Here is a 1030573-nt window from a genome sequence, read left to right as displayed (position 1 = left end):
CAAGGAGACTCAGGACATCTTCATCCCTGACAACGAAGTCTACTACGATTACTTTACTTACAATGTCGTTGCCTCTGGCAAGGCCGGGAAGACGGTCACGGTTGCCGCTCCGCTGGAGAAGCTCCCCCTTCTGATGCGTGGTGGCCATATCTTCCCCCGCCGTGACATTCCCCGCCGCTCTTCGCAGCTCCAGAAGTGGGATGACTACACTTTGGTGTTGACCATTCCCAAGGACGGAAAGCACGCGGAGGGCGAGTTGTACGTGGATGACGGCGACTCTTATGACTTTGAACAGGGGCAGTACATCAACCGCAGGTTTGTTTACGATGGCGCCGCCAAGACCATCACGTCGGTTGATAAGGAGGGCAGGGACACCAAGAGCGTCAAGCAAGGGGAGTGGCTCAAGAAGTACAATGGGGTGAGGGTGGACAAGATCGTGGTTGTGGGGGCGGAGGAGAAGGTGTGGGGGAAGAAGACCGAGGTGGATGTTGTTGATGAGAGCGGGAAGGGGGCGTGGAAGGCAAAGGTGGAGTTTACTCCTGCTGACAAGGCCGCCGGGAGGGCGAGCTTTGCGGTTATCAAGAGGGTGGGTGCGAGCATTGGGAGTAATTGGAAGGTTGAGCTCTAAGCTCTGAAGGGCTTTGGTATATGTTTTGTGTTGCGAGACAAAAAAGAAAGCGTTGGCATCAGCTGAACTTGTGGATACTGCTTTGATGCTGCTGTTTTATCTAGCTTTGCTTATACATTGCATGATGTTGTACGACAGGAGACTGTTTTGTTGTGTTGTGTTTATTTGTTTGCATCACAAAGACAGGTTTTATGCTCTTACACATGCACAGCCTTTGGGGGAGGAAGAGGAGGAGGAGGGAAGAACCTTGTGCGAGGAACGGAGGCTTTCTCGCGTCCTTTCGGTTTCTCGGGGGGTGTTTTTGTACAATGTGTTGGCGTGGCCCTTTTTGCCTTTGGATATTCTAGCCGGTGGTCATCATCGGGGCTTCTCGGCTCACCGTACACCGGACCCTTCTCTCACCGAATGAAGCTCGGGGAATGGAAGAACATACGAAGTTTGACACGAGCGGCACGAGCGGTAAGCCGGCTAGAAAAGACGGTACCTTGCATGAAGACAGCCCGTGTATATACAACGGGCGCCGCGTAGCTGCAGCCTGCACGTTACGCGGGTCGCACAAGACATGCAGCAGCACACGCGATTTTTGGGGTGACGGGGGGAGGGAGAGACTAGAAAACTGATTTGGAAAAAAGTGGCTTGCTTTTACGCGCCTTTTGTTTTATATATATATATATATATATATATTTTAAAAAAAAACAAATCTTTCTAGAAAACGAAAAGACTTCGTATTGGCAAAAGACCGACAGGACGAGATTGTAGCACGGCTTTTTACCGAGCCATGCACAGAGTGAGGGTTAATTGATTACTGGGTGAGAGCGTTGATCAAGAGCACAGCTAGTGTTGTGCCACGCCGTTTGTGCCTGCTGCGCCGTTGGATACCAGGCTACGACTTGGAAAACGGCACTACCAAGGATCGGAGAATTTGGGCTTGGGGGTGTGGCAGAGGAGGGGGAGGGAGGGCCAATTGATGGGTTTGAACGATTTTGCCAGCGAGGTTTTACCATAACCAATGGAACAAAGAAAACGGGCAGTGTGTTGGGTTCGGTTGATTGGTAGGTTTGCTGCTGTGTTTGGAATTGATTGTCGCCCTTTTGGCGGGGAATAAAAAAGGGGGGGGGGGGAATGTGGTACCCTATAAAAGGGGGATGGGGGCGAACCATGACATGCACCCCTCCCTGGTTGTTGTACCAAAGAGGAAGATCTGCAAGGCACCCACATCCGAGAGATCCTTTTTTCGTTTTGTTTAAAGGGATTTTCGCCTGCCGTATTTTTTTTTCTTTTTCTTTTTGAACTTTTGGAAAATTCTTTTGTGTTTTCTGTTTTTCTTGTTGGTAGTTTTTGGTTATTTACTTTCCAAGGGGGCGGCGCATCATCACTCGTTTGACTCGCACCATCACTCACCACTTACACCCACCAACAGTCAACACACACCAAACAACTGACACCATACTTATCCTTCCCTCAAAATGAAGTCCACCACCCTCCTCACAACCCTCTCCCTCGCCTCAACGGCCCTCTCCACCGCCATCCCCCTCCCCATCCGCACTAACACCCGCCCCATCCGCCTCCTCCACAAGCCGCCCCTCTCCCCTCCCTCCCAAGGCGCCCGTATCCTCTCCTCCCAGTCAGAAGAATCAACCCTCGGCGGCGCCCATCTCCCCTCCCCCCCCTCAGGAAAAGTAGCCTCCGTCACCGCCACCTTTACAATCCCCCACGCCTCCATGCCCGTCACCGGCCCAACAGCGAACAACACCGTAGGCCTGTACGCAGCCTCCTTCCACATCGGCATCGACTCGTTTTCGGGTCTCTGTCCCAACAATAGGTTCATCCGTGCGGGGGTGGATATCTTTTGGGATGGGACCATAGGCGGGGAGCAGACTCCTTGGGTGTGGTACCAGTCTTCACCTGCTGATGAGGACGGGATGGGTTTTGGGAATTTCTCTGCAAAGGCGGGGGATGTGGTGCGGTTCGTGGTTACGGGGAGCGAGGTGAAGGTTGAGAATTATGGGAATGTGACCTGCACTAAGGGGTTGAAGGCTAGGCAGGTTGGGGTTCAGAGGGTGGATGGGGGTGGGCTTTGCGGGGGGGAGGCGGCGTGGGCGGTGGAGGATTTTCCGCTGGCGGGGATGCCGGATTTTCCTGTTGCGTTGGCGGATTTTGGGGGGGTGGTTTTCAAAAATCTGGAGGTTGGGTTTGGGAATGGGACGGTGATGAGGAATGCGGAGGGGGCGGGGGTGAGGGATGTGAGGTTGGCTGCTCAGGGGGGACGGTTGACGGATTGTGTGGTTGGGGAGGGGGGGGGGAGTGTTAGGTGTGACAGGGTTGTGGGGGAGTGAAGCTGGACATGGGGTTTAATAGGGGGAGGGGGGGGTGGCCGGTTATGTTTGTGGGCGAGAATAAAAGAAATTGTGATGTAGGAGTAATGGTGAGGGGGGGAAGTTGACATTTAAAGACAGCTGATAGGCCTTTAAAGATAATGGATGGGTCTTTACTTCTATGTTATATTCTACATTGCTTGGTTCACAAGGTGGGATTTTAGCACAAAGGTTCTGGTGTATCACGAAAGAACTGTGAATGATGAACATGAACACGGAAAGAAACATCAGACAGGAGACTGGTATATAGGTAGACCGTGCATCCATCCCTATCTCGGTGCTTGCCCCCATCTCAAGCATTCCGAGGCCATCTTCTTCCCAGTCACAGGCAATGCGTTGACGTGCCCGCCACCGCTGACATGTCAACCGACGTGGTGAGCTTAGAGAGAAGTCAACCAGGTGGTGAGCAAAAGGCTGAGACCTTTTTTTTTTCCTGCTCTACGTTAACTATCAAGGTTTTACAAGGGGAGTCCTGCATACCTAAAAGAGGTAGGTAGCAGCTACAACAACACCTTGGCAAGGTCTTTCTGACTTTACACTCTTGCGAGATCTCTAATTGGTTTAACTGCCTCTCAGGCACCAACACACACCAAAAATCCTTGGCTCCTCCGTGTCACAATGCCAACGTGGCCTTTTTTCCACAGTTCAGAAATTTGAAATTGGCGACATTCCACTTTAGCAAATGGCTAATCACCTCTGTCGGCCGTGCCAAAAGCTCAGTTTCGACAAATTGCAGAGTACCCAGCCCGAAGACCTCTCCGACGAAGATGGGCGACTGATCAAGCGGACTTTGTCCCCGGACTTGATCGAGAGCTGCGATTTATGCAACTTCTTTGCTCGGACAGCTCGGTATTATACCGGTGACTGCAAGGAATACCTCAATGCGGACGGGGTGCCTGAGATATCTCTTCGCCTGGGCAGGTGGGGTCGGAGAACGCCGTGTCTTCGCGACGACCACGACCTGGTGATCCTCATTGAGAAACAAGATGCCGAGAAAGAAAAAGCAGGGAGCCGCTTGATAGAACCGGACCGGATTGACTACTCGTTATTGCGCGGTTGGTTTTCCAAATGTGAAGATGGCTACATGCGGGATTATTTCAAGTACGATATCGACAGCCTCCGCGTCATCGACTGCGGGGATGTTGGGGACGGAGAGCAAGAGCCAAGGTTGGTCTCATGGGCTTCAGTTGGCAAGCAGTTGGACGGTGATCCCCCAGAATATGTCGCCTTGAGCTACGTGTGGGGAGCAGCGCCAGGCAGGCTGCCTACTTTGACGGTAAACTCGACCCTCCCTGGGCCCCTCCCAAAGGTCATCTCGGATGCCATTGTGGTGGTGAGGAATCTGGGGGGTCGTTACCTGTGGGTGGACCGGTACTGCATCCCACAGGGCGACAACGACGAGAGGGAAAGGCAGATTCATGCGATGGGACAGATTTACCAGTCGGCAAAGTTCACCATTATCGCCGCGGCTGGAGACGGGCCGGACCATGGACTGCCAGGCGTTACCACTACAAGACGTCTACCTCACCCCTTCATAAACATCCAAAATTACACTCTTACTCTCATTCCCCAGCCAGACGGATACATTCACCATACCAAATGGGCTACCCGCGGTTGGACCTTACAGGAGGGCTTTCTCTCCAGCCGGCGTCTGGTGTTTACCGATCACCAAGTCTTCTACGAGTGCCAGTGTATACAAGCTGTCGAGGCGCTTGTAGGTACATACTGGCACCCATACTCGTACTCATCAAGAGAGCTGTGGTTCCACGTGTTCGCAGGCGATACGAGCAAAAGAAAAGGGAGGGGCCGGCCGGGCTTCCATTACGTCGAGCAGCTGCACGGCTTTATTGAGAATTACATGACGCGAGATCTGACAGACGCCAACGACGGTCTTAATGCTTTCCGGGGTATTCTGCAGCACGCTGAACAAAACTGGCGAACACCGATCCATGAGGTTTGCGGACTGCCAATCTATGTCCCGGAATATCTGGGTACGCCAAACAACAATTCGGCCATTGCCGTCAGTCTCTCGTGGAAGATGAGTGATCTGAGGCGGCGACCCGAGTTTCCCAGCTGGACGTGGATCGGGTGGAGGTCGGTCAAGAGGACTGGAGGGGGGTCGTTTTATCTTGCTACGGATGAACGGTGGTATTCATCGGCGGATTCGAAACATTACATCACATCGGTGGATGTCGCTTTCCGCGATGGCCAGGTCATCCAGTGGTCCGACTTTGATGGCAGGGGAGACAGAGGGAAGGTCTTTGAGAAGTCGTCCATGCCGGGAATGTCTGAGCTACCACAGAGTTTGTTGGTGACAGGCTGGCTGTTCGATCTGACTGTTGTTGCGGTGGGTGATCCAGGGGACGGACTCGCCACGACTGAGTTCCACACTGTCGAGATCAGGGAGCAATATCGGCGGCCCATGTCTTTTGGAGTTGAGCGGGAGCACCTGATGTCGTTCTTTCCTGCCAACAGCGATGGCAACAGAAAATATACATTCACCTGTTTGCTATTAGCTGAAGTCGACAAGTCCAACGACCGAAGCACGCTTGTGTTCCTGGTCCTTCGCCCCGTTCTTCAGGCCGAAGCTTTAGTGCAGACGTTTGAGCGCCTGGACTGCTGGACTCTGACATCAAGCACGCCCATCGTACAGGTTGACGGTACGATCATGAAGGCTGGGGATTGTGTATTCAAGAATGATGCTCTGGTTCTGCAATAGCCTTGGCATGGTCTTGTATGTAGCATCTTTGAGAAGGCATGGACGACCTTAGACTCCAGATATGTAGTCTGATTCAGAGCCTAACAATCACATACGACCATAGATAGCTGAAAGCTCGGGATCCCGTCCGCTCTCCCCTAGATAAACAGCTAATCGCCGGATCAGTACTCAGGTGGGTGACCACTGGGGAATCCCCGGTGTTGTATGTTTTTAATGGCTTTTCTTTTGCATTTATATAGCGAACTATCCAAAGTCCATTTCTGCACGTGTACCATGTATATGAAAAGCTGGATACGTCGAGATTATCAAAGGAAGCTGATATGACAGGAAAGGTGCCTCGACACAACCAACACCAAACCAACTGGCCCTATTCTGCTTAACCCTCCCTAAACCTAGACATACACATGGCAAAACATCCCCCCAGCTCCCCCAAACCCATCATGCGCCTCCAGAACCGGGACTATCTCAGGAGCAAGCCACTTCAAATCAAGCTTCCGAGTAGCAGCATCCCTCCTACTAAGCGTCACCTGGGCATTAACTCGCTTCTCAGGATCCACCATCTACCAAATCCACCACAACCTATCCAGCGACGCGTGATGGAAGTAAAAGATCGGATCCCCAGGCGAAACCATCGGGTCACCACCGGGATCCCCCCCAGAGATGTAATGCCCAGCGGTATGGATCCCAAAGTTGTAAGGGTCGCTCGCGTTGCGGGGTGGGGTGAGCAAGGTGTTGTAGAAGGTGTTGATGTCCTTGGACTTGGTGAGGAGGTTGTAGGCGCGGTCGGTGGTGGCGCCGAGGGCGGCGTCGACGCTGATGTCGCGGCGCATGCAGCGGGGGTTGTAGCCGCCGCCGCTGGGGAGGGGGTTTCGGGGGACGTTATTCATGACGGGGGCGCCGGGGCCGATGTTGGCTGTGTATCTGTGAGAGAAGGTTGGTTAGGTATTTTGGTAGTGGTTGGGGAGGAGGAGGGAAACGCACTCTTTGAAGGGGCCGTCGACGACGCAGCCGCCTCCACCGCCGGGCTTGATTGTGCCGGTACCGGTGCGCAGGCCGGTGTATTTGGGGTCTGGTAGGCCGTTGCCGCCCATGCTGGTTGCGTTGCCGTTGAAGAGGGCGGAGTTCTTTGGGTCTTTGGTGTAGCGGTCGTAGTTCATATACTTCAACCACAACAGTTAGCGAGCTTCTTCAGCTATAATAACAGGACTGGTAGTCGTACCGGATGGTATCCCTTATAGCCGCACTCGTTACGAAGAGCCAACTCATAAGCAAGCACGAAATACTTATAGGCAGGAAACAAGCCAATGGTATCGTGCAGAGATCCGGCATTCGTTAGGTGGTATGCCATGAAATCATCGTACCGGTTCCGAGCTCTTGGGAACTGGTCCTTGCGTTAGCCACCCCCGGGCACCCAGCCTTCTTTCAAACACACTTACACATTCACCATGGTCCTCCAATCCCTTGGAGCCACGACCCCCGCGGGAGCCGAGGGCAGGAGGATGGAAACGCTCCAGATAGACCGCATATTTGCAAAGTTGCTTTTGTTGACGAAAACGCCAGGGCTTTCAGCGGCAACATCTTGGGTTGAAAGAACCTTTTTGTAGAACACACACTGTCTCTCACAGATCTAAAGTGAGGGGGCAGGCAATTCCGTACGCGTGGATGCTATATAACTATCTTTAAAACATGAAGCATGATTGGACTGGTTGATAGACTGGTCCCTGTGGGTGGTTCCGGCATTTGACCTTTTGCTGGTCGAGGGCTAACCTTAAACTGCCGTCGTTCCGAGCCGTGGTTGAGAAACCTTACCCTAGGATATTGGATGCCTGATTAGGTTACATGTTTTCCTTCGTGCAGGGTTCCATTTGGGTGATGGTTTATGATAGGGCAGGTGTGGTTGGCGAGGTCGGTTTCTTTTTGATGAGCAGTGGGTGAAGACCAGTCCGACAGTTCGGCGCTAGAAACACAATAAACAGCCAAGGGATCAACATAATCTACCTACCAGTATTGATCAGATATTGTTAATCCTATTCTATACTCTCTTCCAAACAGATTAATTTTCGCTATATCCATTTTAAGCACCATCAACCATAGACACCATCACAGCAGCAGACCTCAGTCTGTGGACGTGATACCGTTCAAAGCATTGCTAAACCGACATTAATATCTCCAACCCAGTCATACGCGGCAAACATTCCCTCTCCCCGCAGCCGCTTTTTATCTAATGGTAACCAATGACGATCGATTAGATTGTTCTGGCGTTGCTTGTTCCGTTAGCCACCCCTTTGCCGTTCAGCCGAGAGACTCCATACCGGCAGTTTAACCTGTCGTGAGACTGGCAACCCACCCATATCATATATGAGACTCAACCGCAAGTACACACCAACAATCCAAGGGGTGAAACCTGGTTGGGCTTGATCCGGATTTTTATCTTTCCAAATTTAAACGGACAACATGCAGCTCGCTTTCCTTGTGGCTCTCATCTGCGGGATTGCCCTCGCGGTCGAGGACTGCACAACAACATCACAATCCACTTCCTACTGGAGCATCAATAACCTTGTCCTGAAGGTCTACGACTGGGACAACGGCAGTTCCATGGGCACGTTTGGGTTCACATCATATTCCTCAGCGACGAACAAAACAGTGGAGTGTCTGGCACAGGATGTTGATCTTGCCAGATTAGCGGGAAATGAGCCGTGGTCGAAGTGCAGCGATCCTGGGGTTGAGTTTCGATTTGATTTTGAGGATATGAGTTTGAGTTTAAGGGAAACGTGGACGTGTTCGGGGTCGCCGGGGTAAGTATACTTTTGACAAGAAATATGAACCCGTTATGGCTTGGGCTAACATTTCCCTAGAACAACATTCAATGCCAATGCGACAGGACTCATGATGTTGCATGGCTGTCTGGACAGTGACACAGAGAAGGGTGTCGAGTCGGATTGCCATGTGATGGAGTTTGACATGGCGGGCGAAGTGACCTCTTCGGCGGTGTTATAGTTGCCTTTCAGGCAAAGGCAGGGCAGTATTCTAGATGGGACAGAGAAATCACACCCGTGAAGTTATTTCCCAATTTCCCATTCCTACCCATGATCTCGCGACCGAATCAGCCCTACCATGTGCCTATTGAGCTTGGCTGTTTGGCAGAGCCTTGGCATGTCCTCATTCTGCCCTACGGTTGGTGCAAGTACGGGTTAGTTCACATTGCCAAGCCTCAGCTATCCCTTCTTCATAATCCCGCCGAGTGAACATCATGCCAACCCTGCCGGCGCCAAGTTGGGCACACGTTTTAAGTACTGCGGGCCGCCCTGTTTAGCTTCGTTGTGGTCTCCTTCTTCACAGCCATGTCTTCATGATGGTACAAACAAACCCACATGCAGTAGCCTTTTTGGCCATCATGGCCAGTGTGATTCATCCAGCACTGGCCAACGAGTGGACTGGGTGGACTCGCACAAAATTACTGGCCCTGGCAACATCTTACTTACCAAACGGCTGCGATCCGGAGGGTACAACCGGGTTAACGTCATGCTACCAGACATATGTCCCGGGTGTTCCTTACAGGGTGAAGCATACCAACATTCCCCCTGGTGCCACACCGACGAGCAGTTCAACGTACACCAACCGCGACTGGGACATTAAAATGGCCACCATCCTCCTGCCCCCGGACGCCGTCCCCCGGTCCGAGATTGACGGCTGGTACTGGTTCCGATCAACGACAACTAGGCCCCCATCTACGAGCGACCTTTGGTGGATTGACCACACCCTCACCGCCCCAGCCAGCTGCCCAACTCCATTCGAGTTCACCACATCTCATCTGCTCAGGTACTGGGGCGACCGCCTCCCATCCGAGTTCCTCGACGAGTACATGCTCCCCAAAGCCACCGTCTTCCCAGTCTATACAACCACACCCTCCTATAGGGGAGCCTACCCGTCACCAGTGAGAGAGATCCACGTCAAGCCGACGGATCTACCCCCAACCCGCAACGGTGGACTTCCTCTCTACGGAGATGCAGGCTTTTTCATATCGGATCTCAAGAGCTTCAATCAATCCTATATCACACACTGCCATCTTCCTGGCGAGCCGCGACCCTGCCCTTACACCTACGCTGGGAAGTGCAGCAAGATCGAGCCGTGGAAGATCATTGTTGCGGCTGTTATCCCGTCCATTTTTCTTCTTGGGTTCGTCGAAAGTTTCTTCTGGTTCAGGCGGTTGATGCTGGGCAAGTCGTGTCTCCGGTTGGGAACGGTGTGCTGGAATCTGATCTTCATTTTTCTCGTCTTTTTCACGGCGATAGAGGATAAAAGAAGCCCAGAGCATCAGGCCGACTTCAGGGAGCAGTGGAAGAAGATGTCGCTCATGACAAAGATCAAGTTATGGGGCCAGTTTGGATTTCGGCATCGGTATCCGGTGGAGTGGTTGGGAGAAAGGAAGCCGACGGGCCGGGTCACGGAGAGTATCGAGATGACAAGAGGTGGCGGTAATGGAGGAGCTGGGAGAGGAGGACAGCGGGTGGAGGATGATGATATACCTCCAGCTTACCCTGGTCCTCCTGCGTAGGTGGCTGGTGGGACTGCTTGGTGTTGGGCACCTAACCGAAATCCGGTGTCGATGCCTGTCTAGGCGAGTGAGTCATGTAATTATGCTAGATACCCCCTGCTTAACGGTTAGTTATTGAATTAGCTAGGTAAAATGTTAACTTTCTTATGTAACGGGAATGTTTGTTTTGAAGGCGTCGACATGATTTTTTGTTTGTAGCTAACCATTGGTCAATGGATATACAGTTATCCTCAAGCCTCTGGACTGACATCCAATAATTCCTATCCGACCACATGATTAAGGATGGCCCTTGAAGAGGGGTAAGAAGTTATATAAAAGGAAGGAGCCCCCCAGGGTTTCCCCCTTAATCTATACTCTAGAATTTTTCTCCCCAACACCGAACATCGCCATCACCAGACATCCTGTCATGGCACCACCAAAAACGCTTACAACGCTACCGAATGAGGTTCTGCTGCGCATCTGCAAGCTCCTTTCCGACTCACACTTTTCCAGCCTGAGAGCGCTTTCACAAGCCAACCGACATTGTTTCTCTGTTGCCGCCGCGGCTCTCGTTGATACAATTACCTTTTACATCGGTGATCCCGCTCAATTGGCCCAAGATGTTGAGAACTGCAAACAAGTACTCCAGCAGCGGAATCACAATTTATTTTCCCATGTTCGCCGCCTCATTATAGTTGGCTGCATGGGGGAGCTGGATAGTAGGCAGATTAATCCGCTTCACCCCGAATACGCAAACCGATCCTGGCATCTATCACTGCCCTAGACCACAGACTTTGACACAGCTCGCGCACATCTATACAGTTTCCTCCCCGGGTCCTCCAATGGACGCAGCGCAATCCTCTTGACTCTGAAAGGCGATGATCAATGGCCCGGACGTCAGATTATCCCAGCCAGCCAGGCCTATGAGAGCGCTGGGCATTGGCAACCACTGGCAGACCTTATCTCTCAGCTCCCAGGCCTAGAAGATGTTATCTACCGTTGCCCGTCACAGTTCCCACCTTGCTTGCTTAAGGCGTTGCACGCCAAGCAAAGAAAGCCCCGTCTGCATCTCCAAATATTCAAGTTGTTCAGCGCCTTCGATAGCTCGCTAACGATTGATTCTCACGAGTGGAACGTCATTACTTTTCCATGTCTCTATAGCGTCTGGGTCCGATACGACAAGATGTCATATGACGAGAGCGAACCTGATAGACTCTACTCCCTTCACCACCGTGCTCTTGATTGGATGCTCAACCGGCCGCTAGTTGGAGCTACGCTGAAAGAAGTCTATTCAATATTTAACGCCGAGTTCGAAATGGTTTACACGGGGGACCCTGATAGTTATCCAGACGAATCTCATGGATGTCGCAATGCGACTCGGAATCCGGTCAACTTGTTGCGTCGATTGCGTCGAAAGACGCAAGAAGGTAGTGAGGGCCCCCCTTCTCAAAATGGACGATTGACACATTTGAGTCTCAGCGGGGGAGTTAAGGATATATTTAATGCCGGGTGTAGAGAGCACTATGGTTGGGCGAATCCACCCTCCCTTGGGCAGCTTCAGGCCAGCGACCAAGGCGCCGATCAAACCAAACGAGTTCAATTCAACGCAAGTCAAACAACGCAAAGGACTCCAAAATAGGGTTAAATCGGGCTTTCCCCCGATTTACTTTAAATTAACCGATTTACTAAGACGATATTTTTTTTTCTTTTTCTATATATAACCCTCGTTATTTGTTACCTTTAACTCTATAAAATTTCAATTTAAAGATCTTGTAAATCTATATGTCTGGCTATTCCGAACCTCGGTATAGCGCGTAATTAACCTATAAAGAAGCCCCCTTAAATTCCTGTTGAAATAGGTGCTATTGAGGTCTGTAAATATAGGCTCAAATAGCTATCGGCGCAGTACACTGAGAGCGAAGAAGACTTTGACTGCAGCATTCGACAGTTGCTGTGGCACTGAAGGAAGGTGGATTACAGGGGCGGCGCTCTGTAATATATAGAAGAGAATCACTGTAACATAGGCTTGTGAGGCACTAATGAGTGTGGTGAACCAGTATATTAATTGAACCTTATAGACTAAAAATACCACAGTGAAGAGGGGGTTATGGGATTGAAAGGCTGGCTCAGTGTAAAACAACGGTGACCCATAGTTACCTACCTAGGTTGATGATAATTATGGTGAAGAAGAGGATTATGGACCCCATGACAGCAATGTATTGGTCAGGGGTATTCAGGGATGTCACAGGGGGTCAATCAACATATATTCAGCCATTATCTCGTCTATATCAAGTACTCCTAGCCAGGTAGTCAATCAAGCTTCATAACACACAATTTTTCAGCAAATTACAGACCCCGCCATCTGTCAAAGCCGACTCCAATGTTCTTCATCCTTTCGTCGCGACAGAAAGATCTCTGAGCAGATCGCAAAGCGATCCAGCCCCGTCAGGAACTTGAGCTGAAACATCTTCGTCGGGGAGGGTGGGTGTCCGATAGTCTTCCAAGTTGCAGGTATGCTTGCGCGGGACTGACCTCTCTCGTGCTAGGTAGGTACCACCGTGAAATAGCAGTCAGTCAAAGTCTGTCAGCCAAAAATGGAAAGTGGGCTTACCTACCTATACTGTCGGACGAGAGGAGTTCCCTTCCCCTCTTCTCGCTGACTATCGCACAAGGTGGCACTCTGTACAGGCAGAAATATGCACCATCCTTATGGGCATCCTCTGCCTTTTGCGGGATTTGTACCCCCAACTCATCAATCACTGTGCTGAGCTTGAACACGTACGTGTTTTTGAGGCAAGATGTGTCGATGGTGAGGATGCTCCAGTCATCATCACTGTCGCTTCTTAGTCCCCATTTCTTGAGTTTACGCCCCCAATGGGTTGCATGCTTTTTGCTTGAAAAGAAAGAGATGAATTGAGTGCGGCCTTGGAAAGACCAGTTAAATTGGTTGTAGACAGCTTTGCTGAATTTGTCCTGGCCTGATGTCCTCCCAAATAGTGTCGTGGTGTCCCTAGCTTCGAGACCTTCGGATGTGTCATATTGTGTTTGGGTCGTCTTTCCCTGTATCCGGTAGAGGTAGGAAGGAAGTTCTTTGTGTGAACAGCGGACGGAATCCATTGTTGGTAGGTGCACTTCCAGGGTTCGGGGACTGGAACTCGGTGTCTGGGTAACTGTTGTAGTTGTTGTTGTTGTCAGGGAAGAAAATTCATCAGAGCCTAATTAGCCTGACTTGGGCTTTATCGAGACGGAATATCACATGATGACAACGGTAGTACATATGCAGTATGTATAAAAGAAGTTGTGTAACAGTCAAAGGTACATCTCTGACTGGTGAATTGGAAGCCATCGGGTTCACCGCAGAACAACCCGTTCGAAAAGGACCGAAAGGTGGCTCATCATGACTGGAGGCATCGCATTGAAGAAGGAAGAGGCAAATCGGATTGGGCAAAATGTTATTGCTATTCTATGTGTCTTCGCTACCTATGTTGTCTCTCTGCTACCTAAAGTGTCCATGATTCGACATAGGTTGAGGAGTTGTGTAACGGTAAGGCGGGCCTCAAGTACCGGTTAATGAATGGCTTGAGATGTCCCAAGAGCTGAACAGAGAACCAATAGATATGCTCCAGCTCAGGTCGAGCTCATCATGCAACACTTCCCCTCAGAGCAATGTACCAGGTGGCCCAAGACATGTTGTCAATGCGCCCTTGGCGTCTATGAGCACGAGATCCACATCCATGGCAAACGCAGGAGAGTTACAACTTGCCTTAGGTCGAAAAAGAGGTCAGTGTGCAAATGCTCTCATTGGCGCGCATCGTACTGACAACAAGCCTTGGTAGTACAACCTAACACCACTTTTATGTCTTTACGGGCAGCAAAACAGCCAACTTTACGATACGATACTTTAACCCGTCCCGGTTAACACTTCGATATCCTTAGGGGTAGAGACCATCGGGCCCCCTTCTGAGTGGACGGTGAAATTACTAGACAATATCCTGTTTTGAGAAGCTTAAGGGGAAGCCCTCTATTATTTTATTACTACTTAGATATTTTCTATAGTTACCACACTATGGATGGTATTACCGCTCTAGATCTCCGGCATAACCTGGTACTTACATACTAAGAAACCTACGAATAACCATCTATACGTTTTAGCGCTTCCGGCAGTATACTAATATCTAAGTTTATATAATGTTAAAATGTTTCTTTAGGTTTATTTTCTCGATAGCGGTGCTAATGCGATTGGCAGGTAGTGGTTTTTTGAGCCCTTATAAAAGGGGTTCGCTACGTTTAATCGATAGTAAGGCTACGAGATCGAACAAACGTTTTAGTAAATCCCCGGATTTCTGTGACGAACCCCTATCCAGAACCTCTGAAAGGGACACTGGTTGAAGGCACTTCTGAAAAATCCTGGTTCGGTACAGCTAAACAGTGTACAACAAATGGCTTGTCTCAATCACAATAGTCTAGATACCAACGATTGTGATTTATATTGCATACTGCGGAACTGTCTATCTACACCAGCCAGTTCCTCCGTATATATAGACCTTGAGACCCTGAAGTGCTCATCGTGCTATGGCCCCGATCACTCCTAGCACATTGCATCCTGTAAAGTGCTCGTCGTGCTATGCCTTCGATCACCCCGAGCATCTTGCATCCTGCAGAGTGCTCGTGGGTCTTGGCGCCATAGCACTTCTGGCCAGCCCCCAATTGGCTGTCTCCTGACTTTCCAAATGATTGGCTGGGGACGTCCTGCGCCCCACATACTGCGCGACCTGCCGTTGGGTTAACTGTGACATATCGCGAGATCAGTACTCAGGTGGGTGACCACTGGGGAATCCCTGGTGTTGTATGTTTTTTCTTTCTTTTTTTGGTCCCCACTTGACCCCATCACCAGATCTTGGCAATATACGCACTCTAAACCCCAACCCTGGTACACACACGCACACACCCCGTCACTTCAACATCAGATCAAAGTAACCAACCATACAAGCAACAAAAGAAGTACCATTACATTGGGCTTTTTGTTGGAAACCTGAGCTTTTATGACTAGCCATGGCAAGCAACAAGAGTTCATCTGATATCTCCATCAAAAATGGCGGGAGCCGTCCAGATCTCGAGGTCGCATCGCAGCCGTTTTTTTGTCGCCACTTCCCGACAGATACCGATGCTACCCTTCGGCACTTTCATCACCACGCCAAAATATTCTACAAGCCGAGTCCTTCAATTCGATCGTCAAACCAGTCCCACAGCAGAATAGCCCATGTCTCATTCTCCATTCTGCCCGATCACGGTGACTCAGTCTCAAAACACCCCGGGCCAAGCTATCAAAGTGGGGGTGGGGTCTTGGACCTTCACTCCTGCACCTCAAAGAGACGAAGCTCTAAGCCAAGCAGATCTGGGCTCGGCAGAGGAAGAGAGGTTTTTTTTTCAGCTTGATACCTATCCGTACAGTGTAGGGTTGACTCATTTTTTGGGTTGACTTTATATCTTGGTTTTATATTGTCTTTTTTTTGTTGTTTCATCCAAGTTTGAAGGTTCATCCAAGATTTCCGTCTTATCAACGAGCAGTCGAGATGGCCACCACGGACGACAGGCTGGAGGAAAAACCACCATACGGTGTTGATGTTGATACCGAGAAGAACACGACAGCAGTCACCACCAACGATGGCCCTGTTGCTGCTTGGACTCGGATCCGTGATCTTGCTCACAAGGCCATTGTCTTTGGGCGAGTTGAGTTGAGAGGTGTGGCGCCGATTCCTGTCAAGGAGAGGACGGTGGATAGGACGATCAATATTTTCACGTTGTGGTGGTCTATGAATGCTAATATCTTGCCGTGAGTACCCTTTGCCATTTGACATAATAACAAGAAACTGACAAGAGAACGAACAAACAGTATCGCCTTTGGCATGATCGGACCTGCCTCTGGGCTCAGTCTCAGAGACAGCTCCCTTGTCATCTTGTTCTTCGTCCTGTTGACCACCCTCCTGCCGGCCTACCTCGCAACCTTGGGACCAAAAACCGGCATGAGACAAATGATCCAAGCCAGATACAGCTTCGGGTGAGCTACTCGCCTGTCCCTCCGCAATAACAAAATACTTACACCCTAACCCCAGCCGCTACATCGTCTCCATCCCCGTCTTCCTCAACCTGGCCACCATGACCGGCTTCTGCATCATCATCGCCGTCATCGGTGGCCAATGCCTCTCCGCCGTAGCCGACGGCAACCTCTCCGTCACAGTCGGCATAGTCATCATCTCCCTCGTCACCCTCGTCATCTCCTTCTGCGGCTACAAGTGGCTCCACATCTACGAGCGCTACGCCTGGATCCCGGCCTTTATCGCCATCATCGTCGCCGCCGGCTGCGGAGGAAGGGACCTCGCCAACCAGGTCCCTGCCGAACCGGCCAAAGCCTCTGCTGTTCTGTCTTATGGCATGATCATGGCTTCGTACATGGTCCCCTGGGCATGCCTCGCATCCGATTTCACCACTTACCTCAAGCCCGACACGTCTTCTGTCAAGATCTTTTGCTACTCTTACTTTGGCCTGGCGACCCCAACGATTCTGCTAATGACGTTGGGCGCGGCTGTCGGTGGTGCGATCCCGAACAACCCCACCTGGCAGGACAAGTACAACGAGACGCTTGTCGGCGGCATCCTGGACGCTATGCTCGCTCCGGCGGGCGGGTTCGGGAAGTTCCTCGTTGTTGTCCTTGCTTTTACCCTGCTTGGGAACCTGGCGGCGACGTCGTACAGCATCACGCTCAACTTCCAGATGTTGGTGCCGGTGTTGTTCAAGGTGCCCAGGTATATGTTTAGTATTGTGCTCGTGGCAATCATGATACCTGTTAGCATCGCGGCGGCGGACGATTTCTTTCTGAACATGGAGAATTTTCTTGCGTTGATTGGGTACTGGAGTTCGGCGTTTTTGGGGGTGGTGCTGGTGGAGCATTTTGTGTATAGGAAGGGGGATTGTGGAAGGTATGATCCTGAGGCGTGGAACGATGCGGGTTTGCTACCTTGGGGGGTGGCGGCGCTGGGGAGTGTGGCGTTGAGCTTTGCGGTTGTGGTGCCGAGTATGGCGCAGGTGTGGTGGACGGGGCCGATTGCGAGGACGACGGGGGATATTGGGTTTGAGTTGGCTTTTGTCGTGTCGGGGTTGTTGTATGTGCCTTTGAGGTGGGTGGAGAGGAGGCATTTGGGGAGGTGATGGGATGATGGGGTGATTGATGGGGGAACGGGGAAGGGGGGAAAAGAACAAATGGATACGAGAACATGAAGAGAAAGGGGGATAATGTCTTCAACGATACCCATAATTGAGAATTAGATCGCTTCAAGCAAACATTTACAAGATCAAACAGGGAGAGGACATGGATTTGCATTTCCGGCTCATGGCAACCGACTCCTAGAAGCGAACAATGGATGATAACAGAGACTTTAGGTCGGAACGGGACCTTTCCCTTTGATCGATATGCAATGTTACACCCACACAGTCGCAACTCCCGGCGGACAAGAGCTCCTCATTTGCGGGTGTTACCCGGGATGCGCCAGCCCGCGATCGTCTCTCGAACCCTGCCCGCGGATAAAGTGTGGGCTGCATGTGGGCAATATCACACAGCATATCTCATAAGACGGGCCTTCCCCGCTCTTAACCTCTTCTTCAATGACACCAACGTTATCTCGTTGGAAAGGTGGAAGCAGGATGGTTTGGTCACAGCTATGGACAACCGTGGTGACGTGCGTGCTGCTGGTATCACCGGTGAGTTCTCAACAGACGGGAAATAACCCAGATTGGCCGAGATGGTGCGGGAAGGTGTATGAAGCTGGGTAATTTCTCTCCTCAGATCTTATCAGGGATAATTGTTAACACCAACAGGTATCCCAACTTCGACCCAGGCGGACAGACAGTCGAACCCCCTCCCCATCCCTGCGGCTGCCCTCTCCTCCACGTCCAGTTCCAGCCCCGATACAGCCTCTACGTTTCCACCGAAACAACCGGTGAATTCGTCGTCAACGCTGCCTTCTCCCCGTACCACGGCACCATCTGGCCGCCTACCAACTCCACGACCCGGTGGGCCGGCAGGCTCGTCTTCTCCATCAACTCAGCCGAGACCGACGCCCCTTTGGTTCAAGCAACTGTTCCAGTCAACACAACAGGCAACCGCTTCCCGTTCAACCTTTCCCATCTCGGCCCCCCCAGACTGGAGCCCTACCCGGTCGTTCTCTACGGCGCCCCGGAGTCAGGTCAGCCAAGCTGGACGGCAACAGCCAACGTCTCGTATTTGCCGGATAAAACAAACGGGAGCATCACCCGGATCGACAATTGGAAAGGCGGGCTTTGGGTGAAGAACGCCGCTTCGAACAATACCTTTGAGCCGTACCTACCGTATGGGTTCTACGCTTCGCACGACAACTTCCTACGAGAAAACGACACCAAGCTGATCGATGCGTACCGAGACTTGGGGCTGACGGGGATGGTGCCCCTGGCCAGTTGGGCCGAGATTCCGGAGGTGTTGAGTCACATGGACGGAATTGATCTGAAATACATGTACAACCTCCGCTATGGGTACAAGAACCTGAGCTATGTCGAGGAGAACGTTCTCCGGGCGAGGGCCAAGGAGGGGCTTTTTGCGTACTGGACCGCAGATGAGTATGCACCCAACCCCCCTTTCGAAAAACCCCCATCGTTTCTATGCTTACAGCACGAAGACCGGACGGCTGGCAAGACCCCTTCCACCTCCCCGTCGCCGCCCGATCCAGGATCCGGGAGCTGGACCCGTACCACCCCAGCGTCATCACCCTAAACTGCCAAAACTACCACTTCGCCCAGTACAGCTCCGGCGCCGACATCCTCATGTCAGACGTCTACCCCATCGGCATAAACGCCACCTTCTCCAAATGGAACACCGCCTGCAACCTCACCCACGGCGACTGCGGCTGCGACAACTGCCTCGGCATCGTCCAGGACGTCCCCTCCCGCCTCGACACTTTGGGCCAGCACGAACGCTGGCTCGGCCTCTGGCCCAAGACAAAATTCCACAACCCCCAAAGTTTCCACGGGCAGGATTACTGGCTGAGGGACCCCACCGTGGGGGAGGAGCACGCGATGAATGTTTTGGCTTTTAACCATGGTGCCAAGGGGATCATAAGCTGGCTTTGGCCGACGAGCGCTGTCCTTGCGGAGGCGCATGGGCAGTTGGCCAAGGTTGTGACGGGGGGGATGGTGAGGGGGTTTGTTGTGGGGGGTGATCAAGTCGAGGGGCCGAGGGGGGTGGGAACGAGGGTGAGGGGGAATGAGAGGGTTGAGGTCGTCGACGCGGCGGTGTGGGTTGATGGAGACAAGAAGAAGGGGTTGGTTGGGGTGGTGAATGGGGGGTATGCGGATTTGGAAGGGAGGGTGGAGGTGGATTTGGGGGGGACGAATGTGACGACGGTGGAGGGGGTTTTGTGGGGGGATGTGAAGGGGTGGAAGGTGGAAGGGGAGAAGTTGGTGGTTGACGAGGGACTGCCGGCGTTGGCAACGAGTCTTGTTCTGGTCGCTCTCAGGGGTTGATGGCTTGTCGATCGGATGGGGATGCAACCCTTGATCCAGATTGTTCTTCTGCCGATCTCCAGCTGTTGTTTTCACACCCATCAAACCCAAGATGTCACCAGCTCAGTTCCCACAACATAGCCAGTGGAGCTGTTGAAGGAAAGAAAACCGTGGGTATCATTAGCTCATACATATCCCTATCCACCTGATCGACCAAGTAACCATCGTACACCCCAACTCTGCCATTAACCTGTTCTGTTGTCCCAACTTCCTCACCCCCAAATCAAGAACTCCCACCCCTTCAAAACCTCGTCGGAATAAACTTCTGCGCATCCTCCCTCTGCTGCTCCGCACTCTGTGGAAAAGCCGCAATGCCCGCCACAATGCCCGCCGCCATAAAACACAGCGAAATCACCGACCAGATAACCCCCCAACACTGACTCGAGCCCCCATACCTCTTTGCAAACACACTCGCGTCCGAACTATTAACCTTTCTCAGGATCAAATCATCGCACTATTATCCTTTGTCAGCAACACCCCCCATCCCAAACCCAGCTTGTATGTGTGTGTGTGTGTGTGTGTGTGTGTGTGTGTGTGGGTGTGTGTGTGTGTGTGTGTGTTTGGTATGAGACTTACAATATCCCAAACACTATACAAACTGCTCATAACCCCAATAAACAACACCACAAACCTCAACGCCTCCGCCCCCCTAATAAACCAACACCCCACCAATAACCCAACCGCCGCCACCACCGTCCCGACCGTGAGCCAATCCCTCCTCCCCCACCAAACCGTCATCAAAAACGCCACCCCGATAACAATGCTCGCAACCTTGCTCGCATTGATGTTGAAGCCCGCAAACGTGAGCAACGCCCCGATGAGCGAACTCCCGAGGTATCCGGCCGGTAGAGTTAATCCTGACCTCCCACCCTGCATGTGCGTCACCCCCCCCTCTCTGGGGTCAAGGGATATGGACTTGACCTTCCCGCCGGTGAGCACACAAGTGATTGCGTGCCCGAACTCGTGAAAGGCGATGACGAGCATCTTGAAGGGCCAGAGGATCCACCGGATGTAGGGCACGTTCCAGAGGATGGCGATGCCGACTACGTAGGCGGCGATGACGCCGAGGGTGACTTTTTGGGCGTCGGTTACGGCGAGGGCGCGTTTGGAGATAACTGAGTGGTCTCGGGGGAGGAGGTGGGGTGTGAGGGTGAGGGCGGTTGCGCGGCCGAGGGTTGCCCAGGTTGGTGGTGGTGGGCTTGTGGGAGCCATCGTGGTGGTGGTGGTGGTGTTTACTTCTAATTAGATACCGGTGTTGTAGATGGCGGGGCAAGTAAACAGTCGCGAAAAACGAATGTCGTCGCCGAGATAGCGTCGTCGGGAGGGGAGGGGGAAAAAAAAAAACAGAAATGAATCAAAAGAGAACAACAACAAGAAAATAGAGTTGAGAATCTGGTGTTTCAAGTTCCCTCTTAACACCAAATGCTGCTGCGCCCTGCCCTGCTTGCGCGTTCGCCCGTCTGATCTGGCATCTGATCCCGAGCTTCTGGTTGGCTATTGGCCCTGGGAATTCCAGGCGGCGGCTTGGTCAGTGCTGAGTGGGGCCACCCCTCCAATCGTTATTTTTAGTGAGAGGCGAGACGCGCTAAGCCCTGGGGTTGATGGAAAACTGCCGGGACCCTTGATCTTTGTGGGGCACCACTCTTTCCTCAATCTTCACCACTCTTCAATTTTCTACCACATGAAATCCTCCAGGTACTGTAGAATATAGAAAGCTCACTCCTTCTTCAAAGCATCGTGCCCCCAATTCTTCAAACTCTTATAGCTCCTCCCCTCTGCATCCTTCTTCGCCTCCCCCTCCTGCGCCAAATGCCGTTTGCAATAAGCCACCACTTTTCTCATATGAGGTATATCCCCCTCCTCATACCCCTGCGGATCCCTCTCCGGGTTTTTGCTCAACATCTCAACAATATGTCTCCCGCTTTCGTGTCCTATGCTCTCCCCCGACCCATCATCTTTTGCCCAGCCGGAGGACGTGGAGGCAGAGCTTGTCAGCCAGTCTTCCAGTTCCGGGGCTGTCATGTTGACTAGTTCGTTGAATTCTCTGTTCACATCTGTCGTCAATGCATGTTGGCATAGGTAACAAGGGTGGTGATGGTGCATACTGGATGACGGTGGAAGTGTCTTTGACCATTTTGACTGTAGATATCGTGAACTTGGAGGTGCGGATGTGGATTGGAGCTGTGTTATGGAATGCAATATGAGTAGATAGCAAGTTGAGGCGAGGTCCCCACACTCCCTTTATCAAAGCCATCACATCACCTCACTACACTAAACCAAGACACCAACGTCATTGACATGCCCGCCATTCATCATACATCATTGTTCACATTCTCTCACCACCCTCTTCAATGACCTCACACAGCTACATCAAAAACACTCATTTCTGGGATCAACCTAAACTAATACCTCAGGCTACCAGCCCTCACCTCAAGAAATCAAAGAAAAAAACAGCCGATACCCTCGCTATCCACCCTTCCCCCCCCATGATACCTAGTTTCGCTGTGAAAAACAGAAGAAAAGAGGGCATATTAAACGCCAAACCATTAACCCCCAACCCCAATTTTGTCCCCCCCCCCCTTCCCTATGCGCCGCCTCTATTGAACATAATACAGTAGCTATGAGAGCCCCCAGATCTTGAACCTCTCAGACAACAACAAGAGAGAAAATTTCACCCCATCCTCAAGCCTCTTAAATCCCCATCCCTCCTTTCATCTTGTCCAGTCATCTTCAATCTGTCAAAAGGGCCAACTCCCTGTTATGTCGCGGTAACAAGAATGAAGGAACCGACAGATCAGACTAGACAACCCCTCGTCCCCCTTTAATCTTCCGTTGAAGAATGAATGCAGGTGCAAACCTGATTTTGACCCACTTCTCAAGGTCAAAATGTGGTTCTTTTCGCCCTGTGACCGTGATGATAGTCCCTCCAGAATACAACGCCCCAAGTGACTATGAAGAATGCAGAATATCCTCCCCAAAAACGCCAAAAACACCTCCCCTGTTATGCGATATCGACCTGACCCAACCCAAACTCCATGTGCGTCTGATGCATGTACCGCCGAGATGGAAAAGATGCTTGAGCCTAAAGTCTACTACTCCCCCTTCACCTTGTGCTCCCTGCCAACCCTGACAATCAACTCAGAATAGGCGTTCTGGATCTGTTTCTTACTGCAATTGGCATTGTTGTCCATAAAGAGCTCAATCACTCCCACCTTGCTCAGCGTGGGCCTCTCTCTGACCAGAGCCTTGAGCTTCTCCTGCAGATCGGGGGGCAGTGGCTGGTCAGATTTCTTCTTGCGCGTTCCAGCATTAAGAGCCTGGAACGCATCTGTGGGCGCGGTACAAGAGGCCTGTGTAGCAGACTGCTTTTTAGTCTTTGGACTCGAATTCGAACCGGATGACGATTTTGTCGCCTTCGCAGCTGCACTCGACTTCTGGTTGCCTGTCTCAGATTTGGCCGGCTTAGAGGTCTCCCAGTAGGCGGCGGAGAAGGGGTCGACGCTGTGGTGATGTTCAAGTTTGTCTAGCAGCTGGTTAGCAAGGCTCGGCGTGATCGGGGAAATGTGTGGTTGCTTACCAAGAATAAACTCCATCCTCAACTTGTACATCTTCGGCTCAGATGTGCCACGCTTGCGGTTTTCCCAGCACAGTCCGCTGCTCTCAGGCTCCATCCCCCCAGAAAACACCATCCGTGAGGGTCCCACGTCATTCTCATCGTCGAGGAAATCCGCCATGTCCTCATCTTCGTCTTCATCATCTTCATCATCCAGGGACTCAATGTCTTCGCCATCCTCTTCCTGCCACTCAGCCTCAGAATCGTAGTCATAGGCCAGAGGGAGGATGTCTGTCCGGATTGGGCGCCTAGCGAGCTTCTTGAGAGCACCAAGACCATTGGGGTAGTCGCTGATGGTCCCAATATAGGGCGGCCGCACATCCTCGGAGAACTTGATGGAGATGACTGGAACCTGATTCAGGAGCTCCTGCAGGTGGTTAGCTTGCTGAGAAGTCCGAGACTCAGATGATGAGACTTCAGCCATGATCTTCTTGACGCTTGGGAAAGTGCGACCACGTTTGACCTTGAACGGAAGTTCAAGAACCTCCATGGCATTGAAGCGAGAGGAAGGGGTGTGCGTCCGAGTGCCGTTGATGTACTCGTCAAGAATCTTAGTCTGCACCTCCCGAGTCTCCTCATCCATCTGGACTGGCGCTGGCGCCAGCTTGACATGCTCCTTGAGATAGAAGTCCTTGAACATTCGTTGATAAGCAGACTGTCCGCTGGCCTGAGTCTTGGTGGGTGTCTCTGTCGAGGTCGTCGCATCACCGCTCTGAGATTTGACGGCTGGCTGGTCCTTCTTGGATGTGCTGGACTTCAAGCCGAACATGCTGGTAAGAGTCGCTTGGCTGCGAGCCTTCTTGGCCGCCTCCTCCTCCTTCTCCCGCTTCTTCCTCTCCTTCTCCTCCTTCTCCTGCTTCTTCTTGGCTAGCTCATCTTCCTTCTCCCGCTTCTTTGCCTCCTTCTCCGCCTGCTTCTGGCGTTTCAGTTCCTCAGCCTTGGCAGCTTCCTCAGCCTTCTTCTGCTTGGCAGCTTCCCTCTCCGCCTTCTTGGCCTCCTCCTCCGCCCTCTTGGCCGCCTTCTCTTCGGCACTCAGAACGGTACGCTTCCTCTTTTCGACGGTTTTCTGCGTGGGATCGGTGCTAGCAGTGGACGGCCCATCGGCTGGCGCCTTGGTCAGGATGACTGGTGGGGGACGGGAGGGCGTATCAGGAGCTGTTGTCTCCCGGTCGGGCGGGCTGCTCCCAGATGCTGTCAAGCCGGGAGGTATGAGCGGGGGCGAGCTCGGAGGAGAGTCGAGATCGTCACCGTTGGCCACCGAATCATCATTGGTGGTCTTGGGTGATTTGATCTTCTTCTTCGCGGGGCTGTCGTTATCGTTCTCCTCTATTGAAAGGTCATTCGTTAACACCCAGCATCGATATGTTACTGCTACATCAAGCCAACACGTACTGTCACTTCCGGTGCAAGGCTTTGGCTTGGGTCCCTCCGACTCCAAAAAGTCCTTCAGAGTCCTCTTCTTGTTCGCAGACGCGGTCGGCTTGGGATCCTTGCTCGGGTCCTGGGTGGTGGACTTCATTTTATCGGTAATGCTGGAGTCCAATGCCTTCGAATGGCTTTCTCTCTCTCTCTCGATCAGTAGGCGGTTCGGGATCGCCCGGTCGGTCCAAGATGCTAATTACAGTAGAATGGTATGTAGTCGAATAGGTAAGAAGAAAGAAAGAGGGGTGAAAAGTGCAAGGTTCAAATCATGGCCAGCGGTGAAGAATGCCGGGTATACGCTCGATGTTGAACTGATCAGTGGGAGAAAAGATGTCGAAAATGATTTCTCTAGAAGCCCGACCGCGAGTTGCAAGTTCAGATACAAATCGGGAGGTGGAGATGTGGTTGTTGAGAGGTTGAACTGAGCAAGCACTTGCGGGCCAATGATTGGCAAATTGCTTGAAGGCCCTGGATTAGCCTGGGCAGAAACGCGTTCGGTCGCGCGTCCTTAATCAAGAGAGCGTGTTGGTAACGCGTCAAATTAGCGTAAGTTAAGTGTGTACTACCCCTACCCCTAGAGTGGCTTGGGCTGTGGCTGGACTTGAGTGTGCGGGAGCGGGTAGTGTGGCTGGTATCTTGGTCTGGGGTACTTGGGTGACTGGGAAAGCAGCAGACTGTGGAGGCGAGAGTTGGAGGAGGTTGAAGTTGAAGCCTGTCACTGAATATATATCTCTCTACGTCGTGATCACTTGACTTTGAGCGAATTCACCTTCCCATTGTCTCTATTGACAAAGTACTGTACGCCTCTTCAACAATACAAAGTTCGGGGCATCTCGATGTTTTTCCTTTGGTGGTGAGGCCAGCTGCTCTCAAAAGTTCGGCTATTGTAGATGGAACTGAGGGTCTTGGGCAGGCGCCAAAGTCACGTATAATACCCCGTGGTATAGGATCGACTTCCAAGGAACTCATCACGACCAAAATCCGGAATAATAGCCGCCAACCCCTCTGGCAAGGTTTTTTAGCTACTGCTCAGAAGGGGAACCGTTGCTCTGGTATATTCTGTCGTCATCGATTGATCTCCATAGCACCGATTAGCAGCCTACAACGTCACATGAAGAGGGGAAGTGTACACAAAACGTTAGGTATCCAAAAGAAATTCTTGATCCGGTGAAAATTTTGCTGAGGACCGAGTCCTGCTTTTTCTGGCCCTGGATTTGCTCCAAACCAAACTTTATACTATGCCACATGCCATGACCAGCATAAACAACAGACAGCGAGTGGCGGGTATGTTAGGTTGAAACCAGAAGAAACTCATACTGAATCCATTGCGCTAACTATGCTTTGAGTGACGGCCCATGAAACGATCGTTGCCCTTGAAAAAAGAGGGGTATTGGTGCGAAGCAAAAGTGAAAAAGAAACAAACGCCAAAGACCCATCCATATTAACCCTCCATAGCATTTTCAATCAGGGTTGGCAATATACAAGCGGCCAGTCGTGAGAGTCATTGTTCTCTCGTCCACACTTCCTCGTCTCTTGAGCTCGTCTGGTGTTCTCAAACTTTTTTCGCGGGTCAACGAGGCATTTCTCGCACTGTTGTTGGCCACCTGTGCACTGTTTGCCTGGAGGTCAGGCACAGTATCCAGACGCTCGCCGCTGCTACCGCTGGCGAAGCTCTTTGCTTTCCCATAAGCCTCCTCGCTGGCGAATTGTTGCTCGCCCTGCGTGTCCTCTACCAGTGATCCTGACCTTTCGGGGGTTCCGTGCGGGCTCCACCGAGTTCCTCCACCTTGTGTAACCTGACCGAGGCCTCCGGACGAGCGATACGGTGGTGCTGTTTTCCTGCTGCTGGTCGTGCTGCTCCTGCTGGAACTACCTTGCCGGCGGTGATTGGATCTCTGAATGGTGGCTTCATCTTCGCTTTCCTCGCCCTCCACCTCCGTAGCACTAAGACGTAAAGGAACACCGCCGACGACGTTGAAGTTGCTTCCTGGGGAGTATCCGATAACGGTGGGTTTTCCGTGGTGTCTGATCTTTGCCGCAACCTTTCCACCGGCAGAGCTGAGCCCGGTCGAGGTCCGACCGGCACTCACGGGTCCGAGCGAAGGGCTGTTGTTGGTTCCGACCACCTCGGAGTTAGCCCGCACCTTGGCCATGCGTTGCTGGGCGAGAAGCCTGGCATCTTCCTGCTGAGCGCGGTCGCACCATACCGTAGCTTTTTGCTTTCGAAGGAGGGCCACATAGCCTCCTGGCTGCTGGGGAGAACCGGGTGCCCCGCCGGAACGGCTCGAGGTCGATCTCCTGATGTCCATGGAAGGGGAGTTTCTGTAAGGGGCACCGCCGCTGGAATTGGTGCTGAACGTATTTACACTGGGAGACCGGCGCTGATGCTGCACATGAGGTTGAGCCAGATGTGTTTGCGGGTAGTAATTGTTTGGAGGGGCGGCCGGCGATTGAAAGTGGGCGGGAAAGATGTTCGACGAGGTTGTGCGGGTCCTGGAATGGGAATAGGCAATGGCGCTCATCGCCGGATCTATGGGAGGGGCTCGCCGGCGAGCATATTCAGTTTCAAGCATTGTTCCGGCCGGTCGCGCATGCGACGCCTGAACAAGCATGCGCGCAAGGGCGAGTAGCTGAGAGCGTCGTCGAGGTCGAGAGGGGCGATCGGTGCGGATATAAATGGCGTCGTTATCTCCAGGGAAACGGCAAGACTCGAATTGGTGGGTGTCGTAGGACTTTTAGCTTTCAAAATTGGTTGTCGTGACGGCCACGCCGAGGTTCACCAAGGGCGATTGGGCGGCCGCCGCTGAGAGAGTGGTGCTGCTAAGATGATAGCAACGGCGGATGGCAATACTGATTGGCGCTTGTCTAGTGAAGCTTGAAGCTTTCCCGAGGTCGCGGAGCAGGTCGGGACCGAAGATCAACGAGGTGAGGAGGAGGAGGACTGGAGATGTTTGTGTCGTGGAAATGGATGATGGGGGGAAGCGGGACGGGCGTGGTTCAAAAAGGTTGAGTTGAGTGACTTTGGAGCGGCCGAGACTTGGCGCTCCCACGTTGCATGCCCTGCGGAGACTGGGCAAGTGGTTCCTTGTCCGATGATGTTATGGTGTGGAGATGATCCGAGTGCCCGCGGCTGCGCTGCTCCGACTGACAAGGGCGGCCTGACAAGCTCTGGCAAAGCTTCCCTGCTGTTTGCTCACCACACTGATAAGAGATCCCCTTCCTTGATTCTTTGTCTTCCTCGAGATGATGCCGTCTTTCCTCGTCTCTCGTCGTCCTGTTTTTCTGTCCTTAATATCCAGCCTTTATTGAAGGATGAGCCGGACCACCATCCCACGTCCTGAAATCACGCCAAAGGGAGATTGCAATTGTGGAAATCGCAAGGGCCGCCGAAAATGACAAAACGCCGAGACCTGGCCCTGGGCTAGGACCAAAAGTGGGCTTTGTGCCTCCCAGCACAGCTGAACAAGGCTTGAAAGGAAAAAAATGAGGGAAAATGGTACTCTGAACCGGCATCTATCTTGCAGCGAGGAAGCACATACCGTCTACGGTGAACACCTCAGTGGCTTGCTTCCTCAACATCCCTCTGCAGCTGTCTATCAAAGAAGTTGCCGTTTTGGGTGTTGATATTGATGTTTGCTTCTCAGCTGGGCTTGAAGAACAGGTCTTGATGGTGGGGTTGATTGGCGGGGTGGGGTGGTCCACTGTTTGATGCGCTGCAGCCTGACTTCTTCTATCAACATCGAGATCTTTCACTCATCATCATGGTGGTGGGAGAAGGAAGCATTCATGTTTTTGTCGTCGAAAAGCAAGACAATTGCTGCAGAGTTGGCACACAATAGGCACACTGTCTCAGACTGCCGGCCACAGATGAGGGGGTATTTATGGCGTACTCACGAAACAACGTCAGAAACACTACTGGAGAGGCACAGATGCACAGATTGCAACGTCGATATTACGGAACCAACATCACACACAATTACCATACATACATATGCCAACTGTAGATTTCATCACAGCGCCCAAACCCCACAAATGCCAATCGACGAAACGTTTCTTTCAGTGGCCGGGTGCATGAAGGAATTCACCACCTCCGCGGCCGGACTGGGCGACCATGTTGACTGCTGTCGCTCACGGAAGAAGAGGCTGAGCTTCCGTGCTATACCGCATACTTGTTGTCTTCAGAGTGATTGGTTGCCGCGATCTCGCTCTCCTATTTGGGACATAGGAAGACCATATGCAATGCGAGCAGCGGCTTGCACCACAGCGGCCCGGCCGCTTCTTTGGCCTCTTCGCCATGCCGGCTTCCCAAAGGGGAACACTGTTGCTGCACGGCAGATACCTCGCCAGCTGACGGAAACACACATTGCGAAGAATCGGAGAAATTAGAGCGTGCCACGCACGAGGCAAGGCGTCTAGCGCATCCCACGATGCTGTGTATCAGCAGAATGCCTTTCTTTTGATGGAAAACGAGCACTGCCTACTGGACAAGCATAAGAGCTCCCCTCATCTATGATCAGGTAAATGTTTGTATCGCTACTACAAAAACTGACCAATGAGATGGCTTTCCAGGCCCATGATTGTTGCATGCAAGCGAAGGACAGTGGTGTGCCCAGGGCATGCCGATGGCGGGGCTGTCCCTCCGTGGGAAACGGCCTTCTCATCCGATCGCGTAGGACCGGGGCGATCCCGGCGCGGGAGGGGAGCTTTAAACATGGGACGTTGGTGTCCTCGTACCATTTCTTCCGTCGTCCGTTCGTTCTCGTGCCATTGAAAAGAAATCGGCGCGATATCGTATCCGCGCGGGCATATCCGGGCCAAGATTGTCGTGGTTAGCTAGTCTAGTGTAGTAGCACTCGTTCCTGCGGGAGCATCCTAACACAACAGCTACGAGCTCAGCCATGGCCTTCTTATATCTTTCCCCTTTACGCGGGAGCAGACTGGCTGTCGGGAACAGGCTTGTGAGAACCTGCGGGGTACCTAGCCAGGACCAGCCTTCCGGGCCTCGGTGCTTGTAAGGGGTTTACCAAAAAGAGGTCGGCTGAGGGTTCGGGATGCCGGATATCCCCCAACCCAGTGTCTTGAATATCGATAGCTCGACAGGAATAGCTGAGACAATGGTTGGACTTGCCCCATGAATGGTGGTTCGCCGCTTCCGAGTCAGCTCCGGTTCTCAGGAACTGGATAAGCCGGCACCGCAATTCGAGCTCGTCAAACGACAGAATGCGATATCTTGTCGGCTGTGAGGTCAGATGAGGGTTCGACCAGATCCTATTTCCCCTCACTTTAAGTTATATCACACATGTCGTGACGTCGCGGAACGGCAAGGAGAGCATGTCAGTGGTTAGGAGTGGGTAGGGTAGCCCTGCCGGTGGGTCCGTCGCTCCCGGGGGTCTGTTTTCTCTAGGCTTGGCTTCAGGTACCGTACCGCAAGCGCACACCGCCGAGGCCGCAGTGGAAAAGATGAAAGAAAAACTGGGAAGGGACGTGATTGTTAGTAAAGAGCCTTGGGCGCGGTTGAGTGAGCTCTTCTCCATCTTCCCAAAAACTTGGAACTTGCACCCTCTCTGATCCAACGCCCGATGTCATCCAATCTTTCTCTATCTCTGGGCGCATAACGGGAACCACCCCGTCCATACCGTACGCTTGTTCCACTTCTAGGTATCCTCACCTACCGATTACCTTACCTACCTACTTTTTCTTAATCCTGCGTGTTGATCTCCGTCCTGATCCCGCGACCCGCACGCTATGGTTGGCTTGACGTCATGAAGTAAGGAAAAACACCGCGATCAAATGGCGACGGCATCCCGGTACTGACAGCATGGCCAAGGTTCGCAAAAGAGCTTGAGCAGGACGCTGTTCCAGGTATGTACAAGATTCTTCAATTCCTGGGAGGTCGGCATGAGGTGCAATTGGACCAGCGAAGCGCGGCACATGCCGACCGAGACACACGTTGCTGGGTGATCGTCACGGAGCGGGACCCCCAGCGGCCCTGGACCAAACAACACACGACGGACAACGCATTGTGGGGATATATCGCACATGGTAGAAACAACTAAGCATTGTACTAATGCCGTGAGTGCCATGCAGAATGGCGCGTCAAGTATCTCAATTACAAGCAGGGCAAGAAGCACGTCAAAGCAGTCATCCGAGCCATCAACCGTGCAGCCGTCACGCCAACGCTGGCCAGGCGCGCAGAGGCCGATCAGCACCACTACAAGACTCCCTCTACCTACTTCAACATCGGCCACAACTTCACACCACCACCTCCGAAAGCGAACGATGATGGACTGCTTGGTGGAGAGCCGGATGAGACAGGAAAGGCCAAGGCGGTCAAGGTGGTAGCAACTCCAGGGGACGATGAGCGATCAGGTCTGGCGAGGTCCCCAGGCAGTGAGGTTCAGTATGGCAGCTTTGGTCCGGTGCCATCTCGCTCGAGCTATCGGCATGACTTTGAGCTCCCTGCGCCGGCGATGAGAGTTCCATCCAGGACCAGTGAACACGGTGCCCCTTCTTCACCTCCCTTGAACCGACTCGCGTTGCACAGAAGCGCCTCCATGGTAGCTACGGTTCCGAGTGGCTATCAGACCCCCTCCAAGGTCAATCTGGGTGCAGATGGTACGCCTCGCCAACGCATGTCTCGGCTCTTCACGACCGGATCGACACACACGCGGAATGCGTCCAACAGATTGACTGGCGGGAACAAGATGGAAATCGGGATGCAAAATCTAGATTCCGTCCGATCTGCGGAACGTGACTTCTTCGCCTTTCTCGACAGCGAACTGGCCAAGATTGAGTCGTTTTACAAGGAGAAGGAGGATCAGGCGACCGAGCGGTTGATGGCACTGCGAGCACAGCTGCACGAAATGCGCAACAGGAGAACGGCCGAGATCACGGAAGCGAGGAAGAAGCGCGAGACAGGCCGGAATCGGAGTCCCAGTGATGACGACGCCGGTGAGCAGCAGGGCAAGGACGGCAATCGTGATTGGATCGCCCCCTTGAAGGGCAAGTTTTTTAAACCGGGACCCAATTCGAAAGCCCTCCAGAGGATGACACGAACACCGGTCATGCACCCTCAAAACGTCGACGAAGGGCGGGACTACGTCCGGAGACCACCTGGAGATGACGTTCCCTATCGAAGCGCGAAGCGGAAGCTCAAAGTGGCATTGCAAGAGTTCTACCGCGGCCTGGAGTTGCTCAAGTCCTACGCGCTGCTCAACCGGACTGCCTTTCGCAAACTCAACAAGAAGTATGACAAGGCGGTTAAGGCCCGCCCGTCATACCGATACATGAATGAGAAAGTGAACAAGTCCTGGTTTGTCAACAGCGACATTCTCGATGGACATATTCGGACTGTGGAGGATCTCTATGCCCGCTACTTTGAGCGTGGAAACCACAAGATCGCGGCTGGAAAGCTTCGAAATTTGAACAAGCGCGCCGGGGACTCCTCTGACAGCGCGTTCCGCAGCGGCATCACAATTGGACTCGGAGGTGTCTTTGCAGTTCAGGGGTTGATCTATGGAGCAGAGCTTTTGTTCAGCGAGGATGATGACCTCCGAACACAAACTGCATATCTGATGCAGCTGTACGGAGGGTATTTCCTCGTGCTTTTCCTCTTCATCCTGTTCACTCTCGACTGCCGCATGTGGACCAAGAACAAGGTCAACTATCCCTTCATCTTTGAGTTTGACCAACGGAACTTTTTGGACTGGAAGCAGGTGGCGGAGTTTCCTAGCTTCTTCTTTGCGCTCCTCGGCGTTTTCATGTGGCTCAACTTTTCGAGGTTGGGTGACTGGGAGGAGATGTACTTGTACTACCCGGTCGTTCTGATTTGCATTACCCTGGGCATCCTGTTTTTTCCGGCACCTATTCTTCACCACAAGGCCAGGAGGTGGTTCTTGTACTCGCATGTATGTTCCACTCACTTTTTGTTTCTGGATGGCGAGCTGACTTGACCCTAGTATCGGCTTCTCCTTTCAGGTTTATACCCAGTCGAGTTTCGTGATTTTTTTCTGGGCGATATCTGGTGTTCGTTAACCTATGCCACCTGTGTAAGTTGCTACCATAACCGTGCACGGCTGGATGGAATACTGACCCTCGGGTTCAGAATATCGAACTGTTCTTTTGCCTCTACGCCAACTCCTGGTACGACCCAGAGCAATGCAACTCGTCTCATTCCCGCCTCATGGGCTTCTTCGGCGCCCTGCCACCAATCTGGCGTGCCCTCCAGTGCATCAGGCGTTACTACGACACCAAAAACGTCTTTCCTCATCTGGTCAACTGCGGGAAATACACCATGACGATCCTTACCGCCGTGTTCCTGAGTCTTTACCGCATCGAAAACAGCCAAGCCAACTTGAGTCTCTTCATCACCTTTGGCACGGTCAACGCGATCTACTGCTCCATCTGGGATCTGTTTATGGATTTCTCACTCCTCCAAGCCGGCGCTCGGCAAAAGCTGCTCCGGAGCATTACCGCCTTGCGTCCAGTCAGCATATACTACATCATCATGACCTTGGATCCTATCCTCCGCTTCTCCTGGATCTTTTACGCCATCTTCACACACGACAGCCAGCACTCGACGATTGTTTCGTTTCTTGTCGCCTTTGCGGAGGTTTTCAGAAGGGGTATCTGGACCTTGCTCCGTGTGGAGAATGAGCACTGCGCCAACGTAGCGCAGTACAAAGCCTCCCGTGACACGCCCCTACCTTATCATTTGAATACCTCTACTTCCAGCGTGGAGGATACAACGCCCCCCGCCCAGCAGCAACAACAACCACCAGCGGGTCTGTTAGGTCCAGCTGCCATCAACCCTGCCACTCCGGGGGTTGATCAACAAGATCAGATCCGCCCGTTGGGCCAGCATCACAGAAAACCATCTACTATTCCCCCTCGCACACCGGCATCTCAGGTCCTCCATCGGACTCCTACCAATGTGGGAGGTGGTACTCCACAGAGCATTGCAGTTAGTGACACCCCCGCAGAGGAAAGCGGTCCGGCGGCGGCGTTTAGGAGACGGTATACAGACACTATTGGGAAGAAGTCGATTTTGCAGGCCATGGCGGAGGCGCATAAGCAGGACTTTGAGAAGAAGAGGTTGCCATTGGGGTCGGAGCTGTCGTCCACGGCCAGACGGGGCAGCGCGAGACCTGATGAGGGGGATGATGAGGAGATTAAAAGTGAAGAAGAGGAGGAGGAAGATGACGACGAGGATGACGAGACGGGGAGTGTGGAGGAGGAGAGGATGAGGGTCAGGGAGGCGGAGGGGTTGGTGAATAGGGCCAGGGGGGTTAATGCGGGGAGTGAGAGTGATTAGTTGTGTGTGAGTGATACCTGTCCAGGGGGGTTGCATGACACTTGTGTTTTTTTCTTTTTTTTTTTTTTGCACTGTCTGAAACGGTTGGTTGCATGAAAGAGGGAGGGATAGATGGATGGATGCATCGTACCCGGGGTTGTTGGCTTCCTTGCACTGTTTGAATTTACTTGGGAGCTGGAACTCACTCATTGGGAGCGTTGTAGAACTTTACAAAAGGGGAGCAAGCATCTTTTCATGTTTTATTGTTTCCAATACCAAATTATTATTATTTCATCACTGCCATCCATCTTCTGCTGCTTTGCTACGTGCCATGGCCATGCCATGTAGAAAGCCACCAAATGTGCCATTCTAGAATTGTTGAAAGGGGTATTATCATCGGTGATGCAACATCGCTATCAAACCATCATTCGTACATGTTCTCCTCTCTCATTACACTCATATCCATCGCCAAAAAAAAAATCTAAGGGCGCCACTCCTTGTCAACCTTCTCCCAGTTGTCCAGGAAGCCCTTGTAAAACTTGAGACCGAGGCCGGGATCCAAGCTACCGGTAGTAGCGCGGATGCTGTGCATGCTCAGCTGTGGGATACCGACATCGGCAGCCTTGCACCCCATGGCGCTGCTCAGCATTGGGCCGACGGTGCCGCCTGATCTGCTGTCGTTGCGGATCATGTGGCGCTGGTTGACGGTGCCAGCCAGAGTGGCGATTCTGTCCAGAATGGCCATCGACACACTGTCGGTGGTCATGTGAGCAGAGGCGTCGACACAGAGGGCAACGCCGACGTTGAGACGTGGCGAGTGCTCGGCGAGGTTGGTCTGGGTGAAGTTGGGGTGGGCGGCGTGGGTGACGTCGGAGGAGACGAGGAACGAGTTGGCAAAGGTTTGACCCATGAGGCCTGGGCCAAAGGGAGTCTTGCCATCTCTGGCAGCGAGGGACTCGACGGCGCGCTCGACTGTCAGAGGGAGGAAGTTGCCACGAGCACCTTGGCGGAGCAGAGAGCCAATTTCCTCATCGTCGAAGAGAGCGACGAGCTTGATAATGCCCTCCTCCTCCTCCTGCTTGGCGTGGAGAAGAGCCATGAAGGCGGCCCAGGAGCAGAGCTTGTCGTCGATGCGACCGGCAAAAATGAATTCCTTGTCCATACCGCCGACTTGGGCCGGCTGGGAGTCGTAAAGCTCGAGCTCCCAGTTTAGGATTGTGCTATAGTCTTGGACGCCAATTTGCGAAGCGATGAGCTTGACAAGCTTGGGGGGCTGGGTAGCGGCAAAGGAACCAACACCGCCGAGAGGGGGTTCAGACGAGGTGGTCGAGGCACCACGAACGTCGCTGTTGTCGAGACCAATGATTGGAACGGTTTCGGTTTCGCGGTTATTGTGGCCCATCATGCCGATTCCAAAGTGAGGAGCGAGAGTAGGGATACGAGCAACTGGTGACACTTGGTTAGTCTTTGCATATTCGTGGTATGGAGTGTTGATCAAAGAACCTACTTGGCCAGTCAAGCTTGGCGAGCTTCACCGTTGTCTTGCCAGTGTCGGGGTCTCTGACGATGACACGGCCACCAATGCTCAGGTCTCTGTCCCACCAAGTCTCGTTCAAAGCACCGGCATATTGCGCGACACCCAATTGAACGTATCCATTGTTTCCTGGCTTCGTGCTTGTAGGCTTGAGGCGGGCGGTAAGAGCGTCGATGTGGCCAGCAATCATCGCAGCACCATTCCCGGGCTTGTAGGCCTTGCCGACAGCGAAGGCGATGATGGAGCTGCCATTGCGGGTAACATAGTACTTTCCACCAGGCTCCAGCTTGCCAATCCAGCTATCGCGATGGGAAAGCTCCTTGTAACCAGCCTTTGCGAGCTTCTCCTTGAAGTAGCCGACGGCATGGAAAACTGTGGGGTTCTCGGTCATGAACTCGCAGTATGGTTTGGTGAAGGCCTCGGGCTTAAGCTCTTTGGCGTCAACCTTGTTGAGACCATCATTGGCGACAGGAGAGGCGCGCGAGGCCATCATCGCCTGTTCCATGGCCATGGAACGGATGGAGAGGTTGGAGTCGCGGGCCCGGATGAAGGCAGGAGTGTGACGAGTCATGGTGACGGTGATAGCGCAATCGAGGAGGGTGAGGATGAATGAAAGTTGAGCTTGTGGCGGAAGTGGTGATAGTAGTTGAGGGAGGGAAACAGGATGACTGGTTGCGGCCGAGCTTAAGGTTGGTCTGGCGGGTGGCTTATCCGATCCATGTCCGGGTGACGGCGGCGGTGGCGGGTGGCCTCGTGCCTGGTCCCTTATCTTATCGCAGCGGTACGCTGTCAAAAACTGCCGTTGCTTTGGCGACAATCGGGTGCCTGGCAGCTGTCCTCGGGACCTGCCGCAGTGATCTTTAGAGCACACATGACCTCTTCAGCAATCTATCTATTGGTAATAGCAATGAGTTGTACAGTTCCTCTCGAGCTCAGACTCGTCGAATCGCCCACCGCTTCCTCGTGGCCGTCTCCAAGCGGTTCAGCAAGGGGAGAAAGACATCCACCTCGAGCTTGCCAAGATTCCCAATGGATGCAAGATCTCTTGGCGCGCAGCTTGCTGTCGTCACTTGTGGAGGTGTGGGGGCACGGTACCGATGGGAATCTTGAAGAGGATCAGATTCTTAGCATGTCAAACTTCTCTCCTGTTTCACCGTCACAGTGAGTCTTGCTCAACAGCTTCAAACTCGTAGTGTTTTGCTTTATCACGTCTAGTCTCCGTTGATTGGCTCTCTCTTTGCAAGGCAAACGCTCACTTGCCTTGCCTCGGCTGAGCATGACGATTACACCCTCAGACCTCGCAACTGCACTGCCACCTGCCTACCTAGGTTCTTGCTCGGTATAGAATTTCTAGACGTTAACTCTGTACTTTTCTGGTATTCAATAGCCAAATACAGTCTTTCAGCCAGCTGGCCGTGGCGCAACTCTTCGCTTCTCACCTAACGATTCTCTGAACACACCTTAGAATGTCGCTCTTGTCTTCCCTTCTCAACCCTGTTCCCGGGTTTCCCGAGTACACCGGCGCCTACAGGGTCGGCACTGTAGATGTCGAAATTCCCGTATCGAAGCTGCCAGCCGGCAAAAAACCCGAAGGTGCCGCAGACGTTCACACAGTTCTATTCAGAATATTTTACCCGACGGTAGCTGAGGCTCAGGGAAAATACATCAGTTGGCTTCCCGCGCCTCAAAGGCTTCACATAGAGGCCTATGCCCAGTTTCTGGGCCTCGGCTCGAAAACTGCCTCTGTTCTCTCGTAAGTTCTTTTAAAAGGTTGCATCTGGAAATATTCCTAAACCCTTGAACAGATTTCTACCCCGACATCTTCACTGGACCACCATCCCAGCCATCAAGAATGCTCCTTTGCTGTCTCCCCCAGCTGAGCATTCCAGCTCAAGATGGCCAACCATGATATTTTCACACGGCCTAGGAGGCAACCGCAATGCCTACAGCCATCTCGCCGGCTCCCTAGCCTCCCACGGAGTAGTCGTCATCTGCCCCGAACATCGCGACCAGAGCGCAGCTCTCACCCTCATCCGCGACCCCCAAACGCCCAAAAAGGCCACCCCCCTCGCCTACCTACGAATCCCGCACAACCAAACCCCTGAGATCTGGGCCCAGCGCGACTCCCAACTCCGCATCCGCCTCTGGGAACTCGATATGATCTTTGAAGCCATCCTCGCCATCGACCGCAACGACAACAAAGTCATCGCCTCCAACCTCAACACCAGCACCCCTGTTTCGGCCCTCTTTGCCTTGCACAACAAACTCGACATCTTGGACCCCGGCAAAGTGATCTTTGCGGGCCACTCGTTTGGTTCCTCGACCATGGTCCAGTTCCTCAAATCAGTCTTCTATTCGTCCCATCCTGCTCTGGAGTCTTTTGAGGAGGGCAGGTTATTCACCCCGCGGCCTGGCTCGGCTATCCTGTCACAAATCAACGGTTTGAACCCGGCTGTCTTGCTGGATATGTGGTGTTTCCCTCTTTTATCGGCCGCGTCCGACAAGCTGTATCGTCTCCCGCTGCCGTGCTATTCTGTGTCTCAAGAACAGCAAAAGATGTCGAAGATTCTCGCGGTGGAATCAGATCAGTTTTTTAAATGGGGGACGCACCTGCACCGCACGGCGAAGGTTTTGTCTGCTGATCCGACCGCGGAGGTTGTGAAGGAGTCGCCTGACCACCCGGCGCCGTATTTGTTTTATGTAGAGAAATCTGCACATTTGAGTCAGTCGGATTTTGCGGTTTTGTTTCCTTGGTTGACGAAAAAGGCTTTCGGGTCGGAGACGCCCGAGGCGGTGTTGAGTTTGAATGTGAGGGCTGCGGTGCAGTTTTTGAGGGGGAATGGGGTTGTGGTTGGGGAGTCGAGGTTGGAGAGGGAGAGGGGGGATGTGCTGGGGAGGGGGGTGGAGGTGGCGAAGTGGAGGTGGGTTGATGTGGTGGGGATGGGGAGGAGGGTGTATCCGAGTGAGATTGAGATGAGGAGGGAGGAGAGGGGCGAGGAGGAGGTGGAGGAGTCGAGGAGGGAGGAGAAGGGAATGGGTGGGGAGATGGAGCCTGGGGTTGGGGAAGAGGATAAAATGAAGGAGAATGGGGTCACGGGTGGGGAGAGGTTGTAGGTGCTGGGAGATGGGACAGAGGTATATTGGTGTATAGACTTGGAGGTGGGCTGCGCTGGAGTTCACAGAGGGAAATTATTAAACTGGCGTCATGCTGACGACTATTGTTTAGAATATTGATTTGTTATATCAGGGTATGTCAACAGTGCCATTGCCTGGCCTATGCTCGAAGAATGCAAAACTATCATCAACAAGGGGTATCATCCAAACCTCCCAAACAAAAGAAATCGCTCCTACAGCAAAACGAATGACAACATTCAAAACCACCCGCTGAACCTGTTTCTCTGATCAGGTCAGCGCTATCCACCATCAAAACAGACAAAAGAAACCACTTGGACCCTTTTGAGCGAACGACACCTGGTACCTATCCAGCACCACTTTCCACCTTTCCCCGAGACAACCCACCCTCCCCATTTCCCTACCGATAAACAGGAAACCCCTCCCCATCCAAAGGAATCAGCTCCTCCTCCCCCTCCACCCCGCCCAACCAAGCCCTTATCCTCTTTTTACTATCAACCTTTGTATCCACCACCTTCCCCTCTCTAATCTTCCTATCCAGCATCTTCTTCTTTTTTGCCAGCTCACTATTCGAGACGCCAGTGCCCTTGTTCTTGGTGATGACCACCCCCCCATCCCCTCCTTCCTTCCCCCCTCCCGCGGGTGGCGGCGGCGAGGCTAATGACTTCCCCTTTCTTGACCTACCCTCGGTAAAAAGCCACATTACCGGCCCGATCGGCCTTTTTGGCGACGAAGATTTTTTAGCAGGGGGGTTGACGACTTTTGGGGGTTTGGGTGCTGGTTGTTGCTGGGAGGCTGTCCTGGGGGGTTTGGATAAAGGGGAAGGTTTCCGGATGGGGGAGATGGATTCTATTCTTGTGAGGGCGAGGCCGGAGGTTCGAGGGCTGGGGTTGGAAGTGGTGATTGCTTCTGTTGGGCGGCCTGTGGACTTTGTGATGATGGTGGGATAGGAGGATTTGGGGTTTGTGAGGGCTGATCGGCCGGAGCGGTGGGATTTGAGGGCGGGGGAGGGGGGGGGTTTGAGGTGGGTGTTGGATTGGGGAGAGGGGGTTCGCGATGGGGAGGGGGATGAAGAGGAAGAAGTGGATAAGGGGGTTGCGTCTTCTATTGTTATCTTGGGGGAGCTGGGTTGGGATATTGGTTGCATGTGGGGGTGTGGGAGGGGTTGGGGGTCTGGTTGGGGGGTGATGGTGGTGGGTTGGGTTTGTTGGGATATTGTTTCTAGGTGAGGGTGAGGGAGTGGTTTGATTTCGGGTTCTGGTGATATTTTTGATTGAGTTTGCTGGGTTATTGGCACCAGGTGAGGATGTGGGAGGGGTTGGAACTCGGGTTGAGGTGGTTCTGGTTTGGGTTGTTTTTCGTAGTCCCATTGATCTGGACGTGAGGGTTTTGATGTCAGTGGATTAGGACGGGAAAAGGGGGGTGATATGCGGACATACCATTTGGAAGTTTTCTCGCACGCCAAAAGTACTCGTTGTCCTCGCTGAGGTACCATTCCGACCATGACCCTGGACCCTTTGATGTTGAGCTTTTCTTTGACTTTGACTTTGACTTTGTCCTTGTAGGTTTTGATTTTTTTGATTTCGATGGCTCTTCGGATATGACGGGCGTCTTTGCACGACGAGAACCCTTGGGGACGCTATAGGTCGGCGTTGGCTCGACTGTCGTGGCTTTCGCGGGAGGAGAGGAGGATGTCGGCCATAGTGATGACCAGAAATCCCGATTGGGGTGTGCTGGGATGTTGTATTCTCTTGGTTTGGAAGCCATTATCGGTTCAGTGAGCAGCCCGTGTCATTGGTAATGGCTACCTATGTTCGTTGAAGGACATCAGAGAAGGGTTACACCATGGTATGAACAAGTTGCTTACGCTTTACTTTGATTACAAGGAGGTTCTGACTCCCAGAGTATGGGAAGGTGAATGAAGGGAAGTCAGAGACACCTGCATAGCTGTGGGTCAACCTATTAAGTACCAGTGGACTGACAGAAAGAGCCGCACAGGGGAACAACGGCGGTCTAGCGGGTAGCGCGAAGCGGCCAACCTCATCCGAAGATCCAACGAGCGGAGTGGCAATGCTGTTTACTTCAACTATATGGGCTGCCGGAAGAGAGGCCCCTCCCCATATGAGCGCTGTCGTTGCAAGCGGGGCCATTACACACCACTCGACAGTCGGCACCAGACCGGCTGCTGTCACCCAACAATCATGATCGCTCTGGCTCATACCAAATGACAAGAAAGCTCAGATCTGACTTTCAACCTATCGGGGCCGCCTCATAAAACCTTTGCATGCTCCTAGACCTGCTTCGGCTCGGGTTTGCATGCTTGGTGCCCAACGTGTCATGGTGCCAACGCAGGTCGGTGGTAGCTGACCCACCCCAGACTCACATGATCTTGGGTCAGTCAGTCCAAACAGAAAACGACATATATCATGTTGAATGTGGGGAATGGAATGAATGGAAGGGAATTAGACGCCTCTTACCCGGATGGCGTGTCGGTGTCGGCTTTCCACCAGGCACGCTTCGGGCCGTGAGAATCATCAGATCTTGGCTGCCAATGAGATTCTAAAGTCTGAAGAAGGAGCCATAATTCGAAGGGAACATCAGGCGGGTAATAGATCGGATCGGGCTGTCCAGGTTGATTGTGTTTGCAGGCTCATGTGTCATTGTGGGCCAAGCTAGAGCATGTAACCTCAGTCATTGCTGTCATGGTTTGGGAATTCGTCAGGTATCCTGAGCAAATATCTTGATATCACTTTGTCAGATGGTAGATAAGGGTACACTGATAAACTTTTATGTGTCCTCGTGTCTGGCGGCGCACGTGACCAATTTGAACCTTGGAGGTAAGTCTATCTACCTTTACTCACGTGTATCGGTGTGAAGATGCAAAAGGAATCAAAATATCACTGACAACCATCGCTTTTTGACATGAAGACTATCCTATCCGGAAACGAGCTCTGGTTCACAGTCACGGCCCAGCTCGCAGTAGTGAGGTCTCAGCTCGCAGGAGTCAGATCACAGCTCACAGAATCCAGTCCCGTAGATCTAAGGAGAAGCGCAGAGCTGTCGGTGGCTAAAATGGGGATATTCTTGACGCCAGCATTGATGGACTTGAAAGAAAGCTGGTGGAATGTTAGGACTTGGAGAGTATTGACTGTAAGTGTATTTTAGAAATCAGGATAATTAGGACAATTATTGAAAACCCCGCCTATAAACTTCTCGTTCATTGGCGGTTCATTATGAAAATCTGCCCCAAAGAAGAATACGAGAACTCTATAGAGTCCCCAAAAGTATTATCCACTTAGAATCAGCACATTCGATCAAGCTTTTCCTATCTGTGTATTTTCCGAGGTACATAAGAGCTCTCAAGGAAACATTGAGTTTAGTTTCAAGTGGCCACGCCGATCACGGCCGGTATGCAGTTGATATCTTTGAAGTCACATTTAGGTTTTCCAGTGGCGCTTGTGAGCTTGCAGCAGCAGGATGGTTTGAAAAGTGACGGCGCCCAACCCCAGGTGGGTGCCATGAAGACTTTTCTCTTCAAGAATTAAGGTTTAATTCATCATGGTTTTGCAGAGATATTTAAACTGACCCTGTTTGTTTTCTTTTCTTTTGGAATCCCGAAAGTCTAACTTGACACCAATCCAACTATCAAACAAACCTGGTACAAGTTACCAGTTCATTGGTGAGCCTTTTCCCTTTTCCCTTAATATTCCCATCAAACAAGTCTTAACTAACAGTGTTTGCGACGGTAGAAGGTCTCAATTGCGACAGTATGGACCCAATGTTAGACGACAGCGGTATTGCGGTGCTCACCAGTGTTGGCGTCCCTGCATCCTATTGCCTCATGTATGACGATGGATACCGGCATGACACCTCCACCGGGAAATTTCTGAGCCCCAACTTCAAGTCCTGGAAAGACCATCATTCAGCGAGCTTCCTCAAGGAGTTCCACCAGCGTTTCCCAAGCGTCAAACGAATGATACAGAATGGCGAACTGCCCGAAATCACCACGGATAGTATCTCCCTAATGAAGCGGCAGATGCTGCACGACAGACTGGAGGTCAAGGAGTTCTATCTCAAAGACTTTGTGCTTGCATGCATGATAGACATTGAGCACTTCACGGCCATCGCTGCTTACTACGGAAAACAAGACCCAGATTTGACAGATCTTTGCCTCGAAGTTTACATGGACATTCCTCGGGTCGAACCAAAACCAGGTTATTCACCACTTTAACTTGCCGCTTCCGGGTACGAGACTTCATTTGTGATGCACCATTTTGCATTGCTAGCGGACCTCGGGACATTGCATTGTCATACACTCCTGCCATGACCGTGGAACAAGCTTGCAAGAGGTTTGATGACAATATCCATCAAGCATTCCTTTGCTTTCACCGCGTGGTCGAGAGGATGGTCAACCATATCACCCATGTAGACGCCAAACCTGAATAAAACCAGTGGGTCTCTTCAAACACATAAGGTCGCTTGCAGTCGGACTTCTGACTTGCAATCGCCAACTGTCTAGGGTCACAATCGAGAGCAGTGTTCACCTCAGAGTCAGGCCTTTCCTAATAGAGGTAGTCAAAAGCACCGACGAAGGTTCTACCAAGATATCTGGCCAGAGGGGCAAGATCATCCCGCCATAGGCACCAGACAACTTTATCTGTGTGGCTACGTCTGTCCGTCCCTTCAGGGAGCCGTCACGTCCTGCTGCTATCGGGTATGTTTCAAGCTCTCTGCTGTCAGTTCATCGAAGCTCAAGCGGGTACTAGTTCCTAATACTTTTTCACGATGGTAGATTTTCCAACGTGAAGACTCGACTCTGGGCTTAGAGATAGATGATAGCCTCGGAAGTTGGCAGGGAGAAATGACAATTTCAGTATTTTGGTCGTGTCCTAACAGGTACCAGTACTTTTTCCAGGCCCGTGTTTTGTAACAAAGCGTAGATATTTGGCACCGCTCACCGTTGCGAGCCCCGCCCTTTTCACCAGAAATCATACCGAGCTTCTTCTTTTCCAGGGAGCCCCGTTTTTGTCCAAATTTGTCTCCAGCAATGCCACGGTTGACCCGGTGTGATCCTTCTGGCCATCAAACTTGAATACTTACTCCAAGTGGGAGTCGGTACACTAGAGCCCTGAGGTTCCCTACCAGTCCAAGCCACCCAGTTAGTCCAAGCTTTCATGCAAAAAAAAAAAAAAAAAAACATGTCTCTTGGTGGAATATTACCTTTGAATATCAGGGTGAAATCCAGAAATGTAGGAATCCAAGTTGCCAGTGCCATAACCTGCCCGAAGCTCCATTCCTGCTCCAGAAGAGACGACCCAGCTATTTCAGAGATCGTCCCGCGCATAATGATGTAGTCCCCAACCATGACCCACATCTTGACAAAGAAACAGGCGTACCAAGCAAGCATCAGCCAGAACTTGTACCTTGTAGGAAGGCGAGCCGCCAGCTTCGTCCTGACTGTATTATAACTGTTGATCAGTCCTGCAAAAACCCCTATGAAAAGATCCCCGAATCCTGATGTCGACACATGACTCGTTTCCTGGCTAAAGGCAGATAGCCGCTGGGACCAGCTGCGTGCAAGCCTGTACAAAGCCTCATGTAAAATAACCGCCCAGATAAGAACGCGGAATAAATTGTATGCGGCAAAAAATTGGGTGTTCGGATCCCCAGGATCGAGCAAAGTCAGCTGAATAAAGCAAACTGTCTCAAAAAGCGTGTCGCCGAGACCAAGCGCGCGCCTGATGACAGTGCCCAAAACGATGGCAATCTGCCCTGTAGCCACGATAGCTAAGAGTATCCACCGTGCATTCAAGTGGCGACAGTTGGGGTAATGCAGCGGCCAGGTGAGGGCGACGACTGAACATGTCAAGCCTGCAGATATCTCTGCAAAGCGCCCGTCGTACGCCGAGGACTTTGTGTACTCTGTGACGAGGGTCGAGCTGATGATAGCAAGACTTAAAAGCGATGAAGAATCCCAAAAAAGACCTGCGCTTGTCTGGAGAGCATTGCGTGTCTTGCCGGAAGTCGGCGAGAGTGGTGTCGGATTGCTATGGTTCCTCTTCGCCCAGTACTTTGATAGTTGTAAGGGCGCCAGTGTCACAACAAATACTGTTGCAAGCGATACTTGGATAATGTATGAAGTAAGAACCTGTTGCCAGCCTTTAGGTCATTGCAAATCTGCTTTCTGTCAGGTAGAGACCACTTACCCCTATTCCGGCCAAATCGGGATTACCCTTCCAGGACAAGTTACGACAGAAAGTCGTCTGACAATGATCTAATATCAGGTACATGGCTTTGTAGGTTTCGCGACTACTGCTGTTCAGGCCATCTGCCCAGTTGACGATTGTGCCCCGAGAGAGATTAAGAAACGGGGTTGGGGCGACAGTATGTGCGGCGTTGATAAGCGCCCCGTATGGAAACTCGTCGTGCTTCGTGAATAGGGAGCTGCTCCCATTCCAATCATCTCTCTCGTACTTTGATCCAGAGTAATCCCATTTGATGATAAATAGCGCCGCAAATTTGGCCGCGCTCTCGCAGTCGGCGGTGAAGTCGATATCGGCGAGCGTCCAGTTGGTAAGAATGGCGGGGTTCAAATAATCAAACATTTTTTTTCAGTATCGCTTTTGGTCAACGAGTGACGATGACATGGGTCTACATATCTTTTATTTTCGTTACGCAGGCAACAAAACAGGAGCAACCAGTTGTGTGCCAGATCAGTTACCTACAATCCAAGAGGGCATGTTTATCCAATGACTGTAGAGGCTGTGCCTCTTTCAATGCTTGGCTATCAAACATGTTTGCATGCTGGCAGGCTTAACAAAAACCGAGTCCCTTATATGAAACAGATTCACCTGCCTGTCACTCACCGCTGATCACCATGCAACTCCCAGCACACAGCCACATCTGAAAAGGCAGGCCAAGAACTAGAATTGGCAAGTAAATAGACGATGCCGAAAACAGCTATTTTTAGGGGATTAACACACAGCCAATTGATCTTACATTTGTCTTGAAGATGTTGAAGCCTTTCCACAGGAGACACCCATCAAGTGGTATTACATCTTCTGTAGCCGAGACCTTCCGCGTGTGTAATCACCCTGAATTCGGTCCCATTCTGCGAGCCATCTCCTCCTGTAGCCCCCGCGTCATCTTCATCCTCTTCAGTAAGTCGAATTTGTACTTCACCAGGGAGGCGATATTTTAAGGCTTTGAAGTCTTCTAGCGAGGATACGTTAGCATAATTTCCATGCACATATCTGTATAGATGGTAGGTACTCACCCTCGAAAGTCTGAACGAAATCCAAAATTGTTGGAATCCAAGTTGATAACGCCATAACCTGCCCGAACCCCCATTCGTTCTCCAAAAAAGCCTCTCCAGCCCTGTTAGAAACTCTATTGCGAGAGTCAACATAATCTATGAGATTGAAAAACAGTGACAAAAAGAAAAAGATGTACCACCCTCCCAGAACAAGCTTTGAGTCCCAGATGAGTCCCAAAGCGCTCCAAAGATCCAATCCAAGGGTGTATCTGAGTACAAGCGGGTAGAGCTGCGGCACCAGGATATATCTCAGGGGAATAATAATAGCAAACAAAGTCAGTCCCAAGCGACGCTCGTCCTTCTCAACCCACTCATTATCCAATCCAAGACAGATCGTTCCAAAGGGCGAGCGCCGTGTGCCCGCTCGATCCCGAGCCATCAAAATTATAGTGACTGAAAGTTCCATTGTAGCCAAGACAAACAGCAACCAACCTCGAACTTTTGCGTGTCGGCAGACAAGGCGGCATAGCGGCCAGGTGATGGTGACAGTTGAAAATGTCAAGCCCATAGACGTCTGTGCAATGCGTCGGTTGTAGGCAGAGGGCTGGTTAAAGTCTGAGATCATGGCCGGGATGACAATGGTGAAGCTGAACAGGAATGCAGCGTCCCAGTACAGCCCAATGCTTGTGAGGAGACCCTTGAAGATCTTCTCCCGAAGTGATGACGACCTTCTTGGCTGTCTTGTGTTGTTTTGTATTGGGAGTATTGAGAGCCAGGGTCAAAAGAAAGCATACCAGAGTCAAAAGAAAGCATACCAGAGTCAAAAGAAAGCATACCAGAGTCAGAAGAAAGCCTCATCCAGAAAAGTCCAACACAAATGATTATAGCGAGGAGCACTCGAATGACGTAAGAGGTCAGAACCTACGCCAGTTCCTCTTCAATGTCTCAACAGTCTCTTAAATTCATGATGGGATGAAGCAAAAGTACCACATGCCCCTATTCCAGCCAGGTCGGGATTTCCCTCCCATGATAGACTGTAACAGAATTCATTCCGGCAACATTTGGTGATATCTTGCAATGCTTGAAGCGTCTCAAAACTGGTGATGTTCAAGCTATCCGCCCAGTCGGTGACCGTCTCGACAGCCAACTTCAAGAATGGATCGGGCGCCACAGAGCGCACAGTATTAATGAAAGCTCCGTAGGGAAACTCGTCGGTCGCCGTAAACTGTGAATTGATGCTGGTCCAGTTCAGCATCAATCCATACTTATCCGTCTTCACAATGACATTCCAGTATTCTATGTACTTAGAGGCGAACTTAGACGCAGTTTCACAGTCGGCAGAAGTTAATATTGGCAAGCGTCCAGTTGGCAAGGACGGTCATGCTCAAGTCGGCAGCCATGACGCGTCTGTTGGCAGTTTTCTTTGCCAAAGATCAAACACCCGACACCGATGGCGGGGCGCCAGGTTTTATATACCTGCTGGCACTTGTCAGCCTCCAGATGAGGACTAGCTGAACAGGAAAGTGAGTGTATGTGGCCAAGGTTGTCCGGTGGTTAGAGAGCCAAGCAATCAATCTGCCTATCAGTCTGTGAACCTCCCGCAACTCGCTGTAGTTTCATGCAGGGTCTCGTGGCGTACTGTGCTTGGGCTAACAGTGTGAGAGAAGGCAAGGCTCGCTGGATTCGGATAGCAACAGCAGCGCCTGATGATTGTGTGGAATCTTGCAGTGTGAATCTGACCTGTGAGAAATGAAGTTGCTCCCTGTCGGTCAGGCGGGTCAGGTTGCTCTTAGGGCTTCCGTCCTGAGCCCACAGGCCTCAAGTTGATATATGTTGGTTTCTTTTGCTTGTTTGTAACGTTTTCTATGTATATACATAGAATATCATTATTTTCTTCTTCGATATGAAGCTCTGGTCAGAATCCATCTTCTGATTCGAGGCTTGCAACTCTAAGGTCGCATACTGTCGACAACAGAATGAACGCCCATCATATAGAATTCCACATCCTCTCCAGCGGTCTGAACATTCACTCCAAGGGGCAGCCGGTAAGCAAGGGCTTTGAGGTTTCCCCTGATGATGTGCTCAGAATAGGTGTATATATGCATAAGATGTATGATGTAGGCTTACCTCTAAACACCAAAGCAAATCAATCACCGTTGGAAGCCAAGTCGATAGCGCCATCACTTGGCCGGAACCCCATGCATTCTCCTGTAATGTTTCTCCAGCCATATCCGATACCACGTTTCTCAGAATAATGTAGTTGGCCAAGTTGATCCGCATCGTCACAAAAAACCAAAGGTACCAGATAAATCTCAATGCAAATCTTCCCCTTGGATTATCAATCATCTGCAAACCTTTACCAACCTTGTTTATGCTACCAGTTGTAATCAACCCGGACAACCTTCTTCCGAGTACTGATGTCATTAAGGTTCGTGTTTCGACTTCGGCAAGTGCTGAAAACTGCCCTTCGCAGCAGCCCTCAGTCCAGCGACCAACTCAGCAAACACCACCAGTGGAATTTGAACAAAAGATCCTTCGACACCAAGCCACGAGTGGCCATCCTTATAGTAAAACTTCCATATCATCAGGTAATGGACCGAAGCAATGATGTTCAAAAGGGGTGGTCAAACCGTCACGGGTGTCATGGTGAAGAATGACGGGTACGAAAACCACACACAGCAACACAAACAGTATCCGTCGAATCTGTACATACCGGAATATGCGGTAGGACAACGGCCAGACAAGGGCAAGAACTGAACATGTCAGGTTGACTGACGTCCTTACAAAGAGCGCGTTGTAGATGGATATCGAGGTACTTGTGGTGACAAGAGCGGAGACGGCGGCAATGGTGATGCTGAAAAGTGCTGTAGAGTCCCAGAACATGGATGCGCTCGTCTGAAGAGCATTTTGTGCCTTTCTATCATTGAAAGAAAACAGCCTCGGGGTGCTGCGTTTCATGATCCAAAATTGGGATAGTTGCATGAATCCCAAGAGTAAGAATATATTGTGGCGAGTGAGACTTGAACGACGTATGAACTAAAGACCTGCGCCACATTTATCATCAGCCTTCTACTTTTAGATAGGGTAATGAACTTTAATAGTCTCATCGACTCACCCCTACGCCATCCAGATCGGGATTGCCCTGCCACGGTTGGCTCCGACAGAACTGCATTCGGCACCTACGGATGATAGGGCTTACCACGCTATATGTATCCCAGGTCGTGTTTTCGTACATCGTAGCCCCCCAGTTCAGAATCATCCCTCGGGAAATATTGACAAAAGGGTCCGGCGCAACAGTCTGCATCATGTTGAAGAATGCATCGTATGAAAACTGGTCAGATTCCCTATATACGTCTTTGTGTCCTCCTCCATCAACAGAAGCGCGGCAAACTTGGCTGCGCCTTTACAATCATCAGTGAAATTGATCTTGGAAAGCGACCAGTTGGCGAGGACATTCGAATCTAGGTTGTTGGCCATTTTGAGAATGATTCAGTAATGGTTGTCATGTTTTAGGCCTGGGAGTGGGCGTGCTGAGTGTTATACTTTCTAGAAAACTCCTTGCCTATATAAAGGGGGCGAGGCTCAGCTGAAATATACGTGTATGCGCTGGCTACCCGACGGGACTGAGCCCTTGTCAGCAAAAGTCTGTCTGCCCAGTCAGAGTACAGATCTCTACACCCATTCAGGATTCATTAATGCGAGACAGTCACACAAGAAGCTGCTCAGGTGGCAGACTGAAGGTCCGTTGTTGGGTTAGACTTGCATCATCAACCCTACATGAACGATGCCTGAGGGTTATGTATGTTACTTCTTTTTTTTTTTTAAAACACAAAGGGGCAATTTGCTGTATCAATATTTTATCGGCCAGAGGCATTAATGTTGTTGCTGAGAACTCATTCCCTATTTGATATGCGTGACAAAAATGGAAAATCTGTTGTAGGTATCTAGAAAATGTTTAAAAAGCCCAAAATATACCTATGCGGCCACAGGCCCAGTATGTAAAAATGTGTGTGTGTCTGCAAATGCGGAAAAAAATGAAGTAAAAAAATGTTGCCTTGCCTCCCGGGTATCCGCCTTCAACAGCCAAAATCCCTTCCCATAAGCCCATCATTAAACCCTCCCTACACTTAAACAATCGCTCCCGGTGCACCACTCCCCCCACTCCCCTGATACCGAGAATGATGCTGCCCACTCCCAGCCCTACTTACCGACCTCATAGGCCACAACTTCCCTCTCCTAGTCGAAGCACTATCCCTGCTCGCAACCTTCTCCAGATGCTGATCAATACTCACCCCCGCCCGAGAGGCCCCATCCCCAATATTCTCCTCCTCCTCATCCTCCCTCGGCGACTGACTAATCGACGCCAGCCTCGTAACGGAATTATCCCTCTTCCGGCTGTGATACACATCCTGAAAATCCATCCCCGCCTCCACAACCGCGGCACGGCTGTTGGCCCTCCTCCTTGCTGCTGCGTTCGGGCTGGGAAGAGGCACGGCCGTGACGGGTTCGCCAGTAGTTCCAGGTGTGTTGTCAGGTCCATGATCCCGCTGGGAGTACCCAGGGGGTGGGATCGAAGCCCAATACATAGGCATGTCCCTCCCACCACCAGGCGCAACAAGACGAGGCGTCTCCAGACCCATGTCGTGCATCTGCCTCATGAGCTCGACGGCAAAACGGTTGTGGCGTGTGAGACGGAGGAGCTCGTTTTGATAGTTGCTCTTATGGAAAAAGATGATGTTCATGGTGATCGAGGCAACCTCGTCAATGGTCTGAACTTCAGAGATAATCCTTGGGGCATAATCACGCTTGTTCTGGAGGCAAAATTCCAGCATTCTGGACTTGAGCTCCTCGATTTGGGCTTCTGTCGTGCCGAAGCGGAGTTTGAGATTGATCGGGTCGGCGAGACCTTGACTGCGGCGCTGGTTGAGGATGAAGAGGTTGTTGAGCAGGGAGTTGGGCGCCTGCACGACATGACCTTCCATTTTCTTGAACTCGGTGTAGAGAAGGGAGATTTCGATGACGTAGTAGTCATCACCTCGCATCATGGAGCCGGTGTTGCCGTAGATGGTGACGCGGTCACCGACGTCGAAGGGGTGTTTGACAAAGACGAAGATGATGGACTAGAATCCGTCAGCATACACGGTATCTTAAACGATTGCGGTTGAACATACCTGAAGAAATTCCTGAGCGGTGGCTTGAAGAAGCCACGACAAACCCAGTATAACCGTACCCGTCGAGGTGAGCGCTGCAGCGGCCGAGTTAGAGATGATGCTGATAAACACAATGATGACAATAACTGCAACAAGAAACATGAACACTTCGTCCAGCTTCTTGATGACAGAGTCCAGATCCTTCAAAGAGGCGGCAATCGCCTTCTTCTCCAGGTGGATCTCGTTGCAAACCATCTCAAGCTCCTCCATCGAAATGTCACCATTGAGATCTTTGTCAAAGACGTTGAAGCATAACTCAGCCTCCTCAGGAGTTGGGAATGCTGGCAGGAGATCATCTACCGTGATAGTGTTGTGGTCCGGACGAACAAAAGTACGGTAAAAGACGCGGGCAAGTGTGTAACTCGATGCTGTCTCTCGGAGCAGCTCCAACACAACTCTCTTGTGATTGTTCTTGGCAACCTTTCGCCCGGTAAAGTCACCAGCCATGCGACTGGCGGCGTTGCCCACCTTGTTCCAAGCCTGACGGGCATTGGAATGGATGGCCTTCATCGGTGTTCGGCTCCCAGAAGAGTTGTTCCTGTCACTGTTGGGATCCCAGACCGGGTCTTGTTCTTCCAGCCGGGTTTTGGCGTACGAGTAAAGAGTGATAAGGCAGTCGATTTGCATTTGGTTTTCCCGAATGCGGTGCGAGTAGGTACGCAGGTGGAACGAAGCTGCGATCCACTGAATCAGAATCTTCTCGGCCACATTGAGCGTTGCCAGCACAAACAAGGCTATGATGATCTTGTAAAGAACATCGACCCAGGTGACATAAGGTATGCTGCCGTCATTGTCGGGATCATTAATGACTCGGTGATTCAATATAGGCTTGTATGACACCAAGACGGCCAGCATCCAAACGAAAAGGGCAGTCGGAAACTCCATTTGGCGTCCGATATCCCGCCACTTCTTGTGGTTGCTTGATCCAACGGTATCTGCAATGAAGGCAACGGTGGCAGGCATGATGGAGGTGAGAATGCGACCAGCCCATAGCGATAACCAGACCACCTCAAGCCAGATTCCAAACCAGAGCAGCTGAACACCTCCCTCACCACCAACTGGTTCGCTATTGCCGTCATAGGCAAACAAGTCCAAGAAGACTGGTATCAGAATGAGGATGCCGGCTGGGATGGCGTAGACAACGTAGCGAAGAACGCGAGGGAATCTCTTCAACGAAACCCAAAGTCGTGTAAGCCAGGTCGACTTTTTCTCCGGAGTCCTGGCGGTGATGGGAGCAGGCGTGGCTGAGTTGAAGGCATCTTCGACCTGGTCGGGACGCTCATGGTGACTTCGGTTTCTCGAACGGGCGTCGTTTTGTTGCTGATGAGAGACAATACGTTCGATACGGAGAAGCTCGAGGTCGTCGTTAAGTCTGTTGGCGACTTCTCTAGACTCGGCAGGGCTGAGGGGTGCCGTTTCGGGAGCCAAATGGTCGGGATCAAGAGTGCCCTTGGGCTTTTCACTGTTTGAGCTCATTTCTGAGTAAGACGGCATCTGAACACGAAGGGTCGGTCGTCCCTCTGAGCCCAGCTCGGGCATGCCCTCCTCCGAGGAGCGCATGATGGTGCATTGAGCGTGGATGAATGAAAGTATAAGGTCGGTTTTTGTGCTCTAATGTCCAGTCCATGGAAATCGAGTCAAAGAGAAAAGCTGGAAAACTGGGGATGTGGACAGACGGCTTGTATACTTCAAGGGTTTTCCACTCGGGGCTTCAAACAGTCCGACAGATCAACACAAGCGACCCACAGCAGTTGTGGGACGATGCCAACCAGGTAGTAGTGCTGGCTCCGTCGGTTGCGTATTGCCGCATGGCTGAACGCTTTCTTGGGTTCTACCGACGCCAACAGAGCCATTAGCCCAAGCCTTGATTGTCATCAACTGGGCTTCAACCCCACCAGCCGTGGTCCAGCACTTCCAGGTGGCTTTCAGATACATTCATCTCATCTTGTCGATATCTGTCAATATCATAAAGCGATCTGTGGCCACCCAGGGGGAAACTCAGGGACCGTTGATCGGGGTGTCGTGGTTCCCTGTGGTTGGGGTGGACCCTCCATCGTGTCTTGGCCGTCTGCAAGATGCCGGTTTCACAAGAAAAGTTCATCTCTCCTGATGCATGGAAGAGGAGAAGATGGAGTTTTCAAACGCGTTGAATTGCAGTATTGGGATGAGGTGGACCAGCGATCGTCCTGCCTGCCCCATCTTATCTCTTGGCGGTGACGTCAATGTGGTGGACCCTTCAGGCACCCCTGGCAGAGAGCCAGGGCCAAGTGTCCCCGCCCTTTTGACATTCTGTGCCTGTCACTGCCTGCCACTGCCTGCCACTGCCTGCCAAAAGCTCATCTGAATTTATTGCATGATCATCTACGGAGTTATCCACCTATCGATTATTCGAGCTATCGTGGTATCAGTCTCAACACATGATCTTTCTATGTTCTTGGGCCTATTTACTCACGTATTTCCCTCAAACAGCATCTTTCCCTCCTCCATGCTCCTACTCATGCGTGAGCGATGCTTGGCATCACATTGGAACCTCAGCAAGTGCGGGGAAGCCGAAATGCCGCACTCGTCTCAATACCAATGCTTGATGAAGTACAGAGTAATAAGGGCAGGCCTCTTCAAAGCTCAATTCGGCTCAAGTTGAAAATATCGGCGTGAGTTGGCGCCAACAGAGAGCCAGCCTCAGCTCGATGCACTAGCACTGAGGCTGAATGCTTGGGTGGACAGCCAACCTGGGACTTTTGTTGGGCATGTTTGATCAATTTATGTCGGACTGCCTAAGCCTCAGTCCCTTTCATTGGGCATCGTCCAGCCACCCCATGCTGTTAAGAGGAAAGCGTGCTGATATTCTGCTTGCTGGCACCAGGCCTGGAAGCGCGCACGGCGTCGAGTTCTCCCGCTAGGAATTTATTACTTACCGCTTACTGTCCCCTCTTACGCTTTTCTTTTCATCTACTTGACAAGTTGTCAGGCTCCCGTCTTTTTTTCTGCCCTCTCAGTCTTGAGACACCAAGATACACCATGGGTTTCTTCAGGTAGAGACAGCTCCCAAACGCCTTTTTGACAACCCTTCTCCTGCGGGGTTAACTCGGTACTGGCATCGGATCGAGCTATAGACAAGGCTCTGGCTGGGCGCACACCGATCATAAACACGCGATTCGAAGATCGAGTTGTATTCTCAACCAACGCGAAGACCATCATGTCTGCGCTTCCCGAGAATTGGGAGTGGGATTACGATGGAGAGAGTCAAAGATGGTTCTACCGCTACAAACCCACGGGGATTACCCAGTTTCATTTTCCCCAGCCTGGCGACGAGTTTCCCCAAAGCATAGACGATAGCGCCCCCATCGACCTGGAGCCCGAGGAAAGACTTGTGAGCCAGTTACAAGTCAAAAGGAGGAGTACCGTCGGCGAGAGGATCTCTACTGCGAAAGCAAAAAGCACCCTGGCAAAGGCTACGATTGCCGAGGACGAAGATGGATCCAGCGCTCCTTGGTTCCAGCCTGATATCTTCATGTACATGGGACCGGGAGCTTACGATGACATAAGTCCACTGCAGGAAGATGAGGATGATCTACCGCCAAAGAAAGACTCTGAAACTGGCCAGACAAATCCTCCAAAGCCGACTTCAGCGCCAGTTCCAGCTCGGTCGCCAGCTCCGCCACCGACCTCAGAGGTATCACCGCAGCAATCGAATATATCACCGGTTGTAAGCGCCGAAACTACTCCACTCGTTGTCCAAAGCCTCCCTGTCATCGAAAGCCCGCCTGTTATCGAGAGCCCGCCTGTAACTCAGAGTCGGTCTTTGATCGAAAGTCACAATGTAATTGAGAGCCCGCCAGTCATAGCCCAACCTGCGCATGAAAGTCGACCTCCTGTTCAAAGCCCACCTGCTCGTACAACCCAAGAGGTCGACAGTGTGCAAATTTCGGAAGTCCATGGAGAAAGTGCCCCTGTAGTTGACGCAATCCCGTTACTCGACAGTCGCCAGGTTGCATACACACCGGTTGGGTTCGTGGCCGAGCTTCCCAGCGAATTGACTGGGCAATGTCACGAGGATATAAACCCCACGCCGGTCGAATTGCCAGGCAACGACATCATGATGGATACTGGCCCGCCACTGATTTATGCCAACGCCTTTCCTCTGGCCCCTTCAGAGTTGCATTCGGAAGCGATACCCCCAAGTCGAATGCATCGATTGGGTAGCACAGAGCAAAAAACACTGTCGTCCGGATCTCCGAGCCTCAACAACCAGCAAGCATCTTCAGATCCTCACCGGCCTCCTCTCCGCCAGAACTCGATGCCTCAGCCGGCTCCGGCCGCTACACAGCAGAATTCAGCAAGAGATCCGTATCAGGGACAATACCGGCCGTGGAATCCAACCATCAACACCGTTGCCGAGGAAGCTCCCAGACAGGCTCCGGTCGGAGAAAATAAGAGACACTCGCTCGCAGGACCACCGCCATCCAATTGGAGACGGCCAGAGATTCCTGCCGCCTTGTCAGCGCCAATGGTTTCACCGAAGCAGCCAGTGGATGACGAAAGCACACCACCCGCCCCTGGATATGGATTGAGGCAAGAGAATACTTCCTCGCCTCCACAACCGGGCAACGCTTCAGGGCTCACTCATGTTCCGTCGGTTCTTCAGCCTGCCCGAGGACGCCCTGTGCTCACGAAATCCCGCCCCCAAAGCAAGAGTCCGCCGAGTCAAGGCCCACCGAGCCACAGCACAGACACCAATCAGAGGTACACGGCCTACAAACCTACCTCGTGGGATTTGCAGCGAGACATTGAGGAAACCGTTGAGATGTTGTCTAAAACAGGCTACGGCCAAGCAGCTGCCGATCCGGGAGGTCCAGATCGGCCTGCGTTTCCGAGAACAAGCACTGCCCCAGGCGACTCCATGATCGGCTCATACTACGCTATGCGCCCGCAGATCCCTCCGTCAGCTCCTAGCGCGCCAAGCGCCCTGCAGAATGTTAAGTCCCAACCAGCTTTGTCTTATCATTACAACATCAGCGAGGCAAGTACGACAAGATCCCCGGATTTTGTTGCTCCCCTCCCGCCCTCAAGTCCCGATGTCCCGCAGCCCTTGAAGCTCACCCGTAAATCTCCTCCTCCTCCTGATATCCAGAACCGTTTGCCAACCGTATCATCTACTCTTAGGCCCCCAGCACCACCTACCGAAGTTTACATAGTGTCCCGGGAGACCACACCAGTGCCATCAGACCACCAGATGGCATCCGTCCCTGCAATGAGCACGCCAGAAATACAGGCAACTAGGGTCCCGGATCCTGTCAGTCCACCGCAAACGCCGCCTTTGCCGTCGAAGCATGCAGCAACTACTCCCTCCAAGCCATCGTTTCCCAGTTTTTCTGCTCGAACTTATACGTGGGGCAAAGGACAACAAGCAGCCGAACCTGGGGATTTACTCGGTGTCACGGCACAGCCCTTGGCGAAGGTTCACTCGGGTCCCGTACCTGGTCAGATCTCATCGCCGGACACAACGAACGTTTACACTCTTGACAACACGCCGGTAATGCCAGCGCCACAGGGTCCTATCAGGGATGTTGGCACACCTCTACAGCATATTCTTCCGCGCGAATCATCGATGAATCAGGACCATGGACAGTTTTCAAGTGCGGCCAACAAACGTCAATCTTTGCCCCCGACGACTAGGCCAACGCCGTGGCAGGCTCAATACTTTCAGTCTGGTGCTGGAGAAAGCTCGAATCTTCAACCTGGCCCTAACGATGGAGGGTATATGAATCCTCAGTCAACAACAAGACAAGCACCTAATCACAGCGGTGCTCGAGATTCATCTTCCCAAATTCCGAATCAGCACGGTCCGCCTCGACCACCAAAGATGCCTCACACACCAAAATCACACAGCTCGAATCTTCGTACCCCTCCGCCATCTTTACCGCCGAAAGCACCAACATCAGGGACGCCTCCCGTGTCTAAAGCGACTCCATATGTTCTCCCAGCTGGTCATCATCCGCTCAGCTCCCACCCAGTGGATCTTTCACAAATCCCGCCTTCAGTATCACCAGCGCCGCCAAAATCAAATTGCCAAGTTCCGCCAGCTGGTGCTTCCCCGCCCTCGTCGACAAGTAATAACCGATACAGCATGTTTATCAGCCCTGATACAGATCTTTCCTCTCAACCACCGCCTACTACAAACAAACGCTGGTCCATTGTCGGATCACCACCGCAAATCACAAACCTACACACACCCCCCAACACAGACGACCGTGTGCCCCCCGGCTTAGTACCCAAAAGAACAGCCTCTTTACGACGGACAACACCAACTCCAAACCGGTCTTCCCCAGCACCACCATCTCAACCGCAAAAATACACCGCATTCACCCCACCCACATCTCCCCCATCAACAAACATGAACCCACCAGGAGCTCGAGCCCAGGCAGCACCACCGCCCCAACCACAGCAATTTATCCAACCGCAACGCATGTTCTCCCCCCCACCGCAGCAAGAACCACAAAAGAGCTCTTTCTTCAACATTGGGAAACTTTTTAGGAGTGATAGTCTGCGCAAAGGAGGTGGGGGGTCGAGCAGTCCGGGGATGAAACTACAAAAGAATGCAAAACACGCCGGTGGTGGTGGTGGTGGTGGTGGTGGTGGTGGCCAAATGCAGCAGGGCGGGCGAACACTGCAGATGACGGCGCAGGTGCCACACCATCAGCAACCGGTTCAGCACTTGCATCAGAATTCTCAGCCGTCGTTGTACCAGCCGGGGAATTATCCACCTTTTCCTTCGCAGGGTTTCAACGGGGGGGGTAATAGCGGGGGGCCGTTTTTTGGTAGTGGTGGTGGTGGGTTTAGCGGGGGTGGAGGCCGGCCGTTTAGTATGGTTATGGCGCCGAGTGGTACCGGTGTGGGAACAGTGATTAGGTCGCCGGGACAGATGCCGAGGAATAGTCGTGATGGTGCTGGATGGGGTTATCAGTATCGTTAACGGGGAGGGGGGGAGGAGTGGAGGGGGGGTTGAGGGCGTGGTTGGGATTTGGGAGCCAGGTGTTATGGGAATGATGTATGGGTTATGAATGGTTATGGATAGCTCATGAGAATGACTATGTACGGGTGAGATACCTTATGATAGACAAGAATGACGATTTTGTAGGGAGTGGTTAGGGAGATTTGGCATGCGCTCAAGGTGATGTTGCATGTGAACACTTCTGACTTCACTGGAACTTGATCCACTTTATAGAGATATACGCTGTGTGATGGGTAAGCAGAACTGCGGAGTCCAGTCGAAGCCACTCTGCAGCCATACGCTATTCAACACTTGAGCGGGGATTTGTATAGAGGTGTAGAGTTTTAAGGTGTCTGTAGCTTCAGCCAGGTACTTGTAGCTGTGCTTTTTCTTTTGCTCCCTGTTGCGTATAACTCGCACCAATCTTTGAAGGAGGAAACAAAGTAAATAGTGTGTCTTTTATTTGTTTGACTGATAGCGTGCCCGGGGTTTCCTGTGGTTTTTTATTTATTTTTCACTTAAATTATGGATGAGCGGATCTACACGACTGTCCGTTCATCTGAATCAAGGTGGTAGTGCTCGTAAATGAACGCATACCTGATGTCATGACAGCTGCGCTTGATCATCCGATGATAGTCAACCTGCTGGTCAAGCTCTGTCACGACGAGCTGGACAGCTCTACGGTTATGAGATGGGATGGGACATGACTCGGAATGAGGGGGTTGTATACCTAGCTTTCTACATAAGGGGTTCGCATGCCCATCAGAAGCAAGCGCTTGGGTCTTTGACCTGTCCTGCTTCTGCCAATTCCATCCACCACATCCACTTTATCGCCTCCTCAAAATCTACCAACATGGGTTTCTTCGACTTCAGTTAGTACCTCCCACTACCCTCACTTTGACACGGGCATGCTGATAATTGCAGTCGAGGCAAGAGACGCCCGCGACCAACTATACTCCAACGACGACCGCCCTTCCTCCAAACCCAACCTCGGCCACGAGATCCTCGGCGGCGCAGCAGCCTTTGAAGCGATGCACCTCTGGGAAAAGGAACAACGCCGCAAAGGCGAGCCAGTCTCCCACGGCTTTGCCAAGGAAGCGCTTGCTGCCATGGCGGGCGCGGAAGCCGACAAGCTATGGGAGAGGCACCATGGCCGGGATGGGGGAAATGAAAGAGACAGGGAGCGGGGGAGGGAGCATGCTAGGCGGCAGGTGGAGGAGCTGTATGATCAGCAGTATGGGGAGAGGGATGAGTGGAATCCGTGAGTGAATGGGTTGGTTGATATAAGGCCAGGGAGATGTTTGCTAATGGGGAGGTAGGAACCATGAGATTCATGAGTCGATGAGATTTTCTGGTTATTGAGGGGTTGTTCCGGTTGTTGTGAGGTCATCATGTGGTGGGTTCCGAGGCCGGTGGTGATCGATCCGGGAGATTGGTGGTTGATGGCTGGTGGTTTTCGGCGAGAGGAAGCTAAGGGAAGGTTCCAGATGTGTGAGAGGGCGGAAAGGGCTGAAGCATAGGTACCGTAGTCCGATGGTGAAATCCCTCAATAGCACTCAACGTCTCAGAAGGTGTGATATCTTTCTGATCCGGACCAAGCACCTCGATAGCGGCAGTGGGGGGTCTCTGGACCTGGTGGAGCTCCCCGCATTCTTGGCAAAGCTTATTTTTGTCCCGACCGCCAAGGTGCATGAATTACCGGTGTAAAGTGAAAGGTAACTTACACCTTGTCGGAATTAATCGTGCGTCGCAGGGAAGTGTGGTTGCTTCTTTAGGATTATATGATAGCTGAGACTATCCTAGTAAAATTGTATGTCAGCAGTTCTTACTTTGTGCCTGTCATTCGTCAATAGTGTATGCTCTCGAGATGTCTCGACAAGTGTAATTTACGCTCCAATTCCGCCCCGCGCCCCACACCCCACTGAATTTTCACCAGCTGTTGTCCCTGAAACCTTTCCGCAGCTGGGAATCAATTTCATCACTTCAACATCTTCCAGCCCGCGAAACGCTGCCCATCAGTCGCTATGGACGACACAATGGCACACAAAACGCGCAGCCAGACGCCCAAGATCTCGCCTTTCTTGGAGCCAGGCAAAACTACCCAGGTCGGGTCACTGGCCATTCTCCAGCTCTCCCGCGACAACCTCCAACCAGTCTACCTCAAAGCCCCCTCCGGGAAACACGATGGATACGCCGAGGGCGCTGTCGTCAACACCCGCTATGGCTCCTTTCCTCACTCGACCATGATTGGCGTGCCATGGGGCTCACAGATTCGCGCATCGAAAGTCGACACTGGCTCCCGAGGTCGCAACAATAAGAGGAAGCGTAACAAGAGCGATGACGACGGAAAGGAGGCTTCGGCCACTGTTGCCGAGGAGAAAACCGAGCAAGAAAGTACGCCTGCCGAAGTCAATGACGACTCCGCCGCTGTCGCCAAAAAGATTGTCGCCGACGTCAGCGGCTTCATCCACATCCTCCCCCCAACCCCCGAAGTATGGACGAGCAGCTTGCCGCACCGAACGCAGGTCGTCTATACGCCAGATTACAGCTATGTTTTACACAGAATACGTGCCAGACCTGGCTCTGTGTTGATTGAGGCTGGTGCTGGCAGCGGTAGCTTCAGCCACGCCTCTGTACGAGCCGTCTACAATGGATATCCAAGTGAAGGAGAGCGCAAGGGCAAAGTCTACAGCTTTGAGTTCCATGAGCAACGCTTCCACAAGATGAATCAGGAGCTGAAGGAACACAACCTCAACAGCTTGGTCCACTTGACACATCGGGATGTCTACAACGGCGGCTTCTTGATTGATGGCAAGAGTCCCGGGGCCGAGGCCATCTTTCTCGATCTCCCAGCTCCTTGGGAGGCACTACATCACCTCTCCAGGCGGAACCCCAAGAACCCAGAAGACAAAGAGTGGGTATCACCACTTAACCCAAAGAAGAGCGCCCACATCTGCACCTTTTCACCGTGTATCGAGCAGGTCACCAAGACAGTTTCGGCAATGCGGCGCTTGGGTTGGGTCGATATTGATATGGTTGAGATTGCCAACAGAAAGTACCACACTTCCCGTGAACGTGTCGGTCTGAACCTCTCCATGGACCGCGGTGTCAACAATTCGGCTCGTGATGTCGATGAGGCTCTCTCTCGGCTGACTGAGATTGAAGCTCGGTTCCGGGAGCATGCCGCCAGGTCGAAAGAGTCGGATGACGAGGTGGACGGCGATGAGGATGACGGACTAATCAAGCAGCGTGAGAAGAAGGAACAGAAAGGCGGAAGGAAGCGCGGCGGCGAGAAGAGAGTCAAGATTGACCACAAACCTGACTCCCCAGAGTGCTTTGAGGCGCTGCCGTCAGGGGTGCCCATGTGGATGGAAGGCCGGCTGATCACCCGCGGCGAGCCTGAGATCAAGACACACACCTCGTATCTGGTGTTTGCCACGTTGCCGATCGAATGGACCGAAGAGGACGAGGCGGCGGCGGCGGCCAGGCATCCCGTGATTGGAGAACAAAAGGTTATTGGTCTTGTTGATAAGGCGGCGAGGAAGCAGGAGAGGAGGGAGCAGCTGCAGAAGGCGACTGGCAACAGAAAGGCAAGACGGATGGAGAGAGCTGCGGAGTTGGCTGCGACAGCTGAGGAAGAGGTTGGCGTAGCGGTGCCATAGTAGTGTGTGTTTGCAAGTATACCCGGAATAGAATTCGATGGTTTGGTAGCGGTAACAAGAATAACCACGATGAGGCCATGCGATCTGCCATTTGATTTGACAACTGTGGCACTACTACTCCAAGAAATCGAGATGCTGCTGTTCCCTATTTACCCCAGGAAAGTCATCAAGCGTCGACGGGATCCATTTCTTAGCGGCTACCGAGGTGCCTTCCTGCTAGGCATGTTGGCTTCTTTCCTCATCAGCGCCATCACGTGCCATAGTTGCCGGACCGATCCCATCGCCTGGCTCAACAACACGCCAATCGCCTCTCTGCTGTCAGACCTCGTTCTCAACTTGACAGCAAGCCATTTACGCCATCCATGACATCAAGATGCCTTTTAACCCCACATATCTCAGTCAACGGCCCGGCCGGATAGAGTTCCATATCTCTCGGTTGCCATCATCACAGAAAAGGCACCGTCGACAGGCTAATGATGTTATCACACACTTGATAACTTGCTCAAGAAGATAAGCATTTGCCTTGCTTGGTTCATCCACCGGGCATTGAACAACAGGAGCAAACGGTTCCTCGTGCTCCCTCGTATCGATCGGCCATCAACTCACTATATGGCCGTAGTCTCAACGGCCTTCATGAGTCAGCTAGCTGACTGCCTGCAAAAACTTTTTCACTCAGATTACTTACTCGTACTCACCTCTTCACATCTCCTTTTTTGGTTTGGGTTTTGGGTCTCACCTCCTGGCTTTCTTGTCTGAAATTTGAAATGCGTGGCCTTTCAGTTGCTGACATCGCCGATAAGACTGCTACTGGTCTATCCTGGTTGTCGATCAAGACAGAGGGTTGGACCATCTGGGACGAAGCAGGGACAACCAGCCAACCTCGACCGACATGGAAACCTGTATCAGTCGACAAGTTGTCCAAGAAGCCTCGGCCGCGATCTAGGGCAGCATCTCCCTCAAGCGTGCCCCCAGCATCCAAACGCAGCCTGCTCCAAAGGTTTAGCCATTATGTCTGCGATGCCTGCCAAGGTTTGAGCCACACGAACATCAATCTCTCCGGGTTGGCATGCGGCATTGCCTTGTCAAAGATCTTGCACACCAAGCCTAGAATGCCATCTGCCACAGGCTCAGAGACCTGGCGTTGGGAAGTCCTCTGGCACGAAGTCAAGTCATTTGTCAACAACTACTGGGAGCGCTTCTTGGACTACATCGGGGCCAAGCTCTCTGGATTCCAATCCATGGCTCAGTCACTCCAGATCTCTATCGAGTTTCGAATGAAGTCTTGGCCAGCCTTCAGGCTCCGATCACTCGAGACCCTGCCGTACGAGCTTCCAGAGAAAATCCTCCGCTGCTTGGACTACATCGTGACCAATCTCTTTGGATTCGAATCCACGGCTCAGTCATTCCAGATCTCTGATAACGAGTTTCTCATCAAGCCCAGGGCAACTTCAACGCTCGGATCACTCGAGGCCCTGCCGTACGAGCTTCGAGATAATATCCTCCGCTGCATTCCCGACTTTACCGACCTCATGTCTCTCGTGCAAGCATCACCCGTCTTTCTTCGAATGTATCTCGAGAACAAGAAGTCTCTGCTTGCTGGGCATCTCAAGATGTCGCTGGACACTGGCGTCATGACCGATGCCCTGGCTCTTCAGAAAGCTTCTATACTACGAGTTGACAAGTCTGTCGATAGAGACAAAGTTCAAGAGCAGTTGAATAACTACAAGAATTTGCGCGACCGTGATGGATCCACAATCGAGGAGCCCATTGACGGCTACAGCGAAGATGCTGTTCTTGGAATGTTCTTGTTTTGGCACACTTATGCTCGTCCACTGACTGTGCATTTTGCACGCCTCTTTCTTTGCAGGTTTGACCCCCAGCGGCCGCCCATCTTTACCCATCTGTCGCGCACGGAGAACACCCGTCTTTTGAGGGCACTCTACCGTTTTGAGCTCTACAGCTGCTTGTTTGGCGGCGAGTCACGCCACTTGCAGCTCAACTACAAGGAGGAAGAGGTGCTTAAGCATTTCTTTTGTCTCTTCCGGCCGTGGGAGGTCGAAGAGATCTTCTCCGTGTACACCTTGGTCCATGACGAGATGACGACTCGCCTCCGGATGATGGAGAAGAACTTGTTTCATGGTGCGCTTCGAGTCATATCTGAGCAATTTCCTCCCTGATTTGTGTTTCGCTGACTCCCGAGCAGCCGTCACAAATGAATTCGCCTTGGCTGGCGGTGCTGCTTCCTGGGGCCTACGAGGATTTGACTCGGCTCTGAGAGACGTTAACTTTTATAGCATGATCACGATACGACCAGGCAATCAGTGGACTCCGGGGTATGGATTCATGGAAAACGTCCTCGGCCAAGGTCCTCAGCGATTGAGACGTCGTAGTGGCATCACAGAGCACGACCTCGCCCAGGATAGGGGAGATCCTCTCCCTTATGTTGGTGAGTCAGAGAGCGAGCCTCCCTATGGTTGGGTCCTGGTGTGCAACGAGAAGTACCTCAATGCCTACGGGGGTGATGTGCGGAAGCCTAGCCCCCGTGACTGGGGATATGTCTTCTGGGATAGATGGCGCCTGATCGAATTCAAAGGTGATAGGAAGCTGAAATCTACGTCATGGGTGCCTGGTGCTGGAGTTTGAGTAAGTGTGGGCAATGCCTATGCTTCATCCGCGTCGCTTCCATGTCGATCTCATCCCCCCTTTCCAACCCCTTCAAGCTACGTCAAAGCACCGATTCGCCTTTCTGCCCTTGCTCGTCAAACCTTGATCTTTTTATGACTTCCCCCCAGTGTTGTCCCTTTGCTGAAGTTGTCAGTAGTTTTAGGTACCACGATGGTCTACAGAGGCCATACAACCACCATTCAGATTGACTGTATTACTACAGGAAGAAGTGTAAAGAAAAAAAGAAAAAAAAAGAAAAAAAAAAAAAAAAAAAAAAAAAAAAAAAAAAAGAGAAAAAAGAAAAAGAAAAGAAAAGAAAAAACACAAAAAAACCAAAGCCGACGCAAGATAAGTGGAAGAGTGGCCGGCCACTGCCAAACGACAAAAACACTGTATGATTGCTACATGTGAGTTCCACTTACGTGAAATCCCTGTGGTCTCCTACTCATCGCAAGCAGTGTACTTATTTTCCGTGATACGCGATGTTTTCACTCTTCCTTGAAGATGGAGCAAAAGGGGGCAAAAAGGTTCTGGGGTTTTTGGTTGAGAGGTACCATATATCTCGGTGCCCTAAGAGTGCAAGGCGCAAAAAGGTTTTGAAGTTCTTGTTTGAGGCAAATCATGGGTCTTGGTGCGATATACAAATGCACGTAAGCGGAATCTTCACTTCTTTCTACACGAAATAAGAACTACAGAAAAAAAGGAGAAATTACCAGCACCACCTTGAAGGTGCTATCTTGTTGTCCCGCCACAAACCGCACAAAGGTACGCCTCTCTCCACAACGAACGAACCCCTTGGGCTGAAGGTACGCAAGCTACTGGAATATAGAGAGACTCGGAGCGCACAGCCGGAAGAACACACGGGACCGAAATGTCAAGCCACTCGCCATCGGTTCAGTTCATCTCCCACCACCCGCCACCCCCTCCATGAGGCTGTACCAGACCGTGGAATGGCTTCATCTTCTTATTCTCGGGAACATACCACATGTCAGCCACTCAAGGCCGCTAACCACACGATGGCTGACGCACAATCGAGATGATCGTGAAGCTTGAATCTTGGTGAGAACCCCCTTTTTGATGAGCTCGGTTGCCCCACCAACGCGGGCGAAAGCTCAACATTGAAGCTACCGAAAAATTTCCCCAACAACATTGTTCTTAGCTTTCGTACCATACTCAACAGATACTCGCGTCATTTTTGGGAATGAGAAAAGTGAAAAAAGAAGGCGTGAGAGTCTGAGGGTATACAGAAAAGATTAGGCAAAAGAAACCGATCCGCCCAGGGGTCGAACCTGGAACCTCCTGATTACTTGATCCTGGGAAGGAATCGTAGTCAGACGCGCTGCCATTACGCCAGCGGACCTATTAGAGGTGATGATTGAATTTTGGCAGGGGAATTTGGAATTATATGGTGTGTTATTCGCAATGCCGAGTTTTTTGTTTGTTCACATTCGTCCTGAGGTTTGTTCTTTTTTTCTTCTTTCATAGTAGTTAGACAGCTCAATTGGTTGGGAACAACAGACATTTCATTTTTTTTTCCCTATGAAATGCAAAGCGGCGAGAAGAAACTCAGGAATAGAAATCAGGATTAGCATAAAGTGTATAGAACCTAGTGGCTAAAGTATCAAGCCAAGTTGTCAAATCGTCCACGACCTTCGCCATTCCGTAACTCATCAATCCACCTCTTTAGTTCCCATGACCATGACTTTCCATGCGCTTCTTCCAATGCCATTACCATACCTTTCCCTTGCTCTCCCTATCATGGCTCTCTGACCCAACCAAAACCACCTGTCCCGCTTCGCCAACACCCCCTCAATAAACCCTCTCCCATCACCCCTGAATCACCCCATCCTAACTCCTTAAAATCAACCTCTCATCTGCCCCTGCCCCTGCTCCTGTCCCCCATAACAACCCCCATTCCCCTCCCCCCTGCCCAACATCGCATACATCTCCCTATTCCTCCTCATCTCCTCCCCAGCACGCAACCTCTCCCTCCTCTTAGCAGCCATAGTCCCATTATTTGCAAAAGGCGTCATCTCCGGCGAACCTGAACGCCGGTTCTCCTTATTGATACTAGCGCGCCTGTTGTTCTTGCCCCCCTTGCGACGACGGGGTTTGGCGTCGGGATCAGACTCGGTGTCCTCCTCGTCAGACTCGTACTCAGAGCCGCTCTCTTGCTTGATCTTGGTGGACTCCTCCATCTTACGGATGGCTTCTGCTTCGTCAAACTCGGGGGTTTCTTCCTCGTCATTGTCGGAGGTTTCATCGGTGTCATCGCTCATGTCAGCGTCGATGTTGTCCGACTCGGTGCTCTCCCTGATGGGACTGCCGCCGGCGGCTTCTTCAGCCTCGCAGACTTCGCGAGCTTCCCGGGCTGCCTTGCGCGCTGCCTTGCGGGCATCACGGCGCTTCTTGCGGATGGCGACGAGGCGTTCGTCGCGCTCCCGGACTTGCTCTTCGTTGGCTTCTAGGACGGAGTTAGCTACTGATCTTCTGAGGGGTGAACTATTGAAGACATACCCAAATTGCAATACCGGTTGGGAAACCGGCCAGCAGCAACAGTCGGGCGTCTATGACGGGCACTCTGCCAGTAATGCTCGACTGTCTCACGTCAGCCCCACTCCCCATAACCAATACGCTTCAACAAGAAAGACTTACACATTGCGAGTCCTGTGTAATTCCTACGGTCAGGCTCCCCTTCCTTCAGGTACTTCTCCCTCATCCTCTTCCTCATCTCGGAGGCAACCCAATTCCACTCATGCTCCTCGTTATTCTCGATATCATCACCACAGCGCTTCTTGGTGAACGGGACGAGTTTCTTCCAGAAGAGGAACTCCTCTTCTCGGATCCAGGCTTTGCCGCCTTTGCCTACGGTGCTGGGTGGGGGCATCTGTGGGGATGTTAGCTGTATGCATACTTGAGGTGTAAGATGGGGGTGACGAGGCATGTGAAGAGTGTGGAAGGGTGTTGTTTCGAAATCTGGACGCCTTGAACCGTGGTGAATAGGCATTTGAATGGGTGTTATAGGCGTTTATGATGTTGTTATAGGCGTCCGAAATCTAATGATAGGCTTGATAGATATAATTCGAGGCGTCAAAAAGATAACTTGAGGCGACCGGAAGATAATCCAAGGCGTCCAGAGATTTCGTCCAGGCGTCCATTAGTGGTGTGATGGGTGTTTTGAGGGCTGGGAGGTGTGTGAAGGGGTAATGATAGGTCTTTGGGGGGCAATTGAAGGTGAGGTGTTCAAAGAGTAGAATCATGGCTCAAAGACGTGATTGGGGACGTGTACGACGTAGCTGGTGGGCCCCAGAAAGCCTTTGAGGGGTATAAGAGTGAGGGTAGGGCTTGAAAGTCTTCACTTACAGGTACCAAAAGAGAATTGGTTGCTGGATGGACGCTTTTCAAGCTGGCGGTGACTTTGTAGCTGCTAAGAATCCGGATAGCAGTCAAAGTCTTAATCGTTAATCTAAAAAGAGAATAACAGCCAGGGAGAGGGAAGAGGAAGTTATTTATAACCGGGGATGGTCAGCACAGTGTTCCCTTGGGTATATTCACTGTCGCCGACCACCTCCACAGCCTCGCGGTGAATGTCTTCATCTGAAGCCGCATTGCTCCTCCTCGAACCAATGAAACCCAGCTCCAATGTCATCCGATGTCTGTTTGCTACTGTCGACGAGAGCTGAAATTTGACAAGAGGTCACTGGGAGCACGGTCACGGGCTGGCCTTTCATGTAAGCCATCCCTATCTCCGCTTCTGGCCATTGCTATCTGGCAGGAAGCTGACAATCTGATCTTGAGAGTGGATATGGCGTCGGAAAAGACAACAATGCGGTCTCTATTGCTCTCTGCCGTCCTGGAGCAGCGTTTGCAGAGTGGGATGGACCACGTGAAGCTTTCCCTTGCGGCCGGAGCAGGATGGGGGTCTTCTTGACCGGCATCATTGATCACTCTTAGTCTCCATCATACGGCCGCGGAGCCTTTGTCACTTTGTTCGTCCGATTCAGTCTTTGTGGGGGATTCGGCGGCACCCCGCTCATGAGCAAACAAGTCTGCCAATTGCGAATTACCAGTACTTGCTGGGGAATTTGAGTGCTCTAAGCAAATGGAAACTTGCTCACCGATCTCGGTCAAGCTCCCACGCTATCTCAGCGACTGTGAGACCGAGGTCGGGAGTTTTTTTACTGGTGAATATCAACTTAAAGCAACTGTTCATTATGTCTAAAGGTGAACCATCACTTGCAGCCAACGCCCTCTTTCACTGACCCAAATACAAGAAGCACAGACCGGATAAATTCTCTGCGAAGGCGGTCGGACGCAAAGAAAAGTGTTCATAAAGACAAGTGATGAGTGGTATCTTTCTATACTTTTGATCAGACCGGTGACGCTTGATGATTTCATACTTCTCCTTCCTAAATTTCTGACAGATACCCACCATCGCGGTCTCATATATTTATACGAAAGGGCAACACGTCTATCCAACTGACACTGTCATTCCACCAAGGTCAGGTGGCCCAAGTCTCAACGTGGATCCTTGGAAAAAGTCGGTCTTCAACTCACATCACTCCCCGCACGTGAATGAAAAGCATGCAGTCTCTGCGATACACCGGAGAGGCCATTGGTGCTTCCAGCTGAGAGAGAGAGAGCCATTGTATCTGATGACTGGAGTCCTCTTCACATGCAAGTTCACGAGGAGTATGGCACAACCCTTGTGAGCCGCCTGCCTTTCTCGACGCATGACTGTGAGTCTTCGAGACTGTGAAGTCACATCACAAAGAGCATATCTTTCTTACTGCCCTGTTTACTAAGGTAGTTTCAAGGTCAATCTGGACGGAACTCGAGACATTCAGACCCCAGGTAATCTTGCATGTAAGAGACCATCTACAAAATGAATAACTCCATGGGAAATAGTAATGTGGGGACGTTACCGGTTTTACAACGGAATATAAAACGTGAAAAACGAAAGCAGCTTGCAAGGCGGACTGGCTTTGAGCAAGAAATAGAGAGCGTACTGGAAAGATTGTGCTGATGGGCGATAATACGGCTATTCCGAATCCTCTAGCATGATAGGGAATACTCTCCAGGGGCGTATACACTGTTCTAGAACCCTCGATTATCACCGTGGAATGGGGGTGACAGGTCACTATGGTTGGAGTCACTGGCTCAAGCATCACATATCATGACCTATCAAGCAAGCAGGCCATCGAGGTACTGGATAATATTACATGATGTTGTACAAAGAGATCAAGCTCCAGTAAAACCTATTCATCCAACCCCATCATTGAACATCCCCCTCGAGAGGACTCAAGGACACTGTGTTCAGCGGTGATAAACCTCCAGAGCCCAGCCAATCGGCAGTCAATCACCATGTTACACAGGTAGAATGTATGTGCCCATTGCTATCCCGTCAGGTAAGCAAGCATTTTGTCCATTTCCACCGGCCGGCGGGCAGGGTTATTGCCATCTGGCGGGCCATGACCCAGCATGTTCAGGAGAACCCAATGGCGTCAAGTATTCCAGTTATTGGCCATTGTCGGTAAACGTCTCCCAGGCAATGCGTGTCTTGGGCGTGAGTTGGAAACTGTGGCTTTCTGAAGCAAGTTCTCAGAACCCTTCGAGTTGAACATGATCTGACGATTTGGGAAGACGGTGCGGTTCACTCGAAAGGACTTGAGGGATCAGGCGCCGTGTAACCTCGGGCGATGAGCCATGGAGCTAGCCTTCTTTCCATCCTAGAGAACTGCAAGCACGGTGAGCTCCCATTCCCAATTCACTTCCCTGCGCAAAAACTTACCACGCTCTTCTCCGACAGAGGAACAACGCCGTCCTTGACCCAGACTCCCCAACTTCCCATCATGTTGGCCAGCATAATGTCTGTTGACAAACGATCTCCGACAACGGCGATCTGACTTGGGCTGGTCACTCCTGTCTCGGGATGCTTGCGGAAATAGGACATGATTTCATCGCCACACCCGGGCTTCTTGGTCTGATGTGGAAGAACGACAACGCCGGTAGCCTTCTCAACGGCAGCGGCGAGCTTTCCATCACGGTCATAACTCTGGGCTCCAGAAGTGTTGGAGACAATCAGGAGACGGCGACCTGGGTAGGCAGCTCGCAATGCCTCGAAACGTTGCTGTACAATATTTTAACATTTTTCTGCACGTGAGGCACTGAACAATTAGGAGGGATACCTTGTACTGGTCGTAGACCTCATTATGCTCCGGATAAGCAAAGCAGTCATCCTTGTCCAAGACCACGGCCTTGATATCAACCTTCTCTCTCTGTCCCGCAAACGCCTTGTCGAGCGGTATTGGAAGGTCGGCAAAGGTGGCTACCGTTGCCTGGGGAAGACATAATGACGGCTTCGCCAGCAGTTTAAATATGTTTAGTGAGGCAGATAAATTGAGATTCATGTTAAAAAATGTCGAGAGGGCGGTTCTTAGAGGTTATAGCAAATACGTCACTGAGAGTCCGTGCAAAGAACCCCTGGGATGGTACAGAGGGGGAGCTCGGGCCACATCAAAAGTCGCGTCAATTGAACCCTGGGCGCGTCTCCATTAAACTACCACCAAAGGATTACCATCCATCACATATCCCCAAGAACACAAAATGCCCCCCAAAAAGACCACAAATCAGAAAGCTGCCGCTAGGGTACCCCGAAAACGACCAGCAACTACCGATCCTTACGAAATCCCAGAAGAAGACGAAATTGAGCCACCGAAACGACGACGTCATGCCGCCACAGTAGCCGCTGACACAGACGATGCCACCGTCAGTACGCCCTCAGCCTCGAGGCTGAAGAAAACAGTAGCGACACCAATAAAACTCAATGGTCTCAACGGGATAGACACACCAAGCAGGAAGAATAACGCAGACAGATCCGCCAGACGGAAAAGCGCCAGGGCCCTCGTCGACCGTGTGATAAGCGGCGCCATCAGCGACGATGAAGCCGAAGAAGGGGATATAGCAAGAGAAATCTACGAATCCAGCGAAGACGAAGAAGACGAAGAAGACGAAGAAGGAGAAGGAGAGAATCTAAACGGAGAAACCGAACCGACAACAACACCCTCCAAATTCGCCCCCGGCCGAAAACGCAAAACCACCACAACCAGAACCCGAAAACGCTCCCCAACACCCCCCCGCGATCTCCCCCCTCACGAGCAATACTTCTTCCAAAACAAACCCGGGCTCTCCAAAACCTCCAACAATACCCTCTCCTCCCTCCAACTCCTCACCCACGACGAATACTTCTCCCTCTCCCGCGACCTCTCGTCCGCCAACCCCCACAGAACCGACATCACCCACCTCGCCTCCCTCCACGTATCCTCCTTCCCCCAATGGGCCTTTGAACTCTCCCAGTCCTTCTCCCTCTGCCTCTACGGCTACGGCTCCAAACGTCAAATTCTCCACAAATTCGCTACATACCTCTCCTCACACCCCCCTTGCTCCCTGGGTCAAGCCAACAAAATCGTCATAATAAACGGGTACACCCCCTCCATCACCATCAGAGAACTCCTCTGCTCCCTCGCCTCAGCAGTATCCTCCCCAACAACCACCCTCCCGGGTATCCTCTCCTATCTAACAACCCACCCAAAAATAACCTTGACCATCCTCCTAAACTCTGTCTCTTCCCCCTATCTCCGCAAGGGGCCCTTTCAGTCGATAATCTCCACCCTCGCCTCTCACGCACAAGTCTACCTCTGCTGCACAACCGACTCCCCTGATTTTGCCCTACTATGGGACTCGGCAGTCGGCACAAACTTTCAGTTTCTCTACCATGACTGCACCACTTTTTGTTCGTACTCCCCCTCTGAATTGGAGGTTGTCGACTCGGTGCATGAACTCTTGGGTCGGAAGACTCGACGGGTGGGGGGGAAGGAGGGAGTGGCGTTTGTGTTGAGGTCGCTGCCGGAGAACGCAAAGAGCTTGTTTAGACTGCTGGTTGGGGAGGTTTTATGTGCGGATGAGGGTGATGGTCAGGGTCAGGGGCAAGGAGAGGAGATGAGTGTGGAGTACAGGATGGTGTATAACAAGGCGGTGGAGGAGTTTATCTGTAGTAGTGAGATGGCGTTCAGGACGTTGTTGAAGGAGTACGTATTTTATTCTGAGATGAAATCGGGTGTGATATGCTGACAAGAGAAAACAAAAAAATAGGTTTCACGATCATCAGATTATTACTAGTCACAAGGACGCGTTGGGGACGGAGCTGTTGAGTTTGCCGTTTGGGAAGGAGGAGTTGGAGGGGATATTGGAGGAGTTGACGACTTGATTTTTTGTATGGTGTGGGACGTTGCTGTCGTAGTGTTTGGGGTGTTGCTGTGCACAAGTGTAATAGCTCTTTTGGGAGTGGGATTGTGGATAGGCTGGACATGGCATGGGATATTGTATAGAGACCCACGAGGGTTACGACAGACGAACCAGAATCACTATGAGTAGTTTACACAAAACCTAGCGGTTACTGGACCTAGGAAGCGAAAAGGAGAGGGCAAAGGTTCAGCTGCTCCAGGGACAGATGGGAGGCTGTCTAGCAGAGGTGTCAAAGAGGAGAACAAAAAAGGAAAACAGGGAACTGGATATTCATAACTATTCATCATGTGCACATGTCAAATACCAGCTATCGTAACCAGAAACTATCCCAGTCATGTATGGATACAAAACCATCCGATATCAGGTCTATCAAACATCACGATCATCACCTTCCACAAGAACACAAGACTCTTACACGTATTCAGACCTCATTTGCTTTCACAAGTCATGAGACACACCAAAACATCACACACATTACACACAATCACAACTAGTTGGTGTAAAAAATGGATTTTAATTTGGACTCCATTATACATAGACGATTTGTCTTGTCTCGAGCCTCCGAGCGGGAACAGCCGCCACTGTCCGAGTAGAATTCAGATTCGTGCCAATCCCCCTTTTAGCCTTCCGCAAAATCCCAGGCGCTCCTTGCGCACAATGTCCGTTGCGCTTCGTGCCCGATGTCTTTTTTGCGACCGGCCGTGCCAATGCCAAACGCTCTGAATAGAGGAGAGCCACAAGCATTTTTGTAGCCCCCATCCGTCGTCAGAGTTCCATCTTCAAAGGGGTATCAAATGCTCCATTAACCTGCTCCCAGTCCTCAAACTGCCGAAAAAAATGGAATTCTAATCTTTTGAAAGGTCCCGTTTTTGTTGTTGTAAGACCCATCTCCTGCCGGTACCGTTGCTGAAACCGGCCAGAGAAAAAGAACCGAGAAATCCACTTTTGTCTATGTGTGATGGTCGTCAAGTGAAGAAATTAAAAAACAGAAAATCGAAAAGGCCAGCGGCGCCCATGCCTCCCATCTCTAATGTGAACTTCGTGCCCTGCCGGAAATGCAAGGCAAGAGCAGGAAAATGATGACTAGATTACACCAGCCGAAAACCGAAACCGCATATGTATGCCGCGTGTGGCATGTGAATGCACTCGCGGTCGAGTTGTCGACTTCCGAATAATGCGGTCTAAAAGGGTATCAAATCGTCGAACGTGTGGTTCTGTGTCGAGTAGGGAAAGCCCGATCTCCATCGTCAAACTCGAAAAAACCATCGGACTCGATCCCTGCCGGGTTGCGAAAGAATGAAAGTCATGATCGCCGCATAACAATTCCATGTGCCAAACGATAAAAGAACAAAACAAAAGCGAGACAGAATCCTTGGTAAACCATGCAGTGCTGAACGATGCAGTGCCGGATGCCAATGATGTAAAAGTGGGTGTTGAGATGATTCACGACGTGAAGTGGTATATTTACCACCACGACTGACCACCACCGCCGCCAGGGTTGCCGTAGCCGCCGCCACCGCTGTAACCACCACCACCGCCGCCGCCGCTGCCATAACCACCGCCGCCAAAGCCTCCGCTGGGGGGAGCACCGCCGTAGCCACCACCGCCGCCGCCGAAGCCGCCGCCGCCAGAGCTGTGTCCACCGAAACCACCACCGCCATAACCACCACCACCGCCACCGCTGAAACCACCGCCCTTGCGGAAATCGGTGTTGCCGCCACGGCCACGACCGCGACCGCCACCACCACGGCCGCCACGTCCACCGCCGAATGAAGACTCACGAGCAATGGTCTCGAGGAAGCCGGGAACCTCCTGGTTGGCCTCCTTGAGAAGCTCGAGGAGCTCGCGGACGACACCACGGTTGCCACGGTTGAAGAAAGCAGTAGCAATACCGGTGTTGCCAGCACGGCCGGTACGACCGATACGATGAACGTAGTCATCAATGTCGGTGGGGAGATCGTAGTTGATAACGTGGGTGACGTTGGGAATATCCAAACCACGGGCAGCAACAGCAGTGGCGACCAAGATAGGGCACTTGCCATTGCGGAAAAGCTCGAGGGCACGCTCACGCTCACGCTGGGTACGATCACCGTGAATCGAGGTGGCGGGGAAGTTCTGGTTGATCAAGAAATCCGAAAGGGAGTCGGCCATGCGCTTGGTCTCAACAAAGATAAGGGTGAGACCACCGGCGTGGGTGTGAAGGATATCAAGAAGGACGGAGCGCTTGTCAACATCCTCAACGTACTCGACCTTCTGGGTGATGTTCTCTGAAGTAGAACCAACACGACCGACAGACAAGAAGACGTAGTCGTTCAAGAAGTCCTGAGCGAGCATCTGGATGTCGCGGGGGAAGGTGGCCGAAAACATGAGAGTTTGGCGTTGGCCGGTAGGAGGCATGTCCTCACCCTGGACGATGCGGCGAATTTGGGGCTCGAAACCCATGTCAAGCATGCGATCGGCCTCGTCAAGGACAAGATACTTGATGTTGCAGAGGGAGATGCGACCACGCTCTATGAGGTCGACCAATCTGCCGGGGGTAGCAACAAGAAGATCGCACCCGCGCTCGATTTGGCGGAGCTGAGAGCCTATATCGGCACCACCGTAGACAACGCAAGGGCGGACCCACGAACGGTAGGCGAACTTGCGGGACTCATCGTAGATCTGAGAGACCAACTCACGGGTGGGGGCCAAGATGAGGGCAGTGGGGTAAGCCTTGCGCTGGCGGTAACCACCGCCGCCACCCTGGGCAGGAATGGGGGAAGGACCCTGAACGAAGGACTGGTGAAGGATGGGGAACAAGAAACCACCAGTCTTGCCGGAACCTGTCTGGGCGCAAGCCATCAAATCACGACCGCCAATGACGATGGGGATCGAGTACTTCTGGACAGGGGTAGGGATCTTGTAGCGAGCAAGCTCGATGTTGCTCAAGAGATGCTTGTCCAGAGGGGGGTGGGAGAAGGTCAAGACGGGCTCAGGGACATCATGGCCGGAAGGAGTGACCGGGATGTCGTCGTACTTCTCAAAGTTGATCCCAGTGTGCTGCTTGCTCGGGTCATCAGCAGTGCCGAAGAGCTCACGCTCGACGCGCGGGTCGGGGTTGCCAATGATGTGCTGGCCATCGCTCCAGCGACCCTCACCGCGGCCGATAGGACCGCCGCCGCCGCCCATGTTCCCGCCGACATTGGAGCGTCCACCGCCGTAGGCGTTGCGGTTGAAGCCACCCTGACGGTTGCCCCAAGACTGCTGCTGAGGGGGAGGGGCAGACTCGTAAGAAGCAGCGCCGCCAGGAGTGGGACCAAAGTTGGTGTTGGCACGAGCATCGAAACTGTTGTTGCTATACAAATCAGGTTAGTATTCACGGTTTGCAACACAGGTGATGGCAAGCGGTGTCTGAAACTTACCCAGCCCAGGCACTGTTGTTGAGCCCGTTCATGGCACCAGGAGCAGGTCCGTTGTTCATGGCAGGAGCGGGAGCATTAGCCCCAATCTTGCCGCGAAGGTGAGGAGGAATGTAAGAGCGACCGCCGGGGTGCTGACCAGCGAGCTGAGCCGCCGCGGGAGCCTGATCGAGGGACAGGTTGCCCATGCCGCCGCTGAGTTGATCGGCCATATTTGCTGAGGTTTTTTTTCAGTCGGTAGGCGAATAAAAAGTCGGGATTATTTTCTGATCGTTGGGCTCAGACGAACACGATTGTTCAAATGAGAGTAGTGAGGAAAAATCAGAGTCGAAAAGACGAAGAAATCGAGAGAATATTGGTTGGGCTCAGAGAAAGCGCGAAATTAAGTGGTTTCCTGCGACTTTTCGAGGTGGCTCGCGTGGCTCGTAACAACCAGGTATTACGAAGAGAGGGAGCGTGTGTGATGCTTCCTATGCGATCCTTTTCAAAGTACCTGCAAAAACAGATCCTTAAAAAGAAAAAAAAGGAAAGACAATTCCAAAGGGAAAAGCACAGTGAGATGAGATGCGGGATGGATTAGAGAAATCCAGAGATGGGTGGGGGAGGAAAAGGGTAAGATTTTTCAGGAGAGGAGAAAAGTGAGGGACCCGAGAAAGAAAAGAGTTTTGGATCCTGTGCTGGGGGACCCACTTTGTGCCACTCACGCCCGCAGCAGCCAGCAACCACCCACAGGTTGCCCCCAACCTGGCACTGCTACCCACTCAGCGCCTTCCCCTTCTGCCAGTTAGCGAATTGCTAAGCAATCGCTTGGTGGGGCAAGATGATCCAACCCTTAAGCCGACGATGTCTTCTTCTACTGATTAGATAGGTTGCTACTTGTGTTCCGGTGGCAACATACGTCACATAGAGGGTTCCGGCCTAAGTTGGTGACTGTCAATCCCTTCTTGTCTTGCGCAAAGGTATCTCTAATTTCCACAAAGTCTGTTCTCGTCAACATCATCAGACGACGGCTGAACGGGGCTTCCAAGTGGGCAGTGGTGGGATCCTGTTGGACATGCCGAGTGGCTGTCACGGCTGTTTGGCCTTCCCTCAGAGAGTCAGACACCAAACATGCCTCCCATCTCTCTCCTTTCAACGCAGGAACCCGCCGGCGGACAGTTGTCTCTTGAGTCAGTTGGAAGTGTCTGGCACGTCTGGCACGCACCCGACCAAACAGCATGCGGGGCCCTTTCAGGAACGGGGCAACAGATCAGGAGCAACCCCTTCCCTGATGCCATCAGCCATCGGCCATCACTACACTAACACAGGGTTACGATGAGTGACTTGGGCTTGGGGGCATTCGTGCAACCCGGCCTCACCGCCTCACTCAGAAAAGTCGAAGGCTTCTTTGAGCGCGGGGAAGGTGCTTTGGATTGGCTCTTCACCCTCTCACCGCCCCTATCGGCCAGAAATGGTGCCAAACCAAGTCTGCAGCGTGTCAAACCGTCTGTTGTGGTTGGGTGTGCCCCCACTCTGCTTGTCTTGCAGAGGACTGTGGGAATAGAGCAAACACGGGTCAAAATAGGAGATTTCCTCATTACTGCCCGTGTCAGCGTCATTCTACGCACCCCAGCCAAGTGCACTCAAGTATGATCGACTTGACTAGCTTCCGGATGTAACCACTCTTGCCAGTCAGGGGCCAAATCCGAAGCATTTGAGGCATCAGGAGACGACACCACCAAGTCACCTTGAACTCTGGCAAGTCATGTGCCAACCAGAACCTGAATTCTAAAATCCCATTGAATGCATGCATCGTCCGTGCCAGGTATTATACACCGAGAAATCCCCCACGAGACTCCAAATGCAACCCATTAAATCAAGCAGCCTTCACCACCTTGTCGTCATCAAACTGGATATCCACCACGCCGTCCTTGGTCACTGCCTTGACCGTCATCCCCTTGAAGTCTATCGGTAGTCTCCTCTTGAGCTCGTCGACGCATAGTGTGAGAAGTTTGATGCCTTGGCCGAGGGTGATGTCGGGATGGTGGTGCTTATCCAGGATAGAAAGGCAGTAGTATCTGAGAAGGCATATTGTTAGTGGGGTGATATAGGGTTTGGACTTGGGTTCCATCATACTGAGCATATCCGTGGGCAGCATATGGGACGGGGGCGAGCGACGCAAGGTAGTCCAACCAGTACAGGCTAGACTTGTGTGTGATGGGGTCAACGCCGCCCAAAAGAAGGTTTACGTTGTATGGATTTCTCGACCGAAGACTCGTAGCAAGTTCACCGCGGACAAAGTGAGCAAGAGCTGATGGGGAAAGGTCCGACTCGTTGCGCATCGAGTAGAGCTGGGCGTTGGCTTGGATGTAATCGGCAAACTGGACTGTGGGGTTCTGTCAGCATGCTGCCGGAAGTTGTACATGAACACTGTGGTGACTGACCGGTATCACCAGCCTCGCCAGAGTAGGCCATGAGTGTGTGCTTGTTCAACTGTCTTGTCTTGTCGTCGGACGCCTTGAGGATGGTAGCTCCACGCATGGCCGCCTTCGACGCGGCGATCAGCGTAAAGTCCTTGCCCGTAATGCCCAGTAGAACCTCCCTAGAAAGTGTCAATGATGGGCGTGCTCTATAGGATGGGTAGATGCGACGTACATTTTGTCTCTGCTGTGGCGTGAATTTGTAGATGTGGTGCGTTGGTTGGGACGTTAGGTGTGTGTCGAAGGTTGCTTGATGCTGGTGCTGGGGGTCATGGATGGAGCTGGGTATGGCGGGCTGGAGCTAGGCAGGCGGGAACGCGCACCTTGGGAGTTGAATTTGCGGGGCACCTTCAGCCTTCCTATGCTGGAGCACTGACCACCTGTCGCATATCGATTTTTTGAGCTCTCAATGGCCTCTCTCATTTTGAACCTCTTACAGAAGCATAAACTCAAGTCACCTATAACAATCTCAGTCAATACACTCAACTCTGCCCCGTCCATTAGTCTCATCTCTCAAGTGTCCCACTTCTTAATTCTTTCATCGATTGTGTCAATTCGACCATGTTCGAGGTTCCAGATGCCAAACGGTAGGCCCCTTCATTCACACTCTCTCATACATGCTCTAACATATTTTCGTATCAGAGTGAGGAGGGAAGACCTCTACTCGTGTTCTGACGAGGGGGAAGTGCACAGGTATATATCTTCAGAACAAGATGCCAGCCTTCTCCGGCAAAAACTCTCCAGTCTCTTAGCCATCAACCTCGCTGCGCCACCACAAGATGAGGCCGAGGGTGATGTCTCCATGGCTGATGCAGACCAAGAAACACAACCACCACTAGAAAATGAAGAGAACCAAGAAGAAGAATTTTCGTTCCGGCTCTTCTCATCAGCACCAACACAAAAAGTAGTGCTTGCGCCGAAAGAGGATGAGCTACAGGCCTCAACAGAGGAAATACCATTCAAAGAACGGCCTCTCAGTTATCACATACAAGAGCCTCTCACCCCCGAACAGCAAGAGCAAATACGACACTCCGCCGTGTCGGCCCAAGACATTCTGGCGCTATCGAAACAAAGAGCGTGGGGTCTAGAGGTACCATGGAGGGTGACGAAGATTGAGATTGTGGCCACCAAAAAACCCACAACAATGACTGCTGGAGGCAAGATTGTAGAAGAGGAAGATAAGAAGAAAAAGAGGCCAGGAAAGAAGACCAGGATGAAGCTTCGAATCAGGGAACAGAAGCGCAAGGAAGAAGAGAGCAAGAAGCTCACAAAGGAAGAGCACCTTAAGGAGAAGAAGAAGCGACTGAACAGGGAGAAGAAGTTGAAGAGAAGGCAGAAGGAAAAGGCCAAGAAGGCTGCGAATGGAACTGCTGGCGACCAAGACGGGGCCGACAAAATGTCAGAGGATGGAGATCGTGGTGAAGAGTGAGGGACAGTACCGCGATATTCAATGATGCCAAAATAGCGTTTATTTCGTAGCTATCCGTATCTCTATCAAACACATCAATGACATTCAGAAGAGCCGCAGCCTTCCATACAAGCATACCCCACAGTGGTGGGGCTCGAATCAGTGGCGGCCGGCATTTTCCTTCTCCGATTTCTTTGGTCGCAAGGGACGCCAAGACCCGACCAGGGGTGTTTCTCCACTCGTGCAGGCCGACAACTTTTTTTTTCTAACGACGGCTCAAGAAATTTTGAAGCTGCAGCATTCGGCTGGTGAGAAAAGGCTGCCAAAGCAGCGACAACACGACCCAAAGGCAGCACCACGACGGCCAAAATTGCCCACCATGTCGTCCTTTTTCACAACCCCGGGCGCCCAGAAGAAGAGGAAGCGTCCAGCAGCCACAGAAGTCCCCAAGAAGCGATTGGCGACCACAAAATCATCCTCCAAATCCGCGACAAGAGGCCCCACAAAGCCCACCGCGGCTCCCAAGAAAAAGAAGGACATTGAGCGCGACGAAGACATATCCGGCAGTGAACTCGATACCGAGAACGAAGACGATGACATTGTCAACAGAAGCGGCTCGGATGATTCCGACAACGAGGGCGAGACCGCCGCCGAGAAGCGTCTGAGACTCGCCCAGCGCTACCTCGAGAAGACGCGAAAGGAAGTCGACGAGCTGCAGGACGAGTACGCCTTCGATGCCGAGGAAATCGACCGCGATCTTTTGGCCGAGCGCCTCCAAGAGGACGCCGCCGAGACCAAAGGCAAGGTCTACCGCAAGCTCGCCCCCGAACTCGACTTTCCCCACGCCGACCCCATCCAGTTCCGGTGGAACTCGGGCACCGTCACCTCCGTCTCTGTCTGCCCTCCGTATGCCTACACAACCACAAAAGACGGCTACCTCACCAAATGGAAGCTCCAAGACCTCCCCAAGAACCAATGGCCTCAAACCACCCGCAAAAAGCCCAAGAAGCCCCCTGCCCCTCCCAAGCGCAGACCTGAGCGCATCGCCTTTGTCAAGTCTCAGCCCCTCAAAGCCAAGGACAAGACCTTCCAAGGCCACACCGCGGCTCCAATTACAGTAAAAGCATCCCAAGACGGCAAGTTTGTCGTCACCGGCGGCCTCGACCGCAAGCTGGTCGTCTATGACGCCGAGACCCTCAAGCCTATCCGAGCCTTCACCCAGCACCGCGACGCCGTCACCGGCATTGCCTTCCGCCGGGGCACCAACCAGATCTTCTCCTGCTCCAAGGACCGCACAGTCAAGGTCTTCTCCCTGAACGAATTGGCGTACGTCGAAACATTGTTCGGCCACCAAGACGAGATTATGGACGTGGATGCCTTGGGCCAGGAGCGCTGCGTGTCAGTCGGCGCGCGAGATCGTACAGCCCGTTACTGGAAGGTGCCTGAGGAATCTCAGCTTGTGTTTAGAGGTGGCGGTGAGGGCGGGTCGACCAACACCAAGAAACACAAACTTCCGGCGGGGCTGAATCCAGCGAGCGCTGCTCATGAGGGGTCAATGGACAGAGTCGCGATGTTGGATGACGAGATATTTGTCACGGGCAGTGACAATGGCGATTTGGCGCTTTGGAGCATTCAGAGGAAAAAGGCTTTGCACGTGGTTGCGAGAGCGCATGGTCTGGACCCTGCGTTGACTCCTAGGGAGCTTTCCGGTGGGAATCCGGAGGATTTTAACCCTAAGGATATTCCTGCCCCTCAGCCAAGGGGTATCACAGCTTTGAGAACGGTTCCTTACTCGGATCTGATCTTTAGCGGGAGTTGGGATGGGAGTGTCAGGGTGTGGAGGCTGAGTGATGATAAGAAGAAGATTGAGAGGGTGGGTGTTCTGGGCCAGCCAATGGACTCGGAGGACAGTGGCGACAAGGAAGAGAAGAGTCTCGCGAGGGGAATCGTGAACGATCTTGCCGTGTTTGAGAGAGGGGAGAGAGGCAAGGACGGACTCTGCGTGGTGGCGGTTACCGGGAAGGAGATGAGACTTGGGAGGTGGAAGTACATGAAGGAGGGGAGATGCGGGTTGGTCGTTTATGAGGTGCCTAAGAATGTGGTTGACAAGAAGAAGGAGGTGGAGACTAATGGGCATGCCTCCGGTGAGGAATAAACAATTAGAGGGGCGTGGGGGGTTCTACTTTGGTTCGGTAGATATGCATGGCACGGCGTTTGATGAGTTTGTTTTATGCCCATTTGAACAGTGTTTTATCTGGAGTAAATAAAATGGGAAGGCTGCTTGTCGATACTACTCGCCTGGTGGTTGAAGCTGGTTTGGCTGTATACCTGTACATATTCGATCATTATCTTTGACAGGAAAAGGAACTGGAGAATGCCATCGGTGTAATGTACATAGTACTGCCCATTGTACCGTCTGATCCCCTGTTCTTGAAACATCCGCGAAAGAAGATCATCACCACACAAACACCATCACCAAAACCATCACCAAACTCATGTAAACCAAACCTCAATCCCACAACCCCCATTCACACAACCTCCACCCACACAACCTCCACCCACACAACCTCCACCCACACAACATCAATCAAGATCCCTACACACAAACTCTACGGTATATTTCACCGCCCAAACAATCAACACTATACTAAAACACAGCGTACCCTATTCTTCTTTTCCTTTATCATTTTCATCCTCCTGTTTATATGCCCCATATATTAGTTATACCACGAAGCCAAACCCAATCTGTGAAAAAGATCAAAGTAAAATCATCCTACTCCAATTTTTGTGTCTTGTTGAGTGTTTTTTTTTTTTTTTTTTTTTTTGGTTGACCCCAGGATATTTTTTCTTGAAACTTCTTGGTCAGTTTGTAAAGTTGGGGTCGTCCATCGCCAAAACCTGACCATTAGATCCCAACATAAAAATTGCCATGTCGGGTTTATAAACATAGGTAGGCACCCTATTGCAACCCGTTCTCATATAGGTAGGTCCACCGAGAAGAAAACTCGCCTGTAACTTCGTATACCTAACATGCAGGAGTATCCATTTGATAAACCCAATATTATACCCATGGCCAGATTCTCACATGAACACACAAATAGACGAGGTAAACAATTTTCAAGCTGCCTGGGAAATGAAACAATTGCTCAACTCCCCATGAACCCTCCCCATCGCTGATGTCTAAAAATACATACACAAAACAATATCTTTTCATTTCTCTGCCCCTACCCCCCCCCCTCTTCCGTGCACTCCTCCTATTCTATCAAGCGCTCTCTATCACCCTTCCCCCCCAGCCTCACCTACATAGGTACCCAGATCTGTCCCCAACCCCCACTCTCCTCCGATAGGCAAACAGCTAACAAACAATACCAGGACCCAAACTCCTATCCCATGCTTGCCAATAATCCCACATATTGATAAATACCCACTCTCTTCTGCGCCTTACCTTGAGGAAAACCAGGATGATAATCAATGTTTCCGTAACCCACAAGCCAAAATAGATAAGAAGAAGAAAAAATGGAACGAAACAAACAAGCTTGTCTAATCGGACCCAACATGGCTACAACGTCGCTTTGGGATTGCTGCTAGAATATAATAACCACCGCTCACAACTCAATCAGAGTCATCAATATTGATCGGCTCATGATGCTTCACCGCTGCCAAGTTCTGCTCCACGGTAGCCTCCCTGGTGGGTGCAAAACCCACGGATGTGTACGCAGCTCCTACATTCGTAGCCACGCGCTGCCTCCGACCGGGAGATGGGGTATCATTAAAATATCTCGACTGAGAGCCCGTGGTAGGTGGGGAGCTGGCACCAAGGCGTTTTGGGCGAGAACCCCCAGTAGGCGTGGAACCGGTATGAGGACGCTTCGACGCCCCTGTGGACGTGGAGCCAGCATCAGCACGTTTTGGATTGGGAGCCTGGGCGGGAGATGACTGTGACATTAGGGCAACCTGGCGCGTCGGCTGGCGAAGCTTTGCATTCTTGGTGTGCCCAGGAGGTGTGGCTGACTTGTTGCAGAATGACTTTGCGTCGAGCTCTTGCACCGACGTATCAACCGCTTTCTTTGCCTCCGCCGGGGAACTCGATATCCTCGCCGTGAACAATGTGGAGTCAGGGCGACCCAAAGGGACAAGTATGACTTCATCATCTTCCGCATGAGAAGATTGCCGCGTCGGCGAAGTCCCCAACTTTGAAGCGGGGCGCTCTTTAGGCTTGGCCACATGCTTCGAGAAACCGGGCTCTACAAGTGCGGAGAGGTCGGTGATTTGAGGAGGTTCTGGGGTAGGGGAGTCCTCGATAGAATCCTCAATAGAAGGAATGAGGGGTGTGTCGACGACGAGGTCCATAGGCTTGGTTACATCCTGCACACCTTCTGTCGGTATCATACGTCCTGCTGGTTCCTTTGCAGTTTTCGCGGGCTTTGGTGCCTCTACAGGAGACCCTATTCGCCCTTGCGCCGGTTCTCCCGCCATTTCCACAGGTTTGAGCGGCTCTGGTACAGCTGCATGTCGTGATTCCTCCCTCCGACCCACAGCCGAATCGCGAGAAGGAGAGGTGCTCAGTTTGGCGCTTTGAGCAAAAAGTTTTGTCATTCTCTCCGCGGACATGGGATAGATCATCCCCGCATCTTGCTGCCGGCCAGGCTCTGTGCGGGTCATACTCTTTTCGTAGAAGATAGTATCCCTCCAGAGCGTTCGCAATAGGGGGGCACTTAATGCCCATTCGTGCGGCTCCTTAGACAGCAGAGCCTTGACAAAGGTATCTGGATCCTTGACAAACTCTTGCACGTATCCAAGGACATAGACTCCGCAGTCTGTGAGATTCGATTGCTGCGGTATATTAGTGGCCTTCATCCCAAGGCGAGTTGGCCAATCACCTTGCTCAAGCCTCCTGCCACGCTTGTCTTCGAACTCTTCAATGAGATATCGGCGGAGGTTCTTAACGGCAGGGCCGTGACTAGATCCGAGCGAGTCCAACAGAATGATTCTGGGGTCATCCAGGCTATAAGCAGGCTTGCGTTGCTTTGGCTGAGTAGAAGCTGATGGGCGAAATCCGGGTTTGCCATCGGTGGCTTTGTCCACAACATCAGACGTAGCCAGCTTTGGTGCATCAGTCATTTCGACGTCGATAGGGATCGTGGCTTCGGCTTCTTTTGCCTTCTGACGAACAGCCGGATCAAGTTTCCCTGGGTTGCAAATTATGGCAACCCACCAGTGGAAGTGCTGGTTGATTGGGACGACAATGTAGTCATAGGACAGCAGATCCACCTTTGCAGTCCATCTTTTGACATTCTCGTACTTGAATTGGTTGCCACCGTCCCCGGTCAAACTCGTGTAGAAAAAGCTGTTGTGCATGTAGACTCGCTTGCTGAGGTCGGGATGCTTGTCAGTGAATTTTTCAAAAAGGTACTTTAAACCAAATTCAATGATGCTATCGTTCAGATACTGGCCCTCATCCAGTCTTGGTATGTCATCCTTGGTCACCTGTACTCTGCCAAATTGTAGCGGTGTCTTCCAGTCTTCCAACCAGCTCCTGTTTTGCAAAGACCAACGAGGCGGAGGAGGGGTCTCAGGCGATAATGATAGATCTACATCAATTGGAGCGGAAGTCGCATCTGTCCTTGATCCGTGAGTTGACCTCGAAGATCGTCTGCCGTAAGTCGCGACTGGTTGGGGTGTTGCGGGCTCCGAAACTTGCATGGAACCGCGGATGGTGGCTCTCGGTTTGTTCGAGGGTGAGACTTGGCTGGGTGTAATGCTAGCACTGGTGCCCCGTGCCTTGCCAGCATCGGGAGGCTGAGCATTAGGAGATCCCGCACCAGCGACTTTGCCTGCTGATGACCATGGGGTATCTCGATTGATTTCACCAAGTGCTTTGTCATAAATGGCATGGAGCTTGTTACTAGAGTATGGTTAGCGAGGGCGGAGGACGAAATGCTTCGAGGATATGTACCTGTCTTCCTCTTCCACCACCTTTACCTTGAGAACCCTTGTAGCCCAACGAGCAACAGATGAAGCATCCTGAGGAGTCACAAACTTGATGACCAGCAGTTTACCGATGTCCAGAGATGTATCAGTGGGTTGAGTGACCTTAATGAGGCTACTGGACGGGTGAAAATGCAAGGCTTTGATCTTGTTTGTAAGCTTGAGCCACTGTTGCGTCCCGTGGGGGTTTCCATTTTGTGTAAATGCGCGTAGTTCCGCCTGAGGTTTATCATGATGTGCTTGCATGTAGCATGCATCTGTCCCGCCTTTCTCACCAGCCACATAATAGTAATTCCGGTAGCAGACTGCTGCAGAAACAGTGAAGCGTTCGGACTCTCCAAGAGACTGACAGTCCTCACGACCGTTAGCTGCCTTTCTGGGGAATTGTGTAGGGACTATATCGCCCCTGCGAGAGACGCTGGGCCCTGGCTGGCGCTTTTTGCCATCATTGGGCGTATGACCCATTGCCAGCTCGTCGTCTTCGTGGGATTCCTGTTTCAGTCTCTTCCTCCCCTTGGGTTGGGCAGGCTGTAAGTGGGCTGATATATTCCTCAGAATCTCCAAGTCGGCCGCATCGCTTTGCACTTTAGACCGAGTTTGTTCTTGATTATCGGGTGCAGTGTATTTCTGACCGAACGCACTGGGAACGTCCTCGGCCGAGGACTGACTCTTGTTGCTACCAAGAGACCTATGCCGGTGGCGGCGATTGCCTCGACCCTGGTACTCAGCCATTGCATGTGAATTCCACATAGGAACATGCGAACTGATAGGCGAAGGAGATATTGAGGGGCTGTACGTGTGACCCCGCGATTGAATCGGTTGAGACGGGAATTCCTCGATAGACTCTTGTGACCCCCGTGGTACTACTTCGGTATCCCGGCTCGTCTTCTGCCGCTTCGCTCGTGGTGTTTCTCGAGAGTCGTTGGAATGGGCCGATTGTGGCCTTTCGGTCGTCTTCTTGGGGCTCGAATCGAGGGTGTTGACGGCTTTCGCACCCCAGGGATTCTAGGAAAGTTAGTAGCAATCCTGCATTATGATGGCAATGAAGTCGAGACGTACAAGCGATTTGAACACCGATCGGAGAGACATGTCGACACTGCGCTCTACAGGGCTTTACCACAGGCAGTGATTAGCTTCGGCGTTGTCAGGACAGGTTCATGGACACAGGCGCAATACCCATAGTCTGGAAAGGTGTGTGCGGTGCGGTGGTAGTCGAGCTCCTTCCTGTCAATAAGGTTAGGTTACGCTGCACAGAAGAGTTCACCTGGCATCACAGGTAGATCAAGGGCTTACTCTTTCGCACTTTTCGCATCCTGGGCAGCTGTGGGAGCGGAGGGAGTCAGCAGGGCCGCTGTCCTGGTTCCAGTTTCGTGCGAGTTTCTCTGAGCAGGTGAAGAGTGCTCTGGTGGATCTTGCGCGTTCCTGTACAGAAAATGTGACCGGTAGGGTTCTAGGTTAGTGGGGCCTCTACCATGTGAGCGCGCAAGATCAGGCATACCTTGATTGCTCCAGCTTGGAGAGCTTGAGACGGTTCTTGCGGCGGAGACACGATCCAAAAGCTCATAGGTTCCTCAGGCACGAAAAGACGGAAAACCAACTGCTGGTTTGTTGCGTGCAGCAGCTGTTGTCTTTTCTTTGGATGTCACGAGAACCTGTTTGTCTTGCCTGCCGGCAGCTTTCCCGCTAGATAGGCCACGATCCCTGTGGCCTCAACCGCACTGACCAGGCCCACACCCAACCCACCTTGGCATTTCTGCTTGTGAAACTTAAACAAGTTCACCACATTCACATGTGTTACCAACACCTAGCACAAGCACAGCATGTTATTTTGCAGATTCTGTAGATATAGGTTAGAAAAGGTCACAAAACATCTTTCTAGACTTCGTAAAGATCTACCTAGGTGAAAACCCAGAACGTAGGTATTGTGAAATACTACATGCAATAAGAGTACTTGCTCAAACTGACCAACTTGGTGGGGTCAACCAGCTCCTCACGCTCATTCTTAACCCCGGATCCAACCTCACAAGAATGCGTACGTAAACAACCTCATTTCGACCACTTGATCTATGAACTTGATGATTATAAAACGCAGTTCTTTGCCTCAATCATTACTCTCCCATATCCCTCCCAAGATTTCTCAAATTTGGCTCCAAATCGTTCAAACCCCCACCAAAACCTCCACCATGACCCCCGCCATCAAAACAACCCACATCGACCGCACCGCTCACGAACCCCGCGATAACGTACCTCTTTCCCTGTCCTCCTTCATCCCCCAGCTCTACTAACATCCCTCCAGTCCCTCCACGAACTCCTCATAACCACCATAACCCCCATAACCCCCGCAATCCGCCTCTTCCACCTCACGCCCTCCCAACCTTCCCAACCCCCCATCAGCTTCCTCCCCGGCCAATGGGTAGACCTCTATTACCCCCCCTTCCCCTCCTGCCAAAAACCCGGCGGCTTCACCATAACCTCACCCCCATCCCACCCCCACATGGAACTAGCAGTCCAGCAATCCCCCCTCAACCCCCCAGCAGCCTACCTCTGGCAGGACCCCTCCACCCTCTTACACACCCCCGTCCGCATCCGCATAGGCGGTTCCTTCACCTACCCACCCCAAATATTATCACGTCCCTCCGAACAACAGCCGTTATTATCCTCTCCCAGATCTAGTAGCACACCCCCAAACTTCAAAAAGTTGGTGTTGGTGGCAGGAGGAGTTGGCATAAACCCCCTAATCAGCATCCTCTCCCACATCTCTACCACCCGCCCCCAACCCGAAATAACCCTCCTCTACTCTCTCAAAGACCCCAACAGCAAAATCCAATCAGGCGACACCTCCCAAGCCCTCTTCCTCGACCGAATCATCAATCTATTCTCCAACCAAAACGACCCCCTGAAAGGCAACATCAAGCTCTTCCTCACCACCACTGGTGGCCCCACCAACACAAACAACATCTCAACAAACGAAATAGCAACCAAAAATTTATCCATACCTTTCGAAAAGAGAAGGATATCCCTCTCCGACGTCTCAAACGCCATCGGGGAGCACAAAGACGACGTGGCAGTCTACATATGCGGTGTACCCTCCATGACCGACCAATTTGTCGACGGCCTGACCTCTCCCTCCCCACAAGGTCTAGGCATAGACAAGAGCAGGGTCCTGTGCGAGAAATGGTGGTAATAATCTAGGAAATTACTCCTCTCATGAAAAGCATCAGCAGCCCATTGTATGTACTTTAATACACCCAACGTAACATATCATATCTTCCTTCATGAAAACCAAACAGTAAACTAGCTGTACATCAGGGTATAATTTAACACAACATTCCAAACACCATCCCAAAAAGACCTGTTCCCTAAAAAAAAAAAAGAAAAAAAAAAGAAAACTTCTATTCCCCAACCAGCATCTGCTCACACCCACATCAAATCCAGTTCCCAACCCTCTCCCCACTACCTTCACTCCCCGTCTCCCCCTTATTACCAACAGAGACCTCCCTCCTCCTAACCATCTGCGCAAGCTTCCTAGGTGAAGCACTAAACTTCTTCTTCTTCAACCCAGAAAAAAGGCCCCCCCTACTCCCAGCCCTCTCCGCCGCCTTCGGGCTCCAAACACGTCGTCTCCCATCATCTCCTCCTTGCGTCGTCTGTGGAGGAGAAGGACTGCGGCTCATCCACTGCGCCTCTGTCAACGTCAGCGTCTCCTGCTGAGTGATCAACTGATCAATATTCTGATGATGATTTTCCTGCTGAGGATGGAAAAACGACACCGACGGCGGCCTGGTATACTGCCTGAGCGGGTAAGCAGCTTGGTGTCGATGCGGTGGCGAAAAACTCGCCAGTCCATTATCAAACTTGCTTCCCGTCATCGGATAATACCCCCCAGGAGACAACCTCGACTCGGTGATCGATCCATTCGTCGAAAGAGGCGACATTTCATAATTAGAAATCGAATACTCCTCTTCGTTGCCAACATCAACATTCTCATCCGCCTCAGGGGTGACAAGCTGCCTCACAGACTCGGGCGACCTAACCCTCTTCGCCACCGCTGCAACGCCAAACTCGGTGTTATCCAAACTAAAAGAGTCATCGTCGATATGTTGGCAAAGCGAAGGCGTTATCGAGGGAGCTCCCGACACTGCAGAGACGGCAGATGCAGCCGAGGATCGTCGTGAAGGTCTGCCAGAAGGCTGGTGAATGGGGAGTTCTGGCAGAGGGCGCTGGAGATACGACTCACGGTAGCAATCCCTAAGTGCTTTGCTCGGCTGGGGCAGCACAGCCTTGGATGTGGAAACCTGGAACCGCTCGGGTGGCGTGTTGAGCACGTAGACCGAGGGTTTGCGACGCAAGACGTTTTCTTGTTCCACCTCTTCGCTGTCGTCAAAGACTGCCTCATCCGAATTCTCCAAAGGAGACCGAACCTCTTCCGATGAACCGTTCTCGGTGGAGTCGATACTTGGGCCGCTATCACGCTTTGTGTTTGGCGAGATGTTTCGGAGAAAGTCGAGCTCCTTTGTGGGGATCAAGTTCAGCTGCTCGAGGTTACTCCAGGTGCGGTAGTGAAAACGGAACGAGGCAAAGGGTGACTCCTTGGGATCCATCAATATGAAGGTGTAGTAACACATGTCTTGAGGTTGTTCAACAAGACCAACACTGGGAGCCCTAGCATTGAAGTTAGAGGACAAAGTTGACAACTCGCAGTCAAAGACACTTACGCTATGCCATAGTTGTCTTGAAGTCTATATTCTTCCAGCTTTGGAGCTCTAGCCCGCCGTGCTTTAGCGCGAAAGGCTTGTATCTCAATCAAACCGCCATCCTCTGCCACAGATTTGTGCTCCTGGCCTGGCAAGAAGACGAAGTTGCGGCTTTCGATCCCGACTTGGTCCATGTATCGAGATGTTGGCGCCCAGAGGGACTTGACTACCCTTCCATTATTCTTGACAGCTGGTTCAATCCCCCAGGCGGAAATGGGCCTGGCGTTCATGTAGAGTCGAAAGAAAACAAACTTGCAAGGGGAAGGCGGCGGAGCATTGACGGCATAGTTGATTGAGAAACGAGTTCCTGGACCGAATTAGCGGATGCCTCTGCACCATCTTCGATCGAAAATCTCACCAGAAACAGATGGAATGTAGACAGACACTGACGGCCCATACTTGTGGTACTGAGCTGGGGTTGGGTGAAAGGTCGTGGCCAAGCTCTTGGGTATATCGTCGGGAACAGTCTGAGAGAAGCTACGAGCTGGACATCTTGAACCTTCTGGATGCGGGTACTCGGGGATTCGTTCATCGTCTGGGCTCGTAGAGATGGAAATCTCGATGCCTCGGAGGCTAGGCATCTTGAAGGGAATCAACGAGTGACTGGAGGAAATGAAATGTCGAAAGAAAAGGCGACTCTGTGGGCCTGAAGGCTTCCCGGATGCGCAAACAAGATGCAAGCAGGAACCAAAATGGTCGACAGCCTGGTCGAGAAGAAGGAAAGTCGCTGGAAAGGAAGGGCCAAACCTGAGAGAAGTGAATGCACTCACTGCCAGACCAGACAAAACGGAAGGCACGCAGGTGAAGTTTCCACTCGAAGCATGGTTTGCGGAGACACAGGCGTCTGCCCTTCAGGTTCTGGCTCCTGGGCTCTGCTGAGTTGCTCCCGGTATTTGTTTACATCCGAGCCCTACAAAGCTCTCTCGGTGGTTCAGAAGATATGCTTCACTTGGCCTACCGCAGCACAAACCAAACCCAACCCATTATCAACGAACAAGTCACCATTTTCCAGAGCTCGACTAACATGAATGTATCAGCTTCGTTTCTCACCATTGCCGGGTTGCAAACCACCGCCAGTAATTGTATAAGCACATCGAAAACGTCTATTCTCTCATCGGCCCCGTCTAGCTCGATCCAAGCACCTTCTTTGTGTCGTCCTCCTTGTCTAGCAGCCCCAGATTCCTTATTTGCGTAGCATTCGGAGGATTCTCTTTCAGCTTCTTGGCCTCGGCAGCTCTGTAAGCAGCCTGCAGGGCCTTGACTCTGGCAGCCTGTATCACAATCTCGATCAGCGAGAGGTTCCCTATGATGTTTGCGCCGGCGCTCGGGGCAGTCGCTAACCTCCTTTCTGTGGTGCAAGCACTCGTAGTAGTCCTCCATGTGTCCGGCGCACTTGGCCTTTCCAGAGTCATCGAATTCGGTGGTGTTGACAACGTAGCACGAGAGCAGCTCCTGCCAGAAGGGGAAGCACCGAGACGGGCCTGCGAGGGCATTGTTAGTTTATATGTTGCTAGGTGAGGGCCAATTGAGGCCATTGGGACGTGTCCAGGCTACCCACCGCCGTTCACGCCGTATCCGGACGCCATGATGGGCTATGAATTTCCCTGTTTGTGGTGTGGCAGGAGGGGAAGTTGAGGGGAGGTCGCGAATGTCGTCGGCGTCCAAAGTCAATGTGATGTTCCCACTTGGAGCTTGGCCAGCAACAGACACACGCACGGGAGAGTGGCAGCCACACTTTTGCAGGTCAAGCCACAGCAGGGATGACCCACAATGACGGACTGCGGGCGAAATGCCCGGCCTTCGATTGGCTGGATGACCCCTATCCCTGCCGCTTTCTTGGGGAAAGATGCCAAGAGCGAATGTGTTCATGATCCCCAACTGCTGTTTGTGGAAGCTCTCAGCTCCGTGTCCTTGTCGCTGACTGACAAGTTGCCATGTGAAGGCATATCCGACGTGATTCGACATGCGATTTTGCACCGTTCCATTCATTCTCTAGGTCGATAGTACGAATCTCGGATACAGGAGCCTCGAAAATAATGACCCTCTCACTATCACCGGCAAAGCTGGTCCTCCTTGCCGTGCACTTTGCTGTTCAGGCCGATATCGATAGCTTGGCTGTCCTTGCTGCCCGCCATGACACTGTCCTGCGCAAAGACCTGGTGTTGCGCATTCTCCTGACATACCTCCCCGAAACCTTACAATCAACCAAATACGTCGGATTTCTCGAGAAGATCGAAAAGGGAACACTTTCAGAAAACACCAACCATGACGTCGATGCTTCATCTGTAGAGACGCTAGCCGAGAGGGATGCGACAAAGCGGGTGCGCAAGCTTCGACTACTGCCCTTGACTTTCAAGGATACACCAAAAGAGGTTGGGGATGACCCTATCGCCTCCTTCCTTGTCCGGAGGTCATACAAAGTGGACGAGGAGGCTGGCTTGCTCGCGGAGCTCCCGACCTTGTTGCTGCCGTTCATGGATCAGTCGGCATACGTGCGGACCCTTTTAATCTCGACAATCTTGCCGCTTTTACGACGAAACTGCGAATACCACCCAGAGGATCCAATTCAATACACCTTGTCTGCTTTTCAGGAACTCCCAGATCGTGTTGCCGTCAATCTGTTACTGTCTCGGACCGGAGCCAGGGAAGAGGACTTGCCCGTAGTAGGACGAGACTTGCGGGGTCTAATCGGTCCATGGCTTGTGGACGAAAAGAAGTGGAAGACCAGGAGACGTAGTATCGTTTCTCCCAACAGCGAGGAAGACGACGGGATTTGTGCCGGATACGACGAGGTTCTTCGCTGGCTCACCACGCAAGCGTCAAAGAACTGGAGGGTGGCCGTCAATGCTATTCAACAGTGGGGTGGTCCAGGAGATGCTGACCTGGCCGGCTGGGGGAAGCTGGAGTTGACAGAACAACAGCAAGACCGTGTGCAGCGAGCCTATGCGCAGGCAGCATTGGCATCGGCCTATGTGCTTCCGGAAGCGTCATCTGAGGCGATTGAGGGGGCATATAGTATCGCGGCTCAGGTTGCGAACCTCCGTGGTCTAGATCCGCTGCCCCCTTTTCCCTCAGCTGTCGCACTCCTGCCGCCCCTTGCCGAGCAAATATCTGAGGACATCATCTCCACCAAAACCGCGACGTTTATGCGGAATGATCTGTTGGCTTCATCGAATATTTTGACGGCGCCCGACAACTCTGCTGTCGCTTTCTTGGAGGCACTGATTCTCAGTGCTCATCTTCTCACCCATGCCGGCCAAGCTTGCACCATTAGAAGAGCCGGAGAGCTCGCCTTGTTACAAGATGAACGTGACCAGAAAGAACAGGCCAGCAAGTTGATTCATCATCTCAACCACAACGGCCCAAAGACAGACGATAAATTTTGGTTGGGGGCGAGAAATGAGATTCTCTGGCTTCGGGATTGGGGTGCTGAGGAGGTGTCTCTTGAGGCCACTCCTAAGGGGGTGTTCAGCAAGTTGAAAAAAGAGTTTTTGGAGGTTGAGATTCTCAAGGCGTTGCTTTTCAACACACGTAGGTTGTTTCTTCTAGGTTCTGTTCTTCTCTTTACTAACTGCCGAAAGGCTACTCCTTGGCGCGGTCGTTGTACGAAGACGCCCCTGACAGGCCCCTGGACGAGAAGGTGCTGCAAGACACGGTCTACGCCACCGCCATGACGGCCTACGACAACGCTTCCAATCCCAACCGCACTCGCGGTGGGCTCAAGAAGTGTGATGAGATGTAAGCCAACGCCTTCTCAACTCCTCTCACTTTCTCCATACTAATAGTCCTCCCTCAGAATCAAAGCCTTCCCCTCCACCCTCCCCAAATCCCACCCCCTCGCCCAAAAAGTCGAGGCCCTCCTCCAAGCCACCCACACCCTAAGTGAATACCGTCTAGTCCTCAAACAAGGCGAACCTTTCACCCCTATTGTCCTGCGGGTGCACTCGGATCCGATCTCCATCATTGGCAAAATCCTCGAGCAAAACCCCAAATCATACACCCGGCTCCAGGACTTTGTCGACCTGGGCAACCGGATGGTCCAAGCCGGGCTGGTTAAACAATCTCCTTCTTCCTCTCATCCATCCTCTCTCCCGCACCCGCCAGAACAGGTGTCTCAACGCATCACAGCCATGTGCATCGACGCGGCTTTAACAGAAGAAGATTTTGAGACAGCCTACTCTTTTGTCGTAACCCGTCTCGATTCCCCTGCTACCGACCAACAAAAAGATGATTACTCGTGGCGAGTGGCGCTGCAGGCGGGGAAGTACCGGCGCACGGCGAGGACGACCAAACCGACGCATTTTGGGACCGGGAGCGCGAACGAAGAGATTAGGCACTTGGAGCAGAGGATTGAGTGTTTGAGCGTTGCGTTGAGGATCGCACCGAGGGCGACGCTGCAGGAGATTTTGAATGTTTATCGACGGGCGGAGGAGGAGCTGGAGGTGAAGGTTAGGCAGGAGGAGGAGAGGGAGGAGGAGTGGGATTGGAGGGGGGATAGTGTCTCGGGCACAAACATGCCGGGGGGATTTAACAGTACGAACAAGGCAAAACAAGCACGGGTTGGTGGGAGCAGTAGGGGACGGGATAGTAAGGAGGAGGAGGCGCCGATGAGTTTGTTTGATTTGGCGAGGGCGACGGGGTTGACGGCGCCGAGGAATTTGAGCGCGCTGAGTGGGCTGCAGAGGGCTGCTGGGGGGGCGCTGGGGGGGTTGGGGAGGGGGGTTGTGGGGGGTTTGGCTGGGGGGGGGGATAAGAATGGGAGCGAGAGGGGGAGTATGGATAGTGCTAGGTCGGGGGGAGGGGAGGTGGTGAGTCCTACTGGTGGGAGTCATGACGGGGAGGGTGGACAACAGAGGGCGAGGAAGAGGGATCAGTTGAAGAATGCGGCGATGGGGACGTTGGTTAGTGGGGTTGGGTGGTTGGTTGGTGCTCCTGGGCCTGCGGCGGCTGGGGCTGGGAATGGGAGGGAATGAGGGATGAGTTGATTGTAATGTTGAAGTAGTTGTTCGTTAGGTTGCGGTACAGGTAGTGGAATCACTGAATAAACATTGAAAAGATAGGTTACAGCAAAAATGCACGTTGTTTCTGCCACACTAATCAACTATCACGACAGTAATTCTTCTTCTCGCTGGCTAGCTGAATATGAAGGAAAGGTGGTATACACCTGAAAGCAAGAACCCGATTCCCCCATCCTAGTGCCCTTCAGGGGGGTGTCGATGGGCAACATGGCTCATCCGCGCCCTCTCCAGCCCAGCCTTCGAGGGGCAACTGCCCTCCTTTACCCACCCCTCCCAAACGCCTTGCAAATCCCCTTACCAAAACTCCGTTTTATTCTTTTTTGATCCCGACGAACAAGGCCTAGTGAAAAGTTCCCCTCCCCAGGAAATGTAATACACAACCCCCCTTTTCCTCAGTTCATGAGAAATGGAGGAGGCATTGGGTGTGTGGTAGTCTGTTTATCCACCCATTTTTCTCTGTCTATCCTCTTTGATTACTTTTGCAAAAACCGACAAAAACCCCAGGTTTCGGCCCAAGGTAAAAACAGTCAGATTTCTACTCCGAGTCCGAATCCCCATCCAACCCAAGAAGCGTCTTCTCAACATCATCCAGATCATCATCCCCCTGACCATCACCCTCATCCTCATCACCCAGACCGAGCAACCCCCTATCCACATCATCCAGGTCGTCGGCCTCCTCCATGGGCGTGTCACCATTAGTGTCACCCCTGTTGAGCCCGTTGGCCTTTGGACGGCGCACAGTCTTGGTCTGACGTCCCGACATCATCTCCGCCTCGTCCTCAGTCTCGGCAGGGTCGATCGGTTCCTTGGAAGGTGACTGGTCACCTTCCCCATCGGAACCATCACCATTGACTGTTCCATTCGTCGCCTTTGGCCGCTTGATCGGCGCGATAACCCCCAGGTTTGGATCATCGCTGTTCTCCCAGCGGGTGAGCCGTCGGGAGACGCGTCGAAGGGTAGCAGTGTACGCGTGGAACTGCTCGCCAAAGTCATCTGTCTCATTCTTGAGCTGACACAGCCCGCCGTAACCCCTCTCCCGGAAGTGGTGAGTATCAACATTGACCCCGGCGTTTTCAATGGCCGCCTTGTGGATCTTGACCGTGTCTTCATCCTCGCTGTCCTCCCATGGGTCTTCATCGTCCAGCTGCTCCAGTCTCTGAAGAGCGTGGATAATCGCCCCGTCAACACGGCGAATCTTTCGTGCCTGGTGATAGGATTTCCGGAGACGACGATCCAAGATGTACTCCACACGCTGATTTCTATTGCGCTCAACAGCTATCTGGTGAGCAGTCGGTGGTCGAGGTTTCCGAGCAACGATTCCTTCCAGCTGAGGGCCCCCAGGCGACGAGCCATCGACCACATATTTCAGTGAGTGGGGACCACGTCGTCCAGTGCTGGCACCAACAGATGGCCTGCCGAGCAAAGCACGCGGCGGAGTCGACCTGACACTATCATGGTCGCTCTCGTGCTTAGAAGGGCGAATCCGTGGTAAGATGCCGGTGCTCGGACCAACTTCCTCTCCAGCCAGGGCGCGAGCTCGACCTCCTCGTTTGGTCTGGCTTTCTGCCATGAACTGTTGGTCGGCCTCAATGATCTTCCGCCGCATCTCCTGCTTCTCTCGGCCGAACCTCTTCTCCTCTTCTGTATCGACGTTTTCGAGTACCATTTCCTCTTCCGACATGAGCACCAGCTGTGGAACTCCTTGATTGGCGACATCAACACCGTAGTCCACACCGGCACCGAACGGGTTCTCTTCGCAACCTTCCTCGGTGAAGTCGGACTCCAGGTAGAACCAAATGATCCACAAAAAGGCCCTCGCGCGGCTCTCACTGGTGAACTGCTTCTTCATGATGAGATCGTGGAACTCGCCGCCGGGCGGGAAGTGCAGCTCAGCAACCTTAGTAGCGTTGCTGCAGATCAGGAACAGCAAGTTGACCGGGTTGGTTCTCGGCACGTTGACGGCCTTGACGGCATCAAGAGAGTTGGGCTCTGTCCGGTCCTCCATACCGCCCTTCAAAATGGACTTCAACCTGGGCGCATCCTGGAGCTGCTTGTATGCGTTGGAATCTGCTTGTGCTTGGAGGGACGGAATGGCGTGGTATGTTCGGAGCTGGGCTCGCATTTCGGGGAAAACTGTGACAAGGAGGATGGTCAGCAACGATTCGGCGCCAGAGCAATGTCGGTAACGTACAATTAAGGGTCGTGTTCATACGACCAATGTTGACCAGGAGGCAGACCATGGCCATGCCCTTGGCGGCAGCGCGATCACTAAGCAGCTTGTCTCGAAGGACCTTGCTGGTCTTGCTACTCCTGGCCATCGTGTCGATGTAGAGGTCGGCAAAGCATTGCTTGCCCAGACGTTGTGGTTCGTAGCTGTTGGTGAAGACCTTGTCTTCGTTGTCGAAGACGGCCTTGAGAAAGTCGTATTGGATATCTTCGCGCCAGAGCGGCTCTCCATCGTTCTTCTTCAAATGCCTGACTTTGCCGATGATAGAGTTGCCATTCTGGCCATCATCACGGGCGCGCTTCTTGCCCCGAGGCTGCGTCTCGGTTGGTTCTGGGGTAGCCGTCGCCATCTTGGTGTCGCCGTCGTCGTCGGTGACCACCGTCATGAAGGACTTTTCGATGTGATGGTGGTGTTGGGGTGGTGGTGAACTGGCATCGACCTCAGACATGGCGACGGCGGAGCTGGGTGACGCAGCCATGGCTGCGACGACAAAGGTTTGGCGGAATCAACCAACTGTGGCTGCGGGCGTTGGGATGAGAAATGATTCGCGGGTGGGTTTGTGGGTGCGACGGGGGCGCAGGTGAAGAAAGGGAAAGGGAGAGACTCGAAGATGAAGTCACGGCTCGAGCGCCGGGCGGGTGGGAATTGCTGCGCGACCAATACGACAATCAAAATGCTCGGCTGGGGCTGCAGGCCAAAATGACGATAGTTGCTTCGGATGTGAGGAAAATGGGAAAAACAAGTGGTGATAGGCGCGAATTCTCGGGGGAGTAAATCAATTTAGCCTTGGAGACGAGGAATTTTGTGATGATGGGATTTTGGAGCAGGAGACAAGAGGCGCAGAAGCCTGCCGCAGCTTGGCCTGCCACAGCACGCAGCACCCCCGAAGGCATCGCGTCCCCAAGCTTCCAGGTCGCCCTCTATCGTTTTGGCGATCCAAACTCGCGGGTGACGTGGTGCTGCCGGACCCACTTTAATCGCTTTCTACTGCTTACATGAATCAGCTGGCGGGACCGTCTACCACCCGACGCGATAGCCCTATATCGTTGCACTAACTGGGTCTCTGGATCCCGTTTCCTGCAAATAGACTCCAACCCCGACAGTGGCCGCATTCGGCCGGGAGATGTGATCTCATTCATGGATAGAGGGCGGTTATCATCTATCTTTGATGCCGAGGGATAACTGAGCTCTTGCAATATTGTTTACGTAATTCAAGACTATGTACTATCTATTTATTTTCTGACTCTACGAATCGTGCCGGCTTCCATCGTGACACACGATCCAGTCCAACTATTTGACATCCTTCGCTGCCTTATCATCAGTGCAACTTAGTGTTGGACCATTCGGCGGCTGTCGGGACCGATCTGCGGCTCCTTTTCTGACTCAACAACCAACTCAACAAACATTTGTCTTTGGGAACACACGACACATTCGACAAACATATCAGGATCGGTATACGACGGCTTCAATGGCTAACAAAGTTGCAAAGATTCCCGTCATTGACCTCTCGGGGGAGAATCAGGAGCAGGTGGCCAAGGAGCTCGTGGAGGCTGCCATTGAACATGGCTTCATATACATCAAGAACACAGGGAAAGATATTCCTGCCGATGCTGTACATGGCGCATTTGATATGGTACCATCTTCTTTACAGCTGAGTCTGAAGCTTATCTAACCATACCATCATAGGGCAGGAAGATCTTCAAAGCACCACTTGAAGAGAAGCAGGCATGTGCTATTCAGAAGAACAACCGTGGCTGGTCTGCTATGCAGTATGAGACATTGGATCCATCAACCCAGCGTGTAAGTGCCGCATGATGATATGTACCGTCCTCCTACTGACAGGCAACAGGTCGGTGACTTCAAAGAGTGAGAATCCTCCCAATATATCGTAGCTTTCATCACTCACAGTAGGTCCAGGGCTTTCAACTTTGGCGAGTTCATCAACGGCAAAGCCGACCAACCCATGCCACCCACCATAGCCGCTCACGAAAGCCAGATCAACGACTTCCGTGAGCTCTGCTACAACCTCTGCCTCAAGATCAACACCCTCCTTGGCATCGGTCTCCAGGTCACACCCCCTGACTTCTTTAAGAACGCTCACCTCCGCGAAAGGGGCGCTTCGGGAACCATCCTCCGGTTCCTCTACTATCCGCCCCACACCGATACCCCTGACGCAAATCGTGAGGAGGATGTTCGCGCAGGGGCTCATTCTGACTACGGCTCCATGACCCTTCTCTTCCGCCTCAAGGGACAGGCTGGTCTGGAGATTCTGACCCAAGACGGGAAGACGTGGGCTCCTGTTCCTGTGGTGCCACCGGGGACTGAGAATGATCCTTCCCCTCCTATCCTGTTGAACATCGGGGATTTGCTTTCTTACTGGACTAATGGGCTGCTCAGGAGCACAGTTCACAGGGTGGTGTTTCCTGGTCCGGGCAAGACGTCTGTGGCTGGTGAGACGGATACGGAGCCGAGGTACTCGATTGCGTTTTTCTGCCACCCTGTGGGGACGACGCTGTTGGAGCCTGTGCCGAGTGAGAGGGTTAGGAATCATGAGGGGGATGCGCAGGCGAAGCAGGGGAATCCGTATGCCGAGAGGAAGGTGTTGACTGCTGATGAGCATTTACATATGAGGTGAGTGCTCTTGTTGGTACTTCGCGAGCTTATTGCTGACATTCTTGATAGGCTCAAAGCAAGTTATCTGCAGCTGTATAAAGATAAGGAGTAGGATCATTACATAGATGTGGCATTGGATTGTGGGAATATTTGACCATATACTGTTGCCGCCATGTCGACATCATAAACTCAACCTCTAGGCAAGTCCCCAACAAAAAAACCAAGGTCCGCTGGCGTAATGGCAGCGCGTCTGACTACGATTCCAAAAGATCAAGTAATCAGGAGGTTCCAGGTTCGACCCCTGGGCGGATCGTCCAAACTTTTGCGTCCTTCCAACAAGGAAGAGTTCTTTTGAACTTTTTTTCTCGCTTTTTTGTGTTGGTGGAGACTTGGGAGTTGTTAGGGGATGATCCCTGGCGTGCTTGGCTTAGGGATGAGTTGGATGTGCAGCCCTAACCCTTTTCACTTGGGATTAGGTGGCGGGGTGGACGACAAATGCTGTCGGTTGGGATGTTGAAGATGTGAGAAAAGAGAGGAAATCAGTTCAGTGTCACTGATATCTCTCTTTGATTAGTTTTGTTCTCTGCTTGCTTGGCTGTTTAGGTAACATGCGGTATGGGCGAGAACCGTCAACTCGTGATGAGCCTACGGAGCATCACCGGACATTTCCCAGCAAAGTTAATGGCAGGTATAGATAAATATTCTTCGAAAGTGTCGTCTTTATTGTTTACACCGCGGAGAATCTGTCATGTCTGCCACGCAATCGAGACGAAGGGGAAAGGAGTCGACGGGAATTTCAAGACTGACTTGCACTTGGAGCGAAACTGATGGCTACCTACCTGATTGACAGACCCAGCTTAGGCACTCTAATACTTCTTAACTACTAGGTCTGGACAACATCAGGGTCCTGTGTCAAGAGCAACGCTCTTTCGGTGTTGGTTGTCGTCCGAGAGCACTTGCTCCCTGCTCCCACGGTATATATACCAACTCTCGCGCCCTTTTGATCATCGAATGAGACTCCCAACTCGGCTCCTGCCAAATGGCATAGCAGTATTGGGAGTCGCGGCACTGATTTGGGTAAGGACTAAAGAGTACCAATGGTGTCCGTCCGAGCCTTTGGCGAAGTAAAACCTTTACAGGTTTTCGTAGCTGGGCACCCCCAATGTGGGCTGCTCGGTGAGCTTTTTGATGGTATTTTTTTCCCTTTACCTTCTATTTTTTATTTTTTTTCAATTCCATCTCCTGTTGTCCCCCCTTGTAGGATATTTTCCACATGCGTCAGGCACGAGGGTGCATACCTATTTGCCACTGCGTAGCTCGTATGACCCATCGATAACTTGGGAGCCAACATATCTTTCATACATTCTCTCCATCCGACAGAGAGTAACTAGTCACGAGAATGGCGTGTGTTTCAAAAGTGCACCAAGATTCCGCTAAGAAGCTGTCAGCCCTGTGAGTATAACTAGGGAGGTACCTGAGGTGGCTAGGTAGGTCTCGTTGCTCTCACTCAGTACTTCAACCACCAACCGTGACAGAAGATCGACATGGCAGAATCCGGCATGGCAAAAGTCATGGCAGAACACCAGCTCATCCCTCGCGGACATCTGCTCAAACATAGCCGGATCCGAACCATCGACCCCGCAGTCGAAGACGCAGCGCCCAAAGGCACAGCGTTCCTCGACATCATCCCTGGTGGCTCCAGTTATTGGGACCAAACCGTCTATATCGAAGCCATCGACCCAGACGGGAGGCTGGTGATGTATTTCCTGAAAGTGAGCCTGTCTCTTTTTTTTTTTTTTTTTTTTTTTTTTTTTTATTATTTTTTCTTCTATAAATATTCCGTCTTGGATTTTTTATTTCTTTGGCTGAGAATTTTTTGAAACCCAAGTGGCAGGCGGCGAACTCGCCCGCAAGAAGTTTGAAGGTGAGTGAGCCTCGCCCAAATAGCCCACCATTCATCAGTCTCTTCCACAACTGGCCAAACCCCTCGGTGCTGGCGAAAATCGAATGATTCCGGGGACATACTTTTAACTTCTTGAGTTTAAACGCAGGGGGGATGATGGGGAGGTTCTCGAGCAACATCAAAGAGGTAGCGGGGAAGTGGTTTAAAAAGTTACCATCTGGAGCAAGTACACTCCTCCAACTGCCACTAAGCATATCTTAGGGTAGTGTTTCTGGTCTTTGTGAGATGCAATAGCTTTGTTCGTGATATGCGCACGCTGGTGGACGAAGTTTCCTGGTGGTTATGAAGAGTGGAAGGCTGCTTGAAGATGGATAATCTGCTTGAGAGGAAAGCCCATTCAAGATGTTGGTTTTCAAAAACGAAGGAGGGAGCAATGTGGACCAAGTGTTTGCCGGAGTGCCAAAGACCCAATTGACAAAGGATTCAGGGGCTCAGGGGCACTCGCTTGGCATTCTGTTTGTTGTTTGTGTTTCTTGGGTCAGGTGTTGCACGATTTGATTGCAATGCATCATGTGTGTATTTCCCCACACTTTTACCCCTCACTCCCCGGTGGTGCTGCCTGGCGTCGGGTGGCTTCTGATAACGGATGTCGTATCCTCTCTTGTCGGGGAGGAAGGTGCACTCTTAGTCCGCTGAGGAAATAAAGTTCGGGTATGGAAGGGTCCGGACTTTGGTTGAGCCAACGGAACTTCAAAATCGATTCCCCTCGCCCAAATTCTTCTCCCAAACATCAACCGCTTTCGAACCCAGCCCTATCCGGATCTCACACCTTCTTGACCATCAAAGCAACCTCCCAGCTCTCCAAAAACCAAGATGAGCGGAATCGAAGTTGCCATTTTTGGGCCCCGTGATGGAGTTGCTGCTGTGAAGGCTGTCGGAGAAAAGCTCAATGGCAAAACAAGACTGGAATTGAACAGAACTGGATCCTATGGTAAGTAGTCATCCGACGTCTGTATCTTTGGCAGGGAACTTTGTGCATTGACTACAGTTGATGTAGAGCAAAATGGCCTTACGCCATCCACCTGGGAACTCGAGCATCTCAACGCCTCACTTGACCATGCCGGACTCCAAGATGTGCCTGTCAGAATCATGATTCGACCTTGCGGAGCACCCAAGCTCGGGCCCGACTTTGTTTATTCAGATGCCGAGTTCGAGCAGATGAAGTCTGATATACGCAAGTTCAAAGAGTCGAAGCACATGAGCAGAGAGCGGGGAGATGGGTTTGTGTTTGGCGTTCTGAGACAATCTTGCTCGGTCCCACAGATGCTGGTGGTCGACAGGGTGAGAACTGCTGAGTTGAAGCATTTGGCAGGGGATGATTTCAAGTGTGTCTTCCATCGAGCCTTCGATCTGGTGATTTCAACTTCCAGGGATGAGATGTGGGTGGACGACCTGGAGTGGTTAAAGACACAGGAGATGGCCGTTCTTACCAGCGGTGGCTGTGGAAATGCGAGCAACAATACCAAGGCTCTGAAGCAAGTACTTATCGAGACGGCGAGGATCGGACAGGAACTGATCGTGGGTGGGGGGGTGAGAAGCGATACCCTGGAAAGTCTGGGGAATGGGATGGGAGGACTGGGATATATCTATGCCCTAACCAGTCTTCACTCGGTTGGCATGGTGTTGCATTCATCTTTTTTGAAGCGTGACCCCAGCAACGTGGTGTCGTTCGATGCGGAAGAAGCGCGAAAGTTCAAGGCCACATTGTACACGCTCATCTCATCACAGGGATGTGCTAACTAGAGCTCAAAAGTCTCGGGGGGTGACGGTGATCTGTTCTGTGACTCTTGAGACAGGCAGATCATGGAGAGTTTGCATTTTGCCGTGGTCAGCGAGAGGGACCAGAAAGGCCTGTTTCTCACCCAAACAGAAGTTGAAAAGAAAAAAAGGCAGAGAGCCAAAAGAAAAAAAAAATTTGAAGAAAAAGAAAAAAGCGGCAAAAAATTGAAGGGCATGGACTTTTGGGCATTCTTTTCGATTCACCACGTGCGACACTCTCCCCGTATCGAGAAGGTCCTGAACACGCACAACAGAGCCAAGCGCAACGAGGAGGAGAATGTAACAGAGTACGGCCTACGGTGGGTGGGTTGGCCATGTTCCTGGCATGGATGGTTATCGGTATAAGTCGTCGCCAATCAGAGCTCGAATCGCAACCACGTTGGCGGTGGAACATCGAAATCTTGGCATCAAGTTACATCGAAAGACCGCCCACGCAGAGCTCGACATGACGCACATGGTTTCGACATACACACCCCGCGCGAGGGCGGGACAGTTATCACGGCACTGGAAGCATCTCCGAGCCGTGGCATTTTATTGTTTTCTTTGGACATGGGGTGAGGACCACCACTTACGCGACCCACGCCACGTGTTGGAAACGACTCGCCATGATGTTCACGATGCCCTTGTATTCCTTTTTTGATGCCCCATCTTACCCAGGGAGGAGTCCGGATCCGCCAGTGTGGAAAGGGAAGCAGCAGGAAGACGGCCCCCCTCATATGCTGCCGTCGTCGGTGCAATGTGATTGCATGTCGATCAGCGTCCCACTGCAGAAATCAATGTCGGGGTATATATAAGCTTGCTGCCGCCCCGACATCAACGACATTGAGAGCTCGCGTGAGGTAGCTTCAGCTCAAGTCAACAGCCACCCGGACAAGACACCCTCACAATGCTCCCAAGACTGGACCTCGCCGCCGTTTGGCTGGCAGCCACGGCTTCTGTTGCTTCGGCCCAGACCTACCGCAGATTCGGCACCTGCCCTTCGCTGGGCTGCGTGATCCCGCCAGACCAGCAAGATTTCTTGCCTGGCCAGGAGTTCGACATTCGTTTCGAGGTTCACGCCCCCAAGAACGGATCCGAGGCATTCAACAATGGTGTCCCCGACGAGAAGTTCACGGCGACCATCTCGAAAGATGGTGGACGTCCGCGAAGCATCGCCGACTTCTTCAAGATCCGCTCTGAGCCCTCGCTTGAGAAGTGGACTTTCTCCTGGTTCGAGGACCTGTTCGCAGAGGACGCAAAGACCCCCTCTGTGGTCAATGTCGCTTCCAAGGCGTACCGTCGTGTGGCGCTCTACGAGCCTGGAACCTACACGGTGACGCTCAACTACTTTTCGGGCAAGAAGACTACGGCGGAATGGACTGTTCGTCCTTTGGCTACCAAGAAGAAGGCCAAGAACGTCATCTTCTTCATTGGCGACGGCATGACGACCAACATGATTACGGCCGCCCGCCTGCTTGCACACAAGACGGTCAACGGCAAGTATCAGACCTTGCTCTCGCTCGACGATTTCCCGGTTCTGGGACACCAAATGGTACGTTCATGACATGGCGCCAATCGGCGAGGATACAGCGATACTAATGCCTAGTAGACACACTCGATCGACACCTTCATCACTGATTCGGCAAACTCCGCCTCGGCCTTGTACACCGGTCACAAGAGCACTGTCAATGCCCTCGGGTAAGTTTTGTCTTGAACCCGTTGATGCTTTGATGCTTACTGTGGCTTTCAGTGTCTATGCCGACACCTCCCCCGATCCTCAAGATGACCCCAAGGTCGAGACCATCGTCGAGATGTTGTTCCGCATCTGGGGCTCCGCGTGGGGCGCCGTCTCGACTGCCTTCATAGCCGACGCCACGCCGATTGCCCTCTCAGGCCACTCCCGTCTCCGCTCCCAGTATGGCGTCCTCATCGACCAGACCCTCAACGGCGTGCAGAACTACTCGTGGACCAAGACCGACGGCCCCGATGCCTACTTTGGTGGCGGTGCCGACCAGTTCATTGCTGGCCCAGGGTCTTACCAGGGCAAGGACTACTATGCCGAGTTTGCCAAGAAGGGCTACAGCGTCAGCTTGAACAAGACTTCCCTCTTGTCTGCCCCCAATGACAAGAAGGCTCTGGGCATCTTCTGCAAGAACAACCTTCCGGTCTGGATCGATAGGCACATCTTCCCCGAGAACCTTGAGATCAACAACGACCCCACTGGCGCCGCCAAGCCTGCGAAGGACCTGCCCGGTCTGAAGGAGATGACGCTCAAGGCTGTTGATATCCTGCACAACCGTGGCGGCAAGGAGGGCTTCTTCCTCATGTCGGAGGCGGCTAGCATTGACAAGCAGATGCACGCGCTGGACTATGATCGTGCCCTGGGTGATCTTTTGGAGCTGGATGATACCGTTCGCGCCACTATCGAGAAGCTCAAGAAATTGAGGATCTTGGATGATACTCTGATCGTTGTGTCTGCCGACCACGGTCATGGTTTCGGTATGCTCCTCTCCATGGGCTCAAGCTGATGACAAGTGCTGACAACAAGAACAGATGTCTTTGGCAGCTCGGACACCAAGTATGCCGAGGCCCAGGAGGACGAACGCAGCAAGAGGAATGCCATTGGAGTTTACCAGAACTCTGGCTTGTCGCAGTACACGGAGCCCAAGCCTGGTGTTAGCTATGGCACTGGTGCCAACTTCCCCATGAACTGGTATGTATTAATCTTTGTCTGTCTGGGTTAGCAATGTGACTAACGGTACTTCTCAACAGGGATCCCCGCTACGTCCTCGCTGCTGGCGTCGGTGCCGCTCCCGATCGTCGTGAAGATTTCGGAATCGGTGCCACCCCTCGTGCTCCCACCACTTCGAGAGGTGGCGAGGCTTATGTGAACGACAAAGATAGGCCCAATGGCTTTGTCGTCAACGGCACCCTTCCGACCAGCGAGAGCCAGGGAGTGCACTCGCTCACTGACGTGCCTGTGTACGCTTGGGGTCCGTGCCAGGAGACATTTGGCGGTACTTACAGCAACATTGATGTGTTTTACAAGATTGCCAATTGCTTGGGGTTGGCACATGGGAGAAACGTGACTGAGGGTGCCGGAAAGAGACATGGAAAGGGCAAGGGCAAGGGAAGGGACTAAGGGTTAGGGGTTAGGGTTGGGAATGGGGAGTGGGGAGTGGGCAAAAGTAATGTAATGTGTTGATGTTTGATGAGTATATATTTAGGAAGTGAGTTTTGGGGTTTGGGTGTGTATCGTTATTTTGTTATGGTACAGAAATCAACAAAAGATAAAGATGGATGTACGATTTGGGCCGGCAGCCGAGCCGAGACGGAACGGCGCACCCGAGCTGTTGGGACACGCGCGGCATTGGTTTCCCGCCAACCCCGCATCGTGCTACTGTGCGTTTGCCTCGGTCCGTGTTCTTATAAGTCGTGAGCCGTGGACCTGCACCGCGGAGGTCCGGTGTCGCCCGTCGATCCTGTCAACACTTGGTGGCTTCCTTTTCTCACCGCAATCTTTGAGACAGTATATATCACTTACACCACCAGTACCAGTCTCAGTCTCATCATCACTTTCACAACTCACACACAGCAACACTCATCCTTCACAATGACCACACCACACCCCATCCCCCGCAAGCTCTGGGAGCACCCCGCCCCGGAAACAACCCTCATGCACCGCTTCATGCGCTCCCTCAACCGCCAACACAACCTCTCCCTGTCGTCCTTCTCCGACCTCCACCAGTTCTCCCTCTCCCAACGGTCCCTCTTCTGGTCTGCGGTTTTCGAGGCCTCAGACTACCTCTACTCGGGGTCGTACACCACCGTGGTGGACGAAACAGCCACAATCGACCAAGTCCCCGTCTGGTTTGAAGGTGTCAGCCTCAATTTCGCAGAGAACATGCTCTTCTCCCGTGACCCCAGAAACGGGCAGCAATCAACCAAACACAAAGAAGACGACAAAGTCGCTGTTGTGGAGGTCAGGGAGGGGGGATCAGAGACAAGGGAGGTGACGTACGGGGAAGTTAGGAAAGAAGCGGGGAGGTTGGCGGCCGCGATGCTGAAACGGGGGGTGAAGAAGGGGGATAGGGTCGTTATTGTGGGGGCCAATTCTATCGAGACGCTGCTTGTTTATCTGGCTACCACGTGGGTGGGCGCGGTGTTTAGTAGTAGTTCGACGGATATGGGGGTGAAGGGGATACTGCAGAGGGCGGAGCAGGTTGATCCGGTTTGGGTGTTTATGGATGATGCTGCTTTGTACAATGGCAGGGTGGTGGACTTGCGGGGGAAGATGGGGGAGGTTGTGGCTGGGTTGGGTAACTGCAAGAATTTCAAGGGGGTGGTGGCGATCAGGAGGTTTGAGGAGGCGAGGGATGTGAGGAAGGTTCCGAGGGCGATGACGCTGGATGAGTTTGTTGGTGCGGCCGGGAGGAATCCGACACCGCCGGGGTTTGTGAGGGTTGGGTTTTGTGAGCCGTTGTTGGTTTGCTATAGCAGCGGGACGACGGGGACGCCAAAGGCGATTGTGCACTCGGTTGGGGGGATATTGATTAATTATTTCAAGGAGGGGAGGCTGCACGAGCAGATTGGGCCGGACAGTGTTACGTTGCAGTATACCACGACGGGGTGGATCATGTATCTGGCGAATGTTGGGTCGTTGTTGTTTGGGGGGAAGGCGATATTCTATGATGGGTCGCCTTTCCAGCCGGATGCGAAGATCTTGGTGGAACTGGCTGCGAAGCACAAGGCGACAAAGCTGGGCATTTCCCCGAGGTGGATGTTTGAGTTGGCCAAGGCCGGCATCTCACCGAGGGAGATGGCGGATTTGAGTTCGTTGGAGACGGTGTCGTGCACCGGGATGGTCTTGTCGGATCAGCTGTTTGAGTGGTTCTATGATGTTGGCTTTCCCAAGCATGTCCAGTTGGGGAATATCTCTGGCGGCACTGACATTGCTGGGTGCTTTGGCATCATGAACCCACTGACGCCCGTCTACGTTGGAGGGACGCAAGGGCCATCTCTGGGCGTTCACGTTGCAATTTACGACTCCCTTCTTCCAGACGGAGAACCAGGAGTTGAAGTCCCCCACGGCACGCCTGGCGAGCTCGTCGCCGTCAAACCCTTCCCCAACATTCCTTGCGCCTTCTGGGGCGACAAGCTCCCGGTTGCCAGCCCGGGGTCAAAGTACCACAGCTCCTACTTCAACCGCTTCCCCGGGGTTTGGGCCCATGGTGATTTCTGCGTCATCCACCCCGTCACAGGAAACATCTCCTTCCTCGGCAGAGCAGACGGCGTGCTCAACCCCTCCGGTGTCAGATTCGGCTCAGCAGAAATCTACGGCGTTGTCGAGAGGTGGTTTGCCGACAAGATCCAGGACTCCCTCTGCGTGGGGCAGAGGAGGAAGCAAGATGCCGATGAGAGCGTCATGCTTTTCCTGTTGATGAAGCCGGGCCACAAGTTCACAAGGGAGTTGGTAAATGAGTTGAGGAAGAAGATTTCAGACGACCTGAGCAAGAGGCATGTGCCCAAGTACATCTTTGAGACGCCAGAAATCCCGGTAGGCTTCTCCCTTTCATTGTTTTCCCCCCCGCGAGATCCCGGCACTGACACATGACAGACCACCATCAATCTCAAAAAGGTCGAGCTTCCCGTCAAGCAGATCGTCTCCGGCCAGACCATCAAAGCAAGCGGGACCCTCGCCAACCCCCAGAGTCTGGACTTTTACTATCAGTTCGCCAAGGTGGAGGAGCTGGTTGGGCCAAAGGAGAAGCTTTGACCTCGAAACATGGACGAATACAAGCACAAGGACGGATGAATACCCCAGATCCTCTATAATGACTAGTTATCATAGCGCAATCCTTGACCTCTTTTATGCCATACCATACCAAACCGCCATGCCATGCTTAATTCAGCCTTATTGATAACCCAACGCCATCGCTAATGTAGTGCAGAAAGGTACACAAAACAGTGTCCATCATGTCGTCGTCCGATTACGTACACTTCTCAAACGTCCACATCCTCTTCGCGAAAGATGCCCTCCTACTCCTCTTCACTCATGTCCATGTCTCCGGCATTCCACGGCCCTTGACCCCTCGCCGGACCTGTTCTCATGCCGCCCCCCCGTCCAGCAATCCCTTTCCCCTTGTCAAGCGATCCCCCATTTCGCCCCCTGCCGGCAACCCTCTCTCTTGCCGCCTTTTTCCTCTGCTCAACAACCTCCTCAAACCTATCCATCTCCTCATTCCCCTCCCCCGCCTTCCCATCCTCCACCACCACCTCCCCTTCTTCCCCAGGAACCACCAACCCACCCTCCCCCCCCAACCCCAACCCCCCCTCCATGCTCATCTCCAACGCCTTACCCAGCAGCTCAGTAGCAATCGGATCCTGAGGCCAAATCCCCAAAGCCTCATGCAGCACCTCCACCGCGTCCCCCGCCCGTCCCAAATCCAAGTAAATCAACCCCTTCGCCGCAAAAACCCCCGCGTCCCTCCCCCCTTCCCTCAGCACAGCATCAAACTCCCCCAACGCCTCCTCCCACATCTTCAGCCTTCTATAAGCATGCCCCAGATTCGTCCTCGCCCCCAGCCAAGCCCCACTCTCACTCTCCGTCTCCTCCGCCACCCGTAACGCCTCCCTAAAAAACGCCGCCGCCTCCTTCGCCCGGTCCTGATGATAACACACAATGCCCATCTCGTTCAGCAACAGCGGATCCTCCCTACAAAGCCCATACCCCGTCCTCAAAAACTCCTCCGCCGCCGTCATGTTGTTCATGGCATGATTCTGCATCCCCAAAAACACCTGCGGCAGGTGCGTGCCCGTAAACAGCCTCGCCGCGGTGCTGTACGCCGTCACCGCCTGATCGTGCTCCCCCTCGGCAGCAAACGTGTGCGCAAACCCGATCCAGGCCGGCCCAAAGTTGGGGTCCATCATGCTGGCCTTGCTGAAATACCTCCTCGCCTCGGCAATCTTGCCAGTCGCAAAGTAGTATATCCCCACCGCCAGCCACGAAGCCGGTTCCTCTGGGTAGCTATCCGCCAGCTCGTGCGCGATGAGGAACAAGACATTCGTCCGCTTCAGCTCATACAAGCACGCCAGATGGATCGGGTACACCCCAAAGTTGAACCGATCCCCCTCCAGCACCCGCTCCGTCACCGCAAGCGCGTCCTTAAACCTGCACTGCGTGTACAGCTGGTCCGCCCTCGCAAGCATGATGTCCGCGTTTCCTTCCAAGCCGTAATGGGTAGCTAAGCTCTCCACAGCAGTATTAAACGCCATCGGGTGTCGATACTTGGACAGCTGCGTCTGGTAGAGCATGTGCGTGTAATCACCCGGCTCTTCCTCCCCCCTCTCCGAGCCGACAGACCCAAAATCCAACAAGCTCATAAACTCATCCTCCTCATCGGGAGACATGAGGTTATTCTTCACCAGCTGACTAAAAGCCTCAAAGCACTGCACATCAATCCTCAGCGCATCCTTGTAAGCCTCCTTTGCACGGTCAAAGGCGTTTTGTTTTGCAAAACATAACCCGCGGAGGTGACACATGGCCGCTTCGTATTTTCGTGTTGTCCGCCCTTCATCTTCTTCTTCTTCTTCTTCTTGTTGTTGTTGTTGTTGTTGCTGCCCATCATGGATCCGCAATCTCGACTTTACTTTCCCATCCCCCCCAGCTTTTGTCGTAGTATTATTCCCCGTTGTCCGGCTCGTCTTCCGCCTTGGTCCCTCCTCCTCCCCTGTGCGGGAAAACAAATGCCGCGGGCTGTGCTCACCCAACAGGCTCAACGCTTCAGAGTACAAGCCCTGCTTGATGAGACAGTGCGCGGCCAGGTAGCGGCAGGCGGGGTTGCGACTGATAAGGCTGTGCCGGGAGAGTAAAGAGTGGGCGCGGGTGTGGTTGCCGGCTGCGAAGTGCACTTGGGCGAGGAAGAAGGCGTCGTTGTCGTCTTCTGTTTTGACACAGTTAGTGACGGGAGGGGAGGAGGGCAAGAGGGGAACGGACTCGTCATGGCTAGTAATTTGTCCCCAATGAAAATCGCGGAATCGTACTGGGCTTTGTTCATGGCGTCCTGGCGCCAGGAGCGGAGGAATTTCTCCATGTTGGAGTTGTTGGAGGAGGAGGATTGGTGCGCGGTCGTTGCCATGCTGATGAGGGCGGGTGGTGGTGGTGGTGGTGGTGGTGATGATGGTTCATGGGTTGGTGTTGGTGGCAGTTTGGGTGTTGGAAATGAACCAAGGTGGATGTCGACATGTGATTGCGCAAATACGGTTTTGTTCGAATGGTCAAGCAAACCTGCCCAATTGTCGACCACGTCCCTTCCAGGAATCCACCTTGCGACCAAATGTCAATATTTTGCAAGGCGCAACTGTGATCGACCTGGGGGACGCGGCTGCCAAGAGAGACCCGACGCGATTTGGCGGGGTCGCGAACTCAGGTGAGGTCTTGGAAGGGTGCACGGGCCATATTTCACTTGCCGCACTCAAACATTAATAAACTCTCAGGGTCAGCAAAAGTGTAAACAAAAACATGGCATTATTGGTATCAAACACCCCATAAACCTCAAATCTAATCCCACACCCCGTCACATAATCCATCTTTTCCCCCTTCTCCCAAACCCATACATAAACCATGACGAATCCTTCGCTGTGATCAACCCATCCATATAACCAATGCAAACGCTCACTCCCATAACCCCCTTAAATAAAATCACCATGTTATTCATTCTCGTGCCCGTCCATCGCCAAATCACCCCCCATATCATACACCTTCCCCCTTCCCCCCCTTACAACCAAGGCATCCACAACGGATCCAGCGTAACCGCCAAACTAACCGGATTAACCGCCTTGCTAATCAAGTCAATAACCGTCTGATGCGCCGGCAGGTTCGCCGCCGGAGCCTGCGCCAACGAAACCGCCTTCTTGACCACAATATCGCAGTTCGCCTGCACCGTCTCCCGCAGCTGAGTCTCCGTCAGGCCCGTCGTCCTGTTAGACGTGAACCAAAACATCATCTCGTCCCTCACATACAGCGTCAGGGCATGCTCCAGCTGGAACTGCGGCTCCGTCAGGCACCGCGCAATCGCCATGATGGACGCGGCAAAGATCCCCTCCGTCGCCAGGGGGCCCATCAACGTCTGCATGTTGGGTGTCAGCCGGAAAGGTACGTGCTCCGAGTGGTAAAAGATTGGTCGGTTTTGGGCAATCTGCGAAAGGAGCTCGGAGCCCCAGATGTTGCCCGTCTTTCTGGAAATGTTGAACTTGTTGGGGTATCGCTTGTCGATGTGAAGCGTGTACGTCATAAACGTCAGCGCCGCCAGCTGGTAGGCAAACCGGCGACGGAACAGCCAAAACTCGGAAAAGTCGGGGTAGGCCAGCTGGAAGTACTCCAACGTGATGGTGTGGTCGACATACTTTTCCTGAATCGCACGCATCACCTCCAGACGAGCCGTATTCAACTGCTCTTGTTTCTGCTGCGGAGTCAGGGCCTGATTAGGGTGGGCTGGTCCAGAATGTCCCGGGGGGCCGGAGCGGGAAAAACTTACACCTCCCTTGTTGTCCATGAGCGCTCTAAGCTTTTCCATGGTGTACATGATGGGCTCGTCCTTGGAAATACCGTTCCGACGGCAGTGGTCCTCGTAGATGGCCTGGAGCGAGATCCAAGAAGTGTCCTCCTGAACTAGACGGATCGTTGGCGCAATCGGAATCATCAACGGCAACGTGAACTGCAGATCGCGGCGACGGCTCTCCTTCTTGCTGGCTAGTGTCTGGTTGAGTTGGCGGAACAGTTGCAAGACGCGCTCCTCACGACGGCACTGGCGATGGGCAGGATGCTGGACCATAAACGCATGCATGCTTCCGTCATGGCCACGAATCTTGAGACGGCGGTGCGTGGAACCCGTGTTGCGCACAAGGTCGACGTTGGGCAAGAACCGCTCGATCCGGATGAAGTCCTGGTTCTTGTCCTTGTGCTGGAGGTATTGTCCCGGGACCTCGACATCGTCAAACTTTTGGTACCGGAACTCGCTGAGGTGCGGAGAGTAATGCGCAAACGACTCCAGTGGCTGCGGTGTCTGGCGGCGGTCCAGCTTCTCTTCGAACTTGTCGCGCCACTTCCTCAGTTTGTGAATGTACTCATACATGGTGGGTTTAACTCTCACAAAGTCGGCCTCGAAGGAGCTTCGGATGTGAGCTGGGAGTATCGTCTCCGCAAATTTGATAATGTTGGACTCAGTTGCCTGGGGCAGCTTGACCTCTCTGGCGTACAGCTGTGGCGACCGGCTCACATACGACAGGCTGTCGTTGAACAAGGCCACAATCAAGCGGTACGCATCATCATCAGGCGGGCACTTGAAGTGCTTCTGAATCATATCCACCATTGTCTCCATCGACAGAGCCAGCAGAGGGAACGCAGTCTTGAGCACGCTCATGATATCCTCAGTGAGCTCCCAGGGCTGCTTCTTGTGACCTGCTTGCTGCTCAGCCGGCACAGGAGCAGCATTGTTGGGATTGCCAGCCTCCTTAGGCTCAGTCTTGACCTGGTTGGCATCGCCGTTCGCCGTGGCAGGTCTCGACCCATCAGCTCCCTCAGTCTTTGCCCCGGCAGCTCCTGCTTCCTGCTTGGCAACCGCTGGTGACCCGTTAGGCTTGTTGGCAGCAGCAGCAGCAGCTTGCTGACTGCGCTGTCGAGCCTTGTTCTCCTGCGCCTTCTTGATGGCAAGATAATCTTCCTTGCTGGTGCGAAGCTGGAAGTAAAGTGCCTGAGGGAACGTCTTGGCAATCTTGATGAGAATGGCAAACACCCTCGGCGCCTCTTTGTGCGAGATGCCATTGAGAAGCTGCGGCACAAACGTGATCCACCACCAGACGTGAATATCCCCCTTGAAATCATCAAACCCTCCGGCAATGGTGCCATTGGCATCATCCAGGCTGAGAAGCCAGAGAATTCGAGCGACCAGCTTCCGAGACTTGTAGTTCTTGTAGCTGGAAGCAGCCTGCAGATAGCTCGTCACAGCCTGCTTCGCCGTGCTCAAGTCTGCCGGGTTGTCCTTGAACTTCCGGTCGTTGAAGTAGCCCCATTCGGCCCACGCCTTGGCTGCGGTGATGTCATAGTACAACGCCGTGCCGTAGGAGCCATCGGCCTCCTCCTTCTGGCCAAGCTTCTCCTGGAACATGCCCTTGAGAGTGTAAAACTCGGCCTTTTGTGTAGTGTTGAAGTAGTTGAGGTTGGTGTTGTTGATCACGTCCAAACCGTTGGTAAGCTCATCGGCGTTCTGATAATGGCACTTGGCCTGCTCACGGAGCTTGAGGAAGGCTTCCTGGATTTCAATGTTGGGGAGCGTGTAGATCCGCGTGAGTTGAGTCACGCAGACATCCGGCAAGGCGTGCTTTCGCGCGACGTGAGCAAAGCGGTTGATAATCCATGCCGTCTCGTGATATCCACGGTAGGCATACGAAGCGCCACCAGCATTCTGTCCCTGCGCGGGAACCAGCTGAAGATAGGTGTTGTTGATCAGCCCAAAGATGTGCTGTCTCCAAGTCACCAGATCATGCCAGGCCACAATATCGTCCCATGTATTTGGCAGGCGATCGCGCCACGTCGTGAGTAGCAGTTTGAGCTCGCCCGACTTGACATCAAGGTTCTGCTGGGTGGTGTTGGCAAGGCTCGTGCAGATGATGCTAGCATCGTGCAGCTCGACGAGCTGCTGGAAGTTTTGCAGAACCGGGATATGCGCAGCCGTGAGACGCTCAGGAAGCTGATGCCACTTGCGGATTGACAGTTGAATGGCCTCGTCGACATGACGGTTGAAGTCTTGCAAACTCTCCTGCTTGTGGTAAAACTTGATCAGCGACATAAACGCCCTGAAGAACGTGCGTCTTGGTGTCGGCGCGTCCATGACACCCGCAATTATCGTGTCAAGACCCTCCCTGTTCTCGGCGTTCTGCCAATACTCCTGACTCCGCCAAGCGCACTCAAGCACAAGGTCCTGGAAGTTCTCGTGCTTGGCAAAGTCCTGGAGGACGTCCCACTGTTGAAGCTTCTGCGCGCAAATCACCCACTGGTCCTCCCACAGCATGTACTCCGACTCCGAAAACGGCACGACACCTGTCCTAGCCTTGATTTGCGCGTTTTCATACATGCGCTGAGCCTTCTCCCACATGCCATGCTGCTCATACGACAAGGCGGCATTGCTTTCCACAAACTGGCAACGCCTACGCCAGGTGCCATAAAACAAATCTTCCTCCCCAAGCGAAGCATAAAGCTCAACCAGAGCATCCAGGTTGCTCTCCCGAACAGCCACCGAGTCGATCTCGGGCTTGATGGCAGCCTTCTCCAGTTGATACAGGGCCGTGTACCACGCATCATATGTCTTGGCCGTGAACTTGAGCACATGAGGCGGGATCTTGCAGTCAGGCCAAGTGCGAACCGCGGCATTCATAAGAGACTGGACCACATTTGGTCTCTTGTCAATCTGGCGGGAGTGGTAATCCTTGGTCAGGAGAGTCACCATTCCGCGCTCGAGATCAGCCCGGTCCTCCTTGGCTGTGGCAGACCAGAACATGGGAAACAAAGCCACCCAAAGCTGGTCGGAAAGCTTGGGATCGATGTGCTGCAACTGAGTGATGGGCTCAAGAACATCACGGACCCTCACGTCACCAATCTCCGAAATGAACCGGCGATGGCTCGCCATGAAAGCCTCATACTTGTCATCAGGAATCAGCTCTGGCTCGCGAGAATCCTTGGCATAAACACCAGCAAGAGCCGAAAGTGGCAGCGTTCGGAAGTCGTCGCTCTGAAGCTGAATCGTGGGGTTCATGTCGACACCACCAAGTAGAAGCTGTGATGCCTGGGCCAACCAGTACGACTCGCCCAGCGTCTCCCAGTTCTGGTTCAGGATGACATACGCCAGTCGAGTGCTCGCTGTCTTGGACAAGCTCTTGTCAAAGATGGACATGAACTTGTTGCGCATCTCGACATCCTGAGCTCTTGTGCCAATAAGGAACGCATGTTCCAGACGCACCGTGAGCTCCGTCCGCGTGATCTTGGGATCCTCATAGATGCGAATGACGAGGTCCAAAAACTTCATCAGCAGTTTCGGATCTTGGCGATGCTCAAAAGTGACCATCTTGTGCAACACGGCCGTTTTCTCCTTCAAGGACGGCCATGTACCCTCGGAGCGGAACACCCAGCCCTCAACCATCTCCAGGATCTTCTCACACAGCTCGACATGCAACGACTTCTCCACAAGGGTCGCCAACACACTGAGAAAAGGGCGACGGTTGTCTCCAAGGATGTCCATCCGCAAGGCAGTAACCTCGATAGCCTTGAGAATGAGGCACGTCTGGACTTGAAGATCGTACGGCTTCATCTCAGTTGCGCTGCTTTGGCCGTCCGCTGGGCGCGTTCCGGTGGTTGTTTGGGCCACAAAAGCATAATGAGAGACATGGTCCCTGGCCAGCTTTGCCTGCAACGACTTCATGATGGCAGGTATGTGCTGGTCGATCGACTCAGGCCTGCGGCGCCCAAGAGACCATAGGATATTGATACCAGAAACGTAGTTGCCAGCATTCATGCTTTCAGTAGCGATGTTGGACAAGAAAGTGATAATCTCGGAAGTCTGCGCCTCGATCTCGCCATCAGCATCGGCATCCTCCATGGGGACGTCTTCGGGAACGGCATCAAGAATGCGCTTGACGATCGGCTTGATGTCCAGGTCACCGTGATACCCCCCGTCGTCATAATGCAAGCAGTCCTGGATCTCGGGGTTTTCGCACTTGAGACACTTCTCCAGAATCCGCTGGATCTGGGTCATGTTCTTCTGGATCCAGTCATCAGACTTGAAATTGAGGATGGTCCGAACAACCTGCAGAGTATTGATGATGTTGGTGGTGAACTTGTCGTCAAACTTGGGACTTTCCTTGTCCCCGGATGGCTCCGCCGTGAGAACAGCCACAGCCTTGTCGCTGACAAGAACGAGATCAGTGACGTTGGGGAACAAGTCTACTTCGAGATCTCCCCAGTATTGAGGCTGCAAAAGGTTGTAAAGCAGGGTCAGGGCCTTGCAGCACAGATCAGTCGAAGGCGGAGCCGGTGCGGGAAGAGATGGTGTCGCGGCGGCATGCGGCCTTGCAGAGGGAAGCGGGTAACGCTCATTGAGCTGAGCAATGAACTCCACCAGATACTTGATCATCTTCTGACGGGCCAACGCAGGAATCTGGTATTCACCACGCTCCGGCTGTCTAGTGGCCGAAGGAGAAGAGCCTGTGGCGTCCTCAAGCCTCCGCTTCTTCGTATTTGGTGACTCGGACAAGGCACGAGGTGGCTCGGTGGGCTTCCCTTCCACCCTTTGCTTTTCCCACTCCCAGATGAGCCACATCATGTTCAACGCAAGCTTCTTGCTTTCGTTGGATGGGTTCGGAGGAGACGCGACCTTGCGGAGACACTGAATAATGACCATGGCGAACTTATCACGGGAATCGTAGAACAGGGTCGGATGCCGGACCAAAAACTGGAAAATGCAAGCGATCTGCTGTGCGTTCTGGCTCTCCTCGGCCAAAATCCGGCGGGGTGCCATAGCCCAAGGCGGGTTTCGATCACCTGGACTGACCGCGCAATGCTTGGGCATAACAGGTGCCATCAACTCCAATGCCTGCGTGACGAGGGACCGCCCCTCGTTCTGGTTTGTCTTTAGCAAAGACGAGTAAATTTGGGTCACGATCTTGATGGGTGTTTCGTAATGGGCGATGAAGTAACCTATTACCACATACGCCGCATGCTTGTTGATAACATCATCCAGACGGATGTAGGTCCAGCCAAACTTGATGAAGTCTTTCCTAAAAGATTCAAGCATCCCACTGTGATACTTGACGAGCATCGCCGAAAGCTGCAGTACCTCCATTCTCGTGTGATCGATGCGGGGCTGAGAAAGGTCGTCATGGGGGCCCGTTGGATTCGCCCTCCAGATCTTGGTGTTGATCGAGTCAATTACGGACTTGTCCAGGAACTTTGGGCCAGTGGTCTTGTTAGGCCAGTGGCGCATGACGTCCATCGCGAGAATCGGGTTGACAATGTTGTGGATGATATACCATTTCGTCCGCTGAGAGGCCGTTCTCCCCGCATAGATGTCAAGACACCGCAGCACCACCGCTCTCCAGAAATCGATACTGTTGCTGGAGATGATGTGCTTGTAAATGTGCGAGAGCAGAACCTGCGTCTCGCGGAAGTCATCGGCAGTGACAGACTCGATCAAGCTGAGCAATGGCTCCAGGTCCTCAGGCTTGCGCTCCAGAGCCTTGGTAAGGATGCTCATGAGCTGTTCAGATGCTTGATCAGCTGGCAGGCGCAGATGTGGTGGCAAGGAGTTGTTCTTCAAACTGCGTTCAAGCTCCTTGCCGACCTGCTTGAGCCAGTCAATGCGCTCCTTGCCGTCCAACCAGTACATGAGGTTGGAGCTGGGGAACTGGCAGAGAGCATCCAGCAGGTTGATAGTGTTGACAATGGCAACGAACTTGTTGTCCTTGTTCTGCTGGCCAGCCGTGATGCACCTTTTCATGATGGTGTCCACATTCGCAGCACCCCACGCCCGGAGCTCCTGGCTGTCTGGGTGTCGGAGAGCCTGGGACATGAACCGGCCATATTTCAGCTCGTCCAACTTGCCAATAAACATGGCCCAAACATCCGTAGCATACTTGTTGAGGTAGCGGTAAAGCGGCACACGGAAAGGGCTGAGATGAGTCCGTCTCAGCTTCTCCTCCAGGTCAAGGACGTTGTCAACAACCCGCTCCTTGAAGTGCCTGGCAGCATCCGGCAGCAAGTGGAAGATGTTGAACACGGCAGCAATGACCTTCATCGACTGTTGTTGCTCGAAAAAGGTAAAGGATGCCTCCTGCAGGAAGGCCGGATCGGCGATCTGCTTGATGTGATCCAGCAGACGGGAACCGATCTCGACCTTGAAATAAGTCGTCAAGAGTCTAAGCAACCGGGCAAGATTCTCCAAACTATGGACAGTCAATCGCTTGGCGTCCTGAAGACTAGCGAGAACAGGCCGAAGCCCCGACTGGAGCAGATCTTTGGGAAGCTTAGTCGTATGCTGGAGGACAGACCTCAAAGCATTGTTGGCTGCCTCGATCGTAGGCTGAGAGTCGGAGTAAAGGCATTTGAAAAACACGCCGACAACCTTGCCCCTCGTCGGGTTATTCTGCCCTTGCCCAAACTCATCGAAGCTCATGGCGCTGCTGAGAATCTTGATGCAAGAGACACGGAGATTCACAATGAAGTGCTGTGTCCTGAACTCGAGGGCCTTCTGAGCGAGCGAATCATCACTGGCATCTGCCAGAGCCAGAGACTCCATAAGCAGTCTGTTGAGATCGCTGTCAAAAGGGACGAAATCCTTCTTGAGAGACATGTAGTAGGAGACGGCATCCACAAAGCCGATCTGAATGGCGAATGGAAGCGCACGCAGAGGCTTGTTGAAAATCGGCCGCAGCAACTGTGCCTTGTTTGGCTCAAGCAACTCCCACACCTCGGCGCCAGCAGCTTTGGCGATCAACTCGAGGGAACGGCGTGCCGTCTCACGCACATGGCGGTTCATGTGGGACAGCTCCCCATTCAGCATCACAATGATATTGGGAATGCGAGCAAACTTTGGGTTGACCTGCGACTGGGGTGTCGGTGGTTGTGGTTGTTGTCCTGCAGCAGGAGTCGGTGGCTGTTGATGGAAGCAGTCTGACTTTTTGATCCCTTTGGTGAGTCTAGTCAGGAGCATCTCAAGAGTGACCTGCGCCGATCTTCTGGTCTTCTCTGACAGATCCTGAGGCATATCCTTGATGACGTACATTAAAGCACGTACGAAGTCCATCTGCTTCGACACAACCCATTGATCTCCGAGATCAATGTCATTGAGCAGGTACTTGATCCCCAGCGTGCCTCCGGTCTTGGTGAACCACTCCTCCTCATAGCATCCATGGCAAAAGGCAGACGCCAGGGTGTTGAAGAAGGCAAGACGCGAAACATTTTTGGCGTCGTTGAAGATGGTGAGGGCCGAATTGTACACCTCCTTAATCATACGCTCGGCTGCTTCTCTGATCTCGGGGTTCTCTGATGCAAGCGAGTCCAGAATTGCGTCGGAAAACACCCGAGAGTCAAGGAACAGAGGTCCCTCGCCCGCTTTGTGGTCAAACGGGCTGACCAATCTCTTCATGTCAACCAGTGCTCGTCCAACCTCGACAATGGTGAAATGCCGAGCAAGATTCATGAGAAAGCCATCTACCTCCGACTTGAAGGCTGGGATAGACTCGGCAAACACAAGCGCCTTGATGAGCCGCTTCAGCAGCGCCTCTTCCTCGTTCTTCTTGACAATTGATCGCTCCCGATCGGTGGTTTCAAAGGCAGAAATATCGACAGCCCTGTTGCGTTTCACCAAGTCTTGCGCCTGGAGCCGTACCAGACGGGGAAGATCATCCGGAAGGTTGTCAAACCCGATGCGGAGCTTCACCTGGGCCGTGATGAGACTCAAGGCCTGCTTCTTGTAGTAGGCATCATATTGTTTGGCCGCAACACTTGACAGGCCTTTCCCAGGCTTTGGCGTTTCCATCAATTTCTGAACAGCCAGGTCAATTCCGAGATGGGCTGGGAAAGCTCTGTCTCTCTTCGACCCAATCAATCTCACGTCAAAGCTGGCACGATCATCAACGTATTGCTCAAACGTCACAGGCAGCGCGTCGGTCATGAACTTCCTGTTGCGACCTCCAAGCTTTCCGAGAATTCTCAGCGTGGTGTGGGCGTGGAAGTGACTGTAAGGGTGCGGCTTGAGGTGATCAAACAAGGCGGTCATGAGATCATCGATAACGGGTGCCATGATGGGATCAAGGTAGTCAGCCGTGAGGTTGTCAACGCAGAGCTCCAGTGTCCGAAGACCTTGTCCCACCAAGTCTGTACCTGCCCGAAGCGCTACTACCAGAGGGCGCATCAGGTAACTCAAGTGAGGTAGGAGGTTGCTCAGCCTTGCGGGCACCGTAAGACAAAGCTCGACGTAGAGATCGCGCTCGGATGGCTTGCGGGCAGCCAGCAGGAGGTTGTTCAGCACATCCAGCAGCATTTCCAACAGCGGCAATATCTGCTTGTAGAGATGCTCGAATTTGCCACCTCCAATACTTCTGAACAAGGAGCGAAGCAGGAAGAAATAATTCATCGGTTCCTCCGCCTTGGTCGACAGCTCAATGGACTTGGTCACGATATCCACCACATGAGGTAGCAGAACCTGCTCGTTGGACGAGGCGAACAGGGTAACCGCCATGAAGGCCAGTTTGAAGAGCCGCAGGAGAATGGCCGACTTCTTGATGTCGGCCGAGCCAACATCTTCGATCCGCTCCATAAGAAAGCGCAGAAGCATGCCGCAGAAGCTTGGGGAAGTGGCCTCGCTGGCCAGGAAGAACTGGGGAATGTGCAGGAGCGCCGTGTGCTCGTGCATCATTTCATAAAGTCGTGGAATTTCTTGTTGGAAAACCTCGTGGAAAGTAGCGGCATCAATGCAGTGGAAAACCGTCGCAAAAGTCTCCAAGAGGTCCTTTTCCTCCTTCCCACTAGAAACCATGTAGAAATTCGCCATGAACTCTACTGGGGAGCTGTACAGCGACTCGGTGACCGGCTTCTCGATTTCGTAGTATCTGAAAACGTAGGCGCCTTCGCGGAACAGCTTGATAATGACCTTGACCTCCTCGGCAGTAAATCCATGGGCAACTTCTGCCCATGGATGAGGGGCACCTGTCAAGTCAACACTGCCCTGTGGATTGCAACTCTTCAGCTGGTAGACGGTATTCTTGAGCCCGTTCATCAGGTTCTTGAACAGAAATTTGTTGTCGACCACCGGATCCGCAGCCCTGTCGCGAGGGTTTGTTGTCTTGATGGGCATCGCAGTGAAAATGTCGATTTCGTCCCACTCTGGCGGGTGCTTCTTGTCGGCCAAATATGTCTCGGGGAAGAGGCCAGCCGTTTGCAGGGCGTATAGCTTGGACAACTTGACCGCATTATGATATTGCCTGTTCATGGCAGCGAACTTGTCGCCGATGGCGTTCAGAATCATGATGAGATAATGCCTCGCGTCCACCTTGTTTGGCAAGCGTGCTATGCACTCAGCCATGTTGAGGAGAAGCTTCGCGCTCATGGTCTGGAAGCTGGTGCCCGGGAAATTATCCTGCAGATTGCGAGTGTACACTTCCACCGTCTTGCGGATTTGTTCTGGCGTGAGGCTCTCTCGAACGTGATGGATAAGGTCAGCCAGCATACTGTACGCTAGAGGTCTCATGGTCTCATGGACAGTAAGGCCATCTCCAATCAGCGTTCGCTCTTCCAACAATTCGTCGATCTTGGGCAGGAAGATTTTCCGGAAATTGAAGTTAATAATGTGCCGGATGGCCACCAGCAATTCTTTCCGCGCGCTAGACTTTTCCCTCGGACAGTCCTTGAGCAGGCGAACGACGATGTCTGGTAGAGAGGGCAGAAAGTCTGTGAGTTGTTGCGAGTACTGTCTCAGCAGGTAGGCCAGAAAACTCATGGTCTTCACCTGGGCGGTGATGAAGTCTCCAAAGGCGGCCCGATTCTTAATGTTTGGGCTGACACCTGTGTGGATGGTCCCTCGCGCCGCGGCATCTTTGTGTGCTTGATCCTGAGCTTTCGCTTGGCAGCTCAGGGCAGACTTGATCAAGGGTACAAAGGCCTTGACGTTTTGCGCAACCGTGTTCCTGTAGACCTGGAATATCGACACAACAATAATGGGACATTCGGACAGGACTTTAAAAGATTGCATGCCTTTGAGTAGCGGCCTGTTGGACTGCTGATTAGCATCGGCATTGAAATCGGGAGGACCACCAGTAGCGACTGGAGATCCTGGTCTCGGCGACTGTTGATGCGGCGGAAAGGCAGCCTGCGTACTACCGGGGGTAGACGGTGCACCTGGTGGACCGGTAGACGACGTGTTGTCGATCTGTTCCCTCACCACTCTATCCAATTGCTCAAACAGATCCTGGATCAAGCTCAGGAAGGTCTGTACTTTTGAACCGAGCACCGCATGTTGATGGCGCATGATATCCGAGATGGTCTTGATGCATATTATGGCATTGTCCTCGTTATCGGTTCGGACCAGGGTCATTAAGAGATCGACGACTTCTTCGGCATACGGCGCGAAGGGCTCGGGTGGTGACGGCTGGGTCGGAAGACGGTGGAGGATTTCTAGCACGCAGTTGCGCAGTCTCTGGGCGTTCGCCTGCTCGGGCGTGTTCGCTTGGAAGATGCATGGTGATCGGAGAATGATGATGAAGGCGGGCATCAATCGCTTCAGGAAATTCGGGTAGACCTGGCCAGTGGTATAGTGTTCGAGCTGGTCGCGCAGGGCCGTTGCTGCTTCGACCTTGACCCGAAGCTCTGCGAAACACGCTCAGGTCAGCTTGGACTGCACCAATGCAACGGCATGATAAGTAGGCAGCCTTACCGATGTCAGGGACACTGAGCTTCCGCACAATGTCTTCGAAGGTCCCGCTCGCCATGGCTGCGACATTCACCTCCTCGGCAGGTCACAAGTTGACAACCCGGTCGATGCGCAGCACAGTCGATAATGGTAATTGAAGTTTGATATTGACGGCTTTTAACTATCTATGCAGGCGATTAGTCCTCCGCTGTGCGATGGGTAGGAGCAACCTCGTTTTAGGTGTGTGGGTTGGTTGTGGGTGAGGCGCCTGATGGTCGAACTGGAAGAAGCTCTGGGAAGCTTCAAGTTTGTCGCATTTGAGAAGACTCACTTTGGAATCTCCATCAGCGCAGTGAAATTAATAAACAGCCGCAAACTACTAGACTTCTGTGAAATCTCTGCAGAGGCGGAGGGGTCGTGACTATTAAAAAGTATTCCCGGCGTTGGGTGGGAAGTGTAAAGTTTAAGACGAAGGAAGGGGTATCTTGAAAGTCAGAAAGTGACAAGTGAATTAACTGATGGAAGGCTGCGCTCCACGCTTCCTGGTGCTGCGCGTGTCAATCGAAAAATCCCAGGCCGTCGCGAAGCTGGGGGATGCGGCCGCGAAATCAAAGTGCGCTAGGCTCCGCACCATCAATCTTCCGGAGAATATGGAGGGGCCTTCTAGAAGCTGAGTGGCTGTTTGCCTCATGCCAAGCCTCATGACTAGTGGGGCAGGTACGTACCGTGGCACTGGGAGATCTTATCTTATCGATTAAGCACAGTCCCCCGCAGTCATCTTCCCCAAAGTCTTGGATCATCCCGGGATATTGGAGTGATATCACCTTGACCTGACTTGGCAACTCCGGAGCCAAGGTAGTCAACAACCACAAATGTTTCGACAGGATCTTGTCATTACAATATAATAATTGTGTAGTGTATATTACTATTTCTCTTAAAGGAATGTCTTGGTCCTCGCCATCAACCACTCTAGTAGTTTTCTGGTTCTCAACCCTCATAAACAAGAATGAATGGATACTATAGCAGAAGCCAGCCCTTATTACCCATTATTACCACCAGCCAAAATAGTTAACCTTATCCCATACCAATCCAACAATGCAAAAACGATTGTCTATAGTCTTCGTGAAAATGTTCTTCGTAATATGTATGTATGTCCAAGTGAGTGTCTGGTATCAATGTGTGACACCGCCGTGTATGTAAGCGAATGTACTGAATGATGATCCGTAGCGAGCGTGTCTTTCGAACAGTAGCGAATTTGTGGCCTTGAATGATTGTGTTGTGTCGTGAACGATTGTCGTATAAATCATGATTTGATCTCTTTCCCAAATGCTTTGTAAATGAATGCTAGGGGTGTAAACTCCCGTAACCCCGTGCTGATGCTGATGATGCTGATGCTGATGCTGATGCTGGTGCTGATGCTGATGCAAATGCTGATGTATGCAACGAATATGCGCCCCTGACAATGCTGAAACGACTGAACCCCTTATGAATGGTACTGAAACTGATATGTGTATGTCTGTGAGAAACGAACGGCCGCAGCTACCAAGAACTGCCTAGCAAGATAACTATGCGAGTTGCTCAAGCAGCGAACTTGGCAGCGCGACGGCCACGGACGGCGCGAGCAGCAGCACCACCACCGCAGTTGCCAGTAGGGGGAACCATGGCAGACACATCGCCGTTGGTCTCAACGGAGCTGCCAGGGTTGGGGAACAGGATATCCTTGCTATCGGCTCCGACAGTGGTGCAGTCGCCACCAATGTTGGCCGTGAACATGTCGGGGAGAGCAGCAAGAGCATCTTCGCTGCCCTCGGGACCCTCGATGCTGACAGGGGCGCAGTTCATGTAGAACTCACGGTTGCCGACCTTGTTGACCCAGGTCCAAGCAATGGTAGCGTTGCCCGTTGGGATGTCAGCGGGGATGGTGTATTCGTAGTTGTCCACACCCTCGAGCGCAGCGTTGTCGGGAAGAATGTTGCCAGCTTGGTTGCGGGCAGGGCAGCCGCCCTGGATCGAGTGGAGGACCTTCCAGACAGAGGCGGCGGTGGGCGGGTTGTCATAGGTGATGGAAACCTGGCAAGAGCCACCACCGTGGACAGCAGAGCCGGTGAAGGCCATGATCTGAGTCGACCCCTTCTCCATCGGGGTAGCGGTACCGACGAACTGGGCACCGGCGCGGGCCTGGCAGGGGAAGTTGGCGCCCGTAGGGTCGAGAGGATCCTGGACAAGAGCAGGGCTGGTGTAGGGGACGGGGGTTCGGAGGAGCATGTGAGCCTGGGAAAGAGTGGCAAGGCCACCGACGGCAAGGACAGACTTGGTGAAGAACATTTTGATGGTTGGTATCGGTGTGGTGCTGGGTTGGTAGCGCAGAGCTGGCTGTTACTAGAGTATCCAAACAAGGAATGACAGGACAAGTGCGGTCAACGAAACTTGGTCCTAGAAAGGAATGAAGATGGTATCTCAAAGGAGTGTGAGAGTAAGATGATTGCACCAGGCAATTAGAAAGGAAGGTGGGTCTTGAAGGAAAGACTGGAGCGGTTGATGTGAGTGTGAGGATGAGGAACCAAAAACTCCGTACCTGGAGGTTACCTGCTCCTTATATCCTCCCGTCCCAGCTCATCTCTCATGTCTACAAACAGCGGCACTGAGAACAGCATGTCGTCCGTGTGGGGACACAAAGGGCGAAGCCAGGTAGGTGCCTCTGATAGACAGGACCAAAACAAGGGCCGACGCAAAGAGGCCTTCGCAGCAGAGCATGGGATTCCCGCCGTGCTTGGCATATCCCGCCCGGGCTGGCACGGCGCCGCCCATGATGGCCCAGCACGTCTTGTCGCAGCTTGCGCCTATCCGGTAATGGAGCAGGGTGTACCGGCCGACTAACAACGAAGTTGAGTGGTTCCCATTGTGGTCTCTCCTGGTGGGGTATGTTTGAAGACCTGGTAGTAGGGCTGACCGTTCAGGGTCCAGCCGGCTGCATCCCAGGTTCAACACCGTAGACCCCACAGACATCACACAATCCCCCGGAATATCAGGTCACAAGAGGCCTTGCTGGGTCGACGGCCTAGAAAGTCAATGGCTGGGTACGGAATCAGTCGCTCTGCAGTCTGTTCCTCCATGACAGATCCGTATTTCCGGTGTCAGAGGATGTTGATGTTGTCCTGCGGCAAACGCGGCACGGCGGGCTGAGTGAGGTCCATGAAAGGGTATGTTCTGGGGTCTCGCGACCCGCTATCGTGGCGCACTTGTGCAAGAGGAGAGTCTGGGGGAGAGGCTTCGGCCTGCCGTCGACCAGGGACGGAGCCAGCCGAACCTCAGCATCGATCTGCGGATCCGAAGTGTGCCGCCAGCTTCCCGAGCTGTTGAGCAGGTCAGATGACAAGTTCAGACGGTCTCAATGGTTAAGTGGTGATAGTTGGTCATGGCAGAGGTGGAAGAGTTGCCTAGACTGTTGTGATTGTTGGCCATGATCCCGTTGGGCTCGTCAATGTACCACACATGATATGGTGCCAGTTCCTTTGTTGGAACAAGGATTGAAGATTGATGAGGTTCCATCACCAACGATCAAAAAGATGCAACCAGCCCCACACACGTTGGATGTTCTGAAATGATCTGCGCTAGCTGCGTCATCTCCCGCAGGATTTGATTCTTAGCGTTCCTTCAGTAGGGTTTAGGGCCAACGACCCCTGTAACGGATCATTAGCCTCAGCTGGTTGCGCTGTTGCTTTGGAGCATCTACCTACAATTTTGGCTCGAAGTTGCTCGTCGCTTCACCTGTGTTGTCCACTTGCATATAATTCGAAGCTCACTTGAGGAGATTTTCGAGTAGGTAAATTCTGATATAAACGGTCGGCATAGACTTTTGTTTCTTTGTTGAGGCATAAAACCGTTGAACTGACCCCCTACTACACATCCCGCACCTTTTGTCTTGTGTGGTCGTTTCCCAACGCCAGGTTGGGGGCTGGATTTTCTTACACGGTTTGGAATCAATTCATCTGTGAGACCTGAGATCTCTTTAGAACTCTGGAGAGCTTAATGTTCACTTTTGTATTCGAAAAGACCCGAGTTCCTCACTGCAAGTGTAACAACACCACCACAAGAGTATGAACACCATGGATATATCACCAATTGGGCATAGTTACCGGTCTTGCCGCCCTCTTCAAGCGTGACCACGGGCCGTTACTGTAATACTTAACAAACCGCCAAGTCGTCCACGATGCAGCAGTTCGGCAAGTTGGCACGAGTTCTCGTACAACCCGGGTGGAAGCCGTCGCATTAAAGCAACTTGCACCTGTGGCGCAGACCGCTCTCCCGTCGACCCCAAGTTTAGTCATAAAACACCCAACGGCCGCCATCGCCGCAGGCCACAGTGTACACACACAACCTAGATGTTTCATCTTTCTCATTCTCTATCTAAAGATGACAGATCAATCCACATTCGCTGACGGGGACCTCGCTGATCTCGTAGCCAGAACTCAAAGCCACATTATCGCTGTCTCCTCCTCTCACCTGACTCGCGACCCAAATTCCATACACCGAACCATCACGGCTCCCTCTCCTGCCGGCCGGCCATGCCTTACACAGCAGCCTCCACCTTTGCCGGATCATTGGGATCACACCCATCAAAAACATACCCCGCCCTCGTCCACCTCTGCATCTTCTCCCGTCTAAACTCCTCCAAATCCCACTCCCTATCCTCCAGCTCATCCTCGTGATCCGGATGGAAAACATACACCTCTGCCTTTTTCGTCTCTCCTTCCACGTTCCCCTCCCCCCTCACATCCCCCACCTTCTCCAGCAACTTCACCTCGACCGTTTTCCTCACGTACTGCCCCCCCTCAAAAATGTCCAGCTTGTTCATGTTGGCGTTTGTGAGGCCGGAGGCGTACATGCCAAAGACTTTGTGGTCTTTGTCCGGGGTGATGCCGGGGTAGTCGGCGCCTCGAACGCGGCGGCGGATGTAGCCGGGGAGGATGGCGGGGGTGAAGGTGTGGAGGGCTTTGATCTCGGGGGGGACGTTGGATTGGTTGTAGCAGACGGTGTAGAAGACGTCTGGGACCATGAGGGTGCCTATTTGTTTTCTGCTTAGTATGACATTGTAAGTGGGAAAAAAAGGGGGTTGAGATGCTTGCCGTAAAAGAAGGCCGTGTGAGTCCCCTCGTCGGCTTGGACGCTGGGTTGAATATCCTCTAAGGTGACCATTTTTTTGTTTTTGTTTTGCTTTATTTGGAATCTTGAGTATTTGACTCTCTGTTGGTGAAAATATCTTCTCTGTTGGCTGTAAACTGTTAAATCTGTTTATCAAAGTCAGTTGGGCTCAGTTCATATCTTATTCATAAAGGCCGGGGATGTCGCGGCAAGATGGAAAGGTGGGGGGGAGGAGGGGTTACACTAACACTTGCGCTAGACTTGCAACTTGACTGCCTATTTCGGAAGCTGTCTTTTGTTTCGATGTGTTGATGGAATGAGAAAAGAGAGGATATAAATTTGAAGAGATGGAGATTGTTCTCCTTTTACCCAACTTTTTTTGCCTGGCTGCCGATGATTGTTCACTGTGTCAGAGCGTGTAGGCGCGGCCAAGTACAAGAGACAAGAAGACTCACCTAGCCAAACTGTGGTATCAAAGAAGGCAAGAAAGGGATTGTGTTGGGAGTTTGCCTCTGGATGTCACTGCAAGCAATGCCTCATTGAGGGATGCCCAATATTTAGGGGGGGGAAGCTGATTGAGGGCCAAACCAATGGGGATGAGTCAGGTGATTCTTGACAAAGCATTGGTGTTGGGTGAGAGGTAGAATGAAAGTGAGAAATACACCATAGTTTCAGAGGGGACTTATTAGACATATATTCCTCCCAGGAAACTGTTCCCCATTACGGACTTGAGAGAGACTCACTGAGCTGGGTTGGCTGTGATGTCTTTAACTGTAAGAACATGACATACCAAGTAGACAGACTTTCGTGCCATTAACGAGAGATAAAGCTCACAAGTGACCCAGATATGACCCAGATATGACCCAGTGACAGAAATAAAACTATAATGGTAATTGTACCTATCGCTTTGTGAGATGTCTCGTTGTCGAGTCCTCAGCATCGATGCATCGGCCCGAGCCGACATGACCCCGGTCCCACTTATTCAACTCACCCGTGGGCCTCACCCGAATTTCAACCACCTCTCATTTTCACAACTCACCACTTATACAAACGCCACTCCTCACCATCCCGCACACCTCCAACACATTCTCTCGCCTCAATCCTCACCACGTCTCCCGAAAAACCCTCATCAACGCCCGAAACCGCAACAAACAATGAACGAAGCCCTCCAAGACGAAATCTCAGCCCTAAACTCCATCTACGGCGACTCAACCCTCCTCCCCTCCCCCACCGACCCCCCCACCTCCTCAATCTACATCCTCACCCTACCCCCCCTGGACCCTTCCTCCCCCCCATCCTCCTCCCTCCTCATCCAATTCCCCCCTTCCTACCCCGACGTCCCCCCATCCACCCTCTCAACCCACTCCTCCAACCCAGCCCTCCCAAAAGGCACCGCAGCCCGCGACCTCTCCCTCTTCAGGGACGCGATCACCCAAGTCCACACCCCAGGCCAAGTCTGCCTCTTTGACGCAATCGAATCCTTCAACGACCTCCTCACTTTGGCCACCTCCCCAGTCCCATCACCCTCCCCCTCCCCCTCTCCACCCCCCCAATCCCAACCCGAAACCTCCCTCCCCCCACCTCCTTGGATCTTAAGCGCCCCCTTCACCGAGCTTAAGTCAACCTTCCTAGCCCGCACCGTCCCGGTAACATCCGTCTCCCAAGCAAAAGGCTATCTCGCGCACCTGCTGGCAACAGACAAAAAAGTGAGGTCGGCGACACATAATATCACCGCTTGGCGGATCAGAGGCGAAAACGGGACGAGTTATCAAGATTGTGACGACGACGGGGAGACGGCCGCGGGAGGGAGGCTGCTTCACCTGATGCAGGTTATGGACTTGTGGGATGTCATGGTGGTGGTGACGCGGTGGTATGGAGGGCAGAAGCTGGGGCCGAGGCGGTTCGCGTTGATTAATATGGCTGCTAGGGATGGGTTTGTCAGGGCTGGATTGGTGACCGAGGAGAAGGAGGGGGGGAGGAAGAAGGGGAGGTGACACCGATGTGGGTTTGGGTAAGGGGAGGAGGAAGGAATGGATTTTGGATAGGAAGGTTTGAGGGGGCTGGGTATGACACTAGCAGGAGGGGTGCGAAAGATGCCCTCGGTTCAGGTGATTGGAAGTCACGGACATGATGCGACAGTCATCAGTTGGAAGGATACCTATATTTGAAACTTTGTAATACGAGATGAAGTGGTGAACTTTTGATATGAACGCACACGCAACCTATGCCTTGTATATAACCCCCACACCTTGTCCCTTTTTGATCTTTTTTTTTTTTCCCCTTCTCTTTTCAACCCCCAGAATCACTTCCCCTCCCTCACCAGAACCCTGCTCAAAGCCTCCATCGCCCTAATACTAACCTCCTTCCCCAAAATCACCGCCCCCGCCCTCACCGTGCTCAAAAAACTCAACTCCAACTCCTCCTCCTGCGCACTCCCCCTCCCCCTCCTCCCACCACCCCCATCCTCCTCCTCCGCCACCGCCCCGTACTGCTCCTTCAGCTCCTTCACCAACGTCCCCGCCACCCCGCTCACAATCCCCGTCGCCTCGATGGGCAGACTGCTCAAGTCCAGAAAAATCGGCACAAGCGAAACCCCCCCCTCCGTCGTCGCCCCAACAAGACTATCTCCAAAAATCCCCACCAACTCCCTATCCAGCAGCAACGAAGGCGGATCGTCCTGCGCCAGTGTGATACTGAAAAACCTCGGCTGAGACACCAAAGCCGACACCAGCCCGGTATAAAGCTTAGTATCAACCGTATCGGCCCAGCACGGCTTGTGCGCAGAATGCCGGTTGCGGCTCCCATGCCCGTTAGTCTGAAAGGTAGACGGCCGTACCGAGTAACCCCCTATCATGTTATTGTCCTGCCTGCCCGAGCACTGCACCAGCAGCAGACCCTGCTCGACATAAGGGACCACGTTCCTCTTTTTGAGATTGTCAAACGTCCTCTCCTGGAGCTCCGGGATCGCGGACGGTGGTGGTGGTTGTTGTCGGGCCGTGGTGGGGAGTTCGTTCAAGCTGCTGCCTTGACTCGCCCTCCTGCCGTGATTGGTGCTGTAAGGGGATGTAAAAGGGAAGCTGTCATCACTGTCTTCCGAAAAGACAAACCCCCGTGATAGCAACGTCTTCTCGACCGCCTGCCTGTCTTTGACTGGGACGAGGATGAAGTCAGAGTAATAGGTCGTGATGAAAAAGAGGGGGATGTTGGCTAGGGCCAAAGGGGAGGTGAGGTCCGCTACTCGAGACCCGGCATCCATCCCGACGCTGATGACGGAGAAGACGACGTAGTCATCTTTGGAGATGATGACTGTTTTGGCCGTGTCGCGGGGTAGTTGCTTGATGGCTGGTTCAAAGATTGTTTTGGCCCAGGAGGAGTGGCAGACTATGGAGCACTCGAGAGGGGTGACGCTGATGTTGAGGAAGCCATGTTGACTGCTGTCCAGGGTGAGGCTGTCAAGGTTCAGATCGGGTGGTGAGCCACGGCTTTGTGGAAAGAGGAGTCGGAGTATGGGCTGGAGTAAGGTAGGGTAGAGGCTCAGGGGGATGTGGATGAGACTCAAGGTGCCATCCTATCAAGATAATCAGCCATGGTTCACGGACCTCTGCCATGGATGAATCCACTCACCAAGAAGTGTACTTGAGCGGTCAACGCCATTGGTCTGTCTTTAGATGAGCACCCTCGAACCCAGCAGTCCCTCGAGCAGCTCCAGATGTCGCACGACTTATAAGGCTGATAAAGAAAGAGTGGGTGCACCGTTGACTCAACCGTTGCAACACCGATGGACCGGCGCTAGGCGGGCGAACCCGAGGACCAAGCGGGCGGGGTTGTGAACGGTTGTCAAGGGAGGGGCCGTGTTGTACTCTTTGTTGTCGGGTCAAGGGATTGGGAACTGATAAGAAAACAAGGAAATGAACAAAACGGAGGTATCGAGAGCTTAAACTTTAAAGATGGCTGAACAAGTGGTGTGGTGGAGGTGGACGGGTGCCGTACCGTACCCCGTAGATAGGTAATTGTATAAGACGGGGGTGACTCCGCCAAATAGCCAACAGCCCCACGAAGGTGACGAAAAAGGACCGGTAGTGGGGGATAAGACCAGCTTCTTATATCAGATCTCTCAACTAATAAAACCCAAAATCGACGACAAAAGGCAACCTGGGGCAAAATATCACAACACAACACCGAGGTCAGGTCAACTGCTGTCTGCCTCCTGCATGTGTGCCGCGCAGAGCCGGGAGGGGCGAGCTTGTGTGATGTGCACGCTCCTGTGCAACAGTGACGCACGACGCATCCCTTTTTCTATTCTGTTTCCGTAACTCTCTGCATCTGTGTCTCAAGGGGGACGGAGAAGGTATGGAATCAGGATTCCCATCCAATGCAACTGGACGGTGGGTTTGTTTTTGTTCGCTTGAGCCGTCCCTGTTTTTCATCCCAACAGCAACAGCCACAGCCGGCCATAAAGGTTCTCACCTGCAGCAGCGAGAGCGTAGCATTACGGTATGGAATTCCCAACCACGACAGCAGAAAAGACACACAAAGCCTCTGGATGGGGTCGAGATAAGGAAGGGATCGGCATCAATGGGGCCACATTGATCTTTGGGCTTACATATGGAACTCCATAGATGATAGGTAAAGCCATCGGGAACTGAACTCTGACGCCAAAAGGTCCACTCGGGACAGCTTGGCCCTTTCCCATGACCTGACGCGATCGCAAAAAGAGAGTCCAAAGGGATTGTGACCTGTCACCTTTTGGGGCCCTCTCTGCATGCAACTTGCGTGCAGCCATGGTGGGTCGTCGACGTGGGGGTTTACGAGCCGACGGTGTCCTAACCTCCAAGCGAGAAAGCTTCTCGTTTGCTGGTCCTCACCTTGCGCAGGCGTGCCGCTCCTGAGACAGGGGTTCGGATGCTCCTCCGAGGCCTCTCTCACTCGAAAGATCATGATCTAGAGATCAGACAGCTGCCGAAGCAAATAGAGGGGGAGGGGTTCACAGGGTGGACACCCGCGGATGGCGTCTCCGCTCAGATCACCCTCTCCATCCATCATCCGTCGTGCTGCTGCTGGTGAGAGCTCATGTTGCGGCGTTGCCAAGTTCCATTGCCCCGCACTCAGCAGTCCGGCAACTAATTAGACTCCTTCAGTCAGAGACCGTACCACCACCGCACAGCAACCGGCCTGCACTGTCGTCGGAAAGCTGATGGCTGGCTGGTCATGTGTTTGTTGCGAGAGATGAGTACGCAATGTCCAGGTCGACAGCGCCAAGAAGGGGAAAAAAGAGGGGTGGAAACTGGCTGGGAGAAGGCCAACTGAGACTTGGAGTAAAATTGACCAAGGAGAAACACAGGAACACACACCTCGGCGAGCTTTCAACAAAAAAAAAATCTTGTTCCTGACAAAAGACCGGGGGATGGGATTTCCCCGCCCTGCTGATCAGCCCTCCCGTGTCGTGGCATAGAGACACCCACGTAACAAGATCGAGAAAAGGGGGACGAAGGAAAGCTCTGTTGCTATAATACCCGTTGATAATGTTCAACAACTCGCAGGTTCCTGTCATAGTGTGCTGCCGGCAGCTTGGTGATGATGGGCAAGAGACCCAATCCCACTGCTCGGCCAGTCCGCATTTGCTAGTTGCCGGATATCAACGTGGGTAGAATACCACGATGCACCAGATTCTCCAGGGTGGGGTTGAGTCGATTCTGTCGTCACCTTGCTTCTCCCAACAATAGCCCCCATCGCCAGCACACACTCGCCTGAGCACCTCGGGCTTCGCGAAGTTTCAGCCATCGAGGTGGATGTGACCGCTGTGGAATATGGCTCAGATGCCCATGAGACATGTTGAGATCTGGACCTGGCCGGAAGCCGGGCGGAAAAGACCAGCGAGAACTTGATCCAATAATCTTGACAACCAACATGAACTGTGACGCCATGCTCCCCAGTCGCTGCGCCCCCAGCTTGAGCCAGACTGCACGACGCAGGTTCGAGGAATACACCATGGGTGTGACGGCGATGGCAGAAGGCGGGGGGCGTCTTTCCTTCGGCCCTATTGAAGCACGGGACTGGTTCATAATGATTCTGCTGGGTTTCCTGATCTGACATGTCAAATCTCGGCCTTTTGGTGGAGAGGTTTGGTGGCGGGGGCTGGACAATATTCGGCTGGCCGCTGGAGGTTCGGCCCGAAGGAATCAATATCGTTGACGGCTAGCCCACAGTCGAGACCTCAAAGAACCATCCGAAGTCTGCCGGCGGCCAATGGCGGCAAAACTCAGGGGCCACCAACCGATCACCACACACAAGAAGCAATGAGAAACTTTGCGCATTGATCGATGCCCAATGTCTGATTACCTCTTGATGCCAACCACCACCAGGTTGCGGGGGCTCTCGCGGTAATCGAAAACCGTCTCGACCCAGCAGTCTTGGACGATATCGGAGTGCTCGCGCAAGAAGAGATAGCGGTCAGTGACAATCAGGGATTCTACGACGCATGCGCTGAAGGCCATCAAGCTCCATACGGCGCTGAGCTCTCTCTTCCGATCTCGGAACTCGTCCTCATATCGAGCAATTTCCTCGTCCGTGATGTTCCCCATCTTCTCTGTAATGACCTCGTTGTATTGGTTGAACTCGGAGTTGGTGGTCAGCTTTGCAATTGCTCCACGGACATAGGCAGCGAATGAGGTATAGCACTGCTTCCTCAAGGACCCGATTACCACCGGGTTGGTGCTTGTGTTAAAGACACTCTTGTCAGTTTCTTCACCATGATAGATCCGCGAGATGACGCCCCTGTCCAGAAACATCTTTTGGAGGACCGCACGGTAGAAATGGCGGGTAAAGAAGCCGCTGCTTTCCTGCTCAGTCCAGTTCTGAGGCGCTTGACACGCCATCATGCGGGCGGTGATATTCAGTCGGACCCCGTCATCATTGTAAGTGGACACCCGCTCGCTCATGGGGAAGCCCTGGGGGTCTCGTTTCTCTGCTTCTCGTGCAACTCGAGCATTGATGGGCTGCAGACTTGGTCGACCGAACGGGGGCTTGAAAGTAGGGGGACCCAACTTCTCTGTCATCAGGTTGTAACAGCAGCCCACAATGGCTACGGCGTGGATGCATGGGTTCAGCACCATGGAACGAATACCATAATGCGAGAGGTTCCCGCAAGAGTGGATGGATACCGCCATCATAGCGAGCTTGTCTTGGTCAACCTCCTCCTCGCAACCCCTCAGCTGCGAAAGAACACCAGTCAGGTCGGCGTGCTCAAGGCGCCCGACGACATACTCGATGGTTCCCTTCCCCTCCTCGACGGTATACGTGGCCTGCATCTCCTTGCGTGATCTGAGATCGATCGTGGCAAGCTCCTCGTCTGTCACACCGAGTTCTCTTGCGACCCGCTTCAAGGCCTCCTCGTCGTTATGCTGAGACGGATCCGTGGCCTCTAGAATCCGGTGGTAGAGCTTCTTGTTCCGAACTCGCTTCTCCTTCTCGGCCAAGCCTGACAGGATATCGAGGTCCTTGGCGCCAGCCATGTTGGCTTCTTTGCTCTCCACTGCTACAATGTGCTTGTTGTAAGGTGGACTTGCAAGAGTACGACCCAAGTAGTTCTGACCAGAGCCAAAGTCGACAAAGTGAGTCAAGTCCTTGCCCCGGGTCTCAGCAATGTCCTCGGCCAGCCTGTCGATGTACCCGGCAAAATGGGTTACTTCGTGAACCTTTTTTGTCTTCATACCAAGGGCGACTGATCGGGGTAGTATGGGGAGCTTGGGCTTGCTAGGCTGAAATGACCGCCTCAACGAATGTTTTCTGATGTCCTTGACATACCGAACAAGCGACTCGGGAGGTGAGCCGGGGCCACGGTTGGGTGAGAGAGATGACAGGTCGTCCCGCATGAGAAAATCGAGAAGAACCATTGGCTCCTTCTCCAGAAGAAAAGCTTGCCATTCCTTGGGCACAGCTGCAACGAAGACGCCGGGTTCGGTTGTGAAAAAGTCCAATATGTGAACACCACCGCAGAGGAAGCGAAAGGTCTCTGAGTTGGTGGTGAAGTCGAGGAGGCTCTCGATGTATTCCTCGGCAGAGGAGAACTCATCCGAGTAGGGGAGGTCCCTCTCTGGTCGGGATTGGAATGTTCTCATGATTGTGAGGTGTGTGAGTCGTCGTGCTGCTCTGATATTCGACTCACTCGGCGAATGAATTTTGGTTGTAAATTCATTTTGGGCAAGACCCCTGCTTGGCTTGCAGCCCAAGTCCAGGCAACCAAATGCCGGGGTCTGCCGGCTGCATCCAGCTGCCAAACGTCCGCCGGATTTTTAATCGGCAGGACCCGGTCGCATCTCGAATTCAAGTTGGGACCTTGTCTGCGACGACATTGGCCCTGGCCCACGATTGCTAGCAACGAGACGGTGACTTGAGGCTGGCAGCCCGCATTCTTCAACATGGTACGAGCTCCCAGTTATCCCCCACAGCTTGCAATGTGCTAACCATGATCCTCAGGTGTCCCTATTCGGTGTCAATTTCCACGAGGCCAAGCTTGTCCAGGTGCGCCGTCTCCTGCCCCTCCAAGACCGACGACGATGAACAGCTATTCTAACCTCCCGACCACAGAAAGCCCTCCAACACTTCTATGCCCTCGGTCCTCAGACTGCGACCCGGATCATGGCCAAGCACTCCATCCACCCCAGAGCCAAGATTGGCACGTTGTCGCCCAAGACCGTCACAGCCCTGACAGCCGAGTTATCAACCATGGTGATAGAAAGCGATGCGCGAAAGATTATCCAGGATAACATCAAACGGTTACGTGACATGGGAACATACCGCGGCAGAAGACACGCCATGAACCTGCCCGTCCGCGGCCAACGGACAAGAAACCAGAACATGACCGCCATCAAGCTCAACAGGGTCGAGCGCAAGGGGTAGAACTTTATATAGGATTTAGAGAGTGGAAGAGGAGACAAGAAACCATTGGCGCGGCGTTAGAGGTTATCCCGGAGTGCAGGAGCTGGAAAAAACCAACAGCCTGGGCCCGGAAAAGAAATCTGTGTTTCTAGTGTACAATACAACAAGCAATGAACAAACAAAAAAAGAACAAAAAAGAAAAGGAAAAAAAAAACCCACCGATAATCACCACAAACTATGCAGCTCATCCTCCATCACCGGCTCTCCTTTCTCTTGCATCTCCCTCGCAACCCTCTCCACCTCCCCCCAAACCCTCAACACATTCCCCCCCACCACCTTCTTCATATCCTCATCCCTCACCCCCTCTTCCAACAACTTGCCAACCAAATCAGGGTACTTGCTCACATCCTCCAATCCTTTCGGTACACTCTCAATCCCATCAAAGTCACTCCCAAACCCCACATGCTCCCACCCAATCCGCTCCCCTATATACTTGACATGCCTCACCACCTGCTCAATGGTCGCATTCTCCCCATCAAAAACCGGCAACTCCCCCTCCCCACCCTCAACACAGCTAATGAAATCCGGCGCAAAATTCACCATCACCACCCCCCCGTTCTGCCTCACCAGATCAAGCACACGATCAGGCACATTCCTCGGGTGAGGGCAGACGGCGAAAGCAGAGGAATGGCTGAACATAACCGGTGCCCTGCTCCCGCTTGTCTTGTCTGGATTCCCACCAAGGACATCGAGCATGGTATCAACCGAAGTGTGAGATAAATCAATAATCATACCTAGCCTGTTCATCTCCCTGATGAGGTCGACACCATAAGGCGCAGAAAGCCCGTGGTGAACAGGGGGTGCGATCCGGACTTTTCTCGGGTCGTCTGGAAGAGTGTCGAGGGCGGAGTCGGCGAATTTGTTGGGGCAGTTGTGCGTTAGGGTTGCGTAGCGGACGCCGAGGGAGTGGTATTGGCGGAGGATGGAGGGGGAGTTGGCTATTTGGTGGAGGCCTTCGATGCCGAGGGGGGAGATGAGCTGGTTGTTTTGGCGGAAGGCGGCGAGAGCGGAGAGGGAGGAGATGTTGATGATGGGGGAGAAGGTTTCTGAATGGGAGGAGGAGAGGCGGTGGAGGAGGTCGATTTGGGAGAGGGTTGATGTTACGACTGGGACGTGTGTTAGGTACCTATGGATGTGGTAGGGTGTAGGGGAGACTGACTGGAACCATAGCTGGAGTCTGAGAAATCTGAACCGTTGGACGGGCAGGGCCAGAATACACTCCAGAAAGCACCGCCGTTCATCCCGGCCCTGAGACGGGGGATGTCAACATGGCCGGTGAGGCCGCCTTTGGTGAAGGGCTTGGTGAAGTTGTCGTTGTAGATGTGGTTGTTGTAGTAGGCCCGGAGGAGGATGGCCAGGTCGTTGTGCCCATCTGATATCTAAGTCATTCCTCAGGTTCATAGATAATTTGATATGCCACTTACCAATCAAGGGTGTATGGCTCAAGATGTGCTTGACGCGCTCTTCAATGCTGTTTGGCAGCTGTGGTTTTGACGCGGGGGGCCTCCGGGGAATATACCCGGCACCGCTTATGGGGAAAAACAGATATGAAAGTAAGAGGCATGTGAATACAACACACAAAGTCACTCTCTTCGCCCTTGCCGGCCTCCGACGTGACCGTGAATCGGAGCCGAAGTCGCCGGCTTCGAGCTCGGCCCACTTGGGGTATCGGTCCGACTTCATCGGAACTGGCAACTTGACCCTCTGTGGATTATTTCTGTTCTTTAGAGACGATAGTGTCGATGCTCCGAAGCTGCATAGACGGCGAGGCAGATTTGTTTGGATACGGGTGTAAAGACGTCAGGGGACGGAGACGGGGATTGATACGCGGCTTAGCAATCCTTAGACTCGGGTCGCTAAAGGGAGAGTGTCTCGGCTAAGCCTCATGACAGCTTTTTGGACTTTTTGCAAGCGTTTGGGATTTTGATGGGAGTCCGGTATCATGAATCGTACAAGTATAATTTCAGAAGCCTGTATTCAATTGGTTTATGAAGTACTGTTGACGTGCTTTGAGCCCACTGAGATTCTCGCTGATTCTCTTGTTGCTGTTGAGAAAAATGTCTGTGCACTAACAGAATGATATGTTACTTACCAACCAACCTGTTAGGATGCTGCGGTTGACATGATCCGTATCCCGTCGGCAACTGTTAGCTGTCAGACAGGTAGAGTTCATGAGCTCCCTACACGATTGTGCCGCAGATTTCCAGACAAGCTATGCTCAAGAATATGATATCGTGAGTTGACACGGACAGGCTGGGCGAGCTGGACCCTGCCCAGGCTGGTTGACAGCCCTACACTATTCTTCAGGTGCTTCTAAAACGGTCTCCTTACGTCATCAGTGCCTGGTGGTCGTTCGTCCTCTGAAGCCCAGAACCAACAAGAGCGAAACAAGACATTCCGAACTCTCCAACAAGCCTGATTGTACTGCTGAGGTGTCTCTAGCTGAAAAGAGACCTGACGTTTCAAGAAGTCGGTGAGAAAGGGCATTCCGGCTGTTCGTTTCGAGGTGAATGGTGGACATTTGGTGGGCCACAATCTGCTGCAGGGGTTGAGGGGCAGGCCCCCGCTGGTGGCCTCTTGTCGGTCGTCAGTGAAAGCTTTCGGTGCTCTGGCTGTCTGGCCAATGAAACGGCGATGGCGCTGGGTTTCTGCATCCTGGGGTTGTCGGGACACTTGCCTGCTTTCTTGCCGCTTCCATCATTGCGCCGGAATTCAGAACTTTTTTGTTGTTCAACTGAAGCTTCTTTTTCTCCCGTCCCATTGCTTCCTGACCACTGAACTTCAGGTCCCGTCGCGTGCCCTTCCAGACCCGGCCTTCCGGCGCCCTACCAACCGAGTTTTCCTTCTGAACATTTCTACCCAACTGCCCGGTACGGTACCAGCTACTCCGTAGTGTAAGACACTCAGCCTCAATTGCGCTGGAGACGCACACCACACCTCCTTGGCTACGTTCCCCCTGCATCCACCATTTCTGGGGGCCGACTCTCGAAACTGGCTTTACGAGTTCACGACCAGCACAGCACTTCGAATCTTTGTTTACACTTTGACTTTTTCTTCCCGGGCGAGCCGTTGACCTCTAATTCTACCACCCGTTCCAAGTACACGCCACCGCCGAGCGCAATCGGTCGTCTTTCGCAAAGATGCCCGGTTTCGCAGACTCGTTCTGGTCGAATGACTACGCCGCAGGTGAGTTTCTTGCGTGGATTTTTTGGCATGTCCAGTGTGAGGTGGTGAACGGGCCGCGCTGACAGAAATCAAGGACTGGGTGTCCTGTTCGGCAAGCTCCAACAAGGTGTTGTCGAGAACCGCCAGCTTCTAACCATTGCTCGAATGCGCGCCGAGGCCGAAGAGATCTACGGAAACAAGCTATCCGACATCGCCCCAACCGTCGACAAGGTCCAGGGAGGGTTCAACCGTGACGATGGCGCCAGCGTGCGAAAGGCCTATGAAGGTGTGCGGACCGAGATGGAGGAAGCGGCCAAGAATCACAAGAAGATTGCACAGAATATTCGCGACCTGGTTGTGAACCCTTTTGGCCGCTGGTGCGAGGCCCACGAATCCCGGATACAAGATTCGCAAGATGAGCTGCAGTCTCGAATCAAGGCGCACGACAAGCAGGCCGACCTTTGCAAAAAGCTCCGAAGCACCTATTTCAACAAGTGCCGACTACTCGAAGACTTGGAGGAGGAGAATAAGCTGGCGTTCCAAGACCCCGAAACGAGCCCCAAAACTGGCCAAGATATCCCTGAAATCAAGGTCGAACCCGAGATTGCCGAGGAGGAGGAGCCCTACGAGATCGGCGACGAGACTTATACCCCCGACCAAGTCAAGAAGATCCTCGAGCACATGCTGAATACGATCAAGATGGGCGAGACCAAGGTCCCCATTCTCGGCACATATCAAAACACGTCTGCGGGAACCGATATTGTCGAGTATCTTCAGCGGCACATGGGAAGCTCAAGCGTGAGTTATGCCGAGAGAATCGGCCAGGATTTGGTAACGCACGGCTTCCTGAGACTGGTTGGTAATGTTGGCAACACGTTCGCCAATAGCTCAAAGATGCACTACCAATGGCGGCCCAAGGCTTTCGAGATGTCTGGTGTGCCAGAAAAGAAGTCGATTTCAAGAGCCTTCTCCATGCCCACCTCTGGGTCTGATGGTTCTGACTCGCCTGTGGTTGGCACTGTTACTGAATATCTCGCCAAGTGGGATGTGCTCAACACTTCCAGGCCGAACGAGACGCCAGCTGAGCGTATGCGCCGGGAGGCCCGGGAGGCGGACGAAAAGTACAAGGCCAGTGTTCTGAAGCTGGATGAAATGAGGTGCGAGCTGGAGGAGGCCATCTTCCTACATCTCAAGTTTCTTGAGCGCTGCGAGCTGGATAGGCTCAAGGCCATCAAGACAGTTGTGTTGGACTTCTCGGGCACTATCAGCAACGTTATTCCTAGCCTCCAGGCCACCGTGGATAACATGATGCTGTTCCAGGAAACAGTGCAGCCGCTTGGCGACTTGCGCTATCTCTTGGAGAACTACCGCACCGGTAGCTTTGCTCCCAAGGTTGTAACGTACGAGAACTACTACAACAAGGTGGATGACCAGACCTTTGGTGTGGATCTCGAGGCCCGAGCCAGGGCTGACAGAAAGCGTGTGCCTATTATCGTTACAACGCTGCTTACCTACTTGGATCATCACTATCCAGACCTCGAGGGCGATGAGGCCCGGAGAGGGGTGTGGCTCCACGAGGTTCCCTTGTCTCAAACGCACAAGTTGAGAGCTTTGGTCAACAATGGCAAGCCGCCTGCGTTGGAAACCTTTGCCGATTTTGACATCCCGACTGTTGCCAGCCTGTTGAAATTATACCTTCTTGAGCTTCCAGGTATGTCCTCTTATCGTTTGCGATTTGCCTTCTGGGCTTTACTGACATTTTTTCAGATTCTTTGGTTTCTTCGCACGTATATGAAATTATTAGAACCATCTATACTACCCCCACCGGCAACGACAGCGATGCCGCCCGCGTGCCCATCCTCCAGCAGACATTGTCTCAATTGAGGCTCACTAATATTGCCACACTGGATGCCTGCATGAACCACTTCACCCGCCTGATCGACCTGACCTCTGCCGATGAGGAGTACATCGTCAAGCTCGCTACTTCCTTGGCCCCTTGCGTGCTTCGCCCTCGCACCGAAACCTCGCTCACCATGGAGGAGAAGCATGCCTACCGCTTGGTCCGTGACTTGTTCGCCCATAAGGACGCCATCTTCAACGAACTCAAGCGTCTCTCTACCAATAACGCGTCTGGATCCCTCCGCGCCAACCCAGGTGGCCGCCCACGAGCCATCTCCACCGACGAAAGCAACCGTAAAGCCCACATGGAGGAGCGCAACCGTGTGCTCCTTGAAAAAGCACAGGGCAGCAGATCTCGTGCTACCTCTCCGGCTCCTGGCCCACGTGGCCATGCCCGTGATAGGTCGGTGGGCAGACCAGAGACTCGCTTCCCCATCTCGACTGGTCTTTCCAGCCCAACACAGGCTCACAGGAAACGACAGAGCATGGGCCCTGTGCTCCCCAAGAGGACAAGCCTCGAGGTGCCGGACGATGCGAGCATGGGGCTTAGCCACCCCGCTGATGGTAACTTTTTAGGGGGTGCCCTCCCCATTGTGCCTCAGGTGCAGCAGGTAGCGCAGCAGGATAGCGAGGCCGTGTTGGAGAAGAGGAACAGCCTCGGGAGAAGCGGTGCCCGGTTCTCCTCGGGGAGGAGGGTAACGCCTGCTTCGAACAGGACCGAGACGCCACCTCCGAGCAGCAATGAGAATATCAACAAGAGAGAGAGCAGTGGAAGTAATGGGGCGCAGAGGGGCGTTGCGTTGGTGGATGCGCCGATGGATTATTAGCAATGTTCCAGCTCAGCGTGCAATAATAACCACATTTATGTACTCTAGTTTTTATTGCTAGGTTTTGGTTTGCGGGTGGTGTTGCCGTCTTTTTCTTTTGTGTTGACTGGATTGTGCTTTCTGGCGGTTTTAGAGCAGGTGCTGGGAGGCTAGCTGGCTATGGTATGTTTGGAATGGCTTATGACGGCGACGGGAATGTTTTGTTGTTTGATATCATTTTTGGGGGGGTTGGCTGCTAAAAAGAGACGATTCCAAATGACCTTTTTTTTTTATGTGGGTTTTTATTTTCATCATGACCATTGTGATTCACCATACCATCCATGACTTGTATCCCCAATCACCCAAACCTCATAATCTTTTCCCTCGCACCCCTTAATCCTGCAACATCCTCCACTTTGTCATCCGTCCCCTCAAATCCAGCACCTCTTCCCCACCAACAAAAAAACTCCCATCGCCCCTATGATGCATCATCTTCCCCTTGTCCGTCTCGACCGCTGTCCCATCCAGCCTAAAGTTCTCCTCATTCACCCACCCTTTGATAACCCTCAAAACCCAAAAGTTGTATTTCTTCACTAGCGACTCATCCTCCACTTTGCACTCTAAATTCCCGATTATGCCGTCACCTCCGACGAGAGCGCAGGAAACCTTTTCTCCTTGGATGGCGTCTAGTTTGAAACGGTCCCATTTGGTTTCGGAGGGGGGGAGGTCGGAAGAGGAGATGTTGCCGATGTCGACGACGGTTTTGGCGAGGGTGAGGTTTGGGATGGAGAGGACGCATTCTTTTGACGAGGAGAGGAGGGAGTAGGAATGGTCCCAGGGGCCGAGGGTTAGGCCTATGAGGGTGGGGGAGGAGTGGGAAATCATGGTGTGGAAGCCTAGGGTCATTAGGTTGTGGGTTTGGGTTTGGGGGTTGCCGGTTGAGACGAGGAGGATGGGGCCTGGTTCGAGGAGGCGGTTGGTTTTTGAGGGGGGGAGGGGGGTGAAGAGGGAGGAGGCTTTTGGGAGGGGGGACATGGCGGGGTGAGATGATGGGGGTGATGAGGGGGTGGTTGTTTTGGTTCGTTTGGACTGGCGGGTGGTGGTTGGTTTGGTAGTGGTGGTGGTGGTGGTGGTGGTTTTGCGTTTTGGCATGGTGAGAGGGGGTGCTAGAGTTGAATATGTGTGGAAGGAGGAGGAGGGTATATGAAGTCGAAGTGAAAGGCGATTGTGAAGTTGTTGGTGGTGAGGCTTGTCGGCGATAGGGGATAGGGGGTGAGATGAGAGGTATGACGTCACTCTTGGTTGGTGAAAGAGAGTACAAAAAGGTGCGAACGGGATGCGAAGATTTACTCTTGCTGGCATTGTTATGTTTAGAGTAGATATGAGTCAATTGAGTTGAAAGTGGAATGGAAACAAGGGGAAAGGATGTACGGAATCCAGCAATCCGTACTCCGGCCTCACTGCCTTGGTTGTAGGTTGATGGTCAAGATAGTTGGGTTAGGGTTGGCCTCTGACCATACCCCTTGAATATCAGTTCTGTATATGTGTGTAGATCATCGCTAAACATCAGTAATGAGGACAGTGTTTCCCTATCCATACCTGTATAAAATTATTGGCTCCCATCATGACAACTTCTTGGTCCATTCTCAACGCCGCAAAAGAAAATTCACTCCAGAAAGCCTTGTCTTAAAGGTTCAAAAACCCTCAACCCAAAAGCCAGGCACTACCGTACCAAGTATCTCAGAGACCAAGATTTCAATGTCTACGGGCTATTTGCCCGCATAAAGCCTGTGGTTACTTCTTTTGATTGAATCTCATGGAGAGAAGAACTGACTTTGTCCAGCCAGACGCATACACCAGTCACATGCCCACCATTGTCGCCAAACAAGAAGGCTCGCATTCATCTCCACATCAATATCGCCCCAGATTATTGATGATGCACAAGACGTTCGGAACTAAAGAGCCGAGACAGCCTTGAGGTCATCTATCTGGTGTGCTGTTGTCTCAGCGGGTCAAGAACCACTTCACGTGAAGACTCCCGAAATATAACACCATCGATGTTGTCCAATATCAGAACTTTGACTCTGGTCGGCATCATAATCCCGGATGTACCCGAATATTGACGAGACCAAGAAAACAGAGACATGTATCTATCATTAGACACAATCATGATTCAGACCCTTACGCCACCTTTGCCTCCGGATCTGAGATCCTTGACGGTTCTTCAAATCTCAAACTCTCATGTTGATCACTTGGCTACCTAGGTATATCTCAGCTCGGCTTGAAAACACCGAAAGTTATGTGTGAAGTGTGAGAAGTGAGGCGTTAGCTGACTCTGATGTTGTGCAACATTCTTAGACCGTGATGCTCCAAGCCGCGTGGGCGGTAGGCGAGCATCACTGTGTTAGGGGGGCTTTGATACTTGAAGAGATACAACTAGGGACTTGTTTCAATATCAGGCTTCATGGATCAAGAAGTCAGACCGAGAGTCGCACAAAGTTCAACTCGGAGAAAACCGTGCAGGATATCTTGCCACACCTCGGTATTTGTACTACAGTGGCTTGAGACTGTTGTGCATAAATATCATGGGAACCATGTGTGGGGATGGGAAAACAGGGCATTTCGTGGCCAAGGACAGCTCACATTCGGTGGCTGAAAGATATTGCTTTTCGTGCTTAGACATCTAATGCCTTATTGAGACACAGAGCGCGCTCCAGTCAAAAGTCAAACAGGCTTTTGACGTCGGTTTATCACCGCCTCCATGTTGTGGTACCTGCGGTGAAAAGCCGTTCGAGTACAACCAGTAAATAACTGCAATTCGTGGTTCAACAGTTTTGGTCTTTGACCTGTCAGTTTTGCCTTCTCGTACTCGGACTGACTTTGTCAACACTGGCGAATCTCTAATGAGCAGTAATACTTCCTTGCTGTACACGTTACCATTGTTAAGAACCATTTCATACCTATGAAAGCGTGAAGGCAAACAAACTTTACAAATATCTCATGCTGTACCATGTGAGTGGCCAGCATTCCTCGGTAGCCATTTTCTATCACCGACAGATCTCCAAGCTGGGATTCATACCATCATCGAGAATGCAATGGCAGTATCTCATTCTTGCGAGATGCTAATGAATATGGGCCAAAGCCTATTATGGTACCGTTTCACTGTTAGACCGACAAGAGACCACAACACGAGGTACCGTAAAATTGACTAAAAAACGTGTCAAAGAGACTTCTTCTGTAAGAGACTCTCCAGCTATTTAATATAGCATTTGAACGCTAGAGTATCACTAGTCCATTTGGAGCCGAAGCAGAGAAAGTACTGTCTTTGTTTATCTACCCTACGTGTTGATCAACCTCCCCTGAGGCCCCTGACAGCCCCTATTCTTCCAGACTAATGGTTGGAGCACAACCGCCCCGATGAGCAAACCAACCCACGAAATGGGCTTATCTCATCTTACTCCTAGCATCTTACTCAACAAGTCTTCTTTAATCTACGTTATCTACAAAAACGCTCGTGACCGCCTATCACGCTGAGCCATCAAGATTAATGTATCAAGCTCCATACATGCGTCAGAAACGTCATCAAAACGGTTTCCTTGTGATAATCCACAGTCCCAAGTACCCGGATTGTTCTCCTGGGCATTTCTTTTGGGCACTCGCCAATCGCAGCATGATCTCTTCGTCATGATGCCATCAAGGGTCCTTGATCCACAAGCAATACCGAGCCGATACATGAACATATTATTAGAACCCTCCTCTATGCTTCCGCTGCATGCGCGGTGCGTGATAGAAGCAACACTCTTCCTCCCCGAAAAGCAACAGAACAACAGAAAAGAAGCATCAAACACAATGCCACCTTTCTCTTTGGGAACAGACCCTTGCCAACATCAAGAAGGAAACCAGGTAAAGACAGCAACCAAGACATGAGAAAGCTATCCCAAACCAGCAGTTCCTTTTGCTCTTTAATATAAAAGTCCCACGTGTGACAAGTCCCGTCCGTGACATGTCTTGTCCAGTCGGAAAGCAACACAGCGACGCAGGAAAGAGATATATTGCCCAACAAAGCAGAAGAAAAAACCTGGGAAGGAATAGCAGACATAAGCTGGAATAAATGAGTTTCCCACCACCATTGTACAATCACAGCACACTTGTTGCTGTGATTATGATCCCTTCGCATCCCTTCGATCGGAAGTGCTCGGAACTCAGCAGACCAACACATGGCCATGTCCTGTATAGTGCCAAACCCAAGGTTGACCATCCTCTTCAAGGAAAGTAATCGACAGCATCACCCCCCAAGCCCAAGCCCATGACAGCCGCCGTGCGCGCAGTGAGAAAGGCAAGGTCACCCAGGCCTCCCAAGGCAGAGTGTCATCCCTCCAAGACTCCTCATGCACGAGTAATATAAACCGCTGGGCAGTGCCTCCTCTCCTCCACTTCCCGCTCACCCATTCCACCTCTTGGTTCTTCTCTCTTCATTTATTTTTCCCTCTTGTGCATTCGTCCTGTCGGATTCTGTCACGGCAGACTGGCAAGGTAGTCACGTTCCCAACACCACCCCATCTCAACATATGCCCCCCTCCCCCCACTCTCTATCCTGGTGGTTGGGCCCAATTGTGTGTCGAGATCAAGAAAGGAAGGCAGTAGAACATTGCGTAGAAGCAGAAGAAGAAGAAGAGTGATAGGATAAAAAAAAAAAACCCCCCCCCGACAGAACAAGCAAAAAGAGAATCACACGGGCTGATATTAACTGACCCTGCCTCACCGCGCCTGCCTCATTACCATCCATCAAACAAACACGAAATACCGCCTCGTGCCGGCGTCATAACGGCTCGTGTAGGACACGCACACGATGTCCCAACCTCTGTAAGGCTAGTGATGCTATTTTCAGAAAAAAGAAAACCTGACTGCATACCGACCTTACTTAGCTACCGGCGGCCCCAAGCAGAAGGGAATGGGCTCGCCAGTACCCATCCCGTCCGTTGGTAGCCAGAGAACAAAGTTCCGACCGCGCGGTCACCGGAAGGCGGTAGACATCCGAGGGCAGAAGGATAGTACTGACCTGCTGTCCCCTGAAGAACTTTTGACTAATGATGATGACCTCAACGTCCAAGCACTCGTCAACACCAGGGTCCTACGTCCCCATCACAACTTACATCTCGTGATGCCCCCCCTCACAACCCCTACAAACCTCTCTCCAACCATTCCTCCGTCCGTCTCCGACCGCATCTACCCTACCCCTCGATTCGGTCAAGTCTCCAACCTCAATGTGTCTCTAGACATGTACCCCAAATCTGATTAGGTTCGATCCGAACAACTAGGTAACAGAAGGCCAAGCAAAGTAAGGAGAGACATTCTCACTGGGCCCCATTGTCCCTAGTCGCCGCCCCATAATCCCCAACCCTCCTCATCAGAGACAAACGCGCAAGTCGTTCCGCCCCCCCGGGTACTTTTGAACATCACTGCCCTCTCCGAACTTTTTTGCCCCGCGTATATCCGCTTTTTTTCCCTTCGAGATGCTACTCTCCCCTCACCTCTTCTCAAGAATGATGAGGAGGGGGGCGGGGAGGGCAATGATAGGAGAAGACTCGCACATTCGGAGGGTAGGTACCTATTACACACACCACCCAACCAGAAGAAAAAAAACGGAGATATTCCTCATCGTGGCAAACGATCATCGGCGATAACCCCAGGGGCTTGGACGAATTATAGGAGTGTACAGAGTCGTCCCAGCTCTGTTCTATGTATGGATATGACACCAACAGCAGCGCACACAACGCAGGGACGGGATGAACGCTTGGTTCTCTCTAGGTGGTGCCTGTGGCGACAACGCGCGTGAACTATGCAGTGGGGAGCTCCCGTTGTGGCTTTCCCGTTGCCCTCCTCTGACGTTAGGAACAGATTGGGCTTTCCTCAAGTCCGAGTCATGGACAACGAAAAAAGATGGCACTTTCATCAGATAGCCAAATCAGCGTTCCCCATCTCGTCATTCCATCATCGCAGCCCGGCGCCAATTTAGTTTTCCCAACGGCGTCTCGCTTTCGTAAAAACTGACCAACACCACTCACTAGCCAACAACCAAAGGAAACAGAGTGACATGCCCGAGGTACATCCCGATACCTTTTTCTCTCTGGTGGAGAGAGAAACCAAAATCGTGTGTCTCGGTGACGGAAAGGGTTTAGACAAAACAAGGCCAAGCCGCGGGGGAAAAGAAAACCAGCCCTAGTCCCAGCTCCGCTTAACCAAGCAATCGACGCTTAACCCATCAGGGAATAGTGCAAAAGATTGCAACGTTCCATCCGCAGCGCAGAACAGTGGGTGTGCTTTTCAAACGGTCGCAGTGTGTGCTGCAAGAGAAAAGAAACAAAAAGCTTAAAGATAATTTGCTGCTGATGAATAAGAGAGAGAGAGATCGCGATGCCCTGCGTCAAACTGACAGCTGCTGAACCAGATGTTGGCATATCTCAGGAAGGATTCCCCCAGGCAGGGTAGGACCTTTCTCTTCGATGACTTCAACGAACCTTGCCAATTAATATGTGGAAAGGGTCCCCGAGCTGACAGACAGGCTGACAAATTTATGGAAAGCGTGACGCCGAGTAGGTCCGTCTCGTCGGGATTGTTTCCCTCAGTTTTCCTGCCCAGCACAAATCTCCGAACAACGTCAAACATTCTGCCTATATCAGAGTATTATAATATCAAAAGTAAGGCGACAAAGCGGCGCCTCGGAGGCTTTGACTGTCTTCAGCTTTGTGCTTGTCAGCAAACAACCGCAGCTGAGTGACGCCAGACTGCCGAGGCTACGTAAAGACGTGTGCTGCCCCAAGAGTGCCGGTCCGCCAGGGCCAAGCCGCCAGGGCCGCAAGCCGACCGTGGGAAGAAAAGGGCCGTTTTCTCAGCCACATCTCTTGGTTCACCACAACTCTGAGATCCGGATCCCCGACTCCCGTCTCTCACCCTCTCACTGCACTCAAAACCCGCCGCCGCCGCCCAGTTGCTCCCAACCCGACAGACCAATCAGTCGTGCAGCAAGGGCCTCGGTCATTGCCCTGAAGCGGTGTAGCTCGCAAGGCCAGACAAGTGAGGGGAACTCCAATTATGGCGGTCAATCCCGTCTGCCCTCGACATCTCACAAAGAGCCTGCATTTGGTGAATGGTGATTGGTGAACCCTCTCTTGAGGTTGATCAAGTTTCGCGACACCTCTCACACAAGGCTTCAGCCTATCACCCGCTGCTTGCACCTCAGCTGAGAAACACCTCGCAGTGTCGATCTGCCAGCCCGGCGGGAGATGCCACGATACTATTAATCGCTTCCGCCTTGCTGGTGCTTGGGATCGACAATCACGAACAGGACCAGAGAACGGAATCTGGTGATCAGCATGTGAAGACGAGCAACGAGAAACAGGCAAGTATAGCGTAAGGTACTAAAGTGTGTAGCCGTCCAGCGCGCCGATAGCCAAGACGTTTCTGCCCAAATTGCAGGTTCAGAAGCCGCTGTTTCGTCCACAAACGCAATGGCATTTTCGCAACGAGGAAGGATGGGGGGAAAAGGGAATTGTGGGGCGCAAGTTGTGATGAGATAGAAGCTTCGATGCATGTTTCTTTCTGGCTTCTAGCGCTGGCAGCCAAATGCAGGTGGCTGTATCGCCGTCTCTTGCTACCGCTTGGCTGCTTTGCCAGCGCGTGACTTGTCGTTGCTTGGTCTGGCGGTGGACAAGACGCTACCATCTTTTAGTGTCCGAACAAGAGCCTCGCAAGCCTCGAGCGAACGTTGAGAAGGACGCCGTTTTCGTCCGGCTGCATCCGCAGGTTGGAGTGTCTTGTTGTCAGCCAGCGACTTGTTTTCTGGTGGCTCTTGCATGCAGTGGAAGTCGGCGACCACTCGAACGTGACCCCCACCAAATATCGCCGTGTGCGCTGTGATGATGAGGGGTTTGAGGTTTACTTCAGGCCCTTGCTGTGGCGCTGGTCTGGACCGCTTCAACGGAGCGCAATGACCTGGCTCTGGTGATATCGCTGCATGTCGACGAGTTATTGACGATGACCACACGGATAGGAATAGTGCTAAGTTCAAGGTGTAGCGAGCTCACATGCCATATATCCGAGTTGGGTTGACAACGAAAAGAGGGGATAGTTAGAGAGGTCAGGGTACAGGGGTAACGACTGACCTAGTCCCCAAGCTAGCGCATGAACCACTTGCTCGATACACCACAAACGAGTTTGTATGAAGTCCATCTCAAGTGTGGTCGTTTAAAAGCTGATCCCCTGACAGTCCCTCCCGAACCCCTTTCCTTGGCGAGAACGGAAGCGCTGTCAAGCCGTGCCGTGGCCTCTGACTTGCCGACATTGCTTATTCTCTATTGTGGTGTCGACGGAAGTGTTGTCCTGGTCTGGAAAGATCCAGTGTTGCTCATCTTGGGCCTGTAAGATGCATGTCTTTCCTTCGTCAGCGGCGAGCCGTGGCGGTGCTTGGCGCAGCGAATCAAGGCAACGTACGTATATGTCGTCTTCCATGATGAGTGAGAACTTGTATGTGGCAAAAGTACCAACTGCGAAGGGGAAAACTGCGCGAAGAGTCCATGAGACCGTGTCCTCGACGGGCGAAAAAATACCTCGAGCTCAGACTGCCAACAGCTCCATCAAGAAATCACAAGCGAATCTCGTCATCGAGACGATGTCGTGCATTGTGGCTTCTGGCGTCAGTTTCGCCCTGGTCTGGTCTCCGTTATTGACCCCTGGACGACAGGGCGTGAAGGCGGCTCTGATGAACTCCGTTTCTCGGCTCAGAACCCACGAACCCTTACCCTTGGCGATCATGTTTCGCCTTATGTCGTTTAATAATAAACCTCAAAGCCTCGGTGTGGTTTTCAAGGCCCACCATCCGAGATATTGCTGCCCGCCTGTTGATATGAACTGCTCGGGGGATTATTCGGGCATGGCCGACAGCAAGTGTGCTGATAAGGGAGCCTCCGCCACTAGCATCTCTGAGGCCTAGTGTGGAAGGTCTCTAGAAGCCTGCACAGAAGGCTTTCGGCGGTGGCTGATTCGTCTTGGGCGCCGGGCGTGCCTGAGCAAGCTGGTCGTGATCAGCATCATGCAGCATAATGGTCTTGTTCTGACCATGACATGACATGACAAGTTGGCAACACCATCTGCGGAAAACATGTTTCCTTATCAGACTATTTTAGTCGTTTCTGATGTCCTGTAATGAAGTACCCTCCCACCGAGACCAGGAAGGTCTCACGAGATTCCTGAAGAAGGCAGAGACCACGACTGGTGCTGCATGTCGTCAGTGTTTGCTGAACCCAGTAACCAGACAATGACTGGCCGAATATATTAAATGCTGTCACTAGCTCGGTGATGGGGAAACCCAACGCATGTTGAAAGGACTCCCATTCCTGCGCAATAGCTTCAATGCAATGCATCGTGTGCTTGCTGCCATTGCTTGTTGCATTGCGAGAGGAAAATGTCTCACATGGCTGTCGATATCGTGGCTGCTTTCGTGGGCTTGAGGCTGACGAGGGACTATCAAATGTATATTGCATCTTCCCTTTGGCGTCATCGGGTCGGATAGCGTCGTCAATGCGGTCTCAGATACGGGACGGTCGCTTCGTTGATGTGGAATACGGGCCTGGCTCGCAATAAGGTACCGGCACAGGGTCACAATCTGATGATAACCGACTGGCAGGCGGTTTTGCTCAAAGCGGACGACGCCGTTGTCAGATGGGGGTCAGTCCAGCCAGAGCGGGACCTCCTGGCATTGAGAGGCCCGTTTTGCCGTGATTTTGATTTTATGGAGCCTCATGCTTCGAGTTGGCGTTTGTGATAACAAGAGATATCGTCCGGCCAGCTGTAAGAAAGTAAAAGCGCCGAATGTGAAGTGTTAGTAAGTACGAACTAGGTTGATCCGGTTCAAGTTGCTGAAAGTTCAAGATATCAGTGAAAACTGTGGCAGATGGCGGGGCACTACATGTGTAAACGGACGGGGCGGCAGGGTCAGCCACAAACCCCCGCGCTGCCCCGCTGGCGCTGGGGTATCTCTACAGGGGACCTGTTAACGCCAACCTCGCTCCAAATTCTCGCATTCGCAGTGACGGCGACAGCACTCTTGAATCTGTTGTGTACGTCGCAGTCGCCAAACACAAGCTCTTTCGGTTGACCAAGGGATTCTTTAGCGCCCCAAACGCCATGAATTTCACAACTCTTGTAACGAGAGAGCGGTGACAGAGAGACTCCAGAGAGAGATAGAGCTTGAAACAGACCGTCAGGGCACGGAGCATTTGCGGTATCTCCGAGACATTCTTCAGCTCTTGCCGGTTGGCCAATTTTGAAGCCTTTGGGATCTGGGTTCGGTCTCCCTTTCAGTCGGAATAATTACACTTCACTGGCCATAGTCCCTCAGGCTAACTTGCCCATCTCACTCTCAATCCTCGATGCTCTCCCCCCTCCAATGGCAGCCCAACAACCATCTTAACCGTCTTTTTATTCCGAAAATCACCACTGTCTCACCTGAGTATTCGACTGGGGTCTATCATGGACGAGTGGATGGATATGGTGGACAGGTGAAAGAGAGAATGTGGGACGTAATGGGGTCTTCCTTGGCCCTCTCCACTGACTAGACTCTAACTCCCGCCCGTCACCTGTTGTAACTCGTCGCTGCCCCCAGCTCGCGGCCGTTGCACCCACTCCAGAACCTCGTCCGCTCCTCCGACCGATCCTCCCTTGGGCCCTGGTCGGTACGGAGGTACTTGGGTGGTACCTGTGGGAAGGGGGCGTTGGCGCGCTGCACGGGGGGACTGGGGGGAGGGTGGTAGCAGTAGGGGGAGGGGAGGGAGGGGGGGGTCAGGTTGCCGGGCATGGGATGGGGCTGCATGCAGACCGTGTGTCTCTTTCTTGCTGCTTGGTGCCTCGGTGGAAGTGCTGAGGTGCTTGGGAGCTGCTGTTTAATAAAACAGAACACCCTACCACACACACGGCTCGTGGCCTTGCCTTGCTCTCATATGTTGCCCTCTTTCCCAATCTGATTCATTTCTCATCCCATCCCATCCCATCCCACTTCATCCCATCTCATCTTGATTATTCCCAGCTTCCAGGTTCAACCTCCCTCTCGGCTGCGAGACATACACAGGCTCCAGTGTCTCTCCCACGCAGCGTGCTATGTGCCCCGAGTCTTGCCATATTAATACCCGTTCACCCACTCCAGCCAGCATCCGCTGTCTCTCGAGGGCCACACCTTGTGTTCAATAACACTTGCCTCTTCACAAGGCCTTCTGTCGGTTGCCCTGCTGTGCGGATCTGCACGAGACTTCCCGGGAATTCGGAATTGGCCTTACCAGCAACTACATCGAGACTTATTACTTTAACCGGCGGTGGAAACTTTGAACGGATCAACACCACTACAACCACCATCATCATCAGATATCATGACTGCACCAATCAACACGCCGTCGGCAGGAGCAGCGAAGGATGCTGCCTCGGCCAGAAAGCGCAGAAGAAGAGCCCCCGCCGGCGGGGCCGCAGATGACTGCTTTACTTGCGCCAAGCGGAATGTGAAGTGTGATCGGAGGAGACCGTATTGCTCGCAGTGCTTGGAGATTGGTAACGAGTGCTCTGGCTACAAGACGCAGCTCACATGGGGTGTTGGCGTGGCCAGTCGGGGCAAGCTTCGCGGGTTGTCGCTGCCCATTGCAAAGGCACCACCAGTCAACCAAGCCAAGACGAGCCTTTCCAGCATCAAGTCACCAACGATCACGACACGCTCTCGGACGACCTCCGTCACTTCGAACGGTCAGTGGCCAACCGAGCAGGATGAGCGGGCAGTTCGCGGCGACCTTGAAATGGGCCACGGGCGGAGCCCCTCTATCACCATACCTCCTTTTCACCACCACCCTTACGACATGTCGCACATGTCTCCTACCGAATCCGCGCCGCCGGGATGGACTCACATTCCCTTCTCGTCTAGCATGCCCCCAGTAGATGGTCCGAGGTTTCCTCCACGCAATCTTCACATTCCTGTGTCGACTCCTGGTGACATGATGATGCACCGGGAAATGATCCACACTCCCCTGGACACCATGAGCGAGGTTGACTACATGTCTCCCATTGCTCACTCGTTTCCGAGAGAGGACGTGCCGCAATACATCCACAGCCCTATTGTCTACGACGGATTCCACAATCACGGGTCGCCCGTTCCACAGAGCCCAACAGGTGGCATCATGATTGAGCAGCCCCGGGCACCAACCTCTTGCCCCAGCCTCGTATATGGTCCATCAGAACCCGCTTCGAGTCTTCAATCTCACATGTCTCATGTAGAGTCCTTGGAAGCCCAGCTCAGTCGCAAGCTCCCACATGAATGCGACGTCATGGGTGAGTTTTGTTACCCACAACAACCGTATCACATACGCTGACCTCAAGACGCAAAAGCTCCTGGCACACCTGACTTGGACACGTACGGAAGCAGTGTCCAGTCTCACCACGGCTCTTTCTGGGCCCCCTCGAACGCGGATGAGGATTCGCTCTCCTGCAGCGTTAATGAAAAGACCCAAGCCCCCTGGGCGAACTCATATCCTTCACAGTCACCATCACCCGTCTTGCAGATGAGCCCAGATCTCGCCACCAAGATGCCATTCTTCATCGACTACTACGAGAAGTCCATGTGCCCTAGCATGGTGTTTATCGATGGCCCCAACAACCCCTTCCGAGAGCATATTCTTGGCCTTGCCAACAACAGCCGGAGCTTGCAGCACGCCATCTGCGCGCTGGCCGCCTGCAACCTCAGGATGAAGCGCAAACTCAGTCTCGGTCAACACAGTTTCGACATGAGAGAGAAGAGTCCCGTGGAGAGCCCCTCGGATGGGCAAGATCAGTCATTGACTGAAGAATACCAACACAGAAACTTGGCAGTACGGTTACTTGACGAGCAGCTCAACGACGCAGAAAAGTCAACACAGGACTCCGTTTTGGCCACCATCTTGTTGCTCTGCCACTACAGAATGGCCGAGTCAGGGGTTGCCAAGTTTCACACACAGTTTGCCGGAGTCAAGAAGATTCTGGGCATGCGCCGGATGTCTCCTTACCCACCATCAAGAGACTCGGCCTGGATGGAGGCGCTCTTCACATACTTTGATGCCATCTCCGCCAGTGTTAACGACAGAGAAGCCCAGCTCAACACGAGCTTTTACGGTGTTCTCCCTGATGCACAGCTCCTCCCACCCGGAGCTGAGAACCTCGTCGGCTGCGACCGCGAGCTCTTCAGGACCATTATCAAACTTGGCCGACTTAACCTGCTTTCTCAGCAGCGGCCAGTCCAAAACCTCCTCGCCTCCTCGCCACTCCCCCGGGCAAATGATACCTCGCGTTCCGTCTCCCCGCTCGGTGCGCCATTCAAGTCATCTCCCCTCCTCAGCGGCCCCGACCACCACCACAGCCTCTTTGGCGGCCTTCCCCACCCCATCAACAGCAGCGTCCGCTTCGACGGCAACGGGTTTGGCTCCACCCTCGACGACAATGACCATCTCGGCGCCAACTCGATGCAATCACCCTCCTCCGCCTACGATGACCACCGTAGCGCCTTCTGGCGTGAGTGGAAAGAGGCCCGCATCGCCCTCCAAACCTGGGAATTCGACTCCAACCGCGTCCGGGCCTCGCTCACCGGCCCGCCGCTCCCGCTTCCATCCCTCTCTTCCTCTCCCACATCCCCAGGAGTAGGAATGGGAGTTGGCGCTGGGGTCAATGGCACCACCCCACCCCCGACCGCGACTCAGATCCGGGATCTCAACTCCCTCTCCGAAGCCTTCCGGTATGCCGCGCTCTTGTACACCGAGCGTCTTGCCAGCCCTCACTCTTCCTCCACCCACAACAACTTCCGCAACTTGGTCTCCCAGGTGGTCTACTACGCCACCAGCCTCGAAGCGGGTTCCTCCGCGGAGAAGTTTCTCCTCTGGCCGCTTTTTGTTGCGGGAAGCGAGTGCGTCAATGAGCTGCAGCAGAATATTGTCCGGTCCAAGTGCAGGGAGATTATGAACCGGAGCGGGTACATGAACAACCTTGCCGCGTTGGAAGTGCTTGAGCGGCTCTGGGCTGGGGAGGGGGTGCAAGTCAAGGATGAGTACAACAGGATGAGGCCGAGCACGGCGGGGCAGCAACAGAGGGGCGGGCCGTTTAATTGGATCAAGTGTATTGGGGGGAATCAGGAGGTGGAGTGGATTATGTTTTGATGTTGATATGGATTGGGACGGATATGATATGAAAGGGGGGATACCTACCTAGTTGCCCTGGATTTATGGCAACAGTGAGCTAGGTACATCAATGATGGTGACCTGCACATTACACACACACACACACACACACAACACACATACCGACATCTCTTTGTTTATTATATCATTTTTTTTGTTTACTTTTTATATATACCTACCTATTTAGCTACCGGGGTTATACCTTTACCTGTCAGGGTTTTGGGAACAAGAGCAGGTTCTTGATGGCGGGGGGGAAGAGGAGAAAGCTATGGGTACATGTTTTATCAGATACAATTGTTGAAACTTTTACAAAACATTGCAAAACATTCACAACACTCTTCCAACTATAAGCACATGCAAAACACTGGTGACAGATGTTCAACTACCTATGAAGAGCTCTATGGCACGGACATGGAGTCTTGTGAGGAGCCTTCATACATGCTGTACGCGAGGTGTGTCATGTGCCATATCCGCATTAGATGCTCATCTCAGTAGGCAATGCACACTTCTCTCAGCTGGGTGACTGTCCGTGTTAGCGAGTGTGTCCCCATCTCGGGTAGCCCTCCAGAGACGCCCACAGTCTCATCTCGGCATATGTTCTTTCCTGGGAAGTGTCAGGTTCGTCTGTGCCTCGGACGGGACTCTCCCTCTCCTCCCTCCCACAATCCGCACAGCTTGCTGACCCCCTCCTCGGGTGGGTAAGCAAAACATTCGGGGTATCCCATGTTACATCAGATCTACCACCTCACCAGAAGAATACTTCAGAGGTACATCCTCAACCGATCGACGTTCCCCCTCCCTTTCCCCTGCCCCCGTCAAGTCTAATGTATCTCTATCACATCACTACTGCCAGCTGGTTACAACCCGCGTTCTAGTCCTTGCCAACCTACCGTTGCAGACCTTCTCGAAGCTAATGTCTCGGTGAGTGAATCGAGGTGGCTTACCCGGTTTGAGCACAAAGCCGCGCTTAACAGACCGTCGCTATAGTGTCTCTCACGATAACCTCTTCTTGAACATGACAAACAAGTGGAGAACTGGCAATGGAGACAGAGAGATAAAGCACGCAATCTGGATGTGACTGCAGAAAATGCAAAACGGCTCCATCGACTCCATCAACAAAGTTGTAGCCAACAAGGAACGCAAAGGAACGACAAGCTTCGCGGTTAGTGTGTTCTTTTTTTCCCCCATGCCGCCTTCGCTTACCCCCTCACCCTTGCCTGTGTGTGTTGTTTCCCCCTCAACTGGTGGCTCTCTCGATGTACACTGCTGTAGCAAGACGCAAGACCCAGCTGTGGAACTGTTGGGTGGTAGTGGTGAGGATGAGGACAGGACCGCTCGCCGTGTAGCCGTCTCAAGGTCAGGGGTCAGAATGTGCATACATACACAAAGGACCTGCCCAATCGGAGATTCTAACCTTCAAGGGGAAAGTTGCGTGGGGGAAGGGACTTGGAACTACTGTACCACAAGAGGGGTGTTGTGTACATGGGGCGGCTCGCTGGCGGCAATGTAAGTTTGTAAGACGGGGAGGATAATGGAGATAGGGGAAACGATGAAGAGGAGAGGAGGAGGCGTCAAGCCACACCTTCATCCAGCACAAACTGGCGGGGGGGCTGGTCCAGTTCCAGACGAGAGAGGGGACGAAGGAGGCAAAACAGAAGAGGGGAAGAAAGAAAAAATCGCCGACAACTTTCGGTATCCCGTATCCGTATAGACTCTATCAGTTTGTCCTCATCTGCGGTGGAGAACTCCCCAACCCCAAACTCCATAGATCAACACAAACCCCGTTCTTTAACCGCGCTTCCTCTACCCTACCTCAACACCACTGATTCGGTGAGAGTAGTAGAGAAATCATGTTGTTGATCTGTCCAGACCACCACCACCACCAACCCCCATCAAAACCCCGCTAGAAGCTGCACAGAACAAAAAGAAGAAGGGAACCTAGCACACACCAAGCAAGCCACAAAGTGAAGGTGAGGGGGGAAGAGGGGGTTCAACAACACTATCGAATTTGATCGGCCACCTCAGCAAAACCAAATCTGATAGAAGCGACCTTCTAGAAAGACTAGAACCCGTCTAGAAGGTCAGAGGCGTGATAGAAGAACAAACTTGGTGTGGTGTGCTACCGCTTGGTGGCTTGCATCATTGCTTTGCTGCACGCGACCACACCCACAATCACCGCTACCACCACTGATTGTGAGCTCATCAGGTTTGCTAAACCGAACCTGGATCATAGCAGATATGCGCTGTCATCGATATAGAGATAGGAACATTTTTTACTATCTTTTGGCCCTGGACCTGGCTTGCGGGATATGTTGGAAACACACAATGTACCCATCAGGGGTCATGTTTCCTTTCCTGTGTGTACACACGACCAGCAACAGGGGAGGGGGAGAAGGGTTGGGTTGCTTTATCTGGGGAAAAAGAGGTGGAGAGAGAGAGAGGGGGGACAAAACGTCCCTGTTTTCTGGCTGTTGACCTTGGAGGTACTTCCAACGACAGTCAGCAAAGCAAAAAAGACGGGATGTGCAAGCATGTCCTGCAAGCTGCAAGCAAGAAGCAGGTTGTCTTACCCTCCCGTAGCGTTGCGACTAACATCTGCTCCGTAGAAGGAAGGGGAGGGGGTGTTGGCATCCCGCGATCACACCGGGCCATACCGCAACAGGAAGGCAATTCAAGATCTGGCGGAAGACGTGATTGCCGTGGTGGTCTGTGTTCGGACGGACGAGCTCATCGGCTACCGCTGAGGAGACAAGTCCTGAAGCTCGGATGTTGGGCAGATAAAACTGAAGAGAAATCTCTCCCTGCTTACCTCACGAGCTTGTGAACGTGAGCGTGGGGGGAGGGCGGTTGCGAGATATCGATGGGTGTTGGGCAGCATCGAACGGCTCGACGACCTAAGTTTAGACACCGAGATGCTCTGATGGACAGAGACACCTACCAGATCCGAACCGTGAGTGTGTGTGGTCTTCGGTATTGGTATGCTTTTGGGTATCACTTCGTTTCCTACGAGACGAAGCGGGATTTTCTCATCCAGTCGGGCGATTTGTGAGAGGGGTTGATGCTGTTGAGGCCAAGCTCATCCTGCCAAGAAAAGAGAGGTGACCTTGGTCTTCAGACGTCGAGGCTTGCATGTGACAGTCACGCGAGGCTGGGGATCAATAAAAGAAACGGTGAAGAAGGCTTAATAGAGCTGTGTTATAGCTTCAGACGGAGACATGACGGTCTCTTCGAAAGAAGATCGTCAACAGAAACGGTTCCAAGTTGTCACGGACGCGAAGACAGGAACATTGCATTGTCCAATCTTGCATCTGCATGTCTTTGAATCATGGAGAGGAATTGCTTGCCAGCCTCTTCAGTTGGCAGCAAGTGTGGCAGCTGCCGTGGCTGAGAAGGAGAGTCATCGGCGTTATGAATTCGGCGATAGGAAGGCAACCAGCCCAATCGATAAGAAGCCAACCCACTAAAAAGATCTTATCTTATCGCTCTTATCGTCTCAACTCCAGAATTTTTGGCCGCCATGGTACGGCAAGCGCAGCGACAGCAGCAGCGCAATCGACCACAGCCAACCACCGCACCAATTAACACCATCACCAACCTTAACCCCTCCCTCAGACCACCCCACCACAATCCAAAATGGGTCGCGAACTTCAAAAGCGCAAGGCGCGCTCCTCGCGCTCCAAAGTGAAGATGCCCAACCGCCGCACGAAGGCTCTCAACCCCCTAGGAAACAGCATCATCGCCCAGAACTGGTTTGTCTCCCCCTCTCTCTCCCACATATCCCCATTTCACTCGCTAACTCTACATGTCACCAGGGACAAGAAACAGACCCTTTCCCAAAACTACACCCGCTTCGGCCTCGTCGCAAGGCTAGGTAAAACAACAGGCGGCACCGCCCCCAACGACAAATCCAAACTCCGCACCGACGTCCAAGACCCCCTCGCCGTGCAGTCTTACTCCAACTCTGGCTCCCTCCGCGTCCGTGAGGTAAAAGTCGAGCGCGACCCCGAGACGGGAAAGATCCTCCGGATCATCAAGGATACCAACCCTTTGAATGACCCGCTAAACGACCTCGAGTCTGGAGATGAGGGTGAATCAGCAGAGAAGAAGGAGTACGAGGAATGGGGCGGGCTAGCGGGGGAGACGTATGAGAAGAGCGAAGTTCTCAAGGCGTTGGAAAGGGAGGCGGGAAGAGAAGTAGTGGCGAAACCGAGGTATCAGAGTGATAGGGAGAGGGAGTGGTTGGAGAGGTTGGTGGAGAGGCATGGGGAGGATGTGGGTGCTATGGCGAGGGATATGAAGCTGAATCCGATGCAGCAGACGCCCGGGGATTTGAAGAGGAGGTTGAAGAAGGCGGGGCTGATTTAGGGGCGTTTAATGCTGAGAGGATTCTGCTACATTGGGGCTTCTGTTGAGGATGTAAATTGAGCCTCACAGTGTGGCTCTCTAACAGGGCGGCTGCAGATGGGGAAGAGGTTCATGTCACTCATAATACCGGCGTTTTCTGGCGTTTATAGTTGGTCTTCATCTGATCTGGCGGAAATGGAAAAATCTGTGGTTTTGATTAGAGCACTTGGGCCTAAATTAGCGAAGGCGGTCGAACAGGCGGTTGAGCAGGTCGTTAGGTCAGGTTGCTGGACTTGAACTAGATGATTATCAAGGCTTTCGGAAGTCCTGCCACCTGGGCAACCACTTGTTAGTTTAACAATCATCATAAACCCTATGAGATGATGGCAACCAAAGTTTGGAGATATCTTGAACAGACACCACATCTTCTGCGTTGCCATTCTTCAATATATCAATTTGGGAAATGCCCTGCAACTCCTCTATACGCCTTAAACCCTTCATCACGGCTTCAACTGGAACCGTGCCTCGTGCTCAAACAAAGCCACCAAAGCCACCATTCGCACATTCAAGAACCAGGACATTCAACAATCCATCCTCATGTTCAACTACATGATACCTCCCTTTTCGTGTGAACAAGTCCCCCTCTTCCACCTGACGCCAAAACCCTAAAGACATTTCATGAGAGGTTTGTATATCGTGATCATTGTATAATAAAACCATACGCAAAGCCAAATGCCTCCAATGTACAAACTCCGCCCTCCGGAAACAAGATCATTCAGAAACAGTAAACACCCCTTCCCCACCAATTAACCCATCAAGCCATGACATGCCATTCGCTGCACTTTTGCTGAAGATGACCTTCCCAAGCACGTTTCGCTTTTCATATCCCCCCTGACCATCAAGCCCCCGTTCGTAACTCAACATCAGTTCTATTCATCATCGATCACCGATGAAGGTGATCATAATTCGCCTGCGGAAACCTCGCCGGCCCCGTCCTATCCTCCTCCTCATCATACGTCCCCACACTCGGAGCCTGATACCTACTATTCATCGACCCTCCCAGCGTAGACGCACCCCCCATCCCCATAGCCGACACCCGTCCAGAGTTATACTCGGTATCGTCATCAAACGGGTTCGCGTTCGCCTCTCCCCTTCGGAACGGGTTGTCCTGGTACGAGCTGCCGATTGTGCTCGCGTTGGCCGCTCCACCGCCAACAGCGCTGCCGTACGGGTCCGAGTAATCCGACTTGGGGGCGCCGTAGGGGTCAGAGGAGTAGTCAGATCTGGCACCGCCGTAGGGAGCGGGTCTGTCGTCGTCGTCGGCGTCGTGGATGTTGACCGGGGCGTAGGCTTCCTCGTCGTGGGGGGCGAGGGAGAAGGCGGCTTTGTCGGGGTCGATGTTCTGGCTGTCGGAGCCGGCGCCGCGATCGCCGCGGTCGTAGCCGGGGAGGCGGTTGTTCCATTGGTAGTATTTGAGGGTCCAGATGCTTAGGAAGGTGGTGGCGCAGAAGAAGAGGCTGGGGATAGTTAGTACGGGTTATTCAAGATGGGAAGATGGTGGGGGAGGGGTAGGACATACAAGACGAATACGCCCATGGCGACGATGGCCTTGCTGATACCGCAAACATCTCCGCAAAGACCAGAAGAGTTATACGCCGCCTGTGTCGCAAAGGCAGAGAGCCAGATGATGGTGAAGATGACGTCGACCAAGACCATCACCGTCGGGTTGGCGATCTTGCGGGTTCGTGGGAAACGAGGGGCGCCGATGAGGTAGATCCATGCTGGTAACGACAAGAAGAACTGCCATCCCATATCCACGTCAGTATCTTGTGATCCCAAAAAGTGAGGGGATACAGATAAGGCTGAGACATACCACTGCGAACGTCCACCCGTTGTTGCCCACAATCTTTGCGCTCTCGGCCCGGAACACAGCAATCTCGAGGCACCATAGTACAAACGCAAAGACAATCTGTGCTATGTGGAATGCGAGCTTGAAGGCCGGAATTTGCTCGGCGTCGAGCTCAAAGTCTTCCCACATTTTTTTCTTTGGAGGGGCTCTCTGTCCGGCGCTCGGTTCGATTGGGTTCGTCTGGTGTCGGTTGGTGTTGATGTTGCTATGCGCTTGCGCACGCCCTCCCGCCTGTCAGAAGATCAAGGTTTCCGGCCAAGGTTTTTCGAAAAGGAATTCGGAGGGGAGTTTGTTGTGTTTGTGCTGAAGACGATAGGGCTGCGACTGCACAGAAGATACAAAGAGCTGAGGTTGCGCAAGCTGGAGGTTTCCTTGGCTTCTCTCTCGCCTTATGCTTGGTTGCCCAGGGAACTCGATGGGGCTCGCACTCAAAAGCTGACGACTACCAACAGGGAACGAGGCTGTATGTGCGACGTCAAGTATTTCGTTTGGTGGAGATGGGATGGCCAAAAAAAAACAGGATAAAAAGGACGAAAACAAAACAACCACCGGATACGGATATTCAGTTGCAAAACAGAACAGACTTTGCAGAATCGAAAAGCGGTCGTCAGCTTTAGGATGGAGTTGACGTTGCATGTCAATATCTCTGTCGCAGGTTTGTCACCTCAACCCTGGATCCCTCCGGCTTGTCGCTGTCAAACTGCTGCAAACACAGCCGCAGCGCCTGGCTTGGCCCTGTTGCAAAGCCACAACAATGACGCTACTCCTGCTCCGGTCGCCGCGTTCCCATTCCCCATCACCGCGAAGTGCCGGTGCTGGTGTTCCTTCTTGGGACTCTACGCCACGAGTTGTGCCTGGTTTCGACCAACCAACGCTCCGAGATTTTGAAATGCTCTCTCAGCTGTGGCGCCACACTCGGTCCAAGTCCAAGACGAAGCAAGAAACGGGTTACCAGCCCGATCAGCAGAAGCTGTAACCTTTTCATTTATTTTATCCTGATATTTTCTTCAGTCTGGTATCACCACAAGGGAGCCTGAGAATCGACATGCTCTCGACAGCGAATTCCGCATGAACAAACAGAACTGGATCGAACAGGCGACAGTTTTGAATCTCGCATCCTGGGATTTTGGCCAAGAAACTGGAAGTTGTGTGGAAATGGTTTGTGCGCCGAAAAGCTGAGCACACTGTCCAGCCGCAGCATCACCATCGACCAAATAAAGTCTCGGTCGCCAGAGCAAAACCGGATCCAAACGCGATATCTTTTTTGAGAGCAGGTCTGCGATAACTAATATTCGGCTTTAACCGGGAAGCACAGAAACCGGCGAGGTGAGGCTTGGTCGGCGCTTCGCTGGCCTTCAAGGGGTATCAACATTGTTTCGACGAGGCCTGCCTAGCGAAGATCATGCATCCATTCACAGTGTGTCTGTAATCAACACTGCTGTATGCTCGTAAGGCAGAACCCAAGTGTCATGTTTGAAAGCATTTTGACATCGTGAAAACCATTCAGTTCATATTGCCGTCGTAGGATGCTCTAATCACGTTCTCTTGCGCTTACACTTTACTACAGGTGCAAAACTTGGCCTGGCAACGTGGTCACACAGGGGTAATCCGCGCTTCGCTACGTTGCTGGCGCTTCACGTTGGGCGCCTAACAGCTAGACGTTGGGCATCTAGACGCTGGACACCACGGGGGACAACGCGATGGTGATCATCGAGACGCTGGCTATCATGCATCTACACGCTTACTCTAGATAGACGGGACTCTCTTAATTGACTGGCAACTCGAACCACCTTCCCAGATGCTATGTAAGCCAGGTCACCTGACGACAGCCCGATTAGGATAAGGCTAGTTTTTGTCACTAGACCTAATTGGACACCACACCCAGATTTTTAAACTCCAACATTAAAGTCTACGACCAAATATATATACTTAAAATACAACTACGACACCACCACATAGGTATTTTAAAAGCAGTATATATTTAAGCCTTCTTTTTATTGGAAAAGCCTGTTACGCTTATATGTATTTTAGTAGTTTGTGGTGCCGGTGAGTCTTAATTGATTGCTTGTTAATGTGTGCGCGCCTGGGTAATTCGTGCAGGTGGTATGTGTGGCCGGTGGCGAGCCATCTAAGGGAGTCAGATAGACGTCCAGCCTCTAGGTGTTCATGTTCTATGATCACAGATGAGTATATATGTTGCCTCTCACAATCCAGCATCATGTTGTTTCTAATCATTGCGTTACACACTCCTCACATCACTTCCTTACATACCCCTTATTCATTGCCTTACACATTCACTATCGAGCTCGCCGGGGCCGTCGTCGGAATTATCGGCTTGGGAATACAGGCCACCGAATGTCTTATCAAGTACTACGCATCAGTTAAGAGTTCGAAAGCCAACATCACCAGTACCATTCAACAGCTCAAAGCGCTAGCCACAATACTCCAGGAGTTGCAAATTTGTTTTCGAACCCGCAAGTTCCAACCCCATGAGAGAGATCTTCTTCACTCGCTCGAGTCATCGATTCGGGAGTGCGAAGGCCACATTCAGGAGTTACACAACGAAGCCCAGAAACTTTCAGAATGCTCTTCAACCAGCAGCGGTTCAAGTTCTTTCTTTTCGCGCACATTCATCCGTCAGCTCGCCTATCCCTTACGTGGTGAGTTTCCCCTTCTCGATACTTGATAAGTATGGCGTCTGCAAGGATGCTACCAAAGTACGACATAGACACCACAGTCCGGAAGCTCTCAGCGATGGTCGACGGGATATGCTCCAATCTGAGATTGGGTCTTCAAGTGTTAAATCTAGGAAGCAGCATGAATGTCATAGAAGGCATTCAAGCTAACCACGAGATGGTGAGGACGGAGCGGGCCGATCGATTGATGGCAGATATGCAACGATGGCTGAATGCATCTGATATATCCGTCCAACACAACGACACCATCAACAAGCAACACTCAAACACTGGCAACTGGTTCATCAGGGGTCCAGCATTTTCCTCCTGGCACACCAAACCCGACTCGTTCCTTTGGCTGCATGGGCCTGCCGGTTGTGGGAAAACGGTCCTCGCTTCAGCCGCGATTCAACATGTGCTCAGGCTTCGACAGCCCAACAAGGCAGTGGGCGTTGCCTACTTCTACTTCGATTCCAACGATACCTCGAGACAAACCTCATTTTCAATGCTTTGCTCCGTGATACACCAGTTTCTCGGCCACCTGAAATCCGACAATCCCGTTGTCGGTGAATTGGATCATTTGATGCGTGTCAACCATTTCAATGTACCACCTTCAGAGTCGGGCTTGATGGGCGTTCTTCGCACCGCGGTCAAGCAGTTCAGCAACACCTACATCATCTTGGACGGACTAGACGAGTACCCCAGGAAGACCGGCCGAGGGTGTCTGCTCAAGGCGATCGAGGAAATCCAGGGCTGGCCAGACTCTCGACTGCATCTGCTCGTGTCTAGCCGCGATGAGCCAGATATCCGAGACTATCTTCGCCTGGCCACTCACGAGGAGGTCAAGATCAACAATGTCGACTTGGACATTGAGACGTTTATCACTGGAACCCTGCGGAACAACCGGAACCTTCAAAGGGTGAGACAATTTCATCTCCTCATTCAGGGTGCTCTTATCTCGAGAGCGGAGGGATCGTAAGTCTTATATCCTTCCAAGCACCCATTCATGATTTCCCAGGATACTACCACATTCTCCTAGATTCCGATGGGTCGAGTGTATGCTCACAGCCCTAGAATCCTGCCCGGTGGTAGAGGCACGAGTCAAGAGCTTGTTTTCCTCTGTGCCATACCCCTTGTGTGAAACCTATGAGCGTATGCTTCTAGATGTCGAACAAGGCTTTCTCGAAGATGCAAGGAGCATCTTGACATTGCTCTGCTCTGCTGAGCGATCGCTGACTGTTGCGGAAGTTGATGGCACCTTGAGGATGGGGCTTGGCGCAGAGGATATCCTTCTCTGCTGCCCAGGGCTCGTGGTTATCGAGCACAACCAGGTCAGGCTGGTGCACAGTTCCGTGAGGGAATATCTGCAGTCGGAAAATCTAGCTCAGGCGAAGTTTAGGGCATCAAATTTTTGGGTTCGCAATGTTCCCGCTCAGTCTCAGGCTTAGCAGGCCCCGATTCGTAGCTGGCAGTTACTGGGCCTGGTGATCTTTCTGTTTCCTTTGTTTGGGTTGGAAGGCGTGACGTTCAGGAGAATAACCAACATAGCGCCATTGCGCGAAATAATACACAACCGATCAAAGAAGGCTCCAGTTCCCATCCCTCTGCTCAATCCTCACCTCCCTCCCCTCATCGATACTCCTCCTGCCCGCCTCCAAAATCGCTGTCGTAGCAATTGTGTTCCTTAGCGTCGGAAGCCCCTTCTTGTCCAAATCCGCCGGCTTCAACTCTCCCGCATTAACGGACCGGCAGCCATCAACGAACTTTTCCATAGACACATACCCATACCCACTCTGCCCGTTGAAGTTCCCATCCTCATCAGGCGCGTACCTCATGTAAAAAGGGTTATACCAAACCAACTGACCCGCTGCATCCTCTGCAACGTCATACCCGCGTTTGGCTTGGTTGATGGTGATTTCGCCATCTCGAGCCAGGTAGTGGAAGTACTGGTTGGAGTGAACTCCTGCTTTTTGGGGCGCTGTCCAGGAAGCGGTGTATACACCCGTGGCATGCTTCGAAGGGTCGTCCTTCTTCTCCCAGTGCACGAGTAGGGAGATGGTGTCCTCGGTTGATTCGTGACAGCCGAGACTGGTGGCTACTCCTTTTGATGCTGAGGCGGAGACCTTGACAGGAATGTAGCCAAGTTGGGACACCATGGAATCACAGATATCCACATGGTGACTATTCAAGTAGTAGGAGATATCCGAGTCAATCCCTGCCCAGGCCTTGAACGTCTCGAGTTGGAATTTGGGCTGGGACATGTAACTGTAAAAGTAATTGAAGTCACCGAGCTTTTTGGCTCTGAATTTTGCGTCGGCATAGGCGGGGTCGTAGCGTTTGTGGTGTTCGACATAGACGTAGACGCCGTGTTTTTCGGCGGCGGCGAGGAGGGCGATGTGGTGTTCGAGGAGTTTGACTGCAGGTTTGGTGATCATGACGTGGATTCCTCGCTCGATGGCATAGAGAGCAATGGGGTAGTGGGTGGTGTCTGGGGTGAAGATTGTGATGGCATCGCCGGGTTTGAGGGCGTCGATGGCGGTCTTGTAGGCATCGGGATCTTTTGTGTCGTCGGAGGGGAAGGACTCGAATGAGGTGTCAAGGTTGTTATAGGCTAGGGTGATGTTTTTATGGAGGTGTTCCCCTTGGATGTGTTAGCTAGATGTTTGAGTGGGTTGGACATTTCTAAGGTACGCACTGATTGCTGGGTATTTCGTCCCATTCACACCCACCATCCCAAGTTTGCCGACCTTGCCCCTTCGTCTGAGGTCAAACATGGAGAGACCGACTACGCCTACCTTCTTGTCCGATGCTGAGCCACCGGTCCCTACGAAACCTGTGGTGTACTCGCCGGTACCAACCTTGGTTCATTTGGTCAGCAGTGGTCGATAGCTAACAGGTGAGGAATTGTCCGTACCATCAGCACATTGAGCGGCTCCATTCTGTCTGTCAAAGCCAAGGCCAGGGGTCAATGGTGGGCAGGAAAGAAAGGCCAAAATTGAATGAAATGAGATTGATTGGAGATGTTGGAAGTCTAAGTACATATGGGTTCGATGAGTGGCAGAGCATCAATCACGTTTTCCGGCCTTGGTGTCGTGCCAGGCGGTTCCTTGCATATGAGATACATGTTGAAGGCGTACAACAATTCCTCTCAAGTTGTGGTTCGAGTCGATCCGGAAGAATTCTGGAAGAGGGGCCGACAGACTGCGAGTTGGGGTCGATTTGGAGAAGAGCATTCACCCGGCCAATTCATTGCAACATACATCGCATGTGTTGTCCGCATGTGATGGCGTATGATAGGTGTCATTTCTTCCCCGGTTTTGGTCCATTGGTATGTTGCAGGTTCCTAAAACAAAGATTCCGCCACTTAAAAATAATCCAGGCCGGAAAGAACGACCTGGTGATGTTCATGAGGTGGTTGTTCCTTCTCATCGATAAGATATCGTGGAGAAACACATTAAATAACCCGAAGCCCCACCATGAGACCCACCCCCACACTGCCCCGCATCTGCTAGAAGCTCGGATGGAAGCAACCACCACCGAGAGAGAGCTCCAACAACGACAACAGAGGCCAAAGCAGCGACCTGGACCTTCACTCGGTTCATCATGCAGGTCACCCATCGCTGTGGATTGAAGAGATCCTGTTTTCCTCAGGCTAAATATCAGCATCACACCCTCCAGCTCGCCTCTCCTCACCGGCTCCGCCTCACCACACACTCCCGCCAGCGTCTTCGAGGTGGCGCGCAAAGCCGGTCAAGCTTTCTTCCCTTCAGCAAGCAAAAGAGCCAATTGTGCATCCTTTTTCTCCCCCCAAACCCGCTGACCTAGTCTTCAAGTTGATTGGAGGAAATAGTTTCTCCGTCGGCCATATAGTTAGTATCACACACAAGCGTGGGTGCAGTTTGTGACAGGTGCCGGTCTCCAGTTTTTCTTATTCATCTTTGCAACACCCAGCTTCCTTCTCTGACGACACCTCACGGCAGCAACGTCGGCAGAGGGCTGAGAACCACCTGGATCACCAATCATCTGCTGATACACCGTCCATCATCCTCATCAACTGGAAGGACAGTCTCTCAGCAAAACCATCTCGCTGTCAGCCGGCCAGTCCTTCATGTGTCCTCCCGGATGAACCGCTTAAACATTGCTACTCCACAGAACCAGGACGCAACATCAACCTGCAGCTCTCCCGGCATACTTGTTCGCTTTTTGTGGGGTTACCGGATTAGTCCCCTTGCTTTTCAATTGTTCGCTCGTCTGGTCTCAACGTCACCGCTCTCGTCTGTTATTTCTCGCACTGAAGTGGCTGTCCAGCTTGCTTCAAGCTGCTCACATGACCCCCATCCACTGTTCGTACTGGATTTTACCGCAATGGCCTCGTTCACAGGTAGTTCCTGTCTCAACAGTAAAGCTCTGAGGATCATGGGGCCGGAGTTGGTAGTCTGACCAGTCCATTACTGGTAAAGGCTCTCGTTAGTTCAAGAATAATAACCAAGAACATCTCAACAACTACCCTGAACCAGCCTTCACCTTCCCCCCAGTTACATCTGAGGCATTAGACGTGTCTGGGATCAGCATAGGGGGATGTCAGTATCGCTTGGCTAAACCCGGTTGCCTGGGTTGGTTGAATGGGCTTGGTCTGTTATCTCTGGTATGAAAGAGACCAGATGATGTACACACTCACATCTGGTTGCCGATGGATGCTTTGGGGTGCGTGATTTCCTGACCCCATTGCTCTATATATTATCCCGATATAGCTGCGAAACATTGTCGATGGCCACAAGCGGCCGCCTTGCCGATGAGTGTGCTGGCATCGCTGTTGCATCTGACCTAGCTCCCTTCCTTCCCGCAGTCCCTGCAATCGAATTTGGAGGACTTGGCTCCGAGTTGGAGGTTCTGGCCCGCTTCTTGTTCAACATCCCACACAAGAAGCGTCTGAAGACCCATGTCTGATCAGACTAGACATCTTCTTCTTGCGCGTGGCTGACGGGCACAACCCCACTGGTTCCTATTTACATTAGGTCATGGGGCGACTGTCAACTCCCATCAGGGGTTCGTGTGTTTTCTTAAGTAGCCGGCCTTCCGCCCTGGCCGTCCCTGTCTTTTCTATCTCATACTGTAACATCTCCCCACGTGCCCACTCTCAAATCCAGACTCCTAGCCTCACGCGTCATTTGGCTTTCACGGTCCCTTCCTCTCAAAACATCCTTCATCACCGTTCGGCTTCCTACTCGACCATGACTGCCACCAATGGTGCCACCAATGGCCACTCCTCCCCCCGGAGGCCACTCCCATGTGGTATCTACGCCCCCACCATGACCTTCTTCGACGCCGAGACCGAAGACCTCGACATCCCCACCATCAAGAAGCACGCCGAAAGACTAGTCAAGGACGGCCTCGTAGGCCTTGTCACAATGGGATCCAACGGGGAGGCCATCCACTGCACACGTGAAGAGAAGCTAGCAGTGACCAAGGCTACGAGAGAGGCACTCGACGAGGCCGGCTTCACAGACACCCCCATCATCATCGGTGCCACCGAGGGCAGCGTCCGGGGAACGATTGAGCTGTGCAAGCTGGCCAAGGATGTCGGTGCTGACTACGCCCTGCTCCTCCCACCATCCTACTTTCGGTTCTTGATGGATGAGCAGGCTATATACGATTATTTCGTGAGCGTTGCCGAAGAGAGCCCGCTTGGATTGATCTTGTACAACTACCCCGGCGCCGTGGCTGGCATAGACATGGACTCGGACCTTCTTATCAAGTTGGCCGCGCACCCAAACATTGTCGGGACAAAATTCACATGTGGAAACACGGGAAAGCTGACGAGAGTGGCGCTGGCAACGGAGGCAAAGACACCGTGGGCGGAAGGGTCAGGGTACATGGCGTTTGGAGGAATGTGTGACTTTACAGTGCAGACTTTGGCAAGCGGGGGCAGCGGGATCATTGCTGGAGGCGCGAACGTCATGCCAAAGGTTTGCACAAAAGTATGGAACTTGTATGCGGAAGGGAAGACGGAGGAGGCCATTGCGCTGCAGAAGACGCTGTCGAAGGGGGACTGGGTGTTGACCAAGGCGGCGATCGCGGGGACGAAGCAGGCTATTCAGAGTTATTTTGGGTATGGTGGGCACCCGAGGAGGCCGCTGAAGAGGTTGGATAAAGTAAAGGTTACTGCTATTGAGGAGGGGGTGAGGGAGGTTATGGAGGTTGAGAGGTCGTTGTGATGGGAGGGGGTGGGTGGGGTTGGGATTGGAACAGGCTGATGAATGATGAGATGAAATATCGAATGAGTTGGAAAGGAGTGATCATCATCTGATGAACGAGATGGGCTCAGTGTCGGGAAGTAATAAACCTCACACTCAAAATACTGTGTTTATGGGGAAAGATGGTGGCAGCAATCACAATAGGCCAATGCAAAACGCATGTGCTCATTATTCATGTTTATTGTCTCTTGCAAATAGTAGGGTATATCAATTTATCCAAGCTCGCAGTTCCCTCTCCAAAGCCCTCTTATCCAAAAAGCAACATACCCCTGGATCCTGACAGAAAAAAAACATCAAAACCGCTCATTGTTTACTTCTCCAACTCAGCCAAGATCTCCTTCTCCAGAGAAGCCGGGCCCGTCACACTAGCCCATCTCCCCTTAACCTGGCCGTCCTTGCCAATCAAAAACTTCTCAAAGTTCCACTTGATCCTCTTGAGCCCGAGGAGGCCAGACTTTTGCTCCTTGAGCCACTCGAACAAGGGGTGGGCATTGTCACCATTCACCTCAATCTTTTGCATAATGGGAAAGGTGACGCCAAAGTTGCGCTCGCAAAAGGCGACGATTTCCGCCTCGGCGTCGGGTTCCTGGCCGCCGAACTGGTTGCAGGGGAAGCCAAGGATGACGAACTGGTCTGGGTGCTTGGCGGTGATGTTTTTGTAGAGCTCCTCAAGACCAGCATACTGTGAGGTGAAGCCGCACTTGGAGGCGACGTTGACAATGAGGATTACTTTGTCTTTGAAGTTGGAGAGGGGGTATTCTTGGCCCTTGCCTATAATGGGGGTTAGTTGGGGGATGTGGGAGGGGGGGGGAGGGGAGGGGAGACATGCTGTCCAAGGGCTTGAAGTCATAGATGGTTGCTGCGGAAGCCATTTTGCCGAAGTATTTATTAGGTTGAACGGATCTGTTCAGGTGATAGGGTAGAGGTAAACGATGAGTCGGATGAGAAACGGATAAAATAGGCTCTATAGCTCTCGATAGAGATAGTATGTGAGATGTTGTACGACGTGAGGTGAGAAGAAACATCATGAGAGAAGTTGATGGAGAGAGGGACCAAACAAATATATTCCCCGTTGGAGGTGCCTCGGAGGTGGGGTCGGGAAAGAGCTATCTGATTCCAAATCGGTTTCACCAACTCACGCAATCCTAAGCTGGGTTTTGGGAAAGTCCGTGACCCCGGATGTTGTCTATTGGTCTGTTACCTTTACTTGTGGCGTGTTATGAACCAGGGGTTTCTAAGCAGGCAGAAAAGAGGCGCACTTTTCTCTTCTCAATGTTGGGACTTTTTCGATGAAAATGAGCCACTGTAAGCCTCGGCGCTCGAAGGGTAACAAGATGTTTGTCCTGTGATGCGATTGGTGAGTGGGCTCCACTGATTGGAAGATCGACATTCGAAAATGTAGATGGCACGGACCTCAAGAATACCGTTGACGGCCACTCCGTGTTATGATAGCGGAGGCCGTGGACACCGCTGATGAACAACTCTCAGCATCGCAGAGAGCTGTGTTTGAACCTGTGGGTCGTACGTAGCCAGACTGACTGTGTTGTACTTCATCTGATTTGGGCTACAGGTTCTTGTCCATCTATGGATAGCATTATCAGCGGAATTTGGAAGCGCTGTTTTGCACCAAACTGTCTGTCTGGTACAGTTCGGAGCAGCCCTGTGTATCTCGGTTAAGGGTATAGCGAACTTCATCTGATGTTACCGTTCGCCATAGCAATGCAAACAATGAACCACGCGATAGGTTCATGCAGAGCGGCATTGTCAACTGTCGAGTTTTGTGTTTCGGGTGTCCCTGAAGAAGGATACCAAGAGTCTGTGACTTGTGGGGCAGAGCAACGCGGGGTTGGCTGCTGGCTGGTACGTCACTGGGCACAGAGAATGTTGAGATGAAGTTCGCTGGTGTTATAAGCGGTGATGGCAGCTGATGGGCTCACATATATATCAACTCGATTTCCAAAGCTATATTTTAACTGAAGATTTTCAAATCGTGGTGCAGTATTGTCCTTATCATGTCTCAGAGACAGCACCTCAAAGGTGCCCCTCCAAGCTGTTGCCCCGCGTTGGACATGGGAAGCTTAAAGGTGCCGGCCGCCCACCGCCAATTGATGACGACGAGCCCAGGCCCCAGGCGACTTGGAGCTGCAAGCGGCAACTCTCTTTGAGCCGCAATCGATGAGGCGGAAGACAGAGACCAACTCCGGATATCTTCGGTTCATATCCAATCAATTGTTCCTTCCCACTGTTTTATCTTTTTGAATTTCATCATCCTGGTCGCTGCGCATACTCCCCGCTCTTCCCCTCCTCCTGGGACACTCGAAGCTAGCAAGCGAAATGGAGGAGCAACAGAAAAGAAATATTGTTATTATCGGTATATATTCCATTCTCCCATGTTTGCTCTGTAAGCTAATATAGACTAGGGGGCGGTATTATCGGATGCACGACGGCCTACTTCCTAACACGCCATCCCAAGTTCAATCCGAACCTTCACACGATCACTCTACTCGAAGCAACGGCGATTGCTGCTGGCGCATCCGGAAAAGCTGGTGGGCTCCTGGCGCTATGGGCCTACCCGCAATCTCTGGTTCCATTATCATACCGACTACACAAAGCGTTGGCAGAGGAGCATAATGGCGCCGAGCGCTGGGGATATAGACGAGTAGGATGTGGGTCTATCACAGCGACTGTTACTCGAGACGACCTCCTCGCCAGAACCAAGACGAACCTAACACCCTCGTCACCTGTAAAAGGAGAGCAAAATGGAAATGGGGTGGCTACAAACAGTCAAAACAATGATGCTCTTCCGATACAGAGCTCAGTGGCCGGTGACCCTGCCCAGGGCGACAAAGAATCAGACTGGCAAAAGCTCCCGAAGCAAGACGAAGATGCCACTACCCTGCTCAAGCCTTCTGTTCTACCGCAAGATCTCGACTGGTTCGACTCTACAGTTGTTCAACACTATCAAGAGATGGGTCAACCTGGAGCAACCGAAACAGCACAAGTTCATCCTTTTCATTTCACTACCTCAATTGCCGCCCTCGCTCAACAAAAGGGAGTTGATTTCCGAATAGGCGCAAAGGTCACTCGTCTCAAGTACAACAGCGAGAAAACAAAGGTTATCGGGCTACAGTACGAAGACAGAAACAGCGGCGAAGTTGTTGATCTGGACAATGTGACAGATGTAGTTGTTTCTGCGGGGCCATGGACAGGCAAGATCCTGCCTAGAACCAAGATTGAAGGATTGAGGGCACATAGTGTGGTTTATGAGGTAGATGTGACGCCGTATGCTGTCTTTACCGACATTATGCTGCCAACAGACTTTGTGCCTGAGCATCGGGCGAGAAAGGGGCAGAAGAGGAAGCATAAGCGGAATGTTGATCCGGAGGTGTATGCTAGACCTTTTGGTGAGGTATATGCTTGTGGTAGGTTTCTTGGGTCGAGTTTCTGTCGTTTATCCTAGTCATGTTTCCACAAAGATGAAGCTAACATGACTGAACCAAAAAGGCGAACCAGATCCTTCGATCCCTCTTCCAGAAACTGCAGACTTGGTGCAGTGCGACGAAGACCAATGTGATGACTTGACTGCATATATGGGAACCGTTTCGCCTATCTTGGGGAGTGCTCCCATCAAAGCGAAACAGGCATGCTATCTGCCAAGGCATATGAGGTTTGGCACGGAGCGTGACCCAGTCATTGGGCAGTCTTACGTGAAGGGGTTGTGGATCGCTTCCGGGCATACATGTTGGGGGATTCAGAACGGTCCCGGTACTGGGTGTTTGATGGCTGAACTGATCCTGGATGGTGAAGCAAGGAGCGCTGACATTACAGAGCTCGAGCCGAAGAAGTATAAGGTCTAGATCTCGGATTACCTTCATTTCTGTACCCAGAACCTTGACAAATATTTGACATTACGCTCGCGCTTAGCCGCTGTCAAGTTTGTGGCCGCATCCTTGGCGAGATGTTTGAGGCGAGGCATACATGGGCACCTATTTGGCTCCCTCCATCTCTCCCTTTTGTACAACATATATGGATTTTTGTTCTGTAAGAAGTATCTGGCTGCCCAATCTCATAGCCACGATCATGGAGGTTGCTGGTGCTATTATTGGGGTCATTTCTCTGGGCATTCAAGCTACCCAATGCCTTGTCAAGTATTACACAACAGTGAAGGACCTGAAAATCGACACTTCGCGTACCATCAGCAAGCTGGATTCCCTTCTTTTGATTCTCAACTCTTTAGACTCAAATTTTAGAAACCGCAAATTCCAACCTATTGAGCTAGCACTTCTCAAGACTATACAATATTCGATTCAAGAGTGCGAGGAATACATATACGAATTGAGCAATGAGTCCAAGATACTCACAGAAGCTCCTACTCCAAACCGACTCACGAGGACTGCTTCGTCCAAAATCGAGGCTTTCGCACGTACTGCTGCTCGCCGGGTCACCTACCCTTTCCACCGTAAGTAGCAGTTAAGCCTGCACGATTTCCCACTAACTAACCGTATATGTGTATGTAATAATAGAGGGTATGCTTCAGAAACTTGGCGAAACCATTGACAACATCCGCACCGACCTAACGTTGGCTCTTCAAGTGGTCCAACAAAAGGACGCAACGACCATTCAGGATGATATACAAGACACCAAACTTGCGGTTCATCTCATCAGAGGTAGTCAAATTACTATTCAAGATGGTATAAAAGACACAAAAGCCACTGTTAGTCTTATGAGGGACAGCCAAATGAAGATTGAGGATGATGTAGAGGATACGAAAGCGGTACCCAACCACATCCGAAACACTCAAGTATCCCATGAACTTCGGTCCTGGTCGGGCCTAAAAGCGCCCGATGTGTCAGTCAACTACAATGAGGCCTGTAAGAAGCGTCATTCAGGAATTGGTCACTGGTTTGTGAAAGGAACTGACTTCAACACTTGGCTATCCACACCAAATTCCTTCCTCTGGTTGAATGGGTTTGCCGGCTGTGGTAAGCCGGTCCTGTCTTCAACAGCTATCCAGTTGGCAGAGAGACACCGGCAGCAGCAGTCCCGCCCGGAAAAGTCACCAGTGGCTTAGCTTACTTCTACTTCACTTTCAACGACGGATCGAAGCAAGATGCTACCGCTTTGCTTCGATCAGCAATCCTCCAGCTCGCTGGTCAGATTAAGACAGGGGAAGAGCACCTCAAACGCCTCGAGGATAGTTTTGTTGACGCCACGCCACCCGATGACGAACTCTTGGAGACTCTAAACGCCATAATTCGGGAGTTCGAGGACGTCTACATCATTGTAGACGCCTTAGATGAGAGTCCAAAAGACAGACACCGAGATGATTTGCTCGATGCGGTACAAGTAATACGAGAGTGGTCAGAACCTCGGTTACATCTTTTGGTCAGCAGCCGTGACGAACAAGATATTCGGGAGTGTCTATCACCATCTGAAGACGGAGACATCAAAATGAAAAACGCTTCCATTGACTCGGATATCTCGTCCTTCGTTGCTGCTCGTTTACAAACGAATCGTCGCCTCCAAGGGTGGAAAAACTATCGACAGGAAATTCAAGATGCTCTAGCATCTCGTGCTAATGGCGTGAGTTTTTTCAGGTTATTTGGTGGTCATGAGACGTCTTCAATGTCAACAAAAACATGTGGATGTGTACTGATACATCACAGCTTTCGATGGGTCGAATGCCAGTTCAAAGCCCTCCAATCCTGTCCAATAAGCAAGACCTATCTCAACAGCATGCTCGCCTCGCTCCCTCGGAACCCGGAAGACACCTACGAACGAATACTCCTGAATATCGACAAAGCCTTAGCCGAAGATGCCAGGAGAGTCTTGGCACTGCTCTGTACCGCTGCACGGCCGCTTACAACCCTCGAGCTCATCCATGCAACGGCAGTGCAGCTCGGAGATAATCCCCAGTTCAACAAAGACAGGATACTGGAGGGTGATGACGAAATCCTGAAAATCTGTCCTGGCCTTCTCGAGTTCGACCAAAACAGCAACGTGAGGATTGCTCACTATTCGGTCCAGGAATATCTCGAGTCAGATAGGATAACAGACTCACTGGCATCGCAGTTTCACGTCGAGAGACAAGCTGCCAATACAGAGGTTGCTCGCACCTGCTTGACATATATGACGGATCCAGAAGTCTCCGAGTTGGTCGAGCAGTTTGTTATTAGCCCGAAAGACAAAGAACAGGGCGAGCTCATAGTCGCTACTTTTCCACTCGTGCAGTATGCTTCCAGCAACTGGAGGGGCCATAATAGGTTGGCAGACATGAGCCACCCGCACCTCACAGCCTTGTTCTGCAGCTACATTACAACTCAAAGGATTTGTGCGATCCTTTGCTGTTTTTCCGATGGGGCACTGGGGAGGCTCCCATTTTTAGATCAGTTAGAGACCCCATACACGCAGCCGCAGACAAGGGTTTAGAGTTGGTACGTTCAAGCCACGGTGCTGAGGTTGGCTATCGGATACTCTGACTAACACCCAACTTCCTCAGATCCTCCGCGCCCTCTTTGAGACCTGTCCTGAAGTCGACCGAACCAATTTCCCTGCGGCAAGCTACCCTCAGGGACCAATATGGAGCTTTACGTGAGCTGTTGACACATGACGCTGATCCCGATGTCGAGCTTCAAGCCGAGTTTGGCACTACAGCGCTGTTCTGGGCTTTGTACTGGTCGCATAATGACTCGGCCCGGATCCTTTTAGAGTATGGTGCCTGACCCAAATCACATATTCCAGACGCCCCAGGATGGTATCGGGTTTGCCGTACGTGATTGGTTCATAGGAGATGGTTTTGATGTGGATGTTGTGACGCCTTTTGCTTGTCGCTGTATGGGCTGAGAATGGGAGGGGAGTGGAATTACTTCTTGATAACGGTGCAGATCCTACTGTTGGGCGTCTTTTAGAGGCAGCAGCACACCGAAACGACGAGAAGGTTTTACAGCCGCTCCATAAGAGGGGTATATGGGGCAGCCAGATGTTGGCATGATGGGGAGACACATGCAGTTATTCTTCATTGGTATGGTTTTGGGTAATGGAGGAAGGAACTGAGGAACTCAGGATGTAGACTCCTGCCTCCAAATTGGGTATCACAAAATATATCGGTACAGATTCTCTCACACCTTCAACCCTTTAAATGCACCTCATGAAGCCTCCCATTTCTTCTCCAAATCCATCAACGCAGCCAACAGCCCAGCACCTCCCTTCTCCTCCAGGATCCCTCTAGCATGCCTTGGGATCTTGCTCAGCACATAATCCGAAACCGACGCCCTCTCCCTCTCCACCGGCCTCCCAATACCGACCGAAACCCTAGCCCACTTCCCTTCTGGATCAGCCTTCAACGAGGCGTTCACGCTCTTAATGCCGTTATGCCCCCTATGACTCCGCGCCCAATCCCTAATCTTCACTACACCCAGCTCCTCCTCCAGGTCATCATGCACCAGTACAACTCCCAACTCAGCTGGACTGAGCCCGTTGTCAATAAGGTGCTCCCTGTAAGCCCTTGCGAACCATGTCCCAGTCACATTCATAACACAGGGACTTTGCAAAAACGAATATTTTGGCCCGATGGAGGCTTCTGTGCTCTTCTTTCCATGCCGCGCCACCTTGAAGGAAGGCTGCGTATCAGCCATCTGGTTTCGTAGAGCGTTGAGGACGATGTGGCCGGCTGAGTGGTAGGTGTTACGGTAGGCTTCGCCGGGGTTGCCGAGGCCGACGACGAGGATGCGCCGAACAGACATTTCTGGTGTTTGTGACTCGATGGATGTTGCTGGTACTGGTTCTGGATCCTGAACGGGGTTTTGTTTGAACCGGCGGGACTTTTGTTTGGTCGTTATGCTGGTTGGCTGCCTCTGGCAGACTTTGGTGTTGTTTCTAAGTGTCTTTGCTGTGGGTGGAAACTTTTTAAATGGGCTTTGAACAGCCGGTTGGGGAATTGCTTGTTGGGTGTGTGGTCTTTGGATAGAATGCAAAAATGAGTGAATGAAGGAAAGGTGCAACATAAGAGTCTATTGCGAGATCTTATAAATAAAACTATGGTCTACATTTTTGACATGAACCGTAAGCCTCCTCGCCGCGGCGAGTGACTCAAAGGCATTCTAACTTTGGAACACAAAGCCGTTGTTCTGAGTGAGTGAGATGGCTTGAAGTGAGATGAGGATGGAAGGCTTGGTTTGTCAGCTGGCAAACAGGCGGCAGCCCAGAAGCTCGGAGATGGCCCACTTGGCGGGGGATCTGTGCTGGGATTGTGGCTGTTCCTGGGCTCTGACGTCGTCGGGGCGGGACGACGGCACGCACGCGGGTTTGGGTAGGCAGTCAAGCGGGGCTCAGCCACAGTTCAACATTCGTCACCTCTCTCCATCTCGGTGGTTCAGATTCAAACCGGCCACAACGAGCATCCTAGCCAGCCTTGAACCACGACACTACCTGCGGTTGTCAGTCAATTAGCTTTGCCTTGAATATCGCTTCATTCAACAACGACGACTAATACAACCGACGACTGCGCAGTGCCCTATTCGAACAGGGGACGAACGAGCGACGCCCTGAAAACCCCTGAATTTCGAACCGCAATAGACCAGGAATCAACCAGTCAACAACCAGTTGCCCATCATGTCTTGGGCGGGTACGTGGACCGCACCATAACTTGAGGATGTACCAGAGACATTTTGCGCTGACCTTTTTGTTGTACTGCAGGCTTCAAGAAGAATGTCAACCGCGCTACGACGCAGGTGATGATGAAGACCGGTTCGTCCGTTTCGTTAATGCACTGAGAGCACCAACATCAGCGCCACACCACTTCCATGGCCTCGCCCCCAACGATGCCAGCCACTACACTATACTCTACCGCCCCGAAGACGAATGTTCTTCTGCTTCCAAAATGCTGACTGTTCTTGGTTTGATCAGGCCATGTCGAGAAGACAAATGACCGGGATTATGAAGTTGAAGAAAGGTACGGATATGGTGCCACGCAATCGCTGGTTGAAAGAGGCTGGAACAGGAAACTGATATTTTGGATAGACGTTTCAGAACCATGGAGGCGGCATCGCTGCGGTTACAGAAGGAGGCAAAGGGATACCTCGATTCTCTGCGAGGTATGAGGACACGGTGCCAGAAGGGACAGGTCGAAGCGGTAATGTACTAACAGATAACAGCGATGACGGCCTCACAAATGCGTATTGCCGAGACAATCGATGCCTTCTACGGCGAAGCCGGCGCTAAGGACGGCGTGAGCAGGAGCTACAAGCAAGCAGTAGAGGATTTGGATGCCGAAACGATCAAGGCGCTCGACGGGCCATATCGGACGACAGTGCTAGAGCCCATCTCGAGATTTTGCGCCTACTTTCCCGATGTGAATGAGTGTATGTTCCTACTCCCTGCCCCCGGATCCGAGACCTTCTGACACGGGTAATTTAGGTATCAAGAAACGCAGCCACAAACTCCTCGACTACGACGCACTACGTGCCAAGGTTAAGAAGCTGGTCGAAAAGCCCGACAAGGATGTTACCAAGCTCCCAAGAGCGGAGAAGGAGATGGACATGGCCAAGGCAGCATACGAACAGCTCAACGAACAATTGTGCACAGAGCTGCCACAGCTCATCGATCTACGCGTTCCTTACCTTGATCCATCATTCGAGGCACTTGTCAAGATCCAATTGCGGTTTTGCGCAGAGGCTTACAGCAGAATGGCTCAGGTGCAGCAGTACCTAGATGCGGACACTAGAGATCAGTACGCCGAGGGCCACTTGGATAGCAGAGTCGAACAGGTGCTACAGGAGATAAGAGAACTGAGCATCAGTGGGACTGTGTAAAGGGGGTTGAGAGGGTGATTACTGGAAATTTGGATGGGACTGGAAATTCTTATGTTGTTGTAATTGGCGTTTTGAGATGGGACATTGACCGGTTGGAACAGAGCCTGTATGCATTCTTACATACCCTATGCATGCTATTTAGCCTTCTTTTGGTGTGAGGTCTTCTTTTAGAAGTTTGACCTGGCAGGTTTGCTGTATTGCCCTTGCTGATTAGATCACATGAACAAGCAGGCGGTTCTTCTTATTGGACATTTTTAATCCTATGCAAGCTTGTATCGCCATCATAGTCATGTTCACCCATGTTATATACCTAGGCCTGCAGCGTGTGGGGGCTAGCTGGAAGTTTTCATCAAAGTTCACATCACGGCCTTGAAATTACTCCCAATTTTACCACTTGTTTTGCCATGTGGTAGCTGGGAAGTATTGGAGGTCATAACCGAATGTAGAGTACACCGATGGCTTCTTTCATGTAGCTCGCCAGCATCTCTTGCCCTGGGAAATAGTGCCCGAGTGAGCGATGTTCCCTAGGCGCTGTCGACCAACTCATGTGGTGTATTTGAGAGCAGTCAGCGATGGATGAAGATGGCCCCTTAAACGTCAATGGCTAGGCCAGGTATGGAAAGGGGGGTATTATATTTTGGTTTAAGGGGCCTCGCCATTGTTTACATCAGTATCACTGGGCACTGGGTATATTTGACGGGTCCTCCGAACGCTCGGCTCGGCATCCGAAAAGTATGTACGGAGTCGGAGAGGAGGGTCACATGGTTACGGGGTTGACACTTTGGGACGGGAAACGGAGGCGGAGAGGCGGAGACGTCTTGGCTTTTCCGCTCCCACTGTTTTTCAAAGACACCAAGTGCATTGAAACGTCACCATGTATTTTGTGGAGTTGTCGCATTGAAGACAGATGACCCATCGGTTTGGATGAGAATGTGAGATCGACGGAAGCGAAATGGGAAGGGGAGGTTTTGAATGGCTTGTGGTTGGCGCCAAGTGTGGGTTGTTTTGAAGTTGGGAAACTGGGAAAATGTTGGACTTCAAAGAGGGAAAGTGAATCAAAGAGCATTGGTGGAGGACAAAAAGCGAACTGCAGCCGCATGCCCAATGACTCCATCACTGAGCATTTGGTTTTCTCTAGCTTCCATGACTGTCCAAGCACGGTGACGGTGTTTCGCAGCGTCATTGTCATAGGTGGTGTCATTTGGCCTAAAAATAAACCCTGTTAGTCAACCAAAAGTCAATCGAAACCCGCCGAGTAGTTGGTTGGCTTCTGATCGTCAGGGCGTCAAAGGGATCAAAGACAGCTTCAATTGGCTCTCAGAGACTGAGACTTCAAACTGAAGGCATGAAAGTCGATTGGAGATTGACAAGGCAAGGCTGAAACAGCGCTGAAGAGACGGGGGGACCTTGCAACTGGCTTTCAAGTGCTGTTTCGGATTTGGCCAGGCGCTCTGAGGATTTGGTATGAATTGGGCCATGATTGACGGCGGCTGGCGGATCTCTCCGGCGTTTCGTTTTTGGCGCTACGATTGCCCTGGATCTGCCATTCTGCTGGCCAATGGTTCCGATCGTGAAAGGATTCTTTTTCTGGAAGAAGACGATGATCACCTGCAAACACCCCGTCCGGGCGGCAGTCGGAAGGCGTAGAGAAACAACAGCAAGAGCATCAGCGACTTGTTATCCGCACCACACCAATACGCCCGAGCTCGGGCCGACCATCCACCATGTTGGAATGTAGTGAGGGCCTAGACTTGATTGTGATGGTGGGTGGTCGCTGAATAGCATGCTGTAACGATTTCAGGCTATTCTGGCCCAAGCAGGTGGCTCTTGTGTCGGATGCAGGAAGAGCTTCCTCTCAATATCGACCTACAGGTTGCATGCTGGTGTGGGTGGCACCAGAACCGGCGTGTTGGCGGAAATGGTACCGGATCATCATCTCAAGTATATTCACTGGGTCCGGCTCTTATTCGGTGCGAATAGCTCGTATCTGGATGTGCTTGTGAACAGCAATCGACTCATTGATGGCCGGTAGATGGGGGAAGCAAGAAGAGTTGAACGCGACACACAAACTGCTGCGCCTCAACAAGTGGGTTGGTCGATTGGGAGCCAGACGCCCAGAAAGCAACGGGGAACCTTGTCAATCGTGCAGATGTCTTCGGAGACATCCCAAGACATCCAGATCCAACAAGTGACAGGTCTCCATTCAAAGGTGTCCACAGTCCACAGTCCCACAGCAGCAACAGCTGGTCAGGGGAATGGGCCTCTTGTGTGCTACCATAGCAAGCGTGACAGCAAGCGTTTCGATGGGGCGAATCAGCCTAGGGAACGGGTGCCTTGATATTTTAGGACAGAAGCCTTTCTCACCAGTCGCGCGTGTAGATGCTGGTTCCATTTACCTGTGGGAATTGAAGGACGGTGAGGTAAGTGGAAGGTGTCTGGTGATTTCTGCTGTCGACGGTCCGCAAAGCCATTGCAGCTTCCATATCGAGGCGGCATGAGAGTGATCTCACGCTGCAGCTTCCACTTTCATCCGATATTGCGTCGACAAAGCTGTCCGAGATGTGGCCGTGTCTGGGCAACCAGCAGAATGGGAAACATCGATCATTCATGATTGAGAGATTCCGCACCCGCTGATAACAGACTGATACCCCAGGTGCGCGGGTCAGCTGTTGGTGGGCATGGATGATGGGACCCCCCTGTAGTTGCATGTTTAGCGCTCTGCAGCCACCGCTCAGGGTGTGAGTGGCCCCTGGCCCGCTTGGGTTCGGCGGACCCTTGTTCCTAGCGACCAGCTACAGGATTCCAATTCACCCGTTTTGACGAGTTTCGCAATCAAGAGGGACGGTACGGTACAAATCTGTCTCGCGGCCATTGAATACATATCAGAGCCCTCACTCTCTTTTCCCAGACTCTACCTCTGGCCTCTCTTTTATTCGCCTTCCTCGACTGCATATGACCCTGTTCCCGTCCCGAAGCAGTGCTTCCCAACCTTTTGCCTTTCTTAATCGGCTGCCGTCATTGTAACACGGAGGAACGTCACTCATTACGGATACCACACCACAACCCAACCACCACGACTAATTCAAGAGGTTGGAGCAGCCGAGCTGTGCGCTGGCAATTTCCACCGGGAGACACCCATAAGGACACTATCCGCCATCTGTCCCACTGCTGATAGGACATTTCTCCTCTTTTTCCTCATCTGCACAACTCACCTATACCGCCATCTACAACGTACACACCAGACCCTCATCATGAATATTGGCAAGAAGTTCGACCGCGCCTTCCAATGGGCCGGCGAGAAGATGGGCAGTGAAGCAAAGACTACCATGTCTGATGACTTCAAGCAGCTCGAAATGGAGATGGCTCTTCGTTTTGAGGGTGAGGTTTCCCATCACACTCCGAAGAGAGCTTCTCGTACTAACAGGACACAGGCATGGAACGCCTCCAAAGGTCAATGAATCAATACGTCAAATGGGTTGGCCGCCGTGTCGAGGCTGCGGAAGACAGAGAGAAGGGCCTCCCAGCTGCCTATCTGGGCCGCACAATGGTTGCACACGGCGAGGAGTTCCAACCAGACTCCGACTTTGGCAACTGCCTCATAACGATGGGTCGGGCCAACGAGAGGGTTTCCGCAATCCAGGAGGCTTATGTTGGGGAGGCCACAACAACCTGGCTGGAGTCGCTGGAGAGGTCGCTGGCTATGATGAAGGAGTATCAGGTTCGTACGCAACTACCGCTTGCTTCCCCATGAACCTGTGTCTAACCAATTGTTTTTGCACAGGCTGCCCGCAAGAAGCTCGAGAACCGCCGCCTTGCGTACGACGCCAGCATCTCCAAGTCCCAGAAGGCCAAGCGAGATGACTTCAGAATCGACGACGAGCTTCGCGCCGCCAAGGCCAAATACGAGGAATCTTCCGAGGACGTTGGGCGCCGTATGCAGGACATTCGGGATGCTGAAGCCGACAGCGTACGGGATTTGACGCAGTTCTTGGACGCCGAGCTCGACTACCATGAGCGGTGTGCCGAGGAACTCAGACGTGTTCGCCAAAACTGGCCAGGAGCACCGGTACCCGGAGGCATGAGCACATATGGCAGTATAGAACGGCGCCCAACAACCGGCCGTGCCAGGTCGAATACGGCGCAGAGCTTCTCTGAGCGTGCTCCTCGGGTGAGCAGCCAGAAGATCTACGAGTCCGACGAGACCGAATCGAGCGCACCACCTGTCCGCATGCCTGCGTCTCGTACTGGACGTATCGGCCTTCCAGTTCAACCTCAAAATCAGCAAGACGGTACGGTTCGCCCCACCATCAGCAAGGCTAGTACTTTCCAGGGCGGTGCGAGTCTGGAGCGAGAGCGTATCGGCGGAGGTCGGATATCCGGCGCCAGCACTCCAAGCTCGGTGTACGGCGTCAACCAAAACATCCCCAACGTCAGCAACTTGCGTGGCCAGTTGCGCCCTGTTAACAAGATCGTGACCACCAAGGACGATGTGTTTGGCGACCGGGATGACGACACGAGCGATACGGGAAGCCCGGATTGGGGCCGTAGCTCAAGTCCCGCCACCAGTGTAGGGAGCGCGAGTCTTACACGCACGTCTAGTTATCCTGTCGTGAAGAAGGCTCCACCGCCGCCTCCTCCGAGCAGATCCAAGAAGCCTGCTCCTCCAGTACCAGCGAGACGGGAGGTTGGTTACTAGATGTTCCGGGTAGGGTGACGCGACATGATGCGTGTGGTTATGAGGCGGTGAAAATGGGCTCTCTCAGCCCCGGGAACTTAATGATGCATTGTGAGATACGTGTTATGTGGATTTTATAGCGGCAAGAAATATCGGTCAAGGAATGAGTCTGGTTGGCGTCTGGTGTCGCATTCTTCTTGGTTGGTTTTTCGTGGGCTGGATCCGCAAAGTTGAGAAGGCGTTATCAGTTTAGGGATCCTAAAAGCTATTGTAGAAAGGCAGGCTCGGTACAATCCTGAAAGGCCTTCAGAGTATAGTTAGAGAGCTATGAAATGACATTGATGACACTGATGACATGGGTGATTGTGGTGTTGTTTTTGGGTGATGAAATCGGAGAGGTTGGAGTGAGGTTGGAGATGGACAGGGGTAACGGCCAGACCCGCCACAGCGTTGCGTTGGCCCCTGTAAAGCCAAGATCTGATGTGGGGCATTTTCACCGAGGTGAGCGCCCCGCTTAGAGCATTTGACCGCCAAGGGGGCCGAAGCTCACCTTGACTTTTGCCAGGAACGACCTGGATGTCAACGACAACGTTCGCGCCTTTGTGTCGTGGCAGCGGTCTCCTACGTTTCGCGAGTTTGTAAATGGCGCTCTACTAAGCAATCATAAAGCTTCAACTTCCCACCTGAAAATCCCGAATCGAGCGATCGACCAACCAAACACTAAAACAGTCGAACATATCCACGAGCTTGCGATTGGGATCCGTCAAGACGGCTCTGACTTGCCATCATGGCAACCGAAGACGCGCGCTACCGCGACTCCTCGCAATACCGTCTCTGGTCCTTCTCCCCAACCCAGCTCAGCGCCCTCCGCGAAAAGACCAACGCCGCCGCGCGCGCGAGGATTTCCGAGCGTCTACTCTCCCACCCACTCCCCGTCTCGACATCAAAGCAGGACCTCTCGGCCCCAACCTCCAACGCCAACACCCCCGACCCAGACGGAAACAGCACACCGGCCCTACCGGAGTTTTTGACTCCAGCAGAGGAGCTCACGCTGGTGGGGTACTACACCTCGGAAATCCTCCGCGCGTCGGAAGCCCTCCACTACGCGGACGAGATCAAAGCCACGGCCGCCATGTTCCTAAAGAGGTTCTACATCACAAACAGCATCATGACGTACCCGCCGGCGGAAATGTTTTTTGTCGCGCTGTTTTTTGCGTGCAAGGTCGACACGGGACATGTCAATCTGGCGGAGTATACTAAAATCTTCAATAAATCCGCCGAGGAGATCCTCGCGGGGGAGTTTCTTCTGTGTCAGGGGTTGAGGTTCGCGTTTGATGTTAAGCACCCTTATCGTGCGCTTCGGGGGGCGATGATGGAATTGGCGAGTTTGCCGGATATGCAGAAGGACTTGAAGAGGTTGGATGAGGCGGAGGCGAAGGCGAGGAAGGTGCTGCAGTTTAGTCCGTTGATGACGGATGCGTACTTTCATTACACGCCGAGCCAGATTATGCTTGCTGCTTTGAGTTTGGCGGATAGGGGGTTGGCGGAGAGGTTGATTCAGGAGACGTTTCATTTTGTGGCGGCGGAGGGGAATGATACCCCCGGGGGGGAAGGGGGTGATAACAACAAGGGAAATGAGGAAAAGGCGAGGGTGATTGGGAGTCAGATTAGGGATAAGGTGCTGGGGGCTATTGAAGGGTGTAGGGATATGTTGAGTAGGGAGTTGCCTGAGAGGAAGGATTACTGGCTTAATGTTTGTTTCTTTTTTCTTCTTTTTCTTTCTTCTGTTGTGAAGGGAATGCTAACATTGTGTGATAGAAACAAGTCATCAAGACTCAGATCACGCCCCTGCGGAAGAAGCTTCTCAAGTGCAAGGACCCGGAACGGTGGAATTTGGTGGAGCTGCAGAGGGTGAGGAGGGAACAGGCGGCGAAGAAGATGGACTCGGATGATGAAGATGATCTTGGGGGTGGGAAGAAGGTGAAGAAGGAGGAGGATGGGGATATTTTTGGGGGTGATTTGGGGCATAGTGCCAAGAAGAGGAAGATGACGGTGAAGAAGGAGGAGGATCTGTTTGGGGGACCGATGGTGAAAAAGGAGGAGCCCTTTGGGGGGACGAAGGTGAAGAAGGAGGAGGATTTGTCCTTTGGAAGGTTTGGTGGGGCGTTGTGATTTGAGGCATGGTTATATTTAGGAGTTTGGTGCTGGGCATTGGAATGGGGAAAGGGATTTGCATGGGCATTGGCGTTGGGCTATGACTTGTGCACACAAGAGGAAAAGGGTTGCGGATCGGTGTGGGTTTGTAGATATGGGATCTCTAGATCAACACATTTTGGGATATACACCACTAAAACGAGCATGACAGTGACAACTGGGGATGACTTTCTGGGATCGAGTTTTGAACTAGGTGGTGGTAATCTCTAATTCGACTGCTGCCCTCTTGCCTTTCACGCCTCCGGTTGACTGAGAATACAGTCTCACCAACTCCCGGGGTTTTGAGAGCCAGGTTATTGCACCAGGGGGATGGCAAAGCGGGGATGAGGGTCTTGAAGATCCAATTTAACTTCCTCTCGTCACATTGTGAAGCTTATAAGAACATCTCATAAAAGAAAAGGAATGGCGTCTTCCTCGGAAGCAAGTTTCTGCCTGCTTGGTTGTCATGCTTGGTGGTGAGATTGACGACGATGGAGGCATGGCGGCAGCACCGTGGGCTGAAAAGCCTTGCTTGGTTCAAGGCACCATGTAAAATCCATACGATCTACGACGAACGGTCTAAGACAAGTGGAACAAGGCGCCACTGACACTAGTATGCAGTCAGCAAAACAATGTGTCTCTGTCAGCCATTTCATCTGTCATCTCAATGCAAGTGTTCCGCATAAGAATCCTGCAGGTATAACGATCGAATACTAGGTTCGATAAGTGAGAACATCCCCAGACTCTACATAAACCTCTCGTGCTCAGTGGTTTCGTTGTAATCTGAACCAAAAAGAACCTCACAGACCACAAAAACGTCAAAAAAGCTCACCAGTCAACTCACGACCCTCCTAACCCGGAGGGCTTAGACCCCAACCCGGTCTCATACCGGAAGATTGCGAGAGACTGTGGGAGGCCTCACACTGGGGAAAGCCTCCACGAGGAGGGAGCGGAGGTGATTCTGGCTACGAAAAGCCCCTCAAAGGGGGTTCTTTACTTCGAGGGATCGAACACACAGTCTCTCGGTGGCCAGCCGAGAGGGTGTACCGAGCTCCCTTGAACCTACTCCTCATCAAACTGGCCACACAGGGGGCCAATCTGACTGGGCTGGGTTGAGTGAGTGAATGGTTCAGGTGTTGGTTGTTGCGGAAAGGGCGGTTATATGGGGTGGATTGTGTGGTTGTGGTGGGTTTGTGGTGAATTGTGCTGGGTGATGGCGTTGTAGCGGCGGTGCGATGGTGATGTGGTGGAAGTTGAAACGGATGTCCGGGTGACTGTTGGGGGTAGGCTTTGAGCTCTGGCGGCTCGCGAGGGTTACATGTGTGAAGGCTGATGATAAAGGCTTGACAATGCTCTCCTGTGTTCGATGCTCTCCTGTGTTCGATGCTCTCCTGTGTTCGATGCTCTCCTGTGTTTCTCGGTAGACACTTTGTTGGATGAGGGTATGACTTGTTATTCTGGCCGGTTTATACATGAGTCCTTCGACAGATAGGGGCCACATCCCAAGCAGCACACAAGATCAAGCCATCTTCCTCCTTTACTTTGCTGTCTGCCCGGCATCAGAAATCTCGGATTTGGCTCCCTGACTAGCAACTGTGAAAGCTAAAGTGTAGCCTATAAACGGGTTAGTCACATATTGAGGCGATATTTCTATGTTACTTGAGCTCTTTCCTGCTTCTATGGATCATCACGTCACATGGGACCTCCTGAATACCCAAGAAGGTTTGTCATTATCGTAAAAGGAGGCTCGTACTGGTGTTATATATTAAATACTCCCAGTGGTAATAAGCAGTCAGTGGGCGGCCCATGACCTGAATTTCCCAGACAGGCACTGGTTCAAGTCAGAGGAAGGAGCGGTCCACTCATAATGAGGGAAGGAGCAGTCAACTGTGAAGGAGCGAGCGGTCAACCTACTGGGAAGGAAGGAGCAATAGTGCCTTGGACCTATGTGCTGTTACTCCACCCCCAATCCTTGGCTCTTCTCAATATTCCCTCGTATCACACGCTGTTTCTTCTGGTCCCAGTATTTTTAGCCTACGAGGAGGGAATTGGAAGACCCAAAGTAAACTGCCAATACCGAGTACGACTTGGCAAGCTCGAGCGGCCCATTTACGAAAACCTCCATCAGGTCGTCATCACCAGCCCCATGCCAAGCACCTTACCTTTTTACCATACTCCTCAACTATGGCCCCAGCTGGTGGACAAGCATCTTTGAGGATGCCGGAGGAGCTGAACGGAACCATGGAATGTTGCCTTCGAATTTATTTGAACCCATTACCGTTACTTTGTTGAGGAGAGCCGAGGTTAGGGTTGCATTCACACCATGTCTCTCCTTACACTTGGCCCCTGCATGTGTGCATAGCCACAGACTTGGAGAAGACAGTGACGGGTTGATTCGTATACAAAAGAATCAATTTCCTTGAGCGTCATGCCAATTTGCATCACCATCATTCACACATCTTCACTTCGATTGACGATCATTCACCTCCAAAATGCATCTCACCAAAGCTCTTCCCCTCGTCGGTGCCATCGCCTTCGCCCTGGCCCAGGACACCACAGAACCCATCACCATAACCGACACTCCAACACCCATCAGGACTCCCCTCCCCAGCAGCGTAGCCGACTCCACCACGGCCATCATCACCAGCACCTGGGTTCCCCCCGACTTGTCTGACGCCCCCTGGGGCGACGCCTGCATCGACGAAGTCAAATCTATCCTCAACGCCCAACCCACCCCTCCCTACGGCCAGCCCCTGAGGGACTACTTTGAATCCTCCTTCTCCGTCTGGGTCACCGCCAACCTAGCCACATCCTCCCCCGCCGCGGGGCACACCCCCGTCAACTCGGCCGACATCGTCACCCTCTGCTCGCAATGGCAGACATCCCGCTGGGTCGGACAGACAGTCCCTGCCTCTGTGACCGCTGATCACGAAGCGTACAAGCTGAACTGGTCCTCGTGGGCTCGAAATGCGGGCAGTGCGCTGGAGTCGGCGGTGGAGGAGTGCAAGACTGTCGTTTACAACGGGGCGATGGGGCAGGCGGTTTTGGCTGTGGCTACCAATCAGCGACAGTGCAGTGAGGGGTTCTCGTTGATGCATAGTTTGAAGACTGCGCCTTCGGGGGCGGAGGTTACTAGTCTGGGACTTGGGGCTGTTCAGACAGGTGGTGGTGATGGTGGTGATGATGGTGTTACTAGCACGACGGTTTCTACTGCTGGTGCTGCCAGGGAGACTGGGTATGTCGTTGCTGTTGTGGTTGCTGCTGCTGGGGTTGCTGCTGCTCTCTAAAGGAGGTTGAAAACATATGGTAGAATCATTCTACTAGAAGGTGCAATGAGGGGGGGAAGCTGTTCATATATCTGGGCATGTACATGAAAGCCGGCGTTTAAAAAAATCAATCGGAAGAGACTTGGTTGGAGGTGTACAGAAATCCAAGGTGTTCCTTACTGAATCGGCCTGTCAAAGGGCAGGCATTGCTAGTTATATCTCTTTCAAGATGGAGCTTGTTGTTCATCTGGACCATAGAGAAAGCCATATTTTCCTCCTGGAGATATTATGCACAAAGAGAAAGTCAAGCCGCGCTGCATGGTGATATGTATCGGGTATATATCTCAAAGATTATAAACTTGGTATCTCCTTCGCTCGCTGAGTATATCCAAAAGAAAGAGGTATCATATTTCGGACAGTTTCCCACCAACAAACCAAAATACATCCCATATTCCACATCCTCCTCATCATCATTCCATCCATCACATCCCTCGCCCATCCCCTATGATATTACAGGCCCCTCTTCCCATTGAGCCGCCACCTCACCACTATACACCCCCTTGTTGCACGATCCAGTCATGCCAATGTCTATTGAATTTGTCGCACTTGGTTTTGATCACGAGAACGCTTAAGCCTTTTCGGTAGGGGTCTCGTTCGATTCCTTGACACTGCCCGCGGCACTGCCACCAACAAGAACGTCGTTGACGTGTCTGCTGAGCTCAACATAATCATACGCGAACTCGCCGAGCTCAGCATCGTCAAGACCGATCTCCTCAACCTCGGGGCTGACACGGAGAGACAGGCCAGGGATGAGGTTCAGGACGAAGCAGATGAGGCAGGTCATGACAAAGGAGTAGGCAAAACCAGCGACAGAATCGGCGAGTTGGTAGCCGAGCTGGATGTAGTTCTGGTTGACCCAGCCACCGTCAATGGCGGTGGCGCCGTCAAGTGCGGCGATGTAGTCACTGGAGGGGGGCGTTAGTTTATGTTGAAAATGAGGAGCGGGGGAAGGGACTTACGCGGCAAAGATACCAGTGAGGAGGTTGCCAACAATACCACCAACACCGTGCTCAGCGAACACATCGAGGGGCTCGTCAATACCGATCAGGAACTTAAGCTTGGTGGCAAAGTTGCAGATGATACCGCCGCAGACACCGAAGATGACAGCCGACCAGGGGGGGACATAACCAGCAGCGGGGGTGATGGCGACGAGACCGGCAATGACACCAGAGCAGAAACCAACGGTTGACCACTTCTTCTCGAGGCGGTAATCAAGCAAGCACCAGGTGAAGCCACCGACGCAGGCAGAGATCTGAGTGACGAGGCAGGCCATGACAGCGCGGGTGTTGGCAGCGAGGGCGGAACCACCGTTGAAGCCGAACCAGCCAACCCAGAGGAAGACTGTGCCGAGAACAACGTGGGTGACGTTGTGGGGGCGGTAAGGGAGGCCGTTGACCTTGTTGTAGCCGGTACGCTTTCCGAGCATCAAAGAGTAGGCGAGAGCGGCAGCGCCGGAGCTGATGTGCACGGGGGTACCACCGGCGAAATCGAGACCGCCCATGACCAAGGACCAGCCGTTGGGGTTCCAGGTCCAGTAGGCAATCGGGTCGTAGACGATGGTGGCCCAGATAAAGATGAAGACGATGGCCGGGAGCATGCGGCCACGGTCAGCAGCGGCACCGATAGCGAGGGCCGGACTGGAAACCAAGTTAGCAAGATCTGGACCTGGAGGGTGACCAGGAGGGATACGAACGTGATAGCGGCGAACATGCCCTGGTAGAGGCAGAACAGGACATCGGGGATCTTGGAGCTGCCAACACTGGGCTGACCGAGGACCTTCATAAGACCAAAGTTGGAAAGATCGCCAATGAAGGGGCTGGCGTCGGTGTTGTGGGTGAAGGTCAGGGAGTAACCCCAGAAGAACCATTGGAATCCCACAACGGCGATGGACATCAAAGACAGCCAAATCAAAGCCAGAGCAGACTTGCGGCGGGCAAGACCACTGTAGAAAAAACCAACACCGGGGACCATGAGCAGCACAAGACCAGTGCAGGTCATGATCCAGGCGAAATCACCGGCCGAATAGGGGGCATTGATGTCTTCCAGGAGGGGGTTGACGCCCTCGTGGGCCATCTCCGTTGGGCCGGCGTAATCGGAAACTTTGTAGGACGACATGGTGAAAGACTTGTCGAGGAGTCGAAGTAGAGAGTCTGTCCCTCTGAGGCCAGGACCGGTGCTCCTGGTCTTTGTTGAAAGGCAGGCTGCAGAGTGAAGAGGAAAGATTCAGTCCTGGATCATGCGGGATGGCTAGGGTAATAAAATACACTGCGACTCTCGAGTCGTAGGTACCACCCATCCATCACAGCCGAGCCGAGCTGGGGTTCCCGACTCAAAGAAGCCTTGCAGGTCCCGCGATAAGACCATCCTCGTCATTATCACCCTCAGAAGTGCCTCCATTCCCTTCCTGGAGGACTGCTCTGCTCGCCAAGGTGCTGCATGCTCAATGGATTGGTGGGTCTCACTGATAAGGAGCTGGGCGTTCTCAGCGGTTTGGTGGGGGGTCTGTCTTGTCCTCTGCATCCCTGCCGCTCCCGAGTCCCGTGTTGATCCGGGCAAGCAGCACGCTTCCCGCTGGGTAGGGCCTTGGCATCGTGTCTTTCCCTCCCCCAACCGTCAGGCCGGATCTGTCAAGTGGAGGAGTCGGGACGAAGGTGGAGAGACCGAGAATAAACTAGTATACCTTATCGATCATGATGGCATGAATCCAAGTGGTTGGGCTAGGTTCGTCTCTTTCGGTTCATGAAAGTGAAGGTGTTTACCGCATCGCGAGGTCGGACACTGGCAGGTTTGCCGGAAAGGTTGATGGAGGGGAAGAAGGAGGTTGCCAAATCGAGTGGGGCTGGGACACACGGGCCAATGATGTCTTCTCACTCCACCATTTTGGGTTTCACAGCGTCAACCTCACCTGATGAAACTCGGTGTGAGCCTGTCGTTTTGCAGCTGATCTTTACCATGATGAGTTTTTGGCCTCTCTTGGGAAGGTGTATGAAGCTGAAAGAGAGCGTCTACATATTTCCATTTTGATATTGGATTCCACACTTTTGGACGCCAGGCAGTCTTTGGGACCCTGTTGATCGTTGGTCGCTTCCCCAGGTTGTGCCTCTCGTTCCCGCCTGCAGTCACTCATGTCACTGCAGTCACTCATGTCACTGCAAGGCGTGGATCCGATGCAGGGTTGCATGCAGTGACTGGCTGGCTCTGCGTGTTTCCCTGTATATTCGACCGTGGAGGTGACATTTCTCGCCAACTCGATCGACTGAGTGGCTCGATGGTGTAGGCCAATTTTCGTGTGCATGGACTGGTACCAGACACATATTCTACCGTGAGCCTCACCCAAGTCAGCCCAACGGAGAGCGCAGTCCGTGATGTATGTGCCTTCCTCGGGCAACGGGTAAGGGCAGAGGCTAAACTGGACGCCACAAACGCCCGAAACCGCCATTCCGACATCACTTGTACCGGCCTCTAGAACAAATCGAGAATAGAGGATGGATCGATGCGCTGTCTCTACCTCATTTGTTTGTTGTTTAGCAAGAAAACCATTCCAAAGATAAGAGGCTAAACTATTGGCCTTTGAACTCATACCGTAAAGCGGTGTATCTTGACCGTGTTGATATGGATTACAAAAGAATTTTCACACAACTAGAAAGAGAAACAGAAATCAGCCATCTCTCTGCTTATCCTTATCAGCTCCACCAGGAACCAAGCGCTATGATCAACCATGCGTCCGCCTTTCTTTGGCTCCCTCGTGGCGCCCCGCAGGCGGATTCTCTCTCGATATTCTGCCCGTCTGACAGACAGACAAGAAAGAGGCAGAACCAAGACCTGCAGCCTTTCAATAGAAGCAGTGCCTGGGAGCCGAGGATCCGTGGCGACAAGTCATTCATGTGCTTTATTCTGGATGAAAACCCAACCGATGCAACCACTCTGAGGTCTGGTTTAGCGAGCAAGATGGGTTGAAGCAAGCAAACCCGTGATTACACGGGGAAACGGTGTTGTGTGATTGGCCAGTTTCTTATCTCTTGGCAAATGCCCTGCTTCAAAGGCCCGCCTTGGCTGAGAAGATGGTAATCGCCCTGTCGGGTTTGGCGCAACTCCTTCCTGAGATAGCATGCCCTGATCTGACAGGTTGCTTTGTGGACTTTGAAGTGCCTGAAGAGATGCGTTTCGAATGCTGGACGACTTTTGGCAACAGGTGCACCAGCAGATGGAAAACTGCGGTAAGACGGGATCACGAACAGCCTGCTTGTGTAACCTGCCAGGGCAATTGTTGCCCCGCTTGGCCAGTGTGTCTCTCAGTAGAGCGGCGACTTCATGAGCAGCATACTCCAGACTCGATGATGGTCTTCATATGCAAGTTGAATCCTTCTTTTTATAACCACCACCCAGAACAGAATTTCTTATCTTGCCGGATACCCTTCCCTGCTTTGTTCAGTCTCGGCTTTCTCTGGGCAAGAAGAGATCACACTCCAGACCCCCACAGGGCTGTCCCCAGCAAAGCCTAGCGCCCTCCACTCTGTCCGCCTTGGCAGAAGCTTATTTTCTGGGGCTCCAGACACGACAACTTGAACTGATAACGATTTTCTCAACCTGATCAGCCATCCACCAGCCATATGGGATCATGTGCTTTGACTCTTCACCTCCGCTGCTGTGCCATTGCCTCCCGTAGCCGTAGCCTTCAACCATAGAGTCGGGACTATATTTCAGCATGCACTGTGTCAAAATTTAATCTGTCGTCCCCCAAGCTGCATACGAAGACGCCCCCAAAGAGGAAGGTGGTTCCAACACTGCGGTTCTCAGGGACCAGGATCTGAGGCTGTCTTGAAGAGAAAAAAGGCTTAAGACAGGCATATTCCCAAATACATATAGATCGTTTCGTTCCTGCGGCCTTGTGTCTCATCGCGCAATGCAATACCTCCTCAGGTCTGAGATAGAACCAACACAGTGTGAGAGGGTGTGATGATGTGACTTCTTCATATGCCTGCGGTGCCACATCCCACATCTGATGTCTCTCACCCCGGCAAAGTTTCAAACCCTCACAACATTATCTTGTCTCATATCCAGGAGACTCTCTTCATCACCAACTCAGATGAGAACCACCGCCCTTTAACTCCGCTCATCCACACCGTACAATAACCAGACCCAGCTCCCCCGTGCCGATCCCCAGTTCCCTGTTCCCGCACTGATAAACCCGAGTAATTCGATGCTGCAAGACATGAAATTCGATATCTCAACAATACCCTCCTCATGGACTCCATATTGTATAAAAATCACCCCCTTATTCAAATACCATCCACCTCCTGAAATACATTCAGAGCGCAGTTGCCTAGCAGCAGTAGCCCACAGCAGCAACCAACATCGTGATCTCTGTCATCTTTTAGTTGCAGTAGTCTTCATTGCCAACATCATGTGCATCGCACCATGAATGTAACATCCCACAAAACATGAGTTTCACCACCTCCAACTCAAGAGAACCCTTCCAAAAACCCACCACCCATGCAACACCACCATCATCACCAGCGGCACCTAACCGCCCACACCCTCACCACAATTAATTGGCACAGCAAGACTACCAGGTAAGTTAGCCCCTTATTACATGGGGAACCATGCCACGAAAGAAAGTCAATAGGCCTTGCAAATATCTTTAAAGGCCCATCAACTATCTTTAAAAGACTAGTGATTATCATCTGAAGACTATCGACTATTTGTCTTTTGAGGCATGATTTGCCTGCTTTCACAGTGCCAGTTATCCTGTCCAGAACGTGCCCCCTGCACCAAACCTTCCCCCAAGCTAACCCCCATGCCCGCCTCATCACACCCCCTTATCTCGGACATTATTATACCTACCCTAGCCGCTCCATGCTAGGGTGGAACAACAACGCTTGGTTCCCTGACACGCAGCAATGCTACACCACTACTGTAGGTACCGCACCGTTCAAATCTCCTTGTTATGCAGGGCGACGGAGTCTCATCTCTGCGTCAGACTTGCAACTAAACCAACTCTTAACTGCATTGGTGTGCATCAAAACAAATTGGCCCAGCTGAGAAATTTGAATAAAAGAATGTGTTTCCCCGGATTTTTGAAGCTATTGCACCTATAGATTCAACAACTACTGCTTATGTAACAATCACCTCCTTTTCTTTTCAATACCATAATCCGCAACACACTCCTTACTATTCATGCGTTAGCACAAATCGACATTTGCTCGATACAAAACTTCACTCACCACTTCAACCCACCTCGCCATCCATTTTTCCACAGTAGCCTTTGCCTCGTCGACAAGCCCCAACTCTGTCACAAAATTAGTCAACTGTCGCCGCCATCTCTTCCTCAATATCAACTTACCCAGTAGAAGCTGAACACTCCCACGAATACCCGACTCAAGAGCCGATGCAATCCAAGCATGTGTATAGCTGGTGTGCTCCCCAATGAAGATCATCTGTTCCATCTCATCAGTACACGGCCATCAACCTGCCTCATACTAGAATCTCACATTGTTGTGTGTCTTGAAATACTCAGGCAAGTAAAGCTGATGCTGCCCAACAGTAGGATCCGCCCAGCTGGCACCCTCAAGGGGGTCCAAAGCTTGACAAACCCGACTGGATCTGCCAGTGTATTGCTTTTGGGCAACGCTGCCGTGAATTCCAACCATGGCATCCAGAACATACTGAACATGCTCGTTTTCATTCATCGCCATCCACTTCTCAGTCCATTCTGGATTCGAAATATAGGACCCGAGGAGGGCGCCTGGGCCAGTGCCGTTGATATTGTAGGATGGATAACAGACGGACCCGATGCCGGGGTAATCTGGTCCAGCAATATAGCATGATCCGTAGATCGGCTGGTCGAGGTGTTCCCAGAACCGAGTTTCAAACTCCAGCGCCACCTTGCATGCGGATGTGTATGGAAGAGTCGAGATAGCTTCCATCATGATTTCGCTGAGTTCCGAGATCTCCTAGTGTCTCATGGCCGAAAAAGGAACCGCAAAGAGAACGTAGTCATGTGTCGTGCTGTCAATGTCTCCGGTGCCATTGTTTTTGGACTGCAAGGTAACCGTGCGCTGGACCAGTGATGGTTGTACCCGGTCGATCCGCCGATTCATGGTGATTGCGCCTTCAACAAGAGGCCCGAAAGATAGTGGAAGACGTGATATGCCTGCAAGTGCCCAATATATCAGCATTGGACTCAGAACCTCTGCAATCACCAGAGTCCGTACCTCCATCGATGGTCTTCCAAGTCGTTGTATTCAAATACAAATCCTCGCAAAGCTGAAACCAGGTCAGCAGGCTAATCAGGCTACAGAGATTTTGACCCGTATACCTTGTCCCAGAACGACGAAGCCCCTTTACCCCAGTATCCGAAATGAGTATTATTGACATTGTTGTTGAGGTACTCAGCCGTGAAGGCAAACTCGCTCCATTGGTTTCCGGCAAGGTCAAACAGTCCCTTTTCTGCAACATTGATTAATACAATAGCCACGGAAATGAAAAGACGAGACATACCGAGCCACTTGCGATGAGCAGTAAACATGTTGTTGGCCATCTCCACACAAAAGTCCTCGCACGGCAAAGCTTTGTTGACCTTGTCAAAGATTTCCTCCACAGACATCCCCAGCTGGTCCACAGCGCCTTGGTTGTCAGGTCTCCCTTGTTGCCCATCAACCTCACCCACACGGTTTGATCCACCATCACGAGGAAGTGTACGGCTACCAGCCTCGAGCCAGTCAATAAGGTCAATATGAAGGTCGTCGTCGTTGTCTTTATTGAGCATATTCATCTCCTCTACCAGCTGGAAAACGAGTTGGTGGTCCGACATGTTGTACGTCTGGTTGGCAACAGTAAGCGTCATGGGAACTCGCATGGGGCCCATCTCTTGGTAACTGTAATCGAAAGGGCCACCGCTCAGGTACACCGTTTGAACCCGACCACCGAGACGATCTCCACCCTCAATAAGGCTGACACTGGTAAGTCCCTGTTGGGTCAAGCAAAGGTACGCCATCAGACCAGACATGCCAGCGCCGACAATGGCAATGCTTTTCTGCTTGGCTGCAGCTGAATCGATAGCGCTGCATTCGGCATTCTTGAGCACCTCGACACCATCAAACCATGGTCCCCAAACATTGACACCTGTAGAATTGTCCATCAAAATGCTGTTGGGGTCATTGCTGCGGCGGGCAAGGCGGGCATGTCGTCTTCGGGCCATCGTGTGGAGATCCAGGTGTTGCACCTCGCTTCTGCCCAGCAAGACATTTGTGGTGGTGCTCCATGCCGAAATACATCCGCCGGAAAAGATGTCCTCGGGTAGCGTCCAAACGAGTCGGTCCTGGGAGGCATCTGTGCTGGTCGCGATAAAGTGGTGGGAGTCGTGTGGGGTTAGCTGCTGGCAGGAGCCATAGCTAAAGTCGACAGCACCTTTGACAGGTTGCACGTGTTCGACGTATACATTGCAGAGCCTTGAGTTTAAGGGAACTCGAGTTTCAATTCGTATGGAGGGGGTTGTGATATCTTGGGCTGCTGGGAGAGCCGATGGTGCGAGGGCTGCGAGCCACCGCTTCATGGCCGGGCCGAAAGAAAATGTGTGCGCTGTGTACGGGTCTGTTGAGGTAGTGCTGCTTTGTACAAACAAAAGCATGATACTGGTGATGGTGTGTTCCAGGTTCTTTGGGGGGATGTACTCATCTTCTCGGCAAAGACGGGAGAAGAATGCCACCGCTGCATTTTGTGGAAGGAGCTAAGAGCTGAGTGCATGAGGTCATCGTGCCGTACGAGTGTTGGCATTGTTCCTTCCATGTTGGATGGCTGGTCTTTCATACAATGCCGCCGTTGGCTTGCTGTCCTGACCCGCTCAGACCAACAAGGCACCTTCATTAATCGGTTGGTCAATGAGGTGGAACGGAAGTAAAGTCACGGGCAGGTGCTGCCTGTCGGTTGGCCCGGGCTCCGACAGCCACAGCTGGGAGCTTTGATAGGTGCAGTCACACAGGTTGCCTACCCATAGGAAGCCAACGGCTCTTCGGGCAAACTGCGGGCAGTGCAAAGCGGGCAGGTCAGATGCTGCACCCAGGACCTCGACGTCGCCGTCATCTGAGCTCACTATTTGCAACTTTGGTATTTGCTTCCTCTGGGTTTGGGGGCTATTGTCGACTTCCCCGGCGGCAGCGTCGTAACAAGTGATTAACATCTGCTCTCCCGAGGGAATAAAACCAAGCTATTGTGATAGCAGCTATCTCACATTCATTCGTTGACACCCGACAAACGCCCGAAACGCCTCAATATAATCATCCCAAGCCCTCAAGATTTGGATGCCCCACAATCCGTCAACACGGGTTTCACATTCCCTTGGATTAGCTTCTTTACGGAGCAACTCGCAAGCCATCAAATTCACCATCTGCCTGTCTGGGTGGATTTGAGCTTGCTGCTTACTGGATATCGTCACAGTCACTTAAGCAGGCAACAAAAGAGAACAAGTTCACACTGGCAGAAGCGAAATCATCAGTCTAGAGCGCCGTCGAACTTCTTTTTAGACTTCGCTTGCGTTCTCCCCAAAGCACCGCCGGATCCCACTTCAACGCCTGACATTTGACTTCACCCTATGTTGGGTACTGGATACCTAGGTAGCCCAGATCCCCACACTCTCGACACTGCGTTTCCACACGCGGGCAGCTCTCAACCATCTGCCATGCCGCCTTTTAAGGAGAGACTGGGCATGAGGATGCAGAAGGTTCAGAGCATCTTCCGGCCATCAAAAAGACGCATCGCAGAAGATGATGCATCAAGCCAACCCCCGAAGCAGCTCCGGACAATGCTAGGACCCACCAAGAAAGCCGTACAGTATCCCCCCTCTCTGTCAGCGCCGTCGACGTCACCAGCGGGCTCTTCGAAAGCAAACGAGCTTCCTAGCACGTCTTCCAGCGGGGTCAGCAATACTCTCGCCTACCCAACCATGCGTAAGTCAAACCTGCTCTCTCCGCCATGAATATCCCATCAAAACCACTTTGTAATGCACCCCCCTGCAATATCAGTGGCATTATCATGAATGTCTTGATTATTACGTTATCGCAAACATTGTGGTTTGTGCTAAGGGGGCGTTTGGAACGGATCCGGGATTCAAGATATCTTCGACCATTCTGGTTACTGACCGGGTTAACAGCTTTCATCATGTCGGCCGACCCACCAGGATCAAGGAGGGGCAATCCGATCGACCTGGACGCACCTCCATCGCAGTTTTCACGCAGCAATTCCTCGAGCCAGTCAGACAGCAGCTCTAGCAGCCTGATATACGACGATGACGACCAGCGTCAAGTCTTGAACGACGAGGCCATAGCCCGCATTCTTCAAGAGGCGGAACACGAATACAAAAACCAGCCAGAGTCGAGCCCCCAGATCTTCTCGCCTGTGACAGAGGAAGAGACGCAGAGCCATCTGGCCGAGTTCAGGGAGAAATACCACAAGTGGAAGTGCTGCCAATGTGGCAAGAGCAATGACATGACAGCAGACGTACTTGTTCAGAAGACAAAGTCCATGCTCAAAGCAGGCAAGTCGTTTCGTCACTCAAGACTTTGACGCTTCAAATACGGTACACTGACGACTCTAGTAGGGATGATCCACCCTTTTACAAAATGCAGATACTGTGGCTGTCAAGGTTGTTTGGCCTGTGGTACTCGAGGTACATCGTTGACCCGACAGAGGGCCAACGCCGTCCGAGTAACTGATGCCATAAGAGCGTCCTGGTGTTGCCCCGAGGGGCGCGCCTTTGTGATTTTCTCTTTACTATGCGGTTACGAAAGACCTACAGCCACGAAGATTTCTACGCCTGCATCAAAAGAACAGCCAAAGCAACAGCAAAAGCTACAGCCCCCTCAACAGCCCCCTCAACAGCAGACAGCTTTTGCAAGGGGCACTGGCTATGCACACGACTCGTACAGTTTCAATCCTTTCAAAGGGCAGCCTCAGCAGTTCCACAATTCCAAGCCAACGCCCGAGTCCGCAGATGCAGTTTCATATTTCTTGACACTTGCAGAAGTGCTTCCATCCGTGGATAAGAAAGAGTTTGAGTCCACACCTGGCCTACGGGTCATGATCCATACATCTCCCATGATGCGACTCGCTTGCGAGATTTTGCGATCAGCTGCTATTGGCGAGATGGATGCGAGGGCTGGCATTATCAAGGCAACCCTTCTCTTTGTTCACAGGTTGGCGCGAAACTGGGACGCCGCCTCGTGCATATTCCACGAGCAGATCCACTTCCCACCCTCGCAACAGTTACTAATGGCTTCAATGGCTTCAATGCCTCCTTCCAGGCAGGCTATATCAAGCAACCATATTAAACCCGAAACTGCACAATCTGTTTATAGGGTAGTGGAGAAACTATCTGTAGTTTGCCGAGTCTTCATGGATGGCTCCAAGAGCTTTGGGTCTGCGGATGACGGTGACGAAGCAATCTGCATTGCGCGACAAGTCTGCGACCTGCAAGACGTTCTTCATCATCTGAAACCCGCACCGGAAGACGACAAGGCTCGCCCGGGTCCCCGTGCGTCAGCTTCTACAACGAGCACTGTCGTCACACGGTCCAAAAACAAGGAACTCGAATCGATAGCAGCAGCGGCTAAGATGACCGACTACCACAAGTTACATGGTGTGATGGAAATCAAGGATGATCTTTTGTTAGCCAACTTTTACACGGGTTTTCAAAACCAAGTCGTGAACTCCAATGGCCAGCGGATGAGAAAGCTGTTTGCGCAGATCTCATCGCTACACGCGGACCTTCCCGACGGCATCTATGTCCGCTACGGCGAGTCACGACCAGACATGCTCAAAGTGTTGATCATCGGGCCTAAGGACACGCCTTATGAGCATGGCATCTTCCTCTTTGACATTCTTTGTGGCTCGGACTTTCCCACGGCGCCACCAAAGGTGCAGTTTCTGACGACAGGCGGTGGCAAGGTCAGGTTCAATCCAAACTTGTATGCAAACGGAAAAGGTATGTTTTAGCCACGCGCTTTACAGCCGTAAGATGCTAACGTTTTCTATGATCGGTTAGTTTGCCTGTCACTGATCGGGACATGGAATGGACAGGGATGGGTGCCAAACGTTTCGACAATCCTACAGGTTTTGGTTTCTATACAGTGTATGTAATTCCGTTCAACCTAGACGACCAAGCTCCAACTAACCGCTCATTCTACCAGCCATGATCTTTGTCGAGCGGCCATACTATAACGAACCTGGTTACGAAATCGTACCCAACCACGCCGGCAGCGAAGCGTACGATCGCAACATAGAATGCAATACGGTCTATCATGCCATCATGCCTTGGCTCCAGGCTCTGGGCAATTCCCCTTCTACATCCCAATACTCTAATACTGCCAGCCTGGCCGATTGCCAAATCTGGGGTGACATTGCCCTGAAGCACTTGCAGCTCCAGAAACCAGCAATACTGGCAAAGGTGAGGGAGTGGAGTAGGAAGAGCAGCTCAAGAGTGTCAGGTTCCATGGTGAGCATGCTCGAGAAAGCCCTCAGTGGTTCCCTGGCTGTCCCCGAAGTTCCAGCTGTCGTTAAGAATGCTGGTACTCCAGCTAAGACTGGACAAACTGGTACGGCACCAAATCAACTGGCCAAGTAAGGACGAATCACCAAGAGGGCCCTCTGCAGCGACAGGGTGTTGGGAGCCGGAGATTGGTGAGCTTTGCTGGCGGTGTCGCCTGGACAGGCGGAAGCCATTACCCGACTATTTTCGTTTCCTAGCTACCTGCGGCTTTCCCTTTTCTTTTTTCGAGACATGCCGGAGGGTGAGGGTGGGTCTTTGGGGGTTGGATTACTTGGTCTTGCCTTTAGAGAGGAATGATTGGAATGGGAATGGTGGTCAATGTGCTATCTGCTTTGGGGTCAGGGTGGTGCTAAAGCTAGTAGGTTATGGTTTCCTTGAATCTGATTTTATTTTCGGGTCAGTGTATCGCCAAGGTTTTTCGACCATGATTTTGATGTTTTGTGTAATTTTGTTGTTTGAAAGGGGAAAGGGTGGATTGGTTTTCTTCAGCTAGGTGTCCATGCAGTTCTAGAGACGTGATGGTGCCATGGTTGATGAAAGAATGGCTGTGTCTTTTTGAGTATGGTCAGAGATAATTTGCTTATGAAGTTGGTTTTTTCCTCCGTTGCAATCTTGTCATGTGCATAGGATCTACGGGAAGGGTTTGGTTGTTTTGAGAGAGGAGGCTCGGCGGATAAATACCAGGCCGATGATTATGGTGGTGTGTCGGTTCGCATTTTAGCGCAGGATTGGAATGCTGGGGCTTGGGGGCCAATGAGTTTACGATTACTCGTAAGGTTAGGCCTTCTCTGGCCTTTTATTATTGTCTCGTCGGTACCAAGCTGGTGTTGGAGGTGTTGCATTGGAGGATGGTCCTTGTTTTGGTTGGAGTTTGTTTTGTTTGAAACGCCGAGGGTGTAAGGGCTGGGGAATATGGTGGTTTAATCTAGCCGCGATGACATGTTTGCTTGTGCATTATTGGGGTGTGGGTTGCTGAGCCACGATGTCAAAGGTTCTGGTAAGACAAGATCTTGAATCGGCAAGCGTTGGTCCGGGGAAATGGGGCGAGGACCCCAGATCTTACTTCTATTAATGGGGTCGGCTGGCGCAGCCTTATGCAAGGGGTGAGCTAGATACAAGGCTTTGGGTGATGGGAGAGGGGACTGGAATGTCGGGTTCAGCTTGGTGGTGTGTTTTTGGAAGAGGAATTACGGCATCGGAATTCCACCGTTGACCGAGGAGATGGTGGATTGGCCGCTAGGGTGATTTAGTATGGGAGGCGATTACAGGAAGGGGAGTAAGAACGGGGAGAAGAAGCCGAGGGGAGGGGAGTGATGAAAATGAGAGCAGGTTGAAAGTGAGGAGGAATGAGGTTCTATAAAGGATCAGGTTGGCCTCGAGTATCTGAGCCTTTTTCTTTCCTCATCCTCACCCTCAGCAGCCACATCATAATCACACTACTACACTTCTCTATCACCAAAGACAAGAACAATCACTTTCCATACCAAACATCCACCACAATGAAGCTCTCCACCCTCATCCTCGCCCCCCTTTCCCTGGCTTCTGCCTGGAAACTCGAGCTCTTTGCTTCCGACGGCCGCAAGATGACCGCCTCTGGCCGTGATCCCAACTCGGGCTGCAAGAATATTGCTTTTACCCCTGTCCTGAACGTCAACAGGGCAAGGTTCAACAAGGATACTTCGTTGCTCCCTGATCCCAACACCTTTGAGCTGTTTGTCAACAAGAACTGCGATGGGTTGAGCTATCGCAATGGGAATGGAGACCACCGGTTGACTCCGGCGAGGAAGATTAGGAGCTATCGTGTTAAGAGGTAGAAGGGGTGGAGTAGATTTGGAAATGGAGAAAAGGGAAAGGGGGAAGGAAATAGGGGTATGGAAGGTTAGGGTTGGATAAGGGAAGGTTTCCGGGATGGGTTGGAGGATTGAGCTTGTTTCTTTCTTCATTGTCGCTCTTTTAGGAGGTGATGTTGCACTGTTTTAGATTCTGAGTTTCGTTATGCAAATGAAGTGTATTTTCCCAGTTGCCTTTGCTCCTTAGGTGTTCTGTGACTCCTTGCTTGCTTGCGGACTATGTCGGGTCACATAGAGAGTTTCCAAAGTGTAGACCATGCACAGCAAAGAAATAAAAATTACTCTTAACCTTTTGGGGTGTAGCAGGCGAAACAAAACACCTTTGCTGCGGCAAGTGGCAGCAAAAGTAAATGGGAACTGTGAGGCTCGAACTCACGACCTCAGGATAACTCTGGTGTTATACATCCAGATCATACATTGTATGAGACCTGCGCTCTTCCAACTGAGCCAAGCTCCCTGTCATGTGATTGATGTTGACACAGGCAAAAATGACACTTATTGTAGTAAATTGAGCACGGTTCCCAAATGCAATTCAGGGGCAAAAGGGGCGAAAGTAAGTGGTATACTTTGACAAAGGCGGGAGTCGGATTCATTATCATAATGTATAAAGCAACCTGTTAGGACACTTGGAGGCCAGATCCTGGCACGGCACTGGCAAGCAGGCATGCATATAGCTCTCCTTTCGCACTAGATCTTCCACCAGAATTTATCATCATTGCACCCATTTTTCTGGACTGCCACAGTGACCGCACCTATCACAACCCCTTAATATTTTACTTATATTATATGAAAATTATTACTTTTTCAATCATTCAACCTGTTCTTTTAATCTAAGCTTTATGCGTCCGTTATCCAAGCTTCCTAGTATTTTACCCTAAGCTTTTCATCAACTTGATCCAAACCCTTCTTACCTTCAATCTGAGCTTTAAAACTAAGGTACTCTATCCTGACACGAGTTTCAGAACATCGACAGACCACTTCTTAATCCATCAAGATGATTTACTTCACTGCGATAGAACAGCCAACTTCACATACTCCTTGAATTGACCTAGCTTACTGAGAGTGTTTCGTTACATCATAAATAGAAATATGAATATGAAAGCTGCGAAAATGGTTCGAGTAAAGTTACCTACCCTCGTGTAGCGCAGCAGAAACCAAGCCGACAGTTCATTCATTCGTGACAAGAAAATCCCAAAACTTGCGCTGGTATTTCCCAGCTCAATCGCGCGAAGTATCCGAGTCAGATTCTAGACTCTTGTCGTCATCATCGGAGCTGAGAGTGCTGATGCTCTGTTCCGACTCGTTGTCATTGTCATCATCAGAAACAAGTATGTATCTGCGAACCTTCTTCTTTGACTCTCTGGGCGGGGATGTGTAAACGACAGTCCCGATTGGTCCAAGCGGGGGACCACGAACTCTTCCCCCCATTCCTGAAGGCATAGCCGGGCCTCTAGGTGGCCAGCCCATGCCGGCGGGAGGTGGCGGCGGTGGAGGCGGCCCACCGCCACCAGAAGTAGCAGTATCTTCCCTGAGCTTGACAATCATATCAAAGCTGATGGGTCGATGTAGCGACCTGCACCATGCCGCGGAGACATCAAGGAGGTTCTTGATGGCATAACCGTTCGTTGGATGAGCTGCCAACAGCTCAAGTTCACTTGAGGTCAGTTTCCCAACGTCGTTAGGGAGCTGGTCATTGAAGAGTTCCCAGAGACGCTTTCGCTCGAAGAAACTGGGATAGCGAAGGTTGATATGAAGCTGCGCACGGGAGGCTATGGCGGGGGCCACAAATGGCCTGCCTGGCGATGTTACAATGACAATACCTACAAAATTGAAATCGTCATGTTAGATCTGACGAGCTTCCAAGCCTGGGGTGCTGGGTAAACTTACCATTAAAATTTTCGAGCTCTTTGACGAAGGCTTGAATTTCCGGTCAAATACATCAGTTTTTCGATTTTCCATGAGAAGCGCGTTGGGTAATGCGATGAGAGACGAAGGCTGCTTACCACTTGCATCAAGCTGAGCTGGCCAAGGGCCCAATGATGGCTTCTCAACTAAGATACAGCCATCCCAATCTCTTGCCTCCTCAAATGTATCTCTCACAATGTCCCAGTTTTTCAAGAGTGGCTGCCCAGTAAACGCCGCCACTAGCCCCGGAGGTCTGGTTAGGTCAATTGAGGAGAACTCAGCTCTGGAGGTACATACCAGATTCAGCCAGCAGAGTCTTTCCTGTCCCGCTTGGTCCGGAAATCGAAATTACGAGGGCCCGGTTGCCTTCAATTTACCCCTCGTGTTAGCCGCAAATCAAGGACTTATGAGGTGATTGTGGCTTACGACCATCCTGACTCTGGGCCGTCAGCCTCTGGTTCTCAACCAGAGTTTTGAGAATGGCCTTCTTGGTATCGTCGAAAATAACCTTCTCCATCGCATTCAGGTCGCGTTTAATCGGCTTGAGCGCATCGAGCTCGAAGTCGGCTAGGGATGTTAGAAACGTCATGGCGGTGAATGATTAGGAGCTGGTTCAACGTACCATAGGTTCTCTTGGAAAGAGAAAAGCCTGAAACATAAGGAGACATAATCAGGAGGTTGTCAGTAGACTTCATCACCACGCGTCTGCTGTGGTCAATCTCTTCAGGTGTTGCTCTGCGGAACTTTTTGGCTCCCATGCGAGTCCCGGTATTGTACCCAGGAAGAAGTTCATGGGCGAAGCGGTAGGGGACCCGCTTCCGCACCAGGAAAAAGTCAACAACAACCTTTTCCTTCTCCTGCATTGTAAAAGCATAATTAGCAAAAGAGAAGAGTTGTGCCAGCATAACAATTGACGTACCAGTTTGTGGTCTGATCCCTTCCAAACCCACGGGCTAGCCACCGCATCGTCACGGCAAGCCTCCGGGTCATACTCCATGTACCTTGGGACCTGGAAGTCCAATGCCTTCCTTCCTCGCTGAATCAGCCTATCACACAACCCCCTATTGCATGCCAGGTCGATATACGGTATGATTGGTATCTGAAGTCGGTCAATCTCGCCATCGAACCTCTCGATACCGACGTTCCAAAAGTATCGTCGGAAAGAGTAACCGCTGAACATGATTGTCTCGCATTTGATCTCTACCTTCTCCTTGGTAAGAGTGATCTTGTTGACCTTGTAGGCACGGGGGACTTCATCGGCAAGCTGGGTGCCGAAGATGCTCCCTTCTGGGTAGAGAGTCCACAAGAGTTCAAAAGTGATCTTCTCCTCCTTGTTGAGAGTCTCAATCTCTTCGAACTTGTCCTTGAAGATTTCCTGGATGATGCCGCTAAGCAAAGAGCAATGGGCGCGGGTCTCGTCGTCTTTGGACATCTTTGCAAGCTCAGCAACGTGATGGCGCACAAAGAAGAGGGCGCGATGCGGGGCGAGGGATTCAACCATGACACTGTCATCACGGTATACCAACCCATATCGCTCAAGAAGGCCTTTCAAGGCTTCCTTAAGCTGTGGGCTTTGCAGACGGACTTTGTGGATGTAGAGGTTGTCGCCCTGGTGACGTTTGTAAACCTGAACTGCGGCATCTTGCCACTTCTTCTTCGGTTTGAACACGCGAGACAGAAAGGAGGGGGAACGAGCATTTTGTTCAACGTAGTCGGAGGAATCCGAATAGGAATCAGAAGTGTCGGGCTCGTAATGGAAGACTTGGACTCTGTTCGAGTCGTCAGCCTTCGATTGGCCACGAGAAGGTGCACACCTGGCCATCGTGATGGTTTGCCGGGCTTGTGTTTCTGGATGACTGAACCCAGGTGGAATCAGGTGCTTTTACAAGTCAAAAGTGAGGGGTAGCTACCAACTTATATGCGGTCAGAATTCACGCAATGGAGTAACCTGAGCTCGTTCTGCCTGGTCTTGCCCCTCTCAGAGCCGCAGTTGGCCAATATCGCGGCGTCCAACCTGCATAAGCCCGCTTCGTGTGCAGCATTAGAATGGACTGGATTGGCCACATCGGGAGATAATTCTTGTCATTGACTCACCGTCTTCTCATTTCTGCTACATGAAGTAGGCATATGTGACACCACAACATCAAGGCTCGGAGTTCGTCGGTCACAAGTCAAGGGTAAGGTACTTCCGGCATGGGATCTCCATCTAAAAAAATTGTGTCTCATCCCTATGAAGAGACACCGACATTGATGTCGTCAGAAAGTTTACACCGTAATCTTCAATCATTGACGCGCGGTAGAACGAAACAGGAAGTAAAACACCTCTAGCTTCCCGGTTCTCAAGCAGGCACAACCACAGATGACGAGGTGCCCGCGTTGGGATGTCCTGGGGAACCAGTACCTCCATCAATGCCAGTATCCGAGTCAAAGCTGACATCAACCCCTTCCTCCCGCGGTAGCAGGTTATGGTAAGCAAAAGCCGGAATGGCAAGAACAAACGCTTCCGTGAGATCGCGTGCAATTCCGGCATCTACAATTTTATTGGCAATAGCGGTGAACACAGTGTTTGTCCAAGATCGCTGCGGCTGTCGCATTTCCAACTCCTTATCCGCGGCTTCTTGATCGAACCTTGTCGTCCCGCCGACCACCGTAATATTTGAAACAATGGCCAGTACGAATACAGAAACTAATTCTTGCACGCATCGCATGGAGACATCAATACCGGCGCGATGTTCGAAGACGATATCATCGTCTTCTGGTTTTAGGTGTCGTCCAATCTCATCGGGAGTCCAATCACGGTGTATTTGATCATCTTCACCAGCCTGGGGCTAAGGTCCCTCTGCTCTGCAGCTTCTGTAAGAGTAAGGTCAGTCACTATAGCTAGGCCAACGCGGTGGAGGGATTGGTAAGCATACGAGATCGAAGGTAGATATAGCCCGAATATGGGTGAACAAGGACCATGCTGGGTTATTGATCCGCCGTTGGGTTGGTAACGCCTATCCATCTTTCCACAGGATCTGTCTGTGCACCGGGTGTACCAATGATTCTCAAGTACCGAAGCTCTGACTCCGGCCCTATGGCCTCGCGAAGAGGCCCAATGTAGTCATGACGGAACATTAGTTCTTTGACCCACGGGTTAGAGATGACATCTCGTATCGCCGCTCTTCTGCGAGCCAATGCGAAAAGCCATATTGCAATGAAACCCTGAACAAGATTGGGCTGTTGAAAACTCCATTTGTCTGTATGAGCCGTGGTTGCATAGCCGAGCGTGTTGTCGACCTCGGCCTCTAGTCTGAAACTAACAACCCGCGAAGTGTTTCTGGTTTGCCGGTAAAGCAATATTTTACCGACACATACAGTAAAACTCCAGGTGAAAGAGGTACCGAACCCCTTCCATCGCACGTGGTTGGAGGTTGCAAGGTACCCCAGAATACGCTCCGCCAAGTTAGTGAAAGTGGTAGCCCAAGGGACAATATCGTCAGCAGTCGGCATCAGGTTCGAAATCGTTGCATATCCGCTCATTGCTCATTTCCGGTCGGCTCACTCTCAAAGTAATTTCTTTCGTGAACCCAGACGCGGGGAAGGCCTTTGTGGTGCACTGGGCCAAAAAGATGTTGGGCCGTATAAGGTTGTTGAGGCAGGATAGACGGATACTGGATCGGAAACCTGGCTGAAGTCAAGGGACTCCCCGATCACTATACTGATACATCATTACCCTGACCAGCTCGAGAAAGGTTCCGTTGAGCCCCGTGTAAGTGTGGGACACCAGACAAAGGGCCCAGGCTTTCACTAGGCCCACACCGGTTTGCTTTGAAGGCTAGATTTCCTTACTGTTTACTTTTAGACTTAACAACCAACAACTGATTGCTGTATCACCAATTTTTCTACCATTTCTAGCCATTTTGGCCTCACTTTCACAGCCAGTGACTTGCCTAGGTCACCAGCCCAACAGTAAGGCTCCCAAAAGACTTCGTCTTGAATTGCTTTTGAAACGCTCCAATTTTGGTGAACAAATGAGGAACATACTGAGGCAATGTCTGTTCGCCTTCGGGAGGTCTGGCCGGGCACTGGGTGATATGAAAGAGCGGTACTCGTTGTGAAATAGTTTGGTCACCTTACTAACCTCATCCCATCCATCTTTAACTGGACCTTGCTCTTGAACCGCCGGAATGATATCCACTTCTTCGCCTCCGTACTTCAGTCAGTCTGACTTCAATTAAAAGAACGTCCGTACATACGATGCTGCCGTGGAGCTTTGGGTAGCGCCCGTGGTCTTTTTTGCCCAAAGATGAAGAGCAAGCCAAGCCTTTTCGTGGCCGTCCAATATCGTTGTGGCGGTTGGATCAAAAGCAAGGCCTCGTCGAGCCCAAGCACGCACTCCTGTCATGACTAAAGTTATTCCAAGCCGAAGGATAGTGGCCGACCAGTGAAGTGCGCGAAGGCCGACAAACTGAATGACAAACCCAGCTAGTGCTGTTATCGTTAAGGCGGCTGCAAGTACACTATGCCGGGGTCATAGTCAGTTATTACCTTGAAGGAATCAACAAGTGCCAGTTCTAACATACCTGAAGTATCTCTTCTTCGGATCACTTGCCAGAGTAGATGTCCGAATCCCAGACGGAAAGAAAATAGCATATGAAGAAAAGTGTTGGTCAGCCACTGTGACAGATCTTTGCAGGACCAATGGCTGAAGATCTGAGTTGTGGGCAGGCTCGAAGCTGTATTCCGTGGTAATACCTTCTATGACATGCCCGCATCACGAAATACCTACAATCACCAGCAGTGTTCCGACAAGAAGGAAATTATCAGCCCACCCCAGACTCAGGCTGAGGAACTGTTTTGTGACCTGCTCGCCAAAAAAGGTGAGCAGGGGTGCGAGATCACTGAAGAGGTTGTTTGAGAACTCATCGCCGGCAAAATCGTCCGCAGGTGTGGTGAAGTTCATGATGACTCCGATCAGGTACCCAAAAACATCAAGGTTTGCAGATAAAGGATGTGAGCGGTTGAAAATTGATCTCAGGAAGGGTTAAATGGTTACTAGTGGGACGGATTTGGTAAATCGGTGAGCTGCAAGTGGCATCGTACAGGCCCAATCTCTGATCAGGCTTGTTTAACGGTCTGCAGGCAGAATAGATACCTACCTGAGCTATGTTGAGCCGGTGGCTTGCAGGTTGCCAAGCCACACAGGGCAGTACACGAATGTGCTTATTCCCTTACATAGATAGTCTGCAAAAGACTGCGATCAACATGGGAGCAATGCGCTGTTATAGGCGTCATTATATCCTGGTAAGAACTCTATGTGATTATGCAGAACACAATGCAGTGCACGTGCATAAGTGGCATATTGATATGCACAACCTCAGCTGAAAGTCATTGATCCTTCAAACAACCAGCACTTCCATTCGCCAGAACCTCGAGGGCATGATTGGTGAAGGGACCGCAATGCCCCGGCAGGCACAAACACTGTCGGGTCAAAAGGTCCCGTGGCCCGCTGCTTAAAACAGAATCAGGATGCTGAGATCTCAAAGTCTTGCAGTACTTGCTAGAAAAATGGTTTCTCTGAGCGGCTGGTCCTTCACGGCATTCCCGCCATTCCCCGCCACCCTCCTTCCCAACTATGCTGTTTGGAATGCCACCAACGAATCCAAGAACCTAACCTATCAGATTGGCGTGTCCTGGCCTTTCGAATGGCAGTCGCGGGATGTCACCAACAAGACTGCTCTCACCATGTACGTCACCGACGGGAATGCCCATGGCCTCACCGCAGCTGAGAACTTCAAGCGGCGCAAAGGAGTCGATTCAGCCCAGCCAGACAGCATCGTCGTGACCATTGGTTACCCGCTCAGCAACCACGTCTACGATCTCACCCGGCGTTTTGTCGACCTGCGTCCGCCACTACCTGACGACCCCGCAAGCGATCCGCCGTTGTCGGGTGCTGACGATTTCATCGCCTTCATCAACGGGACCCTCCGCCCGTGGGTGCAGCACACCATCTTCCCATCTGTCACATTTACACGCGACGCTCTCTACGGTCACTCCTTTGGCGGCATATTTGTCGTGTATGCGCTGATTGCCTACCCGGGCTTGTTCGACACGTACATTGCCGCGACGCCGACGATGATCTGGAACAATGGATTGTTGCTCGACGAAGTCACACGGCGCTGGGGAACAGGATGTGTCCAACAACCGGTGCTGTTGCCATGCGCGAACGAAACCGAGGCCATAGAAACGAAGCCAGCTGTGTTTATCACCTATGGGTCGGCCGAACAGTTCCCCCCACGGCGACGCACTGAGACGGAGGAAGCATTCCAGGAGAGGAAGACCCTCTGGCAGTCGTTCAAGCAGACAGAGGTGACGCAGGAGTTGTTTTACCGCATCCAGGCCAGCCGAAGGGTGAGGGATGTGACCCTCAAGGAGTACGTAGGCCAGGATCACGCAGGGGTGGCCTCGAGTACGATTGGGGACGGCATCGGATATTTTGTGGACTGGTGACCAAGGGATGCAGCTGGCTGCGTTGGGCAACTGGGTGGCAACACGATCGCCTTGCCGCTATTCTCGACGCCCAGTCCTCCGATAGTAGGCTTCCCATGATCATGAAAATGTTTCAAGTCTGTCCATACCTAAAACAATAGGGCGTTACTTTGTGCGTCACAATATCAGATATATAGCCAAACCGCCCTTCAACTCATCATGATTCTGTTTCAATGGATCTCTGAGCTCATCGTCTCTATCCACCAGCCCCCGAGCCCCGCCTTCGTCAAGCTGTATCACCTGAAGAGTGGTTCGACAACGTTCTGGAACCTGTGTCAAGATACTTCAGCTACGATCATGAAAAGCACCTCTGCGGCAGTTTAGTGGACCAGCAAAGTGTCTCGAGGCGTGGCCCAGATGTGGCATGTGAGAAGCGTCCTGTTCCTTCCCGGATACCTATAAATTGCAGGAAGAGCCCACCATTCGTCATGGAACTCTTACCACCATCACACCCCTGGCCACATCGCACAGCCCAACATCCTCTATTTATCTGCTTTCCACTTTGCAGTCAGCATGTCTGGATATCTCGGTCAAGGGAGTTCGAGTCGCTACGATGACGAAGACTTCACGTGCGCGGAACTAAGTAACACTTATGACGACGACTATAACCCTTTTCCCCTCAGCTACGGATCAGGCTCTTTCAGCACCGAAAGTTACAACGAGCGTTCTTATCTCACCCCGGGGAACAGCTCCAGGCGACAGAGACACTATGCTACGCCTGTCAGATCAACACAGCGAGTCCAGCAGATGTCCCCGCAAAGTTATGGCACCTCATTATCAAAGCCACAGCCGGCCTTGCACGCGCCCGAGAGGATTGGGGACACCTCATCAGTACAACCAGTCCAGGAGGCGCCCAAGCAAACCTGGGAGACTTCCACAATGGGAGCGCCGATAATGACAGGAGAAAGAACTGAATGCCCCGTCCACCCAACTGCGGAACAATATGCCACATATTACAAATTCAACACGGCGAATGACCAAACTTGGGACGTGGACTCTACAGGACAGAGAATACCGCCAAAGAGGGAACATATTGGATATAAGAAAGACAAATATCGCGCGAACACAACCTCAGATATGACCGACTGGGTTCTCCCCTGGCGCACTCTACCGTCGGGATCGGCATTGTTACGGACCCCGGTGCCCACTCCTGGATTACACTACACAACTACACCTGCTGCATTTCCTATGGTCAAGGTGCGTATGAAGCCTGAGCCGGGTATGAAGCTCAACCCGAGTACGCCCAGGCGGTGTCCATGAACACCTCTGGCTACTGCCAAGGACCTTACCCTGTGTCTGCCTGCTCTGAAGAACCCTTTTCCACAACATACGAGGGCGAAGAAGCGACGGATTCGTCTCAGAAAGCTCAGTTTGGACATACGGATCAAAACACCGTCTACAGTATGTGGCGGTCCTATCCAGACTCTCGTTGATTTATAGAGAACTTTTGTCACCGAGTGGCAGGGAAAAACCACCCGGCAAAGGGATCGAGGCTGGATACACACACTGCATGTCATCTGGAACTACACAACAATCGGAGGTAGCATTTGGGTTTTTTTGGTTGCAGTTTTCTTGTTTTTTCTCTTGGTTACTTTGAAGTGTTTGATTGCAATTGCATACACGGCCTTCCTTATTGGTTGGTAGTCGAAGGAGTGGTTTACGAATCGCCGGCGGAAAGAAAAGACAGAGTATGGAGCTAAAACAGCTAACACATTAGAAGATGGCTCAGCTGCTAGTGGCATGTTTTTGACTTTCTAGTAGTAGCAGAGGTTCAGTTACATAGGTTACGACTTATTCAACAGTCTTTTATTACTTGTACAGCTTTGTAGCGTATTCCTTTCACTTGTCTGACTACTCATTCTTTGATGAATGGCACACTATATGAAAATCAAGAGGGATCAAAGCCATAGCATTTCATTACGCTTGGACACCAAGCTCAGTGCTTTGGTGGGTCTTTTACCTGGTGCGCACCCATGGCAACCATGCCAACTCTTCGCTGCAGCTATCTAGGTGCATATAATAAACATTTTAGACTTGAAATATTGGAGTGTTGGTTTAGATTTCATTCTCCACTTTACCGATTAAAGAAAAGCTAGGGTTGAATGTAAAAAGACGTGAGAATTATTGGAATAAAAGTCTCGTAGTTTTTATGTTTCAGAAGAAAGGTGGTAATACAAGGTTTCCATTTGGAGAATAAAATACTTGGAATAGATAGAGAGGAGGTTCGGACTATTAGGACAGAAAGCGGGGATGTCTGTCAAAAAACAACGGTTAGAAGCACAGATTAAAAGCAAGAAATGTGTGGTCAAGAAGATAAAAGGTTTTTGTTAAGATGAAGAAAGTCTCGGATGTAGGACGGGAAAGGGTCAGATTAAGAAATAAAGGCTCAGATGATTGAAATAGTAGTAAATCATGTATACGTATTCATCAACATGCTCATCGGGTAGCATCATGTCATAAATAGCACGACACATTATCCCTTCACCATGGAACACATTTCTCCAATAAAAGCATGTGGCTGTACTGCATAATGTAGCTACCAGAGCCCCAGTCCCTACACTAACCGGCACAAATAACCCATAACCTTCTCCCTCGCAATAACTACCACTGTGTGTCGTGGGGGTTGTTCTGATCATTTGCAGAAGAGCCGTACGAAGGTAACTGATAAAGATCGTGGTGTAGATCTACGTCGTATTGAGGCTCTTGCTCATCAGGGTTCACAACAGGAGGGCCCACAAAGATCTGGGCGCCGTATATCTCTGGAGAGATCATGTGTTTGCCATACCAGGCTTCATATTGTTGGGAAAAATGGGGTTTCTTGGATGTTTCTTGGAGGTAGAAGCCCTCGGGCTGTTTGTTTTCAAGAGGCTCCGGCCAGCTTTGGAAGTGTTGGTGCATATTCTTTTGTGATTGGAGTGGAAACTGACCAGGTGGACCTTGCCCACCTGCCATCATCGGCTGACCATCTTTGGGGTTGTTCCAAGAGCCCATATCGATTATGCCCCCTGGTGTGGGTTCGGGCTGCCGTTCCTTTCGCTTGTTCGTCTTCGAAGACGATGGGTTAGGGTTGCTTGACATGTGGGACGATCGGGGTTTGTAAGAAGGGCCAGCTTCGGCGTGGGCGTACTCCTGACCTTGGCGAGGCGGGTGTTGTGCTTTCTTTTGCTTTGCCATCTTCACCGAAAGAACGGTTGACGAGACATGTGGGTGACTTTGGTCGCTGACAGGGGAATGCGAGACTGACTGAGAGGCCTTGTCTAGTGGCTATGCTGCAATGGAAAGGCGAAGATAAAGGAATAAGTCCTGGGTCAATGATAGTTTGGTTCGCCAGTGGAAAATGACCGGTGGTGTGATACGGTGCCATATAGATATATCCCCAGAGAGCTAAATGGAAGTTCCTCTTGCCACTGTTAAACATCATCTGCCCTACGACAGATTACACTCCGTCAGCAGGCAGGCCTTGGTCGTGAGGAGGTCATTTTCGTTGGCAAGGATAACTGCACCATCCAGACTTCAGCGTCCTTCTCAAACGATCGATAGCGTCATTGCGGCTTCTGCAGTCCTCCGGTCGGCATCAGCGGTGTGGGATGTATCGTTGAAATAAAGATGACAGATGTTTGATGGAGCTGGGGCTCAAGAGGCTGACGTGGACTTGATCGGCGACACCATGATCGAGATTTTGACGCGCATGATGCGAGAGTCCAGATTGAGATGCCGGTACGACGATGTCACCTCCAAACGGGGACAGAGTGCATTGCACGACAAGTGTGTCTCCAGGAAAATGCTCGTTCAGCCAGGTAGGTAATAATTCATCCCTACCAGAGAGTTACACACCCCGCGTCCCCCACTATCGCTCGTGCCGTGAAGCAAGACGTGGTATCACAATCTTTGGACTTTGTGGCAGAATTGCCCAGCTGCTCGAAAATGAAGCAGACTCGACACGATCTTGGGGTACGTGACAACACACGAAACTTGGCTACGCAAACCATTTCGGTGACTGCGGGTACTGGTAAGCCCCTCTTCTTCCACTGGCTCAAGTACCTAGTCTGAAGAACTAATTACGGGCTTAAAAAGATGAGCGGCTCGAAAGGTGAGCCTTTTGTACCTGCCTGAGTGAAATATAAAAGGGTAATCCCCCCTAAGTGGCTAGCAAGTGGAGCCTCCCTTCTGTTGAGCCTTCTATTCCTGGCTCACACCCCCTCTGAGTAGCTCTTTCCCAGTAAGCCGGGAATAGTGAGCTCAGACCTGAGCCGTTTGGGTATTTTGTACTCTGCTGAACATGTCGTCGAACGACATGATGGACACTGAGCTCCTCAATGGTCACCTTCTCGGCCGCCGTGATCATGGAGCGTTCCAAGTACTTAAAGACCTCCAGTCCTCTTTGAAGAGCCTTCCCACAACCATTCCAACCAGATTGTCATCGACACTGGTGCAGAATCTTGTGCAGCACAACAGCATCCTGCAAGCTCGCAAATTGACAATACGTCTCCCGAAGCATCCAAAGACCTTCCACTCAACATGTCTCGTTATGATGATGATGGTGGCTACGGCGTGACCCGCGCAGAAGACCCCTACGACGAGTGTAGCCCGTACAGATCCTTATACGAAGATGGAAATCGCCACAGAACTGTCCCCTCCCAGCCGGAATGGTGTTACAGTGAAGACCTTTCTTCTGACAAGGGCAAGGGCAAAGCCAGAGTCGACACTCAGCCACGGGGGGGTTCCTCCTCTGGCTCTCGATCATATGGAAAAAAGACCGTGGATTCGAAGTACGGCACAACACCTGTGTCCACCGATGTCCGCGATCACTCTCAAGGCTGGGGCTGGTCGGTACCTCCGTCACACCGACCTCTCCAATATCGCCACAAGGGCCACACACAGCCTGCATCGACCGAGAAGCAAACCAAGCTCAACCCCTATACTGATGCTAACGGAACGACCTGGTACCCTGCCCCTGATGGAACCGTCTATGACTCTTGCGGGAACCGGTACTACATCGCTCATGGGAACTTCTACCCGTGCAATCTGTCGCAACCTGCCGGTGGGAACAACTTCGACTTGCAGCAGGCGCCAAATTATGGGCCTGTGGACTATGACCAAAGCGTTGCAGGCTCCCAACAGTATCAGTATTGGACCCGCGGATATGCTCAGTGATGGACTGAGGTGCACTTTGGGGTCCAAATAACATCGAGGCGGGAGTCCATGGCTATCACCATTGGCTTACCAGTTCCATCTTTCAAGCTTCACCGTGGTCAAGCTGGCTTACCATGACTGGATCTGCCTTTCTATTTTGGGTTTTGTGTTGGGTATATGTTTCTGGTGCCACTTATCCGATTCTGCTTTCCTTACTTGATGTTTGACTTTGTTGACCAAGGGTCTGCCTTTTGCTTTCTTCTCTTTCCCCATTATCCAGACACAAAGGTTACAGAAGCGAAAACCAACGACAAACAACAAACTAACAAAACAAAACAAAGATGTTCGATTCTGTTTTGTGAGCGAGTATGAAGAATGACGAGAACCGTTTCGATAAAGATCTTTTTGGCTAATCGTTAACATCAACTTGCTGGACAAGTGTACAACACACAGGCATCATCTTTCGCTAGGTAGCTTCATAACTTCAATAGTGCAGGACATTTGTTATCTCAATGCGGATGACCACATTCAGGCAACTCGTGTATCTCAACCCCATCACTACCCCCAGAAACAACCACCACTCTCCTACAGACCTACTTCCCACCTCCCAGAACACCCCCCAATACTGGACTCAAAATCCCTCCCACCCCCTTTCCAACCTCCCCAACTGTCTCCCCCAACCCACCAACCAAACCCCCAACCACACCTCCCAAGTCTCCTCTTCCCAAAGCACCAGCAGTATTCCCAACCGTATTGCCCAATCCCCTCGTAACACCCCCAACCGTATCCCCCACCCCCCTCGTAACCCCCCCAACAGCACCCCCAACCCCTTTCGTCAACCCACCAACAGGTCCCCCGATCGCATTCCCTAGCCCGTCCGTAGTCTGATTGACAGTATCCCCTAACCCTCTTGTAACTCCCCCGACAGCACCCCCAAGGTTCTTGGTAGTGTTCCCGACAGTATTCCCGACACCGCCTGCAACTCCCCCGACAGTGCCATAGAGATCACCCCGACCGAGCGAGTTGGTAGTGCGGTTCAGGGTGTCAAGTGCATCAGTGGTCAGGCCGGACGCTGTCTGCCCAACTCCTTGCGTGACTCCCCCGACAGTTCTCCCCACGCCTTGACCCACGCCGCCGACGGTTCTCCCTACACCCTGAGCCACACCTCCAACGGTGTTGGAGAGCTGTTTGGTGAAGTTTGAGGTTGGGATGTGAGCTTCAGGGGCGTACTTTTTCTTTCGGGGCGTGGGACTCTGGGTTTGAGTAACGGCAGGAGGTTGAGGAGAGGCCTTGACTGGAGCAGCAGAAACAGCACGCTTTGTCCTGGGCTGGGAAGTCGCAGTCTTTGGCATGACTGGGGAGGCGGCTGGGACTCGCGCAGCAGTGGGAGCAGGCCGGGCAGGGACAGGAGATCGAACAGCGGCAGTGGTCTTGACCTGTCCGATGGGCACCGACTTATTGACGCTGGACGGGCTGGACACCCCAAGAGCCTTCTTCGTATGAGCTGTCATGGTGACTGGTCTGAAGTTAGGCTTTGGGGAGGACTGTGTTGCCGGCGTGGATGCGACAGCCGGTGCCAGCTTCTTAGCCGCGGACCTCGCCTGGGCTGGAGTTTTGCTGGTGGCATAAGAGGTCACATCTTTAGGCTTGGTGCTTGCTGTTCTGGTCGGCTTGGTTGACGATGTTGTGGTAGGCTTTGAAGACGACGATGTCGTTGTCTTCTTGACAGCCTTGGAGACAGACGCAGCCGGTGCCTTCTTCGACGTCGATGCTGATGTGAGATGAACGAATAAGTTTCCCCTTTCAGGCAATGTGGATCCAGTTCAGGGGCCACTTACACGCCACCGCAACCGGCTGTTGCTTAATCTTGGCTTGGGTAGTGTTCGGCATTGTGCCTTGATGGATGATTGTCAATTTCCTTGTCGATATTAAGTCTGATAAAGTATCCAAAGAATGAAATGTGGCTGAGACAGACGTTGAAATACTCAAGCAAGAGACGAGCGAGTGTTGGGATGACGCCCATGCATTGACAGAAATCCAGATTCCTCGTACGACCCGTGACGTCAAGCCACAGTTCTCCGCATCGTTTGTCCGATGTGTCGCGTAAAGGTGTGGTTGTGAGCGACTATGAGTGGCTTGCCACAATAGGTGAAAAACGGACATCCTGGATCAAGACATCTGATTCGTTGGACAGCTACCCACAACGATGTCAGTGACCCCCTCCTTCGGACAGGTTGCCATCAGAGATTTGACATATCTCGACTTTGGCATGTGGCTGGAAGATTGTCAAAGTCATCGGTTTTGTAATTGTTGCCTTTCTATCAGATGTAAACAAAAGGTCGATGCTGCCCCATGAATATTAGCAAGCATTGACGACCTGTAAGTAGCAAAAAGCCGGAGGGTAAAAAAACAACTCATAATCAGACAACATGGTATCTTAACCAGAGAATGGAGATGAGGAAAAGCTGCAAAAGATAGTCCCCTCGACCGGAATCGAGCCGGTGACCTTTCGGTATCAATAAATTCCTTTACAGCCGAACGTGATAGCCAACTACACCACAAGGGGTTTTGATTGGTGGAAAAGCTTTTTAGAGGTGGGGTATATAAGGATCTCCTTTGTAGCTGTTACCTTACCCCTGAATCGCATGTGCGCTGCATCCATTATGAGGAAAAAGAGAGCTGATATTATAGCTAGTTACTGGTCATTCTATGCCGAGCCTTCTAGCCTTTGTTCTGAATCATTCAACCTGTCAGTCCTAGCTAAAGATAGACAGCCTAAGTTTGGATAATACTCTATTCTGAGCCTTCTAGCATCTTAATCTATGCATAAAGAATACAACAAAGGCTAAGATTGTTGGTGAAAAGAGATAACAAAAGCTCGGATTAATAAAAAAAAATTTAACACCTCCTGCCACATCCGCTTTAAACACCCGTCTTCGTCCACAAAACATGCACGCTTTAAACATTCAGACGGCTGCTTTGAAGGATGAGTTGAACGCGGCGATATTGTATGACAAAAGAGCCCTGTGAAAGCGACGGACCATGCGCATGTAAATATAAGATGTAATCATTGAACATAACCCCATCCATCTGCTCAGGTTAGCCCTACCTTCCTCGATACCATCCAATTCACGAACCCTTAAGACCCGCCATCCAAAGCAACCAACTCCAAAATATACTTCTTCCCCCAAGCAATCGCCACATCCAGCGCACTCCTCCCCTTCACATCCTCCTTCAATGGATCCGCCCCCATCTTCAAAAACGCTTCAAAAAGCTGTTTATCATGCGGCATATGCTTCACATCCGACGGTCTCCCAGGATGTGTCGCCAGGATTCCATCCCATCGTCTTCTCACACAGTGACCAGCAATCCTATGCAAGACCGTCTCCCCCTCCCGATTGGAAGCCCATATATCAACACCACTGTCTGGCGGGAAAAGCTGTTTGTACCGCTTCAAATGGCACGCCACAGGATCATACTCATCCTCATCCCCTGGGTATTTACGCGGTGTCCATGCGTCTGGAGACACTACAAAAACGTGCAACGGTGTGTTTCCATCTCGGTCGGGTGCGTTGATTGACGCTCCTTCCTTCAGACACCTTTTCCAGAGCGCCAGGCAATCATCAAAGTAGGTTGTTGAATGGGGGATTGGGTTCCAGTCCCATGCTCCATCCGTTGGATCGGCAAATGACCGAGCCGTCTGAACACACTGTGCCGCAATGTGGTGAAGAGTAAAAGAACCACTCGGGTCCGGTTCGAGAATGTCGGCTCCTTTGTCGCAAAGAAACTCGCACACTCTCGGCCGGAGCAGCTTGAGGGCATAATGAAGAGGCGAAAACCCATCGTTATCCTTGGTCAAGAGAGTAGAAGCAACACCTTCGTCCCTCATAAAATGAAGAATCTCATCCTCCGTGCTCGCTTTATTTTGCAAAAGATGATGAAGAGACGTCTGGCCAGCATTGTCAACAGCGGTAGCATCAGGTTTGATCCCCAAGTTCAATCTCAGGGTTTGCAACGGTAGCCAAGCCGGCTTTAATCCATCCTTCAAGTCATGAGGCCTCCATTCGATAGCTCGTCTGCAGGCCGCCATCAAGATCGTTTGACCAGACTGACAGGGACGATTGAAGTCAATCCGTGAGACACAGGGTTCCTGCAACAATGCCTCCACAATCTCCCGTTTTGCGAACTCGAAGAGATAATGACACACCGTCTCTTCGTTGTTTAAAGGGAGGTACAGATCCGCCCCATGTTCGACCATAATGCGCACCATTGACAAGGTTACAGGTGACCTAGCAAGGGGCCAACAGGAAACGATGGCCATGAACCAAAGCAGACAACGTCGTCGAGGCTTTGTCTCATCAATCGGGTTGCCATTTTGGGGGAATATGATCGGTCCTTCATCATAGACCGTATTGACGTCAAGTCCATGCTCCAGCAGTACTTCGAAGGCTGGAAGGTTGTGGTACCGTACGGCTTCAAACAGAGGGCTTCTGACGCCAACCAGGGCACTTGCCCCCTTGGAAAGAAGCTCTTGGATAATTTCGCGACTTGTTGATTGATCAAAGTGCATGCATGCCTTATGGATCGCGGCAAGGCCCTTTTCATCCAGGAGATCAGGATCGGCTCCATGATCGAGAAGGATTCGGACAGCGTCGAGACTCCGGTTATCACTGAACCGGTCTGGTCCGTGCCGATGATAATTCTGAAATCCACCGCAGGCAGCAACGTGAAGAGGTGACTCGCAAGTCTCGTTAAGCGCATTGATGTCGGCACCGGTGGCGAGCAGGTAGCGGATAGCATCCAGCTTCCACCGGAAGTCTACAACAGCAAGTCGATGAAGTGCTGTACCACCAGAAATTAACTCTCCCTTTTTCCGGTCAACCATGATGCACCGTGTGTTGGCATCCACCTGAAGCGTTCCCAGCAAGTATCTTAACAACACCATGCTAGGACGCTGTGATTCACAGATGATCTGTAGAGGGGTAAGGGCTCGCGTGCCAAAGTAACGTCCCACCCAGGTCGACATCCAGGAATTTGTCGTTGACTGGGATCGCACCGTTTGAAGATAAAGCCTGAGGTTGTCAGGAGAGCTGTAATAATGAATCAGCCCGGACACCTGCCTCGCCAACAGTAGATATTCGGAAGATTGCATCATCTCCAGGAGCACCTGGTAATATCTGCCATCATGCCGGTTATTGCTGAATCCGTGGTTGATCAGACTTGCTGCATCGTCGGGTGTAAGAAGCCGCAAGTATCGGCTGGGATTGTCCAAAAGCAATTCAAGCACAGGCTTCCCTGATCCATCCAGATATTTGTCGAGACGCTGATTTAACAGTGGGGAGGCCACATCAACTCTGGCAGTTTCCCTGCTGAGGCCATCGCTTGACAGAGTCCTCCCTGAGTTGACCGACATGTTATGCTGGGCATAGAATGCGTCGATAAACTCGGTACAACCTATGTCAATAGCCATCTGCAAAGGCGTTGCTGTCTCGCGTGAAGCACAACCTTTAGCGTCTGCACCAGCATCCAAAAGCATCTTGATAATGATGTTCATGGCTGGGAAATAGAAATCATCGACACCACCAAGATCAGGATCTCTTTTGTATCCAGACAAGTCCCAGAGCGTTAGTTCTGTCCTGAATTGAGCGCACAAATGCAGTGGCGTATGACCATGCAAATCTTCCACATTGACGTTGGCTCCAGATCTCAGAAGAATATCCACAGTTTCAACTTCTCCGCTAACGCAAGCATAATGTAAGGGGGTCCTCCCTCCGTTATCCTGTTTGTTGATCATGTTGAAAGCACCATCCGTGTTGCTGCTCTCATCCCCAAGCAGCCCAAGTACGCGGCTCACGACATCGGCCTTCCTGGCTCGGCATGCAAGGTGTAGGGCATTTTGCCCATCAGCAGTACGCGAAAATAAGCTTGCTCCAGCAGCGAGCAGTATGGCCAGGTCGCTTTCTGACTTTGTACAAGCCAAGTGAAGAGCATTGAAGCCATTCTTATCAGGAATTTCCAGATTGACCGAACCCACCGCGTCAAAAAAGAAAAGTTTTGTGTGGATGAAGAGGTGGCCATCCTGCTGTCGACTTTTCCCATGCTGTAGATGCCACATGAAGAGGAGTCTGCCCAGAGGTATTGGTAGCATCTGCGGATATTCCGAGGCTAATCAGCCATTGTACAAAGTCAGGCTGGTCTCCCTGACCTCCGTACCACGTAGCGACAAGATGAAGCAAAGTATCACCCTCCAGAGTGGTAGCAAGAGGGTTGGCACCACGTGCAATAAAGTGTTCCAGCTGAGACCGTTCCACCCGGCCAAGTTTGCACAAAAGATGCAAAACATTGTTTCCATTGGCATCCACCACGCTGGCCTTGGCTCCTGCCAGCTCAAGAGCTTGAAGCAAGTCATCGTACCTGTAAAAGTGCAGGTATAATGGCCGGCCACCTTCCGGTGTGATGTTCGGATCCATGCCTTGCGCGACCATGATCTTGAGATATTGAATGCAGCTCTCCCTGTTGGGCCATTCGCCTGATAAAGCAAACCAACATCGCTGCTTCAGTGACTCGTCCTTGCAGAGGGAGAACAAGGTCTGGAACAGTCCGGGATTTTGATACATTACCGCCTCCAACATGGTTTTGCCCTTGTAGAATTCGTAACTGGGATCAAGGCCGCCTCGCACAAAGTACTCTATGAACCTGGACGACAGAGCTTCGCTGTCAGCTAAGTCAGCCGACGCGACCTTCCCAGGAGGGCGGAGTGTGTCCAGAGACCGTCTTTCTTGTTGGCCCTCTTCATGTTCCAAAAGAATTCTCATGGCCTCCAGGCTTTCTTGATCTTGTCCCAAGGCATAATGCAATGCTTTGTTACCGTTCGGGCAGGTTGCCTTGACATTTGCTCCCGAGGCCAGTAATGCCCTCAAAGCAGGCACGCACGGTGCTGTCGATGAATTGAATGGAAAGCTACACGAGAATGACGCTGCCAAAAGTAATGCAGTTACTCCATCGCCGTTTAGCTGTTCCATATCAGCGCCTGCATCCAAAAGAATTCGAAGGATGACCTGACAAGCTGCATCATTGTTGTAGTTCCAACTCTGCACCAAGCGATGCAAAGGGGCTAGTTTCGCATCTAGATACCAATAGGACTGGAATACGAGTTCCGTTCCTTCATCCGTGTCTTCATAGACCTCCTCTACCGCCGGCCCGCCGTAGTCTGTTGCGAGTGATGCCAATACTGATAGGGCCTTGGAATCGGCACCATGATCAATAAGGGCTTGGACCAAGTCGGTATTGGTATTCCCACACGCAAAGTAGAGTGCAGTTGCTCCACTGTACGAAGCATCCACTGGAATAGACAAGTGTGCCAAGACTGCAGCCGCAGCCTCAGTACGATCGAAACGACAACATTCGCAGAGCATCTTCTCCAACGCAGACGGCGCGCAATAGGGAATCAGCGCCTCCAGTGTCTCCAGATGGCCATATCGACTTGCATAATAGATTGCACATTCGCCTGGCCTGTTTTCTCGCAAATCTCTTCCAGCGTCATAGTAGTCGGGGTTTTCATCATCCTCGTTCGTTGTTGGTGTGTCAGGCTCAACCCCGGCTTGAAGCAAAGTCGAGACCACATCAGCGTGGTTATAACGTGCTGCCAGGTGAATAGGCTTTAATCCGTATATATCTTCAGGGTTCGGATCGCTGCCGTATTGGATTAGGAGTGAGGCAACCTTGCCGTGACCTTTTTCTGCCGCCCTGTGCAATGGCGTTCGACGGTCGCTGGCGATTGACGAAACAGACATCTTTTGTTCGTTTATGAGCCAAAGGCAGAACTCGTACATCCCAGCATGTGCTGCGACATGTAAAGCAATGGGAATCCCTTCAGAGGGGTTGCCGGTGTCCCGATACCACGGAGGCACTGTCCACTGCCGAAAGGCCAGGTTATCGGGCGTCAGAAAGCACAAAATGGTGTGAAAAAAGCCGTGGTCTCTCGCATCATATCGGCTCGCGTGATACACCCAGTTCTCCATAGCATAATCGAAGAATGGATGGAGTAAACAGACATTGCGGCGATCGTCAGATTGCTCGCGGTATGACCTGCGTTGTTTTACGCTTGGGAGTGGAAGCGATTGAACATACCCCAAGCATCGAAGAGCCACGTTCTTGTGGGCAATTGTTGAGTCAATGACTGGAAAGGCCGAAGAAGGCTCAGTTCCACTTGGGCTATTTCGGCCGTCACCTCTCAGAAACTCGGTGAAGGAGTGGTGGATAACTTGGAGAGTCTCGTTTTCCAACACCTGAATAAGTGGCCCACAGCAGGTACTAATGAGCTGTTTCCAGTGTGTCAAAGGTTCATTAATGGTGCTCAGACATCCGGCGAGGCTGGCGAGCTCAGTCAGTCGCAATGGACGGGACGCATGGGTGATAGTTTCCAAGACAAAAACCTGGAACTCGAGGTCGACCTGGCTCTCATGACGATGTTTCTGCAACAAGTTGGCGTATGTTTCCTCCAATCCAATTGGGAGTGATGCTTCCAGAGCACAAATGTCGACTTGGTCCTGCCTAGACAGAGCCTCTTCCTGCTTGCACGTCAGTAAACTAGGTAGCAAGGTAATAATCGCCTAGAAATGACTCACCATCTGGTCCATGGTCAACTTGGCATAAAGAAACAATCCCCCCGACCTTTTAGCAACCAGGTCAACAAGCTGGTTCTTTTCCACAGCATTGTTCATTGTGGAGAGCTTTTCAAGCCGACAATTGAGATATGAAACAATGTCAACATCCACCAGATGCCGTTGCAGACTAATGTGCACAATCAAGGTGTCTCGCAACGCGCTCTGGAGATACTGTTTTGGTCTACTTGTCAGGAGAAGCTTCAAGGAGCCTGGGCGGTGCGTGGCGAGGCGGTTGAACTTGTCGAGGAATGGTCTGCTGTCCGTGTTCATCTCATCCAGGGCATCAGCAACACAATAGAGTCTTGGGACGCAGGATATTCCGCTGAGGAAATGGTCAAAAAGATCATTGTTGGAGATGATTGCCAGGTCAGTATTCAGCTGTGATTGGAGTGCGAGCTGGAGCTTGGGAGAGAAGGGCAAAAGTTGCGCAAGCCAATCTTGGAGAAGAGCGCGAGGAGAATAGTTGGCAGCAACAATGTTTCGGAAAAAGAAGAAGAGTACCGGGCAGTTCTCTGTCGTCTCTAGATGCCTGATGATGCTCGCTGCCATGACAGATTTCCCTGCTCCCGGAACGCCCTTGATCCATAAGCTGCCATGATCTGGTGAGCCATGCCATTTTTTATACTCGTCTGTTTGGCAAAGCCACAGGCCTGTGCCGGGTGCTTGAGACGACAGGTGACGATAATATTCGCCCGATTCGGCTGTGTAGTCGGTTGGCTGGAGCCAGTCGCGTATCCGAGCCACGACTTCAGGGCCCAATGCTGTGTCGCTGTGCTCGATAACATCGTAGTCCTCCATGTCGATTGTCAACGGCGTTGTGTGTTTGACGGAGGGGTCAAGTGTTGTCGGTGGGAAGCCCGAAGATTTTGCTGACCTCCACTGATGAGTCAAGGATGGCGAAAAGCGGTGCTGTTGGCTCCAGTACACGAATCATGTTGGTTGGGCGGTGATGACCGAGGCGATGTAACAATTGATCAGGGTCTGAGGATAACAAATCTACGGGACGCGATGGTGTGGAAGGAAAATAGATCGCCATCATGAAAGCTCATGGACGGCTAGGTGAAATTGTCCAAGAATTCTTAAAAGGGGTGTAGAACCATCTTCCCAAGCAGGTGAGTAGGTACAGGGCAGCCTCAGTGAGCGGCACATGGAACCTCTAGAGCTTCTGTGGTGCTAACAGTGGGGTAAGGATCTCGATGTCCGGCACCCCGCCCGCCAGAGTCACTACACGATCTCATTACCTTGACACTTCCTGTCATCGAAGTTGACACCCTCCGTTGTCGCCATCCTGTATACAATACAATCAGCATTTACTCATCAATTCAGTCCAATCAAAATGCCATCGCTTGCGCCACCGATCTTGGTTGACTTTGGCGCCGCTCCAAATCGTCAAAGACACCACAGCAGCCATGACGCAGGTGATTCAGCCACGACCAACATCTCAACAACTCCTTTTATCTTGCATGTTTTGAGACGAGATTTGCTCTTTTCTTACACTGACACAGGCGCCGTTGATGCCTTTCCAGAAAGTTCGTGATAGCTGCTGTCCGTTGCCATGTCCAAAGGCCCGATAAAGAAGAGAGTCCTGGTTGTTGGGGCTGGTGCTGCAGGTACAGTAACACCAATCGAATCCACATGTTGTTTTTGTTCTCCTTGATTTGACAACTTCTTAGGCATGTCCTGTGCTCACCACCTCGCTCAACACCCAGACAAGTTCGACGTTACTTTGATCGAAGCAACCAACTACTGCGGCGGCCAGGCCTTCTCGATCCCCATTGACAAAGACAAGCACGGTGCCTCATGGCTGAACCAAGGCGTCCAAGGTGGCTCTTACATCTTCCATCACACCATGACAATGTTTGCCCGCCAGGGTCATGTTGCCAATCCTGTCAAGCTGCAAGTGTCTTTCGGGAAAGGAGATCGGTTCTGGACCAATGTCTACCCCACCAAGCTGCTCGAGAAACACCAGAACGAGATTCGTCGTTTTGTCCAGATGCTTACTCTGACTCGTTGGTTTGAGATATTCTTTGCCCTGCTCCCCATCAAATATCTCATGAAGCTCTTCATGTTCAGCTACGAGTTCGCCAATGCCGTTGCTCTTCCCATGGTTGCCCTATTCCTTGGAACTGGAAACTACACACCCGAAGTGCCGACCATCATTCTCGAACGGCTGTGCACCAGCCCAACCTACGGCATGTGGTATCCTCCGGACAAGGAAAGTATAGCGAGCAACCTTCCTCCGATGGTCGTCTTTCCCAACTTCAGTCAATTCTACGAAGACTGGAGAAAAGACCTCATAAAGAATGGTGTGAAGGTTCGTCTGTCGACAGAGCTCACCGAGACCCTCTATCGGGACAAGAATGGCGTTGTGGTAAAGCTCATCAAGCGAAATCCAGCTCCTGACAACTGCAGCCCATCCGGTGCTTGGACACCGGAGGATTACACTGCCAACGCCGACCCCAGTGCCGAGGAAACCAACGAACACTACGATGAGGTCGTCTTCTGTTGTCTGTAGGCTCAACCTCCCCTCGCCATCCTCACCCTGTCACTAACATGTCTTCGCCTCCAGCGCCGACACCGCAAACCGCCTCCTCTCCAAATCCCGCACCAAATGGGAACGCCTTATCCTCCCCCGCGCTATCTGGTCCAACGATCTAACCATCACCCACTCAGACACGTCTTACATGATCAAGCACTACGAAAACTTTTTCACCCCCGACCAAGCCGTCACCACTCTTTCCGGAACAGACCACTCCACTCGGGTGGCCATCGCCCGCGGTGACTACGGGGAGATGAACAGCTTCAAACCAATGTACTACATCAAGCCCTACCCTTCTGACATGTCCAAGCTGGAAATGTCGTTTGACTGCACCAACTACCAGGCTCAGTTTCCGCCCTCTGTCCCGTTCGAGAACCACGTCTTCCAGACCATTTTCCTCAACAAGGAACGTGATGGGCATCTCTGGACTGATAATGAGATTGACCAGACGAAAATTATCCGCAAGGACTGGTGGCATCAGCTTTGCCATTCGTGGACTCATTACCTGCTTGTTGTGCCGTGGTTGTGGCCGTTGCAGGGGAGAAGGCATGTCAGGTTTGCGGGTAGCTGGACGTTGATCAATGCGCATGAGGTTGCGGTGATGAGCGGGATAGCGGCTGCGGTTGATCTGGGGGCGGAGTACCCGAGGGATTTGGAGAGGGATGGGTGGGCGTTGTTGTGTTTTAGGCTGTATTACTTGTTGGTGTATGGACGGTGGTATAGGAGGAGAAATAGGAGTAAGACGTCGACTGGGGAGGGGAGTGGTTGGGCTGGGGGGTTGTATGGGAGTGTTTATAAGGGGCCGGGGGTGGTGGATGAGGAGAGGCAGATGTGGAGGAGGGAGAAGGAGGGGGAGGGGGTGAATGGGGGGAAGTGATGGGGAAGATTACGGGGGAATATGATATGTCGGATGAGAATGAGAGATTGTGAGATTGACATGTGTAGAAAGAAAGGATAATGCAGCTATGGGATCCTTTGTCTGTACCTAGTATGTAACAGACAAATGACGTATAAGGTTTTGGTGAACAGGATATCGTCTTGCTGAAAGGTAATAATAGAAGCCACATATTACACACAAGCAACTGGTGCCCTTGTTTACACATCGAGCCATGATTAAGTCCATGTGAAGCTGGGATAAAATCTCTTTCATGCTGGAATGAAGTACGCCTTAAGTTGGGATGAAGTCCACCGTAAGCTCAGACAACAAGACAAAAATAAAACCCAGAAGATGGTTTATGCTAATCAGGCGACATGATGAGACCAAAACCATGAAAAAAGAACTCGAACCACTACAAATGGTTCCAACTCAATCTCCTCCGGGAAGGCTCGAACTTCCAACCTCCTGATTAACAGTCAGACGCGCTAGCCAATTGCGCCACAGAGGATATTCCTGCTTATTGTTTTCTCCATTCCAATTTTGCGCTTTTATCCGGGTGCTTGTGGAGTGTGTGGACATGTGTCTTTTTCTTTGCACTCCGCGGGCTCCACTTTTGACGGTTGCTCCAGACTACGTATCCACAATAGGGGTTTCAGGGGGAACAGCAACGAGGCACAAGTTGGAGAGAGGAAAAAGGTAGGTGGGTAGGTAGGTAGGTAAGGTGTGTTTTATGTACATGATTCCCCAGTTTGTTGTGGGTGCTTTATTCAATGGGAACCGGAGTCAAAATCGGCCCTCCTCGCAGCGGCGCCCAGGTAAGCCAGACGTACTTGCCCGTCTCCCTGTATGTGACAAAGTGAATTTCTTGGGGACCTTCCTCTTTGAGAGGGGGGTTGTTGCCAAAGGTTGCCATGAGGCCGTACTGGCCTGCGCGGAGGGAGTCAACTCCGGGAATGGAGTTGGGCCAGGGCCAGAGCTGTGGATGGTGTCAGTTTATGCATCGGGGGTACGGAGCTTGGTGGTGGTAGTATAGAGACTTACACCAAAGAGAAAGGGAGTCGCGTTTTTGTCACAGTAGAATTTCGCGCCGTAGATGGAGCAGGGTCCAGCCGAAGTGAATAGTTGGAATGTCTTCACGCTGTAGCCAGTTGTGAGCTCCTTGGAGACAAACGTGCCGCATTGGCTTTCGTTCGTGGTCCAGAGGCCGGTGTTGGTCAGGCACCCAAGGTTTGAGTGATCGCCCTGGTTCCAGAGAGTACGGACCTGACCGGCTCCAAAGAATCCTTGGCCAGCCGGTGCAATTCCGAACTTTGGGGCTTCTGCTTCTGGAACAGGGGCCGCGGTGGCAAGACCTGCCAGGGAGAGGACGGTGGAGATGCGCATCTTGAGTAGCAGTCGATCAGCCAGGCAAGGTAGTAGGCACCGGTAGTAGTGTTGCTAGCGAGCGGAGCAAGAGAAGTGACAGGTTGTGGAGCATGATGTCAGTCTCCGGGGCATGGGGCAAGCGTGATTTATATCTCTCGGACGAGCCTGCAAGATAAGTGACGCCTCATTTACCCCGGACTTGGGTTGGTGAAAAGAATCGCGATGCCGTGATGCCGTCTGAACCCCGGACTGAACGTGCATTACCGGGAATTGACAGCTGTCTCCCTTCCTGGTTCATGGAACTCCAGGGTAACTCCTCATCTCTTGACTTCCTGCTCGTTGTAGCCGTCATGCATGGCAAGGCGGTGCCCAGATGGGTTGACGATCCATTCTGCCGTGCCGTCTCTTGGTACTGCGACGTTGAACCTGCCAGACTTTTTTCCGAGAGGCTTACCTACAGATTAGGTTATTGCGGAAGATGCGTCCCTTCGACTTAACCGACCGAATGGACTAGTACGCCGCAAATATGGCAACTTTGGGTCATGCTACCCCGCCCGTTAGCACCACCATCCGCAATTGGGGAAATGCCGGCGCTTTGATGAGTGGAATTCTGGTCAGAAGGGTCGCAGTAACGCGTGGCACTTTCTGAAATCTTGTTAACTTTGAAAATGGCGCGCTTCAAGGACTCGTTTGTAAGAATTTGCAATCGTTCTTCTGTGACTGCCAAGAACAAGGTGATAAAAGCTTTCCGTGGATCGCCTTCCTCTTCGGCCCAACTGTGCCTTAGCGAAGAGGTCCGCAACGTCGTACTCCGTTCCTGATCTTGCATGGTCGGTTTGTAAGGGTAGCGTAATCCATCACGAACTGGGTTTGCGCTTTCCTAACCTGGCATCGAGGTCTTGAACTTGAAGTTGTCTTTGCTGTCGTTTATGTTTCCGATGACCGACTATCTGGATTCGGAAAGAAGAACCCGCAACAGCAGAAACCGGCCGAGGCAAACGGCTATCTGGCTCCGCCATCATCGGACGAATTCCCGGTTCACCCTGGCGTGGCGCTCTGAGCCCAAAAGCCTCATGAAAATGAAGATCGTACCATGCCAACGAAACTCGATCTGCCTTGGGGAAGAACTGAAAGCTCCAGTTCAAAGAGAGGTCGTCCTAAAAACTCGACGGTCCGTATCCTGCATCGCACCTTTATTCGAGGGCTGTCGTGTTCGGCTCGGATGTCTGGCTTGGTGGCCAGCAAAGATACCCATGTCCACGAATACGTCGCATAAAGAAACTCGGCGGTAGTCCGCAAACGCAAATTTTCCAGATCAAAAAGCTCTAACTCCTTGCCATGTGCAGCTCTGACAACTTTGGCCCAGTCCATGATTGCAATAAAAGGCTCAGGAGATCGATCCCCACGGTCCGGAGCACATGACTTTCCCCATGACAAGGCAACTGCACCCATGCCTTCAAAGTGAAGAAGAACAGTGCCGAAGAGCGCTAGGTAGTTCGTCATAGGTTCTTGATTGTCCAGAAACCGCTTGGGCCAACTATCGAGCGTGATAGATGGGGCGTAAACCCGATTCTTCGTGACCTGTAACATATGAGGATAGGCACCAGAAGAAAATCTCATTGTGTCTGGCATTTCAAGCTTGATCCTCATTCCTGGAGTAGAGAGAGAGCTTGAAGCTGGTTGTCCAACACCATACGAGATGCTAGACAGGATTTGAGGAGGCTCCAAGTAAAGACGGATCGTCTCGAAGTAGACTTTGTTGAGATCATAGCGCAATCGGTTCGACACTAGGCACTTTCTTGATAAGCTTTGTGGTTTCAAGGCCGTAGAAAAAAGTACTTACCTCCATCAACAGCAGTTGACCATTCTATCAAACCTTGGTCGTTAATGGGAGTGATTCGGTGTAGCCCGGATTTGGGTGTTCGGTAAAATGTGCGGGACTTGCTGTCAATCTTGCGGAGGATTATGGCCGGATGGCTGGTGAAGTCGGACCGATAGATGCAGTTCAAGATCGCCAAGTAGCGCGTAGTGTCTTCCTTGCCCTGCCTGATCAGTGGGCAAAGAAGCAACCCGGCCTCGACGGCCTTTGGAGAAGGCGATAATTCGAAAAACGGAGTTGCGCCTGATAGGAGGGGACCATTGTTCAAACTCTGTATAATTTCCGATGAGGCATAGCATCGAGGCGAATCTGCTAGTAGCGAACTGCTATCCGAGTAAAACTGTCGTTCAAAGGCAAGAATAGACTGATCGTTGGACGTCTTTAGTATTTCCTGCTGAAGCCGGTGGAAGGCACTGCGCCCTTCTCCGTACAGCATTGGCATGTTGACCCCAAAGAGACCCAGAAGAGAGTATGCTTCGTCCTCTTTTCTTGTGGTGAATCGGTAAGCAGCCCAAGACATGATTTGTCCTACGCTACAGGCCCTCAAAAGCTTGTCTAGGGCGTGTGTTGGTTCGTATTTGTCGAGCCCTGCCCTTTTACTCCGCCGTCTCACCAGTTGTGAGTCTGGCTTTGGCGAGAACCAACGAAGAATTTCGGCGGGAATTCCCGTTACCTTGCTGATGGTGTCGGCCAAATCTGTGAGCTCAGAGATGTCTGCGATGGGGGTGCCGCGAAGGAGCTGTCTGCTTCCCAAGAAACACCATTGGCTATCATAAAAGCGCACGTCTCGCGGCGCAATCAGCTCTTGAAGCGTCCAACCCCGAGTAAACCAGCGGCTGTTCTCAACTTCCACCGATGGCTCTCCTGGAACATTGACGTCGGAGAGGTAGGCATAGCATCTGTCTGCCCTGTGATACCATCGGAACATGGAGTTGATTGCTTCCGAGAGCTCGGCACTACTGGTCTTATCGATGCAGCAGGTATCAATCCACATGTAGTTGTAACCATCTTGGCGAGCACGCTCACAGCTCTGGCTGACCTTGCGAAATCCCTTCTTGTGGACAGGAAGCAGCTGTTGTGGGTCGCAGATATCGGCGAAGAGGACCTCATCCTCCCCCCAAGTGTGTGACAAAATAGCGTAAATGGGCGTGGACCATGGCGATTCCAGTCTCAGCGTCGTGGTGTTTATTAAACGCATTGTGGTCAATACCTAACTCGGAATCCTGTCGTGGTCCCGTCGCTGTCGTTGGGTCGACCGTTGGGCACCTGGCTGATGTCAGTAACGATCCGTCAACTGCCCGGTCGGCCATAATCTCTTGGCAGCCGAAGTGGCCGAGAAACGCGAAGAAGTGGGCCCATTTAACCCTGTTGTAGACTGCATACGCTTTGTGATTGGTCGCTTCACAGACCTTCGGACTTTAACAAACATGCGGGTCTTTGACAAACAACTTCGCAAGTTCGTCTCATCCTCACTCCAGCAGAACTCCAATTCATATTCAAATAGCGAACTTGACACAAGTAATCAAAATGTCGCGCTCTCTACCGCAAATACCGAGTCTCAATACGGGGTTAAACGCCTCTCAACACCAAGAGGATCTTTCCTCACTCTTGGGCGACCTGTCCCAACCAGCACGTGTGAGAAGTTGCGTGACATGTCGGGCGAGGTACTGTTCAAATACTTTGCTGAATTCCTGAACTCTAATGTCCTTTTTGACAAAAGCTAACTGCCGCCAGAAAAGTAAAGTGCGACAAACTGTCTCCATGTTCGAATTGCAAGCGTTATGGCATTGCTTGTGTTCTGGCTCCGTACCGCCCACCTCGATGGGCCCGGCGGGCCGCTCCTGGTGCCAGTAGCTGTACCACTAGTCCACCAAGCACAGCACCACCCCAGACACCAGTCATGAGCAGCCTACCAAACACAAGTTCGCAAAAGGCAGATGCAACTCATGTCATGCAACGGTTAGAAAAGCTCGAACAGCTCGTTAAAGACCTGGGTGGTGAAGCCGCTATTCGCAACGCCAACAACCCGTCCAAGTCACCTGTTGAGATGACCCAGCAGTTATCATTGGATGATACAAACCAACAGGACCATGTGAGAAGTGGCATATTCTCGAGAATCTATGACGAGGTGAGACTGAGAGACCAGCTACGTCGAGACAAGAATGCTGATAGCAACAGCTTGACCTCCTACGGTCTCAAACCGGAGCATTGCACCAAGAAGACCCAAATAGCTCCGACTCGGATCCCGAAGATGCATTTCGAAATGCCAATACTGCGGCTACTCAAGTCTCATCGCCGAGGCACACTGTTTTTCTAGGACAAAGTCTAGGGTCTAGCGGAGTATCCATCTATCACTTGTATCCAGCCCCAGCGCAGGTACCTTTTTTGCTTGGGGTATTTGGTGAGAATGTCAACAGCTTGATGCAAACTGTTCATATGCCTGCCGTCAAACAGCTTCTATTACCGAAGCATGATGGAGCCCCACCAGTACTTGGACCGGCGCAGGAAACCTTGATGTTTGCCATCTACTTTGCGGCTGTCACGTCAATGGAAGAACCAGATGTGAGCATGACCCTCTTTGATATTTTGAAAATATTTATGTTGATGCTTTTTATAGGTAGCAGGGAATCTCGGGTCTACCAAAGATGAGCTCACACGAAAGTTTCGTTCCGGTTTTGAGCATGCTCTTGCAAAAACGAACTTTCTCGGCTCACCCAGCCTCATTGTGGTCCAGGCGCTTCTCATATTTCTTTTGTTGGTCCGCTGCAACGACAGCCCCAGGTTTGTCTGGATGATGACTGGAATTGTGATCCGGATGGCCCAATCTCTTGGCCTCAACCGGGATGACGCTAAGATGAAAGGCCTTTCACCGTACGAAGCTGAGATGCGTCGCCGAGTTTGGTGGGGTGTTTGTTTCCTTGATGCCAGGACATCGGAAGATCAAGGCACCGAGGTCACAATATCCCATGGTACTTTCGACACAAAGCTTCCCCTGAATGTGAACGACTCAGATATCAGCCCGGATATGACGGAACCTCCCGCGGAACGGGAGGGCATGACAGACATGAGCAATGCTCTGTACTGCTATGAGGTGTCTAACATGATGCGCCGAATGATGAATCCAACAGCCGATGGCATCAGAGATATGGACCGGATTCTGGACGAGCTCTACTCAAAATTCGACCAGCGTTATATCCGACATCATCAAGCTGGGGAGCCTGATATCAAGTACTGGATTGGAATTACCGTTGCACGTCTTGTTGTCGCAAAGGTCCGGCTCATACTTCACTTTCCCGCACTCCTCTCCTCGCCAAACAAGCAAGATATGCCCATGGAGGTCCGCGACAAGCTCCTGCTGTCAGCGATCGAAATCACGGAGCAGAATCATGCTATCAATACCCAGACAGAAATCAAGGGATGGAGCTGGGTATCGCATTCTTATACACATTGGCATGCTATCATCTTCATTCTTCTTGAGATCACGCAAAGGCCTTGGTCGCCGACCGTTGAGCGCGCATGGTTGGCTCTTCACAGCGAATATCTGGTCCCCAGCAAGTCGAGCCTAGAAAGGGGCCCGAGGTTTTGGACACCACTACGCCGGCTGATAGCCCAAGCACGAAAACATCGGGAAGCTGAGCTTGAACGTCTGCGGAAGGATCCGGTCAGAGCAAGGTTACTAGAAGAAGAAGATGCACGACGAACGCCCTTCGCAAGTGATGGGCCGTTTCCAGACTCACTGAGTGCCCAATTATTTCGGGAACGATGGCAAGGGCTTGTGGCGGCCAAGCCCGTTGGTATATCCTACAGCAGACCTGAAACATCTGGCATCGAGACCTCGTTCGGCGGAGCGAATTTGGGCGGATTTGGTCACACCAACAGCAACCAAGCTCCAAGCGGCTTCAGCTTTGGCTACCAGGGGATTGCATCGACACCGAGCCCTCTTACCAACCCATCAAATACTCCCAGTGTTTCCACAGCAGCCTTCGCTAATATACCGTCGTTCCCAATGCCGAACATGGCTATTGATCCCCAACCTTGGATGGGGGTCAGTCCAACCTTGGCAGGAGATATAACTGGCGAATTTCAGCCAGGCATGGATATTGATGACAACGTGGACTGGTGGGAATGGCTTGGAAAAGCCGGTGTCATGGACCCCCATGGAGATCCCGGCGGAGACGGGATATGACGCGGCTGAAAGGTTCATATGTGAATGTAACCACACAGCCCGATAAGCCTACGTATGGCATCTAAACCGTAATAGCGACAATATAAGGTACCATTGGTCATCTATGATATCCAACCTCTGAGGTGAGAGACAACGACCCATTCCTGAGCTCTTTGGGCTCATCAAAGTTGCGGCTCCCGAGGTCCTGTCAACTGGACCCCCACCTTTCGTCATTAATGTCATAGTGGAAACTCCCCCACATCCTCCACCACGGCTCGGCTCGCATATCACGTTTTTAGCGACCTTCTGGGACCCCGCACCCCCAACCTGTTGTTGACAACACCACTGTTTCACAGCGTGGTGGAAGACATGTATTACTGGCTCTCTTTCTGCAACTACGGCCGCCCGACCCGACAGCTTTGATGATCATCAGCTGTTTTCTCACGCCAGGAGCTCCTTGTGAACACGGCACAGAGGGCAAAATGCGGAGAGAGAATCGTCGACTGTCTGCTGAGAAACAGTGTTTCTGTGGTGGTCCGGGCCGTCGGCTAGAGGACAGGATGGACGATCCTATTGTCACCATCTGATCGGATGTCATCCGAACTAACGCTCACCTAACGCTCCCGGAATTTCCGGGTTTGGCACTCACTGTCAGGCTTATCGCGGCAGAGCTAGCCGGGATTCCTGCATTGCCGCGCTGGCCCCCTTCTGCCCGCGTTACACCCTTGGTATTGCGAGCGCAAAGTAAAAGGTGTTGGGGGTCTGACTGCAGGATGAATTTGCCCAGTTCTTTTCCTCTCGTCAAACACCAAAAATTGGGCTGTGGTGTAGTGAACGAGCGGTCGAGACATCTTGTGTCAACAATGGCAGAGCCTACAAACACTCCCATGCCGGCAAGCACTCCGGTACCGGCATCAACCCCGCGGTCAAGCTCCCCGCTGCAACAGTACTCAATCCCTAGCTTGACACCCAATGCGACGACAGCCACGATCCCTCTCTGGCCGTCAACCACCTCCTCACCAGATACTGCGACTCGAAAACCACAACGACCGATAGTCCTCCATATTGGCGACCCGATCAAGTACAACCCGGACACCTACGCCGAGTTCAACGCTGCCTTTGAGGTTATCCGGCCCCCCACCCCCGAGCGCGAAAGAAACGAGCTCATCCGCGCCCTGAAAGAGGAAAGATGGGGTCACTTTAGCGCCATATTCCGTCCATTCTGGGGCACAGGAGGAGAGATGGGACGGTGGGATGCTGAGCTCATTGACCTGTTGCCTTCGTCGGTCAAAGTTTTTGCGAGCGCGGGCGCCGGGTTCGACTGGGCGGATACCAAACTCCTGGGAGAAAGAGGTGCGCTTTCTGCTGCTGGGTAGAACTTTCCCTAACCGCAAGCTGACTGGAAGAAAACAGGGATAATCTACTGCAACTCGGGCCTCGCCGCGGCAGAAGCAGTAGCGGACTTTTCCGTCGCCATGATCATCTCGACCTTTCGACACCTTCCGTGGTGCATGAACGCCGCTACGTTTCCCCACCTAACGTCCTCGAGCGATGCCAGGAGTACCTTTCGGGAATGCCACGCGAGAGCCACGGCTGCTAGTCACAACCCACGAGGGCATACGTTGGGGTTGATCGGGTTTGGGAATATAGGGCAGCAGATAGCTGCCAAGATGGGGAATCCGGCCTTTGGGATGAAGATTGCTTACTATGATGTTGTGAGGAAACCTGCTGCTGTCGAGTCTGAGCTCAGAGCTACATTCTACGAGAAGTTGGAAGGCCTGATGAAGGTATCGGACTGCGTGGTGTTATGCACGCCTGCTTCTGCGGACGGGAGACCGATCATCACTGCTGAGACGTTGGGCTACCTACGGCCAGGGACGAGGTTTGTGAATATTGCAAGGGGGTCGCTTGTGGATGAGGAGGCGTTGGCGGATGCGTTGGACAGTGGAGTGGTAAGGGCTGCGGCGTTGGATGTTCATATGGATGAGCCCAGTGTGAACGAGAGACTGGTGAGGATGGTGACTGGCTTAGGGTTTGATGACAGAGGCCAGCATCCGGGGAGGGTAATGTTGACGTGTCACAACGCTGGCGGGACGGTGGAGACGCATGTTGGATTTGAAGAGTTGAGTATGAGGAATATCTTGAGAGTAGTGAGAGATGGTGCAGAGGCGGTTACGCCGGTTAATTTGCATTGGTTGAGGGAGAAGAAGGGGGTGTAAAGGCTGGAGGTCATCATGCGAAGTCAAGCAAGAAACAATGTAATCCCCTTATCTTATCTTGCCGTTTTTTTCAGGCGTGAGCTTGGCTACCTACTCTTGGCTCTGGTATTATGGGCGTCTCAGCTGGATTTGCACTCTGTCTCTCTGCGTCACACTCCTCCGTCATCTCAGCCCTGTTCCTGTTCTGCTGCTCAGCGCAACTGCCCATCATCTCGGCTGGATTACCGCTCTGGCCTTTTGCTACGTCATCACTGTCTAACTCGGAGAGCTGGGGCTGTTCTTGCTGCGGGGGGGTGTAGGGTTGGTAGGGTTCCTGCCCCTGAGCAGGACGGGTGGTATATTGCGATTCAAAATGGGAGTTCTGCGTGTTGGGGGTGCCGTGGGGGTACAACCCCACACCAGGATCACCGCTACCGGGTCCGTAGAAAAAGTAGCCTTGCTGCTGCTGCTGTGTTTCGGGTGGTTGTTGTTTGGAAGGGTCGTATTGGGGGGAAAAGTATGGGTCGCCGCCGATTGGGGGGCTGATGTTGGAGAGGTAGGGGGTCGAGGAGGGGAGGGTTGAGCTACCTGGGAGGGAGAGGAAGTCTGGTCGTCGGGGGGGGGAGTAGGGTTGTTGATTGGGAGTAGGGTTGTTGTTGGTTGGGACGGGGGTGTAATTTTGGTTGGTGGGAGGAGGAGGGCTGGGAGGGGACTTTTTTTTACGGCGCTGGTGAAGGAAGAAGATCGCTGCTGCGATAAGGGATAGGAAGGCTACCCCGCCTATGACACCGCCGGTTATGGCGTCGGTGTTGATTGCTGATGGGTCGGGAGGCCGGGGCGTGGGGTCGGGGGGAGGTGAGGTCGTAGTTGAGGGTGGCTCGGTTGAGGTGCCGCTGGTGGAGGCGTCGAGTACACTTCGCGGGACGTCCAGCATGGTGATGATTGTTGAGCTTGGATGGCAGAAGAACATGCTTTTGGGTTGGGGGCCAGGCCAGAGGTACATGACACATGCAGGGTTTGTTGACGATGCGCTGGTGTTCAAGAAGCGTTAGCTGCTGCTGGTCATTCGTGACGTAAAGGCGCCCGACTTACCAGCACCCAGTTTCGGGGTTTTCTGCGCTCCTATCGTCGCATAGACCCTGCTTGTAGGCTGAGTAGTCGAAACAGACGCTGAAGAATGGCCCTGTCTCGCCTGAGGAGAGGCACGCAACGACGTTGTTGGTGTTGGTGGTGCATGTTTCTGAGGCGGAGCATACCCAGGGGTCAACTGAAATAGGGGCTTTGTTAGGGAGGCTCGGGGTGAAGGGTAGACAGAGGACAACTTGCATTCGTCTGAGGTAAAATAGCCGCACGTCTTCGAGTTCAGATACTGAGTTGTCTGCCGCTTGGCCTTTATCCAATGTTCACTTCTTCTCATCAACTCGATGAAGCTGATGTCTGGTCCATGGTTTGGGAGGGGTGGCTCGGTTGGCTTTAGCGACCAACCTTTGGTGTCGTCTGGTGATGATGTTGCTGTGGCCTCGGGCAGGCCATAGTTGTTGTGGGGACCATCGGGCTTTTGGCCAAGCCAGTGGGCAAATGCCAAACGGAAGAAATTTAGTTGGATGCAAAGCAGGGCCTTCATGGCCATCATAATGGTGTTGGGGTGCCGCTTGTTGTCGTCGAAAGACCGTTGCGCCGAAGGGAAAATGGAGTTGGTGATCCAAGCCGCTGGCTGGCGGTCTGGCCCGTCTTCGGTGACAGTTATTAGAGACAAGAGGCAAAGGAATCTTTCCCAAGAAAGCAGCAGGGTTACAACAATGGGGGCGGAGAGCCGCAGAACATGACCTCCTTCGATGCATGGCCAAGCTGGTGCATTCCCAGAATGCTGGCGGCAAGCTGCGGATGATGTGTTGTACTCAGGTCTCCAGCTACAAGGGGGAAGCATGGCATCGGGAGCAGGTTGGCATTGCACAAGTAGGTCGATCAGTTCGAGTTCTGGGTCTTAGAATCTGCCTCCCCGGGGAACACAAGTTATCAAGGTCTCAACAGGTACAACCTGTCGACTGATGGGCAGTGGCCGTTGCCTCCATGACCTGCTCTCGCCCGGTGGCACGGATGCAAGCAAACATTTTAAGACGGTTTAATTAGCATGGCACTTTAAAGCCCCACAAACCCTTGGTTGCTCTCAGAGCCCTTCCTTCCATTGATATAACCACAGCCGTCCTGTTTTTCTGCGCCTCGTGCTTTAGCTCCCATGCGCTCAACCTCGTAACAGCAGCAGGTTATGTAGTGAGATACTCTGACCCATGTGTAACAAGAAGCCATTAAACCCTTGCGGCGATGGATGTCAAGCTCGACAATTGGGTTTAAGGATGAAAAGCTCCTGGTCACACTTCCACATCGCATCGTCCGCTGCCTGTCTGGAACCGCGTTTCTCAGGCTTCTCCAATGGTCGTTTGGAAACAAGTGTTAAAGATGAAAAGAGACAAGTTAGCAAATCATTGACTTCTTCGCGGACCAATGTCAGAAACATGGTGCTCTTAGGAAATGCATTCCCCCCATCTTCATCAATGTCGAGGTCGTCAAATGCCGAGTAAGGTCAGAGACAGGATCCACTGCCAAGATTCCTCAGCATCTGAAACATAGAGCACAGACATCATATGATTGGCCAGTTTGGAACAGTTCCAGCTTTTTGGGGACCACAAGCACGTGATAGATCGTTCATCCGTTGTTGATGCAGGGGTTGGGAACGACGTCATTGTTTCTTCTAACCATCAAATGCTCAAAATACTAATGGCAAAAGCACATTTTGGCATTGCCAAAGAAGAGAGGAAAAGTCTCGATTCTTGCCGAGGAAACTGAACATAATATTCAGCAACTTAGTTACAGCTTCCCTCCAACAAATCGAAGTGAAGTCATAATTCCCCTCTTTTTCCATCTCAGCTCAAAAACAAGATCTGGCGCCATGCATTGGGTGCACCTGCAGCAACACCAGCGTCAACATCAGCTCTCCACCACAACAACGAACGATGGCCAAAACCCCATACCTTTCCCCACCCCTCACAACATTGCCAGCTGAAAAATCGCAGCAACAAAAGCAGGAGATATCCCCTTGATCAGCAGCATTCATTTTTTGTTCAACTATCAAGCAATCCAGTTGCCAAGATGCCCAATTCACTCAAAGTCTCACTCGTTAACAACGCCCCCCCGGGCACTACCGTCTACGCTTACATCACCGGCCTCGCGATCCAACACTCCTCGCGCCGTGTTTTTGTCAAGCAGGACAGCTCCCTTTACTTCCCTTCTAATCCCAGCCAGATTCTGCAGCCTCTTGAAGAAGACTGCGCCATTGTTCTCGGCAGCCAGTCGAGTGTGGTGACGATCCCTCAAATAGCGGGCGGTAGAATCTGGTACAGCTATGACACGCCGTTGACCTTCTTGCGCAACCAAGGCGGGCCTGGCGGTGGAGCGGCGCTTGTTGAGCCCTCTGTTTTGAACCCGACTGATCCGAATAACCAAGTCAACTTTGGGTTCTGTGAGTTCACGCTTGATCCAGCGCAGCTGTTTGCCAATATCAGTTATGTGGATTTTGTGAGTGGGATTCCGGCTGGGTTGACGCTCAAGGAGAGGGGTGGGAAGGTGCAGCATGTCAGTGGGATGGCAGAGGATGGGTTGGAGAGAGTTTGTCAGGGGTTGAGGGAGCAGACGAAGAAGGATGGGTGGCCTTGGGAGAGGCTGATTGTTATGAAGAAGGGAGGTGGTGGTCAAGTGCTGAGGGTGCTGAGTCCGACTCATGCTGGGGCTGCGGGGGTGAAATTCGACGGGTTTTTTGAGCCGTTGGTGGAAAGAGCTTGGAGGAAGTATGCTCAGGGGGTGGAGGGGGGCCATACAAATGGGCATAAGGAGGAGGTCAAGGCTGAGAAAGATGGGAAGCGGAATAGGCTGTCGGCTCTATTCATGGGGTTCAAAAATAAGGGTCAGAGTCAAAGTCAGCAAAGCCATGGGGCCGAAACAGGGTGTGAGATGCACGTCGACACGCAAACGCCAATGGGGGTTTTGAGTGGGTGCATTCCAAAGGGCAAGAACGAGCTCATCATAGGAGGAGAGGCGTTTTCGAAGCCTACCACGGCAGATATTCTGGGTTGCAACAGTGGGCCGTTTACCACGGGCCCATCACCAAAACGAAACGCCATTATTCCAAGACTTGCGGCTGCGTTCCAGAGGAGCTGTATTGCGGATATCATGGAGCACCCTTCTCCGCCGGAGACGTTTTACTGCTGCGAGCCTACGAACCATTATTGCCGAATTGTACACGAGTGTAATCTTGATGGCAAAGGATATGCGTTCGCATATGACGATGTTCAGCCGGATGGGGGGGCCGACCAGAGCGGGAAGGTCAACGCAGGAGATCCGGAGGAGTTTATTGTTTTGATCGGCGGGCGTGGGGCATATGCGGGAGATAGGATGCCATGAGCATGGCAACCTTGACCTCAGTAGAACAGTTTATGTGTGGTTTATGGATGAATCTTAATCTTGGTACATTTATTATCGTCGCGCACGCACGAAGTCATTTTCATCCCATGCCTCCCATTCGTCGTCTCTTGTCTCCATGGCCATCTCCATCAAATCATTCACGACCCAGAAGCACTCTTCCCTGAGGAAATTGTCTGGCCACCCATGCTCGCGATAGAGCTGCTTGATATAAGCCTTATCAAGGTCTGTCCCCCACCCCTCGTTAGGATCCTGTCCCAAAAACTCTTCCTCTGTCACTGGCTCTTCTCTCTCTTTCATTTCACCAAACTCCCCCAATATCCTCCCGTCGCAAGGGACCCGCTCGAGGTTCCTGAACTTGGATGTCATCATGTCGAAGTACTCTTGTGCATCATACATCTTATTGTCGCATCTCAACTCCTCTTCGATGATTTTCCCTCTTTGAACGTCCAGGATCAAAACAATGCCGCCACTATCCCATCCGACGGTCAAAGGGATGAGGGAGTCTCCTCGCGGCGGTTTTTGGCCCGCAGGAAGATCGTAGGGCCACGCATGTTCCCACCAGTCATCCTTGGGGTAATTTCCCAGGCCGTTTGGTTGGAACCACACGGATGTTCTGGGGTTTAAGGTGCTGTAGTCTATCATGATGGACTTGTACTCGTAGTGATGATTGCCCCCGAGGTAGGGGAGGTGTCTCATGACTTCGACGGCGAAATCAGTCTTGTAATATCTCGGCATGCCGGCTTCACGGGTGAGATTAGGCCAGCCTTGAGGGGGTGGAATCTTGAGGTCTGACGGAGAGTAGTGGAGGGTTGTGAGGAATTTGTAGTAAGAGAGGAACATGGCGGTGTATTCTTGGATCGTGTAGGGGTACCATGTTGAGGGGCAGTCTTGGTTGGTGCAGCCGCCTGGACATTGGAAGCCGGTGCAAGGTTGGGGTGGTGAAGACATGATGTGAGATTTGATATATGGCAGATACAAGGTTCGAGGATTGGAAGTGAAGAGAGATTTTTTATCAGTGGTATTCGAGGACTGTGGAGTGATGTGATGATAGGCAGCAGTGGTGGGCCGGTGGATCAAGGAACTTGGCATTGGATGGGAGAAACAAGGGACCCCTACAATATGGAACCTGATATAAATACAATCTTGACGTCAGGTTCATGATAGTAACCTGAAGACTATAGATTACCATTGACAACTGTGTAAGACAATTGGACCTCAACTCATGATTTCAGATCTGAGTGGTTTGTCAACTGAGCATCGAGAAGCTTGGTCCAGTTTATTACCCCGGCTTTGAGCCTAATATGCTCCAAGATCTAAACAGTTATTCACAACTCTCTGTATACATTTCAATGGTCTGCGTGAAGACGTGATGTTTACACAGAGGATGGGACGTTAGACAATCAGCCCCGCAAGGGGGCGTCTACTGCCTAAACCGCCCCACTTAGCCGCGCATTGCCCTTGCTCGCCCGGCACGTGGTTGGCAACGACAACCGACACTTATATTAATCAACCTTTTCCCCAACGAACCGAAGACCGACCACACACTTCCATAGGTATACCTTCGATCATGGGTGCCATTAATCCTCAAGAGGACTCCTATCTTGCGCAGGTCCCTGTCGAGTTGCTCTTGCGCATCACTCGCTGGATCAGGACCAGTGACCTCGCCAACGTCCGATTGAGTTGCAAGTGTCTCGAGAGGAACCTCTTCAATTTCTTTGCACATGAGTTTTTCCGCAAGAGACAGTTCATGGTCTCTGTCCAAAGCTTGCAGACCCTCGTATCTATCTCCAAGCACAGCACACTTGCTCCCTTTCTCAAGCAGTAAGCACATGCCTACTAGAGAACACATCGATGCGAGTACTTTACTCACAATTTCGGGATAGTGTCATCATTTGCACGGATCGGGTTGGAAACAGCTGGGAAGCAAACAAACTCCCAGCTGAGAAGCATCGCATTTGGCTACGCGCAAAGGCGGAGCAAAATAATATGTTCACTACGGGCCTACTGCGAGACATGCTTGCTGAAGCTTTTGCGGCGCTCCCACATCTCGAAACCGTTGACTTAAGGGACTTCAATTCCGAGACTCGGAATCGAGACAACGGATCTTGGCGGAGTTACGGTGCAGTAACCTTGGAAAAGTCAATAGGCCTGAGGCTGCAGACCGGCGTAGACAACGGGCAACTGATGTCAGACACATACCCCACAAGAGTTTTTACCGCCATTATCTCTGCACTTGGAGCTTCTGGTGCTCAGCCTAATACTATCGAGGTCAACCTAAGGGACAAAAATTGGGGCCTCCATGACAGCGCCTTTGCCATACCTCCGCCCTTGGAACCAAAGCTGGCGCCCATCCTCGCCAACCTCAAGACTCTTCATCTATGTTTCTGCATCAAGGACCATTTTTTCATGATCCACGACTTTTTAACCATGGCAAGAAACGTCACATGGCTCCGACTCAACTTCAATCATCAATCATCACCGCATGATCGGACAGAGCTGGGGCCCGTGTTGTTCAAATGGCTTGAGCAGCCAGAATCAGACACTCCTCTCACTGATATCGACAGAAAGCCGGTCTCCTTCCCGAATCTAGAAAGACTTGACATCGGATGGATAAGCGTGGCCCCTCAACCCCTCCTCACGCTTATCACCAAATTCAGCCCAACACTCAAACACCTCTGCCTGCGGCGTGTGTCCCTTTGCCACTCAGAGCGTGACTCACAAACCGAGACGAATCCGTGGGTCGCCTTTTTCAACAGCTTGAAGAAAGTTCGAGGGATTAAGCTAAGGGTGCTGGAGCTGAGTGACATCTATCATGGGAAACCGAAAATTGCGCACTGGCAAGATCTCATCACATTCGAGGCTGATCAGGATGGTGCCAAGAAACCCCTATGGGCCCGCAAGAACTGGAGAGGAACAACAGACCGAGTGAGTCTCGCGGAGATGATCAAATCTGTCAACAACAGCATGGTTTGCCCTTGGGAACATCGATACAGCGGTTCGGACGTGGATATGGATGGTGACTCGGAAGACGATGAGGATGATTTCTCGGAAGACGATGGGCATGATGAGATGGATGAGTTGGAGGAGTAGGATCGGGATGATTATGAATCGTAAGATGGCTTTCAGGCTTTATCCAGATACCAGATGTATGTTATGCTTTAGATGGAAATAGGTGGCGGGTTTGTTCTCTTGAGTGGGTTAATCTGACAGGTACCTTATGTTGAGATGGAAGCCAAGTTTGCACTCGAAATGGTTTTGCTCAAGGGGAAGAGAAGAGATAGACAGTTATGCAAGAGAGCCTATTTGCCCAAATCTGGCCGTAAATTTATCACCTAGCTCAAGCCCATTGATCTGAATCCAGGGCCGAGATTTCCAAAACCCATGCTCGACGTGATGGTGAAGTGAGGTTGGCTCCGGGCGATTCCCTGCTTGAATCACCTCGCTTTCATGCGTTTCTCGGCACACAAAAGGCTACTAGTTTGTGATGGCAAATTTTCCTCACAGAGCTTTCTGCCAAATAAACAGTTTAACACTTGAGTCAACTCTGGTGAAGGGCAATGTCGCAAGCAAACAATCCCAATCCTCAGCCGGGGCGCATTCTCTTCCCAAGTATCGCCCCTCGAAATTTGCTCCAAACAACCTGCACCCCCAAATCCCAAACACCCAACAACCTCACCACCTCCAAGAGACACCATTGGAAAACGTCTCTTTGCTCAACACCAGCATTAATACTTCCATCACGTGGAATTATGTCTTGATCCTGGGACATGAAGAGGCGTGGTAAAAGCATGGGATGCCTGGGCAGAATCAACGGCTCGAGCCTGTCGTCTTTTATTGTGTCTTGTTCTTCTTGTCCAGGATCTCACCTGCCACCTTGGCAGCCGCCTCAACGATCAGCTCATGCTCGTGAGAATGTATCCTCTGCTCCAGCTGCTCCAACTCCTCGCCCTCGCGGCACTCAATCTCCTTCACCAGAATCGGAGCCCCCCTGTCAACTTGGGCAATGACATAATGCACCATGATACCCGTCTTGTTGTCCTCCAATTTGCCGGCCTTAAAGTCCTCAAACGCCCGCCCAATAGCATTGGTGCCATCATACTTGCCTTTTGTTGTTACCAAAAAAAAAAGACCTGTCTTAGCCAAACTCTTTGTCACATGGAAACAAACAATAAACCCTTACCTGGCAGCGCAGGATGCAAGTTAATAATCTTGATCCCCTCCGCCTCAAGCGGATCCAAGAAAGCCTTTCCAAAGACATACATCCACCCGGCCAAAATCACTAGGTCGGGCTTGTAATCCCCCTTGAGCACCTTCTCCGCAAGGGCGGCATCGTACTTGTCTCTTGACTCCTGGAGCTTGGCCGGGTCGGTCTCGCCCTTTTGGCGGAAGCCGTGGGAGATGAGGTTGAAGTACTCCCAGGGGATGCCGGCGTTGTCAGCGCGGGTGGTGGCGTAGGCTTTGCTCTTGTTTACGATGAGGCGGATGATCTTGGAGTTGGGGATGGCGCCCGAGGAGACGGCGTCGATGAGGGCTTGGAAGTTGGAGCCGTTGCCTGAGGCGAAGACGAGGATTTTGCAGGGGTCTGACATTTTGGTGTGTGTGTGTGTGTGTGTGTGGTGATGTGAGTGAGTGCGGGGGAGGGGTTGATGGCGGGGTTGGGTGAGATTTCTTGAAGGTTTGCGCCTCCGAGTTCAGTGGTATCTGACTGCAGACTTTGGCTCAACGGTGATACTGAGACAACCGGATGAGTGTTTACAGAGTATGGAGTCTGATCTCGTCAGGGGTCGTCATCATTCGTCAATTTGTGTATGTCGACATGAAGGTAAAAGTTTTAAACGGCGCACCTCCTGCAGGTGTGGATCAAGGCTCACTGACCAATCACAGGCGGCTGTTTTGGTTCTTGAAGGTAGCATCAGGGCAATCTGATGCATGATTTGACATGCAACATGATCGGGATCTCGGATAGGTATACTTGTCTAGATCCAGCGTGGTATCGATATGTTCAAGAAACAGCTCAGAGTCGGAATTTCATCGGCACAAGAGCTGAATTTCATGGACATGCGCTAGGGTTAGGGTCAAAAGTGATCCTCCGAAGTCGGCGCCGAAAGGTCGGGTGATGCCGCGGCAAAACAACGAGATTTTGAGATGATGGATGTAACTGAAGCATTTCTGGTTAGATTCGTCCTGAAGGAGTGAGAAATTGGGACACAGCAGCCGGCGGCGATCTATGGAAGATCCGCTTATACCTTATTGTTTATGGAAGTCGAGGCCCTTGAAGACCCGGTGGCGGAAACCTGCCAATTATGACCAAAAGGGAAGGAGCAAGACACAGACAGGTCTTGTGGAGTACTATGAGTACATTTGGCACCTCCTGAGCTTTTTTGGCTTGGGATTTTCTTGATTCCCAATTTGCTTGGAGTCGGCAATCCTCGGTTTCTTAGTGATCGAAGAGCATATCGAGCCACCAATTTCGCTTCCCCATGTTGGCCCCTGGCTTTGCCGTGGCCAGTCCCTGATCCCCGGGTCCAGCACCGCGACATTCAGCAAATCAGCGCCGTGCCAGCGGAGGCTCTTACCTGTCAAGCATTTGCCAAGCTCGAATTGTCCCCGTCATGATTTGTGCCGATCGTCAAGCATGGACCGGGGAGCCAGAAAAAGAAATGTCAGGACCAGTTCACTGGTTGTTCAAATTGGGAACAGCCCCGGCTTCTGGACCTCAACTTGATTGGCGCAATTTCATCGCCCAGAAAGCACGGTTGTTTGATCATCTATCCCATCTTCCATCTCCAATTGCCCCTGGGTCTGTTTTCGCATTTGTTCCCATTTCATCCTACCATGGTGTAAACGCAACCACCACAATCGAATCCAGCGCCTCAACGACCTCGATGGCACCCACCATCACCGAGAGGGCAGCGTTTTTGGCCCGCCTCCACTTCGGAGTCACCGTCCCACTCCTGGCACTTGCTTTGGTTCCCTTTTGTGCAAGAATATATGTGCGAATATGGCCGGTCTGGAGACTGGGATGGGATGATGCCTTCATTATCGCTGGGCTGGTAGGTTTAATCCTGCCGAACTCGAGCTTGCCTTTTCTATCCTGTCTGACTCGTTAATTCCAGGCCTGCTCCATTATCGACTGGGGCCTCCTCGTCCCAGAGATGCATATACACCCGGGAGACATCAGCATGGACGAAGTTCGAGAAGCTGTCTTTGTGGCATATTTTGCCATTCCGATATGGGCTATCAGCATGACTTTGATAAAGACGTCCATTGTCTTGACTTTGTTGCGATTACCCCTGAAAAAGTCATGGAGGATAGGCCTATACGTGATCGCTGCCGTTCAAGTCACCTACTGCGTGGCCGACATGCAGTATCTCTTCTTCAAATGTCGACCATTCCATGCTGCCTGGGATATCATGGTCCCTCTGCGCGAGCGAAAATGTCCCAGCCTCCATACAGACATTATAGTCTCCAGCATCGGCTCCGCAATCAACATTACCACCGACCTGTTGCTTTCTGTTGCTCCGATGTTTATCCTTTGGAACCTACGCCGTCCGCTGAGGGAGAGGGTCGTGATATGCATCCTGACAGGGATGGGCTTATTCGCCAGCGTCGCGTCGATCATGAAGGCCGTGGTCGTTGCTGATTGGAGGAACGTGGATGATCAGTGGGAGATGGCCATGTCGATTGCTACCTGGACCATTCTCGAGCAGCTCATCTCGCTTTTTGCTGCATGCTGCCCTTCGCTCAAAGGGCCGATCCAGGCCTTGCTGAGCAAATGCGGTGTTAGTTTGACCAGACAGAATACAAATGTGTCTTTTGTGCACATTCCATCGAGAATGAGAGAGAACCGGCTGAGGAGGGAGGCCAGAGAGTGGTTGGGTGAGAACGACTTACAACCTCCACGTCGAGGCCCATCTGAACTTATCGCTGTCATCGACGAAGAAAGCGAACGGTCAAAGAACAACTCTTCGTTGGTGTTGCCTCCTCTTCCGGGTTCAAAGACCCTGGTACCTCAGTTTTTGTTGCGCCGCCAAAAGGATGGAGCATGAACAGATAGGAGATGATGAGAAATTGCGCGCTTATCTCGATGGGGCTGAAAGCCAGTATGCAGCAGCCAGACCTCGTGGGGGTTGGGAGGGTGGTCATCAACTCAGCCGTTCGGAGAACAGCAAGTGGCGTCGTACTATCACCAGCCTGCAGCATTGCGGCCAAGCGCACATCGCATCATGATGTCTTGATATTCTATGGATAACAAGCGTCACCAGAACCTCGTTCATGTCGAGCTTTCTTTCCAGCACCATCACATGTGGCCATGTCAACAACATCATATCGCACTGCTACCGCGGGAAGTCAATGGCCGCCCTCCTACAACTCTACAACGGCCGCAATCGGGGCTAATACTGACCGATCAATTGGACAACCGCCGGACTTTGACCCTCCGACACCTCCTACAAGTCGTCCTTGGAGTCCACCAGTTCCACGATCCGAGATCTCTACACAGCCATGGCCGTTCAGTGACGGAGGCGGGACTACTATTGTTGACCGAACTGTCAAGAAGAGAGTATCGGCGACAAAGTGGTTCCTGGCTGGGATAGTCGTGGCGCTTCTTATCATCATTGCCATCCTTGGGGGTGTGTTTGGAAGTCGCTTGGCAACGCAAAACTCTTCTAGGTACTTGTTCCCAGCCTTGTTTGTCTTGGTACCAGATGCTCACCCATCCGAGTAGCTCGAATGGCTCTTCTGGGGGTGACTCAGGTAATGAACCCGGAGGAACCGTCAGCCAGGGAAAACCAACTGCCTTTCCCGACCCTTCAGGCAGCCGTGGCAATTCAGGCGGAAACGCAACGCCTACTTCCCCAACCGGTAACTCCCTTTCTTTCTCCCCAGCTTCACGGACCAGCACTGACCCTCGCCCATCAGACTCCTCGCCAACCTTCGAATCCAATTCAGTCTGTCAAGGCAATATCTGCCCCTCTGTCCTCTCCGTTGCGCAGTACGCTTCGCCTCCCACCGCCTTCCTCTTCGGCCTCGGGCAAGACAACGCGGTATGGTACCGCACCACCAACGGCGAGAAGTGGCTCTCTGACTGGGAGTCACTGGGCGGTGACATGATTTCCCAACCTTCCGCCGCTTCGTTGGATAACAACCTGGTGGATGTGTTTGTTTATGCAAAGAATAACACTATCCAAACGAAAAGGTTTTACAACGGGAAATGGAACGACACTTGGACTGAGCTCGGGAAGGCGATTACCAGTCCGCCCTATGCAGTAGCGTGTGGTGATTCACAAATGGATGTGGCGATCAGAGGGACGGATGGGGGCTTGTATAGGATCTACTACAAGCCGTATGCTGGCTGGTCAGGATGGGAGAGTCATGGTGGTGGGCTGTCATCGTACCCGGTTATTGGGTGTGGACCGGGACCGTGGAGAATGGCGGTACTTGGGTTTCGAGGCACAGCCCAGCCGTTATTTACCACCACTTGGCTCGGTGCTTGGACAGGATGGGTCGAGGCAGGGGGGGACTTCAGGGGGCAGCTGGCCATCGCTTCGAGAACAGTCGAAGAGAGTTTTGTGTTTGGGATAACGGTAAACAGAACTATGGAATACTACAACTGGACCAAGACTGGGGATGCGGAAACGAACAACCTGGTGGATTTGGGAGGGAGTTTCCAGTCCACTCCGGTGGTGTATGTTAGTGGGCCGGATAGGTTGGATGTGTTGGCTGTGGGGAGGGATGATAGGTTGAAGCATAAGGCGTTGATTAAGCAGAAGTGGGCGGAGGAGTGGCAGGATTTGGGGGGCGCGTTTAATAGTACACCGGCTGTGGTGTCGTTGGTAAGGGGGAAGGTGTCGGTTTATGGGTTGGGGGTAAATGGCATGTTGTTTCATGGGACGTGGAAGGTTGGGAAAGAGTTTGAGTGGAGTGGGGGGCCGGAGTGGTTGGCTGATGGGGGGGAGTTGTCGTTGACGGGGATGAAGTTTAGTGGGGTTTAAGTGTTTACTATGAAGGAGATACCTTAGGTACCTAGTTTTTGCCGATTCATGGTCCTTGGATTCAGATGGCAGCGACAAAGACCGGGGTGTCGTGTCGGCGGTTTGCCCTTCATACAATCCGAGGTTATTCCACAGCCAGACTGTCATTTCCAGGGAAATCCGATGCAGATTTCGGAAGACATACTGCCAAAAACTGAGGAAGATTTCTCTCCCTATCTTCTACATTCACACCCCTCAGTCTCCCAATGAACCTGAAGCATGTAAGCGCCGACAGAAAACAAAAAACGAAAATAAAACGGGCGGTAAAAAACATAGGTATTTCGGTACAACGAGCTCGTATTTTCAGGCTCTCAGGAGAAAGGATCATGAAGCATGTTTTTTTGCATATCTGGACATTTACCACTCCGATCTCTGAAGCCGAAATCATGATCATCTGTGTGCCATCATAAGGAATGCGATTTGCTGAGGATTTAGCTGAACGACTGGATTACGCTTGGATGTCCGTGCGCGTTTGTGCTAGACTTAGCTCATTACTGTGGCACAGCCCAGGCCCTTACCTCAGGTATATCGTCGTTTGCTCCCTCTGGCCTAGCCACAAATCTTGGGTCTTGGGATCTTTGATATTGGGGCGATATGCTATAATTATGTAAGATCTGGACGACTTTCGGGATACCGGCGGTAGGGGGTTTGAGAAGCTAAGGTATAAGAGAACGAAGTGATGGAGCTTATTCTAGATGCTAACTAAGGTAGCTTGGCGTTTACGTGATGTTTCCCACAGCGCAATGGCAAGTGAAGGTACCGACCAGCCCCTTCTCAAGCACGTGCTGCTCTTTTAGCCGCAATTAAGGGTCGGCAATGAAATCTGACTGCCATGGCATGGTCACAAAGCTGACTGCAAAGCCTCAACCCATCTGCCTCCTTTCCTGGCTGTCACGGCCCTGGCTCACGACATGTGGGTCTGCAGCGCATGCCACGTAAGAGTCACGTGGGTGCTTTCACAGGTCCAAACTTGGCCATGTCTAAAGCCCTGCTTGCAGCCAGACTTTGTTTGCTTTCCTTTTTCCCCTCTTCAGCTTACTGCTACATTAGATTGGTCAGACTTATCGTAGCTTGCCTCGATTATCTACCTCTCCCGTGACCCTGGCACAGCCAAAGGAAACCTTTTATCGCACTGCTACGTAAGCCAAGCTTTGGACTCCCAGGTCACCCCGAAGGGCTGCAAATGGATAACAACGGCAGGAGGACCTGCGCCTGGCAGGTGAGGGTGTTGAATGGGGACTGGATGGAGATAATGAGTTGTTGGTCTCTTAAGCCTGGGAGTACTCAAGCAAAAGACAGCGATATTGTCATGTGTTTTCTTATTTAGGTCACTTCAGCATGTGTCCCGGCGGAATCACCGGCGCAAGATATTTGGTCTCTACGAACTTGGTAGCATCGGGAAGACACAGCTAGCTGCCGACTTTGCTTGACGCCACCAAGCCGCGTTCAGCTCGGTCTTCTGGCCAGATGGCAGACCAGCTAGGACAGAGTCTTGCTGGCTGTGCAAGCAGGATACCGGAAGGTGTCACTAGTAGGACAGGTTGACAGGTTAACGGCTGAACAAGGTGGACCAAAAATTGGGCAATGCTATGTTCCGGCAGTGGTATAGCTAGGCAACAACTAGGTAGGCCTTAACGACGTACGTTTTGGGGCTCAGGCTGACAGGTGGCAGTTATGGACGAGACGGGGACCGAGCTGTTCGGTTTGCTCGATGGGCTGCCACTTGCGCTGGTGCAGGCTGCATCGTATCCCCGCGAGACCTGCCTCAACGGTGCGTCGTATGTTCGGCTCTACAAGTAGTGGTGGGAGATCTGATTAGGTTTAACGGCAAGTCTAGCTTACCGTTGGTAGATTACGAGAAGGGAAGTGTTGGGACGACGTGGATGATGTTATTCAAGGCAATCGAGGTAAGGAACGAGGACGCTTCAAATCTGCTGCTGCTCTGGGCTTTTGTGGACAACATAGACCTGTGGCACGGTCTACTGCAAGCTCCGGCAGGCGGTGGGGAGCAGTAGCCCGAATGGCTCTGCGATATGGCGTGCAACGAGGTCAGGTTCTTGGACGCAGAGAGACTGCTGCTCCGCTACTCGATGATCGAGGCCCGAAGGTCCGTGCAGGGCAGCGGCAACCACAGCATATACCCGGTGGTGCACAGATGGACGTCGCACATACAGAATGACAATGGGAAGAGATTGTTTCTGCGGCAAGCGATGACGGTGGTTGGATTCTCCGTGCCCGACAGCAAGACTAAGGACTAGTGGGAGCTCCAGCGGCGGCTTCTCCCGCATGTGGAGAGGTGCTCATGGTAGGCTGGGAAGTTCTAGGGGTGCGAGTGCGATTTCGAAAGAACTAATATCACCAACGCGACACATATGTTGGACCTCCTTTACGTGGATCAGGGCGGACTGGGGGCAGTGGAGGCGATGTATCAGCGGGCGTTATCTGGGTTTCAGACCACTCTAGAGCCGTCTGATCGGAAGTTACAAATGGTTATTCGAAATATAGAGCATCTACGACAAGCAAATGGTATCCTTGATGCGTAATGTCTGTTGGTAGTACTTATTTATTTTCTTCGCTAGGCTTGTCTACTACAGCGAGAAAGCTGCGTTAAAGTCTTGGAAACACTAAGGAACAGGTTTCGAAAACTTTATAAGACTGGTTAAAGCTAGGCACTACGACCAGGAAAGTATCGAAATAGTTACCATACTATTGAGCTTGTTCCTGTGACGTCGTGGGGCGCATTTCATACAGGGGTGCATCCGAAGCATCAGCCCGCGACGCCGCTTGTAGGTATTATTATACGGAGCGAGAACGCCATCCAAGCGGACTAACGTAAATATAATCTAGAAGACTGTAGAAGCGATGAAAGCATTAAAGATTGGCACCGTGCCCCGGACCCCTCTTGTATCACAAATGATAATAAAAGTATAAAGGACTTGGAATATGAAGAGAAGTTTATTATTTTATCGATTTGACTAGTAACGATCTTCTTTTGACTGTTCGTAGCAGCCGACGACCGAAGTGTCCGATTAAAGCTATACTTTAAGTCGACATCAGCATTTCTGCAAAGTGTAGAAACAAGCTGTGCGACAAAGGACATATGAATATATACTCTTGTCATCTCAATGTGCCGGCTGCCTTGAGTCGATTGGCCACCTCGAGATGGCCTCCTCTAGCTGCTGCTTGGAGTGCCGTCTGGCCATCAATAGAAGCAGCAGCAGCATTAACGTCGGCTCCCGCTACGAGTAGCTTCTCGACCACCTCGAGATGGCCTCCTTCAGTTGCTGCTTGGAGCGCCGTCCGGCCACCAGAAGTAACAGCAGGAGCATTAACGTCGGCTCCCGCTGCGAGTAGCTTCTCGACCACCTCGAGATGGCCTCCTCTAGCTGCTGCTTGGAGTGCCGTCCGGCCACTAACGGTAGCAGCAGCAGCATTAACGTCGGCTCCCGCTGCGAGCAGCTTCTTGACCACTTCGAGATGGCCTCCTCCAGCTGCTGCTTGGAGCGCCGTCCGGCCACTAGAAGTAACAGCAGGAGCATTAACGTCGGCTCCCGCTGCGAGTAGCTTCTTGACCACCTCGAGATAGCCTCCTTCAGCTGCTGCTTGGAGCGCCGTCCGGCCATCAGAAGTAGCAGCAGCAGCATTAACGTCGGCTCCCGCTACGAGTAGCTTCTTGACCACCTCGAGATAGCCTCCTTCAGCTGCTGCTTGGAGCGCCGTCCGGCCATCAGAAGTAGCAGCAGCAGCATTAACGTCGGCTCCCGCTACGAGTAGCTTCTCGACCACCTCGAGATAGCCTCCTTTAGCTGCTGCTTGGAGTGCCGTCCGGCCACTAACGGTAGCAGCAGCTGCATTAACGTCGGCTCCCGCTACGAGTAGCTTCTCGACCACCTCGAGATAGCCTCCTTCAGCTGCTGCTTGGAGCGCCGTCCGGCCATCAGAAGTAGCAGCAGCAGCATTAACGTCGGCTCCCGCTGCGAGTAGCTTCTCGACCACCTCGAGATAGCCTCCTTCAGCTGCTGCTTGGAGCGCCGTCCGGCCATCAGAAGTAGCAGCAGCAGCATTAACGTCGGCTCCCGCTACGAGTAGCTTCTCGACCACCTCGAGATAGCCTCCTTCAGCTGCTACTTGGAGCGCCGTCCGGTCACCAGAAGTAATATTAATGTCGGCTCCCGCTGCAAATAGCTTCTCGACCACCTCGAGATAGCCTCCTTCAGCTGCTGCTTGGAGCGCCGTCCGGCCATCAAAAGTAGCAGCAGCAGCATTAACGTCGGCTCCCGCTACGAGTAGCTTCTCGACCACCTCGAGATGGCCTCCTTCAGCTGCTGCTTGAAGTGCCGTCCGGCTACTAACGGTAGCAGCAGCAGCATTAACGTCGGCTCCCGCTGCAAGTAGCTTCTCGACCACCTTGAGATGGCCTCCTCCAGCTGCTGCTTGGAGCGCCATCTGGCCACCATAAGTAGCAGCAGCAGCATTAACGTCGGCTCCCGCTGCAAGTAGCTTCTCGACCACCTTGAGATGGCCTCCTCCAGCTGCTGCTTGGAGCGCCATCTGGCCACCATAAGTAGCAGCAGCAGCATTAACGTCGGCTCCCGCTGCGAGTAGCTTCTCGACCACCTCGAGATAGCCTCCTTTAGCTGCTGCTTGGAGTGCCGTCCGGCCATTAGAAGAAGCATTATTAACGTCGGCTCCCGCTGCGAGCAGCTTCTCGACCACCTCGAGATGGCCTCCTTCAGCTGCTGCTTGGAGCGCCGTCCGGCTACCAGAAGTAGCAGCAGCAGCATTAACGTCGGCTCCCGCTGCGAGCAGCTTCTTAACAACGGCCTCGTGCCCGTTTTGGGCAGCATACCACAGCGGCGTTCTTCTGTAGGTATCTTTCAGATCTGGACCGGGTTTACTCCTAAGGAGTTCATCTGCGGCCTCGATGACTCCGAAGTATCCTGATAAATGTAGTCCCGTCATATTCCTTGGAACATGTTGACTGTATATTGGGTATGATCGGTTCCAGTGGGTGGCCATCAACGCCTGACTTGATGCTTCGACCTTAGCTTTACTCTCAAGAAAGTCAATAACCACTTTACTCGATGTTGCAGCCTTGCGTGCATGATTCCCCCAGTTGCGCGCGGCGTAATCGTAGAGCGGGTTTGACTGCAGCCGCTCCTCAAACTTACGGTTCGTTGTGCAGAACCCGGTCTCAAAGACGGTGAATGAGAGGTAGGTAACGCAGGTTGTCGTGATCGCCAATTCTGCGTTCGGATTCCATCGCGGCTGTGTCCCCTCAAGATATTCTTGCGTTGTATAATGAACCAGCCGGATAATGCCACTGTTTTCATCGACCGTTACCAGTCCAGCACATACAGAGACCATGTCTCCGATGCATGGCAAGTCTCCGTCGTCAAGCTCGGACTTTCCCGGCTTGGTTGCGAGGGCGTGCTGGAGTTCCGACGTGGTAAGCTGTCTCTTCGCGCACGTGATCCATGTCAGAACCTCCATCGCAAGCTTCTTGCAACCCGGCATCTGCCCAACGATTCTCATCATTGCTTGGTTGTACGCACTGGTCAGTGCCCCGACCTTCTGGATCTCGGCTCGGCCTTGCCCTTGGTTCCGGAAGACTTCCAATGTGCTTCGAATATCATTCGGTGTCATCTTGTCATAAAGCAAATTAAGATAGATTTGTGCCAAGAGAAACCTGCGACTGTCAGTGCCTGTGCTGCTCTTCCCTACAGTTCTGTACATACATTCCATCGACGGCTTCTGAGATCCCTGCCGTAATCTCTTCTCGCAGCCGCCGGTCCTGTTGGACGAAAGATGGTAACTGCGATATTTGACCTTCTAGATATTGTGCCACATCGGCGGTACTTGCACGGATCTCTAGTGATATGCTGGTTTTGAAGCAATCAACAATCTCCGTGATAGACCTCGATGTCGCAAAGATATTTATTCCATGCATTTTTTGTAGGTTGAAAAGCTCGGAGAGAAACCTCTTCCGGCAGCCTTCGGATGTTTGGCATTCGTCAAGTGCATCAACAACGATAAAGACTCTCGAACACGTCGCCGCCACGGACTGGAGAACTCTCAAGGTTTCGTCAAGTGATGGCCGCGTCCGCTTGGCCTCATGCTTGTCAAAGAGATCTTTGACGCTTCCTGGAACAGAGGATTGGCTCTCGGCTATCTGTTTCAGCACACTCGCCAGCAAGTCATCAATCGTCTGCTTGTCTTGCCGCTGGAAATTAAAGTAAATGTATGCGATACCGATCTTCGGGTCGTTGTGAAACTTGGAACCGAGGTGGTCAACCACGACTGACGTTAAGATCGTCTTTCCCGCCCCGGGAATACCTGGACAGAAGAGTGTCTGATTGCTGGCGGACAGCCAACCCTTGAACTTTTCTGAGTCAAGGAGCCATTGCCCGGTTCCTGGTTGCCGTCTCTTAAGGTAGTCACTTTGCTGCGGACCGTAGTCGATTTTCGTGAGCCAGTCGAGGACTTCTTTATCTTCCTCTTTCCCCAATTTGGACTTGATCTGGGTGACGTCTTCTCGAGTTGCGGATGTCTCTTTGTGAACTACATCTATTGTTAAAATATATGCAATGACCCCGACCGGAGAATTACTAACCCTGCTTTAACGTCTGCTCCAATATATCCTTCACCGGACGCTCTCCGACAACCGCACTTGGCTGCACATATTGCAAAAGCTCCTTGGCAAATGCTGCAGCCACGGCCGCCGCGTGCTCCTGCCAATCTTCATTCTTGTGCGAATCTGCGTAATCACAGATGCCTCGGATGACAATGCACGGGAAGTTGTTCATTAGTCCCGCCGCCTCCATTTCGACGCAGAGAACATGGCCACCAAACTCCTCGTCGAGCCTATCTCGGAACGTAGCGTCTTTAATGACCTGGTTACCAGATGCGATCAGACCGTAATGCACACGCATATTTCGCAGCTTCCCGCCATCTCGATCAACCGCAGTGTTCACCGTGGTGCCCGCCACTTGCTCGGCCCCAGACCCCATGGAAGCAAGGGCCCAACAACCCAGGAAAACCCTGACAATGGCCAGGATTGTCTCCCAGAGTAGTACCAAGAATATGTTTCGCCCTCTGCGGCTCCGAACTGGATCGTCCAGTACGTCCAAAGGGTCCTTAAGGTGATTACAGCTGGCGTACTTCAGCGCCAGGTTTGGCCACTTGTCTTTTAGATCCTCTAGATACTGAGGTATCTTAGATCCGCTCATTTCATGTTCGGTCTCCAGTTTCGTTAAGGCAGTGCGGAGCGAGGCAGGTGGGTTGTTTAGCGACCCAGTCCGCTCGAACTTGCCCCCTTCTTTCGCCTTGCCCAAGTCCCACTGAACCACCCCAGGATACTGGCCCACTGGTGAGCTGATCACAACATCGCCAAGCCGAACCTTGGGTGGGATACCGCCGCCGATGCCAACCATTAGACCGATCTTAATGGACGGAAAGGCGTTGGCCATCGAGGTCGCGACAGTCGCCGCCGAATTTGTTCCGATCTCGCCTTTAGGCAGGCAGGCTATGACGATATTATGATTGCCGATGGATCCTAGGGTATACGTATTGTGATCATTGGGTGGTTTCGGAAGATCGCCATGCCTGTGATCTAACATAGCTGTCGCCGCGGTTTGTTCTTTGGGCAGAGCGCAGACCCATCCCACAGTGTAGTCGCTATGAGTTCTGGGCTCGGTAGCTGCCTGGGCATCCATTGTAAGATAATCGGCTGGGCCTTTTCGAGGACGACTGCGGATTTGGATGTCAACCAGCTGTGTCGGTTCGTCCGATCGCGGGATTCTGTAGAGGTTCGACGGCTACGGATTGGATCAGGGAGCATCAAATGCCTAGCGTCGCCCGAGGGAAAGGCATCTGGATTTAATTGCAAGAACAAGAACCGCAAGGATAACTGAGAAAGAGTAACTGTTCAGCATTTAGCCCGCGGGCTGGGCGCGAAGACGCCTTGGGCGGCAACGCAGCCGCAGCCACACGAGCGTCGGCTCCCCACCATGTCTTCAGCTGCGTGGACTCTCATGCGTCCATGGCCAATCACCCGCCTCTTGGGTTGCGCTTCCACACCACTACCACGACGTGTTTTGACCCGCGAATTGGTTGGTCAGCTGCATGAACAGCGAGAAAACCAACAAAGGAATCGGTGGGATGGGCGTATGCACTCCAGCGCGACGGACCTCACGGCACGCGTGGCACCGGGACGAAACAATCACAGCCTTCTGGGGTCCTCGCGGGCCCTTAACGGGGTTAAGAAAAGACACCAGTTGTAATAATAGTACCACAAAAGAATCAGGGAAATCACCCCTTCCGCTTCAGCTAGCATATGCGCATATAACACTTAGAATATCTCAGTTAAAGGTAAGTGACCGGTTGGATGGTTATTTCCCAACTCATGTCACGTCACGGAATCCTACTGTCCGGCATGGCAGCGGCGGCAAGAGGGAAGTTGATGCATAGTTGGATATTGTAAATATTCCAAGTTTCAAGGCTCAATCTTCACCTTTTCGTCCTCCAGTCTCACATTAAATCTGAAATTCTGGTCTCTGGAAACTCCACCAACTCTCCCATTAATCGCTCAGCCTCTCTACAAATTTTTATTTAAAAAAAAAGAATTTCGATTTTTTTTTGAAATCAAAATGGCCTCCCAGAACTCCCCCGCGCCCACCTCGTCCTCGCGCGCTGCGGGTGCGGTGATCTCCACCGGTGTCCCAAGCCCCTGACTGACCTTGTACCGTGATTTATCCAAATTTGACTTACCACTCATAATAGCACTGTGCTTACTGAAGATTAGGCAAGAGCATGGAATGATATGGGGGGGGGAAGGATACGGTGGGGGCAGACCGCCGGCGGCGCTGGACGAGGTGGACGCTTTTTTGGCAAGACGTTTTGGGCTGGCTAGCGTTTTTTTCGCTCGCTCTGGCGATTTGGGGCTGGGGTTGGGAGTCCGGGTGGTGATCGCGGGGGCGGTGGTGTTTTTTTTTGGCGGACGTTTAGGGCTACAATCTTATATTTCTCCAATGCGCGGTGTGGGTGATGTAGCTTGTGCTGTGCCGCAGGCCAGGCTGCCTGACACAATGCAAAGGAATGGTCAGATCACCGCTCTCTCACGGGTGGATGTAGAGATACCGTAAGGAAATTCACTTCAGAATTTGGCAGAAAATTCTTCTCGCATCGGCATCACATTTCCCTTGAATTGATTGTTTGCATGTTCAGATTGAGCACATCACTCTTGTCTGACTTCGGCTTTTGTTTTTTTTTTTTTTTTTTTTTTTTTTTTTGCCTTGAAAGGGGATGTTTCCCGCAGATCTGTTGTGCTAAAACTGGGTTATTGCATACTCCCTGAATTGGGCTTTCTAGAATACAAACCATACCTGTAAGGTCGCTATAAGGTTTTGAAATATACGGACAACAGATATTCATAAAATGATGCTGACAGGCCTTTTCATTCATCCAAAATCATAAATCATACACATTGAACTACATTTCCTCCCCAGGCACATAACCCACCACCCTCATCCAGCTTAAGCCTGAGCAGGAATCAACCCATCCGCCTCCGCCTGGGCAACCAGCGCGTTGTAAATCGCCAACTTCTCCTCATACTCCTTCACCAGCTCATCATGAGTCTCCCGCTTGCCCGGCGTGGCATCACCGCCACCAAAAGCCCTCACAGCAGCATAATACACATCCGCAAGACCCCTGCAAACGCCAGAGAGAGACACAGTGCTGCACTGGTAGTACAAGCTAAACACGAACTCATTAGCAACATGTCCTACAAATTCAGTCTGCAAGGGCTCAACATACTCAGTCTTGAAGTTATTGTCAATCCTGAGCTTGCCGCTCTCCGTGAAGCGGTTCTGAGCGCGGTAGTTGTGGTAGCCAAAGTCGTGTCTGTGGCAGGCGGGGACGAAGGGGAAGTTGAGCGGGTTGTCAGGGGAGGAAGTGCAGCCGTCAGAGGTCCAGTCCAGGGTAGGGGGGTTGCGGGCGTTGCGGCGAGCGGTGAATGCGGGGAGGCTGATGCCGTACATGAGCTCGTCCGTGACTTGGACCGCGGACTGTCTCTGCTCGAGGACGCCGGTGCTGGCTGGGAGGGCGAGAGCTGACCCCGCGAGGGCGAGAAGGGTGAAGGCCTTCATTTTGACGATTTATCAAGAGTGAAGAGACAACGGCGGCGACACGAGCAACTGAAGCGGAGGGGGTGGGTTGATGTAGAGTGACTGTTATGTTTCCGGACTCCAATCCTCGACTGGCTGAGACAATAAAAACACACAAGTAAGGGGGCCGTACCAGCTATTTTATACTCAAGACATCACCCTGTCCCTTCCGTCTGAGTAAAAGAAATCGGAGTAATTGTCGGGGCACCACATCGTCGTCCAACCCGCCATGCAAACCGCCCCGATGCCGCCGCATCATTGCTTCACCCAATCATCCAGGCACGCCGTTTCGGCGATACCACTCTTCAAGTTTGCGAAACCGTCCTAAACCCAGATTCGGCGGGTTCTTTCCACCACCATACTACACCAATAGCCGCCAAGGAGCCATTACACCAGCAAGATCTCCGGTCACGTAGTCAAACTACCGGGCAAAAGGGCTCAGCAGCGGTACTTGCTCCGATGCAACCTTCCAGAACCGGAAGCCGATCCCGGGGAATGTGGGGAAGGGAAACTGGGAACGCGGGGCACAAGAAGAAGGTCTGATTTTCGGATGATCGTCAATGGCGGTCCCAGGAAAGGCAGATGGGAGCGAACGTGGTGTTGATTCGCTGCTTGAAGGAGTGTCAAAAGAGCAAGGATGTGCAAGCTAGAAACAAGCGGCTCAGACCGCGTGGGAATTTTGTGAACCTCCTGCAAGTCAGATTGGTGATTGTGTAAGCTGAGTGGAGGAAAGCCTCAAAGCGCGCATGTGTTTAGCAAATGCCAAGAGGGTGGTGTGGGATTGGAGGAATGGCCACCTACTGTCAGTGACTGTCTGGCATGCTCACCTCCAAGATGCAAGTAAGACGGCCAGAATAAAGTGAGTGCCATGCAGGAACCCTCCAGCCGAATCAAGGCGAGGACGAATGCTGACTGGCAGAGTGCCCGAGTTTGTGCCTTGCCGTCGATCGTCGCTACGGGGGGAAAGAGAAGGCATCCAAAGCAGGTCTATCAATCGCCAAGACGGCATGTCCTGGGTCGCTGAGCTTGAGTAATTGAGATGTATGGACGGCTGAAAAGATTTTCGGTCAGTGGACAGGTAGGTAGGAAGAGCCCAAGTATGTCTGTGGAAGAGTCGCTGGTGCGTCGGAAGGGTCGGTAGCGATTGGCGAGTTTACATCACACAAGGTCTGCCTGTGAGGCGAAGCACCGATTTGAGAGCACAACAGGGTCCGGAAATAGGTAGTCTGCAGCCTAGTGGTATGCCTGGAGAAGGTCGTCAATGTTTTAACGGTCGAGTCAATGGTAGTATATGATGATGCGTTTATTAGGAACGGCCCATATTGTTATGTGGTGCATGTGATGGATGTTGATGTTGGACCTTCTTTAATTCAGTGTCATCCGTGAACCGCTCAAAAATGGCGAGCGCAAGCGTCTTCTCAGGTGGACAAACATCTTGGCTGCAATTTCCGGCAGAACCTTCTCAGAAACACCAATTCTCAAAGCAGGAGACCAGCACCAGAGTGAGCTTAGAGTGCTATACGAGATCCAGTGATGGGGAGGAGCCAGGGACGAAGGTAATCTCTTCGATCCAGTTGAGAAGATGGTTACCGGAAATACTGGCCCAGCTGGGCGGAATGCTGTGTCTTATCGGTAGGTAAAGAGACCCAGAATCTGTGTCAAGACTTCCATATCAGCTAACGCTCGAGCAGCTATATTCGTTCTTTTGTGGCGTGCTGACAACCGACCCTCCGAGGAGATGTATCTGGGCGTCACTCTAAACACCATCCTAGCCTTCTTGACTTCCCTAGCCAAAGTGGCTTTTTTGGTGCCTATCGCGGAGGGTTTGGCACAGCTGAAATGGATCTGGTTTCTGTCTCCTGTCGGTCGGCCAGCTAAACACCGACCGCTACTTGATTTCCAAGTGTTCGATGATGCGATGAGGGGTGGAATCGGCGGCGTGCGGCTGCTGATCGGATTCAAGGGGTGAGTTATCCCCGTGATGAAAAATCGTTCAGACTGCATGCTGATGTCAGAGAACATGCAGGATACTTGCTTCATTTGGTGCCTTGATTATGCTTAGCGGTCTCTTCACATCGACACTTACCCAGCAAGCCATAACGTACGATGTACGGAAAGCCCTGTCACTTCAGGCCAACGATACCGCCGCCGTGGACAGAGCGACCACGTTTTCAACCTATGATGGAAACATGTTGGCTCTTAGTAAGTTCAGAGCAAGCCGTAGCAACTAAAAGTGAACATGGGCTAACGAAGGTGAACCTTGTAGCACCGTACGACACTCTGCGAGAGCAGCGAGCCATCTTCGAGGGGTTCTTTACCCCTTCCACCGAGAGAGTGACGGAACTGAGAGCTAATTGCTCATCCGGTGACTGCATCTGGCCAGCCTACGGAAGTCTTGCCGTTTGTGGTGGTGTGGCAAACCTGTCAACAGTCAACAACCCTGCGCTCCACGACCGTCTCAGAAAGACAACTGAAAAGCGTCTTCAACTCCTTCTTCAGACCAGCAACATCACAGCAGGCTCAGCCGGTTACGGGAACTTTTACACTGCCATCGACAAGGTGTTTCCCGTCATTATTGGATTGTTGGACGAGCCCACCGGGGCATTCAACCAATCGGTAACTGATTTGATCGTCAGCGACAGTTTCATTGCTTATACAGAAGAGATGGTTAGCACTTCCTCTGACGCTGACGCATTGACTGAGATGATGTCAAAGGTCAAGTACTTGGAATTGGCGTTCTGGTGGTGTACCAAAACATATGAGACAGAAGTCACCCAGGGTCAGTCTGTGACAAGAGAAGTCTCGACCTTATCGCAGGTCACCAGTGAACTAAACAACACACTGAATGTGGCATGGGACCCCAAGTTCTATCCTTGCTATTCCACAGGCCAGTGTAACGACACTTATGGGGGGGCCGAATTCACCTTGGAAAGGCCACCGAATGCGGAGGATTCTGTCGACTTTACGATAAACGTTTGGACTTCATTAACGGCGTCCATGTTACTAGCGTCGACAATGCTGGACTCGTTGCTGATGGATAGAACTCGAGGGGTGGTTGCTTCGAACGGTGGAGGGTCAGCTAAGGCATTTGCCTTCTCTCTGCTGGGAGACTTCTTGACAACCGAGTTACCTCCTCCCGAAAAGCGACTCGCCGATATCCAGACTGTGATGACCAATGCGGCGCGCTCGATGACAAACCTGTGAGTAATTCTATCTGCCCATAACTATGTTCGATATTCGCTAACAAAATACGCAGTGTGAGAGCGGGTACGACTCGGCTGTCCAGGCCTGAAAGCGTTGTCCAGGGCAGTGTATACGCCCCTCAGGCGTTTGTCAGAATTCGATGGGAGTGGATGGGCATGCTTACTACGCAACTAGTGTTGACAACCCTGTTTCTCGTTCTGACTGTCGCAGCGACGTACATGTCGCGTGTGCAGGTGATCAAGAGCTCAAGTCTGGCGACGCTTTGCGCACTGGATGACGAGACGCGACAGAATATCGGAGGTATCGGGGATGGCGTGGACAAGTTGGAGCAAAAGGCGAAGAAAGCGTCAGTGCGACTCGAAAGGAGCAGACATGGTAACATCGAGGATTCAGCAGGTAGACCTGCTCTTTGGCTGGGGACACCAAAGCAAGAGCGTTTGGAACCAAGGACTTGGTGATTGCTTTAAAACAGTAGAAGCGACCGAGCCAGCAGGTGTTTCCCCGCAGGACGGGTCCAACAGCAGCACCATGCATCTGCCTTGCAGAAAGCATAATGCACAGCTCTCTGTACGGCCTTCCAATCGAGCATAACTATTTATCTGCTGTTGACGATCAAAGACTTTGTCGTGCGTTTCCGTGCTTATTTGTCCTGCTAATTTTCTGCCGCCTCTAAACGGTCCTTCTCTGCTATCTCCATCTCTTCGGAGCTCATATTGCTACAGGCCAACCTAGTCTCAGATGAAACCAAGCCACCCTCAGTATCCCCGGGATCCCGCCCAAGTTGCATCTCTTCACGCAAAACGTCAGGGCAAATTAGAGTACAGTGAGTTCTCATATCCTCATAGACGCTGCAAATTATTAGCAAGGCAACATAATCATAAAAACGACGGGAAAGTTCCAGACACTCACACTTGTCTCTGACTTGATCCAGGAACATAGATGGCATTGCCTAGGTTGTACGGCAGTGAATACAGTTGGTTTCGAGCATCCCAATCCTCGACTAAACAATAGTAGTTAGCACAGGATGATCACCATGTTAGATGGCACCTACCTGGCTCCGAAACTGGAAAGTGGAGCTCGTAATTCTCAATGTGCGCTTTACCACTCAGATTATGCCGAGGGGCTCGCCAGTTGCCCGTATCGTGCTCATTGTGTCGGTGAAACGAGCATGCATTAAAAATGAAAGCCTCTCCCGACTCCCCGTGACACATCTGTTTTCCGATAGAGTCAAGGTTTGGTACCACCTAAACGTAGATTTCACGGCAATTAGTTCAATTATCAGAAGAAAGGTCCACGGGCAGGACAGAGAATTATCTTGAGAAAGTAGTCCTCTAATGTCGCATCAGGGAGCTTCACAGTCAGTTTGCCTGTTTTCCCCCAAAGAGACTTGCCGAACTGCTGAGATTCCACAAGGGCCGATCTGGGAATTGCGTGTGCTGCATTGAGATCAGTATTAACAAATGCTGCGAGCATGTTGTCGTTGCGAACAAACCTCTGAGGGCTTTTTCGTCGACTTCAGAGTTACCCTGAGCCATCGGGAGAGGAATAGTGTCAGGGGGAGTCTGCCCCATCATGGATCGAGTAACTTCAATCTTGATACTGGGAGTGCAATATACCAGCATCTCCGTCGATATATCGAGTAAGCGCTGATATCTTTCCGCCCTGCGAACCTGAATTGCTTGGAATATTGTTGGCGGGGTAAGCTTTCACTGAACCTGAACTATGCCAGTTTGTTGGCCCAGATTGAGCCAAAAGAGAAAGAGCGCCTTTGGTTCCTGACGTAAGGCTTGTTGGTGGTGTGGGATGCTCTGTTAGTCTACGAAACAGGACATGTTCAGCGTATCTTCTTGGCTAGGTATGGAAGGATTGACAACTGCTGCCACCAGCTACTTAGGATATGGGGCGAAGGACTTAGCCGCACAGTCCACACCAAGATGATTCAGGGGCAAAGTAAACAGTTGCCATAGGCAATTCAGCATGTGGATCTCCAGCGGAGCAGGAGTTAAAAACATACAACACCAGGGATTCCCCAGTGGTCACCCACCTGAGTACTGGTCTGGCCGTCAGTTGTTTGACTAGGGGAGAGCGGACGGGATCCCGTATTTTCAACTGCGTATGGTCGTATGTGAAAGAAGGTCATGGAGATTACTGTTATATTGCTCGCAAGTATTAAGACCGATATTTTGCAGTTTAAGAGTATGGTGGGAAAGCAATGCATCGATTCCGGACCTAACAAAAGTCTCCCAGGGATGCCTATCTGCATGCCTGTTTTTTCATTCCGGGAATGAGCTTCGAGAAGAAGAGCAGGAAGACACATCGGCCCCTCACACGTGGTCCACCTCCAATACACAAATTAACCCACGCTTCAGGATAAAGTATTTCCTGCAGCGGGACGTCGCGGAGGCCAGCCGGGCGTTGCGCATGCTTGTGCGACGTGGGTTTTCTTCTTCCTACCCGATGTTGGTCAGACATAGACCTTTCCGTTTGGTCATCAATTGAACTGCCGACGTCGCCGCCTAAATACACTTAATCTACAAACAAAGTAACAACGCTGATCAAGATTACAGTGCCTTATCAGCAATGGGCCTTGGCCATGTGGGAAAGATATTGGCAGCATGAGGGGGCAAAACATGTCCTCGTCAATAAAGCCCACATGCACCCGCATTCTCCGACACGTCTGAGAGGGCGAAGTGGTTCGAACTTTAGACTTTCCACCCTCTTTCACGACTCGGTTTTGTTTACATCACTTCTTCATCGACAAAGATGCTTCTTAGAGCAACCGCCCTGACCCTGGGCGCGACCCTAACGGGTCACCTCGCCTCCGCCCAGCCCCCCGGTATCGTCATCCCCCCCATGATGCGCTTCGCCTGCTCCCAGCTCGTCGTCGACCGAATCGACCCCCTTGTCAACCCCGGCTCTGTCCCCTCCCCCCATCTCCACCAAATTGTTGGTGGCAACTCCTTCCGCCCAGATATGACCCACCCTAACCACGATCTGGTCTCGAATTCAACCTGCACAAGCTGCACCTTCACCGAGGATCTCTCCAACTACTGGACTGCAGTGCTGTTCTTCCGTGCCCGAAACGGCACCTACAAACGCGTGCCACAACACCAAGAAGAAGGGCTCCGTGGCAATGGCGGTATTACAGTCTACTATATCCCGTCAACTACCATCACCACTCCGGGCACGGTCAAGGCTTTCAAGCCCGGCTTCAGAATGCTGGTGGGCGATGCCGCCAAGAAGGAGGGTCCAGACGCAGGGCCGGCGCCGGTCAAGGTGTGCCATAGGTGTATGCCCGAGTCGGGGGACAACAGAAACCTCAACTGCGCGTCGCCAGATACGGAGAAGCTTCCCAGCAAGCCCTGTGTGGGAGGGATCCGATCGGTGATTACTTTCCCCACATGTTGGGATGGTGTCAATCTCGATAGCCCGGATCATATGAGCCATGTTGCTTATGCAAAGGGCGCTGGGGCGTACGATGTTGGTCCGACTGGCAATTGTCCTGACACACATCCGGTGGTGATTCCTCAGGTTATGTATGAGGTTAGGTGGAGGGTATGTGTTCGATCCGGAATGCGGCATTTTCTGAGTTACTGACTTGTTGCTTGCAGACCGACCTCTTCAGCGATCCTGACCTCTGGCCGGAGGATGGATCCCAGCCGTTTGTCTGGTCCACCGGAGACGAAAAGGGTTTCTCCCAGCATGGTGACTACGTGTTTGGATGGAAAGATGACGCTTTACAGCGTGCTATGGATGCCCGATGTACCATGGATGTGTGTGACGTTTTGGAGACGCAGACTCCAGAGGAGGCGGTCAAGTGCACCGTGCCGCCGCGTGTTGATGAGGATTATGAGGGGTGTAAGTTTTCACCTGATCCAAGAGTTAGATTTGGTGACAAGTTGTGCTGACACAGAGATGTAGGGTTGACGAGTTTACCTGGGGAGGTGTTGTAGCAATGATGTTTGGGTCATCCGGAGAGCCACCTAGCAAGGTAACTGCAAGGTAGTTAGTAGCAAGTAGAAGTTGGTTCGAAATCATAATCGTCTCCTTAGTTGGATAGATACTCGGATACCTATCTAAACAGGTCCATATGTGATGACCTCCAAGGTTTTCCAATGTAGCCAATCGGAATGACGGCACGTCTTTGGTCGAAGAGCAACCGCTATGCCCGAGTAAAGCACCCTCCTTTTGAAGGCTGGTGAGATCAGAACACATGGAGAACCTAAAGATGCTGACCGAGGTTCACAGTCTAGGTACTTGCTTGTGAAAGACAAACTGATCTATTTGAGTGAAGATCGACAACGAAAGAGGGCCTAGACCGCTGGCTGCATTATAGGACAACAGTGGTGGCCTCCCAAACTGCTCCAACTATCATAGTAGAGTCGCCATAGGAGGCGGCTGTTAGAGCGTTATGCCCATGAGCGTTAATTGACCCTCTACAGCCCAGCCTACTTTAAGCACTGCGCTACCATTTACAACCTTGTCCTGGGATTATGAGTTTCTCCTCTCCCTGCCCTAGAACCCAGAGTATACGCAACCACAAGTTACCTATATAGTACTTCAAAGCGATGAAGAGGTCTCGATGTGATTCTTTACATGGAGAACCATCGTACACCTTGTGGAGTATCTGCGACTGAACATTGCTGTCTGCTTCTGCATTTCAATGCCAGTATTGCAAAGGTCTAATGCACAAATCTGTCAAAACAAGGAACAGGGTCGTATCGCACACCCTCTCGTGGTCTAAAAAGGTAGTCTGAACTCGGCAAGTTAAGAAATAGGCATCATTATCGTTGGAACCTAAACAACCCTCGGGAATACCACTGTCAGCATGTGATGAGACATCAGATCATGTACACCGCAACAAACAAATAAGAGACTTACTTCATAAGAATTCTCCTGCTATTTGGAATGCTTTGTCTTCAAAGCTAGATATTACTTTTTGGTTAGTTGAAAGGATAGGTAATGTTGCAATTTGACGAGGTGATTTTGTCATCAAGATATCAATGTCTGACCGGGTCCATGATGAGAACATAACAGAGGGAGAGCCGCTACAATAGCCCCCCAATAAACCTGCCTAGTAGATGGATAGACTCCAGCTCTTGCAGTAATACCAAAAGCACTGCATTTGTTTGCGGGGGTTGTTACATCGCCATCTCTCTCCTCGTTTGCCAAGCTACAGTCATGCACTGCATGTGTTATAGCAGGCTGTCATTAACCCGCCACGATGCTCTCTCATGGCCGAAAGGTTGGCTGATGAAGCACCCGGAGGCTTGGTCTGCGTGTTAAAGTTTCTCGAGTCACAATCACATAAAAACTGAGAACACATGAGTAGCACCCTACCAAGGTTGCCACTAATCTCGGCATTCACATGAAGACATCGCCAGATCAAATGAAAGCTTCGCCGTTGCATGCCTCGGCGGACATGTCTTCCTTTGACAAACGAGTTGTCGCGTATGGACCTCTCAATGTATTATCCCGGTGTCTGTCCGAGCCCCTGATTCGCTCAGAGTCAACTGCCCCGACCCGGATGTAACTCCTTCAACAGACATTCATGCGCGGCACTACTTACAAACAGTTGGAAGCAGACCTGACCCCGGTTTGCTCTAGTTTCCCCGCAAAACGCTAGGGAAGCTTTGCGGGGAGGATCGTCACCTCGAAGGAAATCCGGGGTAAAAGCACGCTGATCTGGGGACTGGTCCGTTAGATGCAACCATGCCTGATGGGTGTTGGGGGGGGCAGATCGAACAACACCCGAAGCTAACAGGCGGATCTGAGTGAATGCAACGGACACAGCCGGCTTGCAGTAGTAATTCCTTGCCATCCGTCCCAACAGGGTGAGATGCGTCCAGCTGGTGTTCCTTGATTGGGGGCAGGGGCTTCATCGGTAGAATATGCGAGGCCTCATAGTCATCCCCATGTACCGCCGAGCTCACTTTGAGAGAGAGATGAGGTACATGTAGGGTGGAAAACGGGAAGAATAGTCTGAAAGCAACATGGAAATGAAAACCAGAGAAGTATAAATAACAGCCTCTCCCCTTACTCTGGACAGATTTCTCTCTCATCATCAGCATCAGCCACTCAAGCATCCAACTGCACCTTCTCAAGAAATAAAACCACACAACCACTTCCAAACCACCAACCAACCGCCAAAATGCAATTCTCCACACTCCTCGTCTCTGCCCTCGCCGCTGTTGCCACCGCTAGCCCATCCCTCCGCCGCCGCCAGGCTGACTGCCCCGAGGTCGACGCCGTCCCCGCCTGTGGTGTATGTTCTCACCCCAATTTCCCTTTTCTCTCACCTCATAACTAACAGCCCCTCCAGCTCCCATGCATCTACACTGCCGCCGCTGACCTCGGCTGCCCCGACAACACCGACTACGCCTGCATGTGTGGCCAGTGGGACGCCCTCCGCTCCAACGCCGCCGGCTGCGTCATCTCCAGCTGCGGTCTCCTCAACGCCATGACTGTCCTCAACGCCGTCCAAGCTGTCTGCGATGCCTGTGTTGCTTAGGTAATGGCAGTGATACCTGGTGGCTGATGACGCGAAAGTCCAACCGGTGGGAACTGGGTGACGATCAATACTTTCAACAAGATGATGGGGTCACGGAGGATTTGGGATCAAGAAAGTTGTACATAGGGAATTCCAAGTTCTGCCAGTTCTAAGAGGTTGTTTGCCTTGGATGATGTTGTGATTCGTGATTGATGATGGTGATTAGTGGACCGTGCACTCAGGAGGTCGAGATAGGGGTTTTCTCTTTGTTATTGTCTACCTATCGACAACTCCTTTACCTCTCTGCTCAGACGCTCTAATTCTTAACACGGCATGTAAACGCCACCATATGATTCTCCCTCAAAACAATCGTCGATCTCAAACTCCACCATCTCTTTGCAGTCTTGTCCACCATTCGCATGTCATACTTGCTGATCATCTGCGACATGATAACCTTCGCAGAAGCGGCAGCAGAGGATCTTCCTGGGCTGTTCATATCTATCAGCCATGTATTTCTCTTCCACCAACAACAGGAGAAGGTCTTACCAAGCCTGCTTCCCGGTCCCAAACATAAGCCACTTGTGGTCTGTATCCACCAGCTTCGACGGAGTATCCTGTCTTGCCAGCCCTTCTTGGTCCATCTTCGAAAGGGACTCCAATACCTCTGGAGGAGCAAATCTGAAACCGCTGAATTGCTCTGTGTTGGGGTAGAACTCTAGGATCTTGTTGATAGCGATCGGGGTGTGCAAGCCCAGTCGCCGCGGTTGAGATGGGTGCCGTCTGAGAAGGTGTGAGATTCGACGGCGTAGCGGCGGGTGCTTACTGTTTGGCGCGTAATGTTAGTTAGTCTTGTCACAAAAAGAACAGAAGAGAAATGGTAGCATACAGGCTTCAGTGGGGGTCAGACGAGCTGATTCCTTTATAAAGCTGTCTAGCAGTGAGAGTCCTTGGGCAGTGTGCTTAAAGTCGAGGTAGTGGTTGTCAATGTCCTGGCGGAGAGGCTCTAGATATTCCGGATGGAGGCAGAGATCTTGGAGGGCGATTGTGATGGCCTGGTCATGGACATCAGTTAAGATACTGCGGCGTGTGAGGTGAAAGGAAGAGAACCTACTCCGGCAACTGCATGAATGGAGCCGAGTTAGATTGCCATAGTCTCGTGGACAAGCCGCTGCGGAGTGAGAACTCTCCCCTGAGGGAGGGATTCCATGATCCATTGCATGCAATCAACCTATGGTTATGGTTAGCGTAAAGGCTTTGCGATGTGAAGAATGGCTTGGGGAGTCGATTAACATGTTGTGGTACAGGTATCCCTTTTTTGGCCAGCTCCTCCAGACGCTGTGCTGCAATGGGTGTCTAGATGTCGTAGACAACATGTTGAGTATTGAGCCAAGGACGAAGCGCTCTGCTTGCAAGTCTAGCCATGCAGGTTAGCGGGTATCTATATGGCTTGAAATAGAAGGTGTTCACCTACGGAGCCATCCATCCAGGCAAAAGACGAATGAGTTCGGCCCCAAAGAACATCTGCTCGATGTATTGCTTGGCTGCCTGGATGAAAGGTTCCTTTCGAGCTGAGGGTCTATTAGCCATTTGATGGGGCGTGAAGTTGCATCTTGTTAAGAGTGGGCATAAGGTACCTAATTCCTTTCCGAAGATAACTTCCGATTGGAAAGCACGGTGAGTCTAAGAATGAAGGGGTATATGGGTGCGAGATGGGTCCCTGGACGTCAAACGGTTAGCGTCATGGGCGACTTTGGCAGTATAGTCCGATGTCTCAGAGCTTCATGGTACCTACCATTCTGAAGCTTCTTGAGAGGAAGAAGACTATCCAACTCCTCACACACGAGCTTGCGGATGGAGGGCACGATATTTGGTAAATTGCTCGCCAAGCAGACACGGACAGCTCTGACAAAGCCACCCCCCTCATTGCCACCTTTAGTCCCTTCCTTGTCGAGCCAGTTGAAGTTGTGCATGGTGAATCTGGGCTGCAGAAGTTGTCTTGATGCTGCATAGAGAGAAAATACCGAGTCCGGAACCGCCAGGAGTTCTTTAATGTGGCCAGGTGAAGAGACAAACATGTAGCGGGACTCGAGTGTCAAGACTTCGTAACCTTTGCTTTTAGCCTATACCGCAAAAACACGAAATTAGATTCATGGAGCTTTTCTTCAGAGTTCCGGGTATGGTGTTGTGACTATACAAGCACTTACCATGGTGAATCCATCTTGGATGATATCCCTTCCTCTCACCAGAAACCTCCATGCTTTCAGTCGCTTGTGGATAACCTTTCCAAGAGTGGTGAACAATCGTATGAAGGAACCAACCGCGACGATGGCTGGTATCAGCCTCTTCGTCGAATAAGCGAGGTTGTATTGGGATCCCCAGGATTCCGGTTGAGGTTTAGCGACGAGACTAAGAAGAGAGACCTCGAACTAGGAGTCTTTGACGACCATACTGCGAAGAATGACAAAATGCTACTCCAAAGAAGTTCGAGATGACAAGCGAAGTGAAGTACCTACCTTGGAGAAGGAGAAGTTAAAAGGAGAAGATTGGAAAGGGTATCCGCTGGTGTTTCGCCTATGAGGGCAAACCCTTTTCATGGGAAGCTGAATCTGACGAGCTGCTGGGCTACGTATCTCTTGGCGCACTGCGCAGTGCTGCTAGGGCCAGGAACCTGATCTCAAAAAGTATAACTTCAATGATGCTAGCACTGCTACATCCCTTCAGATATCACGCCATGCTGTGATTGATGCTTGAATCTGCTGGTGACTACCGGGGTCGGAAACAATGGTAGACCCACTGCCAGTCAACCTTGAGTACAGGCCTTTAGCTGTTCATAGTGTGGACCCAGAGGTAGATAGCGCAATCTTCGAGGTAAGAAGCCTTCCAGTTGACAGCTTCCGGATAATACGGATGTGCACGCCGTCGCAAGACTATGTGATACATACTAAGCCGGCCCCCACCTTTCCTCCCTTGGCAGCGAGTTGCCTACCTAAAGTGGAGTTTGTCATATTCTGTAGCCGTAATAGATATTTTTACTCTGGGCACAAGGCTTATTTGGCTTTTGTCACAATACGTGATCAGTTGATAAATGGGCCTCATACGGTCCTGAGCTATTCTTGCCGTTCTTCGTGATGATGGGAGGTGCTTTGCGATGGTATGGAGCTGGACATTTCACATTCCATAAGAGAACTGGAACACGGCTCAAAGTATATTGCGACAGGCTTGCTGACTACATACACCCTTACCAACAAAAACCTGAACATGTCGCGCGAGCTACCTACTGGGATGCCATTATTGTGCCTGTTTCCAAATAAAACAATCACATACGACCATATGCAGCTGAAAATACGGGATCCCGTCCGCTCTCCCCTAGTCAAGCAGCTGACAGCCAGACTAGTACTCAGGTGGGTGACCACTGGGGAATCCCTGGTGTTGTATGTTTTTGGACTCTGTTTTGCACCATAAATCTCCGCTGAACCCCTGAACCCTTTTGTAGCTACAACCAGACTCTGGTTGCCAGAGAGACGCATCATAGGCCTGCATCTTTGGCCCCCATACAGCTACAACAGCTCCTACCATTCTGACACGCTCATTTACGAAGCACTGGGCGAAGGCCACATTATGACCTTGTTGGTCTTGACGTTTCAGTCAGACTCGGCAGAAATGGGCTGTAGTGGTCCATTGGTCAGATCGGACTAACCCAACAAGACCAAGCAAAATGTTACACACACAGCCCCGGTCTGCGCCTTCAGAATGCATGAACAACTATTTTTGTGTTTGTATTTCCAGACTGTCGATTAAGCACATGTTCTGCCTGTAAATGGTGATCAAGAATCATTTTGCATTCGATACTTTTCACCATCCTGACAAGCTTCTCTATCACACAAAACTGCCTAGTAACGTAATCTCTGCCCTACTCATTACTTCACACCATGACTGCTATCTCCAGCTCCTGCAGGTCAGGATTAGTTCGAGCCGCCCTCCTGGGACTTGGAATTTTTCAACTTCACGGCTTGGTAGAGGGCCAAGAAATATCCGACTCACCTCCACCAGACAAGTTTGTGCGCCGAGGATTTGCAAGAGGTGTGTGTTCCTTCATTCTTCACAACGCCCTTCGAATCCATACAGGAGCTCGCTAACGCTAAACAGTGGCACTCATCGGGGACTACCTCTACATTGAGGGCGGAGAAGTCTCCCAGCAGGTCGGTGGCCAAAACCAGCAGGGATCCCGATCAAACTACATGAACTCAACCCTTTCCATCGACATGTCCAAGTCCTGGGACGCCAAAACCGTTCCAATAAGAATCATTGATAACAAAATTTCCGGAAAACCTCCGGCCAGATCGCGGCCTGCATTCTGGACCAACCAACAGGATGGATCATTTTATGTCTGGGGTGGTATGGTCTCCTACAGAAGAGACCGCGTCATGCCAAAGTTTCCCGAGCTCTACAAGTTCGTGACAGATGGCTCCGGGGGAGGAAAATGGTCAATCGAGACACCGTCAAACCCAGACTTTCTCCGGACGGTGTACCTGACAGAATTGGCAGCTTCTGCCGCGACGGATGAAACAGCTTTTATATTCGGCGGCCTGGCAGGCGAGTGGACCGACCTGACTGTCGGGTGGGGCAGGACAGAAATCGCCACAGGTGCCCTGGCGTTCAACATGAAGACCAAAACTTTTGAAAAACTTGGATACGAAGAAACATTGGTGGGCGCGGTAGCCGAGCACATCCCACAGTTCAACCTTGGCACCAAGAAGCAGGGTGTCATCTTGATCATGGGAGGGTACATTCCCGAGAAGCGGGTAGATGGAAACAGTGCAATTGATTACAGCTCGGTCTCGAGCCACTTATTTAATAACATTACTATTTTCGATCCAGAGACAAGACAGATGCACTATCAGACCACCACAGGTCCTACACCCCCAGGTCCCAGGCGGGAGTTTTGCTTGGCAGGCTTTGCTACCAAAGAAGGTGGTTATGACATGTAAGTGACACTACATCACCAACACAAGCAGTTTTTCCTGACAAAACGACCTACATGTAGTCTTCTCTTTGGAGGAGAAAGCAAAAGGGAGCCAGAGCTCGACTTCCGTTACGAAGACGCATGGATCCTCAGCCTGCCAGGCTTCGTCTGGACCAAGGCCCCCAACATGCCCACCCAGCGAAGAGCAGACCATCACTGCACCCCAGCGGGAAAGCGTCAAGTCATCAGTGTAGGCGGGACAGCCCCGGGGTGGCGAGAGCCAGATCCGGCCCCGCAAGGTCTCATGGTATTCGACATGCCGAGCATGACGTGGCGGTTCAATTACGATGCCGACGCGGGCGATTATGAGTCCCCTCAAGTCATCAAGGACTGGTACAAGAATGGGTTAGCTTTCCTCTTTCAGTCCGCCAATAAGGATGTATACTAATCCAGACCCAGATCCCTAAGCAAGGTCAAGTGGTCCACTCCAATACTCCAACAAGTCTTCGCCCCAGGCTCCTTCGGCATCCCTAACCCAGACTCACCTGACCCCAACAGCCAATCTTCAGGACAAGGTCACGCTATCGGCGCCATAGTAGGAGGCGTACTAGGGGGACTCGCAGGCCTATTAGCTCTAATTGCCGTAGGCATCTGGTACTTCTTCTATCGACCTCTGAAGCAAAAGCAAAAGCTGCCCCAGACAGGCTCACAAGAGGCTCTCGCCGCAGGCGACAAGTATCTGTACACCAGGACGCCTGTGAACATACCTCTCCAAGAGGCAGAGGCTGGGTGGAAACCAGCTGAGGTCGCTTCCAATCATGGGTATGCCGAGTTGTCAGTGTTTTCGCCCGGCTTTGGCCCTTCACCGAGCGTGAGCCCAGGTCCACCGCAATACAGCTTTCGACCGGCAGGGCCACAGTCGCCTATGGAGATGGATGGGTATAGTGAGAGACGGTGATTGTCCTGTTGCACAGTAATACGGATGGAAGATTCTGTGCATACACACACCAAGATAATGAAGAAGAGTTAGATGGATGGCTGGGCTTTTGTAAGGCGCATATAACCCTTTTTGGTGATCAGTGATAATGCTCGATTGCTCTCTGTCCATCTCATGTCTATTATACAAGCGTCTTGCACCTCTCACACCACAGCAACTTAAGCACACTCCTTCCAGTCAACAAGAGCATCCTCTCCAACCTTCTCCTTGATAATCCTCTCCGACAAATCGAACAATGCAGTTCCCAACTTCTCATCCGAAGCCTGCGCCGACTCCTTCCCCGGCGTATCAGGATCATTAAAGTACCACCCATTCATATTCTCCTCCTCAATCTTAGGACTCGTCAACGCCCACAACGCACTATAAGAACCCTGCTCCACATCCCTCCCAAACGACAACATCGCCCACGTCAGCAACTTGCCCGTAATCCCCGGATATGCATCCTTCCACTGCTGCTGCATCGCAGTATTGACCGCCCCAGGATGCACCGAAACAGCAATAATCCCATCTCCATTCTCCTTAATCACCTTCCCGGCAAGCCCATACTTTGCAAACAAAATCATGGCAAGCTTCGTCCTCGCATACAACTCCGTCGGCCCCAACTTCTCATCATTGATCTCCTCCAAACTGGCAAAATGCACATTCTTCGGCGCCCCCCTATGCATCTCGCTCGCCTCAAACACCACCCTCGGCTTTCCCCCAAGCTCCTTGTCCGTCTTGCGCAGCAAAGGCCAAAGCTGATTCACCGCGTAAAAGTGCCCCAGAAAGTTCACCCCAAAGTGCCTGTCAATCCCATCGGCATCAAGCCCATACTGATTAGTGTTGATCCCCGCCGACAAAACCAAATAATCCAACCGATCGAGCGAGTTTCGAAGGTCGGAGAAGACCTCTCTGACTTCCTTAAGCGAGCCGAGGTCGCAGCCCTTCCACTCGACTTGCGCATTCGGCGACTCCGACTTGATGGTTGAGATGGCGTCGTCGCCTTGCTCTTCTTTGCGGTTGACCATGATCACTCTGCAGCCGGCGTTGGCGAGGGCGCGGGAGACTTCGAAGCCGATTCCGAGGGCGCCGCCAGTGACGATGGCGACTTTGCCGTCCAGGTTGGAGGGGTGGACGGGGGTTGGGCCGAGGCCGGTGGTGGACTGGAGGACAGATTGCATTTTTGTCGTTGTATCTGTTTTCTGTTATTATTTCGTAGAGGTGAGTGCTGTGGGGTGTTGTAAGATGTGTGATGTCGTTAGCGTCAATAAGGACAGGTGGTGTTGATGGTTAAGTTGAGATGAGATGAGATGAAAATGCAAGGAACCAAAACCGTTCAAGGAAGTCCCATATATCTCCTTCAGGCACCACCTCCACCAAAAACGCATTATCATCGTGACGTTATCAAGTCGTTCAAACAGTCAATTACGCTGGAGAGTTTGCCCCGGTCATGACATCACCACTTCCCGAAAAGGCAAGAGCCGTTGAACGTCAGATGTGGGGCCGGGAGTGGATATCGCCGTGCCGCTCCGCTCCGGGCGTGGTCCGGCTTACCTCCGTTGTTTCACTCCGGCTTCCGATGGCACTCGTTGTGTTCCAGTGAGAAGCGTGCATGGCTGCAAAACAAAAATTCAATTCACAACGCATCTATCACCAAAATCTATTCTTCGGCTTCCGGTCCTCAACCTCCTCCTCCTGCTGTGTTTCCCCCTCTGTCACAGCAGATTCACCCTCCTGTGCCTCTCCTTCTGCGGTCTGTCCCAACGTCAGCACACACACTATCATCACATCGAGAAAACAAAAAAACCAACATACCTCACCCAGCTTCGTCTCCCCCTCACTCGCAGTCTTATCCTCCTCATCCTTCACGTCGGACTTAACATCGGAGACGGCGGCATATTCGGGCTGCTCAACGGTCTCGGAACCGACTGGCTCCTGGGAGGCAGGTTCAGAAGATGCCATCTTGTCGAAGGTCTCGGCGTATTGTTGTTGCTGCGTGAAATCTGTCTTGCGAGTCTACCTGGCGGTGATAGTGGTTGTGGTGGATTCGAGCTGGGATTGCTGGCGCCGAGGGGGCTATTTGAAGTTGAGGAACTTGTAGTTGCACCAGGAGGAGAGCCTCTCGATTGTGGCGCCGCCGCCGGTTGCGATGGTGCAGGTGCATGTTTCTCTGGAGTCGTCCAGTGGTGCAACATGTCGACGTGGTGCATTTTGAGCCTGTGTTTGTCGTCGAACGTCAAGAATTATGGACGAGTTTCGGGTACCTGAGTTGTGGTGAGGCGTCTGTCCTTCTCAAACACCATACCTGTGGATTATGGACATTTGTGTTCTTTTAAAGATGCACAGTGGAACGGCGAAGGCTTGGATGAAATCATGGCGGTCGATCTAGCTTCCCTCTCCCAACCGTTTCTCCAAGCCTTCTGGAGGATTGACGTTAAAAGCGGGGCACAACACAACCACATCGAACCATTCATCGATGCGATCACTCGCCGTCGGAACCGAGCGATTACAGGTTTTTTTTGTCCTATCTAGTGTGGCTGACCATGACCTTCCCCCTGTTGGCCGCGCGTTATTTCCATTCTGGTTCCAATCTGTTCAACTCCAGGGGCCGCGTATCTCGTTACCCGATGTGACAGCCATGCACCCAACACAGCATAAGGCGTTTATGATCACACAAAGTTGGCGGCTGTCACTCTACTGACTCCCCTAGTTCCTGCAACTTCTTGCGATCCCGATCTTTGGCCTTTTCTGAGACATGAGGATTTGTAAGTGCCGCTTTGAGGCCCCGAACACTTCGTGATATCAGTGGCCAGCGTGCATCAAGCAGAACGATGGGACTTACACGTTACCCCTGTCCTTGCCGTCGATGCTACTGTCATCAACCGTCGATGACATCCTGGCCGAAGGAGCACTGGTTTCAAGATCACCGCTGGACGAACTACGTGTTTTCCTGCTGCCGTATGTTTGGGATGCTCGAAATGTCCTCGATGATGTGTCCGGAATTGATTCCTCGGAAGAGGCCTTCTTTTTGCCACTTGTTGTTGCGGAAGTTGGATCTGTTTCGAACGATTCACCGAATTCCTGTTCCAAGATCTCTCGGTCCCGTTGTTTGGCCCTCTCCGACACACGGGGATTGCTGATAGCAGCCCGAAGGCCACGCTCACGGTTCCCAGGGTCAGTCATAATATTGGTGTTTGTGGTGTGTTGGGACGCGAGACTGTTGGCGGAAGGTCTGCGTCAAATCCCTCCTCTTGCAATTTTATATGTGTACATGAGTGCTAACTCATAATGACATCGTGTTGATGACAAGCTCGCGTACTGACAACCAGATGACGTACGCCTCCTGCCGTGCAGCCCACGCCAAAACGCCAGTTTGCCCATGCATTCTTTGTCATCCAAACTTACAAACCGAATGGCCAGGTCTCATCAAATTCGACTGTCGTATGGGGCTGGTGCACCTCGAGTGCCCCGACATGCTTGGTCTCATCGAACCAGATAAAACCATCCAACTGTTCAGGCAAAACAGCATGGGAGTAATGCGACTGCCTCTCGGTGCCAGGAGCGTAAATGACTCCGACAAACCTCTCCAACCGTTTTTCCATGAGCGCCTTTATCAGCTCCTCGTTGCAATGACCAACTCGGAGGTCCAGAACAAAGTTCTTGACAGCTGTGGCGTGCATTAACTGTTCGTAGCTGTTTGGCAGACCAGGTCGTAGCTTCATGACTTGCATATCTCCATCCCACTTGCGAGCAGCAGCGACTGTTCCGGTGTTGGTCAAACAACCTATGGTAAGGGCTTGATCTCCGTAGGCCTCTTTGCAGAGTTGCCCGATATTGAGTTCATCGTTCGACCAGCCCATACTTGTGGCACGCGCATCGCCAATGTGGCTGTTATGCGCCCAGACAATGGCCTTGGACGGCGTGCTCCTCGATCGGTGCTTGATGATTCGGTTCAACGTTTCAAACATGTGTTTATCTCTCAGATTCCATGACTCGTCGCGGCCGTAGCACATCGCTTTGTAATATTGTTCCGCATCTAATACTCCAGTTAGCTTCAGCGTGACAGTCGTCTTGACGTTCCTCATACCTTTGACCAACCTCGCATTCTGCTCCCCAGAATGAAACTCCTCCCCATCCCAAATCATGCTCTCGTACTCAACCCTCTTCCTCAGCAAGCTATTCAAAATCTTCATCACATCCTTCTCACATCCCTTAAACCCAGCCGCAAGCGCCTCCAGCCCATACTCGTGCGGCTCCTCCGCCCACATCATCATTCTCTCGTACCCTTTTTGTGCCACCTTTGCCATCTCGGGATCAATTTTGTCAAGGTAATCCACCACAGCTTGCATCGACTTGCCCAGCGAATACAAATCCAACCCATAAAACCCCACTGCCTCAGTCTTGCTGTCCTTCCCTTCATTCCACTCCTTCAACCATTTGGTAAAGTTCTGAAACTCGACGTTCCGCCACATCCAAGTGGGAAAGCGCTGAAAGGGCTTCTCGCTTTCTTGGGTGAGGGAGGGAGCGGATGGGGAGCGAGGGCGGACATGTTTGTCGATGGCTTCGGCGTCGGGCCAGTCGGCTTCTACGGCGACGATGTTGAAGCCGTGGTGTTGGATAAAGTACTTTGTGAGTTCGGCGCGGGCTTGGTAGAATTCTGAGGTGCCGTGGGTGGAGTCGCCGATTAGGATTATTTTGGTGTCGTTGTGGGCAAAGGGGGCGAAGAAGTTGGTGAGGGTTGAAGAGGATTGTGAGATGGGTGGGACTGGTGTGAGGTGTCGGCGGAGAAGCTCTACGGTGTGATTTTCAGGGGGGGGGGCCCGGGGTTGTGGCTTGGTGGTCATTTTGGACGAGTGTCTCGTGAAACGGGTTTGAGAAGACAGGTTTCGAGCTTGAATACTCGCATACGAAGTAGAAGGCCTCAACATACAAGGTCCTCTGGACAATGGTTTCATGGTGCAGGATTGATGTTATTCGATTCGCAGTCCTCGGCATATTTCTTTCTATAACCCACATCGCCACCGAAGTGCTCACCGTGAAGCTCCCAATGAAATCAGCCATATTTCTTCCGTGAGCACATGATGACGGAGGGCAACAAGAGGGCAGGTGCAGATTACAGCACGAGGGTTGGGGTTCGCCTCTGATAGAAGTGACTTTTAACTTTATGAAACGAGACCAATGAGATTTCAGCTTTTCCCTTCAGGTGCACGTCCACACACACCATACTCTGCTCAGTCTTGATGGGGGCCATCCTTAAATCTGGACTCAGCTTCTCCTCAACTTCAACTTTTCTTCTCCTTGACCAACAACAGTAACCCATCAACGGTTCAAGTTATCAACACACGTCACTTTTCGCCATTCCAGTCGTATAGTTCTATTCCGACACCAACACGGCTGTTCCCGTGCGAACTCTCCACTGTAACGCCTACTCCTTTCGAAAACCAAATTCCGTGCTGCTCATCTCATCGGCGTTTACAGTGGTGCAACAGCTAGTATAGCTAGCACGTACTTTGGTTTCTATGCGTTTTTCGCCGATGCTGCTTGGAAGGAGACTTTGTCAGCGGATTGGAACGATTAGAAGATGTCCGCCATCTTATGGCGGGCACATTTGGACATATCACTCCAGTCTAAACCGAACCCGATCACCATTGTTTCCTCATTTTTAGCACTCCTTTACAAGGTCAGGTTCGCCCTTTTTTCACCACTATTCAGTCTTGCATTAGCGTTATCTGAATGAAGGAGACTGGCCTGCAGATTGTTTGAGCATAGGGCTGGGGGGATGATCGGCGAGGATATTGCTATTGGCTTCATTCATGGTTTCAGGGAATGATGCTTAGGGAGTTTCCATGATTAGATATAGCGAAATACACAGCGCGGTGGCGGCTTGTCTATGATGCCGACATTGGCATTGTGTGCCTTCCTGTATGTGGTGCAAAAGGGAAGGAGGGTCACTGCACACCGCCAGCAAAGGTGGCCATCAGGTGTGACCTGGCGAAATGTCTCGTCCAAAAGTGGAGAAGAAGACAGTCAACAGTCGAGCCTGAAGGTCGCCAACACCTGCCCAATCCCACAGCCCAGCCTGACACTTAGACACGCACGAATTGCTTTTCCGGCCCACGCCAGCCGCCTTCCGAGCCCATGTCGCTGCTGCACGAAGGGGACGCCACCTTCGAACCCGTCGACGGTGCGTCGAGCCCTTCTGCCCTGCCAGTGGTCAGCCGGAAGCCCTAATCAATCCCGGCGGGGTTGAAAATGACGCTGGCTGCATGTTCAAGCAATAGGAGGCGTCGAAGGCGTGTGTGGGCGAGTGGGCGGCCATCAAATTTGCAATTATTATGTTGCGAAAAGTCTTGGGAGGGGGGCGGATGTCTTCTCCATACGATTCTCGTTTCTCGGCCCCGGCCAGGTTTCCCCGCGTTTTAATCCTGCGTGGTCGTAGCTTGCGGTGTGTGTCTTCGCTCAGGAGATCTACCATGGCAGGTTTCTCCGTCTGACAAAAACCCCATCGACTGTTGCGTTTTGTTTTACTCCATAGCGACAAGTTCCAAGAATCTCTAAACCCCTAAACCCCGTTGATGTCCGCGGAGTCCACCTCTCTAGACATAAGCTGCCTAGCGACGTGCCCTAGACAGCCCCACTCCCAAGCACAAAACGCGCGATCCGACGGGCTTTGGTCAGTGATCCAAACAGCCGCTCTCCGGAGATGGCCCCGCCACCAACGACCTACCAACCCATCCAGCCCGCTTCTGCCAAACGAGAGAGGGACGGAGTTTCCTCCGGCCCACGTTCAGGGCCGTCGTCGATCTTCAGCGGGGGGAGCCGCCAGCAGACGAAACGCCTCAAGGCCGTCACCCAGGCCTGCCACACGTGTCGGCGTTTCAAAGCTAGAGTAAGCAGCCTCCGTTATCACCGGGTACTTGAACAGCAGTGATCTGACCTTTGCTTCTTCTACCGGCTCCAGTGTGATGGCGCGCGTCCGAGATGCGGAGGATGCGCTTCCAAGGACAAACCTTGCGGCTACGAGGGAGAGGAGGGCCAGTCCCTTCAGGCAGCTAAGCAAGCGCGCCTCGAAGCGCTTGAGAAACTGATGAGCGCGCTGCAGTACAAGTCCAGCGAGGAGGCCGAAGAGCTGCTACAGCGCATCCGTACCGGAGATGATCCCGCCGCCGTCCTCGGCGGTACCGACAGCGGCGGCGAATCTCAAAGCCCTCCGGCAGCCGTCGCTCCAAGCGTGACGGAATCCGGCTCTGGCTCTAGCAACAGTAGGCTTTCCGGCCCCGTCACTTCCATTGCCGGCTCTCGGACAGGTTCCGTGGATTCACGGGCGCCGACATCTTCCTCCTCGACGTTGGTGGCTTTATCCGTGTCAGCAAGGCTACACGACCCGGTGAACTTGTATCTCGCTGCCCTCCCCAGTGCAAAAACAATGTGGGCTGGTGTCCAGAGCTTCTACAGCTCGAGCGGCAAACTGTTTCATGTCTTCACAGTCGAACAGGTCAATCAGCATCATAGGGCGGTGTTCGGTTTGGACAACCGCCCCAAGCTTGACGAACGGGTCTCTATTGGCTGCCTCGCCATCGTCGCAGCCATCGGTGTCCAATACAACCCCAATGAGTTCGAAAAAGGGACAGATGAACTTCTCTATTCTGCTGCTCGCCTGTTGTACACGGATGTCCTCGAGTTTGGGCCCCTGCTGGCCATCAAAGTCTGCACCTTGCTTGCCATGTACAATATCAACAACAAGGGGACTGTTGCTCTGGCATACATCGAGACAGGACTTACCATGTGCCACCGACAAAGCGACAGTGCTGGAGTCTGCAACGCCGACCACTTGACCGAGCAGGAATGGGTCGAGTTCAGAAAAACTTGGAGGACTTTGATGTTCTTCAACAGCTGGCTTGCCTCTACCCTTGGCTACATCTCCGGCGCTGATGACTCGGCTTTTGAGAAAGTGGTGCCAGTAAGACCATGGCCCCGGTCCCCTATTTGCCGAATTCGCCATGCTGATGTAAAAAACAGCTTGCAGAGAACGAAGTCGACATTTACACAAAGGAACTTGGAGAGAGTAGGTCATCTATGCTTCCCACGACCATGATCCTGCCGCTTTACTGACAAGCCTCAGGGATTCAAACCGAAATGACCAAGATATCCTTACTCAAGGCAGGAATCTTGAAGAATCGTCTGGCTTACAAAGACATCACCACCGGCGGTATGGATGGTATCATCAAGCAGCTTGAGGACTGGCACGGAAAGCTCCCATCCGATATGCAACTGACAAACCTGGGCAACTTCAACGTCTCACCACATGCCCGTTGGTCCATTTACCATATTCATTTACTCTACCTTGGTGCTTTCATGCTGGTCTATCGCAGGCTAGCTGCCCAGACGATTCGGTCTATCAAGGCAGGCGATGAGAGTCTCCTAGACACTAATAATTCCACTGTTATCAAGCTGGTCAAATTGGGTGTGGAGGCAGGCAGGGACTCCGCTCGGATCCTTGGGCTCCTCTACGCTGATAGAGGCATTTTCAAGCGCTGCTGGCTGGTCATGTAAGCCATTAGCTGGTCGGCAATTATTTTCCTGTTTGTAATCATGCTGACCACCTGTCCGCACAGCTTCCAAACCCACACATCATGTGTCGTTATCCTGCACTCGGCCGCCCAGAAGATGCTTCATAAGCATCCCGAGTCATCGTGGACTGAGGACATGAACAGGGCCCGAGGCTGCCTCGATGTCCTTCGCTACTGCGGAACCATTGATCCCGTCGCCCTGCGCTTCCTCATCAGATTGTCCAGTATTTACGAAAAGCTCCTGGAATTCGGTGAAACATGCCGATCTGACAGACAACGGATTGAGGACTGGGTTCCTCCGCCACCCGACCTTGTGGAGGACCCGGCAACCACCCCGGAGCCGGAGGTGTCTAGCAATACCTCTGAACACCCCAGCGCCCCGTCGGAAAAGTGGGAGTATCTGCTCCGCATCCCCAAGGACGCCGACCCTGACCTGGCCAAGCTATCCGTCTCACTTCTCTACGCGCTTTGCCGGCCCTGGGGAGACCCTAACGCTCGCGGTACCACCGAGCCCACCACCGTCACGCAGCCGTGCAAATCCGAGATGCTCGAGCGAGATTTACCTTCGGAGAAACCCAACTTCTTCTCTAGCGATGTTGACTGGAGCCGCGAGGGGGCATCGGCTCCCTTCCGATGGGACACAAGAAGCATGGGTATTTGCGGCATCAGCAACAAGGTCACGTCCAAGATTGTTCCGCCCAAGATGGGGCCAGAGGTGATGTTTTTGGGAAGTGAGGAGCCGAACGGGTGGTCACCGGCACATGATGTGGAGATTTATGAGGATGAATGAGAGAGACAGAAAGAGAGCATTCAGAGCGGGCATTCCGTTTTATTTTTTTTATTATTTTTTTTGGCATAATCAGGGAAATTGGAACAGACTTTATTGGAGAAAAACTTTGTTACAGACGAAGGGTTGCATGGTTTTGGAGCTCAGGAGTTTCATTTGTCATTCCTTTAGTTTATGACTGGTTTTCGAGCATGCGTACACGACATCTGCGTTTTATTCAATTCATCATCAACAACGCCCACTTTTGGTATCACTCATCAATCATCCACTGGCCTCTCCGAAGGCGTCACCCCAGCTTTGATGTTGAACCTCCTCCCTCCTGGGAACCTCCCAGCCTTTTGTCTGATATCCCTCAACATCTCGGCTTGTTTGTCGTAGGAACAAAACCCGGCGACGATCCAGCAGAATATTTTCCACCTCCACTCGCCGTACCAGCCCCATTCTGGCGGGTACTCGAGATTTCTCATGCCGGCGTATTCAAAGTATCGGGGGTAGAAGCCGCTTTCGTCCCAGTCCACCAGCCACAGTTTTGACGTCCCCGACTCGACGATGATATTCCTCGGGGCGAGGTCGTGGTGTGTAAACACCAACTCCTGCCCTCTCGCGTCCTGCTCCACCATCTCACAACTCTCTCTGTGCTCAGCCAGTGTTTTTCTCCTCTCCCCGCCATAACTCTGAAACCCGCACCAGAAATTGACGATTTGTCCCACCACCGCGGCAGAAGCATGCGATGGCACGCCATAAAACTCCTCCAGCCAGAAACTCCTGCATATCCCTGTCCCCAACGAGCCAGCCGTTGGTCGGGTTATCCTTCTCATTCTTTGGACTATTGTTCGCAGTTGGATGGCTAGTCGGATGGTGGTGAAGAGGGATAAGTCCGGCCAGCAACTTTCTAATGTCACGCCTTGTATCCGTGTCATTATGCACTCATAGGTGCCATCCTTTGCTTTGATGACGCGCTTCAACTCTGGGGCTCGGATGCCCAGAGCGTGGGCTTGTAGTATCGCTACTTCGACATCTTTCGCGTGTGATAGCGTGGTGTAGAACTTAGTGATGTATCGGGAAGTGAGAAGCAGTGTGTTATTCTCTATCGTGTCCGACTCGCGATGTTGGCGGGCTTTGGCGATGTATCGTGCCAGGTCCCTGTCGGACAAGATATCCACCGGGTCGTTTGAGTCGCATTCTTGTTCCGTTTCTGGTGGTGATGGCATCATTTTGTGTCTAATGCTGGTGCGCAGGGGGTGTTGCTGACGTGGAGGAGGTAGCTAGAGTGGATTGTGGGCGGGTATGGCGGATCGGATGGAAAAGGGAAGAAACAGACGGTGAGGTTGGATTTGTGAGATTGAGTGAGTTTACTACCTACCTACAACGCAAGCGAGACGCTGTGAGCGTGGGATATGGACGATGGACCAGTGAGGTGTGAGTGTCACCACACCAAAAACCACCCACACCAACGATGCAGGGAGTGCTTTAATTGGACCCACATTGGTGGGCTTGGCCAATCAAAGGGGGAAAGCTTGCTGCGGTTGAGAGGCTTGGCTTTGGGCTGCTGCGGGTTGGGTGAGGTTTAGGACCTTCGCACGGGATTTATATGTGTATGAGGGGATGTTGATCATAGCCGTACTGCTCCACATCACAGACAATTCCGGTTGGCATTTGTAAGTGTCCTAGAACATGGCGTTAACCGCATTACTTGCTCTCTCTCCCACCCATGATTGAATGCCACTCGCATTCTCGTTCTTATCACCGACATCAACGTCAATACGTCATGCCTGATATGGGCTCGGTCCTATGTGGGAATTCAAGCTGTAATAAAGGATTGAATCGACTGATAGAGAGAAAATGAAAACAAGTCCGCTGGGTGGGAGCGGACTCCCCTCAATACACGTGGAAAGGGAAACCTTTACGGACAACCGGCCTCTGGAAAGGCCACCGGGACAGCCACATCCCTAGACTCTCCGTATTGCCCTGTCCATCAAACCTTCAAACTACCCAGGCCATAGGCCTATAACAATACCCAACTTGCCAACCTCACAACAATGTTTCTTGCGGTGAGGACTACGATTTGGGCGAATGTGTGTCACGAGGATGGAATGCGGCCAAGAGTACTTACCACTCTCTGTTCTGAAGAGCATGGTCACCGGCAGCTTTTAAGATTTTTCTGAGCTTTCTGTGGCGCGAGTCTCGCCGTGACGACAACTCATAAACAGCCATTCCCAGGTTGCTGATTGCGAGCCCTACTGCGTGCGTGACTTGCAGGAAGTGGACCTACTGGACCAAGTCTCAAACCGAATCTTCGCACTGGAAAACTCTGTCACCTGGGGAACGTGTATAAAGAGATAACATCACCAGGTGCTGAAAGCCCTCTCCCCTCTTAGTCTTGCTCCCCGCCATCACCAACAAAACCAGTCCGCATTTAAGTATCATTCTTGATCTCCATTCCACCCTCCTCCCCCACCGTTCACAATGGAGACTCTCACTCCCGACAACTCCCTCAGTCAATCTAGCAAGTCTTCATTCTCTAAAAGCAGCTCTTTGCATACCTCTAACATCACCCTAGAAACAAACGAAAGTGACAACCCTGCATGGCAACCAGCCAGCCAGGTAGGAAGTCTCCAGAGAAACATTCTGTCAACTCAGCCTACCCGCCAAAACCTGGAATGGAAACACAACCCGAAGGCCGAGTTCGTCCGCCACATCGAACAAACCGTCAACGAAGAAAGCAACTGGCGCACAACATGGATCCTCGAAACAAATGAAACCATAACCCCAAGTTGGCCCACAATATGGGTGTCACCCAACAACGACCCACCCGGCCGCCCCATCTACCACCAGCGTCAATTGGCCATATCCAGGTCCTCTCAGCCATTCCCTGGAAGAGGATGGCGACAGATTAATATCAGCGCCTAGTGGCCCTGGTGCCACGAGCAGGTCATCCAATGGAACAGCAGCGGCACCTGGCAGGCAACATGGTGCTGGAAGTCAAAGATATGATAGCTATGGAGCGGGAAACGAACCGGGTGCGCAAGGAAGGGAAACGCAAGGAGGGGGGACGCGGGGCGAAACACGCCCTTCAACGCACGAAGCATATACCCTTCTTGCCCAAAGACTTGCCTCTCGGGCCTTTGGGGCCACTGGGATGGCAACAATGATTGTAATCTTAAGCATCAATGGCCAGGATGACCCGATGGTATGGCTGGGAGGTCGTCAAGGAAGGCTGAGGATTTGGAGGATTATGGGATACGTTGCCAGCTGCGGTCGCAAACAGGATAGGCAATGGGGAGGTCACTGACAGGAAAGGTATTTTCGGGGGACTGGTAGCTAAATTGATGGGTTGGGAAGTTACGCCGCTGGTGGGTTTGGGATCCCGACAGCTAGTTGAGGTGAAGCCAGTATGCTATGTCCTCTCTCCAGACAGGGCCAAGTTTCTCGACCCCTTGGCCCCCGAAAGAGCATCGAGGTACTTCCCAGCGACATCCTCAAACGTTGACCCACCGATAGTTTTTCCAATAATAGTTCCGATCAACTCAGCTTGCGTGACAACACCGAGCCGGACGGAATCGTGCAGGAGGCCGAAAAAGTTGTGTTGAGTGACGCCACGACGGATGCGTTCTCGGAACGAGTTAGCTTGTGGCAACAATGACGCCTGGGCTCTTACTCCGCATGACTATATCTCTCCCTTTCCTCAACTTGATGTCATACTTCTTGAGCGAAGACGCGGGGTATTGGGTCGTAAGGCCAACGGGATGCCCGAGGGTCGTGATGTTGTAGTCGAGGCCGCCCTTCTCACTGACGAATTTGAAGTACGTCGGTTCCTCTGAGGCTCAACAGGATTAGCCATGAGAAGTATCGATGGTAAGGATGGGCGATAATGACCGACCATTGTTCTCTTTGACTCGCTTGGGATTCTGCACCTCAAGATCAAGACTCTCTGCGATGACATTGGCGGACTTCAACGTGTTTCGTATGATCTCGTCATCCTCTGGCCAGGTAAGTATCCTGTCACATACATGGGGTGTTGTTGGAGCTGACTGTAGATCAATAGACCATGCTCGAAGCGGGACACGCCCGAGTAACAGATCAGGAAGAACGAGTCCACGAAACCTATCAGCCGGACCTTTCCTGACCATCGTTCGCTATTGATGAGGATGTCCCAAGGGTGAATGTCGCTATGCTCTTGGTTAGAAAGTGTGTGGAAGACATGGAGAGACCTTACTAATCGCATTCGAGGGACTTCTGATCGATTGAGCGACCGAAGACCTCCAGCACACGGTGGTAAGAGGCCATTTTGGAAGACGGGCGTTGGCCGTGTTGCTCCAGCAGCGGCTGGCTTCAGGCCATCTGTTACAATAAATCTGTCCCAGGCCCTCAGAACAACCCCTCACATTGAAGAAACAGAATGGAATCTATCATTGGCTTGGGAACACCCTTTGGGCAACAAGCCGCCCGTCCCAAGGTGCCCGATATGAAGAAGATACGACAAATGTGGCTGTCCGGACTGAGCTGAAAACGACGGAGCACCAACCAGACTAGAATGATCGTCAAAACTGCATTAAAGATAGGTGCCCGAACCCCGCAGAAAGCGCTGAGAAATGGTAAGGAACTGGGAGAAGCTCATCGTGGATTTGCTGCACGGCTGTCTTGGCACCCCAATCATAACTGAGGCAGGATCACTTCTTAGGACGCCTTTGCAACTGCCCTCTAGCTAAGATACCCCTCTCTTTCTTTAGTGCAAGTCGGCCCGATGTGGGACAGATGATGCCCGACAAATTTATGGGGATGATGGGCTTCTTTTCTCATTTGTAGCCTGAGTTAAGGCGTTGAAGTTGCTCCACGACCACGAGAGCAGGCAATTCTGTCATTGCTGTGACAAGCTTGGAATATACACGTTGCCCAACCCACCGTTCTACACGCTTCATCGTCGCTGGAAACGAATCCAACCCGTCAAAAATGGCATCGACAACCACCTCCGCCGCCTTGGATGTCATCAGGGGGGCGATGCTGGATGCGGTCAAAGCAACCGACTTCACGCCGGAGGACCTCCAGAGAATTTTCAAGGAGCTGGGCGCCAGTCACGAGAAGCTTAGAGCCATCATGAATGTGTGGTTCGGACCCAACGGCGGCTTCAGGCCTACCTTTGTTGAAGAAAAAGGTCACCCATTCTCTGGGCTTCAAGACGTGGAAATACTGACTACCTCGGACCCCCCTTCGGTTCAAACACCTGGCCGCATGTTTGACCTTGAAACCGGCAATCTGTTCCATCGCCCAGCAATTGGGGAGCGAGGCCAGTACTGCATGCTCTCCCATCGGTGGAAGGGAGCAGAAGTCTCGCTCGGCGACATTACGCGGGCGCGTGGAAAGTACCTGGAGCGTGCTAAGGCCGGGCTACAAGCAATGGGAACCGCATCTCAGAAGAGTGACGTGCAGATGTTGCTAGAGCAGTGCCATCTCGACATCTCCGCGCAAGAGGCAACAGTGAAGGAGCTGTATCTCGCCACACAGTCGTCGGGCACTCTAGAGACCTTCAGTCTGGCCAATCTGCTGGACCGGCGACTTAAGGATAAAAGTGCCGAAGACTACCTGAACTGGGCTAAGGTTGAGGAGCAAAAGAAAAGGGCCGAACTCAGGTTTGCCGAGATGGAGAGCAAGATCTTCAGCAACCTCATCAGCAGCACTCGCAGGGCCATAGATGATGCGGGCGGTGAACGCTTGCAGATGCCTCCTGTGGTTCAGGAGAAAAAAGAAGCTCTCGACAAGGCAAAGAAGCAGGTGGAGATTGCCGAGAAGCATTACGCGGCCGCTGTTGGGGAGATCGACTACTTCAAGAACCATTCCATGCTCCGAGATGCTATTGACGGGATTGTGCCGCTTTTGGAGAAGTGGAAATCCGCCATCAAGATTGACCGGAGTGTCAAGAAGGCAGGCGAAATCTTCAAGACAAAGCTCTTTCGGCAACGCGAGAAGTGCTACTTGTGGAACGACACCTGTTGCATCAACAAGATGGATTTTGGCGAGCTGTCGCAGTCGCTTTCTCTCATGGGCGATTGGTACGCAGATGCCGAATTTACTCTTGTCCAGCTGGATAACAAAGTGCTAGAGGATGACGAGTGGGATGCTTCAGGCACCGATGCTGCACAGGACTGGCGTGAGTTCCAGAAGGAGCATGGTGAACAGCCAGAGCCATATCTGAAGGATCTGCCCCTCCGGGAAAGGAGCACAGTTCAAGGATTCGAGCACATTGTGGATTGGAAACCAGAATGGTCAACCAGAGCATGGACTCTCCAAGAGCTCATCATGAGCAAGACCACCTTCTACGTGAATGCGGACTGGGCCACTATCAGCCGCCCAGTTGAAAGCCTCGGTTACCTCTATCATCTCGTTCCATTCATTGCTCTATACACGCAACGAGACAAACAGAACTTCTTCGCCTTTGGCGACGGCACTCTAACCGCTGAAGTTCTTCGAGACCTGCTGGCCGGCTACGTTCCTGATGAGATGAAGTATATTCATGAGTGGACCGAGAAAGAGCACACAAGTCCGCCAAACCGGGAAACGGGGGGTGCTGGTGACGTGATGAGCAAGGCAAAGATAGAGACTGCTCAGATCGAGAGGGCGCATCTCCTGATAATGCTGCTTCACAACCTGGGCGTCCAATTTCCAGAAGATCTGGCGATGGAGACAGTCACTTCACAGCTGGCGCATGTGGTATACAACGCAGCCGTGGACCTCGTCGAGGGCAGCGAGAATGATCCAAAAACTATCCTTCTCGCCCGTCTTACGCATCATGTGCTGAAGAAAGAGGTGGAGATTGGAGAAGAAGACGCTCTCAACGCCATCAACTTCGTGCTTCGATGTTTGGTTGACGAGACCCTACAGCTCGTCCTGGACGACAGGAAATACGTGGCCAAGTTCAGCAAAGTTGAGAAGCTGGGCGACTGGCAGGACGGAAAGAAGCGGTGTGGCTTTTCTGCAGAAAACGTACTCGAGGCCTCTGGATGTCGAAGGGCAACAGTCGCCATTGACCGCGCTTATGCTCTGATGGGCGTCCTGGGCGTGCGGTTTCCTACCTTTCCTGCAGAAGGCTATGCCACGGCACTAGCACGGCTGCTGGATCAGGTTATCATCACCCACAATGATGTCTCGGTTTTCAACTGGACTGGAATGGCCGCGGGGAGTCCCGTCCGCGGTCGTTCTTTATACCCATCTTCACAACAAGCTTATGGCAACCAAAAGGACCATGGCAAACATTACAACCTCCAGCTCTCTCAGGTTACTCAGGGCAAGATGGACGAGATCATGAAGACTTATGGCGAAACCATCTCCGTGCTGCGACGAGCTATTGATGCAGTCAAAGACAAGGATCAAAAGGACATTCCGTTTGACTGGATTGTTGGAGTTATTGGCGTGGTGCGGGGGTCCGACTTCCACCAGCTGAAGGAGCGTTTCATCAGTGTTGGAAAGGTCGTGGCTTATATTCTCAAGCATTGCGTGAAGAAGGTTGCTGAGAAGAGAGCGGTACCTGGAGAAGCCCCGGCCAGTGGCGGTGATGGTACCGTCCTTGAGCGCAGGGGCACAGGGCTAACAGGAGGGCTCACCAAAGGCTTCTCATTTTCATCTCTTCCTAGCCCAACAATGTCGCTGCCGAGCCCATCGCTGTCGCTCCCGAGTCCGTCGCTGTCAATGTCGGGATTCAAGATCGGCATAGGAGGTTCAAAGAAGGAGGAACCAGTTGTGGAGTCGCCCAAGAAAGCCTCCAGACTCTCTTCGTTCACGAAGAAGTCTTCTTCTTTTGGTATCGGCAGAGCGACACCGGATCCAGTTGCTGAGTCTGCCCCATCGCCAATTGTTGAAGCCCCTCCACCGGTACCACCAACACCTCAGGCCCTCACAAACGAGAATGTCTTGTCAGATGGCCCGTCAAGGCCAGGGTGGGTGCCCTATGACTCTGAGGTCAAGGGGCACCTCGAGTATCTCTCTGCGTCGGTGGAAGACATAAAAGAACGAAATCTTCAACCAAAGGAATTGCCGAAGACCATTCTCGATGTTGACCACAAGTCAGTCCTTGACGAGCTGGATCAGCACTCGAAGAAGGCCGATGTCAAGACTCGCCTCGGCTACGGTTTCGACTTTGACGAGAGTAGCACGATTTGCCCGAACCCCATCATCGTCAACAACTCGGGAATAGAAAGTCTATTCGATATTCAACGAGTCATTGTCACCTTCTTGGATTGCGATCGGCTGCGAGCCCGGATTGCCAAGGCTGTGACACCGAAGGACAGGATTTCGGGTTGGTGCTCGATCAGTACCGGATTTGCCAGAGTGATTTCGGGCTTCTCGTGTGAGAAGAGGCTGTTGGAGCAGGAGCTGAATGCGGTGGAGGGGATTGAAAGCCGGGTGTTGAAGGAGCAACACAAGGGCAAGGCGGAGAAGAGGTCGGCTCAGATAGGAGCTGAGGTGGTGGCATCTTCAATCAGCCCCGCAAATGGCGGGGAGACGTTGGAAAGGGGACAAGAGAAAAAGAAGGGCGACAGTTTTGTTGATATTGACAAGGAAACGGAGGAGGAACGGTTGGTCAGTAGAATGATCGAGTTCATTCAGGAGCCGCAACTGGAGTTGGTGGCAGGAGAATGGTAAGTCACCCTACAAGGGGCCAACACGAGAAAAGCTAACAAATATGTCAGGGTGCTCGCTCGCTTCTCAGGAGTGCCGGGTGCCAAGTGGTTTCTTTGCCATCTCGAGCTGGGCTCCGCTCGCGGCAAATTCTATGGACACCGCATCCCCACCGGTGAGATTGATTTTACCAACTCTACGCCAGAGCCCGGTTTAGTGAAAGCTTGGCAAGTCTACATGGAGCGCAAGAAGAGCAAGATGTGCCACCTTCTTGAGCGCTATCTTAAGAGCCGGGAGAACGCAAAACATGGAGAGGCCAAGCTCAAGCAGGCGAAGAAGACTCTCGCCGACGTAGCTGCTGGGGTTATGCCAGAGGGACACAGTATGGACGACGACGACGAAGAAGGGACTGTCGTCGACAAAGACAGCGAGTCTGAAGATGAGGAATCAACTCTCTTCGATGCTGATGAAAAGGACGAGGAAGGTGGTTCGTCATGGAGAAAGTTCAAGGAACAGAGCAAGGAGGCCGCCAGGGAGCTGGGAGAGTTCACGGTGTTTTTGGCGCAAGAGAAGTTTTGGTTGTGGAGGGCAGAGAGGCTTGAGCGAAAATTGAGCACGGCGGTGTTGAAGAGAACACCGGCAATCCTAAGGACGGCTGTGGAGAATGTGAGTGACAACAAGGGGTTGTTGCCGGGGATGTACCATTCCGCTGTGGGGGTGCATATGTTTTAGTAGGGGATCAGGTCAAGGTGAAGAGGCAGGATTTTGTCTTGGATACTTCTCTAGCTTTATCTGGTGTACATTTCCTTCTAATTGTTTGGCAGAGCTACGGACAAATACACGTCCATAAGAAATACTTCTTAACCATTGCATCCTCCCACCACGCCAGCCTTTACCGATTCAGCCACCTTCTTCAACTGTCACTATACGGATCAAACTTCTCATTGTTCTTCGCATCAGCCGGAATAGCCTTGTTCAGAGCATCGCCAAACCGGTCCCTCTTCAAATCCATATGAGCTCTCCCCCAATTATGATTCAGCAGCCTCCTATTGAACTCGCACGGCATCTTCTCGAGCGCAATCAGCGGCGCCTGCGACCACTTCTTGGTCTCATTTTCAGGAGGGTCATCCTTCTTCTCTGCCCTCCTCCACGAATGCGTAGTCCACCCACGGTGAGAAACAAACTTGGGGTGAGTCCCGTCAAACAGCACTCCCGATCGGTGAGCAGTGGTGTAGTTTCCATGGGCTGACCAGGACACAAAGAAGATTTCGTTGTGGAGAGCCCACACGATAATGTGCTCCCAGTCGTGCGTGTGTGAACCGCCGAGGAAGCCTTCGTCCTTTTCGAAGTAGTACCCGTAGAGGTAGGCGCACCAGTAGTGGTTGCAGCGGGTGCGGACGTAGGTTTGGGAGCGGGCGAGGCGGCCTTTGCGGCAGTTGCCATTCTTGAAGGGGACGAGGCCTTCGTTGAGGGTGTAGCCGTCTCTGTCGATGGCGGCGGTGGGGTCGCAGGCGTCGGTGTCGGCGTCGACGTAAGGTTGGAAGTCGATGGCGCGCTGGTCCGCGTTGGGTGGTAGGGGGTTGAGGAGGTTTGCGCCTGCGAGGGCGAAAGCTCCGAACAGGAGGCCGATGATGGAGGGTTTCATGTTGAGAGCATGTGTCTGAAGTTACAGAGACAATGAGAGGTGTGACGAGAAGGATACTAAGATTTGTGTGAGTGAAACTGATATCTTTTATACATCAACTGGCTTTGACATGATTGTATGCAATTTGCTGAGCTACCTTATCTTCGCATATCCCTTTCCCGTCGCCTATGTCCGTGTCAACATGCCATCTAGCATAGTGGAACCGATGCTACAGCTGCTTAGCCACCCGAAGGATTTGCCCGACGATAACCGTGGTTGGTCGAGATCATAACTCAGAGCTCGCTTGTACTCAGTGCTGCATTGTTGTCAGTTCATGATTGTTGCAGCAGCGAATGGGGGATAAGAGGCTGGGTTGATTTGCTGACATTGCCGAAAGCACGCATGCTTACCTCGGTTTACTCTGGACCTTTGTCGTCTTTTTGACAGCGGATATCGTCAAAAGAGATGTTTACACCCGAGAAAGAATAAGTCATGAGATATACCTATTCATACAGGCTGAAGGTGTATATATCAGCAACACCTCTTTCCGCTTAACAGCGTCAAGATCGTTGCGAGCCAACAAGTTTGCACACTCTTCCTACGACTCAACCCCAACAACAACCTAGGACTCTCATCTACCACATCACGCTTATTTCAAATCAAACACATTCACACAATAACAATGCACCTCCCCCAAATCACCCTCCTCCTTCTCTCCCTCCCCCTGACCCTCACCCAGCGCACCCCCGAAGAAAACCTCATCCTCGCCGACTGCGGCATCGGCCTGGGCCACAACGGCGGCTCCACCTCCCGAGAGATGATCTACTACTCCGGCCCCGTCTGGACCGGCAACGGACTCGACACCTATCGCCCAAAGATGATGGTCAACGTCCCCTGGACCGGGGCCTACCCCTGGGGTCAAAAGGGAGGCGTCTCCGCCACCATGCCCAACGGGGATGTGTTCACAGTGCACATCAACCCCAACATCAAGGACCCAAATGCCGCGGGTGACGCGTGGCATAAATACGAGCTGGAAAAGCCCCTGAAGTGCTACTCGTATCACTATGACAAGGTTTACCGGCTGGATGATGGGAAGTGGTGCTCAAGTGCGTATGTTTGTAATCATTTGGGGAGGCCGTATGTGCCTCCCAAGTGTGATGCGCTGTGAAGGGGGACTACTAAACTTATTTGGTGTGGAGAGGGCGTTGTTGTAAGGACAGTACCCAAGTACTTTGAGGAGAATGATAAACAAATAACAATTCTTTTTATTTCTTCGCAATACCGCTGCTGATCATACGTGCGCTGCTAATCGTTACCTACGCAATTGAATCTCTCACCTCTATCTCCTTCCTACATCAGAGTAATGCCATCTCAGAAAACGAGGTGATTCCTCCCTCTCAGGCTCCTCTTCCTCCTTTCACACAGGTGGTGCATCTGCCATTTCCACATGCGAGTCCTCCATTCCCACGTCTGGGTTCCCCCGCTTCACATTCCCCTCCTTCCTTTTCGCATTCCCTTCCTTCTTTTTCACAGGCTCTTCCGGTTCAGGAGAAAGGTTGCACAGGCTCTCCCAACCTGGTTCTAACAACTGTTTTGCCTCATGCGGGTCGTCTTTCGCGTCACGCAGGTCGTATTTAGGCTTCACTTTGAGATTCCCACGCCGCTCCTCAAGACGTGCGACTGCATGCCATCCTTCCTCCTCTGAGTCCTCTCTCACATTCTTGTTGCCATACTGCTTCTCTAGACGACGGTTGAAAGCTCTGAACCTGCCCCTTGTATCCGCAATTATCCGCTCTTGTAGCGTTGGAACTCCCGCTGTAGGTGCGATCGCGTTGTTCTGTTGCGCTTGTGGTTGCGGTAGGGCTACCGGTCTGTGTTTGCACCTCTTCTCGTGATCATGTCGATATGAATCGGTGAAGAAGACTCCTGGACGAGTGGAATATTCGCAACCGCGCCAGCGGCAGGAATAACGTTCACACATGTGCTCGGCAAGCGTGCGTGGTCCAATATGTTTGCTATAACGTGACAACTGCGATGAGTGGTACAATAAGTCTGATGAAAGAGAGAGGTCTGTTTCGCATAGAAAGATGTACACAGATCTTTTGATGTAATGCTGCAAAACAAGCGATGAGACTATTGATAAGAAACTACCATATGAAATCCTCGACGAATCCCCAGAGTCGCAAGAAGAGGGGGTTGATGAAAACGACATGTGCAAAGTCACGAAAAGGAAAGTGCTGCTAACAAGGCCTCCTGGACTTTCCCAGATTTAAACCAGAATCATATTTGGCGATGGGCTTCCCGGTTTCCCATGTGCAGCTGTGTGGAATGAGACCTCTCAAATAGGCCATACAACCACCTACACCTGGAGTTCTTGGGATGCGCAAGGCTGTCCCTGCCTGTGCACCAATCCCCAGTCAACAGGTCAGGTGGTGTCAAACCCCAAACAAGTCGAACCTTCCTTCAACTATTCATCATCCAACTCCCAAATCCGACACTCGAACTCCTCCAACTTTGCTCTTTCCTCCCGACACTCCCTCTCCCTCTCTTCAAGAGCTGCCAGCCGCCTCCTGTGCTCTTACTTCCAATCCTCCACTTTTGCCTTCTGCTTCGAAACGCTGCGGCTGACCACCTCACTTGAGCCCCCACGTGATATCAATGCTCCAAGTGAGGTACCTGACTTACTAGATGAGGCCCTTGCGGGGTGAAGCTTGCAGTTGAGAAGATGCCGTTCGAGCCCATCTTTACGATCAAATGCTGATCTTTTACCCCGCGCTTGCAATTTGGGTATGGGCACTCGAAACTCTTTGTTGTGGGAGAAGGCTTGTGTCTGTTTTCCATGTGCCTCTTCAGAGTCGACCGCCGAGTGAAGAGTTTGTTGGCTTGGGGGCACCCTGAGACAGGACACACGAGACTCTGTTCTTCGGTAGATCTAAAGTACATGGTTAATGACGCGTTGACGAACGGTAGAAGGTAACTTACAATGTAGGTGCATTTGAAAGGATCGCTTTGCCTGCTCCAGCAGAAGCCAAGGTTGCAGGATGGTCTTTCCCTAGCTCTTCGATCTGGGACAATACAGACACCGGGTTCTCGTGGCCTTCAAGTTGATCCGCTCCTGAAGGGTCAATACTTTGTTGAACGCTTCCTTGTGCAATGACAGACATATTCGAGGGCTGCCTCTCGGAAAATACATGTTGAAAACCGAAGTTCTCTGTAATCTAGTCTATCGGGGGACTGACTCCAGAAGGTTGGACAGACATATTCCTTATCTGCGTTTGTAGTGGTTGAAGGCTGGGTTGCGCTTCGTAGCCACGACCAGGCTGTGATTCCCCCAACAATTTGATAATGTCGAGTTCGTTTGAATCAAGTACTGTTGAGAATCATGATCAGCTTACCTTCGAGTTTGGGGTAATGATTACTCAGGTAGTCAGTCTCTAAAAACCTTTTTGTCTCATCCAAGAGCGGTTAGCCCAGAATCAGGCTCGCTTCACCCTCGGCTCACCTTCGACTCACCTTTAGCTCACCACCGCTCACTCTACGCCCACCATTCTACAAAAATGCCAAATTTACGCGACGCTCTCATAGTCCAAATTTGGAGCCTCCCTCTCTTACGGGGACGAAAATGGGGCTGGATAGAGAGGGTCCCGTTTTTAGGCCCCCTAAACCACTCTTCCATTAAAACAGGGACCAAAAAATCGGCTCGTATTTGCTCTCCGTTTTAGGGGACTCTGGGTCGTACCTATTTTAATATGAAAAAATCCGTCACTTTCTACCTGTCTACTGTACGACTTTTCTTCTTCCAATTCTGGCTACATAAAGAGGCCATTCCATCTGTCTTATCACCTATCACACGACTTCTCTCTTATCCCTCCGTATCTATATTACTGCCGTAAAACTTTTCTTTATTTACTCTATCGTTATCAGCCTTACATTTTCGCTACATTAGCTCTTTACTGTGCCTTCTACAATGCCGAAAAAGCAGAGCCCTGAAGAGTACTTTCGCCGGGGAAAAGACAGGGGCTTAGAAAATTGCAGAGGGAATAGACGGCTCTATAGTGTCACGGTTTTGGCATAAAGTTGGGGAATAGGCGAACCAATAAGAGCCGGACCGGGAACTGAGGCAGGACTCATGGTCCACAGTCTAGAAGAAACCAATGGGAGCTGGACCGGGGACCGCGGCGGGACTCACGGTCCACGGTCCAGGAGAAGTCAATGAGGTGAGGACCGAGGACCGTCTGGAGGTCAACAGTCCACGGTCCCGAGGTTTATATATACGGAGAAACTAGCTAAGCTCGTAGATAGTTCCACAGTATGCAATACAAGTCACATTCGTTGGTATCAAGACTATCGTGATTGAGACAAGCCATTGTTGTGCACTGCTTAGCTGCACCGGACCAAGATTATCTAGAAGCGCCTTCGACTAGTGTCCCTTTCAGAGGTTCTGGATAGGGGTTCGTCACACTAATGCTCGTAGCAGCGAAGCTCGAGATAAAGGTGTAAGATAGTCCGCAATCTTATCGTTCGCTCACTAGGTAAAATAGAGACCAAAGTCAGTGTCCAAAATTTTAATGTCGGAAAAACCTTAGCACTGACTATGTTTCGAAGGGTAGGCCTTACACACTGTGCTCTCCCGTTGGCTATGTACCAGCTGGGGACAGTCAAAAAAAAGGCCGGACTAAACCCTTACCGCTAAGCCTAAATCGTATCAGCCCTTTTCGGCGCTTACCTACCAAGTGGATTAATCCCAGGGGTGTGACCGCCATACCCAATGGGGTAAGCTGGTCGGACTATCTTGCCGGAAAATCCTGCTCAAAATACAGGGTCAAAGGATGGCCCAGGTCCCTCGGTTCCTTCCAGTTACACACACATCAGTCAGTCAGACAGCCAATTCAGCCTGAGTTCAGTGCCTTCAATTGATGCCCGTGCCGGTCATGATCTATGTCTATTCGAGCCTGTAACTGTTGCCAATCCAACAACTGCCTGACTCCAAAAAGGGCTTGTGCGAGATCACGGGAGAAGCGGACGAATCGTATGTACGGATTAGTTAGCGTGCCAAGGCCCTTTAGGCTCAGTGCCTCCGGGCGAAATAAATTCCATCCATCCACCCATCCTGACCCCGCCCACAACTCAGCTGAACAGCATTCAACACATCACGATACATTGCCCTCAAAGCTTGCATAGCTGTAAGCTCTATTCTACTCGAACATACCTTTAAGAAACCTCTCAGATACAATGGTGGGACTTCTTCGGCTTCCTAACGAGCTGCTGGCTATCATATTTGGCGGGCTAGACGCCCAAGGCTTCTCCGCCCTCCGGTTGACGTCCAAATATACAAACTCAGCCACGTTGCCAGCTTTCATCAGCCGGTACTTCCAGACCCGCTACATAATGCTCTCAAGGCTCAGCCTCGAAAACCTCCTGGAGATTGCGCGACATCCAGACTTTGGCCCTGCTGTGAAAACACTCGAACTCTGTACGGATCATTTCGTGGAGTTCCCAAATTCATACTTTCATACTGCACAGCATGGAGGTGACATATTACTGGCCATAGAAGAAGGTCGATACCCTCCCGCAGCTTTAGTGGGCAGCATAGATGATGCACACTCATCCGGCGAGGAGGAGGACCAAAGCCCTGGAGAGGAAGGTCGGGAAACCGATGAAGGGAGTGTCTCGTCTCAGGCCTCGTGTGAGACGCTTTTGGATAAGGTGGCTTATACGTCACTGTGGGAAGAGCAGGAACACATAATCATGTCCGGCCTTGCGCAGGCCTACATCACGCAGGCGTTGATTTCTCTTCCCAACATCGAGGCTGCCGTCATTAGTAACATGCACCGACCCTGGGGTGCACTAGCGCATGGCCGACAAACAGGTCTACCGCCAACAACCGCCCTGGACGATTACATGGAAGTTCAGTTTCTGGGCCATGTCCTTCGCATCGCCCTTACAGCCATCGCTACAAGCGGTGCCGCTCTTAGCAGCCTTGCCATCACAGCTGGTGTCCTCTCTAGGGAAGCGATTGCGCCAGACATTCTTAGACCCTCGGAGTCGCATTTCCAATACTACAAGAACCTCCCTCCAAGCCTCACGGAGCTCACACTAAATGTATCCGAGGAGGCAACGAGGGGCGCTGAGGACCGATGGGCGGACGACTTATCAGCATTTATCGGTGTGTTTCGACAACTCACACAACTGGATCTGGTCATCACACCCGTCGACTACGGCCCACGGGTTGACCGGCTAAAACAGCTCGCACCGAAGCTTCAAATACCGAATCTACAATGCCTAGGGCTCTATAGGGCATATTGTAGCGTACAGGATCTTGGGGCTTTTATCGTGAGGCACAAAGCAACACTCGAAAGCGTTACTTTGGTCCGAGTAGGAGTTTCGGGTGGAATTGGTCACTGGAGGTCTTTGTTCGCTCTAATTCGTGATCATCTCCCAAGGCTTGAGTTATCTATTAAACTATGCACTGCAGCGGGGCTTGTCCTATTGTGCCGAGCGGAACACGAAAATGGAGAGGAATTTGAAGATTCTTTTGATGTCGGGGGCAGTCACGAAGCCTGGACAACGGCAATCGGGGTGATAGAAACAAGATAGATGCATTGCAAGAATCGTCTGACTATTTAAAGTTTCAGAGTCTATTGCCAGCGGCACTATTGCCCTTGCGAAGGGCATAACGTTTTACCTACAACCTCCGTTGGCCGTCCTCCCCAGTCAGATAGGGGAGAACTCTTAGCCCGCGGGAGAACTTGGCGTCACTTGAACCAGACGCCTCGCCCTGGTGGGACTTGGGGATTTCCGAAATCTAATCGTGATACATCTCTCGCACGGTTGCTCTACAAGCCACCCTGACAAGGACCCATCCGGCCTGACAGACGAAGCAAATGGGCCGTCAGTGCCTCTCCGCAACTGCTGTAATAACTAAACTCGAGACCTCTGCAGAAGCCAGACTACGGGGTCAACGCATGACCTTGCTTTATAGGTCCGCAGCTCGGCTTAACTGCTCGCGCCCGGGCACAGGGCACATGTGCAGGAGATTAGCCAGGTGGGCGGTCTGACGCTCGCGGCGGTGGACAGCCGCCTGAGGTAGTACAGGGACGACCAGCATCGCCCGTTCGGTGGGATCCCGATCATTATGTTCTTCGGCGACTTCTTCCAGTTCGACCCGGTCCGACAGACCAGCCTCCTCCTACCTGAGCCCAGGGACGGCGGCGCGCGGAAACCGGAGAGCTTAGCGAAGCACCTGGCGGCGCACAAGCTATTCTTCCCGGTCAAGGGAATATATTGCCGCTTTTAGACTTGGGTGGGTTGTGTAGTTAGGAGCAGCACTGCCTCTTCCACCCTAGCCCCCTATCAATTTCAGCTTGGAAAAAATATATTTGATTTCGAAATGTCCAAACTAACTAGCTTAAGTTCGAATGACGAATTTGTAAGTTAAAGTAACGGCAAAGTTAAATCGTCATATAAACTAACAGACTACTTATCTTAACTATAGTTCTATTTCATATTTAAATACCTACCTAAACTTCTTTATCACTTCCTATTAACAAATTAGTAGTTTGGGGTGCCGCTCACAGGCCTGAGGGTTTGAGTAAGGAAGTGGGGCTCTCGGAGGATTCGGGGGGTTCAGGGGTCATGTATATAAACGGTCTGCTTCGGACATTCTATTTTAGACAGGACATCGACTTTTATATCTTCATATTTTGTGCCTTGCACGCGTGCAGGCAATTCTGGCCCTCTGATCAGGCCGATCAGGTGCTTATTACGTGGTCTGCGAGCCCATAGAGTCTTTTCTTTGTCCTACGTGGAGTGCGGCCTGCGAGCGAGCCACTGTCACGCAGGTGTGTTCATTCAGAGACCCTGTTGAGGGTATATTTGTGGTGTTGTGGTTGGTTTGTGTGTTTTCTCACCATTTCATTACAGGTAGGCTAAAGAAAGTAAACGATTATATACTTAAGGTAAGGGCCTGGGCTGTGCCGCAGTGATGAGCCAAGTCCAGCACAAACGCGCACGGACATCCAAACGTGATCCAGTCTTTCAGCTGAATCCTTAGCAAAACGCATTCCTTGCGATAGCACACATATAATTTAACCGCGGCTTTATAGATCGGAGCTTAAATATCTAGATATGTAAAGAGTTCTAGTTCATTTCCTATTCCGCCTAAGAGCCTACGAATACAAGCTCGATATACCGAAGTACCTCTATTTTCTATAGCCCGTTTCATTTTCGATTTCTATTTTTTATCGGCGGTTATATACTTTAGGTTCATTGGAAAACTGAGGGATATTAATGTAGAAGATAGGGAGAGAAATCTTCCTCAGTTTTTGGCAGTATGTCATCCGAAATCTGTATCGGATTTCCATGGAAATGACAGTCTGGATGTACAGTCCCTACTACTATAGAAGGACCCAGATATAACCTACCCAGAATGCACTCTGAGTTACGTAGTGGAAAAGGGGAAAGAGATACTTGATGTAGTGCTATTCGCGATGAAGAGTGCGCTTGAGACATTCTGAAAACCCTCCGAATATGGAGATAAATGAAGGAGATGCCTGAAGTTCATCGGCCTTTCATATCGTGACTGTCGTGAAGGTGGCAAGTCGTCCCGCTCCTGTGAAACGGCTTATCTAACTCTAAGTAAGGTAGGGTAGGATGACACACGTCGGCGCAATTGATTTAGCAACATTTCCAGCTTGCTTCGAGATCAGCACAATTTGCAAGTTTGTCTCTTCGGGACCACTTGCTCGCAAGAACGAGATTGGAGGGGCTCTTGCAGTCGTGCATTGTGGTAAATGTGGCAGGATATATCAAACTGACGAAGAGTGAAGCATGTGGAAGGATGAGAGAACTGATAAACTGCTGGGCAGTTCCGCTTCTGTGGTGCTGATGAGTTGTGTGGACACACAGCCCCTGTAACTGTGGACGGCGATGCTGATGATAACAGGAGCGCTTCTGTTGCTGCGTCGGAGTTAGCTCATCACTTCGTCGGCATCTTGCGTGCTCTGGCTTTTGTGAATCAGTCGGCGCTCCGGTGCTAGATCTGCAAGCCCTTTACATACTACCTACCTAATCTATACTGCAGGATTCGACCACCGGCATGCTTTTGATGATGATCGTGCCATTAACATGCACTGCGCCGCATAACAGGCGCGACACATGTAGGCCGTTGAAACTAGACGCGGTTTTCGCCATGTGTTTGGAGACGCAACGGAACGAAATGGTCATCAAGAAGTCGTTGTTGGTGTTGATTGCTTGAGGAGAAATGCCTTGATATGGAATCCCATCCCGCTCGGGTTCGGGAAGGAGGTGTGGTTTCTTGCAAGGATTTATCCCTTATTCGCTGCCAAAGTCAGCTTACCTACATCGGCTATGTGTTTTAAGATACTTTCGAGATACGCGGGGTGTCTGTCAGCTGAGGACCCTAATGGCCGTCGGCCTTTTTCTGTCCAACAGAACCACAATCGTTGGACAGCCGGTAGGCTAGTTCCATCCAGCAACGGCTTCCGGCGATCCAACAAAAATGCTTGTTGCAACTTCGTCATGTGTGTTGGCGGCCTGTGCTTTGTGCGTCCTTGATGTGTGCTGTCGGAGAATGCCGCCCGGGCTACGGACCATGTGTTACCCCTCCTCACTTGCCACCTGTATTTTCGACCTGCACGCAATGTACAAAGTTTGGGCCGCATATCTTACACAAATGGGCACAAGATGGACGCCAACCAGTTTTCCACTTCATCAGGAGGATTTTGTTTCCCTCTTCCACCCCTTCTCCGAGGGCAGAGGCATGACGTCGGCCTCATTATTACTGGCTTTTCGTTTGGCCTGTAGCCCCGCTTGCGTGTTTCTGAGTCTGCATTAAACTGTAGCAACGCAGTGAGGCTGCAGATGACAAAGATCAGGGTATTATGCACCACGTATACGGGTCCTGTAATCACCCCGGCTTATGTGCTCGCCACCCCACCCTGTCCCCCACAAGACTCTTCTTAAAAGACAACCCCCAGCACAACCCACCCATCGACACCTTGCCAAGAAATCTATCGCGCAGCCACAGCCCTTAGACGGACGACAGTTATATCTCAAGTTTTGCTGCTGCTCTGTCTGTTTTCTTACTTCGGTCTGGCTTGCCATGTTCATCACGCTACGAAGTTCAGGCGGCGGCCAGGCAGAGGGAGGGGGGATGGAAGTTGTGCGACGCAACTCAGGGCCCGGCGTGGTCAAAGATCGCACTCGTCCTATGCGACGACCTGCCTGTGTCGCCTGCCAGACCAAAAAGGTACGTTCAATATCGGGGTAGCTTCCTACTCAAGCAATCTGACAATGTTCTCACCCGTCTGGTAGCTGCGTTGCACCGGTAGTAACCCTCGCAATTGTGACCGATGCCGGGCCAGAATGGTCGAATGCGTCGTGCCGACAAGTAACGGCCGGGAGAAGCCTCGCACGAATTCGTCGCAATCGCCGCAACCCAACAACCCACCAGGGCGCCCATGGCGGGACATTGGCGATGCGTCTTCTCAACCAGGCGATCAACAAGGCGAGGGCTTGAACGGCGCAGGTTTGGGACCATCCAAGCCGTCGCAGCAGGCGGCCACCACAGCACCAAGAGTTCAGGTTGGTGGGGATCCGCTGTTAGATAACGACTTCTTTGACTGCGAGTTCGCATTGGTAGACTCGGCAGATCAGCCGTGGGCAGCGGGGCTGACGACTGCCAGTAACACGTCAGTGGATCTTATCGACGGGCTGGATATGGATATGGACTTTGGCCGGCACAGTGCCTCTGGGGAGGTTCGATCCAGCATAAGCAGCTCTACCAACAGTGGGAGCAATGACGCTCGGCAGTCCAATAAGCCACACCAGGACCCCTACAACAACCTTGATTTCTTCTTATCCAGCGAAGGCCCCATCTCGCAGCCCCAGCCCCAGCCCCGGCCAATTCCTCATACCACCACTCAAGAATTACCAAGCATGCTCGCACTGGATACGGCGCCGTTGTCTCCAGGCCAATCTTGGGCCCTTTCGGGCGTTCAGAACCCGCCAAACCCAAACCGACCCGGCTCACCACCGTGCTCGTGTCTTACTGACCTCGTCCGTGTCGTGCAGCAACTCGACGACGACGAGTTTCACATCACGACCATGTCTCTCGACCAAGTCTTACGGCTTCAAAAATGGCTCGTCTTTCAATGCTGCAAACCTTTTGACTGCCCCAAATGTCTGGACCTTTCTAGTATTCACACCATGCGCCTCATCCTCTGCGATCGTCTCACCGAGATGTTTGAGTGCATTCATCTCCGCATCAAGCGGGCAGGCGCCATCCTGAGCAACAACGGCAGCGACTCTAGTAGCCAGGCAACGCCATCTTCGTTGACCGACTCCAGTTCTGCGCAGTCACATTCTTCTCTCGGTGGATCACAGCCACAGTTGACAGCTGCCGTCGGTTCAGGACCTTTGCCAGCCCAACTGTTCTGCAGCTCATCGGGACGCGCGGCCAACACTGCCGCTTGCAACCCCTTGATGTTTTCGGACGAGTTCAGGAATCAGTATTCAGACGAGGAGCAGGTTCACATGATTCGGGTGCTTTTGAGACTGCAGAGTCGCAATTTCCAGATGCTGCTCTCGCGAGTTGAGCGGACCAGCCAGGTTGCAGCTAGCCCGGCACGTCAGACCAAGGTGAAGTCCATGATGGTGCGTCTTGGAAAGGCGTCGGCTGATATTGAGGGGGCTTTGAGGGTTGTTTTTCAGGGGTTGTCGATTTGATGAGACAGTCATGCTGCATCTACATTTATGTACTTCAACATCACCATTACATTCATCAGGCATTTGGTTGGATACAGAAGAATAAGAATATCGTCATATTTCCGCAAGCATACACCAACTGCCACCCACCCTGAATCCTGAGTCCCACACAACTTGCGCGCGCAAGAGTAACCCCCTAGTTCTTCCTCGGCTTGAAAACCGCCTCAATATTACTCTGCGCCGTAAACCAAGTCCCGTTGACAGTCCACTCCTTGTCACTGGCCAAAGTTATGTCAAAGTGGCGGTACAGCTCAAACACGACCTTCCACATTTCCAGGATGGAGATATTCTTGCCAATGCAGCTTCTGGGGCCGTAGCCAAACTGTTTTGTCACGCCAGTATTAGCATCAAATGATGACTCTCGTAGCACCAACAGGCAGGACTCACAGTAAACAAATTCCTCTTCATCTCCTTAATCTTCCCCTCATCCCCGTCCACCCACCTTTCCGGCCGGAAAGAGTGGACATCCTCCCCGAAAATATCCTTGTTTCGGTGCAGAACCCATGAGTTCACGCCCACGACTGTCCCGGCGGGGAGGTAGACCCCGTGAAGTGTCACGCCTCCCTTGGGGACAATGCGTTCAAGAATGAACCCTGTGGCGGGGTGGATCCTCATCGCTTCGTTAATAACAGCTGTAAGGTAGGGGAGTTTGATAGCTTCCGCATAGGTGATGATACCGTCTAGCTTTGCGGCTACGGAGTCAATCTCCTCGATGAGCCTAGCTTTGGCGGCGGGGTACTTGTGCAGATGGTAGATAACCGAGGACAACGAAACAGCGGTGGTGTCCGACCCGGCGATGACATTGGTCGTGGTGATAGCGACGATTTCCTCAAAAGACAAGGCGGACGGGTCGTTGTGATGGGTGTCGAGGAGTTGGGTGAGGATATCCTTCCTCGGCACGGGGTTCTTCTGCCGCTCTTGGATCTGCTGCAGCGAAAACTGGAGGACTTGGTTTGTCTTCTCCACGGCGGGTATCTTGGCGAGAAGGGGGTTGCCCAGCAGGAACTTGTGCACCTGCGGCACTTGTCCTATCAACGAGACGTAACCTAGAATCTGGCCAATCGCGGCAATGATGCCGTCTTTGTCGGCGCCAGCTTCGAGGAAACCAAGGTCTTTGGAGAAGTTGATCTCGCCTAAGACGTCGAAGGCGAAGTACTGCATCCAGGCTACGGGGTCGAGGGGCTTCTTGCCGTTGTGGGAGACGTCGCGAACGCGCTGGAGGAGGACGGAAATGCACTTGTTTACGTACTCTTCGAGGCCTATCACGACGTCCATGGAGAAGGCGCGGGCGGAGCCGCGTTTGAGCTTGGCATGGTAGTCATTGCTTGTGGTGGTGAAGAGGGTGGGGAGGAATTTTCCTTTGTAGACTGCTTCTGCTAGGGGGTAGAATCCGCTCTGTAGGCTGGTGTTAGCTAATAGACGCTGGGCGGCAATGGAGTCTGCGCATATACCTTGGGAAAGACATTCTTGACCCCGTAAATCGTCTGCATGCTCTCAGCATCTGACACCGAGACATGGTTAGGCCCAATCCGCACGATAGGCCCATAGTCTTCGTGCACCCGCACGTTTTCCCGGTGCATGTTCTGATTCCATGTTGCCCGTAGCTTCCACAAGTTGGAGAAGCTCGCCAGAAAGGGGCCCGGTATCTGTCGCAATCCGCTGCGGTATCTCGTCCAGACGAGGTTGGTGAGCAGCAGAATGAGTATTGTCGTCCAGGGGCGAAGCTGTACCCAGCTCCAACTCAACGCGAGAAGTCGTTGGTGCTCGTCGAGATGGGTATTGTTGACGGTGGCGTTATGCATTGTAAAGAGTTGTGATGTTGGTGTTGGTTCTGCTTAGCTACCTATGTTGATACCCTTTTTCGTCATGTAAGACATGAAGGCATAATCAATATTGATCAGCATGTCTTCGTTGCCATATGCAGCTGTATTTCTACCATCTCCAACATTGGGCCTTCCCGGCGTGCTACACCAGCTCTGTGGCATGTCGATAGCCGTGTCAGCCCACAAGCCTTTCTTGCGATAGTCCGAGAAAGGGTCTCCCCGCGTTCTACTCGAGAGGCACTCGCCAGCCAAACGCACGGCTACCGCATGTAGTAGTCCTCGTAGCTGTACTTTGGAGTACAAGACTTGGCAGGTGGCAGCACCTCGGCAGTTCAACACCAAGGGTCCAAGGCTCGTCGGACATAATTTGCACAAACCGGAGATAGAAAAATCGGTGAGAGCAGGATGGAATGGATCAGCCATGATGTGCTTGGGATTGGTAGGGTTCGGCCCGTGTCACGAGCGCAGGATGCGGCAAGCCTTGCCGAGCAGGTGGCCGAAACAGGAAGTTAACCGTTTCACTGATGTTGTCAGCAGAAGAGTGGGGCTCCTGCAAATTGTCTAAATAGTGGGGTTTCCTAAAAGGGCATTTTTGTCGGAGTTCCGATTGCGGGTTAGCGCATCGGTTCGTTTGAAATCATCAGATTGGTCACCTTCTGGTCTTCCAAAGAGGAAATTTTCTCGGGGCGCAACTCTGCAAAGGGCAGCGCTGGGATCGATCATCGGAGATAATGCATGATTGTGGATGAGGAAACATGAAGGGTCTGAAAAGAGTTGTGGCAGAATTCCACATAGACCACACTGCCCTACAGGGCGTACTGCATCGTACGGCACACTTGGGACACCGGGGCACGCCGCATGGTGTCATACTCGGAGTAGTTGTAGGACTTGTAGAACTGAGAACCAAGGTGACGGATACATAATGGTACAAAGTTTGTGCAGTAGAAGCCTCACGGTGCAAGGTGAACCATCAAATCAATCTGCCTATCATGTCTGCCCCTATCAAGACTCAGAACTGCCTTGTCCCCTACGTGGATCTTCAAACCGCCCCTCCGGAGGTGGCAGTGGCGATAACCCATCTCCCGTATCGCCGCAACATCTTTCACCTCCTGGGACACTCACATGGATCTTTCCCAAGGCTCATGGGAGTCTACGCCAATTTCTTCGACGGCAACCGGCGCATTCTGCCGCTTCTCGACTGGCAGCTCGTTGTCCTGCGCATCTCGGCTGTGCTGGACGCAGAGTACGAGTGGGACGTCAACGCTCCAGTGGCACGCATCAACGGCATGCCCGAAGAGAAATTCGAGGCCCTCCAGCGCACCGCCGGCAAGGGTGTCGATGCATTGGCAAAAGAGACCGTCTTCACTGAGCGTGACAGGGCCATTTTGCAACTCGTGGACGAGCAGCTTGCCACATACAACAACACCGAGGACACGGTTGAGAAGGCGAAGAAGCTGCTGACTGTGGAGGAGCTGGTCGAAGTCTACGTCGTGCTTGGTGTCTATGTCCTCATTGCGCGCATCACCAAGGGTTTGCGCATCGACTTGGATGGTGAGATTCCTGGATTGGAGGAGCACTTGAAGAAAGTTGTCACGGGAAAATGAGAGTGTTTGTCAGGCAGAGAATAGTTGTGGTAGAAAATGGAGCCTGTGTCTGATTACATGATACGCTGAGAGTGACATGAGACAATTTCCTCTTTGGGCAGTGTGGACCCCTGTTTTTGAATGGGAGAGCAACTGCGACTTGCCGTCCCTCTTGCTCCCTTTCTTTTTGTTTGCTGCCAAACAGGTGTCCAAAGACCCATTTCTAATCACTGGATTTGCAAAAGATTTTCATTCCTTGATTAGCGGATTTAATTTGGTGTTCATTTTTGTGTCGGCCCAATATCGACCGCACTCCTTTTTATCGTCGACCCCCCGGCCACATGCAGCGCTCGCGAATCTGAAATCCGATATCTTGCATCTTTTAATCCAGACGAAGCTCTCTTCCTCTCAACAACTTTTCATCCCATCACTAATCGTCCTGCTACAATCCCAAAGGTCGAACCTGATACCCACCAAGACCCCCGGGTCGCCTGTCCATAACATGTCTTCTGGAGCGACCTCCCTCAAGGAGAAGCCGCTTGATCCCGCCGTTGAGTTGCCGGCGGACAACGGCCACAGCTCCGATTCACAGCTCGAATCCGGTGCACCGACTGCCGCGCCAGCAGAACCTGATCAGAATGCATCACCAAGAAACATTCACGGTGTTATTGTAAGGACTCATTGCCGGTTAAGATGTGGTGTGATAAGAGAGATTCACTAACATTTCTTGCCTCCTACAGTGGGCCTTGGTTGTCGTTGCCATTCTATCCAGCATTTTCCTCTACTCCCTCGACAACACAGTCGTCGCCGACATCACACCAGCCGTGGTCAACAATTTTGGCGATGCGCTCAAGCTACCATGGCTGTCTGTTGGGTAAGCTTACATCGACCTCCTTCTGCAAGAGTACAGTCTCTGACCATGGTTTGTGTCTAGTTTCCTCCTCGGTGGGGCAGCAGTCGTCCTCCCCTTCGGCCGCCTGTACGGCCTCTTCGACGCTAAATGGCTGTACATCCTCTCCTCCATCCTCTTCAACGTCGGCTCTGCCCTTTGCGGTGCAGCTCCCAACATGGACGCCCTCATCATCGGCCGTGTCCTTGCCGGCATGGGCGGCAATGGCATGTACCTCGGTGTCATGACCCTTCTCTCCGTCAATACCTCCGACCGCGAGCGCCCGGGGTATCTTAGTTTCGTCGGTCTGGTTTGGGGTATCGGCACGGTGTTGGGACCCGTGGTAGGCGGTGCGTTTGTTGAGTCACCGGCGACGTGGAGGTGGGCGTTTTACATCAACCTTTGTGTCGCTGGTCTATTTGCCCCAGTCTACCTCCTTTGGATCCCGAACTTCAAACCTCGTGCCGGGACCAAGACCTTGACACTTGCCAAGGAGTTTGACTGGGTCGGAACTGTGCTTAGCATGGGAGCCATCACGGCCTTGATCATGGCTACCAACCTCGGTGGCGCGCTTTATGCCTGGGACAGCGGGCAGATCATCGCGCTTTTTGTCGTGGCGTTCTCGCTCTTTATCCTTTTTGGGATCCAACAAACCTATACCATCCTGACCAACCTGACCTCGAGGATCTTTCCCATCCAGTTCATGAGGAACTGGAACGCGGTGCTGCTTTTTTGCTGCGCTGCGGCGGTGAACACGGCCGGCTTCGTGCCAATTTACTATGTCCCGCTGTATTTCCAGTTCACGAGGGGTGATAGTGCTATCACGGCGGCGGTGAGGTTGTTGCCGCTTATTTTTGTGCTGAGCGCTGCTATTCTTGCGAATGGGCATTTGATGGCGAGGTTTAGTTACTTCCAGCCGTGGTATGTTTTTGGGAGTGTTTTGACGTTGATTGGCGGGGTTTTGATGTGTAAGTCTTTGTCTTGTTCTGTTGCCAATGGAAGGGGAACTAACCGTGTGACAGCTCGCATCACGACCGAGACGCCTGAGGGTCAGATCTACGGCTTCGAGATTCTGCTTGGTATTGGTACCGGTTGCTTTATCCAGGCCGGGTATGCTGTTATCCAAGCTGTCACCCCGCCAGCGGACATGGCGTATGCGATCTCGTTCATGATGCTGGGTCAGTTGGGTGGTATCGCGTTGGGTCTTGCGATTGCTGGTGCCATCTTTGTCAATGACGCTATCAAGAATCTGATAGTGGTCCTGCCTGATGCGACACGGGAGCAGCTTCAGATGGCCATCTCGGGGACCAGTGGCGAGTTCTTCAGCTCTTTGGCCCCTGGGGTGCGTGCTGCGGCCACGGATGCGATTGTTGTCGCGCTGAGGCAGGTGTTTATTCCTGTTTATGTTGCGGCTGCTTTTAGTTTGGTGCTGTCGGTGTGCTTTACTGTGAGTATTCTTTCTCTCCTGATTGAATGTGAGGATGTTACTGACGGCTTTGTTAGCAACGGAAGATGTTTGGTAATATTCAGGCCATTGCGGCGTAAGAGTTTTATGGTTCGGGAGTTGGATTGGAGGTGTTGGAAACAGTGACAGATTGGTGACCGCCTTTTGAGTGTGGTATCTGGGCCATGTAATGTACATGTGATAAAGTTGAAAACACTCGCGTTTGGGCAGACAGGGAAGTTGTTAAAATCAAAATGGACTGGATGTCGGCGGCCTTTTGTCCAATTCTCTGTGAATTCGAGCAAACTTGGGCGGTTTGAGAGAAACACCCATGGAGTTTTTTATTCTTGTACTTGCGCTAATTGAAAGTTCTACACCTCTAGGTAATCTGATATCCAGTGCTCACTATGTCTTCAGTTCAAGTCAATTTCCAAACAGTCTTAACGTGTCCTGCCTCCCCCTTGGCAAGCTCAACCGCCTCTTTCAGCGCTTTTTCAACCTCACCCTCACCAGCGGTGGTCCAGTCCACAACCTTGACCCTGGGCCTTTTCAACGTCCCATCCACAAACATTCTCGCAATCTCACCGATCAAGCTTTCCGTCTGCTCGTCCCCCATTCTCTTGAGGTGTTCCGACCCCCTAAAGGGCAGGAAACTGAGCTGCCGGTTGAACAAATGCTGAGTCGTGAGCTGCATGCTCGCCTTTGGGCCAGCCAACAAGCCGACAAGCACGAACTTGCCGCCTGGTGCGAGGGAAGCTGCGAGGAGCTCGCCGGTTTTGCCAAAGACACTGTCGAGGGCGAGGATGATGGGTTGTTTGGGGAGAAGGAGTCCGGCTTCTACCTCGGACTCTGTCAGGACAGCTTCTGCACCGAGAGCAAGGAGCTCGGCCTTGACCGGTTCTGGATTGGGACGGTCGCGGATGACGAGGATGGGTTTTATGCCGCGGTGTTTGGCCAGTTGGATGAGGAACTGAGAGACTGTGCTTGTTCCTGCTGAGATGATGATGTGGTCGCCTGCTTTGAGGGGGGTGGAGGGGTTGGTGAGGAGGAGGTGGGCGATTAGGGCTCCGGAGCGGATGAGGGATGCGTCGATGGGGGAGATGGTGCTGACGCTGGGGGGAAGTTTGAGGAGGGAGGAGGCGGGGAGGATGGCGTGGGTGCGCCAGGTTCCGAGGCCGAGGTCACGGGGGAGTGTGAGGTCTCCGGGTGAAAAGAGGGGGGAGGTGGAGGATTCGACGAGGGCGATGCCGTCGAAGCCGGGGATGGGGGTGTTGGTGATGGGGGAGGTGTATTTTGGTTTAAGGGGGTATTGGTTGTTTAGGACCATAAAGTCGACGCGGTTGACGGGGGAGGCGAGGAAGCGGACGAGGACATAGTCGGGGGGGGATTCGGCGGGCAGGGAGGGGATGGGGTGGGTGGTGAGTTGGCAAGTGGTGCTGGTTTGGGCGAGGGATTGCGCCATTGTGCTTTTGGGGGAGAATATTCTGTACGAAGGAGTAGGGTAGGTGCTACAAGATGGGGGTGGAGAAGGCTGCAAGATCTACACGTCAATTAGATAGGTAGCTACTACCTGCCCCATCAGACTCGTCCTGATATATAGCACATTTTACATAAGTCAATCCACGTTACATGCACATCTATCCCCACAGAAGGAAGGAACTGCCATGGACTGATGGCTGCATATCTGCCCTTCTGGAAGAAAGCCAAACGGGACATAGATGTAACATACCAAATCTGGTCTTCCCCGAGAAGGAGGCGGAAATTGTTCCGCCCATGCTCGTCATTGGCAGCTTCGAGAAGGTCCCAACAAGGTGACACAGCAGAAACCACAGTTCGCTTATTCTTTATGCTTATATTTGGTTGGATGGTTCAATCTGGCATTTCTTGTCTCTGATCAAGATCTGCAATCTGCAACGCGGCTGAACCCCCACGTGGTCTTGGCTCAACCTTCTCTTCACCCCGCTCGGCTGTATCGTTCGGCACCATGGCACGTCGTGGCAAAGAAATGATACCTGGGACACATCACAACTTGAAGGCAATAATCATCAAAGGATCAAGAGGTACGATGGGGGATGTTGTATGTATTGTGTCAAGAGCAAACTAATCAACATGAACTGAGCAACCGTGATGTTTTATGGCCCCAATAGGTGGCGGCATCAAGCCCGCTGAGCCCCGTCCTTCCACCGAATCTGAGTAACACCATCAAAGACGGGGAGAAGCAAGACATCGATGCGGGGGTCCTCCATGAGACCGGCGCTGAATTTGTCCAATGCCTGTCCGCAGCCATTCCAGTAAGGGCGGACGTGGTCGTTGAGCCAAGGTGCGCAGTCGGGGCCGATGGTGAGGCCACGGGCAAAGACTGTTTCAAATCAGCATTCGCTTTCGAGAATAATGTCAGGAAGGGCTTACCGTTGTCGCAGAGAATGATGCCGTTGGCAGAGAGCAGACCCTGGTCCAGGATCGTCTTGACATATCCAGCATAGCCGTCCTTGTTGGCATCGACAAAAATGAGGTCAAACTCGCCCTCCAGTGTCTTGAGAGTGTTCTCGGCGGGACCCTCAATCAGCTTCACGCGGTCACCGACACCGTACTTCTTGAATGCCTCGCGAGAGGCGGCAATCATTTTGGGGCTGTATTCAAGCGTGACAATCTCGGCCTTGGTGTCACGGGTACCTTCGTACCAGGCCAAGGCACTGTAGCCAGAGTAGCAACCAATCTCGAGGACTAAAGCACCAGAGTTAGCTCTGGACTATGTGTGGGTGATGGATAATGATTGCTTACTTCTCTTTGGCTTGCGGTCACGAGCAGTGAATATCATCCAGGAGCCCTGAAGACGACTAGACATCTTGTCGGCATCGGGGAAGCGAGTGCGAGTCCACTCCCAGTGCTCAACCAGGGCGTCAGGGATGCCATGAGAGTTCTTCTCACAGTAGGCGCTGACGCGGTCCGCCGTCTCCTCGTTGAATGGAAGAATACTGCCCAACATCTTGACTAAAGTATGATGTGTCGAGGTGATTGAAAACTCGTAAGTGTGCTGATGAAATATACTGTGGAAGTTGTGGGAACTGATGATATGATGATCTTGATAGAAAGGGAACGGGGTTTATATCCTTCTGTGAAACCGTCCTGATGCCAAAGGTGTAGAGACACAAGCGGTTAACATTGCAGCTGCCATAGATTGTCGCCGGTTAGGCCACCTGCCCCTTGTGCGTTAGAAAAATGCAGCACATTGTGATGCAGAAGTCAAGATGCGCAAAGATTGAGTTAGGACGTTCCCTCCAGTCGTGCTCTAATTTCCGTTTAGGGACATTGAAGACACTATTCAGGCGATCAGATGAAGCGGACACCGCCTCGGCCGAAGCTGACCACAGACTGTGAGGTCCAGCTGCATTGCATGAACCGTGTGGCCAGTATACGCGGTGTATTGACGACATTAGGCGGAATACCCAATCCGGAGCAAACTCCGGGGAAAAGGCTGTGAGGCTCCCCGCAACTCCGCGAGATCCAAGATGGGTGTATGCAATGTCACTCTTGTGGTTGGGGCTGCGCCACAGGGCAGCAGATTCCCCGTTGTAGTAAGTCAGCAAAACCCGGATCCCCGATGTGGTATGCAATATGTGCATGGACACGTAACCTCATGATACCAGGGCCGGAAAATTCGCCGGGAAGCTTGAAAAGACGAATCGGGAGTCTATGGGCAAGTGGATAGGTACCGTGAACTAAAGATACCTCCCTAACTCCTATTCGGGTTGTTTCGGGTCGTACCTAGAGGATGGCGGGTGATGCCGGTTTTTCCAAGATTCGATACTGGAAACATGCTCGTCGCTTCACAGCGTACAGAAGAGCTTGATAGCTGTTCTTTCAGGTAGATTCGAGGTTAGAATATGTCTAAATAATGGATCTTAATTGTATGTCGACACAATGTGGTATCTGTGGGTTGCCATATATCATTGTAGTCGGGTCGTACATGTCTGAATCCGAGTCTCATCCAGTTGCAATGTGTGATAATAAGATTCGTTTTGGGTTTCTTAAAAGATACGGTGAGTAGTTGGCCCTACGGGAAGAGTCTGAGGGATCTGTTCCTCGGTAAGGAAACCTGGGGCACCTGTAAGTCTCCAGAAGTATGGAAGGTGGCCAGCCCTAGATGAGAAATAAAATGCATATAAGCATATAAACTCAAGCATCTGGGCTCTCATACCTCTTTTTGTTCCGCATCCACACCCAACAGTTCTTCTTTCTCCTGACTTCTTTCTATGGAGCTCATGTGATAACTCGCCCTGTTCAATCAGTATGCGCTATCACCGAGGAGAAACTCAACTTTCTTTTCAGGAGACCCCACCCTCGTCGACAACACCGTCCACCATGGGCGTGATCGATACTTCAGTCGAACATGGCTGGCTGGACATCCCCAAACAGCCTCATGTGACGGCTAAGTCAATCAACCGAACCATGTCGCTCCACGTCACATACAAGCAAGTAGCCAGAGCTCTTTCCACTTTGCGTGGCATCGGTGCCGACAGTCAAGCTGGTGGTAACTGGGCGCCTGACAACGAGATTGAATCCGAGATCCCTTGCACTCCTATTCAACAAGGACTGCTGCTGAAGGATCCGGAAGCGGCAAAGAGAGCTTCCATCATCCGTCTGGACCTCTCCACCGACATCGTCAAGAGCTTCGACCAGCTCCACGAGGCATGGCATGCCCTCGCCTTGCAGCACCACATGCTGCGGGCAACGGTTGCGCAAGACAAGACCGGTGGCGGCTTCGTGCTGCGCATCTTCAAGCAGCCGAGGAACATTCAGGGCTCCTCCGATGCCAACCTCCAACATATCCACTCCTTCGGTCTCCAAGGGCCCGCGATGCCGGTCGTCGAATGGGCCAGTGCCGGACCCCATGTCTCTCTCTGCCTGCCGCAACTGGTCGCTGATAGCACATCACTGGGACACCTCTGGAGAGATTTCTTATGCTTCTTGTCTGGTGGGGTCCCAGCACCCAGGCTGCTCTTTCCACATTATCTAAGGCTTGCCAGGGGAAGAGCAAGCCAAAAGTCGGCCGAGTTCTGGGCCGACACTCTGCAGTCCCTTCCCGACCTGGTCCTCCACTCCTTCCCCCTGGAGCGATCCGGCACCTTCCAGAACACTGCCGCGGCAAGCTCCGTTGCCATCAGCGGGTCGTCGCTCCGAAGATGTGCGAAACAACTGGGTGTTTCGGAACACGCCGTCGTGTATGCTGCTCTGGGTCTGGTGCTGGAGCGACATTGTAACCTGGGCAGCGAGGTTCACGATATTGCTTTTGTTGCCGAGGGGAGAGACAGAACTATCGAGGGCCATGGCTCTGTTATTGGCTATGCCGATCAGGAATATCCATTGAAGCTCCATGTGAAGCCTGAGCTCACTGCAGCTGCATTGATCAAGGAGGCTGACCGTCTCAACACGTTGTCGGCAACACATGCCTTCTTCGCCACTCCCGAACTCATGGATGCCGTTTCTGCAAGCAGTTTCAAGGTGTCTGTTGTTGTTGTTGGAGATGACGAAGTCTTGACGCCCTACTCTGGCAACAGCCACCATCCTGTGACTATCGCGGTACAAATTAGCCATGCCATATCCATTTCTGCACAACACGACGCATCCATCCCGCCAGAGAAGATGACGGTGGTTCTTGACCATCTCGTGATGGCTCTGTCAGAAATGGTCAGGCATCCCAACTTCAGCCTTGGTGAGATCGACATCATATCTCCAGAAGAACTGGATCTCATGCTTGAGATGGGCAAGCCTCTTACTCGGCCCGTATACGACAACGTCCACAAGCTCTTCGAACGGCAGGTGCGCCTGACACCAAATGCCCCAGCTCTCCAATTCGAAGGCGACCGTCCTCTGTCCTATGATGAGCTGAATCGCATCAGCAATCGGGTCGCCAGACAGCTGCCTGTGGGCAGGGGCTCCTTTGTTCCAGTTTGTCTGCAGAGATCAGCAAGCCTCATCATCTCCCTTGTGGCCATTCTCAAGACAGGAGCGGCCTATGTGACCATTGATCCTGACACACCTCAGGACAGGAATAACTTCATTGTGGAAGATGTCGGTGCCCAGGTTGTCATTGTTGACAGAAACACAGCCGGCCGGTTCCCAGGTCGTGAGGTAATAATCGATCAACTCATCGCGGAGTCTGCCCGGGCTGACGATACAAACCTGGACCGTGGTTGCGAACCTGACGACCCAGTTTACGTTATCTACACATCCGGGTCGACAGGGAAGCCAAAGGGCGTTCTTCATATTCATTCTTCAGCAACTTCCGGCCTTGCAGCCTTCCCAACACTGCCTGATCTTCGCCAACTCCTGTTCCACAACCCTGTCTTCTCGGCGGCCCAGCGTTCGGTATGGTCTACTCTGAAGCAGGGCGGCTGCCTGTGTCTGGCCAGTAAGGACAACCTCACCGTCCACATTGGGCGCACCATCAACCAGATGCAGATCAATGTGATAGATGTAACGCCTTCAACTGCCCTCCTCCTCACCCCCGGCACCGTCCCGTGTCTCAAGCGCATGACAGTTGCTGGCGAACTGATCAATCCGGCGCTGATTCCAACTTGGGTTCACGAACTCGAGCTACTGAACGCTTATGGTCTGAGTGAAAATACCCAGGTGAACTGGAGGCGAGAGATGGTCATTGGCCAAAACCCTCAAAATATCGGCCGGCCAAGCGATACCACCACCTCGTTCGTACTCGTCCCCGGCACAACACGCCTTAGCCCGCTCCTCGTTCCGGGAGAGCTCTGTCTAGGTGGCCACCAACTTGCACTTTACTATATCAACCGCCCAGAAAAGACGGCTGAGGCTTTCATCGACAACCCCTTTGGTCCCGGTCGTCTGTACCGGACAGGGGACATGGTAGTCGCCCACGAGGACGGGTCGATCGAGATGGTCGGCAGAATTGACTTCCAGGTGAAAATCAACGGACAGCGTGTCGAGCCTGGGGATTCCAACACAATCTTACAGACCCACCCGGATGTCACGAACTCCAGCGTGGTCGCCGCCGAGGTCGCCGGCCGCAAAGCACTCGTGGCTGCCATTGTTGCGAAGAGGCCAGCTTTGGAATGGCCGCGCTTGCGAAGCGAACTCAAGGATCTCCTGGCTCAGCATATTCCCAGTTACATGATGCCAACCTACTGGCTGTTGAGGCAGGAGCTCCCCCTCAACGTGAATGGAAAGGTCGACATCCCGCAGCTCACCAAGGACGTCCAGCGTCTTGAAAGGGCCACTCTTCTACGTTCCTCTACAGATCATCATCTGGACCATCACCATGACACGAACGGCGCCCCCTCAGAAGACGAAACCCTTAGCCACCTCTCATCCCATACCCGCCGGCTTTGCGAAATTTTTGCCGATATTCTGAAGCTTCCTGCATCACGCATCGCCAACAGTAACAACACCTTCCAAGAACTTGGAGGCTCATCTCTGGATGCTATCCATGTTTCAACCAAGGCCTATCATGACGACATCCAAATCTCAGTCGGCGACATACTTCGACTTCCTCTGCATGCGCTGCTCAACCACGCGAAGCAATCACAGAACAACACCCACTCAGACGTCCCGCGACTGTCACTGCTGCCACGAAACACCAGGATAAGCAAGATGGACGACGTAGAAGATGCTTACCCGACTACCTCGTTACAGGATACCTTCTTGGCCGACGCACTGCAGGGCAAATCAACCTATGTTTATCGCCGTTACTATCGTCTGCAGGGCATATCGGCCCAGCAGGTCCGACTGACCTTGGAGGGCCTCATTCCACGCCTGCCTTTGCTCAGGACAACGTTTGTACCGCACAAGACATCCTTCCTCCAAGTCATCAGGAAGATGGCCATCCCTTTATCGTGGGAAGACCTTCCTCTCACAACGGCCCATGAGTATTCAGAGCTCCAGAAAAGATCCATGCAACTGGGTGGCAACTTTGTGCAGTTCGCCAGCCTGAAGGATGACATCTTGGCTGTCACCATGCACCACGCCCTGTTTGATCACTGGTCCAACAACTTTCTGATCGACGACTTGTCAGCCGCGCTCAGTGGAAAGCAGCTTCCACAACGGCCAGGTTATGCCAACTTTGTGCGTGAGGTCTTAAAGCTGCAGCAAGAGGAGCACCAACAGCTCGCGGTGTTTTGGCAGAAGAGGCTGGATGGCGTCCCATCAACCATTCTCGGGCAGACGACCGGCCAGGCAGTCGTGGTGAACACAGTCATCGCCCATGATGTTCAGGCCACTGCAGCATCACACAAAGTCTCTGTTGGCTCCCTCATTTATGCGGCATGGGCCGTTGTGCTCTCCATGCACACGTCAAAGAACGACATACTTTTTGGCGTGACGCTGTCAGGCCGTGACATGCCCGTAGAGGGAATTCTCGACATACCTGGGCCTACGATTGCGACGGTCCCCTTCCGTGTCCAGCTAGACTCCGAGACGTCTCTGATCGATCTCGCCAGGGCCATACAAGACGACATCTGGGACACCGCGCCAAAGGCTCAGTTCGGCTTGCGCAACATCCTGAGAGAGGCCAACCTAAGCTCCGATCACTACGATACCCTGGCTAATGTGCTTATCAAGGACAGCGAGGTCGCAGAGTCCTTGAGCCAAGACGGTCCCATTGTGCGCTCTGAGCCCTACGAGCCAAACTTTGTCGGCGACACGACGATGCTCGAAGCAGAGGCAACGACGAGCGGTCACCTGAGATTGCGTCTCCTTTCCCATTTGCCGCGCAACAAAGCCTCCTTCTTACTTGGCAATGTTGCCGAGACGATCAAGGCCTTTCTTGAAGAGCCCCAAATCCTTATCGGTCATATCATCGCCACCTCAACAGAGGAAGTCGAGTTCCTGGACTCTCTGTCTAGGGTCCGTCCCACAGAGCCTGGTCTAACCGCCTTGACTTTGGTCAATCGAATGATCGCGCAGTATCCTGAAAAGATGGCTCTGCAGGGCTTGTCTTCCGACCTGAAGCACAAGACCGCGATGTCCTACAGACAGTTCGACAACGCCGTGGTCAACTTAGCGCGGCATCTTGTAGCCAAAGGCGTCAGGACCGGCGATATTATTCCCATATGCATGCGCAAGTCTATCAACACTCTTGTTGCCGTTTTCGGTGTCCTCAAAGCCGGTGCTGCCTTCACTCCACTCGATCCCAAGAACCCCCGAGACAGAAATGAGTTCATTGCGCGGGACGTTGGGGCTACCATCGCCATCACCGATAGCGTGCACGCTGAGGTGTTTGACTCGTTTGCTGGCGAAGTGATCAACCTTGACATAGTGGACACAACCCGCCATGTGAACAGGCCATCTGATCTGCCCGAGCCTTCTATGAATGATCTGGCCTATGTCATCTACACAAGCGGCTCGACTGGCCTGCCTAAGGGTGTGCAGGTGCACCACGGCGCCGTCGGGGCATCGACTGAAGGCATGATTGAGGCTTGTGGTATCGACAGCCGCTGGCATGTTCTCTGGTTCCTCAACTATGTTTTCGACGCATCCTACTTCGATGTCTTCACCGTCCTCGGTTCTGGCGGTATCATCTCCATTACGGACCAGGACACATTGATGCAGGATCTTGCAGCTTGTGTCAATGCTGTTGGGGCTGAGCAGTTGATGATCACGCCCACCATCTCCAAGCTTATCTCCCCTGAAAGGGTGCCAACTCTGACGACATTGCTTGTTTGTGGTGAGCCCATCACACCCGAGATTGCGAGTGTCTGGGCGACTCGGATGGATGTGTACAATGGCTATGGTATGTTGCTTTCTCTTCACCACTGCAAGTAGCTCCTTATTCTAACAGCAAGTAGGCCCAACGGAAGCTACGATACTCATGACTGTTTCCAAAGTTTTGCCCAACGGCAATCTGAAGAGCATCGGTCGCCCGTTGAAAGCTGTGCACGCGTCTATCCTGCACCCAGAGTTGCTAGTTCCCGTCCCGCATGGGACTGTTGGCGAACTTTGCGTCAGCGGAGACCAGGTTGCAATTGGGTATCTGAACCGCCCCGACATCACGGCCAAGTCCTTTTTGACTGCAGAGGATGGTTCGGTTCTCTACCGCACCGGCGACTACGCTCGCTGGCTACCGAATGGGGAGATTGAGTGCTTGGGCCGGAGAGACAACCAAGTCAAGTTGAACGGCTTTCGCATCGAGCTCGGCGAGATCGAAAACACCATCTTGAGCCAGGCTGCTGATGTGGTGCAGTTGTGTGTTGTTGGAGTGGCGGAAGTTCAGCGCAAGAAGCAGATCGTGGTGTACTTTGTGCCCGTTGAGAAGCCAGACAAGGAAGCCGAGAGCAGTGGCATCTATTCGACTGCCGTCGTCGATCCCGCCGTGATCCTTGATCGACTCCAGTCTCTGGCTCACTACATGATGCCCAAGGTCTTGCTCCCCTTCAAGGGTTTCCCTCTCCTCCCGTCAGGCAAGATTAACAGAAAGCTGCTTGCTCAGCTTGCTGAAGGTTTGGACCCCAAGGCACTAGCCGGTTACTCGACGACAATGCCCACGACCAATGGGCAACTCATTGACGACTCAGAGTTGACCGAACAAGAGAAGACGCTCCGTGATGCTTGGGCGGAGTTATTCGACGTCGAACCAGAGAGTATCAGCCTGAGTGCACTCTTCTACAACTACGGTGGTGATTCTATCGCTGCTATCAATCTCGCCAGCATGCTCCGTCAGCAAGGCTTCTCTCTGTCCGTCAACGATGTTGTCACCTATCCTTCTCTCCAGGAGCAAGCTCAGCGCGTCAAGCCAATTATGGCGGACTTGACACTCGATCAGGGGGTGGAGCTTGAAGTGAAGCAAGTGGTTCGAGACAGGCTGCGAGCTTCTGGCCTGTCGGATGATGATGTGGAAGACATCTACCACTGCGGCCCGGGTCAGGTGGAGTTCCTGACACAGGGTCACAGCGAAGAGCAGTTTTGGATGTTGATGACAGTGCGGCGTCTTCCAGTTGGTTTCAACCTCGAGCGGTGGATCAACCTGACAGAAAAGCTCACGCAGGCTAACCAGATTTTGCGCGCCATGTACATGAAGCAAGATGAATCAGACCCTCTCAGTTGGGTGCAGATTATCTTGAGGAAGCCCATCTTGGACTTGGAAGTGGTTGACTGTCCGACCCCTGATGGCGAGGAGAAGGAGAGACTTGTTCGCAGACACTGGGACCAACGATTCTCCGTTGGCCGCCCGTTTGTGCGCTACCTTGTACTCCGATACCCTGACGGCACGATGGACTTAGTCACCAAACTCGACCACGCCATGTATGACGGGACTTTGCTCCGCATCTTCGACGACCAATTCGCCGCCTTACGCGATGGTCATCCCATGCCCGTCTCGCCTACTTCGTTCAAGACATTTGCGGAGTATACCAACCTGCCGAGCCTTCGGGAGCCAATGCTCAACTTTTGGAAGTCGACCCTCTCCGGCAATAGGTTCTCCTTCCCCGCGCACATTCCCGACCCCAAGGTTAGTGGTGTCGTTGTTGCCAAGACCGGTCTCCCTGTCAATGCCTACGCGCAGTCTGCCGGCGTGACGGCCAGCATTGTCTTCCAGGCTGCTTACACTCTCCTCCTTGCTCGCCTCTCCAAGTCCTCCTCCCCAGATGTGACGTACGACTATCTCTTGACCGGTCGAAACGTTGACCTTGACGACCCCCAGCTTATCCCGGGGACATGCGCCAACTTTTTGCCCTTCCGCGCGCAGATGGACAACTCAACAGGCGTGCAAACACTGCTGAAGGAGACGCAATCTGGGTTCTGGGCCATGACGGAGAACGGGTCTGTTTCACTGGGGGACATCTACAAGCATGCCGAGGCGGAGCGAGCCAAGACGCTGTTTTTGTTCCAGCCGTTTGAACCCGCGCCGGGAGAGCAGGATCACATGAGGTGGATCGTCATGGCTATGAGCAAGGTGACGATGTATGTGAATTATGCGATCATGTTTGAGGTTTTTAGGGATGGGAATGGGGGGCATAGGCTCAAGATGGGGTATGATGGACGGTTGTTTGGGAAGGAAGAGGCGGAACGGGTGCTGGAGGGGTATTTGGGGATTGTGGGAGATATCATTGAGGGGGGCAAGGGGGTGGTGGGGGAGTTTCTTGGTTAAGGATTAGGATGTTTTGCTGGTTGTAGGTTGGATTTGTATATCGTAGGTTTGGTTGGTCCTTGGATATTGACTTCGGTTTTCTGCTTTTACCTGTTGCAATGAATAGTGCATTCTTTTACGACCATCTTTTCTTGTTTGGCTGGTGGTGTGTGAAGTGTTGGCAGTCCGTCTTCAATGCAGACATATTTGATCTGCGATTGTTTCCTAGTTGTCGAGTGTGAAATCGCAGGAGAGCTTCGATGATCCTACCGGAGGCCAACTGACGCTGATTATTGAACAATGCTGCGCCGGCTCGAGGAGTATTCCACCACAACCAACGACGTTAACAAAGAAGGAAGTTTTGAGAATCGCACCATACCGCCCCATTCTGATGCCAGTGTCAGAATACCTAATAGTTCCTGCTCTACTGTCAACGATCACTTCATGACAAAGAGTGATGCCGTCATGGTGCTGAACCAAGAGATACTTCTCCATATTCAGCTCTTCATGCCCGTGAACCTCTTGTTATGCATGTTAGAGAGAGGGGGTCGTGGGGGTTTGTCCGAGACCGGCTGCGAGTTATTAATATTTACATGAGGTATGATCTCGATGAACACCCACACATAAATGTAGGTAGCATCCAAATGCAATTAGAATGCAGGTATCCCCCGGCGTGACTCAACTCTGCGGAAAGGGAGGTTGTTGTAATCGCTTTATCGCATGTATGCATATATCGAGACAACTGACCCTACCCTTGCTCGCACACCATCGCCATGCTGCGTTTGAAAATCTTGGCTCCTCTTGCTCTTTTTCATGATCACGGCGCCAGAATATTTTCTCTCCAAGGCGACAGAATTGTTCAGTCTCAGAGGCTGCTTCCCACTTGACATCACGACAGCGAGAATGACGTCATCAGATATAGAGAGGCACGACACGGACGACAATGAGCTCCTCAACAGCATCAGAGACGACCAACCCCTCCTTCGTGCCCCAGACGAGGAAACATGGTCGCCCCCTCGGGGGTTCCTCTGGATACAAGTCGCCATCATGTCGAATGTTTTCCTGTACGGATTCGACGGCACCATCACCGCAGCGACCTACGCCATCATCAGCTCCGAATTTGATGCGGCGAACAATGCCTCCTGGCTTACCACGTCGTATCTCCTTACCAGCACTGCGTTCCAGCCGTTGTACGGAAGGGTTTCTGACATCTTTGGCCGCCGTGTGTGCTTCTTCATCTCGACTGTGACTTTTGCATTGGGATGTCTTGGTTGTGGGGTTGCTGGGAATGTGGTGCTGCTTAATTGTATGAGGGCTTTGACTGGTTTTGGGGGTGGTGGGTTGATGACTATGGGTACGTGTGTATAATGTTTGAGGGACGGAAGAAGTTGGACTGACGTGTAGAAAAGCCACCATTGTCAACTCGGATATGATCCCGTTCCGCAAACGGGGTATGTACCAGGCTCTTCAGAACGGCATGTTTGGATTTGGAGCTATTTGTGGTGCTTCTTTTGGTGGAACTATTGCCGATGGTATTGGTTGGAGATGGTGCTTCTTGCTGCAAGTGCCCATCTCTGCTTTTGCTCTTGTTGTTGGTGCCTTGGTAATCAAGAACCCCGAAGGAGGGTTTGACTTGGGTCAGGGGGTTCGAGATATCTGGACCAAGGTGGACTTTTCGGGCGCACTGCTGCTGGTTTTGGCCATCTCTATTCAGCTTGTTGGTCTGAGTCTTGGGGGGAATGAGCTGCCATGGGGGAGTCCGTGGGTCATTGCCTCCTTGGTGGGTAGTGCCGTTTTGTTCGTCTTATTTCTGGTGGTGGAATCGAGGACTCGGGCCATCCCCATCATTCCGCTGCGTCTGATCAAGGGCAAATTCCCTTTGCTGGTGGAATTTGCCAATATCTGTGTTGGGTTGTCAGCCTACGCGGTACGTTGATGACCACGAGAGGCACCTAGACCTAACGTTTTGCTGACATCGTCATCAACAGTACCTCTTCAACCTTCCACTATTCTTTCAAGTTGTGTTGCTGGACTCGGCTACGGCTGCCGGTGCTCGGCTCGCCATCCCATCCCTCGCCACGCCTATTGGCGGCTTGATAGCCGGTGTTGTCATGTCAAGATGGGGCAAGCTCCTCACTCTGGTACGCACTGGAGCGTTCCTCATGGTTATAGGAAACGCCTTGGTGACCTCACTCGGTTTTGAGGATTCAGCTTGGAAGTACTACGTGTACATCTTCCCGGCAAATTTGGGTCAAGGCATTGTTTACCCAGGCATTCTGTTTACCTCTTTAGCTACCTTCGATCATGCCGGTAAGTGTCGCCTCGCTGAAAGCTGTGAATTGGGTTACTTACTGCCAAATCACAGACCATGCCGTTTCAGCCTCGACGGTGTACTTGATCCGATCGCTAGGAACAGTCTATGGAGTGGCAGTGACATCTGCAATCCTCCAAACCACGCTCAGCATTCGGTTACCCGATGCTTTGGGCGAGATACCAGATAAATGGAGAGTACTTTGCCCCTGTTTTGCGACTTTGAGGAGAGAAGGACTGTGTGGAATATGCAGAGAGCTGACATGTGATATTGCTAGATTGTCGAAGAGATCCGTCATTCGGTGTCGGCCATCCGAGACCTGCCGCCCGACATCCAACTCAAGGCACGACATGTCTACTTTGAAGGCCTTCGATACTCGTTTGCGACATCTACTGCGGTGGCAGTCGCGGCTGTGTGCGCTGCCCTCCTGGCCAAGGGATCGAATCTTAGGAGCACGACATAAGCAGCTTTGTTCGACGACTTGGGGGCCGAAGTGGTGGTGGGGTGGTGAGCTTGGATGTTGTGTGCATGGTTACCATTTCCGGTCACAGAACGTTGCAGCTGCTGCAGTGCAGTGCATTATCCAATCAATCTTTTCGGAGCTGTTTATGTGTAGCAGGAAAGAGCCAGGCAGTGCTCATGATGGTAGATTTGAACATGTGACATCACCATTTCTTTCCCCACAACCATGTCCCCGCCAGCATCGAGCTTCTCCAGAGCCTCACCTCGGTGCATCTAATGTCTGTCATTTGATCTTCATGCACGCGTTGCAAGCCTCGACTTATCGCGCGTCATTTAGCGTCATGTATTCCTTTACTCCTCTTGGGGGGCTCGGCTTGACACGTCGACAACTCGACGTTCAATAAACGACCTGAAACACATCAACAGCGCTTCCCGACGGTTTGAGTGGTGCTTGGGCTGACAGGTGCCTGCTTCAGGAGGTGTGCATCACCCACTGAGGTTCAACTGGTTGGTCAGGATGGTGCGGCGCAGCTCATGTTCCTGGCGGCTAATGCGCGTAGGGGAAGCACCGCAGCCAACCAAACATCACCACTGCCGCTCCACCTGGGACACGTCAATCGTCCGCTTGCATGGCACATCCCCTGGTGCTGCATATCGAACAGCTTCATTCCACACTGCCGGGTCGAGCAGAAGCTCTCGGCATGTCGCGAGCCTCGTGGTTGGCTTGTCGGACACCATGGACGAACCCATACATAGCTATGCGCGTGCCACCGCCGGCTCTCATTCCCGCCTGCTTTTGGTCTCTCGTTCAATTTAACATGTCCAAACTGCTCACACCTCCAATACTAGCTGGCACCTGCCGTAGAAATGGCCGGTAGTGAGAACAAACAGGCAACTCAGCTCCTCCAGGCTCAGCGAGCCCAGATCCGTGACGAACAAACATTCGGCTGGCTCCGAAACCGATTTTCATCTCAGGCCGGCACAGAGTTCAGCCACCGCGAGATCAACAAGGTCTTGACCGAGGTGGTAGAGTCAGATGGGTCGCTAGGGGTTGTCAAGGCTTTGCTCTCCCTTGGTGCCGACGTCAACTTTGTCCGCCGCCGAAACTCAACCACATGGACCAAGATTGCTCAACGACATCAGAACAATGAGCGGAGTGATATACTTCTCCGCGCCACCATCAAATGCCGACCGGAAACAGTCCATGTTCTCGCAGCCCATGCCGACCAGCAGAATCTCGACAGTGTCCTCCATCACGCGATAGCCAGGGGCAACTTGGCGATTATCCGTACACTGTTGGATCACGGAGCAAGCCCTGTTTACCTACACGATGATTTTCAGGGCGCCGTTTTCCGCGACAACGTGGATCTTATCGAGGTTCTCCTCTCGGGACATCATCTGCCGTGCCTGGCCTGCCGGTCGACTGGACTTCGACTGGCGGTAGCAAATGGCTCGGTCGATGTCATACGTCTTTTGCTGAACCACTGGGCAGACGTCAACTACGGTGATGGTATCGCACTTATCCGCGCTGTGGAGGATTCTCGACCAGATCTCGTGGCGGCATTGATCTCTGGACCAGTGAAGGCCTCGCCACGAACTCTAGACACAGCTGTCAATAAGGCAACCAACAACCTTGACACCTTTGGCTATGAGATGGTAGGAATGTGCTTGGCAGCCGGTGCGGCTGGTCCAGCGACGACACACCTGATCACGGACGGCTTAATCGAGACCATAAGACGGCGGGATGTTCAGCTCCTGGAAACCATCATCCGACACAGACGAATCCCCGAAGAGTACGAAGGTTTTGCGTTGGTGGAAACAATCCGGACTGGTCAAGTGGACGTTTTGGCCATGCTTCTTGGGCTGGACCCCTCCTCGCAGAGTCTTACGATTGCGGTTTCGCAGGCCGTGAAAGTCAACGACAACGATGAGCGATACGGGATTATTGAACGTCTGATCGATGCGGGAGCCCAAGGTCCCTGTGTGGCAGAAGCGCTGATCAGCATTGTCCATTGTCTGGTTTCTGACTCTAAGCGTGGCGATAGCGCTGCGAGGGACAGGGACCTGTGTCTATTTAATCTGATCCTGTATGACGGAAAGGCCGATGTCAACCATCGAAAGGGCGAGGCTTTGCAAGTCGCTGTACGATCCTCGTGTGAGGACATCGCAGAACAAATTGTGGACCGAGAGCCATCACCGGAGGCACTTGGTGCCGCGCTTGGCTGGGCGATGGGTACTGAGGACAAGGATCAGAAACGCCGTCTGGTTGAACTACTGGTTCGCCACCCTATCGACGAGGTTGCCAGTGGGAAAGCGTTGGTGGAAGTGTTCAAGAACGACTTTGGCAATACGTAAGTTGTGACAGCAGTTCCCTGTTGATGAAGCGTGACTAACATCAGCCCAGGGAGTTGATACAACTACTTCTCACACGTGCATCGGTAAACTACAACAATGGAGAGGTCTTTATTTACGCAATCCGAAGCTTTCGCCCCGAGACCTTTCACTTGGTTCTAGGTCAAGGTATCAGTTACAAGGCCTTGTTCACGCTACTCATGGAGGCGCTCCGTGCCCCAAGAACGGATAGGAGGGCGTTGTTGGGTGAGGTCATGAGTCGGCTTCAGCTTGATCATCTCAATATGGCGCTCAAACATGTGGTTTTGGAACCAAAACCGGATTTGGCACTCGCCAAAACGCTACTTGACTCTGGGGCAGAGCCAACTCATGACAATGGCGTGTGTATCAAGAACGCGGCTTGTAATCTTGAACGTGACCTGTTGCATCTATTGGCAGGGTACGCTGGGAAGGTTCCGGAGCTTTTTACACAGGCCTTTGCCGCTATTCTCAGCCGAGGCAAGCAGTGGATTGCGTTTGAACATGTCGACACTATCAGAATTATTTTGAAACATGGCGCTTCCCCCCAGATTGCCAGCAGGGCGATGATGGACGTGGTGGACCAGCTCGCTTGTAACAATGATCAAGCTACTTTGTCAAGGGCCTTTCTGGACAGTCTCTTTGCCGCGGGAGCCGACGTAAACTGCGAAAACGGAAAGGCTGTTGGCACGGCGGCATCAAGGGGCGACCCTCTCCTCCTCGATTACTTGCTGAAGCAAAAAGCCGATGCCACTTCCGCAACACTGGCTCTTTCTGCCGCCATTATGGCTCACCACTCTGAGTCTGTTCTTCTCCAAATTCTCAACGTCATGGCTCAACCAGGTTTGCCTACCGACTTCAATCATTCCCTTCCCGGCATGCCGCACCCGCCGATCATTCTCATTCTCAAGTCTTATGGAGACTCGGTTGCGATTGTCCATCGTCTGGTGAGGGCTGGATGTCGTCTAGAGTCTACTGTTTGGGCCGTTTGTGACACAGAAAAGGATGCTCAGGCCGAGGTTGAGCCTGTCACTGTGCTGATGTGGGCGCTGTTGCAAAAGGATGAGATGATTAGCAAAGATGTTATTGAAGCTCTCATCTGCCATGGATGTAAGTATCTCGCCTCTTGTGACAACAAAGACATTCTAACGGAATTAGCCGATCTTTCATACACCACCCCGGTCTCGAAAACGACGCCCTTTCTCGTGGCTGTCAAATCTGGGAGAGTTGATGTTGTGGAGATGCTCCTCAGCTACGGGGCCAAGGTCAGCGTGAAGGATAACCTTGGTCGGTCGTCGCTCTTCTTCGCGTCTCGCGCAGGGGACATCGATATGATGAAGACGCTGCTTCAACATAACCCTTCTGTTAATGACGGGAGTCTCCATGAGGCGGCTCGCAACTTTCACCCTGAAGCGATGAAGTTGCTTCTCGATGCTGGTCACGATGTCAATTATCGCTCCACGAAGCATGGCGGCCGAACTGCACTGGGCGAGGTTGCTCTCAAGGCAACAACGCCGCATGACATTGCCCTTGCGGATGAAAGTCTTGACATTCTCGCCTCTGTCGATGCCAGCCCTCTGCTCAAGGTGCGCGGCAAAACTGTCATATTCCTCGCCCTGGATAATCAGAACAACGAGGCCATCACGCGAGTTCTGCTCGACCGACTGCTTTACAAGACCCTCAACAGTCACGAGAATACGTTCCAGGAGGGCATCTATCACTATTCTCCGACGATGTACATCATGAAAGGGATCCTCCTTGGCCCGCGCTCGCCGGCCTTGGTACAAATGCTTCAGGACCACGGTGTTGAGGACAGGTTTTATGCCACCATCGAAGAGACGCAGCCAGCTGATGCTGTTGGCCTCCCAGAGGAGATTCGCGATTATGAGCGGGAGCGACGAGCCTGGGAGCAGCGCAATCGTCGTGTGGAGGAAAGTCACGGTAATGAGCTGAGACGGGTGACGGAAAAGGCGACGGTGCACGCCCAGATTGAGGAGCAAAAGCACAGCCGCAGCGTGCGGTACAAAGAGGAACACTCCCAACAGGGGCGCAAGGAACGCAGCTTGAACCACCAGCAGGCAACTTTCCTCAAGGCAGATCGACATCAGAACGACTCGCAGATCAAGATCAGTGAGGCGAATGTTCAATCGGGGGTCCGATGGCAGAAACATAACGATAATCTCGCCATGGTGGACCAGAAACGGAGTGCGTCTTTGGCTCATCGCCAACGGGCCCATGTGCAGCATATTGAAGAGCGCAGACAGAAGAACACTGTCGCGCTAGAGCACAAGGAGCTGAGACATGCAAAGAGTTTGGCGCAGATGCAGGATTTGCATAGGCAGAGGTGGGAGGAGAAGGAAAACTTTAACTATCAACAGTTGCAGTTTCAGAGTCAGAGGAAGTTGCAGGAGGCGGAGTTTAGGCAGAGGCAGAGGGAGGCGAACTTGAATGCGTATGCGGTGAGGAATCAGATTGATGGGGAGGGGGCCAGGGGGAGGCATGAGTTGAAGATGACGGAGTTGAGGACACAGAGGGGGAATATTATTGGGCAGGTTAACTTGGAGGAGTTGAGGAGGTGGAAGCAGGAGGGGGGGATGGCTGGGCAGGTACAGGGACAGGCACAGAGGTTGTTGGCGTAGTCTCCTGAAAGGGGTTATTGTCGCTGTTTATGGGAGCGTCTTAAGATCTTGTGTTTTGCGGGCGCAAAGGGTACAGTCAGAAGGTGGAATAGGTCTTACGACTGTAACGTAGCGTTTGCATTTTATGATTATGAATTACGAATATTTAGTTTAGTACAATTCTGAGAAAAGAATTGTTCATCTTTTTGAAATACCAATATTTATTACCACCAAACCATCCCAAATTTTGTGTTAACTACATGTCCAATTTCGCTGGCCCTAACCTGATGCCCCACCAATATCTCCTCACCAAGTGACGGTGAATGTCCGCGTGAAGACGATTGTCCCCTCTGGCTTCGCCGTGACGGTTTTTGTGCCACAAGCAGAGGTAGTAGGTACCGCTAATAAGATTTCGAAAGAGTGTTAGTCAATGTCTCAAACAGAGGAAAAGAAAAGATTACCGGATCAAAGCTTACATATGAAAGAGGAAAGAAAGCGTCAATGCCATAAAGACTGAAGGAAAGGAGACTATGATAGACATCCCAGAGTTCTTGTTGAACCACTCTGGGAAATCCCTCCCTGGCTTCCAGTCGCCGATGGAGGGGACGTAGCTTGAGTCTGGATCACTTAGAAAGAAAAGAAGAGAATAAGAAAGGGAGAGCTGGCTTCAACTCTTTTGACGGTAGGAAACAGAATCGGAGGGTTGGTGAGATGGTGGAGAGAGATGTTGACTTACCTCCTGAGTTGGGCTGAGATGGCCTAGTCGGATCAGTTGTGCTTGAGCCAGGCGAGTCCCCTGCTGGCGGCGAGTCTGGGTTCTGGTTAGCACCTCCGCTTCCACTATCGGTACCGCCGCCCTGGGTATTACCACTGCCTTCTCCCGCACCTGAGTCCGCCCCCCGATTCACCGTCCCACAATCCCCCACCGGGCTCGCAAAATTCCCTTCCCCACCCCTAGCAACTTCATCCCCCGGGTTGGGAAACTCGACGTCGAATCTCTCGACCGTGGTACACCCGTTCCCAATATTTGCCTTGAACACCTCTGGCTTCTTGGCCCATCCGCCTTTTCCGCCTGACCCGGGTGTGATGTCGACAACGGCGCAGTTCATGTACATCTCCCTATTCCCAATCTGGTTGAACCAGGTCCACGCAAAGACCGCTTTCTTTGTTGCCGGAACGTCAGCTGGGATGCTGAACTGGTAGTTCCTTTTGAGTGGGCAGCCGCCTTCGTAGCTGCGAAGGACTTTGAACGATTTACCACCGTCGATGGAGAGGGAGGCCTGGCAGGAACCGCCGTTGTGGGAGGCGCCGCCGTCCAGGGTGAAGGATTGGCTGGAACCAGCTGCCCAAGTTGCGACGGGGTTGCTTTGTGGGGAGACGGAGTAGAGGTCGAAATTTGGGCCGCAGGGGTAGGTTAGGCCGGATGGGGAGAGGGGGTCCTTCAGGTTGTAATCGATATCGGAAGAGCGGAGGTTAGGGTTGCTTGATGAGCCGAGGGGTGGTGGTGAGGAGATCATCATGTGGGCTGAGATCTGAAGGGCAAAGAGGAGGAAGAGGAGGCTGGTGAGGCCTGGGTAGAGGAGCTGGGGCATCATGGTGTTGGTGAAAGTGTGGAGAGGTAGGTTTGAGTATCTCCAGAGAATGTTTGTGAGTAGATTGCCGGTTAGGTTCGAAGTTGAGTCGTTAATATTGCTCGTATATCGACACTGGTAAGAGGAAGAGGAAGAGAAGAGGCCGTTGAAGATGAGAAATCGCTTATATAGTCACGGCAGACAAACAGAGCCAAATTGTTGCAGTGAATCGGCGTGTTGGTGGAACTGGTAATTCACTGCAAAGTCGCCGACACCCAAGAGACACAAACAACGTGAAAGCTAGTGCTATTTACTGGAGTCGGTGTTGCGGGGTGAATATCTTCAGTTCAACGGAAGGTTCGATTGCATACAAGACTAGGTTGCCTTTATGCTCTGTCCCCTCACTCCAGTTGAAACAGAATGACAGCAATGCATATCACGGGAACCAACACGGTGACTGAAAGCCTGACTCCAGGTCTGTATTTGAAACCATTTGATTTTCGCCATCCTGGCAACTGGCATGTCCAAGTGAGGAGGCTGAGTTGAAAGAATGGCATGAAAGGAGCAAAGGGGGCAGGTTGCTCAGCAACACCTGGAATGCTCATTCACACTGCTTGGTCTAGACTCTACCAGCTTTGTCGAGCAGGCAAGAAGTGAGTAGATCAAGATTCTCGTAGAAAGATCGAAAGACGATTCAGATGGTGAAGACAGTTGAGACATGAAAAACCTACTTGGACAGTACCTGGACAGCTGCCTGCTTGAATGGTCGACTGATGCCAGAGTGTGGCTTTGCCTGATCCAAAACAGCTGGTCATTTCATTCACCCTTTTCATGGAGTACCTGAAATTAGCTCAAAGAGTCAAATATGATACAGGCTCCGAGTTCACTCCCATGAGACAAGTGAAGGCTGAAGAATCGCAACGTCGTGAGCTAAGCAAAAGTAAGCAGTGACGTATTTCGTCACGTGAGGCTAAGCTCCCGTCGTTGATCCATACCACCAAACCCCTTACAGTTAGCTCAGTTGCACTGATGATCCCTGTCGGCCCGCTCCCCAGGTGGATCCTCAATCAGCTCCCGTACCCAGCCGCTCATCCATGCCTGCTCTCACAAACAACCACTTCACTCATCGCGACCGCTTCAATCATTCACATTATCTCAATTAGTCAGGGCTGGACTTGTTCAGCAACCCATACACAAATATCACACATGAGGTAGCACACCCAACAAACACAATGTCAGGCCTGGAGACGACAACAGGGGGCGGTGGCACCGCGGGGGTGACAGATGGCTCATCAGGGGGAGGGGGAATTCCAAAAACACAAACTCAGCTCAAAAAAGTCAAGAAGCAAAAGGTCCTCCTCATGGGCAAAAGCGGCTCCGGAAAATCCAGTATGAGAAGCATCATCTTCTCCAATTACCTCGCCCGCGATACCCGCCGATTGTATGTTCTCTTCCCCCCTGTCACTCTCACCCAAGACATGAATTACTGACCCAAAGATAGAGGTGCAACAATAGACATCGACCTCTCCCACGTCAAATTCCTCGGCAACCTCACCCTCAACCTCTGGGACTGCGGCGGACAAGAAGCCTTTATGGAAAACTACCTTTCCCAGCAGCGCGCCCACGTCTTCTCCAACGTCGGCGTCCTCATCTACATCTTCGACATTGAATCCCGAGACGTAGAGCGCGACCTCGCAACCTACGTCAACATCATCTCGGCACTGGTCCAATACTCCCGCGAAGCCCAAATCTTTGTCCTAATCCACAAAATGGACCTCATCCCCCCCCAAATGAGAGAAGAAGTCTTCGTCCAACGAGCCGCCCTCGTCCGGAAAAAAACCTCGGAGGCAGTCGCGATAATCAGAAAAGGCTCCCTCGCCCAACACTCCCCCTCCCCAACCGCCCTCACCCCTACCCACCCAGCCGACGACCTCGAGCCAGAAATGCAGCTCTTTGCAACCTCCATCTGGGACCAGTCCCTCTACAAGGCCTGGGCGTCTATCATCCACGACCTCGTCCCGAACCTGGCCGTCATTGAAGCCCAGCTCGCCTCCCTCGGCGTCGCCATCGAAGCCGACGAGATCCTCCTGTTCGAGCGGACTTCGTTTCTTGTCGTGTCAAAGTGGGCCTCCCACGAGGGGGATAAGAACCCCTACGGCGACCGCTTCGAGCGCATGTCGAATATCCTCAAGTCGTGGAAGCACACCTGCAGCAAGTTCACGGGCACGCCGCGCAACGCCGAGCAGTTCTCCGAGTTTGAGTACAAGATGGGGAGCCACTTTAGCATGTTTGTCACCAAGTTTACCGCCAACACGTACATCTTGGTGTGTATGCCGCCGGGGGAGGCGAGGTTCAACAGCGCAAAGTTGAATGTGACGGCAGCAAGGTCGTGGTTCAGGTTTTTGGATGGGCCAGGCCCGGGGGCGGCTGCTCCCGCTGCTGCTGTTCCCGCTGCTGCTGTTACGGGCGGGGGGCCGGTACAGCAGAGTCCGTATAGGGCTGTTGCGGGGAGTTATTACCCAGGAGCGTGAGAGCATGGGATGGGTCATCCAAACAGTTGAGGAAAAGGCATTTTCAGTGATGGAAAAACTATTTAGTGTTTTCTTTTTTTTGGTGTTGTATTTCTGGTGGTGGAAAAGAGAAAGCCCGTGCAAAGATCACGGGTTGGGATAGTACCACAGCAGCGGCGTCAAAGGTGTTCAAAATGGTTGGGCAAATAAACACAAGGCAGCATGTAATTATGAGCAGGTTTTACTTTTTATTTCATCCTTCCCCTGCTGAAAAGACCAGCCGGTCTCAAAGCTGGACACAGCGCTCGGGACGAAAAACCGACAGATACACTGTTGTCCATCGCTTGGTCTAGTGCCGCCAAACCATCAAAACGCCGATACTATGAAGCCAAATTGTTCCTGGCGCTTGTCATCAATGCTGGATATAGGCCTATTTCCACTTGACGACAGCAGCACCACCCTTCTTAAACTCGGGCATATCACCCAACACCAAGCCCTTGTCTTCGTGGTCCTTGTTGGGGAATGTGGTGGAGAGAACCCACGGACGGGCTGAAAGCGAGGAAGACGAGCGTCCAATGAAGTTGTAGACATCGCCGACTGTCTGCGTGGGGTTGAATCGGGCTGGCATGCGGGTTCCGTCGGGAAGCTGAATGCGCAGCATCAAGGTCGGCTGCGACTCATCCACTCCGGTGCTCAGGGCCTGGCTGGCCTGAGGCTGTGTCGTAGTTGCGGCCGGAGGGGAGAGGGTTGGTGTTACCTCACCGGGCACAGGGCTACCCAATCGACGGCCCTCACCACCGAAGGGTCGATAGATCTTGGGCAGAGGGCGGTAGTTCTCGTCGTGTTGTTGGAGCTTGACATCGACCCGTTGGTCCATGCGGACATTCATGAGATGGATTGGCGCCCGTCCATTGCGGATCATATCCAAGTCGCTCCTGTTCTGAGGGTCGTCAAAACGACGAAGCTCCCCATCATCAATGCTAAAGCCGTCACGCCAGATATGGAGAATCCGTTCCTGCGCAGGCCCTTCGGGAACGGCCCCAGCAGCTCTGGAGCTAGGAATAGTGCGACTCTCTACGCCATCTCCGCCCAATGTCTGACCAGAGCCACTGAAGCGACTCGATGAGGGGCCTGCAGCGGGGGAAGATGCGGGATTACTCTCGGTGGCATTGCTGTTTGAGAAAGAAGTTAGCAATTAGATCTGGCGACCCAACGACAGAGAGTGGCAACACTTACGCTCTGGCTTTGGCAACGATATCGTTGATCAATTTTCTCGGATCGCTGGACCGCTGAGCAGGATCTTGAACAGCGAGTCCCGACTTCTCGCCGCCTGCGAACAAATCCCTGGGTCCCCGGCGGTTGTCATCATCGCTCTCGTCATCGTCGTCATCGTCGTCTTCTTGGTTGCGACCGCCGCCTATGGAGCTCAGAGTCGCGAGGCCGCGACGCTTGACGGGCTTCTTTGAGGTCGAAGAGGATGTACCAGCATACTCAGGTGCCGGTCGGCCATCCAATGTTCGTGGACCGGTGTACTCGGCGTCGGTAGTGGTGGCAGTGGCGGCGCTGGTGGAAGAGGGGCCTTGCTCGTTTTCGTCAAGATCGCCGTAGAAGGCGGCGGCGGCGGTGTTGACATCCCAATTGGTCGCTGTCAAGTATTCTGTGGCCTAGAAAGCGTCGAACATTAGGATCTTGCTACGAGGTATGCCGTGTTGAGAATATCACATACTTGGTCGGTCGAGGCGCCTGTCAAGTCGCAGAAGTTGCTGATCAGCGTGTCATGGTCTTGATCCGCCATGATGAACGTGATTTGGTTGAATGCGTGATATGGATGGATTGAAATAAGCAGACAGCTATCGTCCCTTGGAAAGTCGGAGTCGATGGAATCAGAAGTTGTTGTGTCGCTGATACAGCTCGGAAAGCTTATTAGTTTGACATTCTGGGGAAGTTGGAGAGTGGATGGCCATCAGGCAGCTCAAGGCCGACGTGACGAACGACGCACGGCCAGGCGTCTGATTGCCCCGCCATCCGCCATCCAGGTTGCTTGACCCCGCCGACGTCCAAGGTAGGTACTCAGCTGTCAACCACAGTTGCCTAGCTCCATGATGAAAAATGGGCCCTCAAACCGACCAAATGTCTGGTATAGAGGCGATTTACTTGCTTTATATTGCTTCTATAAGAAACTGTTTCCAAACTGAGCATCTTGTACTCGAGAAAGCTTGAACACCTACGGTCGACACCTCATACATCAGCCAAGCCGGATTATCTGGCCCCCGACCACCGTTTCCCTAACCAAACGCAGCTAGCTCCGGCAGGCACTCCAGGCTCCCCTGTCGGCTGCCCAAGCGTTTTGCGACGTCCAGTGCTTCGCTGCATCTCCGGACGTCGGCATAGTGTTCCTGTCTCATCGTCGCCGGCAACCCAAATCTCAGCCGGATTCACTCAACGCCAAATCCACACCAACATGGCTTCTGAAGAACCCCCAAACCCCATGGCCGAGTCCGGTGTCACGATCCGCTCCGACAGCGAGCAGTATTCCTCCCCAGGGGAGCTGTCTACGTCACCACCCTCGTCGTCGTCCCCCGCCGTCATCCTCTACCAGCCCCCCACCTTCTGGTCTATCCTCCGCGGTGCTGCCATCAACCTGTTTCTTCCTTTCGTTAATGGCATGATGCTTGGGTTTGGCGAGCTGTTTGCTCATGAGGCGGCTTTCAGGTTGGGATGGAGCAACACAAGGGTATGCTACATTAAGCCTGATCCTGTGCTTGTTGGAAGGATATTGCTGACATGGTAATTTTTTTTTGATAGATATTCCCTCTTACTAGAAGACAAGCGCATCCGATTGGGCCAGGTATCGAAGCGGTCGAGAAGCCGAGGCGGAGGGAACTTGACGACCTGACGAGCTTGGAGTGATGTTGAGGGTTGTCGATTTGCTAGCAATAAAGTCATGATACACCAACACACGACAGAATTGGTTACTATCAGCTTGGAGCGCCCACCGCCTCGGTGGAGCCGATGGGCATGAACACTGGTGCTGGACAGCGTGAGAGATCCAAACTGGAACTATATGGTGACCAAACAACATATCACACTCGACTCAGGGCAAAAGGCGAGGAGGGTGCTACCGTCGAGCATTTTAAATACAGCCATACGGGGACAGTCACTATAACAGCTAGTCCAAAAATCCAACAATGAAGAGTCTCAGAATCCCCATCCAACATTTCTGGCTTGTTCCCTGGAAGGGTTGATGCCTTCCAGCTTCTGCACAGTTTCTCTTAGGACATGCTCTGGCCTTGGCAATGCGCCGTTCGGTGTTGATCAATTGTGGGGTCAGTGCGACCAGGGGGGGGCACCAACCGAACCTTTGCCGCGTGCGCCAGCGAAACGTACCAAAAAAAAAGTTACAGCGACTTTTAGAAGGCGATTCTGGAGTCTGCCTCGTTGCGGAAACCACCGAGACAAAATGCTCCCAAGTAGAGGTTTACTGAGGTCAAGCCCCTCGCTGGGCCTTGCCAGAAAGGTATACACTTTTCCAATTTCCTTTTCCTTGTTTCTTAGCGACCTCTCGACTCAATTGAGCCGTTTCCATTTTCCTCTTCCCATATCCACCGCTAACATTTGAAACTTCCCCAGTCGTCGTCCTCCCGAATCTCAACACGACAGTTCGGCACCGCTCTGCGTAGCAATGGATCCCTTCCTCAGACTCCTCGCACCGTCCTCTCTGGGAGCAGGATAGGTGGTCCCGCTGCCTTCACAGCCGTGCGGTATGCCTCAACTCAACCGGCCGTCGCCCCAACCCCCGCCCCCGCCGCTGCCGCTGCTCCAGTGGTGGATCCGATCGCGAGCCCTTCTGTCCTGTCGGATATCGACACCACCCCCGTATCCCTCTCCGGAAGCGACCTCCTCAACATGCCTGAGCAAATCGGCTTTCTCAAGAACTTGGGTCTAGACTACGGTTTCGGCCCGACAGCCCTCATGGAATGGATCCTCGAGCACACGTACATCTACACGGGCCTCCCGTGGTGGGCGTCGATCGGTCTTGTCTCGCTTGCCATCAGGGCGGTTCTTGTCAAGCCTATGTTTACGGCTGCGGAAATGGCGCAGAAGCTGCAGGATCTGAAGAGGGATCCCAAGTATGAGCAGCTGGAGAAGGAGGTCATGTCGGCTTTTCAGGGGGGCCAGGCGGATCAGTATGCCATGTTGGATAAGAGGAATAAGATGAAGGCAATGAGACGGGCGGTGGGGTACAAGATGCTGCCTGCGAGTGTTCCGGCCTTGGTGCAGATTCCCGTGGGCTTTGGGATGTTTAGGTTGATCAGGGGAATGGCTGATTTGCCGGTGCCGTCGATGGAGACGGGGGGGGCGTTGTGGTTTAATGATTTGACCGTGTCGGATCCGTTGTTTATTTTGCCGATTGTGGGTGCTGGGTTGATGATTGCTAGTATGAGGGTATGTTGTTCCCACAGCGCTGGTTTTTTTGGGGAGGGTTTTTTTTTTGTCAGATGGTGTTGAGCTAATTGTTGTGATCTATCTAGGTACCACTCCCGTACATGGCCTCCTCGCAGCAAGGAACCATGAAGATCATGACCATGGTCGCAGCGCCAATCACCCTCGGTGTGAGCATTTTCTTGCCCGCCGGTCTCCAACTCTACTTTGCGATCTCTACTTTCCTGCAGTTTGGACAGCAGTGGCTCACGTATCAGAACTGGTTCCGCAAGATAATCGGTTTGAGACCAGTGGTCTTTGGGGGCCACCATAGGACCCCTATTGGCGGAGCGTACCAGGCCCCGAGAACTCTGGATACCAAGGGGACCGTGGTGCCACAAAAGGAGACCCTTTTTGAGAGCTTGAAGTCGACCAAGGCGGCTGCGCAGCAGAAGCTTGAGCAATGGCAGGATAACTCTACTCACAAGGCTACGTTTGCCAAGGCGCAGGAGTATGAGGCGAAGAGGGCTCTGGAGGAGAAGGAAAGGCTGTTGGCGAGGAGGAATAGGAAAAGGGCGAGGGGCCAGGAGGAATGAGTCCTTCATTCTGACATGGTAACTTGTTAATACCTTTGTAAATATATCCAACGACAGCTTGTACTTTTATTGCGCCCTATCTATTGTATACTATCGGCGATATTGCTAACCTGACCAGAGGTGGGGGAGAGGTCATATGCAAAGCGCAGATCATCTTGATGGCGAGAGGTTGTGGCTGCTTGATGCAATGATCTACCAAGTGTTTCTGCATGAGTGATTGGGACGGAACCATGAAGAATCTCAAACATCGTGGGATTTGATCGGTGGATTTGGGGGTGCTGAGCACGTCATGGGGGTGATAGCTCCGCTGACACATGGCGGACAAAATAATGGACCCAGCTACACAGGATGAAGGCCTTTCACTATCTCATCAAGGCACTTCTTTTATGTTTTGGTCTCCATTTATTTGTAGACGACATGGCTGACCTTGCCGGAAACAGCTCCAACTCCCACTTGGCGGAGGTGCCAAGGCTGCTTCAGCTTTGTCTTGGCGGGGATTCTCGCTTGAAGGGAGGTTAATGAGATGAGGGGGGAACTGTGTGACTTGAGATGTTATAATTTTGGTGTTTTCCCCCGGTTTATTATTCCTGATCTGATGATTTGACACAAATTCGCCGCCGCCATACAGCGAGGAAGGATTTCATAACCGTATCTTTGTTATTGTTGGCGGTTTTAATCGACATTGTGTTTGTGTTCGTCCGTGCCTAAATCCGGGATTGCCTTGGTATGTTATTTTTTCGAGTCAAGTATATAAGGGGGAGGGGAGTGAGTGCTGCTATTATTTCTAGTTTTTTCTTTTTCATTCTCTATCATATTGCAAAGAGTAGTTTTACTCTCGTTGTTGTTGCTGTTGTTGTTTTGTCTTGATATTTTTGATTTTCCAAGTCTGAGTTTGCTCACCTCACTTCTTCCCACCTACAGATCTTTTTCAACCACAGATAGCGACCATGTCCGCCATCCAAAAGAACGTCGAGCAGACCTCCGAGTCGTACTCTGCCTCTTTTACCCAAGGGCACTTGGCTCTGCCCCCGGCGAAGAAATATCTTGTCTTGACTTGCATGGACGCGAGAATTGACCCTGCGAGGGCGTTTGGGATTGAGCTTGGTGATGCGCATGTTATCCGCAATGTGAGTTCACTCCCTCTTTGAGACTGACCATCAGACTAAGAAAATGAAAAGGCCGGCGCCAGCGCGGTCGACGCCCTCCGCTCCATCGTCATCTCGGAGCAGCTCCTCGGCACGAACGAGATTGTCCTTGTCAAGCACACTGGCTGTGGGATGCTGACGTTCAAGAATGAGGATGCTTATGGGATTGTTGAGAAGAATCTTGGGTAGGTTTACGGATTTTAGGTGGTTGTGAGAGAGGCTAACATGTAAAACAGTGAGGAAGCCGTGGCTGAACTCACGGCCAAGAACCTTGACTTTTTGCCTTTCCCCGAGCTGGAGAAGGCGGTTGAGGACGATGTGGCTTTTTTGAAGGCGAGCAAGCTTGTGCCTGATAGCGTGACGATTAGTGGGTGGATTTATGAGGTTGAGAGTGGTAAGACGAGGAGGGTTGTTTAAATGGAGTTCTATCGTGGGTGGTTGACGTTTGGAGTTGAGGCTGGGTAGGGATTTCGTGAGGGGTGGGAATGAAAGCAAGTTCTATTTGCGTTTGAATTTTATTTGAATTCTGTGTGAAGCGCCTGACTGTGGCTGGGTGCAGCCACAGTCACCTACCTATCAACTAACACCGGGCAGGTCGTTTGAATTTAAGATAGGGTAAAGACTGACGAGAGTACTTTTAAACGGTGCAGATTCTTTGGGATTCCTCCTTCAGCTTTGACCAGCATGCGATGCAGAACTTCCAGTGAAAAAAATTTGACGACAACAAGCGTGTCATCACGAGGATGGCAAGTCACCAAGTCCACCATATCTTTACCATCCACTGACAGCATGTGTCACCACGAAATAGAGCGTTATGCGTCCCTGTACGAGGACTGCCAGAAAATGCGGGTAGATAGCAGCATACCAGGGGCTGACTTTCAGCCAATCGCTGCTCCTGACCCATGGGAATCACTTAACGGGACATGGAATTTGACCTGTCTCAATCCGATGGTGGCCGCGTTTGTGGAAAGAAGTGCACTTTGTTCTGCGCTTTCTCCGTTTTGAGCCCCATCATACACGCGGGCTAGCCACCATCGTCACCCGGTTTCAGTGGCTCCCAGAGGCAGTCAGCACGAAGAACATGCGCAGACAGCTAAGGGCTGATCCAAATACTCGGGAACAGCCAGTCCGTTTCCTGCGCGTTCGACTCGAGTCTTGTAACGGGGGGCCAATTCGGGAGCTTCTGGATTAGATGCCTGATTGCAAGGCCAGTGCCCCAGGTGGACCCCCTACCTCGGGTTCTCTGAACAAATTTCAGACCCTTATGAAAGATGCGCACAAGACGAGAGTTGCACTGGAAGTGCAATGGGTGGTTCTTTGTGCTGCACCACTGTGCGGTGCTGAGCGTGAAGTCTACAGGCCCTTTGAGAACATCGAGTGCTGCGCGCCGTCCTCTGAAGGGGAGGACAAGAAGAAGGATGAGATGGAGGACGACAAAGGTTGGGACGAAGATTTGGACGATATCTATCTGTATGGTTAGGACGATTCGGATTAGGTTCACAACGATGCTAAGGAAGATTATGGCGAGGGACATTCTGAGGGTCATGAAGAGGGATACCGCACGGGATGCGAAGATGGCAAGCGGGAGGCTGTCGACAGGCATCAAGATTAAGAACATGATCAGGAGTGCCAGAAACCAGCCGAGAACTCTGGCAACGAGGACGAATGTTCTGGTCAGGGAGGGCTCACTGATGAGGTATACGACGGCTGCGGTGATTGTTGGATACCTACCCTACCTTTGTGGTTCACCATCGACAAATTTGGTGTCATCTCACATTAGTTGGGTACCTTAAACTGGACAATACAGCTGGTATGTTTTTGTTTCCGTAGTCATTTCTGACACTACCCAGCCGCTGACAATTCTTGAGCATCGTTTCTGACATGTTTCACACTATCAAGCCCTTGCATCTTGGTCTCAGTTTTGAGATACTCCCCAGGACTCCCAAATTGTGCATCCCCATCCACTTCTACCCCCAATCAAAAAGAACTGCCGCCATCTGTATCACAAAGCCATTAGAAACCCCCTCTGACATTTCAAATCAACTCAATAGGTAGTGGAACTCACCAATAACAATCGTCGACCCATTAGCATAATCCGCCCTCACAGCATAAAGATACGCCTCCGCAACATCTTCGGGACTAGCAACAAACCCCACACTCAACCTCCCAGCCGCCTGCTCATAAATCTCCCTCTGCTGCTCCTCACTATTCCCCAATTTCCCCAAAAGCGGTGTCTTGACTAACCCCGGGACAACAGTATTCACCCTGATCCTCTTCCCCGAAAGCTCATCAGCAAGAGAAATAGTAGCGGTAATCAACCCCCCATTCAGCGCCCCCCCAATCGTCGCTCCCTTCTTAGGACGTAGAGCAGCAGCGCCAGAGGTGAGGGTGAGTGAGCCGCCAGGGAGGATGATGTCGTGTTTTGCGATGGCTTCACCTCGATCAGCACATGGTTCATCTAGAAGAGGAAAAAGGTAGGTCAGCTCACCCTTTGCGACAACAAAGCTCCCCCAAAACTTCACCCCGAACAACCCCGCCGCGTCGGAGAGGTTAGCTTCGGCCAGGCTACCACGAATGATTTTATCGACGCTGGAGAAGATGACATGATCCAGGGGGGCAAGAGAGAGAAGCAGTTCAGTGAAGGCGGCTTCGTCGCGGACGTTGCCGACTCTGCCTTGGACGTTGCCCCCAGCGGTAGATGATAGTTGGGAAAGGGCACGGTCGACTTTTTCTTGGGTGGATGATATGATGGTTATGTGGGCGCCGGCGGAGAGGAGGATCTCTGCTGCTCCGTAGCCGATGCTGGTTGGGGGATTTGTTAGCGAGGGTAGACAAAGGGGGTGTGGTGAGAGGTAGGTGGGTACCTACCCGGATGAACCACCGATGACGGCAATCTTCTTGCCGGCGAGTTTGTCTACTCTGGTCATGATTAATTGAGATGTATCGGAATTATATCAGGCGGTTCACACAGGATATTCAGAACAGAAAGGATTTTTTGAAATTGTATATGTTATTGCGGCCATCACTAGCCACTTATAAGTCATCTGGCCACCCCCCAAATGGCGTTTTCGGCACGCACGATGGCGACTACCCAGCATCTTCGGTTGCGACTCGGCCAAGTCAATCACCATTATCAGCACCGAACAAAACTGTCCAAATGGCGAAATAACTTGCGACTTTGCTTGGGAGAGTTGATGTAAATCGGAGATACCGGCCATTCAGCAACGAGTAGTCATCAGAGTGAAAGTTGTGAAGGCACTCACTCACTCACTCACCTACTCACTCACTCGCCTACTCACTCACTCACCAACTCACTCACTCACCTACTCACCAACACCCCGCAACGGCCCATCAAAAATTTGAACTTGAACATTTATTTCATGTCATCATATACTATTCACATTTCCCCCCTTCCAATAATCGTACACTCCCCCTTTCTTACCACCCACCCCTTAAGCCAAAGGCGTGAACCCCTTCCTAAGCTTCAACGCAACCTCCAACCCCAGCGGCTTCCTCAAAAACCCCTCCTTCGTCTCCATCACCTCCTGCCTCAGCTCAACCTCATACCTCCTCGCCCAAGTAGCCACAATCAACTTCATCTCCATCTCGGCCACATTCCTCCCCACACACGCCCTCGGCCCATGACTAAAAGGAATAAAAGCATTTTTCTGCCGTTGCGTCAAGCTAAACCACCTATCCGGGTTGAACTGATTGGCGTCCTCGCCCCAAATCTCCTTTGAATGATGAACCGAATACGTCGGCACCGACAAAACAGTGCCACCGGGGAAGAAGTGCCCGTTGAGGTGAATGCCAGGGGAGTCAAGCGGGATTTGACGAGGGAGGCCAATTCCGGAGGTCGAGTTATGCCTGAGGGTCTCGTTGACAACAGCGGAGAGGTAAGGCAGGTCGCGGACCATTTCAAACGTGGGGACGTCGATCGAGTGGGGGATAGCGGCGTCGAGTTCAGCTTGGAGCTTGGGGATCACGCCCGGGGTGCGGACGGCGTGGTACAGAAGCGCGCAGGAGGAGTTGGAGGTGGTGTCGGACCCGGCGATGAGCTGAGTCAAGGCCTCGGCGGTGAGTTCCTCCCTTCCAAGCGGTTCACCCTTTTCGTCTCTGGCATCGACAAGTCTCTGGAGGAGGTCCTTGCGGCCCTCGGGGGGTGGGTTCTCAAGTCTCATCTTCACACGGGCGATAGCGATACCAGCCAGGCTCTCCACCGCGGCGAGACCCTGGGTGAAGAACGGGTCGGGGAAGTACTTTGCGTAAGGCTTCAGGGATGGAAGGATACCCAGAGCAGCGGAGACCTCACCCCGGCGGTTGAGGATCTCGATGGCGGAGGCGTAGATCGGGGGGCTGTCTGGGGAAGAGCGGACTTCGGCCATGTCGGCGCCGGAGCTGAGCATGCCGAAGGGGGCACCAAAGGCGAGATCACCGATGACGTCAAAGGCGAGGTAGTTGAACCAGTTGAGGCAGTCGAGAACGGCAGTCTTCATCGGGGAGCGGGTGACGAGGTTGTCCAGTTGCTTGACAAAGAGCTCGAGGTTGGAGTGAATGTAGGGCTCGAACTGGGCGACCGACTTGACCGAGAAGGTGTGGGAGACGATCTTGCGCTTGCGGGTGTGCTCGTGACGGTCGCGGGTGTTGAAGAGACCCCGGCGAATGGAGACGAAGGCGTCATAGAAGTCGCTGTGTGATAGATGTCAGTGATGTTCTGTCTCTGTGAGTGTAAGCAAGAGGGCAAAGACTTACGACTTGAGGAAACCATTGCCGTGACCGTAGATGATGTTGATGGCGGCGTCATCGTTGATGCTGACGTGGTTGGGTTGGATGCGGACAACAGTGCCGTGCTTCTTGTGAAGTTGATCAACGGTCAAGTACCGGTCGCCACGACGGGCAACAAGAAGTAACCACCAGTTGGTGAACTGGGCCGGGAATGGTGCTGGGATACGTCTGAGGTGACGGTATGTGAAGAAGTATGGGTAGAGATAATAGACGAAAAAGAAGGCAACCAGGCCTACTGGCGCCCAAGGCGACATGAGGAGGGTGACGACAGCCATCTCTCTTGTGTGTGTATGACAGGTGAGAAGAAGACTGAGTTCTCTGCCCAAACAATCACCGAAAAGACTTCTCAATCATGGCTTATATCACTTTGAAAACCCAACATCTCGGAAACGCGAGCGATATCCAAGTTGAGCTAGCAGTTTGATATCTCCACTCCATTCCCACGGCCTAGTCCCAGCTGTCAACCAAGAGCCGGCGCAGAGGGGCCGCAGAGCCTCCAGTCGGCTTTCGGTGCAAAGACCCAACATCCATGATGGCATCGATATCCTGGGGTCCTACCACATGCGAAGGGCGAGCCCCCAAGTGGGTGTGACCGGGTATCAGCTTCGGCTTTGGAAATCTTCAGGTTCTGATACGTAACAGCCCCAGATGGCTAAAAGTCTGGGGTAGTGCTTGGCCGTCTTGGCTGACGGGGATCAACCTCCCAAGAGTGCGGGGAGACGCCATTGCGTCCCCTGTAACGGGTGAACGGTGGTGGGGGGACCTGGGAGTGCCTGGGGGGAGCAAGGCGGGGGAGAGGAGCTTGAAGAAGCCAAGTTGACCAACAGCCGGGGTTGTTCGCGCACTTCTCGCGACTCCGAACGCATTCTGGTAGGCTGGCCCTCTTCCAGCCAAGGGAACAGATTTCCGAGGGTGGATATCCATGCAAAAGATGCATGAAAAAGGGCGAATACGCGACGCTACCGCACAATGGGAAACTGCGATATTTTCTGAGGAAAAGTATTCTAGCGCTTGGGATAGGAACTGCCCTGGTAAAAGTCATGAGCATGTGAAGATCAAGGATTTGAATTGCTATCAAAAACTCCATGCTCGGTATATATACTCCTGACATCTCACCGGCCGAAAAATACCAGCTATTTCCGGGTGTTTTGCGCAAAATCCAAAACGCCAAAACCATGCATTATACTCATGAACAGAACCAGCCACAGTTGGCTTGATGCCTAGGTACATACATACATTATTATTTGCAAAGGAGTGCCGTCTTCTCGATGTATCATCGCAACATGTATGACAGGTCGGGGAGGTTTGCGATGATCTGTTTAGCCACCTTATCGTCACTCGTAGTCAGATCGTGGATGGGATCCTGGATGGGGGGAACAGGATCTGGTGGCACGGACATGTGCTCTGACAGCCGCGATGGCACTGATGGTGTAAAAGGTCGTGCGCTGAGAAGTCCCCTTGGTGGAGGTGGTGAAGTTTGTGTTGGTGGCGTGAATGTTGGTGACGGTGTGGGCGTTTCTGAAAGAGACAGCGGAAATGTCACAACTATGGGCGAGAAGGCGAGAGGTGTATCTGAAGGCGTCGGTAGAGCGGCTGGCGCTTTGGACTGAGACAAAGCCGGAGCTGGAGCGTCAAACATCGAAAAGTCCATTGTTGACCATGGGTCGCTCGCAGAAGGTCTAGTTTCACCAGCCGCTTCAGGGTCTGACAGTGTAGATGCTGAGGTAGTAGGAGCAATTGGGGCCGCAAAGGCATAATCCAAGCTCTGGGATCCAGCGGGCTTTGACTCAACTGGTGAAGAGACCATTTCACCCCAGTCTTCATCATCGTCTTCTCCATCGTCATGGTTTGCTTCGGCTATTGGCGCAGGTGAAAATGCTGTTGGAGCACAGAACACTGCCGGCTGCGAGGCGGTACGTGAATGACCTGCTGTTGACGGTAAGGCTGAGGGCGCGTTCCCGCCTGTTGATGGTCGTGGGGGTGGTGCAAGGGTTGCAGTTGGCGTGGGAGCAAATGCAGGGCTCTCACTCCACCCGAAGGAAGCAACCGGCGGGCTTTGTACAGCTGGTGGGGGTGATGCGACACTGTGGGCTGATCTAGACGTCGAAGGAGTTGGTGGTTCAAGAAAAGACGCCAGGGAATCTGAGATCTGGATCGGCTGCGGTGGAGCTGCCCTAGATTCCTGTTTTCGCTTGCCAAAGACAGCATCCAGACCAACAGGCTCGGCAGAGGAATCCCAGCCGAACATATTCTTCTGAGTCTTGGATATGCCTCCGCCAAGAGCCACTCGGCCAGCAATGGAGTCTTCCTCCATCCACCGGCGGACGATTGTAATGACTTCTTGACGAACTGTGGACGTCGGCCAAGTGATCCGTCTATAGCTGTCTTCATCTGCAGCATCGTGTCTCCTCGCCGATCCCAACCGAGACAAACGGTACCACAGCTTTCGTTCAGATATCTCGTTGAAGCTGTCGGTGATGACACGCTCCGGAATCTCACCATCAATACTGATGATGGGCAGTTTAACAGGAACTTTCATCGACTTGAAAAGTTCACCAACTTGGTCCAAATTGACTTCAAAGGTCGGACGGACGATTTTCGGTCTGATAGGAACTTCGGGGGAAGCAACGGCACTGGACTTTACCTGGGGAGATCGCTTTGTGGGAGTTTCGTCTTCACATTTTGACTTTGATGAAGGAGGAGTGAGTGGTGACTTTACGTCTTGCGATGAGGGAGGTGTGACAGGTCGTTCCGCGTCTTCCGAACTCTGAGGTGCCACCGGTTGTTTCACGGGATCTGGGGGTGGCTGTGATTTGACGTCCTCTGTATCCTCGAAGTCACCAAAATCACCATTGTCACTCGAGGCATCCCGTTTGCCCACACTGCCACTGCCGCTGCTCTTCGACCGAGGGACACGCAAGCTCTCCTGGCTCTTAGCCTTGGCAAGACCATCGAACTTGACGACCAGCTCCTGGACCTTACCAGCAGGCCGGGCCGGTTCTCGTTGACGGCCTCTGTGGTCCTCGTCGATGGACGTTATGGGCGAGTCTTGATGATCATCGTCGTGATCTGTCCCTTCGTTCGACGGAGTGTACGAGCGAAACTCGCCATTGTGCCGCGGAAGCTGTGCCGGATCCTCTGCTCGCTTTTCTTCATGATTCTGGGGATCCGTGACCTCGGTTGATCCTTCTCTGTTCTCTTCCACCGAGGCACTATCCCATCCAGCATCCAGGCCAATCGCCCCCAAACCGGTTGTGGCTTTCAGCGTCTCGAAGTGCGTCGCTCGAGGAGAGGCAAGATCGACGATTACTTGGGGTGCGTCGATTTCCGCTGGCGGTTTGTCGAACGAAGACTCGGTTGCCCAGGGATCGGGCGAGGGTTGTCGAAAGGCGGAGCCGTTTGCTGGTTTTGGCGTCGCAATGTTACCAGGCCACGCGATTGGGCTTAACCTGCCAGAATCATCGTCTCGTCGAACGGCCGCAAGATTCGGACTCGTTGCCCACCCACCGCCCCATCCCGAATGAACCGACGAGGTATCGGCCGCCGGTGTCGAAGCGCCGGCCCAGTCCCCGAGGCCATCCCCGTCATCGCCCCATGGCGAAGATTCGACTGCCGCCGAGAGTCGTGGAGAGCTGGTGCCCGAGAGAAGCGCGCGCGGTGGAGGAGCGAGGTCGGATTTGGAGAGAGAGGGAGAGGGAAGCTTGTGGTCTTTGTCGGGGTCGACGTCGGTCGCAGTCCATGGTGAGCGCCATGGATCGTCCATGCTGATTGGCGGCCACTGTCATGATCAGTCTGACATTCTGAGAACCGTTGATGGCCCAATTGTGAAGATACTGCAACAAGAATGCTGGAGGATAAAAACTGGGAATGATATGACACGTTATCTGACCCAGAAACCAGGTTCGCTTTGGGGTTGACCAAATGCGGCGCCGTCAAGTTTCTTGGGACAGCCCGGATCTTGTTGGCGCGTCGACACGGACCCTCCCTTGGGAGTGGGCCGCCCCTGGCTTATACCTTTATAGTGGGGCCCCCTTAATCGTCACCACATTAACTGAGCATCACTACAGCAGAGCAGACAAAGACAGAAGAACAATCCAGTAACCAGTGCCCATGTATTATCAGCCACATCCTCAACCTTAAACCACCTGCTCCAGCATCGTGAATCCCAACCAACCCATTCAGCAATTACTGACACTTCCGACAACCTCAACATGCCAGTTACTTCGTGAAGTACACCTTGCCCTTCACAGTCACCTCAGAAGTATCCCTGCATGTGTCGATGAGGAGCGAAGCGGCATCGGCAATCTGAGGCCATTCAACTACCTTGCCGCGGTTCGTCTACGATAAACTCATATCAGCAACGGATCTCAACAACGTCAACCTGGCCATTCGCGACATGAACCTACATCATCATTGCAGAAAAGGATGGCCGACCCCCACTCGTAGCTGACGCGGTCGCAGTGTCTGCCCTCGCCAATCCTCGCTAGGCTGGGCTGCAGGTCATATAGGTATTCGAGTCCGTGGCCGATCTCGTTGAACGGGGCCCTCCATATAATATCTGGAGCTCTTGGGATAGATATCGTTGTTGCTCAAAGTCGGAGCCGAGCTGTTGTCTAAGGAAGTGCTGTTGTGGAGCGAGGTGCTGTTGTGGAGCGAGGTGCTGTTGTGGAGAGAGGTGATGTCGTGGAAAGATGGGACGCTGTAGGTCACGGTCAGCATGCTGGTGATAAGGGTAAGAGCAGCCAATATGGTGTAATCTGTGTGTCAGAAGCAACTGTAAGTCGGTTGGGTTGGGTGGCGTATAGAGAAGGAGAAGAGTTCGTCAACTTACCTGTGATTTAGGTATATATACGGAATACAAGGATTAAGGCAGACAGTTGCTATCATTCACTGCCCTCCGTCAACTTCTGGCCCCACTTCTTGTGCTATTCATGCTCTATACTGTCGTTGTGATTGCTCTTCCAAGGTGGTAGACAACTGATCGTTTTTACTTGCATGGTTTACGGCCGACTCCTAGATGTGGTATCTCACAGGGACCGTGTTCAAGTGAATCAAGGAAAGATGATGACCTGCTCCATGTGAAGACCTGAAGTGTGGGCCTGGCTTTGGAGATTATTTCGGGCGAAAACTTTGACAGTTTGTTCTACAATAGGGAGAATTTTTTAGAAGGTAATGAGAAAGTTGAGCTAGTAACTCGACGTCTGTCACTCCTTAAGCAGATAGTCGGATACTGGAATATATCCGGAGTCAGTATGAGACGCCGATTACGTCCGCTGCTCCCTGGATACCAGGCAAGTTGGTAATGCTCGATGGGGAAGAAACCACGACACGAAATGGACAATCACAGTTCTTGTAATAAAATACCACTCTCAAGAAACCGTGCTAAACCAGCGCAAATGCATTCAGTCGCGGCTCCGCGCGAAACTACAAGTCTATGCTCGTCCCTGTGTTACTTAACACCCAACTACTTCACCCCGCCACCCTTAGCAAGCTTCACCCTGAACCTCAGTATGCCAGTTAGGCCTATCGAACACCCTGCCCTTCACCACGCTCTTATCACCACACTTGTCAAGAAGCAGTGAGGTGAATTCGGCGAGCCTCTCCCACTCGACCTCCTTCTCGTTATCATCCTGTCACAATCAGCGTCAACTTTGAAGAGAAGCAATAAACCGAAAACAGCAGGATCACCCACGTCGTTGCAGTAGAAAATGGCCGAGTTATACGAGCAGCTGACGCGGTCGCAGTGCTTGCCTCCGGCGATTTTGGCCTTGCCCGGGAGCCCGTTTAGATAATCGCGGCCGATCTGGATGTTCTTGATTTCGGCCCACTTCAGGTTGGATGGGTTACACTCGTAGTATACAGTGTAGTTTGAGACCGTGGCGGTGCCATTGGAGGGGGCGAGTTCAGCGGGGGCGCTGTATGCCACGCTTGAGAGGGCCAGCGCGCTAGCGACGATGGTGAGGATAGATAGCATTGTGCAAATGGTGAGTGTGTGTTTGATGGTTTAGAAAGGAGGGGAAGGACCGAGAGCTGGGGGAAACCATGGATATAGATACTGGTTAGGGGCACGGCTGGCAGGAGCATCCCGCTGCTGCCACCTTGGACAGCTGCCGCTGCTGAACCGCGGAGAAGACATCGGGCGGAAATCTTGTTGCTCCTTGACGAACAAACGTTCGATAAGCAGGGGCCCTTCGGCCGAGAGAAGCAAGATATCAAAGCAAATGAAGACTACCTCATTGTTCACGGAAGAGCAGGAACTTGAACACAAATGTTGCGGCCGAGATTCGGAGACATTGGCCGGAGGACGGGTTATTTTGGTTTGGGCCACAGCAACCGTAGAAAGGGCACTTTATTGATCATCTCTCTTTACAACTTCACGGCCGACATCTATATCACATCATTTGTTTGCCATACTCAAGAACGCAGCCCGGCAACCAGTGCGGGTATATTGAGTCGCAAATTTACGACAAACCTTCTATGCTCCCTCGCCAAGACTGACTTCAACAACCCGCCATCAACAGTCGTTGACCCAAACTTTCACAAACCAGTGGGTGCTATAACGCGCCACTCCATTCACCCCGCGACCGTTGTTGTAAGAGCACTTCGTGAGCAAACTCTCGGCACCTGCGGCAATGTGCTCCCACATAGTCTCGATACCAGTGTTGAAGTTCTGTGGTGGTTGGATGTCAGTAGAATGTAGAAGGTCCCCGAGGATGACTCTCTGGCGGTTTGAACCTACCTCGTTACACCAAGTAATTGCGCTTCTCCAAGAGCAGCTTACGCGACCACAACCTTTTGCGTCGTGCGTGGTCTGGGTGTCTCTTGCAACGAACGTAGGTAATCAACTCCGTCCCGGATGGAGTTTTGGTGGGCTGGCGAGGTATCATGATCGCAGATCCATTCCAGGATATACTCCGAGTCGTCATAAGCAGCGAGGAATAAGGTGTTGTGAAGGGAGAGTGAGTTGTCGATAACGGCGGGGGTGCTGTACACGGTGCTGATCAGTGCCAGCATGCTGACGAGGTAGGTGACGATAGGCAACATTTTGTGAGTTTAGATTTGAATCTCTGCTGCAAAGTTCCTGGAGAGGAGCCAACCAAGCTTTGGGGGTAGTGCACGACTATATACTGGTTCCAGAGGACTATGGACAAGGACATGTTGGCACCATATTCCGCTATGCTTCACGCTTGTGATAGTTATCGTACATGATCGAGGGGGATATCAGACGGAGATCCAGACCGCTTGTGTCATGAGTTTGTCTGAACAGCGGGAGCTCTTTACGCATGCAGCGGAGCGAGGGTTTGGCCACGGGGAGAATGGTGGTGTCATGGCTATATGGATCAGAGTCACAAACGACTCATCTCGAGGGGCTTTGGTTTACGTGCGAGGTATTTACTTGCACACAGAAACCATACGTTTGTCGAGCGTGAGATAGATGCATGTATCCTGTATCCAGTGTCGTTGGAGCTTGCCGCCGGGCCGTGAGCACGGACCAATCTCAGCGAATCTTGGGTCTAAGCTGGGTAAGGTGAGTTACTGTACGCCATGGCCGAGTCAAATGGTAGGTTTTTACATTGACGCGCATTCCAATCAAGACAAATTCTTACTCACCGTGCCTGCAATACATGTAAGTTAGAAGGATTGCCTTGAGCAAAGTCAATGAGCAGCTCATCCGATATGAGCAACTGGCATGGGGGTTGCTGGCTGCTGATAAAGCAAGCGCCGATACAGGCCGCAAATCGGTGGGTGGAGGGGCACCTCGATTTTGGGAGGCAAACTAACCATTTCCCAAGAAGCCTTTCGACTTTCAAGATGGCGCTCTTTCAACCACCCTGACGGAGACGCATTTGGTCAAACTCTCAGTAAGCACTGGACCTCAATACCAAAGTTCGACTTTTGCACATATATCGAATGTCGCTATCCAAGATAAAACACATTGTCCTTGTCCGTTTGCCCCACCTTGGCACTCTGCCCCGCCATCGTCATGGCCATCATGACCAAGCTCATGCTAACGAATCTGCAGGTCCTCTCGGGCAAGGGCGGTGTCGGAAAGTCATCCGTGACTACCCAGCTCGCATTGTCACTCTCATTAGCTGGACACTCGGTCGGTGTTCTCGATGTTGACCTCACGGGGCCATCGATACCGCGCATGTTTGCCATCGAGGATGCCAAAGTGACACAGGCACCCGGGGGCTGGCTACCCATCACTGTCCATGAAGCCGATCCAACTTCTGGACTTGGTTCACTTCGGGTCATGAGTCTGGGGTTTTTACTCCCTGGGCGAGGTGATGCTGTGGTATGGCGCGGGCCAAAAAAGACAGCCATGGTGCGCCAGTTCTTGTCAGATGTCTTCTGGGAGGAGCTCGACTACCTTCTCATCGATACACCACCTGGCACGAGTGATGAGCACATCTCTCTTGCCGAGACACTGCTTCAAAAGGCACGGCCAGATCAGGTCGCCGGGGCGGTAATTGTGACAACCCCTCAGGCAGTGGCTACTGCCGACGTGAGGAAAGAACTCAACTTCTGCACCAAGACGGGGATCCGTATATTGGGCGTTGTCGAGAACATGTGCGGCTTTGTTTGCCCGAATTGCAGCGAGTGCACCAACATTTTTGGCAGCGGAGGAGGTGAAGTCATGGCTGATGACTTCAATGTCAAGTTCTTGGGGCGTGTTCCCATCGACCAGCAGTTTATTGTCTTGGTCGAGACGGGAAAGAGGCCGCGATATCCAGAGGGAACAGTTATTAATGGGCAAGATATCTCGGCAGCTACCAAGGAGGCAGAGGCTGAGGAGGCTAAGAGAGATACCGCGCAACTGGTACTAAAGTACAAGGACTGCTCGTTGGCGCCGATATTCAAGACGATTACTGCTGATGTTGTTTCGGCAGTTGAGCAAAGGGGCGCGTGATGTAGGAGGGTAGACTCATAGGGGTCGTAGGTGATCAATTCATAACCCACCATGCCATCGCGATAACTTCAATGGCTTATCAGAGTTCACGTGTTGTAAGCTGTCAGGGCAATGAAGTAACGGGACTTTTTCAATGAAACGGTCTTATCGGCCCGTGGTCGAGAAAGGCAAAAATTTATCATCGTTGATGAAGCATTGTTAGGGTTGTGCTCAGGGTTGACAGAGGGGACGAGTGTGGTCTACTAACAGTGGGACCCTGAGCTTCCACGACCTGGGGAGCATTGGGCAACGGCTGACAGGGGTGAGCAAACCCCGCCATCCATGGAAAAAAAACGCAGAGAAGAATCACATCCCACTTGAAGAACCAAATGCCAAAATTCTCTCAGTAACCGGATATTTTTATTTTTTTCCCCTGTACCATTGGCTCCCAGCCAGGTAGACCTACTTGCTTACAAACAAAACGAGAAAACCACTACCACTTGTTGCCGATCTTCCGACCGATTCGATTCTGTCGTGCCAAGGGGCAGCTTCGAGAGCTTCCCACCACAGCTTTTGCACCTATCGCATTGCCGCGCAAACTTTCAACACCACCGACGACCATCCCATCTTGAGATGCGCACAGCCATTGGAAGGTCCTGGTATGCTAATCGTCCCTCCCGTTTCAACACACAATTTTCTTTCCCATGACAAGCCTTGTTTAAATGCTTCTTCCAGCGCGACCTACATATACCCTGATTCCCAGCACCAGTCTAACCCTTCGAATCTAGATCCCGACGATATAGCTTCACTATCACCCCTTCCCTGGTTTACTCCACCATCACCTCCGATACTCGCGCCCAGGTATCGGTTTACCTGCAATAACAGCCTGTTTTAAGCGCAAGCCCAACATTCCGCTCTCAAAGCGCTATCGCGTCACCCTCCGTGCCCGCCCCCCCTAACGTCCGCTTGCGAGACGTTCAGATACCACCTCCCGAACACCTGCTGCTGGCGTCGCCAGCCTCTAAAGCGAGACCCCTTTCCTGTGGGCCTACTCTCTCAAGCGACCTAAAGGTTCGTTTGAGCGGCAGCTAGTGTCCCGCGGACGTTTTCACCAGAGAACATAGCCGACACACCCCAAACCTCGCCAAACATGACTTCCACCAACGTCACCAACAGCGCCGCCGCTGAGGAGACCCAGCTCACCATCAACCACGAGATTACCGCTGACTTGGACTCCACCAACGCCTTTGAGGGACCCGAGAAACTTCTCGAGGTCTGGTTTGCGCCGAGTGCCAAGACTCTTCCTCCTGGGGTCAAAGAGAATGGCCTGAAGTCGGTCAGCCCCTCCATCTGGGAGGGCATGCTGGATATGGTCAACTGCAAGGTCCTGTCCATCGTCAACTCTGATCACGTTGACGCCTACCTCCTTTCCGAGTCTAGCATGTTTGTGTTCCCCCACAAGCTTATCCTCAAGACCTGCGGCACCACCACCCTGTTGCTGGGCCTGCGCCGTCTTCTTCGCATCGCTGCTATCGATGCCGGATTCCCTTTCCACAACGTCAAGACACTGGAGGATGAGCGCGTTGCCGCCACACCTCACCGTGTCTTTTACAGCCGCAAGAACTTCCTCTTCCCTGATCGCCAGCAAGGCCCCCACTCCAGCTGGAAGGAAGAGGTCAAGTTCCTGGACGAACTGTTCGAGAATGGTAGCGCCTATCTGGTCGGTCGCATGAATGCGGATCATTGGTACTTGTACATGACCTCACCTACCACTTCCACCTTGACCCCGCCTAGAACCCCTAGCTCTAGCACCGGCGGAAGCCCTACCCGCTCCGCCAAGATCCCAACAGGCATTGTGGCGCCTTGTGTGGGATCCCTCGACGACAACGATGACGAGACGCTCGAGATCTTGATGATGGATCTCGACCAGGACCTTGCCAAGCAGTGGTACCTGGAGGACTCTGACAAATCTGGTGAGGGCCATGCTCTCGGCACTGTCATTTCCAACAAGTGTGGTCTGGCTGAAGTTTATCCCACCTCGGTCTACCCCGAGGCTCGCATCGACTCATATCTTTTCACCCCTTGCGGATATTCCGCCAACGGTGTCATTCCTGCACCCACCAAGTCCAGCGATGATGCTGCCAGTAGAGCTGCGCACTACTTCACTGTTCATGTCACCCCGGAGCCCATTTGCTCATACGCTTCGTTCGAGACCAACGTGCCGAGTGGCCAGAATGGACGCCAGACTTCCGAGGTCATTGACCACGTGATCAACATCTTCCGACCTGGTCGCTTCACTGTCACCCTATTCCAGACCAAGAATAAGCCCGCGACCCCTAGCGATGGCGCTGATGTCGAGGACAACCAGAGAAGCTTGGTCAAGCAGACAGTGGACCGGATTGATGGATACCGCCGCATCGACCGCATCATTCACGAGTTTGAGGATTATGACCTAGTTTTCCGCTACTACGAGCGCGATGGTTGGACTGGCACCAAGAAGGCCATGGTTGGCGAAGACTTTTAACTTTGCTCTATGCAGAAGATTGTGGGCGCAAGGGGACAATGAATAACGACATATTTCTACAACATCCCTGCCTTTTTGTTTCTATTTGTGATACTCCTTCTGTTTTCCTGGAGTAAAGATAGCCAGCTCAATTCAGGTCAGACTTACATTCCAGCTGTGGCTCCTCTGGATGTGTTTCTCGGTTAGGGCTTGTGGGAGCCCATCTGTTTTCCAGCTTCCCAATCCGTCGCATTCCAGCCAGATATCCAGCTCGAGGGGCACCAGCCTCTTTGGCATACTCTTCCGCCGTCATCGAGAATGTGCTCTTTTTTTTGGTGGCAGCTCTGGTGGCGGGGCATTCTTTTTGGTGGAAGGATTAGTAGGATGATTGACCACACTTTTTGCATGCTATCCCTCTCATCGTTCTAGTTCCTGTTTTCTTTCGCACCCCCAGCAAATACTTCATCTTTTTACATGCTCTCATTACTCTAACGGGTATTTTTTCTTCTTTTTTCCGCAGGGACTGGATCCCCTTCCGACGCCTGGCATCAGCGCAACCTTGCCGTCGACGCATCATCGCCATATCATCGACCCAAAGTCAAAGTAGACAGGCGTCAAAGCGAGGAAAGGATGCCGGAGTTATTGCCAGGAGGCGGGGCATCCTACACCGAGAGCCACAGCTACCACTCGAGAACAAAGGCAGAGATATGGCTCCCTCGGATGATGCTAGGGGCGTTGGTGGCGATGGGAATAGGGAGTACCATCGGGGCGTCGCTATCAGGGGTTGTATTTGGGAGCACGGGGGATTTGAAGAGGGAAGGGGTGGGAATTACGCAGAGCTTTGTGCTGTTTGCTGTGAGTATTTCTTGACACTCTCCAGGAGACTGTAGCTAACAAGGTGGGACAAACAGTCGATATTATCCTTCTTTTACATCATCCTCCATTTCCTTGCCGCCAAGAAGGGCGACAACCTCTACCTCAACTTCGACCCTCCCATCCCGAGCTTCAAGCACCAGCTTCATGCCTGGGCTGGGGTGGTGATACGGTTGGCGGTGGTGATGTGGAGCAGTGCTATTATTGCCGTTGCGGTGGGGATATACCATGGGGGAGGGGGGCATAGGACGGTGAGGTTGAATCTGGATATGTTTGCGTGTTCGTTGGGGGTGGTTTTTGGGAGTGTGGTAATGGTTGTGGTGCATGTGGCTAGTAGGCCGTTTGATATCCCGGGGATGTCGTCGAGGAATGAGGAGATTGACAGTGAGGAGGAGTACGATGAGAAGCAGGCGAGGGGATCATACAGCACTTCTGGTGATGGGAGGGATGGCATAACGGATGAAAGCACTATACGGGCGACGCCCCCGGGATTCAAGAGCCATCGGCCGAAAATGCCGTCAAAGTCTCCCTCTAATATCAGTGGGTCGAGCTTGCCAAGCAGGATGAGGTCTGGGAAGATGGGAAGGGTGAGGAGATATATCCAACAGGCACCTGCTCCGGCTGTTCTGGCGCTGGTGAAGAGTCCTGAGCTGAGTCGTCCGGGTCGTGTGCCGACACCGGAGAGTCCTATTGGGCCGCCGCAGAGGGATAGTCAGAGGTTGGAGGAGCTGTTGGTTCCGAGGGCGTCGGCTTCTGATTCGTATTTTACGGCGAGCTCGCTTACTTTGATGCAGAGGGCAGATCCGATGAAGGAGATGCCCGGGGGGAAGGGCAAGAGGCCGGTTTCGCCGGACACGGTGATTTATGCTCCGAGGCCTGCGACGACGGTTAGGTTGAATCGGAGGAAGAATAACCTAAGCGCGGCAGCAGGGAGTGAGCTGCCTTTTCCGACTACACCATCTCCACCACCGGCGCCTGCTCCTCCACCTCCGCCGCCACCACCAGCGCCGGCGACGACAGCACCACCGCGTCCGAGTGTGCATACCATTCCAGGCTCGTGGGATATACATCATGAACCTGATGGGCATGGTGGACATGGCAATTTCATTTGATACGGGTTGCTTATTTTCAGGCCTACCTAGCATCTCACCAAGCACACATATGATCAATTTTCATGACGACTTAGTATTCATCATAGATGCACAATGATACATTCATTTTGCTCCCTCCCTTTTGCTGCCAAGATTCGGCGGCTCGCCAATAAACAAGCACTAAGCTGATGATTTGCAATCCGATTCATTTGGGTTTCAGCATTTCTATCCGACTTTTTGTGGGTTCTTTTATCTGTGGTGGTACCTTTTTCGTCCGAAAGTTTTTCAGAGCTGTCACCTGAACTATGATATACAGTTCATCTGATCATCACCGACAGACAACACCATTGAGCTACTTGCACTATGTGCGGTGTTCATCGAGGACCGTGTTTCAGCCCACGCATTTGTGCGTGGCAGTCGAGCTAACTCACAATGCCCTTTGAGGTTTTTAATCAATATTCCACGGCTATTTACTTATAGGCATCTTCGCTGTCTGTGAATGCCTTTGTCCAACGTAGCAGCCACCATTTTTCGGTCCACAATGTGCCCAGCAGCACTTTGGTTTAGGTTTTGAACATGTATTCAAGGTATGTGGTGGCGTTCAGTTTTGTTAAGATCTTGTTCGAGAAGACGCGCTTGTGTCTAGTAGCTATGATGGCCTTCGGCAATGGCTTTGGCCTCTGGATATATCCCTTGTTCACCCAATTACGAGTGCCATCTCGTTGAATACCCTGGGCAATACTCACTCGACATGCTATTGTCTTTACTGACACTGTGAAATTTGACGGACACTGTTATCAAAGTCCCAAAACGCCACAATTCGAATTCCCTTCATCAGCATGCTCCATCAATTAATTGAATGCCTCAATCCGAATTGTATTGTTGGTCCACAGGCTGCTCCCACAGTGAGCATGGGCGAGTTCATCGGAAGTTTGGTCTGACTCCTACAGCTGGAACGTATTATTGTTAACGTGTTGAATGAGAGCAAGTTGCTCTTGAGTTCGGACTGGGTCAGAGACTGAGGTATTCAACACCAAGGTGAATATCACAACCAGGACCCACTTTGGGAGTGAACATCTTCGAGTGGCACCAACAGATCTCGAGCTTCTAGGATATATATTTGATCACTTACTTGAATTCTATCTCCTATTCTTCTTGAGGAATAGACTCCAACCAGCCAGCGAGGTTTCTGACAGCAAAGCCTCGTCTGTTCACACCTTCACACCCAGTCTCTCAACACTACATAACCCATCTCATCTTCCACATCCTTTTCACACCCTCTCTCCGTCACATCATCCTCATCACATCATCTCCTTCACGGCATCTTGTTCACATCTTGACGGCTCACTACCCATCCAACAGCTTCATTTAGGCTGCAGCCATAGCACTGCACCTCCACAATATCGTTCAAGCAAAACCGAAAAGCCTTCAACATAATGAACAATCCAGGAAATCCGACCCGGCACATTCCGATAGGTTAATACACAAGTTTCATGGGACGCCATCCTCTTGTCAACTAACATCTTATAGGTACCCAGGTCAAGACTAACACCACTTGGGCAAGGAGAGAGTTCCAACAATGCTCAAGCTGCCAGTGGAAGGGCTGAACCTCGCCAAACAAAGCAGAGGGCTACCAGGTCCAGCAATTGGAGAGAGATATACTTGTCTAGAAGCATCATGCCCCAAGTGTTGGATTAGGAAAACCCTAGGACCCCTCCCAATTCTAGCCCTCCCTATACGCTGATGTCACCAGCTTCCTCGGATGGTAGCTGTTTTGGAGGTGCCACGCCCCATGCGGGGATTCTGTCTTCGACCATCCCATCTCCAACCCTCACGAACCCCTAGAGCGAGATCACACCATTTTTCAACCGCCGAGCAGTCTTTCGTTCAGCAATTCTACCAGCACGACCAGCCCTTGGCCGATCATTTTTACCAGGCTTCACATCTTCCCAGCTACCAGCTAGACCTGCTGGCCAACCCTCAGTCTTACCAGGCTGAACAGACCACCCCTTACCAGCCAGCCGAGCCGAGATTGCCTTCGGTGAAACTACCAAGGTGACTTTACCAACCCCCATAACCACTCCGCCACGATCGATCCGAATGAGTCTTCATCCCTATACTTGACCCATCTCCCACCAGACATCACCGTGACCACTCTCCTCGATACCATCTGCCTCAGCGTTCCCGAGCTCGACGACCGCATCTTTACATGCTGTATTCGACCCCCTTCTCCGACTCAGGGGTATCACCACGCGGCCGCAACAATCATCACCTTTTCCCGAGCCGGTGCCGAACGGCTTTGCGATCGCATCAACAACCCGCCATTCCTTAGCATCAACGGAATCAGATACAACTGTATCTGGAACCGCACAGTCGCCGAGCCGCCCGAGATGAGGGTTCCTGAGCATCATTCCAGGGTGTTGCTCATCAGTCTCCGATCGGCCGAATTTGCTGGCTTTGTCTACAGGTTGGTTCCCCTGTTGCAGAGGCAGCATGGTGGAGTGAGATTCGAGACCTAGGGCACAGGGGATGACAGGATGATTGTTGTTGAATGGATCTTGGGCAGCTATCGGGGGCAGGCAGGCAAGGTGAAGGAGGTTATTTTATTCATCGGGAGGTTGGAGGCATGGAAGTCTACTTTGGGGTTGATCCTTGCTGTCGGGGGAGTCAGCCGGGGAGTTTCTGGCGAACGGGGAGGTGGGAACCTTGGGTGGAGGGGCCTGGGAGGGTGAGTTAAGGCGGGAATCTGAGCTGTCATAAGCGCCATGTAAGGCGAGTTGGGTTTCAGCGGAAGTTACGGTTATGATTTATGGCTAATGGCTTATGGATTCATGAGTCTGGGGTGGGTGGGGGGGTAATGGAGGGAGGGGAGGACTTGCAAAGTCGAGGGGTTTACAAGGCTTCACCAGGACGTGATCTTCGAGCGAAGCATGATGATGACTTTATGAGTGGAGACGGTCCTGGACGGATGGGCAATGGTTTTATGCTTTCTGGGCAGATTCAAGCGCTATAAAGGGACTTGATACCGCAGCGCAACAACGTTAATGCCTAATGAGTTTGGGACGACAATGGGGAGGAGGTTTAGGGCGACTTACTGGATTTTTTACACGGAGCGATTTCTTCCTCCGTGACGCTTTATCTGGGCATGGTTATTGGAGAAGGGTTACTACATAAGAGTCATGAGACTAATCGTCACTCTCTTCATTCAAAATCATGTTCCCTCTCCTTGACGTGTGATGCAATTGTAGTATAAATTGATCGCTCAGATACCTACGCAAATTAGTCATCTTTTCATTCACGAAGTCAGAACGATGCGTCATTTATGATACCCACCCCTCTTCTTGTTGCCAACCAAGTCAACCGCCACTCACGCAACCAGCACCTACAACAATCAGAGTAGATATAATCCCATAATCGAACCATCTCAACCACATACGACCATAGATAGCTGAAAGCTCGGGATCCCGTCCGCTCTCCCCTAGATAAACAGCTAATCGCAATGTTATCTTCTGGGATGGCTTTTGCCCCACTTTTCCGCTCAGTCAGCGCCCAAACGTTTTGGTTTCCGCAAAAGGCTCAACACCACCATTTTCAGCAATCGCAACGGACCGCACCGTCTTGTTGGCTTCACCCCTCTTGATCTCACGCCGCGGCCTCCCATCATGGCCGGCATATTTCGGGCCCGACAGAGGGCAGTGCGGTATTTTTGGCTCTTGCTTGCCTGGCAATACTTATCTTCCCCGCTCCCACCTGTCGCCGTCATTGCGCGCCTTCATCGATTTTGCTGTCGTCGTCCTTGCGCCCCTTCCTACGGCCTGCGCTGTTCCTACGATCTGCGCTGTTCCCACGACCTGCGCTGCTCCCACGATGGTTGATCTGGACGCTAGACGTCGTCGCGCTCAGCAGGGCCCCCAAGCTACCGGCGTAGTTCCCTCCTACTCGCGAAAGCTTGGCCCTAGGGTCGAAGATGATCGCATCCGACTCTGGCAGCGATGGAACTTATAAGCCAGGCAGCATACCTTGCGGTTTATATCTAATAAAGTACCAGTTACCATCGCGACGTCACAAACCACCCTAACCCCGACAGTATATGGGTTAATCTCTGCCGCAACTGCCCGAACGCTATTACCGAATGTCAACGCTTTCTCGACGATTATATTTTCACCTCCGTCGTCACTCGTCTGACCTTTGACCTAGCAGTTATGAAGGAGGTCCAAGGCATCACTACAATACTTACGATACGGGAGTACTAAAAGGCTTTTATTCTGGAAGCGGATTATCGAATTATCTGTCCCAAACGGGAGGAAGACCCAGATAATGCGCTATAGTATAATCTTATTCGTTTACCCGGGCAGCAAGTAAATAAAGGGAGGGCTGTTTTACTTATTAATACGGTTCGTACGAGCCCCTTCACCCGCCTCCAATAATCGGTAGTCTATGCAATTTAACAGCTAACTCCTTTTTAGTAGATCGTTAGAGAACTAGCTGCAGGTTATAAGCTCTTACCGTATTAGACCTTTGTAAAAAAGGAGGTAATAGCTGAAGATATTATATTGGTACTAAGTACTTTATAAGTACGGGCGAAAGACATTAGCTATAACGCCTTAATAAGGGTTACCTTCTACGCTACTTTTCTTTTAGCTAGTTTTAGCTTTCGCCCCGGAGTAGTAACTAGGCTCTTATATAATTAAGTTCGCCTAGGTCTTATATAGGATCCTTAGAACCCCGCCGAATATAAAATCGTTATAGAAATTACCCTTCATTAAAACAAACAGCGCCTCTAAATATATATAAACCAACGTAACATATACGTTTATCCGCTCTCTCGTATATATTTAGCTACTTATCTACTCTAATGTCTCGTTCTATATAGTGCCTATACTATACCGATTCGTTTACCTTATTATATTTATTGCGGCTTAAGCGCTTTACTATAACGCATTTAGCACACCGTTTTCCTCCTTTAAGGAGCTGCTTCGGCGACTACTTTTCGGGGATAGTGATATTCTTTAGCTTAGCTGGAAGCCTTAAATGGTTAGCCGCAATATATTTAAGTTACCCTATTACTAGTATCGGCATTTATAGAACTTAATATAGAAGGTTGCCGGTAACCGGACCTCGCTGCAACTATACGTAATTCGCGTTAGTGCCGGAAGAAAATATAATGGTAATTATTAATAATTTTTATCTCGTTTAGTGCCCTAAACTAATAGCTTAACAGGAGTCCTTAGCTTTACCGTGCGGAACTATATACTTTCCTATACCTTAGATGTATTTTTAGTAAGTTATTAGCCCCGCTAAGTTCGTTAAAACTTAATAGCGATAGCGTTTAGTTAGCTATTTAACTCTATACTTTTTAATCTCCTCCGAACCGCTAGTACCGGACGAAATAAAAATGCGCCTTTATACCCCGATGCGGCTACGCTATAATCGTTCGAGTAGAGGCCCGACGTATGTAAAGCCCGCGCCGAATATAATAAAGTCCGCTAAACGTACGGGGCAGGGTTAAAAGAATACCGCCGATTACGGTTTTAAGTCGAGTTCCTCCTTAAGGAACTGTCAAAATAAATAGTTAAGCGAGATAGAAAGTTATATTTCGAACTTATTAATCGTTTAAGAGTAAAGGGAAAGGTTACCACCGATCTTATCCCGTATCCGCCTCCCAACCCGCATCGCTCTCAGTATTAGCATAGCTTATACGTAGCTACTAAGATTAGTAAGTTTTTTTATCGTACTAACTCCGGAAAGGACGATACGTCGGCTTTTAGGGTTATATTACTTAACTTTTTAGGGAACTAGATAGGTAAAGGTAAAGTAGTTTTGGCTACCCGTTTACTAACCCCGGAACTAAAGCCGAGACCCTAGTGTCTCCTTTATCTTCGAACCTTTGCTCAACGCGCGCATCTCACCAAACATAACACGAATGTTCATGTCGCAAAAGGGACCTTCAATCTTCCGTTCCCGTGCCCTAAATGTCCTCACAAGGTTATAATCGCCACACCTGCAGAATGGAGCAACCATGTTAAGAAAACTCACGGACGGCACTTCACTCCAAACCTACCACGAGCTTCACGATTGCCTTCCATCCAGCCTTCTTCTCCTACTGCCGGTCGAGAACGGTCAACACGATGCCTCCTTTGCCCTGGTCTATTTTACCCTAGTCGAAGCTTCTCAAGGCATCTTAATCGCGAACATATCAGAGCAGGGGTTTTCGAAGAGTCGTTTCCATGTGGTCCGTGTAAGGATGCGGGCAACCACATTATCATCGAGGGCCTTGGCATGTGGCGGACTCATGTCGTGGAAGTACATGGCCAAGATCCCCAGACCGGTGACATTCTTAGTCCTATAAAGCCAGAGGATACTGTCTTCGGCCATGGGATAAAACGAAAGGCAGATAGCGAAGTAGCCCTGCCCTCCAAAAAGCAACGCCACGGACTTCAAGTCATTAACTTGCCACGCGATGCATCCCAATCCTCCGTGGAGCCTCACGACTTTAAGCTTCTTATCGATCCCAGTATTTTTTCTCTATAGATCCGTGTATTGGTTTATGTTTTAAGTAGTTGAAATGCATGAGCTATCTTTGTATGATGCATCTGTTTTGGTATGTAGTCGCTAGCGAAATCAACTTCCGCTTTTCTCTTACATCTTTCTAGCGCGCGGACCATTTGTGCATCTAACCATCCACACCGTGTGCTCTCACACGCGCTTGTGTACCCGGCAGGATATATACGGTATTACATTAACGGAGATTACAATGACCGTTAGCTAAAAGTGGCTGTAGCAAGAAAATACGCATTTGATGAGGCTTCCTAGGTAGCAAGTCTTCAACTTGTAGCGCCTATTTCCAGTAGTCACGCTAGCAGTATAGTCCTAGGTGGCAGGACGGCCCTAGGCATTGCGTTAGATTATACACTTCATGCTAGATGGATGGCTGGCTGTAGGCTTCTTCGGAATCAAGCTGTATAGCTCGCTCGGAGAGTATCTGTTCAGAGATGGACGAAAACACTCGCTTGGGACCCCGTCGTATTCCGCGACCGGCTAGTATCGACGTATTTAAACGACATCTGGATTCTGAGCCTCTTCCCGGCACGATATAGTTTACACTATATCTGGAGCTGCCTCTCCAGGGTATCCTACTAGATGTCCAGTTTATTAACCGCTTAATAAGATCCCGCTCTAAACGATCCGTAACGGATATTATAATATTAGTTTCTTTAGCTTTATAGGTAGGTGGGTTTTCGTCGTATAGCACAATCGCGCAGAATGTTACTGTTAAATTTCGTCGTCGCTGTTGTTGCTATAGCAACCCTCTTCCCGGTAAGTATCGTTATTTAAGTAATTTTTACCGAAAATATGTCGAACTAGTGTAGCGGGTAGTTTAAAAAGCTTATCTTCCCGGCGAGCCCCGATATAAGTTAATAGTAACCGAGTTTATAGAGTAACTGTTACGGTAGGCAGGACCACTATACTAAACTAACTATAATTATTATTAAAAGCTATAAGTGAGTTAAGCTTGCTAGCTTTACTTAGATTAATATAGTGATAGTATTAGGGCGCCGCGCGCAAATATTATTACAGTAACTAACCCCTGCCATTTCTATATCCGAGAGGCTATAGAACGCCGCGTACGACAGCCTTAAGTTAAAGGATATAAAGCTTATTAGGTTATATATCTTTTAGCCCGCTAAGTCTTTAAAGTGGCTTAATAAGGAGCATTCGGGTAGAGCCTAGCTACCTCCAGATACTAAAATAAACGACAACTAATAGTAACTCGTCCTCCCAGACCTTTCCTGTAGCACGATATAAAAAAAAATATAAAAGAATATAAAAGAGCGGGTTATAACGAACCCCTATCTAGAACCTCTGAAAGGAATATCGGTTAAAGGCACTTTTAAATAATCCTAGTTCGGTATAGCTAAATAATATATAATAATAACTTATTTTAATTACAATAGTCTAATACTAACGATTATAACTTATATTATATACTATAGAACTATCTATTTACGCTAGCTAGTTCCTCTGTATATATAGTCCTTGCGCTAAGCCTAGCACCGTTCTAGATCGATTAACTCGACCCTCGATCCTATCGATACTATTACCTTTAAAGTTAGCTCTTTTAGATCGATCCTCGATCCCACTAATCTTATTTTAATTAGTCCTTACTTATATATTAACGATTAGTCCGTAATACGCTTTTCGCCCCACTAGGTATTAAGCTGTGACACGACGCTCCCTCTTTTAAGCCGAAGTCTCGTCGGCCTAGCCTACTCTCTTACGTTTACTAATACTTATAAATTCCCTCCGTTTTCCCTTATTTCCCTACACTCTATAATATTTAACCGTATAAATAAGGCGCGACCCGGTACTAAACCTCCGTACCCGAAAATAGTAAATCGCGATAAGTTATTTATTTTAGTATTACGATTTGCTACTATTATAAAGCGTACTTATTTTTTTTACGAAAAACGTAGTTTCTCTTATAAGATTTTTCCCTCCGTTTCCGAGCGTTACGCTACTTATATATAGTATAACCAGTCCCTTTATAACGCTTATAGATTATTTATTTAATAGCTCCGCAAAGTTATTACTTAATATAATTAGATAGAGACGGAGATAGTAGAGGCTAAATCTTAGCGCGTTACTTTAAATTAAAAAATTAATTATTTACGCTTATAAAAACAAATATAGTTTAAACGAATAGCTACGGCCGTTTCCCGTAGCCTTAATAGTATAAAAGAGCTAAAGTATATTAAGTAGGAGGAAGCCGCGTTAGCTATATAGTCTGCCTTACCGCCTAGTAACGCTTTTTTATTTCCTCCGGCCTCCGCCTTCCCGGATCCCCGGAGCCGTTCTCCGGCAAAGTTTTCTACCCCTATCTCGCCTAACTTCTCCTTCCTAGATCCTACTTTAGGCTTCGACTAGCCGCTTAATTTCTCTTTAGATTTAAGTATAGCCGGTCCTTCTTTCTTAACCGCGTTAGATACTATTAATAATACGCCTTTTACTTTCCGAAGTACTTAAGGTACGTAATACTACTTATATTTAATCCCTTTTATACTTTTTAACTTTATAATATAGTATATAATACGTCGACTATTACGTTAAAGGCGTAAGTTCGATTCCTATCGAAGTTCTAGCTCCGTTTTATAGTATTTAGCTATAGACCGGGGCTAAATCTTTTTTATTTACTTAGGTTTTAATCGGTCTAAATATCGTTAATAGAATTCTTTTTACTTATTTAGGTAATTAAGGTATACCTATAGTTCCTACGAGTTATTTATAACCGAATATCTTAATTAATTAATTAAATACTTTAATTAACTTTTATTAAACCGTAAATTTAATATCTCTTTTATATTATACTCCTTTTTTTCGTCCTCCGCTACTACCTATATATTAGCCTTTTTTACGTATAGTGCGGGTTCTAAAAGTAAAATATAAAAGGTATATAACCGTAGATATATCGTACTAAGTAGCTTTAATTCGAATACCGTTTCCGATATCTTCCTTTTAACTTTAAATAGTCCTACTTTCCTATAGTTTAGCTTCTTATTAAGTCTTTTAATACGTAAATTATATATAAAAAGGAATACTATATCTTTCCCTTTAAAGTAAGGTCCCTCGAATTTTTTAGTATTATAGTATTTCCGTATCTTTTCCTTTATTAACTTTAATTCTTACTTAAGCTTACCGTAAAATATATATATTTTATTTACTTTAACTTTAGCCCTAGGTACCTTAACCGTAAGTCCCTACCGTAGGTCTGCTTTGTAACCGAAATTTGCGAAGAACGGTATAGCTTTAGTCGTTTCGGTTAGCGATATATTATATACTAATTATACTATAAATAATAATTTAACTTAATCGTTTTACTCGAAATTAATATAATTCCGTAAATATTATTTTATAATTTAATTAAACTATTCTATTTAACCGTCTGTTTAAGGATAGTAAGCTAAAAACGCTTTACTTACTATTCTTAGCTTCGTTATTAACGCTCTTTAAAACTTCGATATAAACTTAGTATCGCGATCCGTAATAAATTCCTTTAATTATATATATATTATTATAATATACTATAATACTATATCCGTTAATTATTTTGCTAATTAGGTCTTTTTATAAGGTAGGAAGTATGCCTACTTAGTAAGCTTATCGACCACCGTTAATATACTATCGTATTTAACGCTAGTTACTATATCCTTAAACTTTAGTAATTTAATAATAAAGTTTATCGTAATTAAACTCTATAGCCGTTTTACTATTAATAGTAGCTTTAGAAATCTATAGGGCTTATATTTCGTAACCCTCGTTCTTTCGTATATATAGTATAATTAAATAGCTTCCTTAACGTCGTTTTTAATCCCTAGCTAATTAAAGTACTATTTAATCTTTTTTATAGTTTTAGTAATATCTATATATTTTCCGAGTTTCGATATATAAATCTCTATTATTAGTACTATCCTATTACCTGGCCTTACATACGCTCGATTCTTATACTATAGTCTTCCCTAACTATCTTTCTAGATACTCTATAGCTCTAACTCTTCCTATTAATATTACTTTATAATATCGTTACTTAACTTCCCTTAATACTTACTAGAAGTAGCCTTCTTACAATATACTATATAATACTTTATTTACGGCTATAGTAGATACTTAAAAGTATTATCCGGCGCCTCTTTAAATAGTAGTAGTAACTCCCTAGGTATATCCTTATAGTAGTCGGCTCGTCGGCTAAATGCGTTTGCCTTAGCGTTCTCCGAGCCCTTTTTATAATTAATTTAGAAATTAAATTCCGAAAGAAACTTTAACTATCGTATTTACCGTACGTTAAGGACTTTCGTAGTAATAAAGTACCGTAGGTTTTTATAATCTATATAGACCTATACTTTATACTTAATACCGCTAAAGTATAGCTTTTATTCCTCGAACGCTTCGATAATAGTAAGTAGCTTTTTATCGTAGATTAGGTAGTTCTAACGTACTCCCTCGAGTTTCTTTAAAAAGAAAATTACCGGGTATAGCTTACCGTTATTATCTCGCTACCTTAATTATCTACCGATCGTATAGTTTAATATATTTACTTTAACCTTAAATAGTCGACTAAAGTTTAGTAATTTAAGTACCGGGTCTTTTAAAATAGCCTCTTTTAGCTTCTAGAAAGCCTACTCCTCTTTCTACCCCTACCGGAACTCTACGTTTTTCTTAATTAAGTAATTAAGTAACCTTGCGATACTTATATAATCCCGAATAAATATTCGATAGAAATTTATAAACTTTAAAAATTCCTTAACGTATATCTATAATTACGGCGTAAGTTAGTCTTTAATTACTGCGATTTTCCTCGGTTCTATACGCACTTTACTTAATAATATTAAATATTTTAAATATACTATTTTTTATATATAGAACTTACTTTTCTTTTTATTAATTAAGAGTCCGGCTCTATATAGCGCGTCGAATATCTTTTATACGTGCTACTTATATTCCTTTAAAATATATAAGTAAATAAAAATGTTATCGAGATAGTATATTATTATTTTATTAAGGTACTTCCGTATTATATAATTAACGAGAGATTAGAACGTCGCGGACGTATTAGTTAGCCTAAATAATATTACGAAATACTTAAAATAACTATAGGGTATACGAAACGCTATTTTCTATTCGTCTCCTTCTTTAATCTATATATAGGTATACCCGATAGGTATATTTAAATATATAAAATATCGTACCTTTACTAATTAACTTTATAACCTAAATATTAATAATAGTAGGTAATTATTTTTTACCGTTTCGTTATTTAGCTAGCGATAATCTATATATAGTCGCAAGCTACCGTCCTTTTTCGGTATAAAAAATATAAAATATCCTACTAGCGATATAGATTCCCTAATATACCCTTTCTTTAGATTCTCGTTTAAGTACTTCCGTAGCTCCTTACTTTACTTATTATTAGTATAATAGACCTTAAATAGCTATAGCTTAGCTTTTTCTTTTAACTTAATTTTATAATCCTATAGTCCTTACTTTAAAAGCCTCTTTAAATATTTAACTATAAAAGTTAAATATCTTTAATATTTTACCGGTACTACTTTTTTCTCGCCTTTCTTTACGTTATTATAATAGGCGTACTTATTAACCTTTAATATCTTTATTAACGTCGTTAACCCTATTTCTTCGATCTTACCGCTTATATCGATAGAATATACTATTACTTCCTATATTTCTTACGGTAGTACCGTAGAAAGTATTTATCCTATATTTTACTCCGTACGTACTCTTAATTTTCTATCGTTAATTAAATACTTTTAAAGCTCTTTTAATCGTAAGTAACTACTATCTCTTTAATCGATATTTAGGTTATAGTCTTTATACTATAGTTGCCTTAGAATTATATCCTTCGAGGGTCCTATATTTATAATATCGAATATAATTAATATTATTTTTCCTTCGATTATAATATTTAAAGGTAGTATCTCTTTATAAACTTTTTATATAAAAAATAATCTTTATATAACGATCTATTTCTTCTTTTTCTTCTATAGTATACGGGCCTAATATACGAATTATAACGAAATTAAGTTCGTTTCTATATTATTATTTACTAATATTACTACCTAAAGATCCTTTTATCGTATAGTAACCTAAAAGTATTTATCTTTCTTACCTCCTTCCTATATAGTAGCGACCTCGCTAACGAACGCTAAATCGTTATTCTATACCTTCGCTTTATACCGATACTTTCGAAAATACCGTTCGTAGTCCGTTAAAGATTAACGGCCCTCGCGAAAGGCCGCGAATCGTTTTCTAAACGGTTATATCGTTTAAAAGCGTCCTCTTACTTTAGGTTAACTAATAATATAAAATCTTTTAACTATACTTACTTAACTTCCTCCTATTTTCCGTCTTTAATATTTATTTATATTTACGCTTAATAGCGATTTTTCTATTTAATTTTAAACGTTTTAATTTAATAATATTATTTAATTTTCTTTCGTAAATATATAATATAATTTAAGCTTTAATATTATTTTAATATTACTTTTTCCCACGAACGTATACTATCGTCTATATTTTAACCGTCTATATATTTAACGTAGTACCTCGCATACTTTAATATAATCTATATTACCTAAAGGCTATCCTTTAGTTTAATTAAATCCTAAACCTTTTATAAAATATAGTCGTTTAAGTCTTTCTATTAAGCTTTTTCTTACCGGGCTATAGTCTTTCTAACTAGCTATAGCTTGCCCTCTTTACTTACTTTGCGTATTGGCTAGTAGCCGTATAGCGATTTACTTTAATAGTACTCTATATATTTATATATAATATATTAGAACTAAAGTACTTTCTAATACTCCGGATATTTAAGATAAAACTATACTATATCCCTCTTATAAAGTATATATTATATAGGTATTAATATATTTCCTAATAACTTCGCAATCCCGATACTAACGACTTTCCTACCTTTTTAGTATTCTTCCTAGCTTTTATATAAAAGCTTTATAAGCTATAATATACCCTATAAAATAGTAATTCCGTATTTACTATATTATTTTTCTAATATCGTTTATTTAATAAGTCTTAACGCAAGACTTTTACTTTTAACGACTTCCGTAATAATTTTTATAATAATTTATATTATTTAATCCCGTAAGGCCTATATTTAAAAATCCTTTTCCTTATACTCCGCCTTTAGCTTTTTTAGTACTTCCTTTACTTTTTAGAATTTTATATTTTTCTATCCGGTATATTAATTAAAGTTTTTTTCGGAACTTACTATTTTACTTTATTAATACTTAATAGCTATTACTTCTATAACCCTCGGTCCCTTCGATATAGTAGTTAATGCGATTTCTTTTTTTTATTCAAGCCGTTTAGGTACCTTATAATCCTTTTTAAAATATTTTGCCTTACCGCAGTTAAAATATTTAAGGTTATCTTTACCTTAGCTTCGGCCTTACGGCCTTTACTACTATATAGCATCGACGTCTATCGGTCCCGAGTATATAGTGCCGGAGTAGCTAATGCTAGGGTATCTCCGCTTACGCCTATCGTTAAAGCGGTTACCGTTAAAGTATCCCCTATAACTATTACCGTAACTACCTTTACTATTATTTTCTTTTTTCTTTATATAATACTCGAATTACCGATCGTCGATCCGTATAGCTATAATAATATACTTATTAATAATATCGGGCCTTATTTCCTTATATAACTTATCCTTTACCTTATCCTTAAAGCTATAGTAGAAAAGCTATATTAACCCTTTATCGTTAATAGCGCTATATAAGCTATCGATCTTAAACTAAGCCGCGTAGTCGGCTACCGAGCGCGTCTAGCGTAGACTTAAGAGTCTACCTTACGCGTGCCTTGCCTTATCGTACTCCCTAAATACCTCCTTAAGCTTAGCCTTAAAGGTACGATAGCTCTCGAAATATTTTATAGTAATCTTCTTTTAATCCTCCGGCTTTTACTTATAATAATCGTTAAGGATAGGCTCGAATTATACAAGAGCCTTATCTTTAAGCCTAATAGCCGCGAAAATTACTTTCGACTCTTCGTTAGTAAACTAGTTTAGATATTAACGAAAATAGGTTTTAAGCTAAATTAAGAACCTTTTAAGTTCTGCCTTTTCTCTTTTATAACGCTCTAATACCGGAAGTTTAATAGTCGACTTAGACGTAGCCGAGATAGCGAAAATCTACTTCCGGGTCTATTAAGCCTCGTCCTCGAGCTTTTTAAGACGCTTAATAACTTACTTTGCGGTAGAGGGTATAGGTCTAGCGGAAAGTCCCTCGGCGCCTAAGCTAGGCAGGACGCTTCCTATCTAAACGTTCTTAGGTCCGGCTATAGTAATAAAAAGACGCCTTTAACTTATTTATAATAGAGTTAAAGTAAATATATAACGTATAACGAACCTCTATTTAAAATCTCTAAAAGGGATATCGGTTAAAAGTACTTTTAAATAATCCTGGTTTAATATAACTAAATAATATATAATAATAGCTTATCTTAATTACAATAGTTTAATATTAACGATTATAACTTATATTATATACTGCGGAACTGTCTATTTACGCTAGCCAGTTCCTCCGTATATATAGTCCTCGCGCTAAACCTAGCACCGTTCTGGATCGATTGACTCGACCCTCGATCCTATCGATACTATTACCTCTGGAGTTAGCTCTTTTAGATCGATCCTCGATCCCACTAATCCTGTCTTAATTGGTCCTTGCTTATATATTAACGATTGGTCCGTGGTGCGCTCTCTGCCCCACTAAGTGTTAAGCCGTAATACGGGTAAAGTAATAAACGAATGTGCTTTAGACTTGGAATAGAAAACTTAGCACTCTATATTTAAATATACCGTACGACTTTCTTACTTAAGTATACCGGGATGCTCTTTACCCAGTACCTTTTTAAATAGCTATAGCGTCTACTAATATATCTGCTCGGCCTCCTCGTACTTCCTCTGCCTATTAAGTATACTCGCGAGGTTATTTATACTAGTAAATGTATCGGGATACTCCTTACCTAACACTTTTTTATATAGTTATAGCGTCTGCTAATATATTTGCTCGGCTTCCTCGTACTTCCCCTGGTTATTAAGTATAATCGCGAGGTTGTTTATGCTGCTAAGTGTATCGGGATGCTCCTTACCTAGTACCTTCTTACGTAGCTGTAGCGTCTGCCGATATATCTGCTCGGCCTCCTCGTATATCCCTTAGTTATTAAGTATACTCGCGAGGTTATTTATGCTAGTAAGTGTGCCGGGATGCTCTTTACCTAATACCTTCTCTCGTAGCTATAGCGTCTGCTAATATATCTGCTCGGCCTCCTTGTACTTCCCTTAGCTATTAAGTATACTCGCGAGATTATTTATACTGCTAAGTATATCGGGATATTCCTTACCTAGTACCTTCTCTCGTAGCTGTAGCGTCTGCTAATATATTTACTCGGCCTCCTCGTACTTCCCTTAGCTATTAAGTATAATCGCGAGGTTATTTATACTAATAAGTATACCGGGATACTCCTTACCTAGCACCTTCTTACGTAGCTATAGCGTCTGCCGATATATCTGCTCGGCCTCCTCGTATATTTTCTGGCTATTAAGTATATTCGCGAGGTTATTTATACTAGTAAGTGTGCCGGGATGCTCCTTGCTTAATACTTTCTTACGTAGCTATAGCGTTTGCCGATATATCTGCTCGGCCTCCTTATATATTCCTTAGCTATTAAGTATACTCGCGAGGTTATTTATGCTAGTAAGTGTGCCAGGATACTCCTTTTCTAATACCTTTTTACGTAGCTATAGCGTTTATTAATATATTTATTTAGCCTCCTTATACTTCCCTTAACTATTAAATATAATCGCGAGGTTATTTATATTAATAAATATATCGGGATACTCCTTACTTAATACCTTCTTATATAGCTATAGCGTCTACCGATATATCTACTTAATTTCCTTATATTTTTCTAAATTAAAAAAGCTTTCGCTTACTTTAAATAGAAGACTTAGTAGCGCCTTTTTATTATCTACCTTCTTCCGTAGTTTAAAAATATATTATATATACGGAAAATAGTTTATTTATACTTTTCTATTATTATAATTCGGAAAAGGAAATATATTATTAAGCCGTTATAGTATTTTAACGGTCTATTCCTTTCGCTTTCCTTTTTAAGTTAATTAGCGTAATATCGATATTTAAACTAGCCGATAGATATCGTAAATATCTAGCTCCTTCCGTTAGGAAATAAATATATATACCTTTAAAGTCCTAATTACATTAATAGTTTTTAGCTTTCCGGCCGGTAGTAATAGAAATTACGGAATATTTTTTTTAGTTAAAAAGTATATAAATTTAAGGTAATCCGCCGTTAGCAGGTTATAATTTAAAATATACTGGAACGAAATTAATTAAATTATAACGATAGGGTTTTAAATACTTTAATATCGGTATCGGTCCTTAAAGTTCTAGCTAAATAGCTTAATTATATTTTTATTATTAAACTTATATAGTTTAAAGTATTATATAATTAAGATTTATTTTTTAATTATATAAATAAACGCTTATTATATTATTAAAAGGAAATTAATAAGAAATTTTAATAGCGCGATAGTATTTACTATATTACGTATTTAATTTCCCTTTAAGCCTTTCTATAATAATTTAAAGGCTTCGTCTTTATTTATTTTTTTAATTAAAATAATATAATTTTTAGGCCCTATTAGTTTAATCGCGATTTCGTAATTTCGTATTATAAATAAAATAAATCTTTTCCGGCTAAATAAAAAATAGTTAATAAAGGTAGTATTACTAAAAAATAGCCTTTTATTATTAGCGTTATCGATAATTAAAAGTTAGTTATTTATACTTTTATAGTTTAAAACTATTTTAATAAGTACTTTAACGTTTATCTTTACTTTATCGATCTTAAATATTATAAGCTATTAGCCGATAGCGCGGTATACGTTTTTAAAATTAATAATATTTATAGCGGGAATTTAGAAAATTAAGTAGTTCGGATATTTATTATTAATACGAAAAGTAATTTCGAGCGCGATTTACGTTTTTTCTATCTTTTTTAGGCCTTCGATTACAGTCCGTTAGTAGTTATCCTTATTTATATTAAGATAGATCTTTCCGAGAAAGTTTTAAAGAATTTTTTTACGGTCGACGAATTTTTTATTACGTTTAAACGGAATAATTTAATACCGCTTATTAAGTACTTTATTATATTAGTAGGATTTTAATTATAGTAGCCGTTTAAAGGAAATAGTTTAATTTATAGTTTTTCCGCTATATTAAAACGGTAAGTATATTTCTAACGAATTACTTAATTATATTTTTAACGAATTTAAAGTTAGGGTATTTTAAACCCTTAAATTTATTTATACCCGAATAGGTTATATTTAGCCTTTAACGATAAAAACTATAGAGGTAAGCCGAAAATTCCGTTATAAGCTATTCTACATTAATTATATTATAAATCGCGATAAAATTAATATACTATTTTCTTTATTATACGCTTAATTAGCTTTTTCGTTTAACTTCGTAATAAAATACGTTTTAATATCTTTATTTTTTTTATTTTAAAGAAGTAATATAAGGGTAGTCGGACCGCTTCGATATTTATAATTTCGGTAAATTTCTAAATACGTTAGTAAACGAAGTTATATTTCTATTCGAGGTTTTATATAAACTAATTAAAGGCTTACTTTTTTATAATACCGGTAACTAGTATTTACTACCGAGCTTACTAGGTAGCATTGCTACTCTAGAACGGAATAGCGAGAAAAACGATTTTAATAATAAAAAATAAAATATATTAATAATCGCTACCTTCCTAGGTTACTTAATTAATAATTTAAAGATATTAACCGTTATTTATTATTAATTTATCGGGATATACTTTAGTTAAAATAAAGCCTTTAAAATAAAAAGTAACGAAAATAATCGGTTATATTTACGAACTACGGCTTTCGGAAATAAATTTAAGTAGCGTATTAATATAGCCGAGTAGCGTTTATATAGGTATATTTTTAAAGTAGTTTATATTTTAATTATAGGTAAATATACGAGCCTTAGGTAAAGCTGCTGGTAATATATTACTATCCGATAGCTAGCTTATTACTTCGCTTTTTTTTTTCTTTTTAAATTCTTACGTCTACGGCGACTCGGTACTTAAGCCGTAAATTACAATAATACTATATTATTAAATAGGCCTTTAGTCGTTAGGTCGGTATAACGTACTCGATAATTATATTATTAGGGACGTCGTGCGTTAAGGTAATCCGGCGGAATCCCTTTAGAGCCTAAAGGCGGATTAGCGGTAATTAGCGTCCGGCTGCGTTTTTCTATATAAAGAGGGATTTAACTATAGTAGTTATTCTAGAAATATTTCGAGAAGTAGGGTCTCGCCGTTAAAATAAAATATATAAAAGGATTAAACGAGATCCCTATAGATATACTTTATGCCCTTTGTGTACGATTACGGTAAGGGAAGAACATTAAACATCGGCGATTCCTATTCGTGCACGGAAAACAGCTTAAAGCGCTATAGCCCACTACGTTTAATTATTTTAGCCTACAAGTAGCTAGTAACGTCGGTTGCTACTAACGGTATTTCGCGGTAGCATAGGCGACGTAACTAGATAGGCGTCTATCCCTAAAGTTATAGCCGCTAGGATAGCTAAATATACGCACAGTAGCCTCGATAGTACATCTAAAATATCCGCGCTCGATATTATATACATTTATTTTAGCTAGGTAAATATATTTGCTTATATATTAGGGCTAAATATAGTGCTTTGCTGCAGACCACTAGATAATAAAGCACTTCGGCTCTATTTAAGTAATGTATTTCGGGGGCAGTTAAATTACGATGCGTCTTATAATAAACCGCTTATGGATAATAAGGATTAGCTACTTAAATTAAGTCGAAAGTTATATAGTTAGGTTATAGTATTATAGACTCTCCGAGCTACTAGCTATATACTACTATTTTTTCTTTTTATATACTACCGTTGCCGCTTAGTTATAGATAAATATATAATAAACTACTAATATAATAAGCTTTACGGCGGCGATGGGGCTTAGGATAGAAAAGATAGTAAAGCTATAAAATGTAGATTAAAAGGCGTCGTTATTAACTAGCCTTTTCGTTGCTAGCCCGACTTATATAGCGGTAAGGATAATAGCGATATAAATAGTAGCGGAAGCTAATTAAGCGAAATTATTTTGGAAAAAGGCTCTATATTATTATTAGTATAATATATAGCGATAAAGGAGGAACGGGCGCTGCGAAAGGAGGTATATTTTATTTAGATAGGAGAGGCGGAGCTCGCCGTAGTAGAACCAAGTATTAACTTTAAAGTAAATACGTTTAGTATTTAGCTATTCGATAAGGTACTTTTATACTTATTATATTATTTCCGGCGGTAATAAATATTTATTCTATACTATAGAAAAGTTATTTTTATATAAAATAAACGCGGTATATAAAAATAGGAATCCGAATATACGTTACTATAGGGCCGGCCGATTATATTCGCTTATAACGGAATAGCTATAACCCGATTAGTAATAAAGATACTTTATTTAAAAAGTAAAGTCGAGTAGAAAACGCGGGATTAATTTAATAAATAGTCGGCCGCTTATTTAAATTAAATATATATTTATCTATTCCGTAACAAAGAGCTCCCAGGAAAGGAGGAGCTAGCGGTATAGCGGACGTAATAGTATAAGGCGACTAGTAACCTATAGTTAGCTAAGGACCCTATTTAACTTTTTTAAATTAAGTTTTTTCGCGATATAAATATATATATCTTAACTTATAATAGTAATATCGTCGGTATTGGTATAGTAAAATACAGGTAGGAGTAATAAGAGTCGATCGTAGGGCCGTAGCGGGTTATTACCCGGCTTTAGCTAGACTTTAAAGAGTAAAGCGGAGAAAGGTAAAGATTATCGAAAATAAAACGTTAACTTTAATATTTAGCGGATAAAAGAATATTACTATTATATAAAACTATTGTGCGACGAAATAGAAAGGAATAATAGGTTACTGTCACGGCTTAACACCTAGTGGGGCGGAAAGCGCACTACGGACTAATCGTTAATGCATAAGCAAGGACTAATTAGGATAAAATTAGTAGGATCGAGGATCGATCTAGAAAAGCTAACTCTAAAGGTAATAGTATCGATAAGATCGAGGGTCGAGTTAATCGATTTAGAACGGTACTAGGCTTAGCGCAAGGACTATATATACGGAGGAACTAGCTAGCGTAGATAGATAGTTCCGCAGTATATAATATAAGTTATAATCGTTAATATTAAACTATTATAATTAAAATAAACTATTATTATATATTATTTAGTTATACCGAACTAAGATTATTTAAAAGTACTTTTAACCGATATTCCTTTTAAAGGTTTTAAATAGGGGTTCGTTATACGTTATATACTTACTTTAACTCTATTATAGATAAATTAAAAGCGTTTTTTTATTACTATAATTAAACCTAAAAATATTTAAATAGGAGGCGTCCCGCCTAGCTTAAGCGCCGAAGGACTTTCCGCTAGACCTATACCCTTTACCGTAGAGTAGGTTATTAAACGTTTTAAAGAGCTCGAGGATAAAGCTTAATAAACCCGGGAATAAATTTTCGCTATTTCGGCTACGTCTAAATCGACTATTAAGTTTCCGGTACCGGAGCGTTATAAAGGAGAAAAGGTAAAGCTTAAAAGGTTTTTAATTTAGTTTAAAACTTATTTTTATTAATACCTAAACTAATTTATTAACGAAAAGTCGAAAGTAATTTTCGTAACTATTAGGCTTAAGGACAGGGCTCTCGTATAATTCGAGCCTATCCTCGACGACTATTATTAGTAGGAGCCGGAGGATTAAAAGAAGATTACTATAAAATACTTCGAAAGCTATCGTGCCTTTAAAGTTAAACTTAAAGAAGTATTTAAGAAATACAATAAAGTAAGGCGCGCGTAAGGTAGACTTTTAAGTCTACGCTAGACGCGCTTAATAGCCGATTACGCAGCTTAGTTTAAGATCGATAGCTTACGTAACGCTATTAACGATAAAAGGTTAATATAGCTTTTTTACTATAGCTTTAAGGATAAGGTAAAGGATAAGTTATATAAGGAGATAAGGTCTGATACTATCGATAAGTATATCGCTATAGCTATATAAATCGACGATCGGTAGTTCGAGTATCGTATAAAGAAAAAAGGAAGTAACGGTAAAGGTAACTACGGTAATAGCTATAGGAAATACTTTAACGGTAACCGCTCTAACAATAGGCGTAAACAGAGATACCCTAGTACTAGCTACTCCGGCACTATATATTCAGGACCGATAGACGTCGATACTATATAGCAATAAAAGCCGTAAAGCCGAGGCTAAAGTAAAAATAACTTTAAGTATTTTAACTACGGTAAAGCAAAATACTTTAAAAAGGACTATAAAGCACCTAAACGGCTCGAATAGAAAAAAAAAATTATATTAATTATTATATCGAAGGGACCGAGGGTTATAAAAGTAATAACTATTAAGTATTAATAAGGCGGAGTAATAAACTCCGAAGAAAACTTTAATTAGTACGCTAGATAGGAAAATATAGAGTTTTAGGAAATAAAAGAAGTACTAAAAAGGCTAAAGGCGAAGTACGAGGAAAGGGATCTTTAAATATAAGCTTTACGGAATTAAATAATATAGATTACTATAAAAATTATTACGGAAGTCGCTAAAGGTAAGGGTCTTGCGCTAGGACCTACTAAGTAAATAATATTAGAGAAATAGTATAGTAAATATAAAATTATTATTTTATAAAGTATATTATAGCCTATAAAGCTTTTATATAAAAGCTAGGAAAAATATTAAAAAGGTAAGAAGGTTATTAGTATCGGGATCGCGAAATTATTAAAAAATATACTAATACCTATATAATATATACCCTATAAGGGAGATACGGTATAGCTTTATCCTAAATATCCGAAGTATCGGAGAGTATTTTAGTTTTAATATATTATATACGGATATATAAAGTATTATTAAAGTAAGTTACTATATAGCTACTAGCCGGTACGTAAGGTAGGTAAAGAAGGTAAGCTATAGTTAGTTAGAAGGATTATAGCCCGGTAAGAAAAAGCCTAATAGGAGGACCTAAACGACTACGTTTTATAGAAAGTTTAGGACTTAGTTAAATTAAAAGATAGCCTTTAAGTAATATAAATCGTACTAAGATATATAAAGTACTACGTCGAATATATAAACGGTTAAAATATAAATAATAATATACGCTCGTAGGAGGAAGTAATATTAGGATAATACTAAAGCCTAAACTACGCTATATATTTATAAAAGAAAGTTAAACGATATTATTAAGCTAAGATATTTAAGACTAAATAGAAAAACCGTTATCGAGCGTAGATACGAGTAAATACTAAAGACGGAAGATAGGAGGAAGTTAAGCGAGTATAGTTAAAAGACTTTATATTATTAATTAACCCGGAGTAAGAAAACGCTTTTAAATAATATAACCGCTTAGGAAACGACTCGCGGCTCTTCGCGGGGGCTATTAACCTTTAATGGACTACGAATAGTATTTTCGAAAATATCGGCGTAAAGTAAAGGTATAGAATAACGACCCGGCGCTCGTTAACGAGGTCGTTACTATATAGGGAGAAAGTAAGAAAAATAAATACCTTTAGGTTACTATATAATAAAGGGATCTCTAAGTAATAATATTAGTAAACGGTAATATAAAAACGAACCTAATTTTACTATAGTTCGTATATTAAACCCGTATACTATAAAAGAAAAAGAAAGAATAGATCGTTATATAAGGACTATTTCCTACGTAAAAGGTTTATAGAAAGACATTACCTTTAAATATTATAATCGAAAGAAAAATAATATTAATTATATTTAATATTATAAATATAGGACCCTCGAAAAATATAATCTTAAAATAACTATAATATAAAGACTATAACCTAAATATCGATTAGAGGGATAATAGCTATTTATAATTAAAAGAGCCTTAAAAGTATTTAATTAACGATAGAAAATTAAAAGTACGTACGGAGTAGAGTATAAGATAAGTACCTTCTATAGCATTACCGCAAAGAGTATAGGAAATAATAATATATTCTATCGATATAGGCGGCAAAATCGAAGAAATAAAGTTAACGACGTTAGTAAAGATATCGGAGGTTAATAAATATATTTATTATAATAATATAAAAAAGGGCGAGAAAAAAGTAATACCGGTAAAATATTAAGGATACCTAGCCTTTATAGCTAAATATTTAAAAAAGCTTCTAGAGCAAGGACCGTAGGACTACGAAATTAAATTAAAAGAAAGAACTAAACTACGGCTATTTAAAGTCTATTACACTAACGATAAATAAAGTAAGGAGCTATAGAAATACTTAAACGAAAATCTAAAAAGAAGGTATATTAAGGAGTCTATATCGCTAATAAAATATCCTATATTTTTCGTACCGAAAAAAGACGGTAGCTTACGATTATATATAGATTATCGCTAGTTAAATAATAAAACGGTAAAAAATAATTACCTACTACCGTTAATATTTAGGTTATAGAGTTAATTAATAAAGGTACAATATTTTATACGTTTAAATATACCTATTAGGTATACCTATATATAAATTAAAGAAAGAGACGAATAAAAAATAGCGTTTTATATACCCTATAATTATTTTAAGTATTTCGTAATACTATTTAGGCTAACTAATATACCCGCGACATTCTAATCTCTCGTTAACTATACGATACGGAAGTACCTCAATAAAATAATAATATACTATCTCGACGACATTTTTATTTACTTACGTACTTTAAAGAAATATAAGTAATACGTACGAAAAATACTTAACGCGCTATATAAAGCCGGACTCTTAATTAATAAAGAGAAAAGTAAATTCCACATATAAAAAATAATATACCTAAGATATTTAATATTATTAAATAAAGTATATATAAAACTAAAGAAAATCGCAGTAGTTAAAGACTAGCCTACGCCGTAGTTATAGATATACGTTAAGGAATTTTTAAGGTTTATAAACTTTTATCGGATATTTATCCGGAGCTATATAAGTATCGCGAGGCTACTTAACTATTTAACTAAGAAGGACGTAGAGTTCCGATAAAGGCAGGAAAAGGAGTAAGCTTTCTAAGAGCTAAAAGAGGCTATTTTAAAAGACCTAGTATTTAAATTACTAGACCTTAGTCGACTATTTAAGGTCGAAGTAAATATATTAAATTATACGATCGGTAAATAACTAAGGTAGTAAGACGATAACGGTAAGCTATACCCGGTAGCTTTCTTTTCGAAGAAACTCGAGAAAGTACGTTAGAATTATTTAATTTACAATAAGGAGTTACTTACTATTATTAAAGCGTTTGAAGAGTAAAGGCTATACTTTAACGGTATTAAATATAAAGTATAGGTCTATATAAATTATAAAAACCTACGGTATTTTATTATTACGAAGGTCCTTAACGTACGGTAAATACGATAGTTAAAGTTTTTTTCGGAATTTAATTTTTAAATTAACTATAAAAAGGGTTCGGAGAACGTTAAGGTAAACGTATTTAGCCGACGAGCTAACTACTATAAGGATATACCTAGGGAGTTACTATTACTATTTAAAGAAGCGCCGGATAGTACTTTTAAGTATCTATTATAGTTATAGATAAAGTATTACGTAATATATTATAAAAAGGTTACTTCCAATAAATATTAAAGGAAGTTAGGTAACAATATTATAAAGTAATATTAATAGGAAAAGCTAAAGCTATAAAGTATTTAAAAAGATAGTTAGGAAAGACTATAGTATAGGAATCGAGCGTACGTAAGGCTAAGTAATAGAATAGTATTAATAATAGAGATTTACGTATCGAAGTTCGGAAGATATATAAGTATCGTTAAGATTATAAAAAAGATTAAATAGTACTTTAATTAATTAAGGATTAAGGATAACGTTAAAGAAATTATTTAGTTATATTATACGTATAAAAGAATAAAAGTTATAAAGTATAAACCCTATAGATTTCTAAAACTATTATTAATAATAAAACGGCTATAAAGTTTAATTACGATAAACTTTATTATTAAATTATTAAAGTCTAAAAATATAGTAACCGGCGTTAAGTATAATAGTATATTAACGGTAATCGATAGGCTTACTAAATAAGTATACTTCTTACTTTATAAAGAAACCTAATCGGCAAAATAACTAACGGATATAGTACTACGGTATATTATAGTAATATATATATAATTAAAAGAATTTATTATAAACCGCGATACTAAATTTATATTAAAGTTTTAAAAAACGTTAATAACGAAGTTAAGGGTAGTAAATAAAATATTTTTAGCCTATTACCTTTAAACGGATAGTTAAACGAAACGGCTTAACTAAATTATAGAATAATACTTACGGAATTATATTAATTTCGAATAAAATAATTAAATTAAACTATTACTTACGGTATAATTAATATATAATATATTATTAACCAAAACGATTAAAGCTATACCGTTCTTCGCGAATTTCGGTTACGAAGTAAACCTACGGTAAGGACCTACGGTTAAGGTACTTAGGGCTAGGGTTAAAGTAAATAAAATATATATATTTTACGGTAAGCTTAAGTAAAAACTAAAGTTAATAAAGGAAAAGATATAGAAATACTATAATACTAAAAAGCTCGAGGGACCTCGCTTTAAAAAGAAAAATATAGTATTCCTTTCCATACGTAATTTACGTATTAAAAGACCTAGTAAGAAGCTAGACTATAAGAAAGTAAGACTATTTAAGGTTAAAAGGAAAATATCGGAAACGGTATTCGAATTAAAGTTACTTAATATAATATATTTACGGTTATATACCTTTTATATCTTACTTTTAAAACCCGTACTATACGTAAAAAAGGCTAATATATAGATAGTAGCGGAGGACGAAAAAAAAAAATACGATATAAAAAAAATATTAAATTTACGGTTTAATAAAGGCTAATTAAAGTATTTAATTAGTTAGTTAGAATATCCGGCTATAAATAATTTGTAAAAACTATAGATATACCTTAATTATTTAAATAAATAAAAAGAATTCCATTAACGATATCCGAACCGATTAAAACCTAAATAAATAAAAAAGACTCGGCTCCGGCCTATAGCTAAATACTATAAGACGGAGCTAAAACTTCGATAGGAATCGAACCTATACCTTCGACGTAATAGTCGATATACTATATACTATACTACGAGGTTAGAAAGTATAAAAGGGACTAAATATAAATAGTATTACGCGCTTTAGGTACTTCGGGAAGTGGAAAGCGTACTATTAATAGTATTTAACGCGGCTAGAAAGGAAGGACTGGCTATGCCCGGATCTAGGAAAAAGTTAGGCGGCTAGTCGAAACCTAAAGTAAAATTTAGGAAAGAGAAATTAGGTAGGATAAAGGCGGAAGACTCTGCCGGAAAACGGCTCCGGAGATCCGGAGAGGCGGAGGCCGGAGGAAGTAGGGGAGCGTCGCTAAGTAATAAAGTAAACTATATAGCTAACGCGGCTTCCTTCTATTTAATACGCTCTAGCTTTTCTATACTATTAAAGCTACGGGAGACGGCCGTAACTATTTACTTAAACTACATTCGTTTCTATAAATATAAACGGTTAATTTTTTAATTTAGGGTAATGCGCTAGGACTTAACCTCTACTATCTCTATTTCTATTTAATTATATTAAGTAATAACTTTACGGAACTATTAAATAAATAATTTACGAACGTTATAAAGGAACTAATTATATTATATATAAGTAACGTAACGTTTAGAAACGGAGGGAGAGATTTTATAAAAGAAACTATATTTCTCGTAAAAGGAATAGGTACGCTTTATAATAATAATAAATTGTAATATTAAAGTAAATAGCTTATCGCGATTTACTATTTTTAGGTATAAAAGTTTAGTACCGGATCGCGCTTTACTTATACGGTTAAATATTATAAAGTATAGGGAAATAAGGGAAAACGGAAGGAACTTATAAGTATTAATAAACGTAGGAAAGTAAGCTAGGCCGACGGGACTTCGGCCTAGGAAAGGAAGTATCGTATTATAGCTTAATACCTAATAGGGCGAAAAGCGTATTACGGATTAATCGTTAATATATAAATAAAGACTAATTAAAATAGGATTAATAGGATCGAGGATCGATCTAGAAGAGCTAACTTTAGAGGTAATAGTATTAATAGGATCTAAGGTCGAGTTAATCGATTTAAAATAGTATTAGGTTTGGCGTAAAGACTATATATACGGAGGAATTAGCTAGCGTAGATAAATAGTTCCGTAATATATAATATAAGTTATAATCGTTAGTATTAGACTATTGTAATTAAGATAAGCTATTATTATATACTATTTAGCTGTACCGAACTAGGATTATTTAGAAGTGCCTTTAACCGATATCCCTTTTAGAGGTTCTAGATAGGGGTTCGTTACAGTTACGTCGTTTTATAAAAATAAAGAACTGCGGATACGATACTAGGAATAATTGCTTTTACTGCGGTTTACTCGAAGGTATAACTGTTTAGCCGCAGTAGCCTTACGTAATTAATAGACTAATTGCTTATACTACTCGATTTTAGTAATTCTAGTTATTTTAAAGTTAGTGTGTAGAGGGACGTGTGCGATTCTAGTTACTACGACTCTCCGTTTTAGATAGAAGAGGTCTATACTAATTATACCTATACGATGCCGCGATTAATCCGCGGCAACGCTCCTATAGCGTATAAAGGTCGTTCCGAAATCCTAAATTCCGGCTACAAGCGGCCCGCTCCTTAAGGTAACTAGGGCTATATGTAGCTAGCCTAGATAATGCGGCTAGCTAGGGCCTTCGCGGTGTGGCTAGCCGGGTTACTAAACTATATTTTATTAATCGCACGCTACTATATTTAGAGAGTTTATAGTTATTTATATTAAGCGGAAAATATTAAATATTATAGACGACTAATATAAATCGACTTTACGAAAGGCGAATATTAATCTCGATATAATATTTAAAAAGTTTTAAAGGTCCTTAAATTAGCGTAAGAAAAGGTTATTTAAGGAACGGAAATCTTTTATTATACGTAAGATACGTAATTTAAATCGCTTATTATAAAATACGAGGGTTATTATTATTGGTATTTATAAAGGGGAAACTTTTAGCTTTAAGCTAAATAATTAGTTTTTTTAGGATTTAGGAATTAATATAAAAGTTAAAACTCGCTTTTAGTTAAGTAAAATTAGCCCGATATTAATTCCTTTATATAGGCTCCGGCGCCGTTACGCTTTTATATTTCTAAAACGTATACCGACGATACTATATTAAACTCTATTTCCTATTAATTACTTTAAGGAAAAGAGTTTACCTACTTCTTTAATTACTAACGAAGTACCTCGGCCGGCTCTCCTTATAACTTTAGTATTATTAAAATCGGTTTAAAGTTTAGGCTTAAAGAAGGGCTCTTTAAAGAAAAAGGTAGAGAGGTTATTAAAAGTAAATTTCTTTTAATCCGAAAAGTTAGCTGGAGATTTAAAAAGGGGGATAAGGTGCCTAGAATAAATATAAAGATAGGATAGAGGCTTTTTCTTTATTACGGAAGTTTAAATAAATATTAAAATAAAAATAATTAGTATTATAAAAATGTTATTTATAGCGTTATAGGTAGCTTTAAAGCGTATTTAGTTACGCTATTAGTTTCTAAAGGCTAAACGGTAGCGGCTATATATATTTAGCGCTATTAGTAAGCCTTATATTTAATATATTTTATATTTCTTTAATTATATATTAATTTATAAACTTTCTTTTACCTTAATATTAAATAATTATCTACGAGTTCCTTTTAACTTTAGAACTATTTTAGTTATTAATACTTTTATTAACCGAAATATTATTTAATAGTAGCCGTTAGTTAAACTCTACGTTATATCTTTAGGTAAGTACTTAAAAAAGAACTTAAGACCCGAAAATATATTTAATATTAATAAATATTAAAGTATTATATTTTAATTTAATTAATTCTTTAGATAGTGAGATTCTCTAGAACGTTTTATAGAATTATTATTATAGCCGAGTTAAAGAGGTAAGGATATAGAAAGGGAAGCTTTTATTATATAAATAAAAGGCGTTAAATTTACTATTTTAGTTATTATATAGATATTTACGATATAGAGGTATTATTAACGGCTTATATTCCTTACTCCGGCTTTTTAGTATACGTAGTGGCTTGGAATTTAGTAAAATTTATAAATATTTAATACTTTACTATTTAGAGTATATTTAACGATATTTTAAATATATTAATACTATTTAGGGAACGATCTTAGGTAATAGGCTAAAACTATTTCTTTTAATCGACTATTTTACTATAGAGCTCTTAATATACTATATTCCCTCGGATTTATAAAACTTATATTTTATTACTACAATAATAAGCTTATATTAAGTTTTTTTTTATATTTAGGACCTTACGTTACGTAATAATATTTTGTTTAATATTATATCGCTCGACGTTATAATCCTAAGCTTAATAATATTTTATAGTAATATAAAATACTTTTCTATCGGCGTACGTATTCTATAGTACTTTATCGCCGATAATAGCCGATTCGAAACGACGTTTTAGAGTTTATTTCGGCAATGGGTATATAACCCTGTGTTTAAGGTTTCAGAAGGTAACTTTGCTTTAATGGACTTAATAACCGTGGATCTAGTATATATCCAGCTGTTTCTCTTCGTACTACGGCACTTTCTACTGCTGTTAGAAGATCGGCCCCTATAAGATAAATAAGGCGAATATATTTGAGCGGGTGTAGATTCTAATTGTATAGATTAACTATATTACCGTACTCTGCGCTTAGGATTTCGGACTCTTAAGGTACGGAACTACATATTTTATGATCTCGAGTGTAACGAGCTAAATTATCTGCCGCCTAATCTAGAAGCCACGACCTAGAGAAGCGGTAAGCCTATAATTAAGTCGTTTGCCACGCTTTAACTCCAGTCTTTTTTACCACGACTCCAGCAACCGAAGACAAGCAGGACCATAACCGTGAGCTTTGTGCAAAGTGATTTCCTGAACTCATTCTTTGCTGTTAATGTTTTGCCTCGCGATTTGTTAGATAGGATGAGGGATTTACAAGTGTCGGAATAACTGAAATTATTTTGAATCTCTTATGTTGGAGGGTACAGTAGACCCTAACCCTCCGCATGATTATGTCATCCCAGCCAGCACTCTCCACAAGTGCGACTGCAGAGACTTCTCCTAGAGAAAAAACAATCAAGATTAGATCAACCCAGTCGTTGCTTTGGTACCCCAACATCTTAAGTAGTGAATGTAAGACTGTATCTGAAAATTGTGGCATCATGGGTGTGCTGTACCTTTCCACGTGATGAGGCTCTACGGAGCCCGTCCCTGTCCCCATGGGGTATCAGCGCCCCCGCTTTGTGAGCAGGGGGCGCAAGTCTTCCGGCAACCGAATCCGCGCACAAAATTGACAGATACGCACGGCTCTTGCAAGGTTGGAATTGAGTATAGATATCTTCTGACTGACATACTGAACGTAGAAACGAGTGAATCCACATCGTCTGATTGATCTACGCGACTGGTAGAAGACCCTTCATCCCAGAGGAACCAACCAGCAACTGATCAACGATCGCGGTCGCCCGATCCAATTGGGACATGCCCCGCCTTGAGTGCCCACTTATACTTCATCCCGACATTCCCACCCCAGCGGAGAAGCTTCCATCAAAGCACAGGTAGTGTCACGGGTAGCACAGGTTGACAGATTAATGACAGCGGTATTTAGCTAAGCTACAGTCTGGGCTCTATTCCGTCGGGTACGGGCAGGCTCTATTGTCAAGACGTAGCTCAAAGAGCTACAATCAGGTCTCGCGGCAGCGAGACGCAAAATCTTTCTAGTCGCATTGGCCCGTGCTCTGCACGTGCCAAGCTCCATCAGTGGATCAACGACGGTCACGGTGCAACCGCCGTGACAGGTAGGGTGGATGGAGATAAGGCACAGGAAGCTGATTGCAAAATCAACATCAATAAAGCTACATAACTCTACGAAACAGACAAAATCATCAAGCCTCTCACCAGGGAACCGAAACACAAATTGCTTAACGCCAGCGTTAAGACGTTGTCGACTCCGAGAGTTACTCAGAGTCACTAGAGTCGGATTCCAAACCGTAATGCAGAGGCTGCCGTCTCCTAGGAACTACCTCGATCCTCCCTAACCCTGCAGCCTCCCGGCTATCTTGTATCATCTGGTCCAGGTCACGTTTGACCTGCAAAGTGGCCGATCTAGACCACGCCAATTTAGTTTCAGGGTTGTCTTTGTGGTGGACTACCATATAGGTAAATGGCCATTGATCTGCGTACTCTTGCCGAGAGGAAGTAAAATGGTTAATAACTAGATTCCTCCACTCAATTCTTCGTAGAAAGTTGACAGTCCCTGGCTGGATTATGACTCGAAATCTTGAGGAATTGTAACGCTCGGCTGCTTTGGGGTACTCCGTCCGTTTTACCAAATGGAACTGTGGCTCCCCAGTCAAGCCCTGGACTTCAACGTCAATCCAATAGGATATCATTGCTACGATCTTTCCTTTCGTTGGTTTCTCGTGCAGATTGATGGTAATATCTGTGGCATACTTTTCGGTTCTCATATGCAGCCTTGCCTCTCTCCTAAGTGCCTTTCGTATTCGTTTATAAAATGTGCCGAGATCAGTGCCGTCAAGATTGTGCTTTAGCCCATTAACACTCCTAGGCGCCTCTGATATAAACTGCTCGATCAGTTCCATCAGGTGTTCAAAGCGTCGCCCCGGTTTACGCATCAAGGTCCATTCAAGCCATACCGCTACATCCAGTTCGTGCACAACCAGAGCCAACGGATTTTCCGCGTCCTCTTCCCTTGGTATAGAGTCTAGTAAAGCTCGAAGTTCCTCCTCCTGCTGCGGCGACAAATTGTTACGGAAAAGGTCGAAGAGGGGTAAGTTCTTCATTATGTCATTCTCTCCTAGGCTTCCCGCCACACTCTTATAAACGGACGATCGCTCACTGTCTGCATCGGGTGTTGGGTTTTTGTTTTGATCTCGAGTTGCTGACTCTTGTTGTGTTGCCTCTTGAGTTGCTGACTTTTGTTGAGTCTGCGTAGCAGGTAGCACTGTTATAATACTGCTTGTGGTACTGGCAGGTGTTGTCTCTCGAGTCGCGACAGGTCGTACTGCTTCAACACTGCTTGTGGTACTGGGAGGTGTGGCAGGCGTTATTTCTCGAGACCGGGACGAGGACGACGGCAATATCGCGCCGACCAACCATCCCCCTACTTTGGCTAGTGCGCCAGGTGTAGCGGAAGGTAAACTCTGGAGTGGCGAGTCCGGGTTTGGTCCGCCCAGTCTGGTCCACGTCTGTTGCGTACCCTGACTGGTCTGATTGCCTTCATTGACCCGATTGCTCTGACTTGGCTGAGTGTTCTGACTCTGTTCTGGCTGCTTCCCTTTAGTGTCTTTGTTTGGCTGCTTGGTACCCTGATCGTGCTGGCTGCTCTGGTCTGGCTGGCTGCTCTGGTCTGACTGACTGCTCTGGTCTAACTGACTGCTGCTTTGGCCTGACTGACTGCTGCTCTTGTCTGGCTGGCTTCTGCTGTCTGGATGGCTGTTCTGACTGCTGCTCCGGACTGACTGGCTGCTTCTCTGGTCTGATTGACTGTTGCTCTTGTCTGGCTGGCTGTTGCTCCTGTCTGGATGGCTGCTCTGACTGCTGCCTTGATTTGCTTCTGGTAGGCTTTGAGATTGGCTCTGAGTCGATTGATTGTTTTGATCCGAGGACTGATTGGCTATGCTCGAGCTTCCCGCTGCTATGGGAGAGAAATTAACCCTCATCTGCTTCTCAAATTTGGCATAACTTTCGGCCCACTCCATAGGGTACAGCTCTGTCTCTTCGATTCCTTCAATAGCGTCGGTCCGTGAATCTATCTTACTGATTTCTGCCAAAAGCCCTGGGTTCCTGTCGTTAAACTTTTGTCTTAAAGGTTCGGCTTGGCTCTGATACCAGCGCTGGGCAGCCCGCGCCATACGCTCCTTGTCCTTGGCCGATAATTTAGCCATGATGATGATGAGTTCGATATTTTTGATTGACAGTATCTAGAGGTAGATTTGAGTCGCTTTATATATTTTAGTTATAGCCGTAAATTCGGTGTAAAAACCGCGATCATAGATGGTCAAAACGGGCCGGGTTTGTTGGCCCTCCAGCCAATCCTGATTGTCGGACTAACAACCGAAAGTCAGGATGAAACTTGAATCCGGAAAACGGGGCTCGATAGCTTTAGACCATTATATAGAGTAACAAACTGCTTCGCACTATCCATTTAATCAACAAATCAAGTCTCTAATCATGGACACAGCCTATTACTATCTTCTTGCATTAGCAAGCATCTTTAGCATTCTTATTTTCAAATTACTGAATCTCTGGTTTGGCGAGCACCTTTGGTACTTTTCTAGATTTTTCAAATCGCATATTCAATATCCTCTCGTCATCAAAGAATACCGATGGAACCAGAATAGCATCACCCGCTTATACGGCATTGTGCTACTCTTGTACATCGGTGGCAATGGGTATATCTTGTATCTCCATCGTGCCACGATCCGCCGGGCTTCCACATCCCTTGCTGTGTCAAATACAGCCCTGTTATCCTTGGCCGGAAATACCAACATACTGACCTGCCATTTTTTGTCTCTGCCTTTATCTAGCCTTTTGCATCGCTGGGTAGGAAGGGTGGTAGTGGTGGAGGCTCTTTTGCACAGTGCCCTTGAGCTTCGTCGGGTGAATGATAAGCGGCTAGCTGCATACGTGGTAAGTCATTTTCACGTCTATCACGAAAAGGTAGCTTACTGTTGCAGGCATTTGGCGGTATGATAGCTATCGCACTCAGCACATTGTTTTTCGTACGAAACCATTTCAGTGGCACGACTAGGAAGCTGGTACATTTTACGCAGTCAGTGTTTCTGTTGATCGCTGTGAGCTGGCACGTGCTCTTCGATATAAACGCCTCTACTGCATCCAGAATCCCAGCGATTGCTTCCATCGTCGTCTGGTCTCTTACGCAGCTGGTGCAAATCTGGCGTACAGCTTTTGCTGCTGAAGCCGAAATTGTAGAGGTCACCCGGATCGACGAAAGCATTCAACTTCAGGTCATTACCAAAAAGCCACTTCAATATTATCCAGGGGCACGTTACGCTGTAACACCTTTGAGGTCTTCTTTTCGCTTCGCATTGGTGTCAAATTACGACACAGTTTTATCATGGTATAACGAAGAAACAAGTAAGAAGGGTGTCGATAACTTCGGCATCTTTTTAGAAAATAACTATCACAGTCTTATTAAAGGCCAGAAGCTTCTCATTCAAGGGCCGTATAGTCGCGACTTGAAATTAGACAAGTACGTTACAGTTATCTTAGTTGCAGAGGCACACAGCATATTCAAACTCTTTCCACTAGCCTTGGACCGAGTGAAACGGAACCAAAAGACATATGTTATATGGGCCACTACCGATAAAAGACAGGAGACTTGGCTCGAAACCATTAAAGAATTCAACAAGTTAGCCGAAATGAAGGTACGTAAAGTAAGCTTGAATTTCTTGCTTCCATTCTAATTCTATTTACAGACAACTGATATTCACTTTTCGTACTGTCCTGTCGACGCAGACATCCAGGAGGCCTACGATAATGTAAGGAAAAAGGCTGGAGCAAGCGAGGGAAAGGGCGTGGTGATCAGTGAGTAACCTAGGTACCTTCCTAAAACCTGATCATGTGATGCTAAAAACATCTAGGCAGCGGGAGCAGTGAGTTCAGGACACGAATAAGGAACATTGTGATAATAGAATTAAAATCAGGCAAAGCATTGTCATTTCATGAGTTGGAATAGCTTGGGTCATAATATGGCTTGCTAGGAGGTAATGACATGACCTGCTAGGACAGCAGTAAGGCCGATATAGAACAAGTCTGGGCATAATCACACCACAAACTGCCCCGCGAAAATCCAATGACCAAAGATGAAGATCCCAGTGCTTCCCGCTGGACAGTGTCCGCCTCTAGCCGAGCAAGATCCCGTTCCGCCAGGGGATGTGCCCATTTTTTCTCTCCTGTATGTAGGTTCCAGTATGGCATGGTAACCACTGTTGGAATCTCTTCATCCTCGCCATCGTATGGCCACTGTGCGATCGTTGCTGCGTACGAAAATTTCCCAGTCTCCCACGGGCCTTTCTCAATATCCTCTAAGATCCACTTTGGGCATAGGGGAATCTGGGGAGCCCAGAGACTGTCAGTGTCGGTTATCAGGCAGAGAATTCTGATCCGATTTTCATTTCTGAGTTTTGTACCGATCCACCTCCAGCTTCTCCTGCGAGCCTCAAAACATATAGGCCACATGCTGGGAATGGGGAGAATTCCGCGATTGAGAACTGCGGGCTCCTTGCACTTCGGTGCATGGTAATGGGGCGATGTGGTTGAAGACTCAACGATGTTGCCATCGGCTGATTTGGTGTAGGGGCCGATACGTGTTGCCAAAACCAGGAGCCAGAGAACGACGGTATCATGCCCCATTCCCGACGCCCAGTAGGTCGAAGGGGAGTGAAACCTTGTCGCAAGCAGATTCAGTGCCCGACCGGCAAAAAATACTTGAAGGCCAATTGTCCTTGCGTTTTGAATCCAATCAAGATGCTCAGGAACATCTCTTATCGGGTGGAGCCATGTTCGAAGAGACTGGTAGCTCATTTTGTTATGCAGATCGGTGGCTAGCAGGAAAGCTGATGCATCAGATGCAGACAAGTTTGACATGATGGCGTCCATGACAGGCGAGTAACGGAGGCAAATCCGGATGATGGTGCCGTGTAACTGAGGCATGTTTAACACTGGCACTGAATGGAAGTGTCGTCGACCGGACTACTTCCAACTTTCAGGGGTATTATACCTCTCAGAACTTGAGAGTTGAGAATCAACCTTCGTCTATGCTATTCTCGTCCTCTGGTGCTAACAACTGTTATTTTGGTGGTTGTTTGTCATTCTCTAACACCAGCTGTTCTTCACCAAATGACACTAAAGATAAAGAAGTCTCATACATACCGGACAGTGACTGAATAGTATGCCGGGCGGACAAGATGCAGCTCTGTCGTTGAATAAAGTGGGACATTCAGTTATGTGACCGCGCTGAATTAGATTTTGACGTTCTGTATGCAAGGGTGTCACATGTGAGTAAGATCATGACGTCATTCTATTGATCCTTCAGGACGATGGAGGTAGAAACAACAGTACACTTCGCTAAATCTAACTATATACATTGATAACATCGTCGATTTCCTCCCTGGCCGACTGTTTTATGTCTTGCGTCTTGAAGCTTCTCCTCCTTACTTTATCGTAGTCCTGAAATGCGACGTAAATTGTGTTAGAAAACTGGGTGATCATCTGGTGTTGAACATCCAACTGCTTTAAGTACTGCTTCTTCTTTGCTTGCAGAACTGCGATGGTCTCGTCCTGGTAAACTGACATCTTTTTCTGATCAAGAATATATTGTCGAAGTTCTTTATTCTCCCTCTGAAGGATGTTGATCTGCTCCTCTGACCAACTTAACCGCCGATGGGTTTTGGGATTTGCAGGGGCTTTCACTAGCTGCCGTTGGTTGAGAGGCTTTGGGGGAAGTGGGGGTAGCTCTTTCGTGGGTTAGGGTTGCTGGACGAGCCGGGATTAGGTGCTGATCATTTTTGTTGGAGACTTGTCCCAAAACAACAAAGAGCTGCGTCGATTTATGAAAAGCTTGGGATGCGGGAAGTTGTGATTAAACTTAGGCAGGAATCTGCATTTGTCTTTGGAATTTGCCTTCATGGCTCCAGCTTTCGTTGAAACAGGAATATATAGTGATGGCAAACTCCATCCGAACTTTGGGACTGTATGTCTTATTATACCTATCCTGAATCCTGGACGATATCCGCACCCCACACCTATTTATTCCTCCAGGATAGGTACACCATGTGCTTCATCCTTAGCGCCGTGAAAGAGGCGAAGCACTGCTTTTGAGAACTCCCCCATTCCGGATTTGATCCTTTCCACCGTGTCATGCACCCTCTCCAGAACAGCCGTGAGCGCAAAAATCCCGTTATTTGCTTGGTGAAGAAGCTGTTTGCTTTCTCTAGCGTCATTGTCCATCCTCTCTACCGAGGCCTCGATTCGGTCCATTCGTGAGCACACCATGATGAGCAGGCTGCAGGTATCAGTATCAGGAAACTTCGATTTGGGGGGCCCTTACTGTCGAATGTCTTCAACCGTCTTGACATCGTTCTTTTCAACTTCATTGGTCTCCCTGGTCGTCCGGCCAGGTGGTGCAGCTAGACAATCGGAAACCAAGGATGCCCAGTGGTCATCAAAGGCAGGTTCAATGTCAAATGGGTCCATGGTAAGGTTTGGTGGTATCCGAGAATCAGGTAAACATCCGGATCTTAGGATACAGGATTGGTAACCTCCTATATAATCGTAACCCACAACCCACCTCTTGTTCATGGGACAGATCTCGCTTGCACCATGAAAACCCGTATTCTTATTAGCGCTCTTGCCTTCGCGGCCCAAGCGGCAGCAAGTCTTTGCATCGCCAACCCCCCGACGCAGTTTGTCGCCGGGGTCTCAAACGTTTCCGTCGTGTAAGTTTGCCCAGTTCCTACACTGTACATCATGCTCACGAAGTTCATCTAGGTACGACAATCCTTTTGCCCGCCAGTGTTGGGCTGTCCTCCGCTTTGCAAACGACGGGTTCCAGCCAATCACTTACACGTTCACCCCCCCTTCGCCATGCTCTGGCCTCCAGCATAATTCGTTCCTGATACCAACCGGGTCACCGAATGGGGAGGCGGTTATCATTTGGTAAGATACCTTGATATAGATCTTGAAAATCAATAATGTAACAACGGCTGTTAGGAACTGTTTAAACTCGGGTTCTCTCTGCACTCTTGTAACTATTTCGGAAGGCCAAGACAATATTGATCTCGGCCCGACGACGAATCTCGGACAGGTCAGTTGTTTGCCCAAGGCCAGAAGTATTTCGAGTACGGCGGCAACGGCCACGACCAGAGATTCAATCCATTGGCCAAGTCATCCCTGGATCACGGCGCCTACCTTTTTTAGAGGAAAGCGGCCTGCACCAACCTCCGTGCCCACGAGATTTCTAAACATCTCAACAGGCTTCGACGCTCTATCTAATAATACATCGACTTCATTTTTAGGAAACGCAACGTCACGGGGCGTGGATGCAGCAACTACTTCCACACTCCTCACACCTACCCCCGTCGACACTCTGCAGGACCTGCCAACGGTTCAGACAGTTACAGACAACTCAACGGCGTCAGCGACTGCCCCCCTGGGAGAGGCAGGCATCTCGGGGTCAATCGAAGCCGGAATTGCTGGCGTCTCTTCAGCTCCTGAAGACAAGCCCCCCACGAGAATAGTAACAACAACTATATTTGTTGATCCGCTCTCGGTAACGCAGCCAGGAACGAACCTACTTCCAACGCAAAGCGAAAGCCTGCCTGCAAACTTCAGTCTTTCCCCTCCATCAAACAGCACAGTATTTTCCACAGGGGCAGTACCGACATCGTCATCTGGAGCAGAAGTCAGCGATGGTACGCGCTCTGCATCGCTCTCGATCAGCTATCTCTTGTCAACAGTCACTTTGTCAGTAGTAACAACCACGATCACGGTCGCGATCTAACGACCTGCCCATACCTCTCTATTTTAGAGTGTGGGGAATGTTTCTTTTTTTAGACTGGTCTTCTCTACATCACTTTCCTATCCATCCTGTAAACCCTTATATAGCGCCTGGTGCAGCTGAATTCAAACCATTCACCCATGAGCATCATGAATCCTTTGCAATTACAGCTACATCCCCCCCCTGAAGCCTTTCCCAGTGTAGAAGAGTATTGGAAGTTCAGGGCCGACTACTGGTTTAACATGTTCATGCACGAAACCCATGTCCGCCAAAATCTACAATCAGAGATGCGGGCCCTTCAAGGAAAGATATTCGAGGCCGGCAAGCTTGCCAAGAATATCACCTTATTTCTCACCCAGCCAGTGGCAAGTCTTCATTCGACATACTTCGGGACCTGGGCTGACAGTTGATTGTAGATACAAAATCCAGACGCCGGGTCTGAGAACACCGTAGTGTAGCAGATAAATGAGCGGAAAGGGATGGATCTTGTGGAAGGGTGGTGATGTTGCGGTTTTTGGCTTCATGTATCTCTTTTAAAAAATATTTTACTTCTGTTGATGGCTATGTCTTTAAAATCCGCGAAGAATTTGAATCTTTTCGTCTGTGAACCTGTTTCCAAAGCCCACCATAACGCTTGCACTTATGTCCATGTCTTCTTTTAAACTTACATTAAAAGCCTGTATGGGAGGTAGTTGGGTTGGGATGGTGATATAAGTTCAAAAGGTCTATTGATAATAATACATATCTACATCCCACTCTACTGGACTCTCTCAGACTCCGGTATCTCCTCATCCTGTCCAAGCTCACTCAAGTGGCATGCAGTGTCTCTGGATGACCTTAGTTGAGTAGCCGTCACCGCCGCTGCCATTGACTCTGGGTTATATATATCGGGTAAAGGATAGCTCCTCTTCTACAAGGACGTTGTTAGCTACTAAAAGCCATTTGGGACTGCCCAACATACCACAGTAGACTGTAATGGAGGCCAGGCTGTATCGTTCGAAGACGAGTAGACATGATATTTATTCCCTTTCTGAAGAAGAAGATAAACTTGATAGCCGCAGTCTCTATGTAGAGTATGCGCTTTGAGAAGTAGGGTTCTACGGCGCTTCCAACTGCGGGTGAGCAGCCGTTTGGCCTCCTTTGCCCTTGGGGATGCCGATGCGGGAGTGGTGGTCGTCATTTGCGAGATAGGTAGCTTGGAGTTTTGAGCTTGACCACACTGCGGAAACCGCGGAATCACCGCTGTATATAACAGATGCAGGTACATGACAATTTAGACCGGCCAGCAGGAGATGCATGTTGGGACACGGTAAGTTGAGGAAGGTCAAGACACCGCGGCCCAGCGGCAGGGTACAGTAAGGTAGGGGGGGTGGGACCAACACACAATTTACCAAGTGCACGCCTTACCACACCTTAAGTCACAACACCGAGCTTAGCAAACATCGACACTGTAACTTGATATCAATTTCTACTGTACCAAATAGGCGCTTAAGTGATTAATAAACTGGACAAAGAGGTGGCTGGAGTTTTTTGAATGATGCATTGCGGTCTATAAATCCTGTTACTTCCCTTTAACTATCTGCGGACTGGAACCAGAACCATCAGAATCCCTCCCTCCGCCTTTTGAAGGTTTAATTTCACTGCCATGGCCTCCACAGTCAATAAGGCCTCTCACCCTCAACAGGGCCTATCATGGAAGCACAAGCTACTGCCGCCAGTCAACACCAAGGCAAGCACTCCCATGACAGTGCCGAGGCGCTCTATTCGCATGAGTATTGAGCACCGCCTGCCTTGTCTACCCAGTCAGAAGGCAAATTGCTCCAAAAGCGCACCCGGCACCCAGCAAACATCTGAACAATACACTCAGTTCCTAGAAGCGGGGAAGAAAGTCAACCTCCCGTCAATCAAAGCCAAGCAGCCCAAACACAAGCGGCTTCCTTCCATTGCGAGTATGACAATCATGAAAGCTCTGAGACCGAGAGTGATTGCAGCCGGCCAGCTACGAGTCGGGACTGGAAGTGTGGCAAGCCTGGGGCTTTGGCGGCCCGTCACGTTTGATACAGGTTTGGGATGCTTCCGATATGGCACTCGGCGGATTAGATTTACCACCATGATGAAACAGGTGAAGCCCAACTTCATCATGTATGTCAAGGAATATGGTCGTGTAATTTGTGTTCGGTGGGATGGAACAAACTGGCGGCTGCCTGGCAAGGTGATGACACCTGAGGAGCTTCGCGCCTATTTGGATATGTAATTCGGCCTTTTATTTCCTATTGTATTTTTATTTCCTATTGTATCATGTAAATTACGCTGCGTCTATAATTGAATTGCAAATGAAAACCCGCGTTCACTTGTGCACGAAGGCAGCCCTCGATGTCGACCCGGGTGCTGTACCCGCGCTTGCTCTGATATATTTTTAGACGTAGCCAGTCAAGTCTGAGTCACCAATCTGGGCATTTATGTGACCAAAATAGCTACCTTTCTAATTCCAGGCTGGCCTCCCTGGAACCAACATCCCGGAAAGAGGAGAAATCCAGAAACCGGGAATGCCTGGAGTCTGAAAGTATTTATATAAAACTAACCACTGCTTCATTATACCTCCTAAGTCCTAGCAAGCCACCACAACCTACCCACATATTTATCCCATCATTCATCATTCGTCCTTTTCATATATCACTTTGCCATGCCTCGTCATTACCTGTCTCCGGAAGACAAGATTCGCGATGTCCACGAATTCTCTCGGTTCTACGAAGCGGTCGCCCGCCATCCTGATTGCCTCAATGATAAAATTCTTGACAGCAGTGAAATTGAGGTCGTCCTCCAGGCTGTCGACAAGACTAAAGGCGAAGCCACTCTAGGCTACCTTCACAAGCTCCATTACGACATCAGCTACTACAAAGCAGTCCGTGGACAACTGTCTTACTTGCTACGCATGTGGGACATCCTCCTCGATGACAAAGCTTATTTCGACATTGAGGGCGTTACACAGGGCTCCACAGATTATATGAAGTCCTTCGGTATCTGCTTTGATCTTGTCTCGAACAGAGCAAAGCTTGGTTTGCTCAGCGACGCTGATAGTGACCTCGCTTCTGTCACCGAGTCGGAATTGCTAGAGCTTTGGGCACAGATACCTATTCCAAACAATGCCGACGGATCCCTTGTCGAGGTCAACACACCCACAAACATCGCTTCTGAGAACAGCTTGGACAGTGACCATTGTTCTCTCTTCACTGATTCGGATGACGATGAAGGCAATGGCCGAGGCGAACAGTTGGTCGAGGCTTCGAAGAAGAGAAAGTTCGAACAGATGGATGAGTCCGATAGAAATGTGGCCGAGTCGCGTGGTAGGGCCAGAGTTCGGTCGTGTTAATGGCTGGCAGAACCCTTTTATTGTTTTGATTTAGACAGGCGGGGCTGGACCTCGGTACCTAGCTTATTGGATAGCATAATAATATACGCGAGATCCATTTCAAAGACACCACTAGTTGATGATTTTAAGCCCCTTTCTCTAAGCACATAAAAGGCTCTCAATACATCTCGAGGAGGAGCGTCGTCCCCCACCCCAATCCCCTCGAAAAAATGGATCGCACCATCCAAGAGCTCTTGAAATATCGTCTTGTCAAAGATATCTACCTCCGCACAGGCGCTAAGCAGAAAAATAGACTTCACATGCTAAGGTGATGTTGTGTTAGTATATACTATTGCTGCAAGGCAACAAGGGGCGTACAAATGAGCGAGACCAGAAGAATTCCGCTCCAGATGGTTCTCAGCTTTGCTAACAGCGCGTATAAATTCGACAGCGGCTGAAACTCCCGACAACGCACAACATATATGCATTTGACTGGTATAGTCCTCATACTTCTTCCCTAGGTCCAAGTTCCTCCTGATGAATGGTAGGTACAGCATAGGCTGGCTTTTCCAGTATGCGACTTGTGAAGAAGGTGTGGGCCCTGAAACTGCTGAGTAGTGTGCCTCAAGGGATCTGCTTGTGTCGCCATTTCTGACAGGTTCGGGCGGGTGTCTCTCCTGGAAAGTGCAGTAAACTCCAAGAGAACATGACCTATTCTATGTTGGAGGTAGATTTGTGCCATAAATATTTCTCAAGTCTGCTCCTCAAACTCTTCAAAGATCAATATCGCGGGAATGGCATATCTGCCTCGAGCGCCAGTATATCTGAAACTGAAGCAGCCGGATTTATCGAGTGCTCCCTGTTATGTTTAGTATTATCCAAGACATAACTGACTTTAATACATACCTTTCCAAGCGACAAACATCCAAAAGTGGGTAACTAGCTTATTCAGTTTCCTGTTTTCGTGGCTTCAAAATATTGTCTTCGGGCAAAATAGCAACTGGAGTGTCACAGAATGACCTGTGCCTGGGTTAGGGTTACCACCACTCTGGTGGTTCCCTCAAGTGGGTCATTGACAGTATATCTGTAGCCTCAGGGAGCCACCATGCTTTCTCTCCCCGTGCCACTTTGTAGTTTAATAAGAGACCATAACATGGAGGACAGCGTCAATGTCACAAGACGACCCTGCCATCGGTACGTATTTCCTACTTACGGGGAAATCTTTTATTTCGGAATCCCCCCGGCCCTCAAGATATGCGATCGATCTTTTATCGGCAGCCGTAAAGACCTGTACACCAAACTGGTCATGATGTGTGCCCGGGCATGCTGGATAGAGTTGCGGTCAGACTTCCATCAAGTATGTCGATGGCTCTGTTAAAGAACATCTAATCTTGTTGAAACTAGTACTTGCAATTGGTCAGGTTATATTGTGTGTATTTCAAGCATGCATATTACTTGTCTTGGGCTTCTCGGGCAAGAGGTGGGGGAGATGGGGTTGAGTCGGCTGGGACAGGATGTGATGCTGCCGCAGATGATGGCATTGGAACCACCACCGCTACCGATGAGAAGGGGTTTTAATGGGTTTGGAGGTTGGTCCGGAGTGATGGGGGGAGGATCGCCAGGGTTGTCGAATATGATGTTTCAGGGGCAAGTGGGTGGGTTTAGTGGATGACCGATGGGTTATGGACTGTCGATGAACTACAGACTAGCGATCCAACGTGGCAGGTTTCCGCGCTGCTGCCATCGTATATGTACCGATCTGGGGCGATGATGGCTACACCTACGGTAAAAAAAAAGAGGATGTCGCTTACCGCCGAGAGAGGATCAGGGAGATAATGAGGATGATATCTTGCTGGGAGTATCTACGAAGAGTAGCAAGGAGACGACAGAAACGCCAATCAAGACGAAGTTGTTGGTACCGAAACTACCTCCTGATACAGGGATAAAGAAGAATCCGAGAAGACCCAAAACCAAGCAGGGTGGGCAGTGAGATGAGCCACGTCTCGTCTCATATAGTGAGACGAGCGAGCGAGCCGAGTCGAGACGGCCTTATTTTCCCCGAGCCAATCCGAGCTGACCTTTTGGCTCGTCCCATTGGCTCAGTGGGACAGTAGGTTGGTGATAGTGGGGCCATGGTGGTGAGGGCATCGTCAAAATCTCCCTGGCATGGCATTCGGCCTCCCTACCATAGCTCTCGGCCTCCCTAGCATGGCTCCCAGAGGCACCCTGGGACCGTAACATCCATTGATCCGTGAGATTTTTCGATCCCCGGCTTGTTCAATATAGGCCAATTCGTCGTTCTTCGCGGTTTGACGGCCAATTTGTCGTTTTCCGCTGTATTCTCGGTCAAACAAAGCCCACACTGCCCGAACTTGATCGCTCACCCACCGCCACCGACCTTGCCGTCGTCATGTCCTCCATTGCCGACGATGCCATCACGGTATCTTCTACCAAAAGCTCCGAAGGGTCCCTTCGTACTACCGCCGCCATTGCCGAGATCGTGAGCTTCCGGCCGTCAAAGGAAAAGCGCGTCTCCCTCCGCCAACAAGTTCTGGGTCAGAGTGACATCAAGGCCGAGAATCTTACTGTTGATATGAATACTTGGCCCTGTATTGTCTGGATGAACAAGGTGTATATCCAGGAAAGGTTCCTGGCCAGAGGAGAGAATAGGAAGTCTTGGATCAAGCAGTATGGGACCTGGGTTACTGAAGTCGATCTGGAAAAAGGTATAAACAAAGACTTCATTTCAATATATACCTTGTTAACTGTGAGAAGGTATTCATAAGGGGCCTGCCTGGATCTCTATGAAGTGCCCAGCGGCGATCTACCACAGTACTTCAACATCAGGCCCTGTCCGCCATCTTACCGGCTCTCACAACATTTCCGCCCTCGAGGAAGACCTGACTTCTTCTTCTTCAAAGAAGAAGAAGAGAAACACCAAGCAGCTGTTGCAAAGCGCCATCAAGTTCCCATCGCTAAAGCTATCGGCCTCGCCATCAAGGAAGAGCTCATCGACTGGATCATCACCAGTAATATACCTTTCCTGGTAGCCGAAAGCGATAGCTTACGCAGGATCATGTACATCCTCGATGCCGATACCACCGATGCAGTATTTCCCCGCTCCCATAATACTGTGAAGTCTTGGATCGAATCAGAATACGATGACGGCTTTGCTGAGCTCAAACGCTCCGTAGGAGGCGCCATAAGTAAGTGTTGAGAATTATAACTCTGGCAGGCCAGTTGAATAGGTCCTGCCGAGTAAGTGGAAGCAACAACCTGAGAACTCTAGGGTTTCTTGGACTGCGCTGTACGACGGTGTGCAATGTCACTGAAGGAAGACAGGCATAGGGAACTGTGCCCTGTAAGGAGGAAGGTATAGGGAACTATGCCCTGTGAATAAGATGGTAGGCACTTAATAACAGAGGACTATGCTCTGGAAGAGATTGTGGAAAACCAGTATATTAACCTTGACTTGATAGCTTGACTTAAAAGGAGAGAAAACAGAGTACTTCGAATATGCTGCAAGAGGAGCCTGTTATAGGCATGCAGTCCTCGCATTTGCTTCCTCCGATTCCTTCACTGCCGCAGTTCCCGTGGTTCCGGGCTATCGATGATGTCCGTGGTTTCCAAGGTCCCAGGCTACCGATGATGTCCGTGTTCTCCGAAGTTCCGGGTTCTTCATAATACCCGTAGTTTCCGGGACTCCGGGCCATTGACGGTGCCCGCTGTGAGGACTCGGGGACACAAACAAAAACATACTGTAAAATCCACAATTAAGTGCTGTATTTCAACAGTAAGATCCATATCGAATTCGACATTTGGATCTCTCCCAACGGCCACTTTCTGGATGCCAACGGCAAGTTGAGGACTGCTCTCCTGGGTATGCCAAGGATCCTTGGGTCCCACGCTGGCGAGAATATCGGCCCGGTGATCAGGCGAGTACTCCATGAGGCTGGTGTTGATATCGTTAAGGTGGGCTACTGGCAAGGCGATAGCGCCAGTTCGAAAGACAGGGCCGTCACCCTGGTTTACAAGAGCTGGCTTGAGGACCGAGATCTTCAGAGTAAGGTGCTTTGGCCATATCATCAACCTGGTGGCCAAGGCCTTTCTTACAGGTGCCGGTGGTGATAAAAAAGTCCTCAACACTCTCGATATCGCCAAACAACACGCCATAATGGATTCTTCTGTTGCCGACGAATTCCTGAAGCGGGACATGAGCTACTACAAAGTGGTCCGTAGGCAACTGTCTTGCTTGCTCCACATGTGGGACATCCTACTCGATGACAAAGCTCATTTCGACATTGAAGGCGTCACACAGGGTTCAACGGATTATATGAAGTCTTTCAGTATCTGCTTTTCTTTAGTTTCCAACAGAGCAAAGCTTGGCTTGCTCGGCGACGCTGACAGTGACCTGGCTTCTATCACTGAGTCGGAAATACTGGAGCTTTGGGCACAGGCACCTGTGCCAATTGAGAATAATGCGGACGACTCCCTCGTCGAGGTCAACACACCTACAAACATTGCTTCTGAGAACTCCCTTGACAGTGACCACTGTTCTCTCTTCACGGACTCTGATGACGATGAAAGCGATGGTCGAGGCGAACAGTTGGGACAAGCTCCAATGAAGAGAAAGTTCGACCAGATGGATGAGCCCGATAGGGATGGCGGAATTGTCGAGTCGGGTGATAGGGTCAGAGCTCGGTCCCGCTGATGACTGCCAGAAAATACCCCCCTTCTCATTATTTTGATTTTCAATGTAACAAAAATCGGGGCTGGACCTCGGTTTGATAACACAGTTAATTGGATGATATACGCGAGATCCAACCGTGTGCAGTGATTATATAAAACAACCTATCTGCAGTAAGCTAACCTGTCGGGAATTTCCCCATTACATATCAACAGAGCATGGTTCTTACACCACTGATGGTGGTCTCTCGGCCTTCGAGTCTTGCGCTGTTAAAGTCTGATGCGGAGTTTCTGCGATGAGATAATCTCGGCTATTATTCGGCTGGCATTGTATTGTCAAGAAAAGTGGGGTGGTGATGGCCTCAATTGCCACAACTCGCTGAGCTCCGAATATTGCCACCACGCCAGAACGATCCAGAACACTACATACGCGGCCTCTCCGGCCGTTGCCGGTTATCCACGACGCCAGTTGTGATGTATTGCCAGTGTCTTCATGTATCTTTTAAGTAGTTGCAATGTATGAGCTATCTTTGTGTTTATGATGCATCTGTCTTGGTATGTAGTCGCCAGCGAAATCAGCTTCCGCTTTTCTCTCACATCTTTCTGGCGCGCGGACCATTTGTGCATCTAACCATCCACACCGTGTTGGGGCGCCAAAGCAACGACTGGGTTGATCTCATCTTGATTGTTGTCTTCTCTAGGAGAAGTCTCTGCAGTCGCACTTGTGGAGAGTGCTGGGATGACATAATCATGCGGAGGGTTAGGGTCTACTGTACCCTCCAACACACCCCCTCAGACCAGCCTACTGCCCACTGCAGTCTATCTAAAAATAGCAAAATTGAAGCTTATATACATCAAAAGAGTGTTGTTGTGATGATTTTCTTGGTGTTTTAGATTCACCCCCTGAAATGTTGAATCTGATCAGGGCAGTGCATGTTGTTGAAATCTGACAAAAGAGTGTAAACGTATTTTCTGGTCCATCTCTCATCCACAATCACTCCCCTTTTATCCATGGCACCTTCCAAACAGCCATGTTGAGCATCTTGACGAATTCTGTATGCTTGGGGGGAGGCAGTGGCTTTGTGAAGCCATCTGCAGGCATCTGGGTGCCTTTGATGTGTCTGACTTCGAAGTCTCCCTGTCGTACTCGGTCGATTATCCACTTGTAGCGAATATCTAGGTGCCTGATCCGAGCAGTGTTGAGCGGGTTGAGAATAATGGAATGAGCGTTGGCGCTGTCAGTGTATAGAATTGTCGGTCGAGGCTGTGGTTCACCAAAGTCTTTGAGGATTGCTTGAACCCACAGGAGTGCTTGGCCGGCTGGTGTAAGGTTGGCAAATTCGGCTTCTGTAGTGGAACTTGCAACGAAGGTTTGTTTCTTCGATTTCCACACAATAGGGCCGTCTGCAAGAAAGACAACGTATCCAGCAGAGCTGAATCTTGTGAGCAAGTCGTCTGCCCATGATGCATCGCTGTAAGTACGGAGATTAAGTTTGCTTATTGGGTAACGGCCGCCGACAACTATCCCTAGTCCTGGGGATCCAGAGAGGTAGCGACCCAGGTGTTTGGTCAGGGCCAAGTGTTCATTTGACGGTCCTGAATTTGCTTCACAGAGGCGTCCAACTGTGTGTGTGATATCTGGGCGTGTGCCAGTGGAGAGCCAGTTCAGAGAACCTGTTGTTTTGAGGTAATGTTTCTGTTCGGTCTTCAATGGATCCCAACTTTTCGGGAGTGTGAGTTTGTGTGGCCAGGGAACTGGTGATGGCTTCAAGGAGTCCCAACCAAATTTGGTGAGCAAAGCGCGTGTGTAGGTTTCCTGGGAGATGAAGATAGTCTTTTCTTCCCTGTTGCGGACTACATCAAAGCCGAGAAATCGTCTGACTTCACCGAGGTGTTTGAGTTCGAAGAAACTGCCCAATTTCTTTGCCGTAGTGATAATGAGGTCTCGGTTCGGGGCGCTAATGAGCATGTCGTCAACATAGAGAATGACCATCACGCCAGTGGTCTTGTTGCGGAAGATGCACACGTCGGAGCCAAACGGTTCGAATCCGAGTTTGTCGAACACAGGGACAAGAGTCCAAAACCAATAAACCGGTGCCATTCGGAGGCCATAAAGTGCCTTGCGTAGGCGCCAAACAATTTGAGGATCTGTGGATGGGAGCCCAGGTGGCGGCATGACGAAGTATGTGGTGTCTTTGGGGATCTTGGCGTTGAGATATGCAGTTTTAAAGTCGAACTGCTCGCATTCATAATCCAGTATCGCTGTGAGAGCAAGGAACGTTCGTGTAGAGACACCATTGGCGACGGCAGCATAAACTTCTTGTGTGCTCCAGTTTCCGGCCTCAAAATTGCCACAAACAACATATCGTGCCCTTGCCATAAGATGATTGGTGGTAGTATCTTGTTTGATGTCGTAAACCCATTATCCTGGCAGAACTTCCATCCATGACTTGAGGGGGACCTCTTCGTAGACTTCTTTCTCACGGAGGCTATTGCCTTGCTGTATCATGGCAGGGAACCAGAACCTTTGATAATCTGTGTTCCGCAGTGCTTGACGATAGTTCTTTGGGATTTCCGGTCTTTCCATCGTGGCTGCATCGTGCTCGGCCTTGAAGGAAGAGAGAGTATAATTGTCAATAGGGAGATATCTTGTTAGTGGCAGTGTTGCAAATCTAACTTGTTTCCCTTTGTGAAGGTTGCTGTAATGTCCAGGTGCATAGGTATTTCTTCCGGATCTTCGTGGTTCTTGTGGTGTAGCCACGGCGACTGTGATGGAATCATTCAGTGGTGCAGGTCTCGAACTTGGAGATGTGAGTGCATCGACTGTGATGGTGTCATTCAGTGTTGTTGATCCTAGACCTGAAGGTGTGGGTGATAATGGGTATTGTCTGTTATTAGGCGGTATGGGAGCCTCAGATGCAATCTCGGCCTCATAAAATTCGTTGTCACTTTCTGCTTGTTGATTTTCGCCAATGAGTTGGCTGTCCGGTGTGTTTTCAGGCGTCGATGGTCGTGGTGACGGTAGATCCTTGGCTTGTTGTGAGGCTTGCTCTGGTGATTGGTTGTATGAAGATGTGGTTTGGATTTCTGGTTGATCTGTGGTAGGAGGCGGTATCTGGACATCTGGCCTCCCAGGGAGCCGAACTCGGGCAATCTTGACTGTTTTCTCTGTCTCGGCGACTGTTGAGTCAACAAATACAGCCTCGTATAGGTGCTCTTCCGACTCTGGATGTGGAGTTTCTGTGCCTTCTGTTTCGTTGAATTTGACAGCATTCACCCTGACGATTTTGTGAAGCTCAGGATCCCACACCCAGTAGATACGACCATGGAGGTCTCCGTAGCCAATGAGCTTTCCTTTCCTGGCACGGGCCGAGAATTTGTCACCTTGATCGCGGTGTGCTGGCTTGATGTAGTAGAAAGCGTCGCAAAAGTAAGTCCTGAGGTGCTTGATGTATGGCTTCGCGGCTTCGCCAGGCATATTGACGGCTTTGCAAAAGGCTTCGTGTGGACTGGTACCGTTAGGAGTCGCCCTTGAAGGAAGGAGGTTGATGACTCGGACTACACTGTCGACAACAAAAGGCCATAGGTGCATGGGAATCTTCAAATCAATCATGATCGCTCGAGCTTTTTCTGTGATGGAACGGCCTGCACGTTCTGGCTTTCCGTTTTGCCATGGTGAGTGGGAGGTGGTTTTGATGATGGCGATGCCTCTTTCCTTGGCCCAATCGTGGATCTTGCCCTTCTGAAACTCTTGTGTGCCCTGACCAAATTCCCCGCCTCCATCGAAGCCATATATCCTGACCGTGCGTCCTGTCTGGGTGCGAATAAGTTCGTGGAATTCAATGATGTGTGTGTATGTGTCTCCTTTTTCTTTTGCAAATTTGACCCAGTGGTATCCAGTGACGACGTCAACGAAATGTGTGGCATATCGGTAGCCAAGGTGGCCAGGCTCATTGTGTGAAATTACATCAATTCTGATGAAGTCCAGGGCCTCATTGGCCATCGGGCTTGTGACCTTTGGCATTTGATCGGTCGCTTTTGCAAGAGCACAAGGCTCGCAAAAGGGGTTGGTTTGGTGGCCACGAAGGTCGATCTCGGCGTCCTTGCATGCACGAACAACCACGTCTCTGCTGGCGTGCATCAGGCGGCGGTGCATGACTTGATAGTTGATCGACGCGAGGAGTGCGTATTCTATTGTCTCAGTTGTCGTCTTGAAGTCACGAGGGGTGTCCGCCGGTATGATGGGAAGTTCGTCATACTCGAGGCATCTGATGGCAATTGCAGAGGGTTTGTGTATGATCGTGTTGGAGTCGAAATCCCAGCTCAAATTGGCTGCTTTGAGGGATTTTCTGCCTACGAGATTCGCTGGGCTTTCTGGGTAATAGTGCGTGTTTGGTATCCAGGCACGGAGAGATCCACCATGAGCATTTGGGATGGTGATCTCCACGGTGCCAATGTAGTAGCAGTAACCTTGGCCTCCAGTTGCGGCAGTAAACGAAAGGGGTTCTGGCATAGGGTGAAGCTCGGTGAACCATTTCAGGTGGTTGAATGTTGAGTACATCGCTCCTGTGTCGAGAACTATCGAATCTTTCGTTATAATCGTGTTTGGTGCCTTTAGAGCCTGTTGGACTTCGTTGCTTATACTAAACAACGGGGGCTCTAGTAAAAATCCGGGATTGGTGGTGAGGAAGGGTTGTGATCAAGGAGAGTAAAGTTTCCAGTGAAGAGTAGGTTCGACGATGGAGTTGTTGAAGATGGAGTCATGAGTCCATTGGTGTTGTTCGAAATGACTGCAGTGGTTGATGTGGTAGTCTTCTTCATATCCATGGCCGACTTCTTGTGTCTCCAGCTGTTGGGAGCATTTCCTGGGTCACACCAGTAACACTGTCCATCCTTAGGAATGTGTTTGCCGCATTTATCATGGTGGATGAGGTTGCTCCAACTCTGTTTGTTGCAAGTAGTGCAAATAATCCGTTCCTTTCGCGGTCTCTCAACGGAATTGTTACCATTGGGTGAAGTCGATCGAGCATGATCATTGGATTTTGCCTTCCTGGTTTCAACGAGTGGAAGACGGAGATCTCCGCGTTCCGAGTTGCCAATCCTGGTGAGTTCCTTGATAAAATCCTCCCAATGTAGTGAGTCTTGGTCAAACTCTCTGCACCAGCGGTTGTAGTCCATGGGGTAGGAGTCTTTGATACCCGCGAGGAGTACTGACATGAGTCCTACTTCTGGAATGGAACAGTTGAGACTGGAGAGTCGTGTTTTCAGGGTCGTCAGGCGAGTGATGTAGGAGTGCATTGAATCGAACTGTGAACGGCGTAGTTGAACGAATTCCAAGAACATCTGTGCGGCGTTGATGCGGCCGGTGGTGTGTATGGTTTTCTCCACGAGGTCGAATGTAACTTTGGGGTCTTTCTCTGTCATTTGCCAGCCGTTATTTTTCAGAAGACTGATGATCTTTGGTTCCATCAGCGTGGTGCGAAGTATGTGCCGTGCCATGGCCCGTTCCTGGTGCCAGACTTTTGCCTGTGCGGCATCAGCCGGCTCGGGCACGGTTTGAAGGACGTAATCATCTAAACCTTTAGCTTCAAGAGCATCAAGGAGGCTTGATTTCCATATTTCGTGGTTGTCTTCACCCGTAAGGAGGGGAACAGAGATGTCATGAAAATCTATAGGCATCGTGGTCTGTGTGAGACGTTGTCGTCGTTGGCGTAAGTATTGTAGAACGTGATTGGATGGCGCGATATAAGGCGTTCAATCCAGCCGTTTATTGAAAGAGTGCAAAATTTGCAAAAGATGGCGATTTGAGGCCAAGAGTTTGACGATTTGAGGTCAAAAGTTTGACGATTTGAGGTCAAAGATGTGTGGCGATTTGAAGCCAATAAAGTTGTAGAATCGGTCAAGAATGAAGCATGATCAGATTAAACGAGTGGAAACGTTGAGGGCTCATAACCTGTTGGGGCGCCAAAGCAACGACTGGGTTGATCTCATCTTGATTGTTGTCTTCTCTAGGAGAAGTCTCTGCAGTCACACTTGTGGAGAGTGCTGGGATGACATAATCATGCGGAGGGTTAGGGTCTACTGTACCCTCCAACACACCGTATGCTCTCAAATGCGTGTGTACCAGGCAGGATGTATACGGTATTGCGTCAACGGAGATTACGATGACCCTAAAGAGAGACGCGCTGCTTAACACGGATCATAGCATCCCCCCCTGGTGCGACCTGTCTCGATGTCGGACCAGGGTAGACCCCACAACCTTGCGAAACTCCGTGTTGCAAAACTCCGTGTGTTGCGCACAGGAGCCCAGTTGCTCATAGATAATGGTGGGTTGCCGTGGTTCGGGATTTAGCTCCGCGAGAGTCGAGGTTGAGGTGGTAACAGAGAACCTCGAGACCCCCGAGCTTGATGATCGTTCGTACCGTGTCATCCGCCTTCCCAACCTCTCCTGGTTCACGACCCCACAACGGACAAGGCCGCAGCCGCGGTCGATGTCAACGTTGGGAGCCATAGTGATGAAGATGGATATGCCGGGAATGGCCCACGCCGTTGAACATGTAAGCAAGATTCTCTACCCTGCTCACCACTCCTCCTTGCCTCCCTCTCCGTCAAACGACCCCTTACCCTCTGCCTTACGATCACAACCCCCTCTATTTCCCCTCTCCATCACCTTAACATCCCCTCCCCCTCACCACGACCATCACACAGACCCTTCCTTCACCATCACACTGCCCCCTCCCGACCCTCTTCATCACTCCGCTTGATACGAGTAACAGGCCGGCGGGACCATTTGGCGAGCCAATCATCAATCCTTTGTACACCCTGCCGGTCTCCTTCCACAGTATCCTGCTTATCCTCGTCAACCCAGCCCGGGGTATAACTACCGCCAAAATCAATGAGCCACGCATCGCCCTTCATATCAACCAAGACATTCTCGGGCTTAGCGTCACCCCAAACCACGCCTGCGTTATGTAAACATTTGACGGAGTGGTGTATCTGCCTAGACCAGCGAAGGCGATCCTCATTTGTGCAGTCGGACCAAGGCGCCAAATCGTTCAGAGTGCCTTTATTCTCGATATAGGTGAGAAGCAGTCCGACCAAACGTGTCCCTGGGTAGTCCTCTTCATCACTGTCGAGAGGATAGTGTTGAAGGACATCATCGTCATTGTCGATAATCAGACCGCGAAGGCGACAGATGCGTACATCGGTAAGAAGCGGCGGGCTTTCCTCAGTGTCCGCAAGTATCTTCCTGTACGACTGCAGCTCGCAGTATCCATGCACTCGACCTGAGACCCAAGGTTTGAAGAAGTATACAGTACCATCTACAAGGACCCTAGATGGAACCAGATGCGATGTTTGAGCCAGAACTTGCACTTGACGAGACGAGTATTTGTTGAGTTTCGAGTTAAGTAGCGGAGATAGGTGCGCTTGAAGGAACTTGCTGTTCATATAATCACCTGGACGTATGAACTCCTGTCGCGAGAGGGCCACCTTGAAATGTGGTTGAACGTGGCTGCTGCTCTCAGCTACCCTTGCCTCGAGAATGAACCACAGCGGGTAGAGATAACTGTGCAGATGCCGCGTTGACTCCATTGGTGGGGCCATCTGAGTCATAAGTTCCTCAAACGGCTTTCTGAGACGTTCCGCCACTTCACAAAATCCTCCATCTGGATCATCCTTGTGTAGGATTCGGTATGACTCGTGATGCTGGTCCAAGACAGAAGGCGAGACGGCGAGGATGCGTGGATCGTAGCAGATGCGGAACGCGGCGCCGCTATGGCGGACGTAAAGAGTGATTTCGCTCTCCAAATTGAATGTCGAATCCCAGGTAATACACTCAATATAGAATTCTTGCATCGTGGTGGCACGCCGTGAAACTGGTGGATTGGAGAAGAGAAGAAGAACACTAGTGGAGATAAGGGAAGGTAATAAAGAGGACATGAAATTTTCAATCTGCAGAGAAACCAGGGAACCTAAATACAGGCCCATTTGCTAGCCATCGGCTTCACCGCCTCCACTCCACCATAGCTACCAATCAACGTTGAGCACATGTTGCACTAGTCCTTGGTTTTTAGCCTTGCTGGTGTTACCGTTAAGCACAGGTAGAAGAAGCTTACCGGCCCCAAAAAACTTTTGGTTCTAGTTCAACGAACATAAATAACAACTCTTGTGGTCACAATTACCACAGGTATTGCCGCCAGGGGGAACTGCGGAATCGCACGCGTGGCACGTCCAACCACGCTTTCTGAATGCCCTCTTGCGGCAGCTGCTGTTGGGGCAATAGCCATGGTCCTGAAAGGTGGTTGTCGAATAGTTGTTCCCAGTGCAGCGCTGCAGTTGACCGTTCATATCATAAACGCCAGCTGTGACGGCAGCTGCACACTCAGCTGGTTCGGGGGGATTCCAGTATGACTCGTAAGAGCTATGTTCGCAATAGAACCTTCTCCTAATGAGTTGGCACATGTTGCATTAAATGTAGGCCCAGGGAAGTCGTGTGGGAGAGATGGAGGCGGTGACGTCGGAAAGTCAATGGGTAAGGCAGAAGATGGAAGCCGCCATTTTATAGACTGGAACACAACTCACAGGTTGTTGACTTGAACAGTTTATCACATACTTTGGAATCGCGCTTCCACAATTGGTAGCCAGCTCCCAATGCAAGGAGCTTCTCGTTGAGGTTGACGTGTACCCTTCTTCTAACCATGTCTGCAGCTAGTTCTGCATTGTCATGCAGAGCCTGCTCAAAGATTGGCCCTCGTAGACACATCTTGCAACGCAAAGGTGGGTGTCGTGCCATATCAGCCAGCAAATGGATCCTCTCCCGTAACATGTGGTGACATTGGTACTAAACCAGAGCACGGCAAGAGATCTGTCAACGTATGAACTCCGAAACAGCCGTTGGTCCTGTTTGGGAGTGCACGATTGGCCTTTGGCTCGTGTTATTGCTGGTTTGTTGCACACTACGATGAATCACCTTCAATTATCCATACGAGCTGACCTGGCACATGTGGGCCTCCTTTGCTCGACATGCCATCGTATGTTAAACCATAGGTGGGTATTGTCATCAACCCGTAACGTATTGTATGCACAAGCTGTAATCCTTGTTTGCAGGAACCACTTGCCATCCCTTGACAGCCAGCCATCTGGACAATGTTTCCCGGTACGCGGGGAGGCGGTTGGGGGGAGGCTGGGGAGGGGGGGAGGGGGAAATAATTGGATGTAAATCCATCTTTTAGAAGAGCACTTATCAAGCTGGCGGCCATCCACCATCCCACCTGCATACCTAGCATCCCCTTTTCAGAGTACGAGAGCTTTGGAAGCTACCTTCTAACAGCCATGACGTGTACCACTCTCAAATACTCGTCAACAGCCTCGACCTAAGCCCAATATCACACCACCCCCGTTTATCACCACCCTCCGCCAACCCCTTCTCACCTGCCCCTCCGACGTGTTCTTTATCCTGGACTGCTGCGCCACGGGGGGAGCCAACCTCCCCTCTTCCTCTCCCAACTCCCAATCAAACACCTACACCAAGCACCTCTTAACCGCCTGCGGCTTCGAGCCGCTACCATTGGTTGTAGATCTCATGGAATCGGTCCCAGAGATGGTCGTTGACGCTGAGGTAGACGACGTTGTAGACTTTGGCTCACAAAGAGTAGCGTTCTCACGCCTTAGAGTAGGGATTCTCGACATGTTCGGCGAATTTGTGGGTGGTTGTGCGTTCCTAGATTAGGAAGTTCAATGTAAAATTGCTGATACCCGGTGTGAAGGATGCCTTGATGCTGCGTATTGACTTGGAGTCATATTTATGCCCGGACCGGGAGGCTTTTAGAGGGGGACGCGGCCAACTCCGTGTTGTTCCTCCAGTAGTCGCCGACCCTATTCTCCCACCATTCTCCCCTTTGCGAATGTGCATCCCTCCCACATCTCAAACCTGGACCACGTAACCTGCAGGCCCGCTGTCCTGTGATGTTGATTCACCCATCCGCCGTCTCGTCGCCCATAGCTTCCGCCTCGGGCTGGCATACGTTTCCCGTGCCCAGACTGTCGTATGTTGGTGCATTCATGCTGAAGAACTCGCCGTACCACCTCCCGCAGCAGCCCTGCCACTCATCAAGTACAGATTAAGCACCAGAAGGTCACTGCCTCGTTCATGCAAGCTCACCCTATATGCTTGCTTGACATGGCGCAGTGACATGGTGGTTTGGTGGGGCAACCCAATAACCCTGAAAATTTGAAATGACCAGGGTTATATATGGGATCGGGGGGGGATGCGCAAATAGAATGGGGGGGATGCGCATATAAAATGGGGGGGGATGCGTAAATAAAATCAGGGGGGTGCGTGTGGAGAAAGTCCCTATATCTAAGTCCCAAAATTGGAAAGGCGTAAATGCTGGGACACCGCCCTCACTTCCTGCCATTTAATTTGGTCTCCAAGCAAACGCAGTCGCACCAGATCTCCGTCTTGAAATGCCTCGAATCTAAGCAAGCGGTAGTAAACAAACGCCAGTCACTTCAATTGTGCCAAGGGATGCCGCTCTACCATAGAAAGCGAACCATATGGACCACAAGGCGTCCAAAAGTCGGTGTCAATGAGACCGTGGTAGTTTGGAGTACCACGGCGGTGGCCAGATCTGCATATTTCGACCTCCCCCCCCATTCCCGCCTCCTTGCTCTGGTGAGGTGTAATCTTGATTGGAACGAGGCTGCCCGGGTAACTTCCCAGCCACCAACCAGAAGCAGTGGTTGTAGTCCTGATAAAACTCAACCGTTCCCTCTGCACCACTGCATCTGTTTGACCGCTGCCTCGGTCCATACAGAGCAGACCACCAGGCGCATGTAGCTGCATGTGTCACCCCAGATAAACATATGTGACTCCTCCTTCAATGATCATGTCCACTCGTTAGGTATTAGCTCCAAGCATGTATATGCATTATTGTGCTATCGGTATTCGGTACTTAAAAGGAGTGATATGCGGAATGATATTCGTCGGGGCGAGGTCGGCAACGACCACCCAGGGCCGGAAAGCTAGCTGGGATAGGTTCAGGTATCAGGCAGGGCCTTACCACCCCGTTCGGGCAACAAGCATTCCGTGATGTGCTCTTGCGCGGCTTTTCTCCCTGCTCGTTCTTTTCCGGTTGTGGGAGACCACAAGCCCCTCATTTACGTATATATTGACATCCACCGCTCCCTTACATGAGCTAGCGGTCTCCTTATCATTTTTTCTTTACATTTTTTCAGTTTTCTAGTTCTTCTTTGATCATGGTCTCCGACCTAGAGGCACAAGACTATGCGGCAGACCCGGCCACTCTGGCCGCAGAGATCAGCTCTGCCCTCGACGAGAACCCAAACAACGACATGTCTCCTACAACCGTCACTTTCGTCATTAATGATGACACTTTATACTCTCTTGGTACGCAAATCACTGCTTACTGGCGATGATAATAGCACTCTGACTAAAAGAACGGGCAGTTGAGGGAGGCTACTTAGCTCCGTGGAAAGCTACCCGCGTCCGTGCCCTTCCGCATAATGGCGATGGTTGGGTTCTCGAAGTTCCTCATATGTCTGGACAGAATTTCATTTGGTCTGTCCTTGGCGCGCAGGCAATGCTATGCACAATCGTCACCGTCACACACACACGCTCGTTACCTGGTATTTTGGCTGCGGGCGCAACCGCAACTGGGTATTTAGTATATAGGGTCGCTAGTAGTTATCAGAGGAAGCGTGGTGAGCTATATAGATAGGAGCCAAACAGGCAGGTGAAAAAAAGCCAAGGAACGGTTACAGTGTTTTCTTTTCTGGTGCTGTCCTCCATGTAGGATGATGGCTGTTATCATGTGGAAGCGGACTGAATACTTGGGAAATATATCAGAGATCTGAAAAAACCCTATCTAGCCACACGTCAACCCTCTCAATGGCAGGGCAGCGAATCGTCATTGCCATGATTGCCACCAGTGTCACGTCTGATGGCGGCCTATCCGGTCCCAGCTCATCCACGTGCATGTGACGAAAAGAGCCAATAGGTTATTGGTAGAAGGCTTGCCCGCTGCCAATCACGTGCATTGAGCCTACCTATTGACACAAAAGGCGACCACCACACACAATTTGGAATTCCCCGTCCTTTCCTCTTTCCATCAATCTTCGACTCGCCTTTCCGCGCTCAGAGACAGCTGAGTTCTTCACCCTGTAGCTTCGCAACAGACACACATCAAGCTCGTCGTCCGTTTTCACTCATGGCCGAGTCCTCCCTTCCAAAATGGCATCTCGCTCTCAACCTTGCGGATCCGAACTGGACAGATCCTTACCGCCTTACTCAAGATTTCGCCCACATGCTTCATGATCCCGAGTGGTGGGAACCTTTCGGGTTTGGCAACCCTAAGCGACTGATATTGCCTGATTTGTGGGAGATAACGAGAAACTCCAAGCCTGTTACTTCAGACGATGAAAACGATGTGAGAGGGAAGTTAATTGGAGAATTTTTGGAAGCTCGATTCAGAGGACGAGAGTGACGAAGATGTTAAGAGGAAGGATGGCGACGAGAGGAAGGAGGGGGACGACAACGGTGTTGACTTGGGCTCGGGACGGGAAAGCGTCTGACTGGCTTAAATAGGGGACGACCAGGAAGGTGAGGACGAGGCACTGTGGGAAAAGTGGTTTGATTGCCCGGGCACATTTGTAATTATGCCAAAATCCGCACTGTGAGCCCAGATCTAGCCCCACAGATTTTGGCTTTTGGCGGAAGGCATGCCAAGGATTTCCATCAGCCAACAATCCATACTCCATCCGGCGAGTTTGTCCAGGACGTTGACAGCATCATTCGCTGCATGGCGTTAATGAACGGACTAATGCAAAGGCCAAAATCAAAGCGAACAGTCAAAGGTACAAGCCAATGACAACACAGTCAATTCCACAACCAAACTACCTGCCAGGCACTGCTCTTCATCGTGCCGCCAACCTCCGAAGGTTCCTACCCACCAGTCCCAGCCCTCAAGCGGCGACAGCAGCAGCATCAGGGAGCTCTCCTCCCATATCGACGCTCTCAACTAGGGTCATCGGCGCCACCTTCGCCTCGGTCTCATATTCTGGGGCAACGCTGAACTCATGAGTCGATGGGTTGTATCGCAGCCATTTGTCACTGGAAGTGGCAATCATGTGTCCCAACCACAACACACGCTCCTTGCGCTTTTCTGCCATGGAAGCAACTTCAAAATACTTCCCGTCATCATCAATCTTCTCGTTTGAAAAGCAATCGCTGGGAGACACTCTGTCCGCCCAAGCAAGTCCCCGCATGGCATAATCCTCCGGCAATGGTCTCTGGGGCTCGGATTTGGGCAGAGCGCTGCCCTCAACACGATCATAGTTCTTGAAAAAGCCAAGCAACGTGTTCATCATCGACGCAGTCCCCTTCCAAGGAAATTCCGGTGCCACATAGCGGATAACTTCCGGATAGAACGTAAGATGATATATAAAAACGAGAGTAACGTGAAGAAACGGAAGAACGTTAGGGTCGGCATCCCGGCGTGACACAATATCGTGTGTTCGAGAAAAGAGTTTGAGGGCGTTGGCCAGATCTTCTGGGACTGGAGAATCAAGGTCGCTATCCTGCATCGGCTGGTCTTGAGGTTCTTCATCAGCAGTACGGCTTTGCTTCATGGCTTTCATGATTGGGTTAGCTTCATTGCCATAGCCGACTACCGCACAGCAATTTACGATTCCCATGTGATATCCGGCCTTGAGCCATTTGCGACTGGAACGAGTGATTTGGCTGTCCAGAGACTGGAGGAAGTCGTCCATGGTTGGGTGCAGCTTGTCCTTTTGCTTCCCGCTAAACATGATGGCATGAACCTTGATAAATGTGAACTCGGCAACTGAGAGTCTGGATTGTTGCTGATTGGGCGTTGGAGCCAGAACTGGGTCGAACAGAGTCATGATACTCTCGCGAGCAGAGCCGAAGGGGATCGCGACACAAAGAGACTTGGTGTAGTAATAGAGCTGCTGAAGCGCATTGGGGCGGGCCAAAATAGCCAAATGGTGATAAAGCCGCCCAGTAGTCGGCGCCTTGTCGGAAGCCTTAGAGTACCAATGGCGGCTCACAGCGGTCCAGTTTTCTCTGTCCTGAATGTCATCATCTTCAATGGCCATTCTATAGCGCCCAAGATCACCAAGACACTCAATCCAGGTATCCTCAAACGCCGGAACAGTCTCATAAAGAAGGGCCATCATTGAATATGCGAGGTAGATGAACATGAGCATATGCTCCAGGCTCGCTGGGAGTCGGTGTCTGAGGAGCTCGAGAAACGAATGAATACTGTGCCGCCACATGCGCGCAGGCATGGCGTATTTGGAAGCCAATCTTCTCAGGGCCGGGCTCGCGGAAGGGTGTTGAGAGGCGAGGAAAAAATCATGATGTTCGTGGAGCAGGGTTCTGTGGAGAGCTATCAAGGCCTGCCACTGCTCGTTGTTGAGCTTGTTGGTTGGATCATTTTGCGAGTTTTGGGCGTTGTCAACCTCGATGCATTTGCTCTCCACCATGACCAAACCGGCGTAGATGCCTTTCACCTCGGCAACAAGCTGATCTTGGGAAATGGGTCGAGTCTCGGGTTGCTTGATGAGTTCAGTTGGGTCATTCTCTTCTACGTGGGTGGAGCTTCGAGATGTGGTAGGGGGTTGCCGACGATGGGGCTGCTTGGAGGTTGGTGTAGATGAAACCCGTGAAGCAACATTTGACTTATCATAGGGCTGTGGGGAGCCTGTGGTGTCGGCATCAGGTGTCCACAGAGTACCCTGGACAGGGAGTCGGTCAGACTCTGGTCGCGCCTTGGATTTCCTTGGGGGGGAGGCACTTCTAGACCTTGACGTCTCTCTCTTGGAACTTGTGGTCGATCTCCTACCGGGTGTTTCCGGTAGTACACCAGGGCCGGGGCCACCAGACTCCGGGTCCAGAGGTTTCTGACTGGATAGCTTTGTGGGGGATGGCACAGTCTGTGCATCTTTTGAACTGGTATCCAAGTTCTTGGCGAAGTCCATTGTTATTTTGCAAAGACGAGATTTGGAATACAAATCAAAATGGAATTTCGTAACATGAGTTGGAAAAGTGTTCGAGTCATCTTTTATATATACATCCCCCACCTCACAAACTCGTCCGCAAGGACAGCAGAATATGCGAACTGGTGCGCATAGTTGGATCGCCTTGTCGCCGCCTTACGGCCGCCTGGTTTCACTCGCGCATCGCTGGGTACCGGGGAGCCCTTGACCCATACTTTCTCGGTCGTTTAGAGCTGGTTTCCGGCAGCAAAGCAGCTGTCCATTCCTCCACCTCTCCCCGGCACCAAAAAAAAGTAACCCCAAAGAACCAAGTGTTTGTACAATATGCGGGTCGCTTCTGGGCTGCTGAACGAGAGGGTAAATATTCTCTTGGAGGTGGGGTGAATTTATGATTCTTCGAGGATGTGTGGCAAGCCTATTGATGCTGTGTTTAGAGTCTCCTCGGCAGACTTTCTCTTTTTAGTGTGCTCCCCCCGTGGCGCAGCAGTCCAGGATAAAGAATACGTCGGAGGGGCAGGTGAGAAGGGGTTGGCGGAGGGTGGTGATAAACGGGGGTGGTGTGATATTGGGCTTAGGTCGAGGCTGTTGACGAGTATTTGAGAGTGGTAGACGTCGTGGCTGTTAGAAGGTAGCTTCCAAAGCTCTCGTACTCTGAAAACGGGATGCTAGGTATGCAGGTGGGATGGTGGATGGCTGCCAGCTTGATAAGTGCTCTTCTAAAAGATGGATTTACATCCAATTATTTCCCCACCCCCAACCCCCTCCCCGCGTACCGGGAAACATTGTCCAGATGGCTGGCTGTCAAGGGATGGCAAGTGGTTCCTGCAAACAAGGATTACAGCTTGTGCATACAATACGTTACGGTTGATAACAATGATCACCTACGGTTTAATATACGATGGCATGTCGAGCATATGTGCCAGGTCAGCTCGCACGCAGTCAATCCTATGGTGATCGTTTCTCGCCGAGACACGGGTGAACCTAAAGATAATTGAAGGTGAGTCATCGTAGTGTGCAACAACCAGCAATAATACAAACCAAAGGGCCAATGGCGAATCCGAAACGGGACCAACACCGTGGCTGGGCTGAGATCCTCGCGAGAGACTTAACCGAGCTGCCGTGGACGACGATGACGGATACCGAGATGATCGACCCTACGGATAATCAGAATCCCGTCCAAGCCCAAGACTGAGACGTATCAGTGCAGACTATCTATATTCATTCCTTTCCTTTGGCTGAGCAGGGAGTAGCATAAAAAAGGGCGCAACTCCCTCCACCTGAAGACAGGAGTTTCTTTTCTTCTCCACCCTGTCTTCACCTGTACATAGCTTGGTAACAGCTTAGAGGTTCAATAAGAAGACAGCCATTGTTGGACAGACATCTGGATCTGGTTTACCTGTGATCGTGTGGAGTTGTCAAGAACAAGTGAGGCATCTGAGGCAACGACCCAGACCAAACCTTGTGAGGCAATCAAGCATCGTGAGCAAACAAGCAAGACCCCGATACCTCTGGCAGTGGAGATACTGCGACTACTTATCACCTCCTACAGCCACGACGTCCACCACTCTCAAATACTCGTCAACAGCTTCGGCCAGACCTCCCAAGCCCAATATCGCGGCAATGGAGGTCCATAGAAGCAATGCCCACAGCCGCCACCATCATCGGCTCTAGCTACCGAGAAAAAGGTTGGGATTATAATGAAGTCGAGACTCCAAGATCACCCCGCCAGCGAGACCAGGGTTCTGAAAAAGGTGGCTATTTTGAGGACTGGGACAGGAACACGGCGAACTTGAAGTCGCGGTGGGAAAGGAACTCGCACTCCGTTATTGGGATACCTCCGTCGCCAGGATATCGCCCTGCCAGATCCAGATCTCTTTCAATATCGAGAACCTGGCCATCAAGCAGTGTCAGCTCATCCCCTGAATTCTTCGGGATAGGGGGGTTTGGTTCTAGTACAAGTTGGCCCACAGCAAGTTCTCACCCTCCCCCTTGTAGTTATAGTAGCAGCGGTCAGAACATGAATCGAGAATATCTCCCTCATAATTTTGGGGGATACGTCGCTGTCGATTCTCTCCATTATTACCCCGAAAACGACCTTCGAATGGGCCTTCAAAGGTTGGGTCTAGCAAGCACCTCCGCCTTACCCGATCCCAGCACAAACCGCACCCGACGTAAAGCAGCAGGAAACATAGGGAGAAGAAGCAAGTCTTCCCTTGGTAGGGCAGAGTCACCTGTTAGGTAAGTTTTTCTTGTTTCTTTTCTGCATTTCTTCCCATATTCCCGGAAACTGACATCCATCCCCTAGGCCCCAATACAAAGAAGTCCACTGCCTTATCCTCACTTGGCCCTTCCACGACCTCCGCGCCGATGATTACACCGACCTGCTAGCAGTCGATTACGTCTCTCTTGAAGACGAGAGCGAGCTCTTGATCAAAACCCTCAAGGACTACGGCTGGAAAGTCTCCGAGTATCACATCGACATGAACCGGCCCATCGAAAGAACCACCGCCAGACTCAACAATTTCTGCCAGTTAGCCGCCGACGATGTGTTGTTGGTGGTCTACTACCACGGCCATGGCTCCCTCAGCAAGGACAGCGAGCTGGTTTTTAGCAGCCACGACCACCCTGAAAACTCTGAGTGGGCCAAGAAGGCGGCCGCTGATTTGTATTCTGAGCTGCTGTCCTGCCAGAACAGTAGGCACGGGCAGAAAAAGGCAGCCTCTAGGGCCCTGATGAAGTAGTATGTCCCATCTCCCTGCATCTCAACATCACTAACATACCCATTTATTACAGCGAGCGCTACCGCCCAATATCCAACCTCCCCTGGTCCACTCTCCGCCAACCCCTTCTCACCTGCCCCTCTGACGTGTTCTTTATCCTGGACTGCTGCGCCGCGGGGGGAGCCAACCTCCCCTCTTCTTTTTCCAGCCCCCAATCAAACACCTACACCAAGCACCTCTTCGCCGCCTGCGGCTTCGAGTCTTCCACTACAGACGATATGACGGCCACTTTGTGCTCCATTCTAGACGAAAACGCCACTGCTGGCAACAACGGAACTGTTTTAACAACCAAACGACTGCACCAGCTCATGGAAGAAAGGCTGCAGAAGAAGAGCAACGAGATCGGGACCAGCCAGCCTATCTTCAAGCAGCTACTTCCGTTGGATCCGGAAAGGAAGATACACTTGCCTAAATTAACGGTGATGGGAAATTATAAGGGTAGGAGGGGAAGGCGGAGCAGAAGAGGCACTCAGGGTCATGCGAGCATGAATGTGGTCTTGCGAGGCTGAAATCACGACTCCTTCCGGCGCAAAAATAGTCAGTTAACAGAGAGCGGGGCTGGGACAAGTGACGAGAGCTTCTATTCGCTAACCTGCAGTATTTAAAAGGCGTTATGTTGAATTAGTACCGTTTCCTCCGTCCCGCAAACTACATGACCTAATATCTGAGGGACTTTCTCCACACGCACCCCCCTGATTTTATTTACGCATCCCCCCCCATTTTATATGCGCATCCCCCCCCATTCTATTTGCGCATCCCTCCCCGATCCCATATATAACCCTGGTCATTGCAAAATTTTTCAGGGTTATTGGGTTGCCCCACCAAACCACCATGTCACTGCGCCATGTCAAGCAAGCATATCTTACCAAACACAACTGTCACATCACCACTTGCAAAGACAACCACAACACTCAACTATCCAAGGCCCCATACAAATTACAGTAGAAAAAAGATTGAACAAATATCAAACAGTCTAGCAAAGCTATTTTCGCCTACCCCGCATTTCACTTTGATGAAGCTTATACAAATCATTCAACATTGCCACTGTAGGCCGCAAACTGTGCTCAATCGCAATTCGCGCTGGAAAACGCGTTTTCCGGGCTCAATGGCCTCAGGAATTCGTTTCGCTTGCCCAAATAGTTCAAGACTCTCCTCTAGCCTTTACTGTAAGCCGAATCTGTCTTCCAGAGCGGGTTCTCTGGGGACTCGGTTCGATGGTTGAAGCAGCTAAAGAACGTGCTGTCATACTAAATTCGCTGGCTTGCTGTTCCTCAACGCCCTCCTCTTGAATGGCAGTACTCGGGCTCCTCGTCTTCCTCGGCTTTGAAGCTATTACCAAGCCCCGCTTCTTCCTCGGTGAAAGCGCAAACTTGGTTCTCTTTGGCTGTGGCTCAGACTCGTTGTCGGAGATGACGATTGCCTCAGAGACTGGCTCGGGAGCAGCGTCTTCGGGATCTTGTTCGAATTCGGAAAGCCGGCGCCGTATACTACCAGAGAGTCGTCGGGGGGCATACTCATGTACCGCGGGCGGGTTGACCTTCTTGCGCGTAGTCTTCTTCTTCGTAGGCTTCATCGTAGACCTCTTCTTCCTAGACTTCTTCTTCGTAGACTTCTTCGTAGAATTCTTCTTCGCAGACTTCTTCGCGGACTTCTTCGTGGCATTCGTATTACCTCCCTCTCGCTGGAGGGGAAGCCCGTCGGGGCCATTCTTCGGTCTTCTTTTGGGGATCACCATTCGAGGGTTTTTAAGTCGAAGATAAGGATCCTCGATCTATCAACAGGTAGTTAGCTGTATTTTCACAATAGCAAAATGAAGTCGTATTTACTTACCGGCTGCTGAAGATGCCAGAAATCATGAATGTCCCAAAGTTCAAGAGTCTCGCCCTCCTTAATCTTTTTGAGGATGTCATGACGGCAAGGAAGCCCATACTGAACCGGGTAAGTACAATCGCTATCACAAGGTCTGAGTGGTGTTTTGGGAGGTTGTTTATTGACTGAGCGACCACCAAGAGCATGCTCATGCTCCTTGACAAGCAGCTCAAGAGCTTTGCGCGAGATTAGGCGAGGAAGAGGTCCTAACCACCTGCGATTTACCATGTCATACCGCACCTTGACCTCTTGAAAAGCGACCTCGTTTTCGTAGAGAATCTTCTGCTCGCCGGCCATGCTTTGAACGCAGGTAAACAGGCGTAAAAGGTCGCTTCTTCCCTTGACTAGAAAGCTCTTGATGTTCATGTTTGTCGCCTCAGTAGGGGAGGTCGTTCTGCTGCCGGCATTGAAGATATGCTTGATGGCATACTGAGCCCATTGCGAGCGGCAACCCATCCAGGTCTTCCGGATGTAATCGATGATCTTCGGCTGATCGTGGAAAAATTTGCAGAACGCCCTCCAATTTTCCCAGAATCTGGGGAGGCGATGTGAGAACATTACTGACTTGAATCCCTTCACTATGCCATGGGCATCCTTTGTAAGCTTGGCCGGGAAGACAACATCGCCATCAACAACAATGTCTTTGCGAATAGAGCGGAGGAGAAGTGTGTCCTCTTTGCTGAGCGGAGAGGAGGATGCCTATTCCTCCTGCTCTTCATCCTCGTTACTGTCGTCGGTCTTGGGGCGAATAAATTTCTTTTTCGCATTGATCAGGATATTCTTGAGGATATGGAATATACAGATTTGTTGTTGTACATCTGGGAAAATATCAGACAACGCTTCCTTCGCCTCATCGCATTTGTCCGTAATAATAACGCCCGGTTCTGGTATCCCCAACTCCCGAAGCAAGTCTCTCATCGACTTGAAAACGAAGCAAAAGGACTCCTTCTTCTCGTTGTTCATGAGGCCAAAAAATATCGAAAAGTTTGTCCCGATAGACGTCATCGTGTTGGATTGAAAGAAAGGAAGCTTAAGGCGGTTGGTATTATATGTGATTTCAAGGAACCAAACGTACGGGAAAGCCTTCATGAACTCAATCATCTCTGGTAAGCAGAAGACCAAGGCCTGAAGCTGATCCTTATCCTCGGGTTCCCAGAGAGCTTTGTAGGGTATACCTTCATCGTCAAACTTCTTGATAAGTCGCCCAACAGCAGTATACCCACCAGCTGCTTGTCGCCTCAGCTTCGCCCGGGAATTGTAGATATCCTTGCGAGTGACGAGAGACATGGGGACTTGGTTTCGGATCATTGTTGTCACCTCTCGGGCGTTGACTGACGGTAGTTTGCTGGTGTTTCTGATGATCTTATCCTCGTCTTGGAAGATCTTGCGATGCTGTGGGTGTGCGGTCGGGTGAGAAGAAGGAGGGTGGTTGTGTACTCGATGCGCTGGATCTTCGTGGTTCTTGAGGAGCCATTTTCCAGGTCTCTTTTGCCAGGCAGTAAGCTTGAAATTACAACCGCATTTTCGTGACGATGTGCTCCGTGACTTAGCGTTGCTTGGGCGGCGCTGGCCATACCGATCACAAACGAGAGTGTATCTCGTATACTGCCCTTGCTTCTTCATTCGGCCTTGCATCCTGGTGACGGCGTAGCCGTGAGGTCTTGACCATTGATTCATAAGCTCCTGGATCCTCTTGATCGTGGGTATCGGCTCGGTATCGGAATCCTCGTCATCGCTGTTTTCGGGAAAGTCGGGAGGAAGAGGAAGATGCCAGACCTTTTGGGGGTCGTCGGCATGGGGGATATCTACAGGAGAAAGCAGGCAATCTTCTTGATTGCCAGAAGGAGGTATTTCGCCGGTATAAAGGTCGCTTTCGCTCTCAGAGAAGATAGCGAAATCAAGCTCTCCATCTCTGTCGATGTCTGGGTTAAAGGGCTCGTCATCATCGGGCGATATCTCTCGCTCAAGTTGCCTCCGCAATAGAACCTCCGGCAGCGCCATCTTGGGCCTAAAAAGCGATTAGAATTGATCTTCAGTGTCAGACGAATTGATTAAGCTTACAATCGTGTTGATACGATGCGTGGTTAAATGACGGTGACGCTGAGGGCTGGCGCCGGCGATGATGTCGTTTTGTCGGCAACGTAGGCAATTGATCAAGTGGTTGGGAATTTGCGAAGGTTGGATTTTTCCAAGACCTTCAATATTGTGGAGGGCATATGTGGATGAAGTGTTGACTTGCAGCTATTCAAGGGGCAATCTGTGGATGGCCCCTGCACAGGAAAATCACTGCTATAACCCTAACCCATGGATAGGGTGCGCAAATAGAATGGGGGGGATGCGCATATAAAATGGGGGGGATGCGTAAATAAAATCAGGGGGGTGCGTGTGGAGAAAGTCCCATATCTGAACCGGCCGTTACCTTCCTCATACTTCTCTCAACCCGCAGTCCCTTTACCCGGTTCCTCCCTTTGGCGGACGGCAAGTGTTAGTTGCTGACCCCCCAGAAGCATAGGTCTTTTTTTCGTGTGTAGCTGTTATATCTTTCGTCGTCCGCGTATTGGCTCATTATGGCGAGTGCTTGTTGCGCCCCTCGATCAGGCTATCAACCTTCCCAAACGCCGCAACCTTGTATCTGATCACAATGCACTATATTCCTGTCCCCATCTTCGGACTTTCTCCTATTGGCATTTCCCACCAATATTTTTCATTCACTCTAAGTAGGTAGCCTCGGTTTGTCGGCGTGTCGGACGTTCTCGCCGATTATCTACCTAGTAATTCCTTTTCCTCTCCACCCCTGATTCTTACATGTATACGTACATATCCCGCATATCTTTCAGCGAATCCTGCCATTCCGCCCACTTTCCTCTCACGTGAGGTTGATAGCCGTGGCAGCTTTCAATAACCTCTACTCGTCTCCGCCCTCCCATCAGTGTGGGGATTGACTGGCTAAACACCAGCACCTTCTCACCAAGTCTCCTGCTTTCCTCGACGATATGAATCAGCACGCGCACCTTGTTCGAGGCCATCTCGTCGTTTAATGTCGATGGAATTTCGCTTTCCATGATGGTCGTGAAAGCCGGTTTCCCACCCGCCTTTGTTCCCCTGAATACCCTGGGGTGCGCCAGCAGTGGCCTGAGATTTGTGACCAGCTCAAAGGGCCCCAACCCTCCCATCTTTTCACCCGTCTGCCAGTCCAGGTATGCCTCGTAAAGTGCTTTCTGCAGCGGTGGGATGGGCATCAAGATCAAAAACTCTTTTTTGCTCGGCATTTCGTGGCTGATCACGCTGATGCCGCAACGGTGCAGTTTCGGGCCGATAATTGCCTGAAGCTGCCTGACTTGCTGTTGAGCCAGAAGCTTCGCCGATCCGGTGCTTTCCTCGAAGAGCCCCAGCCGGATGGGATTGTCGTATTCCTTCTTGAAGACCTTCCCCTCTGGCAGCAGGTTCGGCACTGCCCAGTTCATCACACACTGCACATCTATGGCATCTCTGGACAGCGGCGTCCCTGTCAAAGCAATCCTGTTCTTTGTCTTGAACTCTGTCATGGCTTTCCACATGCCCGTCTTCTCATTCTTGATGGTTTGCGCCTCATCACAAACCACCAAGGTCGCCGCTGTCTCGATGACATTCTTCTCCGGCCGCGCCATGTCCTTGAACGCCTGGATTCCCTTGATGATGACGCCACCTTCCTTGGCCCACGTCTCAACACCCCCAGGCGTCGTTCCCGCGCATACCCTTCCCAGCATCTCATTTGGCACCCATTTCGATATCTCGGCCTCCCAGTTCGCGACCAGGCCCGGTGGACAGACAATGACCGCGCTCAGCCTTTGGAGGCGTGCTGGTATCTGCCTTCGCACGTCGGCGTTGTCTGATGAATTTGCCTCCGCGATCGTCATCATCAGCGCGATGACTTGTAGTGTTTTGCCCAGACCCATCTCGTGGGCCAGGAGGCAGCCGGTATCTTTGTCGCACACAACAATGTTCTCAAACATGAATCGAACCCCGTCCAGCTGGTGAGGCTTCATCAGCTCCCCTAGGTGCTCGCTTATTTGTATGGGAGGATCGTTCGGGCCTCGTGATAGGTTGACGGTCAGATCTCGGCCCTTTGCGGACGACCCTCCACTTTCCGAGTCTTCGGCCATCTCTCGTCCTCTGGCCCCATTTCTTGAACTTGTGTTTAGCCTTGCCTGCTGTTGCCTCCTGTGACGATCCCCTGTCCAGAACCTCTGAAAGGGATACCGGTTGAAGGCGAACTTCTAGATAATGGATCGGTGCAGCTAAACAGTGCACAACAAGATGTCTCAATGTAAACACAAGATACCGTGAATACAAGCTGTGATTGCATACTACGGAACTATCTACAAGCTATCTAGTTCCTCCGTATATATAGACCCATGGATCATCCAGATCACTTTCCCCAAAGGTGATCTGGATCACCTTTCCCTCCTATGGCTCACTTGGATCACCCCGGATCACTCTTCCTGGCAGACGAGCCCGTCGCTCCACTCCCGATTGGTTCCTAATGATTGGCTGGGAGCATCCTGCGCTCCGTGCGTTAGTTCTTCCATCAACGATTGTGACACCTCCCAGTATGGCCTTGCCCCACAAGCTGAGCCTCCCACCTTTGCGCGCTCAACTCCTCCTCTTCCCAGTACTCCCTCCCCTCGCCGCCAGTGGATCCCATTGCTTGGGTTGCTTGGGTGGCTGGATCGTGGTGGTACACACAGGTTACTCGGTCGACCCAGTCGAATCTCCCTCTGCCTGCTCCTCGGTCATCAATGTGTCCAGTCCAATGAGGATCACGGTGGTTGAGGGGCAGGCTGTCACTGTGCGAGACCACCACGAGCTGCTCTGGGTTTGGATATCTGCAGGTAACTTCCCAGCTTCAACAGAGGTACCCAAGGGTGTGTGCATTGAGGTCATCAATGCAACTATTCGGAAGCAGGATTTATAGGACATGCGCCTTGGATGAAGTGGCTCATTGGCTGGCGATAAGCTCCTTCGGACTTTCCGTTTACGAAAAGGCTAGGTAGTCATGAATATCATATGCTGCAAACACACTGGAGACATGTTGTCACCAGCCACGTCTTTCAAGCATGCAGCTATTCGCTCTCCGTGATTGGTTAGATCACGGGATGCCAGACGTCACGGTAGCTCTTGGAGGCGTTGCTCGGCCGGCTTGTCTTTGTTTTGTTTTTGTACCCCTTATGAACAAAACACTGGAATTCGTGTAAATGTCCCAAGTCCATGGGCGCTGATGAAAATTGAGAGGGCTCTGGGTAGCGCATGTTGTAGGTTGGATGACCGGGAAATGGCCCACCCAGGGAGTTGGCCCACAGAGGCTTGAACTTACCAGTGCCATTTCCCGCACTAAACCCTCAACAACCCTGAGGTCCGAAGCCCCCCTCCAATGTAAACACAACTTTATATTCCACCCCCAGAGCTCAAAAATGATCCGTTTCTTTTTCTTTCTTTTGCTCCAGGTACCCTTCAATGGCCAAATATACCGAGGAAGGTCTCGCAAATGCCGAACAAGACATTCTTGGTGGTATGAGCCAGCGCCAAGCGTCGGACAAGCATGGAGTTCCATGTTCCACACTAAGGCACCGCATCTTAGGAACCCAGGTTTGCAAACAGGCCCATGAAAATCAACAGTGGCTCTCTCAGGGCCAGGAAGACCTCATCGTTCAATGGATCCTTCGTCAGGAAAGCCCCGGCTACGCTCCCACCCACGCCAACGTGAGAGCTCTGGTGGCCAGTATACTGGCTGAACAAGCCGATTTTCACTCCATTGGGAAGCACTGGGTAACCCGCTTTATTGGCCGTCATCCCAGTATTAAAACGAAGGTGGGAAAGAAGATTGACTACGCCAGAGTCAACGAAGCTACCCCGGAGAATATCAACAGGTTCTTTGACCTGTATTCCACCGTTGACTGGATCAAGCCCAAGAACAGGTACAACCATGATGAAGTGGGAATAATGGAAGGTCAGGGAGAGAACGGCTTGGTTATAGGGTCTTCAATGAGGGATAAGAAGTCTGTATACGTCAAACAGAATGGAAGAAGGACCTGGACTACCATGCTGGAGTGCATCTCCCAGGATGGGAGAGTCCTCCCCCCCGGGGTCATCTTCAAAGGCCAAGACCTTCAAAAGCAATGGTTTAAGGACCTATTCGATAAGGACTGGTATGTGGCCGTATCATCGAACGGCTGGACCAGCAACGACCTTGCCGTAGGATGGCTTGAAGAGGTCTTCATCCCAAGGACCCAACCAGAGGATCCCTCAGAACCACGTCTTCTTATTTGTGATGGGCACGGCTCCCATACCACTGACGGCTTCATGATCCGGTGCTACAGGAGCAATATATACCTTCTCTTCTTGCCCCCCCCCCCCATTGCTTTCACGTCTTACAACCCCTTGATATTGGTTGCTTTTCCAGTGTGAAGAAGGCGTATAAGAGACTTGTGGCGGTGAACGACGCCCTCACCAACTGTACCCCTGACGGCAAGGTGGACTTGGTCCGGCTGTATGACCTTGCCCGCCAGAGGGGCTTCAGGAAGGAGAATATTGCCGGCGGCTGGCGTGGATCAGGGTTGTGGCCCATACGTAGGAGCAAACCGCTCTCTTCAAGCCAGGTGGTAGTCCCTGCGGTGCCGTTGGATCTCTCTTCCAAACCACCAAATTTCCATATCGTGGGAGACTCTGAGGTAGCCAGGGAGGTCAGGGACCTACTTGCCTATGATACGCTAGCGGGAAAACGTCTTGCCGTAAGGATTCTCACCAGTGCCATACTCACCCTGAGATCAGAGGCATCGATCTACAAGGCTGATGCGAAAAGGCACCAACAAAACGCCCACAAGGCCCAGGAAGCAAGGAAAAGGCGCAAGTTGAATAGAGAAGATTCGAATTCCAAGTTTGTAAGGCTTTGTGAACTGGAAGAGGCTCGTATTGAAGGGAGGGTGGTGGAGGAAGAAGTGGTGCCCAGGGAGGATGTGGAGCAGCCGGAGCCAGCCGAGCCTTTGCGGCGCAGCGCACGTCATCGGGTTCAAACCCGGCGTAAGAGAGAAGCAGACGAAATGTCTGACTCTGACAGTGATTGAGCTACATTTTGGTATAACTCCCATAGAAATTGACCCAATATTGGTCTTGTTGTGGGGAGTGTGAGCATTCAGGGGTAATCTCATCAACGTTGTGTGGCTGATGTGGGGGGGTGGTCCATCTCCCTGGGCGGGCCATTTCCCGGTCATCCAACCTAGTCCGCCTCTGGAGTTGGCAGATAGGGCGCACTAGTGGATGGGAGGTGAGGATCTTAAATAACCCCCATAAGCATGTCGCAAGACCAAAGTTGGTAGAGGTACGATCTCGTTTCCCTGAACGGGGGGAGGGGGAAATAATTGGATGTAAATCCATCGCACTCATCAGGCTGGCGTGGCTCTGCATTTCTCCCCTCTGCCTTTCTCTCCTCTGCCTTTCTCTCCTCTGCCTTTCTCTCCTCTAAAGAGTATTCGCATACCGAACTAACCCCAGTCGAGACGTGTCAAGAAATTACGCCAGCTCTTCCTCCTCTATGGTACGTTGAAATTGTCGTACCCAGTCTCAACTACCAACCATGAATCTCACACCGCCTGCCACTCTCAAATACTCGTCAACAGCTTCGGCAAGACCTCCCAAGCCCAATATCGCGGCAATGGAGGTCCATAGAAGCAATGCCCACAGCCGCCACCATCATCGGCTCTAGCTACCGAGAAAAAGGTTGGGATTATAATGAAGTCGAGACTCCAAGATCACCCCGCCAGCGAGACCAGGGTTCTGAAAAAGGTGGCTATTTCGAGGACAGGGACAGGGACACGGCGAACTTGAAGTCGCGGTGGGAAAGGAACTCGCACTCCGTTATTGGGATACCTCCGTCGCCAGGATATCGCCCTGCCAGATCCAGATCTCTTTCAATATCGAGAACCTGGTCACCAAGCAGCGTCAGCTCATCCCTGAATTCTTTGGGATAGGGGGGTTTGGTTCTGTACAAGTTCAGGATCATTGTCAAAGGGCCCTGGTGCAGCTGCGCAGACGGACTTGCCCAAGTAAAGCAGTCTTGAGAACATGCCAGTCCACCCGAAAGGTGTGACAGCTGTGCTCATGTGGTACCAGAGATGCCCTGCTCTTGGGCAACAAATATTCGCGCGAAAGAAACGCCGGAAAGCCGCTTGTGCATGTTTCTCCTTTCTTGCCTCATCCTCCTCGATGTAACTGTGCCAAATATGAAGCTGACCTATACACTCCTCGTAAAAGACGGCTCCTTCAACACGGCTCACCCACAATTCGAGCTGACTTTTCGCGGACAAAATCAACAATTCCATGTGTCCCCCGGCGATGAAGGCATCAGGTTGCCAAGAAGGCGGACGCGGTTTTCAACACTGTCCTCTCTTATTCCCGGCGCACTAGGCGGAGGTTCCGTCCACCCAGCGTCATTGTACCAATCGAGGAGCACAATCGACTCGCCAACTCCATCCGCCACAGCCTCGACTTGACTTCGTTGGAAAGGAGCATTAGATTCATGCGTGGTTCCGCTGGTCCACTCCGAGATTGTTCCTTGCGCAAGTGAGGAACCAACGTAAAGAGGATGAAGCGGGTTCGGGAACTCGTCAAAGAAGTATGCAACCTCCTCAACGGCATAATTGCCGTGTTCTCGACGCTTCGTATGCTTCCTATCTAACGCCGTCGGTTTCGAGACCCGTGATATGCTCTTCCGACGTACGGCAGAAGCGGAGACGAGGGTGGAGGGAGGAGGGGCACCCGACCTGCGCCTTTGGCCCTCTGACACGCCAGAAGAGCGGCCTGTAGAACAGCCGCGCTGACTAACATCAGTAACCGTACCTGAGGCCTCGAATACCCTCTGTGGATCAGGGGTACTGTAAATCACTGTATCGCCGTCGCCGTCGTCGTAGCTACGGGAAATCCAGGCCGGCGTTGAACAGGAGAATTGCGATGGGTCTAGCTGCTGTACCATCTTCCAACAACGGTGGGCGGAATAGCGCGACTCCCTGTCTTGAACTAGCATGGCCGCCGCTAGAAAGGCGAGCAGTGGGCAGCACAATACTCTGGCCTCAGCTTCGAGTGCCTGGATAACATCCTTGGTCCAGGTGGCTCCGTCAAAATCCCATGAACCGACATCGGGAAGGCCGTGAGCGTACTCAAAGACGACTATGCCGAGAGACCAGATATCGACGGCCGAGTCGTAGTTCTTTCTCGCGAAAACTTCTGGCGCGGTATAGAGCGGCGTACCACAGTGGGTTCTCAAGTAACTTTGGTTCACTCTAGAGAAGCCGAAGTCGGAGAGCTTGATGTGCAACGTTGGGCGCGATTGCACCAGGATATTGCTCGGTTTGATATCGCGATGTACGATCGGGTCTTCGCGTTCGTGAAGATATCTCAAGGCTGAGAGGCCCTGATAGAGTACGCGGAACGCCTCCTCGACCGAGATAGCGTATTCCTTGTGTTGGTCCTCGAGGGACCCAAGAGGAACGCATTCAAGGATCAACCGAGGTATCGACGTAGTCGTTGAAAGTTCGGGGATGCAATTGACAATGTGCTCCTAGTCCGATGTTAGTGGGTGTCTGTAGCTAGGATCTTGGTTCGCCTACATGACGGATATTTTTCAGGAGGTTGATTTCTCCCTTCAAACGCTTCCAATGCTTCTCCTTGAGAGGCTCCTTAGAAGCATACTCCACCCCGGTACTGACATTCCAGACCCGGATTACCACTGCCTGGGCTCCTCTACCGAGCTCCCCATTGTCAAGCAGGATGGCATCTTTGCTAGGGGGTTGCACCCTGCTGGGGGTTTGCGCCCCGCTCTGCTCCGCTGTCGAGCTCATGCTCCAGAGGCCCAGTTGACTGAGGGAGAGGTCGTCTACACACACGGAGGGCCCGGAAAGGAACCGAGCGACGTTCTCCTGATATGGCGAGGAATGGATGTCCTGGGGGGCAACGACAATCTGGAACTTGAGGTTGTCATGAAGCGCGATAACGGTTGGCTGGTTGTGCGTAGTGAATTCGTGGCCACCGAGGATCCAGGTGAAGGCGCATCTCTTCTGTCCTCCTTTGCCGTTGTATGTGACCGTGGTTCCGGGCGTGAATGCGGTTCTACCATTCTTCCTTCTCTTCTGGTCCTCTAGGTTCTGTAGATCCTTTAGGATGAGTCGCCCTTGCTCATCGAACGTGATGGCACACTGGTAGGGGGCGATTCCGTTTAGGCTGTCCCTCTTCGGCAACACAATGTCGCATTTTGGGCTTGTCCCGATGAGGATTCCCAGCGAGGATTTTCGCTCGTCGTCAAATCCGATCCGAAGTCCCGGACTGTAGTCGTGACCGCTGTCAGGTGCTTCCTCCTGGTCGTTGCCGCCGCCCCCGCCGCTGTCGCTATCGGCGTTGTTGGTGTCGTCTCCATCGTCCGGCGCCAAGGATGAATCCCGACTGAAGTCCTCACGTAGTGGTTCGAAGCGTCGCGACTCGTTGATTTGAATTGTACGAAGTGCGTTCTCGACGCCTTTCTGGCCGTCGCCGGATGGATAGAGGCAAGCAATGAGGGTTGGGTCGGCCATGGTTGACTCTGAGTGTGCCTCTGCGGGGTGGGGAGGCTTGGGACCACGGCGGAGCAACTGGGACCGCCATCTCTAAGTACAGGTCTGCGCTGAAGGGTCCGTTTCACTGCCGGGGAGCCTCGTCCAATCATCCAGCAATGCATATCTGTCAGGATGCATCCAACCAAACGGTGCCAAGCTATATAAAGGAGGGCATACCTGGCAGCAGCCTAAAACTCGGTGGGTCTTGTGCCAACACGCAAGCCTTAAAGTTATTGTTGCCTGAATATCAAGGCAGAACAGGTGCTGCTAATTATCCGAACCCCGACCTAGACTTGTGATTTCACAGCAAGCCTCCACACCTCAACCGACCACCTCTTGCAGCATGGCGGCTCCGAGATTATTTGCACGCGGAATCGCCGCGTACGGTGATGAAGAACTCGATCAATACCTAGAAGAAAACGGAAGGTCAGTGGATTCCTATGCTATAGGCCAGTACTGAAGCGCTGACATGAAAGATAGACATGTACGCGTCCACGATCCCGAGAATCTGCCTCCCACTTTCATCCAGAGATTAAGGTGATAGTCTTCAGCCCCTTCTTTTCCCTATTTCTGACAGATAACCAGGGACCGAGTGCATAGCACGAACGATGCCATCCGATCACGTCCTATCGACCTCGATCAAGTTTCGGCGCGACTTCTACAGGCATCTGCCCCGAGGCGATCATCGCCTAAGGAGCATGCACCCATCGAGAGGCGAGCCCGTCGCTATGGTGTCACGATAGAGGCCTTTCGAGAATTCTTCTCCCATCAAAGTAGCTCCCAAGACCCGTCAACTCCGACCTCATCCGGATCCGAGACACCAGAAGATCCATACCTCCAGGCTCTGCGCTATGAAAGGGAATACCATGACGAACTTGTCAAAGAGGGTGGGCGGCCCTGGTACCCAATCCATCGTCTTGAGGAAATCTCCAAGCACCCGGAACGGCACCGCGAGCTCCTACGCTACTGGCAAGGGGCGATAGGCGGAAACCCTGACGAATGGATAGTGTTTGGGGGACAAGTGCTGCGATGGAGGTGGTTTCGCGAGTGGCAGGCGAAGAGGAGGGAGGAGTTCGAAGGCCGCATCGCCGAATACACCGGGTGGGCGAGGAGATTCCTCCTCAATCGACACTCCTACACGGCACCAGTTGATTTCGCATTTGAGGAGGATCCGAAGCAACAGGACCAGCTGACAACGTGGATTGAGTATCTGGCTTACGAATGCAACTTCTGCACAAAGAGGTTCGAGTGGCACCAGCGTCGTAAGCAGTGGTACGACATACAGTGGAAGAAGCTCGTGGACTCTGGGGTACTGAGGCCCCATGAGACCGAGGAGTTCATGTGGAGCCCGGATTCCGGATTTCAACGTACGTCCGAAAGGATTCACGCCGAGAAAGCATTGGAATCGGCACGGCTAGCCGTACTGTCAGCAGAGCAAGCTATCGGCGATTTATCACACCCTCACCCCCGGGCACAACGAAGATTGGGGGCCGCCCAATCCAGGCTGGACTCGGCCGTGCAGTCGTTCGAATCGATTAGAAGAGGGAATGACCTCATCTCTGAATTTCTCCGGAACACTCGGAACTACAAAGACGCCAAGCGTAATGCAGAGCGCCATGCCATATTGTTACAGTGGGTCAAGGAGCAAGTCTCGTTGATCGAGGTCGAGGGTAAGGTGGCGGAGGACAACTCAGACGCCAGACGCGGCAAGAGCCAAGGTATCAAGCGTATCAGAGCCGACGAAGACACAGAGACAGAGGGGCATGGCAACAAGAGGCGGAAGCAAGATGATGAGGAACGCGCGGCCCCTCGTCCCCGAGGCCAGACCCTGAAGCGTACTCGGGACGATAGCCCAGCGGATCACGGAGTGCCTTCAAAGCGCCCTAAACGCGGCGTCGATTATACCCATGTTCACGGCACGTCAATCACCAATAATCGCGCAACCACAGAGCCAGACAAAGCCTCAAAAGGTGTAGCGCACACACGGCTGTCAGACGTTCCTGAATCCCCTGCCGTTGTCCGGCACCTTCGTCGGAGCGCTCGGCAAACTGTCCACCGCTCCGGAAGCAAAGGCAACACTCCAGGACGCTCCACAAACATCGCCGAGCCATCTGCGGTCTACGAACCGCTTCGGCGCAGCGCTCGCATTGCCGATCATCAGCGCCGTTCCGGAATCACGATCGCGCCGCAGCGCTGTGCCTACGAAGGCTCGGGCAGTGGTTGGAGCGCTCGGAGGAAGACCAGAGGAGCGCCTGAGAGACTCTTGGAGGGAGACCGGAGGTCGTCGGGCCCGTAGGTGCGAATGATGAATGATCCCATCCTCGGGAACAGAACGTTAGCGCCCCAGTCAAACTGTTGGCTCCCCTCCCACCCGCCTCCACGACCACAACCCCTATCGCCTTCCCTCCCATTAGAATTCCGTACCAACAATTCCATACCACATTGGAAGTGGGCTCGCAGTCCTTGCCAATCGTGACCGCCAAGCTCAAGACACAAATGGTCCTCAAAATAGAGATGCACTTGCTCACCTGAGGCAGACCAAGTCAGCCACCGACTACGCTGCATTGTTCAGGACTGACGCCCTGCGTAGCGGGATCAACGATGAAGGACTGGTGCAATTGTTCCACAATGGGCTCAAGGAAGACGTCAAGGACGAGCTGTACCGCCAAGAGCGACGATCCAGGAACTGGAGGGATAACTAGAAAAGATTGGTAGTACATATCACCACATCGACAATCAGTTCAAGGACCTGGAGGCAAAAATGATGAGGGAAATCACCACCGCCACTAGACATGCCAACCCAACGGTTTCCGGTAGGAAGGAAGGAAACTGGATGAAGTAAAGGAAATCCGAAAGTGAGTTTGCTCTGTTATTCTCATCCTCTATACCTCTAACACAATGTAGAGATTTATTTTTCGGCCTACTGTGCCCTGACCAGCTTTGAGTTCATGGAGGACTGTGATGACGTTTCTGAACACGTTTGCTTTTTGAGTTGAGCATGAGATTTATTTCGAAGGCGGGCATGAGTTTTCCCAGCTAATTGCGGACCATTCGCCTACTCTCGACAGGCCGGAGTTAGGGAGATCGGACTTTCCTGATTCAATACCCTTACCGGGCAAGTATCGTGTAGCCCGGCTTAGAACCCCAACAACCCCCCCTTTTTTGCCCGAACTGACAAACTATCCACCTCAACCAGCTCAACCCTCCAAGACGTCGAAGTTGCAAAATGCTTGAATACGAGAGCTTGTAAGCAAGGAAAGTAAACAAATCCCAATCTTTACTAACTGTTGATAGATCGTATTACTCGAACATGAGGATGCACCATGGGAAGTATGTTTACTCTGATCACATTATTTATGTCATCTAAGCATATATTAATGACTTCTGGCAGATTCGCATTCATAAATCCCTTCGCCTCATTCACTCTCCCAAAATGGGTGTCTCGACTTTTGAAACCGGTCACGCGGGAAGCTGGGTGTACTGGGGCTTGAGATTAAGATGGCAAACGGAATATTGTTCTCACCGCATGTTGTTACTAGGTAGCATTCGTGGAATCTTGGTCCACTCTCTCCATAATCTGACATGTCTATTGCTGGCTGCTCAATGATCACCCGTGGGGTTCCCATCGCGGAAGTACTTGAACTTTTCCAGCCTCCTCCAGCCAATTAAACCATATTTGCCCACCGGGTACCAATGTTCGCAAAGAAGAATCGCTGACCAGACTCTTGTAGTTCGGCCCATAGCTCCTGGGCACTGTGCAAATCATGTCTCCAGGAAAGGTCGTCCAATGAGGCCTTGATTTCAGCGATCGAGAGCAGACAAATGAGGGCAGGGAATCCTGGCCCGCGGTTCAGAATCGAGCTCCCCAAGCACGCCTCATATGCAAGCCTCCAATCGTTCAATGCATGAAGTAGCGCAAAATACGGCCTCCCACGTCTCTGTACGTGGCTTATGACCGCCAGCCCGAGACAAACACGCGCAAAATTGCGCTTGGCTGCTGGTCGAGTGGGGGAGACTTCCTCATAACCGGCAGAAAGGTCGCCGAATGATTTCTTTGCAACGAGAATTTCGTCATCAGAACCGTCAAGCCCTCGAGCCAGGTGGAACTCGGCCCGACTTAGCTGGAAGAGCCTTCCCCGGGGGTTTGTCGTGGCAACAATGCCTGCCAGCAACGCCCTGCCCTTATCCCACAAAGCAAACTCCCCGTATGATGCGACAAGGTGGAGTTGGGAAAGAACTGGGCTCGAGGGACAGGATACTGGCTGGTCAGTGGTTCGAGGTGCATCTGAGACTTCTCGAAAGCACCCTGGTAGCGACTTAACTTCCCCTTCATCAAATCGAAGCTGAAGCTCATGATACCCTCAAGGAGAGATGGCTGTGCTGCATAGTCAGCATTGGTCCAGAAGTAGCCACGACCGAGAGATGTGGCCCTGTTCCGCAGCACTCTGTGCTTGGACAAGCAGGAACTCCCTGAGCAGCGCGTTGCCCTTCCGTCTGGACTGCGTATGAAAAGTGGCAACAGTTGGTTCACTGTTCAGCAAACGGAGACCTATCTGACGGAGTTGGACAACCAGGTCAAGGGGTGAAGGGGAAACCCGCCGGAGTAAGGATTGGACCATATCGAGGATCTGCTCCTTCGCTTCAGGGGGTCCAAATGCGGAGGTGGCGATGCACACTTCGACGCCTCTTGTAGTCTCATCCAGGTGTAGGGTGGCTGCCGAAATTCCTTGCAGGACCGGAAGCACAAACGGGAAAAGGGCCCGCCCTCTCTCAACAAACCTACATCATCAGCAACGGCAGGTAACAGGTAACCAAACCACATACCTATTGTCAAGGTCCTGGTGGGGAAAGCTATGCAGGATAAGCCTTGCAGATTCTAGCTGCCAGCACAGTAGCTGTTCGGGACTGCGACAGAGCTCACTGCGGACAAAGACCCGATATGTTGTCTCGAGGGTAAGGTCGCGATCGGCCTACCAGGGGTAGCTTTCTGTGTCGGGACTGACCAAACTGTCGGTCAGTTGGACGGCGGTGATGGCGCACGCCACTTGGACGGCTCGGTCTAACCGTGCGAAGTTACTGAACACAGGTTCCAGCTTGGTGAGACGATCAAACGACTCGTTTCCGTTCTGATTCCAGGTCTTGAAAGGAAAAAGGGCACGTCTGCAGATACTGGCCGGGGCTCTAGGCACGACAGGATTCGTAGTATGGATTTACAATCCTCAGCGAGGGCAGGGCATGTCCGGGAATGCCGGAGAAGGGATGCATGGGTTTGGTACACCTTACCACGGTAGCAGCGGCGGTCTGGGTCGAGATTCTCGAGGTCATCCATTTTGAGCTGTCAGTTTCGAGAAAATGAGGAGGTAGTGAGCCGCCTCCCCTCTCTTGCGAGGAGCCCAACATGCATGTGCCAAGGTGCCAAGCCGCAACTGACCAGGGTAGAAACTTTAGAATCCACCCTATGAGCCCAGATGCCTCCCACAGATTCTTGCTTTTCCTAGAGCGAAAGGGACACACCAGGAATCTGATCACAACTCAGTAAATCCGACCTCCTTCAGACGGTTCTGGCTGTATGGTGTTGACAGCAATCGAGCAAACATGATGTACTGGCAAGAGTCTCGAGTGATAAGTAGAGAGTCACCCAGTTCAACAAAGTACAGCAGTTCCTCCAGACTCCAGCCTCCAGCCTTTACCTACTTGCTCATACATTGACCATAATCCTATCCCCCTTCATATTTTGCTTGAGCGGTGCAATATTATACCCAAGTCGACGAAAAGCTCTTGCATGGCGCCTGACCAATGCGGAGAGGCTACTCTCCCGGATTGTGCCGCTTTCGACGACTCCCAGATCCGTGCTGTTTTGGATCGCAACCAAGGCGCATTGGAAGCTACGAATTATTTTGCAGGCATGACACTTCTTCCCCGCGTGCTTGTTTTCGGCCCTTCGACCGCTGGCTCTACCTCCGAACGGGACCGCCAAACTGCACAATTTGTCCGCGGTTGTTTGAAAACGTATAAGGCAACCCCGGAGCTTCTTGCTTTATATGACGCTGGGCAACTTGTTCTATGCAGTAAGGGTGCGGCGGGAAAATGACAATGTTGGGAAATGGCAATGTGGAACGATGTTTGACCACTTATAATGCATGTACTTAATGCTAGCCCCTATTCTGCAGTTATGTAGAAGCTCTCCGCATACGAATTCGCTCCCCCCCACCAATGTGTGAGCCTGTGCTCCCCAGGTCCTTGGTCGTTTCTTGTGTGTTCTGTGCTGTCTTGATTGCTCCCATCCCACCAGTGTGTAAGCCTGCTCGTGTGTTCCGCAGAGTTGGTACGCGTCCCTCCCTCCCAAGCATGCTCCGTGCTGTCTTGATCGCCCCTTGAGGATTTCTCAAGTGGGCCAACATTAGTTGCTGAATTTTACTTACCGTAAGGGTGCATACGGAGGGTAGGGCGGAAAACTCGGCTGCCATATCCTCCAACCGCCGGTCGCCCTCTCCTGCATACCAGGACGTAAACATTTCCTGTATGACCTCCTGAGTTGGTTTGGGAAGCTCTATTGTAACGTCTACTCGTCCAGGACGAATAAGGGCGCCATCCAAACGTTCTGGGTGGTTGGTTGTGATGATGATGACCTGGCCATCGTTGACGGTTGCAACACCATCAAGAATCTGCAAAAGGCCTGCAAGTGTTACCCCCTTCTGCTGGATTAGCGGAGACTGCTGGATATCGCGAGAATGACTGACGTCGATACAATCAATATCCTCTAACAGCAGTATGTTGTTCCTTTCGACCTTTTGGGCTAGTTTTAGAAGAACAGCGTCGTTGAGCTCCGGGTCGGAAAGACTGAGGCAGTCTATTGTGCGGTGAAATGTGGTCGAGATAGCCTTTGCCATCGTCGTCTTGCCACATCCTGGCGGACCGGTGAACAAGAGCCCGAGTTTGTACGGAATCCCAAGGCGGCGATATTTCTTCTAGGTTTCGGGTTCGGAGAACTCATTGACCTTGTTGATGGTGCAATCTTTGGTAGCTTGGTCAAGGTATACCGTATTCAGAAAACGCGGCGATGCTTTCTGGAGCGGTCTCCACCCAATCGAGCCGAACTGGACGTGCGGAACACAGATGCCCGGGCCATGTGTACGGATAACAAAGGCCATAAACGCACGTAAAGCTTTCGACAGTTAGCTCGCAGTTTCATAATTCTATTTGCCGAACTCACTTTGTAGATTCCCCCTTCCCCAGGTGCTGCACCAGATCTCGACTGCTGTTGCGGGGTTCTCTAGTTTTGGACCACTTGACTCGAGACGTCTCGCGCGTAAACCCGTGTCTTGCCACTTAAAATCGATGGGATGACCGTAGCGGGGACCAAAGAAGCCCTGTTAATGTGAGCAGGTTGCCAATTGTATCCTCAATGGTTTAGCACCCACCCTGACAGTATCCTGATCACCTGGAATCCAATAGCCGTCGGCAGTTTGGACGCACGTTTCATCTTTTTTGGAATCACGCTTTTGCAGGAGGTATATTTCCTCACTGAATTCATCCATACGGAGTTGGTTATCGTCATTGTTTTCGGCGATCCAGCGCAGAATTTGGTAGTACTGTGGCGATCTCTCTGTGATAGTGATTTTGGCTTGTTTACGCGACCAGAGAAGACTGAGCGTATTTAGCGTATTGGGAATTATTGGGGACAGCAGCTGAATTGCGAAAATTAACAGAGTAATGTCCATGGTTGGTGGGGTTAACGGGCATGGAGTCCGCAAGCAAGGAAGGCATCTGAGACACGAGGAAAAGAGTGCAAAAATGCTGGAAAGACACCTCCACGAGACGCTTACATACGCACGGGATCAAGTGAACACTGAGCATCATGTGACTTTCCAGTTTTCCTTGTCGGTATGGTTGCGGGAATCTAAGTCTTCCATTTAATCATTGCAACAATGTCTAACTGCTCAGAGGGCATTTTCGGTGAATAGCCGAACTTCGGCCCGAGTCAGACGGCCTCTGACACTTCCGAGGAGGAGTTAACATATTGTGGCGCTTTAATGCGGGCATGTTTTCGTGGTTCCGGATTCGGAGGCGTTTGCGAGCTTGAGTGCCGTCATCCGGGATTTGGGATACTGCTCTGTATAAAATCAAATCAATCACCATGCTTTTCGAAGAGCAATTGACATTCCATCAGACCACAAACATGAATAACCAGACCGCTCTAATTTGCATTTTAGTAGACATTCTAATCTCTCTTATTTCCTGCATCATCTCTGTCCTGTCGTACCAACACTCCAAGAAAGAGTTCCGCCTGATCTCTCAAAATCTGAAAAGCATTTCCACATCCAACGGGGCATCAACTACCCCGCCGAAGAACCAGACAAATACTCCTGCAGAGCATCACCAACAAAAAGCCTACGTGCCGTACCCCGGACGACCGTCATATACCTATGCACCTTATGGGACTCGGGTCGAGGGGTATGACACGGATGAGTTGCATTTCGATGGGGCATCTCCCAATTCTGCCCCACGCAAAGCAACGATTTCTGCTTACAATATGCCGCGAACAAGGTCCCTCACTGCCGCGCATCCCCCATCTCGGCAGTAACCTGAGGTTTTTTTTGTCGCCTGCAGGTGACTGGCCATGCGGTTGCGGTCGCTCATGGCCGCCAGTTACTAGCCCAGCGCGACCCTGAATTTACGTGCAATTTGTGCGATTCTTCTGGGTCGCAAAGTAATGACCATGGTACTGGGCAAGCCGCACCATGTTGCTGGACCATCGAGACCCAAACTGAGCCCGTGGCGGGTGGTCTGGGACCAACAACACAGACATTTGTAACAGCAGGCGACCAACTGTCCGATTTTAGATTAGTGTTTAATTTAGGTATTGTCTTTCCATTTGCCAAGTTGTCGCGTTCTTGGCTGCGCACTGTGTGCCACCTTCCACAAGTGCACGCGCACACTGTGAAAAGACATTGGAGAGAACATCTATCTGCTCTCGGACACTGAAAAACAATACCGGAACACCTGCAGGGTCGATTTCTTCATCCCCATGACCCACCACGCAGTGCTGATCCCGATGATTGACTGATATATAGCATCACATCGTGCTGATCTTGACAATTGAGGTCCACCCAAGTTGCCTGTAATCCCTATTTTCCACCCCTCAGCTTCCTTACGATGTGCCAGTTTGACAGGTGAGTTAGCCAGGCCATGATAATAGGTATATTTTAACATAGAAAGCGAGAGTACACGTCATGCGAACATATTGCTTGGCTGAAACTCCAGTCATGCCAGTTCTTCGACAGAAGATGCAAAGTGCTTGATGTGGTGCGGTGGAAAGAACTCAATGAACATTGCGGTAACTCAGCCCAAGATGAGCGTCTGTGGCAATTTCTGATGCTATCAGGAATTGCAAATCAAAACAGGCTTTTGTCCCAAAGTTTGATATGGCTCTGATTCTCAGCTACGCACGTCTAGGAAAAAGGAGGCGTGGGATTTCAAATGAGACTTCCGTTAGCAAGTAGCCCAGAGGTTGTGTTTCAAATGAAAAATTGTCCGACATCAGTCGGGGGCGCCTCGAGACCCCGAAAAATTGATGCCTGACCATCACGTTGACGGGCGAAGAAGGAAGGAAGCCTGACCATCACGTTGACAAGCGAAGAACGAAGCACGGACCACAACACCCCCCCCCCCTGGTGCGACCTTCGTCAATTTCAGACCAGGGTAGACCCCCCTGAACCGCTGTTTTCAGACGTTGATTGGTTCGCAAGCTGCAAGTCCCCGCACAAGGAAACTTCTTGCGTGGCTATTGAACGACGCATCGTGTCTCAATCATCTCGCGGCTCCCAACTCGGCTGGTATCTTAACCCCCACCTTCTCGCCCTCACCAAACAGGCCATGGAACTTCGGAATATGGTATCGCAGCAGGGGGAGGATGGTGCATGGGCAACACTTCGCACAGTGCAGGAACGTTCCAACGTTCCGACCAAACACAATCCTGAACCACTCGTCCGGCTGACAGCCACAGCCAGGTACTCTAACGGAGAGACCGCTTTCGACGCTGCGAAAGTAACTATTGCAGGCATTGTACGATTAGCCAAGTACTGCCGCTCCTCAGAATGGACAAACATCTCAAAATTTGGAGGCGTGCAGAAAGCCGCCTTCCTGTGGCTAAACCAAGCAGACCTAGACCAGGATGGCTATTGGCCACATTACTATAATATTCTGTGCCGTAAAGAGGTTCATTTAGCGAGACAGTTTCTGTTGGGTACGGAGATGGCTTTCTGATACCCAGTATCTAACTAACAGTTCTAGATGTTACGTTAATGAAATGGCAAGACGACATCCATGGCCTCGTCTCCCGGGCTACCTCTTTCCAGCAGGAGGGCCCCTCCTCGCGTCCCACCCCTGCTATTCCTCGGGTGGCTGCAGACGAAAGAAGGAACGAAACCTCCTGGAACCCCGATGAGCACTGGCAGCCAAAGTGTGATTGTTCGGATGATAAGCAGGTCCTTGCACGGATGCGGTCCGACCTTGAGGAGGAGATCCCAGATGCGAGGGCGGAAATCCAGCAAATGAGTGGGCTGAGCCTTTCCATGCTGGCACGGTCCAGATCGGATATGGAGGGTGTCGATCGGCGGAGCTTGTTTGAGGTGTATACTGAATTGTGGCGTGCGTGGGAGCAGAGCGCAACCTTTCAAACCGAGGCAAAAGGCAAACGGCGTTTATCAGTTTGCATTTCTGCGGACTTGGACTTGGCCAAGTTTGGTGACGTTGACTTCAGAATCAAGGTGGACCGGTCTCGTGGGCTGGAAGTCGCCAGCAAGTTTAGGGTTCCAATTCACACCTGCACCAAGTCACTCAACCCGCCTCGCGAGAGGCCATCCGAGGCGGGCAACATCCCCGGCCCCAGTGGCGTGCTTGAAGTTCTGTCGGTGGTATGTGATTGAGGGGGGTGTGCCAGGAATGCAGGGTGCTGACACGGGTCACAGGATAGCAGCCGACTTGAGAATGATACCAAGATGTACTTCTTCTTCAAGGTCATCAATGTTTCTAGCCCGCTGAGGATTACGGTACTTGAGGGGCAGGCCGTCACTGTGCGAGACCGCCATGACCTGCTCTGGGTTTGGATACCTGCAGGTAACACTCCAGCTTCGACAGAGGTACCCAAGGGTGTGTGCATTGAGGTGATCAATGCAACTATTCGGACACAGGCTTTGGAGGATATGCGCCTTGACTAAAGGGATGGCTGGCGGTTAATCTTCTTAACTCTCCGTTTTCGATTCAAAGGGGTTGGGTATAACGGAGGAAGAAGTCTCGAGCTCTGGAAGGTAGATACTCGATGCTGCAGGAAACATGTCCCCAACCACCTTTGCGTGCAGAAATTGCTCTGTAGGTAGATATCCGTGATTGGTTATGTCACCGAGTGCCAGTCTTCACGGTGATTGCTTTGGGTTGCAGCACGGCAGGCCCGACCTTGTTATTTTGGAAAGATGGGCTCCCTTGAAACATCTTACGTGGTTGAGTGTGTCAATGCAGGGTTTGCCATGGTCAAAATATTACTACAACTGCGTCACTGGACTGGAAGGTTTTAGCACAGGCCGCAGTTTGCTGAGGAAACTGGAGCTTATGAGAGATAAGAGGTGGGAGCGGGTTCTGATGTTGGGAAGGTGGATCAGTACGCTTGGCTTTCCGCTTCAGTATAATGACAACTGGTTTTGAACTATCAAGTTTCTTTCAATCCTTACGGTGGTGATCATGCCATTTTAGTGGGAAATTTGGTTCGAGGTTGATCTAACCATAGGCGCCAACAAAATTGAAGACCTTCGTGATCAGATATTTGCCATTATGGTCTTTAGCGGTATGAAAATACAACACGTTCTAGAATCACATTTTGAAACCGCAGAGGAGGAGGAAACAGAGAGTACAGGAGGCACGTTGACCACAGGTTTATTTATATCTTCTGCAGCTTCTACCGTGCGAAGATCTTCGTTCACTATGCTTCCTGCAAACTGGCCAACACATAGAAAAGAAGAGGCCTATCACAAGGATCACTTCCAGCTGGTCATCCGCTTTTAATTCATTCGGCCGCTTTGCCGCCCCTCCTCGCCGTCCCCGCCCTCCTCGCCCTCCTCGCCCTCCTCGCCCTCCTCGCCCTCCTCGCCCTCCTCGCCCTCCTCGCCCTCCTCGCCCTCCTCGCCCTCCTCGCCCTCCTCGCCGTCCTCACCCTCCTCACCCTCTTCACTCTCCTCGCCGTCCTCACCGTCCTCGCCGTCCTCACCGTCCTCGCCGTCACCACCATCGTCACCATCATCACCGTCATCACCCAGGCTCGCTATGTCCGACTCATCGGAGTCAGAGTCGAGCCGGAAAAACTCCTCAAGAGACATGTTCGAGTAGTCAATTCTCCGTTGAGGCGGTTTCGCGCCCTTTCTCTTTTTAACCCCACTCCACTTTGTCAACCTTCCGCATACCTCGTCGTCACTATCGTCAGATTCAATAGGTTTGTGGTTTCTCTTCATTTCCCACAACTGAGCGAATAAAAGCCGATCAGGATGGCCGAAACCAAAAGGTTCCCACCATTTAGGGTCTTCAAGCTTTTCACGAAAATCTTGAATAAGACGATAAGGATCCTTCCAGTTTGGATCATTACGGTTAAGAGCGAGATGCCATTCTGGGAGGGGGGATTCGGCCATGATTGAAAATGGGGGGCGTCTGTTGTGGAATATGGATGGCAGGGACCGGGTGGTTGGTGAAGGAGGGAGAAAAGGAGAGCTGAAGAATGTACGCAACGGCCATCTTTATATCAAGAGCAGACACACCGCACGTGATGTTTGCCAGGCTTTGAACCAACGTGCCGTTAACTTGGCAGAATGTTCCATTTCGCCAGGATTGTTTCACTGAGACCGACATTTAGAGTTGCGATGGTTCTATAATCTGGGCTATCAGATGGAGGTACTTGAGAGGATGCCAGATGGAAGCAGCAGAGTTGTAAACAGTCCTATTCAGACTACCTAGCATTCCCTCGCATAAAATCCCAACTAACGCAGGGTCACCGCTTATTGCCCCTTCTTACTTGCCCCAGATCTCGTAGTCTGAGGGCTTTCCCTTATACATAGCTAAAAGCCCCTTGCTTGCGCCATTGCGTCTCAGTGAATTAAAAAATGAACGAAGTTGTTTCTTTGTGGGACTCCGAGAGCTGGAGTCATTGCATCGCAGACCAGGTCGCCAATCGCTGAGATCACCCTGGTCAAGATCATCCCGGTGTATGGCAAAACCAAGCTCATTGATTGTTGTCGTAAACACGCGTTCATCATGCTCTTCGCTCATATTCCCGCTAGCGGACATTATGTCTTGTTGATAACGTCGGAAGACGGCGAGGGAGGGTTCGACGCCGAGAAATCAAGAATGTGTCGCGGTTGGGTGAACAGGCAAAAAGTTTGACGGTTTGGTTGACAAGGTAATGGTACTTTGGTGGCTATAGGAGGATGAATTGCTGGAGGCGACGAGGAGTCCTGGCCATTTCCGGAAATTTGGATTAGTCACAAGTGAGGTGAAAGATGATAACAATACTCACTTCCTAGCTCGGCTGCCACTCTGTCGACACAAGAGCACATAAAGATTGGGTGGCCGCCCGGTGTCTTTCGATTAATTGATGAAGAAGCGTCGGGTGTAAGCTAAAGGTAGTGAAAACGTAGGGGAGGCTCCAGACCCCAAAAAATGAGGAGACCTCAACTGGGTATCTCACCCCATGACCTGGCGAGCTCTGATTGGATTTGGCGACATACCAAACTGCATCGCAGAAAGCGAAAGGACTTGCTTAAGATTACGTTACGGAATATCGACTGTCTGGTCTTCCTGGCCACTTATAAGCGCTCTTCTTATCATACGGGTGGTTGCGAGCCTTCAAACACTGACCAAGCTGCGCGAATCCGGTCTAAAGGATGCAGGGTTAAAGCAAATGAGTGGCTTGACATGGTTGACTCGCTCATCAGGTAACTTGTAGCGACGGCATCGCTGATCAGGGCTCATATTAGCTGGGGAGCCGGTCTGAGATTAACATTTCACAAACGTTCTATGTATGATGGAGTGAATGTGTACCTGAAGTTGCGAGGGGGCGTGGAACGATGCTCTCCCGATTGGTCTCACTAAAAGCCAAAGAATCCGGGCTTAGCCTCGTGCTCACCGTGCTGACACACCGCGACTTCCCACACAGTGCGACTCTGGACGTGATTTGGTTGTACTCCGTATTGTTTCGCTATTGGATACTGTATTCACCACTTTAACCCCGGAAAGTTTAGTGACGTGCTCAAGCTCGAGGGCCCAACGACATCTGCAGGCTAGATAGCCTTGCAGCCACCTGGCCAGCGGCCTGCATGCAGCTCTTTGAGGTCTCTTCCGTTAAGATGTCCAGCGCCATCCTTGGCAACAAAGGACAGTGATTTGGCCAGATCAGCTGGTTCAACAAAGGTACAGAACCAGACGCGAAAGCTCTTGGGCGACGAAAAAGGATAGGCATAGGTACAGGCAGAAACTCGAGCTCTGCTAATACAGAAAGAGTTGCACAACCCAGTATTAGAGAGATCCCACAGAATAGGGGTTGGGTACCCTGGTAGAGACGTGTATACACAATGCTAGCTAGATGGGAAGAATAGATGGCTAATAAGATTGGGAAACTATTATTTACCTTCCATTCCATCTGCTCTTCGCCCGTTGTCGTTTGTCCACCGATGCGAGATTATCACTGACTGAAAAGAAAAACATGGGTTCTCTGTTCAGAGCCCCGGGTCTCACGTATAACAACCGAGTATTAACAATTTCATTCAGACCTCTAGTGAAAGCTTTTACGCGCCGAATTTTTTGTCTAGCAACTGAAAGAGCGCTCTTTCCATAATTTAGTGCGTTTGAACAAAAACCACCACCAAGAACCCATGTTCCCAAGACACAACCAATCTTCTACCAACCTTTTGTGACCATTTCAAGCCCGCAATTGTCCTTTTCTCTTACGGATATGACCGTAGACGGTTCGCCAGAAAGACCACCACATTCACTCACTCCCAAGCGGCCCAGCACCAGCAATGTGAAGGCTTTAAGAGAGACTGGCAAACCCGCTCGTAACCCACGAGGATCATCAGCCACAGAGCGTCAACGTATATTATTACCTTAACTTACATAAAATGATACCTAACTAATGACTGCTGTAAAGGCAAGCCCTTGCGCCCTTGGAGCCCAAATGAGCTCAAGACTTTGCAGTCCATGCATAATAGGAATGTTCCATGCCGCGAGATAGCGGTATTGCTCCAAAGAAGCACTGGTGCTTGCGAGTACCAAGTGTGGCGCCTCCGTCAGAAAGGCGACGACTTCTGCTACAAAGCCGGGAACCAAAATGGAAAACCATGGAGTGAAGTTGAGATCAATAATTTGCAGTCTATGCGCAATAAGAATGTCCCGTTCCGCAAAATAGGGGAAATGCTCGAAAGAAGCGCTGAGGCTTGTGAACGCCAAATACAGCGCCTCCATAAGAAAAGCAACGTCAATAAAGCCCCAAAAAGACGGCCGTGGAGTGAGGATAAGCTGAAGACTCTAGAGTCTATGGTCGACAAGAGGGTTCCGCTCAAGGACATGGAGGCTGAACTCGGAAGAACTATCACGCCTATAACAATCAAATCACAACTACAGCGCCTCACCAGACGGAACATAGCACGGAAGGAGCATCTGTCCAAGAGCAAGACTAAATCAACCGATACTACGACTTCACTCGATACAAGCATTGACTCCTGTTCATCGCGTCTCAACAGACGCTGGAGTGACGGGGATAGTGAAGCATTGTGGTCTATGCGTGGAAGAAAGATTCCATGGAAAGATATTGCAAAATGGTTTAAGAGATCGGAGTCTGCATGTAAAAGTCAATTCACAAGACTGAAGGATGTTCGCGAGCATGGAGATAAAGTCAGTGCGGAGTTGAACGAAGAAGGGCACCACAGAGCCGACAGCTGTCCACCGGAGCAGTTGACTGATAACATCGGGAACATGCAACCGCCCTATGAAGATGCCTACGAAGAATCCCCGGTAGATCTTCACACTTCGTATCTGAAACCGACAGCGAGCACGCAACTTGTTCGAGGAGGCTATCCTGCCGTGTACCAGGACCTAGATGCACAGAGCTGCTCAGAAGATGTGTGGTCACCTTCTTGCTTTTGGTGTGTTCGCAGCAGAAGGTTTGAGGGCGAAGGCCATGCTCTAATGAGTTATCAGTCCGCGATTCCATTTCTTCAGCAAGGTACGGAAGTGTTATTTAACGGGGATGCTTACACTCTCCAACATAACGGTTGGCAAAGTGGAATGATGTTGATCAACATTGAGGATTTTGGCCGGTATCTTGACGAACAGGACTACAACAAGACTCTCGAGGCAGCACTGTCCTGCATTACAGAAGCGCCATGCGAGCGCCTTTCCCCAGCATCACTTTGTTCCTTCCTAGGCTTGACGGTACAGTCTTTACTGGCTCAGCGGCTAGCAGGGCTGGTAAACACCGCACCCACTTCCTCCTGTCAGCTTGAAGATGTCATCATCACTCATTTATTGCGCTGGAGGAAAGACGAGTTTTTTATCTCTATCTTGGTTCTTCTAACTGGAAATGGGAAAAGGAAACTTGTGTGGGAACCGGAGTACAGAGTGCACCATTTTGCTCGCCAACTGCTGGTAGAATTTTGGAATGAAAGAGGTGGAAGAGACAGCACAACTGGCCACGATACTGTTGAATATGAGGCTTTCGCCCTGAACCATTTCAGACTTGTTGAAGGGACGGTACAGGCACTGGTAGAATGGACGGGACATGACAGTGCCGAGGACACATGGGAGCCTTTAACAAAAAAGATGGCAAATAGCTGGGAAACGGGTTGCTTGGGTCCCTATATCGACACCGAGTATACCGAGCACGCTCTACAACCAACACCACGTCCACAGCCACAGCAGCATCAACCGCCAGGAGAATCATCGGAAACGCCTCACCCCTCGCCATTTCGAGAGACTGGGCCTGGTCTCCAGGCGGTGGCGAGACGTCGAAACCTACAACCAACTTACGACGGGCAGCAATGTCGATGTGAAGAGGATTGCAATGAGAGCTGCTGGAATGTGGCAGCAGGGTTACTATGTGAGAAGGTAATTTGCCGACTTCCTACTTGCAGAAATCGCATAGGAGAGTTTCGCTTCCGAATATCCGACACCTCCGACCGTGGTTCTGCGCTTTTGACGCTTGATACGATTCCGGAAGGCGCAATTATTGGAGTTTATGAGGGAAAGACTCTGAATAAGAAACAGGCCGGCAAAAGATCAGTAAGAACTTCAAGAAACGTCAATATCGAAAGCAGCTCTTCTAACGGACAATATACCTAGCCAACCTATATTGCTCATTGTGGTGACGGGATCTATGTCGATGCAACAAAGTCTGCTTGTCTGATGAAATATATCAATCACTCCTGCGCACCGAATTGTCAGATGGAGAAACGTGTTTCTCAAGAGTCGCCCACCATCGTCATCCGAGCTCTGAGAGATATTGGCCCTGACTCAGAACTGACTACTGATTATGGCCGCAAGCCGGCGGTAGAGGTTTGCCGCTGCGGTGTTGAGAAATGTCGACGCATTTTCTGAGGTTTTGGGAAGTTGTTGTTGTGGGGATGGGGGTGATATTTGATCTTCAATATATGGAAGAATTGCAAGTGGCGATGCGGAATTTCGGGGCTGTAAGGAAATAAATGGACGTGGTGTGGATGCCATTTTTGTCTCGTGATGGCCAGAAACACTCTGGTTTTTAATGATGGCCGTGGTGGTTCGGAGACGCTGAAGCCTGGTTGAAATTCATCAAAGCTCAGTTGTACCTTTGTATACAATACATCTGGTCATCGCTTCCTGAAACGGTTTAACCCACCTGCTATTGTAATTATTGCATTGTTGTTTCAACAAAACTGATACCGGTATCCAGCATCACACTATCGTGCCATCATCGTCTCTTGAAAGTATTACAATGCACAATGGATATTAGACAAGTGGAACGATGCTACCTTATATGAACGGTATGTACTCACTGCGCTGACACCGCGCGATTCTGCAGCAGGCAACCACAGCTCCCCGCATCATTCAAGACTTGCCTAAATTTAGACGTCGTTACAACTCTGGGTGGCGGCTAGGCTGTGGTCGGACTCATCTCCCTATTGGTCAGCCGGTGCAGGAGCCAAGGGCGGGGTCTCGCGCCAAGAGCTGTGGTCCGTCCATTGGATGAAAACTGTGGAGCATGATGAACGATTGGTTAACACTAGTGGATCCCATTCCTGCGCGCTCACAGCCATCCATTCCTCACACGTCACTGCATCTCGAGACCTTTTTCTCCAGACACATAACCAGGACCTCGCTCCCCCTCCGTTCTCATTGCCATGGCCCATACTCGAGCCCACACAGCGGCCCAGAGGGCGCTCCAATCGCCGGCGTCACATAATCAAGGTACTTGTTCTTCGCGGCGCCAAAGGACATCTCCCGCTGATGATTGCAGGAAATCGACCCCAGGGCATCCGGCCGCGCAAAGGCAGAAAGCGTGCAAGAACTAAGTACGCCCAACGCAATCTACACCTAACTACACCCAGTGAGACGCCGGACACACAAGTATGCCCTCTCTCTTTTATATTATATGGCTCACAAGCTAAGTTTGGTCATGGGATCCATAGGAACAACCAGCGCCTGTCCAGAGCAAAGGGTGCAAGCGCAAGCACTCAATCGAACACGCACTCGACGCAGACCCAGACCCGGACCCGAAGCGACCACGGACATTGCCGTCACGCCCTACTGAAGACGCATTTAGCGAGCCAGCGATTGGCAACGGCGCCTACAAACACACCAGCCCAGTTGCTTTCTGGGTGAAGAAAGGGCGTTGGCCAGAGGAGCAGGACTGGCCTGAAGAGACCTCGGAGACAGACTTTACCATGAACCGTCTACTTGCACGGAAGAAATCGTCGTCCAATCTGCGGAAGCGGTCGATCTCTGCCACATCCACGACGCCCAGTGACCAGAAGCCGAGGGAGGAGAAGAGTGCGCCGTATAGGGACGTGCGGTACCCGCTCCTACTCCAGACCAAGGGCTCATATATGGACATTTCTGAGCTTGGTATCACGGATGCGAGCAAGCATCTTGTTAGGGATCTTCTCAGTGGTGATCAACCAGTCCCCAAGGAGACGCTTTTTGACGACGATATCTTCGTGGATGCTTGTCGCAACCTCGAGAATAAGAATGAGGCGAGGATCATTCAAGACATCTCAAGGCTTATCGTTCCTTCGGCGGAATCGCTCACACTACGGAACAAGAAATATAAACGCCTTGTTGAGAGCGTTAACGAAGGGTGGAACAACTCGATTCCTCTCACCAGCACCCGTCCCCAGCCTGACTACTCTGTTGGGTTCAGGCGAAATGCGTTCACCGAGGACCAGCTCGCCAAGTTGTCGCCGTTCATTGGCGACTTCATCGCCGGAGATCAGTCTCTCTTTATGGCCACGTACTACATGTACTTCCCGTTCCTGACCTGCGAGGTGAAGTGCGGCGCCGCTGCGCTCGACATCGCAGACCGGCAGAACGCCCACAGCATGACCCTTGCGGTACGGGGCATCGTCGAGCTCTTCCGTGCTGTCAATTGCGAGGATAAGGTCAACCAGAAGATCCTTGCCTTTTCTGTCTCGCATGACCATACCTCGGTCCGGATCTACGGCCACTACCCGGTAATAGCTGGGAAAGATATCAAGTACTACCGCCATCCGATCCACAAATTCGACTTCACTGCGCTTGACGGAAAGGACAAATGGACGGCATATCGATTCACGAAGAACGTCTACGACACATGGATGCCCAAGCATTTCGAGAACATCTGCTCTGCCATCAACCAGCTGCCGTCGGATTTGGACTTTGATGTTCCGCCGCTTTCCGAGGCGACTGGGCTTTCCCAGGATTTAGGTAACTTAATGCGGTCAGATACCAGCTGCGCTTCTATACCTGACGAGCGGGGCAGCCAGTCGAGCAATGCCGAGCAGCAAGCGGTGACTCCAGGTACCTCATTCAGTAAGCCGAAGAGGAGGAAAGGATAAGTCCCGGAAGGGCTGTAAGATGTTGGCACACGATTATTTTAAGGCTTTCATTAAAAAATTCACAAGATAACATTCTCGTACACCTTTAGTGACGCCGTTAAACCGTCTGTGCCCCTGGAAACAGCTACATTATACAGAGAATCCCCCCACTGGCAACCCGAGCTCCACCGGCAAGGACTTATGCTTACTGTTTCATTACTGCCTTCGGCGCCCCGTCTTCGTGGTATATCGAACTGCGAACAGGTAAACGAAGTCGCGCCCAGTGATTGACTTACGGATAATCAGTCGGGTAGTAGTCCTAGACTCTTACCCGCTTCCCCTCGCCTGCTCTATCACAGAAAGCTCTAACTACCTCCCACTTTTGCTTAAGCTGGCAGGTCTGACGTTCGCTTAGTATTTACTAATCCCGATTACTTCCGACCGAATTCCCCTATTATCGTTAAGGCAAACGCCTTACTATAAATCCGAAACGAATGTACTAAAAAGAAAACTATCTGCGAGCTTTCCGAGGCTAAGTATTTCCGACATATTCTTTAATAGTAGTATTTACTTAAACCACGATACGTACTTTCTACTTATATATAGAGATTATATAGTCGCTTGTAGGATACGGTAGGCGCTTTAGACGAGATCTAGCAGGCGAAGTTAAAAGTGGTAGGAATATCCGGGAAACGGTAGTACTTACTTTAGTAAATAGAGGAAGAGGTCTAGCAGGCGAAATTAGAGTTTTGGCAGATAATTAATATAGCTCGGGTTACGTTTTCCGTTACTTATATTATCGGTATTTCTTTTTAAAGCCATCTTCGAGTTTAGTATCTTCGCGCTTATTAATTAAATATATCTTTATTTCTATTTTAAATAGCTTATAACCGACCTCTAAATAACGTTTCCTATTATAATAGTACTTAATATAAATATCGAAATCCTTATTATTATAGACCCTATATTTATAGTAAATATCCTTTCGTTAAATATTTAAAATATAAATATTACTAACTTAAAGGCTTATTCGATATAAAACCTAGTTATAGAAGTTTTATTAACTTTTACTATATACTATAATCTTTTATATACTAAGTAAAAGCTAAATAACTTTAATATTTCCGATATTTTTAGCCTATAATAAAGGAGCTTTTCTAAAACAATTTCGAGATAGAAATCGATATAGCCGGTACTAAGGAGTAGCCTAGCTACCTTAGTACGGCTATTTCGCGAGGCGATTAAAAAGTATTGCGCTAAAATAATCTTTTTGGTCTATAAGGAATAGTCTAACGATTGTTTGGTAGCTACTACCTGCGGCATAAGAGAGATATTCGACGATATTTCGTATCTTTTTAAACCGCTACAGTACCTATTTTAAGAAGAAGCGTTACCGCATCGATATAGCTATTAAGTAAAGTTATAGTTAATAGTGTCCGTCCGCATAGCACCTTTTCTCTAAGCAGGTAATTTGAGAGTATATAGGTGTAAGACGTACTATATAAGCCCTAACGCTGGGAAGAATACTAATAAGAAAAAGCTTTAAGCTTAAATATTTATAGGCGTCCTAGTTAAGTACGAGGGTATTCGGATTTATCGGATCTAGCGTCCTAAGTTAAACTAAATTATTAAAGTAAGAGACGTAATATTCTAGGAAAACTAAGGCTTTACTAGTAAGAAAGACGATCTCGTTAAGGAACTTAGTTAAATTATAGTAGCGGAACTTTCCGACCTTCTTTCGCGGGCTTATATTAAAGACCTTATTATTAGCAGCATTACTAATAAATATTATTTGTAAGCTAGCGAGTATTAGGGAAACTACGGTATATATATAAATTAGGCAAAATAAGGACGAAGATAGACCTAAAGTGTGACGAACCCCTATCCAGAACCTCTGAAAGGGATATCGGTTGAAGGCACTTCTGAATAATCCTGGTTCGGTGCAGCTAAACAGTGCACAACAAGATGTCTCGATGTAAACACTAGATGCCGTGAATACAACTTGAATTGCATACTGCGGAACTGTCTATCTACGCCAGCCAGTTCCTCCGTATATATAGACCTGTGGACCGTGGACCGTCGTCTTGTATACGGTCCTCGGTCCGCTCCGTATTGGCCGATACTGGACCGTGGACCGTGAGCCCCGCCGCGGTCCCCGGTCCCCATCTTATTGGTCCGTCTGATCTCCTGGACCGTGAGCCCCGCCCGATGGCGCGGTCCAGTCTTGATTGGTCCTCGTGGCCCCACTGTCTTCCAGAACCGTGACATAAAGTAGTTGCCTTACTAGCGCTAAAGGATTTCTTTAAGTAGCTTTACTTTAAGTATTTCCCGGGGGTAGGAAATACGGAAAAAGTAGCTCGGTGGAGTTTCCCTATTAACTTTATTAAAAGATTTTTCTTTAGTTAGTAAAGCTATATGATTATATAGTAGTATAAAGCTATAATAAAAAGAATAGTAGTTAAGTGTTTTTTTAGGAACTTATTTAAATATGTAAATGTTAGAGCTTATAGTAACTTAGCCTACTCTAATGGTATATATATAGTAACGGTGCTGTTGCCCGTTATAAAGTAAGTTAAAATCCCTAGCTAGCTAGCTTACTAGCAGAGAAAGATATCGAAAATATAAGAAGATACTAAAATAAATAATAACTAAATAGTAATTTATCCTCTTAGACTTTCCCTGTAGTACCCTATAATAAGGAAATATAAAAGAATATAAAAAAGCGAGTAAAGTAATAATCGAATAGGCTTTAAACTTAAAATAAAAAACTTAGCACTCTTTACTTTTAAACTTACCGCATAACTTTTTTAAGTATACTAAAATACTTCTTGCCTAATACCTTTTCTATTAACCCTAGTATTTACCGATATATCCGTTTAGCGTCCTCGTGCTTCCTTTAGTTATTAAGTATAAACGTAAAAGCGTTTATACTTATAAGCGTAAACGGATATTCCTTACTTAATACTTTTTTCTTTAACTTTAGTACTTGCCGATATATTCGTTTAGCCTTTTCGTACTTCCTTTAGCTATCGAGTATATTTGCGAGGTTATTTATACTTTAAAGCGTAGACGGATATTCTTTGCCTAATACCTTTTCCTTTAACCTTAGTACCTGCCAATATATCCGTTTAGCGTCCTTATACTTTCCTTAGTTATTAAGTATAAACGCGAGGGCATTTATATTTATAAGCGTAGACGGATGCTCCTTACCTAATACTTTTTCCGTTAACCCTAATATTTACCGATATATTTACTTAGCCTCCTTATGCTTCCCTTAGCTATTAAATATATTTGCGAGGGCATTTATATTTATAAACGTAGATAGATGCTCCTTACTTAATACTTTTTCTGTTAATTTTAGTACCTACTAATATATCCGCTTAACCTCCTTATACTTCCTTTAGCTATTAAGTATATTTGCGAGGTTATTTATACTTTAAAGCGTAGATAGATATTTTTTACTTAATACTTTTTCCTTTAACCTTAGTACCTGCCGATACGTCTACTTAGCCTCCTCGTGCTTCCCTTAGCTATCGAGTATATTTGCGAGGGCACTTATATTTATAAACGTAGACGGGTATTCCTTACTTAATACCTTTTCCGTTAACCCTAGTACTTGCCGATATATCCGTTTAGCCTCCTCGTGCTTCCTTTAGTTATTAAGTATATTTGCGAGGTTATTTATACTTTAAAGTATAGACGGATACTCCTTACTTAATATTTTTTTCCTTAACCTTAGTACCTACCGATATATCTGTTTAGCCTCCTCGTATTTCTTTTAACTATTAAGTATATTTATAAAGTTATTTATATTTTAAAGCGTAGACGGATACTCCTTACTTAATACCTTTTCCGTTAACTTTAATACTTACCGATATATCCGTTTAGCCTCCTCGTATTTCCTTTAGCTATTAAATATAAGCGCGAGGGCGGTTATGCTTATAAACGTAAACGGATATTTTTTACTTAATACCTTTTCTATTAACTTTAATACTTACCGATATATCCGTTTAGCCTTCTCGTACTTCCTTTAGCTATTAAATATATTTGCGAGGTTATTTATACTTTAAAGCGTAGACGGATACTCCTTACTTAATACCTTCTCCCTTAACCTTAATATTTGCTAATATGTTTATTTAGCCTCTTTATACTTCCTTTAACTATTAAGTATATTTATAAGGTTATTTATACTTTAAAGTATAAATAGATATTCCTTATCTAATACCTTTTTCTTTAACTTTAATACCTGCCGATATATCCGCTTAGCTTCTTTATATTTCCCTTAGCTATTAAGTATATTTGCGAGGTTATTTATATTATTAAGCGTAGACGGATGCTCCTTATTTAATACCTTTTCCGTTAACTTTAGTACCTGCCGATATATCTATTTAGCTTCCTTATACTTCTTCTAGCTATTAAATATATTTATAAAGGCATTTATATTTATAAGTGTAGATAGATATTTATTACTTAATACCTTTTCCGTTAACCTTAATACTTACCGATATATCCGCTTAATTTTTTTATATTTCCTTTAACTATTAAGTATATTTATAAGGTTATTTATACTATTAAGCGTAAATAGATATTCCTTACCGAATACCTTTTCTTTTAACTTTAATACTTACCGATATATTTATTCGGCCTCCTTATATTTTCTTAAATTATAAAAGCTTCTACTTACTTTAAATAAAAGACCTAATAGCCTTTCCTTATTATCTGCCTTCTCCCGTAGCTTTAAAATATATTACGTATATAGAAAATAGTTTATTTATACTTTTTTATTACTATAATCTGGAAAGGGAAATATATTATTAAGCTATTATAGTACTTTAACGGTTTATTCCTTTCGCTCTTTCTTTTAAGCTAATTAACGTAATATCGATATTTAAATTAGCCGATAAATATTATAAATATTTAATTTCTTTTGTTAGAAAATAAATATATATATTTTTAAAGTCCTAATTACGTTAATAATCCTTAGCCTTCCGGCCGGCGGTAATAAAGATTATGGAATATCCTTTTTAGTTAGGAAGTATATAAACTTAAGGTAGTCCGCCGCTAATAAGTCGTAATCTAAAATATATTAAAACGAAATTAATTAAATTATAGTAATAAAGTTTTAAATACTTTAATATCGGTATTGGTCTTTAAAGTCCTAGCCTAATAACTCGATTATATCCTTATTATTAAACTTATATAATCTAAAGTATTATATAATTAAAATTTATTTTTCGGCTATATAAGTAAACGCCTACTATATTACTAAAAGGAAATTAGTAAAAAATTTTAGTAACGCGATAGTACTTACCGTATCGCGTATTTAATTTTTCTTTAAACTTTTTTATAATAATTTAAAGGCTTTATCTTTATTTATTTTTTTAATTAAAATAATATAACTTTTAAGCTTTATTAATTTAACCGTAACTTTATAATTTTATATTATAAATAAAATAGATTTTTTCCGGCTAAATAGAAAATAGTTAGTAAAGGTAATATCGCTAAAGAATAGCTTTTTATTATTAGCGTTATCGATAATTAAAAGTCAATTACCCGTACTTTTATAGCTTAAAGCTATTTTAATAAATACTTTAATATTTATTTTTACTTTATCGATCCTAAGTACCGTAAGCTATTAGCTAATAGTACGGTATACGTTTTTAAAACTAATAATATTTATAATAGGAATCTAGAAAATTAAGTAGTCCGGGTACTTATTATTAACGCGAAAAGTAACCTCGAACGTAACCTATATCTTTTCTATCTTTTCTAGGCCTTCGATTACGGTCCGTTAATAATTATCTTTATTTATATTAAGATAAATCTTTTTAAAAAGGTTTTAAAAAATCTTTTTACGGCCGATAAATTCTTTATTACGTTTAAACAGGATAATTTAGTATCGCTTATTAAATACTTTATTATATTAATAAGATCCTAACTATAATAGCCGCTTAAAAAAAATAGTTTAACTTATAGTTTTTCCGCTACGTTAAAACGGTAAATATATTTTTAATAAATTACTTAATTATATCTTTAACGAGTTTAAAGTTAAAGTATTTTAGACCCTCGAATTTATTTATATTCGAATAAATTATATTTAGCCTTTAACGACGGAAATTATAAAAGTAAGTTAAAGACTCCGTTATAAACTATTTTACGTTAACTATATTATAAATCGCGTTAAAATTAATATATAATTTTTTTTATTATATATTTAATTAACTTTTTTACTTAACTTCGTAATAAAATACGTTTTAATATTGAAATGGTGAGAAAACACACAAACCAACCACAACACCACAAATATACCCTCAACAGGGTGTATGAATGAGCGCACCTTCGTGACAGTAGCTCGCTCGCAGGCCGCACTCCACGTAGGACAAAGAAAAGACTCTATGGGCTCGCAGACCACATAATAAGCACCTGATCGGCCTGATCAGAGGGCCAGAATTGCCTGCACGCGTGCAAGGCACAAAAATATGAAGAAATAAAAGTCGATGATCTCCCTAAAACAGAATGTCCGAAGCAGACCGCTTATATACATGACCCCTGAACCTCCGAATCCTCCGAGAGCCCCACTTCCTTACTCAAACCCTCAGGCCTGTGGCCGCACCCCAAACCAAACCTCCCTTCGCATTTGACCACTACAAACCAGTGGGCAAATGCGTACACAAGAAAAAAAACATCCCTTCCAAGCGAAAAGAAAACATTATTTAGCAAAAAGAAGAGAAAACAATTTAATCCTGCCACTCCCTCATCCATTCTCCCTTGATCAGAGAGAGGAGCACCCTCACTTCTCGGATCTCAGAGCATACCTCCGTCCCTGTCGAGCCATCATAACCGGCGACCTGACGATCTCCTCCCTTCGTCTCTGAGGAACTCCAGGAGCCCACTCCCATCCCATGAAACAAGGTGTGTGATCAGGCGAAAAGTGTGTTGTTGGCGACCCTGAGTGGTCATAAGTAGGGGGCCGGGCAATTACTGGCCCAGAGAGAAGCGGCGAGTCCATCGTCACAGGAGTACGGAGCCCAAAAGGAGTTGCCACCCTGCTTGGTCGTTGAGAGTCGCTTGACACGCTATATGGTCCAAACTCTTCGTGATCAGAGGGATGTCGAGAGGGAAGAAAAGCTGGCGTTCCTTTTCCTGCCTTAGGCCACGTAAATGGTGAGTCTTTGTTCTTCGCTGTCTGCCTGGCTTGCAAGGCACGATCATCCGATATTTGCGTAAGCCGTCTGAGAAGGAAAGAGCACCCTGTTGAGTCTCCCTCCTGTTAAGGCCTGTAGGACAGGTTGCACAGTCCTATCCTCTGGTTATAAATACCCGTGCTAGTTCTCCTCACTCCCACTCACTCCTTATCTTTTCCAATACTTATTGACTGCTTCCTTACAATGGCCTCTTCTTTCGGGGAACCTGCTGCTCCGTCTGATCAGGTGGTCGACGATCTCACTACTCAAGTGTCCACAACCTTTTTTACCAAGAAACTTCCTAGTCAGGTCGAGGGAGTCCTCGACCTTGCAGCGTACGACTGGTCCGAGGTTGCCATTGACTCTACTCAGGAGCCTTTGCTTGCTACCCTCACTCATCGTCCCACTGACCTCACCCGCGCTCCCAACAATCAAGGCGTTGCCTATAAGAGGCACGTCTGGGTCCGACGTCCTACTTGCGTTCACGACTCCATCATGCCCAAAGGAGCTAATGCTTATCACGATATCTCTCTCCCCCATCAGGCTGCTCTTTGGTACCTCAAGATTTCCCCTCTAGCTCCCAGCCACGTGGCGGCTCCCCTCTACCTTGAGTGGTTCCTCCCTGATCTGACGAAGAAGGGGGGTAAGAAAGAGTGGCAGATATTTTTCAAGGACATTGGTGCGGACAGGACTGTCACTGATCACATCTCCAAGGTGTTATCGAGCAGTTCAGTTAGGCGGGTTTTTGTCGAACGGTCCAACGGGTGGTTCTTCGGGCGTTGGCTCTTCGAAATCGTCAAGCGGGCTCATCGCTCCAAAGGCTTATTTGTCCAGGCCACCGGGTTGCTGTAAGTGCTGCCCTTCTGATCAGGCTTTGGCCGACACTAATATGCGGGATTCAGTCATGCCAATCCTTGCGATGAGTGCGATCAGAGCTATCGTCGGTCTTTCGTGACGTTCCCGATGGGACCAAGACTAAGGTGATGTGGCCATACTTTGGCTGCGTGGGAAGAAAAGACTTCGATTGGAAATGTGGGAATTGCTGGCATAAGGGTATCCATTGCTCATGGTCCAGTGTTGATGAGGACAGCTATTACTTCGAGGATCTCGGCAGTGGTGGATTGTCGAAATTGGATCGTGGTGCAGTGAGCCTGATTCCTGGTGGTGAGAAAGTTGATTGGGACCAGGAGTGGGAAGAACAGCGGGTTGAGTACAAAGCGCTTAGGAAACAGCAGCTGGATAAGAAGAAGGAGAGAAAAGAAAAGGAATAATCTTCCTCTACCTCTGATCAGAGGGTGGAGCATAAAGAGAAAAGGAGATAGGAAAAAAGAAATGACAAGAAAAGAAAAAATAAAAACCTGAAAAATGTAATACAATAATCTTTACCCCAAACAGTCACCTCCCTTAGTGTCTTTCCTCCCTTTGAGAACAGACAGCTCCAACAGCTCTGTTCTCACAACACAAGCTTCAGTACCCTCTCAAAGAATAGCAACTGCAACGTCCTCGTCATCGTCTCCCCCTGATCACCCAAGAAGTCCTCTGGTCTACCCTTCTTCAAGACCACCTCTATGCTTTTGCCCTTCTCAAATCTCCTCTGCATCTCAGCATTCTTCCGTTCCATCTCAGTCTTCCCCCTGGTCATCATCCTCCCTGGTGTTTCTTCCACTATCTCTTCTTCTTCATCCTCATCTTCCACCATATCCACACCTTCCTTCACCCTATTCCCAGGCACCTGCTCAACTCTCCCTAGTCCTGGCTGCATGTCCGTATCCTCTTCATCTACATACACGTCTTCCAACCTAAAAAACTTCTTTACCCTGTTTGGCGTATAAGAAGTTCGCAACGGCACCCCATCCAACGTTTCCAGGAAGTAGCAAGTGTTGCCTGGTTCAACCTTTCTCACTCTGAAAGGGCCGTCCCAGCGGTACTGTAACTTCCTTACCACACTCATATCCAACTTTCTATCCATTTTATACACCAACACCAAGTCCCCCCTTCTGATCATGCTGCTCTCAGGCCTGATGCTGCGAATCCCTTTCCTGTTCTTTCTCGCCGCAGCTTTCTGTCTTGCCATGCCAACCCTCTCAGCTACCAGAGTCAAATTCATCTCCTGTGATTTCAACAGTCTCGCCCTTGCCTCTATTAAATCCATAGCCGCTCTCTCCTTCCAGTCTCTCCCTGATCTGTCGGAGCCAATCTTTTCCCACTGGACGACTCTCCATGACGGTACGTCCTTTTCGATCGGCGTAATGGGGTTAAACCCATGTGCTAGATAGAAAGCACTGTACCCATGAATACCTCGTGTCGTGGTCCTATCAGCAAACAACACATAAGGGAGCCACTGCTTCCAATTCTTCCCCGTCCCGTCCGTCATTTTTGCCAGCATTGATGCAATTGGGATGTGACCAGACTCTGTCACTCCATTTGCTCTTGCGTTGTAAGGTGAGACCACTACCCGGAGAACTCCCAACCTCTCCAAAATCTCCGCAGCTTCCTTCCTAAATTCCGATCCGCCGTCCACTACCACGATCAGAGGGTGACCCCATCTGAGGATGATATCGTGCAAGATAAAGTTCTCTACCCCAGAAGCCTTGCCTGAGTTCAAGACCTTCGCTTCTGGATACCCAGTCAAGTCATCCCTCGCCTCCAGAAGGTAGGCTTTTTCTCCGGAAGCCGTTGGTAAGAATTGAACGTCTAAATGCCACTTCGCAAATGGGGTAGCCAAAGGTTCAGTGTATAAGTGCCAGTCCTCCCAACGCTTCGGGCTCCATTGTTGACATTGCCTACATGTCTTGATCCAAGCCTCGACGTCAGCGTACATACCCTTCCAGTAGTAGTTTTCTACTACTCGGGCGTAGGTAGCTTCTCGTCCTTTGTGGCCCATCTCGTTGTGACACGCATTGAAGACTCTTTCTCGCTCGATCAGAGGGTCAACAATTCTTCTGGGGAAAGCCTCCTTTGTTTGGCTTAAGGAACAAAACTCCGTCTTCGAGAATCATTTTCAGGGCGTCATTCTTGATGGTCTGAACGTCAAACCTCGTCCTAGCCCTTGGCTCCGCACCAGTCGCGAGGAACTCGGCGATAGCATGGGAGTAAGGAGACCACAGTCCGTTCAAGTAGGGGCCTTGCCCAATAATTTCCTTTTTCTTCTTCCTGATGTTCACCCGCCAGACACTCACTTCCTGGATGTCGTTCTTCCAGATCCTTGCGTCAACTTCATCATCAATGTCTGGTTCCAACTCCTTCTCCCTCAGATCAGAGGGGCCAGGTGGCTTTCTCGATAGTGCGTCTGCCACAAGGTTCTTGCTCCCAGGGATATGAACAATAGTGAAGTCGAAGAGTCTAATCCATCCCAGCCATCTCATCATTAAGGCGCCGGGAACGTCACTAGCCGCCCCCTGGACTTGGTGGACCACCACTTGAGCATCCGTTTCCACCGTAAAGTGCACCCCGAAAAGATACCTTCTAAATCTCCTCAAAGCATACAACAGTCCTCTCAACTCTCTCTTGGTGGCATCATACCTCTGTTCAGCCGGGCTCCAAATACCACTCTCAAACCGACAAGGGTGCCGTTTTCCATCAGGTCCTACTTGTTCAATCACCGCTCCCCACCCCGTCAAGCTTGCATCAAAAATAACAAAAATTCTACCGAAACGGTCATCATCAAACGTCAGAGAAGCCAGACACGGTGCTTCTGTGATCAGAAAGGCAAGCCACTCCATCGCACCCTGTTGAGCTTCCGTCCATTCCCATCTCGTGTCCTTCCTCATCAAGAAATACAGTGGGACTGCGATCAGATTGAAGAGCGGTACCCATAGTCGATAGTAGCCGGTGATCCCCAGGAAGGCGCGAACATCCTTCAGATTGTGGCAAGTTCGCCATTCCCTTATCTTCGCTATCTTTGTCTGATCAGGGAGGCGTCCGTCCGGTGTACAGGAATAGCCAAGGATAACAGTTTCTCGTCTGCACCAAAGGGATTTCACGGCTGCAATGGTGGCTCCTGCAAGCTCACAGTTAAGCAAGACTGCGTCGATATTCTTCAAGTGCTCCAGGACCCACTTCCTAACTCCTGGCCTCTCTTCTTCACCATTGTAGTCCCACCTTGGCCCTTTCACTGCGATATCGTCCAGGTATGGCCGACACACCTGTGGGATAAGATCTTGAAAGACTCTGGTCACGGCTCTTTGGAATTGGGCCACCGAGTTGGTAGCTCCTTGAGGTAAGGTGCACATCCTGAACAGGCCGATGGGTGTCGCGAAGGTAGTAAGGTCCCGGCTCGTCAGAGCTAATTTAACCTGGTCGTATCCAGAGAAGAAGTCGAGCAAGGAGGTGATAAGGCACCCTCCAAAGTCTTCGCTAAACTCCTCAGTGCTTGGAGGAATGAAGGCATCTCGTTGTGTGACCTTATTGTATCTCTGGGCATCGTTGATCAGACGGAGACCACCATCCTTTTTCTTTACCAGGAACCAGTTATTGCGGTAGGGACCATGCGCTTCCTCAATAATACCTCTCTTGACCCGTTCCCTAAGGAGTTCGATGACTCTCCCCATAAGTGGTTTTGGGATTGGAATAGACTTGCTTTGCCACGCATTGTGAGGGATAGTCCTGATGTGTTGAGCAGGGAAGACCTCTTCAAGGATCCGTCCACACTCGGTGAAATCCCAAGCCAGGGCAGCCTCTCTTGCGAATAAGATTGCCGTAAACACCTCAACTTCTTGGTCTGTTAAAATGTCGGTGGTTTGCTTGATCAGATCGGCTAACCGTTCCGAAGTAAGGCGTGACCCTCTGATCACTTCAGAAAACTTAGGAACCACGATATCGTCGAATTCTGAGCCGTATTGTAGGGATTCCTTAACTGCCGCCCATCTCCTCGCTTTCCAGTTCGGGTCTCCTTCGGGAGTGCTACCATCTGACCCAGCGTTGTCAACTGGCTTTACCTTCTTATCTGCCCTCTTGTACATTGTTGCAGTAGTAACAGTCTCCGCAGGCGTTGGCCAAGCTTGCTCAAAAGTGGTAATTAGGCTGGTCTTGATGTTATTTTTCTTCTCAGAAGGGGGCGGGGGTGGAGGCGGGCGACGTTCATGTGGCTGTGTAGCGAAGAGGCTGCGTTGACCTGGTTAAGTAAGGGACCAGTTAAACATCCCCAAGCACATGGATGCAATATCGGGCTCAAATGGGGTTGTTATGCTAGTCGTCTGATCAGACGGCGACGATGTCTTTGGCAGCGGTGGCGACGGTGGTATTGATGGTACTGAATGTAGACCTGTTGTGAAGGTCGGCGGTGGTGGTCGTTCTTTCCCAGAGATTTCATCTGGAGTTAGAGTTCTTGTCGTAATTTCCACTCTTCCAGGCTAGAACAAAGACTTTTCCTTCTGACGTCCTCTCTTTCTCTCCCTCTGATCACCAACATTCTTTCCTCCCTTGCTCTTAACATTCCCCTTTTCTTTATTTTTATAGGAAATAATATTAGACGCCAGACAATGATTCAACAATGGTAAACTTGACTCTCCCAAAATAAAATTAAGTAAAGAACGCCCAGCTCCCTCATCCAGTCCTCCAATTACTTTATCCCCTTCTTCCAGCTCCTCCGTCACCCACTTAGGGACAGGTACTTCATCATTAACCAGTCCCTTAAACACTTGTAAGGGTCAGCTGGCGGGAGAGGCATTGCCTCGATCCCTACCGTTATATTCTGCCTTCATCTTATTAATCACCTCCTTCTTCACCACATGGGCCTTGATTAGCTTTCCCCTATATAACATATTCGCGCTGATCATACGGCCCTTCATAAAATCAAGGGTGAGGCTTGTATCCGTGAAGAACGGGATCCCCAACAATAGGTCATGGAAACCCAGAGCCTCAGTATTATCAATAACAAAGAAATGACACAAAATTGGAACCCCAGCCAGCACTACTGGAGCCTGGGTCTTACCTATAAACGCAACCGGATCCCCATGAAGGCCTTTAGACTGTAGGTTAGTTGACACCATCGGTAGACAGAACCTCTCAGCCACAGCCCTACTGATCAGGTTGCACTCGGAGCCTGTATCCAACATTGCTAGCACCTTCTCTGAGGTTGGTGAGACGAAGTTACAGTACAGTGATGGGACGTTGTGGGTACGAGTGACGGCTCCCAGGAGATTTCGCTCACTACCGGAAAGCCGGTCAATGGGCGTAGACAGCAGAGTCCGCAATCGCTCTTTTGGGCTGTCACCCGGTTGGACCTTGCCCTCGATGATTCTCTCCCAGATGCCTCCCTCAACCACACCATACTCACCATCCGTTGTGATGCCATACAAAGCGGGAACTGTCTTCCTCTGATCAGATGGAGGAGTCTCGCTATGTCCAGCTGTCTGAAAATTCGTCCGGACCGTTGACGGCAAGGCCTCCCCCTTCTGTGGGACTTCTCTCTTTCCATCCGGGGTACTCCTGGAAGATCCACGCCACTCGATCACCTCAGCATCCTCGGCCACACTCTTCACATAGTCCATCAACCGGTAAGCAAATGTGGGTGAAACCCTGCAATGCTCTTCCAGTGTGAACTTAGTCTGACCGCAGGCGTACTTTTTGGCTTTCTCGGCAATGTAATCTCCAGGGTCCTCTGCCTCACCATCAGGCAACCTTGAGCCACTCCGGACTCTATCCCCCTGATCGGACGAGACTCCCTCCTCAACTACCTTCGGCTTCTCCTGCGCGGGGGTGAGTACCACTTTCGGATTTTTGGCTGAGGCTGGGTCATCCGTGTTCTCTTCCGGCACATCCTCGATCCTTACTCTCTTCGCTCCCTGCGCGCTCACTCCCACTTCCACCTCTTGATTGCAGACGACCATTGGGACCTCATCGGAGCGCTTCAGAATGCTTCTAGGCGACCACTTCTCTTCTGAGCAGCGTTGTAAGGCATTCCTAGTAATGTAGTCACTGGCTGAGTTCTCGTTAAATGGTCCGTAGGGTTTGGAGTACCCATGAATCCTATTTAACCGGATATCCATAGCCCTGGCCATCTGAGTAGCTGTCTGTTCCCTCCCTCTGATCAGAGAGACCTCAGGCCTGTATCCCTTGCCCTCACGAGCTTCCCAGTGCTCAGCCCATTTCGTGTAAGCTTCATAGGCCCTATTCAGTTCTGGTTTCAGCGAAATTGCCGCGCGAACCAGATCGCCAACCTTCCCTTCACGCTGCGCCTTCCTCACATCCTCTTGATCAAGCCACGCTTTTTCACTATCCGGCCACTCCTTCTTACCGATACACACTCTACCTCCTTCAGTATGGCACAGTCCCCATGCCTCATCATACTCCTTCTTTGGACACTCCGTCGACTTGGCGTAATGGCCAGACTTGCCGCACCAGAAGCACCTTCTTGGTGGCGGAGGACTATCGCGGTACTGCCCCCCTGATCTTCCGAACTGGGTCCTAGTGTCAACCATGGAGAAGGTATTGAAGGACGAATCCATTTCCCCGTTAGGGCCAGTGCCGAAATCCGGAGAGTAGGGTGCCTGGTCTTCTAGATGTTGAACACGGGTCCTCATTACCCCAGATTTGCTGTTTCCCGGTGCAGAAAAGCCGCCGTAGATGTTCGCCCTCAAATGCTGCAGTGCCATCTCTCTGTCCACCATGGCGTTAACCGCCATGTACTGGTCGAGTACCTCCGCCGCCTGATCAGAGGCAGCAGGGGAGGGTGCAATGGTTGATTTGTCCTCCTTATAGATTTTTCCTCCCACGTCATACCCATCTTCGATCACATCATTAATCCAGTCGCTCCAGGCAATGAAATTCATGGATCTCAGGCGACGTTCGGATCCTCCTCGGTTAATAAGGGTCATCTTCATAGACTCGGAGAATTTCATCCAGAAGCGGCTGGCAACCCTGGCTCTCACTGCCTCCTTCTCCCCAGTCGGCACTCGAGAGAGCAGCTTGGAGTGGTCAAAGACAACCTTCCTTAACTCGCCTACCCCCTCAGGGATAACTTTAGCGTAGAAGTCATCCAGCTCCCTGTGGATATCCTCGTCTTGCCGGGGGTCGTATATCTTAAAGAGGCGTTTGAGGCGGGCAACCAAGACAGGCCAAGTATCAGTGGGTACAGGCAGGTCCACACATTCATCGATCTGTTTTCCCACGTCGAAGTCACACCAGGATTTAAACTTACGAACGCGAGAGGTAAATTCCACGACCTGGTACTCTTCACAGGCATTCTCAAAACGCTCCAGATATTCCGTGAAATGCTTGCCTTTAAAGTTGCTCTTGAAACCGACTTTCTTCGGATCAGGGAATTCACGCTGAGGAAAGTACATAGGCACCATGGGATAGGGGGTCGGCCGATCAGACGTAGGGGACCCCTGGAAGTGGCGGTAGTCGGGGTAAGCTCCCATGGGATAAGGGTATCCGGGTTGCTGGAATTGATGCGCGAATCCAGGAAAAGGAGCGGGATATCCAGCATGCCGAGTGGGAGCCGCTGTATGGTTCCTAACAGCAGGATTTGGGTTGGTACGAGGTCCACCTGGTACATCAGGAGCGTTGGGATTTGCAACTGGGCCACCTTGATCAGAAAGAGGGCGAGGGGTCCCAGTATCTTCATGGCGAGCATGGTCCGCAGTTGGGGAGAGGACGAATGGCGATGATTCCGGGAACTTAGCTACTGGGCTAACCGTTTCTACCACGGAACGAGCCGTAGGAGCTTGGTACACTTGGCCATTGCTGGGAAGGCTAGCTGAGGCGATAGGCGGGATATTATCGGACATGTCGATAGTCAATGATTGCTGTTGCGTTTGCGTTGGTGGTATGGCTTCTTCCTTGTATGTGTTGTTGGAAACAGGAAGACGGTTGTCCTTTGCAACTTTGGTAAGTAGGAATGAGTTACTTTTACTTAGATCAGAAGGAGAGTATCCCTCTTTCTTTGCTTCTGAGTCCCCGTTGTCCTGAGTCAGGTTAACCCGGAAACCCCCTCGATTGCTTACCACCGCCAAATAACACGCCAGGAGGATTCCTCCCAGCCAAAGATAAGAGAGAACTTTGATGGTTGCCGCCGAGATAAGATCCGCTAACGAGCTAATCTCGACCAGTGCTCTTAGTTCACTGCTAGGTCCCACCCGGACCCACACTTGACTCTCCACACGCAGGTGGAAAGCTCGGTGTTTGACCCATGATGAAAGATGTACGTCTGATCAGACGGACATGAATTGTTTCTGTCGAACCTCGCGGGGTTCAGTGAAGTTGTCGGTGCTTGTTGTCGTTCGTGGCTTCGCACTTCCTCCAGCACCCAGGACTTTTGAGTCCAGTTTGGACCCTGAGCTTTGCTCAACCCGGGCACGACCTCCATTTGAAATGGTGAGAAAACACACAAACCAACCACAACACCACAAATATACCCTCAACAGGGTGTATGAATGAGCGCACCTTCGTGACAGTAGCTCGCTCGCAGGCCGCACTCCACGTAGGACAAAGAAAAGACTCTATGGGCTCGCAGACCACATAATAAGCACCTGATCGGCCTGATCAGAGGGCCAGAATTGCCTGCACGCGTGCAAGGCACAAAAATATGAAGAAATAAAAGTCGATGATCTCCCTAAAACAGAATGTCCGAAGCAGACCGCTTATATACATGACCCCTGAACCTCCGAATCCTCCGAGAGCCCCACTTCCTTACTCAAACCCTCAGGCCTGTGGCCGCACCCCAAACCAATATCTTTATTTTTTTTATTTTAAAGAAGTAATATAGGGGTAATCGGACCGCCTCGGTATTCGCGATTTCGGTAAATTTCTAAATACGTTAGCGAATAAAATTATATTTTTACTTAAAGTTTTATATAAACTAATTAAAGGCTTATTTTCCTATAATACTAATAACTAATATTTATTACCGAGCCTACTAAGCGGTATCGTTATTTTAAAACGGAGTAACGAAAAAAACGATTTCGATAATAGAAAGTAAAATATATTAATAGTTATTACTTTCTTAAGCTATTCGATTAATAATTTAAAAATATTAATTACTATCTGCCGTTAATTTATTAAAATATATTTTAATTAAAATAAGGCTTTTAAAATAAAAAGCGACGAAAATAATTAATTACGTTTATAAACCGCGGCCTTTAGAAATAAATTTAAGTAACGTATTAGTATAGCCGAATAATATTTATATAAATATATTTCGAAGTAATTTACGTTTTAATCGTAAGTAAATATATAGGCTTTAGGTAAAACTGCCGGTAGTATATTACTATCCGATAACTAGTTTACTACCCCGCCTCCTCCTTTCTTCTTAAACTCCTATATCTATAGCGACTCGGTACCTAAACCGTAAATTACGATAATACTATATTATTAGACAGGCCTTTAGTCGTTAGGTTAGTATAATATACTCGATAGTCGTATTATTAAGGACGTCGCGCGTAGGGGCGATCCGGTAAAGTCCCTTCGTAGCCTAAAGGCGGATTAGCGGCAGTTAACGTCCGGCCGCGTTTTCCTACGTGGAGAGGGATCTAACCATAGTAATTATCCCAGGAATATTTCGAGGAAGTGGGGTCTCGCCGTTGAAACAAAATATATAAGAGGACTAAACGAGATCCCTAGACACGCTTTGTGCCTTTTGTGCACGATTACGGCAGGGGAAGAACATCGAACATCACTCGCCCTCGCAGACGAGAGCGCCTAATATCTGGCGCAAAACCCAAGTCGTTCGGCGATTCCTACTCGTGCACGGGAAACAGCTTAAAGCGCCACAGCCCACCACATCCAATTATCTCGGCCCACAAGTAGCCAGTAACGTCGGTTGCTGCCAACGGTATTTCGCGGTAGCATAGGCGACGCAACTGGACAGGCGTCTACGGCGCCCAAGTCAAGGTTAATATACTGGTTTTCCACACTCTCTTCGAGAGCATAGTCCTCTGTTATTAAGTGCCTACCATCTTATTCACAGGGCACAGTTCCCTATACCTTCCTCCTCACAGGGCACAGTTCCCTATACTTGTCTTCCTTCAGTGACATTGCACACCGTCGTACAGCGCAGTCCAAGGAGCCCTAGAGTTCTCAGGTTGTTGCTTCCACTTACTCGACAGGACCTATTCAACTGGCCTGCCAGGCTTCAGATCAATCAAATCAAATACTAAAAAAACATATTTGCAAATATCTGAATACCTTCAAACCCCAGAAAATAATATTCCGATTTCCAGCCCCTCCCGGTCCCCTGGATCAACAGCTTAATTTGGGGCCCAGCACACTGATCGCCGGGCCTGATTGGTGGAAAGTGCTGTGCAAAACACAACACAGTCAAGGCGTCAAGTCCACCCTCCTGCCGCCATCGCCGCTGCTTCGTGTCACGGGTAGCACAGGTTGACAGGTCAATGGCATTGGTATTCAGCTAAGCTACTGTCTGGGCTCTATTCCGTCGGTTACGGGCAGTGAGGGCTCATTCAATGTGAAACCCACAGTCATGGCTGCTTGGCAACTCCCACTGTTATACTGTGATCTCCGGCATACTTAAGTAAAAGCTGGACGACTGCAACACTTCCGACTAGCCCACCATAGAGGAGTTCTTCCAAAGAATCTCGAGAGTAGAGATCGATATTGCCGGTACCAAGGAGTAGCCTGGCTACCTCAGTACGACCATTTCGTGAGGTGATTGAGCGAGGTGTTGCGCCAAAATGATCTTTTCGGTCTATGTCGACACATTCTTCAAAATAAGTGCCACGACCACTTCGAAATGTCCCTTCCTGGCCGCATTATCTGCTGTGTTCCGATCCACGATGCACTGTGTGAGGAATAGTCTGACGACTGCTTGGTGGCCCTACTTGCGGCATAAGAAAGAGATGTTCGACGATATTTCGTATCTCTTTGATCCGCCCCAGTACCCATCTCACGAAGAAGCGTCAAGGGCATCGATATGGCCATTAAGTGAAGCTGTAATTAATGGTGTCCATCCGCGTTTGCAACAGCTACATCGGCGCCCTTCTCAATGATGAGCTTGACCACTTCGACGTGGCCGTTGTTTGCGGCTGCATTCAAAGGTGTCCATCCAGAACTGTTCGTGACCGTCACATCGGCGCCCTTCTCGAGAAGCAGCTTAACCACTTCAACATGGCCATTTGTTGCCGTCACGGTCAAAGGTGTCCATGCGTCAGTTTCTGCGACTGCCACATCCGCGTCTTTCTCAAGGAGCAGCCTAACTACTCGACATAGCTGTTGCTTGCCGCCCCGTTCAAAGGTGCCCATCCAGACGATTCCCGACTGCCACATCCGCGCTTCTCTCCAAAAGCACCAGCGCGTTGGCTTCCGCTCCCTTATTCAGGAGTAGTTTGACAATCTCTTGATGGCCACTCCATGAGGCGGCCTGGAGAGCGTTGCCGTAGAAGCCGCTCTGTGTGTTGACATCTGCTCCCTTATCCAAGAGCAGCCTGACAATCTCTTGATAACCTTCCACTGAAGCGACGTAGAGAGCGTCCTCATATTCGTAATCGTCACCCTGTACGTTGACATCCGCTCCCTTATCCAAGAGTAGCTTGACAATCTCTTGATGGCCTTCCGATGAGGCGGCCTAGAGAGCATTGCCGGATATGCCGCCCCACGCGTTGACGTCCGCTCCCTTATCCAAGTGTAGTTTGACAATCTCTTGATGGCCTTTCAATGAGGCGGCCTGGAGAGCGTGCCAGCTTTACCGCCCTGCGCGTTGACGTCCGATCCCTTATGGATAAGACGGTCGTCCCCCTTCGCAAGAGGATCCAGCACAGTCGCACTGAGAACCGTTTTTCCACATCTCGCGAACCCATTCAGCCATAAATGTCGACGTGACCCCGAGTGCCACTCCTGGAAGACCAGGTTTTTTTCCAGGAGCCACGCGCCTGTCCCCTTATGGTGGAGCTCTCTCGCCTGGTTGGCGTTTGTAGACGGATCTGGAGGACAAAGCTAGCGCTTGATCTTATCGGTATGAAGGTCAAACCTGATGAAATCAGCTGCAGCTTTCGTTGCAACTGTCGTCTGCTGTACACCATCGATCTTTTGTTGAACTAAACGAAGTCAGGGGTCGTATTTCAAGTGCAAATATGTTCAGTCTTGTGTATTGGTAGTCTAGCCTTGGGGAAAAAAACAAGAACTAACCCAACTGAAGCACTTCCAGTGCCTTCTTGGTCTCCTGGACCTCCGCAGCCAGCACGTACGCCAGGAGCTCCTTGGCATATGCAGCGGCGGTGGCCGAGGCGTAGCGTTGCCATCGATCGTTCTTGTGAGAATCGGCGTAGTCGCAGATCCCTCGAATCACAAGACAGGGAAAGTAGTCCATCAGGCCGGCCGCTTCCATCTCAAAGCAGATGCAATCCTCGCCGACGTCAGCAACAATCCGATCGCGCACAGCGGCGTCTTTGACAAGGGTGTTACCAGATGCGATAGTCCCGTAGTGGTTCTCGGGGCCGCAGTTGTCTCGAGGATGGCGTTGAATTTCGTTAGCCGTGTCACAACCCTGGCCGTCCGGCCCGGGAGCGTGGTCGTACGAAGCTTGGAAGAGGCGGTCGTTGTCGAGGCCCTGGTGAACATAGCCAGGATTTTGCTTTGACTTCTTGCCCATCTTCGGGTTCTTCTCCAGCATCTCTTGAAGGAAGCAGGGAGTTTTTGGGTCTTTCCGCTCATGATTGGCCTGAATGCTGGCAAGCGCATTGAGGAGGACCGTCGGAGGCCGTCCGAGGAAGCCTTTGCGCTAACGCTTGCCATCCAACTTTGCCTTGACCAAGTCGTACTGGCAGGCGCCGCCCGTGGTCCCGTCGGGCTGGCTCACGACGATGTCGCCGAGCCGGATATCGCGGCCCTCGTCGGGGCGAGCGATGCCGCCGCCTATGCCAACCAAAAGACCAACACGGATGGATGGCAGAGAGGCAATCAAGTGAGAGGCCGTGGTCGCAGCCGAGGTAGTTCCATAGATTCCAGCGGCCAGAGGCAATGACGATGTTGTGCTCTCCCACGCGACCCCAAGTATAAACGTTCGCGTCACTTCGATGTCTATTGAAACCAGTTGGAGATGCATGTTCCTCATCAAGCATCGCTTCTGCAGCGGCCCGCTCGATAGGAAGAGCAGCGATCCAGGGAACCGCGTAGGAATCGGGCCTGTCGAGAGCGGTGTGGGGTGCCATGGCGCGGAAGAAAGCGCACGAGGCTGTCAGATGGGCGGGTGAAATGGTTGTGCGGTTTGCCTACGTCGACGAGAAATCAGGAGTTCAGTCACCGCAGTGACTCAGTTCACCATCATCGCCTGATTGCTGGAATTTCATGCTGCTTTCAGACAAGCGTAACAACTTACAGCACAGTCCAACAAGCATCCAACCAGCCCAACCAACAGTCGGTTGTCGATTACTGGGAAGGGCCCACTTTTCGCCGTCGCAACAGCCCGTGCACTGCATAAAATTATGAACAGAGACACGTTGCATTATCCAGCGAACTTATCGGAGTGACTGTGCCAGAGATGTGACTGATGCAGGCTGGCAGGTCGCGGCGAAGCTGAGTGAGGGATTTTGCGGGGTTGCGTTGGATCACATCCAATCATAAACCAGGCGAGAGCTGTTGGCGCAATCTGCACATCTGGAACACATTCCACCCACTTTAACACCGCGGTGTGGGCGTGTCTGTATTCTCTAATCTGTAACGGTCGAGGCGGGCCAAGCCTGTCCGTTAACGAACCGTTTAGCGGCACGCTTTCTTCCAAATTTTGAAGTAAATAATATACCCTTTTGGGAGTCTTCCATCCTCACAGTCATGCTACATGACCGCCAGATCAGTACTCAGGTGGGTGACCACTGGGGAATCCCTGGTGTTGTATGTTTTCGCGATTACTTTTTTCCGTGATCCACTCTCAACTCCACCACGCTAGATGTCTTGGCACCTCCTGAATAAATGTTTGTTTACTTACCCCTGAATACCCCAGTGGCAACCCTCCACCGCACGTGCGTGATGAAAATGTCCAGTTTGCAACTCACCGTCCGTCTATCTGGATTTATAGGGGACGAGAACGAGAGAAATCACAATAATCTTTTTCCAAGTCACAATATATACCTCATATAGTTACCACCGCGCAAAGATACTAAATGCATTTTCCCCGCTAAAACCTATCAAAATACTAAACAAAAACAACTGCGGCAAACACATGAAAAAGTCCTAATAGCCCCAAACGGTTTTTTCCCCAAAAGACAAAATATCCAAACAAACTAAACCAACAATCAATATCCTGCCATGTTTCCCTAAAGCTCCTCCGACTCAGAAGACCCCCCCTCCACAGTAGGCTTCGGCCTCTTGGGACTCTTCCTCCCCCCTTGATCCACCACCTCCCCAGTCTCATCGATCGACCTCTTCCTCCCCGCAATCTGCTGCGGCGCTGGAGCATCATCCTCCTCCTTCTCCTCCTCCTCGTCACTAAACCTCTCGTACACCGGCGTGCTCGGGTCATCATCATACTCCATGACCGTCACCCCAGTCGCACAATGGACCGTCCTATCCGGTGTGAGCCCCGACCGTCGCCCTCCCTGAACCACCCCCCCTATACTCGGGCGAGGTCGGAAGGAGAGGTGCCGTAGAGACCCCGGCTGCGGCGGCATTGAGGGCGTGGTGCTGCCGACGGACTGCTGCGTCGTATCGATCTTGTTCCCCTCTTCCTCTTCCGAGACTTCGGTTGAGGAGCTCTGACCTGGGACGGCAGGTTTTACTCTTGGTGCCGTCCGGGTGAAACCCGCAAAAGGGTGAGGTGGCGTGGGGGTTTTTGTCGTGGCTGTGCCGACAGGTCGTCTTTGAGTAGGGCCCGGAGGGGTTGCTGTAGGCTGTCGTCCCGCTATGCGCCTGCCGACGGAGGGCCTTTGAGGGGTTACTGTAGGCTGGCGTACCGTTATGCGCCCGCCCACGGACCACCTTTGAGGAGTGACTGTAGGTCGTCTTCCTGCCGTTATACTCCCGCCGACGGAGGGCCCTGGAGGAGTTACTGTAGGTTGTTGCCCTCCCGTTACACGTCCACCGACTTGTGGCCCTTGAGGAGTCACTGTAGCCTGTTGTCTCCCTCCCTGAGAAGGAGTAACTGTGGTCTGTCGTCCTCCTCCCAGTGAAGTAGTCGCTGTGGCATGTGGTCCTCTCCCATGAGGAGGGGTCCTACTGCCCAGTCGACGACCCGCCGCAGTCTTGCCTAGCAGTGAATCGGTGTCATTGACTGACCCGCGCCGTGCCTTATCGCCCGAGACCCGGAACAAACCCTTGAACCTCTCATGGTACTCCGAGACGTAGGCTTTCAAGCTACCTTTGGTCTCCATGTCCAAGAGATCAAGGTCAAGATCCTCATCAACCTCATCTGGGAACCAGTCCGGTCTTTCGCCCACGCCGATGGGCGTACTCCTAAAGAGACTAGCTTGTCTTTCGCCTTCGAGCAAGGCATCGGATTTGTGCTTCCAACCGATCCAGCACATCTCCATATCTGCGCAATCTTCCATTCTATCCCTCGCCCACGCAGCGCCTTCGTCATCGCCCTTTTCCGTGTCTTTCGCCTCCATTTCGCCATAAAATGTCCGGAGCGACTTTAATCGGCGGGCTCGCCAGTTGAGTTCGTAGTCGGCATCCATAACTTGCCCTAGCGGACGACCGCCCCTCAGCCGAGCACCTCCCCTCAGAACGGCACCTCCCCTTAGCAGCCACTCTTCAAAGTCCAAGATTTCGGCATGCTTTGCGCTACCCCCAGCCGATGACGATTGTCGACCTTGCATTCTCAGCTGGGCTGCTGTCGTTGAGCTTTCATCGGCACGGCTGGAAGAGCTCTCCTCAATTGTCGGTAGACCTGGCCTCATGTTGGACCCGGGAATGGTGCGGGAGGTTATTGCTGTTGTTGGACGACTCGCTGTGCTAGTCGCTGCCGTCGCTCTATCAGTGACATAATATGAGCCAGGAGGTCGCTTTTGCGGTTTGCTTTCCGGTTTGGCCGTTGGCTGGGCTCCGAAGACATCCTCATCAGCAGCATTCGGTTGTTCTGCCTTGGTGACCTCGGCCCGGAACCTGCGCAAGGACGCCTTCAACTTATCATCGTCCAAGGCCAAGAGCTTGTCCAGCACATCACCAAAGCCTTGCTCGAACAACAGGATGTACTCTTCGCCCTTTTTCTTGGCTTTTCGGTTATCGGGACGGCCAAACTCCCTATCTCTCCACAGCTCAAAGGGCGTGACCGACTCTACCGCCTTTTTCCTCGTCTTCTTCAATATCTCGTTTTCCCGATCGGTCGCCCAGCCTGCATCCAGGACGTTTATATTCTCAGTCTCAAGCGCTGCTTGCAGCACAACGACCTCTTTCTTGAACGCGTCGTTGATCACGTCCAATCGAGCGATCTCCTCCTCGTCAGCTGCGATCATTTGCAGAAGCCTGACATTTTCGGCCCGGAGCTTTGCAGTTTCCAGTTCAGACTCGGGTAGTGTCGTCATATTTTCCTTCGAGCCATCAAACTGGCTCATCGCCACGGCGTCCACCTCTTCCGCCCCCGACCTCGCCGTCTCCGGACTCGGCTGATTCTCATCCGGACCATGGCCCTCCCCTTTCCCAATCTCCCGAACAAGCGTGGCCGCTGTGTCTGTGGTCTTTTTGCGCTTTAGGTGTCTGGGATTCTGACCACGGTCTTTGTACTGCGGTCGGTCTGGCTTTTTGGTTGAAGCAGTGGGCGGCCGTAGAAGGGCAATGGCATTGTCTCTCTCGTTTCTGCCGTCCCAGCGCTGGGTCGGATAGTGGGGGTGGGCAACAAAATCAAATCTCGGTTGAATTGGCGACTTGTAGTTTCTGGTGGTATCAATGCCTTCGCTCATTTGGAGACCGACAAGGTTGTGGAGGGCCCTGATTTGACGGCGGCGGAGGGCGATACTGGTATGCTCCGGGTAGACTTGTAAGGGCAGCCCCTGCCAGCCATAACAGCGGTAGTGTACCCGACTGACCACGTTGAGGAGCGCGAAGAGGCCGCTGTCCCAGTGGCTCTCGGAAGCAGAAGGTCGAGTTTTGACAAGGTTAGGCCGGAGGCTCTTGCCGAACGCAATCTCGTTATGACCGAGCCACGCTTTCATGGCCTCATCGGCTTCCTCCAGTCGCGTCGACAGCCGGTCGCCTTGAAATGTAACATCAGAGTCGTAGAGGGCATGTCCATGTAGAGGATGTCGAAACATGACGGCCCAGTGCTTGGTCTTTTCCCAGTAAACAAAATGAATAGTTGATTCCGCCTTTTTGAATCTCGCCTCGTGTTCAGCACGGGAATAATAGAATCCGTCATTTCGATCTCTAGACTCTCCCAACCGTACCAAAGGGGGGCCGGCCTTCCCAGGCTCGGGGACGACCAGCACATACGGGGTGGGAAGCACGAACCAAAGCCCTCGAGAGTAACTTTGGAGTCCGGTTCGCACATGGGCCTGCAGAGAAGCCAGCTGCCTCAGAGCCAGCGGCACAATCCCTTCCTTTTGGATGGCCTGACCATTCCTTATATCTCTCAGCGCCTGCTCGTAATGTCGAAAGGCATTGAATGTGTCTTTTGTCATCCGTTCCTTCCCCGGATAGGTATGGGGGGGGAACTTGCTATGGATTTCGGTAGGAAACATCGCAACCTCAGGCAGGTCGAGAAGCCGATCGAAGAGTCTGTATATGCCATCTGAGCCCGGCGCCGTTGCAGGCACATCCTTGTCCACGACCAATACAGGCTGACGGGCGTCTCTCAGTTGCTTGATGATTCTGTCCCCTCCCAGATTCAGATAGTCAGTATTGTTGGGTCCCTGGTACTTGTGTTCCCTGCGCTTCCGTTTAGGCGCATCTCTCCGGCCACCTCCACCATTTCGTCCACCGCCTCCACCGCCTGGACCGTCCGACTTGTCGTCTGAACTGTCTGGATTGCCTGAAGTCCAGCTCTCTCTGTTTGCATTCTCGGCTGCCTGTCTATCGGCCTTCTGATTCTCAGCCTTCTGCTTCTCGGCCGCCTGCCTCTCGGCTGCTTGCTTCTCAGTTGCCTGCTTCTCAGTTGCCTGTTTCTCAGTTGCCTGCTTCTCGACCTCCTGCTTCTCGGTCTCCTTCCTTGCGGCTTCCTTCCTTTTGGCCTCCTTCTTCTTGACTTCCTCAGTTTCATTGCTATTACTTCTTACCGTCTCGTTCCACTTTGCTCCCCACGCTTTTAACTTGTTCGGCCACTCGGCTACGACCTGGTTGGCCGGCGCTCTTTTCCTCTTGTCGGTTTCCGTCCGTAAAGTACTCTGCGCCTCATCGTATATACGCGTCATGTCATCCCACTCCTTCTTCTTCTGCTCGTCTTTGTCTCTCTCCGCTTGCCCCCCCCTCTTCTGTTCATCTTCCTTCTTCCTTTTTTCCTTCTGTGCCCTCTGCTTACACTCTTCATCTTCAGGGTCTACTCGGTTCAACAGGACCGGTGTCTGACGATAAGTCTTGCCTTTAGTGTTCTCGGTGTTGTAATCCGCTAGGTTGTTCTTGTTGACTTTGAGTGCCATGATGTTGTGGAGAATTTTCATCATAGTCTGTACCATCTCGCTGTTCGATTTGCCTCTCAGATGCGGTATCATGTCCCAACCCCAACACCCATATCGGATAAAAGCTAAGATATTCAAGATACACTGGAGGGAACAGCTCCAGTTATCGCTTTGTGTCGAAATGTCCCTGTCGAGGAATATCAGGGCAGGGCCAGGAGATTTGGGCTTCTCTCCGTCATATGACACGTTTTTAACCCGCTGTGTGTCTTGTGGGCAGTTGATCTCGAGCCACTTCACAAACGCTTTTTTGGCATATTTTTGTCCTGGCTCCTGTAAATTCAAAGGTAGTGGGGACGAATCGAATAAAAATGCGGTCCAGTTCTTCGTCGCATCTATTGGCTTGTGGAGGATGAAGGCCATCCAATGAGCCTTGTTTCGGTTGGCGAAGTGGGCTGTAAATTTGGCCTGTTTGAACCTCTCCACCACATTCTCATATTGGAAGCGCAAATCTGCGTCTATCAGCCTGCTCAAGTAGGGCTGCGCCTCGTCTATAGCCTGTTGAGCCTGAGCCTCTGAATGGTCCACTGGGCTCGGAACCATCACACTCGCCTCATTGGGGCAAATATACCATGCTGCGGGTTTGCGGCTTGTCGGCTTCCCCGTTCCTGGACCTAGGCGGGCGTTTCTATCCCTCTGCGCCAAGTGCAACAGCCTGACTGTCAATGCATACAAATGTTCGCCATGCAGATATTCTCCCCTTCGTCCCAGAACAAGACCGTCGTGGCACTTCTTTAGAATATCGGCGGTGAACAGTTCGTCCACATCATGGTAGAGGTCTCTGTTTGCTGCCGGAATTTCGTCGAGATCTGGGTCAAAAACGGTCCTGTATGCGTCAAACATGGCATTGATGACGGCGGCGTCTTCGTTGCCATTGTTGGCGAAGATGTCATCGCTTTGCTCGTTGTAGACGCCTTGTGTTGCTTCGCGCAATTGCAAATTCGCATACGGATAATCCCGCCACTTCTTCGAGTCACCCGGCACCGGGTCCCCGAAATCGTCGACGATATGCCGGGGAAGCTCCTTTGCTGCCATTTTGAACGCGACGCAGACGCAATATCGGCGCTGCAGCAACGAATGATGGACGACTGGTCAAGACTGGCCATCCACCTTGTACCTGGTCGCGGTGTTGCTTCCTTTTCTCCATGTTGGCCTTCTTTGCCCGAGGTCCAACACAAAGGGCGTTGTATCCTTTGCCTGTGGCCGTATCCCCCTATTCCAGAACAGTTGTGTTCTTTGTCCTGGATGGCATGCCACCGGAGCTGCCGCATGCGGAACTGGCCATTCTCGCTCGCGGCGAGGGGTGGCTAAACAATGGCATCGAAGCAGCATGGTGTTTTTTTGGGTGCAGACGGTTGCCATGACCTCATGCCGCGGCCCCCATGTGCGGAAGAAGTGCGTGAAGGTGGTGGGGGGTTTTGGGGGGGAGCAGTCGGCACTTTGTCTGGCCAATCAAGCATGGCCGGTCGCGAGCCAGGCAATCAAGCTCTGAATTAGCCCACCTCCACTGGAGACAGTCCAGACTCCCGTCAGAGGCAGAGGTCGAGATAAGGTTGAAGCATGGGGGGATGGAGGGGGAGGACGGGAAAAGCGGAGAAGTCTGGGTTGGGGTCTGGAACAGGGGACGGCACGTACCTGGGGCGCGGGAAGGATTCCCTCCCGGCCGTAAGGCAGGCCAAGGCATTGCAAGGCAGGGAGCACATCGCACATCATCACAACGGCGTCTATGCCAATTGGTTAGAACTGCATTGGCGGCGATCTGTGGACTGTTGGCCTGTGGCCTGTGGACATGGCGGGGAACGGTGACAGCCGAAAGGCTTGTTCAAGGAGTGACAGGGCGCTACCGAAGCTTAGCTTGGACACTGGAGAATTTAGAATGGAGATTATGGATGGCCACAGTTAAGGGGGCACCGAGGATCTACTATCTCAACCGGCGCTCGCAAGAAAAAGGAGAAATGGGCCACGGCGGCAGCAATATCGGACGACCGGTTAATTTAGAGTTTGTCGCCATCCATGCCCCGACCGTGATACCGCAGAAATATGGCAGAGATACGGCAGAGATACGTATCTCTACGTCTCTACGCAAAGGAGATAGAGAAAAAGATTACGCGAGCATATGAGTGAGTTTCCAATCCCCTATAGGCCCCCCTCGTCCCTTCTGTCTCCGACATTCTTCAGGTTCCAGGCGACAACTTGCTCTTGCTCTCCCTTGCTCCTGCCCCAAGCACCTTCTTCCCCTGCTCCCTTCCTTCCTTCCTTCCTTCCCATCTTAGGTTGTGTCCTTGCTTCCTTCCGCCGGCGCTCACGAGGTCTCTCTGGCCGATTCCGGTTACGGAACCCTCTCCTCACCCTCTCTCTGGCTCTCCACTCTCCCCTCTCCCTCTCCCCTCTCCCCTCTAAGCTCCTTACCTCACTCATTCCCGTCAGTTCCACCTTTTCACCTCACCTCTATACGCCATCACAACCTACCCCCGGCCCTCGTACCGACGACGGTTGTGCCTCGTCTCCTTCGACTACTCCTCCGTCCTAGACATCCTTACCTAGCCTCATCTTCTCGTCTTTGCCTGGTCCACCAATCTACTCAGCGCCGGGTATCTGCCTGCCATGACGGCCGCCAACGACATGTCCGAGGCCAAGGAGCCTGTCACGTTCGCTACCACTGTTGAGGGCGAAAAGATTAAGCTCTCCGACACCAACTCTTCCGAACAGCTTCCCGCGAGCCTGAAGGAGACGGGGCGCGAGTTTAATGTGACTGAGTCCGATCTCCTTGAGGCTAAGCACCTGGCTGCCACCTTCACGCTGGACAAGACTATCGCTGTAAGTCGCAAGTCGCACGCCCACTCTCCAGTTCATGCCGTGGCTTGTACTGACCGCGTGCTCTCAGATGATGAAAAAGGTGCACAAGCAACACGCCAGCGACCCCAATTTCCCCATCGAGATCATCAACCACATTGACGAGTTCCTTGGTTCGTGACGGCCCCTTTCCTTACCCTACCTGGCCTGCCATTCAGTCACTGACCCCGGGACAGGGCACGAGGCCGACTTGGTCGCCAACCCCCAAAAGTATGAGCATCTCATTGAAGAGATGAAGATTGAGGCCGCTCTCATGACCAACAATTCACCCTATACCGAAGTGCGAGCAGTCGTGGACAACCATGATGACCCATCGCTACCCGTATCAACCATCCGTGCCTGGGGCATAGGTGTCTTGTTTGCTATCTGCATCTCCTCCATCAACTCCTTCTTCGACATTCGTCTCCCGGCTGTTAGTATCAGCGGAACCGTCGTCCAGCTGCTGGCCTACCCCTTTGGCACCTTCTTGGCACGCGTGCTCCCCGACAAGGGAATCACCCTCTTCGGCGTTCGTCACAGCCTGAATCCAGGACCTTTCAACAAGAAGGAGCACATGCTTATCACCATCATGGCCAGCGTCGCCAAGAGCGTTCCTTATACCAACTACATTGCTTGGATTCAGGTTCTCCCCCAATACTTCGGACAGGAATGGGCCCGCAGCATCGCCTACCAGCTCCTCATTGGCCTCTCGACCAACTTCATCGGGTACGGGCTGGCCGGAATCTGCCGCCGTTTTCTGGTCTACCCTGCTTTCTGCGTCTGGCCAACATCTTTGGTGACCATCGCGCTCAACTCTGCATTCCACGACAAGGAGTTGGAGAAGACAACCATCGAGGGCCCGTTCAAGACTCGCTGGACCGTGTCCCGAATGAAGTATTTCTGTTGGCTTTGCGGGGTCATGTTTGCCTACTTCTGGCTTCCCAACTACCTTTGCGGTGCCCTGACTTACTTCAGCTGGATGACCTGGATCTCGCCACAAAACGTTCATCTGGCCAGCATCACGGGTGGCCAGACAGGCCTCGGGCTAAACCCGCTGCCAAGCTTGGACTGGAACGTCTTTGCGCTTGATCCTTTGATGGTGCCCTTCTTCTCTACCTTCAATTACTTCTTCGGGGCATTCCTGTCCATGTTCGTCATCATTGGCCTTTACTACACCAACACGTACTACACGGCCTACCTCCCCATCAACTCAAACAGGCCTTTCGACCACTTCGGCCACATTTACAAAGTCAGATCTATCGTGGATGACAATGGACTCTTTGACGCCAAGAAGTATGAAGCATACTCGCCTCCTTACCTGGCTGCAAGCAACGTGGTCGTGTACACGTTCTTTTTCGCCTTGTACGCTGCGACGGTGACTTATGCCGCTCTCTACCACCGCTTGGAGATAAAGCTCGGCTTGAATGAGTTGTGGCAGAGAGCCAAGTTCACCATGCGCAGGTTGAGGTCCAAAAATGCACGCGGCGAAGAGTCGACCGAAGAGGATGTGGACCTTCTTGATGTCCATAATCGGCTCATGCGCGCCTACCCCGAAGTCCCACAATGGTGGTATATGACGTGCTTGGCCTTTGCCATCGCCGTCGGTATGGTTGGCGTCTCCTTGTGGCCGACGAACACGACACCATTTGTGGTGTTGTACGGCATCGCCCTATGTCTCGTCTTCGTCGTCCCTATTGGTATCATTGCGGGCATGACTGGTGTGGAGGTCACGCTGAACGTCATCGCGGAATTCATCGGTGGTGTGTGGATGGAGGGCAACGCGATTGGCATGTGCTTTTTCAAGTCGTACGGATATGTCACCTGCGCTCACGCTATAGCGTTCAGCAGTGATCTGAAGCTTGCCCACTACGTCAAGATTCCACCCCGGTTTACCTTTTGTGCCCAGATGGTCCCTACGCTGGTTTCGACTTTGATCAGCGTCGCGATTATGCAATACCAAACCCGCATCGAGAATGTGTGCACTCCGGATGCACCATTCCGCTTCCTCTGCCCAGGTGTCAACACGTTCTTCACGGCAGCTGTCTTCTGGGGCACGGTCGGTCCACGAAAGATTTGGGGTGTCGGTGGCCAGTATTCGATGACGTTGTTGGGATTCCCGTTTGGCTTCCTTGCGGTCATGTTGTTTTGGTACTTGAACAAGAAGTGGCCCAAGAGCGTCATACTCCGCAATGTCCACCCAGTGGTCATGATGAGCGGTGCCCTGAACTGGGCGCCGCTCAACTTGGCCTACATGTGGCCTGCTGTCCCAGTGGGTGCATTTTCGTGGTTGTTTGTGAAGAAGCGTTACTTGGCCTTCTGGTCAAAGGTATGTTGCCAAGAGCCCAAGGTATATTGAAAGTTGCAGGGTCGCTGACACTGAAGCGTGAACAGTACAATTATGTGACTTCGGCTGCGTTTGGTTGCGGCATTGCTATTAGCGGTGTCGTAACCTTCTTCGCAGTGCAGCTGTGGGGCTTCCAGGTGAACTGGTGGGGAAACGATGTGTTGAATACCGGTTGCGACGCCGAAGGCACTTGTACTCTGCTGAATTTGACCGACGGCGAGTACTTTGGTCCAAAATTGGGCGAGTTCAGCTGAGAGCCAAAAGAGCCGGATGCCGACAGGACGGGGCGGATTCGCCCTTCTCTTTTTGTTTTGTTCATGAACGCAATGCAATGGCTTACGGTTACAACAAGGCTGGACCTTTGAATTCTCTGGGCGCACATTTGCGGGTTGCGCGAAGCGGACATTCGAGTTGATGGCGAGCAGGGCAGTGTATGATGAGATGGAACCCAAATCAAATAGCTTTTATCATATTCCTATCAGACTCATGTGGAGAAATGGACAAGGAAGCTTACGACATGCATGATGGGTGCAAAACTTGGCTTACTTACCGACGTGTGCCATCGTGTGGCTGTTGTTGTTTGCAATAAGAATTGAGGCGACACTGTGTCTGAGTTGTACAGCAACAGCTAATCTTGATGTCTAGACTAAAAGTAACAAGACAAGCTTCACGCCTGGGCACCACGCCTGGGCCGTTTCCTGCTCGGCTCCTCAGCGTTCGCACCCGTGCTCTCTCTCGGCCCCCTCCTGTTGCCGTCCGCCCTGCTCCCATTATTGCCTCCACTCGCCCCTTGCGGCCTGGGATCAGCCACCTTGCCCCTCTGCATCCTCCCCGGGCCACCCTGGGCCCTCCCCCCTCCCGTCCTTCCGCTCGGCACCGGAGCAGCTCTGCTCACCCCCCCCTTGCCCATGATCCTCAACCCGGGCACGCCCTTGAGCCCCATCTTACCCACCATCTTGGCCTCCACCTCTGGGATCTCCTCGTACCCCATCGCATAGGCAAACTCGTTGGCCAAACCGACAATCTCTGGCGGCTGGAGGCCCAGCTGTCTCGCCACGGTGATGTTGAAGCCGAGGAAGGCGGTATAAGCTTGGAATTTCGTCAACTCCGGCACCTTGGCGAGAGCTTCCTCGATCTTGGTAACCGATTTTGGCAGGTCAGGGTGGTTGCTTTGAAGAAGTGTTTAGTAAAGAAGAAGGGGAAAGGGGAGATGGGGGGGAGAAACATACAATGGCTCAGTAACCTTGATGGGAAAGTCCTTATTCGCTCTCACAAACCTCATCTCCTGGGGCGTCAAAATCATGGTTGCTTCTCCCGACTTGCCTGCTCTTCCCGTTCTCCCAACACGATGGACGTATTGCGCTTTTTCGGGAGGGAAGCCCATCTGGATGACTAGGTCAATGTCAGGGAAGTCCATGCCACGTCCAATGACATCAGATGCAAACATGAGGCCTGATTCGGCGTTCTTGAACTCTTCGATTGTTCGTGTACGTGCTGGTTGGGAAAGACGGGAGTGCATCTGGAAGCAGGAGAGGCCTTTGGGGGCGGCGCCGCCGGTGGGACCAAAGATGTGGTAGAGCAAAGCGGCGTGGCGGGCGGTGCCGCAGAATATGACGGCTTTGAGCTCGGGGTTGGTTTTCTTTTGTGTCATGAGGTAGGAGTGCAAGACAGGAAGGGCGTCGGCGATGGAGGGTATGGGAATGGCGGATTGGGGGATTCTGTCGACGGTAGGGGTCTCATTGGGGTCGATGGTGGAAATGCGGTCGTGCTTCTTGTCGAGGACCAAGGGCAGGAACTGCTGAATCTCGTCTGGGACGGTAGCAGAGAAGCACATGCCTTGCCAGCCAGCAGTTTGCTTCTTGGGGATTTGTTGCAAGATTCTCTTGATGGAGGGGGCAAACCCCTGGTCGAGCATGCGGTCTGCCTCGTCAAGGACCACGCAGCGGAGCTTGGTGAGTTTGTGTCTGGTTTCTTCTTCGGAGAGGTAGTCGATGAGGCGGCCGGGGGTGGCGACGAGGATGGTGGGTTTGCCATTGAGGAACCTCCGAAGGAGCGAGTTCTTGGAGGTGCCGCCTACGGCAATGTGGCACTCGAAAGACTTTCCGGTGAGCTTGTCACACTCATCGGCAATCTGCTGGGCCAGCTCGCGGGTGGGGGCGAGGACGAGGATTGCAACGAACTCGCGCTGCAGGTCTGGGGCGGTCATGATGTTTTGGAGGGCGGGGAGCAGGAAAGCGATTGTCTTGCCGGTTCCGGTCTTGGCTTGTACGAGGCAGTCGTTCTTGAGGCTGGACATCTGCAGGACCTTTTCTTGCACTGGGGACATGTGTGTGAGGCCCATCTTCTCGATATTTTGGAGGAGCTGGGGCGCAATGCGGCCCTTGAGCTTTGAGAAAGGGACGCGCTCGCTGCCGGCAGCCACGGTGGGAATCTGGATCGAAGCCATCTCGGCGGTTGCGGTCGCGGATGCTGTGCGCAAGGGGGAGAATGTAGAGAACGAGACTCTGGTACGACCAATATGTGTGGCGAAGGAAGAGAGGAGTATATTTTGCTGAGCGGTCTGGCGGAGCGTGAGGTTGAGAAGTCTGGGCAGCGTGCGTTGTGAGACACGAGCTGTGGGAAAGAACATTTGCGGCTGGGAAGCACACAATGAGAAGCGACCGTTGGGTAGGTGGCTTTGTGGTGGTTGGTATGTGTGAAAGAAGGTAAGCACAGCAAACAATGGTATGTGCAAGCGCAGTGAAGGACGGTGCTGCAAGAGACTGCCCTCAGATGCGACGGCCCAAACTTTCAACTTTCTTATCGGGCGTTTGGTTCGTCTGATTGGCTTTGGAGCACTGATGGTGGATCTCTTGGTAGCGATAAGAGTCAGGGTCCAGTGACGTCGAAACGACAGGGGTATTGGCTGACACTAACAGTTCTGCCCTTGCCTTGGGCGCAACTTCTGTTAGCGCCTTGGTCCAGGAACCGTTTGACGTCTCCACCGGTCCCTGACACATGCAACATGGGATTTTTTTTTTTTTTTTTGAAATCTCGATGCCTTCAAGATCCATTTTTGCCGAGACATGTCTTGGCCAAGGTCCACACACAGGACAACATCTGCAAACATCATCGCCACTCAGTGCCTGTCACGATAGTCTTGAGGATTTTGGCAAAGCTTTTAACGTTGTCAATATAATCCAGCCAGCTGAAGCACGTTCAGCTCCACAGCCCGGACCCGTCCTAGGGCAGCGGCGGCTCCCGTGGGTTCCGTCCCCCCGCCGTCAAGTATTGCCGCGTAAGTGTCAACGCTCTCCGTGATCAAAATGGCTCCTTGATCACCTAGAAGTAGTATCATGTCTCGCTGTCCAGCTATGCAAATTTCGTTATTTGAATCCTTCCATGCTGTCACAAACTGCAAACCATCATGTTTGAGTGCTCTCACCAAGGCTGCATTGCAACAGCAGTCATCATGCTATTAGAAGATACGGTATAATATGGTGTATAGAAGTGTATAAATGACAACATGTTCCCTTCTTACCACCTCTATCTCCAGATCTACCACCATCGCAAAAGCTCGTTTTCTACACGAACCCCAAATTCGCCCCGCCACTCCCTTCGACGTATCCCCTTGCGGCATCCTCCTCGAGCAAGCCTTCTCCACCAACGTCATAATCAACCACATCTCCGACTAACAACTCAAAATCAACTTCCGGACCCAAGTCATCGCCTTCACCTTCTCAGACAATAACTCCCACCTCGCCATCGCCAAAGTCATCTCTCTGACCCCTCCTGTAGTAGTCGGCCTAGCCAAGTGGGTCTTTGTCCCTGGGAACTCTACACTCCCGGTTTTATTCCCCTCCGACATGGACCTCCCTCGGGAAGTAATGGACCACATGACCGACCCCGACCTTGGTATGGCGTTCTTTAGTGACCAGCATGCCTGGCATCAGAAGTACATGGGCAGCAAAGCCCACTGGTATCTGGCTCTCATTGCTACCCGCCCTGAGTACAAAGGCTCTGGCGCTGGTCGGTTGTTGATGGAGTGGGGGGTTAAGATGGTTGATGAGGGTAGCCATGAGGCGTATCTTGAGGCCTCGCCTGCGGGGAAACCGTTGTTTGAGAAGTATGGCTTCCATGTGGAAGAGGTGGCGGAATACTTGGAAGGGAGGTATGTCGAATGCTCCATGATCCGGGATGCCATGAAGACTGAGTAGGGTTGATTGGACCTGTTGTATCTTCTACATCTTTTCTCCCTTTCTAGTCAGTAGACGGAATCCTTTCATGGAACGCTTGTTTTGGCGCCCAATACCGCGCCCTCTTCCCAAAAAAAAAAATAAACAACGGTAATGTAAAGAACATCGCCAGCAACTGAATAATCCCAATCCAAATGTACACAATCTTCGAGCCGTCAGTCTGGTCTCATCCAGTAATGAAGAGACTCAAGACCAAACCGTGGAAAATGTTCTTGCTGAAGTTTAATGCGACAAGGGCCTCTCCAGCAAATTCTCGGTAACTATCTACACAGAAAGTGATGGCGGTCGTCGAACCCCTATCTCGCAGTAAATATTTTCTCCGCATCTTCATGAAGGCCAAACTCACAATGAATATCCAGAAGAAATAATCCCAAAAAACACCGTCGGAACAATCCAAGCATCTTGCACCTCAGCACTCCACCCAGAACCCATCAACCCAACTACCGTAGTGATGGTCACCGGCATCATCATCACCAGTCGAAACTCGGGCTCAAACACCCCTCCGTTTTTGCGAGCCATAGCTCTCACAATAACATTCGACATCTTGCCTGCTATCGCCGTGCCCAGCACACCACCAATAAATGCAGAAATATACACCAAGCCAGTCGAGAATGCACCAAAGTGATAACTGTTTGGGCTCCGGTAGATGGCGTCCATCAACTCGGAGATAACCACCAGCCAGCCGATGCAACAAGAGTGGGTAATCGCTGACCAGAGGATAGCCGGGTAGGCAAACAGGAAGAACGGTCTAGCCGCCACACGTAACCAGCGTTCATCCTTCATAATCTGCCGTGCCACGGCAGTAGATGTGTCTTGAACGACCCGTTTGGTCGTGCCGCCATGCGACTGGTGTACTCGTTTCGTCTCGGGGGCGTCGCTTGATGTTCCGTTGCCCTCTTTTCCACATCCTGATTCCCAGGCGTCTCGGATGACGATGAACAAGCTGCAGATGTTGAGGTAGTGGCAGGATCGTTAGCCGTCTCGACCAGCTCAAACACCTCAATCGTCTTCCCAGACCGTCTACTACCTTCCTGCTTTGATATACCCATCTCCCCCAAACCATCACGTCTGGAGCTCTCTTCACCACTCCCCTCCATCTTCTCTCCCCCTCCATCCCTTCCCCGTCCGCCCTCTCCCGTCGACTCCCTCTCCAAAAATGTCTCCAACCCCCTATCCCAAAACGTCTCCGGCACCAACCCCCACAACCCAACCCCACAAACCCCAACCCCCATCACCCAAAAACCCCACCTCCACCCCAGAGCATGAACAACCCCCGCCCCCATCACCGGCACCAAATTCTTCCCCCCTAACAAACAAAGCCCATAAACCCCTATCCTCCCGCCCCCCGCCCCCTCGTTCATGCAAAAAGAACAATTCCGCAATCGTCGCGCTCGGCAGCGCCTCCACAGGACTGATTGCCACCCCTTGCACAAACCGTGCAAGCAATAAACTCTCAAACGTCGGACTTAACGCGCACCAGACACATGTCAGGAGAAAAATGAGGGAGCCAGCTAGGTAAACGGGACGTTTCCCGTAGAGTATCGCCGTGGGGGAGGCGAGGAGACAGCCGATACCGAGGCCGAGCATTACGAGGTCGGTAGTGAGGGAGATGCGGTGGAGGGGGATGGAGAGGATTTGGGAGATGTTGGTGAAGCCTGCTGCGAGGAGGGGGGTTGTTCCGCCGCCGAGGAGGGAGTAAAGGCCTATTGTGAGGAGGGCGAGGTTGCGGCGCCAGGGGGGCCAGCTGAGGAGGTCATGGGGGAGGGGTTGAGGGGCTAGGAGGATGCCAGTGGGGGTGGTATTTGGGGGGTCATCGTCGCGTGGAGGAGAGGAGGTTTGGTTGGGTTCTTCGGGAGGGGAGGGGAGATTATGGTCATCCGAGTGAGTGTCGGGTTTTGGTTGGGGAGAGAGGCCGACGAGAAGGAGGGCGGTGCCTAGATGGACGGTTGAGGGCGTCAGCATGCAACTGAGAAGACAGGGAGGATATCAAACCTGGAACGTCGACTGTGTCCTTTGGGTTGAGCACACCAAGGCTCCATCGTGGTATTCTTTCATTGCTTTCCGGTCGGTTCTCTAGATCGCTTCCATGCATCGTTGAGTGGTGTAGTAGCGCTGCAGCTAGTTGTCGCCTTCGTCGAAAGGTCAAGAAAGCCACTGTAACTATCCTTTGGGCAGGGTGTTTGGTATGAATGACCTCGCTATTCCAAACATCACTCTCAGGTCAGTCTGAGCGCCGTGTTTTCGACCGAAGACGTAACAACACAACAGCCCAGGCAAAGGCGCAAGCTTTGATCGGTGGGCGTAGCGGCGCAGGGTGGACGGTTATCAGTCAAACGGTCGCATTGATCCAACTGCAGGGGAACAGTCGGCGGCATGTCAGTCGGTCCCATTTTCTCTTTTTCACATGGAAGGAACAGTGATTCAATGGTGACAGTTGCCGGTGCAGCTACCACTGGCGTGCCTTCCTTCTGCAGCGAACCTGATTTGTAACGAGAGATGATGACAGGCTCACACCATGCCAATGACATCGACCTTTTAGTCACGGCAATTTCACGGAAACATTGCTTCAATGACACTATGGGTATCTCCAATTCTATCTATACAGTCCCTCTCCGACGTCCACTCAAGCCCAAGCATTGGCCACCACACCCAGCTCTTGCCTCGCAGGATGAATCGCCGCCCCCAAGCTCGCCGCATGGAGAGGCAGATGCGACTCGGAATCAGTCAACGCATGCGTGGCCTTGGTCTGAATAGTTGTCGTGATGCGAATCTGCGACTCCGGGCACGACTTCTTCCCACTCCGGTCGGGAGACCCAGACAGCGAAATATGCTCCGTCCTCCTAATACTGCTCGTCATAAACCAACCCGTCTGCCTGAACAAGTTGCTGAATAGTAGTCTTATACCCGGTAAGCAAGCACAGATGATCCCCACGTTGATTTCCAACGACGCCCACATCGACACCTGGGCAAAGGTATACATTGGGTTGGGCTCCTCCACTGTGATGGCACCAGACCAGAACTTGAGGATGCTGAAGATGAGGATGCTCAGACCGGTGGCGAGCATGACCGAGATGCCGATTCGCTTCCTCACCGACAACTGCAGTTTGGCCACGTAGGGCAGTGGCAGGATGAGTGTCCAGGCGTCCAGTAACATGGTGAAGACGGAGGTGATCCATAGAGTCTGGAGGTTGTTCAGACACTTGCCCTCCTGCGTCGAGTCCCATCGCATCCAGAAGAAACTGACGGGCATGCACTGGAGCGCCATGATGAGACCGATGGCGGTGGAGAGGACAGCATTTGCTATCATGGTTCCTTTGATCATTGGCTTCGAGTTGCCCACCACGAAGATGCGAAGGAAGAAGAGGATTTGCGAGTGGCGCAGCAGCATGCGAGCTGCGTGGAAGACGAGCATGCTCGCGTATACGCCCTGTTATCCCTGGTAAGTGAAAGTTGTCGACGGCGATGTTTGGCAAGAATACTCACAGCAATAATGTAGTTGATCTCCTCTGGCGACAGAGACCAAAACTCTCGTCCGAAACCGTGACCCATCGCCTCGTAATGGATCGAAGCGTAGGCAAAGGAGCCAGCCTTCAGCACAGTCAGTTACCTCATTCCTCTTGACAGCCTCTCCATAACATACCATCGACAAGGACAAAAAGATATCGTCCCACCAATACGTCTTGGTCGTGTAAAGTCGGTTGGCCACCCGCAGCACGACGGAAATGAAGGCAAGGATCATAAACGTGGTCATCACAGGCAGCCACTGCCTCTCCATCCTAGGTTCAACACCGCAGGCTCGCAAGGTCGCATTCTGAGTAAAGAGTGCTTCTGGAGTTGAGCAGTTGCTTTTCATGCAACCCATCACCCAGTTGGTGGTCTCTAGAGGTTGAGGTGCGCAAAGATCAACATCTGTCGAGCCCTGGCCGGTGCTGGGTGCTCCCATCATGCAATCCATCTTGAGCAAGGTTATTAGCAAGAGACCAGTGAAGGATTGGATGTTGATGTATCATCATACAGCGCATTTCGGTAGCGTTGCGAGCACCGCCAATGACTGCTCTGTGGTGAGGGAGACCATCTTGGCGGGCGTCGCTCAGCAAGAGCTGAGTGGCACGACAAGAGAAATCGTTATCGTCAATGTCTTGGAAGGGTAGTGTAAACGTCGACTTGCTAGAGTGTCGTCCTTTTCATCGTCCAGTTCCAAATATATCGCTCGGAATCTCAGTTGTCGCTATCCAAAAAGAAAGAAAAGGCAAAAAACCCCGTTCTTTCTTTGGATTCTAAGTCTTTTTCTCCCCCAGAACTGGAACACCATGAAAATGCGGGCGCCAAAGGGGTTTTGGACTTGTGAAGGATTGCTTCGCCATCTCGACGCATACCGGATGGTCAGCAACAACCAACAGCGTCAAGTCTTCCAGCTTGGGAAAACTGATGTGTTTATGCAGTGTTCCAATGCGGCGTGGTTACTAATGCTCAGGTAGGTGTGGTGGGGCCTTTGCTATACGCCCATAAACCTGGCTAACCCCTTTTTGTATTTTTTGGCACATGATGATTGGATAAATCTCATGAGTTGCCTGGGGGTGTAGGAGTGCGGCACGGGCGGTATACCCGGCCGTGGCGCGCCATAGGGGGGATAAGGGGATAAGATGCTCAGCCCAGTGTGTGGGTTTGGGTGTGTGGCACAGCTGGGAGAGAGAATCTTTACCTTTTTGTTGAAGACTGGTTCGCTTAAGGGGGTGAGATTTGGGAAAGCGGTTTGGATTTGGGTGATGCTGTGCCACTTCAGCCGAAACTTGACCTTGGATGCCAAGTCAGATGGGAGGATGCGTTGGGGGGTGGTATGGGTGTTGATGGGCCGTTCCGGGGGCCGAAAAATGGAAGTTTGCAAGGTTTCGCCAAGCTGGCATAGATGGGAAATGATCTTGCTGTGGAGATGATTCTAGCGTCAAAAAGGTACATTTCATCTCAGGCAGTTCGGCCACCAAAACTGCCTTGAAGATGCATTTAACTTTTAGAGTACGCGACCACGCTCAGATATAGGGCTCATCCCAAGTTTCATGTTTTCCAATTCCCAGTCTGTAACAGCAGAACACATCACGAGTATCGGACCTAGAGTAGCAAATCCAACACAACAGCATCACGCTACAGGCAGGTCCATAGTGATATTCGCTGCAGAAAAGAGGCATATTCAGCACGTTGGTGCCTGCCCACGGCAAAGACAGGCTTCTGGATGATCCTTGCAGCGCGCGGCATCTGCCGTTCTGAAGACCTAGCTCCCTTTGTTGCTGTGCCACAATCACGTTCTCTGCGTCCTGAACCACAGCCCATGCTTAACCCTCCGTTGGTGAGTTTCGATGCTGACACACACACACACACACACACACACACACACCTACACCTGCCGATCGCAAAAACCAGAGACACAACCTCATTCGCCAAAGCAAAAAGTCTGAACATGGACACAAGAGCAAAGAATACATGCATTGGAAAGGCACCGGGTCATTACAGGGAAAGGACCAACAGATGCCTGTTGGTAAATGTATATGTTCAGTTGCAGACGGAATAGGTACTGAACACTGCAACGTATCTACCCAAGACCACGAATTTGAACGGTAATGACTATCTAGCGTTGAACGATGGCATCAGGCGCTGGATTCTCCTTAGCCCTCAGAATGTATTGAATAAGTGTTCAAAGTAGTAAAGAGCACCTTAAAGATAGCTGATAGGCCCATTGACTTGCTCTGGGGGTCCATGACCCAAGGATTATGCATACCGATATGCATCAGGCATTTCACAAATAGTCTCAAGGAGCCGTTGCTCTGGAAACAATACCCTCCTGGGCTCCACAAAAGGGGCCTACACGTACAACATGACCTAGAAGAATCACACAGCAGCAAGCTTCCCGATTCTTTTGGTGAAAACGTATATACCATTCTATTATTATTTTATATCAAAAGACTCGCTCAGACAGAAAAGAAAAAAGACTACAACTTGACACACAACCTAGTGCCCGTCTCAATCTGCTCCCACCTCTCGGTGCCAGGAGTGGAGACGGCATAGAAGACTCCCTCGGGGTCGTACTTGCGTCTGATCTGGAGCAGGCGCTGGTAGTTGGTACCCCAGAAAGCGTTCTGCCAGTCGGGCTGGAAGGGATCGGCCTGTGTGGTGAGTATGTTAGCATATGCCTGCTTGGTTGGAGACCGAAAATCAATACATACCTCGTTGATGTAAGAAGCGCCGTTGGGGGCAGCGGCACGGAGAGAGCCGTCGACAATGTTGGTCAAGCGGTTCTGGGCCTCGGCCTTGGCGGCGAGAGGGGCATCGCCAGAGACAGGAACGATGGTAATAAGCTTGTCAACAACGTTGCGGAAGCGGGGGTTGATGGCAGACTTGGCCCACTCGCTCTGAGGGAGGCCATGGCCAGCAGACCACATGTGGCCGACGATGAAAGAGCCAGCATTCATAACGGTCTGGAAAGCGTCAATGATGGCGGTGTGGTTGTTGATAACATCCTGGCGACCAATGGTCCAACCACCGGTGAGGGCAGAGTTGCCAGCCATTTCAATCTCAAACATGGCGTTGTACAAGTCGTAAAAGGTGCCGTAAGTCTCGCTGGAGGTGGTATACCCAACACCGAGGGCATCCAGGTCATCAAAGAGGGGCTGGACAACAGCCTGCAGCTGGGCGAGGGTCTTGTTGACGCCCACAATAGGATGCACGTGGAGAGTGTTGGGGACGGGGCCGATTTCGTAGTAAACATAAAGGCCGTTGTCAACAAAATGGGTGCTGTAGCTGTGGAACTTGCGGACGGCCTCCCAGTAAAGAGCGGGATCGGAGTTGGTGGCGGGGTTGATATCGAGGTTGATGCCGGCGCTTGGGGTGTCGGCAAAGGTCTTGTAGGTAGCCTCGGTGATGACAGCAAAGGCGGCGGGACCACCTCCCTTGAGGGCCCAGAACAGGTCCGAGTTGGTGTTGGCATTGGCAGTTTGGATCTTGCCATCGGCCGTGATGACCTTGAACTGAACAGCCGTGTCGGCAAGGAATCCGTAGAAGTTGGTCAAGGGGCCATGGCCACCGCCCTGCACAAGGCCTCCGGCGACACCAACTGTCTAATGATACCGGTTAGTCCATGAACATCAAAAGCTAAGAATTGGTGGTTCTTACAGCGCACTCGCCCGTCACCATAATTCGAGGAGGGGAAAGCGAGTTCAGGCGGGCGAGAGCCTCAAAGGCTTGCACACCCGCTCCCACAGTGATGGCGGGGCCGTTGTAGCCAGGGCCATTCCAGTTGTTGGTGGTGCTGATGCTCTTGAAGCTGTGAGTGTTGATAACAAGCGAGCCCCAGCCAACGCTGCGTCCAAGGAAGTCGTGTCCAGTGTTGCGAATGACGAGGCGCAAGTTGTTGTTTCTGGCGAAGTTGATACCCGCTTGGATGTGGGCAACGGTCTTGGCTGTGATGTACAGGACAGGATAGTAGCCCAGCGTGCAGCTGCCTGTGGGATCAGAGGTAGGGCGGCAGGTGTCATTGGTGAAGTAGGTCCAGAGGCCAGCGGTGGGCAGCTCGATTCTGTAACAGATGGTCAGTCAACATGCTCTCCTCATGCTTGGTGTGCAGAGATGACTTACTGGAACTGTTCATTGGGGAACCCGGCGGTCACGGCAGCACACTTGGCGGCATCGTACGTGTTGACGGTTCCGAGAGGGCCTTGGAAGGTGTTGTAGCAAGGAGCTCCTGGGGGCAGGTTGACGCGAAGGTTGCCGCCAACGGTGCGATTGAGGTTATTCCAGTGGTTTTGCTTGGGCCAGCAGTAGTCGCCAGGATGACATTTGCAGGCGTAGTTGTTTCCCTCCCAGGTTCTGGCCACCCACTTGTTTGGCTTGAAGCCAGGTACCTTTGTGATGGCGTCCGAGTTAGGGGCGCATGCAGCCTCAACGGCAAGGAGGAGCGCGCTGCAAAGCACGCCAACGATGCCGCCCTTCATGGTGGTGGTGGTGGTGATTGGGGATACGGAAGCTGGAACCAGAGACTTGTTCGCTCGGGAAACGAGCCGTGTGGAGGGAGAAACGAGGGCCGCTAGAATGTTTTATAACTTCTCGTGCATTTTGCCAAGGGGCCATCTTGTGTGAATGCGACGGCAGGTCGTGGCTATAATGCGATGCATATTGGGGATATTACCGCAGCAAGCAAGGCAACTTGGCATTTCCGGGGCACCGGGGCTGTTACCTTCTCGCAAGCCCATCCCGGGCAGGGCTCCTAGCGCCGACCTATTTTGGCCTCCATCGCCGAACTCGTCGAAGCGCCTTGTCCGGATGGCAAGCCGGCGGTTGTGTCAGCCCATCGGCTCCACCGCCCGGAAACTCTGGCGCAACAGGCGATGGTGCCGAGCGTTTCTCGATGAGATCCGGGTGGGTCTGGGAGGTTTCCTTGACAAGTCCGACGGTGTTCTTCTGTCTTTGCTGCTCTTTTTTGACCCAGAAATTGGTGTGTGAAGATTCTCAAGATTGAAGCGTGGAATTAATGGTGCGTTGGCTGCGTGGGCTGCATGGCACCCTCGCTTGGCTGGCACGGCATTCGAGCCCCAACCAGGGGTTGTCGCATCACAGGCAGGCAAGCAGGCAGGGTGTATCGGGATCGGAGTGTTGTGGTTGGCGAATCGGCAACCGTTGGGGGAAGGAGGAAGGAGGATAGAACAGTCTGTGCGGGGTAGATTCCCACGCTCCGGCTCGCCCACCTTTTCTCTCCTGCATTGTTCCTGGCATCCATCTCGGAGAAGCTGGCTGGTCGTGTACGCCGCCGTACTTTATGTGTAGATTGATCATTTGGAATGTCCAAACTGCCGGGTTCGCCTTCTTCCAACAGCCATTACTCCCGGGCCGCTGTGCCGCTGCGCCACATGCCTCTCTCGTGGCAGCACGACTTGTGCTCTTTTGGTACCCTCATTTCGGCCGAGTCGACCTCGCAGCTCTTAGCTCTGCACTCCAATTTCACAACCAACACGAGTGTCGCTTGCCACCTTGCTCGCCGAAAGGTAGCATCGTCCACCGTGTGGGGACAAAGGATCACAGTCCAACATCACACTAGTGGAAATATTCGACGACAGGGCAACTAGTTCCTGCTTGGCTGACCATCTCGTCATTGTGTGGATATGGGTGAAGTGGGATGGCTGCTTGTGAAGTTTAGGCTGATGAATATTGCAGCAACGCGAGGCTATTCAACATCTTGAAGCTATTCGCATGTCTCTACACTGTGTAGGATGCACATAATTCTGCATTTGTTGAGGGAGGGTTGGATTGGTTATCAGGACAGCCAACCACAACTCAGCCAGACACGGAAAACCAGTATGACCGGCCCGACCCTTTGAGAATCTATCTTCGGCAGCATGCAACCTAGGTAGGGAAGGACAATGTCATACCTAAAACCTGAAGTCTGCTTGCAATGCCGGGCGCTTGCTGGTGTCATGGTACCATAAAAAGCAGGGAGTTCTGCTCTCCTCCCAATTCTCTGAGGCCAGCCATTTCCGTCTCTTCTCACCGGATAGTTCTCATCAACCTTGGGCTCCTTCGATTCTCACCATGGCAAACGATACCACCGAACCAGTCCCAACATCTTCGAGGTCGACGAACTCCATGGCAGAGGTCATCATAGACCAGGAAACACTCGCACAGCAGCTTCTGGCTGAGCTTCGGCGACTCAATGAGATACTTGGAAACCAACAGCTATCGAGCGTGGCGAATTTCCCCCGACACCCACCGGAACCAACACCATCAACACTCCGGCTACCGAGTCGCACTTGTCTGATATACATGTGCCAAGTAGTACCCAACTATCTCAGCTCATAGTTTCTTTGCGAGAGTGGACGGCAATTCTCACCAGTAAACCAAGTGAGGAACATCTCGCCGCTATTAGGTCTGACCTGGGAAGTGCCAACCTCGAGGACTATCTACAGCTTTTCCCACCAAACCACACACCTTTTATCCCGTGCGCAACAAGGGGCCCCCTAGTATTTGGTTCGCCTTTCGCTCCTCTTTGGGGCATGCATTGGGCGTTTGACGATGCTTCATTCGTTCTGCCTGTCAAGGGCAGCACAACAGCTTCGCAGCAAAGAAAGAACTTCGGCCGAAATCTCGACCCTTCGATGGGGGGCATGGTCAGGAAATTCTTACACGAAGAGTGCCCAACAAGTGTGATGCCGGCAGCCTGGAGGCAAGAGCCAGGACGGTGACGAGAATCATTGCCGGAACAAACCATGTTCTGGCGTCTTGTTCACCCTGGCCTTGATCTTCGCTACGTGGTAACACATTTTGAGCTCAATGAGGTGTAATTGCTGCATCTTTGGCCGTGTGGCGACAAGCTTTCTCTGCAACCGGCCAGATGGTCTGTAGGCAACATGGGGTTTCCAACATGGTCCTCCTGCCCCCAAATATTAGTTTCCGACCAACCGTACTCCAACCCCGAGTTTGCAGAGCCAACTGATATCAATATTGGTCAGATCTGGTATGTTGCATTTTGTTCTAGCCTTGAAAATCGAGACTGCTGTGATGATTAATGAAGAGTATCGGGACAGGTTTGTTACCACCTCAAGATGTCCAACTCTCAACCTCAATGCAGCTGCATTCATTTTCTCTTTGCTATCGCGACAACATTTCTCTAACGCATCGTCCGAGGAAGATAAGCGCGATATGTATCGGGTATATTAATTTGTCGCCAGGTTTCTTCGGCAGTGGCCACGGCATCCTTTTACCTCGTCGCACCGTCTTGACACCTCCAGCCATTCGTGTGGAACCTCATTTCATACATGGTGGCTCCAGGCATCTCCGTTTCATCCGGAAAATGAGCTCTGGTTCCCGGGCTTCCTCCTTGAACGGGAGCGTGGGAAGCTGCCCCGCAAGCTTCCACACTCAACTGGGGGTGTTGAGGAAGCGCGAGCTGCTGTGAAATGGGTGTCAACCATTGAGGCGGCCTCTTTGTTCTGCATTGTTGTTATTGAAGACCACATCTTCACTTCACGGCGCGAATATCAAGGTGTAAGGCTGCGATCAAAAAGGATTGAGATGATTGCTCAAAGAGCTAGCATTTGTCATATACAAATTGTGTTGGACAACGTCTTGGAGACAAGGTGGTATGGAGGGTGGGACCGTCTGTCGGATGCAATTGACAGATCTGTCACCGTTCAGGTAGGTGTATCTCCTCTTCACCATATGTCTTGTCACTGACTACATGAACTGTCTATAGGCAGAGGACATCTTCAATGAACGCAAGGCCCAGAAGATCATGCTCGACGACTGCTTCAGCCAATCACGAATGTGCTTTCAGCTTCTCCGTTTCCTACGAATTGCTCCTGAATGGATGAAAGAGACTCAAGAGGACCTGCATGACTTTTATAGAATCTTTGGCATTCATCCTCTACGGGGTTGGCATGAATCCACTTCCGAGACAGCCAAATTTGACAGGATAGTTAAAGAGAACTGGGACAGGGACATGGCACAATTTGACAGCTTCCAAGCTAAGCTCGAGAGACGCATCGAGGTCAAGGCAGACGAGATACGTGGGCTTCAAGATGGGGTATGTCTATGCGTGTTCACTGAAAGCTTTTGCGAACAATCTTACTAGATCTTGAGCGCCACAAATCTGCTGGAAGCCTCCAAGTCAACATCGATGAATCGCCGTATCATTGTTTTCACTGTTGTCACTATATTCTACCTTCCACTCAGCTATGTGACTGTATGTACCCTGACTCAGCGCTGAACCATGGACTCCAACGCCTCACGCTGACCCATCTTCATCCACAAGCAGGCTGTTTACAGCATGTCCCTCATCCAAGACGAAGACCTGTCCCACCTCAAGTGGTCTCATGTCGGATCCATGGTTGTAGTAGCATGTCTAACATACATGATATCCGTTGCAGTCGTCTTCTTTGTCGACCGCAAGAAGATTATACCCTTGGGTCCTTCGACGAGTCCCCGCCGGTATCAAAGACAAGCCGTGGTTCTGGAGTGCCTGTAACAAAATAGGCATCAAACCGCCTGGCGTCCACCCCCCAGGTCCTGCCACGCCGACACTCAAACCAAAAGTCAGACCTAAAGAGAAACCACCTGCGGCACCGAACGAGTGGAGAAACTTTCGGACAAAGGGAGGCTTGGATTTGCGTCGGCGGAAACATGTTGGCGACGCGGCTCCTGTGGAAGTGGTGTAAAAGTCGGCTAGTGGTCTGCGTCAAGTCCCGCCACGGCTGCTGTTTCGTCTGTTGAACCTGAGCTTGAGAGCAAGAAGTCCTTCATGTATCGCATTTTAACGTTTTTTATTACAGTTCGGTTGTTAGTGGGAGCAGCAACAATGTGTTCTCAAAGCAGCAAATCCGTCTTTGTGCGGGCGGTTCAACCGTGGCCATAAGCCAGTCGAAACAGGCGGGAGATGTGCTCAGCATATATGGGAAGAGGCTCCTGTTGTCAATCGTCTGAAGCGGCAAGAGCAACAGACTCCGTTTGCGCACGCTGATCTCATGACTTGAGTGGGGATTTACGGCCGCGTCCCACATTTCCATCAGCTGCTCTCAACCTCTTCGTGACTTATTAATCCATCTCCTGGCCCTCTTAGCCTCCTCCCGAACTCTTTCTCCATCGCCAAGAGGCTTCAAGCACCAAGATCTCATCGCCAAGACTCTGCAAGCGACATCATCATGTGGTCCAGTACCATCTTCGCTGCCACCACCCTGGCCACTTTTCTGAAGGTATGGCCTCCTACTCACGTCAAAGACCGAGAAGAAGAAGCATCAACAGCTTACCAATGAAACAGGGTGTCTCCAGCGCTCCCCCCCCCTCCACTGACGAAGCCCCGAACGGAATTGCCGGCTACAACATAGTCGACGTTTCCTGGGACCTCCCCATCAAGCTTGACGACCCCACCAGCGAGATCGTCACCGTGACCGGCACGATCGAGGAGGCCATTGCCCAAATGGAAGCCGCCTACCCCGGCTGGAACGAGACCTTCCAAGCCGGAATCCCTACCGATCCCATGCCCACCGGTGATGACACGAGCTTCGTCTCCGTCGGCACCGCTGATGAACAGCCCGAGTCCATCAACTGCAAGGTGGACTACGACGGCGCGAGAACGAGCAAAATCTGGGACGGGATTTGTTACTTGAGGCGTTTGAACACTGACCCACCCAAGAACGGGCCGGGGCCGGGGAATTGTGGACGAGTGAGCTGTTCGTGGAAGTCGGCTATCTATTGGTGCAACGATGTGAGTTCGCCTTGGCTTTGGGTGGGGGGTGAGTGAAGGAAAGTCGACTGACGATGAGATATACAGAACTTGGAAGAGAAGGAGCTCACGTGGAAGCAAATTGGCGATGGCGCGAATTCTGTGCTGCATGGTGGATGCATCACTGGTAGATCGACCTATCAAAGGGTCAAGGGCCAGGCGTTCTTCAAGGACAATTGGAATGTCCTTGTTCGTGGGGATGATTGCTGAGGCGAGAGGGCGGCCATCGACCGAGCAAAGTAGGGAGGGAGGCGAGAGTTGGTTCACGTCGTTAGTCTGTGACTAATGATACCTAAACTAATTGCAAGGTCAAGACTGGTTATTGGACAAATGAGTGATGCTTGGCCGCCTGCAGCCGCCTGATATCCAGGGCTGAGGCGAGAGCTGCAGCGGCTGAATTGTGGTTCTGTTGGGTTCACTCTGTCTCCTTGGTTGCAGTTCCACGTTCGGATGTAGTTACTTGCATACCGGCTGAACACCCTACATAATCTGGCATCCTACCTCTTATTGACCCTACCGATTGCAACGTTGCAGGACTCGGGAAAGCTTGATTTGACCTTGGGTATATTATCCTGTACCATCTCTTTACGTACTAACGTTGTCTTTAGTCTCTCCAACGATTTGTCTCCACTAGCCCTTGGTATCCACTACCCCTGAATTTGTCGTCGCAAAGTCAACAAACGCACTGACCACCTCGATGTTCTCCCTTTTTGGCCTTGCTTTCATTTTTATTGTTGGGACAGGAGCTGGTGCGGTGATAGAAAAGGAGTATGGCTACTGGAACTTGACGATTGTGGGAGGAGCGTCCGCCACTGGGTGGCGGTATCAGGACACGACGTCTGTGTTTTTGGCGAGGGGGGACGAGGAGGGGGTAGGGAGGGGGGAGGTCAAGTGTCATTGGGTTTATAACCCTGAGACGAGAGGGGAGACGATGGAGTGTACTGAGGCGGGATTTGGGTATCAGTGGGGGGATGAGGGTAGGACGGGTGAGTTGATTTCTGCTTTGATGACCAGGTGGATGGAAGATTGGGGGAAGGGTGTGTGTTGGTGAGATGGGTAACGGTGAAGAGAAAAGAAGGGCGGGAAAGGGTTAGGTATTCGGGAGAAAAGTATGTATAGGAATGTGGGAATGTGGAAATGTGGAAATGTAGTAAAGGGGACGACAAGGGTATAAAAGCGTGGGCATATAAAGCTGACAGAACCTTTCCGACAGATATCACTGTGCAACAGACCCTGGAGAACATCGATGGTGGAGTAGGAAGCATCACACTAGGTGGAACGGCCAACGTGACTTTGAGATATGGAACTTCAGCGAACGGGCGAGGATTCGAGGGCAGGGTCATCGTGTCTGCTAGGAGATGCTGTTGGGGCAGGATGAATGGGTAGTTGAATCTAACACACATGGAGAGAACAGAGAACTGTCAGCTACTTGCCCGTGAACCCCAGCAACAAGGAGGCAATGTGCTCCTGCTCCACATGCACCTGTCCTGATCCAGACTGGCTGCGATGCTGAACCCTCAAAGCATACCCATCAATCCAACTCCTATCCCCATCAAAGCACCGACGGCAGCAGCTCCAGTCTCTCTAGGTCCACCCGCTGTACTCGTCGTTGCTGCCGGACCACCCACGCCATTCGACCCATCAGTCGGCCCAAGACCAACTGCAGCAGCCGTGAGGCATGCGTCAACATCGGTAGCCACCATCATAAGCGCGTTCCCAGCCACACCCGTCTCTCCCTCGCCGGAGCAGCTCGTGGCAAAGGCCTTGACCGACTCCTTGTTTGCATCGACCCACGAGCTCACATCCTTTTGCCAGATGGCAAACTCTTGCAGTATACTCGTGGACCTTTGTGGAATGGCACCGGCTATCTTGGTCGGGAAGGCGACGACGCCCGAGCAGACGACTCTCCTGTCAGAGTGAGCGTTTGTTGGTTGGAGTTTGGGATCGCCTGTCACGAAGACGTGGTCATGGTCAAGCGAGTTGGAACTGACGATCTCGGCGATGGCGGCTGGTTGGGTGGGATACGAGGCTTGTAATTCGTTTTGAAAGTACGCTGTGCAACGGTCGCTCGGTGCCAAAGTTGGCAGGCCTGTCAGTCTTGGGGTGGCGGTGGTGTCCTGGGCAACAGCAAAGGTTGACAGGAGTATGAACCACAAGGTGGTGGTGGAATCGGGGGCTCGCATGATGGTGGAGGTTGTCAAGATGGCGATTCTCGGCTGTTGAAAGGTGCAAAGTCAAAAGTCGAGAGACAGAGAAAGAAATCCCCGAACGGGCTTGCAGTCCAACTGTATGTATTTGTCTCCTCCTTGAATTCTTGCGCGGTGATGATCCGGTTAGGACTAGACGCCTTGACCCCTGCATACACTATGACCTAGCCAGGCATTGCCAAGCTCGTAGCGCAACGGGTCAGAATCTTCGATGGCGGGCGGGGAACAAGTTTCATCTAGTTTGGTGTTCAAAGTTGGGGATGTTGACATCGCGATGGGAAGTGCTTGGGAGACTTCTACCGGCAACATCAACACCACAGTTATGCTGCAACCACTGCATCGATGTGCCTCATGTACCCCCATCTTGGCTGTAGTATGCCACCTTGTGGCCCTCTTGGCAACTCCCCGACCCCTGTTGAGCCTGCAGCTCGTCTATCGGCGCGGATTTCCCGATTATTCTCAAACCCCGGTCTGCTCGCATCCTTCCAGGAAGCCTGTGGAGCTATGCCCAGGCGGGTATACGAATCGTGCTGGCGTCTTGGTTGCTCGGTTGCTTCTCACTTTCGACAGGAACCAGTGAACAACAGTTTCCCTTATCTGTGTCGGGTGGTTGTCGAGAAGATACTGATTCAGATGAGCAGTGATGGCAGGTATAAAGCCCACATTGGGACTCTTCGTTGTCGTCCCTTCCTTTTCACTCGCTCAAATCTGTCAGTCGAGTTTCGGTTGGGAAGTTGCAAAGAGCGTCCATGCCGGCGGCTCCTTCCGCCGGACATCTGCAATGCACTTTCTCATCGCGGAATCTGGAGTTGTGCCTTCCACTTTCAAGCTTAGATATGAGGTGAACCTGGAAGGTGCAACTGTTATTACAGGCAGGTGGCGCACCCCCCACTCCTCATACATCTCCAGTTGCACAAAACGTGCGGATGCACAAAGTCCCGGCGGCATACGGTAGTTCATCAAGACCATACCATCTTTCTCCACGCCGAGCTGTAACAAGACCATCGCCCAGTCATTTACGAAAACACCCATGGGCTTATTTCCACCGCCATAGGTGGTTTTGCTATGAAAGTTGTCTCTACACCAAACAAAAAAGGCTGCTGATGGTGACAGCCACATAAGGTTGATAAGAGTCTTGGAAGTGTTTGAGACTCGATACTAATGGTGGCCATCTGGCTTAACTGTTTCGGGATCACACCTGCCACCGATCGCCCAGGGCTAGTTGTAGGTGATAACTCGCTATCAGCTCTCCATTGTCGTATCTTCCTACCCATGTGGGATACAAATTCTGCTCTATCTACCCGCCTTAGCTGACATTTCTTTGTTGTCACCCTCCAAGTATGAAAGAAAGACAACTTTGGCTATGACCCTTTGTTGTGAAGGGTGTTCAGACAAAGAAAGAATTCCAAAGTACCTGTAAGGCTGCAGAAAATGTAAACAGGAATACCATCAAAACTATACTAGATAGTTTTCTGTGTGAGGTTTGAACGATCGTTCGGACCAACCGTTTGATATTAATCTTTTTCGGCCATCTTCCTGATGCATGCCGCACATTCATTGAACACCAGGTTGGCAGGTATTCGCTGAAGCAATATTCTGAGATAGTATCTAGGTGAACCACATGCAGGTCCCAACGGATGTGGTAACTGCCGCCAGTAAATTCCGGTGCGAGAACAAAGGCGGCTCTGTCTGGTAGCACAATGGAATTGTTCTGGCTGCATATACTTAAAAGACAAGGCGAATATTCGAATAAACATAGGTAGCTATCAGTTGGACAGCATGATTTAACTCACTTTAACTATATTGTAAATGAATCAGAGATAACAGCAAAGAAGACTATTAAATCACGACCTCTCGCCTCTGCCATCATCATTCATCTTCATCGAACCATTCAGTTCACTTCAACACAACAGCTACCTTACCTTATTCTTCAGCTAGGTAACGTCTCAACTCAAACTACTACCCAACTAACCTCTTTTTCCAGAAACACGATTTACCATCAAAATGGCTTCTCAAAGAGCAGAGCTTCAGTACTGGCCTACACTCAAGGCTTGGATTCAGGAAAACCGTCTCGGAAACTACCCCGGTGCCACCACAACGCCTGTTGTGCACTGTGTCATCTGCCTCGATAAGGACGAGATCCTCACCCCTGCCACTCCTCCGCAAAACATTGCCAATGCCCACCCGGGAGTAACTCTTTTCTGCGGGCACATGATGTGCAAGGCTTGCTACGGGCGCTGGGAAAAGCATCTGACAGAAGCCGGTAAGGCCGTCACTTGCCCTACCTGCCGACACAAATTGGTGTATACTACGAGCCAGGTTGCTTCCAACGGCTGCACCCACCCTGCCTATGCCTGGGACCTCCCAGTGGAGACCTACTCCCCCATCAACATCCCCCCTACCAAAGACGATGAGGGGTCTATCCCCAACTTCTGCCACAACTGTCGGGTCGACAGAATGAAATACATTGCCCGGCATATCACTGAGCTTCGGCAGGAGGGCTATGATGACTTGCAGGTCAGGAATATCTTGCTTCATTCCGCTGGCGGTGCTCTCGAGCTGACCGACTTTGAACAGCGAGCGGCCTTCCCACCTGATGCTAATGGTACATATTTTGCACCCTGGGTTGCGCCCCCTCGCAATAATGAGCAGAATTATCTCCTCGACCAGCTTCGTCAGCAGCTCGTCAGGGAGGGGCACTCATGGCGTGGCCGTGTCCCGCAACCTCCTCCTGTTGGTTTCTTCGGTCTACAGTAGACACTGGCAAGGTAGGTTTTAGTTACCAAAAATACCACTCCTGGAGATAATGAAGAGCTGGCCTCTAAAAATAGAATGTGAGCCTGAATCTGATCAATGATCTTAATCGTATTTTTTTTAACAGATTATTGAACTTGTCCCAAAATCTTGAACTTTTGATCTGTGATTATCCGCGAAACTTCCATAGTCTGTTGTATGCTTGGGGTTGTTTATTACCTACCTCTCACTCGCCCCTGAACCTCTGAATTCAGGTCGCATTTCCCCTCAATAACCCCTGCTAAACCGCCAATCGATCAACCGTTGGGCGCATATGCTTGGGCCTTATCGATAGGGACGATTGTTCGCAGCACACCGTGATTAGACGCTGCTATCGTCACGATCTCCGGGTCGTTTAAAGGCCGCTCCTCAAGAGCCGAATGGAAAGCTTTTTGATTGTTTGTTTATGAGATCAGCAAAAATCAGTAACACGCAACAAACGAGTCTCTCCATTTTTTGTTGAGCCGTCCACCGGGGTTGGCCTGGCGGCGGCCTCCGCAAACAACGAACATCCCCACTCCTGACTCAGCTGGGAATACCCTCACTTTTCCGAATTCGGCATACTCCACCCTTCAGCTCTTTTGCTCCTGCACTGCCCGACTTCCCCAGCTGCAACGTCAGCGTGCTTCCAAGCCCAACATTCCTACCTGAAACCATGAGCCAAGATGACCGGATCTTGGCCCTTGTGCTTGTTTTGGCCTCAATGATTTGTTGAAATCAGTCCAAACAGAAAAAACCACTCGTCACTGTATGCATGGCAAGAGTTTGACGTCACTCGTATCACCCCACCGCCAAGCGATTGCTATCGAAAGTCCACAACTGATCGGATGCCAAGGCAGCGGGTCCCAGGACCCCGCAGCCCCTCCTCCTGCTCCCTCTTCGCGTTGCTGTGCACAGCCAGACCCGGTTTGGGTATATATGATACGTTTACCCAACTCGTTGCTGTCTATCTGCCATATTTTAACTTCTTCACAGTTGACTCTGCTAGTTGCGGCCTATTCCCTAGTTACGGTCCCCTAGTCTCACACACATCACACACCATGGCGTCCCTAGTAGAGACTCTCACTGCCTCTGGCGGTCCCGAGTCAGCGGGTATGTCATGTTCCAACAACAAACAAGTCTCGGGATTCAACTGACAAACATACAGGTTTCCTGAACGACCTCGTTGGTCACCTATGGCCCAATATCTGTGTTGCCGGTGGCGCCATGATCAAGCAGATTGCTGAGCCCATGTTCGCGCAGATGCTTCCTGCTCCCCTGAACACACTTCACTTCGCCAAGATTGACTTGGGCGTTCAGCCCATGACCTTCTCCAACGTGGATGTGCACAAGGTTGACAACGGTGGTATCAAGCTGGACTTGGATGTCAACTGGGATGGCAACTGCGATATCGAGATGGACGGAAAGATGATCCCTAAGGTGGGCGTCGAGCACGTCAAGCTGAGTGGCAGACTATCTATCCTGCTCTGCCCAATCACCAATGTGATCCCTCTTGTAAGTTGACCGAGGTTCTTTGGAGCAAGTCTAGGCATGCCTTACTAACAGACTCGCAGATTGGCGCCGCCCAAGTCTCCTTCATCAACCCCCCTTACCTCAAGTTTAACTACACAGATGGCGCCAACATTGCCAATCTTGGCTTCATCGACTCTTGCGTCCGCAAGGTCGTCCAGTCCATCATTGCCGGCATGGCCGTCCTTCCTAACCGCTTCCTCGTGAAGCTTGACCCATTCAACGATTACTTCAAGACCTACCAGCTCCCAGTCGGTGTCGTCCGTCTCACCATCGAGTCAGGAAGCAACTTTGGCGAGGAGCTCAAGTCCAAGAACATTTTCAAGAAGCTCGTCCACGATGTCCCAGACTGCTACGTCACCACCTCCCTCTCAGGCGAGACTCCCGGCTGGAAGACAGCCACGGTCAAGGACAACCACCACCCCGAGTGGAACGAGACCAGAGACTTTATCGTCTCTGACCACGATCAGTTGCTGGCGTTGGATGTCAAGGACTCAGACACCGCTTCCGACGATGACATTGGCCTCGCCACCATCACCGTCAAGAACCTCCTCCTGGCTCATGGTCAGAGGCAGGATCTTACCCTCATGCACAAGGGCGAGGAGACCGCGGGCAAGCTTACTGTCAGCGGCAAATACTACCAATTCATCCCCGATGCCACCAGCATCATCGGCGAGGAGAACCCCGCAGAGATCAAGGGCTTGCTCGCCGTCCTTGTTGCTGCTGTCAAGAACCTCAAGGGTGCTCGCGAGCAGCTCAAGCCCAGCGTCGCCATTACCTGGGGCGCGCACAAGTTCCAGACCGTCGTCAAGTGTGATGTTCCGGGCGGTGCTGAGGATATCCAGAACCCTCACTTTGACAATACTTTCCGCATTCCTCTCTCTGGCAGCATCGAAGGTGCTGCTCCTGTAAGAATTGCCCTGATGGATGGCAAGAACGAGATTGGCGCTGTTGAGGTGCCTCTTGAGGAGGTCCTTGCGTCGGAGAACTTGGCTTTGCTCAAGGAGTTTGATGTTGGTAACGGCCAGATTGTCAAGGCTGGTGTTGTGATCAGGGGTACCAAGCTTGTTGAGTAAGGGAAGGATAACATGAGGGATGGGGTAACAAAACCATAGCATTAGCGTTCATTATCAGAATTATGAAAAATAATTAATGACTCGATACAAAGGAAAGAATAAAATAAAAATAACAAAAGAATGTGCCCAATAACAGGATTGAACTGTTGACCTTCGCATGACTTGATATGACTCAAAGAGAGTAATATTAGTACGACGCTCTAACCAGCTGAGCTAATCGGGCTTCTGATTAGACGGTAGTAGTGTCGTGGCTACCATTTAAGAAGGAGATGGATGGGCGACTCCAAGACAGAGTTGATCAGTAGAGGGATGTATGCGATGAATGGCATGCAAAATGCAAGAGAAACCAGAATTTGAAGAGCCAGGTGCCAATTAGGAAGAGGGTCTTCGACATGAGAGGTAGGGATGATGAGTGAGACTGTGAGAGGAAGTGGGATGTCGAAAGTACTCACTTCAACCAAGCAGCAAAATCATTGACGTCACAAAAGGACACCACCCACCACAGGCCCCTATCCCACAAGCCACGCGAGTTTGATCTCCCCAGCCATCAACAATCATCCATTTCTTTTCTTTCCCAGGAATTGGCAACTCATCAATGCGCACCTGCATCCTCTCCCCCCTTCGAATCAAGTCCACACTAGTCACCACTACCACCACCACTTACACCCCACGCTTACTACTCTTACCGACCACCACCAAGATCACCACTCACCACCCCATCAACTTCTACCCTCAAGCACGCACAATGTCCTCCTCTCACTCCAACACCCAACTCAAAGGAGGCTGCACCTGCAAAACCGTCCAGTACACCATCACCCTCAACTCGGTGGAAGATGCTCGGACAACACTCTGTCACTGCAAGTCCTGCAAGCGAGCCTTTGGGACAAATTACGGACTCACAGCCAAGGTTGCCTTGGATGCTTTCTCGTACAATGACGGGACAGAGACGCTCAAGAAGTACACGCAGCAGAACGGGGTGACGAGGGAGTTTTGCGGGGAGTGTGGGGTTTTCATTTGCGAGTATGGTGTAAGTACCTTCTCGCCCTCTTGATTGCATCCCGTATTTGGGGCAGTGATGGGACAGCCAACATGACTGTCAGGACTTCAGAGATGGTTTCTTGGATCTCGATGTTTTGCGGGAGATATGATACTGAAGGATGGCTTTACCTACACAATGGACTAATCGAGAAATGGCAGAAAGAAGCAGCCGACAAGTTTCGGTATGTCATGTGGGGATCTCTTGATGAGCCAGAAAATATCCCGCCAAAGGGGGAGTTCTTTTGCAAGGAGAGGGCTTCTTGGATGCCTGAGATCAATGGTAGGTGTGCTTTTTTTTTCTTGCGAGGGAAATTTCGTCCGAGTGAGGTTGGGAAGTTGTCACGAAGGATTCGATAGTGTGGAGGATTGTTGGTGGGAGAAGGTCTTGGGGTTTGTCAGGAAAGGAAATCCGAATGTTGGGTGCTTGGACCTTTGATTCCTGTTTGATGTTCATCAAGGATCCAGCTTTTGCTCAAGTTGCTGATTTCGTTCTTTTGCAGGTGTCTTTCACAAACGCGAGATCAAGGAGTAATCGGTGGATTTCGGTCTGGACCTCTGCACTAGACGTCCATTGCCGCCAGCTCAATGATATTCCAGTGTCAGTTGCTGCTGCTGTTGCACACTGTTTGAGGCGGCAAGCGGAGGTCTCGGAAAGAATGGTCTCGGATTGTCCACATGAGGAGCATGCGGGAATGTTTCTTTTGGGTATTATCTTTAAAAGTGTACGCAAACAGATGAAGACTCTCGGCTTGCAGATAGGATGCTAATGAGGGTGTAGAATCCTCACTTCCTGGCTTTGTTGGCTGTCGAAGGGTTCAGACTTCTTCACCTCCAAGCCCGAAATAACCGAGTTCATACACCAACTTCCTCTTGGTATGAAAGCCACATGTCCCAAGAACAAGAATAGGGATCGCGCCAAGAATGTCGTGTCGTCCAATGTTTTATCGAACTCGATGGAACTTTTGTAGGGTCTGGCGAGACTGGGACTGGCAAGCGCTGAGCCGGAAGCTGGTTGGTGGTGAGTGACGGGACCTCGAGTACTGATTTTGGCCGGCCTCACTTCCAGAAAAGAAGCAGCCTTCTGCAACACATCGCCGCTGCATGGATGAAGGCCCTCAACGTGCTTGCTTGTTTGTTGGTGCGGCGGCAAATTGCCGTGCTTCCGGCTTTTATCGTCGAATTCTGTCATATTTTGCTGACGAGGCCTAGAGCGGTTTAATGATGTATCTATTGGTGTAACTCGTATCCGATGGGCCATGATGGCGGCTGATCCCGACAGATTACCACCCCCCATGGGCCACGCTGCCGGCCGACTTCCTTCATCTGTTCGTGCCGAAGCGAGCCATTCTGTGCAAGCTGCCACCGACCCCAGCCGAGGTGTCATTGTTTTCTTTTGCCCTGTCAGGCACCCCCTATTCACGAGGTGGTTGCTCACCGAGTGTCTTGTTCCCTGCTATGCTGTCTATCACTACCAGATAGGAACAGTATATGCGTGAAGATTGATGGCCTTGACTAATCTGTAGGATTTTCTCAGACTTCTATTGGAAGTCAAGTTCGGGAAGTTGTCCTTGAAAAAGATGCATCCTGCAGGAGGGTTTGCTTTCGTCCACCACACAGTGTTGTCGACTTGCCGCTGTCGATACTCCAGTTGAGTACCACCTTGTGACTATGCAGGCCTCGAAAACGAAGGCACCTCATGATGCGAGGTGGGGTTCAGAACCCCCTTGAGATGTGCGTTCCGACATCAACTCCAAAGGATGGTGGTGGTCGAAGAGAGCTGAACCAATAACCCAAGTCACGTTGCGCTCTGCTCCGTATCCGACTTCGCCTCCATGGGAGGACAGGATCCGATGAGGGAGACAGATGATGGGAGACCGGAAAATACTATAAAGGAGAGCACGCCATCCCCGACAACACCTCAACTCTTTTCTCTCCATCAGCACTCAAGCCTTCAAGTATCCTTACCACCGTTCCAACAACATCATTACCACCAGTACCTACATCCTCTCAGTATCTATTACCACCGGCCACCATGAAAATGCAGTTCTCCAAGATCTTCCTTCCCCTCGCCGTCGCCACCACCGGCCTTGCTGCCCCCGCCCAGGTGGACACTGCCCCCGTCCTTGTCGACCGCCAGGTCACCCTTCCTCCAGTGGACGTCAACACCTGCGTCAACAGCCTCGTCGGCATCCCTCTCTTCCAGGCTCTTTGCTTGCTTGGAGCCATTCCAACTTTGAACCTCAGCAATATCGCAGCCTGCCTTGGCCGTGTCACCAACATCGCTCCTGTATGTGAAGCCCTTTCTTTGTTGGCCGATATTTAGCTCTTTCGTCTCTAACATTCAACAGCTTTGCGGCTGTGTCGAATTACTCCCTGCTCTGGGACCCGTTTTGGGCAGCTTTTGCTAAATGCTCCTCAAACCAACAGGGCAAGGCTCCGAGCACTGAAGCGCACAAGCCGCTGGGAGGACTGTGAATAATGGGAACGGTGAATAGGGGATTTATGGGTTGATGATCATATCTTGAGACGAGCCTGGGACTGCTGGTTGGGATGGATATAAGATATGACAGATTTACCGACACTCCTCCATGAACTCTTCTTTGTTTAATCTTGTCAGGATGATCATTACTAGCCACTCATTACATATCATTATCACATGTGGTGATTTTTGAAACAAACTTTGTCCCCATTGATATAGTGTGACGATGAACTAAATCGACACTACAAAGAAAACCAGGGGTATCGCAAGAAACGTGAGGAAGACTCCGAAACTGCCAAATAACCCTGTCAAACCACTTGGTGTGTTGTATTGCTGAGGCTGAGCGAGTATATAAGCCTAAGCACCACTGCACCAAACCCAACTTCATCAACGCCAACCCAAACCATCTCATCCAACCTCCACCTTAGACCAACTTGTACCATCCAACAATGAAGCCTGTCCAACAACCAAACCCCATAATCCGCAAGCCACACCCTAACCGTCCACGAAATCTCACGCTAGCCTTGCCCTTTGGCAAAAACCTTTCCTCCACATTCTCCTTCCAGTCCCGCCCACAACTCAACGTCGAGCCTCAACCGGCGCTCAAACCGGCGCCACTAACAGCCTCAAACACAGAAACGTTCACTAGCTGGAACTTACACTACAACCGTGAGACTCCAAGCTTCCAAGGTTTCTCCTGGCCCTCGGGTGTTGATACAACCGAATCCCGCTCGCTGTCGACAGATCTCTTCTCTCCTCGCACTATCCCCCTGGACACCTCACTCGGGCGTGCCATTCAGTAAATACGCCGCGAGCTGTCTGCACATCCACTCATCCCACTCTACCGTCTCCTTATCCGGTTCTCTGTCAGGCGGGGTGGCAGGGAGGCGAGCATACTGGTGGTATCCCTGCCGGTCAGCAACAACCTGCTGAGGCATAGGAGAGGGGGTGATCACACACCGACATTGCCGCTGCAGCTGGTAATTACCATTCCCCTCCGCCATTGGCGTCCCTCTGCCCTCCTAAGACAAAGACCCATCCCGACTAGCAGGCGGTGTCTGCTCCTCCCCCATCGCCTCCACCTCCTTTTCCTCTCCCCTCCTCGCCATCCGCCACCTCCCGGCCCTCTCCGACCTCCCCCTCTGCTCCTCCCTGATCTCCGCCTCCGTGACAAAACTCTCCTCCTTCTGCCTTTTATACCTCTCCAGAATCGCCCCAAAGCTGTAATCTGGCATGTCATGCTCTGGGTCGTAAGTCGGGGGGACAGACCCTTCTGGTGTTTTCTGACAGGGGGGTTCACCCATGATGTTGCGCCTTGCGCTTTCGGCTTTTATCTCTTCTTCCATGATGTAGGAATCTTGGGTTTGGCGGTAGAATTCGAGGAGGAGGGAATCCCAGGTATATTCGGGTAGGTCGTACCTGAGGTCGGAGATGGGGTGTTTGTAACCCTGGGGGATGACGCCTGTGGCGGGGGCGCCTGAGAGGCGGGAGGTTATTGTGGCTGAATGTTGTTCTGGGGTGAGGTGGGAGAGGAGGGTGGTTGGGCGGCGGGGGGTGGGAGGGAGGGGTGGGTTGGTGGACTTGGTCGGCTTGGTGACGCGGTTGGGTTTGGGTTTGGGCATTGTTGCGGTAATGGAACAACACAATATACCGGGATAGAATAGGTAGTGATGAATTGATTGTTGTTCTTCGAACGATTGTTGACGAACGTCACAGATGTGCTGCCTAGGTTTGGTGATGGGATGGACGCTGCTTCCGACGAAGAAAAAAAAGGAAGGAACCTCGCTTTTTTTTTTTTTTTTATACGAGACATTTTTTTCTGGTGGCTGATGTAAAGTTTTCAGTGGCATGAATGAAGATAAGCCTTCCGACTCTACGGTTTCCAGACTTTGGATTGCTTAGATCCAGAAGCGCTGCCCGCCATGGCACCTGTGGAAGAAATGGCCAAGATTGAATCAACAGGTCTCCACAGGTGAAAAGCCTCGGCCATTTTCACCTATTGCATTGGCTTTGACCTTGATATGCGGCCTGTTATGTGCCCCTGCATGACAGAATAGATGGGAAAGAAGCTGGTGGTATCCTAACCCGTCTGTGAAGGGATTTTGGAAGTGAGAGTCACTGCAAGCTAAATGGACTGAAAAGTCAGAGAAGGATCTTTCATGATAGGCAGTGAGAAGACGTCCTAGGGCAGTCAACCTCCTAGGGTAGTCAAGAAAACTTCATGAACATCCCCTCTGTCCCCATCCCAACATACCAAAGCACGCACCCCAAGATCAAAGCTGGGATACGGTCCAAAGTCCATAGACCTACACCTGACACGCCAAACACCCCAGGACCATTTACCTCCGTGGCCTCCGGCGACAGAAATTGGATAGAGGCATCGAGACGAATGCGTGACCTGGGAACTCGCCGCCGCCGCCTATAAGATGGCCAGCCAGAGGAGAATGAACTTCATTCACAGGGGTGACAGTCACTTGAACCAAGAAACTTTGTATTTAAAAGAGTCTACCCAGCAGGATTGCCTCGGACTGTTTACCTTCATCCAATACCTGAGCTGATTTTGCCCTACCAAACCACGGCGTCATACACATCGCCTTCCCATACCAGTTGATGATACATGCATGTTCTATATCCAATCCTTGTGCATCCACTTGTTAGTGACAATATTCCACATGTTCAACCGAGGGCGACGTACCGTCATCTCAAATCAAGTCGACATCATAAAGGGGTATACGCACTTCCTCCCCAGGGATTCCAGCCCTTACCCAAGACACATCTTCTCCAATCCTTTTCACGGACCAGACGCCCCAACAGAAGCCAGCATCTCCTTACAAATCTTCAACCGATCATGCGCCTCATGCAACAACTCCGAGTATGCCTCCGCAAAAATCGAATGCAGCGCCTCCAACAAATCCGACAAGCCATCCACCAACGTCCCCGCCGTAGCCACCGTCAACTCGTTCATATTCGCAACATTCGACAAATAAGCCGACACTCTCCGATAATTAACCGGCAACACCTTCGGCGGCCGAAACGGCGAAGTAGGATGGCTGCTCATGTCATGGACGGAATCATGCTTGCTGATAGCACGCACAAACGACCAGATACACAGGGCAGCGTAGTACATGACCCATGGCCGGTGAGGGTCGGGCTCGCTGCGGCAGGAATAAGACTGGACCTCGATGGGGGGCAGGTGAACACCCCCGAGACCGATGCGGTCACGGTCGATGCTGCTGATGCTCCCGCTGCTTCTCCGTGGGTCGACCAGCACACGGTGAAGAAGCTTGAAGGAATGAAGCACGGCGTGGCGGGTGGTAGGCAACGTTGCCCAGTGCTTCATGCGAGCAACAACGTTGGTGTAGTCCCGAACCGAAACCTTCCTACCCAAAAGACGCCTGGCTCCAGCATACACCTGACAGTCGACAATATCGACGTGCAAGCTCAGCTGAGCAAGATGGTATAGGACAGCGGCGCTGTGGATGGGGCCGTTGGCACCAGAAGGCTGGGATACAGGAGTCGCAACTCCAGGACTCCCCGTCGTGCCCTGCGCCACGTCGAAACTGTACTTCCAGTCGTCGTATGCCTTGAGAAGAATCTTCTTCCATCCGTCCTGGGTCTCGCTCGGTGGGTTGGTGAAGTCCAGCCATTTGAGGTGTGTTTCCCTGTGGCTGAGATGCCAACCAACACTGAGAAGACCACACATGATGATCATCCGGCCGAACGAATGAGTCTTGACCTCCTTGCCATGAAGGGCACGCTTCAGGCCGTCCAGAAACGAAATGGTCTTTACACCATACATCCGGAGATTCTGATCGAGCTGCCGTACAGTATCCGGGTTCGAGGCGGTCCAGAGGTTATCGTCACAGGGGAGTGGCAGCCGTATCTCATGCGGAGCCATCTGTGCAGCGTGGCCAAACATTGCTGCATGTATGATGTCCATCATGAAGGCCGCAAATACCACCCGGTGCATCGCTTCCGTTTCCGCCCATCGACACCACCACGTATGGGAGTCGAGGCTCACCCCGTGTGGATGATCGGCTGAGGTCACCTCCGGCGGGGACTCGCTTCCCGAACGCCCAATCAAGGGGCTTCCTCGACGGAGGAGTGTCAGTGCCACCGAATGGTAAATATGCGCCCGTTCGTGGAGCTTCCGAGAAGAATACATCTTCTCGTAAAACTCCAGCAACAGCAAGGCCTGGGCGACCCAGAGCGCCACGGGTGGAGATGCTTCCTCCGCCGTTACAATCTCCCATCTCACGCCGGTGATCATGACATCGGCAAAGCCACCATAATCTGGCAGGTTTCCATTTGTGTCCCGTCCACGCAGAGAAATAGCACCGAGCGATATCATGACCATGAGGAGGAATATTGAACAGCGGTTGCTCAAGAAGGTGGGCTGATGTACGATGGGTAATCGAGGAGATACATGATCCCAGTATTCCTGCAGACAATCGCGCATCATCTCCACACTCAGTGCAGGCATGTCACCGCTGCTGTTCTGCTGTGCCAGACTGGCAATCAGAGGCTCCGCCTTGGGCTGCTTCTGCCGGAAAGAATGGAACCAGCGCAGGACTTCCTGTCTTCGGAACTCGGACAAAAGCTCGTCGTTCTCGAAGCGGGGAGGGGTTTCGAGTTGTGACCGGCCACCACTGGTCAGTGACTCGTAGTCGTAGTGAATGTTGTTGTTCAGAGTTGACTCGAGCCCACCATCCATGAATGGGAGGTGAGACACACTGAAGTCGCCATAAGGGGCGTGTGGATCGAACAGCCAGACAGCAAAATTCTCGTGGGAAATATCGTCGTGGGGAAACTCGACGTCGACGCCGCGGTACGACACGGGGTTCTGCGGCTGTGGCGGCCTCTCCTCACGAGGGTAATACCCTGGCTTAGGCCTGATTATGTTACACTCCATCTCGGGCATTTGGGGGTGCCAGCCAGGCTGATGGGTAGATAGTCTCGGCGGGGGAGGATTTGGAAGGGTAGGAGGCTGGCGCGGTCTCGGCTCGGGGGCCAGCAAGATGGCGGCATCGTGAGGGGCATTCGGAACCGACGGTCGACTTTCGGCGCCAGGAGTAGGTGACAGAATGGCGCTTCCAGATGCGGCGGATGACTCGTCCTTGACGGCACTGAAGCTGGGCATTCGGTTTCGGGGTACGTACGACGACGAATGCCTCTTCCTGTGCCTGGCGAGAAGGTCGGCTCGTACAAACTTTTGTTCGCACTGTTGTTCCACAGCATCGTCAGTGTCCTGTGTGTCTTGCATCGATGGGTCAAACGTACACCCGGTACATCGCAACGAAAGATCTCCTTGGGCTGATCTGAGGTCTTGGTCAGCTACAGGTGATGGCGCACACGCGCAGGAAACAGCAGATCGCACGGTTCAACTGGTGACGCTGGAGATGCTCGGCTCTCGAGTAGAGCTTGTCACAGCCCGGGTAGGGGCAGCTGAAGCGACGGGGCGCTCCCTTGCGGCTCGCGCGTTTGTATGTGGCCGTGGGAGTGCCGGCGCCATTTTCGATGCCATTTTGAGGCTGCTGCGGGGGAGAAGGTTGTTGGGTCGCCATCGGTGTCGTCTAGCTAGTACTGGAGACGGGGGCTCATTCTTGGGGTCGTGAAATTCGTGGACAAGGCCGCAGCGCGCGCCTCTCTCTATCTGCAGCGAAAGAAGGACATCTGAACGAGCTTTGCAAGAAAATTGAATGGCAGGCTCGAATGTTTCGAGAGAACGATAAAGCATCGAATTCCATCAACAGGGGCCGATCCGGGCAGCTCCCAGCTCTGGGCCTGGGCGCCTCTGCGGCGCGGGGCAGTTTACCCCAGACTTTGGCGCACCCCCACGCCCAATCTCCACCGGCCCCCGTTCGAATTACCCCCCTCCACGTGGAGGTACAAGTGGTACTATTACTTTTACATTTGACGACGATATCTGTAGCCGAGGAGTCTCTGTTTCTTTTTTTCTCTTTTCGTTGAATTTGACAGCGAAAACTTCCCTCGTCAGAGTCTTTTTTTCAGGAGTCATCTTGGGCGTTAATGGCGTGCAACCCCTTAGGTATCCAATGCCGCATAGGTGGTGGACCACGGGCGGGAGCTTGGGCACCCAATGCACTGAGAGCTTGGGCGACAGCTCGACGTGGGGGTTTGAGGGGGGTCCCCCAACAGAAAGCCAAGCAGCATTTCACAAAAAAAGGCTCTGACGAGAAAACTTTGACGAAGATCTCCCGGCCCGAGATAAGCGATGCCAAACTCTTTGTCTAGTGAATCTAGCTCAGCCCTGGAGCTCCGCGGAGCTAGTTTCAGACCAATACATTTCTTCCCCTGGAACAGTGGGTCCTTAGAGTTGAGTTAGAGGTTCACACAGAACAATTGGAATTGCTGTGAAGATGGCAACAGTCGAAATATCTCAGTGTCCTCCATTGCCAGATAGCCGCGAATACCATCATCTGCATTTAGCAGTTTTCCCAGTCCTCCCTGACAGTGACACTGAACTTCTCCTTGAATGTCACCGTGCCCTTGGCATGGTAAACTCCCTTGTCATCTTGCTTCTCGCAGTTCCTACAAACGTCATATGCTCCATCAGCAATGGCGTTCCACTCGACCTCCTTGTCGACCGTATCCTGGTCTACAGTTAGTAAACAGACATCAAAGCTTACAGCACAGGGTGACCAAAACGTACCTCATTGCACCAGTAGATGGCAGTGTGATAGGAGCAGCTGACACGTCCACACTTGCCCGGATTGTTGCTCGCTTTGCCCGACAAGCCACGCAAGTACGAGACCCCCTGGCCAATACGATACTCGCTCTGCGGCTCCCCGGGAATATTGCAGTCAGTAGACACCACGTTGCCCAACTCCGGGTCGTTGTCCGCCCTAAGGCCGAAGCGCGAGGGCAGCTGGACGGCGGGCAGCTGAGCCACAAAAGATTCGTTCCAACCAGGGAAGTGGGCTTCCATCCTGGCGACTGCCTCTTCGATGGTACCGGTGACAGCGACCTTCTTGCCATTGGGGTCGTTGATGTTGATGGGGAGGTTCCACTGGACCGGAACAATCTCGCGGCCCTCCAAGCCAATGGAGACAGTGGCCTGGTCAAGGGAAGCGGGGGCGCTGTGAACAGCCTGTGACACGAATTAGCGACTTGTTCCGGAAGACTAGCTGACGATGTTCATACGCCAAAGAGAGCCAGGAAGCCGGCGAGGCGGGTGATGGTGGGCACCATATTGATAGACTTGTTGGTCCTTGGTTGAGTTGTTAGTGTTGGTTCTGATCGAGTTGGTGAAGAGAGAGAGAACCTTTTAGGTAACAAAAGAGAGAGCAGCAGTTTGCTCAAAAGAGACGCTCAATATATACTTGCTCAGGAACAATAGCACGGCTCCGTCAGAGATCAATCGCTCCTGCCCAAGATACCGCCCGTAACTGAGAGACCCGCAGTGAATTTCGGCAGCAAGTGACTCGTAAGCGTCCTGCTTTGTTGAAAAACCAGGTTCCAGGATTGTCTTCAGCTTTCGTACGTACAATCCACCGCCTTCCAGAGTATTCCGCCCTATTACCTGTTATGATAGAGCGTTAAACCGTCCTTATCCGCTATTTGTTTTGTTGCACTCACAGGCAGTTGCTCTTGCGCGGTTCGGCTCGGGTGAACGGTCATGGATCAGGAGGCTGATACAATACAGTATCTCCAGATCTGCCGGAGACCTACTCACTAGAGTGAATAGACCGATCGAGTTGTCACAGCGCAATATCCTGCGCAAGAAATCTCTCCATTTTGTGCCGGTCCTTCATGCTTTCGATTCTCTGTTTCAGTTCCTGATATCGAACAACGAGCATCGTGTCGTACTAAGAGCTCCGACGATGAGAGGGTGGCTGGAGATTGGACTTCAAATATATTAAGAAGTTGACCATATAGGTCAAGTGATAGTACGCTAACTCTGTATCACCGAAGTTGCCTTTCTGGCTGTCATGATTGAATGCGGAATTCTTCTAGTAATCTTTGCCCGCGTGTCAGCTCCAGCTGGCAAACATCCAAGGTTCCTGTATATCTAATGGGGGCTCGACTGACCTTCCGCATGTTGAAATCTGGCTGGTGACATGCCCATGGTAATGTTGGCCATATCACGCACAAACCAAATCAGGATCGCAAGACAGCACAAGTCACAGCGAGTACACCGCCAACGGCGACGACCTCCCAGCACCAACGTCCCTTCTTAACCCTCCCTCTCTAAGCTCCTCCCTAGCCTCACCAAAAATCCCCAATCCTTTCAAGATAGCCCTCCTCCTCCTTCCCGGTCGAAACCCTCCCCATAATCACATTTAACCATGGATACCGACCAAACCGCCCAACAACAGGCTATTGCCCATTCTATCGGTCACGTCCCCTCGGCAAGAGGGCAAACGCTGCAAGGAAGATCAGAAAGAAACAAGCTTTTCGGATTTTTCCGGAAATATGGCATATTGCAATGGAGGCTGAAGTTGGAAGTTTGGGAACAAATGAAGGTTGCACTTGCATATCTCGTGAGGTAGCAACTACCTTCCTTTCTTGGCAGCATAATTCGAGAAACGGGAAAGCACTGGACTTCGGACTGCAGCAGGAACCCCGCGTCCACCATATTGAACCGCGATATTGAGGCGCCTTTGCCGACACCGCCCTTCGAGGATTCTCTGTAGAGATTGCCCGAAACATGCTCTTGATCGGGAACCCACCTGAGGATATCATCATCCAGCATGGACTTCGCAACCTGTACCGACGACGCGTCGTTTGGACCGTCGGTCCAGGGCTGCCGAGGGGATTTCGACTTCACACTCAAATTTGAAAAGATATTTCTCGCCATTATTCCAGCTGCCATTTTCATTGCACTTTCTCTACCAAGAATCGTCCAGCTACACCGCAAGCCAGGTATTGTTGGAGGGGTTATTTTGCGTTACTTGAAGCTGGTGAGAAATCCAGCTGCCAAGTGTGCCCCTGTTTGATCATGGGCTGACAGTTCTTTCTTTCAACAGATATCTATAGCCATCTACGGCATCTTTGTGTTCTGCCAGCTAGTCTTGAGCATTGCAAAATCACGGAAATTGGGCATATACTTCATTCCTGCCGATGCCTTGGCTCTCACATCTAGTATTTGCATGCTTCTACTCTCTTCCCTCGAACACACCAAATCACCACGTCCATCCATCTTCTTGAACGCCTATCTCTTTATCGCCACTCTCCTGGATATCTCGCAGACTAGAACCATATGGCTGGCATCCTCGAATCATGACGAGCTCAACTACGCTAGCATCTTCACTGTTGGCGTAGCTATCAGGGCTCTTCTTATTGTGCTCGAATCCCAATCCAAGTCAAGATGGATTCTACAATGGGAAAAAGGTGCCCACAGTCCCGAGGAAACAGCAGGTCTCTACGGTCTTGGTGCATACTTCTGGCTCAACAAGCTGTTTTTGAGGGGATATCGAGGTGTCCTCACCATTGATGATCTTTTCCCCTTAGACCATAATATCGCTTCTGCCAAGCTGTACGCTGAAGCTGGTCATAATTTCGAGGGTACAAAGCTGGGAAAGCGGCGGCACGGACTGGCAAAGGCAGTCATGAAAGCTTTGGCTGTGTCCTTTTTGTTGCCCGTCGGACCTCGTATTGCGTTCGGGGCCTTCCAGCTTTGCCAACCTTTCCTCATCGAAACACTCCTGGGATACCTTGAACAGCCCGTCGAAATGAGTCCGAAGAACATCGGATACGGATTGATCGGCGCGGGACTCCTTATCTATGTCGGTATGGCAGTGTCATCAGCCTTTTACTGGTACTTTCAAGAACGCGCCATGTACATGACCCGCGGCCTACTTGCCGCTGCCGTGTACAGAAAGACAACCGAAGCCAGAATCTCAGCTGCCGACGATTCGGCCGCCCTCACCTTGATGAGTGCCGATATCGAACGCGTTCTGGTCGGATGCTTGGAGATGCACGAGTTTTGGGCCAACATGGTCGAGGTCGTCTTTGCCTGCTGGTTACTGTCCAGGAAAATCGGGGTTGCCTTCACCGCCCCTGTCATTGTCGTCGGCGTTTGTGTTGTCTGCTCCTTCTTCCTTGCCAAGCTTACTGGCCCTAGGCAAAAGGCTTGGATGGAGAGGATACAAAAGCGAGTAGGGCTCACCACGAACATGATCACACAGATGAAGCACCTCAAGATATCTGGCCTCTCGGCTCCAGTTGAGGAGTCGATTCAGGCCATGAGGGTGGACGAGCTCGGGGCTGGGGCAAGATTCCGGATCGTCCAGGTTTATGCAGCGGCAGTGGGTTACACTCCGTTGTGCCTTTCCCCTGTTGTAACCTTTGCCTTTGCCTCCAGGACCTTAGATGTGACTACGATCTTCACGTCCATTTCCTACATTCTGCTGTTGGCCAACCCTCTGGGATCACTGTTCCAGCATATCCCAAGTTTCCTGGCGGCCCTGACGTGTCTGAATCGCATTCAGGCTTTTCTGGCACAAGATTATCGCACCGACTTTCGCGAGTCCGAGATCCTTATGGACCGCAGTGCCAGCTCACCCACGTCAAAGCTGGGTTCGGAAAGTGTTGAGGTTCACGCCGACCCCGGCCTTGAGATCACGGATGGCAAGTTTGGTTGGGACAACGACAAGACTGCTCTTCATGATATCGATATCCGCATCCCACACTCCAGTTTGACCATCGTCATTGGGCCCGTGGCTTCTGGCAAGTCGACGCTCTGCAAAGCTTTGCTGGGCGAAGTGCCTGTATTTGGAGGTACACTTCATGTGGCAAGCCGCTTCCGCAAAATTGGGTATTGCGACCAGACCCCTTACCTCTCGAACGCAACAATCAGGGAAAACATCATTGGCTTCGACGCCTTCAATCAAGAACGATTTGACGAAGTCGTTGAAGCTACCGTGCTTCGCCAAGACCTCGAACTTCTGCCCCAAGGTGACGAGACCAATGTTGGAAGCAATGGGATATCCCTGAGTGGAGGACAGAAGCAACGGGTGTCGATGGCCAGAGCTTTGTATACGGACTCGAAGTTGTTGGTTTTTGACGACATTCTCAGCGGCTTGGACGCTGACACGGAGGAACAAGTGTTTCGCCGTGTCTTCTCCCCGGATGGCTTGTTACGTCGGAGAGGAGCTACAGTTGTCCTTTGCACCCACTCCATCCGACACCTACCATCGGCAGACCACATCGTCGCACTGGGTTCAGATGGCAGGATTGTCGAGCAGGGGACCTTTCAGGAGCTGATGAAGAATGACATGTACGTCAACAGCTTGGGTGTCCAGGAGTGCGATGCCGCAAGCTCGAAGGAGGATTTGGCAGTAGAGGAAAAACCAGGTCTGAGCACGACTCTGAAGATGACCCCGAACAAGGTCACGGCCTTCAGCCCAGAAGCGGACAAGACGAGGGCAACGGGCGACTTTACGATATACCGGTATTATCTTGCTCGCCTCAACCTCTTTGGCGTTATTGTCTTGATCATGGCAGGCTTCGGCTGGGGTTTCTGCATCAACTTCTCCACAATCTGGCTGAAGTTCTGGTCAGAGGATGTCGCATCGCCTCGGCCACAGCGGTCCAATGCGTTCTACAATGGATTATACACGCTGTTCCAGTTGGGTGCACTGATGTCTCTGTTCCTTTCGGCTTTGGTGGTCTTTACCTCCATGATCACAATATCAGGGGCTAGACTCCATCTCGAAACGCTCCGAACGGTCATCAACGCGCCTCTCAAGTTCTTTACGACAACCGATACTGGTATCGTGACCAACTTGTTCTCACAGGATATGACTTTGGTTGACGGGCAGCTTCCCATGGCGCTTGTCAATCTCATACTGTACATCTTCAACTGCCTCGGAATGGCGGCAGTGGTTGCTACGGCGTCCCCTTATCTGGCCGTTGCTTACCCGTTCCTGGCGGTGGTCTTGTACGGGATTCAAAAGTTTTATCTGCGGACGTCGAGACAGATCCGATTGCTGGATTTGGAGGCCAAGAGCCCGCTGTAGTAAGTACCCCCCCCCCCCGCGCGCGCGTTGAGGATGAAACCAATCTTGACTATGAATAACTGACATTGATGTTTAATAAGCTCCCACTTTATCGACACGATCAAAGGTCTCGCTACATACCGCGCCTTTGGCTGGGTGCCTGAGTCTGTCAAGAAGAATGACATCCTCCTCGACACTTCTCAAAGACCGGCGTATCTCCTAGCCATGATCCAGCGCTGGCTGGCTTTTACGCTGCAGATTGTTGTTGCTATGTTGGCAGTGGCGGTGATCACCCTGTCGACGCAGATGCGCACAAATACTGCGTTTACTGGAGCCAGTTTGGTGACGCTGATGATCTTTGGGGAGGCGTTTTCGTACATTATCAGGTTTTACACCATGTTGGAAACGTCGATTGGTGCTGTCAGTCGGTTGAAGGCGTTTGGGGAGACGGTTAGGAGTGAGAATAGGGAGGGAGAGGATTTGCTGCCGGGGGAGGAGTGGCCGGCGAAGGGAGAGATTAAGATGACGGGAGTGTCGGCTTCGTATGGGTATGTCTTTTTGCGTCCCCGCCCCCCCCACCCCTGACGCTTTTTTCTAGGTCCAGCCTTGACAGTTGTTGTTACAGCGGGGACGAGGATGGCAAGCCGGGAGTAGAAGGCCAGAACTTCGCCCTCAAAGATCTGAACATTGATATCCTTCCAGGTCAGAAGGTGGCCATCTGCGGTAGAAGCGGCAGGTTCGTCCCCCGTCCCCCCTCTACTCGTCTCCAGTCTTGACAATGAGCTAACATCACCAGCGGCAAATCCTCCCTCCTCCTCCTCCTCCTCCGCCTCCTCGACCCTATTTCTTCCCCCGCCTCCACCATAGAAATCGACTCTCTCCCCCTCGCCAAAATCCACCGCTCCACCCTCCGCCAGCGCATCATCGCCGTCCCCCAAGACCCAGTCTTCCTCCCAGACGGAACGTCCTTCCAAGCCAACCTCGACCCGTTTGGGCTCGCCTCCGAAGAAGAATGTCGCTCCGTGTTGGGGATTGTCTCCCTCTGGCAGTCCTTTGTTTCGGAACGAGGCGGCTTGCAAGCGCCCTTGTCATCAGACACGTTATCTCAGGGACAAAAACAGCTTTTTAGCTTGGCGAGGGCGATTCTCAGAGGACGGATCCGTGGTAGAGGCAAGGGGAAACAAAACGAGGGAGGGGTGCTGCTTCTTGATGAGGTTAGTTCTAGTGTGGATAAGGATACTGACGAGGCGATGCAGAGGATGATTTTGGATGAGTTTGCTGGGTATACCATTGTGATGGTCAGCCATCGGCTGGGTATGGTGATGAATTTTGACAGGGTGGTTGTTATGGATGAGGGGAGGATCGTGGAGGATGGTAAGCCGAGGGAGCTTGTCGACCAGGAGGGTTCGAGGTTTAGGGATTTGTGGATGGTGGGGAGGAGGAAGAGGAATTGACGTTCTTGGGGCAAGGCAAACATGTGCGAAGGCGGGCACCAAAAGAGATACAAGATGATGAAACGAGCTTCAGATTTGGGACCCAAGGTCCATGCCTTAAAACTGCCTGCCTTTTTCCCATGCCATTCCATGCTGCCATTTTGTTGTACAGAATCCAACCTGAAAATACCAACGCCGTCCCAATGCATTTATAGGTTATACAAAAAAGATCATCATCTGTTGCGGTTGACGGAAAATCTCCTGACCATAACCTCCCGTATCTTGTACTTCCTGAGAGCAGCAGCAATGCCACCCTCCTTCATCGCCTCATCGAAAACAGGAGGAGGCGGCACGTCGACGTAAACAAGCACCAGACTCTTCAAGACGTGTGACAGCACACGGTTGACACCCATCAGCCAAGACCACGACTTCTTCGGCTTTTGATGTTCGTATTCCTCCCACCGAGCATCCGAGAAAGCAGGCATGACCATCAGGCCAAACTCACTGTGATCAAATACCGGACCACGTTGGTACAAAATCCAATCGACACCAAACTTGATGCCATGACGTGGCACCCAGCCGAGGGAGCGGAAGTGATGATAAACGGCGTAGTGTACGAGAAACGGGTCGTCAGGGTGAAGACCAGCCGAGGGGGGGAAGTAGGAATAGGAGCGGAAAAGACTGAACAGTCGCTCGTTAGAGATTGGTTCTTTGGTCTTGGGGTCGATGACCTTGAGAGCGCCAAGTGAGAAGGCGAGAAAGAAGGCTTCTTCGGGCGCGAGCTGGAAGTGTTCCTTATCCTGAATCTCCAGAGCGGTAGCAGGGACAGCAAAGCTATTCGACTTGGCAGCTGGCTCGGCTGGTGACACGAGACCGGGACTGGGCGGATCACCACGGTTGAAGGTGGTGGACTCGACTTGGGGAGAGAAACGGACGCTCTTTTGACGTTTGGCAACGGGCTGCGAGGGTTCTTCTTTATCCTGGACGGAAGAGCCGGTTGCTGACCGTTTGGTAGGGGTGCAGCAAGGTGTGGGTAGCAAGTCCTCGGGGAAGATGGGCTTGTGTGTTTCCTGAGCGTCACCTACCGTGTGGGCAAAGGCACTCGCCTTTCCTGTATGACCACTGAGGCCATCAATCGGGCTGACACCATTCACCTGTTCGCCAGAGACATTCACAGTGGATGCCAAGCCCGACTTCGTGACAAGGTCTGCTGCTGAGTTGGGCAGGGCCAGCAACTCTGCTGGGCCAGTGGGTGGTCTCAGCTCTGTAAGCATCATGTTGTTCAGGGTGCCATTGATCTTCGCCAACGAGTTAGGCAACGCAAGAATCTCTGCAGGTCCGACAGGGGGCTTTCCGTGCGCTACATGACCGTTGGACACTCCATTCTCCAGAGGCGGCGAGGGTAGTCCAGTAGGGACTGGGTTCTTCAGTTTCGGCACCGAGAATGACTTGACCACAGGCTTAGGGAGCTTCAACGGGGGGAGCTTGGCAGACACGGCCTCTTCCTCAGGGGCACTCTTGGTCTCAGGTCGGGGTTCGGTTGTTACCGGTGGTGTTTGGAGGGCAGCCTCGGCAAGCCTCTGGCGTTCAATAGCCTCCAGCTCTGCCTTTGCTCTTTCCCATTTGGCAAGGCGGCGTTCCTCACGACGCGACTCTGTGCGAACCTCGCTCACCGTCTTTCCTTCAGGCGAACCTCGCCGAGCGAGCTCCCTCTTCAGCCAATTAGGCTCACTACGACTCAGACTTCCTTTGCCAAAGAATCCCTGCTCCCAGAGAGCCCGGATGGACGCTTGGTCTGGGACATGAACAGAACATGTATCTGGATCCCATACTCCAATATGGATGACAGACGGTTCTTTGGATGGCGGGGACAGAACCTGTCTCAACCAGGCGTACACCAAGTGAAAAAGAGAGATTGGGTTGTTTGGATAGAACGCAGGTAAAGGGAAGGTCCGAATGGGTGCGGGCAGCGCATAGATTTGATTCAATGGCGTCCTCGGCGACCCAGCTGGGGCCCTTGTGGTTACTGTTTTGCTCGACTCGCCGGGAGGCGCAGTCGCGGGACTGACTGTAGGTTCAACCGTCGCCATTGTCACTCATATCGACCTGAGCTAGGAAACGTCAGTATGCAGTCAAGATGGCAGCTGTGCATGATCCCCCCAAAAATTGTTTGACTCGACATTGCTCAGATACCGTTGTAGTCTAATACATGGGCATACATTGAGCATCCACTGAAGGATATTTGCTCTAAGCTCCAAAGTAGTCATCACCGCAATGTGTGCCATACCAATTGGCCTCACTCGAGGGCAATGGTATCGGTAGAAGTCGAAGAAAAGGGAATGATGTGTTGACTCACTCTTGCGAGGTACAAACAGATTGTGGCCCATTCAGCGGTCCCAAAGATATCTGCTGACAGCAAACAAAGATGTCAAGTTGACATATCACAGACGGGGTGTTCTGTCACATCCGGTGGAAAGAAATGGTTGCGATTATGCGACTTGTTGTTGGAATGGAAGTGGAAAGTGGGATGCAGCTGACAAGAGCTTGTGGGAAGCTTTTGAAGCTCCCGAAATTTTCTGCATTTGGCCTGACTTGTCAGGCGAAAAGGCACTCACCATGCCCTGGAAGTGTGGGTCACTCGAAGGTTGCCGGCCGGCAGTTTATCGGAACATCTGGAATAAACTTCCAGGTGCCCCCCGGCCGTTGCGCCAAAATCTAACGGGGGCTCTCACTGGAGCTCTGAAGAAGCTCCGCCAAGCACCGTCATCAGAAATCCAACGGCCCAGCCGGAATCTTTGTTTTCGAACTTGTCATCTACCAGAAAATGTCTCCGGCGCCTCCGGAGATGCGCAAAATACCCTCATCCTACCGCGCCCATGCCTGCAATGACTGATCACATCGCGTGTTGTGGTTACTCTTCGCGGTGCGAGGGTCGATCGGAGAGGGCAGCGACGCCCCACATGGGGACTTAGCTTCTAACATGCGACTTGTTGCCAGCCAGCCATGCGCCTCTGTTTTTATTATATCCTGTGTCACCGAAATCTCCCGTCAGCAAAGCTGCTGATCACAGTCACGATCACGATCACGATCCTTTCCTTTTCTCCTAAGTTTCTGCGCGCGTTGCTATTCTATCTCGATGCCTGCTCACAATGACCAAATGCCGATGATCGTCCAGGGCGCGGCCTTGGTCAGCTTCGTTTGGACCTGCATCATCGTTTCCGTTCAAGGAATTGGTATCTGCAAAATGTACGACCATGACGTCCCACCATGGTACTGTCTTCGGTGTTTACTAACGACCACCTCTTTGTGTCTTTAGCCTCCGAAACAACTCAGCTCCTCACCCAAAACCTTTCTCCCCAACCCTTGAGAAAGATGAAGTACCGCACATCACTGTCATTCGACCGGTAAAGGGCGCCGAGGCTGGCCTCTACGAATGTCTCGCGTCAACCTTCCAGCTTGCCTACCCCAAGTCGAAGCTCACCATCTACCTATGCGTTGATTCGACGAGAGATCCCGCCTACCCGGTTCTACAGAAAGTCGTCGCTGCCTATTCTGACTTTGACGCCAAGGTGTTCGTTGAGGAGCAAGATCCTGTTTTGCATGGCGATGGTGGCCACATTGACAAGCTTGGGCCAAATCCCAAAATCCGCAACATCAGCCGCGCATACCGAGAGGCTAAGGGCGATATTATTTGGATAGCAGACTGTAATGTTTGGCTTGGGGCCAACTCAGCAGGAAGAATGGTGGACAAGCTGGACGGTTTCTTGCCCGACGGAACTCGCACCAAGCCCTACAAGTTTGTCCACCAACTACCTCTCGTTATTGATCTTGAGACGCCAAAGACAGCGACAGAAGAGGAACAGGCACTTCTGTCGGGGCCTATCAACACCAGCGCGCCAAAGAGCCTCCTTGACTATGGCGGCAGGCTCGAAGAAATGTTCATGGCAACCACCCACGCAAAATTCTACAGCGCCATCAATACAGTTGGTATTGCCCCCTGTGTCGTTGGCAAGAGCAACATGTTTCGCAAGTCTCACTTGGAACGCCTGACCGACCCTGCTCGAAACCCCCTCATCCCCCCCGCCGATGCTGCTCGTGGGCGGGGTGTCGACTATTTCTCGTCCTACATCTGCGAGGACCACCTGATTGGCGATCTGATTTTCAAGTCGAAGATCCCAGGCTTCAAGAACCATGGGCTCGTCCACGGCGAGGTAGCTATTCAGCCCATGTCGGGCATGACTGTTGCCGCTTACATTGCTCGCCGTGTACGATGGCTTCGAGTACGGAAGTGGACCGTGTTAACGGCCACGCTTGTGGAGCCAGGTGTGGAATCTCTGATCGGGTGCCTCCACATGGCCTTTGCCTTTACAACATTGCCTTGGTTCCGCTCCTTTTTTGGAATACCTCCCACTTGGAAAGCGTTTGGTACCATTTGGATCTCGGCCGTCACTGTCTGGATGGTCGTGGACAGATTGCTGAGTGCCAAGCTGCATAAGCTGCAGAGTGTTGATGTGGATGAAAACACGCCGGCTTTTGCCCTGGGCTCGACGCGAACAGGAGGAATCAAGAAGAAGCCGTTTTTGACTTGGTTTGCCGCTTGGCTGGGGAGAGAGTTTCTGGCATTTCCCATCTGGACCTGGGCTGTCCTTCTTGGAGCCACGGTGAATTGGAGGGGTCAGACTTTCAGGGTACGTCCGGATATGAGCGTCACCCGGCTGGATGATGTGGAGCGGACAAGTTTGCGGCCGTCGACGCCGGTCGCGGCTGAGGGCGCAAACAGCTGCCGATCGACAAGTAAGGATCGCGTTGATTAGACCATGAGCATGATGCATGAGCGGGCGAATACTTGATTATACCCCCTTTTTTTAGAACATAGAATTGTAATTAGCCTACCTAGATGATGAATATCTCACGACACGCCCAGGTTTGATTCTTGCAAAAGACCGAGCTCACTTGGTAAGATGGGCACTGTCGCAGATATACCCAGATCTTGGTATCTTGGAACATTGTTCAAGTGTTCTACGCCTTCTCAACGTGCAATATCCCCCATGAGCTACCCTCGAGGCCTATAAGTGGCCTCTTGACGCTCCTTCCAAATCCAAGAGCCATCCTTCCTGTTGGGAATACCCCTCAAATGTATAAATATCCTGGTTCACATTCCAAAGACCGTCCAAGGCCGACTTGTCTCATCTCCGAACCATCCCTTCACCTTGCACGATCAAAGTAAAAAATATTCCTCATTACTACCAGCCCAGTTTGCTTCGCTTTTGTAAACACTCCAACGCTAGCGCCTAACACAACGCCATCATCCCCTATCCACCACCCTAATAAAGCATGATACAAAAGTTCACGTCGCTATCACTCCCATTAACCATCCAACCGGTCCCACTTCTCAAGAGAATAAATCCCAACCTCGGGACCACCTTCAACTATCCCACTTCTTGACCTCGACACCCTCAGGCGGCACCGTCTCCACCTTCCTGCCCTTCACATCGCTCCAGTCCGTGCTGAGAGCTGTCCCATTACTCTCAGTAAAACTCTTCATCATGGCGCGTTGCTGCTCAGGGGAGGCGTCCTTGTAAAGCTTCTTGAAGAAGGCATTGACATCACTCTCAGTGTCCTCGACCCCTTCCAGCTCCTCCAGCTTGTCCCAGTTCTTAGGTCCGGTCCGGCTGCTGGTGGGGTAGGCTGGGGCAGCGGCAGGTTTGACAGCAGGAGCCGAAGCCTGGTTGGATGAAGAAGGGGTGACCTCTTCAATATCCTCTTCTTGATCCGCATTCTCTACGATGCCGATTTCCTCCTTGCCCCACGAGCCCCACTTCCCTGGTGTAGCTTTCTGCAAGACGAGCTCAATCTTCGATGGGGTGGCGGTCCAACGAGAACCAGCGGGATTGATCTCGCCGCTCAGGTGCAAGGTCGAGAAAGCCTCGCGGTCGCCAGGCTTTACGTATGGGGCCGCGGCGCGAGCAATTGGTGATATTTGAACCTACAGCCCGTTAGTAGCCGATCAGCATGTGCCCAAGTTCAGATTGGCATACCTGGTTCTTCGAGAACTTGACGTTAAGCTCTTCCTTCTTCGTACCCTTGACAAACAGTGAGACTGTTACATTTTGGTTGGACTGGTAAAAGTCGGTACGAAGCTTGAGCTTCTCATCGGGTACACTTCCCGGCGCAGGCTCGCTGGGCTTTGCAACCGGCTTCTCATCCTCGCTGTCCAGCTCCACAACCAGAGGCTCGGCCTTCTTCTCGACCTTCTTCAGCTCTGGCTTTGGTGGTATCTTGGAAACATGGACTTTGCGCCCTGGGTCATTCTTCGGCAGCCTCTTAAGAATCCCTAAAACGACAGTTCTCCACGTATACGCTCGTTTCCACTGTGACTCAAACCCAGTCTTGATCGTCTTTGCATTTGGGTCTTTCACGCCTGGATCTTTCAAGCTCTCCCTCATGGAGTAATCCGGCTGGTTCGCGTTATCGGCAACCGCATCCTCGTATGTAACCGTGTAGTACCCGTCGGCATCAACGTTCTTCTCAACCCCGTCATCCTCACGAGCTGGGCGACCCTCTGCCAAGAGCATGCTCCATTTGGCACAGCAGTCCGAGTCGGCATATTGCTTGAGTCTGTGGTAAATGGTAGCACGGCGATACTGGGCGTCGATCATTTGCTTTCTCCCAGATCCTCTCTCGGCAGCAACGTGATACGCAAGTTCGGCATCGCGGAGGGCATCCTCATAGTTCTTAAGTTCGAGGTGGGCGTGCGAGCGGGCCAACAGCCAAAGAGGGGAGTTTGAACCCTCCAGCGCCTTGTCGAGAAGGGGAACGGCAGCGGCCCAATCTTTCTTTTCGACGGCCTCGAGGCCACGGTAGGCGTACGATGTAGCCGCCATCCTGGTGAGAAGTTGCTGGGAGGTCGGAACGGGTCGATCAGGTAGGTACCTATCTAGTTCCGTCTTGGCGATGATGGCAGCTGGGAAGAGGGTGATGGATGGATGAGAAGATATCAACGGAGGCGGAGATAGGTTGTTACAAACAACTAGTTGAAGGGATCTTTGTAAGTGACAGACAAAGTGAAGCTGGAACTTTGAACGAGAAGTGTAAAGCTGGTTGGCCCAAAGATAGTTGTCGAATTGTAAAGAAGAAGCCTAAGAGAGCTGCTGACCAGGGGAAGCTTTGGCGGGGTACCACACCAACAAGCTTGGGACTGCCTGCAGCCAACCTAATTCTGCCACCTGCGGATGCCTGCTGAAGTGGGGTCCATGACGAGCAATCGTTTCACCGCCTTCCTCAACAGTAACATCACCAGTGGTGGCACTGAAAGGGGGGAAATGAAATTGTATGAAGACTGAAAGGGGAATAAATGAATTAAGTATTACGTATAAAGCATTACCGAATGTCTCCAAACCATCATCATATGCTTTTGCCATCTTGCCTCATATTATCATCTTTTTCTTTCTCTGGCCCATCGTCCTTAAACCACAGTTTCGTTCGGGTACTTGCGAGCAAACATGCCCAGAGCCTTCAGGGTGAAGGTAAACTTGTAGTTGGGGTACGAAATCATGCAGCTCTTATTGAAGACACCCTCAATGGCTTCTTGAAGCCACTCGCCATTGCTTTGTTGGCGGTCCATGATCAGCTTGATACCTTTCTTGATGTGTTCAAGATTGGGGTAGTCTGCCTTCATGAGAGCAATTACCGCCCAGGCAGTCATGACAACTTGCGATCCTGAAGGATGCTCAATGTACTCGCCCGTCTCACATGCCTGCATCATGTTAGCATCCTGCAACTGTGACAAAATGTAAAAGCAGAACATACCCTGTAATGTTCAGACCAACCACCGTCCTCTCTCTGTTTGGAGATCAAAAAGTCACAGCCCCTTTTGGCATAATCGCTGTTCTTATATGTCTCACCAATGCTGGCCAAACTCTCAAGGGCAAACATGGTGGCATAAGTAAAGCAAATACCCCAGCTCCCATACCACCCACCATGTGGCTTCTGGGCAGTCTTGATCCACTTTACGGCGCGCTCGATGAAGCGCTCGATCTCTTTGGTTCTGTATTCCGGCCAGTGATTGCGGAAGAGGGACAAAGCCGTGACCACCGCAGTTGTGCACTCGGGATACTCATACTCGACCATGATGTTACCAAACACCTCAGCAGCGTTCAATACCTCCATCCAAGTACCCGCGCGAGGGGGCTCATATGACGAGCATCCGCCAGAAGGATTCTGGTATGTCAGAAGAGTGTCAATGGCGTCATAGATTCTCCGATCATCAATGAGGGTTGGGAAACCTGGAGTCTTCTGGAGAATGATGACAGACTTGAGAGCTTCCGAAACACAGTCGCTGACAGCATAGCCTTGATCCTTGTTGCTAAAGGCCCATCCGCCTTTGCGTTGCTGGCGATAGCATTTGTCCTGGTCCTTGACATTTTCGCGAATCTGTTGATCATCCAAGAACTCGAGCGCCTTCATCAGCATTGGCCGCCAACGGGGATCCTCGGTTAAACCAGCATCCATCACAGCCTGAATGGCAAAGGCAGTATCCCAACACTGAACACCGTTGGTGCCATTGGCAAGCAAACCCTCGTCCTTCATCCAGAGGAACTCGTGGGCTCTCTCGCGATGCCTGCGCACAGCATAGGAATCGGGTCCCTCTTTGACATAAAGGCACACCGTGTTCATGGGCCCTGACACCGTGGCCAAATCGGCATGGTCGGTGTTCTCATTCTCCATCTCGATGAGCTTCATGGCCCACTCCTCGCCCTTCTTAGCAATCGCCTGTGTCCGCAAAACTGGGTTCCATATATTGACAAGACACCAGTTTACCGTGTTGAGCACCCACGTCTTGGGATGGTAGTTGTCCCTGGGGTTGATGGTGTTGCGGTGCGAAGCCCAATTGATCTTGGCCCAGTCCTCCACAAACAACTCTTGCCGAAGGGAGCGGATCAGTTCCGTTTCCTCAGCCTGCCACCTCTTGGACCACAGATAGCTCATGGGCAGAAACACTTGGCGAATGTGGATCCACCATCTCCAAGGGGCAATAGGGACCCAGTCTGGGAGAAGCCACAACTCGGGGGGTGTTGGGTTAACGATATCCCACTGGGCAACTCCCATCACGGCCAACCACCACTTGGCCCAGTGGGGGGCATGTGTCGCTCCTCCCATCTTGTGCAGAGTGGCGCGAGCCTTGATCATCACCGGGTGGTCCGCATCAACACCTACAATCCGCAGGACAGTGTAGTTGAGCGATGTTCCAAAGACTGATGTCTCGCCCTCGATATGCAGACCCCAGCCACCGTCTTCGTGATTGGCGCGCGCAAACAAATAATTCTTGATCTCGGTCGCGTAATACCAGGGAATTGGCGTCTTGGTGACATACCAAGCAATAACGATGCACGGTAGCAGGAACATGGGACCGCCATATTCGCAGCCCCAGTGACCGCTGGGCAGTTGGAGCTTTTCGAAGAATTCGAGACCGTTTCGGACCGCATCGAGAGGGTTCGTCGGCTTTGGGAGATCGGGAGCATTCTTTAAGACATTGTTAGTAGTGTTTCGAGCAGTGTTTCGACCATGGTAAAGCCCTGAAAAGCTCAGAAGAACGTACCACAGGAAGGCCAAGAAAGTACTTGTCAGCAAAGCTCTGGGGCCAATTTTTAAGAGCTTGGTCGTTCTCAAGATACACCCATGATTGGCGTCCTTTGTCGTCGCGCATGCGCCATCGTGTATGGTCAGTTCGCTCTTCGATTCTTTGGCGTTTTGCGACATGGTCGGTGAGGTCGAAGCTCAGGCGCTTCTTGGTGGAGGACTTCTCGAGGAGAGGTTGGGTTTCCGAGGACACTCCCGCAGCATCCTTCTTTCCCATCGTGACGAGCTATACGAAATTATGGTGCCGTACCACGAAAGAGCGGAGGAACAGTTGGTTTTAAGAGCCAGCAAACATTTTGGCCGTGGACTGAGCTGTCTTGGATTCGCCAATCGGGCCACAGCGATCACCCGTCGTCCGTTGAATTTCAGGGGCTGCACCAACGGGATCCACCCGTCAAGCTGGCAGTGACGCACGGGCCCACCAAAGTGCATGTGAGAGAGACCTCATCCATGTCGGAATCTTTCCGATGACATTGGGAAGGAGCACTGCCAGATCAGTGTGAGATCAGGTCAACTCGACGAGGAAGGAACACTGGGCTGGCAACAATTGCAGTAATACCGTAATTGCAAGTAAGAATGGGAAGGAGCCGGAAAGCCTGGGTATTTCCCCAATGCAGAAGCAAGCGACTTGTGCATCATCTGTCAGATGTTGGTGTAAGTCGGCGCCAACCCGATCACCATGGACGAAATATCGACAAATTCAACTGAGGGGTATTCTCAAGGCACTGGTACTCACAGCCAAGATTCATCTGGTGCCTCTTCTGTCAACTACGACGCGGTCAATGTCGTCGCTGTCGCTGGCAATGGTGCCCTCGACCGAATCGAGTCGCTTCTCGAAGCAATTGTTGATGCTGTCACGACCGGAAACGAAATCATGATTCCCTACAGAACTGTCCGAGCATCACGCCCCGGGCGCTCACAAGGCCCGCCAGCGGCGCGCCAAGCTGGTGTGGTGAGATTCCCAGGTCGTACCATCCAGGAAGCGAAGAAATTTGGTTAGTGAACCGGGGCGTATCGAGCGATTTCATCTAACTGGTTCTGTGGATAGAAGCCTTACTATGCATCATTGAGCTTTCCCACGAGGCTTTACTGTCGGGAATGTTGATCACCAAGAGGTCTGTTAGTGAGGACCTACCTCCAAGACTGGGATGTTGGCTCACTCACCTGAGTACTCAGAAACATATACTACCAAAGTCCAGATCTTTTCGGCTCACAAGCTGCAGTTGATGTCATGGTGGACAATCTTGCTTTCACCCTCGGTGTCGGCCGAGGCGATTTGAACATTGTAGATAGGCATCTGTTACCTCTCATTGAGTCAAATTTCTGACTGGAACGATCATAGGTTGCGACAGCCAAAGGCCTAATTTCAGGCCCCATCATGTTGATCAGTCGAGACGGTTCCGTCATTGACTGTGGGCTCTCTCATAGTACCGTGAGACATTACCTGAGATGATCAAACACAGGGGTTGTATGCTGATGGTCGTAGGGTATTCTTTTGCCATCCACAAGCGAGATCCGGAGCATTGGCTTTCATGAGGTCCAGTGGATTTTGGTGATTGAGAAAGAGGTCAGCTGAGACTATCGCGCTTAGATGGCCCCGGCTGACATGGGATCAAGGCAACTTTCCGAACTCTTGCTGCAGCTCAATATGCAAAGAACTCCCGAGCAGGTCACGGAATCCTCATCACGGTATGGCTTCAATGTTACAGATGATGTGTTCATAACTAAGTTCTCTGTCTGCCAGGCCAAAGGATTCCCTGACTTGGCCACCCGAAGGTTCTTGTCTCTTGTACATTCCATGCGGCCGAGTCTAGTGATTTTTGGTCTCGCAGACTTTGACCCTGACGGTATTTCCATTGTCCGAACATACCAGAATGGCAGTAGACGCCTAGAGCATGAGAACGAGGCAACTGTCCCCTCGCTCTGCTGGCTTGGGGTTAAGAGTCGCGATCTCCTCTCTTCATGGCAAAGTCCAGCAGTTGACGATGAGGAGGACCAAGAATTACATGGAACCACAGGCGGGGAATCTCCTCAATTGGTGGAAAGTGAGCAGGTCCCCTTCTTTCTGTTTCGTGACAGTTATTAACCTACTTCTCGCGCCAGACTCCGATCATCAGCGGCCGGCCAAAAGACCCAGGCTGTCAGATTTTCGAAATCCCAGCGACAAAGTGTCCTCTCTCACTTTGAGGGACCGAAAGAAAGCTGGCGATATCCTGAGGGCCATTTCCTCTGTCGAGTTGCCCTCCGGCGGCGGGTTGGAACATGCACAGGAACTACAGCGCATGCTGATGTTGAACATCAAAGCTGAGATACAGGCCGTGGACAGTTATGGGGATCTGAGTACCTGGCTGGATGACAATCTCTGCGCGAGAATGCACGCGGACTAGTGATACGGGAATCAGCAGCTGGCTTTCGCTGCCTCAAGTGCAAGTGGTGTTGTTGGTGTCTCTAGGAGAGAAGTCAGTCAACGGTGGTTGGTCCCCAGATAGGTGCCACTTTGGCCTTCCCCATCAACAACCAGGAAACCCCTTGTGGTGTAGTTGGCTATCACGTTCGGCTGTAAAGGAATTTATTGATACCGAAAGGTCACCGGCTCGATTCCGGTCGAGGGGAATATATTTTGCCCCTTTTTGAGCCGCGTGGTTGTGGTTCACCCAGCTTCATTTTTGACTTTCGGGGTGAATCACTTTGAGGCCATAGCCAAAGCCAAAGGAGTATGAATCTAGCCAGCTTATGAGATAAGAAATACCAAGGTCAGCAGGTTCAAATGACAGCCAAAAACCTCGAATAACAGTGGCAAGCCACCGGAAAAGATCTCCGAACTATTCACTACCATTGTGGATCCCTAATGTTTCTTATATTCCATGTCCTTCTCTTCTTTTTGTGTCCGATTCTTATTGTTCCTGACATCCAATGTTTGTACCCTAACCCTCTCTCACTGAGTCTTTTTGTTCACTAGCCACGTGACACCGTACAAATTACGCGTAATATTTCACATTTGCATCGTCTCATCGATGTAATTTTCATCACCACCTGCCCAACTGAAACTGCATCAGAGTAAACTTTTGATAACGACAACAAAAGTCTGAGTGACCCACCCTCATTATCTCTCAGTATCTCACGCCACTATTCAAGGTACTCAGCAGGACTTTTAACAGATCAGGTTTGCTTCTTTTCGTCACCTCTTCTCGAACATCTCGGACCCACCAAGATGTCGAATCAGGACCAACAACCAGCAGACGCCCTCATCAATACCACCGACGGCCTCGCCTATTGGGAGTCTATTGCTCCAGATGTGAACGGCATGTTGGGCGGGTTTCCCCACATCAGCAAAGTCGACATCCAAGGCTCAAAAAACTTCTTGGCTAAGCTTGGTGTTGGCGCGAAGAAGAGGAAGGTGGAGAGGGCGTTGGAGGGGGGCGCTGGGTTTGTTTTCAGCTTGTCTCCCATCAATTTATACTCACTGACAACACCCCGATAGAATAGGCCGTGTGACGACGGGGTTGCTCCTCGATGGCATCGCCCAGCAAGTCGACGTCATTGAGCCGATTCAGAAGTTCACCGATGAGCTCAAGGGGAAGACGGGGGTGGGTAAAGTGTGGAATATAGGGTTGGAGCAGTGGGAGATGCAAGATGGAGGGGAGAGGTATGACTTGATATGGATCCAGTGGTGCGTGGGGCATTTGACAGATCACCAGCTGGTGAGCTTTCTGGAGCGGTGCAAAGCTGCGTTGGATGTGGAAAAGGGGGGGTTTATTGTTGTGAAGGAGAATAATAGTACAAGTGGGAAGGATGATTTTGATGAGGTGGATAGTAGTGTTACGAGGTATGTATGTTTGTGTGTGTTTTTTTTAAAGGGGGGGGGGGAGGGGGAGGAATGTTGCTGCTAACAGAAGAACACCCCAGGGAGGACGCGACGTTTAGACGCATCTTCAAGGAGGCCAAGTTGAAGCTCGTGCAGGTTGAGCTGCAGAAGGGGTTTCAGAGTAGTGGGTTGTTGCCAGTTAGGATGTATGCTCTGAAGCCAGAGTAAGGCGGGTACATCACAGCAATAACAAAACAAATCAAAGAGCAGTTCTCAGTTCATGTCATTTTCTTCTTCTTTTGGTATTATTCGTCGTTCCTCTCAACTTGACTCCTTCTCCTTTCCTTTTGAAGAGCCCTCATTCTCCTCACCGTCTTCTACCTTTACATCCGTCACAGCCTCCCCTAGACCCTCCTTTGCATTTTCAGCCTCCATCTCACGCACCTCCTTGAGGAAGTAATCCACCACATCGATCTTCTCGCTGAAGCTCGCCAGGTCAAGAGGGATGTAGTTCTTGTCATTGGCCAACGCAACAGACGCACCGTTTTCAACGAGGAGCTTCACAATTGGGAGGTGGCCGTTGAGAGCTGCCCAGTGGAGGGCTGTGTTGCCGAACTCATTTGTGGCGTCGAGGAAGGCTTGTTTTTGATCCTTGTCGGCGGTTGGAAACCGGGAGAGGATGTACTCGACGATTTCTGTCAAAAATTATTTTAGTTTCATGTAAGAAAATAGTGGATAGTATGAGAGAATTCAACTCACCAACATGACCGTTGGCGCTGGCCATGTGCAGGGTTGTGTTCTTGCTGCTCTCGTCTACCGCCTGGGCGAGAACGTCGGCGGGTGTGGGTATCCTGTCGGTGGTCTGGCGGGCAATGATTCCTGAGAGGAGAGTGGAGAGCTCGTCTTTGTCACCGACGCGGGCGAGGTAGATGAGGTCGTCAATTTCTTCTTCTTGAAATTGGATCGAGGCCATTTTCGGTGTTTGAGGGGGGCCTCAGAAGTGACGTAAAATCGAATCGAAAATGAGGGAAAATCACGAGATTGATTCTCACGACAATAGATAGGCAGCAGACTGGAGTATGAGGGTTGAGATTGAATGTGAAAGTGAGAGCTGGGGTGTGTGTGACTTCATCACTGCGGGCAGCCAAAAGTTGTGAATTTTTTCTGGAGCGTTGTGACCCAAACAGTGCGGGCACTGTGTGACCTGAGTGACCATACTGTGCACCCCCTTATTCACCCCTTTTCAAGGGACAAATGTTCAAGGCATCTTCCTCGACTGAAAGAGTAGAGTACAAGTAGAGCTGCTCTTAAATGAATTCCAAGTGATTTTCATATATCATGTCTCTTAGCGCTCCATCTCAATGTGACGCAAGGGGATGCTACCATCTGTGTCCCAGACGTGCAGGACTTTCAACATTTTACCACTCCCCAATAACCAAGAAAAACGGGTCAGCAGAGCTAAGTCAATGTCAGTAGCTTGTACATAGTTCCATGTTTACACTCAACCAAACATGGAGGGCAACTCACTACACCCCAAGTAGATAATTCGGCTTAAGATCGATCTGGTCAGCGCGACAACCGATTGTCTTTTGCGAATAAATCTGACCGGGCTTCCAGTCACCGGTGACTGAAGATGCCCCAGTACACTGCGAGTATTCCAGTTCTATAAGGCCTCTTGCGCTGTATTGTATGCTGAACACACTTTGTGTCAACACCTTGCGGTATCCATGTCATCGTCAAATCAAAAGGAAAGGATGTACTCACTCGCCATTACTTCTCTGCCCTGGCTCATCACACTTCCACCCATCATTAAGCAACAGCGTCTTCTCATGAAACCTCAGGTGAAGCCGTGGACCACGGGTCCCATACAGCCCAACCGTCCCAGCGTCGACTGAAAGCCACTTGTCGCACCAGAATACATGGGTCGCGTTTGGTATCGGCCCAGACATGGTGGTGTTGCAGCGAGCTAGGCCCCCGATGGCGGGGTTGGTGAGGTTGAAGCTGAAGTAAGTCGACTCGATGCTGGGCTTCTGTTCTTGTTCTTCGGTGGGTGACATGAATGTGGAAGAGGTGGTGTATTGGAGGCCTTTGATGGACCAGCGGAACTTGACATCGACAGTCTTGTTGCTGCAGGAGCTGATGAAGGGTTTGGTCCAGCCGAAGTCGTAGTGGTAAGGACCTTGGCCGAGTTCTGTTGAGTCGACGGTGGTTGTGGTGGGTGCCGCCCTTGAAAGGGTTGACATGGCGGAAAGAAGGGTTGTCACGAGCATGTTGGAAACCGCAATTCGACCTATATTTACTCTTGCATAGGGAGGATTCAAACGAGGTAGTTTAGAACTGGAGAGGCAGCGGTGGGACTAGCCATCGCTTTATGAGTCCGTAAGGACATGAAGCTTGAGTACGGTCGGAAGCGATGATCTGCAATGTAACATGTGCCTGTGGTAGCATGTAGTAAGATTCTCAAAGTAGGATTCTCGGCCTGGGATAACATGCTATACGCTTGTATTAATATAAGGCTAATAACGATATAGTAATATACCACATGAAATAGAAGAGGTCATAATATGTATCTATTTTTAAATCAGATTCTAGAGCACCAGGCTGTGAATTATGTCTTGGCAAATAAGCAGTACAGGACAAGTGATGATACCAAGTTATGTCGCAGCGATTGTAGCATCTCCAACCACTGCCTCCTCACCCCGTGATTTCTCAACAAGGTCCGGGAAGTTATCCCACGATCCTTCCACACCGCACCAACGCACCCACCGCACCATTACCCTAACAATCTCCTCATCTTGTCGCATTTCTTCTGCCACAGTCTTTTTGATCTTATCAGGGACTTTGTACTGTCCTGGCTCCAGCATCCTCTCCACAGAGTCCAAAGCCAGATGCGCAATCTTGAGGAAATCCTTCTTCGCCAGGGGGAATCCTTCTACCGGCTCGGGTAGCTCTTGGGTGTTTAGCATAGCCCGGATGACTTTGGAAATGTGTCCATCGTCACCATAGACATTGGCCCGGTGACAGAGTTCCGGCCAGCCGTCCTGGGGGCGCTTAGGGGTGTACCCAGTAACCCTCTCAGGGTACAGCTTGGGACATCCGCACCCGGCATACATCACCGCGTCTCCCCAAGCCTTCCACTGCAGCATCCGCTTCTTGTTTTCGTTGGAGATCCAATCTTGTGCCATAAAGGTCGGGTAGAAGATTCCCAGCGTGGACATGTGAAGCATGACAAAGTCGATGGCTTCTACCTTGCCGGGATGCTGGGCTGCCCCGAGAATGTACGCGCACGTGTGTATCATGGCGGTGGTCTTTTGTTGGAGGTCCTCTGGTGTTGCATCGACTTGGTATGAGGCCAGATATGGCACCAGCTCTTTGGCCACCTTTTTCAAGAGGCCGTCAGATATCTTGTTGAGGGGGTCGTCAGGTGTCACGGCGTTAGCAATGACGGGGTCGCTTTGAAGACTAGTGACGATTTCCAGCAGCGATTTTGACGGGACATCCGGGTTCGACTTGAGATATTCCTCCACTGGGAAGATGAACCACTCTGGCCATTCGTCATGAACACACCCCGCTGCGAGAGCCTCGGCGACGAGACAGGGTTGGCTAAACTCCAGGCCACAGCCGAGGTGGATCATGGGATGAAGAAAGCCAGAATGCATGCGCGCAAAAATGTCGTCGGATAACTCATCCCCCTTGAACAGGTACTCGTTCACGACAGCCGGGACCCCCCTCACGGCAATCTCGTCTTGGAAAAACCGAACGTAGTCCTGGTAGTAGTCCAGGTTTCCAATGCACTGCTTGAAGAAAGCAGGTTCTTTCAGTTTAACCGCAGCTACTGACGCTGGATGGTACTGGATGAGGGCCTGGTACGGCTTGTTGAGATCGTACATAGCCTGTACCTCTGATGGAGTGGCGCCCAGGGCCCAAAGTGTGAGAAGATGGTGCACGGTGTGGTCTACAGAGCCATGTCAGAAGCCGTTTCATACAGTTTGCAGTACAATGCGTTTGCGAACTTACTGTGGAAGCCCACGGCATCAAAGAGAGTGTGGTAGCGTACATGATTTACCATCAGCAGCTCAGAGACCTTGTCTGCGCTTTCTTGGGTCAAAACCTTGACGTGGGTATTGCCTGGAGTGTCTTCAGGCGAAAGTTGAATGTTATACGGGGAGATCTCTTTGGGGATGCATCTTTCTCTTGGGAAAGCCATTGCGGTTGTGAATTGGAAGCGGAAACTTGACAGAGCACCTCACCTGCTCGTTGATGCTGAGGAAAGAGTGTTAACTTGTACGCCAATCAGGTACTGTACCGGCCATGACAGCTGCATCGGGGAGGGGTATCGGTCACCGAGAACGCCTCGGACTTGGCGTTGCTGACAGGAAGGGCCCTCCCAGCTAAGGTACTTAGGCATGTGCGATAATCGACTTTCCCTCATCTCATTCCACAAAGCGTTTGCCGTGCTGGCTCGGGATAGCTATCAACGATGCCTTCTTATGCAGTGCTTGGTGCCACAGGCAATACGGGCAAAGCTCTGATGCAAATCCTCCTGCAGTCACCCGTCAACCGGGTCAACGCCTATTGTCGGTCCAAAGAGAAGCTCTTCCGTGTCTGCCCCGAAGCCGCCAGCAACAAGCAGGTGAAGGTGTTTGAAGGTCATCTCGACGATATCTCGCTCATTGCCGACTGCATCCGCGGTACTCGGGCCGTGTTCCTCGCGGTTGCAGTAGTGGACAATATGCCAGGTTGCACCGTGGCTCGGGACACGGCATCGGTTGTCATCTCGGCTCTCGATCGGATTCGGCATGAGGCCGACCAGCACAACTCCCCCCCACGGCTTCCGAAACTCATCCAGCTCTCCTCAGCCTCACTCGAGGAGTCCTTCTGCGGAGACGTTCCTGCCTTTGTTCACTCGATCCTCAGCACTGCCGTGTCATATCTCTACAAGGACCTCGCTGAAGCCGAGAAGTTCCTGCGAGCGCAGCAGGGCTGGGTGACTTCCGTCTTTGTCAAGCCCGGAGGGTTGGTTCATGACCGGCAGAGTGGCCACGAGATCAGTACCGAGACAGCCAAGACGCCGCTCTCCTTCTTGGACCTGGCGGCTGGAATGGTGGAGATAGCGGCCAGTGAGGAGGGAAAGTACTGTATGCGGAATGTCAGCGTGCTGCCAACGTCGGACCATGTCAAATTTCCGTGGGATGGCATTTACTTTGCCTTGACGGGGTTGTTGTATCATTACATGCCCTGGACATATCGCTATCTGGGTGAATACCCGCTTCCATAGATGTTCACAATCCGAATTGTGTTTCACCGATATCTCGGAGTAAATCAGTACACCCATCCCTTTCCCGGTTTAGACCCATACTACTTGAGGACATCTCTCGCAGCCCAAAGTTGCCACACAGAATACCACGGTATTACCTTCCACCAGGCACTAGGTACTGTTCCACTACATACTGTCAATATGGAGTCCATCTTCAATCAGATCAAAGAGCTCTACGCCAAGGCAGAGGATGCCGGGAAAAGAGAGATCCAGGGCTACATCCGTGAGCTGCAAGTTGGCTTCTATTCAGACTGGGATGTTGTTATGAGACTCACCAGCGGGGTATGTTTTCCTGTACGGCATCCACCTAGTCAGATATAGGGGGCTAACAATGCTTGAAGCCTCTTCAACTGGCTCTGGCCAAGATTGGCATCGACCTCGACATTTTCACGACCCTCACGCAGAGTGATATTCCTGTCACGCTGAGCCAGCTGAATGAGCAAACTGGAGCCTCGGCACAACTTTTGGGTACGGATCATGGATTCACCTTCAGCAACAGATACTCAGAATACTGATGCATAGCAGCACGCCTCCTTCGTACCATGGCAGCATTTGGCCTCGTGAAAGAGACCGGGAAGTACGAATACACCGCCAGCGCCTTCACCAAGGTCTTTTCGAACCCCAATGCGGCGGGTGCTATTTGCCAACTGTCAGTCTCCCTCTCAACGACTCCAGAACGGCAGAAGCTAACTATTTCTGTAGCTTCGATATTCCCGGCCCGTGTACCCAGGCCATGCCCGACTTTCTCGCCGAGACCAAGTACCAAAACATCACCTCCAACAAGCAGACCGTCTTCCAGAAAGCCTTCAACACTGACCTGACGCTCTTTGAGTGGATGCCTCAACACCCAAAGCACATGAAGAGCCTAGGCCACCTGATGGCACTGGAACGCCCAGTTCACTGGGTAGACAAGTACCCCATCGAGGAGAGGCTCGGTTCCCTTGCCACCAAGCCCGACGAGGCCGTCTTGGTAGACATAGGCGGCGGGTTTGGTCAGCAGGCCATCGCATTCAAGGCAAAGTTTCCCGACCTCCCCGGCCGCGTTATTGTCCAAGACATCCCGCAAACTCTGGCGGGTGCCAGGCCGGTTCCGGGCATTGAGTTTGTCGAGCACGACTTCTTCGGCCCACAGACTGTCAAGGGGGCCAAGCTGTATTATCTCCGTCATGTGCTCCACGACTGGCCCGACAAAGAATCTTTGCAGATCTTGAAGAACATCATTCCTGCCATGGGCCCGGACTCGTGTTTGATCATCGACGACGTGGTGCTTCCTGAAATGGGCGTGCCTTGGCAGTCAGCGTACATGGATTTGATTATGATGAACAGCTTGGGAGGCGTTGAGCGAACCAAGCCTGAGTGGGAGGCGCTGTTGAGCGAGGCTGGGTTGAAGATTGTGGAGATTCATCAGTATGACTCCAAGATGCAGTCTATTATTGTCACGGTTCCAAAGTAAGGGATTGGATGTACGCGTTGGTACTATTAGGTAGCATGTACACGAATGCAGACCAAGGTGAATTGGAAAGGGCGAATGCGACTTCTGCTACCATTAACTTCTTGCATGGCTTCAAGGTTGTCTTGATGAACGATGACTCCTAATACATATCCATAACGTCATTTGTGTTGACACCAAAGCAAAAAGTTGCTTAGTTGAGTCAGGATAGCGACACAATTGTGCGGTACGACGAGCACTTGCCAACGAATTCGCTCCCCGAAATATCGTACACCGATATTGCAGTAGCTTCATCAACCAACAGCAAGCCAGATCGCCACCCGTCACTCACCTACCTATTCCACGCATACATGTAGGCATCAGTACACCCGTGGTGAAAGAGACTGACTATCCATAGGTAAACGCCACCAAAAGAAGCTCACCCATCATCAACATGTCCACCTACGCCCTCCTCGGAGCTACCGGCGCAACCGGTACCAGCATCCTCCACCACCTCCTCCAAAACCCCCCTCAAGACCTAATCCAACTCAACATCCTCGTCCGCTCCAAACCCAAACTCCTCCAAACCTTCCCAACCCTCCTCTCATCCCGCCCTCCCCCCCCTTTCAAAATCCACATCTTCGAAGGCACCTCCACCTCTCCCCACTCCCTAACCCCCTGCCTAACCTCAGCAACCACAATCCTCAACTGCGTCGGCACCAACGCCAGCAACCCCGGCACAACCCTCCACTCCACCACCGCATCAGCCATCGTCTCCTCCCTCACCACCATCTCGCTCACCAACAAGAGCCACTACCAACCCCCCACAATCCTTCAACTCCGCACCGCAAGCCTCAACCCCGCCCTCTCCTCCCAAGTGCCCAAGCTAGTCCACTCCGTTGTCAGTTTCTGTCTCCACAACAGCTACTCCGACCTAGAAGAGGCATGCAACCTCTACATTCCAGCTTCCGGAAACGGGTTGTTAAATTACATACTCATCGACCCGCCCACGCTTCACGAGTCCCCCCCGACGGGATATTCTCTCATCACTCGAGCAGACGAAAAGCAAGACGTCGCGCTTAGTTACGCCGATCTTGGGGCGGCGATGTGCGAGCTTGCCACGACGAGGGAACGGCTTCACGGAAAGGCAGTGGGCGTCACGGCGAGGGGGAAGGTGAGAGAAAAATGGATGCCATTGATGGGGTACCTAATCAAGGGGGCGATGGGGAGGGTGGGGGAACGGTTGAGAGAGGGGGTGACATTTTTGTATGGCCCAATGGCGCCTTTTTTCGCGATTGGTATGTATGCTGAGGCTCCCGGGTTGCCTGCTTATGCGACCGTGACGGTGAGAAGTAGTTAGTGTGTGAGCATGGGCTTATTTGTAGTTTGTGACTCTAGGGATGATGATGATGATGATGATGATGATGAGTGTTTTGGTGGCGCGGGCAGTGGCATGCTGGTTTTGGAGTGGTTAGCGGAGGAGTGGGGGCGGGTGTAATCTTAGGGGCCGCGTGGGTTGATGTTGTACGTCCTCAGAGATGTGTAATAATTGATGATATTCTCAGATACTCAAACAAACAGCTCCAGAGAGCAAAAACCTTTTCCTATCCCCTCACCAATAAGTGGGCCTCAGGCCGAAGCCCTGGAGCAACCTGCTTGACCAATCCGCCGGGAGTAATACCTCCCACAGTTGAGGAATGAACAGTGGTGATGGGAATGGAGCGAGCAATAAGACATTTAGGGGTTACGCCCATTAACGTGAATCGAATGAACCATTTCTCCAGAACGAACGAGGTAGCAATACGAAGGACAAGGGATTAGCAATAAAATCCCAACTGGTCATAAGAGATCAGAGATACAAGTTCAAGCCTGACCATCCAGAAAACGCCAACGAACTCAAAATATCCCAACTCGCCTAGACAGTGAATAGAACTCATAACTTCGTCACAGTCGTAACCCTTACCCATATCTTCTCACCCAGTATAACCACTCATAACACGGTCAATCAGATCGCTAATCAACCCGACATACTCCTTGCTCTGTTCTGTGCGTTAGCCAACATCCCATTTTCACATTCCTCACAACAAATCAGTCCACTCACCATAAGCGTAAAATGATTCGCCCCCTCCGCCTTCACAATATCAAACTCGGCCCCAGGTAGCACCCCATCCCACCCATCCGGTCCAAAATCAACCCTCTTCTTCACCATAAAATGCATCCCCTTCATCTTCGGCGCCTCGCTCTCCTTCAACACAGTCTCAGCAGCCCAAATCAAGCCCACCTTGGGCATCCTACCACTGATGGCTTTGAGCGGAGCAACCTTGTAATCCAACATGACATCCACCACCGCCTGAAAATGCGGAATCAAATACCCCGGCGGCTCAGCACTACCCCCCTGCCCCCCAGGCTGATTCGCAAACAGCCCCACACTATTACAATGCTTGTAAAAGCTATCCGGCAACTTCTCCATCACCTGTGGCACCGGCGCGTCGATGATGATGATGCTCCCGACCTCCTCCCCAGAATTCACCAGCGCCTCCGCCACGACATAGGCGAACGCCCCACCCGAGGACCACCCGCCTAGGTGATATGGCCCGTGGGGTTGGCGGCGCCGGATTTCGGCACAAAAAGACTCGATCATGGCTGTGTGGGTGCAGTTCATATTTTCGGGGTCGCGCGCGTAGGGGCAGTTGAGGCCGACGACGGCGACGTCGGATTTGAGGCGGGGGAGGGGGACGTAGGAGGATGCGGAGCCGCCGCCGTCCGGGAGAAGGAAGAGGGTTCTTTTTGCGACGCGGGGGAGGCTTTGGAGGATGACGGACGTGCAGGGACGGCAGTGTGGCACGCGCTTGATGGATGGGGGGGTATCGTTGTCGTCATCCTCGGGTTCGCTGGCGCTGCTGCTGCTGCTTTCGTGGATAGAGGAACTATGGTCTAGATCTGAGGTGGTGGAAGAGATCGAGGCGACTTCTTCCGGAGCAAGATTGCTGCTGCTGCTGTTGTTGTTGTTGTTGTTGAGGAACGCGGAGAGTTTGGCCACGGTGGGGACGTCGTCGAAGAGGGAGAAGGCTGAGTCGAGGCCTAGGCCGAGTTCCTCTTTGAAACGACTGGAGATGACCATGGAGCTGAGGGAGTCTATGCCAATGTCGGAAAAGATTGTCTCGGTGGTGAGTTCTTCAATCGCGACGCCGCTTTCCTCAGAGATGATCTTCAGTGCGGCAGGAAACTGGCTGCTGTCGAAGGCTGCGCCAGATTCCGTGGTGGGTATTGCCAATACATCGGAAGCTCGGGTTGTAACATGTGCAAGGTATGGGTCTGGTGTCTGTTGACTTGCAACTGGCTCGGCGTCATGGTATTCGTCATCTTCGTCATCTTCTACTTCTGCTGCGGTAGAAGAAGCACCCAAGTAGTTTCTCAAGGCACCAACAGTTGGGCAGTCAATGAAGAGCGAGAATTCCGAGGCCATGTCCATGCCCAAGTCTTCCCTCATTCTACTGCCAATCACCATGGAGCTCAGTGAGTCGATGCCCATGTCGACAAAGTTGCTCTCATCTGTGAGCTCCTCGAGAGCAACACCGCTCTCCTCGGAAACAACCCGCAGGACCGCGTGGAACTTCTCATCATTGGGTGTCCCGCAAGTCTTTGCCTTGGGTTTAGGGGCTGTCCTTTTCTTCACCGGGTCTGAGGCTGGCGCTGGCTGGGTTGCTTGCTTCGTCGTCATCGGAGCAGGCGTTGGTTTGACATCAACAAATGATGGCTTGGACTTTGCAGGAGCTGTCGGGTTTCCGCCGCGTTGACGGATGCCTTTGTCAAGTGCTGACTTGAGCACAACATGCAATGCCTTTCGTGGCACGTTCCGCAGCTGTATCATCAAGTATCAGCATCTTACCCTTCATCAAACACTGAAAAAAAAAATAGACGTCACGACAACTTACCGACAGATTCCCAAAGAACGCCACCACTTTGTCCCCATGCAGAACAACCACATCACCGTGAGCAAGATCACCCCCCTTATCCCTGCTGAACTTGGTGTAAACCTCATACTCCTTCCCCTTCACTAGCGGCTCATAGATCTGCAACGACCCCCAGCCATGGTTGACATACACCTCCTTGGCAATATCCGTCTCGTCACTGGCGTTCATGGCAAACCCAGCCACCTGGGTGATGGCATCCACATACGCTGGATGGGCAGCAAAGTCCCCTTCGCTCTTGGCATCGGAAAAGTTCATCTTACAAGTTGCTTCATTTTCTGCCTCTTTGAGAATCAGATTGTCGAGGAGCTTGTAATCAGGGTGGAAAGTAGCCATGCTGCTCATGAGCTTGTACCCGCTCTTGCGGGTGTATCGGAGGCATCTTCCCTTCGCCATGCCATCGTGGAGCTGGTGGATCTTGGCCTTGTAGTCGGGTACTTTCTTTTGGAGGGACTTGTGCTGGGCATCTGTCGTGAAGCGGACTGTGCAGGTGGCGTGCTCCGTGTCGAGCTTTCCGTCGGGGAGATATGTTGCGAACTTGACGGTGGCTTTCCGGGTGGTGGCGGCTGCCTTGGGAGGCCAACTCATTGTTAAGGTAGTGCGGAGGAGCTGGGGACCTTGTCCGTGGGGAATAAGGGCTTTGTCGACAACAAGATCACACACGTCAACAAGACCGTCCAGGGCTCCTGGGTGTCCGGCTCGGAGTCGGGCCATGGAGTATCTGCCGACTTGGAGGGCAATGTCGGCGTAGAATGAAGGCGTGGCGAGGGGGATGCCATCGACGAGGTGGCCTTGTGCAATAGGGTTGACATCGGCACGGGACATGTCTGTTTCGACTATAAAGGTGGCTCCCAACGGCTCTGTCTTCTCTTCAACCACACGGTGGACAGTGGTTGTAGTCTTAATTTCAGGGTAGGCTTCTTTCGTGGCATCCAGCTTTGATGGCTTGCGAAGGGGCGACTCGGTGGGCACCTGATAGGCAGAAGTGTGCACCTCTTTGCCGGCATCAGCGCAGTCGCATTTGATCTCGTGGCGGTGCAGGCACCAGTCGCCTTCGTAAGGGATGTAGTACTCCTTCAAGTCCCAGCCATAGTCAGGTAGAGGGATCACTTTCTTGGCCGAGTTAAAAGGAGCGTGATAGGCGACCCAGTTGACGTCGAGACCAGCAGTGTAGATGGTCGACAGGATGGTGGTGAGATTAGGCCAGACGTCTGTATTCTGATGCAGAGTGGATAGCGTGGTCATGTTGTTTCCGAGTGTCATCTTCACCATGCCACTGAGCAACGGTTTTGGCCCAAGCTCGACGATGATGGTCTTATCGTTGATGAGGCCCTTATCTCTGGCTGTCTCGAGAGCTTTGACCATATCGACCGCCTCGCGGCAATGTCTGGCAAGATAGTTGGCACCGATGGCACCTTCCTCGTTAATGATATTGCCCAATAGTGGCGACAAGACAGGCACAGCCGGTTTTGAGAAACACACCCCACCTGCCAGTTTCTCAAAGTCTTCCAGAATCGGCTGCACCTGAGCCGAATGAAAGGCGAACGGAAGCTTCAATACTGTCGCCTTGATCCCCTTTCCAGCGAGGACGCGTTGCGCCTCGGTGATATCCTCGATCGAGCCGCTCAAGACAGTATCATGCGGGCCATTGATACACGCAACATCACAGCTCAACCCTTCCAACGTCTCGGTAAGAGAGGCAGCTGAAGCTCTAGCGGCTAGCATAGAATGGGTACCGCGCTGACAGCGTTCCTGAAGAAGCTCGGCTCGCTTCCCGACGACATAAATCGCGTCAGACGCTGAAAGGACACCGGCCACATACAGCGCCGCGTACTCTCCAAGACTGTGGCCCACGACAACGCTAGGCCTGAGCCCAAAGGATTGGAGGAGGTCACCGAGGGCCATTTCAAGGCATGCCAGACCGACCTGCACCACTACGGGGAGCATGGCATCCATGTCGCCCTCAGCAGAGGTGATGATGTTCAGAAAAGAAGGGAGGCCATGACTCTGCGCGAGACGGTCGAAGCGATCAACGGCGTCACGGAATTTCGGATATGCCTCGTACAACTGTCGACCCATACCAAGGTACTGTGAGCCTTGACCTGTGAAGGCAAAAACGACGTTGGGCTTGGTCTTGGGACGGTTGATACCGTCTCCATTGGCGATGGCCTTTATCAAGCTGCGCTCCACCTCGGTGATGGTGGACCCGGTGATGCTCACACGGTGAAGGTGATGCCAGCGGCGAGCTGTGGTGGTATACGACAGCTGAGAGATCGAGAGATTCGGAGTACTCTGAATGTGCTCGAGGAGTCGTTCCAGGTTGCTCTTGAGCGACTTTCCCACATGGCCAGAAGCAGTGACAATGTGGTTGGTTCTCGGGTCTGGTGCAGAAAAGTCCTGGCGCTCGGGTGCATCTTCCACCAGCAGTGCCGTGTTGCCACCGGCGGCGCTGAAGTTGTTGATGAGAACGCGGCGAGGCTCGTTAGACCGAGGCCACGGCTTGGGCTCCAGGGCAATGTGGACGTTGCGTGCTCCAAGGTTAGGGTAATGTCGGTTGATCTTGCTTCCAGGCTTGATCCCGCAGTGAGGCACAATGGTGTTGTGCTGCATCATCAAGAGCACCTTGACAAGGCTGGTCACGCCCGAGACACCTTCACCATGGCCAACATTGGCTTTCGCAGAACCAACGTACAATGGGCGATTCTTGGGACGAGCCTCCTCGTCAGGGGCAAAGACGGAGAGCACAGACTCCATTTCGACCGCGTCCCCGACCTGGGTGCCGGTCCCGTGCATCTCGATGTAGCTCAGCTCGTTGGGCCTAACACAGGCACTGCTAAGCACAGCAGTCATGTTCTCGATTTGAGCGCCGACGTGTGGTCTCGTCATCGAGTCTGACATGGCAGAGTGGTTCGTCTTGGCGTCGAGGATGGTGGCGAGGATGGGATCATTGTCAGCCAAGGCATCCTCCAATCGCTTGATGAAGACAGTGCCAACACCCTCAGCACGGCAGTAGCCATCCGCAGCGTCATCAAACGGCTTGCAGTTTCCAGTACGAGACAAAAAGAAGCCTTTGTCAAGACCGGTGTGGCCATCGGGCGTGAAGATCATGTTGGTACCACCAGCAACAGCTGTATCACAGTCACCGCGCCAGAGCGAGTTGCAGGCCAGGTGGATCGCTGCCAAACTGGACGAGCAAGCAGTGTCATTGCTGTAGCTTGGGCCCGAGAACTCGAAGCAAAAGTTGATGCGGCCGGGGATGAAGCCTCTGTTGCCTCCCGTAATAAAGTGCGTGTCGATGTTCTGGGCCGTGTTGGTCTCCATCCAATCGTTGCTAGTGACACCATGGAATACCCCAATACGGTTGCGCTGCGTGGATGGAGTTGTATCGGGGACGATGCCAGCACGCTCCATGGCCTCGTACGTCGACATCAACGACATTCGCTGGGCCGGATCCATCTGAGGCGCCTCCTTGGGCGAAATGCTAAAGAACCGCGGGTCAAACTCAGCTGTAAAGTCCAGCCAGCAGCCCCATCGTGTGGCGCCTTTGTTGCGAGCCTTGCCGGTGTCGTCTACATGGGTTCTGACGTCCCATCGTTGACGTGGCACCTCTTTGCACGTGTCGACGCCTTTGTATAGGAGATCCCAGAAGGCATCAGTACTCTGAGCCTCGGGAAATCTTCCCGACATGGAAACAATGGCAAGCTTGCACCTGTTGCTTCCGGGGCGATGGGAAAACCTGTTGGTCCCACCGGTCACGGTCCCAATTTCATTGGCGATACCGCCTGTTGCTAGAGCTGACGACAGGCTCTTTTGAGCGGATGACCCCACGGGAGCGATGACAGCGCTGCTAACACCGCGAGACTTGAGTAGACGAGGCACTTCGGTCTCAACCTTGTCCCAGCCAATGGGTACCAGGAGACACTGAGACAGCGCCAGCTCGACAAGATCTCTGAAGTTTGCCACCCACACTAACTTGCCAGACGCGCTTGACAGGAAAGGGATCTTGGCTGAGTAGCCCGACCATGGCTCAACAGCAGTAGTCTCCAGGATGAAATCGATGTCTTTGGACGTGAAGAGATGGTCGCCGTGCGATGGCACAAAGACTGGAATCACCGTTGTTTTGTAGCCGCTGAATGACTTGGCAGCAAGCAGCTGGTCCAGAACACGGGGGCTTCCAGTGATAGTTGTTGACTTGGCGGCAGTAGCTGTGATCCAGGGATATCGAGTCTTGGGCAGGGTATTCCCATCACAGAACTCCTTCACGAGTGCCTCGGCGACTTGTGGCATAAGACCTGAGACGACAGCAGACCATGGACGTGCACGATCGGGAGCCGATGTCTCGAGACGGTCTCGCATTTCGAGTGCGCAGAGGCCAAGACGGAATGCTATCAAGGCTGTTTGGACGGCTATGGGTAGCAGTTCTGAGAGAGAGCTGCTGCAGCTGATGGCAGCGGCGGCAAGCGAGCCGGTACATACACCCAAAACGTAGCTATCATTGGCACGCGGGTAGGGCTTTGTGCTGTCTTCTTCGTATGTCCTTCGGATATGGTCAGTATGTCCGGCCATCTTATAAGAGATTGAGATGAGACTCACTGCATAAAGCTGCCCAGCTGGGATATACACGACAAGGCAGTCTGAAATGCTGGATTTAACTTCCCGTCGGCATACTTTTGCAACATCTCAGCCAGGTTGGCCGTCCTGGAGAGTTTGTGCTCTTGCGGCGGCAGCGATCGGATCATCTGTGCCCGGACAACATAGTGAGCCTGGCCCAAGAAGGCTGCCAGGAGAGGACAGTCCTGAACAGTCAAGAGTTCGCGCAGCTTTGGCACAAAGTCAAATGTTTGGTCTCCGAAGAGAAATATGCTTGTATTGTTGGCCATGGCTGGTGTGTGAAAGGCGGTCGAAGGAGTATGATGATGGGAGGAAGGTGACCACATGGTTATAGGTACGGTGAAGCAAGAAAGAGAAAAAAAGGCTGATCTATAATGCGGTGAAAAAAGGAGATATGAGGGATTATTACTCAAGTGTCTCAATGAGGATAGAAGCACAGCATCAGCTGGCACAAGCTCAAGCCGATGCCGAGGGTGACGATAGGTAACACTAGTCTATCGCTTTCCGTTTCAATATTGCTCCGCAGCGGTCATAGTCAGTAGGGGACCGATATCAAGCGTCTCGGTCTTGCGATTTCGCTTGGGTGATGGTACTTGGCACGAATCAGGTACCTGTAAGGGGGATAGGTTGAGCCGGCCGACGCGGAGTGAAGCCTCGTTATACAAATTTTATCTGTGGACTTGTTGGTGCTTTCTCGTCAGATACGTGGTCTCTCCCAGAGCCAGAGGTACCCAACTCACAGGTAACACGCTGGGATTGTAAGTATATGAGTACATGTTAAATTGTTAAAGTGCTTCAGGTATGAAGGTGATATACCTAGACTGGTAATGTCTGATCGACCTAGGCTTTCTCGGAGCCATTTGTGTTGGCTCAGACTCGAAAAGTAAACGATAGCCTACCTATGAAGCTACACAACTTGAAGTTCAGAAATTCATATGGGATGTCAGAACTCTTCCAACAACCGGTGGGATATTGCAGCCATCTCATTACCGGACTGATTTCTACAGGTAATATCACGGCCCAGATCAGGAAGGGTAGTAGGTACTGATCTTTCCAACCATTTTGTGTAACATATGCATTACAAATATTGATATCCAGAATGTAAAAGGGCTGACGGAGTGACGGTGACCTCCGTGCGTGTATCCGGGGTAGGCTAAATAGATGGAATATCATTCGGTGGCCGAGGCCTTGGCTGAGATCCATGGCGAACAATCTCGTCCTAATGGCAGAAACTCACAATTTTTGGGGTCCGTGTTACCTTAGCTAGGTATCGTACCATCACAGGGCCAGTCTGTCAATAATTTTGCTCCGTCGCTCGGCCTGTGACGATTATTGGTATCTCTCCCTCTATTAATGAATTTTGTGCCTAGTTTGGGCCACTCACGGAGACCGCAACAAAAACCTTCCGTAAAGCACTACTCCTCTCCATTTAATGTCGAATACCCCAAGCGACTTGTGTCGCCTTTATGACAGCCCATCTGATGCATCATCAGCAGTTCCAAACTATTCACAAATCTTTCCTGAGAGACTGCCGCATCAACCATGACGATTTACCAGTCGATCCTCGACGCCACAACAGGCGCGCCCCTTCCCTTTGTGGGTATTCTACTCGTACTAGCCTTTGTCACTGTCCAAGCCATCACCGTAAGCTTTTCTTCCATATTGCCACCATCCCTCGTCATACCTTTGCCCTATGTTCTCCTGACATCGAAATCACTCCCAGATAATCCGCACAGCCTTCCTCTCCCCCCTCGGCAAAATCCCCGGCCCCTTCCACGCCCGCTTCACCTCCCTCCGCCTGACCTACTCCGTCTTCTCCAACAACCGAATCCACTACGTCCACTCCCTCCACCGCCGCTACGGCCCCATCGTCCGCATCAGCCCCCGCGAAATCGACATCGCCGAGCCCACCACCGCCCGCGAAATCCACAAGATGGGCTCCGGTTTCACAAAAGCCCCCTTTTACGCCCTCCTCTCCCCCGGGCCCGTGGATAACATTTTCAATTTTCGGGACCCCAAGCTACACTCTGCCCGGCGTCGGCTCTACGCAAAGGGTTTCACCCTTTCCAGCCTCCGCAAAGAATGGGAGCCCACCATCCGCGAGACTGTTGCCCTCGCGGTGGCGAAAATCAAGGCTGATGCAATGAGAGGAGAAAAGGGGGCGGAGGTGATGGGGTGGTTCACCCTCATGGCCAACGAGATCGTCTGTCGGCTCACGTTTGGTGGTGGGGAGGACACGGTGAAAAATGGGGTGAAGGACCCGTTTGTGGTTATGCTGGAAAGGAGGATGGGGGATTTGGCGCATTTGCTCAAGTATTTTGTTCCGCCGGTGTATTACCTCGGGAGGATGCTTGCTTTGGTGGTGCGGCCGCTAAGGGATGTGTTTTACTCGCAGGAGAGGATGTTTGCTGCTGGGGATAGGGTTGTGGCGCAGGCAAGGAGGGAGGAGAAGGTTGTGGATGGTGGGGGGAGGAGGAATCTGTTTGCCAATGCGCTGGCGGAGGAAGAGCAAGGGGGGCCGCCTGGGCTGAGTGATACGGATATTGTCACTGATGCTGGTGCTTTGTTGCTTGCTGGGTCGGATCCGACGGCTATTTCGTTGACGTTTTTGCTTTGGTGCGTGCTCAGCCGGCCGGAGGTGCAGAGGGAGGTTGAGGCGGAGGTGGCGGGGATGGGGAGTGGGGAGATTACTGATGAGGTGTGCGAAGGGTTGCCGGTTTTGAACGCGGTTATTGACGAGAGCCTGCGGCTGTATGGCGCAGCGCCGGGGTCAATGCCGAGGAGTGTGCCGAAGGGGGGAGCCACGCTTGGTGGGTACTATGTCCCGGATGATACGGTGGTGGTTACGCAGAACTGGAGCCTGCACCGCGATCCGGTCGCGTGGGAGAATCCGGATGTGTTTGACCATACCCGCTGGCTGCCGGGTAAGCAGCTGTCGGAGCGGGCCAAGATGTCGTTCAACCCGTTCGGGTACGGTGCCCGGCAGTGCTTGGGGGTGCATCTCGGCCGAATCGAAATGCGGCTGGCTGCGGCCATGTTTTTCCGGGAATGTGCGGGAGCCAAGCTTGCCGCTTCTGTTACGCCGGAGAGCATGGTGGTGGTGGATAGTTTTATTGCTGGTGTTCCGAAGTCTCGGAGGCTAGAAATCACAATGAAGGGGTAACAGACGGGACAAAGTTAGGCAATGAGAGTAATTTGCGAGTCCTTTGTAATGTATTAAAAGCAGGTATATGGTACAGTGAAAAGGGAAACTAATGTGTCATGAACATGGTGTGTTGTTACAAGCTGTTAGATACCAAGGTAGCTGCGCCGTCTCTTGCAGTTTCCTTTACCCTTGCCCTTGCCCAAGCACTCATCGACGGGAAGTTTCTCAGGAGTGATCAAAGCCAGCTCCAAAACCTCACTCGCGAGACTGAAGCCGCTGAGCTCATTGGTAGGGGGCCTCCAGCCCTCGTTGTAGGGAAGACGCTCTTGCTCTGAAGATGACATGTTAGCAGGGGTGGGCTGAGAGGCATGCATGGGGGCTGACAGGTGGCAACTTACCAAAAAGGATCTTGATCCAGTCAACCGGGCACTTCCCTGTAGAGGGCTCGACAATGGTACGGAGGTACTTGATAGTTTCGCCGTAGCTGGTGATGCGGTGCGTGACGTCGTAGGTGAAGTCGGGGTTTCTCTTGCGCGAGTCCTGGACCATGGCATAGCGGGCCTTAGCAGCGGCTTCGAAGGAGATGTACTTTTCTCCCTTGAAGTGATCCATGAACTTTTTGAACTGTCCTTTATGAAGAACAGACTGGTCACCGCCGAACTTGGCATCTTCGCGAGACAGGGAAGCATCGTGCTCAAAGACGTTGTGACGATCCGTGAGGTCTTGAAGAGTAAAGACACCTTTGGATGGGTCAAGGGCCGTAAAGAGGCCCAGCTGAGACACGGTGAAGGCGAGCTCGTGACTGAGATGGAAGACCTCCTTGAGGACAGGGGTGAGGCCCTCGACGGTGATATTCTTGCCATCACGCTGGATGAAGCCGTGGTTGGCGAGACTATTCATGGCCGGACAGGGAGCGCGGAGCTCGCCGGGCTGGCGAGTCTTCCACTTGGAGAAGTCGAGTTCTGCGAGGGCTGAGCCAGTGAAGGCCAGCAGAGACACCAGGCGAATGCCCAACATTTTGAATAGGGGCAAGACCACTAGCTAGGTATCTGGGAAACAAACGTTCGGCTTAAGCATACAGGAAGTGGCGGATCTTGCCAGTGTAAAAACCTGAAGCTGTTGGTGATGGTGATGGTGATGGTGATGGTGGTGGTGATGATGATGGGGAGAATCGCTTGAGCTCCAGGCACCTTTAAGTACTCGAGTCCGTCTCATCCCCTTCCCCAGTTGAGTCTTTGCCTCAAGTCCAAGCCATCGTGATCCATCCAAGCCATCGTGATCCATCCAAGCCATCATGATCCAGGCCTGCTCCCATTGCTGGAATGTTCCCTCTTCGCCTCGAGGACGACGCCATCACCTGTTAGTTCGACCGCGCCTCATGGCAGGCTTATGCTCGGGGCAACCGAGTATGGTCTTGGATGGATGGGGGCCGTCATGCAGCGCCTCATGAACACAGCAAGCGATATTACACCACGTGGAGGCTGAAGGATTGCTGCTCTGTTGATTGGTTTGCCCCTGAGCGAAGGAGGTTGCCCCTGACAGAGGAAGCCTGATAGAAGGCTCCCTACCGTTGCCTCGGGTCCTCAGCTGCGTGGTATATGCACAAGTGGTAATCTCCCGTCTTACTTTGCGTCATGCGAGATCTGGCCGTCTGTGTCTATGAAATATCCCCATCCGGATACAAAGGTTTATCCGTGTCACGATATGGTTTCCTGATATGGCAGGAAACGCCTGATGGCGGTTCAGAATGTCGTATATTTGGCTGTCATGGAGAGAGAAGTATTGAGACATGGTACCACCTTGGACGGTGCTGAATTACTCATTATGTGTGCTGTCCGCAGTCAGACACTACGCAGCAGCAGGTAGGCAATTAGCGCCGGTGGCTGGTGATACGCCCAGCAGGTGTTTGACAGGTAGGTGGCTTCCTAGACAAGCAGCCTTTGTCCCAAAATAGATGACAGTGACAGCTGTGGGTGTAGCTGTGTGCCAGCTCAGGGCGTTCGCCAAAGCGCTACGCTCTGAGAGGCTGTGTGGCACAGAAACATGACCGGTCACCGAGTACCAGTGAGGGAGCTCGGGGTTGGAATTTTTCGCTGACCGATGAGTGTTGTTAAGACCCAGCACGTGAGTGCAGAGGCGGGCGCAGGAAGGGTAGCATGGTGCGGGAATCACCGATGGTGCCCGGATGCCCAAGGGTTAGGGGCCGAAATGCTCACCACCAGACAAAGAGCCTGCTGTAAGAGGGTGGTTACACTGGCAGGCAGACGCTGCACCTTGCCGCTAAGGACGGGAAGTGAGTTTGAATGCCTTCCCAAAACGGCATTAGAGCTTTGTTGCTGCCTCCCAACTTTCAGCTGTAGCACTCTCCAACTGTCTCCCCGCTTCTTCCTTTTCTTCTCCAAAACCTTCCTTCCATCTCGCACTGAGCACAGCAGCCCGAGTGATCGCAAGAGTCACACCATCACACGTACGTAACTTGGGCAAAGAAGTTAAAAATGTCATTGACAGGCATTTGCTGACCCGCAATCGCAGTCAAATCACAAGACGAACAATTGACAATGGCCCCTTCTCAGCTTTCCGCTCTGCAGTATGCTGCCCACGCTTTTGCCACCATCTTCACCGGCTTTGGCATCAACGCTATCCTCCGCCCGCAACATGCCCTCACCTTCTTCGAGTTCGCTCCCCCGGCGTCCGCTGCCGATGCCAAGATGGTGGACAGCTTGATGGCCGTGTATGGTGCGCGCGACATTTTTATGGGAGTGGCTATCTACGCTGCTGCCCTCTTCGGCACAAAGAAGTCGCTTGGCTGGACCCTCGTTGCCGCTAGTGGTGTTGCCGTGGTTGACGGCATTGTGTGCTGGAGTCATGGGCAGGGAGAGTGGAACCACTGGGGGTATGCGCCCATGATCACCGCCGTTGGTGCCGTACTACTGGGTATTTTGGACGGTGCCCCCGCGCCGAAGCGGAACTAAGCCGTCGGTGCCTTTTGAGAGCAGGACATCAATGATATGAAAGAACATGTAATCAGATATTCACCTTTTGTCGTTCTTTGACATACGCAACAAAATGAAACGTCCTGTTTCTCAAAAATGCATGGCCCCGCACGTTGCGATGACAGATGCCAGTTGCCGGATGTAGTCCGGGGGAAGCTTGGTCGGATGCCGATGCTGTGGATTCGGGAATGAACTATCACCCGCGTTGGCTGTACAAAAACCTCCCAAGCACTTGGATCCTCGGGTCAGACTTGAACGTAGACTTGCCAAGGAGGGCAGACAAAACATGATGGCCGCCATCATGAACGGCATCAACGGCAAAGGAAACTACAAACAGACCTATCTGATAACTGGCGCCAGCAGAGGTACTGCTGCTTCCCATTCTGTTCCATTTTGCATCTCTAATGATAACACAACCACAGGCATCGGCAAAGGCCTCGTAGCCGCCTACCTCCTCCGCCCCGACAGCATCGTCATTGCCTGCGTGCGTGATGTCGCGACTCAGTCAGCCGCCCTGGAGTCTCTCCCAAAGGCAGACACCTCGTCCCTCGTAGTCGTCAAGCTGGACTGCGCCTCGGAAAGCGACGCCTCGGCCGCCGCCTCGCAGCTCCAGACCAATCACAGCATCACCCACCTGGACGTGGTCATCGCCAACGCCGCCATTGCGACAAACTACGGCCCCGCCTCGACGATGCAGCTCGAGCACCTGCAAAATCACATGATGGTCAACACGTACTCGGTGCTGCTCCTGTTCCAGGCCACGCGCCTCCTGCTCCAGGCGGCAAAGGCGGGAAACGCAAAGTTTGTGCTCGTCGGGGCACCGCTGAGCACCATCACGGGGATGGAAGAGTACGCACGCGTCCCGCTGAGTGCGTACTGCGTGTCCAAGCTGGCGGCGAACTGGTTGGTGAGAAAGTTTCACTTTGAGAATAAGTGGCTGGTGGCTTTTATTGTGGATCCCGGGTAAGATATTTTTTCATGATGGCGTTTAACTTTTCCCAAGGCTGAACTGATCGGTTTGGGTAGCCATGTTCAAACCGACATGGGAGATCAGGGGGCGCGTCTCATGGGCCGAAGCAAAGCGCCGACCACGATCGAGGAGAGCATAACGGGAATTTGCGCGCGGGTATGTAGCTATTTTCTTTGTTTGGTGGGCAAAGGAAAAACACTTGCTGACGTGCCGGGCCTCTCTTGCGCGACAGATTGACGAAGCGACCAAGGAGAAGACGTCTGGCCAGTTTGTGCTGCATGAGGATGGATCAAAGTTGGCTTGGTAGAGGGGTTAGCATGCTGCAGGGTCTCCAATGTCTCACACATGCATGAGAGAGCGAAAGCAGAACGAGGCTGAAGATAGTAACACACCACGTAAGCAACGGTCGTGATAGCACGCCTAGAGCGGGCCAATTGTGAGAAATATGGAAGCGAGTACGCGGATGCGGCCACACCCTGCCAGCATGAGTACAATGCATACGAGCTGGTGGTGGTGGCCCTGGTGGGTGGTCAGCCTGCGCGAAGAGGGTAGCATACAATGGGTGAGTGTGCTACAAATAATATTCTGCTCCTGAATCCTGGGTTCCTGGGTATGAGACAAGATCGCAAATGCAGGGACACTGACACTGGCTGCTTTGCCACACCGGTCTGTGACAATTTGAGATGGACTGAAGTGACTGATCATGATCATGAGTGTCGTACAAATAAGATTTAGCGCCTACTAGCGCATCGTTACAAGCCCACAGAAATCGACCCCAATTCCTGCTTGGTTTAGCGTTGCGGGGGTCCCAAGGAACCGCGGTCACAAACAATTGCCAAGAGATCGTGCCATGGTTCAGGGGATCCCTCGCCCAAGATTTGAGAGTTTTGATTGATGAGGGGTGTGCAGCACCTGCATTGGACTGTTATCTTTTTGCTCACTGCATGATGGGCAATGAGCCAGCTTGAGTTCGAGACTTGACAGCCAAATCGGGCCCCGCTACAGTAAATCCGTCAGGGGCCCTAGAACCAATGCTTTGGCTCCACAATACTGGACCGAATGGAAAAACAGTTCGGGGGCTAACAGGTTAGGCTTGGCATGGGACCTCTGGAGGTCGCACGACTTGAGGACTCGCACCCAAAAAGTCATCGATGAGACAATAACGATGATTTCTGATGCTGCTATTTATTATATCTTATCAGAGAACAACACTGAAACGGCGAGTTTGGAACAAAGACATCATGGGCCCCTGAAAACTCGCCAACGCCAACGCCAAGTCATTACTCGTGACACGTGCAATCGATAGGGAACAGAACCTCTAGGCGCGACGAAGGACGTTGATCGTTTCCGACGACAACACCCGGAATCGCTTTCTCAGGTCATCCTCAAGCTGGGTGAAGGTTGGAACTGAGAGGGGCCCGGCACGAGCACCGCCTAGTGGCTGCTCGCTTACATCGCCCACACTGCTCGACCCAGAGCTAGCCCCGGAACCGCCGTCCTGAGCTGCACGCAGGCGGATGCTTTCTAACCGCGATGACAGTCCGTTCACAATTTTCTGCACTCGGTGGAGCTCGCTCAGGACGAGCTGAGCTGCCATGCGATCCTGGTGCTGGCCAGCGACGCAGTAGTTGCCGATAATGGTAGGTAGCCGCAACACCTGCTCACCGAGGGAGCCCGAAGCCACAGAGCCCGACGAGACAGATGATCTGGAGCGGGACGAAGATTGGGAGGCCGGCCACTCAAAGGCCGCAGGGTGCGCCGAGGCAGCGTCGTCGGCCGCAGCAGCATACCAACCCATGACCTTGAGCGCAATGAGCGTCATGAGCGATATGAGGTACTGGTCTGTCGAGCAATCACAATCCAGGAGCCTGGTGAGGGACTCTATGGTCTGCTTGTTCTCCGAGATGACCGATTCGATGGTGCGTGCCTTGGGTGTGTCAACCTGGCTCGCTGGTGGATGCTTGCACCCAGCTGGTGCCGGCGGAAACAGGCGGCTGAGGATGTCGATGGCGATGGAGAAGCAACACTGTGGTTTCTGAACCATGGACCAGTCGAACTCGGACGTCAGATGGTGAGAGGCAAAGACATCGCGATCGGTGACCGAAGCGTTGATCCTGCTGGTTAGATCCGATACCGGCCGGCCTTCACCGTGCCCTGTCTGGTCTGCCACCGGGTAATCGATAACCATGGGGGAATGAAAATCCAAGTCGAACAGACTCCCGACATCGGTGCCGATGCTTGTCAAGGGGGGTGAGAGGCTGGCCGGGTCACACGTGATCAAGCCGCTGGGCGACAGGATGGAACTCCACAGCTCGGGGTCGATAGCATCCAATTCGGGCCCGGGGCCTGGGGTGCTGTGGCGGGTCTGCTGGTCCCCGGCGGCGGAGGTGTTTGTTGTTGTCGTTGTCATCGTCGTGGACTGTGTATTCAAGGGCGTTCCCACGCGCAGTACTGGCCTCGATGGTTCAGTCCTTTCATTCCGGGCCAAGCCTGTGCCGCCGTTGACTTCGATGGTAGCGCCGTTCGGATTGTTTTCGGCAGCAATTTTGGACGCGTTGGACGAGGTTCGTCCTGTCCTTCTTGACGCCATGTAGGTGCACTTGGCCCCCCGACGAACACACCGTGAGCATGTGGGTTTCTCCTTGCCGCACTTGACCTTGGAGCTCGCACACTCGGTGCAGCTATCCCGCAACTTCCGGGCATTCTGAGCGCTGGGTGGGCCGGCTGACGATGGACTCGGAGCTGTTTTGTCGAGCATTACCGCGAAAAAAGGTGCGTAAAATAAGATTACACAGACCTGACGTCGAGCTTGTTATGCCACTCACGAAGGTGAGAGTGTCTGTCTATATAGAACGGCTTCACCAGTGAGATACCTGTAGTTCTCAGATAAGCGAGCTCGAGCTTCAAGTCCATTACACATCTGTCTATGGTACATAATAACCCCGCTCTCACAAAACCAACTGCAGACGCAATGCTACTTGGCCGTGCATCTGGGCCACAGCAGATGTTCGGAGGCTTATGAGACATGCTGCTTGCATAATGCGGAATGTGACACCATACCCTATGAGCAGGTATCACAGGCTGTAAGACGGGCTTTAACAGCAGGTAGGTATCGAGACCCTTCATATCAGAGACTAACTGAGGGATTGGAAGGTCGAAATCCTCGACGGAGCGAAGTAGGTCCGACAGATTACTTAGTGTCTCGCACTCGATTTGAATCACAACCCCCACTACCCCAACTTCCTGTAGGTACCGTTTGCGTTTTCACCAACCTTCCTGTTCCGGCCTAGTGACCGCCACTGGGTCGAGCCGCTGTACACTGAACCATCGCTGCAAGTTCCCCTTCGTTTGGTAAATGAACTGCACAGGATCATGAAAAAACAATAATCGTATGAACCGAGTTGACAGCGAGCACAGAGCCCAGCCATGCGACTGTCGGGTCCAGACCACTGATATCACCCATAGTAGCGACCGGAAGATCCCTTCTCGTTCCTCTTAGGGGAAACACCCTCCGATTAGTCCTCCACCAATTCCATTCCTTGATCCCCAGCTTCCTTCGGAAACCATATGTTTCACGTTTACCTAACCCGCACACGACTTCACCAGATCGACTTGAGACCCCACGGCTGTTCAGTCTATGGCTTGTCAAACAACCGTTCTCTCTCCTCGTTGTTAGCCTCCCGAGATCGCCGTCAGTGCGGAGCGGAATCCTACCTTCCTTCAATACCTACCTAATCACTTTGCCGAGCACCTGATATCCTAAGAATTTGGCCCCACTGGCCCCCATACTTATCTCAAGACTTCCCAGTCACGGTCTGGGAACTCATTATCTCTGACTATCACCAAGCCTGTTGGAAACAGGTGATGCAGCGACAACCTAGCGATTTCCTTCGGGGCCTAGCCCTTCACGTGCGTATCGTTCTTTTACTATCTCCCCGGTTTCGGCTTTTTTCTACCCGCTTGTCCCTCTAGTCCCACCCGTGCCGACTTTTTACCATGCCCGTGTTTCCTCAGGTTCCTGTTACGAGCCTTGGAAGCCTAGGTATTTCGGAAAGCTGAGACTTCTCCTTGTTGGCAGACTCAACTGGTTGCCTGTCTCCAATGGCTGTGCGAATTCCAGGTGTTGGCATGTATCCCGCTCGACGACGCTGTTCCTTTCAAGGATGTGGCCGATATCTGTGGCGTGCCAGAGGGTCAGCTCTTCCGAGTCAGCCGCCTGATGATCACTTCGGGATTCCTTCAGGAGCCCCAGCAGGGTCATGTCGCCCACAGCCCTTTATCGGCGCAGTTTGTGACCGAGCCGGCACTTCTCGACGCGGTCATGTTTCTTTCGGGCACCGCTGCCCCGGCCTCGTTGAAGATGGCAAATGCCACCAGGCAGTACGGAGCTTCAGACCGCTCCGATCAGTCTGCCTACACAGTTGCCTTTGATACCGGCGTTCCTATAGCCAGTGTCTTTGAGCTACAACCCAGACTCCAGCGCCAGTTTGGCACTTATCTTGAATCCGTTACAAACGGCGACCAAGCCGGAACCCGCGATGTGCTGATGCGGGTGGACTGGGGCAGCTTGGGAAATGCCACGGTGGTGGACGTAAGTTACCTTACCCCTGCTACACTCCTATACCCACCTAGCTGGTCACACGAGATCTCCCACTAGCGAAACTACGATAACTCTGACCACCAATCGCAGGTTGGCGCTCACTCGTCCGCTACAGCGGCTGGCCTGGTGGCTTTGTTTCCGACACTCCAGTTCATCGTACAAATGTATGAAGCTCCTTCAACCACCACACCCTCCTCTTCTGATTTACCCTGTCTCCCCCACCTCCCTGCCGCCCTCCCACCGGTCCCTGGAATCGGGTTCTCGGATCACAATGCCAAGGTCACCCTTCAGAAACGGTCTCTAGGGACCTCGCAACCGGTACGGAATGCCGCCATCTACATTCTACACCTCCCGTCTCCAACCCCATCCCTCAAGTGGAGTACTATCGCCATCCACGCCACTGCAGAGCTTACCGCACACGTCGATGTGCTGCGGGCCAATCCAGGGTCCCGACTCATTCTGACGGCCCTGGTTCTCCCGCCTCCAGGTACGGTGGACGTTGAAGTTGAGGCGACGGCACGGTTGCGAGATATTTCCCTGCTGCAGCTCTCCAACGGCCGCCACGCGGAAAAGGTTGAGGTGGTGGACCTCCTAAACGGTATCCGCGATAGCTCAGGAGGGTTTGTGGTCACGGATGAGATCCGATGCCCAAGCAGCCCGTTTGTGGCGCTGGAGATTCGATATCAGTCCTACGATGATCTTAGGCGCTGATTCTCCAGGGGCCAATCTATATTGATGCATTATATCTTTGATAGCATTGTATAAAATGGTGATGGTGAATCAGAACTCTTCGCAGCATTAGAGGCATACTGGAAACCTACTGTATCGTCTGATCCTCATGCCAGCGGGCAAAACTGTGCTCGCTGACAGCAGGTCCAGAGTGTGGGGTATCACACCATGACAAAACTGTAACGTCAACTCCAGGCCGATCATCACATCATTTTCCAATTGAACGAACTGCGGATCGCTAGCGTTTGAAGAAACGATAGCGCCTGTCGTACCACGCTCAGCTGAGTAAGTGGGCTACATACAACAAGACTTTATCCTTTGCCATCCTTAAATCCTTCCGGCTGCAGCATCACGGCACAGCACGGCGTATCTCCTCCTACCAGCAGCAGACGACTTACACGAAAAAAGCGGTGAAGGATATGAAGATGGGTGGATTGGGTGACAGGGCCCTCACTGGGGACGCCTAACCGGTGGGTGGTAGATGGTGGCTCACTCATCCCATTGGCCGCTCAACTTTGCGAACGCCTCTCACCTGCATACCCATCTTGGAACAGGAGGGACAGCAATGACATACCTAGATCTCATGTCGAGGTAATCTTGTGGGACCATCAAACCAGCCAGCTGGACCACGTACTATGTTAGATACCTCATATATGTACGACAACAACTCTGCAACACGACTGCTACGTTTCCAAGCCTTAACCGGTCGATGGGGATTGACGTGAAATTGCAAAGGGTAGGCATTACGCTACAAGCCCCGACAAGGGAATTCCTCGCAGGGAATCCCTTGCACTGACACGCATGGGCTTATCGATCCTACAAGGCCCTCACAATTCACCATGTGCTATCTGAATAGGGGTTCAGGTGGGGGGTGGGCACTATTGCATTACTACTGCACTACCACTCACACACTGAATCCTCCGCGGCACGCTCAAACAAGTCGGGAACGCGGCCTGGGACGCACCGTCACCCAGAGCGGTGGCTTATCCCACAGGATCCAAACCCCCTGGCCCCCCATCCAATCGCGGCCCTGCATCTTGGCGCAATCAAGCTCCAGGTCAAAGTGCCACAAGATCTTGGCCAGGATGAGCCGCATCTCGGCGTAGGCGAGCTGGCGGCCGATACAGTTGCGGGGACCGATGCTGAACGGCTGGGATACCTCACGCCGGTCATCGGCAAAGGCACCCCCGTCCTTTCCCCCGAGCCAGCGCTCAGGGAGAAATTCATTCGGCCGGTGGAAGTTACTGCTGGATCTACATGCCGCGTAGAGCTGGAGTGCCACTGAGGTCTTGTCTCAGGTCCTTTCAAATTAGCATACCAGTTTGCTTTGTCATGTTTCCTTTGGGGAACAGGAACAAACTTACCCCTTCAGGAACCCATCCACCCGCAATCGAGGCCCCCCCTTTGCCAGTCACCACACGGTTACTCTGCATAGGAACAGGCGGGTACAACCTCAAAGCCTCATCCAGCACAGCGAGCATGTAATCTAGCTTCCCCACACTAATCAGGTCAATCTCCGACTCATCCCCAAACGACCCCCGTACATGCTCCGTCAGTCTCCCCAGCACCTCGGGGTTCCGCAGCAGCAGCCACGTGCACCCGCTCAGCAGCGTGGCCGAGGTCTCGCTCCCCGCAAGGACAATGGCGCTGGCGTTGCTGATCATCTCGTCCCGAGACATGCCCTCCATCACACCATCCCACAAGTCACCCCGTGGCGTCGTTGTCCCGAGCCCTCTCCGGGCGTCCACCCTGTCCTCGGTGAACTTTGCGTTGCGAGCCCGCATGGCGAGGAGTTTCCTGGGGGCGATCAAAGGGATGATCCAGTCCAGCCTCAGCCGGCGGATGGCGTTGATGACGGGGATGGCCTTGACGTTTCCCTGGATGGACGCGATCCACTCGTGCGTGGCCGCGTTGGAGAGGCAGCCAAAGGATTCGCCAAAGGCGAGGTCGCCGATGATGTCAAAGGTTGTCCAGTTGTACCATTGGCACATGTCTACCGAGTTGTTGTTGTTGTTGTTGTTGTTGCTGTTGTTGTTGTTGTCTTGTGACGCCGCCTGTTTGAGTTGTGAGACTAGCAGGTCGACATGATGCTGGATCATGTTTTGCTGGGCGCGCATTCCCCGGTCGGAGAAGGCTCCCGAGAGGAGGCGGCGGTAGCGCCGGTGGTTTTGGTGGTCTGCGGCGAGGATGCCTGGTGTTCCGTTGTGAAAGGGGGGGAGGTGCATGGGGTCCTTCGGGAATTCCGGGTTGGACTGGTAGATTGGCTTTGCTGCGGCGGGGGTGGTGTATGATAGCTCGTTGGGTGCTACTCGAACTACGGGGCCGTATTGTTCATGGAAGGCTTTGAGGTCTTGGATAATGGTGCCTTTGACTGTGCTGTAGAGCCAGGGGAGACGTGAGACGGCCCACAATCGTGGTCCTGGGTGGTTCCGGAGTGGGTGGAAGTATAGGCGATGGAATCCTATCGTCATGGGGATGAGAAGAAGGAGCCGTGGGTTGGTCAGTATCTGTTTGGCTCTTCATCTTTCACAAAGCGTGACTTACAGCAAGGATGTACTGTGTGACGAGCTCCATCATGAAGGGCTTTTGTCCTTTCACAGTGAGAGGGGCAGACAAGAGATGGTAGAGGGCTCGATACTCGAGGTTGCTAGAGTTCTAGTTTTGTCCCTCCGAACCTGCATCGACCCTCCTCCGGGCCCCGAGCTTCTACCAACCAGAAGAAGGCCGTCCCACGTGTTTGCATAGATTGCATGATCAAGGCACTGCTAGTTCTTACAAAAAGAATAACTCGAAGTCAACCAAACCTCATACGAACAAACCCCATCATCCCACCCACCGGCACGCCCCCAGCCTTTCCCGTCGAAATGGACCCCATCTCCACCAACGTCAACCTCTCCACCCTCCGCGGTAAATCAGCCCTCATCACTGGCGGCGCCTCCGGCCTCGGCCTTGCCACCGCCCTCGCCTGGGCATCCGCCGGAGCCCACGTCACAGTCGCCGACATCCAACCCCCCCCTGACTCCCTACCTAACAACATCAAGTACGTCCAGTGCGACGTCACAAACTGGGACTCGCAAGTGCAAGCCTTCAAAACAGCAATCATCTCCTCCCCAACCCAAGCGCTCGACATCGTCGCCACCTTCGCCGGCACAGCCTTCATGCCAGGCAACCAAGTCGACCACGTCCTCGCCGCCGGCCAGCCCAGCCTCGCCGCCGACCCTGCAAAGCCAAACATTAGGAACATAGAGGTGAATCTGATTGGGGTCTATTACAGCTCCTGGCTGGCGCTGTATTACCTCCGATTGTTGCCTCCTGCTGGTGGTTCGGAAGGTGCAAAGCCGGACAAGTCACTTATCCTGGTCGCCTCAATCGGTGCGTACATGGACAGTCCCAAGGCATCGACCTACCCCGCCAGCAAATTCGGCGTCCGGGGTTTGTTCAGGAGCACGCGCGCCCGGACGCTGGATATCGGCGTCAGGTGCAATTTGCTGGCGCCGTGGTTTGTGGACACGCCGCTTGTGGCGCCGATTAAGAATGCGATGGCGGCTAGGGGGGTTGAAATGGCGAGGGTGCTGGATTTTGTGAGCGTGGAGGCTTGTGTGGAGGCTGCGAGTTATTGTGCGGTTGATGGCGGTGTGCATGGTATGTGTTGTGCTTTCAAGTCTGAGGGGAACTATGCTGACTTGGAAATGCAGGACGGGCACTGGCTATTCAGCCTGAGGGGACGTTTGATCTCAAGGATGACTATGAGGATGGGTGGGCGGGGGATCAACTGAGGCCGATTATGAAGAGGAGGAGGCAGGCTGGGTTTGATGCGTGACTTTGGCCACCTGGGCTGACACTGACGTGAGAGTTTTGAATATCATCGATGTGCCCTTATCTCTTTTACACATATGATTGATTTTAACTCCGGCAGGTAGGTATGACACAGAGTGGTTTCACTGCACCTAGGTAGTCTCAATGTGTAGCGTCCCATTGGCAAGCAGCAAGTTTTTGAAACTAAAACTCAATGTCATATCCAATAGTGCTACCTATCTCACAAACATCTTTGTACAGTTCATTGACCCTGATTGACACCTGGAATTAGAGGAGCCCTTTCTTGGAAAAATACCTGCTTATCAACGGAGTGGACACAAGAACAACTCACTCCTCATGACTGGGATGGGTAAAAAAGGTCGCCAGACTCTCGACGTAATCCAGGTGCACCACCACGCCCATGTCAAATCCCTTTGCCATGGGTGCCGTTAAGGCAATGGGCGCGCCTGCCTGAAGACCTATAAGGCCTGGAAGACCTGTTAGCAATCCTCCTCGGTGAGATGCATGGAGTGCTGGTGCTACCAGGTACTTGTCCGACCATTCCCTCAGCCAGTGCTTGCCACTGCTTCACCTTGTTGGGGTCAGCCTCTGGTTTGAGTTTGAAAAGAGCAACGTGGTAAACAGGCATCGTCGGTTGGTTGGCTGATAAGATTGCTTCGTAATCGTTTATTTGACCTGCTAGGTGTGAAGGGTTGACTTTGGGCGAGGGCAATGAACATCTTGACCCGAATAACTGACATGTATAAAACCCCGGTGGCCGAAGGTTGCTGGAGTTATTGACACCAAAAGACGCCGTACGCTATCCGCACTTGGATGAACCCTTCGGCCACCGACCATAAAAGCACCTATTCCACTCAAAGTTGATCCTGGGTCAGACAAGGCTGCCCCTTTTTCCTCGTTCTATCCCACTGTCTACCACCCGCTCTGCCCAAAATGAACGCCGAATCCCGCTTGGAAAAACCCTATCGCGAGGTAAGACTCACCCCTACATGATCGGGAAAAGGCCCCCCATACTCACCCCCAATCACGCCAGTTCATCGCCGACCTCGGCCAAGCACCCCATCTAACCGGCTCCACAGACGAAACCAAGCAGCAATGGAGCATCCTCATCAGCAAAATGATGCAACGATACGGCTTCCCTCCTCCCGACCCGACCGTAATCACCGAGACAGTCCATCTCGGCGACTTCTCGGTCCGGACTTACACCCCCAACGACGCCGGTGACGCCAATCTCCCTCTCGGGGTCTACTTCCACGGAGGTGGCTTCGTCATGGGCAGCGTCGAGCAAGAAGATGGCTTCGTCCGCGCCCTAAGTAAGAATGCCCAGATGAGGATTGTCAGCGTCGGGTATCGACTCGCGCCCGAGTTCAAGTTCCCGACTGGGTTGAACGACGGGGTGGCTGCTGCCGTTTGGGCCCTCGATCACTTTGGTGCTGACGAGATTACCTTGATGGGGACTTCTAGCGGTGGCAATCTTGCGTTTGGGGTCGGGCTGAAGCTCGTTGAGATGATGGGTATGCGGGATAGGGTCAAGGGAGTGGTGGCGTTGGCTCCGGTGACGGTTCACCCTGATGCTGTGCCGCTGGACAAGAGGGAGGGTTATACCTCGTATGACGAGAATGACGAGTACACGGTCAACAGCAAGTCGGCGATGCTATCCTGGTTGGACACGTATGGTGGCGCGCCGGAGGATCCATATCTGTCTGTTCTTCTTCACCCCCGCCTTGGGGATTTGAAGAAGGTATACGTGACCGAGTCTGGGGCGGATACGCTGCGAGATGACGCAAGGCTTATGAAGGATAGTCTTGAGGAAGCTGGCGTGGCGGTTCTGTACGATGCTTATCCTGGCTATCCGCACTACTCGTGGTTGTTCCCTTGCAAGAGTCTTGCGGAGCACCAAAAGGTATTCTGGGGAAACATGTTCAAGGGAATTCATTGGGTGGCCAGTGACTAGACAGTTAGGTTAGAAGAATGGCAATCATCATTGAAGCAGAACCAATGCGTGAAAAATTAAAGCTGAGTACTGATAATACGAAACTGGTGACAACTACTAAGAGACAGTGGCAAACTGGTACGCTCCCGTGATATCATTCTGCCCAACCCTCAACGACCGGTCCAAGTAGATACGGGACGCATCTCTTTTGGCATACAGAGGCTCCGTCTTCATCTTCACAACCTGATTTTCCATGACCGCTTTTGCAAACGCCCTATCAGCCTTTGCCTGCCTTGCTTTGGTCTTGCCGCAATATTCTGTAAAGCTGCTGGCAGGCAACGAGCCAAAGAAGAAGCGCGGTGCTACACCAACAACCTGCCCGCTTTTCTGTCCAAACCCAAATGACGTGAGCAGAAAGGCCTTGGGCCCTTCACCAGCCATTCTGACAGTCCTAGTGGGAAAGCACAGATGGTGATATGCCTTTAGGGCAGGATCGATGTTGTCGGCGTTGCGGTTTCCCGGAACAAGACCACTGTCGAGGACCTGCAGGCATCCGTTCATCATCCACGCGGCAGCAGGCGCTTTTGGGTGACCAGTGATGGACTTTTGGCAGATAGCCCAGAGGGGTCCACCATCGGTGCGGCCCAGGTGGGTCATTTGCTTGTGTATCACCTCAGGCTCGTTGAGGTCGTTGGCTTTGGTAGAGGTGCCGTGTAACGAGGCCACGTCGAGGTCATTGATCGTGAGGCCCCAAGCCCCCAAAGCCGCCCCTATGGAAGAAGATGTTGGTTTTGAGCCAGCCTTTTCGCTCACAGGGGTCCATAGCTCCGACTCAAAAGATGAGCCAGAGGAAAAGCTATCGTTTCTGATGGACAGCTGAGTGTAGAGTGGCATGTGCTGCTCTGCCTGGCCAGCAAAGGTCAGGATACCTTGGCCAGGTGCGGGCACCGAGCGACCAATGCCGTCGGCAGCCATGGCCGATCCGGCAATGACACCGTAGATGGGGAGTCCCATTTCCAGTGCAACATCGGCACGACAGAGCAGCTGAACGCCACAACCGTGGGACTCGACAAACCCAGCCCGACTTTCTGCAGTCGGCCGTGACATCTCCGAGGGCAGGCGGCCCCGTGCCAGCTCCGCGGCCACATCGACTGTGGCTTTCATCTTGGCGAATCCGAGTGACTCCTCTTCTCCGAAATCGTCGTAGCCTCCCACAAGACACATCTTGGTTTTGCCTGCCATTATGGAGTCCATGGCGGAATCGATAGACTCTAGGCCAGTGGCACAGGCCCCCACTGGGGTCTTGATGGGTCCAGCTGCACCCAGCAACAACATGTTGATCCAAGCGGGCGTGGTGTTCAGATACGTGTCTTGGAGCGTGTCTGCTTGAATATCTTGGTCCAGATAGGCGTCGCGGTAGAGATGGCGGGTCTTGAGGACACCGCCCATGGATGAACCGATGAAGTTTCCCAGCTCGGATAGATGAATGTGCTGAAACACCTCGGTTGGATCTGGGACTCCGGCACTGTAAAAGGCCTCTGCGACACAGCACAAAGTGTACAACGTCACCGGGTCCACCTGCTGGATGATGTCTTTTGGAATACCGTACCTGGCAGCATCCCATCCACTCGGCAGCAAGCCTGCCACTGAACCCCAAGGGAACGGAACGGCTTTGGGGACAAGGATGGTAGCACCACGTTTGATCTGAACTTGATAACTATCAGAGTTCCCTTGTAGGCGCAATATGACTACTTTGTCTCCATGCTTCAGTCGCAGGGCCTCAGCCGTAGAGAGCGAAGCCTCAAAGGGAGGGAGGTCTTCCTCCACGGCGACCTCTTGTAAGAACTCTTTGCAGGCTGGGTCATAGCCTGTAATCGTATCTGGCTCGACAAATCTGATCCCGGTGTGCGCCTTGATGAATTCGCCGTATTTGTGCCGCACGTTGTTGTCGTCGACTGGTTCCCCTGTTTTGGCATCGACCCACCCAACATAATGACCACCCTTGCAAGGTTCATCAACGTGTCGTATCAACCCCATCAGCCAAGCCATTTCGACGTACCCGTCAGGACTTAGCTGGCCAAAAGTTTCCATCTCCCAGCGTAGCCGGGCACTGCCCCATGGGCCCAGTTCCGAGAAGCCAACAACAACCACGGTTCTTGCGGGGTCCACCAAACGACCAATGTCATGGTCTGGTAACGTATCTGGGAGTTTCGGAAAGCCCACTCGAAGCATCGTCTTTTGCTTGAAAGGTCTCTTAATACTGGACTTGGTGCCCTTTAGGAGCGCTTGCTCGCGTTCATCCTCGGTCTTGACAGCTCGCGCAACATCAGCGGCAAGCCGAAATTCCTCTCGAGCCTTGGACAGAATGGCGTGACAACTACCCAGGGTCGAGAGGCCGCCGCCGAAATTAGCATAGATAGGCCCATCTTCACAAAGATCGACAAATTTCGACGTCAATAACACGGCAATATTCAGCGCCATCTCCTGCGCCGAGAAGGTCAACACTCCATGATTCTCGATCGTCTCAGCGAGAACGTCATTAGCCGTCATCAGGCCCGTCGATCGAGTCCAACCAATCTCCACGCCGCATATCGACAGCTGGTCAGACCAAGACTCGGAGCGGGCTCGGTTGACCAGGCTTTCCAAGCCCAGTTTCGATTCGGAATAGAGACCATCACCGCCGAAGATACCATGGTTCGGTGACAATGGGAGCACAACCTGAGTGGGGTGGCACGCGATTTCCAAACGACGCTTGTTCTTGACTATGCGGCCCAGAAGACGAAAGACATTGGTGAGCATCAATCGGTGTGCCAGCTCGTTGGTCGGGGATAGGGCATCCATCTCTGCACCTCCTTCAGGGGCTGCGGCAAAGGGAAGGATGGCGTCTAGGTCCCAGGATTGGCTGTACAGGTGGTCTATCAGCCTCTCGCAGTCCTGTGAACTGGCTTGATTGAACTGAAGCAGGTGAAGCTCCGAGCCCTTGGCACCGTGGTCCCTGTATATGGACTGAAAGTAGCCAGCTACGGTGCTGGGCTCCCTGCTGGTGGTGACGATAACACGGGCGCCACCTGCGAGTAGAATGCGAATGACCTCACTACCAATTGAACCCTGACCTGCACCGGTGACGAGCATGGACTTTTCTGAGAATGAGATGCCGGTTGTGAGAGCATCACATATCCCTTGGATGAACAGCCTGGTCCAATCTGATTCCTCATGATCAGCGTGAGCAGCGTTGACGCGAATAACAGGGGAATCGCCGGTCTCCCGAGGTTGAGCAAGTCGGTGAGAGAGGTAGTCTCCGTAGGCCGCAGATCCCGAGAAGCCTGGACGAGGAATCTCTACATAGCCGATATCTCCGTCCTCGGTCACAATCGTTCGTGGCCCAACTGTTGGCCACATGGGCCGAGCAACAGGAGGCTTTTTGACTCCTGCATTACTTGCACGGACTACCCGCTGAAATAGCTCGCGTAAGACCTCCGAGGGACATTCTTCTGCAAGATGAGATGCGAGAATGGAAAGTTGTCCATTAGCTCGGCTTGCGAGACGGTTGATGAGGGTTTCCATTGTCATCTTGTCGTGAAGCTGACCACTGTGGTACAGTGTGAGCACTTCCTCCCGGGCGTAGTTCCACCAGGATGTGTACTGTCGCGCCTTTCCAGCATCAAAGGCGGGTGCAATTCCCGACAAGAACTCGTCAGAAAATTCTGCTGACCAGGTATCAAGCTGAAGCTGCAGGTCTGTGACGAGTTTTTTATCAGAGCTTGAAGGGTCCGAAGAACTGAAAGCTAGATACTCGGCAAGGGCGTGGTATTGCTTCGTGGCTAGCCGCTTGTGAGCTTCCGAGGCTTGGTTGAACGCTGATGAGTCAACAAGAACTGTCCTGGAGCTGGCGGCGTCATTGGATGCTTGTTGAAGTTGTTGGCTTCGAGGTTGGAGGTTGATGCCACAGAACGCACCATAGTCCTGTGCAATCTGATCCCAGTATCTCTCGGCTGCTTGGTTGTCTGGCAGTCGTGATGTTGGTTCAGCAGCGACAGCCCACAAGGTCACGGCGGTCTGTCGCTTAGGGCTGAGCCCCAACCTCTGCTCGAGGTAGTTGTGGATCGAGGCAATACCGAAACCGCCAGGCATTTTGGATGCTATTAGTCTGGCGACAAGGGCTGATGAAACCTTTCCCAGTGGCCGGCTTGGGTCAAGGACGATGCCAAGGTCCTTCAAGGGAATGTCTTCTGGTCTGTCCGGGAGAAGGCCAAATTCAGCATGAAGATCTCCTACTAGCTCATTTTGCAGTGTTGACTTTCCTTCAATGATGTCAGTACTGAAGTAACATGACTTGGTAGCACAACATACCACCACATAGATCCTTGATGGATTTGGAAGTTGGTACTTCCTCCATCGACTTCATGAGCTTCCGTGCGATCAAAATACGCACAACTTCGAGCCCTGACAAAGCGCAATCCTTGACAGGCGCTGTCCCTGGTGCTGGCTGGACTGGGAGTTGTGGGGTGAGCTGTGGTGGCTTGGGCGGTGGTGGTGGTGGTGGTGGTGGTAGTTCAGCTGGTGAGGGCTGTAGTGGAGGGTCATATTGGTACAGAAGCTCCCTCTGGTCATGGGCACTGGCCAAGAACTGATAAGAACGGCCGGCCGGTGCTTCTCCGGAATCGATCTTGCGTAGCATCGTCTTCTGGCCCATGTTCACCAACACCCTCGACGGTCCGAGCTCGACTAATCGAACGACGGCATCGTTACCAGATAGCAAGATGTCCTGCGTGTCTGTCCTGTATACTGATATGAGTTTCCTAGATGTTCACTGCCCTGGATTGTTAGAGAAGGCATGAGCTTACCATCTTACCGGAAAGGCAAATTGGTGGCTGGGGATAAACGTTAGTTGTTGCAATAAGGAGAAGGAGAGAAAGGAGGCTGTCTTACACTAGGAGCTCAACAAGCAGCTGGTGAGCAATGTCTCTGTCGTCCAATGCTTTTTGTTTCGTTGATTCAAGTGTCATGGTGCAGATGCAGAAGTGGCGTGTACCGCCCCAATGACAAGTTGAATCGAGGCAGTCGCGACTTATCTGGTAGGCACCTGCCTGACCACGGTGGCCGAGCAAGCATGGGCACAATGTTCGCACTCCGATTACGGCCGAATTAACAATGGAGTGAAAGACATGCAAATTTCAGCTCGTTCCCCTGCATTGGATGTGCCTAAACCATTCGACACGATTGCTTGCTGCCTCGATCTCTTCTGCTGATTGATTATTGCTGGCGTCGTCATGACTGCAATCTTGGCCCACGAAACCGACCCTTCACCAGAGGGCGGAGCGAACTCGTCTGCTCTCCTCAAAACTGCAGAAACCGGCAAGGCTCGAATATGTGCTGTCTTTGGTGGCCAGGGCCACAATAATCTGACTGCATTAAGTGACCTCAGGGACTTGGTCGAGCGTCATGGACCGAACCTCAGGACTCTGACGGAAAATGCATCGGCAACATTGTCCCAGCTGTCATCACAATCACACAAGAGCCACTTTCACCAGGAGTTAGGTTTCCATCTCCAAGCCTGGCTCGACAATCCAGAGTTGGCACCCTCCGAAGATCGCCTTGCTCTTTCTCCCATCAGCTTCCCTCTCAACACCCTACTCAGTCTGGCACAATACTGCATCACATGCCAGGCTCTCGGCAAGCGTCCTGGCCAACTCAGGGATCTGCTTCATGCTGTGACCGGTCACTCACAAGGGCTTCTGGCAGCCGTGGTCGTTGCCAAAGCAAATAGTTGGTCGTCCTTCTATCAAGCCTCTGATGAAGCTCTCCGCATCTCCTTTTGGATTGGTTTGGAGTCCCACTACGCTACTCCTCCTTGCACCCTGCCTGCCGCGGCTATTGCAGATTGCGTTGAACATGAAGAGGGCTATCCGTCGTCCATGCTGGCCGTCTCAGGTCTGAGTCAAGACCAGCTCACACTACGTTTGGAAAGGACCAACAGAGGGCTCGGCAATGGCAACTCAGTACATATTGCTCTGGTAAACTCAAAGGAGAAGTTCGTTCTCGCAGGTCCACCTGGGTCGCTTCGTAGCCTGTGCGTCCAACTTCGACAGATCAAGGCTCGCGACGGATTGGACCAGACCAGAGTTTTGTACCGTAGGCGCAAACCGACCGTCGGCGTACAGTTTCTCCCGATATCCAGCCCCTATCACAGCCCGTATCTGATCGATGTGGACGCCAGCGTGCGGTCCCATCTGCTGGAGTTGGCCCTCGCACGCGATGACTTCGCTATACCGGTTTACCATACACATACGGCGCAGAATCTCCAGGAATCTCAGTCAGACGACTTACTCCGCACCATCATTCGTACCATAACGGTGGACACGGTCGACTGGGTCCAGGTCACGCACACTCTCAGCTCGACCGGCACCACACACGTGCTAGACTTTGGACCGGGCCAGATTGGCAGTTTGATAAACGAGCAAAGTGAAGGCACTGGCCTGCGAGTGATCCAAGTGTCAGACAGGTCTGTCTCGGGTGGACCGAGCGGCCGCGACGAGTTATTATCTCTAACATTGCCATGGGCGCCTCTCAGCTGGAAGGATCAGTTTGCCCCGAGTCTGGTTGTGGACGAGGACGGTGTGGCCCGGCTAGAGACAAGAATGACCAAGCTCTTTGGCGCCCCTCCTGTCATGGTCGCTGGTATGACACCCACGACCGTCGCCTGGGACTTTGTGGCCACGGTGATCAACTCTGGCTACCATATCGAGCTCGCTGGCGGTGGCTACCGGGACGAACAGGGGTTCGAGCATGCCCTCCGTACCCTTGCTGCTGCCATTTCTCCGCAACGAGGTATCACTTGCAACCTGCTCTACGCCAATCCCAAAACAATTTCCTGGCAGATATCCGTATTGCGCAGCTTAGCCGGTGATGGAGTTGCCATCAACGGTATCACCATTGGCGCAGGCATACCCTCAGCAGAGGTGGTCAAAGAATACATCGAATCCATCCCAGGCTTGCGGCATATTTCATTCAAGCCCGGCTCCGTCCGGGCAATTAAGGAGGTGATTGCTATTTCACAGCAGTACCCAGAGTTCTGTATCGGGTTGCAATGGACCGGTGGTCGAGCTGGCGGCCACCACTCTTGGGAGGACTTCCACCAACCGCTCCTGGCCATGTACGGCCAGATAAGGAGATCTCCTAACATTGTCTTAATAGTTGGCAGCGGTCTCGGCTGCGGCAATGATACATTGCCGCTGTTGACTGGCGAATGGGCTCACAAGTTTGGACACCCGCCCATGCCAGTGGATGGCGTTCTCCTCGGCAGCCGCATGATGGTGGCCAAGGAAGCCCACACTTCCCCCCAAGCCAAAGAGCTAATAATTAGGGCGCGAGGAGTCGAAGACGGCGAGTGGCACAAGTCTTTCGACAAACCTACGGGCGGCGTGATAACCGTCGAGTCGGAAATGGGCCAGCCCATTCATGTTCTCGCCACGCGTGGGATGATGCTGTGGAAGGAATTTGATCAGAGCATCTTTTCCATCAAGGACAAGACCAGGCGCCTTGAGTATCTCCGCCACCACAAGGACGAGATTGCGGATCGTCTGAACCAAGACTACTTCCGCCCATGGTTCGCTGTCGATTGCAGTGGCAGGAGCATTGAATTGGGAGATATGACCTATTCGAGCGTTTTACGTCGGCTGTGTCAGCTCATGTATGTTCACCACCAGGATCGATGGATCGATGAGTCTTATCGGATTCTGGTAGAAGAATTCATCCTTCTGGCACACGAAAGGTTTGGGCATGATTCGGATGTGGGTTCTACTGATTCTCGGCCGGATGATATTGTCCAACTATTTGAGCAGACACTGGGAACTGGTGCCTCCGAAACACTGTATCCCGAGGACGTCTCTCTACTTCTGGCACTCTTTCGTCGCCGAGGCCAGAAGCCGGTCCCTTTTATCCCGGTGCTCGACGAAAACTTTATCACTTGGTTCAAGAAGGACTCGCTATGGCAGTCCGAGGACATTGATGCCGTCGTTGGCCAAGATGCCGAGCGCGTCTGCGTGATTCAAGGGCCAGTTGCCGTTCGACACTGCACCGCCTTGGATGAGTCCGCCAAAGACATACTCGACTCCATTTGCCAGGCGCATGTTTGGATGATGCTGGAAAGGGGATACAAGCCCACACCCATGAGCTTGGTTACAGAAACTACAGCACCGATGACGCCTAACCTGCCCGCGATTGCTGGAGTCCTGTCAACAACTCATGGCGTGATATATCGGGTGGAACTGACTAAGGATTTCAAAATATTGGAGACTGAGAGACTCATCAAGCACATAGTCAATGTTGCTGGGTCATGGGCAGAAAAGTGCCTGGAAGACGACTGGATTTTCAGGGGTACTTCTCGTTGCCAAAATCCGATCAAGACGGCATTCCTCCCCGTTGCTCGTGATACGATTGAGATGAGACGGGCGACTGAGGACTCATGTTTTAACGAGATTGTTCTCAGTCCGGGTTCTTCAACAGCGAAAAACCCACGTACCAGTCTCAAAATTACCCACAACCGCATCGGAGATATCGTCGTCACACTCATCCTTTCTCCCTCTGTCGCCACGAAACGGGTGACCGAAGTAAAGTTCCCGCTCAAGGTTCACCAGGGGCCCAAGGGCTGCAGACTCTACGAGAATGCTTCGACACACACCGCGACCGTAAAGTCTTTATACCACCGGCTGTGGATCCACGATGTTTTCCCAGGTTCTCCTCAAGTCACGGGATTGAGCTCCGAGTTCACCGGAAACGAAATTATTCTCTGTGAGCGGAATATCTATGATTACATCAATGTCATCCGAAGAAGCAGCGGAGCACAGCTTCGTTCGTGGAACCCCAGTGGTCTTCTTATTCCTCTCGACTACTGCATCGTTGTGGCGTGGACTGCTCTCACCAAGCCCCTTCTGATCCCGGGTTTGAACTGCAATCTACTGCGGCTTCTTCACCGGTCGATATCCTTTCGTTACGCTCCATCCGCCAGGCCGCTGCAGGTTGGGGACACGGTACAGGCATTTTCGCGCATCACGGCGGTGGCCACGACGGCGACGGGAAAGCTGGTCAAAATCTCTGCAGATATCCGAAGGCAAGGTGAGCGGGTGGTCACCATCGAGACAGAATTCTTCTTGCGGGGTGAACAAGGAAGCGCCGAGGAACAGTTCACCTCAGTGAGAGAGCCGGAGGCGGTGGTACATGTTGACTCGCCCGTTAAGAACGCCCTTTTGATAAGCCGGAAATGGTTGATATTTGACGAACAGCCGCCCGACCTGATTGGACAGAGACTCAGGTTCAAACTCACCACTCACACCATACACGACAACGAGAATGGGAATGCCTTGCTGCAGGTGTCCGGCGTCGTGACTCTGGCAGAGCAGAGCGACACTTCAGCCCCTATCCAACTCGGCCGAGTGTATTTTGAGCAAGACTCTTGCCTCGGTAATCCAATCATGGATTTTCTCCGCCGACATGGATCACCTCTCACTGCTCGACAACAGCTGGAGAATCCAGGATGGACGGGCGTCCCGCCAATTCTTGTACATGCACCCGCCGAAAGCGCCTCTTACGCAGCTGTTTCGCATGACACAAACCCGATACACGTGTGCCCCTTGTTTGCTCGATATGCTGGTCTTCATGGGACAGTGGTTCATGGGATGCACACGTCAGCGATTGTCCGTCGAGCAGTCGAATGGGCTATAGGAGATACGGACCGGACCCGGTTCAAAGGCTGGCAGGCAAGCTTCGAGGCCATGGTACGACCAAAGGACAGGTTGAGAGTCGAGATGCAACATGTTGCTGTGGAGGATGGCAGGATGATTCTCAGTATACAGACCTTCAACGACGAGACGGGGGAAAGGGTGCTCGCTGCTGAAGCAGATGTTGAGCAGCCTGGCACCGCATATGTCTTTTGTGGCCAAGGAGGTCAGGAAAAAGGCATGGGCATGTCACTTTACGCCACGAGGCCCGAGGCAAAAGCGCTGTGGGATCGAGCAGAGGATCATCTGAGAATGCACTACGGGTTCTCGCTCAGGCACATCGTTCAAGACAATCCCAAGACGCTCACCGTCTACTTTGGAGGCAGCCGTGGACGACACATTCGAAATATGTATCTCGGAATGACCCGACGAGTTTTGACAGCTGGCGGGGACAGCAGAGAGGAGCCAATCCTGCGCGGCCTGACAACACGGTCGAAGTCGTACACATTCTCGCACTCGACTGGTCTTCTCATGTCAACACAGTTCGCACAACCAGCATTAGTTGTCATGGAGATGGCAGAATATGTACATTTGCGGACCAGAGGCGTTGTTCAGACAGGCGCACGCTTTGCAGGACATTCACTTGGCGAATATGCCGCTCTGGGGGCTTGCACGTCGTTCATGCAGTTTGAGAGCCTGCTATCGCTCATATACTACCGCGGGTTGAAGATGCAGAATGCCTTGCCCCGTGAGGCAGGTGACAGGACGGATTACAGCATGGTTGCTGTTGATCCTTCACGAATCGGCCCAGGTATCTTGCCCCATTTCCCCAATTCGCAGCCTTGAATGAGTTCTCACTCGCCTTGCTTTACCTAGCCTTCGGGGAGGATCACCTGCAAACCCTGGTGCAAGTGATCGCAGAGGAAACAGGCCTCTTGTTAGAGACAGTAAACTACAACATTCGTTCCCAGCAGTATGTCTGCGCCGGTCATGTCAGTTCTTCCTCATCTCTTCACCCTCTCCGCCATTACTTCTTGCTCATATATCCTAGTTCCAACCGCTTTGGATCCTCGGAAAAGCCTGTGATGACCTCTCGATAAAACCTGAACCGGAAAGGCTTGACATAGCCACATTCAAGGGCTTGGTGCGCGGTCTTATTCCCCGTGCTCGACTTGTTTCCAGCTCAGACGCTCTTAGACGTGGAAAGGCCACTATCCCTCTGACGGGTATCGACATCCCTTTCCACTCAAGGGCACTACGGCCGCAGATTGATGACTATCGGGACTATTTGTCGCAGAGCATTCATGTTGCGGACATCAGGCCGGAGCAGTTGGTGGGCCGGTGGATCCCGAATGTGGTGGGTAGGCCTTTTTCGGTGGAGAGAGAGTATATCGAGATGGTTCAGAGGGTTACTGGGAGTGGGGTGTTGTTGAGGTTGTTGAAGCAGATGAAGGAATAGGTACACCTAGCCTGCTAGTCACTTTGAAGACGTCATCTCATTTCTTTTGTTTGGTGAAGGTCTACATGGGACTATTTCTGTCAAGTTATCAATTCCTGACATATTTTTCAACGACAGGTTGCTTCAGCTTTGTTTGAGCCTCTTGTATTTAAAACCACAGAGTACGCAATGATATGAGGGGTTCATGGTTGATTATCATTCAAGTTACTACCGCCCCTATCATGTCCACCAGTCCATCAGTCCTTGCGAGAGTACAGCTTGACATACAGCTCCCTCTTCGCCCAGATGGACCAGATCTTCTGGTCCAGGAAGTCTCCCGTCTTGGCCTCGTCCAGCACAAGGTCAAAATGCCACAGCAACTTGGCCAGTGTCAAGCGCAGCTCGGCGTAGGCAAGGTTGCGCCCGATGCAGTTGCGCACCCCGACAGACCACGGCTGGTAAGCGGCGTAATTGTCGTTGGCAAACATCGGATCATCCTTGTTGATGAAGCGCTCGGGGATGAATTCGTGAGGTTTGGTGAAGTTGTAGTCGGCGTAATACGTGCCGATGTGGCTTATACCGACGCGAATCTTTATGCCGCATAGTCATCAGTTGATTATGTTTCTGAGGTAGGTAGGTAGGCAGAGAGAAAGGAAGTACTTACGCCCTCGGGGATGAATTTGCCACAAACCATGGCTCCTCCCGCGGGCACGACGCGCGGTGGTTGGCCCGGAACGGCGGGGTACATGCGAAGGGTCTCGTCAATGACAGCAGTGAGGTAAGGCAGAGGGGAGACAGTCAACAGGGTGATATCCTCCGACCTCTTGAACGCCGAGCGGACCTCGTGCGCTGCCTTGCCGAACTTGACGTATTTGCACATGAGAAATGTGGCGCCGCAGAGGACAGAGGATGTCGTTTCTGACCCGGCAACGACCATCACGGCGGCATTGTTGAGCATCTCTCCCTGGCTCATCCCCTGGCCGGACTCGTTCCCGTCGCCGCTCTTGACGATGACGCGATCCCAAAAGTCACCCTGGTCGCCCGTCTTTTGCAGCCGGCGGTTGACCTTTTCGATGGCGTACTTGTAATTCTCGGCGCGCTTCCCCCGCAATTCTTCGGGGAGGACGTAAGGGGTGAGGAACTCGACTCCCATGCTCCGCAAGACGTGCGAGATGGCCACGCTCTTGAGGTTTTTGTGGATGGCGTCGACCCAGGGGTGGAGGGTTCGATCGGCCAGGCTGTTGAAGGACTCGCCAAAGGAGAGGGCACCGATCGAGTCGAAGATGCCCATGTTGTAGTACCGCACCATTTCGATGGCTGAGTCCGTGTCGGCGACTTCCCGGAGGACATCGACCAGGAGGTCGGCATAGCGGATTATGTTTGCCTCTTGGACGCGCAGGCCTTTGTCACTGAAAGCGTGGCCGAACAAGCTGCGGAAGCGGGCGTGGTTTCTGGTGTCGGAGACGAGGATGCTCATGATGCCGTTGGGTGCCAGGGGGAGGCGAACGGGGTCTTTGAGGAATTCCGGACGGCCTGGGACGTGTGCGTGGATGTCTTTCCAGGCTTGGGCGTTTGCGTAGCTGATCTCATCGGGCTTGAGGCGGACGGTGTCGCCGTACTTTTGATGGAATCGCATCAGATCATGATGCATGGTCCCCCGGAGGAGTGTGAGCTTCCATGGGAAGGAGCTTGCCCGCCAGAGAAGGGGGCCGGGGTAGGAGGCCAAGGGGTGGAAGAAAAGATTGTAGATGACATGGTAAAGGGGGTAAAGGAACACCAGTCCAACCAAGAGCAGCAGTGGACCCATCCTGTTACACGTTATTACAAGATGTTGGATTTTAGCGTCTACGTGTAGAATGTTGACGGGACGCAACGAGGTATTGGAACCACCTTGCGTACCCTATATCTAGCCGTGGTGGACTACTCAACGGCCCACGATGCACATCGGGGAGCGAAACGGGGAGCCAAGAGGCCGGGTCTCTTGCTGGACAACGACCAATGCCAACAGAACAGCACGGTCTGGGGGCGGCACAAGCTGACCACATGCATTTCCTTATCGCGGGGTTACACCATATTCTCAGTTCTGACACCTGACACTCCTGCTAGGTACTCTAAAATGACAACACCTGGCAAGTGCCCAAAAGTCCAATGATCCCCCCGGCGAGAGGAATCAACGCCCGAATAGCATTAAGCCGGCCCCATCGAAGCACCAACGTCTCGGCATCGGCCCACGAGGGCTCAACTCCCTTGCCAGTCAGAGCATCGGCACGGAAAAGCGCATTGTTGATCCCTTGCATAAAAGTCAAGGTGTAAGGCACGATGGAAACCGTCGTCGCTCCGGCGAGGGCAAAAACACGCCACGGCTCGCCGGCCGCGTATTTGTTCCAGGCTGCATAGACGTAGACGAGACCCGTGGTGGTTGCTATGGCCGGTCCTTTGACGTGACCGCTGAGATACACACGTCTCCATTGGTTGACCAACTTTGCCGGCTCCTTTGTCGTTGCGATGAGCACCGGAATCGTGATCAGGAAGACACTCATGATGGCTCCTGTGCGCGCGCAGGTGCTTAGTTTGTCGGCTTGTACCTTCAGGACGGGGTTGATCCTTACCCGAGAGGAAGCATCCTGTCACGACTGCGATTGCCTCGACTCCAATACCGGCCATGGTGTGCGATTATTCGTGTGAAGGTGTTTTGAGCAAGACGTCGTTGACCGAACGACATTGGGAGCGACACTGGGTTCAACTTTATACAGAGCTGCAAACGGCCGTCGCAAAAGTCGGCACCATCGGTATGCGGCTCGCTCTGTCTCCGGAAAGCGAACCCTACTAGGGTATACACCCTCAAAGCTGGACACCGATAGACGGAGGCACAATACGGTCCGACATATAGCAATTGAGCAGATTGGAATCCGAGATGGGTGGGTACCTACATAGCCAAAAGAGACTCTCTTGGCTATATAGATTTACTTGATCTCACTAGTAGTGTTTAGCTATATTCCAGCTTTGCCGAACTGTTAACATTACCTACCCACTTGACGCTCAAAATGAGATCCCTACCACTCTACCTTGTCGCCCTGTCGCGGACAATTAGCGTTGGCATTGCCACTGCAACACAGCAGCCGCTGTATCTCTCTGCCTTCAATGCTATTCCTCGAGTCTCGTCCCTGTTCACCACGACAAAAAACCATGATGAAGCTCGCATGGATGGTCGTATTCAGGCAAAAGACTTGCTTAGCTCGCACTTCGGGCCCTACGGTTGGCCAGGGCAATCATTCGACTACGTGATTGTTGGCGGCGGCACTGCTGGCTTAGCGATGGCCAAGCGACTTTCCGAAGACAACGCCAACTCTGTGGCTGTGATCGAAGCAGGCGGTTTCTACGAGATTGAGGGGGGAAATATGACCGAGGTGCCCATGTATCTGTTCAACTACTTCTTCGATAATGGCCACGTGAAGAACCCCTTGTTTGACTGGTATCAGTACACTGTGCCACAGCCAGTATGTACACCCTCTCTTCGGACACTCAGAGGAACAGGAGAGCTAACGAATCATTGTAGGGTCTCGCCAAAAGAGCCATGTTTTACATGCAGGGAAAGACACTAGGTGGCAGCACAGCCCGCGGCGCGATGCTCTATCACCGCGGCTCGAAAGGGGCCTACAAGAAATGGGCCGAGCAGGTCGGTGACGATGCATACACCTGGGACAACTGGCTGCCGTACTTCCAGAAAAGCGTAACGTTTTCCGGCCCCAACACAAACCCAAGACCTGCCAATGCCACTGCCGTCAACAACCTTTCTGCATTCTCCGAGTCCGGCGGGCCAGTCCACGTCGCCTACCCCTACTGGACTAACGCCATCTCGTCCTGGGTGGACAAGGCACTCGCCAAACTGGGCTTTCCCGAAGTGCAAGGCTTCTCCGACGGCAACCTGCTCGGCCGGTCCTACATCACGCACACCATCAACCCTTACACCCGGCGCCGCGAGACAGCATCCACCTCCTACCTCCACGACGCCCTCCTCGAGAGCAACAACCTCAACTTTTACACTCGCACCCTCGTCAAGAAGATCTTATTCGACGACAAGAAGAAGGCAACCGGCGTCAAGGTGAGCACCGACGGCTTCGAGTGGACCATTGGCGCCAAAAAAGAAGTCATCCTCTCCGCCGGCGTGATGCGCTCCCCCCAGCTCCTGATGGTCTCGGGCATCGGACCCCGGGACACCCTCGAGAAGCTCGACATCCCCGTCCTCTCCGACCGCCCCGGCGTCGGCAAGAACATGCAAGACACCATCATCCTCGGCCCGACCAGCCCGGTAAAAGTAGAAAGCCACAGCCAGCTGATGGGCAGCAAGGAGACCCTCCCCCGGTCCATCTACGAGTACAACAACTTCCGCACCGGGCTCCTGACCAACCCCGGGCAGGACTACTTTGCCTTTGAGAAGCACCAGCCCGGCATGCTCAAGGACTCGACGGCGGCAGATATCGAAAAAGAATTCCCTGAGGACTGGCCGACTTTTTCCTACATTGCCCTGGACGACACGTTTGTCCCGCAGTATGATGGGAAGAATTACTTTAGCATGTCGGCGGCGCTGATGGCGACGTTCAGTCGGGGGTCGGTGACGATTAATAGTACTGATACGGCGCAGAATCCGATTGTTGATCCCCGTTGGTTGGACGATCCGAGGGATAAGGAGATGGCTGTTGCTGCGTTTCGCCGGTGCAGGGCTATTGTGGCGTCGGAGACGATGCAAGAGGTGATTGATGGGCCGGAGATTCTGCCTGGGGAGAGGTATCAGACTGATGAGGAGATTTACAATTATATTGCTGAGACGTCGGATGCGTATTATGCTGGTGTGGGAACTTGCGCTATGGGGAAGAGGGATGATCCGAATGCGGTGGTGGACTCGAATGCGAGGGTTTTGGGGGTGAATGGTGTTCGGGTGGTGGATGCGTCGGCGTTCCCGTTTGCGATTGATGGGCAGCCTATGGGAACGGTGTACGCATTGGCAGAGAAGATTGCTGCTGATATTCTGGCTGGAAAGTGAGGTGATGGTGCCTGTGTAATGTGTCGACCGGCTTTGTTTGAGGAGGCTGGTGATCTTGTGGATAGTGGATCCTGGATTCAGGGGGTTTAGCCAGGGGTTAGCCAGGGGTTAGCCAGGGGCTGCTCAGGGGCAGTAGGTCATGCTAAGAAAGAAACACAATCATGGGCATTTGTCACCCGTTCGTTCCAAGTGAGAGGGAATAAGCAAAACGTTTTGGTATTTCTGAATATATCGAGTTTTGACATGGGAAAGCTGAAGAATGGTGCATTGCCCCTGAACGTCACCCTCTACCATCCATGTCGCGAAGCGTAACCCGACAAGGAAATCCATCAGCAGGATGCGCACCACCACCACCCTTCTCTGCCTGATAAGCCCTATTTCCATTCACCACCTTGACACCCGGCCTTGGATGCATCCTATCCCAATCCTCGTACGCCGGAGTGATATCAAACTCGGAGAGTGTCATCACCAGCGCAACTCGAAGTTCCATCAGCGCCAACGTCTGCCCAATGCAGGCCCTAGGACCAAGCTCAAACGCCCTCCACGCCCCCTTGACGGGGTACATGGGATCCTCGGGTCCTACCAACCACCGCTCTGGCACAAATGACTCGGCCTGCTTCCAATAAACGGCATTGTGATGCAGCGCCACTGTCAGCGTCCACACGTTGCATCCCTCAGTGGGATACCGCCTTCCTTTCTCATCCACAAGATCGACTCCAGCGCGGCCTTCGCGTAAAGACGCAGAGGGAGGAAACAGCCGAAGCGCTTCCTTGATCACCGCTGTCGTGTACGGCAGTTGGTTGAGCCGTTGAGGTTCCTTTGCAATGGCCTGATGGGCTATCGACGCGTTCAGCCTGTCGCCAAAGACTTCACCGTGCTCGCTGCGGAGTCTTTTGAGCGCTTCGGGATGGGTAGCCAAGAGGTGAAAACAATAGAGAAGGGTGCTACTCGTCGTGTCTCGGCCAGCAAACAGGAATCCGCGCAGTTGGGGCGCAACTAGTTTCTTGAACTCGGATAGAGGGGGCGGGGCGCCTTTGACTTGGGCTTCTTCTAGGAACTGAGCCAGCACGAGCGACATGACGGATTTCGAGCCCCTTTCACCTGAGCCTTGATCCTGCAGATACTCAGTGTATCTCTTGTCGATTTCCTGGCCAATGAGCCGATCCATGATGCGGTTGTTGTACCACAGCACCAAGGGGCGGATAGTGAGGTGGCGTTTGAATGGGTTAAAGGTGGTCCCGAATGATGTCCATTCGATTTGACGCTGAAGTGCCAGAGCAAGTTGGCTATCCTTTGTCTGATGGTGTAGCCTTGTGTCTCTGCAGGGGGCACGCATGGCCATTAGCAGACATTCGACTATCTGGTAATAACCTTTGCTAGACTCACAGAGCAACGGCTCCAATCGTGTCAACTGTTAGGCGTAATGTCAGATCTTCCAACTTTAGCACCTCCGCGTTCTTGTTCCCAGCCTGTTCCCTCAACAAACGGCAAAATACAGCCACTTCATCCGCAATCATCGGAGCCAGCCCCATGAGATAGCTGGGGCTAAATCCTGGGTTGAATAGACTACGCCATTTCTTATGCGTCTCTCCATTCATGGTGATCAGGCTTGGCCCACCGCCGATGGTTTCCAGTGGTTTCGTGAGAATCGATGGCTTGATAAGATTCAGAGTTTGACATTGTGAAGCTCCCGAGGGCGTCGTCACCACAAGCCACGTGCCACTAAAAGGCCACATGTTGATGTAGAACATTCCGGAGGGAAACCTCTTTGACAGTTGCATCATTACCGTGTGCAGTGTTGCGTTTTTCGGAAGAGTCTTGACAGTCTCCTTCAAAGCCAGGAAGTGACCAGACGTGAGCTTAAACTCTGGCATTGGCTGCCAAAACAGATTAGCTTACTGGGCAGGGCATGGTGTCAGGCCAGAACTCACCAGATTGGCGCTCTTCAGCTTCCATACTTGCTTGCGAGCGGCATAGAATCTCGTTACGAAGAGGAGTAGGGCACTTATGGCACCAAGCACAAAAACCTGTGATGCATACATCGTGATTACGATTGTTTGTGGGATGCTCGTTTCACCGGACAAATCAGGGAAGATTTCCCAGCCTAACGTGAAAAGTAATGCCCTCGCGATCTAGACGTTTCACCCTAGGTAGGACAAATGTAATCTCTGGGTGATACAGGGTGGCTACCTTTCGGTTCAAAGTCCGACTGCTGTGCGCATGTGGCGCAGGTCGGATTCCGAAGACATGCAGGCACTTACCTAGAATTCGGGACAAAACCAAGGAGACTGCGTTTTTTCTTCAACCAATTTTTATCTCCGCATCAGGCCCTTGAGCCCTCATCGCTTTCCACAGCCGCCGCCATGTCTTCCAGCTCGAAGCCATATACAATCATCATCTTCGTTACCCGCAAGTCAGACATATCACCCGAGCAGTTCAAGGACCACTGGGAAAATGTTCATGTCCCTCTGCTCCAGTCTCTCGCCGGCCCCCGATTTCCCTTGTCTCACACCCGTCACTATCTTGCTCGGGATTCGGCGAGCCCTACGTACCCCTTGAACATGTTGGTCGGAAAGCCCGAAGATATCAACTTTGATGGCTTTGCCATTATAACCTTTGCGAGCGAAGAGGCATTTAGAGATTTCGTACCAATTATGTCGCTGCCAGAGGTTGCTGAGGATGAGGATATATTCACGGACCGGGAGAGCTTGAGGGCCGTGGTTATGGGATGTCGGAACGAGACAGTCGGCATCTGATCCAATCGGGGACCACTGCATCTACCAATAGATATAGGAACAAGAATGTGCCCAGGCTACGTAGCTTAGCTATCAATCTCATACTTGATATCAAGTCTTGCTTAGGCATCCTCCGCAGCTAAGCCATTCACCCTGGAAGCGCTCTTGCCAGAACCTGACTTGCTAGCATTTCCAACCACACTTCTCCATCATGGCCTTCGGTATCCTGTACACGCGCCCTGTATGATGGTTTATCTCTTGTAATACCTTCACACCACAACGCTGACACAGACCACAGTTCAACCCCCGTTCAACAGCCATCCTGGCAGTTGCCAAAGCTTCCAACCTCCCACTGGACCTCGTGACAATCACGTCATCTCAACAGGCGCCAGAAGAATACCTAAAGCTGAACCCCCTCGGCAAAATCCCCACATTCGTCGGCGCAAACGGTTTCATCCTGTCCGAGTGCATAGCAATTGCCATCTACAGTACATTCTCCCACCCAATCTATCTTCTCTCTCTCTCGCGTTACTAACCCTCATATGCAGTCACATCCCAAGACAAAACCACCTCCCTCCTTGGCTCCGGCAACACCGAAAACCACGCCAGCATCCTCCGCTGGATGTCCTTCGCCAACTCGGAGATCCTCCCCTCCCTCGGCGGGTGGTTCAACCCCTTGATCGGTCGCTCGCCCTTTGTGCAGGAAGAAGTCGAGCTCAACAGGCAAGCAACACTCAAGAGGCTTCAGATCATCGAGGACCACCTCGCTGCGAAGACGACTTCTTATCTGGTTGGGGAAACACTCTCCCTTGCTGATCTGTTTGTCGCGGGGATTATTGCTGGGGCATTTAGGTTCTTTTTGGACGGGGAGTGGCGGGGTGCACACCCGGCGTGTACGAAGTGGTTTTTACATGTTTATGAGCAGCCAATTTTTTCTGATGTGGCGGGGAGGCCGGTGTTGGCGGAGGAGCCTATGGCGAATGTTCCTCCTGGGAAGAGGGGGGAATAGGGGTTCAGGGGTGCTTTACGGGGTTTAAGGTGGCTTGTGACATCATCACCGTGTGGAGATAAATGGCAAAAGTATTGCGACGCCTGGTTTTGGTAGGACTGATTATCTATAATCATCAAGCCCGTTTATGAATAGTGTTGTCAAACGACGGCTTTGGGGCACAATTGGGTCATAATCTGGTGCCGCTATGTACGCATGTCATTGTAACCGATTTCTTGGATATTTGGAGCATATAGTCGCAGAAATGTAACATAACGAAGGTCCCATTCTGAAAGTAAAAGGGAGAACACATTTAAAATGCGGGCACGAATGGTGTTCAAGCTTGGTGTGATCCTGCTACTCGGGGATCATACCACCCTTCGGTGACCGAAATGCGCGCAGCACCCTTACTAGTCTCTGAATCCCCGACCAACAATCGACTCGGTTACCTAAACGCACCACCATCAATGCCGATGATCTTGCCATTGACCCATTCAGCAGCGTCCGAGGCTAGAAAGCACACCGCGCGGGCAACATCGTCAGGCAGTCCCACCCGCTGAAGGGGCGACAGCCAAGCTGCACACTGTTTTGAGAGAGAAGAAATGGGATTAGTACAACTCAAGTTGCAGAGAGCGAAAGGAATATCATACCTCATCAACCTGCTCGTCGGTAAAGTTCTCCCCACCAGGGATGTACTCGCGAGCCACAGCAGCATACATGTCCGTCTTGATCGCCCCAGGCGCGACAGCATTGACGGTGATCTTTTTGTCTCCGCAGTCGATGGCCTTGACAGACCCAGTTGTTAACATCATCTTTTCCCCATCCTTCTCCGTGAATTGTGAGTTTTTTCTTAAAAAAAAAAAAAAAAAAAGAAAAACATACCAAACACCTCACAAAAGTCTCCACCGCCCCCTTAGAACCACTATAAACAGCATGTCTCGGCACTCCCTTCACACTCGCCGTATTCGAGCTAGTCAGTATAATCCGTCCCCCCACCTCCAAATGTCTATACGCCTCCCTCGCAACAAAAAACTGCCCTCTCGTGTTCACGCCAAAAACCCTGTCAAACTCCTCAGGGGTGACATCCTTCAAATGACCAAAGGACACAACACCGCTGTTGGAGGCGACGATGTCGAGCTTGCCAAAATGGGCGACGGCCTGGGACATGAGCGCCGTGATTTGGTCCACGTCAGAGACGTCGGCTTTGATGGCGATGGCGTCGGAGCCGGGGCCGAGGGCTTTGATTTCGGAGACGAGGGCTTCGGCTGGCGCGGATGAGTGCGCGTAGTTGATGATGAGCTTTGCGCCGCGGTGGGCGAGGGCGAGGGCTATTCCTGCGCCTATGCCGCGGCCGGAGCCGGTTACTAGGGCTACTTTGCCGTCGAGGCGGAAGGGGTCTTTTGGTGATGATGGTGGGGAGGAGGGGGTGGTGGTTGGGGTGGTTTGCGTCATTGTGGCGTGGATGTGGTAGGAAAGATAGAGTGGCAGATAGAGTGATGAGTAAAGTGATAGGTGAGTGTACCAGGCAAGTTGATTAGAAGAAGTCAGAGAGTTATAGCCTTGCCTGAGTTACGACCCACAGCGTACATCCTCGGGCACCGGTGCCGGGAACCTGTGTGTCTTGGTGACCGGGCCGATTCACGACGACGGGGCTTTCGAGAGTTCACTGGCTCAAGAAACCGCTCGGGGTGCTTCAGAGCCAAAGCCGACCACAGGACGGCGATATGATTCTGCATCAGGCAATTTATCTGGGAGTGTCCGCCGACATCAGGATCTCGCTTGCAATCGACTTTTGTTGTCAGGCCCATCGTGGATGCAAGCCTATTTCTTCTACAGACGGTCCGGACATGGAACTTGTTCATGAATTTACTCATGTCACAATTGCCACAACACGGCTTTGAGTGGACGTCACACTGCTCGTACCTAGTTTGCGTTCAGCTGGGAAGGAATGTCATATTGCGTTTTCAATCATCGAAGTATCTAGGATCTGTGCTCCATCCTGTCCATGTTTCCCAATCCAAGTCTACAAATCAAACTGTTTCATCCCCTGCTTAGGTTCGATGGGCTATATCAACAGTCAGTAACTTCTCTTTAATCGGCTGAGACACGACATGAATAACTCACTCTCGGCTTTGGAACTGTCTCCAACCTGGTGTTGCATGTCAACTGCCAAATATGCCTCGCAGACATATCCAACCGGTATCTCTGCGCTGGGGTCTCAAACAAAAAGTTCAGAGGATAGCCAGGATCAAACGGCTCAGAGTTATCAATCTCCTGGATTTCCTCGGCGGTCAGCTCGATGCTGAGGGCCTCAATGTTGCTCTTGAGATGTTCGACCTTCCGACCACCAAGGACGGGGAAAACGTAGGGCACCTTGTGCATCACGTAAGCGAGGGCAATGCTAGTCGGAACCGTGTTCTTTCTCTCAGCAAGCTCGCTCAGCGTCGCAGTCATGCGACGATGCGTCTCGTCCTGGGGGCCCATCTTGCGGCCCTCGCGAGCGTACTCCTCGGATGACCTGAACTGCCCGCGACCGAGAACACCCCACGGCATGATGCCGAGACCTTCGGACTCGCACATGGGGATGATCTCGCGCTCCATATCGCGGAAGCTGCAGGACCAATGACCTTGGTAGACACTGAACCTTGTCAAGCCGTGGTGGCGGGCATCTTTTCCATCTTGTTTAGCTCGGGGCTGGGCGTAGGCCTTTGTGTCAGAGAAAGGAGGACCTACATTCGTTGCACTTGACCACAACCCACGCTGGAGCGCCACTGATTCCGAGATAAAACACCTTGCCGCTCGAAACAAGGTGATGCAGCCCCTGCATCATCTCCTCGACGCTGGTGGTGTAATCCCATATATGCACCAGCAGCACGTCGACGTAGTCAGTCTTGAGCTTCTTCAAGCTCGCCTCCAGAGACAGTCGCATGCTCTTGACCTGGTTGCCCTGGAAGTTGGACTTGATCTTCTCATGGCCGCGAAGGCGGTAGGGCATGGTATACTTTGTGGCGATGACGAGCTCGTCGCGGTTCTGACGAGCCTCGATCCACTCGCCGAGCCACTTCTCGCTGTCCTCATCCTGGTAAAAGTTGGCCGTGTCGATAAAGTTGCCGCCGGCGTTGTAGAAGCAATCGAGGATCTCAAAGGCTGTGTCCTTGGTGCACTCGCCCAGGCGGCCTTTCCACGCTTCGCCAAAGCTCATGGTGCCCAGGCAAAGCGGGGAGACGCGGACGCCGGCCAAGGGGGAGAGGATGCGGTGGTAGCCTAGGAGGCTGGGGGGCTTGGGAGCTGGGGGCACGGCCATGGTTGCTGACTGCGATGTTGAACGGGTAAGGTAGCGGTTAGATGTGTTGTGAAGTGAATAGTGGGCATGAGAATCCCTTGTTGCAAAGCCCCTCTTGTTGAATGCGCCAGCTACCTTATGTCAGCCGAAGCGCAGGCGCGGCGTTGCCATCTTTGTGTGACCACACCAAGATCCAGCCGAAGGTTCGGTGACCGGCTGATAGCTGAACTTTGCCCGTGGGCCGACACGGGCTGGCCCGCTTTCCGTTAGCAAGGGCGAGAAGGCAGGATCTCAAAATGTTAACAAAGCAGCTTGCCGGCCCAAGATGAACGCAACAATGCCCTTGTACAGATTCGTCAAGAGACTTTTCGATGGCCCCTTTCCTGAAAGAAGAAACCCCCGAGGGTCAACAGCCGAACCACTCACCAGCGCCAGCAGCAGAGGCGCCGGTGTACAACATCCCCCAGCACCTGACATGGAACGACCCTCAGAACCGGAAACTGCGAGTCTTGACTATTGGCGCCGGTATATCTGGTATTTTGATGGCATATCGTATCCGGAAAGACTGCCAGAACGTGGAACATGTCATCTATGAGAAGAACCGAGACATTGGAGGTCAGACTCAGCTTCTCTACACTATCCGGCCTCGGAACTAACCGATGTCCAGGAACATGGCTCACCAACAAGTACCCACGTGCCGGCTGTGATGTTCCAAGTCATGCGTATACGTACCAATTTGCATTGGTGAGAGGGTCCTTGCTTCCAAGCCCGTCTTGCTTGAAACTGACAACGTGGGTGCCTGCGTATAGTACCCGGACTGGCCGCGATATTTTGCCTTTTCCGATGATTTGTGGAAATATCTCGACACGGTCTGCAAGACTTTTGATCTCCGTAAATACATGTCTTTTCACACCGAGGTCGTAGGCTGCTACTGGCGTGAGGAGGAGGGAATCTGGACCGTCAAGCTACGGCAGCAAATACCGGGGCAAGAACCTCGTGAGTTTGAGGATCATTGCCATGTGTTGTTGCATGCGACAGGTGTCTTGAGCACTCCAAAGGTAAGACGGCTCCATCTCTGTTACGTCGGGTTAGAGAGGAAATTAACCAAGTAGGAATGCAGTGGCCCGATGTCCCCGGTCTGACAGACAGGTTCAAAGGACGAGTAGTCCACACCGCACAGTGGCCCGAGGATTACCAGCAGGACAAATGGGCAAATGAACGCGTTGCTGTCATCGGCTCCGGCGCATCATCGGTTCAAACAGTTCCTGGGATGCAGCCTTACACAAAGCACCTCGACGTTTTTGTCCGGACGGGTATCTGGTTTGGAGTCCTGGCCGGCAACTCGGGCACGCCATCCAAGATCTACACGCAACAGGAGCGTGACGAGTTCAGACGGAACCCCGGCCATCTTGTTGCCCATGCCAAGGCTATCGAGAGCGAAGTGAATGGCACCTGGGGCGCTTTCTACAGTGGTTCCATGGCGCAGAAGGGGGCGTCTGGCTTTTTCCGCAAGCGTATGGGGGAAATTATCAAGGATCAACGTTTGCTGCAGGGTTTCACCCCCACGTTTGGCTTTGGGTGCCGAAGGATCACGCCTGGTGATCCTTACATGGAAGCCATCCAGAAAGATAATGTCGATGTACACTTTACCGCTGTGGTCAGCTGTACAGCAGACGGTGTGGTGGGGGCCGATGGCGTTGAGCGCAAGGTTGACACGGTTGTCTGTGCCACTGGCTACGACAATACATATCGGCCTCTTTTCCCGGTCGTAGGCAAGAATGGCGTTGACCTGAAGGACAAGTGGGCAACTGCTCCCGAATCCTATCTTGGGCTGGCGGTACCCGACATGCCCAACTTCATGACCTTCATCGGACCAACTTGGCCTATCCAAAACGGGAGCGTCATGGCGCCATTGCATTCCGTTTCAGACTACGCGATCAGGCTGATCAAGAAGACGCAGAATGAGAACCTTCGCAGCTGGGTACCGAGGCAAGATATCACTGACAGCTTTAACGAGCATGTTCAGGAGTGGGTGAAACACACCGTGTGGGCGGATGAATGTCGCAGCTGTGAGTTTTCTTGGACATCTATACTCAAGGAGTTACGGTACTGACAGTTCGTCACACGACAGGGTACAAGAACAACGAAACTGGCCGTGTCAACGCCATCTGGCCCGGATCTTCGCTCCATTACCAGCAAGTCCTTGAGCAACCTCGCTATGAGGACTTTGAGTTCCAGTACATGGACAAGAACCCCTGGGCACACCTGGGTATGGGCTGGACGATGCAGGACAGACAGGGACCGAAGAACGGTGCAGACGTCGCTCCGCATTTGAGCCTCGAGAATATCGATCCGGAATGGTTGGAGGCCAATGGAATCGGCAACAGCTCAAAGGCGGTTCAGCCGGAGGAGAAAAGTCAGGGGAGCGCCATGAGTTGGAGTTTGTTGAGCAGCTTTCGAGGTATCCATAGTGTGTAACTGATAGTGTGTGTCGAAGCAGCTAGGTGGGGCTGGCTGAACAGTGCCTTCCTTCCCAAAGACATCGAGATGCGGGGTCAAGCAAGTTGTCTGCCTAATATGTCGTTCCACTCGCAGAGCAATATTGATTCCTTCACCTTTGTTGGTTCACATTCGGGTAGCGCCAGTAGCCTCGGAGATGGCGGTTACCGTTACCCCTCCTTCACGTCGCGCAGGTATTTAACTGGCAAGCCCAAGGCTGTCGGTAGATATCTCAGGAATTCACACAACACACTTTCCTCCAACTATGACCATGCCGCTGACGAGTGATATCACCATCGACGCCTCCAAGTTCTCCTTGGAGAATGTGAGCGAGGAGACAATCGGCGTTAACAACTTCATAGAGAGGGCGACTTCCAGTGGCCCAACATGGCAAGACGTCGGTCCTGTGAAGTTCCGTGAGATGCGTGAAAATGGCAAGACCGGATTCGCTGCCCCGGTTTACCTCCCGGCGGCGAAGGACGTGGTTGTCTCATCACGAGATGCAGGTCGAGATATCGCCTTACGCGTATACACCCCCGATAATGGCCAGCCCAGCAAGGGGCTCTTCCTCCATATCCATGGTGGGGGCTTCGTAATGGGCACACACCAACAGTGAGCCTTTTCCACTTCCTCGCTACCATCCACACTTAACTAACACCGCGCAGCCAAGATGGAAAGCTCAGAGAGTACGCCAATACCTTCCAGCTTACAGCGCTTTCTGTCGACTACCGACTCGCTCCCGAAAACCCCTGGCCTGCCCAGGTCCATGATTGCATCGACGCTGCCGAATATCTTGTAGACAAGGGTGAACATATTTTTGGTGCCAGGCTCCTCTTCATCAGTGGCGAGTCGGCTGGAGGTAATCTGGCTGCAACAACCGCCTTTCACCTTTTACGCGCCCGCCCGAACCACGAGATTGCCGGCCTCATCCTTCCTTATGGTTGGTTTGATGTTACCCAAAACTTACCCATGGTGACCACCTTCGAACGACAGCTGCTTGTCAACAACGCAAAGATGCTGGGGTTCGCAATGGCTTACGCCCCAAACACGACGATTGAAGAGCGACGAAACCCACAGATATCGCCCATCTACGACGACATGAGGGGCTTGGCAAAGGGTGCACCAGGAGGCAAGCTCCCGCCGGCATTGTTCCTGTGCGGGACCGAGGACCCATTGCTGGATGATACTCTGCTGATGGCTATGAAATGGATGATAACTGGGAGCGAAGCTATCGTCAAGATCTACCCCGGTGCTTGCCATGCCTTCACGGCAGTGCCTGGGTTCAAGGCGGCCGAGGAGGCTTGGGAGGCTACCGTGGAGTTTATGCGGGAGAAGATGAAGGGTATCTAGATTGAATTATGCAACATGATTGCACCCAACAAAGATTGCTTTGGACTCGGGAGTTGGGCATTCTCTGGAATGTTATTTCCGTCCCCACGGCCAACTGCGGTGATAGCACAAGTTCTGTGCCGCAGCGGTGCCGTGGAGACGTCTTTGTAATGATGTGCACCGGGCCCTGGATTACCAATGGAACTTTGTCGTACAATCCTTATCCACCTTGACCCGCTGTAATCCTCGACAGAATTTGTAATCTCGATAGTTCCGAGGCCATATAAATATTCCCAAGGTTCATCTCTCAACTTTTGAATGCAGCATCAACAACTTCACATTCCTCACTCTCGGTCCACTAAACTAGATCTCACTTGATCATCATCAATTGGGGCTCAACATCCCAAGCACACCATGTCACCACCCACCAACCTCCTCATCACTGGCGCCAACCGTGGTCTTGGTCTCGGCCTCGTCAAGAAATACCTCCAGCTCCCCGACCATGTACGCATTTCCCTCTTCATTTTTCTGCAGTCAGCCACTAACAACAACAACAACAACAACAGAATGTCATCGCCTTCGTCCGCAATCCCTCCTCCCCCAGCTCCCAAGCCTTGAAGACCTTGAAAAGGGACTCGTCCACCAACGTCATTCTCATCCCATACGACGCCTCGGTGTGGGACTCCGCCGCCGAGGCAGTCAAAATTCTCGTCAACGACCACAAAATAACCTACCTCAACACCGTCATCGCCAACGCCGGCATCGCGAAGATCTACCCCCTCATCAAGGACGTCAACCCCGCCGACATCAGGGAGCACTTTGAGGTTAACGTTCTCGGCCCTGTCTCCCTGTTCCAAGCCACTCGGGAGTTGCTCCTCGCTGCTAAGGAAACAACCCCGGAGAAGAAACCGATCTATGCGTTCATGGGGTCAGGAGCAGGGTTGTTGGAGGGTGGATTGGCTGTCCCGAGCGCGGCGTATGCGCCGACGAAGACGATGTTGAACTGGTACGGGATGAAGCTTCATCAGGAGGAGGAGTGGTTGGTTACTTTTATTATTGACCCGGGGTGGGTAAGGACTGACATGGGGAATTATGGTGCGCGTTCTTTTGGGCTGGAGCAGGCGAATTTGGAGATTGAGGAGTCGGTTGATGGCGTTTTTGGGGTGGTGAATGGGGCGACGAGGGAGAGGGAGGGGGGTAGGTTGGTGGAGTATACGGGGAGGATTGAGGGGTGGTAAAGGGGGAGGATATATCGATGGAACTGTCTCTATGAATGTCGAACTCATGACCCCATCACATGCTTGGTTTTCTTCTTTGTGCTGCTGAATGATTTGACTAAGCCATTGACGTATTCCACCGCTCGGTGTCTGGATTGACGAGGTCCTGGAGTTATTGCGCTCTTCAAGTCGTCGGATTGGATGTCAGACTGGATATCCGTAGTCGGCTGAGTCTTGGGAATGGTATCGGTTGGCCACGAGTGGCTCTTTCTCTGACACTGATTCCATCCTCGTCGGGCCGGCCTCCTCTGCCTTTCGCGACTGCTCTTCTTTGCTGGCCTGTTCAGCCTCCTTGTTCTTTTCTTCTTCGTCTAGCCTCTGCTTAGACTCCCGTGCCCTCTCTGCCTCCATCTCAATGATCAGCGCTGAACGCTGAGGGGCGGAAAGAGCGTGTTTGGGTTCAGGACATGGTGACCAAAGCTATCAGAAAGGAGGATGGGAGTTGGTTGGCGGGAGGGGGGAACGTACATGGTCAGAAAGGGGACCGGAGGTCGTGGGGAGAGGATTCTGAGCAGTTCATCAACTAGGGATGTCGTGAACAGGATTCATGGTGCTGCAAGTCAGTTATAGGCATGATAAATATTAATTTATGCCATTTTGAAAAGCCAATAGGCATCTTCACTCTCTTTTCAGGGCTCCTTTCAAACCTACCTACTATCTTCTGAGGCCTTTCGGTTATTGTTTGAGGCCTATTAAGGATTTTTGAGGCCTGCGAACTATTTTTAAGGCCTATTAACTATCTTTGGAGGTATACTTCATACTTTTTGGACTGCCAGTTACTCAGTTCACCGCTTGTTAGGTAAGATTCCAGTATTTGAACAGAGGATTGTCTTGGTCTAGGAAGTTTGTGGTTGGTATTGCACATTCGATAGCTCTGACCACACAGTTATGAAACCAAACGTTTGAATACCCACTTAATACCAGTACCTGTGGTCTGATAACCAGTTATTTCCACTATGGAGGTAAGAAACATGTAAATCAAGAAACAGCAACCAATATCAGAAACAAAAAAGAATGAAAAGACCCCATCAAAAAAGTCAAAATTCAAGCACCAATCAACAGACGATCATCCCTTCCAAGTCTTTCGACCCCTTCGAAAAAGCAGAAAAGCAACGACAGCCTAAACAGTCTTTCAAGCCTCCCACTTCTGCACCTTCCGACCCTTCACCCCCTCCGCTTCCTTCAAAGTAAACGGAACACTCCTCTTGGTACCCCAAGCAGCCTTGATCTGCGCAGCCGTAAACTCGGTCAAGCACCTGAACTTGCGCGTACCAGTAAACCCACCAAGGATAGGATCGCCGCACTCGTACTCAAACCCAGGAAAGGGGAAGCAGTTCCCATAGACATTCCCATCAAGACCGTACATGTCATAGTTGCGATCCTTGTAAATAGCTACCATCGTCATGTAAGCCTCTGTTTTCTATCATCGTTGCTACCTATGGGGGGAAGTGCCACACTTACTCCAGTGGTACACAGGGGGGTCACTGTGGAAGTTCATCTCGAGAACGTCAATGCCGTCAGCGGGGTAGTGCTGGACAGCGCAGTTGAAGGGATCGGAGGAAGATTCGCAGCGGACGCCGACTTTGTTGCCAGAGACGTCATCGCTGCCGAGGTAGTTGGGGTTTTCGGCAAGGTCGTCGCAGGTGGGATCGGTGTCGAAGATGTGCCACATGGGCCAGACCTGGGGCCCCCCGACGGTGGTCTTTTCTTCGGCCATGTAGATGTCGAAGTTGGCGGTGACAAGGGGGGTGAGGGTGGCGAGGGTGATGGCGCAGAGGGATTGGAGCTTCATGGTGAAGAGATGAATTGCTGAGATTGCAGACTTAGAGAAGAAGTGTTGGTAACGATGCGATGATGCCTTGCAGTGATAGAAAGTCTTTGTTTGATGGTGAAGAAGAAGATGGTTGATGGCGGGATGGTCTACTGATCTTTATACTTGACCAACGTGGTTTCGAGTCTCTTCACCGATGAAGAAGCCAAGAAGCTCTAGTCCATTTTGATGTATCAATGTAAGGCTATGACGATGATATCAGTGACCGTGATGCTCAGGCAGCCTCACCGACGTCTCTGGGGAAGCTGAGCATAGGGCGACAGCTTTCAGTTCCTGGTTGAACCAAAATCCTTCGAAAGTGCTAGTCTGGTTGTCTTGATGGTAGGCCACTTAGACGCTGTGTGAATACAACTCTGTTCACTTGGCGTTAGGCTTCACCTGCAAAACTGGGTTAGCTTTTTCTGCTGGCCTTGTTTTCTAACCCGAGCCCTCGGACTACACCACGACACCCATGCGATTTACACTTTCGGATCACGCATGCCGGCTCAACAACATTCAGCAATGTTCGTTGTAGGGAGATTCAGATAACAACTCTATAGGTACCCAAGCACTACTCCTCAATCTTGATAACAATCTTGCTAAAATGCTTCTGCTCCTCCATTCTTTTGTACGCCTCCTTGACGTCTTCTAACCCGAACACGACATCATCCATCACCGGCACAACCGCCTTCTCCTCCACAAACCGGACCAAATTCCTGTACTGCTTCCTGCTACCCAACAGCACACCCCGGACGATACAAGGCCTCCAGAGCGCAGACATCATCGGGATTGTACCAGCATCGAACTTGCCAAGCAATCCAACCAAGCAAATAATTCCATCTGTCCTCACAGCCGCCAGCGACTGCACCAAAGAAGAGTTTCCAGCAACATCCACCACCATATCCACGCCCTTCTCACCAGGAGTGTACTTCTTGGCCGCCTCACCCCAGTCTTCGGTCTCCTTATAGTTAATGACATGCCTCGCCCCCAACTCCTTCAGCCTCTCCGCCTTCTCTTCAGAAGAAGTAGTAGCGATGACATTCGCCCCAACAGCAACAGCAAACTGCAAAGCGGCGATACTAACACCGCCAGTTCCCTGAACAAGAACCCAGTCACCCTTTTTGATCTCTCTCCCAGAGACTCCAAAGAGGGCGTTCCAGGCTGTCAAACCGCTGCAGGTCAGTGTAGCGGCTTGGACGGGCGTCAGGTTGGAAGGGCCCTTGATGACGCCATGCTGGGTGATGAGCATCTGGTTGGCGAGGGTACCGTCCACCCTCTGCCCAAGACCAGCGAAGATTTCGGCGGCGCCTGGGAGAGCGGTTTCATCCGATGGTGGGAGGGTTGGGGCGAGGTAAGTGATGACTCTGTCGCCTGGGCCGAGACCAGTCACGGAGGACCCAACGGCGACGACCATGCCCGCGCCGTCGGAGCCAGGGACGACGTTAGGGGTGATGGAGCCGGTTACTCCGCCCTGTCAGGAAGTTAGTGTTGACCTTTACGCGGTGGTGTTTGGGAGCGAAAACCAACATCGTTTTTGGCAATGACCAAGTCACGATAGTTGAGACTGGCAGCTTGAAGCTGGACTAGCACGTCATCCGGTCCCAGCTGGTCGGTCGAAATGTCCGAGTCGACCAGTTGAAGGGAGGTATCATAACCTTCCTGGCCTGTGAGAATCCATTTCTTGCCGGCGGTCATTTTAAACGATATTCGTTAATATTTCAAACAGAACGGTGTTGATAAGTTGCCGTATGCAAATTTCTCAGATGATGATATCAACAAACGTCACATTAACAGTACTGGAAAGAAGAAGAAAAGCGGGGAGAGCCAAGTATGTAGAACCGAGCAAGCGGGTGGATTCAGGTCCGATTGTGACAAATCAAAATCTCACGGCATCATCATCGGCGTTAGAACATTTCGAGTGGAGTTAAAAAGAACCTTTTCGACATCCAAAGCCTGTAAACTCCTTTTTGACAATTTAACAACGGCGAACGGAGTATTAGAGAAAGACACCTCAAGACGAGCCTTACGTCATGTCATAGCTTGATGGCCCCACTATGAGCCCCCCTTTTCAACCCCTGAAGCCACCCCTGAATCCACAAAGTAAAAAGTCCTTCTCAATCCGAGCATTCTCTGATTGAATAACTCTTCCAAGATCTGCCCTGTTCAGCAGGAACGCACACCATCGGCCCGGGAATCGCAACGACGGCTTCACTGGCAAGATCGCAGTCCTTGCTGGAATACAGTGTTACTGAAACCCGCATTAGCTACGGTACCTAGTGCGGAACCTTTCGCAGGTTGGAGATGCGAGCGACAGAACAGAATAAAAATACCTTTGCAGTTCTCCACAACCTGACGCTCCACTTGAATGGCCGTCGCGTAGCCCCCCATTGGCTCAGATACATTCTGGCAGCCGCCAGTTTGCTCCAGCAGAGCCTCGTACTGTGAGCGCCAGTAGGTAAAGTAGTAGTATGTGCCTGTATGGCTGCACGATGGGTTCTGGTAGAAGCCAAGCTGGGCCACTGTTGGTGGAGAGGGGACTTGACCTGTTGGCGTTGGTGCCCGTGGCAGAGTTGGTGTTGCTATCGCGAGGGCTGCAAAGCCAGTGATTGCGAGGAGACACTTCATGCTGAATGAGATGAATAACTTTGCTATTTGTGAATGCTGCCTGATTGTGAATATCATGGTATGGAAGGGGCAGAATTCTCTATTTATGATCGGGGCTGCCTCTGGTCATTGTTAGCATGGACATTGTGCAAAAACGCCGACGGGATGTTTGTGAGGGGCTTATGTTAAAAATAGACAGCTCTCAGGATACTAGCTACAACACACTCTTCCACTCTAGGCTCTCCCTCCGTTACAGAATTGGTCATCAGCCATTTAGGGTAGTTGGGTGACATGGAGATGCTACCTACCTACATATCAGATTCAAGCTTCGTTCATGTTCGAACGTGCTTGGGTCCCCTTGAAGGATTCAGCCGGAAGAAAGTCTGGGCGAAACGAGTCGGTTAAAGGTTACATTCGCGGTCTGTATGTAGACCGAAAGCAGGACTTGTCTTCATCCATCAATGGCGCATCATGAAGACCTGTGCGACTACGTTGGGGGCCTGGAGCTTGTTTTCAATACCGTTCTTGCCTATTCGACATCAGGTGTAATGCAGTTTCATACACTGTCTGTGTATAAACATTCTCTGAAGGCCGCCCTGGTAACCAAGCCACATGTTCCTCAATCCAAACAGCCTCTGATAGCAAAACTCTTCCAAGTCTTTTCCGGCTCGGAGGGAACACAAGTCTCCTCTGGAATAGGGATCCCGCTTCCGCTGGCAGGATTGCAATCGGGGTTGGCATACACCGTTACTGAAAACCGGGCATGTAAGCTACCTCTGTGTCACACTTGAGATGACAAAGGCCGTAAATAGCGGCTTACCTTTGCACTTCCTATCTTGACGCTCCACTTTGATGACTCTCACATCTCCCCATACGTCTGGCACATTCTGGCATCCTTCCGTCTCGTCCATTACGGCTAGGAATGTGCCGAGCCTGGTGGTCATGTACCAGTAAGGGTCTTCATGGCTGCATTCAGGATGTTGGTAGAAGCCCAGGATGGTCATCAAGTCTCCCCAGGGGTCCTTGATGCGGCCAGTTGGTGTGGAAGGCGAGGTTGGTGTTGCGGTAGAAAGGGCTGCGAGGCCGGTGATCGTGAGGAGGAGCTTCATGATGATCATCGAGGAAGGCTAACTGGCTAGCGAAATGTCAAGGCCTAGCTCTAGACTAATTTATGGAATCAACGGGATGATAGCGTCTCTTTATAGACAGGATTGTTTGGGGAGGCGTAGCAAACATATTCTGCTATTGCCGAACCTCGTGGCGGCTATATTAAATAATTGATTAATCCAACATACACTACAACGCAGCTTGACTCTGTGTCACTGCTGAGACAGCAATCACCGGCCGTATTTTATCCTTGTGTAACATAGAAATCATCGTTGGAACCTTGTCCCTTCTAGAATTGCGTTAGGTCCATCTAAAGGATTGACCCGGAATCTGCTCTGAGTAACACGAGCTACCTAGGTAGGCGTTGCATTACGGGCCCATAAGCGTTTGTGGAACAGCGGCAGTGACCTATGACCCCAATACAAGAGGAATGTCAGAGGGTTCAAGAACACATCTGAGGTCGATACGCTTACTGTATATGATTCTCTCAAATAATTCCTAAAGTAAAGAAAACAGCGGCTTTTTAACAACCTATGCACATTTCCAGCCCTCCAATCTATCCGTCAACCACCCACTAGTCCTCTTTAACGCCGTCTTCCTCTCCATCATAGCCGGCGCGTACCCCTGCCCCATCATGAACTTATTATCCAGCTTACACAAATCCTCCACCCAGCTCCACTGAACACAATCCCCCCACAACTTGCAAGCCTCCTCACAATCCCCCACCGACTCCCAAGCCTTCTTCCACTTCGCCTCATCATACCCCTTCCCCTCCGGCCCAGGAGGATCATTCTTATTCCCTGAACTAACCTGCCACACCCCCGACATATTATCCCACCACTCCGCCCTATTATTCCGTGCCCTCAACTCATGAAGGATGACCCGTTTCGCAAAGTCCCCATGTCTGATCGGCCCGTCTTTCTCAAAATCCCACTCCTGTTCCAACTGGTAATATCTCGCCACATCTCTTGAATGGACTTTATGCCAGCTCAGCAACGGCTCGCACCAATTCCACTTCTCAAATCCAAATCGCCAGTGCACAACAGGGTTGAAGCCCCAGGTGAATCTTTCGTCTCCATGATTCTCCCCGAATTTGACCCCGTATTTGTTGAGCGCGTGACCGAGGACTTGATCACCGCAGCAGTGGGCGGCCGTGTATTCTTCGTAATCCGCGGCCATCTTGTCGTTTTGCCCAAAGGACCTCTCCCACGCTCCGCGGGAGATGACAAAGCCCGCACCGCCATGGGCGAAGATCACGTCCGACTTCCCGGCGAAGCTGCCCAGGTAATGCGACTTCCTCCAGTCATACTTGGACAGGTAGGCAAGGATGTTAGTGAGGAAGAGATAAGTGTCGTCTTCCATGTAGATATACCACTTCGCGTTGGGGTAGTTCCTCCCAGCGTGTTGCATCAACGGGACGAACTTGTACTTGTCGATGATCCAACCACCCGCGGGGCCAAAGTTGTCGCCTTCTATACCCGCTGCTTCGACGTAGGCGTTGTGGCTGTTGTAGAGCGGTTGTTGGCGATAGATTTCGAAGTCGGGATGGTTCGATTTGAGGGTGTGGGTGGTGTTTTCTAGGGCGTCGATGATGTTGAAGGTGCCGATGGTGGAGGGGGCGTCGGAGTAGATGACCGAGTTGGATTGGGGGATGCGGTCTGGGGAAAGGGAGGTGGTGAGGTGGATTAGAAGACGCTTCCAAAGAGACGTGTAGCCCGTTTTCATGATCAAGAGGACGTCTTCTGGTGCCAGGGTACTGTCTTTGGGCTTGCCATTTGGGCTCTTTGTCGGGTCAGGGGTTTGAACTGCTGGTGGTGGTGGTGACCATGCCGTGGTGGTTGGATGTGAATGAGGATCAAGGTCAACATCATGACCGACTTGTGATGGTGGCGTTCTCCAGTCTGGAAGTATGACGGTATGATAGCTTTCGTTTGGAATTTTGACATCCACAAGATGATAGATACCCCAGAGGCACGCTGATATCACGATAGCTGGCACCAGCCGGTTGTTCCTGTATGTCACAACCATGATGCTGGTTCAGTAACGTAGGTTTGGATGTTGGAATTGGACAAACAGAAAAAACTGGATTCTCGTTAAAAGCCTCTAGGCGGTGAACTCAAGATCAGTCGAGGTAATATTTAGTCTACAGTCTTTGGACCAGGACCAACCAAGGCATCCATGGCGCTCCCAAGCAGCTTCGAGTGAGCTGAATGTCCCCATACACCGACCTTTCTGTGGAGGCTGTGACCCCGATACGACGTGTTGCACAAAAACTCGAAGCGAATAGGCGGCGAGCGACTCTTGGTCGGGATTCCGAGGATCATGTTGAAGTTGACTCTACGGCGCAGCCCGCATAAAGGCTGAGGACATGATCTGAATACAACCTTGAGATCTGATGATGGTTAGCTTTCCATATAAGCATAAAGTTGAGACAAAGGTCTGACTCACCAGGATTCAAGATCAAGATCCCAAACGAATGACCGTGTTCATGGGCTGATGGTTCTACAAGTTGAGTGCGCCGAGGGTTCGGCGTGCAACTGCGGCTAAATGCGCTGTGCTCCCCAATGTAACATGCCCTAAATGCCCTATGGGCTGAGCCAGGAGCACTGAGAGGTCGTCCTCGGGCCCACAATAATTGTGTGGCGCAAACTGGAACGCTCTTTTTCACCAGACACTGTCACGATGCTCTTCTGGAAAAATAGACCGCCATACCACAATACTCCATTTGCCTCTTTGTTCAATGTCTCAATACCCGACAATTGGATACCGAGCAACTTTTGGACAGACTCCCACTCGTGCCCACAGCCTCCACAACGTACGAGACATACAGTAAAAGCTGTAGGTGCACAAAGCAGCCAGCTCTTGGATTCGCCGATTCCAAGAAGGGCTGAAAGCACACTCTTCGGAGGGCGGCTCATTGGCATAAGGCGCAGCAAAAGGCCTTACCGATAGGTTGATAGATACGATGCAAACCAGCCGCGTGAAGCCACATAGGAAATCTTGGCTGGATGGGACGTTGCAGCCTCCAGAGCCGCTACTTGCTCACACACCGGGCAAGTCCTAATTTGACGAGCACGATGGCTTCCCGGGTCACCAGCTACGGGGTCTGTACAGATTCTGTCATCTGAAGAGGGGAAGCCGAAGTCGGATTCCAGGCAGGCATACGAGCTGGCCTCTACGGTGTGACACGGTAAGTCACAGCTTAGATGTAGAGACATGCCTATGCTCTCTCCCTTTTGTACTGCTATCCCCTCCGCCTTCTGACCAGCCTGGTCTGTTCACGATACACATCTTCTTTCAGGAGTTCTTGTTGGCCAGCATCACTCGCTTTGACGATCCAATGATGTCACCAAAGGAGAAGAACGACGACTTCCGGGAGCCAGTGGTGCAAGGCCATCCCCCTTCAGCCTCTCGTTTACTTCTGAATATCTTGGGTTGCTTATTATCCCTACCCATCTACTACTTTTCAACAGTCCACAGTCGCTACCCCGTAACGCTAGACATCGTCATCACTATCGCTCTCACAGAACTCAACCGTTATATCGTCGAAGGACGTCGACAACACTTTGCTCGTTCCCTACATACACCGAGCTTCGACCAACACTTGGACGAAAAGAAAGAATGGAGCGGTCTTCACTTGGAAGCTCAACCATGCCTCCCCAACGCGGACTGTATGGCGGCAGTTGTTGGCTGGCGTGAGGATCCATCGCTCTATGCCCGGGCACTGCAAAGCTACAAGTCAGCCAAGACATGTACCTTCTTCCTTGCAGGCATCGACGGTGACGAGGCAGAAGACCAAGACATGGTCAACGTCTTCTGCCAAGTCTTTCCCGAGAACTCCACCGTCATCCAGATTCCAGAGCCCCTGGGTGAGGTTGCTGAACGCATCCGCGCCAAAACCATGGCTCTCCAGCGTCAAAACGGAATTCCTGTCAACGAAGACGAAGCAAATGCCATTTCCATGCAAGCTTGTCTCGACCTAGCCCGATCGATCCTTCGACAACATGACCTGACCATTGGCGGTCCCAAGGGTATCAAACATCTCTGTCTGAAGCAACGCCATATGCACAAAAAGGGAATAATGTTCACAGCCTACGTCTTTGCACTTGTCATCTCAGACATCCTCGGCATCGAGTACCTCTGGTCCTCCGACTCAGACACCATCGTCTTTCCAGATTCCTTAGAGAAAACAATCAACACCATCGCTTCTGACCTCAAAGCAGGCGGCGCCTCCTCCGGGCTTGTCGTCCACAACAACAGAGAAACCGCCGTCACAAACCTCGCCTCAGCGGTCTACTGGGGCGAGCTCTACCTCACCCGCTCAACACCAGCTTGCACCGGCACCAGTGACTGCCAGTCTGGTCCCAGCACCGCCTTTCGTCTGTCTGCCCTTCCGGCGATCCTGGTGCCGTGGTATACGCAAATCGCCTTTGGCAAGCGGATGATTGTCAACGAAGACAGGCATCTCACCACTAATTTACTACTCAGAGGATGGAACGTAATCTTTGCCTCCGATGTCCTGGCTGCAACAGACACCCCTACCACAATGTCTCGATGGTTGAGACAACAAGTCCGCTGGGCGAGGGCAACGCATATCGAGTCGCTTCTCAGGCCAAAGGTCTACCTCGTCAGTCATCCGCTTCTTTTCTACGGGATGGTGAAGCGGGAGTTTGGACCGGCGATCGGAGCGTTGGCGGTGATGTGGTTCTTTTTTACTGGGCACCAGTTGATTGAGATATCGGTCATGGACTTTGTCTTTCGGATCTTGATTAGCACCATGTATAATTTTGTGAGGAACACACACCGGTTGAGGCTCGGAGATGTGAGGTGGATCGTGCCGGGTGTGTTCTTTTACTACATCCCCTTGCCGGCGGTGCAGATTTACAGCATGCTGACCATGGCAGCTGATGGCTGGGGGACGTCGATGAGGGCGAGTGGGGATATGGAACGGGCAAAGAGGGAGGGCATGAGGAAGGCGTGGTTTGATCTTGGGTTCTTTGTTGTTTGGATGGGGATTGTGGCTGGGGTTGTGGCGAAGGTGTTGGCTATCCACTGGGGATTGGTGTGGTATGAGAAGATGGTGTGCATAATGGTGAGCATGGGGGTGGCGATGTGGGGTGGTTGGAGGGTGACGATTGGTGCTTCTGGATGAGAGGGTTGTGTAATTGTAGATGGATGTATATAACTACCTAGATTTTAGATATATATTTACAACACAGTTCAGTGTAATTAGAAGTAGGGATATGTATTGATCACATGCCTTGCAAGGGACTTTACACAAGTGAGGCATCTTCCTAGGCTTCATGAAGGATCTTGAGTGTGATGTCGACAACCGTGTAGAAATTGATCTGCCCAATCCCAGGTCACAGAACCATGGTACAAGACGACGATATACTGAGGCAACGTCCGTATCTGGTGAATGGGCACAGGAATATCGTCCACGTAAAAGAAGATGATGACATGTTTTGTCATAACTGATACAAGACGAGCAATCTTGGGTCCGGTTGTAGGAGAATAAGCAATTAATCTTCTTCTACGTTGACGATATTCTGGTGCACATTCACCAGCACGAAGCTGTGGAAGAATACTGTGGTTGGCAGGCACGGTAATGCTGTTGTGTGAGAGGTGGTATTCTGCAAGTAATTCGAGGACTGATATCGAGCACATGCTGACATTTATATCCCGCCCTCACGCGGGTCCTTCGCCGTCTGGGCCGCCAGCCCCGAAGTCACATTTCTTGACTCACGGCTAGTCCGAGGGCATTGGGACGTCGACGCGTTGGAAGCCTCAAGCGTCTGAGCTCGAGCAGAAGCCGCTCAGACACACATTAGTCTACTTGGCTTCCCAGATCCCCGATCTTGACCAACCCTCAGATGTTCGAGTCGGGGAAGGGAAGAGGTTGGAAAATGGCTCGGACCCGCAACAGTCCATCGGTGATAACGGTGGTCTGTCATCCACCAAAAGCTTCGGCCCGCGAGAATGGCCCTGATAAGAAACTCCAAAAGTTAAAACTCCGAACATGTCTCGCATCTTAAATGCGAGCCGTTCAACTACCGCACTGGCAAGGGCAACAAGGTTGCATATCAACGCGCCCCCTCTTGCGTGATCCCGCAGACCTCATCAAGGGCCATAGCTCCCCTGTGCCTCAAGCCCACCAGCAATCCCTTGAGATCCCTAGCCCTATCTAGGACCTTTCACCCCAACCCAGAACAACCTTTGTGGCTGAACTACAAAATCGCACAGTCGAAACCGTTTCATATCCATCGCTGGGTCTTGTGGGTACAGCACGCCAGCGGCGCAGCACCTTTATCTCTGCGTTGACATCCCGCAAACGAAACAACCAAGAAGAGGGGCGCGGACGCAACAGACTACGCCACCCGCGACAGGGCCCTAATTTTAGCGGTGCTCTTCCTCCTCCTCTTTGCTTGGGAAACAGGTGAATGGGTCGTTGGCCGGTACTCCGATCCGCCAACAACAACACCACCACCACCACCACCACCACACTCACCACTTAAGACTCGACGACCTCCTCGTCTCTTGTCCTGGCGACCACCTCTGATCATGTCGATCATCAACTTTCAAAACTGAGAACCAAAAAGTGGTCCAGCAGGAGCTGCCATATCCCCTCCTCTTCCTCATCTCTCCGGTGGAGACTCCATACCTCGCTGGCCGACCTATTCCTCCCAACCATATCTACAACAAAACCACCATGATGCAAGCCGTCCCCCTCAAGCGGAGCCTCTCCCGCTCTTTCATCAGAGTCATCCAGCGAGCGCTCCCCCTCGTCAAAAGCAGGAGAAGATCATGGACGACGAACGCCAAGATCAGGATGCCGATCGACTTGTGAGGATGAACTTCAACCACCAAATAGACCGATGATTATCTGAAGCTACAGCTGGAGCGCTTGTGGTGGGGGTTGGTTCGGGAGATGTAGCGTGGTGGCCCAGTCAGGTCAGCAGGGCCCAAGCTGTCGGGCCGGGCCCCCCACGATCGGTCCCAAAAGCTTCGACTTGATAACAGCATACTCCAAAAAATCATCTCAGTGGCGCAATGCCATTGTGGTAGACTTTTCCGGCGTTCTTTAAAATGGGGACTGCACGAGACTTACAGGGGGGGGCGTTTCGGGAGACGATCTTTTTTATGTCTTTGCATTTTCCAACAAAAAACGGGGATGTTTGTCATGTCCGGGATGACTTAAATGCGAATCAGTATTAGGGAACGGCGTTTATCGGTTGTCTGCTTTTCAGGTTTGCATTGCAGCGCATTTTGATGTCGGAAATCAGGGCGGGAGGATCGAAGATGTGGTGTCTTTTTGCATACATACCCCATCGTCCGGCGTGACGACAGAGACTCTCGAGTCTGATGGGCACACTCGCTCAGCATTGAACAAAACATGAAATTTCCATCCGTCCAAACAGCTGACATCTGAACTGTGATGCTGACGTATCCTTCTATCCGTATTCTTGGGTATCGTTTGCCTCTCCTATTCTTACACCAGTCCTACACATCAAGTCTCCACCAGACCAGTTCCTTACAAGGCACCTCCCACAAGCCGCACGATCAACATCGCAATGCGCACCTTGAGACCGACGCGGCGCTCAGTCTTGGCATAGTCCTCTCGGGTGACCACCGTGGTATTTTCTTGCAGCCAATTTTGCTCGTTGGCCAGTTGTTTCTTCAGACTCTCATTCTCCGTCACGATGAGAGCGTTGGCTTCCAGGTCCAGCGAGTAGCTTCTCTTAGTGTAGTTGGAGCTACCGATCAGACTTATGGATGGACCATTGTTGTCTGGTAGAGTCACCCACAAACCCTTTGCGTGGTACGTCCAAGCTCCAGGCTCGCCAACCGTGCCCTTCCTCCACTCTTTCATCACCGTAGATGCGTCCAGCTTCTTCTCATGAACTGCGCGCACAAAGCGCCGGGCAAGCAGTGTGTACGCATCTGGTAGCAGTCCTGAGACGCCGGGAGACTTGTAGAAGCCGTTGGCATACGGTGAAGCTGTAATAACAGTATTATTTTGCGATGCGGTTGACAGAAGGAGCTTGGTCAGCGATGGGGCAGGGTTAAAGTATCCTGCGGTAAATGTCCAAGATGACTTGGAATATTGTGGGGCGGCAAGGGTGCTCAAAATATGCGTGATGGCCGGGAGTTCTGTCGATGTGTCTGGCGACAGTAATTGCGAGAACTGGGCGAGCATGTAAACAGATGTATCCCGCTTTTCCAATGGCGTGGAGTCATTGGCGGTCAGCGGCGCAGTCTTGGGTGAGATGAGACCTGCCAGCAATCCTGTTGATTCTCTGACAAACTGCTTGTGATCTTCCAGAGGGGATGGGGCGGCGTTGTCCTTGGGCCACACCATGTCGAAGCCGGAAGGGGCGTCAGATGGGTCGATGCGAAAGCTGAGTGACGATACGGCATCATGCAAATTGGAAAAGTATTCCGTGATGTCCCTGGACGAAAACAGGTGATAGCGATCTTGCCTGTCGCTGAAGTAGTCGTTGGACAGGTTGGCGCCGGTCATCATGATCTCGTCGTCAAAGCCGTACAGCTTCATGTGTTGTAGACCCCATCCTTCGTTTATTCTCTTCGGGATGTGCTTCTTTCTGAATCCTGTGAGATTCGGTGTGTGGTACATGCGGATCTCAACGCGATCTGGGCCGAATTCCTCGACCAATGGGGCCAGAAGTGATGCGCATGATGGATCAGGGGCTTCGCGTGTGCCTCTCAGGGCGTCGGTAAGGATGCTGAGTTTGAGGTTCGGCTTGGAGCGCAGCGCCTCTTGGAGTGTAGTGATCTTGGACTTGTCAGATACTGACAGGGCAAAGCTCGATCCAAGCTACAAAGACATACCAGTTCCTTCTCAGACTTCCCAATGTACAGTGTCGACAGGAAGATGCGTCTTTCCGCATTGCGAATCTTGTCCTGTTTCCGAGTCAGAGCCCAACGACTGCTAGAGGGCGCGGGGCTAGACAACCTTGAGGGTTTCGTAGAACTCGGTTGGCGATTGGAGAACCCGAATTTGCGATCCGTTGATCCTGAATGATGGGGCAATCTTGTCAAGCTCGCTGACAAACGGGGACAGCATTCCAGCACTGGAAGTGGCAGCGGACTGCGCGCCGGGAGTGGCGTTTGCTGTGGGCATCGAGAATCGTCGGCATTGTGGTTGTTGTTTAGCAACCCGGAGGGATGGCTGTCGGAGAGCAGCCCGAAGCTTAGTCGAACATCGTGAGGCAGTCCTGGTCAGCATAGCCGAGAAGCGCTGGGGACTGGAGAGAAGAAAGGTGGTGATATCGGCGGCGGTTCGGAAGAGGGTGAAGATCAAAGAGCTGATAGCTATGTAGTCCATAGGTTCATAGGGTGCAACCTGGAACCGTTGACAATCTCGAAAAAGAGCACTGACGCAGGCAACGCGGGGCTTGGCGGCAGGGGTAATTGGAGCTCTCCCATTGGCTCGGGAGTCGCCGGCCCACAATCCCGCCCACTGGCGTCAGTTCGGCAGCGAGCTCCCATCTTGCCTGGGCTTGGCCGCAACGACCGCAATCCTCAACTGATACCATCACCACATCCAGCCACGGTCAATTGGCCCGCGCTCGCCTTTGCCCACCATGTCGTACCTCTCCAGAACCCTCGGCAATCTGCGCAAGATTGGCTTCAAGGTTTGCTCCTCCAATACCCGTGAGACACCTGAATACAGTAGCTAACCTCAGGCGCAACTCTAGGAATACTGGCATCAACTCAACGTTCGTCCCCTCCTCGAGTCCCCCGCCTACTCAGCCACAGCTAACATAGCCTCGACCCCCGACGAATAGTACATCGGTACGCCTCGAAGCACATCGACGATGGAGGGCGGAAGGATGGGTGGAGACTGACGTAGTCTGCAGGTGACACCAAGGCCGGTACTCTTGTGGGTGTCGACAAGTTCGGCAACAAGTTCTACGAGAACATGGATGAACTTCCCCGTATGTTCTAGGCTTCTATCTACGGCATATACATTGGTTGAAGTGCTGATCAACTTGAGCAGTCCGCTCCAGATGGGTTGACTATGCCAAGCACGACTACGATGCGTAGGTTTCGCTAATGGTCCCATCGCAACATCAGTCTAACTTGCTCTGCGACAGTGGCCAGATTGAGCCCTTGTGGCACGCCTGGATCTCCTACTCCGTCGACACTCCTCCCAACAAGGACCCCATCACCACCGCCACCGGCATTGCCAACCGCCCTTGGGCCAACACCGAGCACATCCCTAACAGGACTTTTACTAGAGCTGCGTTCAAGACATATAGCACGTAAGGAGCTTTCTTTGTTCATTACCATTTCCATCATATCACAGAAAACTGATATTATCTCAGAACAAAGCCCAAGATCCAGTCATGGCAGCCCGTGGCCGCCCCTAGGTAAAGCAAGGCTGGCTGGAAGAAAGAGTCGCCACGAGCGCATGACAAATGTACATACAAATGTTTCCCTGGTGAATAGACCCCTTTCTAGGTTTGATATGCTCGGCGCATTCCCACGTACTTCACAGAAGCAGCATGTTTGTTCTTGTGGTTCTACCCTGTTTGGGTATAGTCGATTCTTTGCCCCCAATTGGAAATTGTTCGGTATGGGGCCTTTCTCCATCTCTTGCTTTGGTATCTGCCCCCATGCTTTCTTTCTAGGCTATGCTCGTCACCTTCTTGAAAAGGAGGATAGAGGGAAAGGGAAAGGAAGTGGAGCGGGAAAATGAAAAATGTCGTGAAAGAGCACAAATTGGTTTCCTAATCGCATAATAATGCAAAAGGTAATTGAGAGCACATGGCATGCACAGTTGGGCAAATAAAGGGGCAGTAGGGATGCATTTTCTTAGATCGAGGCCTCTGAGAATTTCACACATTGATATTAAAAACCCGGACAATTGATGTGAAGCATGTATTTACACTGCAAGCCTTTTGACCAATTAAAGAGCTCTCAAATGGGGCATCCCATAACCACTAACACACCCAAAGAGCACATAATTCAGCTTCCACTCTACCCAGCCTACCATAGGCCTGCTACCAACTTGACCAAATATGCAGTCATTAAACAACGCCCTTGTAGTCTGCTCAAGAAATACTACATCAATCCCTCGTTCCATAGTATACCTACTTTGATCCATCACCGTAACCATCCATTCACGGCTGTTATGGAACAATATCCGGATCCAGGCTTGGTAGGTCGATTATGATGCCTTCTCATCACTGAGAAGCTTAAAGACTGGAAAGTTTAATGTGAGATTTGAGAAAAATACAAAGTCAGCCTGTTTTGTTGGGAGAGCCGATCGACTTTTAGTTAACGTATTAGAAGACTTCTTAGTGAGCACAGTTGTTCGTTGTTCTTTTGCTCTTTCGCATCGATTGATTCATCACTCAAACTCTGTTACCTGAAACCAGCCGTAGGCCCTGATCAAGAGACAATCCATCCGCAACCACCGTTCAATCAACCAAGGGTGTAATCTTTTGCAAGAAAAAAAACTCAATGCTATTAGATCTCAGTTATATCGTAGCGTACCTAGGACCACGGGGTGGACGAGTTGCAGCAATATCCACCTCCGCAATGATACCCCTGAGCCCCGATCTCTCAAAAAGCCATTTCTTGGCCGGCAATTCGTCCATTGTGCCCGGATTCAGGCGAACACTCAGGACCGGCTTTCCAATCTCCAACAAGGTTTGGATACATATCTCAAGCGGGTGACGCATAGGCGGAAAGGTCCGAGCCATGCGGACATGGAGTGTGTCCAGATTGGGATTGATATAGCCATACTTGCGTTCCACTGGGGAAATGTACTTGGTAATATACAGATGGTAATGTCTCAAGGTCTCACGACGACTGTCCTTGTCGACGAATAGCGTCGCGGGTAAGTTGTTCTTGAAACCTGGCTTACGGATGGTCACCTCACGAGGCTCCCAGGTATGATGGTTAGACGAGGAAGCGAAGTTCGATGGGGAGCTTGCGAAGGCTGAAAGTGGTATTCAGAGGAGTCGAGAGGGCACCATCAGTCGAGAGGATGTCGGCGACTAAATTTGTGCGACCAGCCGGAAGGATACTATGGGGAGTTGGAACGTCTTCATGGGGAGTCGAAACGTCCGCTGGGGGAATCGAAGAACTGTCATGAGGAGTCTAGAGGGTGTGACAGGAAGTCGAAAAGATGTCTCCAGACGTCGAATCGGTGGAATGGCCCTCGACAGCATCCTGCTCCTCCTCAGCGCGCTTTCTCTTGGCATCGTGTCGTCAGTGGGTCTCGGTAAAATGGGGATATAGTGGTGAGGGAAAGGGAAAGTCAGGCAGAGAGAGAGAAACTGCGATGCCTTTTCAAAAGCCTGGGGGTTGAAGGGTTGATGAGCATGCTGCTAGCCGAAGAGTAAGAGAAGAAAAAAAAGCCTAAGCTGCTGACTTTGTAGTCGCTATTTTCTGTGTTCCCGCTGGTTATTCCAGTGGGGGCACACCCTTGTCTCCGAGGCCGAGTGCTCCTTCCCTCCACAAGACCGACTGCTCCTTCCCCTAACAAAGTCCTTTACACCCAGGTTGTGGCAGTCACGCAGCCTACCCAACTTATTGGGTCTAAGCCGCGCCTGGGAGGCACTTGTCCCCAGCCTTGTTTGTTTCTCTTTCAAATGTCACATATCGAGCCATGCTGCTTTGTCAAAATAGCATTGATTAAAAAATCAGGTACGGACGTCTTCCTTGTCATCTCCTCTACTTGACTCTCTCGCATACATGTCTAACAGACCAACGCATATGCATGCAAATGCAACACCTAAAAGAGATCGACAGCTCTCTTGCTCTATCAGCAAAGCAAAATTCCCAATTCTGAAGACAAGGCAAAAGTTATAAGGAAAAAGGGTTGTTGCAGGACGTATATATGGGCAATGAAGGCGTATCTTTTCAGGCAAGAAAAGTCAAAAGCAGCGCAGAAAACGACCCTCTTTCTTTCCCTCCTTTTATTTGAAGCGAGTTTCGATAGCTGCCTTGATGGCTAGATGTAGCAAGATTTTGTCAGCGATGGAATTATGGAGCAATAAGAGAGGGTCGTACCTTCAGTGGTCACACGAGCATCGCCAAACAGCATTCTCGTGCCGGGCATGTAGAACATCGGGTTCGGGACATCAGCTAACAATCGTCAGTCATCGTGCCCAGCCACAGAAGAGTCCCATCAAACTCACCGTATCCACTAGCCAAGCCTCTCTTCATGACAATCACCTGCTTGCTCTTCCACGCATGCAAGACGGGCATTCCAGCAATCGGACTACCAGGCTCCAAGGCAATCGGGTTGACTGTATCATTGGCACCAATAACAAGGGTTACATCTGTCTCTCCAAAGTCGTCATTGATCTCATCCATTTCCAGCACGATATCGTACGGAACGCTGGCTTCAGCAAGCAAGACGTTGCACTGGCCCGGCATGCGACCAGCAACGGGGTGAATGGCGAAGCGGACCTTGATGCCCTTGGACCGAAGCATTTGGGTGATATCCGAGATAGCATATTGCGCCTTGGCAACAGCCATGCCATACCCAACAACAATGATGACGGACTCGGCATTGGTGAGGGCGTCAGCTGTCTCTTCGACATTGGTCTGTGTCACACTCCCTTCAATCTTGTAGTCGCTGGTGGTGGGCGCCGAGATTCCTCCGAACAGAACGTTGACAAGTGAACGGTTCATAGCAACACACATGACATAAGAAAGAATGGAACCGGAGACGCCAATGAGTGCTCCAACTGTGGTCAAGAGAGGGTTGTTCAGCATGAAGCCCTCGGCGACCAGCGCAAAGCCGCTGTATGCGTTGAGGACGGTAATGACCACAGGCATATCGGCACCACCAATGGCTGCAGTTGTGGTGTAACCCTTGATGAACGAGAGTACGGTGTTGGCAGCAAGGGCACCGGCGGCAATCAGAGGGGCGCCAGGAGCCATGGTAACAAACGTGCCCATGGTGACCACATTCGCACCGAGTAGACCGGCGTTGACGGCATGACGACCTGGCAGCCGAAGCGGCTTAGAGGACATCTTACCGGCAAGCTTCATGAAGGCAACAATCGATCCGGTGAAGGTGATACCGCCGATGAGGACGCCAAGATAGCCAGTTACCATGTGAAGCATCGAGAGGTCAGTGACATCAGCCATAACGCTTCCGATACTGGTCAAGACGGCAGCAAGGCCGACCACGGAATGCAGGGCAGCGACAGTCTGAGGAAGATCGGTAGGGGTGATGCGCTTGCCGATGAGGAAGCCCAAGATTGTTCCGATCGTAGCAAGACCACCAAACTGAGTGAGAACTTCAGGGGTGAAGCCGACTGCCAACAAGGAAGCGAGAACACCGGACACGACGCCCAAAATACCCAGCATATTTCCCATACGGGCAGTTGCTTGCGATGCAAGACCCGAAATAGAGGTGATGCAAAGGATCGAGCTCACAAGATAGCCAGCTTGAACAAGGCCTGCAGCTCCGCTCGAGGCCGCAGCGATGAAGCCACCTCCAAACACGAGGGCCGGGATTCCATAAAGCCACGGGTACTCGGGAGGATCAGTAGCACGGCGGAACATGTCGAGCATGCGCTTTGTGATGACGAACCCACCACCAATGTTGACGAAAGCGAGCAGGACAGAGGCGGCACCAAAGACTTGAGGGATCGTTTCAGGCAAGTATCCTCCACCGAGAATGAACAAACCACCAACGCCGACCATTCCAGAGATGGCGTTGGTCACACTCATGAGAGGTGAATGCAAGGCAGGAGCGACGTTCCAGACAACACGGTATCCGATCAGAGAGGCCAAAGCAAAGGTAAAGGCGTTGCCCATAAATAAGGGAGTAGTGAACTTGCCCAATGCGACAGCCGAGCCCATACCACCAGTGATCAGAGAAACCTCACGAGTTGCCTTTTGCCATGGTGTAAGTGCTACGACTTCGGCTTCTTTTGCGGCAGTCGAGGCAGCGGCGGGAGCAGGGGGAGGTGCTGGTCGGGGTGCTGGCGGGAGAATATGGCCTTCTTGTGTCACAATAGCGCCGCGTACGACTTCGTCTTTCAGATCGATGCCAAATTCCTTATCCTTCGGTGCCATGGACAGGAAGAATTTGGTGATATTGTTCGAGTACAAAGTTGAAGATTGGGTCGGTAGCCTAGAGGGGAAGTCGGTGTAACCTGTCTTACTTTAGTCACGAGCAACCTCGGGTACTGCTCCCGTGCCACGACTTACCAATGATCTTGACATCCTTGTAGGTAATCAGCTTTCCGGGTTCGGTCTTTTCGCAGTTTCCACCAGCCTCAGCAGCAAGATCGACAATAACAGATCCAGGCTTCATGATCTCAATCATGGCTTTGGTGATGAGTTTGGGCGCAGGTCTTCCAGGAATCAGGGCGGTGGTGATGATGATGTCCACTTCACGGGCTTGCTCGGTAAAAAGCTTCATCTCGGCCTCGATGAACTCTTTCGACATCTCTTTGGCGTAACCGCCTGCACCAGAGCCATCTTCTTCGATCTCAACTTCGATGAACTCGGCGCCAAGCGACTGAACCTGTTCTCTTGCAGCAGGCCGAGTGTCGAATCCACGAACGATTGCACCGAGTCTCCTTGCAGTTGCAATTGCGCTCAAGCCAGCAACACCGGCACCAATGACGAGAACCTTACAGGGCGGAATTTTACCAGCAGCAGTGACCTGACCAGTTAAGAAACGACCAAAGTTGTTGGATGCTTCGAGCACCGCCTTGTACCCAGCAATGTTGGCCATGCTGCTGAGGGCGTCAAAGACCTGAGCTCGAGAAATACGGGGAATAAGATCCATAGCGAATGAGGTGGCTTTGCGAGCCGCGAGTTTCTCCACGAGTGCCTTGTTCTGGGCCGGTTGAAGGAAGCTGATAACGGTCTGGTCTTCTCGTGTCAGATCAACCTCCTCCGCACTTGGCCCTCGGACCTTGAGCACAACGTCTGAACCTTTCCAGACAGCAGAAGCATCGTCAACCAAGGTAGCACCGGCGGCGGCATAGGCATCGTCCAGGAAATCGGCTTCGGCACCAGCACCTTTCTCAACAAGAACCTGGGAGAAGCCCTTCTTGAGCAGGAGGGCAACATTCTGAGGGGTGAGAGCCACACGGCGCTCGTTTGGGTATATTTCGCGGGGCACTCCCACAGTCAGCTTGGAGTACGGGGTGGTCGGCGGCAGAACTGCCGTTGCCTCGGTGGAGTACGCTGCCATTGGGCTCCTTGCCGACGGCTTAGCCGGGATGCCGGACAAAACGGAGGCATGGCGGACGAGCTGGAGCGGTTGAGCCTTCGGGAGAGCAAGACTCAACGAGGCCGAACTCGGCCGATCACTTCCGGCAGTTCTCGTGCTGTGCCACGCCTTTTGTGAGATCACGGCGGTGCTGCCATTGCCAGCGCGGACTGGGGCGAAGTCTGTCAGGTCGAATTAGGTTCAATGGCTCACAAAAATGAAAAGGAACAAACTTCAACGGTTGGGCGTGGGGGTCTAGCGTGGCGGCTCACCGAAAACACGAGCTACTGCTGTCAATGACGGCCTAGAGGCGCGTTCAACGGGGCGCGAGCGTTGGTAGGGACGAGGCATGCAAGACGCGGTGTTGCAAGCCAGCGCCGGCTGGAGCAAGGACCTCGACATTATGTCTGCGCGCGACCCGTTACGCTATCGAGGCAGATCGAGGATCTTTGGGTCATTTGTTCACATTCAGGGCAGGTTGGCTTCTGACAACAATTGACACCAAAGGTAGGTAGCGAGGTCGGCGGAGCAGGCGCAATGAGGGGAGGACGACGTGGACGACTGGGTGTGGGACGGAGGCTTTGTTGGAGGAGTCTCACGGTCCTGTCTGTCGTGCTTGCGCAACATCAGCAGCACTTGGTCGTCTGCTGTCAAAACAATGAATTGAGTGGAAGGAAAGAGATTTCTCTTGTCCCACAGGGCAGTGGAGGGCAGGCAGAGGGGTCATTGGTATTAAACATCCCTTTCAGTTCCTCTCCACTCCATCTGTCCCTGCTTCCTGCACTGCACGGTGCCTCTTAAGGGGGGCGTGTGCTACCCCGCCCTTGATGAGGGGTCGATTTGATGTCCCGATGCGTGTTCCGTGATTGCCATCAACCGTCTTATGGCTGGCAGAATACCCGGCGGCATCTCATGCTTCATCCTCGGGTCGGATGCGACGGGTTTACGAGGTGGGTTGACGTGGGGTTCACTCCATCCATCCCGAGGAACGATCACGGATGAGTCTCCATCACGAGCTCCATGTTGAAGATGCTTTGTGCGAGCTTGGCTGCATGTCGACGCCGCCCTCTGTTTGGTTCAGGGCGAAAAGATTGCGGGGATGGGGAAGGTGGATACATGGCCCCACAGCACGTCAAGTGTGGATCAATGTGTCCGCCAACTTGAAGTCTTGGCGCCGTGCATCTTCAGTGTTCCACGAACCATCCACGCGCCAGTCTGGCATCAGGCCGGCCCGTTTTCCAATTTTCGAGAAGTTGAGAGGGGGGTGAAGGTGCATGTTTGGTACGTTTTTTTCGGGCCAACGACGAGTACCTATATGCGCGATTTGTAGCCATCATCTGGTGTGGCACAAGCTGGGTTTGACATCTCATGACAAGTTTGAACGCTGACCGGCGATTATAGTAGACGGTACAACGGCTTGCTAGCTCATTGTGTGTTTCATTATGGCCTTAACGGATTGTTGAAGACCTGGAGATGATGATACCACAAAGACTGATGGTTTTGACCGAAAGTGGTCTCAGCTAACGACCACCGTTCCGGCGTTCAATTTCATCAGCGAGCCAGGACAAGATATCTTCATCAGGATGACAATATTGCTCGGTGACTTCTTTTCTGAGTTTCGATATCGGTGGTCCTCTTATGACCAGAGCACCTCTTGGCTACACATACCGCTCACCACCACATTCTTGCCAAGCGTATCGTGATATGGCCAAGACCGCCACCAAGGGTGTGGCGGTTGCGGCTGGTGAAGGGAACGAGGCTACCCGGTATCCAAGAAATCCCTCCAATGACGGCCACCCAAGCGCCGCGTCCCAACATGTCAGGTCCTGGCCGTGAGCCGTTCAGACTCCTTGTTGGTGATCAACACAGCGTTGACGACCGCGGACAGAGCTACTCCGTTAGGAAGTGGCTTGGCCAATCAACTCTCTCGAACTGTCTCAAAATATGGACTTGACCTGTTTTGATCTGTGATTGACACTGGGAATGACAGCAATTCCTGGACATGGATCAACTTGGACTGAGGAAGATCCAGGTATAAGGAGGGCTATCTCCTGACTAAGTTCTTCTGCTGAGGTTTTTCCTTGCTCAAGTTGAAGGACATCGCAGAACTTGACGTTAACATCAAAAAAATGACACCTCTTTCAACTGTGGCCCTGGTCGTTGGCCTTGCAAGCCTTGTATCAGGACATGGCTTCCTGAAGAGCATCACCGTGGACGGAAAGAACTACCTCGCGTGGCAGGTTGGACAGGACAACTACGTGAACCCTCCTCCTGTCCGCTATGCACGACAGCTTGCCAACAATGGACCGGTGCCCGATTTTACAACGAATGATATCACGTATGTCCAAGCCATCTCCCACTTCTGACTTTGACTTTTAGGCCGCTGATGATACGCCAGGTGTGGCGCTGGTGGAAATATTCCAGCTCAGGGCATCATCGAGCTCAAGGCTGGTGACAAAGTGTAAGTGCTAATGTATTTCTTGTCTATTGTCAAAGTCCATCCCAACTTACCACAACTGTCTTAGAACTTTCAACTGGGATCAATGGGGATCTTCCCACAGTGGCCCGGTATTCACGTAAGCTTCCCCATTCTAACACTGATCCCATCTTCGCCTAACGGCTGTTTTCCCAGTTACCTCGCCAAATGTGCCAACAACGATTGCAAGACCTTCAAAGGCGACACCGGCAACGTCTGGGTCAAGATCGAGCAGCTCTCCTACAACCCGCAAGGTCATCCTCCCTGGGCCTCTGACCTCCTTCGCGAACAAGGCGCCAAGTGGTCCGTCACTATCCCACCGAAGCTAGCTCCGGGTGAATATCTTCTTCGTCACGAGATTCTGGGCCTGCACGTTGCAGGGACGAGGATGGGCGCGCAGTTCTATCCAAGCTGCACTCAGATTCGGGTGACGCAAGGTGGGACGACGCAATTGCCTGCAGGACTTGCTCTGCCGGGTGCTTACAAGCCCGAGGACCCTGGTGTAAGTCTATTGAGGATGATGTATGCTGGTGGCGGATTTGAGGCTGACAGGTATTCTAATAGATCTTGGCTGAGCTGTGGAGGATTCAGCAGGGGCAGACACAATATGTGGCTCCTGGTGGGCCGGTTTGGAGTGAGGCTGCGCCGAATGCCAATCGGGCTGGGCCTTAAAGTCTGTCGAAAGATCGGGCCTGGGTCTATGCGAAAGGTCTGAGGCGCAATGCAGCTGTGGGAGATTGAAAGTCGACGACTGGGTTCAGTGTAGCCAGGTTCATAGAGATAAAGCACAAAGGGGGTCAGGATCTTTGCCCGCAGCAACCTGCAATGAAAGCTGACCAGCGTTTGTGTTCCGAGTGGCGTGGAGGACATACGAGGGCACAACAGTGTCTGACGGTATATGTATCAGTGCCTGCAACCTGGAAGTAGCTTTCAGCAACTACCTACGCACTCATCTGGTAACTGGAATGGTCAGATGGCTCAGCGGTTAAGACATAGGTGGCCCGGATTAGGCAACTAACAATGCCCGGTATGAAAGCACTGCTCCGTGAACTCCTAAGTTCGACTCCTCAGCGATGCCCTGTCTTGAAGATTGTCACACAACGAACCAACCACCATGAACACGGCCAACAACACCGTCGATACCACTGAAAGGAGGGGTAACTGCAAGCTGTGAGCCAGTGGTCCAAGTGAGGCAGACAATCACAGGCTTCGCGGTTATTAAGAAGATGATATTCGTCAACCCGAGATATTGAGGGATTTGGCAGCGGCCTGAGGCCACTGGGCACGGACCACCTGACGATGGATAAATACGCGTCTTTGAGATCTGTTTGTATTCCTAGACCTTCTTCCTCCTGATGACGCTGTTCGAGGCCATTGAAGATTATTATCCTGAATTGAACCATGAGTTCCAAGCCCTGATATTACAGCCCTTGTCACATATAATCTTCAAACAACCGAAGACGATAACCAATACACTACAACACCATAGCGCTATCACCACTTATCCCGCTTTCTTCCTTTGTTGATGTCCACCACGTCATCATCAGCTCCACCCTCAGATATCGTTGAAGGATTCGTTCCACTACCTTGCAACCCTTGGGTTGACGACGACGAAGACTCCGACTTCACCACAGGAGAGTACTCCTTCAACGCGTCGCCTATCCCGCGACCCTTCATTCCCGGCTACGCCGCCCACATTCCTCTTCCAACGTCACCAGTTACGGTATCGCCCACATACGCGACCGCTCGAAACCTACAAGAAGAATTCGACAGCGCGTCCATTTCCACCTACAACATGGCGGACTACCGTTCTCCTTCAGCTGAGCCTGTCCAGGTCGACGACCATATGGAGCTCACGCTTTACTCGCCCCAGGACTTCGAAGTCATTATGAGCGACCCCTCTGATATCCAGCCTTTACCTGGTACCATCCTCGATCCGGCACCCTGGGTCGTTGAACTCCATCGACGCATGAGTGAGGCCTACGAGGGTGTTCGCCAGCTCGCCCAACAGCAACACAAAGACCGCATCGATCATCAAGAACTCGAGCGTCTCAAGCGACAGTACGAGCACATCCGCGAGCAGTACACTGTCTGTGCCGGCATGATCAAGCTCGGGGTCCAGGTCTCAGATCAACAAATTAGGCACTTCCGCCAACAGATTGAAAATGCTAGCGCCACCTTCGCGCCCCAAGTCTGGGGAGCCATTGCAATCATCACCCAGGATGAACGCCAGCGCCAGCAAGCCATCAAGCAGCTTTGTGAAGCCGCTAACCGCCATCATTCCGCCCTAGTAACTCTCGAAAAAGAAGTCGCAACCCAAAAGAGGTTTAACAATCAAGTCGAGAACTGGGCCCTCCAGCGCGACCGCGATATCGATAGACTCTTAGCGAAGGAATTCGGCGACCCATCTACTCTGGACGAACCCGGACGAACTGTCATGGAACAGGTCAAGAAGCTTACGGCGGAAGCTCTTAATGAATCCCGTGTCCAGATGGAGCAAAACCCTAATGCCGACATCGACTCTGTTTGGCGCAGCTCAAGGCAACGGGCATCAACACGACCATCACGCCCTCCCACGGCCGTGCCATCAAAAGTGTTATCCTCAACTCGGCGTGTTCGGGAGCGCTTAACTACCCAGGCACTACAGTATGCCCAAGCACGCCGTACGGCCCGACAAGCTAACATCCAATTCGAGACCGCTCGGGCCGGTTTTATGTATAGGACACTTGTACCCAACGGTGGCGGAGGAGGAAACCTTCCTCCACGACAATTCTTCGCCACCAATGGAGAACCACCCTCCGACCCCGATGACTCGGATTCGGAGGACCCCGACGATAATCGACGGGAAGGGCGACCACCCCCCGGTGGAAACGGAGGCCCACCTAGAGGACCTCCAGCCGCACGTAATCGCCCTCGATCACTCAGTTCCTCGGGTCCAGACGACCTCACTCGACTTATTCGCCTCTTTTCCCAGGCACCGGTCCAAGTCAACCCGGTGCACATGTCAAAACCCCCGGCCTATAATGGCAAGGACCTCGCCAAGTTCCGGTCCTGGTGGCTTAAGGTAGAAGCTTACATAGAATCCTACCCCACCGGGTTCCCCAACGATCAGGTTAAGATTAACTGGGTCGGATCGCTTCTCACTGAGAAAGCTCAGGTGTGGCATCAACAGCGAGTCAGCCAAGTGCAGAAACTCGGCTTCGCAGATGTCTGGAGCAGCTATGTTACCGCTATCAAGGAACGCTTCCGGGATACAGCCGAAAGGTGGCGCAATGCCAGCAAGATGCGAGAACTTAGATACCAAAGTAATATTTCACAGCACTTAACTGAGCTTATGGACTTCAACGAAGTTGTCCAGTGGTCTGGCCCTACATTCCAAACCCACATCTCCGCGGCTCTGCCTAACGAGATTACCAAGTTAGTATACTCCCGGCAGGGAGGAATTCCGGAAATGGATAAAGACTTCCTCCACGCTATCCAGGAAGCCGGCCATATCTACGAGAATATGCTCACTAACCCTGGCATCTTAGTTGGTCACCCGGCGGGAAAAGACACGCCCACTTCGATCTCAGAGCGCTCGAAGTCGGGCCCTCCCCACCAAAGTCGCTCCCAACAGCCGTCAAATCCATCCTCAAAAAGCAACAAAGCACCCTCCAAGGCACCAAACGCCAGACCAGATCCAAAAGATATTAAATGGGCAACCGTCAAGAAAGCCTTAACAGGGATCTCTCAGGAAAGCGTTAACAAGCACAAAAAGGACGGCTCTACCTGCTAGCAATGTGCTCGCAACAATCATCATACCCTCGCCTGCTTCGCAAGGAAGGATATCTCCGGCAACGACCTTCCGGCGGCTCCACCCAAGATAGCTGGAGTCAAACGGAAGACCGAGGGAAAAGAAAGAGAAATAACACCCCCAAAGAAAGTACAAATTAATACTATCGGAGTATACTTCGACAAGAACGAACCACTAGTCTTCGAGGTACTCGACGACGACATATCCGGTACAGAGACGGGTTTTCACTAGGCCGCCTGCCCACGCTAACAGGATACAATCGGCCGATTAGCGTTACCATTGCGGGAGTCAAGCGCCTTCGCCTAAAAGAAAAGGACGAAGATGAATAACCACGTCGCCGGCCAAGGGTGGGAACCAGGCCTATCATCAAGATGAGCATTATCAAGGACATCAATGGGCGCCCTCGGGAATACCTAGTACGCGTCCTCCTTGATCCTGGCAGTGTAGTTCCCGTCCTATTAGAAGAAGTGGTTAGACGCCTCTCTATTAAAACCTTTTATCACATTAGCCTGGATTGAACCATGAGTTCCAAGCCCTGATATTACAGCCCTTGTCACAAAGATGGCCTTCAAGGAATTTGACCCCCCTTCGACCGCCCTCCCATTACGAAAAAAACCCTACCGAGGGTTTCGTAGCCGGCCACCTCTACGGAGTTGGCCGGTGAGCTTTTGTTATTTTTTTTGTCCTGATTGACTCTATGTCTGGTGGTGGTGATGATGGTGACGATGATGTTTTCTGCCACTCTTTTCACGCGTCAACGGCAACGGCAGCAGATTTACCCACACCCGGAAAGGCTCCCTCCGCCCTCGCGACTGCCCGCTTCATATTTCTCCGAGGGTAGAAGACAAAATCGCCATTCCCAACTCGCCGTTATCACCACATCCTTGCCAAGCTTGCATTCCCATTGATTGTCCTCTGAAGATCACATCAATAAGCGGGCGTCCATTCGACAAGAACAGCCGCAACATGCCCCGAGTAGATGGGAGATCGGGGATCGACTTCGGCTCACGGTCAAGCTTTCCAGAAAATAGATTGCACCCGCTCGTTCATCCCGCTTCGTTGCGGCTACTATTAAAATTATATGGTCGTGTGGCAAGCACGATGAAAATGTTTGAAAGTCGGACACCTTCTTCACTGATTGCTTCCTTCCCGGGACTCGTCAGTTTTCGGCAACAAGACATCTTTCTTGGTACTGATTGAAAATGAAGTTCTCGCCAACGTTGGCAGCACTTGCTGCTTTGCCAGCAACATCCGCAACGATCTACTTCGCCGGCGTCGCCCAATCAAGCGGTGAGTTCGGCGCCTGGAGTCCGACCCAAACCCGCGGCACCGGTCTCCCCGGCCGTTTCGGCGTCGATTACGCCTTCATCTCCACCTCTGGCGTCGACACCATGATCGACAGCCACAAGGTCAACCTCCACCGCGTTGCCTTTCTCCTTGAGAGGATGTGCCCCTTGTCTTACGGCCTCGGGGCAAAGTTCAACGAGACTCACTTTGAGCACTTTAAAGAGGCGATAGATTACATCACCATCACCAAGGGCGCTTGTATGTTCTCTCCTCCTCCCCCCTTCTCCTTCCACCATCATTAACCTCAGAAACAGACGCCATCCTCGACCCCCACAACTACATGCGCTACAACGACCCCTCCTCCCAGCCCTTCTCCGGCTCCGTCATAGGCAACACCTCCGACCCCACCGCCGCGACAACAGCCCAGTTCGCGGCCTTCTGGGGCGAGCTCGCCTCCCGCTTTCAAACCAACGAAAAAGTCTTGTTCGGTCTAATGAACGAACCGCATAGCATGCCCTCCCGGCTCGTCTTCTCCAACCTCCAAGCCGCCATCACGGCAATCCGCGCGACGGGAGCAAACAACATGATTTTGACTCCAGGAAACGCCTGGTCGGGTGGGCATTACTGGACAAAGGGAGGTGACGAGGCAAACAGCAAATGGATTCACAAACTTGTCGACCCGATTAAAAACCTGGCGGTGGATATCCATGAGTATTTGGATGAGGATTTTAGCGGGGGGCATACGGCTTGTACGCAGGATCCGGTGGCGAACTTGGCGGGGGTGACGGGTTGGTTGAGGGAGCATGGGTTGAAGGGGTTTGTTACTGAGTTTGGGGGTTCGAATACGACGGAGTGTAAACTGATGTTGGAGGGGATGCTGGGGTATATGGAGGAGAATGAGGAGTATATTGGGTGGACGGCTTGGGCGGCGGGGCCGTTTTGGGGGGTTAATAGCCCGTGCTGTACGGATCAGAGGCAGTTGGGAAGTTTAGAGCCGGGGAGTAGGGCGGCCGATGGGGGGCCGGGGCTGTATGATAGTGTTTGGGTGCCGGTTATTGCGAAGAGGGTGCCGGGGAGGTTGCAGTGGGATGGACCGGCGAATGTGACGGGGGGTGTGGTGAGAGAGAGGGTTTAGGTGGATGTGTCATGGAAATGGTAAAGTAGGTTTGTGGGTGATGTAAAAAGTCTAAATGAGGGAGACTGTTCTATGGAGGTAAGACGGTTCTAATTAGAGTTCTATGTGTAGGTGTGTGAAGTTTATGCTTTGTTTGTTGTCAAATTCATGTGTTGATATCCAAAAGGAAAAGGAAAATGCATTCCGCCGATGATTACGGATTCATGCCCAACTCCTCTCAAGCGCGCTTAACCGCGTCTCTGACTATTTCAAGGGGAACATAACCGTTGCGCATGGTACTCGGGCGAACTGCACCAACCATGCGTGAGGGAGAAACGGGCACCCGAATATGCCTACCGTTTTCGGCGGTGGCAGCAACACCGGGAGTGGCAACATCGGGAGTGGCAACATCGGGAGCAGCAGCCGCTGGTACATCAATACCAGATTCCGCAGCCCCAGATTCCGCGACGCCCGGTGTAACATTCTCATCGTCATCATCATCCACAGAAACAGGAACCGTCCTCGTAGCCACCAAAACCAACGCCGTGACACGATACAAATGGGTTTGCCGTCCGGATCGACGAGCCACTTGTTCCTGTACTCCTCGCTGATAATGTCATCTGGGTCGTGCCAGGGCTTAATGTTGGGATTGGGGCGCTTGGCTTTGAGGTTGACGCGCCGGACTTTACCGCTTGGGAGCTCGCAGTCAGAGTCGTAGGAGCAGGTGACGTATTCTTCTCGTTCGAGGGCGGCGAGGTGGAGGCTGAAGGGAGGGAGGTGGAGAGGTGGTGGAGAATTTGGGTTTGGAGGAGGTCGAGGGATTTGAGGTGGCGCATGGAGAGGGAGGCGGGGGTGAAGGTGTAGCTGAGAACGTTGAACAGGGCTTTGGGTTGTGCTGGTTCCTGGAGCCACTTTGTGACTGTCCGACGGAGGGGTTCTGCCTGGGAGAGGAGTCAGGGGGCCATGGGACGGGGGATGGTGGTGGTTTGACCTGCGGATCTGATGGCCAGGTTGAAGGTTAGGACGATGTGGTGGCCTGAGTGGACTGGGAGGACTTCGTGAGAGACGTCAGAGTACCAGAAGGCCCAAGATTGCTTGTGTTCGGAGGTTTTGTAGATTGTGGTCTGGCTTTGGTGTTTGGGAACAATGTCACCGCCTTGGTGGGCTGACGGGAGAGAAATGATGAGGGTGCCGAACATGCCGGGGATTTTCTCCGTGTCTGGTATGCGCCTTGAACATGGCGCCTTCCTCGTGAATGAGCAGCTTGTATGACTCCGCATAGATGGACTGGCCGGAGGTGGTGGAAATGCCCAAGTCGGTGGCAATGTCCTTGAGCATTGCGTTACTGAACTCACTCCATGCTTTCCACGGGCCGGGTGAGTGGTCCAGAGTGATCTCGCTCTTTTCTGTGTCTGCGTCTTGCAAATGCGAAATCCAGTTCCCACGTCTTGCGGACGCTGGTGTCGACGAGGGTCTCGTTGCCTTTGTCGTAAGGGGCCTGACGAGCTCTCTTGATCAACTGGCGTGTCTGTAACTTGGTAATTGGGAACTTGATTGGCCCAACATTCTGGACAACGAGACGACGCTCGAAAGGGTCAATATAATACAAGATGTTGTATTTAAACACCGCCCATATGCAACACACTCTCTAGTCATACACTGTCTCAAAACTATATCCCTACATCAATCACGACGATAATGCGTACATCTCGACATTGAAAAATTGATAATCAGGGCACACAAACGCGAATTCTGAGAATAAATCAACTGCTTTCCAAGCGACAAGAAAACTATTGCATCTGCCTCACCCACCAAAAACTACCAGAAAACATCAAAATGTGCCAGTTCTATCAGAGATCCAGTCCATTCCCAGTGAATACCCCGAACTGCCTAAGCATTATTGTTGAGAGTTCAACTCCAGCCACATTAGGTCCTGACACCGCTGCCGCCCCCCTGGCGATTGTTGTCACCATTACCATCACTGTTGCCGCCGTGACCTCCCTTGCCCTTGTTGCCACCATTGCCGTCGTTATAACCAGGAAATTTCAGGCCTCCTTATTGATGGGGTCCGGAAGAGCGGGTTTCTTTCGATGAGTAGGGATGGCAGGCGCGTAACCGCCAGAGCTGCTGCCGCCCTGGCTGCCCTTGTAGGTATAGTTGTCGCCGCCGCCGGAAGACAATGCTGTTTTAGTGATGGTGAAATTGCTGATTGTGTTTGGTGAAATCTCCTTGGAGAAAAAGTTGGTCTGATGTGAGTGTGGGTGTGAAGATGAGGAATGCTCTTGATATGAACTGTGTCGAGGCTCTGGGTGTGTGCTTGTATGGATGTGAATACTGTTGGAACGAGGAGAGTTCTAGCTGTGAGGGGTTGACTGGGAGAGTCTATATACTCACTCAAGAAGCTTGCCGACTTCATCGCTGGCCTGTGATGCCATGCTCACATGGGGCCGGATGATTTGTGAGGGCGTCATTCATGGTGGCACGAGTTCTCTCACTAATGCATGATACCATTTTTAGTGGGGAGGCTTGTCAATTGTGAGACCTCATGCCTCGAGATAATAAACAGATGAAGAGAGAGTGATATGAATCTGGGTCATTTTCTGTGTGGGGATCCTCGTTGGGCCCACAAGGCCGATTGCCGACAGACGAAATAATATCCATCTCAAGCACAAACTCAACAGTGTAACGTGCTTAATTGAAGGTGCAGAGGAGGTTTCGGACCGTTTGCTTACCAATTCATAGTCAATACACTGATAAGTCACTCGAACTGTACCAAGATGCCTTATCCATCATTGAGAACGCCTCACAAGGCCATTTGACCTTCAGACCACTGTCTTGCGAGTGTCATCTGCCTTGAGCTGCAGTACATATTGTGGTCAGTAAGTCCGCAATGCCCCTATTCCCGGTCACTCTAAATAACAGACCAACAGAGTGAAGCTATGCCTCGCGACTCTTGATAGCCACGTGAAAGAAGTATCCTCCAACCAAAGAACAGAGCCTGACATGCGGGACCCTAAAGACTTTGATATCTCGAAAGCCATAGATTCGGATGAGGGTGAGAATCAGGATAGTGATAGTGAAACATTGGCGTATCAATGCCATGATGCCCGCCCATTAGAGTCAACACCTGGTTCAGCATGGTGGATTGATCACAGCCTTCGTCCGAACATGTTGGTGCGAGTCGGCTCCGGGATGTCACTCCGCTGGGATCTCCCGGGCTGTCTCTTGTTGGATAAAGATCTTAAAATAGCTAAACGACATCCACTAGACGAACTAGCAAAACTCTTGTCTTGTCGGTCCACCAAGTGCCAGACTTGTGGCTTGTGTGTGTTGAGCTGGGGAGAAGTGTTCGTGGCCGTTGAAGACAGTTGTCACCGGCTGCGGGACAGCTGCCAGACAGGAGGTGAGGGATCTGTAGCGTTCCTGAAACATTGCCCTCACACCTTCTGGAACAGATCGACAAAGAGGCGACAACTGGCGTGTAGCGCGAGGGTAACATATCGGAGTTGCCCAAAATATCCTCTCTTGATGGATTGTTTTCCTCATCGCGTGGAAGAAACAGAGATTTTGATCTGCGCTGTCTTTTTTTGCCGTCCACAACGAAGAACGGATGTTGAGTTCGCCGGGCCGCTTGCAGCTGCGATGTAGCCAGGCAGCTCCAAGTCTTCAGTGGCCCGTGCAGCTCCCGCATCTTTGCATCTCCCACCTGCCCATCAACCTTGACCACGCATCTCAGTCTTGACTTCAACAACACCACCAAAGATTGACATGTCAAAAAGCGCTATTGTTTTCACCGAAACATGCCGAAGAATCGATATTTCATGATGCCGCCGAGAATCCCGCAGAAACACGCCGGAACAAGGGCAAAGATGACCTCCAATTGGCGGGCTGACTTTTGGAGGGTCTTGCGGCGTGCGCCGGAACACTGAGCATCCGGGACGAAACACGGCCTACCCCCGAGGCCCAGGGACCTTTTCTTTTTGATCTCCTAGGCATGACACTGGGGTATTCCCGCCCTGCGTAACGCCCACTTTCCGTTTTCTCTCTCTTTCTGCCCATTTTAGGCCGCTATCCGCATCTCCCTCCTGTTCCTTATGGCGTGTGGGTAGTAGGCTGTTGGTCGCCAGTTGTCGTCCACTATCGCTGTTAGCCTTCGGCAACGCTGACTTCCGCGCCTCCAAGTGTGTTGGCGCTCCCATCCAATTCGCTGTGCCAGTCGCCAGTCCCGTGGGCCATCTGAAATGTTCCCAAACTGCCATTCTCGGGAGCGCACGTGGACAGGGGGGCACCCCAAGGGCACTTTGGAGATCTGGTCTTGGCCCACGCACTCCCGTCAGGGAAGAGCAGGTCTCGCATCCACCCCCTTCCGAAACGGATGTACTGGCCCGTCCGAAATGTCAAGGTTGGAGGCATGTAACAGATCCCGGATGGAGCTTGTCTTGCTTCCCCCGGGCCCAGCGCCCATCCGCCCAGGGGCAATGGGAGGGACAGGACAATGAAGTGCACTTCACTCAAAAGGTCTGGGTGACCGCATCTCATGAACCTACACTCCTTTGGGTCTTCTTCTTTCCCTCTTGTTATGTCACTTGCGATTGGTTTTGAATATTGCTCTTTTTTCTACTCAACTTTGGTTGAGTCCTATGTGGTGGTAAGCGGGTTCTGTCTGGATTCGCTACGTCCCCCTCATATTTTCCTTTGCACAGCCCTTGGAAATTATCGGCAAAGCAGCATTGATCGAACATGGCGTTCCCATTTTCTATCCTGCCAATCTCGGCCGCCTTTGTTCTGGTACTATCATCACTCTTCCTCAGCCTTGGGAAGTCAGCTCCGGCAAATGGCGGCGTATGCTATTCGCAAGACCTCCCAAACATACTCGCCGAATCATTCCCAAACAGTGCAACCGGAGTTCTCAATGCCACGCTGGCCATCATTCCTATCTCCCTCGAGTCAGCTCGCCGCCTGATCCCACCACAGTACCGGATCCTCGAGGGGGCTTATCGATCTTTGTTGCCAGACTTTCCAGAGGGCATGTACCCTGTCATGCTGCAAGCCGCCCACGATCACGATGTTCAGTTCAGGGCATATGGCATCACGATAGAGGACTTTTCGGTGTGTTTGTTTCACATACAAAGACGATTGGTCCTAGTTAGCTAACTATTCTTAGCGTGTTGGGTTCGAGTTTCCGTTCCTCGACTTTATGGGTGATGGGTATTCCTCCTTCAGATGGGCACCAGCGCAGCTTATCAGTTCTACCAACGACATTGCTTTGGATGGATCACGAGCCTATGGTACCATTGTCTCTCCAGCCGAGTACGAGCCTCTCTGCGACGCCTACGAGACACTACCCAACGGCGCCACGCACTTCAAGGGCTCAAGCGTGAACTCGGCCGAGTTTATCGAGTTGGAAATGAAGCGCCTTCCGTTGAACCTCAGCCCGTACCCGATGGAGTTGTTCAAGAATATCACCAACCAGCCGACTTTTGCCAATGGTACGACATGCGACAACATGATCAGACTGTTCAACACGACCATGTCGACTGGGGAATATGCACCTAGGGCTGTGCTTGGTAGTGTCAAGGCGAGGACGAATGCCTTGTTCCAAGGGGCAGATAAGGAGTGGACAGAGATCTACGGGGTGCAAATCGCCACTCCGTTTATCGAGAACAACTATCTTGACTGCAAGACAATGCAGGGCTACGAGGGGACTGGTGGACCAGGGGACTCGTTCGTCCCAGGGGGCGATAATGATGATCATGAGCTATGACGGCGTTTATTTGTTCAGTTCAGGGGAAGTATTACATTTAACTAATGATACCCGGCGGACTCTGCACACCGGACTGGACTCGGTGCAGAGCGCCATACTCTTTTTTGTACATATATTGGGTATGGCTCGGGCTTGGGATCCGGTAAATATGGAGCGTTACTGTCGATACAACGAGCAAAAATACTTTTTAATACTTGGGTCACGTCCACGAGCACCACCTTCACGATAACCCAACTAACTAACAATCTTCCCCCTCCTCTTCATCCAACTTTTTAACAGCCTCATCCAACAACTCTTTCATCTTGTCCGACCTCGGCCTAAACGAAGCCCTAAACGGCATTACAATCCTGTTTCCTGTCAGCAATCATCCCACCTTTTCACATCAGGAAATACGTACGCCTGCCCCCTAAAACTCCACTCCTCACCCACCTCCCCCGTTTCCGGCTCGCCAATCTCCATCGTCGCGAGTATCGTGGCCAAAACAATCATCAGACTATTCTCCGCCAGATGCCGTCCTATACAGACCCTCCTCCCAAAACCGAAATTTCCCTGTGGCAGGGGCTCACCTCGGCCGCCTTGGTCAACGGGGAGGTACCGTTCGGGAATGAAGTCGTCGGGGTCGGAGTAGATGGAGGGGTTGTGGTTCATGGCCCAAATGTTTTGGTAGATGATTGTGTTGGGTGGGATGTACATTCCTTTGTAGGTGTCCGGGTGGAGGGAGGAGTGGGGTATTCCGAGGGGGGAGAGGGGGTTTAGGCGGTAGGTTTCTTGGAGTAGGAGGTGGGTGAAGGGGAGGGAGGGGAGGGAGGAGAAAGTGGGGAGATTATGGGGGAGGGAGGAGATTTCGGAATGGGCGAGGGATTGGACGTGAGGGTTTTTGAGGAGGTATAATACCAGGAGCATCAATGTGGCGGCGGTCTGGAAAGGTTAGAATAGGGGGTGGGAAAAGGACGGGAGGGGAAAATACCGTGTCGTTGCCTGCTATGACTATGGTTGCGGCGGCGCCTTTGATGTCTTCGATGGTGAAGTCGTTTGGGATAGACCGTTCGAGATTGGAGTTGTGGATGGCCATGCGGTGGTGGACAAAGCTTTTGGTTGGGGAGGTGGGCGAGGACATGGCTGCTTCGAAGGGGAGGCGGGTGATGTCTTCTATTGCGTGGCGCCAGGTTCGGGCGTAGCGGAGGCGTTCCATGAAGGGTAGCCATGTTGGTAGGTATCTTGCTGGAAATTTGATGAGTAGGTATCAACGGTCAACATGCCAGTGAAGGAAAAAAGCATACTGAGAGGAAATCGATCCATGATCGAACTTGCCGGCGGCCCTGATTTACCTATCGCTTCGGCTGACTCTTCCGCCAGTTTAATCCACTGGCTGTCCGGGCTATCGACGTTGAGCCCGTAGGATATCTTCAAAACGATGGCCACTGCGAACCGTCTAACGGCTATAACCCAGTTTTCCGGGTCGTCGAGCATGCTTTTGCAGCATATCAGCGCCTCTCGTAGCTGATAGTCTTGATACTGCCCTACTTTGGACTTGGCAAAAGGGGGCTGTAAGACTTTGCGGTGAAGATGGTATTTTGGCCCCCAGCGAAGCCATGTGAGAGTTGGGGACCAGCCCATTCTGTGTGTTGGCTCCATCAGTTGAAAGCTCGATTACCGATGTTGATTCTGTAAACCCTTTTCGATCCAAGTATCCGCGCCTCTATATCAAGGTGGGTGTTGAAAAGGGGTACTCAGGGGTGGTTAGTTTTCAGAACTTACTCCTCAAACATCACAAATCGCGGACGATCCGCATAATTTGATCCTCTCTTCTCAAGCAGCTCTGTTGCCGATTCCAAGCTGTTCAATACTATCCACTTCGTCCCAAAGGTCTTGAAAAAGAGCACATCGCTGTCTGCATACTGTCAGAGACCCCAACCGGGTACTGATCCCTTTGTGAAGGGTTGTAATGTCAAGTGGCAACGTACTATACTCTTTTGACCATTCTGCATACTTTTTGAAAGCGGCATCTTCAGGGACTAGCCGGTAGTGTCCAAGAAGAAACTCACCAGGCGGACTGGTTGGGAGTAGTGGTCTGTTTCTTGCTCGCAGAAAGTGTACAACTTGGTAGGTTGATATGCCGAGAAGTAGAAGAAGGATGGTGCTCTGTATGGTTAGGTAGTCTAAGAGCTGGTACGTGAAGTGTTGTTTGAAAGATATCAGTAGCGTCATACTGGTAGAGTCAGGGTCAGTACCTGTCAAGCAAGGTGGATACAAGGGAAAAGGAAGACTGGTGAGAAGGGTGGTTTAATTGTCGGATATCCATAGGCATTTCAAGTCGGAGGGCTCTATGAGCTATCATAGAACAGCCACTTGTTGGCAACACGGTGAGCATGCAAATGCCCGCATATCGCGGGTGTTTGCGGGATACTTGTCCCCATTTCAGGGATGTGCTACCAACAATAGACATGGTCCTTCGTGTTAGCTATTGCGATTACCAATACCATGCCTGGGCGGAGGGAGTAGCCGATGGCGGAAGGTAAGCAGCGGGGCCGATGGTGCGGATTTCAGATCTAAATAGACACCGAGATCTCTTTCAGGCCGCATGCATTGTGGCTCTGGCAATGGAGCGCTTCATGATTTGACATATGTTCTTAGTGCGACCAGGGGATATCTGTCCGTCACTTGTGTAAGTCCACACTCCCGCACATCATCCAGAGATGACTGGCCAGGAAGCCCACGCTAATGTAGGACAGGACTCCGCTTCCAGGTTTGGCATATCGATCCAGCAAGGTGTAGCTTTGTAGCGGAGCTGTTGTGACCACCACCTTTACCATGAAGCACTCCAATCATCCCCGTCTGAGACGGCACTGTCCAACTAAGACGTAAAGTTTGCCTCCTATTCGTGACCAAGAAGGTGTATTGTGAGAAATGATGCGTCCAACTTGCATGTTTCGAGCACACTCTAACTTGATGAGCGGCTGGCGGTCTGTTGATCCCCGATATCTCGCAGAAGTCCAAGATCGTTGCTCCGCCTTAGGTCCCCGAATCCAATAGACCGGGTATCGAGTCCATGGTATTTGGGAACAAAGCAGGCAGCCTGTCCTCTAAGCTCATAGTGGAATTGTAGGTTACGCTACTGAAATCCCACTTGTTAGTGTAGTTGCTGTTGGGTAAAGGAGCAGCAAAATGGGCCGACGTTGTGCTGGTGCTTCCATGTGGTGTAGGCAGCGGAAGACCATGGAGGTTGCGTGTAGACGCTAACCGACAGCCCCGCCGCTAACAAATGCAGGTCATCCTCGCCAGACCATCGTGCCGATAAAAGATGGCATTGGCCTGCCTATCAACATCGAATTTGTTGAGCAGCTTTCCGGGTTCTTGGAGCATCAACTGATCCAACGGATGCTGAAAAGGTCATGCACCTGATCGCCATCTTCAACTGTTCCATGGTCAGCGTCGGTCTTGCAATAAACTCCCTTCATTAACGTCTTCAAACCGCTCTTCCCAAACACAGACACCATTGAGGGGTGACGCCTGAAGTAGGTAGGGAGAGCGATGGTTACGAAACGTCCCCGAGACGGGCGAGAGTCGGTCGCAGTCAACCAGAGAAAGAAGCACTCACTGGACGGCTCGTGAAGATAGCTAATGTTCAGAGGGTGGTGTTGGGGGTGGCGGCGATGACAGAGCGTCACAAGATATGTTTCGAATGATGCGATGACGAACTGAATGGCACGTTCCGTGCAGGTGGTTCAGGGGCACCACCTCATCGTGTGCCGTTCCTGGAGCACGGGCCCGGGTTCCACGGCCAGGGCGCTGGGATCCTGTGACGCTAGCGCACAGTGTCGCTATCAAAAAGCCCGCCAAAAAGCCCACTGAGTCCCTGCCAGAGTCTGCGGGGGGATCCACCGTCCTGAATTGGCGAATTGGCGTTGCAGCTGGCGTGTCTTGTCCCAATTTCTGGTCATTTTACGCTTCGGGACCATCCAAATTCAACCCTCGCCATGCCATGATGCTCTTCGTGAGCTCCCTTCGTTGTTGATATTCCCCTCTGCCTTTTTCTGTTACTTGCTTTTCCTTTTGGGCCTATCGCGCTCTATCCGCTCTTTATACCGCCTCATTCACTACTACGACAAACCACGTACATACTTCAAGATGCCGACACACGCGCGCACCGGATCGCGCTCGTCTATTGACCGAGTCTTCGAGCTGTTGGGCGATCTCGAAGAAGCCGACCTCTCGCTCTTGCTCGACGACCTCAACCATACCACTGAAAGCAACGTCCCCGTCTCCCAAGCTATTGCCTTGTTCGAGAAGGGGCCCAGCAGATCGAACAAGAAATATGAGCGCGCTTCGTCTCCCGTCAGAAACTTGCAGGCCGAGTTGGAGCGTCGGCACAGCAAGAGGCTCTCCATGGCACCACAACCCAGGCCGCAGTCCATAATATCATCACCACTCAAAGACAAACCAGACCCGCTGGACTTCTCGTTCCCGTCCACTTCGCTCGATCTTTCTCTCGACTTTTCTTCTCCGACCAGTCCCTCGCTCTCTCCTCCCGCTCTTTCTCCTTCCGGTTCACCGACTAGTCTCCCTTCGCTCGACGAGTCCCCTCGGCCTTCCTCCAGACCCGAGCTTCCATCTTTGATCACACTTTCCTTACCCGAAAACGAAACGGCCACCCGGCCCCTCTCGGTCCGTTCGGCACGTTCGGGAACCGGCTCCGCACTGGGGTCCCGACCTCGTTCCTACAAGCGAATCGACCGGCCAACAATTCTCTCTCCAACTGCGACGGCCGAGCTTCATGCTCTTCTACTGGCATACCTCAACGACTCGTCATCGTCCGAAACCTCAACGGCGACGCCCTCGCCCACAACACCCCTCCCCAGTTTGTCGAGCTCGATCTTTTCTTTCCGTCATCCAGACGACGAGCCGGAACCGATGATGCCAGGCCTGGACCTTCTCGAACCATCACCGACCAGAACACCGTACATGGGCTTTGGGTCTTTGTCAGGAGGTAACATGGGTATGGGCATGGGCATGGGCATGGGTGGAAGCCTGAAACCCAAGGCTAGCATGTCGAGCATTTTCGAGATTATGGGTTCGCACTAAACCGCAATATCGGCAGCATTTCAAGCGTTTGCATTTTGCGTTTGCTGGCCTGGATTTGGGGGCTGGCTGGTCTGTTTGTTTTGTGTTCGAGGTCTTTTCTGTTTACCTTTTTTTTTAATACTGTACAATTGGGCTACTTACACACAGAATGATATCCGAGGTTGCGAAGCCTCTCTTTTCTTTATCTGTCACTTGGCGTGCATGACTTTTTGTTCAAGGGCCACCCTTGTGTCCCTCGAGGAATGCCTCCACAAGGCAGAAACGCGGGGGCGTAAAGTTGTGTTGCAAGGCAAGGATGGGGTTTGCTGTTGGTGTGAAGATCATTTTTCCGTTTGTACTACTCACTGCTACTCTTGAACCAGTCCATTCTCTGCCGCTTTTCTACATTTCCATGGTTACACAAATGCCCGGTTCCCTCACTCTTTTGGCACCGGACATTGCGCTTAAGTTTCCTGGGATCAGGCCCTGGAGTTGCACAACACCCAACGCAACTCGAACGTTCTCTTTTGGCGACCAACAGAAGCAACAATGGCATGGACAATCCAAGTTTTCCCACCTCAAACAGCTCTCAACCGCCCAGCGACGCATGCTCAGGCAGCACAGTATCATCGTCTGTGTTGGCGCTGCGGGGTCAAACAGCTCGGCCGAAATCGTGGGATATCGGCCCATCAAGTGGCGGGAGCTTCTTTGATGACTGCAGTAGTGTAGTTCCCCAGTTGAGGTTCTTTCATATATGGGCCACCGTTGATTGGCCCGGGGAGGAGGAATTCATGGCACCTTTACACTATCGACACTGAACACCCTTCTGAGAGTTCGAAACCACTGACTTGATGTGATGCTGCAGAAGGGCCTTGCCAGTTTTGGTCTCTCGGATGGCAAGCGGACAATTGTGATTGGGCGGCGGACTGGTGTGGCACAGCCCGGCAGTCTTGCGTGGTTACACAAGGCTCAATGATAACCACCAACAACACCAAGTAGAACTGTATCCCGTCCTTGGCTTGTCGATGACTGAGCGATTTCAGACCAACCGCTCGTGTGCAGTGTCAAGCATCACGCAATATTGACGCCCGGTTGACCGTGAGGAGACACCAGCTCGCCCAGCTGGCTAGCGATTATGTCGATGAAGATCAGCTTCTATTTCGACATGTGAGCTCTCATTGGTTTGCAACCCTCCGAACCTGACCGAGATTTTCTGCAGACGCGGACCAAGACCTTTACCAGGAGAGGGGAAAGATACCTGCAGGCGGAAGGTGGAGCGATAGATTGGTGATAGGGCCCTGCAGGATGCCCTCCGAACTGGGGGGTGTGTAAGATAGTTAGGGTTTGATCTTGGCGAGAGTGATGCCCGCTCATCAGTCCTCTTAACAGGAGGTTGAGCCCGCTGTTTTGGACGAGGCAGATGGGGAAAAGTTTTAGTTCTTCTGTTGATCATCTGACTTTGCTCGGAACACACTGACGGCAATAATGGCAGTCATGTCGATATTACTAGGTGGTCTGGTCACCTGGTTCGTTGGGTGGATCATCTACTGTCGATGGTTACATCCCTACTCCAAATACCCGGGTCCTTTTCTCGCCTCTTTCTCGAGACTGTGGATCATCAAGGAGCTGTACTCGGGTCACTTAGAGGTCACGTTGAAAAAGTGGCACGCAAAACATGGTGAGTTGAGTGCCTTGTCCTTTGTTTTGTTGATATCAAGGCACGGTATTAGCTAACAACTCAGGTCCCATCATTCGCATCGCCGAGAACGAGGTGTCTATCTCAGACCCAACCGTTATCAAGGCCATCTATGGAGCCGGGACAGCTTTTACCAAGGTGCGTTTGCCATACCTTTCAACCTGGAGTGCTAGGGGTAAGAGGATTTTGCTAACAATAAGGATTAGACTGAGTTTTACTCGGCTTTCTCAATGCCATGGTGTATGTAACAGAAATATCAGGACAAATCGGCCAAAGCTAACACTAAACAGCCCGATTCCCGGAGCACTTCTGCAACATAGACCCCAAGTCCCACGGCGAGCGCCGCAAGCTGGTCAACCATGTCTACACCATGACCAACGTCGGCCGCTACGAGCCAGCCATCGAAGAGTGTATCGAACTTCTTTATCAACGTGTCAAGGACGCCAGCGAATCTGGCAGGCCAACTGACATGGCTCTCTGGCTTCGCTACTACGCCTTTGACGTGATTGGCATCCTTTTCTTCAGCCGTCCGTTTGGTTTTCTGGAGACCAAAAAGGATTACAGGGGCTGGATCAACGCGACCGACGTGCTGATCTTATTCCTGGCAGCCTCTGCGTTTGTGCCCCGCTGGATGCGCAGTCTTGTTTTGATGACCTCTATTGTCGTCCCCGGTGCGATGGCAGCTGTCAAGGCGATGGACACGATGACAGATGCGGGGGTTGAGGCTGTTGAGAAACGACAGAAGGAGCTGCAGGAGAGCGGTGGCGTGATGGAGAAGGATGATATGCTGGCTAGCTTCTTCCGAGTTATGGAGGAGCATGGGGATTTGGATAACTTTGGTCCGCTGGAGATTAGAGGGGAGATTTACACCGCTATGTGAGTTGATTTTGCTTTTGACTTGCGTGAATATACTGACATTTGTACAACAGCATCGCGGGATCCGACACCACGGCTAGTGCCATCACCTCAGTTCTTTATCACCTCACGAAAAATCCTAGAACCTACCGAAAGCTCAGAGATGAGATTGATACGGCCGTTGCCGAGGGTCGGATCAGCTCGTCTGGGAGAATCAGGTATGCTAATGCAGTCAAGCTGCCTTATTTTGACGCCTGCTGCAAGGAGGGCATGAGGGTCCACGCCAGTCTTGGTCTGTCGTTCCCGCGGTACACCCCCAAGGAAGGGGTTGAGCTCCTGGGAGAGTTCTTCCCTCCTGGGGTGAAAGTCGGATGCAACCCTCAGATTGTACAGCGTGATAAAGGTGTGTTTGGAGAGGATGCAGATGAGTTTGTGCCGGAGAGGTGGTTAGGTCGTAATGCTGCTGATTTGGAGAGACACATGCTGAATGTGAGTCTTTGACCCAACTTACCCTTTATTAGCTCCTGTTACTGACTTTCTTCCAAATAGTTTGGTGGTGGCCCCCATATGTGCTTGGGCAAGAATGTGAGCATATACCTCTTTTCCCACTGGGGCCCAGTTGGCTAATGTAAACTACAGATCTCAATGATGGAAATCTACAAGGCCCTTCCAGAACTAATCCGCGATTACGATTTCGAGTTGGTTGACCCGAAGAAGGAATGGACTCTGATCAACCGGTGGTACCATCAGCCCAAGAATGTTCAGACAATTGTTACCAAGAGGAAGAAATGAATATGAGAAAGCTGTGAAGGGTTCTGGCCAGGAAGTAAGTTCGGCATTGGGTTTGAGTTTGCAATACTATACACGGCGCGAACTTAATTCCATACCACAAGTCCGCAATACATTTGAAGTACCAACAAACTCGAGTGTGGATGGATTCGGGATATTTACCCCTGACATGCCACCATAATGCCCATGGTCTCGGTTCCATTGTTCTTCCCGCTTCCCCACAGATTTTCCACGATACAGAAAGGCCGACACAGCAGATCACCCGCATCAGCCAAGCCCGTCACGGTATTCCCGCTGGGTAAATAACCACGATCTAAGCCCACCTACGCAGCCCGCACGAGGATCTGTTGGGCCCCGTACTACTCTGCCTCGTGGCTAAATTAGATAGCTTCTCCTTAGCACCGACAATTAAACCTCGGGGACTCATCATCCGCCGGCGGGACCAGCGGGCTGTATAAGAGCTTCAAAATGCTCATTTCAACAATCACCAGGTCTTGGAGGGGCGAGTGTTCTTGGCTTTGGCTAAATTAATAACTCAAGTGGTCACCATGCTTTCTTCGTGGGCGAGAATTGCCTCTTCGTTACTGCTGGTGTCAGCACGATGGGCTACTGCTATTCCAACCGCCGAGTTGGACGAGAGAGAACTCAACTCTCGTCAGGAGGATAATCACTGGGTGGCAACATGGACTTCCATGCCTCAGCTGGTTGAGCCTAACAATATGCCGCCTTCGCAATTCGTATGTTTCTCTTCAGTGTCGCAATCCGGCCGAAACTAACACAATCATTTCACAGACCAACGGAGGCGTCTTCCGCGATGCCACCATCAGACAAACCCTCCACCTCTCCATCGGCGCCGAGAGACTCCGCATCCAAATCAGCAACACCTTCGGCGGCAGCGACCTCCCCATCACCGCCGCCTCCATCGCCCTCGCCGCCGGAAACAAAGCCGGGGTAGCCGGCATCGACGCCGCAACACTCAAACCCCTCACCTTCCGCAACGGCTCCTCCTCCATCGTCGTCCCCCGCGGCCAGGTAGCGTACACGGACCCAATCGAGTTTTCCGTCGGCCCCCAGACCAACATCGCCGTCTCCCTCTACTCCCAGCAAGGCCAGTCAGGCAGCAGCATCACCGGCCACCCCGGCAGCCGCACAACCTCGCACATGCAGTCCGGCAACCGCGTCAGCACCGCCACCCTGTCCGGGGGAGCCAACACCAAGCACTGGTACTTCCTGTCCGCAGTCGAAGCCTGGAAGCCAAAGGATCACTCCGCGTTTGTGATCCTGGGGGATAGCATCACCGACGGGAGAGGCAGCACCGACGACGGGAACAACCGCTGGCCTGACCTGCTCATCGCACGTATGCAGAAAGAGGGAATCAACCACATCGGCGTCAACAACCAGGCTGCGGGGGGCAACACCGTTCTCTCTGGCGGTCTGGGACCGACCCTCCTCACCCGGTACAAACGCGACGCTTTGCAAGTGGCGGGCGTGAAGTATGTCATGATCTTCATTGGGGTGAATGACATCGGCGGCGGTGGCACCGACTCTGGTTCTCAAAACTCCATTGCGACAAGGTTGCAAAGCGCGTTTCAGCAGATTGTTAGGGAGTGCAAAGCAGCGGGGATCAAGACGATAGGGGGGACGATTACTCAGTTTACGGGGAGCGGGCAGAGCTATAGCAACCCGACGAGGGAGCAGACGAGGGTCAAGGTGAATGAGTGGATTTTGAACAGCGGGACGTTTGACGCGACGGTGGATTTTGCAAAGATTATTGGGGATCCGGGGAATCGGGCGCAGCTGGCGAGGCAGTTTGATGGGGGGGATCATTTGCATCCTAACGTGGCGGGGTTTCAGGCTATGGCGGATGGCTTTCCGCTGGGGTTTTTCAGAGCTTTTAATGGGACTTCATAGATGTTTCCGCCATTTTCAAGAGAACGACTTCAAGGATCTGCAGTCTGAAGATATTGAGCCGGTCACTCGCTCCTCTGCCCTTGATGCTACCAGAGAGCTTCTCAAGCACAAACAGGATGTGAACTTATTGTGGAGCAGAAGCACGATGTTGTGGTTTGCTATCAGAGATGGTCACGAAGACCTCTTCTAGTATCTGTTGGATGCGGGAGCAGATCCGACCTTGTATGGTGGGAGCGAGATGATGCCGCCCTCGGTCGCTTTTTGCGTCCACACACCCCAAACACGGAGTTCTTGAGGAAGCTGTTTCTCTACAACTTGAAGGTTAATGACGAGACTGATTCTGGGAACACGCCACTTCACTAGATTCGGGAGAGAACCACGGTCGAGATGGTCAAGCTCGTCATTAAGCGCGGGTATCCCGTGAATGCCGTGGCCGAGGACGGCATCACCCCTCTCTCCCAGGCCCTTTTTGTCAAAAGTCTGGAGGTTGCAAGATACCTGGTTCTTGAGGAAGGTGCTGATGTCAATGAGGGAGGCACGGGTCTTCGCGGCTCTTCCCTCCACATTGCCTGCCGTGAGCCGGGTCTGGGTCTTGAATGGGCAAAGCTCTTGGTTGAGTATGGATCTAGTATCAACTAACAGGTACAACTTGAAACTGGGAACAACTTTCCAAGCCACCTGCCCTTCAACAAGGGGACGATGACGGCCAAAAGCAGCTCATCTTGCGTTATTCTGTCAACAGCGACCGGTTCTCTCTAAAGACGGGCAGAGAGGAGTTTTCACCACAGCGCGGAGCCATCTGGATCGGCAGCACCCTGAGCGCGGCAATCTTGGGAGGTGCAGAGCTGGATATTACCAAGAAGCTGATCAAACTGGGCCAAGAAGTCACCATTCGCGACGGCATGAGCCGTCATCCAATTCACTTCACCGCATATCGTGGCGTCTCCTATGTCGAATGTCTTATTCAAGCAGGAGCCAGCCTCAATACCAAAGACATGTTGGGTTGCAAACATGCTGCATATGGCCGTGTTGGGTGGATATTTGGATGTAGTCAAATACATCCTGAACCACTATCCAGATCTCGTCAATCTAGTCGACCACGATGGATGGACCCCCCCTGCTTTGGGCGATGCGCCAAGATGATAATTGGGGAGCAGAAACTACCCAATTGGCCGACATTGTCCGAGGGCTTCTTCGGTGCGTTGCAAGCCGCTTGGTGGAAGGCAAAGGAGCCTTTCGCTCCTGGACAGCTTACCAACTCGCTCAAGTCTTCAGCTACGGCCACAGCGAAGATATTGTCAGTCTTGCCACGCCGTCAGAGGATGAACTTCCATCCATGGGGTGCAGCGAACGCTAGTGGTGGATCACCAGCATCAAATACGACAGAATGGTTTGCTGAGAAAGGATGAAATTCATTGGAGGCAAGGGCACCTTGCTACGCTGTGAAGCCTGTTTGCTGGTAAGGTTTTGCATGGACTATCTACAAGGACACACGTACTAACTAATTGTGCAACTCAGACGGTAGTTGGGACGTGCTACACGTGCTATACTTGCAAAGACTATTGAATTTGCTTCAGTGCCATCACTCCGCACTCAACGGGCGCATACAGCGGTATCCCACGCATGAATTGGATGTAGTGCCCGAAGATGAGGGAAACAATCAATCGACTGCATCTGGGGTAGATAATGATAATGACGACGACGACGATGAGGAAAGTGTTGAGAGAAGAATCTGTGAAGTTCACAGCTACCAAGATGCCACAAAGGACGAGTATCAAGAGGACAAGAGCAAAGAAGAGGACACAGGGAATGATGGTGATCAGTCATGGTCCTACCAAATCAGACGGTTAGATGCTGGCATCTAACCCGCCATTCAGCCATGGGAAACTTTTATTGTTTCCATCGATGTAAACTACCCACCTATCAATAAATGATGTGCTGATGGAACAAGTCAGGCAACTTCAGAAGGAATCAGATGATGGTTGACAGTGTTGGATAGTCGCAAGATCAGAAGAAAAGCAAAGGGGATTCTTGTTGATTGTCCCTTTCACCAAAGAAATCAAACGTGAACAGTCTGTAACCAGTGAAGACATTGTGTCAATTGGTGAAGAACTATATACAAAAGTTGATTGACATGAATCAAAGCGGGCGAAATGCTACCATGGCTCACGTCAAAGCGAGGAAACCAAGGCATGTACCCAAAATTGTCTTCCACTAATCATCCTCATCCCGTGGACTTCATCAAACCACTTAAGCAGAGAAGTCACGAGCCTTCTTGGAGGCACCGCGCCACACGGGAGGGCCGGGGACTACATAGGTCTGGGGAATGTTGCGGTTGTTGATGGGGACCTATCATACTCGTGTCAGCCATTATCCCATTTCAACTTCCCTCGCAGACAACAACTTACCCTAATGTTAGAGTCACCATCCTTGCAGTACCCAGGAATAGCAGCCTTGTAAGAGCTATCCGGCTGAGCCGAGCCAGACCCGCCAACCACGAGCTGAGCGCACTCGGGGTAGAACTGAGGAGCATTGGCCTGGTGAAGGGCAATCAACTCGTGGCGAATGAGATAGTTTCCAGGAGCAAGCCCCGAAGGAATAGTGCTAGTCCACTGTTTGTTGCCACCGACAAGCTTGGCAATCTCCCACCCAGACGGGTTCTCCGAGTCGAGGAACACGCCGTTGCTAGCCTTGAAGCCACCCTCATCAATCTTGAACCAGCCGGAGCCAGACCCGTCGCAGGAGCTGAAGGCGCCCGGGCACTTGTACATCCAGACGATGACGGGGCCCTGGGAGTGGGTCCACTGCTGCCAGACGGCGCTGACCTTGGAGCCGGGCTGGACGGGGGCGGACTCGGTGGCCGAGGTGCCACCGTTGCAGCGGAGCTGGGAGGCGCTGCAAGAGGTGATGGGGTTGTAGTTGGGCCATTGGCGCTGGATCACATTCTTGCTGTTGGCAGGGGAGAAGCCCTGGTAGCCGGGGTAGGTCTTGCCGTCGATGATGTAGCTGGTGACGGCACCGTGGGCGTTGACGCCGGCGGCGAGGAGGCCGAGGGTGCTGATGAGGGAGGTCAACATTTTGAATTTGGTTTTGGCTGGCTGGTGGCACAAGAGCAAGAAATGTGATGAGACAGGAAAGGAGAAGAGTGAGGGTGTGGAAGATGAGCCTGAGTCTTTAAAAGGTAGAGATAGTCGTGGGAAGGCTACATCGGTTGCCGTTTAGGGACGTTCCATTTACATGGTTGCGGCTTGCTCTGCCGTTGCATGGCGGGGCGGGTGGGATACACAAGCCGACATTCCCCCAGATTCTCCAGTTCATTTGCGATTGCCCCAGGTTTTCCAGTCTAGGCCCGCTGCTGGGTTCCCGCTCGACTGTCAGTGGTTGTGTGGTGTTGCCGCTCGCTTTGCGATTTGCCGGCTAATATGGGGTTGGGTCCCTGTCAAGACGGAGCTTGTTGTTGCGCTCTTTTGTGACTGAACCCACACATGATGAGCGGATCCTGCACCAACGACTGGTGGGAAGTGGTTGAATTAATATAAAAGGAGACCCGCGCGCAATATCAACAGCGGGAAGAATGGCCGAAGTGGACTGGGGCGCTTCCCTAGTTCATGGCAGGAAAAGACAGTGAGATATTATGAAGCCAGGCAGTCGTGACACGGGACAGCCGGCCGTCAAATGACGTATCGTACCGTGTGACTTGATTACTTACATGTCTAGAAGGAAGGTCGACCATCGCGGTAACGGATCGTGATATGCCGAAGCCACAACCGAGATTCAAGTCCACGGGACGGTTAGTCTGCGATTTACATCTTCACACACACGGCTTGACGCTCGGTGCTTTTCTGCTTTTGGACAGCCACGCAAACCAGGATGCTTGGGCAGATCTCGGAATCCCGTACCGAAAGATGCGCCACTGCTGACCACTCGACCAATCTGGCATGGATGATGAGTTGCATCGCCGTCCATTTGTATGCTTGACTATGAGTAGTGTTCGGTTGCTGGGGCGGCTCACCATGTTTCATGCCTCCTCCAAGGCGGGATGAATCGTGATGACCATTGAGGAATGATGATGATAGATGCGGTGCAATCTCGCACTGCCACACTGCAATGCGGCCTGACTGCTTGGCCAGAAAGATGAAAATAAATTGAGGGTGTGTGATGCAGACGGGAAGGAGGTGCTTACCTGGAAAGTGCCAACTCCATCAGGATTAATTATGGATTATGATGGAACTTGATGGTGATAGAAGGATGGAATGCGACACGCTATTCGACGCAAATTCGGGGTGTCGGGGCGTTATCGCTGAAGAATGTCCCTCTCGTCAGCACACAGAGCACGTGCAGAGTCGCCAGTCAGAGAAAGAAAGTTGAAATCTTTGTTGTCTTCCAATAGTTCTATCGCGTTATCCCGTCCCATGCCCAAACGAAGTAGAAAGTCCGTACCCAGCCAATAATATAATGCTATGCCGTTGAAAGTAAACCCTGCGCCATATATATGCAAAGACAGTCCTTATCTCATGTCCCATTCATCGTCTCATTCATGATTCGTAAACGCTCATGTTCTCACGCCATTGTCACAGCGAACCATAACCGCTATGGACACTGGCATTTCCGTCCCACAGGAGCGGTTGCGTCGTCGCCTCCCTGGGACCTGTTGTTGGAACCTTGTGATATCTCATCACTTCTTCGCCCGTCTCATCAATAACCGTCTCCGCCACAATAGTGTAGCCACCAAGCTTTGGTAAAAGCTTGGTCCACACCGCCCAATACACCACGCCCAGCAGCAAAATGGCAATTCCCACGAGAGGGAATGCGTAGTATGGATAGCCATCGGCGTTCCAGTCGCTGTTTGGTGGGATGAAGGGTGTGATGGCGAGGAAAATGTTGAGTAGGAGGTACACAATGGTAACCGGAAGCCACGTGCGCCACGGCGACGACCAGTTCTCGGACTTCTTGAACTGCAGGTAAATAAGCCCACCAGCAACCATGGTGTTGATCCATGCTCCTGGGTATGTGTACAGATTGACAATGAAGTTGTAGGCCGGGCCGGGAGGGGGTGCAACGAGCACAATAACGGTGACGATCCAATGCAAAAACAGCTGTAAAGGTGGTCAGTAAAGTTCGAGTGGTATCAGTCAGAATAGTCAGACTGGAAAAGAACATACCGCTGCAGCAGGGGTCCGGAAGGGCTTGGTAGAAGCCCAAAAGTTGCTCCATGGTAGGATTCCCTCCTTTGCCAACTCCTGGTTGACACGGGAGTGGGCGAAGCTGACGGCGAGAACATTCCCGATATTGCTTAAGGCGACGAAAGCCGGCAAGCTCCTGGCGGCGATGCTCTCTCCAAACATGTTGCGGAAGAAGAGGCCAGCAACAATAACCTCGGACTTTGCCAGCTCGGCCTTTGGAATAGCCGCAAAATAAGCCACATTCGCCAACACATACAGGACGGTAACTCCAATGACCGCGAGAGGCGCCGCAATTTTCAGTGTTCTCTGGGGATTCTTGAGTTCTCCCATGACATAGTTGGCGTTTTCCCACCCCTTGTAGCTGTAAACAACCTGCAGGAGAGCGGTAGCATACGCATAGGCCCCGCCACCGCCATACCCATCCCCCTTTTCGATGGCCCAAAAGTTGTCGAAGTTGTGAGGGTCCGGGATCAAGCGGTATCCTGCCAATGCCGCAAATCCAGCGAAGACAATGAGCAACAAAACCAGCACCTTGAAGACCCCGAGTGCGTTGGTAAGTCGCAGGCCCCATGTGGGTTTGATTGCGTGGAGGAGCACGACGAATGTCATACAGGCGACGGCGATTATCCGTGGAACCAAGCCATCAGGCATAGGGTGACCACATGCTAGCAGCACATATCGACCGAATGCAAGAGAGTTGCCAGCAGAAAACCCGAGCAAGATCATCTGGACAGCAAAGACGCTTGTGATGAGAAATGGCGGTTTCCGGAATACACGTTCCAGGTAGTTCTTCTCGCCTCCAGAGCGTGGAATAGCAAGGCCAAATTCGAGGTAGACACTGAGACCGGACAGAGTGAGAAGTCCAGCTGTGCTTTGTTAGCAAACATGAGTTGAGTCACTAGGAATCGATCAACTCACCGACTGCCCACAAGAGAATACTGATGCCAACCGATCCGGTCGAAGCGAAAATACTGGATGGTGTGGAGAATATGCCGGTGCCGATCATCTTGTTGAGGATCAAGAAGACAGCACCTGTGACACCAATTTTTCTCGAGTCTGGGACTCCATATCCAAGGCTGCTCCCCGTCTTTCCGCTGAGTAGAGAACCGTTCTCATCGTAGACCTCGCTGGCGGCTTCACTGTCGACATGGTCGGAAAACGTGTCATTGTCGACGGGCGGCTTCTTGTAACTTGTGGCGTCCGCCATGGTGGAAGGCTCTGAGTGAGAATGGAGTTCCTCGGATGAAGGAGCCCTAATTGTGTTGTGCAGAGAGGCGGCGCTCCTGCAAGGTTGGTGAACCGGTGTCGACGTAACGATTAACGCAGGGTCCGGTGCACAAACCGCTTCAAAGCCAAAAACGCGCTGAGTGGGAGAGGTAGAAGAAAAGCGCCAGGTTCGAAAGGCAGATAGCCCAATATATTGGGTCTACAATACTGAGATATCGCCATCTTCGGAAGTCATGATCTGAAGCCTCTTCAGAGTCATCTGTCTGCCATGCATCCTTAGTCGATTGCGTGCTCGTGAGACCTGATGGCGGTCATGTCATTGGTCTCCACCATTCCCAGCGCCGGGCTCGGATATCGGGCGGGTGTCGGTGCGCACGCGATTCGACGTTGAACTAACCAATCAAAATTGTCAGCGGTGACCCCAGTAGCTTCTTCCAACGTCAACTCATCCACCTCAGCCCAGAGCATCGGTTTCTCAACCGTTTCTGATGTTCTTGCGGCGTGCTCATGTTTCGCGATTTTCGGCGATTTTGAGAAACTAGGCTTCACGCTATCTCGTTTTCTTGGCTTTTTATCAGCATATCCAAACCTACCAACTACATCAACAGCCGGGCTGTGACTCGAGAATCAAACTTTCAAACATATCGGTGTCATCTTCATATGTGACCTAGTCTCAAACTGCACTGCCAACATGGGTGCACTCTCGCTTTAATACTTCCTGTCTTCTCAAGCCCTTATCAACACCATTCCCCCCCTGGTACCCTCGCCCAAGATGAGTGCCCCACCTGACGACACCATGGGCAACACAACAAATGGTTCTCCAGAAGCAGGAGACAGTACGGCAGCGGACCCTTCAACTTCAATCGCATTCACGCCTCTTCATAAACTTCCACTCGAACTTCGGTTCATGATTTACCGCCACACATGGGAGCCAAAAACCATCACAATTTCAAGCCCTGGCGTTGGCAGAATCCATGTCTACCCCGAGCTGCCTGTAACCCTGCGCATCAACAGCGAAACCCGACAGGAGACATTGAGGCACTACTATGAGTGTAATATCTGGTCAAGATATGTCAACCATACCACCAATGAGTCCGGCGAGAGATGCAGAAAGGCATATATCAATCCATCTTTGGATACGCTATTCCTGGATCACTTCCCAACTATCACCAGGATCGATATCCCCACCCCCCCGGTCAAGAAGCCGTGCCTACGGATCATTTTAAGCGCATACATCGACCAGCCGGGTGCTCTTGAGCTATTGCACGCCAAATCGGGTCTCGAGCCGCTCATTCTTGAGATGGAGGTCGAGCAACGAATCACAAGAAGGAGAAGTAGGTCAGGTTCAGTGACAGGCTGGACCTCTGGATCAGCTGAATCTGACTAATTGACGGGCGTATCATTGTGAAAACTGAAGATCAGGGCGCTGACAATATTCAGGGTTATGGGGTGGTCTTGTTACTGAACGTGGAGGAAGATATACCCCTTGCTTTGGCCCGTGCCCAAGGACGTCGTTTAACTTTTGGTTCGGCCAAAGAATCAGTAGAAGGAGAAGGGGGTTAAGCTTAGCTTGGTCCTATGCATCAGCAGAATAGATTGATTGCCAGGCATGTCCAAGGCCAAGGCGCTAACGATCTCGACACTCAGGATCAGGAATGGGAGGGTTCAAGTGTATGGATGTGCAGACTTTTAATAGGACAGAGGCCGTCGTTTTACTCTGACCTCTGATTTGTGAAAGAGATGAATCAGTAGTCATTGCTCATGTTGATCCAAGCAATGTAATTCAATATGTTGATGAATGCAAATGTTGTCGTGACGGTCTTGATGCGAGAGCCTCCACAAAAACTACTCGTTGGGCTTACAGAAGCTGGGTTGTCTCTGCCAAAGCGATGTTCATGCTCAGCAGATATCAATCTCAAAAGCTTGGCTCATTCAAGACTTCATCCATACTTGATTCTCATCCAGGTGCCAAATAAAATTGGAAGTATGCAGCGAACACGTTCTATCAAACGAACAGAGACGGCCCGTCAAGTATTAGAGCCAAGCGTTGAGGTGAGCATGGTGTACCCATCACTCCACACATTGGCGACATGACAGCGACTGCCAAGCGATGACCAAAAGCGCCAAGCCAAACACAAACGCAAACACACAAACCAAAGAATGACATGTAGATCTCTTTTTGAAACAGCAACCAGACTGAGGAAACTGGAGACTGAGATTAACGACGGATCTCTTTCTTCTCTGGGCACCCGTAGACACCAAAGCGTCTGAGGTTACCACTATATTGCATCACCGACTCGCAAAACAGTGACGCTGTGGTTGAGCTCCCATACTATCTGAAGAAGAAAAAGAGGAAAAGGCAAGCAAAATTTTTGGCGCGGAGATTTGCATTTTGATGTCGCAAAGTGGGGCCGGGTGTTGGAGCGTCACGTGCTCCCTTTCAAAAAAGCCAAAAGAGAGCTGCACGGTCCACCTCATCCCGCATTCGAATCATCTGCTTTGTGATTGGTCGCATCAAGCCGAGGTGCCGACACCTGCCGGGTTCGAGGCGTCGGATTCCCGACTGCTTCTCAATTGCCAACTTCGCGACAGCATCATTGACCTTCTCTCTGCTCAAAACACATTGGGGTACCTGCTTCTGCCGCCAGTTCACTTTCACACACGCAAACCACACAAAATGATTGCCCAACGGACAGGCACGACGGCTCTCCGCAGAGGTACGAAGCCCACTATCCTGCTGGACAAAGCGTTTTCTTTTTTGGATCGATATACACGGACAACCGGGAACTTGGGAGGAGAAGATATCGCATGGACATGAAAGGACGTCGTCATCACCAAACCGATCGCTAACATCATCTCTCCGCAACCTTCACAGTCGCCGCCAACCCCAATGCCGTCTTCACATCCACCTTTGCCAAGGCTGCCATGTCCCAAATGCAAACGAGGTACTTCCCCTCCCCCTCCAACTTACGATGATACGAACCAACCAATCTAACCCCCCCGGAATCCAGACAAGCCACCACCCAGAAAATCTCCGCCACCGAAGCCCGCTCCATCCTAGACGCCCAACGCCTCAACCGCCCCGTCTCCCCCCACCTCGAAATCTACGACAAGCAGCAGACCTTCTTCGGCGGCTCCATCTGGCAGCGCTTCACCGGCTCCGGCCTCTCGGGCGGCCTCTACGTCTTCGGCGCTGCCTACCTCGCCGCCCCCCTCCTCGGCTGGCACCTCGAGTCCGCCTCCCTCGTCTCCGCATTCGGTGCCCTCCCCTTTGCCGTCAAGTCCGGCGTCAAGTTCCTCGTCGCCTGGCCTTTTGCCTTCCACGCCTTCAACGGCGTCCGCCACCTCGCCCTCGACCTGGGCATGTTCATGAAGAGGCAGCAGATTGTCAAGGGGGGGTGGTACATCTGGGGCGCTTCGTTGGTCAGCGGGCTGTACTTGGCTTTCTTCCTTTAAAATGTGTGTGAATAGCGGGCAAAAGTTCTATTTGGAAGAGAGGTCAAATCATGAAAACTGGGGGGGCAGTGAGGTGGGGGAAGAGACCAGGAAAATACCAAGGGCAGGATAGGGGGTGAGTGTGTGAGTAGGAGAAGGCAGAGCGGGGGAGTCAAGTTGCAGAATGTGTAACACTGGTAAGGAGAGGGGGAAAGGTTATAGACGGCCGAAGCCAGGACACCATTTGTATAGCCACAACAGAGCATGTTTTTTGTCGCTGTTTGTTTATTATGCAAAGATTATTTATACTTGCATTGATCGCTATTTTTGCAGAAACCAGGGCTTGAAGATGATTCAATGTTGGCCCCTTCTTCATGGATATAAAGTTTCGTTGTGAATCGGCTCTGTTTGACCACCCAAAAAACAAACCCGCAAATCAAATATCAACGGTTTAGCAACCTTTCTCCTTTTTGCCGAAACCTCCATAAACACCAAACGCCGCGCTGTCCAAGCCAGAGAAGAACCCCTTCCCGAATGTGATGATGATTATGATGATCATGATGGAGTCAAAGCCAACCAAACAACCCCTCCTACTCCAAGTGCCGTACCTCCAAGATCGCCTTGTTGAGCGTGTGGTCCGCCAGCGCGAGCACCCTTCTCCCGATGGTCTCCCCCAGGAAATCAACAATCTGCTGCGCTTCCCGCTCGAGATCCACGCCGTTGACGCCATTGGCATTAGGCTTGACGTCACCCCCGACAGCACCCTTGATCGCCTTCATGATACCGCCTACCAACATCTCGTACTCGAGTTTATGCGCCTCACCCTTGTCGTGGAGGGGTTGGAGGACGGCCTGGTCGAAGCTCTTGACATTGGGGAGCATAAGGATCCGGACTGCTTCCGGCCCTCCGGCGGCAGCGACCCCACTTATGGCGCCGAACAGCACGGCCGGGGGACGGTTGGGTTCCATAAAGTACTTGAGGCATGTCCTGGTGAGCTTGGGGCGGAGTTGGCGGTTGCTCTTGTTATACTTGGTTGCAAGAACACCAAGGAGACTGGCGGCTAACTCGCGGAGGCTGTACTGATCTTTGACTGTGTCGGTTCCGTCTTCGATACCGCCTAGTTTGTTGGACATGAGGCAGGTGAGGATCGGGGCGGCGAGGGAGCTGGCGTAAGGGTCGAGGAAGAAGTTGGGGTTTTGGATGATGGCTTCGGTGAGTTCCATCATTTGGCGCAGGACAAAGAGATCATCGAGGCGGAGCGTGACTTGATTCGCAATGAAGTTGACAAAGTAGGGGAGGAGCTGGTGGAGGCCTGGGTCGGAGCGGACGGACTCCAGGGCGGCCATGCGCAATCGGGTCTTTTCTTCATCGGGGTCATCGTCGAGGATAGCGGATTGGATCTTGTCGAAGTAGAGGATAAGCTCTTTGCTGATGACGTGCTTAACGGCTGGTCGGAAGGAGACATTGTCATTGCCGGCGAGGGCAGCCAGGGCCGGATTGGCGCCTGGGCCCTTTGGTAGGAGGTCCTTTGAGGATGTTTCGGCGGTGGTTGGGTTCTGGGGGATTGAGGGTTGGACGCCTTCGAGGGCAAGCCAGTGTGCTAAAGCAAACAAAGGTCAGTTTTCTTGTGAATCACACAAGTCGCATACGATACTAACAGGTGAAACTTGTATCCCGAGGGACCTTCGGTAGCGGCGCGTTAATCAGCTTCTCGAAATCCACCTCCTCGTCTTCGATGTAGAACAGCGGCTGGCCGGGTCCCAGGCTCGCCTCTCCATAGCGCAAGGGTCGGGTTGATTCATAACCATACAATGGTTCGACTTGTAGTACGCGCATGGCATTGGAGACATCTTGGACAGTGAGGGTGGTGCGATTGGAGGCCCTCATGAAGCGAAGCGACTCGATGATGACCTGGCCGATCCGATATTCGACATCCTGGGCCAGCACTCGCAGCGGTTCATCACCAAGGGAAATTCCTATTGAATCGGCCACGTCTCTGACATTTTCTGGATTCCAGAGCAATTTTGGATTGGAATCGTTTGCAGCCATGTTTGCGACACGGTGATGTTTGAATGTGGTGATCTGCCGCCGTTGGAAGTCTTGCAGTTGCAGCTTGCGGTGGCTCTGGGTCGCTGTGGTGAGCAAAAGCAGCCGCGGTGAAGGCGCGCTAGGCAAGGTGGGGCTGCTCTCGGCGGGTCATTGATGTGGTCCAAGCACGAATTTTTGGCAGTTGGGGGCCTGCAGGTGGCACGTGATGGTGCTGCCAGGTACGTAGTATGCACGGACCAAAGCTCCTGACCAGCCTGCGAAACACCACCAAGCCAGATCGAGAAAAATTAACAATAATTTACACGTGCGGTTCCTGCACGCCATCTACCGTTTTGCAACATGTTCAAAGAACTACGCTTCTTAACACGTAGGGCGTAGGGTCAGTTAGCTAGCAGATGAGGCTCGGACTACCGTAAACTCGCACCACTCCAGGTTCTTCGGATGCCAAACTAACCTCTCCGGATAAGCGTTGTCACAACCTTCCTAACAACCAGCCAGAAGACCCGAGCGAATGGCCTTCGCACCCGTGTTCTGTGCACTGTTTTCTCTGCAGCGAGCTGTCAGATATGCATATTCATCTCGCTTGTCATTATGTTCGTCGTGACACAGCATGCTACTCCATGCTCCTGATGCACTCCGATACCAAGCCGGTAGGAAATCGGGTGGCTAGCGGTCTTGGTCCGGCTTCTGCTATCAAACTAGGCGCAGTTGACCGGGATTCCTGCAGGTGCTGGTGGCAACTGCAGAGCATACTACCCAGGAACAGACACGTCGCTGGCCTTGATATCCACTGCTCCAGATCACACCAGTCAATGACGACTCATGCTGCACCAAGGTCAACAGAGCTGACATTCACGCTGAGAATGTCGGTGAATCTAATACCTGGGCTTGAGGATGTTGGTATCTGCGTGCACACCTTGACGGGAAGCCAAGCCGCTCTGTCGGCCGCCTTACAGCGAAGAGATTACTTCGGCCCTCCGCGATGGGTCAAGACCTCATTTCATGTTCAATAAACCAATCAAGTTCCCGGAAGACACCGAGAAACCAGCCTCATCCTTAACCATGCGTATTAATGTATTGTCTCAGAGACACTGGCGCCTGTGGAGTAGTGGCAAAGGACAGAGCCTCAACCGGCGTACATTGTGTTGAGGCTGGGGGCCAAGAAGAATGGCAGTCATCCCCCGTAGTGACGGCTCGAGAGAGCGGACGTCTTTCTTGTTCTTCCTATTTCTACATCATTCTCTGCCCTCCATCAATCCATTGCTTGTACGCCAAAACCACTTATCAGCCCCGATATTTACGCCCTGAGATTTGCGCCCATCTACCACAGTTTTGACATTAAGCCAGTCATTCCCGCTCGAATGTGTTTTTGGCTCTTCGGCGATGCCATCCTGGCCTAACATGGTCTCACTACCAGTTGACCAGACACCTTCACATCGAAGATCACCAGAACCTTCTCAAAATCCTACAAGCTGCCATGACGCGCCTTCCATTACTCAGAACTGCCGACATTCATGCCCCGATACTAGCACGAACGATAACATCAAGCGGCTTGATTTCTCAGTCGCTTTGGCCGGGGACTGGAAGGATAGGATTCCTCGTCGACTCCCAGAAACGCCATCATATGCAAAGACCAAGAGTCACGATTCAAAGCCCGTGGACGCCAATCAAAACTTTCTGACATGCCTGTCATCGAATATTTCCGCGTTAACTCTCAACCCTGACTCTTCACACCCGCCAGGCCATCGATCCGATGTTGAGCTCTCAATTTCTTTGGCCGTTCATGAGAAGGCATGCTTCACGACAGATCAGCTAGGCGACGCGGGTGGCACCGTAGACTCCTCACGTGCAGAACACGATAATCAGCCCTCGAACTCGATGACCAAGTTGGCCATCACAACACGAGCCACGAAGAGAATGAAACGCAAGCGTAACTCTACAGCCGATGATGACCAAGAAGAGGACGAAGAAGGTGACGGCGACGATCGGCGTTGCAGCGACGGGAAAGAAACGCCGTCATCAAACCGTCCGATGGCTTGTCCTTATCGTAAATGGGATAAAAAGAAATTCAACTACCACGAGTATCCCAAATGCACAAAGAGCTTCCGCGACCTCACCGATGTCAAGTACGTTACACTTTTCTGTTTTTGTTGCAAGTTTTCACTGACAGGATTGTGCAGGCAACATATCAAGAAGGAGCACGTTCTAGCTCCATCTGAACTACCAAGCCATCGTCGCCAGGGTTTTGAGAACGGTATCAATCAGTATGTGGTAGACCAACTCAGGGACAGAAAAGATCGCACGAAGATACACGAATGGCCGAGGTTGTGGGTCTTTCTTTTCAACGACGATACCAACATTCCCAGTTCTGGTAGGTAGTACTACGTTCTGCTTTTTGTTGTCCATGCTAATGTCTCTTTCATTCAGACTACGAACCTTGCCAGGTATTCGAGTCAAACGAGGTGACGGATATGATGAATCAGCTTGCCGGCCACTTCGGACCCCCTAACGTAGGCACCGACACTGCCATAAGAAACATTCAGTCCGCATACCTTACAAATCGAAACACAGTAACCCATGTGACTGGAGCTCCGAAACGAAAGAAGGACGGGAGACAAAAGGCCAGGCATCTCAACACAGGCGCACAAGGGACTCAACAGGTCACCAGCCTCGCCAACGACAGGTATCGGAAACTTGCACCCAGAGCCGCTGATGACAACACTCCTGCGCGTTCCGAGGACTTCACAACGGCCTCCTCCATCATGAGCTCCCGTGCCAGCCCAGTTAGACGCTCAGCTCGACTTACTTCCCAGCCGGCTCACAGTGTCTATCCCCCCGTTCCTGAACCGTGGGATAGTCTGCAACACTTCCCCGAATATGGCGCCGACTCTGGCTGGACATCCAACGCTCGTGGCATTGACCAAGACATGACCGAAAATGGTAACCAGGTCTAGATGTGTCCATTTGTGCTGGCATTGCTGCTCGCTCTTATGCATCAGGTCGCTGCTCAGAATCTCAACATTACTGAGCATGTCATCGATGATCAAACAATTCCAATTTGTTCTTCTTGTGTTGCTCATCATGCATTTCTTTATCATTTACACTCCGATTTTCGGTTTACCTGTTTAATGTCTACTACCAGTACATAGATACTGAAAATGGTGTCGTGGTCGATTCAACATCGGCGTATCTAGTTAGAATCATGTACTTATCGTCTTTCCAGCACAAATCTCACCTTTTCCCCTGTTTTTACAGATCTCAAAAGCCCTTCTCGTGGTTGCCAGTTGCCAAGGATGTTTGACCCCACCAACAATGAAGCCCCTGAGCCCCTGAATTGGGGTAAATAAAGAGTTGCAGATGTGGGGTCATGTGGCAGTCTCCCGCAAGCACATCGTAAGGGACAAATTGTCGAATGCTTAAAGTGCCAAAATGGAGCAGTTTTGTTGCGCTAAGGGTAGGATTAGATGTTTGCACTCATACAAGGTTGAAGGTTGAAAGAACCTTGAAGAATACAGTGTCTGCGGCCGTTTGGTTGGTCATCCACACTAATGAATGGCAGCCCACTGGGGAAAGTCGTCGCTCTGCCACAAAACAAACGCCGACTTTAGTTAAACCTCGGTGCATTGGTGGCTTGATCAAGGCAAAACGCCTGTTGAATGTTAAACACTAAAAAACTTAGAATTTGCTGTACGCCACCAAACAGGAAGAGCTTTTAGCGGTAACCTTGCGGTGTCCTCGTACTGGAAGGTTTTGAGCACAAAATCAAGATTTCAATCGGAAGGTTATCCCTTTTCACTTTTCCGCATACTTTATAAAACCGGACGCAACCTTTGGATTATTCTTTTCTCACCTCTTCCGTTTTTTTCCCCTAAGAGTCTTCAATTGAACCTATCCAGTCAGATTACAAGCGAGCCCAACCACAACACAAACAACATTGGACAATATCAACCGCATTTCTTTGCGTGGTACCTTACTTATCAAAGCCCAAATTCCAAGACCATGTCGGTTCCACTACAACCATATGGACCGGCCTTTCAGCGCCTTCAACAGCGACTGGCCCGCGCAGCAGCCTTGCTACAGGAAGTATCAGTACCCCCGCCATCCCTCGACCGTCAATCAAATGCGTCGACGCAAGATGACTCGGATAGAGCCTGGATGCGATCTGGTGACATGTACGATGACAATGACGACAATGATGACAACAACGCCGACGACGATGACAATGAGGACAACGACGACGACAGCGACGGCCCCAACCACATTCAGGAATATTACGATGGCTTCGATCAGTACCCTCCAGAGACAAGGTCCATGCTACAAGTTGCCATCAGCATCAAGCGCACACGCGCCGGCGATATCTTTCACATGCTTGTCACCGCCGGCCCTCTCATGGGTCTTCGACTCTTCGTCATCAACCGACCATCATGTGTCGGACCGACTCTTGGCATGCTGATGACAAAGTTCGCCGATCAACACGTCGGCTCAAGTACCCCGGACTGCGCAGAGAGATTTCTCACCTCGCCTTTCTATGCACCGGTCATCTCCCCCCGCATCGAAGCGCTACATACCCAAACGACTCCACCATTCACTAGGGACCCAACCCATCGGTACGGGCTGACCCAACCAACCATTTACACGGCCCTCGGTGGAAACAAAAATTTCATGACTTGGCAACACGCCATGCTGTACTACATCCTCTATCAAAACGTCGACCATCACCTCGACGGGTTGATCCCCAGCCCTACCGACATCCCTCAAGAGCAGATACCGGAAAACATGATGCAGATGGATGCGTACCTTGCCGGAAGACATTACATCCCGCCGTCGGACATTCCAGAAGCAATCACCAACGCCCTGGGCACCAGAGAGATCAACCCCGAAGAAGAAGGAGTGTCTTGCATTATCTGCATGGAGAATGTCGAGGAAGGCGAGGAAGGAGCACAGATCAGAATCTGCTCTCACGATTCCTTCCACAAGGGCTGTCTCACCACTTGGTTGAGGATGAGGAACACGTGTCCCTATTGCAGAGCGAGGGTTTATAAGAGATCTGATTTGGTTGATAGTATGGCATGGCTGGGAAGAGCTCCCGCACGGTTGGGGGTCATTAATTGGCAGCGGTTCCATCCTGGAGAGATTCCTTGGTTTGCTTCCCCCGCGCCACCCGAGGCTCCTGCTCCAACAGGTGAAGAAGGAGTCGGGCTTGGAGAACCATTGCAAGAAGCATCATATTGGGAATTTATCGTTATGGGATGATATCCGGGTTAGGGTTGTTTGGCGGTTGACGTGGCTTGCGATTGACTTGGGAGGCAGGAGGTTGAAGGAGATACGACGAGGTTCGGACAGTTTTGGTGGATATTTTGCACGTTTTGCAGGGGAAGTCCGGAGGGTTTGGGAGGTATATGCAGGGTGGTCAACAAGTTAAGCTGCCAAGGCAAGTCAAGCTGGCCGGATTTTTGCGCAAGTCAAATCAAATCCAGGGTAGGCTTAACCTACCGGTTTGCCATGGCCCGACAAAGTCTTTTTTTAATTTATATATATTAATAATAGCTGGGTTTATAGTGGTAAATGTATTAAGTTGGCCCCTGTATTTGTGCCACAAATCGGGGCTGGAAAGACTACCGGAAGGCTTACAAGTCGGCAAGTCAAATCAAAGCCGGTGAGGACTTCAAGTCAAGTCAAGTCGGCCTTCGACTTCACTTGACTTGACTTGTTCACCGCCCTGGGTATATGAGGACGTCGTGGGCAGTGTATTTCATTTTTCTTTTCTTTTCTTCCTCATCCGACAATTCAATCTTTTACCTGTGATCTATACCCAGCCGTGGGCCCTAAGCATTTATTTGGGGTTTTGTCAGAGCAAAGGCGATAGAAAGAGGGCATTGAAGTGATGGCTCAGTGTTGTGGTGTGAAATACATAAATGGTCTCTATTCAGTCTTTGTCGGCTTTATCCTGTAGAGAACGTTGGAGATGGGGAGCTATCATGTGAGCAGAGAATAGAGACGTGTGATGAAACACTAGGATTAAATTGTCGCTATCTTGTTCTAATACTCAAGGCATAGTGACTGGTGACTCTAGATGCCTGTCAACTATGTATACAGACCCATCAACAATCCTTCGAAGAGTCCCATCCCGAGTGGCAACCTCGGATTCATTTTGCATTGCGTTGCGAAGTCTCTACGAAGGCACCCCCAACAACCGCCAAAGATCATTCCTTTATGCCCACCACCATTTTGGCCCTAGTTCCATGCCCTTCAGTCACGCCCTCGCCAAGTCAATGTGTCAAACCACTTGTTATGGAAGCTCCGCACCAGCTTTGGTTGTTGGCCTCCCGGGTCGTCACCTCTGGCATATTCAACACCAGTTTGGAGAGCCGGGTCACTTCATCATGAGCATTAGCCGCTCCTGCAAGAATCCGAGTGAGTTAGCTTTCTGATGTTCAGCGAAAATGTTTCAGCAATTCAAACATACTTTCCTCAACATCAGGCAGGTCCATCACTTCGGATCTTGCCATCTGCTCGTCGGTGATGACCAGCTGCTTGAGATTCTTGAATTCCTTGAGCATCGGAATGAAGTCCTGGACTGTGCATGCTCTTTGCTCGATATGTTGGACTTGGTCCTCTTCAAGTTCCTCCCACACCATATGGTCGGGTGTCTCCCCTGGCCCATGCCATGTCCACTTCAAATCCAGGTTGCCATAAATCGATAGTTTTGAGATGTCGGAAAAGAGGGAATGAATAGCTGATAAGGGCCTGTGTGTTAGTGTCGCCGCACTTTTCAAAATTGAACACATACCTGTCTTCCCGATTTCAGGAGTTCTTTGCTGGAAAAAGAGAAGAAACCTTGGTTTGGTCGTTCCACACTTGAAAGACCATATGTTAGGCCTTACCTTTTGATGTTCGCTAGGGCTCCAGCCGCTCCTGCATCTCTTCACATGCAGCTTACTACATTGGAAGAATCCAAACCGGAACAATTCAAGAGCCTCGAAGCTATCCAACGCCGAAGCCTTTTTCAAGAACAAGCCCATAACTGGCCAAAAAGGTACATACTTCATTTCTTCCAAATATGATTGGCAGTCGATGCGTAACGTGGTGAGGTTCGGGCAAGATCGAATAACGAGCCTCAGCAGTGTCCGGTTTTTGGGAGACTGACAAGGTCTGGACTGATGGTATTGTTGGCAAGTGGCGACTCAAGCCAGGAAAAGGAACAATGGGGCATGAGCCGAAGGTGTATGTCCACGCGGGATTCGACATATAATCGTCCCCCCTGAGTGTCGAAAGTACAGGCATGTCGTTCAGTACACGCATTGCCAGCCAAGGATCGACAGCAGGTGGAGCATCAAGACGAGACCTCCAATCTTTTTCCCCTTTCTGTTTTGGAGGGTGATACTTGACACGCCAAATACGATAATCGATCCACGTGTTATACAACAATGCTCGACTACTTGCCTGTGAGGTTCTGAAGGCACTTTCCAGAGTTTTATGGCAGACCTACGTAATACCTCGAGATGGTTGTTTGTTCTTTCCTGCAAGATCAACTATCCATTCGCGGCCGGGTTCTTCTTCGTCGACACCCAGGACCAATGTGCGAAAAATGTATGACCTCAGAATTGTATGAAAGAGCTTGCAAACCAATGAGACCATTTTGTAATCGTCGAAGGAGAGTGGTCCGGACTCAGAAAAAAGTCGCAATATTTCGACTGGGAGCGTATTCAGTGGTATGGAGGATGGTTTGTCAGCGAGGCTGCTATCGTCGAACTTGCATTTCACTGCCTTTTTGCGCGTTCGAGGCTGCGCTGTCGCCTCGACCTCTTTGCGTGTTTGCGACTGGGTTGTCACCATGGTAGTGGAAGGATGGGTATGAAAAGATTGGTCCGGAAAAAGTTCTGCGACGTTGGAATGAATGTTAAGTGCAAGACAAGTAAGGGGCAATATTCAGTTGATCGGGAGAATAAGTACTGGAGGTGCACGTGCCATGGTCTGTACGCTCTACCAAATAATAGAGACTGCAGGGTCTGATCGTACCTCTTTATTTTGGCCAAAGGACCAAAGTTGGGTGGGTTCAACATTGAAAGCAAAATACCAGAATTAGCCATATATTAAGCCTAGTAATTGCGAATATTTTGATACTATCTTCGCCTCATTGCACTCAGTATTGGCTGTGTGGTAAATGTTGCAAAAACTGGGAATAGCTTCAAGTGAGTAGGTTCCACAGGAAAGCCTCGACCAAAAGTGGTGCATTTCCAAGCCAAAAAAATCCATTGAGAAAAGGGCCTATTATCAAGGGTGCGATCAGGCCTTGATACAAGAATGACGAATGTAACTGACGCCCTGCTACTGTAAGGTAGACGACTTGTCTAGTCCCCAACTTCCTTCCCAGAGAAAAACTTCACAACCCAAACCAGTCAATCTAACATCCAAACAAGAAACCCCTTGTCCCCGACCCGCCAATCACACAAAAATTATGTTTCCAACCAATAAACCAGCCTCCCAATCTCAAACCAACCCCCTTACTTCTCACTCAACCCCTTAGTCGGCACCGTCTCCAACTCACTAGTCTCCCCCTTCCCCTCCTCATTACTCGCCGACCCAGACTCAAGATCATCCGCCCTTGTCCCCTCCTGCATAATATTCATCCCCGCCGGCAACACCTTCTCGAACTCCCTCCCGCGCTTCTCCGGCCCAACCGCAACCCACGTCGCGATCCCAAAAGCGATAATCGCCGTCGCGATGCCCATCACGGGACCATACGCTTCCACCATCTTCCCAGAAGCACTCACAACAAACGTGCTCTCGGCTATAGCATTGACGATCTGCGCTGATGGGGAGGAGATCATATTGCCGAGCTGGTAGGTGATACCTGGGAAGGATGAGCGGAAGGCAGGTGGCGAGAGCTCATTCAAATGGATGGGAATCACGCCCCAGGCACCCTGGACAAAGAATTGCATGAAGAAGCCGCTTGCTGAAAGACCTCCTTCATCTGTGGGGAGAATCCACGCAGGGATGAGCGCCATGCTGATGAGCGACGCGACGATGATTGTTCTGCGGCGGCCGAACCACTGGGAGATGTACCCGATGATGGTCCCTCCCACGCAAGCGCCGGCCTTCATGATGATACTTGCCCGACTGGCTCCAGCGTTCTCGAGCTCCTTCTGCGTCAGCATAAAGGTCGTGTAGCTGTCTTGGGAGGTGTGGCTATAGTCTATCAGGGCATGTGTCAGTACCAACCCAGCCAACGACTGGGGAAATAAACCTTACAGTTGAACCACGTCATCAGAATGATGCAATAAACGCACATCTTCCACTCTTGCGCAAGCATCACCCGCGTTTCCTTCCAGAACGCAGAGGGGTTTGCCTGCGCCTTGCCAGCAGCGCGAGCTTCGATGAACTGCCTAGACTCGGGGAAGAGACAACGCACGAGGCCAACAAAGATCGAAATAGCGGCGGCAATCCAAAAGACTGTCTTCCAGCTCTCCGTCGCGCCACCAACACCCAGATTGGCACAAGCAGCGCACACATATCCGAGCGAGTATCCTTGCTGGAGGATTCCAGACATGAGGCCGCGGGCGTCGACTGGGCTGTTCTCTAGGGCCATAGCGATAGCATTGCCGTAGCTATTACACGGTGGTCAGCACCTGGTCAAGGTTTTGGGCAACGAGAGAAGAACCTACACTCCGCCCATGAACAAGCCAAACAGGGCTCTGACAGCCAAAAACTGCTGGAACGTGCTGCTGTAGATTGTGGCGATCTGCAACACACCCAATACAATCATGTTGAACACCATGGGCCATTTCCGTCCCCACTTGTCACCAGCGAGGCCGAACATCGCCGCGCCTATTGATCGAAGTAGCAGTGTGAGCGTGATGGCGGTAGATATTTCGGTCTTTGTCGTGCCATAGTAATCAGCCAGCTTCTTTTGCTGAATCGAAAGAGCGTGGAAGTCAAAGGCATCTGCTGTCCAGGCTGCGAAGCCGACGATGAAGAAGAGCCAATCACGCGCTGATAACTGGGCTAGCAGGCTGATGGGGTTCTTGAGAGGGATCGGACGCGCCCATTCTGTCCTTGTATGACCAAGGTGATCTGTGACGACGATTCGTTGCTTGAAGTTGAATAAATCCCTTACGCCTTGCTTTGCTGTAGGAAGAATTCCCTTGGCGATGGGATCAGCTGGCTGATGCGTTGACTCCATGAATGTGGTTTATTCTTGTCAAGTAGCGGGTGCGGTTAGGGAAGCGAAGAGAGAAATATGTGGGGGAAGGGAAAAAGACAGGACTATCGGACTGAGACCGACCGGTGTCCGTCTTATCTGGAACTCAGGGGACCGGGGAAGAGACCTGCATTCTTTTGTAGGGCGGTAGGTCAGACATGATTAGGGTAAGCGTGTTGCCGCTCACGCAGTGCCTGATGAAATCACGATTCTCGTAAACCATGAATGCCTCCCCCCCCTCCCCCCTCCCCCCTTACTTGCCGACCGCGTCGAGTGTGACCATGAGGAGGGGTCAAATGTGGGGAGCCCACAAAATCCGGCGAGAAGGCTGCATGTAGGGCATGGAGGATCAACGGCGCCGGACTTTTTGACGGCGGCGCGAATGCTGTTGAAGTGTTGATGACAGGACGTCATGTGGAATTGGCTCGGCTGCCAAAAGAAGTTTGAACCTGCCAAGCACGCCATTGTGGCTTGCCAGGCGCCTTGGCATATGCTTGATTGACGATGCCAAGTTCGACAAGACAGTTGACTGCCGGCTCCCGTCTCTTGAGCCAATGGGCGAAGATGCTGTCTCAGATGTCGGCGGAAGGCGCGAGCCCATTGCTATTCTGAGCTTTCACCTCCATGGTCCCGTTGTCTACTTTGGCGTCTTCAAACGGATGTGAGCCATCAGCCATGGTCAACCATACGAGCCCATGGGTCAACAGGGCGGAGGGGAGCGGGGCAGAGTCTACGCAAATAAGCTTTGCGGGGAAGTCATTCCCGGATGGTCAGCAGGGGACGACGGGCGACTCAGACTCCTCAACGGGTCTACCTAAGGGGATCTATTGTCCGGACATGTGGAAGTCAGAGCCCGGTTATTTGGCCGAGTGAAATGGGTCGAGCCGGTGAAGTGTGCGGTATAGCGTGCTGAGATCAGTTAGTTTGACCTGCGGCTTTCCTCTTCCTCACATCCCACCTTCCTAATTTGCAGTTCACCGCTGATCCATCATTCGATCGCCACGATTCTGTGTTCTGTCAGCGGTGGAACATTGTTCCAATGTGACTTGAAGAGAAATGTTTATCCTGTTGTGGTACGTGACATGCCTTTTGAACGAGGATATCAACAGCCAGCTGCCACCTTATCATATGATTGGAATCCTACCAGCGTTGTGCTGATGGGGAAAGAATGAAAGCTATCATCTGTCATCTTTGACCAAGCAAGCTGCAGCTTCAAGCCGAGGACTGAGCTGTGCAGAGGCTTGGGCTTTGTTTTTGCCAAATTCTGACTGCGAAGAAACCCCAAATTCTTATCAGTGACGATGATATCATCTTCGCCTTGGTATCTTACCACATTGGTCAAGATAAGCGCGGACTTGAGCCAACTGCCAAGATGATAGCCGCGTAGGACTCTGAGGACGGACATGCCTTGTGTTTGGGCCACTTTCCCTACTTACTTCCACGAGTACCTCATTCCCACCCCCTTGATGAGGAAGTTCCCTGGCCAGCTCATATTCGTACTTGATTTTTCCCACGCAAGCAGTGTCATTTATACCGGTAAGCCTCAGGTCAGTGATTAACAATTGATAAACACCAAATTTTAACCCTCAAAAATTTACTAGATATCAGACAACCCAACATCATGATCCAATTTCAAGATACATCCCTCATCAAGTATGAATTCCCCATCGACTACCCAAGCCCAACCCAAAACCAAACCGAGGCAAAATACACTCCGATTCTAAACCGTTCCGTAATAGGATGCTACAACACCGTCGACCCCAGAAGCGACCCAACGCTTATTCTCTAAATAGATACCACCTGACGGGTATTATAGGCTCAAAGACCACATAGCGAAAATTGTAAACCATTTTGGATGTTTTCCTAAAGAACTGCTTGCTCAAGGAGATGCCGAGACCGTGAATAGCATATTCGAAGAAGAGGGACGAATCAAGGGGGTCAAATCGACAGGTGTGCCACCATTAGAGCACGAAAAATGGTGGTGCGGACTGCGGCGGAATGAGATAAATCTATTCCTTGATTTCCTGGGATGCATGATGAAAGTCAGCCCGGCGGATCGTATGCCGGCTGTGACCTTGTCCAGCATCCGTGGATGACCAAGAACATGGATCGGTAGGACGAGGGCCGCTTATATTACGCAGTTAGGTTGCTTTCTGCAGAATATCGATTTATGTGAGGATACTCGATGGTATCTGTGATGCTGGGCCCTAAGCCGGGCTGGCACGCATGTCATCGGATGTTTTGTCGAGCCGGATCATCGCTGGGATTCTCAATGCCAAACACGCACGGCCATCACGACTTTCATGCGGTAAAGGCTTCTTGTTTCCCCGTCTCAAAAGAGATAGACTGCAGGGTGCTAGACTCGTTGCATCTGATTGCTGATCAAAATTGGGATACGGAGGTAAGGTCGCATTGGTGTCGAAAGTCGGCCATATCATGCTTGAAGCCGGAGAAGTACTTGGCCGGCAACCAACTTGAGTGAAAGGACATGGAAACCAAAGTTAGCTGGAAATAACTCGAAAAGATCAGGAGAAAAGCTGCAAAAAGAAGTCACGAGATTGATCATTTCCCCCAAAGTCACAACCCTCAGCGCGGCCTCGTTATTCTGAGAACATAGGGGACTACGCCGCCAGAAAATCTTTTGTTGTAAAAGAGAGAACGCCCACCTTGGGAGTTGAACCCGCAGTATTGCCCACCAAGTGATAGTTTCGTGTTGAAGGAGACCGCTGATCGCTTGAACAACCATAGTACAATGTGACTGTTTTTGATGAAAGCAGGAGCGAACTTGCTTATGAAGGGCAGGCGTGGCCGAGTGGTCGCTCTTGCCCCCTTTGCAACGGACACGGCTGGCCCCGCATCCCACCAGCTCAGCGGGATCAACCACACCCTGAGATCGACGGAACAGCCAATACCGGGATGGTGCTCAAGCATTGATCTCCATATTCAACACATACGTGACACAAGCCATGGGCGATTACAACCAAAAGCTGAGCTCAGCCATCTTCTTGCTCATAACCAACCCCGTGTCTCGTCACAATCTGAACTCATCATGTCAAGTGTTTCCCAGCCAAGAACAAACAGCCCACCATACTAGAAAGAGAATGTTCAACCATACCTGTTTTGAGATCATCAACAAACAGAGTCCAGACCAGACTTGAGGAATGTCTTCTCCAAGCAATGTCACCTTTCCAAATCTCACCTCCAACCCCGATGAGTCCTACCAGGTCAACATTATCGCCTGTGCCGTGATCACATGGGTTATTGGAGCAACATTTGTAGGACTGCGGTTCTACACCCGAGGGATCTTACTTCACAACATCCTCGGAGCAGAAGACTGGCTTATACTACTGGCATTGGTCTTTGCAGCAGCAACATGTGCAGGCCTGATTGAGCGTAGGCATACCCCTTGACACCCCAGCTAACTGATTGCTAACCAAATCGAGATCCAGAAGCGGTTTACGGCCTAGGAAAACACACACTAGATATCAACCCCGACCTCATCATCCCAATGGCGAGGGTGAGCACTCTCCGAACCCCATACCCACTCCCACAGCCCCTATTATCCCCAGAGTTCAGCCCACTAACACCCCCCCTTGCAGGCAGGCTGGTACACAATCCTCTACTACCTCCTAACCCTCCTCCTAACCAAACTCTCCCTCCTCCTCCTCTACCTCCGCCTCCTAACCTACCACCACGCCCGCTACTACGTCCACCTAATCCTCCTCATCGTCATCCTCACCAACGGCCTCTGGACCCTCGCCACCGTTTTAACCGCCTGCCTCCCCCTCCCCGCCTTCTGGGACAGAGCAACTTACCCAAACGCCTACTGCCACCCACGCCCCTTCTGGCTAGGGAACACAGGCCTTCACATCGGCACCGATATCCTTTTATACATCCTTCCCCTCCCCATAATCGCCAACCTGCAAATGAAGCCAAAACAAAAGGCCATGCTATACGGTGTTTTCGCTTTGGGTTTCTTGTACGCCACTTCCCCCTTTACCCAACCCTGTGATTTGGCTAATGGGCATGTAGTGTCTGCACAATATCGGCAGTCCGCCTATGGGACTTGATCGAGCAATACTCCCGCTCCGACTTCACCTTTGACAACGTCAGCATCGCCTACCTAACCTGCATCGAGATCAACGCCGCCATCGCCTGCGCGTGCTGCATGACGCTCAAGCCGTTGGTCAGCAAGCTGTTCCCGAGGTTCTTTTCCGGGTCCAATAGCGACAGCTTGGAAACGCCAGGGGATGTGGAAGCTGGGCCTGATGACGCTGGCAGAGTCGCGGAGCAAAAGGGAAGGAATCCGCCTACTATCGGGTCGAAGCCTTCACGGAGGGTGGGCGATCAGGATAAGGAGACGTGGATTTCAATGTACCAGAGTCAGAGGGATAGTGACATTTTAGAGCTGCAGGAGAGGGACATCGTGGAGGCTGAGAAGGGGGCGTCGCAAGCAATAGCAGAGAAATAAGGGAACAGAGTTCTTGATGCACAATGTAATCGCTGACTTTGGCCTGATAATGGACCGCCATCCCTTTTCACAAGAGTGACCACTGAGGTTTGACAGGTACACATCCAATATCCCAGTGCATCACCCCTTTTCTGAGTAAATAATTTGACACTATTGGTAGCGCTGTGGTATAATGATACGTAAATTTGCATTCTCGCATAGCTTAGGATTCAGGTCGAGTCAGCCATGCCGTCAGAAAAAATAATGCGGAAAGGAAAGGCACGTTACCTTCATATTCTGAGGCCCCTTTCCTCCCAACCTTTTTTACCGGACCCTGTGTCGCGGGGCAAGCCAGCCCTTCCCTGACTTGCCGAAATGGTCTACTGTTGACAGTAGCAGTACATGGAAAACCGACCCATCCTCGACCATAATCAAGCAATGAGGTCGGCCACGTTCATGGGCATTTCGTCGATTTGAGTGGAGTAATACACTAGACACAGTTAGCTGACTGCGATCCAAATGGGAATTGAAATATACTCACACTCGATATCGCGGAGGATGCGCACATCCTCCGTCGTCACGAAGTTGATAGCGACACCCTTACGCCCGAACCTGCCCGAACGACCGATGCGGTGGATGTAGTTCTCACGATTGCTGGGGAGGTCGTAGTTGATGACCAGACTGACTTGTTGAACGTCGATACCACGAGCCCACACATCGGTCGAGATCAACACTCTGCTGTTGCCCTGTCTGAAATCCTGCATAATGCTGTCACGCTCCTTTTGTGGCATGTCACCGTGCATACTGCTGACAGTGAAGTTGGCCTCCCTCATCTTGTCTGTCAACCAGTCGACCTTTCTCCTTGTGTTGCAGAAAATTACGGCTTGGGTGATGGTAAGGGTATCGTAGAGATCGCACAGGGTGTCAAACTTCCAGTCCTCCTTTTCGACGGCAATGAAGTATTGCTTGAGGCCTTCGAGCGTCAACTCGTCACGCTTGACGAGAATACGAACCGGATCGGTCATGAACTTGGTCGTCATGGTAAGGACATCGTGGGGAAGAGTAGCGGACACAACCACAACCTGAGTGGCGGGTGGCAGGTAGCGGTACACGTCGTAGATTTGCTCCCGGAAACCCTGGTTGAGCAGTTCGTCGGCTTCATCCAGAACCAACATCTTGATATGGCGGGTGCGCAAGTGGCGACGTCTGATCATGTCGGCAACACGGCCAGGGGTGCCGGATACGATGTGCTGGCCGTAATCGAGTTTGCGAATATCCTCGCCCACGTTTGTTCCACCAATGCAGGCATGGCACTGCACGTTCATGTAATCACCCAACGCCATGACAACGCTCTGAATCTGTGTCGCAAGTTCGCGGGTTGGTGAGAGGACAAGAGCCTGGGTCTCGCGCACAGCGGTATCGATGACTTGGAGCATACTAATGGAGAAAGTTGCCGTTTTACCAGTACCGGATTGGGCTTGGGCAATGGTATCGCGACCTTTGCAAATCTGAACGATAGCTCTGGACTGGACGGCGGACGGCGACTCGTAGCCGTAGGCATAGATACCACGAAGGAGACTCTCTGTAAAGAAACAGGAGTCAGTCTTGACGATCAACGTAGCCTCGCAAGCTTAGAGATCCTACCCTTCAATGACATGGACTCGAAAGTTGGGTGGACCGTGACCTCCTTCGAGGTCGAGAACGTGAGCTTCTCATCGGCCTTGCGATCAATACCACCTTCAGCCATCTTGATTTTGGAGTTGGCGCAAACGGTGAGAGATGGGGTGCTGTGTATGGTTGATGGACGTATGTGGTTGAGGTGGGTTGAAGCAAGCTTAAACAAAAGTTCTAGTGGAATGCGCTGCTGAAAGTTGAGGCGGCGCGACAACTTGGACTGTGGGGCGGCGCAAGAACAGCGTGACCCACCCAAACTTTTTCCCCGGCCAAACTCCGGCAGAAAGTGAACAAGCTCGCGTGGACGCGCGCGTGCGTCCGTGCGTCCGTGCTTTCATATGAATTGGCTGCGAATTGGTGGCGCCCAAAAAGATATCGATAACAACCAACTTCGAGCTTTGGAGCTTTCCATATTCTGCAATCCATTTTCAGTATTGCTCTATCTGACCACATAGAACCCCAGCGAGACACATATTGACGACCAAAATGTTGTTGGAGGAGCAGAGATACATCCATGAGGACCTGGAGCGCCTCGAGCAGGGAATTGTAGATCGCATGGGCGATGAACCAAAACAGGTATGTCGGGATGGCCTCCATCCAGCACCGTTGACCGCCTCACACTTGATACTAACATCTTTATAGATCCGCGATCGCTTGAACCGTGACCATGAAGTCTCCCAATTGCTCGACCAGATCCAAAAACAGTCGGCCATCCTCCTATCCCTCTACGAAGATAAAGCCAGCGAACGATCAAAAGAAATCTTGGACATCAGCTCCGGTGATCCATTTAAAGAGTTCAACGCCCAGTACAACAAGATCAAAGAGCACCACGGGAACTACCCCAGCGAGCAGGCCGAGAATTCAGAGCAATGGTACAAGCCGCGGAAAGGGCCCGATCAGCCATACATTGTGGAGAGCATGTTCTCGGGCGAGGAAGCATATGGACGATATTTCGATTTGCACACCTGCCACGAGGCGTACCTGAACTTGCCAAACGCGAAGCGCTTGGCCTATCTGCAGTACCTCGAGGTGTTTGACGACTTTCAGCCAGGGAAGGGTGGAATCAAGCGGGCAGATAAGTTGACGGACGACTACTTCAAGTACCTGGGTGACCTTGCTTCATACTTGGAGTCTTTTATGCGACGGACTCGCCCACTAGAGAACCTCGACAAGGTGTATGAGGGCTGGGAGAAGGAGTTTGAGACGGCATGGGAGAAGGACGAGGTGCCGGGGTGGCAAAAGGAAGCAGCGGCAGCCAAGAAGAACGCGATGTCGCGCAACCTTTCGACATCTGAGGCGGTGTGGTGTGAGGCCTGCGAGAAGGAGTTCAAGAATGAGAACGTCTACAAGGGGCACTTGAATGGGCGGAAACATATCAAGGCCGCCGAGATCTTGGCCAAGTGGGAGGAAACAGCTGCTGTTGGAGACAGCCATGCGCCTGTTGCGCTGGCGCATCGTCTGAGGGAACGCGCTGTTGCCGAGAGAGAGTTTAGGGTCAGGAAGCTCACTAGTGCCATGAGTACCGAAAAGGACGATACTCGTGTGAACGTGGAGCGACGGCAGGGTATGACAGAGCGCGAACGCGCCCAAGAGTTGGAGAACTTTTACAACATGTCAAACACTCCACAGAATCAAGCGCCCGAAGAGGAGGAGGACAACGACGATGACGACAAGATCTACAACCCCCTCAAACTTCCGCTGGCCTGGGACGGCAAGCCGATCCCCTTCTGGCTGTACCGTCTCCACGGCTTGGGCCAGGAATTTCCCTGCGAGATTTGTGGCAACTTCGTGTACAGAGGCCGTCGCGCGTTCGACAAGCACTTCAACGAGACGAATCACATCACGAACTTGAAGCGTCTCGGCATCACGAATACCTATCTGTTTCGAGACATCACCTCGATTGCAGAGGCCATGAGGCTCTGGGAAAAGATTCAAAGGGAGGAGAAGAAGCATCATGTGGATGACGGGTCAGTTGTGCAGATGGAGGATGCTGAGGGCAATGTCATGCCTGAGAAGGTTTACCTTGATCTTCAGAAGCAGGGTCTGTTGTAGTCGCACGGCAGAGGGGTTGGGAAAATTGTTCACCGGAGTTTTTATCGCATGCAAGGTTTCAGGATTATGTAGACTTAGCTAATACCCAGCATTTCGCAATTGCTTGATTATCTTGTACTTCGTTTTGCCTGGCGAAGGGGTCTCTCCATGTTGAAGTCTGAACAGGTCTTGGCGCTGATATTCCGGGGAACTGGACCCCTGTCAGTTTGAGACCCACTTCGGAGGGGCAAAACGGCCCTGTACGGAGCGACGTCACCCCAGGGACCGACGTCTGCCGGTGACCAAAGGTAAACAAAGGAATTCGAGATTGCGCTTCTCGAACAATTCCATCAACGACAATCTGTGATTTCTGCATCCCGTCTTATTATTATTACCCAGGGTTGGGAACTCTTAAGCCTGTTGATAAAATTTTCGCATTCCTTTCTTACGCCTGCCCGGCGAGATTGAGTTTGGCGCAAAACACATCCTTACCACCAGAATGCACTGATACCGCGCGGCATCATCAAGCCATCAAAAATGACCCCTCAACCCAGACCGATCCCCGCCCTCTACTGCGTCTACATCCTCCGCTCCACCGTCCGCCACTCCTCCCTCTACATCGGCTCAACACCCAACCCACCCCGCCGCCTGAGCCAACACAACGGGGTCGTCAAAGGCGGAGCAGTGCGCACATCACGAAACTCCCTCCGGCCATGGGAGATGGTCGCTTTGGTCTCTGGTTTTGCCAGCTCAACTGCCGCCTTGAAGTTTGAGTAAGCTTTTTCCACGTAATCCCTTGGGTTAAGATACTGATTTTTTTTTGTATTGTAGATGGGCTCTAACAAACCCACACACATCATTGCACATACCCTCTGAATCTCGTCTTGCGTTTTCTACCCAGCGGAAGAGGAATGGGCAGCCGAAGAGACCGCCGAAGAGTTTGAGTTCGATTCTGTCAAATTTGCACTTGTTGTTGTCGGTACCGAGTTTTGCGAGGTGGCCGTTGAGGGTGCATTTTTTTAAGAGGGATGTGCATGCTGCGTGGGGGAGGTGGTGTGGGAAGGTGGAGAGGGAATTGAGGGGGAGTTTACCGGTTGTGACGGATTTTGGGGAGGATGAGGGGGCTGTGGTGGCGAGGGCGTCGGCTTCGGAACCGTTGGGTGTGGTAGGGAAGGGGTTGGATGGGGATGGGGGAGGGGAGGAGGTGCCGACTTGGGGGATATATGGCTTGCCGTTGGATTATGCGCCGCTTAAGGGGTATGTGGCGAAGGGGCAGGATATCTTTGTGTTGGAGAGGCAGGGGAGTTGCGTGGTGTGCAAGGAGGAGATTGACCCTGAGGAGGGGGGACTACATGCTGTTTGCTCGAATGAGGGGTGTGAAGGGGTGGGACATTTGAGGTGTTGGGGGAGGTATTTGCTGAAAAGCGAGGAGGGAGGTGGAGAGGGGGCAATATTGCCGGTGGGAGGGAGGTGTCCGAGGTGTAAGGGTGAGGTACATTGGGGGACGATGATGAAGGAGTTGACGTTGAGGGTTAGGGGGCAGAAGGAGGTGGAAAATTTGCTGAAGGTGAAGAGAAAAAGGGCACCAAGGAAAAAGACGGCGAAGACGAAGGAAACTGGTGAAAAGGATGGTTGAAGAGGTCGGAGCATACAACTATTTACATGGCTGTTGGACATGGGGATGGCGTTTGGATGAGGGCAAGGCAGCACCTGGCAATGAAATGATACCCAGATCTTGTATATATGGCTTGGATTTACACGGATGAATTCTTCACTAGGAATTAACAGTTTGGCGTCGGCTAGCAATGGGTTTGAAGACGGGATGTTTTGATAAGAGGTTCATGCACTTGAGTTCACACAGAGCGGACGATTACATAAATCCGGTGGCACCTGATGGCCCCCGTCTCCCAAGCGTGTGCCACCCCCAGATGTCTTGGCACCTCTTGCTCGAACGTCAAGCCTTCGTTCATTGGCCAGCCATAGGATAGGATTGCTTTGGATCCGGCGCGATATCAGATCTCTGCCCACCTCTTCTTGTTTCTGTCCATCTTCATAAGACTGTCGCATTGCCGAGTACGGGACTGCTTCCAACAGCATGTCGACTTGCATACCCCGCCCTCTTCATCAGGGCTCGCGACCCTTCCGAGCCTAGTGTACCTGCACTGCTTTTGTGATTCTGCAGCATTTTGCTCGTTTTTATCAGCGGTTACTAGCCCCTCCAGCTAACTGTTTTTGACTGCCAAATATTGGGGGGCATAATGTATGATTCATGTGCCCACTTCAGCCATTGAAATGCTGACCACCTACCTACCACATGCGATCATGACTGTCAGTACCGTGGTGGCACACAAACTGTGGGTTGGATGCTGGAGAGAGCTCGGATATCGGTATTTTTTTCTCTGCGTCAGCTCAGACCGAGATTTCAGGAGTTGCCGCCTTCCTGGTGTGATTTTATCCCATGTTGGAGACTGGTCTGTACGACCTTACCTGACCCTACCAGATTGTGCCGGCATGCATCGCAGCCACACTGTGCCAGCCTTTCTTTGTGCGCGCCGCGCCTATTACTGCAGTTTAGGACCCCGGATTAGGATTTGTAAAGCATATCAAGCTTGGAAATATGACAGCTGATCTCTTACTTCTTGTACGAGGAGATGCGATTCAATTTTTGCAGGTCATTCAAATTGTGGCTTTTGTCAAAGTGGGACATGCAGCTTGGTGGGATGTTTGATCCTCCCGTTTTTTGGTGGAGCTGCAAGATGAGAACTGAGATCATTTTGAGATTTCGATGCCTCAGCCTCAACCTCACCTGGGTGCACTGGCTGTAGGGCATGAGAATTGCGTAGGGTGATGATTCCAGAAGAGCGTGCCACATGCAGATTCTTTTCTCGAGGCACGTATTCCGTAGATAGTTATGCATGGAGTCGAAGTGAGGCCCAGGATGACCAGTTGTGGGAAGGGACCCACTTGAAGGTTTGCGCCTGGACGCCTCCCCAGCCAAAATCGTCCCGACAGCTGCCGCCCTACCTCGCCTTTTTGGAACGTCTCCCGTCCGCCGTCGTCCCCATCCATGCCCCATGTTCCCTCCACCACCCGCTTGTCCCCCGTCTCCGCCAGCTCTTTCCTTCCTCACATCACAGCCGGCTATCTTCAATATCCCTTCACCTCGTTGCCGCCTCCGCGTGTCGGCCCCAATTCCTCACCACAACCTGGAAACTCTCCGATTTTCACACGACCTCTCATTTCTTCCCGGCGCACGCTGCTCAAGCTCCCAGCACCTGTTGCGAAATACCTGGAAACAGATCATAGCCTCCACTGCTGGGCGAGAGTCGCTGGCATGATTGCAGCTGTTGCACGCAATTTTGAACCGACAAAACAGAGCAACAGCGCGTGTAGTTCTTACCATAACTTCACTTCCGGCGCCCCATGGTACGTGAGAGAAAGTTAATATAATCGAGCTGGCCTTCAAAAGCTTCGGGCCTTCCCTGCTCAAGCCATCCTCTCTTGCCTTGCAAGTCGGCGCGTGATGGTTTAACCTTTCGTCGCAACTCTCCAGATCCACGCCATACGATGCGTCGAAGCTACGACTCTGTTTGACTCACCAGTTCTAATACACAATCCCACCACGATTAAATATACTTTCCCATCCTTTCGCTCGATACAGCCCTCCGGCCTCGTTGGCATTTACACGCTCCACGACGGCGAATATCGAAGCAACCGACAGCGAGCATGGTATCGGTCCCCTCCGCCAGCGTGTCGAACGGATCCATCACCACGATCAGCACCAATGCACATGCCAAAGATTCTCCCGCCATGACCATGCCTTCAGCTTCCATCGCAAACGGGGCCAAGTCAAAAGCGGCGCAGGTCAACGGGAATGGCTATCACCCGCCAAAACCTCAAGTGCCGCTGAGCTCCATGAAGAGCGCGCCTCTCGACCTGTCGTCAGTTGAGCGCCGCGGGCAACCTACCATGTGCAAGGAGCCCCTCAAGAAGAAGAACAGGCCACACGGGCTGCAGGAAGCGCCGACGTACCAGCCAACGGAGGAGGAATGGAAAGAACCTTTCGAGTACATTAGGAAAATCTCAAAAGAGGCGAGAGAATACGGTCTCTGCAAAATCATTCCGCCAGACTCTTGGAACCCCGAATTCGCCATCAATACAGAGGTGGGTGACCTTGTGAAGCGGTATCGCGATTTTTTGCTGGTTCGTGCCAGTTTTAGATCCTGCCTGCCACAACTTCGCCAGATAGCTTTTCCTCTGTAAACCCGCTAACACGACTGCCTCACTCAGAAATTTCATTTTCGAACGCGGAAACAGGAGCTCAATTCTGTTGAAGGCAGTAAGGCTCCCCATCTCAAGCTAAATCCCCCTTCTTCATTGGAGCGTCATACTGAGGGTGACTCGTCAGGCACTCGTGCGAATCTCACCTACCTGGACGCGCTCCAGAAATTCCACAAACAACAAGGTAACACGAACTTGACGAGATGGCCGTACGTCGACAAGAAACCACTGGACCTGTACCGGCTCAAAAAAGCCGTCGAGGCCCGCGGTGGGTTCGAGAAGGTGTGCAAGCTGAAGAAGTGGGCAGAGATTGGTCGTGACCTGGGGTACAGTGGCAAAATAATGTCGTCTCTGTCCACCTCACTCAAGAACTCGTATCAGAAGTGGCTCTGCCCCTATGAGGAATACTTACGGACCGCCAAACCTGGCGTCTACCAGCAGCTAGAGCTGGAGTATGGCGGCCCTCTAACTCCCAGCCCAGCCCAGAGCCCGATGAAGCGGTCAAATGTCAACACGCCCTTAAGTCTCCGTGCCGAGTCGCCGGCCAGACATGCGACAGACGCGCTACAGGCGACCATGAACGGCCACAAGGAGACTGACCAAGACGTCCAAATGTCCGACATGCCCGCAGCTAGCACACCACAGGTCTCATCAGGCTTCACGGCGACCAACTCGGGAGGCTTCACTGCCGTCAATTCCGGCTTTACGAGTATCAACCGACCCCAAAACGTGGCTTCGGAGAACAAGAGTCTCTCCACACCAAAACAGTACAGCACGCCGCTCGCGTCCTCAAAAAACACACCAGAATACCGACCTTCATCCCTTGGCCCTGCCGGACTCAAGCGACAACTTAGTTGCGACGATGTGGAGAAGGACTCGCCCTGTGACAAGGACGATGTTGATGGCAGCCGAAGAAGCAGCAAACGGCTGAAGAAGGGTAAGTCATCTTTGATATTCAGCCTCACCCTTTTGCTTTTGAACAACCCCGAGAACTTTGACGCTGGCCGCTCGCCAGACATGGTCGCTTAAAGGCAGTCGAGGGGTTACCCAGCCCATATGCAGTCATCCGCCATCGTATCTCATTCGCCCCGTTCTTTTCTCGCCGCCCCACTCGGAAGCTGTTCGCGGTGACTGGTCCGTGCTAACCTCGAATGACTCGCAGGTAATGTTCCCACTGTAGCAGGTTCGCACATGTCACTCTTTCGTCCATCGGCTCCTAGGATACCCCGAGATGAGGCTCTGGGCTCGGGTGAGGTATGTCAAGCACCGCGTAACCCCTTGTTTCGATGTCGACACAAGGCACTGACTCCTTCTTAGCGATGCGAGACCTGCGGCAAAGGTCACGAGACTGATGGCTTCCTGCTCGTTTGCGAGTCCTGCGAGCATGCTTACCATGGCACTTGCCTTGACCCGCCAGTTAAAGTCAAGCCGGAGACAGAATGGAACTGCCCCCGCTGTCTTGTTGGCGACGGCCAGTTTGGCTTCGAGGAAGGTGGACTATACTCGCTAAAACAGTTCCAAGAGAAGGCGGCCAACTTTAAGCAAGGTTACTTCGAGAAGAAGATGCCCTTTGACCCTGTCCTCAACTGCCATCGACCAGTTACCGAAGATGACGTCGAACAGGAGTTCTGGCGCCTAGTTGCCGACTTGGAGGAGACGGTGGAAGTCGAATATGGTGCTGATATCCATTGCACAACCCACGGCTCTGGATTTCCGACCATCGAGAAGAACCCCACCGACCCCTATTCGACCGATCCCTGGAACCTGAACCTTTTACCCCTGCATCCAGAAAGTCTCTTCCGCCATATCAAGTCTGACATCTCCGGCATGACAGTTCCGTGGGTTTACGTCGGCATGATTTTCTCCACTTTCTGTTGGCATAATGAGGACCATTACGCGTATTCGGCCAACTATCAACACTTCGGAGCCACCAAGACTTGGTACGGGATCCCCGGAGATGATGCCGAGAAGTTTGAGAATGCAATGAGGGAGGCCGTCCCGGAGCTTTTCGAGACGCAGCCAGACCTTCTGTTCCAGCTTGTTACTCTTTTGACCCCGGATCAGCTGAAGAAGGCCGGTGTTCGAGTATATGCGCTTGATCAACGTGCAGGACAGCTCGTCATCACCTTCCCGCAAGCCTACCACGCCGGCTTCAATCATGGATTCAACTTCAATGAGGCCGTGAACTTTGCTCCCAGCGACTGGGAGCCCTATGGGCTAGCAGGTGTCGAAAGGTTGCAGGCCTTCCGTCGGCAACCGTGTTTCTCGCATGATGAGCTCCTGTGGACCGCGGCGGAAGGTATCACCAACGGGGGACTGACGATCCAGACCGCCAAGTGGCTGGCTCCTGCGTTGGCTAGAATACACGAACGGGAACTCGACCAAAGACAGGTATTCACAGGCAAGCATGAGTTCATCGCCAAACGGCTCGAATCAAAGCACCCGGTTGAGCATCATCGCTGTGTCTTCAACGGAGAGAACGACCCCGAATGCCCGCTCGTCTTCAAGATCGAGGACGTTGATGTTCCCGAGGAAGAGTCCTCGTGCTTTTATTGCAAGGCTTTTACGTACTTGTCGAGATTTGTTTGCCAGAAAACCGGCAAGGTTTTATGTCTCCTGCATGCTGGCAGCCACCCATGTTGCGATTATAGCGACTCTGAGCGCTACCTCGGCAAGGACCACGTCTTGTACTACCGCAAGACGGACGAACTCATGGCCGCGACGTACAAGAAGGTGGCCGACCGCGCCAATGTCCCAGAAGCATGGGAGGAGAAGTACGAGAAACTCCTGGACGAGGAAGCCAAACCTTCTTTGAAGTCTCTGCGGGCTGTGCTCAGCGAAGGTGAGAAGATCCCATACGAACTGCCTTCACTCCCAACCCTCCGAGCCTTTGTTGAGCGGTGCAATACTTGGGTTGAGGAGGCAACCAACTACACAGTTCGGAAGCAACAGAACCGGCGCAAGAATGAGAAGGCCTGGCAAATCGGGACAAGGAAGTCAATCGGCAGTTCTTACCAGGACTCGAAAGAGCGAGAGATGCGCAATGTCGCCAACATCTACCGTCTCCTAGACGAGGCTGAAAGGATTGGCTTCGACTGTCCGGAGATACTCCAATTGCAAGAACGCGCTGATGCGATCAAGACTTTCCAGCATGACGCGGTCCGTCTCCTCGAGTTTACCACAGACCATGATATTGAGCGGGTCGAGAAACTTCTTGAAGAGGGGCAGAGCTTCAACGTGGACATTCCCGAGGTGGAGAAGCTGTCGCGTCTTTTGGAGCGAGAGCAATGGAATGCTAGAGCCCGGGATAGCATTGGAACCAGCATGACACTGAACGATGTTCGTCTTCTTCTTGAGGAAGGTCAACGCCTTGAAATCCCGCCATATAACGACCAACTGAACCACTTTTCGGAGAAGCTTGCTGCCGGTCACCTGTGGGAGAAGACGGCACAGGACCTCATCAATGCCGAGGTGGTTCACTATCCCCAACTGCAAGCCCTTGCGGATCAAGTCCGTGAAAACGCCTTGCCCGTCACACCGGAGACACTGGCTGCCGTGGAACAGAAGCTTCACAAGCAGCGCGAGGCTGCAAGACAGATAGAGGATCTGAATAGGCGCCTCAACAGCCCCGACTATCGACAACGGCCAAAGTATGGCGAGATGGCTGACGTGATGAAGAAGATAGAGGAACTTCAAGCCAAGCCATCTGGCATCCATGAGCTCGAGAAGGAACAGAAGCGGCACGAGGACTGGATGAGAAAAGGCAAGAAGCTGTTTGGGAAGACTAACGCTCCTTTGCACATTCTCAAGTCGCACATGGAGTACGTTCTTGACCGTAACGTGGACTGTTTCGACTTTGTTCACGACAAGCCCCGTGTCCCCGCTGAGCCCCAATCGAGAGAGCCAAGTCCGTCAGAAAGGGAGAAGACAAATCGGTGGGACGATCCCAAATTCCGGGAGGTCTTTTGCATCTGCCGCCGTACCGAGGCTGGCATGATGATTGAATGCGAGCTTTGCCATGAATGGTATCACGGCAAGTGTCTCAAGATCGCGCGTGGCAAGGTCAAGGAAGATGACAAGTACACTTGTCCAATTTGCGACTGGCGTGTCAAGATTCCACGCGATGCCGCTCGTCCCAAACTTGAAGATTTGGTTCAGTGGTATGAGGAGATTGTTAGCCTCCCATTCCGGCCAGACGAGGAAGAGGTCTTGAAGAAGATCATCGACAACGCCCAGAACTTCCGCAACCACATCGCTGGCTTTTGCAGCCCCGTGGTCTCGACAGCGTCCGAGGCAGAGACACAGCGCTTTTACCTACGCAAGATTGAGGGTGCCGAGATCCTCCTGGCGTACGAGACCAACTTCTTCCGACAAGAACTTCACAAGTGGTGCCCTGTTGCCCCGGAGCCTCCCCCGGTACTTGAGTCTTCTAAGAGCACACGCAAGCCCAGGCCAACCAAACTGATGAAGCTTCTCCTTCAATACGGAGTGGATGATGCAGACGATTTACCCGAGAGCGTGAAAGGCAAGGCCAACAGCCTCAAGCGCAAGGCCCAGAATGCCGAAGCTGCTGCGGCTGCTGCCGCCGGCGGAGGTGCTTTGGCCGCAAGTCCCAGTTACAGAGCGCCAGGCCACCCATTATATTCTCGCAACTCGTCCGCTCAACCGTCAACCCCTGGTCTCTCGATGCCGCCCAACCACCATCCTTCATCATCCCACAGCGCCGGCCTGGACTCGTCCTCTCATCCGAATCACTCTTCCTACTTTCTCCCAACAGGGCCCCACCTCCTGTTGAGCGACAGCTCTACGCAGCACTTTGAGCAGCGTCTGATCGAGGGCAAGGTCGATGACCGGGAACTGAACGAGCATCTCTCCACCGATGAGGGGAGAACGAGGATTATGGAGATCTTGTCTCGGACCGAGACCGGCAAGCAACGTGCCAAGGACCTGTTTGGTCCCAAAATCTGGGGTCCTACGGCTGCTGCCAACGCTGGCTCGTCAGGTCCTCGGGATAACGATCCCCTTGGCATCGGTATGGGAGGAGACGGCGATGGGGACGACAGCATGTTTGTTGATCTGGTCAATGAGGATGACGACGAGGATAAGAAAGCCGCCGTCGATCATGCCCACCATGATGCGGATATTCACATGGAAGACGACCATGGAGGCGAGGCTGCTTCACTCATAGAACTGGGGCAGTAGTGATCACCTAGTTCGGTGACGAGATTCGTCTTGCTTCTATTTTCCTGCTTTCTTTGGCCAGCGGAGAATCATGTACACACCAAAAAGGCTGTAGGAGTTTACTTTTTGGGCGGTGCATTGGTGACCTTGGCGGAGCGGACTCAAATGGTGGCGTTGGTGGTGGTAGTGTTATTATATCTTGTCTTGTCCTTTTTACATTGTTCCCATCGGCTTTTATCTTGCTTTCGACTTGGTCTGCTCGGCTTGGAGCAAGCCTATTTTGCTTTTGCGGCTGATTTTTATGTACATATGTACTTGTACAACATTACATGACTACCCTGGAGTGGGAAAAGGTGGGTGGCTTATACGTATGGAGGGAGCTAGATCTGGGCTTTAGCTATGGTAGTTGTAAGGGGAGTTGTTGGGATGCGGGCGATGCGGTATACATAGATGATGGGGCGATGGGTAATGGGATCTTTAATTCATGTTGCTGTTGTGATTGCAGTGGTTTCCGTGTTTTCCTCGTCGACTGGATCGGTCACCCCTGGGAGATGGGCCATGTTCAACAAACGAGTAGATATTAAACTCGCCACCTTCACAGAGCCTCCTTTGGGCCCCCAAACCCAACGTAGGTTTCCAGATACGGCCTGTACGTCGGAATAAATTGCTAATACAAATGGCAGATAATTCTCGTGCATTATTCTTTGCCACCAGCCACCAGACTGTGAGACAAGCTGGCGGGCGCCTACTGAGCCTCGTATCCCCCCCTTTCTCCCGTGCAAAAAAACCTGCAATAAGTAAGGTCCATCAACGCCCCAAACCCCCAAAAAACTCAGACTTTTGTACAGCCTACTTCATTCACTAGCTGGAACCAAGAGCACAGAAACAAAAAGAAGACCCAAATGGATCCGCGGAAATACGACCCTTTGCACACGATTGAGGAGACAAACCCAGAAAGTCGCCGCAATCGCCACGACATGTACCACCACCACAGCATCAAGAAATCGATATGGGCAAAGCTCTCTCAGACGTGTATCTTCGAGTTCCTCGGGTTCCTGGCCTCTTTCTTATGTATAGGGGCCACTGCCACCCTTCTTCGTTGGTACGATAACCAGCTGGCGCCCGACTGGCCGGTCACGCTCAACTTCGTGCTATCACTCCTCGGAAATGTGGGTTTTGCTGGAACCATCTTCGGCGTCCAGGCGACCATTGCACAGCTCAAGTGGATATGGTTTGCGAAGCGACCGCGGCCTTTGGCAGATCTCGTCGGTTTCCAGAAGGCGAGAGGAGGTGTGATAGGGGTTGCCCAACTTCTCTGGACTGCGGGCGCTGAGTAGGTTACCCCCTTGATGATGACAAGCTCAACACCTTGCCACTGATACCCAGATGCTGATATCAACGGGAAAGATTCGTCGTTATCACTGCGTCGCTAGCTCTCTTGTTCGGAATGTTCTGGGGTCCTTTCACACAGAATCTCGTTCGGTATGAGGCGGGCGATATCGCGGCGGACGGCGCGGTCGCCCTGCTCAGTCTTAGCATCGTCTATGACGCCCACGGCCTGCGCCGCGACTATTCAAGTAAGTTCTCGCCCGGAGGCACATCGTGGGTACGAGTAAAGATACGGTGCTAATACCAGAGACAACATTTCCAGCAAACTACCCCGACCCAGCTCTGGAACTTAACATTATGCTGGCACTGAACTCAGGTCTGACCCAAGGCACAAACTCGCCTCAATTCCTTTGCAGCACAGGCAATTGCACTTGGCCCCCGACAGCTACGCTGGGCTTCTGTTCACGGTGTACCGATATTACGTCGAAGATCAATCTGACGTGCAAAGACGACGGTGGAGGACAAGGCATCCCGAAGGGGGTATACTGTAGCGCCGAGTTATTTGATGGCTCAGCCACTTTACGTCAAGTTGGCAACCTCACGACCGTCGAAGACTTTATGAACATCACCTTCGTTGGCGGCAAAGGTGGGCTGAGGTACCATGCCATCCGATTACTCCCTCCATACGTCCTCAGCAGTGCCTACAGGCCTTCTCTCGACTTCTCGAACTTCAGTGCCACCGAGTGCTCGCTGCAACAGTGTGTGTTGAGCTTCGAGACGTCTGTCCAAAACGGTGTCTATACGGAGACCTTGCTAGACACATTCACGGAGCCACCCCTCAATGGCAAACACTGGTTAGCCCACCAGCTGCGGCCGCCATGGGGTCTCGAGCGCGGCATTGATCCCGCTGCTAACTTATCTTTCGGCTTGAGTGAGTCCTTACAGCGAGACTGGGCATGGCCTGATCCCCATTTTCTGGTAACCGACGTCATTCCCGGCTCTGCTACAACCAGCGACGGCCACACAGCCATTGAATTCTGTTCTGGATTCGCGAACGGCTCCTGTAAGCAGTCCAAGATGATGAATTATATCTTCAACGCGAATTATACCGCCAACGAATGCGGCAGCGTCAACGGTGATACCTTTTCCTGCGTCATGGACGGGATTGCCGCCGCCATGACGAAAACCATACGCAACTCGGGTGTTGTCGCCAACGGCACAGAAATTGGAGAAGCCTTTTTGGTCAAGGGCCAAGCAAGTACCGTCGCTACTTTCGTTAGAGTCCGATGGTATTGGATTGCTCTCCCTGCCGCAGTCTGGACCCTTGGCTTTGTGGCGTGGGTTGTGGCGGTCATACGGACGAAGCGTCTACAACTGCCGACTTGTCGAGAGGACCTACTGCCGCTTTTGTTTCTATATGACAGATAAGCTCAAGATTACCATCATTTTTCTCTTCAAGGCGGTAGGAACGGGGGAGGCTACCGGGACTCGGTGTCAAGCGGTGCAATCAGCGCGCGAGAGCAGGAAGAGTTCTTCAGAGCTGACGAATACTCGAGTTGGTCCTACGAGACCGTGGCAGAGAACATTACTGTTCAACTCCGGAAGCCCTCGCTGGAAGGTGACGTTGATGAAGCGGCTGCAATGCGTTTGATCCAGGTGTAAGAGCAGACCCCCTCCTCCTTTGCATCGGTCTCGCTCCCTCCGCCTCGCTCCCCTCAACGGGAAGAACCAAGCAAAACAGGTCGAGGTCATGAATTTTAGTTGACTACCTGTGCTATGAAACGACCAAACGAGAGCAATAACAAGAGTCAAGATAATATCAACAACAATAATCACCAAGCAGCCGCCACTGTGTCCGTTCGTTGTCACACATCACTTGAGAATCTCACTCATATTCAACCCAACAGCAGCCAAACTCCCATCAATAACCCGATGTCCCACCGCCGAATAACCCGGCACCAGCAGCTCCCCAAACGGCTGCATCCAAGTATCTACCGCCAGGGAAGTCAGCACATTGTCCCACCCACTTACCGAAAAACAACAAGAAGGGAAGGCAAACTCACTATAAGTGCTCTCCGGTTTGTATTTACAATACCAAGCCACAAAAGCAAACACATTCCCCCTCCCCCCCTCCTCCAACGTCGGCCTGGGAAACTCCTGCAACACCCTCTCCCTCTCCTCAGCCGTCACCCCCTTCCTCTCTCCCCCGGGCCTCTCCCACGAGAATTCCAATTCATTACCCCAATATATCGCAAAAACATCCGCCTCTTTATACAACGCCAACCCGGGCTCGGCATGCAACGCAATCCCATCCCACACCCTCTGAACCCGCCACCCCGGCCATTTTTTCCCGTCGGGGTGTGAACGGATGAAATCTGCTGCTGCAATGGCAGAATCAACTTCGAAGCGCCGGTTGGGGGTGACGAAGGGGGCGGAGAGGGAGTGGTTGGTTGCCAGATCGTGGAGGATCAGGCCGAGGGCGTGGACTTCGAGGTCGATTTTGGAAGCGAGGGCGGGGTCGTGGGAGAGGTGGAGGAGGCCGAGGAGCCAGGAGCGCATGATGTGGTTGTAGGTTGAGTCGGAGCAGTAGCGTCGGGCGTAGGCTTGGGCGTCGCGGACGATGGGGGTGTCGATCATGGTTATGCCGACTAGGGTGCGGTTGGGATAGGGGGGGCGTGGTGTTGTTGCGGTCGTGGAGATAGGGAAGGAAAGGAGCAGAAGAAAGGAGGAGGAGATGAGATTCTGGATGTGCATCGTGATGGGTGTTTTCAGGTGTGGACTTTTCGATTGAGTTGGGGAAGAAAGTGTCTTGGTTGGATGCTGGAGACATGATCTTCCAGAATATCTTGCACGGAACTTCCTGGAGTATTTATCTTTGTAAATCGTCATGATGATGATGAGCGTGTATCAGATTGAGCATAGAAAACTACAGTTACACAAAAAGGAGGTATAGAAAAGATGTAGTCGCACAAAAGCAAGTATGAGCAAGTTTGAGAGCTAAAGAGTGAAGCTCGCATCATAAAGCTGCGGGCGTGGAGGGAGTGCGAGATGATAAGTTCCGAGAGGGCAACGGAGCTTACTTGGACGTCGAGCACTGCGTCCATTGATGAGGAAACAACCAGATCTCGCATTCATGTTTACAAGGACAGAATTCTACCCTCAGAAGGCATCAGGCCAGACCGGACTTCTGTGGCCCGACGTGAATCGGATGTGATACAATCGGACTCGTCATCTGAGGTCATTTTGAGTGCTTTGACAACCAGGTCTTGATAACATTATTGGCGATGACATGTGGGAAAATGTGGAAAGCAAGTTGTCAAGGTTGGTATCGTGGGGCAAGATCGATGTCTTCCCACCAACGAACCCCCTGAAGCTCTCCATCAATCGAACTATCCTCTCATACCGGAGGCTATAGATGCCCAAAAGGCAAAGTAGTGCAGGAAAGGCATTTCGTATCGGCACCTTCAAGCGACACCGAACCCATGGCTTCATGATAGGGAGAACAACACTGTCTTTCTACTTCTCCACCCCTAGAAAGATCTCAAATCTTCTTGATAAAAGCACATACAACCATAAGCAGTAGAAAACTCGGGATCCCGTCCGCTCTCCCCTAGATAAGCTACTGACTGCCAGACTAGTACTCAGGTGGGTGACCACTGGGGAATCCCTGGTGTTGTATGTTTTGTGGTTCTCTACACATCCCACACCTTTTTGTGAGTTGGATGGTTCCTATGCTGCAGCACGCATGAGTTTATTTAACAATACTGAGCTCAACGCGGATTTGCAAATATATTTTGGGGACATCAACAAGTCATTGCCTTTTGACTTCACAATAGGAAAGAGCTGCAAGCATTTCTTTTAGCGTCGGAGAGACTTGATGCCTTCTTCTGTTCCAACAAATCGGCGTAGGGATTGAGACAATCAACGAAGTCCGTGAACTTCTCATCAAACAATCGAGCTCTACCCTCAGACCGGAGGCTATGGAGGCTACGGATGCCCAACAGGGAAGCGAGAGCGAAGACCCAAACTGATAATCTAGGTGGAGCAGCTGAGCCCTGCGTCATCAAACTAATAACAATGATGCCATTGGGTACCGGGGTGAGAAAAAAACGTGGTGCCTCGTCAAGTGCCGACGAGCAAAAAAAAGAGGTTTCAGGGGACAGTGAAGCCGTTTGAACACAAACACTTGTTTGAACCTTCCTTTTTTGGGCAAAAACGGGCAAGCAAAGATGCCCTATCAAGGACACCAGTGTTGACATACGGCGCTAGAAAAAGCCCATTTGTTCGCGGACCGATTAGAAAGGACATCGTCGTTCGGGATTTCATAAAAAGAGGACCGTCAGAGGAAAGGGAGGCATCCACCACGACATCCACTGTCTAATGATTCCTCACAGCCTGCCGGAACGGTGCCGGGGCCCCGGCGACGGCGTCGGTCGGAACCACGTGTGGGAGATGCCGAGAGCCACGAGGCTTTGCACATCTTCGATGTGGAACCCAATCTCCGCACCAGGCACGCGCCAACGCCGGGAGCCTCGAGCGATATTTTGCACCTCGTGGCATTGGCGGGGATCTTGGAGGCCCGACAGTGTGTTAGCGAGGACCCGACAAACACTGGGCTGGCTTGGCGAGAGGCCTGTAATGGAAAATCTGGGCGGTTTAAAGAATTTTTGGTAGCTGGTCCTTGAGAAGAAGTGGAGGGGAGGATTGTGACTGTGACGGTGATTAGGTGGACGATGTGTCCGTTCCATCGAGAGGAGATTGGTAAGGAGTTATTCTAGCCGAGGCCGCTGGTGGTGATGAGACCACGAGAGCGTCTGAGTTGGGCAGTTGACATGATATCAATCTGTCGAAATCTAGAGGACGGTTGAGGGTGAGAGACACAACTTGTGTATATCGATGAGACTGAGACACTGGTTCCAAGGAAGTAACTGGCCATCAGTAGCAGTGGCAGTTGAGGTTGGTGATAGTGATCGGGTCCTGTGAGACCCTCGGCAGTTTGCTCGTGACTGTACGCTTTCTTGACAACCGAGGAACAAGAATGGCCCATTCCAATTTCTTTGGCCCCTCTTGGCTGGTCAGCGAAGTCTTCCTTGATTGTTCTTCAGTGGTTCTTCTGCGTCTAAGCTGAAAGGCCCAGGGCCAACGACAAGGAGCAACCAGACTGATGGGTCTGTTCTATTGTTCTCTTCGTTCGCCCGCTTGGTTGTGATTTTGGAGTTATGACAGAACTAGGTGATAGACGGCGCCAGCGGATGCTTTGTATTGAGTCGCCCCGGACTTGGTATTGATTATTAGTTATCTCGTACGGTGGTTGGCTGCGGACGGTATATGTATGTTGATGGAGCTGCCAGTTGACTGGAGGGTGAGGGTGAGGGTGGGGGATCTGCTTCTGGTCCAGCTCGAGAGCTGCAAAGCTGCAGCTCAGGCAACTTTCATGAAGCAGTGAAACCAGCAGGAGTCTAAGCCGGGGTTAGAAGTGATGTGCATGCATAGGTTTCGTCCATCAAGTACAATTGAGAGCTATCTCGATCCACGAAAAGAACCAAGACATGCTTGACGGGATTGCTCTCCGTCACGTCCGAACTGGCCAAATGAGATGTGGCTCAATATTGTCAATATTGTCCCGTTTCAGGAATTGGAAGCTGTGCCTCTCTGCCAGTTCTTGTTCTCTTGCAGGCAATCCTTTCAACCGGTGGGAGATGCAGCCAAAGCGGGAAGCTGACCGTTGACATGGTGACATTTGTGGGCGGGTTGACGCTGTGCTCGTCGCCGGTACCTTGCATTGGCAGCAGGGGGTCTGATCTTCCAGGGCCCGCAGGTGGCAGCGCCATTTTTCGGAGAGCCCAACAGGAAGACGTCCCGGGGATGGTGAGTGGGTGGGACAGGGGGATCGCCAAATTGACCAGCGCCGTGGATGCGGTGGGGGCACAAGCTGGTCTCGAACACGGTGAAATCATTCGCGCCGTCGCTAATCGCCAGCTAACGAAAGCTAGCGGCAGCACGGGTCGGGTAGCCATGGCGAGATGGCTGCTGGTGGTGGTAGTGATGGAGGGCTCGGACGAGGTGACAACCTGCAGGAACAACATGAGGCTTGTTGAGAGACATGATGCTGCCGTCACTTACTGCAGAATGTGCCTTTAAAGACCTGTCCCCTTGGGGCGAGCAGAACGCTCTGGTATTGCTGTTCTTCGCTGGTTTTTCCTTTTTTTTTTTTTTTGAAAAAAAAAAAAAAAAGGGTCGACTCGTCCCAAGCTACCCTGACTCGGCACCCTTGTCTCGTCAATTGCACGTCCCGGCAGCTGTTTTTTTTCGATCAGCTCATCGCTCGTTCGATTGATGAAAAGTTCTTCTGCAGCATAGGCACCTTCTTTTGGCTGGGATTATTTGCAGCGAAATCCACATCTTTGGAGCCAGCAATCGTCGGCTAAGGTATCGGGTGCAGCAATATCCGGAAGCCAGGACCAAGAGGAATAAAAAGTCAGAATCACACTCTGGGCGGGTTCGGTACGGGTGATTTTCCCTTTCCTCCGTTGTTTGTTTTGAAGATTCCCCCTCCAATTTCCCGTGCAGTTGATGGTTTTTGATGGGTGCAAACCCCTCACTCGCTATCGGCAACCCCACAAAATGGCTGCAGCACGGCGGGACGGGTCTCACATGGAGCCCACCGCACGGGCTCTGGCGCTGCAGACGGCGGTCTCCCAGTCCCCTCGCAGGCTCTGAGCAACGGCCATCCATCACATGTTGGGGGGGAGCTCTGGGATGGGAAGGGTCCTGGCCGCAATGCCATGAAAGTGCCTAGAATTTACTGACCCTAGCTGCAGAAGGCTATTGAGGTCCGCAATCCGTGTTCCCCCCGGCGAACAACAAAACAACGCCCCTCCCCGACTCCTGCTTCTTCAGAACCCAGTTGCTGTCTCTCTCACCGATAGTCATCGACCTGAAGAGATTCTGCACTGCTGACGATTACGGCCCTCCGACCCAATCACAACCACCAACAGCTGTCAGTAGGTTGCTGCGTGTCTCTGCCCCACTGCGTCACGAGCACAGCACACAGCTTCCCCGAGCCCCTCCATCGAATCGCGAATCAGGTCGTTCAGCAGACCGCCCTGTCACTGGCCGATTGCGCGACCCAACCGACCACTTAGAGGACGGCTACGTAAACAACAAAAGAGATGGGCCTGTTTTCAAGAAGAGACAAGGCGCCGAAGGCGGCCGCCGACGATCAGCCAGCGCTGGCCAGCTCCCAGTCTAAAACCTCCCTCACCTCGGCTTCCTCGAGCATTGTCACCCCGATCAACACCAGCTCCCGCATCATCAACCGCACATCAGCTGGAACGACGAGCACCGCCGGCCCAGGAACCCCTTTGACCCCTTTTTCCCCAACAGGCATGAATCCCACACTTCCCAAAGTCGACATGCCGAGACCACCAGACCCCCAGCTCGACCCTGCCGGGTATCTTCGCAGCTTAAGCGCTGTGCGGGAGCGTTGCCAAATCTTGTGGTCCAAGGCCCTGAAGAACGACCTGCGACACTTTGATGTCGACATGCGCAAGTTTCCCGATGTGGTCTCCTTTGTAGCCAACATCATCAAGGTACGTTTTGGCTGTACTGGCTTGACGCCCGATGCGGGGTGGCTTTCTTACCATGTTGAACTTGAAGCTAACAGCAAGTAAACACAGAGAGATTACGATGCCCCTTTTACCACTATCCCACCACATGGCCGATACCAGCATTTTGGCGTTGGTGGCCGTGACAGAATTGCCCATCTTTTGGCGACTTGGCCCGAGGATATGGTGGACAACACGGAGAAATGCAAACGCATGATTGACCTTTTCCTCGTGAGCGTTCTGCTTGATGCAGGCGCTGGAACCAAGTGGAGCTACAAGAGCGTCGAGAATGGCCGGGTATACAGACGATCAGAGGGCATTGCTGTGGCGACCTTGGACATGTTCAAGACGGTATGTCGATTCCAAAGACGAAATCGTGGCGTTTTGCTAACTCATATCACAGGGCCTGTTCTCTGGCAGCCCAGCAAACAAGTACCAAGTGGATAAGGAGGGCCTCCGACAACTGACCGTCGAGAAGCTGGCTCAGGGACTTCAGTCGACGCCCGGCAACGAGATGGCTGGTCTTGAGGGCAGAGCCCAACTCCTCATTCGCCTGAGTGAGGCTCTTAACAACACGGAGTACTTTGGCGAGGATGGCCGGCCAGGCAACATGCTAGGTATGTTTTATGCGGTTGTTCCTGGACCCAAGTCGTGTGCTAACCATATGACCAGATCACATCCTCTCGCACCCGTCAACACAAGCATCTAGCGTGATTATTGTGCCTCTTACGGTGCTCTGGAACGTCTTGATGGATGGTTTGGCGCCAATTTGGCCGCCATCACGGACAGCTATCAATGGTGTTTCGCTCGGTGATGCTTGGCCATGCAGCTCTATGCCCCAACCGGCCCAATCTCCAACCAGCCCCACCTTTTCTCCTTTCCCCAACACCACGGGCCAGTCGAATGGCATTGCACCCTGGGAGAGCATCCTACCCTTCCACAAGCTCACCCAATGGCTTACGTACTCGCTCATGCAACCCATGCAGAGCATTATGAAGATTCAGTTTGCTGGTCAGGAGCTCCTGACTGGGTTGCCAGAGTACCGAAACGGTGGGCTATTTATCGACATGGGTGTTATGACACTCAAGCCTGAGGACCAAGAGCGGGGTCTGCAACACTACGCCGAATACTGCCAGCGCACAGGCACCAAGGCCGTCGAGGTTGCGCCCATGTTTGAGCCTAGCGATGATGTTATCGTCGAATGGAGGGGTGCCACAGTGGGCTTCCTCGATATGCTGGCTTTGGAGGTTAACCGAGTCTTGAAGGCGGAGTTGGCTGGCGGGGAGTTGAGTCTCGCACAAGTTCTGGAAGCTGGCAGCTGGAAGGGTGGCCGGGAGATTGCCGAAGTCAGCAGGCCAAACACCAAAGAGCCACCGATCTTGATTGACAGTGATGGGACAGTATTCTAGGAACATGGTGTCCGCGGCTGGAGGGGTCGGTCCTAAGGTGGCATTTGCTATTTTCTTCAGGTCGCTTCGGAGTCAGAGTCCCCGAGGCTATAAAAGTTCCTTCGTCTTAGAGGTTATCATCGCCTCGAATTTGTTCATTTATGTAAGCACGTGAAGCTCCAAGCTTCACTGTAGCATTGTTATGAGATATCCATGGTTGCTTGCCGTGCAAAAGAGTTCAGTCAAACCTTTCACCACTTGAATGCTTATTATGTTGGTGCAATTCCCTGTAACGAAGAGCATGTGAACACATGAATGTGATTACATTGTCCGGATACCTCCTATGCCGGCAAGGATGATGCTGTCAATTCACTCACAGCAAAAAGAACATTGGCTCCACCACACACGGGTGCAAAAGTGAATGACTAGAGTGAGATTCGAACTCACGCCCCTTACGAGACCACGGAACTCTTGGTGGAGTTGGAATCAAGGATCAATACCTTAACGTGGCGCCTTAGACCGCTCGGCCATCTAGCCTTGGATATCTTGTAGAATGTTGTGGTGTTGCTGAAGCGAGGATGAGGTTTTACTTGTAGTGTGCCACAGCCCCTGAGTGTAAGATAAATGCTAGATGAGGTTTCTACAATTTGCTTGGTGTGAACTTAAAGGTTGCCTTGCTGTGTCAAGTTGTGTTTTAATAACAGAAGCTTCTATCCGCGAGATGTAGCGGCTTTGTTAGTACTCTGTGAATAACCTCACTTTTTGGGCCGTCACATATATGCCATAAACCACCAAACATTCTCACTCAAGTTGCCAGCGCCGTAACATGGGAAGTCCTCACATGTGTAAATATCCAGCTCCCAAATCACAACCTCGCATACATAATTGCCTTTGCATTCATTCATCCTAATTTGAGGCACAAAGATAGAGCTAGACAGTGTGGCCTACTTCAACTGTCGATTAGGGATTCTGAGTTTTGTCAACTCCTGACTAGATTTTACCTTCCAACCCACTTGTTTCAACTTTGTCTTTACCGGGAAGGCGCCTATGCATGTTGACCGGCGCTTCCTCCTTCCCCGTTCTTGACACATCTGATTCCGCTACCCCTCGTGGGTTTTATATCATCCATTGGCCAATACCGCGAGCCGAGAGCTTTTCCCTTAAAAAACCTTTTCAGCTTGACCCAGAAGTCTTCAAAAAGCAAAGGAAAAGATCCCAAGCTGGTTTCTTTCTTTTGCGACCTGACCCAGTTCAATTCTCTTCCATCTGTTGCCCAGACTCTTCTCTCTTCCTCGGCAACAAACGATCGCAACCAGCGGTAGACGACACTTGAAAACCCTCCTTTGCTTACCCAAACCCGAAGGAAAAACAATGGCTCGCGGAAACACCCCTGGCCCTCGCGGCGGCAGCTCTCGTGGTGGTCGCGGTGGCTCTCGTGGCCGTGGTGGTGGACGTGGCGGAAGCCGTGGCCGTGGCCAATGCGTCGGCGCCGGATACGCCGCCTCCCTCACCGCCATCCGCGAGAACCCCGAGGGTGTCCTTTCGGACATCAAAAATGTTTCGTCCTCACCTGCCTCTGGCGGGTTTAACCTCCGCCGCGACCCGCCCAGCTATCATGCTGGTAGCAACTGGTTCGGCCCCGTCAGCGTTAGTGACCAGCCAGCTCCCTTGTCGCCATCTTCTTTCCTGTAGCTCAGCTAACGAGTTGGTTGTAGGGTTCGGTGTTGCTGAGGTACTTCAAGTGCTCACCCGACTCCCCCGAGTCTTACCAGTTTCAGACCATTAACAGCGGCGATGGCACCCCAGACGGCATTGCTTTTGCCATCGTCCATGAAGATGATCAGCCTTTGTGGAGGAGCCACGGCATTGTTTACACCAATTCCAGGCATTATTTGCTCCCCGGGTACGATGAGAAGAAAGCTGCCCTTGTTGCCCAGCATCAGGAGGCTACGGAGGAAGAAAAGGTCCATCGCAGTATTAATGCCACCACAGAGAACATAAAGTTTCGTCGTTATGGCCTTGAGGATGGTCCCGACATGGAAATCTTTGGCCTGTATGGGAATATCTCTCGCATTATTGTCCCTGGCGAATGGTAAGTCAGTCTGATCTCTACACTACGACAGTCACTAACCACATATCAGGCAGAAGAAGAAACACGAGAGCCCCATCCTCGTCGGTTGCAATAACACCCCCAGTGTTAAGCACACCCCTGGCCTCCACTCCCCCATCGCTGTATTCGAGACCCTTCCCGATGACGACCGCGTCCAGTACATCTCGTGGTTCCGGATTGAGGAGATTGAGTTGTTTGCCGCCAATTCTGCTGCGCTGGCGAAGAACTTGCACCAAGTTGGGATGGATGGTGGTGTGGATACCGAGTGGGCGACTTTGAAGTTGTCCAAAATTTTGCCAGGTGACGCCCAGTATAGGCGTTATCCGAGCTGGGGAAAGACTGAAAAGAGGCAGTTCAAGCTCGGACAAGAGATTGAGCACTTGCGCGCGGTGGAGGACAAGGGCTCGGACGAGGAAGGTCTCGTGGGGGAGCGCGAGATCAACGTGGCCGGGCAGCCGGTCGCGGACGAGCAGGCGCTCGTGAGCGAGGAGACTGGCGCGGTGGTCCCTGCTGAGACGAAAAAGGAGGAAGAGGATTTGGTGGAGTTGGTCCGTGTGCTTTCTAAGGACGAGCGGATGCAGGCCTTGGTCAAACAGGCCGAGGAGGTTTTGACGGCTCGTGAGAAGGAGCATGTGGTGGATGATGTGGTGGAGGAGAAGGAGGAGTAAATGTTTGGTATTTGTTTGGTATTGTATGATAGTTTGGTATGTTGACTTGATAATTGGTGTTCAAAGTCGCGTTGTGTTGTCTTCAATATGTGACTTGTGGATTTGGTGATCGCTTCTTCTTGTTTATTGTTGACTCTATTATGGTTGTTCTTGTGCATATGTATTCACGACAGCCAACGCCTTTTACACCGTGACTGTGAATGAAGGAGTCACACTTGAATGTCTACAAAAGGCCTTCATCTTTCTCTTTCTCGTTGCATTTTTCCAGGAAAATTAAATAGTGATGATCTCAAAGATGGCAGACCGAATCGCCAGCACTTGCCTTGCAGCCAGGAAGATGCAAACACAAGTAGCCAGCAAGCGACATATATACAAGTAGCCAACAGGAGACACATACAAGTAGCCAGCAAGGGGCATACACAAGCAGCCAGCAAAATGCCACAAGCAAAATGCCAAACAGCCCTGAAGCTGGCTCTCGTGCTGCGGTCATATGGCCCCTGATCGCCGAGATCAAATACTACAAAAATTACAGAGGCAGAAGAGTTGCTGCAAAAGAACTTGAACAGATCCTCGAACTGGCTCACCCGAGAACAGCGAGAAATCTCACACACGACGTGAATGGCTGAGAGTGAGCAACTGCAGAACACTGCGGTTGCGGTGGAGGCTGCGTTGACGGGTGAGCTGGAGGGTTTGAAGAGGCGGCACCAGGCGGACAAGAGGGAGCAGAGTCAGGGGAGGGAGGCGAGGCATCAGAGTGCGGAGAGGGAGTTGAACAAGATTTTTGGGGGTGGATGGTCAGGGGGCCGGGATGGGTGAGGCTGGGTTGGGTGGTGTTTGATTTTGTCTCATTTCTGTGATCTCAACTCCCCACAACATTCATTAGACATGGTTGTTTTGGAGCACCTATGCAGCTACACTGATATAACTCGCCCTCACTGGCGCGGCTGTCAACCCAACAGTGTCGACGAATGTGGTCAAGTTGAAGCCGAATGTCTGTCCTACTTGCTGCCTTGTCACGTTGAAGCCTTCTGGAGTCTCGTACAACAGGCTGACGTATTTGTGGGCGTAAGGGGGGTTTTCTGCCGGAGGCGAAGGACCGACGTAGGTGATGGGACCGGTGGAGGAGGATGTCAGGGTGTAGATTGGGTTGCTGACGCCGGCAACAGAGACAGTCTGCCCGGAGAATTTGAAGCCCGTAATGAGGGCGTGGAGGTTGGTGCGGCGAGGGCCGGAGGAGGGGTTTTGGAAGTTGGAGGGGCTGTTTGGGGATCAGTAGGAGTCTGGGAGGGTGAAGGATGTTGGCCTTACACGTCAAGGTCTGGGAGAGGTCAGTATTGTCATGTACAAGGGAAATGGACACATACCAATGAGAAGCCAGACATATGTGCCATTCAGCGCGACATCGCTGGTGCCAATGGTGGGTTGTCGTGCAGTCTCTGTTTTGGTGAATCTTGTTCCGGGCTCGATGGTCGCTTTTGTGCCGTATATGACTTCCAATCTGGCTTCCACAGCTGGAGTAAAGCCAACAGGGGTCTGGGCAGACACCAGACCCGCAAACAGGGTGGCTGCGAGGGCGGATGCGGTGGTGAAAAGCATGGTCAGTTTCCAAGTTTGTGTCAGTGGTGAAGGTGAGCCAGTGAAGGGGAATAAGGTGAGACTACTGGGTGTAATTATACATCACCACAAATGATGTTGAGATATCACGACAGTTTCACTGTAATTGCTTTGCATCCAGGTACCCATCCGGGAGCCGGAATGGTTGGTGGGTAAATTGGTTGATGGAAAGCATCCGAAATGCCCAGCCAACGGGAGTGATGTGATGTAGGAGAGTGACATTCAAAAGCAATCTATCTGTAAATCTTCCCCGCAGTAACCTCCGGCAGACAAGCAATGGAAGTGTACAGAATAGACCCATCACGAATGATCTCGATCTCCAGTCAGGTTACGACATTGGTAAATGTAAACAAAATAGCAAAATATCAAGCCGACACGAAGGATGAAGTGTCTGGCAGCGTTTCTCCATCATTGTCACGACCATTGCTGGGACCTGTGGTCGAAAAAAAAGTAAGTGTGGTGGTTGAAGACCGATAAAAAGAGAAGATGTCAAAAAGTATTGGGCCTCGAACTCGCAGCTTCAGAGGGAGGTGGTTGGACTTACGCTCGACCCACGTTTGGTGGTGACTGTTCAGAAGGAGCCAGCCACTCGTCGCGGTTAACCACAGCGCCACAGAGCTTTCTTACTGTGCAAGTTGTTTGTTTGATGAGAGTGATGGCGAGCGTCGGGTATATATAAGGAAGGTGCTGCTAGTCGAGTGTGGAAGGTGCGAAGTGGGTTGCTCCTGCCTGTGAACATGGGCTTGACTGACCACAGGGGGATTAGCATGGTGGGCGTCGAGAGTTTGCTCCAATTCCTGTTCCCTTTGAGCCTCAAGCAGGATATAGTCCAAATACAGGGATGTAATGATGTGGTGGCACTTACTTCTTGTCCCCTGAGAGTCTCAATACTAAGTCAGTTGCCGGTGATATAGATTTGGCTTTGTGAGTAGTCGCACTGGAGAAAGCTTATGCATGTCTAAATCTGTACTAAAGGCCCATACAATGTCGGGTAGCTTGCCGAAACTCGAAGGTCAATGGGAATAAGAATAGCACCTGCACGCCAAGCAATATTCCCCAGCGGCCTTGCATAATACGAGAACTGGGTTTTCGTGTTCTCCAACTTCTACAAGATTAATTGACATCATCCTCCAGCCATCTGTAAGACGAAGAAACAGACTCCAGAATGGGTATCCAGTTCGATGCCACCTTTGGTGAGTTCCGAGACCGGAATTTGCCTTTTTGAGATGGCCAACTGCATGCTCTTTCGGAGACAACCGAAACCTGGAAGCGTTGAGCAAAAGGCACTGCCACCACCTTGAGCTCATCTGCATATTCGTGCGAGATGGCCCAAGATTGGACTGGATCAGAGTTCGCAATTGCCATGCTGGTAAGAAATAGAGTTGCGCCGCCAACAGTCGTTAGCATGACTAAAAAGACTCTACAAAAAGTATCCAAAGTGTTCTAATTCTGGCTCAGAAGCAGTGTCACCTGTCACCCCGCACTATTGTGTTACTCTGGATCGGAATCAGGGCTTGGTAACATGGAATATTGGTATCACTTGACGCCCTGCTCACACCTGAGAGTCAACGACCGCCATGGGTAGCCTTCGATGGCTTGGAAGTATGGGCCGCTACAGCTCGTATTCTACAAGGTTACCAAGAACGCCAATATCACTTACACAATAGAAACATGACTGGAATATCTGAGCACTTGTCAGTAGACTTGAGCATGGAAACACGAAAATGAAAACATCAAACTATTGAGTTGGCATCTGTTCACGAAGTCAACGCATCGCCATGAGAAGATCGCCAGGCCGGCTATAAAAGCCCCAGCACCCACTTATCCTCTCATCCCATCATCACCTCCCACCATCTCAGATCCCATTCTCTCAAATTTCAACAATCCAACCACCAAAATGCTCCTCACCAACCTCATCACCCCCCTTGCCTTCCTGGCAGCCACCGTCTCAGCCATCGGCTCAGCTCGGGTAAACAACAAGTGCACCTCCAACGTTTACGTTTGGCCCGGTACCTATCCCCCATCCCCCTCTCTCCTCCACGTTTTTCAACCAGCTAATCCCCCCTCAGTCGGAACCAACATCACCGGCCCCTACGGCCTTTCCGGCACAGTAGGCTACTACGCCGAGTCCTTCCACGTAGACCCCAACACAGGCGGCCGCGCCCTCAAGATCTCCTCCCACCCCGACGGCCTCTACACCCCCGGCACACCCCAAACCATCTTTGCCTACAATCTCGACGTGGGCGCCAACCAAGTCTGGTTTGATCTGAGCAACGTCTTTGGCAACAACCCCGCCTTTGTGGGCAAGAAGATCACCGTCAAGAGCGCTGACCCGGCTTGCACGCAGGAGATTGTTTGGCCTGCTGGTGTGCCGCCCGCGGGCAGCCAGGTCAGGGTTTGCAGCGCCAGCAGCAATGTTGTGTTGACTCTTTGCGCCTGAGGCTGGGATGCAGTCGGAGGAATGTTTAAAGCTGTGGGATTTCTGAGGTGTCGAGAATGTCTGTTTCCTTTACAGGCTGGGAACTTGTGATTAGCCAAGACTGTTTCAAAAGATGGCTGTACGCTTGATCTGAATCAACCATCAAAATCGTCACATTCTTAATCTAGTCGTACGAGTCTATCATATACCGGGTTCAGTACACCGTCACCTCATTCTGTTGAACCATGTCCATGTCCATAGTCCGCTTTCCAACCACCAGGTAGTTCGTCAAGCCCTGTTCAACGTTAGTGTCAATCAACAGCAATGGCTAAGGAACTTACACCCATCGATATCCTCATCCACTATACTAGGCTGTGTACACGCATTCATCTGCTCAATCGTCTGCAACGGGCTGTTCTGTATTCCCACATCATCAGCATCTCTTTCGTCTCCACAAAAGGGGCTCAGGCACCACCCCCAATACCAATCGACACTTACACTCTCTTTCGCACAGTTCGTGTTGAACCAACACGGCGCATCCAAAATCCTCTGCAACGCATCCCCCTTCCACCCAAACAAATAATCCCCATGCGTCCCAAAACCCGTCGCGTCCCCAAAACTCCACACAAATGGGCTGCTCCCATCCTCAGGCCACTCCTCATTGTTGAAAATCTTGGTATCCCAAACCACCTCGTAGAAAACCTGCGGCATTCTCACAGGGTGGCTCGCTGGGCAGGGACCACCGCTCTCGAAAGTTCCATACTCAGGGTAAGACATGTGCGCCATGTGATCGGGGGAGTCCAGATTCTTGCCATCCCAGCAAGTAGGAAATCGGACGGAGGTCATGATGCCTTCTGGGCATTTTCTTGTCGGGAAGGCCATCGTTTCTGGGGCGCGCGAGGTCCAAGTATCCATGCAGACGTATGTGAGTTGACGGAAGCGGGCAGCTTCCTCGATTGTCCGGGCATTGAGGTCACCGACGAACATGCGAAAGCCCTGTTTCACTGGTGATTAGCACAATCCAAGGCAGGCAGAAGAGATATTAACTGACTGGTTGGAAGGCCTGAACATTGCTCTTCTGATTCCTGTCATAGATGGCATCCTGCATGTAGTAGATGGTCAACCCTCCCTTGGCCTTTTCAAACTGGTTGTTCCCTAGTTGTGGCACCCTCTTGTATGTTCCATTTTTGGCCTTGAAGTAGAGCACGGCTGTCCAGTAGTTCGAAAAGTCCTCGGCAAACTGACAAGATGTGCAGGTGGATAGTTCGGGAAGGTCGAGCGAGGGATCCATGCTGGCGTTAAAGGCATCGCCGCCCACTATTTGATGGACGTGTGTTGAGGGTATCATCCCAGGGTTGACGAGAGGATCCAAGCGCTGTACTGTAAGCGCACTGCAATGAAAGCGAACGATTGCGTGGGCTCCTGTCGATAGCAACCCCAGGATGGAGAGCAACAACGAGAATGACGCACGCATTCTTGCCAGTTGGATGTAGAAGCTTTGAGTTATGATATGTTTGAGCGAAAACCTTTAACCCATAGGCCAGAATAAATCGGGGAACAAAACGAAGGGTCAAGGAAGTATGGGGCCTTTGTTGATGCCCGGGACCCAGGTATACATGCCGTCACTTTGAACCCGGTAACTGAGAGGGGATATTGATTACCGAAGCGCAATCTATCAACATCCTACATTAGCCGCAAGAAAACCATATCTTGCGCTGCAGGAGTGTTGATACATGTCTTGTCGGGGGTAATGGACGGGCGACGTGAGGCTCTGATTGGTTGCCGTATTGACAGCACATATTGCTTCCATGCCGTGTAGATTGATGATGATTATCCTCTCTTGAGGGGTGGCAGTTTGTCAGTAGACTGAAGCCAAAAAAAAAAAAAACGTGGTCCAATCTTCAGTGGCATGAAGCCTGCGGGGTAATTATAAAGAAGGCAGGTGCTGGTCTCCTTGAAGTTTGGGCTGCTTGGAGCTCAATGGTCACTCTTTCCGCCACTCAACATGCATTTCCTCACAATGCGGTGTTTAGCAATTCTTTTCTTTAGTACAATGGTGTCTGCTCAAGCGTCAAACACTCAGTGTCCCGACTCTGAATTAGCTTGTCACGATGTGATGAATTCCTCGCAGTGTATTGCGGCTTTGATACTCGACAATCCTCAACGGGCGACGAAAAATGCTTTGATCGAGTGTGTGGAACATGAGGGGACAGCGAGCAGTCTACCAGGAGCCCAGAAAGTGAGTGACATGAGGCGACATGACATTTGATCAGTGAGACTGACTGGTACATCCTAAATGCAGTACTGCCGTTGTCTGGGTTGTCATGTCCCCGCCATTAATGCCAAGCTTGCTGAGCTATTCTGTTCATAAAACGAGTGATGGCTGGCTGGCAAGGGAGGTTGGAATAAGGTTTTGACATGGAGACTGAACAGCTTCCAGGTTGCAGCTGGCGGCAAAGATTCGGTGGCTTTGAAACGCCACCCAGAAGATTGGCTCACATGAGTTTCTCGGTGTGAAACACAGCGTGAGCACTAGACTAGGATAATTTTGGCATGCACTTGACCCAGTCAGATGTCACCTCGGACACACGGTGCTTAATGTGTGTGACTAAGGGCACGTGCATCTCACTCAGATCCCAAAACATGAGCTCGCGAGGATTAAATCAAATCGTACTCCTTTAAAAGACTCAGACCTGTTCTGATCCTTTTGCTGATACATTTCCCAGCCCATCTATCCAGCATCTGTTGTACCAAATATCCAGCTACCCCCACCCACCCCTCCCGGCCTCCTAAGCAACCATCACTTCCCCAGTCATCATCACCCAAAGCCAAAAATGTCGCTCGCCTTCAAAGTCATCACATCTTTCTCCTCCATATTCACCGCAACCTACAGCACGATCGAGTCCCTCATAACTTCCCCCAACCAGGATACCAACCACCAACAGGACCATGCCTTCCAAGCCCCTTCCGCCACCGATAAACGCAGCCCATGTCCGATGGTCAACGCTCTCGCAAACCACGCCTACCTTCCCCGAGATGGGTCCAACGTCTCCCTCCTCAAGCTCATCCAAGCCGCCAAAGAGGGCATCAACCTCGCCCCCGACGCAACCCTCATCGTCGGCCTCAAAGCCCTCCAAACCTCCACCACTGGCAGCTGGTTAACCTTCAACCTGGACGACCTGAACAAACACGGCGGTGAGCTCCCCCCCCTGCCACACCCATGAGTAAGCAACGCTGACACATGTCCCCCACCTCTCCCTCAGTCATCGAACACGACGCCTCCCTCAGCAGAAAAGACGTCTTTTTCGGCGACAACCACTCCTTTTCCCCCGAGACGTGGGAAACAGTATTTAAACACTTTCGAGGACTGGAGAAAATCCCCCTCCAAGTTGCCGCAGCGGCCAGGAAGGAAAGAGTGGAGAGCGCAAGGGCTTCCAACCCGGAATTTAGCCTGACCGAGGATCAGAACAGGTTCTCCATTTTGGAGACCAGTCTGTATCTCATGGTCTTTGGGGAGGGAACGCAGGGGAATGCGCGGACTGATTGGGTCAAGGTGCTGTTTGGTATGTTCTTTTTTATCGTATCAACAAAATGATGATTGGGCTTGCTGACATGAAGTGACAGAAGAGGAGAGGCTGCCGTTTCAGGAGGGGTTTACGCGGTCGCCTACGATGCTGACTCTTGGTCAGATTTTAGAGTTGCATAAGAAGGTGGAGGCCGTTTAAGCACCGGGCTGAGAGTCATGTAGGGGGGCTGAAGGAAGAGGAGTAGTAACCCCTATTTTGGCTTCAATGATACCTAATCATTTTGAATACTTCCAGATTTGCCCCATCATTTTGGCAATTTTGTAGAGCTTGGATCGGGCCATGAGATCCAGTGAGGCAACCAAATCGTCAACATGATGTGAATGTCTCGCCTTGAGCTAGGGATCCTCGGCACCAAAGAGCTAGTTTCAACCACAGCAGAAGCTGCAAACATGCCTGCTGAATTGGGCCAAGAATCCAAGCCATACTTCCAAGAATGAAGGGAAAGTAAATTCCCTCAGCTGGTTTGGCACAGACTCGTTATGTCATCACCTTTTTGACTTGCACCCTCTTCTACCTAGACCCGTTCTGGATAAAATACTAAATATTGCGCCAAAATGATAAGTCCTTTCGACAATCTTTAAAGGTCTATTAATTACTAGTAAAATATATTAACTGTCCTTTGAGCCTGTAGTTGCGGTTGCAATGTATACATTTCTGCCCCTACAACCTCGTACATGATCTTTACCACGTTGTGTTCTTCTGCAGAATGCGATACCATACCGTGATGCACACAGTACCATGTCAAGCCAGCAAGAGGTTTTAGGGCATGCCTATTGTATTAAGCCCCAATTCCAAGATACAGTCTACATGATCTCCTATCTGATGGCTCCTGCAGCACCCGAATCGGGCTGTCATCCTTCCCGCGAGACATAGCATATGTAAGATAAGTGAACAATGGTTGTGAAACTTACGCGCCACCACAGGCTTGTTGGCGTCATCCGGTTTCTGATGTACTCCGTTCCCTTATTTTCGTTGACGAAAGAAACCCGAGTCAGCTGCTCTCCACAGGCTTGAAAGATCGCGCGGGCTGATCTCAGCCATCGTTTATCACAATTGCTCAGGCGTGGGTACAGCCATTCACAATGATGGTCTCACTCTCGACCGCCCCCTCTTCATTCCCCACCAGTCTTCAAACGTACAAGAAGACATCATAGGCTCATCTGTCATCACCATTTGTTCAAGCCTTTCGAAGCGTTTGAACATGGGGGCAAACTCGTTGATCTTGTATGGCTCATCTGTCTCGTATGGCCCATCTAGCTGGTATGAATCGTCTGACTCGTCCGGATCGACATCGATCATAGATAGATCAATGCTGCCGTAAAGAGGCGGGCGAGTGATATGTGGGAAATATCTGTGGATTTCTGAAGTGGAGTCGTATTAGCATGACATGAAAGATATGGGCAACTATAAAGAGAACGAACTTACCATAGACATCATATGGAGTCCAACCGCCCCTACACTTCTTTATCTTTCTCTCCCCCTGGTTCCAATGTCCGAATTGAGCTAGGCGAAGTAGCCAAATTGAAACATCTGGAGGTCGACGAGCTTGGACAACCTGAATGCCTGCTTCAGTGCTAATGCCATCCAATCCCAGAAGCATCGCTCATCCCACGTATCAAGACACCCCACGAATTGTCGCGAATGATGATTCGAAGAGTCTGGACACTGGGGCAGCATCTTATCAGGAGCGCATGAAGTTGGTCGCTGAACATTAAACTCCCAAGATGGGGACTCACTGTCAACACCTGGACCGATGAGAGAACGGACCAGCAGTGTCCTATTGTAATCCCAGATAACGGCCGGCACTTAAACGAGTCATAATAGAACTCATCTTCAAAGCCGTCCATGAATAGCGTCTTCAAATTAGGCATTTGGGCTAGGACTTGGAGGCTTGTAACGGATCGATGGGGGCGGGGGGTAAGCCGTCTGCAAAACATTTGGATAACGTATTAATTCGCTCCTGTCGGGGTTGTTGCAGAGGATGGTGAGAAAAAGTAGGTGGGTACCGCATTTGTCGACGGGACCACGCCCTGAAAGCGTTGATTTGCACCGGATTGATGTGGCTGAGGACCCAATTGTGACGTACAGCGCAGCTAACTACAATCAGCAGGATGTCCATATCATTTCGGTATAAACATACGTAGCGACTGGTGCTGTCCCTCCTTTTGAAGGTATGTCATCCAATCATATCCACTCCCCTCCACATCAATCCCCAGTGCCAACGTGCGAAAAAGGACTGACCTCAAGATCAAGCGGAACCGCCTGCACACCAGAGACAGCCGTCTCTTCTGATTGAACGTGATTGTCTGCTGTGGGAAGATAAGACAGAGCAGTTCAGTGGCAAGTGTGTCGAGCGTGGCTGGTTGGGACTCCTCCGTGACTAGTTGGGATTCCTCCGCCGCCCTGATGATACCAAATGTGGAGCGTTTGCTGGGCTGGGTGTCGTCATCTCAATCAGAGTCGCGGTCGTCGAGTTTACGTTTGAGCGCGTCGCCGTGATTCCGAGACGGCGTCGTCACCATGATGGTACAGCCGTTGGTAGTTGTCAAACACGACGGCGATACGCTGGGTGGACTGCGGGATGTAAGTTGCAGGCTGAAGAATAGGTGCCAGATGGCGTTGAAAAAAGGTGGACGTGCCAAATGGTGTGCAGTTTATAATAGAAGTAGCGAAATATGAGTGCTCCTTCCCTGTTTGCTAGGTGACGGGATGGATGTTGATTTTCAAGTTGGTCTGGCAAGAGCAATGGTCGCTGGCTGACAACTTGGAAAGAATGATGGAAAAAACTGAAAATCTTTTTGAAATGCATTGACATATCCAGTCTAATAACAGGTAAGAATGACAAGCAAAGTCGTCCATGTGGTAACATGTCCTCAGGGGACATGAGAATTGCCTGCTTGAGATCTACTTATCAAACTGGTATCTCAGACTCTATTGCCACCACACGCACGCCATCCTTCCCGAAAATCATGCGCTTGATGGATGCGGAGTGGAAGCCAGGCATCGGTGAGTCGTCCCCTCGTTTTTGATGTATCCCCACCGCAGCACTGTGGTTTGATTGTTTCTCTGTCGGTGCAAAATGCTTTTTGGTGCCAACCAGTGTCCTTGAAAACCACGAATACCGAATCCCCACCATCAGGAGAGTGACGGGAATGGCGAATATCCATTAAACCCAGAATGCTGCCAACTGTGCAGGCAGGAAGGGAAGTGCAAACAAAGTTGCAATGCACGTCCCTGGCAAAAACCACATCGTCATATCCGCAATCGTCTTCATCGACCGACTGTCTTTTCTCGCCCATTGAGCAATGGAGATGCCTGAAGTGGTATCATATCAATTGATTATGTTATACAACTGCCACACAAGTCAGCATTGCTTCAGCAACACTTGAGGATGCACATGATCTTTTGTTATGCAATCGGGACCGTGACTCACTACGTTCAACTGGTTCTTTCCCCGTTCTTTGAGGTACTGAAACCGAAAATGCCACTGTTCCACCCGCTGTTCAATCTCATGCGCCGCCTTCTTCATGCGAGTGACGCTATCCCCGTGAGGATCTACCCAAAACCCGGCGTGTTCCAACGATCTCACCACCGCCCCAAGGCTATTCATTTGCTCTATATGATCTTCAATCTTGACAAGAGCCCTTAAAATTGCCTGCTGCCCGTGCGTCGCCTTATCCAATGTCCTCTCGTCCTTCTCTGCATCTGGTGACCATGGGTTCAATCTGCTTAGGTTTTCGACTTTTTGAATGACTCTCTGCCACTTGAGACTGTCACCGCAGGCGTACTCCATAGTTTCCATAGCCGGTAAAATTCATGCCGCGACATGTTTAATGTTGGAGGGTGGGTAAAATCGTCTTCCGATTCGTGGTCGATATTCAGCTTTTCCAAACAAGAAACAAAGTGCTGGCACGGTGGGCGTGGTTGTTGGTGAAGGTGGGTCAGTAAGGGGGCCATGCTGGACTGTAAGAAGAACATCTTGCAAAGGATAGCCTGCCCATCGTCTTGGTTCAGAGTTGGGTGAATCGATAATGATGTATTCATGCTCTTCAGGCCTGGGATGGAACAAGATTCTGTTCGAGGCCTCATGGCCTAGCTTCCGCAAACCCTCCATGACTTGAAAGAGTAGAAGACTGTGAATGCGTGCCGCGCGAAAGATCCATTGTGCCTTAAATACGCAGCCGAGAGCCGTTGTGAGTCGCTCACTCTGCCTTACCCTGCAACACGTGGTCGCTCATTGGACTTTATCGACTTGGCTGGTCTCTCACAACCTTGCCATAACTTTACACATGAGAACAAATATGAACACAAAATAATCATTATAATCAGCATCAGTAATCCTCAATATATCCAGAAACAAGAATTAGGTGTATACCACTATCTTACACAACCACCACCGCCACACCTCCCGCGCTCCAAGTCCCGCCCAGAGCCCGCATCACGTCTAAGCGCCCAAAGCTGCACGCTCAAACCACATTCCCCTCCTTATCAACATACTCCCCGCTCCCACTCTCCTCCCTAGGCTTCGCCAAAAACGGCACCACCGCCGCAAATGAAAACCCAAACCCAAACGCGATCCACTGGAAAACCTGAATCGTCGTCCCAGTCTTGATCAAAACCGAAGCATTCTCCATCACCGCGCTCGTAATCTGGAGTGCACCCGCGCTTTGGCTCGTGGCAAGCGCAGAGGCAAACGTCATGGCAGCCGAGAGGAAAAGCGCACCATAAGTCCCGCGCTTGACAATCTTGCTCCACTTTCCTTGCTCATACCACTCAGTGGCATTCTTCTTCCTGTCTTGCTTGAAGAAAAAGAGCGCGACAAGGCCAACGATGAAGAGTACTGCAGCGCCGGCGAGGATGGAGATGAAGATCTCAGTCTGGAGGTCCTGAGCGGTGGTGATGAGATCGGTGATTTCGTTCTTGAGGAGGGTGTTATTTGATGCGGTCGCGGCGGGGAACAGAGTCGAGGAGAGGTCCTCGACGGAGCGGCCCGAGACGGTGCCGCAGAGGGTGCCGTGCTCTTCGCTGATGCCGCACATGCCAAAGTAGCCGATCCGGACTTGGACGTCGAGGTCGGTGTTGTTTGTGTTTGCGAGCTCGGCGGAGCGGAGGGAGACAACATAGATGTTGGGAATCCCCGGGGAGGTGCTCACGCAGCCGGTCAAGGCGAGGGCGTGGAAGACGAGGACGGGGATGATGAAGAGGTAGGGGATGTAACGGATGAGTCCGGTGCCCTTGGCTAAAAGGTCGTTAGCAAAAAGTCATGTCAAGGGGTGGAAGAGAAGGGGGACTTACGCAGGAGGAACATCTTTGCAAGCTTCAAGACGACCATTTTGATAGATGTCAAGGAAAATACTTTCGTGGAAATAAAGACAACGTATCGTGAATTGTCGAAAAGGAAAAAAAGACGTCAAGGAAAAGATCGTTGTCTCAGACACACGTTGCTGTAAGCTGTTCGTTTGGTGATGTTGGTGGTTGTTCCGAGTCGAAGAAAAAATGACAGTTATATGCAGTTGATGAACAACAAAGGAGACAAGTTAAACAATAACCCTTGTGAACAACACCTTTGATTCACCCGTTCCAACAATAGGAAAAAGAGAGAGAAAATAGGAGCACCTGGCTGAATAAGAAAAATAGAAAAAGAGAAAAAAGAAATCGGGGCAGCTTTTGTGAGTCTATCACAAAATAGAACAATGAAACTCATGTTCGATTGTCTGGGAGCCGTCACTTATATTCCATTTTTGCAGGACCAAGAATTGCAGGGTTTGTTTTGGATCATCACCATCCACACAGTGACATGCGACGGATCGATTCTGTGTTTCTGTGCTGGAGTATTCGCGTGTAACCGTTTGCCGCGACAAAGTCAACCGATTTGACGAGACGCCACCAAGATTGAGATTGGTAGTTTGAGCAGCCGCCGAAACATCCTAGGCGCGCCATGGTCCCGTTGTCAACACAGTGAATAGGGTGAAACTGCGAAAGACTGGATGTCAGTGAACGGGTCACTCTTCCCCACCAGAGCGCTAACAAAGGCTCCACCAGATCGCTCCAGAGGCCTATTTTTGAGGCGGGCTAGCCATTTTGTCAAACTTTGCTATCCGTAATGGCGCTAACTATGTTCGGCAAGTAGGTTCAAAATTGACCGAAGAGTAGCTATGCACATGAAATTCACCATTTTGTATAGGAAAATAGTCGTTTTTAATGTCGGCCAGCTCTTCCTACTGCCAGCGCAAAGAGCCATTACACCGGGTGCGCAATTGAGAGTTCAAGTGATGGTTCAATTCAAGGCCTTCGAGCCAGGCGCGCATGCCCAGGCGGCTCGAACCAGCCATTTTGAAGGGAATTGCAGGTTGGCAATTGAGCCTTTGTCAGTTGAGGCTTTGAAAATTGAGCCTTTACAGATTGAGCCTTTCCTCGGAGCCTTTGGCAGTGGGAATAGTGGCATTACAGGTTGTTAACGTGGTTGTGGCAGCTGCGTTGAAAGAATTGCTGCATAGCTTGGCACGAAATGGGGGGTTGGTTTTGCCCTGGAAAATAGGTTTTTTAATTCAGCGTTGTGTAAATTTCCAAGGCAGTTAGCGCTACTACGGACAGGGAAGTTAGACAATGTGGCTAGCCCGCCTCCTATTTTTGGTGCAATGCACTTGCAGCGGTCAATCTTGGCAGGCCTTCTCAGTAGCCAATCAACGTCGAGGAAGGACGACAAGCCCATCAAGCACGAAACAACGCCTTGGTCAGAGGTAATGAAAGATATTTTGAGATGCGATCTATCTAGAAAAGAACAAAGATAATTTCGTAGTACAAAAGAGACGCATCCCGCCCCTCCCACAAAGCTTCGAAGGATGCTCAACTTCGAGCTGGCCCGATGATGGTACCTTGAAGTACCTCGCCAAGCTTCAACACCCCTGAGTCTTTCATGATGGTGAAATGGTCGCCCTCAACTACTTTGCACTGAATCTCAGCACTAGGGAGCAACATCTCCCACCCGTTCGGCCCAAAGTCTGATTTTGTGTCCAACATCCAGTCTCTTGCAGCATTCTTTTTGCCAAGTGCCTTAATATGCCTTGCTTTGACTTCCGGCCCAACCGTGTCCCAAACGCCATCTCGTGCCCACACCACTGTGACAGACCTAATCAGTGGAGTTGAAATATTTTGCATTGCAGCAGGCTTGTATCTTTCCAGTGCTTTAACCGATCCAGCAAAGTGAGCATGGGCAGTTTCCCTCATGTATGTCTTGCCCGCCTTCTTCTTGTTCTTGAAACCGTCAAACGCTCCAACTTTGTCGAGTAATGAGATCGTTTCGATAGGCAGTGGCGGGAGGGAAGCCGGACATGGTGCATCAATGAGTGTCAGAGACTCAACCACCTCTCCATGGCTTAACAATTGTAGTGCAACCTCATATGCGTAGGTTCCTCCAATGGACCACCCGGCCAGTCGGTACGGACCGTGAGCCTGTTTGTTTCGAATCTCTGCAGCAAATGAGGAAGCCAATTCTTCCAGCGGAATGGTGAATGCCTCAGGATTGTTAAGAAATGGGCTGTCAAGTCCCCACACAGGGCCAGATAGTTTCAGGTTTGGCAGTCTAACATAGCTGCTGGCACTCCCAGAGCCATCAGGGAGCAGAAACAGGGCAGGTTCTCGTGAAGATGACGATCCTTGCAGCAAGACAGCTTCAGACTGTGGAATGCTCTTGTTGTTTTGCACCTTTTCCAGGGCTTTGAACAGCTGTTGGGCTGGTAGTGTTCGGCGAGGGCCGAGAGCAGCCTCGATTGCTGCTAAACTTGGATATTCCATCAAAAAGCTGGATGGGAATATCTGACCTGTCTGTGCTTTGATAGTAGCCATGATGGACAAAGATAGTAGACTGTCAACACCAAGGTCCGCCAGAGGTACGTCATTGTCGATTTCCTCGATGCTCATTCCCAACTCAGCGGCAATGATCTTTCTGATAGCTCCAGCTCGATCTTCTACTGGAGTGCCGATGGAAAGCCCTGTGTTGGTAAACGGAGTGCATGCCTGACTCTGAGGCTGGCTGAAAATGTCGTTTCCACAAGTGCTTCCGCCATAGCTCGAGGCACGGTCGTCGTCTTCAGAATTATCAATGTTTTCAAGGTGATACCGGCGCAGTTCTGCAACAGTCAGAATCTCGGTGAAAAGACCCGCCGGAATGGCTTGGCCCCATAGTTGGCCAAGCTTGGCGGTGATAGTGATGGACAGCAAACTATCAACACCCAGATCTGCAAATACTGTGTCGTCTGCCAGGTCTTCAACGTCAACACCGACCTCGGAAGCTACCAATTGAAGGACCTGGTCAAAATCCGAAGACACGATATCATCGTCCACCAACTCAACCTTGATTTTCGGAATGTGCGAGTTGAAAGATTGCCTCTTATCACCGAGGCTCGGCATGGGTTGCGAAGGGGTGGAGGGCTTGTCTGGCGGTGGAAGGAGGTGGTCGAAAATCGAGCGTTGGATGCGCTGAAATCGCAGACCCTGACAAACAGCCACCACCACATCGCCTTCAAAGAGATACACATCGCCCTCCATTACTCCGCGTGTGCTTGTATCTTGCATGCGGACATAGCTCTGATACTCTTTACCAGCAGACAACTGACCAACAATCTTCATACTATGCCAACCATGGGAAATGTAAACAGCATCGGCAGGGGTCCTCTCTCCGCCATTAAGCACAAAGCCTGAAAGATGGGAGAAACCATCGATCCAGTATGGGCTATGGTTGAATGTGCCATCACTGTCAGAGGTGTTGAATTTCACATTGGCCGCTGCTTCAAACAGGTTGCTGTCCATGAAGACCTCTTGCAACCCCTGGTATCGAGTGTCGTAATCCACCAATGCTGCAAACAACTTGTACACCATTGACCGGAGGATTCTGTGCGTTTGGCCTTTGTTGGAGGACTCTTTTAGACTTTCGATGCGTGCCTTGATTAGATATGCCGTCTTGGACCAGTCGTGTTGCCAACATTCTCCTCGTCCGCATACAACACTACACGTGGCGTGGTGTTCGTTTCTGCTTCCATCCTGAGAGGCAAATGTTACTTCGATTTGGTCGGAACCAATCTTTTTCGTCGCAAACACTCGAATAATTTGCTTCGTATCCCCTGGTTGAATAACAAGCGGTTTGTCGACTTGCATGTCCCGGACATCCAAGGACATATTGAGCCCTGCGTCGCCCAGGATGTACGATGCAGCAGTGAATGCCATGTCTGCGTAGATAGAACTAGGGCAGAGCCCTGCGCCATTGACGAGATGACCGCGGAGAGCGGTGTTCAACTTCGGCTCGGAAGCATCTGATGCGAAAATGACGGAGATACCAGCCTTGTCACGGACCTCGGACTCGATACGATGGAGGGTAGTTGACGGGAGTTTTGTGAGGCGGTCTTGTGCCGCGGGAGACCTAGGGAGGCTATCTGCGTGGCCTTTCCGCAGAGCCCAATCACCCTCATATTGAATCCAGTAGTTCTTGAGATCGAAAGCGTAATGAGGTAACGCAGTTAGCCGCAGAGACAACTCATAGGGTCGATGGAATTCACGCCAATCGATGTTGAGCCCCGCAGCGAAAGCTTTGGCCACTGATGTGGTCAGCATCTTCCAGTCGTCCTCACCCTTCTTCATTGATGGAAGGAGCTGATCAGCAGCTCCTTCCATGGCCATGGACCTCACCATTCCGACACAAACCGGGCTTGGCCCAATCTCAATCCAAACTGTTTGCTGATTTGGGGAGTTTTGCAGACTTTTAACCGTTTCTACCGCGTCCATGAACTGCACAGGGCCACGAGTGCCCCGGAGCAGATATTCGGCACTGATGATTCCTGCACCTTCGACGATCGATCCCAGAACTGTCGACGCAACAGGTATGGCTGGTGCTGCGAAATTGACTCGATTTGCAACCGACGAGAAGTCTTCCAGAATGGCATCCATTTGAGAAGAATGGAAAGCATACTGTACCTCGAGCATTGTTGTCTTCAGGCCCCTGGTAAGAGCCTGCTCCTGCAACTCCCGTATCTGATTCAATCCTCCACTGACGACGATTGACGTAGGCCCATTTCGACATGCAATTTCGATACCGGAATCGTCATCGACACTCTTCAGGAGTGCTTCCGTGTCACCTTGATCTGCTTGAACAGCCAGCATCGAGTGCGTACCAGGCGAGCAATTGGATACCATCAAACCTGCCCTTTTCCCGACAAGATACAGGCAGTCGCTGAGAGATAGGACACCAGCGACGCACAGTGCAGGATACTCCCCAAGGCTGTGACCAACAACGGCAGCCGGCATTACCCCAAGAGACTTCCAATATTCTGCCATGGCTAGCTCTATGGACACAATTGCCAACTGCACCTGAACCGGCGAAGCCATCGTCATGTCGAAGTTCTTGTCCTCTACAAGGGGCAGGAAAGATCCGAAGCCATGAGAGACGCATATATCGTCATTGCCTTGAAGAAGCTCGCGGAACGGTGCGCTGGTCTTGAACAAGTTTGATGCCATGCCGCTATATGCAGAACCTTGGCCAGTGAAGAGGAACACGACTTGAGGGGGCGCGGCCGGGACCTTTGTCCACGTCTCTCTTGTGATGGCTTGCTGCAGACTGTCCCGAAGAGTCTTGATCGAAGAAGCAACATGGGCATTGCGCAGATTATGATGCATCCGGCGTGCAGTGGTGGTGTAGGCAATGTCCTCTAGACGAGCGTCAGGATTTTGGTCTAAGTGCTCAAGAAGACGCTTGCTGTTTCCCATGATGGAGTTTGGCGTCTTGCCAGACACGGTAATGGCATGATGATTGCGGGGATCCACACCCTCTGTTGGTAACATGGGAGGATCTTCGATGACCATGCTGGTATTTCCGCCGGCAGCGTCGAAGTTGTTGATGAGGATCTTTCTCTTTCCATCACCGCCAGGACGAGGGCGGAATGGAGTTTTACCAAATGATATCCGGGTGTTCATGTCAGCCAGCGGTGGTAGCTTCTCGTTGATCCGGCCTTTTATTCCAATATGGGGCGGAATCATGTTCTTACTCAACATCAAGATGGCTTTGATGAGAGAGGTGACACCGCTGGCCGCCTCACCGTGGCCGAGATTGGGCTTAACAGTGCCGATGAACAGGGGTTTGTCGGCCGGGCGGTTACGGGAAAGAACATTGGTCACAGATCGGCTCTCGGTTGCATCACCTGCTTGGGTACCAGTGCCGTGGAGCTCTGCGTAATCGATCTCGATAGGGTCGATGCCGGCTTTGCTTAGGACTGAATCGAACAGTCGCTCTTGTGTCTCGGCGTGAGGATGAGTGATGGAGGATGCTTCAGCGGAGTGGTTGGTTGCTGTTGCCCGAAGGACCGCGAGGATGTTGTCTCTGTCGGCCAATGCGTCGTCCAACCTCTTCAGTACGATGACACCTACTGCGTCTGCGCGAACATAGCCGTCCGCATCATGATCAAAGGTTTTGCAACCTCCAGTTTTTGACAAGAAGCTCCCCCGACTTAGCCCAGCAAACAAATCGGATGCAGTGAGCAGGTTAGCACCACCACCCACAGCCATGTCCACCTCGCTACTGAGCAGCGCAGAGCAGGCCAATTGGATACTAGCTGCGCTGGATGAACACGCTGTGTCAACGGAATAGCTCGGCCCTTCCCAACCGAAATGATAGTTCAGTCTACCTGGACCGAAGGCGCGAATGTTGCCAGTGATGAAGTACGTGTCGACGTTCTGACTCGCGTTTACCTCACGATAGTCGTCACCTGTTTGGCCCATGAAGGAGCCGATCCTTTTGGTATTGGTAGACGGCGTTGCATTGGGAGTGTACCCAGCCATCTCGAGAGCCTCGTACGTGGTCAGAAGGAGCAGTCGTTGCTGAGGGTCTGTTTGAGCAGCCTCACGGGGAGACATATTGAACAGTCTCGTATCGAAGTATCCAGGTCGATCGATGAACACACCATATGGTGTCAAGCTAGTGTTCTTGGCCTTGCCAGAAGGATCAACATGGGTGTTGATATCGAAACGATCAGGACGAATCTTTTCGTGGAGATTGCGGCCGTCCTCAAGCGCTTGCCAGAAATCTTCTAGTGTCTCACTTCCTGGAAGCCGGACTGACATGCCGATGATGGCTATGGCGTTGGGTATCGATGAAGTGTTGTTCAGCGTCGTTGCACTACTGGGAGTCTTCAATTTAATACCATGGCCGTGCAGGGCTTGCTGAATTGCCTTTTCACAGCTAACTGGTCCAAAGGCCAGAAGGTTCGGTTGGGATGAGAGAATTTTGGTAAGCCCTTGAGTACATGCGTCGAACAATATAGGATGCCGGAAGATGTCGCCCACAACCTCCACCAAAACATTACCAAATGACGACTCTTGATAAGGCAAGCCTGAATGAGGAGACAGAAGAAAGGGATGATGTACAGGTTTCGAGTGTAGAGAAGGGTTCATATTCTGGAGAAGCACTGTGGGCTGAATGGGCCGAAGATTATCAGCGTGAAAGGCCGCTGCAATGGGAAGTGGAATTCTTTTGCATTTTCCGAAGATTGAGGTGGAGCTGAAGAAAGCTTCGGTAGCGGAAGGCGGGCCGCTAATCGTCACTGAGTTTGGGCTCTCAGCACTGATGTATACCTGGTGTCTGGGCATCGAGTTGCGGTTGAAGATGCCAATGGCTTCCCTAGCGGCAGAAATATCGACCTGGGAGACCAGAGTAGCCCAGCTGCCAGTGGATGGATCTACCTCGTGGGACCTTTTCGATGCCGCAAGACCGACTTGGAAAGCAAGATGAACAGTTTCATCTGCAAGTGCGATCACTTCGGTGAGGTTTCTGGAGCACGAGACAACCGCGGCAGGGAGAAGGCCAGTACATAACCCGACAATAGCAAGCCTGTCCTTAGAAGCGTCTAGGAGCCCTGGGTTGTTTTCGAGATATCTAAGCTGTCAGCATTCAAGAGCTAGGCTTGTTTGACAGGACATCTTACACGATGACATCGCCAATTTGCGCGATACACAGAAGTGCGGCATATAAGGCAGGGGATGCGTGATCTTGTTTCGACACGGCGGCGGCGAGCTCGGAGAGAGAGGTGAAATTTGGAAAGGAGCGTCGATAGTGAGCAGGGGCTTGAAGTACTGCACTTCTGAGTCTATCTGTGGCCTTCCGCAGAAACGTTGCCAAGGTCTGATTTGATGAAGCATTTCTGGAGAGAGATTGTATTGAAGGTAGGACCTCCCCTGTTTGGTCCCCAAAGAGAAGCAAAGTGTTGGCTGTCATTTTCTTGGTGGTGGTTCAAAGACAGGCAATAGTCACAAATGAAAGGAAGCAGCAGTACAATCAGTATTTGTTTGACAGAGATCTTGGTAAAGTGCACTGGTATCACGACTCTTATACAATCACCACGACACTTACTGACATTGGCTCTAGCTTTCCTTCGTGCTCCACATTTGTACTTTAACATCAACTACGGAAATAACCATCAACGCTGTCAAAGATGGGCTCGTATCAATGTCAAAACCTGCCTTCTGCCAGTGTCCGAACCAAAACATCAGTCATTGACATCGTCACCGCTCGGTAGGACCGGACATTTCCAGAAGGATTCCTATTCCGAGTCTAGATCCCACGCAATGTTTACTCGTTACCCCATCGGTGTGTCCAGCACCGGTAACCTGGATTGCGCTAACGAACGACCCGTGGTTTTAACGGTGCGGCGGCGTGGCTTGGTGCATGTTGGCAGTTGTCATTGCCACTCCCGTGCACTATGTTTAAAGGTGACATGGGACCGGCACAGTCACTCATAGCTACTCAGCTCCGGGTCTTATTTTCCCAGACAGGAAAGCAGCTAGCATTTTGTCGGTCTGACCGCAGAACAATTCCCCCCACGAAACGCCAAGACTCGAGTCCAGACAAGAAATATAGCATCGACGGAGCACCAGTACACGGCATGCTTTAATATTGACCAACCGAGCATGGTCTTCAAGCACACGGCAGTCCTGATAACGCAGGTTTTCGTTTGTGGTACATTCAAGATTTTGTTTCATATAAACACCATGATCCTTCAACTTGCTGCATTGGTCTTTGGGGCGATATATGTGGTGGTGTTGACATATCGATCCTGGGCAAGACATTGGAAAGTTCCTGGACCCTTCTTCGCATCCATATCGAATCTCCCCAGGCTCAGATGGGCATGGTCTGGCGAAGCACATCATGTTCATATGCAGCTGCACGACCGATTTGGTAGACTTGTACGCCTCGGGCCGAACTGCATCAGTATTGACGACCCAGAAGAGGTCCTAAAGATTTATGGTACTGGGGTCAATCTCAAAAAGGTAGGTAACTCCGACGCTGTAACACAGAAAAGACGGCAGATCTGACAGATGTGTTTCACTAGTCCGATTTCTACAAAGTTATGCAGCCCATGTCATGCGGCAGGGTGATCCAAGGGCTGTTCAACACCCAGGATGACGACCTCCACCGGGCTATGAAGAGACCGATTGCCAATATATACTCAATGTCGAATCTAGTCGAGTTTGAGCCACATGTTGACACCACTATTTGTTTCTTTCTGACGAAGTTGGATGAAATTTTGGCCAAAGATGGGCAAACAGTGGATCTTGGGACATGGCTTCAGTGGTTTGCCTTTGACGTGATGGGCGAGATCACGTTCAGCAAACGTCTTGGTTTTCTTGATGAAGCAAAGGATGTCGACGGGATCATGGGCAGTATTCAGAAGGTCTTCAAGTACGCCTCATGGGTAAGTGATATCCGGAACTTGGACCCTCCTCCCTGAACGCTAACGGTGTAAAAGGTTGGCCAGATCCCTTGGCTTGACAACCTCTTGGCGAAGAACCCTCTCGCACGCTTCCTTCCCGAAGGCAGCTCCCCCATTGTGGCGTTTGCTCTCGCCAGAGCGCATGAAAGATCAAACATCAGCGAAGTAGAGAAAACAACCACGTACCATAATACCAAGGACTTCATGTCTCGCTTTCTGGAGGCCAAGGAGAAGAACCCGGATATCCTGGACTGGTTCGTCACTGCTTGGGCGACATCGAATGTCTTGGCTGGGGGCGATACGACTGCCATCATGATGAGAGCCGTCATTTACTTTCTGATCAAACATCAGGACTGTCTTGGTAAGCTGATGGAGGAACTTTCACAGGCGAATAGCGAGGGCCGACTATCGGATAATGTCACATGGAAGGAGTCTCAAAGTCTCCCGTACTTGGATGCGTGCGTTAAGGAGGCGGGCAGGTTACATCCTGTCATTGGGCTGCCGCTTGAGAGGGTGGTGGGTAAAGGTGGCGTGGAGCTTTGCGGCGTGCACTTTGAGGGGGGGACGGTTGTGGGAATGAATCCTTGGGTTGTTCACCGCAGCAAGGAGGTCTTTGGGGAAGATGCAGACAAGTTCAGGCCGGAGAGGTGGTTATGTGAGAGGGAGAGAAGGGTCAAGATGGAGAGGTGTCTGTTGACGTTTGGAGCTGGACGGAGGACGTGCTTGGGGAAGAATATCTCATATTTGGAGATTTACAAGCTGATTCCAACTTTGTTTTGGCGGTATCGGGTAAGTCTTCTCCCAAAAAGTGCACCAAGCCGCATGCTAACATTGCTGATAGATGACGCTTGAGGGCGACTGGAAGGTGCAAAACCATTGGATGGTTGCTCAGACTGGGCTCAATGTCCGGATGACTCCAAGATGCGGTGGCAAGAAGGAGGTTTCGGTTTGATCCGATAGACACGACTTGTTAATCTTTGTACAACATCAAACATAAACCGTAGATTTCTTTTGTCTTTCCTTGCATGTTGGGTGTTTGCGACATGGCAATGTTGAGGGTTAGGGTTCATGAGATGACCCTGCTTGTAACACCACTCCATATATGACGATATTAACAATACCATGGCACGTTACTTTTCCATTTTCTTCAAGTCACCTGTCTACAGACCTTTCTGCACTGCCTCATCTTTGCCGGTTGACGTGTTTTGCTCTAGAATGCTCAATGCCAATAGAAATCCGATGAGTATTCCGTCGTTCGCCGACGTCGACGTCGGGGCAGCAGTCGCAATATCGACTTGCTTCTTGACCGCCCTTGAAGAGCTGCAGCTTCACTGAGGCTCAGCCCTACATGTGCATACGAAGTTACGCATGGAAGGTCACGTGCGGGGGCCTTTCCGGACCACCTTTCCATGAGCCCAGCTGGTCGGGTCAGACCCCGCACTTTGCCGTGGGAAGTTGGGAAAAGCAGGGAAAAGCTTAATCTGATCGATCCAATCGCAAGCTTTTGAGGGGAGGTGGTATCAGGGGCTGTGTTTATGCAGTGGAACAAAAGGAAAGCTTCGTTGCATTTCTGCCCGAGGAGATGCAGAGAGGAATGTCGTGTTCCCAAGGGCGCTTGGGATGGCTACTGTTGAAAGAACCGACACCCATGTATGGGCCGTGATTAATAATGCTGGTATTGCAGTAAAAATTCCTCCAGCCACATGAAACTGTCTTGATGCTTCTGCATGGTCTGCAATGCATGGCAGGCCTCTGATGGTGGTGGTAGTGGTGGTGGCGCGGGGTTACTTTCCGGCCATCTCTTGTGGTCGCTCCTTCTCCCAATGCAATCATGCAGGCACCGCCTCCTGCAAAAGGACTCGAGGTAATGACACTATTGACCGATGTCAACCCGACGCTACATTTCCTTCTCGCCATTGGCTTCCATCCGGCTTCTGCTGGCCTTCTCAATGTCACTGCCTCAACTCTCTTCCGCTCCCGATTTCGTTCGGCATGGGTCCTGCCCGAGTGACTGATGACGCATCCCGGAGCTTGGATTTATCTTCACTTCTGTCCTCCTTCTGCGTGGGATCAAGATCTTGATCTCTCCTCCCTGAGGTTTCAATTTTGGGAAAGTCCAAGAACATATTTTGCTCGCAGGTTCCGACTGTTGGCACTTCGACATGACTTTAACATTCAGCCACATGAGCGCTGACTCGTTCATCGAGCAACAGCTGAAAGGGAGGAAACGACCCAGAGTTCGGGAAGCTGTGTCTTGCTGGCAGGTAAGATGAGTCCCTACTAAGCCTAAAGCTGGATCACATTGGATGTTGACATGGGGAAGTGCCGGACGCGAAAAACACGATGCGATCGCGAATCTCCCTGTGGCCAATGCAAACATCGTGGTATCGCCACCGAGTGTATTTACAGCACTCCCAAAGACCGCCAGGACGTTCCAAGATCGCGATCAAGACTGCGCGTTCCTTTATCGTCCTCAGCTCCCTCACCATCAGCACAACTATCCCCTGAGGGCCCGACACAAACACACACGCCACCAGACAGCTGCTCATCAAGAGGGGAAACACCAGAGTCCACACCAACAACGCCATCACCAGCCGAAAAGCAGAATGTTGCTCGCACACCGAGAGGCAATGCCTACAAGGGCACTGCATTCAAGACTCGCGTGATGGGCCTGAGCCATTGGTTGGCTCCATGTAACGAGATGACAGTGTTGAAGGCAATGTTGGATCACTCGCCTGAATTTCACACTAGTCGCAAGGCATTTGCCGAGCTCAAAGCTCAGCTAAGGACATACAACAATGTCTCCGAACCGTCAGTGGGAAGGGACAGCACCAGCCTTCGATCGCTATTACCCGAACGACAGGAATGCGATGCGTGGATCGCGAAATACTTCCAGACATATGGGCGCCTGTACGGAATCCTCGACCAGCCAGCTTTTAACAGGGATTTGGATCGCATTTATTCAGGTTCCCTCGATCATCCGGTGCACATATGCAAAATCCTGCTAGCCGTCAGCATCGCCATGCAGAGCAGCGAACAAGAGAGGCACCGTGGGAGGAGATTGGCCAGGGCTGTCGAGAATTGCATATATACACCAAAGTTCCAAAAGCCATGTTGTGGTGTGGTACAGGTTTTGCTGCTACTAGCAGTCATGAAGAGCATTTTGGCGTCGGAGACGGACAAAATGTACGATTTGCTTCCGCTTCATGGGCTGATCAGGGATATCACAACCAGCATGGGTCTTCATCGCGACCCAGCACTCTTCGTGGAGGTCACGCCGTATTTTGCCGAGCTCAGAAAGCGCCTCTGGTGGTGCTTCGTGCGGTTGAATTTGGAGTACTCGATACGAAGTGGAACACAGTTCAGTTTGCGCTTGGAGGAAAGCGACTGCCCATTACCACTGCCGATCAGTCTCCGTACGTTAGACCGGGAATCCGACGGAACGACAGACTCGGATCTTGAAAGGACAGTCGAAAATGATATCAAGTTTTCGGTCGCTGCAGCAAAGCTGGCCCAAGTCATTGGACCTTTACACCAAACGCTTTATTCACCCCAACCTCCTTCTACCAACGAACTTCAGGCGCGTCTTCGAGCGGGATTTGGGAAGTTCCTGACAGAACTACCACCTGCACTGAGATCTGGCGCCAAACCCACAGACCCAATCGAGGAGCTTCAGCAATCTCTGATCTCGATCCCAATGACCAGCTTCCTCTCTATTACTGGACTGGGCAGCACATTAGGCACATCTCCAGAAGCTTCGCAACGCAGTCAGCTGTTGGAACTGTGGGACAATGCCGCTTCTGTTTTGCACCAGTTTCGCAGTTTATGCCAGATTAGCTCTGACATGAGCAACATGGCCTGCCAGCTATTCTGGACCGATGCTGCTCGTTCGGCGATGGCATCTTGCTGGATTCTTGGCCGACTACGCCAGCTAGACAACATCCACATTCTCTGCCACCCACAAAGGACAGGGTGTGTCTTCCGCGAGCTGTTGACCAAATCTCTGGTTTTCCTGCAAGACCTATGGCAGACGAGGTATCACCTAGGAGTGGTGGCAGCCAAGTTCAATTTGTTGCTGGCGGTCAGCATCAACGTCACATCAAATCTGTACGCCGATGACGTCGACACAGAGACATTCAGGCAAAGACTCTTTGACGGGGCAGCAACGGCAGCACAAGGGCTGATTGCGAATATGCAGCATGGCGTGCAGCTACGGCAGCAACAACAGTTCTCTGTGCCACTCATTACGCTGGATCCTCCACTTCTTATGTCCGGTTCTGTAGAATATCCCACGTGGGAGGTGTCGGATACTGGCGTAGGGCTGTTGGGTGGTCCGGACCCCTTGTCCCGGGCCAGCACACCTTTGTTGGGGCCTGATTTTCTGCCTTTCGATTATCCCACGAATATGGATTTTGCTGGTACTATGTACACGAACAATGACTTTGGGTTTGTCATGGGGACTGGGGGGATGTTTCAGGATAATATGACACTGGGATTGCCGCCGTTTGTGGAGCAACAGGGGATGGTGCCTTTATGGTAGATTTATTGGGGGTGGAGTTTGGGCAGGGAAATAGTTATTGATACCAAAAATGAATCTCGAAATATCTCTTTCCAATCTTACCCTCTCCCCCTCCCCAAAAAAGAGCTTTACAAACCATTGAAGATGAACAGCTATTCATGGTTCATGGCAGATGCTTCAGGGCAACCATGTTTGAGAAACCAGTGCGCTTGCCTCAGCCTTTATGCTTTCTTTCACTCTGTATTTCATCCAACATTGTTTAAAGATTCGAAACCACAAGTCAACCTCGCAATTTGCCTCTTTTATTGAGGCACAGTTGGTGGGCTGATTGAGATTCACGTAGGTATGTAGTTGCCCCTTGAACTCCCCCGGTCTGTATGTCAGGGTTAGGGTCAAAATATAGCGCAGCAAAGGTACGAGCAGTGCACCGCGTACAATAATCCGGTTTCTGGGAAAAGGAATGGGCCTGTTTGGGGATAGAGGTTGAAAGAGAAGAAGAAGGCAGTGCCTGCAAGACCAATCTGTGTTACAGGGTACAGCAGAAAAACAGCCGGACTTTATCTCCTGTTTTTGGGTGTTTTGCGATTGGAGCGGATTCAGGGGGGAGTGGGGCTGCATAAAGGGGGCTGTGTTGCATGGCAACGGAATGGGCCGACCCTAACCCTGGGAGTTAAATTTCTTTTTTGGGTTTCTCCTCGGAGATGTTAGAGTGGGTGTTTGTTCGGAAGGGGTTGATGGCGAGAGGAGTTATTGGTACGAATAGAAGAGGGACAGCTGGTGGTGCGGCTGAAGAGCTAGTTGGATTGAGGAATACGGTGAGGATTGGGTTAGCTTGGGCTCAGCTGGGTTGGGGTTGTAGGCTTGAAATCTTGGGCTCGTGGTTTCCGTGAGAAGAGAGTTGTGACGCTTTTGTCCATCATCGATCCGAAAATGGCTCCGGTATCCATCACTACTGCGCTTTTAGATCTTGTCGCCGTCGTCGGGGAAACGGCAGCGGCGGTTGCTAGGTTTTGTCGGCGTTCCCGAGACGCAAGGTCTGACCTTTTGGCAGTGACAGGCGAGTTGGCGCAGCTTCAGCTCGTGCTCGAGTTGCTGAGAGAGGATACGGTTGTCATTGATGACGGCGCCATACCCGAGGATGTTCACAACCGTGCTCTTTCGACGATCGGGAACTGCTCGAATGTCATTGAGGAGATCAACAAAACCCTTGGCAGCTGCGAGCGCCCCAATCGGGGCCTGCAGTGGACGTTTGCGATTAAGGCTGAGGTTGATGGTCAGCGGGAATTGTTGAAGGCTCACCGAGATACACTGCACATGGCGCTGGATGCCGTTGCTCTTTTGGCTGTTAAAGGTCTTAAGAGTGCTAAAAGTCAGGTTTCGGTGACTGTGCACGACGTCGGTTCGGATTCAGAAGAAGTGATAGATGTCTGCACCGCGGTCACCACCCCCTCAACCACTGGGGACCAGAATTTGGGATTAATTCAGAACACCGGAGCTGTCACAATATACACCGAGGAACCACCACATGATCCTAGATCCCAGTGGGATGACATCTTCGAAACTTTGGATCAGGACAGCAACGGGATTATAAACGGTGACGAGGCGGTGCCGTTCTTTCAACAGTTCAACCTACCAAGCCAAACCCTTGCTGAAATTTGGGACCAGGCAGATGAAGGCAGCCGAGGATATTTGGCCAAAGGACAGTTCGCTCATGCAATGGAGCTCATTCAGCGCGCCCGCCACGACCAGCTCTTCAACAAGCTTGACGCAGGAGGGAAAGGATACCTCCTTGGCACGGAAGCAAGCCCCTTTTTGGAACAGTCCTGTCTACCAGTGGAGACGCTGGGGAGGATCTGGCAGCAGGTGGACAAAGACAACAAGGGGTTCCTCAGCAGGGAGGAGTTTGGGATGGTGTTAGATCTTATTAGGGGGGAAAGGTTGGTTGAGCCGGAGGATAAGGCGCGGTTTGATGAGGTCTTTGCTAGGCTTGATGCGGATGGTAAGGGTATGATCACAGGGGAGGAAGCGTGTGCTTTCTTGAATAATTCCAAACTGCCGGATCTGGTGTTGGGACAGATATGGGAGCTGGCAGATGTGGATACGGATGGGTATCTTACCAAGGATGAGTTTGCCGTGGCGATGTATATGATAAAGCAGCAGAGGATGGGGGTTACGAGACTGCCGAAGGTTGTGATTAGGGGTGTGAGGTTCTTTGATTCATAGGCATCAGATAGTCTGATCATCATGTAGGTAAATTACTGGGACTGCGACTGGCGGGACGGTCTAGGCACATCGATCCGATACCTCAAGTGTGAAGAAAGGTTATCATCATCCTGATCAAACCGCAGTCTCAAGGCTCCGGCTAACAGACCGGAAAGGCGCCTTTTCCACACAAGATATGTTATGACGGCCGTACCTGCCTGCTCAGTTTGGGCAGGTGCATCCGCTGGTCATCTGTCTGAGTGAGGTCGCTCCGCTGGGTGCTCCGGCCAATCTGGGCATGTTTGTTTTCTAGCTCTTAACTTCTCGCAGTTGACTTTCCATAGCTTTGAATTCAACTCTTACATTCCATCAAGATGTCCATCACAATCCGCCCCGCGTAAAAGGCGACCTCCACGCCATCGTCAAAATCGCCCAACTCGTGGCACCATACGCGGAAAACATACCCTACCTCTACCCAGAAGAATACCGTCCAGATCACCTGAAGAGACTCCGCAAAGGATATCGCTTTTGCCTCTTCTCCCCAGATTTTATCTTGATGGTTGCAACAACCCCCGACTCAGGAACCAGGCGACATCGACATGCAGGGTAGCAAATCCATCACCACCTGCGCCATCTGGACCAAAGTTCCCAAAGACGGCTCGAATGACGAGCCAGTAGATATCATCAACACCACCTACGAGGAGCTCACCAAGGAGCCGGAACAACCGCTAGGAAAGCCGTCCGACAAGCAGCCCCCCGATACAAGGGAAAATAACATCAGCCAGTGCCGTATGAAGGCCTTCAACGCTGCCGTCGGGCGGGATTGGGAGTATTACCAGAACAGACTTGGTTAGAGACGCATGGAATTGGCCGAGCTCTCTACCTCGCCAGGGTATCGGCGCCGTGGTGCGGCAACAAAGTTGTTGGAGTGGGGGAAGGAGGAAGCAAGGAAAAAAAGAAAGGGCTATTAATGTCATTCCGACACCAATGGGGGAGGCCTTGTATGTCAAGCATGGGTTCAAGGAACTAAGGAGAATGATTGTGCAGGTCAAGGGGAATGATCAGAGTTTAGCCTTTGCGCCCATGGTGTGGAATTTAAAAAAGGAAATGAATTAGAGGGGAAAGGCATGATTCAGATTATGGAGGTATTTAGCATGGATGGAATTATTGGTTCAGCAGCGGTACAGCGATGGGTCATGGTTGCAGTTTTATGATAGAGGTCGCTTGACGACTCAATAGTCATTGTTGGCCAGTCAATGATACTTTGTTTTCATGTATTTTTCCCAGGCTTTTGTCCTGTACTTTGACCCTGAACTGCACAATTGCACATGGTTGAGACCAAAGCTTCCCTGGAAAAGTGATCGCAATATGCAAAAGATGGAAAGGTTCGGCTTAAGGCTGAAGGTCCCGTTCCTTGCCCTGTGAGAACTCCCCCGGCTCTCTCTGCCCATGTCTTACCGCCCAAAGTTTGGCTTGAAGTTGCATGGTAATTGCCATGATCTTCTACAAGTGTTAAGCACACACAATCTGTGAGCGGATATACCCCTTGCGTCGGCCTTTGGCTAAGGACGTCCTTTTGGTACGATACAATCACGAGGAGCCTTTACTGAATCATGGATCCCATGACATGTCTGATACGGGACTTGGTCCTGTGTAGAATTTAAATCATAATAAAAAGTTGAATTAACTACTAGGGAAAAGAAAAGATAATTGGTCGGCTATGTAAGAGCGGACTCCCCTAAATATGCGTGGAAAAGGTTACTTTGCCGCACTCCCTTCGGCCTTTGGTAAAGCCTATTGGCAAGCTACCCTTATATTGCCCTGTCCTTCAAACCTTTTATTCACCAAGGCCCTTGGCCCTATAACAATGTCTATGTAGGGGTTTTCTACACCGAGGTAAAGCGAGTCTGCTCACGATAAATAGAACCGCCAGGCTTGAGACAGAAAGCCTACGCGAAAGGTTCCCATGACGCCATTGACTTGTGAGCCGTATTTATAGCTAATGTGACTCACCGTCACCTGTGCCAGGTGAATGGTTTCCTCGTGGCCTTGAGGTCACCAATCTATATCTATTACGAAACCACGTGAAAAGCAGAAAGAAGTGCCGCATGGAGTTGTCACTCGTGCCAGCTCATGCAACCTACTGCCTAACTCGGCTATCAACCGGCACGCAGAGCCTCTGAGTGACATGAGTTTCTGCGAAAAAAAAAGGAGCTGCCCCCACAGGTGGCCTCTCGGCCAATCCAAAGCATCATCGTTGTTGTCTGCGGTCAGTTGTTCCTTGCCATATCCCGTAGATACATAGCTCTTGAACAAGATCCTCCTCAGGACTGGACTCCCCGAGCCCGTCTAGCTGAGTGAATGGAGAGGGCCGTGCTTCCAAAGCCTCTATTTCCCCCCTTGCCTTTCCTGCTTTCATCCCAACTCCCCTATGCCAAGAAAATACCAGACACACGCATTTTTCTCCTCCAATAAAATCTTCCAACCGTATCTAAGCCGCAACGACGCCGAGCAGAGCCGCAATGACGCGCGCAGAGCCGCACTCGGCCGGCCCGAACGACATCACTGGCCGAGATTCTGTGACTCCCAATCTCCATCTGATCTTGTCACTTCTTCCCAAGTGGAGACCAAGCAGGCAACAAGATCATTGTTTACTCTTCTGTTCGCTCGAGATAACCAGATTTGCGAGCAGATAGCGGAGTTCGCAAAGCCCCACGCGTAGAGCGTGGGTCACAAATTCCCAGTATATATTGAGCACATCCCATCCTTTTCTGCCCTCCCAATTCTCTTCGCTCCCAGGCTCAACAGGATCATCTTGTTCTTCTCTTGTACTCAAGCATCTAACCTGTCCCACCACCCATTCGCCACTCCTTTACCTTTGCCCAAGCCTCTCATTACCGCCAAAATGGTCTCTGTTACCTTCTTTGCTACCATCCTCTCCATGGGGCTTGCTGTCCTTGCAGCCCCGGCCAACTTCAACAACACTTCGGTGGTCGAGGCCCGCGACAGCTGTGACTCCACGAAGTCTTTCTGTCCCAAGGGTGACCGTGGTCAGTGCAACCCCGGAGTTGACGGGTGCATGCATATCTATTATTGCGAGCACATCTGGTCTCAGGGCGACTGTGCTCACAGTTACTCTTGGACCGGCGAGTGTCGTAAGTATTCCGATCCGCTGTTTCATATTCTTACTCTTGCTGACGTCCCATTCTCAGGTAACATTCCCGCCAAATTTGACAATGCCATCAGCTCCATTGCCAACGAGAATGTCGACCAATCCGACTGCCACTGGTTTGAGTAAGTGCGCCCTCTTCGCTTCATGACATGGCCAGTGTGCTAACCATCATCAACCAAAATAGTGGTGCGGATTGCACCGGCGCCCAGTATTCGAACGAGAACGACCAAAACCTTGCCGATGGCAATGGTTGGTGGAACGACCGTATCAGCTCCTACCGCTGCGACTACCATGGCCCCGCTTCTTAAGCCCGCGGCATCAGCTTCCTTTCTCTCAATTCTTAGCTGGTTTTCCCCGTATCAATCGACATCTGGAAATGGGTCGGAATGGGTTGGGCGTATGGAAAAGGAAATGGGTAGACAAGGGTTGGGTGAATGTTTCTCTGAATAACAAGGCGTTCCGGTTTCAGGGGATCTTTCTAGACTGGCCGATCTACAATGAGGTTCATGGCAAAGCTTTTTCTTGTGACTGCCTTTTGCCAGTGACTTGTGGCTGACATTGTGCTAAGGGTTTTGGAAAGGTGACCAAGTGCCCTGCATGAGAATGCCACCTCGCTCAAGGCTTAGCACTCCCAGAGAGTATTGCAAGCTCCAAGGACAAAATCGCTGCAGCGGTCAAGTGTTGAAGTAGCTAGAGCTATCGCCAATCACCACACTCGCAGCCAGCATGACCCGCCAAGAATGAGCTGACATTGGCATCGATTTCTTTGACGGCAGCTCCTCGTTTTCTCCCGACAAAAAGCACTCAGCCCAAACAACCACCAGCGTCAAGATGACCACATTATGGCTCTTCCTAGCCACCGCACTGGCAATTTACATCGCCCGTTGCTACAATTCCTACTCCCGCCTCTGTCACATCCCCGGCCCCGCACTCGCAAGGTTCTCATCCGCCTGGATGATCAAAATGCTCACCAGCGGCAAGGTCCACGAGAACATGATCGCCACCGCCGCCAAATACGGCCCCTTGGTACGAATCGGACCCAACGACCTGCTTTGCACCGACCCGGAGACCTTACGCCGGATGTCGAGCGTGCGCTCGGCTTACACAAAAGGAGTTTTTTACGAGACGGGGAGGATCATCCCGGGGTATAACAACATTGTTTGTGAGCGGGATGAGGAGAAACACAAAGCGCTGAGGACAAAGATGGCAGGGGCTGTAAGTGGACAGTTTCCATGGCGACCGTTGCAACCGCAACTCATACTGGAGGAGAGCTAACAAAAGAAACAGTACAACGGACGAGAAAACGGGAGTACAGGCTTTGAGGAAAGTATAGATCGACAAATGCTCAACCTCCTGGCATTGATTGAAAGCAAATATGTCTCCTCGCCCGGCAATCTGCGGCCGTTTGATCTTTGTGGCAAGACGCATTTCTTCTCGTTGGATGTCATTAGCGATGCTTCGTTTGGTAAGGCATTCGGGTTCTTGGTAGAGGATAGGGATTTGCATCAGTTCGTTGAGATCAATGACTCTGCTCTTCCGGCCATGAATTTCCTTCAGGCTGTGCCGTCCTTGACAAATATCGTTTATCGCTGGCCGTTCAATCTGGCGCTTCCTAGGGACGTGGACGGCGTTGGGTTTGGGCGTTTAATGGGGTATGTTGTTCCTCTCGTGAGGCCTGGGGGACTTTTTGCTGACAGCCCGGTAGGCTGGCAACGGGTTGCGTGGAGGAGCGGCTTCAACCTGATGCAGAGCCAGGGCGGGATATGCTCCAGGCTTTTATCAATGGTGGTATGACGGTGGATGAGTTGGTGCAGCATATGTTTGTTCAGATGTAAGAGCCCTTTCTTCGATACTATGTGGTGACCCTAACCAGAGATAAATCAGTGTGGCAGGTTCCATTACGACGGCGGCAGCTATTCGACATACCCTCTTGGCCTTGATATCTACCCCTTCGGTGTATGCGACTCTCCAAAAGGAAATAGATGAGAGTGTCTCCTCCGGCCGCGTCAGCCGTCCGGTCATTAGGGATGTCGAAGCTCAAGCCCTTCCGTATCTGCAAGCGATGATTCGCGAGGGCTACCGAACCTGGCCATCAGTTGTTGGCCTGGGCAGCAAGCAGGTGCCGAAAGGTGGTGATAGTATTTGCGGGTTCCATGTTCCGGAGGGCACCCAAGTTTCGCATAACTACTCGGGCATAATGCGATTGAAGGAGGTATTTGGGGAGGATGCTGACGTGTTTCGACCGGAGCGCTGGCTAGAGGAGGAGGCCGACGCAGAGCGGCTGAAGTTGATGAACTCTGTGTTGGAGCTTGCGTTCGGGAATGGAAAGTACCAGTGTCTGGGGAAGCGAATGGCGCTGATGGAGTTGAACAAGATCTTTTTTGAGGTAGGTGTTCTGTTGATGTGTCAGTTGAAGAATCTATACCTGTGCTGATCAAAAAAAAATCACAGCTATTGCAGCGGTATGATATGGCGTTGGTTGATCCTCACAACCCGATCAGATCAAGCAGCGGGGTATTTTGGATTGGAAGCAATTTGATGTTGAGATTAACAAAGAGGTCGTAAATTTTGTCTAATGCAATAGAGGAAGCGAGAGTGCCTTCCGACTCCAACAAGTTGCATGAGATGTGCTGGTGGACCGGGGGCCCCTCTTTTCTATTTTCTGCCCAACAGCCTGCCAACAGTGCCAACCCCGCACATCACCTTTCTGCAGCTTTGAAAAATGGCGAATGTCGATGACGATCTCAACGACATCAACGATATACTCGACAGCCTTCGTTCAAGACCACCAAGTCCGGATGAAATCTCGTCATGCCCCTCTTGTTCCAGGATTAAAGATGAATCCCTGCCAGGATACCGTTGCCTTCGGATTGGGAGCTCACGAGGAATCTACCCAAGTACTTGCGCTCGCTGCGTGTTTACGTCCGCGGTTGGAGAAGCCTGTGTGGAGCAAGGGATTCTAAAATGTGCAGATTTTGACACCGACAACAAACCCAATCACTTTATTGTTTGGCAAGTCGAGAACGACGGTTCACTCGTACTTCCGAGATGGTCTAACCTATTATCGTCTGGCGGAGGTTCCGCGTACTACCTTCCGAATGCCATATCATTTGAGATATTGACCGCTCCCGGGAAGCCATCTCCATTTCCCGACATCCCTATTTGGGGCCCAAGATTGGCCTGCCCTAGCAAGGATGATGGCGTGAGCTTTGACAAGGTTCAGGCTTGGTTGAAGGTTTGCGAGGAAAGACACTCAATGTGTGGTAGGGTGTCTGGAGCTCCAAATTTACCGGCAAGGGTTCTTGATGTTCGCCAACTACCCATCAAGTTGTATGAGCCACGTCCCGGTGAGTCGAAGCCATATCTGTGTCTTTCCCACTGCTGGGGTGGTTCGAGACCGAAATGCATGACTACATCATGGACCCTCGAGACCAATCGCCAGGAGATTGTTTGGAACGATCTCCCCACAACATTTCAACATGCCATTGATGTTACAAGGCGTCTAGGATTTGAATATCTGTGGATCGACTCTCTGTGCATTGTACAAGACTCGGAAACGGACTGGCAGCACCAGTCGGCTGAAATGATCTTCATTTACGAGAATAGCCATCTTACTTTGGTTTGTTCCCTTTCCCTTTCTCTCTGGGGTCCTCACTAACAGCGTCTCTTCTTCCACTATAGTGTGCCACTGCATCAGAGGATGACAATGGTGGATTCTATGGAGACGTACCTACCGAAAGAAGGCCAAAAGAAATTACAGTCAAAGGACCAGACGGAACAGATTACGAGCTGCTGGTCAGAACGGACCTGTCGAATCGACATCTTCCATTGCCTTGGGGAGTTGACCACCACGAAAACCGAAGGAAGTATTTTCCGCTCCTGACACGAGCCTGGGTTTTTCAAGAGCGCCTTCTATCTCGCCGATTACTGCACTTCACCAAGGAGGAGCTCCTCTTCGAATGCGCAGAACTCATAACGTGCGAATGTCACCCTGGGGTTGGGCGATACGATTACCGGCCAAAGCACAGTGAACCACTCGACAAACGTGTACTTTCTCTCTCCGAGGCTGCTTTGAAGGCACCCAAGAAGAAGCCAGAGAGTCTTGAAGAAGCCGCCAACCTCGAGGTTAATGCGACGCCCTGGGGGAGAGCAGTAGAGTGCTACACAGCGCTAAGTCTTTCATATCCACGAGACAAGCTACCAGCGTTGTCAGGAGTGGCCAAACAAATCCAGAGACGTTTGCGGCCGGATGACGAATATCTTGCGGGACTATGGAGAAGCACGCTGCTACCTGATTTATGCTGGTGGTCTGTCGGCTATCAGCAGGCGCCACAGCGGTGGCGCGGGCCAAGCTGGTCATGGGTATCAATCGACGGACCCATCGCCATGAACAAATTCCGACAACGGGCTAAGAACGATGCTTGCAGCGTTGTGGATGCAAGCGTACTCCTAGCTGGTCCAGACGCAATGGGAGAAGTCGAATCGGGGCACGTTATTTTGTCAGGAACTATTTGCGCCGGACGAATGAAACAGGGATCTCATGTCGATCCCAAGATACTGCGCTACCCCAAATCTTCATCTGTTTACGACCTTCTACTGGCAGTCAATGGGGACGAGAGGCTGATGTTTGTAGACTGCCGGGATTACCTCTACGATGGCACGGTGACAGTTGGCCAAGAGATATTTTGTCTCCGCATGGGCCTGTACAATGACGCTGACGAGTTCTGCTTGATCTTGAAACGGGCTGGCAAGGTGGAGACGCCAACTATCAATGAATCAGGATGCTATGAGAGAATTGGATACATGATGGGCTACTCTGGTGATCTCGATAGGTGGTGCGAAGGGAAAGCCAGGTCACTGATAAAGATTATCTAACATTACATCCAAACCATTATTATGTGCCACTCTTTCAAGGCCATTACTTGGGTCTTCCCGATTACCAGCTGATTGTGCCAATGAAAACCGCAAGTAGAGTCCCGACACTCATCATCGAGACAGAAGCATACGCGAGACCGGAAGCACCAGCAGTAACAGGCTCCTGAACACCCGCAGGTTAGCGACGAGGCACCAAGGCTTCCAGGGGAAGGCAACAACATACACTGGTGGAGGCCGAGGCGGGTGCGGTCGTCTCAGCTCCTGTCTGAGGAGGTTCGGTGATGGAGGGTTCAGCGGCGTCAGAGGTAGAAGACGAATCAGCATCCTCAGTGAGAGTAACCGGGGCCTCTGAGGTAACAAAAGAGCCGACGGGAGTGACTGTTGTGGTGGCCGCTGGCTCCTCTCCTCCGCCCGAGGGTGATGGGACAGCAGACAAGCCGCAAGCTTCAGCAGCGGCTGTCAAACCATTGCCGTAGTGGCGCCAGATGTTGAACTGATTGGCACATTCGAGACAGTCCTCGAAGAGCTCGACCCAAGTGGAGTTGTCGCAGTGTCTACCGGAGCGCGAGCCACCAAGGGCACCTCCTGTAACGGCAGGTGTTAGCTCTTGTTAGAGGTGCCGGTGTGGGTGAGATATTGGTTGAGGTTGGTCAACGTACCACAGTCGGAATGGCACTCAAACTGGGGAGTGCCAGGGGCCTGGCGGGCTAAGAGGGCACCGACATCGACATTGTCTTGAGGAGAAACGGCGGCTTGAACAGCAGTCCCACTGAAGGCGGAGAGCAGGACGAAAAACAGGCGACCACGCATTTTGAAGATGCTGCAAGAAATAACGACGAGGAGGGCACGAGATGGGGCCTGCACTGGGAGGGAAGGATGGGGTCAAATGAAGTAGGTAAATACGGGGAGGTTGTGGGATTGGCTACGAGAAAGGTAGAGGTGGGTGTACCTCAATATATCTGAATGTACCCTTGTCGAATGAGGATGGTCCTTGACCCCGTCGAGCGTCAACCCAATGTCGGGTCCGACGGTTCGGGGTGGCCAGGGAAGAGTGGGATGCATGGCGGCAGAGGTTGGATATTACCTAACGAACTTGGCAGTTCAAAGTCGGCTGAAGGATTCAATCAGGTATCTTTTCACGACAAACTGGATTTGTGAGGCACATTCTGGCATTCTGCGATGTCGGCTCTTCATTTCTGTGGAACATCCTGGCTCACAGAAGTGGACCCAAGCTCGCCGGAGCTGACAACCACCAATCAGCTTCTGGTGATGCATCTGATAAGATGGGTGCCCACTGCGCCGAGCAAAGTTATCTGATCAAATTTATCTGATCATCTGATTGCCAAGTCTGCCAGATCCCATCACGACAAATCGGAGGGCTCGCAGGAGAGTACCATTGAATGCCACTGTTAGTCAATCCTGCCGGTGACTGAAAAGAATCAGATCATTCCTGCCTAAACGAGAGGCTCGGTGCGGTTCGCTGAAAACTCAGAGTCACTGGACTGACAGCCCAGCCTGGTCGACACTCTTCACTCTCATCACACCGCTGTCATGCCAAGTTATCGTTCGGCTTCCGGCGTCGTTATCTCACGCAAAACCCGGATTCCTGTCTTTGTCGAGACCCATACCTGTAGCATATCTTGGCTAGAGCGGAGCAGCCAGGAATAATTCTCACCCATTTCGCGGGGAAAGCAGAAAAAGAACGCAAGTTCTGGGCAAGTTGTTGCTATGCCGAGGATACGCTACCATACGGCATTGGTAACAACACATGTTGGAGTCTTGGAAAGTGTGATGTGTGGTGGGGGTGGTGGTTGGGCAGGACTGACGAAAAGATAAAAGAGGAGGGGGACGGAACCAAAGTGGCCACCGGCATGTTCCTGTCTTATCCTTCTTTGCACAAGCAGCATCCTCCATCTTAGCCGAATAGTGGTCATTTCCCCGCTTCTCATCCAGCTTGACACCATTGCACCCTTCTCAATCTTTTCTGGGATACCATCTTCAATCTTCTTTGCATAACTTCGTTGTTATCAGGTCACCCTTTCCCAACAACACAATGGTTCGACGATTTCAGCAGGCTGTGGCCCTCGTTGCAGCCACTGCCACTGGTGTTTTGGCAGCCTCGGAGAACATGGGCCCTGCCTCGTTCATGTGGCCACCTGACAGAGCCTGGTCTGAGCACACTGACAACGAGGGGCCTTGTGGTTCTATCCACAGGGTTCTTGAACGGACGAAGTTTCCTTTGAGTATGTTTAACATCATTAGGTCTACATTCTAATGAGGAAACACTTGCTGATTGCTTGTAGGTGGCGGAAGAATAGCCTTGACAGCCCAAGATGACTCCTACCACGCCCAGATGAGCATCTCATTCCATAATGGTACGTGCATCTTTGCATCCTTGCTTATTTCCTGTTATATCGACGCTTATACAAAAATTCAAACTTCGGCTACTACCATCGCCAAAGAGAGATGCTAATAATTATGGCCGTTCATCAGACCCCCAAGAGCAAAAGGACTTTGGCTTCGTCCTGAACACAACGCCCATCACAGAGATCGATCCAGGGCACACCTGCCTGACCATTCCTGACCCTCCATCGACCATTGCCCCCGGAACCAATGCGACCATCCAGCTCATGTATATTGCCGACTTTGACCGGCCAGAGAACCAAACCTTCTACGCCTGTGCCGACATCCAGTGAGTCCTTCTTTCCATTTTACCATCACCGGTGTCTGTACTAACACCAAATCAAGGTATGTCCGCGCTGCCGACTTCCCACAAGACACAATCCCGTGCTTCAACGCAACCGACTCTGAGAACGACGTCCCGGCACCCACTGCCACTGGTCTCCCGACCAACCTCCCGGGTCACGGTGACAACGGTCCTCCTCTCAACACTGCTGACCCAGAGCCATCGAGCAGCTCTGTCCCATCGAACAACAACGGCAACAACAACAACAACAACAACAACAACACCCCCATTGAGTCTGTCAAGACCGGTCTCTCCAAGGGTGCTATCGCCGGTGCGGTGATTGGTACCATTCTTGGTGTTGCTGCCATCATTGGCTTGGCTTTCCTGTTCTATCGTGAGCGCCAGAGAAAGAACAGACTTATTGCCCAGCGTGATTCTGGGAGGGGTGTCCCTTGGGTTGAGGACCCTCCCAAGAAGTCGAATATTTCTGCTGATAGTGTGGTTTTGGGGACGAGGTTGTAGAGACATAGTGGGATGGAGAAGAGAGATGGTAATGACTGATATGACATTATGACACTCATTTGGAATATGGAGCAGAATCATGGTGTCTTGAACTCGCAATCCCGTGAACACAAGCACATACGACCATAGGCAGTTGAATACACGGGATCCCGTCCGCTCTCCCCTAGTTAAGCAATTGACCGCCAGACCAGTACTCAGGTGGGTGACCACTGGGGAATCCCTGGTGTTGTATGTTTTTGGTGGTTTTGACTTTTTGGAATTTGGCTTCTGGTATACCCCGAGGTAGATACTCTCCTTAATGCAGATGAAGAAATGAAGGTTCATTGTTACTCTTGCTGAATGAATTGACCATCTATGCCACGACTAACCGCCCAAGGTTGATGCCTATTTTGTCGCAACTGCTCTAACGCTATTTAGAACTCGTACCCTCTTGAGATCACCACAGTTGCCATGAAGTTGAAAAATGCTTGGAACGCCTTCAGGTTTATACGGACCAGGGAAACAAGAGTCAGAATTGACAAGGGAAAGCTTTCTGCTGCTATAAAGCCTCCATTAAGAGAACACTGTTCACCTGCCACAATGTTGCTTCAACGTTTTGTGTTTGACCTGCTATGAGTCATCCATGTTGGTGTTTTCATCACCCCTTCACCGAGTATGTACAACTTCTTGCACCGAAAACCCAGAGTATCACGCAAGAGCCACGAAGCCAAACGAATTCAGTATAGTTTCGCGGACATCATCACCTTTGAGAGAATTTGAGGGTCCCTCCTATCTCATAAGGACGGTGATCATGTTGAGTGAATGAAGCAGGACAGTTCATAATGCCAAGACGCCTTGAAGTCCAAAGTGGGCCCAGGGGTCTTGTGGGTCTTATTCCTGACCGCCTTTCGGCTCGTGTGGGATGGATTTTGGGAACGGAAATTCTGCCAGTTCAACCCCACATGAATTTTTGGGAAATTCATGCATCACAAGCCCAGGACGACCACGATATTGAGCGCCCCGGCCTAACGATTGAATCGCTAACATCTTTGGACTCCTCGATATTCTGCTCGATATCCTCAGGATCCAGCCAATCGAAATCATGGAACGACAACCAGAGCCCAGCGCTCAAGCGCCCAAGATCGAGGACCCCGCCCCACCCGAAGTCGTCGAGAATGCGCCCGTCGCAGAACAGCCAGCCCAGACCTCAACCAAGCAGGTCCACTCCTTGGTGATTGATGCCAACGCTATTATCAGAAACGATCCAACAGTATCAACGCTTCTTTCTCAGGCGGAGGAGCTGTACACCATTCCAGCGGTTGTGTCCGAGAGTGTGTGGCCCTGGGAATATTGACATCTTGGGACTGCCTCACTAAAACTTTTGTGTTTTTCAGTTCGCGATGAGGCCACCCGATCACGATACCAGACGACGCTTGCGCCATTCATCAAGCTTAGGACACCCAAGCCCGAGTCGATGGCGTTTGTTACTGGCTTTGCGCGGAGGACGGGTGATCTGCAGGTGTTGTCGAAGCCCGATTTGCAGCTCCTTGCCTTGACGTATGAGTTGGAGGTTGAGAGGAATGGTGGTGATGTATGGCGCCTTTCATGCGGCTTGGGATATTCGGAAGGCTAATGCGTTTAACAGTGGCGCTTGAGGAAAGACCCAACGCAAAAGACCGTGAACGGAAAGCCACCGGCCAAGCAGGAGGAGACCAAAACTGAAGAGCAGGATGCTGCACCAGAAACAGTGACTGAAGCGGATGCGCCATTGACTGAGACAACACCAGAGGAGGTAGCGCAAGAATTGGAGAAGGTTGACCTGAACCAGACGCCAGTTAAGGCTGAGGTTGAACAGGCTGAGGCGGAGGAAGATGATGACGAAGAAGGGTGGATCAGTATGTGGCTTCATGAATTACCCTGAGAAGTTCTTGTTCACTAATACATACACCCGCAGCTCCCAGCAACATCAAGAAGTACCAAGCCAAGGAGAAGGCCGGCGCCGGAAAGCAACAAACCCAGCGGTTTCTTCAAGCAGCTCTTATTACGGCGGATATGGCCATGCGAAACGTTGCGCTTAGAATCAACTTGAAGTGAGCGACCTTCGCGCGAGAGCTCAAATGAGCAATGAGCTAACAATATCACAGCCTGCTTGACACCAGCCTTACCAAAATCACCTTTCTCAAGACCTGGGTTCTAAGATGCCACGGCTGCTGGAAAGTCTGCAAGGACACCACGAAGCAGTTCTGCCCATCCTGCGGACAGGCTACCCTCACCCGTGTGTCATGCAGCACGGACGCGTCTGGCAACTTCACATTGCACCTCAAGAAGAACTTTCAGTTCAACAACCGTGGCAACGTCTACAGCATTCCCAAGCCAACACACGGCTCTTCCAACACCAAGCGCATTGTTGGAGGCGGCAAAAACGGCTGGGGCAATGAGCTAATCCTGGCTGAGGACCAAAAGGAGTATGTCAGGAAGACGGATGAGGAGCGCCGCACAAAGTACAAAGATCTGATGGATGAGGATTATCTTCCCAGTATTCTCACCGGGTCAAGGGGCCCTGGGAACGGGAGGATCAAGGTAGGTGCTGGTCGCAATATCAACGCCAAGAAGAAGAGGTAAACAGCACATATAGACAAACAAAATAAAGTGTACATCCTGCGATGGTGCCACAAAAATGCAATTGTGGGTTTGTGTGTGTGTATTGTTGCTGAATGTCAATGACAACCTAGGGGATAATTCCACAAAGTATGAACTCCCTGAACACCTAGAGAAAAACAGAGCCCTTTTCCATTTTCCCCGTATGATTATGCGCTGGTAGCACAGTTTCGCTGCTATCGGCTCCAATTCATGTTCTGCTCCAGTTTAACTGGCAACAAGTAGTGAAACCACTTGTCTTCTTCCTCCTCCTCTCAATCCTGCCAAAAAGACTTGATTGGGTGATGGATAGAAAATGGAGCGCTGAATTGACCTGGTAATAGCGCTGTTGGGTATCTCCTTCTGTCGACCTATTTCCTACACTTCTCCTTCCTGCTCGGCGCTGTTTATTTGCTGCTTTTGGTATCGTACTGGATGATGCGATCGCGAAGTATATTTTTATTTTACTCTGTTACACGCTCGCGGGTTAGCTTCTTTTTCGACAAAAACGTGACGGAACGCGACATACTCTTCTCGGCGGCATCCAACAAGGCAGCATATCTCTTGCGCATCGCGAGCCGGTGGCGGGACCACTTGTCGTCGGGGGAGAAGCGCGCCGGGTGGGCAGAGCGGGTGACCTTGCCGTCGAGGACCTTTTTGAGGGTGTACTGGCGGCCGAGGCCGTCGGCGGTGGGGATGTACATGAGATGCATTTTTTTGATTGGTTCGGTGGTGGGGGAGGTGGTGTTGTGGTTGCTTCTGGGTGGTTTGGTGGTGGTGACGGGGAAAGGCCGAGATTTCGAAAAGCAGCGGCGAAATCTTTGGGATTTTTTTTTTGCCAGCTTCGATGCTGGCCAAGGATTGATCGGGCGGTGAGTTGTCCGTGTCGTCGATGGTTGCAAGTGAAATGCCGATATCACGTGCTATATTGCGATGCTGCTGGTTAATGGCACGGGCCATTTTCGGAGTTTTCGTTTGCAAATGACCGTGGTGCGGGTGCTGTGGGGCGACTGGTGGGGCATTTTAGAACGCCAATGGCCGGTAAACCAGGCACCTTTTGGATGTGAAAGTGAGATGTGAACGTGAAACTTTCTCTTGATTTATTTTCACCTTCTTTTTATGCGCAGTGTGGCTTTCGATACTTAAAGCATCAGGATACTTCCCTTACAAAACAACAACAAACAGACAAGAAATGCGCCTGAAGGAACTATCAAATCCCACCAGCTTCCAGTCCCTCCTATCAACCATGACGACCAACCATGATGACAGCTACTTAGTAGTCCAGACCCTAAAATAGACCAACAAAACCGTCAAGGTACATATGAAAGAGCAAAGCCATATCATCGCATCATTATCGTAGCATGAAGCACCGATTCACCATGTCCACCTATCCCCAGAAGCGCAACCGCTATACCTCAGGCTTTAAGACCGCCTTCCCTTCCTCGAGCTGTGGAACCTGACCATCATCACCATCTCGAGCCGAACGTGCATCCTCATCCGAAACCTCGGTCGAAGTAACACTAATCTCATCGGCATCCTGTACTCTGGCGGGCCTATATGGCCGACGTACCGGAGAGGAAGACCTAGACGACAATGATGACGAGGATGATGAAGACGAAGGCAGCGGCGGTAGCGAAGGGGGATCAAAGTCGTCCTTCAAGAACGAGTCAAAGTCAAAATCGGACATAGCATCGCGAGCAATTTCTGTTCTACAATCGGAGCGAGGGAACTCTGATGTCCTCATCATCAGGTCCTGTCTTTGACGTGGTGGTGGGGTTGCCATGAGCGCAGACGTACCGCACATCTCGCCAAGTTCGCTAGGTGGTACGATAGGTCTCAGTGGTGGCCACATACCCGGAGGTGGAGGGGGAGGCGGGCCCATTGGCATTGGGCCGGGGTAGTAAGATGGCATCGGAGGGGGAGGCGGAGGAGGGGGGAAAGACGGGCTCATGCCACCAAAGCAAAAGACGCAAGGCGGATGGGTGGGGATGTTGTTCACTGTGTTGATCAGTTGCCGATGGCATTGGTATCGGTGGGAGTTGGGGAAGTGCATGCATGGCGTAAGGGTTTGGCATGCTTTGCACGGCAACATTGACATTGGCGGAGGGGGTAGCGGAGGTGGCAGGTAACGAGGAATCATGGGAGGACCAAGAGGGAATTGTGTTGGCAAAGGAGGGGGGATCACAGATGGTCTGCTGTATGCTGAGATTGCCGGTGGCGGTGTATATGTCTCTGGGGGTGTTGGAGCTCCATACGGATCGCGGCCGAACGGCGATGGCCAGCTATCTGACATGCTGTCCTCTGAGCGGTCACGCCTTTGGACGCGATGTCTGACCTGTTCTGACGAAAGGCTACGGCCGCGAGATCGATCTGGACGACTTGTGTATGAGGGCGGGGATGCGAAGCTCCGTCGCTCTCTGTGTGGTGATACCGAAGTCGATCGATATGATGGTGGCGATTCGGTGCGTTTGGGCCGCGATGCTTCCACTCTGAGACCTCTTTGACGGTGTCTCTCACGGGCCATTTCGCTCGTTTCGGCCTCGTCAGCACGCCCCCAGGGATTGGAATCTTTGTGGCATCCCTCGAGGCCATCAGCGGTCTTGCTGACCCCGGTCTCCCCACCTCGAATAACAAGAGAGATCCTCAAGGCCTGGTTTCCAATGGCGGCTTTCTTCTTCCACAATCGACGACGAGGTTGTGGGACGTCCGCGTGATCCGCGCCGGAGAATCGCAGAAGGCTCTGTACACGGAGAGTTACAAGCGTCCAGGTTCGAGTGCGGTAACTGGTCGATGTCGCTCTCCCCCTGTCAAGAAGCAAATCTGTGATGGCGTGTTGGACTTCGTTTGGAAGGCTGCCACAGATCGTGTCAAGGTGTTCTTCATATGTCTTTTGCTTCCCACGGAGGATCCGGCCAGCCCATCCACGGCGATGCTTGTCTTGATACTGTTTGACGGCGTCGTAGAACATGTGGGCAAGGACGGACTGTTCGGATGCTTGAGCAACTGTTGACACCCTGGCTTCGGTTTGTTGGTATTCATGCACACCCACCCCGAGCGCCTTGAAACCACCCAATACCTCCCGTTGGCCGGGAAGATAGGTGATGTTCCAAGCCTCGTATACCTGCTTGCCCGCCTCGTTCTTCTCTACTTGACTAGGTGCTCAAATATTAGCACATGCCCTCCGGCAGACGGGACTGGGCACACTTACTGGAGAGGACAATGTTCCTGGCTTATCCAATATCTGTCACTGTATACGGAGGAGACGACACTAGAGTCGTCGCTGCATACTGTCGACTCATCATCGCCATATGCGGCAGCATTGACAGGCGCTGAGTTTCTTCCTCTCTCAAGGAATGGGGATTGGGGAGAGTAGGGTACCGGACACATGATTGTGGTTGTGGAGGTGGGGGTGAGCTGTATAACACGAAGACCAGAGAGCAATGGTCTTGCTGCAAAGGTTCAAGGGGAAAGTGAGGGCGGGGTTCCGGGCTGATAGCTCTTATAAGCTGGGGGAGGATTGAGACCATGGAAGTGGGAGGGATCTGAGGCACAGGCGGCCGGGACGCCTTGGACTGGCTACTGCAGGAGAACACTTGCAGACAGCTGCCGTAGTTGCATGGATAGGACAACATCTCATAGGCTGGCTGACTGAGGATGTGAGAAATCGGGGCGTCTGCCTGCGCGCTGGCCCCTCTTGCTCCCCTCCAACTCTCAACTGAATGCCCGCTGATTGGCAAATTCCATTATCCAGGGCGGCCGCCAGTGGATGGGCAAAGACAATTGGATCAAATCGACATGCAGCTGCGCATTATCTGCGCCCCAACCCCTGGACGAAGGCTGTGCGGAGAGTTGTCTTGGCATGTTTGATACAAAATAATGGAGAGCCTTGATTGATTTTGACGCATGTCAGTGGGCCAGGCCTAACAATTGACAACATTCTATGTCTGCATTGTCAAAAAGACAGAAGTTCGAGTTTTTTTGTATGATGTGCTTGCGCAGGCTCCCAAGGCCTCCTTCTCGCCCGCGACCTGAGTACGGCTCATGTTTACCCCGCAGTGTATCTGCCCAGCGATAACAAGAAAGGAGCTGACAAGCAGGCCTCATAATACAAACCCCAGCAGCAGCTGTGGGTTAGCATCGATCTCACCCAAGTTTCTGGTCAGTATCGCGTCCACATCATGCCGAACAATGGTCGATGGACGTGCCGCTGACCGTAGCCTTGCAACACCCCAACTGGAAAAGTGAAGCCCCCCCGTTCTGCTGTTATCGTCCGAGTATCGGAGGCTGCTCGTACTTCGTGTGAGACGCTAACTGTCACCTGGTGTCCATTACTCAACCACACGAGCTTATATAAGGGATCTATCATGAAATCTTGTTGAACTGGGTGACAGTGATATCCCCGATATCACCGTCCACTTCAACAGGTCATCTGGACACGAGCTTTGTATGGAATTGGTGCACATAAGCTCTTCTATCATTGGCGTCTCAGACACTGAATCATCTCGCGGGCGAGAACTAACCCTTTCTGCTTATCGCCTGGAAAGTGTGACTTGCCTCGCCCGATGCTGAGGAAAGACATTCTTCCTTTCTTGCCTGCTCTGGCTTAGTGCATTGCCGTTGCCGGTCCAAATGGGCCAATCAACTGGCCCAATCTCTCCGGGTCTATTGTGATTTGGTCAAGCTTCATTGAGCGGGGTAAATCAACGTCGATGGATGCCATCGGGGAAACCATCTTTGAGTTGATCTTTAGGGAATCCTGTCACTTCATTGACATGCTCTCTACCTTTGAGGTCGACCTTGCCTAGCCCAACTAAACATCTGGCTCGCCCAAATGAGCGGTATCTATCTATTATCCAATGGCTTTCGTCGGTAACTACGCTCTCTCGAGCACCCCTCCAGGCTCGGCTTGCCCAGCCTGCATGAATTCCATGGTGTCGATCTGATATCGGCCGGAGCAACCACAAGGCCACTGAGCCACATACTCACTGCTGTTGTCTCTGCTGTTTCCTTGCAAGCCTCAAGTTTTCTCTCAAAATATGGGGGCCGCGGCGTATGGGGGCCCTTTTTCCATCCCAGACGAAGGCCATTTCGGCGGCCATGTCTTGGCTATCGAAGAGGAGGCAAAGAAGGTGCTATATCTAGCCATCTTTCCTCTTCACTTTCGGAAGCATCTCTTCCTGGCTCTCTGCCATGTTCCCATGTCCGGTCTCCAGATGCTGTCATCAGCCAGCCTTGATATTGGGATTACGTCTCACAAGAATGCCTTGGAGCCTCGCCCAGCCCCCCTGCACCTATTCCACATGGCAACCCTCCGCAAAGTCTCTCCGCACGGGTAACAAACCGCGTATTAACGTCAGTATGGAGCCCCAAGCCCCCAGACGCTTTTATATTCTATCTTTAACATATGTTTCTCCGTCAGATACCTTGATCCTTCAAGACCTACAAGCCGCCCTTTTTCTCTCAGTTCCTTTCCATCCACATGTCGATATCGAACCTGCAAGATGTAGGCCTCTAGGTCTTGCTACGTTAGCACCATGCTTGCTCCGGAATTCTTCGAAGGGACTGAGTGTTGATATCCGGAAGCCACTGGCAAAACCCCTACTCTGGATTCTGCCTCCTGCATGTGGTTAAAGGCAACCAATCTCAGTTGCCTCGGGCCAAGTCAGCGGTGCAGGTCCAAGTTGGTACAGGGGGTCGAATGGAACTTCCATGTACAAATCCGTTTGCCTTTTTCGGATTTCCAACGGCAGGATCCCTTACCCATCCGGTCCCCGTTTAGTTCCCCAGACGGCACGCATATCGCACCCGATCTAGTTCCAATGGTCTGCCATACTCGCCTCCCTAGTGGTCTATAGTTATCAAGTATCGAAATTGGCCGTCTTCTACTGGCCATGCTGAGGCCATCGATGCGGCATGCAGGAACCCTGTCGTGGAATTACCTCCAGGACGTCCAAACTCTTGCTGCAAGTTCCGAAGCCAATTAAAGACGAAGAGCCATGTCGTCTTCTGGACTGAAAGAAGAGCCGCTGCTGAAAGACAATTAATAAATGGCGAACTTCCCTGTCTTTGGCACCTTTACATTCTGCGGTCTGATATCATCTGTTCGCTCTACCAAGCACCTCACTACGCCAAAACTTAACACAATTATTCCGCATTCTCAGTTATCATGGAGTCTCCCAGCTCTGTCATTACTGGCATATCTGAGCTACCATCTTCCGACATCATCTCACCTCAAACCTCGTCGCCACCAAGCCTGTCACCACGAAGCCCATCATCAAAACATATCCATGCAGGTTATAGGTTCGTCAGACGCCATCTCTTAGATGTCGTCTAGCTGACTGATAAGTTTCAGTTCAAACGAAGAGAAGGATGTGGACTTCGAGTGCCGCATTCAAGTATTGGAGAGTACCGTGAAGCAACAGCAGAGCGTCCTGAAGAAACAGGAAGAGCAGATGAAAGCGTTTGAGGAACGACTGCAATTCCTTCGTCATAGGAGGTCATTCAAGAAGGCCCTAGCAGACTTGTTTCTTGGGTCCTCTTCCAGCTCCTCTCAGAAAAGCCGATCTCGGTCTCAAAGCTCTGTGGAGACGGACTACGAAGAGGGTCAGCCCATCAACAATTGGAAAGATGCCCAAGTTTCACCGAGGTCTGATGGGCATCAGAAAACACACTCGCAGGGTTTACCATCGTCACCTGATCAACACGTTGTGGAGATCTACTCACATCCCACCAAACACAACACATCGCCGCCAGAGCTCATGAACACTGAGAAGGTGTCACCGGTGGAGATGATGGACACTGCTAGTCCAGTGGAGATGAGTGCTGAAAGGAGGCGGACCTTGGCTCCCCGGCCTCCTCTTGAGAAAATGCCAGAGCTTAGGTTTCGACCTCAAAGTCGCGTTATTGACGCCCGCCCGCAATTTCTAGCCACCTCAAGCGTGTCCCCAAGCACCAGCTCTGGGTTCATCAACTCTCCTTTTGCGAGCAACAGCCACATCTCGCCCACATCAAGCTGCACTCCATTGGCCATTGTCCCTACCTGGTCATCCATGTGTGATAGTCTTCATCATTCCACCATACAAGGAGCCTGTGAGTCTCCAGGAGACGGCGCGTGGCCCAAATCACAACCATCGCAAACCATTAATGCCAGAAACTTTTCTCCAGCTTTACCCCAGTATGTTGAGCTCGATTCTTCACACATGGTCTCTTCTGGAGTACCGACATCACAATCGACTTCGTACTTTGCCACCTCGTCACCCAACTCTCAACAAGTAACTGCCCCCGAGTCTGCTCTCATGGTCCACTGCTCCTTTTCTGGTGCATACGGAAACAGTGACATTTGGCAAGAATCACCCATTTTGCGAACCATGCCTTTCTTGGACCAGGGCGAACACATATGGAACTCGCCTACAACTCATGGAGAGGCCAACACTATGAACTCATTTCCTGCAGTTTTCACTGATGCAGGAGGGGGTTATTCAACAGAGGAGAGCCGTAGCACCGACGGATCCCCCGTCGAAACTGTATATGGTCAGTCACCTGTGCTTAGCTGCGAACCATGCGGCTTTTATCCCATTGCTGGCCCAGACCAGCGTAAAAAAATGGAGAAGCACAAGAAGACCATCAAGCACAGCAGGAAAACTGGAAAGGGAATTGTGGACACGTTCCCCTGCGATCATTGTGCCGCCACATACACCAGGCGAGACAATCTCGTTCAGCACCAAAAGTCTCATTTCCAAGGCACACAGGCAGAGGTTGACTCTGCCTCTGCAACTGCATTCAATGAGGAGGTGATTAATCTTGGGCATGGAATGGAATCTATGCCCTTGGGAGTACAGAGGCCAAAGAAACGGAGACGGCGGTCATCGCTGATGAGTCCGAGGAGTGGGGAGTAGACCTGGGGCTTGCAGGGCTTCCGGCCTGCAATGAGGTATCAGAATGATGCAGCTTGCACAGACGACGGGGGAAATTCATTCCACGCCCAACTTGGGGTTTTTTTCTTTTTTTTTTGAGGTCTTTGCTTGCTGGATCTTCAGGTTTCCCATTTATACGACGGCTCTGTTTGATGAGCTGATGATATCATGTCCCATTGCTACGATAGCACGATTTATGAGATCACGAACTTCCTTGCCTCTCGCAGGTTTCTCTCTCACCATTCGTGAACCTCGGCGATATCGCCAGCAAGAGATGAGTGACCATGGCTTGCGCTGAGCAAACTTGTCAACGCGGTCGTGTTGACCGAGGTCGTAGCGGCCACCAAGTTCAATCTTTGCGGTTGGGCAGCATTGCAGCAACAACAAGTGTCCACGAGGCCCAAGTCTAGCCATGTATTGTACTTCTCGACACCATCAGACAAAGGACACACAGGTGGTTATGGTTCGCGCACCACTGCAACTCTAGCTTCTCTTCACCGAATGCGGGTATTACCCCACGTTGTCTCACAGGTTGGCATGAAATACGACATCAATTCACACGTCGGCGTAAGGGACTGTATTTGCCACTTATCAGTATGCTTGGCATCTAATACACATGACGGGGTATAGTGCAGGAAGGACAAGTGGCACTGAAATGGATAACGCCGAACGCCATATTAATGATTTGCTATTTTTGAGCAAAATACCTAATATTGCTTTTGTACCGATGAGAAGCCATTGCCAGTTCACGGAACAACCAGAGAAACACGATCATGCATGAAGTGTACGCCAGCGTCAATTTCGGCGGCCAGCTGGATCGAACTTAAGATGGAACGCCCCGTGGGAACCCAAGAGGCGCAGGTCCCATCCTCACGCTTCACCCACATGCAGCGTCACGGTCCAGATGTAAAGCGGTCGATAAGTTGATGCGCGTGAAAAGGTCCGGAACTAACTGTGCAGATCAAGTTCCCAATATCACAATGCATGGCATCGCGACACAGAAGATAAGCTGGACCTGGGGCAGGATTGCGAACACCTGAAGGGTGATAGGCGAAACGGGGGTTATTCCTCCTGTATCGCTCCAATCCCACCTGCCCACGGGTAACGAGCGCGAGCAGAGCCTCATCAATGGCGGGGTTGCAATCACCTGACGCATGATGTCTCACTTCATGTGGGTGGGTTCGTCAGGATCTTTGGACGGCACCTTTGTGGCCGCTTTAGCGAGGGAAAATGAGGGTTAGGGTTGTTGATATCAACGAACTTCGTCAGGGGTTAAGGGGCTCAGGGGTAACTGAAGGTCCAATTCGTCAATGGCTGGTCGTACCATTCACTCAATCACAGCATCCGATGATGGCACTAGCGCGCCAATGTACCTAACCAATTGTGTTCCATTCTACCCTCGGGGAAGGTCGAGCTTTACTCTGCAGCGATGCAATGTGCCTGGTTCGTTACACCACAAGAACTAGTTGTCTCACACAAATGGACCTTTTCCAAGGAATGATGCGCCCTGCCAATGACTTTCTTAATGTGCCAACAAACGCGTTCATGCTATGAAAATTACGAAAAATTACAGAATTTACACCCGTTTTCCTGCCCAACCATTACCCATCCACAATCAAGCCATTCCATCCTTTACCAGAAAATTAACGCCAACACGGCAGTCACTCTAAGCCTTCGTGACAACCAGTCCTTTGTGCGCCCATGGAATATTCCCATCAATCCCATTCTTCTCTTCCAACCACTCCAACACCTGCTGCTTCGCCATCAACGGCCCCATCACCTTGCTACCATACAGCTTGTCCAACCCCAACACCGGATTAATCCACCGATCAAGCAAGTACTTCATGAATCCCGTATGTGTAACCGTTCTGATGACCCCTCTGGCCGCATCATCCACTTTTTCTGAAAACTCCTTCCTCTCAGCCTGATACTCCTTGAACAGTTTTCCCACCTTCTCCTCGGTGATCTCCTCCCCACTCTCATTCAACTTTTTGAGCAAGTTCCCAAGCACAATCACGTCCAAGACCCCGTTATTGTACCCCAACCCCACATTCGGCGTGATCTTATCGCACGCATCACCCACCAACCCTATCCGTTTCCAACTCCTATTCTTGACAGCACCTTCCTGAAGCTGTGTCAACCCAGCCTTGTTGACATTTTTGAAAACATCCCCAAAAGTCAGTTTATTTGTCACATGCATGTCCTTGACATCTTCCGCGAACTGTTTGATGTCCTCATCCGTGTAATCGATTCTTTCCCTCGTAGGACCGCCAGGGAGAGGTCGGTAGATGATAAACCAGCCTCTGTCCCTCCCGACGAAGAACTGGGAAGACACACCGCCGGAATGGCACTCCCAGTCGTGGCCTGGCTCGATTTCCGAGCCGGGGAGGGATAGCCGGGGGAAGTTACCGAAGAGGCCTTGAAAGGTTGTTTCAAAGGGGAGGGTTTCGGACTCTGGGGCGTTGGAGAGGGAGTTCATTATCTTGCGGGTTTTGGAGTGGACGCCGTCTGCGCCGATGACGAGGGTGCCGTTGTAGGAAGTGCCATCGGCGCAGGTGACGGTTACGCCTTCAGGGGTGAGGGTGATGTCGGAGAGGGATTTGTTGACGTGGATTTTGGCTTTGGCGGAATCCGGGAGGGTGCTGAATAAAGTGGTGACGAGGTCGAGACGGTGGAGGAAGGCCATTGCGCGGCCGTGGCAGGCGCGGAGGTGGAATTCGTACGAGTTGTAGACTTTGCCGTCGCGTTGGAGGACGTGCTTGTGGGGGATGGGGGTGGAGATGGCTTCCATTTGGGGAAGGAGGCCGAGCTGGTCGTAGAGGCGGAAGGAGGTGGGTCCGATGGCGATGCCGGCGCCTTCTTCGGGGGTGACGGTGGAGCGGCGTTCGAGGATGGTGAAGTCGACACCGGCGGAGGTGAGGATTTGGGCGAGGGTGAGGCCGATGGGGCCGCCGCCAATTATTATTACTTTTAGGGGGGTTGTGGCTGTCATGATGGATGGGAGTTGGAGAGGTAACGACTGGATGGTGGGTGTGAAGGGGTGGCGATGTGGGAGTGAGGGTGAGAATGAGCGTGATATTTCACCACGAGAATAAGAGAGTTGTGAAAAACAAAAACAAGGATAAGGCTAGAAACATCTCTGTCTGACGAGGGATAACGCTGTCATTAAATATGTTCGAGGCTGGATCAGATTGGCGGGTGTCACAATCTTAAGCTAACGTGTTGGTTCAGGGATAGACACACGACCCATGTTTTTGTCCAGGAAATGCCCTGATAGACTCAAGATGGCGCTGTCGAGCCGTCAGGCAGTCACAAATGTGGTAGGTCAGCATTGCTTATCGGGTCCCATCGCGTGTGTGGAGTCTTATCGTTGGCAGCATGTTGACAAGGACCATGCAGCATCGAGGCATCCTTGCGGATCAGCCCTGTCAGATTTGACCCTGATTTTGACAATGCAACACCGAATCATCTTTGACATGTGCCAGCGCAGGGACCAGGCATGGTCCTACAGGGGCTAAAGGGACCCCTGGTGAGGCTCTGCTTTTCTCTAGCTACCGACTATAATAACAAATGCAGCTGTGCCACATTCTCTCATCAGTCGGGCTCGCATGGAGATGACTTTGAGAGAAAAAGGAGAGAACATAGGGTTAGGGTACAGGGTCTACAATGGAACCCCAGATCTCCACTGTGTTTTATCTTTTATGCCAAGCCAACAGCCAAGTGGATTTAACAGCGAAAAAAACGTTGAGAAACAACGGCTTGAACCTCGGCTTCTTTTTGCTTTCTGTAACATTCCCAACAGACTCAATCGCATGTTTTAGAATTGGAGTAACATCGTTTCATTCAATTATTGCGATTGGCTTAAGCGAAGCTATGATGTTAGACTTGGACGGCCGGCAGTCGGATGCAACGGAAAGACCGACCGTCTCACATCTCCCATTTGAAATCGGACACGGCGAATGCTTCACTCTTTCCATTTCGGGGTACTTGTTCATCTCTAGTGCTCGACCAAACATGAATACTTGCTTCCGCGCCCAAGCACAAACCGCTCCCACTCATTCTCGTCCTTATTGGTCGCAGCGATGTCCCCACTGATCTTATCCTCGCGTTTGCACTCCTCAAAATGCTCCTGAATGGCCAAGGCAATCCGCTCAGCACCCGTCCGCGCCCCACCAAGATTTGGACCAGCAGCTCCCAACCTCAGCGAAGCCAGTCTTCCTGTCACAAAAAGTGGCACGTCATCTTTCCACTTCAATTGCTCAGTCAAGCACGGCAGCCCTCCTATCTCATCAATGGGGTGCGTTTTCCTCATCGTCTGCAGATACGGTAGCGCAGCAACGTCTGTCTCAATTCCCGTCGCAAAATAGATGAAGTCGAATGACGGTATACCCTCAATCGCCGGCTCAGTTTCGACCTTCCACCGACCACCCGCCTCAGTGGTCACAAACTGCGCATTCACCAACTTTGTCTCCGTCCGCAACTCCAGCCTGCCACGAGAGATGTGATCCTTCAACTTTTTGTGGTATCTCGGTGGAATGCTCCCACCTCCCCTGGCAGCTCTCACCATCTGCAATCTCTCCTCGTCCGTGTCGGCAGAGTAAAAGTAGGCCTGTTCGAGGTTGCGGTATTTGCTCATCCAGCTGAGCTCGACATCGAAGGTCTTGATGGCGATCGGACTGCGCATCAGGTGCCAAACTTTGGTGACGCCTTTGCGGATGGCGAGGTCAGAAAGTTGGGCTGAGGTGAGACCGCCACCGATAACGAGGACCTTGGTTCTCTGGCCGTTGGTCATCCTGGTGCGAACGACGGTGTCGGGGAAGGTTTCGATTTGGGTGCTGTGGCAGACTTGAGGGAGGGATTCTGTTGCCGAGAAGGCTTTGAAGGCGTGACGTGGGATGGAAGGTTGATTTGCTGGTCCGACAGAGAGGACGACAGTTCGGGCATACTGAAGGCCCCGGTCTGTGGTGACTGTGAAGAGGGGTTCGTCGTTGACAGAGATGCCTTGGACCACGTCGAAGCTGATGTCTTGGACGGACTCTTTCTTGACGACACCATCGCAGAGATGGTACCTGCTAGCGACTGCACGGCAATGATCAGAGAAGAGGGCCTGAGAAGGGTTGAAATAGTCGATGCGGTCCCGTTCGTTGATCTCAACTCTGGCGTTGCAAGCACTGTGGGCTGAGCACTTCTGCGTCCGGGTTCTCTTCCGTATGTGCTTGCTGACTTCTTTTCCGACACAGTGGTGAATCTCGAGCAACTCATTCTCCCGGTTCTGCGAATAGGCATACCCAAGGAGAGCATCGCGGTCAACTGGGCTAACGTGCCAGAACATGGGACTTCGGAGATGCTCGATGTCGTAGCACTTAAACAGCTTGTTCCAGCGGCCACACCAGCCGTCATGGGTGGCATCGAGCGCCATGATATCGAGATCTTGTGTATCGCTTGCCGTTGGGCGGGCGCAGCATGTGACCCGACCGTTTCTCACTTGCTTCAGCGGCATGGATCGTCCATAACGATGCAAAACCCGGTGTCTCCTGTGCTCTTCGTCTGTGAAAATAGCACCTGGAGCCTTTTCACGGAGTCGTGCTGCTACTGCTAGACCACAAGGCCCGGCACCAATGATGACCACATCATGTACGTGTGGCAAGGTTTGGCGAGAGATGTCGGGCATTGTGAGGAGTATTGTCGGGTGAGATGATAGGCAGCTGGATGCTCAATCGCTTCGTCAGGATGAAAGGACTCGGATGGCTTTTCATTCACAGCAACAAAGCATCAAAAGGAGAACAAATGGTCTGTTGTCAATTGGGATGTCATAGTGGATGACGTTGCAGAAGGACCTTGATATCTGGTATTGAGAACCTTGATGGCTGCCATCGCTTCAGGGGCGGAACATCAAGGTCCTCAACGCACACTCCCACAACATCCTTTATTGAGCATTAACTATACAATTGATGGTGCGCAGATTCCCCCAGGCTATCACATCATCCCCAATACAAACGGTACCCCTGCAGCTAATACTAAAAAGTGACCCCCGACTCTGGTCTTGGCGTCTGCACCAGCCGTAACGACAGGCGCGTCGGATGCTGTGCGAGTGAATGAGGTCGATGCTGTCACTGAGCTGAACGATGTCGGCGTAGGAGTTATGCCGGGTGGGGGCGTCGTTGGCTCTGGCACGCCATCAGGACAATGCAAATGATCACCGTGCGCTTCGCACTCGTCCGAGCCAGGGGTGGTGGGGACAGGAGTTGATGATGGAGCTGGGGGGGTAGTGGGCTCTGTAACTCCTGGAGGGCAGTGCCAGTGGTCATCGTGAGCCTCACACTCCCCGGAGCTAGGAGCCGAGTGAGTAGTATGGGGCTCCGGGGAAGGAGGCGTAATTGGCTCTGATACTCCTGGGGGACAGTGCCAGTGATCACCATGCGGCTCGCATTCGCCAACCGCCGAGCTGGTCGCTGTGGGAGAGCATGATACAAACACCTGGGTGCTAGTTGTGATGGTGTATCCCGCGCTGCGCAAGGCATTGGTGTCGTACGTGTAGTAGCCTGTGAAGCTGCCACCGTCGAATGTTTCAAGAGACGTGTAGACAATCACACGTTCTGTCCCTGAGAACGGAACTCCTGAGGTCGACCAATGATGGTCCATTGACGAGATGAATTCGGGGTAATTGGTGATGGTCGCGTCAATTCCAAGCTGGGTACGGGTTCTCGTCCTTGAACATCGTGTTGGTTTTCTGGAATCTCGAAAGCGGAAGGATGGCACTTACGAGCATGCTTGGCCAGTAGGGGCTGGGGTGACAGCCTGGGGCAAGGCCGCCACCAACTCGACAACGAATCCAAGAGCGAAGAGTGATTTCATCATTTTGATCACCAGTCTGTCTCATACAGGAAGGGTGTTAGACACCGAGATTCATCAGTTCTTGAGACGCTTCTTGTCTTTAATACTAATTGACGAGAGCCGTTCGCGGCATGACCATCTTGACTTGATCTACTAATTTCCTTCTTCTCAGCCAACCTTCCGCCATGGCCGCCAGCTATCTTCCTGCAAATACGACTCTCTATCCAAAATTGGGACCTTGCAGTAACATCCCACTTCTGTGGCCTCAATATCACCCTCGGTTACCAATATCAAGCGACTCCAACAAGCTTTTGGATGATCTCCGTCATCCCGCGCGGGTTCTTTACGTGATGGAACGCACCACACCATGCTCATGAACCTCTATGGACAAAGGCAAGCCACAATAGGTTCAATATTCCATGGCTGCCACATGCCAAGCATCCTAGCTGATGTACCCATCAAGGTGCTCAAGGAGTGGATACGCAGCCAACAACCTCCACGCCAAGACCCTCTGTTCATCAAGGTACATGGCTGCCCTTCAACGACTCGGACCGCTGGTGAAGCCGTCTCGGTGTCTACACTCATAGATGGTAGAGAACAGAGATGCTCTAGTAGGCACTTTAGAGCTTCGGAGCAGTCAACTCTCACGCGGCGGCAGGCACTTCATGTGGACAGAGTTGCAATGCATATCGAAAGAACTGGAGGGCTACGCGAAGTGAGCAGAGGCAAAGTGCGGATCTAGTAGGACAGTTCAAGTATAAAGAGGACGAGATGTCGTGCGTTCATCCAGAGAATGCCATCATCAACCACCTCGCGCTCAAGTCTCTTGATCAACCCTCTCCAAGCCCCCTACTACCTCATCAAAAGCCTTCCACCAACAACCACTGTCAAGATGGTCTCTTTCAAGCTCCTCATTGCGGCCTTTCATCTCGCGTCTGTGGCCTATGCCGCTCCCGAATTCAAGAGCGACCTTCTTACTCGCGATTGCTTCCCCCCTACCGGGTGCACGCTCGTTGGAGCCTGCGAGTACTGCTGTGCCACCAATCCCGGAGGTGCTTGCCATCAGACCCATGGCACCACAACTTGCCCTGTCGCTGGCCAGAAGAGATATCACTGCGATGACCATTAGACCATTTGCTCTCGGCGTTATCCCCGCCTAAGCTGGCCGCCAGCCCGCCGCCTTCACACCCCTATCAACGATCAAAAATCGACCGAGCTCTGCTACCTGGGAAGTATGGCTGGAGGAAGGACTTGGTGAAGGATGAAGGATGAAAATAGAACTGTGGATACTGCATAAAAAACGTCAAAAGTTCCCGAGGGTTGGACACATGTTCATGTACATAGTTTTCAGCAATCTGTGCAAATTCAACACTTCAATGTCAGCCCTGCTGAAATAAAAAGAAGCTTCTATTCACTTGAGTACACCGCGGCGTTGGCCCCAACCAGAAAATGGTGGCAAGGGATCCCACGTGTGGAAGCGAGACACGTCTTGGCTGAGAACCTTGATGGTCTCCATCACACCTAGCATGTTGGTTTCCTGCAAGAAACTTTCAGCTCACCCCCACGAAAATCATCGAGGTGCAGAAAAAAACAAGATTACCCATGCAAACATCATCGGATGACAGGAGAGGAAGTCGACTTTACCAAGGATGTAACCTGCTTCAGATGCAGGTACAGGAAGCCTGGAACTACTATTGACATTGGGCACATGAAGGGTCCTGCTCATCATCTATAAAAAGCCTTTCATCCCATGTTTTGCATGTCTTGCTTGCCTCACTAGCTCAGTTTGATCGTCGCATATTTGTTCTCTGTATTCCACCCGGTGTCTCTCGCTTATTCACGGCAATATGAAGACACTCTCTGCCGCCATCATCCTCGCCTTCAGCGCCTTTGCGGCAGCCCAGGAATTGGCACCTTCGCCTACCGAGTCTGTCGGGTGTGAGCCTCATGGTGATCACTGGTGAGCACTTTCCCGTTTCGTAAAAACATCTGAATAGTCATTGACTTTACCTTCCCAAAGGCATTGCGATGGACCCCGCGAGACCGCCCCCGCAACCACTGCGACTCCGGTGATCATCACCGCTTCCGAGGTCGTTGCTGTTCCTGCCACCACCACGGCTGCCGCCCATGATGACGACCATGACCACGAACAGGACCACGATCATGATGACGAGGATCATGATCATGAGGACGAAGAGGACCACGACCATGACGACCACAGCGCCGGTGTCCTGCCCCCCAGCCCAACCGCTTCCATCGGGTGCGAACCTCATGGCGACCACTGGCACTGCGATGGACCTGCTCCCACCACTATCGCTACCGTCACGACCAGCGGTGTCGCTTCTGGAACTGGCGCTCCTGTCATCACAAGCACTGGTCCCGTTGTCACTGCCGGTGCTGCGGCTGTTCATGGGGGTGTCGGCGCCGCTGCCGGCGTGTTGGGCTTGGTTGGCTTTATGATAGCTGGGATTTGATGTGTATTACTTGGACTTCTTGCTTGAATATCAGGCAGCTCTGGCTGTCAACTTCATGTTTCCATCTCGGGAAAACAGATCTAATAGCGTTTGGCATTGATAATATCTATTGTTTTTCACCGAACTTCATCATCACATTTCAAGAACACTGCCTGCCAATGACCAGAAGTTGTAAAGTGTACCTAGACTAGTTGGAATGCATAACCATCGTACCTCCTCCCATCCCCCCTTCTAACCCCAACCCTGCCAAGTAACAACAAGTGGACCCCCAACTCGGGGGCTCAGGGCCATCATCCTCTTAGAAAAAGGCATTCGCACCCACATCATTCTGCCCCAAGTTCCCCAACCCCCAATTCACCTCCACCGTCTTCAGCACACTATAATGTCCATACGCCGTCCCATTCGCGGTCCCCCTCTTGTTCGTCGGGACAGCACTCCCCAACAAGACAGCATAAACCTGGTCATTTCTGCTGTACGACCCCTCATCAAAAGTCAACATGACCAACGTCCGCGGGATGTTAAACTTGTTATCAGCCAGCAAAGGGGTGATGAAATTCCGTGCCCATCTCCCGGCGTAGGCAACAGAGGTGTCATGGCCAGAGTTGTCCATGTTGGGCGTGAGGAACATCCACTGGGGGACCTTGTTGGATGCGAGATCTTTTTCGAACATTGTGAAGTTTTTGCACTTTGCTGAGCGGGAGATGGAGCCGTTGACGGAGTCGAAACTCGCGAGGGGGTTCTGTTTGCGGACGTAGAGCCCGAGATGTAGGAGGGGCCTTGGAAGCCGGAGTCTGGGGGGAGGTGTTAGTACCAGTTCAAGGCGGAAAGGGAGGAATTGAACATGCAAGGCATGTCTTCCTGGTAGATGGACCAGGAGATGCCGCCGGGTTCGAGGAAGTCAACAACAGACTTGATGGAGCGCGTCAAGGCGGTGGACGTTGTTGTCGGAGATGCTGTGGCGGGTGCCGGCTGCGACGGCGATATAGTCGGGTTGAGAGGGGTGGGTGCGGGCGATGTAGTTTATTAGAGATATACTTTGGGTAGCGAGGTAAACGTGGTTAGCTGGGGGGAGGGAGGTTAGTTACTGGATAAGCGGAAAGGTTGGTAAAGGGGTACTTGCGGTCAGCGATAGCGTCGATATAATCGACATTCTCGAGCCAGATTTAGACAAATCGATCAAATATTCTTCCGGTAACGTTGCTAGTTAGGAAGAGGGTTAAAGCCGTAGTACGCGTAATAGCTATCACGGTAATATATATACTAGTGTACTGTATTTAAGTAGCAGCACTACCTAGGAGGCTAAAAGCAGCGACGGTGAAGGGGAGGTTAATTATTTTGGTGTGTGGTAAGAGCTTCTGTTCTCAGAGGTGTAATGATGTCCGAAATGCTATTACAATTTTCGACCAGCTCTGGAAGAGGTCATCGTAAATATAGATAAGATTTCGATAATGGTTTAACTATATGCCTAAACCACATAGTAGAGTGGGTTCCCAGACTTTACTTCACTAGATAGTTATCTAAACTAGGAAGGAAGTATGAAGCCTGTTCTGAGCCTCCGAGCCACAGGTGGAGGAGTACATGCAGGTCTGGGACGCTGCTTTGAGAGCTTCCCAGCACTCTTTACCATAACACACGGATCATATGCTTTGTGTTGGGTGTTCATCTCTTTCTTTTCTTCATGTCGTATTCAATGAGGACTCTCAATTAGAGTCCTCACCCTTGAGCTTCCAGCATCGTCGCCGGAAGCCACGACTCGGAGCTCGCCGAGGCGTCACAACGGGACATTTCTCTGGGAACTGTCATTGGGCCTCATCGAGCCTCCCATCAGGATCCCCCTACCGGAAGGTAACAACAACGATACTATTTAAAATTATCATACCTGCTCTACCGTTACCCAAAAGAGTAGTAACTTCGGCACGTCACTAGCGTGCATGTCCTGCGGCTACATTTTTTGTTATACCTACTATCTTCTTCCTCACATATATCGTTAGAAAACAATACATAAGGGAGAATAGGTGCGCGTCTATAGCACCGATGCCACGTCTATTTGGATACAAGTATAATTGGGACAGAGATGCTTACGTCAAAATGTAGCAAGTGGCTTTCGAATAGATACCCTGGATTTCGTCAACGTACCTACATAACTAACAACGCCAATCGAAGGTCATGGGATGTGTGAAAACTGTCATAAAAGGTGGCTGAGGCATGAGGCAACCGGTGTCCAACTTGCAGCAAACAACGGATAATACAGCTTGTCAAAATTATTCTTTATTTTACAGGAGAAGAATTTCTAGATCGAATACATCTTCGGAGTGTTATTTGGAATGCAATAAGGATGCAGTGGAAGCATACCTTTTCGAGAGGAACCCAGAGGAGGGAGACATCACGATACGAAGGGGTCCCAAAGGGCACCCGGCAGCCAGGATACGAGAATCACAAAGGGGCCCGGGGACGGCGAGAGTGCAGTACCGAGTGCCTTGACCAAATCAGGGAGAATTTATAGGGTAGTGAAGGCTCCATGGTTTGAAGATGACAAGGTTGTAGATAGCTTCATTTTTAGGAGGTTTTACCAGCGTGGCAAGCCTGGTTTTTTTTTTTTTTTTTTGGGGGAGGGGCGTGGACCTGTGCCCACTGCCTAGCGCTCTTCTTCTTGCAAGCTGTCCAGGACCGACTGGGCGTTTGACACCCTATTATATGTTAGAGATGGGATTTGCAGTTCAACCTCCATTCGGACCGAGTGCGAATAAGGCATCTCTAGCGGTCCGTAACTGTCATGACCTCAGGCATCTGCTAGGCTGGATGATCTTGTCAGACAGGAAGGAGTTCTGGTCAACCAAGCTGATTGGAGCTCAGGGGAGCTGAACTGACGTAACAAGTGCAGCTGGATATGGTACCATTTGCCGCCAACTTTATCGCCATGTATAGATATAATGGAGGTTCTTCTGGTTTTGAAGGACAAGGAGGACAAGCAATACAATCGCACAGTAGCAAACCCCATCATATTCACCTTCGCAGAGTAGCATCCTACTTCTGAGAGATCCCGTCTAAATATGCATGAGCCATTAACACAGCTGTCTATGACGCCTGTGGCTTATTTGCTCGCTTCTCTTTCCAACTACTGGCTCAGGACTTGTAATTCGCTGCGTTGTTAATGTAACAGCCGCAACTCGCTCCGTTAGGACAGCTTCGCACCAGCAACTGGCTGACTTGTGGAACCTCGCGGCATCATGGAAGTGGCGTTAGGGCTCGTCGCCACTGGGCCAATTCTTTGCAGAATTGTCTGACTCGATTCGGGAGGGCGCTGAGGAATCCGATATGTGCGAGTGGCGATTCCAATCTACTGTGGAAAAGGTGTGTCATAGAGGACAGGTGCCCTCTTCCCGAAGCAATCACGTACTGAGATACCTGATTCCACGCTGTCGCGGAACCGAGCAGAACCGAACAGAATAAAAATGTTACTATCAATTTGCCTCTTAAAGGAATTCACATTAGCCCGTTAGAGATACCAGAATTCCGAAAACATCTATAAATTAACCCATCCTCCCAGGCCCTTCTGGTGTCAAGCTAGAAAAAAGACGTAAAGAGAACGAATAGAGAGAACTTAAAAATGTATTATATATCGCGCGAGAAGCCAATAGTAAAAACTCGCCCTGATGAACAGCCAATAGCTACCATCCGCCCTTGGATTACAGAGCAGGTTGGGCGGTTTTCAGGTGGTAACCATAGCACATTCTGGCCGTTACAAATAACCCAGGTCTTATCTGGCCCCAACCTATACCCATGCGCCCTTAGATCATCCGCCGAAAAGGCAATCGAGTTAACCTCGCCGGTATGGCCTTCGAGCGTCTGGAGGCATTGGCCCGAGGCGGGATCCCAGATCTTAACGGTACAGTCCCATGAACCGGATGCGAGCCGCTGGCCATCCGCCGAAAAGGCCACCGAGGTAACCCAGTCGCTATGGCCTTGGAGCGTCTGGAGGCATTGGCCCGAGGCGGGATCCCAGATCTTAACGGTACAGTCCCATAAACCGGATGCGAGCCGCTGGCCATCCGCCGAAAAGGCCACCGAGGTAACCCAGTCGCTATGGCCTTGGAGCGTCTGGAGGCATTGGCCCGAGGCGGGATCCCAGATCTTAACGGTACAGTCCCATAAACCGGATGCGAGCCGCTGGCCATCCGCCGAAAAGGCCACCGAGGTAACCCAGTGGCTATGGCCTTCGAGCGTCTGGAGGCATTGGCCCGAGGCGGGATCCCAGATCTTAACGGTACGGTCGTGTGAACCGGATGCGAGCCGCTGGCCATCCGCCGAAAAGGCGACCGAGGTAACCGAGTCGCTATGGTCTTGGAGCGTCTGGAGGCATGCATTCCAGTCCGCTTCTACTACTGGCTTTGTACTGATCCAGCTAGGTTCTTCCGTCTTAAATCTCTTCTTTACTAGACTGCCAACCGGTGCAAATACGAGGGCTGATGTATGCGCCTGAAGAGGGGCTTGCTCGATTATCCATCTGTAGGAGAGAGCGAACCGGTGCGCATCCCGAATAAAAGTTGTTAGCTGCCTTTGATGAGTTCGCCCCTGTATCTCTGTCAGTATGGCTGTCTCGTCTTAGTAAGCTATTCTTACCACTAGGCCCTCAAGCTTTCTTATGGCAATGACACCTTCCGATATAGCTCGGAGTAGACTAAGAGCTTCGAGCCAGTAAAGATACTTCTGTTCAAGGAATGTCTGAACCGCATCCAGTGTGTTGCGTTGTGGCGTGTCTTTATCAGTAATCGAATCGCGGAGGTGGTCAACCCAGAAGACGCACGAATACCGTACTGTCACAAGAGGGTCCGGTTCTGGCGTGCGGGCCTGGTCGATAGGCAATCCCGGGGTAACCAAGCCGTACATGTCGCGTCTTAACTTCTGTAACATAAGCTCTAGCGATCGAGCGCATATATCCCGGTGGGCAATTGGTGCGCCATGGGGGAAGATCAAGGCGGATGCGCTTAAGTAGTCCTTGGCTGACTGATGGATAAGGTAGATCTTGTCCTCTCGGATGGTGAGAAACGATCCGCACTTAGCCACGACTTTCCTAATATTCTCTGTCGATCCCATAATCTGCTCCGGTAATCTAGATAAGCTGCCTATTTCGTCCAAGTAGAGTGGGCGGTATGCAACCGTGGCCACCCAGAGTATGCGCCGGCAAAATTCCGAGTCCCTTTTGTACCGATTGATTTCATTCAACATGCGATCATACATCCTATCTAGGCCCGACGGCACTTCTTCGACGATTTGAAGAGCATGCCAGCTTTCAACATCATCCTCACTGAGCTCTTGTATAACGAGAGCAACCCAGAGGAACGTGCCGTTTGCCTTTTGGTGCAAAATATCCCGCACTTGATTTTTCAACGGCGTGTCGTCTTGAAGTGATGCGAGACCTGATAGCTTGCCGTCGATATACGCATCGATGGCGTGAGACACTTGCATCGCATTCGCTTTCAACTCGAGACTAAGTCTCGTCCGCCCAACATCAGGTTTCAGCTTCTCCTCAATAAGAACCTCGTTCCGACTTGATAAGAGCCACTTGACGCGTCCTGGTGAAATGACGACGAAATCCAAAAGTTTGGGTAGGTCGATAACGCATTCGTCAAGGGCATCAATGACCAGGTAGGTTTCCTTCAAGTCTGGATCTTCTAGCATACGCCGTAAAACCTTCGATAGAACGACCCATGCCATTGCGTCGTCGGAAGCGTACGTATTCTCGGGAAGATATAAGAGGAGACGCGGTTGTCGGCGAGCAAGGAGGTAAATCAACCCCCGTAGCACGGCAATTGCGCTATTGATGCGCGAGTCGGTAGCTTGACAAAAGAAATACGCCAAGTTGCCACCACTAGCAGTGATGGGTTGCTCTAGCTCGTCGATGATACCGCAGAGCAACATGGTCTTGCCTTTGCCAGGGTCGCCCTTGATCCAGAGAAGTCGACTTCCTGAGTTATGGCGCCATTGCAGAAATTCGGGGTTATCAAAGACCCAGCGGTAAGCATCAGCCAGCAGACCACCCTTTGCTAACTCGATACGCTCTTTCTCGTGGTGCGGGTCTCGCGGGTCAGCGGACCATAGCTTTGCTAAACAGAGATAATCCTCGTGGATCTTGTCTCGCAGCCGCTTCAATGCCTTCTGTTTTCCTTCGCCGTAAATAACCGGTATATGCACGCCAAAGATACCGAATAGCGAGTAAGCCTTATCTTCCTCAAATTTTGTATCGCGCTTCTCTATCCACGCCATTCGTTCGGCAATACTGAAATCGGATAGAGGTCTTCCCTGAAGAGCTTTTAAAGGAATTCCGGTTATATCGTGGATATCTCGTTCCAAAGACTTTTTATCCCCCAAACGCTCGCACTCCTTAGAGAAGAATTCAACGATCGTTGGAGCAATAAGCTCCTGCAGAGTCCATCCTCGAGTAAACCATCTGCATGTCCGAAACGCCAGTTCCCAACCAGAGTTACCGTCGGCATCCCCCTTGCGGGTTGAGACGTCTGTGAGATAGACATAGCATTTGGTGGCGTTACGATACCACTGGAACATGGAGTTGAGAGCGTGCTGGACCTCGACAACGTCTGACTTATCGATGCAGCATGTGTCGATCCAGAAGTGTTTCAGCCCATCGCGCCAGGCTTGATCTCCGCAAAACTGAACCTTAGCATAGCCTGCATTTTTCCTGCCCGTACCATCCACCAGATCTTTGAAGAGGACCTCTTCGTCGCCCCATGTGTGTGAGAGTATCGCGTAAGGCGGAATCGCGTTGCTGGGCAGGTCCTTCAGATGGAAGTCGCCGGTATCATCACGTTCAAGGAGCCGCATTACACAGGCAGCCAGGTTCAGCTCTCTCTGCAGCGATTCATACGAATTAAATGTTCGGCGGTTGAAAGTGGTTATTGTAGTCGCCGTTGTCAAGGTGTTGCGTTTGCATGGGTCACTCGCCCCGCACGCTGCGCGTTTTGTCTGTGTTGGCGCCTGGAGGGCAGGCGCCACCGTGCATAATTCGAAGCATTGTGATTGGCGGTGTTTCCGCTGGTGTGCATTAGATCATGTAATCGCACAACACTCAGAAACTACGGTAAGTGACAATGAGATCCGGGCCTACGGTTCCTTGCGCTCACATATTCAGCAGCGGAGGCATCGGATATTCAGCATGGCTGAACTACATACTAGCTCTTCATCAATTTCGCCGCAAATACAGCTTCAGCAGCAAGCGGAACGCGACCGTCATGAGAGAGAGAGAGACGTTAGAGTCAACAGCGCGAAGAGCGAGAGCGACTTCGACAGGAGGAGGAGGTGCTCCAGGACTGGGCATATTTACATCTTCAAGCTCAGGAAGAGCGGGAGGAAAGGAGACGGCAGGAGCAGCAACGACGTCTCCAAGATGGCGACCAGATAATCCAAATCTGGGCGGAACTAAGTCTCCATACGCGGGGAGCGTCGGAGACAAAACGGGACGGGGCCAGCAAATAATGCGAGTCAGGCCATACGAGAAGCGGCGCGGCAGCAGCTGGCAGAGCAAAGTGGACGTGAGCGTGATGCAGTCAGATGGCAGTGGAGGTTGCAACGGGGGGGCGAAGAAGAGCTCCGTCGTCAACATGAGCAGCGGTATACAAAACGCGAAGATGGCCACCAAGGTGACATAAATTAAGCGGTTAGCCAAACTTGATATGCCAGGGAGAGCGATGAGGAGGAAGCAGAGCCCAGCACAGCCAGCCCTGCAGACGGTGCCATCGCTCCGCTCGAAGCTACGTCAACTGTCATGAAGGATGGTGAAGCTGAAGAGAAATGCCCAAAGCGCAAGCTGCTCTCGTGCGCTCGATGGGTTCCAGGGACGACGACTTCAACAAGGTGCTGGAGGAAGAGCCCGTGCCCAGTAAGTGGGTGCCCTGTCCGGGTAACGGGCGGCGGCCCCCTCCCTCCTGTCACGAAAAGGCAGGACCACTAATGGCAGATTATTTTACTATCGTTAATTCTAAGGTATAGAAGAGAAGGAAGAAACCAGGTAGGAGTATAAATAAGTGACTGGTGAAAGCGTGATCCACACTGTGCACACACTTAGTGTGAGACTGTGGTCAAAACTGTGCAGCGTGTAACCCCTCCTCACTTTACTAGGTGTTGGTATAAAAGTGTTGATTGATATTAACTATGGAAATGCAAACCGAGAAATCTTGTGGACCCAAACAAACCAGCCCAAGCTGGCCTAAGCTCCTTATGGAGCCAGTTGTGGCTACCCACACAACACTAGGTTTTGTAGTTTCAGTTGACCTCGAAAATAATCAGTACTTGACTCGCTGCCTATTTATGTTGATTTAAAATCGGTTTATAGCATTTAACACTACGCAATGGTCGGTAAGTACAAAACACCCGCAGTTACCTCCATTCTGTCAGCACACGCACACCAGACCAACCTTGAGGGATAGCGGCTTAGTCATACAGCAGAGCAGGTCTCTAGTTCGGAGAGAGCTTCGCTCCTCTCTCTCTCTCCTTCGTGCAATAACAAGAAACCTTACCTAGTCCTTGGTTGGCACTGTGACACATTCATTCCCGCTTTGCTTATCCACTCTACTTTCATTCAACTACCGGTACGAGTATCTCTATAGCTTCATACTTTACCCAGTTCTTGGGCGTCAGCTGCCGCTCTCGCGGGCTTAGCCACCGCGGTAAAGTCATCATGGGAGCTGCCTCATATGATAAAGAAGAAGCATAACTGTTGTGACCCTCCGAGCCACAGGTGGATGATCACACTGGGTCCCGGGACCGTCGATTCCGTAGTTCAAAAGGCCTTGCCTTGCGACGCTCTCACCAGAGCTCCCCATCTATCTTTAATCATTGAACACAAGTCATATCATTCTTTTGGCTTGCCTGTTCATTTCAGTGTCATTTCTTTTCTTCATTTCCTTATTTCCACGGAACCGGAGCATGTTGCGCGACCCTTCGAAGTTGCTTTTCCCATAAGAAAGCCGGTCATTTCGAGTCACTCCGCATCCTCCGTTGCCAGAGATTCTCTCCAAGAGCCTCACTCCCGTGTGCCTCCGGTGTCTGCGCCGTGAGCCACGCTTGGAGCCTCCAGGTGAGCCTCCGAAAGAGCTTTTATAGCAACCGTCTCCCGATATTTCAGAAACTGTAAACTAATTTTGAATCGAGTTAAAATGTGATTCTGATATTCCCAGTTGCAGTATTCCGTGCTCGATTCCAGCGCGGACGACAAATGACATTCCCAACTTCGACGCACGTGTAAGGAGATCTTCTACTTCGACGCCATCTTTAAAGGCCTCAGGCCTAGTCTGAATGCAACTATCTACACATTCGCAAATACTTCGTATGCGGCGTTGATAGCACTCAATGTGGTATGTACGATGCGCCTCTCTCATCGCACCATAACTCAATACCAATCATGTGGGGCACCTGACAAAGGGCCTGTCATTCACCAGACCCACACCTGGGTTGCTTTTAAGGCCGGATTTCCTGTTTGTTTACTTTTAGACTGAACAACCAACAACCAATATTGTAATACCTATTTGGTCAACCAATTTCTGGCCTTTTGGCCTCTCTTTTCGCGGCCAGTGACTTTCCTAGGTCGCTAGCCCAACAAATCAAGATCAACCAACTGAGATCAATCACACTCTTACTACCAGCCTACCCCACACATAAGAACATATTCCTTATCATTTACAACGCCTGAACATGCTTTTATTCCCCTCAAGCCCGTCTCTCGGTCATTGCTTTGGGAATAGACAAGGAACGCATCATAGAGAATCCGGCCCACGTGTGTATTGTAAATGTCCGAAATCCTCACCGAATCCCACGATACGATTTCCTAGTGTACCAACAATAGCACTCTACACATGTGTAGCTGCTGTCTTGACACTGGACTTGATGGCTTGAAGTTGCAGCGGCCCGTGGCGCTAGCAATGTTGTCTTGCTGCACATGGACGTGGGGGATGGCTGAACCGATGGCATTACATGCATTTTCAATGCCTTTGCAGGAGAGCCGCGGATGAGATGATAGTGGTTGGATGTCATGGCTTGGTGTCAGAGTCTTCTGATGGACAGGAAATGCTTCCAGCTACAGATGTGCTCTGGACAAGAGATTAGAAAGATGCGGGCTTCTCTCATTCCTGACCTCATCAGCCGTCCCTTGATACTTCCCGAATTTCACTCTTCCACACTGATATAAAACTTTCCTCCCCAACAACATGTCACAACCACAAGTATCGTTGTCCCAAAATCTCAGCCGCATCATCAGAGGTGACTCTCCGTCCACCTCTGAGAACAACATCCCCATCTCCTCCTCTTTCCACAAAAGATCCCTCTCCACGGAGCGGTTTTCAGACTCTTCCTATTCCCAATGACAGAAACCGACCTCCCCGAGCTCATCACCTCCCCCTCAACCTTTTCCATGCCCACCATAACACTCGCCTCCTTCCGCTCAAACTTCACCTTCGGCTTCGCACATGGCCTCATCGTTCCCTTTGCCCTCACAGCCGGCCTATCCTCACTGGGAATACCCGCAAAATAATCTACGCCAACATGGCGGAGATCTGTGCAGGTAGCATCAGCATGGGGATTGGCGGCTATCTAGCTGCTCGCCCTTCTTCTACCTGTCAGGTCTTCGTCACCATTAGTGGAGGAGGCGGAAGAGGGAGAGAAAGAGGAGGTATCAAGCAGCGATGGGTTGCTTCCTTCTCGTCGCCGGTATCAAGACTCCGAGGAGAAGGCCGCTGAGGAGGTGAAGGAGAGTCCCATTGTGGCAGGGTTGGCTGTGTCTTTTGGTTATTTACTTGGGGGGATACTGCTCCTGTTTCCGTACTTCTTTTTCGGCATGGAGAATATACATGTGGGATTAGCGTGGAGCTTTGGGGTTTGTGTGGTCGCTTTGTTTCTCTTTGGCTTTGGGAAGGACTTTATTCTGACAAGGAATGACAAGGGCGTTGGTGAGGAAGACGTTGGCAAGAGAAGGGTGAGAAGAGCTGTGTGGGAAGGTTTGCAAATGGCTTTGCTGGGGAGTGTTGCTGCTGTGGCGGCAGTATTGTGTGCCAAGGCTTTTGAAGGGTCGGTATGAGACAACGGATCTTCACGTGGAAGGCCAAAGAACAGAGAACCTCTGTTGTAAATGAGCATTATTACATTAAATCTATATCAATTCTTCATAAGCCTCATCGTCATCTCACATACATGCATATCCACATATCCCATAACAATAGTTTCCGAGCTGAAGTATCACTGTCGTGACTCACTCCACATACTTCTAGCTTCCAGGTGGTTAGCTCTTTACCTTGCCTGAAAGTTGGACCGAGTCTGGTAACTTACCTACCAACTCATCACACTCTGCGCTTAGGTGCAGCCAGTGCACGTCTGGCACCTCCAATAGGTCGCCTCATGCCCGGCAATATATTCTCCATTGTCCGTCAGAAGATCCGCCTGACCAGGGTAATACAAGATCGAGAGACCTGAGCCTGTGCAATCTGGCCGATCGGCGGCGAAAAGACGGCAGATGGCACCACGGTCTGGTTTGAATGACCCCACGTCGTTCTTGAACGGCTCCGGAATAGGCAGGCATTCGCCAGGATATTCGATATTAAACTGAACGGTTTGGCATTCTCCCATGTAATTTTCGCCAGTACAGACTAAAACGTTGCCGGGTACGTCGACTGCGGACGTTGTTGCGGGGATAGCTGTGGGCATGGCAAGGGCGAGCAGAGGCATGAGCGCCATGGTGAGAAGAGAGATAGGAGCCATGATAAAGATTTGTTGGAATAGGTAGGTATGTAGGTAGCTGGTAGTTGTTGTTGATGTAAGATGCTCAAGAGCGTTGTGGTGCGGAGTTAATTGCAAGTCAGAGTGGCTGTGATGACGTTTTTATATTCGGCGGGCCCCCATAGTCTATGCGCTTCATGATGTCAGCTAAAGCCCCGAATACAGGGTCTCTTGCTGTGCAGCGTCAAATCCAGGGACTTCCAGCAAGCAAATTCAGCAACACGATCAGCCACGCGGTGCTCCCGAATACGGAAAATTGTGAGGTGACCGAACTGTCGTGGAACTTGAAGTTCGTAAAGTGAAAGCTTGTTTCGGTCTCTCGCGGAAGAGCGGCCGTAGAGTTTAGTGGGTGTAACATGATCAGTACGTCTGACAACAGTACAGAAGGAGTAAAGTGGAATGTGACTCTCAACTCCGCAGGATCTCGTATATCGATGAACATGCTGAGTAACACCGCCGAGCTTCCCATATTTTTCCTACCATTTGATTTCGTGTCAAGTGCCTAGATTGGCGTGCGTTGAGTGGAGCTACAAACGAACGCAGCTGCAGCGTAACATCGGTTGATCACACGCACTATCCGGCTAACAAAGCCCGGGCATCATCATTCGAAATATCACGAGCTTCATCTTTAACTAGAATACGATCTTCACATCTTGGCACTTGGTCGTCGTGCCTAACCGCAGCAAAGATGCGCGCACATGAGTCTCGAATGCTTGAGATATGCCAAGGCAGAAGAGGAATGAATGAATAATATTATCAAAGAGATAAGCTCATCTTTCTCCATCGCTATATTATAAAAACAAAATAAAACGTAGCAATAAAACTATCTCATTCCGCACAATACATCTTGATTCAATTTTCAAACAGTCAACAGTGATGATGAGCTTAGATACCTTCAGTTGAAGACAGCTACTCGACGTCATAGCTCACAACAGTCGATCTCCGGGCGGGCCGTTACACGAAGTTCCATGCAGCCCGCTGCATCGACTTATTCCCGGAGCAACCTCGTATACAATATCCAAGGCCAACAACTCTTACAGCGCATAATTCCTATGACAAGCTGTGGGGCGGTGGCCAAGGATGGTCACTGCCTGTGAAGATAAGGGCCAAAAGGCCAGAAATTGGTTGACAGAATAGTTATTATAGTAAGTTGTTAGTTATTCAGTTCAAAAGTAAACAAATAGGAAAATCCACCTTAAGAGCAAATAGGTGTGGGTCTGGTGAAACCCGGGCCCTTTGTCAGGTGCCCCACACAAGCTTCTTATGTATATACCTCGAAGGCAACCGCGCTGAAGACTTTGTCCCCAGGTCTCCACTTTTGCTTTCAGGGGTTCAGGGGCTATTTGGGCTGGGGTCCACGTTGTCATGACAATGAAGATGTCTTTGAAGTTACATACCTATAGATAGAGAAATTATACTAGCGCATCTCCCCTCTGGCTATTTGAGTTTCGCTCCGCTGCAGCATTCCGCTGTTGTCCTCCCATCCATTTCTTCCTCCCCTCCTTAATTAGACCCTTGGTGTCTCCAGACTAAAAATTTCAATATGTCCCGTAGTTGACATCTTTGGGCTTCTATGCCCAATGCTCTCATCCCCCCACACCAAGTTCACCTGTGCCTCTGCGGCAGAAGCAAAATGTTTGACTAGAAGGTGGCTGCGGGGTGATTGAAAGGTTTTTTTAGGAGTGGGCAAGGCTTTCCGAAGATCCAACTCATTTTTCTGTGTATGATGGGGCTCTATAGCACAAGGAATCCAAAACAACGCCAACCACCAGAGTCCCTGCTTTAAAAGTCGATAAAAAGTATCCCAAATGCCATGTGTGGCTCAACGGAAACAAGATGAAGGCGGCTTACCCATAAAAAGCACTGCCAGGAACGCGGTCATCTTCCCCGCTCCTGACCTTTCTGTCTCCGGGGATACCAGTCCCTACGCTCTAGCAGGATTTCTTTTCGAGAGCGACTGGTTGGTGTGCTCACTAGGTGCCCTTTCATCGATGAGCTTCAGCAACGTGCTCTTGTTGGGCGCATCGCTGCAGTCGATCCATTCCCGCAAAGACCATTTTGCTCCTGTGTTAACTGGGAGATAACCCTGGCGAACCCCAACAACAGCGTGTACACATGCAGTCTCCTTCTGATTAGATATCATCTCTAGCTGCACAACACGATCGGTGGGGTACTCTGGCGTCTCATCAAGAGAAGTTATCCAGCACAGAGAAGGGGCGCCTGCCAACAGAAATGCCTGCAAGATTTGCCCGAACTCCATGCTGTGTTTTTCAGACCAGGTTGAAACGCCTAGCACTTTACTGGCATGCAGCTCAGAGAATAAATATTGTTGCCAAACGGTTGTCTTGTCCCGTGACCAAAAGTCACCGTACATCGTAGTCGGCCGAAACTGGGTCTTTGTGTCAATGTATTCCCATTTGGCTTTCAAGATTGTCGCAAAAGTTTCGACTGTGCCTGGAACGAACTGGCTGCCAGACCATATTCCACAGATAAATGCCCACACCATTGTTATGGCAATCAGTTCGGCATCGAGTTTGGATCCGAAACTGTGGTCAACATCATTCAATACTAAATCAGCCAGTGCAGGACTCGGGCCCAACATCAGTTGCAGAAGCGGACTACCGCTCAAATCTATACGTACATCCGTAAGCAGACCACCGGAGCTATTCAGACGTCCAATGAGTTCATAGCCCACTAAGACATCTGTGGAGATCCCTTTTTGGTTGTCGGCTACCAGTATAGTCAGAATTCTCAACAGAGTACGCTTGAAGATGGTCTGGAAACGCTTCAAGAACTGTACGGGGCTCTATCCGTCTCAGGCTCAGTGCGTAGTTTGATTAAGGGCGCAAACCATTGGGAACTCGAGGAATCTGGTATCGATCGATGGACACTGCCATTGACAGTGAATTCGGTCAGAAGAGTCTCGGAGATGGCTTCGATTAGCTGAGAACTTCCCACAACACTGAACAACCGCTGGTTTATCAAGGTCTCATTGAAGTAATCCAAGATGGATCGGTGAGTAAACCTCAACCAGCTGATTGGTGTAGCTCCAAATTGGCGCTCGCCAAAGCTATCGTGAAAAGATGACATTTGTACCAGTCCTTTGCGCCAACCATATAGTTGCGCAGCTGCTCATTCCATTCTCTCCCGGATTCTCGACTGGAGTCTCTCGTCTTCCGTCTCAATTTCGCGCCAGTCTGTAACAGCCATGGTGTAGGCAAATGACGGGTCCCGACAATAATCATCCAGGAACGAATATTGAAGAGACGTAAACGTCATTTCGAGGTCCATCATGAGGGTAAGCATCAGGAATGTTAGATAGGCCCGTTGGCGATACCGTTCAGGGATGGTCGCTACAGTGCGGTTCAGTAGAGGGCGTAGACCTGCCGGAAATCTGTCTAGAATTTCGACATCGACGTCGTGTATGACCTCCCAGTCTTCCCTAATCTCTCGAAGAATAACCCGATGTGTCCACAAAAAGATTCCTTGTGCCTTTTCTGGAATATCTTTGACAGCTGGTTCCGAACAACTTCATCGTGCTTTGACAATCTGCTAGCAACAAAGCGTTGCATATCGTACTGTGTAAGGTCATGGAGGTATAATGTACTTTCAACCGAGAACTTGTTTTGAAATACAGGTTCGGGCCGACTAGCAACGCATATTTGATGTTGCGTCGTGTTGATAGCGCCCATTCATGAAGTATATCCACCAGGTCCGCTTGATCATGCCTCTCGGAATCCTGGTATTCGTCCAAAGCATCAACGACGATGCAGACGCAGTGGTGGAGTACTTCTCGCCGCAGATTACTTCTTGAAGTGCTGCCTCAACTATCGAGTTGCTGATCGTAAGACGCACGCTCTCGGCTTGCCATGGTAGGTTCAGAGCTTTCTCCCAGGCTTCCGCCAACAATAACGGAGCGAGTGCCGGTGAGGCGGCGATTATTTCATGCAATAAAGTCCTAAAAGACCGGAAAGCGATTGCTGAGGTCCACCCACCACCACAGAAAAGAAGTGGCTCGCTTTAACCAGCGTTCGATTGCCTGGTGTTGGTGGCAATTATCAGCACAACCCCTCATGAGTCTTGAGAGTAAACGGAAATAAAGGAATCCACGTGCTTACCGGCTCACCTTTCCAGCTCCTTTTGAACAAATTGATGCTGACGAAGTAGTTGCATGAGGGTTGATTTACCACAGCCCAGCTTGCCCGCGATATGGAATATATCCTCGCCTGTTTGCAACCATTTGTGAAGCTTTCTCCGCGCGTTTTTCGTCATTTTCAGCTCTTCGTCGCGGATGTGGCCAACGGGCACTGTGAGCTCGGACTCGAGAAGCCACCAGAATGTTCCTCCCTCCTTCTTCAGCTAATTCTGGATATCGTTGACCAGAACTTGCACCCCGTCGCGGCGACTTGTCATCTTATCATAATGAAATGCCTCTACAATCCTGGCATGAGCATAGCCGCGTAGCTTCGCATCTTGGATACTGATGAAGTTGCTGGTTATCCTTTGAACCGATTCATCAAGTCAATCGGGCTCTTTCTTGCGCATTTCGAGCTCGGATTTCAAAACCTCGAGGTAGCCTCGAAGTTGTTCAAGGGTGACATTACTCTTTTCAGTGACTTCAGCCACATTCTCAGGCATTAATCTTGCTTGCAGTTAGTCATATCGGGTACCTGAGTGTATTAACCGCGGACAAACGAACCTTGAAGACCAAGTGAGAACTGTGATCAAGTGAGTCTGGCAGCTGCTCAGTCTGGCCTCCAATTCTGCTTTTTCTTTTGCGGAAACAATGGTGTTCCACCATGCAGCCAAAGCCTTCCATTTGGCCCTCAACCCCTTCGAATCTGAGTGTTTCAGGGAGCGTAGCAGACGGATAAGTTCTGGAGATATTTTGCGGCATTCCTCAGCAAGGGTGCAAAGATTTCTTTCTTCATCTAACATGTTCTGTTGCATCGAAGTGGTCTGTTGTAAGTTGGCGTAGAAGAAGTGCATCCTGTCCATGACATCTTCAAGTTCTGCATGCTCGGTTAAACTTCTTTGTCGGTAGATCTCCACGCCGCCCTTTACGATCTTGGATGCAAAAGTAACAACAGACGGAATGCAGGAAACAACTCCAATCGCCGTCGCGGGGTCCATGGCTGGCATCCAACTCAACGCAAATTCGATGTTGAGGAGGAAGGCACCCTTCCCCTCATTAGTGTCTGAGGCTCAAGGTGTCATTGGATCATGGATGCCTGTTTTCGGCACGGAAGGAGCCAATCATAGAGACGATGCTGACACCAACCTGGAATTTCTACACCCCCACTATCTGTACCAGCTAGTGATAGCCCATACAGCGGTACTGCCTCCCACTGATAACGGGAAGAGACAACATTGGCCTCTCTCCAATACCGCAAGACACCGACATCAGGTGTTTTCCCACTTCTTTACAAGATTCGGACAGGTAGACGACCCAAACTTCGAGTGTGGTGGCACTGTGCCGTATCTGCCAGAGCTTTTGCGGCCCAAACAGCGACGACCAACTGAGGGCCTTATCAGGCCGCAGACCGCAGTGGACATAGCTTTGCAACAGCTTTCCGGCTGCAACATAGGCCGCCAGAATGGTCTGCGGACCCATAGAACCCAGAGGCCAACCCAACCTCAAAAAACTCTTTGATATTGACATGGCCTTGCAGTGGTCGACCAAGCGGTGAAACCACGCTCGCGGGTTAATCACGACATCTTCCAGCTTGTACTGCAACGATTACTCTTAGTAACGAGAGCACTTTCACATGTACCCTTGCCTCACTTCATGACAGCGAAGTCTTATAAGTCCGGCAGTCTTCAATTCGAGATCCACTCGTCTGTCTATCTATAGAACTTCATCCGAACTTGCCTTCTTGACACAGTGAAGTGACATTCAAACGGTAGTATCGGAGCTTATCATTCCTGTTTACATCATCCGTTACATGAGCATCTTCATGTCAATTTCATCACCTCAGTGAGATCTCCACCAAAATGTTCACCACCAAAAAACACAAAACCACCAAACCACAACCCCAACCTCAACCACAGCAAGTTGCAATCCAAGATGGACAAGTAATCGGCACGTCTCCCCCTTCCCCTTTCCCTCCCTTTAAGCCCCCTACTAACCCTTCCCAAGGCGTTCTCATCCGCCGAACATCCACCTGGAAAAAACTCAAAACCACCACCACCAAAGCCGTCAAAGTCGTCACCCCCAACAAACGCACCGCCGCTCCCCCTCCAGGCCGCGAGTCCCTCCGTCGCGCCAAACCCACAGGCGAAAACCAATCCTTCTACCGATCCTCCTACCTCGCCCTCAACCCCCAACGCCAATGGGACCTCTACATCGCCGGCCTCGCCCCGCAAGGCGTCCCCGCTCCTCGTGGTCCACCACCTCCCCAGAAGGGGGTGACGCCGAGACAGTTCAAAACAGTAAATGTGATGTACTTGACCAAACCCAGCCCTAGCGGGGTGCAAGCAGGCACGATAAGCTACCTGCCTGACGCGTTTGAGGTTGCAAAGGGCAAGAAAAAGATCGTCAAAAATCCGAACCCGGATGCCTTGCCTGCTTTTCCCACGCCGGGGCAGGGGAAGGTTGTTGTGAGGCCTGTTAAACAGGGTCAGGGGCAGCAACAACAGCAGAAGGTGAGGGTTAGTACTCAGGCGCAGGGCAGGCCGGTGCAGCAGGCTGTTAGGGTTCAGCAACAGCCTCAGCTACGGGTGAGGGTGCAGGTGCAGCAGCAGCAGCAGCAGCAGCAGTACGTCCAAGTTGCGGTGCCAGTTACCCAGGTTCAGAGGCCGCAGACGCAGCAGTTCGTTGCTGTGCCGGTTGGTCAAGTACAGCAGCAGGTTGTGAGGCCGGTTAGCCAGGTTGTTCAACGGCCTGTTCAGCAGCAGCAGAGGCAGCAGAGGCCGCAAACACAGTTTGTTACTGTGCCTGTTCAGCACGTGCAGAGGCCACAACAGCAGCAGCAGCAGTTTGTTGTTTTACAAACTGTAGCTCAGCCGCAGCCTCAGCAGCAGGTTGTGATGATTCCGGCTGTTAATACTCAGCCGGTGAGACAGCAGGTGAGGACTGGTGGAATGAGAGTGCCTGGGCAGAGTGTAGTTACTGTGAGGGCTTGAGTTTGCTCAGGCGAGGTGAGGTGCTGGTTAGACGCTGGGCCTTATGATGTCTATGAAATTATGATTGACGTTTCCTTTGTCTTACGGATCAGGATTTCTTTGCCAATAGTTCAAGACTAGAATTACATACAGCGATTGATTGCCAAATCTCAATCTTGTTGGTCACCGGAGAAGTAACCGTCATCTCACACACTGCGGTCAAGTTCAATCTGGCCCCCACTTTCATCAGGTCGATTCCTAATGGGTAAATTCGCTTTTCCCTCGCTCTGAGAGAGTGCCTCGCGCCCCAGTTGAAACATTCTTGTAGCTAAAAGCGGGTTAGCCAGACAGATCACAATGAGAGCGGGATGGCACCTTCACCATTATTGTCATGAAACCTGAGCATTCGAAATCCCTTCGGGTAGTGAAATACTTGTTGATTTCCATCACTTTTCATCTGAACAAGCCATGTTGGGGCGCTGAAATTGGGACTTTTCCGAACCGCGGTGAAGCAATCATCAGGTACTGTAAAACAATGATTGTGAGATCCCAAACCCACGTAAGTTTAGACATTAAACAAACTTACGGGCTTGGTTGAGTATTGTGCACTTGTTCTCGCTGACAATAATCAGTCTCTGTTTCCCCTCTCTATCTCGGGTGATCAAGAGCTCTGCGTTCTGTATCAAGACCACTTCAGTCTGGACCTGCGCAACTTGGCTGGGAAGACACAAAAGTCAGTGCATCAACTCGGTAATAAGACACTGGATCCACTCACAGCCGTAGTGCTACAATCTCGTCTCGCCTAGGGGAGCTTAGAGACTGGATAAATAGTTCCCTTCTCATGTCTTCGATATTCTGGTAGAGTGCTTTGGCAGCTGTGTTTCGATTAGAAGGCGTGTTCCGCTGTTTTCTTTTGCCTACATACCTTCGAAGGAAATCATTTGGAATGAAACCTCTGCTCTGGTCAGCTTGTTGACCTGGTTGTCATCAACAAAGCCATAGCAGTCAATTTCGTCCAACACAATCCTTGCATCTCCTTCGATCAATTTCATTACCGTGTCATGACGTACTATGTCTCGTTAGCAAAGTTAGATGCGATTCTGGCACCTCGAGCTCTTACGTTTGAGAATGCTTTTCGTGATATCTTCACTTTTGTTGTAGTAGACCAGCAGCTCTGCATATTCCTCCCCTTGGCCTTCGTTGCTTTTACCAAGGCTTCGATATTGCAAGAGCGAAATCCCACTGATCCCATTCTTGACCAAGGATCTGTGGCCGACGCCAAAGGTAATATCGGCCATCAGTTTATAGAGATTCTTTGTATCACTAACCAAGCTTAGGGCGTTAGCAAACAATATCTATTCTAGTGGCATGAATGACATTAACTAACCTTTGCGTGTACAAAGTCCGAATCCCTGTGTTATCAGGTACTGGGTGAGCAAGCATATTGCTCATGCCTTGCTGCAGCATTGATCTCGCAGTGGCTTCAGCAAGACGATCGATGAATGATTCTTGAAACTCGCGGATATCTATCTCCGGGTTAGCGATAATGGCACTGAGTAAGCTTGGATTTTGCCGATTCACGTTCAACTGCAACATCACTGATATTTACAGATACCAGACGGTTCGTCGACCTTTCCAAAACTTTGTAGAGCACCCATGACCTATTCTTCCCACCATGTTTAAAGGGGAAAGTTATGGGTGACAGTCCAATGTCTCTGAGCTTGGGGTGGTCGGCAGCCTTATCACAGCCACACAATAACAGTTGAGATGTCCAATGGTTTAAGTCCTCCTGGTAATATGATCGAGGACAGATGAGCTTTTGTGCGTTATCCACAGCAAGCGATACCTGAAATTTAATTGAGCCGATGGTCTTTGATGAACTGTTCGATAGGGACTGGCTCTCGGTGGTAGAAGTGGTGGCATCTTTGAGATTTTGGGTCCACCAAGAATGAATTTCTGTGAGCATCTGTGTGTTTGTTGCGAGACTTCCCTCAATTCTGGAAGTACGGGAGCTATGATTGATCATGTTAGAACGAAATCTTTCATGAAATTGTGACATTGAAAATTCACTGACTTTACGATGGTCCCCAAAACCAAGTGCAAGCTGTTGGTATGAACCAGGAGCTGACTTCGTAGGGTTGCAATGTCGCCGGCCTCGGTTGTCCAAGCAATTTTCTTGTAGTTCCTGAGCAAAGTGTCACTCCACCGTCGAAAGCGTGGCTCTGGATTGTCCCGACCTGAGCCGGTTGCAAGAGCACTGTACTTGTCGATGAGCTTCTCGAGATGCCTCAGCGTCTCATTGCAGCTGTTCAGCAGCCAATCCACACTCTGCAGACCTTCGTGTTGTTCTTTGTCTTGAAATCGGTTGGGAAGTGACGAAGACTCGATGGAGACTGCAGCGATGTCATCACCACATGCATCTTTGAAAGCTGATAGGGCCGAGCTGAGGGAGTAGAGCTGGTTCTCAACCTCGCGAAATTCGATGGGCGCAGACTTGCGTCCGTTGGTGAAGGCTTGGGCAATCTTCCAAGAGATCTTGGACATGGCGATGATATCGCCAATTGAAACTGGCGACCCCATCCTGTCTGGTGCCTAGCTTAAGAAGTGGAAGGAGATGAGGGGTAGCTAGACATGATGAGCTTGGATGTTATATGGGGTTAGTAGAAGTAGATGATGACCTGCATGCACAGCCCGAGAGTGTTATGCCAATCATCTGCGGTGGGGGCTGGTGTTACATGTCTCTGCATAAGACGGGGGTAATCATGGCGCAGGTGAGGGGGTCTTACTGCGCCCCATAAGGCTCCGATGGATGCCTTGGGACAGACTGATAAAGTGAAGGCAACCCCTCTGGGCTCATGGTTTTTTCTCGTTGGGGTCCTATCATCAGAAAGTTCTGAACATGTTTGGATATCGACCAAATAGATTTGCGGGTATTGTCTCGAGATACGACCCTCGAGAGCCTCTTCCAGCAGAATTGGGAAGTGCACTTCACGGGTCACATGCCCTGCAGACCAATTTGCACCTGCCATATCCAACAACCACACAGGCTTTTCACACACACCCTGCCTGTGCGCCACCATTGCTACATTCAAATATCCCAACCTACACAATTCAAGAACCCTCTCTTGGTCGGAATGTGCTCCCGCCAGTCTCCATCTCGATCGAAGCCTCCGTCATTCAAGACACGGCCAGCATCACAGTTACGCAGCTCTTCTGGAACGACTCGGACAGCATCATCAAAGAGGCCGCCTACACGTTTCCTCTTTCATCTGGCTGCACCGTGACAGGCTTCCATTGTCGCATCGGTCATGGCAAAGTCTTGGCTGGCAATATCAAGCCAAAGGAAGAAGCCCGCGAGGAATTCCAGCAGCATGTCCGCAACCGTACCACTGGAGCGGCGTTGCTTGAGCAAGATACCGAGGAGATATTCACCACCAGCCTTGGAAATCTCCCAGCAAGAACCAAGATCAGGGTCACTGTCACTTACATCACCCTTCTCAAACATCACTTTGCCGATTGTAAGGCGATCACGACACTGACGATTCCAACTTGCATCGCAAGCCGCTACGGTGATAAACCCCAAGACTACAACAATGCTGCCTCCACCTCCATTCCCGAAGGCCTCACGATACAGATTGAAGTAGTTGAAGCCGGCAAGATTGCCTCAATCGTCAGCCCAACACACAAGGTCACTGTCGAAAACCGGTTGGGAACACGTGCGGCCAGTTCCTTTGCCGACCTTGTTGGTGAAGACACCCGAAGTAGTGTCGAAACAGCCCTGGTGAAACTAGAAACAGGCTCTGCTTTTCTCGATCGCGACTTTGTCCTTGATATCGCAACAGGAGGCCCGAATGATGAGACCGAATCACCACAAGCATGGATCGAAAAGCATCCCACCCTACCTAATCAACAGGCACTCATGGTGACAATTCCGCCTGGCTTTACCACGCGCACATCCAATCCTACCGATCAGACCGAGATACTTCTCTTGGCGGATCTGTCAGGGTCCATGGACGACAAGTTAACCTCGCTCAGAGCTGCCATGCAATTCTTCCTGAAGGGTATTCCCAATGGCCGCAAGTTCAATGTGTGGTGTTTTGGCTCAAGTTACAAGTCGTGGCAGCCTCATTCGGTGGATTATGGCGAAGCATCGTATCAGTCCGCTTCTTCATGGGTTGACACCAACTTCCATGCCAATATGGGGGGTACTGAACTGCTTCCCGCAGTTCAGGCCATCGTGACTGCGCGTGACAAAAGACTGCCTACAGACATCATCATTTTGACTGACGGAGAGACATGGCGCCTGGACGAAACCCTCGAGTACATTCGGAAACAGAGGGACTTGACTGAAGGGGGTATACGGTTCTTTGCTTTAGGTATTGGTCCAGCAGTCTCCCATGCCTTGGTTGAGGGCATCGCCAAGGTTGGTGGAGGATATGCCGAAGTGGTTCGAGAGGCGAGCGAAGGGGATTGGGAGGATAGGATTGTCAGCATGGCAGAGGCAGCACTGATGACCGATCACTTGGGGCCTATGCATTTGGAGGTCAATATCATGAGGGGTGATGGCAGCAAGCAAGGTATTTACACAACAGCTTGTCTCTCAGATACTTCGCACCATTTTACTGACCGTCCGACAGCTTCCAGTATCCACAACGCCGAACAATCTCCAGCAGACATATCCATGCTCAGCCCGTTCAACAGAAGCCGGATCTTTTTCCTCTTTGATTCCTTCAAATCATCCGAGAGCATCACCGATGTTACACTCAAAGCCGATACTGCCCACAGGACCAAGACCTTCCATGTTCCTGTGACGCTTCTCGAGAAGCCAAGCATAACAATTCATCGGCTTGCCGCCCGCTCACTGCTCAATGATCTGGAACGAGGTCAGAGCCATATTCACCTGGGCTCTACTCACCCCTATCCTGGCTCTTGGGACGAGAGAAATAGAGTACGAAAGGAGGCGGAGAGGATTGGCTGCAAATGGTCACTTGTTTCCAAATGGACGAGCTTCATTCTGAAAGAGGAGCTCTGTCCTGCTGAGCCGGATGATATTTGGTGCGCAAAAGGCGGTGCTGAGGCTGTTGATGAGCCTGGAGATGACTTGTTGCAATCACACGGGCCGATTGCTGGCGCTACTATGGTCGATAGTGGTAAAACATCGGTGCCTGCCTCTGGCTTGCTTCTAGTTGGGGAGCTTGTCTCTACACCCAGGAACTCAGACGACTTGTTCGGACTTCCAGCCAGGCGACACTTGCAAAGGCCTGTGCCTCCTAGATTTTCTCTATTGAGCAACCCTATGAGACCTCCAGGGCTGCAACTTTCAAGACGTCCTTCCTCGAACGGGAGAAAATTACGACTGGTTGAATACCCACAGTCTGTCGTTGCACCTGACCACCTAATCTCCTTCAAGATGCGGAAGTCCACTGGCGTTGCAGATCCTGAAGGTAACAATCTCAAGAAACAGAGCGATATTGCGCCAGGGGCGGGCGCTTCAAATGAGAGCCCCATCCTGGGATCTCTTTCTGAAGATCCTCCGAGGGATCCTGGCTCTATTTTCGAGTTCGACGACACCGATGCAGATGATTCAGAGACGAACAATACCAGTGTTCCTGACAACGGATTAGAAGGTATATTTAAACCGAGAATGCGTCGCCTCTCAGGTGGAATACTGCAGCACAGAACGGCCATACCCAGTGAAGACGAATGGGTGTTCGACCAAGTACTTGATCCGAAAAGTCAAGAGCAAAAAAGTATACAAGCTCAACCACAATGGTGCGGGTATGCCTTTAATGCCTCCTCGCCTCCACAACAACGCGACCAGACATATAGCTGGGAGTCGGAAGAGGATGACGTGATCGAATTCTCGGTGCCTCTTCCTCCGTGGGCGCCTTCTTCTGATTTACCTCCGATGGACACCATGCTCGAGAAGTTGAGATGTGGGCCAACATTATCCCAGACTTACGCACTTGATGTGAATATTGAAGAGATCCCAAATATACTAGCTAAACCGGCGCCCGGTCCGGATTATAACTTGGAGTCCGAAGACGATGAGGCGATCGATTTGTATACCGACGTCCATTGGGGCGAACCTTCTCCCGATTCACTTCCAACGGACCCAATGTACGCGCGTGGGGCGTACGAGGAGGCTAAAGCAAAGATCGAGGAGAGCCCAGAGGAGACGGAGAGACGGCGGAGGCGTCGCAGGGTGACAGACGAGCACGAAAAAGTTACACAACCCAAGAGTGGCGACAATAAGCCATGGACAGACAACCGCATCATTTCTGAACTTCTCAGGTTCCAATCCGCCGAGGGGTATTTTGCCAGAGGGTACTCAGTCCAAACCGGCCAAATCAATGATCTTCACCCTTCTATCATCACCATTCCTGGGGAAGAAGAGGGCCGACACGGTGAACACGTCATTCTTCTGCGGGATTTCCTCGAGAAAGAAACCACCAAGGGCCCAGGCAATCTCTTGACTAAACACAACAAAGGCCAACACAACGAAGTTGTCGTCCTCCTCCGTGATTTACTGGGGAAAGAAATTACCAAGAGGCTACGTACTCTCCGGGATAAACACGACAAAGACCACATGTTTGGTAAGGACATGGCCCTGAAAGAAAGGATCCTCTTCACGATTGCCGTTTGGGTGCTTCTCGAGCGGGACTTTGCCTCCAAGCGGCGTCTGTGGGTTTTGATGATTAGGAAGGCAAAGTCGTATCTAGGGGGGCGTATCGACCGGCGGTATGACGCGTTTGACGAGATGAAGGCTGCTCTGGAGGGGGCCAAGATTCATGGGTATAAATCACGGCAGGATAGTCTGGCAGCTCCTCTCTATGTGCATGCGCGCAGTTTTGAGGTTCAATTTGCGGTGTCGAAGACCGTAGACGCTGCGGCTAGGATGACTGCGGAGTCTGAAGTTCTTGAGGGAGAGCAAGCTCGGGATGAGGTGGGTGTGGAGCTTGAGGTTGGCACAGGCGAGGCTCAAGGCAACAGTCAAATGGCAGGAAAGGGCTCGGTCGTGTAATTGGGTATACAAATGTTTGCATCAGAGGTAGCTTCTGATGATATTTGACTATGCTTCTTTTTTTTTCATTCGATCCTCTTGCATATGTGATTATGGCAACTGCATGCCCGCATCCACGTCGTGGATCGTAGAATAGGGATTGGGTCTTATGATAGCAGAGAATTGAGAAGATATATGACACTGAACTACCTACTGATCACGTCTTTTTTAGCCTTGACTATACATCACAGTTTATATATGAGCGCCATATGACCAAATTCAGTTTCAGACTTTTAAAGGCAAACAATCTCGGTTTCATATCCGTGAGCTATTGAATCCCACATCCCCCAACACCACGACGTAGTCCTCACAGGCCACGACATCTCAGGCTTCACGGGCGCTAGGAATCGAGTTTAAACGGCCAGGTCGTCCTGTCGTTTTGGATATAACCCGCGTTACAAACGTAATTGTTGAGAACTGGGCTGGCTCTTTTGGGGCTTTCCTAAGTTAGCTTGGCTATCCGTTTAACAGGTTTCATGTTCCGGGAAACGAGGCCACTTTTACTTTGAAGGCTCTTCTCCTTTTGACAGTGACAAAGATGACAAGGTGTTGGATCTCTTGATTGATATTTCAACCGACCCCCACCTCCCCCACCCACTTCCTACGTATTTCGGCCCTGAATTTATAGCGGCAGAAAAGCGGGAAAGAGGCTGCTGGAACGGAGGAAGAACCAGTCAAAGCTGGAGTGAGAAGAAGCAGTATCAGACCCATGCTGTGCGGGAAACAAGGCGGTTGGAATATGCCTCGGGCATGTAGAGCCGGGACTATCCTCTGTTGGTTGGACAAGGCATCATAGAACAACAGTGAACGTCAATCGACTTATTACCATTATTTCCTAGTAACACTTTCACACTAGCACTATCACCACCACCCCCTTCCATTCTGGCTGCTCTTCCCTTTCGATATAACACTAAACTCCCTACTCCTTTGCCCAAACGTTTCCACGTCCGCTCAAGCGTGAATAGCCTGCTGTACCTCAGGGTAAACCGCCACCATCCTGTGATACAAATCCGGATGATCCCGGATCATGACCTCGGGGTCCCAAGCGCTAGCCACGAAGATGGTGTCGATACCGCTGCTGAGCGGGGTGGTGAACACATTGCAGATCTGCAACCCGATCAAGAAGGCAAACGCAACCACCACCGGCGTGAAGCCCCCGCCAGAGTTGTACGAGGGGTTGGTGAAGACCATGTAGCAATAGGCCATCAGCGCGGTGGCGTACCCGACAAACATGGCGCCCATGCCGAGGACAGGGCCGATGAGGCATTCGTTGACGAGGGCGTCGATACCGCGGTCCTTGATCATCCTGTTTCATGGTCGTTAGTAAACTCCACAGAAGACAAAAGGGGCAAAGAGTGTACATACTTCCAAGTATCCTTCGCCGCCGGCACATACGCCTTCCCATAAAGCGCAATGTGCGCAAAAGCGTACCGATTCAAGAACTGAACCGCCCAGTCCAACAACCCAATAAGACACCCCACAATACACCACAAGATCATCCCCAAAATATCCCCATCCGATGACGCCTGAGCCCTCGCCACAGACGCCAACTGCCTCAGGAAATTGATAATAGCCACCACCAGGCTCCCCAAGCTGATACTCCCAAAGCTATACGTCAAGCACCTCTTCAACGCCCCCCTCGTCACCCCCGTTGGAAAGTTCCTCGAGTTGAAATACCACGACCCATAAACCCCCGCAATAGTAGTATGAATCGTGTTCTTCAACCACTCCGAAATCCAATACGCCGCAAAAGTAATAAACGCAATCAGCCCAATCACCTTTCCACTCGAACATCCCCCCGCGCCCTGCCTACAAGCCGGGTTATTCGGATCCGGCTGATACTTGACATAGACACTAACCAGCGTCACCGAAAACCACGCCGCAAACAACGTAGCCAACAGCCCGCCAATCGCGCTGACAAGATAAACATGCCCAAAATTCTTGGCCACATCAATGGCCGTCTGCAGCATCAACACGCTGAACGGAATCCGGGACCGCCAGCTGATAAAGCAGATCAGCTGAAAAATGGCAAAGATCAAAAACACGATCCCGCCAGAGTAGTACTTTCTCGACAGCATGTACAAGGCCGTCGCAAAACCAAGCACAACGTTGAGAATCCCCGTAATCCAGATGAACTGCTTCGTAAACTTCCTCGCAACCCACATGTACCCGTAGCTGAGCACAATAGCCGTTATGAGCACCCAGCCAAACAGCCAAATCGTATGCGTCGTCAACCCAAATCTGTTCCGCTGCCCATTGAGGCCGCCGGAGTTGATATTACGAGTCGCAGCTACACCCCCAAAATGTCAGCCATAAAACCCCCAATCATCCATTGTACCAATACATACCATACCCCTGAATCGAAATAGCACTAACCCCCACAAACCCAGCACAAGTCGCCAAAAACAACACCCCCGCCCACAAATCATTCCACTTTGGCTTCTGCACCGCAAAAACCTCGTCATAACTCGGGGGAGGTCCCATCTTCCCATCTGGTCCAGTCGGCGGCGGTGGAGGCGGTGGCGCCCCATACCCATTGTGATAACCCCCATCGTTCATCGGCACGTTACTATACCCCCCACCCCCAGCAGGAGGAGGAGGCGGCGGCGGAGGTCGGTTGTAGTATCCATTCTGCGGTTGGTGCATTTCGTACGAGTTGTTCGGGGGGGGATACTGCGGCCCACCACCACCGCCATGAGGTGGGCTGTAGTAATTAGCGGCTTCACCGCCCTGGTAGGCCATTTTGCGTTGCCGGTTTGGCGAGAGGTTTGTTGTGCGCGCTGTTGTTCCAACCAAGATACCTCAGCTTCTAATAGCTATCAATAGCTAAGAGCTGGTTCGACCTGCGAGCGCAGTATGAGAGAGCAGCCGTTGAGTCCTCGTTGAAGTTGCGGAAAGAAAAAGAAGACAGGAAAAAGTTGGAGAAATGGATAAAAATCCCAAGGTCGTGCAGATAAAATTGGGCTTGTTTGACAGCGTGACAGGGCTGCGGCCAGCCGTCGACTTGGTGGAATGTCTTGGATGTGGAGGATGACGTAAAGAATGTGATTGGGGAGCAGGTGCCAAGCACTAACCTTGATCGACGATGGAGCATCGAGCTCTCGCTAATCTGGTGTAGCCGGGTGGATCCGAGATTTTCTCCAGCTATTTGCTCTAAAAAGCTCCCGAGCTCCCAAAGCTTCAAGGTCCAGGTGCAATGTCAAACCAGCTCAACAAGGACTTCAAGACAGTTTGTGAGAATTCGATGGATCAGACCTGGGTCAAACATGAGTTGCACCATCTTACCCCAAAACGAGTCTGAAAAAAACGGATGGCGTATCGCATTTTCGCCTACGAATCTGCCAAGTTGCCAAGACGGCCTTCGGCACACCAAGACGGTTTTCGGCACAGAGCGCATGCATCAAGCTCCAGCCCCTATCCGTTGCCCTGTCAGATGTTTATTTTGCTTTCCAAAGCAATACTATTCACCACCACACTTCAGCAGTTGCATCTTGACGCCAACACACAGGACAAGCCAGTCTTGTAGGACACATCTAGTATTCTATCAAACTTTCCCATCACAAACCGACAGCAGAACATACAACCTTACTTGGATCCAGTCTTGCCAGTCGGGATGTTGAAGAGGACAAGCCTCTTCTCCTCACCCTCCTTCCAGTCATCGAGACCCTTGTCCACACGGTAGTAACCACGCCTCTCTAGCTGGATGATGTCGTTCTTCTTGAGCTGGGCCGTAGCTTCATCACAGAATGCCTCCTCCATAGTAGAGGTGGTGGGGTTCAGGAAGTCCTCCATGTTGTCTTCCTCCTGCAGCGTGTCCTTGGTGATAAGGTAGTCAAAGTCCCAAAGCTCGGCAGGCACGAGAGTCTGGCTAGAAGCGAGCCAGGTAACCTTCTTCTCCGTCGTCTTGACATCGCCCTTTGCCACGTTGAGCTCGCACGTCAACGAGGTGATGGGGTCACCCTCAGCAATGTTGCGAACAAAGGCATTGCCCCAAGCCATGAGAGTGATCTCCTCGCCTTCCTTGAAGCTCTTGGCATCGGCTTGATCAAGCAGAATCTCGGGACCAAACGCCACCTTCTTGGTACCGATATCCTTGTTCTTGGGGTGCTTGGGTCTGTCCTCCTGGAAGGGCTGAGCAGGAGCCTCGGCGCCTGTGACGGGCACCTTGACAATATCCTTCTTCAGGAGAGCAGTGTGGCGGGGAGCGATAGGATCAATGTGCTTCTTGTTGGTAGCCCAGAACTTGGTCCAGTCCATGGTAACAACGTTGCGGCTAGGTCCCTGTTTTGCTGTTAATTTTTGCGACGGCGGAGATAAAAGGCCAGAGAAATACCTGAGCAATAATGAATTCACGCAGAGCCTCGATGCCCATTCCTCTTCTCCTGACACCACGAATGGTGGGCATGCGGGGGTCATCCCATCCCCAAACCTTTCCAGTATCGACGAGCTTGGCAAGCTTGCGCTTGGAGAGGAAAGTCTTGACGAAGTTCATGCGCGCAAAATCCCACATATGGACCTTGCGGATCTGCAGAGTCTTCTGGAACCAGGCGTACTGAGGGTTGCGGTCGGTGTACTCTGTGGACCTCAAGGCGTGGGTGACGCCCTCGTAGCTGTCGACAACTGCAGGTGCTGTCAATATCACGTCTTTCTCATCTCAACGGCCCCAACGACGAAAGGGAAGGTCAGAAGAGGTCAAAAGAAAAATGACAAAACTCACCAGGGCAAGCGAAATCGTACATGGGGTACATTTTCCATTTGGTGCCGGTGCGGTGATGAGGCGTGTCCACGTTGCAACGGTAGATCACAGGATCTCTCATGGCCTTGTTGGGGTTGTCGACCGAGAGCTTTGCGCGAAGGCAGTAGCGGACGCCTTCCTCGGAACCCTTCTTCATCTCCTCGAAGATGCGCAAGTTCTCTTCCACTGGCGTGTCGCGGCGCTTGGAAGCGATGCCGTTCCATCTCTCGTTGCGCATAGTTTCCTGGTCAGTATCGTCGGCATAGGCATGTCCCTCCTTGATCATCTTGATCGCCATATCGTAAAGATAATCAAAGTAGTCACTGGTGTAGGTGAGGGTATCGCACTTGATGCCCATCATGGCAAGATCCTCGATGATGGCATCCTGGTATTCCTCCTTCTCTTTGTCGGGGTTTGTGTCATCGAGACGGAGGCGAAGCTGGCCCTTGTACTGCTGGGCAAAGTACCAGGAGAGAAGAGCTGCCTTGGCATGTCCAATATGGAGGTATCCCGAAGGCTCGGGCAGGAATCTGGTCACAACGCCCTGGTCTGTTCATGTCTGTTAGCACATTGAGTCCAATACGCATTTGACAGTCTATATCAACCTACCTGTATTCTGCAGATTAAGAGCATAAGAACCACCGGCCTTGCTGGCAGCGGCGACCTTCGCCTTGGCAGCAGCATCCTTGGCCTTGATCTCGTCCTGGATCTCAGGGTGCATCACCTCGATGAACTCAAACCAGCGAGCGAGGTTGACAAGACTACCGCGCTTGATAAAGGAGAAAGCGGCGCGGTTGCCGCGGAGGGCCTGCCAGACCTTGGTGTCCAGCTCGCTAAGAGTGTAGCCATGGAGGTAGGTGCGGAGGATGAGATGCTTATCGAGGGACTGAAGACGAGGCTCGATTGAGCGGAAATCGGCCGTGAGGAGGGCCTCAATGGGATGGAGCTCTTCCAGCTTCATGGTGGACGGTGGGTAAGGGTGGTGAGTATAGGAATAGGGGACGTGATGAGAAAACAGTCACCGATGATAGTCTCGGCACCTGGGATTTTGGAGGGGCAACAAAAAAGCCCCACATTCACCCGTCCCAGCGCGGGGTTTCTGCCGCGAGTGCCAACGGTTTTGGTAAGGCGGTGAAAACCGAAGCTCTCAGGACCTTGTCTGAACATTTGGTTTGAGCCTAACATTCAAGGCAACGAACCTCAACAGGCCGGGGTCCAACTTTTTTCTGAAGCAGCGCAACCGACAGCGACAGAGAGAGGCGGGAGGCTCACGACGTCGCCGTTTGTGTCCTACAGCTCGCAATGGCTTCCACACATCATTGCCTTGCCTCTCTGGCAAGGCTCAGCCTGTCCACACCAGCCAGGCCAACGGTCACCTCGACAATACCAAAATTCCTCGTGCCATCGGTTGCGACACCACAGGTCCGGCATGCGTCTGGTGGCGGTGGTGGAGGCATGCGCAAGAAGCCGGTGAAGAAGAAGAAGACCTATAAGACATTCCGCAGCTATGATCTCTCACCAATGGAGCAGTTCACACTCTGCGATGCCATGAGGTAAGCTTCCTTCCCAATGTCACCCCATGTCGGCGTATTGTCGCTTACTGTCCATAAGGTACCTCCGCGCTGCCGAAGTTGGACGTCCACCTACCACCGTCAAGTATGACCTCGCCGTCAAAGTCAAGACCCAGAAGAGCGGTCCCGTCCTCCGAAGTGCCATTCGTCTGCCCTTCCCAGTCAAGACCGATACCCGTATCGGTGTCATCTGCCCCGAGGGCAGCGCCCTAGCGACTGAGGCTCAACAACTTGGTGCCGTGGCGGTGGGTGAGGAGAGCTTATTCGAGGCCATCCGACGAGGAGAGATCGCCTTCAACAAGTTGATCTGCCACACCGACAGCCAAGAAGCCCTGAAGAAAGCCCAGGTCGCCAGAATTCTCGGTCCCAAGAATCTGATGCCCAACCCAAAACGTGGAACCATTACCAGCGACATCAAGGAGACGATGCAGGAGTTGATTGGCGCGGACGAGTACAGAGAAAGAAGCGGTGTTGTGAGAATGGCCGTGGGCCAGCTCGGTTTCTCCCCCAAAATGCTTGCCGACAACATCAAGGCGTTCATGTCCAAACTCAAAGACAACATCAACCAACTGGACGACAACATTCCCAAGGCTATTGACGAGGTTGTTTTGAGCACAACGCATGGCCCAGGGATCAGTTTGAACGGTAACTTTGCCCCAACAGACGACAAGGTCAAGCCAGAACACCTGGCTACTGTCATGTAGTTTTGTTGTTTTTCAATGTATATTAGATGTATGCCATGTATCATAATCCTTGTATGAAGAAAAAAAAATCCTGGAAAATTGGGTATCGTGATGCCAGTCGCTCTGCGCCTTTTATGCCCCCTGGATTTTGAACTGAGACATCATTTCTCTCTCAGGACCTTCACAGCCTCCGCCTGCGCATCCAAGGCCCCGTAAATCGCCAACAGTTTAATAACACGCCCCTGACCTTTGACTCCAGCTTTCCGTGCTTCTCTTACGGCTGTGCTTAAGTCGAGCAGTATCGTGTTCCGACACCGAAATATCCTCTCGTCAGTCTTCTTCACAAACAGAAGATCCCTACCAATGGCCTCGGCCAGTCCATCCACATACACACACTCCCTCGCCAAAGCAGCTAGCTTCGCCGGCCTGCTACTGACAAACTCCACACCGTCTTCGTCCTGAGTCTGCTCATCATCGCTCCCAAAAATCTCGTCGTCATCATCCCAATTCTCCTCATCACTGCTATCTCCATCCCTTTTCTGCTGCTGCTGCCCCGTCCCTCCTACCGCCAATCGCTTCTCCAATCCGCTCACCCTCTCATCCAACTCGAGCATCTTCCTGCCCGTCTCCACCGCCCCCTTGACATCCCTCAACTCCTGATTCAGCCCCCCTACTTCCACCCTCCGCTCCCTAACCCTAGACTGAACCTCCTCTACCGCTCTTCGGAAACCTAAGAGTGCTACTCTCACATCCTCGACGCGCTCCTCCCCGCCCTTGAGCTCATCCCCTAGCCCGAGAAAGGCCGTGTAATTCGAGTTGACCAGTTCAAGCAGTTCGGCGCTGATAGCAGAGCTTCGATCGCGGAGTTCAGAGCGCAGGTCCTCGAGGGTTTGATGCCGAGAGGCTGGGCCACCGGTGTGAAGGGTGGAGAGGTAGCTTGCGGGGTCGAAGTCGGGAGCGAGAAAGTCGCGACGGGAGAGGGCGGCGGGGAAGGGAAGGGAGGAGGAGTTTTCTAAGTCGTCGGTGGCCGAGGAGGAGAGCGAGGAGCGGCGGCTGGGGAGTTGGGATTTGGGGGACGGGGGGGAGTAGAGGTTGAGGTTGGATGAGTAGGAGGATGTTGGGCGGGAGTTTGGGGGGAGGCCGAGTTGGGCCATTTTTGTTGGTTTTATTGTTTGTGGTCGACGGTGGGAGTTGGCTGATTTTGGTTGACAGAATGTTGATGGTACTTCGGACCGTGATGCTGGGCTTCTGGACATGTTCCATGTCTTGGCGGACTCTGGGCCCGTGCGTTGCAACTCTGGATGACGGCTTGAAGTCAACGGTCAGCCATATTGTGAATTTGAGGATAATACCAGATGGCACGATGAGACACTCAAGTTGGTATTCCCCAAATCATGTTGGTAGCTAATACAGCTTTCTTTCAGTTGTGGTAGCAGCATTGACCCAAACTCCCTTCTCTTACACAGATACACAGAATTCGAGTTGACCTCAGTCAGGCACGCCTTCTTGAGGCCCGCCGGAATCACCTGGGAAAAGCTTGCTCCAGAAGCACCCACATGATTTACGGGCAGCAATTAGCTCGAGGAGTGTCTTCTTCAGCCTTTCCTTCCGGGCGCTAGTTGCTGACGGTCTTCTAAAGACGTCGCAGTATGTCCGATATCGCTCGCCTACTGAACGGCTCGACAAATTACCATGTTGAATAGAAAACTTCAGCAGAGAACCACAGAATCATCAAGCGATAGACCGAGCGGATTCCGGTGGTGACCGAAGTGATGACTGTGATTATCTGTGTTCCGGTTGGGATCTGCTGTCGAAGCGGTGACCCTCACTCGGCTTTCGACCGTGGGGTTCCTTGACGCAAGCATGGCACCACCACCCCTCGCTAGGCCGCTTTGAATCTAGCGCGATCCTATAATCTTATCAATCAAATCAGTGGGCCGACTGACATCTCCATCTCTCAACCTTTACCGAATCAAAGCCCTCAAACTCCTTGGCCTGGGCGAAAACTCCGGCCTCGCTAGCCCAGACTGAGCCCGGGCGTCTTCGGTTGACGCAAAAGAAGACCTTTTCCTCCGTCTGCTTCAATTTTTCAGCATCAAGACCCTCAAAATCCTCTTCCCACAACATCGGCGTCATCGTCATCTCGATATTTGACCCTGTGCCGGCACACCGATTGAACAGTATCACGTGTCACTCACAACCTCCTTCTCAAACAAGACGCCGCCATCTAAAGTGATCTTGCGAACAACTTTGGAGTCACTCGTGTCAAAATTCTCCTTGACTGCGGAGCGACTCGTCACCTACTAAAAGCGGCATTTACAGACAACCCATTCTCGCAGTTCGACACTATCAAACTTGGACTTCCTTATTGAATGCCATCTCCTTGCCTTTCGGATACCGAGGAGAACTCCCTAAACGGTCGGCCCTAGCCCGTTTTACTGGTGACATAAAATTCGGCTGCAACCTGCAGTCAGTTGCCACTAGTTCGGTACAGTCCTCGACCTCTGCACCACCAACCCTCGTGGTCCGTCAAATCATTCCGTTGCCAGTAATCATGGCTGCCGCTGCTTCCCCAGTCGGGCTTGGGAACACCGACAAAAGAACTCTTTCCATCACGACGACGCTCGGCAGAGATTCCTCCAGCCCTGCCTCCACCCCCGCATCTGCGGCCTCTCCGTCCAACGTCTCCACTCCCACATCTTCAACCTCCGTGTCAGCGCCTCCCATCGCCATCCGCCCAAACGCACCCAACAGGCCACCCTCCATCAAAGCCTCAACCCCTTTGAACATGGCGTCGCCTGGAGTTATGTCACCGGGCCCAGGGCAACAACCTATGGCCATGAGCATGACCAGCAAGGAGTGGGTCATTCCTCCCAGACCCAAGCCAGGTCGAAAACCTGCCACCGACACTCCACCAACCAAACGCAAAGCTCAAAACAGAGCTGCACAGAGGGCCTTTCGTGAGCGTAGGGCTGCTCGGGTTGGGGAGCTGGAGGAGCAATTGGATGAGCAGAAGGAAGAGCACGACCGGGTCGTCCAGGAATTTCAGGAGCGTATCAATCACCTGGAGACCGAGAGACAGACACTCCGATCTCGTTGCCAGTGGTTGCAGTCACAGCTTGACAAGGAGAGACAAGAACGCAACTCAATGTTATCAGCATGGGATTCTCAGTCACCTTCGTCAACTGGAAATCATGGACGTCTTCCGGCACCAATACAGCCTCAAACGAATCCGCTTGCCAATATCTCACAGCCCAGACGACCTTTGCAGCCTGCTCCGCCGAAGAGCTCGGGGCCAAGTGCTGTGCCCATTGCGGAACCCCGACCAACCACTCAATCATTTTCCATCTCCAACATCATCTCCCCTCCCGACGAAATGATGGCGCCTCTAGGGTGTGGTGGCTGTCAAGCATCTGGGTCATGTGCATGTGCTGAAGCTGTGCTTCAAGACACCGACACATCGATGGGATGTGGAAAATGCACACTTGGGTCAAGCTGCGAATGTTTGGAGGAAGCCCTCAGAATGTCCGACCTCAAACGACCGCACTCACCAAGCACACCACCTTCAGCACCCGAGGAGAAGCGGCATCGTTCGGATGCTGGAATACCTATGGAAACAGACTTTACCGCCATGTTTGCTAAGGACAACAGAATGTCACTTCCAATGGTCACCCAACCACCACCACAGTCTTTACAGCCCATGATGTCGCTTGAGGCTAGGGACTCATGCGGCTTCTGCAAGGATGGAACATACTGCATGTGTGCTGAGGCTCTCATGAACCCCATGTCCTTCCAACAACCACTACCATCAGTTGCCGAGCAAACACAGACTCACACACCACCACCATCAGAGGACGATGTCGCCCCAATACCTATGGAAGTGACCGCCACCGGTGCTATCAAGCTTCCTGGTCCACGGGCAAACCAGAACCGCTCTTCTACCAATTCCAACGCCACCCAAGCTAAGCCCTCGGGGAGTCGGTGTGGCCCCAACGGCCCGGGTACTTGCGCTCAGTGTCTTTCCGATCCCAAGTCAGGCCTCTTTTGTAGGTCCCTAGCAGCCAACTTTGAGAAGAACAACCCGGGAGCCAGCGGTGGTGGTGGGTGCTGCGGCGGTGCTGGACCAGGAGGTGGATGTTGCAAGTCTGGCAACAGCGACGCTTCTCAATCTGGCGCACTGCAGCCGCTTCCTCCTATGCAGACTTCTGCGTCAGAGTCAGGTTTCCCTTTGGCGCTGTCTTGTGCCGAGGCGTATAAGACGCTGGCTAGTCACAGGCACTTTGATCAGGCGGCGGATGAGATTGGGACTTGGCTGCCCAAGTTGAAGGCGCTGCCGGTTCCCAGGCCGGGGAGCAGTGGACAAGGGGGGGGGAGGAATGGTGGGGGGCAGAGGTTGGCGCCTATTGAGGTTGAGGCGGCGAGTATTATGAGTGTTTTGAAGGATTTTGACATCAGGTTTGGGAGGGGGGATTAAGGGGGTTAGGTGTGGATGTAGGAAGAGATTTTGAGAAAGGGAATGGATTTGCGTGTGTAGTATCATCTGGAAGGAGTTCTGGAGGGCTGGTGCATAGTTGTAAAGTCATCTTGATTTCATTTTGGGGTGTTTTGATGAGGCGTGATGTGCTGGTGGAGGGAGGATGAGGTAACAGAGATGGCATTGGGGACGGAGGGTTCCAGGAGCCGGTGCATGGCTGTGAACCTGAAGTCATATGGCTTGTTTTTTTTCTTTGTGAGATGGGATAATCTTCGGCCAGCTTTGAAGGGTGAAGTGAGAGAGGGAGGGGGTGGGGAAGGGAAATGGAAATGGGTGGCAGATGGGACAATTGCTCATGCGACCGGATATGCGACCTGCGCTGGCGGATATGGGGCGGGGGGGCGGGTGTCGAACCATGTGTGTGAGCTGGCGGGTTTTGTTTTCTTCTTGTTGACATGCTTTTTTGGGTTTATGTGTAGGTCAAAACGAATGAGATCTCACTTGCATGATGTATTATGTATGCCAGCGTTTAATTGCTCCAGAGTGGCCACGCCTGGGGGTTTTTTTTGTGGGTGATTTTAACTGAGGGCGGTTGGCTGGTGGTTGTGGGTGGGGAAGGGGGTGGTGGAAAAGATCCATGGGTGCTTTTTATCCGAGTTATGTACTGTATGTATGTCATGTAGAGATATTCTCCCTGGGGGGGCTTTGATTGGGGTTTTTATTGGAAGAGTAGATGGTTCTGCGAAGTGTGCTGGGATATCGATAATTGCTACCCTGTTCTAGTGTGGTTGTTATACTGACCAGGTTTTGTGTAACTTGCTCAAGGACACGAATGTATCAGCTTCAGAAATATCTCGTTCTGAGCACGTGGGTAGGTAGCTTAATGAATGTCATAGTATTATACACCGACAGTTCACTTGTTCTGGAGAGATATCATCATGCAGCTCTGGCAGTCCTGTCATCTGATACACTCCCACAACCAAGATGTATTTGTGCAGAGAGGTTCCTCGCTTACACCAACTGGACAAAACACCGTCATGGAAAATTCCCCATCTCAGGCCTTACACTTGTACCCAGCTGATATCCTCGCACTGCACACTCGGGGTCCAAAGTACCTATCACAGAGATACTCAACTCACATACACAGACACGACACCACACACAGACACCGGCGACCCCTTTTTTTCTTGTTTCCTGTTGTGACGCTCTAGAAAAGACCAAACTGGGCGAGGTGCATGTCCAGCGCATCGGATACCTCGCATTTTTCTTCTTCTTGTAAAGCTGTCTACGTTGCTGGCCGTGGTGTCGAGGGATTCCTCGTCCTACGTTAAACCACCCACCCATCACCCGTCTGACGACCTCGTGGTCTGTTGTCCTACACATCCACAAGGGAACAAGCAGCAGTGATACCGGAATTACAGGTTCAGATGAAAATAAAACGACCAGAACAAAATCATGGGAAAGCTGAAAGGGGGTGTCGTTGTGACGCTTTGTGAGAATATGCACGACATAGCAAGAGCTACAGTTGTGTCATTTACCACAGCCGCCCGAGAAAAAAAGACAAATCTGTCCACACAGGGCGATACGAGCTAAGATCTAGCTCAATCCAGTTGAAATGGTTGGATATGAGGCGATTTGAAACCCCTGATAGTCGGCAGCCGGCAGACCAATGGCGAGCTGCATCTTCTCAGAAAAGAAAACCAGCAGCCACTTGGCCTAGAGATGCAGAAAGACAATAAATGGATTGCTTCGCTTTCCGGAAGCCGACAGAGGTGTGTGGTTATCTTACTTGGTACTTAGCATCAGGGACCTGCCTTAGATGGTGCGTTAAAGTATGAGGCCCCGCTGTGTTTACGCGGTGGGTTGGGGAACAACAGATCGTCCAGGTACGCGTGGTAAGTTGTCTCGCCCTAGGCCACTAGTTCATCTCATCGCCTTGTTGAGGTGATGTGGTTCCTGAGATCAGACCTCACCGTTCTCGCGCCCAGGGTTGGGTCCCTATCAGGGTAGGGGTTGGGCCATGGCTACACATCCAAGAGATGATCCAAGATGGGCACCTGAATGATCTCGTGACACCAGAAAAGCGAAGCCAGTGGATGGGACTGGTCGGCCTGTCAAACCAGACCCTCGGGGGGTGGGCGGTTCTCGCCGTAGCAGTAGGTTGCATGTGCCGTATGTACAGCATGCGGCAGAGAGAGAGGGTTGATCTGGATCGCCCCTGAATCGCGGGATCCCAAGGCCAGGAAGGAAACAGGTTGACGCATGCTTGAAATAGTGGCGGGGAATGATTGGTGATGGGACGATGGGAAGCTGAGTTGGCATCTTGAAGCAGACCAGGCGAATGCTGGGCTCACGATGCGGGCAGGTTCCGTCCGGGTGGTTTTTGGGTCGTGGAGGGCGGAGATTGGACCGTTTGAACTGCGCCGGCCGCCAAAAATGGGTCTCTGGACAAAAGGGAAGGCGGGGCGAGCTGCAAGGCCAGCGCACCAGGCTGTGGCCATGGGAGTTGATGACTGACTGACTGACCTACCCTACTCCGTACCCCTCCTCCTGCATCAAGTGAAGAATCGAAGCAGGAAAAAAATTGCAACAGGACGGGAGGTGGGAGGCGTCAGCGAAGGGAGACAATAATAATTTCCCGCATAATATGTTTCGGGGAGGCGGCAACTGAGGTATACTTCGTATGGGTATGGTCAGGTCTCCATCGCCACCACTACGACGGGACTGTGAACGCGCGGTGGGATGGGGTTCCGCTCGTGAGCGCGTCTACTCTTTGCTGGCGGGTGTGTTGGCACTCACCATGACCGCTTTCGGCGAGAGTCGGTATGAGACGGTGAGAGGTGAGGTGGAGGCCCTCTTGAGCTTTCTTGAGTCTTATGACGCAGAAGGAAGACGCGCAGGCGGCAGGCGGGAAAGCAGAGCTGAAGTAAGGGGCACGAGTCGGGCAGCAGCAGCAGCACCAGCAAGACCAAGAGGCCAGTGTCGCGGGGACGGGTGCAGTTGGAGATGCAGAGTGGATGGCGCAGTTGACCAGCCAGCTCACAGGGTATGGTTGACACAGGTCAAGTGGAGACAGCAAGTGATGGGGCAGATGGGCTGCGTAACCCAATTGGGCCAGCCCGCTACCCCACGCTTCGACGTCCACTGCATCGACATGTACACACCTGGAAGAAGGCAGGGAAGCTGCATGGAGATGGGACGGAAGCTCTCCTCTCGCTCTCTCTCTCTCATGAGACAGGACAGCCAGAGACAAACTCCCTCTCCCGACACCTACCTCCTACCTCGTCCCTTACCTAGCAGCGCCTCATCGCAACGTCACCCGTTCCATAGAGCTTCCCCAACACTTCCACCACCTTTCCCGTCATCGTCGAGATCGCCCGCCAACACGCGCCCCTCCTTTAATTTGTTGACTGACGAGACCATGTTCTCGCGGCACTCTTGAAAGAGGCCACCCCGTTTCCAGTCGCAAGTCGACCGAGGCTCGAACTACTATACATACATAACCGTCCTCGCAGCGGCTCTTGTCGTCGCCGTTGCTGCTGCTGTGGTTACCCACTATTTGTTGCTGCCGATTGATTGATATCTTGTATTCGTCCAGCCTCGGCCCCTCCCCCGCCTGCTCTCTGTGTATACAACCTCCAGCCCAACCCGGCGCCCGATTTGTCCATAAACACCACGAGACCGCACTCCACCCGCCCTCGCGTTTCTTCCGAGTCGAGCGGTCCTTCCCACAGCTATCAGCACTCGGCTGGTAGTACATGGGCGATCGCAACTCTCGACTCGAGCCCCCTCATGGGCCCATTATGATATCCATGCAGCGTTCTCTTGAGTCGCCCGTCGCTATTCGCCCGACACCGTGTATGTTGGAAACGGGACTGGTCACCGGTCAAGAACAAGACAAGAGGAGGCCCACATGCTAACTGCCATGTCTGGGAATCCAGCTCGGTCGAATACTGCAACGCCTGCTTCACGCTCACCCACCCCGACCCCGTCCGACAACCATGTCGAGATCTCCCATTCGAGGCGCAATAGGTCCAGAAGCCCGTCCCGTTTGGCAAGAGATACCATGACGTCCTCTGTGCGGCGCTCCGATGACCTGTCCAGGCGTTCGTCTGTTCAGAAGCCCATCATCGACCAGGCCACCGCGCCTGTGCCGATGCAGCCGCCCCACGACTCCGACAGCTTGGACTCCGGACCGGACGACAAGCTTGGGAAGATGAACTTTTTACGGCCCTTGCTGAAGGATACATCTCTCTATACCACCCCCTCTCTGGCCCCCGTGGAGGACAGGACCACTTTGGAGGAGCTAGCTCACCTGGTGCGCCTATCCAAGTACCAAGAGCGCAAGCGCGCAAACACTCGCATCCGTCTTCAGAGAAGCTTGATTTCCACCGCCTTGTCTGCTCGTCTGATGAGATGTGGCGAGGCGGCCCACAGAACCTTGGTGGACAGCTTCCGCGGGGACGACAAGAAGGGCTTTGCTGCTCTTTTCAATGCCGTCATCGATGTTCGGAAAAGCTGCGACGAAACCCGCCGCTATGCATTATTGGAGCCAGAGATGGAGCTTCTGCAGTCCCCTGGCTTGACTTCATCTGACAGCTTGGACACTCCTACAGGATCGGTCTCTGGTGCTAAACCTGCCTCTGGAACCTCCAGTCCGTTTTTGAGCGAGCTCTCTGCGTCCGCTAGAGAGACGTTTTTGACTTTCTTGAACCAGATCAGGACGAACCCCGACTACCTGGCAACGCGCATCTCATCGTTGAATAGTTCGGAGCTCACTGCGCTTACTAGCTTTCACCAAGCCCTAGAGCCCATCGAATCCGTCCTCCCGTATCACGGCAGCCGCACGTCCACCCGTGTTGCCTCGGGTGGCTCAGGTACCCTGTCCGGTTCGGGATTTGGAGCATCCAACGGCCTGGGCAAGGAGCGCAGTGCCATAGAACGACTTCTTTCCTTCCAGCGACACGACCCCATCTCAGCTCTGATTTACACCTGTTTTGCTAATTCCGCAGGACCAGACAGCGCCGAAGACAAACGCCGAACCGAAACATGGGCCACCACGTGCGCTCGATTGATCTCAGGCCAGAAGACGGGGAGTGAACAGACCGTCACTGCCGTGCTCAATGTTTGGATCTCTTTGCGTGACTGGGCCGGAAAATCCAACATGGAATGGTACCTTATGAAAATCCTCGAGGATGGAGCCTTTTTGCTCGACCGCGCCGAAGACCAGCACGGAACCCGGTTCAACATCTCGGATTGGTCTTCCAAAGACCAGATTGCGGCCGAGGAATTCTATGCCAGAGCTGTCGAGGAGCTTTTCGAGGTTATTGATGACGAGGATACGACCGGCATTCCGGAGGGCTTGATCGAGCTCGGCACAGAAATGCTGAAGCGTCTGGACAAGAAGTATGTCGAAAGCACCCGCCGCTGGTTGATTACCAAATATCTCTTTACGAACTGGTTGCTCGGGGTCATTATTCACCCCGAAGCCTATGGCATGATGGCTGAATATCACATTACTGAATATGGCCGGCAAAAGATCTTGAAAACCGTGGCCATGCACGCCCAGAAGTTTGTCGTGGACATGCTGACGAGCAAAACCCCTGTTTCAACACCACCGAAGATTAAAAAACATATCGAAAACATTTACCTCCGGTTCAAGGACTCCTCCAAGTTCAAGAAGAAGCCACGCCTTTTGCCTGCCAGGTCCATCACCTCTCTAAGAGAGACAGCCGAAGTTCACCCCCATTTGGTTGTTAGTCCAGCTGACCTTACGACATTGATCAACGCCCTCTTTCCCGAACGCAGACCGCGGTCAGCGCATTCCGGTAGCTTGCGCTCAGGGGCACCTTCGGTCTCGGGCTTCTCAGCCATCTCACAGCCAATGTCGGTCAGGACGGCGCCAAGCACTAACTTTGACACCATGTCTGTCATCAGCACAAGTGCCGAGTCCTTCATCAGCGATGCCACGACTTCTCGAGAACCCCTTTTAGAAGATGGCAGCCCACCGCGCTATTCACCCCCGATTCCAGATCTAGGCACCCCAAAGCAGCAGCCGCAGAACAGCAACTATGAAGAAGACGGATATCGGCTTCGCTTGGCCATACATGAGATGACCCAAGCCTTGGGCCAAGATGTTGTGTATGGCCTCTGCCACCCTTGCGCCGAACGGTGGGCGGTGCTGTTCATCTCAGGCGACGGAACACAGCTTTCTACCCAAATGACGTTTGATCCAGATGACGACCCGGAGGACGAGAACTCCTCAGAGACTAGCGACACCGAAGGTGAAGACACCGAAGATGACCGGCCAGAACTTGACAAGGACTATCACCAGCTCCGAGATTCGATTCTGAAGCTTGTACAGGAATATGAGATTCCTCAAAATCTTGAGAATGACGGTGCTAAGAAGCAAACATTCAGCAACCGTGCCTCATCCACTTTGAAGAAGTACCGGTCCAAGAACCGGGTCATCACAACAATGGGCAGCCGAAACCCCTATCGCCAGCGAGCAGCAAGTATCGCCAGTAGCGTCGCAGACAGCCCGCCGGAGAACAACAAAGGGAAAGGACTCGAAGACTCAGCTGATTCCTCGCCGCTCATTGCCATGTTGACAGCAGCCTGCTCGCAATCTCGCGCCCAGTCGGATTTCGTTTCTGCACACCTTTACTGGAGGACTTTGCAACAACTCAACGCGCTGGGCTCTGACTCACTTCGTAAAGATGGATTTGCTACCTTGTTGAACATCTTCTCGAGGGGTCCTCGTGATTCTATCCGTCGGTCAGCGGCGGCAATCGAGATATATGACGCCTGGCTTGTATGGCTCAAGCAGAGCCAGGAGCGCGCAGAAGGTCTCATTGAGAGTATGATGCGCCGCTTGCGTGCTCTCCGGGATAAGATGTGGTACGTTACAGACGTGCGCAACTCGGCTCCGTACGAGGACTCGCGGAACGTTGCCGTGGCGTTGAAGACGATGGGCGTGCCTCGCAGGTGGAACTCCTTCCAGCGCATCAAGAGTCTAATGCAACGCGGCCCTGCGTCCAACTACATCTTCCGCACCGAGTCACAGATCCTCGACCTGCTGGCGGCACCAGAGGACCAAGGCGGCCCCAACAAGCTTCGCGATGAGCAAGCTGAGAAAACAAGCCGCTGGCTGCAGCAGTGTGGGGTGGAGAATTTCTGCCAGGGCGAGGAGCGTATACACCGCTTCACCTGCGAAGTTGACAACTGTGTGAGCAAGCTTGTCGGGGATAGCATCATCGATGGACCCGTTCTGTGGTCTAGCGAGCTCTATGCCCGAGATCGCCGTACCCACGAGACAAGCAAACCTGGTAGGGATCGGGATCGGGACAACATGTCAGTCTGGGATGATTCGGTCAGTGTCATCAGCGACCCGGAGAACAGGTTCCGATCCGCCAGCAGGCCTCCTTCCCTTTCTGACAGGGGATTACGAGCCGTGTCAGGTCAGAACATGAGCGTCTTATCTTTTGACACGTCCAGCCGTTTCAGCTTCTCGCGGGCTAGCACTGCCATGTCTGAGGTTCTAGACGGCCCGGAGTATTTTGGTGCCTCATCACCAGTTCACCAGATTGACCCTAACGCTACCTACTGGTCCCCATTCCAACACCGTGCCACCTCTCCCAGCGCTGTGTCAAGAGCCCACTCGCCCACTACTAGCGTTACCAACCTGTCCGCTACGTTCCATCCACCAAACCATCAGCCGCTCCCTTCCCATCACTCAGCGGGTCGTCCAGGGACTTCCATCTCATCCAATGAGACAGTGTACCAACAGCGACTCTCTGAAGAAAAGTCCCGCTTCCTCACAGAGTTGAAGCAGACGTTGACCAGTCTCTTGCTTTCCGATTTGGGTAACCTTGTCTTTGCCCGTGGTTCAGAAACGGACGCGTGGTTTGAAGGCTTGGGGCAGGAGTGTATTGACAGGCGCGAAGCAATCCAGCGCCGTGCCCGCAAGGCGCAGGTCAAGGAAAAGAGGAGGTCGGCCAGATCTGGGCTGGAACGCCGGGTGCTTGAGAGGAAGAGAAGTACAGGAGATCTTAGCGAGAAGGCCTTATCCGATACCCAGAGCGTTGGCAGCCATCATGGAAGTCATCATGGCGGTTCTCATCGTGGGAGCGTACACGGCGGCAGTGTCCACGGCAACGAGAGCTCGGCAACTAACGAGACCATTCGATCCCACCGAGAATCAAAGAAGGATTCCATGCCCGAGTTTCCCTTTACCAAGGCCTACAGGCGGCTCCTGAATATGTTTTGTGTTCATCCGAACCCGATGGTCAAGCTCAACGCGCTCTATGAGCTTGAACACCTCATCATCGCCTCCTTGAATTCAGGATCTCGACGTGCACGCCTGGCGTGGGCCCGATCAGACATGGGCTCAGCCTCCTCGGCGACCGACGAACACGGCACTGGAGGCCGTCCCCAGCCATTAGAAGAGACACTTGACAATGTCAAAGAGCGTCGCTCCCACACCATGATGCAGGCGCCACCGTTTGACAGCGCACCAAGAGGACGAACCCCAGGTGGAGGGGGCAACATGGAAACGCGATCAATCGCCTCGGTCCACCCAGCCAACGAAAATGCGATTGCCAACATCCTCCAGATGCTCTTCCGTGACGCCAACATCCGACCCAAGACCCTCTTCCGCGACCTGCAGTTCATCGCTGCTTTTGTCCCGTCGTCCATCTTGGACAAGACGGAGCGTGGGAAGGCCTTTTGGGATGCCAGTATTGCGGCACTGAACCTCAAGCAAGATGTCTGCCGGACCATGGTGGAAGTGGCGGATGATATAGTCAAGAATTATACGCAGTCAAGGGGGGGTGGGTTGGGTGCTCCCTCCCGTCCTGGACCAGGCAGTACCGCGTCGGACAACTCTGGGATTTTGTCTGCCGGCGGGGAGCCACTTTCGCCACCGTCGCCGCCCCCGAGCCCGCTGCCGCTGTCGACGCATTCGCTTGCTGATGCGGCGAGGATGTGGACTATTACTGCCAAGGAGGGCATCCCGACTGCGCAGAGAGAGCTTGCCATCTTTTACCTGTCCAATCCGGAGTTGGTAGAGAGGACGACGCTGCCGCTTAGCAAGCCTAGAGAGGTGTTCAAGCAGGCGGTTATTGAGAAATATGGTGGCAGGTCTGGGGGTGGTGGCTCGGGGAGGTATCACCCTGGCATTGCCCAGGCAAGGATGCAAGGCATGGGCGGTGTTGTGGGTGCAAACAAGGAAGAGGCGCCGGGAGCTGGTTCTGGCGGCGGCGGGGTGGGGGATGTCAGGAGTGATCCGGCGCTGATGTGCCTGGCTATTCACTGGATGGAGGCGGCTGAGAGGGGAGGGGATGAGCTGGCGAGGACGTTTATGGCGCAGAATGAGATGGGGTTGATGGGCTGAGTCTTTTTTTTTGGAGAGAATGGTGTGTGGAGTGACTTGTTTTCTCCTCTTGGGTGATGGATGTTGTTCTTCTTATAACCTTTGTTTTTGTTATTTATTCCCCACCCCTTCAGTTGCAGTGCAGCTATTTTTTTTTTTTGTTTCTTTCCTTCTTCAACTTGGGATATCAAAGAAAGACATATTGCATACTGGGGCGAAAGTTCTATTGCATTTGTTTTAAAAGGAAAGCCTCTTTTTTTTCCCATTGCGTTATCAACAGCGCGTGCGCCGGCGGGATGGACTGTTTCGAGTCGATGGATATTATCTTGGGCTGGTTTGGTCGGTCGGTCGGTCGGTCGCTTTTGTTTCGAAAGCCATGGATGGATGGACTTTATAGAGATGGGATATTTGTCTTGGTTAAGAATTGGGGATGGATGACCTCTGCATTCTTCTTGTTGTTTTCTTAATTCTAAGTGGATTTTTGTTTTCCTTAAATCTGCGACAAGAGATACCATTACTTTTTTTTTTTTTTTTTGTCCTTTCACTATTTGCGGTTTTAGTTTTTTTGCGACCATATACCACGGTAGGAAGCAGATGTTATATAGAGAAGAGAGACTTTGACACAGGAGCGAGTGTTGTGTCTTGTGGTTGTGCTACGATACGATAGCTTGTTTTGTTGACATGCAAGTCGCGACTTCAACGTCACGATGACATGATGTGATTGGGACATTTGAACAAGCAGCCTTCCAACGCCCGAACCCGTAAACAGTTTCAGCTTTCCGCATAAAAAACATCAAGACACTGATGACAATGCGGATGGGAATGAAATTTTCTTCCTCATGGCTCGACAGAATCAAGCGCACAATGAAAAAAAGGTGTGGAAAACATCAAAAATTACAGCCATGACGATCCCGTAGGACAATCAATGACGAAGAACTCCTCGATGTGCAATGAAGGCTCTTCGCCATACCTCTAGGAATTCTTGATCTCCCGGAGGCCAGCCAAGGTAAGTATGAAGAAAAAAAAAGAAGAAAAGCAAACCGAAAATATGGGAGAGGAGCGGGCAATATATACTGGAGGGTAGATGGTCTGTGCACGCTTGCAAATTTGAGAGCAGGTGCAAATTGTCTGTGCGCTGTCGGTGGGGCACAGAAGGAGCGCGGTGAGCGGAAGGTGAGCAGGGTGAGTGGGGGAACAACCCCTCTATCAGATATTAAGCGGTGACGCCCGGCAGTAAACCCGTCCCGCATTTTGAGTCATCCCAGCCAAGTGCGGCCCCTCCAGGCCGGACTGGGGGCGTTGGATGAGTCGAGTTAGGCCTGTGTTGTCTGAATGTTCACGAACCTAGCCGCCTTGGAGTTTTAGAAAGACAACCGTTCCGGCGCAGAAGGCTTTTTACGTCGTTTCCAATTCCGCTCCACTTGATCGGTTCGACGACACAAAGGAAAAAGAAATTCATTGGCATTTTCTTCAATATGCCTACCATCAACGTCGACAAGTACCGGCTCTTTGAAGAGCTCGGCGAGCAGTAAGATTGCGCACTGCTTACTCCCACCATGACCAGGAGGAGGTTGACCGATTGTTGTTCTTGGGAAACAGGTTCACCGAGGAGAGCTTCCAGCAGCTTTGTTTCGACTTTGGCATTGAGCTCGACAAGGACACCGAGAATGACCCTTCGCGCCCCAAGGATCAGAAGCCCGAGTTGGCGATCGAGATTCCCGCCAACCGTTATGATATGTTGTGCTTCGAGGGTATGACGCCCCCCTTTTTGGTTGGAGGCTTAGGGAGGAGAGTTTGGAAAAGGGGAAAAGACATGCTGAGAGGCACTATTCAGGAATTGCGATGCACCTAAACATCTTCCGCGGGAAACACGGGACACCAAACTGGAAACTGGCCAACATCCCAGAGGACAAGATGCAGACCCTCACCATCACCAAGGAAACAGAGCAGGTCCGCCCCTATGCTGCCGGCGCGATCCTTCGCAACATCAAGTTCACCCAGGACTCCTACGACTCCTTCATCAGCCTGCAGGACAAGCTCCACCAGAACCTTGCGAGACAACGAACACTGGTTGCGTACGTGGGGTGGCTCCGACTTCGGCATCGAGGATGGCTTTGCGCAGAAGGAATAGAATGCTGACGGCTGGGATGTAGCATCGGTACCCACGATCTCGACACAATCCAGGGCCCCTTCACCTACGAGGCCCTCCCACCCAAGGACATCAACTTTGTCCCCCTGAACCAGACCAAGAAGATCAACGGTGAGGAGCTCATGAGCTTCTATGAGACCGACAGACATCTCGGTCGTTACCTCCACATCCTTCGCGACAAGCCCGTCTACCCGGTTATCCTTGACGCGAACAGAGAGATCTGCTCTCTCCCCCCAATCATCAACAGCGAGCGCTCCAAGATTACCCTCGATACCAAGAATGTCTTCATCGACATGACTGCAACCGATCAGACCAAGCTGGATATTGTCTGCAACATCATGGTCGCCATGTTCTCTCAGTATTGCGCCGAGCCCTTCACAATCGAGCCTGTCAAGGTGATTTCCGAGCACAACGGCACCACCCGGGTAACGCCAAGCTTGGCTGCCCGCACTATGGATGTTGAGGTTGACTACCTGAACCAGGTTACTGGCCTGAGCGAGTCCCCCGCGTCTATCTGCAAGTTGTTGAGCAAGATGGCGTACAAGGCTGAACCATCTTCAGATCCCAAGTTTGTCAAGGTTACTGTGCCACCAACCCGTGCCGATGTTTTGCACCCCTGCGATGTGGTAAGCTGTTCTCGTTTTCTCAAGGTTCGGTATGGAATATTGACAATTTGGTGTAGATGGAAGATGTTGCCATCGCCTACGGTTTCAACAGCCTCCCCCGCTCATCACCAAACAGGTCTGTAACCATCGGCAAGCCTCTCATGATCAACAAGCTCAGCGATATCGTCCGTACCGAATGCGCCATGGCCGGCTGGGTTGAGGTCATGCCTCTCATTCTCTGCTCGCACGAGGAGAACTTCGAGTGGCTTAACCGTGTCGATGATGGCAAAACCGCCGTCAAGCTCGCCAACCCCAGAACCGTCGAGTATCAAGTCGCGCGGACATCCCTCCTCCCAGGTCTCCTCAAGACGCTCAGCGAAAACAAGGCGATGAAGCTACCTCTCCAGATCATCGAGTCGGCGGATGTCGTCTTCAAGGATGAGTCCCTTGAGCGCAAGGCGAGAAACGAGAGGCGGTGGGCGGCTGCTTACTATGGCAAGACGAGCGGTTTCGAAATCGTACACGGCTTGCTGGACCGCGTCATGACGATGCTGAAGGTTGCCTTTGTAACGCACGAGGAGGGCCTAGAGGGCAAGAGCATCGACTATGCTGTCAAGGAGAACCCAAGCAAGGCCGATGGGTATTTCATCCAGGAGATTGACGAGCCAACCTTCTTCAAGGGGAGGGCGGCTGCGATTTATGTGAGGTTGGGTGGTGAGCTGAAGAGGATTGGCGAGTTGGGTGTGTTGCACCCGACGGTGTTGGAGAAGTTTGATCTGAGATACCCGGTGAGCACTTTGGAGATTAACCTTGAGGTGTTCCTTTGAGGATGAGAGGGAGGGGGTATAAGGTTTAGAGATCAAAGGTCTGTCGATCTATTGTAGGCAAAAATAAAATCAAGGAGGGAATAGAAGAAATCCATTGAATTCTGGGAGTAGCCGCCATGAGCCTTGTATCCTCACATGCAATTTTTATAATTTTGAAGTTCGAGAGGTTTGCTCTTGCCATTGTTGTCTCAGGGGCTCCTTCCTTCAAGGGGGGTTGGCGATATGGTCCGAGCGTCTGCACTCAACCAACACCACCCCTGCAGCAAAAGCCAAGTCGCGACTGCTCAGCGGTGCCAAGGCGCAATGCGCGTTGCCTGAACTTGAGCTCTCTCACTTTTATTTTTGGGAGAATTGACCATCATCATCCAACATTAATTTTTTTTTTCTCTGTTGGACAAGGCAAGCAAGGAATTGAGCATACCTTTGTTGATTGTTATCTCTCCGCTTGCTTGGGTTTTTTTGTTATCTCTTTCATTTGAGGTTTCTTCTTATGATGGGTATGGGGTTATGAAAGTACAGTGTTTAATTGCTTTTTTCGTGAGAGGCTTCTTCATTCAACTGGATTTGTGTTCGTCTCCGAGTCAACCAGCCGCAAGCAGAGAGAGGGGAGATTTTCACCATGACACTGTCTGACTTTGTCCGTGGACTACTCGGTGGTATGTCCCCCCCATTCCCCTTTTTATCTTGTGGACTAACACACCTCTTTAGAACCCCCAATCCCCTCACCATCACATCCTCCACAACCCCATCCCCAAACAGCCAACCCCTACGCCAACATCGCCCAGGGCTCTGGGTGGACTCCCCGTCGTCGACGATCAACAAGGAGGTTCCTCCCCAGGTCCCTGAGGAGAGCGATCCGCTTCCTCAAGTCAAACTGGCTGTCTTTTCCCCTTTTTGTCATTGTCTGCTTTTTGCTCGGGGCGGCGGTACTGCCGTATGATTCCACGCTGAGGTTGGGGGTGAGGTGGAACTGGAAGAGATTGGTGACCGGGGGAAGGCCAAGTGAGGAGTGGGTTTTGAGGGAGAGGCCAGAGTACGAGGTTGATTGGGGGAGGGATGTGGGGGTTGTGTTGAAGACGGGGTATGGGACTCGGGGGAGGGTTCCGGCTTGGTTTGAGAGTGTTAGGGGGTGGGGGGAGGTGGTTGTAATTGCTGATTATGGGGGGGAGATGGTTTTGGGTGATGGGGGGGAGAGGGTGGTCAAGGTGTATGATATGGTGGAGAGGGGGTTGGAGAATCCGATTTTGGGGGGTTTGTTGGGGCATAAGAGGGTGGGGAAGTATGAGAGGTTGACTGCTGCTGTTGGGGCGAAGGATGAGGAGCTGGCGAGGGGTTTGTCAAAGGAGTTTGGGTGGGAGTTGGACGCGTTGAAGTTTATACCTGGGCTGGAGTTTGCGTATCAGAGGTGGCCGGACAAGAAGTGGTATCTGCTGGTGGATGATGATACCTTTCTGGTGGAGACGAGTGTGAAGAGGTTTTTGGGACATTTTGACCCGGAGGAGAAGCACTATCTTGGTAATGCCGTTGGTGACTTTCGGGCGAGGTTTGCGCATGGGGGGTCGGCGGTTATCTTGTCGCAGGCGGCGATGAGGGCGTTGGTGAAGGAGAATCCGAAGGCGCTCAAGACGAGTTATTTGGAGAGTTTGGATGAGGTTTGGGGGGATCGGTTGTTGGCGAAGGCGCTGATTAGGGTGGGAATTTATCTGGATGAGAGGTATGCGTATTTGTTCAATGGGGAGCCGCCGAGGAGGAGTAAAATCAGAGGGGACAGGATGTGTTCTCCTATCTTGAGCTTTCACACGTTGCCTCAGCCGGAGATGATGCGGGACGTTGGGGAGCATTTTAGGAATGTGACGGAGCCGGTGTTTTGGTTGGATTTGTGGAAGATCTATGGGGTGCCTGCTCCTTGGAGGTGGGATCCTGAAATGACGAAGAAGACGATCAAGGATCCGAAGCAGAGGGAGGAGATGTCGAGGATTGTGCTGCGGGAGGTCAAGAGTGAGTGGGAGTGCTTGGCGGAGTACAACCGGCGGTTTCGCGTTAGTACCGGGACCGGTTGGGCTTGGGGGAAGCCAGAGCCGGATGTGTGTGTTATTTTCCGGTCTGCGCCGCCGTTTGAGTCAGAGGTGGATGCTTGGACTTTGGACTGGGATTATGTTGGGCCGGTAGATGAGGCTGTTTACACGCATGAGAATGTTGCGTCGGCGCAGGATTGCATGGAGAAGTGCACGGAAAAGGCTTTCAAGAAGTGTATCGCTTGGACGTGGGAGTCATCCACAGGGAGGTGTCATGTCAGTCCGTGGATGATAGTGGGGGAAGAAGTGAAGGAGCAGGATAAGGTGTCGGGGTTTAATATTAGAAGGGTGAGGAAGCTGGAGAGGGAGTGTCCTACGTTTGATGGGTATGAAAGTAGGAGGGATTGATCACCAAACGAAGAGATTACGAAAGCATAGAGTGGATTTGGAGTTGGAGTTGAGCTCAAGTGCTAGACATAGCGATATTGAGTTGAGGCTGTATTGATAAGGTGAGATTGGACTCATTGGCCGCTGTTAGTTGCATGATGCTGACTGGTGTACAGCGACGGGGGCTGGTGGCATCACAGCCAGCGATTATACATGGTCAAATTAGACACTGAGACAGCGACACAGGAAGGATGTTCAGTGAGGCTTATACCACCGGAGAGATTTGGGGAACTTTTCGGATAGACAAACATCATTAGAGCATGACCATAGAGCTAATAATTGTAATAGCAGTCACCGGCAACCTGTCAATTCTTTGTCCGGGCTAATGCCAAGACAAGCCCGGGCACATGTCTGTCATTTGTCATTCTCAGGGCCGATCGTGATTCAGCGCCAGCCAAAGGGTGCTGCTGTGCTGCTCGTACAGTGCGCAAGCGCGCGTGGTGCAGGTTGCACGAACGGTGTCCCCCCATGTGTGTGGAAGGGGAGGAGGTACATGCGGTGCGAGCAATACACAGCCGCAAGCCACGCAAACGGTCTTGCTTTTTTTCGTGGATCTGGGTGCCTGCCTTGAAAGTGTTGGAAGTTCGGGTTCGGAATCCCGGGTGCTTCCAGCCCTCCCTTGTAGATAATAAGGGAGGTGCATGTCTCGGGAGCGGTAGGAACTCGGGAAGGGAGAGAGGCTGAACTTTAAACTTGGCCTGCGCTCGGGGGTTCTGTCTCTCCCTTTTTACTTTGACGTCGGACTTTGGGCGGGAAATTTAGGGCGGGGGTTTGCCTGGGAAGTTTTGGGACTGACATCACTTTTTTGTTTCTCTGCCTTTTTCTCCTTTTGGCAACATTGTTTTTTGTTGTTGATGCAGAGAGAGCCATTTGGATGCGACGTATTGATTTCGTGTGGGTATCTGTTTTCGTTGTTTGCTGCTTGCTATCCTTACATATATCACTTTTTTGCCCCCCGGCGACGAGCCAGCCGACCGACCGAGTACAGTGGACGGGGAAAGACAAAAGATGCGAATCTCGATCAAGATATCCGTCATCCTTTGGGCGGTGGTGTTGTTGGCTGGAACGGGGTACATTCTCGCGCGGTTGGTGGCGTTTGTGGGCCTCTTTTTCCAGCATTCGGGGATTCAGCTACGGCAGGCGGATGCGCTTGAGGCGTATAACCAGGATGGACATGGGTTGTTGGGGGTGGGAGGGAAGAGGGTTCAGCATATTCCAAAGATTGTGCATCAGGTTTTTCACAATTGGAAGGAACCGGGGAATGATAGTTTGCCGGGGGATTGGGAGGGGGTTAGGGGAGGCTGTGTGGAGAGGAATCCGGGGTGGGAGTTTAAGGTAGGTTTGTGTGGTGGTACAGGTGGGGGTTGTGCAAATGACGGGGATGGGAATGCTGACTTTGGGTGGTGATGATAGTTGTGGACCGAACGAACCTCGAGAGAATTTATCGAAAGGGAATACCCTTGGTTTTTGAGGACGTATGATGGGTATCGGTACAAGGTGCAGAGGGTGGATGCCGTGAGGTACTTTTTGCTGTATCATCATGGGGGAATATACATGGATCTGGACAATGTCAGTGGTTTTCCCCATCCTTCAACTGGACAAGATACTTATAATACTCTGCAACAGGGCTGCAAAACGGACTTGACACCTCTACTATACTATCCGTTTTGGATCACCGACGGCGGCCGCGGAGCTCTCTCGAACAACATCCTTGCGTCGAAGCCTCGCCACCCGTTCTGGAACCTCGTTACAATGTCACTGATGGAGTACGACTGGAATTATCTCTTTCCTTACATCACCATCAGTTTTGCGAGTGGGCAGTGGTTCGAAACGGCTGTGTGGGAAAAGTACCACTCGTTGCTGCCGAAGCCTGGGGCAGATCCCAAGATGGAACACAGAGGTTACCGGTTGATCATGGATGACAGGCCGGAGGCGGACGAGTGGATCTTCTTTACCCAGGAAAGAGGTGGGACTTGGGTGAACTGGGATAACAAGATGTTCTTGGCTATTGGTGAGCATCTGTTCTTGCTGTTTGCGTCCCTCGTGGGGTTAGCAGCGGTGGTGTTTTGGGGAGGCTCGAGATGTTTGAGGAGATACAACAGAGCTGGATATACGAGACTGAAGAACAGGAATGTCGTCGGGAGCTCTGTTTGAGTTGTGGAGTCGAGATTGCCGGCATGGTGGGGGCGGGATCGACCGTTGGCAGCAAGGGTGCGGATGAAGCGACCGGTTCTGATTCGAGGCCCAAGTCTGGGGATGCGGCACGGATCTGTGCCAAGACCTTGGACCAGTTGGACACCATGATGCGATTTGAGGGAACCTATTGTACACACTTTGGTAGGGCGTTTGGAGTTGGGATGGTGTTTTTGCTGGGACTGGGGCTACTGGGTCGGTATGCTGATGAGATTAGCATTGATTCTACCAAATGCATTCTGCCGTCACCATTATTCTTCTGTCTGGGTACTGTCCTAGCCTGCAGCCAGACTCCTGAGCGTGACACGTACGATGGCGTAGCTTCGATGTTGCTTATGTTGCTCCAGAAGCCGACCCTCCAGCGCCAATATTCCTTGGAAAGGCTGCATGCTCTGTCAACCAACAGGGGAGAAACAGTCGGAGGTTTGAGGTATTGCTGCTCCACAACTACGTTTAAATACCCGGTGATTCATTTGTAAGAAGATATACTGGCTATTTGGAAGGCATGTTAGTAATCTTAATGCCTGTTAATCATTCTTGCAGACATACATGGTTACTTTCTGCGAGAACGGCGGCCGCCCATCCCTGTGTCCAAGACGCCCCTTCTCTCACCGTCTTCCATAGGTCTGGTGGCGTTCTTCCAATTCCGGCCATCAGACCCCGGTGATAATGGCACGCTGCCAAACGCCCCCACAGACAATTGTGGAAAGTGTCCTTGAAGATTCTCTTCTCGCAACTTGTTTCTCTGCTCCCGTCGCTTGCTCACCCACCTTTGAAAAGACACCTATTAAGCTAAAGCGGCTCTCGACCCCAACTACGGTCGCTTGCTCCAAGACGAAATACAATGTTGGGACGAGTCTCTTGGCCGATTATGGCCAATTTTGCGTTTTAGACCTGCTTTCCAGCAAAGATACGTGAACAGGTCTTGCTGGGCGGTTCCTTGCATTCGATATCAATGAGATCTTGGACATTTTCATTGTGATGTGTTTGACCGATGCCGGCGCCTGACCTACGATGTTGGTTTTGATGATGTGGCTGGTGTCACGAGAAAGCCAGGGAGGCAGTGAGATGTTTGAATTCGAAAACTGAGGACCTCAACCTCACAATGCTTGACATTCTATTCTTGAAATCCCCAACAAGAAAACCAGCCTAGGAAGAGATGACACCGCAGTTTTTCGAGTTAGTCGGGTGCTGGATGAATTAGCTTCAAGATAGGGTGATGTTGGTTTCTCATTGCAGCTCAGTTTCTCTCTCGCGATAGGAGGAGCATCGTCACCACCAGCATGCATTTTACACCGGGCACGCATTCCACCAATGATAATTATGTCTCTCCACTTGAACGCGCACATATCCAACGCTCAATGAAGCGCTGTCGGATGTTTTACTTGCAAGCTAGAGATGATAGTCAGTCTTGTTTTGGACAACGAAGCCGAAAACGGGGCAGTGGTGGGTGAACCTGCGTCCGAGAGGGTGTGTTGCTCGGGCAAACATGGCGCGATTCCACAGCTCTCACAATGGGAATTCTTTCAATCTCAGAGCCACACATGAACCTCAGGGCCGGCCCTTCCAACTTCTCAAGTCGCCCACTGTGAGGGGCATCATATCAACATCATCGCCATAGTCAACAACAACATCGACATGAATGAAAATCTTGAAAAGAAAGAGACTGTCAGCAGGACAAGAAAAATCAAAAACTGGAAGATTCCAGACAATAGAGGAGAATCGTTGTAGTCGATGTGGGCCTCTGTGGTGGATAGTAGCATCGGAGTGACGGGACGGTGGCGGTCGTGGAGGAGCCCGCGCCGGGAAGCCGCGCGTGAACTTGGCCATCTGATCTGAAATTCCTGCTGCCGAGCCTCTCGCGAGATGTGAAGCTTGAGCCTTTGCAAGCCAAGTGCAAGTTAAGCTGGAACAGATGATGGCGTTATGCACTACCAGAATGAAGCCTTCTTGCCCCCTTTTTCAGACGAAGTCTTGGCTAAAGCGTTTAAGCGGCCGAGAACAGTGGCGGCAGGCACTATCGGCGATGATCTCCATGCGAACCGCAGAAGTTGGGGGAAGCTGTTTCGCCTTGTTCGTCCTCCAATTTGGTTGGAAGCAGACCATCTTATACTTTTCCCATTGCCTTCCCCACGCCGTCAATGCAAAATGCCGTCCACCACGTTGTCTGCTGGGAGCGCTACTCTTTAGCCGAAACTGTCAACCACGAGCTCTCCCGTTCCCGTGCTGCGACTCGGTATTGAGCCCGTCGAACTAAAGCGACCTCGATATTGCGAGAACCTTGGAGTCGGGTTCAGCGCAGGCTGAGGGTATCCCCGACCTGTCTCTGGCGAGGTCGCTTGTGTCAACCTGGATTATCCGCTCCACTGCCAGACTTGCCAACTTTTTGCCTGAATTCAGACTGCAACTCTACACCTCTCGGATGTCACCGAATTCATCCGTCCATGACCGTCCAACACCACCTCCCTACGGCGCGCTAAGTTGAAACGCCGTTACATTTTCCCCACAAACCAAGTGGGGACCACCCCCCTGTTCCCCTGGATCGCTCGTCTTTCCCAAGATGGCACGGAAGAGCCTCTCCACGATCCAAGTAATCCTAATCCGGTTTGGTGCCTCAGAGCGTTGAACTGTCTGCCGGGAACCAGCATCGAGCTCTTGTCAGCCTTCGCCAATCACATCGTTTCTTGATCCCTCTTGGGGCTCTCTTCCCCGGGCTCCAAGACGGGAAGGCAGTCCGATATCTCCTTCAGTCGACCTCGGATTCCAAGCAGCTTTGTCTTGTCACCGGCCTCCCTGCCGCCGTCTCCCCCATTTTGGTGGCGCCAACATGTGCAAACAGGGCACCCCAAATTGGACCAGACTCTTGGGAAGCTCGCTACCTGACCGCATGCTCCCCAGGTTGGGGTGCATGGTGCCTTGAGCCTCCATCACCACGGCCTCGCCTACCCCACACTGCCCTTGGTTGGTCGCCCCTTGTCATTCAACATCATTGCCGATGATCGATTCGGCCCCGGGATGCCCTCCTTCATGCTCCGCTAGCACCGCGCCCAGACCTCCTCCATGAACACCCAGAACGCCTTTGGTCCACCTCACTGGACGTGATATGTCGTGAATGCTGCGGTAACATGGACCGAGATGCCCAAAGCCATCGAGTATAAAGATCGCCGTTGCTGTCACCCTTGGTTCTGGTTCTTCATCCGTCGATCAGCACTCCCAGCCATCACCAGCCCACGGTCAGACATCCTCACCTATTCATTTCAGAGTGAGACTCAGCACACACATCTCTTCACCATGTCTAACAAGGCCGCTACCCTTCTCGCCGCCCTCTCGGGTGCTGCCCTCGTTGCCGCCCACGGCCACGTCTCCCACATCATCGTGAACGGTGTCTACTATCAGAACTATGACCCGACAACCCACTTCTACCAGCCCAACCCCCCTACCGTGATCGGCTGGTCTGCTCTTCAGCAGGACAACGGCTTCGTCGAGCCCAACAACTTCGGCACCACCGACATCATCTGCCACAAGTCTGCTGCTCCTGGCGGCGGCTCTGCCACTGTCAACGCCGGTGACAAGATCTCCATCGTCTGGACCCCCGAGTGGCCCGAGTCCCACATCGGCCCCGTCATCGACTACCTCGCCAACTGCAACGGCCCCTGCGAGACCGTCGACAAGACCTCCCTCCGCTGGTTCAAGATCGGCGGTGCCGGCTACAACCCCAACACCCGCACGTGGGCCGCCGACGACCTCCGTGCCAACGGCAACAGCTGGCTCGTCCAGATCCCCGCCGACCTCAAGGCCGGCAACTACGTCCTCCGCCATGAGATCATCGCCCTCCACGGCGGCTCTTCCCCCAACGGCGCCCAGGCCTATCCCCAGTGCCTGAACCTCCGCATCGTCGGCAACGGCAACAACTCCCCCGCCGGTGTCGCCGGCACCTCCCTCTACCGCGCCAACGACGCCGGCATCCTGTTCAACCCCTACGTCGCCAGCCCCAACTACCCCGTCCCCGGCCCTGCCCTCATCGCCGGCGCCGTCAGCTCCATCCCCCAGAGCAAGTCCACCGCCACCCGCACCGCCTCTGCCACCCTCCCCGGCGCTCCCGTCGTCACCCCCACCGCCGGCCCCGTCGTCACCACCTCCTCCGCCCCTGTCGTCCAGCCCCCCACCACTACCCTCGTCACTGTCACCTCCGCCCCTGCCACCTCTGCCGCTCCCGCTCCTACCGGCGGTGCTGGTGTTGCTCCCAAGTGGGGACAGTGCGGTGGCAACGGCTGGACTGGCCCTACCGTCTGCGCTTCCGGCTCTACTTGCACTGTTCTCAACCCTTACTACAGCCAGTGCATCTAAGTTTCTCTCTTTGAGAATTCTTGGAAGGGGGGAGATGTAAGAAAAATTTGGGAGGAAAAGAAGCGTTTTTTTTCGTTTTTTTTTTTTTTTTTTTTTTTGCATGGTATAGCATAGCATTGCATTTTGGGGGAGGGGGGAGATGAATCATCAGCATCAGTTTGGATGGGATGGGATTTGAGGAGGATTCAGTTGTATATACTTTTTGTTTTTGAGTTTTGGCTCTACCTTATTCCGGGAAAGAATGGAAATGTGTTTATAAACCTACTTACAAAGGGATTGGTGGTTGTGATTTGTGAATTGTACACTGCTGCTATTGTCGAAAGTTTTAAATTCTTCTTTGGCGGCGGAAGTATATGCTTTTTTCCCCTTAGTCATCCAGAGTCCTGGAGAGACGAGGGTTGTTAGATAGGTAAAGATGAGACAGGCATGCCAGGTACTTTGTGGACTCTGAATGACTACCGCCACACCCTGCAGGTGAAGAGGAGTACGAATCTATCTTCACGAGAACAAAATACCCGAACAATGACCCAAGATCTGCCCGAATCCTGTTCTAGTGAAAAGGTATACTAGCGGTACAAGAACATCTCCTTCCCTTCCGTCCATCAAGATAGATGATAACATCAATAGGGCTGAGTCCCCCGCCTCCCTGGGCACCTACCAACATCCCCAACATGCAGGTCATCTGTCGGGGAAGGTAATACAAGTCAACCATCGTCCCTGTGAAGCTCAAATTCGCTGCTTTACACCGTCCAGCCGTGCAAAGAAAAGCAGAGAAAGGGATGAAAGCATCCAGAGGCCCAAAAGATAGTCAACAGACCCCTCTGTTAATCCCCTGAGGCTTCTCGGCGATCTCGTAATATATATCCAAAGCCGTCCTACTATACTCAGTGGTCTATGGGCTCTCTTGTCAGGGCTACCAATCTTTTCTTCAGGGCCCTCATCATCCCAAGTGGAAGGTCTTGCTTCCTTGTTCGTTAATAGGCCCCGGTCAAGCCAATATCGACCGACCCCCGTGACTGAACAACATGTGCGGGTGGGGGGAGAAGATCCTGGCATGATGCAGTTACCTGTCATCTATAAGGTGAACTTGATAGTAGCTTCGCCCCATCCATCCCAGCGTTAAAATACCTTCCACCCTGTTAAGGGTCCGGTAAAGTTGTATTGTGTCAGCCAGGGCGGTGGGAGTGCGTCAGTAATTGTTGGTAAGACGAGGGAGGTAAGTAAGTGACTGGTCAGATAAAATCATCAAGAATTCTCGGTTGGGCAGCCAAGTTGGTTGAACCACATCCAGCAGGACCCCTTCTTACAGGTTGGCTGGCGGGAGAGGTAGGCATGCGGTCAGCAAAGCCCTCCATCATCTTACCAGCATATCCGAAGCCCGACCCGGGAGTAATCGGAGTTACTTCCGCTTCTGACGACATGTCAAAATAAGGCAGACTTCCCAAAGAATACAGCGCCTGCAGCAGATGGGGATCCAGACTGGCAGCTGAGTTCCCTTTTCGCTGTTGTTGTTGTTGTTGTTGTTGTTGTTTGGGGGGGGTTGTAAGAATAGTATTGCATCTGGGTGATCCTATACAGTGACCCAACATCGAGAAAACCCAAAAACATCTCATGTGTACACAAAAACAAACGACAGGATCACTGAAAAATACTTCAAAATGTGATTTAGCCCTCCCGCTAACTTTACACCAACCCACCATGCTGCCCATCCCATGTCTAACACAAAAAAAACAAAAAAAAAAAAAATGAAATATCGTCAAAGTCGTAAGAGTAGAGTTTTTAAACACAAATCATGAACCAGTATGGAAACAAAAGCCCAATGATACCAACATATGTATCAACATTGCCAGCATATCAACAAACAAAACAAATAAAAAGGTATTTAGACCACCTCCCAACTTTCCCCTCTGCTTCCCCCGGTCTTGGAGATAATAAGCCATGTATATGTAAAATTCCGCCATATATCCAAAGTAAAAAGACAATTAAACCAAAAAGATTCTTTTGTCTTAACCACCAAAAATATTCCCCGCGAGCTCCATCCTTGTATCCCAAGAAAAAAGATCACCATTCTACCTGGGGGCCCATCCCAAAAGCGCCAAAAGATGAGCCTCCTGCCCCGCCATTTACCTGGTTCCCAAACATATCCCAGTCCAATGCACTAGCATCCAGGTACCCCAGGAATGAGTCCAGATTGTTGTCCGGAATGCCTGTGTGTGCCCCCACTGCCAAAGCTGCCGGTGTATAAGGATCTGGTGGTGTAGGCTCCGATTTGTAGTCATCGTTTGGCATCGATGTCCTTAGCCTGTCCACGTAGAACGGTGTCTCTGGCCTGTGGCCTGTCCTTTGCGTGAGTGTTTCTTCTCTCTTCCTCCACGCCTTCAGGATAAACACTGCAAGCGCGGCATGGAGTTTGTTGTTGGTGTCGAATAGCTCGGGGTGGAACGTGTAAACCACCTCGACCTGTCTCCAAGCCCGTTCGACTAGTACACCTTCTGTGCGGTGGCAGAGTTGGCCAGCCATGTACATGAAGATATCGATCTGGAAGTGTGCGAGGGAAAACCACATAAAGCCTTTGTCCTTGGTGGAGATGTAGTTTGCTTCGTTGTGCTCTAATGTGCCGATGGCGATTTTGAAGGTGTTGTCTTTGAGTGTGCGGACCTCTCCGCCCCATTCTGGCTGGTGTTTGGCTGGGGTGATGAGTTCCATGATCTTATCGATGATGTGCGTCCGCATGTTGACGGCCATTTGGTGAACTGGGCCGGCGAGAGGATCGCAATACTTGTCGAGAATGCTGAGGAGGTTGTTGCCCAAGGTTTCTACCGTCCGCCGGTACTCGATCATTTCTTGTTCAGGAGGGCCTCCTCCATCACGTTCGGATACAAAGTCGCTTTGTGAGGTTAGCAAGAACATGGTATCGAAGCCCGGAGTTTCCACCAGGAATTTAGCAAAGGCGTATATAAGTAAGCAGAAAATCATCTCTGTTGGCCCTTCGCGGTCCTGGAATGGCTCTGTCGCTGATGGGAAGATGTCGGCGTCGTTGAGGTTCTTGGGCGGTTTTGTGTCCCAGTTTCGTGGAAGGAGCGAATGGCTGAGGCCAGAGAAGATGGCATATTTGGAATCGACCATGATGATCTGCCACCATAACCGACGGCGCATTTCAGACTCGAATGGGGGGAGACCAAGAGTTTCACCATCACGATGCATTCCCATTTTTTGGGCGATACGAATAACTACGCCGTTGAGAATCCACGCGGCATGGCGATTGTATCGACCTTGTAGAGAGATCTGTGCGCCGTGTTAGCAGCCGGAGCGCCTTCAAGACGATGCTGATGGACATACCAGGTAGATCACAAGGGCCTGCAAAATGGTCAAATCGTGGGTCTTAAGGAAGCCCAGCCTGAGCAAGGCCAACCGCACACCCGACGAGAACCTTTGAAGCGCTTCCTCTCTCGAGTAACCCAGCAGATTCTGACATTCATCTGCGTCTAGCGCGACAACAGCCATGAGAAAAATAGAGAAGAGGAGCGCTTCGACATTCTTCGGCAATGACTGCGACCCGCCGACCGCCTCGGCCAAGTACGGTTGCAAAGTCGGGACGTGTATAATCTTTGTCAGTGGGTTGACCCTGTCCAGATATATCTGCCACAGACGTATCACATGGGCGGCATCTGGCCAGAGTGTCTCGATTTTAATGTTGGGGGAACCATCGCCAAGGAGGAGATCTGAGTTCTCATCAGGCGCAGTATCAGACGTGCTATCATCGTGGTCATCCGAGTCGACTATTTGCCTCATTGCTCGAAGCTGTATGGGACGCATCCTATGTGAGTGCATGTTTCTTCCACTGCGATACACAGGCGACAAGAACAACCCACCTCATCATAAACAGAGCTCAGCATTGGGTTGTCTATGAACCGCATGCTCCCTTCATCCCTAACCAGCTGGCCGGCTGGCTGCCATTTGAGATAGCTCTCATCGAAGGCGGGCTGTTGCGATGCTCTTGGCGTCGTCACACTGCCCTCGGGCTTCTCGGTCGCATACTCTTTGAGCAACTCTTCACAGCGAGCCAGCCTCTCCTGGAGGTCCTGGTTTGGTCGTCTTCGCTTGCGCGCAGGGGCGGGAGTGGATGGTGTACACTTGACATTGGCCTTGGTGCAGTTGGAGCATGGAAAATTTCTATCGCATTTGATCTTTCGGTGTTGGCATAGAACGCAGGCAAGAATGCGCGTGGGCTTGTTCGAGGGTGGCGGCGCGACGGAGGGGTTCGATACAGGGGCCGAAGTGGTTGAGCTTGGGGTGGATGAGGATGCCATGGCGACGGAAGAAAACAAGCCGTGGCACAACCTTTGCCTTTGCGCGCGTCGGAGAGAGCACGAGAAACAAGACCAACAACGAAAGAGTCAGAAGAGGCGAATTGGGACTAATCAGCTAGCATGATGCTACGCCGAGTGTATTTTTCTCGAATCCGTATTCTTTCGAACCTAGTGGCTACCGCAAGGAGTGAGTAACTTGGAACCTCGTCGGAACCTCAAGAACAAGGTCGAGGGCGAGGGCGTGTGGCAGGCGTTAAGAATAGAGGGGCAAAAGAGGTATGGGTATGGTGGGGGTTCAGTAGGTGCCGTACCGTGGGCGCGGTGTGTAGATGGCGGGAGAGATCTTCAACTCCACTCCCAGACCGTTTTCGTTTTCGAAAGAAGCTCTCCCTGAATAATAACACCCTGGATGCCTAAGCTCAGTCAGCGACACTGTGTGTGACCTGTGCCACCCACCTCGGCGTAGAAGTACCCACGGTTAAAGTTGGAAGTGACGCTGCAGGAGCGGGGATATCTGATGCTTATTGGGAGATGCTCGTAAGTATCGAGTGAGGTGAGTTGAATCTGGCAGAGTCATCCAAAGTTCCTTCATAGAGGCTGCCCAAAGAGCTCCTTGTGTACCGCCGGAATCTTCCCGCCCTCGCTTTGGTCGACAGGGGCCAGGGGGACAGCCAGCACTCCGAGTGGAGATATCTTCAATTGGATTTTTCAGTGTCGATTTGGTCTTCTCTGGTCCACTTGCACCTCGCAAAGACTGCGAAATGTGGCCGGGAAGTGTGCGTGCCGGCTACGTAATGCAACTGGTGGAGTCTGGGCGGCTTCTGTGCATCTCTTTGTTTGTCGGACATCGGTGTTGGTGTGTCCCCGATAGGAAATAGGACGGCTTTGTCAGCCTCTTATTAGCGCATAGCCGCTGTGATTGGGCCACAAATTCCCCGATTGGGCTGATTAGAGCGCTGCTAACCTTGTCCCCTTGATCGATAAGATTCTGAATACGCGGATCTTGGGACGGGAGCTCAAGATGCGAGGAATGCGAACACGAGCACGCCCGGGGTGCCCTAAATAAGCTCCCATAACCGTATCTACCAAGTATCTGCATCTTCCCAAAGCTCTGGGTTTCCTTCGGCTGTAACCGCAAGTTTGTTTACTTTAACCTCAACTTCGTGAGGCTCAACAAGTCTGCACACATGGAGATCCCAGGCCACCCACAGTGTTGGATATGGAACTGTCAAGTTGGCCCCTTGTCCAGCCCTTACCTTACCAGCGCCTCTTGCCGTAACTCGAAACAATCATTCGACGACGACGGAAAACCCGGAAATTATCTACACATACCGCATACGTATACCATAGTCACCGCCTCACAGCTCATTTCTGGAGGCCTCTGGCAATACACAGGTCTGCGGATGGTGTGCGATGTTGCCGGTATGGTCCCGTTGCATGTCCGGGCAGGATTTGCTCCGATTATACAAACTGTCCGGAGCCCGCGCTACCCATCCTGCGAATAAGAAGTACGGAGCACGGCACAGTATCCCGGGATCACATGCTTTGAAGTCATGAAAGGTCCCGGCTGCGGGCTGATTTATTGTGCGAATTGTGGCTCATAATGAAACCATGTACATCAAAATGGCTCACCAGGGGTATCGACGCCCAAATTCCTCGGTGTTTTAAATGGTGCTGAGGTTATAGACGAGGTGGGTTCGGTATCATGGCACCGCGGTACTCCATAAAGATGCCAAGGGCCACGGTGAGCCCTCTGCCTGTGGGCACGTGAGCAGTACGGTGAACGGTGAGGGCGAACGGCAATCTGGGGTTCAAACGACAGGGGTCTTTTGCCGGCCGGTGGCCACTCCCCACTAAAATTTCATGTCGCCCGCCCACTCGAATTGGAGACATTTGCAATCGTCCCCTCCGATCCCGCAATCCACTCTCCATTCGTCTTGATATCGCTGTGTGTTTTTTGGAATTGGCGAGATTGTTGCTCTCTCAAGACAATCATGTTTGCGCCTGTGGTATGTCGCAATGAACAACAACCTCATTTGGGACTCAATGGCTAACCATCCACCAGAGAAGAAGTCTAGCTCTGGCCGCAAGCCGGGGTGGCCGCCAGGTCCTCCTGTCAGCGAGGAGTCAGCGACCATTGTCGATTCCTCGAGTGCGCACCGCCGCCTATTCCACAACACCACGCCTTCGTCAAGAAGCCTTCCACTCGCAGCTCGAGAACGCTGCCCCTCTTCCCTCCGCCAAGTCTGCCACCCAAACACCACAAACATTGACCGAAAAGATCGTCCAGAGATACTCGGTGGGCCTTGCGCCAGGCAAGACGGTCAAGTCTGGCGACTATGTGACCCTCGCACCACACCACTGCATGACGCACGACAACTCATGGCCAGTCGCCATGAAGTTCATGTCCATCGGCGCCTCCAAGATTCATGACAACAGGCAGGTCGTCATGACGCTGGATCACGACGTCCAGAACAAGAGCGAGGCCAACTTGAAAAAGTATCGTCAGATCGAGGAGTTTGCTGGCAAGCACGGCGTTGACTTTTATCCTGCTGGTCGGGGTATTGGTCACCAGATCATGGTGGAGGAGGGCTATGCGTGGCCAGGAACCGTCACTGTTGCCTCGGACTCCCACAGCAACATGTATGGTGGTGTGGGCTGCCTGGGTACACCCATGGTGCGCACCGATGCTGCCAGCATCTGGGCTACAGGGCGAACCTGGTGGCAGATTCCCCCAATTGCCAAGGTTACCCTCACTGGCATTCTCCCACCTGGAGTAACTGGCAAGGATGTGATTGTCGCTCTTTGCGGTCTGTTCAACAATGACGACGTTCTCAACCACGCCATCGAGTTTACCGGCTCTGAGGAGACCATGCGTAGCCTTTCCATCGATGACCGTCTAGCCATCGCCAACATGACCACCGAGTGGGGTGCTCTCAGTGGACTGTTCCCTATCGACTCTGTCTTGCAGCAATGGCTCAGAGCCAAGGCGACGACGGCGGCCATGTTCAACCCCGAGGCCGCCAAGGGCAAGTTCACACACGAGAAGATTGACGATTTGATCAACAACCAGCTCAGAGCCGACCCTGGTGCCACCTATGCCAAGTCACTCTATCTCAACCTGTCTACTCTCTCGCCATTTGTTGCTGGCCCCAACTCCGTCAAGGTTGCTACCCCACTTAAGGACCTCGAGGCCCAGGATATCAAGCTGAACAAGGCCTACCTCGTTTCTTGCACCAACTCCCGTGCCTCTGATATCGCCGCCGCCGCTAATGTCTTCAGGGAAGTCGCCAAGGACGGCGTTATTCCCAAGGTTGCTGAGGGTGTCAAGTTCTACATTGCTGCTGCTTCTACGCTGGAGCAAGCGGCTGCTGAGGAGGCGGGTGACTGGCAGGTGCTCCTTGCCGCTGGTGCCGAGCCCCTCCCCTCTGGCTGTGGCCCTTGCATTGGTCTCGGAACTGGTCTGCTCGAGCCCGGTGAGGTCGGTATCAGCGCCAGTAACCGCAACTTCAAGGGCAGAATGGGTTCCACCGATGCCAAGGCCTATCTTGCCAGCCCCGAAGTCGTTGCTGCCAGCGCCCTCAAGGGCAAGATTGCTGGTCCAGGCTGGTACCAGAAGCCAGAGGGTGTCGAGAAGGTCATCATTGGCGAGGGTAACGGAGATGTGGTGCAGGACAAGGCCATGAGCATTGAGGAGGCTCTCGACAAGTTGATCGCTCAGGCCGACAGCATGATTGCCAGTGCTGAGAAGGAGTTCTCTGGTGACGAGGCTGCTGCTGCTGAGTCCACTGCCGAGGACGAGACCCTCACCGAGATCCTCCCTGGCTTCCCTGAGAAGATCGAGGGCGAGATTGTTTTTTGCGACGCCGACAACATCAACACTGATGGTATCTACCCCGGCAAGTACACCTATCAAGACAACGTCACCACCGAAAAGATGGCCGAGGTCTGCATGGAGAACTACGACAAGGAGTTTGGCCAGGTGGCCAAGGAGGGTGATATCCTTGTTTCTGGTTTCAACTTTGGTTGTGGTAGCTCGCGTGAGCAGGCTGCTACTGCTATCCTGGCCAAGAAGATTCCGCTTGTGGTCTCAGGCAGCTTTGGTAACATTTTTAGCAGGAACAGCATCAACAATGCGCTGATGGGCGTTGAGGTACCGAGGCTGGTGCAGAGGTTGAGGGAGACTTTCAAGGCTGATGGTGAGGGTAACAAGGTGCTTACCCGGAGGACGGGCTGGAAGTTGGTGTGGGATGTGAGGAGGAGCAAGGTCACTGTCACCGAGGGTGAGGGTGGCCAGCAGTGGAGCCAGAAGGTGGGTGAACTCCCACCAAATGTGCAGGAGATCATTGCGAGGGGAGGGTTGGAGAAGTGGGTTAAGAGCCAGATTGAGGCTTGAGATACCTGGTCTTGTAAAGAAGACTGGGTTTGGTTTTTGGTTGTATATAGCATGCATGTATGGCCCTCTTCTTTGCAGGTGATACCATTGTTTCTGCGTTGGTGGGTGGGCTTTTGGAGGATTTTTCTTTTGCTTGGTTACACAAAATATATGGTATATAAAAATTGGGGGTTCATGAGCAGACAGACGATGGAATGGAAAACTGAGATTTTTGATGAACAATATGTTTGAGTTTTTTTTGTAAGCAGGGCCGTTGCCCTCTGTGTTTTGTCTTTTTTTTTAAAAAAAAAAACTCTCTTTATACTGTCACTAATACTGTTTGGAAGAACTTCCCTCTCTTTCTTCTTCCTCTTCTTCCTGGCGGTAGTTGTCAAGGTCGAATGGCTTGGGGGCGATGGCGGTTTTGGTGATGGTGAATGGGATGGTGTCGAGGGGTATGGGGGTGGTTTTGACGGGGCGGTTATCCAGTACGAAATCCAATATCTGATCCCGGCAGCCGGGAAAGTTGTTGAAGCCGTTGTATTTGTTGTAGACCTTTTTGGGCTCACCGTAGAAGCAGGCGTGTATGGTGCCGAAAGGGCGGGGTAGGACATGAGTGTGGAGGTGGAGGGTGGTGCCGGGGTTGTAAGGGTGAGGTTGTGGGTTGGAGGTGGTCATGGTTGCTGAGTTTACCTATTTGGATTGAGGAGAGAGGAAAGAAGTCGAGAAGTCAAAGGTGAATTGGTTGCAAAAGCCTGAAATTAAGTTTGGTTGTGTGGCCCGCATCTAAGTCTGCGGCGTGGTGGAGCATTGTGACGGGTGTCTCGATAAAGCGCCATGACAGACAGGCATGATGGTGGTGGTGGTGGTGGCCGGGAAGGTGTATGTCGAGACGGTCGAAGCAGCAGAGACAGCAGCAACAGCAACTACAGCGGCCGTCATGGGTGATACCGAGTTGAAAACGGGGCAGACGGATGGGTTCGAGGCCCGGAGGATGTGTGGTAGATAGTTCATTTTTATTTGCCTTCCAAATTTTGTTCTTGTAGATTTTCGTCCTCGATCTTCTGTGTTTTTGTCTCTGGCTCCAAATTGCTATCATCATCATCAACCTTCGTAAGCGCCCTTGATGGAACGCGGTCGGCGGGTATCAACGCCCTCTTCCTCTTTGCTCTTACCACCTTGCTGTGTTTCGTGCTCTTGATGTGCTGTTGCCATAGTTCCTCGGTCAGCAAAGTCTTTTCGCACACCTCACAGTATTTTCGACATGGTGTATCCTTTCGGTTACTCCTCTCAAGCGCCTCGGCCAACACCTCACGAGCGGCCTCTGAGATTGAGATAGGAGCAGGGAGCGACTCCTTGCTGGTAAGAAACTTCTCCGCGATGTAAACGCCCTTTTCCAAGACTTCCTGGTGCCAGGTGTCGAGATTGGAGCTATCAAGGAGATAGAGTTTGTCCATCAGGTTCTCTTCCTGGAGAGAAGTGAGGGTCTTGGTAGACATCCACCTTAGCTGGTACTTAGCATACTGGCGGGTCGCTGTCTTGGTATCATCTATGCCGGCAGCCATCAACTTTGCTAGGTTGGCCTCATCATCCGGGTTTTCCTTCCGGGCTTGGAGATAAGGCTCGAACTGGCGAAATCCGATAGACTGCCAGATTCCCTTGGAACGATCGACTGTTTCACCGGTGGCTAGACGAGATTGGAGGTACTCGTAGACTTCAGAAGTTTCGTCTACCAGACCGTTCTTGACCATTTTGTCCACTCGCTTGTCGAGACGAGTGTTGAGGGGGTCGCGATGGGCATAGAGCCAAAAGATGAGAACATCACCAAGACTTGGGTCCTGATATGGCGATCTGGCTCGTTTCTTGGTTTTCTGTTCTGCATAGATTTCTGATGCTGTGCGGCCCGTAGCAAAGTAGATTTCAAGCGAGGTTCGAATCTTGCGGACGTCATTCGGGTGCCACTTGTCGGCCATGGCAGGATCTACTTCGTGAAGTTTTGCCCACATAGCTTCGCCTGAGCTGTTGAGGACGGGATGCTGCGCTGCCAGTTCTTCGCGGTTTGAGGTCCAGCCCTCCTCGGAAGTCTTCTGGTTCTCTACAAGTCTCTGGTCAAATAGGAGGCCATCGATGTAGTAGGAGCTGCCACCAACTAGGATGGGAAGTTTGTCTCGGGAACGGATCTCAGAGATGATACGAGTGGCTTCCTGCTTGAAGCGGGTCACGAACCAGGGATCTTCACCCAGTTCGATGTTACCAAGTAAGTGATGAGGAATCCCCTTCTGCTCTCTGAGTGTGATCTTGTTGGTGATGATGGGCAGGCCTTTGTACATTTGCATGGCATCGGCGTTGATGACCTCGCCGTTGAAGCGGGTGGCCAGCTCAACGGCGAGCTATTATGGGACAGTGGTCAACAACGGACGCCAAGGCTAGATGAGATGCACTTACATCTGACTTGCCGGTGCCGGTTGACCCATAGATGATAATGAGAGGCTTCATTCTCTTGATAATGGGGATTTGTGGTGCTTTTGATACTGGTATCTGCACGCGGGATGCTGTGGAGAAGAGTCGCAGAGTTTGCAGAAAGAACTTCATGTGGGAGGTAGGACGGGATGTTGTTGTGTGCGGCCAGCCAACTATGGATAGGTAAGCCAGCTCATAATTTTGATGAGATTCTCTTCTTTTTCCAGCTCCAAGTTCACTTTGAAGTGAATATGAGGCTCCCCATGTCTCTCCAACGGCCAATTGGAGAAGGGGACCCTTGGCGTTGGCAAAAAGCTTGGTCTGGTCGGAGCTGGCCGCAGGCTGGTCGCTGCACAGGGAAAGGGGGACGTGCGCAGCGTTTTGGGTGGTCAGGGGTCACGTGTGGATCCATTCGAAATTGGACACATCACAGAATAACTTTTGAAGCCAGATCTCTACGCAGCCGCCTCCTCTGCTCCATATCCAGAGCTGAGCATCACCTTCTTCCTTTATTTCTTCCCCCAATTGCGCCGACGACACTCGCCATCCCCCAGAGTCGTTGTCGCTCACTGACGCCCTTCCTTTTCTTCTGGATGGTTTACTAATTTATTTTTTTCTATTTCCACATCCCACTGTCCACCATGAGTTCTTGTGAGTACTTGACCTGGCCTGACCTGTCTGCCCACTTCCCTGGCGCGTCATGACGACAGCTTCGCGCTGGCCATCAACTTCGCCCAATAACAGCTCTCCCGCCTCTTTGGAGCTTTGCGCCTTTGCAATTGGCATCTCCTTTTGCCGATTCCGCCCTCTAGCATCGCCAGCTCCCACCTGAGAAGCTCCCGTTTGCGACAGTTGCGCTGACCAGTCTTCGCCATGCAGTACGATTTCTCGACCTGGTCAAGCCCTTTGTGCCGTTCCTCCCCGAGGTTCAGCAGCCAGAGACCAAGATTCCCTTCAACCAAAAGTTGATGTGGACTGGCTTGACACTGCTCATCTTCTTGGTGATGAGCCAGATGCCCCTCTACGGCATTGTCTCGTCAGACACATCCGATCCTCTATACTGGCTGCGCATGATGATGGCGAGTAACCGTGGTACACTGATGGAATTGGGTATCACTCCCATCATCTCGTCTGGCATGGTCTTCCAGCTTCTTGCCGGCACTCACATGATCGATGTCAACCTCGACCTCAAGTCCGACCGTGAGCTCTACCAGACCGCCCAGAAGCTCTTCGCCCTCATTCTCTCCGTTGGTACCGCCACTGTCTACGTCTTCACCGGTCTCTACGGCCCTCCCAGCGATCTCGGTGCCGGTATTGTCTTCCTCCTGATCCTTCAGCTGGTTCTTGCTGGCATGATCGTCATTCTCCTCGATGAGCTCCTCCAGAAGGGCTATGGTCTTGGCAGCGGTATCTCGCTCTTCATTGCCACCAACATCTGCGAGTCCATCATGTGGAAGGCTTTCTCCCCCACCTCGATCAACACCGGCCGTGGCCCCGAGTACGAGGGTGCCGTTATCGCTCTCTTCCACCTCCTCATGACCTGGCCCAACAAGCAGAGAGCTCTCCAGGAGGCTTTCTACAGACAGAACCTGCCCAACATCATGAACCTCCTCGCCACCCTCCTCGTCTTCGCCGCTGTCATCTACCTCCAGGGCTTCCGCGTCGAGATCCCTGTCAAGTCATCCCGCCAGCGTGGTGCTCGTGGCTCGTACCCCATTCGCCTGTTCTACACCTCAAACATGCCCATCATGCTTCAGTCCGCCCTCTCCTCCAACATCTTCCTGATCAGCCAGATGCTCTACTCTCGCTTCTCCGAGAACCTTCTGGTCCGTCTTTTCGGTGTCTGGGAGGCCAAGGACGGCTCTTCGCAGCTCTCCGCCATCTCCGGTCTCGTCTACTACATGTCTCCTCCCCTCAACTTCAAGGACGCCATGCTTGACCCCATCCACACCTTCGTCTACATTGCCTACATGCTCACCGCCTGCGCCGTCTTCTCCAAGACCTGGATTGAGGTTTCTGGCTCCAGCCCCCGCGATGTTGCCAAGCAACTCAAGGACCAGGGTCTCGTTATGGCTGGCCACCGTGAGCAGAGCATGTACAAGGAGCTCAAGCGCATTATCCCCACTGCCGCTGCCTTCGGTGGCGCCTGCATTGGTGCTCTCTCTGTTGCCAGCGACCTCATGGGTGCGCTCGGCTCCGGTACCGGAACTCTTCTTGCTGTTACGTAAGTTTACCCACATCTTCACTCTTCAAGTTGTACATCATGCTAACCTGTGTATCCAGCATCATTTATGGGTACTTCGAGATCGCTGCCAAGGAGGGTGATCTGTCCGGCATGAAGGGGATGATCATGGGTTAAAAATAGCGGATAGCACGCTTGTGCTTCTGTTTTTACCCATATGAATGAAGTTAGGTAGCCACGATGTCATGATCTCAGCGAGGTCGTCGATACGAAAGGACTACCGGAACATATACCATATACACATTTTTTGATTTATTGTTGTTTGTAATGGCCTGGGGGAGTTGATCATGGGCCGCCGTGTACTGTATTAAAAAGCAAATGTCATAAAGGGAGGCTTCCTAAAAGTGGGCGGGGGGGCGTATTGCATCAGGAGGTTATTACCCAGGAAGTCAATTTGTTAGATGTTTGATAGCGTGGAATGGTCAGGGGCTCAGGCGCTCGGGATTGTTCTCCAGAAACAGGTTACGAATGGGTGACGATTTCCGATGAGGGTGCGATAGTGTACATTAACGTCTGGATGTTTGGGTAGCCTGTATATACGAAGCGGATATGGGTTCGGCAAGCTCAAAGGGTAGGTGACACGGCAACGTTTGTGTGCTGATGGATAGTGCAAGATGGACCAATTCTATATGCAGGACAGCGTGTACATGCAGCCAGAGGTGGCTCCCATGTGGGAGAGGCAGGATTTGTGTCTTCTAGTACCTTCACCGCAGTCGGATGCTGTGTAAGAGTTACTTGAGATAACGGTCGGTGTGCTGCACCGTTTCTGTCGGCCGTTTTGAACTCGAAATCAGCTGTCTTGAAACAAATGTTATTGTGGGGGTTCCCTCTGATGTTCAGTTGAAAAAAAGATTCACACTCGATGGTCAAGCAGTTTCTCAGGTCCTTGGCATGTGGTCATGGACAAAATAATAGACTGCAACTTGAAGCTAGGGCCCAAAAGATAATAGGAACATCTTAGTTCAAAGCCCTTAACCAAAAGAGCAACCTCCATTTCTTTTTTCTTTGATGTGCTTAATTGGCTGAAGGGTGTTTAAAGCTTAAAATCTTAGCTCCTACCGAAAGCTATTTCAAAATCAATCAACCTTATTTAATTGTCCACTCCAACAGGAACTGCTATCCTCTGGTCCCTCTTCTTGCTGGCTCAGAGTCGGGTTATTACTCAATTCTCGCAGGGCTCACCAAGCAAATTCAAGTCAATGTCCAGTAGCATTCAGTCCGCGCATAGGTGTCTCGATCCCCATTGTTTATTCAGCCAATCTCAGACAACAATGGAGATGCACCCATACAGGGAGGGCAATGTCCTTTCTATCAGAACACACGAACCTCCGCAGCCATTTGGATTCCAGCACGGGTTCTTCTACGGGGAATCGCCCCGGGAATGGAACAACTACCAAGGCGATGCTGGTTTTCCTTCTCACCTCGACGCTCAAATATCGTATGTCTTTGACAACCCCCCAGTTGAAACTGTTCCGCTAGGCTCTGGGGCTTTTGAGTTCACGATTACAAAAAACTGTCACTAGCCCCAAACAACAGTCTTTCGACGATCGCCATCGCCACCGCCCAGTGCTTTTAGACGAAGAAAGTGATGGCCGTCTCAAATATGACCCAGACTACGTCATCCGGGGGCCGTTACTATCCTGAGGAACTCCCCGAGCTTAGGAGAAAAGATCGACATCTGCCACTGGGTGACGAGCCGTACAACGGTGCGGTTGTGGTTGTCGGAAAGGTTCAACTTCGGGGTGATCAAGCACCACGAGAGTATGTTGCCAGGATTTATGATGGGGCTTACTACCCGGTTAGCCTTAAAGCTGAAGTTTGGAGAGCGAAAAGATACACAGATGATGGAGTCGCCACAGCTAGGACCCGGCCGAGCTACGCTTGGGTTCCATGGCTCATGGACCTTTGCTCTACCTGGACCAGCGGGGCATCGATGGGTCCGAATGGTCCTGTTGGAGAAAGCCGACGCCAAACCCAGGTCAAAGCTTCTCCGGGAGGCGAAACAGCACAAGGCAGGCCTTCCTCTACTTCCCGAATTCGACAGGCTCAACACCCTCAAGAGTCTGACCGACGCAAATGAGGAACTTTGGTGGTGGTGTGAGATCAATTGCTATGAGTTGCGCCCACACGATTTGTTGCTATGCAAGGACGGCACTGCTAAAATCATTAAGCTCAACCGAACAATTCTCCATTCGTTCATTGGAGATATGAAATTTCTTCTGCATCCTCGTACGGTGCGCCCCGACCTTTCAGAAGACAAGTTCAAAACCATGGGCGAGCACATTTCACCTGCGTGGCGGCATTGGCCCTTTGAAGCTGATTCCTACGGCGTACCATCGTGGAAGCTTGTGGAGGCAGAACATCCCGAGGATACGGAAAGAGGTCCATGGGACGAGTGGGTTCCGGAATCCTGGTTGGAAAATCCAGAGGAGACAGGGATCTGGTTGTTGGGAACCTACCAGAATGACTCCCAGTTCAGCTCTTTGGACGAATCATTCCTTGATGATGAACACCATAAGGAACTGGCTTCACAACTACTGCAACTGCTTGAGCAGTTAAGCCGTAAGTCAGAGGTGGAGCTTGAGGCTCTTCGACTCGCTGGGGAATTAGATAGCAAGTGTGTTAGTTTGAACAATTATTAATACTGTGAACAAAGAGAGAAAAATGATGAAGAGAATTTTGGTAACTGAGAGACTCATGTATACCCGAGACTTCCCGGCAAGACCCAATAGAACTTTGTTTTCTTCCGCCTTTCTTTCCGACCGTCAAGCTACTACCTTAGGACGCCGCATCTGAAAGGCGTTGAAAAAAGGCCGAGTCAGGATGCCGTTCTCAAGGAGCGGGAGGCGTTGCCATTTTACTTAACCCAAACTTTGATTCTAGGAAAGCCTCCTTTTGAATTAACTTTCAAACACCGATTTTAAATTTTCACCAGACACTTTGGTTTGCTTGCGCTGCTGCCTTGCTTGCTCACGAAGAAGATCAGTTCCATGTCTCGATGCCAACCTCGTACTCATGGGCCCCTCGAACCAGTGGCCTTCACAAGGCTACTCGGCAGCCTGGTTATCGAAGCATGTCGTCACGATCTTGACTCATTTTAAGCTCCGGCTGCTCGCGCGACTACCACGAATGCATTTGCCGTCGATTACGCTGTGTGATGGGTAAGTAAAACTGCGGAGTCCAGTCGAACCCACTTTGCAGCCATAGGCCATCAAAGATTGCAGAGGGGATTTGAATGGAGGTTTAGAGCTTTGAGGTGTTCGTGGCTTCAGCCAGGTACCTGCAGCTGTTTTTTTTCCTTTGCTCCCTGCTGCGTACACCCCAGCTTTATTCCCCTTAATTCTATCACCATCTGAGCTTTAACAAGAAATTCAACATGGAGCAAAAGCAGGATCCAGAAGAACACCCTTACACCAAACGGCACGACTCTTCGCATCAATTCACATGTACTTCCAAGTCCGTTTGGAGAGGCGTATGGGTATGCCTACTGTGGAAAATGGACCAGGGAGGTGAACAACTACGGTCGCCACTTTCCTCACACGAGAGGGGCTCAACTACAATTTGCTGTGGAAAATCCCCCACTCGAGACGTGTCCTCCTGGTAGCGAGGAGTTGGTGTTCACGATTACCAAGACGATCCTGGGTCCCAAGGACTGGCCTTACGAAGAGGACTACGAAGAGGACTACTCTTATGCAGACCTTCCCAGTCTTCAACGCCGAAATCCCTATCTTCCCCTCGACGATGATGAGTATAATGGGCCCATCGCAGTTGCCGGCAGCGTCCAGCTTCCGGGCGAGGAAACGCCCCAAGAATATATCGCCGAGATCTATGACAGCGCGTACTATCCAGTCAGTTGGGATATGGAGTGCCGAAAAGCGGATGATGGTATAGAACCGGACTGCGTGATAGACGCATACAACGAGCTCTGGTGGTGGTGTCAAATCGACCATCGTGAACTTCAGCCCCACGGCGTTCCTATCAAAAGGACGGCACTGCCGTTGTAATCAATTTTCAGGAAGCCATATTTCGAACGTATGACCGATGGTGCCGCGGTCATGACTGGAGAATCCGGAGGGGGCGGGATTGTGGTTGCTTGAGAACTATTACAACGACTACCGGTGCCGTCCTCTTTCGAGGCATTTTGTTGACCTCGAGGATCACACGAACAGAAGCAAAGAAATTCTGTGACTTCTTGAAAAGCTAGGTCGAAAGTCTGTGGCTGAGCAGGAGGCCGGTCAGTTGCTTGAGCTGAATGACGTAGGGAGCTCTGATGAGGTGGGTGAATCATGCTTAGATCGTGGCGGCAGGTAGGATGGAGCCATGGGTAGTGGGGATAAATTGGGGGGGGTGATTTTTGGCAGCATACATAGCCTGAGAAGCACCACAATCTTTTCCTCCTCAGTTTGTGACCCTATTTTGAACACAACAATGTGGAAAGAACCCACCGTGACGGCTGGCAATAGATACGTCGTGGACAAAATAATAGAGATTACAAATTGGAATCACGGCTTCAAAACAGAATTAATATGCCTTAAAAGATAGTGAATATGCCTCCGAATGGTATATGAAGACCTTAAAATATATACTATGTGTTGAAAAGATAGTCGAAAGGTATTGAAAGAAAGTAGAGAGGCGTAGTAATTATCTTTCAAAACCGTAACAGATAATTTATAGATCATGAAGGATAGTAGGTACCTAGTCTATAGGCCTTTCAAAAGATTTGAGAGGCCTGTGATGAGAGTGACGACGTCGTAAAAGTATGTCAATACGCCTTCTAGAACGGTCGAGAGGTGTTTCAGTGCAGTTGAAAGACCTTTAAAGATAGTAAGTAGGCACATTTAGCATAAGCTACAGTCCGGAGGGGTGTTGAGTGGTTACGCCATGGTCTCCCTTAGTGTGTTTCAACGTGGCGTCTCGTATTTAGGCTCTGAAAAGAGTTTCGAACATGACCTTCGACTGTTTTTAACGTTTTTCAGGAAGGAAGGTTTCAATGGTTGTTTTTCGCACATATCCAAGGCACTCTTCGCTCTCACTTTCTTAATCTCACTTTCCCAATCTTCCCACTTTCTCAACCTGAATTTCGAACTTTGTTGAATGTCGAAGCAACGGACATCCACCACCCAGTCTCGAGCTCCCAATTTGCAGCTATTTCTGTCGTCGGTCGCTGGTCTTGCCTGTCCCTCTCCTTGTGGCTAGGTATCCAACAAGTACCCAAGCCAGTCACGTCAATAGCATGGGAGCGAGCAAGATGCAGCATGAGGCTCACCCATACATGGAAGGGTTCACACCCTCTCCATCCGAACACACGAACCCCCTGGGACACTTGGAGTGGTAAATTACCACAACTATGGAGAGGGAGAGCGAGAATACAACAATTATGGAGAGCTCGGCTGTGAGCCTCGAGCGCGAGCAGACCGGGTGGAATATGCCCTTGACAACCAACCCATTAGCGGAAAGATTGGCGACGATACGTTTGAATTTACTATCAGAAAGGTTGTCATTAGTCCAAAGCCCATATATTATGACGAGGATTCGGGGCACGAGGACGATGATGACGATATGGAAGATGACAAGAAGGTCAACAAAGAAGACAACACGGAAGATGACGAATACGACCCCGACTATTACATCCCTGGCTGGAAGTGTAATTATTCGAACGAGACCTGTGCCAGCCTTGCACTGAAGGACCCCAAGCTCCCTCTTGATGATGACCGATACAACGGCCCAATCGCCGTGACGGAAAGAGTTCAACTACCTGGAGAAAAGGAACAAGGCCCCTGGGAATGTGTTGCCAAGATCTACGATGCAGCTTATTACCTCATCTCCTTGGACGATACCTTTGTACGCAACCCAGCGGGGGATGGTCTGCCTCCGGATTGCGCCACCCCGGGCTGATATTGACTACGCGCTTGAATCAGAGGCCTACTCCTTGGTTCGCGAAGCAGCCCAAGAGCATCCAGATCTCACCAGAGGCGCACTCAGATTCTACGGCTCGTGGACCATGGACCATCCTTGCCCCGAGTCCAAGGAAGGCTACCAACCAGTTCGCATGATGCTCCTCGAAAAGCTCGACGACGCCCAGCCCATGTCGAAACTCATCCGCGAATCCAAGAGAAAGACTGGCAAGCCCTCGGCTTCAAAACTTTTAAACATCTTATCGATGCCGACAACGAGCTTTGGTGGTGGTGTGATATTATACACAGTGAGGTCAAGCCACACGACAATTCTAGTCAGAAAGGACGGGACCGTTGCGATCATCAACTTCCAACAAGCAATTCTGACAGCTCATGACAAATTGGGCGGAGACCGCTACTCCTCTATTCTTCGTCACTGGCCCTTGAAAGCCTGTATATATGGATATTCCTGGAACGTCATAGACAACGACAGAAGGAGGGCATACTGCAATGTAACTTCCTGGAGAGAGTGGGTTCCCAAGGCGTGGTCAGACAAATCCTGACCTCGCTGCCCTCTGGCTGTTGCGGACATATTACGGCGATTTAAATTATGCTCCTCTCCCACAGTATTGGCTCGATGATAAAGACCACGAGAAGCAAAGCAAATAAATCCTAACTGCGCTGGAGGGCTGTGGCCGCAAGACAAGAGAGCAGGTAGATGAAGAGCTGAGGGTAGTGAGAAGAAGGGAAAAGGTACGTAAGATGAAGAGTTTAGGAAAAGTGATGGCCTTGAGGAGGATTACTATGAGGAAAAGAAGTACGGCGGTGAGAAGGATCATGTCGGCGAACGAGATCCGTGTGAAAAAGAGGATGAGGTTGGTGAGAAGGATCATGATGAGATCGTTGAGAGGCTCATATGCAAGTACCTCGCGGTCAATTGGATGAGTATTCTTTTTGCGCGGACGGGAGACGATGTTGCATGTACATTTGTTCGCATGATACCTCTGTACTGAGAAGCAACGGTGAGAGTATCGAGATAGTTTGATGTTATAGCTCATATATTATGTATCAGACCTTTCTCGAGTCTTGTGTATAACGGAGGCTCTGGCAAAGTGCAAAACGCTGGCTGAACGGATGAAAAATCGAGCTTTTCGACGTTTGCGGTCCCACCAACGGATGCAGGTGGCCTTCCTAGCGCAAAGCTTCGCGCTGCGACCACCAGGGGTTGCTGGTTGGCGGACGGAGTCGCATTAGGCAGGGTGTAAGCACCAAGCATCTATGTGCATGTGTAAGCAGCTCCTAGGCCGAACAGTCATGTCACCGCCTAGGTAGTCGTATCTAGATGTTCAGACTCACAGAGCAGAGCACGAGATGTAGCACCAATGGTCGCACAATACTTTGTGTAATCCTAAAATTCTACGGCAAAGAAAAAAAGACAAGGGCCTTGACTCGGCTCGGCGGGAACCTCTGCTGGGTTGCAGGGAACATCTGACATCATCGATGGCCCTCATTTGGTAAGCTCCCCACCTGGCTCAGCTTCTGGATCATCGAAGAAGGCTGCACGTGCGACAGAAAACGGCCTTTGACGCCACAGACCACTATGATATTGCTATCCTAGTTATCGACAGTCAGAAGGCCGGTGTGTTTTTTCTTTTGCTGAAACCCGTCGGGACTGTTGCTCGGGACCCCTCTCTCATCACTCAGTAGGTGGGCGTATAGATCTCCCGCCCATGAAATACATTCCCGGCCCGGCTACGAACCTATGACCCCTCCCGCCGTGGTGGATGGCTCAAGTTCCTTTGCGTGCTCCCGTGCGTCGTCGGCATACCTCTTCAAGATATAGCTATACTCGTGGAAGCGGACAGATACATGACATGCGCTGCGTGTGGGAGATAGTGGAAGATAGGTAGTTTTGCTTACCATTGCAGCTGCCTTTTTCCAGGACCACCCCAGACCAACCCCACCAGACTAGTGCCAAATGACAACGAAGTTCCAGTTCCAGTTCCAGCGTTTAAACCGCCGCTGGACCCGTCCAGGATTCTCACTTTTCCCCATTGCTGGCGATCTCAGAGGGAAGCACTTCCCATTTTCTTGTTTTCTTCCCGTCCACCACCAATCAACGACGTTTTCCCAGACGTCTTCCCCCGCGCAACACCGACGTCTGGTTCCAATTGACGAACGACAGACACACGTATTCGAGACAGTCACCAACATTACGATTTCGTGGTTGCGCCACGACAACGCGGCCGAAATGGCTTTCGCCGCGTGCTCGTGGCCCATATGGCGGACCGACGATTTTACACAATGCTTCAAGCAGGAGTAGGTCCCTACTGTTGCACTCCGTCAAAAAAGAATAATCGCTGACAGTCTTGCTCGCTTCAACCTGTAGCTATCTTAGTGTCTTGCTGCCCTTAATCATAATAGGAATCTCGTTTCTCCAGCTCGCTCTGCACAACACTTTCCGCGCCGTCAGGTTAAAACGACGCCGAGGATACGAACCTCTCACCAATGGCGTCACTCCGATTTCGCCTCCGAACCACACAGACCTCCCGGTCGATGAAGAGCCAACACTTGAAAGCGACGACGATGAGGGTCTAGTCATCAATGGCGGCCGGCTTGCGCTGGTCAAAACCACAACCAAGGGATCCATCGTGCAAGCTGATACACCACCCGGGCAGACTCTCTCTGTGGTCGTGGAGGAGCTTGCTATTGCAGGCCTGGTCGCTGTCAATGTGGTCGGATTATTGTACGACGTCGAGGTCAAGAACGGCCTGGCTGGTATTGCTGGCCTGACCGTCTGGGTCTACGTCCAGCTCCTTGCAACTCTTCGACTTTTCCTGGGAAATACCCAATGGCGGGTCCCGAGGTTGTGGAATCACACGGCCGCCATCTACAGCTGCCAGTGGCTCTTCACCCTGGTTCTCTTCCGATCAGTCTTGATTCACACGGTCTCTCAGATGACACAGGTTCTGGTGATGACCGAGTTTGCCTTGACCTCTGTTCTTTTTGGTATGGCTATCAGCACCCGGAAGGGCAACAAAACGGTGCTTCTGGAGTGGGAAGATGGCATTCCGCCCGGTCGTGAAAACCTGGCTTCGCTGTTCTCGCACTACACCTTCTCCTGGGTCGACTCGATCGTGTGGGATGGCTGGAAAGAACCACTAGAACTCAAACGAGTCTGGAATCTGCTTCCTAGGGACAAGGCCGCTGCCATTCTCGCTGCTTATCGCCAAGCCAAGAAGACCACCTCGCTGGCCTTCCATTTGGTCAAGTTCTTCAAGGGGATGCTTTTTGCCCAGGCTGCCTGGGCCATCGTGTCTGGTGTCTTCACGTTTGCGCCCACTCTCCTTCTCAAGGCCATTTTGGAATACGTCGAGAATCCGACCGAAGCACCCAGGAACGTCCTGTGGCTCTATGTTATTTTACTTCCTGTCACGGACATCATCCGGTCTGTTGGAGATGCGCAGGCCTTGTGGATTGGCCGTAAGATTTGCATCAACATTCGAGCTATCCTGGTCGGCGAGATTTATGCCAAGGCATTGCGGAGAAAGGCAGCTGCGGGCAAAGATTCCGCGCTTGGGGCTGACAAGAAGAAGGACGAGACCCCAAAGAAGGACGGCATCATCTCCAAGGCCAAGAGGCTGTTGGGGCTCGGGAAGAAGGACCGCCAGGCTACCCCAAACGAGGAGGCTGATGCTTCCAAGAAGGACGCCAAGGCTGCCGACGCTGACGAGCAGGCCAACAACGGCACCATCATCAACTTGATGTCGGTTGACAGTTTCAAGGTGTCTGAGGTCACGGCCTACTTGCACTTCCTGGTCGCGTCTGCTCCTACTCAGCTGATCGTGTCCATTCTTCTTCTCTACCAGGTCATGGGTCTAAGTGCCATCCCGGGCTTCATTGTCATGGCTCTGCTTCTCCCAATCAACATTGCCTTCGGCAAGGGCTTCAACAAGACCCAGAAGAAGATCATGAGCGCCACCGACAAGCGTATCCATACGACCAACGAGGTCCTGCAAAATATCCGCATCATCAAGTACTTTGCCTGGGAGCATCGTTTCGCCAAGATCGTTGACGAGAAGAGGAAAGCTGAGCTACAGGCTTTGCGCAAGAGGTTCATGCTTTGGGCTGCTGCGGTGGCCGTCTGGAACACCGTCCCCATCTTGATCACTTTCTTCTCGTTCTTTGTCTACACCGTCATCGAGAAGAAGCCTCTGTATCCCTCCGTCGCCTTTACCGCCATTTCTCTGTTCATGCTTCTCCGGTACCCCCTCGATCAGCTTGGTGACATGATCGCCCACGTTCAGGAGTCAAAGGTCTCTATTGATCGTATTGAGGAGTTTCTCTCCGAGGAGGAGACTGAAAAGTTTGAGCAGCTGGGTGAAGACAACATTGACGAGAACGGAGAGAGAGCCATCGGCTTCAGAAACGCCACTTTCATCTGGGGTAGCAAGTCCACTGTGCAAGACGATGGATCTATGGCGTTCCGCCTGCTCGACCTCGATGTTGACTTTAAGATTGGCAAGCTCAATGTCATCACCGGGCCTACGGGCTGTGGCAAGACTTCGCTGTTGATGGCCTTGCTTGGCGAGATGACCATCATGAATGGCCGTGTTCTTCTTCCCGGTGGTCGCAGCCGTGAAGACGTTCGTCCGGATCCCGAAACCGGTCTTGCTGAGACATGCGCCTACGTCGCCCAGCAGGCTTGGCTTGTGAACGCTAGCATCAAGGAGAACATTCTCTTCTCTGCCCCATTCGATGAGGAGAGATATCGCGACGTTATTGTGGCCTGTGCCTTGGAACACGACCTGGAGATCCTCGACAACGGTGATGAGACTTTGGTGGGCGAGAAGGGCATCACCCTTTCGGGCGGTCAGAAACAGCGTATCTCGCTTGCCCGTGCCGTCTACTCGAACTCGAAGCACCTGCTTTTGGATGACTGCCTGAGCGCTGTTGATTCTCATACTGCCCAGTGGATCTTTACCAACTGCATCATGGGACCTCTGATGGCACATCGCACTTGCATTCTCGTCTCACACAACATCCCTCTCTGCGTCCCGCCTGCCGACTTTGTCTTGACCATGAGCAACGGCCGTGTCACAGGCCAGGGTACCCCCAAGGAGCTGATCGAAGCGGGCAAACTCGGAGAAGATGCTATTCCCAAGTCTACCGCAGGATCTGCCCACGTGTCTCGTGTTCCCTCTCGTGTCCCATCCAGTGTTGGAGAGGAGAGTGGCGATACCCTGCTTAACGAAGCTGACAGAAGCTCACAAAAGAGCAAGCCAAAGTCGCCCAAGAAGGAGCCCAAGAAGCAGGATGCCCTGGAAGAGACCAAGGCTGTTGGTGCGGTCAAGTGGCCTGTGATGAAGCTGTACCTTGGTTCCATGGGTGGCTGGGGTTTCTGGCTCTTGGCTGGCCTTGTCTTCTCGGCGCAACAACTTTCCGGTGTTGCTTCCAACCTGTGGATCAAGGAATGGGCTAACCAGTACACCCTCAACGAGACCGCTTCCGCCCGGTTCAGCATGAGCTCTTACAGCTACTCAGCCCAGACCTTGTCGCCGACGTATTTTGCTTCGATTGCTAACTACGTCAAGGACGATAGCACGACGTTCTCGGCTGCCGACAATAAGGATGTTGATGTCATCTACTACTTAACTGTACTGGCACTGATTGGAGGTGCTGGTGCTTGTGCGGCGCTTGTGAGGGATCTTTGGATCTTCTTCGGCTCTCTGACTGCCTCCTGGAAGCTTCATGATCGTTTGATGAAGGCGGTGACCGGAGCAAGGTTCAAGTTCTTTGATGTTACCCCTCTGGGTCAGATCATGAACCGATTCAGCAAGGATCTGGAAGCTGTGGATCAGGAAGTGGCTCCTATCGCTATTGGCGTCATGGCTTGTCTTCTCGGTATTACTGTCACTGTTGTTTTGATTGCCTACATCACCCCAGCGTTCTTGATTCCGGGAGTGTTCATCACGGCTGCCTACGTTTTCCTCGGCCAGTTCTACCTCCACTCATCGCGGGACCTGAAGCGTTTGGAATCCGTCGAAAGAAGCCCGCTGTTCCAGCAGTTTGGAGAGACACTGAGCGGTGTTACAACCATTCGGGCCTACGGTGACGAGCGCCGCTTTATCAGAGACAACCTTGCCAGAATCAACAAGCAGTTGCGCCCATTCATCTATCTTTGGGCCGCTAACAGATGGCTCGCCTTCAGAACTGATCTGCTGGGCGACTTTGTTGCCTTCTTCGCCGGTGTATTTGTTATCATCAGCCTTGGCAAGGTCGATCCAGGGTCTGCTGGTATCTCGCTGAGCTATGCTATTGGTTTTGCTGACAATATCCTTTGGCTGGTGCGTCTTTATGCTATGAACGAGCAAAACATGAACTCAGTCGAGCGTATCAAGGAGTACCTGGATGTGGAGCAGGAAGCCGAGGCCATCGTGGAGAAGAACCGCCCAGACAAGAACTGGCCCGCTCAGGGGTCCGTCGAGTTCATCAACTATTCCACTCGGTACCGCAAGGAGCTGGATCCCGTTCTGCGCAACCTCACGTTCAAGATCGAAGCGCGTGAGAAGATTGGCATTGTCGGAAGAACCGGAGCTGGCAAGAGTTCACTCACACTGGCCATCTTCCGCGCCTTGGAAGCCGATGAGGGTAAAATCTTGATTGACGGTGTGGACATTGGTCAGGTTGGCTTGCGCGATCTGCGTGAGGGTATCACCATTGTGCCCCAGGAGCCCACACTCTTTATGGGAACCATTCGAACCAACTTGGATCCGTTTGACTCGTACACTGATACCGAGATCTTTGCTGCCCTCCGCCGTGTACAGCTCATCGGCCCTGACGAGGTGGCTCTTGGTTCTGCACTTATCCCTCCCGCCACGACCGCCGTTGAGTCTATCGCTGCTTCTGAGGAGCCATCACGGCCGCCCACGGCCACGAACAAGAACATCTTCCTGGATCTCTCCTCTCCTGTCACCGAGTCGGGCAACAATCTTTCTCAGGGCCAGCGTCAGCTTCTCTGCCTGGCACGGGCGCTGCTCAAGAACCCCAGCGTGTTGGTCATGGACGAGGCCACTGCCTCGATCGACTATGCCACTGACGCCGCCATCCAAGGCACGATTCGTGAGCTTACCAGCACCATCATTACGATTGCCCATCGCCTGCAAACAATCGTTGATTATGACAAGGTCTTGGTTCTTGACAAGGGTCAGATCGTCGAATACGACCATCCATACAAGCTCCTGAAGAAGGCCAACGGTACTTTTAGGAGCATGTGTGAGATGAGCGGTGATTTCATCTCGCTGCAGGCTGCTGCCAAGAAGGCATTCAAGACCACCCAGCTGGTAGATGTCGATGATGACGAGGAGGAGGTTGTGGCATCATCGTCAGGATCCCAGGCTGGAAGCGGAACCACTGCTACGGCCAACTCAGAGCAACCGGGTGGGCCAACTGCCTAGAAAGCTATTCTGAGGATGATATATGAGGAAGGAAGAATAATTGGGGCGCAAAAGAGGAGGAACACGGCGTGAAAGGTTAGAAGCACAATAAAAGAAGGGTGTTGGTAACCATTATTGGACTGGGATTGTGTGCATGCTGTGGTTTTTGCTTTTTTTTTTCGGAATTAAGGGTACAAGGAACGTGAGGTATTTGGAACTCTTGTACATAAAAGGGGATAATTGGTATTGTCTTGTCGAGCATCTGTGGACATGACTAGTCCAGAACAGCGGCAGCATAACTTTGCATGATAGGATTGGAGGGGGAAGGGATGGATGGTATTGGTATGGCTTTTTGCTTGCTGGCTGGTCTTGGGGTTGAGACTGTAGGACTAGGGCATAGCGAGCATGATAGATGTGTATTTTTCTGTCACAGTCAAGAGATGCCAGTTGCGGTTTGTGCTTGTCCGTCTGTTTGAGTTGCTGAAGGTATCACGTCTCACTTTGATTCCACCAAGAGGCAGCAAAATATGCGAATGTCTGTGTGTTTGATATTCTTTCCGAACACTTGAAGAAATATTCTCATTGAACTGAGGAATTATGCTACGTAAATACTATTCGTTGTCGTCTTTATGTTTTGAGATCTTACATTGTATGAGCGGGCAGTGAGATGAGAATGAGCTTCCTACCCCGCCATTGTCGGGGCGAGCTCTCAGCTTGCCCCACCATGAGCCAAAGCTCCCTTTTGCAACTGCCACTCTCACTCACTCAGTAACCACCACTCTCTCGCTCACTTGCTCATTCTCATCACGGCTCAAATTGTTCTTACTCCAAGCATCATAGAGGAAACAGTTTGGTCTATACGCCGGCAAAATGAGCGCCCCAAACGAAAAGACCCCCGCGAAGAAAGCCGGCAAGGAAATCCCACACCCTAGACGGATCCTCGCCGTGTCGTTGGCGCAGTCAGCTGGGGAGTTGAGTGCTGTTATCAAAGGTTAGTTCATTTTACATTTCCTTACTTTCTCAACCACATAGTTGCGGGGTGCTTTGGGGATATCTTTCCAATCCATGCTTTCCTGTTTATCAGATCTCACCCCCTCCTCCCTCCTCACTCCCCAATACAGTTATTAACATTTTATAGAACTCACCGGCTCCCACCCCCTCCCATCAGACTCAACCGATGATGAAAACACCCCCTCCCTCGCGGGAACAACCCACCTTTTACCCCTTTCCACACAATATTACACCGCCTCTGTCCCCATCTGGCTTGATCTTGTCTCTTCTCCGCAGGAATGGTCAAGTTCGTTTTTGTCGGAGGAGGCAAAGGAGGTGTTGCTGGTTTTGGGGGGGGTTATTATTGTTGTCGAGCTCTCTCCTTCTTTGTCTTCCAGCATATCAACATCAACGGTAACAGAGCATCAAAAATTGGTTAAAGAGGTTGGGAAGGTGGTCAGGGAAGGGTTGGGAGGGTGGGAGTGGGATGGTGTCGGGCTTGTTATTGGTGTTAGCCAGCAGGCCATAATGGGGGATGACGACGTGTTGGATGAGTGGGAGGATGTTGCTGCCGAGGCGGGGTTGGAGTTTGTGGCTTATACCAAGGGCAGAGAGCAGGAGGAAGGGAAGAGGAATGAGTTTGGGGAGAGGATGGGGATTGCGAGGGTGAGGGAGGCGTTGGAGGCTAATGATTGGTCTGGGGGAGGGGCACCAGGGGAGGAGGGGGATGGTTTGGGTTTTGGGGAGGGGGATGAGGATGACGATAAAGAGTTTGACCCCAAGGGGTTGGGGTATGGCTATGACAGGGAGGATTTTGAGGGGTTGAAGAGGGCGATTTGGGAGCAGATTGGGGAGGAGATTGACACCACGGGGGAGGGGAAAGGGAAGGAGGAGGAAGGGGAGGAAGAGATTGGGGATGATGATATCAGGAGCCTGGAGCAGATGATGGTCAAGTTGCGGGCTGTGAGGGATATGAGTGCTGGTTTGCCGGAGCAGCAGAGGAAGAGGATGGCTAAGCAGGCTGTGGAGGAGGTTATGAGGGAGCTGTGAGCTGTGGCGGTGGGTAGAGCTGTCTTGGGGTGGGCAGTAGAGGGTTGAACCTCGACCCGACTTGGACTGATAGCGACCCGGAATCTATACTGGACTTTGCTGAGGTCATACCGGTACCGGGATAATGTCGTTTCCAAAGAATATCCACACCTAAAGAAACACAGTATGGTACTGTATACATCACCACATATGATATATATATCCCCATACATTGTCAGAGATATCCCCGCCAAGACACGTAAACATCCAACTGACCTTCCGATCCCAGGTTGGGCCTCCCGTTACAGATTGATGGGGCAGACAACCCTGTGTAGAAGGCCAAGCCGAGACGGTGAACAATGCCACTCTCCTTCTGCCCGCCAGAAAGGCATTATTGCAGCATGTTTCCTTTTGTGGGGAAAAACGCTCTTCGGTTATGTCAGAGAGTTCCAAAAAATGGCAGGTCAAGGTAGCAATCAAATGGCAGTGTAGATCGGTGCATATCCGCCTTTTTTGTTACCTGTGCTGTTGTTCTGTTACAGAATTATTATTATCCTGCCACTTGCATGATTCTGATGTTGACGTGGCAGGTGTTGAAGGGGTTGTAGGGTTCGGGAAGAGGGTGGTTGATGGCTTAAACCAGGTTGAAGTGAGCCGGTTTTTTTTTTTTTTTTTTAATAATAGATCAATCTAAAACAGCATCGAAGGGGAGCGTTATCTGGGGTAGGTCCATACATACACAACCTGTTCCCGATATTGACAGGGTAGGTAGGGTATGTCGTCCAGTAGTTTACTTCAGATTCCGGAGTCAACTGCGATTTCAATGGGCGGAGGGACGGTCCAAGCCGCCTTTCGGCACAGCCTGCCGTGCTGAGCGGGATGTAGTCGTCGAAGAGGCTTGAATTCGGTGAACCAAGCGCCGGCTTCACAACCATGTTTGACTTACAAGTGGTCACCATCAACAGGGAAGAAGCCCTCACCGTCGGCAATGTACACCATCTCAACACCTTACCGGATTTCTGTAAGCGTCGTCTCTTGGCGTCCAATGACGGCGCAGAATCCAGAGTGCTGTCCAACCTCAGGGCTGACACCGAGCGCCACTGTCTTGGACAACTCCAGCTCCCCCACGGCCGATTGGACTGCGGGGTTTCCAGAACTTTTTTCAGGTGATGCCTTCCCCCCCCCCCTTCTGGCTTCCTTCCTTGACTTTCAACGGCCAATACAAGGTGGTATCTTGTAGATGTTGTTCAAAGATCGGTACTTTTGGAAGCCTTGAAGGAAGAAACTGGCTGACTTTGTCCAGTCATTTTTCTTGGGGGCCGCCATGCCTTTCTCACCACCTATGCATGAACAACACTTCGACCCTCCTCCAATCAGGCTGCCTCCGGTTCCAGCGCATGAACCTGTGCCTGCAGCCTCACGACTGCCCACCGATCTTGTTGTCAAGCGCGTGCCACGTGTGTTGAGTAAGAGATCCTGAGTTAGAAAAGCATGTCAACATGATGAAGAGCATGATATCTGTGTGTACATAGACACAAGTTGTGAGTTGACCACCCCGAAGAGCCCGTGCTCCAGAGTTGCCGAGAAACCCCTCCGCAAAAACCGAAACGATGCTACCTACCATTGCCCTGTTCTCCTCGCCAAGCCCAAAGCCGGCAGCAAGTCTGGCGGCTTGGCTTGGGATAACGTTTCTTTTCTCCCTCACGGGTAAAATCGCCACAACTGCTGAGAGAAGCATAAAAGGGGAAAGGCGCCGGCCTGGTTCTTGGACGCGCCGACCAATTGCGCCACCGTCGTCCGATGGGGGGAGGGAGGAGGACCTGACCCACACGTGTGTTCTGTCGGGAACCCCTGGCCAGAGATCCTTGGTCATCTTCAGGGGTAAAGTGGGGCGAACCACACCGTCTGACTTGAGAGAAAAGGAGTGTGACAGTGTGAGCACAGTGCACTACCGTAGCGTAGGGATCTGCTTTGCTGCTGTCTGTGTGTCGCTGTCCAGATCTTCAAAGTCTCGGATCCAGCAGCTATTCCCCAAGGCCGAGAATTGACGGGTAGATGATGTATATACCGTATGTTGTTGTACGCATGCCCCTGACTATCTATGCTTGTTGGAGCAAGAGGCTTGAAATGGTGTTGTGGGCGAATGCCGGAGTCGACAGGAATGGGGTTCCCTCTTTTCTTTTCTATTTCTGGGTCACTTTCTTTGATCCTCCACAGGCAGCCCTGCACAGCATGCATTCCGACAGCCAGCTGCTAACGCCGTTCCCCTCTTGAAAACCCCTCTTTGGGAGGGGAACTACTGTACCTACCTGTCATCTGTCGGATAAGACGCCAGACTGTCAGAATCTCAGACCTGGTACGCCGGTGGTTTGAGACGATTTGGTCATATGTCCGTACCTACAGGTCGGTCCATAACTCGTGAGGCAGGTCGAACGGGACCGTCAGTACGGCTTGAGGGTGTTCTGCTGTGCGTTGTTTCTCAATGGTCCACACAATCCTATGCATCGCGACCGAAGGGAAACGCAAACCACACTCCTGCCGAATCGAGCGTCTACCTACTCGTGGGATTCTCCGTCCTACTGCACACAAAAAGGAGTGCTGCTGCTGACGCCGGCGCCGCAGGAACAGCAACACTAACGCAGGAACACGGCAGGTTGGCACACAGTGTCGAGGGAAACACTACGCTTCTGCAGGAACAGCAGATGCATTGTGCCACAGGCGGTGGCGATGCTCTGCAAACATCAGGAAAAAAGCACCACCGGCCGAACCAAGGTGGGGGGGCAGTCGAAGTATGAAGCACAGGAGACTCTTGTACACGGCTGTTGCCATGGACTATCCGTCGAGCTCCTCCATAGATATTCGTATCAGAACTGTACCTAGTGGAGGTTATCAGATCCTTGTTTCCGTGGTTCTGATATGATCACCACCGGGGACTTTGGCCGTCCTTTCCAGGGCCAGTGCCGGATGGCCGGTCAGGCCCCGAAAAGCTCCACGATGCGCTGCTGCTCGCTGCCCGACAGACGCACTGTGTACGGGATCGCGACTTGGCGTGGTGCTGGTCACTGCTGTTTCCCCTTTTCCTAACCCCCAACTGCAAGTGTGGAACAGAAAGGTTGTGATTGGTCCACCTGTTGCGCCGAACCTTTTGAAGTGAACACCGACAGATTTCCAGCATGTTGTCTTGAAATGGGTCTCTCAGTCGAGGATGATGTTTCTGGGACCTCAAAGAAGATATCGGCAACCAACAATGGCCCTGAGCCCGGTATTCCAGCGAAAGTTGTGTTGTTCATGGAGTCGTGAACTCTTTGTCGGGTAGAGACCAAAGAGGACAAGCGTGGTGAGAGGTGGTCAGAGTGCGCCGTTGAGAAATGCTCTGGCCACGCACCAACACCCGCAGGACCCGCCAAACTGTGGGCAGCAGCAAGGGACTGGCGGGGCTGTGGTTCACGAGCTTCACATCGGGTTGCAGTGTTTGGTGACTCGAGTCGTGTCTGCGGATCGCTGTGTGACGAACGGCAGCAAGCACACACAGCTCTCGATTTGTCCCTTGCGTGGGAGGCAGAGGGAGCTCATCCTAAGTGTCCCGGCAGAGCGGTGATGTGGCCTGGAGCGGCCCAGAGTGTAGAATATCGGAATCAAGGCTCGGGTTGCTGGGCACTTGGGGGGCAGAACGACCCCTATTAAGACCAGGCCACCATGCTGGCCATGCCTACTTGGGCATGTTGGGGTGCCAGAACGCCCTTCGCAGAGCCCAGACCAGGAAACCAGTGAGAATTGAGTGTGGTGAAAGGGGCTGATAAACGGAATCCTAGACACTGAGGCAAACACTCGGAGCTGGTCAGCTGTCGAGGTATCCGTAGTGCCTGGTGGGTGCCGCTGGCTTCGCGTCAGGTACGGATGGGGGAACGCGGAGAAGCTGGTCCAAGTCGTGTCGCACGTGTTTCACTGCTCTGCATACATACAACAGTAAAAGCCCTGGCCCCGAGAAACGAGCAGGCTTTTTCTTGCTGTGGACTGAACAGTTATCTTGGATTCAGAGAAACGAAAATAACGAAACATACCGGACCTAAGAAAGTAGTACACTAGAATGCCCTGGCACTTGGATGCGGCGTGGGTGGGTGTTGTTGGTGTGGTCACCCTCATCAGGTCCGATGATGGGTGTGAGTGAGCTCTTGGATCGTGGTGCGGTGGGTGCACAGTTGGCGCGCGCACTGTACGGCTGCACCTGGGGTCCCGCGATTGGCTGGACAGTCGCTCTGGGGAGCGCTTGACGGGCGAGGGGCCGCCAGACCCGCCCAGTGCGTGGGAGTGGGACGCTGGGCCTCTCTCTGTTCCCTCGCTTTTTTGCTTTTCCTTCTTGAAGCCCCATGTCCCCGTGCTGCTCTTTTTTTCCCCAGTCTCTCTTTTCGTCAACCTCAATCGTCCACATCACCACGTCGCTCGCTCGGCAGCCCATCCTTTTCCTCCTTCCCTCCTTCCCCCCCCACTTCTTGCTTTGCTTCTCACCACAGTCACTCTCTTTAGAATAAACTAATTCAATTGTATTGCGACCCGTTCACTCCTTCCGGGTCCCATTTTTGCCTTCGCAGCCCCAACACCATAGCCCTAGCCCTCGCCCTCGCCCTCGCCGACGACGATCTTGATCATCGCCGCCGACCGACTAGTACTACTACTACCTACGACCTAACGCGATCGCATATTATTATTACCACCTCCTCCTGCTCCAGCTTCTTGGTTCAGGACCGACGCTCCTTTGCAACTGCTTTTTTCCCATCATAGTTTTCCAGCATTTATTTGTCGAGTCGCGACAACAATCTACACCTACCTCCCTACCAGACAACCGAGCTACGATTTGAAAAATATCGCACCATCTCGACACATCCGCCTAGGCCGAGTGATATCTGCGCAACAATCTAGGTGGAATTGAATTTGGACGACATCACTGCGATCGTTGCCTAATCGCGACATTTATCTACCCTTATTAATTGGTGATACCCCTTGGACGATAAAACAACACAAAAAGAAGAACTCAGCAAGATCACCGGGCCCGAAATGGCTACCGACGTGGTCAAGCAAGAGGAGGGCCTGACCCTCCACACTCCTCAGCTCTCGACTTCGCCATGCTCCACCAAATCCTCATTGCCAGCATCTAATGCCACCACTCCCACCAAGGATATGAAGATGGAGACGAAGCCCGGGCAAAGCGCTTCGCGGCGCCCACCCCGCAAGAGCACTCTCACCCAGCAGCAGAAGAACCAAAAACGACAGCGCGCCACTCAAGATCAATTGACCACGCTCGAGATTGAGTTCAACAAGAATCCCACACCCACAGCTACCGTTCGTGAGAGGATAGCGGAGGAAATCAACATGACCGAGAGGTCTGTTCAGATCTGGTTCCAGAACCGGTAAGTTTTGTGTGTGTTTTGTCGATAGTTCGAATCTTCGCTAACCACTCACAAAGACGTGCCAAAATCAAGATGCTCGCAAAGAAGAGCCTCGAAAGCGGCGAGGAGTTGGATACCATGATTCCTGAATCTATGCGCCAATATCTTGCCATGCAAGCCATGGAATCCGGAAAGAGCATCCCTGGCTTCTTCGGTCGCCCGGGTCCGTTCCCCTATGGACACCAGGGCATGATGGGCGCCGAGCAGGGTGGCCAGGGCAAAGTTTGTAAGTTTGTTTTTCTAATTCGGCATAGCCAAGTACGTGAGCTGACTGTTGCTTTCAGTGATTCATCATCTCAACTGCCGGTCGCTCACCATCGGAAGATGGACCCGTGTTGGGCAGAATGCGATGGATCTCATCGTTTTCTACTCCCCTGACAAGTGCACCATGACCTACTATATCAACAACGAGCAGGCTGGCTACAAGATCGAGTACCCATTCTCCTACATCAAGAACATCTACCTCAATAACTCGGATGATCACCACGCTGGAATCACGATTGAGCTGCTCGAGGCTCCCTTCTTCTACATGGACTCGGCGACCACCTCGACCTTCATCCAGGTGAATGACTTCACTGAAGACCTGCAAGCTTCTCGCTGCATGACCCACCACCTCGGTGGTAACCCCAAGGCTTTGAGCGGTCAATTGGCCAAATTGGTCAGCCTGGAGTCGTTCATGCACCGTCATACCGCGCCGCCTCCTCCCCCCCCGATGTTTGACCAGCTCCACACGCTCTCCATGTCTGCCCCCGTGTCGCCCCAGGCCAGACCCTCTTCTCAGCCAAACTTTGCTCAGCCGCATGTGGGCATGTTCCAGGAAACCCAGTGGGGAATTGCTGCTCAACATCACACCATGATGATGCGTGGGCCAGGCCACAAGAGACAGCGTAGTCGCAGTGTGCCGGGTCCCATCGACTTCCAGACCATGCAGCTTTTGCAAAACCCTCCGAGCTTCCACATCACTCAGCCAGAGGGCCAGCCACACACGCAGAATCCACACATCTTCAGCCCAATTCCCCAGCAGCCCAACATGCTTGGTCCCATCGGGCCAAATCTGCGGATCGACACCCGTGCTGGTTTCGGCAGTCTGGACATGCGCCAGTATCCTCTCTCCGCGACAACAGCCCCCTCGCCATCAGAGTTCTCGAGCCCCAACTACTTTGCCTCACAAGCTCCAGAGCCCAACGGTCTTCCTGCTGGCAGCTTCACGCCATATAGCGGTACTTTCTCGCCCATGGTGAATCCTGCCAGCCTGGGTGTTCCTCCGCCTTCCATCTCACCGCTCTCATTCAACCATCCCGACCCGGCCATTGTCGGCGAATCTCCTCCCATGTCGATGCCGCCAATGTGCGATGGTTCGGCCATTTCCGATGACGGCAGTATGAATGACATGTACCCAGGCAACAAGCACACCATGACGTTGCCGCTTCACCCACATTCGCCCTTCATGGAGCAGAGCCAGAGCGAGATAGAGCTGAACCAGTACATGGATCTCAAACATTACGACGTGGATCCGGCTTCTCTGTCGCCAGAAAGCGTCCAGGCCCAATAGGAAACGGTTTTCGGTTCGGCTTTTTCTGCGGCGTTTTGAGAGGATTTTCGTTGTACATACCAGGGAGCTTTCGTGGTTATCTTCCCTAGCCTCCAACACACCAAAAGTTCACGACATATTTCGCTCATCTCCGATCTACACTGCCAAACTCGACCCCCCACCATCGAAATCTATTTTGAATTTCATTCTTGTCCCATTTCATCATTTAGCCACGACTTTGCATGACGATACCCACTCTTCGTGCTCGTCTGGCACAGCGGTTCCGGACTTTTTCACATCTCGTTTGGCATCCCACTTCGTTGCGTTTTCGTCATGTTGATTTGCGGATTATTTTCTTCGTCCATCAAATTTCGATACTCCGAGGACTTTTGTGGCTTGCAGCGGTCCTGGGAAAGGCTTTAATAACTATTCCCTTTTTCGTTATTTATTCCGATATTTTCTTGTTTTCTTTGAGCTCGTGGTCTGCCAGGAAAACAACCTGGTGGGCTCCGAGAAAAGCGATGAATGGCGAGGCCCAGGAGGCTGATTTATCTGGTACCGAGGTTCTAATACTGGGGCTTTTTCTTGCGCTGCGTATAACTGGGAAGGCGGATTCGGGAACAGGGAGTTGATTTGGGAAGGCGCCGATAGCAAAATGGCGGGATCAGGAGAGGAAAAGAGACAGAGCAGGACCAGAGGCCGGGCCGGGGACTGAAGGGAGAGGAGGAAAGGGGTGAAAGAAGTCTCGATGGATGGAGAGAGAGAGAGAGAGAGAGAGAGAGGATTCCCGGAGTGGTGTGCATACATATAGGAATGGACTCGCCACTTTGTTGCTATTCAGCTGCTATTTTGGTGCTGTGGGGTGTTAGGTTATGACTTCACGGCAGGATCCTAATTGAAAACACAATACCACTGACTTTGTGCTCTTTCCATGTGAATGGATCATAGGCCTAACAAGATCTCACGATTACTAGATAGATAGGAACGGCATTACGTGATGAAGGCTACGCTTTGACAGCAGTGGATAGGGCTGATAAATGTGGGGTTAGTTGGGGAGGAGGGTAAGCTTCGTGAAGGCCCTACCACGGAAGCTCCCATCCCTCGAGTCCAAGCAGTGCCCGGAGGAGACGGAACGAGATGCAGATGACCTGCAGCGAGCCGCCCGGATGAGTTGCGCATGCGCTGGCTCTGGAACAACGGGAGAGGATGGAGGGCCCAAGAAATAAAATCGCGCCGTTGCATTCGCGTGTCGCCAGCCAGCTGGTGATGTCTTTTTGCCTGGTGGAAAGGGAGAGGGAAAGGGAAAAGATGGTGGTGATGATTAATGCTGGACAAGCTTTCTCGGTTGCATAATTTGGGGCACAGCAGAGCTGTTGGAGGCCGGATGGAAAGGGGAGGGGAGACACTGTGCCCCCCTTTGCATGAAGTGTGAGATCTGATGTAAGGTCATTTTTTAGTTTTTTTTTGCCTGCCGCTGCTATGTAGGTAAGGTACTATATAGGGTTGGGTTCTAGGCCGGTCTCTGACAGGTTTGATGGATGTCAGGTTGGATTTAGCAATGGGTACTAGATTGGGAGTGAGTGAATGCACAGCCGGGAGGTTTAAATTTGTTACTGTCAAACCTGTCAAACCTGTCATCTTTTAAGGTTCCAGAGCCATGGACACGATTGCATGTCGTTGATATGACAGGTGGTGTCTGTCACTCGTTGCAACTTCAGACTTGGAAGAAGAGGATAGGGGTCCACACTACACACACCACACGCACCACACACCGTAATCCAAGATGTGGTGTGGCGTTGTTGGGGTCAGGTGGTGGTTTTATACGGGAGCTCAAACAGGCAACTCGAATGCGGTGAATGGATACCGGGGCTGGGGGTGCCATGGGGGGTGCCACTTTGTGTTGTGTGTACGGATCAGCCAAGAGGTTTAACCGGAGGTGTATTCCCAGAATGAGCGGTGGGGTTGGAACCGTGTAGTAGACTTTCTTTGCATATGCTGGATAGGAGAGACGGGGTTTTAGAAAAGGCCGGACGGGGTGGAACAGAGGAGAGCGATTGATAACAGAACGGGGCCGGACGATGATGGCGAGCTGGCCGGATGGTGGATATGAGTGTTGCGCGGACGATGGTCTAGTGGGGTTTCTTGTTGCGGTGCGGACTTGGAAGAGGACCTCGGCGATGTCTGGACTTGCCAACTTTTTTTTCCTTGATTTGATGAATGGTGTTGTGTCGAGGACTTGTTTCCGGCCGGTTGCATTCCTATCCAATCACTTGCACAGGCCACCTGTTCTTGTAGACAGTTTTTTGCAACACTTTCTCAACATTATCACTACGACAGACGGCGAGAACGTCAGGCTGTGGATTCTAGGATCGGGCTTTGTCTTGTTCTGAGTTGACTTCTGGACCCATCTGATTATCACAGCCACAACACAAAACTCGGCACACGCGCGCGCAGCGCAGGGGGGGTTGCGACAAACGTGGGACTGACAGAAGCAGCCGGGATCCTTGCATATCGGACTTCAAGCATTTCAGCCGCCAAGCATACATCGAGGTGTTCCCAGCTTTCTACCGAGCGTCACACTTGCTCTCTTTTCTCTTTTTGGCCTCACTGCTTGCAACACGTTTTTCCTTGCCATACCACAGCATCCTCCCACCTCCCTTTGTCCTAGACAAGCAAGGACACCACCAATCGGGTCATGCCAGCCGCACCTTGACACGCCCCCATCCCACCCACCTCATCCTCCCCCAATCCCTTTGTTCCACCGAGCCCTTTGTCTTTTGCGCGCGCAGGTCGTTCGTCAGCTCTAGCACTATTTCGGTGGCATGGCGCCAGGGAGCCACCATGACGCCGCAGAGGCGCTCAGGACGAGGCTTGAGCAAATCGAGTTACAGACCTCGCAACCCGCGCCTACTTCGCCCAGTGTCCCGCAAATCTCCCTGCCAGAGCCTCGCGAGCCGTCTTCTCGCAGCGGTACAAACACGCCCACGAGACCATCCCTGAGCTCGCCCCCAACTCTCGCCAGTGGTCTTCCTCGAGCTCGTCACTCCTTGGACAGCAGCAGTTCACGACGACCGCCACCAGCGCTTAGAGTCAGAACAGGACTGTACAAAATCGAATCATCGCAACAACTCGGCCCGTCACCAACACAGCTCGCGCAGGAAAACAGCACCCTCTCCCCTCCGCTACCACCAGGGCGAATCTCCACCAGCTCCCAAAGTGCCTACCGAGCCCCTACCGTCTCGCGCATAGAAGAGTCAAGGATCTCCCTCACCCGCCCCCGCCAAACATTTGACGAAAGGCGCAACACCGACGTCCAGCAGCTGGCCTTGGACAACAGCAACAACAACGACGATAACAACAACAACACCTCGAACAATATGGCTCCCGCAACCTCAGCCACACCCGACGACGACGACGACGACGACGGAGAACCCCGAACAAGCTACACTTCCGTCCCTTTAAACTGGCTCTCCCGCCAAAAAGCCCGCCACCGACAAACAACCCGTAAACAATGGCACTCGTTCAAAAAATTCGCAGCCCCTTATTACAAGAAATACGTCCTCGAAACCCTCCTCCGCCAGAAACCTATCCCTCCGAGCAAAGACGGTCGCCACATTTTGCTGTCCCCGGGAAGAGCAAGGAGGAAACCGTTCAAGGATGAGAGAACGGGGAAGCCATATGTGTCCAACGCGATTAGATCGAGCAGGTACACCATTTGGAGCTTCTTGCCGAAGCAGTTGTTTTTCCAGTTTAAGAAGCTGGCGAACTTCTACTTTTTGGTGATTGGTACTCTGCAGATGGTGCCGGGTCTGTCGACGACGGGGACGTACACGACTATTGGGCCGTTGTTGGCTTTTGTGGCTTTGAGCATGGCGAAGGAAGGGTGGGATGATTATAGGAGGTACAAGCTTGACGTGAGGGAGAATAGGAGCGGGGCTTGGGTCTTGGATCCCGAGGCGGCGGCTGGGGGAGGGCAAGGGAGGAAGGGGAGATTACCGGGCGGTTTGGTTAGGAGGGGCAAGAAGACGGAGGGGAAGGAGGGGGAGATGACTGTGCTTGAGCTGAAGGGGACGGAGAGTGAAGGGGGGGTGGTGGAGGAGAAGCCGAGTCAGTGGGTGAGGACGGAGTGGCAGGATATCAGGGTGGGAGATGTGATTCGGTTGGAGAGGGATGATGCGGTGCCGGCGGATATTGTGCTTTTGCATGCGACGAACGAGAACGGGATTGCGTATATTGAGACCATGGCGTTGGATGGGGAGACGAACTTGAAGAGCAAGCAGGCGAGCCCGTTGCTGGCGAAGCATTGCGCTTCGGTGGCGGGGATGGGCGCGGTGGAGGCCGAGGTCGTGTCGGAGGATCCGAACATTGACCTTTATAATTATGAGGGGAGGGTGACGGTGGGTGGGGAGACGAGGCCGTTGACGTTGAATGAGGTTGTGTATAGGGGTTCGACGCTCAGGAATACCAAAGAGGCGACGGGGCTGGTGATTAATACCGGGGAGGAGTGCAAGATTAGGATGAACGCCAACAAGAATGTTAGGGCGAAGGCGCCAAAGATGCAGCGGTCGTTGAATCGGATTGTGCTGCTTTTGGTGGTCTTTGTTTTTGTTCTTGCGGGCGGTCTGACGGCTGGGTATACCATGTGGAGGAGGGACGAGGAGTGGAGGGCTTTCTATCTCTCCGGAGAGACAGTTCAGCTGAGCCACGTCTTCATCTCGATGCTGATTGCGCTCAACACGTTGATTCCGCTGTCGATGTACGTCTCGCTGGAGTTGGTGAAGCTGGGTCAGCTTCTGCTGCTTCATGATGTTGAGATGTACGACGAGGTCAACGACACACCCGCGAAATTCAACACCACGACCATTTTGGAAGATCTGGGGTGTGTGGGCTATGTCTTTTCCGACAAGACGGGCACTCTGACTGAGAATCTGATGCAGTTCCGCAAGATGAGTGTGGCGGGCACAGCATGGCTGCACGACATGGACGTGTCCTATGTTGCTCCTGAAGGCGGCCGCCCTTCCATATCTGGACGACCCTCCATGTCCCAGCGGCCTTCCTTTTCTGGTTGGAAGTCGTCTGTTCGCCCGACAAATGCTCAGCCTGAGCTGAGGACGGACGAGATGATTGACTACATTCAGAAGAAGCCCAACACGCCCTTTTCCCGCCAAGCCCGGCAGTTCATCCTTTGTTTGGCTCTTTGCCACACTTGTCTTCCCGAGGAGGACGAGAACGGCAAGATTGATTATCAGGCTGCGTCTCCCGACGAGTTGGCTTTGGTGAGGGCTGCTGCACAGCTTGGATACATTGTCGTCAAAAGAACCACGGAATCTGTCACTGTTAGAATGGAGCACGGGACTGGCGCGGACACTGAAGAGACTTGCCAGATCCTGGACGTGATTGAGTTCAGCAGCAAGCGGAAGCGCATGTCGATTGTTCTTCGCATGCCGGATGGCAGGATTTGTGTCTTTACCAAGGGTGCCGACAGTGTGATCCTGCCTCGGCTGAAGCAGAGGACTCTTGCTATGCAGACTGCTACTGCTGTTGAGCGCAGGGCCAGCATGCGAAAGAGTGTCGAGCAAGAGAAGGCTTTTCAGCGACGTGCTAGTTTGCAGACCCCGGCAGCGGCACAGCGTCGCAGCATGGATCTCATGCGGAGATCGCTTGCCTTGGACAGGAAGAGCAGTTGGCGAAAGTCGATGGTTTCTGAAGGTCTTGACAACTGGCTTGCTCGGCGTGAAGCTGATGGCTTGGATGCGCCGGGTAATGAAGAGGCCTATCAGACTCCGCGCCAGTCCATGGCGCGAAACAGGTCTTTGGAGCTTGCTCGGTTAGCTGCGTTTGATCCTTTGGATGGGATGGTCGACGAGCAACTTGCTGTGAACGAGGGTGCCGTTTTTGAGCGGTGCTTTCAGCATGTTGATGACTTTGCTACCGAAGGCCTGCGGACCCTGATGTACTCTTACCGCTACTTGGAAGAGGATGAGTACAAGGCGTGGAAAGAGATCTATCTCGAGGCTACCACCAGTCTTGTCAATCGCCAGGAACAAATCGAGAATGCCGCCGAGATTATCGAGCAGGATTACGAGCTGGCCGGTGCGACCGCGATTGAAGACAAGCTCCAGCAGGGTGTCCCCGAGACTATCGACAAGCTCCGCCGAGCCAACATCAAAGTCTGGATGTTGACTGGTGACAAGCGCGAGACTGCCATCAACATTGCCCACTCGGCCAGAATTTGCAAGCCCTTCTCTGAGGTTTACATTCTCGACGTCAGCCATGGCGACCTGCAGGACCGTATTAATGCTACTTTGACTGATGTCAGTCGAGGCATGGCTCCTCATTCAGTGGTGGTCATTGATGGACAGACCTTGACCATAGTCGACGACGACCCCCAACTTCGTCTGCTCTTCTTCGACCTTGTTGCCCGCGTAGACTCGGTCATCTGCTGCCGCGCCTCACCCTCTCAGAAAGCTAATCTGGTCAAATGCATTCGCCGCCAAGTTCCCTCAGCAGTGACCCTCGCCATCGGAGACGGCGCCAATGACGTGGCCATGCTTCAATGCGCCCATCTCGGCATCGGCATCAACGGCCGCGAAGGTACCCAAGCCGCCCGCATCTCTGATTACTCGATTGGCCAATTCCGCTTCTTGTCACGCCTGCTGTTTGTCCACGGCCGCTGGTGCTACGCCCGCACGGGAAAGTACATTTTGGCCACCTTTTGGAAAGAAATCGTCTTTTACCTCATCCAGGCTCAATACCAGCACTACAACGGCTATACCGGCACCTCCATCTTCGAGTCCACCTCCCTCGCCGTCTTCAACACACTGTTCACCTCTCTCTGCGTCATCCTCCCCGGCATTCTCGAAACGGACCTCTCGGCTGAAACCCTGTTGGCCGTTCCAGAACTCTACTCCTTTGGTCAGAAATCTCAGGGTTTCAATTTCAAGCTCTGGCTGTACTGGATGGTGTTGGGAATAACGGAATCAGTCATCATCTTCAACTGCGTTTACTACCTCTATACTCTCGCGCCCTACCCAGTCGAGACAGACCTCTACTCGGTCGGCACGCTGGCTTTCTCCCTGGCGGTGGTGTTTATCAACCTCAAGCTCTTTTTGCGAGTGAGGAACAGGAACGTAATAATCTTTGTCGGGTTGTTTCTCTCCATCTTTGGGTGGTGGCTGTGGAACATCTTGTTGGCGGTTATCTTTAAGCCGTCGCTCGGTCCTTACATTGTCGGTGATAACTTCTTGACGGGGTACGGAAAGGAGGGGTACTGGTGGATTGTTCACTTTCTTGCTCTGTCTGCGCTATGCGTTTTTGAGCTGGGGGTTGCGGCGGTGAAGAGGACATTTTGGCCGACGGATCAGGATCTGGCGCAGGAGATGGAGGCGATGGAGGGTGTGATGGAGGTGTTGGGGATGCACGCTAATCGGTTGGAGAAGGGGGAGAGTTGCACGGTTGTGGTTGGGGGGAACGCGGAGGAGGGGGATGATGAGAGGGAAGGGAGGAAGCCTGGGTTTGGGGATGTGGCGAGCTTGAAGACTGTGACGAGCGCGAGTTCGCCTGGGCCGGGGTTGGAGAGCGGTGGTGGTGGTGTTGGGGGGGGGTTGACGCCTGGTTGGAGGGGGGGTAATGGGCAGCAAAGGCCGCCGGGGGTGAGGAAGATGGCTTCGGCGGAGTTTGGGAGGGCGAGCATGAGCCGGTTGAGTAGGCAGTTTACGCCGCCGGTGGAGGAGAGGGAGAATCCGATTGATGAGTTTATGAGTAAGCAGGAGCGGCAACAGGGGGTGAAGAAGTGAAAGGGGGAAATGATGAGTGATGAGGGGTGAGGGTGTATATATGGGGTATGAAAAGTAATGTTTGGTTGGTGTGGGGAGTGGGAGGGGGTGGTTGGTTAGAAAATTCCCAACTGGGTCGTTTCTTTTCTTTTTTTTGTGGTGCTGCATTCTCAAGGGAAACATTTGGGTGTTTTTGGGCGTTCTATACCACCATTTTGATGCATGTTGGAAGCGCAAGCTTTTGTTCTTTTGGCAGAGATGTATAGAGAAGGAGGACATATTGCTGTATTTAAGGGGCCCCAGGGATGGGAGGCAAAAACTGGTGTAGTGTCGCATGTACACACACACTTTGCAACCGAATAAGCATCATTGTTATTATCAGATGTCAAGGCCTCTCATGCAGTTCCCGCACCAGCCGCAGTCCTTGTCGCAAGCACCGTACTCCATGTCTGACTCTGGAAACTGGAATCTGTAGCTCGATGTCTGTGGTGCGGCCCAGACTCGATCGCCGCTTCTTCTCTTTCTTGGAGCTTTCTTTGGGCTTTCACCGTGATGGTTTGGCGAGTCTGCTTGGTGTTGGAGCACGTCTTTTTTGGTCTTGAACTTTTTACCGCAGCATTGGAAGTTGGGCTTTTCAGTCTTGGCTTCAGTCAGAGGTTTGGGCTCGGCAGGGACTGTGGTGGTTTCTGCTGGGATGTTTGGGGTACTCTGAACAGAGGTCTTGTTGTTGTTGTTGTTGTTGTTGTTGTTGTGTGGGCTCTGAGTTGTGCTTTGAGGATGGTCTTTCTGTGTGTGTAGCGGGGAATCTCGGAGGTGTTGATCGCGGGCTTCGGGTGTGACGAAGCGAGCACCGCATTCGCACGAAGTTGTGTTGTGTCTTGGGGAGTCGAGTTTGTGTTGTTTGAGGGCTTGGGAGTTGGCTACGCGCCTGCCGCAGTCACACAGGATGGTGTTCATGATGCTGGGTAGTGTGTAGCTGAGGATAGTCTGTCTCAATACTTTATTCAAGAGGAGGGACGCGGTGAGGATGGAAGAATTCTGGAAAAAAGAAGCGTCGTGACATGAGAATAGAGGTTGTGTTGGTGAAGAGACATCGGGTACTGATGGCCTCGTTTGCAGCCTCGGAAAGGGGTGAGGGGGCCAATCACGATGCCGGTATCCGTTAATTAATACCTAGGTAGCCAATAGGCCTCCTAGGATGGTGAGTAGGCCTCGAAAGATGGTCAATAGACCTTGTGATATATACAAGAGACCCATTTCCCTTTAAAGAGATGTAGGTTTACGGCTGTGACACGTTTGACTGATTTAAAGTAGGTATTATTTTGTCTACGACGTAGCCAGGTAGATACCTATCAAGGGCATATCTCAGCATGCGCTGAGGCCTACAGAACGGTTTGCAACTACATCCAAGGACCCAGAGTACTGCATCTGTCTCACCTGACATCAAGTTTTGCACAGTCAAAATGAGGGAAGGGTTTGTTCATCACCATTATCTAGGTATGTCCTCCAAGAGCAGGGTATTTCAAGTATTTCCACTACACAAACTCACATACATCTTACACCACCACCCAACTCACTCCTCCCCCTCTCCCACCCTAATGACCACCTTCCCAGCCGCATGCCCCCCCATCAGCACATCAAACCCTTCCTTCACCTCCCTCCACCCCCAAACACTATCCCTCACCACCCTCACCTTCCCATCCCCAAGCATCCCCGCCAACAACTCCATCATCTCCAACCCCGGATCACCCAAACTACAAATCTTGAACCTCCTCCCCGTCCCCCCCAACCACTGCGCCCTCGGCCAGAGTATATTCAACCCAATCATCACCACCGACCCCAGCAAATCCCACAACCTATACGAAGCGTAGTGTATACTAGCCGCATCATAAACCCCCCCCTCCTTCAAAAACCCAGCACAAGATTTATACAACTCCTGATTCCCATACCCATCAATAACATGATCAAACCGCCTCCCCTCCCCACCAAACCTCTCTGTTAAATACCCAGGCAGGTCCCTGTGAAGCGTATAATCCACCACCTCATCCGCCCCCAGCGACCTAACCAACCCCTCATTCCGACCAGAGCAAACACCAGCGATATACCCCCCCAGCCCAACAACATCACGAACAATCTGCACCGCCGCGCTCCCAACCCCACCGCTAGCCCCAACAACAAGGATTCTATCCCCCTTTTTTACCCCCGCCTGACGGACTTGAAGCAAGGCGGTGCAACCGGCAAGCATCAACCCCGCCCCGTCGATGAGTTTCTTTCCTTGGGGGAGTCTGACGCAGTATTTTGCCGGGATGGGGACAATCTTCTGGAGACCGCCGATTCCTGTCTTGAGCATGTGGGGGAGGGGTGGGAAGCAGATTACATTGTCCCCCGGGGAGAATCTTGCCTGGTTGTGGGACTGGAGGACGGTGCCGCAAAAGTCAAAGGCTGGGACGGCGGAGGGGGTGGAGTGCAGGAAGAAAGGCATGGCGGTTAGGCTGACTATGTCGCCTGGGTTGAGGGCTGCGTGGGAGACGGAGATGAGGAGGGTTTCTTCTGATGAGTTGGAGGGAGGGAAGGTGAGAGGGTGGGAGGTGGTGAGGGTGAGGGCTGTGCGGGGGGTTGAGGGGGAGGTGTAAGTCCAGGCTTCGGTTGTTTTTGGGGGTGATGTTGACATTGTGATGGCTGAGCTTTGGGATTTGAAGGGTGTTTGTTTGATTAGCGAATCCGGCCGCTGTGGCTTTCAAGCGTCGGCTGGTGGTCGAAGAATGTACGTAAATCGATGAGAGGCTGATGTTGGCCATTGAGGGTAAGCTAATGAACGACCACCGAGACGGGTTACACTGCCGATATATAGGTGAATAAAGTGTCGTCTTTGGTCTTATCTTTTCGAAAGTACTGACCAGATGGAAACCATGCAGACCAATTGTGCTGTCGTATGTCTCCGAAGCCATGCGCTGCCAGCCGCGTAATCCTCCCGCTGCCCGCTACCCAGGCTCGTTTAGCTGACCAATGCTGCCAACCAAACAAAGAATGTGGCGCCTTGCTCAGAGTCACCGAGCTGGACACCGGTATCAAGACATGTGAAAGGCCAAAAGAAGCATTAGACTACGTAAGGGTATTAAACTGCAGCTCCAGGAAGACACAAGAAGGGCTATACACGTGCTCTGACACCGCGCACCTAGTTTGCGGGCACAGCCGGGGCAGCTTCCGATGCTGTGATCTCGGCCGTCTTGCCCTCAACCGCAGGTACAGTGGCAGTCTTTTCTGTCGCAGAGCCAACTGCAGCCGCAGTCGCACCAGCCAGGTAGTCCTCCGACTCGCCAATTTGCTTCCCACCAGAAACCCACTGTTGCCACCTAGCCTCCCGTCTTCTGTTGCAAAGTTCCTGCAGAGCTGGCCAGTATTGACTGTGATCGTACTCGAAAGCGAGCTTGCCGCTGCTGAACTCGGACCACATTTGCTCCGTCGGTACGTACTTGCTCATGTCTTCATTGAACGCGAGCTTCTCGCGTGTGTGAGGGTCGATGAACGGTGTGATGAGCTTGAAAAAGGCAGTCACTACCCAGGGCATGTTGATGATAAGCGCCTTGCCCAATCTTTCGGGGTAGTGATTCTGAAGAATGTCGAGGACCTCGCGTGCCAGACCGATACCAGGTGATGTGTTGGACCGGGATTTGCTCTGCTTGAAGTTGATCAAGAGCGCCAAGGTTTCTTGCCCGGGTGGCATGATGTCGATAACGCGCTCCACCATAAAGACGAGATGTTGGACCTGACGAGGGGAGGCCTCGGTGTTCTGACGGCCTGGGTTGAGGTAGTGGCAGGGACGGCCTTCCTTGTCGTAGCCCAAGAGGATCTGCTTGCCGGTCTCGTTTTCGGGGGAAATATGGTCGGCCGTCAAGTCCTCCACTCCATACTCTCTCCTCCAGGTGAGGGTCTTGAGCAGACGCTTCTCGGCTTCCTGCTGATTCCACTTGGTAGCCCTCAGATAGCGAAGCAGGCATTCCTTAGTCAGCCAGAACTTCTCGCTATCGGTGGGAGGGCCAGCCTTGCTAGTGGAGGGGATCTCTGTCCAGCCCTTCACTCGCTCGAGAAGCCAGTCATACTTCTTTTGCTGCTCGGCGTCCAAGGAAGGGCGTGGTTTGGGCTGGCTGCCAGCAATGGGAAAGGGCAATGGTAGTTTGAGAACCTCAGCCATGTTGATGTCTTAGAAGGGTTGTTGAGATGAATGCCCAAAGACTCTGAAAAGAGGTTAGCAAGAGGTATAAGTAGTTGGCAAGGGGTGGGGCCTCAATTTAACAAACAATTACCTATCGGTCAACCAAGACGCCGTTACTCCGTGTGCCTCGTATGGGCAGCAAAGTTGGCAGGATAGGTCTATAAAGAGACAGACGAGATTGCAATAACTGGAGCTGCAGAAGAAAAGCCAGGCAAGTTCTGAAGAGCAAAGGAAAAGAAACAAGAGAGAGGGCAACGAAACAGTTGGTTGATAGGGAAACCCAGCCAGAAATCAATGTCCACCGCTCCCAAGACCCCAGTTCCAACAGTCTCAATTGCATCTCGGGCACCATTTGAACGCTGCCATTGGCTCGGGAGCACCCAACAGCGGGTCGCAATTTTCAGCGCCGAGATCAGCGCAACCCCTGTTCAATCTGCCCAGTTAAGGCGGCCTAGAATGCCCCTCAGCGCGTTAAGTGGTCCTGGACGCGTCGAACGCGTCCCACTTTGACATCTCCAACCAAATAATTATTGATCAAGTAACTGCCCTCGGTCGAGGTAAGCAAAAGCAAGCAACGTCGCCAGCACAGCGCCGACACCAAATTATAACAAATCGAATCCACGGAATTGGAACTGTCGAAAAGATTACAACATGTCGGAAACAGAAATAGTCGCAGAGCTGAACGAGCAGTTCGGTTCAGGGAACAAGGAGCTCGAAGCCGATGTCGTCGCCGAACTGCGGTCCATTATGCGCCTCCATCAGCTGTCAGTCGAGGACCTGTTCTTCAAATGGGAGTCATATTGCATCAAGATGGACATAGACGCAGCACAAACAGCTCTCGAGACACTGCGACACTTCAAGCAAGACTTGCATGACACCCTCGAAAGAAACAGTCGGTCGCATGTAAAGATCAAGACCGAGAAGGGCATCTCATCAACACCACGGGCCCCCAGAGTCAGCGGCGGCGATGTTTTTGGAATGTTGGATAGCCTCACCACACCAGGCCCTGGAAGGGCCTCCAAGGTTGTCCCAAAGAGGACGCCAGCAGTCAGCCGTGTCAAGGTTGAGCCAGCCAGTTCGCCAGTCAGGTTGGCCGACCAGCTCGACGCTACGGGTGTTATTCCGTGAGCTTCAATTCCAACATGTGTGCGGGACTACGCAGGAGCTGACTGTGATAGACCATCATCCTTCAACGACCGAGCCAATGCCGGCGAGACAGTCGAGATCCTCAACGACCAGCTCCCAGCGCCTGAACCCCCTATCGCCCCCTTCAGCGAATCCCGAATCAAGCTCACCGCAGCCTCTGACCAGAAGAAATTGGCCTACAAACCCCTTGCCCTGAAGGTATCCGAGTCCTCCGAAATCCTCGACGACCGGATAGACGACTTTGTTTCCCTCGTTATGCAACACCACAAGCTCGAAGAGTCCGCCTTTGGCAGCGCCGCCAGCCAAAGCACGTCCGAGATCGTTGCCGTTGGCCGGATCGCCTCCGACTCCTCAGAAGGCAAACTCAACGCCGCTTCCCTACTCCTCGAAACCTCGCGCCGAATGGGTGGCGGTCTCCGCGTCCCTCTCAACGTCTCCAGGCTCAGAGGATACCAATTCTTCCCCGGCCAAATCGTCGCTCTGAAAGGCGTAAACAGCAACGGACACGAATTCACCGTCCACCAAATCCTCGATCTCCCCCTCCTCCCCAACGCCGCCTCCACCCCCGACTCCCTTGGCGCTCATATCCAGCGTCTCCGCGGCGGCCCAGACGCAATGGACTCCGACTCCGACCCCACCCCTCTGAACGTAATCTTCGCCTCTGGCCCGTACACAGCAGACGACAACCTCGATTTCGAACCCCTCAAAGCCCTCTGCAACGAAGCAGCCGACATCTACGTCGACGCGCTCGTTCTTACCGGCCCCTTCATCGACATGGAACACCCTCTCATTGCGTCAGGAGACTTTGACCTCCCAGAAGAATACCTCTCGTCCATCGACCCCGACACAGCAACAATGTCCACCGTGTTCAAATACCTTATCTCCCCCTCCCTCAACCGCCTCGCTTCCGCCAACCCGAGCATCACCATCCTCCTCATCCCTTCGGTGCGTGACGTACTAGATAAACACGTGTCCTGGCCTCAAGACGCCTTCCCCCGCAAAGAACTCGGTTTGCCAAAAGTGGCAAAGGTAATAGGCAACCCCATGACGCTGAGCATGAACGAGATTGTCCTTGGTATTAGCAGCCAGGATGTCCTCTTTGAGCTCAGACACGAGGAGTTGATTGGGGGGAGACCGCAGGAGCCGAGGTTGTTGGAACGGGCGTGCAGGTATCTGGTTGAGCAGAGACATTACTTCCCGCTATTCCCGCCGACGGATAGGAAGAAGCTGCCCAAGACGGGGAGGGGGGATGGGGTTGGGCCCGGGGCGGTGTTGGATGTGGGGTATTTGAAGTTGGGGGAGATGGTGAATGTGAGGCCGGATGTGTTGGTGGTGCCGAGTAGTTTGCCGCCTTTTGCAAAGGTATGTTATGTTGTAAGCCCTGAACTTTTTGACAAGGTGGAGTGTGCTGACAGATGATGAATAGGTTGTTGAGAGTGTGCTGGTTATCAACCCGGGGTATCTTTCCAAGAGGAGAGGAGCGGGGACGTATGCAAAGATGACGGTTTACCCTCCTGATCTGGCGAAGCAAGAGCAGATGGGAGGGATGTTGGCGCACAAGATCTTTGAAAGGGCGAGGGTGGAGATTACGAGGATTTGAGGAGGGCTTGGGTTAGAGAGCAGTTGAACAAGAGTAATGTTGGCCCTCAAAAATGCCCTGAACATGTGAAAAGATCTGGCCTTGTTTGTCATATTATGTACTGCTTCCTATAAACAACTTAAGCGATGCTTCTACCGGCCATCTATCTTCCTCCGCTTGTCACTATCATACCGATCCCTCCCCCGTTCCTGTGAAGGCGAGCGTTTCCGTCTCGGAGATCGTGACCGTGACCTCGACCGCCTCTGATCACGACTGTCATCCCGCCTCCGATGCCTCTCCCGATCATCATCATCATCATTCCTCCTCCTATCCCTGTCCCGATCTCTGTACCTGTCCTCATCCCTCACCCTCTCCCTCCTCTCCCCCAACGGAACAGCATTCGACCCCCTCGGCCCCTCCCCCCCTCCCTCCCTCTCCCTCCACCCCCCTCGACCATCACTCTGAAACCTCTCATCCAACCCCCTATCATCCAACCTCCCAGGTCCCCCCCTCCCCCCCCCACTAATCCCCCCCCAAGACCCCGTATCCTCACTCCTCATATCCCTATACTTCGTCGCCCCCTTCTTCCCGACCTTAGTCATATCCCTCATCTGCAAAGCCTTAGGCAACAACTCCCGATTCCTAACCTCATCCGCAAACCTCGCCCCCATCACATCCCTCCCCACCAACCCCGCCTCAGCCCCCTGATCGTTATAAAACGCCCCCTTATGGAAATACTTTTGCATAAACCCCACCTTCCCCTTCCCCTCCCTTTCCTCTTTCTGTTTCCGCAAGTGCTCCTCATCCTCCTTTTTCCTCTCCTCTTCAGTCAACCCCCTCCTCCTCTCCACCTCAGCCAGCTCCCTCTCCTTTGCCTCAATCGCCTCCCTCTCCCGTTTCAGTCTTTTCAACTCCCTCAGCTTCCAAGCAGCATACTCCGCCTCGGGATCAAGATCGTCAGTGTCGTCCACCTCGAGTTTATTCTCTTCATCGTCGTCGTCGTCCCAGGCTTTTTTTCCTGATTTCCGAGCCAGGAGGTCCTTGGCGATTTGTTCTTCTACCAACGCGTCAGCGGCGGCTTTGCGCGCGGCTTCCTCGGCGGCGGCCAGAGTCGATTCTTGCTCTCGGGCGAGCTGGGCGGGCGTCTTGTTGCGTTGGGATTTTGGGATGAATTTTGGGCGGGCCATTAGGGGTCTGCGTGGGACCGAGTCTTCGCTGCTGCTGGAGGATTCTGACCCGGAGCCGGATTCGGAGCCGGACTCGGAGGGGGAAGGGGAGCGCCGGGGCGGGAGGCCCATTTTTGGTTGTTTTATTGGTGGTTGTGATGGTGGTGGTGGTGTTGTCGCAAAAGGTCGAGAATTTGGCAAGCTTTGGGAGACGCGACTTTGCGACTTGACTGCGGCGGGTTTTGGAGAAGTGGAGCAGAACGTAAATTGATGGCGCTAACCGGATCGGGTATATCGGACGTCAGAAATTTGGGCTGATCAATTCTTGATATGACGGACAGGAGGGTGGATGCGCATATTTAGAGAAAATTGATGCTGAGAATATTTTAAAGCAACTTTTGGGTATCTGATCTATCCAACAGAGGCAGCAATGCCAAGCTGTGGACTTTCTGGGGTAGCTCCACCACCGCTGCCAGGGTTAGGGTAGAGCCTTGAACCCTCCCTCGCATCATCACGCTGCGTATCCAAGCAATATCATGTATCATAACTAGCCAACATCACTTCGGGCCCCCCATTCCAAGCTTCCCAAAAGCCCTATCCAGCTCCTCCCCCTCATCCGGCACCGCCATCTCACTCGCCCCTCCCGGCCCATGCCCTCGCTGCTGTTGACTAGTATTTCCCTCCCCATGACCACCTTCCCCGAGACTCAACTGCCCAAAGCCCTCTATACCAGACCCATCAGGCGCAACACTCTTTCTCTCGGGCTGAAGAACCCTTACATCACTATCCAGCCAACCAGGTGCTAGCCTCCTCTTCTCAGCCAGCTCAGCAGCCTTTATCCTCTCATCTATCGCTTTGATCTCCGCCTCGGCATCAGCCGTGAGTTTGGCAATGTGATCTCGTAGTGCTCGACAAGAGGCGATAATATCGTTTGGATGGGCCGCGTGCCCAGACGGTGAGACGACATATTTCGGTTCTGGGCCCCCAGCGGCCGAGTCTGATGTGATGCCCGAGGCTGATGGGGGGAGGGCGGAAGGCATGGGCTTGTATGTGTATGGGAGCGTGGTTGCCGTAGGGAGGTTGACAAAGGGGGAGACGGTGAGGGGGACTTGTTGGAGGAAGGGGTGGGAGCCTTGGATGGTGGTGTTAGTCAGCGCGTTTCCGTAGAGTTGAGGACGGAGGACGACGTACGGTTGTCGTGCATGGTGATGATTCGCCGCGTTTATTTGATAATTTGATGGCAATTTCTGTTTTCTGTTTAAAAAAAACTCGAGGTGATCAATTGACACGATTCTTGTACGAAGTGCCACGCGTTTGCTCCAAAGTTTCTGTTGGCCACGCGAGAACCCTCCTGGCCACACAAGCCGCATGACGAAAGAGGGACGTCTCAATAAGGTTATCGATAACGCAAGCTTGACCCCGCCAAAATTTGACAGCTCCAGCAGCTTAAACCAGCTAGCTCCCCACCTTGCCAGCGAGCGTTCCCCAAAGTCAACATTCGCGACTTTGACCAGCGCAAACCAAACAACACCAAAACCACCCTCACCAATACCACGACGACAACCGCCAAAATGTCCCTCACCACCATCCGCTCCCCCCCCTCCCTATCCGACTACACCCCTCTCCCAGACCACCAATCCCACACCCCAACCTCCTTCTTCTCGCCAACCAAACCCATCCTCCACCACCACTCCCCCTCCACCAAAGCCTGGCTCACCTCCCCCACCCAACTCGGCAAACTCCCCTTCTTCCCCCTCGACCTCACCACCCGACCAACCCCCCCCGAATCCCTCGCCCTCTCCCCCGAATCCCTCCCAACAACCTACGAACAAGCACTCGACGTCTTCGTCACATCCCAAAACCTCGTCCTCTTCTCCCCACAGGCAGAAGTCGGACTGACAATCCCCTACCACCAAATCAGCATCCACGCCGTGCAGAAAATAGGCGAGTTCAGCAGCGTCTACCTCCAGCTTGAGCTCGCAGAGGGCGGGTCGGGGGATGATGAGTGGGATGCGGTCGAGCTGACGCTTATTCCCGCTTCCCAGAAACGGGAGGAAGAAGTGACGGTTGGGGGGAGGAGGCCAAAGACGGAGACAGAGAGGTTGTTTGAGGCTATTTCCGACTGTTCTAACCTTAACCCTGACCCCAAGGGGGAAGGGGATGAGGATGAGGAAGAGGATGAAGATGGGGCGCGGATTATTTTCGAGGGGGAGGCGGTGGAGGGGTTTAGCGGGGTTTTTGCCGGTGCGAGGGATGGGGGGTTGCCGGCTGCTATGCCGGGGAGTTCGGGGTGGATTACGGCGGAGAATGTGCACGAGTTTTTTGATGAGGAGGGGAACTGGATTGGTGGGGGGGAGGGGGATGATAATGCTGGGGGGGAGGGTGGGGGGTGGGTGTTGAGTGAGTCGATGTTGGGTGGTGGGGCGGGGACGGTTCATAGGATGGATGAGGATGGGGCTGGGGAGGGGGAGGTGAATGGGCTGGAGGGTGGGGATAGTAAGAGGCCGAAGAAGGAGTAGGCTTTTGGCGTAAAGAAAGATAAGAAGTTTTCTAGGAGGGCAAGTTGTTTGTGGAATGGTGGGGGAATGGGTAGAAAAAAAGTAGGTGTTGTCGGTCATGTTAGCAGCGTGGCGTTGGGGATGGGACAGGATTCAGTCCTCATTGTTGATATTGTCAGTGTAGCAGAAAGTCCAAAAGATTGGGAATTTACACAATAACTTCACTTTGCAACTCGAAACAAAGAATATTACTTGCCTTGGATCAAATGACTTAACAATAATTATAGGGGATAGGCAACTGGGCCGCGAACATGGCCGATATTTACCACTCCCCGGTTTCATTAAAGTTCGATATTCACGAGCCGACATGGGTCGATCTACATCAGACCATTAGAACTCCCCGTCGGTAAATTTCTTCTTGATGTACAAACATTTGGTCATAATTGAAGGAAAACGTAGTAGTGAGGCGATGCTAAGTCAAGACTGACCCCTCTATGTGGCCTACTACTGCCGGGATTTACATTCAGATCTAGACGACCACAACTAGTGCATTATGCACCTAGGAGGCAAACATAGATGACTTGAGACTTTTACCATAGGCCTTGAATTCTCCTGTCAACTGCATGATGAATCGTGTCAAATGTTTGCCGTTGATTTCCCCGTCTGGCCAGTTTTGACTCCCAAGACAGAAAAAGTAACTATCGGGAAGGTTGAATTCCGGAACTGTTGCCTATTGTCATGTAAAAAAGATTTCGAGTGATCATTGTATTTGAAAATGTATATAAGGCTGTGTTCCAACAAGTGAAGTGTCAACATCAAACTGAACAGCATCTTCATCCGAGCAATCAAACACTCTACACAAAACTTCACTACTTCAGGCCGGCCTGAGATTCCAATCCTTATTACCTGCTATCCATTGTCTGATCTACTTCCACTTGATCTTTCATCCCTCCGAAAACATGAAGCTCACCATCTCCAACTGCATCCTCCTCCTCGCCGCGCTTGACGTCCACGCTGCCCAGGCACGAGCCCTGCCGGCAGAGCCTGGCCTGGCTTCCACTCAGCTTTCTGAGAGAGCCTACCGTGGTGGCAACGGTATTCCAAGCCAGGACGGCGTCTCTCGCGGTAGATTCGGCGCTAGCCCTGCGAAGAGGGATGTCTCGCCCTTGGACACTAGGACCTACCGTGTAGGTGGTGGTACAATCCCCGGTCCGAATGATGTGTCTCGTGGGAGATTCGGTTCCAGCCCTGCCAAAAGACAAACATATGAGTTGGGAGACCTCATCGACATTATCGACGGCCTCCAACAGCGCCAAGTTGAACGTCGCCAGGCTGAGAGCACCGCCTTTCCCGTCGACGAGGCGCCTCAGCCTGTTGATACCGCCATTACCATTCCCGAAGCGCCCCCAGTGCCAATTAGCACCGCTATCCTCGATGCTCCTCCGGCACCAGTTCCTACCGCTATCTTCGATGCTCCTCCGGCACCAATCAGTACCGCTATTCCCGACGCTCCTCCGGCACCGATCGATACCGCCATTCCGAATGTCCCCTCTGTGGTAATTGGTACCCAGATTCCGGATACTCCAGTTTCGGCGCCGGTTGTGACCGAGGTGCCTGTTTTCCAGGTAGCTGATGGGTTTATCACTGCTATTCGGGCGAGACAGAACACGGCCGTGAACGGTGACAATGTTGTAAAAGTCGAACAGGCGACTGCCGTTGTTGGGGAGCCGACTGCTGTTGTTGGACAGGCGACTGCTGTTGTTGGGGAGCCGAGTCGGCCGATCAGGACTGAGTTCGCCATTGTGGCTAATGTGATCTATGAGTGAGGTGTGGGTGGTGGGGGGTGGATGGTTTCTGATAAGAGCTTGGTCAATGAACTTATTCGGGTGGAAAGAGACTTGATGAGTGGAAGAACACAAAGCTGGGATGGAATAGAGTGATCGAAGGGTGTACGTAATTTGGTTAGATTGAATTTATTGTGTTTGATTTCCACCTCAGATTTCAACACGCTCATGTGGGTTCTCTTCAGAAGAAGACGTGTGATTAATTATCGGTTGACATCTTGAGATGAACATGAAGACCGATTTGGTAAGGAGTTGACTGCAGCGGTGTGAATGCCGATATTCGGGTTGATGATGAGATGCTGGATAAGATGAATGAAAATAGGAACACTTGAACATGAAGGAAACTGATGAAAGAAAAGTTGCATGAGGGGGGTCCTCATTGATCACATGAGCTGAGTAATTAGTACAAGTAGCTGGGTTGCAGAGATGGAAGGTGCATGCATGTCTATGAATAGGAAAGGGAAGGTGCAGGTCTCTATCTTCCAGGCAAATGCATCCACCTTCTAATGTTGCCACAAATATTTTCAAGAAAGTATGTGTGGCCTCGGCAACGCTGCAGCGCATCACCAGTTGCAAGGTGAGATGCTCTGCACTTTCTTGTGGTGTCTGGCTTATACTCGCACTAAAATAGCGGTGTTCTGCAGACAAACCGCACCCCGATTTAATGTCCGGCGCCTACTCCTGCACCAGGGTTGAGTCCCTGATGAAACCCGACCCGAATACATCTCGTCATCGGCTGCGGAATCTTCCAAGTACAGATGAAGCAGGTAGCTGCTGGTATGCGCATCGAAAATGCACCTCTCGGCAGATGTGGTGCGCGTTTCTGCACCTGGGAACCATCCTCTCTTCGCGCGGCACTGTAGTCACAGTGGACGAGGTAATCTCTGAGATGTTGCCGCCGAGAACGCCTTCCCGGAGAATCGCTGCCGCGGAATCGGTGTCTTGCATGTACGTGCAGTGTGGATTCCCATCTAGGACATCATGAACATAAAGGATTCCCAGGCCCTTTCGTCTTACCACTCGGTAATCGGCATCACTTGCTCCTCGCCAAGTCTTGTCACATTGCCTTGTCTTTCGCTCTCTCCTAGCCACCTGTGGTGAATTGTCCAGTCTTTTAGAAATCCTCCCCTCATTTTGGCTGTCTGTCGCTCGTTCAAACACCACCATGGCACCTTATAGTGCCTACACACACGCACATGGGCCCCTGGCATCGCAAAACTCGGCATCATCCCTCTTCGATCTCGAAACTCCAGCTACTCCAAGAAATCGCTATCACGCTTACCTCAGCAGTGGTTCCACACCAAACTCATCCACCAACCTGGGACGTCTGTCAGAGAAATACAGGAGCCGAGGGAAGTCATTACATGTGCCGCCAACAGAGTATCCAACAGGATGGACGTTTGCTTGTATCATCATCGCCTTGGTTCTCAGCGTCTTTCTCGTTTCTCTCGACATGGTCAGTTTTCGATCCACACACTGTGCCTTTGTCAGTGATGCTAACTCGTCAAACAGACAATAGTAGCAACCGCCATTCCAAAGATCACCGACGAGTTCAACGGCCTCGAAGACGTAGCCTGGTACGGCGCAGCTTTCTTCATGACTGTCGGCGGGTTCCAATCCTCGTGGGGCAAGGTGTTCAAGTATTTTCCGCTCAAGATCTCTTACCTCATCTCCATCTTCATCTTTGAGCTTGGGTCATTGATCTGTGGCGTGGCACCCAATTCACCTACTCTAATCATTGGCCGTGCTGTTGCCGGGGTGGGAGCGGCTGGTATCGGCTCCGGAGCATACACCCTCATCGCCTTTTCCGCCGAGCCGAAAAAGCGACCAGTCTTCACCGGCATTATTGGCACGGCCTATGGTGTTGCTGCCGTTGTTGGACCGCTGATTGGAGGCGCATTTGCGGATAGGGTGACGTGGAGATGGTGCTTCTTCATCAACTTGCCCATTGGCGGACTGTCGGCGCTGATTATCATCCTCTTGTTCCGGACCCCAGCGGGATGCAAGCCGGCGGAGGCGACTCTCAAGGAGAAGCTTTTGCAGTTGGACCCCGTTGGCACGGCACTCATCATGGCCGGTGTCATCACATACATTCTTGCGCTGCAATATGGCGGGCAGACACTTGCATGGCATCACCGGAAGGTCGTTGGACTGTTGGTTGGATTCGTCATGATTTCCATCGCGTTTGGTGTCTGGGAGTGGTATAATGGGGAGAGGTCCATGATCGTACCAAGGCTATTCGTGCAGAGGCAGGTGTGGGTTTGCAGCATGTTTTCGTTACTGTTTGCCGGGAGTTATTTCATCATCATTTATTACCTGCCGATTTACTTCCAAAGTATCGGCAATGCTACACCGACGGAATCAGGGGTGAAAAACCTGCCGCTGATTCTGTCGGTCACAGTAGCGACGATCGTGGGAGGAGGGGCGGTTTCGGCGACGGGGTATGCTACACCTTTAGCGGTGGTAGGGGCAGCGCTGGCTACCGTGGCGGCTGGTCTGTTGTACACACTTGACATTAGGTCATCGGCGGGCATGTGGATTGGATATCAAATCCTGGGAGGTATTGCGTGGGGGAGTGCGTTCCAAATTCCCATCATCGTCAGCCAGGCGACGGCCGAGATTGACGATTTGAGCAGTGTCACTGCTATCGTTCTTTGTGAATATACCCCTTTTTGTCTCTGTTTCTCACGCTAACACTTTTGGTGCAGTCTTCCAAACAGTTGGTGGTGCCTTCTGGGTCTCGGCTGGTCAATCCGCCTTTGTCAACGAACTCATGAAGGAACTGGCCATCTCAGCGCCTGATGTCAACGCACTTGCAGTCTTGGGCACAGGCGCCACCGCGATCAGGACCGTTTTCCCCGCGGAGCAAGTACCGGGGATTTTGATCGCCTACATGGCCGGAATCAAAACAGCATTAGCGATTGCCATTGGAGCCGTTGGACTTTCCTTTGTTTTGAGTTTTTTCTTCAGCTGGAAAAGACTAAACCCAGAGACCTTGAGGGCTGCTGGGGCGGTGGCATAGGGGTGAGGACGATTTTCCTTATTTACGATTTTGATTGTTGATTTTCAAATATGCCAGAACAGGCGGGCTGGCGTTTTACTTTGGATTAATTGGGCTATCGGACACGGGGTTTTAGAAAGGTGCTTTAATCAGGGTGGATAATGGGTGGGCTTTACGATTCGAAAAGGGGGTTTCATGTGTGTGCTTTGGCAAATAATTGGTGATCATGATACGACGCTCTTAGCAAAATGATAGAACAATCAATGAATTCAAACAACAAAGAGAAGAAGGATGATTTGTTTTTATATGGGAATCTCAAGGGATTCAGGGGTCAAGCGTTGCCACGGCAACAGCTCTCAAGGCCAAATATCTGGGCAAAGAATTCTATCTCGAAGGATAACTCCTATGACGACAGTCTTCGAATAAAACTCTAGATAACCAAATCCTGATGTCGCGAAACCTCATCTACGGGAATAAACCGATCCAGAGCACCGAAGGCTCCTGCCCGCTGTGCCGCACATCTGCTTATGCTGTCGTTGCTGACCGACCAGTAGGATGCCAACCACCCAGGGGGTTGATTACGAATGCTGAAGACACCGCCGTTTTCGACCGCCGACACGGCGGAAGAAAATCACAAACTGCTCTTTTACACCTCCGCCGTTGCGGTCTTCTTGCACTTGCACACTTGAGAACGCCGACCACCACGGTTCCTGCACCTCCTTCTAGCACAACCACATCCCATTACAACACCCATAGAGCTCTCAGCTCGAAAGTGCGAGAAGATGGAAACCGAAACGGCTCGCTCACCTGTCGGCACCCTGATGCCACAGACCATATACACACAGAAAGCACTCAAACTGCAGGCCCGCAGAATTCGGAAAGGGACACACAGCTGCTGGGAATGCAAGCGGAGAAAGATCCGATGCACCTTTGCTGCTCCGGGTGATGCTATCTGCATCGGATGTCATCGTAGGGGCACCGACTGCAGAAGCCAGGATCTTCCTGAGGAACTTTCAACCCCAGCGGATCGAACACGTCAGATGGGAGACCGAATCATTCGGGTTGAGACGTTGATTGAGCAGTTGGTCAAGAAGATTGGAGGTGATCCATCCGCTGTGCAGGCACTGTTGAAACCCGCAAAGGCTTCTGTGGTAGTCAAAGATGATGGATCAACTGGCTCGGAATCAAGCCACCAGTTTGGTATTCTTGATGCTCCTCAGGTATGATGCATCATGCAACTGACTGGCATGACAAGCTATTGATACCCTTCTACAGGAAGGGCTGGATCTCGAAGATGAAAGTCTCGGTGTTCAACGCCCAAATCCTGCCGAGTGTCTCGCCAAGCTACGACCTGACGATGGCAAGCACGGCCGACTCTCCGAAGCACTGCATTCGGCATACCCATCTCGACAGGACCTTGACACTATCTACGGGCTCGGCGGAAACAAAGCTAGCTTGTTTGCCTTGGCATTGACCAGTGCCGACCCTGCGTCAGGCCTCGGCGGAAACAGTGACCCAAAAGTCGTGTTTGGAATTCCGCCCCGAGATCTCCATCCGGTCCTGGTAGCTCGACACATGCTTGTTCTTTGCCTGTCTCTACAGTACACCCACAGGAATGCATACACAGATCTCCCGCCTGACTGCGAAACTCCACGGACCATCATGCGGAGGCTAGCGGACACGGCAATCAGGCTCGTTACCACCAACGATGAAATGCTTAGCTCCATTGAGTCGTTGCATTGTATCCTGCTAGAGGGCTTATTCCAGATGAACTGCGGGAACCTACGCCGAGCCTGGCTGGCCTTCCGCCGCGCTATAACGGTCGGCCAGTTGATGGGTATTCATCGAAGCTACCAGCACCGGCCTCTGAGAATTCTCGACGCTTCGATGCCAGTGGCTCCCCAACACCTCTTTCATCGTCTTGTATGTGCAGATGCTGTTGTGTCCCTCATGCTTGGCCTTCCGCAAGGCGCAATGGAAGCAGCAGTGGCTTCACGTGTCCACCTGCCGGGTGACGACGCCCCCGTCAATAAACTCGAACGTCTTCAGATGGGTGTCGCAGCTCGGATCCTGGAGCGGAATGAATCTGATCCAAGCTTCCACGAGTATGCATCCACCAAAGCCCTTGATCTGGAGTTGCAGAAGATGGCAGGGGAACTGCCGGGAAGATGGTGGTTGCCGCCCAGTCTCATTGGTGCCGGCAATGACGTGAGGGAGATGCTCGGGAGAATGTGGCAACTGATGAGGCAAGTATTCCACTACAACCTTTTGAACCAGCTTCATCTTCCATACATGTTGCTGCGATCCAGTAAGCAGTCTCTCGACCCGAGCAACTCTTCTTACAGCCGCGATGTCTGCGTCACCGCCTCGAGAGAGCTACTCACCCGCTTTGTCCTCTTCCGGGCCCAAGATAACGTCGCCTTCTGCTGCCGCGCTGTGGACTTCTACGCCCTCATGGCTGCCATGACGCTCCTTTTGGCACACCTGCAAGGTCATTGCCAACCCCCAGATCACAGCATTCTCGCCCACCAAAGACTTGGAGATTTAGGCTTGGTGGAGGGGTATCTCGAGAACATGGACGCGTTCAACAAAGTCAATGCGGATGCGCTAAGCGAGAAGAGCGCCGGTCTGATACGCAGGCTCATGGCCATCGAGGCTGACGCGGCCAACGGGCGGCGAAAGTACGACACCCAGGCCGTTCACCGGTCTAGCTCCGAGTCCGTCACCACGCCGAGCCGTCAAAACGTCCTCCGTGTGTTTATTCCGTACTATGGGGTGGTCAAGATTGTGGCTACCGATGAAGTCATTTCCAAGGAGGCGGTCACATCTGACGCCGCTGGTTCCGCCACCGCGGTAACTGGACCTGACGCTCCGTCGTCTGCGGCGTTGATGCCGCAGTCAGCGTTCGAGCGGCAACCCTCTCAGACACCTAACCAGGAGCAACAATTGTACGGCAACATGGTGCAAAGTCAACAAAGTTCTCAGGATCTTTTTGTTGGAGGTCCTGACTTATCTTCACTCCCAGCCCAACATGGTTCCGGCCACTTGCAGCCTGAACACGACTCGTATCTTTACCCTGCTCTCACGGCAGGAGTGGACGACTGGGCTTTTCAAGGGGTTGACATGGCCTTCTTTGACTCTTTGATGAGGAGTAGGGACAATACGGGAGCTGGATTGGGGCCGGGGTATATCAGGGATCCGCCGACTGGGTACTGTGACTGGGAGACGCAATGAGAATATCATTGGGAACTCTCATTGCAGCTGCGCCGAAGTCCAAGGAAAAATGCAACACTTCCTCACCGGCGAGGGCTCGTGATTGCTGAAAGGTCAGAGGAAACTGAGCAACCGTCGGGCGTATTGATCGAGAAGCCAAGCAGCTCGAGCGAGGAAAGGATGTGGGCTTCTTGCAAAAAACCTAGGACCCTCGGAAGGCCGACAAGAACGAAATCAAGAAGCTATACGTACAAGCCGGGGATGACGGGGTGATCAACAGGCGACAATCCAGTGCGAATACGCACCCTGTTGCAGCTGCAGTCTTCTAGGCCACCATAGTGTCACTGGTCCACGTCGCAGCGCATATCAGGTAGGTCAACACAAACAGGCCTGCAGGTCACCAAAAATGGCGAGGCAGATTGGCGATGATAGGCTATGGATGGCGGGGAACTGTTGCCACAGCGGTTGCAAACGTTTCGATCCTGGAAATATTGGCTCAATCGGCTGGGCTAGAAATATTATCAAGCAACCTGCATTTTTCACCGGGTTGATGGGATTTAAAGGATAGGCACACACAACAGCAAAGGACAGTGCACAACAGTAGGAAAAGCCCAGATTTTGTCGCTGGTATATATATATATATATCTGAACTCACCTCGTCATACTCTCGCAATAGGTTGTTCGTTACGCTCTGCCTTACCCTTAATCTGCGCGAGTCACACCACCGGCGACAATGGATGCCGATAATGACGAATGTTTGCTATTTGTGGACGATTCCAACGTGTGAATCGAGGCTCAGAAGTTCGCCGCCTCGGGCAATTCACATATGCCCAAGCTCACAGACGGTGATCAGGACCCACGTCTCCGGATCAATATAGGAAGGTTAGTCAACACACTCTGCGATGGCCGAATTCAGCGCCAATCTTACATCTACGGCTCTCGGCCACCGCCTAATGATTTGGTATGGGACCAAGACAAGAAGTGCAGCTTCAAAACCAAGATATACGATCGCGGCGCCAATGGGAGGGAGAAGGAGGTGGACAACTCCATGTCGGCAGATATGACCGAGGAGGCTATTGATCTTAGGGCCGTGGCGAAATTTGATCAAGCTGTCGAAGAGCGGAAAAAAAGAACAGTCTTTATCGTTATCACGGGAGATCGCGATATGCTCCCCGCGATCAGAAAGGTGTTGGGATGTGGCATCCGAGTGGAACTCCGGGATGGTCCAGCGAATACTTGAGGGAAAGAAATACCAATGGCCGACTATCGGTCAAGTTCTTGGACAACATATTCAACCAAGTGTCGTTCACCAACTTCCGCTCCACCCGAAACACCAGGGTCGTTCCCGCCTACACGATTGTGAATTTGGAGCCAGAGGATCTCGCTGAGGAAACATGGAACGACTCTTACGTGGCGAAGGTCCTCCTCGAGTTGGGACGTTTGTTCTACACCACGCGTTCAAAGAATGGATCAGAAATATTCGTCGAGTTCCCCACGGTGAAGAACATCGAGGCCATCATCGTAAAAGCACGGGAACTCTTCGGCGAGAAGACCACCATCGTGTCATGGCCCGTCTATGCCAGTAGGTTCAACAAGGATGTGTCGGGGATTGTCGAGACGAGCAACATGCTTTTACCGCTGGAAAATGACAACCGAGCCTCCAGCTCCCCTCTCAGCACGAAGCACGACGCGCAAAGCTCCCTGGAAAACAGTGTTGATCTTGGAAATGGCCCGCCCGAAGCCGGAGACGAAAAAGCAGAAGTCCACGAGGCCGAGGCTGGGGGGGCGGAGATCCCGATGATGAGGAGGGCTGGGAGCAGGTGAAGTCTCGATCTCGGCCAGGGAGAGCTCACGGACGTGCTCAGCGTGGGACTCAAGGGTGTCCCAAAGGCCAGCATTGCGGAGATAGGGGTGAATGTGGTTATAAGCATACAAGCAAGGAAATGGCTCGCTTTCGGGATAATCCGACCAAGGACTTTAGGTTGTGGAAAACAAAGAGATGCACGGCTGTTGGGTGTCGCAGGGGCGAACGCTGTGCATTTGCTCACTCGACGGAGGAGACGTGGTGTCTTCGTGCAATGACTACGGTCACTCGACGGAAGATTGTAGGTTGTGAAACACCTGTGTTGGTGGATAGACGTTGGGATAGTTATATCTTTGTCTACAATGGGAAGGAAAAGACACTTCTGGTAATCTGTCGTTCTCTCAGGGTCGGAACTCTTTTGATATATGTTTTCAAAAACATCCCAGCACATCTCACCCTTTGAAAAAAAGAACCAGTTTTATTCGCCTCGTTACTAGTGACCTGGTGATTCAGTACACAGCTCCCATCCCAAATTCTAGCGTCCTCGTCAGCACTGTCGCCCCCAGGAACATGGATAAACTTCCACCATGGCCCGGGCCTTGCACAAGCGTCTTCGCGTCCCTGCTTCTCTCCATCAGCCCAACCCTCCCAGCATATTCTCGGACGGGGGTTTCATCTTTATTTCGGGTCCTCGGGAACCAACTAAACACCACACACCTCGCATAAGACTTTGCCCTTCCCTAACCATGTTATCGCCCAAAAAAATGCTCTCTGCTCGTCGAAAGCCGTTGCCCCCTCGTCGCTCGTTTCCCCCTTTCCCCCCTCCTCCCCCTTTCTTACCATCTCATCATTTGCCACCTTTTCATCCCCACCACACAGGTTAAGATAGGATGCCCGGCTGGAAATATGCCTTCTCCCTCAGCAGAGAAGCCGTCAAGGCCGCCACACCCCCGGGAACGGTACGGCTGATCGAGCCCACGGCCACGGTCGTCATTCCAGAGGGAGGCGTGACAACAACGGATCGTTTCTCAAAGTACCCCCTCCCAACCCCAGACCCGGCAGACCCCCTGAACTGGGCCCCGTGGAGGAAGCTGGCGTGCATCAGCACCGTCTCTCTGTACGCCTTTGTGAGCAATTTCATCTCGGCTTGCATCGCGCCTGCGTTGCCGGTGTGGAATCTGGAGTTTCCCGAGGATCAGAGGAAGATTGAGGAGTTGATGCAGTTTGTTGCGGTAAGCTCTTTCCCTCATAAAAAGGGTGAAGGGTAATGATCGAGCTGACAGAAAAGATAGTACAATATTCTCCTGTTGGGGTTTGGAAATGTATTTCTCGTGCCGGTGGCGAATATCTTTGGGAGGAGGGCCATTGTCCTTATTTCGGCGCTCATTCTGTTCATCTCCACGGCTGTCGGGGCGACAACCTCCAACTTTGTTGGCATCTTGGTTGTGAGATGCTTTCAGGGATTTGGGAGTAGTGCGTCCGAGACGGTGGTACCGGCGGTGGTGGGGGAGATGTATTTTGTGCATGAGAGGGGGAGGTGGATGGTACGTTTCTCTCTTTCTTCTCCAACATCGAACTCTCGCTGACGCGGCTGCTCAGGCGTTCTACACAGCAGCCCTAGCAAGCGGCTCCGTCGTGGGCGGTATATCAGGCGGCTACATCGCTGTCAGGCTGGGTTGGTTCCAAGTCTTTTGGGTCAGCGCTGTTCTGGCGGGCATCACGTTCTTGTGTTCGGTCTTGTTCGTCCCGGAAACGATCTACGAACGTGGAGCCCACTGCTTGCCAATCCAGAGGAATCTTCCCCGACCATCGAGGTACTGGCCCCGGACACCTGCGCCGTACCTCAGTCTGGTTACTTTGCCATCGATGAGGATGACGCTGCCGTCGAGGTTTCGGTATACCGGGGAGTTAGACCCGACGTATACATGGTATCAGCCGTCATCTTCTGGGGACCTCAGCAGCTCCACTGCCATGACACCCACTAGATTGTCAAAGCAGGTCAGGTCGTCGAGAGCAACGGGCCCGGGGAACTTCTCCTACCACCCTTATACCTTTTCTGATTCGCTCAAGTTTGGGATGTACAGAGGTAGAATCAAGTACCAGTTTATGAAGCCGTGGTATACCCTCCGGCTGCCAGCCACGTGGATTGCCATGCTGCAGTATGGTGGCTTGGTCGGTGCTGTGGCCGTCATCTCCACCATCGGACCTCAGTTGCTCATTCTTCCACCATATGACTGGGGCGCGGATACGGGGCTTTTGTTCATAGGCGCGTTGATTGGTATAGTCTTTGGCGCTATCACCACTGCCCTCCTAGCAGACCGCCGGTTGAAGGCTTTTGCGAAGAAGCAAGACCACGGTTATGCCGAGCCGGAGACGAGACTGCCGATTATGTTGCCTGCTCTGGCGTTGGGGACGGGTGGGCTGTTGGTGTTTGGGTTCTGCGCGCAGTATCCGGGGGAGTACCAGTGGATTGGGCTTCAGGTGGCGTACGGGATGGTGGCTTTTGCGTTGACGCAGGTGCCGAGTTTGTGGTTCAGTTATGTGAGTGACCCCCACACACCTTCCATGATATCAGTGAGATTGAAGTTAACTGGTCATTTCCAGCTCATTGACGCGTACAACCAGCTCGCCAGTGACTGCTTTGCCATGATCTGTATCTTGAGAGGAATGGTGCCATTCATTTGGTTGCTGTTTGTCATTCAGTGGATTGAGAGGGATGGGTATTTGGTTCCGTTTGGAGGTTTTACGGTGATTATGGGGGTATTTTCGTTGTTGATTGTGCCGATATTGTGGGCGGGGAAGAGGATGAGGATTGCTACGGCGAGGTATGTGGTTGGGAATCAGTGAGTGGGAGGTGGGGTTTGGATATTGTGATACCATTTATGCGTAATACTCTCTTTGTGTTTCTGGCCTTGATAGAGGAGGTTGACCAGTGATGCCCCATCCATTACATCTTCTCTGCAGCGTGCCTGCCCTTTTCATCATTTCTCGGAGGCTTGTGTCCGGCGAACCGGACCAGGCAGGTTGGTGGTTCTTCCATCAATTCGGGCAGGAAGGCACTCTTGAAGCGAGTTGATTCAGGGTAAGAATTGCCTTGACTGCGGACGCATTGCTCCCATTGTCCAAGATTTAATGAGAAGTTTACCTCACAACCCGTGTCTTCCATTATCACCATCCAGCATCAGTATACCCCCGCCCAGCCACCTCCAGGACTCCAAAATCATCGTCTATCTGCTTCCGACAAGCACTTACTCCCGTCAACATAACAACCTCACGCCCAGCATCACACCACCGCCAACCAAACCCCATCCACAGTCCAGCATGTCTAACCCCGCCCCCACCACAGTCCCCATCCCCATCGACATCATCATCGTCGAAGACGCCGTCACAAAGCCAGCATGTCTCATCAAAGTATTGCCCTCCCCTTTCCCTTCCCCTTCCCCTTCCCATTTCCCTCCCCCTTGCTAACCCCCTATGCAATAGATGACCTGGAACTGGAACACCATAGACTCCTGCTTCCTCTCAGAGACGTAGCAAGTCAGAAGCGTTGGCCACATGGCAGCAGCCTGCATCGCCGTCCTCCTCCTCGCCCTTTTGCTAGAAGGTCTCCGGCGCCTGACTCGGGAATACGACCGCCACCTCCTCCGTCACCACGCCCACAAATGCCCCCATCACCAACATCACGGCCATCCCGGTGAGATAATCTTGATAGATACAGAACCTGTCCCTCCCCATCCTGTAGGAAGGAGGATGACGCCCTCGTCGTCTCTGAGGCCTCTGACGGCGGAGCAGTCGAGGGTGGCAAGTGCGGTTAATCTGAATGCGGCACATGGGGAGGGGATAGGACAAGTGGACGGGCAGTGTGCGAGCAGGCCGCGGCGGCAGAAGGAGGAGAGTCATCATACTGGGGGTGAACACGAGAGAAAGGAAGGGTGCGAGGGTTATAGGCCGGGGTTTTGTGAGCAGTTTTTGAGGGCGTTGTTGCATTTGGTTAACTTTGTGGTGGCTTATTTGTTGATGCTGTGAGTACTTTTCAGGGTGGGGAGGGGGTTGAAGGGATGTGCTGACGAGATTATAGGATGGGGATGTACTATAATGGGTTTGTGCTGTTCTCGATTTTCTTTGGGGTGTTTTTGGGGTATTTGTTGTTTCACTGGACGAGGGTGGGGAAGTAAGTGTTTCTGGAAAAAGAAGGCAAGTAAGATGAAGCTGACGTGTGTGTTGACGAGACAGACATGACAGTAAGCGGTGTGGCGAGTTGGAGGATGTGACTGTTTGTTGTGGGTGATGGCGAGGTCGAAGTAAGAAAAGACTGTCGAGTGTTGGGCATGGGCGATTCTCTCCTAGGTAATTGGTAATGCGCTGTAGAGCAGGGTTTGAGGGAGCAGGAGTTAATGAATATCAGTTGGGATAGCTACTTTTTCTGCCTGTCCATGACGTGTGTGTAATGCTGTAGCCATGACATGAATGGGCAATGCCCTTGCTGTGATATTAACACATTAAACCATGAATTGTGAAGAACGGGACTGAATTCTTTTCGATGCCCACTGTTGCCGTACAAGATGTTTCTTGGAACTGTAAAGGCTCAAAATAAGCCCACATCAACATAACCTCCATCGTAATTACATCATCCATCATATACACACTGGGTATCATCATATCCCATATCACACTCCCATACACACATCTTCAAGCACCCAACCCCATAACTACCGTCACCACAGTCACCAAAGTAATGATAATACTCCCCGACCGTCCCACTTGCTCAGCAGCACCAGCTGTCGAGCTGGTAGACACCACCTCCTCCCCATTCCCTCCCTCACCATCACCATTATCACCGCCACCGTCTCCAGTAGACGACGAACCATTAGAAGTACTCGTCGAAGTAGTCGTCGTCGTTGGCGGGCTCCAAGTCTTGTACGTATTTGGCACGACATCCCTGAAGGAATTGTAAAAATACTCGTCGCAGTTGGTGTAGCACGTGTACTGATCGCGAAAGACGGTGTAGCCGAGATGAATCGCCTGTGCATACAAGGTATTATCCATGTTCCACGCATCGGTGATGGTAGCTTCTGCGTCGTGGTTGGCCTGCCGCTCCCCCAAGTCTCGCTTCTTGTCGTAGACGGCTGTGTTGTACCACTCCTTCATTGCTATCCCCTTCCCCGAGAGAGCCGAGACGCGGGTGGCGATGCAGGAGGGCATGATGTAGAGGGAGACGGTCTCGCGCCTCCCGTTGTGAGAGGTGATGGAGGTTTCGATGCGGCGGTACTCGAAGTGGTATTTACCCGAGGGGCAGCAGGCTAGGCCCGTGGCGGTTACGTCGTAGGTTTTGGTGGGTGAGGGCTCGCTGAAGACGAAGGTTGGGAGGTCGAAGCGGCCCGAGGTGAAGGTTTTTGCGACGGAGTAGCCGACCGGGCACTCCGAGTACCAGGTTTGGATGTCGGGGTTCTCGGCGGATTGGGGGGCTACGGTGGCGGAGGGGAAGCATTCTGGGTGGAGGTAGGTGTTTGGTTCGCCGAAGCCGGTGTGGGTGCAGCGGAGCCAGTCGGGGGAGGGGTTGGGCCAGGACATCCAGCAGTAGGTTGAGACTTGCCAGAAGTTGGACTCGGCGAGGCAGGACGGGTCGGGGGTGAATTGGGTTGCTGGGAAGGGGGGAGGGGGTGTGTAGGTGAAGGTGGAGGGAGGGGGTGTTTTCTCAGGGGGTTGTGGGAGGGGGTTGCTTGGGTTGCAAGCAATGCCATAGCATGTTGATGTCGTCTCAGCACCGGGGTAGATGTATTTCCAGATGGCTAGCAAAGGGTCAGTATAACGGATGTAAGAGGGAGCATCAGCACAAGCTCAACACTCACTTGCTGCTTGGGCAAATATCTTGTCTTGGTCATAGTCGTATGCCGCGGTCGTGGTCGTGGCACGAATGGTGATGGTGGATCTCCCAGACGTCTCTACCCGATATGTATTCTGGTTCAGAGTGAGCGTTTGACCCGAAAGCCGCTCAATCGACTCGGCAATGCAAGTAGCTCGCAAGGTCCCTGAGCCTGGCCATGAGGTGGTTGAGACAGAAAAGTCAAAACCGGTCGGGCAGCAGTAGCTGGTGGCGAGGGAAACATCTTGCAACTCTGTTCCAGTGAACGACCAGGCTGGGGTCATGCCAACCGGGCAGTCACTGAAAGCAATTCTTTCATCATGGCCAGTGGCGCCAGCAGCCCTCATGGAGCAACCCTCGCCTATGCCTAGATTGTAACGAGTGCATCGTCCATCACCATAAGCGGGACGTGTGCAAAGTTCATCCACCCATAGGTTGGTCGTCGCGAGACAGGATGGGTTGAGGGTAAGGACACCCGTTGTGGTGGGCGCAAGAGTTTCCATTCTGACTGGTATCAGAAGATTGCGCGCTCATAGATTGAGCATAAGGCTGTTGTGATGAGACACGGGATGTGGAGGAGTATTTGAACTGCCATTGTAAACGCGCTTGACTGGATGTATCCGTAAACTAAGCCAATAGTTCCTCAAAGAGTCAGGCTTACCACCTTGGCGCAGGGTTGTTTTGGTCTTAGTGAACCCATATCTAGCAGGCAACTGGTTAGCACGGCAAAACATCACCTCCAGGAAGGATCAGAAACCTAGTTGAGATACCGGCGACCGGGCCGCGGGTTACGACACACACAATGGCATTTCGGTGGGCCTGTTGTTGCGTGAGAAGTCATTTACTTGACCAAGGTGAATGCCATGCTGTGAGACCAGTGTACAATGGAAGAAACTGGCAATTCCTGAGATAATAATACTGCTCCAGTTAGAAGAGGTGAGAAGATCTAAAATAAACATCTATACAGTTGGTAGTCATGTAGATTGAGTTTTCCTAGATGCCAGACGAAGCTTCACATGCCCACCCCGAGCGCCACAAAATGAAGCTTGAAAGCTCGAGTGGAGCAAGAAGCTTGGGGGCATCAGCTCCACTCTTCACCAGCGGGGCACATTCCTGCCGCTATTCACCGCCAAAAATTTCTGGGGAACTCGCTCGAACAACGAGTGCGCTGGACTGACTGTCAATCATCCGCATCAACTCCAGACCCATCACAAGTCTTTGCAGCAATTGACTTGCAACAGCACCCCACACCATGGCAGGATCATCATTAAAGAAGCGCTCCTTCAGCGACGGCCCCAAGGGCAAGGCACAAAGACCAACCAAGAAGCAGAGACAAGTCGCCGCATACCACAGCAGCTCCGAGGAAGAAGACTCCGAGAATGACGAAGGCGGTGCCATTCCCTCCAACCTGCTCGATTCGGACGAAGAGGATCTAGACAACCTCGAGGCCGACGACGGCGCCTCCACCGAAGCCGAAGACTCAGATTCCCAGTCCGACAGCGATTCGGCGCCAAATTCCAAGTCCAAATCCCAACAACCAAAATCAGAGACAAAACAGAAGAAATTTGTCGCCAAAGATGCGCCAGCTTCAGATAACTCCTCCGGCGACGAGGATGGCGATGGCGATGACGGATCTTCAAACGAGGACGACGACGCCCACAGCGGCAGCGACGATGGGCTTGGCACAGGCGTGAACCGCATGAAGTCGAAGCGCAACGACCCAGAAGCCTTCGCGACGTCCATCTCCAAGATGCTATCCAGTAAACTCCCTACCTCCAAGCGCGCCGATCCAATTGTAGCGCGCAGCGCGGTAGCGGCGGAGAATGCGAAGCAGCTGGTGGACACTGCGCTCGAGGCCAAAGCACGCAAGAGATTGCGCGAGCAGAAGCGGTTGGCGATGGAGAAGGGCCGCGTGAGAGATGTGTTGGTACCTAGCACCAAGCGCACACTGAACCTGCAAACGGGCGAGATTGAGGAGGAACTTGAGGATGGTGCTGAGACAACTGGCCAGCTTTTGGCGACGGAGAGGAGGTTGAGAAAGGTTGCGCAACGTGGTGTGGTCAAACTTTTCAATGCCGTGCGCGCAGCTCAGGTCAAGGCTTCGGAGGCGGAAAGGGTGGTCAGAAAGGAGGGTATGGTGGGTGTTAAGAGGAAGGAGGAGAAGATTACCGAGATGAGCAGGAAAGGCTTCCTGGACCTCATTGCGAATGGGGGTGGAGGGTTGAAGAAGGGTGGCTTGGAGGAGGCATAGAGTGATCTCTCCATTACAGATGTTGGGGAGACAGAGGGGTGTTCTACTGCTTATAGAGCAGAGGTTACATCTTATTTACACATGGCCCCAGTATAGGATGCCTTACTACTATTTTACATGTACACATGCTCGATCAGAGCAAGAGATTCCCAGACCATCCCGGAGCCGCAAGATTTGTCATCAGTTACATCGTGAGCTATTGCGCGGAAAACGCACTAGCCAACCCCCTATGCTTTTGGTATCTATCTTTAACAACTATGCCCGTGTATCGCTGCCGCAACGCCGACCAAGAAACGATAATCCGGAGAATGCAATATATATTGGCAGGCCTTAGTTGAAGTCGCTCGACTGAAGGTTCCTTGTCATGGAGGGGAGCTTGACCCGGAGGCCATCCAGCTCGGGAGTCATGATGACCTGGCAGCCCAGCCGACTGGTCTCAGTAAGACCGAAGGCAAGATCGAGCATGTCGTTCTCATCATCATCCGGCTCGGGCATCTTGTCGTAGTAGTCAGGGTCCTCAACAATGACGTGGCATGTCGAGCAGGCGCAGGAACCGCCACAGGCACCCTCCATCTCCAAATCATGAGCCTGGGCAATATCCAAGAGGTTGTCGCCCTTGCAAACGGCAATCTTAGTCTCAACACCCTCCTTGTCGATGAAGGTTACCCAAAGCCTTTGATGTGTTAGTTCAAGGATGTCGAAAATGGGGGTTTTTGCACATACTCTTCACCTGGCTTTGGGGTGTCGACATGACCATGGAAAAGTGAGGCTGAGGTGGACAAGGTGCGAGGTTGAGCGGAGGATGTGGTCGGTACACATACACGGCGAGGGGCGGAGGCAGCGGCGGAGGAGAGCACCGAGGACCGGGCCGGACCGGAAGGTCTCAAGGTGGCGGTCGGCCTGCTGTAGCACCGGAGCTGTTGTGCCTGTTGTGCAAGGGAAGTTGTCGCATTCTTGCTGGAGGCAACCCTTAGTCTCGGGAGGACGCTGGCAAAAATTCTTTGGGTCGACATCCTGACTGTTTGGCGTGTGTTTATATCTCCAGGAAGACTTGAGAGGGAAACAAGCGTGGGAAGCTGGAGAGAAAAAGCAAACAGCCTAGAAGGCTCCGAAACCCGGGGAAAGCTGCGAGTGACAAACAACCTAATGGCCGAGAAACCCCTCCCGAGAGGTACAATATATACAATACGCAAACTGAGGGCTCTTCGGTGTCTATTCACTGCCTCATGCAAAAAGGGCACACAGTGGAGCAGGTATGGTTATTTGAGACGAGGGAGGCAACTGAATAATGAATTATCATTATCTGATCTAACATTCGTCCATTCAACATCCCGATAAACGATATGAAAATTTACCCGCAAAAGATGACAGTAGCCAAGCATTGAGGTGGGCGGGCGGCGCTTATCGGCGGCCCCGATAATGCAATACGGGGATGGCGCTTGGGCTCTTTTGGGGTAGCTCTTGCATGCTTAGCTTATCGCCAAATGATTTCACCGCACCTCATTGTGTCCCAGCACATGCGAAATATCAGCGGGGCAATTCGCCAGAGAACCCAGCCCAAAATTCACCACCATAACATGCTCCTGCGCCTACAGAAGCACCAGTAACCAGCATGGCTCACCACAGTGACAACGGGGTCAATCCCCTGAGACCCTACTACATTCCCCCTTCGATCGGCGAACCTCCCGAATCCCTCCCCACACCACCCGGCCCAAAAGCCTTCGCCCAAGCCGGCAACTCAACCGGCCAGTATGCTACTAAGGCACGCGACCTCTTTTCCGACATCGACTACAAGAACTACATAGCCGAGCCTTCGCCATCAGTTGTACAGACAGTCAAGGAGGTGCTGGACGAGCTGCTGTGGAAGTACTCGTCGGTGCTGATGGCCCAACCCTTCGATGTGGCCAAGACCATCATGCAAGTCAGGAAACAGGATGATTTGGGAGGACTAGCAGCTGCCGCTGAGGAAGCAGAGGAGGCAAGGCGACAGCAAGCACAAGCAGCGGCTGCTGCTGCTGCGAACCCGTGGAATACTCAGTTTGACGACGAGGTATGCTGCCGTTGGGTATCGTGGGCAACACCATCGAACCACGCCCCACTTCCATACCCCAAGCAGACGACTAACACGCAACTTACAGGAACAAGCCCACGACTCAGACTCGGATGCCGATGAAATGGCATATTTCACCTCAAATCAACCACGAACTCCCTCTCCAACAGCTACCCGCGGGAGACCGAACCCAATGACCCCACTTGATACCCCACGAACGCCTGGAAAGCCAGCCCCTGTACCGGTACATCAACTGGCCATTCGAACCCCCGACTCTGTGTTGGAAGTTATCGCACAGCTATGGCAGAAGGAAGGTGCGTGGGGTGTTTGGAAGGGTTCAAACGTGACCTTTATCTACTCGGTACTCCACTCGTTACTGGAGAACTGGTCCAGGAGTCTACTCAGCGCCCTTCTCAACGTACCAGACCTCGGCGTCAAGAACGATGCGGACCGGTTGATTGATATCGCTGCACCATATCCATGGGCCTCTCTTTGTGTGGCTGCCGCCGCGGCGGTTGTTACTGGCCTGATCCTCTCTCCCCTGGATCTGATCCGCACACGGTATGCCTCCTTGAAGCTGTCTTGTTCTACCATGTACTAAAAAACGTTTAGCATGATTATCACATCCACCTCTCGCGCTTCCAGGCGCACCTTGACCGCCCTCCGCAGCCTCCCCTCCTACTTCTGCCCCTCCGCCGTCTTTTTCCCAACGGTCCTCCACTCCCTCGTCCACCCTCTCCTTACCCTTTCAACACCCCTTGTTCTCCGAACACAATTCATGATCGACAGGGAGATTGCTCCCGCGAGCTTCTCCATCGCCAAATTCTGCTCCTCGGCTGTAGCGCTGTGCATCAAGCTCCCACTCGAGACGGTCCTCCGCAGAGGTCAGGTCGCGGTCCTCAACACATCAGAGTACCTCCAAGCTCTCGAGGCGCCTCCTCCTGTCAAGGGCAAGAAGAGTGCTGTGGCACCGCCAGAAAGTCTGGAGACTATTGTCCCTGTTGGGAAATACAATGGTGTGTTTGGGACGATGTACAGTATTGTCAATGAGGAGGGGTCGCATGCTGTTGTTAAGCCTTCGAAGGTGGTGGAGACAGCGAGGGGAAGGAAGAAGGGGGGGAAGCAGGCAAAGGAGCAGCAGTCGATTTCGGAGACGGTGTATAGACGGGGTCAGGGGTTGAATGGGTTGGCGAGGGGTTGGAATGTGAATTGGTGGGGGCTGGTTGGGCTTTGGGTTGCGGGGGTGATGGGGGCTGGTGGGGATGGGGAATTTTAAGGGGAGGTTGGGGGTGGTTTTGGATATGAGGTGGGGAAAAAAAAGATGTATATACACGTCTTTTGGTCAGGATGGGTGGTATGCTATGGGAAAAGAAGAGTGGGAAAGGGATTTCATTTTCTACAAGATGACTTTTATGAAAGAGGCAGGCGTTTTTTTTTTTTTTGTGGCTTTTCTTTTTGTTTTGTTCAAAGAGATGGATGGGTTGGGTTGGGTTGGGAGGAGGGGGTTTGGTATTTTTGTAACTTTATTATGAGGTTTTTGATAAAGAGGATATATATGATTCTCCGCTCATGAAAAAAAAACGGAGAGATTGTTGATAGACATTTGGTTGGGATTTGTGTTTGGTTGTTGTGAGGTGTGCTAGGTATTAGAGCCTGGGTGTTGAGCGTGGAGGTCTGTAGCGAGGTACTTTGTTGCTGGGTAGTGTGCATCTTCTTTATGGTCACAATTGCTGAGTCATGTGTGTGTTGGTGTTCACCTATTTGAGCACGTTGTAGATGGAGGCCTTTTTTTTTCTCTCTTTTTGTGTGTGTTTTGCACAGGTGAATATAGGTGCTTAGTATGTTCGTAGTTCAAGATTTCGGGTTTTTATTTTTCATAAAGTGTGGTAGGTGAGGAAGATGACATTGTCCTTCGCCAACCCCTTCATGTATATTTTGACTTTTTGAAAGGCTAAAAATGTAAAAGGGTTCTCAGGGGGAAAGACGAAATATTTATCTGGACCAATTGTTCGATAAGGGTTGAATGAGTTCTGGAGAGGTTGTATATCTCGTGTTGGTCAGCAGTACGCCGACGACGTGGATACTTGCGACGGTCATCTGCAGTATAACAAGAATGGTGGCCCGGTCGATACTTCGCATGAAACATCTGGGTGAAGACGGAAGAATGAGTAATGTGTCGTCAGATGAAAGAGTACAAGAACAATTGGCTGTAAATTGTCACGCCTCGTACTTTTTATTCAAAGGATTGGACGTCCAAGCAACACGGTGAAAAATCAAGACTCACTTGACGGTGTGGATTAATGACCACGGTGAGGTCCCAAAAAGTTCCTTGGGTGAGACGAAAGCTCAGCCTACTAACCACTATTTGAGCTATGTTAAACCCGTCCAAGCCTGCCTTCAGTGTGGGCAATGAGCTGAGCCAGACTTGACTTGACTTGGCTCAGTTGAGCTGAGCTGAGCCAAGTCAAGTCATCCCTATATTGGCCTGAGCCAAGTCAAATCTTCCTGTTGGCTCAGCTCAGAAGATCAGTGATCTCTTTAGCCCCACAAAAAGTGGTGATATCCGGTATGGTAGTGAGGTGGCCGGCAGGGCACCCTCTGTACCTACTCACCGGTGCCCTCCGCGGAACCAGTGCTCCGGCCCACCCGGCCCGGAAAAACCACTTCCTGTAGATTTAATAATCTTCCTAAGCCAATTTAAGTTATAACACCTTCAAGTTAAGCTTGAAGTGGCCGGGCTGAGCCAAATCAAGTCAAGGGCCTGCTCATCTCAGATCAGCTCATTTCCCACACTGCCTGCCTTCCAGTACCCGCCATGATATCAGTCAGAGATTGCTTGGCTCTCATTCTGGTTGAACACTTGGCTCTTGCTCTTGTTGAACACGAGATATGGCGGGTAATCCCACGGATCCGCCGGGTCTTTTAACCACTCAGGAAAGGTCCATCTAACAGCGGGAAAGAACTCTTTGGGTAGGAACCATGCCAGCACGCCCCTGTTCTTGAAGTCCAGATACAGCCCCGTATTATTCTTTTGCCAACCTCCATACCAACCGTTAGAGACGCAAGGGTCAATGATTTGATGCTGGACTTGATCGGTAACGTCGGTCAGGCTCACGTATGCAGTATAATCGTCATTGTTATACATCACAAACTGGCAAGTGGAGCTGTCGTTGGAGAAGCTAAGAAAACCAGACTCCCATGTCATGTTTTCGTGATTCGGGAAGAAGGCTTTGGTTCCAGTAGTCCATACTGGTGAGCAGTTAGTTTCTGCTATATCTAGGCATTGTTTTGGCGGGCCTGGGTAGGCTCGGAAAGTCAGAGGGGAACACTAACAATCAAACGATGCCTGACAGTCTGCCTGGACGAGTGGTGGAAATTCTGTCATGTTGAAACAAGTTGCGTCGGGGTCGACAGAATTGGCAGATGTATTGGCCTCGTTTTGGTCATCGGTGGAATACTTCAGGATCTTGACGTATGCTATTTTTGATTCACTATTCGACTGGTTTTCCGAGATGTTGAATGTCGCCTCCCAGTCATTTTTGATATTCGGTTGGTAGTAAAGATATTTCGCTAGGCTGGGCAAGATCTGCTTCAAGCTAATGTACGTGTACCAGGGCTCGATATCGAGTTGGCTGAGTATGATGCTGCAGCCTTTGTAGAGCATTTCTTTGGGCTCTTCATACTTCAGCTCGATGACTTGATTTGCATCAGCGCTTTCTATGTAAGGCAGTCATAGTTAGCAAGAGGATAGATAGCTTTGTAGTAGAGGGAGGCTATACATGGGGACTTACCGTTGAATTGATCCAAGACGTGGTAGCAATCCAGTTCATTCATCATACTGTCGAAAATCCAGCCGTGTTTTGCAGGATCAGCCTGCCCCCCAAGAGCGAGTCCGGCGAGCCAAAGCACAGAGAGGATTGTAAAGCCCAGCATCGTGCTGATCGGGTGTTGGGCCGCTGGGTGTGGAGGTGTGTGTCTGAGAAACAGAGCGTGGATTTGTGACAACTTTGGGCAGGGTGTTCTATACTTGAATATCAATCAAGGAAGGAACATTGTGACAGAGAAGCCCGCCACTTTCCCTCCGACGTCTACTGACTTGTGACAGTATGGCGGGGTAACCATCAACCGAGTTTTGTGCAGAGAGAGATTCGATCTTGACCACAACGCATAACACTTCTTTGATTTCAGAAAACACTTATTTTCGACCTGGGCACCAAAATATTTCTACAGTCTATGTAGCTGATTACTGAGCGGTGCATCCAGACGACTTCTCAGAACATGATACAATTAGTATCCTCGTCTCATCACGATCAAAGTTCTTCCAAGATAATCCCCCCCCAGCCGCTTACTCTAAGAGATACGACCGTCAACGTCCCCTACATACCGGCCAATTTCCCCCAGATTATCCTGCCGCAGCTGCTCAAGGCTGTGAGATACTACCATCACCTCGGCTGGTATGTTTCCTCCCAGAAACTGTCTTACATCTTCGATTCTGATCTTGTTGTGCCCTGGGTGTGTGGGTGGCGTTGGTATGATAGGCATATGCACCAATCCAAGCTCATATCATACGTTGGCCCACTGGCCATACTGGTCGTTTCGAACGCAAGGGTCGTAGACATAGGCAGTCATTTCGATGGCGGCGATGGGTAGGTTGAGTTGATACGGTAAGTTGTTGTAGTTGCAAACGAAGCCAGCACAACTGTTGACGCCGATGGTTACGCACATTCGAGGATCGAGGTCCCGTTTTCCTGTTCCGCATGATGCTTTTCATTTTATGTTCGGAGAAATGCAGGTGGAGAGGTAGACAGTGTGTTGATTTTAGAGGATTTCAGCTTACTGCCTATATTGTTGATTACGCTGTGGCAATCATTGACAACAGGATGTGCGCTGAGGGCGGTGAGGCGCCGAGGGGCGAGCTTTTCTGTTGTTGTGCGGAGACGGGCTCAACCGGGCCGGCTACGGCTAGCTGAATGACCATGGAGAGGAAGACCAACATCATAGAGGCGATCATTCTACTGTGGAGCTTTGTAGTCTCTGGGTAGGTCTGAGGGTTCTGCTATTGTTCGAAGAAGCAGGACCATTTCACCACTGAGGAAGAAGATCTAGGGCGCTTTATAGAAGTCCTACTAACACCACGGCTTATATTCCTGTCTAGTGACAGTCGAGCAAACGGCCGCTGACCACAGTACTGTCTGTTTCATCTCAACTCTTCAAATGGGACGCGTGTCCTATTCAACAGGCGGAGAATGTGGAAGATATGATGGGAAGGATGGAGATGGCCCCGCGATACCCATCTGATCTTTGGGAGCGACGAAGCGTCACATTATCAACCACGCGCGTACGCTGCCTAGTTGCCTTGCGCGTGTAGCTGCCATATTGACCGTCTTGCTCCCAGTTCTATCATACCACTGGTAGGACCTGTCCTGTGGGGAGGGCAACTAGCCAACAAAGTGAAGTGCAGAGCTTTCAAAGTGAATAAACAATATGATACACGAAAAGCACGGTTGCATAGGAAGTTACTCCTCTGTCGAGTATAAATTCCCGGCAATTTTGAGATCGTACCTGCATTTGACCCTCAAACATTGAGGAGCCTCTTCGTTCGATCACCTTGCGTCTGGTGGCCCATCACCTACCTACCTACCTGCCTGCCTAGCCAACTATCTGTTTACTGTCAAACAAAACAATCACAATAGCTAAGAAGTGGACAAACAAGGAGGTGGCTAACAAGAGGATAACAAACAAGAGATCCTCAGCCGAAGCCTTTAAGGACTCGGATTCCGAAGGTATGGATTTTCCTTCAACCCCTTAGAGCTCTTTGTTTACATCAGACCATACACTGACCTACTTCTCTCCAGATAAACTAATCACTCTAATAATCCCTGTTTCCCTAATCAAGAAACAGTACCTTGAACAGGTCACATGGTATGTTCTTTCATTCTCACCTTGCTCTTCCCGATTCTTGATCTCAAATCTTCCAAGATCACCTTGCTAACTTGTTTCACCTACCCCAGGACATGCCACGTCTGCGGCACCAGCGGCAACAAAGCGCCGTTCCCTTGCGAACCCTGGAATGGGGTTTGGGGACACTGATTTCTTTTGAGCACCGGGCTCCCTTGCGACGAAAGACGCCAAGGGAATGGTGTTCTTGCGACTAAAGACGCCAAGAGGAAAATAGGGGAATGATAATTTGGGATGGGAGGACATTGAGAATTTTGGGCTATTTGCCTCGAGCAGGTGGCTGATAGCTAGAGCCTTGGTTCCAAATCCCACGTTTCGTTGTTTTCACTTTGTGGAAATTACTATTTTGTGGCTTTCCGTAGTTTGATTATTTTCGTCTGAATTATTATCGAGATCAACAGAACTCTGCATCTTCCAGCGGAATTTCAAGAAAAAGAAGAACTAGGCTGGTTACACGAATCTCACGAACGCCGCGGCCACGCGCGCGGGCTTTTTCTTCATGAACGCTCCCACGCACGCCCTCAGGCGTAATCTCGACGTTTACACTCGCACGCCCTCAACGCCGAATTAGCCACCCGGACCAATTCACTTGCTCGGCTCGCATTTACGGTCTAGCGGAAGAATGGAACGAGGAAGGTGTGTATGACTTGTCGGTTACCCTAGCCTTATGGCCCCGGCTTTGCATGCGATGGGATGGAGGTTGTAAGTATACTGCATATTGAATTGGTCGAAATAGTTTTTCTATAGTTAACATAACCGTGATGGGCGCTAAAAGTATAAGAGAGAATGGTATTACTATCCATCACTCCTCAGAAAAGAGAGTCTCATCATTGGCCAACAAGCCCTTTCCTCTGGGGTTAGATTGCTATTATCACAAAATCACCGCCAAAACCCTCCTGTTCCCAACAAGTATGATATCCGCGCTAACCTCCATCAGAGTCACAAAGCCATTGTGATCTAGGATCCACGCCCGGTTGTAGCGAACGCTGTTGTTGTTGTTGTTGTTGCGTAGCGTTGCTTTGGCTTATTGCGCCATCTCATGAGGTAGATTCCCCACAGGATAATGAACGATGGTGGTGGACCTGCTTTGACACCGTCAATCATCCGTCCCATCACAGTCGATCATCTCATATAGCGGGAGGTTGGCTACGCGCCAATGCGAGCACTTTTGAGCTTGATGCCTGTGCTGTGCCTTGCATGCTGACAATACATGAGATGAAGCTCACTTGATGCAAGAGCAAGCAATCATCCGAGCTTTTCTTCAATGATGACTCCGAGCATGTGATGAAAGCAAGGGAGTGTATACCTCCCGACTGTTTTGAGAGAGTCACCTTCTCAGGGGTATTTAACCATGCTAAAAAGACTTCTTTACAGCTATAATCAATGAGCTGTGCAACTTTTCAGGTAGCAGCCTCCATCTTTTTGTCCACAACATGCGTGGCGTGTGTAACAAGGCTCATCAACTACGTTACGCGTATCCCCTGGACCTTACCTGTGTATCCACGAATCGCATGTTCTCGTATTCTAGAAAAGTAGCTCATCAAAGACAAAAGGCAATCAATTTTGAGGCGGAGTCGGAGGTCAAAGTTTCAGTCCGCGTATTGTGAGACTGCAAGTGTCGGGTTCAAGGTTTGGGACGTAATAGCAGTTAAGGGGTAAATACGGGCTTTTTGATATCGGATTTTCGCGTGGGCAGTGCAGTTTGATGACTCGCGTAGACTTGACAAACAAATATCCTTTCCGCCACCTGTGAGAATGAGAGAAACGTAACAAAGACTTTGGATGAAGCAGACTAGAGAAAACTCACGATCATAATGAAGTAAACAACAAGTGAGGTTTGTATCCGCGGAAACCATCGCTCTGGAATGAAGGTTGTTTGGTCTGTGTCTTCTCGGCGTCTTCAACGGACAGGCAACTCGTTCTACCCTCCCCACCCACACCTTCTCATGGTCTGGAACCCAAAACCGTTGCCCACGAGATCCATCCAGATCCCCAGATCCCAGATCTCCTACTCCAAAAATTCCACACAGATTTTCGGAGTTCCAGAACAGCAGCCAACGAATCAATGGTGAATGCACTCAGCCCAACCGAACCGCCGCTTGTGGTTTTCCACACAGGTTCCCCGCCCGCTCCAACAGAGAGAAGGAGCAAGGATTCCAACTCTGACAGGGTTCTAGGCTTGAACGGGAAAACGACCCCGCAGTGTCACACTCAAAACTCCTGAGGCCACACGCTAGTCCCAGAATAGCGTAATGGGCAGCGACCCAATTTTTAAGATCAGGGAAGATGCAACATTCTGGATGATGGCCCAAAAGCTGCTTGTGCCGCACGCACTAGCGGAAAGTCAAAAAGCCAAAAAGGAGATCAGCCAGTCCAGTTGCCTCCTTTTTATTGACAGTGGGCTTGCATCCGGTGTTGAAGCAGGAAAGGTCGATTCCTCGCGCCGCAAGCCCACACAACACGTTTATGTGCTGTATGTATAGCGGGTGGGGGGGTTGGAAGAAGCAATATTGGAAAAGGAATTGTAGGAAAAAGAACGTGCTTTTCCCCCTCACCTTCTTCAACTGCCCAGTCCAGCTAGAGGACAGGGAAGACACACGTGTGTTGGATATTAACTTAACTCCCCTACCTAGTCCCCTAGTGTGTTGACGGCATCAATAGCCACAAACTTGCAAAGAGGTCAAAAAGGATGAGAACCAAGCAGGCCCCATAACCGCCGGCTGTGCGGCATTTCAAAAGAGGGAAGTCCGTTGGAGCATGATTTGAGAAAGACGAGGAGACCCGAAACATAAAGCTTGGCGCTTTCACCATGTCATGCTGGTACATCGCTTGGAGGCACCATCCAATTTATCTTTGCGCGTTTAGAAAAATAAGCGGGACACACACGCACGGGATACCTACGCGAAGAAGAAGCGGGGGAGAAGAAGAGGAAGACGATAACAGGTTGATGAAGGTGGAACTTTGGCTGGCAAGCTGTTTCTGTATGAGCCGTATCTTATCCAAACGGTCCAGAGGCGTCGATCGGTTGTGAGACTGCATCAAGATTCGAGACTCTTACGTCGGCAGTTAATTACCTGCTGCGCAGCGCAAACATACCTCACATGCGTGGTCTTGCTGTTGTGCTATGCTCCAGCTGGCCCATTGCCCTTTTGCCTCATTGCCTTAAGCAGCAGTCCAAGTTCGTGATGGGCACCGGCGTGGCTTGCAGAAGTGGGGGAATGGATGGATGGTTGGGATGGATGCGTGGCAAGGCGAGCCGGGACCGCGTCCGAACCATTCTCTGCTCTGTCAAGCCTCCAAAAGCCAAGTACATAGTGGCTGCACGCACGGAAGGGTAAAATGAAAAGAGCGGAAGAAATGCGTCAAAATGCCGGGCGTCGCTGCTACTTTTGCAGTGTACTACCGTGCGGGCGAACTGCATTTGCGCACCCAGCGCACCCAGCGCACCCAACGCACTCGTGATGGTGTGGTGAGGTGGGATGGTCGGTTCTTTGCTCGGTGGAAGTTCGCGCGGCGTCTGCGCAGCACCAGCCTTTTGGGTCGTTGAGGCTGATGACAAGATATTGCTTGCCGTTTCTTATCTACACTTTCCCATCGTAGCAGGTGGCATCACACAGTATACGATCCTAATCCTATAATCCAACCACAAAATCGAAGGCGACACTACCTAGCAAAAGAACCGGTCAAGACTTTTAGTCCCTGCCCAGGTCCTAGGGCTGGCCATTGCCAGCCCAGGTCTTTGGCAATGGCCCCCGTCGTTCCACCATCTGACCAAAAAACTGGTGGTCTTGGTGTCTTCGTCTGATTGCCGGAGCGGCCACGGCCAACAGTTGACCGACATATCTGCCGTGTCCGTCCCTGGAGTCCCGTCGTCGTCGTCTTAAACAACACACCTCTGACCATGGCGGCGACCCGACACGGCGGCCTGCCTTCATAAAACGCGTCGCAAGCTGGTCCAGAAATATTGTGGCCATCCCTTCTGGAGCACTTTATGCAGCACGTCAGAGGCCTCGTTCATGTGGATTAGCTCTTCAGCGCTGTTCCCTGTATTGTGTTCAGGAAGTCCCTGTGCCTGTTCAGGTTCAGGCTGTTCCGCTCCACATGCAGCATGCGGGAGATGGAGTTTGCAGGTTTGCAACCCCAGAAGCTAGCGCCAGCCGGTCGGCCAATCACAGTGGGGCTGTATGACCGAGAATGGAAGTGGAGCTCGAGCTATCCACAGCTTAGCAGGTGCCAGCGAATGGCAGCCCCGGTCAGGCCAGACCCCCAGGTCCAAATGCTGCCAAGTGCTGCCGCTGACCGCCCCTTTCCCATTGGTGCATTCGCCAGGAGGTACCTGGGTACCTGTTGTCTTTGCAGCTTGGTCTGGGGGGAGGTGCTGCTCTCATTTCCCATTTCTCTGCCCAGTCGCCCATCTTCTCATTCCTCTTGAACGAACCTCACAGCTCTCCCTCCGTCCTCAACAGCCCCAATTGCCCTCAAAACACCGCTGACAAGGCGAGTGGAACGGCCCCCGAGGACGTTTTTGAGAGGAAGGCGACGGATGCCACAACACACCGTTCGACACCATCTGCCAGACATTTCTCCAACCGAGCCCGCTCAATCTCCTGCTGGGAAGGGGTCACGGGCCCTTTTTGCTTCAACAAGCTCTATTCACCTCGGTATTCACAAGCATCGTCAGTCGACCATTCTAATCGTAAGAGCACCTGAAAACCCGAGACCTGTCACAGCCCTCGTCACGCTTTCCCAGCGGCCTGTGAGCTGTAACTCTCTGTGTCCCCCCAGACTGACACCTTCCAGGCAAACGACTTCTCGTGGCTTTGCCTTTTGTCCGTCCGACTCCCGGAACTTCGAACACGAACATCAATCGACTCTGTCATACAGATCCAGAACGGCCACTGCCGCGATATAATTACAGCTCCCAGCCATTAAACAACGCTCACAGAACCAGCACACATCATGGCTTCTCTAACAGATAACAACAACAACAACAAGCCGGGCTTGACCGTCGAGACGACGTCAATGTCCCGGCTGTCTACCAAGACTTCTCAAGAGACACTCACACCCGAACCATTCCCAACATTGACCGAGAAGGACACGTCAGCGTCGCGACTCTCGGACTTGTCTACACCAGCTACCACTCACCGATTAAACCCCTTCGACACCGATATCGAGGCCATGATCACCAACGAGAACAGCCACAAAAGATCAGCCGAGTGCACAAAGGGAGGAACCGATTGCCAAGTTTGGCCCGGGCAAGATCACTGGAAGCGAAAAGCCAAGGCCGCCAAAAAGAATCGGCGCGCCTGCAACTGCCTCGCCGGCCTCAGCAAACGGAACCGAATTCTCGTCAAGATCCTACTCATCTTCCTCATCGTCGGCATTGCAGTCGGTGTAGGGTTTGGAGTCAGCAAGCCTCTCGGCGCGGGCATCTGGCGCAGCGAGACCCAGAATAGCTAAGCGCTGTCAGCACTATCTCTTTCTCACGGCTCTTTTTATCGACGGCTCGACCCGTTTCTTGCGGCACAGCCCGAACCGACCCCCGAATTATCTTTTTATCGTCTCCTTTGTCACGGCATATCGATCTCCTTCTGGGGACCCGCGACAACGTCTGAGCAGCGTGTGGCGACCTCTACATCTTGATGCATTACGCAGTTTTCCGGGTTCCAGTAAATTTGTTCCTCTGTGGGAAAGTGCGGTCACCGAGAGCGACAACGGTTTTTTCACCCCTCCGCCCCATATGATACCCCCCGCGCATCTGCTGGTTTTTTGTTAGTCTCTGTATAATCATTTTTGGCCAGAAGGGGATACTTTGGTCCATGACCCACCGCGGTCCCGGCGTTATTGTTATTTATTTTCCCTCGTTGTCTACTGGGGTTTTATTGGTGGTTTTAGACATGTTATGCGACGGCGTTGTGGAGTTGCATCACTTTTGTCAGTTGAGGGGGTTTTCCTCTGTGGATATGGGCTGGCGGGCTGCTACAAGCGACAAGTATAAATCGGGCCAAAGGGTACCAAGGTGTCTTTCTGATAGCATCAGGGGTGTGGTGGTGGTGGACTGGGATAGAGGAAGCCTCCGACTTGTGGGTGTGTGTGGTTGGCTTTGGGAACTTAATCATCATCATATCAACATATCACGATATTAAGCGACGGGATAACGCGCTCTCATCAGGATGGGTGATAGGTAGCCAGCCCCGAGAGGGAACGAACAAATGAAATCGGAGCTCGATGCTGAGGCATGAGCGTTATCCCACTCTTTTTGGTCTACTGTCGTGACTTGAGTCAATATGCTGTCTCTGGAATGGTGTCTGTTTTTGTCAGGTTTCACAAGCCGTGTTTGTAAGATTCTGTGTGCATGGCATGGCGTACGATCGAGATGAAAATGGCAGGCACATTGCTCGCCACTTGACACACAGAATCTATCATGGGTCATGTCATTTTTCCGTGGTTGCCAGACGAAGGATGATGACGAAAGGGGTGAGGAGTCAGAAGAGAGAGCGGGATTATTCACTGCCAATCGAGGGGGTTTGGTGCGGGAACTCGCGTGTGACTGATACACGGATTGCCACGGTGGTGGTGGTAGTGGTGGTTGCCAGTTGCCACGCTGAAGAGAGAGAAGGGGGGGGTTGTATCATGTATGCCACGACATTTCCCGTGGTTTTGTGTTGGGCCGATAGGGAGCCGATGGCCCGGGGGAGCGATGTCGGTTTTGTTGGTGGCCAGCAAGGTCACCGTGGAACAAGCAGAATGGTTATGGTTCAGGGGATCGGGTTTACCGGGTGGACTTGTGTTTTGTTTGTTATCACTGTTCTACCCACGTTTCTATGCAGCAATGTATTTGTCTTTGGTAGGTAGTCAGAAGGGATTTGTTCATATTTCGGTTACATCTTGCAGTAGAATTGTTTTTTTTGTATGAGTCCTGTAACATAATAATCCCCAGATTGATCCCTCAAAATGGCTCTACCGACGGTGGTGAAAACCCCTTTTTTACCCCTGGATGCCAAGCCATTCGTCTCCACTCTCCCCTATTTCACCGCCGCCGCTGATGCCGTCGCTGCCGGTGGCTTTGAAGACGATGCTTCGTAGAATCTCTCATGTTCTTTCCCCTTTTCTTCGATTGATGAGGAAGAGACGGATTTTGGTAGGGTAGGAGAGTCGCGGTTGTAGGAGCGCGGTCTAGCAGTACGGAGAGAAGGAGGCCATGGAGTTGAAGGCCGATGGGGGCGTGCTGGAGGTCGTTTGGTCAAGGTTCCGGTGCGGTATTGGGGGCGTAGCTCTATGTCCTCGGGGTGGAGGCGGGCTAGGCTGTAGCTGTTTGTTTGTTACGTCTCTCGAATGAGGAAAGGGAGGGAGGCTGTAGTACCAGTGTGGTGAAGCGGGATTTGGTGGTGTGCCTTGCTTTTGCACCTTTTGTTGCAGTGTTCAGTGGTGAGCTAGATAAGGACGACGAGGATGACGGCGACGTGAAAGGCGACGATGATGCCGAGGGCTGTTTCGACGTTTGTGGGCATTTTGAATGTTTGCTTTTGTGGGTAGACAGTGGCTGGAAAGAAGAGATAGGCATCGAGATGTAGCGGGTGATAGTTAGCTGTAAGTGGGCGATATGTAATGATCGTGGGTATGGAAAACAACCTAGGAAACATGATACCAGGCACGTAGGGCAAATATTAGCAATGTGTGTGGCAAATACCATCAGTAGCTATCTGGCTTCACCAAAGTACATTTAACAGCAGACCTGCCATTTGATACGACACGGGAATTTGAGACTGCTTTTGAAACATCCCGGTCAGGAACTGGAAAAAGAGCCATCAAGGTACTTGAATATCAGGATGGAAGAAAGGCAGAATAAATACCTATTAAGCTAGGCGAGCAAACAGAGGTCGTTTAGAAGTGTAGATAAGACGAGAGTCAGCCTGCAGAAATGGCACAGTTAGGTACAAACAAAAAGTACAACACATCACGGTAGTGAGTATGTGAGCCTTAGTAAAAGTGGTAGTGGTACATTCTCAAAGGTTGGTCGGCTTTATCATACATATCCATACACTCTCGAAAGAAATCCCAGCTTCAAAATTCAACGCACCAACCAGTCGATAATTCCCTTTCGTGCCCGGGTATCAAAAGCAGCGCGTCCATCCACCAAAATCACCCCATCTACACCTCAGGCTTCTCCCTGATCCCATCCGGTTCCCTGATCCCCCCACTCTCGTTATCCTCCTTGATATCCTCTGTCTCTTTGTTATCTTCCTTGATATCCCCTTCCTCTTTGATTTTCTCCACCTCCCCAGCCTTCTTCCCCTCCACCGACTCCCCAACCTCCCCAGCCTCTCTTCCCGTAGCGTCCATCGACAGCGGCCCTGTCACAGCATCCCCCACACCCACAAGCGTCGACTCACTCGGCTTATCATGCAGCGTCCTAGCCGTACTAACATACACCGGCCCCGTCGGAGTCGGCTCCTTAAACCCCGTCAGCCACAGCCCGAGTATCTGCGACAAGGCTAGCGAGACGGCCACGCAGCCGATGATCACATAGACGTGAACCGGGATGTCCGGGATGGGGATGTCATCGTCAGCGCCGCCCATTTTGAAGTGGGCTCCGGGTTTGGACGTCTGACTCGGGTGGCGTGAAGGTCTTGTAAGGGTGATCGGAAACAATGGGGGACTTGGGCGTGAGAGTGAGTGCTTGTTGATGAAGCAGATCAGGAAAGTCGCAGGATTGCCATTCTCAAGACAGGTCGTAGTGTAGAATGGGTGGTCGTTACTGTCACACGCACGGCTTCTGATTGCGATCTGACCACCAAATTGAATGACCAAAACTTCGAACGGTCTCCGCTGTCCCGCTAGTTTCTGACGTGACTTTGCAGTTCGCGTCTCGACGGACTGTATTCCTCCTGGGCTAGGCGAGCAGTTTGAGTCGGCACCAGCTCACCGGCTGGGCCAAAGTCGGGCGGTTTGCAACGCGGTGGAGGCAGGAAGTAGCGTCCTCCTTCGGTTTGGTTCCGATTCGGAGCCGGCGAGCGGGCCTGAAACTGGTCCATTGGTGTTGAGGGCAGCATCGGGGTTTCGGAGGTGAGTGAATTTTGCTGGAGTCAGATGAGAACTTGATCAATGAATTTTGATTGCAGTTCTCATTCCTTGTGATTTCATGGCCTTAGATGAATGATGGAGAAGTGTTTCATTACCAGGCAGCAATTGCGTGATCACATCACCAGTGCCTCCGGGGGGGCAGGCGTGACAGTCGCGCTTTCCCCGTCAACGCATGTCCAGTGAATAGGAGTGCCTTCTGCCTGGTAACTCTCTGTCATGCCTTATAGGTAGGTATGCCGATTAGTGCCCACAACGCTTCTGAAAGCCAAACAATGCTCATTAGCCCCTTTCATGTTGCCCTGCTGATTGAAAACTCGGGAATATCCTTGAACTTGTGCCGCTGCTCTTCCTCCACAGGCGATGCGATTTCTGTCCTCCCCGACAGCGCCGGACTGATTGATGGAGTGTACATCCCCGGGATTTCAAGCGTGTTTTTGGCCTTGAGTTGTGGTGTAGATGGTAGAGCCAAGAGAGGCGTCCGAACGTTGGCCACCTCAGTAACTTCATAGTCCATACTAACAACCAAGGACATTGTGCGGATTTGCTTCTGCCTCCATACTGCCCAGACTGCTGCGATGGTCATGAGGATGCAGGGTATCGCGAATAGAGTAACCATAAAACCGGTCCATTCGCTTATTGGGTGTGGTCTTGTGGCATCGACGGGAGACGAATTGATGGGAGCCATTGTGAGGTATTAGTTGACCGGCCAAAATTCCTCGCGAGGATCTGCCAAGGGCGTTAGCTGGCTTTAAGTTGGTGACATTCCTGGTGGTGAGAACTTCTACTGACCTTGGGATGTTTTGCGCAGAGTTATCGAGTTAATTTAAAGCCTTTGATATGTATTTCAAGGTTGATGCTTGTTTCGAGGTGATATCTCTAGCCAGGCCTTTCCACTCTCTGTCAATGAAATGAACAAAAATTTCCAACATCACCCTTTTCCACTCACTTTTTTTTTCTGTATCACAAACCCAAAAACGGAACACACAGAGTCTTATGTGCCATCGGCGATCGAAGTTGGTTGTTGCTGCGCCTTCTCAATCAAGTCTCAGAATCCCTCTTCATTCAAAGCTCTCTCGGCCGCACAGTTCAATCCATCAACCCGAACACAAAACAAAAAAAAAAAAGTCACCAGCAGCGAGAAAGAATTGACAGGGTGAAAAAAGAAAAAAAGAAAGAAAAAAAGACGCAGCGGAACACACAGATGATCAAGCATTTTAGGTTTCATGGTCCTACCTACTACCTGCCCCCAAACAGCGCCGGAGCCGGGGCTCAACTTTGGTGACGTGTGTTGGACCCGCCCGGTCGTACCCGTTCGGGTTGGGTCGTTGAAGGCGCAGTTGAGGCTATGAAGCCCAGAAACCCACGCCCAAGGAAATCGACTGTTCCATAACACATGCCTTGGTGTAACTTTCACGAGGGAGGGAGACTGACCCGACGGGTCTGGAATTATGTGGAATTCTTTGGCAACCCTGACCCACGCGGCGCATGTGCATGATGACTGATTGCGAGGCCCGATGGAAATCTGACAAACAAATTGGTATTATTCCTCAACGCCTCGCTGATGGAGATTATACAAACTCCAGCCCTCAAAATCCAGATCAACCCCATCCATCACCGCCGAAAATGCCTCACGAAATCCCGAGCCAGGAGAAAAGGCACCAGCTGCGGAATCGCATAACCCAATGCCCCCATCTTCGTGGTCGTTGTCATCGCCAGCCGGGAGCCAGGCTGAGCAGCAGCTCCCGGCCCCCTTGACCGTCATATACCAGCCGGCTGACTACCGCTCCCATCGTCGACAATCTGTTGCTGATGCGGCTGTTGTTGTCCAATCCCTATCCCACCAAGCCCAACCCCCATCACCCCAAGTCCAGCCTCCAAATCACCATTCTTCCCTTCAGAATCCCCTCCCTCACCACCCTGTTTACCTTGCTTTCTCCTTATAAAGTACTTGACCAGAAAAAAAATCGCTACGAGCGTCAACCCGCCCCCTAAGACTGAGCTGCCGCCTATCTTGAGTAGATTGGCGACGTCGAAAGGTTTTTGAGCTTCGGGACCAGGGTTATTGTTGTTGTTGTCTGTTATTCCGGGGATGGAAGGGAGCTGAAGATCTGGACCAGCAGGAGTTGGGGTGGGGGTTGGTTGAGGGCTGGTGGTTGATGGTTGGGAAGGAGGGGGAGGTGGTGGTGGCGGTGGCGGTGGTGGTGGTGTAGAAGGTTTGATCAGGGGTGCAGATGGTTGATCATCTGCGCCATGATTTTCCGAGGTTGTGCTGCTATTATCAAGTGGGTGAGTAGACTCTTCCGAGTTTGTGACTGAAGATTTGTGCACAGGGGGATCCAACGCTGCTGTAGGAGGCTGTTGTCTTTGTGAGGGGGGTGATATTGATGATCGAGAGGAGGAAGATGCGGCTGATGAGGATGGGGGATAAGAAGTATCCGGGATTGATTGTTGTCCCTGGGGAGCGTGGGTTCTGGTGTTACTGCTTGATCGCGAAGAGCTTTCGTAGCCAGTGTAAGTTGGTCTTGAGGATGAGGAAGGGGTATCGTTGTCGTTATAATCGGGGCTGTAGCCATACGATTGTTGAGGGCTGCGTGGTGTAATTCTACGGGAATTTGATCGTGCTTTGGTTTTTATTGACGGGTTTCGAGCAGCGATATGAGGTGTCCCGTCAGTTGAGATCCTGTGGCTGCTCAATGTTGGAGCTAAACGAGCCGTGGAAGAGACTGGGCATATAACAATGGTTTTTGTGCCCGCAGAGTCTGTGATCACCACGAACTGGTATGGGTGTGTTGGCTTGTCCCACACGTCAGCTGCCTCGAGGGTGTTGCAATGGTGCCATCCTGTATCAACGGATGCATCTGGCATTGATGTTGGTTTTTGATTGGTTTGGATTGATGGTTTATTAGACTGTGTGTAGTGTCGTGTCCGTTACGTCGTCCCTTTTTCAAAGAAAAAAAATCCATTCATGATAAATTGAACGGCGAAACAAAACAGCCTGGGAGGACCGCGGGACATCGGGAGTTTTAAAGAGACAGCAAAATAAATACCGAACATCGTGGTTTGGTCTTGCGGCTTTGAGAAAGGTCTGCTGAGTTTTGCCTCGATCGGATGGCAAAAATGGGGTGAGATTCCCTCTCCTCACATACCAGCGGCCAAGTGCTGACCCTCCGAATGGGTGCAATAGTATCAACACTTTTCAATGCAGGCCCACGTCGACCTTATGGTGGCCGTACAAGTCTCCGATGAGGGCCATAATTTGTTTTGGAATACAAAACAAGTTTAGGGTCTGAAAGCATCCTCATTTTTAGGCCTCTTTATCCAAGAAATTCTAGCTTGATAGTGGAAGATTTAGCCACCTACCTTACTATATCAGCTGCACTATATCCCACTCTTCATGAGCTTGCTTCATCACATTCAAAACAAATAAATGCGAGGTCCGTAACATCAGGCGGAATGCCTACTATCCCATGCCGCCTTAGAAAGTGCAAACAACTCTTCCCGGTCCACCGCCGCATCACACATCCCCCTGAAGACGCCGTTCTTCTGCTGAAGCAACTCCCACGAATGGTCGCACTCCTTCATGCACCCGGCGTCCAGACTCAGAATGCGATCATAGTCGATGACAGTACGTAGACGATGTGCAATCGTAATGACAGTGGCCTCCATGCTCCGGATACACGCCTGAATCTTGATATCCGACTCATGGTCAATCGACGCTGTCGCTTCGTCCAGGACGACTACCTTGGAGCCTTTCAGCACAGAACTTGCAATGCACACGAGTTGCCTTTGTCCCTGGGATATGTTTGAGCCCCTTTCTGCAAGAGTGAAGGATAAATCCGTAAACTTCCCTCTTCCTTCACTTGAATCGAACAAGCCAACTCGTTTCAAGGCATCGAGAACCTCCTCGTCTGTGTGTTCGTTGTATGGGTCGAGATTCAGACGCAACGCCCCAGCAAAGAGCGTCGGGTCTTGCGGTACGTAGGATAGCCGGCTGCGCAGCGTGTGCAAATCGATCGTTTTGGTGTCCAACCCGTCGATCAGAATCTGCCCGCTCTCGATCTCGAGGCCGCGCAGCAGAGTGAGTGCCAGACTAGATTTTCCAGCACCAGTACGGCCGACGATGCCCACCCTCTCCAAAGGCCGGACTTGGAAAGAAAGATTCCTAAGTACGGGGTCTAGATGGGCTGCGTAGCGAGCAGAGACTGTGCGGTATTCTACGAAGCCTGACGAAGGCCATTCTTTGCTTGGTTCCCTGGTGGATTTTTCCTCTTGTGCCCCGGTACTTTCATCCAAGCAGCCACAAACGCGCTGGAGACTAGAAGGCATGGAATTAGCTTGTTGATTCACTGCTTTGAAGAGTGTAGACGACTTACGCAGTCATGTTCTGGATAGTCACCATGTAATATCGAATCAACCACAGTACCTGTTCCGAGAAAACAATGGCATATGACATGCTGAGCCCAATAGTGCCGGCATCCCCGTTACTCCTGATGGAAAAGGAGCCCGCAAATAGGGAAACAAAGGCACTTGTAAGACTGAGCCGGAGAACCAACCACCTTTCCGTGGCCCGCAGAAAGAATGAAGGCTGGTTTAACTTCCGAAGAAGAGCTGAACTTTGAGTCAGATATTCCCTCTCTGCGCCGTAGGCACGGATAGTGACGGTTCCCGAGAGCGTCTCATGAAAATGCTGGAAAACCCGAGACTGGCGCGTCGATTCAAGAGCTTTGAGGTCGCTCGATGAGGAGATGTAGACCTTGGCAATAAAGTAGTAGACAAGAGAGATGAGAATCGCTGGGAGGGAGAACTGCGGAGTAATGAAGACGATGAGAATGGTGGTAGCAATAAGTGACCCTACGAAATGTAGGGTGGCAATGGCGAGCATGGCCAAGTCTTGATCAACAGTCCGCATGTCCCCAGAGAACACTCCGATCAACTGACCAAATGATTTATCATCGAAAAACTTGAGAGCCGCACTCAGAATAGACTTGAGAAGACTATCGTGGATGCGTACCGAGGCCGTCAGCGAGCCGATGGACAACATGTACAGTCTCATGAAGCCGACTGCAAAATAGACAGCAAGGAGAAGACCGTAGATCACAAAGTAGTGCTTCAATCTCCATGAGTGAGACTCTTCGATTGTATTATCTTCTCGGGGTTGCACTTCTACCGTTGCGTTGGAGAGTCGTTGAACCCACCAGTTCACGGTGATGGAACCAACTTGTTGCGCCACGAAGAAGACGACCAGGGAGATCCAGTATTTCCGTCCGCCCATGGAAGCGAGATATTTGATGATGGTCTGTCTTGTGTTCAGCCCAGCAGGTTCAGTGGCATGCGAGTCAGAATTTTCCCCTTCCTTGCCCTTCTTTTCGTCCACGGGCTTCTGATCCGCTTCCCGATCGCCCGGTACCTCCTCAGGCGTGGCATGGTTGCCCGGCCCATTTGCAAGTTCCGGAAGTTGACCTTGAACTGCCAAGTCCTGTTGCGAACCCGCGGCAACCACGGTACCATTGTCGATGCGGAGGATGTAATCCGCGCCAGGTGCTGTAAGCGCTACATTGTGTGTAGCCAGAATGCACGTACGTCCTTGCATCAAGCGTCCTGTAATGCACCTTTCGAAGACCCAGGAAGCGGTGTGAGCATCAACAGCACTCAAGCAGTCATCAAGAAGCAGATGGCGCGCATTGGAATAAACAGCGCGTGCGAGGGAGACGCGCTGTTTCTGTCCACCAGAGAGAGAAACGCCTCCCTCCCCAACGGAGGTTAGATCACCTTGAGGCAGTATTTTCAGGTCAGGCTTAAGAGCGCAGGCCTGTAGGACAGCCCTGTAGCGCTCTTCAATAAGCGGTTGACCGAAGAGGATGTTGTTGCGCACCGTGTTGTTGGTTAGCCAAGCCTCCTGAGCACAAAACGCTACACCCTCGACCAAATCTGTCTTCTCGTCCTTAGGTAGAGTTTCGCGAGAAGCTGCGGCAGGCATCCTCACATTTCCCGATACAAGCGGCATCTCTCCCAATAGCGCGTGTAGGAGTGAAGACTTGCCGCTTCCGGTAGCTCCAATGACGATATTGAGCTTTCCGACCTTGAATTTGAAGTTCAGATTTTTCAGAGAGAAGGATTTGGGATTTTCTGTTGCCTTGCCGTCCTTTGATGAGATATCTGCCGCCTTGCTCTGTCCTGGCCAGGAGAATGTCGCGTGCTCGAAGCCAATTTCCACTTGGCCACCAGTGTGAGAACCAAGAACGTGATGTTTCTCTGTTTCCTCCTCATCCAAGAAACCCTCCACCCGCCTGGCGGCTACAAGGAAATTCTGGACACGTCCAATAATGCTGATCAAGTCGTCGAGCGGCGACTTCAAGAGGTTGAAGAGAGATAGTGACGTGAAGGTAAGTGAAGGTGTCAATGAATTTCCCCCGATTATTGTGTAACAAAAGAAAGAAGAAAAGGTAATCAGCAACGGCAGACCGTACCATATTGTTGCAGAGATCGTCCAGAGCATATAACGGGTATCAAGTACCTTGAGTTCGGCGGCCCGTTGGTCACCTATCTTTTGCTGAAAAAAGGAGTCCCAAGCAGTGAGCTTGATCACTCGAATACTTCGTATCATCTCGGTAGTGCTCTGAATTCTGGCATCTGATGCAGCCATGACTTGCATATGGATGGCACCCAAACTTCGGGCGATGCATGAGTTGACAGGCACCATCAGGCCCATCACCACAATTCCTGCAAACGCGCTGAGTCCCAAAGTCCAGCAGAGCAGCGTGACAGCTATGAATATTTGAACGGGGACTGAGGCCCAGACCTGATGCATGTTTGCCCCCAAATCAGCAAGTTGGTTGATATCGCCGGTGAAGAGGTTCATGATGGTGCCAATATCAGCCGTTTTCCCTTCAGGCCCACCGCTCGAGGATCCAACGGCCATCGGCCGCCTCAGGGCTTTGTGATAGACCTCGCCGATCAGGATTGTCTTCAGCCGGAGCCCAATCTTCTGGCCAAGCCAAATGGTTCGAGCCTCAGCAGCGGATGCCAAAACACTGGTGACAAATACGAGCACCACATAACCCTGAGCTTCCTCGATGGAGGACTCTGTTGGCCCCTCGACAAATTGAAGGATTGACCTTAACAACAAAGTGGGCATGAAGGTCAGGACTGCCCAAGCAACCGCCACAACGCCCTGAACTGCCAGCTGGGGTCCGAAGTATCGTAGAAGGCTATGAACAAGGGACCCACTGGGTCTCAGGTGGGAAATGTCAGCACAATACATGTTACACATGGTAATAACGGTAGATGTACGACTCACCTCCTCAGCTTGGTTCGAATCACAAGCTTGTCGGCAGCGCTGAGCAAAGCGGGCTCCGGTACGTCTCGAGACTGGAGACTCCCAGTGCGCCAGGCCTTGAAGAGCATGCCGTCTAGCCAGGCAAACGACCAAAGACCAAAAATGCTGGACTGGGATTCACCCGTCGCGTTCAGCTCAAGGGGGCCATCCTTCTGGTGCGGGCGCGGCGAGAGCAACGCAGTGATGAGCAGAGATAATGATACATTGGTAGCGATGGAATCAGCACCACTGGTTACGGCGGACAAGAGCAAGAGAATAGCATAGAGTGTAGCCGAATGATAGCGAGTAACCCTTCCGGCATGCTCAAGGCCGGTGGGCGGCAGCAGAGACAAGACATACAATCCGCCTAGGTAGGATCCGAAGGTGATGCCGACCCGGGAACTAGCAGACGCACTTGCAGCGAGGCCCTCCCAGTTTAGCGACAGGGTCGTCGCCAGTAGGAAGCCTTCCAGGGCAGTCAGAAAGGCACCGCGGACAGATTTGGCGGGGGGTTGAGCGGTACGTTGTTGGGCGGGTGATGTTTTTCGCAATTGCCATGTGAGCAAGATGCAAGACGCTGAAAGAATGACAAGAGGGAGGTGTAGTTGAGAACAGCTAAGCAATCAATGAAAATTGGTCAGCCGTTACTGTTGGCATAATGCTGGGAGGTTGGAATGAAGGTGGTTTGCTTACCGCTCGACAAAGTCTGTCACAACTGCAGCAGGCGCTACATCCCATTCCTGAGACATGGCTCAATCTAACCACACACCACGCACTAGCTTGACGATTGACTATCACAGCCGAATGATGGAAATTCGAAAAGATTTTCAAATTTGATGAAAATGTGGCACGTTTGGCTTGAAAAGTGGCATGTGCTGGCCTTTATGAATCAAAGCGCGATTACGAATCAAATTCGCCAAACAGGCAACAAACCCTTGTTGACACCCAACATGAGGTTGTCAGTGGGCCCAACGAGGAGTCACTGGGAACAGCGAGATTGTCCCACACCCGGAGTTTTATGGGCGATATGGAACTAGAGATTGATATAGTAAGTGTTGATTTCCTGTCACATATGCCCGAGATTTTCGCTACAATTCTCATCCAATAAGGACAATGAATCATGAATGGTAGCTACAATACGCACGTATGTTTCTTTGCTTGTAAAGCAAACACATCTGTCAGGCGGGAGATAAAAACAGTAGATGAGACGAATCAATTGTAACGGAACCGGCGGATGTAACAGTTTCTGACATTTCTAAAAATGTCTCTCCTTATTGTTGGCTATATAACAGGGAGATCTTTGATAAGTGTACAGCTAATTTCTTAAACATCATCATCATCCACATCTTCTAGAGACCAAGGAAAACATCAACATCATCATGATTGTTCTCGCCCTCATTTTCTGTTTCAACCTTTTGAAGTCGGTTGTTGCCGCATCATCTGAAGTCCAGGCCATGCAGCGTGGCCCTATCTTCAAAGAAATTGAGAGCGCAGTCGACGGCTATCAAGTCCTTAAACAATTCGACGCATACGCCGCAGAGCACGCCGACCCGGAAGGTACCATAAGTTTTGACGCGTATAATGTCCAATAGAACTAAAATATACCCAAAGATCGCACATGCCAATCTGACCTAGATTCTACTGGACGTTACCGCATTCCTCTACCAGCAGGGCCATATCACAAACAGCATTTCCGAGACATGGAACGCTAACAATAAGGTCGTCGATTTCACGGGGCAGAAGGACCCGGATGTTGCTGTTGGTCCTCCCCCAAACGAGGATGACCTGCCCAGCAAATCAAAGAATCCCACAGCGGAATGTTTCCTGTCAAACAAGACATCGACACTGGTGAAGGAGGACTGCCAGACAGCAATAGAACAGCTTTGGAGTAAGTGTTCCCTATAAGAATACACGACATTGCTACATGCCTACCACCTATAGAGGGCCGGTAGTTTCGGTTTCACATGGTTGTTAACAAGAACTGGAAATCGGAAACCGAGACGACAAAGTGGAATTATTCGAGCCCAAGGCCTAAGCCCTCTGCACTGACAACAACGGCAGTTGCAGTGTCCTCGTTTACAACTACCCGTCAACGGCGGGAGTCATCATGGCTCACCTGGCCAATATGGCCCAGCAAAACATATTCAAGCCGTGTATCGCCCACAACTGGTGGAGTGGGTGGTCTTACGGAGAGGATGATATCCGGGACGTTAATGATCCTTACTTTATGGTGCGGATTTTGCCTACCGCCCTTGGCGACGCTATTCGACGTACGATCAACCTGTGGGATGCCTCATCCTCTTGAACAACAAGATGGGGCGGTAGGAGGACGAGGGGAGGGCGTGACCTGTTTTTGCCAGAAGCAAAGGGTAAAATGCTACAGCTGATGCCATTGTTGGCGGAGAATTCGAGCCTTTCGAGGTGGATGGTCCGCACCGAGAATGTTAGTCACACAAGTAAAATGGCAGGTGCGGTCAACCGATCTCGCAAAACATACGAGCGGGACTTGGTGACATCAGTGATTTGTGACTGCCCTACTTGTCTCTCACGTATATATTTTGGTCCATCTCTGGAAAAAAAAGGCAGCCTGATTCCAGAAACCAATCGCAAATTTCCCAAAATCAAACACACACCACACTCGAGACTCACAACACAACTCGACATGATGCTGTGGATTCTCTTATTCCCTACTCTCCTCCTTGGGTTGGCATTCGCCCAGCCTTCGTTGAAGGAGAGATCTTGCTCAGAACAGGCATACCTCCACTCAGCAGACTGCACAGAACTCATTGCTGAGTATGCTGGTATGTCGACATATTTCCACAAGATGCCCGTGTCAGACAACAATACAGCCGGCCCATGTTTCTCTAACACGAACAATGTACAGGCAACTACACCTCGGAGTTTGTGACCCTCGAGCCTGGACACTGCGATATTAAAATGCCCAAACTGTGCGAGGGGTTTTTCTGCAACGTCAGTCCCAACAAAGTATCCATCATCAAAAAGGACAAGCTCATCGACAGCTTGTTGAATTTCACATGTCATGTGGAGAGTGCGCTCGCGGCGACTTGGGTCAACGACGACAAGGAGAACCCTCTGAATTTTACCTTCATGTACTGGGACCCGGATTTCACCCCCCCTGCTGTCCTCCATCCTAGGGACGATCCGCCAAAACTTCCGCCAAACGTTTTGTGTTTTGAATTGGGTTTCAAGCCTGCCTTTGCTCAGTGGACCGAAGACTGCCAAAGTGTCTTTGACACGCTTGCCAGTAGGTCAATGTCCCTACCAGTCGGAAGGTCTTATCTGGGTAGCTAACAACGACCAGGCCAGTACACCACCAACTACACATTCAACAGCCCAAAGGACTACATCTGGATCATGAACGAGAAGTGCAGCGCCATCCTCTACCAGTCCGCCTTCAACAAGTCAATCCCGATCCCGGATGTACCGATGCAAACAGTTGTGTCGTGGACCAAGGACTATATTTTTGATCATTGTATCAACACCAACAAGTCTGGAGCGGTTTGGGGAGTTGGCGACAACACTGCCTTCCCCTTTGGTGGGCTGAAGACGGAGTTTTTACCGTCCAGCATAGCTGTCAGAACGTGGTGGGAGATTATGGGCTGGCATTCGCACGCGGAGCTGCCCTCTAGGGCAAATGACTCTATTATTGCGGCTAACCTCTCGTCGAGATCCACCTCGGGGTTTAAAGTTGCCCGCAGATCAGTCTCAAGTGGTTGTTTCAACGCGACCGAACTCATAAAGAATATCTTTGACAGCGTGACGGGGTTCACCCCTTCCTTTCTTGGCAATATCACCTTTCCAACTGCACCAATCGCGCAGGATGATTGTCAAGAGGCTATCAACATGCTTCAAGGTACGTCCGACTTTGCGAGGGAAAACTCCATCGCCACGTTAATGACTCGGGCGCGAACTTGTTAACTAATCTTTGATAGATGGCTACATCAATGAAGATGGCGGGAGGGTATACAATTTTACCGATTTGACGCCGTCGATGCGTTTTCTGTACAACAGCTGTGTTTTGGCGATATGGAATACCTCGCCAAATACCCCTGTCCCCAACGTTGATATGGCAATGGTCTCAAAATACGCCCAAGATCATATTTTCAACGAGTGCATCTCCAAGGACCTCTCCGGGCTTTGGAATGGCATTGGCGAGGATACCGGATCCTCTTTAAGGACACTGCTTATGCCCATGAGGTACTTTGAACTCATGCGGGGTATTAATCAGGAGGGGGGCTTCTTACCACTGATAACAATAAGTGACCCTCAAATCCGTGAAATACTGGAGGGTTTTGAAGATTAGACACTGGGCTTAGATCGGGTGCAGATTTTGGGGCGTCCATGGCAAGGAAAACGGGGTGGTTATCACTGGTCTTTTATAGATGAAGCTGACCAATAAAGGAGAAATTAAGTTGGCTGAATCCAAGGCTCATAGTGAAGAAGTTTTGGTAGCATAGTTTTCGCTCACAAATAAGAAAGATCTGGCATTCATCTCATTATATGTTCTTGTTCCTCGACGTGTAGCCAACAAAAATCGTGACCATTTTGTTACTCCCTTTCTTTACACACAGTTTGGCCCTGTACCCAAATCCACTTACAGACCAAGACTAACCACATAAAATGAGACCCATCCTACCTGTAAGTCTGTCGAGAATTAAGAAGGGCCAGCAGTAACTTGTTCGAGAGCGGATCGCTGCATCATTTTGCTCGTTTGAGGTCCAAGTTGCAGTAAATCAATCACAAACCTCGAATGCTGCGATGATTTCCTGAACACAACCTCTTTTAGAAGTGCAACCTTGCTGAACTTGTACGCTTCAAGCCGTCGTGAACTTGCTCTGACCATCAAGGTGCTCAAGCACAGACCACCCAGCCACAGAAGTCTCGCTACTTCTGTAGCTCCACAACGCACGTCCCTCTTCTCTCTCTTCCACCACGCTAACGAAGCGCCACATTAACGCACGGACCATACCAAGCCCACAGGCTTCACAGTGCGAAGATGAATCAAGGCGGCCGGGACCTCGAGACCATTTGGGAAGACACAGAGGACGAAGTTGATCTCCTCCATGTCGACCCTGCCAACCTCGACCGACCTTCCAACCCAACCGCTGCCGGATCTTCTTCTCCCCCGCTTCCCCCCCCCTCTCACATCCAGCACCCGAATCTTCCCTCTTACGAGGACGAACACAGCAATCAACCTGCCCTGCCCGCCCAGACCGATCACACTGATCAAATCCTCGACAACGTCTCCGTCGGCGACTCTGACGGTCTCGGTCTAGACAGCACTCCTGAGGCAGAGGGTGATTTTTTGCTCGACTGGATCCGCAACCACGCCGAAGCCCGTGACGCCGACCGCAACCACGACAATAACGAAGCGGATATAACCTCTGAGCTCGAGGGCCCGGATACCGACAGCGACGCCTCGTACGTGACGAGCACCAGTTTCTGGGAGCTCGACAGCCGCACATCCAGCCAGATAGTTTCTTTGCCGGATATCACGGAGGTGCCCGAGGTGAAGAACCTCGAGGTTGAGGCCACCGAGACTAGCCGGGCGATTGCTAGACTTTGGATCGGACACGCCAGCATGGTATTTACCCTCCCCTCCCCCCCCCCCACCTTCCCCTTCTATTATAGCTCATAACTGATGTTTTTGGTGGTTCAGAATAAAGACGCCCACTACTCCTACGTCCACTTCCACCACTCCTTCCACGCCGACTTCCTCGAAGAGTTCCGCAAGGACTCCAAACTCCCCAACGACGACATTTACGTCCCGCCTCACCTCCAGCCTGTCAATCCCGAGGACGAGGACGATGTCGTCCCCGATCAGCATGCCGCCTTCGGGATTCAAAAGGCGACTCAGAAGGTGAAGGAGCCGGCTTGGAGGGACTTGGGGTTGGAGGAGCTCATGTCGAGGGGCCCTGGGGGTGGGAATGCTCACCAGGGTCCGTGGGCTAACAACAGCCGGCCTGGGACTTCGTCTGGTGCTGGGGCTGCTGCGGCTGGGGGTGCTGCTGGCCGTGGGAATGCTGCCCCGCGCAGACGCCCTGGTCATCGCGCTCCGGGGTCGGGGTACCGCGGCTTGCCGCGCTGATTGCTGGTTTGAGCTAGCTCTGGTTGCGCTCGCTCGCGCGTGTGGTCACTGATGGCTGGGATGGTAACGACATTCGGCATTCGGGGCAATTTCAGACTGAAGAGCATTGCTTTGGCGTTTGGCTTGGTTTCACAGGGTCATCAGGTTGCATCAGCTTGGACAAAATGGGGTTTCCTGTGGATTATCGGATAGGTGTTTGGGGCGCATATCGGAGCAGGAAATTATACCCATCAGGTTTCAGATTGATACACATAGTCCATAACCAATTGATACAACCCTCTTTATGAGCGCTCGTTTACTCTATCTTTTTTTTTTTTGATCCTCAACTGCTCAATATTAACCAAGTGCAATAGCTGCTATTCTGGTCACACCCATAACATCTGTAAACAAATCGCTTGCCTTATCATTAGAAACACTTTGCTTGCCCGACTCCATAAACGCCATAACATATGCAAACCCACTCCATTCCACCACCTTTAGGCCACCCCAACCGCAGAAATTCTTCTCATTCCTAACCCTTCCCACCAATCAACGCCTCCCGCTCCAACACCTCGGGCTGGAACTTGACCAAAAACACCGTCTTCCCCGGCCACATCTCTCCCTCATCCTTACTCCCCACGCTATGGGCCGTTACTCTCGCAGGAAAAACCGCCCCGTCACACACCCCCTCGATGATGCCGGCCACAAACGCCGCGCAGTTGAGCTGTGACATTTCCTTTGGGACAGAGACGTAAGCGTTGACGAGGGGTTCGTTGTCGATAATCATGTACTCGTCTGGCGCGTCTGGATCGGAGGATTTTTCGAGGCGGTCGGCTTGCCGGCCAAAGAGGTGCTGCCAGAGGTTGATCTTGATGAAGTGGAGGAGGGTGATGATGTTGAGGGGGCGGGATTGGGAGCGGGGGGGTTCGCGGATGAGGAGGAGGTCGAGGAGTTTTAGGCCTAGAGGGTGGCCTTGGGTGTTGAGGCTGGGGTAATGAAAAGGTTAGTATGGAGGAGGGGAAAAGGGAGGAAAGGGGGAATGGTACCGTTTCTCGAGGTCTTGGATCCCGGTTACTCGCCTTTGGGCGTAGGTGACCATTTCGGAGAAGAGGTAGGCGAAGGAGGCTTGGGAGAGCTCGGCGGTTCGGCTGCGGGAGAGGTGGCGATGGTAGATGGTTTTACCGTTGGAGGGGTAGCGGAGGCCAGTGGCGTGGGAGGAGGAGGGTTCTTTTTGGGGAGGGGCGGATGGGTTGCCTGATGATGTGGGAGGGGGTCGTGGTTGGGACATTGTTGTGGTTTTTCGTTGCTGATGCCCCAAGCGATGTGTATGATTCAAGTAGGTATGGATGGATATGCGCGTGGATAATGGCGGGTGTGGTTATGGCTGGGGATGTTGTTGATATGGAGCTGTCAAGGAGCTTGAGAATTGGCGATGCATGCTCAGGGACAACGACGGCTTGCGCAGTGGAGTCGATTTGCTTGATTGAACTTCGGGACCCGCTTGCTGTGGCTTGAGCTCTGGGCTGAAGGGTGTGGAGTAAGTACCGCTACTTTGGGGCACCACGGTTGGTGTCGTTGACCCTGCAGCCATGATTCTTGGTTTTCTCTATGCGACAATGTTACCAAAAGATGGTCGGAAACACCTATTCCGCATTTCAATGACTAGGATGATATTTTATGGGAAAGTTTATTGTCACATCTTGTCTTCTCATCTCAAGAATGGCGTGTGAATACTAAAGTACTGCCCAAATAGGAAAGTCTCCTTCACTGATAAGCACTTACACACGGACCACCCTCTATTAAAGACGGGGATTTCTTGGAGGGTCACCCCTCCAAGCTGCAGAGTGGGGGAGCGTGTTACCGATCTCGCCCCTCCATCGAGTGGAAAATTTTATTTTTTTGCCCTGGCTGTTGTGAATCATAGGTTAATAAAACGGCGGTCCTTCACAATCGCTTGCTCCATCGGATTTCAGCAAGCAAGATATACCCCCTTTTGATTATTCAGACACAATGGCTGCTGCTACTTCCGCCGAGGCCGAGGCCCCCAACCAGACCTTCGATGTGAGTTGAAGTGTTTTGATCTTTTCAGAAAAATTACCCCTCCATGCGCTGGGCGCATCGCAAACTTCTTATCAGCTCACCACCACCATGATGAACCACTCACTCACTCATGACCTTTTTTTTTTTCGTAGACCATCCTCCTGTTGGACTTTGGCTCCCAGACCAGCCACTTGATCCTAAGATGTCTCAGATCTCTTAACATCTATGCTGAGATGCTCCCATGCACCACCAAGATTGCCGATTTGACATGGAAGCCAAAGGGTGTCATCCTCAGTGGTGGTATGTTATCATACCCCTTATCATAGGCTGATCTCGAGTTTGAGGTTGAGACATAATCGCTAACTACCATTTCCAACTCCAGGTCCCGCCTCAGTCTATGATGAGGCTGCTCCTCGTGAGTTTACTCATCCCAAATTCAGGGGGTGATCAAGGCGCAGGATGTCATGAACTGACTTGAGTATCAAAGACGCCGACCCCGCCGTCTTCGACCTGGGTGTCCCCATTCTTGGCATCTGCTATGGTTGCCAGGAGATCGCTTGGCGGGCCAACTCGGCCAACGTTGCCGCTGGTGAGGCTAGGGAATACGGCCATGCGGTAGGTTTAGACTTGGTTGACTCTGTTTTTCAAAAATAAGCGTGCTGACTTGACGATTCAAAGGATGTCACCATCAAGAAGGTTGAGGGTGCTGACCACGTCAACAAGCTCTTCCAAGGCCTTGGTGAGGAGATGCATGGTACGTACTACCCTTCCAAATATACTCAGTTCGTTTTCATTGACTCGAATTCAAAAAGTCTACATGAGCCACTTCGACAAGCTGGTCAAGCTTCCCGAGGGCTTCACCATCCTTGCCAGCACTCCTAACTCTGAGTTTGCCGGCATTGCCCACGAGACCAAGCCCGTCTTCGGCGTCCAGTTCCACCCCGAGGTCGAGCACACTCCCCGCGGTGTTGAGCTTTTCAAGAACTTCGCCGTCGATATCTGCGGTGCCAGACAACACTGGGTCATGAGTGACTTCATCCAGCACGAGATTCAGCGCATTCGCAAGCTCGTTGGCCCCAAGGCCCAGGTTATTGGTGCCGTTTCCGGTGGTGTCGACAGTACAGTCGCTGCCCGTCTCATGACTGAGGCTATTGGTAAGTTGTTTGATTTTCAAAGTTGACCTGCACAGTCCACTGACACATTACATAGGTGACAGATTCCACGCCGTCCTCGTCGACAACGGTGTCATGCGTCTTAACGAGTGCCAGCAAGTAAAGGAGACACTCGAGAAGCACCTCGGCATCAACCTCACCGTCATCGACGGTGCCGACCTCTTCCTCAGCCGCCTCAAGGGCCTCACCGAGCCCGAGGCCAAGCGCAAGGTCATCGGCAGCACCTTCATCGACCTCTTCGAGGAGGAGGCCATCAGAATCGAAAAGGCCGCCGAGAACACCCCCAACGCCGGCAAGGTCGAGTACTTCCTCCAGGGCACCCTCTACCCCGACGTCATCGAGTCCCTCAGCTTCAAGGGTCCCTCCGCCACCATCAAGACCCACCACAACGTCGGCGGTCTCCCCGCCCGCATGATGAACGGCCAAGGCCTCAAGCTCATCGAACCCCTGCGTGAGCTGTTCAAGGACGAAGTCCGTGAGTTTGGCCGTCAACTCGGCATCCACGAGGATCTTGTCATGCGCCACCCTTTCCCCGGTCCCGGTATCGCCATCAGAATCATTGGCGAGGTCACCCCCGAGCGTGTGGCTATCGCCCGCAAGGCTGATCACATCTTTATCAGCATGATCCGTGAGGCGGGTATCTACAATGAGATGTCCCAGGCTTACGCTGGTCTTGACACCAACAGGGCGGTTGGTGTGATGGGTGACGCTCGTGTGTATGGGTACATCATCATCCTCCGTGCGGTTACCACCACAAATTTCATGACGGCTGAGCCGTATGAGTTCAAGTTTGATCTTCTCAAGAAGATTGCGAGGAGGATTGTCAACGAGGTGGATGGTGTTGCTAGGGTTACGTATGATATTACTAGCAAGCCTCCTGGGACTATTGAGCTGGAGTGAATTCTCGGGCTTGGGGGTTCAAATAAAGGAAAAAAAAAGAAAAAAGAAAAAAGAAGGGAATTTCTCATGGGTCAAAGCAGAACCAAAATTAGAGTTAGCAGAATAGACTACTATTAGATTTCCATCATGGTTATGACCAACTCCAGTTTTGTCGTGTGGATCATGGTCAGAACATTTCAGGAACCGAGGACTGCTAGAAGCATGGTTAAACAATGGCAGCATGCCTTGAACAACCAACCTGCAGGCAGTGCCACTTTTACGTTCACGGCATGTCAACCACCAGTATACACAATCGCTCTTTTCTTAATTCCTATCAACAATATCCATGCACACTTACAAAACTCTACAATGGCTAACCCCCCCCACCCACCCACCCCCAAAGTGACGATACACAAAACCACCAAAACAGACATCTCAAAGCCTCCCCAATAATCGCTTAAAAACACCCATACAAACCGCTCACCACTCTATTTTCCTCCTTTCCACCCCATCCCCCTCAACCTCTCAACAAACTTTCCTCCTCCACTCCTCATCCACCCTCTTCATGTTTCTCCACGTCGCCTGTGGGTTCCTTTTCACTTGCCCCTCTGCTCGCTCCTCTGTTCTCAACGGCTTCTCCGCCCGCTCCCGTCCTCTCAGCTCCTCTAGTCTCCGTCTCAATGAATAACCCTCCAAGTTCCATCTTGTTCGCGGCTCCACCGCCACCACCTCCTCTCCCGACCAAAGCCAAAATCCAAGCCCCAGCCCCCCTACACGCTCCACCTAAGACGAAGCACTAATAGTATTCCAAGACAAACTCTTAATCTCCTCCCTCACAGCCTTGAGCTGCTCATTGAAGTCCTTGTTGACCCAATCCCAATAGCTAGTCCACACCTCATGCCCGCCAGTCGCCGCACCGCCCGCCGTCGCCAGCTCCGACTTGAGCTTGTCACCAAGCAGCAAAGTCACGCGGAGCACCGCCCGGTTGGCCTCGGCCTGCTTCTCAATCTCCTGCTTGACCGCCGTATTCTTGAGCTTAGTCGAGAGCGTAGCCCTAAAGGCCGCGGCAATAGGATCCAACCGGCGGATCGTCTCAGCCGAGTCGAGATAGACAAGCTTGGACACTATGAGGTTGCAGAGCGCACGGATATCGTGCTCGTCAGAGAGACCGGCAATGATGCGGTCGTAGAGATCAATGATAGAAATCCGCGAGAAGGCCGTCTCCATGAGCGCATACAACGTCTCGTATGCTACCTTGCGGACCTCCAAGCCGTCGTCGATCTTGTGCTTGTAAGGGCCCAGGGTCACCTCCCTGATGAGGTCAGGGTTGATGACCGTCTCCTTCATGACATAAGGAATCAACTGGTTGAAACGGCCCATGATCAGCTCGGGCTTGTTGTGGGCGGCAGAGTTGAGGGTAGATAGGGCATGACGGCGAATCTCCAACTCGGGATCTTCGAGGACAGTCTTGAGCATGTCAAAGAGCGACGATCTAAGGACCGCGTCAAAGGCCTCATTATCGTCTGGCAGTGTGTATCTCAAAGCCTGGACGGCAGTGGCCCTCAGCACAGGCGACTTGTCCTTGAGTAGAGCCTAGTTTCGAAATGTTAGCATGATCAACTGGTATGTGACAAACAAACAAGAGAGCTCTGACGAACCTCAAGCTTCGGCATATACGTCTTGGGGTCAATGATGACCATGCGACCCGCGCATTCGGCGCAGACTGCCTTGTTGTCCTCGGCATCCGTCAAGGCCAAAATATGGTCCCAAATGGTGCCGGAGTACCGGCTGATATCCGTTGAGGACAGCGCCGCTTGCTGCAGGATTTCCTTGATAGATTGGAGCAGTAGGTACTGAGTGTTGCCCTTCTTGCCCATCGCCTGCAGGATGACGGGAAGATACACAGAGACGTTCCCAGCACCAGCTCGTCCAAGTGCGACAGCGGCAGCCAACGAGACCTTGTCATACTCGTTGCTGAACTGGTTCAGGAAAAGTTCCGGCGGCACCGGGAAGCTCGCACCAAGTCTCAATCCTGCCTCACCGATCACAGCAAGAGCCAAGCTGGCCCTGGCTTGGTCCTGGGTGTTATTCTTCACCTCGCTCACAAAGTTATCGAGCTGGACACCGGCTGAGTCCCCGCTGGCCACGAGCAGAGTGCCAATGACCTTGCCGACCACAGAAGGGTCACCAGCGACACCAACGTCCCTAAGCAGCCCTTGCATCAAGGACTTGCCTTGGCCAGCCTGACCAGCGTTGGTCACCAGGATCAACAAGGAGTCGAGCACCGTGCCTGGGACTGTTGTCTTGACCAGGCCGCAGATGACGGTCACAAGCTGTGGGGTGATAACAACCTGGGGCATCTCTTGGGTCAGGTGCGCGAGGATGAGAAGACCAGGGGCCAGAAGCTGAGCATCGTTGCTGGTAATGACAGGGATAAGCGCATTAACGATGGCCTGAGCGGAATCTGGGTCAAGAGTGCCCTTGGTCGAGGGGGAAAGGATGAGATGCTTCAGAGCGACGATGCTCGAGCCACGCAGGGCCCGGTTCGCTTTTCTTAGCTGGGCAGCAAGTTCATGGGCGACCTGACGGATCCATTCCGGCTCAAGCTGAACAGAACCAAGCGAGTACGCGGCCACAGTATCGATGGCTCGGACCGCAGCTATCCTGGTGGTCTCATTTCTCAAGCGCTCAAGCAAGAATCCCAAGGCAGCCTTGCGCTTGTCCTCCGATAGCAAACCAGAGCCTTCGTTCCCTGTGGTTCTAGCCAAAAGAGTCCCGAGGGCGTGGATGGCCTTTTGACGAACCTCGGCATCGGCGTCATTGTCTCTGATCCGGTCGATGATGACGTCGTACAGCTTTTGAAGTTCCCCCTTGAACTTTTGTGCGGTCAGTCGGGAGCGAGGGGGTGTAATGGCTTTCACCACTTCCTCGACCGTCTGGATAGCCTCACTGGAGATCTTGTAGAAGCGGTCGTGAGCCACAGACACCAGGCCCGTGACTAGGTTGGGGAGATGGGGCTGAAGCACAGCCGACGAGTGATTCTTCACAATATCGCTGGTGAGACGCAAAGCAGCGATTCTCAGTGTGGTTGCAGTGGCGGAAGCACTTCCTCCAGCAGAAGTGAGTGACGCCGAAGTAGAGGCAACGCTGGAGGGCTTGATAGCCTCAATGATAGGACCAAAGATTTGGTCGAAATACTGCCCAAGACCACCTTTCTGCACAGTGATGATATCGTCGAGGAGGTTGATAGACGCCTGTTTGGTGGGGATAAGCTTTCCTTTGAGCAGCTTGGCGAGTGACTTGATGATGGAAGGGGTGAGAGCAGCAAGATCGGCACGAGGTCCTGTTGCTGGCACCTTCTCCAATGTTGGCGAGGCAAGCCCGGTTCCGGCGAGGCTTGCGGGTGCGATCATGTTAGCCAACGCTGAAGCCCCGCCTGCACTGCTCTGCCGTCTCCGTTTCCTGCTCGGAGGCTGCTGATGAACGAATTCGCTGGGGCTTTCAAGGGAGAACTCAGGGATGATGCCCTCCCCGGTCTTGCGAACGAGCAGAGCCATGGCGGAGAGGACTTCCAGTCGTACATTCTCTTCGCGCTCGTCGAATCTCTTCACTAGAGCTGGCGCCACCTTGGTGTAGAGCACTCCGCTGTCAAGCAAATCGCCGCTGCTACGAGTTGAGATCAACGTATGCAACGCCTTTGCGGCACACCTTCTAGTCTTCCAACTGGCATCGTCGTCATCGTCGAAACCGCCATCGGCCTCGATCTCGTCATCGTCATCGAACCCATCGTCCTCTTCTTCATCCTCCATATCTTCGTCATCGTCTAGCGCATAGTTGGGGTCGAATCTGAGATAGCGGAGGCAAGCCTCAATGGATTCGTCGGTATATGGGCGCATCTGGTTGGGACAACTGGCGAGAAAGGCTTCTAGAGCTACCAACGCAGCCTCGCGAACTTCGCTGAACTCCAAGCTCGCTTCCCCGCCCTCGCTGATCTCCTCAAGCTGCGCCTCCAATTCTTCCTCACTCAAAGCACGAAGAAGGATTGGTGCCAGTTCTGGAAGGTGTTTCCCAAGCCGCTGAGGTACTGAGCGAGCCATGGAGCCGAGAACCGTGATGTAGAGACGACGGGTGACTCCCGTCAGGCTAGGATGGTTGAGAACATGAATGGCGCGTTTGATAAATTGTGCTAGATGGTCGTCCGCTAGGTAGTGGGCGAGCATAGAAATGGCCACCACCGCCCGCTTCTTAAGCACAGAATTGCCCTTTTCATTCTCCATGAGGGTAACGATCGAGTTGTGAATAACTTCAATTTCGTAAATCTGAAGCATGGGTCCGAAAGACTTGACAACCTCGATCAGAACGTCAACGTAGTCGGAAGATTCGTTTTCGGTGGCCAACAGCCCTGGCGTAGAACCACTGCGGCCAATGAGCCTTGGGATCAAAGCCTTACTGATAGCCGAATAGGCTTCGAGCACCTGGTTGTTGGACACGCCAGGTACTGGGCGGGGGAGGGCGGCCACCATTGCCCGCATGGCAAGAGATGGGATCGAGGTGTCCTGTGAGTTTTTGAGCTTCAGGGTTGCCAGCTTCTCCATCATGGGAATGTAGAGCTGGTCTGTGATTTTCTGCACCATAGGGCCGATACATTTGATGGCCTGGCCCTGGACCTCCCCATTGGTATCATCCAGTGCTTTCACGATAGCGTCGACTGTCCGCGCCGATGTGTTATAGTCGTGGGTCAAAAAGTCGGTCCGCGCAATGTTGAAAACGGTCAGGATGTCGTTCAGTGCCATGAACCGGAAATCTGGGTCGGGATCACCGATCTTCTGGAGAAGAATATTGAGCGTCTGAGGGCTCGGGTTCGTGGGGATTGTGCTCGCCATGGTGACTTGCTATAGTATGGCGGTTGTGATGCAGTATTGATGCGAGATGGCTTCTCGGAGTTAGCTGTGGTGGAAGGAGGAAGAAGAGATAGAGGCCAGGAACTGACAAATCTGTGAGGAAAAAAAACGAAGGCGAGCTTTATGACAAAACTGAGGCGGTCACAATCAACGTTAAATTTTAGAGCGCCACTTCCCATGCAATGGAAGCTTTACAGACAGGAAGCTTGGGAAAGTCTTGATTAGGCAGCTTCGATGTTATGGAGGAGGAGGCGTCATGCTTGATTGGTGGTGGGGTCAAGTTACTTATCGCGGGGTTCAGAGAGCCCCACCCAACCATGCTGCTTGGCAGGCCTTCAAAAAGAAAACAACGACAAGCTATAACAAGCAAGCCTCTCCAGATGTGGCTGTTGGGAACTTGGGGCTCAAGACATGATGGTGCATTTCATAGGATAGATAGTTGAAGGGGTTCAAAGCTTGTCACCGAGCAAGTGTAGCAGGTCAGAAACGTAAAACCTCAGCTAGTACACATAAAATCACGGCTATTAGACAAGGAAAGTTACTTGGCAGTCTATCAGACACATCGCCTCGCAGACCAATTAGCTATCTACCAACAATGAGCTTCTCTTGAGTAGATGCCAAGTACCTATCATCGAGAACCTCAATTGCCAGCTCCACCATGGCCAGCAATGAACCCCCCTGTATAAAAGACGTCAAACAGTGCCGGGACCCACTGTCCCCGCTTGGAGCTTTCCCCGAGGCGGCCTTAGGGTCTTGGCTGATTCGTCGTTCAATTATTCCTGAGGTGCGGTTGGGAAATAGTCATAGATCAGAATCCATTGGAAGGCTTGGGCCACCGCAGATGATTGCAAGGGAGGGTTGAAGGCGACCCTCTGGTTGGGCATTCAATTGGTCACTCAATTGGCGAGCTGCTGGCGAGGGGAGACGCTGCTTTTGCTCTGGCATAGCTTTCATCTGAAGTTTCCCAACACACCCACGATGTGGACACGCTCGCTCCTCGTTCAGGCGGCTTGGAGAACTTACAATACTCCTGCCTGTCACTTTGGTCCTTTTGAAGCCAGACGACTATGCGGATCAAGTATTGGCGGAGTACGCCCGGGAGAGTGAATTGAAGAAGGCCTCGGGCAAGATCAACAGTGAGAGCAGTGGTGAGAGATGATGACTCGACCTGAAGTGTAAGTTGGATCATTTTGGGATATTGGACTTGGGCTGATGGTGACAATAGCAAGCTCAGAAGCTTAATGACAAGCTGCCTTCTCAAGGCAGCTCAGACTTTCAATAGCATAGCCAGCGTTCAATATCAGACTCCTGCTTCCTTATACCTTGAATCTACCCGCAACTTCCCTGACAACTTTGAAGTTACCAGCAGTCTGGAAGCAACCAATCGGTCCCTGCAGGTGCTGAGGACACTATCAAAAAGAAAGACGTCAGAACAAGGTAGGAGACTCTTGCAAGGCGGAGCCATCACTTCGACAAGCACCTGCCACATCCGCAATGACCTCACCGTCGGCACCGTGGAACTCACAGACCGACAGATATCATCAGCAAGAGCCCTTCATCACCTCACCCACTCTTTCCCAGCTAGGTAGCTAGGAAGGAACCCAGCACAGTCCAACAGACAATCAAAATTCCCCAGCAATGGACGCCATCTCCTCTCTTCTTGTTCTCCCAAAACCACCACAGTCGTCTCACCACCATCACCATCATCATCATCATTATCATCACATCCACCCCTAACCTCCCCATCCCACGGTATCATTACAGAGATTTACCCCCCACAGTTCTTTACGACCAAATCTTTCTTTTTCTAATTCCCAAGACAAACATTTCCTTTAACAATCAGTCTTAACCACCATGGCTCACCACTGCCACACCCCCATCCACCGCCACCCAACCAACACCTGGCAAGCCGGCCTCTGCGAACCAGGCAAAGGCGGCCTCTGCCCCCGCTCCTGCTTCATCGGCTTTGACCAGTTCGGCAGAAACAACTACCGCCTCAACCGCGCAGCCCACAATGACGACCCCCTCGACATGAAGAAATACAAAGGCTGCAACGAGAAATGCTGGAACTGCTGCCTCCTCTGCACCTTCACCCTCAGTGAGCCCCCCTATCTCAACCAGTCATTTTTTCCACTAATGAATGAACAAAAGGCATCGGCAGCGGAGTCTACGTAGGCAAACAAACCCACCACATCCGCAAAACCTACGGCATCCAAGGCAAATACTCTGACGACATTGCCCAAGGCATCTTTTGCCAGCCGTGCTCGCTGATCAGGAATGAGTTGGAGGTCAAGAAGAGGGAGGAGCTGAGGGATAGGGTTATTATGATGCAGCAGACTGGGCCGGTGCCGATTGGGGAGGGGCCGGAGGGGTTTAGAGCTTTGTATACCATGGCACCGGTTATGCAAGGGTATAGGGCTGAGCCGAGGATGAGTGCTTCTCATTCTCATGTTGATGAAGAGAGGGGGGAGAACGGGCAGAGGGAGGTGGCGCTTTTTCCGAGGGAGCAGTTGCCTGAGATTCCGAATGTGGGGAGTCCGTTGGATCCGTTTGCGAGGAGGAATGAGGCTTTGACGCCAATAACTGAGAGGGATAGTACGGAGGAGGGGGGGAGATGTAGAGGGGGGGAGAATGAGGAGGGGGAGTTGGGGTTTTGGTTGCAGAAGGGGAGGGATGAGAAGGGGGAGAGGTTTTGTGCTTGTGAGTCGAAGAAGGGGAGGAAGGGAAAGAGGGGGAAGAGGGGGGGGTCGACGCTGCCTGGGAAGGGTCATGCTGTCTGTGGTAATTGTGGGGAGAAGAAAAAGGTGATTGTTTTGCCGGTGGAAGAGGGGCTCGAGCAGGCGACACAGCTGGTTCAACAGGCTACGAATATTTTGGCGGGGATGGACAGGAACTCACCTAACCGGGGGGTGGTGCAGATTCAGGCCGGGGAGGTGTTTGTTTCTGAACCGGAGACGCCGGCGAGGTTGAGGAGGGCTACTGTGACGGATCATGGCATCAGTGCTGATGTTGAGGTTCCTCATAGTAATCACTCGTCGAGGAATCACAGTCTTAGTATTGACATTCGGGTGCCAGATCGGAGGGAGAGTGTCCAGAGGCATTCTCCTGGGCAGGATCCGAAGGTTGTGCAGTTGGTATTTGATCCGAGGGATCATCTCATTGAGGCTGATATCAGGGTTCAGGAGATTGCTGCTCGGGCTCGGGAGCACAGTTTTAGTCTTGATCCTAAGGTTGGGGTACGGGAGGAGAGGCCGAGAGGGCATAGTTTGAGGGAGGATGAGATTGTTGATGTTAATTTGGAGGAGGCGGCCGAGGTTGAGAGGGTAGAGGGAGAGCATGGTTTGAAGGAGGATGTCAAGGTTGGTGATAAGGGGTTGGATCTGAAGGAGCATGGGCTTGGAGGGGACCAGAGGGTTGATTCACCGGTTCACAAAGCCAGGGAGCACACCATTTCCAGAGACAGCTGGGTGCCGACTCCGACTTCGAGGGCTTTTGCTCATGGGATTCATCTTGACGAGAAGGTGCCTGTGCCAGAGCTGCAGAGGCTGAATGTCGAGCATGATCTGAGTCAGGATCGGAAGGTTTTGACACCGAGCCCGGGGCGGGAGTATCAACAGCATGATTTACGTGCCGATCTGCAGGTCAAGAGTCCTGCGCCTTCTCCAGTGAGGGGGCACGAGATGGGGCATGATGTGCGGGTTATGGAGAGTTGGGCTGATAAGTTGAGGGTGAAGGAGCATATGATTGGGGAGGATGAGAGGGTTGCTTCTCCTGCCCCTGGGAAGAGGAGGGCGCCGGAGCATTTGCTGGCGGAGGATGCCAAAGTGGGCCAGAGGGCGCATCAGTTGTTGGAGCACTTTTTGGAGGATGATAGGAAGACTATTCGGGGGAGCAGTCGGGGGAGTAATCGGAAGGAGAATGGAAATGGGAAGTAAAGTCGTGGAAAAAAGGGGAATGGGGGAGGAAAGAGGTGGGATGATGATGATGAATCCTAGAGACAAGCTTTGGCTGGATGAGACGGATGATGTGGTAATCGCTAATGAAATCCTAGCAATGGACGAGTAGGGATAGAATTGTAGTGTTTGTGATTACAGATATCTTTTGCTTCTGGGTTTGGGTGACGCCTTTTGTGATGCTTGTCTGGGTGAGAGGAAGGTGTCTTGCTTGGTGTTGAGGGGGCACTATGAGGCAATGACCCCACCCCCGCAGCGGTTTCAAACAGCGGACTCCTGTCAACAATTGACAAATCTACCCCGCTGTAGCGACTCCAAAACTTCCTGCAAGTCAACTTGTCCCTCGGCCGAAGCGGGGTGTGATTCATCGGACGCTTTCTTCTCCTGCTGCTGGTTAATTTGCTTGCATCTGCATTCGCCCATTGCGCCGGTTTTGTCAAGAAAGTACAGCTGTCGTCTTTGAGCGGGATTGAAACACGAGAAAAATCCGGGGTCCTCGAAAGTCAAATTCCTTTTTTCGAATTTCACAAAGCCAGCAGCAACACACGATAGTAACGAGAAACGAAACAACAATGACCGAAGAATACACCGTCAAAATCGGCACCCGCCGCTCGGCCCTCGCGCTGGCCCAGACCGACCTCGTCATCGCCGCGCTCTCAAAGGCGGCCGGTCCGTCGGTCAAGTTTGAGGTTCACTCCATGGCTACCATGGGGGACAGGGACAAGACTACCCCTTTGCCGTCGCTGGGGAAGGGGTTATGGACTAGTGAATTGGAGGCGAAGCTGGTGAACAAGGAGGTGGATGTTATTGTGCACTCGCTCAAGGACATGCCGACGAGCCTGCCGGAGGGGTGTGTTCTCGGGGCGGTTACGCAGAGGGAGGATGCGAGGGATGTGGTTGTTTTTCCGAGGCGTCAGGGGGGGGAATATAAGGCGCTGAAGGACCTTCCTGAGGGGTCGGTGGTGGGGACTAGCAGTGTGAGGAGGGCGGCGCAGCTCAAGAGGAGCTATAAGGGGTTGGTTTTTAGGGATGTGAGGGGGAACATTGATACTAGGTTGGCAAAGTGTGATGATGAGAATGGGGGGTATGATGCTATTATTTTGGCGGCGGCGGGGTTGTTGAGGTTGGGGTATGATGAGAGGATTGGGCAGTATCTGGAGAGCTCGACGGAGGGAGGGGGGTTGTTGCATGCTGTGGGCCAGGGGGCGTTGGGGTTGGAGATTAGGGAGGGGGATGAGAAGATTGCCAAGTTGATCAAAGCTGCGGTGGATGAGGATACTATGATGGCAGCTTTTGCGGAGAGAAGTGTGATGAGGACGTTGGAGGGCGGGTGCTCGGTGCCGATTGGGGTTGAGACGAAGTGGGTTGAGGATGAGGGGGAGAAAAAGCTGAGGTTGAAGGTTGCGGTTGTCAGTCTGGATGGCAAAAAGGCTGTGGATGGGGAGAGGACAGAGAAGATTGCGAATTTGGAGGAGGCCGAGGCTCTTGGGAAGAGCTTGGCTGAGAAGCTGGCCAGGGAGGGTGCTCAGGAGATTCTTGATGCTATCAACAAGCTTCGTGAATCGGCGCCGGGTGCGCTCAAGGTCAGCGATGCTTAGGTGCTCGTCGTGATGGGTTGTGTTTTTGGGCGGATCAAAAAATAGAATAGCGACAGGGCTTGCTCATGCTTCACAATGATAAATCTCACGGTGTTTCCACTCCAACTGTCGGATCATGCTTGGTTTCTATCATCAGCCGTTGAGTGCTCTCTGCCCGGCCCTCGACGGGTATCTGAAATGGCACAATGTTTGCGCCATTGCAATGCTGACTCTTCTCTGTCGTGAATCCTCTTGTCATCAAAGTCGAGATGCGCACCCATGAAAATCAAAACACCCTTTTGCCCCGGTATTTCCCATGTCCCGTATGGTACAGATCCTTTCTTTGGGCCCCTTGTGTATCTATCAGGTTGAACTGTCCGGAATTTGAAAAAAAAACCAATTTACCGTACACCCCTGAGAGCTCCTCGCTGCCAGGCCTGCCGCCCCTCTCAGCGTCTCTCTCTCCCCTTCTTCAGGCCATGTCTCTGCTTAGTGGTCCTCGTTGGCAGTAAACTCGTTGTACTGCTCAGAGTCCATCAGGGTCTCAAAGTCCTGGAGGCCCTGCTCGTCAACCTGGACCTTGGCGATCCAGCCGCCGCCGTGGGAGTCATCCTCAGGGACCTGGTTGAGGTTGCCAGGCTTCTCCTCGAGCACGAGGTTGATCTGGGTGATCTTGCAGCTCACGGGGGCGTTGATGTCGGCGGCACTCTTGACCGACTCGACGGCACCGATAGCGTCGCCCTTGTTGACGGTCCGGCCCTCCTCTGGGAGCTCGACGTAGACGAGGTCACCGAGGGCCTTGGCGGCGTACTCGCTGATGCCGATGACGCCGGTCTTCTTGTCGGCGGCGAGGTCAATCCATTCGTGCTCCTTGGTGTATTTCCTGATCTCGTCTAGAGGGGGTCTGGTGGTTAGTAAGGCCCGTCGCAAACTCAGGGCCGAGGTTTTGGAGGGGTTCTCTCACTGGATGCGGTGACGGAAAATGGGCGGGCAGCAACGGTGCGGGAAGCAGAGCTCCTCACGACAGCGAAGGCTGATGGGCGGGCAGCCCTTAGGCACCGGGCAATGGAGGCCATTTTGAGTTGTACAGCTGGAATGAAGCGAAGGGTGAGTGAGGTTGTCGAGAACCCAGAGATAAATCGAATGACGCTACCTACCGATAAAGAGACGGGACGGAGTACCACTGCGATTGTCGGAAGCCAGTCCCGGTGATTGGGCCGGTGGTTGCCGGCCAGCTGCCGGGCGGCCAGTCAAACGCAGCAGCAGGGAACCGAGCTACCGAGCTTGTCTTACATAATAAGCGCGGAGCTCTGTCTACTGTGCCTGCTGATGGTGGAGTTGGAATCTCCAGATGAGGTCATCTTCCACACGCGACTTGATGCTTCTTGGTTTTTGAATTGAATGCGACAAGGTCAAGGTCAGGTAAATTGGAGTGAAAGGTTTCAGTCTTGAAGTATGTTTTGGTTGAAGGTCATGCCATTCAGGGAGTAGGCCTCTGTTCAGGTGCGCTTATGCCGGCGCTTATTTTAGAGCAAATGGCGGTTGAGGTCAAGAGATGATGGAATCGGAGCCTCATTTATACCTTTCTAGACCTGCCTACCTCGTGTCAAAGTTAAGGTACCTGTGTTGAAAGGCGCTTGGCAGGCAGATATGCAGCAAGAAGGCGTGTGGCTGGATCCTCCATCCAATGCTCTGGGCCGATGAGGGGAACCAAACAAACTGAACCTTGACCCCGCGTTTAAGGAGGCGGCCTGGAGATTTGATAACAAAGCAAGGCAAAGCGTTCCAATGGTTGCTGCTCTATTGGAGTGGTTTTGTTGATTGTTTACATTGGGGACATCTCCCCTGAAAAGGCAATCATGATCATCACTACATAGGACTCTCTAAGAGAGAAAGAAAAGAACGAAAGCGTCAAATCGCGTCGCGTGTCGAGCAGCGCGTCCTGGTCCTGGCCAGAAGCAGTGACGTGTGCTGGGCTCAATTAATTGAAAACGCTAGCTGAGTGGACAGTCGAGTCGGGGATCGGGAGTCGGAACAGGGCCGTGGTGGGTAACCGTCAGTTCGCGCGCTTGGCCTTTTGCACCACAGTGGGTGAGTGGCTTCGATTTGGTTCCCCTCTGAACCTCCCCTTGCTCTGTCCTGCAGCAGTCAAGGCAGTTAAGGTACCGGCTACTGCACTCATTCCCACATTTCCCCACGATCCAGCAACCTCCATTCACATCAGTGGGCGTCTATCTGTTCCTCCTCCTCCAGGTTGACTTTCTGCCTGTCGTCTGCTTCCTTGGCCAGGCGCGCCGACAGCCTGGGTTCCACGATACCTAGCCTGACGATCCGAACCGGCTCCGCACTACAGCACCGCACCGTCCGCCCGCCCACACGTACTTGCGACCTGCATCCTGCCCTGGTTGCTTCGCTGCGAACGCCCATCTTCCCACTCTTCCACCACCGACTGTGACTGCTGTTTGAGAGTTGAGACGAACACGGTCCCTGGCTTCTTTGGTTTTGGTTCTATAGCATCCTCGACCAAGCTAGTCTACCCAGCTTACCTCTACCACGCTTCCCTCAGCTCTCTGTTTTTTGCGTCTCCATGAACTCGTCGCTGGCCTAGCATTGGACTACCAACTGCCGACCAGCGACCACCACATTTATCTTCATCAACGACATCCGCCCCGATCGACTGCTATACTCTAGGGCTTGTCCGTCTAGTCTAAGCACTCAACCGACTACCGACCGCCACAGCGCGACTAATCATGAACCCCCCTACCGCCTTCTACCAGGAACCCTCCAACCAGCCCGAGGGATCCCCAGCTCAATTCCCCATCGCCGACCCCAACACCATGGAGCAAGATCATGCTGCCGCTCACCCTTACTCAGACTCTGCTCTGACTCCCACCCCTACCTACAACCAAGCCCCAGTTGAGCTGCAGGATGACTCTATGGCCGGAATGGAGGACACAGTTCAGCCTACAAACGACTATGGCGCCTCAGATCTCAATGGCTTCCACGATCGACACCATGCTCAGTCATCCTCTGGCGAACAACATGGTCTCGGAATTGCCAACTCGCCCCATGTGAATGACAACACCGATCCCGACTCGACCGCTCGGTACGGAAACCAGCCATTGCAGCAACCTTCCCTTTCTCGACCCCCATCCGGCCTCTCGGGACAAGCGCCAAATGCCAGCAGCAGCAATGGACAAGGGGTGGCCGGTGATGTGCAGAATAATGGCCGCAACCACGTGGTCATCAAGGTTGGCATGGTTGGCGATGCCCAGATTGGCAAGACAAGTCTCATGGTCAAATACGTCGAGGGTTCCTGGGACGAGGACTACATCCAGACTCTGGGTGTCAACTTTATGGAAAAGACAATCAGCATCCGAAACACTGAGATTACCTTCAGCATCTGGGATTTGGGTGGTCAGCGCGAATTTGTCAACATGCTGCCACTGGTGTGCAATGATGCCGTGGCCATCCTGTTCATGTTTGATTTGACTCGCAAGAGCACGTTGAACAGCATCAAGGAGTGGTATCGCCAGGGACGCGGCTTTAACAAGACGGCCATCCCTGTTCTCGTGGGCACAAAGTACGACCACTTTGTGAACTTGTCACGCGAGGAGCAGGAGGAGATATCGACTCAGGTATGACCTGCTTCTGGTAGATTACATATTGTTGCTCCCGACTGACCAACGTGTGCCAGGCCCGTCGTTTTGCAAAGGCCATGCGTGCTGCATTGATCTTTAGCAGCACAAGTCACAGTATCAACGTTCAGAAGGTATACCCGTCCCTTGTGCTCTTTGGCCTTTTTGAGTTGTATCATGTCTGACCCTCTTCGTTTGCAGATCTTCAAGATTGTGCTCTCCAAAGCTTTTGATCTGAAGTGCACCATTCCTGAAATCAGCAATGTCGGGGAGCCATTGCTGCTCTATCAGTCCGTCTAAACACATGAACAGGCGTGTATTGTACACTATCTGCTCCTTGAGTGCTCTCCAGGCGATCATCAGCAGAAACAAAGCTGAAAACGCCAAATGACCAACGCCACGATGCAAGACCAGCCATCATTGAAGAAGAAGAAACAATACCCTTTTTTATATCGACTCGAATCGGCATTTTCACATTTCACATCACACACATTTATCACATAGGTCTGGCTTTTTCGACCAGACCTTTTCAGCGGCGTCATTGTCAGCAATCCGAGCCTTGGTCAAAGGCCTTTGTTTTTTTTAGAAAGAAATGCATTTCTGGGGGTAGGCTTTTATTTTTCGGTTTGATTCCCTGTGGTTTTGGTCAGAGAAGAGCCGAGAGTGTGGAACACGTGTTGGAAAAGGGGAGCAAATTGATGGGGTTTGCATTTGTGCCAATGAGGGCCAGTCAGGGGAGGAAGTATGGACCGGGAGATGCATTTTTTGAGGTTACAATGTTCGGTAGACTTCGGGTAAGGTAAAGAATGGACTGGGGGCTGGGGGAGCGCAAATCATCGGGAAAGGAGCAATTGGGGCCTTTTACTTACTATTTATACTATTACTATTACTTATTGTATTGTATTGTCATTTGTTTGGTCCTTCGTGGTGGTATAGCACTCTTCAGCCTTGGCAAAGAGATACTCTGGCTTCCATCCGATATTGTATCAGACAGAGCAAAACATAAAACATGGTCATAATCCAATCACAAAAGTGTTCATCGGTTATTCAAGGTTCCAACAGACAAAGTGCCAAACAACAACATATCGAGACAGCTTGCCTTCACCGAGTGCCGATGAGCCATCACATATCACTCCATCTAGCTCAGCCCAAGGGGGATACAGCTCACAAAACCGGAGCTACAGGTGAGACGGATTGGACTCGAGGGCCTGCCTGTCCAACTTGTCTGCACGTCTGTGACAGGTTACCTGATTCGGTCCCCTCATTGGTACTTGTCCAGCTCAGATGCTATCCCCTGTGTGTATTGTTACCAAGTTACACCACTCGAGTCCTTGTCTTACTTATTCTCCGTTATCATTGTTCTTCTCAGGTGAGTGATCGGATAAGGCCGACTCAGGTACCCTTTGCGAGAAGAATTTGTCGGAATCAATCTCGAGGCTGATGTTTGTACACTCAGGGGGGACTTTGTAGACTCTCACCGGGGCTCCCGAAGGGGATGTTGCTATCACGCTATCACAGTGGTTGAGAGGGGGGTTGGTTGCGTAGGGGGGAGCACGCCAAGGGTATACTGCGACAGGATACTACGTAATAACACTTTACATCTCTCCCAATGCGGAGGATTCGAGTAGATGTGCTGGGGGAAAGGGGGGGGGTTGATGGTGGCGAAGTGTTGGGTTAAGGTCAACTTGCAAATATGCTTGCCGGTGTTGGACTGTTGAGGGGAGACACGCCTGCATGATGATACAAGATCGAAGAGGCCATCGACCTTTTTCAAGATCGATTATGGGTGACAAGTTGATCAAGAGTTACAAATCCAGTATAAACACCTCAAACCACGCGAGGACTTGTCGATTTTTCTTTTTCGGTTTTTTTTTATACTGCCTGTTCATGAACCACCCCCACTGTCTCTTTCATCTTTACCGTCATCACCCCATTCAACAAGGCCAGCCACCATGACCAAGATGTTGTCACTCGTCTTACTGCTGTTCGCTTCTTTGTCTCGGGCACAGGATAACACTCCTCTTCCTTTGCCCTCGCCGACTTCGACGACGTCTGTTACGGTGCCGTGGTCGAGCATCCCCGTGCCTCCGGCGGCGACAGGAACGGTGTGGTCTTCTACTTCGGCACCTACATCTGCTCCTGCGGCCTCCGGCGGCAGCGGTGCCGCCACTGGTCAGGGGGCAGTTTGTGGGAAGGGGTTTACGTATTGTGGGTATATCTTGAGGGATCATCAAGGTAGGTCTCTTTCCTTCTCTCAAAACCTAGATCAGCCCAGTCAGGGAAAACAAAGACGCATGATTTCCCCTTCGACTTCTTTAAACATTCTCACTCCTTCATCCACCCCGCCCACTTTCCACCCTCTGTCCCCTGCCCCCTCACTAACAGCCCATCTCCCAGGCTTCGCCGAAGCAGACATAGTAAAATCCTACTGCTCCGCCTCCAAAGAAAACTGCCTCGACGGCAAGACCAAAACCGACCCCATCCAAGCCCTCTACGTCTGCGTCCCCCCCGACAACTCCACCACCACCTTGTCCCTCACCTCCAACATCTCCCCCAACTCCAACCCCTACGCCAACTCCGACGATGGCTCCTCCTCCCATTCCTCCTTTTTCAGATCACTCTTTTCCGGTTTTGGTAGCAACAACAACAAGCTCCACCCCCGCGGCTTCAACAACAAAAAGAGACAAGCCCCCGTCGCCGGCGCAGGCGGCGGCAGCTCCTGCAGCCTGACCGACACCCCGGGCAACAAGATCGAGCTGCTCTGCAGTTGCGGAGGGACTTGTCTGAATCCCGACAAGGATCATATCGGGAGGTGTGATGCTCCTTGTAACTGATTGACCTGCAAAAAAAAAAAAAAAAAAAAAAAAGGACTGGATAGCAGAAAAAAAGTGAGAGACAGGTTGGACTAACTAGAGACGTTCGTTAACTTACTTTTCGGTGGAGGGGGAGTTACTTCCTTTGTCAATGGGTTGGGATTTGTATCGCAAGGAAAGTGTAGGGTAAAAGTTTTGTAATATGAATTCACGACGTTCATTTTTCCCTCTTGACTAACTCCCTGTTCAAAACGCAATGATCTGCTATAAACTATACGCTGTATCTTCACATTATCCTGTATAAAATCCATCCCTCCCCCTTCCATTCTCCGTCTAATCCCCATCTGATAAATTCTCTTGTCCTATACCCATCATCCCGTTCTACAAAACTACAGGCGTGATATCTCACATTCCCCCCAACTCCCATCGCCATGCCCGCTAATCATACATGACAGATAAAAGCTAAATTAAAAAACCAAAAGTAAACTGGATATACCCCCCCCTACACACACACTCACTGTTCCATTTCCCCCTCCTCAATCAACCTCCCCAAAATCAAACTCTGAATCACCAACTCATCATCCAACGTCCTAATCCTCTTCAAGGGCGGCTCACCACCATCCCCCGTCACCACCTCCGGCGCCGCCATCGACCCCCTCTTCCTCTTCTTCTTCTGCCCCGTCGAACAAGGAGCAGAAAACAGCGCCTGCTCGACCGACTTCCCATCAACATAAACCCAGTCAAACACCTGCCCCGCCTCCTCCGCAGCCTTCACCGCCACCCTGGCCTCGTCAGCAGTATACACCCTCGTCAACGAAACCCCCAGCACCTGCGCCAGAAACACATACGGCATCTTTTTCGACTGGACCGACTTTTTCACCACGGCCAGCATCCTGCTCCCCTGCAGCAGCTTCGGGCGCTGGGCAACCACATCCGCCAACCTAGCCGTCGCGGCATCATAAGGAGCCAAACTCCTCGACCTGATGGCATTATCCAAAAAAGCCGACTGTCCAGCGCACAAGAGAAAAGGCGACCAGTCCACCAGCTCCCCCCTGTCTAGACACATCGTCACCCAACGCGGAGCAATACACGGCAGCCCCAACGCCAAAGCCTGCATGTACTTTACCTTGCGAGAGTGCCCATCAGCAATCAACGCCGTAAATCCGGTGGCATACCCAACAGGAGTGAGTTGGATCTCAGCCGACGTCTGGCCCTTCCCAGGACTAGCGACCGGGGTCGACGTGAGTGATCTCCCGGGTGAAACCTCAAAGAGCTCATCGAATCCATTTGGAAGCACCCTGCCCCCAGCTTGCGCAATACGCTTCTGAAGGGTGGTTGAATCGTCCATGCGCTTCTTGTACTGATCATTGGTTTCACCTGGCTTTTTCGATTGAAAAGAAATGGCAAAAGCCATATTGCTGAACAATCCCGAAGTAGGCTGGCCGAAGGGCGATTTGATGCTCGCGCAGGCAGCTCGAAAAGTCGACCGAGATGCCGAAGCAATATTGAGACGGGAGACGCCCAAGCTATCCTCAAAAGCCGGCGTTGTCGGCAGGGGCAGAGCGAGCTCGTCTGTTGAACCTGAGCCCCTCCTGCTCTGCAACCTTACAGATTGCCTCAGACTCTCTCTTGAGCCTTTCGGCTTTGCAACTCTCTCACGGACTTGTCTCCGGTTCAGTCTCGTAGAAACCGTTGAGAAGTTGCCAGCCATTGAAGCCTCGAGAGGCGAGCGCTCAGACACAGATGCTCTAGTAGAGTCTGTGTAGATACTGGGGGTTGAGGCGATGGAGGTGAGGTCTGAGCTTGAAGGGTGACGAGGCTCAGGAATTGCCCTTCTGGATCTTGTATTGGGCGCCGGGGGGGTCGAGTGAGGCAAGACCGGCTCCAGTTCTGGGGCAGCCGGCTGATGGGTTGGCTCCTCTACCACACCGGCTTCCATTCTGACTCGTGTAGGACTCGTTTCCGGAATTATGGATGTAGCTGGAGCTAGACCTGGGGGCTCAACAGGATGGCCTGAACGAGCTGACCGCCTTGAACGCACTGCTGGAAGTTCGGGCTCTGCTACTGGCGTCAAGTCTACCACTGGCTCTGCCATATCCCCGTTGTCAGACTGGGTTGAATCGTCGTCAACAATAGCGGGCTGTTTCGGTCCAGATGGCAAGTTCTTAGCTTGGGAGTCCTTGATGGTCTCTTCATCCAGTGAAGAATCTTGAGCCTCGGTGCCGTGGCACTGGACAAGATATGCCTCCGCCTTTGTCGTTTGTTTCTCACTGCTCGTCAATGGCACTTCGACTTCTGCCATCTTCGTCTTCGCTGAACGCGGTACACTGATGGCGGTTAGTGACTTGAGCGCAGCATTCTTTTTGCTCTGTGCCCTTCGACGTCGAAGTAGCTCCTCGTCATCATCGTCCTTTTCGAATACAGGAGGGTCTGACCGCACTTCCGAGGAGCCACGTCTTTCTTGGGACTTTTGAATAGGCTCATAAGCGGCCATTGGCTCCGGGGCTGCTCTTCGCCTTGGGAGCAACTCAGATTGCGGCGCTTCAGTAGCAGCTTTGTTTCCATTCGAGGCGCTAGGAATGGGACTGCTGGGTCGATTTTCCAGGTTGGATGACTTTCTCCCTGGAAGAATCTGTGGGCTTGATGGCGGGTTCGGGACAGAAGACGACCGAAGACCCCGATCCTTAAGTGGGGATGACAGAGCTGGGCCGGTAAGTGATCCTGGGTGAGGGAACTCTGCCGGCGATGGTCGTGAGGAAGTTGGGCTGGCCACCTTGACGGCCGATGAAAACTGGGTCGACTGAAACATTTGGGAGGGGGGAAGTAGCTGAGAGAGTCCTTGTCGAAACGGGTTATGTGGAGCAGCCGGTGTCTCTGGCGGGCGAGGCGACGATAAGATGGGCTGGTGAGATGCATGTTTGGGAAGACGACTTGTACCATAGTCAACGAAGCCCGAGTCGTTTGGCAGATTGGAACCATGATAGGGCGTTTCCTGGGGAATTTTATCAAGATCAAACTGCACCGTCCCTGCATTCTCTTCCTCCACAATCGCTTGTTCTCGAGTCCGAGTGTCCATGCTGGGAGATGGCGAACGACAGTACTGGTCATAGCTTCGACCATTGTTGGACTGTGTCGACTTTTGCGAGTCCATCTTGTCTCGGCGCGCAACGTTGATCTGGTTTGGGGCAGGGATGTCTGTTAACTGAGTGTCTGGGCCATCGCTGCCAGGAGCCTGGCGGGTTTGTGACCCCTGTGATGGTGCCCTTTCCACGCCGGAACGATGTTGACGACGAGATTGTGAGTTGTTGTTGCCTGCACGCGTCGTCCCCCGCGTCTGTGAAGCTGGTCAGTGCAATCTAGGAACGGACAAACAGGGGCGTTGAACGTTTGCTTTGCGGGAAAATTCAACGGCCTTGGAACCGTGCGAAAAATACTCACGTTGAAGGATGGTGGCTTTTTGAAGCGGCCAACGTCTAAGTGCATGTGTATCCGTCAGTCCTCAGGATTCGTCACAGAAATTACAAAAAAAAAAAAAAAAAAAAAAAAAAAAAAAAAGAAAGAAAGAAAAAGAGCAAAGCACTGACGCACCTTTCTGAACACCAGGCTTGCTTGGAGGCGGCGTGGTGCTGAGGTCTGGTGGTGGAGGTGAGCTGCTTGCCTACAGTGTCTCGATGTTAGCCAATCCTGAGATGCTGGAAGCCTAGAGAAGGTGAGGGGTCCCCTATTCAGCGCCACCAAGAACTTACAATGCCAACACCGTAGCCTTGCACCAAGCGGTTAAAAACCTCCAGAGTGTCCTGAGACTCATTTTCCCCTTCCAGCGCCTTTTTCTCGGCTCCTCGCAGTGTCTTGGATGGCATGTCGTTGGCCACACCTAAACCCAGCCAATACCCGGCGGCGAACTGGCGGATAGTAAGAGAAAGGCTTGCTGGAAATCCGCAGGTTCTGGATCCTAGTGAATTGATTAAAAAGAACCAGAAATTAATTCGCCCACGATTTCTCTCAATGGAAAAAGAAATCGTAAGCTGCTCGTCGCCGGGACGTTGCCATGGCTTTGATTAGAAAACAACGGTTGCATCCCTTTGCCCAAGCTGTACCGTTCTAAGAAGCGCAAGCGCGTCGAGGACGCGGGATCACGTGAGTACAATCAGAGATGCTTTGTCAAGTGGTTCGTGCATCATTGCCTCCAAGAATTCCAGATCCCAAAATCCGGGGCGTCCCACTTTCCAATGCAGGGGAAATTGAGATTTGCAGCCAGTTGGCAGCGCCTGGAAACCGAGTTTGTGGCCTTGTTCGAGAAGGCTTGTGATTTCTATTTTGTATACGATGCAACGGTTTCCAAGCCATTGCTGGTGAGGTTTTCATCCCAGCTTATATCAAGCAATTGCTGGGTATAGAATCCCCATTTAATATCCGGGCTATAGGTGATACCCCGGGCGCCTCATTCATGCGTTTCTGCTTCTCGAATCATTCGAATGTTTTGTTTATCTCGTTAAGGTCATTGGGATCTCATGCTCCTTTCCCCGTGATGTGTGTAGTGCTGGGTAGGGTGTGAGGTTGTCTGGTTGCCGCGGAATGTCTTGCATTCGATTCCCCGAATTCCCACTCACACCACCTCGTCCATCTTGGCCAACAAGTCCCTCGTCTTCGCCATCGGTCCATCCAGTCATCGTCCAGATCCTCGCGTGCGGTTGTGGCACTGGAAGAGACTGCGGAGCAACACGGCATGCAGGTAATCGAAATGAATTTTGAGAATCCTTAAAGTAATCGAAGCCCCTCTCCGACCTCCTGGAATCTCCCTGCGACTTGCTGCGACTTGCAACACCTCCACTGGCCAACGGTCAACCTTACCTTTTTATTCCCTGTCGGCCCCACGAGCCAGACCACAGTCTCCAGTGCTTAGGTGAGCGATCAAGTCCGACGGGGGAGAGGATTCGATCGCAGCCGCCAGGCTACCCCAACAGTTTGTGCCACCACGGCTGCTATCCGTCCGGCGGGTATATCTCGTCCATATCTTGTCCGAGTTCAACACAGAGAGACCGCAACACCACACATACCCACCCCCGTGTTCCAACCGAACGTTCGAATACATTATTCTTGAGAGCTTCAGAACAAACGATCTGGAGCGGGGCCCTGTCAGTTACAGCTGCTAGGACCGGGCTGTGCAGTCGCACCGACGAACCCATACAACCCCCGGACGAGACCCCCCAGCATTGGTTGGCGGTCAGGGTCTTCTCACCAATAAGAAAAAAGGGTCGCATGAATCGGGCGAGATGAGGTTTCCACCCACTGTCGTCCCCTTCTGAACGCGCTGCTCTCTTCTTTTTTTTCCATGACCTCCATCCCCATCCTCCGAACTTGCTTCGTTTCGGCTTGCGCCTACACTCTTTTATACCAACGCGACAGCCGCCTGCTGAACGCTCACAAGGCCGTCGTCGTCGCCAGAAGAACGACTCGCTACACCGCTCCCCGCCACCGCCTTCTTCGACGCCGCAGAGCTGCTTGGTCGGCCTTTGATCCTGAATTCTCCTCCTTGCGCAAGCCGTCACAACAACACTCGTTTATCGCCCCCGACCCCCTTATCATTGAAAACAAACAACCACCACCACCACCACCACCAGCACAGAAGACCGAACCACCCCGCCCAAGAACACCCATCACGCCAAAGAACCAACAGTACCCTTATTACATGGATCAGATGATTTCACCTAGAAGAAGCCTGGACGATACAATGGCAGGACAAGGAACACCAAACAATTTACGGCGGCACGTCGCCAATCGAGGAATTGGAAGCCGAGGAAGCAGTCAAGACGACACACGACCTCGAACAATCCCCGATGATCTTCTCAGCTCGCCCAGTTCCCCCTTTGGTGGGTTCAGCGGGGGTCGCTCCTCACGATCCACCTCCTCAGCCTCCAGAACCACCAACAGATTATCCCTGACCCTACCCATCGCACCACCAAGTGCCTTCCCCTCCCGACCCGTCCCAGCATCCACCACCGCAGCGACCTTTCCCCCAACACCATTAGACACCCCCTCCTCCATCATGTCCCCAGTGGAGGGAATCGACTTCATCACCGCGATAGCAGCGCAGGAGAGGCGAGTAATGGAGCTGAGGGAAGAGCTGGACCGTGCCGAGGCCGAGCTGGCGAGGTTAAAAGAGGAGTTTACCCTACACGAGGGATACAAGAAGAGGCCAGCTAACAGGCGAAACCACGAAGCGTTGCGATCGTTAAACTCGCCGGCGGATTGTCACGACGAGGTTGCCATCCGGAGGAGCATTGAGCTGGACAGGAGGAAGACGTTGCTGGGGCAGCAGCACCAACAACAGCAACCTACACCGGAAAAGAGCCGGCGACGGGTATTCACTGGTGGTCACGCGAGGAAACTCTCGCTGCTATCACCGACAAAACCGGGCGAGGGCTTCTCCATACATGAAGACAGGCCGAACCATCTGAAACTAGACTACGATCCACATGGTGTTCATAACTATGCTCCTGTTACTCCGAGCTACCTCGCCAAACGCGCCTCCTGGGCACCGAGGACTACACCCCAGCCTACAAGCGTTAAGCAGATTGCCCAGGACCTCAAATCAGGTATCTGGACCTTCATGGAAGACATCCGCCAAGCGACGGTGGGCGACGAACCCATCACCGGACAGGGCGTCTACCTCCGCGATAACACGGGCAATATGCGCCAGACGAAAGTGGAGAGGATGCTCCTTTTTGACAGCAGCGACCAGCAAGACACCATCCGGCCCGCACCCAATCCTCGACCAAAGGTTTCGTCGGCGTTTGATGATTTGGCGACAATGGACCCTATCCCTACTACTGCCCAGGAAGAGGAGTTTAAACCACCACCACTCCCCCTCAGGAGATCAAAGACGGAAGCGGCAAAACCAACAAAGAGGTTCTCGTGGACGCCGCTGACGGCCGACTCGGTGGATGATAATGACTGGTCGAATTGGAATAGCAGCCCGCCGACGGGTGGTGGTGTGTCGAGTCCGCGGTGGAGCGGGACGACGGTGAATGGGGATATTATGCCTAGTGATCCGACCTCGCCGAAGAGGGGAGGGGAGGAGGAAGAGGAAGAGGAAGAGGAAGAGACGCCATTGTATGAGTCCCATTTTTTTCGTTTTTTTGTTTGATGTGATACCCGGGTTTTCTATTCATTCAACAACGGTTTTTTCTTTTTCTTTTCCTTTGTTTGAAGAGATACCCAGCCCAGCCAGCGGGCAAAATATACATCTTAATGTCTTTTTCTTTTTTCTTTTTTCGTTTAAAAGAAGAGGTTCTGATGATATCTTGTGTGCAGGAAAAACAAAAGCTCGAAATCGAGACTGAACAGCGGCGGCAACAACAAGAGGAACGGCTCATCCCCCAACAGCACCGGGAAATTGGAGGAGTTGCTCCCGCCTGTACTCAACAAGCTCACCCCGTCCAATATTAAGAAGATGGGGAGTGAGTTTATGAAGGAATGGGAACGGAGTTTGAGCCCGCCCGAGCAGCAGCGGCAGCAGGGGGGAAAGGAGAAGGGGATTTAGAGGGTTCATCCCTCTTCTATTGGCTGTCTTCTCGTTTCCGGGGGGGGGGGCAGGATGAGTTGACTTGTGGAGTTATTTGAGAAAGAAGAGGAGGGATCAGAAGAGTTGGAAGAGGGGGATACCCCAGTGTCTGTTTTGGAGTTGAATGGTTTGTTGGAAATCGTGTTGGAAAAGAGAACGTGTTGGAATACTTTCAAACAGAGAGATGTGGAGAAAAAAAGGTGGCGAGAGGGCTGGGATATTATACGTTTTCGCTTCTTTGGCGGCGCATTGATCGAGGAGATATATTTGGTTCATGGTTTGATTCTAGTTCGGATGGTCATTAGCTGGCTGGCTGGTTTGGCTTCTCAAAGTTTGTTGGAAATATTTGGTTGGCAAAGGCTTATATGGATGGTTGGTATGGGGTTCTATCTGGACGGCTATGGCTAGGCAGGCAGGCGGGTTGTTATCTGGTTTGAGAAGGAGAGAGAGGGTGAGAAAGAGTCACTTGCTGCTGTTGATGTTTTTGTTGCTTGTTTATAACGATAACGACCCATCCCAACTGGATATGATGTATGGTATATAATGACGGTTGAAATACAAAAAAGTCTCAAACTATTCTGCTTTATCAATAATCTTCACATGTTATGCCGAGGTGCCATGTGACTTTCTCATGACAACATGATCCGAAGCATCAAGTGTTTGCAGAACCAATCAATACACTATCTACCCCATTGAACCCCCAAGAATGTGTATGTCAGAAAGAGGGACAGAGGAACAGAGACTGACAGAACAGAGAAATCTATGAAAGCCAGGGTAATAATCCACCGCCCATCCCCTTTCCCCCACCCTTCAACAATCATCACATGTCAAACGCAATTGTAGTACCTACAAACAGCAACAACCTGTCACGATGACCGCGCTTTGCAAAAAGAACCCTGAATGAGTTCGCTTAGAATATGCCAACAACCGTGACGCCCCTTGCTGTCAACAATACATCATTTTTTTACTCGTCAATCACGGAAGCAAACTTGTCAAGCATGGCTTGTTGTATCGCCTCGTACTATTTCATTGTCAGTTCATGATTCTCTCTTCCAGGGGATGATAGTAAAGGGACTAACCTTCTTGCAAATCTTCTCCTGTCCCTCATCTGGAATCTCAAACTTGAGTCTGCGCAGCTCGCCCTGGAGGTCCTGGGTGGCATCGCGCACCTTGGCCCAGCTCTGGCCAGAGGCGATCGCCTTTTGCGCCTCATCGTGGAATCCCATCATGAGCTTCATCATCCACTCCGTCTTCCAGATGGGGCAGAACTGGTCATACTTGGAGTAACCGTTCTGCTGGAGGAAATCCTCCTTAATGAGGGTAGCCATATCCAAGGTGATCTTGTCAGGGTCAGACAGCGCAGACTTGCCGACCAGCTGGACGACCTGGTCGAGCTCTTCACTGTCGGAAAGAAGCTGCTTGATACGGTCGCGCAGGCGAGGGAAGTCGGGATACTCCTTCTCGTACCACTTGTCGAGCGTCATGGTGTACTTGCTGTAACTGAGCGAGGTGTTGATCGAAGGGAAATGCTTGCGCTGCGCAAGCTTCTTGTCCAAACCCCAGAAGACCTGCACGATACCGAGCGTGGCAGATGTAACAGGATCGGAGAAATCACCACCGGGTGGTGACACGGCACCTACAATGCTGACACTGCCATCGCGGTCGGGGCTGCCCAGCGCCTGGACCTTTCCGGCACGTTCGTAGAACGAGGCTAACTTGGCAGAGAGGTAGGCGGGGAAACCTTGATCAGCGGGCATTTCACCGAGACGGCCGGAAATTTCTCTCAGAGCCTCAGCCCAGCGGGAAGACGAGTCAGCCATCATGGCAACGTCCATGCCCTGATCTCTGAAGTACTCGGCCACTGTGATGCCGGTGTAGATGGATGCTTCACGTGCAGCGACGGGCATGTTGGACGTGTTGGCAATAAGAGTTGTGCGCTTCATGATAGGCTCCATGCGGCCATCGACCTCAATCTTGAGCGATGGGAAATCCTTCAAGACTTCGGCCATCTCGTTACCACGCTCACCACAGCCGACGTACACGATGACATCGCTGTTGGAGAACTTGGAGACGGACTGGGAAATGACAGTCTTGCCACAGCCGAAAGCACCGGGAATGGCAACGGTACCACCCTGGACCGAAGGAAAGAGAGCGTCGAGCACACGCTGACCGACCAGGAAGGGCTGATTGGCAGAGTGCTTCTCCGTGGTTGGGCGCGGCACACGTACTGGCCAGGTCTGCATCATGGGGTACTCAGTCTTCTTGCCGTCGAACTCGACCTCGAGGATCTTCTCCTCGACTGTGTAGCTGCCCTTCTCGGCGATCCTCGTGATGGTACCGCGAGCCCTAGGAGGCAAGAGAATCTTGTGGACGGTAATGAACGAGTTTTCGTAAACGGTACCCCATACGTCACCACCGGCGATGTGGTCGCCGACCTTCTTGGTTGGGGTAAACTCCCACTTCTTCTCGCGGTCGAGGGCAGGAGCGGCGATGCCTCTGGGGATATAAATGCTCTGGGAGACCTGCGAGATCTTTTCAAGTGGGCGCTGGATACCATCGTAGATATTGTTCAAGAGACCGGGGCCGAGTTCGACGGAGAGGGGCTTGCCGGTTCGGAGCACGGGGTCGCCAACCATGACACCGGCTGTGAGACACTCGAGGTTAGCTTCGGCAAGCTTGCGCCGGGCAGGGTGGAGAGCCGCATCGTACCTGTTTCCTCGTACACCTGGATGGTCGCTTGGTCGCCATTGATACGAATGACTTCACCAACGAGCTGATCGTGACCAACTTTGACCTGTTTCCATAGCTTAGCCAGAGGGTCTTTTATGCCATCGGACCGAACCAGAACCATACCAACTCATACATAGCAACACCAATCATGTCCTCGGCGACAACGACAGGGCTGGGGGCTGCATGTTAGCCATCGAGGATCTTTCGGTATGTGTTATCGGGGGATGTATCGGCTCGAACTAACCCAGACACCGAGTAGATTTTGCCTGTACGTCCATCAGTTAGCAACTAGAGATACACCACCAATGTGGTGGTTGGGATGAGGGGTTGGCGCATACCGCTGTGCACTCCATCCTGGCCGTCTGCTTTGGACTGCAAGGCACCATCATGTCAGTGACCATAGCCCATTGTAACAAAAAGGGGGGTGCATCGGATTCGTGGTGGTAGTTGTGAAGGTGCGCCGGCGTGGTGGTTAGGCAGATGTCCAAAGACGCACGCCATGGACAGCTTGCTTGCATTGTCTCGAGAGAGTTGGAGGCGGGGGGAGGCTAGCTTACGGGGGCCATGCTGGGCTTCGGGGGAGGAGCAACAATTGCTGTAGGCGCGGGGAGGGGAGATGGCGGAGGGGATTCAGAAGTAATGACGAGCGTAGGTATATTCGAAATAGAGGCCGACGATGGCGGGACGGATGCGGGCGTGTTGATGCGTGGTGTTTCTGGCGAGCTAGGAAGTGGGAGGTTCGCAGCTTGGTCGAGAATCAGCAGCGCCGCTGCAGTTGCAGTTGGAGCTCCCGGTCGGAGGAGCTCCTCTTGGCGGGACCCGGGGCCTGAGGGAGCGTCGTTGCCAGCCGGCGGTGGAGGCGATGACGCTTGCTGCTGTGTGCTAGCAGCTCTAACCAACAAGTCAACCAGCGACGGCCGCGCCTTCAACCGCGGGCGCAGTCCCAGTCCCAGTCCCGCCTGCATCCAAGACACTCAGAGACCTTCCGCTCGCAGTCGATGATGTCCAGTGTCGCGGGATGTAGGTAAAGTAGTTTCAAGAATGACAGACAACTTCCAGCGCCTTTACAATGTAGTTAGTGTAAGAGGAAAGTGACCCAGACACTATCTTAATTTCCACGCTGTCATTAATAACAATAACTGAACCGCGTAATTACCAGCTGGGCAGGCTCACCGAGGCGGAAGGAACCAACACTTCCATGTTTGATCTGAAACTACGATCCCTCTTGCCAGCTGAGCGGCCCAGCAATTCTGTTCTGTCAAATATTCCGTAGATACTCCGTCTGTATTTCAAGAGATTGGATAGACGTCAACTTCAACAACTGCCTATAGCATTTCCCACTGTTTTGTTTACATGTGAATACTCAACATCTCCAAAAACAAGGTCGATGCGCTGCATTTACTTCGCTACCAAATCAATACCGAGGCACCACGCGCTTCTGCCCGTCTATAACTCTCTCCCATTCTTCCAAAATCCCAATTCCCTTAATCAGCAAACTCCATAAACCCAATGCGAATCCCAAGCCTAGATACCCCCTCCCACAATCTCCCTCACCAGACTCCTTAAATCTTACAATTATGTACATGTATGCCACGATATCAAAGCAAAAGGGATTTTTGCGGTAGCCAGCATCATTTCCCATTGCTTGCCTGCTCCCCATCCTTTTTCGTCTACATCTCCAACGTTGACTTTATTATCATATCCGTGCACCGCCTTATCACAAGTAAGCCCAATCAATAAGCTCCAGAAAAGGGAAAGGAGGGGAAGAACAAAATCAAGTACCCAAGTCATGATGAAACGGGCATAAAGTGAAAGTTGAAATCGCTTGTCAAATGCTTGGTGAATAAGCCTCAAAAGTGAGAGGGCAAACCTGCTCAGAAGCCTGCCTGGCCGCTTTCGCCTGCCCCGAAATAAGCCCTATCCGCGCGCCCTGAGTATATGGACTCCAGTTTTTCCTCCTTGGACAAAGAATAGCCGTGCGCCTGCCATAAGTGTGGCCAAACCCAGACCCATGGTGATTTTTTTTTTTTTGGAGAAAAAGAAAGATGCCTGAGAAAAGGGCAAGGGTGAAAAGACATTAAAGGCATTAGTTGAGGAAGCCCTTGCAAGCCGCTGTTCCGCATAGGCAGGGAATGCGATCCGTAGCTCCTATCTCACGCTCGAATTTGTAGTCGTATGTTAGCTCCTCGTCTGGAGCAAAAGGTTAGCCAATGATCACATCATGGAAAACTAGTCGCTTATTAGATGTAAACTTACTCTGAGCAATGTCCCGGAGGGCATAAATGACAATCCTTTTGCTGCCCTCCACCTTGATGATCTTGGCCGTGCAGTTGGGCATGCAGCTGTGGTTGATGAACCGCGCGATGCCGCCCTTCTTGGTCGCGTCGATGACCGTGTTGTCATCAATTCGGAAGAGATAACTGCTACCTATGCCGCTCTTGAGATATCTCGCCTCCCGGAGCTCTGCAATCACCTGCCGGACTTCCTCGCCCACATATTCGATGATCATGTCGTCCTTGGGAATGTTCTCCATAGTGTACAGTCCCCAGTTGTGGATGGCCGACCGAGCAAACTTGACGGGCTTCTTCCGTTTTTTGAGCTGGTTGAACCTGAAGGCGTCCGAATCCTGGCCGAGACCCCTTATCTGGTCATGCAGACCAGCCACAAAACGACGGTTGTTCGCCCGATTGGCACGCGAGGTGCCTCTAGCAACCTGGCTCTCCGCCGCCAACTTTGCGGCTTCTGCGGCAGCCAGGACCGAGTCCTTGCCCGACTTCCCGTTTTGCGCCTGCCTCTCCTCCCGGGCTTTCTGGACCTTGATGTGGTGAGGCAGGTACTTGGACTTCTCAGAGTTGAGAATCTTTTTGACACCTTCGGTCCTGGCACAGCCGGTTGTATTGGGGACATAGTAGCCGCCAATGCTGCAAGGAGTATCCTTCGAACCATCGGGTGAGTTTAGCTCACGAACACGGTCCCGCATCCACGCCCAGACCTGAGGTTGCTCCAGATGTCCACTCCCCTGTCTCTGTTTCAATCTTTCTAGATTCGGCAGATCAGCGTGGGAAAGTGCAGGCAGAACCGAAGCCCGAAGCGAAGTTTCGTTAAGAATGAAGTTCGAAGGAAGCTCAAATGCGCGAACCTTCTCAGACGGATACATCTTCTCATCAAGGTCCAGTTTCCGAGGTTTCTCTCCTTTCTCGACATCTGGCTCCTCGTCAAGAGCAGCTTCCTTGATGCCCGGTTCAGGCTCAGCATCGGGTGTTGGCTCGACCTCATCCGCAGCCAGAGAGGCCTCCTTCTCAAAGATCTCTTCCTGCTGACGCTTGAGGGCTTCACGTTCCTCGAAAATCTGTTTCTTGGACTTCTTTTTGGTTTTCGTGGCCTTCTTTTTGGATTTGGCCCCCTGAGGAACAGGTGTCGGCATCCGCGAACTATCAGTGTCCCTCTCCTCCAAGGGTTCGGCATCGGGGAGCACAATATCCTCCGGCGAAAGCTCTCTCGAGGGGTAACCTGGGTCGACGCGGTTGATGGTGACTCCGAAAAGCTCCTCGTCCGTTTTCTTCTGCCGCTTGATAGCCGTCTCCATCTGCAAGTCCAGCTTTCTTTTTCGGGGAAGAGCCGGCCCGTCAGTCAACGCAAAGCTGGCTTCCGTCATCGAATCTTCCTCAGCCGGGCCCCATGACGCATAGTCTTCCTTGGTAGCCTCGTCATCCGTGGACGAGCGGCTACGAGGTCGAGATTCAGGTTCATCGGTATTCCGAACATTCAAATACCTGTGATCCACCTCGTCATCCGAGTCATCATCGCTATCGCTCTGCAGGCGGTCATGAAGAGATCGAAACGTCGAGCGTTGGGTGGGAGGTCGGTGGCGCGCAAAGGGGTCGTTGAAGGCATGCTTGCGGGCGTTGAGAGCAGCATTTTTCGCTTTGCGAATTCGGGGAAGCGCAGACACGTCCAGTCGACCAGTTCGCCTCTCGATTGGATCCGCTCTGGAATTCGGTGTGCCAACCGGTGATTTGGTGTCGGAGTCGTCAAAAGTGATCGAGAGCTTGGAGGAATGCGGGTCTTCAATGTTGTGCTTCCGTCGGCTGGCCACCTGGTTGGCAGGATCAAGAAAGTTCAACAAGGCTGGCGCCGCAATCTTGGTTCGAATGTGCCTGATGAGCTGCTCCTTCATCTGTTGGATTACCACATTGGTAGCTTCGATTACAGGATCGAAGTTCTTGGCTCTTTGATCCTTCTCTTCCTTTAGCAGTGACTCCTCTTCACGCTTTCGTCGGTCTTGTTCCTCCCGTTTCTGTCGATCCTCATCACGTCGGCCTCGGTCGTGGTCACGGTGTGATCGATGGTCGTCTACTCGCCTGCGCTCAGGACTTCGACTGTGTCTTCGAGGCTCTCGAGATGTCCTTGAGCCCCTGCCCTCCGACCCGTAGGTGTTGAGTTCCATGACCATAAGGTAATTGAAGAAAGGTGTCCGATTGCATGCCCTGTAGCAACGTTCAACATCGTGGCGACCCCGGTCGCTGTTGTGAAAAATCACGTAATAGCCACTCTTATCGGCGCGAATAGTCTCGATGGCGTACACTTTAAGGCGCTTCCTCATGTGCATGACCGTGGATGGCTGGACTGGAACGTACTCGTGGGCGACGAAGATGTAGGGCGCTTCCCGGATCGTGTCCTTGACGCTCTCAGTCTCGATCACGTACACGGGCCTAGTTGATGGCGGTCCTGACACTGGCACTGGTCCCGCTCCCGCTCCCCGACCGGCAATAGGAGGCGGAGGTGGTGGTGCTCTGTGGGCAGCTGGACCTCGCGGCGCAGTAGGAGGAGGTCCTGGGACACTAACCCGTGGGCCTGTAGGAATAGGTCTCGCCGTCGATGGGACACTGTTGTGCCTTTCTGAGTCTTTTCGGATGGCCTGAACGAGCATTTCGGAGCTCTTCTTTCCGTCAGGGTCGAAGTCGACTCGAACAAGGCGCCCTGCAATCTGCTTGTTATTCATGGCACGGACCGCATTTCTTGCTGCGTCGGCGGCACTAATGACTTGAGGCCGCGACCTATTCGGCTTCGTATCTTTGTACCTAAAGGTTGCAAAACCAAGGTAACTACCATTGTCGGGATGTAGCTTGTTGCTGCTCTCAGCAATGTCTCCAAAAGCAGCAAAACAGGTGGTGACCGTCGAGAAAGGGGTGATAGGATTGAACCCCGTAACCACAATTTGTGTCGGAGGGCCGGGCCCGCAAGACGTTTTGGGGTCGTATTTGTACTGCTTGAGACTGTAGGGGGTCTGGCGCAGGCGTGCCTTCGCATGGTGGAAGTCGACGTTGATGTAACCGAGGCGGCCACCCTTTGCAAGGCGGGGATCTTGGGGGGGAGCGTCATCTTGACCGTCCTGTGCGCGGTATTAGCCAGTCAATATCACACAGCAAGACGACGCCCCCCCCCCCGCCCCCCCTCCCCTCCCCTCTCTCCAGTATATATGAGCATCGGGCGTACATACCAATCCAAACTCCTTATATTTCGGTTTTGTTTTCATTCTTTCACCGCTCGGCAGCTTCTTATCCATGAGAGGATCATATGTGCACACGACGGTTTGAATCGGGCGTGAGGGGTCTCGGGCATAGGTGCGTTCGGGAACGCTAGGCAGAACACTCGACGTGCCATTCTGGAGCGGTTCGTTCTGTATTGGAACATGACCGTGATACCCGTTGGTGTTTCGCACGGTCGTCGACGGCTGCTGGGCAGCTGATGAGAGATGGGATGAGGGGGAGTCGTTGGAAGCTGGAGGGGTGAGCTGGCTGCTCGAAAATCTCGTGCCGGCCATGGCGCTCGGGTGGATGTGCCTGTCCTGCTGAGGTGGACAGGATTCCGCGGGGCCTAGCGAGGTGAGGTGGCCGTTGGTGGTATCATCTGGCAAAGGCGACGAATCGAGGGTGCTTCCCTTGGGACCTTCGCGATCTTCCCGATCCCTTGTCCGGTCCCTGGCAACGACCCGGGGGGCAGCAGGAAAGAACTGAGCGTAACTCGCGCCAGGAGCTCGAGTCATTGCGAGAGAGAATACCTGTTATCGCTCCCTCCGTCCTCCAACCATCATATCTCGAAGCGACGGCGCGGAGGGATACCATTCATGGATGAAGGTGGACTTGGAGGAGGTGCGATGTGGCCGGAAATGACGCGCACGGGGGCCCTCAACGCGACAGAAGTTTTGCCGACAAAGGGAGGGAGGATCTCAGAGACCGCGCCGCAAAAAAAAGGATGGGCGGTGTTGGATGCTTGGCGAAGACGGGTAAATGAACTCTGGCGGCGGCAGAGATGGATGTCGACAATCCGCTGCTGTTGGCGACCGAGAAGACGCTGTGATGATTGAGCTCAACGGCACGATTCTTTGTCAAAGGCAGAGGTGCAGTTCAGACATTGGAATGTTCAGGAGGATGAAGTCGCGAGCCATTGTCTCGCTAAACCTAAAACGGTTGGCATTCAGCGCCAATGCCCGTGCCTGGATGGCCCAAGCGTAAGTAGCTGGTGGAAGGGGTGGCCGTGGTGGCGCAGCTGTCCTGCCCTGATTCTAGCTGTGGCGGCCTGGCGAGGAGCACGTGACAGTCTTTTAGCTCTGGAAGATTGGTGAAAAGGGGTTGATGGGGCATCCATTGAGAATCCACAAAAGGGGTCATCAGGGTCATTGACCAGGCTGCCTCCAGGTCACGACTTTCCGTTACGCGGAGATGTGGCTGCCACGCAACGAGTCGGGTAGTTGTACACAGTTAAGTTGACTTGGAAAAGGAATCACAGAGTTAGACCAAGAGAAGTCACAATGACATCATCTTATGTTTATTTTTATTCGTACAGCAATGCTTTTGTTTGGAAAGAGCCTTCCTGCAAATGTCTTGTTGGACCCTATCAATTACAAAGTAAGAGACACAAATTGGATAACGCCAAATTCCGCAGTGCTGATTCCCTACCCTTTCCCACATCCGTAGTCTCAAACATAAACCCAAAAACAAACACCCCTACAACCATAAACCCAGCAAGCCCAGTTGATGCTAGAAACCGTGCAACCAGCTTCCAACGCCATATCCGAACACAGCCAACCCTTACTCCAATGAATATGCCTGTATCGAGTTGCTGTCTAAAAGTCTGTGGACATTTGGAATTCTTCCTCATCATCAACTTGGGGCACTGCTGTACTCGCAGCGCTGTCATCGTCCTCCACATCAAATATCGAGAGAAAGTCGGGTCTCTTCCAGTCTTGCGAAGACTGGGCAAAACGAGCCGGCGTTATCGTCGCATCAGAACCAGAAGAAGCTGTGCTCAGACAGCGGCTCAAGGGGCGAGGTTTTGGGGCTACCTCTGGCATTCGGGTGACCGACTCTTTTCTCCCATGAATTGCTGAAGAGGCAGAACGGCCCTTGCTGTAGCCGAGTGTATCGCGCGAGGCTATTATTGAAGATGCCGTATCCCGCGTGAATGTACCAGGTTGGAGAATGTTGTCGGCTGGCTTTCTCTTGGGCAACAGCAAGCCTCGTGGCTGCGGCTTAGGAGCCAATATCGCGGTCTTCCCAGGCGCACCGCGGATGGAGTTGATTGGTGCAGCAAGAGCCGAGGCTGCTCTACGGGAGGCAATTGTGGATGGCGGTCTTGAGCCCAACCCAGTGACTTTCTTGACAACCGGGATAGCTTCCACCTTGATGGTCTCCTGCCGTTTCTGAAATACATCACGGCTCTCTGGGGCATCCCCCACGCTCCAGTCAAACCCCTCCATGTCCAAGCGAATCTGCTCATCACCACGCGCAAACTTTCGCTGTTGCCGCTCTTCCATTTCCCTTTCCAAGGCCGATTTTCCCTGGCCATCCACACGATTGAAGTAGTACCGATAGTAGTCGTTGAAGAGGTTCTCAGGCTTCAACCCCTGGAATGTTAATACGCCATCGGGTAGCACATCGGATTCGTAAGGCAAGTCCCTAGGCTTTGGTGGACAGTACTCGACCTCGTCATCGGCCTTAATGGGAGGCTGAACATCGGCACGGACTTCGACTTTGGCTGGCCCAGTTTGGGGCGCAGCCTGCTTTGGTCGTTGAGCAGTTGTCGGCCTCTGTCCCGGTGTCTTGAGAGCAGTTCCCTTCCCGCCCTGGGTATTCTGAGTTGCCCGAGCCTTGCCATTGGTGGTTTTGTTCCCGAGAGGGGCTCGACCAGTTTGGGGTGCTGCACGTTTGTCAGCGAAGAACTATGCACAAATGGCAAAAGCAAGAAAATAAGCTCACCCGCTGGCGTCACCAAGGCCTGCTTGCCCGATTTTACCAATCCATTGTTTCCCTTGGTCTGCAATAGCCCTCCTTTGCCTCCTCCGAGTCCGTGGTTGGCATTCTCGTCGTTGAGTGGGATTTTCAGGGGGGTTTTCGGATAGCGGGCGCCAGGGGTTTTGGCTCCCAGCTGTTTATTAGAGGCGCCGGCCTGGTGCACGTACACATTCTCCTGGTCGTGGTGGGCTGCCAGCATTGTCGCAGCGGGTTGAATCTGGGAATAGCCTCCCAGCTGGCGATTGTCGAGTGTCGAGTGTGCGTCGTGGTTGCTGTTGCTGTTGTCCGAAGTCTGGAGGTCGTTTAGCATGTCCCGTTTCACAAAGAGGGTGGAATGATTTCCATTTGCAGTGGTTGGTCGCGTCTCACTCTGTCCCCCAGCATCCATAAAAAGAACAAGTTGGTTGGCAGAGCAACGGCGCAGCAGCCGAATGCTCTTGGTGCAGCTCGACAACAGTGCCCCACCTTTTAGGCTGGGGGTGGTGATCAGACAAGTGACTGCCACCCGTCGGCAGCAAATGGAAACGCGGCCGCTGGCCAGGAGGAGGGAGTGGAGGGGGGTGGAGGGTGAGCCAGGTGAGGGGCACTTCCTTGTCTTCATTTCCTACCTAATCCACCAACATTTGCCAGCTCTCATCCACCCACTTACCTCTCCTTTTATTGCCCAACACATCCGACTTTCAACTTGAACATCTGCAAACCCGCGACTTCTTTCTCGAACACCAACAACTCGTCCTCCTCTCTACAACCAAACCCACCTTTTCCACACACCCAACACCACCATGGATCGCATCAAGGAGGTGAGTTGAGTGTCTTGGAACATTCGAGAGATGGACCCTTGTTTGGCGCCCCACCATCAGGTTCCCCCCTACTACAACCCACCACCATCACGAGAGACCGCCATTTGGTGTTTCGGTGTTGCTGGTGCCGGTGCCAGTGTCGTTGCTGTGGTTTGCCCACGGATGTTGTTGCAACGGCTCTGTTTTGCTCCAGCGAGCTAACATGCGCCATGTGAACTCATAGAAAATGACCCAGCTCCGTTTGGAGTCTGAGGAATCTGCTGCCAAGGTCGAAGAGCTCCAGGCCAAGGTCAAGGCGCTCGAGCAGGAGAACCTCCAGAAGGAGCAGGAGATCATCTCCCTTACGCACAAGAACAGCGTTCTAGAGTCCGAGGTAGAGAAATACGAAACTCAGGTCAAGGACCTCAAGAGCGCTGCCAGCGAAGGCGCGCAGCACGGAACCCAGAACGAAACGCTGACTCGGAGACTCCAACTTCTCGAGGAAGAGGCTGAGCAAGCAGATAAGACTTTGCGCGAGGCCAACGAGAAGTATGCCGCCTCTAGTCTACCCCTATTCGGCGTCATGACCAATGCTAACCTCATCTACCTCACCATAGGTTGCGACAGACCGACGTCAAGGCCGGACACTTCGAGCGGAAAGTCCAGGCTCTCGAGCAGGAGCGCGATCAGTGGGAGTCTAAGTACGAGGAGATGGCCAAGAAGTACGCCACCGTCCAGAAGGAGCTGGAGGACTTCCAAAACGAGATTGGCAACATCTAAGCGGCGCTCATCCAGCTTGCTGTTGTTGGGTACGGGACAGGTCTCGTCGGCGGCATCTTTTCTTCACAAACATGCTCGGGCTGTGGTTCTCGGGTGTGAGGTTTTCAATGCCGTATGTCGATTGATGGAGACAGAAGGAGGATGTTTGGACTGGTTTTCCCACTGCCTACAGTATTTAGTTTTTGCGGCTTTTTACAACACAAACACACACAATTACCCCAAGCACATGGTGGTCATGGTACCGCAATCCCCTGAAGATGTTTATTGCTGCCGTGTCTGTATTATTCCACCCCTCTTGCCTTCCTCTTTTTGGTCTTTTGCTTTCTCTCTGTGAGCTGTCTGTCGAACTTGGTTTCATATCGAAACTTCTTTTTTTTCTTTTGCTCTTTGGGACGCTTCGCGCCCTTGGTCGCTTGTTTGTCTTCGTCTTCTGGCTTCTCTGTTTTGGACTCCTCGTCGTCGTCAGTAGAGACAGCTTTTGGTTTGTGCAGACCGTCTCGGTCCACACTAACAGCCTCGACGGTAACAGTGGTGTATTTGTCTTCGTCAATGTACTCCTCCTCCATGTCAATGGGCGCCTCCACCACCTCGTCGTCAGAGAGGCCGCCCCATTCCTCGTCCTCTTCCCCGTCTTTGCCTGCTGTACCTGTCCCGGCTGCCTCGGCTTCGCGGAGAATTTGCTGAATGGTCTGGACGTGCTCTTCAAGGGCTTGTTTGCGCTCTTCCCTAATCTGTTACCGTAGTAGACACACACATGTCAGAATAAGGCTGTTTTAGATATTCCCATGAAAACCAAAAGTTTGCTGCTCCTCCTCACCTGCTTCCTCGTCTCAATTCTTTCTTCCCGGGCCTTTTGCTCGGCGATTTGCTGCGCGTGTCTCTTTCGCTCTAGCTTGCGCTTGTGGAACCCGGTCAGGTATTCTTCGCGGGCTGTACGGTCGAATGTGACTTCTTCGACGGCGTGCTGGACTTTGCGCTTCTTGGGGGGTGGAGGGGCTGTTTTGCGGACTCGGGGCTGGATGAACATGCCCGGTTGGGCGAACATGGCGGCGGTTCCGTCCATTTTGGGGGGGAATTGGGGGGTGGTTGTGACGGGATGGAGGTGGGATGTTGAGAAGGTTGAGTTGATGGCCCGGCAGCTGTAATTTTGGCGATATTGATCCCCTGTAACTTTTCGCTAACGGCGCGGGCTGGTGTTATCGGGATTCTTGCCGCCCCACACCGCCTGGTTTGCAGCAGCGGGTGGCAGGCAGGGGGCCCGTTGGTGGTGACGCCTGTCTTGGCTTGGTTTGGTGGATACGACGGGAGCGAGACTGAGCTGCATCATCCATCCCAGCCAGCTGCATACCTTACTTGTCGCAGACAGCTTCCTCCATCCGCGACGTTTGTGTTGAATACCTTCCTGACCATACAAGATCGAACACCCCTCGCGATTCAAGACAACGACAGAGGGGCCAAGTCCACCTCACTTATCTCCCGGTTGAAGCCAATTTGTTCACCTACACCAACAACACGATGCGTATCAGCCAAGCAACCACCCTGCTGGCCTGCACAGCAGCAACCAGCGTCAACGCCTTTACCGATTCCGCGCCCTTTATCCTCTTCTCCTCCGCCGAGTACGTTTCCTATTCCCCCTTGCCATATCCCCCAAAATATTAACCCCCCCTCTCCCTCTACAGCCTCCCCACCCCGAACTCCAACCCCCAACTCCAAACATCCTCCTCAGTCCTCTCCACAATCAAGTCCCTCCTCTCCGGCTGCCCAACAGACAAGTACATCCTCATCTCCCAACCCAACCTCCACGCGGCAGACATTCGCACCTCGGAACACTGCCTCCACACCCCCAACCTCTGCAAGGCCACCCGCGCCCAAAACACAAAGTCCGCCTTTAGCGTAGCAGAGGTTATCGGGCAGATTTCCGCTACCGAGCTAAAGGAGCTGGTCGCCCAGTCCTGCAAAGATGTCAAGGGGGGAGCGATGCAGCTTTTGGAGGTGAGGATGAGGGGTCTTCCTCCTGTTGTTGTTGGGGGGGATGAGAAGGAGAGGGTGGAGATTCTGGAGGACAATGGTATGTTCTTTCATGGCAAACTGTGAAGGGCGGTGCTGACATTGGTTGGTGTAGATTACAGACTTGGGGAGAGGATGTCTGCCCTTGATGAAGAGGGGGAGGGGTACACTGTTATGGTTTTCTCGGATCCGGCTGAGTTGCCGCCTTATAGGTCTGAGTTTGACGGGGTGGCTACGGGGCATATGGATTTGAAGAGGGGGTTGGATGGTGAGTTTGAGGGGGTGGTGGTGAATGGGAGGGGGAATGAGACGGAGAGGGATACGAGGGGTTTGTTTGAGAAGTATCAGTTTTTTACTCCTGGTAAGTCTTTACAAGTGGAAAGTGAAAAGGGGGGGAGTGGGTTGCTGACATGACAAAAAATAGGCATCTTTATGGCGCTGATCACGCTGGTGATTGTGCTGGCTATTCTGACGGTTGGGCTGAAGGCGCTTGCTAGTTTGGAGGTGTCGTATGGGGCGTTTGATAAGGAGATGGGGCCGGCTGCGCAGAAGAAGCAGCAGTAAACATACTGGGCGTAAGTGCGGGTGGGTGTGTATGGGTATGACTGTGAATGAAGAAGGGAGGATGGATGGCTGGATGGATGGGCTGTATTGGAAGAACTGTGTAACTCTTGTAGCATAGATATGTTTCGTCGTTTTCCTTTTTTGGTCTTGTTTATTACTTTAGGGCCTACATTTTGTTGGCCTGGACGGAGTTATGATAGTTGGGAATGGCTTGGGCGAGGGCATAATTGTGGCATTTTCATACTCGGTTCTTGTCTGAATATGGTTGGTGTCAGTGACAACGGAGAATGAGAGTGGGAATTGCACGTTGACTTTTGAAGTAACGAGTCCTTCCCAGTAATCAATGATAAAATCAGGAAAAGGTTGTGTTTCAGAACCTTTTGCAATTTTTTTTTGGTATCAACAAGATGAACAACCTAACCACCATCCCATATGCCATCACATTCCCATAAGCAAACAGCTATTTTCTCTACCATATGCACCGATTTTTCCGGGCCCAATCGTGATATTTTGCCTTTCCCCCCAATATCGATCCCGCTCTTCCTCAAACTGTCCGTCCACCCAAAAGAAGAAACTTCAAACCAAATGACTCGGCAGCAAAAAGTTGGGAATCCCCTCCCGAACGGCATACTCATGCCCGCACACCCCGCAGACGAGCTTGCCCTCCATCAGGTTCGTCTCCATGAGCAGCGAGTGCAGGTCTTTCAACAACTTGTCGTCTGATTGGAGTTGTTCGATGGTTGGTGGGGAGTCTGGGAGTTGGGGGAAGCCGAGCTATACACACTCACTGTCAGTAGGGTTGAAGTTTTGTCTTATACCGGATAGATGCATGAAGGGAGAAATACCTCTGCGGACGTCGTCTTGAGCGCCTTCCAGTCCAGTCTTGGAAGCAAGTTGACCAACAGCTCCGGGTTGACGTCGACGTCGTCCGAGGCGAGCTCGGCGTCCTTTGGGTGGAGGGGAAACGAGTCCGAGGAGGACTTGCAGGTTTTTACGGCGCAGGTGAGGAAGTTGAGGGTGAGGAGTTTCATTTTGGCTGTTTTCTTTTCCAAATGACCTGGTGGTGAAAGGGGTAACGTTCGGCGACGAAAACGGGTTTCGGGTATTTATCAAACGTGGTCGTTAGATGTGGTCGTGGAGAATTAAGTTGTGAGTGTGAGTGTGGATGTATGAGTGAGTGCTTTGGTTGATAGACAAGCCCAAAAATTTAAGATGCTTGAAACGGGGGTGCCCACGTGATGCATGTAAACCGAAATCATGAAGTGAATAAGAACAAGCAGCACCATGCTGAGACTACAACCAGAGCAATTGTTGCTCTCGGCCCATAAAGTTTACCAAGTTTATTCTACAGCTTGTCATGTCTCCCACGAAGGAATACCTATACAGGCCCAGCTCCCCACTAATCCTACGATCCTCTCTACGCCAAGCTCTTCTCATAACGAGCCTTCTTAGACTTTTGCGTGTGGCGTTGGCGAAGATAGCCAACAACAGAAGCCACCACAGCGGCAAAGACAAAAAACTTGCCACAGATGGCCCAACCGCTGCTCTCGATCGGGGCGGTCGGATAAACGTCGTCGGTGACCTCTGCAGAGTCATCATCCAAGTCTGCAAGAACGCAATGGAACAAAAGCCCATAAATCAGCACTCGTGTTTTTTTCATCAATTTCATGTCTTTTTGCTTCGCGTGTGTGTAATATCATGACGAAATATCCTTCATATCGGCCTTGTGAACTCCAAAGGTGATAGTTTCTCGATTTTCATCTTGGTCGTCGTGGCCTGGGTACGCAAACACATCCCCGGTCAGCAAACAAGGTGCGGATGAGGAGCACAGCAAAACCTGGGCACACGGACGGCACTAAGAATGAAAGCAAAAAAGGGTATATGTAAAGAATAACGCTGTGTTTAGAGTTCCACGTGGATACCTTCTTCGGGGACCTCCAGCTCGCCAGACTTGGCGATCTTGACCGTCTTCTCGGGCTTGTCACCAGGTTGGGTCTTGACGTTCTCGATCTTCTCGACGATATCGTAGCCCTCAAGGACCTCGCCGAAGACGACGTGGCGGCCATCGAGCCAGCTGCAGGGGACTTGTTAGCCAAAGCTCCTTCCAAAGTATTTTCGGACAGGTTCAACGTACGAAGTAACAACAGTGGTGATGAAGAACTGGGAGCCGTTGGTGTCCTTTCCGGCGTTGGCCATGGAGAGAATGCCCTTCTTGGTGTGCTTGAGCTTGAAGTTCTCATCGGCAAACTTTTCGCCGTAGACTGCGATTCTAGTCAGTACACCATGTCTCATTCTCAAGAAACCCCCGGAAAACACTTACTGGACTTGCCGCCAGTGCCATCACCCTTGGTGAAGTCACCACCCTGGATCATAAACTGCTTGATAACACGGTGGAAGGTAGACCCCTCATAACCGAAGCCCTTCTCGCCAGTGGCAAGAGCGCGGAAGTTCTCAGCGGTCTTGGGGACGGTCTTGCCGTAGAGACCCATGACGATGCGGCCGAGGGGCTCATCACCGTGGGTGATGTCGAAGTAGACCTTGTGGGTGATCTTGGGGCCCTTCGCAGCCTCAGCGACCTGGGAGAAAGCAACCATCGACACACCCAGGAGGGCGGTGGCGGTCAGGACGACCCGCTTGAGGCTGAACATTGTGTCTTGCTTCTGTGAGGTGTGTTTCTGTGAGGGAGAGAGAGTTGAGGGAATGAATCAATTGAAGACAAGAATGCGGGGGAAGGGGAAAAAAGAGAAAATAAATGAGAAGTCCAGAACTCGGACTGTTGTTGCTGCCACCTCGATCAGTTGAAGCTACGTTTCTGTTTCAACTTGGGCTTGCGGCAGGTGAGAGCCGAGCTTGGGGGGGCGGGTTTACAGGGGGTGTCTTCAGGGGGGTTTGAGGCGGGACAGCGAGGTGAGTGGTTGAGAGTGCGGGGCAATGGATGGGGGCGAGGGGACCAACTCATCGAGCCCGGCTGCGCGACGGCATGATTTTCTCCTATATACCGGCACGCTAACCAGACCTGGCCAAAAGGTCCACGAGAGATTCCTGACATCGGTTTAAACCAAAAACACTGCACAAAAGTAGGTCTCAATATGTAAGTCTACCCTTCCTAAATTTGAATGTTGATTTCTTTAAACCAAACCACTACCACTACTACCACTACCCACGTAGGCCGAAGCCATCGCTAACCTCACAGCCATAGCCCTGACGGCCCTGACGGCTTTGACAGTTTTGACGGTTTTGAGGCTTTGACGGCTGGCCCTGGCGGCTCTGATGGCTCGATGGCTTTGATGGCCCTGTGAATTTTGACACGACTATCTATACGTGGGCCTTCCAGAGTTTTCCGGGACGTGTGGAAGAGATAAAGTGCACGGTAAGGACCTGTTTTTACCTGTGTTTTGCAGACCTTTTTATGTTGGAAAACTTAAGCCCTGGGGACTTATTCTGGATGCGGTTAGCTTGCCAGTATATAGGAGAAAACCATGCCGTTGCGCAGCCAAGGCTCCAATCAATCCAGTCCCGTGACGCAAAGGGGATAGCGTTGAATTGGAATCTGGGTCTCCAATCCGGCAGCCGGACACCAGGCGTGAATGTAGAGACGCGCGTGCAGGGAACTGGAGATGTGAACAGGCACCTCTTTGGCGCAGAACAGAGCAGAGCAGAGCAAACGTCATCCTTCAAGGTTACCAGCAAACACATCTCGACTTTTTTTTATAACAAATCCACAACTCGTCGCAAGACTTCAAGGCATCCTATATAACAATCCTATCCCTCTCTCAAATCAAATGCCACCAATCCCATAACCTCCGGCGCAGTCCCAATCCCAACCATTCAAAATGATGTCCTCGACTAGTGAAGAGGACCCCTTCCTCCAAGTCCAACAGTATGCCCCCCTCCCCCTACACATACCACGCCGCCTTTCATCTGACAACATACACACAGAGATGTCCTCACCCAACTCCAAACCACCCGCCCCCTCTTCACCTCCTACCTCCGCATCCGCTCCCTCTCCTCCTCCACCACCACCACCCCATCCCCAGAACTCATCTCCGCCCGTGCCGAACTCCAGTCCTCCCTCGAATCCCTCTCCGAAGACCTATCCGACCTCCTCGCCTCCATCCGCGCAATCGAAACCAACCCCTCCCACTTCAACCTCTCCCCAACAGAAATCACCCGCCGCAAACGCCTCGTGCAGGAAGTAGGCAATGAAATCGACGACATGCGCGAGGAGCTCTCCAAGACCTCCAGCAGTCTCCCAGACCCATCCTCCTTTGCCGATCTTGACAATCACGAAAGGGGGGAGGACTACGCCGCTCAGTTCGAGCAAGAGCAGCAGGTCATGATGATGCGGGAGCAGGATCAGCATCTGGACGGAGTCTTCCAAACAGTGGGCAATCTGCGGCGGCAGGCGGATAGTATGGGGCGGGAGCTGGAGGAGCAGGCCGAGATGTTGGAGGTGGTGGATGGTTTGGCGGATAGGGTTGGGGGGAGGTTGCAGACGGGGATGGACAAGATGAAGTACGTCCTGAAGAGGAATGAGGATACGCTGAGTAGTTGTTGTATCGGGGTGCTGATATTGGTTTTGGTGATTTTGTTGGTGATACTGTTGATTCTATAGGGTGTTTTGATGGAGGTGGGTAGGGCACTTGGTTTTTTGGGAAGACAGGGAGTTCTTGCACATGATCAGCGTAGATATACGGGACTTGACTACGGTTCTTGTCACAGCGATGTTTATACGGCGTTTGGGGACGGTATTTGTTATTTAGGAGTTGTGTTATACACTTGTAGGGTATTTAAACAACACACACGCTGTTACAGAATGGTTCAACCTGAGCCAATCCAAACCGCTAACCAAACATTTTTCCCCCAACACAACTTCCCACCCAGCAATATCATAATAAATTTGTATGCTGACCCTTTCCCATTCCCCGAGTTATATCCTTTTCAGCCGCTGGGTATTAATACACGCCAAAACTCACTCAGCCCCCACTCTAAAGAACCCTCTGGTTCCACCGCAGTTTCTATCCCAATGTCAACCCGGTGTTCTTCTTAAGTAGTGTAGCCAACACTTCAAGCGAGTGGACCGCCGCACCCTTTGTCGGCGCTCTAGCAGGGAACTCAACGAGGGCCGTCCGCAGAGCGACAACCGCGGCGCTGCCATACGCGTCGATGAATTTCCCTTCGTAGTTCTCAATCATGGCTTTCAGGACGATACACTGCGTGTTGCTGATCTCAACCGCCGGCGTGTTCACTATACGCGCCATGGCGGTCCAGTAATGCCGAGCCGGATACGGGTTTTGCTTCTTGGACGCGGCAAACTTGCGGAGGGAGATGGCGGCGAACCCGGCACCGAGACCCGTCATCCGGTCCATGTGTTGTTGCTCACCAATCCATCGCCCGCTGTCTTTCCACCACCCAAGTCTTGCTCGCCCTTGCTCGGTCTTTTCGCTTCCTCGGTAGCCGAACAGGACTGGGCAGACTATCCTGAACTTGGCCAGCAAAATGTCAATCATTGATTTCCCTCGCCAGAGAAAGTCCGGTTCTGAGATTGTAGCGGCTACACAGACGCCTACCGGGTCAGCTGTCTCTGGTCGCGCTGAGGCTTCGTTGATGAACTGCGAGATGGCGCCTTTGCTGAAGATGTTGAGGAGGTAGATGAACAGTGAAGGCAGTGCTGGCTCGTTGCGTGCTGCTCCTTCGACGGGTTGTCTTGGCTCAAAGACATAGTCTGATGGGTCAATGAGCTGTGACTGAACCTGGTTCGCCAGTGCCTCGCGCAATAAATTAGTAATTTTTGTTTGCTGTTTACACGGTTAGCATAAAACGAATTTTGAGACAAGGTCCTCGCCTTGGTGTACGTGCCTGCGACCGGTTTACACCAGGAGCTCCCGCAGAAAGCTGGCCTATACACTTTCTGAGTTCTCTCCTCATATCTCCCATTCTCTCTTTCAGGGCCCGGTTGGTCTTGGCCTGTTCTGCCATCATCTTCCGCAGGCCTTTCAGGTTCTTGTGGATCACGGTATATCTGTCGATGGTTGGTACCGCTAGAGCCGTTGGAGCTACTGGAGGTGCTGCCGGTACTGCCCCTGTTGTCCCAGCCGTACCATTGGTCTGGCTGGTCCCATTGAGCAACCCTCCGATGCCGAGGACTGAATTTGCTGGCTTAGCAGCTGGTGCTACTGCGGGTACTGGTGGTGATGGTGATGGTGTCGGGGCTGGAGGCGCCTTGGCAGAAAACAAGCCTGATGATGGCTGTGCTGTGGGTGCTGTTGACCCGAACGGACCGGCTCCATTGAGTACGGAAGTCGGCTTTGGTTCATCGACTTTGTTGGCTGGAGGAACAGCTGCTGGTGGAGTGGGCTTTGGGGCTGGTTTTGGTGGTTCAGGATCTGGTAGTAACGGGGGAATCTCAATCTTTTTCGCCTTGAGTTCGTTTAATCTGACGCGCTCGGCAGCTAATTCCTGCTCGGTTTTGATCCTCTCCTCCTCTTTTCTTCTCTGTTCGAGGACTCGGTCTTTTTCCTCCTTCAGACGAGCCTCTTGCAGCACCCTTTCGGCCTCCTCTCGAATTCTGGTATGTTCTTGTCTTGAGGTCTCGAGGATTTGCCTGTGACGCGCCGGCGAGTTCCTGTCTTGGTTGAAGATTTCTGCGAGATCGGCTCGGTGAGGGCTGGCGACATCGTAGCTCCGCGCTGGCGAGGGAGATGCTCGCTGCATCGTGCCGTTTTGTTGCTGGGACGCGCCCGGCTTATGGCTTGTAAGGCGTCTATCAAGAGATCTGGCAGGGTGGATGTGTTGCGCGGGAAAACAGGTGGTCAATGTCGCGACGTTGATTGTTCTTTTGCTGAACCGTGAACCGCGAATGAAAGAAAGTCGCGGGGTTAGATGCACCCTCCTGGTGTTTAACTTTTTCCTGCTCCAAGATGATCCCTGCAGCAGATGATCTGCTTTGAGTTGCCCAACAAAGAAATGTCGACAACCCTAACCCTTCTTTGCTACCTTGCTCCTTGACAGCTACCTCTTGCTCTTGCTCCTGTTGGACATTGAGATATGGCCGCATCTCAACCGGGGCATTGGATGTAACTAGGCTAGCGATCAGCGGGGACAAGAAAGGCATCGAGTGTTGTGGATAATTCCGAACGACGGGTACGAGTCTCCAGGCTTCAACGTCGCCCAAGGTTTGGAGCTTCCAGCTGTGCAGCGTCTCCAAGAGCTGGGCCGGGACCCCAATGGAACAAACAGTTGGAGCCACATATCGGAGCTTATCAAAACAGTTTCACAGAGCTAGAACTCAGAGGCTCCATCAAGACAAATTGCAATCCACCCTGTAGTCTGGTATCAGCAAAAAGATGTGATCAAAGCCATCGTATGTATCTCTTTATTTAGCAGTAGTAGGGCAAATGACTATCCGGATGCAATGTTTTAGCTATTCCTGTTCATCTCTTCCAACACTGCCGAAAATGTTGGTTTCGTGCCGCAACAAGTTGACAGTCAGAGCGCTGGACTGGACGCATCATCAAGGGCTAGCTCGACAGTTCTGACAGCTCCAACCAAACACCGTGCCGCCTCAGCCTGGTTCATCAGAACAGGTCTTGCCAGTCAATGATTGTCCCCGAGCTGTCAGTTGGGAGGAGGTTGTAGACGAAAAGCCAGTCCCACAAAACAGCCGTGCGTGCGTCTCGCCCCCCCGCAATGCCCAGATTAGAAGAAAAAGCCAGGTTCCCCTCTTTGCTCACCTACCTGTAACCTGATATCTTCAAGCTCGGAGAGGGTTGAAACAGAGAGGGCTTCACCACAGCCACAAGACAATTTATATTCTTCCAGGATGTTCAGATCATTAGGAAGAAAGTGTCGGTCAGAGTGGTGAGGTGGTAGAAAGAGAAGTGAAGTTCCCCATCGGCTGCAGGAGAATGGAGCCCATTGGCCTGTGGCTGCATCCGTCTTTGCTTGAGCAGGGGTTGAATAGTGGGACGGTAGCTTGGAGACGCCGCTGGTGCGTCACGCCTTCAATTCGGATTTGCTGGCCGTGGCACTGGGCAACCCCACTTTCCTTACCCTTTCGGTAGCTGCCACAGCACACCCTCCCCCTTCGAAGCCACCCAAAAGCACTGTGCCATCGCCCTGGAGTATCCTTCCTTTTCCTTTCCGCTGTCTCTTCCAGCAGGTTGTCTGTCTCTTGTCTCGCTTCATCGTCATCAACAACCTCCGGGTTCCCGTCTTCCCAATCGCACCCTCCTTGCCCCGACCTCCCCTCTACCTCTCTCTCTTCCCCCGTCCCCTCTTCAGGCTTCGCTCGAACAGCTATCGCAGCTCTCACACATCAAGCCCTCTCTACCTCTCCCACTCCCACACTCCCTCCCCCAAAGCTCGACGCATTTTTCAATCTTTCATTAACCCATTTGGACTCGAAATTCAAAAAACTGTTTCTGCCTCTGCCAACCGCAGCGTCCGTGGGCGACATCTCCACATTCACAAACCAAACCCCCAAAAAGAACAGCGCACAGCTCAGCAACAGCAACAACAACGCAACGCAGCAACGCAACAAACCAAAACGACCCGACGACATCCGACCATTATCGACTACTCCTGTCTGCATCCGCCTCCCGCTGTCCGTTTGCTTATATCGCAACAACATACACTTGCACCGCACTCGACGTGCATCCATACCTTGTCCGTCTGTCCACTGTCTGCCCACCATCCACACGCACCTCAGCCCCTGAGTAGTCGCAATGGATCAACAGCAGCAGCAGCAGCAACAATCACAGCAACCCCAGGCTCAGCCTGGAGGTGTGCCTGGCCCTACCGGCCGCCGTCTGCATATCGCCCATCGCCGTAGCCCTTCGGAGTTGACCCCGTTGATGAGCATGTATGCGAATCCCGGCAGTAAGTGCTACCCCTGAATTCGCCCCTTTTCTGCCATCCATCAACCATTACCCTCACCAACCATCACCTTCACCAACCATCACCTCAAGCCACAAACAGCCAAGCTAACATGTGTTTTTCTTTGCAGTGGAACAACTGGCCATTGCGCAGCAAATCGAGCTGCTGCAACAGCAGCAGCAGCAGCTCCAAGCTACTTATCAGCACATGGGCATGTTGCAGAACGCTCAGGCTCTGGGCCAAGGCGGCTTCAACCCTCTCCAGCAGGCCATGCCCAACCTTTCGCCGCAGACCGGCTTCCAATTCCCGAACCAGCTTCAACAGCAAAATGTGTCCTTGGCCCCTCCCACACAGCCACTCTCACATCGCCGTAATCAGTCGGCTATTCCCAACATGGGTATGGGGGGCCCCCCTCCCGCCCCTTCCGCCGGAGCCTCGGGATCTGCCTTTGGCAACTTTGAAAACCTCCAACCCGCCCAGAGAGGAGAAAACACTGGCGGCCGTGGTGGTAGAGGTGGCGGCGCCGGGGGCGGTCATCAGAGACGTCACTCCCTAGCCCTCGCTGACGCCAAGAAGGCCGCCGAAATCGCCCAGCAGAAGCGCACCACCTCCGGCTTCCAGTTCCCCGCCCCTGGTGCTTCGGGCTCTGCTGAAAAGACAGAAACTGACGCAAAGGGTGCTAGTGCCGCCCCGGCGCCCGCTCCGGTTGCTGCCCCAGCCGACAGCCAGATCGCACAAGGTTCCTCCTTCCGTGGCGGTCGCGGCGGCGGTCATGGCCGCAGCCAGAGCATGGCTGTCGGCGCCGGTGGTCGTGGAGGACGTGGTGGTGGTATGAACTTTTCTGGCGACGACCTCCAACGCCGCGGTGGTGGTGCTGGCGGAGGTCACGCCCGCACTGGATCTCGGAACTTTGATGGCAACTGGCGCAACCAGAGCCAGAACCAAAATCAGGGCCAGGACCAGTCTGCCGGCGCCGGTCAGAACCAGGGGTTCCAGCCGGGCCATCGCAGCCGCGGGTCCATCAACCACCAGTCCATCTCTGGTCTAGGCGCTTTCCAGTATGCTGGCCAGCCTCAGTTGATGCAGCTCCCTGGGCAGATGATGGTCCCCGGCATGTTCCCTGGTCAGCAGCTCAACCCTATGCAGCTCAACCAGCTGCAGGCTCTCCAGATTGCTCAGATGAGCGGCCAGCACATGGCTGGTCTTGGCGCCAGCCAACATGCTCCTCAAATGGTTGCCCAGCAGCCCCAACAGCAACAGCGCAAGACGCTTTTCACTCCTTACCTCCCCCAGGCTACCCTTCCTGCTCTCCTCGGCGACGGGCAGCTGGTTTCGGGTATCCTCCGGGTCAACAAGAAGAACCGTAGTGACGCTTATGTGTCGACTCAGGATGGTCTGCTCGATGCCGATATCTTTATTTGCGGCAGCAAGGATCGCAACCGCGCCCTTGAGGGTGACTTGGTGGCTGTCGAGCTCCTTGATGTCGACGAGGTGTGGTCTCAGAAGCGCGAGAAGGAGGAGAAGAAGAAGCGCAAGGACATCACCGACACTCGCTCTGGGTCCACCGCCGGAACAAACCAGGGCAGCACTAATGACGACAATGGCGCCGAAGGCGGCCTCCGCCGCCGCGGCAGTTTGAGACAGCGCCCTACCCAAAAGAAGAATGACGACGTTGAAGTGGAGGGTCAGAGCCTCCTTCTCGTCGAGGAGGAGGAGATCAACGATGAGTCCAAGCCTCTTTATGCCGGCCATATTGTTGCTGTCATTGAGCGTGTGGCTGGTCAGATGTTCTCCGGCACCCTGGGTCTCCTCCGTCCCAGCAGCCAGGCTACCAAGGAGAAGCAAGAGGCCGAGCGCGCCGCTCGTGATGGGTCCAACTCTCGCCATCACGACAACCGCGCTCAGGAGAAGCCCAAGATTGTGTGGTTCAAGCCTACTGACAAGCGTGTTCCCTTGATTGCCATTCCTACTGAACAGGCTCCTCGTGACTTTGTTGAGAAGCACCAGGACTACGCCGACCAGATCTTCGTTGCCTGCATCAAGCGCTGGCCCATCACCTCGCTCCATCCTTTCGGTACTTTGGTCGAAAAGCTCGGAAAGATGGGTGATCTCAAGGTTGAGACGGATGCTCTTTTGCGTGACAACAACTTCTCTTCGGATGAGTTCTCCGATGCTGTTCTGCGCAGTGTGAACCCTCCGGACTGGACTATCGCAAAGGAAGATGAGGCGGCCCTCGGCTCCCGCAGAGACTTCCGTGGCGAGAAGGTCTTCACCCTCGACCTCGAAAGCACTGCCGAGCTTGGAAACGGTGTCCACGTCAAGACACTGCCTGATGGCAAGGTCGAGATTGGTGTTCACGTTCCCGATGTCACTCACTTCGTGAAGCCAGCTTCGCTCGTCGACAGAGAGGCCAAGAAGCGCGGCACCGCCGTTCAGCTCATGAACCGTTTCTGCGCTCTTCTCCCACCCAGGCTGTCCGGCGAGTACTGTGCCCTGACTCCCGAGGAGGATCGCTTGACCGTCAGCGTTGTCTTCCACGTCAACCCACACACTGGCGCTGTTGCCGAAGGTGACACCTGGATTGGAAAGGGCATTGTCAAGAGCGGCGGCAAGTTGTCGCTGTCTCAGATTGACGAGGCTCTCTCTAACCAGGCCGGCTTCAGCCACCCCGTTGCTGGTGCCAAGGATATCCAGCTTCTCAGCCTCCTTGCCCAGAAGTTCCACGAGGCACGCCTCGGTGCTGGCGGTGAGCCTATCGCCCCTCTTCGTCTGCTCCAGCAGCTTGACGATGAGAACATCCCGGTCAAGCACAATGTCTTTGATAGCAGCTTGGCCACCGAGCTCGTTGAAGAGCTCATGCACAAGACCAACACCTACGTCGCTCAGCGCTTGGCCGCTGCTCTTCCCGAGAAGGCCCTTCTGCGCCGCCACGCCCCTCCCAACTCTCGCCGTCTGCAGACTTTTGTGGAGCGCATGTCCGCTCTGGGCTATGAGATTGACTCGACCAGCAGCGGGTCTCTCCAGAACAGCCTGTTCAGAGTGGACGATTCTGACATCAGAAAGGGCATGGAAACACTGCTCCTGAAGTCGATGCAACGCGCCAAGTACTTTATTGCTGGCAAGACTGCCCAGCACCTTTGGTCTCATTATGCTCTTAATGTGCCTCTCTACACTCATTTCACTGCCCCCACCCGGCGCTACGCCGACATTTTGGTTCACCGTCAGCTTGAAGCTGTTCTTACCGAGACCGAGTACACCGAAGACTTGGAAAATCTCATCAAGACGGTCGAGTCTTGCAACACCAAGAAGGACTCTGCTCAGAATGCTCAGGAGCAGAGCGTCCACATCGAGGCCTGCCGTACCATGGACAAGGTCCGCCAGGAGACCAACGGCGATCTCATCAGCGAGGGTATCGTCGTCTGTGTCTACGAGTCGGCGTTTGATGTGCTCATCCCCGACTGGGGCTTCGAGAAGCGCGTCCACTGCGACCAGCTCCCTCTCAAGAAGGCCGAGTTCAGAAAGGAGAAGCGTGTTCTTGAGCTCTACTGGGAGAAGGGTGTCCCCAGTTCGGCTTACGTTCCCGAGGACGAGAGGCCCAGGGCTGGCGGTGCCTCGCAGAGGGTTTCCAACGCCATGGCCGCTGCCCGCCAGGCCGAGGAGGCTGAACGTGTCAAGAAGGAGCGCGAGGAGGCTGCTCGCAAGCAGACCGAGACTGGCACCATTGCGCCCGAATCGGCCGATGCTCTCTTTGACGATGATGAGGACAATGCTTCTGACATCACCGAGGCCATGGCTGGTGCTTCTCTCGCCGAGCGCCCCACTCAGAGCGTGCCCGGCTCGCCTACTCGCTCTTCGTCGACTCTGCACCGCACTCGGTCGGATTCCAAGGTGCCGGTTACCGAGGCGCCCGAGACTCGCCTTACCAACAAGGAGAAGTATCTCAAGTTTTTCAAGCTGAGAGAGGAGGGCGGGGAGTACATCCAGGATGTTACCGAGATGACGCGCGTGCCGGTCATTCTCAAGACGGATCTCAGCAAGAGCCCACCGTAAGTTTTTTCTTGTTGCTGTTGAATGAGTATCATGATGACTAACAAGTATGCAGTTGCTTGACTATCCGCTCTCTTAACCCTTATGCTTTGTAATCTGTTAGCCATTACAATACTGTTTTTTTTTGTAATATTGATTGCAATGCTACCACGGAGGTTATGAAATGGAGATGAAGTCTGATGGGAAGATTAAGTGGATAGTATGTAAAGAATTATGGAAGATGGAGAAGAGGAGAAGGAACAATTTGGTCCGGTGTGGGGGGGATATCAGTGCAATGAGTTGTGAAGGGAAGAAGTTGATGGTGGGGGTGGTTAAGAGCCGAGGGACATCATTGCTAGAAAGCTGAGGGGGTAGGCTGGGATGAAAAGGGGAGATGGTATGGAAGGGGAGTAGTATTAGGATGATGGAAAGAGGGAGGGGGGGCCAAGCAGTGAGATGAGCACAAGTAGGGAAGTTGTTTAATGAACGCGATTTTAACGTTATATTTGGTGCATGTGAATTGTCGAGATGTGGAAGGAGGTTTTTGTGTGTTGTGTTGTGCGGCTTGGTGTAGGTAGGTTAGTGGATTGTAAAGCCGGTTTCCGGTTTCAAGATGGCTGTGTGTGTCACACCTTTATTTATTTTCTTGGTATACAGGCTGAAAATAATGTCTGCGGGATGTTTAAGGGAGAAGAAAAATGGAAGACTGAAGTGCCGGCTGGGCTTGGCTGGGGGCTGGGGGGTCGAGGTTTATGCGAATGTTCGGATCTCGGGATTTTGTCTTCAGTAGTAGTAGGTGGTTGGAAACATGAGTTGGGGGTTGTGCAGTGGGTGGGATTTTGATGCGACCTTGCTTTAGGGGGGGAGGGGTGTTCGATTGTTCGATGAAGGGTTCTCGGGATTGTAGATTTCAGAGTTGGGGTGGTGGGTTCTGAGGTTGATAATTCCGAGATCATCATTCTTGGAAGAGGGTGGGTTCTGAGAGATGGGGGGACGGTGTTTGGGATGGAAACAAGCTGGCCTGTTGGGGGTGGACGTGAGAGATGTTTTTTAGTTTAGCTCCAGGTTGGTGGTTGAGGTTTGTCTGAGTCCACGGTACCAGCTACCTGTAACTAATAGCTAGCAGTGGCGTGGTTTAGGTAGGGTAGGTAGGGAGGGAATGGAATGCTCCGTGGAGAAAGGGAGCTGTTTGCCAGATTCATTCTACGAAGGAGGACCTTGTGCTTGGCTTTGGGCAGCGAGTCAAGAGCTTGAGGCTTGATTCAATGTCCACTCACACACACATAAGTAGGTAGGTGCTTGTGGTGTTGCAGTTCTAGACCGTAGGCTGGCCTGAAAGAAGCTTAAACATTTACTTTGCAGTACGGTACCTGGCCGTGATCTCGACGTCAGATGGGCCACTTGGAAACAACTGTGGCAACCTTTTGACAGGATTCGAATCGTGATGGGTGGTGGTGGGCGGGTGTGGATGGGATCACGGATGCAATGGGGATCCCCTTGAACATCACGGAAGAAGCACACGGCGTCGGGATGATTTTCTTGTTGTTTCTACTGGGTTGCATGTCAGGAACCGATGCGACGCTATCGCTCAGTCACGAGAAAGGGGCGGCCTACCGTATGTCGCAATAAGGTTATGGAGATGGCGATAAGCTTCGAGCAATACCTAGAGGTATCCATCCATGGAGATGGCAGCTCGCTCGGATGAACAAGAGGCTTGATAGGGGGCAGAAGACAGAAGGAAAAGATGTCGGTTCAGCTGCGGTCCGTCTGAATTGAAACGTTCCTGAGACGAGCATCGCGTACGCCACTGTCGCAGATCACCCCAGCGCGGCTACCCCAAGCTTCTGTGCAACCCCCTGGCACACTCTTGGCACGTGCTCTCAGTGGTTGGGGCTGTACGCCCCCACACAGAGCGTTGCGTGCGAGCCGGGTCCCGAGCAGGGGGGTGAGGAGCCTCCATCTTAACTTTAAAGATGAAGATGGCGATGTGATTGGCGGTAGCTGCGGCAGGGGGTTCCAAAGGCTCGAGGGAAACGAAACACCAAGACGTCGAGGTCCTCAGTCCTGCCATCTGAAGTGCTGCTCTTGGGTTGCCGTCTGACGGGAAGCCGAACTCGATGAAGCAGAAGCCCCGGGCGGCGCGCCCTGAGCGCTGGAAACGACCCTGGGCATTGCCTGAACGAGATTTCTTTCGAAGCAAGCAGTGATTACTGCGGGACCCGGAAGGGCCAGCAGCCGCCGGGCCACCAGGGCGACAAGGGGAATCCTCCTTGGCTGGCCATCTTTATCCATGGTCGTTTCCCATCTCATGACGTTTTTCTTTCCCCTCCCCTCCTTCTTCTCTTTCTCCTCCTCATCCCACGCCTCCTTGTGTTTTGTCTATTCGTTACCCAAAGCACTGGTCTGCTTTTGACTCTCCTTTTTTCAAACAAAAAACAAAAACAAAAGCAGCTTCAGTCTGTCCTTGTCTCTCACTCTTTAGTCCATTCATTGGATCTATTCAGCTTTTACAGCTTTAATATTTTTTAATCTTTTTATACACAACCTACCTCAGGCAGGTCTTGTCTTATTCTTTTATACAAGCAGCCGGACTGGTCTTTGCTCGAACTCGACAGCTTTGGAACGATAACCGAAAGGACATTTGGAAAGAAACGGGAATCTCTCTCTCTCGCACACACACACACACAACCGACATAATGCCTTCATTCACAAAGACACTTGGGGTGGTTGTTGCGGGACTTGCGGCTGTTGCTTCGGCCCTCCCATCAATTCCCAAGCTCAACAAGGCCCAGCTGAAGATGTACCAACACGCGAAGCGTCAAAACGCTGCTGCTCAGGCTCTTGGTATCAACGATCTTGACATTCTTCAATTGTGAGTTGACCTCAATCAAACCAGTCCCATGTAGCCAACTTTGACACTAACCTACCCTCCAGCGCCCTCACCCTCGAATGGCTCGAAGCAGCCTTCTACCAGCAAGGCTTCGCCCGCTTCCCTGTCACCGACTTCCAAGCCCTCGGCCTTAACGAGCGCCAAATCGAGGACCTGACCAAGATCGGCAAGACCGAAGAGGAGCACGTCGTGCTTCTCCAATCCGCCCTCGCCCAGGCCGGCGTCCAGCCCGTCCAGCCGTGCACATACAACTTCGGCTTCACCGACGCCGCCGGCATGGTCGCCACCGCCGCCGTCCTCGAGAACGTGGGTGTATCCGCCTACCTCGGCGCCGCCGCCCTCATCTCCGACGGCTCCATTCTCACCACCGCCGGCTCCATTCTCACCATCGAGGCCCGCCACCAGACCTTTGTCCGCGCCGCCAGCGGGGTGGTTGCCGTCCCCCAGGCATTCGACACCCCTCTCACGCCGAAGCAGGTCTTTTCGCTCGCTGCGCCTTTTATCGAGAGCTGCCCTGAGGGGTCGAACTTGATCTTGACTGCGTTCCCATCCTTGGCCTTGGGCGCGGGGATTGACGCGGCGACTGTTACTGCTGGTACTGTCATCCGGTTGGAGAGCGAGGCTGCTGCCGGGGCTACGCACTGCGGCTTCACTACTGGTGGCAACCCCGGCGGTACCGTCTTCACTACCTTCACGCAGGAGGCCGGGTGCGAGGTGCCCCAGAACTTGGCCGGTGTCACCTATGTCAGCTTGACCAGCGCCGGTCCTTTGACGGGTGTGATTACCGATGAGATTACCGTTGCCGGGCCTATGGTTATGCAGGTGTCATAAGCGGCTGGTTAGCTGAGCTGGCTGCGGGTTGACGAGTCGAGACTTTTCTTTTACTTTTTCTCTTTTCCCTCCTGGACTTCTGATGGTTGTTGATAAAAGGGGGAATAGGAGTTGGGAGTCAATTGGGGGGAAAGGGGGGGATGGAAAAGCGGAAGAGCTTAGACCGAGACGCCTTTTGTTTAAAAGAAAACAAAAAACAAAACAAAACACGACTTTCGATTCTTTCATTTCTCTTCTACCTATTACCTAACTCTCTCCGCCGTATACCACCGACATTACCATGTCACGACTGTTACATACTTCGTTTTTTATTTTTATTTTTTTTATCTTTTGAAATTATAAACTTTTTTTACTGGGACGGTTAGTCTTTTTCTTCGTTTGGGCGTTTTGAGTTTTGCCTTCTGATGTTGGTCTGTTTGTATATCTTCTCGTCCGTTCTGTCCTTGAAGTTGTGATGGATGATGGTATACTGTGTGCTTTTGGTTATTCAACTGTTTGAGCTGTCTGTTGGGAGTGAAGACTGGAAAAGAGAAGGAGATACCCGCCTTTGGTTTTGTCTATGTTGTTGTATTTTTCGAAGCTGCAAATAGGTTTTGGTCAGTTGTCTATGAGATGATGGACGACCAAGTGAGACTGGGCAAAATGGAAGCTGGGTGATGAATGAGATAAGACACATGTTGGGATATAGCCTAAGGAATGTAAGGAGCTGCTGAAAGATGTAGTACGTAGGGGAAATAAAAAAGCTGGTTTGCAATGTAGAGTCATAGACTGTTGGGATGGAAGGTGCATTGTCGGCTCACGTGCATGGCGATATGAATTCGGCCCACGGCCCTGGTGGTGATATGATGTGAAAATAATGGAGAGCTTGACCTGAAAAGGTAGGTTACTGGCATTCGAGTGTTTGGGATCATACACTGTCCAAGGCTGTCGTCTTTGATTTGACGAGGTGGTGTGTCACGCTGCCCCTGCATCCCTGAATCGAATGAAATGCGTCTGTGTCGCTCGTAGACGTAGGACAGGTACGTACTTGTGAGCGTGTGGTTCTCAGCTTCCTTTCACCTGTCTCGTTCCTGAATAGGAGACAACCAATCCCGTCCAAGACTAGACAAGAACCACATTCTTCTCCTTGTCACGGGGAAGGGAGGGTTGTATGTTTAGTCCAGACTTGATCAAGGGTTTTAAACTAGTAGTTTGCAAACACCTTGAAGCATGTGAAATTTGAGGAAACCAAGAAAGCTATATCTAGCTTGGCTACCAGGGTCCCTTGGGTATCTAAGTAAGCTGTAGGGGACTTGCCATGCAAGACATTTGTGAGGTTTTACGGTCTAAAGATTCATGCAACTCTAGGCCAGCAGTGCGTTTAGAATTAGAGAGAGACGAGAGAAACTGTGCAAGATGATGAAAGGTGGCGTGGGAACAATGGTGTAAGAGCAACAGATACACAGTAGCCATAAGAATAGTAGTGCAAGAGCAACTGTGGAAGAAAAATCGTGAGAATAGTCGTGTGAGAGATTTTGTGGAAAAGTAGGTCTGCAAGCGCTGCCCTGTAAGTGCCAGGAGTCCTGTACCCACTGAGATAAATTCTATCAAAGAGGTATTAGATGGGATGCCGAATGAGACTGAAGGGATGAGAGACGATAAGTTCTAACACGAAAATGAGAGCACATGAATGAGAGCATGTAAACTAGAGCCTGCTAAAAGCACCAACCAACAAAACCCCACGACAACCTTTGATGACAGGATACATGTAATCAAGGCTTACACAGGATAGCTCAGCCTGAATATACTCATGCCGCATATACCTGCCTGACTTATATAAGTAAACCGAAAACAAGACAAAAGCACACGATGAGAGGTCCCATGTCACCATAAGCAAATCTCACTCCATCCACCTTCATCACCCCCGATACCACAAATAACATGAAGAAACACCGCCAACATTTCAGCTCGCCCGCAACAGACAACCCCCTCTTAATATCACCACCCCAACAAAAGAACATCAGTCCTCCCACCAGCCCAAAGTACACCAACAGGCCACACCACCCCCTAAATAATCTTATCAGATCAGTTTCCTCCGACAGACATGCCGACACTCACCCAACTTCACCATCACCCTGATTATCTTATCAATCTCATCTCCCTCAGCCAAGCGCACCAAGCCTGACATCCCCCTACTAGTCACATCACCCCAACAGGTACAGATTATCTTATCAGATGATCTTGCACACGCGCCGCCGTTTCCCCCAAGCCGAAATAGACTCATTCTTGGCTTTTGCTCTTTCACATGTTATTTTTATTGGTAGTAGGGGACCACGGCAGCAAAGAGGTACGTAGATACGTACCTATCCAAGGTACGTACCCACGTGCTAGACTACCTACCTACCTTATACGCAGGGACCGTCTTCTCTTTTGGGGAATGTATGTCCTCTTGTCATGGACAGATCTGGCCTAGATGGGTTGCAGGAGGCTTGTTTGTGCGACTGCAGATTGACGGTGTCATGGTGAAGCTTAAATTGTCGGAGATAGCAGGACTGGCATGAAGAAAACGGTGGAAGTGAAGCAGAGGAGAAGAAGGACGAGGAGGAGGAAGAAGAAGAGGGTTTGGAAAGATGAGACAACGAATATTCTCGACCTGGTCTGGTCTGGTCTCTAGACAACCTGAGACGAGACGAGACAAGACGGGACGGAGGCGCTCGCAACAGCGAGGAATTCGCCGACAAGAAAGGGCTCGCCGAGCTGAGTGTTCCCCTTCAACATACCCAACCCCCACGTCCCATGTTGATGTCCCTCTCGGCCGAGCTCGTTGTCGTCGTCGTCGTCCTCTGTTACACACAACCACCTGGTACCCGTTGACATTCTTGCTGCTCGCTCAGTCCCACCGCTCCGGTCCTTCCGACACCATCAAAACCACACAGCATGCATTCATGTAATGCAACCTCCCCTCACTGGCTCTCATCCTCAAACAAGACCCTGGTGTTTTCTTATCTGATCACCGTCCCGCGCGCGTGTCATACCCACACATACATTAAATCTAGAATACATCGAAAAGAGCCGCGTCAAGCCGTTTCCTTCCGAGATCCCTCTCTCCCCCGGTCCCCAGTCATCTAGTTCTAGTCCCCGTACCCTCTTCATCATCGGGCCTGGCTCCGAAACTCCACCCACTACACTACCCAAGCGCCGTTCGCATTTACGCCGGCCGGGGGATCTCGGGGCTCGGGGCGAAGAAACAGAACAAATCAACACCACACCCCAAAGCTCGTCGTCAGGCATCATCATTGGACTTCTGCCCAGCAGTTCGAGAAAAGCATAGGTGCTGCTGGGTTGGTCCACACCCTGGTTGCTAGAAAAGATGACGAAAGTTCCGAAGAACAATTCTGCCCCCATATTTGTTTCTCACCAGCTAGAGTATACCAAGGATGAACCCCAAACCTACCCGTCTCGGCCTCCGTCATATTCAAGATGAGGAGGTCGTTCGGTAGTTTTTTTCCCTGGTGGTGAGGAACACACAGACAAAAAACCCAACACCTAGATCGTATTTTCCGTCGGCCATTTTTTCCCAACTCATCGTCAAAGTCGGGATATCCTTGACCCCATTGGGGTAAGGTTCCCCAGGAGGAAAGGGTGTCCCTGGTTGAATTTAAGAGGTTACGATTTGTCGGATTTTCCCGTGTGGATACAAAACAGATCTTGGGAAAGTCTTGGTTACCCACTGGTCGAGACCAAGAGCCATGGCGCAGCTTGAGGGATATCACGCCCCAGTGCGTCATCGAAAGGAGACAGAAAGTGAAATGCAAGGAAATGCAGGCTGCAAGACATCATGACGACGGAGGTGCCGAATGGTGGTGTCCTGCCTGCCTTATGTTCAGCTCGACTACTAGACACATTCAATCACCAACAACAGCTTGCTCTGCCCGATCTCGAAACATGTCCTTCCATGTTGGTCTTCCGTTCATGTTTGAGCGATATTTGTGACTTTGACAGCTGAATGGGGGTTGGCAGTGTTGGTTAGGTAACAAGGGCTCGACGTCCAAGATGGCCGGGAGAGGCCAGCTTCAAATAAATGCCTATCAGTGGTCAGTTGGGAATTGGTTACCAGTTCACATTACAACTGCACAGATAGCAGCAAATATTACCTGCTGCAAGACCGGAGGCTGATCAGCCAAACCGCAACCCTCAACCCTGCCGTCGTCGTGTCGAGGAGCTCGTCTGCCTTTTCAATGACTAAACGCGGGATGCGCCGGAGGGAAGCGGACATGAGGGACATGAGTAGCGTAGGACGGCCACTAGGACTCCAGCGACGTCGGAGTCGCACGAAAATGAGCCGGGTGATTCTGCGTCGTTTTTGGCGCCGCTTCCCTGCCCTGCGCCGATGTCCTCGCAGAATGCTAGCTCCCGTCGACCCCGCAGCCCTTCGTGAGCACCATCCCACCGGCTTTACCCAGAAAAGGGCGGCCAATCAGTGTCGTCGGATAAGAATGAGGGCCTGTCACCAGTGGCGCCGCGGCGGCATCTTGATCCTAGCCTGTCGTCAGAGAGGCCGGGACCCCCTGCCAGATGCCATGCCAGGGTCCAGGACAAGCACGCGAGCTTTTCCTCATTGTTCAACCACCCGTACCCTCCAGTGGCCCCCCCGAGCCCCCCCATATGGACCCCCAAACTGCCCCCCCATTCGACTGCAACCTCCACGCACCACCACGCCCCGAGATGGGCAGCGAGCAGCACCGCCTAGCCCTTTCCAAGCTGCCGGGCAGCCAATCAGCAATGCTATGTGACGACAGTATGTGTAGACCAACGCGGGGCATTGCCTATTGCAGGAAAATATCTCATCCCACGGCCGATATCGTCTGGTTTTCCAAAGGGGAAATAGGCATCATGATATGTATGGCAAAAAAGCAAATACGACCCGACTGGCGCGGACGTCGTTCCACATGTCAAGACGCTGGAACTGTGCGCCGTGCTTCTAACGCACGAGCGATAACCGGCGCTCCCTGAGTAAATCCTCGCCAAAACGTGGCCACTCGACCCAGCACAGGGACTCCCCCGCGCTGCCTGTTGACGACCATCCCAGGAGAAAAACGCAAGGCTCTGGATAATAGTGTGAAACGGAGCTACACTATTGTGCTGTCGGTAGAGAGAACTGTGTAGCTAGGAGCAGGGGACCAGGAAAAGGCTTGGTTCTGTCGTCCCATGAAAAAAAGAGACCGTCGCTATTCGGGCTTTCAAACGTTGCCCCCCCCTCCCCCCCACCACCGGCCTTTCGTGCGGGTGTCTATATTATACTCGTCCCTTCCCTTCGTCCCATTGTGCTCGATTGTCCTCTTCTCTTCCCATTCATTCTTCGTTCGACAGCGTACGAGTTCAACAGTTGATACCCTCGACACATTTCCGCACTCCAACAACAACAACAACAACAACAACAACAACAAGAACATATACCCCTAGATACCCATTCAACACTCGTCACAATGTCCAACCTTCCTTCTGAGCCCGAGTTCGAGCAGGCCTACAAGGGTGAGTTTCCATGAGAGCCAAGCCTTGGGACACTGGTCCGCCAATGGCTAGTGCTGACTCGTGAACCCGACAGAGCTCTACTACACCCTCGAGAACAGCACCCTCTTCAAGAAGAACCCCGAGTACCGCACCGCCCTCAAGGTCATCTCCATCCCCGAGCGTGTCATCCAGTTCCGCGTCATCTGGGAGGACGACAATGGCGACCTCCAGGTGAACCGTGGTTATCGTGTCCAGTTCAACTCGGCCCTCGGCCCGTACAAGGGTGGTCTCAGACTTCACCCCTCCGTCAACCTTTCCATCCTCAAGTTCCTCGGCTTCGAGCAGATCTTCAAGAATGCCCTCACTGGCCGTAAGTGACAGGCAACTTTGCCTCCTGTATGGCGAGCACTCGCTAACCAACTCGCAACAGTGATGATGGGTGGTGGCAAGGGTGGTTCCGACTTCGACCCCAAGGGCAAGAGTGACAACGAGATTCGCCGCTTCTGCGTTTCCTTCATGCGTGAGCTCGCCAGATACATTGGTGCCGATACCGATGTTCCCGCTGGTGATATCGGTGTTGGTGGCCGCGAGATCGGTTACATGTTCGGTGCCTACCGCCGTGAGCGCAACAAGTTCACTGGTGTCCTTACCGGCAAGGGTCTCCACTGGGGTGGCTCTCTCATCCGTCCCGAGGCAACTGGTTTCGGCCTCGTCTACTATGTCGGCCACATGCTCGAGTATGCTGGTGTGACCGATGGCTGGAAGAACAAGCGCGTCTCCATCTCGGGCTCCGGCAACGTCGCCCAGTATGCTGCCCTCAAGGTCATTGAGCTCGGCGGCAAGGTCGTCTCTCTTTCCGACTCCAAGGGCTCTCTCATCGCCACTGGCGAGCAGGGCGTCACCCCCGAGGATATCGCCGCCATTGCTGAGCTCAAGCTCAACCGCGGCTCTCTCTCCGACTACAGCCACAAGGACAACCTCAAGTACATTGACGGTGTCCGCCCCTGGGTCCACGTCGGCAAGGTCGACATTGCTCTCCCTTCGGCCACCCAGAACGAGGTCAGCAAGGAGGAGGCCGAGGCTCTTGTCGCCGCCGGCTGCAAGTTCATTGCTGAGGGTTCCAACATGGGCTGCACTCTCGAGGCCATCGAGGTCTTTGAGAACGAGCGCCGTGAGAAGAAGGGCGAGGCCATCTGGTATGCCCCTGGCAAGGCCGCCAACTGCGGTGGTGTCGCCGTCTCCGGTCTCGAGATGTCCCAGAACAGCCAGCGTCTCGCCTGGACCAAGGAGGAGGTCGACAGCAAGCTCAAGGAGATCATGAAGTGCGCCTTCTTCCAGGGTCTTAACACGGCTAAGGAATACGTCGAGGCCACCGAGGGCGAGTATCCCAGCTTGGTTGCCGGTTCCAACATTGCCGGCTTCGTCAAGGTCGCCCGTGCCATGAAGGAGACTGGTGACTGGTGGGACAACCAGCTCAACAAGGAGGCTGCCGATGCCGAGGTCACCTCCGACTCTGGCTTCGCCGCTTAAAGCGATGATTCAGTGGTTGCAGTTCAGCCCAAGGCAGAGTAGCTGTATGTGTTGCTGGATCGGCATCCGGCGCTACCCGGGCTAGAACCAGGGCTGCAGAGGCACCACCACGTATCCGTATGTGGGTGACCAAGTGCCGAGCCATTCCCATCAGGATGGCGATGTGGCCGCCACCTCGATGATGACGCCGCCGCTCTTTGCGGCACGCCCATCGGTGTGGGATTTGTGATTTTTCTCATTGGGCGTTTTCTGGACGCATTGGCGTCATGGGGGTTCTTGGGTGCTGGGTATGGAGTTTGAAGGGATCGGACGGGATGGCCGGGACGAGGTTACGACTTTCATCTTCTTCATCTTCATCTTCCACCCCCATCTTCCCATTGGCAGCTCGGTGAGTAACAACCACGACTGTGCCTCCTGCACAGTCGGGGAGAGAATTGAACCGAGCGGGCCCTACCGACAACGTCATTGCTGTTCTGCTCCTGCGGGAGGCAGAATAAGCTTGTAAGCTTGTTGGAGTTGGGCGTGGATGAGGGTGTGTGTGTGTGTGTACCTGTTCGTGTTCTTGTTATGGTTTTTAAGGTTCTCACACCAAGGGGCATAGACGGCATTTGGGAGAGATAGCGTGTCGTGCATGGCGCAGGGAAGGAATCTGTAGAATAGAGTTGGGGATGCCCCAAGCATATAAAGATTATAAACACAATAAAAAATATAAAAAATAAAAAGAACAGAAACTGCAGGTGAAGTCGATGTTCGGAATGAAGTGAATTGAGAAGCAAAGCACGCCATTAATGAGACACCATGCCCCTTCCGTGTTATCAAGTGTTATCAAATGGGCAGCTGACCAGCACAAATTGACCCGGGACCTCGGAAGGGACAAGTCGTGGCTCCTTCCCAGAATCAACTTCCCCATGGGGTAGAGAGCGTAAAAGCCAATCAGAGAAGGTCTGATTGCTGGATATCAGCGATAAGGTCCGGAGCGATATCAAGCGATATCTCCAGCTGTCTTTCTCCAAAGAAGGTTACGTCGGGACAATCGGCGTTTTCGTGACAAATTTCCATGAATAACACCTGTCGTGGACTTGACGTTGTGCAACACTCTTCCAGGACATCGCAAGCGAAGCAAGCGAAGAACACGTTGAACCCAAAACACCGAACTGAAAGCCACAGCGACACAAAGAGCCACACCTGTCGCCGACCGCCCGCCCACCCCCTCGACGCCGCACCCTCGCAACGCTGTTGGGCAGTTTTCCACGTCGTTGTCGTGTGGTCGAGATGGAGACAGAACCGCCCGAACTAATTTGGGCGAATTGGCCAATCGGCTGACAGATGTCAATATACCCAGGACAAGGTGGTGGCACCGAAAGGCTGTGCAACGGCCTCGAAACAGTTACCTTCTCACCGGAATCCAATCGTCGTCTCGCCCAGCTCAAAGGCTGAGATTCCCGAAATATGTCGAGTCACTCGAGTTTTGCGAATCAGGAACAGCAGTCTATCTACTACACCTGATTATACGGGCAATGCGACGACGACGCCCTCCTGATATCCTCAGGATGAAGATCCAGTCATGATAAGAGTCATTGATGGACCGATCAGTTATCAGCCTTGTGGCTTTGCCTTGACCGTGTGTGTGGGTGTCAATCAGGCATCAAACTGCATGGGGTGTGATTGGGGGCCTGAGGCCGTCAGCTCGTTGACGTCGTTTTTGACGTCGGTCGCCCGTTGCCCATATGGACGGGCTCTGCAGTTTATACAGTATTTCCAAACAGTGTCCGGCGAGCCCAAGGGCCAGACTGCTGGGCCTCGCTCGCATTGCGACATCTCGATCACCAACACGCAAACCATCGACTGCCGAGCACAGCGGGCCGGCCCCCCGACCTTTAAGGAGGCCAGGGGTAAAGTCTCGGTTTGACAGCGCCCCTGCCTTTATCGGAAGGATTGAGTTATCAAACATCTGGTCGTGATCAGAGCGCTAACTCTTCGCAAAGCATTGAAGGAGGGCATTGAGATGAAAGGTACTGATACAAATAACGATTGCTCGAGATCCGAGTAGAAACTGCAATATGATGAAATGGAAAGGCTGCGAGTTGCGCTCCCGAGTAAATCGGCTACAACGGCTTGCAACATCGCCGACTTCTTTTTGCTGTAGCCTATCACGACCCGCTCGTTTCCCGTCCAATGAACGCAGCATCAGCACTATCAACCCTGGCCACTACGAAAAGGGCTCTACCTCCGCTGCCGTCCCGAAGGCAGCAATGAGGGATGGCTAGGGTGATCTCTGCTACAAGCTGCCAGTCAGAGCCCCTAAATGATTGCGGATAGATTGCCCGTGCAGTCGGGATTCGTCGATCTGTCTGAGACACCATCTATCTTATGGGCTGAGTTTGCATACAGCCAATCGACATCCTTTTGCGTCCGTCATAGATTCCAGCTTGTGGAGGAGGGGAACGGAAAGAAGGGAGGGAGGCGCTCCAAAAAAGACGTCTTTCCACATGACATCGTCGCCGTTGCGAGCCTTGTTCCTCAGCCACAAGGCAGCATTTGAAAGATGGTCACCATTCGCGACTCCAAGACTGACATGCCTCTTTCGGAGATGGCTCCCAGGTGTCTCCCATGTCTGGTTCACCCGTCGCGGTGGACCACCCTACCCTGGACCCCTTGTCCGCCCTCCATCGCCTGGTAGGGTGGAAGGATGCCAGCCAATGACAGCCTCCTGTCAGCAATGGTTGAAGATTTTACTCAGCCCAGCCCAGCCCAGGAGTAGTCCAACAAATGAACTCGGGCTGACGAGCTGCGCCCTGACCGAATATTCTTGGGGTCAGCAAAGGGTAGGGGCCGAGGCTTGTAATTTGGTATTCCCCCACATGGAGACTGCATACAGTCTGCAAACTGGTAGGGATGGCGTGACATTGTATGCTCAATACACATCTAGCGCCCTTCTACCGACGGTATCGAAGATGTTTGGCCCAGACAAAGCCACACCAGTCTGGGATCGCGCCTCTATCATGCCGGTAGCCCCCTCGGACGAGTCGCCCAGAAACTGGGAACCTTTATCAAGATCTCACAGCCTGCTTCAAATCCTCAAGGCTTTTTTCCTGCCTCTCTCACCCTTCTCTCACCCTACCTACCTACCTACCTACCTACCTACCTACCTACCCCCTTTTCTTGTGTTCCCATCTCATACAGCCAACATACTCTCTTACTTGAACTATTGTTCCTTTGTGTGACACGGATTGGCTTTTCTTTCCCAGCCAACTTCCCTGATAGTGGACACGACCGTATTGGTATCCGGGCAGGCCAGCTCACCGACCACAATGGACAAATCCGAGAGACAAAACCCTTCGGAGATGTTGGGAGCCCATCCCAACGGACCGAACGGGCCCTACACACCTCCTCTCACCCCAGCCCTTCACATTGATAGCCCTGGCACCACCGACACCAGAGGCCAGCTCTCCATCGACCATCTTCACATCGTCCACAGTCCAGCCGATTTGACGCATGACAGCGTAAGGAACCGGACAGAGACAGAGCCTAACCTGCGACACAGAAGAGTCCGAACCGCCGACTCGGAATCCTCTTCCTCAACCGAAGCAGCCATGTCCAGCTCCTCCTCCAGCCCCAACCCCCGAGCAGCCTCTGTCTTTAGCACCCAAACCCTCATCAGCGAGGAAACCGCCCCTCCTCCCAGAGCCACAACCCCCTCCCGCCAGGACTCCCACCCCATCGAAACCTACGAGGGCCACCAGCAAGACCCCTCCCCTCACAGCACCTCCCGGGCCAAGATCAGGGGGTACACCGACGGGAGAGACGACAAGGCTTTTCCTCGCATCTCCAAGCCGCTTGAGCTGCTGAGGGGATCGTACGACGTGGTTGTGATCGGATCTGGGTATGGCGGTGGTGTTGCCGCCTCCCGCATGGCGAGGACGGGGCAGTCGGTCTGTGTGCTTGAGAGGGGGAGGGAGAAGTGGCCGGGGGAGTATCCTACCGGCGCGGTGGAGGCGTTCAAGGAGCTGCACTACTCGGGGCAGCTGGCGCCGGCGTTTTTAAAGGGGAAGCTGGTGGAGGGCGGGAACCCTACCGGCATGTATCATATGATTTTTGGGAAGGGACAGAATGCGGTTGTTTGTAACGGTGAGTCTTGATCTGAAGTCCGGGTTAGGGGTTTCTTTTGTGCTGACGTTGAACAGGTCTCGGTGGCACTAGTCTGATCAATGCGAATGTGTTTATGGAGGCGGATAAGCAGACGCTGTCTATGAAGCCCTGGCCTAAGGAGATTAGGGAAAACCCAAAGGGCCTGGATAAGTGTGAGAACCCCCATTGCATCTAGGATACGATGGAAACGTGTGTACTGACAGTGGTGGCTTAGACTACAAGAAGGTGGAACAGGTCCTTGAACCTACCGAGTACCCCAGCGAGTGGCCCGAACTCCCCAAGACCAAAGTCTTCAAGGAACAAGCCGAAAACCTGGGCATGGGTCACAAGTTTAAGAAGGTCAAGCAGACAACACGCTTCCGCAATGGTCCCAACAGCTGCGGCGTTGAGATGTCCCCATCCAGTCTCACAGGCCAGGACGCCACGGGGGTCAACGACGGCTCCAAAACCACCACCCTCGTCACCTACCTAGCCGACGCCTGGAACTGGGGCGCCGAAATGTTCTGCGAGTGCGAGGTGCGGTATATTCAAAAGGACGAGAAAGAAGGCTACCGCGTCTTCTTCGCCTGGCACGGCAGGAACCGCGGGCTCTTCAAAGGCTATCTTCACAACGACCTTATGTGGGTCCATGCAAAAAAGGCCGTCTTCCTCGGTGCCGGCGCCATTGCTTCGACCGAGATCCTACTCAGGAGCAAGGCTATGGGCCTTTCCATGAGTGACAGTGTCGGACAGAACATGAGCGGGAACGGCGACATGCTGGCGTTTGGATACAACACCGACAGACACGTCAACGGGATGGGCAAGCCGGTCCCGTCGCCGTATAACCCCATCGGGCCAACGATTACGAGTGTGATTGATAACCGGGAGGGACACGAGAACCCGTTGGATGGGTATGTGATTGAGGAGGGGGCCATTCCCCATGCTCTGTCGCATCTTTTCCAGGTCATGTTGGACTTCATGCCGGGAAAGAAGGACCCGAGGGATGATACTATCATCGAGAAGACGCAGGCTGCTCTGGCGAGATGGGGTTCTAGACTTTTGGGACCCTATTTCAAGAATGGCGCTACGGAACGGACGCAGGTGTATCTGGTCATGTCGCATGACAGCAATCAGGCCATGCTGTCGTTGAAGGACGACAAGCCCGTTCTAGAATTCCTCGGCGTCGCTCGCAGCCACCACGTCAAGAAGCTCAACAACATCTTGGAGCGGGCCACAGAGTATGTTGGAGGTACCTTGGTACACAGCCCCTTCTACGGGATCATGGGCCAGCAGATCACGGTTCATCCCATTGGGTAAGTTTCTTTTTCGTCTTTTCCTCCGAATGTACCACGTTGCACCGACGGAAGTTTTCTTGTTTTTTCTGACCCAAATTTAGTGGTGCCTGCATGGCTCGAGACAATACGGGGAGGACTGGTGTCACCAACCACGTCGGTCAGCTCTTTAGCGGAAACGGAGCGGAAGTCCATGAGGGGTTTGTGGTCACAGATGCCTCTGTGATTCCGACTGCGCTGGGTGCCAACCCTTTTGCCACTATCGCTGCTTTGGCGGAACGATCGGTGGAGGCGTACTGCGAGTCCAAGGAGCTCAAGATTAGCGAGGAGAAGAATGGCATTCTCAACTTGCTCGGGGAGCCGGCGCATGCTCCCAAGCGGTGCAGGCCCAAGCAGAGGCGGGAGCAGTTGAAGGCTGAGGAAGAGCTGATCAGCATTCAGACGGCAAAGAAGGTCATGGACAAGGCTCGGATTGTCAAAGCTAGCGGCATTGGCTTTACCGAGGTCATGTCTGGCTTTCTTCATGCTGATACCAAGATGACCGAGGATAACCGGGCGACGTATGAGCTTGCTCATCGCATTGGTAAGTCGCTCTGTGAGAGCGCGAGGTTCTTCCTTAGCGTGCAGTCTTTCAACACCAAGGAGATGATCAGCCATGTGCAGCATCGTGGGATGCTGACCGGCACTTTTGTCTGCCCGGCCATTCGTGGGTCCCCGTTCATGGTGCAGAGAGGAGAGTTTAATCTGTTTATCCTCAACTCCAAAGCTCCGGGGACTCGCAACCTGACCTACGACTTTGACATGACTGGTGTCGATGGCAGGAGGCTGCACTTCCACGGCTACAAGGTGGTTGACTCGTCGGTTGCCCTGGCCCCTATCCAGTTCTGGAAGGCAACCAGCACCCTCTACGTGACCATCAGCGAGCACGTCCCAGGCATGTGCCGCGATCTCGACGACGAGGACGCCTGGCGCAGAGGCGCCCCCATCGCAAAGGGCATCATGCAAATCCAACCTAGCGACTTCCTCTCCCAGATCAACACCATGACCACCACCGGCAGCAGCTTCATCCGCAAAGCCGTCAGCGCCGCCAGTTTCCTGACTTACTTCACCCGCCGCTCCATGTCCCTCTTCCTCGCCCCTCTCACCCCCCTCCAATACCCAACCCAAACGTTTACCGGCTTCACAAACGACACCAACCCCGACAGCTCCTACGCCATCGTCGCCTCGGACGGCGTAACAACCCGCATGCACAAATGGGAGCCCACCCACGTCCCAGAAGGCCACCAGGTAAAAGACCTCTTCATGATCCCCGGCGCGAGCGTCGATCACCAAATCTTTGCCCTCCCCACCATCCCCTTCAACGCAGTCAACTACTTCCGTCGAGCAGGCTACCGCGTCTGGGTGTCTGTCCACCGCATCGGCCAGCTCATGATCGCAGGCAACAACTGGACAACGTTTGACGCCCGCCTCGACCTCCGCGCCTGCCTGGAATACATCCGCAAATCCCAGACCACCACCCTCACCCCCAAACTCGCCTCCCCGGAAAAAGTCTACTGCGTCGCCCACTGCATGGGCTCGGTAGCCTTCTCCTGCGGCATCCTAGACGGGACAATCCCCCCCTCCTGGATCTTGGGGATAAACTGCTCACAGGTATTCATGAACCCCATCTGGGGACCCGCCAACATGGCCAAAGTCATGGCTGGCGGTCCTTTGCCTCTTGACAAGTTATACAACGCCGTCTGCGGCTCTTGGTTCAGCTGCTCGACGAGCAAAGACGAGGGATGGGCTCAGTATCTCCTTAACCAAGCCCTGAGGTTATACCCCCAATCCCGCAAAGAAATGTGCAACAATGCCGCCTGCCACCGAACTTCGTTGGTGTTTGGTCGGTGCTGGAACCACCACAACCTCAACGAGGCTACACATCGGCAGATCGACCGGTTTTTCGGGGGGGTGAACATGCGGTTGCTGAATTTGCTCATGAAGATGGGCTACGAGGGTCATGTAATGACCAATGCGCCAATGTATGAACCCCTGGACACGAGGGAGAATGTCCAACGACTAAAAGGGATACCGATCATGCTCTGGGTGGGGAGGGACAACGCTGTCTTGTCGCCCGAGGCTACCGAGCGGACGTACGAGGTGTTGTGCAGCCAGTTTGAGGACGGGGATTACAAGCGCAAGGTTGTGCCGGGGTATGGGCATCTGGATGGGTGGATGGGGAGGAACGCGTGGAGGGATGTGTACCCGTTTGTGAGGGAGGAGGTGGACAGAGTGGTGAGGGGGGAGGGGTACAGGTTTGAGGAGCCGGATGATGAGTTCAAGGCGATGGTGCACGGGAATGAGATTTATTATTAGGGGGCGTGTTTTCTTGTTTCTTTTTTTTGGGGGGGGTTTCTCTATATATACAGACTGAAAGGGATTTCAGTGTTTCTCTTTTTCCATCTCAGTTGGATACCCATTATTATACATGAAACACCAAATACGGCCGACATATCAGCGTTTGGTTTTCCCTTTTTTTCTTCACACTATGTATCACCTCTACGGCAGTCGGGTCATTGGAACAAACAACTAGGCAGATAGATAGCAATGGCAGGACCATCTCGAAACGAGCTTTTGCTCAACCATCAAAACCGTTTTTTGTATTCTCGTCATCCCTTCCTTGCCCTTATATCTCTTCCTCTCATGTCCATGTCCCAAGTTGTCTACATAACACAACACTCCAACCCATACATGGCCCTCTCCACCTCCCTCTTCACCTGATACCAATCCGCCCTCCTCTCCGCATACTCATACACCTCCTCCGCCCTAAAGATCCCCCCAAACCTGTCCCCATCAGCAATAATCGTCGCCATCTCCTTGGCATGCTTCGCATCAATCAGATAAATCTGGCTCAGCTCCCTCAACGCCTTGAAATACGCGAGCAAGTCCTTGTTCTTGAGCGTGCGGATGTACTCAAAGTAGAGATTCATATCCGCAATCAGCTTGATCGCCCCCTCGGTGCTGATCCGCTGTCTCTTCAGATGCTTGCACACCGCCGTAAAGAGCCGGAGTCCAACCTCGCCGTTGAACACATCAAGCATCGACTTGTCTGTGCTGCCCACCAACATCGAGGTGTGCGACGCTACCAGATCCTTGATCCTCTGCGCTGTTTTTGAAGGGCCAATGTCCATATCTATCGCCCCCGCCGGTGGCTTCGGAGCAGGCGCCTTCTCCATCCCAGGGATCGTCCCTGACAGAATGGAATCAGGAGCAGAGATACCCCCCGGGTTATAGTCCGTCGGCGACTGAGTAGTGGCGCAAATGTATTCCACCTCGTCCATGAGCACGTCGATGCCCTTATTAAGGCCGGCGGCGACGCTCTCGTCGAGCATTTGCTCAAACTTTTTCTTTGCCATGCCCGCAGGATCCAAAAAGTCGTTTCTGTCGGCAATTTTCGGCTGGGCGAGCTGTTGCTCGTAAAAGACGTCGATCATCTGGGAGATGAGGTCGCCCACGTTGACCAGCTCGATAAATGTGACCAAGGGGGCCACGCCTCCCTTTTCGTGTTCGCTGACCTCGCGGGGGTTGTATTGGGATAGATGGGTGACGGCCTTGTCGAAACCAGGCTTGACGTGGCCGTTGCCGAGGATGCGGAGGAGCGTGACGAAAATGGTTTCGCACATCTCTCGCGCCTCGCCGCCGACTTGGCCTCCAAGCTGGATGAAGACAGCGACACGACCTAGGCTCGCTTTAGCTCCGTGAACCAGGCTGAGCGCTACCTCGATGCTGAAGAGGGATTTGATGCCCTCCAGCCGAGACGTCATCAGCGCCGCCTTGGCTGCCAATTCATCCGCAAATGCTTTGCCTGGTAATGGACTGCTGGCGCGATCGCCAGGAGTGCCCGCTGGCGCAGGAGACCCTGCCCGACTCGGAGTCGACGGTCCACCGTTAGCAGCCGCCGTCGCAGCAGGTTTACTACTTGCAAACGGCGACCCTATGGGCAACCCCAGACTCGTAGGCAATACCGTAACAGGCATCATAACCACCTTCTTGAACGACGTCAAGAAGTCCTTCTTGTCCGCCTGCCGGTTCGCAAAGCTGCCCATATAAAACGACTCGGCACTCGCCTCCTGCTCCGACAACTTCTTCTCCCACTCCCCCACCTCCCTCTCCGCCTGCGCCGTAAACGTATCGATCTCGTCCTGAAAATACAAATCAATATGCGGCTCAAAGATCCTCAACGCTATCTCCTTCGCCTTCGCCTCCTGATCCACCTCCCCTCCCTTCGGTGGCGTCAGCGTCCTCAAGAACAACATCGTCTGCTCAAAAATCCCCGACACCGCCCTCAAATAACTCGGTATACTCCTCTGATGCGCATCATCAAACAAAGGCGTGATATACTCGACCATAATCTCCTCCCTGACCTTATCCACAAACCCCCAAAACACCCTCTGTGGCCTCGGGAATATCCTCCCAATGATCTCACCCTGCTCATTCACCTTCCTCCCCAACACCTCAAAAAACCTCCTCGACGGCTCCAGCGTGATACTATCCGCCATGGCCTGATTCACACAATCCATCGCATTCGCCAGCACCTCCCTATCCGCAAAAATCGGATGCTTCTGTATAAACAGCTCTACCCCCGCACTACTCCCCGGATTCAACACCTCCAACACATGCGCATACTTTTTCATCCTCCCGTCCACATCCCAAAACTCATACCCCTGCTCAAACTCCCTCAGCACCGCGCTCTCAAAAATCCCCGTCATCCCCTCCAACTTCTCCCTCCTCCCCTCCGCCCCATCCGCCCAGTCACTCCTTGCAAAACTCCTCAAATTAGCCAGCATCCTCGCCTGCCGATCCGGATCCCTAAAAACCTTAAAAACCAACGGATCCGTATGCGTCCTCGCCCTGACCAAATCGAAATAAAACGGCGCCAACGCCCCGTATATCCTCCCATACTCCTGCCTCGCATGACCCCTTATACTCCTCGCGTTCTTCACCACCAGCAACAACCCCTCCACATCCCTCGGTGGCTCTCCCCCTGACCCTCCTCCAGAAACTTTCATCGTCTCAAACCCATCCCTCAAATCAGAAATCTGCTGTTTCTGCAGCTGTATCTGCAGCAACTCGTGCTGTCTCCTCTCCTGTTCTAAATCCGCATCAAAGAATAAACTCTCTCTTTTTGTTGTTCCGGTTGGTGATGGGGGTGGTATCGGCTGCCCCCTCCCAACCCCACTGCTAATAGTTTGTTGTCGTCTCCTCTGCACCGCCTCCTCGAATCTTTTTCTCGCTTCCGCCTCGTCCCAGACACCCATGCTCTTTAACCGCGCCACCCAGCGTGTGTCGTCGTAGACCATCTCCTTGTACCGGCGGGACGTTCGGGCGAAGCGGAGGAGGTCCGGGACGGGGAGGTAGTCGAGGATGGTGGCGATGATTTCTACAAGCACATATCCATCAGTTTATGTTCCTGAGGGCCGGGGAGGGGGGGGGGGTTAGAAAGAGGGGTGGTGCGTACCAGCCGGCAAAACAGGCTTCGTGTCCAACATCTCGGTCGCCTGCAGCGTCTTCAATATACTCGTCGAGTGCTGATGGTATTTTTGCCCCGCCGTCATCGTCGTCGCGGCAGTCATTTTTCCCGTTCCAACCCCGCCCGTGGTGGGCGCTCGTCGGAGGGGGGTGATGTTCGACATTGCCAAGGTCTTTTGGATCACTGCCAATAAATCGTCTGATGGGATTACAAAGTTAAGAAAAGAAAAGGGATCATAAAAAAAGCATCAGGTCATGACATCGTGGAGCTTGAAAATAAAACCAAGCAAAAGGCGCTGAAGACTGGTTGATTACAGTGTTGGGCGTTCTGGCGACGTCGAGCTTGATGTAAGCTTCAGTTATTATGGTTGGGCGAGGCCGCATATTACGATTCCGATTTCAGGGGATGAGACACAAGCCCCAGCCCGCTGCGGGGAGGCTGACCGCTAAAGCGGCCGTCGGGATGACGGGTTACGGAATGGGGCCGCGTATTACTTCGGTGGCAGGTGGGGCAACTGGCGACAGCTGTCGGGCTGAATATATAAGTCCCCTAAACCACCACTAGCAATGATAAAAATCCACCGACCAAAACCGTATATATTTCGCTCTTTCGCCCCCAACTCCTCGCTGGTACTGTACATAACTACATAAACCCAACACATACATAGACTCGCCCACTACAGCTCGTCATGACCGTGCTCACTCCCCGTTGCCTTGGCACCACCCTCCAAGTCCTCCATGGTCATAATCTTGACCACCAGGCTGGTCCAGCCAGTGAAATGCTGTGTTCTCTGACCCTTTCCAGTGTCGGGGTTGTACTGCTCCCAGGCAAACCCAGTCTCCTCCCAGGCATTGTAAATCGTCTCAACCAGGTTCTTGCGCAGGCGCGAGTACAAGTCTCTGGCGACCTCCTTGTGCGGCCCATCTTGTGTCGCAACGTACTATGAAACCCGAGTCAGCTTGTCATACCTGAAAAGTTTCAAGACCAGAAGACTTACGTGAAGCTGCTTCACAGCCATGTAGTTGATGTTGATCCAGATGGGACTCCGCCAGTAGTTCTCGGCTGTCTCATAGAGAGCATCCTTCTTGCTGAGACTGCGCAATCCATAGGGCGTCCAGAGCTCCTCCTCATCGCCAATCAAGGCCAGAATCCTGCCAACCTTGGGGTCGTCAGGTTTCATCAAGCCGGTCAAGAATGGGAAGAGAGAGATGTAGCCCTTGTGGCAGACGAGCTTGTTCTCCTCAAAGTCGTCGATCGTGGCATCGCAGAAGCACCCGTCCGTCTCGGACCAGTGCAGGTCGACAAGGTTGTGCTCAATAGCGTCCAAAATGGTCCTGTACTCACTGACATCCTCCGCAAAGCCGAGAGCGTCGCCAATGTTGGAGAGTGACTTGGCCATGAGACCAACCCAGGACATCAAGTCAACGTGCAGCTCCCCAGGATGCGGAGGTTGAGGGCGCGGGTAGTCATCCAGACCGCTGGTCAAGCAGTGAGTAGTGGTGCGGCCGCGCCATCTGTAAGCTTCCTTGGTGGAGTATGCTTCTCTGTCGTAAGACTTGATATCGCCCTTTTGTGTCTTTCTGAACCATTGGAACTGGCGGCGGAGCAGCGGGTAGATCTTGCGTAGATAGTCGAGGCCAACCTCGGGGTTCTCGAGCGAAGCGTTGGCCAAAGACTCACTCTGAGACAGGCGTTCCTTGTGGACAGCCGCGGTGCCGTTGGTGTTCAGCAGTCTTTCGACAAACTGCTCAACAACGAGGAAGAGAGTAGGCGGGTTGGCATAGTGCGGGTATTGAGTCTGGAACTCCTGAGGGACCTTGCTGCGTGCCTCGGCGCCCAAGATCTGCTCGCGCCCGATCCAACCGTCTTCATCAATGAGGTTAAACCAGCTTTTGATGACCTCCAGAGCAAGATCAGTGTCCCAATCTGCAATAGGCAGCAGGTGAAAACCCTCATCCCACAAGAACCCGCGAGGGAAGAATGGACGTGAAGGAACACTGGTGAAAAGCTCATGCGGCCCCTCCAAAGCTTCCGCATGTCTCGCCCTAGCCTCGGCAGCCTCCTCCCAGAAACCCTCATCAACTTCATCATACTCTGGCGCATAAGACCGGTCCACCACTGCCTGCCCATAGAAATACCCAATCCCACCAATCAAGTTCGAAAACATGCTCCGGCCAAACTTCTTGTACTTGTCCGCATTAAACGGTGCCTTCAGCGCAAACACCCCCCCAAACCTCTCCCCAAACTCCTCCGAGCCAGCCTTGATCTCCCTCGTCAGATCCTCACTCTTGAGCTCCGTACCCGCACTCTCGCTAGAGAAGAGCACATCAAACTCAAAGTCCCCCTTGAAGACCTTTTGCACAATGTGCACATTCCCCTTCCCCGGCCTATTCTGCAGCGTGAAAACCTGCCAGACCGGCGGCGCATGCTCGGCATTATCATACTTGTTCTCCACCAACCAATCCACCTGCTCCTTCAACTGCCGAAACACAATCGGCTTCGCCTGCCAAATCTGCTCGTCCGGATACTGCAAACTCTGCACCGTCGTCCTCCCCCCCTCCCCCCACGCCTCCAACTCACTAATCTCATGCGTACTAGTCGGCCTCTCCCCCTCCCCCTTTGTAACCACAAGCTTATACCCCCCCAACCCTTCACTCTCCCCGCTAAGCACCACGTCCCCCTCATACCCCCTCTTCTCCTCGCCCCTCTCCGCCTCCAGCCTCCCACCGCCCTCCTGCGTCACATACAAAATCACCGTCGTCCTCTGCTCCGGATCCACCAAAACCCCCTTCACCCTCGCCCCCCAATTCCCCCCATTCCTCCCCCCCGGAACCTTCACAAAGCTCGTCGTGAGCGTCAGCCCATTCCCCTTATCGTGGATCGTCTGCACCCCCCCGTTCCTCGCATCGTACTCATCCCACCCGTACCCCTTCATCCCCTCGTTCTGCTCACAGGTGTACCGCATCGTGTTCTGAAAATCCTGGAAACTCTCCACCTTCCCCCACATCAGGCCCGTCATCAACGATTTAGGAATTCTAGGGCGCACCCCAAAGTAAAGATTTGGGCGGTAGGGGCCCCATAGCAGTGATGAGTTCTGCTGTGAGGCGAGTTCGCTGTGGAGGATGGATTCATCGTTGTTGGAGGGGGCCGCAGCATCGGTGGTGGCGGTGACGGTGGTGGTAGAAGTGAGGAGGGCGGTGGCTGCCAGGAGGCGCCTCCAGTTGGGGATCATTGTGGGTCAATTGATCGGTTCGAGAATATATGTGTGATTATACCATCATCACCATCATCATCATCGTCGTCGTCGTCGTCTTTGTCTTCGTCAGTATCGCGATTGTTCGTGGTGGTCAGGCACCTGTCTGCTATCACCAAACCCAATTCGGACAGCTTGCAAAGTTGGAGCTATCTCCCGCCCAAAGTCTTGGCCCTTGGCCTATGTAGGTTGTCCCTGGCAGTGGCTCTCAGCTGTGGCTGCCCCACCCCCAATTGGGCGGGCCCCGCAGTTATCCATCGGCCCGCGCCCCCCGCCGAAGATCCCCAACAAAACCCCACCTTTTTTCGCTTCTGGGGGGGTCTTCAAAGCAATTGTGCTCCCACCTGTTCTTCTCTCCAACTCTCGCTCAGTACCTACATACAAGTAGATCTGGAGAGACAGTGACACCTTCCGAATTGGTAGGTTATATCCGTATCAAGCGAGCCATCATAGCATCTGCATCCACAGAGCCGCTAGGCAATTTTGACTTCATCTGATGATTTGTGTGTGTGTGTGTGTGTGTGTGTGTGTGTGTGTACGCTCATGGTTTACGTACTGAATCTTTTGCAAAGTTTCAATAACGGTGTTGACATGGTTGACGCCATCTGTGGGAGATCTGCAAGCCACCGGTTTCAATTTACCTGCAGAGGGCCCAGAATGGCACTAATGGATATACTTGCACCACAAGTATCTCGACAAGGGGTGGACATCTTCAAACATCAAGCCACAAACATCTCCAGACGACTTCACGTGAAGAGCCGTTCCTCTTGTCCTTATCGCCGCCTCAGACGTCACCCGCCAGAGTTCCCGGCGTCCGTGTTATTTCCACCTCGAAAGTTCAGTCCATATCTCCATCGTCCACCGTCCGAGTGCCTCGAATGCCGGCCCTGATTGGGGCGGAAGGAAAATTTAAGATAGGACGTCATGTGCCAAGTCAATAAAGGCATCGAAACAAGATCTGCAAGTGGATAGGTACAGGCCCCTCCCAGATCTAGGTTGAAAAACATCGACGTGCCGAGTAGAAAAAAGGGAGTAGAGAAATTAGAAAAGGCCACTTAACCCCATTTGAACACCACCATCGCTGGTGTTGCCTCCACAGACGTGCCACTCGGCGCTAATTCCATGATCCAGCGACCCCCCGTCTTGAATCGAAACATGATGAGGCCCTCCGCAGAGAGCCCGGAGATGTAATAGATGTGATGGGACGAAGATGGCACAAACCAAGTCCCTAGTTCAGCATCAAGCAGCTCTCGATGAGCTGTCAGTCCTGTTGAGGCAGGAGTTCTCGGACCGACCCCCACACCCCAAGGCACGAGCAGATTACCATATCGATGCTCCCTCGGCCCTACCTCACATTCGAGATAGCTTCCATCTCTCCGAGATGCACCGTCAAAGCGGCCGTGTACTTCCATAACCTCGGTCACCGATGCGGCCTCGGGGTCTCACGAGCTTCATCGACACCCCGTGGAAGCGATGCTTGGTCTTCCTGATCTGATGAGCACAGATCATCTCGAGAAACCACGGCATAGACGCACCTCGGACGCCACTTCAACGGCGCTCCAAAGACGGAACTGACAAGTTTGGCATAGCGGCGGGTCAAGCTCTCGAGAGATCGATCACGCTAGGACTTGGTTCTCCGGCACCCAGCAAGCCCGCTCCCTTGGCGTCGCCTCTTGTCGTCCCCTTTTCAGCTTTTCTCAACCACCGCAACAACTGCCGAAGATCAAAGACATGGGACGCCAAACCTTCCCAACACGAAAGCCTGCAGCAGGCGTGGGTTACAGAAGGATCGCGTGCTGCACCTGTCTTGATTCTCTCGACCGAGGTCGACACACCTGCATACGGTGCCAATCGCTTGCACCACGAGATCACGGAATGATCCCCAGTGGCCTGCTTCTGTCCCAACCTCCATCAACAACGTAGCGGGGACCCATGGGTCGGCCTGTTGTGGCGTGAGGTGCTTGAGCTCCCTCCCCACCCACACTCCCTTCCTCGGCGCGGAAGCCCCCCGCAATACCGCATGCCATGGCTTGCCGATGGTACCTCTCCACGCCGTTCCTGGTCATGAGAAAAAAAGCCAGTGGCCGACGGGTCCGGAGTTGTAATTCAAGAGACGGGGAGAAATAAGCGGCACACGGGTGGCCATATGATCCTCATCCTATAGGTTCTTGTTTCTCAAGACAGGACCGAACGATGTTCCCCTGGCCAACTTGGCCCGCCCTCAGAGCTACTACGCTAGAAGCACGACGGCAAAATAGGAAATAAACGCTCAACACCGCTGTGCCGCACCTTACTGGCTTCGCTGAGCGGAAAGCACTCGCAGAAAGAATAAGCCGATGGCGTAAAAAAAAAAATGCAGGAACCAACGCCCACTAGGGGAGTTCCCGTCGAGATGTATGTGTATGATGGTGAGCAGATGATCGACGCTGTGCCATGTCAATCATGACAGAATATCCAGAAAAAAAAGAAGAAGCGAGGTGGTCACTGGTCGTGCTGGTGAAGCAGCAGCGGGAAGGTAATCAACGTAAGGTGAGAGAGGTGAGGGGGAGAAATCGATGATCTTGCCGCATAGAGACGTTGAGGGAACGCTGGGTGCGTCTCTCATGTCTGGGGAGCCGAGGGACCGGTGTTCGCCGAAGCTTCCATGCGTCTTCCATATATTGGGACGGGATGTGATGGGAGAGGTGTGGTTTCAGCTGCTCAAAAGAACCGCAGACGCGAGATAAGTCGGCCTCGCGGACTGCATCAAATGGAACGCAAGACGTTGCACTTTGTCTTTTGTCAAAAAGCACGGGGGGGTGCGAGAACAGAGTTTCTTGGCATCGCTCATCAGGGCACCTGCCGGGCGGTGAGAGAACTGCCTCTCCACAGCGCTCCACAGAGAAAGATACCCCTCGGACCCGCATTCGGTTAGCTCCCCTTGACAGACCAGGATCACCTTGTAGCTCTCTTCTCGTGCCCCTCACTTATCAACAACCATCTTCAGCCACACTTTGAAGGAAGCAAGCAGCACATGTGTAAAACAACACCGAAGAGAGATATCACAAGCCCAAACTATGCTCGACTTTGGTATTCGGCAATCGCAACGGCTTTTGAAGTGCTCTGCTCTCTCACTCCATCAGATATCCTACCTACCTTGTTCCTTACCTCCGCAACAATTCACCACCACCACCACCCTAAACCCCACAGCCACCTCAACCACCCCAAAGTTCACCCGTCCCCGTCCCTCTCCCCCCGGGCATCTCCCGTATCATTTCCTCCTATCCCTATCTCCTCCATCCCACCCTCACCCTCACTGCCGCCGCCCCAATCCCGAGCAGCCGGGTGAAGACCAGACCCAGTACATCCTCAAGCTCAAACAGCTTCCCCTGTGGCTGTGCTCCCCGTTCCCGGCTCTTCGGTGAATCTAAACAAATGCTATTCCTAACAGCTGAAAAGTCTATCCCTCTCCAAAGTGGTGGTGGCTGTGCAGTAGCTTTTCCAATCTACCTGTGATCTCAACAACGGAAACCGGACTTGATCCCGGCCGTAGACACGGGCAAACCACAAATTACCATGCAATATGGCATTCTCCATAATATCTCGTCATATCATTCTCCTTTCTGCGAGGTAAGTTGGTTGCTCATGGTTGCACACACTTTCCCAACCAACACCAAAGGTACACCACAGACAGCAACCAGCAAAAGGAGCAATACCATATCCTGATGAAACACCACCCACCACCACCACCTGCATACCACCCCTCCTTTATTCCCTCTCTCCCATCAAACCAACCCAACCAACCCTTCCAGAACATTTACTCTTGGCCCTGCAGTCCACAGAGTTACCTACCCATCTGCCCATGTTTTTTTGCGCCGTAACATCATCATCTTCGTCCACCACCACCACCACCACCTGCAGCCAGCACTCCATAAATCCCACCCCCTAACCCGACCACCCACCTCTGCAGAAGTACCCGTCCGTCCCCGTCCCTGGGGCAACTTAAACACACAAAAAGGTACAAAGATAAATTAATCGCCGACCACTTTGGTCCCCATTCGCTCACAAATCCCACGTTTTTGGTCCCCGAAAAAAAAAAACCAAAAAAAAAAAACTAACTGTACCTTTCCTAGATGTAACCACGCGAAAGCAACTAACTCACCTAGGTGTATTGCATCTAACGTCTGCTACTCTCCAACCACCAACTGGACGAAAAAGTTGATTGCTCTAGCTTGAGGCTCTCGTAAACATCACTCTTGAGTAATGACTTATACGGTCAATCCGAAGATGACGTTTCAACAACTCTCAATTGCGTTCACAAAACCATGAATTACGTGGTGTGGCTGAAAGCTATCCCATCTTAAGGCATCAAATCCCGAATTTCCTAGGCAGCCACCACCTTTTAACATCGTCAACCAAACGCCAAGAATGTCAAGGAAAAAGCCACAAAATCATAATCTCAATGGGAATGACCGACATGTTGCCCATAGGGCGCGCTCTTGCGTAACTTTTCAAAGATCTCGACTCACAGTGGCTTTGCATGTCGCTCCACAAGGTGGTTCAAAGTTGAGTAAAGTAGCAACAGGCAGCAATCCTCATCTATTCCGCTTCACCGCAAAGTATACTCAAAGCAGTCCTCGTAAAAGTCAAGACGAAAAAACTAAAACAAAAAACAAAAAATCTATTCGTAAACCCATCAATCATGAGAAAACAGAAACAGAGCAGAGTGTGTAAACCAAAAGGTCATGACTAATTCCCCCGTCCCCCGTTCCCATCCATCCATCCCCATATACCCAAACCAACCTGTGACCTTGAAAAAAAAATAACCAATGAGTTGAATCTAAACAACCGTCCAACCAAAAGGGCCCAGGAAGGGGGTATACCTAAACGTTAAACCATCCAAGAGAAAAAACAAACAAGAAGTGAAGATCAAACAAAACCTGTCCCATATAGACGCAAACAAATCCCAAAATAATCAAGAGGAATGAAGAACCCTTACAAAACTGGAAACTGACCACCAAAAAGGTCAAAATGTTTCTATCGCCGTGACCAAAAACAGAAAGGAAACCAAGCTGAAAAGAAACCTCCTTGCATGAGCCCTGACCAAAGAGAAGAAAGTGTCTCGCAGTCTCTCCATCGACTGGGGGAAAGTTTACCGTTGAAGAGCATATCATTTCCTCTCCAAGCTCAAACGCTGTCTTGCTTCCCCACTTCACCTTCCTATTTGAACCCTGTCAGCTTCTCTTCAACATTCCCATCCTCTGTCAAACTCACCACTTTTTATAGTCTCTCCATGTGTGTCTCTCAACGCTGTTCCGTGCCATCATAATACCCACCATAAGGCGAATCATAGTACCCAACATCACCCCCTCCGCTGCTTGCCCCGTCCCCGCCCCAGCTGGCACCCCCCCCCATGGTATAGCCCGAGGTCGTCGGGATGCCCATTGACGTCGGTGGGTAAGGGCTCATGCTGTGGCTGCTATACATGGCCTGATCCATCACGAGGTCAGACTCCCTTCTGCTCCCGCCACTGTGAGTCCGTTGCCCCGCACTGGCAGCTTCATGCCCTCGAGAGAGCATGTAGCCCATGCTGAAGCTGCCCCATGCCAGATCCCCTTCGTCCACCAACTCATCGGCACTGCGGATGCGGTAGCTACTGTCGGCATATTGCTCATTAAGGGCATCGCGTTGGTCGCGCTCCTTCTGCTCACGGGCCTTGTCCCCTGTATCACCATGTAAGTATATGCCAAGAGAGTAACAAAACGGGGTAAGACGTACTGAACTTGCGCTGAGCAATCCTATTTTGAATCCGGCGTCTCATCTCCGGGTCAGTCACGGCACTCCAGTCATCAGACTCCTTTGATCTCGGTGACGAAGACTTCTCCTTCTTGGAGCTGGTGGAACCCGAATACTTGGATGATCTTGAAGACATCTTGGCTTCTTCTGTTTCGGTGTCTGAGCCCGAGTAACTCGTGAGTTTGCTTGACTTGGACCGTTTGCTGCTGCGGCTCTTCTTCGAACTGCTGCTGGGTGCCGGTGTGTAGACGGTGCTGGCTTGAGCTCCGTCCCAGTCTACCAAGGACTCGTCAGGGTAGCTTCCCGTGTAGTCTGGGTCGATGCCCGAGTAATCTGTATCATGAGAGTATTGGTATGGGAACATTCTAAGGACTCGAAAGAAAATTATGAATAGAAAAAAACGAGTCTCACAGGTCAAACGACTGCGCTCAGAATCTCAAGATATTGGCTCAGGATCTTCAAGATGATGCTTCTGGAACGATGCTCGAGCTTGTATCTTCTGTTGCGATTCTGTGGCGTCCAGTCGGGAGATTCAAGATCTCTTATATACCAAGCTCCGTCAAGGATGATGACGATGAAGAGCCCGGTAAGGCTGTCGAGGAGGTGAGTGCCTTGAGGCCTTGATCACAAACGGTCACCAAACTCGGAATAGTAGGCCAGGGTCTCTAGGGCTTAGCGTCGACGTTGAAGGAACGAGCAAGACGATGATGACGGTATTTGCGGCGTCGGCCGTTGTACGAGGACAGCGAATCGAGGTAGGTGTAAGTCGAGGGGTGCAAGAAGGAGGACACGCAAAGGGCCTGCGAAGACCGTATAAGACGGGCAATCCGAAGAGTTTAAACTGTCTTAAACCGGCACCGGTGACCAGGCCAAGAGAGCGGGTTGAAGGTCAGTAGTGGAGCGGGCTGATGATCTGGGTGTGTCTAGAGTCAAACCCTCTCGTCCTACTCCCCCTGGTACCCGTTGTGGGTTCAAGACCAAGACTCATGGCGAACGGGAGGCAGGGATGGGTAGGCGAGTGGATGGGCAAGGGTAAGGGTGGCTGCAAGTGCCAGTCAAGCAGCAGCCGTCGTTTGAGAGAGTCGAGATGCGTGTGGACACAGGCTACTGGGAGGGGGAGAGGAAGCTTGAGCCAGTGGGCTGGAGTGGAGGGGGGGCGTGTCCGGCGAGACAGACAGAGTGGTGTCTGGTCGTCGGTACCTGGTCAACGGTGAGTGGATGGGACAAGAGGAAAAAGTGACTTTGGTTGTGTTCCGCTCCCCACTCGCCTTCCCCTCCCGTTTTCACCTTGACATGGTACCTTGCCTCAAGGTAGAGCAGAGGGCGGTACGTATCTAAGCTCCCCCTGACCCATCGGCAGAGTGACGGCACTGCACCCACCCACCAAGACAACCTACCAGATGGTCCCGCTCGAGGCGAACCCAGCCTCATTCCAATGTGTGCTGTCCCTGGAGCGCTCAGACAGCTGATTAGGTAACCAGTCAAGCTGAGCGAAGACGTATTCCGCAGACACGACACTGCCCAGCAACAAGAAACGAGAAATACGATAGATAAATTGACCCGAACACCGGGCAATCGTCTATGCGCTGAATGGGAAATCTGGTGTTTCCACCTCGGCACGGGGGTCAGGTAAGACAAGCACGGGACACGATGGAAAAAGGAACAAATAGAAAGCAGAGAAGAAGTATTTTTAGGGAATTCCAGACCAATCATTGGCCCTCATGGCAGAGAACAATGAAAGAGTAGGGCATTGAGGGATCTCGCTGCCAGATCAGGGCAAAGCAGAAGCGGGCATTGAGAAGGGCGAGCAAACTCAAGAGGGTCGGCGGTGGGTTGCTGATCAGTGACCAGCATCTGATAATGTGGAGAAAAGACCCCTCAGAACGTCCCAAGGAGGCAGGGTTTGTTGGGCGAGAGAGCGGGAGGCAGTTCCTTCCCCCACACATGCATTCGGTCACCAAACCCGGAGAAAGCTCGTTCACGGTAGGGGCAGCCTCCGGTGAGGCATCCAGGTTCTCTCATGGCAGCCTGGCTAGCATGCGTAAGAAGATGATGACTCTCTCGGCGGAGAAGGAAGAAGAGCCGGTGTGGGTTTTGCTTTTGGTCGCGTGCAGATTCTCAGGAACAAGATGGATTACTCGCAGCTGAGGTGTGCTGTGCTCCTTCTCTTCTGCCGGATGGAAGAGTTGTTGAAAGTGGGAGGACCGTTGCAGATTTGGTAATTGTATCGGTCAGCCAATCACAGGCCCCAAAATGTAGTCAATTTGGCGGGGCTTAGTACAGATAGAGTTTAGTGGGTAACGCAAGGGCAACCCTGGTCGAGGGTTTTTCGCTGCGGGACCTGCAGTGGGGTCCCTGACATCGTTGTTTGAACGACACCACAGTCAGCTCTCTCTCGCTCTCTCTCTGGTTCGCGAGGATTAACCGCATTAAGCATCAACTACCTGTCTTGCTCTTTGCCCAGAGACATTTTCCCCCTCCTAGAGGATGGGAATTCTTCCAAAACGGCACGGCATCTTGCGGAAGAAGCCCCATCGCATCTCGGGCCAACCTTCCGACCGATCGATTCGGTGATCCAAGATGATGCATTCTACAATACATCTGGTGAGGTGTTCTTCCCACAGCCTCGTCTAGGAAGGATTCAATAAACTGTGGGGTCTCTCGCTCATCAACCATTCTTCGAATGTGACTCTGACTGTTTCGGCAGCTGAGTTTCTGCTGGGGGACCAAGATATGCCTGTGCCGTTGAGTACGACGTCGAAATTATTAACGCAATTGAAGCAACCAGGCTGTGAGATCACCTGGGCGCAAGGCGTGGTGGTATCACAAAGAATGAACCACCCCAGGTCTGCCAACCCCTTGCGGCTCATATATTTTCCATCTGCTCGTGGGTGAACCGTTGCCCCTTCCCCCCACCACCGCTTGCTTTTGTGCCACAGAAGATGCATAGATGCGATACCATACCGATGGGGTTCATGAGGAATCTCCTGTCTGCGGGTGGTTGGGGGCTCTTTTTTTACCGACGATGAACCATGACACCGTTGAACCAAAAGCACTGTACAGCAGGCAGACAGATCTCTCGGTTAAGAGATATATCTTGGCAGTAAACTATGTGTAAATCTTTTTTTGCGGGCGGGAATACGGAGCATCTAGTCAACTTCCAACCCTATACGTGGATCAACATATACCGTCGTGGTGCTTAGCTTCGCTTCAGTTTCGGCAACTTGGCAGTTTGTCCCCATGATCATAGAGCCTCTTCTTCTGTCTTGTTGTTCCCTTGCAACCCTATTGCGTCGTTCGGTGTGTACAAGTTACTCCGGGAGAAATATAAGCTTAAACAGTCAAGAACAGCACTGCCACGAACAAGCGAACTTTCAAGGGACAATAGTCAATCATTGACAGCGTATCTATCTACGGATTGCCGGAGAAATCCCGCCGTGACATCCAAATGATCGCCATCGTGGCCAAGCAGTTGGTGGGTGGGTAGCATAGGATAGGATAGCTCGGGTCTCGCAAGAAGAAAAAAAGACCAATCTGTTTTATTGAGAGAGATGGAATCATCGACAGATGGTTTCTAAATCCAGAATAAATTCATGCTAGATACATCCGAGGCCGGTTGAATGGGCCCGAGAAAGAAAATAAAAAATGAGCCACCGTCCCTTCCGCGAGACACACAAGAGACCCATTGCCGCGACCATGTAGAAACAATGTTTGACTTTCGGGAAGCGGACCGCTCAGGTTGTATCTTTCAGCTGGAAGTCTTTCCCGTCCAATCGAAATTGGCAAACAACTGGTGACAGTGTGGCCGAGACGCCGCCGACGTCGTGATGTTTCCTGAATTAGATCTTTTTGTTTTTTGTTTTTGCGTTACAGTGGCCACTTGGAGAGGGTTTCGACGGTTTTTTAGTCAAACAGTGTTTAACTTGGATGCGATTTTGGTCTCTTCTTGAAGCTAGTACTATGTCGCGGCAGTCTTCGATCCCACTCATCCCAATGATTGACTCCCAGGTAGGTACCAGTTCCATCCAATATCAATACAATATGTGCACGGTGGGTTGACACAATCCCATCCCTCCCAGCAGGCGCTACCCTGCCACTCCCCCAGGTGATACGAGAATTGGTGCGTTTTCAATTGGTAGCAACCTACCTCCTTGACACGCCATTGACCCGCTGGTCTCGTGTGAATGACTTCTCTTCTTCGCTTGGGCTCACGTGGAGGCATGTTTTTTGACCGCTCCTCAATCACCACGCATGGAAATGATTCAGAAGCGAATAGCGCTTTACCCGTGATCTGTCAGAGACATGGGATTTCTGTCTCAACTGACATGTTCGGTCGGGGAAAGGAATAAAAAAGGTGAAACGGAGCAACACTAAACCGATTCAGCTGGAACTTATCTAAATTTATCTGCGCGCCAAGGGCTCCCTTGTCTTGTGCACGACACCCCGCACTTACACCATGTTCACAAGCAAGCAAGATGATGAGAATGGCGGCGTTGTGAAGAAGATCTGATTGGATGCTATATTGGAGATAATGATATTGATAGCAGGCCGGATGCTCGACGTAACGTGCCATGAGAAGTTGCTTGCTACCAGCACTTACATGTGGTATACCGTCAACACCGATCTTGAATATGCCCGCCTACCTTCCAAGCACACCAAGACTGAAGAGACCAGATCAGCTGAACCATTGCTCCGTGTCTTGGTCTTCTTCAAACTTCCCGTCTCCCGTCCGAGGAGAACGGGCAGCCGAAGCGGCGTAGCGACAGCCGATAAGTGCCAAGACCTGGGGCGGCGCAGGAGGGTGAATGCAACTTTCAACGGTTGCGGCGGCAGTTTTCCGCGGATGCCCAACAAGCCACCCGAAGCAAGGCCGTCTGTTCCCCGATTCACCCGCTCTCTTGCTCCCCGCGTGAAGTTTCTGCTCTTTGGGGCTTAGACTTCTCAACCCCGAGACTTTTGACGATGCTCGATTTTCAGCCGCACATACAAGTTTAGCAGCAAAAGAGTCAACTTTCTCCGAAAGAAGAAAATCCCCGCCGTGTCCCCGCGTCAAAGTCGAGCCTGGGCTGTGCTTTGCGTACAACCTGCTAGTCGACGGCCCGGATGGTGATGTGCTGGACAAATGGTGGTCCGCCGTTGAGTAGCCTTCGGGGTGTGTTGATCCGTTCGAATCACGATCCCGCTCCTTCGCAGGCTTGCCCACACCCTCCGAGAACAACAACGCCTGTTTTCAGATCAGGTACCGGTGCATCCACAGCCTCAACAGGCATGGTCCTGCCCCAAGCCTCGAGAGATAGCACCAAACTCGCCGTCTCTGTAGTATTCGCTGTGATGTAACCACTTCATCAACTCGAGATGAATAATAGCTCACTCGGATGGATTGTACCCCGAAGCAAGTTTCTTCCGCATGGTCTGGGTAGCTTAGCAGACACCCTCAAGAGTGATATACCATACCTTTCTGGTCACCGAAAAGCACTGATCTCATAGGTGTCTTGAAAGTGGGCATCCTGCGGCGAAAGAATTGGCGATGACCGAGGTTCCGTGGATAGACCTAACACCTCCATATGCAGGTACACGGGGGAAAGAAAGTCCATGGCCAGAACAGGTGGTGTTGGCGTTCGCCCCAAGGCCGGTTCGAACAGATTCAAGGTCTCCGTTTGGTCCTCCTCTCGAAGCCCAGAGGAAACAATGCAATCTCCTCGACCGGTTATTCCGTCCTTCCTGATCGGTGCGTGTCGATGTATTGGCATGTCTGGTCGTATCGTAGGGGCAAATCGTTGCCTCGTTGCCGTGTGTGGCACTTTCCATGATCCGACTATGACCTCGCCAAAAACCTCAGTCCATCCTGCTCTCTTTCTCCTGGCCCGTTCTGAAGCTTGATACCACTTTGTGTTGCAGTGACGAGAAGGCGTGCAGATGTATCCCGAAGAGGTTTAGCCCGCGGCGTTCGAAATGATGACAACCAGGTTTCCAACCCAGTTGGTCAAAGTTCCTTCTGGCCGACCAAACTCTCCTCTACACCCCCTCTCGTAAGAGGAACCCAATTGATGGTTCATTCATTTGCTTTGCTGATCCAGAGTGAGCGCGAGCGGTTGCGAGATCGGTCGAGGGACTGAGTGCTGCTGCTGCTGCTGCCTGTCTGCTGCTGGCAACCCTCGGGGTTCATCCTTCCCCCCACGACTCAACAAGTTACGTCAGTGTAAATGACTGCCATGGCGAGCAAAAGAAGGTAGCGACGGTGACGATGGTGGACGACGAAGCAAGGTCGGAAAGCGAAGACTGGCCGCGTAAGTGTGCTTGCCGTTGGGGTCGGGTCGAGCCCTTCTCTTATGTAAGGTGCATTTTCTCGTTGCCTGGTGTTGGCGT

At 51.6% G+C, this 1030573-nt stretch overlaps 346 protein-coding genes and 8 non-coding genes across 354 annotated transcripts in view; 183 read left to right on the top strand and 171 right to left on the bottom strand.

The window, feature by feature from the left end:
* ROT2 (glucosidase II) overlaps window positions 1-1059 on the top strand; it is a 4129-nt gene extending 3070 nt beyond the window's left edge. The window contains exon 2 of the mRNA XM_062909948.1: window positions 1-1059. This exon is cut by the window's left edge and continues 2278 nt beyond it. Within this exon, the coding sequence (XP_062768796.1) occupies window positions 1-628 (628 nt within the window). The 3' untranslated portion in view covers window positions 629-1059.
* A 1035-nt stretch (window positions 1060-2094) lies between these two features.
* On the top strand, window positions 2095-2964 carry QC763_208760 (uncharacterized protein; the record flags this gene model as incomplete). The annotated part of the gene is made up of 1 exon (XM_062909926.1): window positions 2095-2964. One exon carries the CDS (start codon window positions 2095-2097, stop codon window positions 2962-2964), a length of 870 nt encoding a protein of 289 aa, XP_062768795.1.
* Window positions 2965-3685: 721 nt separating this feature from the next.
* QC763_208770 (uncharacterized protein) lies at window positions 3686-5722 on the top strand (the record flags this gene model as incomplete). Its single annotated transcript, XM_062909927.1, has 1 exon — window positions 3686-5722. The coding sequence occupies one exon, from the start codon at window positions 3686-3688 to the stop codon at window positions 5720-5722; it is 2037 nt and encodes a 678-aa protein (XP_062768794.1).
* Window positions 5723-6064: 342 nt separating this feature from the next.
* QC763_0039550 (uncharacterized protein) lies at window positions 6065-7070 on the bottom strand (the record flags this gene model as incomplete). Its single annotated transcript, XM_062905612.1, has 3 exons — window positions 6065-6643; window positions 6704-6882; window positions 6942-7070. The coding sequence occupies 3 exons, from the start codon at window positions 7068-7070 to the stop codon at window positions 6283-6285; spliced, it is 669 nt and encodes a 222-aa protein (XP_062768793.1). The 3' UTR covers window positions 6065-6282.
* A 1106-nt stretch (window positions 7071-8176) lies between these two features.
* QC763_0039540 (uncharacterized protein) lies at window positions 8177-8719 on the top strand (the record flags this gene model as incomplete). The annotated part of the gene is made up of 2 exons (XM_062905611.1): window positions 8177-8517; window positions 8578-8719. The coding sequence occupies 2 exons, from the start codon at window positions 8177-8179 to the stop codon at window positions 8717-8719; spliced, it is 483 nt and encodes a 160-aa protein (XP_062768792.1).
* Window positions 8720-9071: 352 nt separating this feature from the next.
* QC763_0039530 (uncharacterized protein) lies at window positions 9072-10277 on the top strand (the record flags this gene model as incomplete). Its single annotated transcript, XM_062905610.1, has 1 exon — window positions 9072-10277. One exon carries the CDS (start codon window positions 9072-9074, stop codon window positions 10275-10277), a length of 1206 nt encoding a protein of 401 aa, XP_062768791.1.
* Window positions 10278-10683: 406 nt separating this feature from the next.
* On the top strand, window positions 10684-11040 carry QC763_207700 (uncharacterized protein; the record flags this gene model as incomplete). Its single annotated transcript, XM_062909829.1, has 1 exon — window positions 10684-11040. The coding sequence occupies one exon, from the start codon at window positions 10684-10686 to the stop codon at window positions 11038-11040; it is 357 nt and encodes a 118-aa protein (XP_062768790.1).
* Window positions 11041-12863: 1823 nt separating this feature from the next.
* QC763_0039510 (uncharacterized protein) lies at window positions 12864-13373 on the bottom strand (the record flags this gene model as incomplete). Its single annotated transcript, XM_062905609.1, has 1 exon — window positions 12864-13373. The coding sequence occupies one exon, from the start codon at window positions 13371-13373 to the stop codon at window positions 12864-12866; it is 510 nt and encodes a 169-aa protein (XP_062768789.1).
* Window positions 13374-15052: 1679 nt separating this feature from the next.
* Window positions 15053-17462, top strand: QC763_208780 (uncharacterized protein; the record flags this gene model as incomplete). The annotated part of the gene is made up of 3 exons (XM_062909928.1): window positions 15053-16089; window positions 16150-16314; window positions 16370-17462. The coding sequence occupies exons 1-3, from the start codon at window positions 15830-15832 to the stop codon at window positions 17460-17462; spliced, it is 1518 nt and encodes a 505-aa protein (XP_062768788.1). The 5' UTR covers window positions 15053-15829.
* Window positions 17463-17915: 453 nt separating this feature from the next.
* QC763_209000 (uncharacterized protein) lies at window positions 17916-19983 on the top strand (the record flags this gene model as incomplete). The annotated part of the gene is made up of 4 exons (XM_062909947.1): window positions 17916-18079; window positions 18129-18902; window positions 18962-19574; window positions 19740-19983. The coding sequence occupies 4 exons, from the start codon at window positions 17916-17918 to the stop codon at window positions 19803-19805; spliced, it is 1617 nt and encodes a 538-aa protein (XP_062768787.1). The 3' UTR covers window positions 19806-19983.
* On the bottom strand, window positions 18962-21056 carry QC763_208790 (uncharacterized protein; the record flags this gene model as incomplete). Its single annotated transcript, XM_062909929.1, has 2 exons — window positions 18962-20298; window positions 20421-21056. 2 exons carry the CDS (start codon window positions 21054-21056, stop codon window positions 20086-20088), a joined length of 849 nt encoding a protein of 282 aa, XP_062768786.1. The 3' UTR covers window positions 18962-20085.
* A 504-nt stretch (window positions 21057-21560) lies between these two features.
* On the bottom strand, window positions 21561-22257 carry QC763_208800 (uncharacterized protein; the record flags this gene model as incomplete). Its single annotated transcript, XM_062909930.1, has 2 exons — window positions 21950-22257; window positions 21561-21888 (listed from the first exon to the last, which is right to left on the bottom strand). Exons 1-2 carry the CDS (start codon window positions 22096-22098, stop codon window positions 21561-21563), a joined length of 477 nt encoding a protein of 158 aa, XP_062768785.1. The 5' UTR covers window positions 22099-22257.
* An 83-nt stretch (window positions 22258-22340) lies between these two features.
* QC763_208810 (uncharacterized protein) lies at window positions 22341-25566 on the bottom strand. Its single transcript, XM_062909931.1, has 3 exons — window positions 24850-25566; window positions 23422-24783; window positions 22341-23367 (listed from the first exon to the last, which is right to left on the bottom strand). Exons 1-3 carry the CDS (start codon window positions 24974-24976, stop codon window positions 22937-22939), a joined length of 1920 nt encoding a protein of 639 aa, XP_062768784.1. The 5' UTR covers window positions 24977-25566; the 3' UTR covers window positions 22341-22936.
* Window positions 25567-26043: 477 nt separating this feature from the next.
* SYG1 (Xenotropic and polytropic retrovirus receptor 1) lies at window positions 26044-34192 on the top strand (the record flags this gene model as incomplete). Its single annotated transcript, XM_062909933.1, has 5 exons — window positions 26044-30646; window positions 30707-30741; window positions 30967-32786; window positions 32838-32927; window positions 32984-34192. Exons 1-5 carry the CDS (start codon window positions 30642-30644, stop codon window positions 34190-34192), a joined length of 3159 nt encoding a protein of 1052 aa, XP_062768782.1. The 5' UTR covers window positions 26044-30641.
* Window positions 26340-27491, bottom strand: QC763_208820 (uncharacterized protein; the record flags this gene model as incomplete). The annotated part of the gene is made up of 1 exon (XM_062909932.1): window positions 26340-27491. The coding sequence occupies one exon, from the start codon at window positions 27489-27491 to the stop codon at window positions 26340-26342; it is 1152 nt and encodes a 383-aa protein (XP_062768783.1).
* A 247-nt stretch (window positions 34193-34439) lies between the features above and the next one.
* LAP4 (vacuolar aminopeptidase 1) lies at window positions 34440-36774 on the bottom strand. The gene is made up of 2 exons (XM_062909934.1): window positions 35679-36774; window positions 34440-35617 (listed from the first exon to the last, which is right to left on the bottom strand). The coding sequence occupies exons 1-2, from the start codon at window positions 36274-36276 to the stop codon at window positions 34653-34655; spliced, it is 1563 nt and encodes a 520-aa protein (XP_062768781.1). The 5' UTR covers window positions 36277-36774; the 3' UTR covers window positions 34440-34652.
* Window positions 35911-38819, top strand: QC763_208850 (uncharacterized protein; the record flags this gene model as incomplete). The annotated part of the gene is made up of 2 exons (XM_062909935.1): window positions 35911-37458; window positions 37511-38819. Exons 1-2 carry the CDS (start codon window positions 37172-37174, stop codon window positions 38817-38819), a joined length of 1596 nt encoding a protein of 531 aa, XP_062768780.1. The 5' UTR covers window positions 35911-37171.
* Window positions 38820-39237: 418 nt separating this feature from the next.
* QC763_208860 (uncharacterized protein) lies at window positions 39238-40604 on the bottom strand (the record flags this gene model as incomplete). The annotated part of the gene is made up of 2 exons (XM_062909936.1): window positions 39238-40211; window positions 40277-40604. The coding sequence occupies 2 exons, from the start codon at window positions 40602-40604 to the stop codon at window positions 39238-39240; spliced, it is 1302 nt and encodes a 433-aa protein (XP_062768779.1).
* Window positions 40605-41087: 483 nt separating this feature from the next.
* Window positions 41088-41565, bottom strand: QC763_0039400 (uncharacterized protein; the record flags this gene model as incomplete). Its single annotated transcript, XM_062905608.1, has 2 exons — window positions 41315-41565; window positions 41088-41215 (listed from the first exon to the last, which is right to left on the bottom strand). The coding sequence occupies exons 1-2, from the start codon at window positions 41370-41372 to the stop codon at window positions 41088-41090; spliced, it is 186 nt and encodes a 61-aa protein (XP_062768778.1). The 5' UTR covers window positions 41373-41565.
* Window positions 41566-49908: 8343 nt separating this feature from the next.
* Window positions 49909-54016, bottom strand: QC763_208870 (uncharacterized protein). The gene is made up of 2 exons (XM_062909937.1): window positions 51264-54016; window positions 49909-51212 (listed from the first exon to the last, which is right to left on the bottom strand). The coding sequence occupies exons 1-2, from the start codon at window positions 52860-52862 to the stop codon at window positions 50220-50222; spliced, it is 2592 nt and encodes an 863-aa protein (XP_062768777.1). The 5' UTR covers window positions 52863-54016; the 3' UTR covers window positions 49909-50219.
* Window positions 54017-54498: 482 nt separating this feature from the next.
* On the top strand, window positions 54499-58275 carry QC763_208880 (uncharacterized protein; the record flags this gene model as incomplete). Its single annotated transcript, XM_062909938.1, is given in 2 exon segments — window positions 54499-57913; window positions 57926-58275. The coding sequence occupies 2 exon segments, from the start codon at window positions 54499-54501 to the stop codon at window positions 58273-58275; spliced, it is 3765 nt and encodes a 1254-aa protein (XP_062768776.1).
* A 742-nt stretch (window positions 58276-59017) lies between these two features.
* On the top strand, window positions 59018-59655 carry QC763_208890 (uncharacterized protein; the record flags this gene model as incomplete). Its single annotated transcript, XM_062909939.1, has 3 exons — window positions 59018-59165; window positions 59218-59554; window positions 59613-59655. Exons 1-3 carry the CDS (start codon window positions 59147-59149, stop codon window positions 59653-59655), a joined length of 399 nt encoding a protein of 132 aa, XP_062768775.1. The 5' UTR covers window positions 59018-59146.
* A 662-nt stretch (window positions 59656-60317) lies between these two features.
* On the top strand, window positions 60318-61955 carry TRM61 (tRNA (adenine-N(1)-)-methyltransferase catalytic subunit trm61; the record flags this gene model as incomplete). Its single annotated transcript, XM_062909940.1, has 1 exon — window positions 60318-61955. One exon carries the CDS (start codon window positions 60318-60320, stop codon window positions 61953-61955), a length of 1638 nt encoding a protein of 545 aa, XP_062768774.1.
* A 764-nt stretch (window positions 61956-62719) lies between these two features.
* Window positions 62720-65759, top strand: QC763_208910 (uncharacterized protein; the record flags this gene model as incomplete). Its single annotated transcript, XM_062909941.1, has 5 exons — window positions 62720-64094; window positions 64159-64598; window positions 64774-64873; window positions 64911-65026; window positions 65078-65759. The coding sequence occupies 2 exons, from the start codon at window positions 62720-62722 to the stop codon at window positions 64596-64598; spliced, it is 1815 nt and encodes a 604-aa protein (XP_062768773.1). The 3' UTR covers window positions 64774-64873; window positions 64911-65026; window positions 65078-65759.
* A 128-nt stretch (window positions 65760-65887) lies between these two features.
* QC763_0039340 lies at window positions 65888-65979 on the bottom strand. The gene has a single exon. It is a non-coding gene; the product is annotated as a tRNA-Arg (tRNA).
* A 502-nt stretch (window positions 65980-66481) lies between these two features.
* On the bottom strand, window positions 66482-71097 carry QC763_0039330 (uncharacterized protein; the record flags this gene model as incomplete). Its single annotated transcript, XM_062905607.1, has 5 exons — window positions 70808-71097; window positions 70411-70749; window positions 67275-67506; window positions 67137-67217; window positions 66482-67083 (listed from the first exon to the last, which is right to left on the bottom strand). The coding sequence occupies exons 1-5, from the start codon at window positions 71027-71029 to the stop codon at window positions 66482-66484; spliced, it is 1476 nt and encodes a 491-aa protein (XP_062768772.1). The 5' UTR covers window positions 71030-71097.
* An 82-nt stretch (window positions 71098-71179) lies between these two features.
* On the top strand, window positions 71180-73190 carry ORC2 (Origin recognition complex subunit 2). Its single transcript, XM_062909942.1, has 2 exons — window positions 71180-72706; window positions 72771-73190. Exons 1-2 carry the CDS (start codon window positions 71226-71228, stop codon window positions 72883-72885), a joined length of 1596 nt encoding a protein of 531 aa, XP_062768771.1. The 5' UTR covers window positions 71180-71225; the 3' UTR covers window positions 72886-73190.
* Window positions 73191-73337: 147 nt separating this feature from the next.
* On the bottom strand, window positions 73338-77289 carry DED1 (DEAD-box ATP-dependent RNA helicase). Its single transcript, XM_062905606.1, has 4 exons — window positions 77220-77289; window positions 77152-77168; window positions 76325-77095; window positions 73338-76257 (listed from the first exon to the last, which is right to left on the bottom strand). Exons 3-4 carry the CDS (start codon window positions 76531-76533, stop codon window positions 74388-74390), a joined length of 2079 nt encoding a protein of 692 aa, XP_062768770.1. The 5' UTR covers window positions 76534-77095; window positions 77152-77168; window positions 77220-77289; the 3' UTR covers window positions 73338-74387.
* Window positions 77290-78068: 779 nt separating this feature from the next.
* Window positions 78069-79092, bottom strand: PRE1 (Proteasome subunit beta type-4). The gene is made up of 4 exons (XM_062909943.1): window positions 78956-79092; window positions 78745-78902; window positions 78437-78686; window positions 78069-78378 (listed from the first exon to the last, which is right to left on the bottom strand). Coding segments are annotated over exons 1-4 (612 nt in total). The 5' UTR covers window positions 78958-79092; the 3' UTR covers window positions 78069-78176.
* Window positions 79093-79156: 64 nt separating this feature from the next.
* On the top strand, window positions 79157-80305 carry QC763_208960 (uncharacterized protein). Its single transcript, XM_062909944.1, has 2 exons — window positions 79157-79367; window positions 79423-80305. The coding sequence occupies exons 1-2, from the start codon at window positions 79342-79344 to the stop codon at window positions 80207-80209; spliced, it is 813 nt and encodes a 270-aa protein (XP_062768768.1). The 5' UTR covers window positions 79157-79341; the 3' UTR covers window positions 80210-80305.
* A 262-nt stretch (window positions 80306-80567) lies between these two features.
* On the top strand, window positions 80568-82343 carry RRP9 (pre-rRNA processing protein; the record flags this gene model as incomplete). Its single annotated transcript, XM_062909945.1, has 1 exon — window positions 80568-82343. One exon carries the CDS (start codon window positions 80568-80570, stop codon window positions 82341-82343), a length of 1776 nt encoding a protein of 591 aa, XP_062768767.1.
* A 1165-nt stretch (window positions 82344-83508) lies between these two features.
* On the bottom strand, window positions 83509-87822 carry QC763_208980 (uncharacterized protein). The gene is made up of 6 exons (XM_062909946.1): window positions 87675-87822; window positions 87470-87598; window positions 87353-87400; window positions 87236-87287; window positions 86171-87181; window positions 83509-86086 (listed from the first exon to the last, which is right to left on the bottom strand). Exons 4-6 carry the CDS (start codon window positions 87263-87265, stop codon window positions 83801-83803), a joined length of 3327 nt encoding a protein of 1108 aa, XP_062768766.1. The 5' UTR covers window positions 87266-87287; window positions 87353-87400; window positions 87470-87598; window positions 87675-87822; the 3' UTR covers window positions 83509-83800.
* A 165-nt stretch (window positions 87823-87987) lies between these two features.
* On the top strand, window positions 87988-89425 carry QC763_208715 (uncharacterized protein). The gene is made up of 3 exons (XM_062909921.1): window positions 87988-88091; window positions 88163-88419; window positions 88473-89425. Exons 2-3 carry the CDS (start codon window positions 88243-88245, stop codon window positions 89358-89360), a joined length of 1065 nt encoding a protein of 354 aa, XP_062768765.1. The 5' UTR covers window positions 87988-88091; window positions 88163-88242; the 3' UTR covers window positions 89361-89425.
* Window positions 89426-89601: 176 nt separating this feature from the next.
* On the bottom strand, window positions 89602-91511 carry QC763_208710 (uncharacterized protein; the record flags this gene model as incomplete). Its single annotated transcript, XM_062909920.1, has 3 exons — window positions 89602-90838; window positions 90892-91237; window positions 91289-91511. 3 exons carry the CDS (start codon window positions 91509-91511, stop codon window positions 89602-89604), a joined length of 1806 nt encoding a protein of 601 aa, XP_062768764.1.
* A 543-nt stretch (window positions 91512-92054) lies between these two features.
* Window positions 92055-93233, bottom strand: QC763_208690 (uncharacterized protein; the record flags this gene model as incomplete). Its single annotated transcript, XM_062909919.1, has 3 exons — window positions 92489-93233; window positions 92272-92411; window positions 92055-92201 (listed from the first exon to the last, which is right to left on the bottom strand). Exons 1-3 carry the CDS (start codon window positions 92514-92516, stop codon window positions 92055-92057), a joined length of 315 nt encoding a protein of 104 aa, XP_062768763.1. The 5' UTR covers window positions 92517-93233.
* QC763_208680 (uncharacterized protein) lies at window positions 92577-95903 on the top strand (the record flags this gene model as incomplete). Its single annotated transcript, XM_062909918.1, has 3 exons — window positions 92577-94461; window positions 94512-94668; window positions 94727-95903. Exons 1-3 carry the CDS (start codon window positions 92967-92969, stop codon window positions 95901-95903), a joined length of 2829 nt encoding a protein of 942 aa, XP_062768762.1. The 5' UTR covers window positions 92577-92966.
* Window positions 95904-95990: 87 nt separating this feature from the next.
* Window positions 95991-99091, bottom strand: QC763_208670 (uncharacterized protein). The gene is made up of 2 exons (XM_062909917.1): window positions 98140-99091; window positions 95991-98081 (listed from the first exon to the last, which is right to left on the bottom strand). The coding sequence occupies exons 1-2, from the start codon at window positions 98651-98653 to the stop codon at window positions 96484-96486; spliced, it is 2112 nt and encodes a 703-aa protein (XP_062768761.1). The 5' UTR covers window positions 98654-99091; the 3' UTR covers window positions 95991-96483.
* A 185-nt stretch (window positions 99092-99276) lies between these two features.
* Window positions 99277-101507, top strand: QC763_208660 (uncharacterized protein). The gene is made up of 5 exons (XM_062909916.1): window positions 99277-99808; window positions 99862-99975; window positions 100025-100041; window positions 100087-100806; window positions 100858-101507. Exons 1-5 carry the CDS (start codon window positions 99644-99646, stop codon window positions 100898-100900), a joined length of 1059 nt encoding a protein of 352 aa, XP_062768760.1. The 5' UTR covers window positions 99277-99643; the 3' UTR covers window positions 100901-101507.
* On the bottom strand, window positions 101013-101101 carry QC763_0039210. Its single transcript has one exon. It is a non-coding gene; the product is annotated as a tRNA-Arg (tRNA).
* Window positions 101508-103239: 1732 nt separating the features above from the next.
* On the top strand, window positions 103240-104494 carry QC763_208650 (uncharacterized protein; the record flags this gene model as incomplete). The annotated part of the gene is made up of 2 exons (XM_062909915.1): window positions 103240-103682; window positions 103749-104494. Exons 1-2 carry the CDS (start codon window positions 103565-103567, stop codon window positions 104492-104494), a joined length of 864 nt encoding a protein of 287 aa, XP_062768759.1. The 5' UTR covers window positions 103240-103564.
* Window positions 104495-105416: 922 nt separating this feature from the next.
* Window positions 105417-107651, top strand: QC763_208640 (uncharacterized protein; the record flags this gene model as incomplete). Its single annotated transcript, XM_062909914.1, has 5 exons — window positions 105417-106061; window positions 106119-106207; window positions 106260-107008; window positions 107063-107222; window positions 107282-107651. The coding sequence occupies 5 exons, from the start codon at window positions 105417-105419 to the stop codon at window positions 107649-107651; spliced, it is 2013 nt and encodes a 670-aa protein (XP_062768758.1).
* Window positions 107652-108122: 471 nt separating this feature from the next.
* Window positions 108123-110331, top strand: QC763_208630 (uncharacterized protein; the record flags this gene model as incomplete). The annotated part of the gene is made up of 2 exons (XM_062909913.1): window positions 108123-110066; window positions 110127-110331. 2 exons carry the CDS (start codon window positions 108123-108125, stop codon window positions 110283-110285), a joined length of 2103 nt encoding a protein of 700 aa, XP_062768757.1. The 3' UTR covers window positions 110286-110331.
* Window positions 110332-110548: 217 nt separating this feature from the next.
* Window positions 110549-112647, bottom strand: cut9 (anaphase-promoting complex subunit Cut9; the record flags this gene model as incomplete). The annotated part of the gene is made up of 2 exons (XM_062909912.1): window positions 110549-112452; window positions 112506-112647. 2 exons carry the CDS (start codon window positions 112645-112647, stop codon window positions 110549-110551), a joined length of 2046 nt encoding a protein of 681 aa, XP_062768756.1.
* Window positions 112648-113286: 639 nt separating this feature from the next.
* On the bottom strand, window positions 113287-125041 carry TRA1 (transcription-associated protein 1; the record flags this gene model as incomplete). Its single annotated transcript, XM_062909911.1, has 2 exons — window positions 113287-124919; window positions 124987-125041. The coding sequence occupies 2 exons, from the start codon at window positions 125039-125041 to the stop codon at window positions 113287-113289; spliced, it is 11688 nt and encodes a 3895-aa protein (XP_062768755.1).
* A 98-nt stretch (window positions 125042-125139) lies between these two features.
* QC763_0039140 (uncharacterized protein) lies at window positions 125140-125665 on the bottom strand (the record flags this gene model as incomplete). The annotated part of the gene is made up of 2 exons (XM_062905605.1): window positions 125140-125147; window positions 125479-125665. 2 exons carry the CDS (start codon window positions 125663-125665, stop codon window positions 125140-125142), a joined length of 195 nt encoding a protein of 64 aa, XP_062768754.1.
* Window positions 125666-126540: 875 nt separating this feature from the next.
* Window positions 126541-127287, bottom strand: QC763_208610 (uncharacterized protein; the record flags this gene model as incomplete). Its single annotated transcript, XM_062909910.1, has 1 exon — window positions 126541-127287. The coding sequence occupies one exon, from the start codon at window positions 127285-127287 to the stop codon at window positions 126541-126543; it is 747 nt and encodes a 248-aa protein (XP_062768753.1).
* Window positions 127288-129532: 2245 nt separating this feature from the next.
* On the bottom strand, window positions 129533-130910 carry QC763_208600 (uncharacterized protein; the record flags this gene model as incomplete). Its single annotated transcript, XM_062909909.1, has 5 exons — window positions 130848-130910; window positions 130560-130675; window positions 130353-130491; window positions 130089-130250; window positions 129533-130026 (listed from the first exon to the last, which is right to left on the bottom strand). The coding sequence occupies exons 4-5, from the start codon at window positions 130156-130158 to the stop codon at window positions 129533-129535; spliced, it is 564 nt and encodes a 187-aa protein (XP_062768752.1). The 5' UTR covers window positions 130159-130250; window positions 130353-130491; window positions 130560-130675; window positions 130848-130910.
* Window positions 130911-131018: 108 nt separating this feature from the next.
* QC763_208590 (uncharacterized protein) lies at window positions 131019-132098 on the top strand (the record flags this gene model as incomplete). Its single annotated transcript, XM_062909908.1, has 1 exon — window positions 131019-132098. The coding sequence occupies one exon, from the start codon at window positions 131019-131021 to the stop codon at window positions 132096-132098; it is 1080 nt and encodes a 359-aa protein (XP_062768751.1).
* Window positions 131456-133758, bottom strand: QC763_208580 (uncharacterized protein; the record flags this gene model as incomplete). The annotated part of the gene is made up of 3 exons (XM_062909907.1): window positions 131456-131611; window positions 131686-133672; window positions 133729-133758. 2 exons carry the CDS (start codon window positions 133756-133758, stop codon window positions 132407-132409), a joined length of 1296 nt encoding a protein of 431 aa, XP_062768750.1. The 3' UTR covers window positions 131456-131611; window positions 131686-132406.
* Window positions 133759-134998: 1240 nt separating this feature from the next.
* Window positions 134999-139214, top strand: QC763_208560 (uncharacterized protein). Its single transcript, XM_062909905.1, has 4 exons — window positions 134999-135164; window positions 135243-138524; window positions 138580-138624; window positions 138691-139214. Exons 2-4 carry the CDS (start codon window positions 138522-138524, stop codon window positions 139000-139002), a joined length of 360 nt encoding a protein of 119 aa, XP_062768748.1. The 5' UTR covers window positions 134999-135164; window positions 135243-138521; the 3' UTR covers window positions 139003-139214.
* On the bottom strand, window positions 136440-138221 carry QC763_208570 (uncharacterized protein; the record flags this gene model as incomplete). Its single annotated transcript, XM_062909906.1, has 1 exon — window positions 136440-138221. One exon carries the CDS (start codon window positions 138219-138221, stop codon window positions 136440-136442), a length of 1782 nt encoding a protein of 593 aa, XP_062768749.1.
* QC763_208550 (uncharacterized protein) lies at window positions 139207-141755 on the bottom strand (the record flags this gene model as incomplete). Its single annotated transcript, XM_062909904.1, has 4 exons — window positions 141134-141755; window positions 140466-141071; window positions 140201-140413; window positions 139207-140147 (listed from the first exon to the last, which is right to left on the bottom strand). Exons 2-4 carry the CDS (start codon window positions 140722-140724, stop codon window positions 139207-139209), a joined length of 1413 nt encoding a protein of 470 aa, XP_062768747.1. The 5' UTR covers window positions 140725-141071; window positions 141134-141755.
* rga8 (Rho-GTPase-activating protein 8) lies at window positions 141167-147038 on the top strand. The gene is made up of 4 exons (XM_062909903.1): window positions 141167-142227; window positions 142301-143917; window positions 143974-146382; window positions 146494-147038. The coding sequence occupies exons 1-3, from the start codon at window positions 142182-142184 to the stop codon at window positions 144930-144932; spliced, it is 2622 nt and encodes an 873-aa protein (XP_062768745.1). The 5' UTR covers window positions 141167-142181; the 3' UTR covers window positions 144933-146382; window positions 146494-147038.
* QC763_208530 (uncharacterized protein) lies at window positions 145305-146273 on the bottom strand (the record flags this gene model as incomplete). Its single annotated transcript, XM_062909902.1, has 1 exon — window positions 145305-146273. One exon carries the CDS (start codon window positions 146271-146273, stop codon window positions 145305-145307), a length of 969 nt encoding a protein of 322 aa, XP_062768746.1.
* Window positions 147039-148285: 1247 nt separating the features above from the next.
* On the bottom strand, window positions 148286-155763 carry QC763_0039040 (uncharacterized protein; the record flags this gene model as incomplete). The annotated part of the gene is made up of 5 exons (XM_062905604.1): window positions 148286-152921; window positions 153074-153341; window positions 153402-153729; window positions 153784-154184; window positions 155546-155763. The coding sequence occupies 2 exons, from the start codon at window positions 155761-155763 to the stop codon at window positions 154085-154087; spliced, it is 318 nt and encodes a 105-aa protein (XP_062768744.1). The 3' UTR covers window positions 148286-152921; window positions 153074-153341; window positions 153402-153729; window positions 153784-154084.
* Window positions 155764-155810: 47 nt separating this feature from the next.
* Window positions 155811-159529, top strand: QC763_208520 (uncharacterized protein). The gene is made up of 2 exons (XM_062909901.1): window positions 155811-157271; window positions 157329-159529. The coding sequence occupies exons 1-2, from the start codon at window positions 156329-156331 to the stop codon at window positions 159119-159121; spliced, it is 2736 nt and encodes a 911-aa protein (XP_062768743.1). The 5' UTR covers window positions 155811-156328; the 3' UTR covers window positions 159122-159529.
* Window positions 159530-162348: 2819 nt separating this feature from the next.
* On the top strand, window positions 162349-163873 carry nop16 (Ribosome biogenesis protein Nop16). Its single transcript, XM_062909900.1, has 2 exons — window positions 162349-162891; window positions 162955-163873. The coding sequence occupies exons 1-2, from the start codon at window positions 162776-162778 to the stop codon at window positions 163505-163507; spliced, it is 669 nt and encodes a 222-aa protein (XP_062768742.1). The 5' UTR covers window positions 162349-162775; the 3' UTR covers window positions 163508-163873.
* Window positions 163874-163913: 40 nt separating this feature from the next.
* QC763_208500 (uncharacterized protein) lies at window positions 163914-166156 on the bottom strand. The gene is made up of 3 exons (XM_062909899.1): window positions 165360-166156; window positions 165066-165286; window positions 163914-165003 (listed from the first exon to the last, which is right to left on the bottom strand). The coding sequence occupies exons 1-3, from the start codon at window positions 165522-165524 to the stop codon at window positions 164430-164432; spliced, it is 960 nt and encodes a 319-aa protein (XP_062768741.1). The 5' UTR covers window positions 165525-166156; the 3' UTR covers window positions 163914-164429.
* Window positions 166157-168086: 1930 nt separating this feature from the next.
* Window positions 168087-169518, top strand: QC763_208490 (uncharacterized protein; the record flags this gene model as incomplete). The annotated part of the gene is made up of 4 exons (XM_062909898.1): window positions 168087-168112; window positions 168179-168410; window positions 168729-168989; window positions 169090-169518. 4 exons carry the CDS (start codon window positions 168087-168089, stop codon window positions 169516-169518), a joined length of 948 nt encoding a protein of 315 aa, XP_062768740.1.
* Window positions 168858-171769, bottom strand: QC763_208480 (uncharacterized protein). The gene is made up of 3 exons (XM_062909897.1): window positions 170985-171769; window positions 170766-170928; window positions 168858-170711 (listed from the first exon to the last, which is right to left on the bottom strand). Exons 1-3 carry the CDS (start codon window positions 171006-171008, stop codon window positions 169648-169650), a joined length of 1251 nt encoding a protein of 416 aa, XP_062768739.1. The 5' UTR covers window positions 171009-171769; the 3' UTR covers window positions 168858-169647.
* A 1532-nt stretch (window positions 171770-173301) lies between these two features.
* Window positions 173302-174285, top strand: LGA1 (L-threo-3-deoxy-hexylosonate aldolase; the record flags this gene model as incomplete). The annotated part of the gene is made up of 1 exon (XM_062909896.1): window positions 173302-174285. One exon carries the CDS (start codon window positions 173302-173304, stop codon window positions 174283-174285), a length of 984 nt encoding a protein of 327 aa, XP_062768738.1.
* Window positions 174286-174450: 165 nt separating this feature from the next.
* On the bottom strand, window positions 174451-175357 carry GPX2 (Glutathione peroxidase 2). Its single transcript, XM_062909895.1, has 2 exons — window positions 175150-175357; window positions 174451-175095 (listed from the first exon to the last, which is right to left on the bottom strand). The coding sequence occupies exons 1-2, from the start codon at window positions 175172-175174 to the stop codon at window positions 174635-174637; spliced, it is 486 nt and encodes a 161-aa protein (XP_062768737.1). The 5' UTR covers window positions 175175-175357; the 3' UTR covers window positions 174451-174634.
* A 283-nt stretch (window positions 175358-175640) lies between these two features.
* Window positions 175641-178293, top strand: QC763_208450 (uncharacterized protein). Its single transcript, XM_062909894.1, is given in 5 exon segments — window positions 175641-175726; window positions 175744-175838; window positions 175895-176695; window positions 176745-177746; window positions 177829-178293. 3 exon segments carry the CDS (start codon window positions 176659-176661, stop codon window positions 178179-178181), a joined length of 1392 nt encoding a protein of 463 aa, XP_062768736.1. The 5' UTR covers window positions 175641-175726; window positions 175744-175838; window positions 175895-176658; the 3' UTR covers window positions 178182-178293.
* Window positions 178294-181469: 3176 nt separating this feature from the next.
* QC763_208440 (uncharacterized protein) lies at window positions 181470-182066 on the bottom strand (the record flags this gene model as incomplete). Its single annotated transcript, XM_062909893.1, has 1 exon — window positions 181470-182066. One exon carries the CDS (start codon window positions 182064-182066, stop codon window positions 181470-181472), a length of 597 nt encoding a protein of 198 aa, XP_062768735.1.
* A 606-nt stretch (window positions 182067-182672) lies between these two features.
* hob3 (BAR adaptor protein Hob3) lies at window positions 182673-184448 on the top strand. The gene is made up of 6 exons (XM_062909892.1): window positions 182673-182947; window positions 183019-183069; window positions 183229-183274; window positions 183343-183416; window positions 183477-183683; window positions 183739-184448. The coding sequence occupies exons 1-6, from the start codon at window positions 182935-182937 to the stop codon at window positions 184131-184133; spliced, it is 786 nt and encodes a 261-aa protein (XP_062768734.1). The 5' UTR covers window positions 182673-182934; the 3' UTR covers window positions 184134-184448.
* A 2247-nt stretch (window positions 184449-186695) lies between these two features.
* QC763_208420 (uncharacterized protein) lies at window positions 186696-188829 on the top strand (the record flags this gene model as incomplete). Its single annotated transcript, XM_062909891.1, has 3 exons — window positions 186696-187511; window positions 187565-187851; window positions 187915-188829. The coding sequence occupies exons 1-3, from the start codon at window positions 187385-187387 to the stop codon at window positions 188827-188829; spliced, it is 1329 nt and encodes a 442-aa protein (XP_062768733.1). The 5' UTR covers window positions 186696-187384.
* A 311-nt stretch (window positions 188830-189140) lies between these two features.
* QC763_0038920 (uncharacterized protein) lies at window positions 189141-189450 on the top strand (the record flags this gene model as incomplete). Its single annotated transcript, XM_062905603.1, has 2 exons — window positions 189141-189309; window positions 189374-189450. 2 exons carry the CDS (start codon window positions 189141-189143, stop codon window positions 189448-189450), a joined length of 246 nt encoding a protein of 81 aa, XP_062768732.1.
* A 145-nt stretch (window positions 189451-189595) lies between these two features.
* Window positions 189596-191258, top strand: QC763_208410 (uncharacterized protein; the record flags this gene model as incomplete). The annotated part of the gene is made up of 2 exons (XM_062909890.1): window positions 189596-190561; window positions 190627-191258. 2 exons carry the CDS (start codon window positions 189596-189598, stop codon window positions 190978-190980), a joined length of 1320 nt encoding a protein of 439 aa, XP_062768731.1. The 3' UTR covers window positions 190981-191258.
* A 2235-nt stretch (window positions 191259-193493) lies between these two features.
* QC763_208405 (uncharacterized protein) lies at window positions 193494-194288 on the top strand (the record flags this gene model as incomplete). The annotated part of the gene is made up of 1 exon (XM_062909889.1): window positions 193494-194288. One exon carries the CDS (start codon window positions 193494-193496, stop codon window positions 194286-194288), a length of 795 nt encoding a protein of 264 aa, XP_062768730.1.
* A 272-nt stretch (window positions 194289-194560) lies between these two features.
* AMT1_2 (ammonium transporter Amt1) lies at window positions 194561-197139 on the bottom strand. Its single transcript, XM_062909888.1, has 3 exons — window positions 196021-197139; window positions 195287-195964; window positions 194561-195232 (listed from the first exon to the last, which is right to left on the bottom strand). The coding sequence occupies exons 1-3, from the start codon at window positions 196440-196442 to the stop codon at window positions 194896-194898; spliced, it is 1437 nt and encodes a 478-aa protein (XP_062768729.1). The 5' UTR covers window positions 196443-197139; the 3' UTR covers window positions 194561-194895.
* A 3002-nt stretch (window positions 197140-200141) lies between these two features.
* On the bottom strand, window positions 200142-201256 carry QC763_0038880 (uncharacterized protein; the record flags this gene model as incomplete). Its single annotated transcript, XM_062905602.1, is given in 5 exon segments — window positions 200142-200475; window positions 200488-200498; window positions 200552-200616; window positions 200671-200764; window positions 200819-201256. 4 exon segments carry the CDS (start codon window positions 201254-201256, stop codon window positions 200496-200498), a joined length of 600 nt encoding a protein of 199 aa, XP_062768728.1. The 3' UTR covers window positions 200142-200475; window positions 200488-200495.
* A 365-nt stretch (window positions 201257-201621) lies between these two features.
* Window positions 201622-203190, bottom strand: QC763_0038870 (uncharacterized protein; the record flags this gene model as incomplete). Its single annotated transcript, XM_062905601.1, has 2 exons — window positions 201828-203190; window positions 201622-201776 (listed from the first exon to the last, which is right to left on the bottom strand). The coding sequence occupies exons 1-2, from the start codon at window positions 202954-202956 to the stop codon at window positions 201622-201624; spliced, it is 1284 nt and encodes a 427-aa protein (XP_062768727.1). The 5' UTR covers window positions 202957-203190.
* A 237-nt stretch (window positions 203191-203427) lies between these two features.
* On the top strand, window positions 203428-206943 carry QC763_208380 (uncharacterized protein; the record flags this gene model as incomplete). The annotated part of the gene is made up of 5 exons (XM_062909887.1): window positions 203428-204271; window positions 204475-204870; window positions 204919-206304; window positions 206365-206451; window positions 206510-206943. Exons 1-5 carry the CDS (start codon window positions 203917-203919, stop codon window positions 206941-206943), a joined length of 2658 nt encoding a protein of 885 aa, XP_062768726.1. The 5' UTR covers window positions 203428-203916.
* A 1424-nt stretch (window positions 206944-208367) lies between these two features.
* QC763_208370 (uncharacterized protein) lies at window positions 208368-208682 on the top strand (the record flags this gene model as incomplete). Its single annotated transcript, XM_062909886.1, has 1 exon — window positions 208368-208682. The coding sequence occupies one exon, from the start codon at window positions 208368-208370 to the stop codon at window positions 208680-208682; it is 315 nt and encodes a 104-aa protein (XP_062768725.1).
* Window positions 208683-209069: 387 nt separating this feature from the next.
* QC763_0038840 lies at window positions 209070-209175 on the bottom strand. The gene has a single exon. It is a non-coding gene; the product is annotated as a tRNA-Met (tRNA).
* Window positions 209176-209745: 570 nt separating this feature from the next.
* QC763_208360 (uncharacterized protein) lies at window positions 209746-212537 on the bottom strand. Its single transcript, XM_062909885.1, has 7 exons — window positions 211543-212537; window positions 211246-211480; window positions 211050-211190; window positions 210921-210989; window positions 210722-210862; window positions 210606-210635; window positions 209746-210538 (listed from the first exon to the last, which is right to left on the bottom strand). Exons 1-7 carry the CDS (start codon window positions 212443-212445, stop codon window positions 209937-209939), a joined length of 2121 nt encoding a protein of 706 aa, XP_062768724.1. The 5' UTR covers window positions 212446-212537; the 3' UTR covers window positions 209746-209936.
* A 3528-nt stretch (window positions 212538-216065) lies between these two features.
* Window positions 216066-217115, top strand: QC763_208330 (uncharacterized protein; the record flags this gene model as incomplete). Its single annotated transcript, XM_062909884.1, has 2 exons — window positions 216066-216093; window positions 216160-217115. 2 exons carry the CDS (start codon window positions 216066-216068, stop codon window positions 217113-217115), a joined length of 984 nt encoding a protein of 327 aa, XP_062768723.1.
* A 552-nt stretch (window positions 217116-217667) lies between these two features.
* Window positions 217668-218414, top strand: QC763_0038810 (uncharacterized protein; the record flags this gene model as incomplete). Its single annotated transcript, XM_062905600.1, has 1 exon — window positions 217668-218414. One exon carries the CDS (start codon window positions 217668-217670, stop codon window positions 218412-218414), a length of 747 nt encoding a protein of 248 aa, XP_062768722.1.
* Window positions 218415-221672: 3258 nt separating this feature from the next.
* Window positions 221673-222308, top strand: QC763_208322 (uncharacterized protein; the record flags this gene model as incomplete). Its single annotated transcript, XM_062909883.1, has 1 exon — window positions 221673-222308. The coding sequence occupies one exon, from the start codon at window positions 221673-221675 to the stop codon at window positions 222306-222308; it is 636 nt and encodes a 211-aa protein (XP_062768721.1).
* A 572-nt stretch (window positions 222309-222880) lies between these two features.
* On the bottom strand, window positions 222881-224281 carry QC763_208320 (uncharacterized protein; the record flags this gene model as incomplete). Its single annotated transcript, XM_062909882.1, has 2 exons — window positions 224126-224281; window positions 222881-224058 (listed from the first exon to the last, which is right to left on the bottom strand). The coding sequence occupies exons 1-2, from the start codon at window positions 224175-224177 to the stop codon at window positions 222881-222883; spliced, it is 1230 nt and encodes a 409-aa protein (XP_062768720.1). The 5' UTR covers window positions 224178-224281.
* A 484-nt stretch (window positions 224282-224765) lies between these two features.
* On the bottom strand, window positions 224766-224853 carry QC763_0038780. Its single transcript has one exon. It is a non-coding gene; the product is annotated as a tRNA-Tyr (tRNA).
* Window positions 224854-225426: 573 nt separating this feature from the next.
* On the bottom strand, window positions 225427-228182 carry QC763_0038770 (uncharacterized protein; the record flags this gene model as incomplete). Its single annotated transcript, XM_062905599.1, has 2 exons — window positions 225427-227923; window positions 228142-228182. 2 exons carry the CDS (start codon window positions 228180-228182, stop codon window positions 225427-225429), a joined length of 2538 nt encoding a protein of 845 aa, XP_062768719.1.
* A 143-nt stretch (window positions 228183-228325) lies between these two features.
* Window positions 228326-232174, bottom strand: QC763_0038760 (uncharacterized protein; the record flags this gene model as incomplete). Its single annotated transcript, XM_062905598.1, has 2 exons — window positions 230915-232174; window positions 228326-230857 (listed from the first exon to the last, which is right to left on the bottom strand). Exons 1-2 carry the CDS (start codon window positions 231749-231751, stop codon window positions 228326-228328), a joined length of 3369 nt encoding a protein of 1122 aa, XP_062768718.1. The 5' UTR covers window positions 231752-232174.
* On the top strand, window positions 232167-234369 carry QC763_208300 (uncharacterized protein; the record flags this gene model as incomplete). The annotated part of the gene is made up of 3 exons (XM_062909881.1): window positions 232167-232563; window positions 232627-233464; window positions 233523-234369. Exons 1-3 carry the CDS (start codon window positions 232509-232511, stop codon window positions 234367-234369), a joined length of 1740 nt encoding a protein of 579 aa, XP_062768717.1. The 5' UTR covers window positions 232167-232508.
* Window positions 234370-234803: 434 nt separating this feature from the next.
* Window positions 234804-234877, bottom strand: QC763_0038740. Its single transcript has one exon. It is a non-coding gene; the product is annotated as a tRNA-Asn (tRNA).
* A 158-nt stretch (window positions 234878-235035) lies between these two features.
* QC763_208290 (uncharacterized protein) lies at window positions 235036-235752 on the bottom strand (the record flags this gene model as incomplete). The annotated part of the gene is made up of 2 exons (XM_062909880.1): window positions 235036-235345; window positions 235411-235752. 2 exons carry the CDS (start codon window positions 235750-235752, stop codon window positions 235133-235135), a joined length of 555 nt encoding a protein of 184 aa, XP_062768716.1. The 3' UTR covers window positions 235036-235132.
* Window positions 235753-236805: 1053 nt separating this feature from the next.
* On the bottom strand, window positions 236806-238854 carry QC763_208280 (uncharacterized protein; the record flags this gene model as incomplete). Its single annotated transcript, XM_062909879.1, has 2 exons — window positions 237578-238854; window positions 236806-237521 (listed from the first exon to the last, which is right to left on the bottom strand). The coding sequence occupies exons 1-2, from the start codon at window positions 238809-238811 to the stop codon at window positions 236806-236808; spliced, it is 1950 nt and encodes a 649-aa protein (XP_062768715.1). The 5' UTR covers window positions 238812-238854.
* A 226-nt stretch (window positions 238855-239080) lies between these two features.
* Window positions 239081-241799, top strand: QC763_208270 (uncharacterized protein; the record flags this gene model as incomplete). Its single annotated transcript, XM_062909878.1, has 4 exons — window positions 239081-239277; window positions 239348-239741; window positions 239792-240175; window positions 240231-241799. The coding sequence occupies exons 1-4, from the start codon at window positions 239141-239143 to the stop codon at window positions 241797-241799; spliced, it is 2484 nt and encodes an 827-aa protein (XP_062768714.1). The 5' UTR covers window positions 239081-239140.
* Window positions 241800-242551: 752 nt separating this feature from the next.
* On the top strand, window positions 242552-244519 carry QC763_208260 (uncharacterized protein; the record flags this gene model as incomplete). The annotated part of the gene is made up of 2 exons (XM_062909877.1): window positions 242552-243131; window positions 243192-244519. 2 exons carry the CDS (start codon window positions 242552-242554, stop codon window positions 243995-243997), a joined length of 1386 nt encoding a protein of 461 aa, XP_062768713.1. The 3' UTR covers window positions 243998-244519.
* QC763_208255 (uncharacterized protein) lies at window positions 244068-245903 on the bottom strand (the record flags this gene model as incomplete). The annotated part of the gene is made up of 3 exons (XM_062909876.1): window positions 244068-245007; window positions 245069-245243; window positions 245303-245903. 3 exons carry the CDS (start codon window positions 245901-245903, stop codon window positions 244068-244070), a joined length of 1716 nt encoding a protein of 571 aa, XP_062768712.1.
* A 1220-nt stretch (window positions 245904-247123) lies between these two features.
* Window positions 247124-248431, top strand: QC763_208250 (uncharacterized protein; the record flags this gene model as incomplete). The annotated part of the gene is made up of 1 exon (XM_062909875.1): window positions 247124-248431. One exon carries the CDS (start codon window positions 247124-247126, stop codon window positions 248429-248431), a length of 1308 nt encoding a protein of 435 aa, XP_062768711.1.
* A 72-nt stretch (window positions 248432-248503) lies between these two features.
* QC763_208240 (uncharacterized protein) lies at window positions 248504-249400 on the bottom strand (the record flags this gene model as incomplete). Its single annotated transcript, XM_062909874.1, has 1 exon — window positions 248504-249400. The coding sequence occupies one exon, from the start codon at window positions 249398-249400 to the stop codon at window positions 248504-248506; it is 897 nt and encodes a 298-aa protein (XP_062768710.1).
* A 536-nt stretch (window positions 249401-249936) lies between these two features.
* Window positions 249937-251771, top strand: QC763_208230 (uncharacterized protein). Its single transcript, XM_062909873.1, has 2 exons — window positions 249937-250273; window positions 250336-251771. Exons 1-2 carry the CDS (start codon window positions 250020-250022, stop codon window positions 251540-251542), a joined length of 1461 nt encoding a protein of 486 aa, XP_062768709.1. The 5' UTR covers window positions 249937-250019; the 3' UTR covers window positions 251543-251771.
* ade5 (Bifunctional purine biosynthetic protein ADE5,7) lies at window positions 251358-253326 on the bottom strand. The gene is made up of 2 exons (XM_062909872.1): window positions 252633-253326; window positions 251358-252555 (listed from the first exon to the last, which is right to left on the bottom strand). Exons 1-2 carry the CDS (start codon window positions 253039-253041, stop codon window positions 252284-252286), a joined length of 681 nt encoding a protein of 226 aa, XP_062768708.1. The 5' UTR covers window positions 253042-253326; the 3' UTR covers window positions 251358-252283.
* Window positions 253327-253785: 459 nt separating this feature from the next.
* QC763_208210 (uncharacterized protein) lies at window positions 253786-255501 on the top strand (the record flags this gene model as incomplete). Its single annotated transcript, XM_062909871.1, has 2 exons — window positions 253786-254505; window positions 254569-255501. The coding sequence occupies exons 1-2, from the start codon at window positions 254065-254067 to the stop codon at window positions 255499-255501; spliced, it is 1374 nt and encodes a 457-aa protein (XP_062768707.1). The 5' UTR covers window positions 253786-254064.
* A 263-nt stretch (window positions 255502-255764) lies between these two features.
* Window positions 255765-257517, top strand: QC763_208200 (uncharacterized protein; the record flags this gene model as incomplete). The annotated part of the gene is made up of 3 exons (XM_062909870.1): window positions 255765-256123; window positions 256176-256315; window positions 256373-257517. 3 exons carry the CDS (start codon window positions 255765-255767, stop codon window positions 257443-257445), a joined length of 1572 nt encoding a protein of 523 aa, XP_062768706.1. The 3' UTR covers window positions 257446-257517.
* A 3084-nt stretch (window positions 257518-260601) lies between these two features.
* QC763_208180 (uncharacterized protein) lies at window positions 260602-265199 on the bottom strand (the record flags this gene model as incomplete). Its single annotated transcript, XM_062909869.1, has 3 exons — window positions 260602-263173; window positions 263223-264045; window positions 264098-265199. 3 exons carry the CDS (start codon window positions 265197-265199, stop codon window positions 260602-260604), a joined length of 4497 nt encoding a protein of 1498 aa, XP_062768705.1.
* A 1560-nt stretch (window positions 265200-266759) lies between these two features.
* QC763_208170 (uncharacterized protein) lies at window positions 266760-267629 on the bottom strand (the record flags this gene model as incomplete). Its single annotated transcript, XM_062909868.1, has 2 exons — window positions 266760-267237; window positions 267298-267629. 2 exons carry the CDS (start codon window positions 267627-267629, stop codon window positions 267018-267020), a joined length of 552 nt encoding a protein of 183 aa, XP_062768704.1. The 3' UTR covers window positions 266760-267017.
* Window positions 267630-268953: 1324 nt separating this feature from the next.
* QC763_0038590 (uncharacterized protein) lies at window positions 268954-271488 on the top strand. Its single transcript, XM_062905596.1, has 5 exons — window positions 268954-269279; window positions 269339-269612; window positions 269674-269849; window positions 269914-270847; window positions 270904-271488. Exons 1-5 carry the CDS (start codon window positions 269045-269047, stop codon window positions 271307-271309), a joined length of 2025 nt encoding a protein of 674 aa, XP_062768702.1. The 5' UTR covers window positions 268954-269044; the 3' UTR covers window positions 271310-271488.
* On the bottom strand, window positions 270551-271233 carry QC763_0038600 (uncharacterized protein; the record flags this gene model as incomplete). Its single annotated transcript, XM_062905597.1, has 2 exons — window positions 270551-270871; window positions 271015-271233. The coding sequence occupies 2 exons, from the start codon at window positions 271231-271233 to the stop codon at window positions 270551-270553; spliced, it is 540 nt and encodes a 179-aa protein (XP_062768703.1).
* Window positions 271489-271654: 166 nt separating the features above from the next.
* Window positions 271655-272074, bottom strand: QC763_0038580 (uncharacterized protein; the record flags this gene model as incomplete). Its single annotated transcript, XM_062905595.1, has 2 exons — window positions 271903-272074; window positions 271655-271689 (listed from the first exon to the last, which is right to left on the bottom strand). The coding sequence occupies exons 1-2, from the start codon at window positions 272060-272062 to the stop codon at window positions 271655-271657; spliced, it is 195 nt and encodes a 64-aa protein (XP_062768701.1). The 5' UTR covers window positions 272063-272074.
* A 1116-nt stretch (window positions 272075-273190) lies between these two features.
* Window positions 273191-274910, top strand: QC763_208150 (uncharacterized protein). Its single transcript, XM_062909867.1, has 3 exons — window positions 273191-274406; window positions 274463-274709; window positions 274773-274910. The coding sequence occupies exons 1-3, from the start codon at window positions 273615-273617 to the stop codon at window positions 274802-274804; spliced, it is 1071 nt and encodes a 356-aa protein (XP_062768700.1). The 5' UTR covers window positions 273191-273614; the 3' UTR covers window positions 274805-274910.
* A 1789-nt stretch (window positions 274911-276699) lies between these two features.
* On the top strand, window positions 276700-277566 carry QC763_208145 (uncharacterized protein). The gene is made up of 2 exons (XM_062909866.1): window positions 276700-277116; window positions 277174-277566. The coding sequence occupies exons 1-2, from the start codon at window positions 277003-277005 to the stop codon at window positions 277360-277362; spliced, it is 303 nt and encodes a 100-aa protein (XP_062768699.1). The 5' UTR covers window positions 276700-277002; the 3' UTR covers window positions 277363-277566.
* A 91-nt stretch (window positions 277567-277657) lies between these two features.
* Window positions 277658-277982, bottom strand: QC763_0038550 (uncharacterized protein; the record flags this gene model as incomplete). The annotated part of the gene is made up of 2 exons (XM_062905594.1): window positions 277658-277829; window positions 277888-277982. The coding sequence occupies 2 exons, from the start codon at window positions 277980-277982 to the stop codon at window positions 277658-277660; spliced, it is 267 nt and encodes an 88-aa protein (XP_062768698.1).
* Window positions 277983-278056: 74 nt separating this feature from the next.
* QC763_0038540 (uncharacterized protein) lies at window positions 278057-279311 on the bottom strand (the record flags this gene model as incomplete). Its single annotated transcript, XM_062905593.1, has 4 exons — window positions 278057-278163; window positions 278228-278393; window positions 278453-278460; window positions 279134-279311. The coding sequence occupies 4 exons, from the start codon at window positions 279309-279311 to the stop codon at window positions 278057-278059; spliced, it is 459 nt and encodes a 152-aa protein (XP_062768697.1).
* A 1909-nt stretch (window positions 279312-281220) lies between these two features.
* QC763_208130 (uncharacterized protein) lies at window positions 281221-283337 on the top strand. Its single transcript, XM_062909865.1, has 4 exons — window positions 281221-281421; window positions 281488-282325; window positions 282386-282709; window positions 282764-283337. The coding sequence occupies exons 1-4, from the start codon at window positions 281271-281273 to the stop codon at window positions 283260-283262; spliced, it is 1812 nt and encodes a 603-aa protein (XP_062768696.1). The 5' UTR covers window positions 281221-281270; the 3' UTR covers window positions 283263-283337.
* Window positions 283338-283459: 122 nt separating this feature from the next.
* On the bottom strand, window positions 283460-284461 carry QC763_208120 (uncharacterized protein; the record flags this gene model as incomplete). Its single annotated transcript, XM_062909864.1, has 1 exon — window positions 283460-284461. One exon carries the CDS (start codon window positions 284459-284461, stop codon window positions 283460-283462), a length of 1002 nt encoding a protein of 333 aa, XP_062768695.1.
* Window positions 284462-284891: 430 nt separating this feature from the next.
* QC763_208115 (uncharacterized protein) lies at window positions 284892-285242 on the bottom strand (the record flags this gene model as incomplete). The annotated part of the gene is made up of 2 exons (XM_062909863.1): window positions 284892-285035; window positions 285096-285242. The coding sequence occupies 2 exons, from the start codon at window positions 285240-285242 to the stop codon at window positions 284931-284933; spliced, it is 252 nt and encodes an 83-aa protein (XP_062768694.1). The 3' UTR covers window positions 284892-284930.
* Window positions 285243-285356: 114 nt separating this feature from the next.
* Window positions 285357-285655, bottom strand: QC763_0038500 (uncharacterized protein; the record flags this gene model as incomplete). The annotated part of the gene is made up of 2 exons (XM_062905592.1): window positions 285357-285544; window positions 285625-285655. The coding sequence occupies 2 exons, from the start codon at window positions 285653-285655 to the stop codon at window positions 285357-285359; spliced, it is 219 nt and encodes a 72-aa protein (XP_062768693.1).
* A 314-nt stretch (window positions 285656-285969) lies between these two features.
* On the bottom strand, window positions 285970-286463 carry QC763_208110 (uncharacterized protein; the record flags this gene model as incomplete). Its single annotated transcript, XM_062909862.1, has 2 exons — window positions 285970-286072; window positions 286123-286463. 2 exons carry the CDS (start codon window positions 286461-286463, stop codon window positions 285970-285972), a joined length of 444 nt encoding a protein of 147 aa, XP_062768692.1.
* A 218-nt stretch (window positions 286464-286681) lies between these two features.
* On the bottom strand, window positions 286682-288236 carry QC763_208100 (uncharacterized protein; the record flags this gene model as incomplete). The annotated part of the gene is made up of 2 exons (XM_062909861.1): window positions 287368-288236; window positions 286682-287316 (listed from the first exon to the last, which is right to left on the bottom strand). Exons 1-2 carry the CDS (start codon window positions 288233-288235, stop codon window positions 286682-286684), a joined length of 1503 nt encoding a protein of 500 aa, XP_062768691.1. The 5' UTR covers window position 288236.
* A 291-nt stretch (window positions 288237-288527) lies between these two features.
* Window positions 288528-291392, top strand: QC763_0038470 (uncharacterized protein; the record flags this gene model as incomplete). Its single annotated transcript, XM_062905591.1, has 3 exons — window positions 288528-290169; window positions 290242-291240; window positions 291300-291392. Exons 1-3 carry the CDS (start codon window positions 289984-289986, stop codon window positions 291390-291392), a joined length of 1278 nt encoding a protein of 425 aa, XP_062768690.1. The 5' UTR covers window positions 288528-289983.
* A 24-nt stretch (window positions 291393-291416) lies between these two features.
* Window positions 291417-292749, top strand: QC763_0038460 (uncharacterized protein; the record flags this gene model as incomplete). Its single annotated transcript, XM_062905590.1, is given in 3 exon segments — window positions 291417-291829; window positions 291896-292691; window positions 292704-292749. 2 exon segments carry the CDS (start codon window positions 291417-291419, stop codon window positions 292638-292640), a joined length of 1158 nt encoding a protein of 385 aa, XP_062768689.1. The 3' UTR covers window positions 292641-292691; window positions 292704-292749.
* Window positions 292750-292894: 145 nt separating this feature from the next.
* Window positions 292895-293851, bottom strand: QC763_208080 (uncharacterized protein; the record flags this gene model as incomplete). The annotated part of the gene is made up of 1 exon (XM_062909860.1): window positions 292895-293851. One exon carries the CDS (start codon window positions 293849-293851, stop codon window positions 292895-292897), a length of 957 nt encoding a protein of 318 aa, XP_062768688.1.
* Window positions 293852-295946: 2095 nt separating this feature from the next.
* Window positions 295947-297221, bottom strand: QC763_208070 (uncharacterized protein). Its single transcript, XM_062909859.1, has 5 exons — window positions 296854-297221; window positions 296670-296806; window positions 296518-296619; window positions 296296-296454; window positions 295947-296249 (listed from the first exon to the last, which is right to left on the bottom strand). The coding sequence occupies exons 1-5, from the start codon at window positions 296922-296924 to the stop codon at window positions 296035-296037; spliced, it is 684 nt and encodes a 227-aa protein (XP_062768687.1). The 5' UTR covers window positions 296925-297221; the 3' UTR covers window positions 295947-296034.
* A 227-nt stretch (window positions 297222-297448) lies between these two features.
* Window positions 297449-302052, top strand: QC763_208060 (uncharacterized protein). The gene is made up of 2 exons (XM_062909858.1): window positions 297449-301267; window positions 301319-302052. The coding sequence occupies exons 1-2, from the start codon at window positions 297588-297590 to the stop codon at window positions 301977-301979; spliced, it is 4341 nt and encodes a 1446-aa protein (XP_062768686.1). The 5' UTR covers window positions 297449-297587; the 3' UTR covers window positions 301980-302052.
* A 108-nt stretch (window positions 302053-302160) lies between these two features.
* QC763_208010 (uncharacterized protein) lies at window positions 302161-302892 on the bottom strand (the record flags this gene model as incomplete). The annotated part of the gene is made up of 1 exon (XM_062909855.1): window positions 302161-302892. One exon carries the CDS (start codon window positions 302890-302892, stop codon window positions 302161-302163), a length of 732 nt encoding a protein of 243 aa, XP_062768685.1.
* Window positions 302893-303553: 661 nt separating this feature from the next.
* Window positions 303554-304039, top strand: QC763_208020 (uncharacterized protein; the record flags this gene model as incomplete). The annotated part of the gene is made up of 1 exon (XM_062909856.1): window positions 303554-304039. One exon carries the CDS (start codon window positions 303554-303556, stop codon window positions 304037-304039), a length of 486 nt encoding a protein of 161 aa, XP_062768684.1.
* A 4064-nt stretch (window positions 304040-308103) lies between these two features.
* Window positions 308104-309468, top strand: QC763_207960 (uncharacterized protein; the record flags this gene model as incomplete). The annotated part of the gene is made up of 1 exon (XM_062909853.1): window positions 308104-309468. The coding sequence occupies one exon, from the start codon at window positions 308104-308106 to the stop codon at window positions 309466-309468; it is 1365 nt and encodes a 454-aa protein (XP_062768683.1).
* Window positions 309469-312510: 3042 nt separating this feature from the next.
* QC763_207930 (uncharacterized protein) lies at window positions 312511-314688 on the top strand. Its single transcript, XM_062909852.1, has 2 exons — window positions 312511-313141; window positions 313207-314688. Exons 1-2 carry the CDS (start codon window positions 312812-312814, stop codon window positions 314617-314619), a joined length of 1743 nt encoding a protein of 580 aa, XP_062768682.1. The 5' UTR covers window positions 312511-312811; the 3' UTR covers window positions 314620-314688.
* Window positions 314689-314709: 21 nt separating this feature from the next.
* On the bottom strand, window positions 314710-317042 carry QC763_207920 (uncharacterized protein). The gene is made up of 3 exons (XM_062909851.1): window positions 316110-317042; window positions 315046-316053; window positions 314710-314980 (listed from the first exon to the last, which is right to left on the bottom strand). The coding sequence occupies exons 1-3, from the start codon at window positions 316458-316460 to the stop codon at window positions 314795-314797; spliced, it is 1545 nt and encodes a 514-aa protein (XP_062768681.1). The 5' UTR covers window positions 316461-317042; the 3' UTR covers window positions 314710-314794.
* Window positions 317043-317470: 428 nt separating this feature from the next.
* Window positions 317471-318085, top strand: QC763_207910 (uncharacterized protein; the record flags this gene model as incomplete). Its single annotated transcript, XM_062909850.1, has 1 exon — window positions 317471-318085. The coding sequence occupies one exon, from the start codon at window positions 317471-317473 to the stop codon at window positions 318083-318085; it is 615 nt and encodes a 204-aa protein (XP_062768680.1).
* A 76-nt stretch (window positions 318086-318161) lies between these two features.
* On the top strand, window positions 318162-320712 carry QC763_207900 (uncharacterized protein; the record flags this gene model as incomplete). Its single annotated transcript, XM_062909849.1, has 5 exons — window positions 318162-318734; window positions 318805-318938; window positions 318999-319921; window positions 319976-320400; window positions 320457-320712. 5 exons carry the CDS (start codon window positions 318162-318164, stop codon window positions 320496-320498), a joined length of 2097 nt encoding a protein of 698 aa, XP_062768679.1. The 3' UTR covers window positions 320499-320712.
* A 103-nt stretch (window positions 320713-320815) lies between these two features.
* Window positions 320816-321859, bottom strand: QC763_207890 (putative secondary metabolism biosynthetic enzyme; the record flags this gene model as incomplete). The annotated part of the gene is made up of 1 exon (XM_062909848.1): window positions 320816-321859. The coding sequence occupies one exon, from the start codon at window positions 321857-321859 to the stop codon at window positions 320816-320818; it is 1044 nt and encodes a 347-aa protein (XP_062768678.1).
* Window positions 321860-322367: 508 nt separating this feature from the next.
* On the bottom strand, window positions 322368-324129 carry QC763_207880 (uncharacterized protein). Its single transcript, XM_062909847.1, has 3 exons — window positions 323179-324129; window positions 322807-323121; window positions 322368-322756 (listed from the first exon to the last, which is right to left on the bottom strand). Exons 1-3 carry the CDS (start codon window positions 323381-323383, stop codon window positions 322554-322556), a joined length of 723 nt encoding a protein of 240 aa, XP_062768677.1. The 5' UTR covers window positions 323384-324129; the 3' UTR covers window positions 322368-322553.
* A 405-nt stretch (window positions 324130-324534) lies between these two features.
* QC763_207870 (NRPS protein) lies at window positions 324535-332796 on the top strand. Its single transcript, XM_062909846.1, has 2 exons — window positions 324535-330157; window positions 330213-332796. The coding sequence occupies exons 1-2, from the start codon at window positions 324688-324690 to the stop codon at window positions 332507-332509; spliced, it is 7767 nt and encodes a 2588-aa protein (XP_062768676.1). The 5' UTR covers window positions 324535-324687; the 3' UTR covers window positions 332510-332796.
* Window positions 332797-333134: 338 nt separating this feature from the next.
* Window positions 333135-335262, top strand: QC763_207860 (uncharacterized protein; the record flags this gene model as incomplete). The annotated part of the gene is made up of 5 exons (XM_062909845.1): window positions 333135-333842; window positions 333898-334415; window positions 334477-334798; window positions 334854-334996; window positions 335077-335262. Exons 1-5 carry the CDS (start codon window positions 333302-333304, stop codon window positions 335260-335262), a joined length of 1710 nt encoding a protein of 569 aa, XP_062768675.1. The 5' UTR covers window positions 333135-333301.
* Window positions 335263-336128: 866 nt separating this feature from the next.
* On the top strand, window positions 336129-340484 carry QC763_207850 (uncharacterized protein; the record flags this gene model as incomplete). The annotated part of the gene is made up of 2 exons (XM_062909844.1): window positions 336129-337612; window positions 337666-340484. The coding sequence occupies 2 exons, from the start codon at window positions 336129-336131 to the stop codon at window positions 340268-340270; spliced, it is 4089 nt and encodes a 1362-aa protein (XP_062768674.1). The 3' UTR covers window positions 340271-340484.
* On the bottom strand, window positions 340456-342822 carry QC763_207840 (uncharacterized protein). Its single transcript, XM_062909843.1, has 3 exons — window positions 341118-342822; window positions 340986-341060; window positions 340456-340650 (listed from the first exon to the last, which is right to left on the bottom strand). The coding sequence occupies exons 1-3, from the start codon at window positions 341842-341844 to the stop codon at window positions 340556-340558; spliced, it is 897 nt and encodes a 298-aa protein (XP_062768673.1). The 5' UTR covers window positions 341845-342822; the 3' UTR covers window positions 340456-340555.
* GTR1 (GTP-binding protein gtr1) lies at window positions 342684-344351 on the top strand (the record flags this gene model as incomplete). The annotated part of the gene is made up of 2 exons (XM_062909842.1): window positions 342684-343261; window positions 343322-344351. Exons 1-2 carry the CDS (start codon window positions 343053-343055, stop codon window positions 344349-344351), a joined length of 1239 nt encoding a protein of 412 aa, XP_062768672.1. The 5' UTR covers window positions 342684-343052.
* An 86-nt stretch (window positions 344352-344437) lies between these two features.
* Window positions 344438-347287, bottom strand: SHP1 (protein phosphatase regulator). The gene is made up of 3 exons (XM_062909841.1): window positions 346057-347287; window positions 345567-345994; window positions 344438-345502 (listed from the first exon to the last, which is right to left on the bottom strand). Exons 1-3 carry the CDS (start codon window positions 346123-346125, stop codon window positions 344761-344763), a joined length of 1239 nt encoding a protein of 412 aa, XP_062768670.1. The 5' UTR covers window positions 346126-347287; the 3' UTR covers window positions 344438-344760.
* On the top strand, window positions 346792-347240 carry QC763_207810 (uncharacterized protein; the record flags this gene model as incomplete). The annotated part of the gene is made up of 2 exons (XM_062909840.1): window positions 346792-347064; window positions 347136-347240. The coding sequence occupies 2 exons, from the start codon at window positions 346792-346794 to the stop codon at window positions 347238-347240; spliced, it is 378 nt and encodes a 125-aa protein (XP_062768671.1).
* A 287-nt stretch (window positions 347288-347574) lies between the features above and the next one.
* Window positions 347575-349348, top strand: QC763_207800 (uncharacterized protein; the record flags this gene model as incomplete). The annotated part of the gene is made up of 3 exons (XM_062909839.1): window positions 347575-347847; window positions 347961-348776; window positions 348863-349348. 3 exons carry the CDS (start codon window positions 347575-347577, stop codon window positions 349346-349348), a joined length of 1575 nt encoding a protein of 524 aa, XP_062768669.1.
* Window positions 349349-350295: 947 nt separating this feature from the next.
* Window positions 350296-351977, top strand: QC763_207790 (uncharacterized protein; the record flags this gene model as incomplete). Its single annotated transcript, XM_062909838.1, has 4 exons — window positions 350296-350475; window positions 350527-350678; window positions 350730-351277; window positions 351330-351977. The coding sequence occupies 3 exons, from the start codon at window positions 350296-350298 to the stop codon at window positions 350908-350910; spliced, it is 513 nt and encodes a 170-aa protein (XP_062768668.1). The 3' UTR covers window positions 350911-351277; window positions 351330-351977.
* A 345-nt stretch (window positions 351978-352322) lies between these two features.
* On the bottom strand, window positions 352323-353474 carry QC763_207785 (uncharacterized protein). The gene is made up of 3 exons (XM_062909837.1): window positions 353362-353474; window positions 352982-353295; window positions 352323-352924 (listed from the first exon to the last, which is right to left on the bottom strand). The coding sequence occupies exons 1-3, from the start codon at window positions 353418-353420 to the stop codon at window positions 352533-352535; spliced, it is 765 nt and encodes a 254-aa protein (XP_062768667.1). The 5' UTR covers window positions 353421-353474; the 3' UTR covers window positions 352323-352532.
* Window positions 353475-353867: 393 nt separating this feature from the next.
* QC763_207780 (uncharacterized protein) lies at window positions 353868-355553 on the bottom strand (the record flags this gene model as incomplete). Its single annotated transcript, XM_062909836.1, has 2 exons — window positions 353868-355182; window positions 355246-355553. 2 exons carry the CDS (start codon window positions 355551-355553, stop codon window positions 353946-353948), a joined length of 1545 nt encoding a protein of 514 aa, XP_062768666.1. The 3' UTR covers window positions 353868-353945.
* Window positions 355554-356551: 998 nt separating this feature from the next.
* QC763_207770 (uncharacterized protein) lies at window positions 356552-359041 on the bottom strand (the record flags this gene model as incomplete). The annotated part of the gene is made up of 1 exon (XM_062909835.1): window positions 356552-359041. One exon carries the CDS (start codon window positions 359039-359041, stop codon window positions 356552-356554), a length of 2490 nt encoding a protein of 829 aa, XP_062768665.1.
* Window positions 359042-359325: 284 nt separating this feature from the next.
* QC763_0038210 (uncharacterized protein) lies at window positions 359326-359997 on the bottom strand (the record flags this gene model as incomplete). The annotated part of the gene is made up of 2 exons (XM_062905589.1): window positions 359326-359435; window positions 359859-359997. The coding sequence occupies 2 exons, from the start codon at window positions 359995-359997 to the stop codon at window positions 359326-359328; spliced, it is 249 nt and encodes an 82-aa protein (XP_062768664.1).
* Window positions 359998-360600: 603 nt separating this feature from the next.
* On the bottom strand, window positions 360601-361252 carry QC763_207765 (uncharacterized protein; the record flags this gene model as incomplete). The annotated part of the gene is made up of 2 exons (XM_062909834.1): window positions 360601-360908; window positions 360971-361252. 2 exons carry the CDS (start codon window positions 361250-361252, stop codon window positions 360762-360764), a joined length of 429 nt encoding a protein of 142 aa, XP_062768663.1. The 3' UTR covers window positions 360601-360761.
* A 540-nt stretch (window positions 361253-361792) lies between these two features.
* QC763_207763 (uncharacterized protein) lies at window positions 361793-362322 on the bottom strand (the record flags this gene model as incomplete). Its single annotated transcript, XM_062909833.1, has 3 exons — window positions 361793-361948; window positions 362018-362039; window positions 362060-362322. 3 exons carry the CDS (start codon window positions 362320-362322, stop codon window positions 361793-361795), a joined length of 441 nt encoding a protein of 146 aa, XP_062768662.1.
* A 773-nt stretch (window positions 362323-363095) lies between these two features.
* CFD1 (cytosolic Fe-S cluster assembly factor cfd1) lies at window positions 363096-364274 on the top strand. Its single transcript, XM_062909832.1, has 2 exons — window positions 363096-363222; window positions 363302-364274. The coding sequence occupies exons 1-2, from the start codon at window positions 363190-363192 to the stop codon at window positions 364187-364189; spliced, it is 921 nt and encodes a 306-aa protein (XP_062768661.1). The 5' UTR covers window positions 363096-363189; the 3' UTR covers window positions 364190-364274.
* Window positions 364275-365318: 1044 nt separating this feature from the next.
* Window positions 365319-366692, top strand: SPE2 (spermidine resistance protein; the record flags this gene model as incomplete). Its single annotated transcript, XM_062909831.1, has 1 exon — window positions 365319-366692. One exon carries the CDS (start codon window positions 365319-365321, stop codon window positions 366690-366692), a length of 1374 nt encoding a protein of 457 aa, XP_062768660.1.
* A 609-nt stretch (window positions 366693-367301) lies between these two features.
* On the top strand, window positions 367302-368656 carry QC763_207740 (uncharacterized protein; the record flags this gene model as incomplete). The annotated part of the gene is made up of 2 exons (XM_062909830.1): window positions 367302-367526; window positions 367583-368656. 2 exons carry the CDS (start codon window positions 367302-367304, stop codon window positions 368654-368656), a joined length of 1299 nt encoding a protein of 432 aa, XP_062768659.1.
* A 2369-nt stretch (window positions 368657-371025) lies between these two features.
* On the top strand, window positions 371026-371154 carry QC763_0038150 (uncharacterized protein; the record flags this gene model as incomplete). The annotated part of the gene is made up of 1 exon (XM_062905588.1): window positions 371026-371154. The coding sequence occupies one exon, from the start codon at window positions 371026-371028 to the stop codon at window positions 371152-371154; it is 129 nt and encodes a 42-aa protein (XP_062768658.1).
* A 784-nt stretch (window positions 371155-371938) lies between these two features.
* On the bottom strand, window positions 371939-372058 carry QC763_0038140 (uncharacterized protein; the record flags this gene model as incomplete). The annotated part of the gene is made up of 1 exon (XM_062905587.1): window positions 371939-372058. One exon carries the CDS (start codon window positions 372056-372058, stop codon window positions 371939-371941), a length of 120 nt encoding a protein of 39 aa, XP_062768657.1.
* Window positions 372059-422739: 50681 nt separating this feature from the next.
* Window positions 422740-423873, bottom strand: QC763_0038130 (uncharacterized protein; the record flags this gene model as incomplete). The annotated part of the gene is made up of 1 exon (XM_062905586.1): window positions 422740-423873. The coding sequence occupies one exon, from the start codon at window positions 423871-423873 to the stop codon at window positions 422740-422742; it is 1134 nt and encodes a 377-aa protein (XP_062768656.1).
* Window positions 423874-429000: 5127 nt separating this feature from the next.
* QC763_0038120 (uncharacterized protein) lies at window positions 429001-431040 on the bottom strand (the record flags this gene model as incomplete). Its single annotated transcript, XM_062905585.1, is given in 2 exon segments — window positions 429001-430913; window positions 430926-431040. 2 exon segments carry the CDS (start codon window positions 431038-431040, stop codon window positions 429001-429003), a joined length of 2028 nt encoding a protein of 675 aa, XP_062768655.1.
* A 1657-nt stretch (window positions 431041-432697) lies between these two features.
* Window positions 432698-434414, top strand: QC763_0038110 (uncharacterized protein; the record flags this gene model as incomplete). Its single annotated transcript, XM_062905584.1, has 4 exons — window positions 432698-432999; window positions 433054-433296; window positions 433364-433798; window positions 433852-434414. 4 exons carry the CDS (start codon window positions 432698-432700, stop codon window positions 434345-434347), a joined length of 1476 nt encoding a protein of 491 aa, XP_062768654.1. The 3' UTR covers window positions 434348-434414.
* Window positions 434415-438508: 4094 nt separating this feature from the next.
* On the bottom strand, window positions 438509-439699 carry QC763_0038100 (uncharacterized protein; the record flags this gene model as incomplete). The annotated part of the gene is made up of 1 exon (XM_062905583.1): window positions 438509-439699. One exon carries the CDS (start codon window positions 439697-439699, stop codon window positions 438509-438511), a length of 1191 nt encoding a protein of 396 aa, XP_062768653.1.
* A 17123-nt stretch (window positions 439700-456822) lies between these two features.
* Window positions 456823-457542, top strand: QC763_0038090 (uncharacterized protein; the record flags this gene model as incomplete). The annotated part of the gene is made up of 2 exons (XM_062905582.1): window positions 456823-457239; window positions 457294-457542. 2 exons carry the CDS (start codon window positions 456823-456825, stop codon window positions 457540-457542), a joined length of 666 nt encoding a protein of 221 aa, XP_062768652.1.
* Window positions 457543-464730: 7188 nt separating this feature from the next.
* On the top strand, window positions 464731-466422 carry QC763_0038080 (uncharacterized protein; the record flags this gene model as incomplete). Its single annotated transcript, XM_062905581.1, has 3 exons — window positions 464731-464797; window positions 464847-464956; window positions 465019-466422. 3 exons carry the CDS (start codon window positions 464731-464733, stop codon window positions 466420-466422), a joined length of 1581 nt encoding a protein of 526 aa, XP_062768651.1.
* A 22186-nt stretch (window positions 466423-488608) lies between these two features.
* On the bottom strand, window positions 488609-494686 carry QC763_207680 (uncharacterized protein). The gene is made up of 2 exons (XM_062909828.1): window positions 489453-494686; window positions 488609-489398 (listed from the first exon to the last, which is right to left on the bottom strand). The coding sequence occupies exons 1-2, from the start codon at window positions 494111-494113 to the stop codon at window positions 488792-488794; spliced, it is 5268 nt and encodes a 1755-aa protein (XP_062768650.1). The 5' UTR covers window positions 494114-494686; the 3' UTR covers window positions 488609-488791.
* On the top strand, window positions 494554-498769 carry QC763_207670 (uncharacterized protein). Its single transcript, XM_062909827.1, has 5 exons — window positions 494554-495454; window positions 495475-495895; window positions 495963-496044; window positions 496108-498236; window positions 498302-498769. Exons 2-5 carry the CDS (start codon window positions 495683-495685, stop codon window positions 498506-498508), a joined length of 2631 nt encoding a protein of 876 aa, XP_062768649.1. The 5' UTR covers window positions 494554-495454; window positions 495475-495682; the 3' UTR covers window positions 498509-498769.
* Window positions 498735-501017, bottom strand: QC763_207660 (uncharacterized protein). Its single transcript, XM_062909826.1, has 2 exons — window positions 499484-501017; window positions 498735-499423 (listed from the first exon to the last, which is right to left on the bottom strand). The coding sequence occupies exons 1-2, from the start codon at window positions 500881-500883 to the stop codon at window positions 498922-498924; spliced, it is 1902 nt and encodes a 633-aa protein (XP_062768648.1). The 5' UTR covers window positions 500884-501017; the 3' UTR covers window positions 498735-498921.
* Window positions 501018-503659: 2642 nt separating this feature from the next.
* Window positions 503660-504795, bottom strand: QC763_0038040 (uncharacterized protein; the record flags this gene model as incomplete). Its single annotated transcript, XM_062905580.1, has 2 exons — window positions 504482-504795; window positions 503660-504423 (listed from the first exon to the last, which is right to left on the bottom strand). The coding sequence occupies exons 1-2, from the start codon at window positions 504579-504581 to the stop codon at window positions 503660-503662; spliced, it is 864 nt and encodes a 287-aa protein (XP_062768647.1). The 5' UTR covers window positions 504582-504795.
* Window positions 504796-504923: 128 nt separating this feature from the next.
* QC763_207630 (uncharacterized protein) lies at window positions 504924-507052 on the bottom strand. Its single transcript, XM_062909825.1, has 4 exons — window positions 506505-507052; window positions 506130-506444; window positions 505973-506077; window positions 504924-505916 (listed from the first exon to the last, which is right to left on the bottom strand). The coding sequence occupies exons 1-4, from the start codon at window positions 506562-506564 to the stop codon at window positions 505113-505115; spliced, it is 1284 nt and encodes a 427-aa protein (XP_062768646.1). The 5' UTR covers window positions 506565-507052; the 3' UTR covers window positions 504924-505112.
* Window positions 507053-508392: 1340 nt separating this feature from the next.
* On the bottom strand, window positions 508393-511281 carry QC763_207620 (uncharacterized protein). Its single transcript, XM_062909824.1, has 4 exons — window positions 510113-511281; window positions 509651-510053; window positions 508705-509595; window positions 508393-508644 (listed from the first exon to the last, which is right to left on the bottom strand). The coding sequence occupies exons 1-4, from the start codon at window positions 510466-510468 to the stop codon at window positions 508471-508473; spliced, it is 1824 nt and encodes a 607-aa protein (XP_062768645.1). The 5' UTR covers window positions 510469-511281; the 3' UTR covers window positions 508393-508470.
* A 30-nt stretch (window positions 511282-511311) lies between these two features.
* On the top strand, window positions 511312-511739 carry QC763_0038010 (uncharacterized protein; the record flags this gene model as incomplete). The annotated part of the gene is made up of 2 exons (XM_062905579.1): window positions 511312-511532; window positions 511685-511739. The coding sequence occupies 2 exons, from the start codon at window positions 511312-511314 to the stop codon at window positions 511737-511739; spliced, it is 276 nt and encodes a 91-aa protein (XP_062768644.1).
* A 1799-nt stretch (window positions 511740-513538) lies between these two features.
* Window positions 513539-514490, top strand: QC763_207614 (uncharacterized protein; the record flags this gene model as incomplete). The annotated part of the gene is made up of 4 exons (XM_062909823.1): window positions 513539-513661; window positions 513720-514049; window positions 514098-514208; window positions 514281-514490. The coding sequence occupies 4 exons, from the start codon at window positions 513539-513541 to the stop codon at window positions 514488-514490; spliced, it is 774 nt and encodes a 257-aa protein (XP_062768643.1).
* A 673-nt stretch (window positions 514491-515163) lies between these two features.
* On the top strand, window positions 515164-515954 carry QC763_207610 (uncharacterized protein; the record flags this gene model as incomplete). Its single annotated transcript, XM_062909822.1, has 3 exons — window positions 515164-515214; window positions 515280-515726; window positions 515793-515954. The coding sequence occupies 3 exons, from the start codon at window positions 515164-515166 to the stop codon at window positions 515952-515954; spliced, it is 660 nt and encodes a 219-aa protein (XP_062768642.1).
* A 487-nt stretch (window positions 515955-516441) lies between these two features.
* QC763_207605 (uncharacterized protein) lies at window positions 516442-518176 on the top strand (the record flags this gene model as incomplete). The annotated part of the gene is made up of 2 exons (XM_062909821.1): window positions 516442-516730; window positions 516958-518176. The coding sequence occupies 2 exons, from the start codon at window positions 516442-516444 to the stop codon at window positions 517128-517130; spliced, it is 462 nt and encodes a 153-aa protein (XP_062768640.1). The 3' UTR covers window positions 517131-518176.
* On the bottom strand, window positions 517262-517927 carry QC763_207600 (uncharacterized protein; the record flags this gene model as incomplete). Its single annotated transcript, XM_062909820.1, has 1 exon — window positions 517262-517927. The coding sequence occupies one exon, from the start codon at window positions 517925-517927 to the stop codon at window positions 517262-517264; it is 666 nt and encodes a 221-aa protein (XP_062768641.1).
* Window positions 518177-519955: 1779 nt separating the features above from the next.
* Window positions 519956-520708, top strand: QC763_207590 (uncharacterized protein; the record flags this gene model as incomplete). Its single annotated transcript, XM_062909819.1, has 1 exon — window positions 519956-520708. One exon carries the CDS (start codon window positions 519956-519958, stop codon window positions 520706-520708), a length of 753 nt encoding a protein of 250 aa, XP_062768639.1.
* A 759-nt stretch (window positions 520709-521467) lies between these two features.
* QC763_207580 (uncharacterized protein) lies at window positions 521468-523446 on the top strand. Its single transcript, XM_062909818.1, has 3 exons — window positions 521468-521836; window positions 521892-522238; window positions 522298-523446. The coding sequence occupies exons 1-3, from the start codon at window positions 521572-521574 to the stop codon at window positions 523327-523329; spliced, it is 1644 nt and encodes a 547-aa protein (XP_062768638.1). The 5' UTR covers window positions 521468-521571; the 3' UTR covers window positions 523330-523446.
* Window positions 523447-523452: 6 nt separating this feature from the next.
* Window positions 523453-523552, bottom strand: QC763_0037940. Its single transcript has one exon. It is a non-coding gene; the product is annotated as a tRNA-Ile (tRNA).
* Window positions 523553-523678: 126 nt separating this feature from the next.
* On the top strand, window positions 523679-524899 carry QC763_207570 (uncharacterized protein; the record flags this gene model as incomplete). The annotated part of the gene is made up of 3 exons (XM_062909817.1): window positions 523679-524356; window positions 524527-524647; window positions 524868-524899. Exons 1-3 carry the CDS (start codon window positions 523925-523927, stop codon window positions 524897-524899), a joined length of 585 nt encoding a protein of 194 aa, XP_062768637.1. The 5' UTR covers window positions 523679-523924.
* A 1500-nt stretch (window positions 524900-526399) lies between these two features.
* On the top strand, window positions 526400-527042 carry QC763_207565 (uncharacterized protein; the record flags this gene model as incomplete). Its single annotated transcript, XM_062909816.1, has 2 exons — window positions 526400-526654; window positions 526716-527042. 2 exons carry the CDS (start codon window positions 526400-526402, stop codon window positions 526773-526775), a joined length of 315 nt encoding a protein of 104 aa, XP_062768636.1. The 3' UTR covers window positions 526776-527042.
* An 826-nt stretch (window positions 527043-527868) lies between these two features.
* Window positions 527869-528468, bottom strand: QC763_207562 (uncharacterized protein; the record flags this gene model as incomplete). The annotated part of the gene is made up of 1 exon (XM_062909815.1): window positions 527869-528468. One exon carries the CDS (start codon window positions 528466-528468, stop codon window positions 527869-527871), a length of 600 nt encoding a protein of 199 aa, XP_062768635.1.
* A 1169-nt stretch (window positions 528469-529637) lies between these two features.
* On the bottom strand, window positions 529638-532410 carry QC763_207560 (uncharacterized protein; the record flags this gene model as incomplete). Its single annotated transcript, XM_062909814.1, has 3 exons — window positions 529638-532067; window positions 532127-532164; window positions 532224-532410. 3 exons carry the CDS (start codon window positions 532408-532410, stop codon window positions 529638-529640), a joined length of 2655 nt encoding a protein of 884 aa, XP_062768634.1.
* An 882-nt stretch (window positions 532411-533292) lies between these two features.
* Window positions 533293-534058, bottom strand: QC763_207555 (uncharacterized protein; the record flags this gene model as incomplete). The annotated part of the gene is made up of 3 exons (XM_062909813.1): window positions 533293-533460; window positions 533520-533957; window positions 534011-534058. The coding sequence occupies 3 exons, from the start codon at window positions 534056-534058 to the stop codon at window positions 533293-533295; spliced, it is 654 nt and encodes a 217-aa protein (XP_062768633.1).
* Window positions 534059-534134: 76 nt separating this feature from the next.
* Window positions 534135-535268, bottom strand: QC763_0037880 (uncharacterized protein; the record flags this gene model as incomplete). Its single annotated transcript, XM_062905578.1, has 2 exons — window positions 534899-535268; window positions 534135-534382 (listed from the first exon to the last, which is right to left on the bottom strand). Exons 1-2 carry the CDS (start codon window positions 534948-534950, stop codon window positions 534135-534137), a joined length of 300 nt encoding a protein of 99 aa, XP_062768632.1. The 5' UTR covers window positions 534951-535268.
* A 164-nt stretch (window positions 535269-535432) lies between these two features.
* Window positions 535433-540440, top strand: QC763_207550 (uncharacterized protein). Its single transcript, XM_062909812.1, has 5 exons — window positions 535433-535770; window positions 535837-538829; window positions 538911-539357; window positions 539435-539545; window positions 539606-540440. The coding sequence occupies exons 1-5, from the start codon at window positions 535561-535563 to the stop codon at window positions 540261-540263; spliced, it is 4419 nt and encodes a 1472-aa protein (XP_062768631.1). The 5' UTR covers window positions 535433-535560; the 3' UTR covers window positions 540264-540440.
* A 35-nt stretch (window positions 540441-540475) lies between these two features.
* Window positions 540476-542928, bottom strand: SEN2 (tRNA splicing endonuclease subunit sen2; the record flags this gene model as incomplete). The annotated part of the gene is made up of 2 exons (XM_062909811.1): window positions 542599-542928; window positions 540476-542310 (listed from the first exon to the last, which is right to left on the bottom strand). Exons 1-2 carry the CDS (start codon window positions 542627-542629, stop codon window positions 540476-540478), a joined length of 1866 nt encoding a protein of 621 aa, XP_062768630.1. The 5' UTR covers window positions 542630-542928.
* Window positions 542929-542985: 57 nt separating this feature from the next.
* HSX11_2 (Ceramide glucosyltransferase) lies at window positions 542986-545136 on the top strand. The gene is made up of 2 exons (XM_062909810.1): window positions 542986-543488; window positions 543559-545136. The coding sequence occupies exons 1-2, from the start codon at window positions 543379-543381 to the stop codon at window positions 545054-545056; spliced, it is 1608 nt and encodes a 535-aa protein (XP_062768629.1). The 5' UTR covers window positions 542986-543378; the 3' UTR covers window positions 545057-545136.
* A 280-nt stretch (window positions 545137-545416) lies between these two features.
* Window positions 545417-547407, bottom strand: SGT1 (Cochaperone protein). The gene is made up of 2 exons (XM_062909809.1): window positions 546281-547407; window positions 545417-546228 (listed from the first exon to the last, which is right to left on the bottom strand). Exons 1-2 carry the CDS (start codon window positions 547124-547126, stop codon window positions 545668-545670), a joined length of 1407 nt encoding a protein of 468 aa, XP_062768628.1. The 5' UTR covers window positions 547127-547407; the 3' UTR covers window positions 545417-545667.
* A 168-nt stretch (window positions 547408-547575) lies between these two features.
* On the bottom strand, window positions 547576-550220 carry ERG7 (Lanosterol synthase (Oxidosqualene--lanosterol cyclase)). The gene is made up of 3 exons (XM_062909808.1): window positions 549841-550220; window positions 548052-549764; window positions 547576-547998 (listed from the first exon to the last, which is right to left on the bottom strand). The coding sequence occupies exons 1-3, from the start codon at window positions 550096-550098 to the stop codon at window positions 547708-547710; spliced, it is 2262 nt and encodes a 753-aa protein (XP_062768627.1). The 5' UTR covers window positions 550099-550220; the 3' UTR covers window positions 547576-547707.
* A 141-nt stretch (window positions 550221-550361) lies between these two features.
* On the top strand, window positions 550362-552268 carry SPO11 (endodeoxyribonuclease; the record flags this gene model as incomplete). Its single annotated transcript, XM_062909807.1, has 8 exons — window positions 550362-550876; window positions 550930-550996; window positions 551058-551166; window positions 551224-551313; window positions 551368-551448; window positions 551499-551570; window positions 551626-551926; window positions 551985-552268. The coding sequence occupies exons 1-8, from the start codon at window positions 550561-550563 to the stop codon at window positions 552266-552268; spliced, it is 1320 nt and encodes a 439-aa protein (XP_062768626.1). The 5' UTR covers window positions 550362-550560.
* Window positions 552269-552406: 138 nt separating this feature from the next.
* On the bottom strand, window positions 552407-552494 carry QC763_0037810. The gene has a single exon. It is a non-coding gene; the product is annotated as a tRNA-Tyr (tRNA).
* A 598-nt stretch (window positions 552495-553092) lies between these two features.
* Window positions 553093-554377, top strand: QC763_207470 (uncharacterized protein; the record flags this gene model as incomplete). The annotated part of the gene is made up of 3 exons (XM_062909806.1): window positions 553093-553307; window positions 553363-553707; window positions 553788-554377. The coding sequence occupies 3 exons, from the start codon at window positions 553093-553095 to the stop codon at window positions 553912-553914; spliced, it is 687 nt and encodes a 228-aa protein (XP_062768625.1). The 3' UTR covers window positions 553915-554377.
* On the bottom strand, window positions 553952-554659 carry YAR1 (ankyrin repeat-containing protein; the record flags this gene model as incomplete). The annotated part of the gene is made up of 2 exons (XM_062909805.1): window positions 553952-554381; window positions 554446-554659. The coding sequence occupies 2 exons, from the start codon at window positions 554657-554659 to the stop codon at window positions 554008-554010; spliced, it is 588 nt and encodes a 195-aa protein (XP_062768624.1). The 3' UTR covers window positions 553952-554007.
* A 445-nt stretch (window positions 554660-555104) lies between these two features.
* Window positions 555105-556073, bottom strand: QC763_207455 (uncharacterized protein; the record flags this gene model as incomplete). Its single annotated transcript, XM_062909804.1, has 3 exons — window positions 555451-556073; window positions 555214-555378; window positions 555105-555144 (listed from the first exon to the last, which is right to left on the bottom strand). Exons 1-3 carry the CDS (start codon window positions 555954-555956, stop codon window positions 555105-555107), a joined length of 711 nt encoding a protein of 236 aa, XP_062768623.1. The 5' UTR covers window positions 555957-556073.
* Window positions 556074-556168: 95 nt separating this feature from the next.
* QC763_207450 (uncharacterized protein) lies at window positions 556169-558537 on the bottom strand. Its single transcript, XM_062909803.1, has 2 exons — window positions 557704-558537; window positions 556169-557641 (listed from the first exon to the last, which is right to left on the bottom strand). Exons 1-2 carry the CDS (start codon window positions 557891-557893, stop codon window positions 556341-556343), a joined length of 1491 nt encoding a protein of 496 aa, XP_062768622.1. The 5' UTR covers window positions 557894-558537; the 3' UTR covers window positions 556169-556340.
* QC763_207440 (uncharacterized protein) lies at window positions 558167-558964 on the top strand (the record flags this gene model as incomplete). The annotated part of the gene is made up of 1 exon (XM_062909802.1): window positions 558167-558964. One exon carries the CDS (start codon window positions 558167-558169, stop codon window positions 558962-558964), a length of 798 nt encoding a protein of 265 aa, XP_062768621.1.
* QC763_207430 (uncharacterized protein) lies at window positions 558965-560628 on the top strand (the record flags this gene model as incomplete). The annotated part of the gene is made up of 4 exons (XM_062909801.1): window positions 558965-559285; window positions 559345-559471; window positions 559529-559652; window positions 559706-560628. 4 exons carry the CDS (start codon window positions 558965-558967, stop codon window positions 560454-560456), a joined length of 1323 nt encoding a protein of 440 aa, XP_062768620.1. The 3' UTR covers window positions 560457-560628.
* A 132-nt stretch (window positions 560629-560760) lies between these two features.
* On the top strand, window positions 560761-561930 carry QC763_207420 (uncharacterized protein; the record flags this gene model as incomplete). The annotated part of the gene is made up of 2 exons (XM_062909800.1): window positions 560761-561730; window positions 561818-561930. Exons 1-2 carry the CDS (start codon window positions 560887-560889, stop codon window positions 561928-561930), a joined length of 957 nt encoding a protein of 318 aa, XP_062768619.1. The 5' UTR covers window positions 560761-560886.
* A 224-nt stretch (window positions 561931-562154) lies between these two features.
* On the bottom strand, window positions 562155-570130 carry QC763_207410 (Type I Iterative PKS). The gene is made up of 6 exons (XM_062909799.1): window positions 570005-570130; window positions 569831-569929; window positions 568997-569764; window positions 564368-568940; window positions 562534-564294; window positions 562155-562471 (listed from the first exon to the last, which is right to left on the bottom strand). The coding sequence occupies exons 3-6, from the start codon at window positions 569338-569340 to the stop codon at window positions 562406-562408; spliced, it is 6744 nt and encodes a 2247-aa protein (XP_062768618.1). The 5' UTR covers window positions 569341-569764; window positions 569831-569929; window positions 570005-570130; the 3' UTR covers window positions 562155-562405.
* Window positions 570131-570224: 94 nt separating this feature from the next.
* Window positions 570225-572264, top strand: QC763_207400 (uncharacterized protein). Its single transcript, XM_062909798.1, has 2 exons — window positions 570225-570658; window positions 570738-572264. Exons 1-2 carry the CDS (start codon window positions 570557-570559, stop codon window positions 572175-572177), a joined length of 1542 nt encoding a protein of 513 aa, XP_062768617.1. The 5' UTR covers window positions 570225-570556; the 3' UTR covers window positions 572178-572264.
* On the bottom strand, window positions 572195-573297 carry QC763_207390 (uncharacterized protein). The gene is made up of 2 exons (XM_062909797.1): window positions 572558-573297; window positions 572195-572490 (listed from the first exon to the last, which is right to left on the bottom strand). The coding sequence occupies exons 1-2, from the start codon at window positions 573174-573176 to the stop codon at window positions 572303-572305; spliced, it is 807 nt and encodes a 268-aa protein (XP_062768616.1). The 5' UTR covers window positions 573177-573297; the 3' UTR covers window positions 572195-572302.
* A 1023-nt stretch (window positions 573298-574320) lies between these two features.
* On the top strand, window positions 574321-575131 carry QC763_207380 (uncharacterized protein; the record flags this gene model as incomplete). The annotated part of the gene is made up of 2 exons (XM_062909796.1): window positions 574321-574626; window positions 574692-575131. The coding sequence occupies exons 1-2, from the start codon at window positions 574368-574370 to the stop codon at window positions 575129-575131; spliced, it is 699 nt and encodes a 232-aa protein (XP_062768615.1). The 5' UTR covers window positions 574321-574367.
* Window positions 575132-575438: 307 nt separating this feature from the next.
* Window positions 575439-576379, top strand: NOR1 (NADP-dependent oxidoreductases 1; the record flags this gene model as incomplete). The annotated part of the gene is made up of 3 exons (XM_062909795.1): window positions 575439-575517; window positions 575575-576278; window positions 576355-576379. 2 exons carry the CDS (start codon window positions 575439-575441, stop codon window positions 576117-576119), a joined length of 624 nt encoding a protein of 207 aa, XP_062768614.1. The 3' UTR covers window positions 576120-576278; window positions 576355-576379.
* Window positions 576380-577440: 1061 nt separating this feature from the next.
* Window positions 577441-578880, bottom strand: QC763_207360 (uncharacterized protein; the record flags this gene model as incomplete). The annotated part of the gene is made up of 1 exon (XM_062909794.1): window positions 577441-578880. The coding sequence occupies one exon, from the start codon at window positions 578878-578880 to the stop codon at window positions 577441-577443; it is 1440 nt and encodes a 479-aa protein (XP_062768613.1).
* A 173-nt stretch (window positions 578881-579053) lies between these two features.
* On the top strand, window positions 579054-581538 carry QC763_207350 (uncharacterized protein). Its single transcript, XM_062909793.1, has 3 exons — window positions 579054-580031; window positions 580201-580713; window positions 580780-581538. The coding sequence occupies exons 1-3, from the start codon at window positions 579987-579989 to the stop codon at window positions 581431-581433; spliced, it is 1212 nt and encodes a 403-aa protein (XP_062768612.1). The 5' UTR covers window positions 579054-579986; the 3' UTR covers window positions 581434-581538.
* Window positions 581539-582280: 742 nt separating this feature from the next.
* QC763_207340 (uncharacterized protein) lies at window positions 582281-584101 on the bottom strand. Its single transcript, XM_062909792.1, has 2 exons — window positions 582816-584101; window positions 582281-582739 (listed from the first exon to the last, which is right to left on the bottom strand). The coding sequence occupies exons 1-2, from the start codon at window positions 583920-583922 to the stop codon at window positions 582383-582385; spliced, it is 1464 nt and encodes a 487-aa protein (XP_062768611.1). The 5' UTR covers window positions 583923-584101; the 3' UTR covers window positions 582281-582382.
* A 214-nt stretch (window positions 584102-584315) lies between these two features.
* On the top strand, window positions 584316-585271 carry QC763_207330 (uncharacterized protein; the record flags this gene model as incomplete). The annotated part of the gene is made up of 2 exons (XM_062909791.1): window positions 584316-585093; window positions 585147-585271. 2 exons carry the CDS (start codon window positions 584316-584318, stop codon window positions 585269-585271), a joined length of 903 nt encoding a protein of 300 aa, XP_062768610.1.
* A 55-nt stretch (window positions 585272-585326) lies between these two features.
* QC763_207325 (uncharacterized protein) lies at window positions 585327-585895 on the bottom strand (the record flags this gene model as incomplete). The annotated part of the gene is made up of 3 exons (XM_062909790.1): window positions 585327-585517; window positions 585599-585734; window positions 585790-585895. 3 exons carry the CDS (start codon window positions 585893-585895, stop codon window positions 585451-585453), a joined length of 309 nt encoding a protein of 102 aa, XP_062768609.1. The 3' UTR covers window positions 585327-585450.
* Window positions 585896-586061: 166 nt separating this feature from the next.
* Window positions 586062-587308, top strand: QC763_207320 (uncharacterized protein). The gene is made up of 2 exons (XM_062909789.1): window positions 586062-586239; window positions 586301-587308. The coding sequence occupies exons 1-2, from the start codon at window positions 586201-586203 to the stop codon at window positions 587219-587221; spliced, it is 960 nt and encodes a 319-aa protein (XP_062768608.1). The 5' UTR covers window positions 586062-586200; the 3' UTR covers window positions 587222-587308.
* Window positions 587309-587317: 9 nt separating this feature from the next.
* Window positions 587318-592227, bottom strand: QC763_207310 (uncharacterized protein; the record flags this gene model as incomplete). Its single annotated transcript, XM_062909788.1, has 4 exons — window positions 592130-592227; window positions 592045-592071; window positions 591551-591978; window positions 587318-591501 (listed from the first exon to the last, which is right to left on the bottom strand). The coding sequence occupies exons 1-4, from the start codon at window positions 592204-592206 to the stop codon at window positions 587318-587320; spliced, it is 4716 nt and encodes a 1571-aa protein (XP_062768607.1). The 5' UTR covers window positions 592207-592227.
* A 173-nt stretch (window positions 592228-592400) lies between these two features.
* On the top strand, window positions 592401-598567 carry QC763_207300 (uncharacterized protein). The gene is made up of 3 exons (XM_062909787.1): window positions 592401-597727; window positions 597793-597908; window positions 597968-598567. The coding sequence occupies exons 1-3, from the start codon at window positions 592471-592473 to the stop codon at window positions 598373-598375; spliced, it is 5781 nt and encodes a 1926-aa protein (XP_062768606.1). The 5' UTR covers window positions 592401-592470; the 3' UTR covers window positions 598376-598567.
* A 19-nt stretch (window positions 598568-598586) lies between these two features.
* Window positions 598587-600161, bottom strand: QC763_207290 (uncharacterized protein; the record flags this gene model as incomplete). Its single annotated transcript, XM_062909786.1, has 2 exons — window positions 598587-598944; window positions 599019-600161. 2 exons carry the CDS (start codon window positions 600159-600161, stop codon window positions 598612-598614), a joined length of 1476 nt encoding a protein of 491 aa, XP_062768605.1. The 3' UTR covers window positions 598587-598611.
* A 304-nt stretch (window positions 600162-600465) lies between these two features.
* On the bottom strand, window positions 600466-601248 carry QC763_207280 (uncharacterized protein; the record flags this gene model as incomplete). The annotated part of the gene is made up of 2 exons (XM_062909785.1): window positions 600964-601248; window positions 600466-600902 (listed from the first exon to the last, which is right to left on the bottom strand). Exons 1-2 carry the CDS (start codon window positions 601016-601018, stop codon window positions 600466-600468), a joined length of 492 nt encoding a protein of 163 aa, XP_062768604.1. The 5' UTR covers window positions 601019-601248.
* On the top strand, window positions 600521-603441 carry QC763_207270 (uncharacterized protein). The gene is made up of 2 exons (XM_062909784.1): window positions 600521-601851; window positions 601911-603441. The coding sequence occupies exons 1-2, from the start codon at window positions 601399-601401 to the stop codon at window positions 603393-603395; spliced, it is 1938 nt and encodes a 645-aa protein (XP_062768603.1). The 5' UTR covers window positions 600521-601398; the 3' UTR covers window positions 603396-603441.
* Window positions 603442-603628: 187 nt separating this feature from the next.
* QC763_207260 (uncharacterized protein) lies at window positions 603629-605556 on the bottom strand. The gene is made up of 3 exons (XM_062909783.1): window positions 605327-605556; window positions 604782-605272; window positions 603629-604714 (listed from the first exon to the last, which is right to left on the bottom strand). Exons 1-3 carry the CDS (start codon window positions 605435-605437, stop codon window positions 603676-603678), a joined length of 1641 nt encoding a protein of 546 aa, XP_062768602.1. The 5' UTR covers window positions 605438-605556; the 3' UTR covers window positions 603629-603675.
* Window positions 605557-605758: 202 nt separating this feature from the next.
* QC763_207255 (uncharacterized protein) lies at window positions 605759-606151 on the top strand (the record flags this gene model as incomplete). Its single annotated transcript, XM_062909782.1, has 1 exon — window positions 605759-606151. One exon carries the CDS (start codon window positions 605759-605761, stop codon window positions 606149-606151), a length of 393 nt encoding a protein of 130 aa, XP_062768601.1.
* A 190-nt stretch (window positions 606152-606341) lies between these two features.
* Window positions 606342-607139, top strand: TEF4_1 (elongation factor EF-1 gamma subunit; the record flags this gene model as incomplete). The annotated part of the gene is made up of 3 exons (XM_062909781.1): window positions 606342-606371; window positions 606429-606618; window positions 606679-607139. The coding sequence occupies 3 exons, from the start codon at window positions 606342-606344 to the stop codon at window positions 607137-607139; spliced, it is 681 nt and encodes a 226-aa protein (XP_062768600.1).
* A 283-nt stretch (window positions 607140-607422) lies between these two features.
* QC763_207240 (uncharacterized protein) lies at window positions 607423-608826 on the bottom strand. The gene is made up of 3 exons (XM_062909780.1): window positions 608001-608826; window positions 607769-607903; window positions 607423-607701 (listed from the first exon to the last, which is right to left on the bottom strand). Exons 1-3 carry the CDS (start codon window positions 608568-608570, stop codon window positions 607564-607566), a joined length of 843 nt encoding a protein of 280 aa, XP_062768599.1. The 5' UTR covers window positions 608571-608826; the 3' UTR covers window positions 607423-607563.
* An 86-nt stretch (window positions 608827-608912) lies between these two features.
* QC763_207230 (uncharacterized protein) lies at window positions 608913-612889 on the bottom strand. Its single transcript, XM_062909779.1, has 3 exons — window positions 609852-612889; window positions 609243-609787; window positions 608913-609183 (listed from the first exon to the last, which is right to left on the bottom strand). Exons 1-3 carry the CDS (start codon window positions 610420-610422, stop codon window positions 609142-609144), a joined length of 1158 nt encoding a protein of 385 aa, XP_062768597.1. The 5' UTR covers window positions 610423-612889; the 3' UTR covers window positions 608913-609141.
* On the top strand, window positions 610677-612879 carry QC763_207220 (uncharacterized protein; the record flags this gene model as incomplete). Its single annotated transcript, XM_062909778.1, has 4 exons — window positions 610677-611016; window positions 611069-611459; window positions 611522-612470; window positions 612533-612879. The coding sequence occupies exons 2-4, from the start codon at window positions 611301-611303 to the stop codon at window positions 612877-612879; spliced, it is 1455 nt and encodes a 484-aa protein (XP_062768598.1). The 5' UTR covers window positions 610677-611016; window positions 611069-611300.
* A 276-nt stretch (window positions 612890-613165) lies between the features above and the next one.
* QC763_207210 (uncharacterized protein) lies at window positions 613166-614250 on the top strand (the record flags this gene model as incomplete). Its single annotated transcript, XM_062909777.1, has 2 exons — window positions 613166-613512; window positions 613566-614250. 2 exons carry the CDS (start codon window positions 613166-613168, stop codon window positions 614248-614250), a joined length of 1032 nt encoding a protein of 343 aa, XP_062768596.1.
* Window positions 614251-614643: 393 nt separating this feature from the next.
* QC763_207200 (uncharacterized protein) lies at window positions 614644-616156 on the top strand (the record flags this gene model as incomplete). The annotated part of the gene is made up of 2 exons (XM_062909776.1): window positions 614644-614733; window positions 614796-616156. The coding sequence occupies 2 exons, from the start codon at window positions 614644-614646 to the stop codon at window positions 615465-615467; spliced, it is 762 nt and encodes a 253-aa protein (XP_062768595.1). The 3' UTR covers window positions 615468-616156.
* Window positions 616157-616389: 233 nt separating this feature from the next.
* QC763_207195 (uncharacterized protein) lies at window positions 616390-617298 on the bottom strand (the record flags this gene model as incomplete). Its single annotated transcript, XM_062909775.1, has 2 exons — window positions 616390-616919; window positions 616968-617298. The coding sequence occupies 2 exons, from the start codon at window positions 617296-617298 to the stop codon at window positions 616639-616641; spliced, it is 612 nt and encodes a 203-aa protein (XP_062768594.1). The 3' UTR covers window positions 616390-616638.
* Window positions 617299-617887: 589 nt separating this feature from the next.
* On the bottom strand, window positions 617888-619011 carry QC763_207190 (uncharacterized protein; the record flags this gene model as incomplete). Its single annotated transcript, XM_062909774.1, has 2 exons — window positions 617888-618787; window positions 618844-619011. The coding sequence occupies 2 exons, from the start codon at window positions 619009-619011 to the stop codon at window positions 617888-617890; spliced, it is 1068 nt and encodes a 355-aa protein (XP_062768593.1).
* Window positions 619012-619430: 419 nt separating this feature from the next.
* On the bottom strand, window positions 619431-620222 carry QC763_207186 (uncharacterized protein; the record flags this gene model as incomplete). Its single annotated transcript, XM_062909773.1, has 2 exons — window positions 619647-620222; window positions 619431-619564 (listed from the first exon to the last, which is right to left on the bottom strand). The coding sequence occupies exons 1-2, from the start codon at window positions 619996-619998 to the stop codon at window positions 619431-619433; spliced, it is 486 nt and encodes a 161-aa protein (XP_062768592.1). The 5' UTR covers window positions 619999-620222.
* Window positions 620223-620422: 200 nt separating this feature from the next.
* Window positions 620423-621063, bottom strand: QC763_207185 (uncharacterized protein). The gene is made up of 2 exons (XM_062909772.1): window positions 620741-621063; window positions 620423-620670 (listed from the first exon to the last, which is right to left on the bottom strand). The coding sequence occupies exons 1-2, from the start codon at window positions 621036-621038 to the stop codon at window positions 620540-620542; spliced, it is 429 nt and encodes a 142-aa protein (XP_062768591.1). The 5' UTR covers window positions 621039-621063; the 3' UTR covers window positions 620423-620539.
* A 495-nt stretch (window positions 621064-621558) lies between these two features.
* Window positions 621559-623055, bottom strand: QC763_207180 (uncharacterized protein; the record flags this gene model as incomplete). Its single annotated transcript, XM_062909771.1, has 1 exon — window positions 621559-623055. The coding sequence occupies one exon, from the start codon at window positions 623053-623055 to the stop codon at window positions 621559-621561; it is 1497 nt and encodes a 498-aa protein (XP_062768590.1).
* A 110-nt stretch (window positions 623056-623165) lies between these two features.
* QC763_0037440 (uncharacterized protein) lies at window positions 623166-623517 on the bottom strand (the record flags this gene model as incomplete). The annotated part of the gene is made up of 2 exons (XM_062905577.1): window positions 623166-623419; window positions 623502-623517. 2 exons carry the CDS (start codon window positions 623515-623517, stop codon window positions 623166-623168), a joined length of 270 nt encoding a protein of 89 aa, XP_062768589.1.
* An 850-nt stretch (window positions 623518-624367) lies between these two features.
* Window positions 624368-626179, top strand: QC763_207170 (uncharacterized protein; the record flags this gene model as incomplete). Its single annotated transcript, XM_062909770.1, has 1 exon — window positions 624368-626179. One exon carries the CDS (start codon window positions 624368-624370, stop codon window positions 626177-626179), a length of 1812 nt encoding a protein of 603 aa, XP_062768588.1.
* A 105-nt stretch (window positions 626180-626284) lies between these two features.
* PGS1 (CDP-diacylglycerol--glycerol-3-phosphate 3-phosphatidyltransferase) lies at window positions 626285-630390 on the bottom strand. The gene is made up of 4 exons (XM_062909768.1): window positions 630002-630390; window positions 629878-629949; window positions 628136-629821; window positions 626285-628030 (listed from the first exon to the last, which is right to left on the bottom strand). Exons 1-3 carry the CDS (start codon window positions 630371-630373, stop codon window positions 628559-628561), a joined length of 1707 nt encoding a protein of 568 aa, XP_062768586.1. The 5' UTR covers window positions 630374-630390; the 3' UTR covers window positions 626285-628030; window positions 628136-628558.
* Window positions 627737-627874, top strand: QC763_207160 (uncharacterized protein; the record flags this gene model as incomplete). Its single annotated transcript, XM_062909769.1, has 1 exon — window positions 627737-627874. One exon carries the CDS (start codon window positions 627737-627739, stop codon window positions 627872-627874), a length of 138 nt encoding a protein of 45 aa, XP_062768587.1.
* Window positions 630391-630525: 135 nt separating the features above from the next.
* QC763_207140 (uncharacterized protein) lies at window positions 630526-631526 on the top strand. The gene is made up of 7 exons (XM_062909767.1): window positions 630526-630683; window positions 630747-630767; window positions 630837-630843; window positions 630909-630986; window positions 631049-631091; window positions 631146-631313; window positions 631377-631526. Exons 1-7 carry the CDS (start codon window positions 630633-630635, stop codon window positions 631423-631425), a joined length of 417 nt encoding a protein of 138 aa, XP_062768585.1. The 5' UTR covers window positions 630526-630632; the 3' UTR covers window positions 631426-631526.
* Window positions 631527-633622: 2096 nt separating this feature from the next.
* Window positions 633623-638520, bottom strand: QC763_207130 (uncharacterized protein). Its single transcript, XM_062909766.1, has 4 exons — window positions 637522-638520; window positions 636235-637431; window positions 634075-636179; window positions 633623-634015 (listed from the first exon to the last, which is right to left on the bottom strand). Exons 1-3 carry the CDS (start codon window positions 637649-637651, stop codon window positions 634150-634152), a joined length of 3357 nt encoding a protein of 1118 aa, XP_062768584.1. The 5' UTR covers window positions 637652-638520; the 3' UTR covers window positions 633623-634015; window positions 634075-634149.
* Window positions 638521-639270: 750 nt separating this feature from the next.
* QC763_207120 (uncharacterized protein) lies at window positions 639271-640636 on the top strand. Its single transcript, XM_062909765.1, has 5 exons — window positions 639271-639587; window positions 639648-639710; window positions 639775-639825; window positions 639882-640227; window positions 640290-640636. Exons 1-5 carry the CDS (start codon window positions 639379-639381, stop codon window positions 640395-640397), a joined length of 777 nt encoding a protein of 258 aa, XP_062768583.1. The 5' UTR covers window positions 639271-639378; the 3' UTR covers window positions 640398-640636.
* A 3397-nt stretch (window positions 640637-644033) lies between these two features.
* QC763_207110 (uncharacterized protein) lies at window positions 644034-646151 on the top strand. Its single transcript, XM_062909764.1, has 2 exons — window positions 644034-645063; window positions 645120-646151. Exons 1-2 carry the CDS (start codon window positions 644721-644723, stop codon window positions 645938-645940), a joined length of 1164 nt encoding a protein of 387 aa, XP_062768582.1. The 5' UTR covers window positions 644034-644720; the 3' UTR covers window positions 645941-646151.
* Window positions 646152-646872: 721 nt separating this feature from the next.
* Window positions 646873-647257, bottom strand: QC763_0037360 (uncharacterized protein; the record flags this gene model as incomplete). The annotated part of the gene is made up of 2 exons (XM_062905576.1): window positions 646873-647043; window positions 647117-647257. 2 exons carry the CDS (start codon window positions 647255-647257, stop codon window positions 646873-646875), a joined length of 312 nt encoding a protein of 103 aa, XP_062768581.1.
* A 2395-nt stretch (window positions 647258-649652) lies between these two features.
* On the top strand, window positions 649653-651739 carry QC763_207090 (uncharacterized protein). The gene is made up of 2 exons (XM_062909763.1): window positions 649653-651028; window positions 651084-651739. The coding sequence occupies exons 1-2, from the start codon at window positions 650660-650662 to the stop codon at window positions 651681-651683; spliced, it is 969 nt and encodes a 322-aa protein (XP_062768580.1). The 5' UTR covers window positions 649653-650659; the 3' UTR covers window positions 651684-651739.
* Window positions 651740-651758: 19 nt separating this feature from the next.
* On the bottom strand, window positions 651759-653318 carry QC763_0037340 (uncharacterized protein; the record flags this gene model as incomplete). Its single annotated transcript, XM_062905575.1, has 4 exons — window positions 651759-652030; window positions 652081-652601; window positions 652651-652904; window positions 652964-653318. The coding sequence occupies 4 exons, from the start codon at window positions 653316-653318 to the stop codon at window positions 651922-651924; spliced, it is 1239 nt and encodes a 412-aa protein (XP_062768579.1). The 3' UTR covers window positions 651759-651921.
* A 119-nt stretch (window positions 653319-653437) lies between these two features.
* Window positions 653438-654129, bottom strand: QC763_0037330 (uncharacterized protein; the record flags this gene model as incomplete). Its single annotated transcript, XM_062905574.1, has 3 exons — window positions 653438-653574; window positions 653648-653892; window positions 653915-654129. The coding sequence occupies 3 exons, from the start codon at window positions 654127-654129 to the stop codon at window positions 653438-653440; spliced, it is 597 nt and encodes a 198-aa protein (XP_062768578.1).
* Window positions 654130-655628: 1499 nt separating this feature from the next.
* Window positions 655629-656765, top strand: QC763_207070 (uncharacterized protein; the record flags this gene model as incomplete). Its single annotated transcript, XM_062909762.1, has 1 exon — window positions 655629-656765. Exon 1 carries the CDS (start codon window positions 655812-655814, stop codon window positions 656763-656765), a length of 954 nt encoding a protein of 317 aa, XP_062768577.1. The 5' UTR covers window positions 655629-655811.
* Window positions 656766-657168: 403 nt separating this feature from the next.
* QC763_0037310 (uncharacterized protein) lies at window positions 657169-657720 on the top strand (the record flags this gene model as incomplete). Its single annotated transcript, XM_062905573.1, has 2 exons — window positions 657169-657417; window positions 657610-657720. The coding sequence occupies 2 exons, from the start codon at window positions 657169-657171 to the stop codon at window positions 657718-657720; spliced, it is 360 nt and encodes a 119-aa protein (XP_062768576.1).
* Window positions 657721-658229: 509 nt separating this feature from the next.
* QC763_207060 (uncharacterized protein) lies at window positions 658230-660087 on the top strand (the record flags this gene model as incomplete). The annotated part of the gene is made up of 7 exons (XM_062909761.1): window positions 658230-658422; window positions 658487-658578; window positions 658647-658680; window positions 658731-659316; window positions 659370-659784; window positions 659845-659880; window positions 659935-660087. 7 exons carry the CDS (start codon window positions 658230-658232, stop codon window positions 660085-660087), a joined length of 1509 nt encoding a protein of 502 aa, XP_062768575.1.
* Window positions 660088-660632: 545 nt separating this feature from the next.
* Window positions 660633-661995, top strand: QC763_207050 (uncharacterized protein; the record flags this gene model as incomplete). The annotated part of the gene is made up of 2 exons (XM_062909760.1): window positions 660633-660821; window positions 660877-661995. 2 exons carry the CDS (start codon window positions 660633-660635, stop codon window positions 661993-661995), a joined length of 1308 nt encoding a protein of 435 aa, XP_062768574.1.
* Window positions 661996-662382: 387 nt separating this feature from the next.
* Window positions 662383-663915, top strand: QC763_0037280 (uncharacterized protein; the record flags this gene model as incomplete). The annotated part of the gene is made up of 2 exons (XM_062905572.1): window positions 662383-662612; window positions 663514-663915. 2 exons carry the CDS (start codon window positions 662383-662385, stop codon window positions 663518-663520), a joined length of 237 nt encoding a protein of 78 aa, XP_062768573.1. The 3' UTR covers window positions 663521-663915.
* Window positions 663916-664097: 182 nt separating this feature from the next.
* Window positions 664098-666118, bottom strand: QC763_207040 (uncharacterized protein). The gene is made up of 2 exons (XM_062909759.1): window positions 664404-666118; window positions 664098-664344 (listed from the first exon to the last, which is right to left on the bottom strand). Exons 1-2 carry the CDS (start codon window positions 665070-665072, stop codon window positions 664246-664248), a joined length of 768 nt encoding a protein of 255 aa, XP_062768572.1. The 5' UTR covers window positions 665073-666118; the 3' UTR covers window positions 664098-664245.
* Window positions 666119-666345: 227 nt separating this feature from the next.
* QC763_207030 (uncharacterized protein) lies at window positions 666346-669931 on the bottom strand. The gene is made up of 3 exons (XM_062909758.1): window positions 668097-669931; window positions 667158-668044; window positions 666346-667091 (listed from the first exon to the last, which is right to left on the bottom strand). Exons 1-3 carry the CDS (start codon window positions 668383-668385, stop codon window positions 666567-666569), a joined length of 1701 nt encoding a protein of 566 aa, XP_062768571.1. The 5' UTR covers window positions 668386-669931; the 3' UTR covers window positions 666346-666566.
* QC763_207020 (uncharacterized protein) lies at window positions 668867-670234 on the top strand. The gene is made up of 2 exons (XM_062909757.1): window positions 668867-669739; window positions 669846-670234. Exons 1-2 carry the CDS (start codon window positions 669178-669180, stop codon window positions 669998-670000), a joined length of 717 nt encoding a protein of 238 aa, XP_062768570.1. The 5' UTR covers window positions 668867-669177; the 3' UTR covers window positions 670001-670234.
* Window positions 670235-670917: 683 nt separating this feature from the next.
* Window positions 670918-672132, top strand: SDH3 (cytochrome b subunit of succinate dehydrogenase, Sdh3p). Its single transcript, XM_062909756.1, has 3 exons — window positions 670918-671122; window positions 671281-671350; window positions 671417-672132. The coding sequence occupies exons 1-3, from the start codon at window positions 671083-671085 to the stop codon at window positions 671859-671861; spliced, it is 555 nt and encodes a 184-aa protein (XP_062768569.1). The 5' UTR covers window positions 670918-671082; the 3' UTR covers window positions 671862-672132.
* taf6 (histone H4-like TAF Taf6, SAGA complex subunit) lies at window positions 671951-674168 on the bottom strand. The gene is made up of 2 exons (XM_062909755.1): window positions 673499-674168; window positions 671951-673440 (listed from the first exon to the last, which is right to left on the bottom strand). The coding sequence occupies exons 1-2, from the start codon at window positions 673887-673889 to the stop codon at window positions 672431-672433; spliced, it is 1401 nt and encodes a 466-aa protein (XP_062768568.1). The 5' UTR covers window positions 673890-674168; the 3' UTR covers window positions 671951-672430.
* On the top strand, window positions 674163-676867 carry QC763_206995 (uncharacterized protein). Its single transcript, XM_062909754.1, has 3 exons — window positions 674163-676015; window positions 676070-676260; window positions 676317-676867. The coding sequence occupies exons 1-3, from the start codon at window positions 675273-675275 to the stop codon at window positions 676841-676843; spliced, it is 1461 nt and encodes a 486-aa protein (XP_062768567.1). The 5' UTR covers window positions 674163-675272; the 3' UTR covers window positions 676844-676867.
* Window positions 676868-677888: 1021 nt separating this feature from the next.
* Window positions 677889-679142, top strand: QC763_206990 (uncharacterized protein; the record flags this gene model as incomplete). Its single annotated transcript, XM_062909753.1, has 1 exon — window positions 677889-679142. One exon carries the CDS (start codon window positions 677889-677891, stop codon window positions 679140-679142), a length of 1254 nt encoding a protein of 417 aa, XP_062768566.1.
* A 1016-nt stretch (window positions 679143-680158) lies between these two features.
* On the bottom strand, window positions 680159-680527 carry QC763_206985 (uncharacterized protein; the record flags this gene model as incomplete). The annotated part of the gene is made up of 2 exons (XM_062909752.1): window positions 680159-680289; window positions 680356-680527. The coding sequence occupies 2 exons, from the start codon at window positions 680525-680527 to the stop codon at window positions 680159-680161; spliced, it is 303 nt and encodes a 100-aa protein (XP_062768565.1).
* A 1424-nt stretch (window positions 680528-681951) lies between these two features.
* On the bottom strand, window positions 681952-685034 carry QC763_206980 (uncharacterized protein). The gene is made up of 3 exons (XM_062909751.1): window positions 683555-685034; window positions 683142-683497; window positions 681952-683085 (listed from the first exon to the last, which is right to left on the bottom strand). Exons 1-3 carry the CDS (start codon window positions 684070-684072, stop codon window positions 682394-682396), a joined length of 1566 nt encoding a protein of 521 aa, XP_062768564.1. The 5' UTR covers window positions 684073-685034; the 3' UTR covers window positions 681952-682393.
* A 214-nt stretch (window positions 685035-685248) lies between these two features.
* On the top strand, window positions 685249-685879 carry QC763_206977 (uncharacterized protein; the record flags this gene model as incomplete). The annotated part of the gene is made up of 2 exons (XM_062909750.1): window positions 685249-685626; window positions 685692-685879. The coding sequence occupies exons 1-2, from the start codon at window positions 685494-685496 to the stop codon at window positions 685877-685879; spliced, it is 321 nt and encodes a 106-aa protein (XP_062768563.1). The 5' UTR covers window positions 685249-685493.
* A 1372-nt stretch (window positions 685880-687251) lies between these two features.
* QC763_206975 (uncharacterized protein) lies at window positions 687252-688561 on the top strand (the record flags this gene model as incomplete). Its single annotated transcript, XM_062909749.1, has 4 exons — window positions 687252-687483; window positions 687540-687607; window positions 687690-688069; window positions 688123-688561. 4 exons carry the CDS (start codon window positions 687252-687254, stop codon window positions 688559-688561), a joined length of 1119 nt encoding a protein of 372 aa, XP_062768562.1.
* Window positions 688206-690416, bottom strand: FAL1 (RNA helicase). Its single transcript, XM_062909748.1, has 5 exons — window positions 690185-690416; window positions 689082-690122; window positions 688829-689030; window positions 688469-688762; window positions 688206-688254 (listed from the first exon to the last, which is right to left on the bottom strand). The coding sequence occupies exons 1-3, from the start codon at window positions 690285-690287 to the stop codon at window positions 688972-688974; spliced, it is 1203 nt and encodes a 400-aa protein (XP_062768561.1). The 5' UTR covers window positions 690288-690416; the 3' UTR covers window positions 688206-688254; window positions 688469-688762; window positions 688829-688971.
* A 147-nt stretch (window positions 690417-690563) lies between these two features.
* Window positions 690564-692386, top strand: sap61 (Pre-mRNA-splicing factor sap61). Its single transcript, XM_062909747.1, has 2 exons — window positions 690564-690790; window positions 690857-692386. Exons 1-2 carry the CDS (start codon window positions 690701-690703, stop codon window positions 692264-692266), a joined length of 1500 nt encoding a protein of 499 aa, XP_062768560.1. The 5' UTR covers window positions 690564-690700; the 3' UTR covers window positions 692267-692386.
* A 162-nt stretch (window positions 692387-692548) lies between these two features.
* Window positions 692549-694067, top strand: SLX1 (Slx4p interacting protein). The gene is made up of 2 exons (XM_062909746.1): window positions 692549-693018; window positions 693077-694067. Exons 1-2 carry the CDS (start codon window positions 692783-692785, stop codon window positions 693879-693881), a joined length of 1041 nt encoding a protein of 346 aa, XP_062768559.1. The 5' UTR covers window positions 692549-692782; the 3' UTR covers window positions 693882-694067.
* Window positions 694068-695074: 1007 nt separating this feature from the next.
* QC763_0037130 (uncharacterized protein) lies at window positions 695075-695875 on the top strand (the record flags this gene model as incomplete). Its single annotated transcript, XM_062905571.1, has 2 exons — window positions 695075-695671; window positions 695848-695875. Exons 1-2 carry the CDS (start codon window positions 695313-695315, stop codon window positions 695873-695875), a joined length of 387 nt encoding a protein of 128 aa, XP_062768558.1. The 5' UTR covers window positions 695075-695312.
* A 96-nt stretch (window positions 695876-695971) lies between these two features.
* QC763_206940 (uncharacterized protein) lies at window positions 695972-701728 on the top strand (the record flags this gene model as incomplete). The annotated part of the gene is made up of 5 exons (XM_062909745.1): window positions 695972-696409; window positions 696536-696584; window positions 696654-697463; window positions 697689-697775; window positions 697848-701728. The coding sequence occupies 5 exons, from the start codon at window positions 695972-695974 to the stop codon at window positions 701726-701728; spliced, it is 5265 nt and encodes a 1754-aa protein (XP_062768557.1).
* An 881-nt stretch (window positions 701729-702609) lies between these two features.
* Window positions 702610-705994, top strand: QC763_206930 (uncharacterized protein; the record flags this gene model as incomplete). The annotated part of the gene is made up of 3 exons (XM_062909744.1): window positions 702610-703040; window positions 703115-703284; window positions 703359-705994. The coding sequence occupies 3 exons, from the start codon at window positions 702610-702612 to the stop codon at window positions 704462-704464; spliced, it is 1707 nt and encodes a 568-aa protein (XP_062768555.1). The 3' UTR covers window positions 704465-705994.
* Window positions 704781-705982, bottom strand: QC763_206920 (uncharacterized protein). Its single transcript, XM_062909743.1, has 2 exons — window positions 705100-705982; window positions 704781-705027 (listed from the first exon to the last, which is right to left on the bottom strand). The coding sequence occupies exons 1-2, from the start codon at window positions 705923-705925 to the stop codon at window positions 704909-704911; spliced, it is 945 nt and encodes a 314-aa protein (XP_062768556.1). The 5' UTR covers window positions 705926-705982; the 3' UTR covers window positions 704781-704908.
* Window positions 705995-709309: 3315 nt separating the features above from the next.
* Window positions 709310-712296, top strand: QC763_206910 (uncharacterized protein). The gene is made up of 4 exons (XM_062909742.1): window positions 709310-710628; window positions 710716-710994; window positions 711047-711260; window positions 711316-712296. The coding sequence occupies exons 1-4, from the start codon at window positions 710209-710211 to the stop codon at window positions 712050-712052; spliced, it is 1650 nt and encodes a 549-aa protein (XP_062768554.1). The 5' UTR covers window positions 709310-710208; the 3' UTR covers window positions 712053-712296.
* A 157-nt stretch (window positions 712297-712453) lies between these two features.
* On the bottom strand, window positions 712454-712568 carry QC763_0037080. Its single transcript has one exon. It is a non-coding gene; the product is annotated as a tRNA-Leu (tRNA).
* A 532-nt stretch (window positions 712569-713100) lies between these two features.
* QC763_206900 (uncharacterized protein) lies at window positions 713101-714809 on the top strand (the record flags this gene model as incomplete). Its single annotated transcript, XM_062909741.1, has 3 exons — window positions 713101-713678; window positions 713747-714123; window positions 714173-714809. The coding sequence occupies exons 1-3, from the start codon at window positions 713403-713405 to the stop codon at window positions 714807-714809; spliced, it is 1290 nt and encodes a 429-aa protein (XP_062768553.1). The 5' UTR covers window positions 713101-713402.
* A 903-nt stretch (window positions 714810-715712) lies between these two features.
* Window positions 715713-716405, bottom strand: QC763_206895 (uncharacterized protein; the record flags this gene model as incomplete). The annotated part of the gene is made up of 2 exons (XM_062909740.1): window positions 715713-716073; window positions 716170-716405. 2 exons carry the CDS (start codon window positions 716403-716405, stop codon window positions 715713-715715), a joined length of 597 nt encoding a protein of 198 aa, XP_062768552.1.
* Window positions 716406-717563: 1158 nt separating this feature from the next.
* Window positions 717564-719071, top strand: QC763_206890 (uncharacterized protein). The gene is made up of 4 exons (XM_062909739.1): window positions 717564-717616; window positions 717676-717792; window positions 717854-718432; window positions 718493-719071. Exons 3-4 carry the CDS (start codon window positions 718321-718323, stop codon window positions 718861-718863), a joined length of 483 nt encoding a protein of 160 aa, XP_062768551.1. The 5' UTR covers window positions 717564-717616; window positions 717676-717792; window positions 717854-718320; the 3' UTR covers window positions 718864-719071.
* Window positions 718879-720434, bottom strand: QC763_206880 (uncharacterized protein). The gene is made up of 4 exons (XM_062909738.1): window positions 719894-720434; window positions 719341-719838; window positions 719184-719259; window positions 718879-719137 (listed from the first exon to the last, which is right to left on the bottom strand). The coding sequence occupies exons 1-4, from the start codon at window positions 720314-720316 to the stop codon at window positions 719073-719075; spliced, it is 1062 nt and encodes a 353-aa protein (XP_062768550.1). The 5' UTR covers window positions 720317-720434; the 3' UTR covers window positions 718879-719072.
* A 397-nt stretch (window positions 720435-720831) lies between these two features.
* On the top strand, window positions 720832-723047 carry QC763_206870 (uncharacterized protein). Its single transcript, XM_062909737.1, has 4 exons — window positions 720832-721081; window positions 721145-722037; window positions 722106-722405; window positions 722467-723047. The coding sequence occupies exons 2-4, from the start codon at window positions 721677-721679 to the stop codon at window positions 722565-722567; spliced, it is 762 nt and encodes a 253-aa protein (XP_062768549.1). The 5' UTR covers window positions 720832-721081; window positions 721145-721676; the 3' UTR covers window positions 722568-723047.
* A 3833-nt stretch (window positions 723048-726880) lies between these two features.
* QC763_206860 (uncharacterized protein) lies at window positions 726881-728496 on the bottom strand. Its single transcript, XM_062909736.1, has 2 exons — window positions 727725-728496; window positions 726881-727668 (listed from the first exon to the last, which is right to left on the bottom strand). The coding sequence occupies exons 1-2, from the start codon at window positions 727759-727761 to the stop codon at window positions 726896-726898; spliced, it is 810 nt and encodes a 269-aa protein (XP_062768548.1). The 5' UTR covers window positions 727762-728496; the 3' UTR covers window positions 726881-726895.
* Window positions 728497-729275: 779 nt separating this feature from the next.
* Window positions 729276-735684, bottom strand: QC763_206850 (Type I Iterative PKS; the record flags this gene model as incomplete). Its single annotated transcript, XM_062909735.1, has 2 exons — window positions 729276-735345; window positions 735395-735684. 2 exons carry the CDS (start codon window positions 735682-735684, stop codon window positions 729276-729278), a joined length of 6360 nt encoding a protein of 2119 aa, XP_062768547.1.
* Window positions 732101-738320, top strand: QC763_206840 (uncharacterized protein). The gene is made up of 4 exons (XM_062909734.1): window positions 732101-736736; window positions 736799-737161; window positions 737216-737968; window positions 738021-738320. Exons 1-4 carry the CDS (start codon window positions 736377-736379, stop codon window positions 738129-738131), a joined length of 1587 nt encoding a protein of 528 aa, XP_062768546.1. The 5' UTR covers window positions 732101-736376; the 3' UTR covers window positions 738132-738320.
* Window positions 738321-738375: 55 nt separating this feature from the next.
* Window positions 738376-741875, top strand: QC763_206830 (uncharacterized protein). Its single transcript, XM_062909733.1, has 2 exons — window positions 738376-739443; window positions 739503-741875. The coding sequence occupies exons 1-2, from the start codon at window positions 739342-739344 to the stop codon at window positions 741717-741719; spliced, it is 2319 nt and encodes a 772-aa protein (XP_062768545.1). The 5' UTR covers window positions 738376-739341; the 3' UTR covers window positions 741720-741875.
* Window positions 741876-742628: 753 nt separating this feature from the next.
* On the top strand, window positions 742629-743921 carry QC763_206820 (uncharacterized protein; the record flags this gene model as incomplete). Its single annotated transcript, XM_062909732.1, has 1 exon — window positions 742629-743921. One exon carries the CDS (start codon window positions 742629-742631, stop codon window positions 743919-743921), a length of 1293 nt encoding a protein of 430 aa, XP_062768544.1.
* Window positions 743922-746156: 2235 nt separating this feature from the next.
* On the top strand, window positions 746157-747380 carry QC763_206810 (uncharacterized protein; the record flags this gene model as incomplete). Its single annotated transcript, XM_062909731.1, has 3 exons — window positions 746157-747055; window positions 747113-747194; window positions 747257-747380. Exons 1-3 carry the CDS (start codon window positions 746806-746808, stop codon window positions 747378-747380), a joined length of 456 nt encoding a protein of 151 aa, XP_062768543.1. The 5' UTR covers window positions 746157-746805.
* Window positions 747381-747903: 523 nt separating this feature from the next.
* QC763_206800 (uncharacterized protein) lies at window positions 747904-749637 on the top strand (the record flags this gene model as incomplete). Its single annotated transcript, XM_062909730.1, has 5 exons — window positions 747904-748287; window positions 748360-748724; window positions 748778-748903; window positions 748957-749458; window positions 749524-749637. The coding sequence occupies 5 exons, from the start codon at window positions 747904-747906 to the stop codon at window positions 749635-749637; spliced, it is 1491 nt and encodes a 496-aa protein (XP_062768542.1).
* A 157-nt stretch (window positions 749638-749794) lies between these two features.
* On the top strand, window positions 749795-751947 carry QC763_206790 (uncharacterized protein; the record flags this gene model as incomplete). Its single annotated transcript, XM_062909729.1, has 2 exons — window positions 749795-750691; window positions 750754-751947. The coding sequence occupies 2 exons, from the start codon at window positions 749795-749797 to the stop codon at window positions 751945-751947; spliced, it is 2091 nt and encodes a 696-aa protein (XP_062768541.1).
* On the bottom strand, window positions 751826-753309 carry QC763_206785 (uncharacterized protein). Its single transcript, XM_062909728.1, has 3 exons — window positions 752607-753309; window positions 752171-752532; window positions 751826-752110 (listed from the first exon to the last, which is right to left on the bottom strand). The coding sequence occupies exons 1-3, from the start codon at window positions 752755-752757 to the stop codon at window positions 752009-752011; spliced, it is 615 nt and encodes a 204-aa protein (XP_062768540.1). The 5' UTR covers window positions 752758-753309; the 3' UTR covers window positions 751826-752008.
* A 691-nt stretch (window positions 753310-754000) lies between these two features.
* Window positions 754001-755503, top strand: QC763_206780 (uncharacterized protein; the record flags this gene model as incomplete). The annotated part of the gene is made up of 4 exons (XM_062909727.1): window positions 754001-754190; window positions 754251-754322; window positions 754441-754639; window positions 754696-755503. 4 exons carry the CDS (start codon window positions 754001-754003, stop codon window positions 755153-755155), a joined length of 921 nt encoding a protein of 306 aa, XP_062768539.1. The 3' UTR covers window positions 755156-755503.
* Window positions 755504-756038: 535 nt separating this feature from the next.
* Window positions 756039-757794, top strand: nob1 (20S-pre-rRNA D-site endonuclease nob1). Its single transcript, XM_062909726.1, has 5 exons — window positions 756039-756465; window positions 756529-756725; window positions 756780-757029; window positions 757089-757224; window positions 757279-757794. Exons 1-5 carry the CDS (start codon window positions 756237-756239, stop codon window positions 757754-757756), a joined length of 1290 nt encoding a protein of 429 aa, XP_062768538.1. The 5' UTR covers window positions 756039-756236; the 3' UTR covers window positions 757757-757794.
* NOP10 (snoRNP complex protein) lies at window positions 757790-758484 on the bottom strand (the record flags this gene model as incomplete). The annotated part of the gene is made up of 2 exons (XM_062909725.1): window positions 757790-758240; window positions 758301-758484. 2 exons carry the CDS (start codon window positions 758482-758484, stop codon window positions 758236-758238), a joined length of 189 nt encoding a protein of 62 aa, XP_062768537.1. The 3' UTR covers window positions 757790-758235.
* A 695-nt stretch (window positions 758485-759179) lies between these two features.
* On the bottom strand, window positions 759180-761618 carry QC763_206750 (uncharacterized protein; the record flags this gene model as incomplete). The annotated part of the gene is made up of 2 exons (XM_062909724.1): window positions 760980-761618; window positions 759180-760923 (listed from the first exon to the last, which is right to left on the bottom strand). Exons 1-2 carry the CDS (start codon window positions 761156-761158, stop codon window positions 759180-759182), a joined length of 1923 nt encoding a protein of 640 aa, XP_062768536.1. The 5' UTR covers window positions 761159-761618.
* A 1189-nt stretch (window positions 761619-762807) lies between these two features.
* On the top strand, window positions 762808-763278 carry QC763_206740 (uncharacterized protein; the record flags this gene model as incomplete). The annotated part of the gene is made up of 2 exons (XM_062909723.1): window positions 762808-763103; window positions 763191-763278. The coding sequence occupies 2 exons, from the start codon at window positions 762808-762810 to the stop codon at window positions 763276-763278; spliced, it is 384 nt and encodes a 127-aa protein (XP_062768535.1).
* Window positions 763279-763937: 659 nt separating this feature from the next.
* Window positions 763938-765666, top strand: QC763_206730 (uncharacterized protein; the record flags this gene model as incomplete). The annotated part of the gene is made up of 2 exons (XM_062909722.1): window positions 763938-764071; window positions 764124-765666. The coding sequence occupies 2 exons, from the start codon at window positions 763938-763940 to the stop codon at window positions 765664-765666; spliced, it is 1677 nt and encodes a 558-aa protein (XP_062768534.1).
* A 1684-nt stretch (window positions 765667-767350) lies between these two features.
* QC763_0036870 (uncharacterized protein) lies at window positions 767351-768676 on the bottom strand (the record flags this gene model as incomplete). Its single annotated transcript, XM_062905570.1, has 1 exon — window positions 767351-768676. The coding sequence occupies one exon, from the start codon at window positions 768674-768676 to the stop codon at window positions 767351-767353; it is 1326 nt and encodes a 441-aa protein (XP_062768533.1).
* On the top strand, window positions 767529-769482 carry QC763_0036860 (uncharacterized protein; the record flags this gene model as incomplete). The annotated part of the gene is made up of 3 exons (XM_062905569.1): window positions 767529-767537; window positions 767627-769004; window positions 769084-769482. The coding sequence occupies 2 exons, from the start codon at window positions 767529-767531 to the stop codon at window positions 768077-768079; spliced, it is 462 nt and encodes a 153-aa protein (XP_062768532.1). The 3' UTR covers window positions 768080-769004; window positions 769084-769482.
* Window positions 769483-769681: 199 nt separating this feature from the next.
* Window positions 769682-771355, bottom strand: QC763_206710 (uncharacterized protein; the record flags this gene model as incomplete). The annotated part of the gene is made up of 1 exon (XM_062909721.1): window positions 769682-771355. The coding sequence occupies one exon, from the start codon at window positions 771353-771355 to the stop codon at window positions 769682-769684; it is 1674 nt and encodes a 557-aa protein (XP_062768531.1).
* Window positions 771356-771660: 305 nt separating this feature from the next.
* QC763_206700 (uncharacterized protein) lies at window positions 771661-772620 on the bottom strand (the record flags this gene model as incomplete). Its single annotated transcript, XM_062909720.1, has 2 exons — window positions 772448-772620; window positions 771661-772393 (listed from the first exon to the last, which is right to left on the bottom strand). Exons 1-2 carry the CDS (start codon window positions 772540-772542, stop codon window positions 771661-771663), a joined length of 828 nt encoding a protein of 275 aa, XP_062768530.1. The 5' UTR covers window positions 772543-772620.
* A 1471-nt stretch (window positions 772621-774091) lies between these two features.
* On the top strand, window positions 774092-775145 carry QC763_206695 (uncharacterized protein). Its single transcript, XM_062909719.1, has 2 exons — window positions 774092-774478; window positions 774539-775145. The coding sequence occupies exons 1-2, from the start codon at window positions 774366-774368 to the stop codon at window positions 774990-774992; spliced, it is 567 nt and encodes a 188-aa protein (XP_062768529.1). The 5' UTR covers window positions 774092-774365; the 3' UTR covers window positions 774993-775145.
* Window positions 775146-778604: 3459 nt separating this feature from the next.
* Window positions 778605-781832, bottom strand: HET-R (Heterokaryon incompatibility NOD-like receptor R; the record flags this gene model as incomplete). Its single annotated transcript, XM_062909718.1, has 2 exons — window positions 778605-779564; window positions 779613-781832. 2 exons carry the CDS (start codon window positions 781830-781832, stop codon window positions 778605-778607), a joined length of 3180 nt encoding a protein of 1059 aa, XP_062768528.1.
* Window positions 781833-786347: 4515 nt separating this feature from the next.
* QC763_206660 (uncharacterized protein) lies at window positions 786348-786752 on the bottom strand (the record flags this gene model as incomplete). The annotated part of the gene is made up of 1 exon (XM_062909717.1): window positions 786348-786752. One exon carries the CDS (start codon window positions 786750-786752, stop codon window positions 786348-786350), a length of 405 nt encoding a protein of 134 aa, XP_062768527.1.
* Window positions 786753-791400: 4648 nt separating this feature from the next.
* QC763_206657 (uncharacterized protein) lies at window positions 791401-791667 on the bottom strand (the record flags this gene model as incomplete). The annotated part of the gene is made up of 2 exons (XM_062909716.1): window positions 791401-791412; window positions 791470-791667. 2 exons carry the CDS (start codon window positions 791665-791667, stop codon window positions 791401-791403), a joined length of 210 nt encoding a protein of 69 aa, XP_062768526.1.
* Window positions 791668-792764: 1097 nt separating this feature from the next.
* Window positions 792765-793895, top strand: QC763_206655 (uncharacterized protein; the record flags this gene model as incomplete). The annotated part of the gene is made up of 2 exons (XM_062909715.1): window positions 792765-792852; window positions 792910-793895. 2 exons carry the CDS (start codon window positions 792765-792767, stop codon window positions 793893-793895), a joined length of 1074 nt encoding a protein of 357 aa, XP_062768525.1.
* QC763_206640 (uncharacterized protein) lies at window positions 793091-796784 on the bottom strand. The gene is made up of 9 exons (XM_062909714.1): window positions 795949-796784; window positions 795456-795886; window positions 795262-795400; window positions 794995-795023; window positions 794800-794943; window positions 794650-794749; window positions 794461-794591; window positions 794256-794399; window positions 793091-794202 (listed from the first exon to the last, which is right to left on the bottom strand). The coding sequence occupies exons 1-9, from the start codon at window positions 796452-796454 to the stop codon at window positions 794081-794083; spliced, it is 1746 nt and encodes a 581-aa protein (XP_062768524.1). The 5' UTR covers window positions 796455-796784; the 3' UTR covers window positions 793091-794080.
* QC763_206630 (uncharacterized protein) lies at window positions 796379-801008 on the top strand. Its single transcript, XM_062909713.1, has 2 exons — window positions 796379-798451; window positions 798512-801008. The coding sequence occupies exons 1-2, from the start codon at window positions 796774-796776 to the stop codon at window positions 800896-800898; spliced, it is 4065 nt and encodes a 1354-aa protein (XP_062768523.1). The 5' UTR covers window positions 796379-796773; the 3' UTR covers window positions 800899-801008.
* A 658-nt stretch (window positions 801009-801666) lies between these two features.
* On the bottom strand, window positions 801667-803679 carry PNS1 (pH nine-sensitive protein 1; the record flags this gene model as incomplete). Its single annotated transcript, XM_062909712.1, has 3 exons — window positions 801667-802243; window positions 802303-803227; window positions 803286-803679. 3 exons carry the CDS (start codon window positions 803677-803679, stop codon window positions 801889-801891), a joined length of 1674 nt encoding a protein of 557 aa, XP_062768522.1. The 3' UTR covers window positions 801667-801888.
* An 843-nt stretch (window positions 803680-804522) lies between these two features.
* QC763_206610 (uncharacterized protein) lies at window positions 804523-807214 on the bottom strand (the record flags this gene model as incomplete). Its single annotated transcript, XM_062909711.1, is given in 5 exon segments — window positions 804523-805218; window positions 805271-805557; window positions 805655-806221; window positions 806282-806704; window positions 806713-807214. Coding segments are annotated over 4 exon segments (1902 nt in total). The 5' UTR covers window positions 806634-806704; window positions 806713-807214.
* On the top strand, window positions 806860-808022 carry QC763_206600 (uncharacterized protein). Its single transcript, XM_062909710.1, has 2 exons — window positions 806860-807225; window positions 807284-808022. Exons 1-2 carry the CDS (start codon window positions 806975-806977, stop codon window positions 807945-807947), a joined length of 915 nt encoding a protein of 304 aa, XP_062768520.1. The 5' UTR covers window positions 806860-806974; the 3' UTR covers window positions 807948-808022.
* Window positions 808023-808087: 65 nt separating this feature from the next.
* Window positions 808088-809182, bottom strand: QC763_206590 (uncharacterized protein; the record flags this gene model as incomplete). The annotated part of the gene is made up of 1 exon (XM_062909709.1): window positions 808088-809182. The coding sequence occupies one exon, from the start codon at window positions 809180-809182 to the stop codon at window positions 808088-808090; it is 1095 nt and encodes a 364-aa protein (XP_062768519.1).
* A 1298-nt stretch (window positions 809183-810480) lies between these two features.
* QC763_206580 (uncharacterized protein) lies at window positions 810481-812400 on the top strand (the record flags this gene model as incomplete). The annotated part of the gene is made up of 1 exon (XM_062909708.1): window positions 810481-812400. One exon carries the CDS (start codon window positions 810481-810483, stop codon window positions 812398-812400), a length of 1920 nt encoding a protein of 639 aa, XP_062768518.1.
* A 3258-nt stretch (window positions 812401-815658) lies between these two features.
* QC763_206570 (uncharacterized protein) lies at window positions 815659-822429 on the top strand. Its single transcript, XM_062909707.1, has 2 exons — window positions 815659-816258; window positions 816342-822429. The coding sequence occupies exons 1-2, from the start codon at window positions 816159-816161 to the stop codon at window positions 821792-821794; spliced, it is 5553 nt and encodes a 1850-aa protein (XP_062768517.1). The 5' UTR covers window positions 815659-816158; the 3' UTR covers window positions 821795-822429.
* Window positions 822430-823248: 819 nt separating this feature from the next.
* On the top strand, window positions 823249-825354 carry FRS1 (phenylalanine--tRNA ligase subunit beta; the record flags this gene model as incomplete). Its single annotated transcript, XM_062909706.1, has 5 exons — window positions 823249-823301; window positions 823373-823524; window positions 823608-823848; window positions 823927-824548; window positions 824605-825354. 5 exons carry the CDS (start codon window positions 823249-823251, stop codon window positions 825352-825354), a joined length of 1818 nt encoding a protein of 605 aa, XP_062768516.1.
* A 619-nt stretch (window positions 825355-825973) lies between these two features.
* Window positions 825974-828191, top strand: QC763_206550 (uncharacterized protein; the record flags this gene model as incomplete). The annotated part of the gene is made up of 3 exons (XM_062909705.1): window positions 825974-826010; window positions 826063-827763; window positions 827933-828191. 3 exons carry the CDS (start codon window positions 825974-825976, stop codon window positions 827980-827982), a joined length of 1788 nt encoding a protein of 595 aa, XP_062768515.1. The 3' UTR covers window positions 827983-828191.
* A 181-nt stretch (window positions 828192-828372) lies between these two features.
* On the top strand, window positions 828373-830262 carry QC763_206540 (uncharacterized protein). Its single transcript, XM_062909704.1, has 3 exons — window positions 828373-829151; window positions 829230-829385; window positions 829443-830262. Exons 1-3 carry the CDS (start codon window positions 828825-828827, stop codon window positions 829968-829970), a joined length of 1011 nt encoding a protein of 336 aa, XP_062768514.1. The 5' UTR covers window positions 828373-828824; the 3' UTR covers window positions 829971-830262.
* A 3038-nt stretch (window positions 830263-833300) lies between these two features.
* On the top strand, window positions 833301-834356 carry CEL61A (glycoside hydrolase 61; the record flags this gene model as incomplete). The annotated part of the gene is made up of 1 exon (XM_062909703.1): window positions 833301-834356. One exon carries the CDS (start codon window positions 833301-833303, stop codon window positions 834354-834356), a length of 1056 nt encoding a protein of 351 aa, XP_062768513.1.
* Window positions 834357-836200: 1844 nt separating this feature from the next.
* QC763_206520 (uncharacterized protein) lies at window positions 836201-839396 on the bottom strand. The gene is made up of 4 exons (XM_062909702.1): window positions 839143-839396; window positions 838229-839079; window positions 837696-838157; window positions 836201-837641 (listed from the first exon to the last, which is right to left on the bottom strand). The coding sequence occupies exons 2-4, from the start codon at window positions 838664-838666 to the stop codon at window positions 836418-836420; spliced, it is 2124 nt and encodes a 707-aa protein (XP_062768512.1). The 5' UTR covers window positions 838667-839079; window positions 839143-839396; the 3' UTR covers window positions 836201-836417.
* Window positions 839397-839697: 301 nt separating this feature from the next.
* On the top strand, window positions 839698-843284 carry LYS4 (mitochondrial Homoaconitase). Its single transcript, XM_062909701.1, has 2 exons — window positions 839698-840675; window positions 840732-843284. Exons 1-2 carry the CDS (start codon window positions 840661-840663, stop codon window positions 843060-843062), a joined length of 2346 nt encoding a protein of 781 aa, XP_062768511.1. The 5' UTR covers window positions 839698-840660; the 3' UTR covers window positions 843063-843284.
* An 87-nt stretch (window positions 843285-843371) lies between these two features.
* Window positions 843372-843719, bottom strand: QC763_206505 (uncharacterized protein; the record flags this gene model as incomplete). The annotated part of the gene is made up of 1 exon (XM_062909700.1): window positions 843372-843719. The coding sequence occupies one exon, from the start codon at window positions 843717-843719 to the stop codon at window positions 843372-843374; it is 348 nt and encodes a 115-aa protein (XP_062768510.1).
* Window positions 843720-844057: 338 nt separating this feature from the next.
* Window positions 844058-845794, bottom strand: tit1 (tRNA dimethylallyltransferase, mitochondrial; the record flags this gene model as incomplete). The annotated part of the gene is made up of 2 exons (XM_062909699.1): window positions 845487-845794; window positions 844058-845431 (listed from the first exon to the last, which is right to left on the bottom strand). Exons 1-2 carry the CDS (start codon window positions 845631-845633, stop codon window positions 844058-844060), a joined length of 1521 nt encoding a protein of 506 aa, XP_062768509.1. The 5' UTR covers window positions 845634-845794.
* Window positions 845795-845963: 169 nt separating this feature from the next.
* On the top strand, window positions 845964-848305 carry SEC61 (translocon subunit). The gene is made up of 3 exons (XM_062909698.1): window positions 845964-846152; window positions 846381-847725; window positions 847785-848305. The coding sequence occupies exons 1-3, from the start codon at window positions 846143-846145 to the stop codon at window positions 847858-847860; spliced, it is 1431 nt and encodes a 476-aa protein (XP_062768508.1). The 5' UTR covers window positions 845964-846142; the 3' UTR covers window positions 847861-848305.
* Window positions 848306-849584: 1279 nt separating this feature from the next.
* On the top strand, window positions 849585-850539 carry QC763_206485 (uncharacterized protein; the record flags this gene model as incomplete). The annotated part of the gene is given in 3 exon segments (XM_062909697.1): window positions 849585-849806; window positions 849861-850378; window positions 850398-850539. The coding sequence occupies 3 exon segments, from the start codon at window positions 849585-849587 to the stop codon at window positions 850537-850539; spliced, it is 882 nt and encodes a 293-aa protein (XP_062768507.1).
* Window positions 850540-851119: 580 nt separating this feature from the next.
* QC763_206484 (uncharacterized protein) lies at window positions 851120-851747 on the top strand (the record flags this gene model as incomplete). The annotated part of the gene is made up of 2 exons (XM_062909696.1): window positions 851120-851199; window positions 851249-851747. The coding sequence occupies 2 exons, from the start codon at window positions 851120-851122 to the stop codon at window positions 851745-851747; spliced, it is 579 nt and encodes a 192-aa protein (XP_062768506.1).
* A 3286-nt stretch (window positions 851748-855033) lies between these two features.
* YBT1 (Transporter of the ATP-binding cassette (ABC)) lies at window positions 855034-861591 on the top strand. Its single transcript, XM_062909695.1, has 2 exons — window positions 855034-855956; window positions 856027-861591. Exons 1-2 carry the CDS (start codon window positions 855616-855618, stop codon window positions 861092-861094), a joined length of 5409 nt encoding a protein of 1802 aa, XP_062768505.1. The 5' UTR covers window positions 855034-855615; the 3' UTR covers window positions 861095-861591.
* Window positions 861592-861802: 211 nt separating this feature from the next.
* On the top strand, window positions 861803-863263 carry QC763_206470 (uncharacterized protein). The gene is made up of 2 exons (XM_062909694.1): window positions 861803-862064; window positions 862212-863263. Exons 1-2 carry the CDS (start codon window positions 861944-861946, stop codon window positions 863111-863113), a joined length of 1023 nt encoding a protein of 340 aa, XP_062768504.1. The 5' UTR covers window positions 861803-861943; the 3' UTR covers window positions 863114-863263.
* Window positions 863264-867176: 3913 nt separating this feature from the next.
* On the top strand, window positions 867177-870982 carry TRF2 (Transcription elongation factor SPT4). Its single transcript, XM_062909693.1, has 3 exons — window positions 867177-868497; window positions 868554-868762; window positions 868821-870982. The coding sequence occupies exons 1-3, from the start codon at window positions 868145-868147 to the stop codon at window positions 870086-870088; spliced, it is 1830 nt and encodes a 609-aa protein (XP_062768503.1). The 5' UTR covers window positions 867177-868144; the 3' UTR covers window positions 870089-870982.
* Window positions 870983-872889: 1907 nt separating this feature from the next.
* DNF3 (drs2 neo1 protein) lies at window positions 872890-877863 on the top strand (the record flags this gene model as incomplete). The annotated part of the gene is made up of 1 exon (XM_062909692.1): window positions 872890-877863. The coding sequence occupies one exon, from the start codon at window positions 872890-872892 to the stop codon at window positions 877861-877863; it is 4974 nt and encodes a 1657-aa protein (XP_062768502.1).
* A 1552-nt stretch (window positions 877864-879415) lies between these two features.
* On the bottom strand, window positions 879416-880513 carry QC763_206440 (uncharacterized protein; the record flags this gene model as incomplete). Its single annotated transcript, XM_062909691.1, has 1 exon — window positions 879416-880513. The coding sequence occupies one exon, from the start codon at window positions 880511-880513 to the stop codon at window positions 879416-879418; it is 1098 nt and encodes a 365-aa protein (XP_062768501.1).
* Window positions 880514-881017: 504 nt separating this feature from the next.
* PDR16 (Phosphatidylinositol transfer protein (PITP)) lies at window positions 881018-882034 on the bottom strand (the record flags this gene model as incomplete). Its single annotated transcript, XM_062909690.1, has 1 exon — window positions 881018-882034. The coding sequence occupies one exon, from the start codon at window positions 882032-882034 to the stop codon at window positions 881018-881020; it is 1017 nt and encodes a 338-aa protein (XP_062768500.1).
* Window positions 882035-882441: 407 nt separating this feature from the next.
* On the top strand, window positions 882442-884994 carry POL12 (DNA-directed DNA polymerase alpha subunit pol12). Its single transcript, XM_062909689.1, has 3 exons — window positions 882442-883179; window positions 883234-884563; window positions 884628-884994. The coding sequence occupies exons 1-3, from the start codon at window positions 882707-882709 to the stop codon at window positions 884799-884801; spliced, it is 1977 nt and encodes a 658-aa protein (XP_062768499.1). The 5' UTR covers window positions 882442-882706; the 3' UTR covers window positions 884802-884994.
* On the bottom strand, window positions 884933-886078 carry QC763_206410 (uncharacterized protein; the record flags this gene model as incomplete). The annotated part of the gene is made up of 1 exon (XM_062909688.1): window positions 884933-886078. The coding sequence occupies one exon, from the start codon at window positions 886076-886078 to the stop codon at window positions 884933-884935; it is 1146 nt and encodes a 381-aa protein (XP_062768498.1).
* Window positions 886079-886233: 155 nt separating this feature from the next.
* QC763_206400 (uncharacterized protein) lies at window positions 886234-887401 on the bottom strand. Its single transcript, XM_062909687.1, has 2 exons — window positions 887138-887401; window positions 886234-887078 (listed from the first exon to the last, which is right to left on the bottom strand). The coding sequence occupies exons 1-2, from the start codon at window positions 887148-887150 to the stop codon at window positions 886504-886506; spliced, it is 588 nt and encodes a 195-aa protein (XP_062768497.1). The 5' UTR covers window positions 887151-887401; the 3' UTR covers window positions 886234-886503.
* A 116-nt stretch (window positions 887402-887517) lies between these two features.
* On the top strand, window positions 887518-888465 carry QC763_206390 (uncharacterized protein; the record flags this gene model as incomplete). Its single annotated transcript, XM_062909686.1, has 1 exon — window positions 887518-888465. One exon carries the CDS (start codon window positions 887518-887520, stop codon window positions 888463-888465), a length of 948 nt encoding a protein of 315 aa, XP_062768496.1.
* A 938-nt stretch (window positions 888466-889403) lies between these two features.
* QC763_206380 (uncharacterized protein) lies at window positions 889404-890270 on the top strand (the record flags this gene model as incomplete). Its single annotated transcript, XM_062909685.1, has 1 exon — window positions 889404-890270. The coding sequence occupies one exon, from the start codon at window positions 889404-889406 to the stop codon at window positions 890268-890270; it is 867 nt and encodes a 288-aa protein (XP_062768495.1).
* Window positions 890271-890849: 579 nt separating this feature from the next.
* QC763_206370 (uncharacterized protein) lies at window positions 890850-893572 on the top strand. The gene is made up of 3 exons (XM_062909684.1): window positions 890850-891744; window positions 891801-892944; window positions 892997-893572. Exons 1-3 carry the CDS (start codon window positions 891454-891456, stop codon window positions 893308-893310), a joined length of 1749 nt encoding a protein of 582 aa, XP_062768494.1. The 5' UTR covers window positions 890850-891453; the 3' UTR covers window positions 893311-893572.
* Window positions 893573-893792: 220 nt separating this feature from the next.
* QC763_206360 (uncharacterized protein) lies at window positions 893793-896523 on the top strand (the record flags this gene model as incomplete). Its single annotated transcript, XM_062909683.1, has 2 exons — window positions 893793-894509; window positions 894565-896523. The coding sequence occupies exons 1-2, from the start codon at window positions 894072-894074 to the stop codon at window positions 896521-896523; spliced, it is 2397 nt and encodes a 798-aa protein (XP_062768493.1). The 5' UTR covers window positions 893793-894071.
* Window positions 896524-899196: 2673 nt separating this feature from the next.
* Window positions 899197-901153, top strand: QC763_206340 (uncharacterized protein; the record flags this gene model as incomplete). The annotated part of the gene is made up of 4 exons (XM_062909682.1): window positions 899197-899538; window positions 899599-899850; window positions 899906-900847; window positions 900911-901153. 4 exons carry the CDS (start codon window positions 899197-899199, stop codon window positions 901151-901153), a joined length of 1779 nt encoding a protein of 592 aa, XP_062768492.1.
* A 708-nt stretch (window positions 901154-901861) lies between these two features.
* Window positions 901862-902721, top strand: CTR3_1 (Copper Transporter integral membrane protein that functions in high affinity copper transport; the record flags this gene model as incomplete). Its single annotated transcript, XM_062909681.1, has 3 exons — window positions 901862-902328; window positions 902385-902477; window positions 902540-902721. 3 exons carry the CDS (start codon window positions 901862-901864, stop codon window positions 902592-902594), a joined length of 615 nt encoding a protein of 204 aa, XP_062768491.1. The 3' UTR covers window positions 902595-902721.
* A 96-nt stretch (window positions 902722-902817) lies between these two features.
* On the bottom strand, window positions 902818-904672 carry QC763_206320 (uncharacterized protein; the record flags this gene model as incomplete). The annotated part of the gene is made up of 2 exons (XM_062909680.1): window positions 902818-904095; window positions 904156-904672. 2 exons carry the CDS (start codon window positions 904670-904672, stop codon window positions 902996-902998), a joined length of 1617 nt encoding a protein of 538 aa, XP_062768490.1. The 3' UTR covers window positions 902818-902995.
* Window positions 904673-904699: 27 nt separating this feature from the next.
* QC763_0036430 (uncharacterized protein) lies at window positions 904700-904978 on the bottom strand (the record flags this gene model as incomplete). Its single annotated transcript, XM_062905568.1, has 2 exons — window positions 904700-904871; window positions 904971-904978. 2 exons carry the CDS (start codon window positions 904976-904978, stop codon window positions 904700-904702), a joined length of 180 nt encoding a protein of 59 aa, XP_062768489.1.
* Window positions 904979-905421: 443 nt separating this feature from the next.
* On the top strand, window positions 905422-906420 carry RRP15 (pre-60S ribosomal particles component; the record flags this gene model as incomplete). The annotated part of the gene is made up of 1 exon (XM_062909679.1): window positions 905422-906420. The coding sequence occupies one exon, from the start codon at window positions 905422-905424 to the stop codon at window positions 906418-906420; it is 999 nt and encodes a 332-aa protein (XP_062768488.1).
* A 3-nt stretch (window positions 906421-906423) lies between these two features.
* On the bottom strand, window positions 906424-907753 carry YAH1 (mitochondrial matrix iron-sulfur protein). Its single transcript, XM_062909678.1, has 2 exons — window positions 907144-907753; window positions 906424-907093 (listed from the first exon to the last, which is right to left on the bottom strand). Exons 1-2 carry the CDS (start codon window positions 907431-907433, stop codon window positions 906751-906753), a joined length of 633 nt encoding a protein of 210 aa, XP_062768487.1. The 5' UTR covers window positions 907434-907753; the 3' UTR covers window positions 906424-906750.
* On the top strand, window positions 907231-909746 carry QC763_206290 (uncharacterized protein; the record flags this gene model as incomplete). The annotated part of the gene is made up of 3 exons (XM_062909677.1): window positions 907231-908470; window positions 908559-909031; window positions 909083-909746. The coding sequence occupies exons 1-3, from the start codon at window positions 908033-908035 to the stop codon at window positions 909744-909746; spliced, it is 1575 nt and encodes a 524-aa protein (XP_062768486.1). The 5' UTR covers window positions 907231-908032.
* Window positions 909747-911291: 1545 nt separating this feature from the next.
* Window positions 911292-912469, bottom strand: QC763_206285 (uncharacterized protein; the record flags this gene model as incomplete). The annotated part of the gene is made up of 3 exons (XM_062909676.1): window positions 912262-912469; window positions 911804-912187; window positions 911292-911719 (listed from the first exon to the last, which is right to left on the bottom strand). The coding sequence occupies exons 1-3, from the start codon at window positions 912401-912403 to the stop codon at window positions 911292-911294; spliced, it is 954 nt and encodes a 317-aa protein (XP_062768485.1). The 5' UTR covers window positions 912404-912469.
* Window positions 912470-918536: 6067 nt separating this feature from the next.
* QC763_206280 (uncharacterized protein) lies at window positions 918537-919888 on the top strand (the record flags this gene model as incomplete). The annotated part of the gene is made up of 3 exons (XM_062909675.1): window positions 918537-918760; window positions 918874-919124; window positions 919374-919888. The coding sequence occupies 3 exons, from the start codon at window positions 918537-918539 to the stop codon at window positions 919886-919888; spliced, it is 990 nt and encodes a 329-aa protein (XP_062768484.1).
* Window positions 919889-922579: 2691 nt separating this feature from the next.
* On the bottom strand, window positions 922580-923008 carry QC763_206278 (uncharacterized protein; the record flags this gene model as incomplete). Its single annotated transcript, XM_062909674.1, has 1 exon — window positions 922580-923008. The coding sequence occupies one exon, from the start codon at window positions 923006-923008 to the stop codon at window positions 922580-922582; it is 429 nt and encodes a 142-aa protein (XP_062768483.1).
* Window positions 923009-923801: 793 nt separating this feature from the next.
* QC763_206276 (uncharacterized protein) lies at window positions 923802-924197 on the bottom strand (the record flags this gene model as incomplete). Its single annotated transcript, XM_062909673.1, has 1 exon — window positions 923802-924197. One exon carries the CDS (start codon window positions 924195-924197, stop codon window positions 923802-923804), a length of 396 nt encoding a protein of 131 aa, XP_062768482.1.
* A 1073-nt stretch (window positions 924198-925270) lies between these two features.
* QC763_206275 (uncharacterized protein) lies at window positions 925271-926377 on the bottom strand (the record flags this gene model as incomplete). Its single annotated transcript, XM_062909672.1, has 1 exon — window positions 925271-926377. One exon carries the CDS (start codon window positions 926375-926377, stop codon window positions 925271-925273), a length of 1107 nt encoding a protein of 368 aa, XP_062768481.1.
* A 579-nt stretch (window positions 926378-926956) lies between these two features.
* On the bottom strand, window positions 926957-931829 carry QC763_206270 (uncharacterized protein; the record flags this gene model as incomplete). The annotated part of the gene is made up of 4 exons (XM_062909671.1): window positions 931521-931829; window positions 930810-931442; window positions 927886-930744; window positions 926957-927827 (listed from the first exon to the last, which is right to left on the bottom strand). The coding sequence occupies exons 1-4, from the start codon at window positions 931574-931576 to the stop codon at window positions 926957-926959; spliced, it is 4419 nt and encodes a 1472-aa protein (XP_062768480.1). The 5' UTR covers window positions 931577-931829.
* Window positions 931830-933363: 1534 nt separating this feature from the next.
* Window positions 933364-935340, top strand: QC763_206265 (uncharacterized protein). The gene is made up of 4 exons (XM_062909670.1): window positions 933364-933628; window positions 933712-934092; window positions 934150-934701; window positions 934781-935340. Exons 1-4 carry the CDS (start codon window positions 933490-933492, stop codon window positions 935149-935151), a joined length of 1443 nt encoding a protein of 480 aa, XP_062768479.1. The 5' UTR covers window positions 933364-933489; the 3' UTR covers window positions 935152-935340.
* Window positions 935341-935666: 326 nt separating this feature from the next.
* On the top strand, window positions 935667-937239 carry QC763_206260 (uncharacterized protein). Its single transcript, XM_062909669.1, has 2 exons — window positions 935667-936432; window positions 936508-937239. The coding sequence occupies exons 1-2, from the start codon at window positions 935845-935847 to the stop codon at window positions 936934-936936; spliced, it is 1017 nt and encodes a 338-aa protein (XP_062768478.1). The 5' UTR covers window positions 935667-935844; the 3' UTR covers window positions 936937-937239.
* trs31 (Trafficking protein particle complex subunit 31) lies at window positions 937225-938633 on the bottom strand. The gene is made up of 2 exons (XM_062909668.1): window positions 937962-938633; window positions 937225-937901 (listed from the first exon to the last, which is right to left on the bottom strand). The coding sequence occupies exons 1-2, from the start codon at window positions 938201-938203 to the stop codon at window positions 937448-937450; spliced, it is 696 nt and encodes a 231-aa protein (XP_062768477.1). The 5' UTR covers window positions 938204-938633; the 3' UTR covers window positions 937225-937447.
* A 130-nt stretch (window positions 938634-938763) lies between these two features.
* GUA1 (GMP synthase (glutamine-hydrolyzing)) lies at window positions 938764-941096 on the top strand. The gene is made up of 7 exons (XM_062909667.1): window positions 938764-938976; window positions 939108-939255; window positions 939338-939370; window positions 939443-939570; window positions 939634-939709; window positions 939768-940109; window positions 940165-941096. Exons 1-7 carry the CDS (start codon window positions 938926-938928, stop codon window positions 941025-941027), a joined length of 1641 nt encoding a protein of 546 aa, XP_062768476.1. The 5' UTR covers window positions 938764-938925; the 3' UTR covers window positions 941028-941096.
* A 173-nt stretch (window positions 941097-941269) lies between these two features.
* Window positions 941270-946135, bottom strand: QC763_206230 (uncharacterized protein). Its single transcript, XM_062909666.1, has 3 exons — window positions 945997-946135; window positions 942665-945939; window positions 941270-942599 (listed from the first exon to the last, which is right to left on the bottom strand). Exons 2-3 carry the CDS (start codon window positions 945887-945889, stop codon window positions 941790-941792), a joined length of 4035 nt encoding a protein of 1344 aa, XP_062768475.1. The 5' UTR covers window positions 945890-945939; window positions 945997-946135; the 3' UTR covers window positions 941270-941789.
* Window positions 946136-947230: 1095 nt separating this feature from the next.
* HEM3_2 (porphobilinogen deaminase) lies at window positions 947231-950037 on the top strand. The gene is made up of 2 exons (XM_062909665.1): window positions 947231-948005; window positions 948059-950037. The coding sequence occupies exons 1-2, from the start codon at window positions 947762-947764 to the stop codon at window positions 949840-949842; spliced, it is 2028 nt and encodes a 675-aa protein (XP_062768474.1). The 5' UTR covers window positions 947231-947761; the 3' UTR covers window positions 949843-950037.
* A 395-nt stretch (window positions 950038-950432) lies between these two features.
* Window positions 950433-951458, top strand: HEM3_1 (porphobilinogen deaminase; the record flags this gene model as incomplete). The annotated part of the gene is made up of 1 exon (XM_062909664.1): window positions 950433-951458. One exon carries the CDS (start codon window positions 950433-950435, stop codon window positions 951456-951458), a length of 1026 nt encoding a protein of 341 aa, XP_062768473.1.
* A 102-nt stretch (window positions 951459-951560) lies between these two features.
* Window positions 951561-952967, bottom strand: GCV3 (glycine cleavage system H-protein subunit). The gene is made up of 2 exons (XM_062909663.1): window positions 952402-952967; window positions 951561-952330 (listed from the first exon to the last, which is right to left on the bottom strand). Exons 1-2 carry the CDS (start codon window positions 952511-952513, stop codon window positions 951927-951929), a joined length of 516 nt encoding a protein of 171 aa, XP_062768472.1. The 5' UTR covers window positions 952514-952967; the 3' UTR covers window positions 951561-951926.
* A 629-nt stretch (window positions 952968-953596) lies between these two features.
* On the top strand, window positions 953597-955375 carry TEM1 (Ras GTPase tem1; the record flags this gene model as incomplete). The annotated part of the gene is made up of 3 exons (XM_062909662.1): window positions 953597-955075; window positions 955135-955209; window positions 955277-955375. Exons 1-3 carry the CDS (start codon window positions 954188-954190, stop codon window positions 955373-955375), a joined length of 1062 nt encoding a protein of 353 aa, XP_062768471.1. The 5' UTR covers window positions 953597-954187.
* A 1652-nt stretch (window positions 955376-957027) lies between these two features.
* On the top strand, window positions 957028-958163 carry QC763_206180 (uncharacterized protein; the record flags this gene model as incomplete). The annotated part of the gene is made up of 2 exons (XM_062909661.1): window positions 957028-957310; window positions 957473-958163. 2 exons carry the CDS (start codon window positions 957028-957030, stop codon window positions 957907-957909), a joined length of 720 nt encoding a protein of 239 aa, XP_062768470.1. The 3' UTR covers window positions 957910-958163.
* On the bottom strand, window positions 957974-962012 carry RAD9 (radiation sensitive protein rad9). The gene is made up of 4 exons (XM_062909660.1): window positions 961635-962012; window positions 961477-961546; window positions 961327-961361; window positions 957974-961222 (listed from the first exon to the last, which is right to left on the bottom strand). Exons 1-4 carry the CDS (start codon window positions 961746-961748, stop codon window positions 958403-958405), a joined length of 3039 nt encoding a protein of 1012 aa, XP_062768469.1. The 5' UTR covers window positions 961749-962012; the 3' UTR covers window positions 957974-958402.
* A 222-nt stretch (window positions 962013-962234) lies between these two features.
* On the top strand, window positions 962235-966034 carry QC763_206160 (uncharacterized protein). Its single transcript, XM_062909659.1, has 2 exons — window positions 962235-965001; window positions 965203-966034. Exons 1-2 carry the CDS (start codon window positions 963221-963223, stop codon window positions 965429-965431), a joined length of 2010 nt encoding a protein of 669 aa, XP_062768468.1. The 5' UTR covers window positions 962235-963220; the 3' UTR covers window positions 965432-966034.
* Window positions 966035-966273: 239 nt separating this feature from the next.
* VMA1 (H(+)-transporting V1 sector ATPase subunit A) lies at window positions 966274-969371 on the bottom strand. The gene is made up of 8 exons (XM_062909658.1): window positions 969356-969371; window positions 968740-969289; window positions 968521-968554; window positions 968427-968448; window positions 968306-968354; window positions 968162-968246; window positions 966532-968096; window positions 966274-966473 (listed from the first exon to the last, which is right to left on the bottom strand). Exons 2-8 carry the CDS (start codon window positions 969145-969147, stop codon window positions 966417-966419), a joined length of 2220 nt encoding a protein of 739 aa, XP_062768467.1. The 5' UTR covers window positions 969148-969289; window positions 969356-969371; the 3' UTR covers window positions 966274-966416.
* A 401-nt stretch (window positions 969372-969772) lies between these two features.
* Window positions 969773-974790, bottom strand: SET1 (histone methyltransferase set1). Its single transcript, XM_062909657.1, has 3 exons — window positions 973683-974790; window positions 970439-973574; window positions 969773-970372 (listed from the first exon to the last, which is right to left on the bottom strand). The coding sequence occupies exons 1-3, from the start codon at window positions 974226-974228 to the stop codon at window positions 970269-970271; spliced, it is 3786 nt and encodes a 1261-aa protein (XP_062768466.1). The 5' UTR covers window positions 974229-974790; the 3' UTR covers window positions 969773-970268.
* Window positions 974791-974999: 209 nt separating this feature from the next.
* QC763_206120 (uncharacterized protein) lies at window positions 975000-976850 on the bottom strand. The gene is made up of 2 exons (XM_062909656.1): window positions 976441-976850; window positions 975000-976381 (listed from the first exon to the last, which is right to left on the bottom strand). Exons 1-2 carry the CDS (start codon window positions 976784-976786, stop codon window positions 975309-975311), a joined length of 1419 nt encoding a protein of 472 aa, XP_062768465.1. The 5' UTR covers window positions 976787-976850; the 3' UTR covers window positions 975000-975308.
* On the top strand, window positions 976830-978257 carry TPM2 (tropomyosin-2). Its single transcript, XM_062909655.1, has 3 exons — window positions 976830-977276; window positions 977500-977804; window positions 977873-978257. The coding sequence occupies exons 1-3, from the start codon at window positions 977259-977261 to the stop codon at window positions 978033-978035; spliced, it is 486 nt and encodes a 161-aa protein (XP_062768464.1). The 5' UTR covers window positions 976830-977258; the 3' UTR covers window positions 978036-978257.
* Window positions 978258-978282: 25 nt separating this feature from the next.
* On the bottom strand, window positions 978283-979649 carry QC763_206100 (uncharacterized protein). The gene is made up of 2 exons (XM_062909654.1): window positions 978853-979649; window positions 978283-978766 (listed from the first exon to the last, which is right to left on the bottom strand). The coding sequence occupies exons 1-2, from the start codon at window positions 979096-979098 to the stop codon at window positions 978317-978319; spliced, it is 696 nt and encodes a 231-aa protein (XP_062768463.1). The 5' UTR covers window positions 979099-979649; the 3' UTR covers window positions 978283-978316.
* Window positions 979221-980900, top strand: QC763_206090 (uncharacterized protein). The gene is made up of 4 exons (XM_062909653.1): window positions 979221-979651; window positions 979715-980103; window positions 980158-980403; window positions 980467-980900. The coding sequence occupies exons 1-4, from the start codon at window positions 979551-979553 to the stop codon at window positions 980604-980606; spliced, it is 876 nt and encodes a 291-aa protein (XP_062768462.1). The 5' UTR covers window positions 979221-979550; the 3' UTR covers window positions 980607-980900.
* Window positions 980901-981099: 199 nt separating this feature from the next.
* RMT1 (type I protein arginine N-methyltransferase Rmt1) lies at window positions 981100-981892 on the bottom strand (the record flags this gene model as incomplete). The annotated part of the gene is made up of 3 exons (XM_062909652.1): window positions 981100-981380; window positions 981452-981649; window positions 981842-981892. 3 exons carry the CDS (start codon window positions 981890-981892, stop codon window positions 981183-981185), a joined length of 447 nt encoding a protein of 148 aa, XP_062768461.1. The 3' UTR covers window positions 981100-981182.
* A 616-nt stretch (window positions 981893-982508) lies between these two features.
* On the bottom strand, window positions 982509-983541 carry CPR2 (Peptidyl-prolyl cis-trans isomerase B; the record flags this gene model as incomplete). The annotated part of the gene is made up of 3 exons (XM_062905567.1): window positions 982927-983541; window positions 982741-982867; window positions 982509-982680 (listed from the first exon to the last, which is right to left on the bottom strand). The coding sequence occupies exons 1-3, from the start codon at window positions 983252-983254 to the stop codon at window positions 982509-982511; spliced, it is 627 nt and encodes a 208-aa protein (XP_062768460.1). The 5' UTR covers window positions 983255-983541.
* Window positions 983542-983654: 113 nt separating this feature from the next.
* Window positions 983655-985461, top strand: QC763_206060 (uncharacterized protein). The gene is made up of 5 exons (XM_062909651.1): window positions 983655-983697; window positions 983806-983822; window positions 983849-983976; window positions 984062-984486; window positions 984546-985461. The coding sequence occupies exons 4-5, from the start codon at window positions 984440-984442 to the stop codon at window positions 985219-985221; spliced, it is 723 nt and encodes a 240-aa protein (XP_062768459.1). The 5' UTR covers window positions 983655-983697; window positions 983806-983822; window positions 983849-983976; window positions 984062-984439; the 3' UTR covers window positions 985222-985461.
* A 163-nt stretch (window positions 985462-985624) lies between these two features.
* On the bottom strand, window positions 985625-987320 carry QC763_206050 (uncharacterized protein; the record flags this gene model as incomplete). The annotated part of the gene is made up of 2 exons (XM_062909650.1): window positions 985625-986404; window positions 986466-987320. The coding sequence occupies 2 exons, from the start codon at window positions 987318-987320 to the stop codon at window positions 985625-985627; spliced, it is 1635 nt and encodes a 544-aa protein (XP_062768458.1).
* Window positions 987321-988350: 1030 nt separating this feature from the next.
* SSD1 (Translational repressor) lies at window positions 988351-993980 on the top strand. The gene is made up of 3 exons (XM_062909649.1): window positions 988351-989486; window positions 989614-993529; window positions 993586-993980. The coding sequence occupies exons 1-3, from the start codon at window positions 989333-989335 to the stop codon at window positions 993623-993625; spliced, it is 4110 nt and encodes a 1369-aa protein (XP_062768457.1). The 5' UTR covers window positions 988351-989332; the 3' UTR covers window positions 993626-993980.
* Window positions 993981-995078: 1098 nt separating this feature from the next.
* Window positions 995079-997587, top strand: QC763_206030 (uncharacterized protein). The gene is made up of 2 exons (XM_062909648.1): window positions 995079-996381; window positions 996444-997587. The coding sequence occupies exons 1-2, from the start codon at window positions 996206-996208 to the stop codon at window positions 997228-997230; spliced, it is 963 nt and encodes a 320-aa protein (XP_062768456.1). The 5' UTR covers window positions 995079-996205; the 3' UTR covers window positions 997231-997587.
* A 2108-nt stretch (window positions 997588-999695) lies between these two features.
* On the top strand, window positions 999696-1004998 carry GDH3 (NADP-dependent glutamate dehydrogenase). The gene is made up of 3 exons (XM_062909647.1): window positions 999696-1002741; window positions 1002815-1003090; window positions 1003151-1004998. Exons 1-3 carry the CDS (start codon window positions 1002696-1002698, stop codon window positions 1004248-1004250), a joined length of 1422 nt encoding a protein of 473 aa, XP_062768455.1. The 5' UTR covers window positions 999696-1002695; the 3' UTR covers window positions 1004251-1004998.
* A 287-nt stretch (window positions 1004999-1005285) lies between these two features.
* QC763_206010 (uncharacterized protein) lies at window positions 1005286-1012304 on the top strand. The gene is made up of 4 exons (XM_062909646.1): window positions 1005286-1008378; window positions 1008435-1008551; window positions 1008614-1009691; window positions 1009775-1012304. Exons 1-4 carry the CDS (start codon window positions 1007562-1007564, stop codon window positions 1012023-1012025), a joined length of 4263 nt encoding a protein of 1420 aa, XP_062768454.1. The 5' UTR covers window positions 1005286-1007561; the 3' UTR covers window positions 1012026-1012304.
* Window positions 1012123-1015342, bottom strand: RCY1 (F-box protein: endocytic membrane traffic, recycling ReCYcling 1; the record flags this gene model as incomplete). Its single annotated transcript, XM_062909645.1, has 2 exons — window positions 1012123-1015089; window positions 1015168-1015342. The coding sequence occupies 2 exons, from the start codon at window positions 1015340-1015342 to the stop codon at window positions 1012373-1012375; spliced, it is 2892 nt and encodes a 963-aa protein (XP_062768453.1). The 3' UTR covers window positions 1012123-1012372.
* A 513-nt stretch (window positions 1015343-1015855) lies between these two features.
* Window positions 1015856-1018411, bottom strand: CWH41 (Processing alpha glucosidase I; the record flags this gene model as incomplete). The annotated part of the gene is made up of 2 exons (XM_062909644.1): window positions 1015856-1016119; window positions 1016177-1018411. The coding sequence occupies 2 exons, from the start codon at window positions 1018409-1018411 to the stop codon at window positions 1015856-1015858; spliced, it is 2499 nt and encodes an 832-aa protein (XP_062768452.1).
* A 4720-nt stretch (window positions 1018412-1023131) lies between these two features.
* Window positions 1023132-1026384, bottom strand: QC763_205977 (uncharacterized protein). Its single transcript, XM_062909643.1, has 4 exons — window positions 1025605-1026384; window positions 1024190-1024540; window positions 1023748-1024134; window positions 1023132-1023631 (listed from the first exon to the last, which is right to left on the bottom strand). Exons 1-4 carry the CDS (start codon window positions 1025918-1025920, stop codon window positions 1023624-1023626), a joined length of 1062 nt encoding a protein of 353 aa, XP_062768451.1. The 5' UTR covers window positions 1025921-1026384; the 3' UTR covers window positions 1023132-1023623.
* Window positions 1026385-1030573: the final 4189 nt, after the last annotated feature.

Source organism: Podospora pseudopauciseta (genome assembly GCF_035222475.1).
Source record: "Podospora pseudopauciseta strain CBS 411.78 chromosome 2 map unlocalized CBS411.78m_2, whole genome shotgun sequence".
Lineage (NCBI taxonomy): Eukaryota > Fungi > Ascomycota > Sordariomycetes > Sordariales > Podosporaceae > Podospora > Podospora pseudopauciseta.
Note: the sequence above shows the minus strand (reverse complement) of the source record. Positions and strands in the feature narration are given on the sequence as shown.

What these genes read in the sequence shown, in the direction of transcription:
- QC763_208810 (XM_062909931.1), bottom strand. Translation starts at nt 24,976, where the DNA reads ATGAAGTCCACCACCCAGGACCCGAGCAAGGATCCCAAGCCGACCGCG. An exon ending in GCCTTGCACCGGAAGTGACA is followed by an intron (nt 24,784 to 24,849) that starts GTACGTGTTGGC and finishes ACCTTTCAATAG; the next exon opens with AGGAGAACGATAACGACAGC. An exon ending in GAGGATGGAGTTTATTCTTG is followed by an intron (nt 23,368 to 23,421) that starts GTAAGCAACCAC and finishes ACCAGCTGCTAG; the next exon opens with ACAAACTTGAACATCACCAC.
- LAP4 (XM_062909934.1), bottom strand. Translation starts at nt 36,276, where the DNA reads ATGACTCGTCACACTCCTGCCTTCATCCGGGCCCGCGACTCCAACCTC. An exon ending in CGCCAAGCTTGACTGGCCAA is followed by an intron (nt 35,618 to 35,678) that starts GTAGGTTCTTTG and finishes AAGTGTCACCAG; the next exon opens with TTGCTCGTATCCCTACTCTC.
- QC763_208870 (XM_062909937.1), bottom strand. Translation starts at nt 52,862, where the DNA reads ATGCGCTCCTCGGAGGAGGGCATGCCCGAGCTGGGCTCAGAGGGACGA. An exon ending in CCGCTCAGGAATTTCTTCAG is followed by an intron (nt 51,213 to 51,263) that starts GTATGTTCAACC and finishes GACGGATTCTAG; the next exon opens with TCCATCATCTTCGTCTTTGT.
- ORC2 (XM_062909942.1), top strand. Translation starts at nt 71,226, where the DNA reads ATGCCCCCCAAAAAGACCACAAATCAGAAAGCTGCCGCTAGGGTACCC. An exon ending in TTCAGGACGTTGTTGAAGGA is followed by an intron (nt 72,707 to 72,770) that starts GTACGTATTTTA and finishes ACAAAAAAATAG; the next exon opens with GTTTCACGATCATCAGATTA.
- DED1 (XM_062905606.1), bottom strand. Translation starts at nt 76,533, where the DNA reads ATGGCCGATCAACTCAGCGGCGGCATGGGCAACCTGTCCCTCGATCAG. An exon ending in AACAACAGTGCCTGGGCTGG is followed by an intron (nt 76,258 to 76,324) that starts GTAAGTTTCAGA and finishes TGATTTGTATAG; the next exon opens with CAACAACAGTTTCGATGCTC.
- PRE1 (XM_062909943.1), bottom strand. An exon ending in TGGCGAGGCTGGTGATACCG is followed by an intron (nt 78,687 to 78,744) that starts GTCAGTCACCAC and finishes AGAACCCCACAG; the next exon opens with TCCAGTTTGCCGATTACATC. An exon ending in GCTGCCCACGGATATGCTCA is followed by an intron (nt 78,379 to 78,436) that starts GTATGATGGAAC and finishes ATGCCTTCTCAG; the next exon opens with ATACTACTGCCTTTCTATCC.
- QC763_208960 (XM_062909944.1), top strand. Translation starts at nt 79,342, where the DNA reads ATGTTCGAGGTTCCAGATGCCAAACG. An exon ending in GAGGTTCCAGATGCCAAACG is followed by an intron (nt 79,368 to 79,422) that starts GTAGGCCCCTTC and finishes TTTTCGTATCAG; the next exon opens with AGTGAGGAGGGAAGACCTCT.
- QC763_208980 (XM_062909946.1), bottom strand. Translation starts at nt 87,265, where the DNA reads ATGTCTCTCCGATCGGTGTTCAAATCGCTT. An exon ending in GATCGGTGTTCAAATCGCTT is followed by an intron (nt 87,182 to 87,235) that starts GTACGTCTCGAC and finishes TAACTTTCCTAG; the next exon opens with AATCCCTGGGGTGCGAAAGC. An exon ending in GGGCTACAAGGGTTCTCAAG is followed by an intron (nt 86,087 to 86,170) that starts GTAAAGGTGGTG and finishes TCTAGTAACAAG; the next exon opens with CTCCATGCCATTTATGACAA.
- QC763_208715 (XM_062909921.1), top strand. Translation starts at nt 88,243, where the DNA reads ATGAACTTGATGATTATAAAACGCAGTTCTTTGCCTCAATCATTACTC. An exon ending in CTCACGAACCCCGCGATAAC is followed by an intron (nt 88,420 to 88,472) that starts GTACCTCTTTCC and finishes ACATCCCTCCAG; the next exon opens with TCCCTCCACGAACTCCTCAT.
- QC763_208670 (XM_062909917.1), bottom strand. Translation starts at nt 98,653, where the DNA reads ATGGCTGCGTCACCCAGCTCCGCCGTCGCCATGTCTGAGGTCGATGCC. An exon ending in TATGAACACGACCCTTAATT is followed by an intron (nt 98,082 to 98,139) that starts GTACGTTACCGA and finishes TCCTTGTCACAG; the next exon opens with TTTTCCCCGAAATGCGAGCC.
- QC763_208660 (XM_062909916.1), top strand. Translation starts at nt 99,644, where the DNA reads ATGGCTAACAAAGTTGCAAAGATTCCCGTCATTGACCTCTCGGGGGAG. An exon ending in TACATGGCGCATTTGATATG is followed by an intron (nt 99,809 to 99,861) that starts GTACCATCTTCT and finishes ATACCATCATAG; the next exon opens with GGCAGGAAGATCTTCAAAGC. An exon ending in GATGAGCATTTACATATGAG is followed by an intron (nt 100,807 to 100,857) that starts GTGAGTGCTCTT and finishes CATTCTTGATAG; the next exon opens with GCTCAAAGCAAGTTATCTGC.
- QC763_208560 (XM_062909905.1), top strand. An exon ending in ACGAGGCCAAGCTTGTCCAG is followed by an intron (nt 138,625 to 138,690) that starts GTGCGCCGTCTC and finishes TCCCGACCACAG; the next exon opens with AAAGCCCTCCAACACTTCTA.
- rga8 (XM_062909903.1), top strand. Translation starts at nt 142,182, where the DNA reads ATGCCCGGTTTCGCAGACTCGTTCTGGTCGAATGACTACGCCGCAG. An exon ending in GTCGAATGACTACGCCGCAG is followed by an intron (nt 142,228 to 142,300) that starts GTGAGTTTCTTG and finishes ACAGAAATCAAG; the next exon opens with GACTGGGTGTCCTGTTCGGC. An exon ending in ATACCTTCTTGAGCTTCCAG is followed by an intron (nt 143,918 to 143,973) that starts GTATGTCCTCTT and finishes ACATTTTTTCAG; the next exon opens with ATTCTTTGGTTTCTTCGCAC.
- QC763_208520 (XM_062909901.1), top strand. Translation starts at nt 156,329, where the DNA reads ATGACTGCACCAATCAACACGCCGTCGGCAGGAGCAGCGAAGGATGCT. An exon ending in ACATGAATGCGACGTCATGG is followed by an intron (nt 157,272 to 157,328) that starts GTGAGTTTTGTT and finishes AAGACGCAAAAG; the next exon opens with CTCCTGGCACACCTGACTTG.
- nop16 (XM_062909900.1), top strand. Translation starts at nt 162,776, where the DNA reads ATGGGTCGCGAACTTCAAAAGCGCAAGGCGCGCTCCTCGCGCTCCAAA. An exon ending in AGCATCATCGCCCAGAACTG is followed by an intron (nt 162,892 to 162,954) that starts GTTTGTCTCCCC and finishes ACATGTCACCAG; the next exon opens with GGACAAGAAACAGACCCTTT.
- QC763_208500 (XM_062909899.1), bottom strand. Translation starts at nt 165,524, where the DNA reads ATGTGGGAAGACTTTGAGCTCGACGCCGAGCAAATTCCGGCCTTCAAG. An exon ending in ACGGGTGGACGTTCGCAGTG is followed by an intron (nt 165,287 to 165,359) that starts GTATGTCTCAGC and finishes ATGGGATGGCAG; the next exon opens with TTCTTCTTGTCGTTACCAGC. An exon ending in GCCATGGGCGTATTCGTCTT is followed by an intron (nt 165,004 to 165,065) that starts GTATGTCCTACC and finishes AACTATCCCCAG; the next exon opens with CCTCTTCTTCTGCGCCACCA.
- QC763_208480 (XM_062909897.1), bottom strand. Translation starts at nt 171,008, where the DNA reads ATGGAGCCGCTCAATGTGCTGATG. An exon ending in AGCCGCTCAATGTGCTGATG is followed by an intron (nt 170,929 to 170,984) that starts GTACGGACAATT and finishes AAATGAACCAAG; the next exon opens with GTTGGTACCGGCGAGTACAC. An exon ending in GACGAAATACCCAGCAATCA is followed by an intron (nt 170,712 to 170,765) that starts GTGCGTACCTTA and finishes AACACATCCAAG; the next exon opens with GGGAACACCTCCATAAAAAC.
- GPX2 (XM_062909895.1), bottom strand. Translation starts at nt 175,174, where the DNA reads ATGACTTCAAGCCCTTGGACAGCAT. An exon ending in TTCAAGCCCTTGGACAGCAT is followed by an intron (nt 175,096 to 175,149) that starts GTCTCCCCTCCC and finishes CCCCCATTATAG; the next exon opens with GCAAGGGCCAAGAATACCCC.
- QC763_208450 (XM_062909894.1), top strand. Translation starts at nt 176,659, where the DNA reads ATGGAGGAGCAACAGAAAAGAAATATTGTTATTATCG. An exon ending in AAGAAATATTGTTATTATCG is followed by an intron (nt 176,696 to 176,744) that starts GTATATATTCCA and finishes AATATAGACTAG; the next exon opens with GGGGCGGTATTATCGGATGC. An exon ending in TGGTGAGGTATATGCTTGTG is followed by an intron (nt 177,747 to 177,828) that starts GTAGGTTTCTTG and finishes TGAACCAAAAAG; the next exon opens with GCGAACCAGATCCTTCGATC.
- hob3 (XM_062909892.1), top strand. An exon ending in GCAGGTGATGATGAAGACCG is followed by an intron (nt 183,070 to 183,228) that starts GTTCGTCCGTTT and finishes TGGTTTGATCAG; the next exon opens with GCCATGTCGAGAAGACAAAT. An exon ending in CTTTCCCGATGTGAATGAGT is followed by an intron (nt 183,684 to 183,738) that starts GTATGTTCCTAC and finishes CGGGTAATTTAG; the next exon opens with GTATCAAGAAACGCAGCCAC.
- AMT1_2 (XM_062909888.1), bottom strand. Translation starts at nt 196,442, where the DNA reads ATGTCGTCCTACAAAGTTTCCGATTACGCCGGCCCAACGGAGATGGCC. An exon ending in GGCATGTTCGCCGCTATCAC is followed by an intron (nt 195,965 to 196,020) that starts GTTCGTATCCCT and finishes CTTGGTTTCCAG; the next exon opens with TCCGGCCCTCGCTATCGGTG. An exon ending in CTCACTGGTATCTTTGCCGC is followed by an intron (nt 195,233 to 195,286) that starts GTAAGTCCCTTC and finishes GCCCCCCTCCAG; the next exon opens with TGACTACATCGCCGCACTTG.
- QC763_208360 (XM_062909885.1), bottom strand. Translation starts at nt 212,445, where the DNA reads ATGGCCAGGTGTGCACCTTCTCGTGGCCAATCGAAGGCTGACGACTCG. An exon ending in AGGGATCAGACCACAAACTG is followed by an intron (nt 211,481 to 211,542) that starts GTACGTCAATTG and finishes TTTACAATGCAG; the next exon opens with GAGAAGGAAAAGGTTGTTGT. An exon ending in GACTCTGCTGGCTGAATCTG is followed by an intron (nt 210,863 to 210,920) that starts GTATGTACCTCC and finishes CTCCGGGGCTAG; the next exon opens with TGGCGGCGTTTACTGGGCAG.
- QC763_208230 (XM_062909873.1), top strand. Translation starts at nt 250,020, where the DNA reads ATGGGTGCCATTAATCCTCAAGAGGACTCCTATCTTGCGCAGGTCCCT. An exon ending in CTTGCTCCCTTTCTCAAGCA is followed by an intron (nt 250,274 to 250,335) that starts GTAAGCACATGC and finishes ATTTCGGGATAG; the next exon opens with TGTCATCATTTGCACGGATC.
- ade5 (XM_062909872.1), bottom strand. Translation starts at nt 253,041, where the DNA reads ATGTCAGACCCCTGCAAAATCCTCGTCTTCGCCTCAGGCAACGGCTCC. An exon ending in CTTGCATCCTGCGCTGCCAG is followed by an intron (nt 252,556 to 252,632) that starts GTAAGGGTTTAT and finishes TAACAACAAAAG; the next exon opens with GCAAGTATGATGGCACCAAT.
- QC763_0038590 (XM_062905596.1), top strand. Translation starts at nt 269,045, where the DNA reads ATGGCGAGCGCAAGCGTCTTCTCAGGTGGACAAACATCTTGGCTGCAA. An exon ending in CGGAATGCTGTGTCTTATCG is followed by an intron (nt 269,280 to 269,338) that starts GTAGGTAAAGAG and finishes ACGCTCGAGCAG; the next exon opens with CTATATTCGTTCTTTTGTGG. An exon ending in GCGCGCTCGATGACAAACCT is followed by an intron (nt 270,848 to 270,903) that starts GTGAGTAATTCT and finishes CAAAATACGCAG; the next exon opens with TGTGAGAGCGGGTACGACTC.
- QC763_208150 (XM_062909867.1), top strand. Translation starts at nt 273,615, where the DNA reads ATGCTTCTTAGAGCAACCGCCCTGACCCTGGGCGCGACCCTAACGGGT. An exon ending in TGTATGAGGTTAGGTGGAGG is followed by an intron (nt 274,407 to 274,462) that starts GTATGTGTTCGA and finishes TGTTGCTTGCAG; the next exon opens with ACCGACCTCTTCAGCGATCC. An exon ending in TGATGAGGATTATGAGGGGT is followed by an intron (nt 274,710 to 274,772) that starts GTAAGTTTTCAC and finishes ACAGAGATGTAG; the next exon opens with GGTTGACGAGTTTACCTGGG.
- QC763_208145 (XM_062909866.1), top strand. Translation starts at nt 277,003, where the DNA reads ATGCAATTCTCCACACTCCTCGTCTCTGCCCTCGCCGCTGTTGCCACC. An exon ending in ACGCCGTCCCCGCCTGTGGT is followed by an intron (nt 277,117 to 277,173) that starts GTATGTTCTCAC and finishes CAGCCCCTCCAG; the next exon opens with CTCCCATGCATCTACACTGC.
- QC763_208130 (XM_062909865.1), top strand. Translation starts at nt 281,271, where the DNA reads ATGACTGCTATCTCCAGCTCCTGCAGGTCAGGATTAGTTCGAGCCGCC. An exon ending in GCGCCGAGGATTTGCAAGAG is followed by an intron (nt 281,422 to 281,487) that starts GTGTGTGTTCCT and finishes AACGCTAAACAG; the next exon opens with TGGCACTCATCGGGGACTAC. An exon ending in AAAGAAGGTGGTTATGACAT is followed by an intron (nt 282,326 to 282,385) that starts GTAAGTGACACT and finishes ACCTACATGTAG; the next exon opens with TCTTCTCTTTGGAGGAGAAA.
- QC763_208070 (XM_062909859.1), bottom strand. Translation starts at nt 296,924, where the DNA reads ATGGCCTCTTACCACCGTGTGCTGGAGGTCTTCGGTCGCTCAATCGAT. An exon ending in AAGTCCCTCGAATGCGATTA is followed by an intron (nt 296,807 to 296,853) that starts GTAAGGTCTCTC and finishes CCAAGAGCATAG; the next exon opens with CGACATTCACCCTTGGGACA. An exon ending in GAGAGATATAGTCATGCGGA is followed by an intron (nt 296,250 to 296,295) that starts GTAAGAGCCCAG and finishes ACTCGTTCCGAG; the next exon opens with AACGCATCCGTCGTGGCGTC.
- QC763_208060 (XM_062909858.1), top strand. Translation starts at nt 297,588, where the DNA reads ATGGCATCGACAACCACCTCCGCCGCCTTGGATGTCATCAGGGGGGCG. An exon ending in GAGTTGGTGGCAGGAGAATG is followed by an intron (nt 301,268 to 301,318) that starts GTAAGTCACCCT and finishes CAAATATGTCAG; the next exon opens with GGTGCTCGCTCGCTTCTCAG.
- QC763_207930 (XM_062909852.1), top strand. Translation starts at nt 312,812, where the DNA reads ATGTGCTCGCCACCCCACCCTGTCCCCCACAAGACTCTTCTTAAAAGA. An exon ending in TCGCCTGCCAGACCAAAAAG is followed by an intron (nt 313,142 to 313,206) that starts GTACGTTCAATA and finishes CCCGTCTGGTAG; the next exon opens with CTGCGTTGCACCGGTAGTAA.
- QC763_207920 (XM_062909851.1), bottom strand. Translation starts at nt 316,460, where the DNA reads ATGCATAACGCCACCGTCAACAATACCCATCTCGACGAGCACCAACGA. An exon ending in TCAAGAATGTCTTTCCCAAG is followed by an intron (nt 316,054 to 316,109) that starts GTATATGCGCAG and finishes ACCAGCCTACAG; the next exon opens with AGCGGATTCTACCCCCTAGC. An exon ending in TGAAGAGGAATTTGTTTACT is followed by an intron (nt 314,981 to 315,045) that starts GTGAGTCCTGCC and finishes GTGACAAAACAG; the next exon opens with TTTGGCTACGGCCCCAGAAG.
- QC763_207880 (XM_062909847.1), bottom strand. Translation starts at nt 323,383, where the DNA reads ATGTTGGGCAGTATTCTTCCATTCAACGAGGAGACGGCGGACCGCGTC. An exon ending in TGACCGCAAGCCAAAGAGAA is followed by an intron (nt 323,122 to 323,178) that starts GTAAGCAATCAT and finishes CTGGTGCTTTAG; the next exon opens with TCCTCGAGATTGGTTGCTAC. An exon ending in CATCATTCTCTGCGACAACG is followed by an intron (nt 322,757 to 322,806) that starts GTAAGCCCTTCC and finishes GATTTGAAACAG; the next exon opens with TCTTTGCCCGTGGCCTCACC.
- QC763_207870 (XM_062909846.1), top strand. Translation starts at nt 324,688, where the DNA reads ATGCGCTATCACCGAGGAGAAACTCAACTTTCTTTTCAGGAGACCCCA. An exon ending in GGATGTGTACAATGGCTATG is followed by an intron (nt 330,158 to 330,212) that starts GTATGTTGCTTT and finishes AACAGCAAGTAG; the next exon opens with GCCCAACGGAAGCTACGATA.
- QC763_207840 (XM_062909843.1), bottom strand. Translation starts at nt 341,844, where the DNA reads ATGATGCCCCAGCTCCTCTACCCAGGCCTCACCAGCCTCCTCTTCCTC. An exon ending in AGGTGCGGGAGAAGGCAGTG is followed by an intron (nt 341,061 to 341,117) that starts GTAATACCCAGG and finishes ACCAGAACCCAG; the next exon opens with ACTCGCCGCCAGCAGGGGAC. An exon ending in ATCTCAGCCCAACTCAGGAG is followed by an intron (nt 340,651 to 340,985) that starts GTAAGTCAACAT and finishes AAATCTTATTAG; the next exon opens with CGGTACCTACTACCTCTGCT.
- SHP1 (XM_062909841.1), bottom strand. Translation starts at nt 346,125, where the DNA reads ATGGCGGATCAAGACCATGACACGCTGATCAGCAACTTCTGCGACTTG. An exon ending in CAGGCGCCTCGACCGACCAA is followed by an intron (nt 345,995 to 346,056) that starts GTATGTGATATT and finishes GACGCTTTCTAG; the next exon opens with GCCACAGAATACTTGACAGC. An exon ending in ATCGTTGCCAAAGCCAGAGC is followed by an intron (nt 345,503 to 345,566) that starts GTAAGTGTTGCC and finishes TTTCTCAAACAG; the next exon opens with CAATGCCACCGAGAGTAATC.
- QC763_207785 (XM_062909837.1), bottom strand. Translation starts at nt 353,420, where the DNA reads ATGACCAGAGTAGACAAACTCGCCGGCAAGAAGATTGCCGTCATCGGT. An exon ending in GTCATCGGTGGTTCATCCGG is followed by an intron (nt 353,296 to 353,361) that starts GTAGGTACCCAC and finishes TCCCCCAACCAG; the next exon opens with CATCGGCTACGGAGCAGCAG. An exon ending in GAGCTTTGTTGTCGCAAAGG is followed by an intron (nt 352,925 to 352,981) that starts GTGAGCTGACCT and finishes ATCGAGGTGAAG; the next exon opens with CCATCGCAAAACACGACATC.
- CFD1 (XM_062909832.1), top strand. Translation starts at nt 363,190, where the DNA reads ATGTCGCTATCCAAGATAAAACACATTGTCCTT. An exon ending in AGATAAAACACATTGTCCTT is followed by an intron (nt 363,223 to 363,301) that starts GTCCGTTTGCCC and finishes ACGAATCTGCAG; the next exon opens with GTCCTCTCGGGCAAGGGCGG.
- QC763_207680 (XM_062909828.1), bottom strand. Translation starts at nt 494,113, where the DNA reads ATGGCAGCAAAGGAGCTTCCCCGGCATATCGTCGACGATTTCGGGGAC. An exon ending in CCTACAGTCACTCCTCAAAG is followed by an intron (nt 489,399 to 489,452) that starts GTGGTCCGTGGG and finishes AACCCCTCAAAG; the next exon opens with GCCCTCCGTCGGCAGGCGCA.
- QC763_207670 (XM_062909827.1), top strand. Translation starts at nt 495,683, where the DNA reads ATGACGGCCGCCAACGACATGTCCGAGGCCAAGGAGCCTGTCACGTTC. An exon ending in CCACATTGACGAGTTCCTTG is followed by an intron (nt 496,045 to 496,107) that starts GTTCGTGACGGC and finishes ACCCCGGGACAG; the next exon opens with GGCACGAGGCCGACTTGGTC. An exon ending in ACTTGGCCTTCTGGTCAAAG is followed by an intron (nt 498,237 to 498,301) that starts GTATGTTGCCAA and finishes AAGCGTGAACAG; the next exon opens with TACAATTATGTGACTTCGGC.
- QC763_207660 (XM_062909826.1), bottom strand. Translation starts at nt 500,883, where the DNA reads ATGTTCTTTCCCACAGCTCGTGTCTCACAACGCACGCTGCCCAGACTT. An exon ending in ATCAAGGTTACTGAGCCATT is followed by an intron (nt 499,424 to 499,483) that starts GTATGTTTCTCC and finishes ACTTCTTCAAAG; the next exon opens with CAACCACCCTGACCTGCCAA.
- QC763_207630 (XM_062909825.1), bottom strand. Translation starts at nt 506,564, where the DNA reads ATGGTCTCCCTCACCACAGAGCAGTCATTGGCGGTGCTCGCAACGCTA. An exon ending in TCTTTTTGTCCTTGTCGATG is followed by an intron (nt 506,078 to 506,129) that starts GTATGTTATGGA and finishes ACTGTGCTGAAG; the next exon opens with GCTGGCTCCTTTGCCTACGC. An exon ending in AGATCAACTACATTATTGCT is followed by an intron (nt 505,917 to 505,972) that starts GTGAGTATTCTT and finishes CAGGGATAACAG; the next exon opens with GGCGTATACGCGAGCATGCT.
- QC763_207620 (XM_062909824.1), bottom strand. Translation starts at nt 510,468, where the DNA reads ATGAAGGGCGGCATCGTTGGCGTGCTTTGCAGCGCGCTCCTCCTTGCC. An exon ending in TTCCCCAATGAACAGTTCCA is followed by an intron (nt 510,054 to 510,112) that starts GTAAGTCATCTC and finishes CATCTGTTACAG; the next exon opens with AATCGAGCTGCCCACCGCTG. An exon ending in GCGCTTCTTACATCAACGAG is followed by an intron (nt 508,645 to 508,704) that starts GTATGTATTGAT and finishes CTCACCACACAG; the next exon opens with GCCGATCCCTTCCAGCCCGA.
- QC763_207580 (XM_062909818.1), top strand. Translation starts at nt 521,572, where the DNA reads ATGCCAAGGCAGCGGGTCCCAGGACCCCGCAGCCCCTCCTCCTGCTCC. An exon ending in TGGCGGTCCCGAGTCAGCGG is followed by an intron (nt 521,837 to 521,891) that starts GTATGTCATGTT and finishes ACAAACATACAG; the next exon opens with GTTTCCTGAACGACCTCGTT. An exon ending in TCACCAATGTGATCCCTCTT is followed by an intron (nt 522,239 to 522,297) that starts GTAAGTTGACCG and finishes ACAGACTCGCAG; the next exon opens with ATTGGCGCCGCCCAAGTCTC.
- QC763_207550 (XM_062909812.1), top strand. Translation starts at nt 535,561, where the DNA reads ATGGACTTCGCAACCTGTACCGACGACGCGTCGTTTGGACCGTCGGTC. An exon ending in TTTTGCGTTACTTGAAGCTG is followed by an intron (nt 535,771 to 535,836) that starts GTGAGAAATCCA and finishes TTCTTTCAACAG; the next exon opens with ATATCTATAGCCATCTACGG. An exon ending in ATCTGCGGTAGAAGCGGCAG is followed by an intron (nt 539,546 to 539,605) that starts GTTCGTCCCCCG and finishes TAACATCACCAG; the next exon opens with CGGCAAATCCTCCCTCCTCC.
- HSX11_2 (XM_062909810.1), top strand. Translation starts at nt 543,379, where the DNA reads ATGCCTGCTCACAATGACCAAATGCCGATGATCGTCCAGGGCGCGGCC. An exon ending in GGAATTGGTATCTGCAAAAT is followed by an intron (nt 543,489 to 543,558) that starts GTACGACCATGA and finishes TTGTGTCTTTAG; the next exon opens with CCTCCGAAACAACTCAGCTC.
- SGT1 (XM_062909809.1), bottom strand. Translation starts at nt 547,126, where the DNA reads ATGGCGGCTACATCGTACGCCTACCGTGGCCTCGAGGCCGTCGAAAAG. An exon ending in TCAAGTTCTCGAAGAACCAG is followed by an intron (nt 546,229 to 546,280) that starts GTATGCCAATCT and finishes AACGGGCTGTAG; the next exon opens with GTTCAAATATCACCAATTGC.
- ERG7 (XM_062909808.1), bottom strand. Translation starts at nt 550,098, where the DNA reads ATGGGAAAGAAGGATGCTGCGGGAGTGTCCTCGGAAACCCAACCTCTC. An exon ending in ACTTTCTTGGCCTTCCTGTG is followed by an intron (nt 549,765 to 549,840) that starts GTACGTTCTTCT and finishes AATGTCTTAAAG; the next exon opens with AATGCTCCCGATCTCCCAAA. An exon ending in GTTGGTCTGAACATTACAGG is followed by an intron (nt 547,999 to 548,051) that starts GTATGTTCTGCT and finishes AACATGATGCAG; the next exon opens with GCATGTGAGACGGGCGAGTA.
- QC763_207450 (XM_062909803.1), bottom strand. Translation starts at nt 557,893, where the DNA reads ATGGCTTTCCCAAGAGAAAGATGCATCCCCAAAGAGATCTCCCCGTAT. An exon ending in TGATGCCGTGGGCTTCCACA is followed by an intron (nt 557,642 to 557,703) that starts GTAAGTTCGCAA and finishes ATGGCTCTGTAG; the next exon opens with ACCACACCGTGCACCATCTT.
- QC763_207410 (XM_062909799.1), bottom strand. Translation starts at nt 569,340, where the DNA reads ATGTGGTCACCTTCCTCCCATCATCATACTCCTTCGACCGCCTTTCAC. An exon ending in CGTTCTTTGGGAATCTGTCG is followed by an intron (nt 564,295 to 564,367) that starts GTAAGTTGTCGT and finishes TTGATGATACAG; the next exon opens with CTGCGGAACGTGCCACGAAA. An exon ending in CGAATCATTTTACGCTTATG is followed by an intron (nt 562,472 to 562,533) that starts GTGAGTGGACTG and finishes CGCACAGAACAG; the next exon opens with AGCAAGGAGTATGTCGGGTT.
- QC763_207400 (XM_062909798.1), top strand. Translation starts at nt 570,557, where the DNA reads ATGACGATTTACCAGTCGATCCTCGACGCCACAACAGGCGCGCCCCTT. An exon ending in TCACTGTCCAAGCCATCACC is followed by an intron (nt 570,659 to 570,737) that starts GTAAGCTTTTCT and finishes AATCACTCCCAG; the next exon opens with ATAATCCGCACAGCCTTCCT.
- QC763_207390 (XM_062909797.1), bottom strand. Translation starts at nt 573,176, where the DNA reads ATGTTGGGCATTCGCCTGGTGTCTCTGCTGGCCTTCACTGGCTCAGCC. An exon ending in CTGGATCAAGATCCTTTTTG is followed by an intron (nt 572,491 to 572,557) that starts GTAAGTTGCCAC and finishes TGTCATCTTCAG; the next exon opens with AGCAAGAGCGTCTTCCCTAC.
- QC763_207350 (XM_062909793.1), top strand. Translation starts at nt 579,987, where the DNA reads ATGCAGCGACAACCTAGCGATTTCCTTCGGGGCCTAGCCCTTCAC. An exon ending in TTCGGGGCCTAGCCCTTCAC is followed by an intron (nt 580,032 to 580,200) that starts GTGCGTATCGTT and finishes CCTTGTTGGCAG; the next exon opens with ACTCAACTGGTTGCCTGTCT. An exon ending in GAAATGCCACGGTGGTGGAC is followed by an intron (nt 580,714 to 580,779) that starts GTAAGTTACCTT and finishes ATCTCCCACTAG; the next exon opens with CGAAACTACGATAACTCTGA.
- QC763_207340 (XM_062909792.1), bottom strand. Translation starts at nt 583,922, where the DNA reads ATGACGATAGGATTCCATCGCCTATACTTCCACCCACTCCGGAACCAC. An exon ending in GTGGATGGGTTCCTGAAGGG is followed by an intron (nt 582,740 to 582,815) that starts GTAAGTTTGTTC and finishes ACCTGAGACAAG; the next exon opens with ACCTCAGTGGCACTCCAGCT.
- QC763_207320 (XM_062909789.1), top strand. Translation starts at nt 586,201, where the DNA reads ATGAACGCCGAATCCCGCTTGGAAAAACCCTATCGCGAG. An exon ending in TGGAAAAACCCTATCGCGAG is followed by an intron (nt 586,240 to 586,300) that starts GTAAGACTCACC and finishes CAATCACGCCAG; the next exon opens with TTCATCGCCGACCTCGGCCA.
- QC763_207300 (XM_062909787.1), top strand. Translation starts at nt 592,471, where the DNA reads ATGACTGCAATCTTGGCCCACGAAACCGACCCTTCACCAGAGGGCGGA. An exon ending in TCCTTCACGAATCGGCCCAG is followed by an intron (nt 597,728 to 597,792) that starts GTATCTTGCCCC and finishes TGCTTTACCTAG; the next exon opens with CCTTCGGGGAGGATCACCTG. An exon ending in AGTATGTCTGCGCCGGTCAT is followed by an intron (nt 597,909 to 597,967) that starts GTCAGTTCTTCC and finishes CATATATCCTAG; the next exon opens with TTCCAACCGCTTTGGATCCT.
- QC763_207270 (XM_062909784.1), top strand. Translation starts at nt 601,399, where the DNA reads ATGAGATCCCTACCACTCTACCTTGTCGCCCTGTCGCGGACAATTAGC. An exon ending in AGTACACTGTGCCACAGCCA is followed by an intron (nt 601,852 to 601,910) that starts GTATGTACACCC and finishes GAATCATTGTAG; the next exon opens with GGTCTCGCCAAAAGAGCCAT.
- QC763_207260 (XM_062909783.1), bottom strand. Translation starts at nt 605,437, where the DNA reads ATGTATGCATCACAGGTTTTTGTGCTTGGTGCCATAAGTGCCCTACTC. An exon ending in AGCTGAAGAGCGCCAATCTG is followed by an intron (nt 605,273 to 605,326) that starts GTGAGTTCTGGC and finishes CTGTTTTGGCAG; the next exon opens with CCAATGCCAGAGTTTAAGCT. An exon ending in ACGATTGGAGCCGTTGCTCT is followed by an intron (nt 604,715 to 604,781) that starts GTGAGTCTAGCA and finishes TGCCCCCTGCAG; the next exon opens with AGACACAAGGCTACACCATC.
- QC763_207240 (XM_062909780.1), bottom strand. Translation starts at nt 608,570, where the DNA reads ATGACGCAAACCACCCCAACCACCACCCCCTCCTCCCCACCATCATCA. An exon ending in AGACTTTTGTGAGGTGTTTG is followed by an intron (nt 607,904 to 608,000) that starts GTATGTTTTTCT and finishes GGGTCTGTCAAG; the next exon opens with GCCATCGACTGCGGAGACAA. An exon ending in CCGACGAGCAGGTTGATGAG is followed by an intron (nt 607,702 to 607,768) that starts GTATGATATTCC and finishes CTCTCAAAACAG; the next exon opens with TGTGCAGCTTGGCTGTCGCC.
- QC763_207230 (XM_062909779.1), bottom strand. Translation starts at nt 610,422, where the DNA reads ATGGCCGTGCCCCCAGCTCCCAAGCCCCCCAGCCTCCTAGGCTACCAC. An exon ending in TGTGGTCAAGTGCAACGAAT is followed by an intron (nt 609,788 to 609,851) that starts GTAGGTCCTCCT and finishes AAGATGGAAAAG; the next exon opens with ATGCCCGCCACCACGGCTTG. An exon ending in AGACAGTTCCAAAGCCGAGA is followed by an intron (nt 609,184 to 609,242) that starts GTGAGTTATTCA and finishes CTGTTGATATAG; the next exon opens with CCCATCGAACCTAAGCAGGG.
- QC763_207185 (XM_062909772.1), bottom strand. Translation starts at nt 621,038, where the DNA reads ATGATCATCATGAAGCTCCTCCTCACGATCACCGGCCTCGCAGCCCTT. An exon ending in TCAAGATAGGAAGTGCAAAG is followed by an intron (nt 620,671 to 620,740) that starts GTAAGCCGCTAT and finishes CCCGGTTTTCAG; the next exon opens with TAACGGTGTATGCCAACCCC.
- PGS1 (XM_062909768.1), bottom strand. Translation starts at nt 630,373, where the DNA reads ATGGACTACATAGCTATCAGCTCTTTGATCTTCACCCTCTTCCGAACC. An exon ending in AGTTCTACGAAACCCTCAAG is followed by an intron (nt 629,950 to 630,001) that starts GTTGTCTAGCCC and finishes ACTCGGAAACAG; the next exon opens with GACAAGATTCGCAATGCGGA. An exon ending in GGAAGTCTGAGAAGGAACTG is followed by an intron (nt 629,822 to 629,877) that starts GTATGTCTTTGT and finishes GACAAGTCCAAG; the next exon opens with ATCACTACACTCCAAGAGGC.
- QC763_207140 (XM_062909767.1), top strand. Translation starts at nt 630,633, where the DNA reads ATGTCGTACCTCTCCAGAACCCTCGGCAATCTGCGCAAGATTGGCTTC. An exon ending in GAACATGGATGAACTTCCCC is followed by an intron (nt 630,987 to 631,048) that starts GTATGTTCTAGG and finishes CAACTTGAGCAG; the next exon opens with TCCGCTCCAGATGGGTTGAC. An exon ending in GCGTTCAAGACATATAGCAC is followed by an intron (nt 631,314 to 631,376) that starts GTAAGGAGCTTT and finishes ATATTATCTCAG; the next exon opens with AACAAAGCCCAAGATCCAGT.
- QC763_207130 (XM_062909766.1), bottom strand. Translation starts at nt 637,651, where the DNA reads ATGTCGAGGTCCTTGCTCCAGCCGGCGCTGGCTTGCAACACCGCGTCT. An exon ending in AGCAGTAGCTCGTGTTTTCG is followed by an intron (nt 637,432 to 637,521) that starts GTGAGCCGCCAC and finishes TCGACCTGACAG; the next exon opens with ACTTCGCCCCAGTCCGCGCT. An exon ending in CAAGGATGTCAAGATCATTG is followed by an intron (nt 636,180 to 636,234) that starts GTAAGTCGTGGC and finishes AAAGTAAGACAG; the next exon opens with GTTACACCGACTTCCCCTCT.
- QC763_207120 (XM_062909765.1), top strand. Translation starts at nt 639,379, where the DNA reads ATGACACCTCTTTCAACTGTGGCCCTGGTCGTTGGCCTTGCAAGCCTT. An exon ending in TTTACAACGAATGATATCAC is followed by an intron (nt 639,588 to 639,647) that starts GTATGTCCAAGC and finishes ATGATACGCCAG; the next exon opens with GTGTGGCGCTGGTGGAAATA. An exon ending in ACAAGCCCGAGGACCCTGGT is followed by an intron (nt 640,228 to 640,289) that starts GTAAGTCTATTG and finishes GTATTCTAATAG; the next exon opens with ATCTTGGCTGAGCTGTGGAG.
- QC763_207110 (XM_062909764.1), top strand. Translation starts at nt 644,721, where the DNA reads ATGAAGTTCTCGCCAACGTTGGCAGCACTTGCTGCTTTGCCAGCAACA. An exon ending in CACCATCACCAAGGGCGCTT is followed by an intron (nt 645,064 to 645,119) that starts GTATGTTCTCTC and finishes CCTCAGAAACAG; the next exon opens with ACGCCATCCTCGACCCCCAC.
- QC763_207090 (XM_062909763.1), top strand. Translation starts at nt 650,660, where the DNA reads ATGGCGTTCCCATTTTCTATCCTGCCAATCTCGGCCGCCTTTGTTCTG. An exon ending in TCACGATAGAGGACTTTTCG is followed by an intron (nt 651,029 to 651,083) that starts GTGTGTTTGTTT and finishes AACTATTCTTAG; the next exon opens with CGTGTTGGGTTCGAGTTTCC.
- QC763_207040 (XM_062909759.1), bottom strand. Translation starts at nt 665,072, where the DNA reads ATGTTGACCTCCCTCATCAGCACCCTCGGCCTCCTCGCCGCCGGCGTC. An exon ending in ATGGTGACTCTAACATTAGG is followed by an intron (nt 664,345 to 664,403) that starts GTAAGTTGTTGT and finishes CGAGTATGATAG; the next exon opens with GTCCCCATCAACAACCGCAA.
- QC763_207030 (XM_062909758.1), bottom strand. Translation starts at nt 668,385, where the DNA reads ATGGCGGACGCCACAAGTTACAAGAAGCCGCCCGTCGACAATGACACG. An exon ending in TATTCTCTTGTGGGCAGTCG is followed by an intron (nt 668,045 to 668,096) that starts GTGAGTTGATCG and finishes AACAAAGCACAG; the next exon opens with CTGGACTTCTCACTCTGTCC. An exon ending in TCCGGACCCCTGCTGCAGCG is followed by an intron (nt 667,092 to 667,157) that starts GTATGTTCTTTT and finishes CCACCTTTACAG; the next exon opens with CTGTTTTTGCATTGGATCGT.
- QC763_207020 (XM_062909757.1), top strand. Translation starts at nt 669,178, where the DNA reads ATGAGTGCCCCACCTGACGACACCATGGGCAACACAACAAATGGTTCT. An exon ending in ACGAATCACAAGAAGGAGAA is followed by an intron (nt 669,740 to 669,845) that starts GTAGGTCAGGTT and finishes GACAATATTCAG; the next exon opens with GGTTATGGGGTGGTCTTGTT.
- SDH3 (XM_062909756.1), top strand. Translation starts at nt 671,083, where the DNA reads ATGATTGCCCAACGGACAGGCACGACGGCTCTCCGCAGAG. An exon ending in CACGACGGCTCTCCGCAGAG is followed by an intron (nt 671,123 to 671,280) that starts GTACGAAGCCCA and finishes CAACCTTCACAG; the next exon opens with TCGCCGCCAACCCCAATGCC. An exon ending in ATGTCCCAAATGCAAACGAG is followed by an intron (nt 671,351 to 671,416) that starts GTACTTCCCCTC and finishes CCCGGAATCCAG; the next exon opens with ACAAGCCACCACCCAGAAAA.
- taf6 (XM_062909755.1), bottom strand. Translation starts at nt 673,889, where the DNA reads ATGGCTGCAAACGATTCCAATCCAAAATTGCTCTGGAATCCAGAAAAT. An exon ending in TCGGGATACAAGTTTCACCT is followed by an intron (nt 673,441 to 673,498) that starts GTTAGTATCGTA and finishes TGTTTGCTTTAG; the next exon opens with CACACTGGCTTGCCCTCGAA.
- QC763_206995 (XM_062909754.1), top strand. Translation starts at nt 675,273, where the DNA reads ATGCCATCCTGGCCTAACATGGTCTCACTACCAGTTGACCAGACACCT. An exon ending in CGCGACCTCACCGATGTCAA is followed by an intron (nt 676,016 to 676,069) that starts GTACGTTACACT and finishes AGGATTGTGCAG; the next exon opens with GCAACATATCAAGAAGGAGC. An exon ending in TACCAACATTCCCAGTTCTG is followed by an intron (nt 676,261 to 676,316) that starts GTAGGTAGTACT and finishes TCTTTCATTCAG; the next exon opens with ACTACGAACCTTGCCAGGTA.
- QC763_206980 (XM_062909751.1), bottom strand. Translation starts at nt 684,072, where the DNA reads ATGGAGTCAACGCATCAGCCAGCTGATCCCATCGCCAAGGGAATTCTT. An exon ending in GGCTTGTTCATGGGCGGAGT is followed by an intron (nt 683,498 to 683,554) that starts GTAGGTTCTTCT and finishes ACCGTGTAATAG; the next exon opens with CTACGGCAATGCTATCGCTA. An exon ending in TCTGATGACGTGGTTCAACT is followed by an intron (nt 683,086 to 683,141) that starts GTAAGGTTTATT and finishes ATGCCCTGATAG; the next exon opens with ACTATAGCCACACCTCCCAA.
- FAL1 (XM_062909748.1), bottom strand. Translation starts at nt 690,287, where the DNA reads ATGGCTGAAGGTGGTATTGATCGCAAGGCCGATGAGAAGCTCACGTTC. An exon ending in CGAGTCCATGTCATTGAAGG is followed by an intron (nt 690,123 to 690,184) that starts GTAGGATCTCTA and finishes GTTTCTTTACAG; the next exon opens with AGAGTCTCCTTCGTGGTATC. An exon ending in CATCCTCCGCGATATCGAGT is followed by an intron (nt 689,031 to 689,081) that starts GTGAGTATATTT and finishes AACTGTGTCTAG; the next exon opens with TGTATTACTCCACTCAAATC.
- sap61 (XM_062909747.1), top strand. Translation starts at nt 690,701, where the DNA reads ATGTTGTTGGAGGAGCAGAGATACATCCATGAGGACCTGGAGCGCCTC. An exon ending in TGGGCGATGAACCAAAACAG is followed by an intron (nt 690,791 to 690,856) that starts GTATGTCGGGAT and finishes ACATCTTTATAG; the next exon opens with ATCCGCGATCGCTTGAACCG.
- SLX1 (XM_062909746.1), top strand. Translation starts at nt 692,783, where the DNA reads ATGACCCCTCAACCCAGACCGATCCCCGCCCTCTACTGCGTCTACATC. An exon ending in ACTGCCGCCTTGAAGTTTGA is followed by an intron (nt 693,019 to 693,076) that starts GTAAGCTTTTTC and finishes TTTGTATTGTAG; the next exon opens with ATGGGCTCTAACAAACCCAC.
- QC763_206920 (XM_062909743.1), bottom strand. Translation starts at nt 705,925, where the DNA reads ATGACGATTTACAAAGATAAATACTCCAGGAAGTTCCGTGCAAGATAT. An exon ending in CAAACCGGAGAGCACTTATA is followed by an intron (nt 705,028 to 705,099) that starts GTGAGTTTGCCT and finishes CCCTGGCGGTAG; the next exon opens with ATACTTGGATGCAGCCGTTT.
- QC763_206910 (XM_062909742.1), top strand. Translation starts at nt 710,209, where the DNA reads ATGGGCCTGTTTTCAAGAAGAGACAAGGCGCCGAAGGCGGCCGCCGAC. An exon ending in TTGTAGCCAACATCATCAAG is followed by an intron (nt 710,629 to 710,715) that starts GTACGTTTTGGC and finishes AAGTAAACACAG; the next exon opens with AGAGATTACGATGCCCCTTT. An exon ending in CCGGCCAGGCAACATGCTAG is followed by an intron (nt 711,261 to 711,315) that starts GTATGTTTTATG and finishes CCATATGACCAG; the next exon opens with ATCACATCCTCTCGCACCCG.
- QC763_206890 (XM_062909739.1), top strand. Translation starts at nt 718,321, where the DNA reads ATGCTCCTCACCAACCTCATCACCCCCCTTGCCTTCCTGGCAGCCACC. An exon ending in CAACGTTTACGTTTGGCCCG is followed by an intron (nt 718,433 to 718,492) that starts GTACCTATCCCC and finishes ATCCCCCCTCAG; the next exon opens with TCGGAACCAACATCACCGGC.
- QC763_206880 (XM_062909738.1), bottom strand. Translation starts at nt 720,316, where the DNA reads ATGCGTGCGTCATTCTCGTTGTTGCTCTCCATCCTGGGGTTGCTATCG. An exon ending in CGAACTGTGCGAAAGAGAGT is followed by an intron (nt 719,260 to 719,340) that starts GTAAGTGTCGAT and finishes GTGGGAATACAG; the next exon opens with AACAGCCCGTTGCAGACGAT. An exon ending in GGATGAGGATATCGATGGGT is followed by an intron (nt 719,138 to 719,183) that starts GTAAGTTCCTTA and finishes AACGTTGAACAG; the next exon opens with GGCTTGACGAACTACCTGGT.
- QC763_206870 (XM_062909737.1), top strand. Translation starts at nt 721,677, where the DNA reads ATGTCGCTCGCCTTCAAAGTCATCACATCTTTCTCCTCCATATTCACC. An exon ending in CGACCTGAACAAACACGGCG is followed by an intron (nt 722,038 to 722,105) that starts GTGAGCTCCCCC and finishes CCTCTCCCTCAG; the next exon opens with TCATCGAACACGACGCCTCC. An exon ending in TTGGGTCAAGGTGCTGTTTG is followed by an intron (nt 722,406 to 722,466) that starts GTATGTTCTTTT and finishes ATGAAGTGACAG; the next exon opens with AAGAGGAGAGGCTGCCGTTT.
- QC763_206860 (XM_062909736.1), bottom strand. Translation starts at nt 727,761, where the DNA reads ATGGTCGTCTTGAAGCTTGCAAAGATGTTCCTCCTGC. An exon ending in TGCAAAGATGTTCCTCCTGC is followed by an intron (nt 727,669 to 727,724) that starts GTAAGTCCCCCT and finishes ACGACCTTTTAG; the next exon opens with CCAAGGGCACCGGACTCATC.
- QC763_206840 (XM_062909734.1), top strand. Translation starts at nt 736,377, where the DNA reads ATGGTCTTCAAGCACACGGCAGTCCTGATAACGCAGGTTTTCGTTTGT. An exon ending in CTGGGGTCAATCTCAAAAAG is followed by an intron (nt 736,737 to 736,798) that starts GTAGGTAACTCC and finishes GTGTTTCACTAG; the next exon opens with TCCGATTTCTACAAAGTTAT. An exon ending in CTTTGTTTTGGCGGTATCGG is followed by an intron (nt 737,969 to 738,020) that starts GTAAGTCTTCTC and finishes CATTGCTGATAG; the next exon opens with ATGACGCTTGAGGGCGACTG.
- QC763_206830 (XM_062909733.1), top strand. Translation starts at nt 739,342, where the DNA reads ATGACTTTAACATTCAGCCACATGAGCGCTGACTCGTTCATCGAGCAA. An exon ending in AAGCTGTGTCTTGCTGGCAG is followed by an intron (nt 739,444 to 739,502) that starts GTAAGATGAGTC and finishes GACATGGGGAAG; the next exon opens with TGCCGGACGCGAAAAACACG.
- QC763_206785 (XM_062909728.1), bottom strand. Translation starts at nt 752,757, where the DNA reads ATGCGTGGTCGCCTGTTTTTCGTCCTGCTCTCCGCCTTCAGTGGGACT. An exon ending in TGAGTGCCATTCCGACTGTG is followed by an intron (nt 752,533 to 752,606) that starts GTACGTTGACCA and finishes CTGCCGTTACAG; the next exon opens with GAGGTGCCCTTGGTGGCTCG. An exon ending in CCGCCTCGGCCTCCACCAGT is followed by an intron (nt 752,111 to 752,170) that starts GTATGTTGTTGC and finishes GCGGGTGTTCAG; the next exon opens with GAGCCTGTTACTGCTGGTGC.
- nob1 (XM_062909726.1), top strand. Translation starts at nt 756,237, where the DNA reads ATGGAACGACAACCAGAGCCCAGCGCTCAAGCGCCCAAGATCGAGGAC. An exon ending in TGACGAAGAAGGGTGGATCA is followed by an intron (nt 757,030 to 757,088) that starts GTATGTGGCTTC and finishes ATACACCCGCAG; the next exon opens with CTCCCAGCAACATCAAGAAG. An exon ending in GCGCTTAGAATCAACTTGAA is followed by an intron (nt 757,225 to 757,278) that starts GTGAGCGACCTT and finishes ACAATATCACAG; the next exon opens with CCTGCTTGACACCAGCCTTA.
- QC763_206695 (XM_062909719.1), top strand. Translation starts at nt 774,366, where the DNA reads ATGAAGACACTCTCTGCCGCCATCATCCTCGCCTTCAGCGCCTTTGCG. An exon ending in GAGCCTCATGGTGATCACTG is followed by an intron (nt 774,479 to 774,538) that starts GTGAGCACTTTC and finishes ACCTTCCCAAAG; the next exon opens with GCATTGCGATGGACCCCGCG.
- QC763_206640 (XM_062909714.1), bottom strand. Translation starts at nt 796,454, where the DNA reads ATGGGGTCGCCAGTTTCAATTGGCGATATCATCGCCATGTCCAAGATC. An exon ending in CCAAATGATTTCCTTCGAAG is followed by an intron (nt 794,750 to 794,799) that starts GTATGTAGGCAA and finishes ATCGAAACACAG; the next exon opens with CTGCCAAAGCACTCTACCAG. An exon ending in CACAATACTCAACCAAGCCC is followed by an intron (nt 794,400 to 794,460) that starts GTAAGTTTGTTT and finishes ATTGTTTTACAG; the next exon opens with TACCTGATGATTGCTTCACC.
- QC763_206630 (XM_062909713.1), top strand. Translation starts at nt 796,774, where the DNA reads ATGTTTGGATATCGACCAAATAGATTTGCGGGTATTGTCTCGAGATAC. An exon ending in GGGTGATGGCAGCAAGCAAG is followed by an intron (nt 798,452 to 798,511) that starts GTATTTACACAA and finishes ACCGTCCGACAG; the next exon opens with CTTCCAGTATCCACAACGCC.
- QC763_206600 (XM_062909710.1), top strand. Translation starts at nt 806,975, where the DNA reads ATGGCTTCCACACATCATTGCCTTGCCTCTCTGGCAAGGCTCAGCCTG. An exon ending in ACACTCTGCGATGCCATGAG is followed by an intron (nt 807,226 to 807,283) that starts GTAAGCTTCCTT and finishes ACTGTCCATAAG; the next exon opens with GTACCTCCGCGCTGCCGAAG.
- QC763_206570 (XM_062909707.1), top strand. Translation starts at nt 816,159, where the DNA reads ATGGGCGATCGCAACTCTCGACTCGAGCCCCCTCATGGGCCCATTATG. An exon ending in CGCTATTCGCCCGACACCGT is followed by an intron (nt 816,259 to 816,341) that starts GTATGTTGGAAA and finishes CTGGGAATCCAG; the next exon opens with CTCGGTCGAATACTGCAACG.
- QC763_206540 (XM_062909704.1), top strand. Translation starts at nt 828,825, where the DNA reads ATGCGAATCTCGATCAAGATATCCGTCATCCTTTGGGCGGTGGTGTTG. An exon ending in ATCCGGGGTGGGAGTTTAAG is followed by an intron (nt 829,152 to 829,229) that starts GTAGGTTTGTGT and finishes TGGTGATGATAG; the next exon opens with TTGTGGACCGAACGAACCTC. An exon ending in TATACATGGATCTGGACAAT is followed by an intron (nt 829,386 to 829,442) that starts GTCAGTGGTTTT and finishes ACTCTGCAACAG; the next exon opens with GGCTGCAAAACGGACTTGAC.
- QC763_206520 (XM_062909702.1), bottom strand. Translation starts at nt 838,666, where the DNA reads ATGGCATCCTCATCCACCCCAAGCTCAACCACTTCGGCCCCTGTATCG. An exon ending in TGAGCTCTGTTTATGATGAG is followed by an intron (nt 838,158 to 838,228) that starts GTGGGTTGTTCT and finishes CGTCCCATACAG; the next exon opens with CTTCGAGCAATGAGGCAAAT. An exon ending in AGGCCCTTGTGATCTACCTG is followed by an intron (nt 837,642 to 837,695) that starts GTATGTCCATCA and finishes CACGGCGCACAG; the next exon opens with ATCTCTCTACAAGGTCGATA.
- SEC61 (XM_062909698.1), top strand. An exon ending in GGAACTCTTCTTGCTGTTAC is followed by an intron (nt 847,726 to 847,784) that starts GTAAGTTTACCC and finishes CTGTGTATCCAG; the next exon opens with CATCATTTATGGGTACTTCG.
- YBT1 (XM_062909695.1), top strand. Translation starts at nt 855,616, where the DNA reads ATGACAACGAAGTTCCAGTTCCAGTTCCAGCGTTTAAACCGCCGCTGG. An exon ending in ACACAATGCTTCAAGCAGGA is followed by an intron (nt 855,957 to 856,026) that starts GTAGGTCCCTAC and finishes TTCAACCTGTAG; the next exon opens with CTATCTTAGTGTCTTGCTGC.
- QC763_206470 (XM_062909694.1), top strand. Translation starts at nt 861,944, where the DNA reads ATGAGCGCCCCAAACGAAAAGACCCCCGCGAAGAAAGCCGGCAAGGAA. An exon ending in GTTGAGTGCTGTTATCAAAG is followed by an intron (nt 862,065 to 862,211) that starts GTTAGTTCATTT and finishes AACATTTTATAG; the next exon opens with AACTCACCGGCTCCCACCCC.
- TRF2 (XM_062909693.1), top strand. Translation starts at nt 868,145, where the DNA reads ATGGCTACCGACGTGGTCAAGCAAGAGGAGGGCCTGACCCTCCACACT. An exon ending in CAGATCTGGTTCCAGAACCG is followed by an intron (nt 868,498 to 868,553) that starts GTAAGTTTTGTG and finishes CCACTCACAAAG; the next exon opens with ACGTGCCAAAATCAAGATGC. An exon ending in GGGTGGCCAGGGCAAAGTTT is followed by an intron (nt 868,763 to 868,820) that starts GTAAGTTTGTTT and finishes TGTTGCTTTCAG; the next exon opens with TGATTCATCATCTCAACTGC.
- POL12 (XM_062909689.1), top strand. Translation starts at nt 882,707, where the DNA reads ATGTCGGAAACAGAAATAGTCGCAGAGCTGAACGAGCAGTTCGGTTCA. An exon ending in GACGCTACGGGTGTTATTCC is followed by an intron (nt 883,180 to 883,233) that starts GTGAGCTTCAAT and finishes TGACTGTGATAG; the next exon opens with ACCATCATCCTTCAACGACC. An exon ending in GTTTGCCGCCTTTTGCAAAG is followed by an intron (nt 884,564 to 884,627) that starts GTATGTTATGTT and finishes GATGATGAATAG; the next exon opens with GTTGTTGAGAGTGTGCTGGT.
- QC763_206370 (XM_062909684.1), top strand. Translation starts at nt 891,454, where the DNA reads ATGGCACCTTATAGTGCCTACACACACGCACATGGGCCCCTGGCATCG. An exon ending in TTCTCGTTTCTCTCGACATG is followed by an intron (nt 891,745 to 891,800) that starts GTCAGTTTTCGA and finishes CTCGTCAAACAG; the next exon opens with ACAATAGTAGCAACCGCCAT. An exon ending in TGTCACTGCTATCGTTCTTT is followed by an intron (nt 892,945 to 892,996) that starts GTGAATATACCC and finishes CTTTTGGTGCAG; the next exon opens with TCTTCCAAACAGTTGGTGGT.
- YAH1 (XM_062909678.1), bottom strand. Translation starts at nt 907,433, where the DNA reads ATGTCGACCCAAAGAATTTTTGCCAGCGTCCTCCCGAGACTAAGGGTT. An exon ending in ACCCCAAAGCCAGGTGAAGA is followed by an intron (nt 907,094 to 907,143) that starts GTATGTGCAAAA and finishes AACACATCAAAG; the next exon opens with GCTTTGGGTAACCTTCATCG.
- QC763_206265 (XM_062909670.1), top strand. Translation starts at nt 933,490, where the DNA reads ATGATGCTGTGGATTCTCTTATTCCCTACTCTCCTCCTTGGGTTGGCA. An exon ending in TGTCTTTGACACGCTTGCCA is followed by an intron (nt 934,093 to 934,149) that starts GTAGGTCAATGT and finishes AACAACGACCAG; the next exon opens with GCCAGTACACCACCAACTAC. An exon ending in GGCTATCAACATGCTTCAAG is followed by an intron (nt 934,702 to 934,780) that starts GTACGTCCGACT and finishes AATCTTTGATAG; the next exon opens with ATGGCTACATCAATGAAGAT.
- QC763_206260 (XM_062909669.1), top strand. Translation starts at nt 935,845, where the DNA reads ATGAATCAAGGCGGCCGGGACCTCGAGACCATTTGGGAAGACACAGAG. An exon ending in GGATCGGACACGCCAGCATG is followed by an intron (nt 936,433 to 936,507) that starts GTATTTACCCTC and finishes TTGGTGGTTCAG; the next exon opens with AATAAAGACGCCCACTACTC.
- trs31 (XM_062909668.1), bottom strand. Translation starts at nt 938,203, where the DNA reads ATGTCCCAACCACGACCCCCTCCCACATCATCAGGCAACCCATCCGCC. An exon ending in ATCCAAGACCTCGAGAAACG is followed by an intron (nt 937,902 to 937,961) that starts GTACCATTCCCC and finishes TCATTACCCCAG; the next exon opens with CCTCAACACCCAAGGCCACC.
- GUA1 (XM_062909667.1), top strand. Translation starts at nt 938,926, where the DNA reads ATGGCTGCTGCTACTTCCGCCGAGGCCGAGGCCCCCAACCAGACCTTC. An exon ending in CCCCCAACCAGACCTTCGAT is followed by an intron (nt 938,977 to 939,107) that starts GTGAGTTGAAGT and finishes TTTTTTTCGTAG; the next exon opens with ACCATCCTCCTGTTGGACTT. An exon ending in GGGTGTCATCCTCAGTGGTG is followed by an intron (nt 939,256 to 939,337) that starts GTATGTTATCAT and finishes TTCCAACTCCAG; the next exon opens with GTCCCGCCTCAGTCTATGAT.
- QC763_206230 (XM_062909666.1), bottom strand. Translation starts at nt 945,889, where the DNA reads ATGGCGAGCACAATCCCCACGAACCCGAGCCCTCAGACGCTCAATATT. An exon ending in CGTATATGCCGAAGCTTGAG is followed by an intron (nt 942,600 to 942,664) that starts GTTCGTCAGAGC and finishes TTTCGAAACTAG; the next exon opens with GCTCTACTCAAGGACAAGTC.
- HEM3_2 (XM_062909665.1), top strand. Translation starts at nt 947,762, where the DNA reads ATGGCTCACCACTGCCACACCCCCATCCACCGCCACCCAACCAACACC. An exon ending in CCTCTGCACCTTCACCCTCA is followed by an intron (nt 948,006 to 948,058) that starts GTGAGCCCCCCT and finishes AATGAACAAAAG; the next exon opens with GCATCGGCAGCGGAGTCTAC.
- GCV3 (XM_062909663.1), bottom strand. Translation starts at nt 952,513, where the DNA reads ATGGCCTCCATTGCCCGGTGCCTAAGGGCTGCCCGCCCATCAGCCTTC. An exon ending in ATTTTCCGTCACCGCATCCA is followed by an intron (nt 952,331 to 952,401) that starts GTGAGAGAACCC and finishes GACCCCCTCTAG; the next exon opens with ACGAGATCAGGAAATACACC.
- RAD9 (XM_062909660.1), bottom strand. Translation starts at nt 961,748, where the DNA reads ATGCCATCCAAGACACTGCGAGGAGCCGAGAAAAAGGCGCTGGAAGGG. An exon ending in AAGGCTACGGTGTTGGCATT is followed by an intron (nt 961,547 to 961,634) that starts GTAAGTTCTTGG and finishes GAGACACTGTAG; the next exon opens with GCAAGCAGCTCACCTCCACC. An exon ending in AAAAGCCACCATCCTTCAAC is followed by an intron (nt 961,223 to 961,326) that starts GTGAGTATTTTT and finishes CCAGCTTCACAG; the next exon opens with ACGCGGGGGACGACGCGTGC.
- QC763_206160 (XM_062909659.1), top strand. Translation starts at nt 963,221, where the DNA reads ATGACCTCCATCCCCATCCTCCGAACTTGCTTCGTTTCGGCTTGCGCC. An exon ending in GAAGAGGAAGAGACGCCATT is followed by an intron (nt 965,002 to 965,202) that starts GTATGAGTCCCA and finishes TCTTGTGTGCAG; the next exon opens with GAAAAACAAAAGCTCGAAAT.
- VMA1 (XM_062909658.1), bottom strand. Translation starts at nt 969,147, where the DNA reads ATGCAGGCGGGACTGGGACTGGGACTGCGCCCGCGGTTGAAGGCGCGG. An exon ending in AAAATCTACTCGGTGTCTGG is followed by an intron (nt 968,355 to 968,426) that starts GTTAGTTCGAGC and finishes TGCAGCCCCCAG; the next exon opens with CCCTGTCGTTGTCGCCGAGG. An exon ending in AGGAGAAGATTTGCAAGAAG is followed by an intron (nt 966,474 to 966,531) that starts GTTAGTCCCTTT and finishes ACAATGAAATAG; the next exon opens with TACGAGGCGATACAACAAGC.
- SET1 (XM_062909657.1), bottom strand. Translation starts at nt 974,228, where the DNA reads ATGACTCGAGCTCCTGGCGCGAGTTACGCTCAGTTCTTTCCTGCTGCC. An exon ending in AATATAAGGAGTTTGGATTG is followed by an intron (nt 973,575 to 973,682) that starts GTATGTACGCCC and finishes TACCGCGCACAG; the next exon opens with GACGGTCAAGATGACGCTCC. An exon ending in CCTCCGGGACATTGCTCAGA is followed by an intron (nt 970,373 to 970,438) that starts GTAAGTTTACAT and finishes CTTTTGCTCCAG; the next exon opens with ACGAGGAGCTAACATACGAC.
- QC763_206120 (XM_062909656.1), bottom strand. Translation starts at nt 976,786, where the DNA reads ATGCTAAACGACCTCCAGACTTCGGACAACAGCAACAGCAACCACGAC. An exon ending in GGCCTTGGTGACGCCAGCGG is followed by an intron (nt 976,382 to 976,440) that starts GTGAGCTTATTT and finishes ACAAACGTGCAG; the next exon opens with CACCCCAAACTGGTCGAGCC.
- TPM2 (XM_062909655.1), top strand. An exon ending in TTGCGCGAGGCCAACGAGAA is followed by an intron (nt 977,805 to 977,872) that starts GTATGCCGCCTC and finishes ACCTCACCATAG; the next exon opens with GTTGCGACAGACCGACGTCA.
- QC763_206100 (XM_062909654.1), bottom strand. Translation starts at nt 979,098, where the DNA reads ATGGACGGAACCGCCGCCATGTTCGCCCAACCGGGCATGTTCATCCAG. An exon ending in GAATTGAGACGAGGAAGCAG is followed by an intron (nt 978,767 to 978,852) that starts GTGAGGAGGAGC and finishes CTACGGTAACAG; the next exon opens with ATTAGGGAAGAGCGCAAACA.
- QC763_206090 (XM_062909653.1), top strand. Translation starts at nt 979,551, where the DNA reads ATGCGTATCAGCCAAGCAACCACCCTGCTGGCCTGCACAGCAGCAACC. An exon ending in ATCCTCTTCTCCTCCGCCGA is followed by an intron (nt 979,652 to 979,714) that starts GTACGTTTCCTA and finishes CTCCCTCTACAG; the next exon opens with CCTCCCCACCCCGAACTCCA. An exon ending in GGAGATTCTGGAGGACAATG is followed by an intron (nt 980,104 to 980,157) that starts GTATGTTCTTTC and finishes TGGTTGGTGTAG; the next exon opens with ATTACAGACTTGGGGAGAGG.
- QC763_206060 (XM_062909651.1), top strand. Translation starts at nt 984,440, where the DNA reads ATGATGTCCTCGACTAGTGAAGAGGACCCCTTCCTCCAAGTCCAACA. An exon ending in CCCTTCCTCCAAGTCCAACA is followed by an intron (nt 984,487 to 984,545) that starts GTATGCCCCCCT and finishes ACATACACACAG; the next exon opens with AGATGTCCTCACCCAACTCC.
- SSD1 (XM_062909649.1), top strand. Translation starts at nt 989,333, where the DNA reads ATGGATCAACAGCAGCAGCAGCAGCAACAATCACAGCAACCCCAGGCT. An exon ending in CATGTATGCGAATCCCGGCA is followed by an intron (nt 989,487 to 989,613) that starts GTAAGTGCTACC and finishes TTTTCTTTGCAG; the next exon opens with TGGAACAACTGGCCATTGCG. An exon ending in GATCTCAGCAAGAGCCCACC is followed by an intron (nt 993,530 to 993,585) that starts GTAAGTTTTTTC and finishes ACAAGTATGCAG; the next exon opens with TTGCTTGACTATCCGCTCTC.
- QC763_206030 (XM_062909648.1), top strand. Translation starts at nt 996,206, where the DNA reads ATGCCTTCATTCACAAAGACACTTGGGGTGGTTGTTGCGGGACTTGCG. An exon ending in GATCTTGACATTCTTCAATT is followed by an intron (nt 996,382 to 996,443) that starts GTGAGTTGACCT and finishes CCTACCCTCCAG; the next exon opens with CGCCCTCACCCTCGAATGGC.
- GDH3 (XM_062909647.1), top strand. Translation starts at nt 1,002,696, where the DNA reads ATGTCCAACCTTCCTTCTGAGCCCGAGTTCGAGCAGGCCTACAAGG. An exon ending in GTTCGAGCAGGCCTACAAGG is followed by an intron (nt 1,002,742 to 1,002,814) that starts GTGAGTTTCCAT and finishes TGAACCCGACAG; the next exon opens with AGCTCTACTACACCCTCGAG. An exon ending in CAAGAATGCCCTCACTGGCC is followed by an intron (nt 1,003,091 to 1,003,150) that starts GTAAGTGACAGG and finishes AACTCGCAACAG; the next exon opens with TGATGATGGGTGGTGGCAAG.
- QC763_206010 (XM_062909646.1), top strand. Translation starts at nt 1,007,562, where the DNA reads ATGGACAAATCCGAGAGACAAAACCCTTCGGAGATGTTGGGAGCCCAT. An exon ending in GAATGCGGTTGTTTGTAACG is followed by an intron (nt 1,008,379 to 1,008,434) that starts GTGAGTCTTGAT and finishes GACGTTGAACAG; the next exon opens with GTCTCGGTGGCACTAGTCTG. An exon ending in CCCAAAGGGCCTGGATAAGT is followed by an intron (nt 1,008,552 to 1,008,613) that starts GTGAGAACCCCC and finishes GTGGTGGCTTAG; the next exon opens with ACTACAAGAAGGTGGAACAG.
- QC763_205977 (XM_062909643.1), bottom strand. Translation starts at nt 1,025,920, where the DNA reads ATGATTGGTCTGGAATTCCCTAAAAATACTTCTTCTCTGCTTTCTATT. An exon ending in GCCTCGAGCGGGACCATCTG is followed by an intron (nt 1,024,541 to 1,025,604) that starts GTAGGTTGTCTT and finishes CTCATGATACAG; the next exon opens with ATTACTCGGGCATCGACCCA. An exon ending in GATTGCTCAGCGCAAGTTCA is followed by an intron (nt 1,024,135 to 1,024,189) that starts GTACGTCTTACC and finishes ATGGTGATACAG; the next exon opens with GGGACAAGGCCCGTGAGCAG.